Below are 1,153,433 nucleotides of genomic sequence, written 5' to 3'. Positions count from 1 at the left end.
GCCCAGTTGTATAACCCATGACTCATATATACCCCTCCTATGTAACTTGGTTCCTGAATGAATGGGGATGAACAAGGGTGCTTGAGAGACAATGGCAGTAGGTCTAAAAATAGCTCCCCCTGAATGACCAAACCATCAACAATACCTGGACCAACTACCCAGCCCTTAGAACCATCCTCAGTATCCAAGAAACAAAAGATGAGGCAACCCACCATTGTGCCAAGGCTGCACAAGCTCAGTAAGAACATCTGGAACCCTCTGGAACAGGACTGACCTTGCCTGGACAGGCCCTCCCCATAGGATATCAGAGGTAGTCTGCCCCATAAAAAGGGGTAGTAAAGACTGACTTCTTGGGATGTCCTCTCCATCTGGACCAGCACCATACCACACCACCTATCCACCCAGCAACCCCCCTCTGGACAATACCTGCTGGACAAGGACCCCTTCCCAGCCTGGATAGGTAGCTATTACCCCCTAATCCCTCTTCAACCAAGGACTTGGACTTTGTTTCTCTTCCCTACCTAGACTCCAGCCCTTCCACTCTTTCTCCTGCTGCCATTGTGTGCATGCGTGCACCAATAACTTCATGGGGCTGTGTAGTTTGTTGTCTGTTTAATAAACCTATTTTGAAACCCTGAGTTGGGTGTTTGTCTATTTCCTGACTGTTTCCTCTTGCCACTGCTCATCTCCACCCCCAATCTCTGAGCTGTCAACCTGTTTCCAGCCCCAAGCTCCCAGCTTTCTGCCTCTCTCCTCCTTGCCACCACTTATCTACCCCCACCCAATATCTCAGCTGTCTGCCTCAGTTTCCAGCTTCAGTCTACCTTAAGTAACCCCAAGCCTCAGTTCCTCAGCTTCTCTCTAGTCCACTGGTGCTAATCCCAGTTCTGGCAACTTTCACTCCCTATACTTTAACTCTCTCTCTCTCTCACCTTAACCTTCCCCCAAGTATCCCAGGTATCCCCCCCCATACACACACACCATACCATACAAGTTAGGAACGTGCATCTGCACATGATATATGAATTAGTAATCTGTGTATGTGTACAGAGTGTGCGGGTATGGACAATTGATTTTTGTCTAACTTTGGGGGTATATAAGGTATGTGCTTGGATTGGTGATAAGTATGCATGTGCCTAGGCTAGTTCGGGTGTGTGTGTGTGTGCGCGCACATGTGCACACACCTACTTGATTTGTGTGTTTGTATATGTGCAATTACGTCACACCCTCCTGTCTAACAACACAATACTGACATCCTGAGAGATGGCCTGACCCCACAGGGCAACAAAAGAAAAAAAAAAAAATCAGTTAAGCTGGTGGACTTGCTCAGCCCCACCCCCATGTCAAATTAATCAGGATGAGACTTAATTATAATTCAACCACAAAAAAAACTGTATTAATTTATATAAAACAAGAAACAACACAAATTAGTCAGTAACAAAACATACCTATAGATAAGAAATATACAGAGTAAAAAAAAACAAAACACCACACACAATAAAGATCAATAGCCCTCTCTAATGTGCTCACTGCACAGTGTCAAGCTGTCATTGCTTGTTCTGTCAGTATATAGGGAGCTGGAGCTGGAGCAGCTCCATTCTCCTCCCTGGTAAAGTTTTCTACACCTTCCCCTCCCCTCCCCCCAACAGGGTACTTGGCTCTTCACAGATGAGGGTGGGGTTATACTTTACCTACTTCCCCAAGTGAGATGGCTTAGGGTGTTCTCTAGGTTGAACCCAAGTTTCAAAAGCTTCCTCCTCAGAGCTTCGTTCCATAAGGCCAAGCAGACTCACTCACTAGATTTCAACACCTTTCAGTGACAGACGTCAACTCGATTTAGACTACACATGGTCTCTCACCAACATATAGACAGACCCAACAAGAAACACACAGAAACTCTCCCACTCTCTCACACACCCACCTTGTTAACCTCTACTTTCTCACCACTTCTGTCAATCTCATGCTTAATCAATCAATCATTCTGACAGATGGGCCTTCAATTACTTGTCAATCATCCCTTTGGCCACTCAGGTGTCCAGTTACTTTTAGAAAAATAAAACAATACTCAGCTAAAGTGACACTTTCCACCAAAACCTGATTATATAGCACCTAGCCAACTGAGCCTGCTCTTCTCATAAAAAGTATGTCATGACATCATTAAGGTCAGTAGTTTGATGCCTCTGGAACTTTCTGATCTCTGGTCATACTGAGCACGCGAGGCATCCTTCCAATTACATCATACTAGGAGGCAAGGCTAGAGCACGGCATCAACAGCTAGAGCCAGCATGGGCATTGGCTCCACTCTGCCCTGGCTGCTGGCGACAGCGTGCAGCTGCAGGTGGTGTCCTCCAATGGTGGGGTGTGGCATGCAGGTGCCCAACTGGGTCCCCCCTCCCCGGGGAGGAGCTGACGTTGCTGGCAGCTAGTGGGGTTGTTAGGGTAGCTTGTGATGTTTAATGTTTTGACGTTGCACCTGCTTATAGTATTGTTTATATTTTAGCTTTATTTAAATCATTGCTTAAGTTTTGTCCTTACTAACTTTTGGGTTTTATTATTAGCTGGCTTTGAGTTATTTGTCTAGCTCGTAGGTGCTCATTATATTATATCTTTTCTTTTTTATCAATGTGAAAGGTTCTTTTAACATAACATAGCAATGGCCTTGTTACTAGTTCCACTTAACTGAACTTGGCACCAACCAGCTGAATCAGAGGGATGAAAGAATTGGATACATTAATGAAAGGTGATAAGGAAAACCAATGGACAATGCCTGGGAGCCAGGAGCAGCAGGGAGAGGAGGGATCCAGGCACATGTGTGTCCCTCACGCCCATGTGCCCCCTTACCAGACCCAAGGTGGAGGCGGACGCAGCAGCAGCTGATCCCCCTAAGGTAAGTGGGCAGAAGGACCAGATGCAGCTGAGCCGGATCCAGAGGAGAAGCCCCCCCCCAGACCCCTCTTAGCTGAGCTGGTAGGGAGCCATGCTTCCGAGCCGCACCATGCAAACAGAGCATGCAAACAGGGGGAGGGCTAGGGGGGGACCGTCCCCCCAAGCTGGGGAGCACCCCCAGAGTTAACCCTTGGGGAGCAGGCTCTAGAGGCACCAGGACCCACAACGGGGAAGCGTAGGGGGTGGGACTGCCAGCAGGCACTTCCAGGAAGACCGGAGCACCTGATTGGCTGATTGGGGCAGTGGCAGGAAATTCAAACTGCAGCCTTTAAAAGCCGTGGTTTGACATAGCCCCCAGCACTCAGGAGCCAAAAGCAGCGGGGAGAGGAGGGATCCAGGCACACGTGTCCTGCATGCACATGTTCCCCTTTAGCAGACCTGAGGTGGAGGCAGACGCAGCAGCAGTGGAGCCAGCAGCAGGGGCAGCAGCAACTGATCCCCAAGGTAAGCTGGCAGAGGGACTGGATGCAGCTGAGCCAGACCCAGAGGGGAAGTCCCCCGGATCCCTCTTAGCTGAGCCGGTAGGGAGCCGCACTCCTGAGCCACACTGCGCGAACAGAGCACCCAAAAAAAGCACACTCTGTAAGAGCATGCCGGCATTTGCGTCACCATTCAGGTTGGCGGGCGAGCAGGAAGGGTCAGGAGACAGAATCCTATTAGGGCAGGGCAAAGGCACTGCCCTAAGCCAAAAACCAGCAGCAACTCCTATGATGGTGTTGACACAGAGTGCTGCCAGGGCCCCTGCCTGGGGGGAGCAGCCTACCTGGGGCTCGTCTGAAGCCTCCACCCAGACAGAGCCCATGGGGGAGCTGGCGTCCCCCCACCTCCAGCTGTGGGGGTTGCCTGGCAAGGCCCAGGGGGCACAGGGATTGGGGACCCCCACACCTGTCCTGCAGGCACCTGCCTTAGGGCCCTGGAGGCACAGGTGAGGGAGCTCCAGGAGGAGGTTAGCAGTCTGAGGGGAATCAGGGAGGTGGAAGAAGAAATTGACAGCCATTTCCTTTCCCTGAAGGGCCACACACCCAAGGAAGCATCACCTTGGAAAGTGCCTTCCACTGCAGAGTGGCAGATGGTCACCTCCAGAACCAGAGCTGCTCGTAACACAGCAGTACCAGTTCCTCCAGTCCAGCTGGAGAACAGATACGAGGCCCTGGCAACACTGGAGGAGGAGGGAAAGGAGGCAACTCCACACTCTCCATGCTCCAAACAGGCCGAAGGAGCTAAGCAGTCCCAGAGGAGAAAGCATCGAGTGATCGTCATAGGCGACTCCATCCTGAGAGGTACAGACAGCCCCATCTGTTGCCAGGACCCCTCGACACACAAGGTCTACTGCCTACCCCGACGTGACGGGGATGATCCAGGCTGTGATCCAGCCCACTGATTACTACCCCATGGTCCTAATCCATGTGGGTACTAATGATGTGGCCAGGAGAAGCCCTGATCACCTGATGATGGACTACCATGCTCTGGGGGGCGTGCTGAAAGAGCACAGGTGGTTTTCTCTTCTGTCCTACCAGTGAGCAGACATGGTAGACAGCATGAGACATGCATTGCAGAGACCAACTGGCAGCTTCGGGAATGGTGTCTTGAGGCAGGCTTTGGCTTCCTTGACAACGACCTGCACATCACGATGAGAGACATGCTCAGGTGGGATGGGCTCCACCTTTCCCCTAAAGGTAAGCATGTGTCCTCTTCTAGGTCAGCAGATCTCCTCCAGCAGGCTTTAAACTAGGCTCATCGGGGAAAGGGAAAGACAAGTACAGCCCAGCCTAGACAGATGAGCAGAACATATACACAGGTAAGCAACAGGGGTCAGGGCAATGCTGTGATTAGGGGGCCAGTGCACAGAGTGCACAGGAGGCCTCAAATGCCTCTACACAAACACTCGTAGTATGGGAAACAAGCAGGAGGAACTTACCCTCCTGCTAGCTGACACCAACCCAGACATAGTGGGGCTCACTGAAACGTGGTGGGACCCAATGCATGGCTGGGCGGTGAATATCAAGGGCTATAGGCTATACAGGAGGGACAGGACAGGGAGGAAAGGCAAGGGTGTGGCGCTCTACATTAAGGAGGAATACACTTCCTCATCAGGTAGCACAGAGTCAGAGGAGGGGCACACGGAAGTGCTCTGGGTTAGAATACAAGGCAGTCAAGGGGAAAGAGACTTAATGGTGGGGGTCTATTACAGACCACCCAACCAAGGAAAAGAGGTAGACCAGGAATTCTTAAGTCAGCTCACGGAAGTAGTTAGGTTAAAGGACGTGGTCATCATGGGTGACCTGAACTTTCCAGACATCTGCTGGGAAGAGCAGTCAGTCAGGTCTGACCACTCACATAGGTTCCTAGCCCAAATGCAGGACCTCTATCAAACCCAGGAGGTGCACAGCCCCACCAGGGGAGATGCCTTGTTGGACCTGGTGAGGGGGCTGTGGGTGCTCAACCACCTGGGCAACAGTGATCATCACCTGCTGGAATTCACTATCCACCACAAGGTGGCAAAGGCTTGCAGCAAAGCAAAGCAGCAGCCCTAGATTTCAGGAGGGCAGACTTCAATGAGCTAAAGAGAATCGTTGGGGAAGCACTGAGGAGCCAGGTGACCAAGAAGAGTGGTTGCTCCTTAAGGAGACAATCCTCCAAGCCCAAAAGGGAGATAATCCCAACACAGATCAGAGGGAGCAGGAGGGCGCAAAAGCCCCCATGGCTCAAAAGCATCCGGGAGTGTCTCCTAGCTAAAAGGGAGGCATACACCCAATGGAAGAGAGGATTATACTGCGGTTGCGTGGGGATGCAGGGGGATAGTCAGGAAGGCCAAGGCGGAGATGGAACTGGGACTAGCTTCCTGGATCAAGGACAATGAAAAGTCCTTTTTTAAATATATACGGGGCAAAAAGAAGGCACTGGGTAATGTGGGGCCCCTGCAAGACACACTAGGAAATTTGGTTGTCATACCAGATGACAAAGCTAACCTATTTAAATACTTCTTTGCCTGCATTTTCCTGAGCAGGGACCAGATCAACCCCCCACACACACACTGGGCCCCCCTCAGGCCCTGGGGGAGGCACATCTAGGCCATGGGTAAGGGAGGATCTAGTCAGGGAACTTCTGGAGGGACTGGATGCATTTAAATCAGCTAGTCTGGACCATCTCCACCCCAGAGTGCTAAGGGAATTAGCTGAGGTCATTGCAGGACCCCTGGCATGGCTGTACAAGCACTCATGGTGCTCTGGTATGGTGCCAGAAGACTAGAAAAGGGCCAATGTGGTTCACATCTTCAAAAAAGGGAGGAAGGAGGACCTGGGGAATTATAGGCCAGTTAGTCTTACCTCAATCCTAGGCCAGCTCTGAGAGAATTATTCTGGCACATGTCCACGAGGCCAGCAGGGGAGATTATGCTTAGGGGCAACCAACACAGGTTCATTAGAAGCAGATCCTGTCAGACCAACCTGGTGGCCTTCTACGACCAGGTCAAAGTCTTAGAGATGCAGGCGTAGTAGTGGGATGTGGGCAGTGGGGTTCCGCAGGTCTCAGTGCTCAGTCCCGCACTGTTCAACATCTTCATCAGTGACTTGGATGAGGAGGTAAAAAACACCCTGTTCAAATTTGCTGATGACACCAAGATGTGGGGGGATGTGGACATGCTAGAAGGGAGGAATAGGCTACAATTGGACTTAGACAGGTTACAGGGGTGGATGGATGAGAATAGGATGGAATTCAACACTGACAAGTGTAAGGTAATGCACCTGGGGAGGAAGAACCAGCACCATACCTGCAGGCTGGGGAACTCCCTTCTTGTCAGCACAGAGCCAGAAAAGGATCTTGGAGTCATCATTGATGCCAAGATGAATATGGGCCAGCAGTGTGGGGATGCAGTCAGGAAGGCCAACTGCACCTTGTCATGCATCCACAGATGCATCTCAAGCAGGTCCAGGGAGGTGATCCTCCCCCTCTGTGTGGCACTAGTCAGGCTGCAGCTGGAGTACTGCATCCAGTTCTAGGCGTCGCACTTCAAGAGGGATGTGGACAACATGGAGAGGGTCCAGAGGAGGACCACTCACATGATCAGGGGGCAGCAGGGCAGGCCCTACAAGGAGAGGCTAAAGGACCTGAACCTGTTTAGCCTCCACAAGAGAAGGCTGGGGATGGGGGGGAAGGGGGAAAGAGATCTAGTGGCCTGATACAAACTAGCCAGAGGGAACCAGCAGGCATTGGGGGAGTCCCTGTTCCCCTGATCACTACCAGAGTGACTAGAAATAAGGGTCACAATCTGGCAGAGGGTAAATTCAGATTAGACATCAGGAGGCACTACTTCACTGTCAGGGCAGCTAGGATCTGGAACCAACTTCCAAGTGAAGTGGTGCTGGCTCCTACCCTGGGGGGTCTTTAAGACAAGGCTTGACAATCACCTTGCTGGGGTTGTTTGACCCCAGTACTCTTTCCTGCCATGGCAGGTGTCGGACTCGATGATCTGCTCAGGTCCCTTCCAACCCTACTAACTATGAAACTATGAATGCCTAAAGAAAGACACTGGAAGAAGACCAAATTAAGAGGTGTGCTTGTAATGGGTCTGTTAGACAAAAGGAATATGCTGACAGGATAAAAGATGGACAGTATGCCAACTGCAGAGAGACTAATCCAAAAGCTGAGTCAAAGAAGTGACATTGAAGAAAAACATAGAAGGGGAGAGAAAAGTTTGTGGTTGTCTTCATAAATCCAGCCTTCAATACCTGTCTGGACCATCCCAACCCATAATGTACCCTTTGCTTCCAGGGACTGAACAGCCATCTTTTCTGTTAATCAAAAGTAACATTTGGGATTGGGTAAGATTGACTAAATGTTTCTCTCTCTCTGAATATAGAAACTGCTAAGATAATACTTGTTGTACTAAATAAGTTAGACTTTGACTCTAGAACACCAAGTTGTCCAAGACTTTGATTTTAAGACACTGAGATGTCTTCATTCATATTTGACATTCTATTTAAGGGTTAACTGTGCTTTAATGATCCCGAAGCACTATCTGATGGGCAGTGGTGCCAACAGTGTCATGGGTGGCTACAACTCATGGCTGGCCCTGGGGCTGCAGAGCTGGTGTGGCAAGCACTGACCAGGGCTCCCCAAGCTTCAGGTGGAGACTCCAGCCAGGGAGCTCAGCAGGATGGGGCACTAGATGCTTGAGGGGCCCTCCTCCAGTGATGCATCACCAGAAGCGCTAGGCAAGGGTGGGGATGCAGGCAAGCCTCCCATGCTGCTGTAGACAGCATGGCTGTGGCCTGGGTCTTTGTGGTGCAACAATGGCTATCAGTTGCTGCATAAAGGGTGTGGACATGCAGGCTGGACTGACAGTGGTGGTTGGTCATGAAAACCCACTATGCCTGCAAGGCCTTGACTTTTATGTGGCACTACTGCACCAACCAGTCATGCCCATGCTCCTCCTTTACATTTTTAGGATGGGCAAATGTCTCATACTGCTAATTTGCAAGGTAAACATCATTCAACTATTTCACAAGTAACATAACTTAAAATTTTCCAGAGTGTCACATCAGGCAGAGCAAGGAATAGAATCCAGGTCCCATAGGGCACATCCAAACAAGCATGGATGCTTGGTGCACCTTGCATCACACCTACTTGTCCCCAGAAAATGCCCATGCCATGCGTGGCAAGTTACCCTGGATGTACTAGAGGAGGGTGGGCAAGAACTGTGCTGGCCCCAGAAGTCTTATCTGGGGTCCTGGGGGGCCTCCCAAGGCTTCAGCCATGGTGATCCTGCCAGACAGAGCCTGGCCAGTAGCCACAGCGTGGCTCCAAGCAGCCCAGCTCTGCTTTTTAGCAGCGCATGCTGCCAAAGTGTACACTGCTTCAGTCCCCCCCACCTTTTTTTTTTCCCCCTCTTTTTTTGATCCCTAGATATCCAGGGGTCAAAAAGTGGGGGGAAAATAGCAGTGCACACTCAAGCAGCATGCTGTTGCAGTGTAGAGAACACCAGACTGTGTGGTATGTGGTAGGGGTGTGTGAAGTGGGCCCTATTCAATTCTGATTTGGCCTGAATCTGGGACAGTGATTCATTTCACTGATTTGGCTTGCTCGCCCCAATTCAATTCAACCAAATCTGAAATCTGAAGATTCAGAGAATCAGCAATTCAGACACAGATAGCTTTAGAAGTTTTTTCTACATACCTTGAGGTAGCAGGTGCAGCTCATGATCATTGTGATGCTGGGGTATATGGAGCATCCCACAGGAGTGCAGGGGGGCTTCCACATGCTCGGTGGCGAAACCAGAAGTGGACCAGAAGTACTGTCGGTCCACTTCTGGGTCTGCTGGGGATTGTACTGAGGGCCACCCCCTCTCCCCCCACACATCCCTGATTGGCTGCAGGGGGACCACAGGTGCCCATCCAGACCCAGGAGGTACCAATCACTGAGCTGGGGAAGTGGGGGGTGCATGCTCTCCCTGGTGGATCTGGAAGTGGACCGAAAGTGCTTCTGGTCTACTTCTGGGTCTGCTGCTGATCACACTGGGTCGCCCCCTGTGCTTCTGTGGGGCATCCATGTGTTACTTGAAATTGCCAATTGCCCAAATTAAGAGCAAGACCTTATAAAGGGGGATAAGGCAAAATGCCGCATTTATTGATTACTTGAAGAAGATACATAAGCTTGGACACACCAGTCATATAAACAAAAATCTCACACAAGCATACAAACGGGACAGACATACAGACAAAACCACTCTAGTAAGCCGTTATAGTTACAAGCAGAGACTACTCAATGTTAGCACTGGGTGGCCAGCCCAGGCTCATTGAGGGCAACGGAACTGGGGGCGAACAGGAGATTTTTACTTTGCTCCAGGAGGTTGCAGAGAGTTAATTCCCCATCATGGCTAGTCTGCATCTTTGTTTTATAGGGATTTCAAGTCTTTGTTCAGCATTGAGGGTTTTCCATGCTCAGTTTTTAATTAGAGGTTGTTTCTTATCCATCTTCTGGGTCACCTCAACTTGGTCACTCTAATAAAGCCGGTATTTTCCACAACCCTGGTATGTGGCACTGCAGACATGTTTGCAGTGCCACATGCCACATGGCCATACTTGTCTGGATGCGCCCATACAGTACAGCTCTCAGCCATTCCCTCTCACAGCTTCTGTGAAGTATGGTACTGTATCACCTCAACTCTATATGTAAGTTTATGACTACAGCATCATTTCTTTCCAAGATATCTTAAGTTTAAGTGGAAAAGGCAAGTTTTCGTATCCATCCGTCTTAGGTCAATCGTCTACCAACAACCCAACCAGGGCAGTTTACATTTTGCAACATTGTCTGTAACTGTTGTACCACAATCCATGGCCAGTGTCAGGGCACAGAAAACTGTCATTTTGATACCCAGAACTTAACATCTATCCCACAATTATCTGTGTAATTTGCAATGATCCAGAAAATAAAAACATATTTTCCCTTCTCCTCATTACTTCTATTACTGAAAGCATGTGGTCTAGAGAGAAGATTTTGTGTTCTTTTTCCTGCAAATAGTCCATATGTAATGATCTTATATTGAAAGTACCGAAGTAACATTGTTGCCAACCTGATCCAGTGAATGGTCTCTTCTCTCTCCTGGAGGCCTGAGCAAGGGAACTGTAATACCTGAAAGCATGCAGTTGCCCCAATTAAGGATATGACCCACAACAATTCTTGCCTTATAAATACAATGTTTTACAATATAACTGGATTGAATATTACATTCATGGCTATTCGCCTGTTGCATGATCTTTGCAGGATACAAATCTTGACTATTTTTTTAATTTTTGAGGTTGGCCTATTTTTAAGACTTCTTTGCTAGTCCACTTGTAAATAGTGTTAGTGCTGTTTTTAAATTTAACTAATACAGGGATTTTCAACCTTGTTTGACCAGTGTACCCTCAGTGGCCAGACATAGAGCACTGTACCCCCTGGTGGCCAGACACCAAGTGGGGGTACAGGGTGGGGGGAGGAGAGCTTCCTCCACCCCTCACATCTGTCTGGGGGGGGGGGGGGGGTAGCAAGCTGCGTGGCAGTGTTCCGTCTCTGCCTACCAGCCCTAGGGGGTATGTGCGGGCATTCTCAAGTACCGCCTGAACTAATACAGTCTATAGCAGTGGTCTCCAACCTTTTAAAGCAGGAGATCACCTTTGGCATTTAAAAGCAGCCCAAGATCTACTGTTTGCTGCCCCCCACCCTTTTCTCCCTCCCTTCCACCCAGCAGGCAAGTTTGTGGGAAGGGAAGAGGTGGGGGCAGATTGAAGTAGAGAGGGAAAAATTAATTTGGGGGTGCACCACCCCAGTAAGCAAGTTCCACCCAGGCAGGGCCTCACACAACTTACCCCTGCCTCTGCGGCACTGTCCCTCACCATGGGGGCCTTAATCTAGCCCCCACCCCTTCCCTTCTACACAGACTGACCTGCTGGGCTGGGGCGCATGCATGTACATGGGCACTCAGCCCCCCACCCCAGCCTTAGATTGACTCCAAGAGGCTCCGAGATCTACCGATGAATTGAGATCCACTGGTTGGTGACCACTGATCTATAGGATCGTTTTTAATGGTCATACAGTTGGCTCCACGAAACAGAACTTATTGTTTTTAAGAAGCCTCTTCCTTCAACTCAGTATTCCTAAATGTTTTGCACTCTTAAGGCTCCTCAGCTCTAAATCTTATTGTGAAGTTTATTTTTTGGTCATCATGGTGCTCTATTTCTTTTGCCTAGCACTCACTGTAGGTAGTTGTTAGTCTGACACATTGAAATTGAGTCAAACTCTGTTTAATGTTTTCCACTCGAAATCTATATTTACCCCTTGAGTAAGTTATACGATTTAAAATAAAAACTATTCTTAGCTATAAGGCTGTCAATCAAGTTATCCAAGAAAAAACTGAAACTCAGATCTGTTGGTTGTTTAGATAACAGGAAAACACAGTAAGACACTCTGGGCACCTATGTTTAAAATCACAAAATGATGATGGAGGATTTCCTGTAACTATAAATATAGCTACCTTAACCCACCCCATCATCAACAGCTATAGAGAAAAAGACAAAAGCAATCACCATTCTGCACTTTAACAACAATCTAGAAACAAAGTATAGTATTTTGCAATTACATTAAAATTACTGCAACATTATGCTGGCAGTTGAGTGTGCATGGATGTTTTTTATATCAATTTGAAAGCAAGCACCAAAATGCTTCCTATATTTTTAATGAAGCAACTTCTCATGTTCTCCCTCCACCAAATCTAGAGGGGTACAAGTCCCAAAAAACAGCATGAGGTACAAGTACCTGATAAAAAGTCACAGGACGATTTTACCAAAATAAGCGCTCAATAGGTAAAAACCAATAGGGGTATTGTTTTGTGGCATTTATCAGAGAGTTGTAGCAGGGGTTAGCTCTCAATTTCAGCCTTCCCTTAGGTGTGCAAATCTACTTATGTACGTAATAGTTAGAAGTCTCTAGCAGTCATTAGTGTGCTATATTCACCATGGAACTTGTTCTGACTGCATATCAGTCCATCTCAGATTTGTCAGGGGATAGCAGCCGATTTCTCACAAGGCTGTAAACAGTTATACTTAAGTACCTGGACAAGGATTTTCCCTTTAGGGTGGCTCTTTCCTAGTTTACTCTGGTTATTATTCTATTCTGTTTTCTTTTTTATTCACCAGGCTCAGTCCCTCCAGACCTCCAACCCAGCTACCCACATTACACCTCCCAAACCTGCTCTGCTGCTTTCTGCCCACTCACACACCTCACATGCCAACCCCTTGGGGTGAGTGCCCCATGTTTTGCCCTAGGGCTTTAGGGGAGAGACAAAGCCACACATATTGCTACAGCGCATGCTGTTTTCTGGGCACAGCACAATGGCCCTGGGAACTGTGCTAGGGCTCAGCCCCTGTCCAGCTCACTCTGCGGTGCTAGCAGCAGCTTCCTGTGGGCACAGCTTGCTCAAGACTTTGGGATCCCCGCCTCTTCTTGGTGGGGGTGAAGGTGTCGCACCCTCCCAACCCAAATTTCCATCAAAATATTATGGTCACTCTAGGAAAATCTGAAAGTATGTCTTTCTTCTTTGACATGGTCAATTTATTCTACTTGAACTGCAAATAACGATTAATACAGAAGTTTCTGTAAAGTGTAGCATACAGTTCAAAGTACACCTATCAGGCTGAATAATTAGTTCAATACCTCCTTTCACTGCTATTTCCATCTGATCTTTGTTATATTAAACTTGGGTTTATTTTTAATGAAAAGGAATTATTACTTTACTGCCACTTTCACGTACTTGTTGGGGAAAGGGAATAAGAGGTGGGCGTCTTACATAATTTACCATTTCTTTTGATTAGTCATCTATCTTAACTTCTCACTGTTACTGTAACTGTTTGTTTTTCATGTGAAAGGTCTCTGCACCCAAGAAACCCCCAGAGAGATCCAATAACATACCAAAGCTAATTATCAAGATTAGAGTGATTAAACTTAACAAACATTAAAAAAAAAATATCTGGGTTCAAATTGGGAAAGGCCTATTTTCTATTTCAACTATTACCATATATTTTCAGGCAAGTTTAGCCCATTCTGACAAAGATCGCATGCTAGTCTTGTTACCAGAGTATGGCAGCCATTTTGTAGACAGAATTGTGCAAGAAGAGGGTCACGTTGCGGGGTCCGCAGGGCTCCACAACCATACCAGCTCCGCCCCACAGGTGCCTTCTAATTTTGCCTACCATGTCTTGCTGGTATAACTAATAAGTAGGGAGGCTGCCCATGAGTTTCTATTTGGTTACAGTCCTGATGGTCCTCCACCTAAACCCTGAGGGTTCTTAGACCCCTTCCTGGGTCCTGCTCTTAATGGTTGCTTCCTGGGACACTCTAAGCCTTATGGGCTAGATGCATGGCTCCAAAACTGCCCCTTTACCATGCCCCATGCATCACAGGTGGTATTTAAGTGTTGTCACTTTTGATGAGGCCTCAGTCTAGTTTGGCCTCATGTCATCACAGACCCCTGAGCCTCTGGCACTGGGCTCTCTGCAGCCCAGTCTGTGCCCTCACTGGCATTGGGGCTCTACACAGTAGTATACCCCAATGAGGCTTCCTCCTCCCCAGTAGCCTCATCCCAGACCACTGGTATAAAAGCCAACAGAAAAACCAAGTCCCTGGGCTATAACATAATACAAACAATGCAAGCCACACTCAGTCTGTTTAAAAAGACAAACTTTTCAAGCATTGAGCATCTCCTAGCCTTGGTTACTTTACGGGCTTCTGGAGCCCTATTAACCATATAAACAACAGTTCAAGCAGCCACAGCATCTCTAGGCAGTTCTCCCCTGCAGAAGCTCCTTCCTAACCCCTCCCAACCCCATTGCTGGGGCTTATATATGCCCAGGGCCCTGCTTCCTTCTGGTCAGCTGACCGGGTGCAGGTGCCAGCTAATTTCTCCCTTAACCTGATGTCCCAACAACCTGCAGCTGTGAGTTTCTGCCTGGCTCCTAGGGCCCTCTATCTAGGCTGCTTCCACTCTTAAAGGAGCAGGCACCTTAGTGCCTTGTGACAACTAGTTTACAAGATCTGGGCACTGTCTATTCTGACCTCTACCCCAGATATTCTCACCTAATCTCATTCCAAATATTGCCTCCTTAGTTGTTCCTCACAAGCTTAATATTCCTGTCTCTTAAAAAGGTCTCCGTCACCCAAGCAGCATCCTAGCATAGAAAAAGGAGCGGACAGGACTCCTAACTTTGTTTGTAACTAACAGCGCCAGTGCTATGCGCTCTCTCCCTTTCAAGTACCTAAAAATAGCAATGTTCCAGCAGCAGAACCAGCAAAGAACAATTACCAGTGTTTGACTCTATAGGCTAGGTACAGACAGTCAAAAAGCCTGATTCAGTCTTTGCAGTCTAAACTGTACAGATTAAATTGAAACAAGTGAGCAGATATTTACCTTCTATTCAGGGAATGCAGCCACATGCCTGCAGTGGCTAAGACCAGAAGCCAGGACACATTACAGCACAGCTCTCTGGCTGTGTGTTCACTTTCTCTTCCTGCTGCCATGAGGTCTCTGGGATTTGCAATACAGAATTGCAGCAGCAGGACTCTGCAGGGTTGTTTATCACTTCCCCTTCCTGCTTCCATATGCCTCTGAGATTTGTAGTCCACATTTGGAACCAGCAGTAAGTTTGAATGGGGGAAGGGGTATTTAACCTTCCCTGATCCCAAACCCCATCCAGGGTTTGCCCTGCAGGAGAACAGTCCACCCTGCCATGCAGAGTGGGGGGCATTCCCAGCCAGTCTTCCCCACCCCTGCCACATCCCCTTCTCAGCCAGTCCTCACTGCTCCAGCTAGGGAGCAGAGGAGGGGTGGGCCTAGCCCTGCTTTCTGGAGTAGACAGCCCAGCCCAGGGCTGGAAAGCATGCTGGAGGACTCTGGTTTAACTTGAACCAGGAAGGAGACTGGCACAGAAACTTCATAAACTGCTTTGACCCAAAGCATTTAAGTCTGAAACTACATTCAACCAGGTTTATTTTAAACCTGTTTCAGCCATTTTGAAACTTGTTTATGTGCACTGAGTGTCTGTTCTGTTATGGGTTTAAACCAGTTTCTGATCACCTAAGTCAGCTTATGTGTACTTTCTGTCCCTATCCATATAGAGCAATTCTAACCGAGCAGGTGTCTTAAATGTTATAAAGCACATCTACAATATTTAGGGGTGCACTGATACGTCAGTCCATAGCATATCAGCACTGATAAAAGGAAAAAACTGACATTATTAGCAATCAGCTTTTTTTAGCTGATGTGGCCAAAAATGTCACAGATAAATGCTTTGTGCATGCTTGCAGCCAGGAATGCAGCCTGGCAGCTTGGAGAGCAGCATCAGTCCAGTAACTCTGTGGGGGGCAAGGGGTCAGTTTGAGCCCCCCCACAGTGAGCAAGAGAATGAGGCAGGGGCAGGTGCTGCCCAGCCAAGGGGCACCTGGCCCATGCACAGATCTGAAGGACACAGGCCTGCCATGCCTCCCCTGGGGTGCGTGCAGTGCAGGGAGACCCCTCTCCTCACCCCACCCACACCCCCAAGTCACTCAGCCCTGTATCCTGCCCCACCCTAGCTGGGCTGCCCCTACTGCTGCCCCAGTCCCTCCCTTACCATGTAGGCCTCAATCTGCCCCCCTCATGTCCCTTTCCTCCACCATGGATCTTCCCCCCAACAGACTTACCAGCCAGATGCTGTTCTCAAAGCTGCTGGGCTGTGTATCGGCAAATAGGATCAGTATGGTCCAATATGGCTGATTAATAACCAGCCATCGGTATCTGCCAAAAAAAAAAAAATCTTTAATCAGTGCTCCCCTAACCATATTATTTTCACCACTGCAAGCACTAATGGGAGATTTTAACATTGTGGACAAGTTTAATATCATAAGTGGTGCCTTTTGGTTGCCTCCTCCTATGAAAAAAAAAAAATGCAGCATGCAATTTGCAAAAAATGCCCATGGGATCCTTTGCCATTTTGGTGTTAATCCCTGTCCATCAATTAGCTCATTGTCTAAGTATTACTCAGAAAGTCAGCAGACATTAGAGAAGGCAGTTAAATATTCAAGTCCTAACTCACAGATAAGTTTCAATCCATTAATGCTCAGAATCAAAATAATTCATTCAAAAAGGCATATTGAATTTTTATTGCACATCAGGTGCACCCTGTGCATCACAACACCAGTGGAAAGCCAAAACCAATGTGCCAATGTCACAAGCACGGGTGAGCTAATTTCTAATTAATGAAACCCTGACATCCAAAACAGCATGCCAAGTCTTAGGGTTTAAAATGAGGAATTGTGATCACATTGAAGGAGTTCTGTTGTGCAGGTTACTAAAACTATTTTTAATTCACATTTTTAATAGAAAAACATGACTTGAATGTTTCAAAACTGCGCTGCCCAGATACACAACCAAGCTACGCAGCCTGCCACCATTTCTCAGTCACTTAATTCTCCAAAACTTTTAAATCCCCAAAACAAATGTGTTTTGGGACAATTCAATATTGCCAATTCCCATGATTTTAGGATGAAGTTCATTATATTTTCAGTGTCTAGAGCTACATTGGGATTTCAGCTTTATTTATTTATTTACTTTTACAAAATTAAAGGCTACAATAGTTTCCCACCTATGAAGCATTTTAAGTGCAATCCTAGCCTACCCTGGTTTACTCCCTAAAAACTTGGGTGTAAAAAGAAATAGGCAGGTCCTCCTCAGCACTTTTTGTGACTTAGACTTAAGGGCTTGTTATAAAAGGACTTGTTATAAAGGACTATAAGGGCTTGTTATAAAAATAACATTTTTTCAGAGGCTTGAGTAGGACAGAACTCTTACGTAGCTCAGAAGTACTTAGGACATTCACTGCACAGCTAACTAACCAGCTACACTGTTAACATCACTTGTCTACAAAGTGTTCCCCTATTAGGCTGGAGTAGATTAATCAACTCTGCAGCAGGATAGTACTTGTAAATACAAGTACTTTTTTACTTCACAGCAGCACACATACAGATGCTGCCCTGGCTGGCTAGGGCAAGAGGGTGCTTCAGTGCTGAGGCTGCCTACTGGCTAGCTTCGTACTAAAAGCACCCTTGTGTTCCAGTCAGCCCCTCCACAGCATATTGAGTTGGGTCAGAGCAGCCCCAGGCTAGCAGGCTGACACCCCCCCCCCCCCCCCCCAGACTCTCAGCCAGGGCTGCTTCAACACAGCTCAATGTGTTGCACTCCTGGACACATGTGAGGATGTGGCACCTGGAAGTAATAAGTTCCAGTGCAATAAGTCTCTGAGGTTATTCACATGCCTTAATTGCACGTGTAGTCACACCCTAATAGACAGACTATAATCTGGGCCAAAGTTTCTAGACCACTGGGTTGCAAAGAATCTTGAAAAACATGATGCAAGTGTACCCTGAAGCCTCAAATGCCAGAAGACAAATAGAACTGATCTAAATTTATTTTTTAAAATGTCATCCATTCTCGTGATTTGGCAACACTAATGTGTGTTCCTATAATTTCTTTCTTATTATTTAGTGCAATATGATAATTTGAGCACAGTCTAGCAAAACATCTCAAGACAGTCTGTGGTTATTGTTACTATGTACTGCCCTCCAGTGGTTTCCTGTCATAAATCAGATCCCAAGAATGACTGGAAATGATCTTTATACATATAGTTTGCCCTTTAGGCCCCAGTCACACAAAGATTTATGTATGGTCTTAATATTAGTTATAAATAGTTCCACTGGAGTCCGAAGAAAAACAGAGTCTCAAATATTTATGAGACTGGAGGTGTCTCACTCAGAAGGTATAAACATTTATTTTCAAAAATCATTAGGACTTTTTAGACTGCATGCTTTACGTTCCACTGCGGAATACATTCAAAGATCAAAACAAACCCCCCAAAACCCAATCTTATAATTTAGGAAATGTCACTGTTTGGAGCTTGGTTGTTTAACTAAAAAAGCTACTTCTTTACATCAAGTGATAGTTAGAAAACACAGCTATAAATTAAGGCCTTAAGCAAACAATTATGTCCATTATCTGGGAACAAGGTAAAACCAAAGCCTGTAGAGATTGCATAGGCCTAAGACATTTCTATATATTTTTCAGCACAAGCTGGTTAAACACTCAAACTTTTATTGTAAGAATGAAACTTCCCTCCACTACCCATTTTATAGGAGCCATAGAAACAACCAACTCAGTTAGCTTGCGACAGACGACACAACTAACAGAACTGCAAATATTCTAAGTAAAAAATGATTCATTAAACTTAATTTAGATATTCTATTAGTATTAGGAGTATTAAACTGCAACAGAGTTCTGTGCTTTAAACTACATTCACACCCTTTGAACATTTAACCAGGTGATTTTTTAACACTGACTTTAGATTTTAATGTCATTTCTTTTTCACATTGCCTTTTTAATAAAATCAGATGTACTGAAATAACTAATGACTAATAAAGAAAAAAAGGTGTTTTAATCTGTCCTCCCTTTTTCATGTCCTTGTGATAAGGTATCTGGTAGAATTTGCAGAGACAGACTGTGCTGTGAATGCTTCTGCTATAGCTTCAAATTTGTGACCTGTGGGCTGTCAATTGTGCACCTGCACCACCCCAACCCCTACTTTAACCTGTAAAAGAAGCAGCAATGAAGCTGCTCTTTTTGGATATTCAACTCACTCAGAAGGGATCAGATTTTTCCCTCCTCCTCCTGAATTTACATCTAATTTTGAACACATGCCTACTCTGAACCGCAGAGTCAAAACAAAAACAAAAACAAAAAAATCAGTGTCTTAATAACCATAAATGACTACAACAGTAAAAGCAGACTTTGCTACTAACGGAGGAACATACCATATATTAATTAACAAGGTAATAAAGGGGATAGAAGCATTCTCCTCTTCATCCTCTCACAATTAGAGAGTGGGCATTTTACAGGAAGAACACCTAAGACTTAAATCACTTTGTCCAATCTTATTGCCCCGGATGTCAAGAGAGAGTTTGGCCAACTACTTGAAGAGGAGCAAGATTAGGCCAGTAAATTAAAGGTACTGACTGTCCAGTTCTATGACTGTCCCAAGAATCTAGGAAGAAGGAAACTGTACACCAGCTTTCTCCCCACTTAGTAGCACTAAGTTCAAGGAAGGCTGAGGATCCAGCCCATGACCAGTTTTCCCTGCAGACTCCCAAAGACAAATCAACTCAAAGAATGCCCATCTATATGATTTGCATGCTCTTCCTCATCATATTTAACCTTTTAATCCCTCTGCACTGCTAGAATTGCAAGCCAGGAAAAGAGAGGAAGTCTGGAAGAGATCAGAGGTCAAGAAGTTACAGCACCATCTTTGCCTAGGCAAGACCTTTGTCCAGCACCAGCATGACCATCTAGTGCCAGTTTGAAGCCCCACTTTTCATACACATATAAACACTGTCTGTCTGTGGTCTGCTCAGGAGCTACCTCTCCTAGCCTAACTCCCCTCTTCAAACACCAGCTGCTGCTTTCCTCCCTTCCTATACCTTGCAAGCTAGTACACAGCTTCAGCTACACTAAGGCTGTCCTTATTACAAGCCTCCGGGGCTACATGCCCCAGGGGCTGCACTAGGCACACTATGAAGACACTCCTCCCCCTAATCGCATGGGTGTAATCTGCCCCAGCACACAGCCCCAATTTCTCTCATCCCCTCCTACCTACCCCCCCACCCCAGTACAACCCTGGAATCAGCCTTAGTTCCTGTACGGTTGCACCACCCTACCCCCTGGGTCAAAGAGAAAAGGCAGCTGGAGGAGGGAGAGGCAAGCCTGAACACTTCAGTTACTGTTGTGGCCAGAGCAATGTGGGGAGCAGCAGTTGAATAGGACTCTAGGGACTGCATGCTAGCACTTTGCAGACCACATGCAGCCTGCAGTCTGCCAGTTGGACAGTCTTGAGACATGCCACTCTATATATTCATGCTAAGCAGCAGAACTGGAGCTACTGTATACATGCCCACTGACCAGTTATTCATGACAAACCTTGCTTGAAATCAATTAATCTCATTTCTTCTGACTTTCAGTCGTATTACTTAGTACTAGGCTTCCTGGTATTGCCATTGTTAGCAAGCTTCAAGGAATGGCTGCCTCACCAGCAGTGAGAAGGAAAGGATGGCATAGTTACATATCTGTGTAATAATAAATACTTTAAAGCAAAAATTGCCAGTTTTAGATCCCCAGTTTACCAGAATAATCTTAACCTTTTATAAGGATCAGACACAGAAGCTCAACTCCAACTTTCTAAAGCAGCAGGCAAATAAATTAGACATAGCTTGTAAAAGGTTGAACAGAATAGGGAAATTTTCAAATTGAGTAGAATATCATCTCTTCCAAGCCAACCAGGAGTGCTAGAACATAAGCATATGCAACTTGCCCTTCTCCGGCCATCCAATCAAATTGAAAAGGTCCACTTCAGAGAAGAAACCATTGTTCTAGGCTGGTCACTCCAGGGCAGTCAACAAAACCCTTCTGAGCTCAACTACTGCCAGTGAGAAATCTGCACAATTCAAATGCAGAGAATCTTTTCAGGGATGGGGCTGTAGGAGAGAAGACTGGGATTAGAAATTTAGAAGTAGAAGAGAAGGGTCCTGAAACTGGAAACTGCTCAAAGGAAAAAGAAAAGAGGTAGTGGGTGCCAAATTCAGGCAGGCAGGATGGAGACTAGAGGCCAGATCCAGATTGGTAAACTAGGCACCTAAGTCACAAAAAGCAATCTAAAGATCATCTCATTCCTATAGCTACAAAACATCTTACTCACCTAAATTCATTCATTGCCTATATGCTCACCTAAGAAGATCCTCAAGTGCCCAACCTTAAGATTTCTATAGTGGTAGATTCAACATGTGCAAACAGTAAGCCCAGAAGACTTGAGCTGGCACTGTACTAGTTGTCCTTAAGAACAGGCACACTCTTAAGAGAATCCCATATTTTGAGCAGCGGCTCATTACATTTATCTTTTTCCATGAGAATTTGAAAGTCACAGGAACCATTGGCAACACATAGGGGGTGCAAGTGGGTGCACATGCACCCCCTGAGATTGGCTGTCCACCCTCTGGAAGCACCAGCTGCAAAACTGGAAGTACACTTCTGGTTTTACCACTGGCTCAGCAATCAGCCTCTGGGGGTATCCCCCCAGTGGGTGACTGGCCCTCCCTCCAGTTGGCAATTAGCCACTGGGGGACCCTCTTCCTGTCAACAATCTGCCCCCCCCCCCCAACTTGGGAGGCACCAGTCACCCATGATAGGAACATAGGAAAGCAGGGCTAGAAGGGACATCATAATTCTTGCCTCCAAGGCCCCTAATCATTTTTGTTCCCTTATCCTAGACTCTTTTCAAACAGTCCATTCCTTCTTGAAGTGTGGGGACCAAAACCTGGAGTGATGGCCCAGTTAAGTCTCATCAGTGTTAGACAGAGCAGAAGAATCACTTCTCTTGATTCGTAAATGACACTCCTGTTAAATACAACCCAGGATGCTGTTGGGTTTTTCTTGCAACAAGAGCATACTGATCCATCCTAACTCCCAGGTCTCTCTCTGCAGTCCTGCAACCAAGCTAGTTATTCCAACCAAGCCAGTCTGTATTTGGACATGTAGTTATTGCTTCCCAAGTGCAGGACTTTGGAATCTCATCTGGCTGATGAGTCACAAGACATGGAACTTGCCCCGATGCATGTTATGTTCAAGATGTAATTAAGAGGTTAATCGTACCTTAAATAGTAACTTAGTCACATGTACAAGTCAAGTTAAGACTCAAACTGAACGCATAGCCACATTTGCACTGGGCCCTGGGCAGCACATGTCATTTTATAGATCCCAGTGCAAAGGGAGCCTGGCATTGGGCTGCTGCAGCTCAGTGCTGGACTCTCCTTTACCAGGAGCCATAAAACAACATGTGCTGCCCAGCTGGGTGGCACTTGGGTTTTTACTCATGCCTAGTGCTTCAGGACCCAGGGATCAGGCTGCTGTAACTGGGGCTTTGGCAATCAACTGATTGTCATTTGGGCCAAGGACTACTTTAGTTTCCAGCTTCATGGCAATAAGCTGATTGCAGGCACGCATTTTCATCTTGCTGGTGTAGGGGGAGCCTAGCCTTATGATCCCTGGCTGCCACTGCACCAGCAAATAAGGCCCAATTAGGAACTAATCCCCAGACCCAAAAATCACACATCTTGCCCTGCATGTGAGGCCTGGCAGGAGGCACAATTTTGGGGATTACAGAATTAAAAGTAAAAGTCTGTCAGAAGCCTTAATCTCTACTTTCTGGAAGAATGTATGAAGATCTTGTCAAAGGAAACCTATGTAAAAACCTCCCTAATTAAAAAGCCTGCACCATCTAGAACCTCAGTCAGAGAGATGATGCCTAAGACTACTTTAAAGAAGCCAGCACTAAGTAAAAACCCCTTGTGCCAAAATCATCACCAGGTATCTGGGTTTTCTGGTTGCTGTGGAAAATCATGGATTTTCTCCTTTAAAGAAGAAAAACACAGGAAACAGTGGGTTTCCTCTTGCAGGCTAGCAGAGTTCCAGCCCACAAGAGGCTGCTTGGGGCTGGGGAGGGTAGGACACACAGGACACCCCATGCATGTGCATGTGTACACATGCACATGGCAGCCAGGGAGTGTGGTAGAGAGCAGCTCCTTCCAGGTAAGTCTATGGGGACAGGGTGGGGTAAGGAGAGGGCACAGTTGATGCAGTAGGGGGGGCACAGGTTATGTGGGGGGCACATGCCCCCCAGATTTCCACACCCATGGCACAGTGTGGGGCACAGAGCTGCAGTCTGACCTTACCAGCTCTGCACAGAAGCCACCTCTGCAGCCCAGCAGGCAGTACCTGGCACAGGAGGGAGAGCTGCATCAGCAAGGTGAGGCACCCCCCTTCCCACCCAGCAGCAGTGAGGGACAACTCCACACTGCCACCACACCTCACCTTGGTGACTACCATAGCATGGGACTCCCTCCCATGCCAGGTCCCACCCACTGGGCTACAGTGGCAGCCCCTGCCTGGAGCTGGTCCAGCCCGGCTGCAGCCCCGCACCCCATTGTAAGTGCAAAAATCTCAGGGGCCATGTGTTCCCCCACCCCTCTGACTCATTGCCCGTGCTCCCCCCCACATGCCCCATGCTTTGTCTGTGCCCATCCCCCCCCACACACACACACAGTCTCTTGGATGGCTGGAAGCAGGGACAGTAGGTTATGAGTGAAGGGCACCAGCAGGGCTTGGAGGGCTCTGGATCAAGAGTGAGGAGCACTGGCAGGGCCAGGAGGCTTGTGGGTTGGGAGTGAGGGGCACCAGCAGGGCTGAGGGAGTTGGGGCTTGAGAGCAAGAGGAAACAGCATGGGTAGTGGCAGGGCACCAGCATATCAGGGCTCTTCAGCACCACAAAGCAGTGGGGGGTGGGGGTCGGGGGAGCTGAACCTGCATCCTGGTGAGCAAAGGGGGCAGGGGGAGCTTTGATTTTCCTCAATAAAAAAAAACCAAAACTAAATGCCAAAATATATATGCATTTAGAATTTAATTTATTCTAATGATTGAGGCACTGGTAGGCTTCCAAATTGCTTTAAAAGTGTAAATATGTCAATAAAACATGATACATAGATTAGATAGATAAATTAAATAGAGTGAAATTTCATTTTAATCATGGAAAAAAAACATAGATTTTAGTTTTTTTTCAATCAGAGAATTTAGCATTTTTTAAATCAGAGAAAACCAGGATCCATGGTCATCGCCCACACTACCACACCATCCCAGTCCCACAAGCCAATACCAATGCCCCAGGCATTACAGTACCTGAGACCTAAAACAGAAGCATAAGGAGTTTGATGCCTTCCCACAACAGGCACAGAAAGGTGTCTAGGGATAAGTCCTTCAAGACCCACACAGCATTAAGGGATGGAAGATATGAACACTCTGTGAAGCCACTACCATGGCTGACATCAGTCCCAGTATCTCCAGGGCAGCCTTTTCCATGCCCTGTCACCAGATACAGAACTGATCCTTTGTGGTTTAAATACTAGAGTTGCTGCCCCCAGAAACCACCTGTGATTGCTTTATGGACTCTGGCTGTAGAAAACTCTGTATAAGGCTGACTGCTTTTACCCACTTATTATAATAGCATACACTATAGTAATATAGCCAATGAGATTTGTAGCTAACTAGAGAGATGGCTAACTGCTGCTGAAATAAAAACAAGGCCAAAAAATGGGTTAGAGCAAGCACAAGCAAGGGGAAGCAGAGACATAAAATTACAAAGAAGGTGCCACTTCACAAATGTGGTAGCATGATGCCCTTTCCCCAGGCACAGCAAGACAGTTGGTGCTGATATTTTTATACAGCATGTAAAGTTTCTGTGTATTTCAGGCAAAAAGTAAGCTGTACCAAAGTTTAAGAGTACTTTCCATAAACAGAGCTGCAAGAAATTGAAACTGCATTAAGAAAACACTAAAGCACACACACAAAAAAAATAATGAGTAAGCTATTTTCTAGAAGGACAGAAGAATAAATTCATTGTGGAACAGATTTACTGACTTAAAACTTTCTGCACTGCTAATGTTCCACTTCATATACTAGACAGCCCTGCTATGAAAAGCTATTTGGAAAGCTCTTTGAAAAATACTGGCATCATATCTTGTTCAGATCAATTGCAAAAAGTGTACTTAGCAAAGCCTTTTGAAAGTCATGCAAATTGCCTGAAAGCTGTTGAAAGGTTTTCTTGGGCTTAGCCTCCTTGCACACAAAATACATGCTGAAGACTGCTATGCTTTAAATATTGTAGCAGTGCTGTTACTACTTGCAGAAATTTTATAACCACTAGGGGATGGGGAATTTGATAGGGCTGTGTGAAGCTTTGGTCCCTGATTCAATTCAGTAGAGATTTGGCCCGATTCAGTGGCTGAATCTCTGAATTCGAAGACTCTCTAATCTCTCCAAATCAAATCGGAACCCTCCAAATCTATTTGGAGAGATTCAGAGACTCGTACATCCGCAGCTTTAAATGTTTTTTCTACATACCTCCAGGTAGCAGGTGGCCTATGAGTGCTGTGATGCTGGTGCACATGGAACATCCCACAGAAGCAAGGGCGTGCTCAGCAGCAGACCCAGAAGTGGACCAGAAGTGCTTCTGGTCCAATTCCGGGTCCACCGGGGAGCACACTGGGGCCCCCCCTGCACTCCCCTTGCTCAGTGACTGGTGGTCTGTGGGGGGCACCTGGGGTCCCCCTGTGGCCAATCATCAAGTCAGGGAGGTGCAGGGTGGGGGGCCCCAGTGCATTCCCCAGCACACCTGGAAGTGGACCAGAAGCACTTCTGATCCACTTCCAGGTTCGCCACTAAGCACGTGGAGGGCCCCCCGACACACACACACTCCTATGGGACACTTCATGCACCCCAGCATTACAGTGATCACCAGCCAGGCCTGCTACCTCAAAGTATGTAAAAAAAAAAAAAAAAGCTTTTAAAGATGTTTCTATGTCCGAATCGCCGATTCTCCGAATCAACATCAAATCTTCAGATTTGGATTTGGCCAAATCAAAATCAGGGACAACGATCCAAATCAATGAATCAACTCCCTGTCCCTGATTCAGGCAGAATCCAAATTGAATAGGACCCCCTTCACACACCCCTAGAATTTGAGCATAAGTTTCTTTTAACTCATAGCATTTGTTACTGCCTTTGGGTACGTGCACACAATATATTTCATAGTTGGTAGGGTCAGAAGGGACCTGAGCAGATCATCAAGTCCGACCCCCTGCCATGGCAGGAAAGAGTACTGGGGTCAAATGACCCCGGCCAGGTGTTTATCCAGCCTACTTTTAAAGGTCCCCAGGGTAGGAGCCAGCACCATTTCTCTTGGAAGTTGGTTCCAGATCCTAGCCGCCCTGACAGTGAAGTAGTGCCTCCTGATACCTAGCTTGACTCTACCCTCTGCTAGCTTGCAACCGTTATTTCTTATCACTCCTGGGAGTGCTTGGGGGAACAGGGACTCCCCCAGCCTGTGACTAGTTTGCACCCCCCCCCCCAACTAGTTTATAAACAGCCATTAGATTCCCCCCTCAACCTTCTCTTGTGGAGGCTGAACAGGTTCAGGTCCCTTAACATCTCCTCGTAGGGCCTGCCCTGCTGACCCCTGAACATGTGGGTGGCCCTCCTCTGGACCCTCTCCATGTTGTCCACATCCCTCTTGAAGTGCAGCACCCAGAACTGGACACAGTACTCCAGCTGCAGCCTAACCAGTGTGGTATAGAGGGGGAGGATCACCTTCTTGGACCTGCTTGAGATGCATCTGTGGATGCATGACAAGGTACAGTTGGCCTTCCTGACTGCGTCCCCACACTGCCGGCCCATGTTCATCTTGGCATCAACGATGACTCCAAGATCCTTTTCTGCCTCTGCAATGATGAGAAGGGAGTTCCCCAGCATGTGGGTATGGTGCTGGTTCTTCTTCCCCAGGTGCATCACCTTGCACTTGTCAGTGTTGAAACCCATCCTGTTTTCATCCACCCACCCCTGTAACCTGTTTAGGTCCAATTGCAGCCTATTCCTCACTTCTAGTGTGCCAACTTCTCCCCACATCTTAGTGTCATCTGCAAATTTGAACAAGGTGCTTTTTACCCCTTTGTCCAAGTCACTGATGAAGACGTTGAACAGTGCGGGCCCAAGGAACGAGCCCTGAGGAACCCCACTACCCACATCCCTCCAGGTTGAAAATGACCCGTCCACCACCACTCTGTGGGTGCAGCCCTCCAGCCAGTTAGTGACCCATCTGACTGTGTAAGCATTGACACCACAGTCTCCTCATTTTTTTTAAATACGAATGGGGTGAGAAACCATGTCAAAGGTCTTCCTAAAGTCCAGAAAGACTATATCCACCATGACACCCGCATCCAGGGATTTGGTGACCTGGTCATAGAAGGCCACTAGGTTGGTCTGACAGGACCTGCTTCTAATGAACACATGTTGGTTGCCCCTAAGCATAGTCTCCCCTGCTGGCCCCTCATGGACATGCACCAGGATAATTCTCTCAAAAAGCTTCCCCAGGACTGAGGTAAGACTAACAGGCCTATAGTTAGTTAATTCTAGTTAGTGATCTAAATATAACTAAGTCAGTCTAAGGGCTGATTTTTGCAGATGTTTACAGTTTTAAATCAGTTGAAAATGGCCTACCCAATCTAAATGACTGGCACCTGAGGAGATGAATTAAATTATATTGAAAACAAGTTAGCCAGATCTACTGAACGTTTGCACATGTTCAAAGTGCAGCCCTGGGGCTGAGAAAACCCAGCCATTAGTCCCGGCCCTAGGGCTGCTATCTTCCTACCCACCCAGCTCTGATTGAACTAGTCTTAGCCCCCTGACTCCTCCACCCTTGATGAACAACCCCCACCTCCCCAGTTAACCCACCAACTCCTTTCAATCCCACCAATTCCCCCTGATGCTACCCAGACCTCCCCTCACCCCAATTGACTTAGATCATGTTCCTGGCATGGCTCCCAGCACTGACAACTGTGCACACAAGTGGGCACTGTCTACAGTCACACAGCTTAAAATAAGAAGATTGTCCCACAGCTGGAGCACCCAGGGAGGGATTGAGCGTGCACACACACACACACACACACACACACACACACACACAATACTTGCGTAATTCAGTTGGTGATAAATGTCAAGAAACTTTTTATCTCCATGTATTAAATGTTTATTGCAGTGTGCCTGTACTAACTCCTTTACCCAGAAAGTCTCTCTCTCCCCCCCCTTCCCCATCCCAACAGGACACTGGTGATTATGGTCTTCCACAGATCTCTTCTCTTTGAGGTATACAGAATTTCCAGTGTTGATACATTCGTCCATTTAGATAGACTCTTAACATACATCAACCTCCATCTTCCACAGTCTCTCCTTCCTTCAGTCTTTCCAGTTATGAAAAGACTTTCAATTTCCCTATAACATGTCTGAGAAACTTCTGATGTTGATCAGCAGTTTCCTTCTGCAGCCTGCTCTTAACAAAATATCTTTATTTGAAGTGTGACTTGTCCAAGATACCTTCAAGATGTGCCTTAAGAACCACATCTCCCTTGCTTCAATTCTCTTTTCCATACTTGGTGATATTGTCCAGCATTCTGATGCTATGTTATATTAGTCCTCATCTATGCAATCCAAAACTCTTAAACTTCATCCCCATAGAAATTTTCCTATTTGTCAATATCTTTTTCACTTTCAGAAATGCATCTTTTGCCACCCCTATTCTCCATTTTATTTCATGATCACATTTACCATCTGATGCAACTGCTTGGGAAGCTGGATAACATTTGTTGACTTGCCTTATATGTTCCTTTTCCACTTTGATGTTACATACAGGAATAATCTTCTTCTTTGCAATTACCGTGCATTACAGTTGATACTTAAACCCTTCTTCTCATTTGCACTAGCAATTTTATCTAAAATTCCTTGCAGCTTCTCCTCTGAATCATCTATCAAGGCCACTTGTGCACATGATGAGTGTTTAGTCCCCTAAATTGAAATGGTGAGTTTTTAAGTGCAACAATTAACAGCCCACCATTTCAATTTCAGGGCTTCCATCACAGTTATAGTGAGGAACCCATCCTTCCCACACACCACCCCCCATGGACCCTGCAGGCTGAGCAGCCCCTGAGCTGTGGGGGGCCCCAGTCCTTCCCTCCATGGTGGCAGTACTCCCCAGGACCACCTGGGTGGGATCCTAGAGGGTGGGTGCTGCCCAGGGGGCACCGCCACTGTGGAGGAAATGTCCAAGGCTCCCTGCAGCTCAGGGCCCACAGACAGCTAGCCCCCCCCAACCGCAAGGGGCAGGCAAGCTCCTCAGGGGAAAAAAAAAAAAAAAAAAGAGGAACAGCACCTGTTCCTGGGTGGTCCTAGGGGAAGGACCAGGCTCCCCTGCAGCTCAGGGGCTCCACAACCTGGTGGCAGCTTACACAAGCATGCTCCATTGAGGGGAAAAAGCAGTGAGGGGCCTCATCATTTGTTTATGTTTCCTGTGGAGCCTGCCTGCCTCTCTCTGTGAGGGGGAAGGCAGCTGGCAGGCCCTGAGCTGTGGGGGGCCCTGGACCTTCCCTCCACATGGTGGTGTACCCTGGGCCCATCTGGGCAGGTGGCTAGTGGGTGGGTGCTGCCCCAGCTCACAGGCAGCACTAAGCCTGATCCAACTGTTCCCTTAACCCAAGCTGAGGCAGCACCCACCCAGGTGGCCCCAGGGGGTGCCACTTGTGCAGAAGGAAGGACTGGAGCCCTCTGCAGCTCAGGGGCCACTCGGCCTACTGCCAGCTCACCCCCTGGCTGCAGGAGATGCTGGCAGGCTCCATGGGGTGGGGGGGGAAGGATCAGGCCCCTGTAACAACTGGGCATCCCGGAGCTGATGTAATCATTGGCCTACTCACTTGTCTCTGGGCAAGCCGCCTGCCTACCTTGCCCAACATGCCTTGATGGTATGATTAAAAAAAAATGTCAATAAGGTGGGAGGTTACCCATTTACTTGCCCTACTTGCCAAGGGATTATAGCAGGAGCAAGCAAAATACAGCCTGCAGGCCAAATCTGGCCTGCCAGGTGATTCTATCCAGCCTTCAGGGCATTTACAATGTTTAGAAAAATTAATATTTATGTGCTCCAGGCTCCCTGTCAAAGATGACAGGAGCCAGGGAAAGCCAGCAGGAGTCAAGAGAAAGGCCAACCCGGCCAGGCAGGGTTACCCATGTGGCCCTTAACAGCTTGCCCAACCTTGGTAAGCAGCCCTCCACCCAAAATAATTGCCCACCCCTGGCGTACATGGCTCTAACCTTCCCTTTACCATGTCCTATGCCTTGCAGTTGGTATCCACGTTCCTCCAGTGCTTCACACTGGGACCCAAGCTCAACTCTCACATGGGACTCTTTCCCCACTGAAGCTTGTAGTCCCAGTGCCTTCACACTGGGCTCTCCTTCTGTTCAACTCTCAGGGGTCCAAGCCCTTACCAGTTCTGGGCTCCAAGGTCCATCCTGTTCCCTACACTTGGCCTTATCCCCTGCCCTACAGTCTCTTTATCCCTTCACCCCAGGAGTTTCTTGCATAGCTCCCCATAGGCTTAGAGCCCCAGCCCCCCGAATCTTCACTCCTGGCTTTCTTAGTGCAGTCTCAGATCTTGCCATGAGTCTGGGCGCAGGCTCTGGCCCCTTCACCTGGCCAGGGCCTCACCTCAGAATTAACAGTGAGTCTGGGCCCTGGCTTTGTCCTTTGGGGTGTGTTCCTCTAGCCTTCCCCCTCCACAGGGTCACCCACAAGGCAGCGGCGGTTGAGGGCCTCTGGCACCCCATACTCACCCTTCACTGGGGAGCCCCAGGTATGGCATTTCCTGGCAACTGCCCTGCCACAAGCAGCCCCACCACACCATCCAGTTATAGCAGGGTGTAGCTTTAGGTCAGGGCCAGGAGCCTCCAGCCATTCCCATAGCTCCTGCCCTTACCTCCAAGATCTCACAAGCAGCAGCTCCAGCTGGGTGGTATTCTCCTAGCTGCTAGCAGCAGACTTCTGGCTTAGCTGTTCAGGGCCCTACTCTTATAGTGAACAGCTGAGCCCTGTTCCCAATCAGGTAATTAGGCCTGACTGGGGAGAACAGCCAGCTGCAGACTGCTTTGCTATTGCCCACATCCCTAAAAGTAACAGAGCACCCCTGTGTTACAGCCCCTCATTGCTTCTGCCTTCAGCCCGCCTCTCCAATGGTGGGAGGCAAGCTGTCAAAGGCTGCAGCATTACAAACAACTATGTTACAAACTAAACTACATACAGATGTGGTTTAGTTTCTAATGTAGCAAACTCATGTAATTATAAAAGCCCTCACACATGTACAGCGTGATGCAATTAAACCACTAAAATAGCCAATTTTTATCACATGTACAAGCTCCCAAAGACTATGCCATCAACATAACACAAGTTGTTCAAATTCTGTCCACCAATGATTAGCTGAGGTAAATCCTCAATCTCCTCTGTATTTTCTCACTGCACAGGTTAAATAAGTCAAGTGAAAAAACACAGCCTTGCCTCATGCTCCTTTTAATTCAAATTAAATCACTTAGTTCATTTTCTATCTTCACTGCTGCAGTTTGAACCCAATAGGTTTCTTAAAATTCTCGAGTCTTTACCATCAATATCCAGTTCTACCAGCATTTTATTAACTCCTCATGCTTGACTCTATCAATATAAAGCTTTGGTATAATCAAATAAAACACAAGAAAAGGTCTTTCCTCATTTCTATAGCCCTCCCTAAAAACATTTGTACCCTGAAGATAGCATTTCTTGTACCTCAATCTTCAACAAAACCAGATTGAACTTTTGCAATCTCCAGTCTTATTCTACTTCTAGCTCTCAACATCAGTACCTTTAATAGGATCTTTGTCACATGGCTCATTAAACTGATGGTTCAACGGAGTTCATTCAATGGCTCCAAGTCTTTTGGGGAGCGCAAAAAAAAAAAAAAAAGATGTACTACATAAGGTAGTATGGATAATTCATACTTTAAGACAAAGGGGAAAGTGCCTGCTACACCACTCTCACCAGTAATATCAGGGTGGAACCGCTGGGTATGAAGCTGCCCATCTTCATGTCAGCCACCTCAAGGATTATGTGGGACTTGCTGAAAAACACCATGAGCAAAGTTGAGGTCACCTTTTGTTGAATTAATGGAAACACCTGCAAATGTTTCAGCATTCACTCCAAGAATAATGTCATTTCTTACCGCTTACAAAAAAACCCAGAAACCGGAGCACATTACTTGGCAAGTTTGGCTGACCTTGTCAGCTAACAAAAATCTTGCACTCAACTCATGAAGTATTGGCCAAAAAAAGCTCTTACTGAAGGCAGAGAAAAATATCAAAACCTACAAGCATGCTGCTGCTAACTTTGTCAACCCACAAAACATTTTTTCAAAGCATGCTGAACATTTGATCCCAATCAAGCCAACATCCTGACTTCTTATCAATAATGGTTTTGAGGCAAGTCCCATGTTAGAAGACAGAACATTGGCAAAAGCAGAATTCAATAGCTTCCTCAGTGCCACTTCTGATATGAAATGCTTAAATATTGTTGAATTCTGGCATAACTTTAAAAAAACATTTTCCAGCACTTACTGTTATTTGTTTGAAAAGTCTGTCAATGTCCATTAACACTGTAGACTCTGGGAGACTGTTTTTTTTCTTATTAAGATGTCTTACAAGATGATAGAAACCGAATCAGGGATGACAGCCTCCCTATGTAAAACATGGAATCGTGGAAATCATGTTTTAGAATCATGGAAAACTTCAATTGCAAACACATTATTTTTGGAAAAAAAAGAAAAGAAATTAACAGCTAAACCTACCAGTATTCAATGTTAGTATTGATTATGGTATTAACAAAATGCTTTATTTAAGAACCCCAAGGTATGTTGGTGTAAATAATAAATTAGTATCCTTTCTATGAATACTGTTTTTCCCCACACTTCTGGTATGAAATTTCCTGAAAAGTACTATGCCAAAATCATCTCCTTCTCTAGTATTTCCAGATATAAAACTACATTAAGTTGGAATAAAGATTGAGACTACTTATTGCAAATTAATTATAAGATATAATAATTCTGTAAATATTCCAAAAATCTGTCACTATTAACCCAGGAAATTCAGGTTATACTGAACATACCAGGGTGGCAGTTACAACTCCAAGACAATCATTTCCATCATTGCCATAAACCAGCCAAACTCCAGGAAGGGCTGAGGAAGGCCAGCACATATGGAAGTAACTTTTGCAAGAATCCTTACTGCTCCATGGTGGGCATGTCTACACATGCACTTTACTGCACATTAGACTAATTTAATGTACAGTAAAGCATCACCACAATTAATGTGCAGTAGGTTAATTTACTCCATCATAGGATAGTCCTATCAGACACAAATACTATCCTATGTCACAGTAATTACTGTGCTTAAGCACATGTGTAGATGGTGACATTGGGATTAGTTTATTCCAGCTCAAAACTGAGCTGAAGTGTATTTAGTCACATTAATTGCATGTGTCAACACACTCAGAAGGTGCATGATATTAGTGTGAAGAAATAAATTCTGGTGCAGTTTGCACCAAAGTCAGCTGCCCCCAGGCACAGCATCTGCATGTGCACCCAGGACCACAACACTTTGAGCCAGGGTGGAACAGCCCTGAGCTGGCAGGAAGCTCCTGGGGGTCAGTCTTAGGTTCCAAATAGTGGTGTTGGGTGGCAGAGGGGCTAGCTGGAGCACAAGTGTGCTAAAGTGTAGGGCTAGGCAGCAGGCAGCCCCCTGCACTTTAGCACCCTTGTGCCCCAGCCAGCCCCTGTCACTTTTTACATGTGCATTTCAGCAAAGTAAATTACTTCACCATAGCATGGTACTGTCCCTGACAGTACTATCTTACAGTGGAGTTAATCAATTTACTAAGCCCAGTGTACGTGTAGACTGTGGCACTTTACTGTGGAGCTAATTAGTCAATTGCACTGAAGTGCATGTGTAGAAGAAAAGGATTCATCTATGTAAAAAAATGGTACAGTAATTTCTCTTTTCTTTCCCCAGTTTTCCAAGTGCGTCGCTCTGTTCACATTGCGCTTTTGAGGGCCTCCCTGTTTAAAGAGGCCCCAAAGTCCCTCAGAAGAGGACCAAGGGGAATTATGTGGGGAAAAACCACGGTGTGGACCTGTACTACCTTTTCTAAGGTGCCCATCCTAGGCTCCCACTTATTCTCCTACAGAGGCCCTAAAAGGTCCCTGCCAAATATATATCCATGATGTAGCCCAAAATTTCCATGCCGAGTTACCCACTGAAAAAATTAAAGGTACAACAAATACTTATGTGACAGAAAGATTTCTCATTATTTATATTTCTCTTGGTACTGTTGCTACACAATTCAAACATTTAAACTCAATTTTGAGAGATTACATGTCCACAAAAAATATTAATTTTGAAGGTAAAATAAAACTGTGCAAAGGGAGATCAAATATAGGATATTCTAATTTTTAGACATGACTGGGTCAATGACCTAAGAAAAGCGTATGTTCCATTAGCATTTAACCTTTTTTCATGTAAGTACCATCTCTACCCTTGAACAGTATTCATTCTATACCTCACAGCTACAGTAAGAGAGATACCTGAAGTTCTCTAAAATCTTTTGATTCAGTGTTACGAGTGTTATTGCCCTGCCAAAAACTGGGGAAAAAAGGATTCTTGTAGCTCACATTTCTTAACATGGGTAAAATTCAACATAAACAAGGCAACTATGGAACTAGCAAAACAAACTGCAGCTATGTATTTGACATTTTACACATTTGACACTAGTTTTGGTATCTTGTCAGTTTTAATAACAAGCCTCAGCTTTGTTGTGCCACTTTGGTATTACTCAGTTCTCAGCTCACAACTTTAAACTGCAGGCTTTCACTTTTTAAAATTTCGTTCGTTTATTCAGATCTGGGTGACTGAACAAAAATAGTTAATCTCAGCAAGATACCTAAAAGTCCAAATAAAAACAGGAGCATTACACATGTTTGATCATATTCTGCATTGATTTATACTCCAGACAATCCTAATGCTATCAGCAGTGTTGTATTGAATTTTGCCAACTTTATTTAAACTTTTTCTAGCAAGTGGCTTCAAGGCTCGCAACAGTATAGTACATACATAGTCCACTTCATATTACATATCAGAATTCAATGATTCATCCATAGTGCAATAAATATCACTAGTGACAAGTCACCTTGTTCCCACATGGTTACAAAACAGCAACAGTAACACTCCATCAGGAATACATTTTCTTTTCTTAATTTTTGTGAAGTTAAAGCTAGTAAGAAATGCATGATTGGCAGCTCCGAAGACTGAATTCCTCCTTGGATTCACTAAAAGGTTCAGCATGAGGAGAAGTGGTATAAGCCTCTCCACGCTATTCTGTCAATATCCATGAAATCTGACCTGCAATGACCACTTCCCACAGTGAGCTTCTATAACTAATTTAATCTGCAGTTTCTCCACTGGCTGGCTGCTAGCTCTGATAGTTTTGGAGGTGCAACCAAGGATCAGGACCATCAGAGAACCCCAAACAGCAAACTGGTGGTAACTATCAGTTCATTTCAATACAGGGTAGAATTAGAAGTTAATAGATTGCCAACAAGGTGACACCACTATGACGATCTGGTCTGATTCCTTGTCTAACATGGAACACAGGTTCACCCAGAAATTCCTCTCAAGTCTATACCTTGTGGTTGAGCTAGCATACATTTTTCTATCAAGTCATCTAGTCTTGATTTAAAACACTTCAAGCAAATCCACCATATTTATAGCTGAAATATTCCAAAGGACAGTTACCTTCATTGCTAAAGTGTGCACCTTCTTTGAGCCCAAATATATCTAGTTCAGCTAGATAATTTGCTCTATTTTGTCTGCTATATGCAAGAGCCTTTTTCTATGAGAAATGTTATCCCTATGTAGATACCATGTATCATTACTTGCAGCAAGAGCCCTGTTATCCAGCAAAGATGAGGAATGGGGGATGCCAGGTATCTAAAAATTCTGGTTACCTGAGGCCAGCTCTTTTTGGCCAAACGTGGAGCTGGGGGGAGGTGCAGTGTGATGGAGGTCAGATGCAAAGTAGCGGTAGTGCAGGGTGGACATTTCATCTGGCAGAGGTGGTGGGTGGTGGCATCCATGGCCATGTGCAAGCTTCCCATTCCCCCTCCTCATCCCCACTTCCAGCCAGCCATCTGGAAATTCTGGTTAATAAAGTATTCCAGTTAGTAAAATGCTGGATAACAGGGCTTTTACTGTATTTACTAAACTATTTTATTGTTAGAGTCCATGACTGAATGGATGCCTATATCAGACAAGTCATGCTAGGAACTGATGATTGCTGAACAGATCTTATCAGATCCATAGTGAACATCCAACTTGCCCCAAAACATCCAAAAGCAATGCAAAAAAACACTCAACACCAAATCTCTTCAAATCCAGAAGATCTGTAAGGATCTCTAACAGTGTCTCTATGAAAAGTTCTCTACCCTGTCCACAAATGAAGGCAACATTAAGGAACTCTAGAGAGGGTTTAAAACCACTGTCCATATGCCCTGTGTTGAAATCCATTGGCTATACCACCCATCAACACCAAGAGTGGTTTGATGGGAGTGACACTGAGATCCAAGCCCTCCTAAACCAGATGACCAGGGCTTATTCTTCTTGGCAAAATGACACTTTATAACAGCAGAAGGAGGAGAGAAATCAGCTTGCCAACACTGAAGCTCAAAGGAGAATCTAGGAAATCAAAAATCAGTGGTGGCAATAAAAAGCCAAGGAGATCCAGCTCTATGCTGACAAACATGACATGTGCAGCCTTTTCCAATCAATGAAAGCAATCTATGGCCCAACTTCCCATAGTCCTACTTTCCTGAGATCGCAGAATGGCTCAAAAGTCCTCAGGGACAATGACCCTATCCAAGCTAGATGGAAAGAGCACTTTGAGGAACTCCTGAACCATGAGTCAACTGTGGCAGATATCACCACTGAGTCCATTCCCCAGCACCCTGAAAGACGATCCCTCACCAGCCCTCCTATCTTAAAGAAACCTGGCATGCCATCAAAGAAACCAAGAGCAATAAAACTGCTGGACCACATGGGATACTTGCTGAAATCTACAAGGCTGGCAGTGAGGAACTCATTTTGAGACTCCACAAATTTATTCTTTGGATTTGGAAAATGATGAGATCCCTGAGGTCCTAAGGAATGCCAAAATTGTAACTATCTTCAAAAAAGGAGATAAGTCTGTAGTGTGGGAACTACCAAGGGAGCGTCTTCCTTTCCACAGCAAGGAAAAACCTTTCCCACATCCTCCTGAACTGTCTTCTACCTCTTGATGAGGAAGCCCTACCAGAATCTCACTGTGGTTTCAGACAATTCCTTGGGGCAGTTGATGTGATTTTTATTGCCCACCAGATCCAAGAAAAGTGTCATGAACAACATCAGAATCTATATATGGTCTTCCTTGGCTGTACTAAGGCCTTTTATTCCAATAGTTGAGAAGCCCTATGGAAAGTTCTGTCTAGATTTGCATGTCCTGAAAAGTACTTCAAGGTCCTGAGGCTTCCTCATGACCAGAGTACAGTGACCATTCTGTGTAGCAGATAGGAGACGGATCCATTTTTCATCATAACTGGGGTCAAGCAAGGATGCATGATCACCCCAACTTTGTTCTCCGTCTATTTGACAGTCATTCTGGTTCTCATTAAGGACCCCCTTTCTTCTGAAATGTATACCAAAATATGGAGTGCTCTTCAATCTGGAACATTTTCACTCAAAGACCAAAGTATGCAAAACAACCAAACTTGACCTTCAGTACCCTGATGACTGTGCCATCCTTTGCATACACAAAACCTCCAGATGGTGCTGGATTTCTTCAGAGAAGCCTTCCAAACTTTGGGCCTCTCTCTCAACATCAAGAAGACTAAAGTGCTCTGCCAGCCTGCCCCAGGCCATGAATGTAACACTCCACCCCACATTACCATCAAGCAAAAGACCATGGAGGTAGTCAAGCACTTCCCCTATCTTGGTAGCCACCTCTCTGAGAGAGAGAACATTGATGAGGAAATCCAATACAAGATCTGGTGTACAAGTGAATCCGTTGGAAAACTGCTTCACAGAAAGACACCAAGATCTAGGTCTACAATGCAGTCATCATCCCCATTCTCTTCTACAAGTTTGAAACAGGGGTGACCTATTGTCATCATCTCAAGAACCTAAAGAGGTATCACCACCAATGCCTCCAGGAAATTCTCTACCATAAATGGGAAGATCATTGCACAAATGCCAGCATCTTTGATAAAACCAGTATTACCAGCTTTGCATCTGTGATCCTCAAGCATCAACTTTGCTGGACATTGTGTGAGGATGCCTGACTCAACTCCCCAAACAAGTGCTATTCTCCCAATTTAGTAACAGCCTGAGATCTTGTGGTCACCAGAGGAAATGCTACAAAGACACTTTGAAGGCACACATCAAGAAAACAGATGCCAACATCAGGAGTTCGGAGGAGCTGGCTGCCAACCAACTCCAATGGTGCCACAACATCAACCAAGCAGCAGCCCATTTCAAACTAAAGTGTCTTGCCCTTGGAGCAGAGATGAGAGATTAAGGGAAGGGAAAGAAGAGGAATCCCAGCCTTCAGCCTACCTTCCCTGTCAATTAGAAGGTAAAAAACATATACACACAAACACACACACCCTCCAACAAAACCTCAGAAGTCCAGAATTGATGGTCTTGGTAAAAACAAACAACCCAGCAACCTCACAAACTTATAAAATTATAACTTGTATAAACAACATAGCCAATGTTCTCAAATACACTTTAAAAATTAGAATATTTAGAAGGTATTAGATTTAGATGTGTTTTTAAAGAGTCTGAATGATCAATTTATCTTTTAATAGTAAAATGCTGCACACTATGAAAACCAGATGTATTAAAAGTGTCAAAGGTAATTAATTCCACAATTAATAAAAATACATAATATTGCAATTTTATAATGAAGGTATGTTAAATTACCTTAGATTTATTCTAAATTTCATTATATATTTAAAACCTATATTTTTCCAATGCATCAAATACTTTAAAAATGTGCAGTTTATAGAAGTGCAGTTTATAGAAATGTTTCAGCCCTTTCAGACCTTACAAACATTTGTGGAGTCAAGACCTAGTTCCTTGAAGTGTTTGTGAACTCTAGAAAGGCAACTCATCCTTGTCGACATAATAATTAATTTCCCTTCTATTAAATATTCCTCACTGTTAGTCTGTGACCTGCTTAAATATGTGCCTTCTACAAAAGATACTTATCTTGCAAAAGAGGGGACTCTATACTTGAATACAGTTAAATCAGGTTTCCGAAGACAAGACTGTAATTAGAACTGGTCAGAAATGTTCTGATGAAACATGAAGGTATAATTGGGATTTGCCAGTTTATCAGTCCTGAAATGATTTAACCAAAACATCTCAGGTTTGATCCTTTTTGCCAAAGCCTAGCCAGGCGGAAGGATGCCTGGATTCATGGCAGACTGCCTGAGGACTAAGGACCTTGTGGCTGTGTCCAGATGAGCATAGCCATGCAGTATTTGGTGATGCAAACATGTCTGTGGCACCACATAACAGCACATTCAGATGCTCCCCCCGATGCAAAGGAGTGCTGTTCAAAAGTGAACCCAGCCCACCTGGAGCCACACTGCAGCTGCCAGCCAAGCTCTACATGGCAAAATCACTGCTGCTGCAGCCCTGGGAAGGCCCCAGTACCTGAGGTAAGGCTACTGCGCCATTTTTTTTCAATGCGGTTTTTTTTATACAAGCAGTCCTCAACTTACAACATTTTGAGTTACAATGTTTTGCACTTACGGCTTTTGTAAATTGACACCCTGTTTCAACTTTCTGATGTCAGTTTCGACTTTACAATGCTTGATCTGACCTGATGCCACACCAGCAAACAAGTTTGCTGCGTCGCCCATCTCTGTCCAAACTTCCTTGAACACTTTCTTTAAGAAAGCATCCAAACTTCCTTGGACACTTCTTTTAAGAAAACAGACAAGACTCCAGAAAAACCTGCAGCCAAGACTCCTGAGAAGACACCAGTCAAAAACCCTTCAATAAATCCAACCAAGAGCCCTTCAAAAAGTGCAGTAAAGTCACCTCAAAGAAGTCCTTCCAGATCAATGTGATTGCTATTTACAATAGAAATACATTAATGTAGCTATATTACTCATCTATAATTGATTGAGTACAAAATTCTGGGTTATTTTTGGTGAAAATAGGGTAATGGGCCTTGGTTCAGGAACCAATCCTCCATTTATAGCATTGTTTCCCATTGGGAAAATCGGTTCTGAGTTACAATGTTTCAGCTTAAGATGTGGTTTTCAGGAACCAATTGTGTCATAAGTCTGAGGACTGCCTGTACCGGGATTTTTTCATTCCTAGTGTATCTCTTGCAGCACCTCAAATAGCTTTCAGATGCCACAACAGGCATATGCTCTCGTCTGCACATGGCCACAATGATTTTACATTAGCTACTTCACATAACTTTCTCCTTGAAAGTCTTAAAGCAGAATATGCTACATACCTGTGCCTATATTGTTACAAATAATGTTATAATTATTGCACTTAAAATTAGTTTGTATCCGTGGGAGAATTAGCATTACAAAAAAGGCAGAGAGCTAGGTTTCAGGTTGATAATGAGTAAGAGAGTGTATAAACTAACCCGACATACAGTTTTCCTGCTAGAGCTATTTTGGTAAGACTGGAAAATGTCAAATCCTTTTAATTTACAAGTGGTAAAGGAGAATTGAAATAGTTTTAAATAAGAATGATAATTAAATTGATAATGACTGTCACATTAAAGCTTTTTTAAGCAATAGTTTAAAAATAGCAAGCCATATCCTGGCCCACACAAAAGCTCCACTCTTGCAAAGATTTAGGCATGTGCTGCATGTTAAATAAATTTCAGTGAGAGTGTGTGAAGTTAATTATGTGCTTATGTGTGCAGGATCAAGGCTTAAGGCATTTAAGAGGCCATACAGCTGCCAGGAAGGAATCTTTTGACAAGGTTTGGTACAGTTTATGTGGTGATCTAGAGCATCTCTACAGAATTCAAGGATACTTGGAGTATGTGTCCATGGGGAGAGCAACGATGCCTCCCCATGGAAGCCCCCCAATCTAAGCCGAAGTTCTCTCGGAAGTGGTCCGGCTACATTTCAGACGGAGCTTCTGGCCCGCCCAAAGCCAACTTTACCAGCTCGCTAGGTGAGCCAGTTGGCTCCTCCCGTGCTCCAGGAGCTATTTCCGGAAGCACGCTCCAGCGGAATGAAAGGAGAAGAAATGGAGCCAGCAGGCGAGATAGACCACCTATCTGCCAGTTCAAACTGAAGTCCCCAGGAACAGGGTGGCAGATCAATCACTCTAAGAGCTCAGAGGAGCTCATTATTCATCACAGGTGTTAACTGCCACCACAGGCTTTCAATTATTGTGGTGGCAGGTCAGTTAATTGATTCAACGATAAGGACTGGGCAGCAGGAGCCGTGAGAGCCAGTGGGCTGTAGGCAGGACAGCATCTGAGCCTGCCAGCCTCGTTTTCGTCCTGTTTTTTTTATTATTTGTTCATTGTGGTTTTCACCAGAGCCAAACCCATGGGAGAGACCCACAGCTGGGCCAGCCTGGGTGAACATCATCCCACCCAGAACCCAGTAAAACATCAAAGTCATGGCAGGTGAGAGCAAGGAGGAGCCCCAGTCTGGCTAAGCACCTGGGTTTTCTTTTCCGTGAGGGCAGGCTCCTGGATGTTATCAGTGATACCACAGTGCCCAAGGTAATTTTTATTGGAATGGGTTTGCATATTTATATAGATCTGAAGAAATTAATTCTCACAAGGTATCTTAAAGTATGTCTGTAATGCTCAATAATCTTACTACATGTCAGCTTTAAGATATACTGCAGAGCAATACAATGTGAAACAGCAGGCATGATGGTCCATAATACATTACAGATTGAGAAACAGCTTTAATTGGTCCTTTATAAAAAGGCAGTCTTGGCCTTCATATCAAATTTAGGTTATAATTCATTGAAAGCCACAGGGGATGGAAGAGGGGTATTTTTTATTTCTTTCAGGCACATGAAATCGAATGTTCAGATTCTCCTTCTAATCTGGGGGGATGGGGAACATCTTGTAAAATACAATGCACTTTGATCTAATCCTATTATATACCTGGTGTGGCAAAGTTCAGTTTCCTGGGCAGTCATGGTGCCCCTGGTGGCCACATAACCCTTACTCTGCTCTGAATCTAAGGTACCCTCCCCTTCTTCTTTCCTGACATGCCTTGATGTAACTACTGAATGTTAGAAAGGGAGGCTGCCTCAGAAACCTAGTGAGCCCTCCGTTCTTATGACCACCAGCAGGTCCCATTCAGACTCTGCTGGTTTTAATCCTACTTTGTGCCCAGTGGGCCCTCTCAGCCCACTTGTGCCCCTCAGGGGCTTAGGAGCTGCTCTCGTCCCAGCACCAGAACAGGCACCCAGGGCAGAGTCAGGAAAAAACAGGCAAGGACGCTGTCTGCATTCACTGACACCCCCAGAGCAAATGTAAAAATGTCCTCCATTACAGACCTGAACAGGGCTTTTCTTAAGCAGCAAACCTTTAAAAACTGATTTGAACAGGAAACTGTGGAAGAAGAAATCATCCACCGATTAGATAGTGTTAAGTGGAGCTGAAATAGGGGTCATATATTCTTATCCAATTACCGGGATTAGCTTTTGTGACTCCTTTATTCCTATGGGTTTATTGTCTGCTTGTTTAATCCTCCCAGCACTGCCTCTCCTCCTCCACCCCCCACCCTGCCTTTTGCATTCAGATTTCCCTCTCCTTCTTATATGCTGCTTTGTGCACATCCTTTCACAGCATCTGATGAAGTGAGCTTTAACTCAAGAAAGCTTGTGCTATTTATACATATAATCTCCTTTGTTGGTCTGTTAGGGGATGGTGCCATTTATTTCATAAAATAATATGCAAGCAGGCCCTCCAGCCACTTAAAACTGAGAAAGTACTAAAGCAACACTGTGGAATGCTACTGATACTAAGAATGTTTGGCAAATATTTTTGTATTTACTTACTGCCTAAGGTTATCCAACACTTAGAACTATGGTATCTAACATAAGCTTTTTTTTTTTTTGCTCATGCATGTCAAGCACCCTGCTGCATCAGAAGAGAGAATCTATTCTCATGTGAAAAAGGACAATAATTAAATTTGTACTCTTGATGAGAAGGAGCCGTAGGAGGTTTTTGCTTGTTTGTTTGGTATTATGGAAGTCTTCCCCTTCTCCAAGTCACATGTTCAAGAGAAAACAAAACATAGCCTGTTCTCTAGCATTCATATCACTTTTCACACATCAAAATATATAGTTTTATCTGTACAAAGACAAGGCTAACATTTTGGGGGGGGAAATCGTGGAAATGTAGGGATGGAAAGTAGGGCTCTGTGAAGCTTCAGTTGCTTTGCAGAGATTCGGCCTGATTGGCAGCCGAATCTCTGAATCCGAATTGAATCAGGAGACCCTTCAGTCCCTTCAAATTGAATCAGAACCCTCTGAATCAATTTGGAGAGATTCAGAGACATTTGATGATTTGGACATAGACACAGTTTTAAATGTATTTTCTACATACTTCAAGGTACCAGGCAGCTCATGAATGCTAAGATGCTGGGGCAGGTGGAGCATCCCACAGGAACATGGGAGCATGGGTGGGGGGGTCCCCAGCATGCTCAGCAGCAGACCCAGAAGTGGACTGTACTTCTGGTCCACTTCCAGGTCCACTAGGGAGCACTTGGGGACCACCTACCACCCCCTAGCTCAGCAACTGGTGCCTCCTGGGTCTGGGGGGGTACCCAGGGTCCCCCCACAGCTGATCGCTGAGCTGCAGGGGCACGGGGGTAGCCCCCATGCACTCGGTAGTGTGAGAGAGAGAAGGAGCCAGCACGCTCCAAGGCTCCCGGGCTAAGCAGAGGGTCAGCGCCCCCAGGTCCACAGCCCCAAGGAGCCTGGCAGAAATTCCCCTTACCCAGGTGTGTTGGGAAGGGAGGGGCCAATATTTCCCCCGCCGGTATAAAGAAGAGGCCGGGACTGGAAAGCAGCAACAACGCAGAACCGGAAAGAGCGGGGGGCGGTGGAGGACCAGGACCAGGACCAGGACCAGGACCAGGACCAGGACCAGGACCAGGACCAGGACCAGGACCAAGCCGGCACACACTGAAGGGAACGCTGAATGCGACGTTGAACACTGGTAGGAGCCTCTGGCAGAGAGCAAAACCCCAGCAGGGTTTTGGAACCCAGTTTACTGGCCCCTGCCCGGCGTAGAACTGTTTATTTACCAGCCAGGAGCTGGCTGAGGGGCGGGAGAAGTACCGTAATAACCCTAATAGAGGGGCGCTATTGACTTTGGGTACTGTAGTCCCTGTAATAGGGGCACAGTTCAGTAGTGAACTTAAGTTGCTAAGAAAGGAATCTCATCAAACCCTACAAGGAGGCTCTCTGAGAGCCAACAAAGGGGTGCTTGGCCCCTCGAAGGTCAAGCTTGAGTTGGAAGGTGGCTGCAGACAGACAGAGCAGCTACACAGATCAGGGGAACCTTCTTGGTTGTCGTGTTTGTTTTGATTGACCTTTCTTTTGTGGATTATCTGGGAGGAACTGAGGATACGTGGCCGGACCAACCGGTTGGCCACCGCCTGGTGGAACGGGCAAGGGTGTAGGGGTGGCAGAGCCCTCAGAAACTCGGGACCTCGTGAGATGCCAGGGAGACTCATAATTGGACTACACGTTGAGACATCTGAACCAACTCCATTAATATCAAGTCGTGGCAGGTGAAACATACACTTGTGAGACCCCAATTATAGCTGATGACACCCTAGGCAAGTGGCAGGCGGCATCTGTTAGGTCCCCTGGGGACAGCAATCCCCGACAGGTAGTAAGCCTGGAAGAGGACCAGAAGTACTTACAGTCCACTTCCAGCTCCACCACCAAGCACACAGGGGGGCCCACGGCACTCCTGTGGATTGCTCCATCCGTTCCACCATCACAGCATTCACAAGCCATGCCTTGTACCTCGAGGTATGTAGAAAAAACACTTAAAGCTGTGTCTATCGTTGAATCGCTGATTCTCTGAATCAGCATCGAATCTTCAGATTCAAATTTGGCTGAATTGAATCGGGACAGTGATCCAAATCAACAAATTGAATCACTGTCCCCAATTTGAGTTAAATCCAAATCCGAATCGAATACAGCCCGTTTCGCACACCCCTAATGGAAAGGACCTCGGGTCAGCTAGCCCAACCCCAAGTTTCCAATCTAAACCATCCTAAACAAGTGCTTTAAGCTGCTCTTCAAAAACTTCCAAGTATGGAGGTTCTACAACCTCTCTGGGTAGCCTATTCCAAAGCTTAACTAACCTCATTGTGAGAAAATTCTTCCTAAAATCTAATCTAAATTTTCCTTACTGTAATTTAAGATCATCACCCTTTGTCCAATCCCTTATGGCCACAAAAAGAAGTCTATCACCATCCTCTATATAACCACCCTGCATATATTTGCAGACCTTTATCAAATCCTCCCTTTTCTTCTCTGGACTAAGTAAACCCAAATTTTTCAACCTTCCCTCATAAACCATTGATCCCAAATCATTAACAATTTTTGTTGCTCCCCTCTAGATTCTTAAATGGTCCACATCTTTCCTGAAGTGAGACAAATTGAAGTCTAATGTTATAACAGTATTAACACAGGTGCTTCATAGGGCAATGCTGTCCAACTGGTGGCCCACATGCCACATGGGGCACCAGAGGAGTTAACCTGTATTCTCCAGGATCCCAGACCATGCACCACTCCCGCATTGCCCCTGCAAGCAGGGTGGGGTAAGGTGGGGAAATGTGGCCCATCAGGCTGATGGAGCCTATATCCAGGGAGCTTACAGGGAACCTGGGGGCACTGGTGTTGTACCATGTGGTAGGAGGAATGGGGCCACACAACTGATTGGTACAACAGGGCCATGTGACATGCAGCCCCTGACTGCTCAAAGGTTGGACAGCCCTGGCATTAGAATAATGCACAAACACAGACATCTAGGTACTATATCTTCAGGCACCATAACATTACCAAGACCATGAACGACTAGTGCCTCCTGACACTGGGGGGGGAGCACCATGGCACTGAGCGGCAAGCAGGGGCCACCCACACCCACCAGCATTGGTGTCAGCAGCAGCAAGCAGTGAGCAGGGACTGTCCACAGCTGCCACCATTGGTGTCGGTGGCAGTGAGTGGGGATCTCCCACAAATGTCGGCAGCGGTGTTAGTGGTGGTGAGGGAGGGTGGTGAGTGGCGAGCAGCAACTGGGGACTGCCTGCAGATGCCATTGACTGCATGGGAGGTGAGGGGGAGTTGGGTGGCAATCAGCAACCACTTGCAAAAGCCAGCAGTGGCATCAGTGACAGCCAATCTCAGGGATGGCACACGCCCCCTCATGCCCCCGCTATACATTGCCTATGACCAAGACAACTGAATTACTTTGATTTCTGCCTACTGAGAAATTCTCTAAAAGGTTGTTCTCATTCCTTTGTATTCATGGGTCTTTGAGTCCAGCCATCTTCTGCTACAGGGATCACACTTTATATTCCCTCTCATAAACTAATCAAACTGCATCTTAAAACCATTTACACTTTTTTGCCTGCATTAGTCCAGATGGAAAGCTGATAAAGGGTCCCATTTTGGCCCATGGCATGGATGGACCCCATGCTACTCAGATAGCCCAAAGATCCAAAAAATTAAGCACCATACCATTAATCCAAGGTTGTGTTCTAAGAGCAGCTTTCCTAAAATATCGTCATCCCATCTCATTGGTCTAATGACTATTTGGTGGAAAAAATCTGTCAGGTATTATATCTAGGAATATCTAGGCCGTATGATTATCAGGAGCATTTATTCTTTACTTTATAGGTAGGAACTTCAGGTTTTCCCTAACAGCAGGATTTCTGGTAGTCTTCATCTTTTTCATGAAATTGCAAAGAACTCCACCTGACCCTGGGGGTCTGTGGCAGTCTCCCAGCATCCCCCCCACCGCCCATCCCCAGAGAAGGTCTTTTACCATCCTCTCCCAAATTCATTTTAATCCAAAGTGATTCTGTCTTATACTATCATTTATTTTTTACCATCTATCACATCATTAATGTGCCATGCTACCCCATTCCCTTTACATTTTTTGTATCTTTTTTTAACAGTACATGTCTTTCAATACCCAGGTTTCAATCACAAATGTTATTTCACCATATTTCTTTTATTGCCTGTAATATCTGGCATTATGCCCTACCCTTGTAGTTTGAGTTGTTTCATTCTGTTGCCCAGGTTCCTGGCATTAGTTAACAAACTAATTTCAGTTTCTTCTTACTGATCAAATTCAGCTCCGTAGCTAGGTTACACAGTCCTGTCACTAATCTACCTATCTGTTCTCATGAGTCTTAGTACTTTCTTTCTTCTTGCTGCCCAGTCTTCTGCTCACTGATACTGCTTTCTCTGTGCCACATCCACTTTTATCCAATTTTCCCTTTTTTGTGTACTCAACCCAGCCATGGGGTTTACACAAGTTCTCGCAATCTTTCTCCCCATTTCTCAGTTTAAAGCTCTTCTTTTCAGTCCTTCCAGCCAGTCCTTCCAGCTTATTTCCCAGATACTCAAGTCCTCTTTTCATGAATTCCTCCCAATGATCAAGCAAACCAAAAGCTTTATTAGAGCATCTATCCTTGAGTCAGTTGTTAATCTTGTATACTTTTGATGGTATCCTTCTCTTTCTCATATTTCCATGAAAACATACAGCAAGGATAGGCAACCCCCAGCACACATGCCAATTAGTGGCACATGGAGACATTTTCCTTGGCATGCCAAGTGGTGTGCAAGAAAATTGTTAAAAAAAAAAAATTAAGTTTCTGCTCTGCGCTGTGCAGAGTGGCCACAGGTCCCAGCACCACAACAGGCACCCGGGGCAGAGTCAAGAACAAACAGGCAGGGATGCTATCTGCATTCACTGACCCCATGCCCTGTCCCTGGGCTGCACCCTCCAGCCTGGCCCAGCCCCTGGAGGGGAGCTGCAGCTGGGAGAGGCTGGGGCCTAGGCAGGTGCTGTGGAAAGCCACTGTGCTGGAGGCTCCTGGCTGGCTCAGCCCCAAGCACTGCCAGTGGCATCTGTTGCCAGTGGCCTGTGCGGCTCCTGAAGCCAGGCCCTTGCACCAGGGGTGGCTTTGCCCCACTCATGCTGTGCCTGGTGCACAGGGAGACTGAGCCCAGAGCTGGGAGCCCCCTGAGCCTGGCGTTCCACCCTGACCAGGCGGCATCTCTTCGCAGGCAGGGTGGCTGCAACCCATCCCCATGGATCTGCGTGGCTGGGCCCCACCTCAGGTGCCTCTGGGTGCCAACTGCCTGCCATGGCCTGAGTCTGTGGAGCCCTGGAGTAGCCCCTGTTTCCCATGTGGCCTCTGCTGAGCACCTAGCCCCAGCACTCAGCACCCCGGTGCTGTCCCCACCTGGGTGGCATGGGGAATTTGTCTGCCTGAGACCCAGCCAGGCCCTCTTTCCAAGCCCTTGGCCCAGGCTACCCCTGCTCCAGGCCAGCCAGGGAGGCTTGAGCACTAGGCCTGTGCAAAGTGGCTAGTATTCACTTTGCATTCAGATTTAGCTGATTCAGGGGACAGCGATTTGATTCGGTGATTTGAATCACTGTCCCAAATCAATTCGGCCAAATCTGATTTGGAGATTCGTCTGCTGACAAATCAGCCAAATCTCTGAATCACACAGGCCCCATCCTCCACCCACTCTCAATGGCTGCCCCAGCTCCCAGGTCCCAGCTCTTTCGGAAAAAAAGCCCCCATTCCCCAAATGCTGCCAGGCGGGGAGGCAATCCCCACTGGCCTCCACTGCCTCAAACTGCATGGGGAGCTCTGCCATGAGCCCCCTGAGCCTTATCTTCTCTCTCAGCCCTGCCCCCCCATGGCTGCCTCACCCGCCCCACCTCTGGCCCTTTTTTTTTTTAAAGCCCGAAATCACTGGCTCCTGCCTGGCAGGGGAGGCGATCCCTGGTGTCCCCTACTGCCCTGCCCTGCAGAGGGGGGCTCTGTACAAGCCCCCAGAAGCCCCAAGGCTTCTGCAGGAGCCAGTGAGTCAGGTTTTTTGTTTGGTTTTTTTTCTTAAAGGGCCAGGAACTGGGGCAGGGGGGGCAGCCATGGGGGTGCTGGGATAGCAAGGGAGGGTTGGGAGGCTCATGACAGAGCCCCTTCACATAGCATGGGGCAGTGGGGGCATCAGGGATTATCCCCCCACCATGCAGCAGCTGGTGAGTGAGGGTTTTTTAAAGCACCAGGAGCTAGGGTGCGCAGGGCAGCCATGGGGGCCCAGGGGAGCAGGCAGGGGTTGGGGGGACTGGGAGAGCAAGCAGGGGATGGGCCCTGGCAGGGGCCCCGCCATGGTTCCCTCCCCGATACTCCAGGCCCCCCTTGCCCACCCCCTACTTACCAGCTCAGAGTCCAGGTCCAGCTCCCTGCAACAGCTAGTGGGGACTGCCCAAATCACCAAAAATCTCTGAATCTTTTCTGAATTGATTTGGAGAGCTTCAGTTTGATTCAAACCTTTTAATTTGTCCCCTGATTTGATTTGGATTAGGATTCAGAGATCTGGCCACTGAATTGAGCCGAATCTCCTCCAAATTGAATCAGCACCCGAAGCTTCATACAGCCCTACTGAGCACATTGCCACTGTCCGCTGCTGCTGCGATGTCCGCTGCCTCCCTCCACCAGATACTGCCTGGGAGCCAATAAGCCCAAGAGGGAGCAGTAGGCAGTGAGGGAAACACCCTCTGTCTCTTTTTTTTTTTTTTCCTTTTTTACTCTCTTCTCTTTCTCTCCCTTTCTTTTTTCTTTTCTTCTCTTCTTTCTCTCCTTTTTTTCTTTCTCTCTTCTTTTTCTCCCTCCCCACTTTTTTGTCTTCTCTTTTTTCTTTTTCTCTCTATTCTCTCATCTCCTTTTTTCTTTTTCCTGTATTATTTCTTTTCCTCTTCATTTTTGTCTCTTCTCTTCTCTCCTCTTTTGTCTGTTTTCTCTCTCCCTCCTTTTTCTCTTCTCTCTCTCTTCTCTCTTTTTCTCTCTCCATTTTTCTATTTCTTTTTTCTCTCCTTTTTCTCTCTACCTTTTTGTCTCTCCTTTTCTTTGTTCTCTCTCACCTCTCCTTTTTACCTTTTTCTCATTCTCTTTTTCTATTTACCTCTTTTTTTTTTCTCTCTCCTCTTTTCTTTTCTCTCTCACCTCTCTCTTTTCCTTTCTCTTCTCTTTGTCTCTTTTTTCTCTCATTCCTCTTCTCTTCTTTCTCTCTTTCTCTCATGACAACTTGCTTAACAAAGAAAGAACACAAAAGAATAAAGGTAGTATATGAAGTTTTATTTATTGTCACTAGGTTTAAAATGTTTAGAAAACCTGGTATTTACTGTTTTAAAAAAATCAACATTTATGATTATTAACTATATTAATATGCATTGCATCTTGCCAGGTGCCCCCCTCCTCAGTCTTGTTTTTCTGGCATACCAGTACTCTGGCATCTTACAAGATAGACATTGAAATTTTTTCAGCATTCCAGCCAAAAACATTGCCTACCCCTGGCATAGAGCTTTCTGGAAAGACAACCAACTCAGGATCAAACATTAGCATCTCTGCTGTCCATCTGACATAGAAGTGTTCTCTTTCATTTCTAGAACATGCCACCTGTGCTTCAGATTATGGAACAGAAATAGTCTCACAAAATGTAGAACTTATGTTTCTTTCTGTGTTTCTCAAGATTTTCTTCCCCTGATGCAGCAAGACCACTAAAAATATTGAAGAAAAACTCATTGCAAGAGCTAGAAATGCTAATTACTTACAGCTCCAGGGAATCATGTTTTTGAGGCAATTTCTTATGTGTCAAGTAAAATCTGGGTCCAGTAACGCAGTTAAGCACATGCTTAAGTGCCTACTGGAACCAAAGTTAATCATAGGCTTCAGTGCACTGATGGATCTTCATTTCCAGTATTGTAATTTGGGGGAAAGTAAATTTAGGTTTTTGAGGATTAGCTTAAAGTTCCCAGCTATCAGTATATTTGGTTTTTGTTAAGGTAGATTTCTTAGCATTTTAAAGCAGTTTCCAGCTTTTTTGTTTGGTGTATTTTGTTGTTCACATGCCACCAGACCATTAGAATTCATCTGAAAACACATATCATTTCAAACTGGTAATAGTATCTGTACCTCTGGCATGATTCTTACTAATTAGTTTTAATTAAACAATCTGGATAGTATAAACAAAGAGTAAATAAGTCCAGTGCTAAGGGCTCTCACAAGACCTTTGCACCTCTTTTGTACTTATAGGTTAAATGGTTCCTAAAATTCATGCTGGCCCCCTGCATAGAAACAAATTTCACCCCTCCACCAGTCTGCATGGCAGATTTGTCAGGGAGCATTCTGCCTCTTTCCTGATCTATTAGTGAAAGCTAAGAAGTTCTGATCCAGTTTCCATACTGGACTTTGATACTGAAACTGACTTTGACTACATGTATTTGTCCACTTGCAGGTCAGTGAAAACAGATTCCTTTGTGTTCACGGAAGTATTTAGTAAAGATCCCAAAAGATTTGTCTACAGGCTATAGGTAAAGAAGTGGGATGTTATCTTGTCTTGTTTCTGTTTCCCTCAGGGCTGTAGTTTAGATTGTACCTGGAACTAAAATTCATCACTCCCATAGTAGGCCTGGAAGGCATTGCACCTTAGAAAGAGATATCCACTCTGAGCAAAAGCCTCTCTAGCTTCCACCTTGCTCAATGGAAAGCTAGAATTTGCTGATAACCTATGCAAATTACATATGCCTTCCACCAACCATTGCAGGACACAGCCTCTCTGATTTCCTCTTCCCTCCCCACTTTGAAGCTTAAGGGAGAAAAGGCAAAAATGAACCACCAGCTTCTCTTCGCAAAACCAGGCCCATATTCAGTGCAGAGATATTAACAAAAAAACGCAGAGTTCATTACTTGACCATAAAGTTCATGTCACAAACATTAGAGTTACATAAAACTCAAAGGCAATATTGGATTAAGAGTGAAATAAATATTTAGTACTAAAAACAGAAACCTTTACTGAGGCAGTTAAAACATCTCATCAGTGGGCATATCTACATGAGACATTTACAGTGCAGTTCACTAGCTGCATAGAAAACATCTCGCATCTACACGTGTGCAGCTATTAGGCTGTAGTAAACACATTTGTAAATACAAGTACTATCCTGCTGTACAGTAAAAAACTCCACAGCAGTGTATGTGTAGACACTGCCCAGGTTGGCTGGGGCATGAGGGCACTTCAGTGCTGGGGCTGCCTACCAGCTAGCCCTGTGCTGAAGCTCCCCCCTCCCCCCCCACCCCCGTGCTGCCCCAGCCAGCCCCTCCACAGCACGCGGAATAAGGGAGAGCAGCCCTGGGCTGGCAGACTGACCCTCAGGGCCCCCTGGCAGCCAGGGCTGCTCTGACCCAGCTCCACATGCTGCAAACATTCAAACAGTGTGCCCGGGAGCAAAATGTACTAATTGCACGTGTATACACACCCACTACATGTACAGGCTTTGCCTTAGGAACACATTACCTGGGCCAATTCTATTTCATGTTTTGGTCCTTGACCATTTGTATCTAGTTAAGATCAGAACAGTGTGCATAGCAAATTTGAGAAGACTATCAATCAAAGCAGTGTAAGTACATTCAGGCTCTGTGAAAGGTTATCAGGTGGAAAGGATCCCTGCCTACCACTTTTACAAGTCATGGCAGGAAAGAAGTGAGCACAGTTCTTATGAAATTGGGTCATTGGTTTTAGTGTGAGGTTTATAAAGGAGCACAATAGTGGCTCAGAATAATAGACGATCCCTAACCTTATGAAGAGTCTGATTTTTTCCCTTTTGGCCCATACTCAATAGTAAAATTATTTTGAGTCATCCTAGTAATTTCAGTGGATGTTACTGCAAGTATGTTACACAAGACATGACTATATAGATCAGAATTAGATCCTAATTCCATACATTTCCATATCCTGCACCACCAACTTGGTTAGAAGAAGCTCTTTTCAGTATGTGCTCTTAGAGATAAAATTCTGACCTGGCTTATTTTATTATGGAAGTGATTGAAAGCAGCCACAAAACCCTACCATATGCCACATTGGTAACTCATGATTAATATACTGGTCTACCCACACGCTGAAGTGGTTCTATAGTATTTCATAACAAGAAATGTATCGTGCATATTATCCATATGCTGCAAACGCTTTCAGACAGATCATGAATGCACATGTTGCTCCTTCTCAAAGAAACCACCAAATGTGAATCAGGGAATACTGCCAAGGCTATCCGGTGCTATTCTGCCCTGTGTTGGCAGCATTCCATTTACAGAGGGAGCATCTATTAATATCTCTGTTTTCCAATTCTTTAATAGGATTTGGTCTTTAGTCTGGAGGATGAAGAATATAGATCCAATGCTTAGATGAAAGTGACTCTGTGCCAGTCAGTCAAGAAGGGAAATTCATCCCCAGCGTAAATCCACTGACTTCAGCAGAATTGCATCAGGCTTAAACTTAGCCCAGATGTTGAAAAAGTTGAATAGATGGCTCAAAGCATAATCCTCCTAATGAAATACATTGATATTTCTTCGATAAGTCTTTTTCCAATTTTAATCTTTCACAGTTTGAATCAAGGGAGAATTCTTTGGAGAGAGAAACAGAAAATATCCATGAACACCAAAATCTGCTCTAATACAACTCCTTTCATAACAAAACATACTGCATTTGGAATAGGATTTTCTTTTTTAACACCTGCCAATGCTAGATATTAGTTTTGGGGAGAGACAAAACACAACTGGGGAGACTCACGTTGATCCATAACACAGACAGTCCCAGAAGCCACATTTCCTGGTCAGATCAATTCAAATTTAAGACTATTTTGTAGTGCTCCAAGACTGTGTGTAGATGAAATGAGGGGCGTATGTGCACAACACTTTAAAGCGGGCTAAATGCTTTTGCACCGCTTTAATGGTGTCAGTGTTTGCATGCCTTGGTGGCATATTGCGCATTAATTCCAGCCACTGTAGGAAATTTGGCAGCATAATGCACCTTAAATTACTTGGGGTGTGCAGCAAACTGTAACTCATAGATTCATAGATTCATATATTCATAGATTCCTAGGGGCTAGAAGGGACCTCACAGATCATCGGGTCTGAGGACTTTTAGTTTGCTGCCCCTACAGCTGCAGAGTGAAGCACTGGGCTCCATGCAGCTCCACAGTTCTGCAGGAAGGCCTGCAGGCAGCCTGACAGCAACCTGGGAAAACAGGCTCTGCCCAAGAAAAGTGGTAAACCTGATCTTTTCCTCCACCCTCCTGCCCCCCTGGAGCCTGCCTGCCTAAGCTGCATGGGGGGCTCTGTGCTTCCCTCCATGGCCGCAGTGCCCCCCGCGACTGCCTCAGCCGAGTGCCTGTGGGCAGGTGTCGCCTGTGGCGGGGGCTGCCGCTACTGTGGAGGGAAGCACCAGGGCACCCCCGCCCCACAGCCCAGGGACCACTCCACTCGCCGGTAGCTCACCTTCCCTTTCCCACTGGAGAGGCATGTAAGTCAGCGGGGTGTCTGCACAACATGGGGGTTTAATCAGCCCTAAACTGAAGCAGTGTTTTTTAAAACCCACCACTTCAATTTAGGGTCCCCGTTTCATCTACACACACTCTGAGTCCTTTTATAAAACAGACAAACCTCAGTTCTGCAGAATTATCATTTCAAAATATATTTGTGCTCTTGCACATCTAGAAATTCTCCTGTTCAACAGCAAAAAATCTAAAAAAATTAAATAGTTCATTTCATAGAGATGTAAGACTAGAAGGGACCTCAAGAAAATACCCCTTTATTGAACACAGGAAAGATCCAAACCCACTGAATGTGAGTTTGCTAACCACAGTTATGCACCTCAGAATAACATGGGGCAAAAATGAGGCAAAAATAAGCCAACTTCTTAACTACAGAGAGTTCTTTATGTCCATTTATGAAGCATATAAACTGAAAGATTGCCCAACCTCCAGACAGATAGTAAATTCAGTTTTGACATACAGCAAAAGACTTCTTGGTATATGTAGACAAAGTACTCACCATTTCAATACAGGAGTAGCTAAGAAAGGTTGATGTTAGTTCTTAAGCCTGATGCAAACTAGCCATGTAATTTAGCAGCAGTACAGCCAAACCTGCCTCCAAAATTGAACATGCCTTCTAGAACTGTTTTATTTTTCCACCTACCCAGAGGCTCTTGTTCAGATTTTTAATGGTATTTAAATCTTTGATATGTGTTACTTACATAAATACATATAACACTGATATCACACACACACAAATCATTTTAGTAAAATAAACATTTTAACTCATTATAAGCAATATTAGACAATTCTTCAAAATGTTCATTGGCTAGCTAATCTGCAATCTCTTCTGCTTTCATACTCTTATCATGCTTCTTGGAATTTTGTTAAGACTGGCTCATTAACAGCAGTTACCTTTTCTATAGCACTTACTTATTTCTTGGCTACATACATAAAGTCCCTTCTAGTTTTCAAAATAACGGAACCCATTACTTTGCCCTGATTTGAAATATTCTTTATGATTGACATGGTCCTGGAAGGTTTATAGCTACACAGTAACCTATTTGTTTCATATAACATCGCTACAGCACTACATTTACCACCTAACTAAAGAAAATGATTCAAGTACAAAAAACATTATGAAGCAATGGTACAATCAACAAATCCATGCTAGATGCATACTTGGTTTTTCTTCCTGTATAAATGAGAAAATTCATTCTAAAGATTAGTTTTACCAAAGCACACATTTAACAGCATTTGGTCCTCTTTTTTCAGAGCAGAATAAGGGAGAAGAGGAAAAAACTTGGTTCAAATACATCCAGTTGAGTATTCTCTCTATGAAATTTACTTTGCCTATCAGCCTCCTCCCCCTGAAGTCAATGGCAAGTCTGTCACAGATTTTACTGGTGCAGAATCAGACTACTAGCAATTTAAAATATCCCTGAAGTATAGTGAAGACATACCCAAACTAGCTTTAATTTCCTAGCTCAAGTATAGTGACTTTCACAGCACAGCAGCATGGACCCAGGTGCTAATTACCTGCCTGAGTGATCACCATGCTTCTGTAACCCATGCTGTTTTTCATTATGGAGTTCCAGGCCGCTGGAACTACACTGGTAATGGAGCCTGATCTAAATAGTTTAAAGCTAGTTTTGATCAAATCTATACCACCACACAATTAAAGTAGCATATGTACAGTACAGTGCAGTCACAACATTTCCCCAAAGTTAGGAGTTACTTGGTGTCCCATCTTCCTACAAAAAGACTGTCCCAGTATTCTAGGTTCTCTGTTGGTTTAAAATAGTGCAGCACTGAAATCAATAGAACAGCAGCAATTTACAAACAGCAGAGAATCTGCCCTTCTGTGTTTATATAAACTAGCCATCCAGTTGCACAGCTATCATCATGTAAGTGCTAATGTATTTTGCACATTCTCACAGTAAAGATTGAAAGGTAAATTAACATAGTAAGATTATAATTGTTGACTGAATTGGTCCACTTGGGGCCTGATCCACTATGATGCTGTACACCCTCAACTCTTACAGATGAGATAAGGAGGTGCACATTGGTAGGATGCTGCATGAATAAGTTTAAAATATATGGAAAAACTATCAGAATGAGGATATTCAGATCATTCCACTGAATTCTTGCCCACCACATCAAAGAAAATTGTGCTTTAGCCAATACAGATAAAGAGTGTGCAAACACAGACATGTTCCTTATGTTTTTAGTGGAAAGCAGGATATGAGAGTACATGCATACAAGTCAGTTTGTCGTACAGTTTATACTGAAGCTACAAATGCAATGTGCTGGTTGTATAATAAAATATTAATCTCAACTATGACTATTATTTATCTATTGATTTCTGCCTTATGTAGTTATTGACAATTTCCGTCTCTAAAATTTAAAACTGTATTCAATCTATGATGCAAACTGACAAAAGATACATGGGCACAGTGGGTGAGCTCCTTCATTCCCCAAGTAACATCTTTTGTGCTGAAAAGCTTGCCTAACTTCTCTCCCAACTATAATGTTCGTTCAGTAAAAAGAAATTACTTTACCTAACATCATGCTTCAAAACCATGGGATTTTATTTTAGTGCCTTATACAATGTGGCAAAGTATTCCTATTGAAGGAACATGAACTCAGTAACAGGTTTTGTACATGCATTCAAAGGCAAGTAGTAAATACCAGGAAAAAAGGGGTTTTTGTTGAGGGTGGAAAAGACAGAGGAATGGAATGGAATGAAATGTGGGGAGAGGAAGCAGTGTGAAAGGCAGATATAATAAATTTGCTATAGAGTAGGCAGGAGACAGGAAGGTGAGGCCTTGGGAGGGAAGATGGAAAGGAAAAAATAGTGAGTGAGAGAGAGAGAATAGGTAGGGAAAAACGACTGAGAAAGAAACAGCAAGAGAGAGGATGTAAGCTCACATAAATACAAAGACAAAAGACTCATGAGAAAGGAAGAGAGAGAGAAAGAAAGCAGAAGATATAATAGGACTCACCTGAGGGTAAGGAGTGTGTTAAACCACTGCTAGCAGCAGTATAACCTCACAGGAGGGGATAGAGAAGAATCCTTCTCTTAAACTACCGTTCTTCCCAGCTGTTTAGCATGATGGTAAAGTGTCTGAAGTCCCCTGTCCACAGTTTTATGGAGCTCCTGTCCCACCAGGGTACTACAGCTGCAGACCTCCCTCAAAGGAGAGTGGTGCCTGTAAGGAATAATACAACCCATATGGATTCACCAATAGCACTTTGCTGAACACTGATTAACCTACTTCATATTACTCTAAAAATGCAATGTGTACATAAAACATGCACTTGCTGGGTTAACCATATGGGGCTTTCTTAAACTATTTTATGCTCAGTTATAAACCTGCAGGTTTGTTACACTGCCAAGACACAGCTAGAATCAATATTCTTCAGTCTAAGCAAAAGTTTTTCATGCACACATCAGAATCAATGGGTATAGAAAAGATCTTTTGTCAAAATATATGAATGTTATTTGTTGTGCTAAGGTGTTAAGGAAAAACAGGCAGTGCAATATTTTGTTTCTCTGATACAATATACATTCTTACATTTGCTGATGCAAGAATATGCAGCATCTATTAAATGTAAAAGGTGTAAGTGCATTGTTTCGGTCACTAGATGGCAGGAAATTAAAGTAAATTATTTCCAGTAGGAAACTACAGATTTCATATTGATCAACTAATCCAAAGAATAAAGTCAGACTGAAAGATACATCAGTTGTTCTGGAGCAGAATCTATTTCATAAAATGTTTTTAGAACTGTTTCAATCTGAGAGAATGTTTATTTCATTTAGGCTGCAGTCTGTTCAGTAACACAAATATTATCCCTCTAAATGTATAGTCTAAATGTATAGATTTCTGTAGTTTACTACAAAGGAATTTAAGCCACAAACTTGATATCCCACAGACATTTATCAACGTTATTACATGACACAGGTATGGATAGGAACTCCCTTACGTGTAAGAAGGAAGTCAAACTTCAGCACTTAAGCCACCTTCCAATTATTAGAAATCAGAATGAGACCTAGTGCAAGGTACAAATTATCCTGTATTTGTCTACCACAGGAGTGTCAAACATACAGCACACATGCCAGATCTGGCCCATGAAGCCCTATGATCTGGCCTTTGGGTCTCTGACCAACCCTGTGTGCAGCCAATCTTGTGCATGGGCTGGACCAGCACTGCACGTAGCACAGGGCATCAGTCCAGGAGGGTGAGGGAGGCACTGCATGCTACACCTGTATGGAACTGGACCTATGTGCTGGATCTGGGGCCAGTCCAGAGTGGGCTGTGCCAGAGCTAGAATGCAAGGCCAGGCCAGTCAGGCACTGTATACAATGCATACCCCATCCCACCCTCCTGAGCTGTATATGATACATTCATAGGCCCTGCTCCAGGGCTCATTCTGTACATGGTGCACAGGGCCAGCACAGGGCGCACTACCAAACTGGTGCCATATGTTGGCTCCACCATGCATGGACAGCCTTGGGCCAGATCTGGATCAGCATGTGGGGCCAGTCCTGTGCATAAAGTATGCATGCTGTGCTGGTCTACGCACCACATTCAGAACAAACCCCAGAGCAGAGCCAGTGAGCATTGCATGGGCTGCACAGGGCCAGCAAACAGCATACATTAAATGCAGTGCGCCACTGGACTGGCTCCAGGGCAGCCCAATCTGGCCCACCCGGTGACACTGATCCAGCCACTAGTTCCAAATGAGTTTGACGTCACTGGTCTACCTCATGCTTTTAAATTTTTCCGCTAAACCTTGTCTATGGCCAGCGTTAGGGAAATGATACTGAACTGTCTAACCCTGAGAATTTACCACTTAGTTGAGTCAGTGGAGGCCAAATTATCTGCTTCTGCAGGAAATAAGTTTTTTATGGGGGCATTTCTGCAAAAATTTAATTCTGAAGATTTACCAGCTTCATCCTAATGAAGGATTTCCTGTCTCAGAAAGACAGCTCACAAACCTGGTAGATCCTTTGTATTCCATGGAAGGAACTAAACCCCTACAGTAATTTTGGCTCCAGACAAATCACTGAACTCAATTTACTAGAAGGTTATGAGGTGTCACAAGGAAACCTTAATTCCATATTAGACAAGTTTTTCACCAGTTTAAAAATAAATACTTAAATATTAATTATTTTAATAAAAGAATCTCTCTCTGAGATCTACTAATGAGGAATGACATGTATTATTACTGATGTACCTACTTGACAGGTTCATTTCCCGAAAATGACTCCTCTGTCCTAACAATGTATAACTATGTCTATATCAATATCGAAATTGATATCTATATCTATAGGCCTTATAGACCTATATATAGTTATAGACATCGATATTGATATAAATATAGTTATATATTGTTAGGACCTAGGAGTCATTTTAGGCAAATGAACCTGTCAAGTAGGTACATCAGTAATAATACATGGCATTCCTCATTAGTAGATCTCAGAGTGCTTTTTAGAAGCAGCTTGGTATCATATCCCCTTTTTAGAAAGGGAGAAACCCAGGCAGAGAAAAGTGAAGTATTTTGCCCAAAGTCACTTACAGCCCAGGGGCAGGATGAAGACACAATTTAGGCTCAGGCTGGTACTCTAAACACCAGGAAACACTGTCTTGCATTAGCTGTGCAAAAGCCATTGGCACTTGAAAAGCTGCTTTCACTGTGTAGCAGCCTCACGTGCAGTACCTTATTGGAAGGGTGCGCACTTCCTTAGATATCCAGTCTGTGGTGTACACAAAACCAGATCCAATACCTACCCACATGCCACACATTTTTGCTCTTCCTTTAAATGTCTCCTAGCCTTGGGCAGATCCAGAAGGGGTCTGGTAATTTTATAATCTGTAGTAATTTTACAATTGATTTCCTCATCAGTGATGAATGCACTAAATAGCATAGGACCCCCTACTAATCTTTGTGGAAATCCACTAGAAATTTTCCCATTGGTGACTGCTTTCTAACAAGTGTTAGTTATCCATGTCTTAATACATTTAATGTGTGCTTTACTGATACTGCAAAGTGCTTATATTTTTAACTAGTATGTAATGCAATACTGATTCAAACACCTCACAAAACTATGTTGAATTTACACAGTTACCTTTATTAACCAAACTTGTAACCACAAAGAATGTCAAACAGGCATGATTTCAAGTCTATTTTTTCATAAAACTAGGTTGAATGATATTTAAAATATCCAGATGGGAATACACTTAATGGAAATCCATATTAGTTTTTCCATTCCCCTACCCCCAACCTACACCCTCACTCCCACCAAGATAAATGTCAGGCCAAACAGTTACCTAGGTCATCCTGTTTGAACCTGCTGAATATTGGGATAACTTTAGAACACTATTGTCATCTGGAATTTTCTCAGTATTCTGAGATTTATTAAAAATTAACATCAGTGGGCAAGAGGTTCCCTCAGCCAGCTTTTTAGTGCAAGTAACCTGATGATTTAAAAATGGCTTATCCCTGGGCAGGTGTTGTTTAACATCATCCATGGTTACTAATAGACTGGAAAGTACTTAATCATTCTCATGTGAGATGAGCACATAATGCTGCTTTTATTTTATTGAACATGTCTGCTTTTTCTACATCATTGTTAAAAAATTCCTATCTCCAGTAGCTCTATTCCATTGATACAATTTATTTCCCCCCCCCCAATATATTCCAATTCTTTCTTATTGTTCTTATCCCTGCTAGTCATGGGTTTTTCCCCAATGTCTTTGGATTTCCCTACACATTTTCTACACTTCATAAATTCATATCAGTTCATATTGTTTCCAGTTCATATTGTTTCCATTTATTATATAATGCCTTTTTATTTCTAATTGCAACTTTCACCCACTAACACAGAATGGGCTTTTAGCCAAACTTGTCCCCTTTCCTGAGTGGGAACCTTGGTGTTTTAGTCATCTATGAAATCTTTTGTAAATGACTCCCAATTTTCATTCACATTTTTGTCTAAAATTTTCCTCCTATTTCATTCACACTTTCCTTCAGTTTTATTAATTAACCCGTTAGAAGCACCAAGTAGGTATAGGCTGGACTGTATTTTGTTTTCCCATATTATTGAATGCCAAGATCATTATGCAGCCACATGCTTTTAGTCCAGCGTTTAATTCACCTTTGTTTATCATTATGTTGAATGTAGTTTTAAAAACTGAGTTCCCTTAAGTTAGATACAATTTATTATTAAAACAGTAATGATATTTTACTACTGGCTGCTATAGAAACTCAAGTAATATTTTATTGCTGGGATAGCCAGAACACTTCTTCCTAACTGAAGTACTCCCAAGACCACACATTTTTATTTCCACACACTACAGCCAGATGCTTAAAGAGTTACTGCTCCAGTTCTATTTGGTGGCCTGTACAGACCCCCACCAATACCTCCTCCTGGGCTTTATTAGTTATCACATTGACCCACGTATCAATTCAACAAGCTCAGGGGGCTCCAGTTTATCAATAATGCAAATATAGGCAACAGTGGCTTTAAGGCAGGGTCTCATACACAGGCTTTTTACCCACCATATTCTTCCTAAATGAATTATATCCAGAGTTGTTTCAATTATGCAAACCATCCCACCAGATTTCAGTAATGCCAACTACAGTATATTGAATTTCTTGTCACTAATGGATTCCTAGCATTCACATATTAGCAATTAAAAAACACCTTCCCTTTACACTCTTTGCTACATAGCTGCAATTTTCTCACAACATGCTGTGTGTGAATTTATATCACAGCTACCTTTTTAGCACCTTCCCTTTTGTGCTGCCAGTTTGACACCTTACTGCTCAGCATGTCTCCAACTAAAAAGATTAGCACCTCACGCGTATAAGATGCAGACCATCATGTTTATAATACCCACCTCATGCTCCATAATACTACAATTTTCAGATACACACTGGTCAGACAGGCAATGATTCTCATGCATTAGCTTCTGTATTCTTTTACTTGCAAAACTGAAGAATCCTCTAAAAAAATCACTTGTTTACACTTCTGCAGTCCTCATTCAAAAACCCTGACATTTTCTGTAATCTCCTTATTCTACTGTAAACTGATTACCGCACCTGTGGGCTCCTCCCAGCAGGCGTCCACTGGCTGAGGAACTTCTCAGCAAGTCCACAGCAATAAACAAAAGTCTTTAAACAAAGAACGCACACACACATCAACAACAATCTCGCTGTCCTGTCCTGGACATTTGGAGGGGACCCCTGTGGTTCAGGCCCTAGCACAGCCATCTGGCCCAACCAGGGAGTCTGCAGTTCAGCCTGCCATCTGCCTCCAAGTCACAACTCTTTCCTCACAGGTTGCTACCCTACAGCTTTGTTCTCTGGGGTTTTAAACTCCAGTGAGACACTCCCTCATCAGTAATCTTCCCACAGCTGCTGCTAACTCAGCAGGACTGGCTGCCCCCTCTTAAAGGGAAAGGCCACCCTGTTACATTCACGTGATGCAAAGTCATTGGCTCTCCTATGTATCAGCAATTTCTATTGACCAGATGACCTTAGAACAACACTATCCTGTTGTTCTTTGCCCTACATTTTGTCTTGCTATACATTACCAATGATGATTGCTTGCCTTTTCAGGATAGCTAAAGAACCTTTCTTTGTAGTTTCACATTGCACAGGTGCCCAGAGTTTCAAATGATATAACCATATGTATATTCAATCATATGTATGTTCTAAATTAATTATTCCCACTGTGGCGTAGTTGGCTTCTCTGTAACTGGCTGTAGAATAAGAATATATCACAGATGTTTTGCACAGGGATGGGATCCAATATCTCCATATTAGGTTAGGACCACATAACTGAGAGAGCTGCCAAAATGTGTGCTTATGTATAAATCAACTTGAAATATTTTAAATATCATTACCAAAATGGCAGAGAATGTATGAAAGGGACCTGAAGAAAGTATCAGTTCAGTTCTCTCACTCTAAAAGACAAAAAAAATTCCAGCAGAGGTACTTTTGACTAGAAAAGGCGTTAGCACTCAGCAATCTCCTCTTTTAAGTACTGAAACTACTGAATCTTTAATTTGTTAGGGAAGAGATTATCTTGTTTGTCAAACTGCATGAACGCCTGGATTAGGAGATCCTAACTGAGAAAGTAGTCTCCACAGTCAGGCAATAACATAATTCTGATATCCCAATGAATCCCCTAGAGTACTTAAGGATCTGAAGTCCATTTTCTTGGGAAGAGAAGTCTCTTTGCCCTATAACATTGGCTGCCGGTCCATGGGAGGGCTGGCTGCCAGACCAGAAGTGACTGGCACATTGTGGACCAGCAGCCAACTCTTTTTTATAATGAGTATAAAAAAGGGTTGGCTACCTCCCACAGTATGCTAGTCACTGCTGGTCTGCAATTTGCTGGTCCACAGTCACTTCTGGTCTGCAGTCACTTCTGGTCCACAGTTTGCTGGTCCACAGCATAAAAAGATTGGGAACCCCTGTTGTAGTTGGTTAAGTCTCAAAAGGGTCCCTAACTGTCACATGACAGATTGGCGCAGATAATATAAGGAAGAAGAAAGTTTGAATCAAAGGTCTGCCTTTTCCTCTGCTGGCTAGCTAACATGAGGAATGCTTCTGGAGATTATTGCCTTTTTTTTTTATGCTTAAATCAACAGTAAAACAAATCCTGAAGAAAGGGGCTTAACAAGACTGGGCTATGAAGCTTTATTTCTGCTCTCTCCACAGGGAAATTGCCTACCAATTCACAAGTGAATATAGACATTTCCACATTTGGGTTTCAAAAAAATCAAGGCACATGAAAAAAAGTGGTTCTTTGTTTCTAAAAGTCCAGATTAAAAAAGTTTGAGATGTAAAACAAATTTGTGACTAAGATCTGGCTTGCTCTAGAGGAAAACAGGGTTTATTAGAAACCTTGAAAAAAAATTCCCCCAAAGCTGAAAGATGATTTCACCTATTTCTCCATCAGCATAGCAGAAGCCATAGTGTGTTAGAAACAATTTTACAGGTCATATTTTTGAACTGTACATAATCAACAGTAATAAAGAAGTTGCCACCATAAAGTTTTGATTCAGGGAAGTTCTTAAAGATTACTTGACTCTTAGTATGTCCCTTAGTCCAATAGGCCACATAAAAACCCAGTCTTGTTCCTAATGAAGTTAATAGATGATCTGCCCAATTAAGTTGATTGTAAATCATGCTGATACAGCACAAGAGTGACACAAAGTCAGTATATTTCTTATGCTTAGGGTTCTAATATAGCCATTTCTGACGCCCCCAAAGCTACTATGTCCTTTCTTGTTTTGCTATTACAAATTTCTGGCCAAAAGTACTGTGAACACACTCAGGATCATCACATGCCAAAATAAAGAAAATACACACTTGTCAATACAAGTTAGAACTGGTTGGTCTAGATCACCCTATTCCAGTGGGAAAGCCCATGGGAATTCAATTTATTCATCAGAGTTCAGTAAGGATCTGTGCAAGTGCCAAAATGCTGCCAAGGTGTAACTTTCACATTTACAGGATACAACAGAATATGTGCGTTAAATATGCTCATTGGTGCCCTCTTCTATCCCTTCTTCCCAACCCTTGTACTAGCTCAGTAACTGCTCAGCTCCATGGTTCACTTAAAACTGGACATTTTGCAGAGCTGTGCATCCAGTTCTAGGAGGGGAATACCACATTTCTGATAGATCTGAGTAATTCAACATTTCTATATTTAAATTATGTAAAATTAGAAATGCATACTACTTAAGTACATACCCTTTCAACACACAAGAGTCATTCAAGCTTAAAAGGGGATGGTTGAGATATTCCAAGCATACATGGCAAAATGACCTAATAATTAAGCAGTATTGAGGGGGAAAAGACAAGTTTCCTGCTGGCATTGCAGCAAACAGATTAATTAACATCTGAGAGGGTGTTTCCATTTCACCTATCTTCAGGAAAATACTATAATGTTTCTCTTCCTCCTAGGAGCACTCATGCAACAATGTAATTATAGTCCACAGCAAAACCCTTGCTGCTGTGAGTAGATTGTGAAGTTATACACTCACACTATGGTATATTTTACTGAACTTATTCTTTCAAAAATCTCGTTTATGCCTAAACCTTTTCATATGGACATATGGTAACCACTAGTTTATAGAAATGAAAACCAACCACTGTCACGTTTTGGGCACTGTAACATCTATGGAACGTATATACATATTAACGAGTTCAGAAGTAATGGCAAATTCTTACAGTATTTCAAAATAAATATGTCGATGGTAGGTGCTATAGGGCTTGGGTCCTCAGTGTGATGATGTCCCTCTCCCCTGTTAATGGGTTAAGTAGGTATGATAATTGTCTCCTTTGCCCCTTCCCGATGTTGTATTTTCACCTGCCACATCTTTAAGGTTTCTGGTTAGTATTAGCAGGAGGTTCTTGCAAAGAAAAAGTGGGGGAAAAATCACCTTGGATCACCTGGCCAGATGGATTTATGGGTCTCCTCCTTCCCCTTTACCCTGACCTTACCACACCTCGGTTGTTAAATCAAAGAAAGAAAACACAATAACTTCTCAGGTGACTTCTTCCCCAGGCAGAGCTGTACAAACCCCAGTCCTTCCGGACTTAAAGGGTCCAGGTTGCAGCCCAGCCACTGGCCTCACTTGGGACAATCTGATAAATCCACTTGTATATTGAAAGGAGGGGAAATTTAAACCCTCTCAGCTGATCTAAGTACATGAAAGAAAAAAAGAACTGAATACCATCCCTCCAGGCTCCAATGAACAGTCCTCAATAGTAGTCCTGACTTCTGGGAGGGCTGAGCTCTCTGGCTCCTCCCCATTCCCCTCTCCCTTGCTTACTTTGAGAGAAAGTCTCCTGCCCAGTCATATCCCATCACCCTGGGCTTCCATAGCAATACTTCCTCTGGCGGAGGTCCTCCGATCTCCTTTGCCTTCTCCCCAGTGCTTTGATCCTACTCGGCTCTCAGCAGATCAGCATCAGTAGCAGAGCTCCCTAGTGCTTCTGGCTTCCAAGTGCTAGGTTCTCCCCTCGGGGTGCCCCTCTCTGGAGCCAGAAGTACTTGGCCCAGTGCATCCCAGGCCAATTCAGAATGAGCACTGACTCTGAAAATGTGCCTGGCTGCCACATGCACCAGTGGTGGCCTGCCGGTCTCCTGAGGTAAGTATGGGTGAATTCAACTTTGTTTTCTGGGGTTCTTCCTCTGTTTCATCCCTTTCTTGACAAAATATTTTCCTTGTTCGTCTTTCTTCCCTGTGGTATAAAACCACTGAAGGACATCTATTAATTGTAAACTGTGTTCTTAAAGTTAAGGAAATTAAACCCCAAGAGCACACTTTTTCAGTGTTATGTACCATTAGGTGCCTCTGAGGTCAGGCCTCTTTGGTTCAAGATAGATTAAGTTAAACTTTGTCTGAGTCTGAATATGATCAGCCAAACTTTGTTTTTTTTAAATAAACTATTAGAATAGAGAAGTGGTTTTCAACCTTTCTTCATCTGTGGACCCCTAAAAAATTATGAAGACCCCTTTGGAAATGTTGAGTGGAAGTACAGATCCCTTTGAATTGTAAGTGTGGGTATTCACATACTTTTGATTGATCATAGTCATCTTTCGTGGACCCCTTCGACATAGGGTCCACATACCACAGGTTGCAAACCATCGGAATAGATTATCGGAGCTAATTTGTGTGCACCTCAGATTTGAGATACAATGCACTCTTAATTACAGACGGGCAGATGGCCTAGTGGTTCAAGAATACTACAATTTCAGGAAAGCTGAGTTGTATTCTTGCTTCTGCCAAAAACTTACTGTTTGATCTTGGGCATGTCAGCTAACCACCCCATGCCTCAGTATCCCCCATCTACAAAACAATTACAAGAATACAAACTTCACAAAGGCCTCTAAAGACCACATTCCTTAATGACTGCAGAGCCTTTTGTGACCACAGGAGGGTAGAGGCTATTAAAAATAATAGGTTTAATGGGCTATTAAGAATAAATACACATTATTTGTGGAAGAAATGCGTCAGGACTGCCATTTTTATATTTCTAGGCCTGCTATTATTTTTAATCAAAAGGAAAGACTGAAAAAATGCCTGCATGCTGGAAAGATTGCCATCCCATTCAGCTGAAAATCTTTTAAGTCCAGGTCTGGAAAAATCTCACTAGCATTGATCCTCTATGAATGGCAGCAGATGTCAAAGACTTACAGGACTAGCTCTCTCCTGAAAAAAATGCAATCTATGAATGACAAAGTCTAGGTTTAGTCATACTGCAACTTTTTGTTTACACCAATCATGGAAAGGGGTTATCACAAACATCACATAGGCAATACCCTTTTCAGAATTCCTAGGACCCTACCAGATGTGCAGGTAAAAGCACAATAAGATCTGATGCACAACCCACAGAATTGTGCTTCCTGCTATACCACACATCCATGGCAAAAGGCATGATTGTGGAATCGAGCATCAGATCCCATCATGCCTTATTGCCAATGCAGGGGGAGCTAAGGATTGGCAGCGGGAGCATACCATGCACTCCCTCAGCTGGGAGCCTGCAGCTGATGGGGCTACCAACTGCAGGGGTATACTATGCCCTCCCATGGCTGGAAGCCCCACCATGCCCCGTAGCTAGGAGCCCAGATGAGCTGACAGGGCTCCCAGCAACAGGAGTGCATTGTGCACCCCCATGGCTGTGAGCCCAATCAGCTGCAGCTCCCAGCTTTGGGGACACATGGAGCCCTCCATTGCTAGGAGGCCAGAACAGCTGACAGGGGTCCCAGGGTGTTTTTACACATGCTCAGGGAGGGCGGGGGGAGAGCAGTTTAACTAGAGTGTCTCCAAAAAGAGCTGCTTTATCTAAAGCTCAATGAATGTGCTTAAAGACCCTCACCACCATTTGAAATTTCATAGATTTCATAGACATTAGGGCTGGAAGGGACCTCGGGAGATCATCGAGTCCAGCCCCCAGCCCAAAGGGCAGGAAGTCAGCTGGGGTCATAGGATCCCAGCAAGATAAGCATCCAATTTACTCTTGAAAGTGTTCAAGGTAGGTGCTTGAACCACCTCCGATGGCAGACTGTTCCAGGGACACTGATACATGAGAGACAGAGGCTGGCTGGAACATGGTAATTACCACACTCCAGCAGACTCGATTAATTGAATCTGCTCTGACACACTGTAATTGCAGTGCATCAGAGCGGCCTCCCGGCTCCTGTACAAACACCCCCACACAGGGGTGCATCTGCCACATGTTCAGTTAATGTCATGATAGGAACTAGCCATGAAGTTATTACACAATTTTTGTGGAATAACTTTGTGGTTTATTCCTTGCTTTATAATGCCATTAATTGCTTTAATGTGTAGCTGGGTCACAACTTAAGACATGGTTAACTGGTTAATCATATCTTAAGTATAACATGTGGCAGGAGCCTTAGGCAAAGACCTGGCACAAAGGGAACACATCTGGTTCAAGAACTGACTAGCTCTTGACAGAACAAACTTTCCTACTGCTTGTCACAGCTCCCTCAAAAAGACTTTATTAAAAAGAAAATAATTCTATGCATAGGCGCACGCATGTACATACTCACAGACATACAAAAGGCACCACTCCAAGACTAAAAGCTTGCCTTCAAGGTAAGGAAAAGAAGTTTCAGATTATGCAACACCTTGTAAAAGCCCCTCTGATGACATCTATCATGATAGTTTCTAAATACTAGTCCTTCAAAACATTCTTCTATAGGGCCTTTTGCTGATCTGTCCTTTCTATTTTCCATTACTGGTAATTTCTTTGAGCTACTTCTAAAGCATACTACTCTGATAATTTTAGATACAACATGCAATCCTATATACACCCAAAAACATGTTCCCTTGAGAACACATTCCTAGACAAGGAAGAGATGCTGCTTCATTTGTGTGAGATGGAAGAGAGTAGAGAGGGGGTAGAATAATGGAAATGATGTAGCTTTAGGAATTATTTAAAATATCTAATTTAGTTTTATCGCAGTTCAATACCTTGGACATTTAGCTCCAAGTGAAAAAAATCAGCAAGATACAACTGTATGGAAACTTTTGTATGACAATAGCCAAGTGTCAAGGTTTTTCACATTAAAATTACTCTTTTATAAAGACATGTGATTCAGTTCTAAACCTTAATTACTTCTGAATGCATTCATAAAGGAATACTCATTACTAGGTCATTATTACAAAATGCTGTTGAACTTGTATTTGTCCCCATGCTTCCATCTCCCAACATGCCTACATTGCAGTCTTTGTCAGAATACTGAAGCAGAGACAGACTCAAGCTAGCTTTAAAGTAGGTAGTAATAGCCTTCTACTTGTGGTTAGTGCAGTCTGCATAACCAATACAAAAAGCAGGGTAAATAGTGACTAGGCCATGAGGAGCTTTGTGCTGACACAGTAACCACAGCTAGCTGTACCCAACTAGATAACCTGAAGCTCGTCTGAACATATTTATAATACACTGTAGTCACAGAAGGCATAGATTCAGATAAAAAGGTATATAAGCACACAACTCTCATTTATAAGCATTTACTCACATTAAAATCAATGTGAGCTTAGCCACCTAAAACAGAGTTAGGTGCCTAAATACCTTCTGGATTTGGCCACAGTGGAAACACCTTCAGTGTCCTTCTGGTATTTGAACCAAATTCAGCTCTCTGTGGTAAGTAAGAAAGACACGGGCAATTTCTCATTGTATTCCCTTCCACTGTCTTTGGTTTAAATGGTGGTTTTCTCTTCTGTTCATTCTTCCATCATATTTCTAAGAGCATGGCAAGGATACCTCCAAAAAGAAACATATCTGGGGTAAAATACGTAAAGTCGCTGGCAAATTTATTGAGTTCAATGAGGCAAGCTTTTGTTCTGAGAGTAGCTAATATGTTGTTTTTTGCTAACATTTTGATAGCTGGCATATGACTTAAACACTGCAGGAGTGGCACAAGGGAAAAGGACATGTAGCAGGAAAAGCAAACAATTTGTGGATGTCAGATAAAGCAGTGGATTAGTTTTCCTGCTGCTTTATTGCCCTCTTGTGCCACCTCCCTCTACATACCAGGCATGCCCAATTACATCTGTCAACCTATGGAAATTTAATGGACATATAACTGTCATCCCTACAGCTCAATATAGGCTGTATATGCTTTGCAGCAGGGACTATGTATTTATGTGTGTTTTTACTGCAGCTACTACAGTGAAGCAGCAATCTTGCCTGGGCCTGTAACACAAAGAACATCTAAGAACAGGATTGAGTGGATTTTCAAATTAAAAGGTGGTACACTAGAATAAAAAGGTTATATAATAAAGAATAAAAAGCCTGGGCATAATTTAATGAAATAAAGAATATATAATAAAGCATTAAAACCCTGGTACAAAAATGCAAGTAACATGTTAGAACTTAAGGGCATTTATTACCCAAAAAAAAATCAAAAACAGATTTTAAAACCTAAGAATATAGGAGCATAAGTGAAAGAAAGAAAATATGGCTTATTTGTCTGCAGGCGATGCAATGTAACATAGCTAAGACAGTTGCTACATCATATGCTGGAGAGAGTAAAACAAATGCACACAAATTTACCCATAGTTAGTATAATTCTACTCAAATGCTGTATCAGAAATAGTTTTGAGCCTTTAAACAGGCACTAGGATGTTGTTTTGTTACAGGCAGCTCAACAGACAGGATACTGGTAAATGCACAAAAAGGAATAACCCAGCACTGGCAGAGAGATGGACTAGGTGACCTAATAGGTCATTTCCATCTCTAGCTTGTCATATGATTACTGTTGGATTTAGTGCCAGCATGGCAGGATACCAAGGAATATGCTAACTTACTTTTCAGCCATTAAGTACCAGGTATACATGATTTCATACAGTCCTTTTCAAAAAGCTCCCTCTTTCCCACTGAAACATTAATAGGGATTGTACAGTATTTCTCACACATTCAAAACTCAGCTGGTCTTACTGTTCCTTCCCTGTATTTCTCACCTACATCAGAGATGCTGAGAATCCCTGTCTGTGAAGCACTTTGTGATCCAGTTATGAAAGGCAATATAGTATTAAAAAAGACACCATCAATTTGTTATATATCAGACTGGCTTTTTAGGCTAATATTTTTCCAAGCAAACATTGTGTTCTTCAAAACTTAAAATTATTTCAGGCAAGAAGATTCTTCTGCATTTTAACTTATTTGGAGCATCTGATAGAACTTTGTGTACAGTCATTTCTATGGTTTTTCTTACATTCCCCTTGTTTGTGTGGGCTTTTCACACAGTAACAGACCAGGAAAACACCAAATCAAAGCATTAGAAAGTGTGATTTGGCCAGGCAACTAAAATTATATTTTACATTCATTTTTAAAGAGAAGTTTCTTTCAGTGTCCGTCTGTAGACTTTCTTTCTTTTTCACTTGACTGCTCTTTAAATTGGAGTTATAAGAGCTGCCAAAAGACTTGAAATCCCGCCTATCTTCCTTTTCTCCTCACGTCTTTTAATCTCTACTCTTCGCTATTGAGATTTTATGCTAAGTTTATCTTTGTCTGCTTATCAGATAAAACTCTTCACTAAGGCTAAGAAAATCATGGAAACAGCCCGCGGCAAATGAGGCTTCTTGTCTGCTTATCATCTCTCTACTAGACTAAACATTGCTCCGTACATTTGGGTGACACCTGTAGGCTACAGGCTTGAGATCCTGCAATCAGGATTCATAATAAAAGAACTAGGGTCATAAAATGAAACTAGTAGGTAGCAAGTTTAAAACTAGAAGAAGGAAGTTCTTTTTCACCCAGCGGCTGCATCCCCACAAGTGGGAACGTGCACTTTGAAGTACCTCAAAAGCTTTCGAGGTGCTGCAAAATGGACACAGTGCACATGAAAAGGTTTGCTGTACTGCACATTTGCAGCACAGAGCCAAAATGAGATACTGGCAAATCCTGGTATCTAAAAAAAATGTAACAAAAAAAGCGGGGCAGCACACATGGCTACAGCATGTGCTGCCGAAAACCAGAACCTGGCCAGCTCTAGTTGCTGGCCAGGCTCCGTGTGCCAGGATTACCACCACTGCAGACCCAGGAAGCCTCCAGGACTCTAGGTGAAGTTGCTGGGACCAGTCCAGGTACTGGCCCCAGCCTCCTCTACCCCACCCACGGCAATTTGCCATGGGCCACAGCGTGCATGTAGGGACAAGTAGCAGTGGCACAACTGTGCCAAGGAAAAGCACATGTGCACTCATGGAGATGCACTCAGTGTGTCATTCAAGTGTGGAACTCACTGCCACCAGGTTTTGTGGAAGCTGACAGTTCGGGCAGATTTGCAAACTCTTGGAGGAAAGTGCATCAGTAGTTATTTAGCATGGGGGTTAGGAGCAAAGCCTCTGAATCGCAGTTTCCTTAAATGCTGGAGGATGCAAAACAGAAACAGTGGGAAAAAAAACCCTGGTCATATCTGGTTCACTCTCTTTCCACACCCACTCTGCCACTGTGGGACACAGGACACTGGGCAAGATGGACCAACAGGCTAACCCAGTAAATGGTAGGATACAAAGAAATATGTATCCTACCACTAAGCATCAAGTATGCATAATTCCATACAGTCCTTTTCAAAAAGCTCCCTCTTTCCCACTGAAGCATTAATAGGGATTACACCATATTTCTCCCACATGTTCAAATCTCAGCTGGTTCTACTATTCCCCCTGCATTTCTTACCTACCTCAGAGATGCCGGGAATCACTGTCAGTGAAGCACTTTGTGATCCAGCTATGAAAGGCAATATAAGTACTAAAAAAACCACACCATCCATTTACTATATATCAGAATGGCTTTTTAAGCTAATCTTTTTCCAGGCAAACATTGCGTTCTTTAAAACTCAAAATTATCTCAGGCAAAAAAGATTCTTCTGCATCTTAACATCTATCCTTCTTAACCAGCCTTGCCTGGGTTACAAGGCACAGGGACAGCACGGTACCTAGACTCCTGGTGGCCCCAGGCAAACTTTTAGCATCAGCCTCCCCTCCCCGCCCCCCCTTTCGCCAGAGATAATGATAATAATAATCCTTATTTTCACCATTTTCGGGCTGCCTTTCTGCCCATGCCTGTGTCCAGCCCTGCACAGGGGATTGCCTCCGGGATGTGGCTTTGGGCTTGTCGGGGAGCAGCACAACATCACAGCTCGCCCCTGCCTCTGCGGGCACGTGTTGCAGGGGAGATGCTGTGGCAGCTAGGCCAGAATTTATATAGATAGACATATAAATTGAACCCCACTCTTGGTGGCTTCCCTTCCCCGTGGCCCTACACAAAGTCCCAGGGCTGAAACGCCACGTCCCTTTGTTCCCCGTGTGTGTGTGCGTGCGTGCGCGCGCGCGTGTGGAGCCCTCCCGTCCCAGAAACCCTCCGACCCGCTGTGGCTGCCCGCTGCCAGCCCTGGCGCGGCGCCCCGGGCAGGGCAGGGCGGGCGTGAGCGGCGGCACGAGCCCTGCCTGCCCTCCACCAGTGCCCTGTCACATGCCAGGGGGAGGCGGGGGGCAGCCGGCAGCGCGGACACTGGATTTGGGGAGCGGGGCTGCACGGGGCCGGCCGGCCCCCGCCCCGGCTGCTGCTGCGAGGCAACTTCCAGCCCCGATTTTCTTCGGCGTCTTGTTTGATGCGGGGCTGAGGCGCGGCGCCACCTCCCGCCGCCCCGCTCCTCCCCGCCCCGGCCCGGCCCGGCGGGGGCCGCTTTGTGTGCGCGGGGAGCTGCCACCTGGAGACGGGGCGGCGGCCGCGGCGGGGCTCGCTCTCCATCCCTCGCCCCTTGCACCATGAAACTCCCGGGGAGTCCCGGTAGCCGGGGAGCAGCTCTGCTGCCTCTTTGTCTGCTCGTCCTGAAGACCTGGGTGCCGGTGCAAGGCTACCTCTACAACAACCGCTACGCCGGGTAAGCTGCGCCAGCCCTCTCCCTGCACTCACTCCTGGGAGCTTTGGGGATCATTCGCGCCTGGCTTTCCTGACATTGGGGCAAGGGAGGGGGGACACTGGTTTAAGCACTTTTAGGGACTCATGAAATACTCAGCTCGCCTTCTTAACTCTCCTAAGTTTGTTAACAGGGGATCTGGGGCTGTGGAGGCTGCTACTCTTCCACTGCATGAACTTTCTTGTTGGAGGGGAAGTATCTGTATGCTCTGGTTCCTTGCTCTGTACTCTAGAGGTGCCTGGTAGGGAGGATGATACCTACAGAGAAGTTGGAGTTAATATGGACAGTGCCCCTTCCACTACCACCGCTAATTAACTGATGCTTCAGTTTAGTCTAAAGTGAATGAAAGATTTGCATGTCTCAGTGGAATGGATGTGCATGTTCATCTGATCTGGTCTGAACAGTTTCAGTGCATTTGAGCCATCTTATTGGACACCAAATTTTCCAAGCCCCCAAACATCCAGGGTGTTGCTACAATGAGGCTGATATTTATATTTGAAAATTCTTTTTTCCCCCTCTCATTTAAACCTAATGTCTGTTAGGAAGGGAGAGTTTGGTTTTCGTACTAATTTAGACCAAAGTGCAGCATCACTGAGCAATGGCCATTCTTAATGGGCTAAATTTTATTGGAAGGCTGTGTATGTGATTCTTATAGAGTTTGAAGATTTGTATTAAGTGTTAATCAAAATTATATTAACAATAGTAAATCAGCATTTCCCAGCCAAAAGTGGGTGGATTGCTGAATGGAGGGAGGGACCACTGCCAACACATGGTGTATGCTCCAATGTAGAATACGATTATGACTCCTTAAAACTGACATGCAGATTCATATGTAACCTGAAAGCAAGAACTGTATTTCCACTGTTATTTTATTATGGCAGTCAGGCTGAGTGTGTTGATTCCACTGCTGAATTGAAGTTTAAAAAACAGTCCAGAGGTTTCAGCAAATTGGTAATGTGATATGAAGCTTTTCACCCTAAATTAACTGGTAGTGACAGAAAGTACTTAAATGTGACAGCTGCTTTGCTGTCTCAGTCCAGTTCTTGGAGTATAGGTATGTATCACACACACACACACACACACACACACACACACTTTAGTTGGCAGTATCAGAAAACCGTGGACAGGGAGGCTAAATTCTTCTAGAAAGTAAGGATCATTCAATAAACTCTCGGTGGGGGGCAGGGTTCTGTCCACATGAAACACATGGCAGGATGAGACAAATTATTGGCTCCAAGTTAAGGCTGCCCTGCATTTATTTGCAGATGAATATGGAAGGCTTCAGTTTTCCAGTACTGGGAGTCTGCCACCTTCCATAAGTACTAATTGTATATATTATAGTATATACAAGATGTCGACATATCATTTTAAGCCTAGAAGATATTAATGATCCATTCCAGTAGGAAGTTAGTCAACTCAAAGAGAAAAGGTAAAAGTACCTTCGGGTACTGTATTTGCCCCTAAGTACCCCCAATAGTTTTTATGGGTTTATAATTATATTTTCTTGCTCAAGCATTGGCTTGCTGCGGAAAAAGCCCAAGCAAACAATGTATACTGTCATCATCTGGCTATTATTCTACAAACTACTCTGAATAACCAAATCCAAGAAAATAAGGCTTCATGGAGTAGCTCCATCCACCTGGAAAAGCTTAAAGAATCAGGCTGATCCTGCAGTTACCCAGTAAAATTCCATGGTCATGAATATTGATGGTAGTTAGGCTATTGATTTCAGTGAGAGGTCAAAGGTCCACCTAAGCCTAGCAGTCCATTACATTAACGTGGTTAAGGCACACTAATTTTTGTAGCAACAGCACACTGGGGAGTGATGGAGCTAGCATCACATCTGGCCACCTTTGACCCAAATGACCAAATACCTGTTTACAGCTGGGTCAACTGAGGGTGACCTTTGGCAGAAGTCCAGAGTGGGAATCAAACTCATACGTCAGTGATGACAGGAAGATACTTTAACCACTCTGCTACCACACCTTGGTTTTGCTGGGTACCTGGTGGTGCCTCAGTATCTGTAAAAAATGTTCCCAAAGTTCCATCAAATGCAAAAGAGAAAATTAGGAAACATGGAGATTTTCCCTCCACCTAACCTCTTTCATTTGTATTAGCCCTAGGACTTACTTAAGAAAACAGTAGGTTAAAAATTCAGCCTCAAGTGGAATTTTTAAATTGCATAGGTTATTCTCTGATGACAAGCCTCTTTTGCCCTTATGAAACTTCTGTCATCAAGTCAGAGCCCTGGGCAGAATCGTTTTATTTCCTGTGTGTACTCCTGATTACACAGTTGAGCAGGTGTGACTCTTGTGCCTGTTCTACTGCCTGGAGGGTGAGGAGGGCGGGGTCAGAATTTAATGTAGTGCTTTCAAGAGTAGCAGTCGAGAGATGGACAGTTTTGCTCAGATCAGTTTTTAAGTGTTACAATCCCCTCACTTTCTTAGAAACTTATCAGTTCTGATTGTGTGCCGTCAGTCACTGAAATACCCAGGTGATGGTGGGAGCGCTGTTTTTGGTTTTTGTTTTTAAAAAGGCTCAATGGGACTCAGTCTGGGTGATAACTGTAGCACACCACAGAGTAGCATTAGGATCCAAGAAGGCAATTACTTGTAGCATTGGATATCTCCCATGTTCCCTTTCCTAACTCCTCCAAAGATGTCAAGGGAGACCAACAAGAAGGGAGCAGCGCAAAGTTCCAGACAAAGCAAACGTAGGAGGGGAGCTGCTGATGCTGTCAATGAACAGAAGGACCTTGGAGTAGTCACTGCCACCTGGGAAAGGAGGCAGCTTCCATCAGTGGGCTAAAACATGTTAAGGGAACAGGTCCTCCCACGCTTGCCATTGCAAAGTCAGCGCACTCTATTTTCTTAGTTTAGCTCTTCTCCCACTACATGGTACATGTGGTTTCTGTAAGCCTTCCACCCGCTTCTTTCCCAGGCTCTGATCGACTTTCTGAACAGTAATTCTGCTGAGTTCTACCACACATATTTTCAGAAAAGTGCCAGAAGCCCTTGTCTCAAGCTACCAAATGGAGGCAGGGGCCAAAAAAGCTGAGGAAAATAATTTGCCAGATACAGAGCTTTTGGGGCAAGTGAGGAATAAAATAAAAATTTGGAAGTGGGCATTTTACATGCTGTAACTAGAATTCATTAATTTAAGAAATAATGGATGTGTCTATACATGCATTACATCTGGGAGCACTTTACTCACAAGTAAACTACTCATGAGTAAATGCTCTTAGACAAGCATCTACATGTGCAGGAAACCAGAAGCAAGTTTGCTGCTAATGGCAGCAAATTGTTCCCGCTTCCTGGAGCCCTGCAGTGGGTCCCTGCTGTCACCAGGGGCAGCTCTAGGCTCCGCCTGGGTGCTAGCCTAGGGCCTGCCAGGGAGCACTGTGCCAGGAGACAGCTGCCTCCTGGCCAGGGCTGGGACATTGCTTCCTGCCCCTGGGGGGGCTGCCTGCTGCCGGGGCAGGGACAAATGTCCCCCTGCCCCAGTAGCAAGGAGCTCCTGGCCTTGGCTACACCGGCAGGCAGGGACCACATCCAGGCAGACCTGGATAGGTTAAAGAAGTGGGCGGATCTGAACAGGATGTGGTTCAACAAGGACAAGTGCAGGGTGCTGCACCTGGGGAGAGGGAACCAGCATTATGGTTATAGGTTAGGGGCTGACCCTCTCAGCAGCACAGAGGCAGAGAGGGATCTTGGAGTCAGGATAGACTCCAGGGTGAATATGAGTTGCCAATGTGATGAAGCAATAGGCAGAGCCAACCGCACCCTGTCATGCATCAACAGGGGCATCACTAACAGGTCCAGAGAGGTCTTGCTCCCCCTCTATGTGGCGCTGGTCAGGCCTCAGCTGGAGTACTGTGTCCAGGTCTGGGCGCCGCACTTCAAGAGAGACGTGGAGAACCTGGAGAGGGTCGAGAGGAGGGCTACTCGTATGGTTGGGGGCCTCCATGGCCAGCCCTATGAGGAGAGGCTGAGGGACCTGAATCTCTTCAGTCTCTGCAAGAGGAGACTGAGAGGGGGAACTTGTGGCTGCCTACAACTTTATCAGGGGCCAGCAGCAGGGACTCGGGGAAAGTCTGTTCACCAAGGCCCCCCGTGGAGTCGCCAGGAACAATGGCCACAAGCTGAGGGAGGATAGGTTTAGGTTAGATATCAAGAAGAATTACTTCACTGTAAGGGTGGCCAGAGCCTGGAATAGGCTTCCCAGAGAGGTGTGCTCTCACCTTCCCTGGAAATCTTCAAGAGGAGACTGGATAGGCACCTGGCTGGGGTCTTATGACCCCTCCCACCCCCAGTGCTCCTTCCTGCCCATGGCAGGGGGTCGGACTAGATGATCTGTCTAGGTCCCTTCCAACTCATTGATTCTATGATTGGGGCAGGGGACTTTGAAAGAGCTGCAGGGGAAGAGCAGGTCCCAGCCTCCAGCCCCAATCTCCCTGTTGGGCAGCTAGCAGAAAGCCCCTGGCTGGGCGGAAAATCCCCATCCAGCCAGGCTTGCTGCCAGCTGCCCCATCAGCAGATTGGGGCAGGGGGCTGGGACCTGCCCTCCTACCCCACAGCTCTTTCCAAGCCCCGCACCTTGATTGCTCAGCAGGGGCTCAGGACTGGGATAGTTCCCAGCCCCCGCTGCATGATCACAGGGCAGGTGTTGAAGAGCCTGTTCCCTAGTCAGCTGCCTGATCACAGAGCTGGGTGGAAAACAGACTGGAGAAAAAGGAGCTCCCTCCTGCTGGGGCAGGAGGATACAGTCCCCACCCAGTCTCCAGTGGCGGAGTCCAACCCTGCAGCAGGCAGCTCCTGTGGGCAGATTTGCTCCCAATCAGTTGTCTACATGAGCGCTACTATGCAGTAACAAATTGCAAGTAAATTTGCTACTTGCATTTGCAGATAACAAATTTACTCATTATTAGAGCAGTTTACTGCATAGTAAGTGTGCATGCTTACTGCACATTAAAGCATCTCATGTAGACACACACAGTGACACACATTAGTTGCAACTTTAATAGTTACGTGGCATGATACATTTTCAAAATCATAAACAATTAAGAGTATTTAAGTGATTCGGAGGCAGATAACAGAACCTGAAAACAGAAATTATTTAAAGCCAAAAAAAAAAAAAGGAATGCCTGACTATGGATATCAATACCTCCCATGCTGAAAATTTTGCCCATTTCATATTGACATCATTAACTACCCAGGTATTTGTGTAACCTTGTCTTTTTGCCTGGATGAGCACAGCTACTAAAACTGAGAGCATTCAGTGAAAGCTCAGATTGTTTAATGAGTATGAAAGTTATATTCGTTCAGTTAACTATACACAAATGTGAAAGCTGCACATATACTGCTGCTCTGGCTGGTTTCTAGCAGCTTCCAAAGCATGAAACAGGTACTTACTGTATTCAGGGTGCCCAAAGCATCCTCTGGCATCAATTTTGGCATCCCCTGATCATCTAGCAGTCACTCGTGTTAAAATTAGATAGGCTTGCTTTTGAGCCCCTATTATATGTGCAGGTTTTGCAAAAGTGTGGCATGTTTAAGAGAGATTTGAATTGAAATGACCTGATATACTTTGAATTAAAATAACCTGATACCAGCCATCACATGGGAAACAGTGACTACAGTAAGATCATAGGCATGCTCTAAACTTCCCCAAAGCAACTGCACCATTTGCAGCCAAGTCCAGATCTTTCAATTCCATAACATGTGCCTCTGTGACTGGAGTAAAGCTCCTAAATCCCATGCCTCAAAGGGCCTTGGGGCATGTCTGTATGGCCCAAGGCAACACTATGCAGAGGAAGCAGAACTAGCTCTAGAACCAAAGGCAATATAGCCAATGGAGCATGGCACTGCTTCCAAGCAAATTCATTCTGCTGAGAAGTGTCTGTGTGTAGTAGCTATCACAAGTGCTCAGCAAGGGAATGATTCTGAGCTCTACTGCACTGTAAACTTTTATATGTGAAAAAATGCATTGAAAAATGTAGAATCCAAGCCTCCCCATGCAACATATGAATTAACTCCTACCAAAAGAGAATGTGAGTTATTTGTAGTCTGCAGAGGGAGAGTAGAGTCCACAAATAAGCACATTTCTTTACACAAATTAGGCAACTGAGGAAAACTATAATGGAAAAAAAATCAGGAGGAACTAAAATGCCTTATTTCTTGATCTGTCAGATGTAGTGGATGACTATGGTGAAATAAAACCCCAGTGCACAAGTAAAAATTAACAAGTTTGCCAGAAAAATGCAAACATTTATAAAACTAGCAGTCACACACCTGAACCAGCATAAGGCACTCACAGTGCCAAAGCAAATCTTTCCCCAATACCAACTTGATAGCCAGGATATCATTATTCATTTGTATAGTGTGGTATACTGTGGTACCATATAGTGCAGGAAACAATTGTATGTAAGGCATGCCGCTGAAAATCAAGCTCAAGAGAAGGGTCGATTCCAAGGGCCCTTGTCTTTTATTGAATAGTCTCCCCTACCACTAAGAACACTGAGCAAGCAGATTTATAATAGAGGAAACAATTCTTTGATTGATTGGATAATCTGAATTTTTCCATGAAAGCCAGCAGGGTTTGCCTGTGGACACCATTTTACATCATGTGAAAGAAATGCAATGCTTCTGACTATTTAGTGCTGCAATTGCAACTTTTTAGGTTACAATGAATAAAGAATCACCAACTACTAGTTATTCTAATTCTTGTCTTTGTATTTTCATGAATAATTTATTAGTGGCCAAGGCAGGAAAATATTTTTAACAGTTAGCATGTACAATGCATGTATTTAGAGTAGAGGATGAAGGGAGAAGCCTACAGGCTAAAAAAGTAGAACACCCATGTACCCTACCCATTAGGGGATGAAGAGAAAGCCATGTAAAGCAAATCAGTTTGTCTAGCCTAGTCCTCAAGATTAGTTAAGATCCAAAACAGAGTTTTCCACACTGTAAAAGCTGCTTGAGGTAAGGTAACACCCCAAACTAGACTTGTGGCTAGTGTCACTGTAAGAAGATTCTCTAAATCCTTTGCTTTTACATTTTAAAATTTTCCTGTTTCCAGACACAGAAATATTTCTGTGAAACAGGGCAAGATGGAGTATCATAATGAAAGAAAAATTCACCATTTCCCCTGACTCATTTGGTTTTTGATTATTGTTTTTCTTAATCTAATCTGGAATTGGTTATCTATACAAAAGTACATTAAATTTTGAATATGGAAAGTAGAAATGGGTTGTCTTTAAGAAAGAAACACCCTGCTCATGTGACTTGGTGTGACTGTCACCAGCTGTGTGACTGTAGAGTTTTACCAAGCCACCATGTGCACACACAAATATCAAGCAAAAAGCAGATTGTTAGATTCTTGTTTTGGAGTAGGAAAGACTTTGAAAAGCAGAAGTTTTCAAGATGCCTGGTATAAACAACCACAGTATATATGATCAGGGAAGTAGGATTTAGCATTTTTTAAAAGTTTGTATTACTGGTAATATATTTATCAAATTTCAGAATGATCTTTTTTGAGTTGCTGAGAAATTCACCAGTTATAATTACAAAATGATCAGCATCTCATAATATTTACAAAAAACCCACAACAAAACATAAAACCACTCTGAAATTGGAGGAAATGTCAGGATCTTACCAGGGTGACAACTTCAGCACAGTACAAAATAATTATCAAGATATACTTAGCCATTATTAATATATCCACTTATTTGGGAAATGTCACTTGTTCAGAAGAGTAAAACAGCATATGCTTCAAACAAGGAAAGAATCTGTAAATCAACTGCTGTAAGAAGGACTTTACTTCTTATAGAAAAATAAATGCTCAAATTTAAACACAATATAAAAAAAAATAATCAAACTGCATGCGTGGCATTCATCTTTGAACTATATGGCAATGAAGTACCAGATGTTATACAACAAACGGATGTCAGAGGAAGACAGAGCCACATTAGCCAGAAGCAGCAGTTAAAATTTGCTTTTAGCAGAGATCTCTTGCTCATAAAAAGAAGAAACTATTTTGTATTTAATGCAAAAATAATTACTAGCTTTTGAGACTTGTTTTTCTGTAGTCTGTGGAATTTTGTTGTTTTAAACTTGCTAGTATGATACAGAGGGGGAAAAGTTACAAAAGGGTTTATGATGGAGAATGATTGAGAGTCAGTTTCATAGCTTTTACAGGGCACCAACTGAGGGGAATGTGGCCTGCTGGATAGATAACTGGAAAGGGAGTTGAGAAACCTGGGCTGTTTCCAGACTACGCTTCTAACCTGCTGTGTGGTCTTAATCAATTCACTTTAATTTCCACTTATACAGATGGGAAATGGAAGCACATGGGTCAGGTATACTTTTCTTTTAAGATTGAAGGAAAATGATTGCTCCATAAAAACCTTTTGAATAGTTTACATTTTCTGAAAGTTTAGGTTTAATATACAGTAGATTAGTTTTGGTATTCATGAAATAATAGATAAAGGTAGTTCATTTAAAGCCAAAGATTTTCAGTGTGTAATCATGAACGGTTGTTATTTTAACAAAAGAATGGACTTGATGATGTACTAGATCTTTACATTTCTAATGTCTGAATGATAAGATTATTGCAGGCATTAGTAGTATCTACCAAAGTACACCAGTGTTTCCTATATTGAAATGATTGCACATGGATATAAATTATTTGCATCTGTTCAGTTGTGTGTAGGATGTAAGAATGAACAATGTTTTCACATGTAAGCAGACATTCACATAAAAGCAATGAGTTTATTATCGGGTGCATTTTGTTTTATTACCTAATAACAGAAATAAACACAGCTGCTATGTATCTAGGTTCTACACATTAGTATTTAATGGAAAGTTTTACATGGAAGTATTACACGTACTTCCCCCCAAAATACTTCATAGTTTTCTAGATCATATTCCTTTAGGCATATCAAAGCAGCTGTTCTCTTTTAGGACAAAAGTACAGCAAACTTGAAGTTTAATAGTAATCACAGCTTTGAGTTATCTAGATACAGTGAGAGAACTTGAACAGGTTTGTATTAGTCAAATATGGCCAGATAAACAAATTTACCAAAAAAATGGACATACACAAACATTTCCCCTTTAGGGCGGGAGTAGGAAAACAGGAGACTGTCTTTGATAAAACCATCTGGAAACTTAAACTTAGTAAAAGCAAGTGCTGCTAGAGAGCTGGTCTCTTGACAAGCAAGAGCTTATAGCTTTATATCAATAGTTATTTCACGGGAGGCTTCTGCTCCCAGTTTCTCAGTTGTCAGAGGACTTCTTTGTACAATCCTGAGGAATGTGGTGAGTTGAGATAAAAGGTCTTCTCTGCAAAACCTCATTTTACTGCTACATGTTCTTTGAATCCCCATCTCATTCATCCTTCTCACATCTTGTCATAAACCTAATCTGTTTTGGTTGTAAAGCTGCTTGGGATAAGGTCTGTCCTTTTACTGCATATATGTTTAGTACTTAGCAGTATAGAGGCTTGATACTTTACACCACCTGTGCAATACAAAGATTAGCAAATTGGGATCAGTCCTATATTTTATGCAAAATAACTATTATTAGAACTAGGATGGCTAATGGTAGTGCTTTGCCATAAAATAAATGACAAAACTTATTAATACAATTGTTTTCAATTTTATAATTTGATTTTAAGTTGTAGTGAAAGGCAGACAATACCATGTAAAACTGTTTACAAGTGCATAGCCCATTTGTTTAAACAGCCAACAGCCATCTTTACCAGCATTTTCTTTTTAATTAAAATAGGATGAGTGAGAAAAAAGCTAAACTGCCTATCTAAAATAAATTGGTTTCCATTCTGTATCTAGAAGACAACGATTTATCTGTCTTAGGCCTGGCCTATGCTAAAACTTTTGTTGGCAAAAGTTGTGCATTGCTGACAGATGTTTCCATGCATCCACATACAAATGGCCCAAAAACCAAAAAAAAATTACACCACATCCCCAAAAAACAGAGCTCCTCAGTTGCCTATGCCTGCTGACACAAAGGTAGCATGGACATGCCTTTGCTTCTGGCCATGTACAGACATTACATTTTTTTTGATTTAGGTGGTCAGAATCCAGTCTATACCCATAACTGGGGGGGGGGGCAGGATAAACCTCGACTTTCAAACCGATCCAGTGGAGAGAGGCTGCATGTCTGCCTCTCTTCCCTAACCCTCCCCTCCCCCTCCCCCCCATGCTGGGATGGGGAGAAGGCAGGGGAGAGAGCTCCATTCTGGGGTTTGCCTAACCTGGGCTGGAGTTGGGGTGGGGGTGGGGATTGGAGCTCCCCCAAGGTGGACTTTTTGAATGTCTGTACTTAGTTTCTGTTAGTTGCAGCAGTTGTCCAGCAGCCGCCTCACAGTGCTCCTTCCCTGGTTACACTTTTTACCTCTAGGCTCCTCAAAATCCTGTCAGCCAAAAAACTGCTCAAAGCGAGGACATGTGGCACTTGTGGTAGTCAGTAGCATTGGCTGATGCAAGCCAGAACAACTGTTGTGACAAAACTGGGTAGTATAGGCATTAGGGCTGTGCAAAATTTCGGCAGCTGTTTTGTTTCGTTTTGAATTTGGATGTTTCAGCGGCTGAAACACTGAATCCAAAACAAAACACGAGGCTCCAAAACAGCTCTAAAACTAAATAGATCCATCCAAAACAATGTTTTGGATGTTTCAGACTGTTTTGGTGGTGGGCTTTCAGGGAAAGAGAAACTAAGAATAGGGAGGGGGAGGAGGTGGGAAGGACTGCTCTGATATTGACATCCGTAGCTGGTCAGTGACAATGTTCTGTCCCTGAGGTCCCTTCCAATCCCAGTGCTTTGCAGGAGGGACAGCAAAGCACCATAAAAGGCTGTTTGTGAATTGCTCTCTGCCATTTTGCTGCTGCGCCTGTGTCTGTGTAGCAGCAGGAGTAGCAGCAGAGAGCAGCATCAGTAAGCTTGCAACTTGGTAATGCTTTCCTACCAAGTTGTAGCCAATCCTTTCCTATTTACCCTTGCCTACCTTCCCTATTGTTATCCCTTGCAACTCCTTCTTCCCCAAAAATCCTGTTATTTGTTCTTCTTTTTCCTCCCCAAACAAAGAGAAAGCAGTGCTTTGCCTGGCAGTGTCTCATCACTGTGCACTGCAGGAAAGCACTACACATACATTACACACACACACACTCACACAGATGTACATTTTTTTCCAGCACACAAAATATGAAGTGTGCTGGAAAGGCAGGTACCAGGTCTTCTGGCAGGAGAGCCAGAGGGGGCAGAGGGAGAGCTGTATGTTCCCCCTCCCCCAAAACTTCCCTCCCTCAAATTGTACCCTCTTCCCTAGCACTAGCAGGCATGAGGCTTCTGGTGCTAGTGGCAGCAAGGAGGTGGGACCAGTGCCTGCATCTGCACCCCCTCCAATAACACCAGCCATAATAATAACCCCCAGTACCACCAACATGACAAACAGCACCAGCATGACAGTCTCCTCCACTCCCAATTCGATTCCCAGCCTGAGATTTCCAGTGTCAGAAGAGCTGGATCTGGAAGCAGGGGACGTGAGCACCCAAGCAAAATAAATTCTGGGGACTGAGGAGGAATCTGAGTTTGTGCTCTACTCACTCCAAGTTCCCCTAGAGCCAGATCTTCTTCCCTGAAAGGCAGTTTGGAGGAGGATGGTGTTGAGGTTGTGGAGGCAAGTGGCTCCACTGAGTCAGCTCCTCCTGTTGTTGTGCCTCTGCCTGCTGAGAAGGGGGAAATCAGGCAGGATTCGTACCCTCGCCCCAGAAGCGAGAGGGTAGTATGGTGTGGGATCATTCTGAAGTGGCAGATGATCCCACATATAGTATCTGCCTGCACTGCCAAAGTAAGACCAGCTGGGGCAAGGAGGTGAAACACTTCAGCACCACGGGGATGCTGTTCTGTCTCAGGAGACACAACCCCCTTGCCCCTCCTCAGTCTGGCACCATTGGGAGCATCCTCAAAAACAAGTCCCCCTCTTGCTCCAAAGCCTCCATCCCCAAGAAGCAGAGGCAAGCCACCCTGAAACAGTTGAACAAAGGCAGACAGAAAGGGTGGGAGGGGAGTGCATTGCAAAGGCGAGCAAGATCACCCAGAGCATCAGGGAGATGCTTGTTCTAGATGGCCAGCCCTTCTCCCTAGTTGTGCAGCCAGGGTTCAGGAAGCTCATGGTGCTCATGGCCCCATACTACCAAGTGCTTGCACGCACCACCTTCAGCAGGATGGTGGTGCCTTCCCTGTACAAGGCATGCAGAGAGTACTTCACCTCGGACATCTGGACAGCTGGGGTGGAGGTCATGCCTACCTCTCCCTCACAGGGCACTAGTGCTGCCATTCAGGCTGTCAGTGGGCTCTCCTTCAAGCCAAGGTGATGGATGAGTCCCGCACAGCAACAGAGATCATGGTGGCCAGCAACCGCTTGGTGCAGGGGTGGCTCATTGGACAGAGTGAGCTCACCCATGGGTTCATGGTCACCGACAATGGGGCCAATGTGGTCAAGGTGGTCCATGATGCCAACTTTGTTGGCATTTGCTGTGTGGCACACAAGTTCCACCTCAGTCAGGGATGCCTTGGAGGGGGACAGGGCTGCTGGCAACAGTGCCATCACAGTCGGCCAGCTCATTTTGAAATGCAGGAAGGTGGCAGGCTACTTCTACTGGAGCATCAAGCGGGGCAAGATTCTGTGGGACAAACAGTCAGAGCTGAGAGTCCCTCAACACAAAATCATCCAGAATGCAGAGACTCAGTGAAACTGCACATACCTAATGCTGGACAGCTATGTGATTTAGGTGGTCAGAATCCATGGCCTTGCTCAGGGGAGATTGGGAATCCATGGCGTTGCTCAGGGAGATTAGGATCAACAGCCCCCTTAACAAAACAGCGTGGGATACCATCTCACAGATCTTGGTGGTCCTCAAGCCATTCCTTGAGGCCACCAAGACCATCAGCACTGGTGATGCCCTCTTTAGCCAGGTGATCCCCATAGTGAGGGAACTTGAGAACCAAATGGAGAAGTTCCAGGGGATCGATGTTCCTGGCAGGGGCAAGCCGCTGTCACCAGAGGTGCAGGCACTGCTGAAGCGGCTGAGGGAGGGCATCAAGAATGGGCTAGATCCATTGTGGTCCAGTATGGTCCATGTGCGACTCAAGGGTGAATGGGAGCATATGTTCCAGCAAAACCGTGGATCACTGGACAGAGGTGCTGGTGAACAGAATCTTGGAGTCAGAAGGGCACAGGCAGCGGGATGTGGAAGAGCGGGATCCACTTTCCCATGCCAGCACTCCCAGCAGCAGCCAGTCTCCTCCACAACAGCTGCTGCCAATATGGGCCAAGGGCGTGCGTCAGTGTTGGGGTCCAGGGGCACCAGACCCCAGCCTGGGGCAGGTAGCACAGAGGCCTCTGTGGGTTCCTATCTCGGTGAGGATATGGAGCTGTTGGACTGCAACCCCTTGGCCTACTGGGCAACCCACAGCCAAATGTGGCAGGATCTGACCACGGTTGCCCAGGAATATCTGTCCACCAACCAGTGTTCCAAGTGAGAAGGTGTTCAGCATTGCTGGGGATGTTGTGATACCCTACTGCACCTGCCTGGATCCTGGAGGTGGCACTCACTGCATCACCAGCCAGCAAGGAAAGAATATCTCCATGCTAAACTCCCATGCCAGGATGAACTTGGAGGTATGGCCTGGGGCTTTAGGGAAGGAGGAGGCCCCAGGTCCTGGGAATGCCCTAAAACTGCACCCTGCCGGGGTTGTGAGGCCTCGCGGACCTGCTGGTGGTGTGGCATCCCCCAAGAAGTTCCAGGATCAAGGACCTCCCTGGTGAAAGGCAGGTAGGAGGTGCCTTATAACCTCCAGCCAGCGCACACATGCACAGTTCTGGCTAGGGAAAGCCCAGACCTGTAAGATCTTTGAGAGGCCTAAGGCTTGCTGGTTGCAGTGGAGTTCTGAGGCTACAGGTGAGCTTAGTTGCCTGGGATGCCATCTGTTAGGCATGGGCTTCCGGTGTTAAAACCCTTCATCAGGCTGAGGAAGTAGTTGCTATGTGTGCTCTTCTTAGATGGAAGGAATAGTAAAGAAGCCAGAGGCTAGCATGCAATGCAGGCAAGAAACCAGTCAGTGAAAATGTAAATTGAGGCATCTCACCCCCTGACAACTCAATTTACATTTTCACTGACAGGCTGTCTTGCATTGCATGCCAGCTTCTGGCTTTTTTACTATTCCTTCCATCCAGGAAGAGCACACACAGCAACTGCAGATGCTTCCTTAGCCTGATGAAGGGTTTTTAAACCTAAATGTTGCAAAGAAGAATATCTCCAACTGTTCAGTTGGTCTAATAAAAGATATCAGATTGACCCTAAGAACCATATCTGGGCTATGCCCTTAGACCAATATGGCTACAACCTACACCCCTTAACACACACAACTGACACAAGTGTTGCGTTCAGCAGTTTGAGGTGCAGTTTCACAGAAACCCCTGCACCACTCTGCCTGAAACCTGACAGGCCTCATGCCCGCATGAGGGGCCATGTATGTGGCAGGACAGGTGCTAATGAGGGTGGCCATTTAATGTCCCACTCTCAGAGCTGGAGGCAGCAGTTTAGTTTCTCACCAGCCAGCAGGGGAAGAACATCTCCCTGCTGAGCTCCCATGCCAGGAAGAACTTGGAGGTGTAAGGGCTAGGGCTGTATGGGGAGGAGGAGTCCCCACATAATCCTGGGCATGACCTAAAACTGTACCCTGCTAGGGCAGGGAGGCCTGGGTGGGACTGCCAGTGGCACGGCAGCCCCAGGAAATGCCAGGACCGTGAACCTCCCTGATGAAAGGCGGGTAGGAGTCACCTGATAGCCTCCAGCCACCGTACTGTCCTGGCTGGGGAAAGCCCAGACCTGTAAGATCTTTGAGAGGCCTGAGGCTTACTGGTTGCAGTGGAGTTGTGAGGGTGAGAACAGGGGTTACCATCCCTGCAATTGTCATCCCACTGCACCTTAACACACACCCAAGTTACACATGTCACGAGTTTTGCTTTGCACAGTTTGAGCTACAGTTTCCCAGAAATCCTTGCACCTATCTCATTGAAGCATGGCAGGCTTCATGGCCTCAGAAGGGACTACCATCACTGCAAGTTTCATCCAAATCAAGCAAGAAATAAAATTATAGGCAGTTTTGTGATTCCCTATTGTAGCCTATGGTCAAAATGCCAAAACAGCATTGAAATTCAGAAACAGTTTCGGCCTAAATGAAATGGGACAGCAATCCGAAACACCAAAATGAATCATTGTCCCTCCAAAATGCCGAATCTGAAACAAAACAAAACAATACACAGCTGTTTCTCACAGCCCTACGAAACACCAAAACAAAACACTGTCCCTCCGAAATGCCAAAAACAAAACAAAACACAGCCATTTCACACAACCCTAGTAGGCATGGCCTTAGATGCATGCACATTTGAACATATTCAGAACTCAGAACCAGCTGGTATGTGACTACCCCTCTCTGAAGGCATGGTCTTATTTTCCAGTATGTTTCAGCTTAGTTTTAATTAAGCTAAAAAGGCTGTTATGGTTACAAAGACAACCTCAGTTAAAAGCCAAGAACAATGGTTCTGAGAGTCATAAAATATCCCCTTTATAGCAGAGGGCTGTTAACTCTGGTGCTCTGTAATGTCCTTTTAAACGTGCACTGTGATAATAAGTTACATACACATTTTCCTAATGAAGGTATTAAATACAACCCCCTAAACAGTGAGCAAGTGCAAAATACACAAGGGTGACTTTCTATCATATTATCATATATGGCATTATGTAATTTTAAGAATGTAGACAATACAATGCATCTTTTTTAGATAAAAACTGTAAATACTTTGGAAATATTTACCATATCAAGTATCTAATGAAAATTACAGTAATAAGTCTGGGATGATTTGGAAACCATTAGTGAAATATTCCCAGGTCGGTTACAAAATGCCCTGGGCATTTACTATCTGTCTGCTATTATGCAGAACATGTTTGTACTGTGTTTAATTTAAAATTTAATTTCTGCAGCATGGAGCATTTTCTAAGAGCACAGCAGCAAATAGTTTAAATGGTATGAGCAACTTACACAGAGCAACCATAAAATTTCAAATGGGAAATTGTGATATTTCAGTAGCAGTAGCAGACTAGATACTTAAAAATAGTTGCATTTAGGGTTTATCTATTTGGCAAACAAGATTCACATGACATATGAAAGACATTTTGAAAGACAGTAACAACTTTGTAACATTTGTTATTAACTAGGTTGAAATGCTAAATATTAAAAATTAAATATGTATTTTAGAGAACTAAGGCATGTGAGTTAATATGTGGTTGCTGCTGGGCGGGGGTGTGAATGTTGGGGCCTTATATCCCAGAAGTGATCAGGATTCAACAAATTAAGATAGTGCATAAGCTAGTCCACTGTGTTGATTGACTCTGAATAGTCCCTTCACCCATCTAAAACTAGCCATTTCTGGAGAAGTCTGAGATCCCTTTTCCTCTATGTTTTTGGGCTCCCTTTCAATCTTAATCTCAGCTGGAAATTTCAAAATACAGAATATTGCTTTACCAGTAGGAATGCTGGTAGGACAACATAAGCAAAGGAGAAATATTTCAGTGGAGTTGTATCAGTAAAATCAAAATCAGGTCTTATATGTTTAGTTAAATAATTTTATTCTTAGGTAAACAAACAAGATAGCTATAAGTTTAAATTCATAACATTATTTCTTGAACTTCTAACAAAAACTACCAGACAGTAATATGGGGGATGGCTTCTTTGGTTAATGGTGTGTGCGTGCACATGTATGTAAGAGCATGTTCATGTGCTTCCAAATAGTTGCCCTGTTGCTCCCTGGCTGATCTCACTGGGACAGAGAAAACCCCCTGCCATATACAAAACTAATGACAAAACCAGATCCCAATGAGCAGGGTGTTTCCAGTGCTTCATTCTCAACTGTAAGCACTAAGCATTGCAAGGGAAAAGGGGACCCTATACCACCCAGGGAGGCAAAACCAGAGGTCCTTCCCAAGGGGTGTTTAGTAAAGCTGCTTTCCATGATGACTATCTTGGGCCACATTTAAGAACTTGATATATGTCCCATGCTATCATCCCATACTGTCATCCTGGGACTCCTTAACATTGTTTGCTCATTCATATCCCCAGTAAAACCTTGTGACAAATCATAAGGTAAAATCCTCACACTACTAAAATCACTTTACACCAACTTCATCTGAAACAGTGAAACAGTTCTATTTCAACCAATGCAATCAGCTACCAAACAGAGGGACTGCAGCACAGCTGAACTTTGTTGTTCATCTGAGAACTGTAATTTTGATGTGTCTTGAGTCTCTACTGAGGGATCAACCTGTATAGAGTTCAAGATGAAGCCCTACAGGCAGACTCCTAATAAAGCAAACCTTAGCATTCACCATCCCTCAAGAGGAAGCACTAGCTCATGAGGCGGCATCTTTTCATTTGAAGGCAATCTAAGCTTCATCTGTGAAAATGGCAACTGACATAAATCAAGTGCAATCCAAAGAGAATTCTCCAAACAAGTCCCCACCGTGCACAAGAAAGCAAATTCTTCATCCCTGAAATGCTGCTATAACTGTGGTGAGAGCCACAGATGCAATGTATGCCGTTTCTGTGATGCTGAATGCCATCATTGCAAGCGCCAGGGTCACACTGAATGCTCATTTATCAACAGTGTGAAAACATCACACCCTGCAGAAGAAATATACCTATGCTGCAGTGTGCTCCAAGATGTTCCATGTGTCATAAATATAGGCTCAGGATCCAAGCTTATTTTAAGTTTGAGAAAGACATATGAATTGCTTTGGCCTTGAAATGGTCTTCCTATTGTCCCATGTGAAGCACTACATGTCAACTACAATAAACAAAGAGTTGAGTTGAAAGGAGAATGTTATGTCAATTGTTCTCTATGGGAAAGATTATGGGGTCCTCCTCCTCAACTGTCAAAGGACACTAAATGGCGAATAGTTCCAACCACTGGGCATCAAGTTAATAAGAGTGAACAGGTTTGTAAAAAATTCCATACAAAATTTCCTAAAGGAATTCAGCAAAGCTTCTGAAGAAAGGTTAGATATGTATAAATGCTGGTCTTGTGTGAAGCTTCGATCCGTGATTCGATTCGGCAGAGTGAAAGACTAACTTGCCAGTCTGAAGGGCCATAATGTGCCAAATTTTGAAGATGTTCTCATTGGAGCAAAGTCCTCGCAAGAACTAACTGCTCAACTGCAACAAATACCATGCTGTACCAATGACAGCCTAGAAATTGAGATAGAAAAGTGTATTTTTGGGGTAAGCAGCACTGAGTTCCTGGGATTCTGAGTTGATGCAACAAATACAAAAGTGAAAGCAGTTCATAGAGCTCCAACACTCAAGAAGAAGGAGGAACAACATGTATTGCTAGGTTTGCTTAACTTCTATAATTTCTTTAAAGACAAGGCTGTATTTGCTGAGCCTTTATATTGTCTATTGCACAAAGAGACAATGAACTAAAATGTTACGTGACCTTCAATAATGTGAGGGGACTGTTATCATGCAACATTGTGCCAATCCATTATGACATGGAGAAGCTACCTTTGCTTACCAATGCTATTTCACCATACAGGATTGGGGCTGTCCTGAATCATCTTCAGAACAATGGATGCAAGAATTGCCTACTATTTGGCAAACTGTGTGTTTGACCAAGAGGAATTCTGTCCAAATTGGCAAGGAAGACTGCCAATTGAGATTGCAATCATTTCTGGGTTAAAGAAATTCCATGAGTAATTGGGGCCATAAATTCTCAGCTGTAGCAGACCACAAGCCACTTCTGGGATTATTTGCCAAAAATAGACCAACACCCCAAATAATGTTGCCATTTTGGTCTTTATTCTTCAATGCATATGACTGCAACATCCGGTACTGCTATGGAAAGTCAATAGCTAGTGTAGGTGTATGGAGATGACTACCATTATCCACTCCTAAAGTCACTGGTTTTTCAGTGTCTGAAATGCTAATGTTGGAATCAACTCCTGATCCTCCTTTTGAACCAACCAGTATTGCTTGCATGATTACCAAAGATCCATTGTTAACCTGAGTGCTGAACTAGGTATAGAAGAGGCTGTCCATGGCAAAATTAGGAGATGAATTTAACCTATTACACACTAACATGAATTTCTGCCTGTAAAAGATGTTACCTATGCGTAACACAATAGTTATCCCCAGTGAAGCTCAAATATAAATCTATCAGCTGTCGTTCCAGGTCTGTTATATCCTCCAGCTGCTGAAGAGACATAAGAAGAGCCACAAGAACCTACTCCCATTTTCAGTCAGATTACTCCAAACTGAAATAAGGTCATCCAAAGCAGGTCACCATCTGACCCAAATATTTAAATAACTAAGTTATGCAGGGGGCTGAATGCTATGCATCTGTGTGTCCACTCCCAGCAACAGGTGGGACTATTCATTGTCATGTTTGTCTCCTGCTGTTTTGAATGCATTTCATAACCCTTTTTGTTTCTACAAAAAAAGATGGTTTCCTGATCACTCCCTGTCTGATTTCACTGTGATAGAGAAACCCCTTGTCATGGAGTGGGGCCTGCAAGTGGCCGTGATCTCGCTAGCGCCCCCTGCCGTGTCAGTTACGGTGATCCAGCACCCTCATCTCGCCCGCCACGTCTTTGTTCTTACAAGTTCAGTAAGGGAGGCTGCCTACTCTCACCTTGACACCGCGCTGGTATTACCTCCATTCCAAGTGGGGTGCACCAACACCCCCAGCCTTCTGGGCAATGCGTGCCTCCTACCTCCCCCTTAGCATGCCCCAAGCCTCATAGCTCTTCCGGGATGATATCTGGTCCTTCTTTCTTACTGTGCCCTCTCTGGCACCCCTGTGCCTGTCTCCCAACCAACACCCCTTGCCTGGCGCCTCTGGGCTTGTCTCACGCCCAGCTGGGCCGGCTCCTTAAACCTTTACTGGTCCCTCTAAAGTTAGTTACAGGGTGGATACCCAACTAGGCTCAGGTAGCCAGAGCCTTACCTGGCCTTTCTAACCCTACTGGGTTCTTGCCAACATTATGAGTCCGCTTAGGCTCAGGTGACCTGAGCCTTACCTGGCCTACCTGACCCCTCGGGGTCCCCAGTACTGAGGAACCCCTCTAGGATCCTTTTTAGTCTCCCCGTTACGGGGTTTCTGACAATCAGAAAAAAATGCCCCACCTATTCCTGGGGCCTCTCTTGGTACCCGCGCCCGCTCCTGGAGCACCTCTCAGCACATGCTCCTGCCCCCTAGGGCTTCCCTCGGTGCACTCACCCTCTCCTAGGGTTCTTCCTAGTGCACTCGCCCACTCCCAGAGCTTCTCGCCCCCTCTGGGGCCTATGCCGCACCTCCCACGCTTCTCGCCCCCTCTGGGGCCAAATACCACCCTCACAGGCTGGGGTCTGAAACCCTGCACACCACGCCTCTCTGATGCAAACAGCTGTGCCCCACTGGGCACCAGGAACCCCCAAGCTACTGGGGAGTCCCCATGAGGCCTCCTCACACCCCTACAGCCTCACCCGGTCCTCCAGTGTAACGATAACTGAATCCGGTGCCAAACGGCTACAACTCAAACACCAGAAGCCTACCAGCTTACAACACAATCATAAGCCCCAAGCTTATAAACCCAGCTCCACTTAGCGTTGGCTCTCTCCCATACCTCTATCTGGGCTCTCTCCCTCCCCTCACATCATTGCAGCTGGTCAGACTGCCACCATTGATATTGATATTGATATTGATGCTCCTGCTCCTGCTCCTGCTCCTGCTCCTGCTCCTGCTCCTGCTCCTGCTCCTGCTCCTGCTCCTGCTCCTGCTCCTGCTCCTGCTCCTGCTCCTGCTCCTGCTCCTGCTCCTGCCAGAAGGGAACTACTCTCAGACACCAGCCTGGGCTGTTTATAAAGGGCCCGGCCCTGCCCCCTTCCGGTCACCTGACCTGCTGTTTGCCACAGCAACCAGCAGCTGTGCTGACCTGCTGATTGACAGCTCTCCTTCTATCCTCTAAGGCACAGGACACCTCAGTGCCCCTGTGACACCCCTGCAATACACAGACATTTGTAGTCAGATTCACAGTCTGGCACACTGCTATCTTTCCACCTCTTATGGACCCAATCCCAAGTCCTTATTCAGAAAATACACTACTTTATAAATGGATTTTATTTTTCTTATGTATGAACTATAAGATTGTACCTATGCAGCTAGATTGTGCAAGTATTTCATAAATTTCATAGACATTAGGGCTGGAAGGAACCTTGGAAGATCGAGTCCAGCCCCCTGCCCCAGGGACAGGAAGTCAGCTAGGGTCAAAGGATCCCAGCAAGATAAACGTCCAGCTGACTCTTGAAGGAAGCCAAAGTAGGTGCTTGCACCACCTCTGGCAGCAGCCTGTTCCAGGCCTTGGGGGCTCGCACTGTAAAGAAGTTCTTCCTTATGTCCAGCCTGAAACAGTCTTGGAGAAGTTTGTGACCGTTTGACCTTGTCATCCCATGGTGTGCTTTGGTAAACAGACATTCCCACAGATCCTGATGTACACCCCTTATATACTTATATAGGCTGCCACCAGGTCCCCCCTGAGCCTGTGCTTTTCTAGGCTGAAAGAGTAGTTCTCAGCCTTTCATCATAAGGCCTGCTGTCCTGCCCTCTGATCATGCACGTGGCTCTCCTCTGGACTCTCTCAAGCTTCTCCACGTCCTTTTTAAATCATGGAGCCCAGAACTCGATACAGTACTCCAGCTGCGGCCTCACCAAGGCTGAGTACAGCAGGAGGATGACATCCTGGGATTTGCTGGAGAAGCATCTATGGATGCAAGCCAGAGTTTTGCTCGCTTTGCCGGCTGCAACATCTCATTGGTGACTCATATTCATCTTGTGGTCAATCATGACCCCCAAGTCATTTTGCACATATAATTTTTAAACTGGAAAATATGGGAATTCTCTATGGAGAATCCTACAGAATCAGACAACACCACACCTAAAATTAAATTATACTTCTTTCTCTTAAGCTGCAAAGGACTCTAAAGCTTGCTGCAGAAATTTTAGACTTAGTCTCAGAGGAAAAAATAAATATATTTTTAAATTTTAATGACATTGTTTTATTTTTGCTTCTTGCCATTTTTCAAAACACAGAAGTAATGCTTTGCCAGTTGGACTGTTAGGAGTAAAACCCTGAGGAAATGCAACTATTGATTGAGATGGGCGAGTTGCTTTGAGGTACACTGACTCAGTAAATTCAGGTTTTGGTCAGTTGGAAGTAACCATGATTCTTCTTCCAAAGGCTACAACATTTTCCAGAATGAATAGGGCTTGAATGCATTTTAATTCAGCCTGTGTCCAAGAATCTTCAACCTCACCCCATATCTATATATAAATTGCTAGAAACAAACATTAGTTCATAACAGAAACCCCCCCTATAGGTGAAGCAATACTGGTAACGGATCCATCATCCACTAAAGTCCAAACCATCATTTGATTTAAAACAGTAGCACAGATCATTTATATTTTAGTAAATATGAAGGTTTTGGTACTTTAACATATTAAATCTATATGCTTAAGTCAGTCACTCTGATGACTATAGCAGTGCACACACTATGGTGGGTCACTGATGCCTCAATGTATTACACTCCTCCCATTCTTGGAAAACCAATTACGTGAACCAGAAGCAGAGAGTCAATACAGAGAAGACATTCTTCCAGCCGTGAGACATCTGGCTCTTTGGCAGCCTTCATAGGCTTTTATATCATGGGCTCTAAATTAGCCTTTTGAATGTGTCATGTGCTTTAACTAGGGATGGGCTGCCTGGACTGCCATGTGTTCCTGGTTACCATTGCTTTAACTAATCTATTTGTTTGATCCCTGGTGAGTGACTGTCTCTACACAGGCAAGAAGTCATGAACCCCTATGGATAGAATGTTTCTCCCCCCATGCCCCTAAAACATAAGTACAAGAGACTGACAAATTAAGGCAATAAATTTGCAGTATAGCAAGAACCACAGCTTTGAACATCCAAAAACCATTCAGCTTGCAGATTTTCAAGAGTAGCAGCTGGAGGAAGGAGGGTTTCTCAGCCATAGAAAGCATTCTACCCAGTAAGTAGCTGCATTTAACTTCTCAGTCCTGCACACCTAGGCCAAAAGTTTTCAGAATTTGTGTTTAATCTTGAGTGGCCACATTGATTGTCAGAAGTAGGAGCTGCAGTGCTCAGCAACTTTGAAAATGAACACATAACATGGAACAAACGGGTGTTTATCCAGGCTACATCCTCATCCTTCAGCTAGTGATGGTGAAGAGGACAGAGAATCATAGAAAAGCAGAGCTGGAAGGGGCCTCAGAAGTCATGTAGCTTGCAGATTTTGTAGCCCCTTGCTCAAGGCAGGATCATCCCTATCTAAGCCATATTATAGAAGTATTTGTCTAACCTGGTCTTAAAACTGCATAAAGGACCCTCATCTACTACCCAGCACAGTGCTTGAAAACATAAAAGCACTGTGCCTGGTAGTGGTCATACAGGTAGTTGACAGTATTCTCATCTCCTTGCTTTACCTGGAGCAATATACCAAGTTGCTCCAGGTAAAGCAAGGGGATGAGAATACTGTCAATTACCTGCTACTGCAAGGACAGATAGTAGTTTGTTAAAATATACTTAAGCAATCCAAGGAAGAGGATCATGACCCCTGCTATGGAAAGGCAAAAAACCCTGTTGTCCATACCCTGGAGTAAAATTCCTTCCTCTTCCCAAAAATACCTCCAGAGCAGGAGAAGAGCAGGATCCTCTGGCCAGGACCCTTAATGTTTTTAAGTCTCAGCAGGAGCACACCCCAATCAAAATCCCCAACCCTGGCTGCAGCCAACACCCAGTGCTTCTGAGGGAGGCAAAATAAACCACCCAAGCGTCCTGATACAGCAATAGGTGGGAGAAAAAATTCCTTCCCAGACCAGTGTGGTAACTGGCAAAGCCTAGAAGCATAGGAAAACCTAACACCCGCTTCTCTGTGCTGCAACCTGGGAGCTGCAAACATAACTTCATGCACTGCATCCTAACTGAAAGTCAGAATTCAGTCATGCCATCCTTTCCAGTAACTTGTCCCAGCTCCTTAAATTTGGTTCATAATCAAGCCAGTTGTGGAACTCAGCTGTATTCTCCTGCTGCTGAGCATGGTCCTCTCCAGTTTCCAGTGTGCAGGAAGGGGTTGCTGGGCTTCCAACTTTTGCTTTTTACAGGCCACTCCAGGTATTGCTACTCCTACATCATTATTGCTACTCCTAAATGAAGCCCTATCTGTGAAGCCCACTCCACTCAAAAACATCAGAGATCACCTTTAATACTTTGATCCAAGTTACAATATTTCCTTGCATACAGCACATTTAAAAAAAAACAGCTCCTCAAAATGGCAGTATGCATTATATGTGAAAAATACAGTAAGAACAGTTTCTGCCAGTTATCTGCAAAAGTGAAGGTAAAATCTGCACAGAACTCACAGGGAGCAGAACAATAATAAGAGGCTAGGTTCCCTACCTGCTGCTACTTAGTTAATTACTACAAGGAAAGATTTTCATTTCTTCATTCTGCCTTTCAAAAACAAAGTGTATATTTTATTTTGGTGAATAATGTATGTGAGAAAATACAATATTCTTTTGACTTTATGGAAGTCTTTACTCCTCTGAGGATAGGTAGAAACAGAATGCAGAATGCAGAAGCCAGTCTGATGGGGAAAGGAGTCCAAGAGAGCTGGTTTTATTTTAAAGAAACTTTATTGAGGTGTAAGAACAAATCATCCCATTGTACAGGAAAACTAACAAGTATGGAAGAAGACCAGTTTGGCTTAGCAGAGAACTCTTCAGTGAGCCAAAACATGAAACAGAAGCTTACAAGAAGTGGAAACTTAAATAACTAAGGAGGAGTATAAGAGCATTGCATGGACATGCAGGGATGAAGTCAGGAAAGCCAAAGCACGAAGTTGTAGCTAAGAAGAAGGGCTTCTACAAGTATGTCAGCAACAAAAGGAAGATCAGGGAAAATGTAAGTCCTTTACTGAATAGGGAAAGCAACCTAGTGACAGATGACGCGAAAACGGCTGAAGTACTCAATGCTTTTCTTGCTCAGTCTTCACAGGTAAGGTAACTTCCCAGACTACACCATCTGGCAGCACAGTTTGGGGAGAAGGTGAGCAGCCACCAGTAGTGAAAGAACAGTTAGGGACTATTTAGAAAAGCTGGATGTGTACAAGTCCATGAAGCCAGATGCAATGCATCCAAGGGTGCTGAGGGAGTTGGCTGATGTGAGTGCAGAGCCACTGGCCATTATCTTTGAAAACTCACGGCAAGTAGGAGATGTCCTGGATGATAGAAAAAGGGCAAATATAGTGCATATCTTTAAGAAAGGGAAAAAGGAGGACCTGAGGAACTACAGACTGGTCAGCCCTACCTCAGTTCCTGGAAAAGTCATGGAGCAGGTCCTCAAGGAGTCCATTTCTAAACACTTAAAGAAGAAAAAAGTGATCAGGAACAGTCAGCACGGACTCACCAAGGGCAAGTCATGTCTGACCAACCTAATTACCTTCTATGATGTGGTGACTGGCTCTGTGGATGCAGAGACAACAGTGGATATGATATACCTTGACTTTAGCAAAGCTTTTGATACAGTCTCCCACAACATTCTTGCAAGCAAGCTAAGGAAGTACAGGTTGGATGAATGGACAGTAAGGCAGATAAAAAACTGGCTGAATCACTGGGCTCAAAGAGTAGAAATCAATGGCTCAATGTCTAGTTGGCAGTCAGTATCAAATGGAGTGACCTAAAAATCAGTCCTGGAGCCAGTTTTATTCAATATTTTCATCAAAAACGTGGGAAATGGGATAGAGTGCACCCCCAGCAAGTGCACCCTCAGCAAGTTTGTAGGTGACACCAAGCTGGGGGGAGTAGTAGATATGCTGGATGGGTAGGGAAAAAATTCAGAGAGAACTAGACAAATTGGAAGATTGGACAAAAAGAAATTTCATGAGGTTCAAAAAGTCCACTTAGCACAGAAAAATCCCATGCACCAATACAGGCTGGGACTGACTGACTAAGCAACAGCTCTGCAGAAAAGGACCCAGAGTTTACAGTGGTCAATAAACTGACTAGGAGCCAACAGCATGCCCTTGTTGTGAAGAAAGCTAACAGCATACTGGGCTGCATTAGTCGGAGCATCGCCAGCAGATTGAGGGAAGTGATTTTTCCCTTCTATTCAGTATTGGTGAGGCCACATCTGGAATACTGTGTCCAATTTTGGGCCCTCCACTACAGAAAGGATGTAGAAAAATTAGCATCCAGCAGAGGGCAACAAAAATGGTTAAGGGGCTGTGGCACATGACTTACAAGGAGAGGCTGAGGGAACTGGGCTTCTTTCATCTGAAGAAGAGAAAACTGAGGGAGGATTTAATAGCAGCCTTCAACTACCTGAAGGGTGGTTCCAAAACGGATGAAGCTAGACTGTTCTTGGTGGTGGCAGATGACAGAACAAAGAGTAATGGTCTCAAGTTGCAGCAAAGGAAGTTTTGGTTACATATTAAGAAAAAAACATCCTCACGAGGTGGGTAGTAAAGCACTGGAACAGGTTACTCATAGAGGTTGTGGAATCTCCATCCTTGGAGGTTTTGCCTACTATTCAGGCAGCTAAGCAAGTCAGTTGACTTAATGGCTTATTGTTTTTCATTCTAGAAGTATTAATAATCATCTCTCCTTTTTAATGATCTTGACATTCGGTCGATCAAGCTAACCTTTTTCAGGGCAGCTTAGCTGTCTCATAGCTGCTGCTTGTCTCCCCCTTCCTATTTCATAGCTTTGGAGACTTTTTAGCTCTTTTCAGTGTCATAGATCCACTCATGGAAACAAGGCTTCAGCAGCAGCTAGGGTTTCAGTTTTAGCTAAGCAAGCAAAGAGGGTAAGTCAGCTGAAGATCAGGCTCTATTCCTGCTCTATGCATACGTAACTAGGAAAAAAATATTCATTATGCTTTTTAAAAACAAGGATATGTATTATAAAGATGTGTATTATATTCTGGGGTTTGTTGTATGTGATAAAATACAATATATTCCTTATTCTAAATTTTAATTTGCATAAAAATGTATGAAATACAATAAAGGGGCATCGGTAAGATTTCAAAGTCAAAGATTTCAAACTACTCAAAAGTTACAGTATGCCAAACTTGTTCAAACTTATTTCTGTTCCTTTGTGCATGTGTATTGCAATACAGTCTAATTATATTTTCAAATGAAATACGGTAGAACCTGGATTCTTCTCAGGGTTAGAATCCTTAGGTCCCCCTGGTGAAGATGAAGGTTTCCAAACTAACCAGAAATATACATAGCCATAGTAAACAGCTGTACAGACAGCTTAGTAGCAGGACTGCTCCAGCTTTTCGTTTAAAGGGCTTCTCAGGCCAGCTGCATGGGATTCGGTTGTAGTGGTGAACTCTGGCTGATCAAAAAAGCAGCCCTTTTGAAACCAAAACCCTACAAACAACTGAGCAGCCTGTTCTTAATTGACAGCCCACTGTTATTTATACTGGCTGTAGACTATCTGAACATCACAGCAGAATCTGGATTTTTTTGTAGTATTTTTTTTTAATACTCTATGTGGACAAGTGGGAGGGCTTAGTTAGTTTGTCAATCGGTCTGACAGATATTTGCAGAGAGCAGAGGAATGGTGAGACTCCGAAATTATGAGTTCTGTCCTAGGTTTTTGAATGGGCAGTTTTTTAGTAAGCACAAATCATTCTGGCCATTTTCTCTCCAGTTCCTTAGCCCAGCCTATCCCTTCCAATCACCATTTATGTTCTTTGCCTTAATTGCCTTCTTCCTCATCCCCAGGATTTTTATCTTTGCCCAGAGAATCCCAGTTCTCTTCTTACACCTTGGTTTGCTTTCATACTTGTTTCCATTTTTCCCCAACTCCTTGGTTCCCATTCTCTGTCTCCCCTTCTGACTCTTCATTTGATTTAAATCTCTCACACTGTCTCCTGCTTCCAGCCTTCCAGACATCATGGCCTTAAAAAACAAACAAGCCCTATTAATCTTCTCTCCTCCCAGCTCTCAGTCTCTTTGCCCAGTTCCAAGTTCAAATCTCAAACTCTATTCCCAAATCCCAGCACCTGTAACCCTTTACCTATCCAACCTTGTCAACGTCCAGTATGACTCATGTGCTTCCCATCACTATCCCAGTCTAATTTCCTACACCCCTCACCACCACCAATCTTTGCACTTGCCCACTCTGCATTTGAGTTTGGCAGCCTCCTCTTATGTGCTACTTGGAGGCTGTAAATTGGGGCACTGAGAACCAAGGTGAGACAGGTTCCACATTCCTAGTTCAGGTGCCAGGGCCCAATCCAGCAGATGGAACAGGAAAAATACCTGCTCAGGCTGGAGCATGCTTCATACAGGCCAAATCTTCTGGGTTTAGCTGCAAGGCACTTGAAATTGTCTACTATGCATGTGCAAACCTAAAGGTTGGCCAGATTTAATCCAATTATCACAAGGGTAGCAAAGGGTCATATCATTGAACCAAACGTCAGCTTCTCAGTCAAATTCTAAGTCTGCACTCTAAAGAAAGAAAATAGTAGAGCTGTTCAAAAAAAGGTCACCAGTTTAAGCCAAAGAATGACCTTTCTTTAACTTCATTGTCAGAAGCAGCTGAAATGTTTTGGCTGAACTTTTAGGGTGGAAAAGAACCAAAGAGCCTGGGGAAGATATCCAGCATAGAAAATATCACCCTAGTTCAGGTTTGGCAAAGTTATAACCAACTGACTACAGGATCTTATAAAGGCAAGTATCAGGCAACCTCAATAGGTGGCACTACACAGTTCATAACGTCTCCCTAACCCTTTTAACTTGTTCAGAGTTTTCAAATCTATTGTTCTGGCACAGGAAAAGAATGAAAGACACTTGTCCCTTCCCCTCTCTATCTGTGATTGCAGCCAGTCTCAGCTGCACTGGAGCTTCAACTGGCACAGCTGATGTAGGAAAGGAAGACAAAAATGACACTTCTGGACTATCCGGATTCCGCCAGGCATGACTTATTGTGGTCTCCAGGTTATTTTAAGTTTTCATTGGTGATGGTCTCCCCTGGTTCTAGCCCCAACCTCTTTCACTCTAAGTATACTCCTGATATATCTTCTGTTGGTTAAGGAGACATCATACTTTAATAGCCCACAAAGTATCCCACATTTTAAGGCCTGACTTACTCAAGCAGTGATTTTCACATGAGTTTCAAAATAAATGAATTTTCTTAATTTTTCTTACACTCTCAGCTCATGCAATTATGTGACTATATAATGATCTCAGCTGTCATTAACGTAAACCCAGCTCAAGCCTAAGAGCTCAAACCCAGATAACAAATACAATCAAAGTGAGGATTTTACAACATTTACAAAGTGTCTTATTTTTTAAGCCAGTCATGAATGTGGGGGTGCCTCACAATATCTGACTGTGTGGGGTTGGCCTTGCTGTAGTGGAAGAGAATGAACAGGCCAATGGATTGCTCTGTGAGCTGTTTGGCACAGGTGTCACTGGCTTCTACTGCATGCAGCTCCCTCACACAATACAGCGTCTGATCACAGGGTGACAGGAGGGTCATTACACAAATTCTCATCTAACCTTTGTAGACAGATACTGTGCCTTGCCAGCCTATCACTGTAGTTTGAGGAATTTAAAAATGAAAATTCAGCTCTCCCTCCATCTTTTTCTAATGGCCCTCAGCCCCACCTCCGATGTGGGGGGAAGCAACAAGCAGGCCGACTAGTGGCTGCAGACATTGGGGAAGGTTAGCTTGCAACAGTTTATAAAAGTAACACCCCTTGGCTGCCAACTATCTTGTTACTTGTGAGCTGGCTCCTCCATTAAGCCACTTCTGCAGCCTCCAGCCATAAAGGAAACCAAGCAACCCAGTTCTGCTTATTGCATTAGGGAGAATGTGATGGGGAGTTTCTTGACCCAAAGACCATATGGGCAGCATATTTGGCCAGTAGGCTCTGATGCTTTACCTGGTTTTGCATGATTATGCAAAAGTCCCGATGGTTTATTGCCTCACTAGAATTTCCTCACTACTTGTAAGAAGTTTCCTTACTACTTTATTAGTGTGTAGCTTGTCTAATGTCAGCTACACACTAATAAACCCAAAACATAGCATCTGGCCTCACAATAGTGTTAAGCAGACCACTAAGCTAGGCTACAAAGGCAAAAGACCATTAGATACATTCCTAAGGGAGATCATAACAAAAAAAAGCAGGATTACTATTCACTGGTGAGGTCACTTACACCTTTCAGTGAGCCAAGTGTTTTTCTTTTTTAGATAGATTATAAACAGCCTTCCCAGCTGCTACCAATTTCAAGGCTGCAATGTCTTCCAAAATTATTTTTCCCCACTCCAGAAAACTATACTGCCTACACTGAAGTAGTTTTAAAAGGATGTGTGGCGCCTGGGATTGATGTCTCCCTGTCTTTGTTGCAAAGATTACTTGGGGAACAGCAGTGAGACCAGAGTTTCTTCCAAACTCCACACAGCTGGAAATGTATTTAAAACCTTCCTTCTCCCAACTCAGATGAGGGAGAATCTCCATGTAACTAAGGGAGAAAACCCCATCACCAAGATAGGAGCCCATCAAGAATTCAAGTGGCAAAACCTGTTCACCTGCCATATCTTTGTGGTAGCAGCAGTATTTGGGAAAGAGTACATGATTCTTTGTAAGGAGACCTCTGAGGCCACTTATCCAGCAGCACTGACTTTGGTCTAGAGAAGTACATAGATTTTGCACTACTGCACAGGTAGCATCCTTGGTATTTTTGAATTTGTGAGGCCTGAAGCATAACAACCCTGCTGTTAAAACTACTGTTGGCATGAGTGGGAAGTTCCAGTTTCCACAGATGTATTCACAAGACATTGGTGAATTTGGTGTACTATATCATTTTAGCAGGGTAAAGCCAGACACTTCTACTTTATTAGCTTATAACAGGTATTAAAAATAAAGTAGTATCCAGTATCAATTTGTCTTGAGTTCACCTGCAGTAAATTGCATATACCACTCCTTTAAAAACATCCCTGAAACAATGCTTATAGAAGCAGTATCTGAGTCACGGCTGAGAGCAGCATGGGGTGGGTTTTTCTTTCCCCAGCAACAAAAGTGGTCAATGACAGGCTTTAACATCTGAAGTTATTATAAATAGAATCAAGTTACCATCAATGGGCTAAAGAAATTTAAGACGTGTTTCAACAGTGCTAGAGAATTACTGAGGTTGGGCTGAAGATTTAAGAAAAGATACAAACTTGCCTCAGCTTGGCAGCTTCAGGTTTAGTTAGCACAGTATAAACGTTCATAGTTTCTTGCATGGGGCTGGAGGGGACATAGCTTCCGATCATACAGCATACAGTGCTCTTGCTCGCACTGCTATTTTTTGAACACCCAGTACATTTATTTTATGCTTTCACAGGCAAATACAACAAATTTTAGTATTCTCCTCCACAAATATGATATGTTTTAATCATTTCATCATTAGTATAACCACTCACAGTTGACATATGATACTGTAGCAGCAGGGTGTTAGTGGTGGCACATTTGTATCCGGCACATTTGTATCCCCTGCTTTTTACCTGTGGCATTCTTGGGTTTGCTTCATTTGTTTTTTTTCATAAAATGCTTTGTGTCTGTGGTGCACAAGAGAGATTGGTATGGACAAATGGTTACCTACAGAAGTAGGGGCCTTGACCCTAGGTGCAGATTTTTATTTTTGCTGTGGGGTGTGTAAGGTGATGCCCTCACCCACCCCCACCCCCTACAGCACAGCAAGAGTAAAGCCAAGCTGAGCAGAGCCCCTGGAGAGGTGGAAGCAGATGTGAGCTGCCCATTGCAGGCTCAGGACCCCCTGGGAGTCCTGCACTGCCATGGCAAGTTGCCTCCAACCCATATGACAGCAGCAGGGGTCACAACTTCACACCACTGCACCTGCTGCTGCTGGGTGGGCAGGGGGTACCTCCCTATAGTGGTGTGGCTAGTGTGGGAGGAGGGCAGCAGGGCTGGGAGCCCCAAGCCCACAGCAGCCAGCCCCCATCCATGCCGCCCTGTGCACAAATCTGGGGGGCATGTTCCCCCTCATACCTTCCTCCCCAAGAGTGCACACAGAGGCAGAGAACCAGCCCCCGCACCCTCTGGACAAGTTGCCTGTGGCTCTGTCCTGCTCCCTGCCTTGGCCCCATGCACCACCCTGGCTGGGCGGTGCCTCCAGGCACAGCCTTGCCCCACTCCCTCCCTAACTATGGGGGCTTCAATCTGCCCCTCCCTCCTAAACTTACTTGCAGACAGCTGGAGGAGCTGCTCTTCACTGCTGCCCGGAGCTGTATTTGAGACCACATGCATGTGTATGCCTGCACCCAATGGCACTCCCTGCATCCTACTCCCTGCAGCCCCTTGCAGGCTGGAACTCTGCCAGCCTGCAAAGGGAAACCTGTCATTTCCTGCATTTTTCCATGGTAAATGGAAAACCCAGAACCCTGCACAATACTGAGAATCTGGAACAAATGCTGTCCTGGAGTCATGTAGCGTAGGACTGGGTCCTGATGTTTCTGTTTCAGGACTGCCTTTTCTTCAAGGGACCCACAGCCCTTGCGGCCCTCGTGTACTCAGCACCTATGGACTAAGTGTCCTGGGTGGTTCCTTCCAGTTTCATGTTCCTATTGCAGATTGTAATTCATATAGGCATAATGGAGTTAATTTTAAAGTAGGCAGGTTAGGTAGTACTAGCAGTGTAGATTTTGCAGTCCTACCAAATTATTGAGGCTTGTTTTAAGAAGATCCCAGATGCAGGGCTCCTCTTTGGGTTCTGGTTTTATGCAGGAAACTCTTTTAAGCTGTGGTGCCTTTCCTCAGAAGATGTCAAAGTGGCACATGCTATAAAGTCTTGCAAGAATCTTACAAAGAAGGCAAGTATTTATGATACGGATTTTATGGATAGCTAAAAGGAAGCACAAAGGATAGGTAACAATAGAACCCTGGACTCTGAATCACAATCTGATAGCTCAAGGATACCATAAAGAACTGACACTTATACCACTGCTGTCAAAGCGCTAAAATGGTTACCCATTGTATCCCTAAATTTAGACACTTACTTTCATATACAGAATTCACTGAGTTACTGAATTTTGTAAAATCTACATTTATTTTTTTTTAAAAATCAGGTAAAAGTCACCAGAGTTTTTCTTTTGCAAAAAAATGCATTTGTGACTTTCTCCTGCATATGCTCTTCTTCCTTCCCATTTATCAGAAGTTTCTCCGTGTTATAATGAAGTGGGGTCCATCATTTTACATTTACCACACTCTACTTTAATTTGTCATCTTTTATCTGTCATTGCCTGCATTGCTCTCTCTCATTATGTGCTGTTACTCACAATTTAGTGGTATCTCCAGACTTGGAAGCCTGATTTTTAACACCTTCATCTGTAAACCTTGTACAGTTTGAAAAGTGTTGGGGTTTTTTGTAAAGCAAAATAATTGCTACACCTATAAAATCTAAATAGGTTTTTTAACATTTTTTACAAGGACAAAGACACAGGAAAGACTAAGTAAGCTAAATGGACATGTAGAGTTTTTTGTTCCTGGGCATGGGATATTGCTGAAGTGCTCTACTGTAGCATTTGCCACAAAAGGCTTCTGTCAGTATTAACAAATGACAAAGGATATGCATACAACTGCTATGTTAAACACAATTTGCTGGATTTTATAGGACTATGTAAGGACCCTGCCCTAGTAATCATGAAGCTTCATCCACAACACCCTTATTTTTCTCTCCCTCTACCCACAGATCTTAGCATCCTAAACTTTGGGGAGCACCAAGATTTTAGACAACTCCTAATCTGACACATCTAATATTTGCCCCGCCAAAACAGGATTTTTGTGAAAGGGTGGAAAAAAGAAAGCCAGCCATTAGTAAAGTTACTGCTCTACTCTGGAGAGATTTATTTGCCTATGAAAGATAAAGTAAATGTTAAATGAATACCAATAATAGACTCTTGGATTGCAGGGCAATAAGCATTTTGCAATAAACAGTCTGCATTAACATCTGCACATCACAGATGTCAGCAGGAATAAAAGTTAGAAGCTAGATTCTCAGTGTGTATAGCTACACAACTCCATTGACTTGAATGAGCAGTTAGGCATTTACACCACCTGAGAATCTGGCCCCAATTGCTTTTAGAACACAGAATTTAATAAACAAATTTTAATTTCAATATGCAACATAAATCCCTCCTTACATTAAGAAATGTGCTTTACCAAAAGTAAAAATCCACTTTATAGCTGTGCTGTTGCTAGAGGCTATATCAATTTCATTCCTGTTGTAAGTGACACAACCAAGGCCAGGCAATTGATTTACTACCTGGTAATCCTTATTCATTATCCTTGTTTTTGAAATATAACTTAATGATGGATAGAGAAAAAACAATTTTCAGCTGATTCAGGGAAACTTATTAAAATGCAGAGTAGTGAAGTTAGTGCAAAGCTTTAGTAAAAATTACCTAAAAGAACTGTAGCCCTGGAATCATAAAACAGGATTTTTGGTTTCCTTGATGGCAGAAAAAGCCAATAAAATAAATAGCCCAGAGGTAAAGCTGCCAGATAAAGGGAATATATAACAGCTACACAGAGTTTGTAGTACAATAAATTGGTTCTCTGGGAAAAAAAAGTTTTTTTTCAGCAAACTATCTTTCACCATTATCATTAATGATTATAGTAGCCCTGCAACTAGCTTTTCCAAGAAAAGATTCTTAGGTAAAGGAAAGATGCACAATCCCCTCAGTTAGAAAGGGTCAGCAACCTCACAAAAAGAAATAAGGCCATTTTTTCCATGTGTGCACAGCAAATTTTGGCAAAAAGAAATTATGGCATTCACCATCTGCTCTAAGTCAAGACTGGCTTTTCTGCTGTTTCCCCAGCTTGGTGGCTGTTTATTCATGTGCCTTGCAACAGAAGTAAATGACTTGGAGGGGATAAGAAAGATACCCGAAAGTTGAATGAAACTGCACTTTTCTTCTTGGCTCCACCACCCATCATCAGCAAGCCACATGCCCCCACCATCTCTTGTTTCTGTAAAGCCCCTATGGCATTTCTACTGAGTGTTTGCCAAGCCCTAAGGAAACAGGTAGCATCATATGAAGCTACTGTTCCCCTTCACAAAGAGTACACTTCCAGCTCTCAGATGTAAGAAATTCCAGCCATCTTCCAGCAACCTAACACATCACTGGTCAAAAGTCTACAGGTTGTCACTTCTGTCTAAGACACAGACACATGCTTAGTTTCACATATCCATACAGTTCCATTGATTATATAGACACATATACATAAGTCTGCAACATCTGAGCCCAAACCTTTCCAAGTGTGGCAAGAATCCCATTTACACTACTTATCGCTTATGGTGCTTTTCAGCTGCTGACCTCAAAGACATTACAAGTGGATCAGTATTATTTTTCCCAATTTCTAATGGGTTAATTGAGACACAGAAGTGTATTGGCTTGCCAGCTAAAGGCAGGGAAAGTACTCAGTGGGACTATTCATGTGAATAAAATTATGCACATGCTTAATTATTTACACGACCGAGGTCTATCTTAATAGTTAAAGGTTCTGACATGCAGAGTAATGTGCTCACACATCCCAATACCAGTAGCTTTCCAGATGGTTAAAAACATTGTTCACCCATCCAGCATTGAAAAAGTTAATTGAATGCTACTACATGGCAGAGAGACAGAACGTAGCACCAATCAATAAGCTATGTATCAAAAAAATTGCAGTATCAAACAGGAACAATTAACTTTTTTAAAGAAATTGAATAGTTTACTCTGAACACTTGGTGCTAGAGAGGATGCCAAGGAATGGAACATCAAGCATTCAGAAATAGTGCTTAAGGAAGGGAAGATGATGGCCAGTGGTCAAAACATCACCTGTGAGGGTTTTGTTTAAGCCTTGTCAAAATAAACACTACAAACGGATTGATTGATACATTCACTGAAAATCATCTAACAATATATTTTCAAATATACCTCCAGGCGAGCCATGTTCAAAGAGTCAGGTTTAGTTACGTTTGAATCACTTAATGAAATTAAGCTGAGCAGGCACTGAGGAACAGAGGACTCAGTTGTGCTACTGATCTATGCATGGAACTCTGCTAGGATCAATGGGAATACCATATTTGTATGCTGTGTAAGCAGTTACAGAATCAGACCTATGTTTAGACTAGCAAATTTGTGCTACTACTTTGTGCATCAGTGCAAGCCCCTGCATGTGTGTTTTGTTGTGGGACAGATTGTCCTGCATTGGGCAAACTGCCCTTGCCCAGCTCCTCTTGGCTCCCAGCATACTGGAGCAGCAGGGGCACAAATGGAGCAGTAGAGACTCTCTGGCTGAGAGCCAAGGTGTCTCACTGGGGGACCAAACCTCTGTTTGTTCCAGTTGCATGCTCTGTGCCACTAATCTTACTGGCACTTTTTTTTGCTACCAGGAAATCCCAGTAGCAAATTTTGCCCCCCTACTGCAAATTTGCAATGCAGAGCACATTTTAACATTCCACACATGCAGTTTGTAGTTCCACAAACTGCACATGCCTGCACGTCTGGATGTGGCCTATGACTTTATCCAGGTTCCCCCTGCCAGAATCACAGTTACCACAATGAAACAAGCAAAAGTTCAATCCCACATTTCATTAGTGCATAGGTGAGATAATGATTTCTAAGATAAATGATATAGCATTAATCTGCAGGACAAAAATGAATTCAGAAACAGCTCATAAAAACAGTTAAATCTCTGATGCACCTGCTAAAGACATCTTCAGAAAACAAATAGTTTCAATGTCACTAAAATTAAAATATTTCATTTTCCCCCTCCCCCCAACCTCCCTTCTGATTTTCCTGTTTTATTTAGCTGATCTCCTGGAGTCAAACTGCCAGGTTTTTTTTCAACACTGAAGTTTTAATTCTTCACCGGCAAGAAAGCAGATTAGTATTTTCCAGACACAACATGAGAAGAATATTCCCAGGGCAGTCCTCTCTCATCCTTCCCCAACTAGGCAGCACACAAGAGCAGCAGCAAGCAGCATCTCAGGCAGTGTGTGTCATGAACTGCAAGGTGTTCTGGGAACTATAGTTTTCTAGCATGGCAGTGGAGTTTGCTGCTGCTGGAAGGAACTTTCATCCCATTTTTTTGCCACTGATTTGTTTATGCCATGAGACCTTCAAAAACAATATCAGACAAAACTAATGGTGGTCTAGTCTGTAGTGCAGTCACATTTTAGTAGCGCACATCAAGTTTAAAGACTTCCAACCCACTAAATTATGCACCACAATCTTGTTTAACTATATGATCTTATTACTGTTACTTTCATTTTCCCACCCACTTATTTTCTTCCTTGTTTTATACATTTATTTGTTACATCTTATTTTAAGTTCAGTGCCAAACTTGCATATATTACATGTATGCTTATAGATTAGCATAAGTAGTTCCAGTTAGGTCAGTTTAATCACATACGTGGTTAAGTGTATGCAAGTTTCTAAGCACGTGGAAGAGAAGGTGATTAGAGACAGTTAGCATGGATTCACCAAGGGCAAGTCATGCTTGACCAACCTGATTGCCTTCTCTGATAAGATAACTGGCTCTGTGGATGCGGGGAAAGCAGCAGACATGATATACCTTAACTTTAGCCAGGCCTTTGATAAGGCCTCCCACAGAATTCTTGCTAGCAAACTGAGGAACTATGGGTTTGATGAAGGGGTGTAAGGTGGATAGAAAGCTGGCTGGATTGTCAGGCTCAACGGGTACTAATCAGTGGCTCAAGACGATGACCTCCTGAAATCCCTTCCAACCCTAATTTTCTATGATTCTATGAACTTCTGTGCCTTAGAGTCTTAGCTCCACTGAGCTGAATGTGTCTTCTTACACAGCTATACAAACACCACCATAATAAAAAATAATAAGAAGAAAAACACTTTGATAAGTTACTGCATTTCACAAAAGCAAAACTCCCCTGGCTGACCTTCCATGTATCATGGAGTCTCTGTGGAGCACCCAACTGCTGGAATTGTGCTATTTCACTGCCTTACACTATAAAAAGCTGCTTAGTGTCTTACTTTTAACCACAGTGATGCATAAAGCGGTTCGTTTCTCTGGAGGCCACAAAAATCACAGACACACACTCATTAGATGGCACAAAAGGTGTATTTGCAAATAGGGTCAGAGCAGAGTCAAGAACTCAGATTACTCCGAACCCACAAAGGAATTTTGCAGGGAATATTTATCTTCTCCCTCCTGGGCACGTGTGCAGAAACAGGAACTCTTACAGCTCACTTCCGTTTCATACAAGCATACATGTGGTTACATCACTACATACATCGCATGTATAGTATAATTAACTACTTAAGTATGCAGGGCGGAGAGGTAAATATGCATCAGCTAATTAAGCATGCTCAGAAACTACAATAGGTCACCAAGAGTTCAAACCCCCCCTTTTCAAGGACACAGTCAGTTGAATTCCAGCTTCTGTAATCTGTATGAGAAAGGCTAGGGAGAAGCTGGGGGAGAGTCTGCGATTTAGCATAAGAAAAGCTGTGGCAAGGCTGGGAAAGGAAAAAAGTCCTTGGCAGTGTTTCTTTCTTATCGGGTGCAAGATGCAAGCTGTGCATTTCTAACAATACTCCATTTCTAACAACAGCAAACCAAAATACACACAGACCAACCTCTCTGAATCATACTTTATCCCTCTATCCTGCCAAAGAATTGGTCTGCATAAGCTCCAACTCCAGTCACCAGGATCCTGTTTGGACAGAAGGGTTGAGGGGCCACGGAGCTAAAAATAACCCAGTGCCAAAGTGATGGATAGGAAAAGTTTAGCTCCCTGGCCCCTCAACTCTCCCTAGGTAAACAATCCCCCTACCTCCACCATGAACCAGCCAATCCCCACTGAGTTGGCCGCGCACCTCATCCCGCAAGCTGCTCCTGTCGCTGGTTTTATGGGTGTATGCTGGTGCCAGGACCTGACTGAAGTAAGTCAGAGTAGGTGGGATCAGGAGGGGATTGGTTCACCATGGGGGTTGTTCATCTGGGGTTGGGAAAGGTTGAAGGAGTAAAAATAACCCTTGGTACCAGGGGTTGGAGGAAAGAGTCCCCCTCAACACCCCCCCCCAGATCCCACTAGCCCCCCTGATCCTGACAAACACTCCTGGACCCCATCATCCCTCCCATGGACCCTGCTTCCTTCCCTGATCCCCCTGTAGCCACTGCTTGCTCCCCCCAACACAGACCCTTCTTGCCCCTCTAGGGGATGGGAGCATGGCTTGGCCCCAACCCAGCACCACAAGGGAGGGGGAGCCTGGCCTGGACCCAAGCCAGGTGTGTGGGAGTGAAGAGGTGTGGCCTGGATCCAAATTGGCTATGCAGGGGCCTTGGAAATTTGGCGGCAGTGTAAGGTATCAGTATTGCCACTGTTCTTACTGCCACCAAATTTCCTGACCCATGCGGAGCCGTGCAGGCCAGATGTCATGGCTCTGCAGGCCACATTGGGCCAGCAGGCCAGAGGTTGAACAGCCCTGCTCCAGAAAATGTGTGCACATTCCAATAGTAATATTTGCTTTTTGCTTCAGACTTAAACTGAATAATATAGTGCTAGCCCCCTACTAGTTTGTCTTTAATAGGAGAAAGATGTCTGTTGCATTATATGTAATGATGTGCCCAGCCATCTGCACCTCCTTACTCAAAATCCTAGATCTGCCCATGCTCACCTTCTATTGGTTGCAAGAATTACAGTTGTAAGAGCCTTGAAAAGAAATTACACCCCTAAAATCGGTTTTCAAAAAGTTTAGAAAGTTTTAGTAATGGAAAAGTTGCCCTATCTACAGGGGAGAAGGCAAAAATCATTGCTTAGAAATCTGGTGGAATTTTTTGGAACTTGATAAAGAATATTCTCCTACCTCCAAATCAGAAAATTTAAGAAACATTTTTGAACAGTGAAGTGCAAGTCCATTGAGCTAACACTTAAGAATAAACTTAGAATAAATTTCAAAATTGAAAAAGCAGAGATGAATAGAAGATAATAGGATTTGTGTTGTGCAGAATTCTAGGGAAAAGTAAAGGGTGAATTGTGTGGTGATGAAGAAGCATGGGGGCTTAACATCAAGGGAGATATGAGGGGGTTGTCAGAAGCAGGGCATGGGACTTCTATGAATGTTGATTTGGGTTGTGGTAGTGGTGTCGATAAGATGAATTGCTGCTTTTGTGTATGTTTTGGAGGATCGGGTGCATCTTTGATGTTAATCTTTTTTACTTGATGGGTTGGATTCCTTAATGAATAAAGTTACAAAAATATCCAGCATGGACAGACTGGACATCCAGGAGGGGAAGTTGTACAGGGCCAAGAGAAAATGGCAAGAGAGTATATGGTTTGGTGAGGTGGACATTGCATGGAAAGGTAGGGGTTCTAACAGGGGTTCCTGGCTTCCAGTGAAACTTCCCTAGTGTTGTTTATCCATGTTAGCCAATAAATAGCCAGTGCAAGATGCAATGGGCCAACTTCAACAGGGCTGGAAAGGGAGTTGTGCAATGCTCAGTATAACCCAAGTGGTTTGCTGTCAAGTAAGAGATGCAGGCTCAAGCCTGCTCTGGATAAAGGACTATAGCAATATGCCCTAACCACTAAGCTCATGAGCTAAAACATTAGCAGGGCCTCCTCCATTTTACCTCAAGCAGGTATATGCACAGCACAATTCTATTCATCCTGTGGCAAAAAGGAATCCCAAACTCTGCATAATTGCTAAAAAGTATAGTTTCATAGCTGCACACGTCATTTTTGCACTTGAAATGAAAGGATTTAACCCTTAGTGATCTGACCAAGGCCCTCAGGAAGTTCTTTGTGAAGAAAGAACCTAAACCTAGATCTGCAGAACAGCCTACTGAAGCCATACATCTGCACCCTCAAAATTATGCTCTTAACTCCAATATTTTCAAGTTAATTTCCTTCACACTTAGCATGTAACTTAGATCAAAGTAAAATTAAGAAACAAGTTAATATGAAAAGAATACAAAGTAAATTGCAGCTAGAATTACTGTTGCTGCTATTTGGCTATGTGCATGGAACTGGAAATTAGCTGGACCAATTTTAAAAAAAACTTTTAAAAACTTAAAAAAGCCACAAAGTTTCTTTGTACATTTCTGGCATGGAAAAATAAACAGTTGATCTGCAAAATTTATGAACCCCTAGAAATAAAGACATCAAGTTGAAATGCAACTGCCACTATACTAATGAAAGGCACATGCCCCCGCCAGCTGGGGGGGCATGGCTGCATGGTCAGTGGTGGGAGCGTGGTGGGAGCTTGGTAGTGTTAAGCAGGGGAGCTCCCACAGATGCCACCGGTGCTCACGGTGGTGGGGAGGGGGATGGTAAGCACCAAGACTAGAGGTCAGAGAGCACCCGCAGGCATCGCCAGCAGCGTCAGTGGCGGCCAACAGCAATCGTGGACCACCTGCAGATGTCGGCAGTGCTGGTGGCAGGGCAGCGAGTGGTGACCATTTGCCTGTCACAGGATGGGGACCCAGGAGCAGCCGTGATCTCTCCCGGGGCCCCTACCGTGCCAAGTTGCCTGTTCAGCACCCTTAATCTCGCCCGCCACAACTTTGATGTCTCTATAATGTAAAAGGTAGACTGCTTTTACTTGGTCCCTTAGACCCGGTGCTCGTACCCTTCCAGTCCCTACTCCATACAAATCTCGCCCGCCACAACTTTGATGTCTCTATAATGTAAAAGGTAGACTGCTTTTACTTGGTCCCTTAGACCCGGTGCTCGTACCCTTCCAGTCCCTACTCCATACAAATAGATTCTGGGCAGCCTCCACATACTCCGCTAGTTGATTTCCCAGTACCTCCAAACTTCCCCGCATCATGTCTGCAGTGGCTATGGCTTGAGGTGCCCGTCCTATTTCTACTCAGTTCGTCACCTCATCTCCTGGCCCTTTGAACCTCTCCAGGTCTTGGATCTTTGCAACCACCTGGCCATTTGCTTCTCTCAGTGTGCCCATTTCCACCATCAACCTCTGGGCCTCTCTCTGTCCATCCTGCACTTTGAGTTGTAATTGCTCATTCTCGGTCCTAGTCCCTTTTTCCTTAGCTCTACTGTCTGCTAAGTGGGTTTCAAGTGATTGTACCTGATGCGCCAGCTTTTCTCAGTCCATCTCCGCTTTCTGTAATGGGGCGCATATCTCCTCCTTTTCCTTCCGTAAGTCCTTTAGATCTCCCTCCAGGGATAGCCGCTGCTTTTCTAGCAGCTCATGGTTCGCTTGGAACAGCTTAACCTGTTCCGCTTCCCGCCGGATGAGCTTATCTAGCTCTGCAGTTCGAGCGTCACCTTCCCTCAGTTTGTCCCTCAGTTCTTGTGCCAAGTCCTCTGCCTGGCTACCTCTCAGTTGCCACCTCTCTAATTCCTTCTGCAGTTCCCTTATCTTTTCCTCCAAGGTCTGCTGCTCCACCTGTAGCTGTTCTTTTTCTGCGGCTAAGCCTGCCTCTCTGGTCTGGCCATCCTTGAGGAGAGTCTTAAATGACCGAACCTGTTTACTGAGCTGTTCTTTTTCTGCCTCCAGGTCCTGCACCCAAGATCTTAGCCCCTCTGTCTCTCTCTTCCTATTCTCTTGCTCCTCTTCAAGGGTCTGATGTTGCTTGCACAGCGCCTCGTGACTTATCATAAAAGCCTTTACCTTCTCCATCTCCTGCCCTAGTACCTTGTTATCTTTCTCTACTTGGGCACGGTTTTCACGCAGGTCTTCCTGCAGCTGTCTAACCAGCTGTTCAGCCTCCAAACATCCCTCCTGCCTCTTCTGTCAATCCTCCTGTAGACCCTCTATTTGGTCCACCTGGCTACGGATTTCCCCCTGTAGGACCCCTATTAGGGTTTTAGCTACTTCTCCCATTGTTCCTCTACTTGAATTGTACCACCCTCTGGAAACCATGCCATCCAGGCCGTAATTTCTGCCTGCATTTTCTGTAATTTTTTTTCCCTCTCCTGACTCCTTTGAGTTTCTTGAGCGAGCAGCCTTTCTATCTCTCGCGTTTTCTCTGCCTCCACTGCCATCAGGCGTCTGATTTCTTTTGTTCCCCCTTCTTTCTTGCCTAGCAAAACTTGTCGTTCTAGCATTGCAGATTTAGCCTCGGTCCTCTTTCTCTGGGCCTTCGCTAGGGCTAGGTCGCGCTCTAATCGAGCTACCTTTTTTTCATCTCCTCGATTTCTAATTGCTTGACAAAGTTTTCTGGCCCCTGGCCATCCGTCCTTTCCCTTTGAATCATTTCCACCCTGACCTTACTTTCCCTGGGTCAGGGCCTCAGTCTTGCCTTTGCACTTCCCAACAATGGGTGTCCTCACTGCGTACCACCACCAAGCTGTGGTAAAATTCTACCAACGTCCGTCTTTCTTAGCCCTGGATTCGTTCTTCCCTTTTAAGGGACACGGGTTCCTTCCCCGCGCACAGCCGGCAGTTTCCCGGCCAATGCACCACTTTGCCACGGGACGGGGACCTGGGAGCGGCCGTGATCTCTCCCGGTGTCCCTACCATGCCAAGTTGCCTGTTCAGCACCCTTAATCTCGCCCGCCACAACTTTGATGTCTCTATAATGTAAAAGGGAGGCTGCCTTTACTTGGCCCCTTAGACCCGGTGCTCGTACCCTTCCAGTCCCTACTCCATACAAATAGATTCTGGTGCACTCAACCCTGTGGGCATCGCGTGGCTCCTTCCACCCCAATACCACGCCCCAAGCCTCTCAGCTGTTCCGGATATTATCTGGTCCTATGTTCCTCCCTTAGCAGCCCTGTCTACGGCCCCTACTCTGGTGCTCACCCTCACCAGGCTCTCGCTCATATCTTGCTCGTTAGCTCGCCCTCACTGGGCGTCTGTCAATATACGCGCCCTCTCCCAGGGCCTTTCAACATACGCGCCCTCTCCCGGGGCTTCTCTGTATACATAATGCACGCGCCCTCTCCAGGGCCTCTCAATATATCTATCAATACACGCTCCCTCTCTGGGGCGTCCCACGTGTATACGCGCCCTTCTCTGGGCTCTTACTCGCGCGCCCACCTTTCTCCGGGCTCTTACTTGCACGCCCACCCTTCTCCGGGCTCTTTTGTCTGGTCCTCGCCCTCCCCTGGGGGTTCTCTGTGGATGCGCCCTCCCCCAGGGCTTCTCTTGTGTACGTGCCCTCTCACTAAGCTCGCCCCCCCAAGGCCTGTCTCACCTTGCACTCCCTCGCGCTCCCCGCCCACCCTGAGGCCTCTGTTCATGCTTCCCACGCTCCTTGCAGTCGGGGTTCAGGTGCCCGTAGCCGTACCTGGCCCCAGACCCCTTCCAGGGTCCTCACCCACACTGGGGCCTGTCCTGATATCGCCCCACACGGGGCTGGGGTCAAGACACCCCCCCCAACCGCAGCGCCACCCCAGCGCCAAACTGCTGTGCCTTCCCCGGCACCTACTCACTGTGCCCTTACAGGGCACTGGGAACCCCCACGCTACTGGGGAGTTCCCCTGAGGCTTCCTTTAACCCCTACAGCCTCTCCTGGTCCTCCGGTTGTACACAAACCACCCAACAGAAACTCAAAGCCATAAGGCTGTAACACAGAATAAGCCTCCTGGCTATAACATACGTTCAGCGCCACCCTGGCTGTTTTCCATCTCCCTGTCAGGGTTCTCTCCACCCCATATCATAATGCCGACGCTCAGGTGGTCAGGGTGGTTGCTCTGCTCTGCTCTGCTCTGCAGCAGAGCTTCCGCTACTTAGGCTGCCAAAAGGGAACCACCTTCTGGCCCCAGCCTGACGGCTTATAAAGGCCAGGCCCTGCCCCCTTCTGGTCATCTGACTCAGTCGGTTTTCTTAGCAACCACCAGCTGTGCTGCCCTGTTGGCTGGCAGCTAAGCCCAAATCACTATTGCCAGTAGCAAGCACCCTAGTGCCTGCTACACATCTCCTCTTCCCCGGTCTGAGCCTTATTAGGAACGGGGCGCGGAAGTGCCCTGCGACATTGCCATGCCTTTTTGTAGGGGGTGCACCACCACGCTCAGGGAGTGCACGTGCACCCTTGTGCACCCCCTACACTTCAGCCCTGATACTAACAGCTTTTGCAATGATGGCTTCTTGGTACAATGAAAGTGGGCAAGCTTGGAATAATTCATTTAAAAAAATGAACTTTACACTCAAGCCAGAAAATTATCAATATTCAATGCAAACATGTTAATTGTGCTTGCTTTCAGGAATTAAATAAAAGTTACTATATATCAGGGATTCTCAACCCCTGGCCTACAGGCCAGATTCAGCCCCCAGAGCAGTGTCATCCAGCCTACAGGGCTCCCCACAGGTCCAAAATTGGGCAGTAGGGGAATGGTAGCAATGTAAATTGCCACTCCCCTGCTGCCAGATTTTCAGACTTGCGTGAAGCCCCATAGACCAGATAGCATGGTCTTACAAACTAGACCATGTGGCACAAGGCCCAATCTGAGTGTACAGGGCAGGGGCGTCACTGGCCCAGTTTGAACACACAGGGTCAGGTAGCGATAGCATGAAGCTCAAACTGGGCACATATGGGCTAGATGGAGGAAGCTTGGGGCCTAATCCATGTCTACAGGGGTGGGTGGAAGCAGTGCAGGGCCTGATCCTGGAACATGGGGTCCAATCTGGCTTGTGGAACTTGTGCCACTGATCAGGCCCACAGAACCAAAATGTCATGCACCACTGGTATATATTGCTTTGTTTAAAAAAACAATTGGAAGTGTTCCTACATTTTTTAAGATTCTCCCATTAATACAGTTTGAATGATCTTCATGTCATGTTCTTACACAGTTAGTCCCAGCACTCCTCTTGTTTGTTTCCTCTGCCCTCTCCTTTGGTTTGCTTCCTTTTATTCTTCTTTCCTGCATATTTTGTCTATCGTGTTCTTATTTGCTTTGTTAATTGTTGGATTTTGTTGATGGGGCAAGTGCAGATGGAGGTTGGAGAGGGGGCATTTCTTTTTTCTCTCTCTCCTCTGCTTATGTGTGGCTAGATGCCACTTGGGTTGCAGAGCTGAGAGAAGGATGGGATGGCAGGCTGTTTCTGAAGAGTGCCTTGAATCCATTGAGGTTCAGAACTACAGCCTTAGAAGATCCCATACTATGAATAACTTTTCATATGCATTCTTTAGTTTGTTAGCACCTTACATGTCTTGCTTGACCAGTTGTGTGGACTAGTAGTTACATAGAAGAAAGTCATTCTGAAGTAAGTTTTTCAAGTTGTCTTTAAGGAACAAATGCTTTAAAGTGGCTTTTTCTCCCCGATTTTCTCTATATGCATTTGAACTGTAACATGCTATTCTTTAAACTGTATCTAAAGTACTAGAAAAGGCTGTATAATTTTTTTAGAATGATATGGGGGAGAGTTTAGACAACTAAAACCCCTAACGTAAAAACAAATCCTCTTACTGTCCCTCTACCCCAGCAAGGGTTTTTCCTCAAGAAGTGAGGAATTTACATTAATGAAGTCTCTTTAGCAGAAAAGGGGAGTACTGTACTTCCAACCCTATTAAAAGGGGTATTATGCAGAACTGCATCAATTAATCTTCCTAGTATGTTCAAAGATGAGCAACCAGCAAACCAAGAATTTCTCTCTCTCTGTCTCTCCTTTTCTCTGCTGCAGCAGCTTAAGGAAGGGAAATACTGGCCAAAAGCAGCTGTGGCATTCGTTCCTGTTCTAAAAAAGTGGTCTGTGCTGGTGCCTGCTAACAGAGCTAGCTATTCATTTTGCTTAGTAACAGAGCAATCCCCACAGATGTCAAGGTCTGGCCACTGTGCCTCATCCACCAGTCCCTTCTGGTCATTTTGTTTAATACACCCTGTGTACTGCTGTTTGCTTAAAAGGATGTGAGCAAATGCTTTCAATTGTGTTTACACAAACTCAAACTCATCCTACTAAATCATAGCTTGAAAATTTTGTACGGCTTCTCACCAATTGTAAAAGGAAAACTTGTTCTAGGCTGTGGAGCCCTACACCATCAACTTCTGCCAAATGAAGCCGTTTTGCTGTTTGTTTGCTTGTTAAAAAGACATTGCTTGTCCTGATGAATACAAAGTAACTTTGCAAACAGACTTATGGAGCACTGATTCTCCAAGTCTGGGGGCAATTCCAGCACTAACTGGCACTAACAGTTTCCAAGTTGTATCAGTTTGTAAAGAGCAGCACTCTTCGATTTTACGACTGCTAAACTGATCCTCTCCTCTGGGCAGAGGTGAAACAGGGAAGAATTTGTCAATTTAAGTCATGAAAATCCAAGTCAACAACAGGAATTCTCTTCTCCCCAAAAGAAGCTAGAGAAGCACACCGCAGGAGGATAATCCCATAGCTAGACACTTGCATGAGGCACCCACAATCCAGAGGCCAACATAAAATAGAGCATTTTAGGAGTCCAAAGGAAAGACCTCTGCACCTGTCCAGCTTTTTAGCTGCTAGTTGCGGAAGAGTGCCAAAAATTGAGAATTGGTTCTGAAGGTTATTTTTATATCCATCATGTACCCATCAAGCTAACCTAAAGCAGGCCGAGATTCTTGTTCCAGTCTACATCCTCTCTCCTCTTGCAGATCCCCTCTTCATTCAAATCAAGCAACTTCCTCCACCTTTCTGCCTAGTTTCACTAAGGTTTTCATAGAAGAACAAGAGTGATTGTCTCCTGCTCTCAGTTCAGATGCCCTTTGGCACGCCCTGTAGCAACCCAGAGCTGCCATTGCAGGCACAGTCCTGCTCAGGATGGATGGGATGTCTAGGAAATTAAGCTTCTCAAATCTAAGTCTCTACTGATATGAACTGTTATTTTTTGTCAAAGGCTTTTGACTTGGCAAAATTTGAGCAGAGACTCTCTCAGAAATAGCAAAAGGTACATCTGGTATGAAGCCAACACTTCTGCAAATTCCAAGTCTCTTCTCCATGAGTTTTTTTAAAGGCTCTCAGAATTTTGATGTGTGATGAAGATTCCCCTTGTTTCTTGTTCTCTTAAACAATTGAAACACTTTTGCTGAAATTTTTGAGGGAAAAGAGGGAGAGGGAATCAAGCTCAGGGCTTAACTTTGAAGGGTTAAATTTTAAGTAACTGAAAAAAACAGTCCCTATAATGGGTAGTGATGGACAATTTTAACAATAGGTGTCCGTATCTGTACCTATAATTAATCAGCTCACTTGCAGGGAAGGGCACAGTTAAGAAAGATCAGGTTTGAAAGCAGATTTGTGAATCACCTGTCATTTTAATAGTGCTTAAAGAGAGATAATGAATATGTTCTGTATATAGTTATATTTACTGTTGCATCTTGTTGCTGAAAAGAGTCATTAAAGCTTAAATTCAATGTTATTTTATCAACAGTGATAAAGTAATACGGCTTGTTCCAGGAAGTGAGAGAGAAACACAGGCACTGAAGTCTGTATTTCATCAACTTAAGGTGAGTTGCCGCTTCGTGGTCTCAATACATGTTCTCTTGTAGAATGCTGAAATGGGATAATTCACTTGCATTTCACCCAGTGACTGTTTCAAATCCTGAATTAGGTCAACTGAAAGAAGAAGATAGTGAACAGAGGAGGCACAAGGAGGAGGTTATAAGGGTCAGCCTGAAGAATTAGAAATAGTGGGAAGAATTCTTACTTCAACTGATCTCAAATTCCTTATGAAGATTTAGAGCCCCCCCCCCCACCCCTACAGCTAAAAAAAAAAAAGAAAAAAGAAAAATATAAAGCAGGATATCAAATATCTCACCAATTCCCTCCTAATGCTATTGCTAGCATCCTGATGCTGTTGCCCTGCTTGGCACCCCGACTGATACACCCAACGTGTCAGCACGTGAACATCGTTTCAGAATCCTGCAAAGTTAACGGAGGAGCAGCAAAACTAGTTTGAGAGAAGCACAGTGTGTTCTCACAGGAAAAAAGAAAACATGCCCAGAATGCATCATCTCCCCCAAATCTGGCCTGCTGTAGTACAGAATAATGTGGGAGGAAGGCAACCATGAGCAAGCATTAAATTTTGGCATCACAGGAAGCCAACCCTTGTAAATAGTCAAACTCTTCATGGTAAAGACCCAGGGCTAGCTTCACAAAGCTGTTAAAGCTCACAAGTGCTTCTTCAGATGTCTGAGTCTCACATCTGTTTGCCACGGTTTGCTCAATTGTTTAGCTGTGCACGACACAGGGGTTTAATTCTCCCTACAGCAAAGCAGTGTTTTTTGAAAAACACCACTTCAGTTTAGGATGTAGTAAACCCCCATGTCATGTACACCCATGTCAGAGCCCAATCCTTACCTGCCTCTCCAGCAGTGGGGAGGGGAGAGCAAACTGCTGGAGGGCAGAGCGGTCTCTGAACTGTGGTGAGCAGGGGGGAACAAGGAGACTGGTGCCTCCCTCTGTGGCAGCAGCAGCCCCCCCCACCCCCCCTAGGCGGCACCCACATGCAGGCACCCACCTGGCTTGGGGAGTCCTGGGGAAAGGGGCACCACAACTCCAGAGGGAAGCACCAGGCCCCCACACAGGTCATGCAGGCAGGCAGGCTCTGGGGGTGGGGCTGGAAATCAGGCTAGCCAGTTTTTTTTTCCTCCTTCTGTGGAGCCTGCCTTCCCAGGCTGCTGCCAGGTTGCCTGAATGGTCTGCCTGCACAGTCCCTGAGCCGCATGGAGCCCAGTGCTTTCCTCCGCGGCTGTAGAGTAGGAAACTAAAACTCTTCAGAGGTGTTTTACTTTGCAGTGCCCCGAAGTCAGTTGCTGCATCCCAAAGTCATTTAAGGCACATTATGCCACCAAATGTGCTACAGCGGCTGGAATTAATGCGCAATATGCTGCCAAATGTGCAAACAGCAATGCCATTAAAGCAGTGCAAAAGGCATTCAACCTGCTTTAAACCTGCTTAAAAGTGTTATCTACAAAATGCGTAAGGAGCCTAAAGGCCCTTAGGATAAATCTTTCAAAAGATTGAAGTTTTGCATTAATAATAAAATATTCATTGGGTAAGAAATTCCTGTTGCCAAGTCAGGTAAAGTGATTTGGTGGGTCCTAGGTGAGTAAGCTATTGGTTATACTGGGGTGATCTTCCAATTATTGGGTGCCTACAGACATGCTTTAGCATTCATAGTTTCATAGTTTCATAGTTTGTAGGGTTGGAAGGGACCTGAGCAGATCATCTAGTCCGACCCCCTGCCATGGCAGGAAAGAATACTGGGGTCAAATGACCCCAGCAAGATGTTCATCTAACCTCCTCTTAAACACCCCCAGGGTAGGAGCCTGCACCACTTCTCTTGGAAGCTGGTTCCAGACCCTAGCCGCCCTGACTGTGAAGTAGCGCCTCCTGATGTCTAGTCTGAATCTACCCTCTGCCAGCTTGTGACCGTTATTCCTGGTCACTCCTGGCGGTGCTCGGGGAAACAGTGACTTCCCCAATACCTGCTGCTCCCCCCTGACTAGTTTATAACAGGCCACTACATCCCCCCTCAGCCTTCTCTTTTGGAGGCTGAACAGGTTCAGGTCCCTCAGCCTGTCCTCATAGGGCCTGCCCTGCTGTCCCCTGATCATATGTTGTCGACATCCCTCTTGAAGTGTGGCGCCCAGAATTGGACGCAGTACTCCAGCTGCAGCCTGACCAGTGTCGCATAGAGGGGGAGGATCACCTCCTTGGACCTGCTCGAGATGCATCTGTGGATGCATGCCAAGGTGTGGTTGGCCTTCCTGACTGCCTCTCCACACTGCCGGCCCATGTTCATCTGGAGTCAATGATGACCCCCAGATCCCTTTCCGCCTCCGTGCTGATAAGAGGGGAGTTCCCCAACCTGTAGGTATGGTGCCGGTTGTTCCTCCCAAGGTGCATCACCTTGCACTTGTCTGTGTTGAAACCCATCCTATTCTCATCCGCCCACCCTTGTAACCTGTCGAGGTCTGATGCCTCACTGTCATATGTATTAAGCCCCTGCACATTTGAAAATGGCTGCAGACAAGCTTTAGCTAAAGTGCCCTGCAGACATTTTTAAATGTGCAGGGGTTTAATACATATGACACTGACCCACTTGAATTAAGAGCAGCTGTCTGGGAACTGCTGTAATTAAAATGCCCCATCACCCCCACCCCGAGCAGCAGCAGGCTGCTATAGGCAGCCATTGCCGTCAAAGTGAGTAAGCTCTCTACCTTAGGTATCTAACTCCAGAAGAGGGTTTAAAGCTATTCACAGAGGTTCAACCCAAAATTAAATTGCCTATCTTTGAATAGCAGAGCTTAGGCTCCATCCCTCTCCAGCTCATTTACTGCAGTTGCATTTAGCCAGCTCTCCACTCAGTTAACTTCTGAAGTTAATTCTGAAAATCCCATTCTGAAACACTTAGCTTTCTGCAGGGATTCTGTGGAGGCCAGGTCATCTAATTGAGAGCTGTGAATTCCACTGGGCGGCACCATTTCTAAGAGTTAAGTGTTGTAATGTTCAGCATTAATACTGAAGCCCCTTTAAGATATAGTCCCAGGTCTATGGCCTCATCTACACTGGAGGGCTTCTGTTGGTACCAGATTTGTTGACAGAAAGCAGCTGCCACAGCCAAGCTGGCAGAGGACACTCATACCCCCATGGTTTCTGGGGGTTCTGCGTAGCTGCTGCCAGAGCTATATGGCTCATCAGCTATGCTGGCAGGGGACAGTGTGTACTGTGAGAAGGAACGAGTGGTTGGAGGGACCACGTCAGCCACCAGAAGGCAGTGGACACTGGGCCTGTCTACATAGGCCTCTTCACAAGGCAGCAGCAGAAACCTTCTTTCAGAATGGCAGATTTACTTTGTTGTCAGAAATGAGGGTTTCTGTTGCTACAGAGGAAATGTAAGCAGGGACAAAACCCACCTATGTAGTATAGACCAGGTCTGTCTTTCTACAGTATCTACTTCTAGTATGATGGAGCTTTGGGCCTGATCTCATCAGCTCTGAATGTTATACTGTTATTTATTGTAATGTAAATAATAATGTCATTTAGCCAGCTACAGAAAAAAATCCAGCCATAAATTCAAGAAATCCATTTTGCATTACTTTATTGTCCTTTGTGTGCTGAGACATAGGAAGGAAAACGTGTTTTTCCCTCTCCTAGTGCAAACCCTGTAGAGCCAAAGGTTTACTCACAGCCCCCAACTTCTTATTATAGTCTCCCTTAGGCTCACAAAGAGATTCCTGCTGCAAATGTCAAGTGAGAGAAGTAGAAACTTGAACAAATAATTCCATGCTGCACCTCTTATAAAAGGGTAAAATAATTTTAGCAAGGTGCACTGGAATCTGACTTGTTAATTATGAAATGATTGATTATTATGCTAAGTTATTGAAAGAGTTTCTTTTTTTTAAAAAGTACCTGTATATCATAATATTCATAACCTCATATCTGTGCTCAGTTCTTGAACACAGACATAGTTTGGCTGATTCTGAAGCCTCAGTGCTACAATTTCCTCTGCATCTTCTCCACTACCCGTCTACATTGGTGGGAGAAATGGGTGCCAGTGGACTACACAATTGTGGATATACTTATCATTCGTCTACCTCACTCCTTTTCCAACCTTCCCCAGGTGCACTGGAACCAGTTTTTGTGGGTGCCCAATACCCAAAATTCCAGCTAAAGTCAGTGGTATCTGTAACTATTCAGCTACTGAAATGGGGTGTGTGGAAAACTAGGTATTTAGGCCAGGTACAAGACTTTAAAATGAACTTGCATTAAGCACACACAAAGTGCTGTAAACCCATAACAGAACAGACATTCATGGCACTTAAAGCTCTTTAAAAATGTCAGATAACACTCCTAAGTTAACCCTCAATAGATGTGCTATTAGACTAAAGTGTTTTAGATTAAAGTGCTTTTCTGAATGTCTATGCCACATCTATTATACGTTAAGCTAGGTCACATTCACTGGTATGCCCGGGGCCTCTCACAGGGCAGCAGGCTTGCCTCAGGCAGAGCTTGTCTGGTCTGCTTGTGCCAGTTTGGCCTCACCCTCTCAGCTGTCACTAACCTGAGCCAGTGATAGCCTCTGATCCCAGCTATCTGTAAGCCACAGCCTGGCCTTTGGGTGGGAACGGAGTTTTCTGTCCTCACAGCTGCCGTAGCCACACTGCAGCCTCGCCTTTGGGGGGGTGAGAGCTTTCCCCTAGCTGCAGTCAGCAGTGGCTGCATGAGTTTCCTGTGCTACTTTTCACTGCATTAGGAACCAATCCCAGCCCCACAAGATCCAAGCCACCAAGCCATAAGCACCTACACCACAGGGGGCGCTCCTTTTGCACCCCCCAACAGAATTCCCAGCACAGAGAAAAGCAGTTCTGGGAACTCGCACTGCCACTGAGCTGCAGCTGGGGGAAAGGAGCCCCCTGCCATGTGGGGACCCAGCCTGACCCCCAGCAAGACCCAAGCTGGGAGGTCAGGGAGGCCTAGCTGACAAGGGGACTCTTTTCCCCAGCTCCAGCCAGCAGTGACAGCACAAGTTCCTGCACCACTTTTCACTGTGCCAGGAACTCTGGCAGTGGATGGGGTGGAAAAGGAGCCTGCCCTGCCACAGTGGAGCCCAGCCTAGCCCCCCAGCAAGACCTGAGCCAGGAAGATGGTGTGGGGGGAGGGGCTGCCCAGCAGGCAGGCTCCTTTTCTGCCCCCACATCCCCTACCAGAGTTCCCAGCGTGTCAAAAAGTGGCTCAGGGTACTTGCACTGCCACTACTGGATGCAGCTGGAGTGGAAAAAAGCACCCCTGCTGAGCAAGCCACCCCAGGCTTCCTAGCTCAAATTTTGCTTGGGGCTAGGCCAGCCCCCTCCACCTTCCCCCCGTGCCCCCAGCTTCTTTTCCAGCCTTCCCAGTGCTGGAGTTCCCAGTGTAGTGAAAAGTAGTGCAGGGAAATTGTGCTGCTGCTGCTGCTGCTGCTGCTACAAGGGAGCCCCCATCATGAAGGCCCCCCCCCCACCATTTGCTGGCTAGGGTCTGAGGGGTGGGGCTGGTAGAGAGGGCTTCCTTCTCCTCACCCCCTGAGCTGCTCCTGACAGTCCCCAGCTGGGGGGCAGGGAGTGGGACTGGGGGGTGGGCTGCTCTGGCATCCTCCTGGGAGGTGTACAGGAGCACCCCCCATCTGCTGGCCTTGGCCAGTGTAGGCAAGTGCCAAGCCCTGCCCCCCTAATTAAACAGCACAAGTCTGTTTGGTTGGAACACACATATCGTTTTACATAAAGTGCGATAGTTAGAGCACTTTCTGCCAGGGTCCTTCTGAAAGTCTGTACTTAGCTTTATTGTTCAGCATCACTTCATGCCCTCCCCCATCCTACTATTCAAGCAGGCATGCATACGCATATACAGACATGGTTCTCTGGATAGATGTGGTATCTTTTATTAGACGAACTAAATAGTTGGAAAAATTGTTCTCTGCAAGTTTTCAGGCTCAATCACCCTGCTTCAGGCATAGGGAGAGTTTGCTGGTGTAATGTGTGCTCTCCTGGGTAGAATAGAAGCCAATATGCAAAATGCAGGTCACATATGTTCTAAGAAGAAGGGCAAATCTACCTCAGTGAGACAGAATATGTATTCTTGCTCTCTAATTTTAAATATGATCTTATGACAGGACACTAAGAAAAAGAAATTGTAATTAATGTAACAATTGAAAATTCCAGGGGAAAAAAACACTGACGTATTCACAGCTCTACAAATCCATCAGTGCAGTGAATGACACACAAAACACAAAATCTGTAGGTTATAGCAGTATTGTAAAAATTAATTATGGGTTTTTTTGTTTTTTCTTCTAGGCTCCAGAGAGTCTTTGATTATTACATTTTAGACTAAAAAACCCTGAAGTGTTCTAAGAGGCATCTATTCCAAATGCTTTTTGGTTTGGGTTGTAAATTTATATCCCCTGATCATATTACTCTCATCCTCCATTCCTCAAGGGGAAAAAACAAATAAACCTGGAACCAGTGTGACAGAACTCAGAATCCTTTCAAGAATCAACATGTTTCTAACTAAATAACCACAAAATAGCTACATTGCTATTTTGCCCAAGTATTTCAGTATTATATATAATAAGCTATTTTACTAAGGTGATTCAATGTATACATTTCAGCTATTTCAAGAACAAAACCTTTTCAAAAATATGATTTCAGAAGCCAACAATTGATTTGATCTGTTTTAGATTGCAATACTCCCCACCACCCACCAAGATTGATGAGCCAAAATAGAATTCCAGTGCTTCACTGAGATATTTAGGCTTGTGTTTAAAGTTAGAGACACAATTAAATGAGGATCACAGACTTCACTCTGCTATGAGGTGTATTAAGACTCAGACGTGCAAGTGTGCTTTATGAGATATGCCCAATGCCAACCTAACTCTGTTCCCTCTGCCTTCAGTACGAGTAGAGATGGATTTTGGAAAATCCTGTTACAAATAGTTCTACTGGAAGACTAAAATATGAACAATTTGAAAGCTCTGAATGGATCCCAAAGTCACTGCAAACTCAGGGACAGAGTCTGGCTAATACTTTCACACAAAGGCTAAGTACAGATAGTCAAAAAGCATGGGGCAGAATCAATTAAATCTTCGCATGTTTCTCTAAACTGCATAGATTGGACTGATAATGAACATAACTCGTATTCACTCTTCAGTTGGGGAAAACAAGCAAATGCCTGCACTGGCCCAGGTCAGAAGGTAGGGAGGGATGCTCCCGCTGGCCTCCCAGCCTGCCAAGCAGTACCAAACCCAGCTGAGCCTAGCTAAGCAGGGCCATCCCTGATTGGCTGCCTAGCACATGCTCCCAATCCCCTGCTGTCCCCCCTGCTCCCAGGGGGTGGCGAGAAATGGAGCCCCATGCCACAGGAAATTTCCCTTGCCCTGGCCCTGGGCTCCCCCAAGCCAGGATCTGCCCAGCTGTAGGGAGCCCCATGCTGTGGTAGTTTCCACCCCCACTCATGGGCTAGCTCCTCAGCTCCACTCCTGGTGAGTCTCTGCCTCTGATCTGCACAGGGGAGGGGAAGGAGCCCCCTGATCTAGTCCCCAGCCCCCCCCAAGATGGGGTCTGCCCAGTGGTGGTTCCCTTACACCTGCCCAGCAGAAGGCAGAACTGAGCACCTGGCCTGGCCAAGTGGGGAGAGCAGAATCCCTCACGGCACAGGGCTCCCCACAGCTCTGCAGACCCCTGGTCAGGGGGGTGGGAACCAGGGGCTCCTTCCCCACCCCACCACGGGTCAGAGGCAGTGACTCACAGGGGACAGGGCTCAGCAGCGAGGCTGGGGCAGGGAAAACCCAGTTTGGCAGACCCCATATCAGGAGGGCTGTGACAGAGGCAGAAGAAGCTCTTTTTCCCCCACCTCTCCCCCCACTGCCCCACTGGGCTCACAGGTTCAAGCAGAATGCAGGTGAGGGAGCAGAGGCTTTGCTACCTCCACTCTGTGGCAGCCCAGAGATGGGGTTGGCTGGAGCAGAGGAGCACTGGCAGAAGCTAACCTGCCCACCCTGCAATGAAAGTGGTCAGCGAGGGGGTTGCAAAATATGCTGGGATGCTGGGGGACTGCAACCTAAGTTGAGCTGAGAGGGAACCTGAAACAGAAGTTTGATAGACCAGTCTAACCTAAACTGATTACATCTGATACTACATCAATCCAGCTCTATCTTAAACCAGGTTCCACCAGTTTGAAACCTGTCTATATTCACTGAAGTTCTGTTCTGTTACAGGTTTAGACCAGATTCCAGTCATTTATACCAGTTTGTGTGTAATTTCTGTACCTAGCCGAAAACATATTATGAAGCTGCCCTAAAGGGTCAGTCAAGGATTTCCCCCTGCATGACAAAGACTCAACTCCAGTTTGGCTACTTCTGAATTTCCATCTGTGTAGCACCTGGATGCATCACAGTAATGTATCTCTCCTTACACTGTGCTTCCTATTTTACATCTGGGAAATGAAGGCCCAGAAGGGCAAAATACCAGTGTCACACAGAAAATCTGGTAAAACAGAGCTGAATCCAGGTCTGAACCCAGATCCTAAATGATTTTGACCACTGTATCGAGCAGTATAGAGATCCTCTAGGCTCTATACTGCTCTGTTGGCACCTGAAATATTAGTTGGTAGCAGGTACGCTCTGAAACGAGAGAGTCATAACTGGAATGAAGAAAAACTAAGTAGTATCAGGAAATCAGTGAATCCCCAACTGCTTTGGGGGCTGGGGATGAAGTATGAACAGGTAATTTAAAAGCCTCATTTGTCTTATACCACCCTGATGTGGCAGTAGTGGAGCTCTGGTGACCCTGAGAATCTGAGCTTATAGCTAGGTGCATTTTATGTTGTTTATTTAATTCCCCTCTCTCTAAAGTCTGTGCTCAACATGTCCCTTCCACATATCATTTGACCTGCCCTTTACAGTCTGTAGAATCAAAGAAAGACACCTCTCCCCTCTGAGCTGAATGTTTGCAATATACTGAGTACATTTGCTCAAGCTTAAGAGGTCAGAGAAGATTTCTCAAGTTGTTCTGTCACAAAGCACTGTCCTTCAATCTCAGCCAGTCATCACAAAGGAACTTGTACGTGAAGGTGAAACAAATGCAAATCTTCCCCTTCTTTTATGATCCACTGATTAGACAGAGGCAAGAGCAAGCAGGAGCAGGACAAACTCTTTCTTCTTTAGTAGTATTGAGGTGATGTTGTCATCATGGCCCAGAATATATGCAAAAGGCAAGAATTCTTGTGGGTGATATCTTTTATTGGACCAACGATATGGTTGTTATAGACATAGATGAGTTTTCAGATAGCATAGTACCCTTCTGGCATCTTTTTTTTATTTATTTAATCACTGTTTTTTACTGGGTGAGTTTTCCTAAGTAAACAGCATATTTTAGAGTTTCTCCTGCTTTTTCTGGCCTAAACTAAACTAGAAGGTCACTTCTACTGCTCCTAAGCATGCTATATTACTCAGGCACTAGAGGAGAGAGGTTTAACTGACAGATTTATTTACCCAGTTTAAGAACAACACAGATAGAAAAGAAAAAAAAAAGCCTGTACAAGCTGAAAGGACTGGCACACTTGATAGTAGAAAGCTGGGCAGTGGGGTACCTCACTTAATGTATTTTAAAAGGGAGAAAGAAGCTAGTACTGGAACATATACACTTTGTCTGCTGTAGAATTATAAACCTTCAATTCAGAGCAGCTTCCAACAGAAGATTTTTAGGATTAGGATGAATAGGTTGCAGTTTGGGAAAAGAAACCTGAAGAAAGAATCCTTTCTTGGATGCTGCTTACGTATGCCAAAACCAAGAGCGCTTAGCCTCTGAACTATGGAGCCATAGCATCCAGCCTGCAGGGCCCCCCATAGGTTGGGCAATTTGGCAGCAGAGGAGCAGTAGCACTTAATACTGACACCCTTCCCCTGCTGCCAAATTCCCAAGCCCCATGTGGCTAGGTCAGGATTAAACCACATTCTCCCCCATGTGACAATATCAATTGATTAATACCCATGCAGTTGGGTCAGGACCACGCTATGCCCTTCTATCCTGTGTGGCTGGATCAGGCCACTGCTGTACCTGCCCATGTGCCAAATGAGGTCCACAGCCAGATCCCATCTGCAGATGGATTGGGCACTCCCCATCCAGCCCATGAGGCAAAAAGTTTGGGCACCACTGACCTAAACTAAGCATTCTAAGTGGGATACTCTTGGAATTTGTTGTATGCAAGTGCTTGTGGTAGTGGGAAGGGAATGGCTTATTTATTATTGAAGTTTGCTTTCAGGCATAAAAAAAGGCTACTTTAAACTCCATGTGCCCCTGCATTGAGCCTAGCACATGCCCAAAGAGGAATTGCATTAACTGGACATGACTCACCCAACTTCTGTATAGATTGGGCACTTCAGCAGAGCTTTTTTGACACTTTTATCTAATAGCTGATTGAATCAGCTATTAGATAAAAATGCGAAAAAGCCCCAGTAAAGCGCTCAATCTATATAGATGCTGCAGAGCTGGGTTGAACTAACATGCTGCTGCTTCTGATGAAGCACATTTTCTTTCTTCCCCACATCTGTCAGCACCCAAAATGTCATATGGTATGTCTCTACTACATAGTTTGGGTGCTAGTAGCAGCAGTGCAGGCACAAAAGCATGGAACACACCGCATATAGCAAAACCCATCCAAGAAGCTGGGCAAATATTCAAAAATCCATGTTAAGCTCCATAGATACACTGCTAGCCATACCTAATGTCCACACGAGCTGCTACTACAGTACAGGTGGCCCCAGAATTCCACAATGGGCATCTGAAGCAACTTGAAGCAAGGTCTGCCTTTTTGAAAAGTGTCTGAACCTGTGTAACAGGGTGCCTGAAACACCCTGCCATGGAGAGAATAAAGGGGAAACAAAAAGAACAAGCAAGGGAAGCCATGGCGAGCCTGGATAAGAAAGACACCATGCTCCAAAAGATCAGAGGAGCCAGTTGGGACCACAGCGGATCAAAGTCTGCCACAGCAAATCCAACCACTGGGGTTCAAACCCGGGAAGAGGAGAATGGTGTGATCAAAGGAAAGGAAAAAACTGCACCAGAGAGGAAAAGAAGAAGCAGATGGGCAATGAATGAGAGGCTGCCATGGCAGACCCAGCTGAGGAAAAGAGGATTTAAGGGATGCCAAGGAGGCATCCAGGGGGGAGAGAAAGCGCAGGAGCAGTGAGGAGAAGAACCAAGGACAGGCAAGGGGAGAGGACTGACCCCAGAGCCAGAGGAAGAACTCTGGTCTCCCAACTTACCTGGTAGGAACCAAGTGGAGATTTGATCCAATGAAGAGGATCGGTGGGGGGACTGAGGAGGTAATTCAGCCAGTGAGTCAAGTAATGGTGAGTGAAGAGAACCGCTCTGGAGAGCTAGAGGAAGAATCAACGCACAGATGAAATTACTCACTGAGAGTGGGGGTGGAAAGGAGAAAGTCAGTCCCAGTCCTGGGAGGGAAATGGGGGACCTGAAGTAAGGGTTAGCAGTCTTGGGTCCCGAGCAGGGAAGAATGGAGCAAGCAACCACTGAACCAAAGACTCCAGTTGAAAGTCCTTCAGACGAAAGCAGGAATATTGGCCTCAGAGGCAAGTAACAATGCCCAGAACATCAGGTATGGTGAGGCCAGGGGATGAGGATGATGGAGCCCTGTGAAGAGCCACCAGCTTCCTGAGCCTAGGACCAACCTCTACTGTCTCCCAAGGGTGTCCAGATATATCTCCCATAACATAAAAAGTGTGGCAGGTGATCTTTCCAATGATAGGACACTATCACTTCAGTTAGGAGGCAATGTGGCTCTAGACAGCACTCCACCCATATCCTTACAACCTGATTGGGCCTCACACAACCTACCATAATGCAAAGGCCTGACTGCTCTGAGTAATGCATAATGAATCATTCATTCCACATATTTTAACTTTCTGCTAACAAACTGTCCTATGGGCAGGTCACATTAATCATAATCACGGAGTAATTTTCACAAATTAGTTTTGGTCTGCAACACCTTTGCCAGCAATTCATTGTGATCAATCACCATTGTACATTAACACATTGTTGGATAGCTTCAATTGGATGTGTGGGGAACATACCATTTTCCTGCTCCACCACTCAGAGTGAAACTAGTTACCTTTACATTTCAAAATTTGCTAGCTACAGATTCTCCACAATATTTCTTTTACTGTATCTGCTGACAATAAAACCATTCAGAAGGTGAGACCAAGGAAGACCTAAATGTAATGATTCCAGTTTGCCATTTCCTCTGACTATACTCATATGCAACTAAACTGTAACTCAGATGTAACTGAAGCAGTAGAGAGATTACCTCCACTCCTATCCCTGCTCACTCGGTCCTAAGAATTAGAGTAGATCATCTGCTGCTCTAACTTTTGTTACTGAGTAAGATCTGCAGTGCTCTTTACACCAGAAAGGGTTAGAGATAAGGGATTGTGGTCCTCCATGCTCATGCTCTGTAAAGAGCTGTGTCTTGGGTCATTCCTGACCACCTTCCTTTCCCCTCCCTCATGCCAAGGGTCCAGATGGAGGTGGCTAGAATAAGTCTGTATGGCTCTTTTCAGATGTTACATTTATGAAACGATTAGCATTTTAATTGGGCAATAAATTGTAACACAGCAAACATTCAGGAAATTTAACATGCAGTAAAAATGGCAAACTACTCACAGTAATGGTGAACCAGCCACAAATTTTGAACTACAATTCCTAATTTATGTCAATATCAGCATAATCTGTATTCCCAATTTTCTGAACTCCTGAAGCTTCCCCTGACATGCTTTGGCTGTCAGTTTAGTAGCAGATCAGAGCTACTGGGGCTATCTCTCCACTCTGGTCTCATGCTGGCACTCCTTTTCTTTCTGCTGTAGCTCACATTGGCAGTGTTTATTTTTGGGCTGGCACTGATAATTTCAGTCTGTAAGTATTCCATTTCTAAAATCAGCCTCTGTCTTCTCCCTCAGGCCCCCACCTCCACCACCATACTTCTCTTCTAACAACACTTTGACCTAATGACCAAAGTAGAGACTCTGCCCTGTGTTAAACAGGCTGCTGCCTCCACTGGTCATTTCCCCATTTACACCAAGGAAATAGTCACCAAGCTTGTGCTGTGGTGCTTGCAATTGTGTAAGTGGCAAATGCGCATCAGTGCACAGAAAATGGTGGCGGTGAGCTTTTGAACTAAAATGGTGCCATTTTCTGCACACTGACAGGCATTTTGCTACTTATACAACTGCAAGCGCCACAGCACAGTGCACATCAGCTTGCGTGCGGAGCAGACTCAGTTAATCAAATCTGCTCCAACCTGCCAGTTGCCAGCACGTCATGGGATGAAAAGGTATGTGTATAAATGCCCCAAGATCTTTCTTGATTGTTCTCTACTGATGTTTTTTACACCTATAAAATTACACTTCTAGATCTCACAGTAAAGTAAAACTAGTTATGCTTTTGTTACCGGCATCTCACATAATTCTACAGACTTGTTTCTTTAGCTGTGCATAACTTCTTTTCCTCTTCACCTTTTGCTATTTTTCCCCAGAAAGACAGACCCTTTTTATCCCCTCTTCTTTTTCTCCCTCTCGCAAAGAACTTGCTTTGTCTTTCTCTACTCCTGGCGCTTACTAGAAGTTCACTGCAGTTAGTAGGTCCCAAAAAAACTGCCACCAAATTTGTCACAGTTCTCAGGTTCACCACCTGTCAGACTCATTCATAGTTTCCTTGAGGGTATTACATGTCCTCCAGCCATCACCTGTTTCAAAACAAAAGCCAGTGGATCCTCAATCCCTACAGACTGTGCGCCCTTTTAGGCTGCAATCTTTTGCAGTATACTGTGACCACCTTAGCAGGTCTGGCTTCAGTTCAATACCTTCCATTCTGTTCTCTGATCAGAGCATTTTTACACATGTACCTGACATAGTGCTGGGCACTTTTACTTAGCAAGCCACGCTAATTAAAAGTGCCTGATGTCATGTCAGGAACACACGTATCAGCGGCACAGCATGCCTCTGCACTGAGAAAATGGCAGCAGTGCACTTTGAACTAAAGCACATCGAACGTGTTTTACCTCAAACCACATCGCTGCCATTTTTTCAGCATGGAGGTGCATTGCGCTACTGATACATGTGTCATGGGAGGCTGCCAGAGCACATCAATTTACATGCTCCAGCAGACTCGATTAGTGGAATCTGCTCCGATGCACTGAATTTCCAGCATGTCGAAGCAGGCTCCTCACATATGTGCAAGTACCTGTGGGGGCAGTGACTTGGCTATTCAGTCACCAGTCAGCTTTCTAAAAGCAAAGCCAAGCAATGCATTATTTATTCAGACCATGACCCATTTTAGAACATATTCAAAGAAGACAAATCTGAAGTCAAGAAACAGACAATATTCTGTGGAAGATGGGTGAATCTTCCATACACAGACCTAAAGTACTTCAGGTCCACCGGGGCCTGTCCCTATTAGTCACAGTCTCATGTCTGTCAGTTTTCAGATAATGAAAGAATTCTGAGTAAGTTGTTTGTTAGAACCTTTGTTAAGCCAGGCTTTTGATTTTTCAATTCAGAGATGGGAGAGGGAGAGAGGGAGAGGGATTAAACCTCAAAAAAAACTTTAAAAAACCACACATGGGACTTACTTGCACTTTTTCAGCACTGATGATCTGAATTTATTATTACCACTGTCTTTAGTTTCTCTTGAAAGTATCCCTGATCTTACTCATTTAGCCAGAAATACAATCACTAACAAACTCATAAAGATGCGTGTGACAGCATCAACATAATGGACAAAAGTTCATGAATGCAAAGCCTGTGTCATAACTTGTCCTCCTCCTATAACTCATCTGCATCTATACCTCTCAAAATGATTGTCCATTGCCACCGGCTTTTGTCCAGAAGATAATTTGAGGATCCTGTTGATTTATGACCATTTCATGGTTTAAATCCATTTGACTTAACTGACTGGAACAAATGCCACATACAAAATAGTTCACAGACAATTGAGGCTTAGTTTCTCAGACCTTCTTTTATAAACTCTCTACTTCAGAACCTCTCATTCAAAACTTCAGGGTCAATGTCAGTGACTTCCAAGCTGTTTCTTTATCAAATAAAAGTTGGTTGCACTTGTAAAATGAGCACAACAGCTGCTGTTTCATGAGCAATTCTGGTGTAACATGCAGAATTGCATCATCTAGATTCTCTAGTACTTTTACAAAACTGCACAGGTGCAGACAGAAGCCTCTTTGAGCAGTGGAAGGGACAAAGAGACTGGGTCTTGAAGTCATACCTGAATCCCTTTCTATTTTCTTACTCTTACAACAGCTGCTCACATACTGTAGTCCTAGTGTACAGCATTTATTAAAAAAACAAAACAAAACAAAACAACTACTGATTACAGGAAACCCTTACTATTCACAGGTTCAGCATTCGCGGTTTCAAATATTCATGAATGCTGAACCCACTTTTTAAATACACTTAAAGGAGCTCCCCAGGAGCTCTGTACTTGCTGCCACTGGGCTCCCACCGCCACCACCCGGCTCCTGACACTGCCAGAGCAGCCATGCCCCCAGCCACGAGGGGCACTGGGTTCATGAAGGCAAACAGCGCTCATGAACACAGTGCCTTATTCGCAGATTTTGCCATTCACGGGGGATACGAGAATGTATCCCCCGCAAATGGCGGGGGTCGCCTGTACCTTGTTCCATATAGTTATCCTGCAGAGCTTTATGGAAGCCCTGAAGCCCATCATACATATAGTTTCATAGTTGGTGGAGTCGGAAAGGACTAAGCAGATCATCAAGTCCGACCCCCTGCCATGGGCAGGAAAGGATGCTGGGGTCAAATGACCCCGGCTAGGTGGCTTGTCTAACCTCCTTTTGAAGACCCCCAAGGTAGGGATGAGCACCACTTCCCTTGGAAGTTGGTTCTAGCTCCTAGCCACCTGGACTGTGAAGTAGTGCCTCCTGATATGTAGCCTGAATCCACTCTCAGTCAACTTATGGCTGTTGTTCCTTGTTACCCCACTAGTGCTCGGGCGAACAGGGACTCTCCCATTGCCTGCTGGTCCCCCCGGGCAAGTTTATAGGCAGCCACCAGATCTTCTCAGCATTCTTTTGTGGAGGCTGAACAGGTTCAGGTCCTGTAGCCTCTCTTCATAGGGCCTTCCCTGCTGCCCCTGATCATGTGAGTGGCCCTCCTCTGGACCCTCTTATGCTATCCATCCCCTCCTGAAGTTCGGCACCCAGAACTGGATGCAGTACTCCAACTGCAGCCTAACCAGTGTCTCATAGAGAGGGAGAATCACCTCCCTGGGCCATCTCATGATGCTTCTATGAATACGACAAGGTATGGCTAGCCTTCCTGACCACATCCCTACATTGGCGGCCCATGTTCATCTTGGAATCAATAGTGACACCAAGATCCTTTTCTGCCTCTGTGCTGACAAAAAGGGAGTTCCCCAGACTGTAGGTATGCTGCTGGTTCTTACTTCCCAGTTGCAACACCTTGCACTTGTCCGTATTGAAACCCATCCTAGTCTCATCTGCCCACCTCTGTAACCTGTCCAGATCCAGTTCTAGCCTGTCCCTTTCTTCTAGCATGCTCACTTCTCCCCACATCTTAGTATCATCTGCAAACTTGAACAAGATGCTTTTCACCCCTCACCCAAATCGCCGATGAAGATATTGAACAGTGCGGGCCCGAGGACTGAGCCCTGGGGAACCCCACTGCCCACATCCTTCCAGGCCAAAAATGACCTGTCCACCACTACTCTCTGGATGCGGCCCTCCAGCCAATTTGTGACACATCTGACTGTGCAGGCATTGACACCACAGTCGCCTAATTTTTTAATGAGGATGGGGTGAGATACAATGTCAAAGGCCTTCCTAAAGTCCAAAAAGACTACATCCACAACGACACCTGCATCCATGGCTTTTGTGACCTGGTCATAGAAGGCCACCAGACTGGTCTGACAGGACCTGCCTCTAATGAACTCATGTTGCTTGCCCCTGCTGGGCCCTTGCAGATGTGCTCCTGGATAATTTTCTCAAACAGCTTCCCCAGGACTGAGGTAAGACTAACGGGCCTATAGTTTCCAGGGTCCTCTTTCCTCCCTTTTTTGAAAATGGGGACCACGTTGGCCCTTTTCTAGTCCTCTGACACCTCACCAGAGCACCATGAGTGTTCATAAAGCTGTGCCGGGGTCCTGCAATGACCTCTGCCAATTCCCTAAGCACTCTGGGGTAGAGATCATCAGGACCTGCTGATTTGAACATGTCTAGTCCCTCCAGGAGTTTCCGGACTAGGTCCTCACTGACCCTAGGCCTGGTTGCGCCTCCCCTGGGTCTGTCCAAAATCCCAGTGGGGGGGAATGTCCCTATCCCTGCTCAGAAAAATGGAAGCAAGGCATATGTTAAAGAAATTAGCTATGTCATCTGCTGCTACCACCAGATTACCAAGCATGTCCTGCAGAGGCTATATTCATGTCGCTGATTACTAACCTATATTCATGTCACTGATTACTTCTCCCCAGATGAACATATATTTGTTACTGTCTTTGGACATTCTTCTTGGATACTGAATCATAGAAATTAGGGCTGGAAGGGACATCGAAAGTTTGAGTTGAACCCCCCTGCTCTGGCCAAGAATACTGCTGAGATCAAATGATCCCAGCAAGGTGTCAGTCTTCTTGAAGACTTCCAACGTTGAGGACTGCAACACTTCCTTGGGAAGTCTATTCCAGATTCTGGTCACCCTTACCATAAAGAAGTTCTTCCTTATATCCAACCTGAAACCATCCCCTAACAGTTTATGACCATTGATCCTTGTCCTCCCCTGGGGCACCCTAGTGAACAGTTTTTCTCCCAGCTCCTGATAGTCACCCTTACATACATATAGATGGCCACCAAGTCCCCCCTCAGTCTTCTCTTCCTCAGGCTGAAGAGTCCCAGATCCCTTAGTTTTTCCTCATGGGCTAGGGACAGACATTACACATAAACTGGTTTAAGTGATCAGAAACTCATTTAAACTGTAACAGAACAAATGTTCAGTGCAAATAAACCAGTTTGAAAATAGCTGAAACTGGTTTGAGATAAACCTGGTTGAATGTAGTATCAGACTTAATTGATTTGAGTCAAACCAGCCCCTGCCCTCTGCTCCCTGGCTGGAGCTCAGCAGAGACTGCAGGCATCTGCCTGGCTTCCCCCTGCTTCCCCTCTTGTCTCCCCATCCCTTCTGCCTTACACAGACATGTCTCAGCATTAGCTAGCTGATCACATGCTGGCTACACTCCATGCTGTGGCAGACAGGACAAAGGCAGAATCAACAGATAGCTGGTAATGTCCTTCTATTGTTTTCTTAATGGAGTAATAAACACTGAGTTAGGGGTGATAAACACTGTGTTATCGATTCCCTGCTGGGCTGGTCAGAAGGAGGGGTGGAAATCCCTCCTTAATCAGAGCATACTTCCAGGGCCTGACCATGCTCCCCCCACTCAGCTCAACACTGTAGAAGGGAAAGGAGAGCTGTTCTAATGCCCCCTGGCTTCTAGCCTGAACCACTGCAGGCATGTGCCTACATTTCTGGTATGTCTGTGCAGCTACAACCTGATTCAGCCTAGCCAGGTTAGACTAACCTGAAAAGATTGAATCAGTTCAGGCTCAGGCTTTTTAAATGCCTGTCCCTAGCTATAAGGTTTGTCCTCCAGGCCCTTAATCATTTCTGTGGCCCTTCTCTGGTCTCTTTCAAGATTCTTCACATCAAACCCTGAGCCATTCAACAAGACATTCTTCACCGCAACTAAGGACAACTGATCAGGATTGCATTCAGAACCCATCAGCATGGTTAATTGGCAGTAGGAGATAACACTGATTAATCAGGATCACTGCAAACATATACGAAGGTGAACAACCTCCTTCATGAGCAGCTCCATTAACTTCTGTGTGCTTGCTAGTATGCACAGTTACTCACCTGTGCAAGTGCCTATAGAACTTGGATCTAAGTCACTTCTGATTTGTTCCATACTTTTAATACCCAGCTTCAAACCTGACCTTTCCCAAAAATATATTATGCTTTTTCTGATGGACACTGAATAACTCTTCCTTTACTCATTGATAGCTGCTGCTGTACCTACACAAGTGAAACATAACATATAGCCTATCATTCAGTCTTTACTCTGCACAAGAACAGAGAATTGCCACCTGTTCACTTGCAACTCCACAACACTGACACTGATAATGCTCAACTACTGGCTCTTTGCAGAGGTATAAGCAAATCTAAAAGGTCCTGCTCATCACCATTTTATATATCCATCTGCCTTGTGAGTAATGTATTCAAAAGCTTTGGTGATTAAAATATTAAATGGGAACACTAGTGACTATGAAAAAAGGCTTAATTAGCAATGTATTACATAAGTTCTGATGTTGATTTTTTGGTGTGTGACTTCGTCCCAAACCATGCAGGCTAACAGATAAACAGAATAAAGGAGCACTACAGTTTGTATTATACTGGTAAGAACTTCCATATCAGAGGCCAGAAGTGCCAGAACAAGATCTTTACTAGAGCATTTTAACAGCTGTCAAAGAAAAAAAAAGTACATTTTGAACATGAGGGAGACATATTCTGCATAAAGAGATATGAAACTGGAGACAGTAATAGTCTTATATACAAGAAAAGAATTTGTACCTCTAGTACAATGCCCAAATCACTGTTTTAAAAACCCTATTTTGTATCAGAAGTATAATAAACCTTCATATACTACAGAATATATGAATTATATACATAATTTAGTCTGACACTTGTAAGAAATTATACTACAGGCAACCGGCACCATTCACAGGGGATATGTTCTCAAAACCACCCACAAATGGTGAAATCCGTGAATAGGGCACTGCATTCATGAACGCAGTCCCCAGGGAGCTCCTGTAAGTGTGTAAAGTGTATTTAAAATGCAGTTTTGGCATTCACGAATATTTGAAACCGCGAATGCCAAACTTGCAAATAGCGAGGGTTTCCTGTATAGTTAATGCTGGAATGTTTTAATGACTAACATCAACCAGGTCCTTGATCTACAGACAATCATAGACCTCATAAGAAGCTGATAGTGTCACTATAAAGTATATTTTTTAAATGGAAGGATCAATTAAATAATCTTCATATAGTGACTGTGAAAATAAAAAGTTACCACCCAACAAATGAGCCAGAGAGAAAAGGTGTAGCAGGATATCAAGCCTTATGGTCTGAGGCCATTCCCTAAGAATGGTGGAAAGGGTTTGTTTGTTCAAGTTAAAAAAGAAAGCCAGCCAAAAGAAAGGGCAACAGAAAGACAAGGTTCCTTGGTTGTGACAGGGACAAGCTCCCAAGCCTTATCTCAGTAACGGCCCGCTCCCTGTCTAAGGGCAAACCATCTGCCTTGCTCTCCTGCCATGCCTTGTTGTAATTTAATTAAGGTGTTAATTAGGCAGAAGGATGCCCTTGAGCACCCACTGTTAAAGGGTAATACATGCATGCTCCAACCACCTCTAAACGCGTCCCATGACTCACAGATACCATCCTGTTTGTTTATACTGCTCTAGCTTGCAGTCGGTTCAAACTCAGACCTTTGTATGGCCTCTAACATACTTCCCTGTTTGGGCCTCACTCATTCCACCCCCTCTCACAGGGGTCTCTGTCACTCTGCCCATCTCTGGGCCAAATACACGCTGCCCTGCTCCCTTGAGCAGCTCCCATAGGCCTTCAGGCTTGTTCTTGCACTCTTAAGTAGCCCTGGCTCAGCCTCCGGGGTCCTTTCCTTGGCCCTCATCTGAGCAGCGACTGCTTGATTATCCAAACTTCGAGCTGACTCTGCCCTTAGCCCCTCACCGGGCTTCATATCATTCTTGCCCCTCCTCCCTCTGGGGCTCACTTTCCGCCCTCTCACTAAGGCTTGGGATCCTCCATCTCTTCAGGCTCAGGTGTCTTCCCATGGTGTGCCTGGCCCACCTCACCAGGGTCCTCCACCCCTTTAGTACTCAGGTGCTTCTACAAGCATGCCTGGCCCCCTGTTAGCTCATACACTACCCACCGGACAGTGGGGGCTAGAGTTATTAAGACACCCCAATCTGCCTTTAACTGGAGAGGTTAGTGGTCCTGTTATTTAGATGACACTGCCCCACCACAGGCAGTCCCACCAGGCCTACCTACCTGCAGGGTGCAGTTTTAGGTCATGCCTAGGACCAGAGGCCTCTAGCCATCCCTATAGCCCCTTCCCTTACCTCCAAGATGTTCCTGGAGCAGTAGCTCAGCCAGGTAATATTTCTCCCTTGCTGGCTGGCAGTAAACTGCTGCCCCAGCCATGAGAGCTGGGCATTAAAATGGCAGCCCTAATCAGGCTCCTGCTGGCTGCCTGCTCCAGCCCTTAAAGAGACAGAGCACCATATCTGCTCTATCACACTTATGTACAGAACTAACTGGAGGGGAAAACTTGGAAAGTATGACCAAGAAAACTGCCTGCTGTTTTTGTTTCTACTTCACTGAAGAAACAGGACTTCATGTATGTTCTTTGTAAAACAGGATTGCTGAAACAGAAATCTGAGGCATTTGCATGGAACCACTCTTAATAATTCATGTAGGTCCAGGTTAAAGGATTAATTAATTTAGAGACTGAGAAGAGCAGTGCTTAGGCTCTATTCAAGTGCAAAGGAACTTGGGATTCAATGACTGAATACCCTAAAAAGGCAATGTGGCGGGTGGCTAACAGGGACAGCACCATTTAGATCAGGGGTGGGCGAAAGGGTGGATTCAGCCAGTGGCCAAACTCCATTTCCCAGCAGCCCCTACCTGTGCCATTCCAGCTATTCTCCATAGAGACCCCAGGAGAAGCAGGACCCTGACAGCAAGGGGGTAGGGTCTCCACGGAAACTGGCCCAGCCAGCAGTGGCACACCCCTGGGGCTCTACCCTGACCCTGGGGCTCTACCCTGATCACAGCTCTACCCTGACCCTGGAGCAGCTCCTCAACCAGCAGCATGCCCTGCAAACACCACTCTGGCCAGTCTCCATGGAGACCCTGGCTCCATGCTGTCCTGGCCCCACCACTCCTGGGGTCTCCATGGAGACCAGCTGGAGCAACATGGGCAGGTTTTGCTGGGAAATGAAATCTGCCATAGCCTGTACTTTGTCTACCCCGATCTAGATATTGCCTTCAGCACTTAATTAAGTCTGTATACTGACAATAGCCCCTGATAATATATAGTTTTCGTACTCCCAGCATCCTCTCATTATTCCATGCTCACAAGGTGGTTAGCAGAATATGGCAGAACCTAGCTGACCTTGGCTGGGGAAGGTGCAGAAAAGGGAGTGCTGGCTAGGCACTCTTTTTGCAGATTCTTAATAAAGTCTCTAAAATGTTATACATCAAATGTACGCTAATTAACCTCCACAGGTTAAATCTTGGTCCGGCTGAAGGCAGTGGCAAAAGTCCCAATGACTTCAGTGGAGACAGAAATTTACTCAGTGACTTTTAATGAATCACAATAGCAGGAAAAATAAACAACTAAAATTATTTCTGTTGGCTCCACAAAAGTATCTTTGTTTATAAGCTAAGCACTTCTTTCATGTATTCAGTTTCCATCCAATACCATCTGCAGCTGCTGCCAGCTGACAAGTCTTTTGACTCTGCTAACTGTGACATTAGACTTAAAAGGTGCAGTGACCATTCACAGTCAAAGATCCATAGACCACATTATTTAAGCATGAAACTATGGGAGGCCTCAGGAATGGGAACTAGGGGTAGGCGTGGAAAATAAGACTCTTTGCTGTGCTTCTCTTCCCCAAGCAGCAGACATTTAATCTGATAAACTGCATCACTGCTACTAGTGCTTGAAGTTGTAGGAATTCAAGTCTTGCACTTGCATTATCCACACTGGGGAAGGTATTTGCATAGTTACATGTAGTCAGCCCAAAGGCAGTATGGCTGTTGCAGTGGGCATGTTGACAATAGGGAAAGCCTCTGTGGGAACATGGCCTATCTTGATTTTAGATATTTTGAGCTAGGAAGCTGACCTCCCAGCCACTCCTGCAGTTCCTGAACTATTCCCACATGAGGAGGGAATTTCAAAAAAAACCCCAAATCAACAAAGCAACAAGCGTTGATGCAAAGTGTTGAGTTCCTGCAAACTGCAAAGTCTTGAGTTTTTAGACTCCCAATCTTCTTCATGGGAGAATACCAAGATACCAGTTGGCTCTTAGGAACCAGTGTAAGGGTGCCTATAGACATGCAGTAACACTGCTCCAATGCACTGTAATTACAGCACATCAGAACAGACTAGATTAATTGAGTCTGCTGTAGCATGCTAATTAGCATGATCCAGAAGCCCCCATATCTCATGTATTTAGCATCCCACACTTACAAATGGCAGTGGGGGCACTTTAACTAAAGCTTGTCATACATGTAAATAGGCTACCCTATCTACAGGGTACATATGCTTAGGGACAACCAACATGGGTTCATTAGAGGCAGATCCTGTCAGACCAACCTGGTGGCCTTCTACGACCAGGTCACCAAATCCTTAGATGCAGGGGTAGCAGTGGACATAGTCTTCCTGGACTTCCAGAAGGCTTTCGACACCATCTCTTACCCCGTTCTCATCAAGAAAATGGAGGACTGCGATGTCGACACGCACACAGTCAAATGGATCGCCAACTGGCTGGAGGGCCGCACCCAGAGGGTGGTGGTGGGTGGGTCCTTCTCAACCTGGAAGGACGTGGGCAGTGGGGTTCCACAGGGCTCAGTCCTCGGGCCCGCACTGTTCAACATCTTCATCAGTGACTGGGACAATGGGGTAAAAAGCACCCTGTTCAAATTTGCTGATGACACTAAGATGTGGGGGGATGTGGGCACATTAGAAGGAAGGAATAGGCTACAATCAGATCTAGACAGGTTACAGGGGTGGGCGGACAAGAATAGGATGGGATTCAACACTGACAAGTGCAAGGTGATGCACCTGGGGAGAAAGAACCAGCACCATACCTACAGGCTGGGGAACTCCCTTCTCATCAGTGCAGAGGCAGAAAAGGATCTTGGAGTCATCATTGATGCCAAAATGAACATGGGCCAGCAGTGTGGGGATGCAGTCAGAAAGGCCAACCGCACCTTGTCATGCATCCACAGATGCATCTCAAGCAGATCCAAGGAGGTGATCCTCCCCCTCTATGCGGCATTGGTCAGGCCACAGCTGGAGTACTGCGTCCAGTTCTGACTGCCGCACTTCAAGAGGGATGTCGACAGCATGGAGAGGGTCCAGAGAAGGGCCACTCGCATGATCTGGGGTCAGCAGGGCAGGCCCTACAAGGAAAGAATACAGGACCTGAACCTGTTCAGCCTTCACAAGAGATGGCTGAGGAGTGATCTAGTGGCCTGTTACAAACTAGTCAGAGGGGACCAGCAGGCTTTGGGGGAGTCCCTGTTCCCCCGAGCACTACCAGGAGTGACTAGAAATAATGGTCACAAGCTGGCAGAGGGTAAATTCAGATTAGATATCAGGAGGTGTTACTTCACTGTCAGGGCAGCTAGGATCTGGAACCAACTTCCAAGCGAAATGGTGCTGGCTCCTACCCTGAGGGTCTGTCGCAGAGCACCTCGGTGCTCTGCTTCTATAAAGAGGGGAGGTGTGTAGCAGAGCACTGAGGTGCGTGCTACTTATGAAGCAGTAAGTAAGGAGCCCAGCTGTAGGTTGCCAGGGCAACCAGTAGAAGTCAGCTGACAGGAAGGGGCAAGGCCTGGCTCCTATATAATTCCCAGGCTGAGGCCAGGCAAGCAGTTTCCTGCCAGCAGCCCTAGAGAAAGGAGTTCTGCCGGACTGAACAAAGAGGACATGCTTGACTGCAACTACAGCTTTGAGACTGGGGGAAGGATAGAGCACCCCGGATGTGGAGGGACTAATGTTATAGCCAAGCAGCTCAAATCTATGTTGTAGCCAAGAGGCTTGAGTTTCTGTTTACTGTTTACCACCAGAGGACCGGGTGAGGCTATTAGGGTTTAGAGGAGATCTCATAGGGGCTCCACGGTAGCATGGGGACCCCAGCGCCAGAGACGGCGCAGCATTCGGGGGTGCACTGACCTCAGACCCAAGAAGGCGAGTGGAGAATCAGAGGCCAGGTAAGGCCGAGGCTGCCTGAGCCCTGAAGGTGGTTCAAGACCCCGAGGAGGAGATTTGGGGCCAGGCATGGCTACAGCCACCTGAGCCCCAAGGCTGCGGAAGCCCTAGAGCAAAGGGGGCAATGGGAGGTCCTAGAGCAAAGGGGCGGAAAGCCAGAGTGCCTGTGGGGTGCAGCTGTGAGGCAAGGCAGTGGAAAGCCACAGTGCCTGTGGGGCGCAGGTTGCAGGACAAGCCAGAGTGCCTGTAGGGCGCAGACAGTGAAACAGACCAAACATCGTCTGGTACGTCAGCGAGGCTTGGGGCATGGTACAGGGGTGGTTGGAGCCACGCATCACCCATAAGGCCGGGGTGCACGGAAACCCCATTATAAAAACAAAACACGTGACAGCAGGAGAAAACTGTGTCCAAGAGGTCGAAAGGCAGCCTCCCTTTAATATTTAAGATCAAGACGTGGCGGGCAAGATTTGAGGGTGCTTGAAGTAAATTTGGCACGATAGGGGCACTAGGGGAGATCATGGCCACCCCTAGGACCCCGCTCCGTGACAGGATATTTAAGACAAGGCTAGACAATCACCTTGCTGGGGTCGTTTGACCCCAGTACTCTTTCCTGCCATGGCTGGGGGTCGGACTTGATGATCTGCTCAGGTCCTTTCTGACCCTGCTAACTATGAAATTACAGCAAGCTTGTCGAACAAGCTTTAGTTAAAGCGCCCCACCACCATTTTGAAGTGTGGGATGCTAAACACGTGAGATGCCGCATAGTGCTTTAAATAGAGTGGTTCTCAGAGCCATTCTAATTAAAACTTCCTCCACCCCCATTCCCAGAGCATGTGTAAAGACACCCAAAGACTGTTTTGTAAAACAGTTTTTGGTTTCCTTCACCATTTCGTTCAATTGTCTCTACATCTGGTTCAGGAGCAAATAACTTCACATTGGTCAGACTAATGGCTCTGAGTCAAAAAAGAGCAGAAGTCAGAACATGAAACCTTTGTTATAGGAGTGCATCCCTATGTTTTTTTAATCAAGGTTTATGATGAAACCAAGGACCATTGAGGTTTAGATACGCTGAAAGCTGCTTGTATGCCATGGAAATAGAATTCTGTAGCTTTTAAAATAAATGGAGACACAGACTTTTGCAATAATTTCCCTTTGTATTCCATGAAGCACAGGATGAAACCATTCAGGCATTTTATGGTCAATATTCATACCAAATCAATATTGTTAATTGCAATGATCTTAAGATATTATTTAATGTGATAAAAGCTTAAGCATTTATCTTCCTACATTTAAAATTTCATTTAAGAAGGGAAAGACATTTTATCCCAACTTTATTCATTTTGCCCTATTCGGCTAGTCTTTTTCTTGAAAAAGATGGATCTTCAAATTGTTTTATTTCTAATAGTATTGTGAGGGTTTTCTATGCATTCATCTCCATGCTGCTCTAAGATGGCTTGCATTGCTTAACTCCTGTCAAAGATTTTGGTACAGCTCTGGAAACAGGTTTGTTAACTTGTGCTCCCTCTGCTGGATCTGCAGAAGCTGAGTGTAAAAATACTATATCTTTACATTTCAGTGGTTCTCAACCTTTTTAGATTTGAGGCACTCCTTGGAGAATGCCAGCTTTTCGTTTTCACTTGTTTTTTTCCTACAGAAAAAGAATAGATCTGTTTTTATGTTGCAAAGAACACAGAAAGACCACCACAGGTCAGAATATTTTTAACACTGTGGATTCCTATTTTAAATCTCTGGATTCTTCTTGTGAATCAAGTGTGCATACCTAACAGTGCTAACATTGTGTGGCAATCCTTAACACTTGAAAAGATTTCAGAGCACCCCAAGGTACCATGATATTGTGGTTGAGATCACTGCTCTGCATTTATTATGGTGCTTCACCATAACACGATCAACACATTTCAAAGCACAGAACAGCTCAAATGTTCAAACTTCCACACACTTTGAAAGAATTTGTATCCTGGGGGTGAAGTGTACACAGTAGTTTTCAAATTTATTCCATCTAGTTTCCAAAGAATAGACTCGCAGCAGCTCTTTATAGGTATTACATTAGTGTCTGTTCAGTAAGTTGGTAGCTATTATGCTTTTTAAAAAAGGAAACTCGTTTCTTATAGTATTTTATAATTTTTTTCTAAAATTATTGGATGGATCGCAATTTATTTTAGATCATGGTGGCCAACCTGCAGCATGAGTGCTACAAGTAGTACAGGCAGCCTCTCTGTGTATCACACTGCATATCAGAGAGGAGACAGGCAGCAGACAGCAAAGGGAGCAAGGGGAAGAGCAGCAGATCAGGCATGGAACCTGGGACAGGAAGCAGAAAACAGCAGTGGATTGGTTGTGGAGCAACAAGCAGAGCAGCAGATCAAGCAAGGGAAGGAGACTGAAGTGATGCTTAAGACAGTGTGGGGCTAGTTTGTGGCACTTCTGCCAAAATGGTTAACCCTTACTGGTTTAGACTGAGTCATCTTCAGACATTCTAATTAATTATTTTTAAAAAATATTTCCTATGTCTTTCTTCCCTACCCCCTCTACATTAGTCCTTACACCCACATTATTGTCCATTATTTGCATTTGATCTCATGCTGCTGAAACAAAAATCTGGTTTGGCACATTTGGCTTCAGAAATAGTATTCTTTTACTAGTTCTTAAATTCTCAAATGGAGTCAGGCTCTTTAAAAATCCCCAGTTCCAGCACTTCATCCTCTTATTTTGTATCTACTTGAAAAATTTTGGTCTTAACTTTCATTCTAACCTCCAATTTTGCTATTCTAAATCATTTTGCTCTTTCATTTCATAATCTTTCCAAGTCGTTCTCTCTACCTAATATTTTATATACACCTTTAACCGTGACTACATTTTACGTTTCCTTATTAATCTGCATTGACCTTTTGTTGCATCTTTCTCATATTTATTATTAAATGGCATTGCAGAACTTTTATATGACCTTTGCAAGCATCATATTAGTGTACTTTAAACACTTTCCATTTGTCTTCAGCTTTCTTTCCTTTTACTGCCCTATTAAAAAAAGGAAAAAAATCTGCTGCCTTTAGGGAAACTGATATAGAGAGAATGTGCAATACTCTCAGGGATTTTGACAGGAAATTAATGTATGTATAGGAAATCTGATACAGAAAAGTGACACGTTTTAAACATCCCTTGAATAATGGTTGCCAGGTGCTGAGATTTTTGTAGATAAAAGATAGTGATGCGCCCTGAGCCAGGTTCTCTGTGTTGCCCAGAAAGCACCGTTACTACTGTGGTATATGCAAAGAAAAAAGAAAGAAAATCCTGGATCCAAATACACCCAAAATTTGGGAGGAAAGGAGAATTAAAGGACAATTGCTAAATCAATTATAAATTGAATTATAATAAGAAGTCCCAGCTGTGCAGCTCAGTTGCACTATTCATTTGAATGACTGTTTCAGATTTAGTTTTCAAATTTTTCACTTTAGCCTCTTCAGAAAGATAAATAATATTTAATACTGAAAGCAAAGCTTTGTTAAAAACAAAAAAGTACAAGGTATTCTTCAAGTACTGTAAGTAAACAGTGTTGGCTGGAGTGTTAGACATGAACATTTCCATTTATCACATATACAATAAAAAAATGTTGTAGAAAATAATTTCAAGCATTCTATCTCCTGCACTTCCCCACCTACACTGAATAAATATGAATTACAGGTTGGTTCCTGCACTATAGGTAGACCTGTGGCAGCCCAGCAGTCTCTCCTACATCTCAGAGGGTACAGTCACAGATCTACGTGTACCAAGGAACAGTTCACAAGTTCTGCTATCCTATCTACAGCAAGCAAACATCCAATACACGTAAGTTCACATTTCACTTTCTGGAGTCATCCTCTAATGCACATCTGTTTATTCCAATAAGTTTGTTTGACAAGGTTCTGTACTGTTACAGTGTTTTAATAAGTTTGACAGGGAGTGTCACAGGCCGGCTAGACACTGTGAGCATATCAGCCATTAGGTTGCTGGGTTCGGGATTGAGGAGGCAAGTTGGGAGTGAAGTAAAGGCAAATTTACTTATAGCTTAACATACAACAGTTAACAAAAAGGTTAATGTGACAAATAGTACAATTTAAAGAGCTAATAGTAAATAATAACAACAGATAGACAAAATGACAAAGATTTCCACATGGGGTTGGCAACTTATCAGTAGTCCCTCTATGCTAGGTGCGAGCCAAGTTGTTCCAGTGAAGTCAGGCGTCCCCAATCAACACTGTCTGAGGGGTCACCGGGAAGGTCCCTTCGTCAGGATCTGGTCCTCGCTGACACTGGGAGTCCGGGGTTCAGGCTTGGTACAGCGATGGTCCTTCTGTCCCATCCTTCTAACTGGTCACTTGACATACATGTTCCTTTATGCCTTATCTTATGCTAATCTGTTGGCTTTAGAACCAATTACAATCTTGCCCTATAGCTGTTACCCTATGGGATTAAAAGGTGTTAGAAATTATCATGAAAGGTTACCACCCAAACTCAGGTTCACCCAATAAGCAAATTACACCACATTACTTTGAGTTTTGAAATTAGCATTACTCTGCCCAAACTTAACCCCTTGGTTTCTTATTCCTTGGAGTTGAAATATACAGAGCATTGCATTCACAAACCTGCTGCTATTCTTGGGTCTCAGCAACTACCTTTAAAAGTATATTATTAATGTTGTGAAGCACTAAAACATTTAGAAAATGTTTAGAAAGGTCAGAATTAAGGTTACCTTAATTTGGCCTTCTTATGTTATGCATTATGATATAGTCTATACTTACATATTATTATTTCCTCCCACATAGCCAGTACCATGCTTAGTTCATAGGGTAGTCAATACTCGCTTAGCAAGCAGCTATTTGGTTTTTCTCATTTTCTCTGCTAAAATGTAAGTCTATGCTTCACAGCATTGGGGTTCTAGAACTCTTCAAAAAAAAGTATGTCAGACTTTTTTAATGTGGCAGAACAATATATTTCATCCAACCTTAAATCTTTAAAAAAACCCAGCTTCATCATTTTACTTGAAGTATTTTAAACACACGCAAACCCAAAGCTGGATGAAGATGCCTGTGTAGCACATTGGGGTCTCAGGAGCAGCTGTGTTGCCTCCTGGTAGCTCCCCACCATGCCCCACTATCCCTCTAGGATGCCTTCCCTTCTGTCTTACCTGCCATGCCTTGATGGAATAAGACTAAAGGGAGGCTGCCCATGGGTCTTCACATGGGCCCCAGTCCAACTAGACCCCCACTGGGGTTCCCCAACACCCTACTGGTCTCTACTACACTATTCCCAGGCCCCTCACTGGGCCACTGGACCCTTCTGGTCCCACTACACTATTTCCAAGCCTCACATTGGGCCTCACAATTTCCAGGCCCCTCGCTGGGCCTCTCTACAACTGTACCACTACAGGGCATCTACAGCTTTCAGGGCTAATTGTGCAACTCCATTCCTCCCCTACACCATACTGCAAACCTCGTGGACATTACTGCCATGCTCTTCACTTGCTGGGGCTTCATCCTCCTCAGCTGCCACCCCTTTCCACTTAGCTAGGCATTCTAGCCCAGGTCCACTGTGTCAGACCTACCTTTGGGGCACCAACTCTGGTCTAGCCCTTTTAGGCATTGGGCCTCTGGCCCCTTTGTGGCTCTGTGGCCTCACGGTCTGCTGCCTTTGGGCTCAACCCTTGCTTGAGCATTGAGCCTGCCCATGGCAGGGCTCAAGGCGATCGTATGCCCCACAGGCATTAATGGGACCTTTGTACACTGCCCCTTATAGTCCCAACCCAAACTGCCAGTGTACAGCTTCAACACAAACACTAAGCCCCTGGGCTATAACCTAAACAGTCCCCTCCAGGCCCACCGACATCCACACACAAAGAGAAGCAGCCCTCTTCCCCTTTAAAAGGGAAAACCTTCCCTCACTTTTTGTGCCAGCATACCTCCTGGCCCTCACGAGCTCCCTGAGCTTCATTGGGGTGCCACAGGCGGAACAGCAGTCAGTCTAGCATCCCCTGGTAACTCTCCCGGGCAGGAGCTCCTACCCCTGCAGCTGGCAGGGCTAAACTAACTTTCTAACTCAAGGCTTATATGCCTCCCAGGGCCATGCCCCTCCTGGTCAGCAGAATACCCTGGGCTGCCCGCAAGTGCCTGATAAATTGGCCTCATTGCCCCAATGCCACAGTGACCACAGCTGCTGCACCCTGCCTGGCCTGCAGTGTTCCCTCGCTGGTCTACTTCTGTCTTAAAGGAACAGAGAGCCCCAGGCTCTCTGTTGCAGCTAATACGTATATTTATAAACTGCAGTGGTTCTCAACTATTTTAAACTCAAGGTACCCCTTATTAAATATCAAGGCCCCTTCCTCCCCTCCCCCTCCCCGGAAACAGCAGCTCATAGCTTTCACTCAGTTTTGACTATGGAAATTGAGTAATTCTTCTGTTGCAAGGAACTCCAGATGACCAGAGTCAGGATGTTTTTGATACTAGGGATTCCGATTTGAAAGATCTGGGTTCATCTTGTGTATCACATGTAAGTGTTTGCACACATCACAGTGCAAATATTGAGTGGCACCACACAGCACTTTCACTGAGAATCACTGAATTAAAGGTTAGCTAAGGGGAAAGAGGGCCTTATTATGGGAAATGTTGAGTAACCTTGCAACGGCTGGGATTTACTATTCTCCTAAAATATATAAGCATATCTGGTCTTTGTTTACCTGGATTGTTTATGTGGTACTAAGACGGCCATGAAAACAAGCTGTGTACCAGAATCCATCATCCAGAGGCTCTTGCCCCTGCATTGTCTAGGCTGATTCTTCAGTTTCTGAGGTCTGAATGCAGCTAAAGTTACAGGGCCTTGAGAAACAGTAAGTAAACACAATACGTGATCACTGTGAAAGTAAAGAGAACATTTAGCACCCCACCACATCAGTCTTCAGATACAATTTTATTTAAATAAATATTTTGGGAAGTAATTATATTTATTATAAATTTTATATGTATTATGTTTATTTGAAAAATATGGCTAACTTTTACTTTAATACATACATTGGTACACTAATTACGCAGTAAAGTGACACAGTATTTAGAGTACTTGCTATATGAAATCAGCCTATAATGAACTTCTCTTTTCCTGTTATTGTTTAGTCCTGATACAAGCATAGAAAAGCTTCTTGCCTACGCATTAGCATTCCCACAGTGAATGAGTGCTAGTATGAAGTGCACCATAAATTTACATCACACTGAGTAATATTTGGTTCATATTTTTGCAAGGTAATTTTTAAGTTACAGGCTGCACGGTAACATTTTCATACTAAAATCTATATGTGATAATTCAAGGGTAGTTTTTACATAACATTGTTTGCTTTAGATGACATATTACTATTCCAAACATCTGGTCTTTTTGTTCTGTTTTTTTGTTCTTTAATTGTTTTCCAGATTTTCCAGATATGTTTCAAGCTGTTTTACAGTCAAGCCCAAGAGAACTTTGATTATGTATAAACCTCAAACTAGACTACAAATGTATCCATATAAACAAAATGTAGCTACACATAAACAAATCAAAATGACTCTTCACACTGGTTAAGTTGTTTATACTATTCTATTTATTTTACTGTTAAGAAGCTGCCTGCATTTTTTAAACACTATGTTTCAAAACAATTGAGGTTATTAGTTGACAGCATGTATTATAAGCCTGCAACATGATATCATTAAAGCAAAAAAAGGAATAATTTAACATCAGCCTGATTTTACTTCTTTTAAAATGTGTTTGTTATTTTGCATTGCCAGGCTGTTTATTCATGTTGCTTTCTTTTTTTACCCAGGATTCTCGTATCTGATCTACAGCAAGCAATAGAAAAACAAACTGGATTGAGGTCATCTCGGAATCGTAGATCTATGCCAGGATACAACTATGAAGTGTATCACTCACTAAAAGAAGTAGGTAGAAATTAAGATGGTGTGTCTCATATCTTATCTATAGTCTCACTGATGTCTGTGTTCCTACCCTGGCACATGGAGATGCTAATGCAAATTACATATGCATAGTCCTCTCCAGCAAGTTTTCCTCTTTTTTTAAACAGAAAAATGAAAAAGAGAATAGATTCCTGACTTTTTTTTAAATCAATGTCTAGAGTATTTACTTTCAAGGTTAGATGATGCACCCTTAAAAGTATCATCATCCTTAGCAGTTTGGGGTGGGTTTTTTTTCAACAAAGTACTTTTCAAAGTGACCTTAGTTTAAATTATTTTGGCATAAGACTTAAACACCTAGCTAACTTTCCCTATGTGAGCAGTTCCAATGATTCAGTCATGTAATGAAAATTTTGCATGTGAATTTCAGAATTCAAAGATTTAAAAGAAAAGTGTTCCATTATAAAATGCCTAATCTTGCAAGATTTCAGGTGACTAATTCCCATTGACATAAGATGGCTCACAGAGAAAAGAGCAGGTACTGATTGTATTAAGGCTAAGTACAGACATTCAAAACGCCCAAGGCAAAGTTGATCCCATCTATGTGGGGTTCTAAACTATGTAAATTGGATTAGGAGTGAATGGAATCAGCCTATAATGAACACTTGGGTTGGGGAAGACAGGTAAATGCTTGCACTGGCTGAGGCCAGAAGGCATGGGGCGTTTCCACACACCTCTCAGCAAGCCAGATACTGCCAAGGGCAGCTGAGATTATCCAAGTGGTGGCCCAGGCAGCCAGGCAGAGGCAGCTAGGGGAAAGTCCCTACCACACAGCCTCCTCCCCCCCAGTTGTGCAGACTCCAGCTCAGAGGGAGGCGGGGCAGAGGGTTCCATTCTCTCCCCGCTGCCTCCTCCCCTGGCTGACAGGTGCAGGCAGGACACAGGGTTGGGGAGCACAGGCTTTACTGCCTCAGTTCTGTGACAGTCTGGAGGCATGGCCAGCTCTGCACTCAGCCAGAGCAGAGGAGCACAGGCTGCCCAAGGCTAGCCTGCCTGTCCTATGAGGAGCAGTTAGTGGGGGCCTGCAAAGGAGCCTGAGATGCCAGAAGACAGCAACCTATTTGAGTTGGGAGGGGATCTGGTGCAGAAGTTCAATAGACTGGTTTAATTTAAACTGATTAAACCTGATACTACATTAGTCCAGGTCTATTTTAGAACAGGTTCTGCCATTATTAAACTAGTCTATGTGCACTGACCATCTGTTCTGTTACAGGTATAGACCAGGTTCTGACCACTTATACCAGTTTTTGTGTAATATCTGTACCTAGCCTAAATTTCTTCCTGTAGGGAACAACTTTGTTAACATGTTGATGAAACTCACTGAAGTCAAAGGCAGTTTTGGCCTAGTATTGATTTAACAGCATGTCCAATATTTTTAAACTTTTGGGTTGTTTTCTTCAGAAAGTTGACTTTTTAAATTACTGTAACACTTTTTGCCTGATGTTGTTGCCTTTCTTTCTTCATTGTATTGTGTGCAGAACTTCTGCAGCAGCTGACTTCAAAACATTTTTCACAGGGAAGGAAGACAAACAATTGCCTTTTAGACAATCTATGCATCTGTTCAATACATGTTATTGTCAGTATGTAATTTGTTAGAATTCTGTGAAAACTACTTGCTTCAGTTTGCTTTAGAAACAGGAACACTGGCTTGAATTTACAGGGATCTATACTTCCTGAAGTTTGATTGTGGCATCTAATAATCTCAAAGCAAGTAACACAAAGTGTCAGTGAGTTCTTTCTTTCGTTTCAACATAAGCACCTTTTCTGTATGTCTATGGGAAGGATTCAGTAGCATCCTTTCTACATTTACCCCCCACTGTCTTCAGAGAATGGCCAATTAGACTCACCATCCTCTGAATTCTTCAGGAGGCAGCTAGAAGTCACTGGGTGCATCTACATGAGACACTATAGCAACATAGCGGCAACTGGCACAAACCTGAACATTACAGTGCATCACTACAGCAACATAGTGGTTAAAAATAACCATGCGTTCCTAAAGGAGGTACTAAATGATGGCGCAGTAACAACAGCGCCATAGGGGCATGTGTAGATGCACCCACTGTGCTGTAATAAGGACAAAGTAGGACTAGCAGAGGTTAGAAAGAAATAACTGAAACAACAAGCTGGGAAAAGGAAAAGATCTGGAGCATTCAGAGAGCAGAGACAGCACATATCAAAGACATATATCAAGAATATCAAAACACACACTGAGGGCTCAGCAGTTATTTTATATTAGCACCTAGGAATCCCAGTGAAGTATCAAGGCATGATAAGCACTGTGCAGACAACATGTAACAAAAAAGATAGTGACACCTCTTCCCCCCTTACAGTCTGAATGACAGACCAAGACAAAAGAAATAAAATGGGACCCATCACAAGGTTTCCTTTACTCTTCATTCTCTTTTCATTAAAAGCAAACAACTGAGGCAGCAATTTTATTTCTATATTTCCAGATCCAAAATTGGATGTATCAACTGAACAAAACTCACTCGGATCTCATCCACATGTTCTCCATTGGAAAATCATATGAAGGGAGACAACTGTTTGTGCTCAAGGTAAAATGATTGTATGGTTTAAGTAATCAAGGACCACCTACATTCAATGTCAAACACTTGGGATCATACAAAAGTAGGGCTAGAAGGAACTTTACAAAATTATCTAGTCCCACCCCCTGCACAAGGCAGGATCATCTCTAACTAAACCATCTCAGCCTGTCTAACCTGCTCTTGAAAACTTCCAGGGATGGAAAGTTCATAGTTTCTCTAGGTAGTCTTTTCCAGTGCTTGACCATGCTCATAGCCAGAAGGTTCCTCTGATCTCCAACCTAAACTTCTTCTGATGAAGCTTGAGGCCATTGCTCCTAGTCATGTCTCCTGTGGTACTTATATAAATCTTATATTTATTTCACATACCATTTATCTGAGAAATGCTTAATAGCCATATCTCCTCAACACCTCTCAGCATTCGGCCCTTAATGAACCATGAAATAAGAATTTGGCTACTAACAATATAAAACTTGAAGTATTTCCCCAAATTGTATTCAGGTTACTTATTATAACCCATGGATTACTTATGCAAGTAAAATGAGCAGGATTTAAGCAAGTCCTGTGTTTCTAACAGACTTCTAGAGTGATTACCCTAAAGAGGAAAATGGACCACACGAAACTCATGACCCCTTCAGGATATTGTGCCACACATGGTTCTTGTTGGTCTATTGATGAAGAAAGACCAGAATGAAATATTCACAAATTAGACAGGACTTACAGAGGAAAGCTTTTTACTTTTAAGCTATATGTTTTCCTTTCATCTGTTATCGTTAATTTCTTTAAATTTGTTTTCATATCATATATTTCTTTCAGGGAAGTTTTATTATTCTCAGATCATAAATTTTCCTGACCCTGCTCCAGTATTAGTTAAGGGCTTTCTTTCCTTTACAATAAAAGAAGTTGACAGGTCTGAGTTTACCAGTTACCTACCTTGGCCTTACCAAAACTGAGCCATGTCCCTTGAATAAATGTACAAATAGTATACATTCTATTATAGTTCACAAACAGCATTCATTTCTGGCTGTCCTTGCTTATTAAGGCCCAGGTTAATTTCTGGCTGTCCTTTCTTACTAAGAGTCAATCTAAATAGTATTTAAGCATCTAAGGCCCAGATCCTAGTCTATCTACCAAACATTACTTACACAGGTTTTAGACCCTAACTCACATACTCCTACTAGAAGTTGTCCTAATGCAGATGCTTATAAGCAATCCAATATGACCATTAGCCCTCCAAGCCCATACATGCTCTTGTTGTCATCATAATCCGGTTGGGGAAGCATATAAATGCCACAAAAAGTCTCACATAAGTCCTGAAACTTTAGTCGGAGAAGAAACGGGATTAATGACTGTTTTGACAGCAAGTCATGGTGATGCCACTTCTGCTTTAGACCAGTAAATGGTTTGGTAAGTTGCCCACAAGGAGGGAGACATCTCCAACTCCCTGGGCAAGTGCTCTAACCACTTAAGCTATGGAGCTAAATGGTTAGTGCATCCTCCTCTTCCCCACCTTGTGCAGATGAAATTAAGAGCTAAAACATGATCTGGGCCTTAAACATTAAGAGCTAAACCAGGTCAGCCTGTCTAACCTGCTCTTGAAAACTTCCAAGGATGGAGATTCCATTGTTTCTCTAGGTAGTCTTTTCCAATGCTTGACCACCCTCATAGTCAGAAAGTTCCTGCTCATCTCCAACCTAAAATTTCCCTTGCTGAAGGACAGATCCTAGTCTGCCTACAAGTGTCATGAAGCAAAGATCTGCTGTAGTTACTGTGAATATCTACACTTTTTAGTTAGGTAAAAGATCACGGCGTTACAAGAGAGCTGTCTGGATAGACTGTGGAATTCATGCAAGAGAATGGATTGGCCCTGCCTTTTGCCAGTGGTTTGTGAAAGAAGTAAGTTTTTAATATGATACTTTTGCTTTAGCAAACTCTTTCAATTCCTTATAGACTGCACACAGATTATAATTGATCTTATTAATAATAATAATGCCATCTGGCTCTTGCATTGCATTTTTCATCTCTAGATTTCAAAGCATTTTTACTAAAAAGGCTAGTTTCCAATTGTGATAGCCAGACACAAGATACTGACGTGTCAGACATACTGGCAGAGACTTGAATTGGGAATCTATTTAGAAATCCCAGAAAGCAAGAACTGAAATTCTAGTAATAGTCCAGGTAAGTTGACGATAACACTAATGGTTGTAGAGTAGTCTGATAAAAACTTTGTCTTTATAACTTACACTAGGAAAGATACTATCTGTCATTTGTGCAACTGTTGGAGAAAGTGAAACAGAGAGAAGAATTTGAGCCAAAATAGTCAACTTGGGGGTTCTCTGAAAATGCAGTGGTTAATTAATGTCTCCTTGACTCCATCCCAACTAGATTATTGTTCTGTTAACCCAGGGCCAGGCAAAGTACAGACCTGGCCTGCCAGACAATTTCATCTGGCTCACAAGTGGGTGCCCACCAATTAATTGTATATCACCCAGCTCACAGTTGCCGCTGCTGCACTTGCATGATGCCAAAGCCCCTCCCACTCCAGCTGGGGCAGCCCCACCCAATCCTGCTTGGCCCTTGTGGGAAGAGAGCCCTGGCCCCAGCCCCAGCCAGCACACAGCTTCCAGGCAGAGCCACTGCTGCCACTGCCAGGAGAACTGCTCAGCTTCCCCAAGTCCTCCTCATGTCCCTGCTGCAGTGCTCTAGGCAGCAGGTAGGGAAGCACCAGCAGGGGGAGAAGCTGCAGCTGAGTGGGGGTGCGGAGCCCGGGGCCCATGTCCAGCGAGGTGGCAGGAGCATGGAACTTGGGTCGGCCCAGCTCATGTGCAGCAACCAGGACTTGCATGCCACTGGCGGGGAAGCCCCACACAGTGAGCCAATGGCCTTCCCCACTCCTTGCCACCATGTACAGTTCCCAGGACTGCAGTGGAATTGGTGAGGAGCCCTGCGTGATGTAGTCAGGCTAGCTCAGCCCCACTCCCTGCTTCCCAGCAGATTCCCAGGAACAGCATGTGATGGCAGGGAGTGGGTCCAGGCCACTGGGTGCATTGCATGGGGCTCCCCCCACATGGCATGCAGCTCTGGCTGGGTCCCAGGAGCTACATGTGAGACACAGGGAGCCCTATGCAATGGAAGTGGGTCGGCCCAGCTTTCCTGCCATGTGAAGCTCCTGGAAGTGGCTGGAGATGTAAGCCACCGGGGAGCTCCACCTGCACGAGCCATGAGCTCCCCAAGGGCCAGCTGTTTGCTGCTGCTGGCGGTGGGGGCTGTACATCATGGGGGGACACATGAGAGGAGACACCCACACCTTCCCCCACACATAGAGCCATACCCCTCCACAACCACACTGTACTCTTTCCTGCCATGGCAGGGGGTCGGACTAGATGATCTACTCAGGCCCCTTCCGACCCTAGAAACTATGAAACTATGAAACCCTCCCCCCACACACACACGCACACACTCCCCACACCTCCTCATAAACCCCACTCCCACACACATATACACATGCCCTCATACACACCCCACACACAACATACACAAGTAAGATTTTATTTTTTATGCGGTCACTTCTATATACACTATGCAAACGCATATAAATCAGGACAAAAATCAGTTTGATTTTCAGCATATGATTTGGCTTTTTTTCCCACTCCAAGATGGTAACCCTTCCCCCTCCCCACAAATGGAGTACTTCTGGGGACAAGAAGAGGGACTTCTGGTGGAAAAGTTCAGGGGTTAGGGACAGAACTTCCAGTTCCAAGGTGGTGACCAGGGAGCAGGACACCTGTGAAGGAGCAGGGCTACCCTTGCAGCCCTCAAAAGCTCACCAAAATTCATTAAGCAGCCCTCTAGCCAAAACAATTGCCCACCCTTGCCTTAACCTTTGATATAACTAGGGTCTAGATGTCACATACACACTCACACACCCATTTTGGCTCCTTTTCTCATCTTTCAAAGAAAGAGGCATGGGTAGGAAACCTATTAGAATTCTGCATTTCATTCAGTGTTATAGTTCAAGTCACCATTTAGGTTTTTTTCCCTTTTTAAGCCCAGTTCAGATATCTGAGAATTTTGCAGAATATTGTCATTTCCCTTTAGTCAGCAGGTTTTTGTTTGAGCCCCAAGAGATCTGACCTACAAATAAAGCTTGCATTGGAGCAAGACAATTTATAGAAATGAAATAATTCCCCCCTCCACCTTACTCTTTCCATATACACACAGAGTAACTTTTGCTATTTTGTATGGCATATTTTGTGCACAAACTATCCTAAACTGCTTTTCAAGCTTTATTTGCAAGCTTTTTCCTTTAAGTATGCTTTTCCTTCCTTTCTCCGCATTCTCTTCTTCCATGCCCCCATTTGATCCTACAGGACACATCTACATGAGACACTTCACTGCACAGCAGACTAATTGGCTGCTCAAGTAAAGTGTCACAGTCTATATGTGCACAGCAATAAGGATGGAATACATTAATTTACTGCATTGCCTGATAGTCCTGTCAGATACAACTGGTATCTGGCAGCACAGTAAATTACTGGTCTTAAACACATATGTAGAGGGTGATGTCAGGATAAGTTTACTTCAGTTCAAATTGAGCCAGAGTATATTCAGTCACATTAATTGCATGTGTAAATGTGCCCACAGTGTAGGATCCTAAGGAAAGTGGCATAGAGTTCAGTAGCACAGGACCTGTGCTAAGGGTCTGGTGCTAAAGACGCCACCTAAAGGCAAACCTGTATGCCTATTCATAATCCTTTTGACCTCAAGATATGTGCATACTGTAGTATGTGGTGATCAGCACCACAAACTGAGCCCAAGAATAACCTACTTTGGAACAACCACACTGCCAAATCACACTCAAATTATCCACATAAGAATGTACATCTTAATTGTAGAGTTAACTTGGGCTCTTGGATGCTGCCTCTAAATCCCCCACACAAAAATGTCCCTTGAATTTAATGATGCCTAAGTCTGCTTGACTTATCTGATACTGTAATCTGTAGGCACAGTCAGCTATGGGATATGCTCCCAGAAGTCTTAGCAATGCATAGGGTGAGCCTGGCACCAGTGAAGGCATAGTAACTTGGATACGGGTCTTCAGCATGTCTGCTTATACTTGGGCTAAGCTAACTCAGGCAGTCAAATGCAAGTGCTGATTACACAAGTTAATGTTGAACTCTAATACAGGTATCCTAATACAACCCTATGCTGGTATAAGTATTTGCATATGCAGAGCAATTTACAGAACTAGGTATGAAGTTGGCCTTGAACCAAGGAAAGAAGGAGTGTATAGAAACTAAATAACTCCCTTCAGTGCCAAAGTGCAATTTAGTACTTTGAACTAAACACATTTGTAGCTAGAAAACATCATGAGGTATCCGTTAAAGCTCACACCAGGAAGAAGAGGATATTATCAACTTGCTGGTTGTTATTTAACATTTTTGGAGAAATATGGAGTCCCCATGTTTCTACAAGGTCCTGAAACATTTCTGGAACAAATACAAACTGCACAACATGGCCTCAGTGACCCTGGTGAACCACCACAAGATACGGGAAGTGGTAAGGGCAAGAGACATCGTATCAGCCATGGACTTACTACCTGGTGACAGCTGCCAGGCCGTGTGGGAATGAATCTTCCATAAGGACCTGCAGAAGGAGCACAGAGATTTGAACTGGCAGGCATCCCACTGGGCACTCCTCATGCAGGCATGGAGAAACAGTGCAGGGCAGAGAGGTTCATCCAACTACCTGAGGCAATCCCGCTGGCAGCAGGCAAAAACAATTGACCACCTCTTCTGGGATTGCCCATATGCCAGAGAGGTGTGGAAGAAAGTGGACACGTTCTTCCTGCTGGTGCCAGGTTTCAGAACCCTGACCAGAGCAGTATGGGCAGGAGGCAGTCACCCATCGCCAACTGGGGAGCCCTCCAATGGAAGTGCTGGCAGGAAACCCTGGAGTGCCACCGGCGCTTCTCTTGGCACCCCCACAATCTCAGGGGGAGCACCAGCTGTCACCCCCCCACTCCCAGGCCGCTAAGAGCCAATCTCCCTGCTATTCATCGCCTGTTCAGAAAAGTGATTCTCTACAGGCACTGGACTAAACAGCAAGGGACCACAACAGTCCACTTTGACCAATTCACTTCCTGCCTCAGATACGCCCTGTGGAAGACCAAGAACTTGCTCATTAGCAGGCACACAGACCTCACAGTCAAGGACTGTATTAAAATGGGACTGAGTAAAATGTATTGGTACTGCAGGAAGACAGAAGAAGACAATGGGAAAGAGATGGCAGACCTCATATGGAAGAGATGGGATTGGCATAGACTTTTTAGAGGCAAGCCCTCCGAAGAGAACAACAAGGAGGATGACAACGATGAATACAAGTAAAACGACTGGACAAACAGAAGGGAGATTGCAGGGGTTGGGGGGGAAGAGGGAGGAAACTGGGGGTCTTTTATGAAACGGATGTTTTTAAGGGAATACTGATGGGTGCATGGGCATGCAAGCGCTCAGCGTGAACCTTGTAACAGGACTAGAACAGTTTAATTGTAAAAGTGTAATTTTGGTCTGTCAAGTGAATCACAGCAGTCACATGACAGGTTGTTAGGAATTCAGAGAGAGAGAGAGAGAGAGATTTGCAAAAATACGTTAAAACATTTTTTTTTCATAAAACTGTGCAGTTCAGGATTCATTTAGAGTAAAAGGATGTTTATATCTTTATCAGCCTTTCCCTTGGCTCTCATTTGTTCTCACCCTATTCCCCTTCTCCCTTTTAAAAGGAATAACAATAACTGGAACAAGAAAATAATCCAATATAGTGACAGTTTCCAATCATATTAGTTAAAAAAAAAAAAAAAGAACTTGCACTATTCGGAATGGATTCCCTGGTTTTCCCATTAAATAGAGTAGACTTTTAAATAAGAATTTAAGAAAAATCTGCAAGTTTCAATACACTTCTAGCTCTTCGTAAGTTTTTGTGCTAGCAAGTTCCTACTTTAGGTGGGTACATGGCCCAACAGCAGGCACACTGCCCTTTCTAAATTCAAGGGGAGTTTTGGGAAAAATACAGTCCTTTGCAGGGTAGATTTTCAAGATTGCTGGGTCACCTCAAAGGCATAACACATTTTTGCTAGTTCCAAAGGACGCGAGGCCAGATTTTATATCCATTCTATATGAAAGAAAACCTATTGCTTTTACAGGAAGTTCTGTATATATATGAAATGGACATAACCATGTCTTTGAGAGTAAGAAGCTATTTAGAGAATGGTTCCTGAGGTAAATTGTGAAAGACAAAAGATAGATAAAGAAGCGGTTTTGTGTTAAGAGAGGAAGAGAAAAATACAGGAGTAGATTTCATGTTGCATATTCATATCACTGTGCAAGAAAAACTTTTCAAACTATTCACCTCTTATTGGTGGTTTTCTTTTTAAAGGTCACACAGAAAGAAAAAAAAGAAAGAAATTCAATTTAAAATTTTAAAGCCAATTTTAAAAACAAACAAAATAAAACTATAACTGCATAGCGAGCTACAACCTGTAAGCCTCAGTATTTTTTATCATGGGCCTGAGAGCAAGAAGAATTTTACTTGTTCATAGACCACTTTCTGTGGCCAGATTAAGTGAAATTGTCACTTTAGTCTGCACCTGCAGTTTCTCTTCTACAGTATGTTATTCCAGAAGTATTGTCACATGTCAAGAGAGAGGATCTAGTTGTCTTTTAACTATTTATAGTCTTTTACATAGACCTGTACTGTAATATTGTTACATGACGATATTGTAATACAGTAGGGAAGTTTTAGGGAGCTTGTACACATGACAAAAATTGCCCTTTTTTGCCATTTAACTGCATTACAGTTTTCACATGTGGGTTTTTTGGGCAATTTAAGTGTCTTACTTGTAATTCAAAGTAAAACACATCCTGATGTATTTTAGTTTGGATCACCATGAATTAAACGAGTGCATCCATGGACCCGTCATGTGAAAACAGAAATTCACCCAGTGACATACACTAAACCCTTTTGTCTGCCAGATGCCTCTGCAATTTGTGTAGTGAGCCCCTTTGTCCACCAGATGTCCCTTCAAATTGCCACTAGGAGAAAAAGAGAATACTGTACCTGCAATTTTTAGGTACTTGGGTATAATGTGTTTTTTCAGATGCCAGGTGTTGCATGCCAGGTGTTGTGGTCCACCCAGCCCAACAGGATTCAATCTTCTGTTCACCTGCATGGACACCCCTGCCCTGCCCTGCCCCCCCACCCCCAGCTATGCCCTGGCCAGGGTGACAGTGGCACCATCATCCCATGATCTGTCCCTGGTTCCATCTACAAATGAAGAATTGCCTGACCGCCTAAAAAGATGAGTGCTTTTATTTTCTTTCAGAGCAAATGGCACCCTCCTGATCACAGAATTTTAGTCTATAGCTTCCACGCACAAGCTCACCTCACAGTCAGACCCATGGCAACAGGCAGCCCTTAATGAGAATGGCACCAATCAACCCATACTCTGCCCCTGGTTCAATTCACCCACCCTCTCACAGCACTGAGTGCAGCCAGCTTGTAGCTGTCAAGCTTCATAATTTTTTTTTCCCCTTGTGCTAGCTGCCACACCATCACAATTGCACAGGCTCACCCCACAGTCAGACCCCTGGGTGCTCCTGCCCCTTACTGCCAATGTCACCGTCACTAGGGTTTACATATTTCCAGTTCCAAAAAAGAGGTTCCTTCGCCCTGCCCATTCCATTGTCCCTCACTCCCAAGCCCCCCAAGCCCTACTGCTGCCCTCAATCCCAACTCAGGGACCCTTGACCCTGCCAGTATCCCTTCACTCTCAACCCACAATAGCTGGCCCTCTTGTGCCATGCTGGTGCAAACCAGGAATTTACTGTTTTCTTCAGTTTTACAAGTTAGTTTAACAATCCTCTCTAATGGTGCAGACAGTTGTTGATTTGGCAATGATGAGAACAAAGCCAGGAAGCCTGGCCTGATGACCTCCTAATGGCTGACATTGAAAGAAAAGAAAATAGGAAAGTTTTTTTAAATTAATTAACATTTATTGATATATTAAGAATAATTTACATAAATTACTGGACACCATGTAAATACTGTGACAACTGTAATCAACAAGCAATATTCTTCAACTTTTAAAACCTCAAGCAATAATCCACGAATTTAATAACAACAACTTTTATTACAATAAGCAAGAACCATAGGCATTGAATGTTTAAAAGAACAAACAAGCGATAATAATCAACAACATTCAACGAGTTTCACTACAGATAAGCAATACTGTTTTCTACGTTTTCAAGCTGGAGTGCCCTTTTTTCTCCTGTTCTCAGGAATGCCTTCTACCGCATTGCCAGGGTGTTGTGTCTGTGGCTGAGTGTCATGCCTGTCTTGCTGTCTCCAGCAACCACACCATGCAGGTATTGGTGGTGCTGATGATCCTATCTGTCTGGGCGTTATTAATAGGCTTCTCATGTGGTTGTGTTTTTTTGTCAGCATAAAAAGCGCAGCTGGCAAAAAAAAAAAAAAAAAAAATCAAGGAATGTGGGGAATTATGTGCTCAGCAAATCAGGCAAGTGTATAAGAAGCTGTCAGGGAAAACCACCGAGAAGTGCTTGTGTGCCTATCCAAGTTGTTGGACTGCAGGCCTTGAATGGCTGCAAACAATTGACCAGCAAAAACTTGACCTCCCTGCTGTCTGTTGCCCTGCACCTCCCTGCACTGCCTAACATACCGAGTTCGTAAAGTAGTGTCTGATGCCAATCCAATCCCCCCCAAAGTGCCAGTTCAGATGACAATTGACTTCAATCCCCAACCCCCTTCACCTCACAGCCCAGTCTAATCACTGGTGTCAGTTCAGATGGCAGTTGACTTAAGGGTCCTCCAGGGTTTCACATATCAGTTGTGAAGGACGATGTCCACGATCTCTCCTCTTCAGCAGACTCTTTAAGGGCCAGTACTAATGAACTGCTGCTGTCTTCCTTGCTTGAGGAAGCAAGACTCGGAGTCGGACATGTGGTCAGCAAGCTCTCAGGAGTGGAGGATGGCCTGGATATCTCTACTCATCTCATTGCTTGGCATTCGAGTACCTCCATTAATGGTTGGCGGCACCAGTAATGCAGCACATTACACATGGGGGTACCCTTCTGCCTAGCTCTTGCTACTTCACTTCAGAAAGCAGCCCTCATATTCTTGGCCTTTAGCCTGCACTGGACCACGGATTTGTTGTGCCCCACTGGGCAAGTCTCCTGGACACATCCAGGCAGATGTGCAAGTGCACACTCGGGCTGTTACCCAAAGTGGGGAAGGGGGGTGTTGTCGTCAGGCTCCCAGCTCAGTGTGCCCCCATCCCCAGCCATGATTCAATGCCTGGCACAACATCCCTTGCCTAGCCTCACTGGATGGACCTAGGTCAGGCATGTGCTATGAAAGGTTAATGAAGGCACTTCATGGCCCTGCTGTGGGGTGGAGGGGTATAACCCTTCAGGAATCTGTGGCTTGCCAGTAGAGCCACCTGCTAAAACTCCAGGAGCACCCATGGCTATGACTGTACTGAGAGCTGGTACATAATAAGTGCACGCCATGACAAGACTGGTTAATGGGGGACAAAATTTCCTTTCATGTCGGAAAAGATCTCCCCCGACCCCCACAGGTGGATTACCACACAGGCCAGCTGCCAGCTACTGTGCAGGGCTGGGTGACAACGCTGGAGTCCTAGGAGTGGCCATAGTGGCCAACAGCAGCAGGGAGCAAGCAGAGGGGCTATGTGGCCTGGGGCATGCAAGCTACAGATTGCAGCTCTGCCCCAGCTACAGATCATGATCTCACCGCTGCAAGATGCCAGGCTGGGTGCAGTACAGCTCTGTGCCATGACACCAGGGCGGGGGGGTGGAGGGGGGTGTGCCAAACCACCCCAAAATTGCACATAGCTGCACACAAAGCCGCATGCACTGCAAGCGCATCTGGCTCAGTCTTGACAAAAGTCCCAGGGCCACACTATCACAGCATGGCTGCTGCTGGGGTCTCCTTGGAAACTGGCCCCAGTGGCTGCTGGGAAATGTAGTCTGGCTGCAAAAAAAGAAAGGAAAAAAAAACATACCATGGAGGGACAGAACCCAGCATACCCCCTGTTGTGGTTTCCTGGCCATATACAGTGGTGATGGTGGTCCATCCACTGCCCCCTGTACTAGTGATGCTCTCCCTACCCCTTGCCCCTCAACCTTCATGACAAGAGTTCCAGCAGCAGGTGCAGCAAATGGTAAGTTTATAATCGAGGGGGTATGCCTTGGCACATGCTAACATGTTAATATTTGGGGGTAACTCGTATCTTTCTTATTATTGCCTTATTATTGCCTTCCAGAAAACCCACGCCCAGGCAGATGCAGCCTGACAAACCTGTCACCCAGGTCATGCTGCATTCTGGGTTCTATTTAGGTAATGAAAGACATAATGCTTGAAGAAATCCCCCATGGCAGATTTTGTAGCCCATAGAGGGGAGGCAAAAAAGGTGGTTGTCACAGAATGGGTTCTCCAGGGATGGCTGTGATACCCCTAGGGCTCCTTGACCATGCCAATCCTGCCCAATGGGCAACCTCTGTCTCTCCTGCCACGTCTTGGCACATAAACTATGTTGTAACTATAATAAATAGGCTGCCCTCAAGTTTGTTTGGACCCCACTGAACCTGTGGGTTCTCAGACCCCTTTTGGGTCCTGCTCCAAAATGGATGCCTCTCAGGACAGCCTCAGCCTTATGGGCTAGATGCATGACTCCAAACTGCCCCTTTACCACACCCCAAGCCTCACAGATGGCATTCACACATTGTCCCTCCAAGGCCTTAGTTTAGCTTAGCCTCCAGTCATCGCTGGGCTCTCTGTAGCCCTGTCTCTCTCTCTACACCCTCTGGCACTGCGGTCCGCTCGCCCCCTTCCTCACCGTGCCCACACTGGTGCTGGGGTCCCCACACTGTAGTGGGCCCCTGTGAGGCCTCCTCCTTCCCCAATAGCCTCAGCCCAATCCTCCAGTTTACAAATAAAAATCAACATATGAGTCCTTGGGCGATAACATAATGCAAACAGCTCAGGGTGTGCTCTGTCCCTTTAAACAAATTACCCTTCCCCCCAGCACTACAGGCCAAGGTATCTGGTAAGCTCCTGAAGCCCCTTAATCTTACCAGAAGCAGAATGGGCAGTCAAGCCTCTTCACTTTGCTCCTCTAGGAAACCTCCTTCCCCTTTGGCTGCTGGCAGAGAACTGATTCTCTGGTCCCAGCCCTGGGGTTTATATATGCCCCAGGCCCTACCTCTTCCGGTCAGCTGACCAGCTGCAGGTGCAGTCTAATTCCCTCATTCCTGCTGCCGTGGTAACTTGCAGCTGAGGGGCTCCTGACTGACTGTTAGGGCTCTCTCCCTAAGCAGTTTCTGCCCTTAAAGGATCAGGCACCTTAGTGCCCTGAGACAGTGGTTTTGGGAGTATGGGCCAAAACCCGTCTTGTTTCTTCCCCTGCAGAACTCTTAGAAGAGCTGAAATAGAAGAAAGAACCAGAATAGAGACAATTGAATAGAAAAATTAGAATAGAATAGAAAAATTGGAATAGAATAGAATAGAATAGAATAGAATAGAATAAGGATAGGTGGTGGGAAAGTTTAATGTTATTAATGTATGTTGATGTTGGCTGATGTTTGTTTGTTTGTTTACCTGTTTATTTGTAGTTATTTATTTGTTTGTTTTACATAAGGCAGAAAAACATATTTTAAACTTTTTTATTTTTATACAGTGCTTTTGTAATGATATAAATATTTTATATTTTCATACTGCTATTTATATTTTTATATTTTCATAACATGGAAATAATATTTTTAAAAGGAAATAAAGTTTTAAATTTATAAAGTTCCTTCCTGATGTGATGTGGGTTTTTTTCATAATTGGATTGGCGTGAGGCTCTCTGCGGGCAGCTACAGCTTTGGGGGCACGTTTCAGGAGTGAGAGAATTACTGGTTTGTCGGCGCCCCCTGCTGTAATTGAGTACCAAAGAGATCAGCAGAGTGGGTTGTTATGCAACTCCCCCTGCTGTAACTTACTGTGAATTGTACACTGAGTTTAGGGGCTGGAAGGGACCTTAGAGATCATTGGGTCCAGCCAGCCCTCACTGCACTTGGGCAGGAAAAACTGCTGTGATCAGATGCTCTTGGTTTTGGCTCAGAGTCAGCTGCGATTAAACAGGTTACCATCCATTCAATTGGATTAAAAGCCATCACCTGTAAACAATGATATATTGAATTAAAACAAATTATTTAAAATTTTAATAAACCTATTTTATTTAGTTAGGATTAAACCTCGTTATATATACAAGCACCCACCCTTAGGTTCCAGTTCTGGAATTTGTTAGGCACATGAAAAACTCAACACTTGCATGAAGTCTCACTGAAGTCAATAAGACTCCTCTCAGTGCTTTATCCATCTGCAGAGCAGCAGAGGAAAACAAGGAATGAGGGGAAATCTATTGGAACATTTGACATAGATGTTTAAAGGTGATCTGGATTGAAAAACTAGGCAGCACTTACGTCTACAGTGAAAGTATATAATATTTATGTTATGTCAGACATCTTTTAAACACCTTAATATTAAAAAGGATTGTATAGAAAATAGAAACTGATGAAACCTCAGATAGGAATCTAATCCATCATTCTACCCCAAGACAGAATCAATTATACTTAACCATTCCTCTCAGATCTTTGTCTTACCTGCTGTTTAAGATATCTAGGGATGGGTATTCCACCATCTCTACAGGTAAATCTATTCTAGTGTTTAATTCCTTACACATACAAACTATTTGCTAACAGGGAGCAGACCACTTTTGCACAATTTACAAGTATCCATTTCTGCTAGCACTCATAGGGAAAAGATTTTTAGAAGAACAACAATTTGTGCACAAATACAGATTTGCAAATGAGAGATTCTATAGTCTGACTATGCTGAATAAGGTAGTGCTCTAATAGAAATAACGTTTGGAAAAAAACCTCTTCAACATGCTTACTTTTAAACAGAATTCACTTAACCACTATTTATTATACAAGCAATCTAAATAAAAAAGGACAATTCAGATCTCAAGTTACCCAGTGTCTTAATTCAGCATTTCATCATTGTTTCCCCAATTCAGAAATATGGCTCACAGCAGTGAAGAAGAGAGTGAGGCAGGGGCAGGCCCTGCACAGCCAGGGTGGGCATAGGATGGAGCTGCAAGCAGCTCATCCAGGGGGCATGGAGAGGGTGCGTGCCCCTGGATCTGCACGCGGGGTGGGCTGGGGATAGGGCAGCACCAGGCTTTTCCTCGCACAGCTCTCAAGTTGGGCGGCAGTGGTGGTGGTGCTGGGAGTGACACTGCAGGCACATGAAAATTTGCAGCAGCCCTCCTGTCCTCTCGCAGCGCTGCTGCCGCCGCCACCCGCTCTGCTGCGAGCGCTATGCAGCCAAAGAACCATGTCAGGAAGAGCCTAGGGCTGCCCCGCCCCGCATGCAGAACTGGGGGTACGCACCCCCCATACTCTCCTGGGCTGCATGCCCCCCCTCCCTGCGACCCTGCACAAGCCATTCATGGCTCTGTCCTGCGCTCACCCTGCCTATGCAGGACCTGCCCCTGCTGCACTCCCCCACTCACCGCAGTGGCGGGGTGGGGCAGATTGAGGCCCCAGCAGTGAGGGAGGGAGTGGGACACAGGTAGAAGCAGGAGCTGGGGTGAGTAGGGGACAAGTAGAGGCCTGGGGGGCATTTGCCTCCCAGACCACTGCTTGTCCTACCACCTGGCCCAGCTAGGCCCACTCCCCCGAGCCCCTGCTCCTGCCAGTGCCCCACTCCCTCTCTCACCACTGGGGCCTCAGTCTGTCCCACCCCAAGGTCCCTTCCCATCCCCCCGCCCCTTCCCCCACAAATTTACCTGCTGGCAGGGACAAGCCCACAAATATTTTTTTTCTTCCTCCACCTCCATTTGCCCCCCTTCCATGCCCACAGACTGACGTGAGGGCATGGGGGAGGTGGCGGCATAGGGTAGATCTTGGGTTGCTTTTTAATTTAAAAAGTGATCTCATACCTAAAAATGTTAGAGACCACTGGTCTACATCATTTAAAATATACCGTGTCCCCCAACTACCCCCAAATCAGTTGGGACAGAAGTATACATTTTTCTGCAAAAAAGTGTGAATAGTTTCATACCACCCTTTCCCTTGAAATGTACTTCATTGCACTGTTGGCTTTCACTATCGTCTCATATCCCGCCATATCAAAACTCTGGGATTTATTCTGCAGCACAAGGGCAAAATGCTAGATAGGACTACAGTGCCATCTTTCTAAGTCAGCCAGCTTCAAGGGCTTGCCTCCAGATCTCCTTACATCTGTCCACAGAAACAAGTGATGAAACTACACCCCATATTTATCTCTCAGGTTGTTCAGGAATTTCACCCGAATCAGTCCATTGCTTTGTCAATCTTTTCCTCAAAGCATTACCAATGGTAGGAAGAAAGAATGTTCACATTCAGGGTCTTTCCAAGGCCTTGCACTATTACCTCACGAGCACTAAGCCTTTTGAGTTTTCTCTTTGCATCTTTGTAACTGTATCCAACATATCAAAAAGCCCAGCTAAATCATCACAATTATAAGGTAGGCCACATGGTTTATTTCCAGGTAGGCCACATGGTTTATTTCCACTTCTGTCTACTAGCCTTTCTCTCAAAATATTAATGTACACACCAACAAGCCACATTAGCTTTCACTTGTGTAAAACAGCTGCACAGAGTACCCCTTGCCCATGTCTCACGTACCCCCAGGGGCACACGTGCCACAGGTTAAGAAACACTGCTCTGAAACATAGGTTTTGAAATCAGAAAAAATGATCAGAGGATCACAGCCATTTTTGCCTCATCCCATCATACAGGAAAATAAAGAGGCCAAGGGCATATGCATGACCTTGACACCTAGTCAAGAGAAATCACATATGTGTGAGATGCAGACATCTACAGCAGGGATCCATTTGGAGTGCATCCAGAAGAACCAGTTATTTTAGAGAATGTAACAGTTCTTAATACTGTCTCCTAGGTTATAGGAACATCTCATCATAACCTTCCTAGGGGGTCAGCAGCATTAATATGGTTCACTTGACAAACCAAACAACACTTGGAGAGTTAAGATATTTTAGTCCCATTTAAAAGTTTGCACCATGAACCCATGCAGCCGCGCACCCATCACTATTCTACTGCTTTCACTTGTCATCATCATACTTGTCATTGTTGTCATCATAATCGTGGTTCTCACCATTGACCTCCTCATTGTTCTCTTCAGAGGGTTGCCTCTAAAATGTCTATGTCAGTCCCCTCTCCACCATGTGAGGTCTGCCATCTCTTTCCCGTCATCCTCTTCTGTCTTCTTATAGTCCCAGTACATTTCACTCAGCCCCATTTCAATACAGTCCTCAACAGTGGGGTCTGAGTGCTTGTTTGTGGGAAGGTTCCTGGACTTCCACAGGGCATACCTGAAGCAGGAGATGAACTGCTCAGAACAGGCTGTTTGCCCATAAAGCACTGCTTCTCAACTTGGGGTTGCTACCCAAAAGTGGGTCGCAACAGTATTTCAAAGGCTCATGAGCTGTGGCAGGGAAGGGGGGCACCAGGAAGGCACCTGTCCCTTCCAGCGGGGGGAGAGTATGGGGGAGAGCTACATTCTGGGCTGGTGGCACCAGGGCCAGTGCCTGTGCTCACAGGGCTGGGAGGGGCCATGACCAGGCTGCTTGGTGTGGTGTGGCACAGTAGCCCCAGTCCAGGGCAGGGGGGGTGCCAGAGGCTTCTCCTTCTCCTCCCTCCACCTTGTGCTGGGGCCAGACTCACTCCACTGCCACTCACATAACCCAGAGCCACCGCAGCCACTGCACTCCAGCCTGACTGCAGCAGGGGCAGTTGGGGGCCCCTCCAGTAGGGCTGGGGGGGCAAGGGGTCATGGGTCGGGAGTGAGGGACACCAGCATAGCCTGGGGGGCAGGGAACTGAGGATTGGGCACTGGCAGGGCCAGGGGGCTGTGAGTCGAGACAGACCATGGATGTGTCCCAGTAGGAAAAAGGTTGAGAACCACTGCCACAGAGGACTGCTTCCCTGGCCAGGGCTCTGAGCCTTCAGTGATCCATGCAAGCTTTAGCATTGTTCAGTTGCAAATGAGCCCTCAGTTCAAATCACATAGAAGTCCAACCCCTTCCAGAATACATATACAAAACACACTTGCACACAACCTCCTTAGCTATAGTTTAGAGTACTAATTCCCATGGTCCCTGGGGCCCTATCAACTGTCAGCTCTTCCTACATGAGCTTTCCTTGCTCTGTACAACTAGTGTTTCATTTTTGCTTGCTCTTATGAGGGCCAGGTATCTGACCCCTAAATTCTCCTTCACAACCTCAGGTGGGCAGCAGCTGATTACATCACAAGTGGAGCTGGGTTTATCCTTTCTTGAAGGGCCAGACATTTTGCAATATACCTCTTCTTTCCCCTTAAAAAAGACAGTTTTCCTTCCAGGTAGCTAAGAAGCTCAAAAAGCAAGTAGTCTTTCTCTGAGTGCTTCTTATATATCCATTACTGGAAATGAAATTCAGGTCTTGCAATCTCTGGCATCTGTTTTAGAAACCTCATGCCCTACTTATCTGCAGCTAGCTCATAGTTTATTTTTTTTTAGGGCCTGTTACCTAGTACTATGCAATACTACTCAGTCATAGATATCAGGCTTTTCAGTCTATCCTCTCAGTGCTCGTCATTTTAGCAGTAGAAAGCGTTGCTGCTGTAACTGGGCTGCTTTTTTTCCCCCCTGTATCCTCCAAGCTATTGCACTTGAAACCCCGTTCGTAATCTGCTCTTCCCTATAAATTTCTCTGCTCTGGCCTCGTATTTCTGTAATTAGCTTCCTCCGTTGCTTAACATCTGTCCATAACCATTGTTGTTCATCTTTTTTTAATGAGCCCTCTCCAATCAGCAGTTTTCTATTCCATGTTGCTTGACTTCTGTATTTCACATTTAAGGCTTTCCAGCTCTGTTGCTGCTATGAGTAGCCAGCCATGCTTCTCATGGAACTAAGCTCTGCCTCATGGCAAACATTTCCAGGTTCAGCCTTTTAATTATGATTGTGATCCATAATGGATAAAATTTTAGTAAATCATAAAAAAATAGAGTGTAATGCCTTGCTGTCACCACAATGAGGCATGTGATGCATTGTTTTATAAATAACTGTGAAAAATCATTCTTGTGCTTTGCCATGTTTTCCTGCTTTTGGTCCATAATGGATTGTTTTATTCTTTTTAGTTCTGTTCAACATGAAAAATGTTGAAAGTACACTGTATTACTTTCATGTGACATTTTACTGTATGGCAAAAGAGAGTTAAAGTGATCTTCAGCTTCCTTCTGTAGGGAAAGAGACGGTGCAAGCTATTTTTTTATTGTATACTCTAAACTTGTCAGCTGCATCTTCATGGCATCCACAATAATCTTATGAGGGTAAAAATGACTTTTGCTCAGATTGCAGCTATTCATTTTTCACACAAATGTACTTTGATAAAATAAAGGTGCCACTGCAGCTGTGTTGTGCCTGTAAGAAGAGTTTTTCAATGACACACACTAATGCAGATTTCTGTGTAAGTATTAATCACCAGGACATTCAAGCCATCCCTCCCCCCCGCCCTCCTCCACCCCCCCACCCATGCAGAGGTTTTTAAACTATTGGTCATGTTTTCCTTCAGTACATGTAGACAACTCATAACTGTTCACTTCTACTGCAGAAGAACATGCTCTGTATACCAGGAGGACCTGAGCCTTTATACATACTGGGCCTGGACATATTGATGTGAAAAAGAAGAAACTCTTATACCAGTGTAACTTAGAAGACTTTGGGATAGAGTTACTTAAGAAAAAAAATGACCATAAAAGAACAGTGGCATAAATTACACTATGGGTGACTTATCCAGAATAATCCTGGGATAGCTGTTTGTACAATGCAAATAATCTATGGCCTATTCTGCTCCACCCCAACTGGTCCAGTACTGTAATAGTGACCACTGCGGGAGCTACCCTTGGATATCTGGTTATCGGCCTGTTTCAGACCCCAACTCCCAGTCTTACCTGGGTAGTCCTATGGATATGCAGAGTTTCCTGAATTTGCAGTGCGTTGCTCTGGCATGTCAGTCAGGTTTCTGAGCCAGTAACCCTGACTGCACCACACCCCTCTCTCAAGATCCCAAATTAATAAAACTTCTAGGATTCTAGGGGTCCTTTTTCTGTCTAGACTCTTCTGACAAGCTCCCTGCAAAGTGTTTCAGGACAGATATAATAGGTTGGCACGTTTCTTTTTTTACAGGCATTGCTTCTGAGTTGGTAAAAGATATTCTTCTCTAAAATGGCTTTATCTTAAATCTTCATCTTAAAGAGTAATTAACTGTAGGACAGTAGAAAGTTATTAGTTCCAACTACCTTGCCTAGACATTTTAATTTTTTTTCCTACCCCTTCTCCAGTTTCTAACATTTTCCATTAATTCCATTAATTGAAAAAAGGTATATATTTATCCTAAATTCATTTTCTACTCTATGCTTTGCATTTTTGGCAATTTACAATCATTCTATAACAGTTTGCTTTCATATTTCCTCAATTTTAATACATAAGGGACTAAATCTTAATCTGATATAAACCATGAAATTTTGCTGAATATATCATCCAAAGATCTGGGCCACTTTTAGTCGCTGTTTTTTCTCCACCAACAGATTGCTTGTAAGTTTTTGGCAATGCTCCTACATCATCTGTTCATTCAGTAATAATGCTTTTCAGCATTTACTGGTCTAGTCTAACTGTCTGTGAATTTAGTAATAAAGCTTCTGCTGATTTCATTGAAAGGAAACAGGATAAAGCTATATGAAGTACCCTTATTTTGTATTCTGAAAGGACTGTACAAAGAGCAATGTAGTTAATTCACTTCGGTTTTACATTCATATTGCGTTTGGGCTGGTGAAGAGAAAATATGTTTCAATGCTTAGTATATTTTTGCTTGATCATTATCTTGAGGATTTGACTGATATAGCCTAAAGAGCAAATTTTGTATTATGGAACAATAATGATGCACCTCTGTAATATTTAGGTATGATACCATGACCTTATTATAAAAGCCATCAAGACATGCCATCAGATAATATTATATTTACTTAAATATAAGATGATCCTGAATATAGGACAACACCCCAATAATTAGATTCTCTGCATGGAAAATTTATAAATTTATTATAATTTTCCAGGTAAAGAATCTAATTATTGGAGGTTTGCTTTGAATTTGTCCCCCTCCCATTGCTACAGCATGGAAAATAAATCTGAGGGGGTCAGGTAGCCACTGTTAACCCCCTTGTACCCACTGTTAACCCCCAGATTTCTTCCCCCTTCCCCCTTGCAGCCCTCCTACTCCCAAACCCTGCTCTTCCTGAGCAGCTGGAAATAAGAGGCAAACATGAAAACACTGACTCTGAAATAAACATGCCTGTAGTAATTTGCATAGAGGTAAATGCCTGTGGTTACCCATAGACTTAGTTCATCCAGAATTGATGCAGGTTATCTTTTTTGAAACTGCACAGGGACCCCATAAACACCGTTTTATATTTTTTTGTATATAATCCAAAATACCTGACAGCAGCCAGGTGCTTGACTGTGGTAGCCATTTTGAGACACAGGCTATATAGGGTGAAGCAGCAATTTGCTGCTGCCCCACTGTAAGAGACCCATCAGCTGGCAGGGCTGGGGCTATAGGGATGGAGGAGGCTCCAGGTCCTGGGCATGACCTAAAACTGCACCCTGCCAGGGAAGGGAGGCCTGATGGGACTGCTGGTGGTGCAGCAGCCCCATGAAATGTCAGGGCTGCGAACCTCCCTGGTGAAAGGCAGGTCGGGGGTGCCTAATAACCTCCAGCCCCCACACAGTCCTAGCTGGGCAATGCCCAGACCTATGAAAGCTTAGAAAGGCCTACGGCTCAGTTGCCAGCGTAGTTGTGAGGGTAGAAGCAGGCAAGCTGCTTAGGCTTGTCCCGAAGGACCTCAACTGGTCCATGCGGGGACCAGGACCCAGAGAGGGGTCAAAAAGGCCAGGGGCCCACCGTGAGGGATGCCCACAGAGCAGAGAGGTTCGGGATCCCCACTGAGCTGAGATGGGGCCAGGGACTAAGGGGGAGCCGAAGGTCCCAGAGAAGGGACCACAGCTAATGGGGTGAAGGGTACAGCTGAGTTTAGCTGCCTGAGATGCCATCTGCAGGGCTTGGGCCACAGTGTAGATGTGGAATGGAGCTGTGGAGATTCCCCTAAACATTGGGGTTCAGAATGGACAACCTCCCGCCTGAGTAACATCATTTATCACCAAGGCGTAGCAGATGAGAGAGGCAGGTGGTTAGCCCAGAGACAGGTGGACGGGCCAACATCGAACAGGCCCTGAGAAGGCCCCCTGTTACAGCCCCCCAATCATGACTGAAACTAGGTGTTCTTGTCATGAGTCTTGGGCTGCTCCAAAAATTTTTATGCAGATGAGGCACAGGAGAACTTCATCCAGCTCTACCTCATGGAGGGTGGGGCCACACTAATTACATGTGACAGGCTGATAGAGTGGGTAAAGGAGGGGGTTTGGCTTAACTGTTTGAGGCGCTGTTTAGTGATGCCTGCCAGGCATTTAAGGCTAGTGCAGAAACAGAAATCATTGGAAATGGGGTGGGGAGGGGTGGGGTGCTGTGGGGGAGAGAGGGGGAAGCACAGCTCAGCTGTGGGAGTGAAGAGAAAATTTAAATATATTAAATGTAGTGGCTCACCATGAGTTGAAAGAGTCAGCACTGAGGGGGTCTGAGCACAATGTACACTACCATATATAGGTTTTCCTCACTTTATACTGTACATGCATTCCTGGAAAACAGTGCAAAACTCAAATTTGCATAAAGGGAACCCACTTTACAGTATAACAAATAGGGATACATTCCAAGACCTCAACTGTACTGACCCCCAGATCCATTTCTACCACTTTTACAAGACAATTTTGGTACTCACCAACAGCAGACAGTACACACAAGCACAGGGCACTATCATCATGGCGATGGTAAGTACAGCAACACGTATTGCAGACAATGAATGTGGAGCACAGATCCACACAGGAGACTATGTTTTGGTGCACATCACTCCCACAATGCATCACACAAAGCAGATGACTGTGAACTTCCACCACACTGATCACATAAGAGTGAATTTACCTTGCATATAACAAATTTTTGGTATAAAAAAGATCATCACATAAAAGCAAATTGGCCCATACAGAACCCTCATAAAACAAGGGAAACCTGTATCTTATTTAGATGGGCTCTGTTAATCTTTTCTTGTGGTCGGCTCCCATGCTTGCCCAATATAGGTGATGTGTTTTATAGCCATGCTCAGTGCTAGCTGCATTTAATTAAATCAACTTCGTAGTTGGCTTCCATTACTGAGCACATGCTGCTTTTGGCAACAGTTTAATGATCAACAATATATTTAATTAGCTTTCCTTGTATGCAAATGTGAGACAAAGAGCTTTATTTCCCCATGTTGACTGAGGGGAGAACCTCATCTTATATTTGAATAAATACAATAGCATGCAGCTTGTCTTTTCTCTTTACAAAAATTAAATATTATGTTGTAAAGAAATAAACAGTATATAAGATAAATATTGTCTAGATGAAAAAATGATTATGATTTAATTTATACCGGTTGGACACTGTTTAATCATAGGAATTACTTATAAATTAAACCAGGTAAAACAATAACACCAGACTTACTTTTAAATCAGGCAAGAATCCAAAATGGTTACAAAATGTCAAGAGAATACATTAATAAGATTTAAAGATTTTTTAAAAATCAAATGAATCTATTGCTCAAGTCAGTTCTATGCCAGAACTTGAAACTGCTTCCTTGAGACTATATTGGCTTCCAAAAACTTTCACAGAATCACTTTGCAAAGATAGCAGGTATGAATCTCAAACAGAGAAACATTAAATGGTGGAGGGAAAGTGATATTTTGCCATCTAAGCTTAAATAGTACAGTACTTAATTCTCTTTTAGACATAGACCTAGGTAAATGTGGCAATCAGCTGCTTGAATCTGGGTGTTCCCTATGACACAAAGTAGTATTTAAGTTGTGGCATTATTTAATTTTCATAAACACAGTGTTTTTATTAAAACGTGAATTATTCATAAAACTTAAATCATATGATTATTTTAAGACAAAGTTAAATATATATATTTTTAAAACTAGGTTAAGTTTTAATCAGTACTTCATTCAAAACAGACTTTCAAGTTTGAATGTCAGCTAAGCTGAGTTTAGGTCTTTTTTGAGAAGCATTACTTGAGGAGGAACTTAACATCCAAAAGCACTACAAAGTGATTTTAAAGTGTGTGTAATTAGAGTACTTCAGGCTTGTAGTACACCTCACAATACTAAAAGCAAAAAACAGAGTCCCTATAAAAATGTATTGTTTCATAGTTTCTAGGGTCGGAAGGGCCCTGAGCAGATCATCTAGTCCGACCCCCTGCCATGGCAGGAAAGAATATTGGGGTCAAACGACCCCAGCAAGATGTTCATCTAACCTCCTCTTAAACACCCCCAGGGTAGAAGCCTGCACCACTTCTCTTGGCAGTTGGTTCCAGATCCTAGCCACCCTGACCATGAAGTAGCGCCTCCTGATATCTAACCTAAACCTACCCTCTACCAGCTTGTGACCGTTATTCCTGGTCACTCCTGGCGGTGCTCGGGGGAACAGTGACTCCCCCAATGCCTGCTGGTCCCCTCTGACTAGTTTATAACAGGCCACAAGATCCCCCCTCAGCCTTCTCTTTTGGAGGCTGAACAGGTTCAGGTCCCGTAGCCTCTCCTCATAGGGCCTGCCCTGCTGTCCCCTGATCATACAAGTGGCCCTCCTCTGGACCCTCTCCATGCTGTCGACATCCCTCTTGAAGTGTGGCACCCAGAACTGGACGCAGTACTCCAGCTGCAGCCTGACCAGTGCCGCATAGAGGGGGAGGATCACCTCTTTGGACCTGCTCGAGATGCATCTGTGGATGCATGGCAAGGTGTGGTTGGCCTTCCTAACTGCCTCCCCACACTACTGGCCCATGTTCATCTTGGAGTTAATGATGACCCCCAGATCCTTTTCCGCCTCCGTGCTGACAACAGGGGAGTTCCCTAACCTGTAGGTATGGTGCCGGTTGTTCCTCCCGTGGTGCATCACCTTGCACTTGTCTGTGTTGAAACCCATCCTATTCTCATCCGCCCACCCTTGTAACCTGTCTAGGTCTGATTGTAGCCTGTTGCATCCTTCCAGTGTGCCCACGTCCCCCCACTTCTTAGTGTCATCAGCAAATTTGAACAGGGTGCTTTTTACCCCCTTGTCCAAATCACTGATGAAGATGTTGAACAGTATGGGCCCGAGGACCAAGCCCTGCGGAACCCCACTGCCTGCGTCCTTCCAGGTTGAGAAGGACCCATCCACTACCACCCTCTGGGTGCGGCCCTCCAGCCAGTTGGCGACCCATTTGACTGTGTGAGTGTCTACACCACAGCCCCCCAGTTTCTCAATGAGAATGGGGTAAGAGACAGTGTCAAAAGCCTTCCGGAAGTCCAGGAAGACTATATCCACTGCTACTCCTGCATCTAATGATCTGGTGATCTGATCGTAAAAGGCCACCAGGTTGGTCTGACAGGACCTGCCACTGATGAACCCGTGTTGGTTGCCCCTAAGCATGCATATATTCGACATCATGTGACTTGAAGTCAAAGAACTGTATACATAAAAACCCCTAGAGACTATTTCAACTCAGTAGCCTTGATATAGAAACCATTACAGAAACAGTACCTGAGCCATTCTTGTTAGTATTCTTTGTTACAGCATTTATACACATCTTCAAACAAAAGTTCAAAATCTTTCGAAGATTTAAGTGCATGCCTACCTTTACACAGCAGACTAGCCTCATTGATTTCCATATGCTTAAATTCCACACATGTAAGCTAAGGGATCATAGCCTAAGTTGTTGCTGCTGGAAAACCCATTGCCTTCCATTTTGTCAAAATTGCCTTTAATGTGCCATCAGTGTCATGGATGCAAGTTCTTTTTAATCATGTGTATTTACAGCACTGAAGTGGCTTCCAACAGTAATTAAATCTGGTATAAGAAAAAACAGTTGTTCAAGTGCCTTTTCATATGAAAGATGTGTATTACTACTTTAGGGCAAATCTTGCTCCCAAATTTCCATTTGGGCTTGAGGATTAACTGGGAGGACAGGGTGCAGGTAATTTAGGTACAAACCCCAATGTTCAATGTATGTTATAACTTTCACAATATAAATTAAACATGTATTTAAGTGATTTACTGAACTGAGACCTTAATACTAGAAGATAGGCTTAATACTTAATAATGATCAGGATGGTGAGTGTTACACAGGGAGTCCATGCTTCTGCACACAGTGGAAAAGATTCCATGAGGCTGATGGAACTGTAAATATAGGTATGCCAACATTAGTACCAGCATACCTTTAGGATCATTCTCAATTAGGCCAAGCTATATGAGCCACCTATTACCTATCTCTCCTTATCTAGCAGTTACTGCACATTGTATTCCCTTTTCCTCAAATGGAGCCCTTATAGGAATCAGTTTGCAAATTACTTGTCTGTCCTTCCCTGTGGCTTTAATTATGGGTAGCTGGGACAGAGAGTGGGGTGCAGAAGACTGAAAGTTAGTGCTAGCAGACTTCCTGTGCCTATGAATTTCAACCAGAAGGTGGCATGTGGTCTGAAGTGCTTTTGGGCTTGGGCTAGACTGCAAGCCTAAGGGCTTTTAATGTAGCTGGTTGGCATGAATGGGCTTAATGCCAATCCTAGGAGTCACACAAAGTAGCAGCATGAACATATCATATACCAGTGGCTTTCAACCTTTTTAGAATCAAAGCAACTCAGAAAATGTCAGCTCTTAGCTTCACTTCCTTTTTTGACTAGAGAAAAATACTAAAGCAAGTTTTCTGTTGCAAAGAACTCAAAAAGACCACACCAGGTCAGAATGTTTTTGATACTATGGGTTCTTATTTGAAATCTCTTGGTTTATATTATGAATCAAGTGTAGGTGTTTGTATATCAGTTTGTGCTAATATTGTATAGCACCCTTAAGAGGATCTTGTGGCACCCCAGGGTACCATGGCAGCCTGTTTGAGAATCACTGCCAACTAGACCAACTAGAACTGTGCTGAGGAGTAAGTGCTTACCATATACAGACTACTGCATTCTTGAGACTGATGGGAGGATTTTACCCCCAACCCTGAACCCCTGGTACAACCTGCTATATCTGGATTTGATGCAGATTTCAGGAATCACCCAAAGATCAGGGAAAAAGGTACAGTGTTCAAGACTCACCCAATGGTAAGGGAAAGAGCACTTATGCTGATCATTTCTAATTTAATTTAATTTTGTGTTACCTTTATTTATGTTTTAATCCCTTTTCATACACCCAGATCTCACTTGTAGTGAGTGAGATTCATACCAGAGATACATTTCCTTGGGATGTATAACTGCTTACAGCATTGAAGAATCTGGCCCATTACCTTTCAGTTCCTTTACCAATCCATCTTGCCCATGGGTAGCACATTTGTCTCTGTTTAAAGTAAGCAGGTTCATATTTTCTTGGCTGTTTGAAAGTAACTGAAGACAGGACATGAACAGCAAAGTTTCCTTTTAGAACAGTCTTTCTTGAACATACATTCTTTACTACTAACTTTTAATCTAATTTATGCACAGATAACATTTATTCAAGTATAGTTGTGTACTATACCTAAATATCCTTGATTCAATAAGATCCGACCACTAGTCTAACTTAATGACAAAACATCATATGATTGACTTAAGCCAGTGGTTCTCAACCTCATTTGACTCAAAGCATCTCTTGATAGACTTGAGGCACCCCTCAGAAAATGCCAGATCTAACTGTAGAAAAATAATAGAGCAATTATTCTGTTGCGAAGTACTCAGAAAAACCACAACAGGTCATAATGTTTTTAACACTATGGATTCCTATTTGAAATATCTGGGTTTATCTTATGAATTATGTTTGTGCACTGTGTGTGGCACCTTGCAGCACTCTTGAAAGGATCTCATGGCAAGCCCGTGTTTGAGAATCACTGACTTAAGCAATCACATTCTAATTATGAACTATTTTTATTACAGTAACTGCTCATATTTTCTTTTCTACTTTAGGCAATTCAGACATATCAGAGTGATCCTGCAATGAGAAGGATGCTAAACCAGTTGTATTTCTATATCATGCCAGTATTTAATGTAGATGGATATCATTTTAGCTGGACTGATGTAAGTTGTTTTGCCAGCATTATTAAAAGCATGTCAAGATAAAAGTGAAATGATTGTATGGAAAGTCACCTTTAAATGCTGTAATAATCTGATCACTTTGTAACATGATACGTTAATATTATTGACTTATAAGGAGTGAAAAAGTGTATCAAACTTCTTTAACCTGGATGTGCTATGTATACAAAGCTGTTTTATCAATATATATTCAAGCATTTGGGTTTTTTTTTTATTATGTCTAGGATCGATTTTGGAGAAAAACAAGGTCAAAGAACTCAAAGTTTCATTGTCATGGTGTAGATGCTAATCGTAACTGGAAAGTGAAATGGTGTGGTAAGTCTGGAAATAATTTTGTTGTCCTAATTCACTTTATCATGTATTTAATCATCCAAAGCACTGAGCAAATTACAACATTATAGTGCAGCAGTAGCCTCTCCTTAGTTAGTGTTGAAGTCAGATTTCATTATTTTATAACCTTATTAATCAATGACCTTCACAAGTCTGAAAAAAAGAAGAAAAAAATCCCAAAAGCATGGTTTTCCTAGGATTTGGATGCTATGCCACACCTCAGGGTAGATGTTTTTGCCTAAGAAGCTCAGAAAAGTGAAGCAAAATGTTTTAATATTAGACCCACCAATACACTCCAGCTACTTTGCATTGTTCAATAATGTAAAAAAATAAAGAAGAAAATGGTTAAGTGAGGTTTACAACTGCTTTGTGTTGCTGACACAATACAGAGAAGCTGGTGCACAGTAGTGAACACCTTCCTTTCTGTTTTTACCTGTCCTCTTTCTTCAAAAATTTTCCTCATTTTTTTTATTTGTTATGTCTTTAAATTGATTTGGCTTGGAAACTTCAGGTTTGTTTTGGTGGCCTTAAGAGGATAAGGGCTTCTGGGTATTCTAAGATACTAGCAAACTGCCCACCAAGAATGACGGTGGGGTGGGTGGGGATGGAGCCCTGTGTCCAGCCCCATGCCTGCCTCTCCTCCTCCCACTGCTCTGCGTCCGACCCCATTCCCCCCACCCCAGTCCCATTCCATTGCCCCTCTGCCCCTCCAAGTCTAGCCCCACTCCACCCCCATCCGCCCCTCCCTTCCTGCTCGCAGTCTCCCCCTCCCAGTTGCCTGTTCTGCAGGGTGTCAGGGGAGGGCAGCAGGGGAGGGTGCCACCACCGTGATCCCCCACTTTGCCATCAGGCAAGGAGATGGAGGGAAGCCCTGCTGCTCAGGTAGCCAGGGCATTTGCTGCTGCTACCAACTTCTCCAGCAGCAACTTGGGCCCATGCAGCCCAGGATGTGCAGCCAATTGCCGCTTGCCTTCTCGGAGGCACATGCACAGTTGCCCAAAAGCATTACGGACAGACAGACATACAGACACACAGACTAAGCCTTTTATTATATTAGAATTTATTAGTGAAAGTTTATTGAAGAAATAAATATCTGCTGTTAAGCATATGGAGATTAATTCTTAAATTCTCAGCATTAAATAAATGCCACATTAACAGATCTAAATTTGGCATGAATATGGCTCAATTACTAAATACAGTATACATCAGTATACATTGTTAGAATTGTATTTTTATGGCTGAACTGTAGAGTTTATGCACCAGATCAAGTACACTGAAGTCATAGTATGGTAGTTAGAAGACTTGACTAGAATAAAAGAGAATTTTGCTTCTACCTCCGATTTCATGCTGATTTCTTATGTGACCTTAGACAAGTTGCTTTCTCTTTCAAGTCACCCCCATCTCCCCTTCCTTCTTTGCCCATCTTGTTTATTTAAATGTAGATTCTTAAGGGAAGAGGTTATTAGTCATCGTGGCCAAGTACAGACAGTCAAAAGGCCCAAGGTTAAATTGATTCAATATTTGCAGATTAATGAAAACTGCATAGATTGAATCAATAAGCAAGTGAGCAGACATTCGCTTTTGATTCTGGGAATGCAGCCACTTGCCTGCAGTTGCCCAGGCCAGAAGCCATAGGGCATTAGAGCACACCTGCCTGCTCAGCTGGAGCAGACAGCTTGAGCCAAAACTAGCCCACCCACCCTGTGAGACAGAGGGTGGTTCAGGTGAGGTGCAAAGTATTCTGGGATGCCGAGGGACCGTTACTTAGCTTTAATCTGGAGGGGATCTGGGACAGAAACTCAATAAACTGATAAAAAGTAAATCAGTTAGGTCTGATACTACATCTATCCAGGTGTGGCGGTGAGGCGCCCCCACAGGTTCCCGAAGGGGAGAGGTTAATCCCCGCAGGCCCCAAACCCCAGAAACAGCCCCCCGCATGGGGAAAACTTACCTGCTGCCAGGCAGCCAGAGCAGGAACTGGGACCGCGGCCACGCGAGCCGGTGTTACGCCAGCTGTTTAATCAGCTGTTTCCCAGGTGGGGAACAGCTGGACCAATTGCGGTGGCTGTACCGGCCACCACGGGAAAGTTTAAAAGCCCCACCAGAGCCCGGGTGGGGGAGGAGCTGAAGAGAGAGGGTGCTGGGGTGTAGCATGCCAGATGTGCTGAGACTCCTGAATGGGAGAGGAGTGGCACAGCCGGCGCACCACCAGCATTTCAACTCCCTGTAGAAGGCAGAGCAAGGGAAGCATTTCAACTCCCTGTGGAAGACAGAGCAGAAGAAGCACTTAAGCTCCATGTAGCAGGCAGGGCAGGAGAGGCATTTGAGCCCCCTGCAGGAGGCTGGGGGAAAGGAGACAGCTCCACATCCCTCTCCTCCCCAGGAGCATATTTCTTTTGAAAGAAAGGAAAAAAGGAAAAAATCAAAGAGATAGAGGGAAGCAATGTAAGAGCAAAGTGCCCATTGCAGTAGGCACGTCATCACGCCTAGATAGCCTGACAGCCTCGAGGGAGGGAAGGATATACATCAAGGCCAGAGGGACAAATACCAACTGAGCCCACTCAGACGTGGGACTCCTCCCAAAACAAGCTGTGGGCAAGCCTGCAAGGCCAAACCATCATTGTGCAGATGCTCATCTGGTTGGCAAGTGGATGGGTTGTATGGGAGGCAGAGCCCCGTGGAGCATTGCGCCAAAACCATAAGTACTGCCATTTCCTGGGAAGCCCTCCCAGAAAGATCTCCATTGAACCCTCTCACTTGATAGTATAACATCAAGTCATGGCAGGTGAGTTGAGGGGAGGGGCTACACACCCGGCAGGCAGTGCAGCCCACAACACCCTGGCATCACACCAGGTTTATCTCAAACCAGTTTTAGCCATTTTGAAAGCAGTTTATATGCACTGAACTTCTGCTGTATTACAGATTTGAGCCAGTTTCTGATCACTTATATTGGTTTATGTGTAATTCCTGTCCCTAGCCCATATGTTTGTAGTACTTAGCACAATGGCACTCCAATCCTTCTTTGAAAGCTCTGGATCCTAATATAAAAATAATCTTATTGCTTTAAATAAGTAAACAATCACCAGTACAAGTAACATCTGCACCATCTGACTACAAGTGAACGTTGGTTTTATCTTTATATACATTTCTGCAAATTCTGGTGTTAAAACCATGCACAAGTTAAGTTTGAATGGGCACCCATATTTAAGTGACAACAGGAGAGGAAAGGTAGAACAGAAATACTAGAAAATCCAATAAAATTCTTATAAAAATACAGAAGTATAATTTTTACACTGATCTTTATGAGCACTTTGTCTGTCATTTTGTAAAAGAGTTTTCTCTATTGCTTCTATTCTTCCTTTCCCAAACTGCCTATGTTAATATTGTATTTACTCAAATCCAAGACAAGATTCCACCCCACCCCAACCACACACAATCAACAAGGGGGGAAAAAACTTCATCTTAAATTCCATTATGGGCCTAGGGCAGACAGCAGCCCAGCTCCAGTTTCATCCCCAGACCCCGGCTTCTGTGGTGGGAAAGGGGATGTGCAGTGGGGGGAACGTAGGAGAGACCACACAGTTGGGGTGGGGAGCACCTGGGGAAGGCCCATGGTTTAAGAGTAGCACAGAAGAGATTTTCTGCCCCCCTAACAACCATCAGTTCTGGCTCCTCTGGCCTTACCCAACCAGGCCCAGGGCTGCTGCCACTGCATCTGCCTAGCTAGACTGGGCCAGAGCCACTGCAGCTGACTGCCCCGGAGCCAAAGTCACCATAGAAGGTAAGAGGCAGGGGGTGATTGTACAGGTGGCAGTGAGCAAGCCAAGGGCAGGGGAAAGAGGTCTGGCCCTTCACCTCTCTCTGCTGCTTTCTCCACCACAATGTGGGTGGGAGGGAGTGAATTTAAAACAACCCTCCAATAATATAGATTCCATACATAGAAATTATGACAAATTTATCATTTTCCATGTATAGAATCTAATTACTAGACAGCTGTCTTCAATTCAAAATTGTCTTGGCTTTGTATAAATATGGTAATAAAAACAAAAACTAGAGACTATTTCAACTCAGTAGCTTAGATATAGAAATCCTTAGTACAGAAACATTATCTGAGCCATTCTTGTTAGTACTGTTTTTTCATTGTAATACATTATTTTTGCAGCTTTTATACATATCTTCCAACAAAAGCTGTAAATCTTTAAAAAATTTAAATGCATGTCTGCCTTTACACAGCAGAGTAGCTTCATTGATGCCCATATGCTTAAATTCCACACACATGTAAGCTAAAGGAACAGAGCCCTAGTTTTGGATATCTTGCTGTCTCAAACCCAACTCCAGTCCTTCCCTTCTTGTTTTACTATGCTAGAGTCTCAATACTGGGTAAAGCATCTTTACCTGTGGTCAAGGGGTACTCAAGTATGCTCAGGAGGCATGGTGAAAAAGCCAATTCTGCCCTTGGAGCCAATCATGGGGTATGGGGACACTACAACACCCTGAGGGGGCAGGATTCAACAAAGGTTAGATGCTTACAATCATAGACATATTCAAACAAAAGACAAGGTAACAAAATATAAAACACAAACAGCAGAACAAACAATACTGGTTGGTGAAATATAAAAGGCACAAAATACAAAATGTTAAATAACAAGAAATATAGGGCCTGGGTACCTGGAGGGCAGGGGAAAGAGGAAAAACAAAATGACCCCTTTCCACTGCAACAAGAACTTCTCCCTGTCACTTCATTCACCCCAAGTCATCCCAGCTGGGAGTTGAACTCAGATCTCCCATGTGGTAGGCAAAAATGCTAACACGCAGCCCCCAGTGCTAGGACTACTCTAAGTTGCTAGAGGTCTTGACCTTCCTGGAGCCCTGACCTCATGTCAAGCTGCCTGGCCTTTTATTGGAGGAGCTGGAAGCAGAGCTGGGAATCTCTCAGGTCACTGCTCAGATCCTTGCTGGAGCTGGGGAGTCTCTCCTGCTAGCTGCAGCCTCTTGTAGGGAATCCTGGAGCCTAGCGAGGAGCCTTTCCTGCCAGCTGCATGCTGTGCTGCTGAGGGTCCAACTGCTGCCTGCAGGCCCCACTCCTTCAGGCTCTTCTGGGGCAACTGCTCCAACCCCACTGCCCCAGAAGTTTGAAATTCCTTCCTTGTGGTCCCTCACTGGGCTCTCCTGAGTCAGCTGCACTGCCCTTTTTATACCCCTCCAGGTGACCCAAGGGGGCAATCAGGAGACATGGAGGGTGAGTCTCTGGGGCCTCATTGGTGAGGCAAGGGAATCCCAAGCCCTCCAATCATCTTTTACCCTTTCAAAACCCCGGGCTAAATCACTACCAGCTAGCCAATCACATTTGTCTCTAAGCAAGTATATTGTAAGCATGAATCCTATTAGTGCTGTCCCAGTGTGCCTTCATACCAGTAGTTTCCTGTTTAAGATGATGTTGCTATGCCATGTCCCTTCCCTTCTGATGTATTTGGCTCTATTGTTTTGTATTCTGTGCAGACAGAAAAAGGAAATATAATCTTAGCAAGTCATAGCAGGCTACAAAATGAAATTTAGTATCGACCATAATTATTTGTTTAATTAGGTTAAGGTGCAGGATGGTCTTCCAGAGGCAGTACTAGCAGCTGCAACAGTGAATATGTTTAAAAGTAGAGAGTATATAGTTTGCAACAGCTTTTTTATTTTTTGTGTGCCATACAGTGCCTAGCACAAGGGATCCTGATTTCTCAGTTAGAACTACTAGGCTCTACTATACCAAAAATAAACCAAAATATTAAAATATTAAAAACCCTACTGTGCAAGCATTTAGACTCAAATCCAATTAACAGTGCTTCACACATAGGTGGCACAGGGAATGAGAAGCTGAGGGAGGGATTGTACCTAGGCCCTACCATATAGCTGGACAATAGAAGCAACTACCTCATACTGACAGGAGTAGTAGAATTCATAGACTTCATAGACATTAGGGGCTGGAAGGGACCTCGTGAGGTCATTGAGTCCAGCTGCCCCCCCTCTCCCTCTCCTTCCCCCCTCCCCCGCCGTCATAGGCAGGAAGTCAGCTGGGATCAAGTGATCCCAACCAGAAAAATATCCAGACTTTTTTGAAAGAGTCCAGAGTAGGTGCTTGCACCACCTCTGGGGGGAGTCTGTTCCAGACCCTGGACACATGCACTCTAAACAACTTTTTCCTTATGTCTAGTCTAAATTGGCCTTCCTGGAGTTTGTGGCCATTAGAACTTGTTATCCCTTGGGGAAGCTCTGGTGAACAGCTGTTCTCCCAGGTCCTGGTTAACCCCTCCTACATAATTGTAGGCTGCTACCAAGTCCCCCCTGAGCCTTCTCTTTTCCAGACTGAAGAGTCCCAAGTCCCTCAGCCTCTCCTTGTACAGCCTTCCTTCCAGGCCTTGGATTATATAATTGGCTCTCCTCTGGACTCTTTCAAGCTTTTCCACAACCCTCCTGAAGTTGGGGGGGCCCAAAACTGGACACAGTACTCCAGCTGCAACCTCACCAAATCCAAGTAAAGCAGGAGGATGACATCCCTGGTTTTGCTTGAGATGCGTCAGTAGATGCATGCCAGAGTTTGGTTTGTTATGCCAGCCACAGCATTGTATTGGTGACTCATATTCTTCTTGTGGTAAGTCAGGACCCCCAAGTCTGTTTTGGTCGTGGTGCTAGCAAGTGTAGTATTGTCGAGCTTGTAAGTTTGTTGAGGGTTCTTCCTACCAAGGTGAAGCACCTTACACTTCTCAACTGGTCATCTGGTTTTGGTCAACCCACCTTGAGAGCATATCCAAGTCGGCCTACATCCCCAGCCTGTCCTGCGGTGTGACAACCCTCCCCCATAATTTAGTCTCATCCACGAACTTTGCCAGTTTGCATCTGACTCCTGACTCCAGATCATAAATGAAGATATTAAAGAGTACCGGCCCAAGAACCAAGCCCTGAGGGACACCACTGCTCACCCTGCACCATGTTGATTTGGTCCCGTCAACTACTACTCTTCAGGTTCAACCCTGTAGCCAGTTACCTAGCCATCGGACTGTAAGATGATCAAGGCCACAGTTCCCCAGCTTAGCCATGAGGATATCATGGGGAACCAGGTCAAAGGCTTTCTTGAAATCCAGATATATGACATCCACATCATCTCCCTTGTCCAGGGCTTATGTCACCTGGTCATAGAAGGAGATGAGGCTGGTCAGACAAGACCTACCAGTCACAAAGCCATGTTGGCTGGCCTTCAGAACCTTGCCTTCAGTTAGTCTGGTGTTGATGGATTCCTTGAAAATTTTCTCTAGGATTTTTCCAGGGATGAACATCAGACTGACTGATCTATAATTCCCCGGGTCATCCCTCCTCCCTCTCTTGAAGATAGGGACCACATTGGCCCTTTTCCAGTCTTCTGGGACCTCGCCCAAGCACCACGAATTTTCAAATATCTTTGCCAAGGGGGGTGCAATGATTTCTGCCAGCTCCTTCAAGACTCTCAGGTGCATTCCATCAGGGCCCGCAGGCTTGTGAATGTTTAGATTCTCAAGGTGTTCCTTCACCTGATCCACATCAATTATGGGCCCACCACCTGCTCCCAGGCTGGTTCGTGTTCTTTCTGACAATGCAATCCCCTTGGGAGGGTGAAAAACTGATGCAAAAAAGTAATGGAGGAGATTGGCCTTTTCTTGGGCATCAGATGTCAGCTGCCCTGTTTGATCCTGCAGGGGCCCAATACTATCTTTATTCTTTTTTCAACTTCCCACACATCTGAAGATGGATGTTTTGTTGTCCTTGATCCCCACAGCTAACCTGAGTTCAGTTTGTGTCTTGGCTTTTCTAAACCACTCCCTACAGGTGAGGGTGAGTGCTGAGTAGTCCTCTTTGGTGATGCTTCCCATTTTCCACCTGGAGTAGGCTTCTCTTTTGAGTTTAATGAGGTCCGGCAGTTCCTTGTTCAGCCAAGGGGGCTTCCTTGCCCATTGATTACATTTCAGGCAAGATGGAATGGCTTCCCCCTGTGCCTCAAGGGTTATGTTCTTAAGAGATGAACATTCCTTATGTACTCCCTTATCTAGGGGGATATGGCCCCCAATTTCCTGACTTACCAAATCTCTGAGTTTGCAAAAGTCAGCCTTCCCAAAGTTAAGGATTTTAGTTGGTGAACTAAGAAGGTGACCAAATCATGGTCACTGTCACCAAGCATCCCTCGATCCTCAGATTGCTCACCAGCTCCTCCCCTTTGGCCAGGACCAGATGAAGCAATGCCTCTCCCCTAGTTGGCCCATAGACTTCCTGTGTTAGGTAGAGGTCATCAATGCAAGCAAGAAAGCTGCGTGACCTGTCTGATTTGGCCGTGCACTCTTCCCAAGAGATGTCAGGGAAGTTGAAGTCCCCCGTGACAATCATGCATCAAGAGCGTGCTGCCTCAACCAGTTCCCTATTAAATTCCCAGTCAAGTTCTTCCTCTTGGTGGGGAGGTCTATAGTATACTTCCACAAGTATGTCACCCTCCCCTTTTTCTCCCCATATTTTGACCCAGAGGGTCTCAAGAGGCCCATCCTGGTTAGAAAACTAAATTTGCAGGGAACTGAACTGATCCTTGACGTAGAGAGCAACACCCCCACCCCTCTTCCCAAGATGGTCTCTCCTGTATAAGGTATAACCCTCCAAAGCAACAGACCAATCATAGGTAGAGTCCCACCAAGTCTCTGTTATCCCTACAAGGCCATAGTCATTTTCACATAAGAGAAGGGCCAGTTCCTCTTGCTTGTTTCCCAATCTCCTGGCATTTGTGTATAGGCAGTTGAGTCTGCCATGAGAAGCCCCATGCTTCCCATATGGGTCAAGGGGGGACTTTTCTTGGGATGTCATCAGGGCAGGTTCCCTTGGGCTGCCCAAGTTATTGGTACTGCGGCTGACGTGACCTGGGCTAGAACTGTTAATAGACCACCCATCCCCCAGCAGTCTTAGTTTAAAGCCCTGTCAAAAAGGTCAGCCATTCTGGCTGAGAAGAGCTTCTTCCCCTTCCAGGTGAGTTGGAGGCCATCCCTTCCCAACAGTCTGCTGTCTCTGAAGTGCAGACTGTGGTCAAAGAACCAAACCCCTTGCGATAGCACCATCGCTGGAGTCTTCTATTCACCTCACCAATGCACCTTTCCCTCCAGAGCCCATGTCCTGCAACTGGGAGGATCGATGAAAAAAATACCTGTGCCCCCAGACCCTGGGCCCAGCCCCCAGAGCCCTGTAGATAACCCAGCACGGACTGCTCCATGCCGTATCATTTGTGCCCACATGGATAAGTAGCATGGGATGGTGGTCAGAGGGCTGGACAAGTCTGGGGATCCTCTCCATCACATCACAGTTCTGAGGTCCAGGCAAGCAGCAGACCTCATGGGCTATGGGGTCAGGGTGACAGATTGTTCCCTCTGTTCCCCTAAGGAGGGAGTCACCCACCACAATAACTCTGCACCTCCTTCTGGTCACAGGTGCTGGTGGCCCTCCATTCTCACATGCTGGAGCCGGCGGTATGGCTGGCTCAGTTGATGTGAGGGGTGCAAAATGGTTTTGCAGCTCCAGGGAAGTGGTAACCCTGGTTCTGCGCCTCTTTGGGCCGGAAACAACCATCGTCCAGGCAACCCCAGGCTGGACATTGTGAAGGTTCCTTGGTTCTGCCATACTGTCATCAGCCATTGGGTGGACAGCCTGAAGGTAAGAGTCCAGCTCCTGCTCTGCATTCTAAGGGAGCGCAGTCACTGGACCATTGCCTGGAGTTCCCTAATCTAGCACTCCAGAGCCTCTACCATTGAGCACATGCCATAAGGGGAGGTATCAGTGCCCCCAAACCCAGCTGCCTGCAGTCTTGCTAGGCAGCTTCCACAAGGAACCAGGGGCTCCATCTGAGAGGAGGCCAAGAGTCCCACCTGGGTGGGGACAGGGACTGCAGGCTCCATTTGAGTATAGGCCAGAACCTTGGGCTCCATTTGGGTGGAGACCCCAGTGGTGTCAGACCAGGGGAGTCCAGGTGCAGGGTGGAACCTCAGGGTGCAATGTGTCCCACCCACCATGATCCTTGTAGTAGTCTGGCTACTACTGTGCAGACCCTTTGCTATGGCTCAGTGCCTGGAGCCTCGGGCCCTGCTGCTTGCCCTCCTGCACAAACTCCCACCCTAACTTGTGCACTGGGCAGAAAAGCGTGCCTGTTTGCGCATCTCTGGTTGCACAGCACCCTAGGTGGCTGGGTGAAGTAGGATCTGGTTGGGCCGAACCCCTCCTCGGCTTCTCTCAGCTGCCTCCCTGCAGCTGGCTAGTCTCTCCCACCACGGGCCCCACTCACCTTCGGCTCTACTGGGGGTTAGGCGGGGTTCACTACAGCTGGTGGGGCTCACTGGGGGTCTTTGGGGTGCAGGAGGTGCAACGGGCTTACTCCCGTGTGTCTCTCACCACTCCCTGACCCAAACTGCAGCTTTTTCCATTGGCAGGCGCTTCTAAATTGTGCGCATGCGCAGTGGGCCCACCACTGGCACCACACTGGTCCCAAGCTAGCGGGGACTCTCCCCCACCAGAAGGGGACTGGTAAGTACCCTCTCCCCTCCTCTCTCTCCCTGGGGGGCTAGGTCAAGTAGAAGCAAGCCCTTCCTCAACTCCTCTCAGGTGCCTCCCTGAAGCTGGCTAATCCCTCCCACCATGGGCCCCGTTCACCTTCGGCTCTGCTGAAGATCAGGTGGGGTCCTCTGCAGCTGCTGGGGATCACTGGAGGTCTTCGGGGTGCAGGGGTGTGACAGGCGTACACCCATGTATCACCTGCTACTCCCTGACCCAAACTAGTAGATGCAAGGAAGTTTGGGATTCATGCTGTTCCTCAATCCATTCACAATCCCACCACCATGCTTCTATACAGAAGTGAGGTCTCTTCATCCCTACCCCTTTACTCAAAGTGCTTCTAGTTTATTCTGGGCTTTGCACAACTACAGCAGGGGCAGGAGGACTTGGCTGTCTCAAGAAATACATTTCAGGATATAAAAATCAGGCAAAGAGTTCACATTTTCTATATTTCTGTTTTCTAGTTGTGATTGTACTTTTGACATTTGACAATATATGACATTTACTAGTTATCTTCCCATTTTCAGTTTCCTTTTGGAAACTCTGTATGATCTCATTGCCTTATCCATATATACACTGTTGACATATCCATGTGGGAAAGCCCCTTCCAGTGATGTCATTCTTTCACAGGTCATCTAAGAAAAGGGTTAATTTCAAGTGGAATTGCAAGAGGTACATTGCAGTTCACTCAGCAATTCTGAACTCCTCGTCTTCACTATAAACTAAATTTCATTCTTTATGTCTGGATTATAAGGATCTAGGCACATATGGGATTACAGTATTTGTTAATGAAGATGTTTGCTTTCATGATTCCCAAAACAAAACTCTAATTGGAGATGAGCAATCCAGTTGAAAAAAGTGAAATTTTGGGAAACTTTAGAAAATACAGGTTCCCCTCACTTTAAGCATGTTCTTTATGTGTGAATTCGCTCTTATGCAATGACCCTTTTAATACCAAAATGTTACATGCAAGGTAAATTCACTCTTATGCGATCGGTGTGGTGGAAGCCCGCAGTCAGCTGCTTTGTGTGGTGCATTGTGGGAGTGACACACACCAAAATATAGTGTGTGGATCTATGCTATTCTCTCATTGTCAGAGACACATTTTTTCTGCAGTTGCCATCCCCATTATGATAGTGTCCTGTGCTTGTGTGTACTGTCTGATGTTGGTGAGTACCAAAATAGTCTTGTAAAAGTGGTAGAAAAGGGTCTGGGGGTCAGGACAGTTGAGATCCTGGAATATATCCCTATCTGTTACATTGTAAAGTGAGTTCCCTTTACACGAATTTTCCAGGAACACATCTACAGCATAAAGCAAGGGAAACCTATAGCTTTATTGTAGCTGTAGTAATTCACAAGATTCTGAGGCAGGATGCTTTTGGTATATAGGTCACTTAGTGCCTATCTGTTCTTCAATGAGCAGACCATAACCTATCTGTACCTAAGCAGTCATAGATAGGCATCTGTTACAGTCTCTGCTGAGGAGTGACATACACTCTTTTTGTTACTGCTGTTGGGATTGATAGCTTGATAGTGATCAGTGGAAAAATTACAGGAGTGAGGACGAAAAAAGCTCATTATTAAATCACATTATTTCTTATAGGATTCTCACATGCTCCTGAAGACACTCCCAATACAAAACAAATATATGAACATAGTACTTAGTCTCTGGTTGCAGCAGAGAATATGGTAGTCATGGTATTACTGCTTTGTGGGACTTGTATAAAGTTTGAAGTTTTCACGTCAAAGTGTAATTCATGTGTACAGGTTTTTGGCTGTAGCCATTTTGGTCTAAGGATGTAGTCAGGCAAGCTTCTTTGGGTAGATGGTATATGTTTTATTAGACCAACTGGTTAGCTGGAAAAAGTTCTTTGAAAGCTTTCAGGCACAAGCACCCTTCTTCAGGCATAGGGGTCTCTGCTGTTCTGAGATCTCCAAGGAATAAAAGAAGCTAGAAGTGTAACAGGATGTCAGTGAGAATGTGAATGGGTGGAAATTAGGAAAACAAAGTGTACGGAAAGGAAGGGGGGAAATGAGGGGGAAATAATGCCAAAGGTAAGTAAGGAGACTCTACTGTAGTTGAGTTCTCCAAGATAGAAAAGAGGTAGTCTGTGAAAAATGAAATAGCTAGAAATTAGGAAGACAAAGGGTAGAAAAGGAAGGGAAAGTGGGGGGGGGGAAGGAAAGGGTAAATGGTAAGGTCAGGCAGATACCTGGTGAATCAGATGTCAGGCAGGTTGTAATGTGTCATAAATCCAATGTCTATATTGAGTCCATGATTTTTTGTATCCAGTAGATTTATAAAGTGAAGTTCATAGGCTCGTCTATGACAGGTGTTTTGTAAGTTTGCTTTGAGGATTAAAACTGAGATCAGAGAGGGAGTGATTGTCTTGTGAGAAGTGTGCAACCACAGGTAATTGGATATTTTTGTCTTTGATTGATTTTCAGTGTACATTCATTCTGGTGTACAGTTGTTGTTGGTTTCTCCAACATATTTTCCATCAGGGCATTTGGTGCACTTTTGCCTACCTTTCGTAGACGAGCCTGCAAACTTTGTTCTGACCTGTTGTGGTCTTTTGAGGTCCTTGTCAACAAAAAAAAAAACTGCTCTATTATTTTCCCATAGGTCAAAAAACATGTTAAAACTAACAGCTAGTATTTTCAAAGGAGTGTCTCAAGTTTGATGAGGGGTGCCTAGAGTCTAAAACAGTCAGGAACCACTGTTTTAGATGGGCCTATACATGTTCCCTAAATTAGTTTTTTTTTCAATAATGCATACATGCTGGCTGTAAACAGCCTAAATAAACTCCTTCCTCACATAGAACCCAGGGGAAAAATAGGAAGAAGAACAAGCAGTAGCTTTCCTCTTGGGGTAAGAAGAAATTTCATGGAAAAAAGCTGCAGGTAGTGCCTATGGTTTGGCAAATTACAAGCCTGTGAGTTTACTGGATGAAAGACTGTTCCACTAATCTCTTGGCTGTTCAGATCTGTTTCTTTTCACACAGCAGGCTCTCCATGTGCTTTCACAAGTAAGAAGGCACTGCATTTTAGTTTCCACGCATATGCAGACTTAAGTCAGAATCTGGCCCTTATATATCATTTTTGAACATGTACTTTCTGTCTCAATATGTAGATGAAGGTGCTTCCTTTCACCCATGTGATGATACCTACTGTGGTCCTTTTCCGGAGTCTGAGCCTGAAGTTAAGGCTGTAGCTCACTTTCTTCGCAAACGTCGGAAACAAATAAAAGCCTATTTGTCTTTTCATGCATATGCCCAGATGTTGCTCTACCCATACTCTTACAAATATGCAACAATTCCAAATTTCAGCTGTGTGGTAAGTACATTAGTACTTGGAAGAGAAGACGCCCTTATAAAACATTTCTCTTACATTGTTTAGAAAGCAGTATTGCTTTTCTAATGAAGTATTGTTTTTCTAATACTTCACCCACTTTTCATGTTAGTAGTATTTATTTTAGATCCATTTCCAATCTTATCACTGGTTAGGCAACTTTTATTTAAAGTGAGTCAGCAGTAATTTGATTAGAATGTGATGGCTCCTTCCATCCATCAATATCTTAAAATTACTTAGTAGTATAAATCACTAGATTTGACTTACAATGCTGTTATAATTTATTGAATTAATATTCATGGGAGTTGTGTTACTAAACCCCTGGGCACCTACCAAAAGGTTGATCCCTTCATGTTTGGAAAAAATTAAGAAATACAAATGTTATGAGACATAATGAAGTTCACCTCTGATTTATTAACATTTAAACTGCTAGACAAAATAGAAATAAAAATGGCGTATTAAATTATTTAAATTAGAATTTGGATTAATCAATTAAATTAGAAATCCACTAGATTTCACCAAGAGTAACACTTCTAACCCTTTACATCATAGCTTACTGCCATAGCATTGGCTCACTGACCCTTTTGATCTGAGAAGTTAGCCAATATTCTTTCTGGAAGTTTCCCCCATTAGGTGATGAAATTACTGGTATACAGATATTTATTTTTTACAGTTGTTTTTATTTAGTGAAGTAAAGTTCCCAGGACACAGCAAGAATAAAAAAAAAAAAGTGGTGGTTTCTTGGCTCACTGTCCAGCCTCTTTCCCAACCAATGCTCTTCCCCAGAGCTCTCTCTGTTGGTTTATTCTCAGGACCACACTTTCAATGCACGTCCTTCTGTCTGCTTCTACTTACAGGCACACCCAGTTCCACCCAACAATAACCAGCTCCCTTTCCCTTTGTATGCAGTTCCCATTGAATCCCCTCCTGTTATAGCTCAGCATTTGTCTGTCATTGTACAAGGCTCATGTTTTGGACATTTGCTTCTATTGTTTTAGGACTTTAACTGGTTTTTATGTTTACCCTGAAATGAATAGTGACCTCACATCTGAGAGCTTCAATGAGGCTTCACTCAACCTCCACCAAAATGCCACAAAAACTGAATTCTCTTAGGTAGATCTGGGGTGTGAATGAAGGCCTCAGTTGCATTGCTTTTCAGTTACCAGGAAAATTAATAGACCTTTCCCGATGCTCTGTGTCTTAAGACAGTTAATTTTACAAACTCTTAAGTTTCCCACTTGATGTCATGCTTGGGAAATAGAGAAGACTAGAAGTCAATGAAGCAGCTAAAAGTATGAGGATTGTAAGGATTCGCAGCCCCTCCATATGTTTAATATACCATGCATCGTTCAGTAAATCCTGCTAATGAATGAGCCCTGGCTTGATTCTCCCTTCTTCGTCCTCTTTTGGAGGTTGATTGAGGTTCTACTCAGCTGAAGCAGTCCCCATCATTAGAAAAAGAACTATATAACAAATATATAATTTGAATATTTCATACATTGGAAAAATAAAGGAGCCTTACCTTGGTGTCTGTAGTACAAGAAGATAATTGATGAGTATTCTGATGAACACATCCAGAGCTAAGTGAGAGAGGCTGAGAGAAGCAGTCAATGCGTCAGAAAATCCATTCTTAAGAGAAAGATTCTTAAAGCATTCACACACAGGGAAATCCCACCCACCCATAACCTTTTCCACCTAAAATGTTTATATGGGTGGAAATCTGTTTGGCATCCATGGGCCTGATTACTGACACAGTGGTAGCCTTTTGGTCAACTTCACTGGCCCTTCAGTTAGGCTCTGTCAGGCCAGTGATGCATTAAATGGAACATGGAACATGGACCTGAAGTAGCCGTCAAAGATATCATTACAGACAACTTCCAATTAGGAGCCAACATCTCTGGATAAATATATTTATTTTTAAATTAAAACAATAAAGCAACATAAAGTTTGCAAATATTTCACTGATACCCTAAACTATGTATATGTCAGTTCCACAGTGATTTATTTTTGTTTGCCTGTTTGTTTTGCAAGAGAGGATGATGAACAAAACTTGCTTCTACATTGTAGGGAGAATTCAACCAGTAAACCTCGGAGAGAAGCACAGTGAAAAGAGTCACAATAAAGTTATTGTAGAGTTGTATTAAGGTACTTTTGTATACTAGCACTTGCCTTTGACCAAAAAGTTACATCACTGATGGCTCTAAGATGCATATATTTTCAGTATTTAAAATATCTACCAATATCACATAAGCTAAGATTGAAAAACATAATTATAATTAAGTCTCCAACCAATTTCTCTCTACTAGGGTTCTATGGCTAGATGGACCATGAGAGTTGTTCTGTGTAACTCCACATGCAGAAAGGGTGAGGAACGTTTACTGCAAATAGTGCTCAACATTATTTTAGGCAGAGGCAAAGAAGCTTCTCTTCAGTTCAGTACACACTAGTATTCTGCCAGTCTCTGGTTCAATTAAAGTCCTAAATTATTCAGAGCTGCTCTGAAACTGGAGAGCAGTATACCAGTAACAACATGCATATTCTGTTCTAATTTAGACACAAGTCTCTTATTAACTCTCTACATAAATCTGTTCTTTAAACATCCTTAAAGTGAATTTGGACTATAGTTTTAATGTGGTAAACGTCTGCAACAGTTATTTCAATCCATAGAGTTTTTTAATTCCATTTACTAATTTATACTTATACAACCCTTCATCTCCGTGTTTGCAATGAGCTTATATGACATAGAAACATTCCCTCAGCAGAGCCCTATGCTAAAATCTACTAATATTGCAGTTTATCTCGAGGCCTGCTTCTCTGAGGTGCCAGGAGTTCTGGTTGCTCAGTATCATTCAGGATCAGACCTAAACAGTAAAATGAAGTACTCACAACTGTTTTTCTTCCTTCTGTGTCTGACAACAATGATTGGTGTGAACACACTGCCTGTAACCTAAGAATCATACACTCATTACAGCCAGCTCTTTCTTTCCCTCATACTGGAAGTATACTGTGGTCATTTACTTTGCTCAGTTGTCATGTGTATATGGAAGCCAACACTATATCATTTTTCTAACAGCTTTTTTCTTGTTATTGTCTGACAAATAACTTCTTGGGAACCTGAAATTGAAATCTATTTACTTATAAACACTTTCTCCCTAGCATGTTTGCTGGCATCTTATTGTACATTTAGGTCACTGACATGAAAATGTAATAGTTCTTAACTTCCCTCCATTTATTTCAGAGTAGGAGATTTCTGGCCCATGTAAGATGAGAAGGCCCAAGTTAAATCACAACCCCCTTCCACAGATTTTGTAGAACTGCAGATGACTAAAGCTGTATGGAGTTTGAAGTGAGCGACTAGACAGAAGTAGACATGGGAAATAACTGTTCTCACTAGTATCCCCTCAGTCTCCAAACCCATGCAGTGCTCCACTGAAGTTCATTATAGTATTAATTTTGACATTCCTCCATGCTTTCACTGTTCCTCGTGGATTTGTGTCAAATAGCATACAGGCTAGCAGTATACTCCTTCACTACATACCAACAGAGACTGATAAGAACCAAAAAGGGCCCAAAAGAAAGTTTATAATACTCTACTGCAGGGTTCACCACAATTTTACAAGTTGCAAGCTGGCATTTGTGACCTGGCTGCCACTCCTGTCACAGTGTCCATGCTGCCTCTGCTGCCTTTACATACCCATGTGGCCGAGTGCCATAGATACCTGTCCTGAATGGTAACACAGGGGGCAAATAAGATGGTGAGGCTAAGTGCCACCTGCTTTAGGGGATAAGACGGTGCAGAAGTAAAGAGTGCAGCTGGCACCACAGAGCATTCAGGAGGAAGAAAACCTGCCAGGGAAAACTGTATGCCACCAATCCCAGGTGCCACTGCAGGCTGGATCCAATCTCTTGGTAAGCCAGATTCAGCCTGTGAGCTGTAAGTTGCTGACCCGTGGTCTACTGAACTTTTTACTAAGGTAAAAAAATATTGCTTCCATGGTAAAAATGTCTAGACTGAGCTCCATGCCCAATATAAAATTAATTTTATAAAGCTCTAGTTTTTGGGCAAAAATGAAAGTGACCTGTTGTTCCCTAAATTAATATCCAATCAGTATTCTACCTCATTTAGGAATCTTCAGTACATCTAGAACAATTGAGCTGATAAAGCTTCTGCTAACTGAATCCTATACTCATCTAGGTGAAAAAGGCTGGAAATAAAACAGCAGCTTCCCTTGAAAATTCAGTATAAACCATATCCTATCTCCTACCATCTTACCCATATGGGACTCTGTGTTCTACTCCCAACATTTTTTTCCAACCACTAACATTTTCAAGAAACCCATATTAAAGGGTTTCTTTAGGGTTACCCTTTGGTATGTCCTCTTCATTCTTTTTTGTTTTTTAAGACAACTGTCCCTTTTTTCTGATCATTCTGGGGTGTTCCTAATGGAATTTTTAAAATAAGTTGCACTACAAAATTCTTCTCTCCAACTTCATGGAATAGTGTGCTATTTCTACCTAGACTGTTGTTAAAATTAGTTATATTTGGGTCATGATTCTCTTCTACTGTCTCTATTCTGTAATGTTCCTCCAGTGACAGAAAAAGAGCAGCAGGGGAATTCCTCTAACTTCCACGACTGCCTTATGGTCATGAACAACCTCTTCTGTCATTAGATGGCTAATGGAAGAGCTTCACTGTAGTATATTCCCTCCAGCCCAGCCCTGGAATGCCAACAGTACAGTTTCCCTACACAAGTGCACCAGTGTAGGATTAGTGGAGTGGAAAATCTAGCTACTGTTGATAGATTTGAATTTTATGCATGGCTTTTAAGCTGCATAAATAAAGGACAGTTCTTTCCCAGTGTAACACCATGGTCTAGATTTGCTGTGTAACCACATTGCAATGTAAGCCTGTAGTTCTAGATACTTAACTGGTGATCATTCATAGTTCAATAAAGTTCTCTATGCCATGAAAGTATTAAGCCAGGCTACAAATACTAGAGCATTAAAAAAAAACATTTTGCTGTCAAAATTGTATTTATCCATTAAATCATGTAAACTTGGCCTCCAGAGAACTATAAAACCTAGGAGCTGCATTAGGAGTAAATGCTGTGCAGTTCAAGTTCAAATCCTATTACAGTTTTTAATGTGAAATCTAATATATTTATTTTTTTCTCCCACACACAGGAGTCTGCAGCTTATAAGGCTGTTAATGCTCTTCAGTCAGCTTATGGTATAAGATATAGATACGGCCCTGCATCTAGCACTTTGTGTAAGTTTCTGTACTAAAATGATTTGTTACTTTGACCTACATACAGTAAGAAGGGATTGCCTTTACCAAAACAAAGGAAGCAAATCGCCTCTACAATAAACTTTGATCAAATTGTGACAGGTGAGAAGGGCAGAAGGGAAGTTTGTAACATTTAGTAAAACTTAATGAAAGAGATTAATGCAGCAGATGCTAGGGGGCAAAAGCCAAGCGAGCAGGCTGATGAGTTGCAGTTAATTCTGGGGTGTAAAAAAGTAAACGAAGAAAGAAAAGGGGTGTTTTTAATAGATACTGTGGTCCCAACACTAAATCTTGAGATAAGGGAGAGAAAAGAATTCCCGGGTTGCAGGTAGCAGCAGGAGCCATGCCCCCTGGATGAACCACTCGTGACTCAATCCTGTGCCCCACTGGCTGTACAGCTTTTGCCCCTCCCCTAGCTTCAGCCCCAACCCCAACCCCACTCCCTCCCCACCCCGATGCACCAGAAGCCCTCAGCCAGGCTGCCTTGTGGCCCTAGTACTGCCCTGCATTGGGGGGTGGGGGCTAAGCTCCATTAGCCCCACCCTTCCACTGTGTATGCTGTTTGGACAAATGCAACCCAACCACTTAAGCTGCTCCTTCAGACTGTTGGACACCAATGACCCTAGCTGTGGGCTGTTGCAGTTTATCCCCCTAGCCCTGGGAATGTGGGAAGAGTGGGGCATGGCAGGAAATGAGCCAGTCTGACAAGTGAAACTCAACAGCCTCACATCTGCTCATCTGCCCACAGCACAGCATGCTATTCAGAGTGTGAGGTCAGCCAGCACAGGGGCTCCCAGGGGCAGGGGCCATGCATAGGGGGTGCATATGCACCCCCTGAGTGTGGCAGTGGACCCGCTACACCACTGGCAGCATCTGCAGGCATTCCACAATCACCGCTGGCCACCACCAATGCTGCCGGTGGCACCTGTGGATGGTTGCTGACCCTTGGTCGGCGCTCACCACTCACCCCCCACCCCACTGACAGCACCGGCAGCATCTGCGGGAGCTCCCCACTCCCCACTGCCATGCTCCCGCCACCACCATGCCCCCCCCAGCCACCAGGGGCACACGCCATTCATGCCCGAGGGCAAGGGAAGGCAACTGTAGAAGTCCCCACAGTAGCTGATGGCACCAGTTGTCTGCAGGATGCCATGGTGGATTCAGGCCTCTGGATTGGAGGAGGAGAATGCTTACCACCATGCACAGGGACCAGACACTATGGTATCCTTAAAAGGATCTCATGAAACCCCTGGGTTCTGCATTACACCAGTAGAGAATCACTTGGTGTCTGGGAACATATCTTCCTTTAAATCTTATGTGAAAGGAAATACACTATAGGTATTCAGCAAATAGTAATGATGCAGAACAGACACTGGGGTGGAAATGTTTCCTTACGTGACAGACTCTTGAAAAGAAATAAGGAAAATTAGAACATTATTTTTTCTTAAATAAGACTAATAATACTAAGCTACTTCCAGGAGGCACTGAATGCCCATGGATTTCTATGGGACTAGAGGACATTCAGTACACACAAGAGTCAGGCTCTAGGTGTTAAGCATTCACTAAGCTTCTTAACTACAATGTCATGGTAACTGTATACTTAGTTCAGCAGGACAAACATAAGTTATGTTAACCCTATTTTATCTTATCTTCCCCAGATGTGAGCTCTGGTAGTTCTATGGACTGGGCCTACAAAAATGGCATTCCCTATGCATTTGCATTTGAGCTGCGTGATACTGGTCATTTTGGATTTTTACTTCCTGAGGCTCTTATCAAACCAACTTGTACAGAAACCATGCTAGCAGTTAAAAATATCACAATGCATCTGCTGAAGAAATGTCACTGAGTATTACAGCTAGGGTCTGGAATATGTCGTTTTACTTCAAGTGTGTTTTAAATAGACACTGCTGAATCACTGCAGTTCTAAACTAGGTATCACTTTAAATTTGTAGCTACTATTAGAGAATGTGGTACTTATTCTGTGTTGGATGGGTTCTACTCTACAAAAGTCTCAGTAAGTTTGTGTGTCACCTAAATAACTTGTTCACAGCAAAATACTCTGTTCTTATTTATGATATATATTCAAGCCTTGATTCTGTGCCAGTGAATTTAGTAGCAACAGGATCAGATCCTGCTTTCTGTTTTGGGACCAAAATTTTGGCAGGCTCCACTTGCAAGAACATGCATGGCCAAGACTGTGGGGCATAATTTATCTGCCTCTATTCTTATGGTTTCCTTCATAAATAATAACGCCAGCAAGAGCCATGGAGGGACATTTCAGATGGGTATTTGTGGATCCAGGGACATGGTTCATATGTTCACTCACATATGGTCTCCTGACCCATTGTTGCCTTTCTATGTAGTGTCACATGTTCCTAATAATAAAGACTTATGAATGGTAAATGGTTGCTGCTGGACGGACTGCAGGTGGCTATTGATCTAATTTTTTTTGCATATATGTATATACACTCTGGAAACCTTTTATATGGTGCCAGAATTTGAGGTGTGCTTTTCTTTTAATTATTCAGAGACAGCTATTTTAAAATACATAAACACAAGTGGAATAAAGATCAGCATATTACCATTTTTAAATATACCATTTGAAAGATTTGTAAGAATTTTAATGAGGTATGACTGAGAAAGCACCAGTCTTGATCAACTGAAGATCTGGTCCTTAAACTATCACTTCAGTGGTAACTGCAGCTTTTATTTAAGGGTTCTTAAGTAATGCGGGTTCTGTGGCTACATAGCTATTCTTGAAAATCAAGTTTTTTGTGTGTTTTATATGAGTGATAATTGATTCTTAACTGATTGGGAGACAAAAATATGGAACTTTTACAGCTGAAAGTTTTCTATTGAATAAGTATCAGAGTTGAAAAAACAATGCTGAAAGTACAACGTGCATAATGTATAATGGATTTTTTGATATTTCCAGACTATGCTTTTGTACTATGTTATATTTGGAAAAATATTTTTTATTTTAGTATTTTTGTTTTGAGTTTCAATTGATGCCAGAAATTGTTAAATAAAGCACATTTGTTAATAAAATCTTCAAAGTAAAGTATTTCTTCTGTATTGGTCCTCTTTTAGTTCTTTGTAATGACATTCCCTAATCTATCATATTTACTTTAGTCAAACTCCTTGGGATAGGGACCTATCAGTTTTATTTGTCTCTACGTCATCATTGTTACGTATAGTTAAAAAGCAGTATTCTGAAAGTCAAAAAACTGCTAGAAGCCAGAATCTGACATACCCTGAATAGAACCATATTCAGGCAGTAGCTTCCCTTTACCCAGTCCATAGTTTTCATAGCATCAGGATAGCAAACTGTGTGTGTGTGTGTGTGTGTGTGTGTGTGTGTGTGTGTGTCTGTGTGTGAGAGAGAGAGAGAGAGAGAGAGAGAGAGAGAGAGAGAGAGGTGTTTTGTAAATTCCCTTTGAGAATTAGAACTCTCCAATTTCTCAGTTCTAATTCTCTAATTCTAAAGGCAATCTACAAAACACCTTTCACAGATGAGTCTACAAACTTCACTTCATCAACCTACTGGATACAAAAAATCGTGGACTAAATATAGACATTGGATTTATGACACATTATAACCTGCCTAACACCTGACACCCCAGATAACCTCTCTACTATTTCCCAATTATATTATCATCAAATCTACATTCTCCTTTCTCCATCCCTACCCCCACCCCATCTCGCACCCATTGACTGTCTCAATTTGCATTTTCACTGGCTGGCTTTCTCTCATGCCTACTCTATTCCATCCAGGAAGAGCACAGACCAACTACAGGTACTTCCTCAGTCTGATGAAGGGTGTTTGTACCCAAAAGCTTGCAAATAAATTTTCCAACTACAGTAAAAGCTAGGCTATGCAGCACTTTATGAGCCGGCATTCTCTATTAACCTGCGTGTCGACTTGTAAGGGAAAAGCAAAAGTGGAAGTGCCCACTATGGCACTTCCAGTTTCGCCAAGCCCCCATGGCCTGGGACAAAGCAGCCTGCACTGCCGAGCCCTCACAGCCCAGGGCAGAGCAGCTTATGTGGGCCCCCCTCCCTGTTCCTCAGGGCCTGTGGGGTCTGCAGAAGGGGTGGTGATGCCCCGGATGCAGCAGCAGCCTGAACCGGCAAAGAGACCTGTTTGGGCCGCTCAGTTAACCAGTATATTTTATTATCCAGCACCTCCCATTCCCCAGGGGTGCTGGATAAAAAAAGCTTTTACTGTATTTTAGTTGGTCTAATAAAAGATACTGGATTTACCCAAAGAACCTTGTCTTCCTATGTCCTTAGACCAACACAGCTACAACCTATATCTCAGATATAGTATAGTATATGCATATAGGACTATTACTGTATAGGCACTACTATCTAACAAACCACAGATCTACTTTATCACATGTATATCTGGAGGTTAAATTACTATAGATTTGTTTTCTGTCTAGGAGCGACTTTCCTGATTCTGGTTTTCTTTTTCTTTTCATAGTCAGTATAGTTGTAGCATGTTTGGTTTTGTCTGAGATTTTAGATTCAGCTTTCTTCAATTCAATTACTAACATACATAACATATATTATGATAGAGATACACGTTCATCAGCAAGATTAATAATTTGCCCTTTTGCTGCAGATTGGGTTATATTTGAACTTTTTTCCATTAAAAGAATATCTTAGTTATAGCTCTAAAATGTACAGAGAGAGGCAGTTCTGCAGCCTGAATTCAATTTCATTATTATTGGCTCTTGTTTCCTGAAAAGCCTACAGATTAGCTCAGACTTGTTTGATTAAAACAAGTGTCTGTGCTGGTTTAATTAAAATCCAGAGGGCAGAATCACTCTGAACACATCTATCCATTGGTAACCTCTTTTCACCCATGAGCATTCTCACAAGTCTGTTGGGGAAAGAAGTAACAGTCTTTTTCTGTACAGAAATTGTGGATGGTAACAGTAAAGGCACACATTCCACCCAGTTAGTCTTGGTGGTGATTAGCTACTGAATATTCAGGTAACAAGGGCACAGACAAAAGTTACGTTTGTGGTACAATGTGCCCCTTGAAAGCTCTCTACAGCCATGCCCTTACAGAAGTGCATGACTGCAGAGCACTTTAAAAAACCCTGATGATGCAACAAACTGAACCCTCATCAGGTGAGGATTCAGATAAAGGGACTCCTAAGTGGAGCACCTTCATTAACATCTGTCAGCTCACACCCGGAGCAGGGCTCCAATCCCACACCCTTCCTCCTCTCCCTCCCATTCTGAAGGCAACACCAGAGCTGGGAGGTGGGAGAAGCAGGGCTAGGGGAGAGCAGCTACAGACACGCAGCTGCTCCAAACTGGAGCTCAATCTCCCAAATCCCTGGACCCAACAGCAAATGTCTGTTGTGTCAGGGGAAATGCTGTAATTCATGACACTTTCTGTGACATGCCATGAGTTACAGCGGGGAGGTGCACATCTATCAGTGCCCAATATTCAGCTACTAAGGCCATTTGAGGGAGGAAAGAAAGGGCAGAGAGAGAAAGACTGTAAAATTCCCAGTCAGGAAATGGTAACTTTTAGCACAGTATTGTATCTAACCCAAGGAAAGAATAGCATGTAGCTGAGCTACTCAGGAGCAGGGCAAGAATTGGATTGTAATTAAAAGTCAGGATTTGGTTCTTGATCCAAAGAGGAAGTAATCTTTGCCACCACTTCTGCTGAGGGGGTTTACTTCTGTAGTTCACTGAGGAGAAGAGCCATTGGGCTTTGCCTGTTCATAACCAAACTGAATGGGAAAGAGTGTGTATCAATCTGAGAGAAACCCATTGCATATGATAATGCAGAGGGCTACTACATGGAGTAAGGGGCTTCACAGAAAATACAGCAGGTACTTTACATACCTGAATGAGCTATGTGGTGTTAAAATATGATTTGTGGTCCTTTATGCTGTCTCACTCTGCCTAAACAACTCAGCTATATCATATCTGTACAATAGGTGAGCTATTGATTGACAACAAAAATAATTGAATGATTGGAAAATACAAATATTCTTTCTTCTCTGAATAAGTTTTTCAAAATTGTAGATTCACTTGACTAGTTCAGAAAAAAATGCAAATATTTTTACATTTATTTAGGATTTTTTCACCCTTTTCTCACCGTCATATATTTTTAACACACCATTTTATGTGCATTAGACTAAATCCTAAAATCTATATAGAACCACAGAATTGAAAGAAGCCTCAAGGGTCATCTAGTAACCTCTGCACCAGTGTATTGTTCCTGCACTATTCCTAAGCCATCCCAGATAGATACCTATCCAGCATATCTATTTTAAAACAATAAAAGGAGCCCTCACAACTCCCATAGGCAGCTTGTTCCATTCTCCTACTGCTTTTGCAGTTAGGAAACTTTCCTGAGATTCAATCTAAATCTGTTTTGCTGTTATTTAAATACATTGCTGCATATCCTGCCCTCTGTGACAAATGAGAACAATGTTTCTCTATTTTTCATGGTAGCTTACAAACATTTGAAAATTGCTATCATGTGTCCCCTTCATCTCCTTTTCTGCAAATTAAACATTCCTATTTCCTTCAACCTTTTGTAACCTGGGTGCACCCAAGTATGTGCTCCCCACTCCAAATAGAAGGGATGGGGAGCCAGGCAGGAGTGCTGTGAGAGAGATATGCAATACCACTGTTCCCTCTGTTCTCTATAGTCAGGCCAGGAGAAAAATAGTTTAAGTATATACAGGTCTATTAATACACACACACACACACACACACACACACACACACACACACACACACACACACACACACACACACACACACACACCCCCTAGAAAATTATACTACCCACAATTGCCTCGAACCCAGCACAGGTAAGTAACTGATCTGAAACAGGTAAGCACAGGCAAGCCCGAATAACCGACAAGTAAATATAGGTGAACAACAATAAATACTGGCAAACCACAGGAGGTGGTATCAACAAGGGATGCAACAAGACAGGTAAATATATATACACAATATACAACAGTTAAACAACAACTCACATTACAAATAACAAAATATAAAGTGCTACCTACAAAATATGAGGCACCTGCACACCCTTCACTGTATCAGCATCACTGTGAGTACTGGAGACTCCCCTTTGATACTAGAAGCCTTGGCACGGCTCCGAAAAGGAAGGAGCCCCAGTACCTCTCAGCCTCTTGCGGGCTTGCCAGGGACCCTTTCCCCACAGGGCCCTCTGGTAGACCCCCTTCTAGGAGCTGTTTTTGTGGAATCTGCAGGTACAAGGTAACCTCAGGGATAGTGACTATCAATTGATTGAATTCACTATCTGGCAAATGGTGGGTAAACTAACCAGCAGGGCTGAAGTGCTAGCCTTCAGAAAGGCTTCCTCCTGTGAGTAAGGCTGAAGTGCTAGACTTCAGTGTTCTCAGAAAATTAGTGAGGCATTAAAGGTCAAGAGCAATGGTAAAATGGGGGTCCAGGAAGGGTGGTCATTCCTCAAGGGAGCGATCCTATGGGCGCAGAAGGAGACAATCCCATTGCACATAAAAGTAGCCAAAGGGGTCAAGAAGCCCTCTTGGCTGAACAGGGAAGTCCAGGAAAACCTAAGGGCAAAGAAAGAGTTATACAGGCTGTGGAAACGCGGTAGCTACCAAGGAGGAGTATACCTCCCTGGCTTGCACTTACAGGGAATCCGTTAGGAAGCCAAAGCAGGATTAGAACTTACACTGGTAACACAAATTAAGGACAACAAAAAGTCCTTCTTCAGGTAAAAAGAGAGCAAAAGGAAGGTGCATGGTAGCATAGGACCCCTACAGGATGAACTAGGGCAATTGGTGACAGACAGAGGGGACAAAGTTGAGCTCTTCAATGAGTTTTTGTATCTGTATTCCTAGATATGACCAAGACAAATCTCCCAATAGGATCATAGATAGACACAGAAGGGACACCAGGTCATCAACTTTTAGCACAAACTTAGTAAAGGGAAACTTGGAGGGGCTGAATGTGTTCAAATCAGCAGGCCTCGATGAACATCATCCAAGGGTGCTGAAGGAAATGGCCAGTGTCATTGCAGAGCAACTGACACAGCTGTTTGAGCACTCATAGTCAGGTCCCAGAGGACTGGAAAAGGGCTAATGTGGTCCCTATTTTCAAGACATGGAGGAGGGAGGAACCGGGAAACTATAGGCCACTTAGTCTCACCTCCATCCTTGGGAAAACTCTAGAAAAATCTTTAAGGATCACATTTGTGGGAGCCCAGCAAGTGAAATAATTCTGAAAGGAAATCAGCATGGATTCATTGCAGGTAGATCCTGCCTGACTAACCTTGTTTCTTTTTATGACCAGGTCACAAAATGCTTAGATGCAGGAGTCAAAGTAGATGTAATCTACCTAGACTTCAAGAGGCCTTTGATACAGTATCACATTCTGTTCTCATAAATAAACTACAGGCTGTGATGCAGATGATTACACAGTCAGGTAGGTGGCAAATTGACTTAGGGGCCGCACCCAGAGAACAGTGGTGGATGGGTCAATATTGACCTGGAAAGATGTGGGCAATGGAGTCCCACAAGGCTCGGTCCTTAGACCGGTGCTATTCAATGTCTTCATCAGCGACTTGGATGAGGGTGTGGAGAGCACCCTGTCCAAGTTTGCAGATGATACCAAATTATGGGGCAAAGTTAACACACTAGAGAGTAGGGAAAGGATCCAGGTGAATCTGGACAGGTTGGAAAAATGGGCAGAATGAAATAGGATGCAGTTCAGCAAAGAGAAGTGCAAAGCGCTGCACCTGGGCAAAAAGAACCACCAACACACTTACAGGTTGGGGGAGGACCTTCTCAGCAGCACAGCAGCTGGAAGGGATCTTGGAGTCATAGTGGACTCCAAGATGAACATGCATCATCAATGTGAAGAACTGATCAAGAAGGCTAACTGCACTTTATCATGCATTAGCAGATGAACAGGTCCAGGGAGGTGATGCTTCCCCTCTATGTGGCGCTGGTCAGACCGCAGTTGGAGTACTGAGTCCAGTTTTGGGCGCCGCACTTCAAGAGGGATGTGGAGAATCTTGAGGGGGCTCAGAGGAGGGCCACTCGTATAGTCAGAGGACTGCAGGCAAGGCCCTGTGAGGAGAGACTGAGGGACCTAGGTCTCTTCAATCTTTGCAAGAGAAAGCTGAGAAATGACCTTGTGGCTGCCTATAATTCATCAGAGGAGGGCAACAGGGAATAGGAGATGCTCTATTTACTAGGGCACCCCCTGGAATAACTAGGAACAATGGCTACAAATTGATGGACAGCAGATTAGGTTGGACCTTAGAAAGAACTTCTTCACAGTAAAGGTTGCCAGAATCTGGAATGGGCTTCCAAGGGAAGTGGTGCTCTCCCCTACCCTGGGGGTCTTCAAGACGAGACTGGACAAGCACCTAGCTGGGGTCATCTGACCCCAGAGCTCTTTCCTGTCCAGGGCAGGGGGTCGGAATCAATAACCTACTGGGGTTCCTTCTGACCCTAACATCCACGAATCTATCTGCTCTAATTTATTCATGTTGAATATTACCTTGGACTTTTGGCCAAGTACAGACAGTCAAAAAGCCCAAGACTAAATCAATTCAATCTTTGCAGGTTTCTCTAAATTGCCTAGACTGAACTGATAAGCAAATTAACTAATGTTCACTTTTCAAAATGGAAAGGCAGCCAAATCCCTGTCATAGTTCATATCAGTAGCTGGAGGGTGCTAGGTGCATGCCTACCAACCTGCTGGTCACTGTAGAGAGCCAGGAGTTTGGCGATTCCCCCAGCCATGTCCTCACCTCAGCTTCCAGCCACTGAGAAGAGGGTGTGGGAAGAACTCCCTCCCCAACCCTCCTCCCAGCTAGGGTCTCCCCAGCAAGGGGGAAGCCCCCAGTGGGTCATTTATCCCTCTTGCCCAGAGCCAGGCAAGTCCCTTAGACATGCCCCCTCCTCAGCCCTGGGCAGGCTAAGGAGCAGGTGTTGGGGAAACCTGCCCCGCCCCTCACTAAACCACCAGCTGGGTCTCCATGGTGTGGAGGGAAGCCCCCAGTAGGGTGTTTCTCTGCCCCCCTCCCCTCCAGCCACCTGGCAAGTCCCCTAGCTATGCTGAGCAAGTCCCCTAGCTATGCCTCCCCCTTGGCCAGCAGGCTGGCTCAGGAGGGAATGGGAGGAAAAAAATGCCTCTCCCTAGCTCTGGACCCTCTGCCGGGCTGTGCCGTGGGGGAAAACCCATGGTGGGGGTTTCACTCTTGTCACCCATGCTAGAAGCTGGGAGACAGGCCAATCACTTGGCCACACCTCTTCCAGGGCTGGCAGGCTGGCTGAGGGGGGAGCGGACCTCTCTGGGCCCTCAGCTGGGCTGTGCCCAGTGCAAGGGTGAGGGGAAGCCCATAGTGGGGGCTTTACTCCTCCCACCCAACCTGGAAGCCAGGAGCTGAGCTGATCACCCGGCCATGCCCTCTGCTCAGCTGGCAGGCCAGCTCAGGAGGGACTGGCTAGGGAAAAATGGCACCCCCCGCCATCTAGCTCTAGGCCCCTGCAGGGCTGTCTGTGCCTGGTGGGTGGCAGAGGAGGAGGGGTAAGCCCACTGTGGGGGCTTTACTCCCCCTGCCCAAGCCAGGCCAATGTCCTTGGCCAAGGAGGGGGCAGGGCCGAAGGAATTGGCTTGGCTCCTGGCTTCAGGGGTGAAAAAGCCCCTGCTGACAGCTGGGGGCAGGGCCAGCCCTGCTCTGCTGGGGAAGAGAGCACAGCCCAGGACTGCACAGCATCCTGAGATGCTGGTGAACTGAGTTAAATTGAATCAGGATGGGGTCTGGAACAGAATTTCCATAAACTGGTTTGACCTAAATTAGTTAAGTCTAATACTACATCCATCCACATTTATCTTAAACCAGTTTTGGCCATTTTGAAAGCAGTTTAAGTGCGCTGAACTTCTCTTCTGTTACAGGTTTTAACTGGTTTCTAATCACTTAAACCAGTTTGTATGTAACTTCCGTCCTTAGCCTTTAAGTGTCCTAGTAAAATCCATGGTAGTATTCATGGAGTAAGGAATATTTAGTTTGGTAAAAGTTTGTAATATTTGGCCAGACTTACCATCTCTTACATGGTTTGGTTGGAATACACTGTCATTTCCATGCTTTTCTTCTAATACAGCAATCAAAAATATTATGAAAAATGTTTGCCAGACACATCATGATTTACTGTCATTGGCTTTTACAGCTGGAAGCAAGATGTTACCATTTCCATTTAGTTCTTAAATGACAGTAAAACATCTCTGAGACTTGTGGCATTGCTGTGGAAAACAAAGGCAAGGCAACAGGAAGCCAAATAAATAATATATGGACTTTGAAATATAAAACCTACCTAACTTAGTTGTAAATGCTATACAGGGATAAAATAAAAAACACAATTAATAATGAAAATCAGATAAAGAATATTTTGAAATAATATTCACACAAAAAGGTGGTACAGGTGCGTGCCCTGAAGTAACCAGAGCCTGAATCCTCCAAGGAGACACTCTGGCACCTGGCCAGAGCATCTCTACGCCTGCCCCCTTCCCCTGCTGCCCCAGCATGCTCCTCAGTGTGCTGGGGTAAATAGGAGCAGGGCAAGGCTGCAGCAATGACCCAGATCCAGGCACTGTACCCAGTAAGTAGGGACGTGGAGGTGGGAGGACTGTGGAAGTGGGGGTGGATTGTTCGTGAGAAGCGGGGCTACTCAGGCCAGGGTGCCCTGCTCACCCACCATCTGCATAGCACACAGTTCCCCCACAGCAGCAGCAACAGCTGTCAGGCTCTCAGAGCCCACTGCTGCCAGAGCCCTCCTGTGCCATGGCGCAGCCCCAGCCACCTGAGACCCAGCACCACCTGTGCCACATGTCCGCAGGCCTGGCCTGACCCGGCCCAGGGACACGCACGTTTGGGCATGACAGGGCCGCTTCTGCTGTCACCCAGGGTCCCAGCACTGCACTGAGGGAGCACACATCAGGCCAGGCTACAGGGGGGCTCTGCCGCCAGTAGGCCCTGAGCACCTGATGGCTGCAACTGCTGCAGGGGGAGCTATGCACTGTATGGGAGCTGGCCAGATACCCACCCTTCCTGAGCAGTCCCCCCCACACCCACAAACCCCCCACAATCCACCCACAAACCTCGCACCCCCAGGCCTCCCTATAATCCCCCCTATCCCCATACCCAGCCACATACCCCCAACCCTTGCATAAGCCCCATATCCTCCCACATACCTCACCCCCACAAAATCTACACCCACCCACAAACCCTTCCAATCTCCCCACAAACCCTACACATACCCACAAACCCTCCCAATCCCTCCACAAACCCCATGCCAACCCCCCACACCCACTCCCCCCTCAAACCCCACATCCTCCCCACAAATCACACACCCTGCTTGCCCAGCCAGCCAAATGGGATGGGACAGGACCTGCTGGCAGGAACTGTGGGTACAGGGGCAACTGCCACACTGCAGCCCTGCCCAATACCCATGCTGGGACATGTGGTCCTAGCTGGGGGGGGTGGTCCTCAGCCCAAGAACCACTTGGGGGCTGTGATGGGCTGGGGGAAGGGTGAAGGTGGCAGCAGGAGTGTGTGTGAGAGAGAGAAAGTTAGAGGTTGGGCGTGGAGGAGTGCTCTGGGTTGGACAAGCCATCACAGCCAGGGTTAGAGTCCCCCTAAAGCAGCCTGTGCAGGCAGAGGCCAGTTTGGAAGAAAAGGAACTTGCCCAGCCCAGTCCCTGAGTCCCAGTTAAGGGCTTCTCATGAATGGCATGGGGATCGCCGGGGCCTGAACACAGACACAGGGAGCAGAACAGCAAGGGCTGGCACTGCACAGAGCCACAAAGCAGTGGATGGTACAGGACCTCAGGGGACACAGGCAGGGTGTGTAAGTGGTGCCAGAGCATGGACAGGACTAGCTGGTTCAGCACCAACACTCCCATGCAGGGAGAGACTTCGCAGGAGCCCTGCCCATGCCTAGAGCCACTCCACCACCCTTGCCTCCAGCTGGTGCCAGTTCTCCAGCAGAGAGGGATCTGTAGGGGACAGGCAGACATCCAAGTAGAGCAGTGAGCCTATACTCCAGTGAAGCATGGGTGGGAGTGAGCCCACCTGCCACCCATCACCCACCACCAGGCCAAAGCTCTTGACCCAGAAGACCCAGGCAGAGGAGGCTGCTGAGTACAATGCTTGGCAGGCCTCCACCCATGACAGGTCATCTAAGTCCTGGACCACGAGGAGGTGATAAGTTTATCAGGGGTGACCACCAGGATCTGGGGGAATGTTTGTTCACCAGAGCGCCCCAAGGGATGACGAGGTCGAACGGTCACAAACTCCTGCAAGACCGTTTCAGGCTGGACATAAGGAAGAATTTCTTTACTGTCCGAGCCCCCAAGGTCTGGAACAGTCTGCCAGCAGAGGTGGTTCAAGCACCTACATTGAACACCTTCAAGAGTAAATTGGATGCTTATCTTGCTGGGATCCTATGACCCCAGCTGACTTCCTGCCCTTTGGGCAGGGGGCTGGACTCGATGATCTCCTGAGGTCCCTTCCAGCCCTGATGTCTATGAAATCTATGAGTACATCACCAGCATACAATGACAGGATGCGCCAGCTCCTGGAGCATCAACCCTGCCACCTGCCTCCACAGGAGAAAGAAGACGGGCTCCAGCGCCAAGGCATACAGCTGGCCTGACAGCGGGCAGCCTTGACGCACCCCTCTCCTGAAAGGAATGGGCTCCATCAGGGTCCAGTTGAGCTTAACCAAACACTCTGCAGAGGTGTACATCACCTGGAGAGCCCACACAAAGTGGAGTTCGAAGCCAAAGGCCCACAGTGTACCTGTGAGGTATTCGTGATCCACGCCGTCAAATGCCTTCTCCTGATCCAGGTGTAGGAAGACAAAAAAGACAGGCCCTACAGAAGGTCCTGAACCAGGAACAGGTTGTCAAAGATGGAACATCTGGGCACCGTGTACATTTGGTCAGGATGGATCGCATCCATCAGCATGGACAGCAGGTGCAGTGAGATGGCCTTTGCTGCTGCCTTGTAGTCTGTGCAGAAGAAGGACATGGGATGCCAGTTCCTCAAGTTCAAATCCCCCTTCTTCAGCAGAAGGGTCAGCATGGCCCTCCAGCATGACAGAGGGAGTTCCCCAGTTCCCTTAGATTTGGCCCAGACCATGGCAAAGTCTGGGCCGAGGACATCTCAGAAGGGCATGAGCACCCTGACAGACGCTGCTGCTACTGTAGGGCGAGGACGGGGGTGAATGGGAACTGTGGAGTGGGTGGGCAGAGGACCCATGCCTCCCAAGCAATCCTTCAGTTGCTTCAGGGCAGCTTTTTTCCAGCATGTTATTTTTTGATATTGGTATTTCCCAACATCAAATTTAGCGTCGACACTGCAACTATGCAGCCCGGGGAATTTTTTCATTTTTAGCGTGCTTCTTGTGACATATCAACTGCTCTGAAGTGACGCAACAGGCACATGCTCGCTCGTCTGGACACAGCCCCTGTGGTGAACAAGTGAGTCGACCAAAGAAGGACCTTCCCTTGCATTAAAACATCAGGGAATGTGTTCACAGATAGTATATTCAAATGTTAATTGAAAGAATCTTGTCACTTTGCAGCCATGCATAGAACGCATTGTCTATGACAAAGAAAATCCTCCCACTGGAACAAAGACATTAGATGCGCGGCTTATCTTTTATGTCCATCCAGTGCTTTTGAGGTTTAGAGAAGCTCTTCACTACTTTTGACATTATTAAAGAAAGCAATGTACAGAACATATATCATAGTAAATTATTCTAACCTATCTCCAGGTCATTATGAATGGTAACATCAGCTGATAGGTAACATGTTCTGAAAAGATATTACAGTATGAATGTCAATGAGTGTTTTTGCATGCAAACGATTGAAGGTCTGTCTTTCTATTCATCTGTATACAAGTACTTGTTTAATTCAAAATGGTGATTTAATGTTTTTTTTCCTTTAAAAAAATGTAATGAATGAAATCTGATTATAATTTCTGCACAGCACATCAATTTGTATTTGGAGTTATATGCAAAAAAACCCCCCAGTTTGGCCAGGTATCAACTTTGATCCAAACTGCGCTGTATCTAGGTATAGTGCTACAGTTACATGTTAGAAAATATTTCTACATGACACTTTGTTCAGTTTGTCATGGCTTTAAGAAAAAATGGTACTTTCAGACTGAAAAGTTAAAGGATTTGCTTAATTCAAGTGATCAGTTCATTTTTTCCTAGTTTAAAGAAATCTGGCTTAGTTGGATTTGAGTGAAAGGAGGTAAGATTACAAAAACAGTGCAGAATGTTTTTTGTGCTTAACTAACTTAAATAGCTTAGTTTTAAAACATGCAACTTGGTATACGTTTGGTTCTTTATGAAGATTAATTGCTTCATCCAATTTGAAACTATATTTGCTGAGCTAAATATATTTAAAATGGTATGCTATTATTTACTTGAGAGCTAGCCAGGTTTCTAAGGGTTATATCAGTAGAATGCATGCTATTGTGGTAGGAGAATTAGAGTGGTTCTTTGGCCTTGTTACTCAGAAACTGCCGGGGAAGCACAGTGTATATGAACTTTTTGTCTCACAGGGTGCATTTTGCCATATTGTGCTGTATTTTTCTCTTTTTCAAGGAAAGAAAAGAATACTGTCTGTCAGTAGCATCTTAAAGCTGTAATAAATCTTAAGCTTAGATTTCAAATTTAAATCAGGAACTTATTACAATTACTGAATTTACCCAGACAAACATACAACTTACCCACATGCAAACATGATGATGCTTTGGCATCTTGACAGTGCAATATGGAGAGTATGGCCTATACTGTATCTCTTTTGAGAACAAAATAGGTCAAGCCTGCAGCAATATGAGGCCTGCCTGGTCTTTTGACAAACAGAAATATTCTCATAAATATTTATAAAAGATATACAGGGGAGAAAAATAACAACTTGTTTGCATATCATCGTTATGGGCTAACTCCTCAGCTAGCATAAATTGTAATAACTGAGTTGGATTCTTGATAAATGTGTCATTTTTTACCAGAAGTGGAATTGGTCCATTTAGTGTTATATAGCTACACAGCTGTTGAAGAGTCCCTCAAGCAGAAGAGATTCCTAATACATCATCTAATACAGCACACAATTTGTTGAAATTTACCATTTTTTCTTTTTATCCTCTGCCCCGTTATGTGAAGTTACATATATTCCAACTGGTCCAATATTCCAAAGGCCTGAAACTAAACAAGAATATCTCTGTCCTGCTAAGTTGTCTATTGAAGGATACACACTAATGTAAAATAACATTGGTTTATGTCTGATGAAAATCATGTATTTGAATACTTCTGAAAACTAAAAGATTGATATGTGTAGGGGAAAAAAATCCTTTAAAAAAACACCGGAAGGATGAAAGACTCAGTGAGATATTTAGAAAAAAAATACCAAAATGCCACTAAGTACTTAATAATTTCATATTCTGCTTTTTAAAAAGTTTATTAGATAGACACACACACAAAGATTTCCTCAATAGTGAGAACACATGGATTGAAAATGCTAACATATTTGAATTTTATTTTGTTTCAGCATTAAATACATTAAGAGGCAAAGAATAAAAAGTCTAATCAGAATAAGTGAAAAGATCTCAACTAAATAGCAAAGCTAGTAAGAATAAGCAGCGTCATATTTACGGACTGCTAAGAGGGGACACGATTTTAGTGGGAGAAAAGAAAACTTAAGTACCTAGTGAAGAAAAGATGAAAAAGTAAAAATGATAGGGGCTAATTAGGAGAGAGCGGGGTCAGACAGCCTACTGTAAGAGCAAAAAGGGATCTGGTTAAGAAGCCAATTGGAAGATCAAAAGTAAAAACCCAAATGAGCGGACAAACAATAAAAATTCTAGATTTTAAAGTACCACATGAGAGGTTGGGGAAAAAACAGCTGTTTCCTGAAGAAACTGAGGTAAATATCTCATAACAGCAATATGAGAGGAATTATAAAGGAAGAAAAAGCTACAAATCTAGAAAATAATTTATTGATTTACATACCAGATTTCTGATCTCATGATGAAAGTCCTTGTGTCTAAAAACTGGGAGTGCCTATGTAGGGCATATTAATTTATTCACATATCTAAAGATATAAATTTTCACCATACGTGGTACGTGGTGGCAGGGATTGAGGGCTGTACTTTCATGCTGTATAATCTAACACCTCACTTGCTGTGTGTGCCCTGCTGTAAACAAATTTGCTGCTTCCTATCTTGAGGCCAGTTCATGTGGTTACACACACATGTATTTGTGAAAGAGCCTCGCACAGCACAAACTGATGCATATTTGCTCTGCAGAGAATAAAAGAAAAAGACAAGGAAAATTCGTACAGGAGTGATCTGCACTGTCTCAGACTGCAATACAGATACAATATTGGTGGTGAATTTCTATGGCAGGAATGTGGATAAGGATTAAATACTACTGCACAGAGATTCAAGGCTTTGGTAACCCAGACAGGGAAAAAATGGATAAATATGGCTGTCTTTATAATGAGCATTTTTTGTCAGAAATGTGCGCCCTCAACCTAGTGAGGTAGTTAAACAAAACCTTATAGGAAGGTATCAATGGGCTGCATTTCTCCCTATGCTCTTCAATAGACAGTAATGCAATGATTCAATCTCGGCACTGCAGTACATTTTCATTTTTTTTATGCAATGTTTTTGAAGCTTTTGTCCTGGCCTTTTTGCTTCTTCAGAATAAGGCTGATCCTTTACTATATAGAGATTTGTTGAATCTGATTATTTATAGCACAAAAATTATTAAGTTATGCAGTGTGAAATTAAAGCCACCCAAAAAAATTCAAATAAAACGCATCACTGGAACCCTCAAAATTAGACTTTTCAGGGATCACTTCCAAGGAAGGTCAATTTTTAGGCCTCACAACTTTGGTCATGCATGGCCATTTAAACTAAATTTACTAGTCATCTCACAACCACCAGAGTGTAAAAGCTAAGGCTGAAATCAATTGGAAACTATTGGCCAGGAATTATTTCACTTGCCATTAATTGAGGGAAAGTTAACACGTTTATCTATTCAACATATTCTATCAGCTTTTTATTCAAAAGGCTATCAAATAACATTCTTTACGCACAGAGAAATTCTTGTCATGTAAGAGGAGTGTTCTTTGTTTTACATATTTATCTACTTTATCTTCTCTACACACCAGCTAAATTAACTCCAGTGCCTAGCTCTTATCATGTTTGACAGTTCTTAAAAACATACCCATGAAACAAACCAAATCCAAATCCTGTAAGAGTCCATCCACTGTTCCTCAAACCAGAAACCAACAATATCCCAAAAGCAAAAAGCTTAAATTGGGATTGCATACACTGTTCTATATTCTACTTTAGAATTATCCAATGGTGGTACAGCTGCAGGACATACTAGCATAAGGCCAGTATCAACAGCAGTGCCTCTTTGGAGACAGTAGATAGAGCATGCTGTCCAATATACATAAAGCCACTTTGAACAACTCTCTGCAGGTATCAGTGTTGTACCTTCATTTTCCTGTCATACTCAGTTCTCCCCCACCAGACTCTCCTTCTTGATGAGTAACTCACCTCCTTTCTCACCATTCTGCTCCACTATTTGTTTCTGTGCATGGTCTGACCTGTAACCAAAGCCTAGACTCCTGGCTCCAAGAAGTATGGTTCAGTTTGCTGGTCCAAGAGGCATAAAAGGCCCTGCAAAAAAAAAAAAAAAGGAAGACTTGACTTTGTTCAGCAAAAGAAAAGATCCCCCTTTAATATTTTGCATCAGATCAGTGTCACACACTACAACTTATGATTTTAGTATACTTTTATTCCATCTATCTATATTTCCGGGTTTAGAAGCAGCTGCATCTCAGGTCACCACCACACAAAAGGAGTGATAAATAACCCATAATTATTTTGTTTTAACAAATTAAAATATAGTTTTAAACTTGGTGGCAGTTGGGGCTTACAGACTATGTGTGCGAGGGTCAAGGGGTCAGCACACCCCGGGATCGGAAAGCCCAGCACCGACTGCCCGCTTACCCCTCCGGGAGAAGCGGCCAGCGAGATCGGAGACCGGTGGGGTGGAGGGTTCGGCGGCTACCGTGTGCCCGCGACTCCGAGAACTGCGGCGGGGGAATGAGGAGACCAGAGGGGCAGAAGGAGTGGTGGCCACTGCCCGGTGGAAGCCCTAGGAGGCGGAGCATTCACCCACTCCTTACAGGTGGGAAGAAAAGCCGGCAGATTTAAAAACCGGCCCGGACTCCAGGAACGGCGGACCAGAAGTGCCATTGCGGGAGAAGACGGCCGGCTGGGATTCAACAGGAGGGAGGCTGTCTGGTTCACAACGGCCCCGAACATTCTGGGGCAGCGGTAAGGCCCCGGAAGGGGCAAGGCGACGGGGGCTCTAGCCCCGAGCAGCGGAGAGACTGTGCGGGGGGGGGGTCGGTGGACCTGACTTGACGGGCTAGAGTGAGAGCCCACGGACCCATTAAGGTGGTGGGTGAGACCCAGCCCATCCAGACTCAGAAGGTACCTCCGACAGGAGAGAGGAGGCCTCCCGGGTAGACGTAGGAAGAGCTCGGTGGCAGAGACTGGTAGGGGCTCAAACGGACTGATGGACCAGTGGCCACCAAAATCTGGTTCTCGCTAGGACATTCTTGAGGACTCTCCCCAGACGGGGAGGCTTCGGGGCTCACGGAGCTTGGACATAGGCTCACGCCCCTTTCAGTTGAAGAATTGTGGGCATGGAGAGACTGGGTATCAACTGACCCGGAGGCCTGGGCGAGGGTGTAGGGGAGGAAGGAGCCCTCAAGGACCACCCCTCTGGGGAGGACAGTACGGAGACTGGCAGTCTCGTTCTCAGCAGGGCGAATACCGGGGGGGAATTCACTGAACATATTTAATCATCAAAGTCGTGGAAGGCGGTCCCGGTGTACGCCGCTTGAAGACCAGCCCCTTTGCCAGTGGGACGGAAGGGCATTGAGGCGAGAGGAGACGGTCCCATAAGTGAAGACGTTCAAGCAGGGCTTTCACACTATGGATACATTTTAGCAGTGATGTTGAAGCATAAATGGCATGTTAATTTGTTGGAAATTACAGATTGCAAGAGGGAACAGTTTTCCCAGGCCTTTAGTATAGTTTCTTCTATCTATGACAAATAAATATTTCACTGCCTGGTGACAGATCAGCAAATCAGTGACTGAAGATGACTAATATGGAGGATGGCTAAGATGGAGGAGGGAAGGTGGGAGTTTGCTCTCCTCAGGAATCTTAAAGACAATACTGATCTTCTCTTATATGAAAGGTTCGCAAAATAATCAGGCAGGCAGAAATAGACAAAAATAAAAAGTCAAAAAATGTTAACAGGATGTTGTATTCAGATGCAAAACTTTGCTTACAACAGATGGACCTTTAATCTTCTCCACCTCTTGCCAGTGGAACAGCTGTATGTAGAACAAAACTACCAGCAGTACAGGCATACCTCGGAGATATTGCGGGTTCGGTTCCAGACCACCGCAATAAAGCCAATATCGCAATAAAGCGAGTCACACAAATTTTTTGGTTTCCCAGCGCATATAAAAGTTATGTTTACACTATACTGTAGCCTATTAAGTGTGCAATAGCATTATAAAAAACCAATGTACATACCTTAATTAAAAAATACTTTATTGCTAAAAAATGCTAACCGATGGAAAAATGGCGCCGATAGACTTGCTCAACGCAGGGTTGCCACAAACCTTCAATTTGTAAAAAACGCAATATCTGCAAAGTGCAATAAAGCAAAGCGCAATAAAACAAGGTATGCCAGTACTTAGAGACCTTTTGAAGTTCTCTGCACTTAATGCAGCCAGAAGTTATACAGTGGGATTTACACTTTGATGCTAATGCCAATGTGAATTTTTAGATTTGCTTGTGGTATAATGTTTGCCTTGCTATATAACACAGTCTTCAGTTCTTGTGTTTCCTCCCCAAATTAAACTGGCATCCATCTACCAGTTCATTTACTAGCATACTGGAGATGTCATTGCACAGAAGATGATTCTGGGTATGTCTCCATGTATCTTCAGCTTCACTGACACCAGAACAGAGATTCACCATAACTTTTGTGAGAGTCACTACCCAGCTAGCACCAGGCTGGAAGAAGACTTCCTGGAAGGCATCTCTTTTCAAGTGCTGTTCAGAGATGGAGCAAGCTGTATGGAATATGGAGGTGAAAAAACAACCAGGTGTATAGATATGCTTGGTGATTGCCTAGGAAGTAAGCAGGTAAAAGCACTGGAAAATTCAGCCATGGGGAACTGTGAAAAGGCACTGGAATTAAAGAGTTCTGTAACCCAGGTTTTAGTCTGTGTCCACACTAACAAGTGGAAAGCTTAGGGTCAACTTTAAAGCACAACCTGGGAGCTCTATATCCTATATCCCCAGCCAAGTGAAGAAGTCTTTGTTCAGTGTAGATATTATCCCAACTAAAAGATTTGTTTCTGTAGACTGCAGAGAGGTTTGAGCTAAAACATCTGTAATGTTAACTCTACAGTGAAGCCATAACCCTTGTGTGAGCTTGGGTTCTAGGTGATCTATCAGTCAGTCCCACAGCACTTGCTCTGCTCAGCCATCGTCATCTTTGACCAGCAGATAACACTAAATTGTACTACTAGTGTTAAGCATAGCTCTCTCGCTGCCCTAATATACACTTCCAGAGGATGACAAGTAAAATAACGGCTTTTAAGAAACACCAACAGACTTCAAAATTATAGTTATCAAAATTATCACAAGGGTTTAAAATTTTTTTAATGTGATTTTTAATAAATAGGTGCTGAGTCTATATTTACCTACTTCATTGGGGCCCTAGAGTGAAGCACTGCAGGGTTGGGTTTTTTTGCTAGTTTCTCTTTTCTAGGGAAGAACAGTGGCTCCCATGCAACTTTATCTCTCTGGTTATTCATACTCAAAATCTCTCACTCCGTCCATGAAGCCCACAGTTTATAATGTATATGTTGAAATATCAGTTATTGCATTTTTGACAGGAACTAACTTGCTGCAGTTGCTGGAGGAAACAATCAGGCAGATTCAAAGATCACTTCATGGCAGTTAAAAGTGGTTATTGCCCCAGTCTCATTGCTTCCCACCTTCATTCACATGACTTTTATGACCTCTCTATCTGAGCCTTTCAACACATTATTAAAATACCTAGAAACCATACTTGTTATTCATCTGATTTATCATAACCCCAAATTAAAAATTTTTCTTCTGCTGAATTCCTATTTAGCATTTTTAGTTCTCTATATTTTCAGTCTTCCTTTTGTTATTATCAACTTATCGAATGCAGCCTGTAAATACTTTGAAAAAAATGCAGCAGTTTTAGATTGATGTGCTGGAGCCATCACATTGTAAGGGAAAGAGCCATTCAGCACATACAAATTAAGTTGGAGCTAATATATTTTTCCTTCTCTACTGCTACTAATATCCAGCGTAGTTCAGACATCCCCACATGCATTATGCTGGTGGTACCACATCAGCTACAGAATCTGCAGGAGACTGAAGCTAGTCCCTTTTTAAATAATTAAAATAGTTATTCAGTTTTTCAATAACTAGAACATTTTATTTTGTAACTCAAATAAGGATATTAAAATTTGGTATAATTATGCACCGTAATTGGTCTGCTACAGAAGGTAATTAAAGAATTATTTAGCTCATGGACTGATTCAAACCTTATAGGGTAGAGTGGGGTATAATCTAGGGAAGATGCAACAAGGCGTGAATTCACCCCAAGGCATAGTGTATACATAGTGATTTCTTGCAGAGGCACCAAACTAAAAATTCAGGTAGAGCCCCAAAATAATTTTATCAGCTATCACTTTCATTGAATGGCAAACTACATCACATTCACCTCAAGTTGCAAGAGTTCACAATAATAGCTAACATGGAGTAGCTAATGTGTTGTAAATTCATAGAATTATATAAAATAAGGCTTGAAGGGACTTTAAGGGGTCACTAAGTCTAGTTTATCCCCTTGCTGGCAGGGTGAACTATACATAATACATTCCTGACAAATATTTGTCTACCTGGTTTTAAAAGCCCCTAACAACAGAGATTAAAGAACTTCTCTAGGTAATCTGTTCTAGTGCTTAACTCTCTTTATAGTTAGAAAACATTGCCCTAATATTTTACCTAAAGCCCCCTCCCCATGTTGCATTTATGATGCAGACAACATGTTAATTATGGCATAAATAGCAAGGGTGCTATATATGCACTCAATTTAAGGGACCATCAAATGGCAAACTAGTCATAAAAATGTGCTACATGATGGTCATATAATGCAAAATATGTGTGTGGCCTGTTTGTATAGCACCTTAAATTGAACATGTAAGCATGTCCAGGGCTAGGGCTCCAGCCAGAGATTACACCACCAATGTCTTAAACAAGCCTTGAATCAGGGTCCGTTTGAGACACTAGTGTGGTCTGGGCTCCACTTTCATCTTGCCAATGGAAGGAGCATGATCTCAGGCTCCCCCTGTACTGGCAAGTAGAAAGGGTATGATTGGGATCTGATCCCTAGCCCCACACATGTGGCATGGCAGTGGGAATAATTGTTGATATTGGGGGTCAGATCCTATTGAGATTTTAATTTACTGTTTACCTAAGCTTCCCTTACAGTAGTTTCCAACTATTATTTCTTGCCGTATCTCCAGTAGATATGAAAAAGTTTATAATATTCCTCATTGTAGAAACTATATGCCATACTTATCCTAGGACTGGGTGGGCACAATGCGGCAGACGGGCCAGATGCAGCCCCCCAAGCCATTCTATCTGGCCCGCACGGCCCCTAAAAAATGTAGAAAATTAATATTTATCTGCTCCTCGCTGCGTCGTGCAGCCCTCCATGGCTTGCCAAAACTCAGTAAGTGGCCCTCCACCCAAAATAATTGCCTACCCTTGCCCTAAGATGAGCCTGGATTTAAGACAACCCCCAATAATTAGATTCTACACATGGAAATACATAAATTTGTTATAATTTTCCATGTATTCAATCTAATTGTTAGAAGGTTGTCTTTAATTCATCCCCCTCCCACTGCTGCATGGGGCAGGCAGTGAGGGGGCAGGCTATGTGGAGAGATCAAGCAGTTGCCCTCTGCTTGTGCCTGCCCTCTGGCATATCTGTCCCCTGCCTGCCTCCCCAGCCTCTGTTCCCTCACTTCCCCACCAGCCTTCACTCCCTGCTTCCTTGCCCAGTCTCTGCTCCTTCCCCTCCCACCCCTGCATCCCATCCTGGGGCACTGAGCACGCCCCAGCCCAGGCTCTATAACAGGGCAAGGCTGCAGCATGCACAACGCCTGTTGGCACAAAACAAGAGTGAGAGAAGGAGGAAGAGGGTCAGATAGGGAAGCAGAAGTCTTATGAGTGGCCGCAGAGATGGGAAGAAGAGGCTGTAGCAGGCAGGTGGTGAGATGCAGAGGCGGCAGGGGTTGGGGTACAGGTAGCAGCAGCAGCTATGGCCCCAACCCCAGGTAGGAGATGCAGCCCAAGCCACAGCAGCCTGCCCCCACCCTCCCTCATACTTCATAGACAAAGGGCTTTTTTCTTCCCTATGTTAAATGGTGAGAAAACCTTGTCTTAGAATCAAGTAAATACAGTACATCTTTGAGACTATATCAAGTGCAACAATCTTCATTTTTTAGACTAAACAAACACAGTTCTTTCAGTCTTACCTTATTTATCATGTTTTCTAGACCTTTCATCATTTTTATTGCTCTCTTTTCCCCCAGCTGTTTTACATCCATCTTGAAGTATAGTGCCCCAAACTAGACACGCTAATCCAGCTGAGATTGTACCAGTGGTAAAATTACCAAATTAATGCAAATTCCAATACATTTATTTTTGTTTTTTACTTTGATCTTAAACTGAATAATAGAGTCCTAGGCCCCTAGCACTTATTTGCTTTGACTGGGCCTTCCACTGCACTGGCCCAAATTTGGCCCTTCATTTGTATGGCAGTTTGAGGTATAAAGTATTACTGGTATATATAGCACAAGTATTACTATTTTAGCCTTACAGCTTGGCTCCAGTAACTGGGTGCAGAGTTGCTACATCGTTATATGTTCTCCTAGGGACTACAGAAGCAGCCTGCCTCTACTATTTGCCAACAACAGAATATGTATTAAAATCTCCTCTCCAGTCTTATGTAGTTTTAGTTTATGTAATTAGTCCCCATAGCCGGTGGAAGTGGGAGGCTAATTGGGCTTAGACCCTCCAGATGTGGGGCAGCAGTAGGGCTGCAAGGAAGCCCAGCCAAGGAATTCTGGCTGCTGCAGCAGGGGTGGGGGAAGGAGAGGCACTGCCCAGCTGACGGAACAGGATTGAACCGTGAGTGGCTCATCTGGGGAGCATGGCTCCTGCTGCTACAAGTACTCCGAGAAGCATGGGGTGCGCATGCCCCCAATCTGCATGGGGCAGGGTGAGCTGCTGCTGCACCAGGCTCTTCCCAGTGTGGGGGGCCGTAATACACTGGGGGTGGGCAGTGGCGGCGCTGAGAGGGAAGCTATGGGTGGGGGGTGGCTACACCTGACCCTCACCGCCCCCCGTTCTCCCCCCTCACCCCCTGTCAGGAAAAGCCTGGCACTGTCCCAGACCGTAGTGGCTGCCCACCCTGCCCTGTGCAGATCTGTGGGCATGTGCCCCCCAGGATGCATACAGCAGTGGGAGCCCTGGCCCCTTCGTATGCCCCCCAAATGAGCCGTGGCTCTATCCCATGCCCAGCCCTGCCCCAACTGTGCAGGGCCTGGCGGGGCAGGTGCAGGAGTCCTGGGGACTCCATCCCGTCTGGCCCGGCAATGCAGCTGAGGCTGGCCCCACTCTGGGCTTCCCCAGGCTGTGTGGGGTAGGGGCAGGTGTGGGGAAGCAGCCGGGGCCAGGCTGGTGGGCAGTGAATTTGTTGGCACTGGTGCCAGGCAATGATCCTCAGCCTGGGGGAAGGGGCAGCCATACAGGCACAGCAGGCCCCAGCCCTGATCGCAGGCCTGACTCGGCTTGGCTCCCTCCCAATCCCTGCCCGGTCCCAGCCCCACCCTCAGCCCTGTTCCCTCTCCTCTCTCTCCCCCTGCAGACTTTCCTGCTGGGGGGAGGGGGTGCATGTGCACATACATGTGTGTGCTCAGCACCCCCACTCCACAAAATAATTTTCTCCCTCCACCTATATCAGGCCTTTAAACCTTAAAAGCTGTTAGAGAAACCTTAACATAATTGTTGTAGCCTTTGAAAAAAGGAAAGAAAAAAAAGACAAGCATAGCTGCTTACACGTAAGATGGTGCCTTTATGGAATTAATGCCACTACTAAAGATACATCTGCACAGCTAGTCTTGTTTCCTTGCCACTTGGAGACAATTCAAAAGAGAAAGAATGGAATGGACAAAAAGAATTGGGAAGGATTCTTTACATCTATCCTTATTATTATATGGCACTTGAGTAACTCTAAAGAGAGAAAGGGAGAGTGTCTGAGGAGAGTACATTGAGTTTCCATGGCGTTTGGGAAGGATGATTGATCAGTTCAGTTAAGTGGCAATGAGAAATCAAAAGGAGAGTTAGAAGCTCCTTTAAACAGGATCCCATATTTCCCCTCCCAGAATGACACAATTAATTTAGACCCAATAGTATGTAAAAGGTCTGAATGAAATACCAACCCTTGATCTGCAAGAATGGAAGAAGGGATCACTCACTACCCCACAATATGGTTAAGAAGATAGAAGAAAAAAAATATTGCTCATAAAATTGCCTGCTTTGAGCAGAGTGTCTACTCACTGGAAATTTACTTCCTTTCTTGGTAAATTAAATAACAGTAACCCAATAAAAACTGCAACCTAAACCACCTCCAGAAACATGATAATTTGTAGAAATTTTTTTTCCTTCGAGAGAAGTTGCAGTCTCTCATTTCCTGGTTGGAAGTAAATGAATCCACTTGGAAGTAATATTCAGCTATAATCCACATGCTTCCAACCATTGCATTTAATTTGTTTGCCTCAAAAAAAAAGTGTGAGAAACAATAGGGAGAAGAAAACTTGCTAAATTTATTAAATGAAGATTCTATTTAGCTGCTCTTTAAGAGTGTTTAAACTCATGGGCTAGGGACAGACATTCAAAAAGCCTGTGCCTGAATTGATTCAATCTTTGCAGGTTAGTTTAATCTGGCTAGGCTAAGTCACTTTGTAACTGTAAAGACATCCCCTCTAGACTGAAAAAATTCAGGCACATGCCTGCAGTCACTCAGACTAGAAGCTGGGATGTGCTACAGCAGCCCTCCCTTCCCTTCCACAAGGCTGAGCTGAGGGGGACATGGAAAGGACCTGGCAGGAAGCTCTGATTATTTCCTCCCCTCCTGAGCTGCCCAGCAGGGAATGTTTATCACCCTTAACTCATTGTTTATCAACCCATGAAGAAAACAAAGCCTCTCTCCCTTAACTAATGGAGTTCTTCTTAAGCAGCTGTTTCAAGGAAGGACATTAAGCTACCTGTTTAGCTCCATAAAGCTGCCTGCCTCTGTCCTCTCCCACAGCATGACTGTAGCCAGTATGTGGTCTGCTAACTAATGCTGAGGCATCTGTGTAAGGCAGAGGGAATAATCTGTGTTTAACAGGGTGAAGCCAGTCTGCGTGGAGCTCTAGCCAGGGAGCAGAGGGGAGGGGCCAGCCCTGCTCTGGAGCAGAGAGCCCTGCCAAGCCCAGAAAGCATGCCGGGATGCTGGGGAAGTCTGGTTTATTGTAAACCAGAAAGGGGCCTGTGACAGACATTGCATAAACCAGTTTGACCCAAATCAGTTAAGTCTGATACTGCATTCAACTAGGTTTATCTCAAACTGGTTTCAGCCATTTTCAAACTGGTTTATGTGCACTGAATATCTGTTCTGTTACAGGTTTAAACCAGTTTCTGATCACTTAAACTTGTTTATGTGTAATGTCTATCCCTAGCCATGAAGCACCTCTCTGACTGTGAAGTTCACTAGGCATTTAGGATTCAACTGCACATGCCCAGAGCTGCATCGAGTCTCAGCAACTTGTTAAACCTAAGCTCTTCCTTCTGTATGGTTAGCCAAAAAGGTAGAACTCAGCAACCAAATGTTGAGTAGAAGGAGCTGAAAACATGAATTGCTCATGTCATCAGACTACAGCTACTAGCCCCATCATGTGTTGGGAATATCCAAAGCTTGCTTACTTAGCCATATCAGATATTAATCTGATCTCTTGCATAAAAGGTAGTTTTACTTTCCATTACTATTTAATTATCAAGTGTAATTAATTTTTAAGTAATTTATGAAATGGAAGCATCCAGGCCTTGTTTCAAGAAACTTTTAATATTTGTCTTTTAGGCGAATGTACCAATTTCATAAAGCTGTATAACTTAATGACCTGAGCAGCGCTTTGTCTAACTTAAGGACAGAAACCTGTTTCAAAACAAAGCAAATTGTTCCTGTTCATAGGAAGTTGGAATAGAATTAAGGTGGAAAACAGTGTAAACTTCTTTTGTTAACTGCCCCCCAATTTTCAGTTTCAGCTTGTAACAACCATAAAAGCCAAATTTAAAAAAAGCTAGACAACCCCTGAATTTGAGCGCCTATCCACTCTGCATGGAAACAACCATACATCAAAATACACTGCACACACAGTGTCAGTTGCATAGTTACCCTTTTTCATAGAGTAATAGCAAGCAGATAACACACTGTGCATTTCTGACTAGACTGTATAAATAAGCAGAAAACTGCATTTGCTAAGCACTACTTGCATCCTGTCCTTGTATGGAAAGCAAACAGTAGATATCTGCAAGCCTTTACAGTTGATCACAAGTTGATATATCTTAAAAAAACAGTCATGTTGATATTTTCAGTGTATGAATTTGTGATGGGTATATGGAATATTCAGAGTAGTTCATCAGTTAAAAGGCTTTTCAGTTAACACATTCAGAAAAAATGTAACTAATGTCCTAAGAGACTTATGCGGATCTTCAATCTTTTGGATGAGACATAAGTCTATAGCCCAAAATCTCAGGCTGCTTTTTGCAGGAGTCAAAATGCTATCACTGTTGGATGATGTGATTACTATTGCTTTTATTTTTCTGTTCCATGGGGCTGTTGGTAGGCTTAGGCCAATTATACATTAGAAATATTGCCAGCATAGCTATGTCAAGCAGAAGTTAGTTTGTAAGTTAGTCGACCTATGTGTACAAATTTACCCTATATGTACAAAGTTATATGTACAAACTACTTCTCATAGGTATATGTCAGTCAGTGTTGTGATGGGGTGTGATTTGTAACCAACACTGCTGTACTGGCTCTCAGTGAAATTCAGTTATACTGGCAAACCTGAACTTTGTTGTAATATTTTATTTTGTGCAACCCTGGTTTACACATTTAAAAGTTTTCCTGCCATTTGCACTCCTAGCCAAATTAACTATGCTGACAAGTCCTGCTGTAAATGCTGTTATAACTACAACAGAACAGTATAGCTGGAACTAGTATACAGTATAACAGTATAGCTATATCAGCCAGCAAACTATTGTGTCAGTGTAAGCTGCATCTACACAGTGGAGGATTGGTAGAATGTCTCTACCAGTTTAGCTACACAGGCAATTCCATTTAAATATAAAGTCTCAAAAGACTACTGCTTTGCTAATATAACCTCTGTTTACATTAAATTTTTCTGGTATAGTAAATAGCCATGCCTTTACCAAAAAGAAAGGGATATAGAACAGGAAGACACTATCCAGGTCAGGGGTGTACAACCCAGTTGGTCCTGCAGGCCAATCTGCAGTTCCTCTCATGCCAGATTTAGCGACTATAGCACTCGCTACAGGATCCGTGCTGAATGTCCTGGAGCAGCTGGGGTGGTTGTCATCTGGGCATGGATCCCAGAGCAGCTGGAATGGGCATTGTGGGTGGTGCAGTCTATCTGGGCCAACTGAGTGCCATACTACATGTGGTGCCACCTGGCCACAATTCACTTTATGCAGCACCCTTCCTAGGATCTACATCACACACAATGCCCTGACACCTGTTCCAGCCAGTCCTGGTCCCAGATCACTGATCTATGTCATGCAATCTACCCCACTGCTATTGCAGGCAACTGTGTCCTCTAACCCCATTCATCAAGTTTTAAATTGAAGCTAGTTGTTTTTTGTACCCGTTGCTTTTCTTGGACAACCATTGCCTACACTTACTTACTCAACAGTTAGAAACTACCTCCTAGTTTACAGCTTATGTGCTATAATGGGCAATTTATACCTGTGTGTTCTTGTGCCAGCATTTTCCTTCAGGATCCCTATTCTCGTGTAGACTTGACCTCAGTGCGGGTCAAATCTGATTCTTGGGTGCAACTTCTCAATGCAAAACATAGCCTGTAGGGTTACTTCGCTTCTGGTGACAGCTCCTCTGAGGCTTGACCTTATACATGAAGCAGGCTAGGATTTCTAGTACCCCAGGGTCTAGAAAAGATAAACCCAGATAACAATTCAGGACACAAGAACGCTGTGTAACCCTGCAGTGCAGATGCAGAATGCAGCAGCAGTGATTTCCAGTGGCCTGTGTCACTTTTCCCACTTGAGAGCAGGCTTCAGGGGGACAGTGGTGTGAGGGCTGGTGCCGCCTATGGAACGCTGGCTGTACGGAGCAAGGTAACCAGGAGGGGGAGAGCCCCTTTGGTGGCAGCGAAAGAGATGAGGAGGAGGAAGGCCAGGCCGCCTGCCACAAGGTGCGTGATGCCAGGACCAGCTCCTGGATCAGGTCTACCGCAGGTTCAGCTGGTGCTAGAAACACAAGGCCAGAGCCCTGCACACAGTTCATGGTGTGTCTCCCACCAGAGACCAGCCAGCAGCACAGGAAGGAGGGAGCCCCTCAGTGAAACGAGCCAAAGAGGCAGCATTGCCAGGTCTTAAATATGAAATTATTGTCTTGGAAGCTCAAAATGTTCATATTTGTTGAAAAATGATGGTACACTGAAAAAAAATGGAAATAAGCATGCAATAAGTATGCAAATAAGATTTTTTTTTTCTTATTTACTTCATGTTGCAAACTATAATGGCCAGTGAGCAAGTGAGAACTGGGTCATCCAAGTTAAAGCATTTCTTTATGTGGAGGCAAGCAGTCATAAGCAGTGATCCTGGTTTTCTCTGATTTAAAAACATCCCCAATTTTCAACTAAAAAAAACTAACCCCAAATGCACAATTTTCTGTACTTTGTGTGAAACACCACTAATACATAGATAGATAGTGTTGTTTCATTTTAATCATGGAAAATGTGGATTTGGGATTACTTTTTTTCACCTGGAAATTGGAGCTTTTTCTAAAATCAAGAGAAAACCAGGATCTCTGGTCATAAGGAAGTGGGATAACAAACCCCCAAAAAGTCAGTTAAGCATCCCTGAAAGTGAACTGGGTTTTGCGTAGCCTGCACCAATTAAATTACCTGCTTCATAAAGGATCCCACGCTTCGACTACTTTGACTGTTATTTATCGAGACTACACCGTACAAAGTCCAGGCAAACGCTATAAGGGCTGCACACCTGACCGCTCTGCTGCAGGCCGGAGACGCCTCTGGGCAAGGGGCGGGGCTGCTCGAGGGAGCCGCCCCGCCCCTCCCTTCCAGCCCTTGACAGCCGCCGCGCTCCTCCCCTTCTCTACACCTGTAGCGCTTCGCGCACCCACAGGGCAGGTCCCAGCCGAGCCGCCGTAGCTCTGCGGCTCTGCCCACCCGTTCCCTGCCGCCTGGGTTGGGCCCCTGCCGCCGCCGCTTCCTCCCCCGCAGCCGCTCGCCCGGCCGCGGCCCTGACGTCGTTTCCTTCCAACATGGCGGGGGCAGGTTGTCTCCGTTGCCACTAATGGAGGCTGGTGCGGGCGGGCGGCGCCGGCACTGAGCGGTCCCGGCCCCAGCGCAGCGCAGCGCCCCCGGCCCCGGCTGCTGCCGCCGGCCCCCGCGGGCGGTCCCCGCGCTGCGCCCATGTATGAAGGGAAGAAGACGAAGAACATGTTCCTGACGCGGGCGCTGGAGAAGATCCTGGCCGACAAGGAGGTGAAGAAGGCGCATCACTCTCAGCTGCGCAAGGCCTGCGAGGTGGCCCTCGGTGAGACCCTCGTCCGCCTCCCACCCCAACGCCGGGGCTGAGGGGTTGGGGGCGGGGGAAGACGGGGCGGCCCCAGGATGAATAGGCAGAGGCCGCGCCGGACCGCCCTGGAAGCGGACGGAGAGGGAGGAAGCAGGTGACGGGCGCAGGTGGGGGATGGAAACAAGACAATGACACCCGAGCCAGGCCGCGCCTCATGCGGGCCCGTCTGCAGGGAGGGGCGGGGAGGTCTGGGCGAGGCCCCTGGGAAGAGGCCTTTTATCACGGCTGAAAGGCGGGGGGGGGTGGGGTGTAAATCTTCCGTGCGCTGGGGAGACCGAGCAGCCCGGTGGAGGGGGGAGCTCCGCGCCGGGGCCTGGGTGGGGGGTCCTAGCCCGGCTCGTGTTCTGGGGAATAGGGCAGGGGAGTGGAGACACAGTCGGGGCTTCTCCGTGACGGGCGGCTGGTGCAGGTCTCCGGCCCTGGGCGGCTTCTGCAGGGCTCTTGGCTTCAGTAGGGAAAGTGCGCTCCATACATTCAGTCCTGGTAACGGCCCCTGTGGCTTTGTCCCTTGCATGAGAGAGGTGTTGGCTTCTGACTTTCGTTGAGCACTGTGAATGGCCCCCCTGTATCTTTGTTCATCCTTTGGCAGTGCTGTTTTAATACTTATTGGGGTTTTTTTCTCTCTTCCTTATGTTTCTCAAACATTTGGTGCTGCAAGAATCTCCATTTTAAAAGGCCCTGTTCCCCTAAGATGTGCTCATTTAAAATAAAATGAATGACAAGTGGTTTCAGGTGTGACACCTGGCTCAGAGTCCAAGTGCTGGGTTTTTTTTTTGGTGGGGTTTAATCACACTTACTTTTTTTAATAACCTACCTGATCGCTTCTCCTTTGTGAAAGACCTTGACAAACAGGAAAGTGGAAGGAGAAAGGGGTTAGTCACAAAATGATGTCAAACATGCAAAGTAAACACATTGAAGGAAACAGCCTTTAGTCTTTCAGTTGTAGTTAGAAGTCACTTAGGAGTCATTAGTTAATAAAATCAGTCACTTGTGAAGTGTGATTTTTTGTTTTTGTTTTGTTTTTGTTTTTTTTAAATTGATCTCCCTTTAATACATAACAGACTTATGGGAGGGGAGTTATTTATAGCTTAGAATTAGGCAAAAGTAAAATTTTAATTCAGCTTATTTGAATCAGTTATTTTCCAGAGGCTAAAACCACAGCCTTCTATTGTGCAAGTTCTTAGAGGCAATGACTTGGGCAGTGACTGTGTGTGTACAGCATGTAGGCAATCTAAAACTGTCCTGCAGGTTAGGGTCTGCCTGCACATATCAAACTTGCATGAAGCTCCATTGATTTGTCTGCCAGTGTAGAACCCAACTGAGACTTTTTCCCCTGGATCTAATTGTAAGACTAGAGCTAAACGCAGAAATACGACACGTGGGTGTAAAAGGCAACAAAGGACGGTAATGAGGGAAGATAAGAACAGAGGCAGTTACCTATGTTAGTCTGAAGTCAGGCAGAAGGCAAGGTAGATAAGCACCTTATGGACTAACAAAATAAGATATAGAGAGAGCAAAAGCTTTTGTGAACTTGAACTCGTGTCATCAGATGATAAGATGGAAGAGAAGAGCAACATATGTTTTTAATGCATCTGTTGGCTTCATATATTATATTCTAAGGATTTTAAATAGGATAACTGATGTTACTAAATCATCCATAGTTTAACTGGAAAAGTGTTTAGATTATGGTTTAATGAAAGCTCTTTGTTTGTCTCCGGTGGCTCCATATTCTAATCATTTTAATTTCTTGCTCTTGAACAAGTTTCATCTGTAGGTATTACAATGCCTTACAAGACAGTGAATATTATCCTCATTTCATAGTTGAGGGAAGAGGGTGATGAATCTTTGGCTTTCCAGTGCTATCAGTAGAGTCAGAAATGAACATGAATAAATGAACATGAATGTGTCAATTTCTGATCTAATCCAATGTTTGGCATAGAAGTGTCTCCAAAAGTCTCCAGATAAAGACCCAAATCCAAGGTGTTAGAGAATCAGTACTCTATTAATAAACTTCAGTGAAGCTATATCTGATAAAGTTGAAGCTACTGAAAGTATTCAGTTGACAGATTTTGATTTTTCTTACTTTTTTTTGTTTTGCTTAGTGCAGTTATATTTATGATGTAGATATTTGTCTGAATATTTAGTCCAGTAGGGTCTAGGTTAGTTTATCTAAGGCATAACAAACTTTCTTCATTACTATTTTAGGATATTCCCAAGCACAGCAATGCCAGTAATATAATAGGATATTACTAGCTAATGGTAGGTTAGAGGAATTCTGTAATTACAATCAGTTGTGACTGATCCAAATATTAGTTTGGCTTGGGCCCTTCTTTTATTGGCCATCTTGAAGTTAATACTGATCTGTCAAAGTTAGAAAATACAATTGGCATTGAGTCTCAAGACGTAGCTTTTGAAAAGGACTTTTTCTCAATAATAATCTGATTTAACAGGCCATGGAATCGTAAGAAGGCATAGAGAGAATACCTTTAATTGGCCATAACATAGAAGACCAGAAGTGTTCAGAAGCTTTAAGAGATGTAGGTTCTTTTATATTCTGTCAATAGGATACAAGATTTGTCTATTATATGACTAGTACCTATAATCAACTAAATTATGAAAAACTGAATTGAATAACACAACTTTAGCAGACTATCGGTAAAGATTTTGAAGTGCACAAAATTGGTAGCTGTACTTCATATTGTTTTCATTCAGACTCTTTCAAATCATTGTCAGGCTGGTGGGAGTCCATATTTAATCTAACTAATTTTCCTTGCATTCTAGCTGGCTGCAACTTTTAGCTTTATTTCCTGGGGAGAAAAACAATTATTTTAGTGTTCCTTTTGTTTTTTTTTCCCTCCCTAAAATTATGCAATCCATGTGATGAACCCAGCACACACAAATAATTCACAAAACACACTAGTGTTCTTTGACAATAGGCAAAGAAAACAGTAAGAAAGCACTCTTTAGATTCATAAGGATGTATTATGATCACCAGGAAGTAGAGATTTAAAATAAAAGCTTCCATTATTGCTCATAATCCCTGTGTCTTCCACAATATTTTAAATAAATTTTTCTTAGAAATTTTTTGGGTAATTTTTTTGCTTTGTGTCTAACTGAATTGGCTTGCCTCCAACCACAAGTTGAAGGTGAAGTCCTTTTCAGAATTTAATACAGACAACTTCCTTGATTGGTTATTGGACGTACTGGGATAAAATGTAAATTAAACCATTGTTTCATGAAATGTGCTTTGAAATAAATTCAACTTGAATTTTAAACAAATATTTCACTTGCATTACAACTTATGTTTCAGATTTTAGATTCAGGAGGATTAAGTCTAGTATTTATGTTAAATCTTTCACAGGTTGCACATGGAGATTCATATAGAATACTTTCAACTACGTGCTTAAATTGTCACTTTTTTAATTTCCCATTGTTCATAATGTTCTTTAAGAAGCTAAAACATGTTATACATATAATTGTTTCACTCTTTTACATTATTGTGCACCAGACACTTTTAAAATATGATAACAGCAGTGTGTTCATCTTCTGAATTGGGCACTGTTTAATGTAGGCAGCAGGATTAGATCTTTATTGTTCTTGAGTAGCAGCAGACAAATGATTGCTACCATTTTGTATTATAACTTTGTTTTATATCTGTATTGCGCAGAACAGTAAAACAATTTGAAGGGAAATTGAATTGTATGCCTACTTTAATATTCAGATAAAAATACTTTTACAGGACACTAGATAAACTTTTTTTTTAACTGAAAATGTTTAACATTAAAAGCATTTGTGTCAGAATTAGGCTGTGGGTCTGAATGGATAAAGAACAAATCCAAAGAAGTCTCAGGTTGAGCAAAACATTATTCATTACTGAAGATTTTGGCCTATTTACAGAGGATTCTGCCAATCATAAATCAGGATGGTCCCTGGGTGCATGTATTCCTCTCCAAATAAACAATATGGACTAAATACAGAATATCCATGGAAGTGCAACATGCTTGAAGTTAAGGACATCATTAAGTGTTTTGTTCAATGGGGGGTGCCAGTTATGAAAAATATACTAGAATTTAACCCCCAAATTCATTGCTGCTGATTCTGTTGGCAGGACCTCCATGTAGGGAACCCTTTAAGGCATGACTGCTATGAAACTTCTTTCAGCTCATCAGTCTGAGCTCCCAGTGATGTGCATACATGGTGTCAATGGTCGGCAACATTTTTCTGAAAGTGGGTAACAATGACCCAGCTTGGGTATTAGGCAAGCTGTTGCTGTTCTTTACTGCCTAACGATGGCAGGCTCTAAAGTTGCTTTTCCTTACTGCCTAACCCCTGGCTCTAAAGTACAGATTTGGCCATTAGTGCAGGGATTGGCAACCTATAAGCCCATGTGATCTTGTAGTATAGATAGCATGTCATGCACTCTTTCAAGGATAAATAACTATAAAGAAATGAGAGTTGAGTGTAAGTATCTGAACCTGGAAAAAGCTTAGAGACTGGTTGATTCCAAGTAGACTTGATTAATCTGCAGTCAGCTATGACTTTACAGTTCTTCTGCCTGCCTTTCTTTAACCTTCACCTATAATACTACTAAAATAGTTCTGTTTCATTAAACTCAAGGTACTGCCTGGAAAATGGCAGCCCTTAGCTTTCACTTGTGTTTTGACTATGGAAAAATAATAAAGTAGTTCTTCTGTTTTCAACAACTCAGACCTAAAGACTGAGAGTCAGGACAGACTGTTTTTGACACTTTATATTTGACACTTTGAAATCTCTGGGTTATCTTGTGAATCAGGTGTAGGTGTTTGCATATCTAATAATGCTAATATTGACAGGTTGTAGCTGTGTTGGTTTAAGGACGTAGGGAGACAAGGTTCTTTATGTAAATCTAATATCTTTTATTACACAAATTAAAATAGTTGGAAAAATTCTTCTTTGCAAGCTTTTGGGTACAGATACCCTTCATCAGGCTGAGGAAGTGTCTGTAGTTGGTCTGTGCTCTTCCTGGATTAAATACTAAAGAAGCCCATACACATACGAGAGAGCCTTTTAAAAGTTATACCTTTAAAGGGATCCATGGGCACAACAATTAAGGATCACTGAGTTAAATGGTCATGTCTTAGAAAGGGAGGTGCATAGATGTGTAGTAAGTATGTATAGTACATTACTGCCTGTTGTAGGTAAAATCCAGCATGGCTAACTATATCTCTTAAATTTATACCATGTTATAGCTGTGAAATTAATTCCCTTAAAAAGTTAAATTAGCTGACATTTCTGTTTCTCCCCACCCCATATATGCTACCGGGCTTTGTAACTTGGGTGCCACACTTTGAACTCATTGCAGCTTGTCTCCAAAGTTAGTGGTTACTTTTTTAGGTACTAAAGCTGCACTTTATTGCATGGCTGATAGGAAAGATAGTGATCCTGTAAAGTGTATATTTGTTTATTTTGATTGCATTGCTATAGGAAAAGTAATGAAGAATAATATTTGAATGGGGTGGGGGTGCCAGTTACGGACTATATTAGTTATGTAGGCATGGTATTTTGGGGCTGAAACAGAATTTTTTTTAAACAACCCAGGAAATTTAAAATGGGATGAAAATCTTTCTTGTATTAATTGTCTTTGCCTTTCTCCTTAGCACTTTAGTTGTGTGATGTTCTACTTGGTATGGTAAATAAGGAGCTTTTGTTTGATGCTTATTATATTTGGAAATTAGCTAGCAGGGGTTCTCTGTTATTAATATAGCTCACCCACTTTTGCAAGGCTTAGGGCTATCATTTTAGAACAATAAGGCTTCCTTGACTCTGTGAACTGTGTTCCAGGTCTTCCATCACTTCTGAAACCTGATGCATTAGTACTGTGTGAGATTTGTAGGACTGATTTAGGAAAAGTATGTCTAAAATTGTAGTCCAGTATCTTGAATGCTGTACTTAGTCTGTGACTGTTTATGAGTAATGACACTGACCAACCCTAATACTTGGAAAGGGAAAAGGCATAGCAACTCGTCTTACGCTAGGATTAATGATGGCTGCATTTTGCCTGTTGGTCATGGCCTCATACAGGGTTTAATTTCTGTAGTAAACTGCATAACCCATACCTAGGCTTGTATACCTTCCCAAATTAAGATTTAAAAAATGTCATGAAGGCTCTGTCCTGACTTTCATACTTTCTAAATCTCATTTTAAATTACTTTGTTTAGCACATCTTTATAGTGCAGAAAGGGCAGCCTTTAAATATAGTCCTGTATAATAAACTGGAGTAGGGCTAATTGTAATGTTGAAGCTTCAATAATAAAGTTATTGTCTTGTGACCACATTGCACCTGTTTCTAAAATGAATCTGCTTTACTGTTTCATACTTCCTTTTTTGTAGTCAGTCTTTTCTTTTCATATTCCCTACTAATGCATTGTTCTGCACTTGTCACTTTTTTTTCTTTTCTTCTCTTTGTTCTGTCTTTTTTTTCCTTAACTTTTCTCTTCAACTGCTCTCTTTGGTCATTTTAGTACCCCTTGCTTTTTCATTTTTAGAATAATGGCACTGAGTCTATTAATTTGTTGTTATAGTGAGAGATTCATTTCTTCTAACATGGAATATTTAAAAAAATACTTTTAGCTTAATGATTGTTGAAATCAGATATTTGAACTAGCTTCTTCTGGAGTTCTCCAGAGAGTCTAACAGTCTCTAAAGTACATTGTTTAAAAACAGCTGACTTGCAGCTCAGTGGCCCATGAGAACTGGCAAAAAGGTGGCATAAGAAGAGTTGAGAACACGGCTGTGGACTCAGTGTTTTGGAGATGGAGGAACTTTGAGTGGTGCCTGCCTGCCTTCCTAGAAAACCAGACAAGATGGGATTGTTTTGTTGGAGGTGGACTAACACGCCCAGCTCTCTATTCAGCTTTGGTGTTTGAAGTATAGACAAGCCTTTTGACATAGCTATGCCAGCTCTAAATTCAGTGTCCTTAGCACAGAGGTGGTATATATTGATGGAAAGGGGTTTCTGTGTTAACCTGTCTACACCCTTTCTGTGAATTGCATAAGCTAAGCTTATAGAATGTTCTTTGTTTGGCATGGAGTTGACCTTTTAAATTTCCTTGCTGATAGCTGCCCTGGTGCAACTTTATGGCTTAGACCAGCTCTGGACACTTAATATTTTGCTGTAGGTAGTTGCCAGGTGAAAACTTGAGCGGGGGGAAAAAAAAGAGTAGCAAATAAGAATGTGAGAGGTTCTCATTCTGGGTTTTATTCTATATATTCAGTGACATGATGGCTAGCAAAAGATTCTGGAATTGAGCTGTTGGTTTAAGGATTTTGAATCTTGGGGTTATACAGCTTGGTTGGCCTTCATCTAAGTAGAAGAGAGCCAGTTTCCTAGGTGACATGCTGGCTATACAAGCGAAAAATGTTAAACATAAGGATAGAATGAGAGGTGGAAACAAATGAGCACGCATTTAGCGCAAAATGTTCAGGAAAAAAATCAAGGCAACAAAGGCTTTGAAGAGAAGAAATTACTTAATTTTGTGTTCACCAATGCTAGGAGTTTGTATAATAGACAAGAGGAATTGGATTTCTTGTGTGTATAAATTTGACTTCGTTCGTTTCATTGAAACCTGGTGGGGAAAATTGGCATGCTTGAAATGTTAAAATAAATTGTTATAACCCATTTAGAAAGTGGGAATGGCACTAAGTCAGAATGGCCTTATCTTATTTCATCATCACTAGCAACTTAGAAGCAAATGATCTTCATAGAAAGTTGGGGTTGGAAGGGACCTCAGAAGGTCATCTAATCTAACCCCCTGCACAAAGCAGAACCATTGCCAGCTAGATCATCCCAGCCAAAGCTTTGTTTAGCTGGGTTTTGAAAACCTTCAAGGATGGAGCTTCCACCACCACTCTGGGTAACCTGTTCCATTGTTTTACTACCCTCCTAGTGAGAAAATCCATCCTAATATCTAACCTGAACTTCTCTTGCTACAACTTGAGATTGTTGCTCTTTGTTCTGTCATCTGTAACCACTGAGAACAGGTCTAGCTCCATTGTCTTTTGAAGCCTGCTTCAAGAAGTTGAAGACTGCTATTAAATCTACCCCTCAGTCTTCTCTTCTGCAGACTAAATAAGTCCAGTTCCCTCTGCCTCTCCTCATTAGTCATGTCTCCCAGCTTCCTCTATTTTTGTTGCCCTCTTCTGGATTCTCTCCAGTTTCCTCACATCGTTTCTATAGTGGGAGGCCTGAAACTGAACACAGTACTCTAGTTGTGGCCTCACCAGTGCTGAATAGAGAGGAATAATTAGGGTGGTGCAAAGCTTCGGTAGCTGATTCTATTAAGAGGAGATTCAGCCTGATTCAGAGACCAAATCCGAATCAAATCGTGAGGCAGAGTAAAAGCTCCAAAAAGATTTGGCCTATTTCGGAGATTGGGCCATAGACTAAACTGGCTGCTGACAGCTGCCTCTAGCTGGTAAGTCGGTTGGGGTTGGGAAGATGCATGGGGGAGGGAGGGATTGGAGCCGGGACAAGCTGCCCAGCTGGGGCGGGGACACATTACTTGGGGAGCAGGGTGCGGTAGCATTGGAAGCAGGGGTTCTGCCCTGCTGCCTCTTGCCCGGGAGAGGCAGGATGAGGGCATGGCTCACTCCAGGCAGACTGGGACAAGTGGCAGCAGGACAGAGCCCCTGTTCCCAATGCTGAGAGCAGGGGCTATGCCCTGCTGCTGCCCGGAGTGAGCCATGCCTGCATCGTGCCCCACCCCGCCCCGCATTAGCTGGGCAAGCAGCAGGAGGGCATAGGCAAGCACAGCTAGAGGAGCTGTGAAAGAAGCTCCCATGGCTACGCTGCCTGGCTCAGCCTCCAGCACTTAAAAAAGACAAAAAATCCACACTCACAGGCTCTGTCAGTGGGGATTGAGGATTCAGGGCACTGGGAATCGTGCCCCTGCCTGGCACCTGTGCAGCAGCTGCCCCGTGGCATGGGTGCAGCACAGCTCAGCAGGGCACCCTGCACTGTCTGGGAGCTGAAGCAGCTCAACGTCAGCCAGAGCCCAGCAGCACTCAGCCCCAGTGGCCCCAGCTCCCAGAGAATGTGTGGCACCCTGCTGAGCCGTGCTGTGCCTGCACCATGGTGCAACTGTCGCATGAGTGCCAGGTACGGGGGGGTGATTCCCACTGCCCCGTGCTGCTTGGGGTGGGGGTAGGGCTCTGCCACGAGCCAGCAGACCTCACTGCCAGAGCCAGTGGGGGTGGGGGCTGTTGGGGTTTTTTTGGTGGTTGTCTTTTTTAAATTGCCAGGGTGCTGGGGCTGGGTGGGGTAACCTTTGGTGGGGGGAGGGAGCAGGAGCGGGGGCTGTGCTGGGGGCTCTGCTATGTGGCCCCAGGGCCCCCACAGCCACTGCTACTGCTGGTGAGTGTGTGGGGGTTTTTCTGTTTTTTATTTATTCATTTATTTTTTATTCCCGGACTGCTGGGGCCAAGTAGGGAGGCCGTCACAGGGGTGGTGATCAGGGAATGGAGGCTGCATGGAGGGGGTTCTGCCAGGAGGTTGGTGAGTACAGGGCTTTTTTTTTTGCTTTTTTTTTTCTTTTTTTTTTCTTTTTTTTTTTTTTAAGTGCCAGGGCTAAGCTGGGGCAGGGCATGGCATCTCCTGCAGCTCCCCCCCCCCCCAACCTGGGGAAAGGCAGGCACAGCTGGAGGAGCCACCTGGTTGTGCTTGCCTCTCCCCGGCCCATCCGAATCTCAACAAATCCTCCTAAGCTGATTCAGCCGAATCAACTCAGCAAAGTGATCTGAATCTCCAAATTGAATCGCTGTCCTCTGGGTTGGCTGAATCCAAATCGAATACTTCCCTATTCGCACAGGTCTAGGAATAATCACTTCCCTTGCGCTCCTGGCAACACACCTACCAATGCAGCCCAGTATGCTGTTAGCCTTCTTGGCAACAAGGGCACATTGCTGGCTCATATTCAGCTTGTTGTCTACTGTAACCCCCAGGTCCTTTTCTGCAGAGCTGCTGCCCAGCAAGTCAGCCCCCAGGCTGCATGGGCTTGTTCCGTCCTAAGTGCAGGACTTTGCACTTGTCTTTGTTGAACCTCATGAGATTCTTTTTGGCCAAGTCCTCCGATTTGTGTGGGTCACTCTGCATCCTAGCTCTACCCTCCATCATATCTACTACATCCCCCAGCTTGGTGTCACCTGCAGACTTGTTAAGGGTGCACTCTATGCTATTGTGCAGGTCATTGATGAAGACATTGAATTTTGAATCTTTATAGACTGATATTCTAAAAGGTAAAGCATAAGATGAGGTATTAGCATGTTACAGACTTCTAAATTACATTGGAGGAAAAAGACGACTATCCTTAAGCATCTATCTGTTGTAGGGAGTGGGTGGGAAGAGAAGCTGCTTTACCATGGAGACTACAATCTGAGTGTCATTCTTATGCTACCAGTGAGAGAACATCTTCGGAATTTCTTAAGTCGTAGATGACAGTTTCCTTACTCAGAATGTTGCATCAAGCTGTGGTGAGGGTGGAATTCAGTAATGGGTCTTATCTGGCAGAGAGAGGAATTGAGCACAGAACTGAAAAACAGCGGTGGTTTATGTTCATGTGATCATGACTGGATTATGGTTTGTTTGATGATATCTTTTACTGGACCAGCTAGAGAGTTGTGGGGAGATTAGACAAAGCTTTCAGGCATAAAACCATTTTGTACCTGCAAACTTTGTCCAACATGCCTCTCAACTTGTTGCATATTCCCTGGACAGTCACAGCTACTATGACTACAATAGAACTAAACTGTTCTGTGCAAACCTATAGTTTATATACTTGGTGCTGTTAAAAGGCCATTTCATGAAGCAGAAAATTACTATGAACAAAATTTGCATTAAAAACTTGTCTTAAGAATATTTTATTAAATATTGGCAAAGCTATAGTGTAGGGTGAAAGTCCCACTGGTTTAAAACACTATATGGCTTAGAGGCATAAAGAAAGCAGCCATAAATCAATTAAAATGTAAGAAAAAGGAAATTTGATGATACTGAATGGAATTCAAAAGTTAGGAATTGTCTCTCTCCTTTTCATTTTTTTTTCTATTCTTTTCTTTAAGGGGGGTATAGGAGGACATGGCGTGGGGGGAGGGAGGAATGACACGACACACAACAAATGGTCAGCGGAGGTAGAGCAGTAAAGAGTATAAGCGTATTGGTCCATTCCTAAATGGACAATGATACAATTGTCATTCATGTGTTGAAGGCTGGAATGTCAGTACATATTTCTGTATTGGGGGAGGGGAAAACCACATAATATTTGTATCCTGATGGTATTTCCCATTCTAATTGTAACTAAGCAAGGTGTTCAACAGCGATTACTAAAGCCAGTCATTTGTAAATGAGTAGCTCCAGCTAGTGTATGTCCATGAGGCTTAAAGTTGCTCTCTGGGGTTTGTGTGTCTTCCCCCCCGAAATCCCCATTTTCCCCATCAGTAAATCTTGAAGTGAAGAGGTAAACTCCAGGAGAAAAATAACTTGAAAACAACCAGGGTGAAGTCACTCTGAAGAGTGTTTCTTCTGGGACAGCAAATGACTATGCAACTTACCCTTTGGGAGAAGCCACAATACAGACCTCCAGCATCTCTGAGTGCTTTGCTTCCTTCCTCACTTGGCCTCTCCTCAGACATTTTCTCTCAGGCTGCACTTCGTTAGTCCCATTGAGCAGGGAACAGAAGATGTCCCTTCCACTTTATAAAAGGACATTGTTAATTTAGAGTGGTCTCAAAGACCCACAAGATAGATTTAAGTTTTTTTTCCCTCAGTCATTTATAGGGAAAGGCTCAAGGAGCAAAATCCTATTCAGTGTCGGAAGGAAAGTTGGAGGGTGACTTAATCAAAGGACTTTTCATTTCAGTAGGCATATTTTAAATAACCAGTGGCTAAAAGTTTTAAACTAGACCAATTTGGATTCAAAGTAACATTTCTTAAGAATTTTCATCTTAATTAACCATTGAAGTAATTGGCTTCTAGCAGGTTTTAATCACTGGAAACTTTAAAAATTGAGGTTAGATGCTTGAAGCATTGAGATGCCAGTTATGGCTAAGGCTATAGGGTTTTATCAGCAGCTTCTGTTGATGCTTTTCTTGGTATTTGGAAAACCTAGAGGTTCCTGAGTACTGGGTCTTATGGCTATGAGTATGACCCTGAATATCTGGCGTCAGGAAGGAGTTTCTTTGCTATGCCAGATTGTCACAAGTGTGGGTTTTTTTGTTTTTGCTTTGTGTAGTTTGGGCCATGATTCTTGTTCCTAGGACCTTCTTAATGTGTATGCTAATGAACTGCTGTTCCTGCAGTAGCTGGGCACTAGCTGTGCCCTGATCTCCCCAGCTTTTTACCTGTTATGTTATAGGGTGTTCTTGGTGTTCTTTCTGGCTGTGACTGGAGGTTTGCAGTTGTAATTTTGGGGATTCCTCCAGTTAAGTGGCCCAAGCACTCGGGTAACTAGACTCAGTGGCCCTTCCCATTCTATTTTTCTAGATCTTTTTCTGAAATAAATCCTCTATTTCAAACTGGAATTAATTCAGGGAAGTTCTGCACCTTGTCATGCATGTAGTCGGACTGTATGATCACAGTGGCTTCTTCTGGTCTTGTAACCTATGAAAAGTAATCACTGATGTGGGACAGTGACTTTTTTTTTCTTGATGGAGAAAGCATCTTCTCTCTGTGACAACTGCATTTTATACTTGCTTAAAAATAAAAATGTATTTTCTGGTATTATTCCATGATATATTTTCTCAGCACAAACTGACAACAGAAACCAACAGAGAAATCCCATTTGGATAGGAAAGATACTGCCTCTTGCCTGTCTGTGCCTCTCCAGGAATGAAGAATACAAAAAGCTTCACAAGTTGATTCAAGAATGCTACTTTATTTTCTTTATGCAAGAGGCAAGGATTTCTTAGAGTGACTTCTTTTATTTGACCAACCATGTAATATCATCCTAAGAAATCCTTGTCTTGCATAATTTCTGAACTGTCATGACTACATCATCTCACTTGTACTATCTTTTTTATTTTTAATGAAATTGTGGTTTTGAAGAAAACATTTTCATGCCTTATAATGAAGGAGAAAGGAAGAATCCCAATGTAGTAAACATGTTCATATTTATTTTCCTAATTTTTTAGGGGTCCTACAGGCCAGATACAATGGTCTGGCGGGCCCCATCTTGCCCACCTGTGCCGTAAAGCATGGCCAGGTGGTATCTACAGCAGATGGGGCCTTCAGCCCCTATTGAAATCACAGGTACCTGTGTAAATTTTATATAAAGGTAGAACTTGGCACAGTGAACATCTTTTTATTCTTTTCTACTTATTTTTTCATTTTGAATTTTGTTGCTTAAATGGAGATGGTTATAGTTGTATAACCATCTCCATGGTCATACCTCTTATGGCCATAGGCTTGCTAATTAAAAATAAGCTTTCATCCTATTCCTTACTCTGCACTTGCATAGATTTTGTTTCGTTTTTGTTACCGTTTCACATACAGTTGTGCAAAATGCATTTCCAAATGGCTATTACTGAATTAAAGCAGTGATGCTCAAGCTTTGGGGCCCCACAGACCAGGATCAGACCCGTGCTGCCTCTGCCCTGTCCCATGTTCTAGTATTGAACGTCTGATCTAAGTGTTCAGGGCCTGGGTCTCCCCCGGGTCCAAAATTCTGGCAATGGGGTTAGGGGCAGTGGTGACACTGCTCCCTCATTGCCAAATCTTTTGGACCCATGCTGAGCTGCACTGGCCGGATCTGGCCCGCAGGCTGGGGGTTAAGCACCCTTGAATTAAAGTGTATTCTTATAGTAAAGCAGCTATGTCTTGCAACTGTCAGTTTTAAATCCTGTTTGAAACTGGTTTCCTCTTAATTCCCTACCTGTGCCCCTAACTTTATTTATTTAGATTTATATCCCACCTTGTCCAAAAAGTTCAGTGTGGCTTACAATAAGACCCACAGACAGGATTCCCCAAACAATACTCAACTACTCAAGACTACCAACTCCCCCACACAAGTAAACCCTCATGCCAGTCCCAACTGAGCTTCCCAATCGCCGATCGCATCTGGTTTACAAGAAACCTTTTCTCACCCACTCCCAACACCTCACCTCAACCCCAAAGGAGATGTCCCACCCTGTTCCAACATCCCCTCCAAGCCCACAACCCTCTCTTCTACACAGGGGCTGCAGCTTTCAGTCCCCTCTTCAGGAAATGCACCTAACTTCCCCCCAATTTATATACTGATTTAATACAAGGTTGTTTACAGTTGCTGGCTTACTAGCATTCATGTGCTTAATAAGCAATTAAACCTAAGAAACTTAATTCACTGCTTTATATAACTTTAATCTTTTAGCTTGCTTGCAAAACCTTTTTGATCTCTCATACTCTTTGCAGCATCTGTAGTCCCTTGATACAAGAGAAGAAAATATTCAGATGATACTATGCTGAGAATGAAAATAACCTTGCTTTAATATGAGGGGTATGTATATCTGCCCCACTTTGTATGTGCGTTGCTTGGTGCCTAGAAACCTTCAGTTTATTAATACAAAATCTCCCATCATTGCCTTTAGCCCTCACTGTTCTAATCTTTCTGCAGTTTGTTTCTGTAATTTTGTTTGCTGTCTCCCCATCCAGCATTGGTGTCACTTGCAGATTTGGTCGTGGTTTTCTATATAGCAAGAAACACATGACATAAAATAGTTTGCAGGGTACAGAGAGATTTTGCTGCTGACTTTTTTTCAGTTGATCTAAGCAATCTCTTGAAGTCAGTTGGCTTGGGCTGCAGTTATTAGGAATAATGTTCAAAGATGGACAGACTCTTCATCAGTGTGACAAACAGCTCTAGGCAGTTTGAGGAAACACTGTAAACACTTATGTACACTTCCAAACAAATTTTGTAAAGGTACTGGAGATAATTTCAGTATGGTTTTTGTCAGTGAGTTATTGAGTACAGGTATGTCCTGCTCAGTGTAAAACTATGCTAGCTGTAAGATACATTTTATCATAAATAAAGCATGGAAATTAATGACACTGAGTAAGATGGTAAAACTTTTGGTTTGGGTATTTCTGGTCTGGAAAGATGGATGGAAACCACTGCTACAGTTCGAGTCTGACTACTGCTGTGATGCAGTAATTGTGGCTAGACGTCCAGTTTCTGCGCTAAGAACTTTCACAAGATTCTTGGCGCTGGAAAAATAGGTCAGGGTAGATGTGTCTCAGACCCCTGGTTGGAGAGCCTCAAAGGCAGGCTCTCCAACCAGGGGGGCTAGATGGCTGCTGCTTTGGTTCCCCTTGCCCCCATTGGAGCCCAGTGATTGACAGCTCGCCCTCTCCCCTGCTTTGGAAGGGAACAGGCTGCCAATGAGCAACTGACAACTGTTGAAAAGCAGCTGCTGTGAAGGACAGCCCCTTGCCCTCTAGGAGTGAAGAGAACCGAGGTCCTTGGGACTGTTTGAGCTGGGAGGGGGCAGTTCCTACTGTTCAGGTGATGGGGTGGGGCTGGGGGAGAAGGGATTTCTCTGTGGTTTGACCTTGTGGCGAAGTGGGACAGGTAGGGCAGTAGGGCTTCTGCTGCCTTCCAGCCTGCTGCTGCATAGGCTTTTGGGAGAAAAAGAGAACTGTGGGATGCTGGGAGTCCTTGGGACCTTGAAGGAAATGTACAGCTGTTCAAAGTAGCATGCAAATTTCCTGGTTGGACGTATTCTCACTTTTTCGTGAAAGTGCGCAAAAAAAAAAAGGTGTTTTTCCTGCATAAATGTAATATCTGTCCATAGCCAGTGTTTACTACATGTAGTGAGACACTATTACAAGCATTGTAAAATTAATGCAATTAATGTATGTTCTAGCATCTTAAGAGCAGATGCTAGAACATACATAGGTGTAGCACTACATTTGGATAGTCCTGCTGGTTTGGATACAGCAGTGGCATGAGACCTCAGATTACAACTTTTGCTTAAACTCTCAAAAGCAAAATGGCCTTCAGGGTTCTTTTTTTTTCAGCTCTTGTTTGACTCGATTGCAAATCCTTCAATGAGTCTGTATTGGATCTTATTCACATGCTGGGGAAATAGATATCTAAACTAGATTTTGTTAATTACAGAAGAATGATAATGGAGATTTGTTTTTTAACTGACATAAAGAGCCTTGGAGTAGAACACTGAATTTATTATAAATATTTGAGTACTGTGCAGAATTTCATTTTATGGCACTGAGGACTTATGAACAATTTAGTTTAGCTTTTTGGTCAGTTTACTTTACTATAATTAACTTTTTTCACAATGAAATATGGCAGAGCAGAGGGGTCAGACATAAGGCCCATGGGCCAAATCTAGCCTGCTGAGCTATTCTAGCTGGTCTTCCAGGCTACTGGCTGGCTGCGGCTAAATGGGTATGGTCTGCTGCACGGTGTGGATATGTCTGTCAGCAATAGGGGGTATGCAAGGGCTGTGCAGACAAACCTTGTTCACCTTGTGCTGCTGGTCTTGCTGCTGTTGCGTTTCTCCCTACCTTGCCAGTCATTTCTTGTAGTAAAACAAGTAGCATCTATATCATTGTTTCCTGCTTCTCATCTCTTTCTACAAATGTTCAGAGTAATCTGCCCTTTGTTCAGAGTTCCTTCATCCCTGGCTTGAAAACCAATCATAGAATCATAGGAAACTAGGGTTGGAAGGGACCTCAAGAAGTCTTATAGTCCAACGCCCTTCTCAAAGCAGGACTGTCCCCAACTAGATCATCCCAGCCAAGGCTTTGTCTAGCCAGGTCTTAAAACCTCCAAGGATAGAGATTCCACAGCCCTCCTCAAGAAGGAGTTTTTCCTAATATCTAACATAAACTTCCCTTGCAGCAACTTGAGACCATTGCTCCTTGTACTGTCATCTGCCACCACTGAGAACAGTCTAGCTCCATCCTCTTTGGAACTACCCTGCAGGTAGTTGAAGGCTGCTGTTAAATTCCCCCTCAGTCTTCTTTTCTCCAGACTAAATAAGACTCAGCCTCTCCTCCAAAGTCATATTCCCAGCCCCCTAACCATTCTTGCTGTCCTCTGCTGAACTTTCTCCATCCTTTCTGTAGCGGGGGACCCCAAGCTAAATGCAGTACTCCAGATGTGGCCTCACCAGTGTTGAATAGGGGAGAAGAATCACTTCCCTCAACCTGCTGGCAATACTCTTGTTAGTGTAGCTCAGTGTGCAGTTAGCCTTCTTGGCACCAAGAGCACACTGGTGGTTCATATTCAGCTTGGTGTCCACTTTAACCCCCAGGTCCTTTTTCTGCAGAGCTGCTGTTTTAGCCAATTGGTCTCCAGTCTGTCCCAGTACATGGGATGGTTTTGTTCTAAGTGTAGGACTTCAGTTTGTTCTGGTCTCTCTGAATCCTAACCCTACCCTCCAGCATATCTACTACTCCATCCAGCTTGGTGTCATCTGCAAACTTGCTAAGTGTGTTGAATATACATCCTGTCGTTTCAGATTGGTGATGAAGATGTTGAACAGAACTGGCCCCATGACCAACCCCTGGGGCAATCCACTTGATGCTGACTGGCAACTAGACATCGAGCCATTGATTGCTACCTTTTTGAGCCCAATGATAAAGCCAGTAGTTTTCTGTCCACCTTATAGTCTGTTCATCCAACTTGTACTTCCTTAGCTTGCTTACAAGAATGTTGTGGGAGACTGTATCAAAAGCCTTGCTGAAGTCAAGATATTTTGCATCCACTGCTATCTCTGCATCCACAGAGCCAGTCATCTTGTTATAGAAGGCAGTCAGGTTGGTCAGGCATGACTTGCCCATAGTGAACCCATGTGGACTATTCCTAGTCGCTTTCTCCTCCAAGTGCTTAGAAATGGATTCGCTGAGGACTTGCTTCATGCTTTTCTGGGGACTGAAGTGAGGCTGATGGGCCTGTAGATCCCTGGATCCTCCTTCTTTCCTTTGAAGATCGGCACTGTACTTTCCCTTTTCTAGTTATCCAGGACGTCTGCTGATTGCCATAAGTTCTGAAAAATAACAGCCAGTGCCTCCTGCAAAAAGAGTAACTGCAGTTGGCATAGTACACATGCACTTACTGCCTTCCTTCTACTAATACTTTTTTAGTAGCTTGTTCCTTTAATCTCCAGTGGTTCTTCAGCCTGATTCAGCCCAATTGTTCTGGTTGAGAGCAATTCAGCCCAATTGTTCTGGTTTCCCTCCTCCCCCACCCTATCGGAGAAATTGTTATTACAGTAGGAGTAAAGTGTGATGTCTGAAATGTATAAGTACATTAAGGGTTACTTGTAGTGTTCATTTTCTTTATCTGTATAACTTTAGGACCTTAGCATGGCCTAAATAATGTTTTTAGGTTCTATATTATTTCAGTCTCTAGCATTATGCTATTCTTACAGATAACATACCATTAATAACACACCCAGAATGTCATAAATGGCTCCCAGAAACATTGAGAAACTTCCAGTGTTTAGGTTTTAGAGTTATTTACTTCTGGCTTTCTCAAAAACAAAGTACATATCTTATTCTAGGGCAGATGCATGTGAGAAGATGTGGCATATGTTGACGACAACAGCAGTAAGAATTTAGGAAGTTTCTCTGCTGCATGGTCAAGAGGACCAACTTCTTCCTTCCAAAATACTAACAGCTTTGGAATTTATAATCATAATATTACAAGATGGGTTTTAAAGAAAAATTTAAGGTGACCAAATCTTGAAAACAAAATCAGATCCCCTTCTCATTAACTTGTTCAAGGCAAACCAAAAAAAATCTCTTTTAATTAGAAATGTTTTTATTTTACATGTGTGCAGAGACTAAGTGTGGAATGAAAAACTCATTAAAGTGTAATATCATATAGATATACTGATGAATGCACCATATTCTAGAGGGATAAGAGGTTAAATTATAGAGTAGAAGTTGCTTCATTGTCATGTTGTGGCAGATAAGGTCCTGTATAAACAGTGCAAATCTTTGTTCAGACACTATTTCAGTTTAAGTACTTCTCTGCAGACAAAACATAGCTAGACATTTATTAAATTTTAATTTGTATCTATTGGTATTTTGATCTACATTTATATTGGCATGCTAAAATTAGAAAATGTACGTGCATTAAGAATCATCTGACTTGAACTGGTCCAACTGTGCAGGTGGAAGTCTAATTAAGCAGTCTTCCAGTTTTCTATCCATCTTTTTAATGAAGGAAGTTAATAAACATCTGTCCAGCCTAACAAGTACTGTGTGGTTTTGTGCACCAGAGGCAAGATGCAGAGCTAGAAGGACAACTAGTCAGAAACAGCAGGGCAGTTTGCGCCTGCCATACCAGAAATTCTAAGATCCACAGGAGCCAATTGCACAAGATCTTTAAAGGTACTTGGGTTTAATATTTTTGGGGAGGTGGAATAAGAAGGGAGCTGTTAAGTTATCTTTTTGAATTGGAAAAATCTTGTAAAGATTAAATAACTATTAGACCTTATTCTTTGGCAGCACCAGAGAGAATGTTTTAAGAATGGGTCTGGATAGTATCTTCGTTCTCAAGTGAAGCAGTAAAGTTATTGGCAGCTTGCAGACGTTTAAGGAAAAAAAAACAAAGACAAACCAGCACTTCACTTTAAACTCGGTGCACTCCTGTGCTGAGCCCAGTGCGTGCCCAGAAGAGGCATCACTTTAGTTAGACCTGGTTCACCTCACATCTGTATAAATCAGGTGCTTTAAGTGGGGCTTTTTTGGTACTTTTATCTAGTAGCTGATTGAATCGGCTTTGGAAAAAGTGCCAAAAAGTCTTGCTAAAGTGCCCAATCTATATAGATGCTGCAGAGCCGGGTTGAATTAATGTGCTGCCGCTTCTGGTAAAGCGTGTTTTGGGGTTTTTTTAATATCTGCCAGCAGCCATTGTTATTTTAAACTAGGTCTCTTCCCACCCTCATCCTGTGCTTGCACCTTTTAAACTTAATTTTTTAAGTTGTATAAAGAAATGCACACAAAAAGCTTTAAATAGGAAGTAACCCTTCTCTTGGCAACTGGAAATGTGATTCCTTTGAAACCACTTGTAACATACTGCATTTTCTCTTTGCATTGTATGTGAAGTTTCTGTAGCAATGCAAAGAAACAGAAAATAAGCTATTTTCTAAATAGGATTCCTGGATTCCACTTCATTGGAAAACAGAATAGAAAACTGAAAATAACATACCAATGTAGTCAGGGTTTAAGAACATAAGAATTGCCACTTACTGGGTTAGACCATAGGTCCATCCTGCCCAGTCTCCAGTGTTACAGTGGCAGAGGGTAAATGCTGAAAGGAAGAGTGAACAGGTGTGACAAGGGGGGTCCGTCCCGTCTCCCTCCCCCCAGTTTTTCTCTCACTTGCAGCTTCCAACATTTAAGGTCTAGGGAGTTGTGATTCAGAGGTTTTATCCCTTACTCCTTTGTTCAGTAGCAACTGATGCCTTTTTCTTCCAAGAATTTGTCCAAACCCTTTTTGAATCTGCCTAACCTGTCAGCTTCCATAAGATCTGATAGCAGTGAGTTCCATGTTTGAATTGTTTGGGGTGGGGGGGAAATCCTTTTGTTGTTTTAAGATTGGTATATACTGGCTTTATTTTGTAGCTCCTCATTCTTGTACTGAGAGATAGTAAATAATAAATAATTATTTACTTTCTCTTTGCTGTTTTATAAACACTTATGGCCCCCCCCTTAAGCATCTGTTTTTACTACACATAATAGGCCTAGTCTCTTCAATCTACACTCGTATGGAAACCTCTCCATACTGTCATTGATGCCCCTGTCAGACATTCTCCAGTTCTTCTATATCCTTTTTGAGGTGTGGGGACCAGAATTGGTCACAGAATTCAAGGTGTGGACGCACCAAGGATTTATAAAGTGGCATAACAATACTTTCAGTTTTGGTAAAATTCTCTTAACCCCTAACATTTTGTTTGCTGCCTTGAGAGCTGCTGAACACTGAGCTGATGTTTTTAGCAAACTGTTCACAGTAACTCCCAGATCTTTCATTTGTGGTAACAGCTAATGTAGAGCCCTTTTTTCCCCCCTCTGTTCATCTGGACTGCTTCCAGTGTACAGCCTTTAGGCTTCTGCACCTCTTAATTTAAGGTGACCTGTAAAAGAGAACTGGATTTGCCCCTTCTTGCTATTTTATGATAAAACAATCCACAAGATGCATACACACAAATCAGCAGACTGCTCTGGAAGAAAAGAGAACCAAAGTAGTTGCTTTCTTAGCCCTGTTTGCTAGAACAAAGATGTTCAGCCATTAAAAATGAGCTTTTCTTTCGGTGCTTTTAAAGTATTTTAATTGCCGTTTTAAAACCCCTCAACTCAAGTTTTAATTTCTCTGCTAACTCTTATCTGCTTGTTCTCCAAAAATCCATGCTTTTCCCTGAAGACCAGTATAGGAAAGAGCCTGAATTTCTAATGTTTGGAGAGGAAAAAGGAAGCTGACCTATATTTTTGTATTATTCATAAAGTAACAACCAAATGTTAGTACAACCTCCTTTTCCTTTCTTTGTAGGTCGTTGTGAACAGGCCAAAGAAATGCTGGTTAACAATTTGAGTTGTCTCTGAGAAACTGATCACCAAAAGTCTTTTATGTAACCAGTGTTACTTTGGCTGTGCTCAAAAATTTCAGAAGGCAGCTCTTCAAGATGTATAGAGTCATTTTGGCCACTTTTACACACTTGTGACACAAAGTTTACAATAATGTTTGATATGAAGAGGTGTTTAGAAAAATGTCTTTTGACCATACCTTAAATGTGGTAAAGAACTAAGAACATAGGAGTTATTTCAGCGTGTTTCATCTATCTTGTTTTCTGCTCTCTTAACTATAGAATTTGTAGGTGCAGTTGGAAATATTGCCAGAATGAAAAGTATTGTCCTGTAAGCCAAAGCTGCATATTTTATACAATGTCATTTTAAAATACTATTCACTTTGTCAACTGACTCACTTTCTACTGTGACCAAGAATTTTTCTGTTTCACATATCCACAGGAAGAAAGTAAGATGTAAGTGTCTCTTGAAAGATGCATCAGAAAAATTAAGATAACTGAAGCTTTTTTTTTGTCTTTCTAAACTGTAGAGGGCATAGTATTAAAGGCATTGCTAATGCAACTTTTTCAGAACTAGACAAACAGGTTTCTCAGAAACCTGGAGAACTTTGTGAGGATATTGGTTTCTTTCTGGTTTTGAAAGGTACTTAAATTTGGCGTCTAAAGCAGGAGCAGCCAACATGAGGCATGGCTTACACAAGTAGTACAGGCAGCCTCTGTGTGGCATGTGGAAATGGGAGGGAACAGAGAGTACAGCAGCAACTAGGTCAGGAGCAGAAAACAAAGCAGCAAATCGATCAAGGAGCACTGGGAGAGAAGCAGAAGAGGAAGGGAGCACATGGTTTGGGAGCAAAAGCCAAGCAGTACATGGGGCAGGAGAAGGAGATTGGAGTGGCACTTGGGAAGGATATGGGGCTAATTTTTGGCATGCCTGTCAAAAAGCTTGCCCCCCATTTGGTCACTCTAGAGCATCATTTTGGTTTTTTTTTCTTGATGTTTCTCATGCAGTAAAGGCAAGAACTAAATTGTCTGAGAAGAATTATCCTCTAACTGTGAAAAGCCAGAAAATACTCATTGCAATTCCTTTTTTCACTTGGTTTCTGCTTTTCATTTACATAAGGGAAGTAATTAATGTCATCGTCCCCAGTAGAGTTAGGTAGACAAGTACGTAAGTGATTCATACTGATAAATTTTCTCTGATTTGCATATCCACCATTCCAAGAGCTGACTTTAGAAAATATTTAATACTTTGAAAGCAGTACTGCATAGAAAATTTTAATGATGGAAAATAGCTTTTAAGTTATTTTAATCCTAGTTCAGGATTGTTCTTGTTCTTTTTCTCTAGCATTTAAGTCAGGTTTAAATTTCCTAAGTGATAGGGCTTTTTCATTTTCCTTGACACAGTGAGATCCATTAGGCTACAAAAAAAGGTCTCATATTTTTCTAAGACTTCCTGAATTTCATTCTTATACTCATATTTCCTCTAGTACTTGTAAACTTGTAAAACCTTGCTGCTGAGCCAAAATTTACTACCAAGTGGGCAGCAACTGTAAGAGGGTTAAACCTCTAGCTTTTGGCTGAGAAGTTTCCTAGTGAAATTTCTCAAGGATTGTTCTTGATCTTACTTAATATTTTTTAAATGTTCTTTATATAAGGTAGGAGTGTAATAAAAAATGCTGATGACACTGTTAAAAGGCATTTTCAATATGTAGGAGGATCAGATTATCCTACAGAAAGAACTGGAAAGCTTGGAAGCCTAGAATAACAAGTGGGAAGAAAGTAATTTGCACAAAAACATTATTGTGCATTTAATAATAAGATTTACTGTTATTAGACAGGAATTTATCAGTTGGAAATTGCCAAGGTAGAGAAGGACCTTGGTGTTGATCACAGTTGCCAGATATTGGCTTCTTTCCTTACTACCTCCTCTTTTGCTTTTGCTTTTTTTTTTTTTTTAATTACTCAGGTTTGACTATATTACATTTAATTTCATTGTGACCAAAGCTGACCAAAGGTCAGGGTTTTTTTCAGTGATTTACTTCACAGTTGATAAACACTTTCCAAACCTCCAGCCAGTAGTACTATTTTATTGCCCTACTTTTGCCTGCTTCCTTTTCTCAATATGAATGAGACAGTAAGGTTAGACCATAAGTTAATATAATGTAATTAACTCTTCTTAAATCCCTTTGTATTGATGAACCTGGTGCTTAAATATAAAGAACCTTCCCCATCTTTTATAATTAATATTTGATATTTGTATTAGTATCTCTGGTTAGAGGTCAATTGATTACCTAGGTATTCCATCTTATGTTTGTGTGCTGTGAGTCTGATAAATTTGGATATATTCAGTAAGCCACAGTCTCTGTTAGAGGTATGTTGATGTGCTGTAACAATTGGGAGGAAAAAATACACAAATCCACTTACATGAACAATATACTGTGCGCTTTAATTCTGTTAAATGTTCTGTTTCTGCAATTTATTTTTTTCAATCTTGATCTCTCTGTATTTTATTAAATCAAACCTTTGAACTTATCTGAAGTTTTAGTGCTGGTTTTTTAACTTTATTTGATAAATCAGATTCATTAATAAATAAAATTTGACATTTAAAGATGCACCCAGTCTCTTTAAAATGTGTATAAAAGCAGATATTTATCTTGCATCAACAGTGCTTCCTTAACCCAAATTCGTGTCAACAGGAGTTTTGTGTTCTTTTCTTCTATTCCTTTCAGTCTGGCAGGTTCCTTTCTCTTTTGGAAAAATATTTTGGGTGTACATTTTCTAAATAGTACTAAAGTTAATTAGTGAATACTAGTCCTAGCTCCTAAGACTATTATAGCTCAAAAGATTTGTTGGATGAAGCAAATCTTCTTTTTCAGTTTCGGGCATTGGGGACAGCTTCATTTAATTGTCTTAACTTTGTGGTCATTCTATTTCTCTTCTATTTCTGTGGGGCTCTTGTACGAGTGAAAGTGGAGTGAAACTCTTAGGGTTTTTGCTTGAAAGCTCATTTTAAAACAATAAAAACAAGTTATCACAAAGTTCTTTATATTGATCTTTCTTTTTGAAGTAGCTAATATCCTCTTCTGTTTTTTAGTGCAGACTACCTGCTCCATCATTGGGTTTTTTCTTTTTTTTCTTTTTAAAATACCTTCAGAGGATTTTTGCCTAGCTAAGGGATGCTAGATGCAGCTTTCCTGCAACCAGTCAGCGTTAGTTCAGTTGACATGAGCAGTAGGCATCTGTCTTGCAAGACAATAGAATTGCATCAAGTGAGGCATCAGCTTGCTGAATGTCTTTGGGTGTGGTTATAGAGGCCAATTATTGAGGCTAGGGACAGACATTCAGAAAGCCTGAGCATGAATTGATTCAATCTTTGCAGGTTAGTCTAACCTGGCTAGGCTAAATCAGTTTGTAATGACATGGACATCCCCCCTGGACTCAGGAAATTCAGGAACATGCCAGGAGTGGCTCAGGCTAGAAGCTGGGGGGGGCACTAGAGCAGCACTCTCTTCCCTTTGACAGTGCTGAGCTGAGGCAGGGTGGGGGGGAGGTAGGCATGGCCAGGCCCTGGCAGGACCTCTGATTAGGGAGGGGTTTTCCCTTACGCCCTTTGATAACAGGGCATTTATTAGCTGTTATCAACATTTAACACCTCATCAGAAAACAAAGCCTCTCTCATTAGTTTAAGCTCTTGAACAATTTTTATGCAAGGAAGGGAACATTCCAAGGAGAGACATTACCTGTTGATTAGCTCCAGAAAGCACTAAAGACACTGTCCTCTCTGCCTTACACAGACACCTCTCAACATAAGCTAGCATACCACATGCTGGCTACCTTTTGTGCTGTGGGAGGGAGGAGGGAAGGATTTGTGCTTGAGCTGTGGGCGGGGGGGAACAGGAGCCAGGCAGACGTTCTCTGCCAGAGCTCTGTGACGGAGCAGAAAGGAGGGGCCAGCCCTGTTCTGGAGCAGAGAGCCCTGCCCAGCCCAGCCCAGAGAGCATGCTGGGGGAGTCTGGTTTAACGTGAACCAGGAAAGGGTCTGGGATGGACATTGCAGAAACCAGTTTGACCCAAATCAGTTAAGTCTGACGCTGCATTCAGTCAGGTTTATCTCAGACTGGTTTCAGCCATTTTCAGACTGGTTTATGTGTGCTGAATGTCTGTTCTGTTCCAGGTTTAAACCAGTTTCTGATCACTTCAGCCAGTTTGTGTAATATCTGTTCCTAGCCTAAGTGAGAATCTTCTACATTTATTACTTTTGAAGTTTGTATCAAGCAAGCATGAATGTGGTTCACTCTTTTTCCTGAGATCGCGCAAGTCCTTCCTGACTTGAGCGAGTTGCTTGACAGGCATGTGAGAAGTCTCTCATTACTGAACTAGTCAGCTTTTCTGGATTGGAATTCTTTAGTATCCATATTTATTTATTTTTTAAGTTTTTAGGGGGGGTTTTTCTGTACTTCTACCAAATGTATAACTCCATAGAGTTCTAGAATAGCAAGCCATGATGCAGATGCAATATTGATTAACATTTTTAAAGTGAAAGCTCTATAGTGACTTGCTGTTTCCATCAACGGAAATGAAGCAGTTAGTGTCAATGCGAAGTGCTTATTAAGAATGTCAGGATTTGATATTGAATTGCTGAACAAGTCTGGGAACTTTGTTTGCTATAGTGTTCTCAAGCTGTGTTTTGTTGGCAGTTACTTCTATAACTCTTTGGGGATTAAATTGACAAGGAACAGTATGTGTCTAATGCTCCAGCTTTGAAATTTATGGGTAGTATTCAGTGGTGTTTTTTTAACTTTGTCTTAAATGCCCATTCTTCTACGAAGATATACACTTGTATGTACTTACAAAACTATTCTTAGGTTAACCTTTTACATTTGTTTGTTTGGTTCTTTAAATGCTGTGTAGTCTAAAGTAGGGGTTAGCAGTTATTTTGGTTGGAGGGTCACTTAATGAGTTTTGGCAGTGTTGCCAAGTCTTAAGTATGAAATTATCGTATTGGAAGCTCAAAATTATATTTGCTGAAAAACTATTGTACACTGAAAAAATATGCAGATAAGTATGCAAGTAAGTCTTCTATTTACTTTCTATTGCTCACTGTAAGTCGCCAGTGAGTGAGCGACACTGGTTCATCAAAGTTGAAACATTTCTTTATTTCAAGGCAAGCAGTCATAAGAAAGTGCTGACAGTGAATCCGGAAGTAGATTAAGACTCTGAGAGTGACTTGGATTTTGCATATACTGCATCAGTTAGCTGCCTCAAATTACTGTACATCTTGAACACTTCTATTACTAATCGTACATCATATAAGGGTTGAAATTATTGTACAGATATGATAACTCAGTGTTACCAGGTGTGTGATGATTTTTGAGTTGTCAAGTGCGGCAAGGGTATCCCTGCCCCTTCACAGGTGTTCCGCCTACTAGTTGCCGTCTTGGGACTGGAAGTTCTGCCTCTAACCCTTGACCTTTGCCAACAGATGCCCCTCTCATTGCCCCCAGAAGTAGTCCTTTGGAGGGGGGCGGGGGGGTATGCCATCTTGGAGCCAGAAAAAAAAAATCAAATCGTATACTGAAAGTCAAACACCTACTGTAACATATTTTAATTTGATTACAAAAAATATTTTTATTATGACTTGTGATTGCATAAAAACTTTAAAATAAAGTCTTACCCTTGTATATTGTGTGTGAGGGGTGTGGTTGGGTGGGTATGTGTATGTGGGGGGTATAGCTGTGTGTGGGTGGGCATAGGGTATATCTGGGGGTGTATATGTGGGGTGTTATAGGGGCAGGGTGTGGGTTTTAGGGGTCTGGGGGGGTTGGGGACCCCCCACATGCTCCACACTGTGGCACACAACCCCTGCTGCTAGCAGCAGCAGCTGGCTGTAGATGCTTGTGGCATGTCTCCAGCCAGCGTTGCACCTGGTGGCAAAGAATGCAGCCAAGTCAGCCAGTCACTGTTGTGCAGGGCTCCCCGTAGTGCACTTGCAGCTCCCAGCACTCATGAGCTGCTGGGAGAAGACCTGTGTGATTAAAACTGACTGCCTTCCTCACCTCCTGCCGTGCAGGTCCTGGGATTCTGCTGGAAGTGTCTTGGCGGAGTCCCAGGTCCTGCATGGAAGGGGGCAGTGTGGGCAGCTGGCTCCATTGTGCAGGGCTCAGCAGTCCTGGGACCTACCTGGCAAGTAGGAGGGAAGGCAGCCAGCTCCATTGTGCAGGGGCTTATTCCAGTGGTGTGCAAGTGCCGGGAGCTGGATGTACACCTTGGGAAGGCCCATGGGATAGAGGCAGGCTGATCTGGCTCCGCTCCTTGCTACATGCCTGCATGGGCCCCAAGTGCCCACTGCCTGCTGCTGCTGCCAGCAGTGGGGCCTGTGTGCTATGGGAAGGGGGGCATGTTTGTGGGGGGAGGTCCTCACACTCCTCCACCCTCACTCATACCCACACCCTTCCCATCTGAGCTCCGTGCTCCCATCGCCGCCTGGGCATGGGCTTCGTGCTCCTGCCAGTCCTATGCTCTATACTCCTGCTCAGCTGCCGCTTCCCTACCTAGTGCCCAGAGTGAGCGCTGCAGCAGGGAGATAAGGAGGAGTGTGTGGACACTGAGAAAACCAAGTTGGTCTCCTGGCGGCTGCAGTAGTGGCAGCAGCAGCCCCTCTGTAAACTGTGTGCTGGCTGGGCTGGGCCTTTCCTTGCACAAGGGTGGGAGTGAGGCACGTGGGCTGAGCTGTACAATTACTTGGTGAGCGCCTGCGGGCTGAATGAAATTGCCTGGTGGGCCGTATCTAGCCTGCGGACTGTATTTTTTCCACCTGTGATCTAAAGACTGGAGTTGCATGGGGTTTTATTTTCATATGTGCCATTGCAACCTTTCTTTCTTTCTTTCTCTTACAGGCCCACAGGGCTTGAATACTTGGCCACAGCAAAGACCCAAATTCTGTGTTGTCCAAAATGGTGGGCTTTTTTTTTTTTTTTAACTACTTTTCCCATTTGGGTAGAATTGCCAGTATCAGACTTCAAGCATGAAAACACTGGAGTTGGGACTAATTCAGCAGAGCCTGAAATACATTGCAGTTTCATAAACAGTACTCAAGAAAGGGCCCTCTTTTTATATAGGGCTGCTGATGTTATACTGCAATGATGAATGATAGACTACCATGGACAAAAAGTAGGGGAAACATTGTAAAAATGAAAGTACCAGGAAGGAAATCTGGATCTGAACAGAGTATACGTTGTGGATTTCCCTTTCTGTGTTAATTATTGTATTAGAATGTGAGAGAGAAACATCTTTGAAAAACGTTTGCCAAAGAATTTGAGAGGGCGCTTGGCTGACTAGTGTACAAACAGATCGCCATGCCCATCCTTGGCTTTTAAGCCAAGGGCACAATAGTGAAAATGGGAGAATGAAGCAAAGGGACTGTAGCCAGGGGGAATTTGTATTTACCAGTTACATAAGTGATCTATTGCTGTTTGGCATCTTGGTCCACGTTAGGGAATTTTGCAAAATCATGTGCCTCCATTATGTAGGTGAGACCATGTAGTTCTTCAGGCGGGTAGAGGGGGGGGGATTGCATCTGTTCTTACCTGCCGTGTTCTGAAAGAACACCTATTTTTGCTATGTCAGATACTTTTCAAAGTGGGTGTTGGAAAAAACAGCAGCTGCCATCCCAGGCTCTCATCAATGGACTTTTTACCAATATTTTCTATGGAAGATATGGCCTTGTTTGCAGGGGAGGCATTACAAACAGGGATTAGTCCCTGTAAGTTTTGCCACATGTAAAAAGCACTTGGAAGACTGCTTTGAAGATTTATAGGAAAAGACCCTTATCTAATGTTGGGGAAAAGGACAGCAAATAACAAAATACAGCTGGGGAAGGTGAAAATCTCTCTTCCGCAGTTTACCAAAGGTGTTTGTCTAGATTATTATAGTGTATTCTACTTCAGTAGTGGCAAAGCACAGGGCTTGCATTCACTATTTTGGTGCATCTTACTGGCATAGTAATTCTGAAGTGAAGTTTAATTTTTCTGGTTTTAATTTTAATAAAATGGAAAATTCCAAAGAAAACAAAAATAATGCAAGATTTCAAAGTTAAGCGCTTGTTGTGGTGCTTTGAAGCTTAAAGTTGTTTGTCCCCTGTCTGTTGCATGTAGGGCATAGTAGTCTGGAGGGAGAGGTCCCTGGCACAGGCTGGAGAGGGAAGGAAAAACATTTTCTGTTCTCTCCTGGCTAATATGCCATTTCATCAGCTCTGTATGTTACTACTGTTCTTTGTGCTGCAGCTTGTTCTGCTTCCTCATGGTGTGATTCAATGTAGTCTTCTTTTCTCCCTCTAGCACTTCTTAGTTGCAGCCTGGTTTTCTGTCTTGCTTCAAAAGCTAGTCTCATCTGGCAAAACCTGTTGTATGCACTAGCTCAATTCTGGCCTCCTTTCTCTGCTCCCACAGGTTTTTGTAGCTCTTTGATCATTTAGAGTAGGGATGCTCAACCTCTGGCCTGTGGGCCAGATGCGGCTTGCAGAGATTTGGAATCTGGCGTATAGGGTCAGGAAATTTGGTGGTGGAGGAAGCAGTGGCAGCTAATACTGCCACCTCTGTGCTGCTAAAATCCCAAGCCCCACACAACACAGCAGAACTGGACTGGGACCCTCCCCCTGCAGGGCCAGATTGGGCTGGCCCACACCCCTTATCCCCATGCAGCTGGTTCAGGGCTGGCTCTGCCCCCTTCCCTGTGGGCCAGGCCACATTCCCTTCCGCAGTGTGGCTGGTCTGGGGTCATGACCCCTTTCCTCCCACCTGGCCAGGGTGGGGCTGGGCCATTCCCCCTCCCCTTGCAGGGCTGATTTGGGGCTTCTCTTCCTGCAGGCCTGGGTTGGCTGCCCCTCCCCACCCTTCCATATGGCTGGATTGAGTCTACTGGCTGGATCTAGCCTATGGAGGGATCAGGCACTGCCCATTTGGCCTGCTGGATGAAAGGGTCGAGTACTACTGATTTTAGAGGGGGGGTTTCTGGGGGGCCTGGTATGGCCAGAGTTCACTTACATCAGTATTTTGTAACCTTTTTGGACTCAAGACAGCCCTCCGTAACTTTGGAACTCAATTCACCAATTTCAAAAACTGTACCATGTAATCATGCTTCACCTCTTTTTAGAGGGGCTGAGCAGTAGGGTGGGGGATTGTTCAGGCTGAAACAAACCTGAACCTGTGTTATCTACTCTGGTTTATCTGCTTATCTTCTCACTCCTCGGGCACCTTTCAGAGGATCTGGTGGCAATCCAGGTTGCGCCCAATACCCTGGCTTTGAATCACTGCCATATACTTACTTTCTCTTTGAAAAGCAGTGTGAAACCTAGGGCAAACCTAAATAGCTGCACTCTAGTTCAGCATCCTGTTTATAAGAAAGATACTACTATCTGTCAGTACTCCCTTTCACCCATGGCAGCTTTTATAGAACTTGCCATACTGAAAGGCTTAAAAGTGCTCTGGACTTCATGCCAATGCCATGGCCTTCCATACCTTTTCTGAGAGAAGGTGCCCAAAAGAATAAATGCATATATATGTTCATGCTGCTACTGTTTCTGAAACTCTGAACGTTGCTTGGCTTGTACTGATTATCCTTGTTTTTCCTGCACTGGTAATGCATACTAATACATTACTCTTTCCAGGTTTGATTCCCCCCCCCCCCAAAATGATTGGGCTCTGTCTTTGATTATATGTGGTTTGGGCAGAGGGACAAAAGGCACTTTTGCTCTCCCTTTGAAGTGTGATGCACAGTTTTGGCCTTCAGTGTGAAATACTGAGATTTGGTGGTAGAGAACGAGAAGGGGGTTTATTCTCATAAAAAAGCATACATCTCAATTGGCTTCTTATCTGCCTGTGGGGATTCTGGTTCCTCCCTTGCTGCTTCTTGAGTCTGTCTCATATTTTCAGAGCCCCTTAGAAGCAGTCAGCTGGAGTGTTCTTTTCTCTGTCTTTTCTGGGTCTCTGCTGAAGCTACTTCACTCCTACCCCTTTACACAGAAGTGTATTTAAATGGATCTGTGCTCAATAACACTGCTCACCAGGTAAAGGCCATTATCTACTGGGGATGATTTTTGGCAGCTTTTGGGATGTGGCATTTTGCTTAGCTTTCACCTAACATTTTACAAGAAACTTTGTGTTGGTTGTTGGCTGGTCAGCCAGCAGCACGCTGAAAGGAGGATATTTTTGAATGCAAGTACTGCGAAAGGGAAGTTTTCACTGAGTAAATAAATGTAGGATTTTGTTGCAGTATAAGTGACTTTGATACAGAAAGGGGGATACAGAAGATAGAACTGAGAGTCACTGAATTGTCAACACATCTATTAGATGGTCTCCTAACTGCTGTAGGTGTGTATGCTAGTAAGGCCTTGAAGCAGTGTCCAGCCATGATGAGAAGTTTTTGATGTGGATGTCAGAGTTGAAGACCTACCCTTACTACATAAGCATTAGTTCTTTGGTTTATATAAAACTACTGGCCCCATGCCATAGGTTCCCTGGAAGTATGGTGTCAGGTTCTGGCCCAGGGACAGCAAATCTCTTAGATTGCAGTTTAAGATCAGGGGAGTTTTAGCCAAAAGTAACTCATCACTTTTCCTGCTCAGTTGTTTATGCTGTTTTGAATGTTGATTATTTTAGCTCTTTTTAAATGTGTGTTAGCATGTATTGATCTGGTCTCCTGCTTAATCAGAGGGAGAGAAGTCTGGATATGGACTCTGCTCAGCAGGGACTTATGAGATGAAATGAGCTGTTTTGGATAGTATGAAACACGCTTTTAAAAACGTGCATGCAGAAGAGATGAACAAACTATTGTAGCATGGTCTTTTCAACATGTTCATTTTCTGAGGCAGAAAATCATTTATTATTTGCTAAGCTTTATCCAAATAGGGAGCCAAAATTTATTAATACCGTTTTAGTAAATATTGTAATATAAATATTTTAATATTAGAACAGAATTGATTTAAAATGTGTTGCTGAACATTGTATTCAGTCACTTCTTGAAATTCACTTAATTCAGCACCAGGTGTCAAAGTAGCTGCTTCAAGTATTGGAAATTTCTGTAGAAGCTTCAAAGCTTTTTTCCTTCTCCCACAGTTGCCACACCAACTAGAGCGTTATTGGTAACATCAGATAACGGAGATGCTTGGTAACATCAGATAATGGAGATGCTTGCCAGAAGAAAGAGGGAGAGCAGCCAACTAAATCAAGCTAATGCTTTAACATTTACCATTGAAATGTATACTTTTGGTATTAATATCTTATAAAATTCCTCTACGTTGCATGTTGCCTGGAATCCATACATTTGCTTTCTTTTCAAGCTGTCTTCTTGTATGGTGTTTCTCTCTTGTTCTCAGCTGTAACTCATTTTTTTTTTTCACATTTCATTTTTTGGATATTGTTTGTTCAGTTCTACCTCTTGTATTTTTAAGAGGGCTGAACTTTTTTTCTAACCTGTTTCTTCTTTCTCTTACCTTTTATTACCAAAGGATTATGTTACCAGGATCACCATATAACTGAAAAAATATTCATAGTGTTAAGCAATTTGAGCACCTACTGGCATATTTTGATTTTATAAAAACCATTTGAAAAACCATTTCTCCATCTTATGTGGCTTTCTTCATGGTTAAGAGGTTGAGGGAACCTCATCTGAATTTGAGAGAGAATTCCATAGAAAAAGATAGCTGTACCATATAAAGTACAACTCACTGCAGTAGTGTAGATTCTTTAAATTTTTAATTCTCATGGATGAAAAGCTCTGATCCTGTCACTGACTATGTACAGACAGCCCTTGTGCAGAATTAAAGCTGTTGATTACATGGCTTTTAACCTAACCGTTCTTTCTTTTAAAATACCATGTTATATTAAGCAAAACACTTCTGTAAGCTGCTGTTTCTTGCATTACAGTTTTAATGGAAAAGAATGAAAATACTGTAGAGGGAAAATTACTAAGGCAAATATCCTGTTGTAATTTTTCCAGTATCAGATGCCTACTATGATAGGCATAGCCACCAAATACTAGTCAAATATTTTAGTAGTATAAATGATTTTTTTTGTTCAGCAGGCACTTCCATAGTAAACTAGATACGTTGTATGTAGTATGTATAGCTAATGTATGTGTAGTAGATAATATGTATTGGCTTTCTTTTCTTTTTTTCTATACTGCTTAGCATATGTGACAATTATATTTATGATACTGCTGTAGAATTGGTAATCTGGCATTTCAAAATAGCAAATATGCTGCACGTGTTGCTAAATTACAAAGCAAATTACTTTAGACTTCCACTGAAATCTGGTTTAAAATGCTGATGCTATTTTCAGTACTGGACAAGACCAAATCAAGGCATGCTTCTTAGGGATGTGCAAGGTTAAATATTTAAAAGATAAGTACAGTAAAAGCTTCATGGGGCATCTGACATCCATGTGGAATGCGGGGTGCTGGTTAATCAAATATGCCGGTTATCTGAGAGTTATACTTGGCCACAGTTGCAGGATGGGTGAGATAGTCAATGGTTAAGTCATGATACAGCACAAGCACAACGCTATCACAGTGGCGGCTGGTGGATGTTTACAATTGAGACTGCTGCTAGCGACAGCGCTCAGCAGCATCCTGAAGCTTCCATAAACAACAGATCTATGAGAAGCGCCCAACAAGATGTATTGCTGTCTATGACAGATGCCAGTTAATAGAGCATTCTGGATGCTAAAATGACAGCTTTTACTGTATATTGTTAACCAGTAATGCATTATTGGTTACCGTTTAACATGGGGTGCAGTCTGGTACAAAAGGGGAGTGGCAGATGCCTCAGGAACAGGAAGCCAGCAGGGCAGGCAGGCCAGAGGGGACTAGTACCTATAATATATGAGGTTAAAAGAGGAACACAGCAGGCATTTAAATGAGTCTCAATTAAATAATTAGCGGCTCATTCACAGGTGCTCCTTCCCTCCCAGAGGACATCAGGCTGGAAAAGCCCTCTGCCTGCTGCTGCTGCCAGCAGCTGCTTCACATAGGCTGTGCTGCCTGGCTGGGCTTGCTACGGCCTCCCCTCCGACCCCCCTCTCTCGCCTCCCACCCCACAAAGGCCCCCCTGGAGTGGCTCCAAGAAGAAGTCATGTTTTGAGTTGCACCTGGTCAGCTGCAACTGCACTGGGAACAACCCTGCCAGAAGCTTCATGTTGGCCAGGGCCTGGGCTGAGCCAGAGGGCATGCAGGTGGGGCTCAGCCCCATGCGGAGTGCTGTGGGGCAGCTGGTGAGCTCCGCTGCCCCAACTGATTTAGATAATGAATAAGATAATTAGGGTCATGGGATATGAAGTTCCTTGATAGTGAAGAAAAGTAGCTTAGCTTTTTATGCAGTTGAGGGAGCCAGAGGAGAGATGCAACAATCTAGAAAAACAGCCTTTGTGGTAGCCTTCTAAATGCATATGAGTACTTGTTAATGCCAGAATAGAGAATGTTGAAGTAATTGAGAAGCAGTGTACTGGGACACAAAAAAAATTTCTTGGGTGCTTGGATGACTTGGAAAAACTATAGTTAGAATTTATGTAGAAAGAAGAAATAAGTACAGCGAGAGATCAGTTTTGGGATGATGCCCCTATTGTGCATCTTGAAGAATGGCTGGGGCATTGTTCTTTTGTTTGAGAGAGAGGCCTTGGTTTGATCCTTTGTCAAATGTTTTGAGTTGAAATTGGAACAGGCACAGAGAAGGGCCACGACATTGATAAGACTGGCTCTCCATTTCCCTTGGGACAGTCATATAAAAGAATGTCTTTTTTACCTCACTGGAATGAAGGTTGAGAGTGGATGCAATTGCTGCCTGAAAATAAATGTGCAGGGTGGTAGAAAATGGGGGGTGAAGAGCTTTTTAGGCTTAAAGCACAATGTTTGTGCAAGAGCACATGTGAATAAATTCTCTCCATGGATAACTTTTGGCTGAAGACTAATATTTTGAACTAGCAGAGCAATCAAGTTCTGGAACAGCCTTTTGATGGGAGTAGGAGAAGTGAAAAAAATAGATCATACACGCCCCTTCATAACTGCTGGAACATAGTCTTAAATCTATTTGCCTGTGACAACAAGAGTTTGACCCAGGATGTCCATTTGAGCTGCTGTACTTCCAAATATATGCGAGTCATCAGATGACAGTTGAAATTGTGTTTGCTAATGAGGTTACTCATTACAAGATGTAGAACAATGATTCCCAGCCAGGTTGTGGTGATACCCTGGGGTGCCCTGGGTGCAGGGTGACTGGAGGTGCGATAAACAGAAGTGCCAGCTACTACCTTGCTAGTCCTGGCCTGATTGATTCTCCCACTTCCACTGTCCAGCCCCTCTGCAAGCAAGTATGCACTATGGCATATATTTATTCTTTCTTTTACTTTTGTTTAGCGATTCCAACACTATACTTCTGCTTTGGTGTTTCTCTGCAATTTGCAAACTTTCTACTGGATATAGTTGATCATTAAACCCGCCCAAATTAAATTAGTTCTGCTTTATGTGCCCAAACGTGACCCAACCAATTTTAAGTCTCTTGCCCATCTGTTTAATGATAGTGGCTTCATAATTCATGCTTGGTTCGTGTTGCCAGTTGGAGTTCATTTGCAACCTTGGCTTTCCTAGTTCACTTCCTGCAGGTGCGCACCAGTGCAGAATATTCCTCCTTAGTGGTGTTTTGTGTCTTCTACCCTTTATTAGCCTCTCTTTTTTGACATAGGAGGTCCATGAGTTCCCTGTCAAGCCAAGGGCGTTCTTGAGCCCTTTTATTACCTTTCCTATGGGTTGGGATGGGCTCCCCTTGTGCTTCTAGGATTGCTTCCTTAAGGAGCAACCACTCATCATGAACTCCCCTCCCTGTGAGATCACAGCCTCAAGAACAAGCCTCCTGAGCTTATGAGAGTCAGCTTTCTTAAAGTCAAGGACTATTGCATTGCTGGCTGACTTGCCAACTTTGTGCAATAGTTAGTGAAAGTGATCAACTTGTCACTCACCCAGCTTCCCTTCGATTCTTAAGTCGCTTATTAGATCATCCCCTTTTCGCCAGAAACAAGTCCAGTAGTGCCTTACCTCTTGTTGGCGCGTAAAGTTGAAACGGAGCTCATCCAGGTATGTAAGGAAGCTTTGAGACCGACTGGATTTGGTGAAGTGCTCATCCCATATCTGGGTAGTTAAAGTCTCCCATGACAACCGTGCACCAAGAGCTTGCCGGCTTGGCCAGTTCCCTGGCAAATTCTTGGTCATATCACAGTATTGTGTAACCTAAATCCCAGTAATGCTGGGTTTTTAAATTCTGAGGTCGACATGTGGCTTTCTAATGTCATGTGACCTGCTTGTGACTCAGAACCTCTCATTTTGGTGCCTGATAAAGGTTGGAATGCCACCAGTGTGTAGAAAGACCCAAAGCTAAATGCTCTTAAATGTTCTTATTGCTTTTTTTACTCCAGTCTTTGTATATTGGAAATCCATTCATGCTACTGTTTTGTCTTTCCTTTCAAGCCTCTAGTTTTTCCTTATGTTCTGTTGTGTATTCCTGCTGCCTACTTTTGTGTCCTTTTACCTATTCACCAGTTTTTCCTTGTTCTTGTTTTGTGTCTCTTAATAGATGCAGAAATATGGAGGCTCAGGACTGGTGACTAGCATGTGAAGGGTCTCCAGAGGGCAAATACCAGCACAATTATTTTCTATCTGCAGCCTTACCACATATACAACTTGGGCAGAGTTAGGTTCACCTCTTCATCATCTCTTGGGTAGTCCTCAGTGTGAGAAGTGAGAAGGTGTTTGTTCTATTTGGCTGATACTTCATTATGGTGTCTGCTAACCAAACCATGTAGTAGAATAACTGACTGGGAAGCGTGATGGATAGTTATCTATTTCTAATAAAGTATGGAGAACTAGTTAGCCAGCCTGGTTAATCTGAAGTTGGGGTAAGGTGGCATCCCAGACTAATTTGTTCAGAAATGCGTAAGAGAGCCTACTTCGTCAGATGCTGGCACCTAATGAAACATGGTTGTTGCACACTCTCCCTATGTGTATATGAACACTAGTTTTCAGTATTTTTTTCATTATATATCCCCTCTTCCTGCTAAATATTTCAGCTGAAACCCTACACCTGATGCGTCTCTGCATGTTCATTTCTTGGGAAGTGCTGACACTGAAGTCAGCATACCCCTAGTTGTATGTACACCTGAGTTTGAAGTGAAGTCTAGTGTAGGGGTGGGCAAAATACGGCCTGTGGGCTAGATGCAGCCTGCCAGCTGATTGGATCTGGCCTGCAGGCAGCACCCGCCAACTAATTGTACCCAGCCTTGCCAGTGGCTGCCACTGCTGTGCGCTGTATGGGGCTGAGTCCTGCCCAGGGCAGAGTGTGCTGTGCTCCCAGCCTTCCCTGCCAGCAGGCACAGCTTCTGAGCAGGGCTAGTGCTGCTGCTGCTGCCGGGGAACTGGTGGGCTTTCCCAGTCTCCAGCCACTCCTCGTCCTAGCCCTGCTGCAGTGCTCAGCAGCAAGTAAGGAGAGGAAGCTGTGGCCTTGAGGGGAGTAGAGTGGGCTCTGCCTGCAGCTCACTCTGGTTTTGCTTGTACCGGGCAGGGCAAAGTGTGGATGAGAGGCGGGGAAGCAAGCTGGCTGCTCACAAAGACCTGCAGGGCAGGCAGGAATGGGGAACAGCAGCAGGAGCCATTGTGCACTTGATGCATCCCCACCAGGTAGGCACATGAAAAAGAAGCAGCAGCAACATCAGCAGGAGCCAGTACTGTCTCTGCTGCAGCCCTGCTGGGCAGGAGTGGGACACGGATTGAGAGACCAAGCAGTGTGAGGCTTGGCTCCCTGCCCTCCCTTCTTGTAGGAGTTTCTCTTGCTGCCTGCTGGTGGCAGTTGCTTTCCTGCCCTTTGCAGCACCCTGCGAGCCAGGCAGGCAGTGCTTATTCCCTTCCCACCCCCCTCCAGTGGAGGGATTGGGCCAAGCCACATCGCAAAGAGCAGGCAGGGGGGAAAAGCCCCCACATGCGTACCCCCAACGTACCTGCACCCCCATGCCCCTTCATACACTCCACCCCCCACCATACATGTCCCATGCACACTCTGACCCCCCCACTATACACACATCCCCTCATCGTACCCACACACACACCCAAGTCCTCCCCCACACATGAATCCATGTCCCCCACATCCCCCCCCACACACACACACCCCACCACTCCTCCCAAGGAGTACATCCTGGGCAAGAGGAGAGACTTCCAGTGACAAAGGCCAGGGGTTATGGGGTGGGACTTCTGGTCACAAGATGGCAACCATCTTTTTCTATTTTTTAAGTCTAGATACTAGGTTTATGGAAATACTTTAGAACTGTGCTAAGATTGTAAGGAAGAGCTTTTGACCAACTGATTTCTTTCTTCTAAGTGACTTTTTTTTCTTTTTAAGAGACTTCTAATTTACTTTTAAAAATTGGAGGAAATTTACAAATAGTTAAAGACTAGCTTTTTTGTTCTATAGAAGGTAAAGAGGGGAGGTAATAACATGAGAGAAATCACTGCTCATTTCATACCTTAACTTCCCCAATAACAAAATTGTTTTTCCCTATCTTCTGTATATCTATCTTTTTGGAGATAAAGTTACTGTGAAAATACCAGCTATCTTGAGGCTTAGTTAACACTGTTTATGACCAATCCTATTCCTAAAGTAGGTGTGCTGAAGTTCTGTTCCTGAAAACCATGCTCATTTGCTTTATGTAATCAGGTTCTGGAGGCTAAATAGATTTTTATATTAATGGATTCAAACTGGATAAACTGCACAAGGCATAGATTTATTTTCTGAAGAAAGCTGTAGATTTGGACTGCTTGTATCAAGCCATTCTGTCCAACACAGACATACCATCTTCCTAATAGTCAAAGGTAGCGTAAAGGTAAGGGTTTAATTTTTTTTTTTTTTTTTTTTTTTTTTTTTTACTGTACTTCTAAAATTAGTAACCTCAGGATATGGCTAATAAAACATTACTTCTCAGTCTAGCTGCTTACATAATTTAAACATTGAAAAGATAAATGTATTTTAAAATGAACCTCTGTGAAATCTTAACTGTGAAGACTTGAGACTCGCAAAGTAATATTTATGTTGTCCTTCCTGCCTGTCATCTCCTTACCTTATGCCCACCTTCTTTTCCTTTCCATGGTATTCTTTTCTTTCATCCGTGTTACTGAGCAACATCATAATCTTTCTTCTCCGCTTATGTCACTCAGGCGCTGCTATGGATTGTAGGGTCAGTGTATATTTGTTATCCTGTGCTATTGCATTTCATTTTGTATGTGACAAAACACTCTGGCCAGGTCTGCTGCTACACATGAAGTCCTGTGGGTGGAAGTGAAAATATGCAACAAGTTCTGTTTTTTGGTAAAGCTACCAGTAACAGAATGGCAAGAACTAGAGCTTGCCATGGAGAAGGAGGATCCAAGAAATGGATCCTTGAGTATGGGGTAAAGTAACAGAGTACAAATTTCAAGGGAAGTTTAAAAAGCTGTCACTTTCCTAGCAGTAAGAAGGCTCACATGATCAGATGCTTAGTAGCTAGAGACTAATACAGAAATGGAGCACGGCGGTGCCTTCCTTTTCCCAATATTAAGAAAACCTGACACTCTTCCCTAAACATGCAGCTGTGTTCTTAGTGTATAAACTAATGAAAATCAGTGTTTATGTTAGTATAATTTTATCCTTATTACAAAATGGAATAGGGAGAGATCTTTGGGGAAATGGAGCCTTGACAAGTTCAGAAAGCATTGCATGACTTCAGATGTCCTCTGAAGCAATTTTTTAACGTTTCTTAATCGAGAGAACATTGAGGATAAAGTGTTTTATATGTTTGCTATAAATGAACTTAGTGACAAGTGTTCATCTCTTTAGTAAGAATCTACAGCTAGGGTTTTCTAACCGGACATGCATTTTTTTTAACTTTATTTACTCTGCTTTTAGAGGTTACAAAAGTGGGGAAACTTTAGGAAATCCATAGGCCTAAAGGAATATTTTTCAGATATCTCTGAACATATTTAGAATGTGTATAAATCAGTACAATAATTTGTGGGAGTTTTTTGCTCTTAGCATTACAGCAAACATTAGGATATATTGTCTTGAAAGATGATCAGCTTTTAGATTGCCTTTTGTCAATCATTAACCTCTACTCTGATCTTGATGTTCATTTTGACAGATGTCAGTATCTTCTTATTACAGGGAAGGTCATATGCTCCAGCTCTCTAATATTGCTAATTATTTTTATCTATTAATTAAATTTTTTATGTTTATGTTAACTTTCCAGTTGAACAGTTTGTTTTTAAAAAATTAATAGTTTCAGTTAGTATCAGTGAAATAGATTTTTTTTTTTTTTTTTTTTGTAAATACCTCATTCCCTTTACAGAAAGGTCATGTAATGTTTGCTTGGAGAGCTGTTCAGATGTGCAGAGTTGGCAAATTGTACTTTTTAAAATTCTTCTGAATGCTATATTTATAGTATTTATTTGCACACAACACCCATCTTTCCCAAAAATTAGCTGCTGAATATCAGAGTGAGTGTCTTTTTAAATGAGGAAATGTGGGGAGCAGAGGGGCTGATCCTGTCAGAGTTGAACTGCTTCAGCCTCACTTGTTGAGCCATGTAGACAGACCCTCAGCAGACTTAGGTGTTGCTGGCTGCCCACCCAGCTCAGAAAGGAAGGCCGGGTAGTTAAGCTCAAGCAGGGACAATAGCTGAGTGCCCTGTCCTGCTGCATCTGAACTGCCAAGCCCTACTTCCTAAAGCTGGGTAGGCATCACATCTTGTAGCTAGGGCATGATCAGAGCACCCACAGGTTTCTTTCCCCCCCCCCCCCCCCCCCCCCCCCCCCCCCCCCCCCCAGCTGCTTCTGTTTTCCTTGCAAAAATATTGTACTCACGGGTATTTTCAAAGAAAGATATTTTCATTATTCTGCTATCCAAAAAAAAGTGGTGTGCGTCTTATCAGGGGATGGGAAGGCATGTGATTATGTGAGAAAATAGTTGCATCCATGAAACCAAGATGCTATCACTTTGTTAATGAATGATTTCTTAAAAATGATAGAAAGAAAACATTATATTACAGCTACTTCTTTGGTTTCTAATCAAAGGGAAATGACATGAATTGAAACTGAAGGTTTGTTGTTTGATTATCATGTATGTCTTTGATTAGTATTTAGAATATTTTGGGGTTTTTTAAATGAAAGCTGGGGTCAGAGTTTTCTGCAAGTTGTTTTGCTCTGCCCGTCTTGAACGTATAAGATCTCCACGCATATGAATGTGGGTTTCTTCCCCCTTCCTGCCAATTGCTTTTTTCCCCCTTTTTTCTTTTCTTTCCAAACCTGCAATTGGAACATAAGCTATGAAAATCAATTCTTTAATCCCTGGTAATGCATAGGAAACTTCTAGTGTTTATGCTGTGATTTCATGGGCCTTCAGAATTGAAACAACTGTTCAGCCCTACACAGAAATATTACAATGAGCGAAGATGAAGTAATTTTTAAACGATTTTAAAGATAACTTGTAAGGTGTAATTTAATACAATGAAAAATTAGTCTTGTTGACAAGAGACTATCTTTAACTCTTAACACTGAGTCTGAAATGGGAATGCTGCACCTTTTTGCTTGAAGGCATCACTTCTGTCTGAGAGGCTCTGTTTGTAGTTGCTTTTTTCCCCCTGAATACATGGCATCTAAGCATGTACCACTGCCTTTCAAAGGGTGCAGGTGATTGATAGCCTGCTAATAGGTGGAAATTTTATTATACAGGTTTGCTGTTTACTGATAAAATACTTGTATGTATTTTGAAGGGGATATACTCTATATAGGGAGATGAGTAATGTTTTATGCTTGGTTGTTTTCTCTTCAAAGATTTTTTTTTTTTTTTTAATTATATATAGAGGTTTGTATAGGATTTTGTTACTTTCTCTTCCACCTTTTTATATTTTACTATGTGGTATTTTGGGCTAGGGCTGAATCATTCTTTCATGCTGAAATGATGTCCAGCACAAAGTCATTGATCTTGACTGGGGCACTGGGACACTAATTTAAATGCTAATTAACTTTGAAACTATAGATATGTATCATAACTTAATGATAGTTTGCTGATTGCATCTTAAGTATAGACTTGCAAAGCCTGTTGTTTATGATTGTGCTTGCCATTTTAAACTGACGTTGGAATAAAATAGTATTGGTCTGAATAGCCTTCCATCTATTAAATATAGAATTATGTGAACTTTTCATATTACTGTTTTCATAGCTATGTCTTTATGATAATTCTAATGCACAGTTTCATTTTTACAGAGGAAATAAAAGATGAAACAGAAAAGCAAAGGTACGTGACTTACTCTTTAATTAAAGAACAATACTGCTTTGACAAAATGAACAGTGTTTGAGCTAAATAACATTCACTGTAAATTTGAACATTTCCATGGTCTCTTCTTGCAGGGTGTTCCTAGCATCTGTATCCCTTGCTTGGCATGGGAATTACAAGCACACTGGGAGCAGTGGACAGAATAGATTAGTACTGAGGGTCAGATGGATAGACTAGGACTTGTTGGGAAATAATTGCGTGTGGGAGAGTGGGTAGGGGGAAGGCTGAGATTTGGCAAAGGAACTAGGAGACAGGTGTTTGGATGGAGAGCACAGCTGGCAGAATTAGTGTTCTCCAAGCACAGGGACTGGTGTTGGGATGAAGAAACAGAATTAGGACAGACTGGAGGGATCATGCATCCAGTCTTGCAGGTATATTGGTGGAAGGATCTAGTGAAATTCCTCTTCAGAAGTTAAAATGTAAACTAAGATTCCTGAGATCAGATATTTCTCTGCTGTCCACAAGCATCTGTGAAATGCACAGGTAAACTGAACGTGCATTATAATAGGATTATATGGTTTATGGGGCTTCCTGCTTGATTCATTGTACAGGATTGGCCATGCTCTGGGAATAAATCAGGGTTGTATTGTGATGAGTATTTGCTTGATTGCTACATAAACTGGAAGGTGTATAATGAAGTAAGCTGGAAAAGATCATATTCTCATGATTTAAACGAATGAATGCTGTCTTGGAGGGTTTGGGTTCTATCCCTGCCACTGCCATAGGGTTCCTGTATGGTGCTAGTCAAATTTTTAACCTTAATTCTTGTAGGCAGCCAGTAATTGTGCCCTTCATTTTTTCTGGCTACCTGACTTCTCAGTTCTCTTTTTTTAGTAGTCCTTAATACCCTGAAATAAGCGTTTTGAAAGCTAACAAGGCTTTTATAATGCCAAATACTCTGCAAAAAATTGCACCCATGTTTTTTCTATTTGAGTATCTAAAATAGATGGTTCTGACCTAAAGTGTTGTGCTTCAGTTCCTCTTGGTAAGATGGAAGTAATCTCACAGCAGTGTTATGGAAAGAATTAATTGATTTTCATGGAGAACTCAGATTCCATAATGAGGAACACCACAGAAAAATGTGGGAGGGAAAAGTAGTAACTTATCTTCATATAAAGCTATGACTGGTTTGTAGCAAATAGATTATATTATAGTAACTAGGAGTGCACATTGAGCAATAAGGAGGAAAAAAATACTGAATAGTTGCATATTTAGTGAGTATCATTTATCTTGTCCCCTGAATTGAGGCAGGCATTGCTTAGAAAAATAGCCATGATGCATAAGGGAGCCACATCAGAAAAGCACAAGCAATCTTGATTCTGGCATGTCTGAACTTCACAGTGCTTCACCTTTCAGCCTTAACTTTTTTTTAACATAGGGGTTTTGTTTTGGGTTTTTTGTATAATGTAAATAACACTTACTGTGATCAAGCATTTTTCTAAATAGATACAGTAAAACTTAGGTTCTTCATAACCCTTCTGTAAGACAAGGGTTTGTGAAATAGCTGGAGGTGCATATAGCTGCACGAAACAGCTCTGTGGGACCACAGCAGTGATTTAGCTGTTTGCCACGGCTTCTATTTCAAAGAATATGCAAGATTGCTGAAGAGCTCCAGCTGATCAGAAAAACAGTGCTTTTCAAATAAAAGTCAAAGCAGTCGGTTTCACTTCACCAATCCTTTACAGATTGCAAACTGCTCAAAGTTCTGCTTATTATTTTTTTTATCCTCAGACATATCTAAAGTATCTTCTTCAACAGCCATTACTGCTTTGGAGGACCAGTTATTTGGGGGTGAGGTGGGGAGACGGAGAGGGGGATACATGACAGTAACCTGTTCCTACCCAAGGGGTCCTTTCTAGAGGGAGAAAACCCTCTAGGTACCATATTTACTCAATTCCAAGATGGTTTCCTCTTCCCTATTTTTAGCATGGGGTTGGGGGAGCCTCTCATCTTGGAGTCTGAGTACAAGAGTTGGGGCGGGGAGCAGCTGTGACCCTGACCTCTAGATAAGAAGAACCTTGAACTGCTACTGCTGGTGCCCCTCTCCACTGTTTCTGCACCCCCTGCCCCTTTTCCCACCTCAGCTTGAGCCCTTGTTCACCCCCCACCCCCCGCTCCACCTACACTGCTTACCTATAGGGGATGGGGTGGTGATCCATGCCCCAGGCTGCACTAGGGACTGAGCCTGCTGGACCAAGGGTGAGCTGGGGTGGGCAGCAGGCAAGGAGATGGGAAGGGGGACAGGGGCCTGAGGCTGAAAGTGGGGGACAGAAGTGATGTGGGGGGAGTGTGGGTTGGGGGATGAGGCTGAAGAGGGTGTCTGGCACAAGAGGAGGATAAGTACTGGTGGCAGGGGGCAGACTTCCTACCTTCTACCATCTGCCCCCCCCCCCCCCCCCCCCCCCCCCCCCCCGCCTGTTCTCCACTCCTCTGTCCCACTGCCTGCTTCCTTATTTCTTCCCTGGCTGCATCCCCTTCCACCACTTGCTCCCCGCTGCTCCTCCACTGCCTGACCACCTATCCCTGCTTTCCCTGATTCAGTAGTGGTGGGGACAGATGTTGGACAATTTTGCAATAACTAGATTCCATACATAGAAAATTATTACAAATGTATAAGTTTTCCATGTATAGAGTCCTAATTACTGAGGAATCATCTTAAATTCAGAGTTGTCTTGTATGCAGGTAAATATGGTATTTCAGAGTGCTAGGCCTGATGAATCTTTTTTTTTTCCTTTCTTCATTTTAAAATTCTATATTTAGCAAGTATGATTATCCTTTTAACTTTTTCACTTTGGGGTATTTCTGTAGCACTAATCCAGAACTGCTGGGTTAGATCTCATCCTAAAACCAATTTAGGGAAACCAGGGGCAAGGAAAGTTTGCCCTTCTCCTATTCTAGGCTGCATTGAAAGGTAAGTTGTTTTTTCGTCCTTTGGAAGAACTTGCTACGGTGGTTCTTAGCTGGATTACCACGGTAAGAGTGGCCAGGTAAAACTGCCCCGCAAGGTCTCCTTGAGTTAAGGCTCTCTAATCAGCCTAAACAAGTCAATAAATTTTCATGGTTCCTGATCTGGCATCCCCTGTATTCCTGGAAACGGGTACGGGTGGAACCAACCCATCTGCTTCTATTTCTAAAGGGAGTGTAGGAGGTGCTGAACAGGTAGAGTTGTACAGCATGAGGCAACTCCTCTGTGCTTTAGGCTGATTAGAGAGCCCCGATGCAGGAGGAACGTATGCATGTGGCACTGCCCTTCCCAAGCTGGATGTGCAACAGGCATGAGGGGCAGTTTTATTTGGAGGTAACAGAATTTGACTGAGAAGCACTGAGGCAGCACAAACCATGGTTCTGCTGGGTGTGCTGCTACATTTTAAAAAAGGTAGAGGTGGAGATCTCGTGATCCAGAAAAGGTTGAGAACCACTGGTGTAGTGAATGAAGGATGCTATGTTCTTCACAGAAGCTGTGCTGAAAAACAAAAATGTATGTTGTAACTAGTTTCCAAACTCCATTATAAACTGTTTGGTCTGTATCAGTTGTCCTTATGGCCAGCTTCAGCCCTCATTCATGGCAACCTCTGTTCCTTTTTGTTGTTAGCTAACTATGAACCCTGAAGTTTCTTAGCTATCAGCAGGAGCAAAGGCATTCTGGGGGCTGGGTCCCATTCAAATACTAAAGGCATGCATTGAAGCAAGCTCTTCCTTCCCACTAGGGGTAGGGACAGAAATTATTCACAAACCTATATAAGTGATTGGAAACTGGTTTGCGTCTGTAACGCAACAGAACTTCAGCCCACATAAACCACTTTCAAAATGGCCAAAACCAGTTTAAAATAAACCTGTATGGATGTAGTATCAGACTTAACTGATTTAGGTTAAATCCATTTATTGAACTTCTGTCCCATCTCCCCTTCAGTTTCAAGTTAACTCGCAGTCCTCCAGGATCCCAGGATGCTTTGCATCTCTCCTGCAAACCCCCCTCGCAGGGTGGGCTGACTGGCCTTGGCCCATACTGTCTGCTCCAGCCAAGCAGGGAAGCATGCTCTAGTGCCCTCCAGCTTCTGACTTGGGCCACCGAACGCATGTGGCTGCATTTCCAGAACCAAAAGCAATTGTCTGTTCACTTGCTTATTGGTTCAGTCTATACACAGTTTACACTAACCTGTGAAGATTGAGCTTATTCAGCCATGGGCTTTTTGACTATCTGTACTTAGACTAGGAAGTGTGCCTAGAAAGTGTGAAGACATGCTAGAGTTGAGCCTAGCTGAAGATCCTATCTAGAGAGGAGTGGAGCATCTTTTTGATTATTCAGCTTGCTTTTTAAGACAGCTACTACACTTCAAGTAGTAGAGGTTTCAAGACTTTTACAACAAGTAATCCTGAGCATGTCCTTCATTTTCTGAGGTCCTATTTCTGTGGCACATGCCTACCATGCTGTGCAGAGAAGTTCACTGGGATTTTTTTCCATTTTGAGTTATCTACACTTCTTTTTCTTCCACTGTGGCTTGATTGCAGATACCCGAGATCTGAGGTAGACATGCTGTCTGCCATTTGGCAGACAATCTGTACCTTTCAGAGTCCTACCAGAGGTGGAAAAAGATTCTGATATCCACTTCAGAGGGCAGGCCTGCCAAGCAGGTCCAGAGAGGGTTACTAAATGGTGCAGAGTCCTTCTTTCCCCCCCCCCCCCCCCGCCTTCGGTATGTTCTGCCTGCATTCGGCAGAAATACATTTGTCTCCAAGCCAACAAGAGCAACTGGAGATGTACTGTTGCAGTCAGTTAACCTGCCTGATCCAAAAAACACCCCTTTCCAGATCAGACTAATGTCTACATATATGTTGAAGTCATTAATAGAGTTATAACTGCTTTTGGAAAGTTACTTTCTTGTTGTGTTTCTGGTAGCAGTAAAATCACAAGAAAAATAATATTGTGATAAAGAAATCTTCTATCTGGACACTTAAAACAGTCTAATAGTCAAATTATTTTCTTTAGTCCCCCTCATGGAGAAGCAAAGCCTGGTTCAAGCACTCTTCCACCTGTGAAATCAAAGACAAGTTTTATTGAAGCCGACAAGTACTTCTTACCATTTGAATTGGCATGCCAGTCTAAGTGCCCCAGGATTGTTAGTACATCTCTCGATTGTTTACAGGTCTGTATGGAATTAAAATTCTAACTGTACAATAAAACCTTGTTTGGTGTGGAGGGGTGGGGACAGGTAAATATAGATAAGTCAGAATACATTTTTTTTTCCTCTTCCCACTAATGTATATCCAAGTGGTTCCCCAGATCAAATTGAATATGATTTGTCAGAGACGGGAGGAAAGGGTATGCAAGTATATAATTGATAACTAAAACTAGTTAATTCTACACTAACAATGCATTAGCCTCAGTCTTCAACCTTGTATATTAATGTGCATCTATAGAAGCCTAAACCTATTACAGAGTTAGTTTAAGACTACCAGAAAAGTATAGTTCTATACTCTAACCAGACTAAAATATTTTAAGTTTGAGGCTTATAGTCCCAAAATGTGAAGTGTTTTTTGTTGTTTTTTTGGTCTCCCCGATCTTCCCTGCATGCAATGCAGATTAAATTTGGTCCTTTAACGTATTTTCAGAACAATGGCAGAATTTTTTTTCTGTAATCAGGCCACCCAGGAGAAAGGACTATGAACTCTGAACCCAGTGCATGTACTTAGATCCATAGGCACATGCCTATCTTGCCAGTTGACTGACTTGGCTGCTTGTCTACACAAAAAGTTTACTTTTAAATATAGAGAAGGTTTTCTTTCTTTCTTTCTTTCTTTTTTTTTTTCAGCTACCATATGTAAAATGGTAACTATCTGTATATTTTATGAGTCGCTCTTAGACTCCTGCTTAGTTTAACAAATAAAAACAGTTCACAAAATTAAATTGAACTTCATGGTAAGTAGTGCAGTTTGATAAAAATGTGATACTTCTAAAGGCCCTTAAAATGAAATTTAGTGGGATTTTAGATACATTGTAGTGGTCTAATTATCCTGTCTAATTTCAATTGTGCCATAACTGATTCTGTATATTCAGCTATGCACTTTTGGTCTTTAAGCTTGCTTTATTTATCACATTTCTTTTTTTTCCTCCAGAAACTTATAGCATATGGGCACTTGACTGGAAATGCTCCAGACAGTACCGCTCCAGGCAAAAAATTAATTGATAGAATTATTGAGACAATATGTGGCTGTTTTCAAGGTCCTCAAACAGATGAAGGGGTTCAGCTACAAATAATAAAGGTAATTTGTGATCAAACGGCTTCAAACGAATATGTAATGACCAGAAATTATGTGTGCACTTGAAGATTGAAAACATTTATTTGGAAAGAGCATGTTAGTTTTTACCTTCTTTATATACCAGCCAAGTTCTCTTTTCTAAGGTGTTTCTATTCATAGCATGCTGAAAGTCTGTCTGTTTTCCCTTTCTCTCCCACTGTCTCCTGAGAGGAGTCATAATTATGATGTGAAGAGCCTTGTATGCAGAAATCTGGGTGGAATTTCACTCAGTCTGTCAGCAGAGCTTTCTAATTTTATGGAGCAGTTGTTGTCAAGTGACATGGCACTTGCTCTCAGTGGGGTCTTTTTATAATTAAGGATTAATCAGATATAAATACGCATAATTATCATTAAGGTTGGCAGCCAGTTCTTACTGTGGTAGTTTTGGCCTGTTATGTCATTGACCCATGCTTGCAGGAGATCTTGTGTTTTTTCTTTTCAAGGCTGACCTGAGCCTTCAATGCACTTTCCATAAAGAGAGGTTTGTTTCTGGGGGGGGGGGGAGGTGTCAGTTTTTTTTGTTTGTTTTTTTTTCCCCCCTCATCACAATAATATTCCAAAAAGTAGTATTGAAAGAGGTCATCATAACATGTTGCTCTGATAATAGGCTTGATATGTTGTGATTTAAGAACAGTAAGGGGACAAAAGAATAATATATTGTATAGAAGTTAACAGTTTTTCATGCATAAGTATCTGCTAGTGTCAACATTGCTTACAGGGTCAGAACAGCTCATTCTGCCACAAGGGGGAGAGCTCTTTTTTTCCTCTGTTCCCTTTCAGTAATTTCTAACTTGGTGGGGGTTTTTTTTTTTTAGACTTCTCTAGTTGGACTGTTTCAGGTTCTCTGTTCTCCCTGGATAAAAACATGATGATTTTCTATTAGTACTTTTAACTTGGATGATTAGTTTAATTTTTTTTTAGTAATTTAAAACCTGCTGACATCCTTCATATGGTAGTATGAAGCTGTTCCCTTTTTGTTCTGGATTTTTCTCTCTACTTCAGTAAGTGTTTATCAGTTACCTACCCATCAGGCTTGTTTTACTAGGGGTAAGGGGGAATTCAAGATTTATCTGAGACATCCATCACATAGGCAGGCATGCACACACCCCCGCCCCTCCCCCCCACCATTTCCATCTCTTCTCCCTCCAAAAACCCCCACCTTTATCAGAATCTAAAAAAGATAGTTGGAACTGGACAAAAGATGGATGTATAGATCGATGTGATATTTTTCATCTCTACTGGGTGTGTGATTTTGTGTATTGGGTAGTAGGGGGTACACTGTTTTGTTTTGTTTTGTTTTTGTTTTTTAAGATCTTGGCCAATACCAATAGCCAATTTATTAAACAGCCATGTCAACCGATACCAATCTGATAACCAATATTTATTATATTTAGTGCCCTTTCTAAGCATGGGGATGCTGATACAGGAGACATGGCAACACTTTAATTAGAGTAGCTCTTCCCCCTGCCTTCCTCCCTCCCTGGCCCTGCTCCCTAGAGGCGGTGAAGTGCTGCTGTGATGGCGGGGATGGAGTGGGGGTGAGGCCAGCAGTGCTGGCTGGGTGAGGGTTAGGGTTAGCAAGCTGTCCATCTCCCCCACCACCACCCCAGTCCTTCTTGACAAGGAATTTGCTAGTATTTGATCATAGGAAATGTATTTAACATGTGAAAGTAAATGTTAGAAGAGCCTAAAATAAAGGAAATTGGTGTGGAGTTCATAAGTAAATATAAGAATATGAAATTAAGAACTGATCTCTGAAGTCTTACGCTTTTTTCCTCTCAGTTCTATCTTTGCATAATCTCGAAAACAAAAAATGCATTGTTTTGGTAACAACTAAATAGCAGCTGGAAGTCCTAGATACAGAGTTAGGTACTGTACAAACTCAAGAAAAGGCCAATTGCTGACTTAAATAGCTTTATAACCTTTCTGACGAGGGACATCAGATAGGACAAGAGAACATTTAATATTGGGTTAGCATGATAGACTATGGGTTAGACTGCTTAATCCTTTCTGTCATGGATTTTTTTTGCTGTTGGCATTGTGGTAAAAGAAAGTTGTTTTTTTTTAAGGAAGGGTAATGAGGTAACTTTGTGGAGTTCGTGTAGAGGTTTTTTTTGTTTTCCAAGCATATGGACAATGGAACTATGTTTGAAGTATTAAAAAGTGACTTGGGGAGGCTAGCATCATGGCCTTAGTTAGAAGTAGGGGTAGATAAGTGGAAATTGAAGGTAAGTGCCTTGTTTGACATGATAAACACAGTCAAGTGAGGGATTCAAAGGGGTGGTGACACTAGGAAAACAGTTTTTGCAGCAGCTTTCTGAGTGTGTAGGAGCTGGGCACAATTGACCGTAACAAGCGAAGAAAAAAGGCTCTTGTAATAATTGAGACATGACAGTAGAGCCTGTATTTGTCTGTAGAGGTTCCGTAAACATTTAAGTTATGTCTAGAATCTTAGATTTCAGAAATAATATATGTGGAATGAATCAAAGGAAAATCCAAATTAAGGATGGACAAGTAAGATGGCAGTATTATCCATACTATTCAGAGGGAGATGTAAGAAATAGGAGGTGTGATCTGCAGGTATTTTTTTTTTTTTCAGCCCCTTTTTTTTTTTCCAGCTTTAAGTTTAAGTTAACAGCTAGATATCCACAAATACAGGCAGACTCCTGAGAAGACTCCAGCCAAGAACCCTTCAAAAAGTCCAACCAAGAGCCCTTCCGAAAGTCCAGCAGTTACCTCAAAGTAGTCCTTCCAAATCAATATGATTGCTATTTACAATATAAATACATTAATATAGCTATATTACTCATCTATAACTGATCAAGTACAAAATTCTGGGCTATTTGTGATGAAAACAGAGTGTCAGGCCTTGCTTCAGGAACCAATCCCCCATTTATAACATAGTTTCTTATGAGAAAATTGGTTCCAAGTTGCAATGTTTTGACTTAAGATGGGGTTCTCAGGAATTAATTGTGTCATAAGTCTGAGGACTGCCTGTATGAGTCATAATCTTAGTTTGGGATCAGAGGAGGCAGGAGGGCGCAAAAGCCCCTATGGCTCACCAAAAGCATCCGGGAATGTCTCCTAGCTAAAAGGGAGGCGCACACCCAATGGAAGGGAAGGGCCATCACCAGGGAGGATTATACTACAGTTGCTCGGGGATGAAGAGGAGCAGTCAGGAAGGCCAAGGCGGAGATGGAACTGGGACTAGCTTGCTGGATCAAGGACAACAAGAAGTCCTTTTTTTTAATTATATAGGGGGCAAAAAGAAGGTTCTGAGTAACATGGGGCCCCTGCAGGACAAGCAGGAAATTTTGGTTGTCACACCAGATGACAAAGCTAACATTTTTAATGATTTCTTTGCCTCCATTTTCCTGAGTAGGGACTGGAACAGCCACCTCCCCTCTGGGCCCTCCTTAGACCCCAGGGGAGGTGCACCTAGGCCAAGGGTCAGTGAGGAACTAGTTAGGGAACTTCCGGAGGGACTGGATGTATTCAAATCAGCTGGTCCGGACAATCTCCACCCTTGAGTATTGAGGGAATTGGCTGAGGTCATTAAGGGACCCCTGGCATGGCTTTACGAGCACTCGTGCTCTGGTGTGGTGCCAGAGCACTAGAAGATGGTCAATGTGTTTCCCATCTTCAAAAAGGGGAAGAAGGAGGACACAGGAAACTATAGGCTAGTTAGTCTTACCTCGATCCTGGGCCAGCTTTTTGAGAGAATTATTGTCCACAAGGGGCCAGCAGGGGAGATGATGGTTAGGGGCAAACAACACGGGTTCATTAGCAGCAGGTCCTGTCAGACCAACCTAGTGGCCTTCTATGACCAGATCACCAAATCCTTAGATGCAGGGTTGCAGCAGACATAGTCTTCCTGGACTTTCGGAAGACCTTCGACACTGTCTCTCACCTTGTACTCACTAAGAAACTGGGGGGCTGTGGTGTCGACACCTACACAGCCAAATGGGTCACCAACTGGCTGGAGGGCTGCACCCAGAGAGTGGTGGTGGATAGGTCATTTTCAGCCTGGAGGAATGTGGGCAGTGGGGTTCCGCAGGGCTCAGTCCTCGGGCCCGCACTGTTCAACATCTTCATCAGTGACTTGGACGAGGGGGTAAAAAGCAGCCTGTTCAAATTTGCTAATGACACTAAGATGTGGGGGGATGTGGGCACTCTAGAAGGAAGGAATAGGCTGCAATCAGACCTAGACGGGTTACAAGGGTGGGTGGATGAGAATAGGATGGGATTCAACACTGACAAGTACAAGGTGATACACCTGGGGAGGAAGAACCAGCACCATACCTACAGTCTGGGGAACTCCCTTCTTGTCAGTACAGAGGCAGAAGAGGATCTTGGAGTCATCATTGATGCTAAGATGAACATGGGCTGGCAGTGTGGGGAGGCAGTCAGGAAGGCCAACTGTACCTTGTCATGCATCCACAGATGCATCTGAGGCAGGTCCAAGGAGGTGATCTTTCCCCTCTATGCGGCACTGGTCAGGCCGCAGCTGGAGTACTGCGTCCAGTTCTAGCCGCTGCATTTCAAGAGGGATGTGGACAACATGGGGAGGGTCCAGAGGAGGGCCACTCGCATGATCAGGGGGCAGCAGTGCAGGACCTACGAGGAGAGGCTACGGGACTTGAACCTGTTCAGCCACCACAAGAGAAGAGGATCTAGTGGCCTGTTACAAACTAGTCAGAGGGGACCAGCAGGTATTTGGGGGGGGGGGGCGGTCCCTGTTCCCCCAAGCACTGCCAGGAGTGACCAGGAATAATGGTCACAAGCTGGCAGAGGGTAGATTTAGGCTAGATATCAGGAAGTGCTACTTCATGGTCAGGGCGGCTAGGATCTGGAACCAACTTCCCGGAGAAGTGATGCTGGCTCCTATCCTGGGGGTCTTTAAGAGGAGGCTAGATGTACACCTTGGTGGGGTCATTTGACCCCAGTACTTTTTCCTGCCATGGCAGGGGGTTGGACTTGATGATCTTCTCAGGTCCCTTTGACCCTAAATACTATGAAACTATGGGCAGCAGGCCACACGTCTGAATTTAGAGAAATGATCTAGGCAAAATTTACCTAGAGACAATAGTTGAATTTTTGCTTGCAAATGAGATTACTTAGATGTATATAGAGCAGTAGTTACTAATCAGTCTGGATCGTGGAGTCTCTGACAGTATATCTCAGTCTTGGGGAGCTGAGTGCCCGCACAAGATGCAGAGCTGCAGCTGCTCTGGGAGTAGTATGATGCCAAGTGGGTCCTACTGCTGGGCTGAGACCTCCTGTGCCAGGGCCAGGCCAGATGAGTGGGATGATCCCCTGCCACGCCCCCTGCCACTAGGTGAGCTGAGCCTAGTGGTGAGAGGATTGGAGCCTGCCGCGAGGCAGGCAGGGGGCGCAGCTCAGCCCAGCAGCAAGATGCATGTGGCATTGCACCACTCCCGGGGCAGCTACAGCAGGACTTGGGATGCAAAGCCCAGCAGGCAGTGGCAGCTGCCTCTGCCCCACACACAGATTAGTGGGGCATGTCCCCCCTGGTCCTTTGCCAGGGTGTGTGCAGTGGTGGGAGTCACCATGTCCCCTCTTCCCCCTTCCCCCCCCCTCCGGGTGCACATGCCTGGACGAGCCCACCTGGTGCAGTCAGGGCCCCACTCCTTCTTCACAGTGGGGGCCTCAAACTGCCCCACCCCTTCCCTAGCCCCTCAGACTGACCTGCTGGGTGAGAGAAGGAGGGTAGAGCCTGGGCTGCATTTTAATTCAAAGTGATCTGTTTAAAAAGATTACAGACCGCTATTGTAGAGAGAATGTACCCAGCAGTCACGTAGCAGCAAAGTAAAAGGAACCAGAAGTACTACTTCACTGCTTAGACTCTGGCCAATGGAAAGTCTTATGCCATAATGTTGAGCTAAGGAGCAGTGTGGTGTATCCATCTCGTAAGTGAAGCAAGGCAAAAACTATGTTTCTCCTCAGTGAAGAATCTTGTTAAACTCTCTACTTCTTATCCTGATTTTAGATCCTGGGTAATCCATCTGGAGTGTTATTAATCTTGCCCCCCTCTCCCCCTTTATTCTGAGTCATTATGACTTCTGCGCCTGAAAACTGAACTAGAATCAGATAAACTCTGGTGTAGTAGAATCTAATTTGAAAAAAAAATCAGACTTTTTATAATACCCAATTCTTCTCTAGTAAACTAGAACTGGATATTATACAGCTGCTCCTTTGTGTCTCAAAACAAAGTACTGTATAGTACAAAAGAGAAGGAGACATACTTTTTACTTTGAAGTTTAAAATACTAGGGAGTGTGAGAAGGCTTCCTTCAGTTCTGAGGAGCCTTAAAAGACCAATAAGGAAATCTGTGCTCTCACCCTGGTAAAAGAGAGATGCAGAGAAATCGCATCACTCCAGTATAGAAGTTTGTTAGGAACAAAAAAACCCAAACCAATATGTATCGTGAAGGTCTGTGTTGTGCAGATTATGCCTACTTCTCAGTGATACCTGAGGAGTCTGTCTCTTGCATCTGGATAGTATTTGTTTAATTATTTCAAAATGCAGGCAGGGGAGAAGAGAAGGAGGAGCTGTACGATTGCTCAGAGCTCCAGTGTGAAACCAGAGACGGGTGTGTTGAAAGTCACTAGGTTAGGGTCAGGTGGGAGTGACATCATGGTGGCTGTCTACTATAGTAGACCACCAGACTAAAAGGTAGATGAGGCTTTCTTCAAACAGCAGAAGTTTCCTGATGACAGGTCCTGGTTCTCATGGGGGACTTGAGTCACTCTGTCATCTGCTGGGAGGGCAATACAGCAGTGCACAGGCAATCCAGGAAGTTTCTGGAGACTGCTGGGGACAACTTTCTGGTGAAAGTGTTGCAGAGCTTAGGTAGGGGCCATGCTCTTTTTGACCTGCTACTCTCAAACAGGGAAGAATTGGTGGGGAATGTAGAACTGGGTGGCACCTTGGGCAGCTGTGACCACGAGATGATTGAGTTCAGGATTCTGGGGAAAGGAGGGAAGAAAAGCAACAAATGAAAGACCCCAAGCCTCTGAAAAGCAGACTTTGACTCCTTCAGAGAACTGATGGGCAGGATCCTCTGGGAGGCCAGTCTTAAAATCCAGGAGATCTGGTTGCATTTTAAAGAAGCTTTGCCAAGGGTGCAGGACCAAACCATCCCGATGCGCAGGAAGGTGAGCAAGTGTGGCAGAAGACCAGTTTGCCTTAGCAGGGAACTATTCAGTGAGCTAAAACACAAAAATCTGAAGTACTCGATGCCTTTTTTTTACCTTAGTTTTTACAGACAAGACTGTTGCACCTGGCAGCACATTTTGGAGAGTAGATGAGCAGCCAACAATGTCAAAAGAACAGGTTAGGAACTATTTAGAAAAGCTGAATATGTACATGTCCATGGGGCTGGACACAATGCACCCAGGGGTGCTGAGGGGGTTGGCTGATACAATTGCAGAGCTGCCACTTATCTTTTGAAAACTCATGGTGATGGGGTGAAGTCCTAGATGATTGGAAAAAGGCAAATATAGTGCCCATCTTTAAGAAAGGGTGAATCTAGGGAACTACAGACCAGTCAGCCTCACCTCAGTCCCTAGAAAAATCTCAGAGTAGGTCCTCAAGGAATCCATTTCTGAGCACTCAGAAGCAGTGCTGACCATAGAAGCCCCAGGGCATATTAGCCTGTGGCGGGGGGGAGGGAGTGGGGGAAGGTGAGCTGGCGGTGCGTGGAGCCAGCGGCATGCAGAGTCGTGGTGCACTCAGCACGTGATTGTAGGTATTGTTCACGGGGAACCCCAAAGCATGGGGCCTGAGGCATACCCCACCCCCCAACCACCCCGCGCAAGGGACAGCTCTGCTTGGAGGAGAAGAAAGTGATCAGAAACCATCAGCATGGATTAACAGAGGGCGAGTCATGCCTGACTAACCTAATTTCCTTTATATGAATTGACTGGCTCTGTGGATGCAGGGACAACAGGGGACACTATTTTAGCAAGGCTTTTTCTGCAGTTTTCCACAGCATTCTTGCAAGCAAGCTAAGGAAGTATGGGTTGGATGAATGGCCTGTAACATGGTTAGAAAGCGGACTGGATGGTCAGGCTCTAGGGGTAGCAATCGATGGCTCAATGTCTAATTGGCAGCCAGTATCAAGTGGAGTACTCCAGGGGTGGTCCTGGGGCCAGTTTTGTTCACCATCTTCATCAACAACCTGGAAGATGGCATGGAGTGCACCCTCATCAAGTCTGCAGATGACACCAATCTGCGGGGAGTAGTAGATACTCTGCAGGGTAGGGCTAGGATTCAGAGGGCATGTCTACATGTGCATTAATGTGCTGTAATTACTGTGCATTAAGTTTAGTACCAGTAATAACATATACTAAACTTAACATGTGGTAATTGGCACTACTGCACAATAGCACCAGTGCACATCTCTTAAGTGACACTAATGCACAGTAGACTAATTTTACCGTGTCTTAGCATATTAGTACGGCGTTTGCTGTGATGTTCTAATGCACAGTAGAATTAGTCTACTGTACTTTGTGTCTCATAGATGCGCACAGAGAGATCTAGACAAATTGGAGGATTTGACCAAAATAATTCTCATGAGGTTCAATAAGGACAAGTGTGAAGTCCTGCCTTTCAGATGGAACAGTCCTATGCACCAGGAACATGCTGGGGATTGACTTGCTAATCAGTAGCTCTACAGAAAAGGACCTGGAGGTTACAGTGGACAATAATAACCTGAATGTGAGCTATAGTAGGAGTAAATGGGAAGTGATTCTTCTCTTCTGTTTGGCACTGGTGAGGTCACATCTGGAGTACTGTGTCCAGTTTTGGGCTCCCTGTTACGGAAAGGATGTGGACAAATTGGAGAGAGCCCAGCAGAGGCAATGAAAATAGGGGACTGGGGCACATGATTTTTGAGGAGAGGCTTAGGGAACTGGGCTTATTTAGTCTAGAGAAGGGAAGGCTGAGGAAGGATTTAATAGCAGCCTTCAGCTCGGAAAGGTGGTTCCAAAGGGGATGGAGCTAGACTGTTCTCAGTGGTGGCAGATGACAGAACAAGAAGCAATACTCTCAAGTCGCAGCAAGGGAAGTTTAGGTTTGATTATTAGGAAAAACCACATTCTAATTAGGCAGAGGAACAGGCTACCCAGAGAGGTTGTGGAATCTCCATCCTTGGAGGTTTTCAGAACCTGTCTAGACAAAGTCTTGTCTGGAATTGTGTTGTGGATGGTTCTGCTTTGAGTAGGTGGTTGGACTAGATGACCTCCTGAGGTACTTTCTAGCCCTAATTTTCTATTATTCTGTGATCGTGGAAATTTAATTTGTAGCCAACATTTTTACAGTTTAATTCTGTGACCAACTTTAACATACTGTTAAAGAGGTCCTGTGTTGTCTTGCCTTCCCAAAATATTGAGTGGTGCTAGAATACATTTGAAAACCAAAAATAAGAAGTTGAGGTTCACAAGCACGCTACCTTTTTACTTTGCCCCTTAGGACTGGCAGTAGCCACTTGAAATTTTTCTTGCATTTCAGCTACATTTACTATATTAAGTGTGGATCTTTTGATTAGTGGAGATTGTAGCTGTGATCATGATTTAAAGAGGTCTGCAGCTTTTTGAAGAACATAGCATTACTGCATTGTGGTGTGAGATCTTTGTCATTTCCCCACCATGCTGGAGGAGGGAGATGTGTAGGTATTTTAAGAGATCCAGTAGGCCTCATTTTAGCACTGAATCTTGTGACTTATGTCACTAGCAATGCACTGACATTTGTGTTGCCATGAGGATTGTTAGTCCTGGGAGATATTAGATTGGTCTCATTTATGGTAAAGGGAAAGCATAGTTATTTTAACTCCTGTGGTCAAGATCAGGAAGGTTGTAAAATTCTGCAAGTGTGTATGTTGGGGGGACTTTTCTCCTTGCAGAGTAAGGTAAATATTTGAATGTAGAACATATTGGTACTTTTTTTTTTAGTGAAATTGAAACGTTAGTTTTTCCTTTGCAAGGCATTAAACTCTGTCACGTGTTCCATTTCCTGACTGAGGTGTATAGACTATAAATAAAAAAGAATGCATGTATGGGGTACAGGTGTATTGGAAGCATACACAAATGTGTTCCTTGGTATTTGGCATCCTTTACACACATTGCAGACAGCAGACTGGAGGGATTGCCTGCTTTCTTGGTTACATAGATAGCTTGTAAACCAAAGGTATCAAACCCATCCAGCCCTGCCAGCTTGATGAGAAGTGTAGGCCAGTCCATGGGCTGAATTGGGCCCATAGACCTGTTCTACATGTTAGAGCCAGAGCCAGCGTGTCCCCCAGACTGGCCCTCCATGCAGCGTATGAGCTGGCTGTCTGTATTTGCATATGTGCTGGCCCTGTGGTGCCAGAGCCAGACCAACCCTGCATTCTGGATTTTGTAGGCCTGATCCAGACTGGTTCCAGATCCAGCCTATCAGGCCTGGCCACCATGATCACATGTAGTGCATGCCCTAGACCAGCCCTATGTGCTGCATGTGGCACACAAAACCAGGACCAGCATGTGGTATGTATGGCTCTTGGTACCAGTCCAAGACCAACAGGCAGCATTGGAGGCCAGATAGTGGGACTGAGTTTTGTCTGGCCTGCAAGCCATACCTTTGACACCCCTGTTGTGAACCAAGCCAGTCCCCTGACTCGGTGTGACCTTTTGCTTTAGCCAGTTCTATCCAGCCATCCTGGCCCCTTTTGCTTTTCACCTGCTTCTTCTATTTCACCCATCCACCTCACCCACATGTGGGTAGTATGCAACTTAATCTCCTTTGTTCTAAGGTCCAGAGGCTTTTCAGCTTTCTTCAGCTTGAGGTATACCCCAGATCTCAGCTCAGTGAGGAAGGACAAGGGTTTCAGAACTTTTCCAACAGGGACAGCATCACTGCAGATCCAATGAATGGACAAAACTATAGTACTGACAGCCTTCTTCCCTCTACTTGTTCTCATTCCCTTGCTACTGAATCTTATGTCCCACTTTCTCCACTCTTCATTCAGATCCTATTGCTCCCTTGTGATCCATTCCAGAAGAGGTTTCCCATCATTCCCAATCCCTTACTACAGCCCTAAGCCTCTCTTAATGAAATCCACATGTATAATTTATTTAATTCTAAATTAGCTTTCACCTTCAGTATTCTTTGTGCTTGTGTTTCGCAAAAATACTTTCTTCATTCCACTAGTGACAGATTATAGCAAAATGGCTTCCAGTCTTCCACAGAGATCTTCCAGGAGTCATGTTTGAACCTCTTTTGTCTTGGTGTAGTTCAAGTTCAGTGACCGCAATATAAACCCTTGAGTCACTTTAGATAATGTGAAAACTGCCTGGCTGACATCTGTCATGGCTAGCTGGATATTCACGTCATAATCCTTTTTGTGTGGAGGTCTTTGGTACGTGCCTATTCAGATAGCATTCTTCTGTTTAAATAATGTGTTTCAATATTGCTTTTCCAAAGTGGCAAGGTATTGCTGTGCATTAGCTGGGATAAGTATCTAACTATGACTGAAGGCATGATCAGTCTTGGTTTGAACCTGAGATCTATGCAGAAAATAGTTGATGGGTTCTGTGAACCTTATGAAATGATATTTGGGGTAGAGGCCATGCCTTATGAACACATGCTTAAATGACCCAAGTTTAGATGCCTAGTCCTATCCTATAATTACAAAGCAATTACAGCACAAATCATAATCATAGCACATTACAAAGCAATCTGATTTAAATATGTGGATTTTAGAATACCTGCAATAGACCTTTGTGCTTAAAGGGCTTTGCAACTATAGCAGAAATGACACACACAGTAGTAATTGGGATTATAACTACGACTCCAGCTTTACCTTCCCAACATTAGATAAGTTCCTGGCATCAGGAAGAGAACTAAAATCTCCTTTAATATCTGAAGATGGGCAGGGAATAGGGATGCTTCCTGAAGTAGGAGCCTTTTTGTATATGTTTGTTATATGTACCGTAACATCAAAATGCCCTGTGAAAGTCTTTATAGCTCTATCTAAAAATTTCAGTTCTTCCTTTTTTACATGGTCATACATAGCTTGTACAGTGTTCCATTAAGCAAATAAGTGTTAGGAAAAAATTTCCTGATTTTTAATACTCCTGTTTGAAGTTTTATAAGGTAACTTCAATGAGGAAATACACTTTGTGAATTCATCAAGTTCTCTACCTCTGTACAAACCAAAGAAAATAATAACTTATTTATCAACACAAAATAGAAACAAGTTTATAATTATGTGTGTATCTTTTTTTTTTTTTAATCGGGTCCCCACTGCGTCACCATCTCCTGCACCTTGTGGGACACACCCAATCACTCACTTCCCTGTAACTCTGTCTGGGAGAGTACAGGACTCCAGACACACATCTCTCATCAGTGTTTTATAGGTGGCTTAAGTGTCCCATTAGTCAGGCTGCTGAGTGTTGAGAATCAATTTCTGGTGCCAGCGTTTTCCCCTTTTTAAAATATAGAGAGTATAGGCACTTAATTAGTGAATTTTTGCTCCCAGAACCAGGCACCTAACTTTTAGGTGAGGGGAACATTCAGCATCTCTGTGTCTAAATATCTTTATGAATTTTGCTCTGGATCTCTGCTGTAGTTTTTCACTTGTAGAATAATTATAGAAAAATTCTGCAACTCATAAAATAGCCTTCAAAAAAGTTTTAATAGCTAGGAGGTGCTCAAACTGGTGAGTACCAGAGAAAAGTCAAAGTAAACAATAAAGGTGTAAAAGATGAAAGCTTATGATTGCATGCCATGCACAGAGCTATACATAATGTTTTAAATAATGTGTTACTTCTGCTTTTAAGAAAGAAAAGATGTTTCTAACATAATATTTTCTCTCTCTAGGCTTTACTCACTGCAGTAACATCTCAACACATAGAAATTCATGAAGGAACAGTTCTACAGGCTGTAAGAACATGTTACAATATTTATCTAGCAAGCAAAAATCTCATAAATCAGACTACAGCCAAGGCCACCCTCACACAAATGTTGAATGTTATATTTGCACGTATGGAAAACCAAGCTGTGAGTATCTTAATACTGCATATGTATAAAAGAAGATCTGAAGTAATTTTTCAGTCTATTCTTGTTTAGTCTTTAGAATTACTGTCTTGCATAGCATTTGGAATCTGACTCTCTTTTTTCACCTGATAATGAAATAACTATTTAAAATTAGCTTTATTTTTGCAAGCTTTAGTACAAGGCTGTCTAGCTTCTAAGCAGCCAGGGGTTGACTGTCCCATGGGCCATGTCACCAGAGCCATACCAGGGCAAGCCACAAGCCCTCAGGTGTATGTATGACAGTTCCCCACCTACTGTATAATGGGCAAGTGTCGTGTCCCCCATCCCCCTGCATCCCACTGCACCATGCCCATAGTCCCAGGCTCATCCTCTGCTCCCTGGGTCACACCACACTGCACCACCTTGCCCTGCCCATAGTGGCAGGCAGCAAAAGCCAGAGAAAGGAGGTGGAGTCTGGAGATTCTGGCTGCTGTTGCAGTTGTAACAGTGAAGGGCATAGCAGTCAGGCAGGTGCCCAGGGGGCTCGAACTTTAGCTTTTGAGCCTTTAGTTACACAGCCCTGCTTTAGTATATGAATTAGATAATCTTTTAAAAATTGCTGCAGGAACATTACTCCTCCAATCTTAGGGAAACTCAGTCTATGCTGGAAAATTTATTTTTGGAATTTGCAGTGTAGGAAATCACAGACCATGAAGTCTGTGCACATGGTCTGTCACAGATCGTGGTTTTAAAGTCTGTACAGGTTTCCTTCCCTTTATGCTGTACATGCATTCCTGGAAAATGGTGCATAACTTGAATTTGCATAAAGGGAACCCAATTTACAATGTAACATAAGGATACGTTCCAAGACCTCAACTGTTCGAACTCCCAGACCCATTTCTACCACTTTTACAAGACAATTTTGGTATTTACCAACAGCAGACAGGCTGCTGCTGCTGCTGCGCTCTACGCCTTGTGCCCAGCTGCAGCAGTCCTGGGAGCAGCACTGCTGGGCTGTGCCACACCCCCTGGTGCACATGACATCAAACCACTTCCAGGGCAGCTGCAGAAGCATAGGCACCAGATGCCCTGAGCGGTGGCCTTCCACCACACCAATCGCATAAGAATGAATTTACCTCGCATATGGCGAATTTTTCGTATAAAAAGGGTCATTGTATAAGAACTAATTCACATGTACAGAACCCACATAAAGTAAGGGAAACCTGTACTTCAAACTTGTGTCTTGGGAGGGAGTGCTGAAAACTATTGAAAACAGAGTCTGGGCAAGATTCCAGGGACTGGGACAAGCTAGGAAAGGGGATGTGGGGGCTAGCAGGCAGAATAGGAGCAATGTTTGACAAAGAGATGGCGAATGGAGATGGAGTGTAGTCTTGGGTAAAATGTGAACTGACAGAAAGCGTAGAAGTGGGAAGCTGGAAATGGAGTAAAAGTCTGTAGGAGGAGTGAGGGCAGGACCAAGAGGACTGTGGAAAAGGACAAGGAAGTAAGAGGGTACCTTCTACAGCGGGGTTGGCAACATTATAGCTCAGATCCTGCCTGTGAAGTATTGGGGCTGAGCAAGCAGGAGCAGTGCTGGAACCAGGGAGCTGGAAGCTAGCTGTGCCTGCACCACTGCTGCTCCTCACAACCCGTTACCCCCCTCCCTTTTTCAGGGTGCTTCTAGCTGGAGGGGGCGGGGCTGGGCTGGGCAGCAGCTTCTTCCCTCCCCCAGCTGACATTGGACTGGAGCCAGGTTTTTCTGGTTTGTGACTTAAAAAAAGATTCCCAGCCCCTGTTCTAGAGCATACTCCTCTCCAGAAGGTGAAAAATCTCAACAACTTCTCTGCTGTCAAATAGCTGTGAAACCACTCGCAGTCTCTCTCATCCATATAGGTGTCAGGTATCTTGGTATGTGATTAGAAGCAGAGAGAAACACATTTTAAACCCATTGCAAATACCTTATTTTAAAAGTTGTTAGGGCTGTGAAGTCAAGCATTTGGATCATAGGAAAAGCCAGGATTAAGGAGCCTTATTTTGCTGCTTTGCTCATGTTGACTCTTAATAATTATGTGAATATAATTTTAATTGCGTACATGCTTCTTACCATAAGGCCCCTGCCTTGTTCATTGCACAGGATATCTGGGATGAATCAAAGTTGTATGGTGAAAAGAGGTTGTTATCTGTAAGAACTCTGCTGAAATCGGAAGGTAGTGAATTAATCAGGGAATTGCTGGTAGAGTAAGCAGGATTTCATGGATAATGCAGTTGAATACTACCCTGAGGAACTGGATCTCATCCCTGTAGAATTTGTGTATGATGTGAACAACTGCTTGCTTACCCAGTGACTCCTGATAGTTTTCCCTTTTTCTTGGTGCTTAACTTTAGATCCCTGGACCTGATTTGCCAAAATATTGAGTACTGATTATCTGCAACTGCCATCAATGGGCTCTGGTTTGAAATGTAATATGTTCTGGCTATTGCTATGTTGAAAAATTAGGCTTTCTCAAATTTGGGCATCTAAAATTAGTGGATGCTTTTGCCTTTCTTCTCTATGCCTCACCTGTAAAATGGTGTAATAATAAAACCTTCCCTCAGGGTTTGTTTGTTTTTTTTTTTTTTCCAGAATATACTGTATTCATAATATTTATGAAGCAATTTGGTTACTATTGTGATAAACACTGCCACAGAAAGGGTCAGGGTGAAACTACTAGTTTTGCCTTCGCACCAGAGTTTGAAAGGTATTCAGTAAATAAGGCATAAGGTCACTTGGAATAACGAGAACAGTTCATAAGATCAAATAGTTGCTTATTAATCGAACATAACTCTTTTGTGCTGAATGAGGCAGGGTTCCTGTAGAAAGTTGTCATTTGTACTGTAATCTGCCCACAGAAGGGAAGCACATACCCTGAGGCTGAAGTAGGGCTGCATTCACTGCATTAGCAATTTTAATTCTGGTCCTTCCGAATGTGTGAATTCATGCCTTTTGTGCTGAAAAAAATCTTGTAGCATTTTTTATGTATAATAGATACCTACAGAAGACTTGGGTGAGCTGCATATGTGCCCCAGGCCTTGGGTTGTTGCTGCTGATAAAAGTTAGTAATAAAAAAGTTAATGTTTGGTATTACTGCCCTGAGAGACAGAGGAGCCAGATCAAAAGTGCTTCACCTTTATAGCTGCAAAACTCTAGAACTCATGTTCATCTTGGCATCAATGATGACTCCAAGATCCTTTTCCGCCTCTGTGCTGACAAGAGGGGAGTTCCCCAACCTGTAGGTATGGTGCTGGTTCTTCCTCCCCGGGTGCATCACTTTGCACTTGTCTGTGTTGAATCCCATCCTATTCTCATCCGCCCACCCTTGTAACCCGTCTAGGTCTGATTGTAGTCTGTTGCTTCCTTCTAGCGTGCCCACATCCCCCCACATCTTAGTGTCATCAGCAAATTTGAACAGGGTGCTTTTTACCCCCTCGTCCAAGTCACTGATGAAGATGATGAACAGTGCGGGCCCGAGGACCGAGCCCTGCAGAACCCCACTGCCCACGTCCTTCCAGGTTGAGAAGGACCCATCCACTACCACCCTCTGGGTGCGGCCCTCCAGCCAGTTGGTGACCCATTTGACTGTGTGGGTGTCGACACCGCAGTCCCCCAGTTTCTTGATGAGAACAGGGTGAGAGACAGTGTCGAAAGCCTTCTGGACGTCCAGGAAGACTGTCCACTGCTACCCCTGCATCTAATGATTTGGTGATCTGATCATAAAAGGCCACCAGGTTGGTCTGACAGGACCTGCCACTGATGAACCTGTGTTGGTTGCCCCTAAGCATGCAGTCCCCAGCTGGCCCCCCCTGGATGTATGCCAGAATAATTTTCTCAAACAGCTTGCCTAGGACTGAGGTAAGACTAACTGGCCTATAATTTCCCGAGTCCTCCTTCCTCCCCTTTTTGAAGATGGGAACCATGTTGGCCCTCTTCCAGTCCTCCGGCACCACACCAGAGCACCACGAGTGCTCGTAAAGCTGTGCCAGGGGTCCTGCAATGACTTCGGCCAATTCCTTTAGAACTCTAGGGTGGAGATCATCCGGACCAGCTGACTTGAATACATCCAGTCCCTCCAGAAGTTCTCTAACTAGTTCCTCACTAACCCTTGGCCCAGGTGTGCCTTCCCTGGGGCCCGAGGGGGGCCCAGCAGGGAGGTGACTGTTCTGGTCTCTACTTAGGAAGACGGAGGCAAAGAAATCATTAAACATGTTAGCTTTGTCATCTGGTGTGACCACCAAATTTCCCAACATGTCCTGCAGGGGCCCCACATTACCCGGAACCTTCTTTTTACCCCCTATGTATTTAAAGAAGGACTTCTTATTGTCCTTAATTTGGGAAGCTAGCCCTAATTCCATCTCAGTCTTGGCCTTCCTGACTGTCCCCCTACATCCCCAAGCGACTGCAGTATAGTCGTCCCTGGTGATGTCCCCTTCTTTCCGTTGGGTGTACACCACCCTTTTAGCAAGGAGACATTCCCGGATGCTCTTGGTGAGCCATGGAGGCTTGTGTGCCCTCCTTCTCCCTTTGATCCTCGTTGGGATTACCTTCCTTTGGGCTTGGAGGATCGTCTCCTTAAGGATGGAGCCACCCAGTTCTTAAACCTAGGCCTGTACTTCTATGCTTATTAAATTCAGTCACCAGCGGGAATCAGGATAGCAGTGTTTTCTGGTTTTAGTGGATAGAAAGCATTTTATCCCATACTCTTCTTTCTTCTATCCTCCAGCTTAAGCTTTTTCCTTGGTAAAGATGAACTCATCAGCAAACCTAAATACATTTTTGCTGATATCACTGCTGTGACAAAATTGCCTATAAGAAATCTGAACACAGTTAGGAAGCTTCTTTTTGAGCAATTTATGCCAGGAAAGTACAACGTGAATATTGTATGAATAAAAAGCTTCCTTTAGTTGTTCCAAAATATTTTTGTTTATGTCCTCCTTTAACTAGAAGGGTTTTTTTTTTTTATTTTGCATCTTTCTGACGCATACACCAGGCACTTTAAAATGGTTATTTAAGTGCGTGGAGGCAAATTATCTAATCTGTAATTTGGAAAGGAACAACTGTTGAAAAATGGTATGAAAGGTCTAGCAGCAGAAAGCACTGTGATTGCAAGTGGAGGAGTTTAGGTACAAGACTGCTGCAACAGAAATCTTTGTTCATGCACTTCGGTTTTAAAACTTGCAAAGAACTCTAGTTTGCCACAGAGCTGGCAGGTGCCCTTCTTGGCACAAGTCTGGTGTTGTACGTGCCCAGAAATGACACTCTGCTTCATTTCTCCCTTGTTTCTAGTTCTCTTGACCTTCAGCCTGGCTCAGCTTCTGAGGAGTCTTTGGCCAGGTCACACAAAGCTAACCATTTCTGAAGTATCAAAGTCCAAACATACGTGCAACTGAAATACCTTCTGCTACTACGGGCGCAGGGGTTTGTTCCTTCTTCTGGCTTAAACTTTTTTCCAGTACTGCCTTTGCCCTAGAGTTGGCTTCAGCCCTTCCTGGGTTTTGCCCAATCAATTTGTCCTGTTCCCAGGTCACTGTTACATGACAGTACAATGACAGGCAGACCTCCTGTTAATAATGGGAGTGTTAGACTCCCTCAGTATTGCAGTGTAGGGGGAAATCCACACCACGATCCCTGGGATCTGAGGAGGTGCCTTATCTTTTTCTACAAGCCGTCTTTGTCTCTCAACTAGTCCTGGTTTAATAGTCTAACCTGACTGTTATGTGGCTTCAGCGCTTCTCCTCTGCAGGTGGGCGAGAGCTTATCCTGTGATAGCAAGTTTACATGTACACTATGATAAAATTTACTAAGGCAACATGGTAGTTCGTAAGCAGACCTGGTGGAGAGCCTTGGTGTATTTATTTATTTTGTTTACTAAAGATGTTTTGCACAAATGAAGGCGCACTGTTCATCTTTTCATCGTCAGCATATTTTTAACAGTACAGTAAATTCGGATAATTCCTATCCAGATGGTACGCAACGTGCTCGATTTGACTAGTTGCAGACTGAAGGACTAACTGCATAGCTGACTGAATGCAGTTTCTACTTAGCAAAAACGTGTCAGTAGTTGCATACAGCTGTTTTTCCATTTGGCTGGCTTACAAAACTTCATCTTCACAGAGGCTAAGAAACTGTATAAATAATTCTGTGATTGCAATTCCTGATCTGTTCCTAGCTCCAGGAAGCCAAACAGATGGAAAAGGAAAGACACAGACAGCAGCACCATCTACAGCAGTCCCCTGTAAGCCATCATGAGCCTGAGTCACCTCAGCTGAGACATCTTCCACCACACACTGATCAGATATCTCAAGAACATGAAGGAGAACTTGATCACAGCACAAATGATGTGGACAAGAGTCTTCAAGAAGATACAGAAGCAGAAAATGGATCTGATATTTCCAGTGCAGAAAATGAGCAGACGGAAGCTGATCAGGCTACAGCAGCTGAAAGTAATTTTAATGTATGATTTCTTCATGGTAGGGAGGGAAAAGGGTATGCAGTTTTATTGTGCTCCAGTGCAGAGGGTCAGATTTTTTTAAGGTATTTTGGGGAATAATTCTTTGTGGACATCTACCACCCAAACATCTCTGAGGATCTGGGCCTAAGTGAATATTATTTCATTTCCAGATAGTAAAAGCTCATTGAATGTTTTGAATGAATGAGTGTTGGTTGTGTAATAATACTTTCTTTGCTTAATTTGTTGCATCCCTTGTTGTTGGTCAAATCCCACTTCAGATGTGTACTTGGAGATTAGAAAATGTAAATGTGTTAATCATTGATTTTTCAAACTAATACAACCATAAAAAGTTAATTTTCTAAAGCATTTTTCACAAATGTAGTCACTATTTATTTTTTAATTAATTTAATTAATTTCATTTGTCACAGATATAATCACTCACTGTAATTAATGGACTCCCTTTCCTGTCCATTGCTCAACAGTGAGTTTTATCTGTGATAACAAAAGTGAATTGTTATCATGCAATACTGCAGTCTTGCAGTATAATGGTTTTTAGTGCTCTTCAATAATATTTATTTATTATTATCTTTTTTGAAGCTGTGTCAAAAGGGGATCTAGGAACATATGATGGAGAAAATAATGATGAATGTGAAGAAAAGGCACAAGAAATAGTACAAAGTATTGTGCAAGAAATGGTGAACATAGTTGTTGGAGGTATTGTACATGAACACTTATCCTGTCAGCTTGTCTGCATTCAGTTGGACATAAATAGTTATTAAAGAATCCTTTTATACTTCCAAATGTTTCCTAAAAATATGAGGGGCTTAACTGCTTCAATTGTTTACATCCTGAAAGTAACATTTCATCTCTCCCATCCTAAAATATTACCTGAGAATAAAATTAACTTAGTAAAAATAATCCTCTGTCAAATTTCAAGTTTAAATACTTTGTAATTTTGTGTGTTACATTGTTTAAAAAAAAAAAAATCCTGTGGCTTTTTTCCCCCTTGATAGATATAGAAGGGACAGCTGAAAGTGGAAGTGCTGATGGCACAATTATAACTTTAGAGGATGGCAGTGACAGTGAAAATATTCAGGCAAATGGAATTCCAGGGACTCCAATCTCTGTTGCATATACACCATCCTTACCTGATGACAGGTTATCTGTCTCTTCCAATGATACTCAGGTACAGAGAAAATTATATGCATTGATATATCAAGAATACATTTGCTCTCATACGTGTTTAAGGGCTTTGTTACAGCTGTGCAGAGAATACCTCTTACCTCATTTGCATAAAATAACTGTCAGTTTTACAAGATACATCATACTTTGGTGTTTTTTGTTTTGTCTTTTTACAATGAAAAAACCCATATTTTTGTTTGCTATTTTAGTCAAGTTTTACAAACTTGCTTATTTTTTTTGTTGTGAAAAGTAAATTATTGAATAGTAATTTTATTTCTGTAGATTTATACAAATGCCAGAAAAAGAAATGCATCCATATCTGTCTTCAGAAAGTTCTTTCTAATTTCCAACCTAAACTACTACTGCTTCAGTTTGAGGCCTTCACTCTTAACCCAGTCCCCTACAGCCACAGATTTCTATCTTCATCCTCTTCATAATCGCCCTTCTGATTGTTTGAACTTTGTAATCAAATCCCCCCCCTTATGGAAGGATTTTTTTTTTTCAGTTTTGACAGGTTTTTCTTAATCTTCCATTACAAGTTAAAGAAATAGAAGCTTTAGGTTCCATCTTGCTCTACGATTTAGTTCCATGTATGCCTCTATTCTGTATTCCTCTCTATATGAAATGTCCCTAAAGTTCTTACTTGAATTTTTAAGATGCAAGCCATTTCTAGAAGGAAAAAATAGGTTTTTAGAAAGTATCTTTACTTGAAGAAGCGCGGTATGTGCAAAACCGTGTTCATTTCAAAGGGTAACTCTATGGGCATGATTAATATACTACCAGTTTACCAATATAGAATCTGTTTCCAGCTCCAATTATACTTGAGTGCTAAGGAACAGCTATTGCCTTCAGCTGCTAAGCATGTGTCCCAACCCTAGCCATATCTTCTACAGTAATGGCATTTGTTCCTATAGTTGATATTTTACACACAGTTTTTGCTATTCATAGTATTACATATGTATGTAATCGTAATGTAACTAACTATAGGGATACATGAGTATATCCAAACAACCACAAAGCCTTTTGTATATTTGTAGTAGATCATTAGCCTTACATTTTATGATATACGAGTAAAGCAGATACTTGCATATCCCTATAGTTATAAAGAGATTATGAAGTCATGGTAGCCTCAGTTCTTTTAAACTTGACCCATGTGCTTTCTTAGCTAATGCTTATTTTTTGCTGAGTTGGTAGTTCTTCTTAATGTTCAGTTTTAATTGGAATGCCAGGACATGGTTTTTAAAAACCAAGTCCTGAGACCTTACGTTATTTCATAGAGAAGAGAAGATATTTGTATAATAACTTGTTGCTAGGAGGTGGGGATTTTCCCTACACACTCTGCTATTGCAAAATGGAATCCTGAAATATGTTAACTTCTTTAGGAATCTGGAAATTCTTCAGGACCTACCCCTGGTGCTAAGTTTTCCCATATTTTACAAAAGGATGCCTTCCTAGTATTCAGGTCACTGTGCAAACTGTCTATGAAGCCACTGTCAGATGGGCCACCAGATCCAAAGTAAGTCTATATGATTGTTTTAGTTTAATGAAGTGCTTTATTTAAAAAATTGAAAAATGATTAACCATGAGACTTTTCTGATTTTTTTTTTTGTTTGTTTTTGTTTTTCCTTTGAAAAAATCAGTTGCTCAAATATTAAAGATGCTTGAATTATTAAGAAGCACATTCTCAGGATGTTTGATAGAAAAACTGCCTTAGCTCACTTAAAACTTTAAGATGCAGAGTATACTTTAACAATAAAGCATTTCTTAAGGAGCACTGTTTCTTTTGAAGGCTTATAACTGCTTCTCACTTTTCGTAAGCTTGTTGCTTTTCCTTTAAGTAATATTAGTGACAACCCAGAGTGCTATTTAAGTACAAACCACATCCCAACTGTAGAGCGCAATGTTTAATTAAATTCGTAATGTATTGCATATGAATACAGATGTTGCTTTATATTATTTTTTGTGATTTTTTTTTTCCCAGTTTGTAACATGACAATAATTCCTTTTTCATTAGAAAGAACAGCAAATCAGTCAGATTTGAGATTTTTCATCTGAGAATGAGGGCATAGAATTTTACTTGGAGTACTTTCTCTGGTAGACTTATAAATAGTTTCTAATTTTGGCAGAAATCAAGCTCTTAACAAATAAGAATGTTGAATACAAACTTAATTGAACACAAGAATAATTTTTTATTTCAGCTCGACTGGGGTAGCTTATACAGAAGGATTTATATATGCAAGCAAAAGTTTCCTCCTTTCTTATTCCTGCTACTTATCACTTTGGTGGGCTTTTACCCATGTGCTTGACAATCCAGAGAAGAAATTAGCAAAGATCTAGGACTATAAAATTGCTACCAGACTCTACACATGACAATACTGAACAAGCCATAAGATAATGTCTGGAGGACATGCATAACAATATGAAAGTTAAAGTGAAGCCTCTGCCTCTTCCACCTGTCAAGTTCCTATCGACCTCATAGATTGAACCCTCTAGTTCAGAAATACCCAATTTTGCTAATACCATTTCAGGATGTTTTGTAATATAGAAGGGATGAATCTAACCTGCAGAGACTGTAGAATTGGCAAGTGGATAGTATAGTTTGAGGGCTCAGATCGGTCCTTTTCCAAAGCTCTAGGGCAGTGATTCTCAGCCAAGCTGTTTGGTCACTCTGGAGTGCTGTCAGATCCTGGGTGCCATGAGGTGTGAGGAAATAAGCAGATAAACCAGGCTCAGGCTGGTGCTTGCCTGGGCAATCTCATACCCCTTCTGTAAGCCCCTATATAAGGTAGTAAGCACTATATATCTATATCTATATCTATAATATAAAAAAATGAGCCAGGGCAGTCTGTGGTTGGCTTGCTGAGGGTTAGTTTTGTAGGCTGTATGGGAGTGTGCACTGAGGAGCTGGGAGTGCGTCTAGCTGCACAATTTGCTGCCTGTGTCTGAAAAAAGCCCTAACAAGGGGGCAGAGCCAGTCCAGGCTCAGAAGGGTATAAGGAGACTCCAAGTGACCAGGGAGGGAGCAAACAGGGACAGCAATCAGGGCAGTTTGCAACCTCCTCTTTGAAGGGCAGCCCTTAAGATCTTTAATTAAAAATAATTAACCTGTAGAGTTTTAGTATAAGTAGCTAAAATGCAACAATCAGGTCAGTACTTAAGCCCCTTTTAAACTAGAGTCCAGAGTGAGGAGGAATTTGCCCAGAAACCTTTTCTCACCTTCCTTCACTGTAAGCTTGGTGAGAGAACCTAGGTTAGCAGGAAAAAAGCAACCTTTCAGGTCCAAAGGGCAGTTTACAGGGCAATGTGATAGGTAAGGTCTGCTTGGAGAGAGAGGCTGCGAACTTAAGAAACCCAGCAAGATGGCTGGAGGGCATCGCAGTGCCAGAGCTGGTGTCTGTCCAGGCAGAACCACCCGTTGTTAGGGCTGAGGGAGTTGGCTGATGTGCTTGCAGAGCTGCTGACCATTATCTTTGAAAACTTGTGGCAATTGGGAGAGGTTCTAGACAACTGGAAAAGGGCAAGTGTGGTACCCTTTAAGAAAGGGAAGGAGGAGGATCTGGGGAGCTACACACCAGTTGTCTCCACCTCAGTCCCTGGAAAAATCATAGAACAGGCCCTCAAGGATTCCATTTCTGATTAGTAGGAAGACAAAGTGATTAGGATCAGTCAGCATGGATTCACCAAGGGCAAGTCATACCTGACAACTTGATTGTCTTGTGTGATAAGATGACTGGCTCGGTGGATGTAATATATTTTGACTTTAGCAAGGCTTTTGATATGGTTTCCCACAACATTTCACAAGCAAGCTAAGGAAATAATTGGGTGGATGAATGAACTGTAATGTGGGCAGAACTGTCTGGTTGGTTGGACTCAAAGGTTAGTAACCAATGACTCAATGGTTAACTGGCAGCCAGTATAAAGGAACAACAGCTGGGGCATTCCACTTTATACTGGCTGCCAATTAAACATTGAGGGAGCTGACTGATATGATTGCAGAGCTACTGACCATTATCCTTGAAAACTTGTGGCAATTGGGAGAGGTTCCAGACACTTGGAAAAGGGCAAATGTAGTACCCATTTGTAAGAAAGGGAAGAAGGAGGAGAACATACATTCAGTATGTTTATCATTGATTTGGAATATGGGATGGAGTGCACCCTCAGTAAGTTCACAGATGACACCGAGCTTGGGGGAAGTAGTAGATATGCTGGAGGGTAAGACTAGGATTCAGAGAAACAAATTTGAGGAATGGACCAAAAGAAATCTTATGAGGTTAAATAAGGAAAAATGCAAAGCCCTACAGTTCGGACAGAACAGTCCTGTGCACCGGTACAGACTGGGCTTGACTTGCTAAGCAGCAGCTTTGGAAAAGAGGATGTGGGGGTTATACAGTAGATAAGGTGAATATGAGCCAACAGTGTGCCCTTGTTGCAAAGAAGGCCAACAGCATCCTGGGCTGCCTTAGTTGGAGTGTTGCCAGCTATTTGGCACTGGTGAGGCCATATCTGTGTCCAGTTTTGGACTCCCCATTACAGAAATGATATGGACAAATTGGAGAGAGTTTTTAGTGGTGGCAGATGAGACCAATGATTTCTTGTTCTGTCAAGTTGCAGCAAAGCAAGTTTAGGTTAGATATGAGGAGAAACTTTCTCACTAGGAGGGTAGTAAAGCACTGGAACAGGCTGCCAAAAGAGGCTATAGAACCTCCATCTGTGGAGGCTTTGAAGACCTGGCTAAACAGCCTTGACTGGGATTATATAGTTGGGGATGGCCCTGCTTTGAGCAGGGGTTTGGACTAAGTGATCTCCTGAGGTCCTTTCCAACCGTAATTTTCTGTTAGTGCACTATATTAAGTCTTTATCTGAATAATAAAGCCAGTCAAGGTCATTTATATATGATGTATATTTATCTAGGGTTTCTAGAGAGCTTGAGATCTAGGCACTTATAGCTTGGGATCTAATTGTTTTATGTCTAGTAATAAGTATGTTCCACTTTGTGAATAATGTTGTTTTTTCAAAGCCAGAGTAATTTTCCCCCAAAGGGAAATGTTGCTTGTTTGCACCTCAGCTAAATATAAATAAATATATGAAGGGGAAAGCAATATTAGAAATTGTGGACTCAGTTCAAGGCCAGAACTGTGTTTTGTAACTTGATCTAAAAGGAAGCTCTTCAACTTGAAAGATCAACATGGGTAGTAACAGGACATTGGTATCCTGTCTAGTTCAGGGTTCTTCCCGCTACCTTACTACAGACTTTCCTGATTGGAAATTGTGTAATTTATTGGAATCTTCCTACTTGGAATCAATGGTGAGCACACATCTGTTGCTTTCAACCTTTTCAGGATCAGGACACTCCACCACCCTTTCTTGGAATCCAGTTCTCCTGAGAACCACTGCTGGTGCTGCCTTAGGTTACTTGAGTGCTTCTCAGCCAGATTCTGCTGCTGTGAAAAGCTCTAAAATTGGAAATCTGCCTTGCATTGCACAGCCAGCTGGAGAAGGACTGTGCCATGTGTGTGCTCTTCCTGCCTTAGGGTTCTGATCAGCCTAAAGCAGGCAGGAGCTGCCTTGTGCTGGACCAAAAAAAACCTGCCCAGCACTCCCAAGGCTCCTCTTGGAAACAAGCAAATGAGATGGTTCCACCTGCATGTGTTTTTAGGAGGGAGTGGGGTTAGGGTAGATCAGAAGAAGCTGCACAGCAGAAGGCAGCTATGCTACCTGGTTTCAGCTGATTAGAGAGCAGGGGGAGCACATGGGGCAGTTTTATCTGGTCACTGCTGCAGCAGCACCCTGCTTGAGAATTATTAGCATAGATGATTGAAGTGGCCATGGTTTCAATTTAATGTAGAGCCATTTTTCATAGAACTGCATGCTCTAAGATTAAATAGAAATCCTAGATTCATATGTTTGAGTTCATACTTTTTGGGTTTTTTTCTGGTCTTGAAAGAAACATTATCTTCTGGGTCTTAGAAAATTTTTGGTTTTTTGAAGAATACAAGCTGATGCTTTTTTCTCTGGCGGATTTAGCCTTTGCAAAATTTTCCTTGATGTAGAAGTAGAGGATTTTACGCATTCATGCTGTAGGAAGTGTGTTGTTCTTGACAGAACACTGATCATCTGTTCAATTCATAAAAATAAAGGGATTTCTGCACTTTTTTTAAAGAGAAACATAACATCAACTTCAGATTATTTCTTCCATCATTTTTGTTCAGGTTGTCAAAGCAACAGCCTGGAAGAAGTGGTCAATTTTCAACTTAATTTAGTTGTTTAGTTAGGAAATTCTGGTTTAACATGCTTGACCAGAAGCCCCTTCACACTGTCATTCAATAGTCTTCCTGCTTCTGAAGGCATATTTATAACACAAGCTTAACACAGCATGTTCTTATCTTCTTTGATACCATCCACATTTTGGGTAACTGAGATGGTGTGAAGGAGTCAGAAAAAACTGGGAAAGAGAAGAATTTTATTTCACAGTTCTTAAAAAAAAATTGTGCCAGGATTTTAGTTAACTTCTCAACCTATACAAGTTATATTTGTTTATCAAAGACCTTTTAATGAGTTAACCTATTCAGAGGCCAGCAGTAGTTCCTGAGGTACTAGGATTCTATCCTTTTGAATCCATGGAGTCCTTGACATTTTAATTAAGTCCAATTAACTTCTGTATTGGGTAAACTGAAAAAAGGGCATTTTTTGCAAAAAGAGCTATCTGCCAAGTCATTCTAAATGCCCTACATTTGAAGAAGTGCCTGGATTGATCTTTTGGTCCTGAGGCCAACTTGTTAGCCACTTTAAATGCTTTTGGTTGTAGGTCTTAAGAATAAAGTCATTTTTTTTTTAATACTGCAATAATTAGTTATCTCCAAAATTTCAGAAATTCTTAAAGGAATTGTCTGAAAAATGGGGTAGTGAAAAAAATAAGGCTGAGAATATACCACCAAATATTTAAAGGATTTCAATAGTTGTTTCTAAGTGTGTTAAGCAGAAGTGCAGAGAGAAACTTAGGTAAAATAAGTTGAAAATGGGTTTCTGAAAAATTATTTTTTGTGAAAATCAAGATGGCTGGAGAGGAAGCTTCAAAGACAGGTTACCTATTTAACAGGGATGTTTTACAGTTTATTAGGATATGATCCTTACCCCTTTGTGGAGCCCAATGATAAGTGAGCTGCAGGATCAGAGCCTTGCCTTGTCAAGTGACTTGTCTTCACAGAAAGTGCCATGAGTTAGACTGATCCTCCCAACCCAACAGGTGTTGGAGCAGGGCTGGAGGGAGGTAGGGAGGGGAGGCCCTGCTGGTGGATGGCAGGGATGGCATTACCATGACAGTGGGGACTTAAGAGCTGAGGGTGCTCCAGCCCTTCAGTCCCCACTGTCTTGGCATTGCTTCCGTCTGTGCAGAGCACTCTGGTTGTTTCAGTAAGCATTGTGATTGGCTGCTAAGACACCCAATCAGAGTGCAAATAAAGCATTACAGACAGACAAGCTAAGGCTTTTATAATATTAGAATGAATATTTTCCTTCATTCCCAGAGAGCTTAATGTTTTTAATTTGATATTTGTGGGCTATTTTGATATCCAATTTAAAAAATTTTAATGTTGAAATTGAATGTTAAAATTTTATGTTGAAATACTTCCCAGATGTGATCAGTGGCCAAGTTCTACTACTTTGGCAGTATGTGTCTTTCATGGACCACTTCCAAAATCTGGGAGATAGTCCTTTACAGATGTTGTAATTTTCTGTAGTGGGAAAATCAAACATCTTATGTACTAGGGAAAGATGGCATTGGTACTTCAGTATTTGTGATCAGGAAGAGATACTTCTGTGTACTGAAGGTCTAAAATTCAACTAAATATTATCAAGGTCTTAAGTGCAATTAAGTGTTTACTAACCCCATCACGCGAACAAAAAATAACATAATAGGAACATATTTTGATTCAGCAAATCATTGTGGAAGAATCAGACAGCACATTTTTATTTTTATTTTTTTCCCCCCCTTCCTGTATTCCTTCTCTGAGATGCATTTAGAGAGTATTTAAAAACAAACAAACAAAATACCTCCAGCTGTTTTTAGATCTAAAACACCTGAGAGAGCCTCTGACCACACCTTTGTCTCCTAGTCCAAGGCTATCAGGGAAAATGTCTTTCCAGCATTCTTTAGGTTTGAACAGTATCCATCAGGAATAAATGCTTTAAGTAAACATTAAATGTTAATATGTCCTTTCTTTCGGTAAGTCTTCTGCTCTCTGGAGCAGCCATGGGACCTAGCACCATGGCAGGCACGAGAGGTGGAGTCAGGAGAACAGGGGAAGAGGCGCTGCCTGCATTTGGCTGACCCCGGCCCCTGGAGAGCTGCTGTGGGTGGGCGAGGTTGGGACCTGGGCAGGTGCTGTGGAAGGCTGCTGTGCTGGAGCTCCCAGTTGACTCGGCCTAGAGTGCTGCTCGCAGTGGCTGTTGCCAGGGCCTGGGGGGCTCCTGTGGCTGGAACTTTGCACTGGGGGCAGCTTGGGCCCACTCATGCTGTGCCCAGAATACAGGGAGGCCAAGCCAGGAGCCCACCCTGAGTCTGGTGTCCTGCCTTGGCCAGACAGCATCCCCTTGCGGGGAGGGTGGCTGTAGCCCATTCCAGTGGAGCTGCGTGGGCTAGGCCAGACCCCACTTCAGGTGCCATGGGGCACCCCTACCTGCCTGCTGTAGCCTGAATCTGCAGAGCCCCAGGGCAGCCCTCACTTCTTGCCTGGTCCTCCCTCTCCTCCAGCTGCCACCTTCCCAAGGGCCTGACTGGGCTGGCCTCCCTGCAGCATCTCTTCCTGTGCCTGCTTATCCTCGTGCTGCCTGGCCCTGGCACTTGGTGACCTTGTGCTGCCCTTGCCCAGGTGGGATGGAGTATCTTTCTACATGAGCCCCGGCTGGGCCTTCCCTCCTGGGCCCAGGCTCCCCCCACTCTGCAACCATGAGGAATCTTGAGCACCCTGGCGCTGGCAGCTGCTGCTGGGGTGTCACTGCTTCCCTGCACCAGATGCTGCCTGGTACCAGCAGGCCCAAGTCACAGTCAGTAGAGGTCAGACACATGGGCTGTGAGGGATACATCCTCTTTCTCTTCTCTTTTTTTTTTCTTCCCTCTTTCTTCCCCCCCTCCCTTTCTCTCACAACTTGCTTAACAAAGAAAGAATACACAAGAACAAGGGTAGTATATGAAGCGTTATTGTCACCAGGTTTAGAATGTTTAGAAAACATGATACTTACTGGGGGGAGCAACATTTATTAGAGCAGCAATGATTATTAATTATATTAATATGCAGTGCATCCTACCATGTACCCCCTGCCTCGGTTTTGTTTTTCTGGTATGCCAGCACTCTAGCACGTTACAAGGTAGACATTACAGTTTTTTCAGTACTCTGACGAAAAACAGGGGATCCCAGGGGAAACTGCCACAGCAACTTTCCCCCTCCCCAACCATGCAGTCTCCCCCAGGTTGGGGAGGGACCCTCATCTTATATTTGAGTAAATAAACTATATTAGTTGTTTCTAACCCTTCCTTATCTGTTTTCCAGAGTATTATGGCAAATACTATTAACTGTCCTTTTCTATGTGCTGTATAGAAGGGGGTAATTTAAAAAAAAAGTATTAAGAAGAAGAACTATTATTACTTTCTTGATTTGATTGATTTATTTTATGGGGTTTTGAAAATGTGAGAATTCCTGCATTTGCTTTTCCAAAACCGAGTATCAGTTTAGTCAGTGATTCAAGTGTTCTGCTTTCCTCCAGCTTGTTGCAATATTTCTTTTTTTAGTGTTCTGTGTATTCTGACTTTTAAATGGAGTAAGTGACAGAATCACTGACTATATGGCATGATGTATGCATAAAGAAAACTAAGATGTCAAGTGATTAGAAAACCCAAATAATCCAGATATGTGGTAGCTGGAGGAGGGGCAGCATGGATTGTTCCTCTAGATTCTGGGGGGGTGGTCTTTTCCCCCTGCTGCTGCACTGTAAGTAGGGGAGGAAAGAAGAGTAAGTCTCTCTTCTGTCATTGTTCTCTTTTTCGTGGGGGAGAGATCCTCCCAGTCTAGTTAGAGAAGGAGAAGAATTCTCTCTTCTTCCCATGATTAAGGAGTGGAGAGTGCTGTCTAGAACAAGCTGAGATAAGATTAATCATGCTTTTGCCTGACTGGCAGGTGTTAAATGAAGTTTGTAAAAACAAAGCATTTTTTCTCTGTTACTACTTTATAACAAAAAGTATTTAAAATGGAGCTGTATTTATGTGACTTAGACAAAATAACTGACCATAAAAAAAAAAAAAAAAAAAAATTAAAGTACATACCTATGACTTGTTCATATGCTGCATATTTTATTTCATTTCAGGTCTCACGAGCTGCGATCGAAGATTCTTTCATTGCAGTTGCTTCTGTCCATTCTGCAGAATGCAGGGCCTGTCTTCAGAACAAATGAGATGTTTATTAATGCTATTAAGCAGTATCTTTGTGTTGCACTGTCAAAAAACGGAGTCTCATCTGTTCCAGAAGTTTTTGAGCTTTCACTTTCCATATTTCTTACCCTGCTCTCAAACTTTAAGACGCATCTAAAGATGCAGATTGAGGTATGTTTTATAATGTTCAGTGAGTTGAAAGGAAGGTGAGTGGGTGTGGAAGTGGATGTGTGGATGTAGCTTAGTGACAGAAATAGTGAATTTCTCTAAGGGTATTGTTTCCCAGGATTCTCTCCCCTGGTCCTGGCTCCCTGGCACAATCTTTTCGAAAAAAGAGGCCTTTTTTCCCCCCCATAAAGAACAGTGGGAGCTATCACTGGTGATAATCCTTGCAATTATTGACAGTGACCTTGAAACATCTTTCAGATACAAAAATATTCTGTATGGAATTTTATCTGCAAAACTTCGAAGTATAGTCTGAGCCCCCAATTTTTTTAACCTGTTGGCATTTTTAAAAAATGTTCAAATATTAGCATACTGCTCCAAAATTTAACAAGTAAAATTATTAGAAAAGCCTTTGTGGAGAAGGTTTTCTATCCCTCTCTTTCATCTTGTTGTTCCTTAACAGGTTTTTAATGAAAGAAAAAAATGTATCTATGCAAAATATACCAATAATATTTTTGAGTCAAGTGGGAGCGTACTTTTGAGTACCAGACACATTTAGTTTGTATGCATCCCTCCTTGTGAAGGCAGTCTCTTCTAGTTGGTTTTGGTACAGAATGAAATAAAGGATGATGTCAGGATTCAAAAGTAGCAAAATTCTGCATATAAACTGGTATCAAGCTAGGTTCAGTAATGCAAGCAGAAATGGTGAGCGTGTTCTGGTGTCCTCAGCTCTCTAAGGTGTATATACTGTTTCACTCCTTGGGGCATAAACAAAGAAAAATCCATTTGCATCATACCAATAAAAGTGGAATTTATCAAAGTCTGGATAGACACAACAGCTGTGAAAGTTTTCTTGCCAGAGGGCAAATGATAAGCCCTGCAGGAGGCAATACCATCTGTAAGGGCTTAACCTCGCTGAAAGCATTTGATGATTCTTACGACTGTTAAGCTGTGTAATATTGGGCACCTATCCAAAGCATAAGACTGAAGTCTCTGATAGGTTAATTATGAAAAGGCTCAGTCCACTTGAGCACCATAGCTATACTGTCCTTTGCTCTTCAAGACTTTCAGGATTTTTTCCTTTGGTGGATAAAGGAATTACCGTGTTGGTGTTACCTTACCATAACTGAAGGAGTTTGGTATTGCCAGATCCAGGCCAGAAAGTTGTTATGCTCTGGGAGCAGTTAACTCATTAATCTTTGTTTTGCGCTTATCTGGGAAAGATGACATCTAAGTCTCCTTTTAGAAGTAATTTCAGCCGTATATAGCTGAAGGAGCCAGACTTGTATTTCTTTTACTAGAAATAATGGAGGTCTTAGTTGCAGTCTTGCCATCAAGGAGAATAAAAATATTTCTGCCTCCAAATAAAATATGCACTTGTTTTTTGAAAGGTAGAATAAAGGCAAAAAGTTGTTCCCTTGAAAATCTGTTTCTGAGGATGGAGGAGAAAGTATCTGTAGCCAGCAGCTAGGGAGCCTTCCATGCAGCTTTACTGTCACTTTGCTCTGGCAGAGGCTTAAGCAGCAGACACAGCTGTTATGTTTATTTCCTCAGTTAAAATGTGCAGCACAATTTCAAACAGCTGAGTTTTGGGAGAGAAAAGTGCAAGTTGTATGTACAAAAATATCACATAGTTTTCAGAAAACTAATGTATCCCCAGATAGTACCAAAAGCTTTTAAGTCTGTTGTGTTCATGAATGCACAGGTGTAGCCACTGCAATAGAAATTCCAGTTTATTAGATCTGTGCCCCCCTAAGTCCCAGTCTAAAAGTCCCTTAGAAGGCAGAAAACTAAAAGCTCATCTTAACTTTATATCTTAAACCTTGGTCCATAATTCTGGTACTTTAATCTTTTTTCCCATGGCAGGGGAATTTCTTTTGAGTTACATGCCAGAAAGTGGCCTACTGCATATAGATCTGTTGGAGAAATTCGGAATGAAGCTAAAGCACGTTAAGGGATTGACGAAGGACATGTTCTGAGCAAATGTGAATCCTTCACCTTTTGCACTGTTTGTGTATTGTGTAAAGTAGAGAATTCCTGTGGCTGTTGTGTAGAAGGAGATCTATCTAGTGTTGTGGGTGCTTTTAACATACTTGGGAATATACCTGCAAGTAATACTTTTATCCAATAACATAAGCTTCAGAAAAGATTAAGTGCTTGACCTGGTCCTCCCTGCATGATTTTCTATAAGCTCTTCTTATCTGGAACAATAAGACCATTGTGCTGTATGGGTCTTGCCCTCTAAAAGGCCTGTACAGGAAAGATCTTCACCCTCAGTTTGTTCAAGCTCCCTTAGGAAAATTTGCCTGCCATCAGTCATTTTAAACAACATTATTGCTGTCTTTCTCCAAAAGAAACATTCCTTTGCTTAAGTTTAGTCGGCTAATAACATGAAAAAGCATAAACTAATCTTTTGGAACAGGCAGTATTTGTTTTTTGAAAATCAAAGCCAGCAATAAATCTGGGCTTTTGAGTTTGTCAGAAAGCAGAGAATCTTGAAGATGACTTGTGACTTATTAAAATGCTAAAATAGTTCATTGGCAGGAGTGATAGCTTGACAGTGGATTAAAGAGGTGAAATTTCACAAGTACACAATAACAGGGCAGTCTTATGCAGCATTTTATGTTTTGAGAGTTTACAAATATAAAGGTTTATCCACATAAAAGCTACTTTAGCAGCTGCTGGCACTCGCATGCTGTGATTCTTCCAGGGGTAGCAATCAGCAATTCTCCGTCTTATTCTGTTGATATGTCCCTGTGAAGCATGGTCCCCCCATGTCATAGCCTAGTGATGCCCTTCACATGTAGTTAACAAACAGGCTCAGTGCCCCAAACTCATTATTTGATACAGTAGATTGCTCTGTTTTCGATCTCGGTGACTGAAGACAAAGGTCTGTGCTCCACAGTTGTATGGATTAAGGCAGGGGTATCATGTATGGCTCACAGAACAATTGCATCCATCCCACAGGTAGTCTGGTGGGGCACAGAAGTGCACACCTTTGGCTCTGCAAGCCACTGCCAGGAGGCCAGAACTGGAGCGGGGTGGAGTGGCACAGAGCCAGGAGCATGGGTCTGCAAGGAGCCTCATTTAGGCAACAGCGTGGAACACCCTTGGGCTTGCAGCCTTGTGGAGCTGAGGGTATGTGGCAGTGAGGAGCCTGGGGCTTGAGGCTGCCTGGAGTTCTGGTTGAACATGGCTTAATGCTGCTGCACGTCCATAGCTCCATGCTGCTGCGTGGGCAGAGTTCTGCCTGTGCTGCTATACATATGTGGCTTCTTGCCACTGCATGGCCTTGTCTGAAGTACCTGAACGCATCTCCATGCCACTATATGTCCCAGACTCTGCACTGCCACCTGAACGTGACCACCACAGATCCAGCCTGGGAGGAGCCTCAGCAATCTGGATCTGGCTTGGGGTCTGGCATGAGTTTGATGCCTCTAGGTTAAAGAAATATGAAAGAATGGTTTTGAAGAATAAGAGCCAACCTCATGCAACAGAATTGCTACCACCCTTACCACTTGGGGGATCTGTGGCAAGGGGGATCTTCCTAACACTGTAAACAGGGTTTTGTGGAATGTGCTTCCTGGTGTCACTTCCTGCAAACACTGCTTGCAACATAGTTGTTTCCAACATGTGAAGCTGTAAATTATTCTCTTCCTTTACCTTGTCTTGTGATGGTCCTACTTTTCATAAGAGATCTTTTTCATTTAACGTAACATTTCTGTTTGTACTCAAAATCCAAACTAATCCAATGGAAGCTGGATTTTTAGTTAAGATAACCTGATGGGCAAGAAAAATATAACTTTCTCATAGTGTTCTCTCGGGCAACTTTTATCTGGAGCAGGGGTATTCAACCTGTGACCTGTAGGCCAAATCCAGACCATGGGATCATAACATCCAGCCTGTGGGGCTCCCACACAGGTCAGAAACTTGGCAGTGGGGATAGGTGGAAGCAGTGCTTGGCTGGCTGGCTCTAGCCTCACCCAGGCCACAGTGGGTTCAGGGCTAGGGCACCCCAACATGTCCAGATTAAGTCAGGCTGTCATCTCTTCCATCCACATACCCGGACTGGGGTTGATTAGTGCCCCCTCCCCTCTAGCATGTCTGGATCAGGACCAGGGTGCCCTGTTCTCTTCCCCCTCCCCCCACATACACACACACACACTTCTGAATTGGGGCTGCCTTGCCCCTGCCCTGTGCATCCAGATTGGGACCAGGACTAGGCTGCTTCCCTTCCCACCCCCACCAGTGTGTCCAGATTAGAGCTATTCTGCCCAGCCCCTTCCTACGCCTCCACAGCTAGATCGGGCCCATTGGCTGGATCCAGCCCGCAGAGGGACCTAGCACTGCCCATCTGACCTGTGGGGCAAAAAGGTTGGGCACCACTGATCTAGAGTCCTAAATTTTATACAGTATATTTTTAATCCCTTTAAGATGTAAAACATACTAATCATGTAAAAATATTTTTCTCCCCCAAGTAACTGCTTAATATATTATCCCTATACATTCACTCTTGTGCAAATCAGAATGTTGGCCTTTGGGGCTGAAATGTTTTATTTAACAGGTGGTTTTTTTCTTCTTTTCATGGAATATTTGCTAGGTTTTCTTCAAAGAAATTTTCCTGTATATCTTGGAAACATCTACTAGCTCATTTGATCATAAATGGATGGTTATACAAACGCTGACAAGGATATGTGCAGGTATTAAAAAGCTTTTGGTTTTAGTTGTATTTTTGTGGGTGCAAAATGAACTGTAACTGTAAATACCTCTCATTTGGGAATCTTAATTGTTTCTTGTGCTACCTGACGGGCTCTGTCAATATGCATTTCATCAACAGATGCCCAGAGTGTAGTGGACATTTACGTAAACTATGACTGTGATTTAAATGCAGCAAACATATTTGAAAGGCTAGTTAACGACTTGTCAAAAATTGCTCAAGGAAGAGGCAGCCAAGAACTTGGCATGACTAATGTTCAGGTAAAACTTTAAACCTCTACAAATTATGGGTTTTGGGAGACTGATGGTTTTAAAAGTGACACAATCTTTTCATTACATTAAAATGTCTGTTCATTTTTTTTTTTAAATTTTTTCTAGGAGTTAAGCTTGAGGAAGAAGGGACTAGAATGTTTAGTATCTATCTTGAAATGTATGGTGGAGTGGAGCAAGGATCAGTATGTAAATCCCAACTCTCAGACAACTCTTGGTAAGATAGTAACTGACATTCTTATGTTTTGGCACTTAGTAAAGATGTGCTGCTTAGAAGCATCACTGCGCTTGTGCAACTAACAAGGGTTGCACAAGGCAACTTGGTCCATCCAGTTATGTATGTAACTGGTGCTTCTCAAGGGTTTGGCAGTTCCACCTAATACTCACAAAAATGTATAAGATCCTACGTTCTAAATATGGTTTGTTAAGCGTATGTGTATATGTATATGTTATATAAACTCTTTATACAACAAACTGCAACATGTCCTGGAAGGCCAACATTTTCAAACTAGGTATTTAATGTTTGGCACTTAAAATGACTCAATTTTCAAAGCTGCTGGGTACCCAGGGCCCTCACTGAATTTGGTTAGAGCTCTGGTTATTTGCATTCAGGCAGCTATCCTAAGTGCAGCTCATTGTTTTGGTAAGATAACCGCTCTCTATTTAGAAACACTACTTGTATTTGAAAACAAGGTTTTCAGTTGCATTTTAACTGTGAGCTATTTGGTATTCCCTAGTTACTTTTAGATCCTTGGGCCAAGCAAAATTAATGAAAGTATCTCCTTGCATAACAGTAAATGTATCAGTGAAGATGCTTATAATTGTAGAACTTTGTAAGAAGCCTTCTGAAAAAATGTAAATATAAATTCACTGGAACCATTTTTGGTTTTTACTGACTGGCTGACTTTGAGGAAAACTTTTTTCTTTTTTTTTTTTACAGGCCAAGAAAAGCCCATAGAACAGGAGAGTAATGAAACTAAACACCCTGAGACAATTAACAGATACGGTAGCCTAAATTCCCTGGACTCTACAGCTTCATCAGGAATTGGAAGTTATAGTACACAGATGTCTGGCACTGACAACCCAGAGCAATTTGAGGTTTTAAAACAGCAAAAGGAAATAATAGAACAAGGCATAGATTTGTAAGTGTCCTTTCTCCACTTGTGGGATGGTAGATTCTCAGTTTCAGCTGGAACTCTGAGGATTCCTGTTTTTCTTCCATTCCCACATTTAAAAGTTCCACTCTCCATAGCAGTCCTTCCTGTAGTAGTTGAGTACCAAGTAGTATTGCTGCTGAAGCTTGGCAGCAACTTTTTTGTGTTTCTAAACTGAATGAAAATAAATGAAGTATTCCACAACTTCAGCCTGAAGAACAAGAAATCCATGCTGGGATTAAAGTGTTAGATTTTGTATGATAAATAGAATGGTTGTGGAATCTGTTTACTAACTAAAATTGTTCCAAATGTTCAGTAGCATACCCAATGGGTTCCCTTAAGTTCAGGCTTTCAGGTTGTCTCACTGTTGAGCTTTCCAAGGTTTCAGGCTTCCTGAGCTGCCCATTTCCCTTGTCTAGTGGTTTGCCATAGTTAGACAGGTTTGGGCCCTTGGATATTTTGCAGCTGTTGAAGAGAAATGGTTTGATTTTCTATCTTGTGGGAAACTTTTGTTTTCTATTGTTTTGTATGGGAGCAATTCCATTGTTTGAGTATATCAAAGAATTCCATTCTTTTAGTCCATTTTAAGGGGGCTGTTTGGCAGAGTCCCTTGGGTATTGTGCTAGCAGTTGATAGGAACAAAAAGTAATCATGAAAGCTGAACAACATCCATTGATGAAGGAGATAGGATAGGTTCTACTTGTTGCTGAAGCCTGACTATCTCCAATCTTTGTGAGAAATCTTAAAGCCAGGGTTGTCAACAGGTACTTGGGAAGGCCCCAGGGGTATGCAGCAGTGGCATGAAGAATCACAGGGCAGGGCCACAGGTGCTTTTGTTCTTGCCACTGTGGGTGTGCAGGGAGCTCCCCCATTGTCAATCAGCTGCCAGGGCACCTCCCTCCCTCCCTCCCCCTGCTTGTTGACCAGCTGGTGGGGGACTCACTGCTTCTTGACCAGTGCCAGGGGTACATCAGCCAAAAAAAAGTTGAAAACCCCTGTCTTAAAGGAATAGCTGGGACTTTACAATTTGACTGATTTAATAGATTGTGCTCTATATATGCTTTAACTGATTGTAATAAAATCAGAGTAAACTTGACTGCCGTAAGTTGCTTTTGGCATGTCACCTGTGATATGAGTGAATTTGACCCTTGGCTACCTAGGTAAAATTATCATGTATTCTAATTTCATGTTGACTTCAATTTTTTAGGTTTAATAAGAAACCAAAGAGAGGAATACAGTACTTGCAAGAACAAGGAATGCTTGGCACTACTCCTGAAGATATTGCCCAGTTTTTACACCAAGAGGAGAGACTAGACTCAGTAAGGAAATTAACTTCAAATATCTGTATTTATATTGGCTGCATAAAACAGCAACAGGAAAAAGGTGCTGTCACCTGAGATTTCTGGACTGTTAATTCTGGAAAGGTCAAATCAGGAGGCCACTGTCTCCTTGTTGTGCCTAAACATTAAACAACTGAGTGGAGATGGGCTGGGAATGGCCAGTGCATCTGAATTGGCCCAATGAGTGTTTGTCTAACTTATTATAGTATATGTTGCGACTTCAGGCAGAACTATAACATTTAACATTGGAGCCTAAAAAGGTGCTCAGTAGGGGTGCACTGATTAAAGATTTTTTGGGCTGATACCGACAGCCCATTATTAACGAGCTGTATCAGCCAATACTGATCTGTTTGCCAATATGTAAGCCCAGCAGCTTGAAGAGGAGCATCCTGCTTGTAAGTCTGTGTGTGGGGGATGGGGAAAAGGGGTGTTGGGAAGGGGGGAAGGTCAAGGCTTCTGTGGTGAGGGAAGGAATGGAGCTGGGGCAGGTACTGCCCAGCTAGGGTAGGGGACGGAGCCACAAGTGGCTCATCCAGGGGGCACTGGGGAGAGGGATCGCTCCTGCCGTTGTCCACACCCCTGGTGGGGGAAGGTATGGGGGGCAGATGCCCCCCAAATCTGTGCATGGGATGAGGGCAGGCTGGGGCTGTGGGTGGTGCCCAGCTGTTCCCGGCTGGGGTGTTGGACCAAGGCTCTACTTGTGGAAGGTAGTGATGGTAGCAGCACTGGGAGAGAAGTACTATGGGGGGTGAGGGGTGAACTTTGGAGTGGCTGTAGCCCCAGCCATAGCCTCCCTCCCCTCTGCTGCCCACTCCAAGCACAGCCATATCCCCCCACTAGGAAGAACCCAGTGCTGCCCCAGTCTGCAGCAGGCAGCCTGCCTTTGCCCCACGCACAGATCCAGGGGGCACATGCCTCCTTCAGGGGTATGTGCAGTGGTGGGACCTTCCCCCTGTGCTGTCTGGATGAGCCGCTTGTGGCTTGTTCCCATGCCCCACCCCACCTGGGCAGCACCTGCCTCTGCTGCAGCTGCAGCCCTACTCCCTCCCTCACCACAGGGGCCTTGATCTGCACCCCCATGCCCTTTCCCCCAACAGACTTACTGGCCAGACACTGCTCTCCAAACTGCCAAGCTGCATTCCTGGCTGCATGCACGCTACGGCTGCGCCCATGCATGCAGGATTTATCAGCAACATTATCGACCACATCAGCCAAAAAACCCCAATTGTTGATTTAATGTCAATTTTCCTTTTTATCAGCGTCAGTTATGATATGGACCAGTGTATTGGTGCACCTCTAGTGCTCAGTTTATGGATGTGTTAACCAGCTTCTAAATGTATGGAACCTAGCTTGCTGCCAAATCTCAGTATCCCTTTATCCAAAATATTGAGTTATTTTTAGTGTGATATAAACCATTGAGGAAAACGGTTTATTTCCCTTGTTGGATAACATTTACAATAAAATGTCTAATGCTTTGGAATACTTGAAAAATAGCACAAATATGTATTGCCCTTATTTCTGGCGGAACAGATTTTTATCCCTTTACCTGTCTTCTCCACATATTTAGCCCATGGAGCTTTAAATGAGGTGCTAGTCCAGATTACTGTACAGTTTTGTCAGTTCTCATCTCAGACAGAAGAGTTGCAAATGGCTGAGTAAGTCTATGACATTAGAAGGCAAGAGATCAGGGAATGGATAGATTCATAGCATCTTTGGGTTTATCACTTGCAGGCTGCAATCCAGTATGAAATCTTTTGCCTGCCTCAAGTCTGGCATAAAAACTAACTTGCTCAGAAATACATAAGCTTTTGTAGATGACTGCCCATTTGATCACATGCTATAAATGGACAACTCCTTTTGATCTGTTATGGCACAACAGGGAATACAAACAGGAATGCAAATATATAGTAATACAAATTCATGAAGTGTTCAACCAGCAAAAGCAATTTTTTTGGTTCCAAGTTTGCTGTTTAAAGTAGCTCTGTTTTGCTGCAGGAGTAGGAAATGGAGGGATCTAAAGACATCCCCCTTTGTACAAATGTTTAGAACATTTTTACCCTGCCTCCAAATCCCAGTAAGGGTTTATTGCCCTCACAAAGAAGGAACACTTGTTTTCATAATTAGGTAGGGAAATAAGAAATTTTAGTAAGCTTTTATCATTTGTTGTCAGTACAAAAACAGGTCAAATAGTAAAAGCTGATAATCCTTGATAAAATTTATATAGTCCAGTTCCAGGTTTGCATAAGTGGTGCAAAGTGGTGAGTGAACAAAATTGGAGAGAAGGAAAAATGTAGGCAGAAGGTACTGGTAAATTGTGTGGGATTAAAAATAGTTATTTAGAGACCAGTGGGTACCTTTCTTCCGTTTTTGAAGAAATGTTTTTTTGATGGTAAACAAATCTATTTGCCATTCTTTCCAGTCCTCAGATACTGCTAGTCCACCTTTTCCTTTTCAGCTCTTATTGGCTCAGCAGTTAAGAATAAAGCTCTTTCACTGGACATGATCATTCATTTCATGGGAACGGTGGAGAGTACTTTGGTGGGATGACTTAGTCATAAGTCAGGGCGAAAAAAATCAATATTTCAAAGGTTGACAGTGATTGCTAGATGGAGAATAAAGTTTCTTCATTTTGTGCATAGGTCATTTTAAATAAGTTCTTTTTAATATTTGTCTTCTGAAAATAAGTGCACTATATTGTTTGGGACTCTATCTTTGTCTCTCTCTTCATTTTAGACTCAGGTTGGGGAGTTCCTGGGAGACAACGATAAATTTAACAAAGAAGTTATGTATGCATATGTGGACCAACATGACTTTTCAGGGAAGGATTTTGTTTCAGCTCTGCGCATGTTTTTAGAGGGATTTCGCCTTCCTGGAGAAGCGCAGAAAATTGATCGGCTAATGGAGAAATTTGCTGCTAGATATCTAGAATGTAACCAAGGGTATACAAACATTATTTTTACATTTTCATACTTTTGTGAAAATGGGTAATGAGTTAGAATTGGTAATACCTTGTTGCTCTGCATTTTTCAGACAAACACTCTTTGCTAGCGCAGACACTGCATATGTCTTGGCTTATTCAATTATTATGTTAACAACAGATCTTCACAGCCCTCAGGTATGTTGCTGTAAATAATTTTCTTAGAAATTTGGTGGCATAACATGAAATCATTCAACAACTGTGGCAATGTATTTGTAATACCTTTGTTCAAATCTGTACCAGTACTAGTGTAAGAATTCTAGTAGCATGTATCTATGCTGCTTCTAAATAATGTATATAATCCTTCTTTTCAATTTAAAGCTCCTAAATAATAAATGGCATAGTCTATAGATTAAAGTAATAAATGATGTAGCCTATAGAATCAGTGGATTAGCCAGTGCTAAGACGGCCTGTTTTTATTTCTGTGCCTTTTGACTGATTTTGGTCTTGGTTGAGTCTAGTAGATGACCATCATTATTATAATATCCACATAATTTTGTACTATTTAGTGCAGGTGACAGTTTAATTGTATATACGTTGGTGCAAGTTATATATTTCTCTGGTTTGATGGAACTAATATTTGTCCCTGTAGAAGTTTATAAGGTTTATCTACTCTACAGTCAGCATCACCATGTACAGATACCTGACATTTACTTTTAAAGGAGTTATCCAGGGTACAGGAGGCAGTCAAGCCACAACAGCTTAGAGCTCCTTTAAGGGCTAATTTGCCCTGCCAAGAAGCAGGTTGTTTCTAGACAAAATAGGAGTATGATGTTAATATAGCTTACAGTAGCAGGCCATTTGTGCTTGTCTCTATGCCAGTTTTGTGACTTACTTTTCTTAGAGGATGAGCATTATTCTAAAATCTACAAATGAAAAATTACTAGCCATCAGTACCTCATTGAATAAATTTGATTGGATTCAAATTTTTGGCTCCTAACATTTACAGATTTCTTCCTGGGTTCTAGGTAAAGAATAAAATGACTAAGGAGCAATATATCAAAATGAATAGAGGTATCAATGACAGTAAGGACCTTCCTGAGGAATATCTATCTGCTATCTATAATGAAATAGCAGGAAAGAAGATCTCAATGAAGGAAACGAAGGAATTGGCGATACCTACAAAATCTAGTAAACAAAGTAAGTATAAGTAGTATGTCAGTTCTCACAAAATGAATGTCAGTTTTCCAGTTGCATAATGTTATATGTAGCTCTTCCAAGTCAGTACACGTTCCTGTGCCACAAAGCTCATGCCCAGTATTGTAAGTAATTTCCATTTGTTTAATACCAATAGAAGTGGTGGTGTCATGTAATGCATGCAACACTGTACCTACTCTGAAGAAAGCACATACTAACAAACATACAAAATGGGACATGCTTGGAAATCTGTAAAGACAGAACAATCCAAATTAGCCCCTTTTATAAGTTCATTGTCTTTATTGTCTGTTTTCTTTATATGATTAATGTTTTGCTCATATTCGTGTCAAGCTGCACTAAGTTAGCAACTTGAATATAATTAAATGCTCAAAATTCAGCACTTAAAGTTTATTAAACAAATCTTTAATGATTGGATACAAAAACTTTTTCTTTATCAAAACATAACATATAATTATTAAATGCTAGTACTAACTGTTATAGTGCTGTAAGTATGAACTGTGGTTAGGCAATTAAACCAATTATTTCAGGTCACCCTGGGGAAAATTTTCTAAAGTATGTGGTAGGCAAGCCAAAGATTAAAAAATAGTAAGTTTACTAATCATAGAATCAGGAGATTAGGGTTAGAAGGGACCTCAGGAGGTCATTTAGTCCAACCCCCTACTCATAGCAGAACCATCCCCAACTAGATTATTCCAGGCAGGGCTTTGTCAAGCCAGGCCTTAAAAACCTCCATGGGTAAAGATTCCACCACCTCTCCAGGTAACCTGTTGCAGTACTTCACCACCCTTCTAGTGAGGTTCCCGCCCCCCCCCCACCCCCCCATATCTAACCTAAACTTCCATTGCTGCAACTTGAGATTATTTGCTCCTCCTTTTTCATCTGCCACCACTAAGAACAGTCTAGCTCCATCCGCTTTGAAACCACCCTTCAGGTATTTGAAGGCTGCTATCAAATCCCCCCTCAGTCTTCTGTTCTGTAGACTAAATAAGCCAAGTTCCCTCAGCTTCTCTTCAGAAGTCTTGTGCCCCAGCTCGCTGCTCATTTTTGTTGTCTGCTGGACTTTCCCCAATTTGTCCACATTACTTTCTATAGTGGGGGGCCCAAACTGGACGCAGTACTCCAGATGTGGCTTCACTAGTGCCAAATAGAGGGGAATAATTACTTCCCTCGATCTCCTGGAAATGCTCCTACTAATGCAGCCAAGTATACTGTTAGTCTTCTTGGCAACAGTCGCATATTATTGACTCATATCCAGCTTACTGTTCCCTGTAATCCCCAGGTTCTTTTCTGCAGAGCTGCTGCTTAACCAATGGGTTCCAAGCCTGTAGTGGTGCATGGGATTTTCCTAAGTGCAGGACTTTGAATTTTGTTTTTGAACATCATGGAATTTCTTTTAGCACAATCCTCCAAATTGTCTGGGTCACTCTGAATCCTAACCCTACCCTCCAGCTTATCTACTATACTCTTCAGCTTGGTGACATCTGCAAACTTGCTTAGGGTGCAGTCCATCCCATTTTCCAGATATTGGCTATAAAAATACTGGTTAATAAAAACTGAACAAAACTGGTCCCATGGCTGACCCTTGGGGGCACTCCACTTGATACTGGCTGCCAGCTAGACATTGAGCCATTGATTTCTACCCTTTGAGCCCAACCTTTTTAAAAAAAAAAAAAAAAAAGGGGGGGGGGGAGGGAGGACCCGGGCAACTATAGGCCCATCAGTCTTATCTCAGTCCTAGGGAAACTCTTTGAGAAGATCATCAAGGAGCACATCTGCGATGGGCTGGCTTCAGGGATGCTCAAGGGCAACCAGCACTGTTTCATTAGGGGCAGGTCATGTCAAACCAACCTGATTGCCTTTTATGAACAGGTCACAAAAGCATTGGATGCAGGTGTCGCCGTGGACATAGTCTTTCTGGACTTCAGCAAGGCCTTTGACACTGTCTCCCACCCCATCCTCATTAAAAAACTAGGGGACTGGCGTCGACACCTACACAGTCAGGTGGATTGCAGATTGGCTGAAGGGTCGCACTCAGGGTGGTGGCGAACGGGTCATATTCGACCTGGGGAGAAATGGGCAGCGGGGTACCCCAGGGCTCGGTCCTTGGGCCTGTGCTGTTCAGTCTCTTTATTGGCGATTTGGACAACGGGGTGAAAAGCAACCTGTTTAAATTCACTGATGATACCAACATTTGGGGTGAGGTGCGCATGCTAGTAGGGAGGGAAAGACTGCAGCAAGACCTGGATAGGTTGCAGGGGTGGGCTAACAAAAACAGGATGCATTTCAGTACTGACAAGTGCAGGGTGCTGCACTTGGGCAGTAGAAACCAGCAGCACAGTTAAGATGGGAAACTCCTTTCTTGTGAGCATGGACACAGAAAGGGATCTTGGAGTCGTTGTTGACTCCAAGATGAACATGGGCTGACAATGAGAGGTCACGGCTGGCAGAGCTAACCAGACCTTGTCGTGCATCCACAGGTGCATCTCAAGCAGGGCCAAGGAGGTGATCCTCCCCTTCTATGCAACACTGGTTAGGCCATAGCTGGAGTACTATGTCCAGTTCTGTGCACCCCACTTCAAGAGGGATGTGGACAACATTGAGAGGGTCCAGAGGAGGGCCACTCGCATGATCCAGGGACAATAGGGCAGACCCTACAGTGAGAGACTGCAGGACCTGAACCTCTTCAGCCTTTGCAAGAGAAGGCTGAGGGGGGACCTGGTGGCTGTCTATAAACTCACTAGGGGGGACCAGAAAGTTTTGGGAGAGACCTTATTTCCCCTAGTGCCCCCTGGCATAACAAGGAATAATGGCCACAAGTTGTTGGAGAGTAGGTTTAGATTAGACATCCATAAGAACTACTTCACAGTTAGGGCAGCTAGGATCTGGAACCAACTTCCTAGGGAAGTGGTGCTGGCTTCTACCCTTGGGGGTCTTTAAGAAGAGGCTTGATGCCTACCTGGCTGGAGTCATTTGAGTCCAGTTTTTCTCCTGCCGAGGCAGAGGGTTGGACTTGAAGATCTACAAGGTCCCTTTCAACCCTGATTCTATGACCATTGAGCCAGCTTTCTGTTCACCTTTACAATCCATTCATCCAATCTGTACTTCCTTAGCTTGCTTGCAAGAATGTTGTGGGAGACCTGTATCAAAAGCCTTGCCAAAATCAAGATATATCAAATTCACTGCTTTCACTGAAGCCACAGAGCCATTCATCTGACCATAGAAGGCAGTCAGGTTGGTCGGGCATGGGTTGCCCTTGGTGAATCCATGCTGACTGTTCCTGATCACCTTGTTTGTAATTCCCTGCATCCTCTGTCCTTCCTTTCATTAAAGATGGACACTATGTTTGCCCTTTTCCAATTGCCACAAGTTTTAAAAAAGAATAGCCAGCAGCTCTGCAATCACATCAGCCAACTCCCTCAGCACCCTTAGGTGGGAGATCATATGAAAAGACTTGCTGAAGTCAAAATATATCACATCCACCAAGCCAGTCATCTTATCACAGAAAGCAGTCAGGTTGTTCGGGCATGACTTGCCCTTGGTGAATCCACACTGACGGTTGCTAATCACCTTCTCCTCCAAGTGCTTAAAAATGGATTCCTTGAGTACCCTTTCCATGATTTTTCCAGGGACTGAGGTGAGGCTGACTAATCTAGTTCCCCAGACCCTCCTCCTCCACCTCCTCCTCCTCCTCTCCACCTTTCTTAATAATAGGTACTATATTTGCCCTTTTCTAATTGTCTGGAACCTCTCCCAATTGCCACAAGTTTTCAAAAGATAATGGTCAGCATCTCTGCAAACACATCAGCCAAATCCCTCAGCACCCTCAGATGCATTGTATCTGGCCCCATAGACTTGTACATGACCAGCTTTTCTAAGAAGTCCATAGCCTGTTCTTTCATCACTGAGGGCTGCTCGCCTTCTCCTGAATCTGCTGTTCAGTAGAGTAGTCTGCCACCTGACCTTGCCTGTGAAGACAAAGGTAAAAAAGGCATTGAGCACTTCAGCCTTTTCCTCATCTTCCGTCACTAAGTTACCTCCCCCATTTAGTAAGGCACCCACACTTTCCCTGACTTTCCTCTCGTTGCTAACATACTTGTAGAAACCCTTTTGTTACCTTTCATGTCCCTTCCTAGCTTCAACTCCAATTGAGTTTTGGCCTTCCTGACTTCATGCCTGCATTCCCCAGCAATATTCTTATACTCCTTTCTAGTCATTTGTCCAAGCTTCCACTTCTTGAAAGCTTCTTTTTTGTGTTTAAGGTCACCAAAGAGTTCCCTGCTAAGCCAAACTGGTTGCCTGCCAGACTTGCTATTCTTCCTGCACATTAAGATGGTTTTTCCTGTGCACTCGGTAAGGTTTCTTTAAAACACAGCCAGCTCTCTTGGACTCCTTTTCTGCTCATACTGACCTCCATGGAGATCCTGACCATCACTTCCTTGAGGGCGTTGGTCTGCTTTTCTGAAGTCCAGGGACCATACTCTGCTGTTCTCCTTTCTTCCTTTTGTCAGGGTCCTGAGCTTGATCATTTTGTGGTCACTGCTGCTCAACTTGCCATCTGCTTCTACATCCCCTACCAATTCTTCCCTGTTTGTGAGCAGCAGATCAAGAAGAGCATGGCCCCTATTTGGTCTCTCCATCACTTGCACCAGGAAGTTGGCTCCAATGCTTTCCAAAAACTTCGTAGATGACTTGCCGTATTGCCCTCCCAACATATATGTTAGGGTGATTTTAAAGTCCCCCTGAGGACCAGAGCTTGTAATCTAGAAACTTCTGCTAGTTGTTTGAAGAAAGCCTCATCTACCTCATCTTTCTGGTCTGGTGGTCTGTAGCACATATCCACCATGACATCACCCTTGCTCTTCCCTCTTCCCTTAACTCGGAGACTTTCAACAGACAGATCATCAGTTTCATACTGGAGTTCTGAGCAGTCAGACAGCTCTTTTGCATACAGCACAACTCTTCTCCCCTGCCTGTCATTCCTGGACAGTGTGTACCCATCCATGACAGTACATCAGTCATGCGAGCTATTCCACCAAGTCTCTGTTGTTCCAGTCTCATTATAGTTCCTTCACAGTTCTTCCTACTTGTATCCCAGGCTCCTTGCATTCATGTACAGACCCCTGAGGTAATAGGAAATTGCCCTACTTTCTCAGGAAGAATGAGGCGGCCTCCCCTGTTGCCTGCTCCTCCTTGTGCTTTCTCCTGGTATCCCACTTCCTCCAAGGCTTTGGTCTTCAACCCCCAGAAAACCTAGTTTAAAACCCTCCTCACTAAGTTAGCAGAATCCCAGTTTCTATTGACAACACTGCATACACAGCCATGTATTGATCTGCAGGATATGTCTGCTCCTGCCCAGGCCCTTACCCTTGACCGGAAGGATCGAGGAGAACACTCTGTGCCCCTGTCTTCTTCACTCTTGTACCTAAAGCCCTGTAGTCTTTCTTTATCTTCTCAGCTTCACCCCAGGCAGTATCATTGCCCACATGGATGAGCAGCATGGGGTAGTAGTCAAAGGGTCACGTGTGTCTTTGTGATCCCTCCATGGCTTCTTGAATTTGGGCACCAGGCAAGCAGCAGACCTCCCAGGACAATAGGTCAGGCCAGGAGATGGATCCCTGTTATCCCTTGGAGAAGGGAGTCTCCAACCACCACCACCACCCATTGCTTCCTCTTTGTAGCAGTGGTCTCGATCCTCCATGTGGGGATTCCTGGCTTGGCCTCTTCAAACAATTTTTTTCCAGATGGCTCAGACATGTCTATATCACCATCTTTCAGTTCATTGCCTTCCGAGAAGCATTTTTCATAGTGTTGTTTCATTTGGGCTACCAGGCATTGCATGTTTGTTTCACTATTTATATTTGGTACCTGTTCCTCTTTTTCCCAGTAGAACAGGAATTTCTTGAACATATTCTCAAATAGCATCTTTTTGGTGACCTGCAACCACAGCAGTTTACACTCACCAGAATATTGTTTCTTTATACTATTATGAACCCAGCGTTAGGCCTCTCTGTTGCACACAATGCTCCTTACTCTGCTCCCTTCTCCACATGATAAATTAACAACAAACCAAGACTCCTCCTCCCTGTGACATATACCCACCAGACCTTTGGCCCCCCAAACCTTCTTGCTATAACAGTCATTGATTTAAAAAATGTTAACCCTCTTGTCTTGTGTGCTGCAATATTTTAGTTTAGAGACGTGCATAGGGCACTTTAAGTTAATGTTTACATCTCTCTAAAATATGCAAAGGGACCAAGAAAGGCCATTTAACTGAAGTACCCAGAACCATTCAGAAGTAAGGGGTCAGTAGTTACTGAGCAGATGGTGGTTTTTCTGTAAGTTAGAGAACTTCTTCATTATGGGTGTAGAATCCTAAATATTCATAATTTGAGAGCTCAGGTAACCAGATTTCAGATATAGCAAATGAAATAGGAGTTTGATACCATGCATGTGCGCTCAGTGGATAATCCTGAACCAGGTATATACATGGTGTCTGCTGAAGTCAAAGCTCTGGCTTGGGTCATTGTACTGCATTCAGGATTTCCCTTGTATATTATCAGCACACAAAGTTGCTGGTAATATGTATGTGATAAGGGAATACATTATGATCTTTTCTTACTTAATCCTAGCCTGCAGTGTTGAGTTGTCTACAGATTTCTCTTTTGTGAAAGTGGCCGAATTTATACCTGGTTTCTGGTATTTTTTCATAGGGTAGGTCTCAGTTCGGGTCAGAAACTTTCTCTGATGTCATGATGCTATTTAAATGTATAGATTTCTCTGTTCATTAAAATTGACGTTAACTGGTTTATGTTTATTATTAAATTGATGTAACTTGTTTATTATACTGTAACCTTTTGAAATAAGTGTTTTTTAATGCATTTAAATAACAATACAAGTTACTTAAGAGACTTGTTGGAGAGAATAAAATGTTTTCAAAAAATGTTTACAGATGTGGCTAGTGAAAAGCAGAGAAGACTTTTATATAATTTGGAAATGGAACAAATGGCAAAAACAGCAAAAGCCCTCATGGAGGCAGTAAGCCATGTTCAAGCACCTTTTACTAGTGCAACACATTTGGAACACGTGAGACCTATGTTCAAGGTGAGATTCATATGTTCTTTACTGAAATTTTAGTGAGATGCACACTCAACTTAGTTTTGTGCCTTTTATGGGGATTTGTTGGAAATACTGTAGGACTTCATTCTGAGAGGTAGTGTTTGGTCTTCCAACATTTCGAGAAGAGAGCAGTTTGAGTTATTTTACAGCATTATTTGAAGATATTGCAGGAGAGGCGGGGGATTTGGGGGGCAGAACTAGACATAGGACTCCAGATGTGGCCTCACCAGTGCTGAATAGCTGGCAACTCTCTGGCAAATGCAGCCTAGTACACTATTAGTCTTCTTTGCAAGAAGTGGGGTATTCTGTTTGGCTCTTATTCAGCTTATTTTCCCCTAGTGGTAAGACACTCCCCCATCTAGATTTCTTTCCCCCTTACCATTTTTAACATGTATCTATTCCTTTCCCACAGTCAAAGCCCTAGCTGCTGCCAAAGCTGTTGGATATGTTGTCAGTTTCTGCTGGTATAAAGACCCTTTTTAAGGTTTCAGCTACAAACCAGCTGGGAGATTACTAGTAATGGGCTCTGCCACTTTTGCTGTAGCCAGAAATCCAGCATTAACATGGTCTAGGAATCATTGTAGCTACTTGATGTGTGTAATTTAAAAACTTGATAGACCTTTTATTATCTCTTTTGAAATTCTGGTGTCTTATAATAGGTTATATTTCTTATCATCCAACACTAAGAATAATATCTAAAGATCCTGTTGGTTCTTTTGTATACATTTTTCTTTTCAATTATAAGCAATTATCCATTCCTGAAATAGTGTGCTTCATTAAAAAAATAGATGAGAAGTTGCTTCTCTATAACCTTGCTAGGGTTTTTTGGCTTTGTGTTTTTTTCTTATCTGGAAAGCTAGTAGCATAGGTCTTTTTTTCCTATCTAATTTAGGAAATAAGGCCCGAATGTAATGTGTTCTATAATCTGCTTATATAGACTAATTCTAAATTATGTTTTTGACCAAGTTCTGTTAATCAGTTCAGGAGATCAAACAGTTAGATATCTGCAGTTTTTCTCATGAGCTCTGTTTAAATGCTTGAATTCAAATATAAGAACAGTTGAAATCAGTGGCGATTTATTAGGATATACAAACATATTCATAAATGCTTTAAAAATCTGTAACTGGCTAGTACAAATTAAGGAATGAGAAGTTAATAGCCTTCCCCTTTCTCTGCAACTTACTGTTTTTTAAATACTGATCCCTTCTAAAAGATGGCAGTTTTATATTCTGTTCTCTTTTTGAGAGAGAGAATACTGCACTGTGAGCTACCAGCAAGTATATCACTTCTGTGTCATGATTCTTTTGTCTTAGAAGTCTGTGTTCCAAAACATTCATGCTTTCACTATTCAGATTCATAATATAATAATTGCCACCCATAAACTAACTTTGTCAACAGGGATACAAGGAGCTTGTGGATGAGATGTTGGAACAGTGTTTGGCTTTCCAGCAGAACTATCAAAATTGGTTTTAGCAAAGCATTTTTGTTTTTATGAAACAGTAAACTTTGACAAAAGGAGTTCAACTTTCCATCCAATTCCCTTTTGAATTTCCAGCTGGTACTTTTGCCACCCATGTCAAACATGTTATCCGATTTAACTACACCTGTAGAAGTTTAATCTGTAATCTTGGGTCTCTGCGATTTGACCAACCTGAATATGAGTCACAGAACACTAGGATTGGAAGAGGCCTCAGGAGATCATCTAACCCAGTGGTTCTCAACCCTTTTTGTAGCAGGGCCCATTTGGAAACATCAATAGCCAATCTTAACTTGGTGCCCTTCACTCTTGACCCACTGCCTCCCAGCTCCCCCAGTGTGTGGACCAGGGGATGGGGAGGGGTATATGTGGGGCCTGGCAGGCCCCAAGGAACCCCGTGCAAGCTGGAACTTGGCCAGCCTGCAAGAGAAAAGCCAGCTTCCCACATTTTTCTCCTTTAAAGCTAAGTACAGACAGTCCAGAAGTCCAAGGCTGAATTGATTCAGTCTTTGCAGGTTAGTCTAGGTTACAGAGATTAAATTAAGACAAGTGAACAGATATTTATTTTTGATTCAGAAAATACAACCACATGCCTGCAGTGGCTCAAGCTTCCAGGTACCTCTGGGACTTGTAGTCTACAGTTGCAGCCAGCAGTAAGTTTTTCAGCTGGAGAAGGAATATTTAACCCCCATCCCTACCTCCACCCTTCCCCTGCAGACTGAGCTGCATCCCCAGCTGGGCTTGCCCTCCACCCTTGTCTGCCAGCCCTCACTGCTCCAGGTAGGGAGCAGAGGGGTGGGACCAACTTCTCTTACTTGCCTAGAGGAGAGTCCATTTTTAAAGTTTGCTCACCCATTTCTGAGTCATGACCTAGTGGTTAAGAAATGCTAAGGTTCTGGCCTAACCCCATACTCAAGACCGGAATTATTCCTGACTGAACCATCTTGGTCAAGTAGCTGTATTTGACCTGCTCTTAAAATCACAAAGTTTGGAGATTCCACACCCCGTTCAAAGCTTAACCAACCTCAAGTGAGAAAGTTCTTCCTAATGTCCTACCTAAGTTTTCCCTTACTGCATTTTAAGAAAACTCTTCTTTGTCATGTCGTCTTTGATCATCTCCAATAATCCATCTCCATAGTCCCTCTTAAAAAAAGAAAACTATCACTAAATCTTTGGGTCATAATTTTGAATTAATTAGTGATGTATGCTTTAGTTTGGGGTCATCAAGCCACTGGAGTGGCTGATGTTTGGATGAGATATAAAACCCTGTGTCTCTCCACTCCTGTAAGATAAAGGGTTCCTTTGGTCCTGTTGCTCGATGGGTTTTGCTACCATTTCATCTGTTTCGCATCTGAGGGGATTATAAATAGTTATTACTGGGACCACTCCAGTCATGCTGGGGGTCCTAGGAACCCCAGATTCTTGTGGTTGGGATGTATAGCTGTGTGCAACCATGGCAGATCTCTACTGTTATTCAGATGCCAGATCATCTTAATCGGTGGATTAGGGGGTATAAATCCTTTCTCCACCCCACATTGTGCCCAATTGAACTGCTCCGTGAGTAGATTCTGATCAAAGTCAAATGTCTTCCAGAGTCCAGGTTGTCCAGTGAGGTAACCTGGTTAAGAGTAGGGACAAGTATTTGTTGTACTGCTGCAAAATGTCTTATTACCTCTCTGGTGCAGCTGATGCTAACCCTTGAGGTGGCAGTCATTGTTTTGGGGTCCAGGTATGGCCCCAGCACTCCCCTAATTCATGTACAAGGACAGGGCAGTTGATGGCTAAAAAAATGGTATTTAGCGAATTGCTTTTGGGAATTGACTTGTAGGTAAATTGATATGCATTAGAACAATGGTCCAAGGCAATGGCAAGGGTTAATTTGATTTTGAAAAGTGTGGTTGTCACAGTTGCACAGCCTTCAAGGCAGACAGGGGTAGACACAGGCTGGGGAATGGTAGGCATGTACCACACTGTTCCATAACAAGGTGACATCAGGTCTCAGTGTCCGATTGCAGAGCCCTTGGGCTTTCTGGTTTCGGGAACAGACCAAATTAAGAGAAGACTGGGAAAGCCCAAATTAGGATGTGTGCATGTGATGGGCTTGTGAAACAAAGGAATATGCTGACAGGACCGAATGTGGACAGTATGACGACCACAGGAAAGACCAATCAGCAGTACCCGTGGATGAAGTGTCATCAGGAGGGGAAAAGAATTCAAAAGAGGAATTCAGAGCAATACAAGGTCCCTGAGAGGGGAACTTGAGGCACCATGGACAGAGGGCATACCACCAGCCCATCTCATCCACCTCACTGGGTAGGCTTCCGACCTCCAGACTGCTGACAGCTGACATTCAAGGGAGAACTTCAGAGTGAAGCTTGCGTCCTGGCCAGGCGTACCTTGGCTCTGATGACTGACCTGGGACTGATAGATATAGAATTGCTTGTATTATTCTGCGATCACTATGTTACATAAAATTTCCCTATTATGGAGTGGAAAGGTTGTGGTTGGTCTGAGGGTTTAGGTCTGCCTGGAACAAGGTATCTGGGTCATAAATCCAGTGCCAACACAGTAACCTCTTAACCTTTAGTGGAAAGGAGGAAAATAGGATAGGCTGGGTTGAAGAAGCAGGAGGCCTGACGACAGCTCTTCTAAATATAGGCTAAAATGGTGATGCTTGACCTTTTGCCCCTGTGGGCCAAACAGATGGGACAGGACTGTTTCACAGGCTAGATTGAGCCCTGTGTACCAGGAGCAGTGCCCCCTCTTATCCCAGTGCTCCAGGATTGGGTCCCTAGAACCTGGCACCACCCCCTCCAAGCTTTCTACACCAGGATTTGGCCCTGGAGCACAGCGCTGGCCCTGCATGCTGGGATCATCCACCCAATCCAGTGAACAGAGTTGGGGGCTCTTTGTATGGGTCCAGAAGTATGGCAATTAGGGGAGCAGTGCTGCTGCTCTCCCACCAAATTTCCAGACCTGTGGGGACCTCTGCAGGTTGAATGACATAGGGTCTTCAGCTGGATCTGGCCCATGGGCCAGGGGTTGAGCACCCCTGTGTTAGAATGATCCAGGAAAAAGATTACCTGCATCACCCAGTTGTTACCTATCAGTATTCCTGGATGAGTTAATGACATTGACTCCACTTAACTGACCTAATTTGTGACTTCTGGTTTGCCTAAGCAAATTACTTTAAGAGCTTTAGGATCTTTTTGGATGAAAAGCACTATATGAACATGTATTCTATAGCTGAGAGTAGCAGACTTTTGGAACGAGCCCTTCCCTGTGCCAGGTCAAGTCCACAATGCAAGCACATATGTTCATCAGTAGTTTTTCAAGATCTGTGGTTACCTGTTAGTCTGACTCTTCAGATAGAAGCAAATTTCCGAAGTTTTGTGCCTTTTGATATGGGTTGAGTTTGGCACCTTTTCAGCCAAATGAATTGTACCTTTTCCTGGGGAATCAAGTGTTTTAGAGTACTAACAGGCAGAAGACAGGGTAGAGATGCACCTTCATAGAATCAATGAAGCAAATACATAAGCTTTCATGAACAAGAGCTCATTTCCTCAAGGTCCTTGTATGTGGCATCTGATGAAGTGAGCTCTTGTTTGTCTCTTATTCAGTTAGTCTATCAGGTGCATCTCTATTCAGTCTTTTGTCTGACTTGAAACTAATGTGGCTAACTACCTCCATCTACTCCAAATGTTATTGGAAATCTTGACCCTATATTTGTTTCGGATCATGCAAAGTAGGATCAAAAACTATCTTGTATAACTGATCTTTTTTCCAGCTTCCAAAGTTGGCACTTCCAACTTTTTTAGATTTAAAAAATGCTTTGCATAACATCTGTTTTGTCACTAGAAGGCATGTTTAGTAATATGTGATGTGCAAGTTGTGCTGTTAATTCAGTCCTCCTTTTCTTCCCCCTTTTTCTGTAGCAGAATGTTGACTTCAGTGTTGTTGTTGTCCTCCCTTATACACTCCCACCCTCTCAAGATACTGGAATAAAGTTTCTTCTTACTCGGATTAACATTTAACAGCTTGAAATACTAATGATTATTAGTGTAAAACACTTGGTTTCATGTATATATGCATTCATGTGTTACAGTTGGCTTGGACACCGTTCCTAGCTGCATTCAGTGTGGGTCTGCAAGACTGTGATGATACAGAAGTTGCCTCTCTCTGTCTGGAGGGTATCCGATGTGCTATTCGGATTGCATGCATTTTCAACATTCAGGTAATGCTGAAGATTAAGGCTACATAAGAATATTTTGATCCAGGTACTGTTAATGGAATAAGAGTACATTATCTAATGCAATGGTTGGCTGTCTCTTTAGGCTGTAATGACTCAACTTAAGTCAGAGGTGGATGGGTAGACAAGAGGGCAAGTACTAGAACCCAGCTGCTGCTGCTGTTCCTCCCTGTAGCAGGATGGGGGAAAGCTGCCACCACAGCTGTGTCTGAATGCCTCCAAAGCCCCAGGTCTGTTGGCTGGATTAAATGGCTCCATCCCATGAGCTATAAACTGCTGACCTCTGATCTTTAAGGCGTTTACTGCATTACCTAAAATTCACATCCTGTTTTTAGCTGAATGTAGCTAAAATTAGGAAGTGCTTTATTTATCTGTTGCTGAAACTTTGTTCTTTCCTACATATCTCTTGGACAATTAAGAAAAGTTTCCAAAGGAAAAGATCCTTTTTCTTTAGAATATTTGCTAAATATTTTTAGCCTTGCTGCAGTAGTTGCCTCTTTTTAAAATGACCACACTGTGTTGTCAGTATAAGAGCATACTGGACCTTGGCTGGAACATTTTGCACAGCTTTGATTTCATAGATTCCATAGACATTAGGGGCTGGAAGGGACCTCATGAGATTTGAGTCCAGCCCCCCACCATAGGCAGGAAGTCAGCTGGGATCAAGTGACTCCAACAAGAAATACATCCACATGCTTTTTGAAACAGTCCAGAGTAGGTGCTTGCACCACTTCTGGGGGGAGTTTGTTCCAGACCCTGGATACTTGCACTGTAAAGAACTTTTTTCCTTATGTCTAGTCTAAATCAGCCTTCCTGGAGTTTATGGCCGTTAGACTTTGTTATCCCTTGGGGAGCTCTGGTGAACAGCTGTTCTCCCAAGTCCTGATGTACCCTTCTTATATAATTGTAGGCTGCCACCAAGTCCCCCCTGAGCCTTCTCTTTTCCAGACTGAAAAGTCCCAAGTCCCTCAGCCTCTCCTCGTATGGCCTTCCTTCCAGGCCTTGGATTATACGAGTGGCTCTCCTCTGGACTCTTTCAAGCTTCTCCACATCCCTCGATGCGAAAAAGTCATTTAAGAGATTAGCTCTTTCTTAGGCGTCAAATGTCAGTTGCCCCTTTGGATCTCACGGGAGCCCAATGCTATCTTTGTTCTTTTTTCGGCTTCCCACATATCTGAAGAAGGACTTTTTGTTGTCTTCGATTCCCATAGCTAGTATGAGTTTGGTTTGTGCCTTGGCTTTTCCGGACCTCTCCCTACAGGTGCAGATGAGTGCTGAGTTAGTCCTCCTTGGTGATGCTGCCTGTTTTCCAACTGGTTGGTGTAGGCTTCTCTTTTGAGTTTAATGAAGTCCAACGGTTCGGGGCTTCCTTGCTCATTGACTGCATTTCTTGCGAGATGGAATGGCTTTCCCCTGTGCTTCTAGGATTATGTTTTTGAGAGATGACCATTCCTCGTGTACTCCGTTTTCTAGGGAGCTGTGGTCTCTAATTGCTTGACTGACCAATTCTACGAGTTTGCAAAAGTCAGCCTTCCCAAAGTTAAAGATTTCAGTTTTACTGAGGGGTTTGCCTGCTCTTTGGTGTGGTGGTTGGCTTTCAGCTTGTGAACATAATATAATGCTTTTGTGGAGCAGTGGTCAGTAAGTTTTCTGTCTGGTCTTCCATAAATCATTTGTCAGGATAAAAGTTTGGAGAAACAGACAAAGTTTGATGTTACAGTATCACACATGTCCTGAGACGATATCAAAATCCTTTAATTGAAAATGTAATTTTTTAGCTATAGCATTTACACACCATATACTTCCAATATAAACTCTATGCTCACATATGTTTTGAGTTTATAACTGCATTATCATACTGCCATCTTAGACCTCACTGAAAAGTAATGGTTCTAGTTCATTGAAAATGTATGGAGTGGGAATAGGGAGTTTGTTTTTGTTTGTAATCTCAGTTCAGTCTGAGTTGGACTGAAGATTTGAATTCTAATTTTGTGATGAACCTGCAGCTTCTCAAAACCTTTGGATACTTGGTTAAATTGATGTTCTTCTCACTTTTGTACAAGTAACAGCGGTGAACTTGAGAGGAATATCAGTGTTTCTGAGCAGCTGCAAGGGGCTTGGCTTCCACACTTAACCCAGCACCTGGGACCTCTGCAGCCTTCTGAGTTCATTAAGTCCAAGATGATTCACCCATGAAATTTCAGGAACCAGCTTTTCTTTCCCCACAGTGAAATTTAAAGATTCTTTTGCCTTGCATGAAAAGAATGGTATCATGTCATATCTGTACATTCCTTGAGAATCCTATGCATTAGATAATGTGAAAAATAATCTCTGAACAATTATGTCAATAATACTATGTTCATCTGTGAGAACGAGTTAAACCTATTGTGCAAGATCCTATTTAGACCTGAATATTGTCAGTTTTGGCATTTGTGGTTATGAAGGGCGCGGTTGATATGTTTCTATTATAAGAAATAATAGGGTGTCTGTTTCATGGAAAACCTGTGGGCTTTTCCTCTTGCCTTCCTACTGCCACTTTAATTTTATTCGTTTTGTTAAAGAAATATAGATGGCTTGTTACCTAAGATAAGGCACCAAGAATAGTTAGCATTAGGTTATGCATCCTAACAAATTAATAACAGGGAAAACTTTGCTAGGTTTTTTGTTTTTTGGTGTGTGTTTCTTTGTGGAATTTTCCAGTGCCGTCTATGGATTCTGTGGATTTTACAGTGCAATTTTGAAGCTTTACTGCCTCTGCTGTAAGTACAGTGAAGTCTCAATTAAATTCAGGGTTTTTCCATGATTGTAGTTTTAATTTGGTGCTATCATGTAAATCTGGCTTGGGTCTTTTGACCATCTGGAACCAGATATGTGTTAAAAGAATGAAGTTAATTTGCATCTCTCCTTTTTTTTCCCTCTATTTTTGGTTAATGGGAGGGCTTCTTAGTTATTTTCATTTTCTTCTGGTTAAGGTGGCTTTTAAACATACAAGGACATTCTCTTTCTTATTTCCTGAGAGCTAAAAAAAGTGATTTATAAAGCTACTTTTGTCTGCTTAGTAGATAATAGTCACTGACCACACTGTGGGACTTGATTTTAAGACTAACTACAGAAAGTCAAAAAGCCCAGGGCTGAATCAATTCAATCTTTGCAGGTTAGTCAAAGCTGTGTAGATTGAACTGATAAGCAAGTGAACAGGCGTTCACTTCTTTGATTCTGAAAATGGAGCCACATGCCTGCAGTGGCCCAGGCCAGAAGCTGGGGTGCACTAAAGCACACCTCCTTGCTTGGGCAGACAGTGTGGGCTATGGCTAGCCCATTGACCCTAAGGGGTGGGAGGGGTGGAGCAAAGTATGCTGGGGGACTGAGCGTTAACTTGAATCTGGAGGGGGTCTGGGACAGAAGTTCAATAAACCGATTTAAACCACTTTCAAAATGGCTGATGCTGGTTTAAGATAAACCTGCATGGATGTAGTAACGGACTTAATTGATTTAGGTTATGTGCACTGCACTGCCATTGTGTTACAGATTTGAACTGGTTTCTGATCACTTATACAGGTTTATGTGTAATTTCTGTCCCTAGCCATAATGCTACTAAGAACTTCCATGAGATTAGGAATTATGTTAAAGTAACTATATATTATGTAGTAGGTGGTTTTTCCTTTCTTCCTTTTTTTCCCCTCTGAACTTAGGAACACATGCTTAGCGTTTATTGCTTAAATTTCTCTTAGGGTTCCTTTTGAGGACTTGTTCCTTTAAAGGCTTTCAGAGTCTGGCAAGACAGCACTTTGACTGGTTGTGGTGGTGAAATACCTACAAGTTTCTTTAGGTTTCTAGGGATACATAGAAAATTAGGGTTGGAAAGGACCTCAGGAGGTCATCTAGTCCAACCCCCTGCTCAAAGCAGAACCATCCCCAACTAAGGTTTTTCAAGCTGGGCCTTAAAAACCTCCAAGGATGGAGAGTCCACAGCCTCTCTCAGTAACTTGTTCCAGTGTTTTACTATCCTCCAGTGAGTTTTTCCTAATGTCTAACCTCAACTTCTCTTGCTGCAACTTGAGAGTATTGCTCCTTGTCCTGTCATCTGCCACCACTGAGAAGAGTCTAGATCCATTCCCTTTGGAAACACCCATGTAGTTGTGAAGGTTGCTATTAAATTCCCTCTGTCTTATCCCCTCCAGACAAAAGAAGCCCAGTTCCCTCAGCCTCTCTTCTCAAGTCATGTGACGCAGTCCCCCAACCATTTTCGTTGCCTCCACTGGTTGCTTTTCAATTTGTCCACGTCCTTTCTGTAGCCGGGGGGGCCAAAACTGGACACGGTACTCCAGATGTGGCCTCACCAGTGCCAAGTAGAGGGGAATAATCACTTCCCTCAATCTGCTGACAACACTCCTACTAACATACCCCAATATGCCATTAGCCACCTTTGCCACAAGGGCACACAGCTGGCTTATTCAGCTTATTCTCCACTGTAACTCCCAGGTCCTATTCTACAGAGCAGCTGCTGGGCAGTCGGTCCCCAGCCTGTACCAGTGCATGGGATTGTTCTATCCTAAGTGCAGGACTTGTACTTGTCCTTATTGAACTTCATGCAATTTTCTTTTGGTCCAGTCCTCCAATATGTTGTGGTCTCTCTGAATCCTACCCCTACCCCCAAGTGTATCTACTACTCCCCCAGCTTGGTGACCATATGCAGACTTGCTGAGGGTACACTCCATCTCATCTTCTAGATCATTGATCAAGACACTGAAAAAAACTTGCCCCAGAACTGGCCCCCTGGAGCATTCCACATGATACCTGCTGCCAAGTAGACATCTTCACGTTCCTTGCTAGCTGAAACTCCAGTTGCACTTTGGCCTTCCTGTTTTCATCCCTGCATGCTTGAGTTAATACTCTTATTCCTCCCTAGTCATTTACCCAAGCTTCCACTTCTTGTAAGCTTCCTGTTTGTGTTTTTTAGCCCACTAAAGAGTTCGCTTTTAAGCCAAGCTGGTCTTCTGCTATACTTGCTAGTCTTCCCATGCATTGGGATGGTTTGTTCCTGCACTCTCAATAAGGTGTCTTCTGTAATGTTTGTGAATTGGGTGGCACCCAATTTCCAAAACTAGGCAGTGGGGTTGAGGGGACTGGCAAAGTAAGGACAAGCCTGAGCTTGCACTTACCTACTCAGCTCATCTGTTTACCACCTCACACTTCTCCTTTCTCCTCACAACTTGAGGCACCCTGCAGAGAATTTGCTGGCACCCTGGTTAAGAATCACCATGTTACACATAATGTATAAGGAAAACAATGCATGCTATTGTTTTTGATCTTGCACAGTCATCCAAAAAGTGGGCATACAAAACTGTCACTTCAACCTATATTCTTAATGTACTGTTGAAATGTTTTAGTAGGATAGGACTGGAAGAGATTCATCTGAATTATCAAGTCCAGGCCTCTGTTATTTTAGGCAACCACATCATATTATCATGTTTATACACTGAAGATGCTCTGTCATAAAAGTAGGAAGGATTGTTGTCTCCAGCTTTTCTGTTGGTTTGTTTCATCGGTAATATAGTATAGAAGATGTGTACAGAAAATCTTAAGTCTTAATGCATCTAATGCAGAAAGAAACCAGGATGATATTTGACAAATTGTGCAGACTTACAGAAAAAATTCTTTCTCTCCCTATGTAGCTTGAAAGAGATGCGTATGTGCAAGCACTAGCAAGATTTACCTTACTTACTGTGAGTTCTGGTATTACTGAAATGAAACAGAAGAACATTGATACAATAAAAACACTCATTACCGTGGCTCATACAGATGGAAACTATTTGGGAAATTCCTGGCATGAGGTACAAGAGCAAATTCATTTTTAAGCTGGAACAAAATGTATTATGTATGGAAATATTTTTGCATTTTTAATGTAGCATGATTGATAATGTATCCACATATACAGTATGCAGTATATGTAAAACCTGTTATATGGGCTTACATAGTTACGCCCTATTCTAAAGCCCTCATGTAAATAAAGTTGCAGAATTGGATCCAGGTTATATAAGATGAATCCTGGCTTAATTATTTGGCCACAGGTATAGTATGTGTGTGTGTGCCCATGTATGCATACAAATAAATTACAATTGTTCTTTAAGTAACTTTTACTAACACAGTTCACTTTTTATAAATGTTTTCAAATCTACTTGTTGCTGAGATATGGCTTCTGAATTTGTTTCATTTAGATACTAAAATGCATCAGTCAGCTTGAGCTGGCACAACTGATTGGAACTGGAGTAAAACCCCGTTACATCTCTGGAACAGTACGAGGTAGGGAAGGTTCTTTTACTGGAACAAAGGACCAGGCACCTGATGAATTTGTTGGCCTTGGTCTAGGTGAGTAATACTGAATACTAAGCACTTAGCTTAGTATATACTTGTCTGAATTTGTTCAGGTATAATTCAGGAAAGCTTATTTTCAGATTATGGTTGTCTGGAGGGCTTTAATTATGAGACTAGACCTTTTAATATTTCATAGTTTCATAGTTTGTAGGGTCGGAAGGGACCTGAACAGATCATCAAGTCTGACCCCCTGCCATGGCAGGAAAGAGTACTGGGGTCAAACGACCCCAGCAAAGTGTTCATCTAATCTCCTCTTAAGACCCCCAGGTAGAAGCCAGCCACTTCTCTTAGAAGTTGGTTCCAGATCCTAGCTGCCCTGACAGTGAAGTAGCGCCTCCTGATATCTAGCTTAAATCTACCCTCTGCCAGCTTGCGACCATTATTTCTTGTCGCTCCTGGAAGTGCTTGGGGGAATAGGGACTCCCCCAATGCCTGCTGGTCCCCGCTGACTAGTTTGTAAACGGCCACTAGATCCCCCCTCAGCCTTCTCTTGTGGAGGCTGAACAAGTTCAGGTCCCGTAGCCTCTCCTCGTAGGGCCTGCCCTGCTGCCCCCTGATCATGTGAGTGACCCTCCTTTGGACCCTCTCCATGCTGTCCACATCCCTCCTGAAGTGCAGCACCCAGAACTGGACACACTATTCCTACTGCAGCCTTCCCAGTGTCACATAGAGGGGGAGGATCACCTCCTTGGACCTGCTTGAGATGCATCTGTGGATGCATGACAAGGTACGGTTGGCCTTCCTGACTGGGTAGCCACACTGTCAGCCCATGTTCATTCTGGCATTAATAATGACTCCAAGATCCTTTTCTGCCTCTGCACTGACAAGAAGCAAGTTCCCCAGTCTGTAGGTATGGTGCTGGTTCTTCCTCCCCAGGTGCATCACCTTGCACTTGTCAGTATTGAATCCCATCCTATTCTCATCTGCCCACTCCTGTAACCTGTCTAGGTCTGACTGCAGCCTATTCCTTCCTTCTAGCGTGCCCACGTCCCCCAACATCTTAGTGTCGTCTGCAAATTTGAACAGGGTGCTTTTTACCCCCTCATCCAAGTCACCGATGAAGATGTTGAACAGTGCGGGTCTGAGGACCGAGCCCTGGGGGACCCCACTGCCCACATCCCTCCAGGCTGAAAATGACCCGTCCACCACCACTCTGTGGGTGTGGCCCTCCAGCCAGTTAGTGACCTATTTGACTGTGTAGGTGTCAACGCCACAGTCCCCTAGTTTTTTAATGAGAATGGGGTGAGAGACAGTGTCAAAGGCCTTCCGAAAGTCCAGAAAGACTATGACCCCTGTGTCTTAAGGATTTTGTGACCTGGTCATAGAAGGCACCAGGTTGGGAGAGTATAAAGTATTTTATGCAGTTGCTAATAAAAACTGAGATACTTGTTCCAAAATTGAATATTCTTTGTAATGCTACCTAACTGTCAATGGGAAGAGTTAAAAATGTCTTAAAAATAGATCTAATTAAAAAAAAAACCCTTAAAAGTAATTTTGAAGAGGAGGTTAAGTACATCATAACTATATAATTTTGACAGACCTAACTGTTACAGGAGCAGACCACTGAGTGTAGATTAAAGATGTTGCCCTGTTGTAGACTGCAGTGAAAAGTCAGCAGAGTTCATTAAATTAAATATTTGATTATACTGGTGATTTAATGTGCCGTAAATAGTTAAAATCAGATCCTTTATTTTGTTGTTAACTGATTACAACCCAATAGTTTGTTTACTGATTGATCTGAGAGCAAAACTTAACTTTTATTGGTGAGATGGTTTGAATAAATAGGCTCTTGTTCACTTTTCCAAATTTTTCATTTTCACATTAATAAAAATGTATAGCTACTCACAGAGCCACAGATCTGTAGTTGTCACAGTATGCATCTTTCAGTTTAGTCAAGAATGATCCTGCCTTGAGCAGAAGTTGAATTGCATGACCTCCTTCTGAGGTTCCTGCCAGCCCTGCTAATGATCTTTATTGTTAAATTAAGTAAAACAGTATGTAAAAACAGTTTGTGCTTATTGAAGATGGAAGTCCTTGAATTTAAACTTTTCCATGATGCACAGAAACCTAAATTAAAATGAACACTATATTTTAATAGATGTATCACTAAATATCTCTGTGTGGAAGAAAGTAATGTGAACAACATTATACACTATGGAAGCAACAAACTATTTTTATTTTTTCTTACAATTAGGATACCACTTATGCCCCTTGCATATACACAGTACCATTAACCTAAGTATCTGATCTTATTTGTGCATGTGATGTCAGGTGCATCTACACAAGTTGTTTACCATTGAGCTGCCTAATTAGTTCTGTATCTACATGTGCAGTTCTGTTAGGCCACAGTGAACTAATAAACTCTGCCACGGATTAGTACTTGTAAATTCAAGTGCTGTACTGCTGTGGAGTGTTTTTAGTGTGGAGCACTGCACGTATTGGTGCTGACCCAGCTGGCTGGGGCGCAGGGGTGCTTCAGGGCTGCCTGCTAGCTAGCATTGAAGCACCCCTATCATGCCCCAAATAGCCCCTCCATGGCACGTTGAGCTGGGTCAGAGCAGCCCTGGCACAATAGGTGCTGAAGTTTATTGCTGCACGTTAATAGCATGTGTGGGCTCATTCTCTGTGTGGTAAAAGCTGTATCACTTACAGCAGTCATAATTCTCTTGCTAGCTTCTCTGGCCTCACTCTTTAGCTACTTGTTAGCGTCTGGATTTAACCCCAGCTCTCTCCATGGTTCCCTCTGTAATGTGCCTTCATTCCATCATTTAGCTAAGGTGTTTCGTGAGGGGAAACCTTGCTCTTTTCAAACACCATATTTTTCTTGCAAAGAGAACACCCCTAGATAAAACACAGTATTGTTTTTGAAAGCCAAAAATGCTTGATATGAACAGTTTTGTTCCGTAAAAAGCGTAGGAGAAGGATGAAATATTTTAGACTCCTAGACTACTTTTAAAAACATGTATATATGGATCCCCACTCTGGTGTTGTTTTTATTTATTAGATTTTGTGAGTTTCCATGGTTCTCACCTGGCTGAAAATACTTTTTTCAACTGTGGAATTCACCCTGCATTCACTCATGGAAAAAGAAGACTGAGAATGTGGGGAATTAAAAGAAAGTGCTCATATTTTTCTCATTGACAAATTATGGAGTAGGAATTTTTTCTTGTAGGAAAAGAAATTCAGAAATAATACTTTTTTATTTTTATTTTTTAAATGGCTTGTCGTTGAATTTTTATCTTTTCTTAATGGAGTGTTTTACAATGAAACAAATATCCTTTGTGTTGCATTGTCTATAGTCTGTGGCACCTCAATAGAGGTACCCTGGCAGTATTAACTCTGTGTTTCATATTGTACCGAAATCTTTAGAAACTTTCCTAAATAAAAAATTAAGAATCATAATTAGGATCTTATATTTTTAAAAATGGTGGTTTTCTGTCCTAATAATGTGTTTATTAGTTTGGTTAATTAATTTTCCCTCTGGTGGTACATAGGAGTATGGGCAGGCGTTCATTTAAAGCACTCCAAATTCCTGTCCAGTTCAGAGTGCTTCAGCACAGTGCAGATGGGAGCCCTTCCTTTGGGATACTTCAAAACGGCTGTGAAGTCATGCAGTGGCGGTGCTCTGTAGCCAAGGGGCCATAGAGCAGACATCTCTGAATACTTCTTGGCCTGTAGTCCTCAGAGGTTCCCACAGTCAGCCTTTTTGTTTGTAGCATGTCAGAGGCACTTGGAGTGCCTCAAACTGCACATTTGTCCATGGCCTATGGTGCATTGTTTAAGGAAACTCTGCTTTGTTTCCCTCAGTCATGCACTACCAGTATAGACAGTTTTTTCCCCTTGGTCCAAGTGCAGATTCCCTCATGATTTCCCCACAACCTCCTATCACCTGCTGTTTAGTTTTGGCACCAAAACTCCAAAAGAATCATTTTTAAGAGGGAAATGAATAAAGTCCAATGTTAATTGCACCACAAGCATCTTTCTCGTCTATCTTTAGAGGGGGAATTTTGCTGGTACCAGAAGAAGAAACTCCTTTGAAGCAAGATGGGGAGTCAGCCCAGCAAAAGGCTGTTCAAAGAGATTATCAACTACTGTGTCAAGAGGGGAGGGAAGAATTTAGTCAACTTGCATTCTTTTGCAAATACATTCAGTTCTTGAAATACTGACAGTAGTGTTCTCCTCTTTTTCTTCTTCCCATTACCCTACCCCTTATATTTTCAATTTCACCCTCTCTCTCCCAGTTGGTGGGAATGTGGACTGGAAACAGATAGCAAGCATACAGGAATCCATTGGAGAAACTAGTTCCCAAAGTGTTGTTGTTGCTGTAGACAGGTACAGTACCTTTCTTATTCTAGTATCTCATCAGGTCTTTGGGCTATATATGAATACATTGTATGCATCTAGGAAATATAAATAAAGTTTATTTTGTTTCCAAGTGCTTTCACACACAGTCTGCTTACTGCTATGCTCAGGTATAAGCTGACTGAAGTTGCTTAAAGGAAAAGGCAGATGGGGGGAGGGGATAAGGAAAGTTAAGAATATAAACTATAGAGAAAGGTTGGTTGGTTGATTTTGCTGTATAAGAGCTGGAGAGCTGAAACTACTGGCAAAACCCCAGTTTTCTCAACCCATTTACATTGTTACTATAACAGGCAGTTAGACACTGATTGCAGAGTTTTGATGGTTGCATTTCAGTCTGAATCCTGGAAATGCTTGCAGAATGCTAAGCATAGTTGGCAAGACTGCCCTTTTGTGAGAGATGTCTTGGGGGTTCTGTGAATTGAGCAGATTTTATATAGAACTTTGTCACTTGAAATGTTGCCACCTTTTTTATTCTTCCCGGTCTAAAATGCAGTTATAGAAAATTTTCAAGAAAATGGGTGAAATATAACTTACACTAGTATATCTTTATAATTTTCATCTATACAAAGTTTGTACACCCAGACATATGTAATTCTTCAATTTGTTTAAAAAACTACCTGAGCTTTTCGGACTGTAACAAGGGTTGGATAGTTAATTTTTTGTGTGTATTCAGGTTTGTTACTAGTCAAATTCTTCTGAAATACCTCTGTGTATACTACCTATACCTTATTAGATTTACAGTATTCTTCCGTAGTTTTACCCTGAGCAATGTTGCAGTTTTTAACTGGTACAGCTACGTGTTTTGGCAAATATTAAATGTTGTTTATAAATGTTTAAAAAAATGATCAAAGTCTTTCTGCTTTGTGGTATACCAGAAAGTGCTTCCTGGTGTATGTTTTATGTGTTGTTCTTCTGTATATGCTACTTTCTTATGACACTCTCTCGGGGACAGAGATCAAAAAATTGTATGAGGTACTCCCTCACATTTTTGATGTGTCTGCTTTTGACAATTCGGCTATCATGTATGAAATATGGCAGTGAAACTTGTTTCGTAACTTTATTTATTATGATAATGGTTGTAAATAGTTCTGGTATTAAAAAAAAAAAACTTTTTTAAAATGGAAACCATTTAATTTAAGATATTAATAAACTCTTTTATAAACTGTGAATTTTGCAGAATATTTACAGGATCTACCAGACTAGATGGAAATGCTATTGGTAAGTTTCATCACTTCTTCCATTAGCTGCAAAGTAGCATTCTGATGACACTAATAAATAATGTTAAATAAATTCTGTGATTTTATTTAACAGTGGATTTTGTCCGCTGGCTTTGTGCTGTATCTATGGATGAACTGCTGTCTGCTACCCACCCTCGAATGTTTAGTCTGCAGAAGATAGTGGAGATTTCTTACTACAATATGGGCCGAATAAGACTACAGTGGTCAAGAATCTGGGAAGTCATTGGAGATCACTTTAATAAGGTATTTTTGCCACTTGTTCCATCAGTTATAAGCTGTTTTTCAATTAAGTTCTCTCAAATTAAGTTCTTGCAAATTTAAGTTATTTCGCCTCTGTTCTGCAAGGTCGGTAAACACAGTACCAAAGAACAATGAATAAGGAATACAAAAAGCTTATAGAAAGCTGCAGCCATCTAGTACTCTGTTAGACCACATTGGAAATATGAGGTTCTTCAGTTAAACAGGCCTTATATACATAGCCAACAGTATAAATTTACCAACTTGTTAGTCATAGATCTTAAATGGCTACCACACTTGATAATGTACTATTTTTATTGGGTCTTGTAAAGGAGGTGTGTAATTTTAACTCAGATTTGGTTATTTCTTGTATTGAGGATTTTTTTCTAAACTATGTCATCTTTGTCTTCTGTGTGTTGAATTCAGAATTTTGATGCATGTCTAAAGATTTCTGTTTTTACCGTTCCGCTTTCAAATGTAAAGACAATTTAGTACTTGTTCGAAAAATAGTGTTAATACTGATGTTCAATTCCTGCTTCTGTACTACTAGGTTGGATGCAATCCCAATGAAGATGTAGCTATTTTTGCAGTAGACTCATTAAGGCAGCTATCAATGAAGTTCCTAGAAAAGGGAGAACTTGCTAATTTCCGGTTTCAAAAGGACTTCTTAAGGCCATTTGAACACATAATGAAGAGGAACAGGTAATAGTATGCCATTTTAACTTAGGGTCATGTCCACCAATTTTTTGGAACCAGCTACCTTGTTTAAAGTGTTTTATGTGAATTTAAATTACTCCATAGTAGAAAGTATAAAATATGTAATCAGTAGTTCAGCTGGGTTTGAATTACTATTTATTCTTCATATTTTTAATAACTTAGGTCTCCTACCATTCGAGACATGGTTGTACGGTGCATAGCACAGATGGTGAATTCCCAGGCTGCCAATATTCGCTCGGGCTGGAAGAATATTTTTTCTGTGTTTCATTTGGCTGCATCAGATCAGGATGAAAGTATAGTGGAACTTGCATTTCAGACTACAGGACACATTGTCAGTGAGTACTGATGCATAATTTACACACATCCCTATGGATTGTCTCAGGGAAAACAACTGAGACTTTCCTTTAGTTAGTTGTAAATTTATTACCTTTTTGCAATCAGTAGAAGTCTTAAATACATATTGAAGCAATGTGTGTTTCTCAGCTTTCACTCTGTTTATGATTTACCAAGAATCTATGCTTTTAAAAGTAGTACAATAATCTTGTCATCTGTATTTCTGATCTAAATCATATTTTTAAAGTTTTATAACTAAGTTCTAAATGTCTCTTGACTGTGAAAAGTCAAGCATTGGATTATTTTTGACAATTTACATTTTCATTTTTGATTGGGAGTTTGTTTTTGTACAGCAAATATTCTTCTTTGATTTTGCCACTTACCTGTTACCCATCTACTCTACCACTTACCTCCTGTCTAAGTCTGTAAGGTTTAGCAGAAGCTACTAGGGCTGTTGAGGCTATGACTTTATAATCTTGGCTTTTTAGGCACTGAATGCTGTGAGGGTTATTTGTGCAACTTGAAAAAGTGTTGCTTTCTAGAAAGTAGTTAAAGTTCAGTGATGCTGGTTTGTATATTTATCAAATGTAGGATCATCCAAAGTAGGGTTGAAAGGATCTTGGGAGGTCAGCTAGTCTAAACTCCTGCTCAAGGCACAGTCATCCCTTTCTGAACTATCCTATACAAGACTGTGTCTAACCCAGTGGTGGTCAGCCAGGGTGTGCCACAAGACCTTTCCAGAGGTGCTACTGAGCCAGCACCTCTGCTGGTTGAAATGACCCCACTTTCCTCCCCTGAGGCCTTCCCATGAGGCACAGGCCTGCCCTTGGGGTGGGGCACCTAGAGCAGCCCCTGGGATCCTACACTGCTGCCTGTTCCTTGGCAGCAGCCCAAGCCCATGCAGCTATAGCACTCGTGTTTAAGGGAAAGCTGCTCTTCTCCCCCCCCACTCCCATCACAATCTCTGCAACACTGCAGAGGCAGGGGGTGTCAGGGGTTTGTGCTCTTCACAGGCTCCAGCTGAGCAGAGAGGCTATGCTCTTCCCTACCCCCTCCCCAAAAAACAGCTCCTCTGTTAACCCTTTCACAGCCAAATCAAGGGTTTTACAGCCAAGATCTATATGTAGATCACCAGCATCTGAGAGGGTTATTGGAGAGGTTGAATGAGGTTGGGAGTCCACCCTGGGTCCCCACTTCAGCCTGTAGCCAATGAGTCCATGCTGTGGCAGGTAAGATGCTTCCTGGTCCTTCCACCCCCTTTTTCCTGCTCTTAGCAGAACCCCTTCCCCATCCCCTCTGTGCCCTAGGCAAAGAAATAACTAGTTATGTGGCTGGATCAGTGGTTCTTAACTGGGGTGTCGCCAAATTCAGAAAAGTTTGTGGATGGGTGTTTCAAGTCTAAAAATCTTGAAGACCACTGGTCCAACGTATCCTTAAAACTATACAAACAGCCTTGTTGCACAGTCACTAGGTGCATTGTCCCAGAAGACCAAAACCCTCTAACCTGCCAGAGGTAAAGTAGGGAGAAGAGGTCACTGTGAATATCCTGCTGCAAGGACAGGAAGTGATTGTTAAAATACACTTGAGCTATATCCAGGTAAGAGGACTTTGACTCCACAGAAAAGAAACCCAGCTCTCCCTCAGTCCCTGCTGATTCTGATCATGTGATAAATTTCTTCCTGATCCCAAATATGGCAATTTAGTCTGACCTTGAGGAGAGGGGCAAGAGCCTGTAACCATGAAGCAAAATTTTTTAGCCCCAACAGGAGCATCAGCATAACCCAGTCAAAATCCCCCAGGTTTGGCTGCAGCCAACACCCAATGCTTCTGAGGAAGGTGAATAAAACCCCCTGATACCTGTAGCAGTAGCAGAGAGGAAGATTCTTTCCTGACCCCATGCAGCAGCCAACAAAGCGTAGAAGCATGGGTAAAGCTATTCTGCTCCACAGCTTGGAGACTACAGACACACCCTAATAAACCTACTCTGCTTGTAATGTTAAGCCTTTGCTGTGCATCCTACTCTATGCAGCGACAGAATAAATGTTCTTTTTCTTCATAGTAGTCCTTCAGATATTTGACTACCGTATTAGATGACTACCATTTGATGACTTCCACCAATCCCCTTTTAAGGAACTTTTTCACAAGCTGAGCATGTCTCTTTCAGTCTCTCCTTATGACTCGCCGTCCAGGCCCTTTATCATTTTGGACTCTCTTAAACCTGTCTTTGGACCCTCCTTAACTTTTCCACATCTGAAAATGTGGAGCCCAAAACTACACATGTGCTCTTAAGGCTAGGGGCAGACATTTAAAAAGTATGAGCCTGAATTAAATGAAATCTTTTCTGGTTAGTCTAACCTGCCTAGATTGAATCAGTTTGCAAATGCACAAACATTCCCTCTGGACTGAGGAAATGCAGGAACATGCCTGCAGTGGCTCAGGCTAGAAGCTGGGGTTGTTAAAGAAGACCTCCCTTTCCTTCCACAACGCTGAACTGAGGTGGGACATGGTCAGACCCTGGTAGCATGCTCTATTAGGGAAGGGTATAAACCCCCCACCCTGCCTGCACTGTCCCAGGCTTTTCCTTGCTCGCTGCTCAAGGGGTGGGAGTGTTGCCAGATGCTAGTCCCATGGCACGCTGAAGCAAAGGTGGGGTGTGCAGTGTATGCATCTGTTCATGATACTGAACTTTTTCAATCTTGCTCTCCCTGCTTCTTCATACTGTCTGTAAGCCTGACAGGCAAGCGAGGCAGCAGGGAGCTGATAACACAGCGTTCATCAGCCCATCAGCAAAACAGAAGCCTCTTTCATTAGTTCAAGCTCTTCTTAAACAGCTTTTTCCAAGGAGGGAAGGGGGGACCTTACCAGCTGACCTACATATGTAGGGGTCTGTGGGGCTGGGGTTTGTGCTGTGGGAGATCGGAGGAAGGGAGGAGGGGATCAGTGCTTGAGCAGCAAGGAGGGGAGCAGGGGAGGCCAGGCAGTCTCTGCTGGACCTTTGGCTAGGGAGCATAGGGGTGGGGCCAGCTCTGTTCTCTGGAGCAGAGAGCACAGCTCTGTCCAACCCAGGGTTGCAAAGCATCTGGGATGCTGGAGGACTCTGATTTAACTTAAACCAGGAAGGGGTCTGGGGCAGACATTGCATGAACCGGTTTGACTCAGATCAGTCAAGTCTGATATTATATTCAACCAGGTTTATCTTAAACCAGTTTCAGCCATTTTGAAACTGATTTATGTGCACTGAACTTATGTTCTGCTGCAGGTTTAAACCAGTTTCTGATCACTTAAACTGGTTTATGTGTAATAAAGTTAGAGAAGTTAGACAAGCTTTCAGGTACAAAATTCTTTAGGAAGGTAGCAGATGTAGCTTAAATAAAATGACAGATGGAACAATCACTTGTCGTTAATCCCTTTACATTAAAATTAAATTGAGAAGTGAGCAGCAAACCTGTGGAGCAAGGAGAAGCTTTCAGAAGTACTTACAGACTATGTAAAGAACAGTTATCTAAAACCTAATTCTATTAAAAAAAATTTAAGAGCCTTCATAAGGGAAGAAAGCTGTTATCACTGGAGGAACATGGAAAGCTTAGTAGAAACACAAGTAAATTATACTGAGCCATAAAGGAATTGTCTGTATTAAGTCCACTGCTACTGAAGTCCAGTAAAGCTAGAAATGCTTGTTCCCAGACTCCTTTTCTGCAGATATTAAGTATGTTTCCTTTGAGGAGAGTGAGTTCAGAGATGGAATGGTGGCTCTGTGAAAAGTGTTACCATATTTGCCATGGTGTTTCAGTGCTTTGTTTCTGGAAGTACCTTCTGAATTTCAATGATGGTTTAGGTTTACCCACATAATTCCCGTGTGAGCGCTTTGTGGTATATATCAGGTCCGTGGTTTCTGTTAGTTTTGTGAAGTGTTGATTGATTATGGTGACTGGAGATTGTTGACAAGTTTTGCATTTGTTGTTTAGTTGGGGTCTTGTTCCTCTTGCTTCATGTTTGATCAGAGGAGAGTGCCTCTACTGATGAGTTTGAGGTTAGATGGTTGTTTAAAAGCTGGAGGCATAGGAGAGCGGTTGAATGTTTCCTTCAGTGTCTGATCCCTTCAGGTATAGCTTTTTTTAATTTACCAAGACCTTTCTTATAAATTCCAGTATAGGATAATATGTGAAAAATGGGAGCTTGCAGCCAGTAGAGGTATTTAATTAGTTTTGTGTGAGGTAGGGATGACTCATTCACAGAGCTGCTCTGTTGCTCTGGTGGAGAGAGACTGTGGTGAGCCAGCATTGGTGGATACTGTTCTGCCCCTAGTAGAACAGCTCTAGAATATAGACAGAAAATGCTAAATGCCACACCTTGTCACCTTTTTAATTTCTGGAGTCATTTAGTTGTGGCCTTTTGCCGTTTTGAACCACTACATTAGTTATGTATAAAACCAGGTTTATGGTGTCATTTAGGTGAATTCTTAATCTCAGAAAAATTTTAGTTTTTATGCTGCGTTTTACACTTAGCAGAGCCATGCAGTGACGAACTCCTTTTTTAAGAAATTGGGTTGTCACTCCTTTTTCCCTTGTTTCCTATATTAAATTAATGGCTTGGCCTTTTGGAAAATATTTTATAAAACACCTGATATTTTCTTTAAAAATATTGAAGGGCATGTGTTAACTTTGCATACCTGTATTTTTTCCAGCAATTGTATTTGAAAAGCACTTCCCAGCCACCATTGATTCTTTCCAGGATGCAGTAAAATGTTTGTCTGAATTTGCATGCAATGCAGCTTTTCCAGACACCAGTATGGAAGCAATCCGTCTCATTCGTCATTGTGCAAAATATGTTTCTGACAGACCTCAGGTATAGTTGATTATTCACTGAAACATAAGCATTTAATTGATATTATCATAATGTAAACAAATCTTAGCTCTAACCCTGAATAGTTTATCTCTAAATCTGTGAGGGAGAGAGAACCAGGAGTGGACATCTTTGGTATAAGGCGTGGAAGGCTACAATTTTGTTGCAGTTTACTTGCTAGTTAGGCCAAATTCCCACAGATCCCAAGAAAGCTATCTCAAAGTGTGTTGCCTTTGCAGAAGCATCGTTTCCAAACAGTAGATGGTGACATAAATATAGTATCAAATGCAAATTGTGGTGGTTCTTAACCTCCAGGATGATCCTATAGAGGGAGGGGGAGTGGATGACAGTTAGGACTAATGAGTAATTTACATTGAAAGTAAAAAATGGTTATATACCATCCATATTTTCAGGAAATTAACCTTTTCACACCTTTTTTAATATCAGTCGTTTAAAAAATACAGTAATTCTATCTTTACCATGTTATCCTATAAAGTAACATATTGATTGCCACATTGTTTATGGTATTATTTGCACACAAAAAAAAAAGATCATAATATAATAGATATTTTTTTCTAATTTAATATCCATAACAATTGAGTTTATTCAACAAAACAACTTACTGTTTTGTTTGAGGTAGAATATGTAAATGATACTCATGTATCCTGTGGTTGTTTTAAAGGCTTTTAAAGAATACACAAGTGATGATATGAATGTCGCTCCTGAAGATAGAGTGTGGGTGAGAGGATGGTTCCCAATTCTCTTTGAGTTATCTTGTATCATCAATAGATGCAAATTAGATGTAAGAACCAGGTAACAATCTGTATTTGTAATTCACATTTTAAGGGGGGGTTGTTCTATTAATTATGAGCCTTTACCTCTACTTAAACTTGGATTTTTTTCTGTTAACCAGTTTGGCCAAGTCTTTTATTCTCATGCTTGATTTAATTGATACCAGTCTGGGAAGAGAAATGCTACAGATATGTTAAACATGGTGAAACATTAAAAATAAAATAGAAGGTAGATGATCTCCTTTTTACCACCTTAATTTTTTACTTGAGAAACGCCCATTGCACATGAATATGGGTATGTAATATTATTGTAAAACAGAGGCCTACTGTGGTCCTGAGCTGCTTCTGATTTCTGCCTTTCCCATCTGTGATATTCAAACCTAATTCTAGTGTCTGTTCAGGAACAAATGAATTAATTCAAGAACACAATAAATAAAAAAGTGTAAAGCATATTATTACTTTTAAACATTCTAAAATGTTTTTAAACAGAAAACCATAGCATTTCTCCATATATAATAATATAGAGATTATAAGTTAGGCAAAATCATTCACTTCCAAAGTTGTTATTAGTTCCTACAGTCAAATGTAAAAAAGCAGTTTTAAATTTGATAGTACAGAGCAGACAGAAATTTTGATGCACTGAACTAACTGGGTAGATAATCAGGTGCATGAAGTCTTTGTTCAGATAAAGAATTGAATTGAATTAGTATCCATACTTCTTTTTTGGTAAATGTAAACAAAAAAACCCTGTCCTTTCCTGACATCCCACTACTTGCCATTCCAGTTTAGCATTTCTTCAAAATAGTTGGTTTTGTTGAATGCCAAGCTTCTGTTTGCGTTTTGTGTATTTGAATAAATGAGACTAAATAAGAAGTGGATGTCGTTTTTAATAGACCCTAAAGGCAAAATCCTGTAAAAACCTCTTCTAATTTTAACTGGTTCTATCACTTGCTTTTTCAAGTTTTCCTTAAGTGTCCATTCAGCTGGGCTTAGTGCCTAAGTTGTGTGTCCTTTTTTCCAATTAGAAAAGCTGTAAAGTTAAATTCAGTTTGGAATGCTCACAAGTCCCAGAATTATTTTTGATGCCCCTCCAACTTCTGAAAGGTTTCTTATAAACACATTAAAAAAAAAATACAGACTTTTATATTGGCATACTAAAAGTGAGTAGTGAAAAGAGTACAAATGGAGCATGCTTTAAAACCAAACCAACATACAACATGTTTCAACAGGATTCATGGTTACCTGTGCCAGTGTTGGATCTTCTGTCGGCTCTGTTTCTTTTATATGGCTCTTCATATTTGGCCTCTTTTCATTTCAGGGGATTAACAGTAATGTTTGAAATTATGAAAACGTACGGCCATACTTATGAGAAACACTGGTGGCAGGATTTGTTTCGGATAGTCTTCAGGATATTTGACAACATGAAACTGCCAGAGCAGCAAACGGAGGTAAAAAAAAAAAAAAAAAAAAAAAAATCTGGTTGATGTAAGTTTTGTAATTAAGACCATCTCTGACCAGTAGCATAAAGGCGTACCTGAAGCATATGACTTGAGTAATCTGCTTGTTTCTAGAGCAGCAGTACTTGTGGTGTTGAGTATACTTCAGATCTGTTATTTTATTGCGAGCCACCTCCTAACAGTGAGAGATGATGGGCCCATGTATTGGATTGTATGCACCTTGAGTTGTAGAAGTAAAATTTGAGAGCTCCTTTTACATCCTCCCCTTCCATGTACAGGCGTCATGGGCTTCTGCTGCACCCTTGAGACTAGTAACAGAGCCAAGGTGTCCTCTCAGATACTGTACCTCAGATACAGGGATGAGGAGCAGAAAGTGGAAGTAGGGTCTTAACAAAGCCACAGAGCTCCCTCTTCCTTGATGGCACAGACAGAGCCTCTACCCATCTGTTTGAAGCTTTAGGGACTGCATTGCCACTTTTTCCCCCTAAAAGCATCAAAGCAAGATTTTATCATGTTCTGGTAATCTGCTGATAGGCTTTTTAGCTATACCACTTGGTGTAACAGGTGTGACAAGTGAAAACCAGTAAAAGTATCCAACTCCTTGTATGCTTTTTAATGCTATCAATAGGCTAGCAGAGGACGAGGAGAATAGTCTAAAATTAGTGCCTTCTATCTGCCCAGTCCACCCAGCATTGGATGTCACAGTGGACAGGATAGGATTGAAATGTAGCAGATAAATGGGGGTAAAACTAGAAGTTAATAGTGCGTTTTGACTGAGCTAATAACCAACAGATCTCAAACAAGTGTATAGAAATTAACTACCAGTTAAGATAAAACTTCCCCAGGAACTTTTACAATAGTACATAATTCACTGTCTCTTTTTTCTTTCCCCACTAGAAAGCTGAATGGATGACAACTACTTGCAACCATGCACTTTATGCAATATGCGATGTATTTACTCAGTATCTAGAAGTACTTAGTGATGTCCTTTTGGATGATATATTTGCACAGCTGTACTGGTGTGTACAGCAAGGTAGGACTGTGCCAATGTACATTATACAATGCTAACATTTTATTGTTGGGCACAAATAAACAAATGCACCATTTTTCTTCCAGACAATGAACAACTAGCACGATCTGGTACAAACTGCTTAGAGAATGTCGTCATTCTAAATGGTGAAAAGTTTACCCTAGAAATCTGGGATAAAACTTGCAACTGCATGCTGGATATCTTCAAAACCACAATCCCTCATGCGTAAGAGGACTTTCTCTTATAATAACATTTGTGAATTTTGAAAAATCATTTAAGTGGAGGTGACGGCTTATGGTTCAATGGTTTGGAATCACTTAATATCTTGGGTGGATCACAAGAAAGCAGTGGTACTGTTCTTACAGTAATATTTTCATGTGTTTTTTATTTTCCTTTTTTACAGAGCTGACTATATTCTTTCTTGGAATATAGGAAATTCATTAACAGTGTCTAAAGTACTCTGTACTTTTAACTATACGTAGAAAGTTAATACAGTTTCATCAACCCTTGGTGTAACATGGAAGATTAAGATTATGATCTGATCAAAATTATTTAAAAAAATAGGTTCTCCTGTTTGGATTGAAAAATCTTACTAAACAGCAGACCTTTCAGGGTTTTGTGAAGGGTTTTATTGTAAGAGAACTTATTTCATAAAATGTGGTAATTTTCTATTTATTGAGTGGTCTGGGAGGCCATATGAGTAGTGATTTTGAACTCCAAATAATACAGCTATATTGCCCACATTTGAATCCATTTATTAGCAAGCTAAAAAGGTCAAACTAAAAGGAGTTAGTAAGATATTGGTAGGGATTTTAAAGTAGGCATAAAGGCATACATCTGTTTATTTGTTCCCTCCTGTAGCCTGTGAATCTTCTCAGGACCAATGGGTACTTACAGACATGGGGGGGGGAAAATGCCATGTCTTTTTCATCCCCCCATGTGCCTTTCAGTTCCCCCAGGTTTTAAAGCTTAGTTTCAAGAGTTGGCAACATTTTTGGACAGAATGCCAAAAAACAGCAGCAACCTCAACTTGTAAGATGTTGGCATGCCAGGGACAGATTGCTGAGGAGCCGCGAGGGTCCTGATCCTTGTTGACAGTGCAGCCCCAGTCTCTTCCCTGCCATCCACCCTGTGGCATGCTTGCCAAGCAAAATGCCTTTGCATGCCATGTTCTGGCACCCATGCTGGGGTTGCCTACTCTAGTTTAGTTTAATTCACCTGTTTATCAGCTAGACAATTAACTTCATAGCTGCTTATTATCTTAATTTATGGCCAATTTAAGGTTCTCTTCACTGTGTATTAATGAGGTATTTAATTTTGAAGAGTTGTATAATGTTTTGTAGTTTCCTTTTTAATCTCATATTTATGGGAGTTTGTTTCTGACTGGACAGGCTTTCCAGAGATGTTAAGTCCTTTATTCTTCCGTAAGTTGTTTTATTCTTTATTTGCTGTCTCTGATTAGTCAGAGCTGCTCAGGTTTTCATCTGAGCTTTTTCTGGCTGAATTATTTTCACTGAAACTTCTTTTTCTTTTCAATGGGGTGTGTTTGACTTCCCAGAGGAGACGTACCTCTGTTTCATCGATGTTTTTTACATGCACATGCACGCTTTCTCTACCATGTATCATCTGCCTCTCACTACTGTTCCTGAAGAATCATGATGCCTTTTTGTTTCCCTCTTCTCCAGGCTGGGGCCTTTCTTATCTTCACAGCCTTCAAAGAGCCTCAGTACTCTTCTCTTTCTATTCTTACAGTGTACCTCTGATGTCAGTTTTTGAAAGCTGCTGTATTACCTGGCAGTGAGGATAACAAGCCCTGTCTGCTTTACTGAGTTAGCTTCACATATATGTTTTATGTCCCTTACTTTCCAAACTCTGGGAAATGAGATCTACAGTGTTTATACTGTACTGAGTTGAAATGCAGGGAGAAGCAGTTATATTTTGTTACTTCAAGCAGCCTTGAGGTGGTTAAAAATGAGTTTAATTTTGCATATGAGACTGATGGTAGTAAATATTTTCTAGTGTACAACCTGAAACTGGTTCTCTAGTAAGAATTTAGCTTGTTGCAGAACCAGATAGCATTGCACTTCACACTCGTGTTGACACATCACTTATATAAAAACTGTGCTGTATATATTGCATTTTATATAATACTAATGGAAATGGCAAAGACATTGTAATGGCCCCATAAATCCTGTATAGTACTGGATTTGGTCAGTGCTTGAGAAGCTATTTTGATTTTTTTCAAAGGTAGTTAACCCTGGGGGGAAAAAAAACTATTTGTGTGTTGTCAAAAAACTTTCATTGGCAAATTTAAAATGGTTAGAATTTGATACAAAAGTCATGTGGTTGAATAGGACTCCAGACATTTGGACAAAATCAGTGAGGCCTTAAGAGTTGAGACTTTTTTTAATGCACCTCTGTCTTGACTGCTTTTACAGAAAGCTGCTCTGCCTTTGCTCTTATATTTAGAGTGTGGGACCAGTAGGAATATTCTGCTCTACAACTTAGGGACTACAGACACAACCCCATGTACCACACACCCTAATAAACCTACACTGCTTGCAATTTCAAGCCTTTGCTGTGCATCCTACTCTATGCAATGACAGAACAAATGTTCTCTTTCTTCATAGCAGTCCTTCAGATATCTGACTACCATGTTAGATAATTACCATTTGATGACTACCACCAGGCCCCTCTTAAGCAACTTTTTCACAAGCTGAACATGTCTCTTGTGGAAATATTTTGCAATGCAGCCCACCATGCGTGTACATAAACGCGCTACTTAAGTACCAGCAACATTTGGAGTCTTGGACAGATGTTTTCTCTGTTACAGAGCACAAGAAATAATAGTTTATGCAGTGCATAGCATGAAATTTTAACTGCACTGGCTTTAATCATGTCTACACTAGAGGAATTACCAAATACGACATATTGCCAGCTTGCTGCTTGATCGGGTTCAGTTGCTAGCTGTACCCGTGCACTTGTTTTGTTCATATAATTTCTGTACATTTTGAGTACTTGTATTAAATGGAGATACAAATACTTCCTTTCTCCCACTTTGTCTTGTCTGTCTGGCATGACAACTCTTCAGAGAATACTGCTATGTGCACTGTGGTTGGTGTAGTCAGTTAGAAAATGATCTGTTAGACAATTCAACCACAGCTGTACTTGAAAGAACTCAACAGTAGGATGAGACTTGAAGCATGAAAAAATTCAAGTGGCTTGGGATCTTAGTATGGAATTTATGTAGGAAACTACTTTTACTATTGCTGTCACATTCACAATATAATAGTGTTAATGGTTACAAATTGCAAGTTTCTATACTTAGAAAAGAATGAAGTAAATATTATACCTTCATTTCCTGCTTAAGTACAATAAAATTTTATTTAAAGTTTATTTTTCTGAAAGTGTCCATTAAAGAGCATATTTCCAACTCTACTTTGTTTTTCTTTTAGTTTCCATTTTATAGTTTCTGTCATTATTTGGCTGCTTGCAGACATTTAAAAAAAAACAAACAAATAAACAGAGCTTTACTTTAAACTCGACCCGCTCCCGCACCAAGCCCAGCACATATCCAGAAGAGGCAGCTAATTATTTGGGCCTGGCTTGCCTGACGTCTATATAGATCAGGCACTTCAGTGGGGCTTTTTGGCACTTTTTCTAATAACTGATTGAATTAGCTTTAGATAAGAGTGCCAAAAAGCCCAGCTGAATCACCTGATCTGTACAGATGCTGCGGAGTCGGGTCAAAGTAATGTACTACTTCTTTTGGTAAAGTGCATTTTTTTGTTTGTTTGTTTGTTTGTTTGTCTGTTTTGTTTTTAACATCTGCAAGCAACCTTCCTATCTACCAGTAGTAAAAACAGCACATCCTTGGAATACAGATGCATCTCTGGTATGCAGTGTCTGTCTTTAATTTGTATTTCAAGACCGCTCAGCATTTCCTATTTGTGTTTTCAAGGTTGTTGACTTGGCGACCCGCAGGTGGAGAGATTGGCCCTGTATCTCCGACTGATGTGAGAGAAAAACAGATGGTATGTTTTGTAAAATGAAAAAAAAATCCTTTTTAAAGCTTTCAGGGGTTTGGATCAAACATGTTTGTGTGGAACAAAGGAAAATGTGCTTAGATTAAACTGAAATTTTGATTTGATTTAGTTGAAAGTGCTCTCATAGATTGCTTTGAACATCACTCAGTTACCAAGGAGCTGGAAAACCAGTAGTTGATGCAGCATTCCTCAAGTGTAGAGTACTGGTAGGATTCTTTGAAAACTAACATTTTGTATAGTGAAGAGTTAGTTAATCTTTATAGTTAAGCATAATAAAAATGCATAACATTAGAAAACCTTAGAACTCAAGTGATTATAGATTTAGGTTTTCTCTCAATGTTTAGGAAAAAAAATAATCTTTCAGTTTTTTTTAATATAAGTGTGTAGCTCATCTAAACTCCTAGCCTTGGCAGTATCAGCCACGGGTTCTCAACCTTTTTAGACTCAAGACACCACTCAGAAAATGCCAGCTCTTAGCTTTGGCTCGTGTTTTTACTACAATAAAAATAAGAGTTTTCTTGTTGCAAAGAACTCAGACTCCAGCGGCTGTGTCCAGACGTGCAGGGGCATGCGCTTTCATTGTCTCAAATGGTGCCACTACTTTGTGCCTCAGCACATGTCCCTGCACGTGCGCTTTGTTGTGGGAAACATTGTCCTGCTTTAGGCAAACTGCCTTTGCCCAGCTCCTCCCAGCTGCCAGTGTGCTACAGCAGAGGGGCCACAAATGGAGCAGTAGAGATGCTTTGACTGGCAGCCAGAGTTCTTGCTCGAGGACCACACCTCCCTTTTGTTCTGGCACGCACCATTTTTGTGTGCTTGGCATTGGGGGGTTTTCCCAGCACTTTTTTGCTACCAGGAAATCCTGGTAGCCAATTTTGCTTTCATGCTGCAAATTTGCAAGGCAGGGCATGTTTTAATATTCCATGTGTGTGGTTTGTTGGACCATAAAGAGGTTTGTGACATCACCAACTGCACATGCCTGCACATCTGGATACGGACAATGCCTTTTTGCACTGTGGATTCCTATTTGAAATCTCTGAGTTTATTTTGTGAATCACGTGTAGGTATTAGTACACCTAAAAGTGCTAACATTGCACCATTAAAAGGATCTTGCAGTACCCTGGGGTTCTGTTTGTTGCAGGCTGAGACAAGTTACACTAACAATGATTAAATATTTTGGAGAAATCTTAGTTATTGAATGTTTAAAATGAGTGGAAGTTAAATGCATGTAAAAATGTCCTCTTTCACAGTTTCTATTACTAAGGAGACAAAAATGTCTTCAGGTTTTGCAATTACTCCCTTCCAGTTGTTCCTGCAAGTGCTTATAATGCAATGAACTTCATAATACTGGAATTTTTTTTATACATTCTTACTTTATTTTATAAGTATATGCAGTTCTAAAGAGAAGCTGTTTGGTATTTGACAACCTGGTGGTGGTGGTCATAGGCATTTGATGCTTTTGTTTAATTCCTGTGAAGGATGCAGTAAATATTGTAGTCCCAAATTCGTTTGTGTTGAACAAAAGTAGCCAGATGTTGGTGTATTGAAGCAAATTACTTAATTTGGGGTTAGGAAGGAATTTTACCCCATGGTTAGATTAGTGTGGACTGTGAGGGTTCTTGCATTCTGTAGCAGGGGGCATGGTCCTCTACCTGGGACCTCTTGACCATATATTGACAGCATTTTATAGAAGCAAGATACTGGCTGCTGTGATTCCCCAGCATTACAGGTTGGGTGTCAGGTCTGTTGTCAGGGTTAATGGTAGTCTCATGTAGAGTTTAGATTATGGTTTGTATGGGATGGTTTGGACAGTGATGCTGCCTCTGTCAGGGGGGTTGAACTAGATGACCTCTGGAGGTCCCTTCCAGCCCTATTTCTCTGACTCTAATAAATCATATACTTTTGTAGTTAATTATTCTAAATGTATTTTCTTTGTAGGTTTTAAACACTTGAAGTAGCCGCAAGAACTTGTATTATAATTCAGTTTATAAAGGGGCAAAAATGAAGCATGGAAACATTAAGTGGTATTGGTTTTAATATACTTCCAAAAAGGGAAGTATAAGCTTTTAGTTCTAACTTTGAGTGAGTACTTGTACAGTGAAGGGCAAGGGGAAGTCATAGTGGAGATGAAACAGTTTTTTGTGGGTTGTTTTAATGCATCAGAGTTGATTCACAGGCTGTGTACTAAATACAGCAAACAAGGAATATCATAAAACCTCTCCTCTTTCTCTTGTGCATCATCAACTCCTCTCATCTGTGTACTGATAAACACATAGCAAATCCGTTAAAGTAGCTAGCTGCCCCAAAAAATGTAATACAGAACACTTGCCTGATATTAATATTATCCCCATATAGTCTTTTGCTCCAGTAGACTTGTGTAGGATCTATAAACAAATAGATTGTGAGCTGGTAACTTTATTTAAGAGACTTTTAAACAGGTTAAAGTTAAATTACGTCACTTGCTGTTTGGAGTATTCCAATCCCTCCCTCCCTCTGGGAGCCCCAAAGGCTGGGTAAAGTAGTTTAACATCCCCTGTCCTCCCCTGCTATAGTGCCTATTCATTTTTAAAACTAGAAAGCTCCTCAGGCTGACAGATTATAACACTTTGAAAGCTAACTCATGGGTGAACTTCTGTTCATTTTGTTTAATGGGATAAATTGGGCTTATTTTTTTAGGATACATTATCACAGAAGTCTGTAGATATCCATGATTGTGTCCAGCCAAGATCTTCGGATGGACGTCCCATTCAACCCAGCATGGGCTCCACAGTGAGTGAAGAGATGAGCAAAAACAGGCCCACAGCAAGTGAGTATTTCCCTCAATAAAAAGAGGAGTGTTTGATAAAGTAAGAGTCTGCATCTATTGCAGAACTTATTCAGTGGAGGTTTGGATTTTTCGCCCCTATAGTAAGGGCAGCAACTTAAAAAAATTACGAGGAAAAATACTTTTGTAGAAATGGTCTCCGTGAGATTCAGTACCACTTCCCATTGTTCATTGTGGGGCCAGGATTTCAGTTTGTTCAAACATTGTCTTTAGATTGCCAGCATATTAGTAATTGAAATCAAGATTGTATAGGGAAAGTGTTTCTTGCAAAATAGTTATAAATTACTAACTTCCTGTGATTTTTATTTATATATATATATATATATATATATATATATATATATATATATATATATATATATATATATATATATATAATATAAATTTTTTTTTTTTTTTTTTTTTTTTTTTTGGGTGTGGAAGGGGATGGAATTGAACATAATCTGGCATTATCTAGGACAGTGGTTCTCAACCTATTTGGACTTGAGGCACCCTTCTGTAATGTGTGAATTGAGCAGCACCCAGTTTCAAAAACTAATTTATAGATTATAGTGCTTGCATTTTTGCATAGGGGCCTAGCAGTGGGGATATTGGGGTATTATCCAGGCAGGGACAAGCCTGAGCCTGCATTATTTGCTTAGTCTATCTCCTTATCACCCTGCTTATCTCCTAATACTTCATGGATACCTGTCAGAAAATCTGGTGGTACCCCAGGGTGTTCTAGCACCCTGAGTATCACTGATCTAGGAACAAAATGTGTTCATGCTTGCTCTCAGGAGGGTTAGCAAAAAGTATAAAGCAAGTCTTTCAAACATGTAGTAAATTTGTGTTGGCCACTTGTATTTCAAACAGCTAACATTATTTAACCTGCCAGTATGCTCTAGTGTAGCTGAGGTCAATTTACTTCAACTCTAGTCTGGAAGTGGCCATCTTTCTAGAAGATATCTGCCTTTTTGAGTTCTCACAATTCTGCTGATGCTGCCATTAAGGATGCCAGCTTGGTTGTTCTTTGACGTTGTAAAGTGTAATCACAATTAAGTGGATGGACGGATGTTAACATATCAAACTTGGCTTACAACAATGGCCTTGCAATCTTGTTCTTTTCAGTGTAGTGCTAACCTGAAAGCTGATCAAACAGTTATATTTAAATCATATATCGGTTTAAGTTGCTAAATCACAAAACATTTGCTCTGTTTTTTTAAACAGAATTTCCAGAACAGAAATTGTTTGCTGCTTTGTTGATCAAATGCGTCGTACAGCTGGAACTCATTCAAACTATCGACAACATTGTGTTCTTTCCAGCAACCAGCAAAAAGGAAGATGCAGAGAATTTAGCAGCAGCCCAAGTAAGTGGGTATTAGTCTTTAAAGGTTTTAACTGATGGCTTTCAAGTTTCATAAGGTTTTGTAACTAATGATTTTAGAACAATTAGAGAATATCCAGTGAACAACTGAAATGTCTGTTAAATTTTACATTAACTCAGACTTCCTACACGGGGGGCAGAAAGCTTTATTGTGACTTAAATATACAAGTTTCTAAAGGGTGGTGGAATTTTCACTTTATAAGTGGGACTGCTTTTACAACTGATCCTAAGAGCATGTGTGGGTAGAAATAAGGTGTGGAGACATAAAACATTTTCAACAACCTCTCACCCTCAAGTGATTATTACAAAGCTTGATTGTCCTGACTATCCATCAAGCAGTAGTAAACTCTTAATTGTTCTGTGTTTTTTGAAGAGGGATGCAGTAGACTTTGACGTTCACGTGGACACACAAGATCAAGGAATGTATCGTTTTCTAACATCGCAGCAGCTTTTCAAACTGCTGGACTGTTTGCTAGAATCACACAGATTTGCTAAGGCTTTTAATTCAAACAATGAGCAAAGAACTGCTCTCTGGAAAGCAGGTGGGTGCCGTCAATTTAGAAAAATGTAGCACATCATTACTGTGTTGTGAACAGATCTTTTGGATATTTTGGGTTGAGGCTTTTATGCTGCCTTGTAGCATCAGCACTGAATTCATGTTCAGTGTCTTTACTTCTACCTGAATGTTTTCTTTCATATAATTTAAAGATTAAACCAAAATGGTGCAGGTTTTAAGCATGGAAATATGGTAATAGCTACTTCTACTGCCTGAGCCTCTGCTCAGGGACAAAAAGTAATGTCCCCTGTGCTGCACAGGCGGGGGCTCCCTCACTGCTAGCTGTGGGCACTTTCTGTTTCCCTTGGCAGAGGCTCAGGTTGTTTTTTGTGTTTTTTTTGTGTTTAAGCGAAGCTAAGCCCAAGATGCTGGGGCAGACACTCCTACAGTTGGGCCTATCTGGCAGGTGCTGCTGGCTGCCCACCCAGCTCAGCTCCACAAAAAGTGATTGGCCACTTTCTTATCCAGCAGCACCTACAGTGTCCTGAAGCTAGGAGATTAACAGAACACCCACAATGTTTTGTGCTCCCTCTCCCCTCCCTTCAACCTCCAAACCCCAACTACAGCTGCCTGTCTGCCTTCACAAATACCATACTTTACCTGTATTTTCAAGGGCAGGTCTGCCTTTCAAAAGCAAGGTGCATATATTAACATGGAGGCATGTTTGTATGCAAGAAATTGTGGTATTTGGCTATACTTTGATAACAGTACCCCTTTGTATGCTACATGCTGGAAGAAATATACTGGGCAATAACTGACTGTCTCCTTGCAAATAACTATGCTAAAGAGTCTACTGCATGTGTCAGCAACCCCTGGCATGCATGAGTGGCATTTTGCTTGGCATGCTTGTGCCTCAGGGCAGACAGCAGGGAAGGGTCTGGGGCTACACTGCCACAAGGATCGGGCCCCTCACAGCTCCTCCACCATCTGCCCCAGCATGCCAGCATCTTACAAGTCGAGGTTGGGGTGTTCTTGGCACCACAACCAAAAACATTGCCAACCCCGGTCTAGTGTTATAGTTTGAGATGAAACTAACAAATTTCAACGTAAATCTTGAATTTTTCCAGGTTTTAAAGGAAAATCGAAGCCAAATCTTCTGAAACAAGAGACAAGTAGCCTTGCGTGTGGTTTGCGCATTCTTTTCCGTATGTACATGGATGAAAGCCGCATTAGTGCATGGGAGGAAGTCCAGCGGAGACTACTCAAGTAAGATTGTAATAGCTGGATGTGGCAGATTTTTAAATAGAGAGCAAGGAATTTGGTCTAACTGCTGTTCCTACAGTAGCTGATGTTATAAAGGAAATAAGCTCCTTGACACATTCCATTCTGCATAGGTGAAAGGTACTTCTGACTGTTTGTGCTCTCTCGCCCATCTCCATGAAAGTTTTATAGCAATGGGAGAACTCAAGACTTCCTCAGCCTTGGTTCTTTGTGGGGGGCAGACGGGAGTAGGAAAGAAGGGAGGGAGGAGTGTGTGGAGTTGGAGATTGGCTTTGCTTTTTTTTTTTTTTTTAAGGCAGAGGTCAAGTTTTCTGTGGATCTGAGAATAGATTTCACTTTTCTTTGTGGATTCATGACATTCTCCATCATGGAAAACAAGCTCTGAGTTTCAGGGCTCAGGAGCCTCTCAGGGGTGTTAGGTAATTATTTTGAATGATCACATGTGTGAGACTGTAGCTCACAAAACCATTTAAAGTGACAGACCAAACAAACAGTGTGTGGCTGGGATGCATGATGGGATTGTAGATACTGTGCCTGATAAATCAACATGAAGACCATACTCAGATAATTCCAGAAGTGACAGATGCACAGTTATCTCAGAGGCATTCTTCATTTTAACCCCTTTTAAGAGCCTGGTAGTACATTTGAAGAAAACATGATAGCTCTGAAAACACCACTGGCTAGAAACAAGCACCACCCTTTTGTCAGCATTCTGGCTCGTAGTCATGTGACTCTGTAAAGTAGGAATTTTTACTATTTTATGTCTCATAATTGTATTTTCTCTCTAGTGTCTGCAGTGAAGCGCTGAGTTACTTCCTTACTCTTACATCAGAAAGTCATCGGGAAGCCTGGACAAATCTCCTTCTCTTGTTCTTGACTAAGGTCCTGAAGATAAGTGATGAAAGGGTAAGTGTCTGTTGTGAGGCCTATTTAAAATCAAGCAGTGCAGATAAGAACTGGTCCTAAGCTTTGTCTGCAGACTTTTTTTATGATTTTAGATAGCTTTGGAAGCATGAAGCCAAAAGATCCCACTAAGATGCAGTAAGACTGTTTTGTGGTACAATTTTTTTAGTCTGTAAAACATTTTAAAAAATGTCTCTGGTAGCTTAAAATTTAGACCCTACATTGAAACAATATTTGAGGTGGTGACAACCATCAAGGGACGTCACCAAGGCTGATGGCAGGACAATTGGAAAAGAATAATGTAACCCTTCAGGAGCATGTGTCTTAGTTAACTTACTCCCTCCCAAAATAAGGAAGTGGTTACTCCAAAGGACTTCCCATAATTCCTAGTTCCCGATATTTTGTGCTGGGAATAATAATTAATTTCAATTGTCTTCACATCTTGCTGAATCAAAATGTTTCAGCAAATATGAATTTCAGCAGGAAAAATATATATATATATATATATATTTTTTATATTTTCCTGGCTTTAATAACATTTGATGGCTGTACTTTCAAGCTGACAGGGCACATAAATCTGGGCTGGTAAAAGGAAAATCCTTTCCCTTTTAAAATAAGCAGGCTAAGAGAGATCAATATCTAGCCGGTGCAGTCTGCATACATGTTATTTTTAAAACAATGCAGTCTTAGTCCCAGTAATAAAATTGCTTCTAATTGAATTCCATTGGGGGTTTTTTTGGCTGTAATTTTGTTTCTCAGTTGGCATTGGGCAGGGCATGGGGAGTCTGAAGAACAGGCTGTCAAACGAGTAACGCCTAATAGAGTAACTTTGTTTTCCTTCCTCAGTTCAGAGCACACGCCTCATTCTACTATCCTCTCTTGTGTGAAATTATGCAGTTTGACCTAATCCCTGAACTTCGAGCTGTTTTGCGAAGGTTTTTCCTGCGAATTGGTATAGTTTTTCAGATATCCCATCCACCAGAGCAGGAGCCTGGAACAAACAAGCAGTAGCATACAGAGACTGAATATTGCTCTGTTACAAGATTCTATTTATCAGCTATGTAAAAGGACCAGGTAGCTGAGGCTCCGTCTGGCTATCCATAGAACGGTTTTTTGTATGGCAGCATATCTAAGGGTTAATGGTACAGCTTATAACTGTAATTAAGGCTTGCAACCCTCCAGTCCCTTGCAGTTTTATGATGGGTTATCTCTGTTTATCTTGCCTGGCTCATGTTGAGCATCGAGCCAGTTTTTAGCACAGTCCTGTGTCAGCATGGGCTACAATATCCTTTACTGTCTTAGACAGCAGTATAGCAACCAATGTTTATGCTGGGGGTGAATGTAAAAATACCCAAAGAACTTTACATAAAGGTTTGAACTTCTGCAAGAAGTACAACTCAGGAGAGCTGTATTTTGAAGGATAAAATGTTTATAGTGAAAAAGAATGGAAATTATTGTTGATGGTAAAAGACATTTAGCAACTATGTCTGATATTCTTATTCTGAAGATTTTTTTGCACACTCAGGCTGTCTGAGATACTGGTAATCATCCTCCTGTGAAAATGTACAGAGATGCAGGTCTGTAATATACTCCTGAACACTATACAGTTCTTCCTGCATTGTTTTGTTTGGTTTCTGTATAATTGATTTGCTGATGAACCATAACATTTTGTTTTTCAAATGCACTAGAAGTTTGGGTTTATTTTTTCTGAGTTGTGACTTTTTTGTTTTTGTTGTAGCCCAAAAGTTAGTGTTGCTGACTTTTGTCAAGAACAGAGGTAGAAAACATCACAACTGACATAACTACTTGTAATATACTTGTTTTAGGGCTTTTAACTATAATGAGCCTTTGAAATGATGATCCTTCAAGGACTGGAACTTGAATCACTGCAAACAAGTCTAGGTTGTGTCTACTGTCACACACGTTTTTGTTTGATGTAGATTTCACTCTGTGTACAGAACTTAATGTTGAATATATTCAAGTAACAAATCTGGCATGGTTTGGGGATGGTTAAATTTATTGGAAATGTATTCATACTGTGAATTGTGCTCTGATGGTTAAATGACAAGATTGTCAAGCATTCTGTATTGCAATGGATGTAGAAAATTTTTTCAGATGGATAAAATGTATATGGTACAGATATGTAAAGTTTTTTATGTAAAAATTCTGTACAACTTTCTGTACAATATTGGTTCTCATCTGGCATATTCTAATCAGGTTATAGGTCAATAAAGTTTTTGAATTCTTTCATCAGTGCAATCAAAACCAGTGTAATCTACAGCTACTTGTTTCACCATTTTCTTTACCTGTCATACTTTTAACTGAATTTGCACAGGCTCTTTGATAGAGCAGCCAAAAGTTAAACTAGTTTGCATAATGCTGAATAGGAGGGAAATGCAATAGATAAAAACAGTAAAAAGATTCATGTGTATTACTATACCACCTAGAAGAACTCTGGTGTACTATGTCATGTACAGTTGCAGAGCAAAAACTGTAAACTCTTTGGACAGGAAAGTGTATGAAATGTCCAACTATAAGATTGAGACAAAGTTATGGGCAGATGGTAGAGTACTAGGAAATAGAGGCAATGTTGGTCAATGTGATAAATGGTAGTCTCAACCCATCCAGCAGCCTAGTTGTCAATTTTTTTTCAGGCTTCATGGCAAAGGCATTCCAAGGACTTTGGCTGTTCACATTTTTCTGTTCAGTGGTTATAAGATACCTACATTTCAAAGCTGTTCATTTGTTTTTGACCTGTGTTGCTGGGGTTAAATATGTGGCTGTGGGAGACGAGGAATGGAGGCCTGCTCTCTACCATTTTGGAAGGCTATACTGCTTAGAGGTGAAACTATTGCTGCTAGCAGTTCAAGGGAGAGATCATTTCCCCCTTAGAGCAAGGCTGGAGGAGAAATCAGTACAGGAACCATTTGTCCATCTTGCCTAGCATTGGAGGGTGTGGAAAGCCAGGAGCCTCGAGAAAAGTGTGCTACTCACAAGAAAACCCAGCTTATACAACCTTCCCTATGTACTGCAGCACAAGGCATATGCTAGCTTGTCCTACCTTGAGGCACAGAGCTAATTCTGAATGGAGGAGTTAAACTTTGCTGCAGTGATGCCTGCAGCCCTGCTGAGCCAGGAACATAGTCTTGAATAAACTGTGTTTGACTAAGGTGACAATCACTGCTCCATGTTGCCTGTAACATCCAGATCGGGGTGTGCTTTTTTTTTTTGGTTCAAACTTAAATATTCTTGGTAATTTAAGCTGTGTTAGTCTGAAGGCAAAGTTAAGGTGCACCTTACAGACTAACAGGTAAGAGCTACAGCAATTGCTTTGAATTTGCAGAGTATAGGCACAGGTTCACTACCCTATGGCCCTGAAGAAGAATTTTTCCCTTGTTTCAGTTACTTTCACACCCAGCTTTACTCTTGCTCCTGTGCATGTTTTATGATAGTTAATCTTGTTAAGAGTCATGCATTTTTCTCTTGTTTCTACCCAGCCAATTGTTTTCCAAATTAGCACCCTCTTTAGGATGTACACACTTCTGACCATATCTTTGCTGTTCTCCCCTCCTGGAGTTCAGCATCTCTTCCCTGTTCTTGGCTTCTCCTGATTGCCGTGGCAGAAATTTTTGCTATAGTAGTAGAGCCTTCCTTTCAACTTCTCATCCATGTTTCACTATGCAACTTTTTTTTTAATAAAATATAATTTATTCAACTTTAAAAATCATAACCATAAATTAAATGCTCAGTATTTGCACTGTCAGTACATTCAATGAGTCAGAAAGGTATAATTAATATCTTGACCTCAACTGATTCTGGAAAGTAGAATGCAACTGGTATGGTAATAGGCAATAGCTTATATCAAAATATTGCCTACAAAGCTCTCACAGCTGTAAGTCAGGCACCATTGATTGAATACAACCACACTGCTTGTTCAAATACCGAGTGCTAATCTTACTCCATAAAAACAGCAGCAGTTCTTTAAATAGGGTAAAGGAGGATACACCCTTTGCCTGTTGTGCTTTTTGGTTGACTGAAGATTTCTGGAGTTTGTTTGACATTTATAGCACTTAAAACATTCACTTTCATTTAACACCAAGTTTATACAAGTTTCAGTTTTTCAAGGATGAAAAAAAATAGTGATTTCTTCAAGTTATAGAAAAGTACACTTTAACACAGGAATAATAAGACATCCTCTATACATTTCTTTCTTTTAAAGAAATCAGTTACACTACAGTTTCTCTCTGAACATGTCACTTTAAAAATCTTTTATGAAAACTCACAATATTTACACAAAATAAGACTATCGCTATAGGAAACCATAAAAAGTGCAGTAGTGATTAACACTCCTTCTGTGATGAAAGGCACAGCTGGTTTCATATGGATTTATTCAACCGTGTGCAGTTGACAGGCCCTGCCAAGTAAAAGGGAATGAGTTTTCTGAAGTAACTTTAACCTCACTTGACTCTCCAGCCATAAACCTTTTCAGGGTCTCTGATGTGCCTGGTCGCAGCCATGGATCTGTGGCTACAGTGTCAACAGAGTTAGGCCGTCTGCCATCTTTGGATGGGAAGTGATTCAAAGTAGCATCAGCATCTCCCAGGGAAACATCATCACCTGGAAAAGAATTGACAACACATTAAAACCCATCACTTCAGTGCTACCTCTTCATTAAACTTAACCTATTTTTTCCTTCTTAGCATGCTATGTTTTACAGCAAGACAAAGAGCTGGAACACACTGAACAGGGAGATGCCTCAACTGGTCTACAAGGAAAACTACTCTGAAAATTTCCAGGGTGTCTCATTGTGATTTTCTGTAGTGCTACGTATGTTGATGTGTGGTTGGATTTAGGCAGAATCTTATCCATAGTAGATGGTTGACCTCAAAGGCCAGTCTTGCTCTCTGATTTTGAGCCTACCTTTATGGAGGCTGTCATGACACAGCCTTTGATACCAGTTTCAGAGAAAAAAAAGTCCCTCAAAGTCCTTGTTAAATAAAGGCTGGCTTGTGCATGCCCATGTGCCCTTTGTTAACCAAGGAGTAAGGAAAAGGTTTTGGACCTGATGCAGAGCAGAGGTAGCTTTGCCACATGGAGCCAGTAAATGCATCCATCTGACTGACTAACAAGCTGCTATGTTTTCAAGTAATATTGTTTGTATCCATTATCTCCCCCACAAAAATAGCCCCTTACCATCAGGAACTAAGAGTCCATTGCTACAAGTACTTTTAGGCCAAGCAATCCTAACAGGGTTCAATCTTGCTATACAGGTGCAAAAATTTGTCATGTTACATAGAGGCTTTTGTCCTCTTAGGGCAGGGCTGCAAGAGTAAGTTAACTGTAGATGAGCAAGGGCAGGAGCTTACAGCAGTTCAACTTCTATGCAGTAAGCACCCCCTGAACATGCAGTAGTCTCATAATGATGCAAATAGGGGAAGCGACCTTGAACTGACCAGGCAGTGAGTGCTGTTAATTACCACCATCATGCATTATCTAGAAGGGTATTCTTGCATGGGTGCTTACCATGCATGAAAGCATAGTTAACGTAATAGCCCTTGCAGAGGTGCTGAAGTCAGACCCCGCTTTCCTGCCTGTGAACCTGCTCACGAAAAAGGGCATTTTCACTTTAAAAATGTTGCCCATTTTTTCCCTTTTAGGAACAAAGCTTAGAGCTTGGAGGTTTGTTTTTATTTCCATCCAAACAAATACACTTCCCCTGCACCAGCTAGTAAGCAATGGAAGAATTAAAACAACTTAGTATAATTAGAAAAGTTATTTTAAGCAAAAGAAAAATGGCTTAATTAGTCTTGGATAATAAAGATTTCAAATTAAGATCAAGTTTCTGATTTTAAAGATTTACTTAATTGGAGTATATTATCCCTTACATATAGAAAACTGGGTACTATCATATTTACTTGCATACCACAGGCACCTTTCCTTCCAAAACAGGTGCAAGTCTTAAGTGTGGAAGCTGATTTTTCCACTCATAATAGAGGCATGGAAGAAACACTAAGATGGCTACTGACTCTTTTCTTCCTGTCCTTCCCTCTCCTCTCCCCCCTCAGATGGAGGGAGGGGGCAGAGTTTAGTCTTTAGCAGCAGCTACAGATTTAACCCTTTCACAGCTGAACTGGAATAGGAACAGCCTAATGTTCCACCCACTCACCCTATATTTCCTGCTCAGGCAAAAGCAGATGTTTCAGCTATAAACGGGAGTGAGTGAGTAAAAGATTAGGCTCTGATCCTGTTCCATAAGTCCATAACCATGGAAAAAATCCTTTCCCCTTCATTCTGCCTTCCCGGAAAAAAAAAGAGAGAAGAACACAATAACTGAATTCTAGTTATTTAAAAAAAAGACTTTCATTTAAATTTAGATAGAATTGACTTCACATACATTGACTAGTAGGGCTCCATGTGGGTGATCTGTTGTCAGTACCACAGTTTGGCCCTTATGTTTTGTCAAATAAAATGTTAGGCAACCTTGTTTCCTCACTGAAAACTTATTAAAAGTTACTTAAACTTAGGATGTGGGATGGGGGTGGATAAAAAAAAAATTTAAAAATCAAATTAGTCAGCTGGTTATATTTGTGGGATAACATGAAAAGTTTGTTCTCCTTGTTTTTATATTGGTGTATATGTGGCTCATGTTTATGCAGCCAAAAACCCACAGTGAGACACATCTTTCTATATAATTCTTCTAAAGGTTCTCCCTCACCTCTCTTCATTCAGCCAAACAAGATTTTTTTTACTATTATTTGGGTTGTGTGTGTGCATGGAAAATCCTATGGGATTAGATATTTTTTGTAAGGATGTTAAGAATGCATTAGGCATTTATACACATACATTTGTCTGCTCCAACATGCTAGAGATCCAGCACATCAGAGCAGACTTAACTAAGTCTGCCCCACATGCGAGCTGACGCACCCGGTGCTGCATCACATACATGTGTATAAATGGTGCACAGAAAATGGCAGCACTGCACTTTTGAACTAAGACACCTTCATGTGTTTTAGTTCAAAAGCACGCTGCCACTGTTCTCTCACTGCTAATGGGCATTTCACCATTTATACAAGTGTATGTACCACAGCACCGGGCACTTTTAAAAGCACCCAGCAATGTGGTGCAAATGTGTACAAATGCCCATTATGTTTACCTAATGAAGGAACTACAGTGATAATAGCATACTAAAGTTTTCAGCACATACTGTAACTGTAACAAGGCACAGAAAGGCCCTTTCAGCTGCTGGTCAGCTCCTACTTTTGCTAGGAAAGGCTGAAGTATACATTTTTGGTGAAGAATAACATCCCACAAATGTTACAAATACCCTTGTAAAAACAGGAGAAGGTTAATTTCTCACTTGGTCATGAGGCAAAAAGGTTGATGTTAAACAGAAAGCCACTTTTATGCTGTCTGAGCACATTTACATGTTCATTAAAGCCCAGTAGTTACTGTGCTTTTAGTTTAGCACTTGCTTAATGAAGTACTAAATTAAGTGTGCAGTAACTAGTTAGTCCTCGGTACAGCCTGTGAAAGGTTTTTTTTGTGACACTTCCTGCACAGTAGTGTATTAGCATGTTTTTTGCCTGGCACACTACTGTGCAGTGTTGTTAGGCTACTGCACAATAAGCATCTCATGTAGACGCATCCACCATGAAATGATTAACATCTTTTAACCCTTAGGGCCAATGCTTCTGTTGTTATAGGAAGAACCGGAATAAGTGAGGGACAGCCCCAGACTCTAACATTAGAGCAACAGCTCTCCCCACATCCCTCAGCGATGGTGAACAAAGGCAACATGCTGTAAAACACTTAAGTAGCCTCGTTACAAAGGAAGCCACCACCAGTAAGCTTAAAACTCCCTCCAATTACAGAAAACCTTTTTCATTATTATCAAAAAAGAGGGCAAACCAAGACCCCATTATTCTAGGAACAGTTGTTATCTTTGCATGATGCTGAGGTTGAAGGTGACGGGTCCTAATTTCACAAGTCCCCTACAAAGCAAAATGGCTGGTGAAGGGGTGGCATGGGGGAAGCAGCACAGGATGCTCTTCCCTCAGTACCTCTAACACCGAAGATCTTGCAAAGCCTCAGCAGGGGAATCTGAGCTTCTGCATGGGATCCCTGGAAATTCTGAAGAAGTCTATTTCTATAGCTATCTACATATTTTTTTAATGAAAGACTGTCTGGTCAACTTACCCCTGACCATCACTTTTTAAAAGGTTAAAAATTTGAATCCAGATATTCATGATGAAAAACCTAACCTATCAAGGGGAAAAAATACACAAGTTTGAAAATAAGATTTTGACATTTGCTTACTCTACCAATTTAGCAGTGAAACCTACACAGCTATTCATTTTATATTAACAGTAAATAAGTATTGTTAGCCTTCCCCTTCTCTCAGTCTAACAATGTTTCTGGCTTTTATGTAAAAGTAAAAGAAAAAAAGTTTATTTTGAAGAGATCATCTGTCACCAGCCACTTTAGATGTAGCTGCACCTCCATAGAAAGGAAGTAATTTGTTACCCTCTCTAAAAAAAAAAAAAAAAAAAAATTAAGATTTTCACAGCAAAAACAAAATTATTTGCCTTTCCACAGTGTTTTTAACCCCCTGCCAAGCGAACAGCTGGGAGTCATACCCAAACCACCACCATAGGCATCCCATCTGGAAACCTCCATCAGACAAGTAGTTTCTCAAGGAGTAGGCTAGCTGCTCTAGAGATTTCAAAAAGACTTCCTTCAAACTGGCAGCAGAGGTTAATTTCAATAGCCCTTTCAGCAAATGCCATACACAATCTGTGCAAGTTTATAAATAATTTCTCTCTCTTTCAGGTCTATGATAATGTCCTTACTACAAGTGTGCAACATTTAGCTCCCCTGGGACTGAGTGAGGTTTGAGGAATAAACTAGGCTATTTAATAAACAGATTCATTTTGAACTCTGAAAAAAACTTTGTATATGAATTTGAAATGAAACTTGAAAGTAGTGCTGTCCTTAGAAATGCTGTGTAATGGCACAATGAAGGGCCAGAACTTAAAAGTCCAAAAGAAATCTCAGGCACCCAGAATGGGAAGGGACGACACAGGTCAGTGGATCCAGTTCTCTGCCATCACAGGCACCTATGAACCCCATCTAAGTAGCATTTTCACCCAAGCAATGCCTAGGCAGTCAGATGCAGTGAGGTTGGGTCAGGGTAAAGGATACAACTACTGCTCTGAAACTAATGTCAGGCAGAACTGATAAGGTGACTGGCTAGGTATTTAGTAAGAATTTAGTGAACCACATGACACCAAGTTGGACAAATGACCATCTGACTAGGCATCTTGCAAGTTGAGATCTCTGAACTGCTCTTGAGACTCTTGCAAGGGAATGAGGAGGTCAGAGTTACTATACACGAAATGGCAAATGAATGTGAGATGTCAAAGACCCTCCTTTGGATACTTCCTCCAGAGATCCAAACTGTAGGAGACATAACTACTTTTAAAAGCAGTTCCTGAGAAGGGCCACTGCAAAAACAGACAGAGAAGATGGAAGAAGCACAATGAATTAGACAGAATACCTCTCATTTCTGACTTCCAGGCCTCATGGGTTGCAAGTCATCAAGAGTTTAGGCTTCTGACAAAACTGAAAAAGGTTCTGGCAGGCTCTCAACACTGGTGCCAAATCTGCCTACCAAAAAACATGAATTGTAAAGTCATAGGAAAAAAAGGGGGGTGGGCATTATTCCTGGGTACTGCATTGGTATTTTTGTTAGGGACTGGTGACAGTACCAGATAGGTGCTGTTGGCCAAAGGAAAGCTGTTGTCTTCCTCTCTTCTTAAAGATGCCAGACATGTGCAAGGAATATAAGGTAGTTGTGGAGTCATTTCACAAATGGAGGGTCTCAGTTGTTGAATCAAAATGTTCACTGCCTTCAAAAGGGAAGATCTTCCAGTATTTAGACCTTCCTGAAATATCCCAGCTGCTTGTGCCAGGTTGATGTTCTTGTTGCCCCAGATATGGCCATGGAGAGTATAGGTATACTAGAGTCATCTAGTACTGCTTTCAGGGAAGTACTACCTGTCACCTGCCCTTTGTTTGTTACAGATTTTAAAAGTTCCCCCACAGTCTAGAGGAAGGCAGGTCACTAATTAAGATAGTTTATCATAGTGCAGGTAATTTTATTTTGTGAGCAGTAAGCTGGATGAGGCTGGTAGCCTTCAGGTGCAAACAGGTCTGGCTTCCTTGGGTCTTCGTCCCTATATTTTGGCTTGGGAGGCATTTGCTGCCTGGACTTCGACACATCTGCCACAACAAGAGGTCTGTTCTCACCCACTGCCAAAACATCCTCAAGTCCTTTGGAACGGATTGAATACTCTTTGTCTACATTCTTGGATGTGGCTGGCATGGCAAACCTACCAGGCCTGGAAGCAACTGTGTTCTTCCCTCCTGTGCCACTTCCAAAAGTGTTGAAAATGTGTCATGCATTTAATAAAGTCTTATAATGAGCTGTTCTCTACAGAAGAAGACACTAAGGATTTCACTGTTTCAGAGAAGGATCAATAGTTCTTTGCAACTCAGATCAGTAGCTCTCTTATGTACCTGATCTGTTACTCCTCTCCTGTCTCTCTACCATCTGTTTCTCTATTAAAGGAACAGATGGCCCAAGTCTGAGATTCAGCCCTCTAGCACAGGCAGACAAGGACATCTAGGACATGTCCAGATGAGCACAGACTTTTGGTTCCCTGGGGACAAGTAGTGGCAACACACCTTGCACCGCCACTACTTGTCCACAGGGAATGCCAGTGCCACATGTGCTTTGGCACATGGCAATTTACCCCAGGTGGGGTAGGGAAGGCTGGGGCCAGCACTGGGCTGGCCCTAGCAGCCTTACCCAGGGTCCTGGGAGCCTCCCAGGGCTGCAGCAATGGCTATTCTACTGTGTGGAGGCTGGCCAGCAGCTGGAGCATGGCTCTGGGCAGCCCAGCTCCACTTTTGAGCAGTACTCACTGCCTGTGTGCACTGCTCTGCTTCTTATTTTTCCACAGATTTTTTGGCCCTTGGATATCCAAGAGTCAAAAAAGCCTGCAGGGAAAAAAAAGTGAAGTAGCACACACACAGGTAGCACACCCTGGCAGCACAGAGAACATCTAAATGTGCGACACGCAGTTCCACAGACATGTTTGCGACACCACACTGCATGGCCATGCTTGTCAGGATGCGACCCTAGGGTGCAGGGGAGGCCCCAGTAGCCCTTGCTGACCAAGGGTACCTACAGCAACACAGTCATGGAAAAACATCATGGTTCATATACTCTACACCACAGGTAGCCAACATGTGGTACAGGCAACCTCTGTGTGCGACACACAGCAGATTGGGGAGGGAGTAGAAAGCAAAGTAGTAGACTGGCTCAGGAGCACAGAAAAGGGTACAGAAAGAAGATCAGATCAGGCAGAGGATGGTGACTAGAGTGGCACTGGGGAAGGGTGCAGGACTAATTTGTGAAATGCCTGCCAAGACAGTTGGCCCAAACTGTTCTAGAGGATTAGTGCTTTCTACAGTCCCTAAAGTACTTTGATATCCCTGCTAAATAAGGAGCGAGTAAGATGTTTATAACTGCTCAGACCAGGGTACTGACAAGATTACATTAAAATGTGATTGGAAATTTACACCAATTATATACACAACATACTGCTTGGGGCACATACCTGTGTATTACATATGTGTAATTAAAGACAGATATGGTTAAAACAAAAGGGAAATGACTTTCCATACCACATGCAGCCAGGCATGTCACTTCTATCATAGGAGCACAGAAGTAAGAATGGCAGCTTGAAAGATACAAGCTAGAATTGTTGTTGGCTATAAAACTCATATTCAGGTAAAGTGAACCCAAGCTTTCTGGCATTTACTGACCTCCACTGGAGTGAAAACAGAACACAGTTCCACATCTATGGCACAACTGGCCAGCTGTCTTGCAGGATTTATTTCTTTCCACTGAGAGGTCAGGTATTAGGTTGGATATCACTTGTCCTAGCCAGAACACTTTAGACTTGGCATCACAAATCATGCCATTTTATTACACCCCTGAAAAGGTGCTACATACTTTAACTGAACTGTGAATCAACCAATTTTCCAGGAGACAAAAGTATGAAATTATTTCAGAATAATCCAGTTTACCCATTTGAGTCAATTTCTTGTTTAACCACAATGAGTCAGATTGCTAATGTCCAAAGGCATACCTAAGGGAACCGATTTCTTCTGAAGTACAGCCAGTCTTCTCAATCGTTCTTCATTCCTGGCTTTCAGCTGATTAACACTGAGACTGGAGCTTGAGCGTAAAGAGAAGCTGTCAGACAGTGCAGCCTGGCTGACAGGGACTTCATTCTGCAGATTTAGGAAACGGGGAACGTTTCAGTAAAGATTATGCCACTCCTAAACAGCTACTGGAGAAATGACCAATTCATTTCATACATGTATGTCATCTACTGAACTAGCAGCCATGCAGACTGCTAGAATAGCGGAGATCCACATGACTTCAGCTGAAACCAGAGGCTTAAAAGGAAAACCTTATAGCATAGAGCTGTAGGATAATATCCAATTCCCCTAAGACTTAAAGATTGGCTTGACTAGAAGAATGAAGTTTAATACTCTTTTGAAGATTGGTATTCACCATTGTGACTAGATATTTTGCCAGAAGACAGGGTAAAGATGTACTTTACAGAGTAACTGAATCCAAGTTGCATTAACTTTCTTGAGCAAGAGCTCACTAAGGTGCTTCTCTACCCTGCCTTCTGCCTGACTTCAAACTAACATGGCTAACCACCTGGTTAACATTATGGAGGTCTGACTTTTTGAATCTGGAGATCCCCAGCCTCCAGTCTGCCAACTAGACCTAGCCCCTGGAGGCATGTCATCCAGCCTGCAGGGCTCCCCACAGATCCAAAAATATAGTGGTGCTGAAGCAGTAGCAACATTAATCACCACTCCCCTGCTGCCAAAATTTCCCAAATTATGGAAGCCCTGTGGCCTTGCAAACTAAACCAGGCATGCAGGGTGGTGCACAGCCAACTTGGGTGTGCAGGGCCAGGGGGCCCGCATTGGGCCTGATCTGGTCACGTAGGGCCAAGCAAGGGCAGCACGGAGCCTGATCCTGGCAGGCAGGGCCAGAACTGGACCACGGACCAACTGTATGCCACTCATCTAGCCCATGGGGCCAAAAGGTTGAGCACCACTGAGCTACACAGTTTGAAAACTACTAAACATAAATTAGTTCTTTTACATGTTTAGTTTCCTTTGATTTCTTTGAGTGGCCTGTTGGAACTTGTATCTCCTGTCTCAGACCACAAGGACCCCAGTCGTCTTTCTCCAAACCAATCATTACTTACTCTACTTATGTCCTACTGCCTCCAGTTCATCTCCTTCTTAAAATAAATATTTCAGTCATTTTAATGACTGTGACAGCTTTTCCAGGTCTTTCATTGGAAGGTAAATACTAAAGGGACATGGGGGCATGAAGTGTGGGGAGGAGGGAGAGGAAGGGAAAGTAGTATTTATTTCATACTTACAGTAAAATCCTTTGCTTTATGCTTTAGTCGCCTCCTCTCCCTTGCAGATGACTGGGGTTGTGAAAATAGATAACCTTCTTCTAAAGCAGGAAATGTTTCCCCATTAGTATCTAGAAAAGTGAAAGAGAACAAATCTTTAGACAAAATCGCCAATTTACCTCATAGAATTGATCTGATGGCATTTAGTTTTTAAACAAAACAGTGCTAATATAATATACAACACTCGACTCAGACATGCTAACGAAAGAAACCTCTCTCATCAAGAGGTATTTTTCTTTTGTAGAATAAAAGCTCCTAAGGGACACTGGAACGCTACAAGATGTTAGAAGCCAAACTAGCCCCTGGATCAGATCCGGAACTTAACCGCGTAAGAAAACTGCAAGCTCTGCCCACATTAACCCCTCCCCACACCCCCCATATGCGACTGCATCGCCTTATCACCAGGGATCCTGGTTCTCTGATAAAAAAATCCCCAATTTTCAGATTAAAAAGAATAACCCAAAATCCACAGTTTTCTCCAAGTAAAATGAAACACTACTAATGTGGTATTTCATTTTGATCATGGAAAAATGTGGATTTTGGGTTACTATTTTAACCCGAAAATTGGGGATTTTTTTTAATCAGAGAAAACTAGGATCACTGCTCATCTCCGAGTCCCCCCTTCCCTCTGTTTTGTAGTGTTAAATGGACCCTACATATTTCAGGCGGATCATATCAGTCTGCTCCTTTAAGTATTTTCAATGTTTCCTTTGCTGGGGAAATGGCATCATAATTCATAGAGGAAGTAGCCTACAGACAGTAGCAGCTTTGAAATGCATGTGAAATGGTCCAGGTCTGACCACCTCAGGCTGCCGGATTGCTCCTTAGGTTCAGTGTGTCCATTGCCCCTGCCTTTGTGCAGACAGCAGGTGCAGCTCCTCTTCCACTGTACCTAAAACTGTGCTTCCAGCACACTTGACTTTTTCAACAACAGTCAATTGTGCCGAACTCCCCCCTCACAGCCTTACTACAAAAAAAACAAATTCTATTGTTATGTATTATCTGTTGTGAAGATAAAGAAACTGAGGAACATTTCAAAAGTAAAAAATAATTTTGAGATTTAAAAAAATCCCAAAATATTTCATTTGGACACTCTGTCAATATTTTTTGCTTTGTTCCTTTTTACTGATAGAAGCAGCTTTATGAATTTGCAACTTGTTCTGTGTCACCTAATGCATTTTTTTTTGGTTGTGCACACATACCTGCCCCCTCCCACCCACCACCACCCCCAACCCCCTCCAGGCTCTACTGGGAGCCTCTTTCTTCAGTTTGGAACCTACTTTTCAAATAGCATGCAAAAAAGTTAAAATATACAAATGGTTGATATTTTTCATTACTAATCCATTCTGAAAGAGCAAATTAGCTAGACACCATAAGCTTAAATATATGAGAGCCATAAAGATAATGGCATTTATTAAGTCAACCTAAAGGATTCCAGTATGCCTGCTAAATGTATAAAGCAATGCCATTACATACTGAGTTTCTGAAATAGTTGCATATAATCATGTTCATTTATCATAATACAAGTAGAAGTGGTACCAAGGACAAACATTTACTTCATGTCTGCAGTTTTCCACCAGTATAAAATAATTCATCACAAGCTATTAAAAATATTTTGTTCTGAAATTTAATTTCAGAATGCTTTCAAAGTACAGGACTAACATTAATTTTTAGAGTTAAGGCTCAAGCAAGACACGTAGCACAATGAAAAGTCCCTTTTCCAATATCTGTTTTTCCTGAATTTCACTGAGGATTAATACTATAAGTATATAAGGGGGGTGTATCAGGATCTGGGAGAACACTTGTTCACCAGAGCTCCCCAAGGGATAACTAGGTCTAATGGCCAAAAACTTCTAGAAAGCCGATTCAGACTCAGTATAAGGAAAAACTTCTTTACAGTCCAAGTGTCCAAGGTCTGAAACAGCCCCCCTCCTCTCCACCCCCAAGAGGGTGCAAGCACCTACTCTGGACTCATTCAAAAGGCATTTGAAACCCTGCAGACTTCTTGCTTCTGGCGGGGAGGGGGACACGCACTAGATTCAATGATCCCACAAGGTCCCTTCCAGCCCCTACTAATGTCTATACAATCTATGAAATACATTGGCTTTCCAAACTAATACTGACTTATATTTTAACTTTCTGGCAAGCCAGCTGAAAGACTGATTCTAGCATTTTCCACTGGAAACCTACCAATATTGCTCAGAATTTTTTACTATAAGCATTACAGTATATAATATATACTATATATAATATATATATAATAGTATATAAGCACTATTACAAGCCTCTACAGAAATGACATCATAATTCATAGACAAAGTAGCCCACAGACAACAGCAGTTTTTATTTCTAATTTCACTTGGACTCTTACCACATAAAATCTAACATCTATCAATCAGTAGGTTTTTTTTACAAGCAGCTTTTCAAAACCCTGAATGTGCATTTGGTACTAATGAAAAGGAACTATAAGAATTGACTAGGGACAGACATAGGCCATGACCAGTCATTAATTTCTAGCAGTGGAAAATTTCCACTGCTAGAAATGATTCCAGGACAGGGAGCAGTACAGGTGTTCAGCCTACAACCACCCCTTTTCTCCTGGTCATTATGCCCTCCAGACATCAGTGTAATCCCAGCACTCTTGCAAAAGGTTGAGACCTGGAAGATCTGCCAGAAGAGGCATGTTTCCCCCAGAAGAAATTGAATTAACGCTTATAAGCTTGTCATTTCTATTAGGAGAGTGGTGATTCTTCCAGTAGAAATGTAACATCTGTATGTGGCCATAATATACTGCACGAGACTCCCTGTAAAAAAATCGCCAAGTGCCAGTCTTCCTAGTTCAAATATCTGTTTGTTGCATAACAGAGATGCACACAAGTAGGAACTACTGTATAACTAAACCCATACTTCCATTCTCACTTGTAGTCTGTGAACCAAAGACTGAGGAGCTGGTGTCATCGGGAAGGCTTTGGCTTCCACGACCACAGCCCGCTCTTTGGTGAGAGAGGCAACGAGCTGCTGGGAAGAGATGGCCTCCACCTCTCCCCACTGGGGAGGAGGCTCTTCTCAGCCAGGCTGGCTGACCTGCTCCACCGGGCTTTAAACTAAGCCCCCTGTGGGATGGGGGGGACGACTGCCACTGCTGGCCCGCTGAGTGACCCTTGCAAAGCCAGCAGATCAAGGCACTAAAGGGAGCCCACCCCTGCCCCAGCCCTGGCACAATCTGTGGGCAAGGCAAGAGCCCCCAAGGGGACACTTGCCTGCCTGTACACTGATGCCAGGAGCCTGGGTAACAAGCAGGAGGAGCTCGTCCTCCTGCTCAGTGCAAAGAATTATGACGTCATTGGGATAACGGAGACCTGGTGGGACTCCACCTATGACTGGACCACGGGTATAGAGGGCTATACCCTGTACAGGAGGGATCGTGTTGACAAAAGGGGCGGGGGTGTAGCTCTCTATGTGAAGGAAAGCTACATGTCCCTGCAAGCTGATGTTGGCGACCGGCATGGACAGCTAGAGACCCTCTGGGTAAAAATTCGTGGGGAATTCGGCACAGGGGACACAATGGTGGGAGTCTACTACAGACCTCCCACTCAAAGTCCCGAGCTTGACCAGGAGTTCGCCTGGGAACTGACTGAGGCCGCTTGCTCCAGGACCTTGGTTGTCATGGGTGACTTCAATTACCCGGACATCTCGTGGGAGGATCACTCAGCAAAATCCGAGCGGTTGCAAAGCTTTCTCTCGTGTGTGGATGACCGCTACCTGACTCAAGAAGTCTATGGGCCAATGAGAGGCAAAGCGCTGCTCGACCTGGTACTGGCTACGGGGGACGACCTAATCGGCGACCTAGTGATCGATGGGAAGCTGGGTGACAGCGACCACGAGCTGATCACCTTCACCATCCGCCGTAAAGCTGGCAAGTCAGTCAGCAACACAGAAGTCCTTGACTTCAGAAAAGCCAACTTTGACAAGCTCAAGAGGCTTGTCGGTCAGGCCCTCAGGGACCGTGACCCCAGGGAGATGGGAGTTCAAGAAGAGTGGTTGCTTCTCAAGGAAGCAATCCTCAAGGCACAAGCTAAATCTATTCCAACACGGAGGAAAGGCAGCAAGAGGGCACAGCAGCCCTCCTGGCTCTCCAGGGACCTAGCAGACCTCCTGCGGCTAAAAAGGAAAGCCTACAAAGGATGGAGGACGGGATTCACCTCCAAGGAGGATTATTCTGCACTGGTCTGGTCCTGCAGGGAGCAAAACAGGAAAGCCAAGGCTGCAACTGAACTCCGACTAGCTTCAAGCATCAAGGACAACAAAAAGTCCTTTTTCAGATATGTGGGGAGCCAGAGGAAAAGCAAGGGCAATGTTGGACCCCTGCTAAACCAGATGGGGCAACTGACAACTGACACCCAGGAAAAAGCCAACCTATTAAATAGGTACTTTGCGTCAGTCTTTCATCAGTCCCATGGGACGCCCATGCCTGCTATGGGACAGGGAGATCCGGGTGATGGGGATCCCCTACCCTCCATAAATGCTGACCTCGTGAAGGAACACCTTGAGAAGCTGGATACCTTCAAGTCAGCCGGCCCTGATAATCTGCACCCCAGGGTACTCAAGGAGCTGGCGAGTGTCATAGCCCAGCCCCTGGCATGGATCTTTGAAAACTCCTGGCGCTCTGGTGTAGTGCCCGAAGACTGGAAGAAGGCCAATGTGGTGCCGATCTTCAAGAAAGGGAGGAGAGTGGATCCGGCTAACTACAGGCCCATTAGCCTGACTTCTATCCTGGGGAAGATCTTAGAAAAGTTTATTAAGGAGGCCATCCTTGATGGACTGGCCCAGGCTAACATCCTAAGGGATAGTCAGCATGGGTTTGTTGCAGGTAGGTCTTGTTTGACCAATCTCATTTCCTTCTATGACCAGGTGACCTATCACCTGGACAAGGGAGAAGAGATTGATGTCATATCTTGACTTCAAAAAAGCCTTTGATCTGGTATCCCATGATCACCTCTTGGCCAAACTGGCCAGTTGTGGCCTTGGCTCCACCACAATCCGCTGGCTGGGAAACTGGCTCCGTGGTCAGACCCAGAGGGTTGTAATCGATGGCAGTCACTCATCGTGGTGGCCTGTGACCAGTGGGGTCCCTCAAGGCTCTGTCCTGGGACCCATCCTGTTCAACATCTTCATTAATGATGTGGACATTGGAGTCAGGAGTGGACTGGCCAAGTTCGCCGACGACACCAAACTTTGGGGCAAAGCATCCACGCCAGAAGATAGGCGGGTGATCCAGGCTGACCTGGACAAGCTCAGCAAATGGGCGGACGAGAACCTGATGATGTTTAACACTGAAAGATGTGGAGAAGCTTGAGAGAGTCCAGAGGAGAGCCACGCACATGATCAGAGGTCAGGAAAACAGATCTTACGATGACAGGCTGAGAGCCACGGGACTCTTTAGCCTCGAAAAGCGTAGGCTCAGGCGTGATCTGATGGCCACCTATAAGTTTATCAGGGGTGACCACCAGGATCTGGGGGAACGTTTGTTCACCAGAGCGCCCCAAGGGATGACTAGGTCAAACGGTCACAAACTCCTGCAAGACCGTTTCAGGCTGGACATAAGGAAGAATTTCTTTACTGTCCGAGCCCCCAAGGTCTGGAACAGTCTGCCAGCGGAGGTGGTTCAAGCACCTACATTGAACACCTTCAAGAGTAAATTGGATGCTTATCTTGCTGGGATCTTATGACCCCAGCTGACTTCCTGCCCTTTGGGCAGGCGGCTGGACTCGATGATCTCCCAAGGTCCCTTCCAGCCCTAATGTCTATGAAATCTATATGCCGGAATATGTTATGCTATTTGAAAATAAGTTATGAAAAGGAGGGGGGGAAAACAGATGACAAAAACAGTGCTTTTATTTGTATTTTTACATTGAATGCAAGTTTTTCTTGCAAAGCACACTCTAGATTTACCCTTCACAGCCAGAAGCATCTTCAAACCAGAAGGCTATGGAGAGTCTACTGTCACCACCTTACTTGGGTTTGCCAGAGTACCCCATCTTTTGATATTTATTTTGCAGACTACAAGTTCTTTGGGACAGGCACTACCTTAATACTTTATACCTACATCTTACATACCACTGAGCATCCTTTCACAATTTAAATAAGTGAAACATTTTCTAGTATGAGAGGAGCCTGAGTGCAGGATACTCACAGAATCAAGTAGAAAGATTCCCCTTGTAGAGATTCCCACATTATACCTTGCTTTCCAGTATCAGGTAATTAATACAAGGAATTTAAGTAATTTCCCAACACAAAGTCTGATTTTATAAAGACAGACGCTAAGTATTCTTTCCCTTAGTTGGATTCAAAGAGGCAACGGCTACACATTAAAAAAAAAAAATGCACCAAATGCATAGTTTTTAGTTTCATAATAAAATCTACAGGCATACAGCTTCTGTATCTCTCTTGCTGTTAAAGAATACAAGCTGCAGGCTTTGGGACTTTTGAGTGGTATTGGGAAGAACCTTAACAGCCAATTAGAGGAAAACATTTATAACTGCTCTTTGTATTGCATACCACATAAGGCCCAACCATCCCAACTTCTGCAAAGCATTAAAAAAAAGACATAAGTCCAACCCTCAAAACACTTAGTTATACATCTCATTTCACATTGGACTACGAAAGTTACATGACATCAACAAATTAAAAAGAACATAACTGATGCGCCTCACATTGCTCCTCTGTGGATTCTGTGAAAGGAGGCACAACACTATATAGAATCATGCTGTTAGGCATGTGGAGCAATAAGAGACCAAGAAAGAACAGAAAAAAAGCCTGTCAAATCTTTGTAAATGAATACTGTGATCAGGCACCCATAAGTCATATAAACCTTCGGAGCCCGAGAGCAAGAATCCTCAAATACCATATTTACTGAATATATTGACAAGAACGGAAAGATCTCATGACTTGTTGATTTCAACACTGAGGTAACTACTCCACGTATTAGGTGCTGAAGCAGACTTCAGTGCCTAAGTGTAATCCGATTCATCCTGAAAATCAACTGTCATCTCCGTGCTAAAACCAGGTCACAAAAGCAGCAGCTCAACTATCTTTTGTATTAAAAAAAATTCAGGGTCCCAGCACAGTGCAATATAATGTACTAAGTACCTAAGTCTACTGAAGCATTTACCATATTTATTTGAATCCAAGACAAGTTTTTCCCCATTTAATGCAAGATGGGAAAACCCCTCGCCCTGGCTTTGAATACAAGGCAGCAGGGGAGAGGGCAGCTGCTGCCCCTCCTACTCTGCCCCAACCCGAGGTCAGGGCTGAGGTTGGAGTTGCAGATGCTGCTCCCTCCTCACTGCTTCTGCACCCCAATCTGCCCTGCCCGTTGCCTCTGCCCCTGCCCACCACCTCCTCCATCACAGGCTTCTTGCTCCAGTCACTTACCCTCAAGCTCTGGTATGGCCTCAGCCCTGCTCCAGCCCAGCCCAGTAGCAGCATCAACTGGCTCTGGCCTGAGCTCCAGCTCTAAGGCTCAGCCGGAGCTGCCGTCACTGCAATAACTGGGCTGGGGCTAGAGCAACCGCATGCTGGAGCTGGAGCTGGAGCAGTAATGGGGAAAGAGAAAGGTGCCAGCAAGCATAGGGGTGGGTGGGAATAGCAGGGGGCAAGTGTTAGGGCACACAGGCTTGAGGACAGGCAGGAGGTGGTGGTAAGGTGCCAAGGGGGTACAGGGAGATGGGAAGAGGTAGTGTTTGGGCTGCTTTACTCCCCTACCACCTGACACCCCCACCCCTCATCTGCCCCTTTACCACTGTTTTTCCTGCTGCAGTGGTGGGTGGGGACAAATTTAAGATGACCTTCCAATAACTAAATACTGATAACTGCTAACCCCTATGAAACGGTCTAGTGACTTGAGATTTTTAGAACAGTAGCATAATCACTTTGTCTATAGTTGCCCAGGTTGGTAGGGCTGTCCTATGGTGGTGGTTTGGGTAGGGCTCCATCTGTTCGCTTGGCAGGGAGTTAAAAACACTGAAAGGCAAATAATTTGTTTTTGCTGTGAAAATTTCAATTTTCTTTTGTCTATCAAATGATACATTGCATAAAATGACACACTGCATAAAAAGTATAAATACCACTAAAACTCACCAATAAAAGCACTCTCAGATTCCAATAGTGATTTTTTCAAGAATTCACTGGAGTCATTCCTGAACTACAAAAGTAAAAACAAAAAAAAAAAACACTCAGTTCAGCTGTATTAGTGTCTCTGGAAAGGTGGGAGGGTTCCTAATATTTTTAAGTAAAGTAAGTAATAGGACTTGTGAGTGAAAGGTGCCAGATGATAAAGTACTGGATAAGATAGGACTTTGCACATGAGAAGTAAACAGCACAAAATAATGCTTTCTAGTATACTTCAGCCCTGCTCTTTGGTAAAAATGGTAGAATTTAAACACATAGTTCAGGTTCTCCTTAACTATTCAGATTTTGATTGCTTTTCACAGCAGTCCTCTTTGCTAACATTGCCTACAAAAACAACAACTGTGAGTGTGCTTTTTGTAATATGGACACATTTCCATTAGAAACCAGATCTAATTTGCTAATGTATTCATTTAAGCCACTAAATATGCTTCTGCCTTTTAGGCATTATTCAAAAAGGCATGATTCTAAACTATTATAATATCCAATCCCTGATATTACCACATTTTCTAGGACTAACAAACTTATTATTTATTTTATCCTTATTATGCCCTTTGAAGTTTGAATTTCTAATGAACAGGGCTGCAACAATTTATTACAGAATTAATTCTGAAATGCAAATCTCTGTGTTGAAAATCACTTTAATTTCTACCTACTTTCATTTCAAAGGAGAAAAGAAAGTAGAGGCAGCAGGGAACTGAATATTTACTGTAAATCAAAGGTCTAAAGACAACTTCAGTAGCTGTCTAGAGCTATAAAAGTGCAACAGTATTCTGTGCACGCAGCAGCTCTGCCAGCTGTGTCTACAAGTCACAGCAATGATCTAAAAGCTACTGCTTATGACATTCCAAGGACTAGATTCCTTACAGCCTTGCACCCCGCCTGCTAGCACACACCTGTGAAACATGGAGGCACAATATTATACCCCAGTGCAGAACAGGTAGAGAATTCTAATTTGACCACACTTTATTCAGTTATTCTAATGGAGTCAGTGTGTACACCTCTTGGAAGAAAAGAAACTACTTCTTTATTGTCTTCCACCTTGTTTAGTCCTGTACACCTGCATAAAGTGTAAATGCTACCGAAGTAGTGTTCTCCACCAACTCACTCCAATTACAGTATCTACTTCCATTCTGCGCAGGTGCATATGGCAATACAAGGTTCAAGACAGTGAAAAATTCAGCCATAGGTATAGATCAAGACATGGATTGGCAACAGAGCCTATTTCCTGGTTCAATGAAGAGACCTGGTGACTTATTTGCTATCGCTAAACTTGCCTCAACACTAAATACAGGTTTCCCTCACTTTATGTTGTATATGCGCTCCTGGAAAACGGCGCATAACTTGAATTGGCATAAAGGGAACCCACTTTACAATGTAACAAACAGGGATACGTTCCAAGACCTCGACTGTACTGACCCCAAGACCCAGTTCTACTACTTTTACATGACAATTTTGGTATTCACCAACAGCAGAGATGGTGAAGTAAGCTAGCGGGATACTTAGAAGCCATAATAGGGACGGCAACTACAGAAACACATGTCGCAGACAACATGTGAGGAGCACAGATCCACACAGGAGACTATATTCTGGTGCACATCACTCCCGCAACACACCACACACAAAGCAGCTGACTGCAGGTTTCTACCACACTAATCACATAAAAGTGATTTACCTCGCATATAACGAATTTTGATATGAGTCATTGCACAAGAGCAAATTCACACATACAAAACCCACATAAAGCAGGGGAAACCTGTAGATAACAAGCTTGAATAAATATAGTCCTATATTTCAACAATACACTAAAGTACAGTCAATCTCCAATTCACACTAATTCAACCACAAAGTTCTCTGTATCTGAGAAAATGCAGTGCAGCAAATTGAAATAAAAAAGATTTCTTTTCTTTTTTTTTTTTTTTTTTCTTACCAGTCCCATGTTCCGTGGGTTAAAGCCAGGAGCAGAATCATCATAATCTATAATATCTATCCACACCCAGGAAGAATAAAAAAACCATAATTGGCATAAAACACAGAACAGACAAAATCATATTAAAACATTTTAGCAGCAGATTGCTATACAAACATGAAGATCATTCTGAATTAGTGCTGGAAAACTTATTTAAAATAAAAATTTTAAAATAGTTTCATGCAAAAATTCCTTATCGCTTTCCTGTCAACTAAGGTATAAGCAAAGGAACCTAATGTAAAAACAAAATAAAACAAACAAACAAACAAACAAAAATCAAGAGTACACTGTTATTGAGGAAAACCTGGGAGGGTGCTAAAATAAAGTTCTTACAACTATTATTATAGTTAAATAATATAATAGTAAATAATAAAGAAAATATTAAATAATATAATAGTAAATAATGAATCAGTAAATTAGTATTAGTAAATAATATTATAGTTACTGTTCTCTAACAAATAAAATATTTAATGCATTTGAATATCCTATTTTTTCAATGGTAGTCTTTTTTACATGCTCATTTCTTAGGCTTTCTTAAGAATATATTTGCATTACTTTATATTATAGGCATTACTGTAACAAGGTACAGAATAACCAGTTTTAGGAACTACTGACAAACAAGGTATTTAAAGTCTTTCATGATATACCCACTTACATTTATCTGCATCAGATTCTGGAAACATTACTCTCTTGTGCCATAGAAATTCTTATTATGATTTACACAGGGTTTCAAAATACTGATAGAAACTATTAGTTAATCTAATCACCTTTTATATAGCCTCAAAATAGTAACTAAAGCAGAAAGGTGGTACGGTGTAGTGCAGGGATGCTCAATCCCTGGCCATGAGCCAAATCAGCCCACAAGGCCATGTTGTGCAGCATGTGGGGCTGCCCATGGGCCTGAAAATTTAGCAGCAGTGGAGTGGTGGCAGGTAATTGCCATTCCCCTGCCCTCAAAATTTCCAGATGCGAGTAAGAGCCCTGCAGGATGGATAGTACAGCCCTGCATGATAGATTAAGTGCATGGTACTGACAGGGGTGGCATGAAGTCAAGGGAGGCCGTGCCGGATGGCAAGGAGCTGAGCAGCGTGGTGTGGGGTCCGATTCAGGTATGTGAATCTGGCCCATGGACTTGACCCGTGCCACTTACCCAGCCCACAGGGCCAAATGATGAGCACCAGTAATTTACTAAACAGAGCACTGGGCTTAAGTTTCAGAACCTCAGGCTAGGGACAGAAGTTACGCAAACAGGTTTAAGTGATCAGAAATCGGTTTAAACCTGTAACAGAATAGAAGTTCAGTGCACATAAAACATTTTCAACCATATTGAAATTGGTTTAAGATAAACCTGGTTGAATGTAGTATCAGACTTAACCAATTGAGGTCAAACCAATTTATGAAATTTCTGTCCCAGACCCCTTCCTGATTCAAGTGAAATCACAATTCCACAGCATCCCAACATTTTGCAGCCCTGGGCTGGGCTGTCTGCTCCAGAGAACAGGGCTGGCCCTACCCCTCTGCTCCCTAGCTGGAGCAGTGAGAGCTGGTTCACTGGCCTCACTGGCTGGCTCACAGCCCGCCCCTTCCCCTCCTCCCCCTGGCAAACCCCTGCTGGGATCTGGGACCAGGGAGCGGGGTTAAACTTCCCTTCCCTCAAATGCGAAGCTGCCCTGACCTGCTTACTTAGGACTAAAAGTCCCAGGGACAAATCCTAGGCTGCAACTGTGGACTACAAATCCCAGAGGCACCTGGAAGCAAGAGGAAGTGATGAGTGAGCCTGCAGAGTCCTGCTAGTATGATTTTGGACCACAAATCCCAGAGGCCTTGGGGGCACCAGGAAGAGGAAAGCAAATACATAGCCCATGCTGGCTACATGCCAGAGGGCCCTGCTCTAGCGCCCCCCTCCCCCTAGCTTGAGCCACTGCAGGCATGTGGCTGCCTTTTCCAAATCAAAAGTGAACATCTGTTCATTTGCTTATTGGTTCAATATTTGGAGCTTAAGACTAACCTGCAAAGACTGAATCAATTCAGCCTCAGGCTTTTTGACTGTCTGTACTTAGCTGTGGTGTCACATCACCCCTTTCTCTTCCTTTCCCCTCGTAAAGAACTGCAGCTCTAGTATAAAGTAAGTTATGGAATGGTTCTATCTATATCTGTACATCATCTAGCACCTTGTGAACCTATATGCCTTCCATTTCTTTTTGCAATATTTATTCTTACCACAAAGCCTACAAGTAATCTGAGAACAAGTGTCTGGTAAGCTGACAGCAGGTGAAATTATCAATATTTATAAAAATATTCACATGAAAATGTATTTACTTACATGGAAACTAGTACGTGTGCATGTGCGTGTTTAGTATTCTCTTTCTTCCTAGCCTTTTTTATCCTTTTTTTAAACACAAAGTTTCTGGGCCAAGACCTTTAATTCACTACTTTCTGTACAGTACCAACACACAACAAGGTCCTTATAAAGCAGGGGCTGGCAACATTCACTCAGTGGGCCACATCTATCCCACTACGCTATCTAATCCGGATTGCGGATAGGGCTTTTGCAGCACTCAGCATCAGGAGTTTCCCCATTCTGCTATGGGGAGAAGTAGCGACAGTGGCCGGATCCTAGCATTCACATAGCCATCCGTCTCTCAGCTGGTTCATTCCAGCTGGCAGCCTAAAAAAGGTTGCTGGCTACTGTTCTAAAGAATCCTCTGAGCATTACCATAATAAAAATAAAAATAGTAATGAAGTTTAAAACCTTACGTATTTTCTCTAAAACCATTATCTGCAGCATTTCTATTAACAAAGACAAATATAATAAAAAAATTAAATTACAATATGTTAATCATATAGCCCAAGGAAGATAATCTCTCTCTAAATTAAAGTACTCTTTAGCATTCAGACAGAAAGCTAACCTTCCAAGTTGTGCCAGAGAACTCAGATTAGTACATCCTTCTGCTGTAACAGGAGTGATTTCCATTTCTGTAATATTATTTTCATTTTCTTGCTCATATCTTCATATGTTAAATGAACTGATAAAATAAAACAAGTTCTGGGATCTTAAGTAGTCACCATTAAGCCTGTGCGAAGTGGCACGTATTGACTTCAGATTCAGATTCAGCTGATTCAGAGGGACAGTGATTCAATTCGGTGATTAAAATCACTGTCCCAATTTGATTCAGTCGATTCAAATCTGAAGATTCAGCAGAGATTCGGAGATTCAGCCACAGACTAAACAGGCAGCAGTCCTCACTACGCTGGACACAGCTGCTTCCAGCTGGTAAGTCTGCTGTGGTGGGCAGAGGGGTGAGGGAAGGGATGTGGGGTGGGCAGATCAACGTCTCCAGTGAGGGAAGGGTTGGGGGTGGGGCTGGAACAAGATGCCCAGCTGGGGTGGGGGGACACAGGAAGGGGGGCTCCTGCCACTGTACACTGCCACGTGCCGCTGGTCCAGAAGGGAATGGGAGTGGGTATGTACCCTTGGATCTGCGCGGGGCAGGCTGGGCCAGACTGCACACTGGATGAGTGGCAGAAGGTGCTTGGAGCAGGGTCTATGGCCTCCTGCCACTCGCCCAGCCTCCCCATGCTTCCTGGACAAGCCGCAGCTTTGCCCTGGCTTAGCAAGCAGCGGCAGGGCATGGTGGCAGGTGTGGGCACCTGGATCAAGGAGGAGCTGACAGCAGGGGCTATGGGGAATTTTAAGGTGGCTGCAGCCCCCATATAGCCCCCGCTCCACTGCACTCTGCGGGGGGGTGGAGCCAGGGCTGCACTCCAAGCTGCAGCTGGGGCTAGCTGCCCAGAGTCAAACCCTGTCTCCGCCCACCCTGCGGAGCAAAGCCTGGCAGCAGGCTAGCCTCCCGGAGCACAGCCTGGCCCAGCCTGACTCGCACAGATCTGGGGGCACATACCTGTTCCCATACCATCCTAGACTGGTAACACCGTAAAAAAGGGCACAGGCCTGCTCCCATGCCCACCAGCAGCAGCACACAGTGGCGGGAGCCCCCCTTCCCAAGTCCCGCACCCCACTCCACCCCAATACTTCCCTCGCTGTGGGGGTGTTGATCTGTCCCCCCACTACACCCCTCCCCTCCCCCCTCTGCCCACTACAACAGACTTATCAGCTGAAGGCAGCTGTGTCCAGTGTGGTGGAAGACTGCTGCCTATTTACTCTATAGCAGAATCTCCAAATCAGCATCAAATCTTTTCCAAATCAATTCAGAAGCTTCCAATTCAATTCGAGCCTTTTAATTGGTCTCCCAATTTAATTCGGATTCAGGGATTCGGCCACCAAATCGGGCCAAATCCCCTCTCAATCAAATCAGCTACCAAAGCTTCACACAGCCCTAGTCACCAAATTCAATACCACAATAGCTTTTAGGACTAATGTTAAACTACAAGGCTTTGAACTCCAGCTGAACTGTGTTAAATTTCCACAAGAACACAAGAGCAATTAAAAAAATAAATCCTAGACAAAAAACACAAGGTAAATGGGAATTAGCTAAAATTAACTGAAGGAAAAATGCAACAGAATGTTATACTATTAATTTCAAATAACAGACATCCAAGAAATTGTAAAATGAGGTAATGGTAGTGTTGATGTGATGTTACTATCTTGACAGTCCAGGAAATAATGCAAAAGGCAAGAATTCTTGTGGACTGTATCTTTTATTGAACCAACTACAGGGCTGGGACAGACAAAAGCAAGCTTTCAGGTATCACAGAACTGAAGAAGAATAATGCTGTAACTGAAAACTTGCTTGTATCCATCCCAACCATGCAGCTGGCCAATAAAAAGATACCGCCCACAGGAATTTTTGCTTCTCTTAAAATTAGGTTAAACATTTTTAAGTATGAAAACTCACAATTAACGCATCCCCAAAGCTACTGCCTGTGTCCTCTACCCCAAAACAAGCATCATCCGAATAATTCTAAAAGCATAATTATGAGTCTATAATGCATCTTCCCACCACAGCTGGTTCCCCCATCTACAGAAATGGGCACCTTGGAATTCTGAGCAGGAATGGGAGACTTGGAGCAACCCGCAGAAATTAAAAACTAAAGATTCTGCATAAAGCCTACCACATAATGAGGAAAAGACAGTTTATCTGGTGAACGAAAAACACTGATTAATTTTGAAATTCATTTATGATGGATGAAAGGAACAACACCAACAGCACAAGATCTTGAGAGCAGCTCTTTCATGCTCCTGTACAACGGGACAGCACAAAATACAACAAGTGTGACTTTCCCCACTGCATTACTAGTGTCTTGACCCCGACTTACTGAGACCACCAACTCATTCCAGTTAACTAAACATTAACTAGGCCTCATCTGAACAATGAATTTAGAAATGAAAAGCTCTGCATCCCATTATTATCCACTCCCTGAGATGCAAGCCTGACATGTGTTTGTCTTTAAATTAAGGTCTTTTTCATAATTTGGTCTTTAGCATAAAAGCTACAAAAAGACACCACAACTCTTCCCCCATCTTCTTTCTCTACAATCACAATTCCCTATACAAGTACAAACTATACTATAGGTAGGCTGGCTGAAATGATCTAAGTGGGGATGGTCCTGCTTTGAGCAGGGGGTTGGAATAGATGTCCTCCCAAGGTTCCTTCAAACCCTAATTTTCTATGATTCTATGTGAAGATCTCAAAAATGGCTTAGTCTCCCTCAAAAAGCAACTGTTATCTTACAAGCTGGAGGAAATAGAAGCACAAGTGAAATAATATTCTCAGAATCCAAGTAAATCAGTGACAAAACTGAACACACAATGGCAAACTTACAGTTCCACGCCCTAAACGTTATACTTCCTTCTATCAGGGAAGAAGCACCAATATTTTTTAAGTACAGTAACTACTTTGGCATAAACTTACACGCACTTTTTGCTTCTCTGAATACACTTAACTTACTAGTTTTGAAAATATACAAAACTGGGGATATAGCAGGAAAACCTTAAAAAGAAAAAAATTCTCCATTTTTCAGTTTATTTACTCTGAATGTTTGCAAGTGCTTTGAGTACATTTAGCTTCTCCTGATTACATGGGACCCTCATGCAGCATAGATTTCACAGACATTAGGGTTGGATGGGACCTCACAAGATCAAGAGAAAAGGAAACATTTAAAAATGGAAAAGGTAAGATTACAAAACGAACACATTCAGGAGGTGGTGGCACAGATAGGTGTAGTACCTGAAATTACTTTTAATGGTTTTTTTTCATCTATTGGTTTTCAGTTGCCACTAACATTTAACAGATTTCTCCTGTTTTTAAGACTGGAAGGGGAAATGCAATAGAAGGCTATTCATATTAAGAAGTTATATCCATAGTACGATTTTCCCCTAGCAACATAGCAAGATCTCTTCTATTAATGAAGGAAATAAACTAGTATTTGCTTATAAAAGCCAACAGCACCATACTTTCTGTACTATAAAAAAAGAAAGAAAAAAGACATACTGCTCTAATTTAACTTAGTCCCATATCAGACAATGAGAACCAACTGATCTATTTTTGCTAAAGAAAAGGGAGGCAACATGTCTCTAGGAAAGGTTAATTGAATAAATAAAAGGGATATAAAGCGATTAACTCATTTCTATGGCTCAGTAATACAGTTGGAAATGAGTGACAGTAGCATACTTTATGGGAATAAAAAACAGAAACAGAGGCTTGATAACAGCTATAAAACAAAGCGGGAGACAGCTGAAGGGTTCTACAAGTTTCCTTTATCAGGTATGCAAGGCCACTTTATAAAATAACTGTACACTGCTGTGCCTGAGATTCAGCTACTTGTCTGCCAAACTAAGATGTCTCGGGAACACTTTCTTGGTCATATGCATATTATCTAAAACTAAATTATCTGTTCAGAATTAGCATGACTTGAAAGCATGGACTTAAGTGGATTGAAACTTAAAAAACAAAAAAAACAAAAAAAACAAAAAAACTTAACTAATTGGCCTCCAAACAATAGTGGAGTATTCTCCAAGCAACCTGAATTGTCAATCAGAAACAAATCTGACACAGAAAAACCTTCTCAAACTAAAAGGTGATAAATTCAATATTAAAAATGGTCATTTCCAAGAAGCCTAATTCAAGTCAGGACTCCATTGGACTAGTGACATATACAATATGAAATGACTGTTGGTCCTAATTAGTTCACATGTACCTTTATTTACCACTGCCACTTCAGTATGTATACTTCAACTTAATATGTAACGTGAATACTGGAAACTCCTTTGAAAGAATGAAAAATACTTTTCCTCTTCTTCACTCTCATTAATGCACAACATATATAGAATAGTTAGGACAAATAAATGTGCTATTACTTACCTGTAATATCTGCACTCAAATCTCAGCCTTCTCATTAACCCCCGCAAAAAATAAACAACAACAAAAACACCCTAGCTTTCTAATGGCAAAAACTGGCTTACAAACTTGAATCAACCATTATTTCTGCCTGAATCTAGAAACATCTTGAAAGAACAGATCTGATGGCAATGAGAGCTGCCCCAATTTGAATTCATACTAACACTGAAACTCCACAATAGTCAACTTTGTAGACATTTATACCATTTAATTCCTATCTAAATCATACAAGAGATCTGACATTCACCTGTTATCACTGAAGGCAAAGTATGAAACAAATACCTGATGAAAAAGACTGTCACAGAGTGGGGCCTAGGAGTGGCCATGATCCCTCTAGCGCCCCCTACCGTGTCAAGTAGGCGATCCAGCACCCTCTTTTCTCGCCCACCACGTCTTGATGGTATATATAGGTTTCTATGGGAGGCTGCCTTTGATCCCCTTGTACACAGTGTTATGCTGATACTATCCCCTGTTCCATATGGAGTGACCCGGTACACCCCAGCCTTATGGGCTATGCATGCCTCCTACCTCCCCTTTAGCACGCCCCAAGCCTCGCAGCTCTTCCAGACATTATCAGGTCCTTTTCCTTTCTGCGCCCTGCCTAGCGCCCTTGGGCTTGTCACACCGTCAGCGCCTCTTCTCTGGCACCCCTGGGCTTGTCACGCAACCGGCGCCACTTCTCTGGTGCCCCTGAGCTTGTCACGCAACCTGCGCCCCGCTATTCGTTAGCCCTCTCAGGCTTACTAACAGTACTCTTCCCAGTTGAGCTCAGGTGGCCTGAGCCTTACCTGGCCCCTTTGACCCTTCAGGGTCCCCAACACTGGGACCCCCTCTGAGACTCTTCCCAATTGGGCTCAGGCGGCCTAAGCCTTACCTGGTCCCTTTGACCCTTCGGGGTCCCCACCACTGGGGAGCCCCTCTGGGACCCTTCTCAGTCCACACCCCTCCTGGGGTTTCTATAGTATATGCCCACTCCTGGGGCTTCGTTCAATACTTGCCCTCACTAGGGTTTCTCTCTGTACACGTCCTCTTGTGGGGCTTCCCTCAAGTACGCACCCGCTCCTGGGGCTTCTTTCTGCCCTCTCCGGGCTCGTCTCTCTAGTAGCACCCACGCTGGTCTTCTCTTCATGTGGCTCTCCCCTTGGAGCCTAACATGAGCCCCTGCGGGCTTCTCACTGGTGCTCCTTGCCAGTGGGGCTCAGGTGGTCTCAGCCCTGCCTGGCCCCAAAATCCTCTTTGCCCTTCTCAGGGCTGGGGTCTTACACCCCAACTACAGTGCCCTCACCAGCACTGTGCCCCTCCCCAGGGCTGGGGTAGTACACCCCACAATGCAGCACCACCCTTCGGCGCTGGGAGCACCCCCACTCTACTGGGGCGCTCCAAAATGAGGCCTCCTCCGTCCCCTTATAGCCTCACCCAGTCCTCCAGTGTAACAGTAACGAAACAGAACCATAAGCCAAACGGCTGTAACACAACAACAAGCCTCCTGGCTATAACATGAGATTTAAGTTCACTTGGCTGTCTTGCAATGACCTCCCCGTCAGGGTTCTTTCCACCCTTACCATGCTGTAGCCGCTTGGGTGGTCAGGCTGCAACAATCGGCTCTGCTCTGCTTGGCTCTACTGCAGAGCTCCCACACCTCAGGCTGCCAGAAGGGAACTGCTAACTAGGCTCCAGCCTGGGCTGCTTATAAAGCCAGGCCCAGCCCCTTTCTCCTCATGTGACCAGCCTAGTTGCCCTGGCAACTAACACCTGTGCTTTCTTCAGGAGTTTCAGCTACCCTCATTCCTTCATAGGCACAGGGCACCTGCGTGACCCTGTGACAAAGATGATAGTAATGGTAGTGATGGTTGGTGATAAGATGAATCCATGCAAATAGTGAAATTGGGGGAGATCAGTTTATGCACAGAATTTGCTACTTCTTTTCAAAATAGGGACTTCCCCTTTCATCTTTCACAGAACCTGCAGCCTCAAAATTAACGCCATGCAGAAAATAAAAGTCCACATTAAATTTAGTCTGTCCAGATTTCCACACTTTAATATCTTAGGACTGCCTGCATTTCCATCAGTGTACTATTTAACTGCTTCTCACATTAGAATACTGAAGTCTTAGAATTCTTCAGTCTTTTTCACTTCCCAAGTATAAGCAGCTTAGTTTACTCCCCAATTAACTTGATCTTTTTAGAAGAGCTCTTATAGGAGAGAGTTTTACAACATTAAAGTGGTTAGTTTTTGAGGCTAAATACAGACAGTCAAAAAGGCAGAGGATGAATCAATTCAATTTTCGCAGGCTAATCTAAGATGTGTAGATTGAACAGATAAGCAAGTGAACAGACATCCACTTCTGATTCCAGAAATGCAGCCACACGCCTGCAGTGGCCCAGACCAAAAGCCAGAGGGGACTAGAGTACTCCCTGCTCAGCTGGAACAGATAGCTTGGGCCAAAGCCAGCCCACCCACCCAGCAAAGAGGATGCTGGGGCACTCTGAGTTACGTTGAAGCTGGAGGGGAACTGAGACAGAAGTTCAATAAACCAATTTAACCTAAATCAGTTAAGTCTGATACTGCATCCATCCAGGTGCATCTTAAACTGGTTTCAGCCATTTTGAAAGCAGTTTATATGCACTGAACTTCTGTTGTGTTACAGATTTGAACTGGTTTCCAATCGCTTATACCGGTTTATATGTAACTTCTGTCCCTAGCCTGAAAATCTGTTCATAGTTACAGCATCTTGGTACAGAACAGCTTGTTGCCCTCTTCCACATGCTTTATTCTAGGCTTTGTCAACTGTATTATTTAAAAGAAATTCAACTGTTCTAAAGCATCATGTATGGAAAACTGATCACTTACACAGCTGAGTCCTAAACCAATGAAGGTAAGGATCAATGCACTGAACTAGCAAAGGCCTGGGTCAAAGCTATTTTATATTATGGCACATAGAAAACAAAAGTAGATGAAAAGACTGATTTTACCTAGTAAGAAAAAAGGAAGATCCTCAAGCTGGTGTTATGTCACAGCCACACTGAATTCAATGAAACTATGCCAATAAACCAGTTCAGCATCTGCCCCACCCACCATCTGCAATACTGCAGAGGCTGGACTTCCAGTGCAAGGCTCTGAGAACTGCTCCATTTTATCTGCAGGTTCTAAAGAAATGCCTGGCTGAAAACATTAATTTCTAAAACTTCAAGGTTCCCCAGTTAAGACTCTGATAATGAAAAATCGTTATTTAATCCTCTGGTTTTTCCTTCATATTAGAAATGTGTAGGCATATTAGAAATTTAACTTTTATCTAAATCAGGGGTTGGCAACCTAAGGTCCACAGACCAGATCTGGCCCAGAGAACCATTCGATTTAGCCTATGGACTTCAAAAGGCATTTGGTGGCAGGGGGCCTCTGGCAGCAGTAGCTTTCCCCTGCCGGGAAAGATAAAAGGAAATGCTGGCTCCAGGTGCTTTTTCCTGTGGCACCACTGGGAATAGTAGCAGTGGAGGCTGGATCCTAGCACCTGCTTGCCCATCTCTGACCCAAACTAATTCAATCTGACCCACAGCTTTAAAAGGTTGTCAACTGCAACAGACCTAAATATTACTTAGTTAACAAATCAACCTACTTATACAGCAAACATCAAACAATGCTGTCAGTAGATTAGTCCACTAATGATTGAGGTCACTAAGAATCACTTCCGGACTGGCTCCTCTTCTAGGAAGAGAAACTTTTTACTCCTCCACAGACTATAACTACCCTTATCCCTCTCCCACTGCTTTAAGTTCTCAGGTAAGCGTAAAATAGCATTAAAACATTCCCAGGGGAAAGAGCCACTTGACTGACAGAAGTGCTGACAAATTGTCCTCTTCTGCATAAGTAGTTATGGACTTTATTTTTTCTGTTTCACAACTAAATGCAGTGAATCTGTGTATGTACCTTACAGGAAATCAGCAAGTTGAAGGGAATTTACATAGTATTTTCTATAATTAAGAACAGGGCCAACAAAAAATATAGTTAAGGCCCTAACCAGAAACACGTATCTTAGTCTAATTTACAGTGTATTTTATACACATAAAAGTTGCATTTAGAGCAGGAGCAGACAGATGTATATCCTGCAATAGTAAGTAGCTATTGCTGTGCCTCAATACTAGGTGGAGGAACACTATTTGCCTACAGCAAACAACTACTCTGGGATGGACACAGACAGCTGAAACCTAAACTAACATAACTTAGAATAGCAGTTTCACCTTGAATTCTTTCAGGGATAATTTTCCATTGAATTGGACAAAGTTAGTCCAGCTTAGGGTTTTGCTTCTACTGTCATCTACTGTTTTTACCATTACATCTATTGATGGCTTAAGCTCTCCCAAATCACTCTTCTCTTACCTTCATCTCTTCTCATTTTCATTCTATTAAGTTTCTTCTGCTGCTCTCTTAGCAATGCCTGCTGTTGAATCTCTAGAGTTTGATCATCTCTTGGAGGATCAGGGTACATATATCTCAAGTCTGCTCGTGTTTCAGAATCTGTCACATAGATACAATTTTTAAATTTCCACTAAAAACACTATTTCAGAAACTAATTTTAAGTGTGACCTACATGCATTTGAAAGAGTTAGTGCCACCAATAAAAATAGCCAAAAACCTGATCGAGAGCCTGTAAGTCTGAAAAGACTTCACAAAAAAAATAACAAATATGCAGCATGGTAAAGCATAGCAAATACAGCAAGTAACTTTAAGGAACTAAATGCTGCCAAAGGAAAAAAAACAAAGCTCAGAAGATATAACAAAATATCTGGATTTTCTCATTGTGGTTAGATTATCACGAAATAACTGAGTCTCCTAATAATTATGATTAAACTATCCACTTGCCTCTGTACTTAAGATCATTAAATTCCCAGATGTTCTGTATATTTACAGCATCAGCTGCTTCCTTTGATGAAGGTCGCCTCACCGGAGCTTGCATCCGAAGTCTGGCCATATCAAATACATCCATTGGATTTCTCTCCCTCTTCCTGCTTGAAAAGTTTGTAAGTCAAACAGAGCATGACATGTTTTAACATTCATGGCTTATTTAAACAAATACCAGTTTTGTTAATACTGAAAACTTTTACCTTCATATTGCATCCTCCACACAAAGGATAACCACTGTGCAAAATCTGAATTTAATTTTGAAAGTAAGATTTCTTTTTGTGATATCAAAATCCAGTACAATCTTGAAAATTCAGACAGATGCCATGGAGATGTGCTTTATGATCTAACATGATCTTTATTTAATTCTAATCCCTAATATAGTAAAAACTGTTGAACTTTGCAGAAAAGCAAAATGATAAAAGCAGGGTTCCTGTGGAATTTTTTTTTAATAAGTAAAGTTCTAGTAATATGCAAATTAGGTTTTAGAAACAAAAAAGCAAACTTTAAATTAGCAAGATTCTACTTGAAAACAAATTTTAACACTAGGAAACATTAAAATAAAAACCTATTTGCTGGGTCAGCTATGTGCAATACAAAAGTAGTAATTCTTGGTGTCCCTATTAATTTAGATAAACAACTAGCATCAGCTATAAATAGTAGCAGATATATATTAATAACACCCAAGCCTTTCCAAATCATTGCTACATATGGAGTCCTCCATTGCTACCCATGGAGGCCCATCTTATGTATATGGCCTACTGAAAACACTGCATTTCAGCAGCAGATCAGAAGAGGTTTATACTTGCAGCTACTTGCATACAACCCGTGACACTTTCTACTGTCTCAGACCAGGGAAACATGATGCCAAATGTCCAAAATAGTACACTTTGCTAAAATTCCATTTTATCAACTGTCAAAATCAGCAAAACTGAATACAAGCATATGAAGAAAAATTTTAATAATATTTGTAAGTTTTAATATATTCAAATTAGAGAACAGATTAAATAATAGATTTGGTAGAGTGCCAGACTTACCTTTGAAACTAAACACAACAATTTAAAATTATACTGCAAGAACTGGGACTTTTTATTTTATATGAGTTTTTAATTATTTTTTTTTTTTATAGGTATGTTTTTGTTCTGACATATTCTGGAAGACTATGGCAGACCATGTGAGAACTAGCCTCAAAAATGTAGGGTAATCTCTCACCTTGTAGTTATGTCGTCTTCACTGGCCACATTTAGCAATTGCTCCTGCAGTCGCCGCTCTTCACTACGAAGCTGCTTTCTCATTTCTGTCAGCTCATTTATCACATTTTTTCTTTCCTCTATAATTTAAACATCAATAATTTAAAAATAAAAGGTGTGAAAGGAACAAAGCATTTATTTGGCCTGCTTCAGAAATCTAAGGTGTGAAAATGTTGGTTAGTTGTTAAACATGTTAAAGAACAAGCTTGTCATGCATTTCAAATTAAATTAAATTAATTTAAGTCAAGATATCACTAAGGAGGAAGAAGCATCCAAAGTTATCATTTAGAAAAGGTGGGGGGTGGAAATTGTTTGATCACACCTACAAACAAGTGACCTCAAGCATCCTGGCTAATTTTAGATGACAGAAGTGGAAACTACTTGATTATGATATGCCTGTCTACCTGCATAAGGAGTCTGATTAGTAGAAGAAAGGGATGGTTTTTGAGCCAGAAGGTAAAAGTGCCAAAAATTGCATTTACACAGCTACACAAGTGGCATTTAAACATACAATGATGAAAAAGGATTTGGTCCTAGTCTCAGAGGTTATCTAGAAATCTCAGTTTCAAGTGCTACCATATATGTATCCTCATTTCCCACTACAGCAGGGACTGAATGCTTTGGTGTGAAAGGTATTTAGTGAAGAAGAGGGCTCAGTTAAGATTTGCACTGCTTTCCAGATGGTGTTTATCTTAAGGCCAAGTTCCTTTACAACTGAGTCAGTCACAGACTCCTAAAATGTTACCCCTTCTATTTCAGTGCTAAGAATTGCAGGCCACTATTTAAAAGAACACAAAATACACAGCATATGGTTTTGGCTACCTGATCTTTCTGTGATCAGGACAGGTTTTTAACAAGCCGTAAGGCTCTAAATAGACTCTGCATTTGTCCCAAGAGAAAGTCCCAGCATCCTAGAGATGTACAAGCATACTTCTGCCAGAGTATGTAGGATAAAACATTCTAAAGCTTTTTAGGTGATTCCAGGGACAAGTTTGCTAGGCTGTGTTATCTCCCTTGCCACCAACAAGGAGCAAAGCAGAAATATAAGTTGGAAAGGTGAGGCATATAAATGAATGAGCTGCACTTGTTTGGAACCAGGTCAGGCTTATTAAACGGGTGACAGTATTTGGATCTTAGGGAGCATTGGATTTGCAGCGGAATAAAAGGCCATAACCTATGGCCTAGCAAAGCTGCTAACCACAAGCCAGAATGTATGTTAAAAGTAACACTGCAAGATGCACAGGCAAGCATTTTCCTAACAATGTAGCAATGTTGTAAGATATATAGCTCATTGTGCAAGGAAAACAGGATGCACACAACCGGCTATTATTAGGAGATAAAGCAGAAGCAAGACCTTGGAGACAGTGAAGAAATCAGCAAGAAACTGCAAATGACTGAAAGAAGCTGGAATCAGGGTCTTAAGCATCCGCACATAGCAAAAAGATACGTAAATAAATAAAATGCATAGGCAATTCCATGCTAATGAAGTAGACAAAAGCAGAGCTTGAGATGGGAGGGAATATGGGTGAAACAAAGGAGGGACAAAAGGTGGAAGAAATGTTAATGAGCATAAACCAAGGTGTATAAATATGGAAAGAATTAATGTTTGCTGCAGCTCCCCACTTTGTTGGAGTTTTGCGCAAAGCTGTCTCCATTTTGAATAAAGCTGTTGACAAGCAACGTGTGCAAGTGATGCGTGATGACGTTGATCCATTGTCTCTCTAGTTGTTGGGCGTCACATGGAGTCGAGGTCTAACAAGTCTCATCTCAAATGAGATGACTATTTACAGCCTAAAAGAAAATGCTCTTAAAAAAAAAAAAAAGAAAGCAAAAGGATACTTGCAACACAATCAGCAACAGAGCTGACAACACAATCAAAAAATAAGAGGACTGGAAGGGATCTTAAAGTTCATCTAACCCATTCCTAGGCAAAGATGCAAGATTTACTATTATTCCTAAGCCATAAGCCCATCCATTTTATGTATACTTGATTTGTTAAAAGACAACTAATACAGAAAAATGATTAAACAAGGGTAGAGAGAACAATAAAGCCAAGTTGCTTTAGGCCAGATAGGCTAGATTCTCCTTTGGCAGATACCCGTGTAGTAACAACTAGTGCAAAGTTGTTAAAAAACAGTATCAAATATAAAAATATCTATTTGCATCCACTGGGTGCTAATGCAAATGGTTACAAATTGCATGACAAAGAGGATTATTCTGGTGAGTCCAAAATCCACAGATGTCAGAAAAGGATAAAGTAAATAAAACAAAGAGGGATAGCAGTAAGGAGACCCAGACATTTCAGGAATGAAAAATGTATTAAACCTGTCCATTCCATAGCAAAGTAATGGCATACGGCTGCTCCCTTTTCTAAATTTTATAATGCTTTGCCTGATGTTTCAGCTGTCCCAACTCATTAGGATTCTAACGTTTTGTTTTCACAGGCCACCCTATCTTCTACACCCTATCTTCTCCTTCAGTGGTGCCCCCACCTTCTAACCCCATGCACCAGCCAGACTTTGAGTACCAGCTCAATCTAGCATGTTGGCAACATTATCCAGCCTGTAGGGCTCTCCTTGTGTCTGGAAATTTGGCAGCAGGGCAGTGGCAATTAAAACGCTGCCAGCACTACCTGCCCTCAAAGTTCAAAACCCATGGGAGCCCCATAGGCAGGATGACATTGCTCCGTAGACTGGATCTGACCTGAAGGCTAGAGGTTGAGCACCCATGGTATAACATATAACATTACCAGAATGATGCCTAAAAAGCTGTCTAAATATATTTAATCTCAGTATTCCTAGTTATGTCTAACAAAGGAATATCAACATGCTTCCACACTATAATCAAGTGCGTTTTTCATATTAGTGTTCTCCTGGAAGTAAAAAGGTCTTACACAGTAAACTTCTTGAAACAAAACTTGTTTTTCGAGTACACCTCCCTGTATCTAAGAAAAAATATCAATAATTTTTCCACTAAAGGATATTTCTGGTTATTAGGAAAAATTCAAATAAGGAGTTTTTAAAATATTTTTAGCACCTGAAAAAACATCTAGAGATTTTTCTCCCACAAAGGAATTATAGTCAATAACCGAAGGAAAGATGATATAGAAATGGAAAACTAATATGTACTGTTCTCAGTGGTGACTTCCTGAGACTAAATGACTTCCTAAGATAATTTCCAACTCTAATTTTCTATGATTCTATGACGTGGACATTAGTTATACTAGCTTAGAATAAAACAGAATACCTACCGTAGGCACGCAGCTGGTTTCTTCTAGCAGGAACAGGAGGAGAAAGAACTCTGGACCGTGGAAGATCCTAGTGAATACCACAAACATAACCTTTTATACTCTAAAACTAAGTAATTGTTTCAGACAGTTGAGAAATTAAAGTACACTGATGTCTGATTCATGCTAAAACTTATGGTAGGATGGAAGGAGAGACAAAAGAAGAATCATAGCTCTAGTTCTCTGGATGCCAAGGAGGGTAATAAACAAGTGTCTGTATATAGAACACTCTAGATATACCCAGTTTAATGCTGTCCTCCTAAAGCATCCACTCCTACAAATTTCAATGGGATACTGGGCTAGATGAAACACTGATCTGGCCCAGCATGACAATTCTTTTCTTTTCTGGTGTATTATTTTTAAATGGTTTCTAGATGTAGTGAATGATTGTTAAAAGTTACCTCAAAATTACAAAAAAAATATTTAAAAAATTACAAATATAGGACTGGCTAAGGTAAAAAGAAGCATAAAAATGTCTTGCACTATTCTGTCAAAGCAGTAAGGTAACTAAGTATTCTCACACACTGCTGCTTCTTTAATAATTACTACATTTAGACGGTAAAATAAAACACACTTGTGTATAATAAGATGTATGACTGTCAACAGAAGTAGGTCTCTCTTCTTTTGATAAAGATTTATGCTGAAGAGCAGGAATTACAGGAGAAGGTTGCCTTGAAAGCTGAAAAACAGGAAAATATGCACAACTGAAACAATGTTATGTTTACCAACCTACTTTTAATGCTTGCTGACCTATTTTAAAATAGGGGGGGTGCTAGCTAAAATGCTTGTTAAAAATGTTGTCAGTGTGGCACAGAGACAAATTCATGGCAGAGTAAATTACCCCACATTGTTTTGGCTAAACTGATCTGGAAGTTCAGGTATCTCTGTATTACACAGTAAGCTACAGTGTGCACAGTATCTTTACATGTGACCATCAAGAACAGCCTATGGAGGAAGAATGGAAACATGAGATTCCCTGGGGATAGGGGGCACAGGGCAAGGTGGTGGTGGAAGCAGAAGCAGCAGCAGCAGCCACCACCACAGCATTTTCCAGACAGCTGTAGTGTGCATTTACTAGCACAACTAAATTGCCTCTAATTATTAGCACTGGATCAGCAGCAATGTTCCCTCTCAGGACTAGCAGTCTGCAAGCGTGCCACCTCGGCCCATGAGCGTGCCACCTCAGTCCAGCGTGGGACACTTACTGAAGGGGGCTGAAGGCAGGGGGCCAGAGACTGGGGCTGAGAGCCGGAGGCCAGGGGCTAGGCCTGGCACGGGTACTGCTAGCTCCGGGGAAACCACTCTGTTCCACTGCTTCACCTCGGGGAGCAAGGAGGCACGTGACATCAGGGCCAGGGAGTGGAGCACTTCTCCGGAGCTGGCGGAGCCCGCAGAGCAGTTCCCTGGAGCCAGCAGAGCCCATGCCAGTCCCAGCCTCCATCCCTGCCTTGCCTCACCCGGAGAAGGAGCCACTGCCTGCCCCGAGTGAGGCTCCACAGCTCCAGAGTACTGCTCCACTCCCCGGCCCTGACACCATGTGCCTCCTCACTCCCCAAGGCAATGTGGGGGAGTGGAGCAGTTCCCTGGAGCCGGTGAAGCCCACACCAGGCTCCCATCCCCGCCTCACCTCAGAGCTTACCTTAAGCTCCTGTCCCTGTGCATGGCCTTGCAAAGGCTGTGCACAGCCAACTTATAGTTGTGCACTACCACGCACGCACACACCTTAGAGGGAACCTTGATCAGCAGTACCTACAATGGGATATTATTGAAGGCAGGGCCCTGGGCAGCATTCTAAGTAACCAAGTGAGGTAAAAGGTCTTAAACTGTGAAAGTTCCTAAGGTATACCACCTTCTTTTCCTCTTCTATCTTTGCAGTCTTCTCTCGCTCATAATATTGTCTAATTTGTTCATCCTGTTTTTCTTCGTCCTCTCTTTTCTTTTTTTCTGCCTCTTTCCGCCTTTCTTCAGCTAATCGTATCATCTCTTCATTTTTTAATCTTTGCTGGATAAAAGTAAATCATAGGTATTTTTTTAAGTTTTTGTTTGAGAATTTAAAATCATCTCTCAGTGGTTAGCATGGAAAAAGTTACAGATCTAATGAACTCCATTTCTAGATGAGAGCATTTGCTGTTCAAACCTTAAACATCTGAAAGTATGGTTCCAATGAAAGTAGTGACAAGACTCACACTGATGCTTAGTGGGTAACATTTACACATCCAGTTAATGTGATGCAATAAACTCCAGAGCTGTTTGACCTGGAGTCAACTGCTCCCAGGTGCAGCATCTACACTAGGGACAACAGCAATTTGAACCAGGGCAGAGCAGCTGCAAGCTGGCAGTAGGCTCAGGGGATCAGCCCCAGGCTCTAGGTAGTGGTGCTGGGTGCAGAGGGGCTGACTGGGGCACAAGGGTGCAGAACCTACAGAGCCGTGTGGGTAGGTGGCAGGAAGCCCCCACACTTCACCACTCTTGTGTCCCAGTCAACCTGTCCCCATCTACACATGTGTTTCATTGCACTTAATTACTCCACCATAAGATAGTACCGCCCTCAACAGTACTATCTTACGGCAGAGTTAATTAATTTACTGAGCCCTAATACCAGTGCACGTGTACTTAGTCAACGCTGCAGAAAGGTACACATGTAGATGGACCAGTAAATCTTAGATGATCATGTTCTTTTAAGAACAAGGAAAACAGAAGGGTTTTTTCTGTTTGTTTGGGTTTTGTTTGGGGGGGGGGGTTGTTGATTAAAATCAGGAAGACCATCTACTTATTAGTTGTCCTACACCATTTTACTAACACAACATGTACTGAAAAAATCAGTTTACAAAGAGTCTCTAACCCCTCTTCCAATGGAAAAATGTAAATGCTACAACTAAGGTGGCAGGGGTAAGGAAAGAAATTAAGCCATCAAAAAGACTTACCTCCTCCTCTTTCTTTCTTTTCTTTTCCTGCTCCTCTTCATATTCTTTCTGAATTCTCATCCTTTGTTCAGCTAGTCGTTTTTCTTCTTTTTCTTCTTCAATTCTAAGTTTTTCTCGCTCTGCTTCTTCCCTGAGTCTCTTTTCCTCAATCTAAACAAAGGTAAATGGTTGTCTGTGGATAACTGGTAACGGTCTGATAAGCATGTATGCGAGTGGTATTCTGTAGATTCTCAGATTGTTGAATCACGGAGCATTCAAGCATTCAAGGAATTAAAAAGGAATTCCAAGACCAGTTTATCATCTGGTTCCAAAGCTCATTTAAATTAACTGGTATATAAATGCTTCTACTTTAGCACCTTTCTCTGAACAGTGTACCAACACATTCATACACCCCACTTGCTTTTAAGCATTAATCTTTTCCTTCATAACTGCTGGAATAGTTCTTTACACAGAAAACACCAAAGAAAAGGTTTTTGCAACTTCATGGGTTTTTTCCTTTCCTCAGTCACAAAATGCAGAGAGAATAGCATTGGTTCATTTAGGCCAGAAGTATGACCATTTGAAAAAAATATATATATATAACAAAGCTTTGTTTTGGCAATATTTTGAAAAGAAGCCTCCCAAATAACTTAACGTTTACATCTTTTCTTTTACAGACAGCCATGTGTAACTGGTGCTGTTTCAAGACTGCATAAGCAAGGTAAATTTATATTATAAAATACAATATACAAAGACTCCAGATTTCCTTCATTTAACTCCTGTGGCAGTAGCTATATTACAAAGCAAAAGAAAAAACTTGCCACTAAAACTATCAAATTGTATGTACATATAATTGCATAACTACACTTAAGCCCCTAGCAGATGGTACACTTATCATGAGATTACATTCACTGCAAAAAAATTTTAACATGACACTGTCATGAATCCCATTATATTTTGGGGGTCTGCAGCATGTTGTTAATGTTTTCCAGTGTTTTTATGGTACTGTTATGACACTGGAGGTCTCATTAGAAAGCTCAAGTTATGCTGCATCCATCTGTGTTACCGTTATCACGGTATAAATTATATTAAGCTATCTGTCTATACACACACACACACACACACACACCCTTAATAATTTTACACATGGTTCAGCCAAGGGACTAAGACGGGGTAAGCAAAGTCCAACCCATGGGCCAGATGGGGCCCACAGCAAACTGCATTTCTTCCGGGACCCTGTCCCCATGGCTGCAGCCAGTTTCCATGGAGGCCCCAGGAGCAGCAGGGCTGTGACAGCACAGGGCCAGGGCTTCCATGGAGACCAGCCACAGCAGCACTGGCAAGACGTACGGCTAGACGGGAAGCTGCTCCGGGGCCAGGATCTTGAGGTGGTCACAGCATGGCATGGAGCTGGGGCAGACCCATGATCTGCCCAGGGAATGCAGGCAGCAGATGGTACCTCTGCCCTGCTCCAGACCATGTTGTCACCATCATAAGATCCCATCCCCAGAGCAACTCCTTGCCCAGGGCCAGTCTCCATGGAAACCCTACCCTGTCACAGCTCTTGGGGTCTCTACGGAAACCAGCTGCAGCAACCCAGGGAGGGTCTGCTGAGAAATGGACCCCAGCTACTAGCCAGATCCACCATTTTGCCCACCCCTGGACTAAGGCACGCATACTTAAAGACAGCTGCCACTCCCAGACACAAGCAGGAAGAGACATTGTTGGGTTAGATACGCCTGGGCATTGTCTGCCTGCAATGGGGAAATCAAATTCACAATAAGAGGCAACTGAGCGCAATGACTCTATAGCCAGAGGGGCTCCAGGTGTCTCAGGGAGAACTGTCTGGAGATTTTGATGGCTCAAGAGCAATTAAACCAGTCCCAAAGAGGAGGGGCTGGCCTTGAAGGCTAAAAAAGTTATGTGAAGTCTGGTTACGTTAAGATTGTTGTCTTTTGGATTCCAGGCTTTGGAGGTTCAGTGACCCCCATAGCCAAGGCTGGCAGAGTCAGCAGGAAAGCTGAATTCTAGAGACACTGGCAGGACTCTCAGGAGGGTTAAGGTGTAGCCAGATGACACGGTAAGAAACTGTTCTTGTTTTGTTTTTCTGCTTCCAAACCTATAGTGATTTTTGCCTGTATAAATCTTGTTTCCTACATAACTAATCCTTTTGTGTTTTGTCTCCTCAGTTATTGCCTATGGAAAGTGATAGCTGGGCAGGTGATACTACAGGCTAGCCCTTCCTATAGAAAGGGGGACCTAAAATTTCTTTCATGACCCAACAAGGAATCCACCTGAGGCTGGCAGAGATTTACTGTCTGCAGCTGCAAGGTCTGGTATAATGGTAGTGAAGCAGAGGCTTGCTGAAGTAAGCAGCAAGCAACCTTGCTGTGCTCCTTGGGGCAAGTGGCAGCATAGTGGGAAGAAACTCAGAGCTCTGGGGATCCCTGCAGATAGGTTTGTGACAGACACATCCAAACAATTTATCATCCAATAACAAGCCACAAAAATGGTGATGCAGCCTCAGAGCTGCTACTCATTAAATGTAAAAGATCTTTGCATGAACTGTGCTTTAATTGGAACATGTGGTATGTTACATATAGGGTCATAGTGCTTGGCCAAGTCCTCCAGTATCCCAGGGTGGACTGTTCTCTCCACCTCCCACTCCTTCTGAAGGGGGACTCTGTGACTCATGAGGATTTCGCCTCCTTAACCAGCCTCCACTAAAACAACTACACTGCTTTTGGTACCCAGACAAGTTCAAGTATCTCTATACAACACTGATTTGTGCTATGCAGACTTCCCTTACACTGTACCTTCTGCACAGCAAAGGCCTATGCATTTACGTGTTTTTATGAGGCTTCTAGAATGGTTTGTTGGGTGTTTTTTTCTCCTTTTTAGAGGGGTTGGCGGGTAAGAGGGGAAAAAATAACAAGCAGTTATGCAGTTACAATGCAAGTCCATGGAACCAATCATTAATGGCATGCATTTTCTAATTCAAGATATTTTACTGCACAAGACCTTTGAAAGGCCTTGTTATACGTTGCACTTTGAGCTGTTCAAATGCTGATCAGTGTTAGTGCTAGCTTGAGTTTGGAGCAGTTGCACCTTACCACTAAAAACCTTCCTGACTTACACACTTGTAACTTGCCATTAGAGGGCTAGCCTGACTAGAAGCTATAGCTGTGAGTTGCCACTACAGGACTGATGACCCAGGACAGGCTTCTAACCCAGCTCTCAAGGGTGGCGGGGGGGGGGGGAACTTGATGGGATCAGGGTGGGCAATTAAAATGGGAGGCGGAAAGGTAGAAAGGTTGGTGAAATGAAGGAAGTCAGCCACTGAAGGATAAAATAAAGGAGTAAAAAAAAAGGGGGATTTAAAAAGAAATAAAGAGGAAGAAAATTAAAGGTCTCATGTTTTAATAAACTGTGATTTGGGATTGGGTGTGGGGAGTGCTGGGCATACTTCCTAGGGTGGCTGAAAGTTGGAAGTGGTTCGGGAAGGTGCTTTTTTGAGAAGCTACTGCCCCTGCCTTGGGAAAGAAGCCTGAAGCTCATGGGGCCAGATTCAGCCACCTACCCTGTTCCCAACCTGCACAACCTACCTCCCTAGGCCACTCCTGAATCCATCTATTCCCTCCCTGGCTAGCTGCCATGTGCTCTGCAGGCTGTTTGCAAAGGGTTGCAACCCTTGGGGTAGGAAGGTCTCACCCCTGGGGGCAGAAGGGGGAGCTGGCTTGGTGCCAGAACAACCCTGGGCAATAGAGTTCAGTGGGTGGAAGGTCTGTCCACACAGAACAGGAGTATAGGGAAGGGGACAATGAATGTGGCCACACATTCATGGAATGCAAACTGGGTAACATGGAACAGAGATACACCTGCCCTAGAGTGGCATAAGTTTAAGCTGCCTAAAGTGTGTATAAAACTAGGGGTCAAGAGCTCCCCAGAAGCTGCCCAAAATTAATGTGTAACAAGGCTCTGAGAATGCGAGCCTCCAACGGATACTAGTTAGATTTGTCCATCTGGATGAAGTTATGAGTAACGTGCCCATCATTCATGCAAGTTAGCACTTTACTTAATAAGGATTTAATCAAATAAATGCTAAGTTATAGATAACAAATTTGAGTATTAAAAAACATAATGGGGTATTTTTTTGTGGGGGGGGTTGTTTTATTACTTAAAATGTTTCAATAGTACACGCACCTGCAAACGAAGAAAATTTTTGTACGACTCTTGTTCTTTAAGCTGCTGTGCAGATGGTGGTTCACCAAAAACGTTACCCCGAGCAAAGGGAGAGGTTTGTGCAAATGAGAAACCTAGAAAAGGAAAAAAAGGCATTTTTCTCAAGCAAAATCAAAATCAGTTTCGAGACAAAAAGCTAAAACACAGAAATAGGAATGCGCAGGCATTTCTTTTGCATAGTGGCTTACAACAACCATTATCCAAAGTATTACCATAAGAAAAATAAACCTTTTTTGCTGTAGTACAAGTTTTGTTATTCCATGTGTGGAATTTTTAATTTAAAATGTCAAGGTTCTTTTTTCCAGCTCCACCACACTGGTTGTTATGCTGAATATGATCTCCTTAAGTGCTCTCTGCAGCAAAGGAAAAAAAAAAGTGATTCTTCCTTTATGGCAGCTTTTAAATATGTGAAAAGTTCAGAGATGCAACTACCTGGGTTGGTGCTCTGGGCAGCATCAACAGCAGAGGCTAGGCCAAATGCAGCAGCAGCAGTGGCTGGGCTGATAGCAGTGGTAACTGCCATTCTTGCACATTCCCCCTACCCCCTAAGTGGGAGCTGAGGGGCATAGTCCTTGTTGTCCCCTCCTTCTTACGCGACTTGAAAATTGCTATCATGTACCCCCCTCATATGTTCCATATGAAAATATATCCTCTGACATGAACCTGACCTCTGCACGGAATGCCAAATTGAAGTGGCATATATATCACTTATGTCCCACAAAAATGACACATATATAGGCACAATACAGGCACTCTGCTCCAAGATGAATTTCTTCTTAGCATTTCATTTCCTTGCTTGGCACCAGATAGGGTCATTCCAATTAAAAATCTATCGTTATTAATTGCCAATATCAATGTTATCATATGACTTTGCAAAAAAATCTATTTCAAGATAGTCATTTTTTCAAATCTCATACATGTGCAAAATCACCTTTGTTAATTGTTTCAAGTAACTAGTTCCATAAAACTATACTTGAGCCAGAGTTACTTAATTTTTTTTTCCAGGTGCCAAGAAATTGTACCTATAAAAGCCGTACAGAAGCAACCTACACTGCTACATAGCTTTAGCAGAGGATCTTTAGATTAAAGAATTTGACAAACCCCTTAATGTGGACTGGAATAGATCTTTGGTCCATTATACCATTTAATATGAATGCTATATTATAAGAGTTCTACCTTATCACTAATTAAGTCAGCAAAAGCAAAATATTTAGACTGAGTTGGTACTCTAAACTCACGTTGATATGTCTAAGCAGTGAAAGGGCCTCTGCCAGCAGTGAGATGAATTTTCAGGCACTATGAAATAATATAAAGTCTGACTTGCCAATCAAGTTAACATTGTGTTCATCAAGTGGTACCTCTCATTAAGAAGCTACCTCTCACAGGCAAAAAGAAAAAAAGCATTTTCTAAATAGCTTGTGCACAAATATTTTCCTCCACAATTACTCTGTTTACATTTAAAACACGTTGATTAAATTACTTGCCTGTAATTGTGTTCTAATCTTCTCTTCATTCTGTTATGAAATAGCTCTTTAAATCAGTATGTTTGTGATTTAATCTACCAGAAGGTGTGTGTGGGGGGAGGGGGGGGGAGGAAGGAAGGAACAGACATACAGAAGTGGTACCCATTGCAAAAGACTCAATTCCACACCTTTTCCATCAATCAAACAATTTCCCAAAACACACTCAAAGAAGTTGGGCACATAGTAATAAAAAGGGGTGCAGAACTTAGCAGGTCTCATCTAGTCCACTCCCCTGCTCAAGGGAGGATCATTCTTATCTGAAGTATTTTATGCAAGTGCAATTTATTCTTTAAAAAGCATGAACAGCCTTCTCATACAACTACTGGCACAATGCCCAAAATCCCAAAGACACCCCAAATTATCAAAGGTAAGCAGGGGGACACTGCAAGAACTGGAAGTAGCTTGTTAAAGAAATACATTCAAGAGATACAATAAAGAGAACTATGGCTCCACCCCGCCACAGAAGAATGCAGAACCCCCACAGTCCATGCCAATCTGACTATGGGGCAAAATTCCTTCCTAACCCCAGATGTGGTGATAGGTCTGATCCTCTAGCTAGGAACCTATGGGTTTTTTAGTCCTAGCAGTAGCAGCAGTACGCCTCAGTCAAAATTTCCAGCCAATATACAATGCTTCTGAGACAGGTGAAAAAAACCCTCAACATCTACAGTAGCAAGAACTGTTGTAGACCCTAGATCCAGGTGGTTAGAGCACTTATCAGGGAGGTAGGAGACCAAAGGTTCAAGTTCGGATTCACAGAATAGATCAGAACATCAGCCTCCCTCACCCTCAAAAAATAGTCTAATTAGTGGGCTATTGACGATTTTGGGCTGCATAAGGTTCTCTTTCTAGTTTTAATCCCATCTTGAAGCCAATAACCCTTTTAAAGAAAAAGTTCTGTTATGAAATGTGTACATTTCTGGTACTACAGGGGTGTAGGTTATAGCCATGTTGGTCTAAGGACATAGGCAGACAAGGTTCTTTGGGTGAATCCGATATCTTTTATTAGACCAACTTAAATAGTTGGAAAACAATTATTAAGGAAGCTCTCAGGTGGGTTTTTGAACCCAAAAGCTTGCTTAATAATTGTTTTCCAACTATTTAAGTTGGTCTAATAAAAGATATCAGATTCACCCAAAGAACCTTGTCTACATTTCTGGTGTGTTTTCCAATTTAAAAAAGTTTTATCAGAAAATTCTCAATGAGCTATAGGGGGGAGTAAAGAAGGTGAAGAACCCCATGAATAAGTTACTGATAGGTAAACTTTCTTTTGCCATAATCTCTGTCGTTAGCATATAACTTAAAAAGAAGCAGTTGTCTGTAATTTCAGAAACACAGCTCACATCTATCTGAATGAAAAGTTACTAGAAAATGAGAAATCAGGCCTGTAAAGAAACAACTGAAAATTGTTTTAACATGGTGCTTACCAATATTTACTTTGCCCAGGCTCATTAGCCAACAAGAACTTCTATTTTTTCATCATCCTGGAGAAAATGCCCTTTAGTATTACATTTTGAATGGATATCATTGACTCAACCTATTTGTCTTATTTTATAACAAACTACTTTTACAAGTAATAATTATAATTATTATTAACAGAAGGGTTGATAGATTATTTACATTTTTACTTATGTTATGCATTTGGCAGAACTTTTTGCATAGTTAGTTTTGCAGTTAAATTTAAGGCAGTTCCTTCCTTCATTTATACAGATGTTTCATGCAACAAAGGAACAAGAGAAAATAGGAAAGTGTGATCATTAAAACCTCTCCAAGACTGGCAGGGAAACAGTAACAGTTATTCCTGAAATTACTTTTAATTCTTAATTTTAAACTGCTTAGATTCCAACTTTGTAACTTTTAAACTTATTGCTAATAAAAGAGTAAGCAGTCAGCCATTTAATTCCAAAGCTGCTTCTATAGATGAACACTAGGGGTGTGTGTGAAGTGAGCCGTATTAGATTTGGATTCAGCCAAATTCGGGGGACAGCAATTTGATTCGCTGTTTTGGCCGAGTCCAAATCTGAACATTCGATACCGATTCAGAGAATCAGCGATTCGGCCATAGACACAGCTTTATGTTTTTTCTACGTACCTCAAGGAACCAGGTGCAGCTCATGAATGCCGAGATGCTGGGGCAGATGGAGTGTCGCACAGGAGTGTGGAAGGGGCCCCTGCATCCCCCCGGGCTCGGCGATCAGCCACGGGGGGACCCTGAGTGCCCCCCGAGACCCAAGAGGGACCAGTTGCTGAGCTGGGGGGGGGAGGGGGGGCAAGGGTCCCCCACACACTCCACGGCGGACCCAGAAGTGGACTGGAAGTGCTTCTGGTCCACTTCCAGGTCCACTGCCGAGCACACTGGGGACCCCCCCGTGCTCCTGTGGGACATCTGCCCCATAATCCCAGCATTCACAAACTGGCTGATAACTTGAGGTATGTAGAAAAAACATATAAAGCTGTGTCTATGGCCAAATCATCGAATCTCCCCGAATCGAATCGGAGGCTTTCAATTCAATTCGGAGAGAATAATGGGTCTCCTGACTTGATTCAGATTCAGAGATTCAGACGCTGAATCAGGCCAAATCTCCGCTGAACTGAATCAGTGACCAAAGCTTCACGTGGCCCTAATGAGCACCCCATAACACCTCACTGCACTCTCTTTTTGCTTTTTCCCCAGTTGCCTACAAGTAGGTGAATCCTGGTTATGAGTGGCCCCATAAGGAATGAGGATCATAAAATTAGAATAGATTGTAAAACATAAGAAACAATGTAATAAAGCAATATAACTGTTCATTAAAACTATGCTTGTTATGAAGGGGATGTAAATCAATTACTCACCATTGCAATGGTGGTAAGGAGAAGGAGAAATCAGCTTAATTTGTAGCAAAAAAACTACACAGACTACCTAGGGATTTCTGGGAATCTGCTTCTTTGGAAATTTCTAAGAACAGGTTAGAAAAACATCTGTCAGTTGCGATCCTTGCATATTAGCATCACATTTGGGCAGAGGGCTAGACTAAATGATGTCCTATCACTTAAGTTTCACTTGAGCCCTATATTATTGTAATAATTCATCTTGTATTCAGCCCAAGTTTTCATATTTTCCATCCTCAATGCTATATTAACTTTTTTGTTGAATTTATGATAATCTGCATCCAGAGGCTTTTCTTCTCCCTCCACCCAACTCCATCCATTATCTTTAGCTTATCAGTTTTTTTCATGGTACAATTCAGAATTAAATCAAGAATACACAGTGGTCTGAGTATTTTGCATGGTGCCTTGACAGTCAGAGCCCTGAACTTCAGTGGGGATTTTTGGTACTACCACAGTACTAACAGACATTAGTATAGGTGTAGTAAGAGAGATGTGTAAATACATGTTCTGTGCTTCCATTAGTAATATGATAAGAGGAACTTCAGAAAAGGAGGTGTGACTGTACCTTAGACAGAGGGAATGGCTAGCCACATCATAAAGGAACCAAAAGAGAGATATAAAAAAAACTTGAGAATTCTGACCATCAAAATCTTATAGTATTGAACAATGATAATATTCTTTAAAATCTGCTATTTTACCTGTAGATGCTTCTGCATTCTCAGGTCTTGAGGAGGGCAAACCTAGGTCAAAAGAAACAATAGCCCTTTTATCTTCATATGGTCTTCCTTCCGGATTATGATATGCATCTTCATTTTGCTTGTGCATCATTTTCAAGTCAGCTAAAAAGAGAGGAGAAACAGCCGTTTATATTTTAGTCCTCTTAAGAAGATTACGTTTCCAAAACCAAGATTTATTTCACCAGACCTATTTTCAAGAGACACAATAGCTGCAAGAACAAAAAATTAAGACAACAGTACATCAGCTCAAATGAGAAAAAGTGGTCTCTGTAGCAAAAGTTGAACTCCTGCAAAAAGGAGTAAAGAGTTTGAGCACGGAAAGGCTGATGAGCTGCCATGCTTAATGCAAGGTAATGCCATGCAGAGATACCCCAAACCAGTTCCATGACTGAAGTAATTAGCCTTGTTCTCCTGGCAAATTACCCCAAACACAACAATGCACCAGTACATCCATACTACTTCAAGACCCAGAATGCACAGGCTAACTCTGCATTGCACTGTCTTGCAGCGTATAAACAAACTCTGGTAAGAAAAATTATCAAATACTTTGAATAGTATATAATAGCAGCACTGCTAATTTTATTTCTGATAGGAATAGTGCCCACTGTACTGAATTAAGTATACATTAGTCTTCACACCCTTACTAATAATCTAGCTACAGTGCATACTCATTTGGTGTAAGCAAATAGTATGCGTGTCTAGTTCAGTGTTATAAACAGGAGTGAAACATGTCACCCAATATTTTAACAGATTTTTAACCCAAATTTGCATACGACATATCTATCATTACAAAGGTCAAGATTTTAAAGGCTTGAAAAAAAAAAGACCTGATCTTCACAAAGTCCACCTAATCTTTGAAAACTGGCCCCATAAGGTACCTCAAGATGGGGTATGTGAGAAATGAGGCAAAAAGAATCCCAGGATGGTAAGAGACCTCAAGGATAATCTGATTTAGCCTCCTGCATGCTTATCCAACCTCCCCTTGAAAACCTCCAATGAAAGAGATTCCACAACTCTGGGCAGTCTGACCCAGTGCCTGACTTTTTTCAAAGAGTAAGGACTTTTTTCAGATATCTTATCTAAATAAGAGCAGCAGTTAATCCAGGAGCTAAGTCAGCTGCACTCCTTATGGAGGAGGGGAGACTTGAACCTTGGTCTTCCCCCTCCCAGACATGTAGACCAGCCACTAGGCCGGGGGAAGGCTAAGGAGATGTCAAGGCTTGAACTCTGGGGCTCACCTACATGAAAACCACACACTCTGCCACCGAGCTATACCCCTGCCTTCAGCCCTCTAGTACCTCTTCTTGAAAAGTTTGCCGTCACTGTTACAACTCAGACCAGAAGTCTAAAAGCAAGGTTATGGTACAAAGTTCCAATAGCACCAGTTAATAAGAACTTTTAGTTAAATAGTGCAAAATGAATTAGTTTTTTCTGGGCCAAACAAGGTTGATTTACATACATTACCATATTACCATATTTACTTGAATAGAAAGACAACCCTGATTATAAGATAGGGGTGGGCAAAATGCGGCCCATGGACCAGATGCAGCCTGCCAGGCCATTCTATCTGGCCCACAGGACACCTAAAAAATTTAGAAAATTAACAGTTATCTGCCCCTGGCTGCCTGTCATGCGGCCTTCAATGGCTTGCCAAAACTCAGTAAGTGGCCCCCACCCAAAATAATTGCCCGTCCCTGTTATAAGACAACCCCCCCAATAATTAAATTTTATGCGTGAAACATTTATAATTTTGTTGTAATTTTCCTGGTATAGACTTTAATTATTAGAGGTTTGACTTCAATTTGTCTCCTTTCCGTTGCTACAGCAGGGAAAATAAACCTGGGGAGTCAGGTAGAGAACAGCGTGCTCTCTGCTTCCCCCAATTTTTCCCCCTGGCAGCCCCTTCTCCCTCTCCTTACTGTTACTCCCTACTCCCTGGAAGCAAGCAGCACATGGAAGTAAGGAGCAAACTTTAACACAATGACTTCTAAATTAAGCATGGCTGTAGTAATTTGCATATAGTACCAATGCACTGAGTTTATCCTGAATGAATGTATATTGTATTTGTTTTAAACTGATGCAAGTTTTAGCACAGGTACTCCATAAACACTTTTGAGCAGCACTTTGGCACCTACTTATATGCATGATATTGGTCCCAAAGCCAAAAGGCTCAAGATTACCAGAGTTCATTGAGCTGGGCCCCAGCAGAGTCAATAGCGCTTCAAGCCATGGTGATCCCACAGCTCAGCACCGCACTGCTCAGGGGGTGTGCATGTGTGCGCATGTGTGTGATCCAGATATCCCCCCCCCCCCAAAGGTTCCATGTGCTAATTAATGTTCCCCATTCATGACTGGAACCAGGTGTTCTAGTCCAGCTTCACCTCATCGAGGGCAAGGCCACACTAATCATATGCTCCAGGCTGACAGAGCGATTCTGGGTAAATATTGTGGCTCACCATGACTGGAAAAATTGTCAGTGGTAAGGGGGACTGTGCTCACTGGGCACTATCCATATGTCTTGTGCAGATGGGTTACACTAACCTAAACTAACCAGCCTCTTGTGCCATAGCCCTATGCTTACCTGGCAAGGGCAACATTGTGATTACTGAGGTGTTCTTCCTAGTCACACCTGGGGAAAATTGCTCTCCTAGCACAGGGATAGTATCTGCCAAGGTAATGTATAGTAAACCTCCCACTTGGCTGCTGCAGTGTTAAAGTCTTGGCTTTATGCCCACTTTATGGAAAGGAGAGATTCCTCTCTGGTTTGTTCCTGGGGCTTTCTGGCTAAGGGCAAGTAAAACTTGGGGCATCTGAACCCCAAGTCTCCCAGCTTGGGCCTGCAAGTAGGATGCCAGCCAAAGGTTTTGAAAAACATATGAAGCACCAGATGGGGTTGGAGGATGTTTGCCAATAGTAGGGCCACTTATGGTTCTGGACTGACTCTTGGATTTGGAATCTGTTTTGGCTAATTTGGCTTGGAATATGAAAAATTTAAATTAAAAAACCCCCAAAAGCCCGCTTATGGTAGTTTCCATCAGCATGTTTACCCAATCTATTTTATATCCATGCTCAGTGTGTTGGCTGCATTTAATCAAATTCATGGTTGTTTCCATTGCTAAGCACCTGCTGCTTTTGGCACCACTTTAAAGACAGACAACATATTTAGTGAGATTTTGTTGTATGCAATAAAATAAGGGACTTTTTCCCCGCAAGCCAGTTTGGGGGCGGGGGGGGGGGGGAGAGAGGGGGTGGAAATCTTGTCTTCTGTTTGAATAAATATGGTAAGAGCAAATTTTTTAAAGCAAATTGTAAGGAAGGATGCTTAAATTAAAATTAAAATTTAGAATATTTAAGAAACCCGAACATAATCTCTAGGTATACAAGATTCTTCACGAATCAATGACTTCATAATCCTTTCCACTGTAACATCTATTTTGAGACTACAATCTACCGTGAGAATGCCATTAATATGCAATGGAAAAGAAATATAGCTCAGTTAGAGTGAATGTTAGGGACATCGTATAAGAGAGTCACTGAAAACTTTTAAATCTGAGTACTTCAACACACATATTCCCGAACATTTAAATTATAACCCTTTTTCAAAAGCAGCCATTTACTGTACACATAGAACACAAACCCAGACAATGCACATTTCTAAATCTATTTTATAGACAACAAGTTTTGAAAATGTTAGTTTTAATTTCTAGAGAAACTAGTGATTCTGAATTCAGCAGCACTACAGTTTGATATCAAGTACTAAGCTTTGATTCAATAATGAGAATATACACACTTTGAAAATTCCTGTATTTTTTGTTGTTGTAACATGAATTCAAATGCAAGAATTCAAGAGTTAGGATTACAAACAGAACCAAACAGCTGATATAGAGGACTGTACTCCAAAGAGGAAGCCACAGATTTCAACTTTATCCCAGAGCTGTTACTGACTTGCCATGTCACCTTGGATAAATCATTTCCCCTGCATCAGATACATCCCTTTTGTCCATATCCATCTTTTGCACAAAATGTTCTGGGAATGCACAAAGTGTTCTGGGAATTAGTTAGCTAACAAGCACATGGCACTTCAAAGGAAAAAAGCAAAGAGCAAATAAATGCTGAATACTGACATCAGTGCCTAGTTAATATTCATATGGCAGTCTGTCAGGGTGCTAACAGGAGTAAATAGATTCATTCAATTTTGTTCCTAGTTAAAAGTCTCCCAAGTAGAAGATCCAAGCTAGAAGTGATATTACTTGAAAATGCCCCAAACAAATTGGTATTACAGATTCTTAGGCTACAAGTTTCTTGGGACACCAGCTATATAATTTTCCCTTAAGTGCTACATGTACCAATGGTGTAATACAAAAATAAAGTTTGGCCAAACAGAGCTCATAACAAAGAGGTGAGAATGGTACCTATCTCCCAAATAAAACCCACACCTTCAAACATACTTATCAGATTTCCTTTTGTATCTCTGAGAGGAGCACCACCACCACCTTTTCCCCAGGGATTGTAACTTCTCATTTCAGCTTCTAATTTTGCTTCATATTGTTGCTTTTCCTCTCTCTCTCGTCTGCGTCGTTCTTCTCTTTCTCTTATCTAAAAGAGATACCACACTCAGTCACACCAAAAAAGTTTTTAATAAAGATATAGTTGACATTAAAGAAAGTCACAAAGCAGACTAAGTTCCATAATTTTCCACAGAAGTCAAAGTAAAAAAAATTCAGAGCCAACTCTTCAAACCACATATTCCATGTAGTTTTACTGACCACCTACCTCATAAGGTATACACACACATATAGACGATAAATAGATCACAAAAATACATTCAGACACTACAAAATTCAAATTATAGGACATCCCACCATGTACCAGTGACAGATAAAAGGCTCAATATCCTCTGATCTTGTAATAACTGAAATCAATTTGCATCCCAGAAAATTTTACCTCTAGCATTCTACAAGGACCTAGCATGTGCTTCCAGCTTTAGAAAGTCTTAGGTTTTTCACACTTTGATTTGAAAAAAAATAACCAAAAATTATTTAAATCATTTTTTAAAGTTTTTCTGGACCTCTGGACCTTGTAGAGTTGACTATTTAGGCAACAGGTTTATAAAGCATGGGGAAAAGTGTCATTAGAAAAAGGAAAATAATTTTCTAATATTCTATGGCATGAAAAATGCACAAAGCTGTTCGCTGATGATACTCTACACCAGGGGTGGGCAATTATTTCAGCTGGAGGGCCACTTAATGAGTTCTGGTGAACTGTCAAGGGCCACATTCGTGTCTGTCTCCATTTCCCTTCCCTCTCTGTCTTTCTCTTCTTTTCTCTCTCTCTCCCTCTCCAGAACTCAGCCAGAACTGTAGGTCACCAGGAGCCCCAAGGCTCAGCTGTAGACCCACATAGGGTCCTTCCACTGGGGCAAGTAAGCTGTGGCATCAGCTGCGGGTGCAGCCAGCAGGTTCCAGGGCCCCGATGTGGAACCTGCTGGCAATGCCACAGCTGATGCTGACACCCACTCGCCACAGAAGCTCTTGCCTAGGTCCCGGGCTCCACAGCTGACGCTGCTGGCAGGTTCCAAGCCAGGGCTCTAGGTGGGAGTTTTCACTGCACTGGAAGGCCAGCAGCATCAGTTGTGGATGCTGCCAGCAGGTTCTGTGTCTGGGCTCCTGAACCAGCTAACAGCGTCCACAGCTGACACCGCCATCCACCCACTGCAGTGGAGCCACCCAGGTCCACAGCTAATGCCACCGTGTCAAGGGCTGATGTCACCTGCCTGCCCAGCACCACATGGCAGCCGGAGCTGCCAGCCACCCATGGGCCAGATCAAATGAGTTAGCGACAAATCAAATCTGTTGGCAGGCTAGATCCAGGCTGCAGGCTGTATTTTGCCCACCCCTGCTCTACACCTACATAACTGTTTCAATAATATTATTACCATTTTTCTTATTATTAAGAAAGATAAAAACTAGAAGTGTACCGATAAATTGGTTCGATATTGGATCAGCATCAATATAAAGAAAATTGACTGTACTGGCCATTGGCTTTTTTTGGCTGATGTGGCCAATAACACCACCGATAAATGCCTAATGCATGTGCACAGCCACAGCCCAGCACTCAGACAGCAAAGAGCACAGCCCAGCAGCATGGAGGACAGCAGAGTCTGGCTGGGAAGTCTGTTGTGAGGGAAGGGGTCTGGGGATGAAGGGCAGATCAAGGCCCCAGCAGTGAGGGAGGGAGTGGGGCTGGGGTAGGGGCAGGCACTGCACAGCCAGGGCACAGTGGGGGACGGAACCACAAGCAGCTCATCTGGTGGGAGTGGGGAGACAGCTCCCACCACTGCATCAACCCAGGAGAGCATGGGAGGGCATGTGCCCCCAGATGTGGGCATGGGGTGAGGGTAGGTTGCTGTTGCAGGCTGGGACCAGGGCTGTGCTTGGGACAGGTGGCAGTAGTGCTGGGAGGGGGAGTTGGGCAGGGCTACAGCAAATTTTAGGATGGCTGCAGCCTTCCCCATAGCCCCCTCCCAGTGCCACCATCATCCACCCTGAGCACAGCCCCATCACAAACCCCCTGCCAGGAAGAGCTCAGTGACATCCCAGCCCCAGCCTGCATTGACAGTCCACTCTCACCCCATGGGTAGATCCAAAGACACATGCCCCCGTGCCACCTCTAGGGTGCATGCGGAAGCTGACCCCCCCCCCCCCCCCCCAACACCCACTGGACAAGCCACTTGCAGCTCCATCCTGCACCCTGCCCTGGCTGTCCAGCACCTGCCCCTGCCCCACTCCCTCCCTCACCATGGGGGCCTCAATCTGCCCCCCATCCCACTCCTTCCCTCACAACAAATTTACCAGCCGGACACCGCTCTTTATGCTGCCCGGCTACATATCAGAAACAGATCCGTATTGGCCAATAAAGCTTGTTAAAAATCAACCATGGGTATCAGCTCAAAAATTCTCTATTAGTCCACCCCTAATAAAAACCCTATTCCTCTCTTCACTATAGCTGAATAAAGGCAAGAATTTCTTAGGGTGGTATCTTTCATTGGGCCAACTATTTAGTTGGGATAAAGTTAGATAAACTTTTGAATGCAAGACATTCTTTGTCAGGTCTCACTCTTACACTACCTACATTTGCCTAACCTTTTTGGAAAAGACATCAAGTTAAAACAAAAGTCATACTTCTGTATAAATTCTTTTTTTTTTTTATTTTACATATGTATGCATATTATGTCTAAGATACCTGTAATAAAAAAATTAAAGAACTTTCTCTATTTTGCAGTTTATTCACTGTCTTTCTCTGATAGTATCATCTTCCCTGCTTCCTCTGTAGTCAGAGGATCAGTTTGGGTGGGTTTCTCACATGAGAAAATATTTTTAAAGACCATGTAGTTTGTCAAACCACAGTTTCAAGCTACTTTTAAATTCTTTAGAAAAAACAACTAACTAGGTAATAAGTTTCAGTATCCCTTTAATTATTGAAAATTTGTGAAGGACTTCTCTGCCATCCAATATTCCTCTGCCTCTCAGGAAGCAGTTTAAAAGAAGATGACTGCTTCCTGAAAAATCCTCCCATCATCCTACGTTGGACAAGCATTCATAGATAGCTTCACCTTCCTGATTTTCTTAACTCTATCTTCTATTTCTTTCACTACACCTTTCTTCTGCTCCTACACTTTTCTGCTCTTTCTACTTTCCCACTCCCATGCTCTCTCCTCCCCTCTCTGCTCGGTTCCTTTCTCTCCTAACTTTCCTTTCTGTCCTGTATATTATCATAACCATTCCAATCCTCTTTCCCTTTTCCCTTCTTTCACAGTTCCCTGCTTCATCAACATGGCATGCTGACTACATTCTAATTCTTTGACACAGCAGCTACAGATCACAAATTATTTTTTAAATCACCAAGATCCATGCAGCGAACTTATAATTACAACATGCTCTCAGTGCAACTGTTATCTCCTTCCCTCCTCTCTCTCAAAGATCTTATCTATTCTCAGATGACAAGCTCTTCTAGGACGGTGTCTTTTTCATTTGTGTTCATGGTACCCAAGGTTCTTAATGAATAAATAAATGCCATCTGGCCACAACCTTCAACTCCTAGAAAGAGCTGCTTTTCTATACTGCTGTTTGTTGGTCTACAGTTTGTGAAGTGCTGTGGGATACAGTAGTAATGAAAGGAAGTAAATCTTACTGTGATAGCTATTACCCTTGTACTGGAAAGTTTACAGCAAGGTATTTAAGCATCATTATGGTCAAGAAAATAGCTATGTGGTAACTAATTTAGTGTTAATTCAGTTTTAACTGATTAATTTTAGTAGCAAAGTTTAACCAAAGGAAGAGAATGTTAAATTCTGGTCTGTTCTGTACATTATCCACGTAACTGTCAGTAGAGCTTCAACTTCAGGATTCTGTTGGTGATAAAACCCTAACCAGAAAGAACATTTCTACTTATTAAAATACTTTTTACTTGTACCCTGACCAAATATGTTCTAACAAGAATTACACCCTGAAACATAAACACAATTTTAAAAAAATGTAAAAATTTAGACCCCATTAAGGATACTTAATACCTGCTGTTGCAATTCTTGCTGATAAGATAAAGATGATTCTTTTGAGGGTTTTGGCTTTTCTTCGGGAAACTTTCCAAGACTTTTTGGTCTATCCCCTATGTTTCTCTGTCCACTGTTGCTTCTCAATTTAAAAAAAAAAAAAAAGTAAAAAAAAGAATATAATTTAAAGCAAGGAAAAAGTTATTTTTTGCCTGAAATGTATACAAGTGACACATAGTTTAATAGTTAGTAGGGTCAGAAGGGACCTGAGCAGATCATCAAGTCCAACCCCCTGCCATGGCAGGAAAGCGTTCTGAGGTCAAACATGAGAAGTATCTTTTTTCACAGCCTGTCCATCTCTGTAAATAGCTACATCTATTTATGAATTCACCTACTCAACACAGCAGGGATTGCTTAATTATATGTTAGGCCAGGAACTCATAACCAGAAGTTTGGAAAATTTCTTTTACTAAACCTCACTTCAAAGGTGTGTACCCATGAGTAAAACTACGATAAAACAATGTTAAATGAACAGCAATAGTACTTACACAGACTGATCTGCTGGTACCTGTCCTAAGGGAACTGAAAGATTAGGCGTAGGCTGCATTCCCATCATTCCTGTACCATCTAAAGAGTAAAAGACAAGTCATTTAAATCTCGGATGCACATAATGACATACATTTACTGTTATCAGTGGAAGGGAGGCAATATAAGTCATTGCATTAACAAAGTTTCAGAGCTAAGTTAAGGCAAGCCTTAATTTTACAGCAGTGCCTTTCACCCCTTCCATACGGTCACCTGCACTTAATACTTGGAATGGTGAAAACATAGAAAATACGGTATTGAGATACACACTCCTATCTTTAATCTGTGAATTCAACAGTGACCCATAGGGTTAGTAAGAGCCATTAACTATATCCGCTACGTATATTCAGCTCTATAACACACAAATATGACCAATAACTGAATAAATGCATTATTTGTGTACATGCAGTCAACTGCTTGTCACTGTATTGGGGAACAGCTATACTGACTGCCACTAAGGAGTATGCAAAACAATTTGCTACATCTCACATTACAATATGAGCAAAGATGCATCTGAACATAAAGGAACATGAACTGCTTGTTTTTGTGCTGAGCTACATGCTTTAGAGAAGTAGAAGTGCATAGTACTTTTTGCTATAGGGATCTGTAGCAATCTGGTAATATAAAACTACCATACAGAGCAGAGAGAAGTGCAGGTTATTTTTCAGAAAAAATGCACAGGGCAAGGGGGTTTTTACATATTACACATTCTATATATCCTTTTTTGCAGTAAAAAAAGAGTTCAAGTACAGGCTAGTAGTAGCCAGTTAGTGCTTGCAGCCTGCCCAAGGCATAACGGCCCACAAAGAATCTAATTTCTCCTTTTGTATCCACACAATGTTGTGTTGTCTGAAGGAGAGAATATGATGTCTGATGGGGCAGATTGGGCCGTCATGCCAAGACAGCAAAATAAAGACTGGGACATCGGTCTAAAGACTGAATACATTCACTTTATTTTCTGGTTTTTGGAGAGAGAAGATTCTGGAAGAGACTGTGAGGCACTGCATTAAGTTGTTTGGACAGCAAATCTTCATTGTTTCTTGAAATAACATTAGTTAGAAAGGCATGATTAGGAAATACAGGGAATAAAGTTTTCTTGGAAAAATCATCATTGCTTTAGTTCTCAGGAAATACCTCTTCCAAGGCCTGCTGTATCCCCAGAAGAGCTGAAGAGAAAAATGAAGAGAAACAAGACCACAAACAGAAACAAAATCGGTACCCAGCATGCGTTAGGGAATAGAGCGTATGGAATGGAGATTCAGAATCTGTACTTCGCTTTAGTGACTGATGTAGGTGCTCTGTACAGGCCACCCTAAACAGGCAAAGAATTCTTTCCTTGTTCATCAATAGGATAGCCTTTGATCAACCAGAACCTCTCTTGGAGATTAATACAGCCTGACACTGAATTACAATATTCACCTCAATAGAGCATTTTCCCTCTTCTTCTCTCAAAGCTTATACTTGTTTCTGTGGTGGCATACAATTAAAGAAATGTACATCTTCCGAGGCCATATACAGGAAAGAATCTGATCAAATTACATCCAATTTACAACACGGTTTATTTATCTCAACCCATTTATAGCTCACATCACAAGACATTTTTTCTACGTGTATAGCTTTTCTATTTAAATATCTTAAAACATACCAACTATTGATAATAAGGCCTTACTATAATGCAAAACATTATAATAAACTTTCTTCTTATGCAGAACCATATTTAACATAGTTGTATTTAGTTATTAAAAGCAAATGTTAAAAAACATTAGTTTTCTGTATTTTAATTTAAATTTGAATTTTCATTCAAAAAGAATGACAAATCACAAGTAAAATATTATTTATCTAGTAAATCAGAAGTGTCTCTCACCATTTTCTAACATAATAAAGTATAAAAATTAAGAATCAATATAAATGTATATTAAACTAGGTATCTCCTGAAATATGATACCTTTGCTGGCAAAAAGTTGGTGTAAATCTACATTGACTTGCAAATTGTCTTAATGATTGAAAACCAGCAAGAATCAACCTTTCCTTAGGAAAATAACTAAAAAGTAGAAATGTACAAAAGTAGAAAAGGTTTAAAAAAGTATTTTAAACAAGTTTTCTTACTTGTTGATTTAATTAATGACTCGAATCACTTTGATTTAAAATAATCCATTTTGAAGAGTCAACTTACAATATGCAAGATTGGGATCCAAAGGATTCCTAGCCCCATAGAAATAGTATGCATCATCGTAAGGTGTTCTGTAATTGTCAGTCAAAACTGGTGGTGGAGGTGGAGGTAGAGGTGCAATCCTATATCAAAAGGAAGGTACAAGATTTTGGGGGGAGATAAAGAGAAATTATAGCACAAATTAAAAAAAAAGCGAAGACTAAAGCAAAATGAAAAAAAAAAAAATCAAAGCATGAAAAAGTTCTAGAATGAGCTCAGTTATGACTTCTGAGATCCTGATTGTGCCTTGTAGACAGGCACATGCCACAGTAAAAGATAGGGAGCAGATGATCTGCCTGTAGTGAGGACACGTTATTTTGACTTAAGCAAAGCCTCCCAGAATGCTCATATGCACAGAGCCTGAGCATCTGTTTCTACTTTTATTTCTTGCTAATTTAATAACAGAGATTTGAAAATATTTGCTTTCATGCTAAGATGTTTATTGGGAGAAGGATAAAAAAGTGCCACCATTGTTTACTCTTTAGATATTACTTATGTGTGTAACTGCACACATCTATTAACACCTCCTGAGCAAATCTGGGCACACTACTGAGAAATAAATTCCATCTATGCCCCCCCTGCTCTTCCTCAGCCATGCAAATTAGCAGAGTAGAGAGCTTGTAATGACACCAAATTCTCTATCTGCAACTACCTAGCCCAGGGCTGCCCAACTAAGGAAGTGGCCCTGTAAGACACACCAGCAGGAGCTATACACGATTTAAGTCGCACTAAGATGAGCCAAGGGCCCCCAAGATGCAGGCCACAGGGATGCCCCCTCAGCACCCATCTGCACCACATGCCCACCACAAACTAACCCCAGCCCTGTCCTACCCTACTTATCCAAGTAATTGTAGGCAAGTACCTGGGAGCTACTATTTCACCAAGAACACTGGATATTCCCCTGTGAAAGTCCTCATTCACTGGTGAAACAGGAGGTGCAGGAAGGGGCGTCTGGAAAGCCGATTTGGGCCTTTCAGGTGGTACCTTTTCTTCAGAGGCTCTTGCTGTCAAACCATATTGCTTCAGTCTATCAGGCTAAAGATAAAAATGTGGTTAGTCACTCCCATTTGATATTCCGAATCTCAAAGGAATTTAGTGCTAAACTATTTTTCTGTTTCCCATTAATTATATTTCTAGTAGTAGCCTACAATTTCTTAGTACAACTGTCAAAAGTATACCTTATGTTTGTGCAAACTGATAGTTTCACTAAAATCAAGCTCTTCTGGGTTCCAGGAAAGAAATTATGACAGTGACCAGGATACAAAAATCTTTTCATGACCATCTCCAGCACTAGTATCTCAAACTGCCAGTTTTCTATATCAACAGCCTTCCCATTCTATTATATTTAGGTAAATTCACAAAAGGAAGAACATTAGCTCTGTAACAGCCTAAAATCTGCAAAAGAAATAAGTGTTGAGACTTATGCCAATAAACATTTCAGAACAGTGGCATTTTTTAAAAGGAATGCAAGATGTTCCTCCAATATGTTTTTTTTAGATTTTTCCATCTACTAAAGTTACACCAAGTTTTTATTTTTTAAAGGCAGCATCTATGTAGATTAAATGGTTTTTTAAAAATGTTTATTGATAATTAGTAGCCTCAAGATAAAAAAAATGCAAGAACATGCAAATAATGCAAAACATGCAAGCAGATTAGTTTAAAAACTGTCCTAGTAGACCCCCCAAAATTTTGCCTATTAATTGCTTTGCACATTAGAAATGTCTTATATTGTTTAAAATAGGAACCATGTGAATAGAAAGTAAAAGTTTATTCATAAATTTCAAAAGAGAAATAGATGTATTTTATAATCTTGTTGTTCCTTAAGACCATAGTTCTTCAATAAACCATGCATTCTAGGACTAAATGCCAGCAGCTGTTGAATACTATATATCCAATTGGGACTCATATACCAAATTGGGTATAATATTTTAGATATTCACAGCAATATGTTAAATGTTTACCTCCTCTTCATTTAGCTGCAAGACAGTATATACAATGAAGTTAGTACACATTTACTTATGAAAAGAACTTTAAAAAAAAAAAACAGGAAGAAAGAATGGTATCAAATTCTTAAAACTGTTTTAGAAATAAACACTTGAATTTATATTATTTAGTTTTAAAATGATCAGAGTTATAATCAGAATTATGTTACCAGATTCCACACATACATATATACTTGTAAATTACGTGTGTGTGTGTGTGTGTGTGTGTGTGTGTGTGTGTGTGTGTGTGTGTACATGTACACACACACACTACTACTACTAACAGGAGGTTTCTTGTTTTTAGTTTTTTCATTTTTGGTCCCTTGAGCACTGGAATATTTAAAGGAATTTTTCATAAAAAAAACATGTTTGGTTTTTACTTGTTCCCAGGTTGGACTCAAGGCATTATCACAGTTGCCGGTTAAGTAAACAATCCTTATTTTATTCAAAATTTAGGCTATAGCATGGCAAGCTTGCTACCTTTAGTGACTGTTTACTTTAAAAACAAGCAGTCTATTAAAATCAGGGCTGTCCATATAGCCACCTGCAGACCACACACAGCTCACAAAGGGTTATGTTGTGGACCCAGAGCTTCTGCTCAGCCACAACTCCCCCAATCAGTCTGGCTACAACAGAGTCTAAGATCTCTAGGCTTCCCCTGCCTCCTCCAGTTGTCACTTCCTTCCACTGCCCCCAGGGATGGGGCAATATGGCAAGCAGTGTACAGAGATGAGAGTGAGTACAGGGCTCTGAGTTGGAGGGTGGGAGGAGAGAGGGAAAATGGGGCCAAGCATGGGGAATTGCACCCACATGGTGCAATGGTGGAGGTAGGTGTCCTGTATGCCAGTGGTGCAAGGGTGGGGCAAAGGAGACAACATAAGGGTGTACTGAGGTGGGGGATTGAGGGAGTGTCCCTGGGGCCTGCAGCTTGACTGGTGCAGGCGATGTTGTATGCAGCCCCCACTAGGGATACCCCCGGGGGCAGGGTTTGAATTATACTTGAACTCTTGGGGGACGGGAGGTCTGCAAAAAAAGTTTGATTAACATGTCCACTTAAGTGACGCAGCAATCTGATTGGAGACCCCCCAGGTTATGATTTTCAAATCTTACATCGGGGCTTTCGTCCCTTATAGGGAGGCTCAGCCTCCACCCACCCGCCCAGCTCCCCCTTAATTTGCACCCTGCTCAGAGGAACAGAAGTTGGACAGAACTCTATTGAGCCATTATCAACACTTAATTATGCACTCTCCTCTTAACCAGCATGCATTCACTTGCAAAATTCACCTAGCTGGAAGGTCTCCTTAAAAAATAATTTCAACTTAAGCAACATTTAAAGGCCCAGACTGCTGCTTAATGAGGAATGTAATTCTACTTAATTGTGATGCCTTGTTAAATTAATTATTTTAAATCATGTCAAGCTCACACTGGTTCTATCAGTTTGCAAGACATACACAATGCATATGGAAGGCTTCACTACTACATGCTCTTTGCTGCTAACCACCTGCTGCCACAGCAACTAGGCTGCTTCATGACAAAGTATCTTATGGCTGTTCCTTGTATTTTGAAGAAGAAATGGTGTCCGTCCTCATCCTAATTCTGATGGCTTCTTCTACAGTATCCATGGAAGGAGTTAGCTGCAGTGCTCTCCAGAAAACAGCATAATGTATTGTAAAGTCTGTGTTAATTACATTTGTCTAATAAAAACAAAGAACCATCCACCAGGATTTCCAGAGTAAAAGGATTCTATGGCATCCAGTAAGCCAGGTGTTCTCAAACTGTGGGTCACAACCCCCCAGAAGGTTGCGAGCAACTTAAAAGGGGGCGCAAACTTCCCAGGGCATATACAAAGCGACGCAGGGACTTGGTGCATGGCGGCTGCACAGAGTGATGGATGGCAGAAGCAGCTGCCATCACATATGAGCTCCTCATCCCCCGCTGCCACCATCCAACACTTGGGACCGCAGTATCACAAAGTTTGAGAACCCTTAAGTCAGGGCCATCCTTAAGGGGTGCGAACTGTAGCAACTGCTCTGGGCCCTGCACTTTGTGGGGCCCTGCAAAGCCAGGTGGAGTGGCTGTGGCAACTCCATGCTGCTGCCAGCTGACTTCTACCTAACAATGTGATAGTCAGACTAATTATATCCTGCTAATTCAACAGAAAATGGTGCTTTTACTTAAGAGTAAAAGCAAAATGTTAAGTCATTATATGCTGAATTATACAAAATTTGGTATGCTCACATAGGACATCTGTATATGTGCTCTGGGATGCAGCACTAAGCACTTTAATTAGCGAGTTGCGCTAATTAAAAAACACCCGGGTGTCACATATATCAACCATTGAATCGTAGAACTGGAAGGAACCTGTAAGATCATGAAGTCTGGTCCCCTGGCATGGGCAGGAAGTTACTGGGGTCAGACAAGCTCAACAAGGTGCCTGTCCAGCCTCCTCTTGATCACCTCCAAGGATGGCAACTGCACTACCCTGTCCCTACGCTGAAAAAAAATGGCGGTGGAGTTGAACTAAAGCTCATCAAACATCTTTTATTTCAACCATTTCTTCAGCACAGAGATGCTGATATACATGTGATGTGGAAGGCTACCAGAGCATGTCAATTTCTGTGCTCCAGCATGCTTGATTAATCGAGTCTGCTCCAACATGTTGGATTCCCAGTGCATCGAAGCAGGCTCCACACATATCTATAGGAGCCCATAATTCTGACATGACATATTTACTAATAAAAGTAACTAAAAAACTTGAAATAATCAGTTGGCACCATTACAATGACTTAGATGCATAATAATTAGATAAAAAAGAGCAAGGTGCAGCTTAGACCTGTTTATTTTGATTATCACTATTGCCCAGTTAAGAAAGCCTTAACTGTTTTCTTTCTATGTGGTGTATATATCTCATAAAAGCCTATTTAGATTACCAAATAACTTAATGCAACTTATGTCAATGGCTCTCAATCTTTTTGGATTTAAGGCATGCTCCATAACTTGTTTGAATTGAGCAGCACCCAATTTCAAAACAAATTTATATATTGCAATGCTTACCTCTTACAGAGGGGCCTAGCAGTGGGACCAGGGGATCGGCCAGGCAGGAACAAGTTTGAGCCTGCAGTTATCTGCTTTTCTCTTTATACCTCGCGTATCTCTTCTCAAAAGAGGCACCCTCATTGAGAATTACTGCCTTACATAGTAAAAGATCCATTTGAATTAAAAGTAGAATACCAATATTCCTTACCTGCTTCCCTGGGTCTAGAGCTCCAGTAGCAGCAACTAAGAGCTCCAGCTCTTTTTCACTGTTAAAAAAAATAAAAATAAAAATGTTGCAGCAAGAAAATGAGCTGGGGGTAAGGGGTAGGATGGGCCTCAGAACTGCACGGGGTGAAGAGGTACTGCTGTATATTAAAAAGTGAGGGGCAAGGAAACCAGCATAGATACAGATGCAAAAAGGCAGCCGTGGCAGTACTGGTAACCTGACTGAGAAAAAGCTGAGAGTGGTTTTTAGCTGGCTAAGTGTCTTTTCTTGCAGCTCCCAAGCTGTCTTTTGTTCAATTCTTTCTATATTCAAAGAAAAGGGATCTTATACATTCTTGGTAAATAAACAAAACTGCACCCTCAGCATCTCCCAGCAAGAATAGGGCTTCAAGTCTGGGTACAGGCTGACATAACTATAACAATATCACAGAATACCAATAGAAGAGGATACAATGCAACTGTTACAAACGTATGGTTCTGGAGGGATACAAGTGTAGCAAATCTGTTCCTACTTCATTAGGGATCAAAGTCAAGACACTCTAGTTAATTTGCTTCCCTACAAGATCAGGCAGATGTAACAGTTAGAGCACACCAGCAGATGCTTACTCCCAAGCAGCATACTTTCCTTTCCCTTTTAAAACAACTAAGATGCAAGTCTGTCTATATAAACTTGACTAATAAAACTTGGGCCAGAATGGACTTTTAAAAGCAGTTTAATAGCTTTTTCAGCATAATTTTTCCCAGTACTTTTGGGGAATATTTTTTCCCCCAACACAAAAGTTTGATATGGAAAACAATTATAAACATATTCAAATTAAAACTGGCGCTCAAAAGAACTGTGTCAGCCACTGCATGATAGCTTCATGTCTTAGGTCATGTTGTTTGATTCTTAAATTTGCTAATACCTCCCATTTCTGGGCTTTTGATTTTATTTTAAAATCCCCTTCCAGGATTTTATGGACAAGGACAAACAACACTTCAATTCACTTCAGAGTATTCTCGATTTATTCCAAAGGAAAAGCAACTTGGGCACCCAACATTAGTGTTTACCCCACAGGCAGTGCTACACTGGAGTATTAAGTTACTTCCGAAGAAATCAGTCATGAGGAAATCTGGTCCAGAAAAGATACTTTGTGTGTCATGTTTCCACTACCATGGTCAATTTAATTCCATGGTACCAATTTGCTCAACGCAAACTGGCTCTCCTTCCATCTAGTGATCAGATGCTGTAACAAAGGCCACTTCAAGCAGCCAGCTTGGAAAAGCTGATCATGTGTTCCTTTGCCTTATTGTGGAACAAAATTCAGAGTAATTTAAGATGATTAATCTGTTATAATTGTCTATGTACAGAATCTAATTAGTGGTGGATCCTCTTAAATTCATCCTGCCCACTGCTGTGGCAGGGAAAGCAGCAGCCGGTGATGAGGGCCCAGACCCCGTCACTTGCTTCTCTGCCTCTTGTCCCACTGTGTGCCTGACCTCTGTCATGTATCCCCATAACACATGCCCTCTTGCTGCCTGTCCCTCCAAGCCTGTGCCTGCCCCCCAACTCCTTGCCTCCCTCACTCCATCCCCCCTACAGCCTACTTCTCCACCCCTCATCCCCTAGAGCCTGCCCTCCCACCCCCTGCTCCTCCTTGTAGCATTACCTTCTGCTGCAGCTCTGCTCCTCCTGGTCAGTCAGCAGCAGTGGTGGCCCTGACCTGGCCTCAGCCCAGCCCAGCCCAGCCAGGGAGAAGTGGTAGCAGATCCTGGCCAAGCAGGATAGGGGCTGGAGGGACTGAACGTGGAGCAAAAGATAAAAGTGAAGGGAGGAGGAGGAGGCAGACAGGCACCGGTACAGGGGGCAAGGAGGGGAGGGCCAGGTGGCAGGTTCCCCCCCTGCTGTCTCCTCCACCTGCCCTCCACCACATGCCCCTTTCCCACCAAATAAGTCATTCCTGCCAGGTACAGATGGCGGCTCAGCTCTGGCGTCAGCCCCTAGCCTGGGGCCAGTTCTGAAGATAAGCTCCTGCCTGCCCCTGGTTGGTACTGCAAGACTAGGCTTCCCCATCCCATGCTGACTGGGGAAAAAACCTCATCTTGGATCACTGGCGATTCATAGGGGGTACATGCAGGTGCACATACACCCCACCCCCCCGAGATCAGCAGTGCACCCCCTGGAAACCCAGCCCCGAAACTGGAAGCACTAGTGGAAGTGCAGTTCTGGTTTCGCTGGCTGGGTCAGCGATTGGCCGCTAGGGCACCCCTCCCCATCAGTGACCTAGAGCCCCCCAAGATTCAGCAGGCACCAGTCGCCCATGTCTTGGATTCAAGTACATACAGTAATATAATTCCACAATGTTTGAGTGGAAAAAGTTTGCATACATTCAAAAGCCTTTATAAAATCCACTTTTGCCTTTACTTTTAGCCTTCATTTGATCAAATTACAAAATTACCGTCTCTTATTTCTTTGTTGCTCAGCCATCTGTTCCATGAGCTCCTGTCTGTATATTTCTTTCCTTCTTTGTATAAGTTCCTTGTCCTGACCACCTAATAGAGAGGGAAGTTAGCATGAACTTTCTGTGACAGTTACATACACATCTTTACTCTTCTAACACTTTCAAATTTCATCTGAACAGGAAAAAAAAGCACAGCAGAATATGGAAACCTGCATTTTGGAGCTTGTTTAAAAACTGTGCAACTTCACAGCTACTGATTAAAAAAAAAAAAAATCAGTTTTTTTTAAATTTTGTTTTTCTACCCCTAAAATGCTGAAATCTGATCTTATTTGTCTCTTGAAAATAGTCAGGTATTCTATTTCAGTTATTTAAAATCAACTCTATACTTGGTGTAGCATTTGGAGGTGGAATGGGGGGGGGAAAAAAAAATCAGGTAAAAACTATATGAAAAAATTGAAGTAAATAATCCTCTAGGCATTCCCAAGAGCACCAACAAGTACATTCACATGCAATTATGTTTTTAAAACCAGAACTGAAACTGAAAGCAAGGAGTTGGAAACTATAAAAATTAAGGTAATTTTAATACTTAAAGATAGTTTCCATAGTACTGCACCTTACTAGTACTTTGTACGATTAAAACATTTGAACTTTTGGCTGTTTCCACTTGATCTTATTCTGGAACTTAAAACTAATAAAAAAAAAAAACGTAGAGTGTTTATAAATACACTAGAAACCTTCCTGGACAATGATTCAATGTCCCCTCAGCACTTTTTCCTTCCCATCATTCTACAAGAGGTATTGCTCTTCAATGAAGTAAAGCAACCAAACATAAAATAGAGAAGTCTGGAATGCCAATGAAAGAGCCATTTGGAAGTTGATTGTGATGCAAAAAAAAATTCAAATAATTTTATACTCCGATGGTAAGAGAGGCAAAAATAGTTAAGGCACTGAACCAAGATTTTTTTTTTAACCCAGACTCAGTTCTCAGGTCTGACAACAGATTTTAAGCACAACATTATGCTATTTATTAGGGGTGTACAAAACAGGCCATATTTGATTTGGATTCAGATTCAGCCCAAATCAGGGACAGTGATTTGACTCAATTTGGCTGAATCCAAATCTGAAGATTTGACGCGGATTTGGAGAATCAGCGATTTGGCTTTTAATGTTTTTTCTACATACCTCAAGGTACCAAGCACAGCTCTTGAACGCTGAGATGCTGGGGTGGATGGTGAGTCCCACAGAAGCGTGGAGAGGGGTCCCCCACATGCTTGGCACGTGTGGGGGATGCTCTCATGTCCCCCCTGGCTCAGTTATGGACTGCAGGGGGACCCTGGTCACCCCCCAGACCCAGGAGGCACCAGTCACCAAGCCGGGGTTGCAGGGGAAGGGGGAGAGGGAGTGCTTCTGGTCAACTCTCAGGTCTGCTGCCAAGCGCACTGGGAAGCCCACCCCATGCTCCTGTGGGACACTATATCCGCCCCACCACTAAGGCATTCATGAGCTGCTTGGTACCCTGAGGTACGTAGAAAAAACATTTAAAGCCGTGTCTATGTCCAAATCGTCAAATCTTTCCAAATCGATTCAGAGGGCTCCAATTCAATTCAGAGAGATTAAAGGGTCTTCCAATTCAGTTTGGAGATTCAGCCACCAAATCAGGCCATCTCTCTGCTGAATCAAATCAGGGACCAAAGCTTTGCACAGCCCTATTTATTGAACGATTCTATGCCTCTGATCCCTATCTGTCAAGTGGAGCTAACAATGCCTCCCTACCTACCTTTAAGGGATGCTTTGAAGGTTTCTGTTTGTGGAATACTAAGTTACTATGGCAAGAGACTCATAGTTTAGATTATCAGAATAAGGTAGCAACAATCAAGTGTTACATTGCTTTACTACAGGGAACAGATTAATCAGAGGCTATTCACAGATTAGACCTGCTCAAGAATTTGCTATTCTAGCACTTTCAGTCTAACAGGTACCTCAAGAAATGCTTTTTCTTTTTTTTTAAATAATAATCACTAGTCAAGGTGCAAAGCTGAACCAACCACAGTCTTGCATACAAGTCCTGAAAAAACTATTATGATGGTTAACAGCTTATTTCTGCTCTCCAACATATACAATTTTCATTTAAAGGTTTAATTCATTAGATATCTAAATTGTTTAAAAAAAATAAGTTATTCTGACAACTGTCTTCCACTTTTCCCACAGTTTTAATCCTAATTTAATTAAATGTACTGAATATTCCAATATTTTAGTTACCCAAATTTAACTTTAAAAATGTGATTTTCTAAATTCTGTGAAACATCTCCACTATTTTCATTCATTTATCTGAGAAATCTGGGAATCGGTTTGGGTGTCTGCTACCAAAAACATCCCAAAGTTACCATTCTGCATATTGGAAAGGAACCACAAGTACCTCATGTCACTGAGGAAAAGTAATTGAACTTTGTTGTCTTTTCCTTTTCATTTTCTCTTTTTAACTTAATGGATGCTTGCCAAGCACACAGATATGTTGCAAGGAAAATCTAAGTAAAATCAATTATTCCATAAGAAGCACATAATATTAAGCTTCAACAGACATTATTTTTATAATAAATACTGCAATACAGACTAATCATTAGCTGGGTTTTTGTACATACCAAGAATGAGTCCTGTTGCATATGGAATGCCATCCTTACCTATGCCTGATTTTGCCTGTTCACTGGTTGGAGAATTGTTGTCTGCCTGATTTCTGGGCAAAAAAAATGAAAAGAGATCAGATTTTAAAGCCTTTGCTTAAAGACAGTCCAAAGCATAAAATATTTAAATTACTTTTATGTTAACCATTTATGAGAGGAGTTCTTATGAAATCATAGCTGCAGAGAACTTCTACATCTGAGAAAGAACTCAGTAACAAAAGTGTTTTCTCACAAAGCTTCCATGACAACATGTGTAGGTACCACACTCACGATACTATCAGTGTGTAAGTGGGGCAGACTGAAAAGGGCACAAGAATGGTAGCCACTGTCTGGGGTACAGAACTTCCTAGTTATGCCTCTGAGCATTGATTCAGCAAAGCACTTCAAGTTATGCATGGTTGTAAACCATTCTTTGGGGTGGGGTGGAAAGAGGAGGGAGGGTTTAACTGCATCCATGCATCTCAGATCTGAATTGTCCCTAGAACTTAGAAGAAAAAAAAATTGGGAAAAATAGGTAAACGCTTTTTCCAAAAAAATCCTCTTTTTTTCTGATCACTGTGTTTCTGTCTAAATCAGTTGAAGTGTATGTATGTGATCTTTTGCTATTACAAAGGAAAAAAACGGAAATGCCTGTTAGATCTCTCTCTCCTGAAAGCCATTTTTATAATCATGAGATGGATCTCTTACTCTACCTTGGTATGACCTTAAAAAAAAACAAAACGAACATTACCTACACTTACCTGAAAACTTCTTATACTAGTAAGAAGACCCACAGATCTTTTACAATGGGTATTCAGACTATTTGTAGTTCAAGAAAGAGTCAGATTTGTCAGCTACTGGCAGGAAGGAAATGGCTGAGCAACTAAAGACAGACAGTATTTGGAACAAAGTCATTTAAATCCCCTTGTACAGTTCTTCCATAATAAGCACGTTAAAAATGTTTGGAAAATCTCCTGTTCGACACCATCTGGCTGGTTCTCTGCCTGGAAATTGGAGGTCTAAAATCACTGACCTCCTAAGACAGTGGTTGATCAAAGCCTCTTGGAGTCAACCTGAGGCTGGAGTGGGAGGCTATGCACGCATGTGCCCTACCCCCAGCCCAGCAGGTCAGTCTGTGGGAGAAGGAAGGGGCCAGATCAAGCCCCCACAGTGAGGGACAGAGTGCCACAGAGGTAGAAGCAAGTTGAGTAGGGCCCCAGCCAGGGGGTGATAAGAGGATCGAGCACAGGCAGCTCATCCAGGGGCACAGGGGAGGGCTCCTGCCACTGTGCGTACCGTGGCGGAGGCCCCAGGGGCACATGCCCCCACATCTGTGTGCAGTGTAGGCAGCTGCCATTGTGGGCTGGGCCTTGCAACTCAAACCCCACTGCAGCCCACCTGGGAGCGGCCCAATGTCACCTGCATCCAGCCGCTGGGCAGGCAGGGGATGAGGCTCAGCCCAGGTTGAAAATCCCAGGTCACAATGGCAGCTGCACAGATGGGGAGAGAATGTGTTCCCCCAAATGCTGGGCAGTGTGGGCAGCTGCAGCAGCTGAGGGAGGGAGTGGGACTCGAGCAGGAGAAAGCCCTGCAAACCAGGACATGGGATGAAGCCACAAGCGGCTCATCTAAAGGGCACAGGGTGGAGGCGGGGGCATGTGCCCCTGGATCTGAATGCTGGCCAGGTTGGCTAATGCTGCGGGATGGAGACATGGCTGTACTTGAGCTGGGCAGAAACGGGGCAAACAGTGGGGCTACACGGCGGGGCTGCAGGCAACCAAAAATTCGCCATAGCCACACCATAGTGCCCCTTCCCAGCAATGCCACTGCCACCCAGCTGAAGCGTAACATGGCCTAGCTCTCCACCATGAAGATGGCAGTGCTGCCTTCCAGCCCCAGCCCTCCCTTTCCCCTGCACAGATCCCACGGGAAGGGGAAGGCAGCGCTGCACTCTTCACAGCAGTGGTCTGGGCCATGCTGTGCTCAGGCTAGGCGGCGGCACTGGAAGGGAGGGTATGGGGGTGGGGGGAGTACAGTGAAGTTTTGGGTGCCTGCAGCCCCCCCATAGCCCTTCTCCCATCACTGCCACTGCCCCACCCAAGCGCAGACCCAGCCCCAGCCTGCAGTGGCAGCTGGCTTGGCCAGCGTGCAGGTCCGAGGGCACTCAGCTGCCATGCCCTCCTGGGGGGGGGTGCCCTCCCCACCTCGCATCCCCCCAGAGGAGCCACTCACACTCCATCCTGGGCCCCAGCTGTGCAGGGCCCGCCCCTGCTGTAGCCCAACTCCCTCTCTCACCACCATTGAGGGGGAGGGCAAGATCAAGACCCCAGTGGTGAGGGAGGAAGTAGGGCTAGGGCTGAGGCCTCGAACTACACCCCCCCCCAGCCCTTTCCCATCCTTTTCCCCCATAGACTTACCTGCTGGGGGTGCACACCCCAAATGATTTTTTCTCCCTCTGCCTTGATCTGCACTCCCCCCTTCCCTCCCCACTAATTTACCGCTGGGTATGGGGTACACAGTAGATCTTTGGTCGTTTTTAAATGCCAAAAGGTGATCTCCTGCTTAAAAAGGTTGAAGACAACTGTCTTAAGAGGTCTGGCTGTCCTGGGCAATCTCCTCCTGCTTGGGGTCTGATTCATCATCATCATCAGGTAGGTTGCCTTCACCACTGTCCATACCATACCAGAGTTAGAGTGTGACTACCCTTGCAAACAGATGGTATAGCTTTTGGCATCTTTTCCCCTGCTTTCTCCACTATAAATAGTTGTTCAGTTGGAAAGCTTGGGTGTACTGGCCATTGTAACAGAGGGTTTATACCTGATACTTTTGGACAAAGTACAGACAGTCAGAAAGCCCGAGGCTGAATTGATTCAGTCTTTGCAGGTTTGTCTAAGCTGAAAAGATTAAACCAATAAGCAAATAAACATCACTTTTGATTCATGAAATGTAGCTAAATGCCTGCTCAATCCAGAAGCCAGGGAGTGTTAAAGCATAACTCTGTGGCACACAGCCAGCATTAACTGTGTGTTCACTTCCTTTTCCTGCTTCCCCGAGGTCTCTGGGATTTCCGGTCCACAGTCACAGAAGCAGGACTCTGCAGAGTTGCTCATCACTTCCTCTTCCTGCTTCCAGGTACCTCTGGGATTTGTAGTCCACAGTCGCAGCCAGCACCAAGTAAGCCAGCAGGGCAGGACAACACTGTACTTGGCAAAAGGTGCATTTAACCCCCCTCCCTGGCCCCAGTCCCCAGCTAGGGTTTACCTGCTGGGGTGGGGGGAAGTGAGCTGGCCAACCCTGCTCTCTGGAGCAGTCAGTACAGCCTAGCCTATGGCTGCAAAGCATACTGGGGGACTCTGATTTAACATGAACCAGGAGGGGTCTGGGACAGAAGTCTCATACACCAGTTTGACCTAAATCAGTTAAGCCCCTTAAGTCTGATACTACATCGGGGTGGGCAAAACGCGGCCTGCGAGCTGGATGTGGCCTGCCAGGCCATTCTATCTAGCCCACGGGGCCCCTAAAAAAATTATAAAATTTGGGAAATCAACTCAAACATGGGGTCAACCTATAATCAGGTTTCCTATAATCTTGACTTTTGTATTTAAAGTACATTTGCACATGCAATAAAATACCAAGTCATTTTTTTCAAAGTCATTTCATTTTAGATTTTTTAGTATATTTAACCTTTTGAGTTGTTTCCTCAGTTATTTGATTCTCCTGTGTGATTTTAGAAAGGTAATGGCACATCTAAGTCTGTAAGTTATCAATTTAAATATAAGATAAAAGCTGCTTTTCCCAAAATTGAAAATATGGGATCCACTTAGAAAATGGTATTTTTTTCCAGATCCTCCTGGAAAATCTAGCTGGAGCCAAAAACTGTAAGGGTGGTATCTTTATATCAGGACCCAATGTAAATGCAGGAACTATTACTATAGGCAGAAACAGCTGTAATCCAGTTAAACACCAGCTAATTATCTACCTCCAAACAAACAGCTATGACAGAACCCATTACACAAAAACAGGAGAGAGAGTTTTGGTTTCTTTAATGTTGTGGGGGAAGATAACCACCATGCGTGGAATCTAACATTCACTAAAACAAAAACAAAAAAAGGACCTCACTTCGGTCTCAACTGAAAAATCCACCCATAACTAGCAACATAACATTAAAGTTCATCAGCTTCAAAAGAATCAAGGGAAGAATCAAAACTCCTCAAGCTTGAACCTGTGAATATGTGAATACAGGAAATTTAAGTATTTTAAACCTAATGATGAAGTCTAATAAGCCAACCCTCCATTTGCTTAAATGACTCCCAGCAGGCCAAAATCATTCTACCTATATCTGTGAATAAGGTTCAAAAGTATGAATAAGTAAAAAATAAAGTTTAAATACCTTTCAGTATTGAAAAACCTCAGAGGCTTCTTATCATAGTCGCTTTCATATCTAAATCTAGAGTCCATTTCCTCATTTACTTCAGGACCATAATCAGGTCTGTCGTATCTTCTATCAAAATCACAATCCTCATCAAATCTGTGATGTCTTCCAACAGAAATGTCAGGTTTGTTAGCAAACCTGTGACACTTCCTATTGGAAATGTCCAGTTTCTCATCAAGTGCTTTCTGCAATATTCTCTCTCTTACTTCAGCTTCATCATCTGATCTGCGATATCTGCCCTCCTCCTGTCGTCTCCTATTTAGCAGCTCTTCATAAGCTTCTGTAGAAGTACAAGCATCTTTCCTGGGAAGTTCTGAATCTCTGCAAGAGGCTTCTATTTGTTTATGTAGCTCTGGCTGGACTCTGGTAACAGCAGCAGGTTTTTTATGTCGGTCTGTCTCATGCTGTTCAATAGGAAGAATATTAAAAGATCTGAATACAAAGGGAAATAATTTACTCTTTTTCATCATCCCAGGTTAAATCACCTTTTTCCTATTAGCATTCCAGCAGTAGTTTGAATAGCCCTGCAGTCCTCACTGATAGGTTACCCATGATGAGATGAACTTTAGGTTTAAAGGCACAGCAAATCTATAATGCTTGTAATCCCAGGTGTCCTGATGTTATCAAGGGTCATACAAGGAGTATCTCAGACTTCCAGGCCTGCGATACGGGTTTTAAACTTAAAAATATATTTCCTCCCTCCAAAAAACATCTAATGCAAGGAAAGACAAATAGTCGATAAAGACTAGCCCAAGATTCAGAAGACAATTGTTCAGAGAATTATAAACTAATAGGGTCAGAAGGAATCTCAAGAGGTCGTTTAGTCCAGCCTCTTGCTCAACACAGGATCATCCCTATTCAAATTTTCCTATATACGGAGTTTGTTTAACCTATTCTTAAAACTACACAAAAACCCTCTGTCACACAAGGTACATTGATCGAGAACATCAACACCACCATAGGTAAATCAGGGAAACAAGGGCACTGTTCAACTGTCTACTCCACCAGCTTCTTTTATGACCTTGAGAAAGCTACTTAGCCTCAATGTTCCTCAATTCTGTAAAATGGGAAATAGTAGTACTCTTCTATGTGACAGTGGAGCTGGATAATTAATATACTGCAGAGTGGGAGGTGCCAATAAGGGTCAAATAATTTTATTTGCACAGGAGTAAAACTCCAGTAGATTTCCCCTCCTTTGAGGGGAAGAGGCTAATTTGATCACTAGGCTCTGCTGTGATGAGAAAGGCTGTATTTAAGAGTTAAGCAATATGGTTGACAAGCCTTAGAAAAGTAATAAGACTGAATACAACCTAAACCTGCAGCAGGGAAGCGTTGCGTGACTGAGATGCGACTGGATTGTGGACCAAACAAACGTAGTCCTTGTTTTCCCCACAGCAGAGATAGAGTGGCCCAGACTACTGGAGCAGGATAGGAAGGCTTGTTAGAGAATACCTTTATTCACTAGGACACTCAGTCACTGCAGTTTTGCTTCCTCTGCAGCACCACTTGCTAAAGCATCCTAAATCTCCTCTTCCCCTCCCCCATAATTTCTGAACTAAATCTCAGTTCAGCAAAGCAGCTTCAATTTAACAACTTTTACTGCCCTCCCCCTTCTCCATTACCCTAGAGGATGCAAAAGAACCTTACAGCTTTGCCTTTGGACAGGGTTTTTTTTGTTTGTTTTGTTTTTTAACATATGGGTTTATAATTCTGAAACCATTAAAAGTATGCCTCAGAATAAAAAGAAGTAAATCCTTTAAGAAGAAATTCCTTCCATACTCTAGAAACCCTAAAAGCATTGGGAAGGAACTTCTTTGCAGATTTCTCTCTTCCTTCTCCCCTCTCAGATCATCAACTCTTTACCAGTCAACTAAAACAAGGTTGCTTGGACTATAGTGATAAGGTTCTCTCCCCTGAGCCATTCTTCTGTGGGAGGGAGAAGTGCACTGTAGGATACTGGAGAACCCAGGGATGCCCTGTTGTGCTACACAGAGAGCGTCTCTACACACGTAATTAATGCACTTAAACAAACTCCAGAGCTTACTGCACCAGAGTTTTTTGCTCCTGGGCATGCTATCTGAACATGCACTCCAGAGCAATCAGCTCCAGAGTTTATTCATGCACAGCACGTGGAGCCTCGGCAGAGCAGCCCCGACTGGCAGGGAGCCCCAGGGGTCATACCCTTGTGCCCCAGTCACTATCTACATGTGCTCTGCTGTGAACAAAAAGCTCTGCAATGGGGTAGGACTTGTAAATATTGTATAGTACTCGTATTTACAAGTACTACTCTGCTGTATAGTTTATTAGTTTCCTGAGCCCTAACAGGGGTGCATGTGTAGACACTCAAGCATTTAATGCAGAGCTAATTAGTCACCTCAGTAAATGTCTTGTGTAGGCATACCCAGAGTGTGATTAAATAACAAATACTTCATTTTGAAGCACTTCTAAATAGTATTTTCTTCCTTCATAGTTAGCTTTATACCACTTCCACCAAAGGGTACTTCAAAGGGCAAATACATCTCTCCAGAAAGTGAAGCGTTTCAAAGGCCTTTGAATGTTATATCTGTACATATCTTCAGGCTTCCTGTGCTGTACTGATGGAAAAACTGCTGGACTGTCAGAATGGACCAGCTTTACAAGGCCCCAAGTGCTCACTCTCCAGCTTTAAGGGCTTTACAGTACATCTAACACTGAATGAGAATTACTTTCAGAGTAGAAAAATTAGCTCATTTCATGCACACAAAAGCCTCGCATGTCATAGTTTTAAATGTTACCAAAGGACTTCTGGACTTTTCCAAACCTGGAGCTCCTCTCCCAAGGGAACAGTCATTTAGCATTTTAGCCTTTGAAGATCTATAAGCATCCCAAACAAGTATAACAAGCCTGTTCATTAAAGCTCTCATTCAGGCAAAACTCCCATTTATCTCAGGAAAATGTTGGCTGAGTAAGGTAAGGACAGCAAAACTTGTAAGCTACTTTATGGGGGTAAACACCAAGATCTCTGAAAATATATAAACCCCTATTTAGTTAGTCTAATAAAAGATATCACATTTATCCAAAGAACATTGTCTGCCTATGTCCTTAGACCAACAACTATAACCCTATAACCCCTACTTCTCCCAGAAGCAATGACATTTGAGGAGGTATATTTTACAGACAGACAGGCAGGCAGACATGCATCTTTTTTTTCTGAAGGGGTGGGGGAGTTCTAGTAATTAAACCAGTAAATCTTCTGCATTGATTTTTAGCTGCGTTTCTAATATAAGATGCATGCCAGCTGATTAGTCATAATTCATGTCACATTTTCCATTTTTAGCAGGTATACTACTAACTTGATAGAAAAACCTTGAAAGACCTCATAGTAAAACTAGATTTGTTGGTAGTTTTATTGGGTAACTTAAATAAATCCTTTTTAAGTTTTCATTCAATTGATCTGTGACTCTTCCCCAAAAAGCTCAGGGCAGCTTACAATACAGAATTACAAAACAGAAGGAAATATTAAAATATTTACAACAAAAATACCCTTCCTGCCCAGAGGAAAAAAAAAAGAAATTCCAAAGCAAGCAAACCCACCCCCAGCTCCCACTTCTACTTCCCTGCCTCTGACCAAGGACGGCATCCCCCACCTCACCAAGCCAACTTCACTTGCCAACCGGCATTCAATATGTTCATAAAAGAAAACAATTCTGCCTCACCCATATTCTCTCCCAATTTTGCTCACTCCTGCTCCCCTGCCTCACACACAGGACAGTTCTTACTGTCTTTTCCAAGCTGTATCTTTCCCTCTCTCAAAAGGGAGGACTAGGTCAAACCCATTCATTATCCCCAAGGCCAACACATTGTTGAATTAAAGCAAGAGAAACAAAACAAAAAAACACCTCCCTCACCAAAGGGTGATGCTAAAGACTATTTAGAGGTATTTCCTCTTTTCACAGAGATATGCTTTGTAGACCTACCTTTACACAGCACAAAAACTCTTACAAAATACAGAGAAAAATGAGGTCTATTTAGTCATCATGGATATGTTACGTTACAAATTAGGAGTTATATAAGCTCACTTAGAGATATTTTATTACTATGGAATATCAGGCAGTAGGTTAGGAAACTGCTTTCTATGAGTATAAAAAAAAATCTGAGATCCTAAAAAACGTTCTTCAGTATCTTGATTTGATAATATCTGCAAATACACCAGGTCTTAAACAGAAAACACCTAAAAGATAAGCTCCCAAAATTATGACTGAAACAACAGATGGCACGAACCAAAGAAGGGCACAAAGGACAAGTACTGTTTTAAATCTTAGTTCCTGTAAAGTTTTTCATACACTACTACTGACTTGTTTTTATGTTTCCTTCACCCCTCAACTAAAAACACTAATGATAATGAGGCGATTCAGTGGAAAAAACCTGGCAAGGCAAACATTAACACCTTGTTGAAACTGTTAAGGAGGGTATTAAACAGCTGTATTTCTGAAACTGACTACGTAGGGTCTACAAAACTGACAAAATGCACCCCCACCCCTATCCTCAGTGGAGTGGAGGATCTATCGGGGTTGAAAATGAAGGACAGAATCACTGGGCATCTTTACATGTGCTCTGCGATGGGGGAGGAGGGGCACTTTAGAGTGGCTTCAAGAACCGTTCTTAAAGTGCCCGCAGCATCACATGTATTGAGCACCCCAGACTTCAAAATGGCACTTAGGGTGCTTTAACTAAAGCAAATTCAATGAACTTCAGTTAACGCACCCCTGCCACCATTTGGAAGCACGGGGACACTGAATACATGTGATACAGAGGCTGCTGGAGCATGCCAATTAGCACACATCGGAGCAGAAATCCAGCATGTGTATAGGTGCCTACTGATGACTAATTCCCAGATGAGTTAGAGCTGTAATCTAATTACATCATATTTCTTGTCCTTTGTCTTTCTTCCTGTCCATGTACAGCAGGCATTAAATAACTGACAGAAAAAGACATTAACCAATCTCATTAAGTTTTTCAGAATCCCAGGAAAATCTGTATTACCTCTGTGGGGATTTTTCCTATTTTCCTTAACCTTTCATTCCACTCTTCCTTATCCCTGAGATATTGATTGTATTCCTTGTTTCTTTCAAGACGTAGTTTCTCCTAAAAAAGACATTGCAAAGCGTGTTGTAATTTGTTTGCTGGTGGACTGGCTTTTAAGTTTACTAAGATATTGAATAGGAACCAATGATCTGTGCTTTTTTTACTTCTTTCTGATGTACAAGCGGGCCCTGGAAAAGGAACAGGTTTTTTGGTTCATTATTGGAAATAATATCACCATCTCCTCCTAGGAATGAAAAGCAGAAAGAAATCTCCAAGTCAGAATGTAGTTCCCCACTATTATACAGCAATATCTTACAATAAATAAAATCAATTAATTCATCAAGCTGTATATTAGAGCTAGTTAGGCTGTTTGATTTTATTACTCCTGTAGAAAGAGTTTTAAAAAAAAAAGTCTGATGAATTATAAATCTTCCAGTTTCCTCAGTCAGATACAATTCTCTCTCAACTATATTGTGAGAGAAACTTTTATAGATTTCATAGACATTCAGACTGGAAGGGATCCCGGAGGATCAGAGTCCAGCCCCCTGTCCCAGGGGCAGGAAATCAGCAGGGATCATAGCATCCCAGCAACATAAGCATCCAAATATGTCTTGAAGGCATTGAAAGTGGGTGCTGGAACTGCCTCTCACAGCAGTCTATTCCAAACCTTGGGGACTTGGAAAGTAAAGAAGTTCTTCCTTATGTCCAGCCTAATCGCTTGCAGCGGAGTTTGTGACCATTTGATCTTGTCATCCCTTGGGGCACTCTGGTGAATAGATGTTCCCCCAGATCCTGATGAGCACCCCTGATAAACTTGTAGGTGGCCATCAGATCACCCCAGAGCCTGCGCTTTTCTAGGCTAAAGAGCCCCATGGCTCTCAGCCTCTCATGATAAAGTCTGTTTTCCTGACCTCTGATCATGTGTGTGGCTCTTCTCTGCACTCTCTCAAGCTTCTCCACATCCTTTTTGAACTGTGGAGCCCAAAACTGGACGCAGTACGCTAGCTGCAGCCTCACCATGGCAGAGTACAAGGGGAGAATGACGTCCCAGGATTTGCTTGAGAAGGATCTATGGATGCAAGCCAGCATTTTGCTCACTTTACTAGCTGCAGAGGGTGCCTCGCCATGGTGGCATGGCCAGCGTGGGGCTCTCAGCAACAGCACCAAGCCTCCCTGCCTGCCAGTGCTGGGTCCTGCACACTGGGCTGCAGAAGCCCTGGAGGGAGGTAAGGACAGGGGAAGCTCTGAGCCTGCAGTGGGCAGCCCGCATCTGCACCGCTCCCACCCCACAGGCTCCCCTCTGACTATGTTGCCCACAGTGGGGGAAGGAGAGGAGCTGGGCTTTGCACCCTTCAGACAGTACTTGGAGTTCAGGTGCTGCTAGGTGCAGGGGGGGAAGGCAGGGTGCTGCATGTTCTGACCCTGGTCCTGTAGCCCTGGCAACTGGGGACCCTCTCAGGTGTGGTGTGTGGCCCATGTAACAGACAGAGCTGCAGCTGTGGCCCACTATGGCTAACAGGTTAAGAACCACTGGTCTAGACCAAGGATGGAGGCAGGTGGCCAAAAACAAAATGCCATTCCAAGGCTCAGGATGCCTCCTGTATAAGTGTCTGTTTTCCATCAAGGGATGGCAGTTCACAAAAACTAGAGCAGGGGCAAGCTAGCCAGCTGAGTGGCTCTGAGTGCCACAGAGTATTGTTTAGGGAATCGTATCTTGGGTTGTTTCTTTACTATAAACCATCTCAGCCTTTTGGATGTTGCGGTATACAACTCTAAATAATAAACAAACATCCTTAAAAAGTCAGTATTAATGTGTGGTTTCACTGATAGCATTGGTCAAGGAGGGGGTATACAATCCCCACGCCACAGGTGATTGGGCCATGTGCAGCACAGGTGGCACTGTGCAGCCAAGTGAGCTTGACTTGGATTGGGGCACAGCACATCAGCCACACCATAAAAGACCACCCCGGAACTGGGCCCAGAGTGGAGGATGCCAGGCACCCAAGCCAGGGCCAGACACTGCCAGCAGCACCGGCTGCTCACTGCCACAGACGCCACTGCCATCGCCGTTGCTGTCAACACCTCTACCCCTGTCGCAATGGATGCCGTGACCAGACTGTAATTCAGGAAAGCTGGCCCAGCCCTCAGGGCCAGAGGCAAGCTGAGTCAAGTGCCTGACTAGGCTCCCATTTTGGTGCAGCATGGAGCCCCAAGCCAGGCAACTCCCACCCAGCTGAAGCCCACGTGAGTGCAGGCAGGCCCTCATAGGGAAGAGCTACCCAGGGCTCAGTGAGAAAGCACCTCAATGGCAATGCATTGCAGCACCCATGCATGAAGCATGTCCATGGCAAGCCCCAAGAACAAGGGATACCAAAAGAGGGAGGAGTAAAAAGAGTGAAGACAGAGAAAACCCTCCCTGACATTCCAATGCTTGGGAACAGCTCAGCGTGGGGCAACAGAGCCCTGCCCTGCCCACGTTGAGTGACATTTAGTTACTCATTTTCATTGTGTTAGCCTTTCCATTCTAATCACAGTACCACACAGCCAGAAGCCATAGCTGAGACAACACCCAGCAGCACTCCAATCAACAGACCAAGACCCAAGCGCAGCCTGTGATCCACTGGAACACCTGAGAGAAAGGGAGTGGGGTATAGGGGAGGAGGAGCCCCATAGGAGATACCAGAGGGGAACCCAAGCCAGCAGGAAGATCTTCATATCATTCAAGGGAATTGAGTTCATTTCCCATAAGTTGTGCCAGGTGAGTTGGCTCAGGACAAACCAACCTTCACATAGCAGCACAGAGACCTGCCACAAGAAGCATGTCCTTCCTCTGCTTCCAACAGAGCAGCATACAGCTAACAGGGCAAAGCTAGGTCTATCCTTGCCACTCCTGCACAATTGGCTCTGTATCTCCCCTAAATTGTTTTCCTGGGGGAAAAGTTGGGCAGATTTTAAACTTCCCACATGCATAAAGGCTCCTTCTACACATTATTTTAAATCACAATTAATATTAATTGCAGCATAAATGGCAATCATGCTACCCATACATCCTATAACATGGAATATTTTTATGGCTGGTTTGTATGGTGCCTTAAATTGAATACGAAGCAGATCTGGGCCAGCAACAAAGATCACGACAAATGGAAAGTCCTACACTTGGATAACTGCATACACAAATACACTTGGGAATAACCGGCTAGACTACAGTACTACAGAGAAAAACCTGGGGTTTACAATGGACCATAAGCTGAGTGGAAGCCAACAATGAGCTCTTTTGCAAAAAGCATACTGGACTGTTTTAACAAGAGTGTTACTTGCAAATCAAGAGAAGCTGTTTTTCTGCTCTATCCAGCACTAGTGAGACCTCATGTGGAATACTATATCCAGTTTTGGGCCCCATACTTCAAGAAGGATGTGGAGAGAGATAAATAAATAAATAAATAGAGTTCAGTGCAAAGGAACAAAAATTATTAGGGGCCTGGGAAGCAAGATTTACAAAGAACAGCTAAAAGAGCTAGGATTATTTAGTCTGGGAAAGAGAAGACTGGGGGGGTGTGGGAATTTTATAACAGTCTTCAAACAGCAGAAGGACTATTACAGGGAGGATGCAGACGGGTCTTTTCTGTGGCCATAGAGGACAGGACTAGGAGCTTTTGCATCAAGCTACAGCAGAGCAAACTTAGGTTGGAGATTAGAAGGACAGTCTACACTAGAACAGGATACATAGAGAAACTGTGGAATATCCATCCTTGGAAATTTCAAGAGCAGACTGGAGACACTTGGCTGGAACCATTTAAGTCAGGGATAATCCTGCCTTAAGCAGGGGGCTGGATTACATGACCCTGTGATATATGATCAGTTTTTGGCCACCTAGGGATCACACTGGGGGTTTCAACCGGCTGCAGTGCATTCAGGGGCATGCAGTCAGCCAATTCCTGGGGTTCCCACATACTGACAAGTAGAAAGGCATAATTAGGATCCAATATCCCTGATTACAAAAATCACAACTGTTGCCATGCAAGTATGGTATGACGGAAGGCGTGACTGTTGGGACTGGGGATCACATCCCGTTATATCTTTAAATGAACGTGTGCCAGGGGCCAAACAAGCAACAAACAGAGGAAGGATGGCTCAGTGTTTAGGTTGTTCATTTAGGAGTTGGAAAGGCTGGGTTCAAGTCCCTGTTCTGCCATAAGGCTTCTTGGCAAGTCATGTGGCCTCCCAATGCCTCCGTTTCTCCGTCAGTTTTATTTTATTTATTAGATTTGTATTCCATCCTAAACTTGGAACAGCTTACAACAAACAACCCACAGATGGGAAACAATAGTTTCAGACTGCTAAGATGGTGCCTGGGCTCTAACCCAGCCTTTCCCTCAGAGGGGAAAATGGGTGGGAGGGAGTGATGGTAGCAGTTCTATAGTCCAGGGAGGCCTGCCAGAAGTAAGATGGAAATAATTGCTGCCACACATAGGAGTGATGCAAAGATATATGCATGCTATCAAACCATGAGTGGACATGCAAGTATGATTAAGAGAGAGAGAGAGAGAGAGAGAGAGAGAAAGCAAGCAAGAAAGAAAAAAGTAAAGGGGAAACATTACCAATTCCCTCTCCTCATGTACATGCATGTATGCACACATGTAAATATTAAGGGTGACAATAATCAGAAGCATCTACCCCCCAACACACCTTGAAATAAATGGAAATGATTAATTCTCTGGTAATATAAACGTAGACAGTCTCCAGCAGAAAATAAACTGCTATCAAAATTATTTCTTGAGACTATTACCCTCAGCTTTCAGAACAGTGAATGCCTCAGTACAGCGAGAGTCTAATCCTTATCTGTAACCTAAATATTTTTGTTCTTCATTTTTATTTGCATTACAATTTCATGAACCATGTATTTTCCCTACCTAGGTCAGTATTTTTTTCTGCTGTGTCACTTAGCTACTCAGAATAAGTTACTCATATATGAATAGTACATGCCAATTCAGTTGCCCTCCCAAGATACAGGTTTCAACCAGAGCTCATATCTCCATTTATTCAAACGGACATCTGTATGGGTCTAGGATCTTAACAATTGTTTTGTGAATGAAACTGATATTCTACCAGCTAAATTTTCAATCTTTCCGCCCATGATAATGCAAGACTTGTGGGCAACCATGAAGGTTGCCTGAAAAGTATTTTCCTCAGTTGAGAAACAGCTTTTATAAGACACCAGTGTTGACTTTAAGTAGTCATAAAGTTGGCAATATTGCTGAATAGGGAACTCAATACACTAAATGACTATTAAAACTAGAAGACTTTATACTGTAGGGAATGCAGAAATCCAAGTATCAATGTCAAATCACTAGTTACTAATTAATCAGTGCTGCACAAACTGTCATCTTCCAGCAGCTTGGTCTTGCTGTAAGACTAAAAGTTGGTAGGATAGCTGTATTAATGGTTTTGAGTTCACAGGATCACAGAAAAGTAAAGCTGGAAAAGATCTCACAAGGTCATCCAGTCCAGCCCCCCTACACAGGGAAAGATTATCCCCAACTAAACCATCCCAGCCAAGTGTCTATCCAACCTGCTCTTGGATGGAGTATCCACAACTTCAAGGTAGCCTGTTCCAATGCTTGACTACCTTCATAGTTAGAAAGTTCCTCCTAACCTCCAACCTAAATTTACTCTGCTGCAGTTTGAGGCCACTCCTCCTAGTCCTTCTCGTCTAGGAGATCCTTCTTTAGGTACCTGCATGAATTATTTAGGTGTCACTATCGCATCCAAAGCGGGTATGCTATGCATAGAGAAAAAATAAATCATTACTTGGTATAGTATATTCTTGACTGTGGTAGTGTTTTGTCCATCTGTAGACTCAATAAATACTAAAGACTACAAAAACAATCTTTTCCTTAGGCCATAATGAAAAGGAAATAAAACCAAAATGCACATATTTATAGATAAATTCCTATAAAATATGTGGATTTTTTGTGGAATGAAGCTCGTTGCACCTTGTACTTTCTACATAGACATGTCTCTGGAAAGAACTGTGTAACTGGTAGTGACCTGGAAAACAAACTTAAAAGGTAAGTTCTTTGAGGCTGAAACTATCAATTTGTTCTATATTTGTAAGCAGGACATAACACAATGGGGTCCCAGTTTATGACCAAGTCTTCTGGATATTAAGGTCACACAAGTAATAGCACCATGTGCTGGTCCTAGCCCAGAATCAGGTACCATCAAAGCAAAATTTAAAATTACCTACCAGTTGATGTACACATTCTCCAATAAAGGAGAATCTTAATAATTACTTGCCAAACAACCTATTATAAATTTTAAAAAGTTTCACTTATTTTTAAACTTAACCTAATGACAAAGAAGCACATTCATATGCAAGTAAAAAGGAGAAATTGTGGTGGTAGTTTGGGGGGGGGTTTTTTAATTGTCGTTAACTGGGAAGCCTCTTTTTCCATACCACTGACAGCTTAATTTATTCTGTACACATACCTTGGCAGATCTTCTCTCATCAATGGGAAGAGATAGTCCCTGAGTATATGGATCTACTTCAGCAGTAGTCAAATAATTTTTCTGCATAACAAAAATGACTGATTCAATAAATTTTGAACAACCAATTTTTCCTTGCTAGCAAACACGCAACATAGAACTTCGCAATTACATCTCCTGAAATATATCAAGATAATTATTTTTAATAAAATAGAGCAAACTGAAGGCAACCTTATGAAGGATATTTTTGGAATACAAGCAAACAAAAGCAAAACAAAACAGGAGTTAAAGTTTCATTGATATTTATGCATAAATGATATCCTATCAGGTTCATCTCGATCCCAAATTGAATATTTGGGGAGCTGCCAATGATGGAGATCTCCAATAACTAATCACACAGTAATGTTTCTATGTCAAGATTACCAATATCTGTTATCAAAACTATAAGATCTGCAGCCTATCAAAATGTCTAATGTCAGCTAAGGAAGGCTAAAACTTTCCAAAGATAAGCCTTCAGGACTAAATGGCTTAATAAAAGCAGCTACTAAATTCCCTTAAAAAAACCCACACTTGGCAGATCTTAAATTGATAATTTATTTTACATTAAAAATATTGTCTTTGTGTTTTTAAGTTAATAGTGTTTCAAAAATCAGATGTCTTATTTTGTTAGAAAAGTTCTCCTTTTTTCTATTATAATAAAGTTTTCTTTTGTTCTGGCATACAAAAGGACAGGAAAATCTGTCTGTCTGTTCCAGTCAATACTCATATAGGACATATAACAACTTCATGGATTTAGAGGATTTAGCAACTATACAAACACCCAGATACTGACAATGAGTAAGGTTAATAGAAGGAATTATTTATTGACATTTTTGTTTAAAAAACATTATGAATTAATTGTAATCTTTGCCAGTATTTAATTACTGGCATATTTAAAACAGAACTAGTGATAACTTCCCACTTTTAACAAGATGTTTGTAGATAGTCAGCACTTAGCTTAGAAATTGCTCTCTGTGTATGCATACAGTTATTAGGTTACCAATGAAAGCATTAGTGTTCTGCGAGGCTGTCACCGTATCAACTTACTTTGGAGAAAGAAACTAGAGATCAGTATCTAATTTCCTCCATAAACTTTAAGAGTTTAACATGCCTAATATATGCAAGATACAAAGTAAATTGTTAATTTCTTAATAGCTCAAGATCAAAGTACTAAATATGAAAATTAAAGGAAAATGAAATGGACAATTGATATTTCAAATGAAAACAAAACAGTTCATTATTAAAAACAGCATTATTTTCCATATTATCAGATTAGTTTAAAATCATATCTGAATTTCAAACTAAGGAAAAAAAAAATATCAATGATCGTCTAATAAAGATTACTTAGTCAGAATTTAAAAAGCCAACTATTGCAGTTGTTTTTGTATCATACTTCTGGCATATGTCAATGCAGTCATTAACATAAACATATTAAAACATGAATGGTTTCAGATAGGATTTTGTGAGGTAAAACCCTTACACATTTAGTCTTTTTCTACTACTTTTTTTTACTATCCCACCCATCCTTCATTCAAAAATTTTTAGTTTAAGAAAAGCAAGGTGTGTGTGGCAATTATCTATTACTGAACCAACTGCATAGCCGGGATAGATATGTTAGACAAGTTTTCAAGCATGAAGTGCCATTCTTCAGATCTGAGAAAGAAACAAGGTATTTTACAGACCATCATAGCTACAACAACACTCCAACCCCACATTAGTTAACTTTCAAGTTATTTAAAAAGGACATCACTACGTTAAAAAATAAATTCTGTACCAACTATAGTTATGCTTAAATTAATTGAAAAGGGTTGGCAATAATTTTCTTCTCCCTCTCAAATTCTTTTAATTGCTATACTTGGTACCAAAGTTTGTGGGATATCAGCTCCGCTGTTTTTTCTCAGATGTCAATTTCTCTCTTGCTGACATGAAACTTACTATGACAGAGGAGCAGAAAAAGCCCTGAAGGGTTTGTTTGTTGTTTTTAAAGCATTTTACAAACTTCAGGACATACTTCACTAACAAGCGAGTCTTCCAAGATAGTGTTTTCTGGAATAAGTCTATTACAAACATTCTTAACTTATACTGCCCATCTAATGTTACGAATGAAGAGTGGTGTGCCTTGTAGCAAAAATATCTACCATAAAAACATTTTTTTTTTAAATCAGCATGATGGAGCAAGACAAGCAAATGCAAGGGTAATACCAAAACCAAAATAAACAAAAATCAACAAATATTGTAAAATTATACAGAAGGTTAAAAAGCATAGCATGTCATTTTGCAGAAAGCAGGCATACAAATACAATTAATCACAACTACAGCGCACACAAATGCACAGAAGCACAGAAACAAATTATTTTAACCCAAGTCAGCAAAACAGCTCATTTGAAGCAAAGGAAGAAGCTACTAAATTTAAGGGGAGGAAAAAAACAACATATTGCAGGCACCCTACCTTTCTTTTAGCCTGTGAAATACCCTAAAAGTCAGGGAAAACATACTATTCATGAAATATCTTCCATTACCACCACTTGATTGTACTAAAAAAAACAAAACAACTACTGTATGTACCTTTTTCAGTGTCAATTCACAATGATATAAAACAGTAATAGATGCTTACAAAACAGCAGAAAATAAGGGATCCGAGTATTTTTCACTTTAGATTTAGATTGAACTAGATTTAGAATATTCCAAATGAAGATGGAGATTATGCCAGGCCTTCAACCATACAAGATCAAGTTTAATAATCTCCTAAACTGTACTAAGACCAACAGCAACTTTCTGTTATACTAAAGTAAGTGGAATTGTAAAAGCTGAAAAATGAGACAGTTTTCTGACTAAATAAATACATATCTTGCCCAACCTGCTCAGGCTTAATATGGAAAACTACTTGAGTAACTGCCTCATCAGTTAATAGTCAAAAAGGAAAAAGGAGACAGAAAAAAATAAGTTTTGTTTGTTTGTTTTTATATTTAAACAATTTTTATTAGAATAAAATGAGATCTTGGGGCACCAGGATCTATGAAAAACTACAACATATAGCACCTGCTGATATGACTCAAAAATAATTCTCTAGATACTTTCACAGCTCAGAATAAATCCAGTCTTCTCAAAAAGGCATTTGAGAGGGTTTTCTGTATTGGTTAAAGATAGAGTAAATTCAGGCCACAAGCCAAAGATTTTACCTGAGAAAGATATCGTCTATAATCTTGTCGGAGTTCCTCCTTTAGTTTATGCTTTTTTCGTTCATATTCTTCTCCAAGAGGCAAGCTCAAGCCACAGTTACCTACAGAAGTTTAACATAGTTTTTACTCCCATTATTTTCAGTGCTATACAGTAGTGGAGGGGAGGAGTTAAGGAGAGTAACTGAAAAATCTTTACATAGTTACACTGATGATTTATATATATTGTTTTATAAATACATTTCTTACCTACAAGAATGATCATGTAAAAAGCATTACAGAACATGAGAGAATTTTTTGCTGTTTTTTAAAATTGCAGAATTTCTCTGTTCTTTGTATTGCTTCTAAAGGAAAAAAATTACCATGATTTGAATTTACTGATAGGTTTACAAACATTTCTGAACATTCATATTTAGATTATACAGCCTTATTGATATATAATCTGGAAGCAAAATCTCTTTATTGGTATAACCCCAAATGAGGGTCACAGGGGCTATGCCAGTAGCACTACACACAAAGGATGTGCCAGGAGCTCCCCCGCCTCTGGGTTGCCACCACACTCCGCTCCCAGCAGAGGGTTGCGGCAAAAAAAAGGTTAGGAAACACTGGTATAAACATTAGTGCATACAGTAAGCATTCACTATTAGATATTTTGCTCTGCACTAGCTACACAAAATAAAACACTTCAAATAACATGCATCTTAAATTTCTACTTTTTAGCATGAAAATAATGTGCAACAACTACTGGCTCCAGTATAATTATGAAGGTGCTCTTCATGGAGAGTGAATGTTTCTTCATTAAACTTTTTATTCTAGTGCAGTGTTTCCAAAAGTGTACAGTGTACTTCCCTGGGGAAGCATAAAAAGTTATTAAGGGGGGCGCATATAAATCACAATGGCAAATCTGCAGTTCCCCCCAACCTCCTCACTTTAGCTGCCGCTGCCACTTCCCCCACAACCAACTGCACATCAATGAGCATCAAGAGCAACTGACAGCAGAGGATAACTGGCAACAACTGGAAGCAGTGACAAAGGCAGCACAAGACTGCTGAACTTCTATACTGTTGGGTGTAAACCCATGAGATGTGGAAAATATTGCTGCAGCATACTGAAGTCCATCTTGTAACATTTCAGATCTAAGTTACTAACAGACATTCATTCAGCCATGGTTCAAGATTCTTGTTACTTCTGAAATTGTTAAATTCTCAGACCAATTACAGTAAAGCTGCGTTATCCGGCACCTTACAAGCCAGCATGCTCTATTAACCGGCATGCTGTCTTGTAAGGTAAAAGCGAAACCAAAAGAGCCCACTGTGACACTTCCAGTTTCACCAAGCCCCGACAGACCACGGCAAAGCACCCACTATGCTGCCAAGCCCCCATGGCCTGGAGCATAGCAGTCTGCATGGAGCCCACCTCCCTGTTCCTCGGGGCCTGCGAGAGGGGCACCTATGCAGCAGGAGGGGCAGCAATGCCCCAGATGTGGTGGGAGAGGTGGCAGCCCAAAGAGGCAAAGATGCGTGTTCAGGCCTCTCAGTTAACCAGCATATTTTGTTATCCGGCACCCCCCATTCCCCATGTGTGCCGGATAACAACGCTTTTGCTGTACTCTTGTACTTCCAAGTTTCAAAAAATGTATGAAACAAGATGTGCTAAGTCAGAGTTAGTATACAGAATTTATTATTTTCCTATTTTTCCAGTCCATGTTTTACAATCAGTCAGTAAACAAAATTACTTACCTCCCCCACATAGTATTCTTTATCATGCCTTAGCTTGGATGGGGATAGATGTAAAGTAATACTGCCTACAAGTTACCTTGAAAGTGTTTCTAAGTCACTATGATCTAAACAAAACAATCTAGGAGACTGTCATGATATGGCCTCCCCAGGGATGGTGGTGATGTCCCTAGGGCACTGTGACCATGCCAGCACTGCCCTATGGGCACCTACTAATCTCACCTGCCACGTCTTGCTGGTATAAATGATGGATTGGGAGGCTGCTCTAGAGTTCCTGCTTGGTCGCAGTCTTGACAGACTCCTCTAAACGCTGTAAGTTGTTAGACCTCTTATTGGGTCCCACACTCAGGAGGTGCCTTACGATACCCCCAAGCCTTATGGGCTACATGCATGACTCCAAAACTGACCCTTTATCACACCCCATGACTCGCAGATGGTATGTAGACATTGTCTTCTCATGTTGAGGCCTCAGTTTTGTCTGGCCTCAACTGCACCCTCTGGCACTGGAGTCTGCTCTCCCCCTCTTGCAGCACCCCACTCTGGCACTGGAGTCTCCACACTGTAGTGTGCCCCAATGAGCCCTCCTCTGCCCCAATAGTCTCAGCCCAGTCCAGCAGTTTAAATAACAACAGAAAGCACAAGCTCCTGGGCTACAATACAGCAATAACCTAGGGTCCATACTCCATCCCTTTTAAGGGGGCAAGCTTGTCTCTTTCAGTTTAATGGGCCTCTTCCCCACCACCACTTACGAGCTCCTATAGCCCCTTAATCCTACCAGCATCAGAACAGGCAGTCAAGCATCTCCAAGTAGCTTCCTCTATGAGAGCTCCTTCCCCCTTGGCTGCTGCCAGGGAACTAAACCTCTAGTTACAGCCCTGGGGTTTATATATGCCCAAAGCCCTGCCTTTTTCCAGTCAGCTGACCAGGTGCAGGTGCAGGCTAATTCCCTCATTAGCCTGCTGCCACAGTAACCTGCACCTGTGGGGTTTCTGCCTGGCTGCAAGGGCCCTCTCTCTAGGCACTTTCTGCCCTTAAAGGAGCAGGGACCTTAGTGCCCTGCAACAAAAGCAAGGACATTTAAAATGTTTTCTATGCAGGTTCTTGATTTACTGTAGATTGAGGCAAATCAGTTTGCTTTGGCTGTTACTTTGGTTACCCATGGCAAAGATTAGTTAGTACTACCTGTACAGTGACTTGATGACAAATAAAGAAAAAATTAAGTGCCATAAAACATTAATCCCAGTCACTCTTACACTTGTGTATGCACAGGCTGATTAGCCAATTTTGTTACTGATTTATTTAAAAAGAGCTAGGAAAAACTACATAATGAAAAGGTGTGTATGATTGGTTTCCAACAGTTCTAGCAAAGGGAATCTCTCTCCCTCACCCAGGAAAGAACTCATAATACAATTCAACAGAGAAAGGGAAGAACAACAGGTAATACATTCAGGGTTCATCATTACTTTCAGATTTCAGTTTCTGCTTGACAAATGATGTCTGAACTGATTACTGTTATTGATAGCTGTATTGAAGACCTATGGAGAGAAAAGGTAGATAGTCTAAAGAGAAACTTGAACAGGCTTAGATTGCTCTCTCTTTACAGCAGCTTGGATTGTGGCAAAAAAAAAAGCAAAATAAAAATTTTTTAGCCTGCTCTATCGTTAAGTTATAGTTGTGTTCCTTCTTGTTGGTGTTATATAATGTGTGCATTTGATACCATTAAATGCTTTTCACGTACAGTTTACAACCCGTAAGGCAAAAAAGACTTTCTGGAAAAGCATAAAATCTTTGTTTATTACTAAGATATATGCAAAATGAAGTGTCATTGTAAAATATGCTTCTCCAGTGACTGAACATCACACATTCAGCCAGGTCCTTGGAACAACTGAAAGGGGAGAACTCCAAACTCTGGCGTTCAATGTAATTTAAAGCAGACACACTCTCACAAGTTGCATCAATTTATAATAGACCACGGCCAACTGCAGCCTAAAGGGAGGAACAACGCATGTTAGAGGTGATTATTTTACCTATCCAGTATTCAGGACTACCTATTTAACATCTTTTTGGGAGCTCCCCAAAATATATAATTTTATTTAAACAAATCAATATAATTTATTAACTTGAAGTTTACAGTTTACTGTAATAAGATATTTCATGTCATGTGTTGCCCAGGATCTCACTATTTCTTTGCTTCATTGTGATGCTTCATGTCAATGATGAAGTATATACACATACTACCTCACATCTTATTCCTTTATGACATCACAAAGGTATCACAGATAGAGAAAATAAACTACATAAAAAGGTAAACAGTTCAACTAGACTCCTATTCCTTTTTTTTCCTGCTTTGAAATGGAAGCAACATTTTTCTTTAAAGACTCATTACTTTTTACAAAAGGCTCCTCACCCTGTATAATAACCTCAGAAACAACAACCCCTTATCAAGATTCTCCTTATTTTGTCTTCCCTTCACCACAGAACCCCAAGAGGGACCCCCCTGCTCTCTGTGGCAGGGAAGAGCATCTTCACTATGTCTCTTGGTTTCAGTAGTTACACTATAGTCTCAACTACAAGTCAGAAAACAGAGCTTCTCTGTTTGCATCAAATCACCACGTGTCATCTGCAGGGATCCTCGTTTTCCCCGTTTAAAAAAAAAAAAAATTCCCAATTTAAAAAAAAAACAAACAACCCAAATCCATATTTTTGCATGATTAAAATGAAACATCACTTGAGTGCAGATGACATATGCTGATTAGTTAAATTTACTGACATGTAGTTGAGACGATAATCAATTAGCATATGCCATCTGCACTTGAGGCGTTTCATTTTAATTATGCAAAAATATGGATTTGGGGTTATTCTTTTTTTATTCAAAAACTAGGATTTTTTTTTTCTTAATCAGAGAAAACCAGGATCCCTGGTCATCTGTCACATTAACAAGAATATAATTATACAACTACTTTATTGCTTGGACTCTGAAAAGTCTCACATGAATATTTAATCAATTTTAACAGTTATTAAGAAGGTAGACACAAGCCAAAACAAAACTATGACCAATTCCAGTGTGTTGTACTAGCTGTTGAACATAAAGCCAGGTTTTGATCTTATTTACATGTTAAACCCAGACTAACTCTACTGTCCTCCATTATTTAAATCAAAAATGTTGATATCCTCAGTCAAGTTGTTCTGTATTTACACGAGGGACAGGAAGATCAGAGCATGGCCCAAAAGTTCTGTTACACTGCATGGTAACAAAATAATAAAACAGACAGCCCCGTGGTATTCAGAAGGCTTACTAATGCAATGAATTTTTAACTGTGTACATTTTTTTTGTCTGTTGCCCGTGTCATAATTTTTACTTAAAAATATGAACCACCATAATTTCTGATCATGTTGAAATTCAGAGTTGTTAAAACGAATTAAAAGTTGCACTTTTTCACCTGACAACTTGAAACGTATTTGTTTTTATACTACAAAAATGGCTAGTGGTTCACTGGCATCAATTCTCAAGTTATCAGATGATTATGGATTTGTTACAAGAATGTCATGGTTGCAACTATCCTGCACATTTTAGCCAGCTACAGCTTCATAGCAACAACAACAAAGAAGAGGTTGAAACCCACAATACGCAAGGTACATAAAACCTCTACAAGCTCTTATTAGTATATGTAATCTACAACAGTTGAGCAGTTCTCATTAAGTCCACCAGATGGAATGAGTATATGTAAAATAGTTTATAAGGGCACATCAACAACTGAAGATACTACTGATTTGTTTACTGCAACAAAGGGACATGTCAAATGCTTTGGGATAAGTAAAATAGTCTTCCCCCGATACTAAGTTTCTATATGTCTACAGCTAAAAAAAAATCCCTAAAGACAGTGAAGCATCAGTGATCTAACTTACTGTTCAACAATAAAGTTGGCAAAAAATCTGAGATACATACTTCAGGTGTCGTCTTCTCACTAAATTTACCCTTTGTGACTCCAGCTGGGCAGCAGCACTTGATTGTCATTTAGGTCATTTCTAGGGGTGATGTCATTTCACACAGGGCAACATTAATGGCATTTTTAGTATTTCCTTTTGAACAAGGATTTAAGGTAGTTATAATTCAACTATATTGAGTTATATGTTTTCCTCCTCTTGTGCAAAAACCTAGAACTACTGAAGTTGATGACATTTCTGTGATGGATTTCAATGGTACCAAAATTTCATGATTTAATTTCCACCATTACCAGTACATTTCTGGAACCTTCACAATTTGCTCTACTGGCCAATTTTTCCTCCCACACTGAAGCTGTCACAATATCTTCATGAAATAAAGCACTAAAGAGATTTTTTTATATTTATTCTGACAATTGAGGAACTGGGAAGAGACGCATAGGAGCAAGGGGGAAGGGGAGAAGAGGAGTTTGTCCTTCCCCTTTCCAGATGAGTTCTGTATTATTTGTCTTTCAGGTCTATTGTTCAAGTTTCAGGTTTCTTAGACCAAGGAGCTCTCCTATGTCCTTTTGGGGTGTTTTTTCTTTGGTGGGGGGAAAGGAAGAGGTTATGGGGGAGGTGGTTTAAGTTACTACACTTACAGACAAAATAAAAATTGCATCCTTAAAAAACCCTGAAAAGCTATTCTGAGGACTGAGGCTTGGGACACAGGTATACATCATTCCCTCAAAATTTTGTAATTATTAGAATGAATCCAAATGTGCTAAGTGATTTCTAAAGAAAGTAAGGAGTCAGTGTTACAGCCAATATTAACAATCACCAGTATTTTTATTTATTTCTATGTCTGAAATGCACAATCTTGCTAATATTCAATTTCTAAAACCTTTACTGGTGAATAAAGGTGTCAGTTCACCTGACTGCAGCATCAACACAACCATTATTTAAACAATGGCATCACATCCTATGCTGGCCTGTAAGGGACAGAACTTAAGTAACCGGGACCACTTCTACATTCACCTGCTCCTTTCCCCACTCTCCACATCTAAAAAAATCCAACGTAGTTTAAGTACTGCATTTCATATTTTAAATTATTTAGCGTTTGTTATCAGCACTATATTTTACAAGCCGTAGCCAGGATTTTCAGATGAGTGCCCACGTTTAGGATTTAATAAGCATCCTGTTTTCAAAGGTGCTGAGCATCCATATGGGTCATTAAGTTCAGTTACAGGTTCTCCAACCTCATAAAAATCAAGCCATTTATTGTCAAGCTTAAGTACTCATTTAAGAGCTGGTTGCCTTCCCCCTCAACCCTAACCCCCATGTGAAGGTGTAACCCATGTTTAGTGTAAACCATGCCATCGACTGGTTACAAACTCAGCTTAAATTGTAACGCAGAGGGGTCATAACTGATTGAGGCAGGCCAGGTATATTTGTAAGTAGCACTTGCTTCCAGAGAATTATTGCTTTGCAGTTCTTTACTTAACAGGTTAACAGAGGCTGTTGGGGAGAAAAAAGCAATTTCAAGTCTGACAGCTATCTTGAACGAAGCCTTTTTTTTCCTTCTTGGTCTTGGGTTACAATAAAGACATTGTATTTTTAAGATGGCAGCAGACAAAGATTCAGTTAAATAAAAAAGTATGTGTGAAGGAGGAGAGATTAAGTATACTGAAACTATGAATTTCCAAATAATTTCTATCCTGTGAGGTACTGCTGCATCTTGCAAATATTATTTGCCACACAGTTTATATAATTATTGTGTATACAACTTCAAAATCAAATTTGATTAAGTACTATAAACTGAAAACAATTTCTAGTGCTTATGGAAGGAGAACACAGATATGCTAATTTTGGTATAAGCAGCATGAAAATAAGTCAGGAATAAAAAACAGATGCAGCACAGTAGCAACTGCATTCTGTATGAAAGGAAAGAGGTTGCTTAGCAGAAAAACTGGATGCAAAAAAGCTCTAAAGCTATAAACAGGGATTAAGCAAATAATATTAAGAAGAAAACAGAAGCTTATGAGGAAAAGACAACATAGAAATATAGGGTTGGCACATTAGAAAGAAAAAAAAGTAAAATGAAGAATGGAATAACATCAAGTATTTGCAAAGAAAGAAACAGAAGAGAATTAGAAAGTAAATAAAGATTTGTAAAGAAGAGAGATTATAAATGCTCCAGTCAAAATATAAGACTTTACAAAAAAGTTAAACTGAAAAAAATACCTAAATAAAAATAACTTTACTCAACAGAATAAAACTGAATTTGCATCTGTCTCATATTCAAGAGGTCTTCTAGTAAACACAGCTTAACACACAACTTTAGACTTCAAGTAAGCATTTTGATTTATTTTTTGTGTACTCCATGAATTCACTACATCATCCTTTATTACACAAATAAATTAAACACAAATATTATTAATTCATTTAACCAAAGTGATCCAAGTACAGAGACCAGTTTAAAAAAAATACAGCTGCTTTATCTTTTGCCTTTTTAGGCTTGTCAAGAGATTTAGCTCATTTGCTTGTGGTCCTATGAACCATGCCATAGGACTACTTGTGCCAAGAGGCAAACAAACAAAACAAAAAACACCCCAAAAACTTCTTGCTTTTCCATCCCCAAGCAGCAGAAAAATCTCTGGCAGCAAATGGAATGGACATTCTATCTGAAATACTGCTCTAACAGACAGCCTCATTCTGTCTCTCTCTTCTCCTCCCCCAAGACTGTCTAACAGACATTATTAGCCCAGGAGTTAAACTGAGTAATGCTTTCAACAAAGGATATTCTCTCTCAGGTTTTCAGACAGCAAACAAGATATTGTAAAGGTAGTGAAAGAAACTTAATGTGCTTGAACTATTATGCTGCTCTTATAAGAATGCAAAATATGAAAGTTTTTTTTCTGCAATACTTAAAGTTCTATAAGATAATTAAATATTATCCACGCCTAAAAACTACTGCATATAAAATGTATACCATACCTAGTGGACAGCTCTCTTGACTATTTGGTGGTATATTTTCTTTAGCCATAGAGATTAACATTTTGCTGGTCTCAGAAAGCTGTTCTGAACCTTTGCTCTGAAAAGAAAAAGTGCATTTTGCTTGAATAGATAAGAGAAATAGCTATAAAATCACTTGTAGGAACATTATTTAATTTTTATTTGAAAGCAGAGAGATGCGAGTTTAAATACATGCAACAGAGCAAGGAGTTCACCATCATTATAGACAAGGAGCTCTTGTACATAATATACAAGAAGGAGCTCTTGTATGTGATTTCCACCAGCACTTGTAGTCTGTGAAATATTTGTGAATCAAACAATTCATGTGCCCTTTATACTTCTTAACAAGGAAGATCTGGTCCATGCTATTAGTCAGTATGGTCAGTCATCTAGTTAAAAAAAAAAAAAATCCAGATATGGTGGGGCAAGGTCAGAGTATCAGCCCCACAGTTCATGCGGAGTGAAAATACAGCTTTCAATGCAGCAGAATTATCTTCCTGCTTCCTATAACTGGTCTAAGCAGGGAAGATGAAGACAAAAGCCTGCCTGCTCTTTTAATACCTTGAAAAATTAGTCTCATGGGTACATAAACAAAGAAAAGTTGATGGCCGAGTAGGATGCACCAAGCAGGAAATGAATAGCTTGGGGCTCAACAGGAGTTAGGAAAACTGAACACAGGGTGACTAACGCAATGGTTCTCAACCTTTTCTGGACTCCAAACACTCTTCACTGGACTCAAAAACAACCCTCCATAACTTTTATCAATTGAGGGGTACACAATTTCAAAACTACTGTACTGTCCAAGACAACCCTGAATGCAAGACGACCCCCCCAATAATTAGATTTTACACATGGAAAATTTATAAATTTGTTATATAATTTTCCAAGTATAGAATCTAATTATTGGAAGATCATCGTAAATTTGTTCCTACCAGCATTGCACCTGGGAAAGCAGCTGTGAGGGGTACATGGTGGAAAGGGGGAAGGCTGTGGGCTGGCACCTGGTAGGACAGGCAGCAGGGAGGCAGTAAGGGGGTAGGCAATGTGGAGGCAGTGGTGCCAAGCACTGGGGAGGGGCAGATGATGGCGGGGCAGAAGCAGGCAGTTTGCCCTCTACCACCTGTCACCCTTCCACACTTCTCCCCCCCTTGTGCCTGCCACCCACAGCCCTCCTGTCTCCCCAGTGTACCACTCCTGCCCCCCACAACCTTGGAAACCTGCTTCCTTCTCCCATCTCCCCCATCCCATTGCCTCTGATCCCCACCCACCTCTTCTCCCCTCCTGCTGCCATTTACCCTTGCATCAGCAAGCTCCATTCATTCTCCAGTCTCCTGCTATATGGCTGGGCTAGAGCCATGCTTTGTGCTCCAGGCTGGAGTGAGGATGGAGTCTGTTGGCAACAGAGAAAGGGCAAGCAGCAAGGGGAAGAGGGGGGCTGCAGAGGTTCTGGGGGAGGGAGACAAGGGAAGGGGGACATGGGCCTGAGGCTGTGGGGGGCAAAAACAGTGCAGTGAATGACAGGGGGAGGAAGGGTTGAGGCCTGAGGCTGCAGAAACGGGAAACAGGCAGGAGGTTGAGAACCATTAGACTAGCAAGATAATAATACACCAAAGCAGTATGGAAGGGGAAGAACAAAAAGGATTACCATGTCTCAGAGACTAATTCAAGAAATAGAACTGTGACTATTTTTCTGGAACGGTAAAAGAAGGGTAGTCTGAGGATATGGATCCCAGACTTAAACATTCTTATTGTCCTGGGTGGGATTGTTTCTAATTAGAAGCAAGGGCTTATAGTTCAGTGTCTCTGGCTACCAGCCTATGAACATCAAAATTCAATAGGCTGATGGCTGAAAGAAATGCAGCACAGCCTACCAATCTTCACAGCTGAACACATTTAATACCCAAGTCTGAGGAGAAATTAGATTTGCCAATGCCCTCCCATGCACAGATGTAAAAAAAATCTTATAAAGAATTAGCTTTTATAAGCATATTATAAGCAGATTTTAAAAAAAAGTTTAAAATTCAAGCAGTTAAATTCTCTTACCCTCATTTCCATATAAGGAGGATCATTTTCAAGTTCCGCTTTGTCTTGTGCCAACTTGGCCTTTTGCTCTTCAATAAATTGGTCCAAGACATCTGACATCGTTTCTTAGATTCCTAGGAGAGAAACACACAGCTTCAGAATGATGCAATTCTTCACCAGAAGGAACTGGAGTTTACAAAAAGTTAAATTATTAACTACCTTAAACAACTCAATTTAGTCATCAAATTATTGCGTATACCAGATAAAGAAACGTAAGCTTGAAAATCTTGGTTAGCTTAGCTTTAGAGAAAACCTCCCTGGAGATAACTGACCTAAAGCAGTGGTGCCCATCCTTTTTTGCCCCACAGGTAGATGGGCAGTGCCCAGTCCTGACCTGGACATGCAGGGAGGAGGGGGCGTGACCTGATCCTAACCCAGCTGTATGAAGCTTGAGAAACTGGCAGCATGGGAAGGTGGTAGTAATAATTGCCACTGCTCCCCCGCTGCAAAATTTCCTGACCTGTGGGAAGCCCTACAGCGCAGATGCAATGGCTCCATGTGCTAGTTTTGGCCCAAAGCCCAGGGGTTGAGCACCCCTGACCTAATGCATAGCAACCTTCAGAATTTCTCCTCCGAGAGAAGCAAAAGATCCCGTAAGACAGTCCCAATAATTTTCTGAATATAGTACTCTTCTTTCCTATAAAGGTTATTATTATAGGACTAGCCAACTGCCTGTCAAAGATGACCAAGGGGGAAGGGGGGGACACAACACACAGAGACTGATTCATGACAGCTGAAAAATAACAAGGCAAAATGGAAAAAATAAAATTAGCACACAGTGTACCAAGATAAGCAAATAAAGGTCTGAAATTAAGAGAAATCTGCCTGCTGAGTTACAGTAAAACGTTAATATAACATACTGGTATGGGGAAGTTATTCTTTAAATTAGTAAAGTTATACAGTATTCAAATGAGGCAGATACAGGGCAACCCAGTTACAAACATTTGTGGTAATACAGGAAGATCAACTCCAAAAATAAATTCCCCATCTGATTGTCCTAAATCATTCTCATTGACTTTGCACACTGAAAGTCAAAGGAAACCTAAAAAAGAATATATGCTGTTAGGCACAGGCTATATTACTTCTGGAGAAGCAATTTTACAGAAGGATTGCTGAAGATTATTATTATAATGAAAAGAAAAAGGGATTTTTTTCACAATAAGCTCCACACTTGCTCACATCAGCTACCTACTGAAGCCTACTCACTTGCAAGAATAACATATATCAAGTCATACACCAAAAAAGGTTCCTTCCATAGCTCACTGGACTGTGGCAACTGAATTTATGACCTTCAGTTCCACATGTATACACTCTCGAATTGTTTCCAAACCCTATTTGGAGATATTTTTTTAAGTTAGGGAAAGAATGATAGTAAGATCTGCAAGCGTCTTTCTCACTCCAAAATAGACAGTATAATGAACTATCTATAATTATATTTTTTACTTTTATCAGACACTGATCCTAAACAATATGAAACATTAAGGAAAAACCAAGGCAAAATGCCTATTAAGATTTTTACTATACAAAAATTCAATTAATGTGAAGAAAGCTCAAAATTCTACTCATAGTAAAATACTGTACTGTAAAATACTGTTAATTCAGCATGCTACCTTTAACATGGCTATTACGCAAGAAGCACTAACAGAATTCTGCTAGGGAGATAACTAGATATTTTATGCCACTGTTTTTTGCTTGAGAAAATCTTTTAAAATGTGCTTTTTGCTTGAGAAGCGCTTTTTTGCCTGAGAAGATCTTTTAAAATGTGCATGGATTCAAAGATTGTGAAACAAGCACAAGAGTCAACTGCTAATTAAATTATTAGAAAGGATCCTCTACAAGAGAAAATGGAGCAGAAGAAAAGGAAAAGGGGATATAGAGTTTACTTGAGCATTGTGAGGGCTGTGCATCCACAGCTGTGTTCAGATAATACACCAATGCTCAAGGGAAGAAAAACTCAAGTGATTTCATAAAATTAGACATTGCACCAATGAAGTTATTTAAGATTCTGCTTTTAATTTAAACTATTGAAAAATCAGCAGATTCCCTTTTCATTTTCGTGCATATGCATGCTAACACATGCAAGAACATTAAAACTAGCCAAAAACAACAAAAATCCCTTCAAACACCCCCCGCCCCACCAAGTCCATTAAAATTGTCTATATGTATACTACATTGAACATAGTACTAGCTAATTTTCTGATGGCTCATGCTAAATGGCATATGAATCTGTAGGACACTACAAAATAATTTGTATAAAAATTGTGTCATTTTATAGGAACCCTTGAAATTAATCAAAGTAAATAGAAATATTACAATGTATAAACTCAAAAGCGTTTGAGGGGCAAGGATTTCCTGGGGTGATATACTTCATTGCACTAACTATGTAGTTGAGAAAGTTGAGACAAGCTTTCAAATGCAAGACAAATGTCATAGGCACAAGGAGCCCACAAACATCTTACATGCAAAAGCTTGTCTAACTTTATCCCAGCTACGTTTGGTCTAATGAAAGATGTCACAGGTCAGAAATCTTTGCCTCTCGAACATTTTTGTGCTGTTACAAAGCAATATTTCCTTTTACTTAGGTTTATTTCAAAGGTTGCTACAAAAGGACAAAATTCTCAAATTGTTTTATAGCATCCTACAAACTCCTACACAAATGACAGTGTTTACAAACATCTTACATTTAAAAGCTTGTCTAACTTTATATCCCAGTGACACAGTTGGTCCAATGAAAGATATCATTATCATTATAAGAAATTATGCATCTGGCATAATATGTTATGCCTGTGGCATCACTCCTGGACCACTGCAGCTATAATATCACTCTTACCCTACCACAAGTGTTAACATTTATTTAAAATGAAGCCAACATGCATAAATGCAATGCATAATGGCAACAAAGGAGTCAGCTGAGGAGCTGCAAGTGGAAGCAAACAAACTGCCACAGGTTGTGCTGCATTTCAGTTTGTCTAGCCAAGCAGAAAACAAGCAGACAGTCCAGAAGGGGAGGATTTTCAGGGGCTCATGTTGGAGACAACTAAGGACCAGTCCACTCCTGCCAGCACCAGGTCGGCTTTACCACCAGGAATAAAGTTCAGCTGCTTTCCAGCAGACCCACTCCCGCCAGCCCAGCGCAGCCCGTGCCAGTCTCTTCTCTCCAGCTTAGGCCCCGAACCTGAAGCGACTGCGGCAAGACGCCCAGCACGAGAGGGGAAAGCCTCGGGAGCCGGCCTGGGGAAGTCAGGCCTTTCTGCTCTTCGGCTGTCTTAGCAGAGGGGGAAAAAAGCAGCAGTGGAGCCAGGGTCCAGAGCCTCCGCACCCCAGCTTAATACGATCCGCAATTTCCACCAGGATCCCTGCAAACTGTGCAGTCGCAGCCCCAGCCCCGCGCGAGGGAGGGCAAGGCAGAAGCGCCGGAGCCGGCTCAGGCGCTGGAAGCAACGGGAAGCCCCCGTCCCATCCCTCGGGGAAGAGGCAGTCGAACCCGCTGGGAAGGCTGCAGTAGGGCTTCCCCTCCTCGTCCCGCCCCTACCCCGGCGGGGACCCGCTCTCCATGGCGAGCAGCGCCGCCCCAGCCCAAGCCTGCTCCGCTCCCGGCCCCGGAGCAGACCACGCGACCGTCACTGACCACGTCCCCCTGTAGCTCCCCACCGAGCGGCGGTGGTACAGCCCCTAGGGGCGGCTCCGGGCATGCACAGGACTGCAGTGCTCCCCACGCCCGCCAGTGGCATTGCCCCGCGGCACCGAGAAGGGCTGGGCGTGATGACGCGCGGGGTGGCCCCGAACGCGTTCCCAGCGGTCGGCCCCTTTAAGACGCCGCTCGGCGTTGTTAGGCAACCAGGTTACAACAGAAACCGTTGCCGGGGCCTGCGACAACCCCTCCCCGCTGCCCACGCGGGGCGTAGACCCCCCCCCCCCCCGGCCTCCCCAACACCCCCGCCCCGGAGCCCGGCGGCTGTGGGGTAGAGCGCGCCGCCACCTCACCGGGGGAAGGGGCGCAGGGGCCGTCACGACGACACTCACCGGCTCCGCGCGAGCTCGCAGACGCAGGCTTCGGCTGCCGTGCCTCGCTTCCCGCCTCCCCGGCCGCCGGCACTGGCAGCGGGAGCGGCCCGCAGCGCCCCCTGCCGCCTGGGAGCCCCCTGCCGCGGCCTGAGCCGGGCATCAGCCCTCCTACGCCCCGCCAGGTCCGCACACGGGCAGCGCCCCCGCTGCCCAACACGTCCCAGCCCGACTGCGTGAGACCCCCCTTCCCTGCACACACTGCCGGCTCCCCGCGCACCTGGTCGCCCCGCCGCAGGCCGAGCTCACACCCGCCGCTGGCTTTAACGTACGAAAGTTCTGCGAAGTCGGGAAGAAAAGTGTTTTTAAAAAAAAGCAGGGAGACCATCTGGTGTCGCCTTTCCCCAGTGGCTTCCTATTAGGTCACCCCTTTCTGGCCAAGGATGGAGGCCTGGAATCGCAGAGCGGAGTGGCAAAATCACAACAATGACATTGCTAGTTCCCAGAGTGTTTTTAAGTCACTGTTTTTCCATCCTAGGAGCGCTGTTTCAAAAGTCATTTGTTGGGGCAGCAGACATGCACATACATCCATGAGCCTAACCTTGTTAAGTGTTCCCTTCAGAACAGCCTGTGCTCCTCTCAGGGACGTTTTTCTAGCAAATGTTGGTTCCGTGTTTCTTGGCAGATGGAGGAGACTCCCCTCAACCTTCTTCCCCTTTTGTCCCATGCTGTGTCTCTTCTTATCTCAGGGGCCCAACACATTAAAAATGGGAGGCAGGAACAGTGTAACGTGAATGTCATAGATAAATAGGCCTGAGGAAGGCCCTGTGCACCTAAAAGCATGCAGAGAAAGATAATTTTGTTGCAATTTCATAGTTGGTGTAATAAAAGGTATCTCACCTCTGAACCAAGAGCTCTATAGAGTTTTGCGTTTCTTTTTGTCAGACCAGCGCAGCTACCAAATACATCCCTGAAACATGGAAGATGCCGAATTTTAGCTGATTTTGGATTTAAGTTTCATTGCTGAACAACAAAAAACATTTCTACAGCTCCCTGCCTGCCATCTGACAGCACCAGGGAAGGAATCCTGCCTGATCTGCACATCAAAGAGCAACTCAAAAGACACTCTCATGGACCCAAAGGAACAGACTTCCACCTTCAGTTTCCTCTGTGCAAAAGCAAAGTTTATTTTCTACCTATGGGGACTTTTTACCATCTTTAATTTTCCCTGTGCCTGAGGAAGGGCATGTGTGCCCAACAGCTTGCATAAAGAGGGTTTTTTGGGTTTTTTGTGATTTTTTAGTTGGTCTAATAAAAAGCATCATCTCTGAGCCAAGAGTTGTAGAGTTTTGCATTTCACAGATAAATATACAAAATCCAACTGACATCCCTCCTTGTTTTACAGCTGTAGGTACTGGCCTACTGACTGAATCTCTCCAGGTGGAACCTGTTGGAAGCATGACATCAACCAACTCCCAAGTGGGTACAGTTGTGAGGCTGGGGCCTCACGTAGGGGCACTGTAGCCTCCTGCTCCTATGCACCTCAAACTTGCTCACACCTCACTGACTTCATCCAGGCACTTGGCTCCACCCCAAGGGATCCCATTACAAGGCCCACCTGGAAATGACATGGTCTTTACCCAAAAAGCCTTTTATTTAGATGCAATACGGTCCTGAATCCTAGCAAATTAGGGTTGGAAGGGACCTCAGGAGGTCATCTAGTCTAACCCCCTGCTTAGAGCACGACCACCCCAACTACATTATCCCAGCCATTGGTGATGTGTAGCAGGTCCACATGGGTGAACGTGCACCCCCTGAGATTGGCTGCTGACACTGCTGGCGGCATCTGCAGGCGGTCACCACTCAGTACTCGCCACCCCCACACCTGGCCACTGACACTGCTGTGTCTGCCTGCGAGCGATTCCCGCTCACTGCTGCCATGCCCCTGCTGCTGCCTGTGGGAAGTGGGCATGCTCCTCACCAACTTCAGGAAGCATTCATAATCCCAGCCAAGACTTTGATGAGCTGGGCCTTAAATCCTCCAAAGATGGAGGTTGCACCACCACTTCTCTAGGTGACCTATCCCAGTGCTTCACCACCCTGGAGAAAGTTTTCCCTAATATCCAACTTAAATGTGCATGAGCAGAGCAGTAAAAGATCGTGATGACATGCATTTTAAAAGGAGAATTTAAATTAGAATCTCCATCCCACAAAGCAAGTGTGCATCCCTGCAGTCTGCCTGCAGCACAAAAGCCCTGGGCTCAGCTGCCATCCTCTGTGCCAGGGGGAGCCCGCTGAAGTCCTACAGGCAGGTCAGCGGCTGCGCTTGAGACCCAGAGCTGGGACCAGAAGGATCAGGGCCCGGAAATGTAGGCTCAGAAGCAGCTGCAGAAACGTGGCGGAGCGAGGGGGTTAGACAGCTCCTCGCCGCTCTGACCGGAATGATTTAGTGGCCGCTAGTCCTGCTCCGAGCAGGGGGCTGGGCTAGACCCCCGAGGTCCTCCCCCGCCCCCTCCTTTCCCCGCCGGCACTCCCGCGGTGCCCCGGAGGACTCGCTAGGGGGCGCGCGCAGGAGCCAGTGTCAGGCCCTTCGGCCCGTACCATTCCGCGTCCCCCCGGCTCCCGGCAGCCATTTTCCACTTCCTCCACCGCGCCGCATCCTACCCCTCCTTCCCTGGGCTGCGGTGGTGGGCGCGGCGGCCGCTCGGGCATGGCGGCGGCGGCGGCCGGGGGTGCTGGCGGCGGCGCGTCGGGGAGCGGCGGCGGGATGGCGCAGAAGACTTGGGAGCTGGCGAACAACATGCAGGAGGCGCAGAGCATCGACGAGATCTACAAGTACGACCGCAAGCAGCAGCAGGAGATCCTGGCGGCCAAGCCCTGGACCAAGGAGTGAGCGCGGGGCTGGGGCTGGGGCTGGGGCTGGGGCTGGGGCTGGGCTGGGCTGTCCGGCTCGGGGGACGGCGGAGGCCCCGGGCCGTGCCGGGCTGAGCTGAGCTGGGCGGACTGGTCGCGTGCCGTTGCAGCCACCACTATTTCAAGTACTGCAAAATCTCGGCGCTGGCGCTGCTGAAGATGGTGATGCACGCACGCTCGGGCGGCAACTTGGAGGTGATGGGGCTGATGCTGGGCAAGGTGGACGGTGAGACCATGATCATCATGGACAGCTTCGCCCTGCCCGTGGAGGGCACCGAGACACGTGTCAACGCACAGGCAGCTGCCTATGAGTACATGGCGGCCTACATCGAGAACGCCAAGCAGGTGCGGGCCTTGCGCGGTGTAGGGTTGCCGAGCTCCCAGGGTTAGAGAGACATTTCCAGGAGACTGCTGAGAGTCACCTGGGAGATAAATGATAGGGCATTCATTCAAATAAATGTTAAATGTTGGATGTGATTTATACAGTAGTCCAGTGGATTTTTAAAATGTAATAGTAACATGTATTTGCCTTCCTAACATAAAGCCATTAATATCATTATATCATGTGATGAAACCTCCCAGAATAGATTCAAACAGTTGGCAACCTAGCGCAAACCCCTGCCTGCTCCAGACACCTCACACTTGCCTCACGTGTCATTTCCTGTCAGGGAAGAGGAGAGGGGTCAATGCTCCTTCCCACTTGGGTTCAAACCCTGGGCCAGCTCCCCTTGCCACTGTCCCGTGCAGCACAGAACAGGGTTTCAGCAGTGGGAAAGGGCAAGGGAGTGGGTTTCTTCCCAAATTTGCCTTGCCTGCGTTGTGCTTTGTAGTCAGACCTGAATTTTGACATTTCAAAACAAGAGCAGAAACACCTCTCAGATGCCGCATGGTTTCTCTCTTCCTTCTCCCCCCCTCATTTCCTAAATCCCTCTGGAAATGCACACCTAAACCCTTTGCAAAAGGTGAAAAAAGGAGGAGTATGGGGTGATCAGTGCTGCTTCAGGGTAATTCTAATTTGTGAAGGTTTACTATGCAAAATGCTTGGGGTGGGGTGAAAGGAGTGATAATTGTGAAATGCCCCCCTTCCATCCCTAAAAATCTCATGAATTTTTATGTAGGCCCTGATCCTGCACTGGACTCTGCACAGGCAGACAGGACTGGGCCTTTAATGTCTGGTAGATTCACAAAGGAAATTGATGCACTTATGCACCTCTTGTTGCTTGATGGATGGTCCTGTACAGCAGAATGAGCAAGAGGGACATGCTGATATTTTAAGGCCCATTCTGCGTTGAGTTACCATTGCTGAATAGTACCATTGCTATTCTATGGCTAACTCTCTCTCTCTCTCTGCTCTAACTGGACAGGTGTTAACCTCTGCAGGAGTCAGCAGAGGTCAGTGGACTCCCCTCTAGTGTCAGAAACCAACCAGGCAAAGATAGCAAGATCACGGAATTATGAATCCTAATCACATTTGCACTCTGACTGTTTAGTTACAGATGTCATTGCAGATTTTGAATCAGGATGAATTATAACATGAGAAAAGTCCACACACAGTAGAAGTTGGTTTTGTTAAAAGATATAGACTTATTCTGCTTATTAGGGCTGTTTTGGTGTTTTGTCCTGATTTAAGCAGGTGATTTTGAATTTTCTCTTAATTCAGTTATATCCACAATATATGGAAAAAATACCTGAGATGTATTAGTATAATGCTATAGTATTTCACTAGATTGAAGTGATAAATGCTAATTTGAAACTGGTAGTGTTGGAGTGAGGTTGTAGTTTTGATGGTTCAGGAAATGAGAGATACCAACTGTGTTGTGTCCCTGACCCAAAGAAGCACGTCATGCATTTGGAAGCTTGTTTAAATAGATCCTAACTGTGCAGTTGGTCCAGTAAAAGAGAGATCACCCACAGAAATTCTTGCTTTGCGCTTTCATTTGAAAATCATATTTCCATCTCAAAATTAGTGCCTGCTCTCCAGTTATCATGATTTTAGGGATAACTTGCATCAGTGTTTCCCAGAACATGTTTTGCCCTGTTTCTGTTTTGTGCACATTTGCATAGAATCGTTTTTTCCATTTTGTTGATCATTTTTGTTGTCTCATGCATTAGCACAATGACTTCATCCTTGTTCAGTGCTCTAGTGAGGGCTCATATGTTGGCTTTTTCACAGGCCTTGAGAGAGGAATTATTGCCAGTAACGTGATGTTAAATTGTTTATTTTTTTAATACTAAGTAGCAAGTTGTTTGTGTTCCTTTAAGTGAACATTTTGGAAGTGACTTTGATTTTGGTTCATCATCTTTTGTGCACAGGAATGAAAATGCACAAAAAGTGTTAGTGTTCTGTTTGTAGCTGTTCAACACGTAAACATAAAAAAAACCATTCTTTTATTTTAAGCCTTTAGACTTTTACCTTCTTAAAAAGTCATTGGTTTAGCATCCATTGACTTCATTAGATACAGCATCACATCTCTTGCATGTTCTGTTTTCCATTATTGTTTTAAGGATTTTTAATTGCTTTTTATGGTGTACATTTGACAAAATTGATTGCATGGTATGAATCCAAAAGATTACATCTTAGATGATGTATGGAAGATCAAAGTAGCTGATGATTGCCAGGAATCAAGATATACCTTTCATTGTAGTCATGAGTGTACTACCGTGTTCTTAAAAAATATATTGCAAAATAAGGCTTAGGTTTTTTACTGACTGCTGCTTTAAACTTGGTGTAGAAATATAAGTAGACACGTTACAGGGAAGGAAAAATATCTGCAGTATGTGAAAAGTCCAAAAGAGGGCAGCTGAAACTTTAATTTATGTGGAGACGTTAACAATACACCTTCTTTTCCTTCATGTTTGTTAGGTTGGTCGTCTAGAAAATGCAATTGGCTGGTACCACAGTCACCCTGGCTATGGCTGCTGGCTTTCAGGGATTGATGTCAGTACTCAGATGCTTAATCAGCAATTTCAGGAACCCTTTGTAGCAGTGGTTGTAAGTATTAGATGTTAACTGAGCACTCGGTAAACTGATAAAACGATGCAATAATTAGACTTCATTTGTGTTGAGTTTCCTTATTGTCAGCTAACCTGCTAATGCTGTCCTTACTTTTGTTTTATGGAGGGATAATATTCAAGCTTCAGTTCAGTATTTTCCCTTGTCGAGTTTTTTGGCTATCTGCATGGCCAAGATGATGGCAAAAAACATAGCAGTTTCATTGGTCTTAACATTTGCTGTATGTTTTATATACAGTTTTTTTATTTTAAAATCTAGTTTTGCTCTTAGATTAGAAAGCTATGTTTGGTACTTCTGCAAGATGGTGTTTAAGTAGCCTACACTTGGTCAGTTGCAGAAGTCTCAGCAATCCAGTTCTGTGACCCACCGTTTTCTGGTTTTTTGTTCATTTGTCTGGTGTTTTTGTTTAAACAATATCATGTATACTTGTTTTTAGTGAAGAGTGCAGAAAAACAGTAGACGACTGAAATAATTTGAGGGTATTTGGAAGAAGTATCATTAAGACTTTGGTCTGAAATTGAGAAAAGTATATATGAATTATTAAGAAAAATTTCCAGATGCAAATGACTAAATCCAGCTTCACCTTTAGATGGGTACATAGTACTTTGGAGCTAACTTTAGTTAACTGCAAAGTACAATTTCAACTCTTCTGGAGACTTCAGATCCTACTCCCCTTAGAAAAGCATTTCCCCTTAGAAAAACTTCCAAAAACTGGAGGTGTGGCTTCCCTCCTTTTGACCCAATAGCCTTGTGACTAGGGCATTTATCTAGGGTCTTGGAGATTCATGCTCTAAGCTCTCCCCAGCCAGGGGATGGGATTTGGATCTACATCTCACACTTTCCACAAAGGTGTAGGATAAACGGGGCTAAGAGCATCTTGCTATCCTACTTCTTGAAGCTTGGCCTGTTGGGCAGCCAAGAGGGACGATTTGTGAAGCCACAAAGAGGGCAAGCCAGGAAGAGCCTAAATTTGGTTTCTGTTCCTATTGCTGTCTGTTCATTTTATCTAGTGATTGATTTTTTAAGTGCAGAATGCAGGAGCATTGAGTGGGGTGGGAATCTAGGGTCATGTCCGTGCAGCAGTGTGGTTCTTCACAAAGCTTGACTCCCGCTGGCTTGTTTTCTTCCTGGTTCTGATGTCAGATAGTCTGTAACTATGGCTTTCCCGTGAGTGTCATTTGGGGGCCTTGCAGGGAATTGCATGCGTTTCCAGATAGGAATCAAATCATAACCAAGCATAAGGGGCTGGAAGCAGATCCCTTCCAAGCATCCTGAGAAAGCAAACGGAGATGCATGTGGGGGAGTAGGACCTAAAATCTTTGTATGTATCCCAAGATGTCACTTGGCTGTTAAGTTTTGCTTTACTTGTCTAAAAGGGAACAGAATTTGGGCCCAAGTTCTGTTACGTTGTTGCATCATGTATCAGTGAAATGATGGAAGTGGCTTCAGCTTTCACTCTGATAGCTAAACTGGACAACGGATTAGTAAACTCATCTGCATTCCTTTCTTCCCATATCCACATCAAAAGTTAGATGATGTAATGGGGCCTTTCTGTCTCAAAAGAGGGGATAGTAAAGGGTTTGCTGCAATGCCTGCTAACCATTCCATTCGGGTATGCTGTGGATAAATGAATTTTAGAGTGGCTAGTGAGAAGTTGCTCATACTCTACTGTACTATGCTGTAATGAGAACTCAATTTGATGTCATTAACAAAAATAGTATTCTTTGTAACAAAGTAACAGGAATTTTTCAAGTTAGTATTTCCATCTAAGAACTGTAAACTTAAAATATAATTACACCAACTGTTCATAGCGAATATTACCTGTATTTTTACAGATTGATCCAACAAGAACAATATCAGCTGGAAAAGTAAATCTTGGAGCATTTAGAACATATCCCAAGGTAAACAATTGAGACTACTAAAATTACCCAATTACTGAACTGTATTTAATTATAGGTATAGACCCTTAAGTAAGGATCCCTGTTAAACATGAATAACTCATAATTGGATCTGGCTTTTGTATTCCTCAAAATGCTTTTTCAGAAAAAAGTATTTTTCAGAAATGCTTTTATCTACATTAAAATATCAGTATATGCATATTTATCCTTAGAAGAAAAATAATGTTGATAAATAATCTGATTTCAATGTAAAGATTATATTGAGTTACTATAAACAATGAAAATCTGTGCTGTCCTATTAAATACTCTTCTTTGGTGTGTTAGATTCAGAGGGGTTGACTTCTAGACTTCTTTCCAAGGAATTTAATATTTTTCAGTCCTCCCCTGGGTTGAGGGGGTGGGATTGGATCACTTCTAGAAGTAGTCTTATCACCTTGCCCAAAGGTGCCTGTTAACAATCTGTATCCAACAGGAACTGGACTGAACCCACCAACTTGCTTCCATCAGCTTATTATTGATTATTTACCCAAATCAGATATGAATCACATACCCAAGAAGATTCCAGAATCTATTAGCAGGTCCATTGGGCCATCCGTTTTCAGAAGTTGTTTTCTTTATGCTAAATTGGAACATTTGCAATTGGTCTTAAAAAAGACTTCAGTATAAAAAAGTACTTTCTTCATTTTTGTTTTATACATGTGTAACCTTTGCAGGGCTATAAACCTCCAGATGAAGGTCCTTCTGAGTACCAAACTATTCCACTTAATAAAATAGAAGACTTTGGTGTGCACTGTAAACAGTAAGTACCTCAGAAGTTAGCTATAGTAGAAGGCCTTCCACTGTGATGCTACTAGCTTTGTGGAAAAAATGTTGTCGCTTTTCATTCATGCTTTATGGAACCCAATTTTAAAGACTAGGGACCAAATGAAGACTGAGGCAGCTGAGTCAGCAGCTAGTTTCTGAACACCCCTGAATGGAAGTGCCAGTGCCTAATTAATTATGAATATTGACATTAATGCTGAAAAAAGCATTTAACAGATAAGTGTACAAATGTGAAACATTTGAGGATGTCTAAAGCTTTACTTTTGCAATTACATGAAAAAAAATTTGTCATGTTACCAAATACTTTATTTTTTCAAGTTGGTTATGTAGTTTAATGACTATGCACATACATGCACAGTCTCCATGTGTTTTTGGTTTTGGGGTTCTTTTTGTTTGTTTGTTTTTTAATGAGAGATCCTTTTGTTTCTCTTGCTCATTAAATAATTGAATTGCTTTGAATTAGTGTGTTTACTTGCAAGTACATTTTTTTCCTAATGGATTAAATAGTTCCTGAAAATTGAGCTGGGTCAGTATATTAATGTTAATAGGCTAGTGATCTGTTCTATTTTAAATAAGCACTTACACTATGCAAGATGAAATTCTGTGCAATGACAAAGTTTAAACAGGCCAAAAAAATAAAGTGTGATGCAGTGCTGATTTTGATTGGATAAAGTTGGCAGTTAAATAATTGGAGATGTAAAAGTAGAAAACTCACCAGACTAGCTTAATTTAAATTCTGTCTGAAACACAAAGTTCTCTCTTGGGTTCACTTTTCCAAAATAATAATTCTAATATTATAAAAGCCTTTGTCTGTCTGTCTGTCCATAACGCTTTATTTGCACTGTGATTGGTTGTCTCAGCAGCCAGTTGGAGTGCTTTGTGCTCTGCGCAGATAGACGCACAGCGGAGCACCACCATGACAGCCCCCTCCTCCCCGAAACCCTGTTCCTTAGAGCCAGGGGCCGGAGCGCCGCCCCCCCCCCCCCCCACTCCCCCACACACACACAACAGCCAGCAGGGAGGGGGAGGTGGGAAAGAGGGGAGCAGGAAGGGGAGGAGGGATTACCAGTGGCAGCATGCTGCTGGCCACTACCGCCCACCACCACTGGCCACCTCCCCGTGTGAGCTCCCCTCCCCGCCCCCTTCCTGGGAGGCAGAGGTGGTGCAGGTTTGAATGGCAGGGGATGGGGTGGTGCATGGGCCCACACCCAAAGCAGTGGGGGGAACTGGACCCGAAACAATGGCGGCGGGGGAAGAGGGAGAACGAGCCTGGGCCTGAAGCGGCAGGCAGGGAAGGGGGGAAGCTGGACCCCAACCTAAGGTGGAAGGGAGGCGAGTGACATAGTTCTCCGTCTCCCCCCTCCCCCCCCCCCCATCATGCTTGATGGGCAGTTTGCTAGTTTTATTTAGTAAAAGTTTATTTTATGCAACATAGAAACAGTACTTTATAGGCTTGAGCTGTTTTCCCTTGCAGGTTCTCTTTTTTTATATTCTACCTTAACGTGCTGTTCGTGGGGTCGTCATACCTTCCAGCAGCCTCCATCCTCTAGGAGCCTCCTAAGATTTTGGTTGCAAGAAATATTTTTAAAATCAGAAAAAGTGAAATAGGTTCCTTTTCTCTTTACTTCTATTGTGGCTTCTCAGTTTCTTGAGAGAACAGTCTCAAAACATCTGGTAGTTTTCCTTTGTTGTTAGGAAGACGAGCTGGGGGAAGGGAAGAAAAGGAGTTTCTTCTAAATATTTACCTAAACGTTTATGCATTCCCACTAGTGAAAGTAATACATTCTTCATTTGGGGTTGAACCCATAATATTTTATATAGATTTCACTGGTTGGATTCTTAAATAGGAGTTAGGTTACTAGACACCTTTTTGAACCTGGGTCTTTATTTAAAAAAAGAAAAGTGTTAAAACAGAATAGCTATGCCTGCCTTCCAGCTGGCCTGCCTTCCTTTTGGGAATTCTGTAATATGAGCAGAAAAGATTATATGATGTATAACAAAAAATAAATGTTTTCTTTCTTACTATCTAGTATTCCAACCTTTCACATTTCTTTATGTTAGCAGTCCTTTACTATGCTTATATGGGAATAATTATATGCAGGCATCTGGGCATTGTACAATAAGTCTTCAAACCACAGCAGTTACCTCAGTGATTGTATAGCCCAGGGGTAGGAAACATTTTTTGGCTGGAGCGCCGAAAAACACCACAATGCCTACCTCAGAAGGTGCCGGAGTGCCGGCATGGCAGAAAAACAAAATGAGGGCAAGGGGTACATGGCAGGATGCCCTGCTTGTGCCCCCAGCCCTGCTGCCCTTACCCCACAGCCCTACTCCCCTTGCCCCCCACCCAAAGCCCCTGCCCGCCAGCCCAGGCTCTGTGGCTGCCAGCAGCTGTCTCGGCCCTGGGTAGCTGCTGGAGCCTGGGCTGCTCCCAGCTGGGCTTGCAGCATCCCAGCTGCCTGATGGGAGCAGTCCGGGATCCCGGCTGGTAGCACCTCCCCAGAGCTGGGGCTGGCTGCAGCTGGGAGGCTCGGAACACCTGCGCTGGGCTCCAGCATCAGTTCTGCACCAGCAAATGTAGGCACGCCTCAGAGCAGGTGGTGGGGGAGGTGCTTGAGGCAGCGCAGCCCCATCCCGCTCCTGGCACAGAGGTGATGAGCCCGGCGCAGCTGTTTGTAGCCAGCCCAGGCTCTAGGCAGCTGCAGCAAGCAGCGGACAGGCTGCAAACAGCTGCACTGGGCTGCACAGCTCTGGCATCAGCTCTGTGCTGGCGGTGACTGCACGGGCACCTCAGGGTGGGCTGCACTGCCCTGCTGTGAGGGGCAAGGGGCAGTAGGGATGCTGCAAGCCCTGCTGGGAGCAGTCTGGGCTCCGTCACTGGCAGCAGCTACCTGGAGCCGGGGCTGGCCGCGGCGTGCCAAGCAAAATGGCCTCATATACCATGCATGGCACGCGTGCCAGGGGTTGCCGACCCCTGTTATAGCCTGTTCTGTTGCAACAGACAATTGAAATGAATACGAATAGTTATCACTACAGTAGAATAGCACAGATGGACACTGGAAGGATATCCAACCTGTGAAAAACATCTTTGGGAGCATTTGTAGATGTCAGTATATGAATTAAAATTGCAATTTATAATATCTTGTCTGTATTTTGTCAGAGTTTGCATTTTTGAGGTGCATTTTGATTTTAGTTTTCTAAATCCCTGTGAACATAAAGATTTGGTTGTGAAATGTGCCATAGGAACTAATTTTGAAAATTTTGCTTTGTGCTTTTTTAACAGATATTATGCTTTAGAAGTCTCCTACTTCAAGTCATCTTTGGATCGTAAATTGCTTGAGCTGTTGTGGAACAAATATTGGGTTAACACCCTCAGTTCTTCTAGTTTGCTTACTGTAAGTACCATAAAGTATTACTCAGCATGCAGGTATCCTAACTTCTTGGTGCCAGGGGAAGGACTTGAGAAGCAAATTGCTTAACAAGCACTTAAGTAATTGAGACTCTAAACTTAGGTTCTGTATATCAGATTTTAATAAATGAATAAGAAAAAAGAAAATTTTCATGAACATAATACATTACTGCTTAATTTTTATTTAATTGAAACAATCCTTATTTCTGCTGCTTGATAATAAGTAAGTTTTAATTAAATCTATTAAAAAAAAAAAAAACTCAACTTCAGTATCTCCTTATCACATAGTATCCCTAAATATGATTAGTAAGCCTTAAAGTTATAAAGGAGACATTTATTTTTGGGGACAGGTAATTTCAGTAGCTTGTTAAATGGCATGCTGATAATTCACATGTTTTGGTTATTTATATACTGTCCTGTAGGACAAAGTCATTACATTTCACCTAGTACTTAGATATCACTTTTAATGTATTTAGGTTTATTGCATACTGGCTGAAACCATAAAGAGGGAAATGAAGGATTGGTTAATCAGATAATGTAAAGGTTAAGCAGTACATGCTCACAAGAGAAGATTTACTGTGGTTCAGATTACTTTAAAAATTGTAATCTGTTGAATGATTATATTTTTTGTTTCACATTAAACATTTTTCACTTTCTGAGATATATTTACCCATTTTCTGTCATAAACTATCTTACTGCGTTGTATTGTCCAGTGTCATATACCCAAGAGAAAGCGAACTGATTTTTATTTCGTGTGTAGGATTTTCTTATTTGTAATTCCCCTATACATGATAAAGTGCAGGAGCAAAATGGGATATAAGATACGACTGAACAGTAGTTGCCATAATTTTCCATCTATTCACCAGTGAGTCTTTAAGAGCTAAGGAAAGAAAATATTGAGTGACTTGTGCAGTGTCTCAGGAATTATACTACCCATTTCCTTTTTGTATTTTTTATTTTTTCCAGTTCTGTTTGTTAGTATCATTCATTTATTCATATCTTGGTAGAAAAGAAGACTAAACGAGCAGGAATCTACTGTACTAGTTTTATTATAATAAAACTGCAAATAGAGTTTTGCAATAAAGGGCATCCTTTAATTAATTGATATTGCTTGTAGTTGTGTGCCTTGCCATGAATTCTGAGTTATTCTGTATTCACAACTGTGTGGGTAGAAAGAAGGGAGTGTTCAAGACTTCAGGCAGCATAATGTCTGGTATCCAGGAATTGAACTGCTAAAGCCAGCAAGCAGAATATGAATAAGATTATGATACAGGTTACTCCAGGGGTGGGCAAAATACACCCTGCAGGCTGCATCTGGCCCGCAAGGCCATTCTATCTGGCCTGCAGGGCCCCTAAAAAAATTTGGAAAATTAATATTTCTGATTCTCAAAAATGACAGAAACCAAGGACAGTAGAATCCAGGGGAAGCCCAGCGGGCTTCAACAACAGTGGGGCCCACCTGGCCCTGCCCCCCAGGCAAAAGCCCCAGCTGGGGTTTCTGGGCTGGAAGCACATGGCTGCTCTGGTGGGAAGCTCAGGTAAGTGGCGGGAGGGGGGGACCCCAGGCAAGGAAGGAGTGGGGGGGACCTTCATGCCCGGTGCCCCACACTGCAGCCTGCATGGGGCTGTCCAGAGCAGGCACAGGCAGCCCCAGGCCGGTTGTGAGCAGCTGCAGCATGGTGCACTGGGCACGGGGCTGGTGAGGGGCTGCTTTCTACCCCTCACCCCCCGCACTCAGCACTACCTTGTAACCTGGCTCCACTGCCAGGCTGGCAGTGGGGGTGGGTTACAAGCTGGTACTGTGTGCAGGGAAAAGTGGCCTCTCGCCTGCCCTATGACCAGTGCCCTGTGCTGCAGCCGTTTGCGGCCTGCCTGGGGCTGCCTGTGCCTACTCCAGACAGCCCCATGCAGGCTACAAGCACCTGCAGCAGGGAGCGCCAACCATGAGGCAGGTGGGGGGCTACTTTTCCCCGCACTCAGCACCAGCTCCTTCCCTGCTGGCGAGCGGGGGGTCAGGGCTGTGTGCTGCCCCCCACCTGTACTGCAGGGGTGGGGGCACTGGATGTGAGTAGGCGGGGAGCCATTGGGAGCACAGGGCCCACAGCAGTGTCCCGGGGCTAGTGCCAGTGGGGCCCAAAGCAGGGTGTCAGGATCACGTGGTCCCAGCTGGCAGGGGCTCTGTGGAGCCAGGCCAGCTTCCCCCTCCCTACTGGTGCAGCCCAGCCTGGCTCTGCAAGACCCCTGTCAGCCTGTGCCCTGCTTTGGGCCCCACTGGTGCTGGCCCTGGGACATTGGTCCCAAGACACTGGGGCGCTGGTCCCAAGGTGGTGACCAGGGGGTGGGGCACCTATCAAGGGGGGGCAGGGCTACCCATGCAGCCCTCAACAGCCTGCCAAAACTGGGTAAGCGGCCCTTCGCTCAAAATAATTGCCCACCCCTGAGTTACTCGTACAGTAGAGTAGAGCAAAAATCTCATCCCTTAGTCACTGTTCAAAACAAACACATTTTTATATTAGTGAGTGAGTTTTTGTAGGGATTGGAGAATAGGAAGGAGAAATGGGTATGAGGTGGGCTATTTTTGATGGAAGAATTAAAAAAATTAAAAGGTTGCCACAATTTAAGAATCGTGGCTGCAAAGTGCAGATTAGCTCCATTGGTAAAAGTATGGTGCTAATAATGCCATGGTTGCAGGTTTGATCCAACTTTTTCTGCCTCATGCTGGTGGTTGGACTAGATGGCTTCTTGAGGTCCCTTCTAGCCCTGTTTCTCAATGATTTATGTCAATGTAAAACATTCCTGGGTGTGATGATAGTGAGTCTACTGTCAAAAGGGCAAGTACATTAAAAAAAGATATTTTTCATAATGCAATTTTCCTTGAAGTATAAGATCTTAACAGAGTGAGGTAAACCACATAATTCCATATCTGTTTAATTTAGTTGTATATTTTCCAGGGGTGAGGAAAATATTCCATTGGGTCACTATAAATATATGTTTTTTTCAGGTACCACAGAAATTTTTGCAATGGTTACATTGACTTACCAAAATATGCACCATAATATGAGAGGAATATTGACTGACACACAAAAGAATAATACTAATAGATTACTATTTACAAATTATTAGTTTACAAATAGCATGCAAAATTCATAATGAATACTAGAGATAAGGAAGAGAAGGTATTTGAAATGATTGAAAGCAATGATCCAAGTTTAAACCCAATTTTTGAAAGATGGGCAGTCTAAATAGATTATTTTATAGTGAACACATACTGTAAGTGAAGTGACTTATTGTGATAGAACTAACAGCTTGTGAAATAAGGTAAATCATAAGGGGTGTTTTTTTTATACCAACAAAAGCAGGAGAGTGCTTAGCCAGAAGCCAGGATTCCATGCTGATACTACTCAAACGCTGACTGTCATACAGGTTATACATTATGGTTCTGTAATACAATAAACAGTGGCTTAGGTTAAAAGCATAATTTTAGTAGTACCTCTCAGACTGGCAGAAGTATGGCTATACTTTTACTTAGTGCAGTTCTAGCACTAGTGTGCTACCTGTGTAGGCAAGGATTTGTCTGTGCTTATGCAAGTGATTTCTCAAAACTAGAAATCTTAGTCATTTTAGAACATTAATTTTTCTGTCAGTTGTATGCATCATAATTAGATATGGTAATAAGTCATAATTAAATTCTGATGGGGTTTTTTCACTTCTAGTCTTAGATATCTTTTGGTATATCACTTTTTCATGGACACCAAATTACACAATTAAAATAAGATTATAATAGAAATATTGCCTCGTCCTTCACCAATGCTGCCATGTCTTACTCTGTTTAATTTCAGAGAAGGTGCTTAGCACTGTTCATTTGCAGCTGTTTCTTCTAAGATTATGTAAAAAACTAAAGATTTCTCCCTGTAAATGCCAATTTTGTACAACGTCTCCTGGCCAAAAATGACTGGGACCACTGCTGCCTTATTTGCAGGGGCAGCTCAGGAGCAGCAAAGAATTCCCACAGTCCCAATGTAATTGTTCATCATACCCTTAGCTGTACTAGTCTTAAACAAGTAGTTTGTGTTGTCTTTCTTGATGAGCTAGAGAGGCCTTGGTAGGATGATATCGGCATTACCTACACTTAAGGGTAGGTTTGTTTCCTTGTATATATGGTGCCTAAATACCAACGTGGCTTAAGCTATGGCTACTGTATTTAATGGCATGTTTCTCCTACAGAATGCTGACTATACCACTGGCCAAGTCTTTGATTTGTCTGAAAAGTTAGAACAGTCGGAAGCCCAGCTTGGGCGAGGAAGTTTCATGTTGGGATTAGAGACACATGACAGAAAATCAGAAGACAAACTTGCTAAAGCAACAAGGGATAGGTAAGATCATACATACGTGTTCTTTTGTAGGGCGTGCTGTCACCTTCGTTAAAAACCTGTTTTAGTAGAGCGTGCTGTCATCTTCGTTAAAAACCTGTTTTAATATCTAATTATAACTTGGAGGGGATTATTCTCCCAACCCTAAACATCTTTGTGGTGCAGGTTGGCCACAGAGTATACTTTACTCCATAAAAGCGGGGGGAGGGAGTTTGGTGTTTTTTGTTTTGTTTTTATGTAGGCTTACAAGGGCACCTATAACTTGTATATTGTTGATTGATATTTTTTTTTTTTTTGTAAACTAACGCCATGAAAAAATCCTCTTGAGTTTGAGGTTTGTTTTTTTTTAAAATAAATTTAAAAAAATCTATTCAACAAACAGAAAACTGCCTGCTAAATGAAGAAAGCCAGCACTGCTAGAAAATAACATGGCTTATATTTTTACTGCTGTTAGAATCCAGTTAAAGATAATGGAAATACAAGTAATGAATATTTAGTGTGGATGCTCTTAAAATTATTTTCTCTTCAATCAGCATTTTCTTCTGTTTGTCATGCTTTTAGGGTTTCAAACAAACGGAGAGTTTTCCTTTTTTAGCTGTACATAGAGCAACATTTCATTTTTCAAATAAATAAACATTTGTTGCTTTTTGATTAGCTTTTAATGTCACTGTTCAAATACCATATTTATTCAAATACAAAACAAGATTTTTTTCCTCCAGTTGGCATGGGGGAAAAAAGCCCCTTGTCTTATAACCATGCACAAAGAAATCTCTCTAAATACATTGTCTATCATTAAAGTGCTGCCAGAAGCAGCACATGCTCAGCACTTAATCAACAGCATAGCTGGCTTCCAGTGGTACCAACACTGATTCTTACTATAAAACACATAGCCCACATTGGGCAAACATGCTGAAGAGGAAGTTACCACAAAGATAAGTTAGTGCAGCCCATCTCAATAAGACATATGGTAGCACGTATTGAGTGCAGTCCCCCTCACCACTGACTCTTTTTCAAGTCACAGTGAGCCAGTACACTGAATACATTTTGATTTCCTCTTCACTCCCACAGCTGAGCTGTGCATTGTTTACCGTCTTCCAATGATTCCTGTTTCTTCACCAGCCTTAAATGCATGGCACACATGACCAAACAGTTTATCTCCTTCTGTCAGCGTTTCTCTTAGCCTCGCGTACATGATTATTATGGTTACAACCTCCATGAGGTAAGCCCAGACCAAGTTGTCTTGTGCCTCATCTGCGTATAAATTTTTGGAGCATCCCAGGACTTGTGATGAATACCTGGTCTCACTTTCTCACACACACACACACACACACACACACACACACACTGAGTTGTGTGGTCACTATGGCTTGACATGCTGTTTACTTTGGGGCCCAACCTGGTAAACTATATAGTAAATCGCAAGCCTTTAGCTTTCAACTATTACCATGCATAGTTTATACTACGTGATAGTAGATGCCAAAGTGCTGCTTAAAAGTGTATTTATGGAGTATCTGTGCTAAAACTTGCTGCAGCTTCTAAAAAAAGGTAAGGTGCATCAATTCTGGATGAACTAAGTGTATGGGTACTCTATGCAAATTGCTACAGCCATGTTCAATTTCAAGGTTATTGTTTTCAGATTTGCTCCTTATTTCCATGTGCCTAGGAAGAGCAGGGTGTGACTGTAAGGGGAGGTGTAAGGGACTGCCAGGGGAAAAACGGGGGCGGGGGGGAAGCAGAGAACAAAGGACTACCTGATCCTGCTCCCCCCCCCCCGGACTTATTTTCTGTGCTGTAGCAGTGGGAGGGGAACAAATTGAAGGCAGACTTCCAATAATTAGATTCTGTACCTGGAAAATTATAAGAATTTTGTAAACTTTGTAAACTTTTCAGATATAGAATCTAATTTTGGGGGGTTGTCTTTATCAAATATGATTGTTTTGGGGTAGGGTTTTTTGTGTTTGGGGGGGGGGTTTATAACTTGATTTAATCCTTAGTATGGTTTTATAAAAAGTACATCTGTGATGCTGTATTCACTGATGAAAAGTGTTATGACTATTGAAGAGTTGAAGTTACCCAGTTATATGTTCTGCCCTTCCAGAACACTGAATTCAACAAAACTTAAAATTCTGAAAACCAGAAAAAGTTACGGTACATTATTATCTCTGCCCCCACTGCCTCTCTCCAGGTAGTAATAGCTACTGAGAATTACCTGCATGCTCTCCACCTGCATCCACTGTGTTAGACATAGCTGTATTAGATGATAGGGTCATTAGTGGAGCAGCCATTAGAACTGTGATTCTCATCTGAAACCTAAGGGGAGGTAGGGCCTGAACCTCTTTCCTGCCCTCTGTCCTGTATGAAGAGGAGATGCATGTGTGCCTACAATATGCCTCACCTCGGTGAGTTCTGGAGGTTGGCACCAGTGGTGTTGCACTGAGACGTGTACTGTTGGGGTTGTACAAATGATGTAGGATATGAGGGTCTGTATATGATGGACAAATGCAAGGTCAGTGGTTAGACTGTCATATGAGTAAGGGAAAAAAAGTGAATGCAGAGCATGTCAAGGATGCTGATGAGGCAGACCAGCCTGGGCCATGTACTAGTACCTCAGTACAGTACTGGGCCAAGTCAAGTACCTCAGCAGCCATTCCTGCAGTAAGCCCCAGCTAATGAGCTCTGCCCCAGTTTGGGAGCAGTAAGCATCCTGATTGCCTGCTGGGAGGGCTGCCCTGTCCATTTAACACCAGCTGCGCCTTGGGTTTGCAGGCCAGTCAGAAGTTTTGCTATGACAAGCCTGCTGGTTCCTGACCCTGGTTTTTGGCTTATTGCTGGACTTCAGCTTTGAATTTCCTTGTACATCTGTTTCCTGGCTCCTGATCCTAGTTTGGCTTTGTTTTTGGACTTCACCCTGTGGATTACCCCTCAGATTGGTACTTTGATATCTGATCCCCAGATCCTGACTCTGGGCAGTTCTGGACTCTGCTTCTGGATTTCCCTCTGTTTTTGGTTTTTGACTTCTGCCCTCTGACCCAGGCCCCTGCTTTCCCTCAGTGGTCTAACCATAAGATCAGACTGCCTCTGTGCCAGTCCCTTACAGAATAGATGTGATGGGCAAGTGTAGGTAGCCCATGCTCAGTACATCTTACTTAAACATAAGATTCACCTTAGCAAAAAAAAAAATTTTTAACTCCTATTGCTGTCATGCAGCCTATTCCCTGCATGCTGGGAAAAGGCAGAGTACAAATATGTCTGTAAATGAGTAGGCTTGGCGGAGTTCTGCTTAGCTGGCCTGGTCTGGTCAGGACCCCTTGCTGCCACTGAGCTGGAGCCTCAACTACTCTTTCCTCTCCCTCCCAACTCTGGGCTTTGGGTATGGGCTTGTTTGGGTAGGGGCCTGTTCTCTCCCTCCAGCCTGCATCTATGGTAATTGATGAGTCATTGTGCCAAAAGGAGCAGCTAATTTCTTAATTGGGGAGTCATTAGGCCACCCATTGTTTTTCTCCCCTCCATCCTCTGTCTCTCCATCTCTTTCTCTACTGTCCAGTAACAGGGGCAAGGGTTTCCTGTTACAGTCCCCTTTCTATAAATTTTGATTATTATCAATGGAAATATTTTTCTGTCAGTCTGTGAGTAAGAGGTAAAATTGACTTTTATCAATTTAAAAAATTAAATTCTGCCAAGCCTAATTGCAGTTCAGTGTTTTCCACAAGCTTTGCCAGTCTGTATCTGATGCCCGAATCCAGAACATTAATGAAGGTGTTGAAGAGTACTAGCCCAAGTACTGAGCCCTTAGGAACTCCACTGGTCGCCTTGCGTGCGCCATGTTGATTTGCTCCCATAAACTGATACTCTTTGGGTGCAACCCTGGAGCCATCCAGCAGGACAGTTAAGGTTGCAGGACAGTTAAGGTTACACTGGAGATTTAAGTTTTGTTGAATCTGATGTTGTGAAATGATGTAAGATACTAATGGGCAACCTTACATCTGCATTAATTGTTTTTATAATTTGTTATTATAGGAGTTAGTATTTATAGAGATGGCTGTAGTTACTGAGTAAGTTTGCATTTGAAGTGCTACTATGGCTAGCTAAGGTAAAGAATGCTATGCAGGTTCCAAGTGCCCCTCTCCTTTTCTTGTATGCTTTGTTTCAGTTGCAATAATGATTGTGCTTTGAAATGTTTGGAGGTTGGAATAGCTGGTAGGTCAAGGAGAAAAATCTGAAGATAAAAATCTGTCCCCCAAAATCTTAATGATCTTATTTTGTGTTGTTTCCAGCGAATCTAGTAAATAGATTGGCATGTCTCATCTCCGCCACCTCCCTAGACTATCATCCTATGGGTAGCCCCCACCATTATTTCCAGCCAAACCCAGTGTTTCCATTTCATTAAGCTGTCAGCATTTAATTCATAAATATAAGGCTGTAAGGGAGGGGTAGTCATAATACGGCCCACAGGCCAGATCCACCCCACCAGGCCATTCTGTCGAGCCCACAAGGCCCCTAGACATTTTTTAGTTAATATTTATTTGCCTCTGGCTCCTGTCAAAAGTGACAGGAGCCACGGGCAGTAGGACCCAGTGGAAGCCACAGCAAGCTCCTGTAAGAGCAGGGCCTGCCCTTCCTGCAAACCCCACAGCCACACCCTCCTCCAAACACAATCACACACGCACACACACACCTCCCCACAAACCCCACATCCACCCACCTACCCATACCCCCAACACCACTGCACACCCCACATACTATACAAGAGTAAGACTACATTTTGAGCTATTATGCAATCATTTCTACACACAAAGCACAAACACACAGGTATCAGGACAAAAATATATTTTTAATTGAAATAAAATATATTATGGGCATTAGATTTTTAGTACATTTTTTTTTTCCCCCATTCTAAGATAGCAAACCCTCTTCTCCGAAGGAGTACTTCCAGGGACAAGGGGAGGGACTTCTCGTGGCAAGGGTCAGAGGGTGGACTTCTTGTGGCAAGGGTGGGACTTCCAGTCCCAAGATGGTGAGTAGGGGGCGGGGCACCTGTCAAGGGGCAGGGTTACCTCAGCAGCTTGCCAAAACTTGCTAAGCGGCCCTTCGCCCAAAATAATTGCCGACCCCTGCTCTAAGGGGCCTTTGTGGTCATGTGGTCTGACCTATATAAAATGAATCACTGGACTTCCTTGAATTAATTTCTGCTTAAACTGGAGCATCTCTTGTGGACAGCCCTAAGTTCAGTATTGTTCCCCTTTGCTGTACTTCGGATATAGTACAGAGAGCAGATTATTGGAAGGTCATAAACTTCTTTGCTTACATAGGCAGAAGTAGGTCTCTTCTACCCTTTTCTGGCTCATCAAGATCTCGTATCACTCCAAGCTGGATGCTTCTATTTGGATTCTTATTCAGGGCTGGAAGGGCACTTTATATGTTCTGATTTTTCACATATTTAAATATGTGTTGCTTTACCATTATGTACACTTAAACTACCTGGGTTGGAAGTAATACTGTTGCCTAGTCTTTTGTGCAGACAGACTGTAACCTGGTTAACATATAAGCATTTAGTACATACTTTTCAGAGAGGTAGACTGTTGCCTTAATGTTTTCAGTATGTCTTTCCTATAAAGCAAACATGGGTGCCATGCACTAATTGGAATAGAAACTAAAGTACTAATTATCAAAGAACTGAAAGGTTTGGGCATGAACCTCAAGTGCGTGCAAAACAAACTAACAACAAAATACTGCTTTTCCAGAGGGATTATCTCTGTTTCGGGAATCTCTTGCTCAGATACCACCAGCAGATGGAGTTCTGTTTCCTCTGTTTTTAGGCTAGAAATGTGCTAACCCTGTAGGACAAAAAAGAAGTCTATGAAATTTGGTTCTCGATATATCAAAATCTTGTTAGCTTGCCTTTTAAAATAACAAATAGATACTGGCAACTGTGACTAAATTGCTTTGCATCACTTTTCACATCTGGACAGTTGTGGAGATTCATAGGGTTATGGGCACCGCGAACTCCTAAGACAGCTGAATAACTCAGAATACAATGACAGGTACTTCAGTGTTTAGCCAACAATAAATTTATGCTTGTTTTTCAGCTGCAAGACCACCATAGAAGCTATACATGGATTGATGTCTCAGGTTATTAAGGATAAACTTTTTAATCAAATTAATATTGCTTGAAGTGCATCACCAATTGATATGGATCTCCAGCATAGAACTAGTTATGGTTCTGTCTTTCATTTGGACTTGTTCAGTTTTGGAATTAGTCAGAGTGGAAAAATATTCAGTTAATTTGTAGTACTTTAAATATTTCCCATCTTCTTGCCCACTTTTAAAGAACAAGATGTCCTGAAATATATTGTAACTGTTCTCTACCATCAGACACAACCACTTTGGATAATTGCTCCAAAAGAAGAAAAAATGTAACTTGCTTGCTTGGTGTTATCCTTTAGTATTTATCTCTCTTATCAGTCTGCAATAAAAAGGTGTTTTAAAAATGAACATTTTTTTTTGGAATGATTTATCGCGTGATTTTTATTCATTTTTCTCCATTTTTGCCAGAGATGTTTTTCAAATTTCCCTAGATTGCAGGCAGCTGAGACCAGTTAAGATTTTTATTTCTGTTTAGCACATACTACATATGCTTTCCAACTCCTCTTCTAATATAAGTTAACCTAAAATGTTCCAAGATTTTTTAATGTAGTTCAAAATAAAATCCTAATTGAAGCATTAGCTTATTTTTACAAGCTGATTCAGTAAGTGTCTGCTTATACCAGGTGTGTTAAATGTAAATGTGTGGGCCAGATCCAGCCCACAGAGCGAGTTATCTGGCTAGAAAGAAGCTCTGTAGACCAGATTCATTCTGCAGACTATATGTTTGATACTCCTGATCCAAACATTTGAACGGACTTGGAATAAAGAAGGAGAAGGTTGGAAAGGACTTCAGAGGGTCATCCATTTCACTGCCAGTTCAAAACAAAATTATTCCCATCTAAGCCCACCCAGACCCCCTCCTCCCCAGAAAGCAAAATAGTTTACTTGTGGCTGGCTACACAGTGGGAATTTTGCTAATACCCACTGTGTGAACCCAGTGTGTTTCATAGAAAAGGCAGTGATAAACAGGGATTCTGGTTTTCTCTGATTTAAAAGAAACCCCAATTTTGTGTTAAAGTAACCCCAAAAACTTTATTCTATATGCATTAAAAACTAAATTTAAGCTCATGAGCAGGAAGGGTTTGAGAAAAATCTAAACAGCAAAAGATTTGCAGTTGAAATACTACTTTCCACTTTTTTTTCTTTTCAAAAGCTGTATTTTCTATTAAAACATGGTTATGGTCTCATGCATCCTCTTTCTAGAAGGTTTTGATGCTGTATGTACATAGTCCTTCATAATTAAAGGACTTTATTTTTGAGTTAATTTTGATTTTATTTTATGTTTTCTTAGCCAAAGGATATTCCTACAAGTGAAAAGTAATAGTGTAGTTTTACTGAATACAGAATTGTACTTACTTCATATGAAGTGGGAAAGCCTTTTTAAAGGCAGACTGAGTATGTAAACTTTTTCTGTTTGACTTAAGAATTCCAAACAGTAATAGAAAATGTAAAGAAATGTAGTATATGAATTGCAAACTGCCAGTGAAACCAAGTTGTCTACAGCTTTGTATCTCTATGGTGGTATTACTTTTCCCCTACCCTTCCCCCCTGACTCTCTCCCTCATTGCTTGAGGGAAGAAAATGAAAAATGAATGTCATTAAAAATCAGTTTAATCTAATCTAGGAATACAGACATTAAAACGCGTTAATCATAATTGTTTGTTTATCGTGGCGTTTCTGCAGTACTGTGTAAAGTTAGTTTTGGGTGCCTTAATGATGCATTTCAATCTTCAGATGTGTTTTGATTTCTTTAAAGCTTATCCTTAATTCTGAATTTCTTGCTTTTGGAATTTTCGGGGGGGGAGGAAATTTACAACATACTTTATGTAAAAGGCTGATATATGCTTTCAACCTTGTCTCTCTCTTGACTTCTTTTTTTTTTTTGTCTCCCTCCCCTGGCCCTGCTTGGAACCATTTATGATTCATGTAATACTTTTCATCCAAATGAATTCTGGTGTACTTGAAGCCAATATGTACATCAGGAAGGAAATGCAGCCACCTCTGAAAATAAAATGAAGCATAATTTAGGCTGAATGTAATAGCAAATTTACAATTTAGTCAGAACAGAGGTGGAGGAAGGGAGGGGGGGATGCCAAAGCATTTTCAGTGGTTTGAAGTGGCAAACATCTTTGTGAACTGACCAACACTAGCAGTCCTACATAGTACAGGAGCAAGCACTGTAGTCTCTTTTAGAAAATTTAAACATCTAGGAAAAATAGGATATGACAGTGTATTTTTTTCCCTACATAGTTTCTTTCAGCACTTTGCAAAACTTTCTAGCATTGAAACCTTATTAAATAGAATGTATGTACAACTGCATGACAGAAACTAAGAATTTGAACCACAACTTTGAAAAATGTAAGTTATCTTTACAGTGTATAATAAATTGCTACTTGGAAATATAACACAATATCAATTCGAATCCTTCGGGAAGAACCTGGTTCCAACTTCTGTGACATGGTAAAAATGGCTATATAAAATGTAAGTGTAATAAGAGCTTGTATAAAAATGCCTTATAGTTTAGCATATGAAGGAAGTACCTCTAAGTTACCTTATCAGTCTGTAGTTGCACAAATCTAAGTTGTCATAGTGTAAAATGATCATGAGCTGAAACTTCTTCAGGCAGACTACAGTTATTTTTATTGCAAATGCAATTAAAATTTTCAGATTTTTAAGTGCTGTGCTATGTTTTAGCCAAATCCATCATTTTTATTTACTAATTGGACAAACATATACTAATCTATGCAGCTGTTTATTACAGTATTTGATTCATAACTGAGCATCACTGTAACCAAGGCCTCTGGAATGATGGGATTTGTTCCCCAATCCCAACAAGTGTACCACCCTGTTGGAATTAGGGATCAGATTTCAGTCCCATGGTTACTATTTGCCAGTGCAGGGGGAATTCAAGATCATAATAAGCCCCAGGACCACACTGGGTACGGTCCTGGGGCTGACAGTGAGCTGATTATGGGCCCTGACCCAGACTGCAGCATTCAACTGGGGCCCACAATCAGCACATTATCAGTCCAGCCTTGTTAAAATTAAATAAACCATAAGTTGTTGATATTGTGCGTGGAACACTTGTATGGGTCATTTGTCATTATATAGGGCCTTAAATCAGGTGCACATATACTACCCTTTCCATTTATGCCACAATGAATGTGTTATTTGTGACAAAAATGTAAAGTGTAGGGGCCCAAGTTAAAAAATAACATTTTTGGCTCTGACTGGCCTAATGCTGAACCCTTTAGCACTGCTCAGGAACTAAAATAGCAACCTCTTAGCATTTGAAGTCAAAATTCTACATCCTTCTTTCAGTGTTGGTAAGTAAATGAAAGTTTGCTATCTTTAGCACTACCTAGATTTTACAAGAGCAAAGTTTTGTTGTCAAGTCCAACAAAATGGAGAATCATAAGAAGTAGAATAAGTAAGCTGTAAAAAATAAATAAGGCTAATTCCCACAGAAAATGATTAGCTAGCTTCTAGCCTAAATTCCAAAGAATACAGTTTGAGATGAGGAAACATGCATTAAAGCATGTTTTGACTTGAGAACTGGATGTAGTCCATCAGTTTTATGGACAAATTTCTGTTTGATATTTTTCACTTTTTTTGTTTAAAAATTAATCACTTACCCAAGTCAGTTACCTTGTATCGTAAACAGAGTGTAATTACTTTGACAGCCAGGAGCTGTAACTCAGTTCATGTATTTCTGTTGCATAACCGCATTTAATTTGGTATTTATTTTGCTTAGAAAATAAATTACATATACAAAACTCTAGGTACCTTTTTATATATAGCTTAAGAAATGCCAATACAGTTTGACAACAGGACTTTTCTTAATTACATAGTTTTATCAAGTGTAGTATTTGGTTAACAATTTTATAATTTTTTATTGAGAATTGCATATGAAATTCTTATTTTAAGAAATCTTTTTCCTTTTAAAAAGTCCTTATTTTTTAAAGAGTTTTTCATGTATATTAGACTTTTAACATAGTATATTTAGTATATAAAAGATCCACAGAGTCTAAAAGAGATGCAGATTTCTACAAGATCAGGGACTGAGTCCCAATTTCTGGTGGAATATGATTTCAACTTTGTACAAAATTACTGACAAAGGGTCTTCTTAAAATGCTTTTTAGTCTTGCAGTGTGGCTACTGAGCTATTTGGTGATGCTTTAGTATCCCACCAATACTGCTGATGCTATTTGGCAACTCACTACGAAAGTTTATGCTATGTTCAAGACACAGGAAGACAGCAGTATTTTCCTGTGCACTGAATGAAAAATGAAGGTACGTTTTGTATTCTGATTTTAATTTTAATATTTTCTGATTTGGGTATACTTTTTAGAGTACGTTTTTACTCATCAACATTAAGATTGTATTGTATTCTAGTAGTACATGCTTGAACAATACGCTATAATAAACTAATGTGCTGTCCGTAATAAAATTCAAATTTGGATTGTTTTTATAAATCAGCATAATATCCAGCCAGTGTTTCATATTTTAAATAGCCACAGCATTGCACAAAAGAATAATAAACTAAAGTACAGTGCTGCCTCTTTTGAAAATAAACATAACAGAGGAAGATCGTGGAACTGAAATGGTTCTGAGTGTGAGTGTTTTGGTATTTGAAGGCTGTGTGGTACAGAAGTGGAGGGTTCCAGATGGCTGGTGTGTGAATGATGTGGTACAGATGTAGGTATCGTGGATGCATAGGAATTAATTTTGTGTTGCTGATGTCTGTGCTGCATCTGAAAGTTGTATACATTGAACTAAAAATGCACTGTTTAGCTTTCAAAGTTCCTATATTCCTGGATTATTTTAAAATGTGTTAATGGCAAAGGCAGCATTTATGAACAGTGTATGATTTACATAAAGGAGCAGTGCTGCTGTGTTAGTTCTCAGGTTTCATATACTTGGCAAAATTTTAAGTAAGGAGAATTTAGTTTTCTCAAATCCCATAGTAGTTATTGTATCATGTAATTAGTATATTTGCCCTTCACTAATTTATAAAATACTTTAAATTACCAGTAGCAGTATTTATTTTTTGTGTACAAAAAATGTACAAACAGTATTTAGAAAAAATGTAAAAGGTTTGATTTATTTATCCAAAATATTACAGCCAGATTTTGAAAAGAATTCTGCACTCAGCAGCTTCCATTTAGGTACCTTATCTAAGCAGCCAGATTTTCATAAGACCTGAACTCCACTTAATGTCTGTGTGTGTTGAGAATCTGATCACATGTTTAAGGTGTCAGGGTTGTTTTGATAAATCAGGCTCCAATTGCGTGTACTAAGCACAGATGAAAAACTAGTCCATGTACGTTTTCAGTGTCTCAGCAACAGACAACGTTCTGCATTTGCATTAGCTTCTTATTCAGTCAGTTTGTTTTATCTTTTGTCTGAGTTAAATCTGTTCATGCCAGTAACATCACTGAAGATTGAAGTTTGTGGGTATTTTTCGTTGGAAGCATAGAATAAAATTTATTAAATACATCTTTGTAAAAATAAGTCAAAATATTTTTGACTTAACAGAGATACTTCCCACTTAGGGAACCTGAAGACTCCTAAAGGATCTGTTGGATTAACTATGTTGATGTGTTACCCAAATTAAAAACATAAACTTAGAAATATATATGTGATAAATTATTAGCAAATATTCTTTTTTCTTTCCCTCCTCCTTTGGCAAAGTTTATGTAATTTATTTATTTTAGATTACCGCATGTCTTAAAGTCAGTTTGACACATTTCTTACTAATACAGAAGTATGTGATTTGTATTGCTCTGGTACATAAAATTCCAGTCAGAATTGGGGCCCCCTCTTAGTAACATCTAGCAAAACACAACATTTGATTTGTTTATCAAGTAAATGAATGTTGCAAAACCAGTGTGACAAGCTATATGATTTTAAGGGCACAAATGCTTAAGAAAAGGAAATGGCTAAAATGTGGTGTGATAGCATACATGATTAATTGCCTGCATGTAGGAGCTTTTTGTGCCAAGACTTACAGAACAACTGACATCAGGGAGTCTCCAGTTAGTTAATCAATGTTCATATTTATTTTGGAATTAAAAACTTTATAGGGGCTTAAAGTATATTGTTCCTTAAGGGCAGGGTGTTTTGGTTTTTTTTCCATGAACCACAGTTGTACGTTCAGAACCTAGGAGTCATATCCATGAGGAAACGCATAGTTTACAAGAGTTAGATTTGAACCTCACATGAAACTCTCATGGTATGAAAAATTTACTGTGACATTTGGTTTGTTTTTTGTTATGAAAAATTACTTTGCACAAGCCTTTCTGAAAACAGGAGTGTTCTGGGAAGCAGCATGGTCCATTGGCTAGGTCATGGGACTGTCTCAGGAGACCTGGGTTCCATTCCTGACTCTTCCACAAACCATGCGTGACCTTCATTAAAACAATTCTGTACCTGTTTTTGTAACTGTTTTCCTATTTGTAAAATTATGAAAATGAGTATTCGTTATCGAAAATTAAAAAGAAAAATACCAAGCAGAATAGTTTACTATTACAAGGTAACTCCAACTTCTCAGTTTGTCAGAAAATGCAGAACTGAACAACAAGCCAGTAATACTACTAACAAAGAACTTGTACACTTGCCTTAGTTGGTGTTTAGATCATGCTGGACAGAATATGTTTAAACCTTTTAAGAGGATTTTATATATATTATTTTCAGGAACTTTTAATTTTTTACTGAAATACGCATTCAACTCCTGTATAATTCAGCTATCATTTCCTATGTGAATTGTCTGTTTATTTTAGACTTAGTTATCCTAGGGCTTGTGTATTACTGCAGTGGCATTAGTTTATTGAAAATGAAATTAATGTTTGTGTCTGCATCCAAAGATATACACACTTCATCTGATAAATCACCTGTATCTGGAATGAAGTGCATATTTTATTTTATTGTTTTGTGAAGACAGTATTTCAAATGGTAGTTGCATGAAAACTGAGGAAACTAGGTAGTTACATGCTATTTAAATAGCACCTGTGATTCAAAAGTGCAACAAATAATTGCATAATGACATACAAGATACCAGTATAGATGCCAGCCACTTGAGCACCTCAATATAACCTGCAGGTTACAATGGACAATAAGCTGAATATAAGCCAACAATGTGCCCTTGTTGCAAAGAAGGTTAATGGTCTACTGGGCTACATTGGTAGGAGCATTGCCAGCGAATTAAGGGAAATGATTCTTCCCCTATATTCAACACTGGTGAGGCCACATCTGGAGTACTGTCTAGTTTTGGGGGGCGCACTACAGAAAGGATGCGGACAAATTAAGGGAGAGTCCAGCAGAGGGCAATGAAAATGGTTAAGGGGTTGGAACACAGGACTTCTGAGGAAACTGAGCTTATTTAGTCCAGTGAAGAAAAGACTGAGAGGAGATTTAATAGCAGCCTTCAACTACCTGAAGAGTGGTTCCAAAGAGGATGGAGCTAGACTGTTCCCCATGGTGACAGATGACAGAACAAGGAGCTATAGTCTCAAGTTGCAGCAAGGGAAGTTTAGGTTAGATATTAGGAAAAAACTCTCACTAAGAATAGTAGTCTCAGGGTGAGATTTGATAAGTGTCTTCAAATTATATAGAGAGGATGGAGATATTCTATTATCTGTGGCTGCAGGGGACAGGACTAGGAACAATGGCTTTGTGATGCAATAAAGGACAATTTAGGTTAAATATTAGAAAGAACTTTCTGACTGTGGGTGGTCAAGTGTTGGAATAGGCTACCTAAAAACACTGGAATCTCCATCCCTGGAAAAAAAATTTTAAGAGCTGGTTAGACCAATGGCAACCAACCTTCCAGCCCTTTGAGCTGGATGAGGAGTATGGGGTTGGCCCATGGGCCTGGTCCCACACATTACAATTCAGTCACATGCCAGCCCGATAGCATGCAGAGGTATATTATCCAACTCATGGATCTCCACTTGGGTCTGGAAACTTGGCAGTATCAGAGCATCAGTAATTAACACCGCCACAACTCCCCTGCCACCGAGTATCCAGACACTTGGGGAACCCCACAGACTGGATGATAGAGATCTACAGGCCAGGGGTTGAGCACCCTTGGGTTAAACAGTCACTTGGCTGGGATGGCTTAGTCAGTCAAGAAGAATTCTGCCTTAACAGGGAACTGAACTGGATGACCTTGTGAGGGCCCTACTAGCCCTATTTTCCTATGATCCTATGAAATTAGAGCTATTTCTGTTCATGTTCACTATAGTTAAGGTTGCAAGATATCTAATCTTGTTTTTACTTCTTCTAAGGCAACATTTTCCAAAGTTGGTCTCCACCTGGAAGAAAAATTGTGCTTTTAATTTGAGAGTTTCAGAGCACTTCTAGTACTTTCCCTTTTGACCTCCCTTTTGACCTCTCCTCATCTTTCTCATACATAAAGCATACATACTCCTTGCCCTAAGGGCCTTAATTTTTCAGTATGTAATGCATGAATAAACTGCTGCTCTCATGCAAAGCATGCCTGAACTCTAAGGTGCTCCATGTGGAAAACACAACTCACTCTCAAGCAATCAATTGCAGAATCAAAACCTTATTATGTTAAAATATTTTTGGAATATACACATCTAGTTCTGATGGTACAGACGGGGACAAGGCTAAGAAGCTAAAACACTGTTTTATCATGTGAGGCTATAGCTTGTCTGCACATAGGTTTATTTCAGAATAGCTATCCCAAATAAAGCCTTTTATCCTGGGATCTTACAGAAGTACAAGCCCATTGTCCCACTTTCTGAGCAATCATAGGTAGAGAAGGCATTGCCCACCCCATCTTTGTGCCCATTTTGATGCAAATCAAAGTCTGACTGGTGCTTAGCTGTGATTGTGGGAGGCAAGGTATTTACATACCTGTAAGCTAAACTATCAAATAGATTAGCTGTTTAACCTCAGCCAACACCAAGCCAAAACCAAGACCACCCCGACCTCAATCAGTAAGCTCCAGTACACCAATGATGATGTGCAGTCATTCAGAAGCAGACCTTTAGACAATCATTGATGTTTTAACAAGGCATGCATGAAAATAGGACTGGTAGTTAACATCCAGGTTCTCCATCAAGTACTTAATAAGCTACTTAATAAGCAGTCTGTAGCTCCAGTCATTCAGATCTACAGTGAAACTCTGGAGAACGTTGAGTATTTCCTGTACCTCAGAAGCCATCTCTCGCAGAAGGCTGACATTGAAGAAATTCAACATCACCTGAAAAGATCTGATCTGAAACCAAGCTCATGGTTTATCAAGCAATCGTGATCCACACCTCACTTGTATGGAGCTCAGACATGGACAATGTACAGCAGACTCAAGTCACTGGAGAAGAACCATCAATGCTGCCTGCAGAAGATCTTTGGAATCCAGTGGAAGACAGATGCACCAACATTACCATCCTCTTGCAAGCAAATACCACAAGCATTAAAGTGATAATCATCCAATACCAACTTTGCTGGGACAGCCACATCTGAATGTCTGACTCCAGACTCCTGAAGCAAGTTTTATTCTCTCAGCTCAGTCAAGGCATACAATCAAGAGGAGGGCAGAGAAAGTGCTTCAAGGACATCCTCAAGGCCAACTTGAGGGGGGGGGGGAAGCAACACTGACATCAACTTGTGAGAGACTATTGCTCAGAACTGCCTCAAATGGAGGAAGAGCCTGCTACAAGGATCTCAGTCTCTTTTTAACTTTACTACAAGAATAACAACAACAGGAGACGGAATAGCGGGAGCAGCAGAAACAGCATATCATAGTCCAAATCAAGAATCCAGAGGCAGCACAGAAAAACATGCCCAAATTGCAACAGAGACTGTTGATCCTGGATCAGCCTCCTTGGCCACCTTCAGAGCCATAGGTAAAGCAATCCTGGAGACAATCATCTCAACTCTGAGGGATTGCCAGTGACGACTTCACAAGAACCTTTTACAACTAGACAATAGGATTTCTTCCACAACAAAGCCCATATTTGTTTTTACCCTAAAATATATAAAAATATTTAAAAAGTTGTAATTGGGTATTAGTGAAAAAATTAACCTGGCGCACATTTGTTTTATTAACTTGATTTTAAAATGCAACTCTAAGGCTGATTCTGTCTTTCAGAGATGTCTTGCTGGCCAGGAGAAGTGGAAGTGTGGTCAAGAAAGATTTTACATGTATTTTAAAAATCATTTTTCAAAAACGTTAACCATATTTCTCCATTTTACTTTACTCACAATTTACAGGCTTTGCTTTGCTTCCATTTCAGTTGGTGTGTTTGCTAATAAACTGTCTAAGAAAATACTTAGTATGTTAGCTATGTGATGTGTTTAGTAGAGGTTGTATTAGAACTTGTTTGTTCCACTCAGAAATAAAACTGTGCAAAATGTATCTTCATGCTGCAAGAGGGATATATTTCTTACAAGAGGTTCTTCAAGGGATTCAGTGTACTTGGAAAATGAATGTTGGTTAAAGAGTTCCAGGCTTGATCTTGTAAGAAATATGGCCCTCTTTTAAAACACTATTTCTAAATGTTTTCTTCAAGACCAGTACTGTACTTAGCCAAATTTCTGCCATACTGAACAGTACACAGATGATTGTATAATGCCCTGTGCCACTACACTGGAATCGTATTTCAAATCTTAATGAATAAATATTTTCTCTTAAGTCTCTTGTTGCTTTTGTATATTAACACAAATTGGTAACAGACAGCTTTAGACACCTGCAGTCATGAGGGGGAAAGTAAAGTTCAAAATGAATTTTCATAATTTTTTTTGTAAAGAAAAGATGCAATTGAAGCCCACTGTTTCGATTCCACACTAAACTGTAGCAAATAAGTTTACTGTGTGGTAGTTCCTGTTATCTGAGTGGGGGAGATGGAAGGGATTTCAGATTCAGTAGATGGGAATTCACATTCATTGCTGCCAGACACTGTTTAAAAGAGAAATTAAGTCCTACTCCCACTGAAAGTTACAAGTTTTGTCATTTATTTAAATGGAGAGAAGATTTGGACGGCCCTTAAAAAAATTAAGGTAACTTGTCAGAACTTTTAAAACTTTAAATTTAAGAGAAAGTTTACAGTTGGAAAATCCCGCACCCAAAGAAAGAAAAAGATTTTTTTTCTTTAATAGGACATGTTCAGTGACACGTTTTAGGTCTCATTCCAGCAAAAACACAAAACTGTAGTCCTTTTTATTTCAGTGGGGCTAGTTACATGATTGAAGTGCTTGGCTGACCATTTTTGTGAAGAAACTGAGGGTGTTTGACTCTCAGTGAATAGTCCGGTAAAGAAAGTGACATTCAAGAAAAACACCTTTCGGGACAAACACTTTATCTGGACAAACACAGAGCTGAATGTACTAAGATTTCACTTGTTCAAGGCATTTCCCAGAGAGCATAACTAATGCTGATAATCTGACATTAAGCCGGCCATGGGCATAATGTAATTCGAGTAGGCCCTAGGCAAACAAACTTGTGGGCCCCAGCTGAAGATGAAATTTCTATGTTACTTTTCTTAATAACTGTAATATGTAAAATAAGCACAACTGAGCCCCTTCTTCACTTATGTCTCTAGGCATGTGCTTAGTTTACTTATGTGTTAATCTGGCCCCAATCACCTTATCTTGGGGCCTTTTGCACACAAAGTACTAAGCTTCCTCCCATCCTATTTTACATATGGAGAAAACAGCATGAAATCTTTACAGAAGAAATAAATGAGTGACCTGGGCACCTATTCTGTCAGTCCAAATTGAGACAACATTTAACCCAAATCATGGCCTGGAACAGAAAGGTTCACCGAAAACTACACCATCCTCAAACCGTGTGAAGACACAGTTTGAATGCTGCAACCAGTTGTGTTATGAACCTGTATTCTTTGTGCTGAAGGGGACTTGGTCTTCCCCTCCCCCGAAGCTGTGTCCTGCTGAACGGCTCCGAAGCCCTTGCTCCTGCTAGGGTCCTGGGTACTGCGTCCCTCTCAAGCCTGCTCCTGTCCCTCTCCGGAGCCGCGTCTGGAAAGTGATGGCCACACACCAACCGCTGCCTGCACGTGACTGCTGTGAGGTCTGTAACTGCAACCCGGACCGGGTCTCGCCAACTCCGGGCTGGAAGCAAAGCGCGCCCGTGGCGCTCCGCTGCGACCGGGAAACCCAGCGCGGGCTCCAGCACAGGCCGAGACGCTTCTGGGCAGACGCCGGTTCTCGCCTCGCGGCTTCCAGCTGAAGCAGCGGGCCGCGCCACCACCAAGGCTGCCAGCTGCGCATGCGCAGGAATCTCGCCGTCCCCCAGCAGCCTTTGCGCCCAGCGTTCTGTTGCCCTGGCAACCGGTCGGGCTTAGCAGTGGCGTTCGCGCCGTGTCAGTGGCTCTCGCAGGGGCCCCGGAGCCAGCGCAGGGAGGGGAGGGAGGTGAGGCGAGGTAAGGACGGGGCGGCCTGCGGGATCGTTCCTCTGAGGAGCTGCCGCCTTCTGCCGTCACAACAGGCTATAACGTCATCGCCGTGACGTCAGCGGCGTGGGGAGAAGCTTGGGTGAGGGTCCTGTCTCCAGACGCAGGACGGGGTGGGGTGCAGCTGGCGACTGCTGTGAGCGGAGAGGAGGAGTGTGCAGGGGTAGGAGAGAGGTGCAGCCTTGCCTTGGGCGCCCGAGGAGGCTTTCTTCAGGTCCCTGTTTTCTTGTGACTTGTCCCAAGAAATTAGATGCTGCGTCTCCAGTGGCCTTCCTGCTTTGGGGGGGTTATAGTTTTTCCTGGTGGCCCTGCGTCTGTGGTTTCCCTCGGCATAGAAAGTGACTTGCAAGAAAAGCACCTTTCTGGACAAACATTTTATCCCTAGGGACCAACGTGCTAAGATTTAACTTCAAGGCCTTTTTCAGGGAACGTGACTGTAACGCTGATAATTTGACACAAGGGCAGAGGGGGTGTTGTGGGGAGTACAGAGCTGGTGACATCTAGAGCAGGGGACTCAGCCCCTGGCCTGAAGGCCAGGTGTGGCCTCTGGGGCCTTGGCTTGGGAAATCTGGTGGTGGGGAATCAGTAGGCACCTCTTCTTTGCTACTACATTTCCAGATGTGTGGGCAGCCCTGGGCCCTGAACACTGGATCAGGAGCCTGATTCTGGTGTGCTGGGCCAGGTGGGGGTAACAACAGACTCACTCCCAAGGCTAATTTTGGGGGGGGGGCAGAAAGGGAAGACTGCTGGGTCCCCAGGACTCAATCCAGCTCATGGACTGCCCCCATACAACTCATCTGGTCTGCAGAGCCAAAAGGTTTAGTACCACTGATTTTGAGGGAACTATCCCCTATCCCTGGCATCCATTTTTATTGCTTTAGAGAGGCCAGAGAAAACATCTCCAACTGTTCTGTTCAACAGCTGTAATAGAACTACCATCCATGAATTCACCTAGTCCCTTTTTTTTAAACCTGGCTATGCTATCTGGCTGTACTACCTGTGGTGGCAAAACATTTCTCAAGTTCACTATGCGTTGCATAAACAAGTACATTCTCTTGTTAGTTTTAAACCTATCTCTTAATTTCAGCAGGTGCCCCCTAGTTCTAATATGCTGGGACTTGGTGAACAACAGTTGTTCCCTATTCATTTGGTTCACACCCTTCATGATTTTGTGAACCTTTATCATATCTCCCCTCAGCCTTCTTAGACTTCCCGACTATACGGTTGGTTCAATATTTTGGGTTAAATTTAATCCAAATTAAATTGCCTCCTTCAATATCTCTAAAAGGTACCACAAAAACCACCCTTGTCTCCCTTGTCCTCCATTTTGGGCTTATTTTTATTTTTGCAGTGACAGAGATAACTATTCTACACGGGAATCTTTCCCCCCTTCCCCTCCCCCCCCAAAGTAGCAGGTTATGAGAGTCTCAAGCATATTAAAACAACAAAGAAAATGTGATGTGCCATTTATTTTCTGGAAAATGTTTTAAGTAATGTCAAAATCTAAAAGGGGGGTGTGATTTATAAATGCAAAAGCTTCTGTTTATTCATAACTGTCTTGGCATAAACAAAAAATAAAAGGAATTGCAAGGGGAAGTTGACTCAGATCTTGGTAATTGTTTTTTAACTTTTCCAGAGCTTCTGTGTGCAGATAATGAAAACTTGTTTATTTTGAAGGAGTTTTATAAAAGTCACTGTACAAGAACATTTTAAATTCTTAATGATACCAAAGCAGCTGCCTGTGAAAATTTGGTTTGTTACAGAATTATGGTTCGACTCACAGTGGACTTAATTGCTAAAAGCATCTATCACAAGAACCACAAAGAAGAGTCTTTCTCCCAGTACCTGAGGAAAGCAACTCACCTGAATGTATCCAATAAAAATATAGATGCAATTGTAAGAACTTTTCATATGAATCATGAAAATACAGCTTTTAGTATTTTAAAACTGTTCTTACCCTGTTTTTAGCATGTTTTGTTGTTATTATGAAGTGTTCACTGAGAACGGGGAGGGAAAAATTGACCTGTACCTTAAACCTGTTTAGAAAACACATACTGCATACACTACTGAACCTCTTTAAAATATTGAAACGGTGGGAGAGCCAACTTGTATTTGGCATCCTGTAAAATAGACTTTTAATTTACAGATATGTGGAATATACAAAATAAGATTATAGCAAAGGCTTATACTTGTAATTCTTCCATATATTTACATACCTTGAATTTCATAATTCCCTTTCATTAACAAGAGGGCTTCAACATTGACCTGATCCATGAGTTTTGCTTTTACTTTTAAATACAGAAAGTCAGTAGGAGTTTAGAAGTATGGAAATATAACCTATACCATTATCTGGAACAATGGAAAGATGTGTTGATGTGCCAATTAATGTTGCTGTTAATAATAAAAAATAAAACTGTATACATGCAATTATTTTATTTATTATTTATTTTCCTCTTTTGGCTTGATATTTGCCCTCACTCTCACAGCAATCCTGGGGGCAGAGTATTATCCTTGTCAGGCTCTCAGCTATGGAACTACTTTTACATTTAAAAAGTGACATATATATTCAAGTGAGCCTTCTGTATGTCATGGAAATTGTTCCAGTAACTATGATAGTAAAATCACCTGAATGGATGCTGAGAGAGCAATGAAAAATTATAACTCTTTGTGTTTATAAATAATTGTAGAAGTTAGTGGAGTAGGACTTTGAGGCTTTTGATAATGTAATGCTAGCACTCGACAGCTTTGATCATGCTCTACCCATACCAAAATCCAACCATGTTGTTCTTAAATAGTTTAGATTATAAAAGCACAACTTGTTTATATTGTGGCCTAATCCAGGTCAGGAATATCAGTTTGCTATTGCAATACAAGCATTTAAATATGCCTTAATGAAACAGTTATTAAGGAAGGGAGAAAAATCATGAACCTGCAGCTCAGATTTTTCATGATGTATAGCAGATACATTACTACTGCTATGTATTTTAAGAATATTTGCTATTACTAATGATAGCAGATATTCTTAAAATACAGCACTAATTTAATTATTGAACAGCTTTATTTTTTCCTCTGTTGGGAATCTTACAGAGGAGTTAACTCATAGCAGAATCTTTTCAAATTCCCTCTGTTTTGGAGAAAGAGAAGGAATGGGGTATAGGTCATGTGAAGGTAATGATGCAAACAGATTTGGATCAGTCCTGTGGGTACCCAAAATGTACAGATTAGAATGTTTGTTAGTGAGTTAAATTGCCTCCTTCAGTTTTTAACATAACATGCAGCACTTTAAAGAATGCAACCTGAGTCCAGTCTGTTGCCTTTGAACTTTGTAATTGATTTAATTAGGACTAAGGGTAGGCCTGATGAGCACAAAATACTGAACATGTGTTGAAATTGCTAGATCCTGAGTAGCTAAGTACAAGGATTTCAGGAATTTCTTTTAAAAACACCTAGCAAAAACATTATTTTCAATAGCGAAAACATTAAGACTTAGAGCCAGATTGTGTAGGCAAGTTTGGTATTCTCAGGTGACTGTGATACCCAATGCAGGTGCAGGTATCTGTCCAGATAGATTCAGTTGCAGGATTGGATATTTATATATTATGATACTTAAAAATACTTCAAGTATGCTCATGAAATTTCTATATTTCAATTTGCTTGAAAATACTGTAAAAGAAAACTTCAGATTTTGGTGTAATCTGAATAAAGTACACTAAAATACATAGAAATGTAATTTTTGTATAATCCATCATTTTTATGTTTTAATTCCCATGAAATTGTTTTCTCTAATGTTATTCAGATGTTAAAGTGGACTGCAGTTTCCTTCAGGCAGATTTTTTTTAATTTAAAGTGTTTGTCAAATATGAAAATTTACAGTTAAATCATAAGGCAGAACTGAACCTAAAGCAAAAGTATTCACCAGATTTCAGGAGCTGATGATTAAGGAGCTGTATTTAGTATTCCTTGTTTTCTTTTTTTCCTTTCAGGGTGATCTCTCTTTATGTAAAAATCTTAATGTCCTGTATTTGTATGACAACCAAATTAGGCGAATACATAATTTGGACTTTGCTTCAAATCTAAAACATCTATATCTGCAGAACAACTGTATTTCACGTGTAGAGAACCTCATATCACTGAAAAAACTTGAGAAATTGTAAGTGAGAATTATTTTATTTTTAAGAATAGGAAATAATTTAGACATGTTAATATTTAATAATCATTAAGTTCTTTTTCTCATCATGATGCTAAATTTGTTACTCAAATCACAAATGCACTTGTAGTTTTATATTTCCATTCAAGCCTTTTGTGATCTTGTGTACCATTATGTGATGGGTATTAGAGTAAGTTTAACATTATAATCCTCTAAAAACAGTCCTTTGTCTGGACACTATAATATTATTACCTATAGAATAACAGAATGTGTAAAATGGACTTATATCTATTAGTCTGTAAATAGTGTAGTCTCACGCAAGGCTATTTATGTACATTTGCTGTGTTTTAACTTATTAACTAGTATGGTTTGGTAGTGCTATAAAGAATTTATTCTTGTTTTGAGAACTGAGAGTAGATTGGCATTGTGTTTTACCCTCAAATTGTGTCAAATTAAGTCCCATTTATGTTGTTTGCTACAGGTATCTGGGGGGCAATTGCATCACTCTAATAGAGGGCTTGGATAAGCTAGAAGAATTGAGAGAACTGCATGTTGAAAGCCAGCAGCTATCCCTTGGAGAAAAGCTCTTATTTGATCCAAGAACCCTTCATTCCCTTGCAGTAAGCACCTATTTGAGTTTTCTGACAGGTAGCTGACAGGAGACTTGTATTAAAATTGTGAAGGGATTTAGTGTGGAAGGTTTGATACTTTCTGAATTTCCTTTTTGTCATTTATAAGGGCTCCATTGTAGTGCTGAACTGGAGTATTTCATTTTCTCATATACCTGTAGAGGTGGTTTGCCTCATGTAGTAGGTACAGTCTCCGAGTAAAAAAAAAAGTCAGTAAGTTGAAAAAGGGTGAATCAGGAAACTTAATGTGGAGAAATCAATCATTCATGTCTCATCGTGAACTTGCAAACTTTTCTAAGAGTCATACATAGATCTAATAAGACAGCTACCAACTGAGTTTGGGATTATGGAAATAAATCCTTATGAAAGAATGACCAATTTCCTTAGTGTATGAAATCCAGTTAGAATTTCTTGCACATCTGGTACATATGGCTTTGTAGCTTTACCAGTTCCCAAAAAATCATTTATTGTGGTGGTGAGAAACCCCCATGGGCAAGCCCCGGTGTTCCCGATGAGGAAAAAGAGAGCCACCCATGCCCTAGGAAACTCATGGGCAAGAGCTGCACGAGCTGGCATTTTGCCTGCTCTTCAAGCGGCTGCTTCACAGGTGTGGCGGTGACCAGCTGACTGCAGCAGCTGGCACCACCGCTGCAGGGAGTTTAAAAACCCCACCAGAAGCTGGCAGCAGGGAGGAAGCTAGCTGGGAGTGCACCAGCCAGGCGGAAGCTCCACGTGCTGGCTGTGGTGGCACAAGAGGCACTGCCCTGCGGCAGAAGAGCAGGAGCAGTGTCTGGCACCAGGCTGGGGATGGGCAGTTCCCAGCCCCTCAATATTAAAGCATTCAAGTGGCGTCCCTCTCAGGGAGGATGCCAGGCGCTCCAGGCTCATCAACATCCCAGCAGCGGGCCAGATTATCAAAGTCAACACCAGACCCCATAGTCAAGGGGCTGACATTGTTGGGGTGAAGATCTGAATACCCAAGTGGGTGGTGAGTGGACAGGGTAGGGGAGACGGAGCCCCAAGGAACACCACAGCACACCTGCAAGTACCCTATATTCAGGTCTATGGGGGAAGAGAACACTACTGAACCCCCTCGTTCTTTACATATACAAACAAGCAACCAACATGGGTTCATCAGTGGCAGGTCTTGTCAGACCAACCTGGTGGCCTTTTACGATCAGGTCACCAAATCATTAGACGCAGGGGTTGCTGTGGATGTAGTCTTCCTGGACTTCTGGAAGGCTTTCGACACTGTCTCTCACCCTGTCCTCATCAAAAAGCTGGGAGACTGTGGTGTCGATGCCCACACAGTCAAATGGGTCGCCAACTGGTTGGAGGGCCGCATCCAGAGGGTGGTAGTGGATGGGTTCTTCTCGACCTGGAAGGACGTGGGCAGTGGGGTTCCACAGGGCTTGGTCCTCGGGCCCGCACTGTTCAACATCTTCATCAGTGACTTGGATGAGGGGGTAGAAAGCACCCTGTTCAAGTTTGCTGATGACACTAAGATGTGGGGGGATGTGGGTTCACTAGAAGGGTGCAATAGGCTACAAGCTGACCTTGACAAGTTGCAACGGTGGGCAGATGAGAATAGGATGGGGTTTAACACTGATAAGTGCAAGGTGTTGCACATGGGGAGGAAGAACCGGCACCACACTTACAGGTTGGGGAACTCCCCTCTTGCCAGCACGGAGACGGAAAAGGATCTTGGAGTCGTCATTGACTCCACGATGAACATGGGCCGGCAGTGTGGGGAGGCAGTCAAGAAGGCCAACCGTACCCTGTCATGCATCCACAGATGCGTCTCGAGCAGGTCCAGGGAGGTGATCCTCCCCCTCTATGCGGCACTGGTCAGGCCGCAGCTGGAGTACTGCGTCCAGTTCTGGGCGCCACACTTCAAGAGGGACGTGGACGATATGGAAAGAGTTCAGAGGAGGGCCACTTGTATGATCAGGGGTCAGCAGGGCAGGCCTTATGAGGAGAGGCTACGGGACCTGAACCTGTTTAGCCTCCACAAAAGGTTAAGGGGGGACCTTGTGGCCTGCTACAAACTGGTCAGGGGGGATCAGCAGGTATTGGGGGAGTCCCTGTTCCCCCGTGCGCTGCCAGGAGTGACCAGGAATAACGGTCACAAGCTGGCGGAGGGTAAGTTTAGATTAGATATTAGGAGGCGCTACTTCACAGTCAGGGCGGCTAGGGCCTGGAACCAGCTTCCAGGGGAAGTGGTGCAGGCTCCTAGCCTGGAGATTTTTAAAAGGAAGTTAGATGAGCACCTTGCCGGGGTCATCTGACCCCGGTGCTCTTTCCTGCCAAGGCAGGGGGTCGGACTAGATGATCTACCTAGGTCCCTTCCGACTCTAGCTACTATGAAACTATAAGTTGTGGCAGAGGAGCTGGGGGACTCTGACCTTGGGGGGCGGAGTTATACTTGCAGCGCCTACTCGAGGCATGACATTTATAGTGAAAATGAAAGAAAAATCAACTCACTGTGCTTTCTTTTAACCTTTGTACAATATTTGAGGGAAGATAACAATGAAATAAATAAAAGATCTAAATTTTTAAAAAATCAGCAACTATTGTTTCAAAACTTTTTACTACTGAAGAGTTGATGATAAATCATTTGTAATTTGATTTCCTGTATAGATACTTCAGTAATTTGTTCACCAGAATATTTTTAGCATTAGTGAAGATTCAGATTATTAGTTTACTTTGCCCATTTCTCCTGGCAGTGCACAGTAAAATGTCACAATAGACTGTTTTCTAGGTACGCATCAGGAGCATTAGATCTTTCTGTAACAGCTTTCCCCAGGCCTTGCTATCTGAAAGTAACTATTTTTAGGATACTGCATACTGATACTGGCCTGTCTTGGTAATTTGTGGCTAACATTAATTTTAAGTAAAAAATAGACGGTTGTTTTATATAGTCATATGTATATGTGTTAGAATCTCTGTTCACTCATGTGCCCTGACAAACATTGCCTCAGGTGTTCAGTTCATCCCTGAATCTGAAAGGTTCAGTTTGTCTGCTTCCTAGGCAGTGAGTAAGTAGGATAGGATAGGTAATAAATATACATATAATTAGAAAAAATAAGTGGATGCTTCTGTTCTAGTTAATGTATATGTGGTCTGATTAGCTGCATAAGCATTTAGTAGTGTGAGAGGAAAGCCATCCAAGGCGTATTCCTTGTGCCATATGAATCTTATTTATTGCCTTCCCTTATTTAAAAGGAGCCATTCTACAAAAGCATTTTTTGGAAGTGAAGAGACAGTATACAAATATTTCTTCTTCCAATGTGGAAGTTCAGTTTTTTTAAATGTAGAAAAAATGTATTAATTTTTAGCCATTTTTAGAATGATAAATGTTTTGTCCTTCTTGTACAAGCCAATCGTACTTTCTATTTGTGCTTTTCATCTCATTTCCCTCTCTCATCTGTTCTTGTTTCTCATGGTTAGAAAATGAGCACAAGGGCCAAAAATATATGACTAGCCACCTCTCCATCTCTCCAAGGAGTACCAACAATGATCTATGGACTACTTGTTTGGGAAGTTTGTTTTTTTCACATCTGTGTTACAAGACAGTGGTGGTAAAATTTCTTCCTGAAATGTTGATCTCACTGCCCCGAATCTAGAAAGGGTTTGGGCTTCCAAATCCATACTGCTGAAGCAAATAGTGTTCAACTTATAATTCTGTATCTGGCCTAGATTTTGAATGTGTTGGTTCAAGGTGCTGTTTTTTTCTGTGTTCATATAAAACACTCCTTTGTTCCTTTTATGTTTACCTACAGAAAATAGTTTCCTAACTGAGATAAATATCTGAAGTACTTAGTTTTGAATTGGAATGCAAGGATCTTTGTAGGTATTCTGTAAGAGTTTTCCTTCACAAACTACCCCATCCATAATTTTCCAAAGAATCACATGTTACATAAAGGCAAAAGTCATACATATCTAGTGTTTGATTAACAAAAAAAGATCACCAAAAAGTGTGTTGCAAAGCAAGGACTAGGGGAAGTGGCATACTGGTTTCCAGGTGGAGAACAGACAAAGAAGTTAACTGATTTACCCAAGGTCACACCCCAAATTCATAGCAAAGCCAGAACTAAAATCCATGTCTGACTCCTGAGTGTCTTACTTTAACCACTGGATTATACTGTCTTCCTTTCAGATTATTATTGCAAATCTTTTATATACATACCTCTTTTTTCTTATATGCATAGCCGTTTTGCCTTGGTGTTTGCTTTGGAACCCACATTTTGGTGACCTAGTGAATCAAACAATGGATTTATATGTCTTTTTCCTTTGTGTAACGCAATTCTTTAGAAAAGTAATGAAACTTACACAACTTTGTAAAACACTGAGCTGTTCAAGTGAAAAAATCATATGGGTATCAATAATAATGTAAAGAATAGTGATATAACACTGTTGACTTCCTGACCAAAAGTTGCACTCTTTTGAGGAATCTGTGGGCACCTCTACACATGCCTGATGCCTGCTCTGCTGCATTCTAATTTGAAAACATTGGAGCAGACTCAATTAATCAAGTCTGCTGGAGCATCCTAATTAGCACACTCCAGCACCTTGGCATCATGTGTATTCACTGTCCCCACATTTCAAAATGGTAACAAGCTTTGAAGTACAGGACACTGGACCTGAGCTTTGAACTACAGGATGCTGAATACAGGAGACGCTGCTGATGCTTTAATTAGCCACTCTAATTAAAGAAAGCCACTCTAATTAAAACGGCCGCCCTCCCAGCACACACCCCAGACAGAACATGTGTAAAGACACCCTGTAAGTTCTCTGATAAAAAAAGATCAGATGCAGATTCAGCATAAAATATTATGTAGAGTATAAAACAGTCCTGGAGATTTGCATTTACATGTTATAATTAAACTTTGTGAGATTCACTTTGTAAACCTGATGGTAAAATTTTGGGAAAGAACTTACTATTGCATTTTTCAGTATGAAGAAATAATTGTTACTTCCCCCTTTCTTTCTCTTCTAGAAATCCTTATCAGTGTTGAATATCAGTAATAACAATATAGATGAATTGCAAGAGCTAGCAGTTCTGCAAAATATTTCCCATCTTATAGCAGTTGACAACCAACTTCAACTTATACAGGTATTAATTAAAGACTTTTGTTGTTTAGTGTGAATTGAATATGGTTATTTTGATTTAACATTATTGTGAATGGATTTAAATAATCAAGTGAAACTTAATTTATTCTAATAATTAATCGTGTTCCTAATTAAGGAGCCTGATCATAAGGTGATTGAAACATGGGAATTTCTCTATTTGGTTTGGTGGATTTTGAATTGGACCCAAGATGAAAGGCTGTGTGCCATCAGTGTGTTAAAGTCATAACTCCCTATTCCTATTCAGCATTTGGTATCACTGAATATCATATCAGGCTACTGGTGCCTCACCCATTCTTCTGATTTTAGTATTATACCACTTATTTTCTTTCTGATTACTTTTACAGTGTCATTTTAAGAAGCATCAGATATGAACATAGCTGGTGAATTTCTTTCATTAAGGATAAGTGCTTTTAGAGAAGAACTTCCTTCATGGCTGCATGCATAAGAGTCCTTATTATCTAGTAACAATCATTAAGGTGTTTCAGTAATAAGACAAAGTGGTGCTTTGAATATGTTTATGGTGCTTTGAATGTGTTTATACTTCTTCCTTTCAGTAATGAGTATCATTTAAATCAAATAAATTATGTAAGTTACCAGCTCCATATTTTTATGGTAGAATTTATCTTCTCAGAAGGAGAAAGTGGGATTTACTTCATTATTTCTAAATGATGTGACATTTTTTACCCAACTAATATTAAAAAGAACAATAAAAATTTAAGCAGTATCTTGTCTCGTGTTAAGAGTAATCAACAATGAGATGGAAGCTGGATAGTATGCTCAAGTTTTATAATTTCTAAAATAATATAGGCAGGAGGTATCAGAGAGGAACACTATAAATAAATGAATACAGGTACACATTGTATGTATAGTTTAGTAGGCAGACAAGGTTCTTTCAATAAATTTGATATCTTTTATTAGACCAATTCAAATAGTTGGAAAAAAATTATTAGAAAGCTTTTGGGTTTAAAAACATTTTGTCAGACTGAGGAAGCATCTGCAGTTGGTGTGTGCTGTTTCTGGATGGAATGAATTACAGCTAGAGGTCAATGATTCTCAAGTGTTTTAGTCTCAGGCCCCTGGCCTGTACCTTTTCTGAACTTGGGTCTATCTCAGTGATTTTCAACTGGGGTTCCTTGAAATTAAGAAAGTTATGGAGTTATTTTTTTAACAGTACATCTCAGCACAGGGAGTATAATGTGTTTAATTTTTTGAATGAATCTATATACTTTTTCGGGTGTGTGCTACGAATTTTAATTCAGAAAAAGGTGCCTGTGTATCAAAGGCTTGGAAAACACTGGCTTAGGCCATTTGTATTTAGAACAAAGCCTAATTTTGTCGTAAAATTCATTTTTTAAAAGCTGTAATCAATGTCAGGGTGGATTAATATAGATTTCTGATTTTAACAATAATAATTTAAGCCAGTAAACAGGAAACCTTGATTAAAGTGTTTTTAGTTGTATATTATTTCCTTTTAGTGTGGGTGTTTCGTGTGTATGTGTTGGTAACTCTTAAATATGTTGATGTCTGTAGCTTTTACATTAAATTGTGGGGGTTGAGGGAGTCTAACCAGTGGGCCATACCCTGTCTGTGAACATTTATTTAAACCGTGGTACCCAAACTATTCAGCTTTACAGGCCAGATGAAGGGGCTGGGCCAGGCTGGTGCATAGGGTCAGCCACTTGCCACATTTAGCACACAGGGATGGTCTACAGGCTGAGTCCGGTGTGTAGAGTCAGCCCATGGCTGGATTGTACCCATGGACTGACCTTGCATGCTGGCCTGTGAGGCCCTTGGAACTCCTCAGAAGCACAGGGGTCAGCTCTCTGCCTGAGGCAGCCTCAGCACGCAAGGAAGAAGTGGTGCTGTAACTGCAGTGAATAGTTTGCTACTGTCCACAAAGATGGTAGTTGCTTTCCTGGTTGCTTCTTTCTCCCCCCTCCCCCTTCATCCCAGTTACACTACTGAAATTCCCCTTGGGTTTAGAAATTTGGTGGCGGGGGAGTGATGGTAGCATTAATTGCCACCAGAGCTGCAGCAATTAACACTGCCAACACTCCCCAGCCACCACATTTCTGGACCCATGGGGAGCTCTGCAGGCTGGATTCAAACTGTGCGCCATAAGTTAATTTTGGGTGTTTCTTTAAATAGCTTAATGTAGTTTTACTTGGATTAATTTTCAAATTTTCTATTTTACTGTTATGGTGAATGTTGCATTTCTGCTTTTGCTTAGATGCTTTTTTCAACTCCAGTCAGTTTCTCAACTTTGAATTACCTAGTTATTGAACTAAACTAAGTTGAATAAACAGAAATGAAGAAAATATTTTCACAGCACAAGCTATTTTGTAAAGCTGGGTTAATACTTCAGTATCTGATTCTTCTTGATTATTTGGTGACTTCCAGCAGTTCAGTGGTTTAACTTTAAGGTTTCAGTAGTAAATATGTACTGGTTATTATTATTTTTATTTAAATTATTCAAATAAATGATAATAGTACCAGCCTTAACATAAATTTGGAAAGCTTCAAAGACTGCAGTTGGGAGAAATAGCAGGCAGAGGGGAGGTGGAATATCTAGATAGCCATCGAGGTTTCTAGATGAGACTGAATAGTGACAGAAAAAACACAGCCTGGGGATATAAGTCACCTTATATGCCTCTCTCATGTTTGTATGAGGCTTATCAAGTATATCTATAGCTATTTTCTTTCTCTTTTAGCATAAACATTTTCAGTCAAGATTGTTATGCTGTCACAGTAAACCTGCCTTTCCCCGCCTCTTCAGCTTCCATTCTTGATCAGCATTATCTCAGGACAATTGTGAATTGGGCCAATTAACTCATATAATTAAGGGAATTGTCAATATAATTAACAGACATCAAGGGAGATGATCCCATTTTAGATGTGTGGATAAGATCTGAACTGCCCTAAAAGCAATTTAACAGTGAAGATGTAGAATATTTTCTGCAGTTCTTGCCAACCAATTTTATGGTTGTAACATAATTCTCATATACTTGTTTTATATCCAGTTTCCTGAAACCAACTAAATACAATTTAAAGGACACTTTTGATTTAAAAGTCAAATTTCTACCTGAAAATTGTCTAATCTACTGTTATAGCAAGTTATACCTAATATTCCTATAACTGAAGGAGATCAGAGAAAAGCTACTTTATGTCTAGTTGTTTGTATTGTATTTTACCAGTCTTGCTCTTTCCTGTAGGTGGTTTGCTAATTGGTCAGTTTTCCTTTTTTAATAAATGTTCTCACACAACAAGAGAGGAAAAATATTTTTAAATGGAAAAATGTAATTATGGAGTCACAAAAACAGAAGTGGGGATGTGGTACAATGATTTGAATTTCATTTTTTAAAATAAAATAGATCGACTTAGTGTACTTTTAACATGCCTTTTTCCATTAGGTATTCTTGATAGTGTTAACAGCCATTTCTTATTTGAATTATCAATAAAAAGTGATATCCTTAAAAATTGAATACTTCAAAAAAATATTGACTCTTGTTCTGTTTTTGCAGCCTGTTTAACTCTTTAATTTCTCTCAGCCTGAGCAATGAAAAAGTAGCCTTGCCTTTTTCACACTGGTCTCTAGTACGGTTAAAAAATACTATTGGGATATTTTTATATTTGGGTGCATATAGGGAAGGGGAAAGCTTTATGTGCTTTAAAAACACTTTCCATTAGACTTTTACAAAATAAATTTGTAAATATTTCTATGGATCAGAGATTTATAGAAACTTGTTTCTGTTAAACCTTTATTTTGGGAAGAATGTGTATACAAATGTGATATATTTGGTATAGAAAATATTACTGAACAAGCCTATAAAATCATCTGTATTTTCAAAGTCTTTAATTTATTCAACCTCTGCCCAATATTGATTATGACAGAGGATATCAAAAAAGATGAATTCATTCACTTTACAGTTCAGTCAGGAACAAGAGAAAAATTATAGATTTTCTCAAATAGATTATGACAGGTAGTCAGAGTGGTGACAAATTGCTGTCTGTAGATGTAGTTAGGGCAGTTGAGCTAGACATTTCCAATAAAAATTGGAGCTCACCGGTCAAATACTGGTTCTTAAATGGCCATCATTAATTGTGAAGAAGGTTATTGCCAGTACTACAGCTGCCTACTGAGGCACTCACCTCCCCTATATATGGAATATAATTTGCTCTTCAGTATTTCGTAGCAGACCTCAAAGTGATAGCATGACATGATCATTTATCAAACAGAGACTGCCCAGAAAAGTGTCTGGTCCCTTTAGTACAGCTTATTGAAAGGCTGGGAAGTGAAAGCACTTTATTAGAGACAGGAAGGCAATGAACAACTAGAGCGTATCGAAAGAGTAATCATATTTCAGCACAGGATTAGTGTGCTCTTGGATAAACATATACTAGAGTGAGCATGTTCTGGGTCATTTATCAAGTGAGGAACAACTAACAAAAAACTACAGGACTCTTTGTGTACATTTATCAAGGTTACGTTGTAAACATTTTATGGTTTTAAGTGTTATACAGTTTTGTGTTACAAAGTCCTACATTAATTGAATGAATTATTTCAAATGAAATCTGAAAACTATGTCAAATATTTTAAGATAATACCTGATAATAATAAGAACTCTAAGTCAATATTATATTTTCCTTATAAGTTCAACCCAAATTATTATTTTCCCCTGAAGTTAGATAACATGTGTGTAAATCTGTGTGTAGATGCACTGAATCAATTAAGAATATTATCACAGTATTATTCAGAAAAAAACTGTTTGAGTCTTTGTAAGTTAATGTTCTAGAATAGAGGTGACTAACCTGTAGTGCACGTGCCATAACTGGCATAGACAGCTTCTGTGTGTTGCATGCAACAGCTCAGGGAGGGGACAGGGAGCACAGCAGTGTATCAGGCAGAGGAAGAGGATCAGAGTAGTACTTGAGGAGGATGCAAGGCTGATTTGTGGCATGCCTGCCAAATAGGTTGGCCACCACTGTTGTAGAACACACTAATGTTTGCCTTGCTGGACTGTTCCCTTATAGCAGGGGTGTCACAGCCTGTGGATTGGATACTCCCCCTGGAACTGTATCATCCAGCCTGGGGACTCCTGGAAGGGCTGGTAATTTGGGGGCAGGTTGTACTGCAGAATTCTGGTGCATGAAGCCCTGTTGGTATGTGTTTTCAGTGGAGGAGCAAGTGATGCCTGGGTTATTCCCTGCAGTTCAGAAACCCGTGGTGTTTAATGCCACTGCTGCTTGCCCCACCACTGGAGGTGGTCCAGATACAGTCCATGAGGCTCCTCACAGTCTGGATCCAGCTCATGAGGAGCCCTGCAGTCAGGATTCAGCCCAGAAGGCCATGGGAGTTTGACACCTGCCCTATAGGACTGAGACATTCCATAAGAAGAGTCTTTTGTGTCCAAATAGCATTTCCCCTCTCTAAGGCTTCCTGCTGCCCTCTTGTTCACACAGCTGTTCCAGGAACTGAGTTTTGAGCTTCCCACCAGCTAATAAGCAAGAACTGTCCTCAGAGGTCCAGACTGAAAAAGTACATGTCAATACTAACCTTTCTGCAGAATACTTACGGGTTCTTGTTAAGAGCGAAAGGGGTTATGCTACCATTTTTGTATTCCCTCATTTTCTTCCCATGAGTCTTGTACCTATGGGAACATTCAGAGATTATCCCAGATTGAAGGGAGAATGGAGTGATCTCTAGAGGCAATCCTCTCCCCTCCAGTGTCACCCAAATCATAGGGTGATAGTTACTCATTTTTCCATGACTATGAAGGAGGCACTGTGAGATTGCATGAGCAAATATTTTACTCCAAGGGCCCGATCCTGTACATAGGATTAGCCCACAGGCTAGATCCAGTGCAGGATTGGTCTGTAGTTGAGATCCAGTGTTCAGGCCCAGCTTCGTGTGCCAGATCCAATCATGCACTGGCCTGACCCTGCACACCTGGATCCAGTTGCGGAGTAACCCCGTATACCAGCTTGACAGTGTGCTGGGGCGATCTAGCACATGGGACCTTGGAGCCTTGTTTGTTTAAAAAAGAAAAGAAAAGATAACTGTGGAACCCAAGTTCTGGTACTACTGACTCCTTCCTTTGCATTCACACACATTCTTTAAGATCCCTCACCAAAGCCTCCACACAACCACATAATATATGGATACTTATATAACTTAACACTGAAAAGTTTTCAAAATTTGTATATGAAAAAGTAGGCTCTTTAAATAGAAGAGAACAACCTGCTAAACACCTGTAGATAGAATTTAAGTCTTTTCTCAAATACAATAAATTAGAATGAATGACAAAAAAAGTTTGATGCAGGTCATAATGTCCCTGGTTAACTAGAAAAAGAACCAGGTTAGAGAAAAGTGTATTTAAAAAAGTTTCAGTATTTTGGCCAAGAATATAACTGGCCACCCACAGATATGCGAGGGAGTTAGTCTGTCTTCTAAAATAAATAATTATACTGTTCAGTATGGTTTGCCAAAATAAGTCTATTTTTAATCAATTTTTGTTTAAAATTTCCACTCTCCCATAAATTTTTAAAGCCTACAAAAGTTAAGTTATATTTTCAAGGATTTTTTATGGTTCCTTTTCACCTATGTCAGTTCAGTGTAGGACAAATGCATTTATTACTTACTAAAGACATTTTTCTGGTTTTTCTTTTTTTTTTTGCCAGTGTCAGACCATTGGAAGTATGATGACAGTGGTAATTGTCTACAAGTGGCATTGTTAAATGCTGAAAGGAGAACCTTTTTTCTCATTATCTTAAATTTATTTTTTGTAAAAATGTTGTGATGCTTTCAAACAGTGCTGTAAGTCCCAGTTCTGTAACACTTACATTTCATTTTACAAGTACTATACAAGAAGTCCTATAAAGGATTCTTTGCAGGCTTGGCCCTAACTGAACAACATGTACTACTGTTATTGAATTCTGTTACCTCTAGTCTCCAGACAAAGAAATAATTGTTGTTGTTTTCTTTAATTGCAGGATTTGGAATTTGTATTGAATAAATGGACCAAGCTATGTCTACTGGATCTTAAGGGGAATCCTGTTTGCCACAAACCAAAATACAGGGACAGGATTATAGTGCAGTCGCAAACTCTAGGTAAAAATAAAGATTGTAGAGCAGTTCTGACTTTAAAATGGCACATTAGCTATCCTTGAATTACAGTGGAACTTCTCTCAGCAGAAGTAATAGTATCAACATTAATGCCAAATGATTAGCTTTTAAAGATTCAAACAGAATAATCATTTATAAAAACCCTATTGCTTATAATGGATTGATTGTTTTCAATTACTGTGAAACCTGTACATTTTGTAACATAAAAGCTGGTGAAACTGTGAGATAACCCCACAATAATCATTAACATTTTTTGTGTTTGTGTCCCAGTTGGGTGAAAATGATTTTCAAATGGATTTGTCTTTCACTTTTCCCCCTCTAGAATTACTGTAGGGTAGGGTCAGGGCTGTTTGGGAACCTGAAACATGGATTTTAATACTTGAATATTTGGTATTCCTTTTAAGTAATGCTTGTTTTGGGGACAAATAAAAGTTCCTTGTTTTGCCTGCAGGTTACTGATATGCACTGCCAGCCCTAACTTTACATGAACACAGTTCATGTTTGTAATTACTGAAGGTGATCTTTGCATTGGAGAAATCGGCTTGATTAATCTCCTGTCCACAAAAGAATGTGTTCTGCAAATGAAACAAAAAAAATGCTTCTGTAGACAGAGAGAGATGGTCCCTTTCCCCAGAATTAGAAGTACTAGTTGTTCTCTAGCTCAGAGTACTGAATTTTAGATGGAAATTAACAGAGAAACAAAGAACCTATGTACACCAGAAAAATAACTGAGTTTCAAAACAGTTCTTATGAATGGCTTAAACTCAGCTGTAGCCAAATGAGGTATTTAATTTGGTTTGACTAGGAAACATGGATGGAACCCAGGCATGCTAGAACAAATGTTGGCCTATTGCATGACAGAGTAAAGTTAATGATAAAAAGCAAAATTCTGCTCTCTTTCTTTGCACAATAAGGTTAATGGGACTACTGGATGGGTAAAGTAGACAGATTTTAGACCCTATTTTAAACATTTTGTACCCATACAAGAGTGTGTGTGTGTGAGTGTATTCTGTATAAACATGTGTTCTCTTTTTAAAACTTCCTACAATCAGTATCACGTCTTAATTGGATGTCAAACATTCTTCTTGCAAACTGCAAATAATTGATAGTCTTTTCCCATGCATATGAAAAGTGCCTTGTGCATGCAACTCATTTAAAAAAATTTCAAGATATAATATATCACTTGACCTTTTTTCCTAACAAACTCAACCAAAATGAAAACAATTACTGTTGAAAGTCAATGTATAATTAGTATATGTAAGAAGTGTGTGTGTGTATAATTATAATGGTTTAACCTTTTAGTTGGCTTATTTTGTTACAAAAAGGAATATTCCCTTTTCTTTGTCAGAATCTCTTGATGGGAAAGAAATAAAAGACATGGAAAGACAATTTCTAATGAACTGGAAAGCATCCAAAGCTGCCAGGAAAAAAAGCAAGGAGAGAATGACATGTGAGCATACAGCTTATCCACATTTCTGTAAGCAGGCTAATCAGTTTATTTCATGATCGCTTACTAGGAGTGTACCGATAAAGATTTTTTGGACTGATACAAGTGGCCAGTGAGCCATATTGACCAATACTAATCTGATTGCTGGTATGCAGCCTGGCAGCTTGGAGAGCAGGGTCCAGCTGGTAAGTCTATTGAGGGGGAAGGAGTAGAGGGAGGGAAGGAGTGTGGAGTGGGGGCAGATCAAGGCCCTCGTGGTAAGGGCAGGTGGGAGTGGGGCTGGGGCTGGGATTGCCCTGCTGGGGTAGGGCAGGGCACAGGACTGAGCTGTAGTTCATCTTGGGGACCCCGGAGGAGTGGGGGGGCAACTCCTGCCATTGTATGCACCCCTGGGGGAGGCGTGGGGGATGGGGGGCATGTGCCCCCAGATCTGTGCACAGAGCAAGGGTAAGCTGGTGCCAGGGATGACACTGGGCTCTTCCTGGTGGAGGGTTGTGGTGGGGCTGCACTTGGGCCGGGTAGTGATGGTGCTGGGAGAGGGGGCTGGCCCCCATATGCCCCGAGTGCAGTCCTGACCCACCCTCCCTGCTGGGAAGAGCCTGGCACCACCCCCAGCCCACAGTGGCAGCCCGTCCTCACCCCATGCACAGATCCTGGGGGCACATGCTCCTCCCATGTCTTCCCCCAGGGGTGCGTGCAGTGGCAGGAGCCACCCCCTCCCTCCCTGCGCTCCCCAGATGAGCCACTCACGGCTCTTTCCTGCACCATGCCTTACCCCAGCTGGGCAGCACCTGCCCCTGCTCTAGCCCCACTCCCTCCCTCACAGCGGGGTCCTTGACCTACACCCCCCACACCTCTCTCCCTGCTTCTCCCCCCCCCAGCCACCAGAGTTACCAGACGGAGGCTCCTCTCCAAGCTACCAGGCTGGCCATATGCATGCTGTGGCTATGCACATGCACACAGCATTTATCAGCAACATTACTGGCCAGATCATCCCAAAAAACCCGATTGCTGATAATGCCAATTTTCCTTTTATTGGTGCCAATATGATATGGACTGATGTATCGTTGCACCTCTATCACTTACAATGTTATAGAACTAATAAAATCCTTAGTTGTATAAAAGATTAGAAAACTTCAAATAGAAGATTGGTTCAAGAGAGAACGTTCAAGTCCTCAAGTTCAGTATTGGAGGAGGCTTTTAGATCTTTAGATTTAGTTCTAGCTTGCCTCTTTACAAGAACTCTAATATAACTTGAATCTGCGTATGGAAATTAGGGGCTTTGCAAAGCTTTGGTGGCTGATTTGATTCAGCAGAGATTTGGCCTCAACCGGTGGCTGAATGTTTGAGTCCGAATCACGGCTTTACGAGCACTCGTGGTGCTCTGGTGAGGTACCGGAGGACTGGAAGAGGGCCAACGTGGTTCCCATCTTCAAAAAAGGGAGGAAGGAGGACCCGGGAAACTATAGGCCGGTTAGTCTTACCTCGATCCTAGGCAAGCTGTTCGAGAAAATTATGCTGGCACACATCCAGGAGGGGCCAGCAGGAGACTGCATGCTTAGGGGCAACCAACAAGGGTTCATCAGTGGCAGGTCCTGTCAGACCAACCTGGTGGCTTTTTACAATCAGATCACCAGATCATTAGATGCAGGGGTAGCAGTGGATATAGTCTTCCTGGACTTCCGGAAGGCTTTTGACACTGTCTCTTACCCTGTTCTCATTAAGAAACTGGGGGGCTGTGGTGTAGACACCCACACAGTCAAATGGGTCACCAACTGGCTGGAGGGCCGCACCCAGAGGGTGGTAGTGGATGGGTCCTTCTCAACCTGGAAGGACGCGGGCAGTGGGGTTCCGCAGGGCTCAGTCCTCGGGCCCGCACTGTTCAACATCTTCATCAGCGATTTGGATGAGGGGGTAAAAAGCACCCTGTTCAAATTTGCTGATGACACTAAGATGTGGGGGGACGTGGGCACACTGGAAGGATGCAACAGCCTACAATCAGACCTAGACAGGTTACAAGGGTGGGTGGATGAGAATAGGATGGGTTTCAACACAGACAAGTGCAAGATGATGCACCTCGGGAGGAACAACCGGCACCATACCTACAGGTTAGAGAACTCCCCTCTTGTCAGCACGGAGGCGGAAAAGGATCTTGGAGTCATCATTGACTCCAAGATGAACATGGGCCGGCAGTGTGGGGAGGCAGTTAGGAAGGTCAGCCGCACCTTGTCATGCATCCACAGATGCATCTCGAGCAGGTCCAAAGAGGTGATCCTCCCCCTCTATGCGGCACTGGTCAGGCTGCAGCTGGAGTACTGCGTCCAGTTCTGGGTGCCCCACTTCAAGAGGGATGTCGACAGCATGGAGAGGGTCCAGAGGAGGGCCACTCGTATGATCAGGGGACAACAGGGCAGGCCCTATGAGGCGAGGCTGCGGGACCTGAACCTGTTCAGCCTCCAAAAGAGAAGGCTGAGGGGGGATCTTGTGGCCTATTATAAACTAGTCAGGGGGGATCAGCAGGCATTGGGGGAGTCACTGTTCCCCCGAGCACCGCCAGGAGTGACCAGGAATAATGGTCACAAGCTGGCAGAGGGTAGGTTTAGGTTAGATATCAGGAGGCGCTACTTCATGGTCAGGGTGGCTAGGGTCTGGAACTAACTTCCAAGAGAAGTGGTGCAGGCTCCTACCCTGGGGGTTTTTAAGAGGACGTTAGATGCACATCTTGTTGGGGTCGTTTGACCCCAGTATTCTTTCCTGCCATCGCAGGGGGTCGGACTTGATGATCTGCTCAGGTCCCTTGTGACCCTAGAAACCACGAAATTATGAAATTATGAATCAGGGGACCATTTAGTCTCTCCGAATCGAATTGGAACCTCCAAATGGATTCAGAGGTTTGATGATTCGTCCATAGACACAGTTTTAAACGTTTTTTCTACATACTTCAAGGTACCAGGCAGTTTGTGAACGCTGAGATGGTGGGGAGGATGGAGCATCCCATGGGAGTGTGGGGGGTCCTCAGCATACTCAGTGGTGGACCCAGAAGTGGGCCACAGGCTCTTCCAGTCCACTTCCGGGCCCGCTGCAGAGAGCACGGGGGACCCCCCCTTCCCGCTGGCTTGGCAACTGGTGCCTCCTGGGTCTGGGGGCGGGGGGCATCTGGGGTCCCCCGTGGCCAATCACTGAGCTGAGGGAGGTGAGGCAGGGGATTCCCCCATGCTCCTGTGGGATGTTCCATCTGCCCCAGCATCTCGGCATTCACGAGCCACACCTGGTACCTCAAGGTATGTGGAAAAAACTTTTAAAGCTGTGTCTATGGCCAAATGGCTGATTCTCTGAAACGGCATCAGAACTGAAGATTCGGATTCGGCTGAATCAAATTGGGACAGTGATCCAAATCAGCTAATTGAATCACTGTCCCCCAAATCTGAATCAAATACAAATCTCTTTGCAAATCTCTTTGCAAATCAGAGCTTTGCAAATCTCTAAATGTTCATGACAATTTTTTTAGGCCGATTTCTTACCTAAAAATGTTTGTTAAATACAATGGCATAGATTCATAGATTATAGAGTCAGAAGGGACCCAATGGATCATCGTGTCCTATCCTCTGCCGCTGGCACGAAAGAGGACCGAGGTCAGACGACCCCAGCCAGGTGATTGTCAAGCCTCCTGTTGAAGACCTCCAAGTTAGGTGACAGCACCAGCTCTCTTGGAAGCCCATTGCAGACTCTGGCCACCCTTATTGTAAAAAATTTCTTCCTAATGTCTAACCTAAATCTACTCTCCACTAGTTTGCACCCATTATTCCTAGTTACTCCCTGGGGCACTCTGGTAAACAGCGTATCCCCAGTTCCCTGCTGTCCTCCCCTGATAAACTTATAGGCGTCCACAAGGTCACCCCCACCCGTCTTTTGTATAGGCTGAAGAGATCCAGATCTCTCAACCTCTCTCAACCAGACAGGTATGCAAATCAGTGTACATACAAATTAATTCTGTCTCACAGGGCTCAGACAAACCCCCGCTCTAACTTATGGTGCTTTACATAAAGTGCCATGAGTTTGAGTGCCCTTCCCCTTCCCCCCCTCCCATCCCAAGCAAACAGACATTTACCTGTTGGGTCAGGGAGATCGAGCCTTCCTGCACTGGACCTCCTGGACAGCAGGATGGAGCCTGCCTGCACCATCCTTCTCCCCAGCTCCTCCCTCCCTCCCAGATCCAGGGCTGTCAGCAGAGGGAGGAGAAGGTGAAGGGAAGAAACAGCTCCAAGCTGCCAGCTGCAGTTTGCTGCCTGGTTGGAGGTGGAGAGGGGTGGGGTTGTAACAGACCCCCTCCCCTGCTTGCTTCCCCCCCTCTGCTTTGCCCAACCTGAACTGGAGGGAGGTTGGGGTGAAACCAGAGCCCCTTCACTTTGTGGGCCTGGCCTGACTCCCCTCCAGTACCCCAGCTGGGGTCCACCCATCCAGCTCCAGCCAGACAGCACACCCCTTCCTGTAGCTCAAGCTGCTCCCTCCCTTCACCTCCTCCTTCTCGCCACTGACAACCCAAGGGGCAGAGCTGGGCTGAATCAGTCCAGTCCAGCATGCAAAAAATTAACCTTAGGGGGCAAAAGTTCCCTAAAACCATAGGTGGAGGGAGAAAATATTATTTGTGGGGGCCTAACTTGTGTGCACACACACACTGCCCAGCAGGTAGGGGTGGGTGTTGCAGATCAAGACCTTCACAGTGAGGGAGGGGCTAGGGTGAATGGGACCCCAGGGTGGGTGGTGGGATGGCCAGAGCCTGGGTGGCTCATCCAGAGGTGCCCCAGGGGAGGCAACCCTGCCATTGCCCCTCACTCCCAGCCCACAGCCCCCTGCTCCCCACAGCCTTGCTGGAGGGACCCCAGCTGCCCCCATCCTGACCAGGCCAGAGCATGGTGACTCAGAGTGAGTCTGGACCTGGCGTGGGCTGAAGGAAAGAGGAGGAGAGACTTGTGGCACCCCCCGCCCTTGGCTGAGGCTGCTGCACTGTGCCATACCAGGAGGCCTGACCACAGCCCACCCCCCCTCCCCCCTACAGTGTCTCTTGGCCACTCCACCCCTGCAAGCACAGGGACCAGCCCCTGTGCTGCCAGCCCAGCCACAGCCCTCAAAAGGCCCCCCAACCCCCTTCCCCCACTGGAGGGAGCAGGCAACCCCACTGTGTCCCCCCCCACCGTAGCCACAGCCCCCACACCCAGACTTATCTATCTGCAGTTCCCAGGGCGAATGCAGGCACACTTACCTGCCTGCAGCTCCCTGCCTACAATTGCCCTTCCCCCTGCTCTCACCAGCAGAGCAAAGCAAAAACCTGGGTATTTGCTCAGATAGATCACATTAAGATGGATGTGCGCTGAGTGGCTCTCAGCCACTCAGCATCAAGCCAGAAGCATAATAAGCCTGATCCATATTCGAAGGTATCACTTGGATTATGATGATTCAGTAAATTGTACTGTTCTGAATAACTATTTATGCAAAGGCACTGTTCAGCTGAAGGTGTTGTCTCTTGAATAAGGCATTACAATCTAAGTGCCAGATAGCTACTTTGTGATAATTAAAAACACCAAGGTACTTTTCACAAGACCAGAAATATTTATCTTGGCATCCTCAACAAATTCCTGATTAGGTAGTTACATTCTGCCTACTATACCATATTTATTAGATTCTAAGATGCAAGTTTTTTTCTCCCATTTAACATGGCAGGGGGAGGGTGGAAAAGCCCCTTGTTTTAGAATTGCATAAGGGGGTGGAAAGCAGGCAGTTGCTGTGGCTTAGGCTCCAGCCCCTACCTGGACCCAGGGCCATAGTCACAGCTGTAGTTCCAGTTGCTATCTGTAACCCCCCATCCCCTGTCTCTGCACTCTGCCATCTCCCCCTGCATAGTGTCTGCTCCCCTACCTGCCTCTCTCCTTCCTCCGTACTTTTGAATCTTGGCTCTTTGCACACTGCAGGCTGGGGCACTGAGTATGGGCTCAGCCAGCCCCTAAAGCTGCTATGGGGACTGGGCTGGGGCTGTGCTCAGTGCCCTAGAATGGAGGTAGAGCCTGCCAGTGTGGAGCAGAGGCTGGGGGGGTGGAATAGGAGGCAGAAGCGGGGAGCAGGGACTGGGGAAAAGGGGGGGACCTAACGCTGTGGCAGGGCAGAGGTGGCAGGAGGACACACAAGCCCAAGGCAAGCCGCTTCATCTCCCCACTGTCTGCCTGCCCTGCAGGGATGAATTAAAGGCAACCCTCCAATTAGATTGTATACATGGAAAATTATAACAAATTTACAAATTTTTCATGGATAAAGTGTAATTACTGGGAGGATCATGTTAAATTCAGGGTCATCTTAGATTTAAGTAAATATGGTAAATATTTTTTGCTCTTTAAATTGAATAAAGTTACTCTGCTTTATAGCTTGTCCTGACCTGTCCTGTGATGTTACTGTATTCTTCTAAACAGCTGCTGTGTTTGACTTAAAATACAGACTGCACTGCAGTATAGGGCAAAGTAACAAGCCTTCAAAAACTTTATTTTTATTTTGATCCAGAGAATGTAACTGTTTTTATAGGAAAACTAATATATTCATTTTCCTCATTATAATCACAAATGTTAGAAGATAAATAATTAATAATTGTTTTCATTGCTTATATTTTAATGATACTTTTGTTACCTTGAATCAATTAATAACTTACAAAGCATTTCTAAAAAAAATGTTCTTCTGACTTTTTCATAAATTTTTCCTTTAATGTTGCTTCCAGTATTTCTGCATGAAAAATTGTGCACATATTAGAGGTGCACTGATACATCAGTCCAATATCAGTTCGGTACCAATATAAAGAAAACTGGCTGTATTAGATATTGGCCCGATGAGGCCGATAATTTAAGTAATAAATGCCCGTGCTGTGTGCAGCCGCAGCCCTTCACTTGGGCAGAGAGGAGCACAGCCAACAGTGTGGGGAGCTGCCTTCAGCTGGTAAATCCAGTGTGGTGGAAAGGGAGAGGGGATGGAAGGGGTGTGGGGGAACAAATCAATTCCCCCCAAGAGGCAGGGGCAGGGGCAGGGGCAGGTGCTGCCCAGGTAAGGGAGGGGCCGGAGCCGCAGCTCATGGAGGGGAAGGCAGCTCCTGCTGCCTTCTTGCAACCTGGGAGGATATGGGGGGGGCATGTACCCCCTGGATCTGTGTGGGGTGGGACAGGGCAGGATGTAGCTGGGGCCGCGCAGGGCTCTTCTTGGCGGGGGCTGGGCTCAGAGTGGCCGCTGGCAGCACTGGAAGGATGTTGCATTCACCCCAGATTTCGCCACCACTCCAATCCCGGTGCCTCCAGCCGCCTGGCGCAGTCCTGGCTCAATGCCCTGCCTCCACCTACATGCCGGGAAGACCAGGGGCTGCACTAGGTGGCTGGGAGTGGAGACGCAGCAAGATTTTGGGTGGATGCAACGTCCTCCCTGCGCCGCTAGCACCTGCTCTGAGCCCAGCCCCCGCCAAGAAGAGACCTGCCTGCCCCTGCCCCCTCCCTCACCGCAGGGGGTGTTGATCTGCCTCCTTCACCACCTTCCCCTCTGTACCTCCCCTTCCACCACACCTGACTTATCAGCTGGAGATAGCTGTATTGGAAATCAGATCAGTATCGGCCGATATACCTTCTTAAATATCGGCTATCAGTATCAGCCCCAGAAATCTCTATCAGTGCACCCCTAGCACATATATATGTATAGATAGATCCTATTTTCTATCCTTAATACTTTACCAGGCTTGTTGCACTTTGCCTTTAAAACATAATTGAATTTTAAAAAGCATTTCGAAATGGTTTTGAATTTTGAAAAATGTACAGTAAATAGCAAAATGTTATCATACTTTGGATTTGAAAGTTGAATTCATTTTTCATTTTTTTAAATCCTGCAGCAGACTTTTTTGAAACAGGTCATCCCATTGTTCCTGTGCATCATAATTCTTCTGCGAAAGGAAAATCAGATCTTTTAATTTTGTCTGAGCTACATAGGTCTGCAAATAATAGAAAAGAACCTCCACAGAGACCTGAGGAAGAAAGTAGTATTAATGAAAAAATCAGGTATGTTCCCTTGAATATATTGGATCCAAATTCTATTGTGTACACTTGTACAGCTCTCACTGAGGTAAGTGGATCTACCTGTGTGTTGGAAGGTGGAAGTTAGCCCTGAATCAGTTTGAATGCTTTTATATTGAGCAATGTCATTTGATCTTTTCTGTTTGAAAGACATGCTGATCTGTTTAAGTTGCATACTACAAAACCCATTGAGAAAAGTGTAAGTGGAACTGAATCACAGTAAGAAAAATGTCATTAATATCATTCATGTTGTATTTGTACAATATTACCTCAACAAAAGTATTACAGTAAAGAGTTTAACCTTTTGAAGCATTGTTGCTGTTGTCTATAAAAATAGATAGCAGTGAATTAATGTTGTAATTATTCACATTTAATTAATATTTAACATTAATTAATTCATATTGATACAAAATAAATATGGAGGTGGAGAAAAAGCAAAATTATTCTAAGCTACTCCTAATCATGTGTTCCAGTACAATAAGTTTGCATAGGATAATGATGTCAAAAGCACCAATTACGACCGTTGATATAATCTTACCTATTTCCTTTATAGATTTTTTTTTAATACTAAAATAAGTTTGACTCAAACTCAGAGTCCAGTCCTGGAAATCTTTATTCACATTTATTTCCTATTCACAGGAACAGTCCTACTGAATTTAGTGGACTGCTTGTGGGAATAAATTCTGTTCACATGAGTATGTATTTGCAGGCTTTGTTCCATAGTTTGTATTCCAACTTTAATTTTATATTTATTTAATTACACAAAGATGTATTTAGCATCCATTACCATGACTTGTTGACTTTGAGTTACTATGCAAACATTTAAAAACTTCAAACCCCTATCTGCCAACAAACAGTTCTTTATTTATGCAGTATTGTTGTTGAAAAATGTAAGCAGCATCAGTATTGTTTGATAACATATTTGCTAAATGTACAGCTCCAGTTCCAAATTCAAAATTAATAAAACTTATATCACATGGCAAATTTTGATTTAGCAACAGGTGTTGGCCACTTCCGTTTGCCACTTCCCATTTCATCACCAGTTATTTTTCCATTGGTGAGAATCCCATTAAAATAACAGGCTTTCATTTTTTAATTAAGTCATTAAAAGGATATTATACAGGACCTGCAGTCGTTTTCAACTGTGTCTTAATTTTGGTCCATTATTTGTATACAGTGATATGTATGTTCTAGTGTGGGAGAAAAATGAAATTATTAACCCATTCTTAAATTATTTTATTTTTTCCAGTGAAAAAACATAGCAATAGAGAAGTTTAGAAGGAATAAATCCATGAATAACACAGTTTGTGTTACAAAACAGTGCTATCTGAAGATTAAGTTGTGTGTTGCCATCTGCTGTGACTGTTACCTATTAGCCACTTGCATATAAATATGCATGCTTACTTAATAGTGTAAGACTGGTGTGATAGCCTTGATGTTCTAGAGATTATGTGAAAGGCAAGGATTTCTTAGGGTGATCTCTTCCATTGGACCAACTGTGTAGTTGGGATAGAGTTAGAGGAGTTTTTGAATGCAAGACATTTTGATGAAGAATATCTTGCATTTAAAAGTTTGTATAATTCTATCCGAACTACACCATTGGTCCAATTAAGGATATCACCTTTAGAAATCCTTGCCTCTCACATTCTTATTCTTTCAAAGTCTATTGTAAAATGAGATTATCCACAAAATCTGGATTCTTTTGTCCTGTGGCCAATCTCTTTTAAGCCAACCCCTGACTAAAATGAACAGAGCCTGCGATATACATTTTCTGTCATTAGTCATTAGTCAAAATAAAAAGATGGAATTTCTATTGAACAGAAGATCTCAGTTGTGTATTCTGCAGTGGTTAGCAACTTGCACTTTTACCAAGGTCTGTGCAGATTTTTCTCTAAAGAAATCCCTGCTATGAGTAAACAGGAGTCTAGGATGTTATCCAAGCTTATTATAAAAACACTACTCTTCAGTTCAGCAACAAGGTTAATGTTATCTTCGTAATACCACATTGCTAGTTGTCCTCTAAACTCTATTAAAGAGGTAATATTAGTTCCATGAGAGAGAAAACAACGTCCAAATAAGAAGGGTTCTTTTCAGGGGTCTCTGTGCATGAACCATTTGGGGTATGGGCACCCATTTGAAGCACTTGAAATCCAGCATACTTCAGCTCCATGCATATGTGTGCCCCTCACCCCTGGATACAGGCAATCCTCGGACTTATGACACAAATGGTTCCTGAAAACCGTATTTTAAGTCAAAACAATACAACTTGGAACCAATTTTCCCACAGGAAACAACGTTATAAATGGGGGATTGGTTCCTGAACTAAGGCCCAATACCCTATTTTCACCAAAAATAACCCAGAATTTTGTACTCTATCAATTATAGATGAGTAATATAGCTGCATTAATGTATTTCTATTGTAAATAGCAATCATATTGATTTGGAAGGGCTTCTTTGAGGTGACTGATGGACTTTTTGAAGGGTTCTTGGCTGGAGTCTTCTCAGGATTCTTGGCTGTAGGTTTTTCTGGAGACTCGTCTGCTTTCTTAAAGAAGGTGTGCGAGGAAGTTTGGACAGATGTTCTCCAGGGAGATGGGTGATGCAGCGAACTTGTTCGCTGGCATGACATCGCATGAGGTCAAGTGTTGTAAAGTTGAAACTGATGTCAGAAAGTTGAAACGGTGTCAATTTACAAACATGGTAAGTGTGAAACTTTGTAACTTGAAACATTGTAAGTCGAGGACTGCCTGTACTTCCTAATGGTCATGATGACATGCAGTTTTAATGCTCTCCAGCCAGGGGGCTAGAGAGCAGAAATCCCTGCAAACCTCTTGGCCTTTGGTTACTGGAGGTTCCTGAGGACAACTGAATATACAGAAGAGCACTCACTGGCTGTTAGATTGCTCCCCCCCAGCCCAAGGTTGGGGCAGACAGTAAAAGGAGAGCATCTACAGGAGCATCTGTGGGATGTTTTAAGCTTTAAAGGTACTTGAAGTGCTTCAGACAGCACACATATTCATGGCTGGGCTTTAACTTAGAGCTACATAACTGAAAAGGAAAACTATGTTTGGTGGGTGTCCAAAGGACAGTGTATGGAAACTGTATTTGGCTCTGTCAGTATAACAGAATACTGTGTGCATAAAGTGGGAATGGGGTATAACATTGTTCAAAACCCAGTTGCACCACTGCTACCTACCAGCATCTGGAGCCCTGTATCAAAAGCCAAGGGTATGTGCAGCTGGACAGCAGAAAGCTCCCAGCTCCCTAGCTGTACCACCAAGCACATGGAAACAGCAGCTGGGGAGTTGGGAACACTCCACTACCAGGTGTTGTTTCCTGACATAGGAACTTAAAGTGAATGTACAACTGGGATTTCCAGCTGCGTGCCTGCTTTTTAGAGGTCCTGATGCTGATGCTGACACACCTGCTCACAGTGCCCATCATGGTGCAGCTGAAGATTAGACTCTGTCCATGCTCTATGGAGCCAGAACTTAGGAAAATATTTTTACAAAGGGAGTATTATATTCCAGTGTGAACTGTATGCAAGAAAATGTTATTTGTCACCTTATTCATATAAGTAATTTAACTGAAACCAAGAAGTAATGTGAATAAACTGACAACTAAACTTAAACTAAATTGTTTAGTAAAGAGAACATAAGCAAGAAAAAAGAAGTACAATGATATAGCTTCTTAGAGCTAACTATGTTGAGGTGTGACCTGCAGAATTCAAGGCAGATTTTTACCTTATAGATAACACAAATCAGAGATGTATAGCATAAGCTTTTGTGAGCCTAAATTCACTTCATCAGATGCTGTGAAAAGACAAGCACAGAGCAATGTATCAAATAGAGTGATTGGAATACAAAAGACTGAGAAGGGAGGGAGGGACAGATGACATGTTCATAAATCCAAATATTCTATTAGATTTAAAAGTTTGGATCACAAATAAGTATTCCCATGTTTAAAGTGGGCAATATATAGCCCATGCTGAGTAATATTACTGAATATAATATTTGAATAGTGAAATTCAAACCAAACTAACCTGGTGAACATTAATGATACTGTCTATGTTTTTCACAAACTCTTCTGATGGACATTTCCTCTTTCTTAATACAGGCCAGGAGATACTTGACCATTCTCAACTTAACTGGCATTAAGTACCTTTTTAAAACTACACATAAGATCCAGAGAGGATTGTGCATAGCTTGAAAACTGAAAAAACACTCATTATAATTTAATTACTTAAATATGTCACCAGCAGTAATAACTGAATTCATCTCTTGTGTTAATATAAAATTAAAAACAATTTCATATTGGGCTAGTTAGCTTTAAAAATGCATGAAGAATTGTGGATATTAGGAAACATAATCAAAAGAAAACAAGTCATTTAATTATGTTAAAGATAGCTAATCCTTTTGAATGAGATACAGTTGCTGGATAGGCTAGAGGCTCTGTGTCTTTAACACTGTCTTGCTTAGGCTTTCCAGAAATTTCACTCAGCATGGCTTGTTTTTACAGGCCTCCCTTTCCCTTCACCCTCCTTTGTAGTTTAATTTTTATTTAGTTTTATATTCACCCTATACAAAAGGCTCAAACCATCTTAAATGAACAAACAATGCACAGAGAGGATTCCCTAAAGAATATCACAAAACTGGAGATCTTCAATTCTTCCTCTCCCACAACTACCACATACCTCTCTGAACTCCTACACAAGCAAACCTGAAGACCAATCCCATCCATACTTCCCAACTACCACTTGCATCAGGTTACAAGAAGCCTTTTCCCACTTCCCACCCACTTACTATCTTATCCCACCCATCCATTCCCATTTCCCACCCATCCATTCCCATCCCCTACAGAGTGCCTATCACTTGCCTCCCCCCAGAAAGACACCTAATTCCTCTCCCTCCCACCAGCAAACACAACACACATTTGAAATAACCCTAATCAAAAACAAACACAAAAAAAAGACCCTCTGACCTTGCCTCCATTATCATCATGAAGCACCCATAAGCATTTATAGGGCCTGACTGCATCCTTCTCCTTTCCAAAGTTTCAGCTTCTAACCAAGTACCATCCCCATCATTCTCTCTTTCTAGCTGAGCTGGGCTGCCAAAAATATAGTAATAGAAAAATAGGGCTGGAAGGGACCCTCAGAGATCATCTACTCCAACCTGCTGCCTGAGGCAGAATCACCCCTATCCAAACCATCCTATATAAATCCACTGTTTAACATTTTAGCAAAACTACATAGCCAATAGTGATATAACTACAAGATACAACAACCTAACTTACTGCAGGTAAAACAGGGGGACCGTGGTAGCCAGCATCCTGCTGCTGCAGAAGTTGTTAAAATACCCTTGAGAGATCTAAGGAAGAGAGCCATGCCCCCCATTGCAGAGGAAGGCAAAAACTGCCACAGTCCATACCAAGCTGACCATCCGTGATGACACATAGGCAGTGCATGGGACTTCATGTGCACCCCCTGAGAGTGCTGGTGCACCCCCTGTCAGCCAACTCTTCCCACCCAGGTGACAGGAGGGGGGGCAGGCAGGAGTGCTGGTGCCCCCCCTGTGAGCACTGGCCGGAATGAAGTGCTGCATAAAGTAGCTGCAGTGCTTCCAAGTGTAGCTGCTTCTGGGAGCTCTGTGGCCGCTTTCAGGCGAGTGCAATCGGCCGTGGGGGGGACCCTCCCTCCTCCTGCCCCCCCCCAGCTGCTGTCTGGTCACTGGGGGGGCATGTACCCCCCCCGACTCAGATGGCACCAGTTGCCCATGCTGACCATAGGGTAAAATTCCTTCCTGACCCCAAATATTGCAATTGGTCTGACCCTGAATGGAAATACAAGATTCTAACCAGGAATCTGCAGGTTTATGTCTCAGTAAGAGCACTGGCACACCCCAGTTAAAATTCCCAGCCTTGGCTACAGCCAACACACAGCACTTTTAAAGGCAAACTCTACCCCCCTCCCCCCACTGGCACACATAGCATCAGGAGAGGGCCAGAATGTGGCCCCATGTGGCAACCAGCAAAGCCCAGAAACAAAGGAAATATCCATAGTATAGCTTGAACATAGTTACTCCTAAATTGTCCCTGACTAGTGCTTATCCAACCTAGTGTTGAACACCTCTGCACTTCCCTAGGCAGTCTGTTCCATTGTCTCAGTTGCTTAAAGTTAAAAAGTTCTTCCTGATATACAAGCTAAACCTACTTTGCTGCAACTTGAAGCCATTGGTCCATATCCTACTCTTTGAAACAACAGAAAAAGTGAGTTCCCTCTTTATGGCAGCCCTTTAGATATTTGAAAACTGATATCATATCCCTTCTAAAGCACCCTTTTTGCAGACTACTTCTTCTGATGTTGTCATAAACTCAATGTTTTTCCAGAATAATGCACAAGTCATTGATGGCAAACTGAATGTTTCCTTCAGCCTCTCCTCATATAACTTGCCTTCCAAGCCCATTATCATTTTTGTTGCCTGCCTCTGGATCCTCTCTAACTCCTCCATGTCCCTTTTAAAATGTGGAGCCCAAACCTACACACACTACTCTTACATGAGGCCTAGCCAGTACTGACTAAAGGGGCACTATCACCTCCTGTGTCTTGCATCTAATGCTTCTGATGATGCCTCCCAAAACCACATTTGCCTTTTGTGCAGCTATATCACACTGAAGACCCACATAATGTCTATGATCTACCAAGATTCCCAGATCCTTCTCTGGAGTGCTTCTGTGTGGCCAGGTGTCACCCATTTTGTAGCTGTATTATTTTTATTGTTCTTCCTGAGGTGTAGCATTTTGCATTCATCAGCATTGAACTTCATCCTGTTAGCTCCAGCTTAGCTTTTAAGTCTGTCAGGATCCTTCTGAATTGCACTCCTGTCCTCTAAAGTGTTTGCAGTCCTTCTCAGTTTTGTCATCTGCAGATTTGCCCAAGAAACTCTCAATTCCAGCATCCAAATAATTAATAAACACATTGAACAGCCCTGGGCAGACCCCTGTGGGACTCTACTTGAAACACTTCTACCATTCTGACATGGATCCATTTATAATTACCCTTTCCTTGCAGCTGTTGAGCCAATTGTCTATCAACTTTATACCAGTTTGCCTAGCCCACATTTTTCCAATTTATTTATGAGATGGTCATTTGGGACTTTGTCAAAAGCTTTGCTGAAGTCCAGATATACTATATCCACAGCATTCCCTTCATCTTCCCAAGTTATTACTTTGTCAGAGAAGGAGATCAAATTTGTTTGGCTTGATTTATTCTTTGTGAATCCATGTTGACTACTTGTGATCAGCCTTTCCTCTTCTAGGGCGCATCTACACATTCATTAATGCACAGTGGTTATGCATTTAATTTAGCACTTATATAATCAAGAACTACACAGTAGTGCTGGTGAATGCCTTTTTAGTGATGCTACTGTGTAGTAGCCTAATTCTGTGCGGTAGCATATTAGCACTGTTTGTACTGTGATGTGGTACTATGCATTATTATTAGGCTACTGTTCAGTTGGCATCTCCTGTAGACGTGCCCCAGATGCTTGTAAATGGACTTCTTTATGATATACTCCAATAACTTCCCAGGTATGGAGGTAAGGCTAACTGGTCTGCAGTTCCCTGGGTCATCCTTTTGACCTTTTCTAAACAGAGGTACTATGTTGGCCCTTTACAGTCCTCTGGTACCTCATCCATCTCTCATGACTCCTTAAATATTATTGCCAAGGACTCCAAGATCTCTGTCAGTTCCTTCAGTATCTTGGGATGAAATTCATCAGGCCTTGCTGACTTGAATGTATTGAGACCCATCAAAAACTCTGTGACTGTTTCTTTTGTTATCTCTTCCCTCAGTGTATCTCCTTCCTTATCCAAATAATCTTTACTAGGTGTCTGGTTGCAATTTCTTTTCTTTTTTTTTCTTTTTTTGAAGAGACTAAGGCAAAATAGCTATTGAGTAGCCCCTCCTTCTTTACATCTTCTATTAAGAATTCACCCTGGCTAGTTAATGATGGACCTGCAGCTTCCTTGGTCTTTCTTTTCTGGCCAACTTACTTATAAAATCTCTTCTTGTCTTTAATCTCACTCACCAGGTGCAGCTTATTTTTTATCTTTGCCTTCCTGATTTTGTCCGTGCAGGTTCTTGCTATTTTCTGGTACGCTTCTTTGGTTACTTGCCCATTTTTTCATTGTCTGTGTGCTTTCTTTGTGCATTTTTGAGGCATTCTAGAAGCTCCTTATGCAGCCATATTGGCCTCTTGCCATTCTTCTTGTGTTTACATTGTGTCAAAATAGTTTTTTGTTGGGCTTCCAATACTATGTCCTTTAGAAGCTTTTGGCCCTGTCTTTATTCTTCAGTCTGTCTTCCTATGGCGCTACGCCTGTTAACTCCTTGAATCCATTGAAATCTACCTTATTGAAATACAGCATCTTAGTTCTGTTGACTTCATGCTTACCATCTCTTAAATTCTATCATATTGTAATCGCTTCTTCCCAAGTTGTCCATTACTTTCACATCTTCCCTGTTGGTCAGGGCAAGGTCCTAGATAAATGAACCCCTAGTTGTATTTTCAACCTTTAGTAGCTAGGGAGTTTCAAAGCCCTTGCAAATTATACCTAGAAAATGATAAATGACACATTATTCCAGGAATATAGGGAGGTTTGAAGGGAGGTTAAGATATAAGCGTGCAACTAGTTGATACAAATTGCAAAACAGTGAACTAGGGAATACCTGCATGATTATCTATGTGGTGTCTGGTTTTCTAATCAGATCATTAGAATCTGATTGGTTTCTATAGTTATTCATGATATAACATAGGTGTATAACATATGTAATGGTTATGTTACACTTCAGATGTATAACTGCCTGCCACCAGTAATTAAAAGCTCTCTTGCTATACTCACTGGGTGCATCTACACAGGACGCTAAAAGCACAGTAGACTAATACTACTGCACAGTAGTGCATGATGGCAACAAGCATGCTACTGCACGTACTGGCACTAGTGCGCAGTAGCTCCAATTACAGGTTATTTTACAGGTGCTAAACTTAATACACCATAAATACGGCACATTAACGACATGCCTACTGTGTTGTTTCTTTAAGCTTAATAACTTTATGTGCAACAAATTAGAGGCAAAGCCCAGCCAACCCAACTATTCATAACAACAGTTCTCTGAGTAGAGATGCTGTTGAAATTCTGATGTTGTAAACTTAAACTGTAACTAAGTTTCTCCATTTCTCTGCTCATGGAAATCAGAATTTATAGGTCTGCTATTCAGAAAGTGGGAAAGCCCCATTTTGCCTGCCTAACATGTATATTAGGCATATGCAAAGCTTTGCGTGCTGATTGGATTCTTAGGAGATTCAGCCTGATTAGGAAGGCAGAGCAGGAATGTCTCTATAGGGGGCAGGGTTATGCAAATAACAGAGTGAGGAAGGAGGGAGACAGGATGATTTCCAAGGGAGAGGGAGGGGTGTGTGGGTGGAGTTATGCAAATGATGGAATGAGAAGTAGGGAAAGGAGTGAGAGGATGGGATTAGCTTTGGGATGACCTGAAACCACATCTTAATTATCCTGATTTAGCCTGGGGAAGCTATTAATCCACACTTAATAACACATAGATTAATGGCTTCCCTGGGATTAATCAGGGTAATTAATCCAGGTTTCAGGCCATGTGGCAATCTGCAGGGAGGGGCAGGGCTGCCGGAGTGGGGAAGGCATAGGAGAGTCCCGCTGCACTCATCCTGTAAACATGGTGGCCAGTCCTGCAATCTGCCAGCTGCCTCTTTGAGTTTGGTAGACCCCTAGTAATAATGTATTCTGAGTGGTCACACTTGATCTGAGCCTTCAAGAGGCCAAGAAGCGATCTAAGGATGTCGGCAGGCAGCTCCACTACAGTCCTCCGCTCTACCAGCTGAGCTATCGAAGGGACATTCAAGGATTGTCCTTCACTGCACTGGAGTCTTGAACCAGCTCCGGCCATGTTATGGCTAGACCAACAGACTTATTAGTCCCAGCCTCTGCATGACAGTGGAGTCTTGAATTGGCTTTGGTGAGTGCTGGAGCTGGGACTGATAATCATCTGATTTCTGGTCTCAGTCCAGGGACCGCACTGAAGCCAGTTTAAGACTCTAGTGCAGTCCCAAGGCTGGGACCAACAATCAGCTGATTTTCAGTCTCAGCATCAGAGCCAGTTTGCAATTCCTGCATGTTTCTTGGGCTGGGACCCACAATCCACTTGTGGGTCCCAGCCCCAGGACTGTAGTTGGTCATGTTATCTCCAAGCAGCAGTTCCATGTTAGTTCAACACACGTTAGCTAAACACGGAAATACTCCATGTTAGCTCAACATGGAAATATTCCTTGCTCAAAAAGGCATAACTGCTATAATACAATATAATATAAGATCATTCAGCATGTGTTAGGTTGAACATGCAGATGCTGGGATTTTAGATGTGTTTGTGCTAAGTGTGCCATGTAACATGGCCCTTTGGCTTAGCCAAAGGAAAATATTACTCTCTCCTACCATAGTCATGAAACAATTTCCTGTGTTATATGTACTAATGACAGATGCAGAGTGCAAGCGTATGCATGTGTTGTGAGTATACAGGCATACCTTGTTTTATTGCGCTTCGCTTTATTGCGCTTCACAGATATTGCGTTTTTTACAAATTGAAGGTTTGTGGCAACCCTGTGTCGAGCAAGTCTATTGGCGCCATTTTTCCATCGGTTAGCATTTTTAGCAATAAAGTATTTTTTAATTAAGGTATGTACATTGGTTTTTTTAGATATAATGCTATTGCACACTTAATAGACTACAGTATAGTGTAAACATAACTTTTATATGCACTGGGAAACCAAACAATTTGTGTGACTCACTTTATTGCGATATTTGCTTTATTGAGGTGGTCTGGAACCGAACCCGCAATATCTCCGAAGTATGCCCGTATTTGGGCACTGCTAGAGAGGATGGAATTAAGGTTTTATGAGCATATCTTAACTCTATTTCCTGGGTTTTCAAGGTTTGAATTTTAATAAGGTTAACATTTTATGAAAGCAAAAGATATCCTCCTTTTACTGTGGGTCTGATTTCCTTAGGGTCACAAATCTCCTTAACTACATAATCAGCTACCAACTTAGCCAGACCCTGCACTTCCCCTTCTCAACCATTCTTACTTGGATCCACCCAGTCCAGCCTACCTCCCTCCACTCCAAACTTGTCTCCTCCCCACTAGACCATGATCTTACAGAGGTGATGTGTACCTTAACTTTGTTTTCTCATTTTTTCAGAGGTTTGAATTTTCATTACTTCCAGGTTTCACCACCTCAGGTTCCAGCTCCTAGGGTGAGGGGCTTAAATGTCCTATAAGGAGGGCAACACATGCAGGGGAAAATGGGTCTGATGTTTCTATTAACATAATTTGTCCTATTCCATCTAATACCCACCCTTTCTCCTGATCTGAGTAGTTTCAGTCCCCAGTGCCAATCCCAGTTTATCCTCCTTCTTTCACCAGAGCCTGATACTCACTACACTTCCCAGCCTTTCCATTCCAATTCCCCTGCATCCCCAGCATCACACAGGAGTTATTTGCATGTATAATTTATTTTATTTTCTCAAATAGTTTGAGCTCCTTCTAAATTATCTGCTTTACTCAGATTATATTTTCCCAAATGAAAAAACAGAAAAAAAAACCTTGACAGATGTTGATAATAGTAGCACGCCTACAGACCTTTCTCAGATTTCTGCCAAGTGTAGGCTTCAGATTTAAAATGAGTTGTTCAGATTAAGTGGCCACAGCCTGTCCCATTAATTCAGTAAGGCTGTGTGAAACCTCCTCAGCATGCAGTGTTTGGCATAAGTATGTAGAGCATATGCCATTGTAGAGAACTACACTTTTACCTTGATACATTTTTAGCATTGGTTTCCCGGAAGAAAAATGGGTGCTATACACTAGCTGATTTTAAATAACTGGGAACAAGCAGAGCCAGATCAGAGCAAAGTAGCTGGTAGAATCTGAGTGCTTCATTAATGTTATTTTTAGGTGCATGGGAACTGTATCATGGGATCAAACAATCCCATATTTGGATCATTAACCCTGTGCTACACACCTGTCATGAGGTACAGCAAATTTCAAGGCAATCCATATAACCATGCCAGCTTTAAAGCACTCAGTGGTCATCCTTCAAATTAATATTCAAGTTGTCAACCCTAACAATGAAAGAGCTCTCTCTCTACTGTAATAACTGTCAGCTCCAAACCTGTCTGTTACTTTGAGGTTTACCCAGGTATGATTTATTTTTTATCTCTTAAAAGTTACACTATAAGAATGTTACATTATACTCTCTTTTGGAAGTTAAGTTATATTAAGATTATTATTTATATTAGAATTACATAGCTTTTCTGAGCCTTTCTGTGTAGCTTGGGATATAAATCTAAATAATAGTAATAGTAGTAGCAGCAATACTAATACTAACAATAATAATAATGATGGTCTTGAAGAGTTTAGAATATCAATATACTGTAATCTACTAATAGACCAAAAAATTATACCACATTGTGCTTAGCATTGTTCACTTGTGCAGCAGTATTTCACCAAAAAACCCACTTGGAGAGACTTCAGATATAAAATCAAGAAAAGACTTATTTTTAGAAATCAAGCCCTTTCAGAAGTTGAGAAAATATATAAAACAAAATACAGGAAACGTCTTCAAGTTTTCTGTTGAGAAGCCCACTTCTATTGAACGCAGGGTATATATGTGATTACTTGATTCATGAATATGCAGAACAAAAAAACCCAGAAGTTTTGTTTTGGGATAGCAGCTAATTACTGCTTCTAGCTAATGATCAATCTTGAGGTTTAAATTCCCTTTTGAACAGTTCCCAGGAGGTTTTCCAGCTAATCATCAATAACATCCTTTTTTTCCATAAAGCTAGTAGTGCACAGTAGTGCACTCCTTAAATCTTTAAATATTGTTTCATGACTAAAGGATTCTTCAATTTATATGACTTGCTGTTTTGGAGAGAATAACAGTCAATTTAATTGTTCTGTTCATAGATTTCTTTTAAACTTTTTTTTAAAAGGGAAACTATAATGACATAATTTTAAACATGCATGCCTACCTGCTCAGTATCCCCCATTTCATCACTGGGGAGTCTGAGGAAGCATTAAGAGTCACATACCATGACTGATATGTAACACCCTCACATCACTTAGTAACCCAAAAACTACTGCTAAAAGTTGTCTTTTTTTGGCTAGGGATTCTGGTGCTTACCTGAGAAACTTCTAGATTTAGGATTTATTGCTAAAGTATTCTCAAAAATAATTATTGGAGAAGTGCATTTACTTCTGATCCTAGGGATAACCTTTTCTGTACATGTACAGAATTTTCACTACTACTAGAGGGAACTATCTGTTGAAAACAGATTTTACAATTTATGACATCATTGCTCACCTTGAATAGAATCTAAAGAAAAATACAACCTATAGCAGCTGCTACTTGATATCATGTAAGTAAAGGTGGGCAAATCAGGCTTTAGCCTTTATAATTAATGGTTATAATGCATTGTCTATTTCAAGCTATATTCCTTATATTCCAGCCACTATCAGTATAACTAAAACTACAGAAAGTCATTCATTTGCCTCTGCCACTTGAATAATAAAATATTCAAAGCCTTTTGTAAGCTTATCTCAGTATCTTAAGAACAATTTTAATATAACCTACACTTAGTCCAATTCAGAAACCTTTAGTTAAGTAGTATCTTGCTATATAAGCAACTTGCTTGTAACCAAATGGTCTACTTGAGGAGTAAATGACAGTCCTACTCTGAGTCAGTAACTATGGGCCATCAATAAATAAAACCAAAAATATATACCCAACTGCTAAATAGATGTCCCCAGTATATCCCTGTTTTAAATCCAGTATTATTTACTGAAAGGATTTCTATAAAATCCTGCTTAAAACATTTTGTATAGTTCTGAATCATTATAGTTTGCTGCTTTAACAAATGCATCTAGGCACTTCGAGTATTGTAATTAACGTGTACAATACAGAATATTGATTTAAAATATTCAGGGTTAACAAAGCTACATACAATATAATAAAATAATTCATTTTGTGGTTAAGAAAAAGAGAATAAGTAATATTAGAATACAGTGGGGTAAATTCTATTGTTACATATCATAAATCTGAATGTTACTCTCTTGAAATCAATCCATTAGTCATAGTTTCATAGCTGGTAGGGTCGGAAGGAACCTGAGCAGATCATCAAATCTGACCCCCTGCCATGGGCAGGAAAAAATGCTGGGGTCAAACGATGCCGGCAAGGTGTCTATCTAGCCTTCTTTTGAAGATCCCCAGGGTAGGAGCAAGCACCACTTCCCTTGGAAGTTGGTTCCAGATCCTAGCTGCCCTGACTGTGAAGTAGTGCATCCTGATATCTAGCCTGAATCTGCTCTCGGTCAACTTATGGCCATTATTCCTTGTTACTCCCAGTAGTGCTTGGGGGAACAGGGACTTTCCCATTGCCTTCTGGCCTCCCTTGGCCAGTTTATAGATGGCCACCAGATCCCCTCTCCTCGGTTCAGGTCCCATAGCCTCTCCTCATAGGGCCTGCCCTGCTTCCCTCTGAACATGCAAGTGGCCCTCCTCTGGACCCTCTCCATGTTGTCCACATGCCTCCTGAAGTGCAGCACCCAGAACTGGATGCAGTACTCCAACTGCAGCCTGACCAATGTCATATAGAGGGGGAGGATCAGCTCCTTGGACCTCCTCGTGATGCATCTGTGGATGCATGACAAGGTATGGTTAACCTTTCTGATGGTATCCCCACATTGGCGGCCCATGTTCATCTCGGAATCAGTAGTGACTCCAAGATCCTTTTCTGCCTCTGCACTGACTAGAAGGGAGTTCCCCAGCCTGTAGGTATGCTGCTGGTTCTTTCTCCCTAGCTTCAGTACCCTGCACTTGTCAGTATTGAATCCCATCTTATTCTCATCTGCCCACCCCTGTAACCTGTCCAGATCCAATTGTACCCTATCCCTCCCTTCTAGCATGTCCACTTCTCCGCACATCTTAGTGTCATCTGCGAATTTGAACAAGGTGCTTTTCACCCCCTCGTCCAAGTCACTGATGAAGATGTTGAACAGTGCGGGCCAGAGGACTGAGCCCTGTGGAACCCCACTGCCCACATCCCTCCAGGTCGAAAATGACCCATCCACCACCACTCTCTGGGTGCGGCCCTCCAGCCAATTGGCGACCCATCTGACTGTGTAGGCATCAACACCATAATCTCCTAATTTTCTAACGAGAATGGGGTGAGAGACAGTGTTGAAGGCCTTCCTAAAGTCCAGAAAGACTATGTCCACCACAACATCTGCATCCAAGGATTTTGTGACCTGGTCATAGAAGGCCACCAGGTTGGTCTGACAGGACCTGCCTTGAATTAACCTATGTTGGTTGCCCCTAAGCATACACTCCCCTGCTTGCTCCTTGCAGATGTGCACCTGGATAATTTTCTCAAAGAGCTTCCCCAGACCAAGGTAAGACTAACAGGTCTATAATTTCCTGGGTCCTCCTTCCTCCTTTTTTTTCAAATGGGACCATATTGACCCTTTTCTAGTCCTCTGGCACCTCACCAGAGCACCACAAGTGCTCATAAAGCTGTGTCAGGGGTCCCTCAATGACCTCTGCTAATTCCCTCAGCACTCTGGGGTGGAGATTGTCAGGACCTGCTGATTTGAACACGTCCAGTTCTACCAGAAGTTCCCTTACTAGTTCCTTTCTGACCCTGGGCCTGGCTGTGCCTCCCCTGGGACCATCAGGGATCCCGTGGGGGGGATGACCTAGTTCCTGCTCAGAAAAATGGAGGCAAAGAAATTGTTAAATAGATTAGTTTTGTTGTCTAGTAAGACCACCAGATTTCCAAGCATGTCCTGCAGAGGCCCCACATTACCTGGAACCTTCTTTTTACCCCCTATGTATTTACAAAAGGATTTCTTGTTATCCTTGATCCAGGTTGCTAGTCCCAGTTCCATCTCCCCCTTAGCCTTCCTAAAAGGCCCCCTACAATCCCGAGCAACAGAGGTATAGTCTGCCCTGGTGATGGCCCCTCCCTTCCATTGGGTGTAGCTTTGAGACATTTCTGGATGCTTTTGGTGAGCCATGGGGGCTTTTGCTCACTCTTGCCCCCTTTGATCCGTGTTGGGATTGCCACCCTTTGGGCTTGGAGAATCATCTCCTTCGGGAATGACCACTCTTCTTGGACTCCCAACTCCCCACCCCTCCGGGAACTCAGTGCCTCCCTGACTAGTCTCCTTAGCTCAATGAAATCTGCCCTCCTGAAGTCCAGGGCTGCTGTCTTGCTGCAAGCCTTTGACACCCTGTGCTGGATGGTGAATTTCAATAGGCGATGATCGCTATCACCCAGGTGATCGAGCACCCACAGTCCCCTCACCTGGTCATCACTTATGACCAGGACTAGGTCTAACAAGGCATTTCCCCTGGTGGGACTGTGCACCTTCTGGGTTAGATGGAGGTCCTGTAACATGGCTAGGAACCTATGTGATCAGTCAGACCTGGTTGAGTGTTCTTCCCAGCAAATGTCTGGATAGTTTAGGTCACCCATGATGACCACATCCTTTGACTTAACTGCCTCTGCAAGCTGACCTGAGAATTCCCGGTCTAGCTCTTCTCCCTGGTTGGGTGGTTTATAGTAGACCCCCACCGTTAAGTCCCTTTCCCCGACCCCCTTGTATTCTGACCCAGAGCACTTCAGTCTGCCCGTCCTCTGACCCAGTGCCGCTCGTTGAGGATATGAATTGTTCTTTGACATAGAGTACCACGCCCCACCTTTCCTCCCTGGTCTATCTCTCGTGTACAACCTATAGCCCTTGATGTTCACCTCCCAGTCATACACTGGATCCCACCACATTTCGGTGAGCCCCACTATGTCTGGGTTTGTGTTAGGTAGCAGGAGGGCATTAGCTGTTCTTCCTGCTTGTTCCCCATACTACAAGCATTAGTATATAGGCATTTAAGGCCTCCTGAAGGTGTATGCACCGCCCCCCCAATCCCAGGACTATCCAGGTCTCTTACCTGGGTATTTCTTCTGCTCATCATCAGTTTTGGCTGGGCTGTTCTTGTGGGCAACACTTGGTTTGGTGTTCCAAGGCTCCCTCTGACTTCATCCTCCCCTTCCCCCAGCAAGCCTAGTTTAAAGCCTGCTGGAGAAGATCAGCCAACCTGAAAGAAAACACACGCTTACCTTTGGGGGAGAGGTGAAGCCCATCCCACCTGAGCATGTCTCTCATCTTGAAGTATGGGTCATGGTCCAAGAAGCCAAAGCCCTCCTTGAGACAACATTCCCGAAGGCGCAAGTTGACCTCTCTGATGCAGACCTCATGGCGTCGTCCATGTCTGATCTCTTATGCTCCTGGAAATTCTGGTCCTTTAAATATCTGTCAATATTTTAGTGTGTAATGGACCCTGGGTGTAGAACATTAGTACCTTTACATAGTGTGCACTAAGCCTTCCTGTACCTTCTCTGTCCTTACCTGGGGCAAAGAGATGGAAGCAGGCAGCAGTGTTTCTTCATTATCCCTTAGCAAACTCAATAAACCTGCCCTTGCCTATCTAGTTAAGGTTTATTCCTTAGAAAATATCCTTTTTTCCTTAATTGTAGAAAAGTAGAGCTGAAAGGGACCCAAGGAGGTCATTTAGTCCAACTATTTTCTCAAAGCAAGATCATCCCAGTCTAATCCACAGCCAAGTGTTTGCCTAACCAGCTCTTAAAAGCTTCCTTATGAATGGAGATTCTACAGCCTCCCTAGTTAATGTGTTTCATTGCTTAATGACCCTCATGGTTAGAAAGTTCTTAATACTTATCCTGTATATCCCCTGTTGCAATTTAAGACTTCTTGTCCTGTCTACTGTGGCCACAGGGTCTAGTCTACCACCAATTGTCCTTCTCATAACTCCTCATCATGTATTTGAAGTCTGTTATCAGATCTGCCTTCAGTCTTCTCTTCTCAGTTCAACAAGGCTTTCTTTGTAATCCTGCTCCATATACCTTTGTTCATTTTTGTTGCTTTGTACTGGAAGTTTACATCTGTAGAAATGCAGTGCCCAAGACTGGATACAGTACTCCAGGTGGGGCCTCATCATTGCTGAATAGTGTCATTTCACCTGATTTGCAGGGAACATTCCTTTTTTTTTTTTTTTTAAGTAATTACATGTTCTTGATTCTCATTCAGTTTTTGGCCCACTTCAATAGTTTCCTTTAAATTTACTCTTTAAAAATGTTTTCTTGGGCCTTTGCACAGGCAGTCGCTTCCAGTGGTAGATTCAAAGTCATTGCACTTCAAACCCTATATATCTTGTAACGGGCTCATTTCTCCTACATTCAGCCATAGCTAATGTTTATTTTGTCTGAGCAGGAACCATGTGGCTGGCCTTTATTCTGTCTGCCAGTTCTCTCCAAGAATAAGAAAATCTACAGAAGACTAGCCAAAATGGTATTTTCTGGAACTGTCAGTTGGGATGCGATTCACAAGGGCAGTAAGAAGCCTAACCTGGTCTGTTAGGTTAGAAAACAGTTGCCAAAAACCAGACCAACACAAATAGATGTTCCAGGACTTGCCCAGTGAGGCAATGCAGCTAGGTGCACCAGACCATACCCAGTTTCTAACACTTTTCTTGATTCTCAAAGGGAAAGGAAAATTAAGAGGCCTAAACAGAGCTGTTTCCTTTTCTCTCCTCCTGAGAACTGGATACCGAACTATCTCACACAAGGGGTCAGTGTTCAGGCCCATGCTCTTTAACATCTTTATTAATGACCTGGATGAGGGAGTGAAAGTGCAGTGATTAAGTTTGCAGATGATACCAAGCTGTAGGGATAAGCGGCTACATCAGAGAACAGGTCAAGGATTCATGAAGACCTGGACAGGCTGGTATGGGCTGTACAAAACCATATGAGGTTCAACAGGGAAAATTCCGAGTCCATCTGGGTAGGAAGAACCCTCACCATATTTATACCGTGGGTGGTGATCCACTGGCTGGCACTGCATCTGAAAGGGACCTAAGGGTGTCAGTTGCCCAGTGGATGAATATGAACCACAAGTGTGATGAAGTTGCCAACAGAGCAAATAGAACTTTGGCATGCATCAGCAGATGTGTTACCAACAGATCTAGAGAGGTGCTTCTCCCACTCTATTCAGCATTGGTGAGGCCATAGCTGGAGTACTGTGCCCAGTTGTTGGCACCGCACTTCAAGAATGATGTGGACAAGTTTGAAAGGGTGGAGATAAGGGCCACCCATGTGATCAAGGGCCTGGGGGACAGGCCCTATGAAGAGAGACTTTGGGATCTGGGTTTTGTTCAGCCTGAGCAAAAGAAGGCTGAGAGGTGACTTGATAGCTACCTACAAATATGTGAAGGGAGAACATCAGGATCTAGGAGAACAACTTTTCAGAAAGCACACACCCCACCCTCCTGGGAAGATGCAGACCAATGGACTCAAGCTAGTCAAAGAAAAGTTTCAGCTGGACATAAGGAAAAACTTCTGTGCAGGTAACTAGAACCTGGAACACACTTCCAGCAGAAGTGGTGCAGTTGCCATCTCTGGCGGTCTTTAAGAGGAGGCTAGACAAATGCCTTTTTGAGCTCGTTTGAGCCCAATTACCTCCTGCCCATGGCAGGGGACTAGACTTGATGATCTTACATGTCCCTTCTGGTTCTTCTTTCTATGATTAAGGGTAAGTGAGACTGGTTTGTGCCCAAAGTTTGTCTAACAGCTGGTACAAAATAAGATATCACCAGAAAAAGCCCCCTCCTATCACAGCTACTTACAACATTACTTAACCAACATAGACAGCCCTGTCTATAAAGCTTTCCACCATTGTTGAGGCCAGGGGTTGAGCACTCCTGGTCTTGAAGAGATTATTCTTTTGTGACCTTAGTTCAAGACCTTTCATAGAAATGAAAAGCATGTGATGGAAAAAGCAGCAGTAAGTTCTGAACTATAGTTTACTACCTCCCCACTTCTCTGAAGGAGCTGTATGATCATCGTCTTCCAACGAGACAGACTTTTTGGCTCCAAAGCCAGCTCTGGATAGTTTCAGAGGTTTTTAAGAAGTGCTATACCACACTGCTTACAGCATGGATATTGAGAAATTATTATAAATTCCTCCCCTCTGTAGTAGGAATGCCTATGAATGCCTAAATACTGTGACAGGGGTTTAGGTTGTCGCCGTGTTAGTCTAAAGACATAGGCAGACAAGGTTGTTTGTGTGAATCTGATATCTTTTTTTAGACCAACTTAAATAGTTGGAAAAAAATCTTAGAACTAGGAAGAATTCTTTTTAGATTTGTGGAATTAAAGAATAGTGGAGAACTAAAAGAATTCTTCCAAGGCCTTCGCCTCAAGGAATATTTCCATGACCAAAATGAATCCTCTTCAAACAACAGCTCATCCTCTGACAACATTGAGGAAAAAATCAACCCCCAAAAAATCAGACTGGACACCTTACAGTGGACAGAACTCTAACCTTGACCACTATATTGACTGCTTCATGGAAAGAATGAACAATGAAATAATCAACAACACATGCCACCATAGCAACCTCTCTCTACCAGAGAGAAAGGCTATAGAATCTCTAAGATCTAACCACCAAATAGTAATAAAACCAGCAGATAAAAGGAGGAGCTATAGTCATCCTAAATCATGAAGACTACATAAAGGAAGGCAACAGACAACTCTCTGACACCACGACTACAAAGAACTACAAGATCTACTTCCCTTTTCACCATGAAACTCAAAAATACCATCAAATCATTTCCATCAGAACTACAAGAAAAACTACTGACCTTGATCCCCCCACTACCCAACCCGGGGGCTTTTTACATGCTCCCTAAATCCACAAACAGACATATTATATCCAACCATGGAACCCTAACAGGAAATATCAGGATTCATTGAATCAATCCTAAAACTGCTTGTCACCCAAAGAGCAAGTTTTGTCCAAGACATTACAGATTTTCTACGGAAACTTAAAAACATAGACCACCTTCCCAGCAACACCCTCCTAGCCACCATGGATGTTACCATCTTATATACCAATATCCCACACCAGAATGGCATCCAAGCCTGCTTTACATACCTATAAGAGCAAGATGACAACTCAGAGTACAGACCCAAAGATATTACTGACCTCACACACAACAATTTCACTTTTAATAACCAACACTTCCTCCAGACCATGGGAACAGCTATGGGCACCAAAATGGCCCCACAGTATGCCAGCCTTATTTATGAGCCACCTGGAAGAAGAAGGACTGCACCATCAAACCGTTGCTATACTTAAGATATATCAATGACATCATCATTTGGACTGAAAACCTGCAATCTCTGATTGAGTTCCATCAGAAATTCAACAATCATTACCCCTCCATCCAACTGTCTCTTGAATACTCGAGCACCAACATCTCCTTTTTAGACACGAGGATCACTATCCAGAACGGTAAAATACAGACCATGTTATACACAAAATCCACAGACCCACATTCATATCTGCACAGAACCAGCAATCACCCTAAACACACCAAGGAAGCTGTGATATACAGCCAAGCCCTCAGATACCACCGAATTTGCACTGAGGAGAACACCCAGGATTGCCACCTCACTAATCTTAAAAAGGTGTTCACTCAACAAGCAGACAAGGTTCTTTGGGTGAATCTAATATCTTTTATTAGACCAACTTAAATAGTTGGAAAACAATTATTAAGCAAGCTATCGGGTTCAAAAACCCTTTGCCAAGCTAAGAAAGTTTCTGCAGTTGGTGTGTGCTCTTCCTGGATAGAATGAAAAGTAAAGAAGCCAGAGGCTGGGCTGTATGAATATAAGACAGGTAGTCAGTGAAAATATAGATTGAGGGGTCAATGGGTGAGAGACAGGCTCAGGTGAAGGGGGAGGTGGGGGAGAGAGAGAAGGAGGATGAATAGTGGAGAGATACCTGGGGAGTCAGATGTCAGGCAGGTTATAATGTGTCATAAATCCACCAAGGAAGCTGTGATATACAGCCAAGCCCTCAGATACCACCGAATTTGCACTGAAGAGAACACCCGGAATTGCCACCTCACCAATCTTAAAAAGGCTTTCACCCAACAAGGACATTCCTCCAGAGAGATCGCACATTTGAAATAGCCACCCACATACCACGTGAAGAACTGCTGCAGTACAGAAGAAAACCCCCCACAAATCGCACACCGCTGGTTATGACATATCACTTCTCCCTTGAACCCGTATGGAAAATCCTCAAACAATTGCAACCCATACTAGAAAGAGACCCTATTCTAAAGAGATCTTCCCAGAGCCACCCATCCTAGCCTTCAAACAAGCACCAAACCTCACTAACTTCATCATCAGAAGCAAACTGCCTCAAGCCCAGAACACACCAAAAGAATCCAGACCATGCCATGGCAAGAAATACAAAACCTGCCAACACATCTCCACCATCCCCACAATCACTACACCCCACAACAGACCCATCAGCATTCCTGCAACTTACAGCTGCATCTCCAGAAATGTTATATATCTCATCCAATGCACCAAATGCCCTGATGGAAAATACATAGGAGAGATCAAACAACAGCTGTGCACCAGAATGAATGGACACCAGAAATCTATCAAAGACAGGAATACCCAATTATCTGTGGGGGCACATTTCTCACAAGAAAACCACTCTCTCTCCAATCTCTCAGTCCTGATCCTCAAAGGAAACTTACAAAACACTTCTCACAGATAAGCCTATGAACTTCACTTCATCAACCTTCTGGATACAAAAAATCATGAACTAAATATAGACATTGGATTTATGACAGGTCATCTGCCTGACATCTGCACTACCCAAAGAACCTTGTCTGCCTAAGTACAGTGAGAGATGGGAGAGAGAACCCATTCCACACGGGGGCTTTAGGTTCAAAGTCACAGGCTGTCTCTGCAGTTAGAGAGAAAGTTCGGAAAAGCTACTCCCAAAGATACAAAGTTACCAGATAGCTGTGCTTCTATGGAAGGAAATCTCACTCTTCACTTCAGTAATGCATAGTAAATTACCAATTGTTTTTCAGTAAAATGAAAAATGATTTTTGACATGGTACAAGTGTCTTTTTTGTGAACAAGGGAGGAAGTAAATTCTATAATCTCTGAAGGCACAATTAAGAGGCTATGACTTGGATGATTACACAGTCCGGTGGGTGGCAAATTGGCTAGATGGTCGTACCCAGAGAGTGGTGGTGGACGGGTCGGTACCGACCTGGAAGGACATGGGCAGTGGGGTCCCACAGGGCTCAGTTGTTGAACTGATACTCTTCAATGTCTTCATCAGTGACTTGGACAAGGGAGTGAAGTGTACTCTGTCCAAGTTTGCGGATGATACAAAACTGTGGGGAGAAGTGGACACACCAGAAGGCAGGGAACAACTACAGGCAGACCTGGACAGGTTGGACAAACGGGCAGAAAACAATAGAATGTGATTTAACCAGGAGAAATGCAAAGTGCTGCACCTAGGGAGGAAAAATGTCCAGCACACCTACTGCCTAGGAAATGACCTGCTTGGCAGCATGAAAGCAGAAAGGGCTCTCAGAGTCCTAGTGGACTCCAAGATGAACATGAGTTGTCAGTGTGATGAAGTCATCAGCAAAGCCAACTGCACTTTATCATGCATCAACAGATGCATGACAAACAGAACCAAGGAGGTGATACTTCCCCTCTATCAGGCACTGGTCAGACCACAGTTGGAATACTGTATGCAGTTTTGGGCACCGCACTTCAAGAGGGATGTGGATAACCTGGAGAGGGTCCAGAGAAAGGCCACTCATATGATTAAAGGCTTGCAGGCCAAGTCCTATGAGGAGAGACTAGGGCACCTGGACCTCTTCAGCCTCCACAAGATAAGGTTGAGAGGCGACCTTGTGGCTGCCTATAAATTCATCATGGGGGCACAGAAGGGGATTGGTGAGGCTCTACTCACCACGGTGCCTCTGGGGGTAACAACAAATAATGGCCATAAGCTAGCAGAGAGCAGATTTAGACTGGACATTAGGAAGAACTTCTTCACAGAGTGGCCAAAATCTGGAATAGGCTTCCAAGGGAGGTGGTGCTGTCACCTACCCTGGAGGTCTTCAAGAGGAGGTTGAATGGGCATCTGGCTGGGGTCATCTGAACCCAGCACACTTTCCTGCCTATGCAGTGGGTCGAACTCGATGATCTATTGAGGTCCCTTCCAACCCTAACATCTATGAATCTATTAACTGATGGCAAAACCATCTCTGCAAGCAACAGTAGTAGTAGAGATGCTGCAGTTCACTTCTTGGCCACAGCAGCTACAGTGAGAAGGGCTTCTTCTCTTCAAGCATCATACATCTCAGAGGAGGTGCAGAACACGTCATAGAAAAGTTATCTCCTGAAGCAAAAACTTATTGAGCAATTGAACAGTTGAAGTCTTAACGCTCTTCAGAAAAATGTACATATTACTTTGAGTTCTGCTAGTATGTCTACAGGCCTCTCAAAGGAAGCCCTTCAGATACCAATTTTAGATTAGACACCGTTCCTGCCTTCTCTCAACAATAGCCTACTGTCTTCAAATAGAGAAATATAGGTTTTCTCAAAGGAAGCAAGTGTTTTCTATAGTGGCTGCAAAGCCTGCATTGCTCTCTAGTTAGCAGGCTTGACAAAATTTGAGTCTCAATTTAGCCATTGCTAAACTTCTTCCAGCTTCATTAAAGCAGTCCCCCACTGTAAAATGTTATCAACTCCTGTCCAAGTGTAACTGTGCTGTTACAATATAACCCTACCAAATATGTTTTCAGTTTTCATTGTTTGTAAAAGTGTATTAACAATAGAGAATTTTGCAGAACAGAATTTCACCACTTGATCAAAAATCATTTTCCTGACTTCCTAGATATTGACTGAGTCTGAGAAATCCTATTATAAAACAGGAGAACCACAGAAAATCTTCCTCAAAATGGAAAAGATTTTCAGTTTGGCAGTCCAACACAGCCTTGGTCTAATGAGTATCTTCAGGTACACTTACCCTGTTCTGCCAGGCTGGGACTCAAATAACCATTAAAAAGTGGGTACTAAAAATTGTCTCCCAGGACTAGTCTATTCAGTGCTAGTCCTGGCCAACTCATCACCTTTTCACATCCCTCTGAAGACCCAACTAAAATGGTGACCTCATAGTTTCGTTAAGGAGCCCTAAAAGAGATACATTTGGAATTTCAGGGAAATAGTTTCCACTCTCAGTGATTCTTTATTCTAAAGCAAGAGAAACTGAAACGATGGAATATGGATGAGGTTTCAGGGTCAGGAAGGTTGTGTTTCACCTCCATCATCTCTTCCTTATAGGTTCAAGATTGGTTTGTGGCTTTCAACTTCCATAATACATATTTCCATATTGTGATTATCTCTGATGCACAGAAAATACCCATGATAGACACAAGGGTGCACTCATCGGTGCATGATACTGCCATTCAATATGTCCACAGTGGTGAAAATCTTCACAAAATGCCTACTTATGGTGACTACATATTTAAGGAGAGGAAGTAGTTACTTTTATCCATATTAGGACAAGTAGATGATAAAAGTCAGGTCACATTAAGACTTTTTTTAATCCCTGAACTTCATCTACAACCTGTTAAAAGAATTAATCCTAATAGTAAACTGTAACAACTGCATCGTGCAGCTTATCACAGATAAGAGAATTCTTAGGCTTCCACATCAGCAAAAGACATACCTTCCAGATGAGAGATTTCAGTCTATCCAGACAGTTCTCTTCAACATCAAGCTAATTGCATAAACTTCAGATGTTGCAACAACCACAACATTTATTTCAAAATATTAGGCCACGTGTCATCTTTCAGTGAGGTGACACTGCCAGCCAGATCTCACCTACATTCATACCAGGGCTGGCTGGCAATGTTTCATACTTACCTATGAAATATCAAACAGATATGGTTATCTTAGTTATACCTCTAAACCTGCCACTGCTAACACGGCAGAATGCTCAAGCTACTCATGAAAGTGCAGCCTGTGGAGATGCAAATCCTCTTATAAACAGATTTGAATAATCACCTGGACAAACTTCAGGTACGCAGAATGCGCTCCTAAATTATGCTTCTACATATAAACATCCAGAACTCCAAGGTGTCAGATAAGTCTGCAAGAACAACTCTCATGATTTTATTGCAACTCTAGTACATTTGGACTATGTTGTTTTACTTCTCCTATGAAACCTGGATGACAGGTTGCTAATTTTGAAATTTTCCTTATTCAGTAATGATTGTAATTTCTACATCCCTTACTCTTGGTAGAAGTGAGGCCAGCCTTAATAAAGGATTTGACCCTTGCCACTGTTTTGAGATTGAAGTTTGGAGAGGTGAAATGAGTGCCTTTCAATTGACAAGGTTCTTGGTGAGACACTGTTGGATACAGGGACTGTGAGGAATGGCAACTGTGAAAGATGTACATGAAGAATAAGGGAGGAAAAAATGGATTTAAAGATAGGGATGTAGGGATCAGGTGGGAATCCAATGGGATGCAGAGAATAATACAGAAGCTGGAACATGGAAGGAACTGGTTTATAGTTCTCCCATCTTGAGGATCTGCAATTGGAGGGGAACCCCTGAAAAGTTCAGGAAAAAGGCACATTTGTGCATGTGTATTCAAGGGTGGATTTTGCCTTTTAAATCTCATGTACTTTGGGGAGAAGTTGGATTATTTTTTTCTGCTAATACTGTTTGAAAACTAGAAGAAAATAAAAAGCTTCTCAAACTTAGTATTTTGGACTATCTAATGATTTTAAATCTGTTGTAGGATATTTGGGTGTGTGGAATTGTCAACAATATATTACCAAGAGTGACATGCACAGTTGGACAGCTAATAACACCTTACATCTGAGCTTGTTCTGCCCAACTGATCTCTAAAAGTCAACTTTATTTCCAGTATAATATATAGAATGTTCATACTGCAACTGAATGGATAGGACTTGATTATTGGCCAATTAACTGACTGAGACCCTACTAAATTTAGTCCTTCATTAAGTGATTTATTAAATGATTTTGAGACTGTTTATAGACAACTTAAATGGATTTTACTAGCATTGCACAAATTTAGCAATACAGCAGAAAGAAAGTAGTATGAGAAAGTACATAAAATAAGTTTCTTACCAAGTTTATTTCCTAATTTTCTTTTGGGGTTATAAAATCTAGCAACAATGCATTAGAAACCTGTTTTTTTTCTCTTCCCTGGGGTTTAACTGAGGATTTAACTTTTATAGCCTGCAAATTTTAAGAAATTTCATTGTTTCATTGACTTCTGAATACCAGTGCAAAGCAGTTTCTCAGTAGTCCTTGGAAAATATCAGTAATGTAAGATATGACATTCTGAGAACTATTTGGTTCTTAAGGGAATCTGCCTTCTCTTTGCTATGTACCCAGTTTACCATTAACTGGGGCTTCCTTACTTGAATGCAGTCTACTAGCTCAGTGTTCTGTAAGGGCACTGACAGAAGTGATATTTGTAGCATGATTGGCCCCCTGAAAGCAGTCTACAGTTGTGCCATGACAGAAGTGCATGGCTGCAGAGCACTTTAAAAGTGCTAGATAGAGCAACAGATTAACCTTATTTAATAAGGGTTCAGATGAAGGTGCTCCAAAGCAGAGCACCTTCATTAACTTCTGTTTGTCCCTGTGCTTGAGCAGGGCTGGGCTGTATCAGCCCAGCTCCACCCCTGTGCTGTCTTCAAGATGGGAAGGAGGAGAAGGCCTGGGAGGGAGCTCTGGCTAGGGTTTACCCAGCCTATGCTTGAGGGGCAGTGGGTGGCTTAGAACCCCCCATCCACCTGCCCCTTCCCCCCCCAGATGCAGGCTGGGCAAATCCCAGACTGGAGCTCCCTTCTCACCCCTGCCCCTCAATTCAGCCAGCACAGACTGCCACAAATAAGTAGAATCAGCATCAGTCATTGGTGGGGAGTCAGTGGCAAGGGAAATTGGTTGCCACTGGATTGCACTGCCACTGATTCTGCTTGGCAGCAATGGAAGAAGCCTGCAACAGCTGAAGCAGGGAGGTGTACAGGAAGAACCAGCAGCCATAATTCACGTGCCTCCTCCCAAAACCTTTTGTGCCCCTCCTATAGGGGTGTGCTCCACACTTTGGGAAGTGGTGTATTAACTCATTGACTTATTTCCTCCACTCTCTAATGCATGTAACACATTTCACACTGACAAGTTTGGAAATTCATTAGTGCTTTAGATTTGGGGCCTCTCTATTTTACAAATAAAATAATGAAGACTCAGAAATAGTCAAAAGGCCTTAGCACAGGGCTCAACAACTGATGATGTTTCCATCTTGTGGAGCTTGGGCGTTTCAGTGGTGTTTCTACTGTGGGCCACTGCTCGCAGGGAGTAAGAGAAACAGCAGTGTGGAGAGGAGTAGCGACATCCTGCAGTTCCAGCTCTAGTAGCACAACCATGTTTGGAAATGGCCTGCACTCACAAGCTAAGCCCCATTAAAGTAGCCAGCCCCTTGCTGCAAAATGTTGCTGACCCCTGCCTTAATATAATTGTGCAGTTACAATAACTGTACCTAGTATGTTCCGTTTTCATTCTCTGTAAACATGTATTGATAGATGGTGTTGAAGAAAAAAGCTTCCCTGCCAGATCCAAAGTCATTTTCCAGATGGCCTGAATGTTGACTTGTTAAGTGCCACTGGCAGAGTCTAAGGAATCCTATTAGAGAGCAGGAGGTCAAGCACAGAAAATCTTGCCCAGAGTAGAAAAGATTGGCAGCCCAGTGCAACCTCAGTTAGATGAGAGCTTGTACTGCCTAGATTCTTGATTACATCCTGCAAGAATAGCTTGATAGGCTCTTATCTATTTCAAGCCTACCTTGCAGTGATTTTGCTATGCCACCCAGTTTTTCAGCCAGGTTCAGCTTTTCCCCACCGTGCTTTCAAATTTAGGGTGGGAGTATGACAGTCACTGTTTATTTAGTGGCAACTAGATTGCCGTATTTTTATATGGGACACCGCTTGCTAGGCATATGGAATAGATGAATATGTAAAGATAAAAAAGTCTTATTGTTTACCTTAAGATGATTTTGTCTGGGTGGATCATGTGGCCTGCCTTCTACCCCTCTTTTTTCAGTTTCTTTAAGCTAATTCTGAGTTAGCAAAGGAATGAGAAATAGTTGCAGCTGCTCTGTCCTTGATGCCCTTAACTGGTTACATAAAGAGAATCGGGACACAGGCACAAGCCAGTGGACACTGCTATTCAGAGATTACATAGTGCAGTACTGCAGTCTAGCCACTGATCCCCCAGTCTTTACTTGTGCATGCAGTTATTCTATCCCAAGTGCAGGACTTTGCACTTGTCCTTATTGAATTTCCTCTGGTTGGTTATGAACCACTGTTTCAGTCTATCCAACTCATTCTGGACCCTAGCTCTATGTGCTGCAGTACCTATAACTCCACCCAAGTTAGTGTCATCAGCAAATTTGCTAAGCATATGCTTAAACCCATTGTCCAAATCATTAATGAAGATTGCAAACAATAACGGACCCAGGACAGACCTCTGGGAACCCCTCTCAACTGGACATTGAGTCATTGAAAACCAGTTGTTAAGAATGATAATCCAACCAGTTGCATATCCACCTTACAGTACTTTTACCCAGCCTGTCTTTTCTTAGCTTGTTAATGAGAATGTTGGACACAACGTCAAAAGCTTTACTAAAAAGTCACAAGTATGCCTGTTTGCACACGTGCAAACACATGTACATTTCAGTTCTCATTTTTTTACATAAAATGTTGGATTTAGATCAATAATAACATCTCAGTCATTCATTTATTTTTTTCTAAAGCAACAATACTTTAAGCAGCAGTACATTAAGCTACAATACATTAACAATACATTAAGCTACATTAAGCAACAATACTTTACATTATGCAACTGTTACATTAAGCAACAATACTTTCTTGCATATAAGATATCCCTTGTTTTTGAAAGGCAGAACAAGTGGGAATATCTACATGTGTAATTACTGTGAAGCAATAAACTCCAGAATTTACTACTGCTGGGTGCATCATTTGAATGTATGCCCAGGACCACAGCATGTTTAGCTGGGTCAGAGCAGCCCCAGCTGGCAGGGGGTCCAAGGGGTCAGCCTGCTAGCCTGGGGCTGCTCCAGCCCAGCTCAACATACTGTGGAGGGGCTGGCTGGAGCATGAGGGTGCTCCAGTGCAGGGCTAGCCAGCAGGCAGCCCCCATACTGAAGCACCCTTGTGCCCCAGCTAGCCGTGTCAGTGTCCACACATGTACTGCTGCAGAGTAAAAAACTACTCCAGCCTAATAGCCTTGTAGATGGAAGACACCTATTGCGGAACTAATTAGTCTACAGTAAATGTCTTGTGTAGACGTGTCCCGTAATGAAGCAGCAGAAGCTACGGAGTCAAGTCTGCTCATTGTTCTGCTCCCCACTGCTCCCTGTGAACCAAGTGCAGATTTTACTTTCGCTTTTGCCTGGTAACTAGTCGACACTGTTCTTACGATATTTCTCTCATACTATACAAACTGCAATTTCCAGCAGCTGTTTTTTGGCAGAAAGTGTTTGTTGTTTTGGGGGGGGGTTTGCATACAATGGTATACCTTGGAGCTGTTTTTAATTTGTTACCATATCTTAGTTATATACAAAGATAAAAAACAGTGCATAGAACTAATACAGTTATAAAAGCCACACCATTCCTATGCCACATAGGAAAAAATAAACATATCTAGGAGTATAGCATTAAAATTATAAATGTGGTCCAAGTTATTAGAGTGCATATTGCTTCTTCATGTACAAGATACATGAGCTGTATGTTGTAAGGAAGGTAATTGTTAGTTAAAAGTAGACCGAATAAAATAAGGATGTTCTAAAAACTTATTTATTGACTTTTGTACAGCTTACCATTGTCAGGTGTACAAACTAGCAAGTTTAACTTAAAGAACATTTCAGGGGGATCAGTTTATTTACATGCGGGTATACTTAGAGTAAAAAGAGTGAATATTAAATGCTGTGACTGCTGTTACATTTTACTTTATTAGGAAAAGAATGATTGCTTAACAGTGTGTTTTTGTTTTATTAACAGGCACCTGATCTTGAAGGATTCTCAAAGTTCACTGCCGAAAACAGATATATTTGAGCCTCACCTTCGCCATCAAATATCTCTGTAACCAGAAATTACAAAGATGACTGGGACACATCATAGCTGTGAAATGAATGTTCCATGTAATATCTAAATAGTGTTTAATTCAGAAAACACTAAATGATATTTTCTACAAGATCATCTTTCTTGGAATGTTAATTTACTAGATTATCACATCAGTCATCCAGTTAAATGTGGATGTATTGTAACAACTTCAGAAATAAAGGTTTTGAATTTGGTGGTTCATTTTCATGTGTATGAGAAAAATGCATTATCTGTCAATGATGCAGGTTTTCTGTCCCTTAAAGTCTGACAAATGCTAGATATTTTGAAAACAAATTTCCAGGGACAGTCTTGTCTATTATCAACCTACTTTTAATTTGGGGGGCGGGGGGGAGTCTAATGAGAGGGTTGAAATGGGGAGTGGAGCATTGTGGGATGTGGGATGTGGGAGAACTGCTGGGGCATACAGATGTTTCAGGAAGTACTTTGGCCATTATTTAAGCGCTTCTTCAGCCATGCATATTTGTAACCAGGCTGTTTGGAGCACTTCAGAAGCACTTGCAGCGCTTCAAACAGCACATCTGTCAGCGGAGAAGGAACCAGAAAAAATGACAGTGATTATATCGGTTCTTTGAGGAAATTTGTTATTAGTCTTATTAGATTAAGGATGTGAGAGTTCTGCTAAAAGCTAAGGATTCCAGGATGCTCAGGTTGCAGCTGTGCCCAAGACTGCCTTTTCTATTTATGCTCATCAGAAACAGTGTAATGTTCCCATTCCTGCTGAACTTGGACCTCATTGCCTTTGTTTTTTATGCCTTTGTCATTTCAAGATAGTGTACTTTGCAACTATCTGAGGCTACATTTTATGAGCATTTTTTAAATGGGAGAATATGACTGCCTATTTATTTAGGTGCAGCAAGAGTTGTAAAAACACAGTTATGTTGCAGTTTGCACTAGCAGCCTATCAACTTTTTTATGAAGTTTAGGGAATTGCTTTTGACCAATAACGACCTTGTCACAGGGAGAAACCAAAGGAGGGGCCCAAAAATACTAGAGGGAATCCCCGAGGTAAGGAACCTTCAGAGGGGCTGGAAAGAGAAAGAAAAAGTGAAAGGAGATACTTACCTACAGCGTGGCCAGCGGCGGAGTCGGAACTGAGGGAGGAACCTGCGCGGCTAATCAGCTGCGCCTTTATACAGTTGCGGCTGGCTGGTGACGTCAGCCGCGATTGCAGGCCAGCAGAAATAAAGAGAGCTGCCGGCAAGAAGGCGAGGGAGGGCAGAGTGATGCTGGCAGGAACACTGGCAAGAGGTGCCGTCCTGAAGCTCCTGTGGGAGGAACAGGAGCCAGGAGCTGTGTTTCCCACCCGGGAGGAACACACTGGCCTGAGGTTGTGGGCAGCGGCGAAAGGAGCTGGGAGCTGAAGGCGGCTCCTCAACCCTGCGAACCCAAACAAAAAGGCAGAAGGACGCAGGAAGACCCTGACGTCAGAGACCTCCATGGAAGAGTCGAAGAGGCCAGTGCAGCTACCAGCATCAGACCAGGAAGGGACCGTTGGTGGCACTGGGGGGAACTGAAGAGGTTTACCAGGTGGGAGACAAGGGGACAGGCATCTGTCGGAGGACCACAGCGTTGCCCACGAAGCCAAAGACGAGGCAATGAGAACTGAGGAGCAGGGTGCAAACTGCAGGATACCCCAGCCGTGTATAGGGCAAAACCAAGACCCTTAAGGTTGATAGGAAGTTGTTAGCAGCTCAGCCAGGGAGTCGACAATAGGGAGCAGTTGGGTTCCCCAGAGGATAGCAGCAGTCCTTTTTGTTGTTGTAATTTTGCGTTTCCCACTTTTGGAGGGGTTGAGGGTTAGAACTTGGGAGCTGGTTTGATACATAGGCCACAGGGTGGCTGGTGCCCCTTTAGGAAGAGGCAGCGGCCTCGTGGCCTGGGTAGGATACTGCTGTCTGTTTTCCCTTCTGAAGCAGGGTGGCTCACCCCTCCCCGTGAGAGTAACTTGGGAGCAGCAATCAGGAGGCTGGCCAAGAGGACAACAGTGACCTGCCAAGGCTGGGTGTAAGGTAGAGGGGAGGTAGAGCCTCGCAGAAGACCACCAGATGGATGTCCCACCACCAAGGGATCCCAAATGGCTCAAAAATGGCTCAACCCCGCACTGAAGTAAGATTCAAAGTCGTGGCAGGCGAGACTGGGGAAGACTGCACTGGAGGCGAACACCTACTCAGCGGGCCATCAGGGACGGTAAGACGGACATCATCAAACATCCAGAATAGAGCAGCGCGCGACCGGATGTTTGAGACCAGGCTGGCACAGACCTATATGGTTTGGAACCTGGCTAGCAGACACAGATTTTTTCCCATGTATGATACTGTAGCAGTTATGATCAGCAGAAATATTCAAGCTGTCACCACCAGAAGGGAACTAAGGGAAATTGAAATTGAAATTCACTCCTCCCTTGGTTTTTTTCTATTTTATGATGGAAGTTGTAAAGTTATTTGAGAAAGGAAGCACCTTGGTTAGTGCACAGTGGGCATGTCTGCACATTCGTTTACGACAAATTAAATTTACTGCACAATAAGTTATGCGCAGTAAGCAGGAATAGACTGGTGTCTACCCATGCAGCCATTAAAATTTATTAATGCTGTGTGTGGACTGACGTGGGACTAAAGTTAGTCCCAAGTCAGTCCACACACACAGTGTTACTGCACAGTAAGGCGTCTACATGTGCGTTACTGCACAGTAACTAATCAGGCATAAATTTGATACCTAAATGATACAGGAATAAAATTTACACCTAGGTTGACATAAGTCCCTATAGTTACTGCACAGTACGGGCATGCACAAGTAGACATGTGCCTGTACTGCGCAGTAATTTACATTACTGCACAGTAAATGTGCACATGTAGATGCACCCAGTAAGTAGGCAGAATGCTTAGTGTTATATCCTACTGGCTGATTTATATTGTCAAAGTGTGCATCTACACATGCATTTGATCTGGGATCAGTTTACTCAGGAGTAAACTCATGAGTAAGCGCTCCTGGGCAGATGTCTACACAGACAGGGAAGTGGGAGCAGATTTGCTGTTAATGGCAACAAACTGCTCCCACTTTCTGAGGCCCTGCAATGGGTCCCTGTTGCCACCAGGGGGAGTTTTAGGCCTCCCCCTGCCCCCAGTGCTAGCCCAGGGGCTGTCAGCTAGCTTGCTGCCCCTCCAGCAGATGGGGCAGGGGGCTGGGACCTACCCTACCCCTGCAGCTCTTTCCAAGCTCGATCACTGATTGGGACATGGGGCATGGGGCTAGGACCTGCCCTCCCCAGAAGAGTTCCCAGCCCCCACTCTGCAGGGTCAGGGCTGGAGAGCCTGTTCCCCACTCAGCTCTGTGAGCAGAGAACTGGGTGGGGAAAAGGCTGGGGAGCTTGTTCCCCTGCTCAGCTTTGTGAACGCAGAGCTGGGTGGGGAACAGTCTGGGGAGCCTGCCCTTATCTCCCAGTTGCAGAGCCCAACCTGGTAGCAGGCACCTCCTGGGGACAGGGAGATATCTCCTGCCTCCCGGTGGCTGGCTGACTGGGAGCACATTTCCTCCCCGTCAGGCATTTACGGAAGTGCTACTGCAATATTACTAATTGAAAATCAATTTAGTACTTGCATTTGCAGGTAACAAATTTACTCGCAATTAGCAAGTTTTACTGCGCAGTAAGCATGTGCATGTGTAGACGCACATGCTTACTGCTCAGTAAACTACACTACTGTGCAATAAAGTGTCTCATGTAGATGCACCCAAAGAGTAACAGTAGAATAGTAATTAAAATTTAATTTTAGTTTGGATACTTGAACTATCTCTACAGGAACCTGGAGTTTCAGATTAGCTGCTTTGTATCAATTTGAATGAACTATTGGATTAAAAATGCTTTTATTTATTCTCAAGATTTTCAGAGCTAACCCAGTCCACTACCATAATCACTAAATTATATTAAAACCAAATCTTGCTCCCTTACTCAAGTAAAACTGTCACTGAACCCACTAGTAGTTTTCTCTGATCAGGAAATTCAAGATCTGGCTCTCTGAATTACACAGGTGCATATTGTTTGTTTTGTCATTACTGGTATTTGTAATATTTTATTGCTGTTAAATTCCCAAAGAAAAAGTAAATGCTGTTGGGAACAGCATCTACTTTTATAGCTGCTGGACTTCTGACTTTATGCAACATGTAGCAAGATGTTATTTGGAAGAATTCTTTTCACTTTTTTGTTTCCTTCTCCATTCCAATGCCTAGTCAAAAACTGGCCATTATAAGGGATTTCTAATATTTTTCTGTTTGGATGTTCGATTTGAGACATCTAGAGCAGGAGTGGGCAAAATATGGCCACCAAAAGAGGGTGGGTAGGTGGAAGTAGTGTCTGGGAATGGGATGGGTGGCCAGGGCGGGAGCTGGGGCTGGGATTGTGGGACAGTAACAGCGCAGGGCCATGCAGGAAACAGATCATGGCTCTGCCGTAGGATGTGGCCCTGGCCACACTCATCCATCCCACTCCCAGATGCCACTCTTCACCCACCCATGCCCCCATCCCATCTATCCAGCTGAGTGCACCCTGCCCATAGGGGTCCCAGGCCAATCTCTATGGAGGCCCCACCTTCCCACTCACCCACTCCGTCCAGCACCCCACACACACACCCCATTACAAGTCTAGTAATCTACCACTTAGGGAGTTCTGGTGAGCTGTTTCAGGCTGGAGGTGGGGGGTGCTAACCCAGCCCAGCACACTGTGGGGAGAGGGGAGTTACTGACTTGGCCCACATCAGCTCACCAAAACTCCCTAAGGGCCTCCAGCCCTAATAATTGCCCAGCCCTGATTTAGAGACTGATTTTCTTCAAAAGTTTTTTCACCTCATTTAAATCAGTTGGAAAGGAGAGCACTTAGCAATAAAAGATGGAGGCATTCATTATAGAATCTACAGCTATTAAAGCCTGAAAGAACCATGATCATCAATCAGCATCTAGTCTGGCCTCCAGTATGGCACAGAATTTCACCCAATGATTCCTTCAGGCTTCAGCAAACCTAAAAAAAAAGTGGTTAAATCATAGTAAGTCTTTTAGAAAGACATCTGGCCACCAGCGGAGACCTTTTCAAACATTGACCTAACTGACTTGCCATCTAGTACATTGAAGTTTTAAGCCCTAGACAACATTTTCCTTGAATTTTGAAGGGCATATAAAATAAAATGTGGGATTTCTGCTAACTGCAGGTCTCTCAAGGAATGTTAACATTGTGCTCTCAGAGCAAGGAGAATGGAAAATCTTTCTGATGGCATGAGCCTTCCCAAAATATTTTAGATTCTTTTTTGAATTTCTGATTCTGTAAAATACATTAAACGAATTAAGTATAAAGCTTTGATTTTTGGCTACTTGGTGTTTGCACTCTTACAGTTATACGAAATTGAGAAAACTATATTTGGTTTACATAATCATTTTTGAAGAATCACCTCCACATCTGTTTAATTATATTTAATTTGGTACATTTATTTCAAGATGGCTGGATTTATTTACCTTTACAACTGAAAGTAGAAAAATCTAAGTTGATGCTAGTACTCTCTTAATTTAAGACAAGTTTTAAAAATAACTACATATGAAACCATGATTTTTAGTGGCTGTATTTTCAAAAAGACTAACTATCTTGACTGGAATTGGTTGGAAGAAGTCATTAAAACATTTTTCCCCTGGAAAATGGTATTTTGGTGTAATAACAAAACAAAGAGTTTCTCCTATGTTGTACAAAGGATCAAACTATTCTATTATTAGACAAATAGAGCACTTTAAACATGAAGATAAGCTGTTTCAATCTTCATAAAGTAGCTGCAGCTTTTTAAATTAAATTAAATATTATTATTTGTTATGTTATCTTAGGACATTATGTGATATAATGCAAGTCATGAAGTAATATCAAATATAGAAGTTAAAATAACATATTTGTAAACATTTTTTTTCATGTAGAATTGTGGAAATATTTGGGATTTCTTTTTAGCAGGTGCATTATGAATGCCACAAAGGCAATTGGAATAATAGAGCTTAGCCCAAAGCTATTAAAGGTAAAACAGTAAATGTAAAAATACGATGTAGGAGGCTGGGATTCAAGTCTCTAGTTTGCCTAGTTTACCTAATATTTCTCTATTTTATATTGTATATTCAGTGTGGCAAAGAATCCCTTTTCTTAAGTGTTGAATCAGTAGGCTATAAAATCACACTCACTTGCTTCCCCTCTAGCTCAATTGACATTTATTTTTTCCCTTAAAAAACAGAATGGCTTCAACAGGAGGACATGATCTGAGAACCTGTACTGAATTGAACCCCAGATGCAAGAGAGACAGAGAAATACCCAGTTGCGTAGATAGCATGCTGCCCAGGATGCTCAAATATAAGGCACCTGGAAAATGCTGAGAAGCAGACCTAAAGGCCACAAGGAACTTCAAATGGCAGAAACTAAGAGGCCTCCAAAGTTAGCTGCCAACTGAGAAGAGGTTTTCAGGACTGCAATTTGGGACTGGTGCCTAAGTACAAGATAGGCATCTTAAGTCTCTTTAGGAATCCAGTCCCTCAGGTTTAAGTAAGATTTTTCTGGATTTCAGACCCTAGTTTGGCCAACGCACCTCCTGAAACAATGTCAATCATATTCAATGACCTACAAAAGGTGAACAACAGTACAGGAGTCTCAAAATTTAAACTCAAATTATTCTCGTTTCACTTGACATGTCCTGGAAACATGTACTACTTCATTCACGCTGTCCTAAGATGGACTACCGAGGGCCTGACCCCTGACAGAGCCATGAGAACTTACACTGACCACGGATTGAACCACTGTGGGAAATGCAAGCAGGTATCAGCTGGTGTGAGATATCACAGCTCTGAAATGAATGAGCAGAAAAAGATCATTTTTGTGTGATTTCTTAGTTGGTCTAATAAAAGGTATCTCTGAACCAAGAGTTTTAGAGGTTTGCATTGCTGTTACAACTATGCACCAGCCAGGAAAAATAACCGCCCATTATTTGCAAGATGTGTCCACCCATTTCTACTTCTTGATTCATTCAAAAGCAGGGACTTGGCTTGCTTACTGGAATAAAAATCACAGGTACAGAGTAGCAAGACTTTCCTGCCCAGAGTAAAATAATACATCAGCTGACAGATCCCCCTGGAGCATCTAGGGCAAAAATAATTAGATTAAGTACAAGTCATTTATCCTAAATGATTGGAAGTATTTGGGGACATTACACTGTGTTTACATAGCAAGTTAATTAAAATGGCTTAAATCCTTGTATAAAAGGAGGCCAGACACTTTAACTGCTGGACATAGGTAAAGTAGAAAATCAATTAACAATCTGGGCTTATGGTAGAGGTGATACCTTTTCTTAGACCAACATGATTTTTGCAAAAAAAAAAAAAAAAGTCTTTAACTGCAAGCTTTCGGGCACATCTGGTGGGTATTTCAGCACATTGTTTTAGAAGATGTGTTGGCTGATCTAGGGTCTAAAATCCAGGAACAAATCTTATTTAAACCTGAGGGACTAGATCCCTAAAGGGACTTAGGATGCCTAGCTTGTAGGCAACATTATAGACCCTCCATCCTGAAAACTCCTACCTAGTTGCTTGTGCCAGAAAGCTTGCAACTGAAGAATTTGTTTTTCAAAAAGTCTTGGTGGTGTAATAAAAGATATCACCTCCACCATGAGCCCAGATCGGGGTTTTTCCCTCTAGACCAACAGGACTACAAGCTAAAATCAGTCAACTGCACTGATAACAAATCTGGAAAAGTGAAGTTTTTTGTGAAGTTGGTTCTTCATGGGTTGGAGTTTTCTCGCCCTAATTTGAGCAGAGAAGCTGGAGACGGACTTGGCGGGCACAGGCCTTCCTGGTGCGGGGCGGCGGCGGCGGCGAGGGCCGCCCGCTCGCCAGGGCCGGGAGGAAAGCGGCGGCGGGGCGGGAGCGGGGCTGCCGGACAGCGACTGCCGCTCGGGAAGTGCGGCGGGCGCGAAGCCCTCGCTGACACCTCCGGGGAGCGCAGGGACGGCTGTTTTCAGGCGGCTTCAAACCCCGCCGGCTGCAGGGCAGGCTGAAGGGTGTCGGCGGCCTTTGCCTGGCCCTGTGAGGGGCTCTGCAGTGAGGGGCGTCCTGGGCCCGCCTCACCGGGTCCGGGCCCGCCGGTGCCTCTCCTCCTCCAAGCTGCCCCACCTGCCGCAGGCCGTACCTGCCCTTCGCCTTCAGCCCCGTCCTTCCTCCGGCCTAATGTTTCAAATTAGAGCCGAAGATGACGGGCTTAATTTTCTTGGCCGCAAAGCCGGTAACAAATCGCTCAGACTTTATTTTTCTAATGGGCCCAGGAGTTGATTTATTGTGTCTGCCTTATCGCGGCATCGGAGCCGGCTCAGCATGTTTTCCCCGGGCTCCCTCTATCCCCGCGTGTTTATTTGGGCTGTCGCTTCTCATTACCGTGCCCGGCGCGTCGTGACCCGCGTTTCCCTCCCGGCCCCGCTCCGAGGAGGGGCCACGACGCTTCCTCCCCCCTCGCCCGCCGGGCAGAGCCGCGACCCCCGGGTCCTTCCCGTCCCGGCGCGGGGGGCGGAGCGCGGGCACGGCGCCCGGGGCGATCCCCTCGGTCCTGGGGCCGGGCCGGGCGGGGCCGCCGCCGCCGCCACGCGGGTCCCCAGCGCCCCGGGGCGGTGATTGATGAGCGGGCTCAGGTGAGCGCCGCCCGCCCGCGGCCCGAGGGAGCCGGCGCCGCCGCTATAAGGGGCTCCGGCGGCGCCTCCCGCCCACAGCCGGCGGCGGCGGGGCGATGCGAGCGGGCTGCACGTGGCGGCCGAGCCGGAGCCGGAGCCGGAGCCGGAGCCGGAGCCTTTCGGAGGCCGCGCGGGGACAGCCGCCCCCGTCCGGCCCCAGCCCGCGCTAGCGCGCCTCCCAGTGCGTGTCCGGCGGCCCCGGGGGAGGTAAGTGCTGCTGGGCCGGAGGACCCTCGAAGCGCCCCGGAGCTGCAGGGCGACGAGCCCCGGGCGGGGTGTTGGAGCGGGGCACGGGTTTCTTGGCCCGGTTGATCGCTTTTCTGGGGCCGGCGGTAGCTGGGATGGAGTTGGAGGAGCTGCCGACTCCACCCCAGCCCCGCCGCGGGGCAGCGCACGCGGTCGCCCGCAGCTGTCCTTGCCTCTCGCAGCATTTCAGCGGCAACTACGTGCAGGGTGCGGTAAAGGCAGCGGCCCAGGAAACCTCTGCCTCTCGGAAACTCCTTCAAGAAGAGTCGGGGTGGTCCTGATTTGGTTGGACAGAGCTCCCGAGATCCCGACCAACCCTCAGTGCTGTGGCTGTTACAATAACGCTCCCTGAAATGCTGCTAGTCCGACTAGGAAACGTTTGGTGCCAGAACCGGGACACAAGTTATTTGCAGAGAAAGAAAAGCTGTAATCCTTCTTCCTGTTAACGACTAACCAGAAGGTGTTGAGCTTTTCTATTTGTCTTTGGAAAAGTATCGAAAAGGTACCACTTAAATACTTCTGCACATGCAACAAACATTACTGTAGGATCTACATAGATTGCTGCTGAATTGCATTTTGCTGCATGTGTGATAATATAGTAATGTGCTGGTATGGAGAACATTAGCAGAAGTTGTCCCATTCATGCACGGACATGATTGACTCAAATATATTTATATTTAATTTGTCACACAGAAAGGTTAAAAAAGATACTGTCAGGTTAAAATGGAGTGTTTTGCAATTGATGCTTAAATAGCTCTAAATGTGCTAACTAAACAAATCTTTCCCCCCTTCATAGTTTGCTTTGCACAGTCATTTTCAGTGTTTTATTTGTATAGTTGATTTAGATATCAAACTGATGTCCTTTCCACATTTTTAATGAGAGAACTTTCTCTGCCTTTTGTTTTTAATGACATTTTAGATTTCTAAAATAGATTTGTTTGAATCAAATTTTCTTTCACCACTTATTTTAATTGTTAAATCCTCCTATACATAATGCTTGGGTTTAGGTGTTTGAAACTAAAACGGAACTTATTTCCATTCTTTACAGCAATTTTAAAACCTATGGAACATTTGGTTTACATAGAAAAATTGTGTTTTCCATAGACTTCATACACTTTTCGGTTTTAAAAAGACCAGGTAGTAGGCTTCTGTACTAGGTTTCCTTTCAGTGGACTGTTAAGAAAGTCAACATAGAAAGTACTGGGGGTACACAATATACGGGATCGAGTCCAAAGTATTGTTTTAGTTTGAAACCCCTGTTTAAACAATAAATCTACTTGGCAAGATTTCATAGCAAACATAATCTACCTCAGAAAACACTAAGATAATATCAAATATTGCCATAAACAAACACACAACCCCTGTAGTCTAGTGCATATTCTTATTTCAACTTTTGTAGTTGACTGGCTACTATTTTATCTACTTGAACTAAAATCTAGAATAAGTGCAGAGATATTATGATAAGGTGTAGAAATCCTGAAAGTACTGCTGTGGAGTTCAGTGGTCCATGCTTTACCCAGCATAGTTTGTAGAGCCTTTAAACAGTAAACCTGAGAGGGAGAAATATTACAGGTCTCTGATGCTCTGGGACTGTACTGATGCATCTGTTTCTGTGCCAGTATAGCTAACAAAAATGTGTGAAGAGTAGCCTTTCATATGCATACTCCCATTTAACTAACTGGGATGATTCATATGTCTGTGTTTCACTTCTCTGATTTTAATAGATTCCAGTATTGAGCAATGAATGACCTATCAACACTCAGTGAAGTAAATGGAAAGAGTCCCATTGACTTTGGGATTTGCATTGGGTCCTAGATGAGAAATTTTACTGATGATGGATGAACCAGAACAAAATCTATCCACTTTTTCCTTAGTTGTATTGGCTCTGCATTGCCAGCAAGCTGGGCTATTTGGGGTATGATTTTTTTTGTTTGTTTTAATTTTTTGGGGGGGGTGAGGGGGGAGGGGGTTGGATGGGGGTTTTTTTGTTTTGGTTTTTGGGGGCAGTTTTGGTCACCAAAATTTATGCACTTCGGGTTCTGAAAATACTATAATTTGTACCATATTTCTGACACATGCTGGATTTTAAGATAAAAGGAAATAGATATGCAGATGATTTAAACATCGTTCCTCAAGTACATGCATGAGTTCTTGTTTTTAGGGTTCACTTTTTACTTTCAAAATAAAGCATCAATATACACAGAGATTTCCCTCTGGTTTTCAATATATGACAACATGGAATATTAAGTACTTTATAAATAATTCTCTTGCACTCTAAATGAAGCAATGAAAGTAAGCCAGCCATTCTATCCAAGTGTGCTCAATATAACTATAAACCAAATGAATTCCAAACCAATCGGAGCACAAAACAACACCCCTTTCCACGCGTGCACCCATATTAAAAAACATCACCATTGAACTGTTGATCTTTCACAGTGATCACCCATAAACTTTGTTCTTCATTCTACTCCTCCTCCTCTTCCTTTCTTGTTTTCCCCTCTTTCTTTCCTCTTTGATTTTGTCTACTACTCTCATTTCCATCTTTTACAAAATGGTTTAAATGGGTGATGCAAGTGCTTAAAGTTAAGCACATGCTTAAATGTTTGGAAGAACCATGGCCTAAACATTTTTCTTTTCCAGTGCATCAATTAGAAACTGTAATAATTGATTTGTATATTACATATTTGATGGCCAGAGCCTGATTACAAAATATTGAATAGAAGATTTAGTAACTTCTTATTTTGTTTACCAAAGAGAGAACAGATCTCCAATCTGTGAAAGATGCGGTCTGATTCATGTAGCATATTGTTCTGACTTTATGTGTACCTTTTCCTCTGCCTCCCTCAAAAGAACCAAAAAACTGCACTCGGTTTGTATGCAGGACTGACCTACAATCTGGCATCTATGCAGTCTTCAATCTTTGTTCTTGGGTTCTTCTTCTGCATTAACTAAAAATGCTAACTCCATCTTTTTGGCCCAGTTTTTATTTTAATATTTTTTGCTTGTATTTGACCCTTTGGGTTCTTTTTTTGGTTGGTTGATTGTCCTGTGAGATTACAGTTCAAGATCTCTTATCTAATTATCAATTTATATTTGGAGTAAAAAGCTATTCACCCTTCCGCCCCAAAACCAAGCCTGAAGAATGCGGTGTCAGCTCTTACAAGTAGATTAATTTATGGTATTTAGTAGCTTTGCCAGAATAAAGGGTGCAGGATCAGGTCCTTAAGCAGGTATAATTTTTAGAGCTGTAGTGGTGAATTTGTGGAAAGTATTCCCAGGTAGGTGGTGGGATTATGTATAGTAATTATGTATTAAAATATATTTAAGTAAAACTTGGATTATACAGTATATGACATTTAACAAATTAAAGGAATGTTAGCTTTATGGGTGGGAGGAGCTAGCAATGATTTCTGGAATTCAGGAAGGAAGTTTTCACTATCCTCATCTTTCCACAAAACAGCTTTGGCTTGTTTTTTACCAGGGGAGTGTCTCTTGTCCTCCTCTAACATAACAAGAAAACAGTAGAAATTGAAATAAAGTTTACAGTTTTCAGAGGACAGAGCTTGCCCAGTGGTACTTCAGCAGCTGCAGACATGAAACAGCCGGTGGCCAGCTTCTCTGACCCCTTATAGCCCCCAGCCTAATTCTGCTGTTGAAAGAATCACTGCTGCTTTCCTTTGACTCTGCTCCTTGCAAGCGAAGAGAGGATATCCGGCTCTGTGTAACTTTGCCCCGAAAAGAATTTGGATGCATCTTTAACCAGCTCTTATTATTTTTATAGCAAATAACAAAATAAAAGGAAAAGCAAAAACCAAGCAATTGTCCTCAGTTTTACAGGTCAGAATGCTGTTGTTCACTGGAGTTGACAACTTTAAGTTTCTCTCCTGGTTCTTGTATCTCACACGGTGCTCAACACCCCACTGAGTACCATATAGTAGCACAATAAATGACATAACTGGCATCCACATAATTGTGGCTGTCTCCTTCTTTGTCCCTTTTTTTTGGTCAGAAAACTATGAGACTCTTTACCTATAGTGTGTGTGTGTGTGTGTGTGTGTGTGTACTGCTTGTGGTTTTCATTAGTAAATACAAAGCTGCAATGTACCTTGCACTTGGAAGAGAAGATCTGGTGGGTTTTGGTAGGTCTGAAGTAAAGGAGCACCAATGCATTGGTCCAATATTGGATTGGCACTGATATAAAGAAAATTGACTATATCAGAAATTGGCCTGAAGTGGCTGATAATTGGGCTGATAAATGCTCATGCATGCATATAGCTCAGCTGGTAAGTCTGTGGTGGAGGCGGGGGGGCAGATCTATGGCCCCCACAGCAAGGGAGGGAGTGGGGCTGGGGTAGGAGCTGCCCAGCCAGGGTGGGGCAGGCGTAGGACAGAGCCAAGGCGTTTCCAGGGGGGCACAGGGAGGAGAGCTACAGGGGTGCTGCAGCCACCTCAAATTTTGCTGAAGTGCCTCCCAGTGTCACTGCCCACCCTTAGTGCAGTGCAGCACAGCTCCCAACCCCAGCCTGCAGCTGCAGCCCACCTGTCCTGTCCTGTCCAACACATCTGGGGGCACATGCCCCCCCGTGCCTCCCAGACAAGCAGCAGGAACTGCCCCCCTCCATGCCCCCTGGACAAGCCGTGGCAGTGCCTACCCCAGCCCGAGCCCCACTCTTATCCTCACCATGGGGGGCATTGATCTGTCCCTCTATACCCTCTCCCCTATTCCCTTCCACCACAACAGGCTTACCAGCTGGACTCAGCTGTATTGGAAATCAGATTGATATTGGCCAATGTCTCCTTAAAAATCGGTTATCGGTATTGGCTCCCAAAATGTCTATTGCTTCACCTCTAGTCTAAAGAATTGCAGGAATTTCTGCAGTCTTGATTTGGCTCCTTAGAGAGCATTGTCTCTTGTACAAGCAACCTTTACCTGGCTATTGACAGTCCTGTTATGCAAAAAGAACACAATTTTTATCAATATCTTTTTTTCTTGGTGTTTTTAAATTAATTGTGTTGCACTTAAGCATATATATGTTGGTTTAGTACACAGAGAGGACTTCCTTCTTGTGTAGAAGGTATTTTGAGCTTTGCTGTAGACTTATGGTACTGCTGCTGCTGCTGCAAGTGTCTGTTTGGTTTCAGAGGTGTTCTTGTTACTTGCAGGATCCTCCCTTTCTGGGAAGTCACCGATGGACTATAGAAATGTATCTGAGAATGGCAAGGACATCTCCAGCCCTAGTTCAGAGCCTGACTTACTGCTGACTTCAGCAGCTGGCAGTAATTCCTGCTCTTCCTCCTCAGCTGGGCAACGGGCTGGAGCAACACCTGGGAGACCAGCAGCTGCAAATGCTGCTCGGGAGCGCAGCCGCGTGCAGACTCTGCGGCACGCCTTTCTGGAGCTGCAGAAGACTCTACCTTCTGTGCCACCTGACACCAAGCTCTCCAAGCTGGATGTGCTGCTCTTGGCCACCACCTACATCGCACACCTCACCCGTAGCCTACAGGATGAGGAAGAATTGCCTGGGGAGGGCTTGGGTACCCTGAGAGGAGATGGCTACCTGCACCCTGTCAAGGTAGGGCATCTAAGGTATCACTAGCCCCTTCTCTTAGTAATGAATGAGCTTATGTGGATTTGAAATGCTTATTTGATACTAAAGATGCAATCAAAATTTTTACCTTGTTAAACTTAAATGCTGTGCTTAATTGGAGTACAGTATTTCCAGAACTTTACCTAGGCCTTAAAGGCATGATTCAAGGCACACAAGAATTAAGTATTTCCACTAACTTCGGTGGGTTTAGCAACTGGCTGTCAAATGTGGAAGACACCCAAGGGCTAGGGCTGATGTAGCTAATGAGATGAACAGCAGCCGAACACAAAGTCCTAGCCAAAAAGCTCATTGGAGGGTGCATCTACACATGCAATTAATGTAACTGAGCATGGGAGACTGGTGCCACCTTAGTCGGGGGGGTACATAGTATCATAGTAGCTAGAGTCGGAAGGGACCTAGGTAGATCATCTAGTCCGACCCCCTGCCTTGGCAGGAAAGAGCACCGGGGTCAGATGACCCCGGCAAGGTGCTTATCTAACTTCCTTTTAAAGATCCCCCAGCAGCCAATCTCAGGGGGCGGAGGGTCCCCACAGCTGATGACACCGACTGGGAAATAACCATGGCACTCCCAAAAGTGGCTGCGGTGCTTCAACAGGTGCTTGCAGGGGGGGGACTGGTGCTCCTGCCTGCCCCCACTGCCTGTTGCCTAAGCGCAGCCTGTCAGGGGGTATAGCCATGCTCTCAGGGGGTGCACTTGCACCCCTGTCCACCCCATGTGTGTCGCCACTGCAACTAAGTAAAGTCTGGTATGGTTTACATCAGAGTTTATTGCTGCTCCATGCTGTGTTTACACAGATGCCCAGGACCGCAGCATGTTAAGCTGGGTTGGAGTGGCAACAGTTGACAGGGAGCCTTTAGGGGATCAGCCTGGGAGTGCTCCAACCTAGCTCAACGTGCTGCTGAGGGGCTGGCTGGGACATAAGTGCTTCAGTGCCAGGGCTAGCCATCAGGCAGCCCAGGCACTGAAGCACCCTTGTGCCCTGGCCAGCCCCATCGGTGTCTACACATGCTTTGCAGTGCACTCAATGCCACTGCAGTATTGACAAGTACTATTCTGTGGCAGCATCTGTTGGTTTACTATGGCCTAATAGGACTGCACATGTAGATGCTGAGACTTTACTGTGAAGCTAATTATTCAGCTCTGCAGTAAACATTTATGCATATGCACTGGCAGGGTAGGAATGGAAGCCTAGAGTACTGCTTAGAAAATCCAGTAATACCCATTATAGTAAATGCAGCTGTGGGTGACATGATCCACTAGTATACAGCAATGATCCCCATCGGGACAAAGTTTGGTAGAATTATTCAGACTGTTCCCTTTCTCTTTGATTGAACTCAGACATAAGAGGTAGCATTAGTTATTGTTTGTACATGCAGTCATTATGTAAAGGAACTTTTATGACTCTTTGTTTAAGACTCATTCTACTTTATAACCAGGTTGGGTACAGGAGTGCTACCAAGAAAAGGTAGCTAGGACAAATGTTGAACAGATGCTAGGTTGAATCTGAATGCATTACACAAAGCATTTAATCTCAAATTCAATTTCAGGTTGTTTGCTTGCTTGCTTGCTTGTTTGTTTTTTGAAGATCACCGTTTTGTTTTACACTTGAAATTCTGCTGAATCCAGGATGATTCAATTATGACTAATTTTGAACTGATCTCTAATTTCTCGCAAATTCACTGAACCAATCAAAGAGTTCCTTGTTTACAATATTAAAATTGTTCTTACTCTTATTCATTCTCATTCATTTTCTGTATATGTATGTACAGTCTCGCACATTATGCCATATTAGCCAACAACCTACAGAAGGACTAGTTTAATTTAAATCAGGCAATTGGCTTACATATATGATTATATATGACTTAAGAGCTTACATGACTTCTTTAGGAAGCCAAAATATTAAATATTCCATCTAAGAAATTAAGGTTCTTAGCTTGAAGATGTTTATTTCATAATGTAGTCAATAATTTATATGCATGTCAGAACAAGTTCTGGCCCTTACATCACTTTCCCTGATGCCCGTAATAGGTTTGACTGATCACAGTGGTTTGATCCTTGTAAAAATTGGAAACCATTACAAATAATTATAGAAGTCACCAAATTTTTTTAATTGGTTATATGGATAGTTAAATTGTCCAGAAGTACAGTTCTCTAGCGATTGGATTAAAATTAGGTTGATTCATTTTGCAGGGCTTTTTTTTCTAATTTTAATCCTGTTTCATGTATTACTTTTTCAAGCAGAAATAATATAGATTTAATTTAGGATGCTAGCAAACAAAGTAAATACGTATAATATACTCAGTATATTTTAAAATAAGTGTGTGTTTGTGTACACACTTATTTTCTTTACACTGGCAGCTAATAAAAGTGTGCTATGTACAAATTCCACTATATTCTTTACATGAACAAACTTGAATGTGATGCAAAAGTAAAGATTATAAACTCACAATTAAAAGATGCATGTATGATAAATTTTAAAAGTATAAAAGTTGAATCCAAATACAGTTTTAAACACTGATCAAGAAGCATGATTAATTGAAAGATACTAAAACAAAAATCTTAAGATGCCTTAATAAAGGCATAAACCCAACAGAATTCCTTTTGCTATATAAGAATATAATGGAGTTTTTTCTAGTAGACATAATGTTTGTTTACCTCCTGCATTTCTAGGAGTAGGATTCTTAGTACGGCTATGTGAAGCTTCAGTAGCCGATTTGATTTGAAGGAGATTCCGCGGCTGAATCTCTGAATCCAAATCGAATTGGGAGACCCATTAAAAGGTCTGAATCGAATCAGGAGCCTCCAAATTGATTTGGTGCTGATTCGGCCATAGACTAAACAGGCAGCAGTCCTTGACCACCAGCTGGTAAGTCTGTTGTGGTGGGCGAATGGGAGAGGGAAAGCAGGTGTGGGAAGGGGTAGATCAATGCCCCCAAAGTGAGGTAGGGATTGGGACTGGGATTAGCTGCCCAGCCGGGGTGAGGGGCACAGGATTCAGGGAGGGGGGCTTCCGCCAGTCCGGGAGGGCATGAGAGTGGGTGTGTGCCCCCAGATCTGCGCAGGGTAGGCTAGGCCGGGCTGCAGTCTGGGAGGATAGCTCGAGCCACCCACCACCAGGCTGCACTGTTCAGGGCGGGTGAAGCCAGGGCTACATTCTGGGTGGCTCGCCCTGGGAGTGCAACCCTGGCTCCGCCTGCCTCCCAAAGTGCAGTGGAGTGGGGGCTGCAGCCACTTAAAAATTCCCCATAGCCCCTGCTGCCAACCCCTCCCCTATCCAGGTGTGGGTACACACGCCCGCCTCCATGCCCTGCCACTGCTCGCCCAGCTGGGGTGAAGCTGCGGCTTGTCTGGGAGGTGTAGGGAGGCTGGGCGAGCAGCAGGAGGGCATAGCCCCTGCTCCCAGTGCCTTCTGCCACCTGTCCGGAGCACAGCCTGGCACAGCCCTCCCCACGCAGATCCAGGGCCATACGCCCGCTCTCATGCCTCCTAGACAGATGGCACACAGTGGTGGGAGCTCTTTTCCCTAAGTCCTGTGCCCCCTGTCCCAGCTGGGCAGCTTGTCCCAGTCCCAGGCCCAGTCCCTCCCTTGCTGTGGGGGTATTCATCTGCCCCCCTCCTCCCTCTGCCCACCACAACAGAGTTACCAGCTGGAGGCAGCTGCGTCCAGCATGGTCGAGGACTACTGCCTGTTTAGTCCATGGCCAAATCTCTGGATCCAGATCAGGACAGTGATTTGAATCATTGAATTGCTGTCCCTCCAAATCTGCCGAATCCAAATTAAATACTTGCTGCTTCACACTGGCTTAATTCTTAGATGATGTCGCACTAGGGGTGGGCAATTATTTGGGTGCTGGAGACCCACGGTACACCATAGGTGCCTGCCGTAAGGTCATAGTATCTGGGGCAGCTCCTTTTAGCTCTGAACTAGATAGGTGGGGTGCTGCCAGTCTAGCCTGAGCAGAGGGGAACCAGGGCCTGAGCACGGCTGGCCCAGGGCCCATCACATGGAGTCAGATGGGCAGGTGGGACTGCTTCCACCCAGTGTCCCCCTATGGCACCAATGGAGTTTGGAGCCAGAGCTGCTAGGGCCTGTGTGGCTCACCCAGGGCTTGCTGTGCAGTGTTGAGTAGGTGGATGGGAGCTGCTTCCACCCAGTCTCCCCTGTAGCTGCCGCCTGCGCCACCTGCCCATGGTCTGGACAGAATCAAAAGGTGGGCCGAATATGGCTCCCAGGCTCCATTTGCCCATCCATGTGTCCTACCATTACAAATGCCCGTGTGTTTCTAGATTTATGGGGATTCTCAGAAACAACATCAGTATAACATTTTGCTGTTTTGAAATCGCTATGTTGTGACCTCATTATGCGAGAGGCAAGGATTTCTTAGGGTGATTATTTTTTATTGGATCAATTATTTAGTTGGATTAAAGTTAGACAAGCTTTTGAAAGCAACATGTTCTTCCTCAGGTCTCAACCTATGCTTTCGAAAGTTTGTCTAACTTTTAACCCAACAACATAGTTGGTTCAATAAGAGATATCACTCTAAGAAATCCTTGCCTCTCTCATAATTTTTGGACCATCGTGGCTTCAATGTCACTTTTACTCTACCATGATTTAATTACACAATTTTCCAATAATTTGAGTCATTAAATACTGACATGCACAATACATTTTGCAGTAGCTGTAAAATTTTTAATTTTATTTTATTGTGACCTCATTACTATTTAATTTTTGCTTTAATTTATATTTCAGAAATCATATTCCATGTTTAGGAGATGCTGTCTTTGTGCACCTTGTTTTATATTTGTCTTGCAGAAATGGCCTATGCGATCCAGATTATACATTGGAGCTACAGGACAGTTCTTGAATCACACATTGCAAGGAGAAAATACAAACCAAGGAGAAACATCAACAAATTCACAAATTTAATCTTTTTTCTTTTTTTAAATATTTATTACACCAGATATACCATATTTAAATTAAAGCACATCTTCAGGTAAACTACACTTTCCGACATTCTGCTTATGGGTGAGAGGGGATTGATTCTTAAATGTATTCTACACCTCGTCAAGTAAATGTGAAACGTTTTTTTGTCCTTAATAGTGAAGACTGATGTTTGAAATAGGAGGTAACACTGATATGTACAATTGCACTCACCACCAACCTAAAGTAGTGGGCCAAGGTGATACTGCTAATAGCCAATGAAGAGGAAGCACTCTCATCTGCTGAGCACAGACAACTCACAGAAAGTTTTATGTAAGAAAAAATACAGTATTGACTGTATCATAGTGCAATACAAGCTTTAGTTGGAAAACGAAAAGCAAGTACATTTTAATATTTACAAAGAAGAAAAAATCCAAATAATGCATACACTTTTTTTTGACTGGGTGAAACCCTGGCCTAATTGAAGTCAATACCAAAGCTTTCATTAGGTGAAGACAGAAGTGACAATTTTGCTTGATCTGGCCCCTGAAAGGGCTCTATAGCCATGACCAACACAAGTGCATGGCTGCAGAGTGTTTTAAAAGGACCCAATCCTGTGAAAATCTGGATCCGTCATTGCATGAGGGTTCAATGAAAACTCTTCAAAATGGAGTGTCTTCAGTAACTTGTGTCTGTGCACCCCGGGAGCAGGGCTGGGCTGAACACAGTTCAGCCTTGCTCCTGGCACTGTCTTCAGAATGGGAGGAGGTGGGGAAGTGGAGGGAGTTCAGACAGGGGTCTTTTTTTCAGCTGTCACTGGAGAATGGGGTGGGTGGATTGGAGCCTCTCCACCCCACCTCCCTCCAGAGCCTGCTGGGCAATCCTCAGAATGAGATCCCTCTGCTCCCTTTCCCCTACTCTCATTCTGAAAGCAGCACTGGGGCTGGGAGTGAGAAGGGGTGTTGCTAGGGGAGAGCAGCTGCACACTCGCAGTTGCTCTAAACAGCAGCTCAATTCCCCAACTCCTGGGACCCAACAGTGAATGCCTGTTGTGTCTGAGTCATTGTTACAACTCGGGGTGCTTCCTGCAAAGTGCTATGCCTTGTAATGGGAAGGTGCTCTTCTGTCTGTGCCTACTGATTCCAGTAGGGGTAGGGGTAAGATTTCACAATAGAGGTGAATCTCAGATGATCTTCACATTCTAATTTCTGTACTTTCATTTTAAAATGTGAATGTATATTCATTGTGAAGTGAAAAGTGTCCTGCAATTTACTACCACAGACCTTCAAATATTACACAGTACAAACTGCTTTTAGATTGAATGTAGTAATAATATATATTTATGTATCGATCAGTAGTATGGTGTTGTACGTTACTAGGCTTGAAATATTTAAAATGTGTTCTGGGATTAATCCAAAGAAACAACTTGTTTGTTTTAAATATCATGATTTATTTACTATGTCTTTTAAGTAATTTGTATTTAAGAAATTGAGCTCTTATGTTTTGCTGGTTCCTGATCCACCTCGTTTTAAAATACCTGCTGTAAATAGGCAATCATAAGTGAAATTAAATGTGCAGTCAGATACCATCCAAAAGTTTCTATTATGTAAAAGCTTGTACATGGGTACTAATTAATGCTACAACTAATATTTTATTAAACACTATTAATTGGAAACTTCTATATAAACAGCTGTGCTGAAGATTTAATACAAAAATGTATCAGCTTAATCTCCTATAGTGCAAGAAACAATTAGAATGTAAGAGGATGATAGTTTGTATTTACTATACCAGTTTTTGTGGGTGGACTTAATGATTTAAACTGCAGAGATCCATTTCACAGGTAAAGAAAAATCGCTCACTTAAGACCAAGTTTTGAAAAAACTACCTGCCAATTTTAGTACTTCAGGTTTTTTTGAGCGTTCAGCTTGAGGCCATTTCAGCTTCATTTTCAGAGATTCTGAACACTTCAGTGTGAATTCGGAGTGCCCAGCACCTCTGCAGAGATGCTAAGCATGTTAGCTAGTATTTAGAGTGCTCAACACCTCTGAAATCAGGTCCTAGTTTCTCCTGATTGGACACTAAAATCAGTAAGTACATTTGTAACACAGCCCTAAGTGATTTTTTTTTGTTTGTTTGGGGTTTTTTTGTTCAAGGTCATATATGAAATGGGTGGTAATACTAGGAACAGAACACTTTTTTTATACTTTAACCACAAGAATACGCTTCCTCTTTGATATAATTTCAGAAAGACTTTTTGCAAATTGTATTTTTTTAAATAGTGTATTAAGGAAGTAATAACTGCTGAACCCATTCAGTCAGATCTAAGGTAAGACTCTCTTTGCTGTCATTGGAGAACTATACAAGTAGCTAGCAGTTCCTTTTGAAACTTGAATTCTTTTGTAACTTACATAACCTTACTCCCTACTGTATAAAGTATTTATTAAAGATCTAGCACAGTACAAGCATTGATCTTCACAACATTCCACCATGCAGGAAAGTCTTATCTTCATGTTACAAAAGAAAAAGGATCAAGTAACTTGCCTAAGTCAGTGACAAAGTTGAGGATAGAGCCCAGAACCTCTGATTTTTGGTCCATATTCACCTCCTTACTGAACTGCCCCTCCAAAATAAACTAAAGTTTAAAAAAAAGTATAAAAAGTTTAATATTAATATGGTAAGATACATACTAATTATTTTGCATGGACATTCATTTTAGGTATTTTTTTTTTCTTTTGATCAATGTTCCTGATAGCAAAAAAGTAAAATGTGGAGTTTCCCATATCAAGACTGGGAGTGTATAATACTTGTTAAAAATCTGCAAGAAGAGTTGAACACAAAGATGACAAAATTAGAAGATATTACAGGGTTGCTTTTTCAGGTAGTCAAATCTAAAGAAGACTGAGGAATTTATTTGGATTAAAGAAATGAGAAATGCAAAGCAGAATACATAATTTTAATAAATTCTAAATTGAAAGTAGTAGTTTCAGAAAAAAAAGAACCCATGTGAAATGCTTGTACGAGTGAAGTTAATAACAAAACACCTATTTTACCCTTAGACATATTGTATTGAGAACTTAATGAAGACCTTTGCTCCCAGTGCAGCTGTAGTTGAGAATATGCAAAGCAAGATGATGCATCAAAAAAATGGAATAGAAGTCTGGAAAAGGAGGTGTCGGAGAAGGGAGTTAGAAAAGGGCAGCAAGAATGTTTAGGGGCACATAAGAACTTTTATAACATTTGAAAGACCTGGATCCTTTGTTCTACAAAGAAAAGTAAGAGGGGACATGAAAATAGCACACACAATAACAAATGGCTAAAATAATTTAGATTAGCATCCATGTTCAGCCTTTCTTATATTACAGGAGAATGGGATATCAATTAAATTAAAAGGGGGAAATATTAAAACTGATAAAAGTATTTTTCATAGAGACCCAACTCACCTGTAGAATTAATTGCTGCCATATATTTTTTTGAAAACAAGAGCTTACCAGGACTATAAAAAAGATTATGTATAGCATTATAGAAAAGTAACAGGAAAGGGTCTTCAGGAGGTCACCTAGTCCAACCGTTTGCTCAAGGCAGAATCCACCACATCTAAATTATTCCAGACGTGCTTATTGAATCTATTCTTAAAAACTTTGAAGGATAGCACAGATTTCCTAGAAAGGTGGTAAAATCCCAGATGTTTGACTACCCTCACAATGCGGAAGTTATTTCTTTATTTTAATCTGAATATTTGGAACTGTAATAGTTAATATTTCACCTTAACACATCTTCTCAGGATGCAGGACAAGACCATGCTCTACCTGTACCAAAAGTTTGGAATAATTTTTTTCTGAGGTGAAGTTGTTTCGTAAGTGTCAGCTTCAGGATTTTATGTGCCACCTTCTACAACAATTGGAATGGTAATGGTCAGAAACAAGATGTTAGCCTGGATGAACCATTGGTCTGAGCCAGGGTAGGAACTTTTTCTGTTTTAGTGTTCCTAAATGAAGCATGATATTTAGACAAGAATAGATTTGCTGAAGGTACAGTTCAACTTCAGGTATCTAAAATGTAACTGATATTTCCTATACACAAAATTAAAGGATGATCTGGTGATTGCATATTATTCTAATTATAAACTTAATGTTTTACAAAATTGTCTTATAGTTAAGTTGGCTTTTTGTTAGGTTTGGTACTTTCATTACACCTCAAATGGGATGATTTTTTTCACTCTACAGGCTTAGTGATTAGAGACTTTAATAGAACTTCCACTGCTATCATCACAGCTTCTCATTCAGTACAATACCAAATTTAAACTAGTTTTACATGAACACACACATATGCAGAATGTTTTGAATATCCCGATTTATGTATTTTTCAGCCTGTACATACAGCTGCAATTACAATACTATGCCTTCTAGTTAATTTTTCATCTTTGTTAATATATTCCCTGCCACTCGTTATTTTTCCCTTAGAGACTACTAAAAAGAACAGAACTTTCATTGTGCTTGGGTAAATTGAGAAGTGAATTATTTTTCTGTGGTTTTTACTTGTACTGAAAATAGTTCTGTGTTGGATTGATATAAGAATATAGTCCTGCATCAGTTCTTTCACAAAGTAAACTGTGGGGTCACTACTCTTCCTCTTAGAACTACATACTCAGATATCCTTAAAATATTTTTCCTTTCTTAACCCTATCCTTGAAACTTTTCAGGAAACCTCTATTTTCTAGCTCATGCCACAGTCCTGCAAGCTGTTCCATTTTTATAGATCTGTGTATTAATTTATATAGATCTATGTATTAAAGTAGAGCTCCAAAGAAGACGGGAAAACACTGAAAGACATCACGTACAGGGGAAAGCTTGCAAGAGTTGAATCCAGGGTCTAAATCTGCAACCTTTATTTATATGAGTAAATGTTCAGTGTTACATGTAGCAAGTTTAGACTATTTGTATGAGTACAGACAACCCCTGCTTAGTGCTCTGAATTGGTTCCTGAAAAACCAAGCATTAAGCGAAACTGAAAGTTTTTGATGACACAAGATGGCGACTGCAAGTGGCTTTTTTTTAATGACTCAAGATGGTGACCATGAGTGTTATAACAAAACTCACTGAGCACTAAGTGGAATCAGGTATCAATTTTAAATAAGCATTATAGCAAAACAGCGTTAAGTAGGAGTTGCCTGCACATTTTGCATGCTCAGGCTTCAGATTCATCAACTCTATTAGATGTGATTAATTCTGAAGGATTTCCTACACACTAACATTCAATTGTCAGAACTCAACACAGCTATTATTACAACAGCAATTATTAAAATCCCTATGGCTAGTGGTCCAATTAGCAATAAAATGTCAGTCAGGAATAATCAGTGATTTGGATTATTTGCACAGAAATAATTTCAGTAAAGTTCATGTGCTCCTTGTGTTTGAGCATTAATTTTCCATCTGATGAGAACCACAGTTTCTGGCATGGAGCCCATGGACTGATCGCAGATTTGGAATGTTGATCTTGAACACAAATATAAATGCTAATTCTGCCTAAAGTTCAAAAAAGCCGACCTGTATTAAAAAGGCTCTGAATAAAAAAGCAATGCACATACACTTTGAATACATTCATATGAAGCTGACATAAGCAAAGGAGTCACAAAGGTACAGTCATCATAGGCAACTTCCTTTCTGTTCCAAATTGACTTTCTGGTGTAGACTCCTTGGGGGAACTTCATGGATTTCCAGAGGATGCAAGATGTTCATGGCTATGAAAAAGGACTGTTGTCCCGGGGGCTGACATTTTTGTTTACTAATGAGGTTTACAGGTGTAAGTACAGCTCCTATAATGGCTCAGTGGAAAAATAAACATTTATATTCACTCAAGTACACTCAAGTTAAAAGTATGTTAGGATGCAAAGTCAAGGACTCAAGGAAATGCCAATATGATGGCTGCAGCCCCCATACATGTATTTTGCAGTGTTTCCACCATCCCATGGGAAGTCTAGCTGAACCAGAAATAGAATCCTGCCTCCTAAGTCCCATCGGTGTCTTCAAAAGAGAATGTCCTTTCTCATAGTCACCTCTTTCAGTTGCAATCTTTATATACAAAATATATTTAATCAGGAAACCCTTGGTGCTTATTTCTGGATCTAGGGGGACTTGTAATCTAGTAGATGCAGCTAGTATGGCCAAGCACATAAATTTCATATGTTAATTTTGATGGCGAACATGGCTAGGTGGGTGAGATATGGGTCTGCTATAGTAGGGATGCTAGACTCAAACCCCAGTAATGTATGGGAGCCTGAACTACCTTTAGGGTCCTCCTCTGGACAGGGCCAGTGTAGGGCAGCATGCACTATCCTATATTTTTGCCCTTTTGTAGACATAAGGCTATACCACAGAGCAGATGAAGTGGAGAGCTCTGCAGTGATTCTGGTACAGTGAGACTCAGCTAGAGTCCTGGGCTATCTCAACATCCTTTCAAGGGTGCCATGCAACACTTAGAACAAGCTTTAGAACAGCTTTTGAGGGAAAGAATAATATAATGCATGAGGGTAAAATGAAAATGAAATGAAATGCACCATGGGTTTACCAGACTGACCTAATCTCTTTCTGGGGTTAGGTAAGATTTTTCTAGATCACCAATTCTCAGTCAGGGTGCTGAGGCATGTGGAGCTGTTTTGGGATCCTTGTGTAACTACTGCCTCCTGATCCTGGTGAGGGCACCAGCAGCCAGTCACCAGTCACAGGGTGTGGGGATCCCCCAGCAGCTGATCAAACCAGAAGAGCCAGCAAACCAAAAGTGCCAGCAGCACTTCTCTTGGTGCCCTCACATTCTCGGGGAGGCACCGGCCATCACCCCCCACTCCCCGGCTGGCAAGGGCCAATCTCGGGGGAGGCATGTGCCCCCTCCATGCCCTCCCTACGTGTCACCTACAAAGGGTGTCGCACAATGTTAGAACTGTTAGGTGTGCAAATGTGATTCACAAGACAAATCCAGACAAGTCCAGATGAGTGTGGCCCTGCAGTATGTGGCACCACAAACACATCTACAGTACTGCAACAGTCAGGCATTCTCCGTGCTGTGAGGGTGCACTGCCTGTGTATGCTCTGCTCCAGTTTTTTTTTTTTTTACGTGGGTTTTTTGATCCTTGAATGATGTTCTGTTTCCTTTTTTCCATGGTTTTTTTTGACCCCTGGATGTCCAGGAGTCAAAAAAACTGCACGGAAAACCAAAACGGAGCAGCACACGCTCTGGCAGTGTGCACTGTTGAAAAGCAGAGCTGGGCTGCCCGGAGCCATGCTGTGGCTGCCAGCCTGGCTCCACCTGGCAGGATCATTGCAGCCGCAGCCATGGGAGGCCCCCCAGGACAGGCTGCCTAGCCCAGTGCTTACCGCAATCTCCCCTACCCCACCTGGGGTAACTTGCTGCGCACCAAAGTGCATGCGGCATGGGCGTTCCCCAGAGACAAGTAGCTGTGGTGCAAGGCATGCCACTGCCACTTCTTCCCTGGGAACCGAGCGTGGGCTCATTTGGCCATGGGCCCAGAGCTTTCAAATAGGGACCCACACTGTGAAAAGCAACTGGACCTGTCCTGGTTTTTCCAAGTTCGCATGACAGAAGAATGGCTCTAGTCCAGCGGTTCCATGGGGTCATGGGGGTGGGGGGTTGTGGGCTGAGAATGAGCTGTGCTGAGGAAATGGGGCCATAAATGGGGTCATGCTGAAGAAAAGTTTGGAAAGGCTTTTCTAGTACTTTACTGTAGCCAAAAAACAAGTGAAAACGAAGGCAGCGTTTTCCGAGGGGGTTGTGAGTCTAGCAAGGGTGCGTTTAAAACGTCTACTCTCCAGTCTACAAGACGCTGAGAGGCAGGCTGTAGGAGACAGACGCTCGCAGCTGGCTGCTGAAGGGAGCTCTGTAGCAGGCAGGTCTTCAGGGCTGAACACGATGTCCCGGTCCGGGGTTAGGCTGGCGAGCGTCTCCGAAGGCCCCGCTTCAGCTTCCGATGAAAGCTGGCTGGAAACCAGCTAGGCCGCCATCACATGTTCAAGCACTTTTACAGCCGGCTGGCTCCTTTGATAGCCGGACAGTCACGTTTCTTCCGCGACTACCGTGTGGCCGGTCTAAGTTCATCATGCGCTTCACCCGGGACCTGCGCGGTAAGTGTAACCGTGTGGCAGCGCCGCAAGGCAAGGCCAGCACGCAGGGGAGGGGCCGGGCGCCTTCGCCTCAACCCGGGCGACAGTCGGGCCGGTATCAGCGCAAAAGCCCTCGCGGCGCCCGGCAGGTGGGGGGCGGCCGGTTCCCCAGCGCGGGAACACCGAGAGCGCAAAGAAGGCAGCGTTGGTGCCGCGCAGGCGCACTGAGGAGGCCGGCGGACTCCGCGGACCGCTGGAGGGCGGGAGTGGTTGCCAGGTGACACGCAGGAGGATGTGGGGGCCTGGGAGCTCTAAGCTCATTTCCGGTGGCGGGCTGCCTAGTGGCTCGGCGGCGACGAGTGCGGTCGCCTCGTGCTCGGGCCGGGCGGCTCCGGAACTGAGGCCGCTGCCTCCTCCCGCGTGGTACGGGTGAGATTGCTAACGCTTGGCCCTCGCCGCTTCCTCCCTGCGCCGGGCGGTGCCGCGGGCCAGAGGAGCGGTCCAGGGCTGGCCCGGATCGGACGGCTGCCCCGGGCGAGGGGCCCTGCTCTGCCCCATCGGCCTGCGCTGCAGGGCCAGGCCCTGGCATGCCTCCTGCGTGTTCACATCAGGCCTAACCACGCGCAGCCGGTCCGGTGGGCTACCCAGATTTGGCAGCAGGGGGGCAGCTGGTGCCATGGCTCGCATGAAGGCAAATTTTCAGACCCCTGGGGGAAGTCGGATAGCCTGGCTCTTTGGACTGGGGGTTGAGCTACCCTGCGTTGGGGTACTTAAAATAGGGTTAAGTAGAATGGGAAGGAAAGTAGCACCACTCTCCTCATTTGCTTAGGGGCCCAGGATAGGAAGAAGTTGAATTGCAGGTTGGGGGAGAAAATTCGCATTTTCTCCCCCAAGAAAAATCTTGCCTAACCACAGAAAGAGATTGGGTCCATCTGGTAAACCCCTGGTTCATTTCATTATATTTTCAATTTGCATTTTTTCACTGTGGGGAGAAAGAGAGCAGTTAGTTGCACAGAACCAACTTGGCTTTTCACTTCACAGTATGAAAATTGAACAGTAGAAATCTTGCTAATTGTGGAGTTGTAATAGAAAAGAAAGTGGGGTGCTTTAATAATTAGTGTTGAATTTTTATATTTGAAGAATAATTTCCTAAAGTTTCAAGAGAAGTAAACTGTAAATTTCCCTGTGCATAATGGCATATTTGCAGTGTTAGTCACTGAGTTGATAGTAGAAGCCATTTAGAACGCGCTGCATCTTTCCTCTTAATGGCCACTTTACAGGCCTGCAGCGCACTGCCCAAAACAGGAGATCTGTAACTAGAATGTAGGCTGAGATTTAAAGAGTTAATTTCAATCCAATTTAAAGCTGAAAGAATGAGGTTATTCTTGCATCCCTTGCATTTTAGAGATGAGAAGGCAGATGTTTTCCTAAAATTTAATATACAATCTGTGACTTAAAAAGATAAGGGTGGCTTCATGTGCCTCCAAAAATTGCTCATTGCTTTAAAAAAAAATCCAGTGCTGTTAAAGATGAACTAATACATTGATTTTAGTTGCATTAGGAATGCAGTTGCTGATGCATTATTTGCTCTTTGTTTTAAGATGCCTTTTTATTTTTCTGCAATTTGCATATATTTTATGAAATTGAGATGGATTTAATTAGGCAATATACTGAAGATGCTATTGGAAAATAATTGATTGTTTTGAGTTATTTTCAGCCTTTCAAGCTTTCTGTATAATGATAAATTGGACAGCTGAAGAACCATATTGATCCTGATGTCTTCATAAATAACTTTCATCAGCAGATGCATGTCCCAGTTCTAATGATAAATTACCCCTTTGTCACTGGGGAGCTTGGGCAAAGTGTTGTCCAGTGACTCTGACCATGCTTTTTCTATTTTGTCAGCACATACTTAGAAACATTAGTTATCTTGGGAGTGCTTCCTATCAGGGTCTTGTCTTAGTAGTCTCTGAGGTAGCATAATTGTACCAAGATTATGGGAAGAGTGCTGACCTTGAATTGACTCTATAGGGAATGTACTATTGTGTTTACGAAGAAACCTGTGCTCAGAAAGCAGGGGACATATAACCTTTAACCTTAGTTCATTTTTCATACTTGTCAAATCTAACTGGGCCAAAAGGGAAAAAGCAATGGTTACTCATTAGGAACATCATACCCTTCTAAAATCAATGATTTTGCATACTTATCTTCCTGACCACAACTCCTTTTTATGGACAAAACACTAATGCCTTCTGTTTTAACTTTTTGTTATCTCTAAGTAAGTGTCATACTCGGCTTATCCTAGGACTTCAGTTACTGAAAATGGGTAGTGGTTTCATATTGTTGCAGTGTTGCTCTGCTGATATACTTATGGCTCATCTCCAAATAAACAATTTCTGCTGCTGAGATTGTGGTGGAATTGTGAATAAGGAAAATGACTTGATGTGCTGTTATGAATGTTTGAAGTACATGATGTGTGGATTTCTTTTTGTAAAGTAATGAGCAAAGTTGGTGAGTGGGTGCTTGTCTCCAATGGCTTCACAAGTCCTCTGCCTGAATTCCATTATACTGTTCCTTTGCAGACAGTAAGGTGTCATCACATGAACTCTTGAAATCAAAACTGAGTATTTTTCATGTATTGTACATATGATACTTGGGGAGCTTCAGCAGGCTAGCAGCCACGAAGCTTGTGTCCTATTAAAGCCATATGTACATCCTTGTAGATTTTTTGAAAAATTACTTTGTAAGTTTCTCTCTCTGGAGGGAGAAGGGGAGAAAAGCAACAGATAAATCCCCACTTGTTATGCAGCAGTCCCTTTTTCAAGGATGAGAATTCTCTTTTAACGTTCAGAAGTTACTTTAAAATATGCACCTGCATTTGGCAAATTATCATGCTTAAACAAACTGATTTGCTGACCCAAGTAGCCTTATGCAAGTCTTTTCTTAGCCTGAAGCTAGCCATCTCTCATGCAATAGTAATTCTATATCATAAACAAGTAATTTTGGCAAAATAACAATTTCTTCTTTGTCATTTACCCAGGTGAGTGTTGTTTCCTTGTAAATTTATGAATCTGAGATGCCAGAACATAATACACTGAAGAATGAAGACTTTACCTAGGATTTCATGGTATGCATAGATTTTTATTTTTCTCCCTTAATATTACACATGAATATCAACTTGAGACTTAGGTGTTTAGACTTCAGAAAGCCCATGGAAAGTGTTTATATATTGCTGACCTGTAGCTATCAAGTAAACTACTAAGCAATATTACCACCTTACATTTCTCAATATTGTAGCTGCAGAGTGCTAGAAAACGAGTTGAGAAGTTGTATCAGAGGGTTGAGAAGCATTTTAAAACTCCAGTGAAGGAGCAATAGCCTCAAGCTTGAGCAGGGGAAATTTAAATTGGAGATTAGGAGGAACTTTGACTATGACAGAGAGCACTAGGGAAACTATCTCCATTCTTAGACATTTTCAAGAGCAGGTTAGAATTACACTTTCCTGGGATGGTTTAGTCTGGGATGATCCTCCCTTGCACAGGGGGCTGGATTAGATGATCCTGCAAGGTCCCTTGCAGGCCTACTTTCTTATGATCCTAAGGAGACATTACAGCTTCCTTGAGCAGTTTTTTCCACTGTTCTTCCATTCACAGTAAAAAAGTTTCACAGATTCACAGAAGTTTAAGGCTGGAAGGGACCTTGAGAGAACATCGGGTCCAGCCTCCCTGCTCTGGGCAGGAAAGACTGCTGAGGTTTCCCTGTCCTCACTCTTGCCCCTCTGAATTTTAATCTAAATGTACTTTTTTGCACCTTAAATTCATTGCTTTATGTCATCTTCCCCTCTGCAGCAATGGAGAACAGTTGTTCTCCTTCTCCTGTATGGCAACCTTTCAAACATTTGGAAACTGCTGTCACGTTCCCCTCAAATCTCCTTTGTCTCTAAACTAAAAAAACCCTAAAGCTTGTATTCCAGCCATTTATCATCTGTTGCTTGCTTCCAGGTTATCTCCAGTTTCTCCATGTCCTTCTTAAAATGTGCAATCCAAAACTACACAGTACTTCAGCTGAGGCTTAGCCAGTGTCAGATGGAGAGGGGTTAGCATGATCTTCTGTCGATAACACCTCTTAGTACAGTCCCAAAATTGCACTTGTTTTTTTAGAAATCAGAGGAAAGATTTTCAGGAACACTACGTAGTTAATTTGGTTGGTTACAAATGAGAAACTAAGATCAGAACTTCATGCTGTCCATGTGCTTGTTGCACAGTACAAAACATTAGGTACACAAATGCCCAGCATATTGTGCCTCATTCACTACACAAAACTATTAATGTACAAAATGAGACCCAGTCCATCACCCCCATCATAAGTTAGCGGAGTCCTCCAAGGAGAAAATAAGTAGTTGCCACACTGCAACTAGAAATGTGAAAGAGATTTCATTCAGAAATAGTGCTAAAACCAACAGACTGCTTAAGCTTTAACTCTAGTATAAATATTTATGTATAGTCTCAACGCGTGGCCTTATCTTTAAAGTGGGACTTGTTTTAGCACCAATGATTACTTATGTTTAGGATGCTAATCTTGTGGTTTACAAAGCTATGACAATATTCAAATATTTTCCTTCTGTGAAATATTAATTTACAGTATTATATGGTAATCGTAAGCAGGAATTTAGTTTGCTGGCATAATGATGATTTTTTTGCCGTTTACCCAACTGATATGTTTGATGAGTATCTGTATATCTGAGATGCCAGCCAAACTTGAAAAAGCCAAATAACCTGATCAGCTTGTGTTATTTATGAATGTTTGATATTAATATTTTCTTGCAAACAGTGAGAATTGAGTCTCCTGTGATATTTTCACAAGTTCCACGCACTTCCTACAGCCATGATGTTGTGTCATCTGCTAAAGTCAGAAGAACGTGAGTATACTGCTTTTCTTTATGAAGATGTTAATACCAGCTCCTATTAAGGAAGCCCAATCCTAAAGTGGTAGAAATATGCATGGTTCCACGGAGCATTGTGGATCACTACCAGTTGAGGGTCCAGCCTGTTGTTTAGCCAGCCAGGCCAGCAGCTTGGAAACTGTTCCTTTTTCCCCACCCCCGACTGGCCCCAGTTGTTATAGTAGCCATTTTTGGTATGGCAATCTAAAGAGAGAATTTAGAGAAAGAAGCGAAGGCAAAAAGTTGCAGTTATTGTTGGGTCTTGCCTTCCTGTTGCAAAAGAATTAAATTCAGTCTTCTTGAATGTATTTATTATCCTACAGCAGAGGCTTTGTCCAGAATAACTTGTAACAAGTAACCTAAAAAGAAATAGCCACCTGTCATTCAGTCAGCATAGGCAGAAGTAATACTACTGGCATAATGATGATTACCTCTTGCCGTTTACCCATCTGACAATATGTTGATGTGTAAGGTTGAATCTGAGATGCCAGAACAGCTTTGAATAAGCTAGGTAAATTTGTTTTTCCATTCAGTTCTAAAACTCGGTTCCAAATCTAGTTCCTTTTGCTGAAAAATAACATGTTTCTGTGATTTTTTTTTTTTTAATGCATTCACATGCTTTTGAAAATGCTCTTTATTAGATAAACTGTCCTGCTTTTCATAGTCAGCATGGAATTCATAGGATAACTTGATGTCTGTGTCAAGCTTTTGTGACACTCACTCACATGCTGAGAAGAATGAAACCTAGGGCACCTGAAGCTTCTTCTACACATTACCGGTATTGGCAGTTAAATGGTTAATTGTGCAATTGCCTTAAGATTAGAGATATGAAGGCCCAGAAAAAAACAGTTTTTCTTCCTGAGGACATTTTTTAGTTTTTTTTCCCCAAAAAATTGGAAAAATTGAAATTTTTGAAAAAGTTTTAAAAACCTCTTATGAAATATTTTCTTTTAGACTAATGAATAAAATGTTTAAGACAAGGTGTCCATATATTGCCACCTTTTACTCCCCCAAAATGTTTTCTAATAACTATGTAATAGGAAGACTTATGTAAGCCTGTGTACAGTATCAGATCATTACAATTCCTGTACACCAAGGACAAGCACAAATACAAAAGCAAGATGCATTTCTGCCCCCAGGGGGCACTGCCATTTTGACAAAAGAAGTATTCAGTGCCTTCTTTGCTTGTGGACTTCCTCTATTGTTGACTTTTTGTTCTAGAGGTTGGTGGATCTGCTGCTGTCCTGACTAGGCCTTAAAGGATGGGGAATGGGCACTGGCAGCAGCACCTATTGATTCCTGTAGAAATTAGAAACAAGAAGCTTATTACCTTGGTCACTCAAAAGCCTCAGGAGAGGAGACAGAACAAATCTAAAGGTTTTGAAGTTGGAAGGAACCTGCCCCCTCCTGGTCTTGTGACCTTGAGATCCACAGAAGTACAGAAGCAGCACAAAGGAGCTAAAAGAAAGTATACTTTTAGACAGATTCACTAACCACTAAAAAATATTTTTATTTTAAAGAAGCTTTATCTGCACTGTAATATGCCACTGGTGACTCCATTCTCCCACAAATCACCTATCATTGTATATGGCTGCACTGAAATTTTCATGTGGATTTAATATCACTTACCAAGCATCAAATACATTATTTCTGTGGATGCAATGACTATCGCTCTTCCTTTGTTTAAAACTAACTTCTTTTACCACATCATGTTTTTCAGACACGTGAGGGTTACAGCAGGCTTCCCCAGGAACCTGGTAGAAGTGGACACATGGCATATTTCCTTTTCTTTCTACTGCAAAGAATTTGCTTAAGTTGAGGCATGCTCAGTTGTGTTTTGGTATGCACTGACCTTGAGATTGAGGCTTATATCTGCATGGTCCACAAACAATTTTCATCTTCATGAAGATTCATTAATAGACTTGCCATTTATTGTGCTCATTTATTAGAGAGGTTTCCTACTATGTAGGGAATTGTATAGAATGCCCTTGAGACATTGGGCAAGATATTTCATGCCTATTTCACTTATTTGGATTGTAAGCTCTTTAGGGCAGAGATTGTCTAATTGTACTATACAAACAAAGCTGTCTTAAATTTTACTTTGGGCATCTAATTGCTCCTGGAATATCATCTGATCTCTACACCTGCCTGTATGTTTGACTGAAATTCAGATCTGCAAAAATACAGTATCTTTAGAGAAGTACTTTTCTAAACTTGTAGGTAACTGAAAAAACTACAGCAACAATGGAGAGAAGACACAGATTTGCTAAAGCCATAACCATAATGAACCAACTCTAAGCTACCTATTTTATTTCACTTTGAAGCCATTTGACTGCAATTAACTTTTCAGAAATACTTTCAATCCTATTTCTCACTGCCCCACACTTGTATATCTTCCCTTAACCTTCCCAATAATCTTCTCCCTGGCTTTACTGGCATATTTAGACACAAAGTTAGTGTAATATTGTCTAATCGCATGTCAGTTATGAATTAATTTATCCCCAGGAGCAGCAGTTTCATTAAAAAAACCCTAACTTTCCTGTACAGTATACATTTGCATCGCTCAAAAATGTAAAACTACTTTTAAATACTTTAAGTCAAATCAGTAGGCTTAAAATAAGAACAAGTGCTTCAATTAAACACTCTATTCTTCATTGGTGGTAGCGTGTATACCAGGCCCATATGTGGCAATAAACTGTAACAGTTGCTGGTAGCACTGCCTGAGGTAAACATCTCTTTGCTGCAGGGAGCTCTCATCAATGAGGTCAAATGGAAACACGGCGTTGGGAGCTACGCAAAATACGGAGGCACCTATATATAGAAGAATTGAAATTAGAGATTGTGTTAATAGATTTCATGCCTGTTGCTAGAAAATCCTCCTTACCAGTTTGTTCATTTTGGTTACATAGCAAGAAACATTAACAAAGGTATTAACTTAATAAAGATTCTGACCCTTTTTTGGGAGGAGGGTTTGTGATATATTTCCCTAGCCCAGATCATAATGGTCCTTGGGAGCTGAAGAAATCTTGCAGCTTTCCACCTGAACAAAAATTTGCAAAGCTTACTGGTGTACTAAAGAAGCAGTGATTTATATTTAAAATAGCTTGTTGCGGAGCTTTTAGTATAGAAATGTTACGAGATCACACTTTGGAGTCCAGCAGTATTACTTTACCTGTATTTGTATTACCAATGTCAAGAATGTCTTTGGTAGATCTGCTGTCCCAGTTAGAATTCCTCCTCCTTTCATTCCTCATTACCTAGCTGAAAATAAGACTGTACCTTCTTCAGTCTTTATTCCCAGGTTGGAGTTTCAGTTTACATTTTGCTCCGTATCAAGCCAACTTCACTGTTTTACACTTACCACTGAAACAGTGCCTTAATTATGAAAAAAATATCACCATCCAAATACAAGATATAAAAACAGGTCAAAGCTTAACAGCCTCTTTATATATTTTTTTAAAAATGATTCAAATATTTTTTTACAGAATTCATTTAAACCCAATAGTGTTAACAGCAGACACCTGTTAGTTAAAGCTGAACTATTTTACCATGCTTTAATGTGAGAGATGATTCAAGCAACAAGACAGCTATCAGTACGTCTTCTTCAAGTACCTTCCTCCTCAAACTCAGCTTTGCATGTGCTTCAGACAGTGAAACTCTTGGAGACAAAAATGCCAATATCAGACATGCTGGCTAACTGTACAACAAATAAAGCAAGGATTATTTCACTTTTTCAAACACTGATGGAATAAGTAAATGGCTAATTACTGTGGTGTGTGGATTGTTGCTAAAGCTTAGATCACCTTGCTTTTCTATGTTATCGTGGCCACTTGAAATTATTCTAGTGTGCTACCAAATACGGAGTAATATGTTACACCACTGAGCAATAATTATTTTGCCGCACAGGTAAATATCAAGAAGGTTATGTAACTAACATAAACTGCAGTGCTCAAGTAGAGGTAAAGCTTAAGGGTACTGAAACAATCAGAACTTGATCTCCTTTGGTTCTTAAATAATAATTGTTTTAATACCTGAAGAATGAGCAAATACCATGTTTTCCCTCATGCCCACTGCTTTCCCTCCCCAAAACAACTGGGGGAAAGTGTCCTCATTATATACAAAAAAAAAGGGATGTGGAATTTTGGGGGTGGGGAGGAGTAGTGCAATGGCAGCTTTAATTGCTGCTGCTTGTGGAACTATGGCAATTCCTGTTGCCACTGCTCTCCTTCCCCTTCACCTCCCATCTCTGCTGCCAAATTTGTAGACCCAGAGGGGGCCCCTTGTCCCCAACTAAACACTGGATTGTGCCAATCCCTGGGGCTGGCCCATGGCTAGATCTTGTCAAAGATTAAAGTCTTTGATTTCAGATGCTGATGGCAAAAGGTCAGATGACAAAGGGTCAGAAGCTAACACAACAAACTTTGTGGTTGTAATTTATGCCTCTGTATTAACAGTGTTGCATATACACACCCCTATCTGTGCCTCATTTCAAATTACTTGAGTTCTCATACGAAAGAGAGAAGCTGACCTTGACAGCCCAGCACAAAAGATAAAGTATCTATAGTAACGAGATTAACTGACTTTAGTAAAGTTGTAAAATTAAATATGCTACACGCGCCATCCTGTGACCAAACAGAACCAGTACCACCCAGGTAAAAATAACCCCCCCTTTTTTTTATGAAACCTGAGCAAACAAAGAAAGCACAAGTGCCAACTCATTAATTATTTATAATTGGTGTATAATAATTGGTCACCTGTGTCAGATAAAACTTTGAAAGAACTTCCGTCCAAAGCAGAGAACAGAAACTGCGTATACACTCAAAAAGAACAGATCGTGCATGAATATTTCTCTCCGCCTACGTTATCTTTCTGGCGTATCCCCGTTTATTTCTCTATCTCTGACGTTATCTTTCTTATCAAGAGCTCTTAGTAATTTGCAGACTGCAACGGCTTATATGAATCGCTCGGAAGCAACTGTCTTACCCACCCTGTAAATGCTGGGTAACATGATATCTGCATGCTGTAACTGAATGAATAAATCAACTCCACTGCCTACGCTCTAGCCATCAGAAGCATAAGTAAAATAAATCTTTTGTGAAAACATCACACTGTGTTTAAATCATCCTGACTCCTGTTCACGGTTATCACCCACCTGCCCGGTCATAAATCCCCCTCCTCGCACCAAGCCAGTCGTGCTGACCCAGGCTCACAGGTCAAGGGTGCACCGGTGTTACGGGGTGCGACAGATCTGATCCATGAGGTGTGGCCTAGCACATGCCCCAGATCTGGTGTGCTGATTCCGACCCCTCACAATGGCATCAGAGTCCTGTGCTGGGTCTGGCCCTGTGTGCTGGACCTGGGGCCATGTGCTGAGTCCAGGACTGCACTGGCTCAGGCCATGTGCCAGGTCAGGCCTGGACTCAATGCACTAGAGCCCATGCCTGGGATCAGACCTGGCGCTTGGCTCTGGAGCTGGACCAGTGTACCGGGTCAGTTTCCAGATCCCACCTAGAACGTGAAGCTGGTAGTAGTGTGGTGGGCAGGCTCAGCTCCCCTTCAGAATCAAGAGGCATTCCATATACAGGGGCACACTATTTGCAAGAAAATACAGTACGTTTGAACAGACATTTCAATGGTTCTCAACCACTAATTTTGGCAGAAGTAGAACAAACGAACATTCCTGAATTATAAATATGAACTAGCATATACTTGCTATGAAAACAAAGTTTTGTATTCAAAGATGGCCAGGTTTTTATTGGTTGAAATGCTGAGTTTCCAGGAAGTGTCATCCCCCTTTAAGACATAGAAGAAGTAAGCAATTTAATATGAAAATTAAAACCTACAAGATTTTCAGTGCAGATGCTGATAGCGTTGATCCATGAATAGAATCTGTCCTGACTCTTCGACTTGCTAGATAGTAGCCATGAATCAGTCTCTCTGCTTCTGGATCAAGTTCTACTTGCAAATTCTTAGCAAATACAATCAACTAAAAGAGACAGTATAAGGAAAGCTTTGCAAAAGAAGAGCTTTCACCTCACTACATTTAAAACAAGTTGCAGGGCAGTAATGTACAGGCAGTCCTCCACTTACACCGTTTCAAGTGACATTTGTAAATTGACAGCGTTTCAACTCTGACATCAGTTTTGACTACAGTGCTTGATCTGACCTGATGCCACGCCAGCAAACAAGTTTGCTGCGTCACCCAACTCCCTGGAGAACATCTGTCCAAACTTCCTTGGACACTTGCTTTAAGAAAGCAGACAAGACTCCAGAAAAACATGCAACCAAGACTCTTGAGAAGACTCCAGCCAAGAGCCCTTCAAAAAGTCCAGCAGTCACCTCAAAGAAGCCCTTCCAAATGAATATGATTCCCATTTACAATAGAAATACATTAATGTATCTATATTACTCATCTATAATTGATTTAGTACAAAATTCTGGGTTATTTTGGTGAAAAGTTCAGGAACCAATCCCCCATTTATAACATTGTTTCCTATGGGAAAATGGTTCCAAGTTACAATGTTTCAACCTAAGACTAGGCTTTCAGGAACCAAATGTGTCTGTCGTAAGTCTGGACTGCCTGTATACAGACATTATTTTTTTAAGTTAACAGTTTTTAGAACTACAACCAAGTAACTTCACACAGTGAATGGGCATCAAACTCACCTTGTGCCCCAGGCTGGATCTGGGTTACAGGGCTCTTTATGAGTTTGATTTAGCTCATGACATAAGAAAGTTCCAGCAGTGGTGGCAGCTCCCATTTTCCAGCCTGGAGCACACTGGTGGCAGCAGCTCCAGCACAGAGCGTGCAGCAGAACCTGGCAGCTAGGGCCGTGGCAACGTGGAAGGACAAAGCAGCCAGGCAGTGATGGGGATGGTCTCAGCCCTTGCCCTACCTGTCACCAATTGCTATGTCCACCAGGGCCTGAGAGCTCCAGATTCTCCAATAGGTCGCTCCCCCAGTCATGCCAGTAGCCCAGAGGGCCAGACAGCTGCTCCACAAGCCAGATATGATCCATGGGCTGTATGTTTGACACCCCTGGCATAGTGAAGTGAATACTGCTGATACAAAAAGATGGAGCTCGTTCACTAAATCATTAGGCTTCATTAAATATGTTGAAACAACCTGCATCATTGTTTTAATCCTGAACAGCCTTTGATCCATTTAAATACATTAAAAATAAATAGTATACTAACGGAAGGGTACCACACCAGATTTCTGTTTTTAAAACAATATTGTGCTTCAGTTATGAGAATAAATGGAATATAGTAATCTAAAGTTATACTCTCTCAAAGGAGAGTATAACTTTAAATGTGTGTAAAGTGTTTTTTAAATTAAGGGTAGAGAACTGAACATAATAGATTTGTGACAGTCAATACTCAGGTCTGAGTGCTGTGCTTATTTTTTTTTTAAATCTCTGAATAATCTGGTGCGTAGTGGATGGGAGGTGAAATTGTTGCATTTGAAAAGATTGTTCTCTCTTTAGTAGGCAACAGTTTTAAGACTGCCAAATTCAGCTCCGGCACTGTAAGAAAAGTTGCTAAAAAATAACCTATTTACACCAGAATTCAGATGTCTTTTCAGGAGTAACATTTTAAAGCCTACTTTTCCTTCCTGTGAATACAAAATGTAAGTTATAGCTGACCAAAAACTGAGACTTAAAAGCAGTTCCTTACATAATATGTCACCATTTGAGATTATTTATTGCTGATTTTATTCCATTGGAAACTCAGAAACCCGTAGTTTACGATTTCAGTGCTGACTGACACCCAGTTTGACTAATAAACCTTCAACTGGTCATCAAGCAGACACTATCATGAGCTCTTGCTCCTAAGTAGCAGAATCCTTGATTCAAGAACAAAGGAGCTGTTTAGCTCCTGCTGCTGGTACCAGTGGGCAAGCCTGAATCATTGTTTAAAAAAAAAAAAAAAAATCAAGGGCCCCAAAAAACCCAGTGGGTTATACGTACAACACATGAAATAATGGTGCCTGACAGCATGAAAATAAGGCTTTCTGAAAGGAGTTATGTCTTTCTCCCTACCCCCACAGCCATTTCTGGTGACTGATTTAGGATGAGATCAGACTGCAATTAAAGTTTTTACTGTTGAAACAAGTACAAGTACAAACTTAGTTCATCAAGCAGCTGGGACATTAGACAGTGTTGACTTGAACCGTCCTTGCACCCTCAGGCCCCTGTGAAATGTAGTAAATTGGCTTTTCTTTCACCTATTTCTATTTTTTAATATATTAAAAATAAGATTTACTATTTTGCTCATAGGCCTATTTATCTTTGTGCTCCATACATACCTGTGTTCTCTCATGCCTGAAGGAACTACTTCTGAAAATAACAGAATAAAATATTTTGTTGTTTTTGTAATATAATTCCTGGAAGTCCTGAAGCTGTAGTTTTTGGAATAGATGAGTATGGTACTACCCACACTAGATATATGTTCAGAAAACACCCACTAATCCAGAGACAGGAAACTGATTTTATGGGTGTAATTAAAAGCAACTTTTGTTGACTTCAGTGAGAAACAATGAGGCACACAAGAGGAAACTAGTATCTGCAGTATACAGATCACCTTAAAAAGCCACATCAAACCTCAGAGATTAGCACTAGATCATCAGATGAAAATCTCATTCTGAATTATTTGTAGCAAGTTACCTCTTCATAATCTTGTGTTCTGAATTCCTGTGAAACTGTATAAAGGGCTTCTTCTGGATCAATGGCTTTCTTCAAGATGTGATGCATAAGAGGAAGAACTAGTTGGCAAGAGGATAATTCACTGCAGTGTATCAAAAGCCCAAAAGCATCTATAAGGTTAGCTGAAATGAAACTCAAGTCCTAAACAAAAAGATGCAAAGCAGCGTGAGAGAATAAAGTCTCAACATAATCTTTGTTAATAAACAGGAAAAAAAAATCTATTTACTTTGGACTCAGTGCAAATGTCATAGAAAACAAGAGCTTTAGTGCTCTATTTAATCTGGTCAGTACAAAAATCTTTTGAGAGAAACAAACTATTTTTAAAATTAAATAATCTTTATACAATGCAATCTACACTCAGGGACTCTATAATGTTCCAAACTTCTGAATAAACCAACATTTCATATTTAGAGAAACAGACCTATTTTAGAGGCTATCTGCCTTGAAGTGGTTTCACTGCAGCTTGTTAGGCTGCTCACCTTTTTGTTTTTGTTCCCACTTTCACAAGCAGAAGCAGCAAGATCCATCTACAATAGTACAAGTATTGCCAGAACAAAAACATGCCTTACCATCTGGCCAATAAGAGAGTTATCCTTCTGAACATGCTTTTTTGAGGAAGAATCCACATTGACAAAAGACCAGAAGCTGGTCTGAACTGGAAGAGTAACTTGTTGGTCAGCATCTTCTCCATATTTCTTTCCAGGAATGAATATTGTACTTGTTCTGCTCTCCAGCACTAAATCAAGCCAAACAATATTTGCTTCTTTAAATGACAGCAGTTCAACTGCCAATCTCCAAACCCAAATGCAGAATCTCAGGATAATCATAATTATATGGTATTCTTATTTTTACAGGGAAGTCAATCTCTTCCAAGCAACAAAAACAAAAATATAAGAGCAATTATAAAAAGGGAACATTGTTCATGCAAGGGAAAAAAAACAGTACAAAGCAGCTTAAGATTATTACATAATTTGAAAACAATGCATCATATTGGGTGCTACTTTCATCAAAAGGCAAAATTTGGCTCAATATTAAAAAGATGTAAAATTATATTACACTTAAAATGTAAATAAACTACAACTGTGCTTGACAAAAGCTAAGTCAGACTACTAGCCAGGACTAAACTTTAAAAAGAAAAACATAGCCCATTTTGCAAAAACTGATAAAACTGGCATAGTTAGCTAGTATAAGGCAGCAGAACAATCCAGGCAGGCTACCAGTAATCTAACTAGCCACTGCTTTGCCTGGAAATTAAACAGAATCCAGGTAAGGCTATATTGATTTGTTCAAATTGAAAGAGCTGTAAGAGAGACAGCTGTTCATCTCATTTCAAGAGTAGGATTTTTCTCCTGACACAAACTATATTGCCACTACGTGGTAAAATTTGCTTATAATTTGAGGGATAATTGTATGAAGGCTTTCCATTGTTGGGACTTGGGTCCTGCATAAGACAGTTTTCTAGGAGTCTAATATGCTATGCAGTTCTCCTGTTATAAATAATCCATATGCCTTACTTTTGAAAGATCTGTCCACGTAGAAATCTCATTAACCTTCCTCAGCTCTATATTAACAGCCACTTTTTTCCCCCTCCTTGTCTGGCAGGTCAGACTTTCTGGCACTAGAGGCTGTTACTTTCTCAAGAGGTAAGGAGAAATGCTGACTACCAAGAGCATTTGGGAGTAGGTTGCTGAAAGGATTTACAGGGTCTCTTAGACAAAGTTGCATGTGTAAGGTCCCAGATCTAGTAAGGGACTTCTAGGTGTCACAAGTGCTGAGTCTTGCAATGCCTTATTTCAGTGCGAGACTCCTGTAAAGGAGCCCTGAGCCCTGCTGAGGCTGAGGTACTTCTGGGCCAGTACAAAAATCACATCTGTAGTTACCTGAGGAACTTTTATGCTGAGCACAGACAAGCCCAGGGGTGGAGAGCAACCGAGTAAGGGGTTTGAAGAATGTAGTTTTGAATTTAGACATTGAAATCCCTTAGTGGACCTGCACCCACCTTCCTTAGAAGCTGGATGATCTTAATAGTCTAAACATATGAACATAACTGCCATTTACTGGGTCAGACCATAGGTCCATCTTGCCCAGTTTCCTGCCACACAGTGGCAGAGATGGAAACAAAGAGCTGGTCTAATAAAAGGTATCATATCATGGCACATCTTGGAGAAATCCTGGTGCTCTGGTGTGGTGCCTGAAGATTGGAAGAAGGCCAATGTGGTGCCTATCTTCAAGTAAGGGAGGAAAGTAGATCCAGCAAACTACAGGCCCATCAGCCTATCAGACTATCCCCAGGGAAGGTCTTAGAAAAGATTATTAAAGAGGCCATTCTCAACAGACTGGCCGATGGCAACATCCTGACGGATAGCTAGCACAGGTTTGTTGCAGGTAGGTCTTGTTTGACCAATCTTATCCCTTTTTATGACCAGGTGACCTATCACCTGGACAAGGGAGAGGAGATTGATGTCATATATCCTGACGTCAAAAAGCCTTCAATCTGGTATTCCATGATCACCTCTTGGCAAAACTGGCCAACTGCAGCCTTGGGTCCACCACGATCCGCTGGCTGGGGAATTGGTTCCGTGGTTGGACCCAGAGGGTGGTGGTTGATAGAAGTCAATCATCATGGTGTCCTGTGGGCCCCCCAAGGCTCTGTCCTTGAACCCATATTGTTCAACATCTTCATTAATGATGTGGACATTGGAGTCGGAAGTGGACTGGCCAAGTTTGCCGATGATACCAAACTCTGGGGTAAAGCATCCACACGTGAGGACAGGAGGGCAGTCCAGGCTGACCTTGAAAGGCTCAAGAATTGAACAGATGAGAACCTGATGGTATTTAACACCAAAAAATACACCTTGGGAGAAAAAACCTGCAGCATCCTAACAGTCTCAGCAGTGCTACACTGGTTAGCACTACGGATGAAAGGGACTTGGGGGTCATGATTGACCACAAGATGAACATGAGCATTCAATGTGATGCTGTGGCCAGTAAAGCAAGCAAAACGCTGGCTTGCATCCATAGATGCTTCGCAAGCAAATCCAGGGACATCATTCTCCCATTGTACTCGGCCTTGGTGAGGCCGCAGCTGGAGTATTGCGTCCAGTTTTAGGCTCCACAATTCAGAAAGGACGTGGAGAAGCTTGAGAGAGTCCAGAGAAGAGCCATGTGCATGATCAGAGGTCAGGAAAACAGACCTTATGATGACAGGCTGAGAGCCATGGGGCTCTTTAGCCTGGAAAAGCACAGGCTCAGGGGTGATCTGATGGCCACCTATAAGTTTATCAGGGGTGTTCACCAGGATCTGGAAGAACAATTGTTCACCAGAGCACCCCGAGGGATGACAAGGTCAAATGATTATAAACTTCAGCAAGACCATTTCAGGCTGGACATAAAGAAGAATTTCTTCACTGTCCAAGCACCCAAGGTCTTAGTTTCATAGTTTCTAGGGTAGGAAGGTACTTGAGCAGATCATCTAGTCTGACCCACTGCCATGGCAGGAAAGAGTACTGGGGTCAAATGACCCCAGCAAGGTGTTCATCCAACCTCCTCTTAAACACCCCCAGGGTAGGAGCCTGCACCACTTCTCTTGGAAGTTAGTTCCAGACCCTAGCCGCCCTGACCGTGAAGTAGCGCCTCCTAATATCTAACCTAAACCTACCCTCTGTCAGCTTGTGACCGTTATTCCTGGTCACTCCTGGCAGTGCTCGAGGAAACAGTGACTCCCCCAGTGCCTGCTGATCCCCCCTGACTAGTTTATAACAGGCCACGAGATCACCCCTCAGCCGTCTCTTTTGGAGGCTGAACAGGTTCAGGTCCCGTATCCTCTACTCATAGGCCAGCCCATGTTCATCTTGGAGTCAATTATGACTCCAAGATCCTTCTCTGCCTCCGTGCTGACAAGAGGGGAGTTCCCCAACCTGTAGGTATGGTGCCGGTTGTGCCTCCCCAGGTGCATCACCTTGCACTTGTCTGTGTTGAAGCCCATCCTATTCTCATCCGCCCACCCTTGTAACCTGTCTAGGTCTGATTGTAGCCTGTTGCTTCCTTCTAGTGTGCCCACATCCCCCCACATCTTAGTGTCATCAGCAAATTTGAACAGGGTGCTTTTCACCCCCTCGTCCAAGTCACTGATGAAGATGTTGAACAGTGCGGGCCCGAGGACCGAGCCCTGCGGAACCCCACTGCCCACGTCCTTCCAGGTTGAGAAGGACCCATCCACTACCACCCTCTGGGTGCGGCCCTCCAGCCAGTTGGCGACCCATTTGACTGTGTGGGTGTCTACACCACAGCCCCCCAGTTTCTTAATGAGAATGGGGTGAGAGACAGTGTCAAAAGCCTTCCGGAAGTCCAGGAAGATTATATCCACTGCTACCCCTGCATCTAATGATCTGGTGATCTGATCGTAAAAGGCCACCAGGTTGGTCTGACAGGACCTGCCACTGATGAACCCTTGTTGGTTGCCCCTAAGCATGCAGTCCCCTGTTGGCCCCTCCTGGATGTGTGCCAGAATAATTTTCTCGAACAGCTTGCCTAGGATCGAGGTAAGACTAACTGGCCTATAGTTTCCCGGGTCCTCCTTCCTCCCTTTTTTGAAGATGGGAACCACATTGGCCCTCTTCCAGTCCTCCAGCAGCACTCCTGAGCACCACGAGTGCTCGTAAAGCCGTGCCAGGGGTCTTGCAATGACCTCGGCCAAGTCCTTTAGAACTCTAGGGTGGAGATCATCCGGACCGGCTGACTTGAATACATCCAGCCCCTCCAGAAGCTCCCTAACTAAATCCTCGCTAACGCTTGGCCCAGGTGTGCCTTCCCTGGGGCCGGAGGGGGGCCCAGCAGGGAGGTGGCTGTTCTGGTCCCTACTTAGGAAGACGGAGGCAAAGAAATCGTTAAACATGTTAGCTTTGCCATCTGGTGTGAAGACCAAATTTCCCAACGCGTCCTGCAAGGGCCCCACATTATCTGGGACCTTCTTTTTACCCCCTAAGTATTTAAAAAAGGATTTCTTATTGTCCTTAATCTGGGAAGCTAGTCCCAGTTCCATCTCTGCCTTGGCCTTCCTAACTACCCCCCTACATCTCCGAGCAACTGCAGAATAGTCCTCCCTGGTGATGACCCCTTCTTTCCATTGGGTGTAAGCCTCCTTTTTAGCAAGGAGACATTCCCGGATGCTTTTGGTGAGCCATGGAGGCTTGTGTGCTCTCCTGCTCCCTTTGATCCTGGTTGGGATTACCTTCCTTTGGGCCTGGAGGATCGTCTCCTTAAGGAGCGACCACTCTCCTTGGACACCTGGCTCCTCCCCCTCCGGGACCTCAGCGCTTCTCCAACTATCCTCCTTAGCTTGCTGAAGTTTGCCTAAAATCTAGGGCCACTGCCTTACTGCATGCCTTTGCCACCTCGCGCAGAATGGTGAATTCCAGCAGGCAATGATCGCTGTCGCCCAGGTGGTCGAGCACCCACAGCCCCCTTGCCAGGTCATCACTCATGGCCAGCACTAGGTCCAACAAGGTGTCTCCCCTGGTGGGGCTGTGCACCTCCTGGGTTAGATGGAGGTCCTGTACTCTGTCTAAGAACCTACGTGAGTGTTCAGACCTGGCTGACTGCTCATCCCAGCAGATGTCCGGGAAGTTCAGGTCCCCCATGACTACCACATCCTTAGCCTTCGCTACCTCTGTAAGCTGACCCAAGAATTCCTGGTCAAGCTCTTCTCCCTGGTTGGGGGGTCTGTAGTAGACTCCCACCGTTAAGTCTCTTTCCCCTTGACTGCCTTGTACTCTAACCCAAAGCACTTCATAGTGCCCCTCCTCTGAATAGCCTGCCACTGGAGGTGGTTCATGCACCTACATTGAATGCCTTCAAGAGAGATTTGGATGCTTATCTTGCTGGGATCCTATGACCCCAGCTGACTTGCTGCCCCTCGGGCAGGGGGCTGGACTCGATCTTCCAGCCCTAGTGTCTATGAATCTATGAAATCTACCCAAAGAGCCTTGCCTGCCCAAGTCCTTAGACCTACATGGCTCCAATGAAAAACCCTGGGTATGACCAGGGTTTTTTCTACTGTTTCTCTCCCACTTTCAGCCTCCAGCATTTATGATCTCTAGGACGTTCTGATTCAGAGGCTGTACTCCCATCTCCTAGGCAATAGCTACTAATGGCCCTTTCTTCCAAGAATGTGTTCAATCACTCTTTTGAATCTAGTTAAACTGTCAGCTTCCACAACACCTGGTGGCAGCAAGTTTCACATTTTAATTACACGCTGTGTGAAAAAGAACTTCCCTTTATTAGTTTTACACTTACTACCTATTTGTTTCATTTTGTGACCCGAGTTCTTGTATTGCAAGAGACAGTAAATAATAAATCCCTATTTATTTTCTCATTACCATTTAGTATTGTGTAAACCTACATGGTTCTGCTCGTCCCTGCTTGCCTCTCCTATGCAGCCCTCAGACAGCAAGTTCTCGTCTCACATTGGCAAAAAGACACCTTGCATCTATTGAGAGATTACCTGACTGCAGAAGTTCAAGTTTATCTTTCTTGTATGAAGACAGTTCTCCAATGAAGCATACACCGCCCTTAGCCAGCAAAGCACTGCAAGCCTGAATACTAGCAGTTCCAGTTCCATGCTTATCTTTACACACAGTAGGAAAAATGTTGCTAGATGGTGGGTGTCGTATGCCCCGAGGCACAAGGCAAATGCTATAATTCAAAAGCCTGGGAAATAAAGTAGTTCCATCAACAATTTTCAATATCTACTGCTCAGTTACTGTTTTACCTTTGCAAAAAGGCAATAATATATTACTATTCCATAATAACACTGTATTTAACATCTCAGAACTAAAAAGAACAAAGGTTGCTCTACATCTCTCAAATGAAATATCGTTTAGAAAGGGGAAAAAATGGAACAAAATCAAATCCTTTTATAGGAGTTTAAAATATTTCTGAGCCCAGAGTTAAAATCTACGGTTTCTTGCACATTACTGTGAAAGGGACATTTATTTGGAAACAGTTATTCCAATTTATCTTTAATAGTTCCTTTCTAGTTTCACTGACTACACAAAGAACAATACGCTTTTAATTCTATTTGTATTAGTCTAACACAGATAGCAAAATTTGGGTTGTGGAATGAATAGTTTTAGGGTAATTCAACCCCAAGTTTATAACGTTGATCCTGCCCCACAAAATTCCATAGGACTTCTCCATTGACTTCAGAAGGTGCAAGATCAAGTCTCTACTGAAAGAGTTCTCTTGGCCATTTTGTCAGAAATGTGGAAAGGCCTGCAGATCTACATAGTTATGGAATTGAAAGCTCTGCCCCTGCTTTCATCTACTTCATCCCCCAGTGCTTCCTCCTGATATGGGTGAGGGGCCTGGACTCAGGACACACCTGTGAGTGAGCATCTCAAATTGTGCCTCTCCCATTCAAGGGAACCCTGTGAATTTTGCTATGCTGAAGGTTCCTGGTGTCTGTATAAGGTGAGGGCAGGATATGTCCTAGTATTAATAAACAGTATGCTATGACACAACAGTAAACGTGAATCAGGAGTCTAATGGCATTTGAAACAAAAGCGTAGCTCCGTATACAAAAACATGAGGAGAGAGTTTCGGATTTATCTTAGATACTTTATCTTCCTGCCTATATTTATCTAATGCAGATAGCAAATAAGTTCCCTTAGGGCTGGGCTGTAAAGTGCTACATGCAAGTACAAGATGCTACAAAAACATCAATTAGCATATTCCTATTTTTATTATTAAATAGGTGTTTTTGTTCTCTTTTTCACTTGTTGTTAAATCACTGGAAAAAAGATCCTTTCTGTTTTAATCTTTCCATGCTTGACTTCTGTCTGCATGTCTTTAAGTCTGTTCTAGTTTTAACCCTTTATCAAAGGGTAAATGTAAAAAGATACAACTGAAATGACTGAACAAAAAGTTGATACTTGCCAGGTTTGTATCCCTTTTTGACAAAAGAAATATAACCATACTTGGGGAGAAAAAGTGATTTTAAAACTGCACAGTGGAAAATGTGTTCTATTAATTTTTGCATAATTGCAAAGGTATTGCAGATGCTCTACAGGACAACAGGATATGTCTGAAGAGATGACTATGCTAGAGTTTTTTTGTCTAAGATTTCCTATACCTGAAGCCATCAGTTCAGCTTGACCAGTGATAGCAAGAGTGGGCATGCTGGCGTATAAAGCTAGCGTTTTTATCGCTGTCAACTGCCCAGGTCAAAAAACAAAACAAAAAGTCCTATAGCGATACAAATGCCAGCAGCAATTCAGACCTTATTCCCACTGTTCAGCAACTTAACTAGTAAACATCAGGACAAAAAGCCTTTGTCAAAAAAACAAAACAAAAAATGCTATCAGCAAATTTACATTAGGCTGAGAGGCGTGCTTGTAGCCACAGCTTGTCCTTCTTGATTTCAGAAAGTTGTCATTTGGCCTTTGCTAAGTGGGTCCAGTCTTAAAAGCTTGGTGAGATAGTGATAGACTGCCTATTAAAATCTTTATATATTAAAAGCCAGATTTTAAATCAAACCCATGGACTTACATACAATAATGGCATTTCCACCATTTTCCTCTCCTACCAGTATAATAGTGAGGAGTAGGCAAACTGATGAAAAACACAAAGAGAATTCAGGATTATACAAAAATGTGTTATTTTTTCATGTATTAATAAACCAACATTATCCTTCTGGTATAATGATCATTTTAATTTTTATTTAAAGTTAATTTTATTTGTAAAACAAGAAATTAAGTTACCTGTCTACTATTAGAGTGTCACTTGTTGCAACCAAAAGATCCAGATAACCTGCTGTCTCAGTATCTTCATCACATGTCTGTACTAGACTCAGCAACATAGACAGCTTGAGAGTATTGTAAGTGCCTGGTGGAACAACTTGAGAAGCAAATATATTGGCAAGTATGGCTGAAAACCTCCAGCATGAATTTGAAGTCAGTGAAAGCAGGTACTTAAAATTGTCACTGATATGAGAAGGATCTAGTAGAAAAAAAGTTTATCGTTTTAATAGACATATTCCTAAAACTGAAACATTAACATTGGATGGATTACATCACAAAAGATCTTCTAGCAGAGAACTTAATGAAGAACTAGATGATTTTTGGATTTACTTTAGTTTTGACATTTAGACAAAAATTCAGACTCTAACAAGGTCATCATCTGTTTTTAGCCATTTAAATTTAGTGTAAAACACTTTTACCTTTGGGAGTATACAGCTGTATATTGTTGACCTCTATACATACTGTAGCTTGTGGGCCATTTTGTACGCAAGCTGGAATTCCTATAAACCTGTATCTGTTTCCTATTTTTACTTTGTTGGACAATTCATCTAGAAAGAAAATATACCCATGGAAATATGGAGGAGATTTATTAGAAAATCCAAAGCTTTAAAGCTTGGAGAATAAGAGTAGAAAGCATTTTTTAGTATTTTAAAATAATGATTGAGATCAGAAAAATAATTTATTTGGAAATAAACAATAGGGTGATTTCAACTCAACCACAGGAGTTAGGAATGCAACTGTACAGAAAAGTCTAACTTTTAGGGCACCAGGTAAGTGATGGATTAGATGAGTTAATTCAAGATTTCTCTTTTGAGTACTTAGATGCTGCTGTTATCTTTGCCTGTACACTCAAATTTTGCTCTGAGATTTGTAATGTTGCTGTCAGTGACAACCCTGTAAATGTGATGGCAAAATACTTTGGGTAAAGGGAGGATCCAGAATAAAAGACTAGAAGACAATGCAAAAATATGCACATGTGATGCTTCCCACAAATGTGATGGTTCCCAAAGATATTTCATTAAAAAAATGAGTGCCCCCTTTTGGAGTTTTTGCTCTGTAATGTAATAATGAGGCTGAGCCTGTGAGATGCTATATGCCCTCGAAATCCATTGAAGTCTGTGGAAACAGACAGCATTCATTACTTCCCAGTATCTGACCCAAAAGCTCTATTTTGTAACCACTTGTGTGCAACATTAGCATTTAGCTGCATGGTTCATGATTAAATTTACAAAATAGAAATAAAAAAAAATGTTGATGCTGGATAACAAATACCAAAATTAAAATAAGAAGAACACCAGAAAAACATTTTCTTATAAAAATAAATTCAATCTTTTATGTCTAAATAAATTAAAGTTGTTTATTGTTTGTGATAGAAGTTAGAAACCCAAAAAAACAGAGATCATGGGGAAAAAATCCCTTAAGAAAATAAGTAGTTTGAGGAAGGATATTACAAAAACATTGTCCTAACGTGATACAACATGACTAAAGGAAGTAGAAAGGAGGAAGAAAGAAACAACAGAAATCAGCAATCTAATTTCTGCTGTTTGTTAAAAAGGAACACAAATAGCTCACAATATCATAGTGAGGCACATTAACATACAGCTTACTTACCTCTTAGAAAAACTGTAAAAGACTGAATCCTGAAATGTGGCTTATTGTTGAAGTGTCCTTGAAAAGCTCTAAGAGCCTTTGCATCAATCATTTCAACCAACTGTTTATCTTTCAAAACAAAGACATGTAGAAAATTACATTTCTTAGGAGAGGTACTTTACTGTTTCTCAAAATAACTTAAGTACAAAATAACTTAAGTACACAGAAATGTAACAGAAGTAAAAATATAAGTGTGAATTAGAAATAAAATGATGCAGTTCTCACCACCAAGTACTCTAAATTTCATGTCCTCCTGCAGTGGTGAGGTGCACAAGCTGCATACAAAATCATTCCTCACTGTGGCAGACTCTGTAGCTCCAGGTAGATGTACTCTTATGTATCTAAATCCTAATAAAAAGCATTCAATCAGTTCTTCATATTTTTTCATAAATTTCTAACACAAGTCAAGTTATTTAAAACCCCAAACTGATTTTGAATGTAGCTTAATATGTGTCAAGTATAAGCTCTGAAAACATCCTGGTAATTTAAAAATGGGACACAGCCTAAATTAGAGTGAGGAAAATAGTTAAAATATTGAACTGAAAATCAGAAGTTCTCAAATCGTATGCTTCCAAAATACTTTTGTCTCATGTTCTATGCTTCCTGGAACCTACGTTGTGGTATCTTTAATCTTTTTTTTTATTATAGTTTCACCACTGGATGGCAGAACTACATATTCTTAACCTGCTGGCCTGACTGTGAGGAAAAAAACAAGAGACAAGAGCAAATTCCTATGCATGGCATACAAAAATAGATGAGGTCTCCAAGTTTATATCCAAATACTGGAAATCAGTTTTGCTTTACACCTGTGTAGTCACTAATGTTGTAAATGGAAACAAAACAAAACCCTTAGGGCTTGTTCCATCAGAGACTTCAACACCAAAATAACTACTCTGAGCAATTATCCCAGAAAAACCAAAATTGAAAAAAGTCCTAGACCAGGATGGATTTCTTCACAGTAATCTAGTCAGTCCATATTAGTAGGGGTGCAACACTAGCCAGGTCTACTCTGGAAACATTTGCCAGGAGATTAATGTCCTTTAGGGGTTGAGGGTGTGATTCTTTACCATATTTTTATACTGACAGAGAAGCCCAGCACAGACACATCAAAAATACCAGGAAAAAAGTCCTTTTGCTATCATAGTTTATTTTAGGGGTGTTTAACCCTGAAAACTTGTGGTAGGACAGGTGCCACAAGTGGCATAGGCAGCATGGATGTGTGGCATAAAGCAGATAGGGAGAGGACAGGACAGGGAACAGAAAGTACAGTAACAGATTAGGCAGGGAGAATGAGGCAGGGAGCACAAAGCAGAACAGCAGATCAGGCAGAACAGGGCAAGGAACAGAAGACAGAGCAGCAGCTTGAGCAGGTGAAGGGGATTGGAGTGGCACTGGGGAGGGTTCCAAGCCCATTTGTAGCATGCCTGTCTGAAAGGTTGGCCTCGACCAGCTTATTTCTTTCAGGGGACTCAGGAAAAGAATAGTTTAGTTGATATGAATTTGCTTTCATCAAGGGGTTTGCCGCTTTAAATAAACTATCAAGAACTTTCCAGCATAGACCTGGGTACTGAAAAGTTGTCTTATTCTAACTACATTAGAACTGTCCTTGGCATACATTTCCTCTACATAAATTAGATGAAAATTTAATATTAATTTACAATTTTCCCATGTAGCATTTTCTTAAATTGTTAATCTAAAAAATGAGTTAACGAGCTAATCAGAGAAACTTTTGAATCTAGTACTTTCCATTTCCATTTCTTTACCTTCAGAAAATGGACAGCTGTCTTCCGAACAAAGGAATCTTGCTCCTTGAGTATATTTTGTTACCATTCCCATTGCAATCACTATTCCCTCCGACATATAAAATCTCTGAGACATGTAATTGAATGGAAACTCACACAGACTGAGGACATAACTTGGCAGAGAAGGTAAGTGTGTTGGTTTCAGCACTATACTAATCTAATGAGAGAGACAGAGTTGCATTTTAAAAGAAGATATATGGCACACACTTGCATGTACAAGCTGTATGTGGCAGATTAGTGTGTCCCTGGACTTGAGTATACACTAAGTTAAAAATAGCAGAAGTGTATTTATCTACTGAATCATAATCAGAATAGGTCTGGATAAAAATTGCTGAGTATTTTTACATATTTTGGGCAAAATATTGGACCAAAGTGAAAGTGAAAACTGAAAAAGTTAATACCAATCCCTCCACCCCCTTTGTAAATACAAGTTAATATTGCTTTAGAAATTATCTGTGTAGTCAAACAAATTAGCAAATTCACCTGGGCCTCTGTCTGTAATTGTTCAATTAATGACAGGGTTTTAACAGCTATGAAACACACCTGTAATTGAAAATAAAAAATGTTTTGCAAAGGAGAACTTGGTTTAAAATATTTAGTATGTTTGGCTTTCGGGAAGTTATACATTACTTACCGACTGAAAAATCTGTGCAGCTTTTAGGGGTTCATGCAAAATTTGATTTCCAAGAGCTGCGTCCAATTCAGTAATGTCAGAAGGGTTTACTGAAATTATGAATCGGTAAACAGCATAACTTTGCTTTGAGTCTGTAGGAAAACATAGAAGCCTCAGAGCACATGACTTTAAAATAATGTTTGCTTAGTTTATCAATGTGCATAGAAAAATTTACTGAATCCACAGTACCATTGTAGTATTTGCAATCATCCACCAATTTCTGAAGGCCACCACTCCTATCAAGGTAAATAAGGGCAACCTCCTTCATTTTCAGAAGTTCTGGACTCATCTTCTAGGGAAGTTTTTTGCTCACCTATTAAAAGGCAAATGACTATAAATCATCAGTGAGAGAACTGGCATCAGGAATGCTATAATAATAAAAGTAAGGACAGAAACACATTTAACAAGTACATCATGCACCTAAAAATGAGACTAGGAAACTAAAACAAAATACTGCCACCTTCCCAATACAAACAATGTAGTTCCTTTAAAAAGATTTTTTTTTAAATAGCCTTTAAAATGGAAAGTCTCTTACATTCAAAGAATTCAAGTGTTATATTACACTGTTAATATAAATTCTCAGCTAATAATAAACCTATTTTTAAAACCTGGAGAGACTAGAAAGGCTCTAAAGCAGAAGACTGTGACTAATAAAGTTACAACCATTATACAAAAAAAAAATCACAGTATTTCTTTGCAATAACTAGGCCATGACTAATTTGAAGACCCAATAATAATCAGTCACAAGTTTCATACCAAATGAAACTGAACATTGAATGAATATTAATCAATATCCTGCTCTGTTCTCATTTCCTATACGTTGTCTAATTTAGAGATTGATCTTACACATACTCTATGCTCATCCTTAATATTATGTTTTTGAGTAATTTCAGTGGAACTGCTCCTATACATAAAAGCAAGGTTAGTTAGTAAATCTTTTGCTGGACCAAATACAGTTGGGAGAGATATTAGATAGGCTTTCTGATACAAAATGGATTTTCTTAGGTCTGGGAAAAAAAGAAGATGCATCTTAAACTAAATACCAGGGAAATGAATCACTTACATTTAACTCAAGTTAAGAACATGCATACATTTTTCAAGACAATGATAGGTGTTTGCAAGCCCCATGGGAAAAGGTGTTTATACTCTTCATTTGGTTTATATTATCCACAAATATATTATACTATTACATTATATATAACCATAACAACTTAAATAGGAAATAACTTTCAAGTATTCAGATCACAAAAGCTCTACTGGATCTTCAGCTTTCAGGTACCTGGTAGTTTAAGGTAGTCAGACCAGGCAGTTATGGGCTTAGAGCGAGCCTGCTCTGGAAGTGCATTTTCTCTATTCAAATATGTATCCAAGTCCACTAATGTTATAGTCTGATTTTCACAGAAATGTCAAGAGGCTTAATAGGATAAAGAGAAGTGATCTATTCTGAACACTAATATATTTATTTTTTTATTAAGACATTACAGCAAGTAGCACTTGCTGTAATGAAGTTTACACTAAAATTTGGAATACTTTTGTACACATGTTTAAGGTTGCTACCTTACAGATCTCCTAAACTAGACATGTAAAATATATGGCCCAAAGGTAGGATCTGATTCACAGGGCTTTTAGAGAGATTGGAAATTTGGGAGCAGGGCCTGCCACAGAACTCTGGGGCATGGAGCTTAGTTGGGGATGTGTTTTGGCAGCGGAGAATGAGCAACAGCTGCATTAACCCCTGTACCTCCCTGATGCTGCTTGTTCCACCACTGTCTTTACAGCAGAGTCCTGAAGTCCAGATCTGGCCCAGGGGCCCAAACCAGTTTGATGCTGCTGCTGTAGACAATGAAATGCACCCTGTGCAGACTGCCAACATGGGACACTACTAAAATTCTCAAAAAAAAAACCCTCCTAGGGTCAGCTGCTGGTTCCAAGGACAGAATCTGTGGGCTTGTCAGAGGGTAAAGCCATACCATGGAACACTTGTGGATCTAGAGAAGAAAAAATACAGTTATTTTAAGATAAGATTCAGTACAACAGTGCTCTGTGGATGTTGTGGATATGAAGAAAGGGCTTGAAATATGAGAGACTGCAAAAAGCATGAGGCACCAGCACAAGAGGAACTGGGAATTGCTTCCACATAAACTGCAAAGGCTGCTCTGGTCCTTAAAACCTCAAGAAAAATGGATGACATTCAGCTGAATTTGAGTCATGCACATCCTTTTAACTACACCCACGTGCAGCACCACCACCACAGTCTGCACTGCCCACACAGAGCTTCTTCCCCTGCATGCAGGCTCTGCACAGCTGCAGGGGGATAGGGAGAAGGAGGAAACACAGGGGCACAGGGCTGGGCTACAGCTTGAAGGGAAATGGGTAGGTTGTTCCCAAGTATGTGCTGTGCAAACACCAAGCAGCTTGTCTCCTTCACAGTTGCTGCTGGCCCCAAACACTGACAGTGCCACACGCCTACCTCAACCCCCTTCACAGAGGGTAGGAGCCGAGACAGCGAAGAGGAGCCTGGGGCAGCACTGCCACAGGGAAAACTAAACAATCTGAGAGAAAACCGCCTCCCCTCCCCACACTGGCACTTTATCCCTAGATGGGAGGGACACTGAGGCATCAGGCTGCCCTCCCCTCACCCACCCCCTCATGCCAGAGCAGGAGCAGCTTGCAGGCCTGGCACCATAGCGCCCCCCACACAGGTGGCCCAGAGGTGTAGCTGCAGATTAAAAGCAATGGTCTCCGGCCCACAGGCCACAGGGACGATGAGCCATCGTGCACTGCAGGCAACGCTGCATTTTCCACTCCCCGTCAACTTCAGTTTTAATTTCTTTGCTTTGAGCAACAATGGAGGGTCTTGCAGGCAGCACAGTGCTCACGGGCCATAGCCAGGGGCCAGCGCTCTAGGATGCTTGGGGCAGGAGGAGGAAGGCGGTGGCATCAGCCCAACCATTCATGAGACACAAGGACCTACTCCAGGGTCCCTCGCATGGTTATGCAGAGGATGCCTTGTCTGACATCCAGCCTAGAACATCCTGTCACACACTGGCATCTCCTGGGTCCTGGTAAAAACCCACCATCACTCCTCTGCTGGCATGACAAACACCATCTTCTCCTCACAATGCACAAAAATATGTCCATCCTATTGAGGTGCTTCTCCCTGGGCCTTGCCTTTTTTTTTTTAAATATTCCACACATGAACTCACCCACCACCTCATCCAAGCACTTTCACGTACCAAGCACTGGATAATAAGAGAGGACACCATGGCCACGTCCAGATGAGAGTTGATGTTTGGTTCCCTGAAGACAGCTAGCAGGAGGACACCTTGTGCTGTTGCTAGTTGACCCAGGTGAATGCCGGTGCCATGACCCTCTGGCGCACAGCAGGATCTCTTGCGGGGGCAGGGGGACTGGGGCAGCCTTACCTGGGGGCCTGGGGAAGCTGCAGCCTCAGTGCCCCTGCAGCTGGGAGCCTGGCCAGCAGCCAGAGCGAGGCTCCAGTTCTGGGTAGCATGTGCTGCCGCCATATGCGCCACCCAGCTTTTTTCCCCCACGTGGGTTTTTTTGACCCCAGGATATCCTGGGGTCAACAACCCCCCACTAGAAAGTAGCAGCGTGGGGAATGTGTGAATGTGCAGTGTGTGGCACCACATACCCCATACCTGCGCTCGTCTGGACGCAGCCTGTGGGTGTAAAACTTTGCACCAAGCAGAATGCATGAGACAACCATGTCTCACTGTTCTGCTTCTTCCCCATGCCAAAGCAACAGGTCCATGAATAAGTAGCGTGGTGAGCATCATCCCCAGCTTCCTCTATGGTCCCAAAGGCAAAGGGCCCATTGGGTACTCCCCCCAGAAAAAGAGAAGGGAAGGGGGACTCATCATTAGTAGGCCCTGAAGGCAAGCTCTCTCAAGAGGGGAGCAGCAGATGGATTTATGGCAGTGGTGCTCAACTTTTCATTCCCATGGGCCAGGTAAGCAGCGTGGGGCCGCTCCACAGGCCTGATCCAACACAGGTTTGACGTACAGGGGTGTGACATCACATGCCAGGAAATTATTTGGAAAAATTAGCAGCTGGGAAGTAGCAATTAACACTGCCACTACCCTGCTAAAGACAAATTTCTCAGAAGGACGGGGAGGTGGTGGTGAAGGACAGTGGGCTTCCTAAAGTTAGGGTGAGGCCTAAATGTTAGGCTAGATCACATTTTTGACACTCACTTTGCACCTGTACCTAAGCTATTTGTTGGAGGGACCCTTAGAGCTTGCTGGAGACCAAGACAAGATGATTAGCTGCCCTGTGAATAGCACTATTAGCACCAATACTGATCCCCCTACTTATAGCAAGAAAGAGTTTGTTATGAAATTATTGTATAGACAAAGAAACCCCACTACTTTAGCAATACTACTCTAGAGCTTTCAGCATTTTCCCTTATACAGTTAGTTCTTTTTTAGCTAGAAAATGTAACAAAGCATTACAACAGCCAGCTGGATCATTTGAGATTACACACACTTAAAGGAAAAACAATGAAATGAGTGACAGGAAAGGAAGTGTCTGAAGGCCAGATTCCATCCTGAGGACTTTTGTAGTGGTTAACCTGAATTTCCAAATCTACATGAAAGTTGAAAGATAGCACCTGGATTGCTGTAAAGCATGCTATGGTTGGGCAGCATGTAGCTCAGGGGAGAGCAAAATGTAGCCCGCAGGCCAGATGCAACCACCCAGGCCATTCTATCTGGCCTGTGGGGCCCCTGAAAGATTTAGAAAATTAATATTTATCTACCCCTGGCTGCCTGTCATGTAGCCCTCGATGGCTTGCCAAAACTCAGTAAGCAGCCCTCCACCCAAAATAATTGCCCGCCCCGATGTAGCTGGAGTTAGTCGTACAATTCTTGGCACTTATAGCATATTTGTACATGCAAAATACTTGATATCAATTATTCTTTCAAAGGTGTGAAGAAATCCCAGTAGGGGTGTGTGAAACAGGCTGTATTCAATTTGGATTTAGCCTGAATCAGGGACAGGGATTCGAGTCACTGATTCGGATCACTGTCCCCAATTTGATTCGGCTGAAAATGAATCTGAAGATTTGATGCTGATTCAGAGAATCAGCAATTCAGCCACAGACACAGCTTTAAATGTTTTAAAACTTTAAAGACCTCAAGGTACCAGGTGCAGCTTGTGAATACTGAGATGCTGGGGCAGATGGAGCATCCCACAGGAATGGGTGTGTAGGGGGGAGGGACCTGTATGCTCAATGGTGAACCTGAAAGCAGACCAGAAGTACCTCCAGTCCACTTCCGGGTCCACTGCCGAGCGCACTGGGGGCCCCCCTGCACCTCCCCAGCTCAGTGATCAGCTGTGGGGGGGACCCCAGGTGCCCCCCCAGACCCAGGAGGCACCAGTTGCTGAGCCAGGGAGGCGTGGGCCCCCCCTGCATGCTCCCCAGCCAACCCAGAAGTGCACCGGAAGCACTTCTGCCCCCTGCACTCCATCCACCCCACCATCTCAGCACTCAGGAGCCACCTTGAGGTATGTAGAAAAAACATTTAAAGCTGTGTCTATGTCCAAATTGTCGACTCTTTCCAAATTGATTTGGAGGGTTCCAATTCAATGCAGAGAGATTAAAGGTTCTCCTGATTTGATTTGGAGATTCAGCCGCTGAATCAGGCCAAATCAAATCAGTGACCGAAGCTTTGCACAGCCCTAAATCCCAATATGTGGCAGGAAGCTTTCCATCTCTTTTCTTTAAAAGATGTGTGTAAAACCTGGAAAGATGAGCTTGCTGCTGTATTTGACCATCCTTTATAACTTTCGAGAGAAACTATTTCTATAGTTACAGCTTATCCAGTGTGACTACTGACCTATTTTTCAAAGTACAATTCTTCACATTCAGCTGCATCCTCTTCTAGATTGATATAATGCTACAAAATCCACCAAAATTAAGTTTCAGAAGTGTAGGCTATACATGGCCACTGAGAAAAATCTTAAGAGTTCACTACAGATTGAAATCAGTAGAATTATATGCTTCTTCCACTTCTCCCTCCTTCCCACCAGTACCATTTCAGTTATCCACTCTTGCTGACACTGTCAGTTTGTCAATATCCAGTTCATCACTGTGCAAATGGGGGAGAACTCTTGCTTCAAGCTTCAGTTTTGAGTTCTGCAACTTCCCTACATAGTAGTTTAAAATAGAACTATTTTTAATTACACAAGTGTTGCTTTTATTGGCTCATGTTTTGTTAAAAATGCAACTGGTGTCACCTCTAAACAACAAGCATTTCAAGCGTCTCTGATGATAAACTCCAAGTATGGCTTGTCATTTCCATGGAAAAGCATTAATTTATAACTGGGTTACTGAGACACTGAAATGTATTTGTGAATAAAACCACACATTTAGTGGCAGACAAAAACAACTTGTTATATACAGATAACATAGATCACAAAAAAATATTATAGGAAGCTACATTACAACTGGAATCAGATTCCAAGTTGTGCTGCACGTGTTTTGTTGTATTTTTTTTTGAAGTCTCAAACAAGTTGGTCAATGTTAGCATTTCATTTATGTGTGTGTATGTCACAAGAAGCACACACCATGTACAGCATATATATTTTCACATTACTGAAATAATTGAAAAAGGTAGTTTAATAGCTATTTTCCCCCAAGTATCAAGTGAAGATCCTAGAGTTGGTACATATTAAAATACAGAAAGACAAAACAATTATGAATATTGGTACAATTAATTTGGAATATATTAGTATTTCAAATACATACAAGAAATTAAACAAACCTAATTTTTGGCACCATTTCCCTTCTATAGGGTATAAGCAAGATTGCCTTCAAAAGGTAGCAATAAATTATTGCCCAACAAATCTTTGGAAAAAAATATTTTTTTAACCAAGAATATTTTTCAATGCTGATAATTTTGTCAATAAGATGTTTCACCATAGAAAAGGTAAGAGTTATAGACAGTGCAATTAATTAGTAATGTTCCCAAACCTTTAGGGTTAGTTTGTGCCAGCCTGTTCTGTGAACAGTCCTTTACACCTCAAAATGGATTACTTCCAGAGCAAGGTAATGATGAATACAAGTAAGGTGATAAACAAGTGAGAAACTTTTCATTCTGTAGGAATCCTTACAGTTAAATGAGGAATTAAAATTTAGGGTAAGTGCTGTCAAGTAATGAACTTGCATTTTAAAAAATTTATGAAACATGGAAAACATTTATCTTTTTTCAACAAATGATGTACAAAAGACAGTTGCATAGTTACAATTCAAGCACATAAGTCACTGTAAATAATTACAAAGGCATTTATAAGTGTGCTAAGTTTGCTGCTACTAAAGACAGCCAAATCCTGGAGAGGCATTAAATGTAAACCTGGAGGAAAACAGTCAGTCAGTGTTCTTGCTTAAAAACAGATCAATGTAAAGGAACAGCTTCTAAAGAACTTCATTTTAAAATATACTATGCAGCTGGAGTAACAGTTTACATCCTAAAGAAAGCCATTCAAAATGCCCAATTTTCTCATATACAGCAGAGCAAATCTGTTCCTAAGTTTTCACCCTACATATAAAATGAGGCACTAGGTACACATATTTTGGAATATGTTTATGCCCTAACATTTCAGTTCATCTTAAGAGTTGTATTTGTGAGGCATTTGCCAATTCCTAACCTCCTAAGAAAACAAGTCTTCCGAAGGTGGTGCATAAGAAAATCCGACAAATGCATCATCTGCTTCCAGTACACTGGCATTTACAATATGATAGTCCGACGAGATGCAAACCGAATAGGGAACCATTTCTTCTGTAAATACTGCATCAAAATTCCTGATATCATCTGGGCCAACCTAAGAAAAATAATAAACAAACAATTATTAGGTAGAAGGCAGACAGAGTAGTAGATTATAAACTAACTCACTGAGAGAGAGTAGAGCTTACTTCGTCAGATGCTATGAACGGATTTGTAGAGAGCAATTATTAGTTATATTAACATGGCATTTCTAAAGTAGTTTTTTTCAGGAAACACAGATTATTAGATTTCAACTTTAAAGTTAAATCCTCCCATAAATGAAAAGAGCAGCAGTCCCTAAAAATGCCTATAAAGTTTTTTCTTTGAACTATATCGCAGGCCAAAAACCTGGAGTGATTACTTTTAAAGTAGGACAAGCCAAAGTCTGATAAAACATTTCCAGAAGAAAAAAAAAAAAGTGCTGCTTCCTAAAGCTTTGGAAGAGAAATTAAAAAAAGTACAGAAACCATGTGCTCCTTTTTATTTTCATCTTTGAATATTTTAAAGCAATACTACTCAGAACGGTTTCTTAGAACAGCACTAACTTCCAGATAAAATAAATATTAATAACAACAGTACGGCCCATGTGTTCCCAGATGTCATAGTTGAACCTCTGAATCAAGAAGAGATGATTCTATTTTAGACTTAGTATTGGCAAATATAAGAGCTAGTCATAGAAACAAACTTGATCCAAGGTTGATCATGGACCGTAATGAAAGATAAATAAAGTAAGCCTGAATCTATGGTTTTCTGTTTCAAAGAGTATAAAGTCCTTAAACTCTTCTATCTAGTTGACTAGAAAAATGCAGGAGGTTTGGAATTTCTTGAAAGCAAAGGTGCAAGAATTGAGTACATAACCAAAGCAGCAAGAAAAAAAATCTGAAAGAGAAGGGTTCCAGAGATAAATGGATTATTAGCATCTCCCAAAAAGGATATTAGCAATAAATACAGTTCCTATAAGGAATGGATGGAGGGATGGGGAGAAAGGGGAGGAGGAACAAGCAAGATACAAATTTTGCATGTCAAAGCACATGGGTAAAATAATCAATTAAAATATATTAGATTTTATGAATACCCCAAACATACAATCCCCCCTTCCATATAGTAAAAGATCTTGTGGCCATACAAATAAGAAAAATAGGACAACTTTTGCAGCAATGGTGGAGTAAAGGCAGGATAACTAAGGGGAACAGAGAAGCAGAAACTATTCCACTCAGGGAACTTAATGAGCTCAAATTGGGGACATCCAGATCTGCCAGACACGGAAAGTTTGGCTTACGAAATTACAGGACTGGCCACCAGGATTTTAAAGTAATCATTTCAAACTGGGCGCAGAATAGAAAAAAAATTACCTGTAATTAGGGGAAGCGTGATCTAGGGACACTACATGATATTCACTGACATTGCAGTTATACTTGCAGAGCTTCATAACAGATTGAGGTAAATAATAAATTTAATGAGCAGGGGAGGTAAATTACATAAGGTAAATTGAAAATTAAATTAAATGAAGCATGGTTTTACCAGACAAACCCAATCCCTTTCTGTGATAAGGTAACAGATTTTCTACATCAGTGATTCTCACTGAGGATGTTGAAGTGCCCTGGGATGCCTTGAAATCCTTTTAAGGGTGTTGCACAATATTACTACTGTTACATGTGCAAACATGATGCACAAGATAAACCCAGAGATTTCAAATTGATATCTATAGTACTAGATATATTCTGACCTGTTGTGGTCTCATTCATTTCATTGCAACAGAAGAATTGCTGTATTGTTTGTCGTAGTCAAAAAAACGAGTGAAAACTAAGAGCTGGCATTTTCCAAAGAGCGCCTTGAATTTAATGAGGGGTGTGTTGAGTCTAGAAAGGTTGAGAACCACTGCTCTAAATAAAGAACATGCAGAAGACCTATATTACATGGACTTCAGTTTAAAAAAAACCCCAAAAGACAAACAAACTACAAAGAAACATATACACAATAACTTAAATAACTGATACAGTGTCACATGGAAAATTTATTAGTTAAGATGGGAAGATAAATTATTGGGGAAAAACCCCATAAAATGAATAATGAACCGAGTAAGAGGAAAGAGGATGATGGGCTACGCAAACAGAGGAAGTAAAAGTCTGGAGGGAGACTACAACTGGAGTTCCTCAAAGATTGACCTTGCTAATTAGGCTTGGGTCTTACTGATTGGAGACAACTAAGGAGGTGAAAGACAGACATATTACTTGATTGCACAGTCAAGACACCAATACAGCCTGGAAGGCAAATATAATGGAGGTGTAGGTGATGTATTATAAGTAGCAGCAGGGAATGACCAAAGTCTTGAAACAGTGAAGGCCAACCTTTCTGGCAGGTGTGCCACAAATTAAGCCCCAAGCCCTTCCACAAATGTCACTCCAATTCTCTTCCTGTGCCCCATCTGCTACTCTTTCTTTTCCCTGTCCTGTGCTCCCAATCTGACTCTCTGCCTTCTGGTCCCTGCATCTGCCCCCAATTTGCAGTGTGCCACATACACAGATTGCCTGTAACCTCTGGGTGCACCTGTGCCACAGGTTGGCCACCCCTGTACTAAGGCACTAGCATAATCATCAGTAGGTAGCATTTTAATCCTGGAGACCCTTATTCAGTGGAGTAATTCAAATCTGAAAAGAAAAGGGCTGCTAGGATGATTTGTAGTGGTGATGGACAACTTAACAGTTTGGCTTAGTCAATTTACCAAAATAAGGACTAAGGAGTTTCTTTAATTGTCACAAATCTAAAACCATGCACAAAAAATGTTATTAAGCTAAAAAAACCAATTGTTGACTCAAGAAGAACAGAAATAAAGTGGCTATGGGAGCATTTAAACCAAGGTCAAGCAATTATTTTGGGCAGAGGGCCGCTTACCCATTTTTGGCAAGCTGTCGAGGGCCCCATGTATCGCCCCACCCCTTGACAGGTGCCCTGCTCCCTGGTCACCATCTTGGGACCAATGTCCCAATGTCTTAGGGCCAGCAACGGTGGGACCCAGAGCAGGGTGCATGCTGGCAGGGGTCTGTGGAGCCAGGCTGGGCTGCACCAGTATGGAGAGGGTGGAGCTGGCCCAGCTCCACACAGCCCCTGCTGGCCCGGGACCCTGCACTCCTGCCACCCTGCTCTGGGCCCTGCCAGCACAGGCCCCGGGACACCAGTGTGGGCCCCATGCACCTGCTCACTCCCAGTGCCCCCCAGACCTGCGGTACAGGCAGGGGGCAGCGTGCAGCCCCGACCCCTGCTCCCCAGCAGGGAAGGAGCTGGTGCTGAGTGCAGGGAAAAGTGGCCCCTTCCCCCCCCTGTGGCTGGTACTCCCTGCTGCAGCCACTCAGTCAATGCAGGACTGTCCTGAGCAGGCTCAGGCAGCTCCAGGCAGGCTGTGAGCAGCTGTAGCATGAGGTGCTGGCCATGGGGTGGGTGAAGGGCTGCTTTTCCCTGAACTCAGCACCAGCTTGTAACCCGCCCCCATCGCCAGCCTGCACCCTGTGCTGACTCTGGGCTCACCCATCAGGGCTGTGCATGACGGCAGCAGCTGCAGCCCCCCACTTGCTGTGCCAGGCAGTGTTTGCCACTGCCACCTCTGGGCTACCCAGCACACAAGCTGCAGGCAGGCAGCAGCAGCAGCAAACACTGCCAAACTACTGGCACAATGGTGCGGCAAGCAGAGGGGCTGCAGTTGCTGCTGCTGTGTGCAACCCTGGTGGGCAAGCCCAGAGCTGTTGTGGGGCTCAGGCTGACAGCGGGGGCAGGTTACAAGCTGGTGCGGAGCACGGGAAAAGCGGTCCCTCACCTGGCCTATGGCTGGCACCCCACGCTGCGGTTGATTGCAGCCCATATGGGGCTGCCTGGGCCTGCTCAGGACAGATCAACGCCCCCCAAGATGACGGAGGGGGTAGGGGTAGGCACTGCCCAGCTGGGGTGGGGAGAGGCAGCTCCCTCCAGGAGTGCGGGGGGGAGTGCCCCCGGATCTGCACGGCATGGGGCAGGCTGCAGCTGAGGGGCGGAGCCGGAGCTGCACAGGGCTCTTCTTCCTTCCTGGGGGCTGGGCCTGGAGCAGACTCCAGTGGCACTGGGAAGAGGCTGCAGACACCCCAAATTTCACTGCAGCTCTACTCCCAGCCCCATGCCACTGCCTGCCGCAGCCCCGGCTGAATGCCTAGTCTCCACCCAAGCACCAGGAAAGCTGCGCCAGGTGGTGGTGCGGGGCTGGGAGCGGAGCTGCAGCAAAATTTGGGGTGGCTGCAGCTTCCTCCCACAGCCATTGGAAGCCACTCGGAGCCCTGCCCCTGGCAAGAAAAGCCCTGTCTAGTGCCAGCTCCACCATGCAGCTGAAGCCCACCCCGCACCATGCAGTTCTGAGGACACGCCCCTCCCCAACCCCCCCAGGGTGCAAGCAGTGGTGGGAGCTGCCCCCACCCCACAAGCTGCAGATCCATCCCACGCCCCCCCTCCTCAGCTGAGCAGCACCTGTCCCTGTCCCCTCCCTCACTGTGGGGGGCATTGGTCTGCCCCCCCACACCCATTCCCTCCCCTTCCACCACACCAGACCTACCAGCTGATGGCAGCTGTATCAGATATCGGACTGGTATCAGCCAATATGCCTCCTTAAATATCGGCTATTGGTATCAGCCCCCAAAAGCTGTATTGGTGCACCCCAAATTTAAATTTTATCACAAGTGGATGCACTGCTATGACAACAGGACAGCAGGCTTGCTACTGGCATGTTGCTGCCTGTGACTTTACAATGAGAAAATGGTTTCTCAGCTCTCCTGGCTTAAGAGCCCCTATACTAAAGCAACTCAAATGGTCAGCAACACTGAGTCCTCTGGGGTTGCTATTATCTGCCACAGTGAGGTACAGTTCTTCTCTTCCCACTGAGTGGTGCTATTGAAACAGACAGATTTTAGAAGAATAATCTGAAAAGACAAATGGCACCTACCACATTAGGATTAAATGGTGGGGGAATCTTTTTCTGAAGAAGGTCAGTCCAGCTGAGAGATTCAAAGAAAGGATGCCTTTGAATTTCAAGCTGCAATAAAGAAGCAAAGATAAGCTTTTAGATGTTTCAGAGATCCTTCCACTATACCAGATTCAAATATCCTGGCCTGCCTATCCAAAGATGTTTCCCTATCTAGTTTTAGCCATACCTTCTAAGAGGAATAATAAAACAAACTATTGGCACATTGGGCTTATTTTTTGTGTGTGCTGCCTTGTTTCTGTATCAGATCACACAGCATGCAATTAACTTATGGAACTCATTGCAGTTGGATGTTGTAGAAGCTAACAACTAAGGCTCAAAAGGAAATTAGACAAATTCATGCACGATAGGTCCATCAGACGTATATTAAGCATGACAGGAGGACTGCAACCTTCACATTAGGAATTCTTAGTCTTCTAAATAGCGGAAGTTGTAAGGGGGGAAAAAGGGTGTAACCAGTCTGATGTGTCCCCTTCTCCTGCATAAGGTCTCTTCTCATTCACATCTGTTCTGTGCCACTGAGATACAGGCCTATTTTCTGTGTGTGTAGTGGTAGGCCTACACCCAACAAGAGAACTAAACCTCCCTCAGTGAGGGAGACCACAGGAGCACAAAAAATTCCAGGGAACAAATAAGAAAACAGATATGGATGGGACAAAAAAGACAAGATACTATCTTCTGACCCAATATGGCATCATTCTTACGATACTTTCTATGATTCATTCTTATGATCATACTTATATTCTTAAGCTGAAGAATTATTTTCTCAGATAAGTAGAGATCTGAAGCAAACCACATGTCAAGGTGGTTTTTAAAATAGCATTTATACTCCTGCTTCCAGTTAACAAGACTTGCTAATATAGGGCACTCTCTCAAGAGGACTCTGCAGTACACCCTCTGTTTATACCTGAAGCAGTAAATACTATGCCTCCCAAACATCATTGCCTCTTCATTTACTTCATGCTGCAAAAATGTAATAATGGTGCTGCAGCAGTTTAGCTGAACTTCTGTGCTGGCCTATGGAATCTCATGTTGGACTAGTCAAACCTAGAAACGCAAAAGGAGAAAGCACCATCCCGTGACAATTCAGAACTTCTCTAAGCCTCTTCAAACTTAACGAGGAACACTGGCAAGTTTCCAAAAATGCTTTCTGCTATTCTAACGCCATTTTAAAAGCCTGGAAAAAAAAAAAATCAACTCTGCTTCCATACTATTGGTCCACCTTCCCCCATTTTTTCATGTCAGCGAAGCTGACATTACCAGAGCAATAACTATTTTTGTTTTGCTTATTTTCCTGTTTTAGCAGAGATAGCAGTTACATCAGTCCAACTAAGGGAATAATATGCTAGGAAATGAGTTTCCTTTGCTGACAGGTACTAACAAAGCCAAGCTCTGAACATTAAGTTCCACGACAAACTGTTTCTGCACTCTTCTCCTTCAGGGTTTTTGGGTGATAACAGGTGTTTTTTGAAAGCAGTTCTCTCATCTTGTCTCCTACATGTAAAGCTGAGTTGCAAATCTAAACCTGAGGGTGTCCTTTTAATAAAGCAGTGCCAGAAAAATGTATTGCCAAGTCATTACATACAAAGTCTTCTCTTGCTCCAAGTCTATTTTGTCGGTCCTTCTCCAAGAGGTCTTCTAAAATAGACCAGGCTGTCAGACTGATTCCTGGGCGCAAATTTAAGGGTTTGTGAAGAATATTTTCATACATCTCAGCAACATCACGGCAGTAAAAAGGTGGCTGTACAAAAACAACAGAAGACAAATGTGGTTAGGAAGTCATGCTATTCAGTACATTAGTTTCAGATGATTGAGTAAAAAATTATTCTGTCAGAAAAACAATCTGTTGGCAGTAAGAAACTGCCCCCATCCTATTGTTGGCTGCTCTGTGGACAGAGTTAGTAGATGCTATTCTTTTCAACTTAAAATATGCCTGTCCCATTCCCTGCTAAGTCCTTTACTCCACATGAGATATAGGACATATAGAGACCAATTCTCTGTTGGCTCTTTCTGGAACCTTATATGTTTTGCCCAGCAACTATCACCCAAGCACTGTAGTCCCTATCTACACTTAATACTCTTATTGAGGTTGTCCAAGGGAGCACATACATGGGTGAATTAAGCTGTCCCAACATTGCTATAAGTCTTCATATAGGAATAGGATCCTAGTTTGCATTTTGAAAGGAAATGTAGAGGAAAGGAGCTGTACAAGCTGTACGAGCAGTTACAAAACATAAACCCAACCTGAAACAAGATTGCTTTCTTGAAATACAAGAAATAAGAAGAATCAACCGTAATACTGGAAATGTTCATGAAAGAATACTTAACTGTTTTTGGCACTGACATCTAGCAAAAATGTTTAGTTTAGCATGAGTTACTGGGCAGCACAGCTGATTTAACTGACTCATGATATCCCTTGGATGATGACTGCTAGTCCCCACACCAAGTCAGGGTTATTAATGGCACAGTTTGCTGGAGGACTGAAATTTAGATAACAAAAGGCAAAACAAAATTCAAAAGGCAAACTGGTGCAAAGTTATTCATTAGTGAAGGCACATTTTTAAAAACTTTGAAATTGTGTTGTTAACTGTGGATATAAGTTGAATGGGGGAATAGTAAATACATACCAACCCATAAAGCATTTCATAAAGAACTGCCCCAAGGCACCACCAGTCTACTGTGTTGTCATACGGCTGCTTTCTGATCACTTCAGGGGCAAGATACTAGAAGGAAAAAAAAGTTAGTCTGGTTATGGTAAAACACTTGTTTCAATAAAAGATAATGTTTTCCATGAATAAACTAGTTTATATAGATTGCTAAAGATATGCCTTGTTCTGAAGGCAAACTGATCTCTTTGACATTTGGCTGGCATGTGACTCAGACAACTGTTTCCCAGTTAGAATTAACATTTTCTCTACTGACAAGCTGATTTGTCATTTCTGACTTCACAGTTCTTAAAAGTTTCAGAGAAAGGTCACTGAACTTCAACTTCAGCTAGCCAGCCAAGCAGAAAAAAAAATGTTTTGGCTTAAAGCTGGAATCACAATGCAGGAATCTGCAAAGAACCAGCTTCCTTTTGCCAATGGCATTTCCTGTCTCAAGGCAAGTAAGCCATTATCCGACTGCTGGTGCCCTCATGAGCTTAAATAATGGATGAAGGATTTCTAAATGGGAAAGTCAAGTGGAAACATTTCATTCATCAACATCACGGATATCTTTTGTGTCCCTCCCTAATGCTACAGTATAGTTATATCATCTCTATTGTTTCAGTAAGACTTATGACAGAGGTAGAGGATTAAGTCAACAGATACAAAATTTATCCAGTGGCTCTTTGTTACAAATCAGTGGAGGGACACAGCTTGCAAAAATCTTACACCAGAGCATCAAAAACTGGACACCAAACAGTCTGCATGTCTCATGGAATGTCCGTTCAGGATCCAGGTCAGTGGTTCCTAAACTAGGAGTTGTAAGCCCCACAAATTAAATTTGAGCAGTCAGGCTCAGATTAGAAGTGAGATCTGCCTAGGAGTAGAAGAGACTGGGAACCAGTGATCTAGAAATTCCAGTACCATAGAACCAAAGTAGGCAAGAATGGTACAGAAAAGTTCTAGTACCAGCAGGCTAGTCTCTACTGCTGTGTAGTGTCTACCAGCTTAACATAGTAACTTGTTGCATTTTGTATGTCAAGTCTTAACTTCAGTTCCAAAGCAAGCCTTATGAATGTGTCTCTTACCCGAATTCTAATGTTCTAGATTCCAAATTTTTAAGCTTTAGATTTCATAGACATTAGGGCTGGAAGGGACCTCAGAAGATCATTGAGTCAAGCACCCAGCCCAAAGGGCAGGAAGTCAGCTGGGGTCATAGGATCCCAGCAAGGTAAAGCATCCAATTTGCTCTTGAAGGTGTTCAATGTAGGTGCTTGAACCACCTCCAATGGCAGGCTATTCCAGACCTTGGGGACTTGGACAGTAGAGAAATTCTTCCTTATGTCCAGCCTGAAATGGTCTTGCAGGAGTTTATAACCATTCAACCTCATCATCCCTCGGGGCGCTCTGGTGAACAAACGTTCCCCCAGGTACTGGTGGTCACCCCATATAAACTTATAGGTGGCCATCAGATCACCCCTGAGCCTGCGCTTTTCCAGGCTAAAGAGTCCCGTGGCTCAGCTTGTCGTCGTAAGGTCTGCTTTCCTGATCTCTGATCATGCACGTGGCTCTTCTCTGGACTCTCTCAAGCTTCTCCACATCCTTTCTGAATTGTGGAGCCTAAAATTGGACGCAATACTCCAGCTGCGGCCTCACCAAGACCGAGTACAAGAAGAGAATGACGTCCCAGGATTTGTTTGAGAAGCATCTATGGATGCAAGCCAGCATTTTGGTCGCTTTACTAGTCGCAGCACCACACTGCAGGCTCACGTTCATCTTGTGGTCAATGATGACCCCCACATTGTCTCTTTCTTCCGTAGCACTAGCCAGCATAGCACTGCCAAGCCTATAAGGATGCTGCAGGTTTTTCCTCCCAAGGTGGAGAACCTTGTATTTTTCAGCATTAAACACCATCAGATTCTCATCCACCTATTTGCTGAGCCTGACTAGGTCAGCCTGGATCACCCTCCTGTCTTCTGGTGTGGATGCTTTGCCCCAGAGTTTGGTGTCATCAGAGAACTTGGCCAGTCTGCTTCTGACTCCAATGTCCACATCATTAATGAAGATGTTGAACAATATGGGTCCAAGGACAGAGACTTGGGGGACCCCACTGGTCACAGGACACCATGACGATTGACTTCCATCAATTGCTAGCCTCTGGGTCCGACCACGGAGCCAATTTCACAGCCAGCGGATCATGGTGGACCCAAGGCCACAACTGGCCAGTTTCACCAAGAGGTGATCATGGGATACCAGATCGAAGGCTTTTTTGAAGTCAAGATATAGGACACCAATCTCTTCTCCCTTGTCCAGGTGATAGGTCACCTGGTCATAGAAGGTAATGAGATTGGTCAAGCAAGACCTACCCACAACAAACCCGGGCTGGCTATCCCTCAGGATGTTGGCATCTGCCAGTCCATTAAGGATGGCCTCTTTAATAAACTTTTCTAAGACCTTCCCCAGGATAGAAGTCAGGCTGATGGGCCTATAGTTAGCCAGATCCACTTTCCTTCCTTTCTCGAAGATCAGCACCACATTGGCCTTCTTCCAGTCTTCAGGCACTACACCAGAGCGCCAGGAGTTTTCAAAGATCCGTGCCAGGGGCTGGGCTATGATGCTCACCAGCAACTTGAGTACCCTGGGGTGCAGATTGTCAGGGCCGGCTGACTTGAAGGTATCCAGCTTCTCAAGGTGTTCCTTCACGAGGTCAGCATTAATGGAGGGCAGGGGATCTCCCTCACCCAGACCTCCCTGTCCCATGCTTGCCATGGGCATCCCCTGGGACTGATGAAAGACTGACGCAAAGTAACCATTTAATAGTTTGGCTGTTTCCTGCGCATCAGTTGTCAGCTGTCCCATCTGGTTCAGCAGGGATCTAATGTTGCCCTTGCTTTTCCTTTGGCTCCCCACATCTGAAAAAGCACTTTTTATTGTCCTTGATGCTCAAAGCTAGTTGGAATTCAATTCCAGCCTTGGCTTTCCTGCTCTGCTCCCTGCAGGACCGGACCAGTGCAAAATATTCCTCCTTGGAAGTGAATCCCATCCTCCATCCCTTGTAGGCCTTTCTGTTTAGCCTCAGGAGGTCTGCTAGATCCCTGGAGAGCCAGGGGGCTGCTGTGCCCTCTTGCTGCCTTTCCTCCGAGATGGAACAGACTTTACTTGTGGATTGAGGATCACTCCCTTGAGGAGCAACCACTCTTCCTGAACTTCCCTGCCCCTGGGGTAGTGGTTCCTTATGGCCTCACTGACAAGCCTCCTGAGCTTGTCAAAGTCAGCTTTCCTGAAGTCAAGGACTTGCATGTTGCTGACTGACTTGCCAGCTTTATGGCAGATGGTGAAGGTGATCAGCTAAATATTTAGCAATGTAAACGTTGAACAAAAATATTAATATTTAATTCAAACATTTAGCAGCAGAAGACTGGCTACCAAAATGGTGCTAACTTACTTCCGGTGTCCCGCAAAAAGTTGCAGTGGTGTCAGAAGTAGCAATCCCTTCTTTACAGAGCCCAAAATCTGTTAAAACAACATGTCCCTATAAAGGGGAAAAAAAATAGACTCTGTTATAACAGAAAAATTTAAGGCTGAGCAAATATAAATTATCTTACATGTAAATTCAGAACATCAGAAACATACACTTACCAGTGAGTCTAAGAGAATGTTTTCTGGTTTCAAATCCCTATTAAAAACAAAGAAATTACATTAAAAACTTAAAACTCATGAGCAGTCACTTTTACACAAATCTTTAAACATGTTAAGGCAGGCTTCTATTCTTAAACAGTAGTCAGAAGTTTTGTTAGGAATCAGTAAGGCTATGTTATGCTCTACAACAAGATTGCACTCAGTTGTTTTGGTCAATAATCTGTGTTGCTGGATTTATAATTATGCAGCACAAGAATAAAATTTAGAATTTTTGCTTACCTGTATACAATATTGATAGAGTGTAAATAGCCCAAAGCACTGGCTATTTCAGCAGCATAAAATCTGGCTCTGTGTTCAGGAAAGGAACGTTCTCTTTGTAAGTGAAAGAATAGCTGTAAATATGTGAAGAGGTAAATCAGACAAGGTGACAAAAATATCAGAAACGCAAGGTGCAGCTCATTATAACAACATAAAGGTCATTTTCACTTTGCATTTTAATACAAAGCAGAACAGAACTAAACAACTTTGAAAATAGTAAACCAGAAAAATAATTCTTGCAAAATCACATCTATCCTCCCTTTATTTTCACATTTTTCCCTTCTGTAACTCCAACAATATCCAGAGAGATGTGTAAACAGACAGAAGTAACAGTACCGCATGCTCTGCTAAAGCCAAGTTTGGGCAATAGAACCTATTTAAATAGGTGATGAAGGTTGGCTAGGTGGCATCCCAGAGCCAGAAATCCATCTACTTATTTGAAAGATAAACAACATAAACAGCATAGTTTAAAACCAGTGGGTGTTTAATTAGGTGTGATATGAGGTAAGTTCCATGCCCTCCCTAAGAGCCACCCTGACCACCTTCCCCTTCTTGAATTCTACTTCTACTTTCTGCTCCTTCCTCAATCTGCTGCATGCCATGCACAGATGCTGCCCATACCACCTGTGGCATGCATGCTGCGGGCTGGCCAACCCTGATTAGACAGCTTTCCATGTAGACAGAACTTCCTTACATTTTATGCAAATTCTTATATTATTACTCTATTGAGAGATCACTCAGGTGTTTTATGCTCTCGAGACACTCCAAGCAAGAGAAGGCCTTTTGCCAACATATACTTGTATTACAAGATGGGAGAGCAGAAGTTCATTAATCAATCTTTATACTATTCTCCATCCCATTCTTTTTTTTGTATATTCTTTTATCATACTTCCAAAGGAAGCCATCTTGATTTTTTTCATGTCACTGCTCCCTGGACTTTAAATCATTTTCATGGCCTGTCTGCTTGACCCTTTTCAGCTTTTAAATTTCTTTGAGATTAAATTACCAGTATTGCCTGTACCAGTGGCACCCAACCTTCTGGCCCCATGGGCAGAATGAGTGATGCAGGATTAGTCCATGGGCCAGATCCCACATGTGGATGGTGCGTGGCGTTAGTCTGTGGACCCAATTCTGCATGAACTGGATCCAACTCTGCCTGTGGGACTGTCATCCAGCCACAGGTCCAGAAATTTAGCAGTAGAAGAGCAGTGGCTGTGATAATTTGCTGAGGTTCCCAATTGCAGCAGTTAACACTGTCACCACTTCCATGCTGCCAAATTTCTGTAACCTTGGGGAGCAACATGGGCCAGGGGTTGAGCACTTTTAGCTGAGATACTGTCAGCTACAGCTAAACCACAAGATTTCTGCAAGCTGTATACTCCCCAAATTATTCATGAACCCATTTATCAACATTAGCTAGTTAGCTAAAGATAATACCCAATAGCTTGGTTTTTTCTGGCTGCACCTGAAAATTAAGAGATTTTTATTCAGATCTGTACATGCACCACAGAGATCTGCTTAAGTTGGTATAATTTAGAATGTTAAGCAGCAGCCCCTACAACGAGTATTAGCTTTCATTTTCCAACATCATTCAGTTGCATGTTCCCTATTTATATGGGTTTTTATACATCTGGGCTAAGGACAGACATTACACATAAACTGGTTTAAGTGATCAGGAACTGGTTTAAACCTGTAACAGAACAGATGTTCAGTGCACATAAACCAGTCTGAAAATGGCTGAAACCAGTTTGAGATAAACCTGGTTGAACATAGTATCAGACTTAACTGATTTGGGTCAAACTCAGTTATACAAAGTCTGTCCCAGACCCCTTACTGGTTTGAGATGAACAGAATCCTGCAGCATCCCAGCATGCTCTCTGAGCTGGGTGGGGCTCTCTGCTTCAGAGCAGGGCTGGCTCCTCCCCTCTGCTCCCTGGCTGGAGCTCCGACAGAGTACAAGCACAGCAGAGCCTGCCTGGCTTCCTCCTGCCCTACCCCCCATCACTGCTCAAGCAGGAATCCCTGCCCTCCCTCCCATCTCCACAGCACAGACCCCAGCCCCACGGACCCTAAGCCTGTGGTATGTTAGCTAATGCTGAGAGGTGTCTCTCCAATTTCACTGGGACAGGTAGACAGAACAGTGACCACTTAGAATTTTTTGGAGCTAATCAACAGGTCAGCTGGTAAGCTGTTTAAGAAGAGTTTGAACTAATGGAGAGGCAATTGTTTTGCTGTTGGGGTGATAAACACCATTATCAGCCCCTTGCTGGCTTGCTTGCCTGTCAGTTTGCTGCAGACAATATAAAGAAGCAGGAAGGGAGATTAAAAAGCTCTGTATCATCAACAGATGCATGCACTGTACCCCCTCCCCCTGCCTTAGAGTGCCAGCAGAGGGCTGAGGTCTGGCAACACCCCCATCCCTTGAGATGGTGAAAAACCTGGGATTGGTGCAGGCAGACCTCCCTAATCAAAGTGCCCCCCCTCAGCTCAGCATTGTGCAATAGAAGGGAGGACTGCTCTAGCACCCTCCAGAATCTAGCCTGAGTCACTTCAGGCATATGCCTGAATTTCCTCAGCCCAGAGCTAATGTCTGTCTTGTTACAAACTGGTTCAGCCTAGCCAGGTTAGACTAACCTGCAAAGACTGAATCAATTCAACTGAGGCTTTTTGAATGAATGTCCCTAACCCCAAAGTTCTAATTAACAGCCTCTTGTGTCAAGCCTTGTCAAAGGCCCTTTGAAAGTCTAAATTTTATGTCACAAAAGAAGAACTGGTTGACATGTTCAAAGAATACTCAAAGATCACAACAGCCAATTTTCTTTTTCAGCAAACATGCCGACTAATTCTCATAATTCTTCAGTTGGTCTGTTATTCTGTTTTTGATGATTTAAATCAAATTTGCCAGATGTAGATGGCTAATTTAATCTGTATATCCTACAATCACATTTAGAAACTTTAAAAAAATATAGGTACAAGACCTGTTACCCTTCAATCCTCTGCAACATTTGTAAGTACGGGCAGTCCTCAGACTTACGACACAATTCGTTCCTGAAAACCTCATCTTAAGTGGAAATGTCATAACTCGGAACCAATTTTCCCACAGGAACAGTGTTACAAATGGGGGATTGGTTCCTTTACAATGGTCGACACTGCATGCAGCTGGTAAGCGGTAGAAACTGAGATGAAAGGGAAGGGGTGTGGGGGGGGAGGGACTGGGGCCAGGCAGGCATGGGGAGAGGGGTGGCCGCTCCCATCACTGGTGGCTCGACCAGTGGTTCCTGCCGCTGCTTCTGCCTCTGGTCCAGGAGGACATAGGGGTGTGTGTGCCCCCATATCTGCAAGGAGTGGGACAGGGGCTGCACTGGGCTGTGCTCTGGGCAGGTGGCAGGAGCTACAGTGAATTTTTGGATGGTTGCAGCCCCTCCCAGTCCCTGCTCCACCGCTTACCCCACCCCCATCTGGGGGCACATGTTCCCCCCATACACTCAAAGCCTTGGCTCATCTGGAGAGGGGGGTAAGGAGAAGGTGGGGTAGCTCCCACAGCTACACGCTGCTTGTCCAGAGGCAGAAAGGCAGCTCTGCTCCATGCCTGTCCTGCCCCAGCTGGGCAAGTAGCCGGAAGGCATGGTGGGGCGTGTGGCCCCGGATCAGGGTGGGGCAGGTGGTGGAGCAGGGGCTATGAGGAGGCTGCAGCCACCTGAAAATTCACCATAGCCCCTGCTGCCTACCTGGAGCACAGCCTGGTGCAGCCCCGGCCCTGTCCACTCCACCTCTGCAGATCCGGGAGGGGCACACCCCCTCCCACGCCCTCTCAGACCAGCAGTGGGAGCAGTGGCAGTAACTGCCTGTCAAGCCACCAGACCAGTGGCATGCAGCAGTGGGAGCTGCTGCCCCCCTCCCTTCCCACACCCCCCTGAGGAGCCGCAGTTCAGTCTCACATCCGCCCAGGCCCAGATGGGCAGCCTTTGCCCCAGCCTCAGTCCCAGTCCTCCCTCACTGCAGCAGCCTCGATCTACCCCCCATTCCCCTTCCTCCTCCCCCACTTACCAGCTGCACACAGTAGTAACCATCATAAAGACTAAACCCACGTCAGAACAGGTTGTCAACTTATAAACATCATAAGTGATGTTCATCACAACTCAAGAAGTTGTAAGTCAAGGACTGCCTGTATACAGCTGCTCCAATGTTAACTAGGTGCTCAGGCTGCTTGTACACACCACAGGGGTTTAAATTCAGTTTAGTTCTCCCTAAATTGAAATGGTGGTTTTTTAAAAACACTGCTTCAATTTAGGGAGAATTAAACTGAACTAAACTCCCATGGCGTGTACACAAGGATGGGGACCCGATCTTTACCTGCCTCTTCAGTGGTTGGGGGCTGGGGGGGGGTGGCGGCGGGTGAGCTGCTGGTAGGCTGAGTGGTCCCTGAGCTCCACAGGGGTCCCCAAGACAGCACCCGCTTACTGGCACCCGACCTGGGCAGTCCCAGGAGGCACCGTAGCTGCCAAGGGAAGCGCTGAGCCCCCGCATAGCTCAGGCAGGAAGGCAGGCTCGGGGGGAGGGGGGGGGGAGGGGGGAAATCAGGTTCACCACAATTCAGTGAAGCCTGCCTTCATGGGCTGCCACCAGGTCCCACAGCCTCTGAGCTGCATGGGGCCCACTAAACCCTGAGCATATCAGCTTCCAGAGCCCTGTGCACTATTGTACTTTGTTAGGTAGCAAATTAAAACACCTTGGAGGTGTTTTATCTTGCTACATACCAAAGTCATTTAAAGTGGAATACATGGCTGAGCATGCAAACAGCAACACCATTAAAGCGGAATACGCCACCGAATGTGCAAAGAGCAAAGCCATTAAAGAATGCAAAAGGGCATTCAAGCTGCTCTGAGGTTAATTTTGCAGCATGTACAAAGGCCCACAGTCACTTTCTACTTGAGCTCATCCCATACTCTTGGCTCTGTGTGTGTGTGTGGGGGGGGGAGGAGTACATCTACATACATACACCCCCACCTAGGCCTGGAGACTTGATACTTTTTTTAAGTATCAATATGCTCCAGAGTACCTTGTGAAAGTGATGCCAGAAGCCTATACATTTTAACAGGTTCCTCCTTAAGTTACTAATGACTCTTCAGATGCATTAGTGGTATTCAGAGGGACAAGAATGCTGCAGATAACAAGGGTATAATAGTTAAGTCTTAATTATGGCATGCAAAGCTATGGAATGGATGCAGTGGCACAGTAACTCTTAACAAGTCAATTCAATTAATTGGTTAAGTCTGCCAAAAAACCTTTTAACTGCTCAAGAATTTGGTATCTAAACTTCGATGAAAAAAGAAAGAATACTTATAAGTGCTGAAGAAAGTCAGCAACATATAAACATTCAGAGAGGTATATTTTCTTTATAGCAATGTCAGAAAACAAAAAAAAAGAAGGAAAAAGAAAGAATAGCTTCTACAACCAAGGAAAAATTTTGGATTAAAGCTGTGCATTAATGTTAACACTAAAAGTTTTTGTAAGTGACTTCTGAAGACAATCTTATGAACAATGAATTCTATGTTGCTGTAGATTTTAATAGCTTCAACATCTTTAATTGTAATGAGCAAGTTCAATAGGATTTTAATTTACTGAACACTAATATTAATCTATTGTAGAACAGATTTTTCTCCTGTATATTAGCAGAACAAGGAGACCCAAAAAAGCAATACAAAAAATGCTCACCTCTCCTCCATTAACAAAATCCAGAACAAAATAAAGCTTTTCTGTTGTTTGAAATGAGTAATGTAATCCAACCAAAAATGGATGCTTCACATTTTTCAACAACACATTACGTTCAGCCATAATATGCTTTTGCTGTAAGGAAGTAAAAGGTCAATCAGTAAATAGGAACAATTCTGTAACTAAAGGGGGGAAAAAAGAAAAAAAAAATGCATTTCCCTTTACCTCTTTCCTGTTGAGAACAACCTTTTTTTGCAGCACTTTGACAGCATAATATTTCCCATCCAGTTTTCGCTTTGCGAGAAGAACCTATAATAATAATAAAAAAAGATTAGCTTGTTACTATAGTTTTTGTTCTACAAAACTATTTATTTTTGCTCCTTAACACAATTAGGCCAAAGTACAAATTTTGTTGCCTTTCAAATAGTTCAGCCATTAGCAGCTTAAATCAGCAAAAGGAGAACATTCCCAGACAGCAGAAGTTAAGGTTTTGCAGTTCCTACTGAACTGCAAGTGTTATTATGGCTACCTCATGCAGGGTTACATTATGGTAGAGGCCCAAGCCTAAATCTCCCACTTCTGGAATCCAATGAGGGCTTCTATTTTATTTTATTTTTTTTTTAATAAAAGATTCTATTCCATCAAGAAACGCATGAAAACATGATATCCCTGCCCACCTCCACCCCACCTCCCAATAGTCTCAAAAAGTAACTTGAAGCAGGGTGAAGTGCTCCATCTATCATTGTAAGATGTTTACAGCAAGACTTGCTGCTCTAGGAGGATCCAAGGTGGCAGTGGCAGGGGCAGGAAACTATTTGCCAGCAATGTTTGGCAAATTCAGCACATCTGCTCAGCAGACAGAACAACACTTGGAGACCAAGCAGAGGTAGAATGGATTGTTGTTCTCCCAACAGGAGGGAGAATCTTGTTAATACTTCTTTCAAGTGTTTGTTACAGGCCCCAAACAACTATAGCATGAAGAAACTGCTGTAGTGGTAGAGACCCTCTATCAAACCATGCACTGAATCCACAAATGACTTGAAGCACCTTCCCAGTTATTTGCTGGTGGACTGACAACTATTGCCAGGATGAGATTTAATATGAAAGCTCACCTTGCCAAAGCTTCCTTTCCCAATAACTTTCAAGAAGTCAAAGTCTGTTGGTTTAGCACTGCAAGAAGCCAGGAAGAAAGCTGGTTATTCAGCCAGAAGGTACCAACTTTACAATTCTGCACAGTAGCCTGACATCATATCTAAAGGAGTATTGTGCATTCCTACCCTTTGCCCCATGTCCACTTATGACTTGCTCTTTGCCTGGAGATTCCCTGGACACCCTCTTACTATGACCCATGGTTAGACCCATCTCACTTCTCTGTTCCTTTTCTCTTCCAGGAAAATGCAATCAAAATGTTAGTACTCAAATAGAGTACAAGGGAAAAAAAAAGGATCACTTGAAAGATCATAGTCCCTATTTGTCTATAATTTCTCCTCCTCTACCATTCCACATTAAGTTCATTGGAGTGGTTGGGTATGTTTGCTTTTTCTGTTTGTTTTGCAAGAGTCAGGAGAAGGGAGGACTAGGGAAAAAGTGAGGAAGCTGGCTGAGGGGAGAAACTAGGAACCACACTGAGTGTGTCAGGAAGAGAGGAAAGATACTGACTGCATATGCTAGTTTCTCATATAAACATGGATAACTGCTTACCCTATACTGGCCCACTTAAAATTATTTTGCAGTAGTGCATCATGAACACAAGTTTATGCTAACAGAAGATGGACTATGGAAGACAACTTGTGTTGCAGGGCACATACTGTCATGTATTCTCAGACCAAAATACATTTATCCTGGAAGTTATAATGAAGAAATATAGTCCTTTTGTTTTCTACCAGGTAGAAGAGTTGCTTGGGTGTCAACTGATGGAAGAAATTAACAGCAGCAAGCCAAGGCTCGGAGCTTTGTGGATATTGTCAAGGGCCAACTCTGTTCCCACAGGTGCCCCCACCCTGCCCCGTACAGAGAAAAATCAAAGGACTAGAAAGTACAACAAATTTACATGGGTATATGGAGTTTTGTGTCTCCTTGCTTTCCAAGTCAGCGGAATTCTGTGTCTTCTCACTAGCATATTATCTCTCTCACAAGTATTTGCAGTATAAGTGGATTACAAAACTGTTTTTTTGTTCGTTCGTTTGTTTTTTTTACACATTTTTGGGACAAAAGTGAAGGGAAAATAGGAAGGAAAAATGTAAAAGGAACTTGCTTTTTCAAGACCTCAGCAGCCCTACTGGTTCTCTAGGGTGGGAAAGGAAGGTATCCAATTCACTGTTTAACTTTGTAGTACAAACAATACTACAAGTTTCTCAGACTTGTTTGGTGAAGATTAATGGAAAACTATACAGCTAACATGCATTACAATATTTACCTAGTACCAAGTTAGAACCTTTGCTTCCTTCCAAGTTGAAAAATGAGCAAATAAATGCACATATCTAGCGGGGCTTTTCATATAATTAACAATTAAAGTCTAGACTGACTTCTGGTTTATAATTAACTAAAACCTACTGAGGATTTCCAGATGGTCCCAGGTTGATATTCTGTGAGGTAGAGTTTAGCTGCTGGAACAGAAAGAAAAAACAGGTCAGTTTAAAATTGTTTTTTTCTTCAAAAGGAAATCCTGTCTTCCTCTTGACATTATGCAATGTGTATTAGCTAAAGACAGTCAATAATGATAAACATGTAGAGGTGTTTTAAGCCAAGTGATTAAGTCTATTAAATAAAGTACCCCATACAAGGTAAGTATCCAGTTATTCTTTTAATGGGAAAGGTTATTTATACATACATACAGTGCCAAAACTTAGAGATAGCAAGCAATTTTTTTATCCAAATGCAGAGAGTAGAGGTAGGAAAAGAAGAAATTTAAATCTCAGCCCCTTTTAAACAGGTAGTAATTTGTTTAATGTTCAAAATTCAAACCATCAGATTATTTTACATAGTGAATATTCTCTGGATTTTTATTAAATCTACCATGATCTTGCCTACAAGTTATCAAAATAATCGCTATTTATGCAGGACCTAATTAAAGACATCTGTTTAAAAAAAAAAAAAAAAAAGAAGAAAGAAAAGCTGCTGTCAACCCTTGATAATATGACATTAAAAGGTCACATTTATTCCAGTAATTAATTCCAGTAGCTGCAGGGAGGCTGTTCAAGCTGGTACACACCCACACAGTGTGTGGGCTGCAGGGGGAAGGAGAAACTATTCCCATTTCAAACCTCTCCCGATTCTGTAATTTTCTTGTTTTTAAATAAAGATCAGAGCAAAGTTTGCGAGATTTCCATGTTTTGGGTACTGACCAAAGGAAAGTTCTACTACTATACAAGTAAGTATTAACATACAATATACTACATGAGGGCTGTTTCCTTTTATAATATCTGATTTTGTTTGAATTACCATTTTCAAATTCGAAGCACCTAGTAGCTTTTCTGCCTTTAGCAGATGTCCCAGGATGGACAAGGATGAATGTAACCTAAAGTAATTTAACTTTTTGGTGTTAATAGGCACACTGACAGAGTTTTTTCTTGATTCTTTTAGGGGTAATTATCTAGTGAATTTCATAGACATCAGGGCTGGAAGGGACCTCGGGAGATCGAGTCCAGCCCCCTGCCGGAAGGGCAGGAAGTCAGCTGGGGTCATAGGATCCCAGCAAGATAAGCATCCAATTTACTCTTGAACCTCCACTGGCAGACTGTTCCAGACCTTGGGGGCTCGGACAGTAAAGAAATTCTTCCTCATGTCCAGCCTAAAACGGTCTTGCAGGAGTTTGTGACCGTTCAACCTAGTCATCCCTTGGGGCACTCTGGTGAACAAACATTCCCCCAGATCCTGGTGGTCACCCCTGATAAACTCATAGGTGGCCACCAGATCACCCCTGAGCCTACGCTTTTCCAGGCTAAAGAATCCCATGGCTCTCAGCCTATCATCGTAAGATCTGTTTTCCTGACCTCTGATCATGAGCGTGGCTCTCCTCTGGACTCTCTCAAGCTTCTCCACATCCTTTTTGAATTGTGGAGCCCAAAACTGGACGCAGTACTCCAGCTGTGGCCGCACCAAGGGCGAGTACAAGGCCTTGTACAAGGGGAGAATGACATCCCGGGATTTGCTCGAGAAGCATCTATGGATGCAAGCCAGCATTTTGGTTGCTTTATTAGCTGCAGCATCGCATTGCAGGCTCATGTTCATCTTGTGGTCAATGATGACCCCCAAGTCTCTTTCTTCTGTAGTGCTAACCAACGTAGCACTGCCAAGCCTATAAGGATGCTGCAGGTTTTTCCTCCCAAGGTGCAGAACCTTGCATTTTTCGGTGTTAAACACCACCAGGTTCTCGTCTGCCCATTTGCTGAGCTTGTCCAGGTCAGCCTGGATCACCCGCCTATCTTCTGGCGTGGATGCTTTGCCCCAAAGTTTGGTGTCATCGGCGAACTTGGCCAGTCCACTCCTGACTCCAGTGTCCACATCATTAATGAAGATGTTGAACAGTATGGGTCCAAGGACAGAGCCTTGAGGGACCCCACTGGTCACAGGGCACCACGATCAGTGACTGCCATCAATTACAACCCTCTGGGTCCAACCACAGAGCCAATTTCACAGCCAGCGGATCATGGTGGACCCAAGGCCACAACTGGCCAGTTTGGCCAAGAGGTGATCATGGGAGTCTATCTCCTGCTCACAGTCCCTGATGGCACGCAGTCATAGTATCATAGTAGCTAGAGTCGGAAGGGACCTAGGTAGATCATCTAGTCCGACCCCCTGCCTTGGCAGGAAAGAGCACCGGGGTCAGATGACCCCGGCAAGGTGCTTATCTAACTTCCTTTTAAAAATCCCCAGGCTAGGAGCCTGCACCACTTCCCCTGGAAGCCGGTTCCAGGCCCTAGCCGCCCTGACTGTGAAGTAGCGCCTCCTAATATCTAATCTAAACTTACCCTCCGCCAGCTTGTGACCGTTATTCCTGGTCACTCCTGGCAGCGCACGGGGGAACAGGGACTCCCCCAATACCCGCTGATCCCCCCTGACCAGTTTGTAGCAGGCCACAAGGTCCCCCCTTAACCTTCTCTTGTGGAGGCTAAACAGGTTCAGGTCCCGTAGCCTCTCCTCATAAGGCCTGCCCTGCTGACCCTTGATCATACGAGTGGCCCTCCTCTGGACTCTTTCCATATCGTCCACGTCCCTCTTGAAGTGTGGCGCCCAGAACTGGACGCAGTACTCCAGCTGCGGCCTGACCAGTGCCGCATAGAGGGGGAGGATCACCTCCCTGGACCTGCTCGAGATGCATCTGTGGATGCATGACAGGGTACGGTTGGCCTTCTTGACTGCCTCCCCACACTGCCGGCCCATGTTCATCGTGGAGTCAATGACGACTCCAAGATCCTTTTCCGTCTCCGTGCTGGCAAGAGGGGAGTTCCCCAACCTGTAAGTGTGGTGCCGGTTCTTCCTCCCCATGTGCAACACCTTGCACTTATCAGTGTTAAACCCCATCCTATTCTCATCCGCCCACCGTTGCAACCTGTCAAGGTCAGCTTGTAGCCTATTGCACCCTTCTAGTGCACCCACATCCCCCCACATCTTAGTGTCATCAGCAAACTTGAACAGGGTGCTTTCTACCCCCTCATCCAAGTCACTGATGAAGATGTTGAACAGTGCGGGCCCGAGGACCGAGCCCTGCGGAACCCCACTGCCCACGTCCTTCCAGGTCGAGAAGAACCCATCCACTACCACCCTCTGGGTGCGGCCCTCCAACCAGTTGGCGACCCATTTGACCGTGTGGGCATCGACACCACAGTCTCCCAGCTTTTTGATGAGGACAGGGTGAGAGACAGTGTCGAAAGCCTTCCGGAAGTCCAGAAAGACTACATCCACAGCAACCCCTGCGTCTAATGATTTGGTGACCTGATCGTAAAAGGCCACCAGGTTGGTCTGACAAGACCTGCCACTGATGAACCCACGTTGGTTGCCCCTGAGCATGCATTCCCCTGCAAGGCCCTCCTGGATGTGTGCCAGGATAATTTTTTCAAAGAGCTTACCCGGGATTGAGGTAAGACTAACTGGCCTGTAATTTCCCGGGTCCTCTTTTTTTCCCTTTTTGAAGATAGGGACCACATTGGCCCTCTTCCAGTCCTCCGGCACCTCACCAGAGCACCATGAGTGCTCATAGAGCCGCGCCAGGGGTCCCGCAATGACCTCGGCCAGTTCCTGCAGAACCCTAGGGTGAAGATCGTCCGGACCAGCGGACTTGAACACGTCCAGCCTCTCCAGAAGTATCCTAACCAACTCCTCGCTAACCCCTGGCCCAGGCGTGTCTCTCCCGGGGCCCGAGGGGGGCCCAGCAGGGAGGTGGCTGAACTGGTCCCTACTTAGGAAGACAGAGGCAAAGAAATCGTTCAATATGTTAGCTTTGTCATCTGGCGTGATGACTAAGTTGCCCATCGTGTCCTGCAGGGGCCCCACATTACCCGGGACCCTCTTTTTACCCCCTATGTATTTGAAGAAGGATTTCTTATTGTCCCCAATCCGGGAAGCTAGTCCTATCTCCATCTCTGCCTTGGCCCTCCTGACTGCCCCCCTACATCCTCGGGCGACTGTAACATAGTCCTTCTTGGTGATGACCCCATCTCTCCATTGGGTGTATGCCTCCCTTTTAGCAAGGAGACATTCCCGGATGCTCTTAGTGAGCCATGGGGGTTTATGTGCCCTCCTGCTCCCTTTGACCCTTGTTGGGATTACCTCCCTTTGGGCATGGAGGATCGTCTCCTTAAGGAGCAACCACTCCCCTTCGACATCTGATTCCCTTCCCCTCTGGGTCCTCAGCGCTTCCCCAACGATCCTCCTTAGCTTGTTGAAGTCAGCCCTCCTAAAGTCTAGGGCTGTTGCCTTGCTGCAGCCCTTTGCCACCTTACGCTGGATGGTGAATTCCAGCAAGCGATGATCACTGTCTCCCAGGTGGCCCATCACCCGCAGCCCCCTCACCAGGTCATCACCCGTGGCCAGCACCAGGTCCAACAAGGCGTCTCCCCTGGTGGGACTGTGCACCTCCTGCACTCTGGCTAAGAACCGACGTGAGCGATCAGACTTGGCTGACTGCTCCTCCCAGCAGATGTCTGGGAAGTTCAGGTCCCCCATGATGACCACATCCTTAGCCCTCACTGCCTCTGTGAGCTGACCTAAGAATTCCTGGTCGAGCTCTTCTCCCTGGTTGGGAGGTCTATAGTAGACTCCCACCGTTAAGTCTCTCTCCCCTGGATTGCCTTTTACTCTAACCCAGAGCACCTCAGAGTGCCCCCCCTCTACCCCCTTGCTGATTAACGAGGAAGTATATTCCTCCTTGATGTAGAGTGCTACTCCTCCACCTTTCCTTCCTATCCTGTCCCTCCTGTATAGGCTATAGCCCTTGACACTCACCGCCCAGTCATGCGATGAGTCCCACCACGATGAGTCTCTGGACTGTGGCCTGGAGCTCCTCCAGCTGGCGCGCCAGAGACCCCAGTAGGGAGAAGACCCCACACGGGGAGGTGGCCATGCTCCCGGGCCCCAGAGCCTGAAAAAGGGACAGGCAGCCCCCGCAGCCAAGAGCCAGGGCCCCCGTCTGCGTGGAGCCCGGAACCATGGGCTCCGTCTGGGCGGCCATCTCTGAGGTGCCCGATGGGGGGGGGCCGCAGAGCCCAAGGGGACCCTTGGGGTGCGGCGCGTGCCCATCCGTGTCATGCCTCTGGTAGGCTGGCTACGGCTAGGACTGACTACTCTGGGGTCTCGTGCCCTCCCACACCCTCTCCTGTGCGAACTCCGCGCTAACTCAAGCGCCTGTTTACGCAGCCTGTTCGCGTGGCTCCCTGGGGGACTGGGCCAAGTAGGGGCCTGGGCGGGGGCTTGACCCGGCCCGGCTCCAGGCAGCGGCCTCCTCCCAGGGAGCGAGGAGTTAACCCCTTCCCACCACGAGCCCGCTTACCTCCGGCTGTGCTGGGGGTCGGCAGGGGGCTCATCGGCTGCTGAGGGGGTGTCTGGGGGGCTTCGGGGGAGTGGGGGGGTAGCGGGCTTCACCCGCGCGTCTCTCACCGCTCCGGAGCCTAACTGAGCTTTTTTTTCCCTGTTTGGCAGGCCCTTTTAAACTGAATGAGTTTGGTACCTCGGTTTGGTATTGGTATTGTCTGTCCATTGTTTTTAAGCACACATGTGCATGTATATGTGTGCATACGCGTGCACACATACACATGCAAAGCTAATTATATCAAAGAAAGCATTTTTCTGTCTAATGCCTTTTCAATTCTGCCAAATAAGAGGAAGTGAAGAGGACTAAAACTGAATAGCAGAAAAAGAAAAGGGGTACTAAAAACAGCATTCATTTATAGACCTGGAAAGCTCAGCGAGTCTAAATGAGTGCCCCTCAAAATTGCAATTAATCTCATAAATTAGTGCCTACACAAAACCTTTCATTCACAAATACATAGCAGCAGATTCAGTTGGAAGTTTACTTATTAAATTTAGTGGGTCTTAAATCAAGTCAGAGAAACATAAGATAACATATGTATTAGCTACTAAGAGGAGACATACTAGAATGGACTGTAAGAACTTAGCTGTTCTACCTAGAAAAATGCAATAATCTTCTATTATTAATTCTTGACATAAAATTAGACATTAAGACAAACAGTGCCTTAGATAAACTTAAGACACTTAAACCTACACTCAGTATAGTGTCTTTAGTGATGACTGAGCTTGAGATCTTAAAAATATGAACTGAACCAAAACTGGAGCTTTTGTTCCCCAATACCATAGAAAAGAATTACACTACTTAAAAATTTCTTCTGTTTTAGTTATCAAAGAGTTAAACTTCTCATCCTCAATTCCCCACCCTCTTTGAGTGCCCTTGGGAAGACCTCTGAATGACTTGAATCCTGATCCATTTTGGTCTGAAGTCAGGCAGAAGGCTGGGCACAGGTGCACCTTACAGATCAGTGCTTTTCAACAGGGATGTTCAGCATCATGGGGTGCTGCAAGATCCTTTTGAGAGTACCATGGGGTACAAAGAGATAAACACTTGCTCTTCCCCACCTAACCCCTATGTAAGGAGGTAAATACAGTCTCTTCTCTGCCTGGTTCCAGTGCAAGAAAGTAAGTCGCACTTGTCCCTGCAAGCTGCTGTGTGAGGAACAAAGTCCTCGCTTCTCCCCTCCACTCCTTCCCCGCCCCCCCCATATGAGAAGCCAAGCACAGGCTTATCTATGCTTGGCTACAGCGCAAGGAGGTAAATTCTCAATTGCCTTACTGCTCTGTACTGAGCTAAGTGCACTCAGCCTGGCTCTGTATTATGCTGTGGTCTTTCTTTCTGCCCCACTACACAACTCAGTATCGTGCAGCTTTTTTCCTTCCTGTATGGAGAACTCAAGGCTTTTTTCCACCACCTAAGACTAATGCAATATTACTATAATAAGAAACCATGAAATGATCAGCTTGCCACAGGCCTGACCCATACACAGCACAAGGATTGTCCCTGGACTCCACCCAAGTGCCACAGTCCCGCTCTGGACCTCTATATAAAGTTTCTGTTTCTGCACCTACTCTGAGATTACCAAAAAACAACAATGCTCGTTACAACCTCAGTCTTGTGGAACAGCGAGCCATATTCAGACATAAAAACAGCCCTGATTATCATACAGACAGGCTTATAAAGGGGGTGCCACCACTATCATGGACAAAAAAAGCACACGTACAGGAAACAGAATCAACTTTCTGACACCGAGTTTTACAAACTCCTACCAGGGAGTTTACCAGGGACCTCCAAGGTACAATACCAGAAGAAACTAAGTGACCTCTTAAAGATGCTACCTCCAGAAATAGGGGAGAGGCACATGTATGGCCTCCCAATATGCCAATATATTTATGACAGATTTTCAAGTCCCCTTTCTCCACAGCTGCCCTCTCATCTCCCTAAAGTATCTTAGGTTCGTGCCACATGTTATACTTTAGACACGATTAACCAGTTAATCACATTTTAAGTTATGGCCCAGCCACATATTCAATCAATTAATGACACGATAAAAGAAGAAACAAGCCACAAAAATGTGTACAAAAATTATGGCTAATTCCTATCACACCATTAATTGAATAGATGGTGAGAGGCACCCCTCACTGGAAGTCCTATCAGCTGATCAGGCCTGGACACAGCTGTGCAACTTTGCAACAGCACCACCACATTGTATTGGATACCAAACAACAGCTACCTACCTCCATGACACCAGTTTTCAAGTAGACTGCTAAATCCATCTTCTATAGTCAAGTTCTACATTACAACCATATCTGCTCTGATCCTACCAAATGAGAAGAACACCTAAAGGAACAGAAGTCTAGCATACAATACAATTCCAAAACCGTGACCACTCAAATTAAGAGAGCCAGACTCAGACCCTACTACAGCACCAACTCCCAGTCCAGAGCAAAAGAATCCCTCTGGTTGTCACCTACGGCCCCAAGTTTGAACCCCTCGGATGCATTATTAAAGAATTCCAACCCCTCCTGGCAAAATTACAATCTTCAAGGTAACAACAGGGGACAGGTCCGTCCTGGCTTACAGACAACCCCCCACTAACAACCCCCCATGCAAAGATCTCTCTAGCAACAAGCTACTAATTCCTTTTATCCCCAAGGCACCAGACCTTGTAATGGACCCAGATGCCAGCTGTGCCCTCTCATCAATACAGACCACAGTGATCACTGGATCAAATAATATGGATTATAACACCTGTGTTCATTTACCTGCACTTCTGCTAACATCATACAAAACTTACCTGTTTATCACCTGTAATCAGTGATAAACAGGTAGGCAGAACCTCTGTTGTCTACATTGGACAAAGAGCAATCCTTGCATGAAAAAGTCAATGAATACTGATTTGACATCAGTTCCAGAAAGACACAGGCCTGCAGCAGAACACATTAACCTGTGTTAACGGAGGGGCCACCACCAAGGAGGATTATACCTCCATTGCTCAAGACTGTAGGGGGACTGTTAGGAAGGCTAAGGCAGAGATGCAACTGGGACTAGGTGACCCAGATAAATCAAGGATAACAAGAAGTCCTTTTTAAAATATATAGGGGGTAAAAAGAAGGTACCAGGTAATGTAGGGCCTCTGCAGGATACACTAAGAAATCTGGTGGTCACACTAGATGACAAAGCTAATTTCTTTAACAATTTATTTGCCTACATCTTTTTGAGCAGGGACCGGGTCATCACCCACACCAGGATCCCTGACGGACTCAGGGGAGGCGCTGCCAGCTCCAGCGTCAGCGAGGACCTAGTCAGGGAACTCCTGGAGGGACTAGACGTGTTCAAATCAGCAGGCCCTGACAATCTCCACCCCAGAGTGCTGAGGGAATTAGTAGAGGTCATTGCAGGACCCCAGACACAGCTTTATGAGCACTCATGGTGCTCTGGTGAGGTGCCAGAGGACTGGAAAAGGGCCAAAGTGGTCCCCATTTTCAAAAAAGGGAGGAAGGAGGATGCAGGAAACTACAGGCCCGTTAGTCTTACCTCGGTCCTGGGGAAGGTCTTTGAGAAAATTATCCAGGAGCACATCTGCGAGGGACCAGCAGGGGAGATCATGGTTAGGGGCAACCAGCATGGGTTCATTTGAGGCAGATCCTGTCAGACCAACCTGGTGGCCTTCTACGACCAGGTCACAAAATCCTTGGACACAGGTGTCACCGTGAACATAGTCTTTCTGGACTTCAGGAAGGCACTGTCTAAGACAGACACTGTCTCTTACCCTATTCTCATTAAGAAATTAGGCGATTGGGTGTTGATGTCTACATGGTCAAATGGGTCGCAAACTGGGCAGAGGGCCGCACCCAGAGAGTGGTGGTGGACGGGTTATTTTCGACCTGGAGGGATGTAGGCAGTGGGGTCCCCCAGGGCTTGGTCCTCGGGCCCACACTGTTCAATATCTTTATCAGCAGCTTGGATGAGGGGGTGAAAAGCACCTTGTCCAAATTCGTGGATGACATTAAAGTTGTGAGGAGAAGTGGGCACGCTAGAGGAGATGGACAGGCTGCAACTAGATCTAGACAGGTTACAGGGGTGGGCAGATGAGAACAGGATGGGTTTCAATACTGATAAGTGCAAGGTATTGCACCTGTGGAGGAAGAACCAGCAGCATACCTACAGGCTGGAAAACTCCCTTCTAGTCAGCACAGAGGCAGAAAAGGATTGTGGAGTCACTATTGATTCCAAGATGAACATGGGCCAGCAGTGTGGGGACGCAGTCAGGAAGGCCAACTGCACCTTGGCATGCATCCACAGATGCATCATGAGCAGGTCCAAGGCAGTGATCCTCCCCCTCTATGCGACACTGGTCAGGCCACAGTTGGAGCACTGCATCCAGTTCTGGGCGCTGCACTTCAGGAGGGATGTGGACAACATCGAGCGGGTCCAGAGGAGGGCCACTCACATGATCAGGGGGCAAGGCAGGCCCTATGAGTGGAGGCTATGGGAACTGAATCTGTTCAGCCTCCACAAGAGAAGGCTGAGAGGGGATCTGGTGGCCATCTACAAACTGGCCAAGGGGGACCGACAGGCTATGGGAGAGTCCCTGTTCCCCCAAGTACTACCAGGAGTAACAAGGAATAACCGTCACAAGCTGACAGAGGGTAGGTTTAGGTTAGATATTAGGAGGCGCTACTTCACAATCAGGGTGGCTAGGATCTGGAACTAACTTCCTAAAAGGGAAGTGGTGCTCGCTCCTACCCCCAGGGTATTCAAAAGGAGGCTGGATAATCACCTAGCCAGGGCTGTTTGACCCCAGTACTCTTTCCTGCCATGGCAGGGGGTCGGACTTGATGATCTGCTCAGGTCCCTTCCAACCCTACCAACTATGAAACCTTTAGCCATTCTTAAATGACAAAACTTAAAAAACAAACAAAAAAAACCACCAAGAAAACTCCCAAAACTGAATAGAAAATTGCAGAACAAGAAATCATCCATTGTCTAGACTGTATAGTCTAACCTGAGACTACAGATTCATATTGCTGGGATCCTGTGATCCCTGCTGACTTTCTGCCCCAGGGGCAGGGGACTGGACTCGATGATCCTCTGGGGTCCCTTCCAGCCCAAATGTTTATGAAATCTGTGAAATATGCCATTACTTGGCTTAGCTTTAAAACCCCAATGTCTCACAATGGATTAACTGCTTTTTACCTACCTTTCCTCTCTTAGTGGTACTCCTTCCCTTTTCCTACCCTTTGTATTCAAATCACAGCTTTCCATTTAACAGCTCTGCTCCCAGCCATCCTTTCATAGCATCTGATGAAGTGAATTATTGCTTACGAAAGCCTGTGCGTCTCTGATTTAGTCTGTTTAAGTGCAACACTAATTCCCTGCCTTCTGCCTCAGTAGTGATATCATATAACCTGTAAACCAAACTGCAGGTTTTAGTCCAGAACACAGGGAAAAAAGGTTGTTTGCCCCATCTAAAACAATCCCAACCCCTCATCTTTGCAGTTCACAACTGACAAGTAAGTACTCAGCACTACCTTTTTAAATTAAAATTTAACGAAGGGGAGGGACCTACTAAAAACACCCAAACAGAAAATCTCAGTGAAACTCAGTGTACAGAACTGAGCTCAGGTATCTACAGTTTGTTTAGAAAAACAGAAGTAATTTACTTTGGTCACCAAATTATTACCTTCCGACTGGTCCTGTCATCCTCATCTTCAGATGGATCTGACTGATGCTTTGGATTGTCCATCTGAAGAAATGCTCTGACATCTGGGCTAGAGACACAGGTAAACCCATTAGCCAACTAATGACCTAAATAAATTTTCACTCTATCCCCATGAATACAGTGTAAAAATATCTTGCCATTGGTCTGTATTAAACATTTGGTAATAAGTAACACTCTTCCCCAATAAATCTATTTTACAGGAGCTTATAATACAGGTAATTCAATCTCTGAGCAGAACATATATAATAAGTAAAGTTTTCCTTATTAAAATATAGAAGAAACCAAAGAGATTCTGGAGAAGTATTCAGTTGAGATTATTCCAAGGATGATAATTGCAACTACATTTTTTACTTCTTCCAACAATCCTTGCAATTGTTTCTTTTATGAGAGACCATGGAAAGCCAATTTCCTTTCCAACACCTTAAGTGTTAAGGATAACATTTTTAGTTTTCTAAATGTAATAAGAAACTATTATCTTACACATATGTATTTGCATTCCAGAAATTAAAATCCTGGGAAAAAACATGCTTGCAATTAAAGATTTTTTTTTGTTGGCAAAAATATTGCTGGTCTAATAAAACATATCATCTTTACTAAGAGTCCTGATTGCCATTAATCAATGCTTTCTCCATTCCTGTTGGCAGATTTGTGTCTTTGTCTGCCATCTGCATTTTTAAATTTGGCATAGACAGGTCTTAATGCAAGGAATACATCTCAAAAGGGCAAAATGGTCCAGGAACATTCCATACTCCTCACATTGGTGTTCAAGTATTACCAAAGTTGCACTAGCATTTTAATTTAGCTCCTCCCTCCTTTAAATGGATTACAGATTAGGCAGAATTATTTTACTGTTTTGTGGACTTGATACATACATACACAAATCAGAGAGAAGGGGTTATATTAGTCTAAAAATACAAATAATTACTGAATATACTCTCTATTTGACATGAGGTCCTTTAGATAAAACACATTTTAAATAAGAAGAATGCTTTTGTTGCCCATTTTATGTCACTCCAATTGTGTTTGGTACTTGAGACCAGTCATGGTATGACCCAGTCCACCTTGAAGACTTTACCCTAAGATACCATCATGCAACTATCCTGAGGTACTTTAGTCATCTAAACAAGAAGCCTGCTATAACACTTCTTAAGTAAGCTAAACACTACCCAAAAGTGAAGTCATGGTAAGTAGTATGCTTTCTACTATGTACTTGGTATTCCATGAATGCTGCAAGATATTGTATTGGTGACCAGAGGATTAATTTAAACCATCGCATATGTTCAAATGACACGTGTGAATAACTGCAGAAATGGCACGCTCTCATTTGCATTACAGAAGCAGCAGGAGTTGTTGCTAAGCAGTGTAGAAGGTGCCGTACAATACAGACTAGTTTTATAGTTCACTAGCTTTAGTCCATTATCTCTGACCCAAACATGACAAGAATTCTCCTTTTCCTGCCCCGCTCCCCATCTCCATTAGGACAGCAGGAGTTTTGATCCAGGTATTTTATACATGGGTTTTCCTTTTGGTTTTGGAACACTGAGGAGAAAGCAACCAGAAGGACTTTTTCTCATGGCTTTCATTGCATAAAACTGGTAGCTTGTTTCATGTAGAAGTTAGGCCACTACTGCCATTAAGTTCTGTGTTCCAGGAGTTCCTTAATGAAAACTAGAATTATTTTAAAGCTATGCTAAGTCTTTAATGCACTCTATATTATGCATTTGGATTTTAATGGTTTTGTTGGAAAATAAGCGTTCTGATAGACAGTTACACACATTATCTTTTCAGTAAAGGCATCTCTCTCCTGAAAAGATTTTTGCAAGATGTCTGTAGTCTTTGGATACCAGAGAGATTTGTCTCTAAAACCAGTAAAATAATTGGGAGTCTGACACTAATCCATATAGGAAATGCCTTATTGGATTAAACCACTTGTCCATCTACCCTAATATTTATCTCTGACACTGGCCAAAGGAAAATCCAGCTGTCCTCTAAAGGTATCTTTCTAACCCACCTTAGCACTGGTTGGCTTATGCCTGGGGCAGGAGCCTTCATTACTGGTATGCAAGTCAAGAATGTACTGTAGACACAAGAAAGGGGACCAATGAAGCAGATCTCATTTTCCATCTTTCTCATTGCTGAGTGATGTTACCACTTCTGAAATGCACCTGTGTCTTGGACAGGTCAAATCTGCCACCAAGAACGCAGTTAAAACACACATTTAAACTGCTCTGTATTGTCATGAATAAGCACTCACACCCACACTCTTCTAAAACAGGAGACTGGAAGACGTTATTTTTTAATCAAGAAATGGGACCTGATCCCAGATCCCAAAAATCTGGAATCAGACCCCTGTGATAGAGTGGGGGGAACCCCAGATTAGCTCCCCTTGCACCTAAACCTTTAAAGGTTTGCCAGGCAGCTTGGCATCAGGGAACCAGTTCCCTGGAGGCTGCCCCTTGCCTGGTCCTACTAATAAGTTGCCCTTCAAAAGGCATGTTCAAAGAGCATGCATGTAACTGGATTTCATAGCATTCCTTTCAAGGGGCAGCACACTACCTGGGCAACCCCTCTATCCAAGATATTGCCACCCCATCCGTGCCTGAACAACTGTGTCCCACATGGCTTCAAACGTCCTGGCTCAAGGACTGCTCTGCATGCCTTCCAAGGTGCAGGGTATGGTGCTACTCTGCACCTGGGGGTTATTCCCAGGTTCAAGACAAATTGTCCAGGCAGGGGACAGGCCCTGGGTTGAAACAGGTGCCCCCTGTGCCCTAAAAGCCATACTGTGCAGCACAACTACATGCATGCCCTTCGAACATGATGAAGCAAGAGGGGGAGTGTCTCAGATTCAGGAGCAGCCCCCCATCTTAGGTTCCTGCCCTCCCAACATGTTCAAATGGTGTGCACAGAGCTGGGCTGCATGCAGCTGCCAGGAGCCCTAGATTGGGGAGTGGCTCCCTGATCTCCAACTCATGTCCTAGCATGTTCATAACACACATTCAAATCAATACAAACCAGCCACAAAGATGTTCCACATTAAACACAGTAGATTATTTTACTTTAATTCCACAAAATGTGGAATATTTTTTCTAGCTGGCTTGCCATTTTACTGCATCATAAATACAACATCAGCCAAGGGACTTTGCCAGAGCAGGGTCACAACATATGGCTGCCTAGTAACTTTTGCAGATGGGCCTATGAACTTCACACCATAAATCTACTGGATACAATGAAATAATGGACTAAATATAGACATTAGATTTATGGCACATAACAACTTGGCTGCCATCTGATAACCCCAGGTAACCTCTGTACATTTTACCAGCTACATTCTATTGCCAGGTTAACATTCCCTCATTTCCCCCTGCCCACCTAGCGGTCTCTCACCTATCATCTCCCATGGCCTTTCATCCTCACTGCCATGCATTTGCATTTTCACAGACTTGCATTTTGCATATTGGCTTCTATTCCATCCAAGAGAACACAAAACAAAAGCAGACTCTCCCTATGCCTGAAGAAGGGTGTTTGAGCCTGAAATCTTGCAAATAACATTTTTTCCAACTATTTAGTTGGTCTAATAAAAGATATCACATTTACCCAAAGAACCTTGTTTGCCTATGTCCTTAGTCCAATATAGCTACAACCAACACCTCTGTTGCCTAATGCTGGCTCTAATGTTTAAGATTAGCGGTAGGGTTTTTCCTTTGGGAACCCCCATCCAGAAGCCTCATTTTCTCTCTGTACTCTTTCAGTCAACCATGCATTACAGTTAGGTTTTAGTAACAGGGCACCTGACTGAACTAGAGCCCTATGCAACTGAACAGTTGATACTTTCTAAGGTATAAAGGTGGAGTACAGGAAGAGATACAGAAACTTTATCAGATACAGAAATTTTACGCAGTACCCAATATTATAAGATCTTCCTCCTACATTAGTACGGTTAATGCATTATCTTACTTAGTTCATAATATATTTAGCAATTAGGCAAAAAACTGTCTGAAAATAGCTTTTCAGATCATCTGGAATGAGGCAACTGCCATAATTTTCCCTTTTAGCAGTTAGTTTTAAATACACTTTATGCTATAATGTCTTGTTGTGATCATGCATCATAATTTGGCTGCTGGAATTTTGGAAGTCACAGTAAATTTTGCATGCTATAATAATCTTAGATTTAAAATACTTCAGAGTGCTGACAGATACAAGATATTTTGAACAAATGTGTTTAAATGCCCTTCAGAACTGAGCTGCAAAGTCAAAAAGTCTTGATCCTTCTTCTAAATATATTATTTATTTATTTTACCCAGGCAGCAGACAGGAATTTTGTTCTATAAATAAAGAAGCCTCCTAGTAAACAAAGTTCTTCAATGCATGTGCATCACACAACCATCTTTAAAATAATCAGCTTATACTGGGGTTGGATGTGCTAAGTGCTAGATGAAAGTACCTTAAAAACAAATTAAAATCTAATTTACATGCTATTAAATCTTTTTGTGTTTTTCAAATAAGATTCAAGGAAGAAAGGTTTGGAGATAAATTGAAGTGCCTCACAGTTGAACACTGGAAGAACCAGGAGCAGGAGAGGTCTGCTATTAACATTTACAAATGGTTTCTTGCTTAAGTCAATTAGCAAAAAGAGATTAGGCTCCAAAAGTTAGTTATTTGAAAGGTACTATTTACTTTCACAGTCAAGGACAAATGTTATGATCACAATTCCAATATTTTTTCCTTTACCGGAAAATTATTCCATTACAAGTCTTTTGTTTTGTTTAAAACGTTTTCCACGCGTCATTAGGAAGACGACACGAAATACTTTCGAAAAGAGGAAGTTCATATTAAAGAGTCTTTCGGACAAAGCTATTCATTAAATACTTCCAATGCCTAGTACAAGTTGTAGCAATGTTTCCTGCTGAGGAAGTTCACTTCTTGCTAAAAGCAGAATTTATTTCACAAGCTTTAGAGATTAACTTAATTTGCCAAAATAAAATGCATTATAGTCCAATGTACTCAATATCTAGGAACCTGTAGGATAGAGGTATTATTTCAGGAAATTTTAATGAAAAGATATCACAGAAGCCTGCTGACATTTATTTTAGTTTACCTTAAATTGATTAGGAATCAAATGGGTACAAGTTTGTGTGTAAAAAGGGTTTCAGAAAGTAAGCAATACATTTTTTGCTTTCTGAAATCACTCTTGAAAAAAGACAATTCTCACAGTAAATAATAATTTCTATACATTAAAAAGCACAATACTTTTATATTTAAGCTACATAGTTTTTAGCAATTTATTTTTAAAATATAAACCATATCAATAAAAAGCTCTTACAAAACATAAGCAGACTACTTACTGGTTGCATAGCTCTGGCTGTCTAACTAAATTCTGAATGAATTCATTTAGTCCTGCTCTTCTCTGTTTAATAAAGTCTGGGGGGAAAAGTGGACAGAGATGTTAAAGACATTAAAAACTTGCCATGAAATAACTAAAATTTAGATTTCTTATATTTTCTTTAATAGGAAAACATCTGAATAGAACAGGTCTTACACATGAGGATTTGGTTGTAAAAGACATCGGAGCCAAGAGTTCTTTTCTTTGAAACCATTTCAATGCTTTCATCTCTGAAAAAAACTTACTAAACCAGACTGATTTTGAACTGTACCCACACATGCTTCAATGGGCTACACCAGGGGTTAGCAACCCGCCCAGCAGATGTGCCAGCGTAGCATGAGTAGGCATTTTGCTTGGCACATTTGCCTAGACGTAGACAGTGGGGAAAGGGCTGGGGCTGCGCTGCCACAACAAGGATCGGCAGGCCCCTTGTGGTTCCTCCATTGTAAACTCTGAGGCACATGTGTATCAGGTACCGGCAACGAGCCAGGCCAGGGCTTGCAGCCTGGACTGTAAGCAGTCCAGGCTCTGTTGTAGGTGGCAGGGGCCTGCCCAGAGCCTGGGCTGGCTGTGGCAGGCAGCTGGGAGGCTGCAAACAGCTGCACCAGGGTTCATAGAGCCCCAGCCCAGATCGTTGCTGGGACATGTTCCTGGGGCAGACACTGCAGGAGCCAAGAGAGGCAGCTGCTTGCTGCCTCCTGGCTACCTGCCACAGCCAGCCTGGGCTCTGGGTAGGCCCCTGCCACCTGCCACGGAGCCCAGGCTGCTCACAGCAAGTGGCAGGGAGACTGCAAGCAGCTGCACTGGGGTCTGTGGAGCTCTGCCCCAGCTCACTGTCTGCACTGCATGCACATGCCCCTCCAGGCAGAAGGCAGGGAAAGGGCCCAGGCTGCACTGCCACAAGTACCGGGCTTTTCATGGCTCCCCTGCCATCCGCTCCTGGCACACCAACATCTTCCAAGTAGAGGCTGTGGGTGTTTTTGGCACTTGGCCCAAATCTGTTGCTGACTCCTGAGCTATACTGAGCAACCCTTGCTCATACCTGAAGATGAGCAAGTCCCATGCTCTGACTGATGTTGAAGGCAAAACTATTTCAGTGATGAAGATCAAGTCCTTAAAAAGAGCAGTCCCACAGACACTGATTGGTGAGCACTTACAAGACAGTGTTGCCTAACATGGGTCAAAAAATCCATAGTCCAACCTAGTAACTAATGCACTGATAAGTAACTATTATATTTTAATTATTTTTTCCTTTATTTGATATATGCATCTTAAAAAAGTTAACCTAATCCAAACGAAGTGTTTTAGCATATTTCCAGTAGTGATAAAAGGCACCACTATAAACTTCATCCCTTATTAGATCCATTTCAAATTAATACAAGAGCTAAAACTGAATGGCTTTTAAAGCCTTTTTCAGTTGTAATAAAGAGGAACCTCCTTCTTTGGGAAAGATTAACTTCCCCACTGTCAGTTTAAAAAACTAGGAAGTATTTTACCTATGTTACAAATACTAACAATTTTGCAATTAAAAAAAAAAAAAGTTTCCACATATTAGAAAAAGGGAAAATTATTCCAGTGATACAGCTCTCAAATTCATGTTATACTATGAAATTGTTCTGAATTACTAGACAACAAGACGACAGACAAAACCTTTGTCAATAATAGTATTTCACTATTCCAGCAAGACTAATATTGTTGAAATATGAGAGTCTAGAATTTAAACAATTTAGAGGGAAAACCTTACTATTTTCATTAGTTTAACACATGAATTATCTGAGGAAAGCTGTAATTAATGATGTGAGCTGGAACACCCACCCCGAATCTGTGCTGTTGAAAATAGGGAGATGTCTTAGCTTATGGTTAAGTTTCTGGTTATACCTTCTGAGTAGATCTTCTTTCCCCAACTTTTTCTTTATGCAAAATCACTCATACCACTCAAAAACATTCGTTTTTTTTAAATACTGCTTTTAATATCTACAATTTTATTTCTCTCCAGTAATTTTCAGTTTAGATCAGGGATGATCAACCCCCGGGCCAGATCTAGCCCCAACGCTCCCCATGGATCTGTAGGGAGCCCCCCAGACTGTGGCTCTGCGTACTAAATCAGGTGCGTAGGGTAGTACAGGGCTCCATCCCAGTGTGTGGAGCCAGGCAGAGGCAGTGCAGAATCCCAGAGCCAGATCCCAGCATGCAGAGGCAACGTGGGGTCTGACCTGGCCTATGGATCAGCCTCACACAAATGCAAAGCCAGAAGGTTGAGCACCACTGATTTAGACAATGACAACTGGAAACTGAACAGCTTCCTTCTAATTCATTTCCAAATTCCTGTGCACTAACAATACTACTTATGTGTGTTGCAGATTTCATTTTATACGTTTTTAAGAAGCTATAATGAAATATCTTGGTTTTGGTTTTCTGTAAGCATGTATTTATCCTGAACTTAGAAGCAGCGACAAGTTTGATTTGACCAAGTCCTTTTAAATAACTGAAACATCTAAAATATTTTTTTAATTAAATCTACCTACTCTATTCTTCTCCACAAAGTTAGATGCTTTCAAAAGTAGGTTTACTGAAATGCAGAACCCTGCAGAACTTGGGCATATACTTCATACATAAAATAAGCTTTAGCCATTTTTCTTTTTTCCCCTAATGATACTCTCCTCCTTTCAGTCTCAAACAAAATAATTTGGGCTTGATATCTTCTTAACACTGCATGCATGACTCCAGGGGCAGAGCTAGAGGGGCTGCAGTAGCACAAGTTGAGCCCTATTTTGGCTGTAGGCGCAATGCATGGTGAGCTCTCAGGGCTCACTGGCCTGTCAGAGGAGCTCCCACAAATGCTGGGAGCTCTACGAGCTCACTGGCTGGTCTGCCCAGAGTCCCTGCTTTCAAGTAGCTAAAGCTTGCTGCTTCTCACTCTATCCCTCCTTTCCTTTCCCCTGCTGCTAAATTCAGGGTCTGAGGGAAAAATCAACCAGTGGCAGGCTCCAGAGCCACTTGAAAGCAGAGACTCTGGGAAGATTCATCGAGTTTACAGTACAAGCAGATTCAACCAGAAGCTTTGCAGACATCCTGGTGAGCTATGAGACAGACCACTGACAACTAGGATCACAGTGATGGGGCTGTGGCCAGACTGCCATGTAGTATGGTATGGGTTGTGTGGTTCATGGGGAGTGAACTCTTTCACTGACCACACATCACACAGCCAAAGAGAATGTGGCTGCACCCCCGTCACCAGAATCCTGAATCAGCCCACACATGACTAATATCACCCACCATATACTCAGGATAACAGAATAAAAAATGGCATGGAAAGTAAGGTTTAACACAGAGGTGTGCATTTGTATTAGTTGTTGAGGCCAGTAACGAGGGATAATTTTGCTTTTTGTATACACAAACTATAGTGCATGGCCTACTATTACATTTGGGACTTTTCAAAGCTCTGAAAACCCCAACTTCATAATTACAAACTTAGTAATGAAAAAAGTAATCCTGTTGTTTTCAGTTTATGACAAGATTATGGGGACTCTTTAGGTATTCATTCACAACAGGAGAATAAATTAATTCTGTCAGCAAAACTGCTGTACACCGTACAGAGATCTGTTTCTATGGTTACGGCATGCCACAGATCATTACACAGTCTATAGGAGATTCTGGCAAGAAGATAGAGGCATTTCAGCAATACTACCTTAACTAGCAGCCAGTAGTGAAATGCAGAATGAAATCATGCTTGGGTCACAACAAAGCATTGCACCCTAGCTTTAGCATCTTTTATGACAGTGTCTCCACATTAAAGATGAGGTCAGCCCAGCTGCAACCTGTTCCCTTAATACATTTAATGCAACTTACATAGTTTGAAGCAAGAGAGTTACCAACATACTCCTGTAGCAAGAGAAGTTGGCTGGACTTCAGCGCATGCGGTATCTGACTAGTTGCATTCCTCTAAGGCAGCTTTGTATTCTGTTCAAGACAATTATCACATCCCAAAATAAATAAAATGAATGATTATCATGTTGCAACATACCTGGATCAAAATTATCGCCAAATATTCGTTTAGCTGGAATTTTAAGGTTCATAGTGGGAAATTGCTTCTTTAGCTATTTAAAAACAAACAAACAAACAAACAAACAAACGTTACCCAGATAGGCACTTTGGTTTTGCCTGGACAGCCAAATATCTAGTGTTATTACTTGTATCAAACATATTTTAGCTCTCTAGTTTTTGGAAAGTATGGGCTCTAGATTACTAGCATCACTTTTTTTGCTCCTCAAAACAATTTTTGCTCAGATAAGTTAATAGGGGATTGTAAAAGGAAAAAGCCTGTTCTTCAAGTTATCCAAGCCCTATTTACCATGCAAGCAGGACCTAACATTTACCCACTTTTCATATTATTGCCATCATCATCATTCTGTTTCTTTTTACCCAGATTGCATATTTCTTTTTACTCAGCAGATAGATCAGTAGTTCTCAACAGTTTTAGATTCAAGGCACCCCCTCCATGACCTTTCTGTATGTAGCAGCCCAGCAGTTGAGGACCGCTGCTTTAGGTATTAACAAGCTTTGGAGTTCTAGTAAGGAAAGCCCACCAGCGACCAACAGCATTTTAAGCACCATGTCAAGTAGATGTACTTGAAAAATTTTTTTTAACTCAAGTGTTCTAGAATTATTTTAAATTCAACCTGTCCTAACTTCCATTAGTATTCAGCTGCACCCATCTGACTGACTATCTGTAAGTAGGATCATCTACCATGAACTAGAATTCAAAAGAGCTTCTGCAGTTCCCCACCAAACAATACTCAAATGACCTCACAATTTTCCTCAGCCAGACTGCAATGCCATGCTTACTCTTAGACTTTTCTGTCATTTCTTTCTTTCATTGAAGAGCATGTAAATGTAAATGCCCCTGAGGGGACAGGGAGGGGGTTATTCCCCCCTCTACCCTCACTGCCTCCAGGGGACTGCAGCCAGGTCTGCCTGTTCCGACTGCTGCCGAGTGGCAGAATAAGCCCCATCCTGTTCCCTCTGGTTTCCAGCAGAGGGAGGAGGAATAACCTAGAGTTACATCTGCTGGGTTTCACTGAAGCAAACCAGTCTCCTGGCATCCATAGGCAACGCATAGTGTGGGGGCTGGGGGGCACGTGCCCCTCCCCACCACCACCCCAAGAGCTCTGGTATCAGTGCACTTGGCGACTGGCCACTGGGGAACCCCTGCCCCAGCAGTGCCCCGCTGGTGACCTCCCAGACTCAGGAGGCACTCGTCACCCATGCTGACATCTCTTAAAATCTAGAGAAGTAAGATGCTAGGCATGGAGGCTGCAATTCAGATATTATTTCCTAGTTAACAAAGAACAAACTAACTCAAAAGAGAGAACTACATGAGGTACAATTAACGTTTTGAAACCACAGACAGGATACTGCCTGCCTCCTCTTACCCAGGGCTAGTCCAAGATATGTACAAAGGACAACAAATGATGTTCCAGGCACACTTTAGTCATCTGAAGGCAGGAGTCAGGAACCTTTTTAGGTTGTGGGCTGGAAGGACCCAGCTCAGGTTAGAGGCAGGCAGTGTGTGGGTTGGCCTTAGGAACTAGCCAGCCCCTAACCTTAAAAAAACCATTGGGAGTGGGCAGAGAGATTAGGCTGCTTTTCACCTGGGATGTTAGAAATAGGCAGATTCAGAAGCCCATAGTACTACTATTGATCAAAAGGTTAATTCTTCCACTGGATCAGGCAACGGTGGTTGCAGGTCACCCCCAGAGTAAACATCAGTAGCAAGGCCTCTAAGGCTAGGGACAGACATTACACAAACTGTTTAAGTGATCAGAAACTGGTTTAAACCTGTAACAGAACAGATATTCAGTGCACATAAACCAGTTTCAAAATGTCGGAAACTGCTTTGAGATCAACCTGGCTGAATGTAGTATCAGACTTAACTGATCTGAGTCAAACCAGTTTATGCAGTGTCTGTCCCAGATACCTTTCTCACTTAACTTAAACCACAGTCCCCCAGAATCCCAGCATGCTTTCTGGACTGGGCTCTGTCCCAGCCCCTCTGCTCCCCAGCCAGAACAGGGACAGGCAGGGTCGAGGGCCTGGCCAGAGAGGGGTTTCATTCCTCCCTTCCAGTCCCACTGGCAGGGACCCAAACCAGGTCTGCCAGGCACTCCCCTCTCGCTGCTACAGCTGCAGGCCAAGGTGGCCCCTGAGGGGACAGGGAGGGGGTTATTCTCCCCTCTACCCTCACTGCCTCCAGGGGACTGCAGCCAGGTCTGCCTGCTCCGACTGCTGCCGAGTGGCAGAATAAGCCCCATCCTGTTCCCTCTGGTTCCCAGCAGAGGGAGGAGGAATAACGCCCGTCCCTACCCCCACCAAGAGGTCCTGCTGGCCAGCGTCTGGCCCTGCCAGGTGGGGGCTGGCTGGGGAGTGGGCTTCCTGGGCCAGCTTGGAGTTGGTGGCAGGCCCAAGCCCAGCAGCCATCACCACTGTGCCCCCTGCCCTGTGCAGCACCCGGGGTTGCAGTTTAACAAGTAGCTGTGGGATAGCCAGGGCAGGGGGCTGCTCTGCTCCCCTCGTCTGCAGCTGCTGCTGCCACCGCTACGCCACTCTGGGTGGAGAGGCAGAAAGCTTCTGCCTCATTCCTGGAGCTCCTGCTCTGGCTCCAGCTCCCAGACACCTTGGAGGGTAGAAGGTGCCTGGGTGGGAGGCTTCAGTGCAGAGGCTGCAGCTGAAGCTCAAAATGCAGGGCATAAGCCATATGGCTGAAGCTCCCCCAACTACCACAGAAGCTGTAGCTGGAAGCGAGTGGAGAAACCCCTGCCGGACAAGCCAGTTTCCTCTTGCCTTCCACGATGACCCTCCCCCCCATTCCTCCTGTGCCCGAGCCACTCCAGGAGGCAGCAGTGGGGGAGCTTCAGCCCCGCATGCGGAATTCCAGCAGCAGTCCCAGGACTGAAGTCTCCTACCCAGGCACCTTCTGCTTTCCAAGGAGTCCAGGAGCTAGAGCCAGAGCTCCACACACAGGGCAGAAGCTTCCTGCCCCCCCACCCAGAGCAGTGCAGCAGTGGCAGCTGCAAACAAGTGAGACACAACAGACCCCCGCCCAAGCCAGTGGCCACCCTGCAGCTGCTTGTTAGGCTGCAGCCCCAGATGCTGCACAGGGCAGGGGTGCAGCAATGGTGGCTGCCAGGCTCAGGAGCTGGCTGCCATTTCCCGAACTGGCCCAGGGAAGCCCATTCCCCAGGCAGCCCTGACCTGGTAGGGCCAGATGCCAGCCCGCAGGGCCCCTGAGGTGGGAATGGGGACTGGGGTTAATTTTCCCTCCCTCTGGCATCCAGTGGAGGGGACAGGAGGCGGCTTATTCTGCCGCTTGGTGGAAGTCGGGGCTGGCAAACCTGGCTGCAGTCCCCTGGGGGCAGTTGACGTGGGGAGGGTAAATAACCCCCCTCCCTGCCCCCTCAGGGGCAAGCTGGTCTGCAGCTGCAGCAGCAAGTGGGGGGGTGCCTGGCAGACCCAGCTCAGGTCCCTGCCGATGGGACGGGGAAGGGGGAATGAAACCCCTTTCTGGCCAGTTCAGCCGGACAGGCCGTCCCCACCTCTCCCCTCCACGCCCAGCACACTTTCCCTGCAGCCGAGGGGGTGCTCTAGCTCCCACAGCTCCTGGCCTGAGCAACTACAGGCATGTGTCCACATGTCTGTGCAGTTACAAACCGGTTCAGCCTAGCCAGGTTAGACTAACCTGCAAAGGTTGAATCAATTCAGACTCTGACTTTTTGAATGTCTGCCCCTACCCTAAAGCTCAGGGACATACCTAGCTACAGAACTGGCACATGATCACAATTGCAGCCACATGATCACAATTGTGATTCCACTGGGAACCAGAAGTTGCTGCTGCCTTGTGCCCGGGCTGCCCAGCTGCATCCTTATACTGCTGCCCCGTCCCTCAGCAAACGTGACATCAGCCTTAGCAGGCAACAAACCAAAAGAGGTCCAGTGAGCTTCATGGGCTTATTTCAGCTGCATCACAGTCTTTGTGTCCATGAAATCAGGGCAATTAACTGCAGCTGCACCACAATGACCTGCAGTTTTTTTAAATTAAAAAAAGGTTAATTTTATGGAATAAAAGTTTTCAAGGCAGTACAAGCCAAGAGCCAGTTACTTCTATTCCTTTCAAAATACATTGCACAGTGTTTATTTTTTGCACCCTCTCCTCTTCCAATTGATTTAAAATATTGTGAAGTCTGAACTACTCAGTTGTAGGTACAGACACATTAGAACAAACTAAAATTCTTCTTCAGTTAAAAACTAAATAGAAAAACATTTTTAGACAGCTTTCTATGATAAGTTGTGTCAAGCAAGTCTACACAATATGAAGAAAGGAATTCAAAACTATAATAAAACCATAATCTTGCAAACAAGCATTCCTTTGTGTTATTTTAGCATGACTCTTTAGAATGCATCTTACTCACCGTATTGTAGAGTTTATCAAACTCAGCATATCGCCTGAAGACAAACCATTCATTTCTGCCAACTGAGACCAACACTTTGTAAACCTGTGGGAACATGAAGGCAAAGTAAATGCCAGAAAACTAGAGTTTGTTTTTGAGAGGGAAGGAGGAGGTGAGGGGGAAGGGGAAATAAGGGAGAAGTTGGGCCCATTTCTCACTACATTTATGCTTGTTTCATATAAACATCCAAATCAGAAAGGCCACAGGACACACATTTAATTTTTATAGGATGCAAAAACAGTCTTTTTAGAATTGTTGTTTAAACAGAAATTAATAAAGCTGTTAAACACTAAGATTTTGTCTCATTCAGCAAGGTATCTTTAAACGTAGTATTCCTTCAGGCTTACTCTGGTATAGGCCCACTGTAAAACTAAAAAAATCTTGCAAAGCTCCAAAGCCTTAAAACAACAGTGGAAGGCCAAGAGTGCCCTCATATCCTAGAGTGCTTCTCTTAAGGTAAAAACTATGAGGAAAATATGCAAGAAGATTTAAAAAGCAAGCTTTCAATGTAAAATTAAACCACACATTTACTGAAGATGACCCTCACCAAAGGGTTATTTCTAGTAAGCACATTTAGAAGTAAGAAGAGTGGCTTGCCCTACAGCAACTCGGTTTCTTAAAGAAGCTGTAAAGCCAGCCCACAGTATACATGCCAGAAGTAGCACGCATAGTTATTTTTTGTGGCATGTGGCAGATCAGGCATGGGCGGGATGAAGAGCAGAAGAATCAGGCAGGGAGCAAAGCGGTAGGACCAACTGGGAAGCAGAGCAGCAGGTTGAGAAGCAGGTGAGAAGTAGATCAAGGACGTGGTGAGAGGCAAAACAGGACTGACCTAGGAGCCAAGCAGCACATGGGGGAATAAGAGATGGATTTCAAGTAAAAATACAAGGTGCCAAATGATATAAAATTACGTCAAGTGAACTAACAAGTGAAGTCTGCAAGATGACGATTAGCCTAGGATTAACACATTATAGGTCAGGGTGCTAATCACTGAGAAAGGCAAGAGAAGCAACTACTCCCTAGCGATACATCTTGTCATTTGACACATCCCCAACATTTCAGTCGATATTCCCTCAACTTTTTTCCATTGTAGGAACTAGTTGCATCACAAGTTCAACTCTTATTTTACCCAGCATCCAGCTGAGCATTATCACTTCATCAATTTTGGCTGCAGACTGCAAAATCCTAGTCTTCTTAGAGCAAAGACAATAAAAGGCAACCTAGGTTCCAGTATTTTTTTTAACTTAGTGAAAAGTTTAGTAGCTTCAATGGTAAAGCTTGTAGAAAAAGAACTATGGCAAAAGTCTGTAGTTATAGCTAATATGCAAAATGTTAATAGTTCTTGAAATTCTTTTCAGAGGACTAAGATAAAGAATTTTATAATGATTGTTAAACTGGAGAGGTACTTGGTGATGAGCAGTCATTTTGGGAACAGTAATTCTTTTGGATTTTCTCAAATCCTAATGTTACTTGATAATCCCTTGACAATTCCTTCACAAGATTTAAGACAAAGGAATCTTTCACCACTTCACTGTTCAATTAATGGGAGTTTTGGAGAGAGCTGAGCACTTCTCGAGACTGAGTAATATTCAATTTCCATTTATGTTAAAAGAATTTGAGAGCATTTTGCATTTATGAACTGCCTGATCTTATGAAATAATTGACTTATGCACTGTAAAAAGTTAATAAGTCATGATTCCCAGTCTTTTCCTACTGAAGTTGCTGCACAAAGTGCTTTAAAATTTCATAATATTGAAGATATGTTTAAATAAAACTAACAGTAACCTTAACTTGCTTTAGAAGTTAATGAAGAGAAGATTTCAGTTTCCAATATTTGTCATTAGTACAGATCCTTATAGGAACATGCATTCAGTCGTGTGTATACATACATACATATACACATATACATACATACATATACACATATACATATACATATACACGCGCATTTTAGCAGTTAGGTTTGCAAATATACGGTCATGGTCTTTTTGAAACATTAAAATTTTATACTTTAGAGGGGAAAAACTAATTAATTCTGTTGGCTCAGTGTTATTTAAAGCCGTATATATTCATTTAAAAAATAAATCAGGGTCTAACATAAATATAAAGGATTCTGTTTTCAGAACCATACACTGTCTTCAGTACCTTTCAAGCATTTCCTCTAGTGCTTCATCTGGTGACTATTTAAAAGCAAAAAGTTCAGCATATGTTGATAATGTCAGTATAGAAAGATGTGAAGGGAGAAACAAAGCAGAGGCACACTTCTGAAATAATTAACTGAGATTTATATACTAAACTAGGCTGGAAGGATATGTATTTTGCATAGTCTCTAGCTAACTTACCAGTATTGTAATAGAATGGATTTTATTGTGTTTAATTTTTTTCTTTGAGAGAGCAGATTTGGGATTATTGCTCTGACATTTTGAAGTATGAAACATATAAGGCATAAACTAAATGAATATTGGGTTTCTGATTGTCAACTCATGTTATCTGTCATGAGTTTATGACTCCACAACATTTCCCTAACACTAGGCCAGCCTTAACTGTGCTGAAGACAACAACAAACCTACCCACACACGTGAAAAGGGAGAACAAAAGGCCAACATGTAACAAGCCTATTCAACACGCTGAGGGATTAGCAAACTGTGTGGCCCTTCAATAAAAGGAAGGCACCTAAATTGTGGATCAAGAGGATGCGGGGACAACAAATGATAGAGAAAAGGGACAGGAGTAGGGACAGTGTTCGAGAATTGGGGACTGAGTTGAGGGCACTACTAATGCTCTGTGAAGGAAGCCAAGGCTTTAGCAGACATGACCCAGTGCAACTAGGATCGGATGGGTGAAAAACAGACTTTACAGAACACCTCCTAATTAAACTTCCTCTTCCAGAAGTGGCCAGCCTGTGACAAGTGGCCTGAGCAGCTGCTGTGTGTGGCATGCAACCCCCATGAGCCTCCATTCTGGTGCTCCAGGATGCAAATTCTGTCAGGTACGTCTCTGGGAGGCAGAGATCAGAGCGATACTAGGGGAGTGTTGGGACTTAACTTGTGGCCTGCCAGCCAAAAAAGTTGGCCATCACTATTGTAAACTCAGTGTGCATCTCACTCTATGTATGAATGGGCCCCAAGCATCCAAGCTTGGCATCTTTTCCAAGCAGCAATACCTTTTGGGGCACAGCATGCTCCCACATAAGGAATAAACAAGGGTGACTGCATCACACTATTAAAAGCCTATGAAAGCAGAGGACTGAAAAGCAAAAGCTGTGTGTATCAGCCACATAGTGAGCCACAATGCCTAGAAAAAACAGTTACCTTCTCTTTCTTCTTTAAACATTTTTCAGTGTGGATTCACCAGAAATAACTAGCAACCACCCAGGAAAGGAGCAAGGAGTCTCAGATGCAAACCAGACTGAAGTACTGGCTCTCCTAAGATTGACATACCAGCCTGCAGCTCAAATTCAGTACCCCAGGCTTGACAAATGTTATTGAATCATAGAAAACTAGGGTTGGAAGGGACTTCAGGAGGTCACCTAATCCAATCCTGTACTCAAAGAAGGACCACCCCCAACTAGATTACCCAATCAAGGCTTTGTCTAGCCAGGTTTGAAAAACCTCCAAGGATGGAGATTCCACCACCTCTCTAGGTAACCTGTTCCAGTGTTTTACTACCCTCCTAGTGAGAAAGTTTTTCTTCATATTGAACTTAAACTTCCCTTCCTGCAGCTTGCCACCTTTGCTCTTTGTTCTGTTATCTGCTGCCACTAAGAACAGTCTAGCTCCATCCTCTTTGGAACAGCATTCCCTCTAAGCTGTGTGGTATGCACAGCTGCGCTTATGCCACTCTGCCAGGCGTGCCTGTGCGGCCATGCACACCACACAGCTTAGAGGGAATGCTGCTTTGGGACCACCCTTCAGGTTGTCTGACCTACCTGGACTTTACCGAAACATTTTCTAATGCACATGGAAAAAAAGAGAAGCTAGAGAAAAAAAAAGAGTTCCACTAAAAAGTATGGTTAATATTGAAGTTCCTCAAGGACGAATCTTGTTTATGGACCTTTACATAAGTAGTAGTATCTTTAGAGCAAGGTTTTTTAAATGAGTGTACGCCTTCTGTCTCAGTTTCACCTCATGTACCCCAGCAGATTTCTGTCCTTTGCCCAAAAACTAAGAGACGCATGAAAATGTACATATGAAAAGAAATCCAAGTCTAGAGCACCACAGAGGTCATAGTAAGGGCCATGCAGCCAAGATCAGTCAAGGACAAGAGACAAGAGTGTCTCCTCTACCACTTCCTTGCAGGAGCCAGCTGGCGCTGTCTGCACCCGCCGAGCCTCGATCATCCGGTCCCTCACCACTCGGCTCTGGATTTGGATGATGGTTCTCTGCTCCGTCCCAATGGTCTTAGGGCGTCGATGTCTCACCCCGGGCAGTCTTATCCCCCAATCCTGCCTGCCACGACTTTGATGACCCTCTCAGTGGTGGGGTCCAACTGCCGGGGTTTGACTATCCCAGGCCGAAGGGTGGTGTTTTTCCACGAGGCTCCAACCTCCCCTATACCTCACCCTACACCCAGCCACGACAGAGTGCCGATGTTATTTCCGCAGCCTGCCCTACCTCTACGAGATCCTATCCCTGGGTATCACTCGAGCCTAGGCCATACGGCAAGGACTTACTAGTCCATCTACGTCCTATACCCTGCTGGACCTTCTTAACCACCGAGAATGTCCTAGGCTTCACATTGTCCTCTGCCTTGCTTTTTTTTTAAAAACTCAACAGGCAACAGAAACAAAGAAAAAAAAGGAAGCTAACAACAAAACCGCTTACCACTCCCGTGATCCTCTGATTACTATCCTGGGGCAGCTTAGTTACTGCGTGCCCCTACAATCGTGCAGTCCCTCCACCGACTACTCCCTCGGTGCCACGTATTTCCTCTCCCTAGTGTGGAATGTATGAGGCTGACCCTTGATGTCCCTTTCAACTCGGAGTAAACCTTCCTCCGACAGACTCTTCGGGGTCTTCAAACCTGTACTTATCGGTCTTCACTGGCCTCTTGGCTGTTCACCTCTCCTCCGGACAGATCGCTGGAGCTGGGCTCTGCCTGTAGGGATCCTTCTGTAGTCTCTCCCCGTGGCTTTATGGTAATATCCAACCTGGCCACCTCCGTCTTCCTTAGTCCGGCCACAGCGTCTTTATATTGAAGCTTTCCAGGGCAATCTCCTGCCCTATGGGAAGTGTTTTTACGCACTCCCTCCTCTATGGTGGGTCCTGGGGATAGTTCCCCCGTGCCCTTTCTCAGCCTCTCCTCCTCCTCCGCCTCGCTGGTCGCCTTTCTTATTTCTCTGTGCCAGCTCTCCTCCCCCTTCTCTCCAGCTGTCCGCACTTTGAAAAAACCGCGGTTAACGAGCCGCGTGGTTCCTGCAGCAGGTAGGGTGTTTTCGTTTATTTTCCCTTTTTCTATGTTTTTCCTGGGGGGTGTTGTCCCCCAGGGTCCCTCCTTGACCCTTCAGGGTCCATGTCTTATACATTCCCTGGGACACTGTCTATTGCTTAAAGCCAGTGGCAAGGCTACTGGTGGCCAGGCCCCTGTGCAGCTGCCACCACTGGAGGTCTTCAGTAGCAAGAACAGGATGACCTTGAAGACGGTAGTAAAAGGGATGAAATTCAGTAGTATAAAGCTCAAAGTCATATCCACAGTCTACGAAGAATTTCTGCTACACAGTAGGAACTGACTGAAGAGGATCACTTGAACTAATCACAGGATGAGTGAGCTACTTGTGTGACACAGTCATGAAAGATGAATGTGATACTGAGATATACTGGGTGAGATGTTTCCAGTAGAGCTACTTAGGGAAGTATTTATGCCATTGCACTGATAAGGACTGCCTCTAGAATACTGCATACAATTCCAGTCATCCCTGGTCAAGAAAGGCAAATTTAAGAACTAGAACAGATATGGAAAAGAATTGCTAGGGTCACCTCATACTACAAACTTTAAGAGCTTTGTTTGTTAAGCATAGCTAAAAATCAATGCTGAGAAGGGCTACAACTGCTTTAAATAAAGATTCAAACACCGGGGGGGAAGAGAGCTACTAAGCTCAAAGACATGAGAGAAAATGGTCACTACCAGATTTTGGATGAAAATTAGAATAGGTTTTTTAACAATCAGGGGAATGAGCTGTGAGACAGAGTAGGTCAGAGAAAGGGTAAGACACCAAACTAGATTTAGTTGGTTTAAGGAGGAAAGGAGGATTTAAGAGGGAGCCTGTTCAATTTAATTTGTAAAAAGATGACATGGATGCCGACAAAGAACAGCAACTGTCTTAATGACCCAGGTCTTTTAGTCCTAGTTTTATTACAGTATTTTCCTAAAGCTACATAGTATCTCTGGTTCTAAATTTACACTGCCATAAGTGTTGAAGAACCATGAATAACAGTGTGAGTGGAACCTCTATACTCCCCATAAAAACAATGTGTTACTATCCAAGAAAACCAGACAAACCACCAACTCCATCGCAAAGAAAAGGGAGGATGCCCGCTCGGGCTTACCACTACTCTAAAAAACTGAAGGTAGAGAAAATAAAGATTCTAAAAGAAATATGCAGCTCCAATCCTTCTGGCCAAAAAAGGAGAAGAGGAGGTAAAGGAAAGCAAAAACCTACAGAGTCCAGTGCTATTAAAGTAGTCTGAAGATCCTAGGAATGTGAAGCCGTGCCCAAATTCAGTGACCGATCCCTTTTTCCTTCCGAGTTGCAGGGAGAACTCAAAATTGGAAGATCCTTGGACCAAGTAACAACCAGGAGATCCAGGGAAACTGACAAACTATCCCTTCTCTGCCCCAAATTAGGAAGAGAAAGCCAAGCCTGAAAGCCTCCTACACCAAGACTTGGGTGACGACATAAGCCTTGTATAAATCATACCAGCAATCTCTCAGGTATAAACTACTTTCAATTATTTGGAATTTCCTGTAGCTGAAGCACATCTGCTTAGACAAAGCGGAAGACCACCCAAGGAACTGAGCTAAAGTTTACGCTTCTAAGAACTGGCCAGACCAAGGAGGCAGCTGTTTTTAAAATGACATTCTCCTCTGTTTTTGCTGTCCACTCTTACATAATGAGCCGCTTGCAGCTGGACATTTTTACAAAAGTAGCATTAAAGCTATGAGAGCGACTACTCCCCTAATCTACCAGACGCTAGCAAAAAAAACCCCAAAACCCTCACGTGATAAATGTGTGAATTAGCCCAAGATTCAGTATCATCAACTGGCACCACTTTTGATGCAATATCCCATCACACACTGTGGACATCCATTTCCATTGACTGTGTTAGCAAAATTGTTAAACTCTCATTCTGGTTTTCTCCATTCCACAGAAGTAGCACCTCCAGATTAGACATCTTCCCATCTTTGGCCATCCAAGAACTACAAGAGAAGCAACACATACCCAACCATGGAAACAGTCATCTTCCCCACAGCTTTTGCAATAATAACATTTACTACAAAGGGACTGTTCAAATATAATTTTTTTCTTCAATTTGTCCAAAATAGTCTCTTGCAGGCACACAGAACAATACTAATGGTCTCCAGAGACCTTGCAACATGGATTTATAAGGGGAAAAGAAATACACTACATAAACTGATACAAAGTAGAGCAACTTTTACTGCTGCTATTAATGTGACCATCACTTCCTGGCTGATAGTGTTAGTGAATCCTAAAATATATATGACAAGCTCACAAGTTTTCAGTGAAAATTTAATTTTGTCAAACTGCTAATTACTCCTTGCTATAAAATGAAACAGGCCAAAACTGAGTTTGCTTCCATATCCAGGAACTTTCTCCCCAATTAGACTGTGCTTATACTTTATTCCTCTACCAAAAAGTTCTCCCACTATTGCTAGGACTGGGGCTACTCCACTTCTGGGAATGCAGGATTTCTAGGTCATACCCTGTCATTTTTCTCTTCCCTTAGGAAGGCCTACATATCCTGGGCTTTGGAACTGTGGTTGGTTGCCACTGCCCTGCCTACACCAGAAGTCCAGCAGCTGCTATTACTGGTTGACTTACAACAGCCAAATATTTCAAGCAAAAAGTGCCCTAGTCCTGACAACAGGAAACCAATATTTAGGTAATACAAAGTGCCTTTTTTGTAAGCTGAAACTCTGAGAAAGACTTAACACAAAAAAATTACACACCCATTAAAACAACAACACAAGATGTTAATTCAAAAGCCACTTTTCTCCTCCTTTCATTATCCTCCATCCCAAAAAGTTACATCATGGTATACTTGATTATATTTACACCAAATATAATCAAGTTACGTTCTTTTCCTTTTGAAGGAAAGGTAGATAGGGAAGAGCTAACTGTAGTCTGAAAACAAAGCAAGGTGTTGAAGTTACAAGATTATTCTCTAGAACAAGCTAACCAAATCAATCTAAAAAAATTAGCAGAAGGTGCACAACCGAACAATGAATCAAATCACATTTTTAAAGAAAACATTAGGATGACAGCTTCATATCTTAGACAAACAAGCAAAGACAACCCCGCCCCCACCATCAAAACCACTCAGCTTCCCATTTCCACTCTTACAAAACAAGCCACTGTTGCAGCTAGACATTTTCACAAAACTAGTGATAAAGCTATGATGGAGATTACTCCTGTGGTCTACCAGAGGCCAGCAAAAAAATAACAACAAACCCTCAATTTACAAATATCTATAAATTAGCCCTGGCACCACCTTTGATACGAGATCCCACCACACACGAGGGACATCCATTTCCATTGACTATATTGACAAAAAATAAAAAGCAAAAAACAAACCCATACATACTAGCAGTAGTTGGGGAGACTGAGAGGAGGAAAAAAAGAATAATCAGACTGAAAACAGCAGAATAAGAACCTCCAGAAGGGGAAGATTTTTCCAGGTACAACTCACTATTTCTTCACTATTTGATTGTTTTTTTAAAAAAATACAATACCACAGTTTGGATCTGAGGTCTAGTGCAAAATCTTTCCCCATACTTTGATTACTAAATATAAGAAAATGCTGCAGGTTTGTTTGTCTTAAAAATATACATAAAAAGGCAAATATAGATTATTTCTATTAAAAGTGGAAGAACCCTTAACGCAAATGTTAAAAGGAAAGAAGTGGACAAAGACCTATTTCCAGTACTTAGCACAGTTATTGAGTGGAACACTTGTTTCTATAAAGCAAAAGCAAAGATCTACAAATATTTAAGCTTGCTAATGTACGAGGCAAAAACATACCCCTACCATCACAAGTTATTAACTTAGATATCCAGGCTATGGAAATGTTTGTATACTTACAGTAAACCTCTTTTTCTTCTCTCTGTGTTCATCAGAGCTAGGAATGCTAACACTCGGGCAGCTTTCTTTGAGATCCATTTTATATGTTTTTGGGGCAGACTTGTCAAGGGACTCGATTTAGTGTTGGGCAAACAGAAGCCAACTTCAGCGATACTGATCCAAAATGTGCAACTTGTCTTGGGAAAATCTGGATTCCATCATGCAACCTTAAAAAGGTAAGGAAAGATATATTATATTATATACGATAAGTATATATTAGACTATAATAATATAATCATAATATAATATCATAAGTATATTGGAATACTAGAGTCATACAGTTAAAACTAGGTGGTGAACCCCACTTGCTGGCAGGGAGCAGAGTTCCCCATACATAAATATTGCATATACCCAAGTTCAAAGGCCTCGAGCCTTTGAATAGCAGGGACAGACTATGTTAATATCTGCAAAAAAACTCAGGCTCTGATGCAGCAAGTTGTTCTACCTCTTCAGAGGACTTTATCTTAAATGGGATCGGGGTCAACTGCACATAAGGATGATAATCAAGCTTACCACTTGCAATATAATTAGGTGTCAAAAGGCTGGATATTGTCTCTGAATCAAGTCAGGTTTACCTGACAGATTTATTTTAGCTAGAATTAGCTAAATATACTTGGCATGTTCTGACATCAAGGTACAGGACATGTACAACTAAAAGTTACTGTTTAAATTATCTTAAACTATCATATCTGAAGTGAAAAAGTAAGGAAAATCTACTGCATTTATCTGAATCCCAGATTACTTCAAAATTTAAAGTGACCCCCTCAATTAGATGTTATATGTGGAAAATTATAAATGTGTTATGATTTTCCATGCATTGACTTTAATCATGGAAGGGTCAACTTAAAAATTTACCCAACCCACTGCTGCAGCAGGGAATGAGGGAAAAAAACCTCTCATCATGGATTAAACACAGTATTTGGGGATTTTTTTTATTTTTTTCATTTTTTACAAAAAGGACAGTTAAATTCATTCTCTTCTGAACACCTACTAAATACTGTTTAAGTGATGCATGATTACATTAAATGACAGATTACAAGAGACTCCCCTCCACCTTAGTTTGCTCATTTTGTTCCTCTGAAGGCTCCTTATGTAACTAGCATCATCATTTTCCCTAAAGACCGTTAGCCTCTGTGTGTGGGTCTTTTATACAGCAATGGGAAAGGACACATTTTCGAAAAGACAGTAAAGCAAAGAATACAAAGCCACCAAAACAGGCAACTTCAGTACCAACTCATTTTCTTAAAAATAACTTGATTTTCTCATGCGTGTCTAGTACTATGAAGCCAATCCCAGCTGGGGCCTCTGGATATTGCCACAATACAAACTAAGTAGCATGCAACAGTACCAAAAATGTTTGCAGTTCTAATGAAACTTCTGTTTAAGGATGTACAGATTTGAATTGTTAGGGTTTTAAAATTAATACAATTCAACCCAAGCCCATATAATTCATGTAAAATGTTATGTAGCTGTTTCCTATCTAGCCTTAGAGATAAGACTTCAGTTCTCTTTAGAGTACCATGAGGAAAAGATATTGAGCTGTACACACCCCTAATTCTCATTTTCCTAAAACAGGAAAGTTAAATATGAACCGGCTATTTCATTGCCAGACATTTCTAAAAAGCACCACCTAATCTGATGTATTTCTGCTATTAGAGGAGACACCCATATTAGTGTTGGCAACAAAGACAAGGCCCCTGGAATCCAATTTTAAAAGATCTGTTTTTGATAGACAGCCGTTAATTCTCAGAGAGCTCTGGTTTGTTTTTGTTCTCAATAGCCAACTGACCATAATTTCTTCCAAATCTCAACTAGTTTTTCTTAATCCTTAAATATCATTTTTCTTAATCATTAAAGGGGCTTTAAAAACAATGAATACAGGGAATTTATTTTTTAAAGTTACCAGAAACTAAAGCTGTAGTAACAACAAAGTGAGTGGCATTCACTGAACTACAATATATTCTGACAAAGTTTATTTTTTAAATTCAACTTGAATTCAATATTTTGGCCATTCCAAATTCACCTTACTCAAATTTGAGTAATAGATTTTTAAAATTTAGCCCATGAAATAGTAAATTTAGTAAGTTTTGCATGGACTTAGGAACTTACTCTTTTTCTGATGAACTGCTATTAAGATAGCTTGTTATGAAGTAAACCAATTATCAAATTGTATTTAAGCACGTAACTAAGATTGTTTCCTTTCACTTCATACAAAGTTTAAAAAAATGCTTTACAATTAAAATGGACAGCAGTTCTCCCTTGTTATCAAGTTCAGATGTTTTGGTTTTACTTCAGTCAAGTGCTTGACAACATTTAGAGTTCACAAAGTACTTGTACATGTAACAACTAATTCAATGAAATGGTCATAGCTATGAGCATTGTGAGTTTTCTTCCTGTACTTTTCAAGCACTCCATAATGCTTGTTAGAGCAGCCCTGTCGCTTTTCTTTCCTTACTAGCATCATTCTCACATCCTCTTTCACCTCCCATAAAAGCAACAGGTTTCATCATGCAACTTTTGTATTCCTCATCATGACAATTGCACTGTGTAACCTGAAGGGCAAAGATATAAAAATATACATAAAAAGGCAAATATGGATTATTTCTATTAAAAGTGGAAGAACCCTTAACACAAATGTTAAAAGGAAAGAAGGCTGGCCCTCTCACCTTCTTTAGGTTTTGGAGCCTTTATACTAGGGAGTTGCATGTAACTGAAGAGACAGCATAGATTAGCCCAGAGAACAAACAGATTTGAGATAAAAATGACTATGACAGTAGAAAAAAAATCTCTGGAAATTATAGCACCCAGGTTGGTTCAGAATGAATCTGATGGAAAAGAATGTGGTAAGGAATGAGCAGTTGAAGTCCTCAAAAATAAAAAACCAGGAAGCAATAATATTTATATTGCAAGATACTTGGAAGTCTGTGTGCTGCAGTTAGTTTTTATGTTCTTGAAGAGGCTATTTTTGCAGTAGCTTTCAAGCATAACATAAAATTAAGCTAGTAAAGCTGGAAAGAGCACCCTACAAATTTGTTTTGAAACTCCTGAGCGCAAAAAAACCTTGCATATAGTTTCCACTAACAATTATTCTATGCACTTTAAAGCATCCCATTTCAAACACATTTTACATCTCCAATCCTGTAACTACGAATGCTTTACATCAACAGGTTTACTGGTTTCTGTAGTTCCTGGAACCCTGGTAATTAGGTGATGGAATGACAAAAACATGGATGAGATGAATGAATCCCCCAGAGTACTACTGTATTGTGACAAGCTACAGGGTGGCTTGTGACTTGCCAAACTCTGACAGACTAGAGGGGTGAATTCAATAGAAACTGTCACCTGAGAAAGCACTGCTTTAGGTTACGAGATTTTTCCACAGTGGGCAGAAATAAATACTTCCCTGTTTCCCTTAAGTTTCAGGACAAGAGGAAGTTCATACAACCAAGCTGTAGTCCAGTTATGAATAGGAGTGCAGATTCTTCAATTTGTATCAGCAATCAGGGCACCCCAAATCAGTCTGGATATGTGCAACATCACTTGAAACTTCCACTTGAATTATAGTACTCAAGTCACAAAACAAGAAAAAGAGGCACAGATGTCTGTTGTGAAGTTTGTTTTAAGGTGGAGCAGGCTCAAGTGATGAAAAAGCAAGCATGCAAGCAAGCATCTGCACTTGTGACCAGAGCAGTGAGGGATGATACAAGGAGACAAGTGGCTATTCTTTTTTATTTGACAAGTACACACATATGCTCAAGCGAGTGACCATTCATTCACTTCACTAAAAAATGCATTCCCTTTTGGCAACAAGCGGTCTTCTGATCCATCCATGCAGTTTCAGTGCCACACTGATTTGAACCCCAGCAGAAGTTCAAGAAATAAAACTTCAATCCAAGTACTCAGGCTGTCCCACCTTCAACTTACCAATTAGTTAATTTTGCTTACCTCAAAGCCTCCAGTTCTAAGGAACTTTATAACAGCTTTAACATCATAACCAAAAGTAGAGGTGCACTGATGCATCAGTCTGATATCGGATCAGTACCAATACAAAGAAAACTGTCTATATTGGATATCAGCTCTATGGGGCCAATAATTTGGCTGATAAATGCGTGTGCAGCTGGAGCAGAGCCAGCACCTTGGAGAGCTGCCTCCAGCTGGTAAGTTGGAAGTGGGGGGAAGGGAAGGGCTGGGGGGGGGGGGGGGGCGCAGATCAACGTCCCCGTGGAGAGGGAGAGGGCAGGCGATGCCCAGCCAGGGCGGATGCGTGGGGAGGGCATGCAGCACAGAGCCGTGGCTCGTGGGGTGGGGGCAGCTCCTGCAGCTGCCTGCACCCCAGGAAGCTGGGGGGGGGAGGGGAAGGGGAGGCAGTGGGAGCCATCCTGCCACACAAGCCATGGCTCCATCCCACCCCCCCACCCCCCACTTCTTGGGCAGCACCTGCCCCTGCCCCCTCCCTCACCGCAAGGGTCTTTACTAGTCTATTCATTGAGATTCTTGCTTATTGGGAGACAAATGGAGCCCATAGTTTGCATAGCTATTGGTAGCTAAGCACACACTCAGCAAACTGACTTAAAAACAGCCCTCCAAGAGAAATTTTTTGGCCACATCATTTAATAACTCATCTCAAAACCTGTCTCCAGTTGTCCCTTGTAGTTTCACAACTGGATCAAGTGATAAACAATGAGTTGCTACATAATGCTTATCAGTGAGGTTAGCCACACGAAGGTTTTGGGGGTTTTTTGACTTCCTTTATAAACCTTCCTTTGAAATAATCGATTGCCTAAATGGATTGGAGCTAAGACCAGATGCTTCAGGACAGTGTCATAAGCAGGGATTCAGATTTTCCATTTGCTAGAGGTGTACCAATACATCAGTCCATATTGTACTGGACCAATGTATTGTATAAAAGAAACATTGACATTATCAGCTTTTTTTTTTGGCTGATGTGGCCAACAATGTTGCTGATAAACGCTGCATGCATGCACACAGCCAGCCTGGCAGCTTGAAGAACAGTGTCCGGCTAGTAAATCTGTCGGGGGGGGAGGGGGCAGGGGGAAGGGGTGTGGGATGGGGCATATCCAGGCCCCCACGGTGGGGGGGGGTGGGGGAAGTGGGGCTGGGATAGGGTCAGGCAATGCACAGCCAGGGCAGGGTGCCAGACAGAGCCGTGAGTGGCTCATTGAGAGGGCGGCTCTTGCCAGTGCGTGCCTCCCCCCTCCAGGGGGGAGGCATGGGGTGCATATGCCCCTCTGAGCTGTGCACGGGAGAAAGGTGGGCTGGCACTGCAGGCTAGTGCTGTGGGCTGGGACAGGGTGGCACCAGGTTCTTCCTGGCAGAGGGCCTGGGCCAGGGCTGCATTCGGGGTGGACGGTGGCAGTGCTGGGAGCGGGGCTATGGGGTGGGCTACAGCCACCCCAGAATTCGCTGTAGCTCCTCAATAGCTAATACTCCCAGTGCTACCCACTCCAAGCGTGGCACTGACCCAGCTCCCACTGCTGGAAAGAGGCCAGTGCCACCCTGGCTGCAGCCCACAGCTGTAGCCCACTCTCACCCTGCACACAGATCAGGGGGCACATGCCCCCCATGCCTCTCCTGGGGATGTGCAGTGGCAGGAGCTGCCCCCCCCCGTGCCTCCCTCCAACAAGTCGCTTATAGCCCTATCCTGCACACTGCCCCACTCCAGCTGGGCAGCACCTCCCCTGCCTCACTCCCTCCCTCACCATGAGGGGGAGGGCTCCATATGCCACCTCATGCCCTTTCCCTCCCCTGCCCTCCCAGCAGACTTACCAGCCCGACACTGCTCTCCAAGCTGCTGGGCTGCATGTTGGCAGTCAGATCAATATAGGCCAATATGGCTCGTTACTAATCAGCCATCGGCATCAGTCCAAAAAAATCGTTATCAGTGCACCCCAACTGTTTGCTGTACAAAAATGGACTTTCTTCTTTAAAGGAGAAAAATGCAGGAAACCACTGGTTCCCCATTGCAGGCTGGCAGAGTTCCAGCCTCCAAGGGACTGCTTGGGGTTGGGCAGAGCAGGAAGAGGGCAATCACAGGCAGGGGGCATGATGTTCATGTGAATGCACACACATGCATATGGCAACCAGGCAGCACAGTAGAGAGCAGCTCCCTGCAGGTAAGTCTATGGGGGTGGGGGGAGCAAGCATAGATGACACAACAGTGGGGTGGGCATAGACGATGCACTGCGGCATCCTTTATTTTACACTCTTTAGCTGAGACCATCACTTGAACCGTAGGCAAGTGATGACCATAGACAAGTGAGTCATGACCAGAGTTTGCCCCCATTAATACACAGCCAATCTAGTATTATTTGGAAAATGGAATACAAAGAGAGAAATTTCAGATACCAATTCTGACAGTTTTGCTATCTTTCTGCAGCTCTGGAGAAGTCATTTTCAGTTTTGCTACATAAGAAATGAAGTTCAAGCAGCAACTTAATTCAGAGAGGTGTAGTGTTTAGTCACACTTGAGTGTTTGAGCATGAAATGCTCTTTATAGAAAATAATATTACATTCCAAATCTCATAATTACTAGTCAACACTGTAGCAGAAGGCTGCAAGCAGCCCAGCCCTGCCCCGCCTCCCTCCCTTCTTCCTTGCCCCCATCCATGCTCCAAGTCAATCTGCTTCCAGGTTTTTGTTTTGGGGGGCCTTTTTTTTTTTTTTTTTTTGCAGCAAGCCTGCCAAAATCATGGAGCTCGCTGCTTAAGGATGGCCTGAAACTGTAGCTTAATTACACTGATTAAGCCTAGGGAAGCCATTAATCCACACTTAACATGTGGATTTATGGCTTCCACAGTCTTAATTAGGGTGATTAAGCCATGGTTTGGCACCATGTGGCAATCTATGGAGAGGGACAGGACAGCTATGGCCCCTTGGCCAATCAGAGGCATGGTGGGGAGGGCCCATTGTGCTCAACTCATGAAAATGGTGGCCAGCCCTGAGATCTGCCCGCAAAAATCGGTCGGCCACCTCCTCAAGTTCAGTAGATCCCCCTACCAGTGACATTAAAACCACCAGACTATGACAGCATGAAGTACATTGGGAAGAGAATAAACAGGTTTTAGCAGCAGAGCTGGGGGTGGGGAGTGGAGGGTCTGGGCAGTCTCCACTTGCTCATGCCCCTGCCTAGGTTCATCTATTGAAGGACCTGGTGATCTCTTATGCATACACCATTTCATAGATTTCGTAGATATTTGGACTGGAAGGGACCCCGGAGGATCAGAGTCCAGCCCCCTGCCCCAGGGGCAGGAAGTCAGCAGGGATCATAGCATCCCAGCAACATAAGCATCCAAATGTGTCTTGAATGTGTTCAAAGTGGGTGCTTAAACCGCCTCCGGCGGCAGTCTATTCCAAAACTTGGGGGCTCGGACAGTGAAGAAGTTCTTCCTTATGTCCAGCCTGAATCGGTTGCGGCAGAGTTTGTGACCATTTGATCTTTTCATCCTTTGGGGCACTCTGGTGAACAGACATACCCCCAGATCCTGGTGGTCACCCCTGAAAAATTTATAGGTGGCCACCAGATCACTCCTGAGCCTGCGCTTTTCCAGGCTAAAGAGCCCCATGGCTCTCAGCCTCTCACCATAAGGTCTGTTTTCCTGCCCTCTGATCATGCATGTGGCTCTTCTCTGCACCCTCTCAAGCTTCTCCACATCCTTTTTGAATTGTGGAACCCAAAACCGGATGCAGTACTCCAGCTGTGGCCTTACCAAGGTTGAGTACAAGGGGAGAATGACGTCCCGGGATTTACTCGAGAAGCATCTATGGATGCAAGCCAGCATTTCGCTCGCTTTACTAGCTGCAGCATCACACTGAGGGCTCATGTTCATCTTGTGGTCAATCATGACCCCCAAGTCCCTTTCATTTGTAGTGCTAACCAGTGTAGCACTATAAGGATGCTGCAGGTTTTCCTCTCAAGGTGGAGAACCTTGCATTTTTCAGCATTGGACACCATCAGGTTCTTGTCTGCCCATTTCATGAGCCTGTCAAGATCTGCCTGGATCACCCTCCTGTTCTCAGGTGTGGATGCTTTACCCCAGAGTTTGGTGTCATCAGCAAACTTGGCCAGTCCGCTTCTGACACCAATGTCCATCATTGATGAAGATGTTAAATAGTATAGGCCCTAGGACAGAGCCTTGAGGGACCCCACTGGTCACAGCACACCAAGACTATTGGCTCCCATCAACCATCACCCTCTGGGTCCTACCACGGAGCCAATTCCCCAGGCAGCGGATCATGGTGAGGTCAAGGCTGCAGTTAGCTAGTTTAGCCAAGAGGTGATCATGGGATACCAGATCAAAGTCTTTTTTAAAGTCAAGATATACAATGTCAATCTCTTCCCCCTTGTCCAGGTGATAAGTCACCTGGTCATAAAAGGAAATGAGCTTGGTCAAGCAAGACCTACCCGCAACAAACCCATGCTGGGTATCCCTCAGGATATTGCCTTCAGCTAGTCTGTTAAGGATGGCCCCTTTGATAATCTTTTCCAGGACCTTCCCCAGGATAGAGGTCAGGCTGATGGGCCTGTAGTTAGCTGGATCTACTTTCCTCCCTTTCTTGAAGATAGGCATGACATTGGCTCTCTTCCAATCATTGGACACTTCACCAGAGCGCCAAAAACTCTCAAAGATCCATGCCAGGGGCTGAGCTATGATGCTCGTCAGCTCCCTGAGTACCTTTGGGTGTAACCTGTCAGGGCCGGCTGACTTGAAGGTATCCAGCCTATCTAGGTGTTCCTTCACGAGGTCAGCTTCAATGGAGGGCAAGGAATCTCCCACACGTGGGCCTCCCTGACCCGCAGTGAGCAGGGCAGTTCCATGGGACTGGTGAAAAATTGACACAAAGTACCCACTTAGCAAGTTCACTTTTTCCTTAGCATCAGTTGCCCCATCTGGTTTAGCAGGGGTCCAATGTTGCCCTTGCTTTTCCTCCAGCTCCCCACAACTGAAAAAGGACTTTTTATTGTCCTTGATATCTGTAGCTAGCTGGAGTTCCATCGCAGCCTTGGCTTTCCCAATTTACTCTCTGCAGGTCCAGACCAAAGCAGAGTATTCCTCCTTGGTGGCAGTTCCAGTCCTCCATCCTTTGTAGGTCTTTCTTTTAAGACATAGGAGGTCCGCCAGTTCCCTGTAGAGCCAAGGGGGCTGCTGTGCCCTTTTGCTGCCTTTCCTCTGAGATGGGACGGATTTTCCTTGCACATCCAGGATTGCTCCCTTGAGGAATAACCACTCATCCTGAACTCCACTCACCATTGGGCTGTAGCCTTTTAGGACCTCTCTGACAAGCCTCCTTACCTTGTCAAAGTCAGCTTTCCTGAAGTTGAGGACTTCTGTATTACTGACTGACATGCCAGCTTTGCGGCAGATGGTGAAGGTGATCAAATCACAGTCACTGTCACCCAGCTTCCTGTCGATCATTAGATCGCTAATTAGGTTATCCCCGGTTGCCAGTATGAGGTCAAGCAGCACTTTACCTCTTGTCAGCCCGCAGACTTCCTGTGTCTGATAGAGGTACTCCACACACGAGAGAAAACTGTGACCACTCGGATTTGGCTGAGCGCTCCTCCCACACGATGTCTGGGTAAAGTCTCCCATGACCATACACTGGGATCATGCAGCCTCAGCCAATTCCCTGCTGAACTCATCAAGGTCCTGACTCTAGGTAGGGTGTCTGTAGTAGACCCCTACCATAGTATCCCCTGTACTGTGTTCCCCATGGATTTTAACCCAGAGGATCTCAAGTCGTCCATCGTGGGTGCCAATGTCAGCTTGCAGGAATGCGTAGCTTTCCTTGACATAGAGAGCTACGCCCCCATCCCTTTTGTCCATTCGATCCCTCCTGTAAAGGGTATAGCCATCTATACCCGTGGCCCAGTCATGGGTGGAGTCCCACCAGGTCTCCGTTAGCCCAATGACGTCATAATTCTTTGCACTGAGCAGGAGGACAAGCTCCGCCTGCTTGTTGCCCAGGCTCCTGGCATTTGTGTATAGGCATGCAGGGGACCCTTGCCCTTTCTACATTTTGTTCCAGGGCTCGGGCTGGGGTGGGATCCCTTAAGTGCCTTGGCCTGTTGGCTTTGCAGGGGCTGCTCAGTGGGCCAGCAGTGGCAGTGGTCCCCACCACCCCCCGGCAGGCTTAGTTTAAAGCCTGGTGGAGCAGGTCAGCCAGTCTGGCTGAGAAGAGCCCCCTCCCCAATGAAGGGAGGTAAAGGCCATCCCTTCCCAGCAGCTCGCTGCCTCTCTCTCCAAAGAGCGGACTGTGGTTGCGGAAGCCAAAGCCTTCCCGATGACACCAGCGCCTGTCTTTGGTTGACTACCTGGATCCTCCTCTCCCTCCTCAGCTCATAGCCCAAGACAGGGAGGATCAAAGAAAACACCACCTGTGCCCCCAGACCCTTTAGCCCCACACCCAAATCCCTGTAGCACCTCATGACCTGGCTGGGAGCATTCCGAGCTGTGTCATTAGTGCCCACATGGATGAGGAGCATGGGATAGTGGTCAGTGGGCTGGAGGAGCTTTGGGATCAATGGTTGCCTACTACTACTATGGACCCAATTCACTATTGCCCTATCCCTTATTTAGTCTCATCACTCATACAAGTGCAAAGTGTAAAACATTACCAATTTGGAGCAGTAGCATTTTACATCTATCTTACAATGACATAAAGCACAAGGGAATGTCAAATTCAGTCTTATGTATTTTAGTCACACTAAGACATAAGGTCACAACAGGTTTCTACAAGCATCTGAAGTAGAAAACATTTTTAGGCCTGTAAAATCACTGTGACAAGACTATGATTTACAGCCAGACATACTAGTGTGGATTAGTGAATAATTATATAGTGCATTATTAAGCTACCATCAAAATATTTTTTAAAAAGATAAAAATACTGCTTTAAGAATGTAAGGTTAATAAAAGCAGCAATCCTTTACTGTTACATCCAAGTGTCTCATGATGTACCCTTTCACATAATACAGACATCAGGTTTGACTATGGTTTAAAACTACAGGGACAATATTCATGTTGCCATGTGTCTAAATATAAAAGTTAAGAGATAATGGCCTGACTTCTTCCCTTAACCCCAAAAGTTACCTTCCTAAAAATATGAGAGGTGTTCTCCTCGCCCTTTAATCTGAATTCCCTTGTTTTTAATTACCTCATTTTACACAGGCTCATATTTCCTTCAGCTCTCTCCCTCTCTGAGACTAGAAAATGAAGAGCCGTGACTAATGCTGGGGTGAACGCCAAACTCAACTTAGGTGCCAGGCCTGGCACAGGCCAAGAGAGCTGTGAAGCAGCTAAGTGTGGACACCAGCTTCAGTGGGAGATAGACACAGCTCTCCCAAAAACAAGAGCCCCTCTCCATCCCTGCCTAGGTTGCTTTCACTTTAGTTGCCTCCACACCCGAGGACTGACGCTAGGGATTTCCAGCCTGGGTGGGCAGTGCCAGAGGCCTGGAAATGATGGCAAGGTGAGAACGTGGGGGTGCAGAAAGCACAGAGGCAGCACTTTGCAGAAAAGCAGAAAAGCCCACTCCACATCCTCCCCCCTACATCCCAGAGACCCTCCTCCCTGCCAGTGCCTGCCCTACAAGGCAGAGCCTGAGGCTGTAAAGCCAGGGCTTGTGCAACTAGGCTTCACAGCCTTTGCTGGAGTTGCCAAGGAGCAGTGGGGAGCGCACACATGACCCCAGCCCCTGCCCCTCCCTCCGTGCCAGGCTGAGGTGTGCACCAACCCCTCCCCGTCTCTAACCTGGCGCAGGTGCCCCAATCTGGTCTGGCTGCCCCCAGCAGTGTGGGGCACTCACTGCAACTCAGCAGGAAATGCATGTCCCATGGCTATGAGGAAAGGTCAGAAGCCCACAGAAACACTCTCACCTGGCAATGCAATGGCCTGAGAGGATTATCAGTGCCAACAAGGGTTCACTTCATTCTCACTCTTGCACAGGCAGAGAAGCGAGGGCTTGGTGTCAAGTGGAGCTTCCAGCCGAGATCTGGCAACTCCTTCAGCTTGATTCGCTCCTCTACCCACCCGCAAGGCAGCCTTTCTTTCACGCCAGCAGTTGCCAGGTAGAAACTCTCAGCTTCTCCAGCAGCAGCTGCAATGGAACAAGCCCACATGTGGGGAGATCAGGGGGAGGTATGTACACCTACCACTCACCTTGGGGAAAGCCACTTCGTGCCCCCAGTCTCTCCATCTTGGAAATGCAAAGCTGTCAGTGTTCAGCAACCTGTGTCCACAGATTAAGGGACAGGCTTGTGTCTTTGTCAAAAGTTAGGATCATCTTCCTTTAAGTGGCCTTAGGATCAGTTTAAATATCATGATTAGGCCCTACAGGGATGTTTTGTTTGATGTCCAGTTCCCTGCATTACTTCTCCCTAGCAACATCATGCCTATCTATTAGATCTAAAAATATGGCCCAGCATAAAGTATTAACTTCATGGGAACAGACTAAAAACGAGAAGAATGGTGGTGAAAAAATAAAGCAGCCCCACTCAGTTACAATTTCTGCAAAGGGAATAAGAATTAGAAAGGGAATTACACATCATTTGGTCAACAAGTAAATAAGAACTTCTCTACATTGGTAACACTTCCCTACAAATCTCAAACAATTAATAGGTATTTAAGATCACTTAAGTGTCCCTGCTTTTGTCTTGTAATTATTTGCTGATTTGCACCCTGTTAATAAGATTGGAAGTGTAGTTTTACTTGTATACATTCATATTTACTCAGAGGAAACAAGCTTTAGATTGTTAAATTGGGCTTCAAAACTTTTTTTACAGTAAATACATGGTCTAGCGTAGTTTCACTTTCTGTCTCATACAAAACACACTTATGCAGTAAACCCTGAAGGGAAAAACATAGGTTTCAATGCCAAACAAAGCAGCATTCAGCAAGTCACAGAAATAGCTTTGTTAGTCTTTGAGCTTTGTTTAAAAAAACCCCCAAACCCTGTTTTTGAAAAGTTAGGTTTTGGGCCCGACTAGGCATGACTATATTCTTGTAACTGGAGTCACAGACTTATCAGTAAAGGCACAGCAAACAGTTTAAGATCCCGTTTTTGAGCATGCCTGCTCTCAGTGTTCCTATCTAATATTACACTAAGCTGTCATTCATTGACAGTCATCCAAACAGCCTTCTAAAACCACAAAGAGAAACAGTCTGGCATTGTTTAATCACAACATGCAATCAAAACATTGAAATTACCATATGCAAACAAAAGTTACTAAACCAATCACAAATTTCTTTCTTTACTATGGTCTTAGTTAGACATAGGCGAGTACATTGGGAAGAGGGCAGGGTGAAAACCCTCCAGATTATTTTGAGTGGCTAGGTGTAGCTGACTGTACTCCTTAGCAAGTCTGCTTTTGCTTGTTCTGAACTGACAAAGCTTTCCACCATTTTACGTATTTCCTGGAAAAATGAACAGAAAAACAATATTTCCATAAAACCATACTATTTAACATCATCCCATGGGTGACAGGGTTGTAAATTTAGGTTCATTAAAAAATAGTTGTTACAGCCTTGGGACTACCAAGTACTTCACAGTTATGTTAAACAGTTCTTTGATATAACATAATACTGTACATTTGTAATGGTCAAATATTTTGAGTTAATTATTTAATGCCTAACAAATTGGTTAAAGGGATCTTGGGACTGACCTACAGCAGAAGGACCTCAACTAAAGAGTGGGGAGAGAAGGGGGTAGAACACAAGTCTGGATTGCACTTATTCCATCTGACCCCATTCTCTCTAAACCACAGGACTGGAAAAGTCTAAAAAGGACAGGATATGACAGCATCTGCCCCTGCCCTGTGCTCATCCAAAAATACAGTCTTATTCTTGATATATCCTCTTCCAAATCTACCACTTGTGGTTAGGTGCAAGGTGACAGTTGCTTTTTAAAACTTGCCCAAAGTAAAATTACATAGTATTATTTAGCCATCTGATTTAGGATGTTATGCAAGAACACTCCTGGGAATTTTACAGTCAAGGTGCTTACTTATGGACACTGCTCAAACAACTTGATGCTGTAATTTTTGCCTTTCAGGAGACTTTATAGTAGATTTTATCAACAGATTCACAGAGCTGAACTTGCTTATTAAATGTAGGTTACAGATTTCAGCATTCACTCTGGTCTTTCTGTCCAGTGTCCACTCTTACATTTTCTGCATTCCCTTTTTATACTTTTCTTCACCCAAATAGATACTCCTCCAATGAATTTAGCTTTTACTGACTGCATATAGCCCTTAATGCTAATACAGTACATTACAAACATTTATTGTGAAGTTCTCCCCATTTTCAGATTCTTACATGAATGGGGAAAAATACACAAAAAACATGGCACAAAAATATAAACACAAATATCTCCAGGACTTTTCTAAACCCAGGAAGAGAATGAACTATATAAAGGAGAAGCTACCTTTTAAATAAGTGTTCCTAAAAACTACTAAAAATAGCTGCTGTTGACAGGTTCACAAGACTGCTATGCCTACCCATTTTAGCTAAACTAAAAAGGCAGCAATACATTTAAGTACCTTAAAAAACAGAAATGCAGAATGCAGAGGACTTGTTAGAACATGGTCTGTGCCTTTGCCAGTAAAGAATTATTCCCTAAAATACCATGAAACATACAAAGGAAAAAAAACACTGAAAGAACGAAGTCTCCAATATGTGGTATCTGGAATTTCCATTTTGGGTAAAGCTTACTGAGTGATTAACAAAGCTTTGGGATCATTATCTCACTTTCAAATGTCTGCCAAGATCATAAGATCACCATCGCCTCAAAACAATAGCTTATTTTACCCACACAGGCTCAGACTCCAACCAACCCTGTTTTCACAAAAAATCATGCGTGATGATGGTCCACATTTGTGATGTTGAACCTCCAGTTTGTGGGTCCAGAAATCTGGCAGTGGGGGAGGGGGTAGCATTAACTGCAGTTCCCCTGCTGCCAAATTTCTGGACCCGTGGGGAGCTCCATAGGCCTGATAATCCAGCACACCGAGCCAGTTATGCTGTCATAAGACCAGACCTGGCCACACAGTATTGTGCTGGAGCACTGGATCACACCCACACACCAACCTCATGCACTGGATCACACCCACAAACCAACCTCATGCACCAACCCTACATGGGATCCAAACTGAATACCAATCACATGTCACTCATCCCGCTGAAAGATTAGACACCACTAGTCTACATAAATGCTGTTTTAATTATGTGACTGAAGATGGTGGTGGGGAATGGGTACAGGGAACAAAACATACAACACAACCAGAGAATCTGAACACCTCTGTAAAGGCACTGACCTGCACATTTGTTTTTAATTGTAAACAAAAACTTCACACACCCCAAGACCTACCTGGGAGAAAAAGCTAAAACACAGCAAGTTACAAATCACAGTACAGATAAACATCCTGCTAACATGCTTCTTCCAGCAGGTGAAGGGGTACAAAAAAATCCTTGAAATACTGAATTATGTAGATGTAAATTTAATCTAACCTAAAGATTTTTTAAAAAAAAGGCAACCTCAGTCCTGGGCTATTAAGTTAGTAAGCAAAAAACTATGTAGACTTTGGATACCTCCAAAGAAGAGATTCACACGATCCCTTTACAATTCCATGGATAAAAGAGAAAGTCAGTAGTTTATTAAACACAGGCCCTAACAGAAAAATGATTGTCACTATGCTTAGAGATACCAACACTGCCCTTCATTGGGGGTACAAAAATATTTTTGAAAAGCTTACAAGTCAAAGTACTATAACGTATAAAGCAAAATAAAATACTAAAATAAGATAAGCTGGTAGTAGTGGTATAACAAAACTGCCCCAACACAACCCTTCCCAAATAACCAAAAATTAAAATCGCCCCCACCATGTCCATCCCACTCTGCCCCCTTAATAAAGGCTATCAGTAGTACAAAATGATCATAAAACAAACAAATAGCACATGGTTATTAAATTCTGGCACATGAAAAAAATATGGATAGGTATGAGAAAAAAATCAGCATAAACAGGTGTTCTCCACATAACACAGGAAACCAACATAACTATTATGGAGACTGCACTATATGGACATATGCTAAATACCAAACTGACTGAGGTCAGTTGTACTTGTTGTAAACTACTATTCTTACCTTCCTAAATTAACTTGCAAAGATTCTACAGCAAGACAGGAGGTTATGCATGAAATTTTTTACTAGCCATGATGCACCTAATACAGTTATATCTAATAATGTATAATTTTAGTATAGTATAGTATAATTTTAAGCAGCTTGCAGTGATGTATGGGTTTAGACCTAACTGCTAATCCCCGATTCAATAGTTAGTGTAAAAAAAAAAGTTGTATACATACATACACATATAAAGCACCTACTAAAAAAAAAGTCAGGTTCTCTTCCTTATTTAGTACTGTTAAATCACAGAACTACACCAAGTGAAGCATGGGTTGTCAACTGCTGACATCTTGTTCAATAGAAGACATCATTTTTAATAATGTGGGTACTCTAATATTCAGATTCACTGGGGACTTGCAGATATATAAAGACATAGGGTGAGACAGATAAATTACAATTTGGATCCCTGAAGCTGACACCACTTCATGAAAAATATATTGTCTGTCTAAAGTGGGTATCAACATTCATACAAAGTAGTGGCATCACCAGAGGGAGTCTCTCAGTAGCAGAAGACTGCCATTTAGATGGTGACATACTGTGCAGGAACAGACAACACCCTTTTCAAGATTTAGAGGAGGAGGAGATGGAGTTTACTGGTATTTTGCCAGTCTGAGACTTTCCTTGGCAACAGTTGCAGCAAGTGAAGATGGTTAAGCCTTGGAACATGTTGCTATGCCCCAACAAGGGTAGTGCTGATGTCTCAGAGACTGACCTTTTTCCTTCCAGGTCCGTTCAACAGAATAAGATACCTCAAAAGCCTAAACACTGCTAGTGTTAGTTCCCTCCCTACATACACCTTTCCTGCCAATGTTTGGAGGAACTACGCTGTGATTTTCAGTAATCTTTCAGAATCAGGTGGGACAGAAACCTCTGTATAACAACCAGATTCAAATGGCTTGTGCCACAGCATGTTAAAAATACTCCTTTGCCAACCAAAAATAATTCAAGCTGTGTCTAGCATACTGATAGTATCCTTAACTATTTACACATTGGTGCAGATAGTTCTGAGGATTCTACTCTGGCAATTCCAAGTAAATCAAAGTGCCCAATACTGTAACCTACTTTGAGCTATCTTCCTTCCCAAAATAGATTAGTCACTAAAATAACCTTGCTAGAAGCTGCAAATGTTAACAGTATCATCTTAACAATTAGCACATCAAAAATGAATGATCAATACAACAAAAACCAGCATGAACAGCTGACTGCCATATACCACCACCACCCTGCGTCATGCCATGCCCCCTTCCATAAGTGACTCAATACTACTTGTGCAGTTTATATGCCAGGCGAATCAGTGCCTAACACCAAGTGGTCTCCTGTACTCTAGTCAGAGCTTACATATCATGGACAGGTTCAGCCACAGCCCTCTCAATAATCCTCACTAAAAAAGAAAGTGTTCATTATCAGCTGCTTAGAGTTTCTTCATACAACTTTTTGATCAGTGATCTGACTCCCACTTTTTCAGAAGAAATTTGTAACTTGACCCTCCTTAGAAAGACCTCAATAGCATCCCTACACAGATCCAAAATTTTCCTTCTGGCATTTGGAACCAATTAACCTTCAGATTGTGGTCCCTACATTCCCTCCATGTGTCAAGCAAGGATCTCTTATTGAAAGTCAAGCACAAGCCAAGGCTGCACTGTCATCCTCCAAGAACTGATTTCATAATCGGGCTTCTTCTGCATAGCAGAAGAATCATCCACAAATCTGAATTTTTTTTCAAAACAATGACTTACCAGGTGCAAACATTTTAAATGCTGTCAGCCACCTGCCACAGTCCCATCCGTTATTGTTGCTTTAGTGGCACAGACTTGAGTGAAGAGACTTCGGCATTCACTGGCTTGCAAGAACAAGTAATCAAAATGAACTACTTTGATCATGAACTGATCACTTCCTTCTCCATGCTTAGTTTTCTTTTTGGGGCACAACCATTTTCATTTCTGTTACGTGCAACTTCATCCAAAAAACACTACATCAAAGTATGGCAGACGTGTAAAGGATGCCAAAGTCACTTGTCAGACAGTGGCCAAGAGATTAATGACTGTGGGTCAGCTCTATCAGGAAATCAAGTCCTTAACTCATTTAGTTGGTGTACTCCGAGATGCAGCAAAGCAATTTATACTCCAAACTGTTCTCACTTTTCACATCCCTGTATTTGCCAGTAAAATTAGTACCAGTATGATTCTGGATGGACTCTTCTGCACCAGTCATGACTGAAGAAAGCTTCAGGCCCATAAGTATCTAAACTACACATGCCAAATGGAAAGGTCTCATCTTTAACCAAATAAGTCTGTGGAGGGGGAGGGGCAGGGGACAAGGGAAGGGGTGGGAGGGTGCACATTGAGGCCCCCAGTGAGAGCAGAGCAGGGGCAGGCACTGGGGCGAGTGAGTGATTTTCGTATTAAAAACTAACAGTGGATCTATATAACTTATTCCTGTTCTCTGTTATGCAATTTTCTGTTTTCTAGATTTGTACATACATACTGCAAAATGTACTGAAGTTTTTATACTCTTATCTAGAAAAAGCTGTCACTGCTTTTGCATAACTTCTATGTTGCAACTGACAAGTCTTCCAGTACTTTGATATGGATAAGAGATTTTTTTTTTGGTAATCATTGTGTAAATACAATGCGCCTGCAAGCCAGGAAAAAAATCCCTGAACATCAAATCCTGAAATGTCACTTAAACAATTTTTAACATATTTTACGTTTAAAAATATACTGAGGTGCATGCATGTAAGTGGTAAAACCCACAAAAATCTGTCTCACTGAAATATCAGTTTTGTGATACTATTTAAAGGTTAATTTGCAATGTGCATGTATTTATATAACAGAGAGACATTGGCAGTCTGGTTTGTGTGAATAAAAGCAGCGTTAAGATTAGGTTCCAAAATGATCTGTAAAAGAAAAAAGGTGTTTACTGTGCTGCGTTTATTTAGTCTCAGAAACCAATGTTCTCAGATGCTCCTCTTTGATCAGATGGTCTTTTTGTTCACTTGTCCCTCTGTTCATTTATCATTGTACCACTACAGGGTACTTGGATACACTGACCGCTCTTCATTGATTTGTAACATACTGTATCCATGCAATAAGTGTCAGATGGGTTTACACAGGAAAAAATAATTGTGTGGGGAAGATACCTGAACTAACTTGGATACCAGGCCCAGTATAGACCCATTAGCAAGCAGCTCTCCCAAGTAAAGGTATTCTGCACTGTTGTGTCCTGAAGAGCCATGCCACAATCTTCACTCACACTGTTGGTAGCATATTTTACCCACTCTGTCCAAACATGAAGCCCTGCACAAAAATAAATGCATCAGGCCTAGTTAAGTATTTAAACATCTTTTACAGGACTTATATAGTTGTATGCACACAGATAAAAATCAAAAAGATTATAGCTATATAAGAAAAAAACCCACACACTCTAACAATTATTTTGCATACCCTGTTCTGCAAACTGCATTGAGACTGATCTGCTAGACACAGTACAAAGGCAGTGGTCATTTATACCTGGTCAAAGGGTTTTAACATGCAAGTGGACTTGATGGAGCCAGTACAAATCCACACTTGGTCATCACAAGCCCCAAGGGACGGCCCTGCTCAATATGGTATGGGATAGCCAGAGTAAGGGAGAATTGTTAGCCTTCATCAATGTAGACCATGTGAAAGAACACCCTGAGAGGCTGAACCTTCAAGTCAGCTGGCCCAGACAGTTCACACCCCAGGGTACTTAAGGAGCTGGAAAGCATCATAGCTCAGCCACTGGCACAGATCTTCGAGAACTCATAGCACTCAGGTTAAGTGCCTGAAAATTGGAAGAAGGCCAATGTGGTGTCTATCTTCAAGAAAGGGAGGAAAGTAGATCCGGGGAAATACAGGCCTATCAGTCTGACCTCTATCCCAGGGAACATCTTGGGATAAAATTATCAAAGAGACCGCTCTTGACAAACTGGCTGATGGCAACATCCTGAGGGACAGCCAACATGGGTTTGTTGTGGGTAGGTCTTGCCTGACCAATCTCATCTCCTTCTATAACCAGATGACACCACCTGGACAAAGGAGAAGAGATTGACATCATATATCTTGATTTTAAAAAAGCCTTCAATCTGGTGTCCCATGATCATCTCATGGAAAAACTGGCCAACTGCGGCCTCTGCTACATCACAGTCCAATGGCTGGGGAATTCACTCCAAGGTTGGACCCAGAGAGTGGTAACAGACGGAAGTAAATCATTGTGGAGCACTGTGACCTGTGGTGTCCCCCAAGGCTCTGTCCTTGGGCCTATACTCTTTAATACCTTTATTAATGATGTGGACATTGGTATCAGAAGTGGGCTAGCCAAGTTTGCCCATGACACCAAACTTTGGGGTAAAGTGCCCACACCTGAGGACAGGAGGGGGATCCAGGCTGACCTAGACAGGCATAGAAAATGGGTGGACGAAAACCTGATGGTGTTCAGCACCAAAAAATGCAAAGTACTCCACCTTAGGAAGGTTTATAGGCTCTGCAGTGCTGCACTTCCTAGCACCATGGCCAAAAGGGACTTGGGGGGTCATGACTGACCACAAGATGAATGAGCCACCAATGCAATGTTGCAGCTGGTAAAGTGAGCGAAACTCTGGCTTGCATCCATAGATGCTTCTCAAGCAAATGCCATGATGTCTGTATTCAGCCTTGGTGAGACCGCAGCTGGAGTACTGCATCCAATTCTGGGCTCCACAATTTAAAAAGCATGTGGAGAAGCTTGAGAGAGTCCAGAGGAGAGCCACGCGCATGATCAGAGGGCAGAAGAACAGGCCTTATGAGAGGCTGAGAGCCATGGGACTCTTCAGCCTGGAAAAGCACAGGCTCAGGGGGGGACCTGGTGGCTGCCTATAAGCATATAAAGGGGTGTGCATCAGGATCTGGGGGAACGCCTGTTCACCAGAGTGCCCCAAGGAATGACCAGGTCAAACAGTCACAAACTCTTCAAAGACCATTTCAGGCTGGACATAAGGAAGAACTTCTTTACGGTTCGAGCCCCCAAAGCCTGGAACAGACTGTCACCAGAGGTGGTACAAGTACCTGCTCTGGACACCTATAAGAGACATTTGGACGTTTATCTTGCTGGGATCCTTTGACCCCAGTTGACTTTTTGCCCCTGGGGTGGGGGCTGGACTCGATCTTCCGAGGTCAGTTCCAGCCCTAATGTCTATGAAATCACGTACATGTAAATTGACTAGGGCTGCCGAACAATTAAAAAATTTGACTGCGATTAGTTGTGTGATTAAAAAACTAGTTGCAATTAATTGCAATTTTAATCGCACAGCTAAAAACTCAAAATTATGTGCAGAAAAACTTATGGCAGGAGGCACAACATGGCATCGCATGGCTCCCAAGGCAAAGGCAGCAGAGCCCCAGCTTGCAACGGGCAGCCCGCCTCTACCCCATGCACAAATCCAGGGGGCTTGTGCCTCCCATGCCTCCCCCAGGGGCGGATGCAGCCACGGGGAGCCGCACCCCTGAATGAGCCTCCCACAGCTCCATCCATGACCCACTGGGGGGACCCCACTCTGCTTGGGTGTCACTTGAGTAGGGCTGCTTGTGTGCGTCTATGTGCACCTCTTCTCCCTCCCCCCTGGAGCCTGCACCCAGGCTGCCCTGCAATCCTCTATGCTGCCACTGCTGGCCCACTGAGTAGCTCAGAGGTAGCAGAGTGGACCCTGGGCACGGACTCCAAAACCACACGTGTGATTAACGTGTTAAAAAAAATTAACACAAGAACCAATTAACGTGTTAATCGTGCATATTAACTGCGGTTAATTAACAACCCTAAAAGTAACTACTGATTACTTTAAGTAAGGTGACTTCTGAAACCAAACACTCTTATAGCAGCTCTCACATTAATGTATTATAGTGCACAAAATGCAACAGCTGCAATTCATCCTCTTAAATTGAGCAATTTTCCTCTTAAACCTAGTACTCAGTTTATAAACACACTTTGACAAATTGAAGATCTGAGCAGTGTGCAACACAGCTAGGTCTACCAAGATTAAATATATGCATGACAATGTTTCTTTGGCTACTACTTTAGTCTCAAAATAAATACTTCAACATTTCTGTTCAGAGCAATTAATTCAGCCTCAGATCTCAGTTGTATTGAGATTCCCATAGAATTACAAAACTAGTCTGGATAAACCACCCTTTCATGGTGCTTTACATTCATAGTTTCATAGTTTCATAGTAGCTAGAGTCGGAAGGGACCTAGGTAGATCATCTAGTCCGACCCCCTGCCTTGGCAGGAAAGAGCACCGGGGTCAGATGACCCCGGCAAGGTGCTCATCTAACTTCCTTTTAAAAATCCCCAGGCTAGGAGCCTGCACCACTTCCCCTGGAAGCTGGTTCCAGGCCCTAGCTGCCCTGACTGTGAAGTAGCGCCTCCTAATATCTAATCTAAACTTACCCTCCGCCAGTTTGTGACCGTTATTCCTGGTCACTCCTGGCAGCGCACGGGGGAACAGGGACTCCCCCAATACCTGCTGATCCCCCCTGACCAGTCTGTAGCAGGCCACAAGGTCCCCCCTTAACCTTCTCTTGTGGAGGCTAAACAGGTTCAGGTCCCGTAGCCTCTCCTCATAAGGCCTGCCCTGCTGACCCCTGATCATACGAGTGGCCCTCCTCTGAACTCTTTCCATATCGTCCACGTCCCTCTTGAAGTGTGGCGCCCAGAACTGGACGCAGTACTCCAGCTGCGGCCTGACCAGTGCCGCATAGAGGGGGTGGATCACCTCCCTGGACCTGCTCGAGATGCATCTGTGGATGCATGACAGGGTACGGTTGGCCTTCTTGACTGCCTCCCCACACTGCCGGCCCATGTTCATCGTGGAGTCAATGACGACTCCAAGATCCTTTTCCGTCTCCGTGCTGGCAAGAGGGGAGTTCCCCAACCTGTAAGTGTGGTGCCGGTTCTTCCTCCCCATGTGCAACACCTTGCACTTATCAGTGTTAAACCCCATCCTATTCTCATCCACCCACCGTTGCAACCTGTCAAGGTCAGCTTGTAGCCTATTGCACCCTTCTAGTGCACCCACATCCCCCCACATCTTAGTGTCATCAGCAAACTTGAACAGGGTGCTTTCTACCCCCTCATCCAAGTCACTGATGAAGATGTTGAACAGTGCGGGCCCGAGGACCGAGCCCTGCGGAACCCCACTGCCCACATCCTTCCAGGTCGAGAAGAACCCATCCACTGCCACCCTCTGGGTGCGGCCCTCCAACCAGTTGGCGACCCATTTGACCGTGTGGGCATCGACACCACAGTCTCCCAGCTTTTTGATGAGGACAGGGTGAGAGACAGTGTCGAAAGCCTTCCGGAAGTCCAAAAAGACTACATCCACAGCAACTCCTGCGTCTAATGATTTGGTGACCTGATCGTAAAAGGCCACCAGGTTGGTCTGACAAGACCTGCCACTGATGAACCCATGTTGGTTGCCCCTAAGCATGCATTCCCCCGCAAGGCCCTCCTGGATGTGTGCCAGGATAATTTTTTCAAAGAGCTTACCCGGGATTGAGGTAAGACTAACTGGCCTGTAATTTCCCGGGTCCTCTTTTTTTCCCTTTTTGAAGATAGGGACCACATTGGCCCTCTTCCAGTCCTCCGGCACCTCGCCAGAGTACCACGAGTGCTCATAGAGCCGCGCCAGGGGTCCCGCAATGACCTCGGCCAGTTCCTGTAGAACCCTAGGGTGAAGATCGTCCGGACCAGCAGACTTGAACACGTCCAGCCTCTCCAGAAGTACCCTAACTAACTCCTCGCTAACCCCTGGCCCAGGCGTGTCTCTCTCGGGGCCCGAGGGGGGCCCAGCAGGGAGGTGGCTGAACTGGTCCCTACTTAGGAAGACAGAGGCAAAGAAATCGTTAAATATGTTAGCTTTGTCATCTGGCGTGATGACTAAGTTGCCCATCGTGTCCTGCAGGGGACCCTCTTTTTACCCCCTATGTATTTGAAGAAGGACTTCTTATTGTCCTTAATCCGGGAAGCTAGTCCTATCTCCAACTCTGCCTTGGCCCTCCTGACTGCCCCCCTACATCCTCGGGCGACTGTAACATAGTCCTTCTTGGTGATGACCCCATCTCTCCATTGGGTATATGCCTCCCTTTTAGCAAGGAGACATTCCCGGATGCTCTTAGTGAGCCATGGGGGTTTATGTGCCCTCCTGCTCCCTTTGACCCTTGTTGGGATTACCTCCCTTTGGGCATGGAGGATCGTCTCCTTAAGGAGCAACCACTCCCCTTCGACATCTGATTCCCTTCCCCACTGGGTCCTCAGCGCTTCCCCAACGATCCTCCTTAGCTTGTTGAAGTCAGCCCCCCTAAAGTCTAGGGCTGTTGCCTTGCTGCAGCCCTTTGCCACCTTACGCTGGATGGTGAATTCCAGCAAGCGATGATCACTGTCTCCCAGGTGGCCCATCACCCGCAGCCCCCTCACCAGGTCATCACCCGTGGCCAGCACCAGGTCCAACAAGGCGTCTCCCCTGGTGGGACTGTGCCATCCTGAGTAACAGGATGTAGAGGACAACATGAACATGCAGAGAAGTAGACTGCAGCTCTGCCCTGGGTCCCAGCCCTTCACTGTTACCACCCTGGGATGCCAACCCCGACCACTGGTCCCACTTTCGGATGCCCTGTGACCCCATCCCATCTGCTCAGCTGAGCACATCCTGCCCATGGGGATCCCAGGCTAGTCTCCATGGAGACCCTATCTACCCACTCCATCCAGCTAGGATAAACTGAAATCTCCCTGAACCCCACTTTCCTCCCCTTCCAGCCACTAAGCATAAACAGCTGTGACAGGTGGCCAGGCCAGGCCAGCACTATGACAGGTGGCTGAGGCCAGGTCAGCACCCTCCTCCCTGACCCTCAAGAGGTCATCAAAACTCCTTAAGTGGTCCTCCAGCCCAAATAATTGCTCACCCCCATGTTAGCCAGTTAAAAGCATACTACTACTGTGAAGAACAACTGTTTAAGAAGTGAGTTGTGAGGCTTCATGTTTGGATAAGAAATGTGCTCAGTTGCTTTCCCTCCCCTAATCTATACTTCTTCAAACTCTGCCTGGAATCTAAGGAAGTCAAAATGTATTTTTGGCATCACCCATTTCTCATACACATAAACACCCCCATGCCCCTATAATTTTAACTATATCATTCCCACACAGCACACTATTACATTCCCAACTAAACTGCCCAAGCCAGAACAGAATCTAGCTCATTCTTCCATAGCACTGAGTGTCTGCTTCACTGGAATGGGTAGGAGCATTAAGAAATATATAATCTTTGCTCTAGGGGAAATTATGTCTCCACAACAGACAAAACAGGCCCATTTGAACAAGATACAGCATATAATCTAAAGCTGGTGATCATTTTAATACCATAATCATGTAACTGGCTAGTCAGTATTTGTTGTAGATCCTCCTCTACGCCCATCTCAACGCACAAGAGCCTCACTCTTTGAACTCAAGTTGAACAATTTTAGCTCCGAATCCCTGGTTCAATCCCTAGAGATAGCAAACATGTTGGTAATATTTACATTAAAAGCTTTGAAATGACAGAAGATTGTGATAAATATAAGCAGCTATGCCAATATAGTCCGATACCAAAAAGATAACCGATAAGATTCCAGATCAGTAAGGACAAGAGGCAGTAAGCAGAATAAATGTTAAAAGCACATACCAAGATTAAAAGTCTTATTAAAAAGTCCCCAAGGATCTTATAAAGAGAGAAAAAAATATGAAGCTTGGATTTTAACATATTGCTATTATCTTTTCATTTTATGGTCGCATTCTTATTTCTTAATATAAAAAGTTGGAACATTTCCATTGACATTAATTACCGTTTCTTCTTCTCTTCCATACTCTCAGATGTAATTACTCAGTAGCTAAATACCTCTTTGATAGCGATGATTGTGTTAGCTAGCATTTTCTTGTGGAACTCACAGCCAGAGGGGCACAGGCATATGCAGGTAGTACACATGGCTTATGTTAGTTTCCTTTATTTTTGCAAATATTCATACCATGTAATAACCTACATAAAACTTCAGTATGTCAGGGATTATTAGCATGTTGGGTTTTTTTAACTTCCATTATTTGAAGGGAGGGGGAGAGGAGAGTTAGCAATCTACTACAGTTTTCTATAGTCAAAATGATTTCAATGTCTCATTTTGGTTGAAAGCAAACTAATGGGTTGGGGGGCAGAGGGGGCATGTGTCCCTCAGATCTGTGCACAGGGCAGGGGCAAGGGCAGGCCACCCGCTCTGGGCTTGGGCTTCCCCCCCGGTTCCCAGCCCAGTGGGTGGGACCTGGCAGAGCAGGGCTGAGCATGGAAGTTCCTTGCTGCTGCAACCACCCCGTCTACCCAGCAGCGGTGAAGTGGTGGCATGGAATTGTGCCCCTCGCTACTGGTAGGCGCTTCGCCATGGCAGCACGGGGCTCATAGTGGCAGCATCAAGCTTCCCCACCCATCCCTGGTTTGTCCTGCTGCACTAGGTCCTGCCTGCTGGGCCGCGGAGGCCCTGTGGGGAAGGCAGCAGGATGGGGAGCCCAAGCCCACAATGGTCAGCTGACTACTACTTAGTATTTCTCCCCTTTTGAACATTTAAAAATACAGGTAGAGAAGATGAGTATGTCCATTTGCACTTTTGCTACCTTCCGTAGGAAGTTTGGAGAGTTCAAGTATCAAGTTAGATACAGCTAAAGTGTTTGCAGAATGGATGGGTCTGAACACATTAACCATAGAGTCTTTATAAACTTCCCTTCCTTCTAAGGGCTGCCCTTACTACTCAATTTATTCCCTCCTCAACCCCCTCCTACATGCATCTCCCAAGTCTCCTAGCCACTTCTTGTGTATTAAACCTCTAGAAGTATCTGGCTTCCTCCATACCTGAAGTCTGCTATTTATGCAGAGTTTTTTCCTTCATATGGGCTGGTTTGCATTCCCCCAGACTTTAAACTCTTAAAAAAATAATCAGTTTAATTTGTGAAAATAAAATGATTAGGATTAGAAAATAAAGAAATGTTTGGAATGACGCACACTGGTCACAAACAAAATAAGATGATCTTCATACTTTTTGAATGTTAGAAATTATACTACAGGAGAAGATGTCAACAGAAAACAAAAAAAGATGTCTTGACTAAATTTTTGCCTAATAATTCCATAAAAATTCTTGAGGTCAAGATGCCCATTCTTCCTCTTGATTATTGCTCTTTTCTCTGTATGTACTGTAAGTATAATTGCCCAAGGATAGCCTTTTTAACATGAAGCCTATTGTACTGGTTGGAGATTTCAATAGACAACTAGTGTTGAGTTTAAATTATCACCTACTGCTCTTATATATCAGTGTTTCCCAACCAGTGTGCTGCAGCACAAAAGGGTGCTGTCAGAAATGAACAGGTGTGCCTCGGAATTTTGCCAGGGCAATGAGCTACGATAGGTATGAGGATAGGGAATGCCTTAACAGGTGTGCTGAACATTTTTATTAAATGTAAGTGTGCCTTGGGCTGGAAAAGCTTGGGAAACACTGTTATATATTATCTTTTATGGTTAGTCTCTTGATCAGTGGACAAAAGTATACTCTTGTAGGAACAAGTCTTGCTAAGAAAACTCATTTTCATCTCAAAATGATTATAAGCAAGTTAATTTAACTTAATTACCTGAAACCTTAAGCCAGTGTTTTCCCTTTCATCCATACTGGTACAGCAGTATGGACGCTCAACCTCCGGCACATGGCTCAAATGTGGTCTGCTGAGCAACTGCATCTGGCCCATGGGACTCCCCATGGGCCCAGAAATTTGGCAACAGGGGAGTGGTGACCATTAATACAGCCACTCTCCCCCATGCCAGCCTGCCCCCTACTCCCCTCCATGTGGCCAGATGATGCCCACCACGTCTGCCTGGATGCCAGATAGGGAGCACCAGCTGGATCCAGCCCACAGATGGACCAGGCACTATCAAACCAGCCTGCTGGGCCAAAAGATTGAACACCCCCAGAATAACTATTAGAGATGACTTTTTTTAGACCTTGTTTTATTGGGTCAGTGGGGAAGATGATACAACAATCCAGTTTGTTCACCTGTTGTCTACTGCCTGCCAGAGTTTTCAGGAGCTCTTTAACACAAGAACAATCTTCTTTGTTCACTTATGTATGATGTGATAGGGTTCTGACCCTTCTTTGAATTCCCTGATGCTACTGTTGGTGCAACCCTAATCATGTACAGAAGTTAAATGCCTTAAGACATTTGATTATAAAATACTTAGAAAGATCCTCAGTACAGTACTGGAACAAACTTTGGAAGCTTGCCACTTCAATTCTGTTTTTTCTCTTTGAATTCCCATTTGTTAAATTCAGTTTGGACCATTAACAGAGCTGGCATGGGAGTACTTCAGTTTACCAGGGTGGGGGTTGGGGATGAGAACACTGACGAGAATGCGGCAAACACTAACATCCAGAAGAAATAAAAAAAACATTGCTCCTTTGATCTGCTCTGTAATCAAAGGAACAGCTAAACCAAAGTTGTGTGTCATCCCCTTCATTTAGGGCTGAGCATGCAAGAGATTAGTTCTCTTGAAACTGGAATGCGGCAGGGTGTTCCCATTTAAAACAGCAACAGTATGAAGTTAATTGTTAAGTCCATCCAAGTCATAAAATTGTTAATTCTATTATGGTGCTGTTGGCAAGAAATCTGGGGGGGAACTCTACATTTTTTACAGTCTTAGAGAGAAGTCTGGAGTTCTGGTTTGGGCCTGAATACCCCTGGCTTTGGAAGAGCTTTAGCTCTTGCATTCAAACTCTGTGGCTCAGATCCATCTATGGCTACTAGGACTGGATCAGCCAGTAGCAAGATAAAACATTAATTACAATTGAGAATTATGCCTACAAAAATAGTTACTTACCATTTTTAAAAAAATATAATGTAGTCTCCCATCATAGCAGATGTGTAAGTGCTAGAATAGTGGGAGTGCAGGTAGAGCCACAATCTTTAGCAGCCCAACAGTACTAGCCACCTCTCAAAAGATGTGATTCTCTGAAACATTTACAAGGTGTGCAACAAGGTACACGGGTAATGTGGGGCCCTTGCAGGACGACATGGGTAACTTGGTCGTCACACCAGACGGCAAAGCTAATGTGTTTAACGATTTCTTTGCCTCCGTCTTCCTAAGTAGGGACCAGGACAGCCACCTCGCTGCTGGGCCCCCCTCAGGCCCCGGGGGAGGCACACATGGGCCACGGGTTAGCGAGGATTTAGTTAGGGAGCTTCTGGAGGGGTTGGACGTATTCAAGTCAGCCAGCCTGGATGATCTCCACCCTAGAGTTTTAAAGGAACTGGCCGGGGTCATTGCAAGTCCCCTGGCACAACTTTATGAGCACTCATGGTGCTCTGGTGAGGTACCAGAGGACTGGAAGAAGGCCAACGTGGTCCCCATCTTCAAAAAAGGCAGGAAGGAGGACCCGGGAAACTATAGGCCAGTTAGTCTCACCTCGATCCTAGGCAAGCTGTTCGAGAAAATTATGCTGGCACACATCCAGGAGGGGCCACCAGGAGACTGCATGCTTAGGGGCAACCAACATGGGTTCATCAGTGGAAGGTCCTGTCAAACCAACCTGGTGGCCTTTTACGATCAGATCACCAGATCGTTAGATGCAGGGGTAGCAATGGATATAATCTTCCTGGACTTCCGGAAGGCTTTTGACACTGTCTCTCACCCTGTTCTCATTAAGAAACTGGGGGGCTGTGGTGTAGACACCCACACAGTCAAATGGGTCGCCAACTGGCTGGTGGGCCGCACCCAGAGGGTGGTAGTGGATGGGTCCTTCTCAACCTGGAAGGACGTGGGCAGTGGGGTTCCGCAGGGCTCAGTCCTCGGGCCCGCACTGTTCAACATCTTCATCAGCGATTTGGATGAGGGGGTAAAAAGCACCCTGTTCAAATTTGCTGATGACACTAAGATGTGGGGGGACGTGGGTACATTGGAAGGATGCAACAGGCTACAATCAGACCTCGACAGGTTACAAGGGTGGGTGGACGAGAATAGGATGGGTTTCAACGCAGACAAGTGCAAGGTGATGCACCTCGGGAGGAACAACCAGCACCATACCTACAGGTTGGGGAACTCCCCTCTTATCAGCACATAGGCGGAAAGGGATCTGGGGGTCATCATTGACTCCAAGATGAACATGGGCTGGCAGTGTGGAGAGGCAGTCAGGAAGGCCAACCGTACCTTGGCATGCATCCACAGATGCATCTCGAGCAGGTCCAAGGAGGTGATCCTCCCCCTCTATGCGGCACTGGTCAGGCTGCAGCTGGAGTACTGCGTCCAATTCTGGGCGCCGCACTTCAAGAGGGATGTCGACAGCATGGAGAGGGTCCAGAGGAGGGCCACTCGTATGATCAGGGGACAGCAGGGCAGGCCCTATGAGGACAGGCTGTGGGACCTGAACCTGTTCAGCCTCCACAAGAGAAGGCTGAGGGGAGATCTTGTGGCCTGTTATAAACTAGTCGGGGGGGATCAGCAGGCATTGGGGAAGTCACTGTTTCCCCGAGCACCACCAGGAGTGACCAGGAATAACGGTCACAAGCTGGCAGAGGGTAGGTTTAGGTTAGACATCAGGAGGTGCTACTTCACAGTCAGGGCGGCTAGGGTCTGGAACCAGCTTCCAAGAGAAGTGGTGCAGGCTCCTACCCTGGGGGTGTTTAAGAGGAGGTTAGATGAACATCTTGCTGGGGTCATTTGACCCCAGTATTCTTTCCTGCCATGGCAGGGGGTCGGACTAGATGATCTGCTCAGGTCCCTTCCGACCCTACAAACTATGAAACTAAGAGGAACCTATGAAGAATGCTTGTGACCAAATGGGTATACATACATTTCAGAGGAGTTTTAATAAGTTTTATCCTCACACAAAATGATGCCACATGCGCCATCTCCAACATCTTTCACAACACAAGTCCTCCTTGAACAAGATGGGTTTTGACTACCAATTTGTGTAGATGTCACCTGAAGACTACAAACACATCACTTCTGAATCCAAAGCCTCATTTCTGAACAAAGCCCCAACATTCATTATATCCCCCCTTTCCCATCTTCCACACAGGTCAGTTTTGCAAAACTTTGTAAATATATACACAATAAACATCTAAAGAACAATATCTACTCCATTTTTCTACAAAGACTGCTAGCATTGATAAAAAACAATTACAGATAGAGGAGTCAGAGAATTCGTTTGTTCACGGACAAAGAATAAGGAAATATAATATACAATATAATATAAATATAAATGTGTGTATATTGCTTATATTACACACACTTTACACAAACTTTTAAAGAGAAATTAATCAGCATGCAAAGCTATTTTTGCAGGACTAGAGCTATCACATGTTACACAAATTATCTGCTTCACAATGGCTTTCTAAAGTAGCTCATGGAGTCTTTTGTCCATAAACCATAAATAATTTGCCTAATATGAACTGGCTATAGCATTTAGGCATTTCAAGAACAAAACCGGTAAAATTAAATTAAGTGACAATCCCATTTTTTCATATTAATCCTTAGTTTACATTCAACACCCAGTAGTCCTACACATAGTTTAGCATGCGACTATTACAGGTAATCATATTCAGTTTTTCTTTGTATTAACTGACTTTAGGAGAAAATGTTGAGTTCACTCTTCTTCTCATTCACCTTGGATTTAAACAAGGAAAGAAACTTCTTTGGTGCTTTTTATTTTAATAGTTCTGAGGCTACATTATAGCATATAATCATTTTATTTAATTGTTCTGTTTAATATATCTGCCAGCCTGCGCACACACGCATCTCCAGTTTGGTGCCGGTGAGGCTCAATATGAATACTGTAGTTCAAGTTTCAGCTGTGTAATCAGAGCTCTTCATTCTGTAGCCAAATACTATAAGAAGTTGCAAAGAACTTGCAGCTTAACACAATTTCTACCATGGGTTAGTACAACTTACGGTGTCTTTCAGGCTTGCTTTCATTATCTGTCCATGGGGAGAACATTGAACTTGGAAGCTTTGGCAGGTTAGCTTAGAAAGACTTTTTTACTACATTTTGAATCTCTGGTCAACAGCTCTCTGCATTTCAAAATGCAAGTACAAGTGCATCACTGTTCTAGAATTATTCTGCATTTAAATGAGAGGATTCATGGCAATGCCAGCTTAAACTCTGCTCTGAAGAAACTCTTTGTTTTCAAATAAATTAATGCCTAGCTTTAGATAATTCTATAAAGAATCCTATTCATCCAACACCCGGTATACCAGTTAGTATGAGAACAGCAACAACAACAAAGAACCATCAACATCTCTGAAAAGTTTATCTTCATTTCTGTTACACACAGAAACATATGCAGATTATAGCAAATACAGCTTGACTAACAAAAAAATACCAAAATACCTCAATTAGTATGTTAACTAATATTCTCCTCAAAATTCAAAATATAAAGTATTGCTACAGTTAATATTGTAGCAGCATGCTATTTAAAAAGATACTCTTGATGTTTAATTTCATATTCCCTTAGTAATGGAAACTGATGGCAATTTTGTGCACAATAACAAACAATTAATTTAAACCCAAATTTATTTTTCTAATATTGAAAAGCCTTTAAATATGTATATAAATGTTCAAACATCTTTCTGCTGTTCCAAAAAAGCAGAACTCATGATGTCAGAGAAAAAAAAAGTCAAAGTCAAAATGACTGAGCTAATTTAGTTACTGCCATGGAAGTATAATGCAAGAGAACCATCCATGTAAGCAGACGAACACAAGAGGAAAAAAAATGGAAGAGAAAAGAAGAAAAAGTTAAATCTAACATTTCTGAGACGCTGTACTCACTGCCTAGTACTTTGAGGGAGCACCTCTTCTCCCATTTCCTGTCTACCATAACATGGTGAAATCTATTTTCCTTTGAGGACTATTAAATATTAACAACAAAAATCCAATACAATTTGTTTATCCCAGGCAACACCTTATTTGGGTGGAAAACCGTATAAGGAGAATCTGCCGTCAAGCTTAGATGGATGCCCTGGACAAGATGTACGAATGGAACCAGTTCTCTTAGCTACTTAATCATTTGTTTTCTCTCTGTTAAAGCTCATCCCCTCAGCAACTCTTCTTTAGATATTCCAAGAAATTAGGAACATGTACCCTTAAGGGCCTAACAACAAGCAACTCAAACATGTGGCTGCACTGGTACTTTGCTATTGCCAGTTGTTCTACCCCAATCCTCACATGCTAAACAAGGCAAACATATTGCATTAAGCAAAAGAAAACAAAATTACTAATTAAAAAGGGCAGTGTAGAATTTGTGTGCTCTGGACTAGTTCTGCTGTTTAAATGATAACACTCATCAGTGTCAAGATTTTAAATAAAACCATGGTTTTTGAGTGCCTTAAAGAGGCCTACTTTTTATCAAGTGATGAACATCTGGCCCTTTTGCAGCTTTTAGGTATGGGAATTTGGATCAGTACCCAACAGGAGCAAATGAGAGCCGTTCAATATACTCAAGTCAAGAATGAATCTTATCTGAAAGTCAGAACTTAAGCAAAGCACATTCTTCCCTGCCCCCTTCCATTCTCATCATTATGACAAAATAGAGACCATAAAAAGGGAAGAACATTTATGTAACACTATTCATTTTCTGGAAGTTCAGTTCCAGATAGTTTAAGTATTTTACTAAATTTAGTAAAGAGTTTGATCATGATCCCAAAACCTTACATACAGGGAACACCAAAAGCCAAAAGGTTTATTGTTTAAAGGACTAAAAACAGCCTCTGAATACAACGTGGCTCTGTCCAGTAACATACCTGAGGGGGCACAGCTAGGACTGCAGCACCAAACACAGCTTTTTATTTGGGGATAGGGGGGTACACAAAAACAGCCCCTGCTGCCACCAGCAGCCAGCACTGCCCATGTACTGCAGCTGCTCCAAACATGAAGCGTCCCCAGGCACCTTTGGCTCTTTCTTGCCACTACTGATCAAGATTTATGTACTGCATGCCTGTACTTGAAGAGAACACAAAGCATGGGAGAGATCAGAAGGAGGATGCTTTAGCCTTAAGCACCAGCTAACTCGTTAGTACATCTTCCAACTGGAATCCAGAAACACTTCTCAGTGTAAAAAGTCATGAGATAATAATGTTCATTAGCTTCCTTGGTTGTCTATACTCAAGTTTTCAAAAATGTTTACAACTTTTGCCCAAATTGACACTGACACTATTTCAGAGATGCCAAGATCAAGTACCAAGGCTAGACCAGCTAGACACAAAAAATAAGAGTGAACCAGGTTTAATAAGCAGTTTTGAAAAATCTGGCCTTTAAAAAAATTAGTAAGACTCTACATACATTTACACAAAGGCTAGGGACAGAAGTTGCACATAAACTAGTTTAAGTGATTGGAAACTGGTTTAAACCTGTAACAGACCAGAAGTTCAATGCACATAAGTCACTTTCAAAATGACCCAAACTGGTTTAAGATGCACCTGACTGGTTGTAGTATCAGACTTTACTGATTTAGGTCAAACCAGTTTATGGAACTTCTGTCCTAGATCCCTTCCCAGTTCAAATTAACTCACAGTCCCTTAGCATCCCAAGATGCTTTGCAGCCCTGGGCAGGGGTGAGGGGAAGCCCTCCAAGGCGGGGGCTCCCCAGTGCCCCTATGCTGGGCTGCATAGGCAGGCACCTGGCCAGGAGGACTTCTTTTCTCTCCCTCCTGTGGCTGAAGCAAATCAGCTCCCCCCAGGTGGTCCAGCACCAGGACAGGGGGCTCCTTAACCCCCTGTGGGGGGACAGCAGGGTTTGGAGACACGCAGCTGGGCTTGCAATGGCCAGCAGGATGGGAGATGTGCTCTAGGACCCCCTGCTTACTGGCATGGGTCAGTGCAGGCTTCCCCCTGTATTTCCCAATTGAAAGCAGAGTGTCAGTTCTCAGTTCAGCTGGTTATCAGTTCAACCTATGCATCTTAGAGGAAGCTGTTTCAGATGTATCGATTCAGCCTTAGGCTTTCTGTCTGTACTTAACAAAAAACTGCACAAAGCCTGCTTGTTTATTTCCTGGCTCTCTAAGCCAGAGATCCCTGTCCCACAATGATGCACAAAAATTAGACTTAGTGTCCCACGCCTGATAACTTTGCAATTACCCTTACCTATACAAAGCTTTCTTTGTTTGTCTTGGGTCTGTTCCACCTAGTCTCGGTTTAACAATCTGCTAAAGTGTTAAAAATATCCATATTAGTTAACTGTTTTAGAACAAGAAAGAGAGGAAGAAACTGAATGGAAATCAATTATGTGAACTGGAAGAGAGGACAACAGCATAGTAACATGCCCAAGAGCAAAGGTATATGTTGTGCCTGTTTCTCAGCTGAGGCCTACACAAGCTGATGTAGCACATAAGAGCCTGAACACTAGACTCCTAATATCCCTTGCATTATATTTCATAAAAATATTACGTTCCATTAGATTAGGCAACTTTTTGAAAACAGGAACAATTTTGCAATGCAATCTGGCTAAGTATACTATATTACTAGATTGTCTGAAACCACAAAGATAAATTGTGAAGTGCCAGAACAATAAAGCAGGCTACATTTTCATCTTTTCATAAGTCTTTACTCAACTGTCCTCACAACCCCTACCCCTAAACAAAAATACCACCATGAGTCATCCTCCACCACTACCACTTTTCTCTGTGGAGAAAGCAGACTTTTGCAACAGCCTAACAATATTATGAAGGTGGCAGGACAATGTAACACCTTTATAGACCAGCTCATTGGGAAGTATGACCTTTCATAGGCTATAGCCTAATTTGTCAAATGCTATGGCAAAGCAGGCTATAACCTCTAAAAGCTCATGCCTCTGAACAAGTTAATCTGCAAATGTGCTACCCTGCCCTGCCTTCTGCCCAACATCAAGCTAACAAAGCTACTTCTCTCTCTTTAATATCATATTAGTTGTAAATGGGGTGACAGTTTACCCCACACCTTTCTCCCAAGGCGAGTGTCTACACGTGCATTTTAATGTGTAGTAGATTTTTTTTACTGTGCATTAAATCATCTCATAAAAAACTGACATTATGCTAATGCACAGTAAGAGTCTACTGTGCATTGTCACTTAAAAAAGCATGCAAATACACATTAATTTAGTACCTCACACTGACAGTACTGAATTTAAAGTGCATTAGAAATGGTGTATTAATGCATGTGTAGATGTGCCCAAGTGGTAGAAAGTGGTCTATTTAGATAGTGGAAGAGAGGGGAAAAGTCACAAATTCTAGCTAAAATTGTATGTGATCAAGGGCCAAATCTAAAGATTTGGTGCTGCAATACAAAGCAGCCCATGTCCCCAAACTAGATGCCTAGGTTTTCTGCGTAGTACCCAAGGAAAAAAAAATATCAGGATTGCTGTTTTGAGAGGCCTGGAAAGCCATACAGACAGCTACCTAGACCTAGCCAGTAAGAAGAATTAGGCACAAAAGGGGTGGAGGGTGGGGGGGCAGGGTGCGCGCGCGCACTCCCAAAACTCAGGCACTAAGCCAAGCAGCTCTCTTGCCTCCATTCAAAGCCAGAAATCCCCTCCAGAGGATAGACATTTACCAGTATTCTTTCCCCAAAGAAAAACTGGGCAGGGCTCACTTCTAAGACACAGCTGGGAGGAGACATAGACCTAGTGGTTAGCGCATCTCTCCTTACCCAGCTTGAGTGCAGAAAGTTTTGAATCCCTTTATGCTAAGGAGGACTAGAACCCAGATCTCCCAGCCTGATCCTCCCATGCTAAACAAGGCAAGTATACTGCATTAATGGCAAGAGAATAAAATTACTAATTAAAAAAGGCCCATGCAGAATTTATTTATGCTCTGGGCTAAGTTTTGCTGTTTAACTAATAACATTCATGGTAGTCAAGATTTTAAATAAACTCATGGTTTCTGAGTGCCTTAACAGTGATGAACATCTGCCCTTAAAAGATGCCTTTTAAAGGCATCTCACAGTGAGAACAAAAAGGTCACAGAACACTTCCAAAAAGCTTAACCAGTGCTTTGTAGCATGAGTTCTGTACTCCATGTGCCGTCACCTGGTCTCATTTCACACACAGAACACTCTTAGATGTCAGAATTTCATGCAGCAATTGAGGATGCAGAACACCCCAAATCTTGCATGCAAAGCAAAATACCCAGCCAACAATCTGATCCACACAGACTCTTGCACTTAGAGACAAACCAAGGAGTGCCAGCGCAAGACCTGGCTGCAGGATCACTGATTATATTAAAAACTAGTATATAACAGGAAATAAAGGGTTGACAAGTTCTCTGATAAAAAGGATTCTGAATGTGAACTCTTAGCTCCGCTTAATATTCTTAAAGCTGCAGATAACATACATTTCCCATTGTAAGTCCTAGAACCTGAGGCAGACTGGAGTCATCAGGTTTCTTTCAATACATTTCACTTCATCATGCTATTTATTTTTACTATTGAATTTTTGCACATTTTTTTCTGAGTCAGATCAATTTTGGAAATTAGCCTTGGTACCTACAACATGGCAGAAACTGCATTTTAGAAGCTTCAAGTCACTATTTTAAAACACACAAACACCATCTCATCAAAAATTTCCTACTTGCAGAAAGACTAAAATAACACATTATCCCAACACCCTAAAATTTGAAATAAAACTGTTCCTTAAAATATTCAGTATTACAAGAGCACCTGGCACTAGATTTGACTAGCAGACTGACAAAATAATTTAGTCAGGTTTGAGTTTCTAAAGGACCCAAAGGAGTTTAGTGGGAGTTGAGCACCTAACTTCCTTAAAATATCCCTTTTTTAAAGAACAAGAATTAGAATTTAAGTAACTTAAAGTACTTTTTTAAAGTAAACTTTAGTTTAAAAGGTAATGGTGACCGTCTCTCTCTTAAGCTGTTGTACAGCATTTATATCTCATGGCAAGAGGGACCTGGGAAATAACAAGATACCAAAAAAGAGGCTTCTTTTGACTTCTGACTGGAATCTTAAATACTTTCCCAAGTTCAGGGCTTGGATGTAGCCAGTATGTCCTGGTATAGAATGCCAGCCTCTTTCACACTTCAGAAAGTAAGTTTTAGGTTTTTTAAAAAGGGGAGTCAGTCTCTAAATACAACTGTTATGGTTGTTGACATGATTCACATTTTCAGGTGGAGAATAACTGATGCGACATCAGTTTTTACTTGCAGGTTATGAAACAATATCTAAAATGGGTAAATCACTTTATTCACCTCAAATGCCCAATCAACTGGCATCAGAATGTTTATTTCATTGCTCAAATCAAGGAGCTGGAGGATTTTACTACATTGACAGGCACAACGTAATGAAAAATGGGCACACCTGGAGGAAGTCCACACTGCTCTACACCATGCCTCCCAGTAAAGCACAATTCAAAACCAAAGAGCAACTTCAAAACCCTTTAAGGAGCAATTTAATACCAAGAGCTCAGCGACAGAGACAAGTCTTGCCAAAGATAAACACAAGGAATCCAGAAAATCCCATGAACTTATTTGGACTCCAGCGAGGGAAGAGAGTCTAAACGTGCCAAAAGGTGAACAATCATCTTTTGAATACATGCACCGGCTATCATAAGAAATACTTTATGTGGATAAAGTGTGTTCAATTCCAAGCTCCACTACTCCCTGCCCCATATGACCCTTAGACAAAAGTTAACCTCAAAGGCTCCATTTGTTCTCTCACAAGGTCTAGACAAAAAGTCCCCTTTCCTACTTCAAATTTCTCCTTCCACATAAAGTGGAAAACTTCCCCCTCTCTTCTCTGTGCATCTGAGGTCTGGCACAGTGGGGTGAGGGAGGGCAATGGTATAGCTGGAAGGATGCAAATCCTTCTTGTATTCTAAAAGATGGAACACAGCCCCAAACCTCTGAAAGGAGGAGAGAGTAAGATAGAAGTCCACTGTTCTTTTAAAGCCACCAGAGAAAAACTTCAGTCCTTCTCAAGTGCTCTAAATTTAAATATAAAACCACTATCTACCTCTCAAATACCCATTGCTTTCACTAGGCACCTCTCTTATTTAGAAGATCAGCAGGTAGAACCAAAGTACTGTCAGTACCCTGCGAATCAGCAAGGCCAAATACTGGACAAACAGAAGAGAGATCTAGCAAGGTACCACACATAAACAGGAGAATATGAAGCCTAGAGGGAGGAAAGGATATCCTGAGCTTTGAAAAAAACAAACAAACCAGAATTTAGGCAACCCTCATGCTCTGATATATAACAACTACAAAAACTGCCTACTGTTCCACAAACAAAAATGCAACAAGCCCACCAACTGCATAGCTGGGATAAAGTTAGACAAGTTTTTTCAATGCAGGGTTGAAGAATGTCCTCCAGCCACCTCTGCACTGTGCGCCCATGGCTTCTCCTGCACCCAGGGCAAATCCAGGGTTTGGCAGTCTCATTTTAAAACAAGCTTTTGTTATTTGAAGCAATTTGAACAAGTTCACAACTCAATTCACCATTCAAATGCAATCAAGCTCAGGAAAAAACTGAGCCTAATAAGATTTCATTTCAAAGAAACATCCAAGAGGCACAGCCTCAATAATTTTTACATAAGACAAGGCAGAGCTGCACCTTATGCGCTGATTATCTACTCCAGTTTGTCTATATGTGAGTGTGTTATATAGATGGATACACACACACACACACACAGAGAGTCATATGTGTGTTGTACATACGTTTGTGTGTATCCATCTATCACACTCACATACAGAGGACTGTGTTGTATACACATGAGTATCCATCTGTGGAACATGATCCTGTCCGCATGAGTTATATAGCTAGATACCCACACAATTGCTGTATGTACGTGTGTGTATGATACAGATGGATACACACACGTGCCCATATGTACACCAGTCCTGTGTGTATGTCATATAGACGGCTACACACACGTGTGCAACACCGTCCTCTGTGTGGTAGACAGATGGGCGCACACGCACACACACCCCGCAGTCCTATCAAGAGCCAACACCCGCAGCCCCGGGCAGCCACCCCGCGATCCTGCCAGGTTAAAAAGCAACAACCAAGAAAGAAAGGAAGAAAAGAAAGAAGGAGCGAGCGAGCGAGCGAGCGATCCCAGCGCCCCGCCGGGCCCGCCCCAGGCAGCAGCGCGGCGCGGGCCGCTCCCGCGCGGAGCTCTGCCCCCGGCCGCTTCCAACCTGCTCCGAGCGGGCTCCTCCCGCCTCGGGGCCCGGCAGAGCCGCGCGGCGGGGCCGGCCGAGGGCAGCGGGACTACCCGCGCCTGCCCAGGGCGGGGGCTCCCGCGCTCTCCACTCCACTCCAGCCCGCCCGCGCCGCCCTGCCTCGCCGCACACTGACCCCTGCGAGCGCCCAACTCCGCCGCCGCCGCCGCCGCTGCCGAGGGCAGGAGCCGGCCCGCAGCGCGGCCGGAGCTGCCTGCCGGGGTCATCTGAGGACGCGCTGGGGCTGCATGTGACCCGGCGCGGGCGGAGCGGGGCTGGGCTGGGCTGGGAGAGCGGCGGAGGGGTGCCGCGGCCCCTAGCGCCCATCGGCCGCCACTGCAGGCGCCCCCGCCCCACGGCCGGTGTGGGAGCTGACGCCTTCGCTTCGCTTCCCTCCGGCAGCGGAGACCTGGCGCGAGGGGGTCGCCCCCCCGTCTCCCGGGGACTGCGAGCGCCTGCGAAGGGCCGTCGCTGAGTCGAGCCAGTCCAGCACAGCCCGGGCTGCCGCCCGCTGGGGACAGGGGGACGGACACGGGGAGAGACGCGCGGAGCCCCTGCTCTGCGCCCCGGGGAAGGCTCCCGCGCAAGGAGGGGCCACGGAGGCAGGGCCGAGTCAGCTTAGAAAAGAGACACTTGAGAGGGCACAGGGGCCGGGGTTAGGAAACATTAAAGGGCAGAAGAGAAAGGCCATGGGGATCGATCACACAAGAACTAGGGGTCACACAATGAAAGGAGCGGGCAGTTGCTTAACACTAAAAGGAGGGAGTCCTTCTCCACAGGCTCACATTCAAGCGTGGAAGGCGTTGCCACTAGGTGTGGGGGAAGCTGGCAGTGTAGCCAGATTCAGAAAGGGATGGGACACGTTCTTGGAGGAAAAGGGCATCAGTACCTATTGGGCAAGGGGTTATGGGGCTCAGCATCTGCATAGGACTTCCTGGACCTTAGATGCTGAAGGCTGCAAGGGGGAGGAAGACAAACACTGGTCATGCCCAGTTCTCTCTCCCTTCCAGCCTCCATCCACTCTGCTGCCATGTGACACAGGATACTAGGCAAGATGGACCTAGGGGCTGACCCAGTTCTCATGTTCCTAAAGCCAATATATTGATTATCCCAGTCTCAGTGTACATTCCTGTGTCTGGTCTCATCTGTGCCATGTCCACGCTGTAACATGGTTAAGGCTTTTATCCTGAGAAGGTTGGACAAGTTGCAGTTTGGGTCTGTCCTCCTACAAAGTGAGAGAACTGCTGGCCTTTGACAGGAAAGAAGAAATCAAGTCACCTGAAGCATGCAAAAGAAAGATGATCCAGGGAGGCCAATGTCCAATTACCGGTGTAGTAACCACCAAAAAATGAGCAAATTCAGTGTCAAAGAGAAATTTCTATAGAGACTTGCCACTTTACAGAGTCATTCTGGAGAAACGTAGAGATGCATGCTTGCCTTTATGAACCAGGTTACATATCAAGACCCTAGGTACGGTCACTTGCAATTCCAGTTGAGGCTCCCATTTGACTACCATGTCATAGAGGTGTGAACTCTTTTTAGATTATCAGGACTGATCCTCTCTTTTTTCATATATTATGATCCTTGCAAATAAATAAATGTAATTGAATTCAGATCATCTGTCACATACAGGCTAACTTATGCAATAACATGCATTGCTATTCATTTAAAACCTTTGTAGTTTTTCTTACTTTCTCAGAATAATCCTAATCCAGTAAAATAAATATCTGATAAACTAAAATGATTTGTTCTGAATAAAATAGCAGAAAACAATTATTTTTAACTGACTTCTTAATGTTTTTGAACACAAAATTAATCTGCTCTATAGAATGAGCTAGAATTTTTTTTAAAGGTTAGTTAAAGCTAATATTCATAGAATCATAGAGAAGTGCAGCTGGAAAGGACCTCCATAGGCTAAGCTGGGAAAAAGTTAAAGTTACAGAATATCAGGCCCTTTAGAAGCTTCTAGCTTTGCTTTTCCCTGTCACCCAACATTGTTATACTGTTTTACTATTGTGATTATAGCATATTTCCTCTTCTCCATAATCAGATTCCACTAGGACTGTTGTTCAATCACAGTTCAGAATGACTTTATGCACCAGCATGAAATCATTCTCACTTTGTAATGAATAGGAAAAAAAAACACAACTTGTTATCTTGGTTTTTGGTTCCTAAAAATATAGTGTTATTTTCTTTTGACCAATTTTATTTTTATTGGGTTTAGGCTTCTTATGAATATGAATACTACTTGTCCAATTATTACAAGACATACAATTGCTACTATAGCCAAGGTTTTCAAACATAGGTCCCTTGTGTTAGACACCTTACTAACCAGTACGTGCTTTTCACGTCCTTCAATAGTGCAGGGTACTTGCAGCTCCCACTAACATCACGGCACTTTAATTTGTGAGGAAAATTCAAGGCCATGTATTAGAGAGATGTCTAATTTGAAAAACCCATTTTCAGAGTCTAAAAGTCTCAATAGGAATCTAATTTTTCCTTAAGCATCTTTAGTTTGAGGACCTGGTTGAGGGTAAAGAACCTGGTATTATCTACAGACTCCCCGAAACAAAACTTTTCTCTTAAAATTGAAAAGCTGATCTCAGATCAGTGCCAGGCAGCATTCTGACCAAGAGTACATTTGCAATCACAGTTTGTGTGGACCCCAAAACTGACTAGCTGCCAAATTTCACTACCAGCATCCAGAATTGTCCCCTAGATATTGCCCTCCTCCCAGCCCCCAATCAATTTTTATTATAGCACAGTGGTTGACACCCTTTTTAACTCAGTACAACAAAGAAAAGAAAAAAAACAACAACAAGAAACGAACAAAATAACATTGCCTACCCTAAAAAGCTCAGTCATTTTAAGACATTGTAATAACAAGACACAGACTGTCTAACAAAATAAATCTGTGATAAAATACAATGTTTGGAAACTCCACAAGATAAGTTGCTGTTTAGAAGGAGCTGTGAGGTGGAAGGGGAATTTTGATACACAAGTGAGAAGCTGCTCCAGGCAAAAAGGTTGGCATAAGAGAAGTCCCAACACTGAACATCAGAAAAATGAAGGAAGCAGTTAGAGATAACTGAAGAGAGACAGGGTTTGAGAAAGAAGGCAGAAGTTTAGGTAGCAGCAGCATGAAAATTTGAGACAAGGAGCCTTAGCTTGATGCTTTTTTGTCCTCTGAACTAGCTGCCATTGGCCATTCAGTGGTCAAAGGCATAGTATTGTAGCTCTGTGTCCAGGGCTGCTATGCAGCACCTAAGGCAGTGCCAGCTCCCGCAATGCTTGCTGACCATAGTGGTACAATCAGCTGTTGCTGCAGCAATAGCTGCTTTTGCACCTCCTCAAAGGCAGCACTCAGGTGTGCTGCCCCAGTTATTCTCCCCTCCCTCCCCAGTTACACTGCTGAGTTTAGTAGAGACTGTTTTAATAAGATCAGTTTTTGCCCCTTCAGTTAAGCTGAGTAGTAAGGTCGGGAAGACATCTACTGCTGACTTTGGCTTATTTTCTTTTCTTCCAAGAAACTTTCTTGTAACTAACAGCATCTTTAGAATTCAAAACATACTTTCCTCTTTACGAGAATATATAGATGCTCACTATGAGAGCCCTAAACACAACAGCTACAATATACCTGTTATGTACTTCTAGATAAGAAACTGCTTGATGCAGATTTAATTGAACCTGGTACATTACCAGGGAAGATTTAGTTTGATGATACAGAATTTTTCCACAAAACATCTGGCCAGCTCTAGTAGCAAGCCAGTATACCCCAAAGTCTTTACACCAATGGATCTTTTGTATCCCATGGGAAATAAATTGGTTCTTTCAGATCAGTTTCCAATTAATGGCTTCATACCATATTTGGCACCCTTACTAGTATTTAGAAGAGTAACCAACAATTAATCTATATGAAGTGTGAAATGTAGTCTTATCCAGAGATTTTGTCCCTTCAGGTCAGATGGAGGCACATAAGGCAGTATAATATCTTGTATTGCTAATGCTTTCTGTTTCAGTTCCAAGGGCAAATAAATTATTTGAGTCTCTAGAGTGCTACTATGATTTTCCAGCAATAAACTTAGTCTAGTTCCCAAAGTAAATATTAGGGATGAAGTCAAATGGAAAACTGATTCCCATTACTTATTAGAGCTATTGTCATTGGATCTTTGCTGCCACTTATACACACTCATATGAAGCAATAAGGACAGAAGGAATGACTTGATTCTTTTCATCATGTGTGAAACCTGGAAATTATGCAGCTCAGCTGGCTTAAAGTAGTCCTGAGTTCTTAGATCTGCACTCTGGCCCTGTCATGGGAGTACTTCTGGGTGTACACATGGGATTATGCTAAAACAGCTAGAGTGCCTAATTTATAGGCTTTTGCATGCACTAAGTAGGAGCAAACAGGCAAAGTATGCATTTCCCTGAGGCACTCCACAGCTCACCAAAGGCTGTGCTCTGAGGGTCTCAGCTGGTGCTTTAGGCTGCAGGTGAATTTCATCCACGGTGAACACCATTAATTTTATCAGTTTCCAGTAGACAGCATGATCTTTTCTTACTCAGTCAACACACATTTTAGGACCAACAAGTTATCTTTTTACACTAACATTCCACTGTGAGGACATACATACTCAAGTTCCTAATACTTTATTATGGGCAAAGTAGCACTAATAAAACTATAAAAATCCATTACTGGTAGGTTGTAATCTTGCTTCTGTTTGCTTTCAGTTTATTTGCTTTGTTTGTTCAGAAGACTGAACATTTTTATGGCAGACTTGTTTTTGTGTTTTCTAATGCATATCCTTGATATTTGCAGACAAGTTTCCTGCTTTAGATACACATACCCTAGGTCAATGTCTAAACACTTAAAATCCTTACCCCAGCAGGGAAACCACACAGTACTTAACACTTGATCTCTCTCCTATTAGATCTTGTCTGTTTTTATTTATGGTTTGCAGGTGAGGACAGTACATCTAGGACTATTTTGTTACCCCTAAATCACAGCCAAACCCATGGACATAAGTGGGAAAGTTGTACATAAACCTTAAGATGGAATAGAGCATTTATGCAGCAAGAGAACAACTGAATTTGTTTATTTGCTATCTGATTTTCATGGAAAGACCATCTTTAGGATAGCCACTCTGTCTTTCTCCAGTTCTTCCTTTGTGTTCCTCCATGTCTTGTTCCCTACAGACATTTCCCCCACTACCTGAAAAGTTCTATTTTCACACGTTTCCCACATGACATGGCAATTGACCAGTAGTTAGGCCAAAATTTCAGCGGAATATCCGAAAAGGTACAGACAATAATTAGCAGTCCAAATCCTATTCAGTCTTTGGAGGAAAGAAAACAAAAATCCCGCTCTAGAAACATTACTATTATTTTTTTTTGCAACATCTCAGTAAAATCAATACTGTTTCAGTATCTACATGCTCAACCCCCACCCCCCCGTACTGGTTACAATCACTTTATGTATTTTTGCAGCCAAAAGGCCTGGAAACTTTTAAAGATATGTGGCGAAAGGAGTGGGGGAAAGACTGGGAGATGGAACCCAAACAAAACAAAAAAGCCCATAGAAGACACCAACCTAGGTTAGATTTTACAAAATGCAACCAAGATCTGAATGTCATAAACAGACACACATCTAAGCTTTCAAACACCACAGGAATAGGTCCAGACAACTGTTAAGGGGTTTTGTTAACTTACAGCCCATAAAAAATTTGTGATAAGGTAAGGCAATTAGACACTATAGCAAACAGGTAAAAGAAACTTTTTATATGTCTGGTTATTTCAAATTATGAAGTCCAGAAATAGAAGATCTGCCAGCTATACAGCTTTCTACAGGTCTGTAACCACCAACCCCTAGAGAATCTGCTGTTTGTGGCCAGCTGGGCATTTAAAGACCCCCTCCAGACATGTTTACCTAAATTGCTACACTTCTGGCAGCTGCTCCTCTCTCAACACCAGCTGTGTCCTTTAAATTTCATAAACATAAGGGCTGGAAGGGACCTCAGAAGATCATCAAGTCCAGCCCCCCGCCCAAAGGGCAGGAAGTCAGCTGGGGTCCTAGGATCCCAGCAAGATAAGCATTCACTTTGCTCTTGAAGGTGTTCAATGTAGGTGCTTGAACCACCTCTGATGGCAGGCTATTCCAGACCTTGGGGGCTTGGACAGTAACAAAATGCTTCCTTATGTCCAGCCTGAAATGGTTTTGTAGTAGTTCATGACCGTTTGACCTCGTCATCCCTTGGGGCGCTCTGGTGAACAAACGTTCCCCCAGATCCTGGTGGTCACCCCTGATAAACTTATAGGTGGCCATCAGATCACCCCTGAGCCTGCACTTTTCCAGGCTGAAGAGCCCCATGGCTCTCAGCCTGTCATTGTAAGTTCTGTTTTGCTGACCTCTGATCATGCGCGTGGCTCTTCTCTGGGCTCTCTCAAGCTTCTCCACAACCTTTTTGAATTGTGGAGCCCAAAACTGGACACAGTACTCCAGCTGCGGCCTCACAAAGGCCAAGTACAAGGGGAGAATGACGTCCTGAGATTTGCTCGAGAAGCGTCTATGGATGCAAGCCAGCATTTTGGTCACTTTAGTAGCTGCAGCATCGCATTGCAGGCTCATGTTCATCTTGTGGTCAATGATGACCCCCAAGTTTCTTTCTTCCATAGTGCTAGCCAGTGTAGCACTGCCAAGCCTATAAGGATGCTGCAGGTTTTTCTTCCCAGGTGGAGAACCTTGCATTTTTCAGTATTAAACACCATCAGGTTCTTGTCCGCCCATTTGCTGAGCCTGTCCAGGTCAGCCTGGATCACCTACCTATCTTCTGGTGTGGATGCTTTCCCCCAAAGTTTGGTGTCATCAGAGAATTTGGCCAGTCCGCTTCTGACTCCAATGTCCACATCATTAATGAAGATGTTGAACGATATGGGTCCAAGGACAGAGCCTTGAGGGACCCCACTGGTCACAGGGCACCACGATGAGTGACTGCCATCAATTACAACCCTCTGGGTCCAACCACAGAGCCAATTTCACAGCCAGCGGATTGTGGTGGAGCCAAGGCCACAACTGGCCAGTTTGGCCAAGAGGTGATCATGGGATACCAGATTGAAGGCTTTTTTGAAGTCAAGATATATGACATCAATCTCTTGTCCCTTGTCCAGGTGATAGGTCACCTGGTCATAGAAGGAAATGAGATAGGTCAAGCAAGACCTACCCACAACAAACCCGGGCTGTCTATCCCTTAAGATGTTGGTGTTGGCCAGTCCATTAAGGATGGCCTCTTTAATAAACTTTTCTAAGATCTTCCCCAAGATAGAAATCAGGCTGATGGGCCTGTAGTTAGCTGGATCCACTCTCCTCCCTTTCTTGAAGATTGGCACCACAATGGCCTTCTTCCAGTCTTCAGGCACTACACCAGAGTACCAGGAGCTTTCAAAGATCTGTGCCAGGGGCTGGGCTATGATGCTCGCCAGCTCCTTGTGTACCCTGGGGTGCAGATTGTCAGGGCCGACTGACTTGAAGGTATCTAGCTTCTCAAGGTGTTCCTTCATGAGGTCAGCATTAACGGAGGGCAGGGGATCTCCCTCATCCAGACTTCCCTGTAGCGGGCATGGGCGTCCCATGGGACTGATGAAAGACTGACGCAAAGTACCCATTTAATAGGTTGGCTTTTTCCTGGGTGTCAGTTGTCAGTTGTCCCATCTGGTTCAGCAGGGGTCCAATGTTGCCCTTGCTTTTCCTCCAGCTCCCCACATGTCTGAAAAAGGACTTTTTATTGTCCTTGATGCTCAAAGCTAATTGGAGTTCAGTTGCAGCCTTGGCTTTCCTGCTCTGCTCCCTGCAGGACTGGACCAGTGCAGAATAATCCTCCTTGGAGGTGAATCCCAACCTCCATCTGTTGTAGGCCTTTCTTTTTAGCCTCAGGAGGTCTGCTAGTTCCCTGGAGAGCCAGGGGGGCTGCTGTGTTCTCTTGCTGCCTTTCTCTGAGATGGAATAGACTTAGCTTGTGCATGGAGGATCACAGGACAGTGTTTTAAGTGGGAACAGAAGATAAACCTTGTACATAAGGTTCTCAAATCATTTCTTCCTTTTTGGAGATTACAAAATTATTGCTTTGCCCAATTTTATTGCAATTTACAACTTTTATCTTAATTAATTGGTTGGAGAATCTTTGTTTAAAGATTTTATTATACATTAGAAGTAAGTCAGTCTAGAGGATCTTTTGCCAGCCCTCCTATCCTAGAAATCTAGCATGCCATCAGGGAAACCAACAACAACAAGGTGACTGGACTGGATGGCATGTACACTAAAATCTTCAAGATTGGCAGCAAGGAACTGGTACTGAGACTACAGATCTATTCTTCAAATTGGAAACAATGAGGTGATCCCTAGGAACCTGAGGCACACCAACATCATGACCATCTTCAAGAAAGGAGGTAAGTAAGCCTGTGTGCAGGAACTATCCAGGTATCACCCTCTTTTCTACAGCAGAAAAGATTCTTGCCCATGTTCTCCTGAACTGCCTTCTACCACTTGGTAAGAGTCCTGTCAGAATTTCAGTGTGATTTCAGACCATACTATGGGGCAATAGGCATGATCTTTGTTTCTTGCTGGGTTCAAGAAAAGTGTTGGCAACAACACCAGAATCTGAGTTTGTAGAGCGACTATATGTCCCATATTGGCCAGAACAGTTCCAGATTTCAGAGGCTGTCCCAGCTGTTGGAGAAGGTGAAGCGAAAGTCTTGGATTGACCTGAAACCACCAGCATGTGCCTGACTGACTACTGCACAAGTGACTTCCAGCTCCCAGCCCAGCTGAGTCCAGACCAGGGAGCAGCTGCCAGAGCCCAGGTGGAGATGGGGATTCCCTGAGTGGGGGCAGGGTGGCTTGAACCCCTGCCTTGAGGGAAGCAGGGGTCCCTCCCTATCTCCTGCCCACCTGGCTCCCAGGGACCTCTGTTTGGTGAGGGGCAACTCTGGGCTCTGCTCCAGCCCCTGTCCCCATTGGCTACCTCAGGCAGGGCAGGATGCTGTGGGAGCTGGTGAAGCATTCTTGCCTGGGCAGCCCCAGTTGCCCCCAACTCATTCTCCCAAGTATCCCATAAGCAGCCCCTCCACCCTCTAGCAGACCCCTTCCTGCCCTACCTGGATGGATGCCATCTTCATGGGGTCTTACAGGCTTAGGCCACTCATGGTACTGCTCTGCTTTGGTCCTGGCCCCATGCACGGATGTGACTGGGTTGCACAATGAGCACTGACCAGCAGCACCTTTGGGAAGCTGCAGTGGGGCCCTGAAGAGCTCCACATGTTCATCTTGCCTCTGGCCATGGTGTGAACCCCCATGCAGCATCCTCTAGCTGTCTGCAGCTGGGCAGGGGCAGCACTGGTGTCTCTAGACAGGCTCTCTCTAGACAGAGGGACAGCAGCCCCATGCCCCTGGCAGCATAGGGCAGTGGTGCTGGCTCCTTGCAGCCACAGCTTTAAGTACCCCCATGAGCTTTGAGGGCTGGTTAAAGGTTACTGGGAAATGGGATGAAGGACAAAAGCTAGAAGGAAGGAGGAGGATGGAGACAGGAAGGTGGCATGATGTGCTAGGTCGGCAGAGACAATGCCTGGGCTCAGGCTGGATGCTCCCTCCACTGAGGGGCTTGGCGGAGCTGGGGGGGATGACTGAGGCCCCCATAGGTTCCATTCTTCCTGGGAGAGTGGAGGGCGGGGCTGCAGGCGAGGGGAGGCAGTGCCCCACAATGTCCGTGGTCCCATATGGTCACCCTATGTATATGGCCTTCATTGATCTTACTGAGACCTTTGACTCCATCAACCATGAAACCTTGTGGAAAGTACTGGCCAGCTTTGGATGCCCTGAAAAAAATACATCAAGGTTCTGAGGCTTCTTCGTAACCAGATGACTGTGACTGGGGTTTTTTTGTAGTGGATTGGAGACTGGTTCATTTGTCATCTGAACTGGGGTCAAGCAAGGCTGTATCATTGCCCCAATTCCATTCTCCCTTTTTTTTTTTTTTGTCCATCATCCAGTTTCTCATTTAAGGACTACTTCCCTTCTGGAATTGACACTGAATGCTTATGGATGGAGGGCTTTTCAACTTGGGATGTTTTTGCTCAAAGACCAAAGTATTCAAAGCAAAAATCCTAGACCTTCAATATGCTGACGACTGCACTATCCTTGCGCACACTGAGGAAAACCTCTAGAACATACTGGACCTCTTCACAAAAGCCTACCAAACACTAGGCCTGTCTCTCAACATAAAGAAAGCTCAAGTGCTCTATCAGTCTGTTCCAGCACATGAATGCAACCCCTTTCCTCAAATTACTATTGAAGGAAAGGCTCTGAAGGTAGCCAAGCACTTCCCTTACCTTGGTAGTCACCTCTCTCAGAGAACAACCACGATGAGGAGATCCAGCATGGGATTTGGTGTGCAAGTGCCTCCTTTGAGAAATTGCTTCAGCATATTTTTATTGAGCACAGTCTCTAGAAAGATACCAAGATCCAGGTCTACAGCACAGTCATCATCCCCACTCTGAAATGTGAGTGATCTACCATTGTCATCTCAAGAGCCTGGAGAAAGATTACCAATAATATCTCTGTAAAAATCTTCTGCATCAAATGGAAAGATCATAGCACAAATGCAAGCATCCTTGCTGAAGCTAATGTTACCAGCATTGATTCAGTGATTCTTAAGCACTAACTTCACTGGAATGGACGCTGTGTGCAGATGCCTGACTCGATTCCTAAAACAAGCGCTCTATGCACAGCAGTCAAAGATAATGCTACAAGCACACACTGAAGGTGTAACTCAAGAAAATTAATGCTGACAGCAAGAGCTGGGAGGAGCTAGCTGCTAACTGACTCCAACGGCATTGCAAGCTCAACCAAGCAAAAGCCCACTTCAAGGTAAAGTGTCTTGTTCTTAAACAGGAGAGAGACTGGAGGAAGGAAACGGAGACAAATCCTAGCCTATGCCCTACTTTCCCCTGTGGAAAGATCTGCAATTTCTGCAGACAGATCTGTAGCTCAAGGATTGAATCTTAAGTTACCTCAAGACCCACCAATAAGCCATGGTAGAGATCAACCTCAAATCAAGGGATTGCTAGCAATGACTTATGTGTGGCAGTAGAAATAAATCAGTCACCCCAGAGAGGTGGTGATGATGATGATGATGATAATGTCTGGGTACATTTTATGTAGCCTGTACACTATCTTCTGTCCTGGCCTCCCCAACCAAGTGTTGCATGTTCATTGCCTTTTCCTTTTGCCCCCTCCTCCTGTATCCTCCCATATATAGAATACATGACCGCAATTACTTGTTATTGCTCCACAATACTCTTCAGTATGACTGAAGGTATACACAGGCAGACTCCTTGCAAGTAGAATCTAACTAAAATGATGGACAACTACATATTTTATATCTATGATAAGATAGTGATATTATTTTTTTAAATTATGTTCCTAGAAAAACAACATCTAAAATTAATAGATTTGATCTTTAGAAAAAGACGCATAGATAAATACTGTTAGAAGAAATCATCAAATAAAAGGAAACAGACATCACAAGATAAAAAAGATCATTAGATTTCCTGGAAGCTAGCTAAAAGACTCAGCAGGGTTAGGAGAGTTTTCCCACCTATCACTAAGTTCAAAGTTTTAGCAAGCTAGTGTGCTTCAGTGAAATATTAATAGCTTCTTTGTTCCCTAGACTATCTTATGAAAGGGGTGAGAGTAGGCCAACATGTTATAGAAAACATAAATCTAAACTTACCTACTGCAATATTGGAAAAAATCTCCAAAAACAGCTAGAAGATAAAACTAGAATTCAGTGAGTTTGTTAGGCTCCCAGGATGAAAAAATATCTCTTTCTGAGGATATTAATGCTACAAGCTCCCCCCATCCCTATTTCTGTCCAGCTGTGTCTGCCATTTGTTGGGGTTGTGAGGGATAGAGAGGAGAAGGTCACTGTCTCAGATGTTTCCTGTTAGTTATTAGGAAGCAACAAGGATGAAGTAATATGCTTTCCCCTCAACAAGGTTTTCCCTATAATAAAATACAACATTTGCCAGAAGTTTGTGGAAGGATATTTTGTTTGAGTAAGTGGAATTATAGCTCTTTAGAAGGAGATAGAAAAAGCAAAATTAACCCTGGGCTCCTACCTGCTGAAATGTAAGTTGATTAAAATTAAGCTAAAATAAATAAATTATTGTTATTAACATTTGGGGCTAATGGAGGCTGTAGATACATTTTTTGCTTGTTGTGTCTGTTTAGGTTTAGTATTATTAATACAGTCTTTTTACTCCTTTTTTTGCACTGGCAGGGTTATCGGAAGGGCTAACAAACTTGGGTGGAGCTCATATGGCTATGTTCATATGGCCATACTGATGTCTGTATGTGAACCGGCTGGGTATCTCTATATGGCAATGTACTGTATTGGAAAGATGCATCCATATAGTCTATCTGAGAAGTAACTAGAACTCTGGGATGGGCCTGAGACTCAGCAGTTGAAGAAGGAGACTAGATAATGTATGATAATGGGGCACACCAGAAGCAAGACTGCCATATTATCCATCTTAAACTACTCCTAGATTTGATTTCTAGTCTTCCCTTTTCAACCTAGATTTGAGGTTTGAATTTTTGACACATTTTGTTTGGTTTCCTGATGCATCTTCTTTCTCCACGTTAGTCAGAATCAGCTGCAGCGAAGTACCTGCCCAAAGCTCTCTGTGAGGACTTTGTGCCAGACAGCAAGGAAGGGGAGGGACTGTGTGGTTCCACTTTTTTCCAATGTCATGGTAACCTTCCTCTCCTTCCCTCCCAGGCCAGAAACTGAATGTCTCCTATTCCTTCCTTCTCCACATACCATAGACCTTCCCACCCCATTCTTCTGTAGCTACAGGTTGTGTATATCTCCCATACCCTCTCCATTTCTCCTTTAGCATAAGACCTCCACATCAATGGTTCTGTGTGCCCTCATTTTCCTCCCTTCTCTTTTCTTTTTGTCTGGAAAATAAGTTATTTTGAGTATCAACATTTTAAAGTGTGTTGAGGGAAATAGGGAAACTATTGTGCTGGAAAGTATTAATGGCTGCCGTCAAATATCACACTGCTTTGTAGACCATTACAGAGGTTCTTGAAGATGCTGGCTCTGGTAACCAATCTAGAGATGTTGCATTTCTCTCATTTCCCACTTCCACTTTTTCCTTAACCACTAGTTTTCAACTCAGAGATCCCTAGAATGTACTCTGAAATTGTGGAATTGATCAGATTCAGCAGGCAAAAGATTTCATGTTTCACACAAGTAAAGGTGTCCCGTTTACAGGCCATTAAGACTTATTGGGGCAGTGGAGACTGGACTCCACTATTTGGTTAACTTCAGCATGAGAAGGAAGTGATGTGATCAGCATTACACTCCAGCCACCTTTTCCACGGGGTGATTCCTGATACCATTACATAAGAGGCTGAGTGGACCTCAGGGCTGCACTGGCAGTTTCACACAAGTAGATGATGAAAAAACTCTTGAGATTCATGTTAGATTTTGCTTTGCTTAGCTTCAAAAAAAGCCAACTAAGCTGGTATCGTAGGTATGATGGGTGGAAACATAAAGAGATCTCATCAGAAACAGCTGATTCATATAGGCTTTTGAGAGCAAGAATGTGAAATCTGAAGTAGATTCCCATCACCTTCTTAGATCTTCTTTCTCTGTGTGGCATTATTCCCAAGTAGCATTGAAACATAAGTGTCTCACATAATATCGATAAACCAAATTTTACCATGGGGCTTGAAAACTTTATCAGGGTAAGGTTTCTGGCCAAACAGCCATACTAATGCAAATGATCAAGGAGAGTATGAATAAGAACAGAGGAAACAGCTTCTCATTACTTACCAAGGAACATCAGTGGTCTCAGGAACATAATATTTTGAGGTGTTAAAAATTGTTCTTTTTGCTTCCTGCCACTGTCTCCCCCTTTTCTATTGCATGGCTTAAGCCATCCTTAGCTACCATTTCTTTGTTGCTGTCCAGATGACTATTCCCATCCCCAATTTGCATGACATTGGTCCCAATCCACCTATTTAATTTTAAGAAAACCTTCTTGTTTTCTCCCATGCTGCTCATGTTTAGGAGGAAGTCCCCATGAACAACCATAAAGTCATGTTGTAGATCTCCTTTGGGGGCCTTTTAAAAACACTTTTGCCATGTCTGCACAAAGTGGACAGTACTCAGGTTTCTGGTGGACTAAGAGTGTGCTTGCTGAGCAATATTTTCTCAGTATTTCCTTGTACTTTGTCTGGCTATATCCATCTGTGGACTCTTGCCTTATACTTAGACTGTGGCTCTTTGCTCTTTGTTCTGTGTTTGTAGCGCACCTCACGCAATGAGATTCTGGTCTATGACGAGGGGTCCAAAAAGCCATGATAATAAGACAATAAAAATCTGTCCTTTAACAAATGTTATTAGTCATGTTTTCTTGGAACAGTGATGATGTACAAAGTCTCTATCACTGCTATATCAAAAAATCAACTTTAAGATTTGATTGCCTGGGTTCTGATGACACCTAGTGCCAGGGTTAAAATCTAGCAAAGGGGCGTAAGATAGTTGTACTGCCAGTGTAAAATAGTTCTATCACCATTGTAAAATCCTCTGTCCCACAAGATTATCTATAGGGTGTTTTGGATTCCACCTGTTTTTGTTTTTTTTAATGGAGTATAATTATATATAATACTGTACACTTAAAAGAAGTAAAAGTAAAAAATTAGAAGTATTTTGATAGATATAATATTCCTTTCCCAAATTTATTTTAGAAGCTATTTAAAAAATGGCATTCATAATGTAAACAGTTATCACAAGTAAGAATGGAAGACAAATTGCAACAATTAATACACACACACACGTTTGTTTGTTTGTTCATTTGTTTTCAAATTCCCAGTAAAGGCTTTAATGCAAACTTTTCTGAAAACAACGCAAAGTCAGTAGTAGAGAATTGCTTTTGTGCATGTCCTATTTCAGTTCCACTTAGCTGTGAAACAGGCTACCCAGAGAAGTTGTGGAATCTCCATCCCTGGAAATTTTCAAGAGCAAGTTAGACAGAAACTTGGCTGGGATGGTTTAGTTAGGAATGATCCTGCCATGAGCAGAAGACTGGACTAGATGACCTCATGAGGTCTCTTTCATCCCTACTTTGCTATGCTTCTATGAAAACAGCATTCAGAACAAGAAAGGTTTCTGTCCCATGACACTGAGACCTGAATAGCCCTCCAGGAAGCAGAGTTAATCTCCTGCAATCAGCTGTGTACAGCCTAATCCATGTGGACTGCAGAACTGGGGATTCAGCTCTTATTTGGGCATACCTGTGCAAGGAAGGACCAAGGACAGAAGAACCTATTGTTTTTTAAGAGTCCAACAAGGTTATTGGAATATTCAAATAATAGTTGCAACATGTAATCTTTAAAACTGTTGTATATCATTCACATGTTTGTTGTTTTGGGGGTTTTGGTTTCAATATCTATGTAAAATAAAACAGATAGAATCTCCAATTGACCCTTCCTTCCTGTTTCAAGCTTAGTCACACTCTAGGTGCTATTCACACATGTCTATACATGCTAAATGTTCGTTCATCTTAATTTTGGTTAATAAACTTGAATTCCTGACTTTAGCTCTCCTCTTCTTTCCTCTGTACTATATTGGATATTTGTGGAGAGAGCACAGTCAAAGGTTAAAAAATAAATAAGGGGACATTTATGGTAAGTGAATCGGAGTATCATACAGATTTAACTAAATATTGAACAACTGTTGAAATCACTGATTTGGGGTACAATAGTAATATACAAATCCAACTGGGAATGGGTGCAGCAGTGATTGAAGCTATTTTGTTTTGAGGAGTTATACATCTAAGAGAACAACCTGGATGGCAGATAGTCATGGGAAAGGTTGCTATTTCTTGGGCCTTCATACACAATCAATATGCACATTCCACATTCAAAACATTTATTTTCTAATTTAAAGAAGACACACCATCAAGATTAAGAGCCCTAAAAGTTAGTTGCCTTGACAAATTTACTTTGCTGAAAAACCCTGAGGAATCCAAATTGTTACTCACTTTTATAGTGCCTTTCACAAATCTCAAATCATTTTTCAGGATTAAAAGGGTAGAGTTTTAGCCTTGCAAAGGGATTTGAGATGTATCTTGTATGTCTTCAGAGTGTTCCACTGAAGTGAATCTCCTTTGCCAGATTAGGGGCTATCAGTCCATTAAGTGTTGGTTGACAAAGTAGCTAAAGTAGAGGTATAGATTAATATATGTAGTTTTTTCTCTGCATTGCCTACCTCAGAAGTAGAGAATCTTCCTATTCCAAGCAGAAATAATCTGTGGAGAGAGAAACTGGATGAGCTAAAATACCCTCGTTTTTAGTGAGCTAGAAGCTACCAAGGAACATCTTTTTGAGACCAACAATAAATAGTTAAAGGTTAATAGGTAAACAGCTAGTTTCAACACGCTAATTGGCAGTGCAGTCTCAAAGAAAATTAACATGATCCCATATACTTTATGAAGTTATCTCAGGAAGTTAAATCACTAAAAAACTGCACTCTTGAATACCTACAATGCAATTCATTTGTCAATCTATTTAAAGGAAAGAAGAGCTAAGATACTTCAGCCCGAGATACTTAGTTTATCTTGTTTACTGTCATGTCTAGACCCTACATTTATATGATTTATTGTCAGGAACATAGATAGCATGTTAAAAGCTCAGGGAAACAGTACAACTTTCTTTTAAAAGAAATACTGCTGCTGAATGGTGCTCCTTAAATAATGAAATCTGAGCCTTATAGGTAGAAAGTGTATTGGAGAAACATTTGGTCTGATATTTGTAAGTATTTTGCATATATATAGCATTTCTTACACAGGTCTCAAAGCCCTTCTACAAATCATAAAGGTGAAGCTCTTTTCTTATGTATAAGAGCCGTGCTGAGCTGCTGGCATGGAGTGACATTAATATTGCACAGGGTTGGTAAGTGTACCACACACTAGGGTACGTATCAAACTTTTATAAGGAATTATGTGCACCATGTACTCCTGATCACAGCAGATAGCACTGTATATGTAGTCAGGGTCTTGCTCTTAATCTTTTAAACACTCAAGATACCATGATGGGGATGAGCAGAGTGTAAATGCATACAGCTTCAGTGATGCAATGTACCCCTCCTCCTTCACAATTTTCCTTTTTAGTATTCTCAGGACCAAGGACCACGCTAGAATATACCCTCCTCCAAGGTAGATTCTCAGACAAGACTGCCAACATTGCAGGCTGTGGGGAACAAACACATTACCCAAGAAAGGCTGCAAAACTAGTGCTATCTTTATTGACCATATTTCTGTGCTTTCTGGTGTAGCATGTTAGCTTCAAATTGATATCTCTAAAGCAGTGATTCTCAGCTAAGGTGCTATGCTGTGCCATCCTGAGATGTCTTCAGATCCTTTTAGGGGTACTGTGGGGTGATATGCAACGTCAGCACGGTTAGATGTACAAACACAATTCACAAGATAAACCCAGAGGACAGTTATACGCATAATTTTCTGTCAGCACAGTTAGATGTATAAACACAATTCACAAGATAAACGCAGAGGACAGTTATACACATACTTTTCTGTCCTGTGATGCACTGATTAATTGAGTCTGCTCTGTGCGCGAGCCGAGGTATGAACGATAAGTGCCCCCAGCGTCTTGAGGGGTTACAGTGGCAGCATGGGGGGTAGTGGGAGCTCCTGCAGGCGCTGTCAACACTGTGCGGGGGACCACCCACAGACGTCGGCAGTGGCCAGCAGGGATCACTGACCACCTGCAGATGCCACCAGCAATGGGGGAGTGGGGGGGGTGGCCACCCCTTTTTGTAGGGGGTGCACCGCCATGCTCACGTGTCGCCCCTGAACCGAGGCAAGCTGCGCCGCACCACGTGCAGTTGTATAAGTGGCAAAATGTGTGTCAGCATGCAGAAAACGGCGACGGCATACTTTTGAACTGAAGCACCTCTAATGTGTTTCAGTGGAAAAGTGCACTGCCAGCATTTTCTCAGCACTAACACGGATTTTACCGTTTATACAACTGCAAGCTTTCCAGCGCCAGGTGCTTTTCAAAGCACCCAGTGCTGTGGCAATTGCATATGTAAAAATGCACAGAATTTTCAAATAAGAATCCATAGCACTAAAAACATCATGACCTGTTTGCCTTTTTTCTGAGTTCATTGTGATCTTTCTGAGTTCCTTTCAACAGAAGAATTGCCCTATTGTTTTTCTCTAATCAAAAAAGAGTGAAAAGAGCTGGCATTTTCTGTGGGGTGCCTTGAGTCTAAAAAGGTTGAGAACCACTACTCTAAAGTGATGGTAGCTTGCACCTGCTGGCAAATCAGAACATATCCTAGTTCCTTACAGCTTGATTCATAGCATGTTGCAGGTTTCCCTTCCTTCTGTTTAATAGCAACTCTCTTTCCGTTATACCCCTCCATGCCTCCAATGTCATGTAAATCCTTCCCAAAATCATTTAAAAAAAAAAAATGGGGGGAGGGGGACACAGTAGACCATTGTCCCAGTTTGTGCGTCAAAGGAGTGTGGAAATGGTGACATGGGAATCTGACTGAATCTTAAGTTTTGCTTTCAGGTCCTACAGGATGGAGGGATAACTTATTCAGTCAGTGTTGTCTGATGCTGCTCAGGAAAAAGTCTTTTTTTTTACTTCTCTCCCTAGCACAAGCTAGGACATATCCTGCTACTGATAATTAATCACTTTGTTGAGCTATCAAGAACAAAATTAAAAATTTTAATAAGTGTGATATTCAGGTATAAGGTATATTGAACAGTAATGTTACATTTCCTAACTGCGATGTTCTTCCTAAGCTTTCTGCTGAGACTGGTGTGACTATTGCTGTGATCTCTCATAGGACTTGTCTTTACACTTCTCCAGGAAGTCTAATAATAAGATAGGCACTCTGTTTCCCATAACATTTGCCTCTAAGGAATCTATCAGATTTTGTTACCCGGGGGACCTTTCTCAATGCTGCAACAAATACATTCCTTGTTCTAGTGTGTTATATATACAAAGACTGAATATGCATACACTAAACCAGGGGTCAGCAATGTTTTTGGGCAGAGTGCCAAAAATACCCACAACCTTGATTTGTAAGATCTTGGTGTGCCAGCAGAGTATGGCAGGGGAGCTACAAGGGGCCCAATCCTTGTTGCAGCAGCACAGTCCCAGCCACTTCCCTGCCATCTGCCCTGAGACATGTGTGTGTCACACTCTGGCATGCATGCCAGGGGTTCTCTCCCCTTGCACTAAACTATCCTTTCATCCTTTATGGCAGTCACGTCAAATGTGGTACAAAACACATACATGGGATTACGTATCTTGCACTGCTACTTCTCACACCATCACATAGGTAAATAGGAATTGGTGAAGGTAGTTGAAGGGAACAAGAATCCATCTCATCATTCATCTCTTTCAACCTCCAAAACTATTCCAGAAATGAAAACACCTAACAAATGCCTGATATGCAGCATATCTTTATTCAGTTGCATGCAAGACCTTACTTGACATGATGATGATTTTTTAAACATTACATCTTTAAAAAAATGCTTTATTTTATACTGTGTATTAAATAAATTTTATGAAAGAAAACCAGAAAAGCAAATTCTATCAATGCAACCATATTGTATCTCTACCTCTCCACATATGGTGATCTGTAGGGTTATAATTTAAGCTATGGGAATGTTACCCTTTATATAGACCAGTGCCTGTAAGGGGACAGTAATTTTGGTAATGGGAAAAGGCAGGAATCGTGTCTCACAAATAACTGAAAAAGAAATCAAGGAGAAAAACGTAAAAGGGTTTCTACATTGCATCCAATAATCAACAAATTCCAAGGGAAAAACTCCAGGTTCCAAAACTCCAATCAATTCAATTACTTTGTCTTTCTTTTTTCTGTCCTCTGTCCTGTCATTTTGATTCAACGGCTAGACACAGTGCAAACAATTTGTCTACCACTCTAAAGGAGAAACTTGCTGGAAGCTGAAATGGAGTGTGGCAAATTAAATCTGTAGAAATCAGAAGCACTCATGCAACCCTGTCTCTAGTGTCGTGTTTCATTTGTGGACATTTATACATGCCTTCCAGGAGCACAGGGGTACACTTTAATTAGAGCAGCTCTTAGAGCGTTCTAATTAAAGTGCCCGAAGTATCACATGTATCAGTGTCCTGTATGTCATTTCAAACTTTAGAAACTAATTAGAACATAAGCTACAACTTACTTGCCCTGTACACCATCAAAATGTACATGGATGGGTTGGGCTTCAATGTTTGTTTTTTTTCACTTCCACACCCTTGTGAAACCTGGCCAGGTGCAGGACTGTCTGCATATATACCATTACAAGATAAAACCTTGCAGCCTTAACGTTGCACGTCCCAGACCTTTCACTAATTTCTAGTGAGTGGGGCCCATATGGCATAAACCCTGATATAAATAAACAGACCTTCAGGACTACTCATGATATGGTTATATTTCATAATCAGAAGGGAACATTGTGATTATCTAGAGTGGACCTACTGATCATCCTGAATACAGTTCAGTTTCGATAAAGGGTGGCTTGCTTAAAATAGCTGCCAGTGATTATTCTAAGACAGCTGCTTCTTTGTTGCAAAACATATTTCTTAATTATCTTAATCTTAGCCCAAATTTATTGAATAATAACAGAATCTATTTTATTTTTACTACTGAAAGTTATTTACATATAAACATGTCAGACCATTGATTGAAGATTGCTGAGAATCTTAAGACTAAATCCTACCTTGCTGGAGCACAATTATCCCATTGTTGCAGATGAGAAAATTGAGAAATGGTAAGGTTAAGGGATGCTGTCAAGTAATCCAGTGGGCCAATAGCAGGAACAGAACTAGGGCTTGGGAATTTCTGAACCAACTGCTGTTCAAATATAATTTAATAAATGATCCAAATACTTTCTGGGAATTGGTTTGTGGGGATGTTTGAACAGACCTGTGAGCTGTATACATGATAATTATTAATCACTAGCCAATTGCCCATCAAGCATGAAGGGGGGGGGCAAGGTGGAGGATGGAGTGTTGCCACCTAACATCCCATACTGCCACTGTTCTGACTCTTGGAGGGAGCGGAGTCGGGGAGCTGAGGCCAGCAGCTCCTCCACCCTCTCTCCCTGTGTCCCCACCATCATGGTGATGCTCTACCACTGCCAGCTCCTACTGGAACACTTGTTTGCACTCTGATTGGTTGTTTGTCAGCCAATCAGAGTGTGAATAAAGCATTACGGCTGGACAGACAGACAGACTTAGGCTTCCATAATATTAGAATGCTTCTATCTTGTGACATTTTCCTCCTGATTTAAGTTTAGGAGGTTGGGAGTTTAAAAAAAAATAACAGTAAGAATGTTTTATGTTCAGTGGAAATGTTACCGCCTCCTGTATCTGGAGTAGTTTACATCTACAAGCTAAGAATCGAGTCTTCAGGGGAGCAAGTATTCCCACTGACTTCAGTCAGGAGCCTACTTTACACGCTATCATTGTTTTTATCTTTAAAAAAACTAATAAAACACATACTGGGTAACCCTGCTTGTGTATTACTCACCTAAGCCTTTGCCTTTTAAATGCCAACTGTGTGAATGAAGCTGAACACTGAAGTAGATTTCACAGACTCACAAAAATGAATTCAAGAGCTCTACCCCTGCTGAGAAACCCGATCAGAATTTGTACCTTTTCTATTATCGTGTCTTATACAGATCACCAAAGAGGATGCCTGGCTTGGGGAGTTTGTGGGAAACAAACCACAGGGCACCTATACACAAGCAGTGAGGCTGAAGCAGGCTTGATTAATCTGGTCTGCTGAAGCATGGTAATTATCATGCTCCAGCAGATTCTAGCCTCTTGTGTATCAGTGTCCTTACACTTAAAAATGGGCGGGGCGCTTTAAGTATAGCAGCACTGAACAAGCTTTAGTTAAAGCAACTCTGCCGCTATTTTTGAGCACAGAAATGCTGATACATGAGACTCTCCAGGCACTTTAATTACAGCAAAGTGTCCCCTTCCCCCCACTATTGGAGCATGTGTATAAATGTCCCTAGCTGGTAGGGCTAGAAGGGACCTCCGGGGATCTAGGAATGCTCAACCTGTGGCCTGCAGGCCAGATGCTGTCCATGGAGCTGTGCAGTCTAGCTCACGGGACCTCCCAAGGGGTGGGAAATTTGGCAGTAGAGGAGCAGTGGCAGTACTGCCACCTCTCCCTGACAAAATCCCAAGCTCGGCAGTGGGTTGGAGCTGGACCACGACCCTCCTCCCACAGGGTCAGGCCACCGCCCCTCCCCTAGCACAGCTGTCTCAGGACCTGCCCTTCCCCTTTCACCCCCCCCCCCATAAGTCCAAGCCAGTCTCCTTCCCCCCTGCAGGGCTGGGCCTGGTCCCTTGCCTCCCACTGGACCAGACTGGGGACAGGCCACACCCCCCACTTCTGGCCCCCCTTTTCCACTCCCTGGTTTGGGATGAGCCACATCCATCTCCCCCAAGGGGCTGGATCATGCCTCCCCAAGCCCCCTTCTTCCACACAACTGCATTGGGGCTGGGCTGCCAGATGGGGCCCTGCTGCACCTGCTCTGGGCACCACGGCCCGTGGAGGGACCGGGCACTACCCATCCGGCCCGCGGGATGCACCAGGGACCTAGCCCAGCTCCCTGCCTGGGGCAGGCTCATCCCTGTCCAGGCCTCTGAGCAAAGCTACAGTCCAGCACGAGGCAACCGCAACCCGCCCCGGGTAAGGTAGGGACAGGAAGGGACAACACGTGGAGGCCAAGGGCAGAGAGGGAGATGGTGCCAGCTGCGCCGGGCCCGGCGGCGCTGAAGCGCCATGACGTCATGGTGCGCACGCGCCGCTCTCACAACACAGGCGCACTTCCCCCACCCAGGCAAACAGGAAGCACAAGCTACCGGCACAACGCGTTTGAGGAAGTGTGTCCCTTTCGACTCTCCGGCCCAACATTTCCCTTCACTGCCCGCCCTGAGGGCAACGCACTACACTACATTCCCCAAGCACCACTGCGAGGCAAAACCGCCCACGTCCCCTCCCCTCCGCCTCTCTGCGCGCCGCGCTGCATGATGGGACGCGTAGTTCTGGGAAGGCCCCTGCCGCGTATTCCCAGAGGCCGGGTGTTTAGGCGGCGGGAACTACAAGCCCCGGCAGCTGCGCGGTGCCGCGCCTGCGCCGTTCGCGTGGAAGTGGGGAGGCCGTTGCGTTGCGGGCAACTGCCAAGGCAGTGAGGAGGCAGTAAGCGGCGGTGCTAAGGGCTTCCGCGTTTGTTGTCGGGCGAGGGCTGGGGCGCGCGGCCCGGGGGGTGGGCTCTGCCAGGAGCCGGCTGGAGCCGGGCGGAGGAGCGAAGGGAGGGGAACGATGTCCCAGCCGCAGCAGCCGCCGCCGCCGCCGTCTCCTCAGCAGCAGGCGCCGCCGCCGGGCTCCAAGAAGCGGGACCGGCGCATCTTCTCGGGCACCTGCCCGGACCCCAAATGCCAGGCGCGGCTGTTCTTCCCGGCCCACGGGCCGCTGGGCGGCGGCAGCATCGAGTGCACGGACTGCGGTCAGCGCCACGAGCAGCGGCAGCTGCTGGGCGTGGAGGAGGTGACGGACCCGGACCTGGTGCTGCACAACCTGCTGCGGAACGCGCTGCTGGGCGTCAGCGGCGCCGGGCCCCCCCGCAAGAGCACCGAGATGGCCAAAGTCATGGGCCTGTCCAACTACCACTGCAAGCTGCTGGCCCCCATCCTGGCCCGCTACGGCATGGACAAGCAGACGGGCAAGGCCAAGCTCCTGACAGAGATGAACCAGGGGGACATCTTCGACTGCTCCCTGCTGGGCGACCGTGCCTTCCTCATTGAACCCGAGCGTGTTGACACCATTGGCTATGGCAGGGACCGTTCAGGCAGCCTCCTCTACCTGCATGACACACTGGAGGACATCAAGAAGGCCAACAATAACCAGGAGTGCCTCATCCCTGTGCATGTGGATGGCGATGGGCATTGCCTGGTCCATGCTGTATCGAGGGCGCTGGTGGGCCGGGAGCTGTTCTGGCACGCGCTACGGGAGAACCTGAAGAAGCACTTCAAGGAGAACTTGAGCCACTACAAGGCCCTCTTTCATGACTTCATCGATGCGGTGGAGTGGGAGGACATCATCAACGAGTGCGACCCTCTATTTGTTCCACCCGAAGGCGTGCCGATGGGCCTGCGCAACATTCACATCTTCGGTTTGGCCAACGTGCTTCACCGGCCTATCGTTCTGCTGGATTCCTTGAGCGGCATGCGAAGCTCCGGAGATTACTCAGCCACCTTTCTCCCAGGGTTGATACCGCTCGAGAAGTGCATGGGAAAGGATGGCATGTTGAACAAACCTATTTGTATCGCATGGAGTAGTTCTGGTCGTAACCACTATATTCCTCTGGTGGGAATTAAAGGTGCTGCTTTACCTAAACTGCCAAGGAAATTACTTCCTAAAGCTTGGGGAGTTCCTCAGGATCTCATAAAAAAGTACATCAAACTGGAGGAGGATGGTGGTTGTGTGATTGGAGGAGATAGAAGTTTGCAAGATAAATACCTGATGAGGCTTGTGGCTGCAATGGAGGAAGTGTTTATGCGCAAGCATGGTATTCATCCAAGCTTAGTTGCTGATGTACATCAGTATTTCTACAGAAGGACTGGTGTAATTGGAGTTCAGCCTGAAGAAGTCACTGCAGCTGCCAAGAAAGCAGTGATGGACAACCGCCTTCATAAATGTCTAATTTGTGGTGCCCTTTCAGAGCTTCATGTTCCTCCAGAGTGGCTGGCTCCAGGAGGGAATCTGTATAACTTGGCAAAAAGTACACACGGCCAGTTGAGGCCTGATAAAAATTATAGTTTTCCCGTGAACAGTGTGGTATGCTCTTATAACCCTGCAAAAGATGTTCTTATACCAGACTACAGTTTGAGTAGTTTGACTGCTTGCAACTGGTGTCCCGGTACCTTGGTACGTCGTGTCAGAGAAGATGGGTCTGTTGTATATTTGGATGGAGACAGAACTAATACTAGATCCACTGGTGGCAAATGTGGTTGTGGATTCAAGCATTATTGGGAAGGTAAAGAGTATGACAATCTCCCTGAAGCTTTTCCTATTACTCTAGAGTGGGGTGGAAGAGTAGTGAGAGAGACAGTCTATTGGTTCCAGTATGAAAGTGATGCATCTCTGAACAGCAATGTATATGATGTTGCAATGAAACTTGTTACCAAACACTTCCCTGGTGAATTTGGTAGTGAGATTCTTGTTCAGAAAGTTGTCAATACAATATTGCATCAGACTGCCAAAAAGAACCCTGATGATTATACTCCTGTAAATATCGATGGTGCCCACGCTCAAAGAGCAGATGATGTACAGCCAAGTCAAGACTTAGAGTCACAACTTCCAACCAAAATTATTCTTACTGGACAGAAGACAAAAACCTTGCACAAGGAAGAGTTAAATATGAGCAAAACTGAAAGAACTATTCAACAGAACATTGCAGACCAAGCTTCTGTAATGCAGAAGCGGAAAACTGAAAAATTGAAACATGAACAAAAGGGGCAGCCTAGGACTACTTCCCCCAGTGCTGTTCGTGATGGACCATCATCTGCTCCTGCTACGCCTACAAAGGCTCCTTATTCTCCAACTTCTATAAAAGAAAAGAAGATTCGGATAACAACAAATGATGGCCGACAGTCCATGCTTACACTGAAGTCCACAATCACATTTTTGGAACTGCAGGAAAGTATAGCCAGAGAATTTAATATTCCTCCATATTTGCAATGTATTCGCTATGGCTTTCCACCTAAAGAGCTTATGCCACCCAAGGAAGGTATGGAAAATGAACCTGTTTCTTTGCAACATGGTGATAGAATAACTGTAGAGGTTGTGAAAGGTAAGGAAGATGGTAGCCAGTCTTCTTCTGCACACACTACCCATGCTGTGAAACATGAAGATGTTGCAGTAACTAGTAAAATATCTTCCAAGGAGCTGCAAGAGCAAGTTGATAAAGAGATGTACTCTTTGTGTCTTCTCGCAACATTAATGGGTAAGACTAAGTATAAATGATGTTTCTATTGAATAGGCAACATGAATTTTACAAAAGTAGAAATGTATGGTTTTGTATGCCTGAAATCAGGACATTAGTAAGAATAGATAACATGCATGTAACAGCTTCTATGTTTTTTCAATGTAGAAAGCACCTCATTTTCTCTAAATCCTTTTGGCACGCTCAAATGCTGTCCATAGTTTGTAACATCAGAAATCAGTACTTTGAGCTAATATTTTTTCCTCCCTTATCTAACCCTAAGATTTGATATGGGCACAAAATGTACCTTCTTCCTTTCCACAGGTTTCAGAGATTGCAGTGATATATGCCAAGGTAACAGGATGAGGAGAAAATAGAGTATCTGCTTAACTGGAAGTTTGGAAGTGGTTTAATTTTTTTATTTTTATGTTCACAGGGATATAGTTTTAAGGCATGTTCACACACTGGGATGCACTAGTTTAGCCAAATCAGTACTGCACCTTTATCTCAGCTTGTGTGTCTTTGTGAGTGGACTAGGCCTGGTGAGGAGCACTGTGAGGGGAATGCACAGTAGTTAATTTAATTCAAGGAGGGAAGAAGCTATCAGTACCAAAGTAAAAAGCTGAATATATTCAAGTCCTAAATCTACTGAGAGGATGGAGAAAACAGTTAAAAAATAAACTATACATAAGAAGGGACTCTTCTGAGCTTACTTCTTTGCCATTTTCGGTTTATATTTTTCATACTTTGCCTGTGCTGACTTAGAGCTTTCTTAGTGCTCCACTTGCCTCTTGGTGTCTAAACTTACTCTGCTGACTGATAAAAGACACTGTTTTTAGCACTAGTGGTTTTATTCTTTTTTTCCTTTCCAGCAGGTACCAGTGTGCTAAACTAAAATGGCTTTGCATTACTCAGCACAACAGTTCCTGTCACTTACTGCCAGGAAGTAGACCATTCAGTGTAATATATAAGCTGGCAGAATAGTACCATTTAGAGTCTTTTGTAGGAGTAAGTCGTCTTTGCCTGAGGGAATTTGTATGGCTAAAGTGTGCAATATTTAAAAACAAAACAATTGCATAATCAGTGTGTGATGTGTCAGAAGTTCATAATTTATTAGTTGGAGAGTCAGACTTGGAGAAAATCAATGTTCAGATTGCTTGTGAACTTAGTTGTCAGCTAGGTTGTTAGCTTAGTTTATAAGCTGCAATCTGAAAAACCCATTTTGGACTAGTCTGAGCTGCTTTGCTTAAAAATGGAGCTCCAAAGTAGTCAGGAAAACTCTTGAAAGCACAGTGTTTGCTTTAAGAAAAAGGCATTTTAAGTTCCAAGTTTGTACCCCTGTGATTTCTGTATATTAAACTTGCTTTGTTCACAATAAAATAGTTATAAATTGCAAACTCAGCCTGAGGTTTGAAATGGAGTTGTTCTTGGACTCACATTACCAGTTAAGGAGTCTGCTTTTGGAACATGGTTAATCATTTTGATGCATATTCTAAAATAAATTCCAGGTCACTCTCCTGTGGCTCTATCAGCTCTGCAGTCCTAATAGGAATAAATGGTAACACACGCTCATTTCTGGCACAACACCAGGCAGCTATAACAGATTACACAGAGCTATTGAGTAAGATGCCATTTTGATATAGTCATTCTTCTGATCAAAATTATGTTTTTCTATAAGGAAACTCCTTCTGAAGAAATATGTGCTGATAATTTGCTTCTTACTACTGATTATTGCAACTGTTTAGTTCCATTAATTACATGGTGAGACAGTGAAGACTGCAACAGTTTTATACAATAACTTGTTTTAATTTCTCACAGGAAAAGTGACTTTTTTTTCCTATGGCAGAGATTGGGACTCCTTCATAATGATAAGTTCAGTCCATAAGAGACAAAAAGCTGTGCAAACTGCATAGTTTTCCTACACACTAGACCAAGAATAGTGTTAAAGTATGAAGTCTCCCTTGACCAGTTTAACCTTTTCATGCCTAGAAGGAAAGCTGATCTTGGAGAATCTAGTGCTGGTCAAGCTAGCTACTAAATAAAGAGATTTTTTCTGATGTGTAGTCTTTTTCATGTAAGGTATTATCAGTACAGCTTCCTTTCTTTTCTAGTATGAGTGTTTTTAGGGTTATGGACACAAGTACATTTGGAGCATTTTCAAAGGGGCAGTAGCAACGAAACAGCTGCTGCCTTTTTGAAAGTGTTCCAAATGTACAAGTGTTCATACCCAAGATCAGGGGGTGACCAACCTGCAGCTTGACCATTACAAGGAGCACTGATAGGCCCTGTGTGTGGAATGCATCAGACTGGGGAGGGAGTAAATAGTACAAGGGCCGATAGGGCTGGGAGCAGAAAGCAGAGCAGCAAAAAAGGCAGGGAGCAAAAAGGAGAGGAGCAGGTCAGGCAGAGGGAACACAGGGCAAGGAGCAGAAAGCAGAGCAGCTGGATAGGGAGAGGAAGATAATTGCAGTGGCAGTTGAGGAGGGTACAGAGCTAATGTCACACACTTACCCCCACTGCTCTAGATCAAAAGGCTTCCTAAAGATCTTACCAGTTTCACTCCTAACCATCTGTGCTGTGTTCTGTAACTTCTAAATGTTTTCAGCCAAGCCTTAAAAGCTTAGATGTTTTTGATTATTTTCTTTTCAGATGTGCTACCTTTGACCTGTCTAGAGCTGGCAAAATTTGCTTAGCTCAAAATTTAGAAGCACACAAGGAAACTATTTTCTTTTCTTTCAGACATGTTTAAGCCAATTAACTAAAAGTGTCTTTTTAAACAAATGCAGAACCCCTTATGAACATTTACAGGCCAGATTTAAGCATATTTAGATTGGTTTACACTGATTTTATTTTTTAGGCTCAAGCTAAACCAGCACAGCCAGCTTTTAAGCTAATAAATGTGTTTGATGCAAGGTTTTGCATTAGTTAAAACAATTTTAGTTTAGTATACTTTCTGCTTGTTAAACAGGACTAAACTAAAAGCCCAGGAGCTGTTACTGTCTACTGTCTTTCCTGATGACAAACTGAGTGGCTTGGGCTGTCATTAGTATAGGTTGGGTTGTCTCCATATTATTGAAAGACAGCAAGTATATTTACTTAATTACCTGAAATGCATAGTCCATTATGTTGCCAAATCTGAAGTTACTGTGCTGAAGCCTCCTGTGGGAACAGTGCACTCCACCCAATTACTAAGAGCATCATCTTTTTTAAATGTCAAGTCCTTAGGGAATTTCTAAATCCAGTTGCATAATTTGCCAAATTTTGTCCTTTCATTTTATTAAATGTAACTTATTCCTAGCATTAAGAAGTCCAGCAGCAATTGACAGATTTGTAGATCCTAAATGAAATTTACCAATAGTTGACATGGATGCAGCGTTATGAAGCCACTAGAATTATAGATTAATAGTGTCATAAGACAGAGGTATATATTTTCCTCTGCTGTCTGCTAAACTGATGGATTTTCTATCAAAATATCACAAATAATTTGTACTTCTTCCAACTGTTGATACTTCTGCCTTGTGAACCCCCTTATGCTGTCCTTAATTTTCTCGCTTGTAGCTCTTGAGTGTTACATAAACTAATAGGATGCTCTTCTAGTGCAGAGTTAGAAAAATCCACTTGCTTGGGGCAAACATTCCTGGGCAAATGCCATCTACTTCTCCCATATCTGTTAATTAAAATTGCCGTTTTGGCTGGAGGCAGGGAAGGAATCTTTCAGATGAACAGAGCGTTATATTATGCAGTTCTGTCTGTCTTCAGACAGTACCAGTGCCTGCATTGTTGTTGGCAATAGCTTTTCCACATTGCATTTCAGCCAAAACTGTATTTCATTATTTCTTCAGAATGCTGTGGGCAACGGTGAATCTGACAACCAGGTAAACTACACCAAGAATGCAATGAGCAGTAGCAAAATGCTGCTAAGGGGGGAAGAGGATCCCAAAATATCCTCTCCTGGTCCAGGAGAATAGCAGAAAACTGAGCGAAGAGAGGTAGAATAGTATTAAGGATTTCATACGGTCCTGCAGATGTGCCTTTGTTGGTTGGTGGTTGAAGAGTGAAACTGAGAAGCCCCCTTTAGTAGTCAGTGGGAATTGGAGGCTAAAAGGAGTGTGCCCTGGGGGTTCGATTCTTGTTGGACTTGTAGTAATCGCTTCTCGGCCTCTTGAAGGCTCAGACCGAGCGAAAACATTTTCTTAATTTCCATCATCTTGGGGAAGAGGAGAAGAATGAATGCCTTGTCACTTGGACATTGCATCTGGACAGTGATCTCCTGCTGATGATACTAGTCGGTAACTCTCATATTCAGTCCTGTCTGTTGGGTGCCTGGACAGGTCCACAAACTGTATAAGTGAGCAGGGTTGGCAAGAGTGTATATGGCAAAGGACTAATGCGATACATTTAAGAAGAAACATGAAATGTGTCTGGAGAGAAATTTATGAAATGCAAAAAGGGTAAAATGTAGGGAAGGAAGATGCTATAGCGAAGCAGATACTAAAATATGCCATTCTTCATTGGATAAAAGAAAGTATGAAAAAGCAAGAATACAGGAAAGGAAAAGTATAAAGAAGCAAGCGGAGTTATAGGGGAACATATTGGTCAAACAGCATCTGGCAAATAGGAGGTTTTATCAGTTATTTACTCAAAAAATACCACGTGGTCTTATGGAGCTCTTTGATTAAAGTGTCTATTTTTTGCTGTTCACCAAAAGGTAGTGGAAGGCTTACTTTTCTTCAGATTTAACAAAGTTGATTAGTATTTAATTGTGTACTCACTATCATGCAACTACTTGTCATTTAATCTGCAGGGGGTATGGTAGTAATAGTATATTTTATTGTGTTTGGTAAAATTGTTTTTTAGCGTTTGATCTGCCGGGTAGATTTTCAAGCCCTGTCTTGCTGTGATTAAACACTTATTGTACATGTGCAAGATGTACTAAATAAGCTATTGATTCCAAGTCACTGTTGATATCCCTTGCAATTGTATTTCTCGCGTGCAATCTAGACAGCTTTTAAAATAAAAATGTTGTTAAATTTAACATGAGTAGAATTGTCAGAAGGGCATTTTAATTAGCAAGGTCATGGTGTAAACACTTCCTGGGAGCACTCTGAAAAGCAAAAATATTGGTAATGCATAACAACTGAGAAATGAAACTGAGTATAGCTAGTGAGAAGCAAAAGTGAAACCAAGTGGTTTTTGACTAAGATAAGGGTATGTGTGTGTGTGTGTGTAATATCTTTATCAAGGCCAAATCAGTTCCAAATTCAATTAGGCAAAGCCCAGTAGTCAAGTTCCAAAATTGGACTGGGCAGAACTCGATTGTCAAGTCTGTGTGGCCCTACCAGTGGGCAAATATTCTAGGTCTGGGGTTTTGGATACTACCCAAACCCAGACAGGCATCTTATCTGCCAGCCCCAGGCAGGGAGACATTGGGGTTCAGAAGTCCCCTGTGTCACTTGATCAATAAGGTGTGATACTGTATGTTGTGTTTCTGTTGCGCAAATTATATGTAGGTTTAAAATGTTTTCTGTTGCAAAAATGTATGGTGCTGCTGGCAATAAAGGTAAGGAGACATCCACAAAATGTGAATTTGATACCTAAACCCCTTATTTTCCTCTAAAAATCCATACTTAAGACCTTTCAAGTAGTTGTTTTTCTCTTTCCGTTTCTGAGAGGCAATGGGTATTGGTGCAGACATAGCCCCTGGTAACTGGTTAGCTTGCACTTAAGCATCAGTCATTTCTTTCAGTGTCTGAGATCAAGAAAAAAAAAGAAAACTAACTCCTCCTTGGGGTCATTAACATCTTTTAATATAAAAATGACAGCCTAAATGACTTCTCTCCTAATCAAGAATAGTATGCTGGGACCTGGGAGACTTTGTATAAGGGCAGAAGTATGATGTGGAGGCCCAAAGAGCCCTGGGAACAGAAATGTGCAGAGTCTGATGAAGGGGAAAATTGGGACAGTCGATGGAGAGAGGAGGAGGGGACACATGTCAGAGGGATAGCATGAGAGCACACGGAGTCCCTTGCGTGGAAGGGAATAGGGATGAGAGGGAGGTAGGGGAGAGATTGATATGAACATATACACAGAGACCCTATTTCAGGGGTGTTGGGGGAGAGTTTGTTTTTTAAAAAAGGATGGGAGAGTCGTATGCAGAACTTCTGGGGAGTGTGCTGCAGAAATATGAGGAGCACATGGTATGTGCCACATATTCCATACTACAGAAGTCATTGTGTGTGCAGTCGTCTAGTTTACCTTACTTTAATTTTGCTATTTATACAGAGTAAATGAAAAAGTACAGTTTATGCAAATTGTCTCCCTAAAAAGTAAATACAGTCAGTTAATGTTTCATTCCCTTTGATATCTTTTATTTAAGAGAATGCTTCAGTTGAAAAGTTGTGAAAGAGATGAAGAATAAAAATTAGAAGGCAGAGGAGTAGATTTGGAAGATATGCATAAGGGAATTTGTGCAGCATTTTTTCCTCGAAAGCCCTGTGCACTTCACTGGAGTGTTCAGTAACAAGTGAACAAGATGAATTAGGCTGTAACATATCAGATGTTCAGTCAGGATCGTCTCTGGAACAGAAGACTGGGTTTCAGTTCTGCTCCAGAACTTAAGCTGTGATTAGTACCGACAATGTTAAGTTTTCCTTTTATGAATAATACTTTGCTCATTATATCACTCCACAGTCTTATGAGGCAGGTAAGTGGTTTGTGTTTCTCAGGTTTTCCACTTGCAACATATTGAAGGAGAGATGCCAATTGCCAGAAGCCTTCTTAAACCACAGGCACATAAGGTTCAGAACTTTAGTTTTTTAAGGATTCCCCTGAACCCCTTAATTTGTGTTTCTTCTCTCCAAAGTACTGAAATGTGCCACACTTTGTCACCATCCTTTGAGGCATTGAAATCAAGGGATAAAGTTAAGGGTTCCCATGCTAATGGAGTAGCTGGAATACCAGAACTAGCAATCTCTTTTTGTTTGTGTTCTTTGTTCTGAATTCTCAATTGATTCTTGACTGGTACCATTTTTGTAAATGTCCTCTGTAACTTGTAGTTTGAAGTGCTGCCAATTTTCAGTAAGACTTAAGCTTTAAAGTATGTCAGTTACTTTTGAAAGTGGAACTTAAACTGTTAAATCATATGAGCACTTATGGAAATTTTAACTTGTACCATTCAATGTGACTTCTTATTTGTACTTTTTTATTTTACAGGAGAAGATGTTTGGTCTTATGCAAAGGGCCTTCCTCACTTATTCCAGCAGGGTGGGGTGTTCTATAGCATAATGAAGAAAACTACAGGTACAGTCTTCCCTAACTTTTTATTTGTGGATTCAGTCTTAACTCTCTGATATTTGGCTGTATAAATCACAAACATCCCAATTTAGTATGTTCAAGACCTTGTATTTTGTAACTATAACAATTATGTAATGTCACCCTAGCTTTTGTGCCCCACAGTGAAAAAATTAAAATGGGGAAAAAAATCAGTATAGAATGGGAAGGTGAAAGCTAGGTAGAAAGTACTCCTAAGAAAAAATATTTTAAACAGTTAACATAATGAGTAATATTGATTAAAGATTAAAATACATGCAACTTCATGTATAAGAAACTCTAGAACCAAGATTTTGAAAAAATATGCTATTTGAAAAAAATGCTTCCATACTTTATATATTCACTTCACTTCAACATGGGAGCCACTGTCGCATTTAAGTAAATTGATGGGTCACTTGTTTTCATGATTGCTTCTGTTTCTTGAAATACCATTTAATAATTTTATATAGTAGTGGCTCACAGTGCACAGGTTGTGATTTACCCAAAACACCCTTGACAGTTGTCTGCATGGTTACAAGCTGACTCCCATTCTCTCAAGTCTTCTGAATCAGTTTTGCTTAACAACTCTAAGATGTATGGAAAGGATCCTTCAGAATTTCTGCAAGAAACTTTTTTGTTATGTGTCATAGCAGCTGGGAGGATTCTGAAATCTTTTGGAGGGGAAACAGTTGCAAGTGGCTCAGTGTTGTATTCAAGGAAGAAAATTCCATAGAATGAGAATCCCCATCCTGCAACCAGTCTTGGATTACAGGAGAGATCACACACTGTCTTTGAACTGCATATTTCTAAAGTGTAGGAAAATGGAACCTCTCCTGTTAAGGAGCATACTTTCTCATGCAGTTTTACTAAACTGCTTGTCTACTTATTCTGTGGTGATAATGGTAAGAGCTACAGTTACTATTGTGTTTCTACCAAAGTCGCATCCTATCTCTATTGTACCCACCCTCTTTCCCTTGTCAATATAACCATTTCCCTAGAACAGTGGTTTTCAACCCTTTTTTTCATTTATGGACCCCTTTGGGAATTTTGAATGGAGGTGTGGACCCCTTTGTACGTGTAGGTATTCACATACTTTTGACTGATCATAGTCATCTTTTGTAGACCCCCTTAGTCATAGTCTGTGGACCCCCAGGGGATCTGTGGACCACAAGTTGAAAACCACTACCTTAGAAAAGGTGACTTGCAGAATCTGTCAATGTGTAGAGGTTTTCAAAGTCTTATTTTTCTTCATGTTTTCAAACATATATCCAATATTTTGAATTCATTTCCAGATATGGAATGGATGTTCTTGAATTTTCTATCCACACTAGTAATTCAACATGAGCTGAAATAATCGAAGCCAGCAAATAATACAGAATTGTTCTTCACATAGATTTTATAATCAGTTTTTTAGAAATGAAATACTGGTTGCTTTTGAAAAGTTAATTCTGCCCAGTTCTCTTTAAGTTCCCTCATTTAAACTCTAGCTTGGGGCTTTTTTCTGCTCAAGTCTTTGTACTTTCAGTACAATTTAGCTTTTTTGACTTCATCTTCATCTACATGCTGCTACTTTCTTCTTATGTGATTTTCTTTTTAGAGACTTATCAATCTTAACCAAAATCTTTTAATCTGGCTGGAATCTGCTGTATTGTTTCATGTCAAATACATCTTTTAACATCATGTATAGAAAAATGTTGGATTTTTTTTTTCAAGACTGTCCAGTACCACATAAGCATGACTTAATATTGACTGTATCTGTAGCCCATGCTCCTCTAGAGAACTCCAAAGTTCATTTAAATGATTTACTAAATTCCAAGCCTTGATGATAGTAACTGAAATGCAAGTATCTTATGACAGTTTTGTTTCTTTACGGCTTTCCTTCATTATGTATGTTCATACTATGAAAACTGGTATGTTGTGTATAGCAAGTGAATCCGTTTAAACATCATCTGATGAAGAGGACATTTTGTGATAAGTTAATGTCCAGCTAGAGTTGAGGACCTAAATCAAAATCAAGTGCTCTTAACCCAGCTGGTCATAACTGACAGGAGATGCTTGGCCAGGAAGTCACTAATGCCAACAGAACACAAAAAGAAGGTTGAGGGGGTAATATTTTTGTTTAAATGTGGCTGTATTGTTGTGTGTACAAATATTTTTACAGTACTACTGTCATAATAGATAGAATAACATTTCCTGAGGCCTTTGAAGCTGTTGGGCCACATTTTAAGAGACTATATTAGTTTGTTATGGGAAGTCTTAAGGCCATCTCTGGTACTTCAACTTCTGGCTACAGACAAGTGCTTGAGTTCCTATGCTGTAACAGCTCCAAACTTCCCAGATTGATCTCTGAAGTAGTCTTTTCATCCCGCTACTCATAATATTTATGGGTCAAACTCAACTTTAGATGAATAATCTAAAGTGTGTTTGGGTAGAATTCACTTTGAGAAGACTGGGGAACATCCTGAGTTTAGTAGGTGCTGTTTTGCACAGCCCTAGTCTGTAACGCCTGATTACAACCCCTGGTAGTGCCATACTCAGATACGTTGTTTCCTACTAAATGCCTCCCACCACCTGAACTGTAGTAGTTTAGCTACCTTAGCGTGATTCGGGGTGGAGTTTTAAATTTCAGCATACACTGAGATCCTTATCACCCCATTCTGCCTCTCCTTGTCAGCAGAAATTACTGATATGTATTTTGGCATTGCACTAAGGGAGCACCACTGCTTCTAGTTCTAGAGACTGTGTATGCAGAGTGGCCATGGCATATCTCAGTATGGTGCAGCTTGGTGCAGTGCCCCAATTGGGTAATATGAGCATGCCCAAATGCTACCCTTTTGGTTTCCTGCCATTTTGTATTGAAAACTTGCATGTTTTTAGGCTACACCAACTCAGCTGTTTTGAATTGTGTATGTAAATATGAACCCAGAACAGCTTAAGCATTCCATAGATGCTTTCATAAAACTGACTGTTCCAACCTAAGTTGTTTTTCCTCTAGACAGACACTAGCACAGCTGAGGAAAAATCATTCTCCTAAAAAATGCTATAAAACCAAAAGTATTTTGTGTTTTGATTCTGCATAATTCTTGGCACCCCAAAGTCAAGTCTTCTGAAACTTGAGGATTCTCCCTTTATATGTATACTTTTTTCACCTCCATACTGTGGTAACCATTTTGTTCATAAAGACTTGTTCAGTCTTATTTTAGTACTGGCAATGCATTTAGTCCCATATAATAGATGAAGACAGAAATCCATGTTAAGAGCTTATAGAAAAAAAGATACAGTACTTAATTAATACAGCAGTCAACATATTTAAGTTGCATTTACAAATGTAGAAATGATTTGCATTATGTCATGTAGTTACTTTTAAAAACGGTACCCGTTCCTCTTGAACAACTTCAGAGGTTTCTACAGAAGGAGCACCTCCTTTAGATGATCTGGGAGTCAGTCTTGTATTTTTATGCTGCGTGACAATACGTGTTACCCTATCAGATCAGATCCAGTTTCTTAAAATTTAGAATTAAAATTAAAGCATTTAAAAAAAAACAAAACTCCTTGCCTTGAAATCTGTTATCTGCTGCCTTTTGATTAGTTATTACCAGAGCTTTGTAGAAGATTTAAATATTGGAAGTATGCACTTTAGTTTTCAACTTTTATGTGAAGTAAACTCGTGTTGCATTACAATTGTATGCAGTGATATGTGCTTGTAATACATAAACACAAAACATAATAAAGTCCTAACTTGTAGGTTATTATTATATGGAGTATCTGCATAAATTGCCTGATTTCTCAGTAGTCCTTTTAAAACTTTCTAATACAGTAACAAATATTTTAGACTTGACTGTATATTGTAGATCTGTTTTCAGAAGACACCATCTTATTAAATCCCCCCTCTTTCTTCCCCACAATTTCTTCACAGGTCTGGCTGATGGCAAGCACTGTACTTTTCCACATCTGCCTGGTAAAAACTTTGTGTACAATGCTGCAGAAGATAGATTAGAGCTGTGTGTGGATGCTGCAGGTCACTTTCCAATCGGTCCTGATGTTGAAGACTTGGTTAAAGAGGCCTTAAGTCAAGTAAGAGCAGAGGCTACCTCAAGAAGCAGGGAAGCGAGTCCTTCACATGGACTTTTGAAATTAGGTAGCGGCGGAGTAGTGAAAAAGAAGTCTGACCAGCTACATAACATAACTGCATTTCAAGGCAAGGGTCACTCTCTAGGAACTGCATCTAGTAGCCAACAACTTGATCAAAGAGCCAGGGAAACACCACTTTTAAGAAAGCATAGCACAGAAACAGACTTCAGTCCTAGTTCTACTAAAACAGAGTCTTCTGTATTCACAGCTTCTTCTGGTAACAGTGAGCTTATCCGAATAGCTCCTGGAGTAGTGACTATGAGAGACAGCAGACAGCTTGACCCTACCTTAATTGAGGCACAGCGAAAAAAGTTGCAGGAAATGGTCTCTTCTATTCAGGCTTCAATGGACAGACACTTGCGGGATCAGAATGCAGAGCAGTCAGACTCAGTTGATCTGTCACAAAGAAAAGTAGAGGCAGTGAGTTCATCTGCTAAAACTGGGAGTTTCCAGGCTGGTTTGCCTACATCCTTTTCTGTAACAGGTGGCACTGAACATTTGAATACAGAAACAACTGATGGTAACACAGTGCATTCTGTGGGAGCAACTTTTCCCACAAGGTCTAAAGCACAAAAGGGAAATTCTGTTGAGGAGCCTGAGGAAATGGATAGTCAAGATGCAGAAATCACTAATATGACTGAACCAATGGATCATTCTTGATAGCTTAAAAGCTAATGAGGATAGAAGAGATTACTGTTCAAATGTAATGTTTTATTGGCTGGGCCACGTACAGTGATTAGTCATTAAATCTTGTATGTATGTTTCAAAGATTATATCATCTTTATTCAGTGCATGATAGCAAGTGTGTGATTGGCAATAGCTTTTAATATACCATACTGCTGCCCAGGCTGGCTCTCAGTTACCTGTAAATTAGTTATTAGGAAATGCACTGAGATGAATATCTGCTGTAGATGTGGGTTATTGAAAGTTCTTTGTAATTTTAATTCCATGAAAGTCTTAAAATATAAGCCCATGTGAGGTTCTTACTATGCTAATTTAAAATTACTGAGAAGGCTAGAATGGGACAAAAACAGAAATTTGACAATGTTAATATTACCCAGATATCTAATTCAGTTCAAAATTGTAGCTTAAACAGATGGACATAAATTTCAAAGAGCAACTGAAATAAATTGTATGCTAAAATTTGTAAGGTATTATAAACAACATTTTAATTGTGTGATACTGGCATTCTCTCAGATTTAAAAACCTTGTATTCGTATAGCTGTATGTGCTTGTCAGAAATCCTGGAATAAGTATAATTGCATTAAGCTCTCTAATTTCTGAATACTGTCAATTTAAGCAAGGTTAGTGGGGAAAATAAGGCTACTTAGTGTAAAATGAAGATAATGAAGCGTTGGGCAGTTTGTCTGAGCCAAGGCATGTATTTCACAGCTCTGTTTTGTAATAGCGTGTTTTTATTTTCCCCAAAATCTTGAGCTGATGAGGTGACAGGCAACTTTTTCATACCACAGAGAGGTTTGTAAGTGCTTTAAGAAGCTACAACAGATCAATACCAAACCAATTTCTTTCTTAAAGATGTTGATTATTAGTATTGGTAAAAGGTGATAAGAGCATGAAGAAACAATTTATAAGAAGGAAACAGCTTTTGAATAGGTTGCATTGTTCTGAAGTGTCTAGTGATATTTGAACTTCATGGATATTTTTCAAGTTCATGGAAACAGGGAATAGGTACTCTTTCAGTGCCCACGAAGACTACCCTTTCTACTGGCTTCACTTCAGTTTGTGATGCAAATTTTGCAGTTTGTGACGAAGCTGGCATCCATTTAAATAGCGTATTCATCAGTTTTCCAGTGCTAGTTCTAAGAAGCAGTTATTATGCATACACCATGAAGACAGAATGTTCATTTTGATGGTGCACTCTGCTTCCTACTTTCATATTCCTATTTTAAGTGTGTAATTGTTTCTTCTGATATTAACCTAAAGTTGAATGAGTGAAAGATGTTAATGCAGCCTGAAAGGAACTTAGAGCATTTAGATGTTGAAGCCTTTGTGCACACATGAGTTTTTACCAGTTCCACAAATATTAAGTTTGTATTAAAAAAGACGTTTGTAATCAGAAAAAAAAATCTCACTTTTTACATTTATAATCAGATACACACATTTTGTGTTGCTATTATTAAATGTCCCAATAATGGGAGGATTTATTTTTTATAGTGGAAAATAACTGAAATAAGTCACTTAATTTAATAGCCCCAATACTGTCAAAGTGTATTAGTACAGTAAAACAGCTTTCATTGGCTACCTTTTTATACACAGGGATTAAATACTTATTAACAAGTCAGTGCACTGTTTACAGGTAAATTATAAAATCACCTTTACTTGAATAAATACAAATTTAAGGTATCTGCTTGCTAATTTATGAATTAGCAATTTGTTTGAGAACTGCAATGTAAGAAGTAAGCTTGGCACACTAAAATTGACCTCTTGGGTGAACTGATTAATTGGCAGCGCTCACCCAGTGGGAAATAGAGTGCACATGCAGAGGTTGGAAGCCTGCCCTTAACTTCTGACAAAAATTGTTTTGGTCTCTGTGCTGCAGCCTCGCTGTTTTGAAAGCTAGTTTTTATGTGTAGAATGTGAAGCAGAAACTTACACTTTCCGTTATGGTGAGAAGTGTTAGAAGAATGGACTAGTACTTAGTTAGCAGTAGTATATTCAGAGAAATCACTTTAAATAAGTAGGGGCTGAATGACAGGAGGCACCTGGGTGGTTTTGCATTTTAGTCATAGTAGCTGTGATAATGGAGAGCTGCTTAAATACACTGAATTCTTGTCCATAAGAAGAGAGAAATCTTCCCTAGAAAAACAGTGTACAGAGGGCATGTGAGTGTTTCAGATGTCAAAATGCACTGAAATACTTAAGCCCCATTATTATTCTGAGGGAATATATGTCAGCTGCCTATGGCAATTTCAGTGGGATTCCAGAAATACATTTGTGTGTGCACCCTTATTAATTGAAAAGTAGTTTTGATTGTTTTTTCTTTCTTTTTTCTGCCCCCTTGTTTGGACATTCTACCCTCTTCTGTATGAACAGACGTGGGTACAGACTACTCATTTTTCTGTTTGTTTTTTCTGACACATCATTAGCAAAAAATGTAATTTGTGATGGGTCATAACTCTCAGAATCCTTCATTAAATCTGAAGAAAGTATAACTAAATGGTATCAGGTCTCCAGAATCCTTGAACAGCAATCACAACTGCTTTTCTAGGAATTCCCCTGGTTTTATACAAGCCAACTATCAAATCTACATGCATTTTGTAGTGTTCTTATTTTAGTTAAATTTCTCATGCATTCAACAGCAATGTTTTTAGTGAGATGGCTTCCTAATGTCTTAAATAAAACTATTTTCCATCTGCTGGGAAAATGTGTAACTGCAAATAAATAATAAAGAACACTGAAGCAGAATTTTGAACAAATGTTTCCCTTGAACTCTAGCAGTATGTGACGGACACAAATATAATTTGAGGTAAATCAAAAGTTTCTATCTTTCAAGCAGCTCTGTGCTACTTTTCCTAATAGGATCAGGAAAATGCTAGAAGTGAGCTGTGCCAGGAAGAGAGAAATGTTTTCACCACATACTAGTGGTAGTAAGCTGTATGAGTAGGTATTCCTCAAATGGTGTAAAGATTAAACTTACTGTTCATTACCAGGCCTACTGATGCTTGCTCTGGTCAACGTGGTAAAATGTATGTATGGTTCCCAGCCCTATTAAGCACCTTTACCAGTTACCATCCTAGCCAGAACTAGCTATTTACTCATTTTTCATGATAAATAATTATACAGCATCCCAAACTTCATTGGGGTTTAGTGCGTATCATTTGAATGCGAGACCTGGCAAAGAGCCTAGCCTACAAAAGCTTTGGTATTAATAGCAGTTTGCATACTGAAACCTGTTGGAGTACAGTCATCCGTTGCCTTTCCAGCCAAATACAAGTTTTTAACAATGTCATGAAGATAGCCAATTAGTAAGGTTGGCTAGTAATAGGTACTTGATATTGTGTTAGATTGCTCTGGGAATTATTGAGTGGAATAAACATTGATAGAACTTCCTTTAAAATACTATGTTAGTTTCCGTGAGACAGCCTTATTTTCACAATCACAGAACTTTCATACAGTTGGACTTCTGATTCCCTTCAAGATTGAGTAGTCTTTTACCATATATAAGAAGAAACTGAGCTTAATGGAGATTCTAGTCATCTTTGAAATTGAAAGTAGTCCTTTATTTTATTTATTTATTGTGTGGTTAAATTCTGTGGTTTTAAAAAATCCACATATCAGACATGAACATAAAACAGCCCTTTGTAAGGATGGCGTATAAATACAGCTGTATTATATAAAGCTTGTTTAGACATTGCCTCCAAGAGAATACTCTAGCGAACTTCAAGTAAGTACCATGGCCCAAGGTTGCATGCTGACAACACAAAAGGGATATTTTCAAGAGCCAAGTGTTTTGTTTTTTTAAACATATTTCAGAAAATTTTAAATTCAAGGGGAAACCATTACTATCAGAAGATTAGCACAGTTGCTTGCTAATTCTCCTTTTTTTGTAACACACTCAAATGTCAGATATTAAAATTCCGAATTTGATACAACTGCAGGCATTACAATGTTATGCTCCAAGAGAACTGTACAAATTGGAATGACTGAAGAAAATGTCACTGTTCTCTGTACATTTGTTTGGCACACAATGATTTTTTTAATTATGGAATCAACATGCTTTTGTAATACAATTTTGACATGAAAATGATCCTCCTATTAAAGAACATACTAGAAAGTGATTTCTTTAATGTTATCAGTTTAGTATTTTAAATTTTAAAATGTTGCATAAAATCTTAATGCAGAATTCCCTTTGAGCCCTTATGCCTGTGGTAGAGCAATAAAAGATTCAAACATGATTGATTATTTTCTGATTTATTTTACTGTTAATAAGGATTATTGCCAAGCAATGGAAGAGTGCACTTTTTTGAGGGAATGCTATTTAAAATGTATAAATTAGCATTAATAGTGTATATATTTAGAAACAAATCTTTTTAAACAGTAAGTGCTTTACATGTTGAGTTAAATATAAATTAGCATAGAAATTGTACCATTTTCACAGCACTGGCTGTAATGCAGCACATTTTGGTTTGTTTTATTTGTGATTGCTGTACTAATTATATTTGTTTTTTATCTGTAATGTAACAATAGTGTATTATAACAGTATATAGTGTACTATACTGCACTTCACTGTACAGTATTTGGGATTTTCTTTGATTGCTATATTAAAACTATAAGTTAAAACATCTGCTTTGACTTTATGAAGTGCAACTTTTGTCTAGCTTTCCTTTCTCACACTTTGGGCTTATTTATTTTTTAAAATATTTAAAATGGCATTTATTTTGTGAACAATGGTTGCAATGCAGCTAAGCCAGTTATTTTCAACCCTAGGCTGCCCTGAGATCCTTTCAGGGGTGTCACGGAGTGTCAAAAAATGTTGGTGCTCTTAGGTGCGACAGTGTGATACACAAGATAAACCCAGAGATTTCAAATAGTAATCCATAGTATCAAAAGCACTCTAACCTGTTGTCATCTTGAGTTTCTTGCAGCAGAAAAATTGCTCTGTTTTTCTGTAATTAACAAACTAGTGAAAACTAAGAGCTGGCATTTTCCGAAGGATGCCTAGAGTCTAGTGAGGGGGGTGACTTGAGTCTAAAAAAGCTGAGAACCTCTGTACTAAGTATCAATACATATAATTTTACAGTTCATTCTATCTGTACACACAAGTAGCAACTGCAGAGGTGAAAAGCATACATATATAGTTTTTAGGGTTGGGGTGATTTTGTAACCATAATGGCCCAGGAAAAGTGCAAGGGGAAAAGATGGGTGATCTATTTTATTAGATGAGCTATGGGGTATTGCTGATGAAGAGAACAGTTGTACTAGAAAGCTCATCTCTGTTCCCCCAATTGTACAGTTGGCCTAATAAAAGATATCACCTACAAAAAAAATCCTGCGTGTTGCATATAGTCTCTAGAAAACTTATGCCTAGTGTCATTACTTTACTTGGTCACATTTCTGCTTAAAGGAAACTTGCCTCTCTTTAATAAATTAATCCTACTGGAAAATGGGACTATTCATCCTCACACCTGTTGTAGATATTTCAATAAGTATTAATTTATCTCTGCCTTTCAAAAATTGTCAAGGCTTTTTTTGGGCTCCACAGTTCAAAAAGGATGTGGAGAAGCTTGAGAGAGTCCAGAGGAGAGCCACGCGCATGATCAGAGGTCAGGAAAACAGATCTTATGATGACAGGCTGAGAGCCATGGGACTCTTTAGCCTGGAAAAGCGTAGGCTCAGGGGTGATCTGATGGCCACCTATAAATTTATCAGGGGTGACCACCAGGATCTGGGGGAACATTTGTTCACCAGAGCGCCCCAAGGGATGACTAGGTCGAACGGTCACAAACTCCTGCAAGACCGTTTCAGGCTGGACATAAGGAAGAATTTCTTTACTGTCTGAGCCCCCAAGGTCTGGAACAGTCTGCCAGCGGAGGTGGTTCAAGCACCTACATTGAACACCTTCAAGAGTAGATTGGATGCTTATCTTGCTGGGATCCTGTTGACCCCAGCTGACTTCCTGCCCTTTTGGCAGGGGGCTGGACTCGATCTCCGGAGGTCCCTTCCAGCCCTAATGTCTATGAAATCTATGTACTGAAGTTTTTTTTTCCAAAAGTTAAGAGATTTAGTAAAGTGATCACTTGAAGGAAAGGCAAGTAACAACATTTTAAGACACACACCATGAAAACATTTGTGATTCAAGGCAAATATTAACCTGGGGTTAGAAAAGCTGAGGGTACTGTATAAAATACAAATGCAAACAAGGTGATTTAGAAGGGAAAATCAATTATAGAAAGCCTTGTAGCTAAGTTGCAGTAACACTTTTTTTATACAGGGACCAGCAATACCAGTTTACTTTCACTTGCTGCAGATTAAGAGCCTGAACACAGGCAGTTACCATGGAGTAGCTAATGTGCTAAAAATCAGCTGCTTTTCCTTCCAGGAAATGGTTTGTATGTCTATTCCCTCAGCTAACATAAATGCATAACATGTATTTTGAAATAATACCCACAAAGTAGCCTACCAAAACAAGACACTTCTACCTACTTCTTCCCTTGTGCCCAGGATAACAATAAACAACTTGTAATATTGTATGCATGTTCCTTAACACATGACATGGAAGGTATTAACATATTATGGTGGTTAGCACAGGGTCTACGTAGAACAAAAGGGCAGGTATTGTCATAGATCACACACCATCTGCTTATTTGGGGGTCAGGGTTCATCTTTGCTCTTATGGTAGCAAAAAAATATTTAATAAAAGTTTGCCTGCAGAAATATGGATTTTCTGGGAACTTGTTTGTGTGGTTTGGAGGCTTGTGTTGCAAACAAGCTTAAAACTTTACAGCTATAACATGAACTAAAAATGTGATATCTGAAAGTATATTATACAAGAACAATAAGACAGGAATTACTTTATATGAGCCCTACTACCAAGTTGATGTAATAGGAACGCTATTGCATTCCTCGACTCTTAATTGTTTTTACTTTCCTGGTTTAAATGGCATAATCTACATTAATTTATTTTGATAATGTCCTGATACAATCAGTGTACTGTGAATAAAATATCACAAGAAATGCTGGAATAAGACCATTGTTATTTTATTTACTATATGGATTTCTTATCTACTGTTCCCTGTACATTGAACATACAACTATATATACTAGCAACTGCTATGCTGTTGCATAAACTTGTGTTGTTATTTTAGAGACCTCTAGTCTTTTAATAAAAAGCAATGACCCCGTGTAATTTCTGTTCCAGTACTGAAACTGTGACTTCCTAGTAGTTTGCACTATAGATGGGCAAGTCAATTTTATTATAAATAAATAACACACTGGATCAAAGCCTGTCAAATCTGAATGTACCTTAAAAAAAGTTGTCAGGACTAGTCTAGAAAGAAGCTTTTAATCAAGAAATACAGAGATTAAAATTGTCAGGTAACACTGCTACTTGCTGCTCTTTTAACAGTGACAGAACTTGAGGTAGTTCATTTGTGCTCTGCTTTTAGTATATATTTTTAATTAGCTTTCTTGTCTTTAAGCTTCTATCTGCTATTTGCCTCCGTGCCTGTGGTGTTACTGTGCTGTCATAGGCTGTGTTCAGATGAGCGTGGCCATGTGGTATGTGGTGCCACAGACATGTCCACAAATACCACACCTTCAGCTGTCCTCTGTGCTGCAAGGGAGCAGCATGGGTTTTTTTGTTTTTTTGACCCCTGGATATCCAGGGGAGAATCATTCATTTCAGCCTCTGGCCTGCTCCCTCCTGCAGTGTGGGGGATTGATTGTCCCACAACCTGGCCCAGCTGGGGCCCCATTCATGGTGAGTGGGGCCCTAGGACAATCAGAGCCTGGCACCTGCTGCAGAGGTGCAGCATCAGGCGGCCAAGGTGGGAAGGGCATGTGGCCCTGCAATCTTTGCATGGGTAAGGGTAGGCCACAGCTGTGACCTGGGTTCAGCTTCTGCTCCATGTTTCCATGCCTTGCTGTCACAACTTTGAAAGCGGTGGATGCCGCTATGTGTCTCGCTGCCTGGCCCATCCAGCGACGGGATGTACATGGCAGTGCCCACTGCTTTTGAAGCAGTGGCAGCGAGGCATAGAGACACGGAGCAGAGGCTAAGCCCAGGTTGCAGCTGTGGCCTGCCCTTGCTCATGCAAAGATTGCGGGGCCATGTGCTTCCCCGCTGCCCCTTGGCTGCCTGGTGCTGTGCCTGTGCAGGAGCTGCCAGGCTCTTTCTGGGGATGACACAGGGTGGGGCAGGGTGGGTGTGGAGGTCCTGAGGCTCCATCCTCTCCAGCCTGGTGGTGCAGCCAAGGCTGGCCCTGCTCCCATCCCTGGCTCTGCAATCCACTGGCTGGTGCAGGGAGGCAGCTGAGGCAGGTGCGGTGGCCAGGGCTGGTGTTAAACAAATTGCCGATTGCTCAAATCATGAGCAAGATTGTATAAGGGAGGCTAAGGCAAGATGCTGTGTTTATTAAGTGCTTAACACCCCCCCCCAACATTCATACCCTAATATCTGTTCTGCACTGGTATACATTACCAGTTTTATCAGTGATGCTCCAGGATGACATGCAGAACAAGACTCAAAATCAGTATGTCTCACCCCATCTTCTATAGCCTTGTCAATTCACCCAGTCCTTTGGGCTTTTGCTGGGTTATCACCGTGTTCTTTCTTGAAGGTCTATTGCTGTTGTTCTCTCACTGTTGTGGGGCGGATCCTCCTTGTTTGTTTTTTTATCTGTTTGCATTCTTCAGCCAGTCACCAGCTGATATTTTCCTTTTCCACAGACATATTCTCACCCATTCTCTCATACACACAGCATACAAAGGTTGAGCACTTGTCAAGCTACAGAGCAATACAAAATGGAGTTTCTTAAGGCAATGCAAGACTCAAGAAAATACATAAGATTAAAAAAGTCTATTTGTATAACACCAGGAGGCAGCCGCGGCTGGTGCGGCTAGAGCCAGCCCTGACATAGTAGGGATCACAGAAACGTGGTGGGACTCATCGCATGACTGGGCGGTGAGTGTCAAGGGCTATAGGCTATACAGGAGGGACAGGATAGGAAGGAAAGGTGGAGGAGTAGCACTCTACATCAAGGAGGAATATACTTCCTCGTTAATTAGCAAGGGGGTAGAGGGGGGGCACTCTGAGGTGCTCTGGGTTAGAGTAAAAGGCAGTCCAGGGGAGAGAGACTTAACGGTGGGAGTCTACTATAGACCTCCCAACCAGGGAGAAGAGCTCGACCAGGAATTCTTAGGTCAGCTCACAGAGGCAGTGAGGGCTAAGGATGTGGTCATCATGGGGGACCTGAACTTCCCAGACATCTGCTGGGAGGAGCAGTCAGCCAAGTCTGATCGCTCACGTCGGTTCTTAGCCAGAGTGCAGGAGGTGCACAGTCCCACCAGGGGAGACGCCTTGTTGGACCTGGTGCTGGCCACGGGTGATGACCTGGTGAGGGGGCTGCGGGTGATGGGCCACCTGGGAGACAGTGATCATCGCTTGCTGGAATTCACCATCCAGCGTAAGGTGGCAAAGGGCTGCAGCAAGGCAACAGCCCTAGACTTTAGGAGGGCTGACTTCAACAAGCTAAGGAGGATCGTTGGGGAAGCGCTGAGGACCCAGAGGGGAAGGGAATCAGATGTCGAAGGGGAGTGGTTGCTCCTTAAGGAGACGATCCTCCATGCCCAAAGGGAGGTAATCCCAACAAGGGTCAAAGGGAGCAGGAGGGCACATAAACCCCCATGGCTCACTAAGAGCATCCGGGAATGTCTCCTTGCTAAAAGGGAGGCATACACCCAATGGAGAGATGGGGTCATCACCAAGAAGGACTATGTTACAGTCGCCCGAGGATGTAGGGGGGCAGTCAGGAGGGCCAAGGCAGAGATGGAGATAGGACTAGCTTCCCGGATTGGGGACAATAAGAAGTCCTTCTTCAAATACATAGGGGGTAAAAAGAGGGTCCCGGGTAATGTGGGGCCCCTGCAGGACACGATGGGCAACTTAGTCATCACGCCAGATGACAAAGCTAACATATTGAACGATTTCTTTGCCTCTGTCTTCCTAAGTAGGGACCAGTTCAGCCACCTCCCTGCTGGGCCCCCCTCGGGCCCCGGGAGAGACACGCCTGGGCCAGGGGTTAGCGAGGAGTTAGTTAGGGTACTTCTGGAGAGGCTGGACGTGTTCAAGTCCGCTGGTCCGGACGATCTTCACCCTAGGGTTCTGCAGGAACTGGCCGAGGTCATTGCGGGACCCCTGGCGCGGCTCTATGAGCACTCGTGGTGCTCTGGTGAGGTGCCGGAGGACTGGAAGAGGGCCAATGTGGTCCCTATCTTCAAAAAGGGAAAAAAAGAGGACCCGGGAAATTACAGGCCAGTTAGTCTTACCTCAATCCCGGGTAAGCTCTTTGAAAAAATTATCCTGGCACACATCCAGGAGGGCCTTGCAGGGGAATGCATGCTCAGGGGCAACCAACGTGGGTTCATCAGTGGCAGGTCTTGTCAGACCAACCTGGTGGCCTTTTACGATCAGGTCACCAAATCATTAGACGCAGGGGTTGCTGTGGATGTAGTCTTTCTGGACTTCCGGAAGGCTTTCGACACTGTCTCTCACCCTGTCCTCATCAAAAAGCTGGGAGACTGTGGTGTCGATGCCCACACGGTCAAATGGGTCGCCAACTGGTTAGAGGGCCGCACCCAGAGGGTGGTAGTGGATGGGTTCTTCTCGACCTGGAAGGACGTGGGCAGTGGGGTTCCGCAGGGCTCGGTCCTCGGGCCCGCACTGTTCAACATCTTCATCAGTGACTTGGATGAGGGGGTAGAAAGCACCCTGTTCAAGTTTGCTGATGACACTAAGATGTGGGGGGATGTGGGTGCACTAGAAGGGTGCAATAGGCTACAAGCTGACCTTGACAGGTTGCAACGGTGGGCGGATGAGAATAGGATGGGGTTTAACACTGATAAGTGCAAGGTGTTGCACATGGGGAGGAAGAACCGGCACCACACTTACAGGTTGGGGAACTCCCCTCTTGCCAGCACGGAGATGGAAAAGGATTTTGGAGTCGTCATTGACTCCACGATGAACATGGGCCGGCAGTGTGGGGAGGCAGTCAAGAAGGCCAACCGTACCCTGTCATGCATCCACAGATGCATCTCGAGCAGGTCCAGGGAGGTGATCCTCCCCCTCTATGCGGCACTGGTCAGGCCGCAGCTGGAGTACTGTGTCCAGTTCTGGGCGCCACACTTCAAGAGGGACGTGGACGATATGGAAAGAGTCCAGAGGAGGGCCACTCGTATGATCAGGGGTCAGCAGGGCAGGCCTTATGAGGAGAGGCTACGGGACCTGAACCTGTTTAGCCTCCACAAGAGAAGGTTAAGGGGGGACCTTGTGGCCTGCTACAAACTGGTCAGGGGGGATCAGCAGGTATTGGGGGAGTCCCTGTTCCCCCGTGCGCTGCCAGGAGTGACCAGGAATAACGGTCACAAGCTGGCGGAGGGTAAGTTTAGATTAGATATTAGGAGGCGCTACTTCACAGTCAGGGCGGCTAGGGCCTGGAACCGGCTTCCAGGGGAAGTGGTGCAGGCTCCTAGCCTGGGGATTTTTAAAAGGAAGTTAGATAAGCACCTTGCCGGGGTCATCTGACCCCGGTGCTCTTTCCTGCCAAGGCAGGGGGTCGGACTAGATGATCTACCTAGGTCCCTTCCGACTCTAGCTACTATGATACTATGATACTATGATGGGAGGCTGCCGGGGCCAGGGCTGGTGTGGCCAGAGCTGGGAGGCTGCTGTGGCCGGTGTGGCATCTGGAGCTGATGTGGTCAGGGCCAGGAGGTGGCTGGGCTGGGGCGGCACAGTGCAGTGTGGGGCAATGCCACTCCCCACTTGGCCCTTTCCCTTCCCCCCTTAGACTTTCCCATAGGGGGGTGCATATGCATACACACTTCCCCCCATTTTTTTTTCTTCCTCTGCCTATGGTGATATCTTTTACAAATGTAAGCATTGGCCCCCCTGGCACAGGAGAACCTCAGTACGCCACTGGCAGCACATGCCACTCAAAACTGGAGCCTGGCCAGCTGGAGCCATGCTCTAGCTGCCAGCCGAGCTCCAAGTGGCAGGATTGCCACTGCTGCAGCCCCAGGAGGGCCCCAGGACCCCAAGTAAAGCTGCTGGGGCCAGCCCAATACCCTACCCCACTTAGGCTAACCTGCCATGTGCCAGAGGGCGTGTGGCACAGGCATTCCCCAGGGACAACTAGTGGTGGCACAAGGTGTGCCACCGCTAGTTGTCTCTGGGGAACCAAACATCCATGTTTGTGTGGACATGGCCATAATAGGGATTTTCATCTTTACCGCATCTCTCTAATGCTGCTGTCTGTAAAATAGGAGGCAACAATGTCTCCAAGATTTATGACAGCACAAGCAGCCAAGATCAAACACAGATGCCAGGTTGACTGTATTGTTAAAAGTGAATGATATGCTGGGCTGGACTTTGTCTCAGAGGTGTGTGTTTATGAGAAGGAGGGTGGAATATTGGTGATAGGCAACACAGAAGATGAAAATACTGCCTCCAAGGGGGAAGGGGAAGTTTGTGGCAGTTATCCTTTCCTTCGAAGCTTTTTAACAGTTATATGTGATAATTTTGTTTCTATGCTATACACTTTCTACTGTATACAAAATTGGAAGCTTTCTGCTACAGCGATCTATGTTGATTCTTTAGTCATTTTTGGTGTACTTTTAAAAATCCCTTTGATAAAACTGAAAACATTAAATGAGCCTGGTTAACAGTACCACAAGGGATCATTTTCCATACTAAACTGGTGGGGAAGTTGCGGGTATCATTTGGCTAATATACTATATGAATTAATAAGGACTGCTAATTCTTTACCCTTAAAATACTAACTTTATATCCCTTTTAATGAGTGGTACTCAATTTTGGCCCTACTGTTTGGATAAATGGCATGGGGCCAGTCTGTAGGCTGCACTGGGCTCTGTGTAATCTGAGCCCAGCCTCTTAGTCCCATACTACTCTGTGCTGTCCTGTTTGGCCTTGTGCCACCCTGCTCTGCCCTTCTTGGCCTCAGTTGGCCCACGCAGCTCTGCACAGCCCCACATTACCCTGATTGGCTCCATATGGCCCTGCTGTGCCCCACATGCTCAATTTAGTGTGCAGACCATGCTGTCTGGTCCATGAGCCTTCCCCCTGCCCAGTTCTGGATGTTTGACAGCAGAGAAGCGACAATTAGTTGTTACTGCTCCCCTGTTGCCAAATTTTCAGATGTGTGTGGCGGGGGGAGATAGGGGGGAACGGGTGGGACACATGGACAGGATAACTTGGCTCCACAGGCTGGATCTGTCCCATAGTCTCTTAAGGCGAACAACTAATTAAAAGTCAAGGTAAGAAATGAGTGGAAACGTAGGGATTCATTACTTCTACAGTTACAGCTACTTCTACTTGTTATCACTATACAAATAAAATTTACAGAAACTGCTTGCTGGGTTCTGAACTATGCTGAACACAATGCTGGGTTCTGAACTAGCTGTTACAACTCAGGAAATAAACCTTGGAGTCATTGTAGATAGTCCTCTAAAAACATCAGCTCAATGTGCATCAGGACCAGAAAAGCCAATAAAATATTGGGCATCATCAAGAAAGGAATTGAAAACAAAACTGAGAACATTGTCACACCATTACACAAATCCATGGTCCACCCACATCTGGAATACTGTGTACAGTTCTGGTCTGTGCATCTCAACAAGGATCTGGTAGAACTGGAAAAGATGCAGAGAAGAGCAACCACAGTGATCGGTGATATGGAGCAGTTGCTATACCAGGAGAGATTAAAAAGGTAGGACCCTTCAGTTAAGAAAGGAAAAGGCTGAGGGAGAGGCATATGACAGAGGTCTACAAAATCATTGCAAGGGTGGGGTACAAAGTGAACAGGAAACTTTTATTCACCAAGTCCTAAAATGCTAGAACTAGGAGGCACTCTTCTGTGCATGAGGCATATGCATGTGAGTAGTGGGATTTATACTATCATGTACACAAAGAAGAACTGTATATACTGCATACTGTGGTAAGATTCAAGTTTGAATATATATGCCATAACCTTTGTTCAAGACCAACAGTTATCACTTTCACAATATGTTTAGTACAGTATATACACAAATACATGAACAAATCTGCACAGAGAAATTTAAAAAGATGCCAGCTTTAGTAATGAAAAATTGCTCTAGGCCACCTACTCACATCTTTATTTCAGGCCCTTTGAAATTTATCTGCTTATTAATAATGTAACGTTAAAGCTCTGACATTTTGCTGCTGCATACAGCAGACACAAAAACATAAGTGCTGTCCAACAGCAATTTTTGTTCCATGAACTTCTTGAAAACTCTCTTTGTAGTTCAAAGATTTGGTCATGGCTTTGATGTGGGGGCGCTTGCTGTGTTGTTGTTGGTATAGTGAAACCACTGGTTATACAGTTTGCCACTGAACAGACATCATAGTAAGGCAAAGAAAGCATATGAAAACATTATTGTGTGAGAGACAGATAACAAATTGTGGACTATTGTGAGAAAGCAATTAAACTAATTCATGTTTACTATTATACCAACCTTATGGTTTTATCTATAGGTTTGAAGTGTAGATCCCACAATCACCTTAGTTTGAAATTCTTATTTTAATGTGCAGGGGGTGCTGTAAGCTAAGATTTCTTATTTATCTGGCTGAAAATCTATCCATCAGTACTGAAAGAAACAATATCTCAGTATATAAAATGTTTACCTTCCTTTCATTTGTGACCATAAGCTGTTATCTGATAGCTTAGCAAACTATAATAGTTTAGGCAAAAATTCACATAACTATATTTGCTTTAAAATTCCACAGTTTAAGTTGTATATGTGCATACACTAGTGTTTCCCAAACTTTTCATACCTGGAGCACACTTTTATTTGGGATTAAAATTGGTGGCACTTAATACACTGGTCTGTGGATCAAATCCATTCTGTGGGTCTGAGCCTGCATGGAATGCTGGCCCAGCCAGGGCCTGACTGCTCTGTGCAGCTCTGTTCTGGGGCCGCATCCCTCTCTGCAAGGCTGGTGCAGCCAGGGTCTGGTCCCTATGTGTGGGGCAAGCCCGGCCATGGTCTCACCCAGCCCATTTTTCACGGCACATTTCCGCTGCTGCCATGGCACACCTAGTGTGCCACAACATGACCTTTGAGAACCCCTGGTGTACGCATTTTCTCCTTTAAATAAAAAACACTGACTGGCTTTCTTGCATGCATACCAGCCTCTGACTTCTTTACTATTCATTCCATTCAGGAAAAGCACACACCAACTGCCGATGCTTCCTCAGCCTGACCAAGGGTATTTGTACCCAAAGGCTTGCAAAGAAGAATTTTTCCAACTATTTAAGTTGGATAAATCTGAGATAGTTTATTAGACCAAAGAACCTTGTCTGGTTAAACTATATGTATTTTCCTGAATTACTAATAAAAAACTGAAATTGGAAGATTCTGAAAAATAAATTATGTTTAAACAGATTGCTTCTTGCTTCAAGATTTTTTCATAGTAGTTTAGGAATATTAAAACAAATACACTACATTTTTGTCCACTGTCACGTTCTAAACAATTTAACTTGAAATGTAATGATAATGCTTTCCCAGAGCTTTCTACTCAGAATGGGACATAAGCTTTCACATTTAAATTGAAGTCCTGCTGTTGGCATCAGCAAGAGCAGGGTTTGACACAGAGGGTGTCTTTACAAATGCTGTGGGGTGGGGGAGGGTGCTTTAATTAAAATGACTCTCGGGAGCCACTCTAATTAAAGCACTGGCAGTGTCTCATGTACAAAGATCGTGTTTTCTCTGACTGAAAAAAAAATCCCTAATTTTTGGTTACAAAAAAAGTAAAACCAAATCCATATTTTTCTGTGATTTAAATGAAATACTAATAATTCTTATATAATAAAGGGCTTAGTCTATCTGTCCGTCTGTCCATAATGATCTTGAAGCACTCTGCTTGGTTAGTGAAACAACGAATCAGAGTGCTGAGTGCTGCCATGACGGAGGGGACGGAGCAGGGGGGCTCCACTGCTCCATCCTTGCCTTCATGGTGGTGTTTCACCACCTCTGAGGAGCAGGGCCCGGGTGGGGTGAGGCCAGCGGTGCTGGAAGAGGGGGATGGAGGGGATAGTGGGGCAAACTTCCTTCCCTGCTCCTGGGAGGCAGTGGCGTGGGGTGGTGGCGCTCTGTCCTCACGCCCCCCTCCCGTCATTCTTGATGGGCAATTGGCTGGTGTATATTAAATTAAAGCACTGGCAGTGCTTTAATTAAGGTGTTCACACTTTTCCATGATTAAAATAAGATTTGGGGTTACTTTTTGTTAACTAAAAATTGGGGATTTTTTTAAATCGGAGAAAACTAGGATCCCTGCTCATGTCCTGTGCTTCAAAATGGTGACAGGGACACTAAGTAAAAGTTGTCTGACACTCTTTAATTAAAGCATCACTACCGCCATTTTGAAGCACAGGGATGCTAAATACACATGATGCCGAGGCTGCTGGAGCATGCTAATTAGATTAATCAAGTGTGCTTTGATGTGTCTAATTAGACTGCATTGCAGCCGGTGTCAGGCATGCCCAGAGTGTCCGCTTCCCAAAAGTGGATACAGTAAAAGACCACTACTGTTTGCAAGGAAGGACCTTAAAATCACTGATGCAAGCTAATTTGTTCTTATCCATGTTGTTCTTATCTGTACTAGCCAACTGCCCATCAAGAATGACACAAGGAGGAAGTGGGCAGGGATGGAGCCCCGTGTCCGCCCCCCCGCCTCCATCTGGGCCCACTCCCACCCTTTCCTCCTGCAACTTGTGGTCCGGTCCCACTCCCCCCTTCCCTGCTGCAGCAGTGTGGGGTGGGGAGGGGAGAAGTGGGCTCAGGCCTGATACGGAGGTTGTGGGGGAGGAGCGGGCCCCAGGGTGGAGAGAAGCCTGCCGTGGCAGCCGAGGGATGGAGCAGTGGGCTGGGCCGACGTGGCAGTGGCAGGGGGACAGGAGAAGCAGGTTTGGGGCCAACATGGGGGGGAGGAGTGGGCCTGGGCCTGAGGGGTAAGGAGGCCCACTCCTCCCCTCCCCCCACCACTGCTGCTTTGGGCTGGGCCTGCTACTCCATGCCTCCCACTGCCACAGCAAGTTGGCTTCTCCATCCCACTGTTAGAAATATTATTAAAATAGAAATATTATTAAAAATGTATAGTGAATAGAGTGTTGTTAAAACTGCACAGTTTGTATCTCGTACCTGATAAGCAGAAACACCACCAAGGACATCTCGCTAATTTACTATCTCTTTGTAACACTAAATCACACATACCTTCAAACTCCTCTGCCTCTACTCTTGTAAACTATGAAGGCTGTGATTTAATTGGCTGTGTCCTTGGGAAAGGGGGGGGGGTTGAACTTTTGGTAACCTGGAGAGCTTTCTAAGCATGCGTAATTAGCTAATGCATATATGCCTATCCGCCCCGCATACTTAAGTAGTTAATTATAATGCACATGCGACGGATGACGTGACGTCATTTCATATATGTTTGTATGAACCGGAAATGAGCTGTAAGAGTTCCTGCTTCTGCACACATGCCCAGGAGGGAAGGGATAAAACCCAGCTGAGAGTTTTCCTCAGGGGCAGGGTGTGGTCTTTTGTCTTCACTCTGACCCTATTTGCAAATATACCTTTTGTATTGCTAATAGTGTGTGTCTGAGAGTTCTTTACCTCCTGAGAAACAAACCGCAACATTTTTGCAACAGAAATCCTGGCACCCCAGATGGGACCTTCTCGTGGACTACCCCAAAATCCAGCGGCGAAGCACCTCCGGCACCATGGGGAGTGCACACCGAGCCGACTTTTTGGGCTCGCCCCTGGAGTCTGAGGCGTGAGTCAGGATATTCGGGAAGTTAAAGGCTCCTGTGCAAATTTTCAGTTTCTGGAGACGTCAGGCACACACCGGTATTTTGATCGAGATCTCTGGGGTATCTGAGTGAGTATACGAATTCCCTTTGCCCAATTTGGTATGGATCCAAAAACAAAGGATGTGTATGTCAGCTGAGGAACTTTTGGCTCAGCTCTCATGGAAAATCATCTGTTGTTAAGGATTTTTTGGTATTTGGTGTGCCTTGGGTGCACATTTGTGGGCAAATGGGTACAGGTCGCTCCCGTGTAGAAGTCTTGGATACGCCCTTAAAATTTATGTTATGTCATTTCAATAAGTTTGCAAAGCCGGCAGATTACGGAGTAAAAATGAAAAAAGGTGATTTAATTAAGTTTTGTCAACTCGAGTGGCCAACATTTGGGGTCCACTGGACCCCGAAAGGATCCTTTGTAGTAAAAGAAGTGATAGCTATCCATGAAATTGTTATGCAGAACGGGTATTGGAATCAATTTCCTTATATTGATTGTTGGTTGTGGGTGGTTCAAAATCAACCACCTTGGATTAAAAAATGCTTAGTAAAGTCTCATGTGATGGTTGTTAAAGGAAAGACTTGAGGAGGACCGCCTGTACTCCCTGAGTCTAATGAGGGGGGCGATTCTGAATTGGCTGAGTATCGGACCCGCTCTCCGGTTGCCCTGTCAGGTAGTGAAGATGAATCAGACACCTCCTTGGAATCCGGTCCCTCTGCACCACTGCTCCCTCCCTCAGGGAGACCACCACCGGCGTATCAAAGCATACCTAATGATTTAGAGCGTGAGCCTCAGCCAAGTGCCCCATCTGAATCAGGGAATAAGGGCTATTATTTGCGCAAGCCTGTAGAGTCACAGCCGGTGCTGAACTGCCCGATGCGAGAGGTTATCGGAGAGGGGGGCAATGCAACTTTTGTCTACACCCCATTTAGTACTTCAGATTTATTTAACTGGAAGAATCAGAGCCCCTCTTTTCGTGAAGACCCTGAAAAGATGAGGGACCTGTTTCGATCTGTTGGGCAGACTCATCGACCCACTTGGGCTTATGTCCAGATGATGCTCCAGACCCTCCTGACCCCGGAGGAAAGGAGATTAGTGTTGGGGATGGCAGAGCGTATTGCAGCAGCCAGAGTTGAGGCAGAGGGGGCTGCTGGTCGTACTCTGCGTGATACCTGCCCTGTTGAGGAGCCGAGATAGGATAATCATACTGCAGAAGGAAGAGAGCTGAGTGCACGGTATCTGGGGATTATAGTGGAAGCAATGGGAAAGGCAGTGCCTCGGGTTACTAATCTGTCTAAGTTGTATGAAGTGAGACAGGGAAGAGAGGAGGATCCCTCAGCTTTCCTCAGGAGGCTGTATGAGGCGTTTCACAGGTTTTCGGACTTAGATCCAGAAGCCCCAGATAATCAACGCATGGTAAATCTTATGTTTATTGGTCAATCTGCTGCTGATATCCGTAAGAAGTTACAGAAAACTGAGGGAGGTGCTGGGAAACCGATTTCAGAGCTGGTGGAAATTGCATATAAGGTATATGGGAATCGTGAGCAAGTGCAGGAGCGCAAGGAGGATAAAAAGGCTCAGCGACAGATGGCAGCACTAGCAGCTGCTATAACTAGAGGTAACCCTGGAAAGGCTGGGATACAGAAGGGGAAAGGAGAAAGAGTGGGACCAGACGTTTGTGCTTATTGCAAAGAGAAAGGACACTGGAAGAGGGAATGCCCAAAGTTGAAGGAGAAGAGAGAGGGGGAACCGAGAGGTCACCTCATGCGGGCAGAAGAAAAGGGTGAGGACACAGAATGAAGGGGCCGGGGATCTAAGACCACTACCCTTCGGGTTGGAGCCCGAGAAGATCCCATGGTAACCATTAGGGTTGGTGGCAAAAACTTTGAAGCCTTGGTGGATACTGCGGCTACATTTTCAATGATTCCAGAAAACCCCCCCTGTGCAGGAACTAGTGAACAGCATGTACTTGTGGAAGGAATTGAGGGAACGCAAACCCGACTCCCTGTTTGTAAACCACTCCTCACCAAAGTGGGGGACCATTTGCTTGAGCACTCCTTTGTATATTCACCAAGTTGCCCGGTTGCACTCCTTGGGCGGGACTTACTCACAAAATTGCAAGCTGAGATCTTTTTCAGAGATGACCAGATGGTGGTCCAGCTACCTGTCAAGCAGGGCTCGAATTATCAGATGGCTCTCCTGGAGGACCGGCGTCCTGCAGTAAGTTCGGAAGGTCACATGACTGGAGTGGACCCTTCAGTATGGGCTGATGGAACCCCTGCGCGAGCTAAGTCGGTCTCCCCGGTAAGGATCATACTCAAGGATGGGGAGGGGCCCGTTCGGGTAAAGCAGTACCCACTCAGCCCAGCGGCCAGAGCTGGACTCAAGCCGTTAGTAGAGAAATACAAGAGGTGCGGATGGCTAGTGGAAGGGTCCTCACCCTATAACACCCCCATTCTTGGAGTGCCGAAGGCAGATGGGGTCTCATACAGACTGGTCCAAGACCTACGAGCAGTAAACAAGAAAGTCCTTTCAGACCATCCTGTAGTCCCAAACCCTCACACGATTTTGACACAAGTACCGGGGGAAGCTGAAATATTTTCAGTGCTAGATTCTCCATTCCCCTTCACCGAGAAAGTCAAAAATTGTTTGCTTTTGAATGGGAGGATCCAGATACTTTCCATTAAGCCCAACTCATGTGGACAGTTCTCCCACAAGCATTCGTAGCAGCCTCCCATATTTTCGGACTTGCCCTTCAGAAGGACTTGGAGGAGTGGAAGGGATTACACCCCGCAGTGACTCTCCTCCAGTATGTGGATGACCTGCTAGTTGCAAGCCCAAACTTGCAGTTTTGCGAGGAAGCCACCAGGTCACTGCTAAACACTCTGGGGAAAAAAGGATATAAAGTCTCTAGAGAGAAAGCCCAAATATGTCAGCCTCAAGTCACATTTTTGGGATATAAGCTCTCAAAAGGAGTCAGAGCCCTGAGTGCAGATCGCATACAGGCAATCCAAGGTCTAACCCCACCTAAGTCACCCAAGGAGTTAGGGCTAACTGGGTTCTGTCGACTATGGATACCAGATTATGGTGGGAAGGCTAGACCACTGTATGACTCACTGACTAAGGAAAGTCTCACTAAATGGAAATGGAATAAAGAAATGCAGCATGCCTTTGATCTGCTGAAGGCAGCATTAATTCAGCCCCCTGCCCCGGCCATCCCAAATAGTAAAAAGCCATATCGACTGTATGTTTATGAGAATCGAGGGGTTGCATCAGGGGTGCTGACACAGCCATCGGGCCCGACCTGGAGACCCGTGGGATATTACTCAAAGGTTCTAGATCCAGTTGCACTCGGGTGGCCAGCCTGTCTTCGGGCTGTGGCAGCCACAGCAGTGGTTGTTGAAGAAGCCCAGAAGATAGTCATGGGTGCGGATATGGAAATACTCACCCCTCATGGAGTTCCCCAGATCCTAGGGACTGACGGAGGGAAGTTTCTTAACCCCTCCAGACAATCACGGTATGAGATATTTTTGCTCTCTAATCCAGGACTTACTTTCAAACATACTACAGCCTTAAACCCTGCAACCTTGCTGCCGGAGTCAGGGAAACCAACACATGACTGCCTTGAGGTCCTGAATCAAACCACACAGGTGCGGCCTGACCTTGCTGAGGACCCAATTGAAGACCCAGATGCTGAATACTTTGTAGACGGCTCCAGCTCTGTCATCGATGGAAAAAGACGAACAGGATGTGCAGTGGTAACCTTGGATAAGGTAGTATGGAGGGAGTCATTGCCGAACTCATGGTCGGCACAAGCCGTGGAACTCACTGCGCTCACCCGAGCATTACAGCTGGGGACAGGCCAGCGGGTTAATATATACACTGACTCTCGCTATGCTTTTTCTACAGTCCATGCGCACGGGCTATTATGGAAAGAAAGGGGTTTCATTACGGCCTCTGGGAATAAAATTGCTAATGGCCCCCAGATTATCAAGCTACTAGAGGCACTCCACCAGCCTAAAGAGGTAGCAGTCATTCATGTGTGGGCCCATGGGAAGGCTGCTGAGGAAAAGCATAAGCTTGGAAATGCAAAGGCTGATGCAGCAGCAAAGGAAGCCGCATTTATTGGGGGAGAAGCGGAGGAGGTATCCAAGCAGGCCATGTCCCATGCCATATGGCCATATGTTCAGGATTTAGTCCCGCAGTATTCCCCTGAAGAAGATAAATTTGCACAGAAAGCTTGCGCAGAAAAGAACACCCAGGGGTGGTGGATAGTACCGGGAGGGAAAGTCATGATACCCAGGCCATTGCTTTGGGAGGTGCTGCAACAGCTCCATGCAAGAACCCATATGGGAGGCTTGGCTATGGGTGATCTAGTGATCCGTCAAGCAGTAGCCCCAGGGCTATATGTAGAAGCTCAGCGCATTGCTACCAAGTGCATCACATGCCAGAAAGTAAACCCTCGAAGGAAACCCCCTGTGCCAATGGGAGGTAGACCCTGGGCAGCATACCCTGGACAAGCATGGCAGATTGATTTTGCCGAGCTCCCACGGTCCGGACATCACGGGTTTTTACTTGTCATGGTAGACCAGCTCTCTGGTTGGATCGAGGCCTGGCCCACCAGGACTGCGGCTACAGTAGTGAAGTATTTGTTGCAGGAGATCATTCCCCGGTATTCCCTGCCTGAGTCTATTGAGTCGGATCAAGGACAACACTTCGTGGGAAAAGTGGTTCAAGAAGTTGCGCAAACTCTCAAGGTTACTTGGAAACTACACACACCATGGAGACCACAGAGTTCAGGACAAGTGGAACGCATGAATAGGACTTTAAAGACTCTGTTCACCAAAATCTGTATTGAAACGCGCCTTAAGTGGCCTCAAGCATTGCCGCTAGCTCTTACTTGCATTCGAAACACTCCCCGATGGGGCCTCAAATTGACCCCATATGAAATTATGTTTGGCAAACCGCCTCGAGTCTTACCCCCTGGAATGCGAGAAAATGTAACTTTTGAATTAGGTAATAGTGAGCTTCATATGTATGTTATTGCTTTGCAGTCTGTCTTGTCTTCTCTTCACAGGTATGCAGCCTCCTTTCAGTGTCTGCCTTTAGACGTACCGGTACATGACTTCTCCCCGGGAGACTGGGTCTTGGTGCAGCGGTGGAAAAAGGAACCTTTGACTGAGAGGTGGAGTGGCCCTTTCCAGGTACTTCTAACAACCCATACCGCTGTAAAGATTGCTGCCCATGACCGTTGGATACACCATACCCGTGTGAAACGACATCCACGAGCATCAGAGGACATCAACTCCCAAGACGAGCTCACTCCGGAAGCTGAGTCGTCTTTGGAACAAGAAGCCAGCAAGTGGAGTTGTGAACCTACTGGTGATCTCCAAGTGCGCCTGAGACGGCTTAAACAAAGTTCAGCAAATTAGACAAGAAAGTAAAAAGGGAAATATTTAGGCCGTGTTTGACCTCATGAAAGGGAAAATATGGTGGGAATCTTAATGTGCCTTGTTGTTATCTGTATAGTGAAAGAAGCAGGATTGAATAGCCTTAGCCGCTGGCCTATACCCCCGCTTTCCCCAATTGCTTCCCCAGGGACAAATTTGTATGTTGACCTGATGGAAAGAATTGCAGGTACTTTTAATCTTACCAACTGCTGGGCCTGTGGGGGGCTCCGAGAGGCCAGAGGCCAGTGGCCTTGGAGGGCTTTTCCTTTGGCCCCAAAGTGGCTAGTGAGTAGCAAGGCAGATGTTAAGAGTACTAGTCGAAAATGGGATGAGAACCACAGCTGGGAACTTTCCCAAGTGGCATTGGGAGAGTATTGCATCAATAATAATGGTACAGGAAAAAGCTTGGACACAGCCGTTGCATATGGACTTTAAAAGTAAGATGGATGAACCCTACAAAATTAGAACAGCTTTATTATCCTAACAGCCCAGGGTATAATCGGCTAGTGTGGCAGCATCCTAATGGAACAGTTGCGTGGTTTAATAAGTATTGGAGTGCCACAAATCAAAGTAATGATCGACAGATTGTACAGACAAGAATCAGGATGGGCTATGGGAATGTTCCATGAAAGGAGGCCTCACAGCCGCTGGTCCTTTGGGTCCAGAAGGAGGCTTGGGGTTTCCCGAGATGCCCTATGGTTGGGCCCCTCTAAATGCCACTAATAGAGAAAATAGGGCCTTAAGAGGATACTATTGGATTTGCAGACGACGGGCCTATACGATACTACCACAAGGGTGGACAGGAACTTGCTATCTTGGAGTGATTGTACCAGCTTTCTTTTTGCTACCATCAGAGGTTGGAAATGGGTTGGGAGTCTCTTTGTATGATGATTGGAAAAGGGCCAAGAGAAGTATTGATGTAAGTTTGACACAGGGTGGCTCCCAAAAGTGGAAGGAGGATGAGTGGCCTCCTCAAAGGATCATTGAGTATTATGGACCAGCTACATGGGCTAATGATGGGAGTTGGGGATATCGGACACCTATATATATGCTAAATAGAATCATCCGGTTGCAGGCAGTCTTGGAAATAATTACTAACCAGACTGCCACTGCTCTCAAGTTACTGGCCCGGCAGAGTTCTCAGATGAGAGCAGCCATATACCAAAATCGGATGGCCTTAGACTATTTACTCGCAGAGGATGGTGGAGTCTGCGGAAAGCTCAACCTTTCTAATTGTTGCCTCCAAATAGACGACAACGGGAAAGCAGTCTTAGAGATTGCCAAAGAGATCAGAAAAATAGCCCATGTACCAATACAAACGTGGGAAAACACATGGGGTAAAGACTGGTGGTTTAAATTATTTGGAGGACCCTGGTGGAGAAAAGTAGGGTTTGTGCTTTTGTGTGCTCTGACTGGTTTGATTTTTATCCCTTGCCTTATTCCTTGTTTCACTAGATTGATAACCACCACAGTAGAAGGGATGCAAGTTGCAGCAGTCCCTCTTAAAGCACAGACTGCAGCAAAAGTCATGGTCCTCAGAAAAATTCCTCGTAATTATCTTAATTTGCCTAAATGAAGTAAGGAGCAGAAAGCATCTTGAGGGGGGATATTGTTAGAAATATTATTAAAATAGAAATATTATTAAAAATGTATAGTGAATAGAGTGTTGTTAAACATTTTTGCAACACCACCTTGGGCCCGGTTCTCCCCCACACGCCCTGCATCACGATGCGCCGTGGTGGGTCCACTCCCTCTACCACTGCCGCATCGGCCTGGGCCCACTTATGATTTCCCCGCCGTGGTGGGCCCACTTCTCCCCCCACCCACCCAGGATGGGTCCAGGCCTGCTCTCCCCCATCCCCCCTGCCACTTGGGGGCTGGGGACGCTCCCCTGTTCCCCCCCTGCAGCAGCAGGCAGAGGGCAGGAGTGTGTGCAGCCTGCTCCTCCCATCCCTGCTGCCGCAGCTGGCCCAGGCCTGCTTTCCACTCCCAGGCCGGGGCTGGGGCTGCTCTCCCCCTGCCGCTTGGAGTCCGGGCCCACCCCACCCCATGGCGTTACTGGCTCCAAGGAGCAGTGGGGGGGGGGGGGCACAAAGCCAGCACAGCTGGCCTTGGCCCCACCCCCCACAGTGTGTTCGGTCCCCAGTCCCTCCCCACTGCTCCCATGCTAGGTAAGGGGAGGCAGGCGGGAACGGAGCGCATCTGGCCCATTCCCACTTCTCATCCGGCTCTGTTCCCTCTGCTCCCCCTTTCCACCCCTGCTGCACTGCATCTGGGCCCATTCCCCCTCCGCGCTGCCTCAGGTGGATGGGGGGAGGCCAGTGCTGCTGGCCTTGCCCCCCCGCAACACCGTTCCCTCTGTGACCATCATTTCAGGGCTGCTTTGGGACCGGGCCACCATCATAGGGGGAGGGGGGCACACACACAGACTGAGCCCCATGTCCAGGCCTGACCCCGCTTCTCCTCTGGTCAAGGGAGAATGGGCCCACTGCCCTACCCTCCTCATCTGCCACTTCAGGGCCGGCCTGCTCTCTCCCCCTCCTCCATCCCCTGTGTCTCCACTGTCATGGGGATGATCAGCTATTTCAGTCAGCCAATCAGAGTGTGACTAAAGTGTTATGGACAGACAGACAGACTAACTAAGGCTTTTATAATATTAAGAGTTGTAATGTACAACATGCAGTAGCTTACAGAAATGTCATATCACATGCTGAAAAACAGCTCTTCATGTTTTAACAGTGTTTGTTTTCAGAAGCTTAATTAAGCAGGATATGAGTTTATGCATTTAAGTATTACTATATTCACTCAAATGTAAAATTACCTCAAATATAAGATGACCCCCCGGTAATTAGATTCTATATATGGAAAATTTATAAATTTGTTATAATTTTCCTTCCTGCCCCACTGCCACCTGCACCTTCCTCTCCTGCATCTCTCTGCTCAGAAAGCACCACCAGTCTTGTCTTCTTTTTCCCCCCAACACCCTCCAGTCTCTGCCTCTTCCAGTCTCTGCCCCTGCCCCTCTCAACTCCCCCCTTCTCCCAACTTCCCTTTCCCTGTCCTTTACTGTCAGATGCTGCTCCAGCTGTTCCATCCCAGGGTACAGCATGTGAAAGTTCAGCCCTTGTCTGCCCATTCAGTAGCCAGCATTGCTCATTGACTAAGCAGGAGAAGGAGTTTCCATTTGCTCCCTGCTTGAGAAAAACCTGCACTTTATAGTAAGGGGAAAGTCAGGCAGGAAGGGTCAGAAGCTGCAGAGGGAATGGGGAGGGGCAGCAGGCTGCTGTAGGTTTGACTCTGGCCTTGATCCAGGGTCAGAGCTGCAGCAGCCACTTGCTCCTCCCTCCACTTCTTCTGTGAGTATAAGATGAAGGGCCTTTTCCCCATGCTGATTGAGGGTAGGGACAGAAGTTACACATAAACAGGTATAAATGATCAGAAACCTGTTTAAACCTATAATAGAACAGAAGTTCTGTGCACTTAAACCACTTACAAAATGGCCAAAACCGGTTTAAGATAAACCTGGTTGGATGTAGTATCAGACGTAACTGATTTAGGTCAAACAGGTTTATGGAACTTCTGTCCCAGACCCCTTCCTGGTTCAAGTCAATTCACAGTTCCCCAGCATCCTAGGATGCTTTGAAGCCCTGGGCTGTGCTGTCTGCTTCAGCAGAGTAGGGTTGTCCCCACTCCTCTGTTCCCTAGCTGGACCACTATCACTGCTCCGGCTGACTGAGATGGGGGTGGGGGTGGGAAACCTGGTTCTAAACCAGTAGTATCCAACCTTTTTATGGTGAAGATCACTTTTTGTAAGTGAAGGGCACCCTAGGATCTACCATCCCCTGCCTCGCCCTGCTCCCCCACCTCCTGGACAAGCTGTCTGGGCTCTGACCCGACTTACCCAGCCCAGCCCAACTACGTGTGTCCTGCAGCTCCTGATTATGGAGACTTTGAGAGACTGAGATCCACTGTCAGAGGCTCCACAATTGACCAGTCAATTGAGATTGATTGGTTGGTGACCACCGCTCAAAACTCTAGCTGGGTTCTGCCTGGCAGGGACAGAGCAGCCCCTCAGACTTTTCCCCTACTCCCTACTCCCTGCAGAGGGGTGGGTGGCATGGCCAGACATCAGCCAGGTTTAAACCCCTCTCTCCTCCCTCTACTTCAGTCTGCCAGCCTGGTCAGTGCCTGGCCACGCCCCCCACCCCATGCTTGGGTGGGGAGCAGGGGAAAAGCCTGCTCACTCCTGCCAGGCAGGGGCTGCTTCACTCCTGCCAGGCAGACCCCAGCTGGGGTCCCTTGTAGGCAGGGGAGGGTGGGCTTAAACCCCTCTCCCCCCAGTCCACCTCAGTGTGCCAGCCTGACTGGTGTCTGGCCAGCTCCCCTTCCCTGCCCTGCCACTTGAGCAGGAAGGCAGGGGAAAAAACAGAGAAGGGCTGTTCCCCCCCACCTTCGGCAGACTCTGGCTGGGATCTGTGGCCAGGGAGGAGGTTTAAATCCCCTCCTTCCCTGGCTCAGCCTGCAAACATCCAGCTTGGGTGTAGCTATGCCCCCCACTCTCCGCTGGAGCAGGGGGCAGGGGCTGGCAGGGGCTGCTCTCCTCCCCCCTGAGGCAGACCCGCGCTGCAGTCCCTGCAACCAGGGAAGGTATCCCCACCTCAGCCTGTGAGTCCCTGGCCAGGGCATACCCATGCCTCCGCTCTGCTTGTGGGGGAGCAAAACCCTGACAAGGACTGCCTCCTCCTCCTCAGGCTGGGGTCCCCTTCTCACATGGGCTGGAATTCCATGTGAGCCAGGGATGGGGGTTTAAAGTCCCCTTTCCCCTGGCCTCAGCATGCTGGCCCCAGGCTGGGGCCTGGCCATATCCCCTCTGCTCAAGCAGGGAGGCAAGGAAGGCCTTGCAGGGCTTCTCTCCTCTCTTCCCTTTGGCAGTGGCTAGGAGGCATGCTCTAGTGCTCCCTGACTTCTAGCTAGAGCCACTGCAGGCATGTGGCTGCATTTCTGGAAGAAGTGAATGTCTGTTCACTTGCTTCTCAGTTCAATCTACACAGTTTAAACTAACCGGCAAAGATTGAATCAATTCAGCCTCTGTCTTTTTGACTGTCTGTATTTAGCCTGAGAGAAAAAAAGCTCATCTTATATTTGAGTAAATACATAACTTCTTAACAGCCAAGCACTGAATGTTGTATTGACTATCAAAAAACAAATAGAACAAACAAAACCTGAGGTCCCGGTACTGAGACACTGAGAAAGGAGTTATGCACATACTTAGTTCTATACACACATTAGGATTAAGATTCTTTAAATGCACCCTGCCTGTGCATTTATTTTTGCAGGATCAAAGCCTACACTTTTGGGCAATGCCTTCCTTGGCACTGTGTAGGGCAGGGATGGACAAAATGCAGCCTGGGGGCTGGATGCGGCCCGCCAGGCCATTCTATCTGGCCTTCAGGGCCCCTAAAAAATTTAGAAAATTAATATTTATCTGCCCCTGACTGCCTGTCATGAGGCCCTCGCTGGCTTGCCAAAACTCAGTAAGCGGTCCTCTGCCCAAAATAATTGCCCGCCCCTAGTGTAGTGGGTGCACGCAGGTGCATCTGCACTCCCTGAGATTGGTGGTGTACCCCCTGAGATTGGCTGCTGGCGGTGCCTGCAGGTGGTGGCCTCTCACCACCCCCTTTTTGCTATCAACACTGCCGGAGCATCTATGGGTAGTCACTGATAGCCACTGGCTGCCGATCGCTGGTCAGTGCTCGCCACCCCCTCTTTGCCACCAACACCACTGTGGCTGCCTACATGCTACTGTCATGCCCCTGACATCTGTGGGCCCCTGACACATGTGGGCGGTCTCCGTGCCCCACCAGGCTCAGGAGGCACACAACATTCATGAAAGTCTTGTTTTACTTTCCTGGGATCCTACCTTTTCCTTTATTTTATTTTAATTAGTTCATTTGTATAATCAACACTATAAAACTATTAAGAGCTAAATCCAATAAAGAAAATTAATGTGCAAAAACTAGGTGCTGCAAAACTTTATTTTTGAGGCACCTGGTTCCTGAAGTTTCTTTCTCTCTCATACAGAATTAGATGCCTCTGAAAGGGATCTGAAATAGCCAGTGCACACAGAAGCAAGATATCTGTAGTCAACCTGCTCAGCTCCCATATGTCTAAAGGAACTACCAAGTCCAGGAAAGAGTCTTAAAGCCTCTTTAAATGCTTCACTCAGGGTGTGAGGAGTCATCATCCCCAAGAGATCCACAACCCCAAATCCTCTTTTTTCTTTTTCAAGGAGCTGAGCAGGGCTTGCTGTTTTAAAAAGTGGCCAGAAGAGGGAGATGGTGTCCTTTCTGTTTTTATTCAGCAACAGTGGGTAGAGAGTCACCCAAGGAGGGAGAGATCTCTGTTCAAAATGAATTTGTTGTTCAGGAGAGAACTGAACACCAGGCTGCCAAGTATTCTGAATGCTGGCACACCCCCACCTCCTGTTGAATTATTTTCTGCAGAGTGGTGTAGCTTCAAAATTCAGTGAACTAAAAAGAGAAGGCATTACTGAGGAAGGTGACAGTAGACCAGGGCCCTCACCTTGCAGCTGCCCCCATGCCCAGAACCATTTATCTAATGACTGGTGTAGTGACAAATACAAAACAGTTTTGGGAGTAGGCACCAGAATTTAGGACTCTCCCTTTCCAGCTAAGTGCCATACAGGGCTGTCCCTAGAGGGGGTGAATCGGGGTGACTGCCCCGAGCCATGCACTTTGGAGAGCCCTATGAAGCTGGGCAGAGTAGTCGCGGTGACACAGTGCTACCGCCGGCTTCATGTCTGGCCGCTTGCCACCCCTTGCCCTTGCCGAATCTGCCGCCAGCTTCTTCGCATCCCACACCCTGCTCAGATTGTCTCTGGTGCCATAACTATAAGTCTCACAGTGTCATGCTCCCTCTTCTCTGTGTTTCTTACTTAATCTTGAATTCTTTTCTGCACAGTGGGGCAGAAAAGCAGTGGGGCACAGCTTCAACAAGAGGAGTGAAAAGTCTTCCTACCCTAGAATTGTCTTCAGTTTTTAGTTAGAGCACTTTCCAGGGAGAGATATGTTATGGATCTTCCTCAGGTAGAGAAGGAATTAATCACTCAGCCTACCTTAGTGATCAGATCAGTAGGTTATAGCATACAAGGGAGGGGAGGGGGCACTATTAACACCTCCTTCAGATATGCCTGAAAGGAAATGGTGGCAGCTAATGTGTCCTGTGAAGTGAAGGATCCACTCAAGTGTGTCAGGTGTGCTTTGAGAATACCTGCAGGACTGAGCCTTGGGGCATTTAGACCAAAGAATGCCTAGTTGGATCTTGATCAGGTTGAGCTGGGTGCTTAGCTGCTCAGTCCTTGCAAAACTGAGGTGCTTAGGCAGAACTTTCAGGTGCTGAAGGACTTTAAGATAAGAAACTACAGTGTCTATGGAGTTTATATGCCTTCATGGTTAGATGGCAGCTGTGTGGGGCTTCTCGCAGCTTTGGACATAAGTGCACAAATTCTATTTCAGCCTTCTAGTATCCTGTGCGCTAAAGGTTTTCCTAAAGTGTAAAGTGTTTATGGTAGGTGCTAGCAGTTTAACATGATTAAAAAAGCCTCACAGGGGTGATTAGACCAGTGGTTTTCAACCTTTATTCATCTGCAGATCCCTAAAAAAATCTGAATGGAGGTGTAGACCCCTTTGAATTGTAAGTCTGGGTATTCACATACTTTTGATTCATCATAGTCATCTTTCATGGAGCCCTTAGACATAGTCTCTAGACCCCCCGGGATCCGCAGACCACAGGCTGAAAACCACTGGATTAGACAAAGGCAGGCAAGGCTCTTTGAACAGCTGTGATATCTTTTATTAGAACAACTGAGTAGTTGGAAAAAAGTTCTTGGCAAGCTTTCGGGCGTAATCGCCCTTCTTCAGGCATAAGGAGTCTCTCCTGTTCTGAGACTCCAAGCAATGAAAGAAGCTAAAAAAAGTATGGCAGGATGTCAGTGAGAATGTAAATAGGTAGAAATTGGGTAAAGCAGGGAAGGAAAGGGGAAAAACCGGGGGAAAAAAGGTGAGTAGGGAACTCACTACAGATGTAGTAAATTCAGCTGGAATGCATCTGTTATACTCAACACTGTTTCATTTCTCATTTAAACCACAGAAAATAACAGTTCAATTCTGTTTTGCTATCTCGTCTTTTACTCTGGGTTGCAAGTACAGGAGGGAGGAATGTGGCCTGTTTCCACTGAGCTCCATGGCAAACAAAAACCAAGTTTTGGATCAGGCAGGGGCCTGCCCAGGCTTCTCCTAGTTGTGGGGATTTGTGGTTTGGGGTGACTGGAAAAAGCTTTTGCCCTCTAATCCCAGCCTAATCTAAGCTCCTTATTCAGGACAATTTACTTGATGCATAATATTAGTTTACATTTTTATTGGTAAGTATACCTTTTTTGATGAAATTCTAACTTTTTTGCATGTGTAATTCAGTGCCGGATTATGTTATGCTGAGGTCCTAAACTATGTCCAGTTTAAGAGGCCCAGTATGATAAAAATAAACCAATGTATGTATTTTTTTTCATATTAGAAGAAGAATGTCCATATTTAAAGAGTCACTTTCCCATATCTCCTTTATCTACTAAACGATAATTATAAAACTTGGTATTGAGTCTGGGGTTTGTTTTTCTTGAAGCCCCTCATATCTTGAAGCCCTAAACTGTAGTTTAAACAGTTCAAGCCTAAATTCAGCACTGGTTCAATTCATTGATCAAAGCTAATCTTGACACAATTCAAGGCTTTTAACAAGGAGCCAGGAATAAGGAACCAACTTCAGCCTCATTCTTTGAAGACAAAAATGCAGGTGAGCTCTACAGAAGTAGAAGTCTGTCCCTGAACCACACCAGCCCCAGGTTCTGATCATGGGCCTTTATTGAATCGCCCTGTCACTCGGATCAGCTGTGTGATGAGCAAGGGGGGGGGGGCAGCTCCGTTTGCCATCAGAAGAATAGTGACACACACCTGTGGCTGCTCCCAGCTGTCCCCATTGCCCAAAGTGGGTGGAAGACAGCCCCAGCCCAGCAGCAGATACACAGAGAAGGGCCAGGCAACATAACAACCATGTCCCTTCGATAGCTCAGCTGGTAGAGCGGAGGACTGTAGAGGTATAGCCAAGGCCCACAGGGATCCTTAGGTCGCTGGTTCGATTCCGGCTCGAAGGAGACATGGTTTTGTGTCCGATGCTACATCCCGGGCACATTTTACAGCAAGGGGAACTCACCCGTCAGGGGTCAAGCCCCCGAGCTGAAGGTGGGTGGAAACGAAACGCAGGGGCCCCGCGCGGGGCTCTGAGCATGCTCAGTGGCATCTGCTCCGTCCCCCGCTGTTTTCCAGCCCAACCCTGTCCGCGCGAAAACTCGCTCCCCGTCATGTCACGCCCCGCCCCCACACGCCTGCCCGCGCGCCCGCTCTGGCGCCAGCCAGTCAGCTGCTGGCCCCGCCCCTCCCCCGCGGGAGTGCGCGCCTCGCCCCGCCTCCATCGCGTGCGGCGCTGGCAACCAATGGGCGCGCAGTCCGCGTGCGCAGATTCAAACGGCAGCTCTGGAGCGAGGCTGGGCGCGAGATTCGGCGGCGCGGACCAGCTCAGCGGGCGGCGGCGCAGCGGGGCCGGGCTGGGGGTGCAGGGCGGTGGGGCCGAGGAGGCGGCGGGAGCCGGGCACGGCGCGGTGCCTGCGGTGGCCGGGCGCGCCATGTCCCGGGCGCAGGGGGCCGGGCCGGGCCAGGGCTAAGAGCGACCCCGCAGCCGCCAGGAGGGCGGGAGCGGCAGCTACCCTCGCCTCCGCCTCAGGTGCTGCTGCCGGTGGCGCGGCCTCCCCGCGGCCCCCGCCCGCCGGCTCCCTATGGTGCGCCTCAAGGATGGCGAAGAGACCGCGCAGGTGAGTAGCCGCTGCCCCGCCCCCGTCACCTGTCACCGCCCGTCGGGCACTTCCCCCCTCCCCCATGGAGGTGGCGCCTGGTGTCCCGTGGGCAGCGTGGCGCCCCTCGGGGTCGCCGCCCGGCCCTGCCCTGCCCTGCCTTGCCCGCCGCCTTTCTTCCCTGCCTTTCTGTTCCCTCCTCTTCCAAGTCCGTCCCTGGCGGTCGGCAGCGGTTCACCCTGGCTGGATAACCTGGAGGTTGATGCTGTGCGTGGAGGCCCCTGGCTGTCCACCGCCTTCAGGTCCTTTCAAGGCTGCAGGCCATGCAGTGCGAACCATGAATAGAGTAAGGCATGTCCAGCCTCCTAAAATTGAGGTGGGCAGCATCTGCTGAAGTGAACAAAAGCCATCTCCTGCTTCTTCAACTGCATCTTGGATGTGGATAAATATGGCATTAAGTTTGATTGGTGTTATATAATAAATAAATACGGTATTAAGTTTCACTGAAGTGAACTTGGGTTTGCAAAAGCTGGTGCTGTCACGTACATGTGAACGAACGCACACACACCGGCGTGCACACATGCCCCACATCATCTGTCATCTCCATTGGTCTCACACAGACCTTCCCTGTCCCCTCTCCTTTTACTTGAGACCCATACCCCATTCCGCAAACAAACATGTATGTCCTGGATTTGGGTAAATATGGTATTAATTTTCACTGAAGCAAACTTGGGTTTACACAATCTTGTGCATGTTTGCGAGCATGTGCTCTCTGTCTCTAGCTCGCACATACATGTGTCTTGTATTTATGCAAATATTGTATTGACTGAACTTTCACTCACTCTCCATCTCAAAAAGTGGGCTTCTTTTAAACTCCTTGTATGTTAAAATGTATTTGAATGCATAATATGAGAGAGTGAACACATGACCTTTCTTGAACCCAAGACAGCACAGTGTAAGGTCTTATTTAGTTAGTCTATAAATATGTGCATCTATCCTGCCTTTTGACAGACTTCATGCTAACAGGGCTGAATACCTCTCTCCACAGATTAGGGCAGCTTTCTATGCTTATTGTTGAGTAGCAGGCTTTTTCTCATGTGAACCCTAAACCAATGGGGGTAAGAACCATATTATGAACACCTGTCCACCAAGGAGTATGGCAGGACTAGGAAGAAAGATCCCACTTAAAAAGTTCTTAAGTGGTTCTCAAACTTTTTTAACTCAAGGCACCCCTCAGAAAATGGCAGATCATAGTTTTCAGTCAATTTTTGATTATAGGAAGGTAACAGAACAAGTTCTTCTGTTGCAAAGAATTCGAAAAAGACCACAAGAGGTCAGAGAGTTTTTAACGCTGAGGATTCCTATTTGAAAACTCTGGATTATCTTGTGAATCAGATTTGTACACCTGACATTCTGTGGTGTTTGTGCCATGTCCTGACTGAGAATCACTGGTGCATAGTGATACACCTTCACTGAAGGAGGTGACATAAATTTCTTGTTCCAGTTGGGGTTTATTAAATTTAGTGGAATTAAGCTGTTTTTGATTTTCAAATAATTTCAGTCCTTTTCAAAAAAAAGCCTTTTCATTTTGTATACAGCTTTCAGCTACCTAGAAGGGATCCCAAAGAATAAAGCCTTACATATTATTTTGAAATCTTATGGCTACTAAACTTACTTAAAAATAACTTACTGTCTTACTCTTGCAGATAAAGCTGTCTAATTTCAAACTGTTTCACTTCGTTAAAAATGTCTGTGATCATAGTACAGTTGAACATGAACTGAGATGATATGGGTAGTTGAAAACCATCTACCTGTATTAAATTTTGTTTTTAAAAAAATCCCTTGTTTACGTACGTAAATTGCATATTTTTGGACTCAATATATTGCAGTTCTATTCTAGTTAGTCAAGTCTGACAGTACAAATTATGTTTTTTGAGATTTGACATAAGGCCCACATATAGAAATGCATAAAATTTGGTCACGGTGTATATATAGACGCTGTTCTCTGTGAAATGTAAACGCTAGATTGGTCTTGGTAAACTACATGTGTCTTTATAGAACTCTCAAGTGTGAAGTTGTTAGCAGCCAGTATCAGCGGGGCCATGGTGACAGGCCTACTGTAGAAATTACTTCTTTCAAAAACATCTGTAGTGTCATTCATTTCTGGAATCTAGATATTCATTAAAAAAAGGCTTTTAGCATATGTATATAGAAAGACTTATAAATATTAACTAGATGTAAATGAGCTAGTATTATATTCTTGAATCTGCACATAGCTAGCATTTATGTTAAAAAAAATACAAGCTACTTCATGCATTTCAAAAATACTAATTCTGAAACCTAACTATGATTGCTTATTCATAAGTATGGTTCTTTTCAGTGCTAGATTTTTCTCCAGGTTCTTGCATAATCTCTTGTTGTCTCTGACAGTTTACCTTGCGCCAAGTTCCAGCTGACTCCTATCTATTTTCCAATGCATCCAGTTTTTTTCATAAACTATATTATAGTATTATTATGTCTTTAAAAAGAGCAGATATGTGGCCTACTAAAGATGTAGGCCAGTGAAAAAATACTGAGTTTAATATCAAAATAACAATATGACCAATTGCATTTATTTTCATATTTCATTCAAGAAGAAATCTGTTTTAAGACAATCCAAAGATGCTTAAGAACTTCCTTTCACTGTACTAGACAGCAAGTAACATGTGGTGTTGCTACATAATTTTGGTCAGGCTTCCCACAGAGTACACAGTGTCTTGGCTATAATTCAGATGCAGATAAGCTTTAGTCTTGTTGCCTTTCCAAATAAATGTTACTCTCACGTTAAATAACTTGAGCCAGAAAAGTAATTCAAATGTCTAAGGTATTTAAAGGAAGGCCACTGTTTTAGATGATTGAGAGTGAGCGAAATTAAATTAATACCATATATTTACCCAAATCTTACTCCCCAGTAATTATAATGCATGGAAATTCTATACATGGAAAAATTATAAATTTGTTATAATTTTCCATGTGTCCAATTCAATTATTGAAGGATCGTCTTAAATTTATCCCCACCACTACTGTAGTGGGAAAAGCAGTTAAGAAAAGCATTGAGGCAACAGGAGGCAGTTGAGGGAGGGGGAGATGGTGGTGGGCAGGAGCAAGCAGCTTCCTCCCTGCTGCCTGTTCCCCATGCCGCCACTTACTCCCTCCTGCAGCCTTTGCCCCCTGTCTATCCCCTGTTCTGTGTCTTCTGTTACTTAATTCATGTGCAGTGACCTGTTCTCTGTGGCCTGCTATTAGAAACTGCTTCAGGTTCAGTGGGACTTAAGTTTTTAAGCTGACTAGATGCTTTTAATGTTTTGCAATCTTTCTGTTTTATAATTTGTATTTTTAATTTATTTCAGGTTTAACCTGTATTGTAATAAATTAAGGGCTGTCTTATTTCACAATGATGACTTAATGAGTGTAACTTCCTTTTGTAAGTAGTGGGAAGGATTTGTTACAGTTCATAAAACATGAATAATATAAAATCTGCTTCAGCTCTGTAAAACTGGTTTAAAATGAAGCTTTAGTGTTTGTTTCTATACATTTTCGTTAAAAAATGCTTGCACTATAGTGAGACAATTCCTTGGAATATTGGAGCAAAATATGCAGAAGGCTAATATACATTTTACCTTACAACTAATCTGGCAGTAGTGATCTTTCTGAATGGGAACTTATTTCTGTTAGCAGGGATAGAACATTTGTACTTGAGTGTAATGCTGATACACAAAGACGTAATGAAGTGTGTCACAGGGTGCTGTCTAAGGGGCGCTTGGTTGGGACTGCTTTGGCCTTGTCTGGTCTCTGAGAGGGTCACCTGAAGTCAGCCCAAGCTTAGCTTCTAGAGCAAGGCAGGAGCCCAGGCTTCTTCATGCTCTGAGACCCCAGCCTTTCAGTCTCTTGCCTTATCTGGTTCTCCATGGCCCTGACTCAAGGAGCAAACATCCAGGTCTGCTCCTGAGAGAGGGATTTTGCCTCTTGTTGGGGTCAACCAGTGCAATTCCCAGTTCTAGGTACCACAGCAGTCTCTTCAGTAAAGGTATTTATTTGGGCAAAGTCAACCAGCCAAAGGTTCTCTGTCTCCTCCAGTGGGATTAAGCAGTCCCTCTGTCCCTACTCCAGCCTACATGGCCTTAAGCACTCACAGAGATGTTTCCTTTCCAGTCTTTCAGGCTCCCTAAAACTTTTCCACGTTCTCTGTCTCCAGACTTCAATGCCGCGGAATTGCAAGGCTACTTCCCCCAGCCTGTTCCCCACCTCCAGGGTGTCAGACATTTCACCTTTCAAATGTCAACAAAGCCATTTAAAACTGTATTGGTGCTAAAGGTACATCTTATCTTGTCCTGCAGGTAGCAAACCCTGACATGGTGTGGCATGGCGTGAAAAAAACAATTTTTCATTTTAGGATAGACAACAGATCCCTAAATAACCACCTTTTGGGTAACAGTACAGGTTTTGTCAACACAACAAAAAAGCTTAATTATATTTTGCCATTTGGGAGAGAACAAGCAAACTGTAACTAGGTGTAGTTTTCAAGATTGAATTATGTGCCTTGTTCTGTAGCCCAAATAGAAGATCGTGCTATTGGATTTTGTAGGGCTCACATTGTAATAATTCATTAGCTAACAAAGAGAGATGAATTTAATGCATCACTAGGGGTAAATCTGCTTAATTTATTATATATATTTGAATGAGTCTGTTTCTTGTACCCTTGTCTTAATTAGTAATAGGATGCCTGCTGTCAAATTCAGATTCACATGTTTGTATTAGTTTTTAAATTACTTCAGATTTCTCTGTCATAAAAAAAGAAAGAAATAATAAAAGGGGGAGTGGAAACTTAAGGTATAGAACACCTCTGTACTCCCTTTGTGTGGCTAAATTTTTTTGACAAAGCTTGTAGTGTATCAGGATTTCTCCAGTAGATGGAGTATATTCACACTTAGTCTTCTGCTGCTTTTGGCTTTTTCTTTTCTCTTGACTACCAAGATAAGAGGGAGGCACCAGTGTTCAAGTTCTGCCTTCTTGTTTGTGTATCTATTATCATAATAAAGTTAAAAATATTTTTCCTGTAGTTTTGTAAGATGGGAGCATTTCCTTCTTGAAAGCAAGGCATTCATGACTTAAATTAGATTTTAACGATTCCATCCTCTGCGTGTGCGTGTGTTTCCCCCTTATTTTCTTTTTCCTTTTTCCCCTCTTTTATATTTCTTCTTTCGGTTCACCTTAGGGGTCCTTAAAAGGACATGTCTTATAACTTTTTGAATTATTTTTTGCAGCTCTTCAGCTTAAGCTTGTATAGCAAGAAGATTCAGGCCTGGTTCTGATCTGTGCTAAGCAGTAACTTGGCATGTAGTGAGTGAGTCTAGGTTCTTTGCTGACGTTCTACAAGACCAGCACCTTTTTGGAGGGCTGGATTTAAAAAGCATTATTAAATTAAAAATAGGTTATGAAAGACTTTTTTTTCTCTATTTTCAAGTTAAATAATGGATGGGCCCAAACTAACGGACAGTGTCCCTTTTCCCTGCATCATTACATTTTTAACTTAAGAAGAAGAATGCCCACTAATTTGATTCTTAAACCCTGAACTCAAACTGCCATGTCCTATACGCAACCAGGTGCTAAATTGTTTTCTGTACAAATTAATCAAATTGAATTATGGAATTATGGGTTAGATGCTTTTGTGCAGCATATTTTGTCTAATGTATAGATAATACCTTGATCAATGTTACATGGTACTTTGAGGTTAAACAAATTTCATGCTTTGGATTTAAACCCAGAGGTTGAGGAATAGGTAGGATATCCCTTCTAGCGTTTAGTCCAAAAACAGGCTGATTGATTTACTGTTCTTTGAAGCACGGGCATCTGCAGCTTCTGGAGAGAGGCTAATGAGATGATAATGGTTTGGTCTTGGGTTTCTGTAAATTTTTAAACCTTGTTTCCACAAATTACTCAAATCATTGTATATTTTTTTAGCTATTGATGATTGCTGTTAGTTTAAAACCTACTTGTAACTTATTTGAACTGTTTTGATGTACTCTACAGTGAAGATGATGATGATGACCTTCAGTATGCAGATCATGACTATGAAGTACCACAGCAAAAAGGGCTGAAAAAGATATGCAACAGAGTAAAATGGACACGTGATGAGGTAATATCTCATGAGAAGCTTTGCTTCTATGTTAGTTATAATATATTTACACTGTATATTATCTTTTATAATTACAAATGCTGTAGTTCTTAGCTGATATTATGTCTTTAACAGGATGAAAAGTTAAAGAAACTAGTAGAACAAAATGGAACAGATGATTGGGCTTTCATTGCTAGTCACCTACAAGTAAGTGTGGATATTTTTTTTGAATAAGCCTTTTCTAATGAAGGTGTTCACCACACTGAGCAGTCAGAACTGTTGTGGTAGAGGTGATATCTTTCATTAGTCCAAGTAGATAGTGGCAAAAACATTTCTTTATTTGCAGGCTTTTGGGCTCATGTGCCCTTCCTCAGGTAAAGGAGAATGCAAAGATTGTAAAACTATCAGGGCTGATCAGGTGGTGGCTCACGCTGCATATGTGCTGTGAGGGATTAAGTTGCAGCCCCTTCTCCCTTGCTGCCCCTCACGATCGATTGATCTACCTGCAATAACAGCCAAAGCCTCTGGGTGACCACTCCCTCCTGGCTTACATTTTCTGCCTCTGTCCCAGGCATGCAGGGCAGACTAGCACAGCATGTGGATCTGGGGGTGAGCATAGGTGCATGGTTCAGCAGTGGGGTAGGGGGTGTCTCCGCGGCTCCAGCCGGTGCACCCTGTGGGATATTCAGCCCCTGGGCACTTAGAAGTTGGACAGCTCTGAAATAATTTACCAAGTGCCTGTTTGTGCTATTAAACGATTTTCAGCTGGGCTAAGGTAGATAAGGCCGAGGTCTGTGAGAGTCTTGTCAAGTCAGACTAATATTGATTTGAAGCAAACTTGAAATGTGCAAGGAAGTAGCTGCATTTGTGAAGGACCAGTGCTACATTCAGGTCTGCCATTAGTTCTGAAATGATTGCTGCTTTCTGTCAGTTGCAGCCTATGGGGCTGTTGCATTCAATTACAAAATAGGCTACTTCAATACAGTAACAAGTAAGTGGTAAGTGTAGATTGCGCATGAGAGAATTTTGCTTGAAAGTAGAGGGATCAGGTTACTGAATAAAATGAGGATAAGGTGTTCTATATGAACTTGGTGGAAATCTGTGTACAGGAGCTGTGGGGAAACTAGCTTTGCACCAAGTTGGATACCTGTGGTCTGTCCTCAGCTGATCAGGTGTCAGTCAGTTTTTCAAATGCACCTCCTCATACTAAAAACCCTCTCTTGTTTAGGTCATAGAATCATAGAATCAATGAGTTGGAAGGGACCTAGACAGATCATGTAGTCTGACCCCCTGCCATGGGCAGGAAGGAGCCCTGGGGGTGGGAGGGGTCATAAGACCCCAGCCAGGTGCCTATCCAGTTTCCTCTTGAAGATTTCCAGGGAAGGTGAGAGCACCACCTCTCTGGGAAGCCTATTGCAGGCTCTGGCCACCCTTACAGTGAAGTAGTTCTTCCTAAACCTATCCTCCCTTAGCTTTGGCCGTTGTTTCTGGTGACTCCAAGGGGGGCCCTGGTGAACAGACTTTCCCTGAGTCCCTGCTGCTGGTCCCTGATAAGGTTGTAGGCAGCCACAAGATCCCCCCTCAGTCTCCTCTTGTGGAGTCTGAAGAGATTCAGGTCCCTCAGCCTCTTCTCATAGGAGGCCCCCAACCATACGAGTAGCCCTCCTCTGGACCCTCTCCAGGTTGTCCACGTCCCTCTTGAAGTGTGGCACCCAGAACTGGACACAGTACTCCAGCTGCAACCTGACTAGTGCCACATAGAGGGGGAGCAAGACCTGTCTGGACCTGTTAGTGATGCCCCTGTTGATGCATGACAGGGTGTGGTTGGCTCTGCCTATTGCTTTGTTGCACTGGCAGCTCATATTCATTGTGGAGTTAATCCTGACTCCAAGATCCCTCTCTGCCTCTGTGCTGCTGAGAGGGGCAGCTTCTAACCTATAACCATAATGCTGGTTACCTCTCCCCAGGTGCAGCATTATGCACTTGTCCTTGTTGAACTGCATCCTGTTCAGATCCGCCCACTTCTCCAACCTATCCAGGTCTGCCTGGATGCGGTCCCTGCCTGCCGGTGTATTCACTTGACGCCACAGCTTGGTGTCATCAGCAAACTTGAACAGGGTGCTCTCCACAGCCTTGTCCGGGTTGCTAATGAAGATGTTGAACAGCACCGGCCCAAGGGCCGAGCCCTGGGGGACTCTGCTGCCCACACCCTCCCAGATCAACATCGACCCGTCTACCACCACCCTCCGGGTGCGCCTCTGGAGCCAGTTTGCTATCCATGTGACTATGCATTTGTCAATGCCGCAGTCCCTCAGCTTGCCCACCAGAATTGGTGGGACACTGTGTCGAAGGCCTTCTGGAAGTCCAAGAAGATGACATCGACTTCCTCCTTCACATCTAAGCTCTTTGTTACCTGGTCATAGAAAGAGACCAGGTTAGTCAGGCAGGATTGGCTTTGCACAAACCCATGCTGGTTACCCCTCAACATCACTTCCCCTGCAGGGCTCTCACAAATGTGGCCCTTGATAATTTTTTCAAAGACCTTCCCCAGGATAGAAGTGAGGGTGACTGGCCTGTAGTTGCCAGGCTCTTCCTTCCTCCCCTTCTTGAGAATAGGGACCCCATTGGCCCTTTTCCAGTCCTCAGAGACTTGGCCCGAGCACCAGGAGTCCTCAAACAGCCGTGCCAGTGGCTCTGCAGTGACACCAGCCAATTCCCTCAGTACCCATGGATGAAGGTCATCCAGGCCTGCTGACTTGGATACATCTAAGCCCTCCAGGCAATCCTTAACTAGGTCTGAACTAACTGTCGGGGGACTCGCATCCTTCCTGGGCCTCTATGCTATCACCCAAGAGCACCCCATTGTCAGCAGACAGGAACATGGAGGCAAAGAACTTGTTAAAGAATTCTGCCTTCTTGCACATCTGTCACCAACTGCCCTGCCCTGTTACCCTGAGACTTCTTCTTGCTACCTATATACTTGAAGAAGGACTTCTTGTTATCCTTAATCCCAGAAGCTAATCTAAGATCCAGTGCTGCTTTAGCCGCCCTTACCAAATCCCTACAAGCTCATTTTGACCCATCAGCTCCTTTCCTTGTTTGAACATCTATTTCAAACACTGGACTATGGAGGAAATGGGGATTGGCTGTACTGACGGAAAATCACTGCCGCTGGAATCATTGGCTTATCACATTTTCCCTAGTTGGTTTTCTGATGAAGAAAAGAAGAGTAGTGGGGGCCAGGGAATGATGTGATCTAGCCCACATGAAACTAGCTACATGAAACAGCTGATGCTAGTGCTGGTATTGGTGGTCTTGGAGATCAGCTGATGAATTATTCTTCTGTAGTGATATAGTCTTTTGGTGGCATAATTCACAGATTTTATGCAGTACAGTTAATTTATGGCTTATTTCTTATGCAAGGCCTAAAGAGGGTGGTACATCAGTTCCAGAAATGGTGTGTTTATGCTATGTGCTCTTACAGAATCGGATAGCGCTGCTGGATACCAATACCTTTCTAAGGAGTTTGCCAAGAAAATTAATTTGGAAAATAAATGGCAAGGTTATTATCAACTTTGAAACCCTGGCCCCCCCAAATGCTAGAATTTTTAAAAAGTGAATCAAGAGTTTAGTTTCTTGGAGAGATGCATCAATTGCTTTATTTATGCTTTGAATGGACGATTAGTCAAGTGACACTTGCTAGTTTCAGCAGCCATGAGGGTCAGTTTCAGAAGCGTAAGTGATGGCATAGAGCAGTGGTTCTCAACCTTTTTGGACATGAGGCACCCCTCCCTAACTTTTGTCAAATATTAAAAAACTGATTGGTTTTATATATTGTAGTGCTTAGTTACTAATTTATGGTGGGGCTGGGCTGTAGGGATGGGGGATCATGCAGGCAAGGACAAGCCTGTGCTTGACTTATCTGCTTATCTTCTTATACCTCAGGGCACCTAGAAAGGATCTGGCAGCACCCCAGGGTATCTTAGCACCCTAGTTGAATCGCTAGCGTAGAGTAATCATCCATGCTTTTGGAAGTGCCATTGAGGCAATCCATTCTATCTTAGGTCATCCTTAACTCAGTTAATCATTAATGCTGGAAAATACCTGTCTAAAGTGTTGATTATAGCTCGTGTGTAAAAAGTATGAAGTGTTAACTTAAAACCAAACAGAATACCCCTTCTCCCCCCACACACATGCTAGGCTGTCTAAATAGTAGAAGTGTCAAAATAAAATATAATTAGAGATGATATAAAAAAAATCTGAGTGAAATAAAATTCATCTTTTAAAATTGCATGGCTGATTACCTTACTTTAAGGGAATTTAAGCTTGCAAAGCTGTTGAGCATGTGCAGCACATACTGCCTGTGTTTAGATTTGTGAAACCTTTATGCATTTGAACTTTAGGATGATTCATATGTCTAAATATGGATATTATAGGATGAATTATTGGGCACCCAGGTGTAAAAATTTTTGCTGTCGTCTTTCCTCTTCTGCTACTCTTTAGTTTAAATTCCCTCCCAGAAAAAAAGTTTAGTTATACGTATGAAGGCAACAATGGAGACGTTTGATTGCATACGTAAATCAAAATATATGGTAATACAGTCTCAAAAATACAAAATGGGTTGGAGTATGACCAAGCGCAATGTATATGTGGAGTTACATTGCAGAAGCCTAGTTAAAATTTGTAAATTGTTCCCAATGTATAGAAAGTGTTTTTGGAGGTAGAGGACAGACAGTAGTTTTCCATGACACATGGGAGTGAAGGATTTTCCTCCCCCCTCTAAAATAAAACAAAAATATGCCAGCAAGAAGGAAATGAGTCAGAATTGAGGACAGTAAGAAGGGAAACCACCCCACCCCACTGGCCGATGTAAGCAGGCAGCCCTGTTTGAAAGTAACTTAATCTTTGAAGAGATCTTTCTATAGAAAGGATTGGGAGCAGACTTTCCCTCAAAAATAAATGTTCACTTAAATGTGACCCACAGAGAGGAGAAATTCCATTTGTGTCCTTTTGATGCATAAAGGTGTGAAATAATTTTAGTTCTTTTCCTCATAGTTGTTCATTCACAGGAATTATGACATTGGAAGAGACTGAGAATTTAGTAGTACAGAGCCAGATTTTCAAGAGTGCTTTTTTGGTAGAAATTTTTAAAAGGAGATTAACTTGCTCTTTATTTCTGGGACAAAGCACTGGTATAGTTGCTCCCTAGCGGAGGGCAGGCACCAAGCCTAGAAGTGCTGCAATACCCAGTCAGTGCATGGAGTGAAATAAGCTCTGAATCGTTCTCCCAGCTCCAAAAATTAATTTAATATTAAAGTCATTTCATCAAGGATGTATCCATTTAAAATCTGTTCTTATCAGTTTAATAACATTATTAGAGAATGTTAAAAATAATAGTTAATTACACACCCTTGTACAACTGGAAGAGAATGTAGGATCCTGCAAATAGTAGCTACATAATATATAATTGATATATGTTGACACAATCTAAGACATGTAGTTAGTCATGCAGCCTACCTTAGCTTGGGGTATAGGGCTTAAGAAGTTCTAATGCCATGATCTTAAAACTCATTAACATTCAGTGCTTACACCTCTAGTGAATTAAAATCATGATACATGGTTAGGGTAAACTTGAGACTAATACAACCAACATAATTTTAAACATGGCAGTCCTTGCTTGTATTGAGAACTAGCCTATCTTTAACGTCACGTTTAAGTATTTTCTGCTGTAGACAAGCTCAACTGCACCTAAATCAAAGTGATGATAGGTACTAGGTGCTGAGCTGAATACTCCTTAAAGTTGGGCTGCTTCGATAATTGCATCAGTCTCCCACGTTACCCTTCATAGCTTTATATACATGTTGTTAGGTGAGTTCTAATCCTTCAGCCCATATGTGCTGTATTAATGGCAGACAAGGTCTACTGTGGCATGTTCCACTGGTGTAGGTATTGGTTTGTCTGCCTTTAAAGATTTGTACTGTTTCAACTGCATTGATTAGTCACTGATGTGAATGTTAGTCCCAAAAAACCTCAGAAGTGTCTAAGTAGGACCTGACCTCTTTTGAAAACTTGCTCCTGACTTTTTTATGCTTTTTGACTTTTTAAAACTCTTATTTTTCCTGGTTAATACAATGTTAGTTAAGTATGACAATATTTTATTTGTTTTTCCAGTTGAGATATAGCTATTAAAACTAAATGCTTCATAGTTCCACAGTCTTGTAACTAGCTGGAAGACAGAACTCTGTTTTAGAAAATCAGCATTCTGTCTTTTCAAGAAGGAGCTAAAGTTAGACATATGAGTTAAATTTTCCAGCAACATGAGAGAAGATCAGCTTTCTTACTTAAAAGAAAATCAGGGTGAGGGGGAGATTCTTTTTAAAAATATTTTCAGCCTGTTGGTCATGAATTAGCAAAAAAGAGGAACAAGCTCTGTTTATGAACAGAAATACTGTACATCCTTTGAGTCACCTAAAATTGGATAAATAAAACAGGAGATGTGAGGTCATGAGAGAGAACTTGAGAAAAGTTCAGAAGATGAAGGTAAAAGTTTGGTTCTGAGGCAGTGGAAGTAGGTGACTGTAGTTAGAGAGAAAATCATTCGGTTTTCTAAAACTTATACTGAAATAGAAGAGGATGTTGATTTAAAAGAAAACGAGTTAGCATTAAATATTTGCTTGCTTGTACCCTCCTCCTATCCCCTGGCCACCCCTTAATATAAAAAGTTTTTGGAATAACCTTTTAATGGTAATCACTTAGTTAATTCAATATTACATATGGTATTTATCAAAATAGTTGCTGCTTGAAAATGGTTTGGAAAGCTATACAGATGTAAGGGATGTGTTTAAGGATAGTATTTAGCTAAATCACTCTTCTAAAATAATTTCAGAATCGTTCAGATTTTCAGTGCCAGCATCGGTGGCAGAAGGTCCTTAACCCGGAATTGATTAAAGGTCCCTGGACAAAAGAAGAGGATCAAAGGGTAAATGAACTGATACTATATTGTGCTCATTTATCTTTTTTTCCCTCTATTAAAAGCTGACTACCAAGAAGTTTGTATTTGTCTTCTCTCCATAAATACCATGGCTTGGGTATCAGCACCAGATAATATATGCAAACTAATAACACTGGAATTTTCATATGGAATGTCTCCCTGAGTTTTTAAATTCCCCTTGGTCATTTGTTAGTTGAACAGATTTCCTTGCTTTCTGAATAGACAAGACATCTGTTCTGAAGATCATAGGCCAGAATCAGGCCTGTTTTAAATTTTGTGTCTCTCTCAAACTGGAATAAGGGTGGGTTTGAAGAAAATGGGTTCTGCTGTCATGTATAAGGTATGTGAAAAGCTTTAAAAAGTTTGGGGTTTTGTGGTAAGAGGATTTAGGTTTGTTTGTTCTGTCTGTTTTGCTTGAAACTGGAGCAAAACTTGGGATGCTTGACATGACATATACCAAATATCTGAAATCTGAACATAAGTGATGCTTCTAAATTCAGATTGCTTGTTTAAATGTTTTTGTTAACATAAACTGCTTTTAAAACCTATTTGATCTCTGAATAGAGTTTGACTTGCATAGTATCTAACACCCGGGGTATTCAACCCAGCCTGTGGACCATATCCACCTCCTGGAGCTGTCATCTGGCCCACGGGGCTTCCCATGGGTCTGAAAATTTGGTGGTGAGGGAATCGTTGCAGCATGAATTACCACTCCCCTAGTGACAAATTTCTGGACCAGGAGGGAGCTTGGTGGGCTAAATTGGGTGTGCAAGGTCAAAAAGTTGAATACTACTGACATAGTATGATAAATCTCAACTTCTACTGGCCCAGAACCAGCAATATTGAGCAAGAATTCTCAGCGAAGCTTATTGACCTGAAAATAGGACCTGACTTACGAGACTCTACTACTTCCTGTTTTGGAGCCAGTTAGTGCAAGGTGTCTCAGCATAGCACTGCTTTGTGCCTTCTACTTGCACCCTAACTTCGCCAGAAGATATTTTTCTAGGGTTGGGGTTTCTCTATAATATAATAAGTCTCCTCCAATTTGAGAAAAACGAATTAATTAAAACATTCTGAGCCCTGGAACTTTTACAAAATTACTTATGAAACTGAGTCACATCTGGTTGTCTCTGTGAACCTGTTGTGTATGAGAGCATTTATTTGAAAATCTCTTTTGTTGGGGTGTATTCACAGAGAGGAATGCAAATCTTTTTTTTCCGGCAGACTTTTCAAATACTGTCATGATTTGATTTGTCACAGGTTATTGAATTGGTTCAGAAGTATGGTCCAAAACGCTGGTCTTTAATTGCAAAACACCTGAAAGGAAGAATAGGCAAGCAATGCAGGGAGAGATGGCATAATCATCTCAATCCTGAGGTAAAGAAATCTTCATGGACGGAAGAAGAAGACAGAATAATTTATGAAGCTCACAAGCGCTTGGGAAACCGGTGGGCTGAAATTGCTAAGCTTCTTCCTGGAAGGTGCTTTTTAACTTTCTTTTTCTCATTAGCACTTGAAATTCAGTCCTTATGGAGTTCTTTCCAAAATCTATGTAATTTAGAAAGCTATGTAATTTAGTCTAAATATGAACCATTTTGAAGTGTGCCGACATTTGAAAATTTTGCTTGAAAACTCCCTTCCCCCAGTGAAGCTTAGCCCTTCCCATTAGCAATTTCTTATAGTTAACTAATGCAAATAATGAGAAGGGTGCTAAAACAGTTTGTGATACAAGCTTTAAATGAGTTATTAGTTAGGTATATTTATCCAATAAATAAGATATTTAGGCCACTCCAGGGCAAAAATATTGCCAAGCTATGGTATGCCTATTTTTATATTTTAAAGAGATCCATAAATATTATGGAGAAATATATACTGGTATTTTTTTGAGTATCAATACATTTAAAAAAAACAAAAAAACCCTAAACAAATGTAAATGGTAAATCTCACTAGAACTTTAATATTATAAAAAATGAGGCTCTGTTTCTTATCTGGCATCTCATTTTTATAACCTTTTCCCCATAGTGTACCTAATCTTCAATACATTCTGAACATCTTGTTTGTATTCGTTATAAATTATTTGCCCAGATAACCAGCTCCAGTTGAACTATTGGTATAAGTGCTCAACAGTGTAAGTAATGGACTCACTAACTGTTCATTTCTATTATATGTCCTGAAATGTAGTCTAAAATCCCACTTAATTCTTATGTTATTCTCACTCTAAGACTACTCTTGACTTCATTGATGCTATTTGAGCTAGGTGACACAGCATGAGTAACAACAAAAAGATCTAGCATAAATGTACTATAATTAGATGAGAACTCCTGATATATTTGTGTGATTGTAGTTTTTCTATTTCTTTAAATTTCTTACGTTATAGGACAGGGGTTGGTGATCATTTTTTGAGGGTGTGAGCTGCCCTTTGTGACTCAGTGCTCACTGAAGGCTGCAAATCTCCACCTCCCTAGCATGACCAGCTGCCTACACTTACCCTTACTGCTGTTCTCTAATCCCTCTGCAGTAAGTGTAAGTGTAGATGTGGTGGAGCCAGCAGGCTTTGCAGTGCAGGGGAGTACTGTGAAGGGGATGGGCAGCACAGTGCAGTTCCATGAGGTTGATTTAATAGATTTCATAGATATTAGGGCTGGAAGGGACCTCGTAAGATCATCAGGTCCAGTTGCCTGCCCAAGGGGCAGGAAGTCATAGATTCATAGAAGTAGGGTTGGAAGGGACCTTGTAGATCATCAAGTCCAACCCCCTGCCCTGGGCAGGAGAGAAAACTGGGCTCAAATGACCCCAGCCAGGTAGACATCAAGCCTCCTTTTAAAGACCCCCAGGGTAGGAGCCGTCACCACTTCCTTTGGAAGTTGGTTCCAGATCCTAGCCATCCTGACTGTGAAGTAGTGCCTTTGGATGTCTAGTCTAAACCTACTCTCTAATAACTTGTGACCGTTATTCCTTCTTACCCTGGGGGGCACTAGGGGGAACAAGGTCTCTCCCAAACCCTGCTGGTCCCCTCTAGTGAGTTTATAGACAGCCCCCAGGTCCCCCCTCAGCCTTCCCTTGCAAAGGCTGAATAGGTTAAGGTCCCATAGCCTCTCTTCATAGGGTCTGCCCTGCTGTCCCCAAATCATGCGGGTGGACCTCCTCTGGACCCTCTCAATCCCTCCTGAAGTGCGGTGCCCAGAACCGAACACAGTACTCCAGCTGTGGCCTGACCAGTGTCGCATAGAGGGGGACGATCACCTCCCTGGCCCTGCTGGAGATGCATCTGTGGATGCACGACAAGGTACGGTTGGCCCTACTGACTGTGACCTCGCATTGTCGGCCCATGTTCATCTTGGAGTCAATAATGACTCAGATCTCTTTCTGCCACCGTGCTCTTGAGGAGGGAGTTTCCCATCTTATAAGTTTGCTGCTGGTTCCTACTGCCCAAGTGCAGCACCCTGCACTTGTCAATATTGAAACCCATCCTATTTTTGTTAGCCCACCCCTGTAATCTGTCCAGGTCCTGCTGTAATCTGTCCTTCCCTACTAGTGTGCCCACCTCACCCCAAATCTTGGTATCATCAGCAAATTTAAACAGGCTGCTTTTCATCCTGTCATCCAAGTCACTAATAAAGAGTGCGGGCCAAAGGACCGAGCCCTGGGGGACTCCACTGCCCACCTCCCTCCAGGTCAAAAAAGACCCGTCCACCACCACCCTCTGAGTATGACCCTTCAGCCAATTTGCTATCCATCTGACTGTGTAGGCATCAATGCCACAGTCACCTAGTTTTTCAATGAGAATGGGGTGGGTGACGGTGTCAAAGGCCTTGCTGAAGTCCAGAAAGACTACATCCACCATGACACCTGCGTCCATTGCTTTTGTGACCTGATTGTAGAAGGCATTCAGGTTGGTCTGACAGGACCTGCCCCTAATGAAACCGTGCTGGTTGCCCTTGAGCATCAACCCTGCTGCTGGCCCATCAGAGATGTGCTCCTTGATAATCTCAAAGAGTTTCCCCAGGATTGAAGTAAGACTAATGGGCCTATAGTTGCCTGGTTCCTCCCTCTTCCCTTTTTTAACAATGGGGACCATGTTGGCTTTCTTCCAGTCATCTGGCACCTGGCCAGAGCATCACGAGTGCTTGTAAAGCCATGCCAGAGGCCCCGCAATAACCTCTGCATATTCCAACACCCTGGTGTGGAGAGCATCTGGACCTGCTGATTTGAACACGTTCAGCCCCTCCAGAAGCTCTCTAACCTGGTTCTCCCCGACCTTAGGCCTGGTGGCACTTCTCCTGAGTCCGTCTGGAATCTTGGTTGGGGAGTCCCTGCACAAGAAAATGGAGGCAAATAATTTGTTAAAGAGGTCTGCTTTCTCTTCCGGTGCAGCCACCAAATTGCCAAGCATATCCTGCAGGGGCCCCACATTACCTGGTGCCTTCTTCATTCTCCATATATATTAAAAAAAGGACATTTTATTATCTTTGATCCTTGACGCTAGCCCTAGCTCCATATCTGCCTTAGCTTTTCTAACAGCCCCCTTACAGACCTAAGCGGTGGAGGCATACTCTTCTTTGGTGATAGGGTCAAAGGATCCCAGCAAATAAGTGTCCAAATATTTCTTGAATCCAGAGTGCACTGTCTCTTGGGGGAGTCTTTTGCAGGTCTTAGGGGCTCAGACAGTAAAGAAGTCTTTTCTTATGTCCAGCCTAAAATGGTCTTGCATGAGTTTATGACTCTTGAACCTTGTCATCCCTCAGGGTGCTCTGGTGAGCAGACATTCCCCCAGATCCTGATGCACGTCTCTGGCTCGAGATGCATCAGTAGATGCAAGGCAGAGTTTTGTTTGCTTTGCTAGTTGCGGTATTGCAATGGTGGCTCATATTCATCTTGTGGTCAGTCATGACCCCCAAGTCTCTTACACTCACTAGCACCACAACTGAAGCATTGCCAAGCCTATAAGTGTGATGCAGGTTCCTGCCCCCTGCTCCCCAGGGTTAGCACCTTGCATTTCTCCATATTGAATGCAATCAGGTTTTCATCTGCCCACCTTGCTAGTCTGTTGAGGTTGGCCTGGATCATCAACCTATCCTCAAGTGTGGATATTCTTCCCCAAAGTTTGGTGTTGTCAATGAACTTAGCCAGTCCACTTCTGACACCAGTGTCCAGATGGTTTATAAAGACTTTAAAGAGTACAGGTCCAAGAACGGAGCCTGGTGGGAAACCACTAGTCTCTGAGTGCCATGTCGAGTTGGTTCCATCAACTACCACTTCCTGGGTTCGACTTCAGATCCAGATATCCAAATTTCTCCTGTGCCAGATTCTGGACCTCTTTGTAGGCTGGATCTAGCTTATGAGCCATAAATTGCTGACCCCTGTTTGTTTTACCTCTTTCAATATTTGAAAAGAAAAAATAAAACTTCAACATCATCATGTGATATCTGACTGTTTTTGAGGTATCCAAGAAAAAAGTCTTTCAGATGAACAGAGCTGACCAAGGAAAATTTTGAGGCTTCAGTTTTACAGGAAATTGATATCTTCTCAATTTGGAAATTCAGGATAAAAATGCCTCCTTGTCATGTTTTGAAAAGAAAATATATCTCCAGGAACCTGCTGACTGAAATCAACATTCTTGTTAGTTTCATTACTGGTTATTAACAATGTAGATTTTCAGTCAGCAGTTGCCAAGACATTCATTGTTTATGGCTTGGGGGAAGCTCCATCTTGTGGGATTCCTCAGTTTCAGGTCTGTCCTTAGGTTCTGGACCCTGAAAAGCCACAAAGAACTTCTGGAACCATGGCTCTGTAGCAGAGAATTTGGAAGCCCTAAGAAGGAGGGGCTGTATGCAGCTCTGGATCCTAGAAGGCCTGTGGTACTGGGTAGTCGGTGCTTTCTAAAGTCTAGATATGCCTGGAAGCCCACTAGGGGACCAGGTAACTTCTGTGAGAATTGCCTGAGATCTGATAAAAGTTGGAGGAACAAGAGATGACTCCACAATTATTCTGTGAATCAACATTTTCCAACTGTTTCCTGCTTTGTTGGAAAATGTTATGACCAGTTTTACCTGCCACTTAAAAGAGCAAAAAAACATGAGATAAGTGGAGAAATTTACAAAATCTGTACAGTTACATAACTGCTGTACTTGCTCCTAAAATATTATTACATTATCTTCCTGCAACATGATTTTAGGACAGACAATTCAATCAAAAATCATTGGAATTCCACTATGCGAAGAAAAGTGGAACAGGAAGGGTACTTACAAGATGGCATTAGGTCTGAGCAACCTAGTTCATCAAAACTTCAACACAAACCCTGCGTCAGTGTGGAACACTTGCAAACTCCAAATCAGTTTTACATACCAGTTCAGGCACATGTAAGTATCATAAAATTTGCATACAAAAATTAATTTATCCTAGTGTAGAAAGGTATACTGTAAGCATACCGTAAAATTGAAGATGGAAAGGAACACTATCAATTTAGATTTGACTTCAAGGTTTGTAACAAGCAATGTAAAAAACCTCAATATGACACAGAATATTTCCAAGATTTGTTTTTAAATTCATTGGATTTCAGTTGCCTTTAAATTGAAACTCTCTTACAAGTGTTTTTTTAACTGGAACCCTACAAGTGTAAGAACTTGGAAGGGAAGCTGGTTTCTCTGTTTCACAGTTTACTTAGCATGAAAAAGAGAATCGAAGTCTTAGCAAAAAACACACTGAGTTCAATTTAATGATTATCAAGTATTACTGATGTAAGGAAGCATATTTATTTAAAATATTTAAAAAATGAAAGTTGCTTTCAGATGTAATAGAATTGCCTATTTCACCCTTCTGTTTTTCAGCCAGTGGTTCTCAATCGGGGTGATGTGGTACTCTTGGATCCTGTCAAGGGTGATCTGAACTACCATGCAATGTTAGCACTGTTAAGTGTGTTGTGCAAACATGATTCACAAGATAAACTCAAATAAGAATCCATAGCATCAAAAACATTTTGACCTGTTGTAGTCTTTCTGCGTTCTTTGCAGCCTATGCCATGGTTCTAACAGGGGATGCCTTGAATCTAACAAGGTTGAGAACCTCTGGTTTAAGCCAAAATCTAGCTACCCAGTTTTGAGATGCAATAGTTTTCAGTTTCCAAATTATTCTTTGGGTATGAAAACAAATTAATTTGCAAAATGGAAGATTCTTGAAATGAAGCTAACTTTCAGTCACTTTAGTTTTTTTTTAACCTGTGGTCAAAACTATACTTCTCAGTAATATTAAAACAAAAAATTTACAAACTGCTCTATAAACATAATTTTATAATGTGTAAAGGTGATTTCCTATTTTGTTTAGATTCCAGGATACCAATATGCATCATCGGAAGGCAGCTGTATAGAACATATCCCAGCTTCTGCCAACTTTATTCAGGTAATTTCATGTATAATAGCCAATAAAAATCTTTATGCCAACTTTAAGACATCACTTGATTCAGTTAAATGATCAGTATTCTACTTTAGACTCCTTTACACAGGTGCAGCTCCAGCAACTATCAGAGTTTGTCATGAAGACAGTCTGTGTGGAATTAGACAAGCAAAAGCTTAACATGCTGGTGTCCTTTTAGTGTATTCTGTAGTACTATTGCTCCCATAGGTACTTTCATTAGAGGTAGAAGAGTGGAATTTTAGTAAAGAAACCTACTATGCTTACTGATGTAAACCATACTAGTAACTTGAATATTACAAAGCTTTTGTCTGTATTGAGCATTGGAATCATGTTAAAACTGTTTGACAACCTTATTCTAAAATGGGTGTCAAGCATGGTTTTTGTAGTTTCCATTTCTGCTTCCACTACGTGCAGGATGAAAAAGTAGAAATCTAGATAATAAATGAAAGCTTTGATTATGTGCCGCAAAAGTAACAGCTTCTTTCTAAAATAACCGTTTCAGCAGCCATTTATTGATGATGATCCTGATAAAGAAAAGAAAATAAAGGAACTTGAGCTGCTGCTTATGTCAGCTGAGAACGAAATCAGAAGAAAGAGAGTATCATCTGTAAGGACTATATTTATATAAGTAATCTATTGCATTTGCTTTTCTGAGATTAAGAATTAATCTGCAATTTTAGCTGTTGCTGTTTGCATAATGGGATCTTTTAATCTACTGCTCTAAAAGTGATCGTACTTGGCATCCAGGGTGGAATTCAATTTGAAGCATACACATTATTTTGTTTAATAAATTATTTTTAATTTGAGATTAATTACTGTTAGCCTAGTCATAAACTTTCTTCAGAATCTAAAGAGGTAACTTTTAAATACCTTGATTGACCTGCTACTTTTTTCAATCAGAATTTAATACCCAGTCCAGCAATTTAGTAATCTTGTTGGCTTCAAAGGGATAACACATGAGTAATGACTACAGAGTTGTATGGATATACAGATGGAAATGAAATATGCTTATTTCCTTAAACTTTTTAGTTTATCAACAGACATAGTGAAAAATCCATATGATTTGTCTAATATAATCTCTACCACCGACTTGCACAAAATAAAGTGAACTTGCACCAAAAAAAGTGAAAATTTCTGGTCCTGATGGGGGGTGCTGGAAGAAACTAAGGCTGTGTGTTTATACTATTTAATGCTAACATATCCCTAAAAGTTTTTGAACAATTTCTTTCTTTTCCGTTTTTGTAAAGCAAACCTTAACCTGGAGTGAGGGAAGTAATGAAGTCATATTTGCAGATGACACAAGTACTTAGGCCACGGGCATATGTTGCACTTGTGTTATAGAAGTTAAGCAGACAGGTCTGCATGTGCTCTGTACACTAAAGAAGCGGCAAAAGGACCAGAGATGTCCATTTTCCTACCCTCCCCTTCCCAGGGACCAGAGACTGCAGTGTACTTCCTGACAGGCTTCCCTCCCTCAATGGTAGGGAGCCACAGGACCAAGTAATGCTGTTACACTCCCTAGCGGAAAAGCATGCCATTTTATACCTTCACTGTGACTTTTTTTGGTAGCACGCCACCTGGGGGTTCATGTCTGTCCATGCTTCTAGTGCAGTGCTTCCCAAACTTTTTTTTCCTTGGCATGACCCCATTTATGTCCCCATTTCCTTAGCATGACCCCATTTACTCAGCATGGTCCCTCACTCCCTGACCACAGACCTGTGGAGGGGGGAAGGATGTGGGCTGTCCGTTTCAGGCTTGGGGCTCTGCAGACCAGTGGGCACTACCCAGAGCAGGATGGAGGGAGTGTTGCACCATGTCATGCACTGTCATGGGTATCAAGCTGAGGTGCCCCCTGCTCACTCAGCAGCAGCATGAGCACAACTGCACCACTGCCATACCTCACTTTGGCAGGCATGGTGGTGTAGCACTACCTCCCAAAATGGGTCACACCCACTGGGCTACAGATGCAGCTGCTGCTCAGAGCTGGTACAGCCCAGCTGCAGCCCCACACCCCACTGTAGGAGGAGGAATCTTGGGGCACATTTATTGTGACCCCATCTGCTGACTCTGGGACCTCCCGCTTTGCCCAGTCAGGGGCATGGGCCGAGGTGGTCAAGGGCTCTAAGGGCTGCCACGCCAAGGCCCCTCCCTCACCGGAGCTTAGCAACAGGTTCGCACCTCTTGCAGCCCCAGCAGAGCCTGCTCAGTTGCCAGCTCCTGCAGGCAACCCAGGCTCAACCACAGCTACTGCCCCCGCTCTCCCCAAGACAAAACGAAAGATGTTTGTTGTGGGAGACTCCATCCTGCGGGGGACTGAGGGGGCAATCTGCCGCCCCGACCCCTTAGCCCAGGAAGTCTGCTGCTTCCCGGGGGCCCGCATATGAGACATTGCAGAGAGGATCCCACAGCTCCTCTGGCCCACAGACCACTATCCCATGCTCCTTATTCACGTGGGCACCAATGACATGGCTCGGAGCACCCCCAGCCAGGTCATGAGGCGCTACAGGGATTTGGGAGCGGGGCTTAGGGGTCTGGGAGCTCAGGTGGTGTTTTCGTCGATCCTCCCAGTCTTGGGCTATGGGCTGAGGAGGGAGAGGAGGATCCACGCAGTGAACCAAAGACTGCAGAGCTGGTGTCATCGGGTAGGCTTTGGCTTCCATGACCACAGCCCGCTCTTTGGCGAGAGAGGCAGTGAGCTGCTGGGAAGAGATGGCCTCCACCTCTCCCCCCTGGGGAGGAGGCTCTTCTCAGCCAGGCTGGCTGACCTGCTCCACCAGGCTTTAAACTAAGCCCGCTGGGGGATGGGGGGACTACTGCCACTGCTGGCCTGCTGAGCAACCCTTGCAAAGCCAGCAGACCAAGGCACTTAAGGGAGCCCACCCCTGCCCCAGCCCTGGCACAATCTGTGGGCAAGGCAAGAGCCCCTAAGGGGACACTTGCCTGCCTGTACGCTGATGCCAGGAGCCTGGGCAACAAGCAGGAGGAGCTCATCCTCCTGCTCAGTGCAAAGAATTATGACGTCATTGGGATAACGGAGACCTGGTGGGACTCCACCCATGACTGGACCACGGGTATAGAGGGCTATACCCTGTACAGGAGGGATCGTGTTGACAAAAGGGGCGGGGGTGTAGCTCTCTATGTGAAGGAAAGCTACATGTCCCTGCAAGCTGATGTTGGCGACCAGCATGGACCGCTAGAGACCCTCTGGGTAAAAATTTGTGGGGAATACGGCACAGGGGACACAACGGTGGGAGTCTACTACAGACCTCCCACCCAAAGTCCTGAGCTTGACCAGGAGTTCGCCCGGGAACTGACTGAGGCCGCTTGCTCCAGGACCTTGGTTGTCTTGGGTGACTTCAGTTACCTGGACATCTCGTGGGAAGATCACTCAGCAAAATCCAAGCGGTCGCAAAGCTTTCTCTCGTGCATGGATGACCTCTACCTGACTCAAGAAGTCTATGGGCCAACGAGAGGCAAAGCACTGCTCGACCTGGTACTTGCTACGGGGGACGACCTAATCGGTGACCTAGTGATCGATGGGAAGCTGGGTGACAGCGACCACGAGCTGATCTCCTTCACCATCCGCCGTAAAGCTGGCAAGTCAGTCAGCAACACAGAAGTCCTTGACTTCAGAAAAGCCAACTTTGACAAGCTCAAGAGGCTTGTCGGTCAGGCCCTTAGGGACCATGACCCCAGGGAGATGGGAGTTCGAGAAGAGTGGTTGCTTCTCAAGGAAGTGATCCTCAATGCACAAGCTAAATCTATTCCAACACGGAGGAAAGGCAGCAAGAAGGCACAGCAGCCTTCCTGGCTCTCTAGGGACCTAGCGGACCTCCTGCGGCTAAAAAGGAAAGCCTACAAAGGATGGAGGATGGGATTCACCTCCAAGGAGGATTATTCTGCACTGGTCTGGTTCTGCAGGGAGCAAACCAGGAAAGCCAAGGCTGCAACTGAACTCCAACTAGCTTCAAGCATCAAGGACAACAAAAAGTCCTTTTTCAGATATGTGGGGAGCCGGAGGAAAAGCAAGGGCAACGTTGGACCCCTGCTAAACCAGATGGGACAACTGACAACTGATGCTCAGGAAAAAGCCAACCTATTAAATAGGTACTTTGCATCAGTTTTTCATCAGTCCCATGGGACGCCCATGCCTGCTATGGGACAGGGAGATCCGGGTGACAGGGATCCCCTACCCTCCATAAATGCTGACCTCGTGAAGGAACATCTTGAGAAGCTGGATACCTTCAAGTCAGCTGGCCCTGACAATCTGCACCCCAGGGTACTCAAGGAGCTGGCAAGTGTCATAGCCCAGCCCCTGGCACGAATCTTTGAAAACTCCTGGCGCTCTGGTGTAGTGCCCGAAGACTGGAAGAAGGCCAATGTGGTGCCGATCTTCAAGAAAGGGAGGAGAGTGGATCCGGCTAACTGCAGACCCATTAGCCTGACTTCTGTCCTGGGGAAGATCTTAGAAAAGTTTATTAAGGAGGCCATCCTTGATGGACTGGCCCAGGCTAACATCCTAAGGGATAGTCAGCACGGGTTTGTTGCAGGTAGGTCTTGTTTGACCAATCTCATTTCCTTCTATGACCAGGTGACCTATCACCTGGACGAGGGAGAAGAGATTGATGTCATATATCTTGACTTCAAAAAAGCTTTTGATCTGGTATCCCATGATCACCTCTTGGCCAAACTGGCCAGTTGTGGCCTTGGCTCCATCACGATCCGCTGGCTGTGAAATTGGCTCTGTGGTTGGACCCAGAGGGTTGTAATTTGAGGCAGTCACTCATTGTGGTGCCCTGTGACCAGTGGGGTCCCTCAAGGCTCTGTCCTTGGACCCATATTGTTCAACATCTTCATTAATGATGTGGACATTGGAGTCAGGAGTGGACTGGCCAAGTTCGCCGATGACACCAAACTTTGGGGCAAAGCATCCACGCCAGAAGATAGGCGGGTGATCCAGGCTGACCTGGACAAGCTCAGCAAATGGGCAGATGAGAACCTGGTGGTGTTTAACACTGAAAAATGCAAGGTTCTCCACCTTGGGAGGAAAAACCTGCAGCTTCCTTATAGGCTCGGCAGTGCTACGTTGGATAGCACTACAGAAGAAAGAGACTTGGGGGCCATCATTGAACACAAGATGAACATGAGCCTGCAATGCGATGCTGCAGCTAATAAAGCGACCAAAATGCTGGCTTGCATCCATAGATGCTTTTCGAGCAAATCCCTGGACGTCATTCTCCCCTTGTACTCGGCCTTGGAGAGGCCACAGCTGGAGTACTGCGTCCAGTTTTGGGCTCCACAATTCAAAAAGGATGTGGAGAAGCTTGAGAGAGTCCAGAGGAGAGCCACGCGCATGATCAGAGGTCAGGAAAACAGATCTTACGATGATAGGCTGAGAGACATGGGACTCTTTAGCCTGGAAAAGCGTAGGCTCAGGGGCGATCTGATGGCCACCTATGAGTTTATCAGGGGTGACCACCAGGATCTGGGGGAATGTTTGTTCACCAGAGCGCCCCAAGGGATGACTAGTTTGAACGGTCACAAACTCCTGCAAGACCGTTTCAGGCTGGACATCAGGAAGAATTTCTTTACTGTCCGAGCCCCGAAGGTCTGGAACAGTCTGCCAGCGGAGGTGGTTCAAGCACCTACATTGAACACCTTCAAGAGTAAATTGGATGCTTATCTTGCTGGGATCCTATGCCCTTTGGGCAGGCGGCTGGACTCGATCTCCTGAGGTCCCTTCCAGCCCTGATGTCTATGAAATCTATGAGATGTTGTGACCCCCTGTTAGGGTCATGAACCACAGTTTGGGAACTGCTGCTCTAGTGCTATATACTTGTAGTGTTTCAAAGTACTGCAGCACCTATAGCACTAGAAATGTAGTGTGTGTTCATGGACTTAGGTTAGGCAGTACCATAGGTGCCAACTCTTCTTTATTTTTTGCTGGGTGGGGGAGTGAGCCTAAGATGATGGCTGCCCCCCATGCAGCAGAGCTGAGCAGAGCCCATGCCCTCCCCCCAGGAACTCTGTGCTGCCTTGGTGAGGTGCCCCCTGCCTGCCCAGCAGAAGTGAGGGACACAACTTTGCACTGTTTTCTTTGCTGCTGCTACTGCTGCAGCTGCTGCTGTGCAGGTAGGGGGTGCCTTGCCATGGTGGCTTAGCTGGCATGAGGCTTCTGGGGGGAGGGCAGCAGGGAGGGGATCCCCAAAGCTACAGCTGGCAACCTGACTCTGTCCCTGCCCTGTGTACAGATTTGGGGGGCATGGTGCCCTCCCCAGGAGTCCTGCTGTGGCAGGGAGCTGCCTTTCCCACCTCTGGACAAGTTGCCTGTGGCTCTGTCCTGCACCCTCCCCAGCTCCCATGCACTGCCCTGGCTGGGCAGTGCCTGCAGATCCAGCCCCTACTTCATAGATTTCATAGACATTAGGGCTGGAAGGGACCTTGGAAGATTATCAAGTCCAGCCCCCCGCCCAAAGGGCAGGAAGTCAGCTGGGGTCGTCATAGGATCCCAGCAAGATAAGCATCCAATTTACTCTTGAAGGTGTTCAATGTCGGTGCTTGAACCACCTCTGATGGCAGGCTATTCCAGACCTTGGGGGCTTGGACAGTAAAGAAATTCTTCCTTATGTCCAGCCTGAAATGGTCTTGCAGTAGTTTATAACCATTCAACCTCATCATCCCCGCTCTGGTGAACAAACCTTCCCCCAGATCCTGGTGGTCACCCCTGATAAACTTATAGGTGGCCATCAGATCACCCCTGAGCCTGCACTTTTCCAGGCTGAAGAGTCCCATGGGTCTCAGCCTGTCGTCATAAGGTCTGTTTTCCTGACTTCTGATCATGCGTCTGGCTCTCCACTGTACTCTCTCAAGCTTCTCCACATCTTTTTTGAATTGTGGAGCCCAAAACTGGACGCAGTACTCCAGCTGTGGCCTCATCGAGGCCCAGTACAATGGGAGAATGACGTCCTGGGATTTGCTTGAGAAACATGTATGGATGCAAGCCAGTGTTTTGGTCACTTTACTAGCCGCAGCATCGCATTGCAGGCTCATGTTCATCTTGTGGTCACTCCCCCTCTTGCTGTGGGGGCCTCAATGTGCCTCCCCTCTTCATAGATGTACCTGCAGGAAGCTGGGAGAGCTGCTTTCCACCACTACCTGGGGCTGTATTCCTGGCAATGTGCCGTGTGTGCCTGACCTCCCCCCACCTCCCTGCATCCTGCTCCCTGCAGCCCCTTGAAGGCTGAAACTCTGCCAGCCTGCAAGGGGAAACTTGCCATTTCCTGCATTTTTCCACAGTGAATGGAAAAACCAGATACCTGCACGATACTGAGAATCTGGGACCAATGCTGTCCTGGAGTCATGCAGCCTGGGACTGGGACTTGATGTTCCCATTTTGTGACTGTACCACCCAGTTAGGGACAGGTGATTACCCTACCATCTTCTGGTAGGGGGGGAGGTTGGGCCCTTGGGCCCCCACATACTTGGTGCCTATAGGCAGGACTGCAGAAGGAATTTCAGATATGGGCAGGACCGCAAAGAACCTGGATATGTAGGAAACACTATTGCAAATGAGTGCTCCTGATCAAATACAAAGGAATCTGTGTTTACCCTGTAAAGTTCTAAATTATAATATCAAGAAATACTTCCAGCAAGAGGCTGCTTTTTGTAAACCTATGCTTGATGCCTGCCCTTTTCTTGACCACAGCTGCACAAAGTTACAATGGATAAGAAATGGAGTAGACTAACCCAGCACTGGTGTCTCCATTTTAAAAATGATATCGCAGAAGAGGTTTGGAGAAAAGTGGTGAAAATAATCCAGGGCCTGGAAAATGCTGTTCTGAAAAGATGAGGATTGTTTACTGGAGAAAGCAGAAGAGGGAACGGGACACGATGAAAGTCTGAGTTACAGTATTTCAGTTACATTCTTAGTTCTATTTAGTTTGTACTCAGCGTTTCCTTACAAGGAGCATTCTTATATCTTCTAAAGATTCATAAGTTCTTATATGCAGTTCACTATGACTTTGTATTCCAAGTCATTGGTGTGATATCTTTTATATGCTGTTAACTCTCACCTAAATCAGCAAAGTAAGAACAGGAACTTCTCTTTTCTTTGTATTAAAATGCAAGAACAGGGCTAGAAATGGACATCACTAAATGAAGCATATCAACTGTGCCAGCACAAAAGACTTTGCCCATTGCTGTGCAGCACAAACAGGCAAGACAGTGGGCAACATGTTTTTCTGGGTCTTGAGGAGCCTTGTCTTGCAAACCTTATAAATTCCTGTGCAGGATCAGGCCCCTCAAACTCTGGGAGCTCCTGCCTGACTTTTCCCACTTACCAGTATGTTCTCCCAGGATCTCTGGGGCACTTCCTGTTAAGCAGGGTAGGTTGGGCAGGTGCTCCCAGGGCTTAAGGGCCCTGATCCTACCTGGGAATTCCTAGGCTTCTCAAACCCCCAGAACACCTTCCTGGGGCAGCTGGAGAGTGTGGGCAGCTTTGGGCTGCTGGTGCTCTCCCATCGCAAAGTAAACAGACATTCACTGCTGAAGAGTGGCACAAATTGGTATCACCTTTGTCGTGGCATGACGAGCGATGTAGACATCTTCATGGTGGCACAAAGACCAAGCAAACATTTTTAAGGTGGCACAAAATGAACAAAAGTAACAAAAGACCATATCGCTTTCCACCCCTAGGGATTGTCTGGTGGAAGTGAAAAGGCTGCAGATTAAAAACAAAATGAATGCAACATTTAACTGCACAATGGAAGTTGACCCAGAAAGTTGATCCAGGAACTTGGCATATTTCCAAAAAAGTTGATTACTAATATGGTTATCAAGACTATCCAGTTACATCTCTTCTAAAGCTTCACCCATGAATAAATTGCATGCTTCAAGGTTTAAGGTGTTCTCTTATGTCAGGATACTTGGGTAGCTGGGGGAAAGGGAGGAAGAGGCAGGGAGAGTAAGAACTGATTATTCCATGGCTGCATAATGTAGGGTTCTTCTGAAACCTTTGTTTCTGGGCACTGTCAGATGCTGTACTAGATGGAACTCATCTGATCAGTTTCCCATGTTTCTGAGTAAACGTTGTAATGTTTTGCTGCTGCATAAGAAGCTGGTAGTCAAGGAGACTATAAACAAAAGTGAAAATCTACTGCTTGCACTGTAAGTAATGCAGCAAAATAATTTAACAGTAATGTATTTCACTTTTTACTAATCTAGTCTCATAAATTTGATCTTGCTGCTAGGGTGACTAGACCTGTTTCTTAATCTGAATTTATCTTTTGAAACATGCAGATAATTTGGTACATTTGCTCAGGAGTAGGGGAAATTTTGCATAACTGATTACCTTTGAATACAAGATATAATAAACTGTGCATAACATTTTTAATTTATGAATCTTTATAAGATAAAGGAATACATCTTATAAGAAAGAAAATGTTGAGTGTGAAATAACAAGATATAATGACCTAATGCCAAAGGTACTTTTAGTGGGAGAAGGTAGAGATTACTGACATGGAGAAAATGATTGCAGGGTACCTGCACTAGAGAATAATAAATAATTAGTTGGATCCAAAACAATCTGTCCATAAGTCTGTTTTATGAAACTTATCAGCAACATGCAATTTCAGATTTATTTCTAACTTCAATAAATGATTAATACATTTCTTATAGCAAACTGCAAGTTTGTCCAGTTGGTCTGGAAGCTTCATCATGGAAGACAGTGTATCTAATACTCTAAATAGCCTTGGGGAGCAAACAGGCGAGTTTTATAGCATGGATGAAGCCCAGGGTGCTTCTCTTCAGCAGAATTCACCGACCAAGTACTTGGCTGTGGAGGCAAATGCAGTGTTGTCATCTTTACAGACTATTCCAGAATTTGCAGAAACACTAGAGCTTATTGAATCTGTAAGTCTGGATATGTGTGAACATTTTCTTCTCTTTTTTTCAATAAAGATGTAATGTTTGAATATTAAATGTTGTGGATTACCAATTAAAGTGCCAAGTACATAGAATGCATTTAAATTATTTTATATAGTTCTTGTTAAGTGTGGTTTCACTTGGATTGAGCCCTTGCTTTGTTAGCTGTCATGCGTTTAAAGCTCTATATAGCTCTCTATCCATCTTTGTCTAAAATTCTAGGATTTTCCCAAGAAGTATAGGAAAAAGAATTTATTCAGACTATAATACTTTTAAACTATAAGCCCTGATATAAAACGTAAATGTACAACTTGGATTTAAATACCAGACACATTTGGTGATTAGAACCAAGAAAGCAGTATCAGCTGTATCATACTGCTTCTATCCTGACGTGTAATGTATATTAAAAAATATAGGGTGGATATGGGGTTAGGTAGAGAATGAAGTATAAATGAAGGTTTAAAATGTTTTTTATGTGAAAAGTTATACTAAACAACAGTGTGAATTCTTCCAGTGAATTATGAATGGTTTAAAAATGTTGTGTACCATGTAATCTCAAATTGAGAGAATCTTGCTGACCTGAAATGTTATGAATGCAACTTTAAGATCCTGAAATTCCTGATTTTATTTTTATTTTTTTTTGGGGGGGTGGGGGGAGATCATTTTTACATAATTCAAAATTTAAAGCAAATGAGAGGCTGTTTCCTGTCTGAATGTCTCCTATCCTTATCCCTTAGGATCCAGTAGCTTGGAGTGATGTTACCAGCTTTGACCTTTCAGAAGCTGCTACCTCCCCTGTTAAGCCTGCTCCAGTAAAATTAATGCGGATTCAGCACAATGAAGGGGCAACAGAGTGCCAGTTCAATGTTAATGTTATGTTTGATGGAAAAAAAAATAATAGTAGCAGTGGAGAAGAGGAGGCGATTCTTTCTCCACCTCCTACTATAGCCAAGTTCAGCACTCCACCTACAATCCTAAGGAAGAAAAAAAGATTAAGAGTTGGACAGTCACCAGCGAATGAAATGAATGATGGCTTTTCTAATGATGCTGTCAGTGCTGCACTAAAACAAACACCAGTTAAAACACTACCCTTTTCCCCATCACAGGTAATACCCATTTTGCTGTGCATTGTATTGCATTATGTGTGTTGTTGGGTTTTTTTTCTTTGAACATAACTTCAGAGGTCAGGGTTGAGAAGATAAATTACAGGTTGTACTTTTAAATACATGTTGGCTTAGTTGAGTGCATTAGGAAACCTTTTTTATCAGATTTTTTAAAAGACCTGTTAACCCTTTAAAATGGAAGAAATGGTTTTCTGAAGATTGGAAAACTTGTTGATTTCTTGGACTGACTTTTACCTTAGTACAAGGTGGTTAAACTACACCTTTCTTTCCATAAAATGTGGTGATTTGGACATAGCCATAGCTCTAGAGCATAACCAGTTCAAGTGCCAGTAGTAAAATGACCACATTTTAGGGCAGAGGAGTATAGAGTGTAATTTAAAAACCAAACTATTAGATAAATCAAATATAAAACAATTAGTTGCTATTTTGAGCAACAGAATAGGAGACCATAGTAAATTAATTTACTGGATATTTTTTATCTTTATTTAGTTTTTCAATACATGCTCTGGAAATGAACAGTTCAACTTTGAAAATCCTGCATTTACATCCACTCCAATTTGTGGACAGAAGGTCCTTATCACAACTCCTCTCCACAAGGAAATGACACCGAAAGATCAGAAAGAAAATGCTGGGTAAGTTTTTATATTTAAGGCTGTGATGTTGAAATAAAAGCAAGACTTGGAAACTGTACAGCTGTGTTTAATGTGTTTTGTATGCAAACATAAGTCGACCTTTTTTTCTTTTTGATTTAACTAACAAAAAATTATATCCTTTAAATCTCTACCTTTTTTAATGCTGTACTAAATTTAAATTAATCTAGATATACTTGGTTTAATGCATGGTATAGCTCATTATTTCCTTGTTTATTCAATATACAATACAGATATGCAGTCAAAATCTGAAGCTTTTTAAAAATGCTTGTCTAATATAATTCATTTTCAGATTTATCATATAACTTTGGTTTAGCAGCACTAACAGTTAATGTGTACATCTTTCTCTGCTTGCTTAGTTTCAGAACTCCAACAATTAGAAGGTCTCTGCTGGGTACTACACCAAGAACTCCAACTCCTTTTAAGAATGCTTTAGCTGCTCAGGAGAAAAAATATGGCCCCCTCAAAATTGTGGTATGTGCCATTCATTTTTTTTTTTTTAGTTTTTTGTTTTATTTCCCTTCAGTTTAATGCCAGCTTAATTTACAAAATACTGAGTTCAAAGTGAGCCTTACTACCAACATAGTAGTGAATTTTTAGTACTGTTGAAAGATGCTAGCTCAGTAAATGGAGCTAAAATAATCTTCTCTATTTCCAGAATTTAATATAGTATGAAGCAGCAATGGTGCCTCATGCTGCCTAACCAATTTCTGTACTCATGTGTTGGTAGTACCACCCTATGAGGCTTAATTTCCATATTCATTCAGTCCATATTCTTTGACTGAGGATTTAATTTTTTTTCCCTCTGTATTGATATTACTTGAAAACTATATGGACACTGGTGTCAAAAGCGGACTGGCTAAGTTTGCTGATGACACCAAACTTTGGGGAAGAGTGTCCACGCTTGAAGATAGGTTGCTGATCCGGGTCAACCTTGATAGACTTGCAGGATGGGTGGATGAAAACCTAATGGTATTGAATATGGAGAAATGCAAGGTGCTCCATCTTGGAGCAAGGTGCCGCATCACACTTAAAGGCTCAGCTACACTCACTAGCACCATGGCTGAAAGAGACTTGGGGGTCATGATTGACCACAAAATAAACATGAGCCACCAATGCAATACAGCAGCAGGCAAAGCGAACAAAACTCTGGCTTGCATCTACCAGTGCATCTTGAACAAGACCCAAGATGTCATCCTCCTGCTGTACTCGGCCTTGGTGAGGCCACAGCTGGAATACTGCATCCAATTCTGGGCTCCGTAATTCAGGAAGGACGTGGAGAAGCTTGAAAGAGTCCAGAGGAGAGCAACGTGCATGATCAGAGGGCAAGAGAGAACAGGTCTTATGAAGAGAGCGTGCGAGCCATGGGACTCTTCATCCTGGAGAAGCACAGGCTCAGGGGTGACTTAGTGGCAGCCTAAGGGGTGTTCATCAGGATCCGGGGGAACGTGTGTTCACCAGAGCACTCCTGGGGATGACAAGGTCCAATGGTCACAAACTCTTGCAAGACCATTTTAGGCTGGATATAAGGAAAAACTTCTTTACTGTCCAAGTCCCCAAGACCTGGAACAGACTGTCTCCAGAAGTGGTGCAAGCACCTACTCTGGACACCTTCAAGAAACATTTGAATGCCTATCTTGCTGGGATCCTTTGACCCTAGCTGACTTCCTGCCCCTTGTGCAGAGGCAGGACCCGATGATCTTGCGAGGTTCCTTCTACCCCTAATGTCTATGAAATCTATGAAAACAGAGAACTCTCACTAAGTAATATCTTTTGAATTAAGCCTGTGGTAATTTCATAGATTTCATAGACAATCGGGCTGGAAGGGACCCCGGAGGATCAAGTCCAGCCCCCTGCCCAGAGGCAGGAAGTCAGCAGGAATCATAGGATCCCAGCAAGATAAACATCCAAAAGTGTCTTGAAGGCGTTCAAAGTGGATGCTTGAACCACCTCCAGCGGCAGTCTATTCCAAACCTTGGGGGCTCAGACAGTAAAGAAGTTCTTCCTTATATCCAGCCTGAAACGGTCGCAGAGCAGTTTGTTACCATTTGATCTCACCTTGGGGCGCTCTGGTGAACAGACGTTCCCCCAGATCCTGATGAACACCCCTAATAAACTTATAGGTGGCCATCAGATCACCCCTGAACCTGCACTTTTCCAGGCTGAAGAGTCCCATGGCTGTCAGCCTGTCATCATAAGGTCTGTTATCCTGACCTCTGATCATGCGGGTGGCTCTCCTCTGGACTCTCTCAGGCTTCTCCACATCTTTTTTGAATTGTGGAGCCCAAAACTGGACGCAGTACTCCAGCTGCAGCCTCACCGAGGCCGGTACAATGGGAGAATGACATCCCGGGATTTGCTTGAGAAGCATCTATGGATGCAAGCCAGTGTTTTGCTTGCTTTACTAGCTGCAGCATCACCTTGAAGGCTCATGTTCATCTTGTGGTCAATCATCAAAAATTTTTTATTATTACCTAAATGAAAATGAGTCTAAAATATTTTATTATAATGCTTTGGGGGTTTTTGTTTTGGAACGAAACCCCTTTTCTAGGCAGGGGGTGAACAGGTGTTTTTCTTCCAATTAGAAGGTCTCATAACAAATGAACTTTTGGGGTAGTATAGGTGCATGTAGGTGTTTTCAGTATTTTAGGAGACTGTTGCATTTCTACCTTGAAAGCAAGCCCTTATGTAAACTGGTACAGCATGAAGTCTGCAGGAGTTAAGCCTTCATGTTGCTTGAATTTGGTCCTTTAGATTATGTTAGATCAACAAAAAAAGACTACCCTTGTACTTTGCTCTCAATGCTGTTCTTTATATGTAGATGTGCAGTGTCTTTCATCATCTTTAGGTTGGTTGGTTGGTCTGTCTGTCTTTTAGATTAACCTAAGAGCTTCTAAACGGAGTTTATGAGATTTGACCCACATTTCTGCACAGGACTTTGTAGTTGCTTTTGATTCTTCTGGTTGTGGGTGGTTTCTCTTTGCTGCTGTGACTATTCATAGTTTCATACAATTATTTTAAATGAATTACTTCTGCTGCTCTTACTGTTTCGCCTTCTTGTATGCTAATGTACAAGAACAATTTGAATTAAGTAAACTTTCACTTTCCTATTGTGACCCTCTTTCCAGTCTAGTTATGTTGACTGACTGTTTCTCCTCTTGCAAACAGGGAAGGTAGCTTAGATTTTGCGCTAGATTAAGCACCACCCTTGTTACCCTCACTAGATTATCTTTCACCAGACAAAAAGTAGCTTGGTTATTTTTTGATATTGACATCTGATTTAGTTAAAAAGTGAAATTCTGGCATTAAGTGGAATTTTCTTTTTGTTGGTATGCTAATGGGGCATCTGTTTATGGTTATGTGAAACTGTGCTTCATTTTATGTCGACTAAGGTCTTTTATACTGTCAAAGCATCTATACAAAGTCCTTCCTTACAGCAATCTTATATTTGTAGTATGATGGTTTGTTTTTTTTAGATGCATCATCCCAGTCATGTGGGTGTAGTTTGTACTGGGAAATAGTAAACAAAATTGCATGCATGTCCAATAATTTATACATCGAATTGAAAATAGTTTTGAAGGCAACATTCCAATAGTTTGTGTTACCAATTAATATGATCTGGTTGGAAGACCATAAATTTTAACCAAAGGCATCGTGACTGACTGTGTAGTTGTTATGAAAGGTCGCTCTTTGGAGTTATCTTGCTTTACTTTACATTTAATTGCATGTAGCTAAAAAACAGTGTAGAGTAATATGATATTCTAAAGTTGGTTCTGCCTTCAACAGTTGAACTGTAGTAATTGGGTACATGCTAAATTGTTGGTAATTCCCTTAGTTTTCTCACCTCCCATAGAATATATAATAATGTCTGTAGTAATCTAAATGAATATAGTTAATGTGGTGAACTAGTAACTGATTTTTCTGTTTGTGTTCCTACATTCCTCCTCATGTTAACTTAAAATTAGTCGCAACCACTTGCCTTCTTGGAAGAAGATATCAGAGAAGTTTTAAAGGAGGAAACTGGAACAGACATATTCCTCAAGGAGGAAGATGACTCTGTCTATAAAACCTGCAAGCAAGAGGTAATGTTGCAGTAACTACTGTAGCGTAGATAGGAAAAAATGGCAACTTCGATAGTAACTTTTCAATTTTTTTTTCTTTTATTTAAAAAAAAAAAAAAGCACACTTCTAGTAAGAAAGTCAGAAAATCATTGGTCTTGGATCCATGGGAAAAAGAAGAACTTGGTGCCCAACTCTTCACAGAAGATAACGGTTTGGACGTGCAGGTTGGTCTACCAGTAAATAGTACAGCTCAGCAAAATTGTAAGAGAAAGGAACAAACACTCCATTTATTTTTTCTCAGCTTTAAAATCATAGAAAAGTAGGGCTGGAAGGGACCTCTGGAGGTCACCTAGTTGACCCCCTGACTGAGTAGGATCATCTCTATCCAAACCATCCCATACAGGTCTTTCTCTAACTTATTCCTAAAAGTAGACAGTCAGCCATGTCACAGAACTACAAGGTGTATTGCCCAGAGACATCAAGCACTGTAACTTGCCACAGCTAAAGCAGGTCAATGTCACTGGGTTGTTTAAATGCCTTTTGAGATCCAAAGTGGTACATTGTGGCTAGATTCAGAAGGGAGACTTGTGCATTTAAATGCTCTGTTTAGGTTCTTAATACTTGGACGTATTCATTTGTAATGCTCCTCTACTTAACCCTGCAGGTCCTAAACCTTTCTCAGTGCTTAACTGTCTACTGGTAAAGCCCTGTGAGTGTTTAAATTTCTCTTGCTGTACATGTGCATGTCTCTTCTATCCTGTGATACTGCTGAGCTGCTCTACTCCATTACATGCTGAAGCTCCTTTTGAAATATGTGGAATGGGTGTTTGCGCATTACTGTACTTGCAGGGACTGATTAAAAAAACACGATGCTCGGATATCTAGCCCCATGAACATTATAGCACCTAATGGTGGGTGATGCAGTTTCCCTTTACATAGCAGCTCAAAGTTTATAACACTTACCTGGGCCCAGATCCTTTCTCAAACTGGGGAATTTGAATCTATATCTACCTCCAAGATACTATGCCCTAGCCCCAAAGAGCCCCACTTCAGAACACCTGAGTATACTTCAGTCCTTTTCGTTAAAGTGGTTTCACTTTGGATGAAATTCTTAAATATTCTTTGAATAGGAAGGAATGGGTGACCCTCTAGCCTAGAGGCTAGGGTACCTAACCAGCAGCGGGGTTTCAGTCCCAGTTTGTGTCCAACTCCAGGATGGAGTTCAGGAGTCTAATTCCATAAGAGGCATAGAGCTTAAGGCACAAAAGTCTTTGTATAACCTGTGGACTAACTTAAGTGGTTCCCTGCTCAGCTTATTTTTTTTGTGATTTGCATTCTTAGTTGCCTACCTCTAACCAGGAATTGAATATGGAGCCTCAGTATTCAAATTGGATGTTGCAGATGCCACCAGGTACCAGGCACCCAAGGGTGTTTCTGTTCCAGAGTAGATTAAAAAAAAAAGATTACTTAAATAAAGCATTTTAAAAATCCAGTTTTTAAAAACATTATAATTAAGTTTTTCTGTAAAAATAAATCAGCTTAAAATGCCATTTGAATTTAATACAGCATGGCTTAAGATATACATTTAGTATAATCTATTAAACTGTAAATAAAATATGTTTAGTCAATGAAACTGTACTAAAAACTCTGAAGGTAAAGGTTGATTTTTCTTCTATACAAGAATGAGGGGAAAACATTGTAACTTTTGAGGTCAAACTTTAAAAATATGGATCAATATTTCATGTATTGGGGGCTTGACCCTGCAAGGGATGCAGGGTCTGTACTACTGGATGCAGTGGATCAGCAAAGTCATTACAGGTGTTAGAACTTGGCTTCTGACTCCAGCAGATACCATCATGTGTACTTCTTGATCAGGATTATCCTGAGCCCACCTGGATGGTATTAAACTCCTGTGTTGTTCTCTCTACCTGAGCTTTGATTAGCTTAGCTCTCAAATTATGACTATTTATGATTCTGCACCCATAATGGAGGCTTATTCTCCAGCTCATGGAAAAACTACCATCTGCTCAGTAACTACCACCCCCTTGCTTGTGAATGGTTCTGGGTGCTTCAGTTAAATGGCCTTTCTTGATCCCTTTGTATATGTACATAGCTGCAAACATTAAGTTTGCAAGAGCTCTTCCCATGTCTCTAAACTAAAATACTGTAGCACATAAGGCCAGGGGGTTACAATAGAAAATCAGTAGAAATCATGGATTGTTAGGGGAGGGCTGAGGGGATGGGAAGGGAAGGTGTGGTGTTCTGATAGTTTATATACCTATGTCGGTATACATAGCTTGTATACCTATACAGGTACCAAAACTACTTTTAAAAACTATATTTTTGAGTTCCAGAGCTCAGCTGGGCAGGGTTCACAGCCCTTCCTGCTGGCAGCAGCTGTAGGTGCTTGTGCCCTGTGCTGGCACCTGGTGATGCAGGCTCCAGTCAATGGTGCATGGGGGGCAAGGAGTGCAGCCGGCCTTGCCTGCCTCTATCCAGCCCTGTGCTGGAGCCAGCTGCCTTCCCCACCCCCTGCCATGCAGGTTCCAGGACTCTACCAGAAGTGGAGGGGAGCCCTGGCCCCTGCTTTCTCATGGAGTCTCAGGACTTCTGCAGCAGGGGATGGGGAAGGCTTCCTCCAGTGTTGCGCGAGTGTGGGAGCTGCAGGCATGCCATGCAGACCTCCCGCAATAGGCAGTCTGTGCTGGCTGCGCTTCTTGCCCCCATGCACAGTGCTGGCTGGAGCCATGTGCCACAAGGCGCCAGTGCGTGCAGAGGCAGCAGAGACTGTGAACCATGTGTGAGGGGGGTCCCCATACCCATTCCCTCCCTCACACCCCACAAACCTCACATATCCACACCCTGCCCTGTAATGTAATCCCCTACAACTCCCCACATATACACACACCCCACAACATACCTTATTCCCCCCACACACACAGCCACCCCGCCCACACCCTACTATACACACACACACGCACACCCCACCGTGCACACATACTCCCCACATACTTCACTGTACACACACAGTACACAAGAATAAGACTTCATTTTTGAGTTGTTATTCAATGCTGTCTATATACAGTACACAAACACAAATCATGACAAATATTGTCATGTAATAAAATCGAACTATGGTAGATATTGGACTTCTAATGTGTGACTTGGTTTTTTCTGGTTCCCAGATGGCAACCCTCCCCTGCCAAAAGGGGTATTTCCAGGGGGCAAGAGGAAGGACTTGTGCTGGCAAAGGTTAGGGGGCAGGACTTTTGGTCCCAATGTGGTGACCAGGGGGCGGAGCAACTGCCAAGGGACTGGGCTACTGATATGGCCCTTGATGGCTCGCCAGAATTCATTAAGTGGTCCTCCAGCCAAAATAATTGGTCACCCCTGCAGTAAGGTGATATATTTCTGCAAGCTGTTGCCTTGTACCTTAGACCTATCTGAGGTGCCTCTGTGAGTCTAGACCAGTGATTCTCAACCAGGGTGCTGCAACACCTTCGGGTGCCTTAAAATTCTTCTAAGCATGCTGTCCTGCTGCCCGCGCCACGTGGAACAGCGCAAGTGTATTTTGGTATGGCATTGTGGGGAGGGGGGATAGTTCATGTTTTGGAAAGTGTACAGTGGAGGAAAAATGCAGTTTTTGTTTCATTCTGTAAGTCCAGTATCTTTCTGAAAAAACTCCACTCAAAGAAGTGAGTTTAATCATATTGTTTAGTATTAGTCTTTTTAGGGTGTCTATACACGTGCTTTGGGATGGTGGGGGCACATTTTTATTAGTGTGGCTCTTAGACAGCTGCTCTAATTAAAATGCTGCAGCATCGCATGTATTAAACATCCTGTGTTTCAAAATGGCTACAGGGGCAGTTTAACTAAAGCTCATTAAAATTTTATCTAAAGTGCCTCCGTGGCCATTTTGAAATCCAGGATGCGTAATATAGATGATGGTGAGGCACGCTTGAGTGTTCTTATTAGAATGGTCCACCAGACTCGGTTAATCAAGTCTGCTTTGATGCATTCTAATTAGAATGCGTCAGAGCACATGTATAGGCACTCTTGGAGTATAACTGTCAGTGTAGACAGGGTTTGTATTCTATAACTGTTTCTAGTTACGGCACAATTTATCAATTAACTTTATAGATCCCATTTTTAAAAGAAAATGTAATTGAAGTCATAGCATGGTTTTATTAAAACAAGGAGGCATTGTTCCAGGTGGGAATGGGCGCATGCTGTTGGTGCTAGTACGTAATTGTTACCAACTCATTTTTGATCAGATTGCAGTTCTAGTAAGGAGATTCTACAAGCATGTCAGAAATAAGATGAAGATAAAAAAAAATGTAAGTCCCATATGGAATGCAGAAGGCAGTCTAGTTAGTGATGATGCAGAGAATGTTGAAGTATTTAATACATTTTTTTTAACTTCAGCCTTCACAAGTAAAGTCAACTGGCAAGTGACAGGTGCAGTTGGTAGGAAAGATAGGGAAGGAGGGAAATGGCATAGAGCAGTGGAAGAAAAGGCTGGGGATTACTTAGAGAAGCTAGATGTTTTTAAGTCAGTAGGGCTGGATGGATTACCCTCGAGTACTGAAAGAATTGGCAGAGGTAATTTCAAAGCCATTGGCTGTCAACTTTTAAGAACTCATGGAGGCTGGGTGAGGTCCCAGTTTGCACTTGAAGGGCAAATATTATGTCCATGTTTAAGAAAGGTAAGAAGGAGCATCCAAGTAATTACAGAGCAGACAGTCTGACCTTACTACTTTGAACAATTATGGAATGGATCAACAAGGAATCTGTTTTGAAGCACCTGGAAGAGAACAAGGTAATATGGAACAGCCAACAGGAGCAAGTCATGCCTGACCAACTTTATTTCCTTCTTTGATAAGGTGACATGTAAATGAATAGTGGATGTGATGTGCCTTGATTTTATGTAAGGCTTTTGACATTGTTGCCCATGACATTTACTCTATTATTTCCTTTACTAATTAATGACATACAGACTAGATGAAAGTACTGTAAGGTGGATCCATAACTGGGGAACAAAACTAGGAACAATGGCCTGAAGGTGCAGCAGAGGAAATTAGGATTGGAGATTAGGAAGAACTTTTTGACTCGGCCTGTTGCAATGTTTAGCCACTATGTAGTAAAGTTATGGAATCTCCATCCCTGGAAGCTTTCAAGAGCATGTTAGACAGACACTTGACTCTCTGAACAAGGTAGTCTGTAAGGTTCCACACACTGCCCTGCCTTCTGAATGGTTTAGTCAGAGATGATCCTGCACTGAGTAGCTGTCTGGGCTGGATGGCTTCAAGAGGTCAATTCCAGTCCTGTTTTCCTGTGATCCTAGTGTATAATATGCTGGATTGAGAAATATGTATATATTTTCGCCAAATATCTTGGACTCATTTGATTCTCTCAACTATGTAGTTGCTTGTGTTTTCCAGTCTTCTTTGTAACAGTTAAAGATTTTATTTATTTATTTATTTTTAACTGAATATTAACTGTTATTCCTCTACCCCATTCCTTTGTCTTTTTTTTACATTAGTCAGAAAATGCCTTTACTACATCTTTACTAATGATACCATTGTTGGAAATACATGACAACAGATGTAATCTGACGCCGGAGAAGCAGGATACAAGCTCGGCAAACAAAGCGAATGCAGTAATTAAAAAGAAATTGAATGCTTGCACTTCAAAAAATATCAAAATGGAAAAGTCTCTTCAGGTCTGGATTCAAGATATTTTTGTTTTGTTACGTTAACTTAAATTTAAATCATAATGTAGTCTAATAATATATATTTGCCATTATTTGGGAAGGGCAGGGCTAGTTATTCCTTCATTCTTCACTTCAGTATTGATAGCCCACCACCACTGCCTCAGACCCAGATTATATCTTCAGTCCCATCCTTTACAGCTTTCTAGCTTTGTTCTGTAAAAGTACTGTATTCCTCATCCTTTTTGGGTTTCAAATGCCTTCACTTTCCTTGCTTCTCCAGATATATGTGAATACTGCATTCTACTGCCAGCTGAAACTTGAACCGAGTGTGATAAATGGGGATTCCATTGAATTTAGTATTAGTCAAACTTTATTGAAGCAAATCTATTCAATAAATACCTCTTGCTACTTGTTTTCTCTTGCCCTAAAACTTTGAATCTAGCATATATACACTACAGGTATAAAAATGGTAAGCTTTATCCCAGAACTTGCATACAGAGTACTGGAGAATAAATGTGGCCCTGACTTGAATTTGATTATATATACTCTTTTAAAAGTTAATATGTAAACTGATTTTAATATAATCCTAATTACTATTTTCTTAAATATTTCATATTGACTATTTATAAAAAAAAAAAAAAAAGTGTGGGGTTTTTTTTGTGTTTTTTTTTTAATACAGTCAAATTGTGAATGGGAAGCTGTTGTTTATGGAAAAACAGAAGATCAACTTATCATGACTGAACAAGCAAGAAGATATTTGAGCACATATACAGCTACCAGTAGCACTTCAAGGGCTCTAATATTGTGATGATTTCTGCAACTGACGGCCATTCTTCCCTCATGAAATGAACTCTGTACTGAAGGAGATTTCAGCAAAATACATGTAAATGAAGTCTTTAGTTTGAGAGAGACTTCAAAGGAAATCTTAAGTCTCTTTCAAGTGACAAAGGGCAGACACAGCTTTGGCCTTTTCAAGTAAGGGATAGCATAAACCAGAATGAATTTTTTTAATATTTCAAAAAACGAAAATGTAAAAACAGTAAAGAACATTGCAGTGAATGTCAGCATACACTTTTATCTTAATTTTTCATGTTTATTCTTAATGACTTAAATTTCTACTTTCCTATTAGTACATTTTTGATGTAGGGTACGTTTACAGGTCCTTACTATTTCTTTTTTGGATGAACAACATGTGACTGTATGAATGTGCTTTTGCTTAAGTGTTCAGTTGCTTCTGTAGCAAATTTTCTAGCATATAAAGAAACACAACGCAAAGGTGCCTGATGGAAGGATAGAAAGTTGCACTACTAGTTGTTGGTATGCTGCACAAACGATGAAATTTAACTACAGTGTTAACTATTTATTTGAAAATGGTACTAGAAATGAGTAGGAAAAGGGTGAATTAAGTTTCACATCAGTGTAAAGCATCAGTATTTTCTTCAGTCTCAGAAACTGAGACCATTGTTGAATGTATTGTACAGTAGGTAGGAACAGGGAAACTTTTGTAAATTGGAAAGGAGTATGTGTTTATAATTTATTTTCCTTTTTAAAGCTTAATAGATATTTATGTATATGCAGGTTGTCTAGAAGCCAATGTTGTTTCCTGTTATAACAGTAAAAATGGTAAAGGACAAGTTTTAACTTTTGAAGTATAGAAGAGCAGTAAAATTACATACTACAAAGCATACAAATCTGTACTTCGTTACATCTACTTAAGGATTGCACTATATAACTTTTAAATCATGTTGGTCTACAAAGTAGTTATAAAGTATGCCTGTACTATACAGTGATTCCAATAACTTGTTTTAATTAATATATTTAGACTGGGAGCTTGAGACCTAGTATGTGACCTAGTGTTTGGGTCCTATACATAAACTAGAAATTAATTCATTTTATTACATGTTTTTAAAAAAAGAACTTGGCACCTTGATTCTTAAAACAGTCTTATCTGCACTTAGAAGTTTGACCATATATACACTAAACTTGTGAAGTCGGCATTCTTTTATTTATGAAAATCTTTGTCCTTATGTAAACTTTTACAGGTTACAACAGTTGCTTCAGTTGCCTATTTAGGTATTTGCACTTATGGTTTTTTCCTTTTTTTTTGTTTTGAAGGAATGTCTTGTTTGCTTTTGTGGTAGATATTTTATGTAGTTAACTTCTTGCAGATTTATAATGGTGTGCTATCAACAAATACTGACAGGTAAATAGAATTGTATACTATAGTTGTAGCTATTTATAATTCAGACACTCTCTTCCTCTCCACTCCCGGGTGTGCTGCTATAGATAATAGCAGAATCGGCTTGCTGCTATGAGAGATGGAAAGAGCGAGCATCATATGCACTGTATGTAAAATTACAAAAGAAAAATGATGTTTGGTTCTCTGGTTAATGAGATCAACCATTGCTATGCAGGATGTAGCAAAAATCCTACCAGGCAATACCAAAAATGATAGAAAATGGTTTTTAACTCCAAAAGTTTAACATCTGGTGTGTGGTACAAGAAAAGTAATTTGTGTCGTTATTGGAATACTTTTTAAAAACAGTTCAGGACTTCCACATTCCCATTTTAAATGAGCATTTAAATGCCTAGCTGCTGTTAGCATTACAAACTTTCAGCAACTTTCAAATCAAATCAACACTTCAGCAGAAAATCCTGTAAAATAGAAATCTGAAAATCATTTTTGTGCCAGGATAATTCCTCATTCTTGTCAAATTAGGAGGAGCCAACTAGAATTCCTTGGCAGTGGTGGTTTTGTTGTATTTATAATTAGCAATAGATTTCACAAGCAAAATGCTACTTGCAGTACAAAATGAATTCATAAAGGATTAAATAGAGATTATAATCCTTTCATGCCAGGAGCTGGATTTTTCCATGGACTTTTTTAGTAGAAATTGTTGCACCAAAGCCACCAATACCATGGTTGAAATAGATTTATGATAAGTAGTATTAATTTTGAGTTGGTATTGGTTGAATCTTCTAGTTAACTGCTTCTTTGTTGCTTTAGCAAGAAGGTTTTACTTTTTGACATGTCAGGCATCTTTTTATTATCTTTTGAATGTTGTGTGCATTTGCATTTTTTTCAGTTTATAAGTAGATTGTACATGTAGCAGCCAAACATGCATGAAAACTGAATACATGTATAATACTCCATTTTTTGTTTTAAGGTTTTGACAAGATATACAACAAATGCCTTGATTTAAGCTTAGTTTTTTGTTTTACTACAAATTTTGTTTCATGTATGAATCTTGCGTACAGTACAGACCCATATTAACATCAGAAATAAAGCATCTATGTACCAGGTTATCAAAAAAGCCTCTTATTTATGTGAGAAGTAAGGCCAATATGTTCCTCTTATTATAAATATTCTAATTAGCCAATTTTAGACCAAAAGTATGTAGGTGCTGAAATAATTTGACAACAGTCAGTGGGAAAAGAGAAAATATGTCTTGTCCAAATAACTTTACTGTGGAACTGTCATAACAAATGTGTAGTGGAGTGTGTTGTGGCTTTTGGTAGCTTAAATTTTAGCTTTCCTTTTAACTTTTGTAAGAAAACTGTTTGGTGTTGGTGTGAGTGTTTTTGTTTTTAAAGCTTAACTACTTGAAGCCTTAATTTCTGAGATGCAGGTGGGGTAGGGAAAGAGGTTAAGCCACTTCTTGACAAAAGGTAAATTTTACTTAGCCCTTCCAATGGAGTTTCATACCCCAGTCCCAAGCACTCTTCTGTCTTTCAGGGAGAACAAGATCAATCCCTCTTCCCTTGTGACCTTAACAGATTCATTTTGGATTCATCTATACAGTGCTTTTAATTCTTTATCAGTTGGTAGTTTCTAGAAAACCCACCTAAGAACAGTTGTACCCAACTTTCCAGTCCCATGGGCTGGGTGAGGGGTGCAAGGTCAGTCTGTGAACTGTATCCTGTGTAGCACTGGTATGTGGGATTGGCCTACAGCTGCAATTCAGTGCACCAGCCTGGCCCCTCATGCCCACATCTGGCTATGTGTCAGCCCAGCCCTGCTTGATCTAGCATTCAGGGCCACTTTATCTGGTCCAAGGGACTCCCAACAGATATGGACATCTGGGGAGAGACCAATAAATGCTGCCACTGCTCCCCCAATACCAGATGTCCAGCTCCATGGATGATGTGCTCTGCAAGCCAGATCTAGCTGGGGTTTGAGCATCACTAATGTAGAACATTTGTCTCGTCTGAGCTTGCCAGCTTTGGCTGCAATTTGTCACTTCTGAGGCAGCCATGGGATGGACTGGGAATATGGGCAACAGCAGCCATTGCCTGTTGGCAGACAGAGGCATAGTAAAGTAGTTTGTCTGGGGCTCATACCCACTCTTCCTTTTTCATGCTTACACAAAAAGGAGTCTTAGCAGCCTTTGTTTACTATAACACAAAATGGAAAATGTTTTTAAATTACTGTTTTTAAATTATCTTTTCTTTGGGAGCACGTTTATATATGCAGGGTAGAATTTGACCTACCTTGGAAGAGACTGCTCTCTTCTCCCCTGAGGTTTTGTAACCATATGATTCTATAGCTCCTGTCCAAGACTAATAAGCTAGTTGGGCCTGTTTAGAAGAATAAGATCCATATCCAGAGTTTGGGTAGATTTTTCCCTAGTTTATATAGTGCTGGGCTAAATATTGTATTTACCTGGTTTCAAGGCTACTTCACATTTTAGATCCATCCTTCCACTAATTGGAATACTATACACAGAACATTTTATAAATTATCATTTTCATAGAGTTGTAGAATCATAGAAGTAGGGTTGGAAGGGACCTTGTAGATTTTCATAGACATCAGGGCTGGAAGGGACCTCGGGAGATCATCAAGTCCAGCCCCCTGCCCAAAGGGCAGGAAGTCAGCTGGGGTCATAGGATCCCAGCAAGATAAGCATCCAATTTACTCTTGAAGGTGTTCAATGTAGGTGCTTGAACCACCTCCGCTGGCAGACTGTTCCAGACCTTGGGGGCTCGGACAGTAAAGAAATTCTTCCTTATGTCCAGCCTGAAACGGTCTTGCAGGAGTTTGTGACCGTTCGACCTAGTCATCCCTTGGGGCACTCTGGTGTACAAACATTCAAGATCTCCTGCCTGGGCGGGAGAAGAGACTGGACTTAAATGAGTCCAGCCAGGTAGTCATCAAGCCTCTTCTTAAAGATCCCCAGGGTAGGAGTCAGCACCACTTCCCTAGGAAGCTGGTTCCAGCTCCTAGCTGCCCTAACTGTGAAGTAGTTCTTACGGATGTCTAATCTAAACCTACTCTCTAATAATTTGTGCCCATTGTTCCTTGTCATGCCAGGGGGCACTAGGGCAAACAGCATCTCCCCTAAACCCTTCTGTTCCCCCCTAGTGAGTTTATAGACAGTCACCAGGCCCCCCCTCAGCCTTCTCTTGTGAAGGCTGAACAGGTTCAGGTCCCGCAGTCTTGTAGTTGGTTAGCACTACAGAAGAAAGAGACTTGGGGGTCATCATTGACCACAAGATGAACATGAGCCTGCAATGCGATGCTGTGGCTAGTAAAGCGACCAAAATGCTGGCGTGCATCCATAGATGCTTCTCAAGCAAATCCCGGGACGTCATTCTCCCCTTGTACTCGGCCTTGGTGAGGCCGCAGCTGGAGTACTGCGTCCAGTTTTGGGCTCCACAATTCAAAAAGGATGTGGAGAAGCTTGAGAGAGTCCAGAGGAGAGCCACGCGCATGATCAGAGGTCAGGAAAACAGATCTTACGATGACAGGCTGAGAGCCATGGGACTCTTTAGCCTGGAAAAGCATAGGCTCAGGGGTGATCTGATGGCCACCTATAAGTTTATCAGGGGTGACCACCAGGACCTGGGGGAACGTTTGTTCACCAGAGCGCCCCAAGGGATGACGAGGTCGAACGGTCACAAACTCCTGCAAGACCGTTTCAGGCTGGACATAAGGAAGAATTTCTTTACTGTCCGAGCCCCCAAGGTCTGGAACAGTCTGCCAGTGGAGGTGGTTCAAGCACCTACATTGAACACCTTCAAGAGTAAATTGGATGCTTATCTTGCTGGGATCCAATGACCCCAGCTGACTTCCTGCCCTTTGGGCAGGGGGCTGGACTCGATGATCTCCCGAGGTCCCTTCCAGCCCTAATGTCTATGAAATGAAATCTATGAAATGAAATGTAGGGTCTGCCCTGTTGTCCCCGGATCATGCGGGTGGCCCTCCTCTGGATCCTTTCAATGTTGTCCACATCCCTCCTGAAAAGGGGTGCACAGAACTGGACGCAGTACTCCATCTGTGGCCTAACCAGTGTCGCATAGAGGGGGAGGATCACCTCCCTGGCTCTACCTGAGATGCACCCGTGGATGCACGACAAGTTCCGGTTAGCTCTGCCAACCGTGACCTCGCATTGTTGGCCCATGTTCATCCTGGAGTCAACAATGACTCCAAGATCCCTTTCTGCCTCTGTGCTCTCAAGAAGGGAGTTTCCCATTCTGTAAGTGTGCTGCTGGTTTCTACTGCCTAAGTGCAGCACCCTGCACTTGTCAGTATTGAAACGCATCCTGTTTATGTCAGCCCACTCCTGTAACCTATCCAGATCTTGCTGCAATCTTTCCCTCCCTAGTAGCATGCTCATCTCACCCCGAATTTTGGTATCATCAGTGAATTTAAACAGGTTGCATTTCACCCCATCGTCCAAATCGCTGATGAAGAAATTGAACAGCGCAGGCCCAAGGACTGAGCCCTGGGGGACTCCGCTGCCCACTTCCCCCCAGGTTGAATATGTACAGAGTCTAATTATTGGAGAGTGGTCCTAAATTTGTCTCTTCCACTGCTGCAGCAGGGAAAACAGTAGCAGGGAAGCAAGCAGAGTGCTAGGGGGTAGGCAACAGGGGAGTCAAGTGGCCTGACTTCTGTCCCTTTCCCCCTGCTGCCTGCCCATCAGCTGACATCACCATGCCAGTGCCCCCATGTGCTCCTCCCTTTGCACCTTGATCCCTGCAGTCTGCCCTTCCCACAGGTGCTTACCCTCAACTGTGGCTCTAGCTCTGGCCTGGAGCACTTGATAGCTCTGGTCCCTTCCCAGCCAGGTAATGGTTGCAGTGATGGCAGTTCCAGCTCCAACCCTGGGGCCAGGTCAGAGCCAGAACTGTGGCGGCCTGGCTGGGAGGGTGTGGGCTGAAGCTAGAGCTTGAGTTGTGATTGAGCATCAGCAGTAGGGATAAGGTGTGAAAGGGGCAGGCCAAGGTGACATGTGGGTGCTAGGCGCTAGTGGAGATAGGACAGGTGAGTGTGGGCAAGTTCTGTCCCCCTGCTGCCTGTCCCTTTTTTCTACAGTTCAAGCATGCTTTTGATACTTAAACAGGATACACGCTGTAGTCAACAACATTTTCTGGCAATGGGCCAGAGTGACAGCTCTGGTTTGTGAGCCAGTGCTAGGAACTGGCCAACACTGCTGCCTGGCCATAGCTTGGCGTGGGCAAAGTTCCCTGTCACCTAGCCACAGTGCAGCATGGGCAAAGCTCCCCAGGCCCAGTGAGCTAGATCCAGTTGCTCCATGGGCCAAATACAGCCTCCATGTGCTCTCCCTGATGGATGGATGGACTGACAGTGCGGCTGGGGTGGACCGCCTGTCCACTGTGCAGTGCTGTTCTTGGGTGCCTGGGTTCTGCCTCTGGCTCACTGGCCCCATGCCCTGCTGGGACCCGAGCATCACACTTGGTGTGGGTTGGGGGCACTGGAGGCAGGGCAGCTTCTCCTGTGCCACCCTGGCTGCTCCATGGTCTACCTGCTGCTGCATCCCTGGATGCCGGGAGCAAGGTAAGATGCAGTGCTGGCACTCTGCTCCCCTGGTCCCACTGCAACGCAGGAGGATGCCGCAGGTCCTGCTTGCTGTTCACCTTAGGTTGGCCAAAGACGCAGCTACTGCCCTGTATCCTGCTCCCTGCCGCCACTGCACCGGCTCACCCTGGCCCAGTTGTTAGGACCCCGTGGTGCTGCTGCCTCCTGCAGCTGGCTCCATCCGTGCCTTACCCCTGTGCCTACACCTGCAAGCAGCCCTACCCCCCACACTCCCCCAGTGCTCCAAGACAGCAGGGTTTCTCTGCTTGCCAGTAAGTTTGCTTTGCTTTGCTTTTTTCAGCAAGCCCGCCAAAAGTGCAGGGCCCGTGCTTTTTTTGCAGAGCTTGTGAAAATCATGCATTCGCTATTTTGTAGGTCTGTACTCATATGAGGTAGTACAGCCAACAGTCCTTCTGACAGTATGCATAATGGAGAAGTGCTAGCCAGTGAACCACCAGATCTTACAGCGTGTTAATTTCTTCTGGGAAATTTCAGCTTTAAAATATTGGAAGTATTAATTATTTGACACTTCTTAAAGCCTCTCTGAGCAGCCTGTTTCATTATTTTGATCATGAGTGACTATGAGTGATTTTTTTTTTTTTCCCCACTGGAAAAGTTACAGGTACAATTCCTAGGGTAGATGCATTTAGATTAGTACATTTTCTTCTCCCTTACCTAGGAGAATAAACTCTACCAGTAAGCATGTGCATACCAGGAAGGGTTGTACTGCAGTTCAGAATGCATGCAGGCACAATTTTTATTAACAATTGCAAAGTATACTACAGGCTAAATTCATACCAAATGAAACTCCTGCGATCTCACTGTTATTCTGATGCATCAGGGCTTAATGTCCTGTCCTAAATGGATGCTTTAGTTGAGAGCTAAGCTAAAAGTAATAAGAGCAATTTAATAATAATGTTATTACTTTTGTCATTATAAGAGTAATAGCCCAGTACTGTATTTTTACCTAAATTCAAGATGATTTCCCCCCCGCCACTACCACTTGACTCCTGACATCTGCGTGAAGGCAGGTGTTGCTTAAGGCTCACAACGTAAGAGTGAATATCATGGGGAAAATACGTAGCATAGATTATCTTTTGTGTGTACTTTTTTTAACCAATCTGCAAATCATGTAGAAAGGATTTGAATCTTGAATGGGAGGTGGCATGCTGAACTGGATTGTGAGGCATGGAAAAAGGTATGAAGACAGGAAATGAGCAGTACTGAAACGCACACAATGTTAGTTTCACAAATCAGACTTAATTAAGCAGTTAAAGTTGCTCAAGTGAATAACTAACAAAAACTCCTAAAACGTAAAGAAATTGGTGTCACTCCCCAAAATTTAGTCTGTCCTTTATAATTCTAGATCAGTGAATCTTAACCTGCTGTGAGATCCTTGTAAGGGTACCGCAGGGTATCTTGCAATAGTAGTACTGTGGGGTATGAAAACACCTAAACATGATTCACCAGATAAACCCAGCAGGTGTTCCCCATGCTGCTACTTTGCAGCCGGGTTTTGGGTTTTTTTTGGTTTTTCTTGGTTTTTCTTACTCCAGGAGATCTGCTGCTACTTGTTCCTGGGGGAACACATGTCCCACTCATGGGGTCATGCCCAGAGTATTCAAATAAGGATCCATAGAATCAAATTTATTCTCTCCTGTTGTGGTCTTTCTGAGTTTTTTGCAACAGAATTATTGTTCTATTAGTTTTCTGTAGAGGTGCACTGATGTATTGGTCCATATTGGATTGGTACCAATAAAAGGAAAATTTAAATTGTTGGCTTTTGGCTTTTTTGGCCGGTGTAGCTGATGTCAGCGATTAAACGCCATGTGCATGTGCACAGCTACAGCAGGCACATGGCCAGATTGCAGCTCAGCAGCTTGGAGAGCAGTGTCTGGCTGGTAAGTGTGAGGCGGGGAGGGTTTTTTTGGGGGGGCAGATTAAGGCCCGCACAGTGAGGGAGGGAGTGGGGCTGGGGCAGGGGTAGAGACAGGTGCTGCCCAGTTGGGGCAGGAAGGCACAAGATGGAGCTGTGGGCAGCTCATCCAGGGGCACAGCTCCCGGCTGCTGTGCGCACCCCCAGGGGAGGCAGGGAGTGCATATGCTGCCTGGATTTGTGCACAGTGCAGAGGCAGGCTGCTAGGAGGGGGTCTACAGGGAATTTTGCAGTGGCAATAGCCACCTTGTAGGGTGTGTGCAGCAGTAGGGAGCTGCTCCCCTTCTCCCCACCCCTTCCTACACCCTCTGCCTCCATCCCGCACCCTACCCCAGCTGGGCAGCCACTTGCCCTGCCCCAACCCCACTGCCTCCCTCATTGTGGGGGCCTTGATCTGCCCACTCCCACAGACTTACCAGCAGTGAGCTGCTTTCGAAGCTGCCGGACTGCATATCTGCTATTGGATCGATATGGCTGCTTAATATTCAGCCATTGGTATCATCCAAAAAATCTTTATCAGTGCACCTCTAGTTTTCTGCAGTAAAAAAACCCCCAAAGGTAAGTGCAGCCATTTTCAGAGGGGTGCCTTGAATCTGAAAAGGTTGAGAAACCACTGTTTTAGATGATGAACACACCAATACCCTTTCTAACACTCCAATCTTGTTAAGGGTGCTTCCGTTACATAGATGCAGTTATGATGGTACTACAGTGGTGCTCAGTCATTCAGCCCAGTGGGCTGGATGAGTGGTCTGGGGTCTGTCCCCAGACTGGATTCTTCAGGTATGGTCACTCCCCAGAGTGGTTCCAGGCTTGAATCAACCTGCGGGATCAGTCATTTGGTGTCAGGAAAGTGGTGGCAGCATTAATTGCTACAACTTTGGGAGCAATTAACGGCACCACTGCTCCCCACCATCAAATTTCCAGACCTGTAGGGAGCTCTATAGCCTGGAGGTTAAGTACCACTGTGCTAGTAGATGTTCTGCTCTAGCACAAAATGGGCCTAGTGCTATTTCCTGAAGCTCACTAAATTATGCTTATACCATCTATTGTGCTAGTGTACAGCACTGATATAAAGAGATTTGTAATTGAAATGTATTGACATTACATTTTCGTTAAGGCATAGAAGGCCTCAATTTTATTTGCATGACGTGAGTGTATAAAAAAAGTTCAGCATTAGCATTGTGGGCAATATATACAGCTCGAACTAAAGTGTTTACTGTACTTTGGGCTGTAAAAGAGAAATCTGGGGGTTAAGCACTGGAGGTGGCAAGGGGGGCAACACAAACACAGGCTCATGAGGCTGCTGATGCACCTTATTTTTGTAGTGCCATATAATTTGTATTACTACAAAAAAGATTGCTCTGGGGTGTGCACTGTCCCTGACTGGAGCATGACAAAGTTGTTACAAAGGTAAGCTTTCCAGTCAGGAGGTGATAGGGGGGCTGTTCTTTAGCTCCCCCTGCCCCAGGGGAGCCTGTCAATAAACCAGGAGGTTCACTGACAGGCCTGTCTGATCAGCAGGGATCCAGGTTTTGTGTTCACCATGAAAAAACATAGTCAAGCCCTGATTTTTCTCCTTTTAAAGGAGGAAAACTTGGGAAATGGTGGGTTTCCCCTTGCAGGCTGGCAGAGTTCCAGTCTGCAAGGGGCTGGGTGGTATGGGAGAAGAGCAGTCAGGCAGGGAGCGCCGTGTGCATGTACACTTGCACATGGCTACCAGGCAGCCTGGAGAGCAGCTCCCACAGGTAAGTCTGATGTGGGGGGGAGGGGAGGGGAATTGGGACCCCCATAGTGAGGGAGGGAGTTGGGCAGGGCTGGTGCTGGAGCTGGGGCTGCTGCCCAGCCAGGACGTGTGGGGTTTGGGGCTTGGAGTCATAATGCACAGCTGCAGGGCAGCTTGTCCAGGGGCAGCAGGGGAGCTGGATCCTCACTATTGTGACCCTGGAGGTTATGGGGGGCATGTGCCCCCCCACCAGATTTGTGTGCAGGGTGGAGGCAGGGGCAGGCTACCTGCTACAGGCTTGGGGCTCCCCACCCTACTGCCTCCCCCTGGGGCCTCCAGGGCCCAACAGGTCACAGAATCATAGAAGTAGGGTCAGAAGGGACCTTGTAGATCTTCAAGTCCAACCCCCTGCCCTGGGCAGGAGAAAAAACGGCTCAAATGACCCCAGCCAGGTAGATATCTAGCCTCCTCTTAAAGACCCCCAGAGTAGGAGCCAGCACCACTTCCCTTGGAGGCCACATCGGGAAGCTCGGTGCCATTTCCACAAGCCCTGCACCATGGTGAGGTGCCCCTTGCCCACCCAGCAGCAGTGAGGGTGGGGTGCAGAGTTGTGTCCCTTGCTGCTGCCATGATTAAATAAAATGAACGTGTGGCTGTTCATGTTGCGTCTTATGAACCTCACATATAAAGTATGACAAATGTAACATCAGCGAGAGCCCTGTTACCCAGCAGGTCATTTAGGAATATTGTGACTTGAAAATGGGCACTCTCTTACATTAACCAGAATTAAAACTATATCTATTAGCTTTATTTCAGCTTATTAGAAATGGTAGCAAGTTCAAAATTCAGTCTGCTAGTTCTCAGTTCTGTGACAAAATAGATCTCCTCAGTCCATAAGGTCTGTTTCATACCAGGACCTCTTGGTCACCCTCCCACTAATGGAGGTTTGTTTTCTTGTAGCATGTTTTCTAGTAATTTTGCTGTCTAATTTTAGATAATTAGTGATGGGGAGAGTCTTGGTTATTCTGTTGTCTTGTTCTCAGTCATTGGCAGCAAGCCTCTGGTGTGTATATATACTAATGCAGACCCTGTGGGAGAAAGTGATGCTATTTTTGCAGCGGTGGAACTTTCCCTTTCTTGAATCAGGTAGCATGTATTTGTTTGCTTGAATCATGACTGATGGTTTACTCTTGTGGGTGGGTGATGACTAAAGCTCTATTTCTAGTATAGACAAGACCTGGAGCCTTCTTTTTTTTTTAAATAAAAGTTCTTGGATCAGGATTGTGTGTGTGTGTGTGTGTGTGTATGTATATGTGTGTGTATATATATATATATATATATATATATATTCTTTCTGCTTTTTTTAGTCGAGCGAACAGCATAAATATCTCTTTGGGTGCTTATACATGAGCAGCAAGGATGCTCTGATGTGCTGTAATTACAGCATGTCAGAGCAGATGCAATTAATTGATTAATTAATTGAGTCTGCTGGAGCATGGTAATTACTGCACTCCAGCAGCCTCCAGTGTCTCATGTATCAGTGTTCCCGCTAGGGCGCTTTATCTAAGGCTTGTTGAATGAGCTTTAGATAAAGCACCCCCACCACCATTTTAAGTGCAGGGATGCTGATACATGACACGCTTCAGGTGCCTTAGTGGCTCTTAGAGCCACTTTAATTAAAGCACCCCCTCCCCCCAACTCCCATAGCACGTGTATAAATGCCCCTAGTAATCATGCTTACTGGCTATTTCTATAAAACAGTCAACAAGCACAATCATAAAGGCCCCCTCTACATACGCAGGTAAAAGTATGCTTGAATCTAATGCGTGGTCAAAAGAATCCTGCTTCCTGCCATGCCACGTCCATGGTAGGAGGTGCACTTGTGGGACTGCACATTAGATTCAAGTGTGTCTTATTCCTGGTTGTTATGGGGTGATGTCTCTCCCTGACTTGCTCAGCGACTCGTCTGCCATGCCTTTAATGGAGAAAATTTATAAATTAATCCCGAGTGAGTTACAAATCAGGTGGTCTCTATGTGCACTATTTTTTTTTATTGCTGTTTTGTTTATTAGCTTTTACCAGATTAGATAACGAATAACCAAAAAACAGAAGTAAGCGAAACAATCCCTGCCAATGGAAAAACCATCTGGGTTGGGGCTTGTCCTTCCTTTACAATTGCCTCTCTTTCCTCTTTCAGGTGGGTTGGGTCTCTTTCACCAGGCCATCTTCACCACAGCCAACCACCACAGTAAATCTAATTTCCGCTCTCACCTCCCGGTGCATTGGGGTTCCACTGTAATCAGTTCTACATTCAGCATGCTCTGAGGGTTCTCTCCCATCCTTCACCATCCTCTTGCCTCTCTCTCGGTGCCCTCCAGAGGCAACCTTCTCTTCTCGGCTGTCCGTTTTTATTGCCACTGTCCCCCACCTCTGCATTGTTATTCTTAACTCTATGCCAGTGTGAAATACTCACAGTTGGCTGTCCTTAACTGCTGTCCTTTCCCTTCCTTGAGCTTCTGCCCCCTCCTTTCCCCCCTCAGGCTGAGTCCCTTTCAAGTTTCTAAGTAACAGAGTTTACTGACACCTTGTTACACTGGTGTATAAGCCAATCTTGGCCTTCCTTTGTACTGACAAGAAGTAGACTCCCATGGCTAGGAGCCCCCTCTGCTGAGGGGGGGTTCCCAGCTGCAGGGGTCGCATGCAGCTAGGGCCAAGAGTCCTACAACTGACAGGGTTCTCAGCCGCAGCTGCACCTCATGTGGGGTCAGTTGCAGGGGTCCATTGGTCCCAGCTCTGCATGAGGCAAAGCTGGGGCTGAGAGCCCTGTTAGTTGCAGAGTCTCTTGATCTAGGCTGTGCATGAGACGCAGCCAGGACCAAGAGTCCTGTGTGGGCTGGGGGTTTCATGTTCCCCAAGCCTTGGAGCTCACAACAGCTGAGATCCCCAGGACTTGGTGGTTTCATACTGTGCATGGCACACCCCTGCAGCTGGGAGCTCTGTCAGCTGACAGGACTCCCAGCTCCAGGGGGGAGCTTTGCTGCATGTGCAAATTAAAACTTAATAGCAACCAACTATAAGGTTAGTAAATATTTTCAACGTCTAACTTTATACCTGATTAGAGCTTTTTATTTTGTGATAACTGCTTTGTACATGTAGCTGGTCTTAAGGTAGTTGCGCAATTAACCAGTTAATTATGCCATACCTGTAATGCATAGAGGGAGCCAAAGACATATCTAACATTCTAGTTTTGTTAATGTGAGGTACATAGACATGTACTAACTTTCTGACAGTTAAGTTGACTTAACTTTTTTAAGTCAACTTAACTGTCAGAGCATACACCAGGGGTAGGCAAAATGCGGCCCACCAGGCCAGTCTATCTGGCCCAGGGGGCCCTTAAAAAATTTAGAAAATTAATATTGATCTGCCCCTGGTTGTCTGTCATGTGGCCCTCGATGGCTTGTCAAAATTCAGTAAGTGGCCCTCTGCCTGAAATAATTGCTCGCCCCTGGCATGCACAAACATGTGGAGCAGAGTCAGCTTAAATGCAGTACAAGGTACTACCCCTCTTGAGTTGCATTAGTTAAGCTGACTTAGCTCACAAGATGGCTGCCACCATGTCAAGGAGTTATACATATGTATGCTCCTACATGACTTAAGTTGACTTAGTTAAATTGCCTTGGGTGCCTATACATATGCTCCAGGGTGGCAGGGGGACATTTTAGTTAGTGTTTCCTAAGAGCCGTTCTAATTAAAACCCGCAGCACCTCATGTATTCAGCATCTCTTGTTTCAAAATGGCCATAGAGTCACTTTAACTAAAGCTCATCAAATGAACTTTAGGTGAAGCACTTGCGCCATTTTGAAACTCGGGACACTGAATACATGAGACACGTTCTAATTAGAATGCCCCAGCAGACTTGATTAATCATGTTTGCTCCAATGCGTTCTAATCCAAAATGTGTCAGAGCACGTGTATAGTAACCCCTTAAATTGAATTAGTACATATGTATGCATACATGAACCTGCCTGCTATAGTCTAACCACATGTAGCCCTTATTTGGAAGAATTAGATTTTAAAGAATTGGGCAGTGTGAATAAAAATAAACTTAATCCATCACTGAATTTATCTAATCTTATGTTATTTCTGGGGTGGGCAATTATTTCAGCTGGAGGGCTGCTTAATCAGTTTGGTGAGCTGGCAAAGGCTGCATGGGTAGCCCCACCTCTTGACAGTTGCACAACCCCGTGGTCACCACATTGGGACCGGAAGTCTTGCCCCCTAACCCTTGACCTATGCAACCAGAAGTCCCTCCTCCTCCCGTCCCCCCCAAAATATGCTAGTATAACTCAACTGGATTTACACTGACTTAAAAATGGAGTAAATGCAGTAGTGAACTAAATCTAGTGTTTAATCAAAATGTACTGGTATATGTAAAGTGTGAATCTCAAGCTAGACAGTATCCTCCTCCACTTAATAACTCTCTAGGTCAGTGGGAAAATTGTTTGGCTTGTTCAATTTGATTTGATTTTTTTCAATTGGCGCAAAACAGTACATGTAGCTCTTGTTATCACTTCTGTCTTTGACCACAAAGATCCATGAATTTCTAGTAGGTGGTCTGTTTTACTTATAATCCAGAAAGTGGTGTTAAAGAACAAAATTGCACAGAATAACTCACAATACTAGTGTCCAACTAGGGCAGGAAGACCAATAAATTTATGGAAAAAATAGTGGTGCTAGAACTAATTTTTTCATCATTTTGATAACAAAAAATGGTTACACTCTAAGGATTCAGTGTTCTGATAGTAAGCAGAACCCCATCTCCTAATACAAACTGTCAATTATTTATGATAATCAAGTTGTTGTATGTATGATGCTCAAACAGAGTCCTTCCCAACACTAAAAAAAATGACCAGTAGCAGTTTAGCTGGCGGGCTGCACTGTCTTAATCCTGGTGTACTAGTTATCTTAGTAACTTGCCTCTCTCCCTAGAGCAGTGATGATGAGGGCTCTCACCTTCTGGCCCCACAGGCAAAGTGGCTTGTAGCCAGTCCACAGAGCACAGCCAGTGTGGGATCAGGATATAGGGTCAGTCTGTGGGTGTGACTTCATATGCCAGCCCAGCTGAGGAGTGACCCTTCATGTTAACATAATGCAGTGCATAGGGCTATGTCATCAGACCCATGGGGCTGGAAATCTGGTGGCAGGAGAGCAACAGCAGCATTAGTTGCTATGGCTTTTCCCCCATTGCCAAACTTCAAAACCTGTGGGAGTCCTGGAGGCTGGATGAGGCCCATGGGTTGAGCGCCACTGCCCTAGAGCACTAGTTTGGTATGTTGCCCAGTTGCATGGGGCTGGCAGGAAATAAATTCCCTGTAGCTTCTTCCAGTTGCTAATGTATCTGCACAGGTACGGTTGGACATTTTTTATCCTCTGTATACAACAGAATAATGTTTATTTCAATTACACTTTTACTGTCTGCCATCAATTCACTCATACATCTTCATTGCATTTATTGTAGACTGCAAAAAAGCTGTGATTTCTGCAGCCAGAGTGCCTGTTCCCTTTGTTAACATACCAGTTGCAAGAGGCTTCTGTTGACCCATGCTCTGTTTCCTACACTGCATTCCTTTCAATAGCTGTCTTCAAGGCGCAGTCTGCATTCAAATTTATTTCTAAAGACTTCTAGACCAAATATCAGATTCCTGGCTTCCTGAATATGCTATCCACATGTCCTCTCATTACAGAACAGTATCAGGCTTCCAGGAATAAGGTAGAAGTCTGTCTGCATGTTACAGATGATGGCCTGGTACTATGAAGTGTATTTGGTGTGTTTTAAGGGAAAGGATGGTCTTGTTATTAAGCATAGGATTAGGCATCACATCTAATTTATTAGTTGCCCTGCCTCATACTTTCTTTGTGACTTTGGACTTTTTTTACAGATACAAAAAGAGGTGGTACAGAAATGAAACACAGGGTGCACATAGGGTTCTTGTGAGTTTTCATGTGTTGATTTTTGTTGCATGCTATTAGGATGGTTTCATGCTTGAAGCATCCTTTCCTCCAGGTTAAGAATTGTGTATTCAGGGATTACTAAATGCTGTAATTGTAATTGTAGGGATTAGTGAAAACCTGTTAAGAAGAGAGAAATTGGCATGGTTTATAAAGGAAAAGAATTTGATCAAAATACAGTAATTTAAGATCACCTATAATATTAGCATCATTTAACTTGTATCAATTGGGTGGTGCTTACCCTTGATGGACCAGGTCCTTAACCTGTGTTTCATTTTAAAGTGCATAGGAAGTTTTTGCATGTAGGGAGTTGTAGGCAATATCAGTTATTCTACATATTTGTTATTATTTACTAAAGCATCTCGTTCATTGAAGTGGGGAATAGAAAAGGTTTGATTAAAAACCCTCTTGAGCTTGTTGAATTGGCTGAGTTTTGAGCATAACTTTTTGTGTATGTGTGTCTTTGGTCTTTGGGTTGAGTAGTGTTTTAGATTTATCTTTAAAGACACCCTGCATTAGAGCAGAGGATGAGTCCCACTTTCTGCTCTTTTGATGCCTGCAAACATTTATTTGTTTGCTGCAGTATGTTGTTGACCTAATGAGCAAGTTTTGTATATTCAGTTCATTATGTGCAGCAATGGCATAAGATGGGGTCACAAATGGGAGGATGTAGATGTTTCACACTGTAGCGCAGAGAGAATATCTGAGGCACACAAGCCAGAAGTGTGCTCCAAATGAGCTGGAATAGCTTTATAAATCAGCCCACTGCCATTTACAGCTGAATGGAATATTCTCTGTGACCATAAGGAAATGAGCAGATCAGCAGTGTCTGGTATACTAGAAGTAGGCCAGCGTGTGTGTCATCCTGTTTTGGCAAACGGCCAGGCTTTGTGTACTCCAGACACCAGATGGGAAGCAATTATGAATGTGACAAGCAGGTCATCTGGCAGACGCTCCATGGACCTGCTGCTGCATAATTTTTGGCGGGAAGCAGAAAGCTTCCTTTTTTGTGAAAAACAGCCAACCTCTCTCTTTCATAACACATTTTTAAGAGCTACTTCTTAGTTACAGGGCATGTAGTTTTTTGGTTAGGTCATGCTATATAGCACCCTTTCTAGGTCTGGCTTTTGCTTTAATCTACAGTAAACATCGATTAGAAATTGTGTTTAGCAAACATTGGCCTGTGGAGCAGGCAGGCACAAGCACTGCAGTAAGTTGGCAAACCAGCAATTTCTCTCCTTCCAACAGCAGAAAGGAAAAGCGCAGATATCCTCCTTTTAACAATGAGATCAACAGGGAAAGAAACTCAGCTTATCAACAGCTCTGTCACAGTAGAACCACCTGGGGGACAATCAGTGTGCATCTGGATTGCCTTCTTCATAGATTGGGGCCATGTTGGGCCTCTATACAGTTGTTCTTCGGCTATAGTCACCAGTCTGTAAAAGAAAAGCAATGTAGTAGGACATATCAGCTGGGCTGATTCCAGCTGAGTTCAATAGCAGAGTCCATCAAATAAACAAAAGTTGTTAATTGCATTGGACAAATTTGTAACATGTATTACATATTCTGTTGCATTCTTCTCTAGCTGACGAAACAAATGTGGATTGGGTTGTGTGAAGTCATTTTTCAAGACTACACTAATTTGGAAAACTCTCACAGCAAATGCAAGGTATTTGCACCCATCTGTTCTGGGGTGAGTTGAAGGTCCTTAACTACCTTCAGACATTTGAACTACCTCATTCCCCCTATATCAGGGGTTGGCAATGTTTTGAACAGAGCACCAAAAACACCCACAACTTAGATTTGTAAGTTGTTGACATGCCAGGGGTGGATGGCAGGGGAGCTGCAAGGGGCCCGATCCTTGTTGTGGCAGCGCAGCCCTAGCCCTCTCCCCAGTGCCTGTCCCAAGTCATGCAGGCATCCACTTCCAGCAACAAGCCAGGCCAGGGCTTCTCAGACCGTGATGCAGCTGCTTGCAGCCTCCTGGCTACCTGCCACAGCGGCCCTGGGAGGGCCCCTGCCACAGAACCTGGGTTGCTCACAGCAGGCGGCGGGGAGGCTGCAAGCAGCTGTACTGGCCTGGCTTGTTGCCAGTGGTGGGTGCATGGGCACCTTGAGGCAGACAGTGGGGAAGGGGCCCAGGCTACGCTGCTACAACAAAGATCAGGCCCCTCATGACTCTTCTGCCTTGTGCCCTGAGGCATGCATGCCAAGCAAAATGCCTTTTGCTTGCCACACTTTGGCACCTGCGCTGGGGGTTTCCTACCCCTGCTCTATATTACTTTGCTGTAGTGTGTGCGATTCCTAGGAGGACTCATTTTGGTTCCCTATTTGATTCTATCCAGGACATGTTTCTTCTGTACAGTACACAAGTCTTATGGCAGGATAGATAGGAAATGAAGTACTTCATGGAAATCTTGAGCTATACTATGCCTTGCTCAGGTGAGTTATAAACACACTGCAGTAGGACATGAGTTAGCAGGTAGTACCATTTCAGAAGAGTGTGCAGTGGGCAAGTTAGGTGATTTGTAATGTGGATGGGCAGTGGGTTTGAGTTAGATGAGCTAGGGCTTGGCACTATAACACCCATACTTACGGCAGTGAAGCTATAGCTGCACAGGCCTCAGCTATCCAGGCTCCGAGATAAGTCTATGACCTGCACTGTTGAAACTTCACTAGTACTTGTGGCCAAACTAGTTAGATTAAAGCTATACCACCCCGCCCCCCCACCTCCCGGTACAGGAAGACCTGCATCATTTCTATCTCGGTGGACTACAATGCACTTCCTTTGCAGTAGGTTGCCAAATTAAGGATAATCAGCTCAGCTGTTTGCTGCAGCTTTTACTTCAAAGGGCAGTGCTTCTCTGATTAGCTGGAGTTCATTATCCTGCTGGGCTGACTGGAGAAGCAGGACCCTTTTCTATGGCTTTTATTTTAGTTGGTTGGAGCACATCAGTCAATTTGCTGTGGCTATATACCCTGACACAAACCCTCATCTTTTTTGGGGACCTTAACTGTGTGAAGAATTTGGATTCTCCTGTGACTGCAGCTCATAGATACAGCTCTGCTGTATAGATATAACCACTGATTGGGAACCCCTTGCACCAATGATTGTCTAAAGTGACAATGTAAGTAGATCTGAATCTCGTTGGCAATTTGAGTATAGGGTTGTGGCTCAGGTCTTTATAGAGCATTTCAAATCCCCCAGAAAGTCAAGGGGGGGATGCTTAGACTCTTGGCTGGTTCCTTGGTGTTTTGTACTAGGTCAGTTTGTTTCAGGTTTGGATAAACTGTGAGGTGGGAGTTTAGTGCAGAAGGTATGGATATTGTCCAGCCCCACTTCTGAGAAGGATTTGGTTTATATTGGTTCTGCTGTTTCAACTAGAACAGTGGTTTTTCAACCTTTTTAATAAGTGTACCCCTTCTGTCTCAAAGACTCAGTTCATGTACCCTTTTACATCTCTTCTTGTTTTTAAGGTGGGGAGCAGATCAAGGCGCCGCAGTGAGGGAGGGAGAGGGGCAGGGGCAGGAACTGTTCAGCCATGGTGGGGCAGGATGTGGGACAGAGCCATGAGTGGATCATCTGGGGGATGCAGGGAGTGGGGGTGTGGCTTCTGCTGCTGTGTGCACTCCAGGAGGGCATGGGGGGTGTACCCCCAGATCCACATGCAGGGCAAGGGTGGGCTGCCACTGCAGGGGTGGGGCAAATTGTGGGGGAGGGAGTGGGGCTTGGGCAGGGGCTGCCCAGCTAGGGCTGGGTGCAGGACTGAGCTTCAGGGAGGTGGTGGGGAGGCGGAGTGACTCCTGCTGCTACGCAGACCCTGAGAGGGCATCAGGGGCCATGTGTCCCCAGATCTGTGCCAGGCTGTTCCCAGCAGGGGCTGGGCTATGCTCAGGGCAGGCAATGGTGGCGTTGGGAGGGGAGTTCGTGGGGGGCTATGGTGAATTTTGGGGTGGCTGCAGCCCCCCCCATAGCCCTGCTCCCATGGTGAGAGAGGGAGTGGGGCTAGGGCTGGAGCAAGGGCAGGCACTGCCCAGCCAGGGTGGGGCAGAGGATGGAACCACGAGTAGTTTGTTTGCAGGGGATGGGGTGGCTGCTCCTGCCGCTGCATGCACCCTGGGAGGGCATCAGGAGTAGTGGGGTGTCCCTGGCTCTGCACACAGGGTGCAGTGAGCTGTGGGCTGGGGCCGGGGCAGCGCTGGGCTGTTCCTGGCGGAGGTGTTGGGCTGGGCTTCTCTGGGGGCTGGGGAGGCTACGGCAAATTTTGGGGTGGCTGCAGCCCCTCCCATAGGCCCCTCCCAGCACCACTGCCACCCACCCCAAGTGCAGCCCGGTTCAGCCTCCACCAGACATAGCCCAGTGCAGCCCTGGCTCCAGCCTGCCTTCTCCGTGCATGTAGATCTGGGGGTATACACCCCCCATACTCTCCTGGGGTGTGTGGTGTGGCAGGAGCCGTCACCCCCCGCCCCATGAACACCATGTGCCCCCGGAGGCTGGGGGAGGCACAGTAAGCTCCCACAGGCAGTGGTGGCAGGAGCATGGCAGTGGTGAACTCCCATAGGTGGCCACGGTGTGGGAGGGGAGGTGTGATAAGCACTGGTCAGCAACCACCTGCAAACGTTGGCGGTGGCCAGCGGTGAGCATGAACTGCCTGCAGATGCCGCGGGCAGTGTTGGTGGCAAGGGGGAGGTGGTGAGCAGCAACTGCCCATAGCACCACCAGCAGCATCAGCAGCACTTTTTGCAGGGGGTTTGCTGCCAAGCTTAGGGGGTGCACGTGCACCTGCATGCACTCCCTATGAGTCGCCAATGCCCCACGCCCCCCAGACAATCTGCTCATGACTCTGTCCTGGGCTCTGCCCCGGCTGGGCAGCTACTACCCCAGCCCCAGCCCCACTCCCTCCCTCACCATGGGGGCCTATGGGGGTGGGGCTATAAGGGGGGCTGCAGCCATGCCAAAATTCACTGTAGCCCCTCCAACCTCCCCTCCAAGCGCTGCTGCCACCTGCCCCGAGCACAGCCAGGTCCAGCCCTCACCTGGAACAGCCCACGCACAGATCCAGGGGCACATGCTCCCTATGCCCTCCTGGGGTGAACATAGCAGTGGGAGCCACCCTCCAGCACCCCTCACAGCTCAGTCCTGCGCCCCGTCCTGGCTGGGCTGCCCCTGCCCTACTGCTGGGGCCTTAATCTGCCCTCCCCCCCCACAACAGTCGCAGCCCGCCATCACCCCATGTGCAGATGCGGAGGCAGATGCTGTGCATACCCACACAGGGTGTGCTTAGTGACAGGAGCCACCCCTCCACATGGTTCAGTCCTGTGCCCCACCCTGGCAGGGCAGTCCCTTCCCCGGCACCGCTTCTTCTCCCCACAACAAACTTATCAGCTAGACCCAGCTGTTCTCCTTGTGGCTGGACTGCACTCCTGGCTGCCCATGTGACACACTGCGGCTACATGCACGCATGCAGAGTTTTGCGTACCCTGTACTACCCTTTTAAGTACCCCATGGGTTGACAACCACTGAACTAGAACATATATTTAATAGGGAGTAAAGTTAATTGCTTTTTGGATTTTAGAGGCTATAAATAAAACAGATTATCACATTGCATGAACTAAACTATCAAGTTTACTTCTAAAGACTTTTCTGCACCAAATATTTAAATTATATGTTAGTTCCTTCAGATGAATACACAAAAACGGCTCTCTCCCTTTCTCTTTGACTCTGAAACATGAATAAAGCCATGTCCTCTCTTGATTTTTCTGCAGCATGACAGCTGCAAAGCTAGTCAAATTCAGGTCTTAAAGCAACTGACTTCATACCACCTCAAAAGGAGCAGAGCTTTATTCCACAGAATCAAATACAAGTCTGTTGATTATTTTCTAGATTTATTACCTTCTGGATGGCTATTTTTTCCCCATCTCTCCACTCTCCTGCAATAATTGGAAATGTGGGATAATGTTAATAAGATGTTTTGGTTTGAGGCAAGCAAAAAAACAGCATTTTAGTTCTAATGCTAACAGTAGGCAGGCTTGAATGCAGAGGTCTAAGATTTAACTTGATCATTTGCATGGAGGCACCAGTTAGTTCCAAAAATGATGCTGCAGACCTTTTAAGTTGCATGTCTACTGACTTCTGAGACAGCTCTTTCAGGGTGACTTGGCACTTAATGTCTCTGCTACTTGTGGGGTTAGCAAAGCCGAGTGATTTATCGGATTGATTCAGTCATTCTGGCAGCTGCTGACACCTTTTGCATGGGGATGTTTACATGTTAGCTTATTTGCTAGTCTTTAAACAGTATTGAAATTTTAATGCATTTCAAGTTGAGTACAATTTTAAATTCAAATTTAAATCTGTCCCGGCTAAGAGCTTCTGAAAGTACCATAAACCACTGCTTCCCATCTTACTTTTTACCCATTTGCTACTTGAATCTCTCCCAGGGATCTCTTTCTCTTCCTACTTCCCTGCCAGTGCCAACAGTTTGTGTCCCTTAATCTGGTTCACTGCACCTGCCATGAAAACCTTCTCTGCTGGAGCTTATGCAAATTGGAACTTTTCCCTTTAGACCAGTGGTTTTCAACCTGCGGTCTGCAGACTGTTTAAGAGGTCTGTGAGAGATGACTATGATCAATCAAAACTACATGAATACCCATACTTACAATTCAAAGGGGTTTGCAACTCCATTTACAATTTTTAGAGGTCTGCAAATGAAACAAGGTTGAAAACCACTGCTTTAGACCATACCAAGGGAAGAGAAATTTGTATGTTGCTAGCTTGTCCAAAGGAAAATAAGAAAAGATCCATTTTAACCATGGGTGACTAGCGCGTCCTCAGACTGACGGGGGGCACAGCTTGTGGGCAGTAGTGTTGGTGGCGAGTGGCGACCGCCCGCAGAAGCGGGTGGCAGCGAGCGGCGATTGCCAGTGGCAGCAGCCAATCTCAGGGGGGGCACATGCCCCTCTGTGCCTTCCGTACCAGTTGCCTATGATTTAACTGAGCATTAATGGTGTTGCAGGCAATTTGAGGATATGAATGCTATCTGAGGAAATCTGAGTAAATGGTTGGCATCTTTATTCTAAAGGTGCTTTGGTAGTACTGTGGCTCAGCATTTCATCTGTAAGGGTGACAGTCAGGGATGGTCCTGTTTTGAGCAGGAGGTTAGACTAGATGACCTCCTGAGGTCCCTGCCAACCCTATTTTTCTATTATTATAAAATGGATTGAAATTCTTTCATTATGAACATTAAAAAACTACTACAGCAAGTCACCAACAAGATATGCTGCTAGACTTGAATCCAGCTATTTAGAAGTCATTTTCTGCTTGACTAGCTTATCAGGGCCCAGAGGCACAAGCTGAGGGCAACACTAGCAGCTAATATATTGGTAGAAATGGATCTGCCTAGGTGTCTTAGGTGCAAGTACCTGATTGTGCAGGTCTTTGGTTTGTGGGACTCCCACTGACATCTAGAGTAACCCCACCTACACAAAAACAGTGTGCCATATCCTTGGTTCCTATTCTATCCCCTTTTGTGTTTCTCTTGCATTGCAAAGGGAACAGAAAACTGCCTTAACACAGCAGCTGGTGGTTCTGTTTACATAGGAAGATCCCCGGTGGCCCAGAAACAATGTAGCATCTCTTCCCCATCTGTTTCTGGCCTTCATTTCTTCTCCCCAATGAGACCTGGCAAGCTGTGAAGGAGAGAGAATGTGGCTGGTGCAATTTAGAGCAACCTAAGAGGGACTGTACATAGTATACATTGGAAGCTGAAGTAATCCATAGGTACTCCTAAGAAAGGAAGTAACTATCTTTTGCTGAATCCCAGAAGTCTCGGGTACATCTTAGGATCAGTATGTAATTGAGTGAAAGAGAATGAGTAAGAACTGTACTTATTTGTGGTATTGCAGATGCTACATTACAAGAAAAGCTCTTGCGAGAGGGAGACCTGTTCTTAGAAAAGACTGTCCGAATGTGCAGCAGAAACTGTGAAGACCCAGGCTGCGAAGTTGACTGTACAAAAATGGGTTGTCTATGCAGTCAGTGAGACAGGTGGCTGCTTCTGGCCACAGTCTCATGAGTGGAATTTTCCATTGGTAAAGAGCCCTTTAAGGGAGGGAACGCTCACAGGCAGATGCAGGAAATGTGGAAGGCAGCATGGGCCCAAGTGGTGTGCTGCATTTGGAAAACTCTGTTTTAATTGTTACAGGGGGAACCATTTTGCCAGATGCTGTTGATCCCAAACCCTAAATCCTCAAGTACATACTGTTGAGCATAAGGTGGAGAAGGTATTTTTTTTAATAGAGATGCTTGAATCAAACAATCAAGGAACTGGATTTTGCCAGTGGAAGTGGAAGAAGTGATGGTTTCATTTAAGTTGGATGCTGGAGCTCAAGTTGTTATTTTACTAGAATGTGGATATAGAAAATTAAAATTGAGACCAAAAGTGAATGTAACAACCATCAAAATTACTGGCTATGCAGGAGCAAATATACCAGTGAAAGGGCGGTGTGCTGCTAGCATGTAATATAAAAATAGAGTATACAAAATCCCATTGATTGTGATACCTAAGGAGCTGATACCAGGTTTGTGTCTGGCGGCTTGTGAGAAACTGAATCTAGTTGCATGTGCGCTTGCAGTATAAGAAGACGCAACTTTCATGACTCCTGATGATGATCTACTTGTCCAAATTAGAGACATGATGGCCAATCTTCTTAGGAAGAAACCAGTTGTGTCAGAATACAAGAAGCAACCATGTCTGTAGGTACATTTCTTGACAAATGCAAATCCCATCATGCAAAAATGGAAATCGGCCTCAGTGGTCTGTAGCTAATAAACTTTGTGCTATGTGCAGAAGCATGTTTGCAAAAGCGCAGGAGAACTGGATCCTATTGTAAGAACTCAAGTCTCTCAGGACTTGGAGGAAAAGCACTGTCACAATGAACAAATTAGAAACTGGATCTGATAATTCATCCGTCTGAGAAGACAGTAAAACCTTCTGAAAAACTTGCGGAGATTTGTTGAAAGAGTTGCAGAAAAGGGTGAATAAGCACCTAAGTGGTAAAGACTCACTCCAGAGCAAAGTGCTAATAACCTCTCCTCTATAGAGGGGGTTAATTGATTAATTTTTTTGGGGCGGGGGAGCAAGCTGAATTATTGCTAAGAAGGAAGAGGGAGGGGATGGTGTGTGGTAGGGGAAAGCTAGGATCTGCACTCCACTTCAGCCACAGCAGCCACTGTCTCCTGTGGGCAGCAGCTATGGGGGGGCAAGGGGCTGTGGACCCTGGCCTTAGGGCACCTGGGAGGTGGGGCACTGTGAGTGGGGAGTGAGGGGCACTGGTAGGGCCAAGGGGCTGTGGATGGGGAGTGAGGGGCACTTGGGGTTGTGGGGGGCTGGAGGTTGGGAGTGAGGGGCCATGCTAAGGAAATGGGTTTGTGCTGAGGAAATGTGATCATAAGTGGGGTCATGCTGAGAAAAAGTTTAGGAAGCACTGCCATAGAGCCTGACCTGCAAAACAGGACATAGCAGAACCTTATCTGCTGTTTTCTGTGACTTCACCCATACCTTGTTTGAGCTCTAGCATATCTTTTTAAAAGCCATCTGGCCTTGACTTTAAAAAAGCTGATTAGAGGGCTAGAAACCAGTGTTTTTCATCACAGTTTAGATGTGAGAAATCCCAGGGAAGTGGTTTAGTTATCTTGAAGACCTACAAAAAATACCTTATGGAAAGTACTCAAATGGTGTTTTAGAAATGGACAGAATTTAAGTACTGAACAGTACCTGCGATGTGCAATGTTAGCTCGAGGCTTCAAAGCTGGCATCTTTTTTCTTTTTTGAATAGGGCTGCATCACATCTCTTGCATAGAGCTTTTGGGCTAGGTTCCTTTCTGGTTGCAGAAGGAGGTATAAATTGTCAATGTCAGCCAGATTTTTTGCTAGCAGTATCTAGTCCACTGCTTCTAGCTGTCAATTTTCAGTTTTAATAAGACAGTATTTCATTCAGTTACATTTGGACTGCTTTTTATAATTCTAAAGGCTAGAAACTTCTTGTTCATCTCCTTAGCTCATTGGCTGACTTCAGTGAGCTAAGGAGATTAGTAAGAGAGACATTGGGGACTCAGAGCTTCAATGAGATGGGAGTCCAGGACGTGGGGTTATTCCTTAAGGAGACAATCCTCCAAGCTCAGAGGGAGTCAGTCCCAATGCGTACCAAGGTGGGCAGGAGTGCTAAAAAGCTGCCTTGGCTCAGTAAAAGGCATCCAGGAGGGCCTGGGTGCAAAAAGGGTGCTATACAATTAGTGGAAGCAAGGGGGAATCACCAAGGAGGATTATACCTTTGTTGCTCGTGACTGCAGGGTTAGGAAGCCAAGGCAGAGATTGAACTAGGCTGGTGACCAGAATTAAGGATAGCAAAAAGTCCTTTTTCAAATGCTTAGGGAGTAAGAAGGCACCAGGTAATGTGGGGCCTCCTACAGGACAGGCTTGGCAGTCTGGTGACTGCAGCAAAGGAAAAAGTTGATCTCTTCAATGAGTTCTTTACCTCCATATTTCTGAGCAGGGACCAGGACAACTCCCCCAGTAGGATTACGGACAGGCTCAGAGGACACGATGCCATGCCTAGCATCAGGGATGATCTTTGAGGGGCTGGATGTGTATAAATTAGCAGGTCTGGATGCTCTTCATCTGAGGGTACTGAGGGAATTGGCAGAGGTCATAGCAGGGCCACTGGCATGGCTGTATGACCGGTGCTCTGACCAGGTCCCGGAGGACTAGAAAAGGGCCAATGTGGTCCCCATTTACATTTCTCATCCCATTCTCATAAAAAAAAACTAGATGACAGCAGCATTGTTGCCTACACAGTCAGATGGGTGGGAAATTGGCTTGATGGTCACACCCAGAGAGTGGTGGTGGATGGGTCATTTTTGACCAAGAGGGATGTGGGCAGTGGAGTTCCTCAGGGCTCGGTTCTTGGGCCTGTGCTATTCAACATATTTAACAGCAACTTGGATGTGGGTGTGGAAAGCATGCTGTCCAAATTCGCTGATGATACAAGGATGTGGGGAGAAGCGGGCACACTGGAGGGGAGGGACAGAATCCAGCTAGATCTAGACAGGTTACAAAGGTGGGCAGATGAGAATAGAATGGCATTCAACACAGACAAGTGCAAGGTGTTTCATCTAGGGAGAAGGAACCAGCAGCACACCTATAGGCTGAGGGACACCCTTCTCAACAACACAGTGGCTGAAAGGGATCTTGGAGTCAGTGTTGACTCCAGGATGGACATGAGCCACCAATGCGAGGAAGCGGTCAGTAAGGCTAACTGCACCTTGTCGTGCATCTACAGATGCATCACAAGTAGGTCCAGGGACGTGATCCTTCCCCTCTATGCGGCGCTGGTCAGGCTGCAGTTGGAGTACTGTGTCCAGTTCTGGGCACCGGACTTAAAGAGGGATGTGACTAACCTTGAGATGGTCCAGAGGAGGGCTACTCGCATGGCCAGGGATCAGCAGGCCGGGCCCTATGAAGACAGACTAAAGGTCCTGAATCTATTCGGCCTCCACAAGGGAAGACTGAGAGGGGATCTGGTGGCCATATATATACTCACCGGGGGGGGGCAGGGGAAAATAGGTGAGGCTCTGTTCCCCTGGGCACCACCTGGGATAAGAAGAAATAACGGCCACAGATTGATTGAGAGCAGGTTCAGGCTTCATATCAGGAGGCCTTACTTTACGGTTAGGGCTGCCAGGCTCTGGAATGAGCTCCCAAGGGAGGTGGTGCTGTCTCCTACCTTGTGGGTCTTCAAGAGGAGGCTGGATAGATATCTGGCTGGGGTGATATGATCCCAGCACTCGTTCCTGCCCAGGGCAGGGGGTCAGGTGATCTTGATGATCTGTTCAGGTCCCTTCTGACCCTAGAAACTATAAAACATGTTCTACCTATGTGTGTGTGCCTGTGTATGTGTGTGTGTGTGTATGTAAATATGTATATATGAATAGATATAATATGAATTAAAACTTGTACAGACATTGATGGAACCCACCAGGATGCTGTTTGTACAGAGCCTGCATTGCATTAGTTCAGTCAGGTTTTGACTATAAATCTATGTATAGTTAAAGCAAATGGGGGAATTTAGTTAAGTATGCTAGGATGCAATTACCCAACTTACAATTTAGGCTTCTCACCAAAAGAACTATGGAATTATTGATGACAAGTTCTTGACAAGTGGTCATAAATTGTATCTTGCATCCCATCTCAAAGCAGCAAAGTGCCTTTTACTTTGATGCTGGTGCTCCATGGCTCAGAGGCCAGGCTGCCACTGACTGAGTCACAAACAGACATTTTTGAAGTGCAAGAACAGATACTTGGAAATGGTAAAGAATTTCATACCCTCTCAAAGAATTTTCAAGCATCCTTTGAGGATTTTTGGATCAAGACATTTTTGTTCATCATTGCATACATAGCAGTGAAGTCACAGAGTGCAAAAGCAGGCTGGTGGTAACTATATTTGTCACAGCAGGTACGTCAGGACTGCTAAGAAATCAACAAACTAAAGCAGTGGCTCTCAACCTTTTTTACACTACTCGAGGATCCCCTGGATGGACTCATGGCATCCCTCAGAAAATGCCAGCTCTCACTCCTTACTCAGATTACAGAATCATAATATAACAGCTTTTCTAGTGCAAAGAATGTAGAGGGACCATTACTACAGATTTTTTTTTTTTAATCTCTAGGTCATATTTACAAACCTAACAGTGCTAACATTGTGTGACACTTCATAGCACCCTGGAAAAAATCTCAAGGCACCCAGATTAGGAATAACTGGACTAAAACAAGGTTTTATTTAAAATTGATGCAGGTATTGGTATAGCACATATCAGGGCAAAGAGGGGTGGAGTTGACAGGGCTTCATTTTAAGTGGTGTTGTCTATAATCTCTGTTTTGGAATGTTATAGACACTGATAATAGATGTCCTTAATGTTACTGGAGTGTTGATCTCTGTGGTTCAGATCTTACTCCTTTTATTTATATAAATAATCTCAGTCATTTATAAGCAATTTACTGGGTGAACTGGCAAGCAGGGCTTTGCCCCAAATCTTGAGTTTCTAGACCCATGGTTTTACAAAACTCTTGTCTTTTTCTACTTTAGTGTGCAGTCTTCCTTCTTAGTATGTAACTCACATTAATACAATGAGATCTTTGTGATCTTTGGCTGGACCAAATAAAAAGAGGGTTTGAATCTGCTACTGATTCCAACCTAATAAAGCTGGTTGAGATCAAGTAGCAGATTTTTGTGCTGCCAAGATCCACGGGTCTTGGTTTCCATTTCTGTGAATGAATTCGCCAGGGCTGGCATTTCTTTTGTGTTCTCAGTTTAACGGAATACTTAGCCTCAGAAACGATCAGACATAGTAAGAAAGTATTTTTAAGTCTGATGTTTCTGAGATCTGACGCTAAGTGCGTCAGTAAAAGGGGTTGCAGTATGTTTCAAGCAGCTGCTGTGGTTTGTATGCAAAGTGGACTAGACACTGTTCTGCATGTTTGCACATGAGGGAAGTGTGTGCTTTGCATATTTAGCTTTTTCCTGTTAAGAGGAAATATTGCTTGCTGAGCACTGAATGCTGTTACCAGCAATTCCTGTATATTCATTAGATCTTTCTTCCAGGAGGGAAATAAAGGTAGATAGTTGGGATGCCCAGTACATTTTTATGTAACTAGGATTGGGTTGAGCAACCAGCGAGATTAGTGGCTCGAGTTGTTGACCTGCTAAAAGTTGAACACAAACAGAACCATTGGCAATGCATAGGGGGTGCGCCTCCTGAGCTTGTGCATCCCCTGCAAAAAGTGCTCGCCACTCCCCACCTCCCTGCCGACGCTGCTGGCAGTCTCCAATCACTGCTGGCTGCTGCCGACAGCATCTGCAGGTGGTTGCCAACCACAGGTTAGTGTTCTCTACCCCATCCCCCACCACCAACAGTGCCCCCCCCACCATCATGTGCTGCCACCGCCTGCAGGAGCTCACTATGTCTCCCCAGCCTCTGGGGGCACACGATATTCACGAACAGAACAATGGCTCTGAGTCATGCGCTAAGTAAACCGTTTTGGTATGAATATGCAGAGCACATGCAAAGCATCTCCCCTGTTACAGTGGGTGAGTTTGTCCTATTTCTTTAGGTTACAAAAATTCATCGTCTGAGGTATAATATATTTGCTGCACACCTCAGATTACCAGTGATGGGGCCAGGCAGTATGGATTTGGGGCCCTCACTTTAAAAATATGTACTTTGCATATAGGCAATGTTCTTCGAGTAGATGTGATATCTTTTATTAGACCAACGGAGTAGTTGGCAAAAATATTCATAGCAAGCTTTCGGATGCAATTGGCCTTCTTCAGGCATAGGGAATACACAGTGCTAAGTGCATTCTAAGATAAGACACTGGAACTTAAATTCTGTCCATATCATTATACTCAGTTTTATACACTTGGTGTCATTTCTGGTAATAAATATGGCTTGTGACTATGCACACACGTATATTAGTAATGCTGGTAACTTATTTTGTAATGTGCTTGCCCAGGGGTTCGTTGTTTTATATTGGGCATGTGTAACCAGGTGAGTCAGGCACACTTCCCTTCCTGTGCCATAGGGTATCCTAAAGACCCTTGCTACTTAAGCTGTGCTCTGGATGCACATTATACACACAATCTATGCATTACTGAGGCAGCCTGAGAGAGTTGTCTGTTTTCCCACAATGCACTGGTCCAAACTCATAGGCATGTAGAAGGTATCAAATTGTAAACACAGTTGTTATCTGGTCATGTCTAGGGAAAAAATGCTGCTGGGTTGGACAGTCTCAACTATTTATTGTTACTGGCCCCAGTGAGAGTATCAATATCTTGTAAAAAGAAAAATATATAGTTGAACTTAAAGTAAAGACAAGACTTCAGAGAGCTTGGTGTAGATTTGGTTGCAGTACAGACATAAGCAATACAACTGATGGCTGTATGCCTTCGTGCTGGGTCTCAGTGCCATTATTGTATGGAGCTCATAATGACATGCAAGTAGAGTAGCTAGTAAGTGCTTAGATAAAGAGAGTATATGATGGTAAAGTCTGTATTGGGAGTAAAGGGTAACACCCCCCCCACAAACTATAGCAGAGCATAGAATCATGCAAAATAGGTCTGGAAAGACTCTCAAGAGGAATCTAATCCAGCCCCTTATGCAGAGAGGCAGAATTAAGTATATCTAAACCATTCTTGGTGGATATAAAGCCTACCTATCACTTTGTAAGTGTTCAATGCAAGGTATTTTACCAATGGCTTGTCTAGGTGATTATAATTTTGGAGATATTCTCATGTTCCATTTTCAGCTCTGTCAGCAAGGAAAATGGCCTGAAACTGGGTCATTTTTAAATGAAAACTTAGGTCTCCACAGTCTCATTTTTAAGCACATTGAAGCTTGTAAGCAAACCTGATATCATTCGTTAAAATGTGAATAGTATTTTAAAAATGAATCAGCTGACCTTTTAAGATGCAATGTAAAGAACTGACTAGAGGAGTCTGTCATACACCTTTTATTTCTGTCGTCTTTACTGGAAAATAACATTACTGGGACAGAAATTACACATAAACCAGTATAAGTGATTGGAAACCAGTTCAAATCTGTAACACAATAGAAGTTCAGTGGACATAAACTGTTTTCACAATGGCTGAATCCTGAATGGATGAAGTATCAGACTTAACTGACTTAGGTTAAATCTGTCTATTGAACTTCTATCCCAGATCCTTTCCAGATTCAAATTAACTCATAGTCCCCCAGCATCCCAGTATACATTGCACTTCCCATGGAACCCCCCACCCCTTGCAGGGTTGGTGGGCTGCCCAGCAGAGAGGCAGGCTCTAGCACCCCTTGGCTTCTGGTTAGAACCACTGCAGGCATGTGGCTCCATTTCCGGAATCAAAAGTGAATGTCTGTTCGCTTCCTTATTGGTTCAATCAGCGCAGTTTAGATTAACCTGAGAAGATTGAATTGATTCAGCTTTGGGCTTTTTGACGGTCTGTAGTTAGCCTAGAAGAGTCTTTGGACCTTGTTGGACATCTATAAAGGTCCAAAGTGGACAAACATTCTGTTTTATTCTTTTCAAATCTGGTAGGGAAGTTGTACTTCAGTCCCAAATTATACAGGTAAATGTTGAGTGTGACAACCAGGATTTTAGGATGGAGAACAAATGAGGATTATAATGGAAAGGACTGCAGTTTTAACTGGAGAGTGTACTGCAATAATATTTCACTTGCATTTGATCTAAAAATAAAATAAAAACTACCTAATTAGCCCTAACCCTCCATGCTGTACTAGACATTATTTGATGAAGTTTTTAGTGTGCATTTAATGATGCTTGTTACTAGCAACCAGTTTGACAATGATGTCATCGGTTCCTTCCATTGGTTGAATTCTACCTTGCTTTCATTGGCACAAAGCAGAGCAGGAAATGCCTTGGAGGAGTATTTGTGAAATGTCAACTATCAGCTTAGTTACACCCAAATAACTAAGTTTCCTCTTAGGGCTCCCTTAATTTAAGGAGTGAATAGTTGTGTATGTGGGGGATTTGTGCACTTCACATAGCCTTTTGCACTTCTTTGCTATTGCAGTTCAGTGAACAGCAAAAAAGAAAAGGGAGATGGGCTAAAAGTGGGAATGCCCTTTACCACTTCAGTCATAAAATGTGACTACACTGTGAGAACATGTTAGCCTAAAGCAACAGTTAGGCAGAACTGGCAGGTAATGCTAGAATATACAACTAAAGTTCAAGAACATGCAGTACCTGATTCAAACTGGGGTATTTAGCTTTCATTTCAGCTGGCTTTGAATCCAGTTTCAGTTCTCAGCCACTCTGCTGTGCCTGTTTACAAGGGTGCCAAATGTGATGCTTTTTTGTGATTAAAATAACCTCACCACTGGGAATGGTCTCTGTTCAGTTCAATCAACTCCTTTCATAAGGGCTGCTCTTTGATATGTGTACAGAGCTGAATTGTTCTTTTACTAGATTATCTCTATTTCCCTTGCTTTCAGTTTGTGTGCAGCTCTGTTAATGATTCTGGGCTGCTTTTTTCCCCCTAAATTTGAGTTCCTCATTTTAATATTTATTCCCATTCAAATGTACAAAGGTGTAAACTTTGTTTGGACATGGACTAAATTGCCTAGTAGTTAGAGCTGACCATAGGTGGTAATTTATTAAATTAATTGAGTTCCTGCTTTTATTCATGTGTTGGGTAAAAACAACTGTGGCAGGCATGCCAGTAGCAGCTTGGCTTGCTGGCTCAAGAGGGCTTCGAGCCATTGGTGGGACTCTCCCACTGATCAGGAGGTGATGGAGGAGAGGCTGCCCTGCCCCTGCCTGGGGCGAGATGAAGAGCCTGGACCTGGGTAAGGACCCTACTGCCCTCATCCTGATTGGTCCTTTTTGCAATCCGGGGGCAGAGCCTCTGGAGGCTATAAAAGAACAGTGTGCCTGGCACATGGACACACAGCTGTGAGGGACAGAGAAGAGGGAAGATGGGCTAAAGAAGAGCTGGGGAGAGCTGCCCAGAGGGCTGAATACAGTGGTCCCAGAAGAGGCCAAATACCATTTCTTTTCGCCGGATGGAGAGTGGTGAGCAGCTGCGTGCCACCCCCGCCACCGAGGAGCAAGGAGTGGTGCACAGCCCAGTGCGTGGGGTGGGACCTTGGGAGCCACATGAGGTGGCTTGGGTCTCCAGCCCTGGCATGCAGCCAGGGTGGAGTGGTGCAGGCGGTGCTGCACAAAGCAGTCCAGGAGCGGACTGCAGTGGACGCATGGCACGTCCATGTGGCACTGGGACTGTGGAGCCATATGAGGTGGCTTGGGTCTCTTGCCCCTGGCACAAGGCCAGGGAGACTTAGTGCAGGCAGAACTGCACAGTGGATCCAGGAGTGAACCCAGGGCCTGGAAGTTGCGTGGGGTGGCTCAGGTGTACAGCCCCCAGCATGAGGCCAGGGATTTAAAGTAAAAGCCTTGCACAGAAGGCCCCAGTTGGAACTGAGACCCTGGAATCCTGCAAGGCAGCTCGGGGCACCAACCCAGGGAAGACAAGTAAAGTCCTCATTGCACAACACGGTGCACAGGGATACTAGTGGCTGGTGGGCCCAGAGGAAGCCAGAGACGGTTGGAGCCATAGCAAGAAAGGGGGCAACTCTCTGGAAGAGAGAGAAGGACCCTTCAGCACAACCCTGCAGTCATGAGTTACTGGGCCTACTGTGAGTTGATGGAGTTTAAGGTTATGTCATTTATATTGAAATATTTGTTTAATCTTGTGGAGCTGAGTATTCATTTAAAATGGAGATATAGAAGTGTATGTTAGTATATGAGTATTCAATGTTTATATGAATTTAGATTTAAATGGAGTTCAATGTTGTATGCTATATTTGTGTATTGTTGTACTTCTAAATGTATAATATAATATGAGCGTGTGACTTTTAGTGAGGCCTGGCTGGGATCCTCCACTGTTGTATTTATCTATGATTCACCTGTTGTCCCTAGTGATGTGTGTGTATATAGAGAGAACAGGGTAATAGTCTTATAGAATATGTAAATGGTATGTGTGTGTGTGTGTGTGTGTGTGTGTGTGTGTTTATATGCATATTTATCTGTTAATGTTTTGCAAATATTAATAAACTTGTATATAGTTAAGATATATAGTGTCCTGGTTTGGCTCTCTATAGGGGAAGGAGGGAAGCTGTGTGCAGCTAGCAGTTTTCCCTTCACTGTGCACCTGCTCTGCCAACATCTCCCTTCATTTGGAGAATGGGGTACACATGCAGGTACACCCGGGTTACACAACTTGTAGTTTCCTCAACTGTAGTCTTTTGAATACATTATTTTCAGGGTTTGAATTACACTTTGATTCTTGGGGAGGGTCAGAGGTAGTAGTGGTGGAAGCAGCAGAGAAGCTGCTTGGGCATGGGCTCCAGGCAGCTGCAGCAAAAAGCACCCAGCAGTAATGAGGGGGAGGGGCCACTTTTCTCCTATGCTAAACAGCAGTTTTTACCCGGCTGCTGGGGGGACTGGGGGGAGGGCTCTTATCTCCTATGGTGGGGACTCAGCCTCCACGAGCTCCGCTGTAATTCGAAACCTGATTACTTAATGTATAAATATTCGTCTATGGACTATTTGTATAAGCAGCTCTTTCTGCAGTTGTTTGATATGTGACATGTAAGCCACATTAGTTTTTTTTTCCATATGCAGATCAGATGATATCATGTCAGTTTTCTGATTTCGAGTTTCTTAGAAGTTAGAGCAATTTATTATGTACATTCTTGTACTAAGTGCAAAACTCACTTTCTGAAAATATTCTCCTCCACTTCCTACAACCAGATTGTTTCTGTGAACATTCCTGCCAGCAAACTTATTTGTTAGGGCCTTTTTAAAGCAAACGTAAATGAGAATAAAAAGCAGGAAAAACAAATTTATGGTTTCAATCAAGCAAATCTTCACAGGGAAAAAATGATACGATGTTTCAGCCCAGCTTTTTGCATAATGTAGTCTCATTTCAGAAGTGATATCTAAATAAATCACGACTTTTTATAAAGGAGTAGCTCATTTTCAAAATTAAGTATTTTGAAGTAGTGACAAAACATAGGCAATGATTACCTGCAAATTAAAAACTACAGCTAATTTGGGGTCAACTGCTGGACAAAACATCCATACATTTAATACACAGAAGCCTAGCTGGCTGAATTGCAACATTTTTTTTGGTGCTTGTTATAAGACATATTGGAAATCTGCATGCTGATATATGCATGTTAATATTTTTAGTGAACACGGTGTATTCAGCTGAATCCCCAAGAAGGATGACATTTTTATTATCCTGAAAAAGTGGAAACTTTTGGCATGAATGATTCATCCAAAGAATATTCAAACTCCAGCCATTTTAATTCAGGTACCACCCACACTGGCAAACTGTCCTCAGGCTTTGCACATCTTTGAACATGAGCTACATGGGATGAAGGGAATCGGAAAGACAAGACATGTCATTCTGAGTTGAACTCTATAGTATTCCAGAAGTCTACATTGTTTAGATAATACCCACACAAGATTTTAATTTTCTGTTATTTCTTTAAGATGTCAGATCTATCACGATGGGGACCTCATTTATTTGTGGAATGCTGCTAGATTTAAATTCCAGAATCAGGGACATACCTTATTTTGTGGTTCAGTACAAGTGCTACAGCTTAAAGCACAGTGTGTTATACTGCGCTTTTGTCATTCAGCCAAACAGCTAGGTGCGAGAAGACCTGGATTCTATAACAATCTCTGCCACAAGCTTTTTAGGACTTTGGGGAATATCTCTCTTGCTCTTCCTCATCTGTAGGTAAGTAAAAGGCTGAATTAATAGCTTATATACTTAGTGCCAGTTTTTTTTAAATGTTGTTTTATATCTGATTTTCCATCTCTCTTTAGTACCTTCCATCTGACTAAAAATACTAATACTGCTGTTGTTCACAGGTCAAATCCAGACTCCTAAAAGATCAAATCCAGACTTTTTCCTGATGGTTTCAAAATGGTATTTAAAGGTTTCCTTTTTTGGGAATTGACTTATAGTTGTGTGTGTATATGTATGTATATAACCGTTCTAATGTGCATACACACAACTAACCCCTGCTGCCCACTCTGACCCATTCTAATGCATATGTATTGTGGGTGGGCAATATATAATATGCATTGGAATGGGTCAGGGTGGGCAGCAGGGGTTAATCCATTTTTAAAAGCCTGGGTCACACACACAGTTACTTCAGCCTTTAGAAGCAGACAGGCTTGTCTTAACACAACAAGGCCATCGGATACACATAGGCTGAGAAAGTGGGGGCATTTAGTATGCTGTTCTATAACATGAGGTGAAGTGGCACCAGCTTGCAAGGCCAAAGAGGGAGGCCTAAAATTCCTGTTTTGGTAAGAGTGTGCATGTGATGGTCTTGGAACATGCTGATGGAAGAGGTCATGGACAGTAAGACAACCACAGAGAGAGACCAATCAGCGACAGCCAGAGATGGAGAGTCATCAGGAGGGAAGGAGAATACAAAAGAAGGACTTTGGAGCAGCAAAGTGTCCCTCCCTGTCCTCATCCTTCTGCCTGGGTCCTTCCTTGTCCTCCTCCCTCAGAGGGTCCCTGAGAGAGGTTCCTGTCCCCCAGAAGGGGTCCCCAAGGCCACCATGGACAGAGGGCACACTACCAGCCTGTCTCATCCACCCCACTGGAGCGGGGGGATGTAGGCCTTGGTATTCGACCTCGAGGCTGCTGACATGCTGACACCTAAGAGAGAGCCTCAAACTGAAGCCTGTGTCTTGTCCAGACATTTCTTGACTCTGATGACAACCCTAGAATTGGGAGATACATAGAACTGCTTGATTGTTTGTATTGTTTCTTTTCTGTTATTGCTGTGTATCAGTAAATTTGCCTATTATTGAATGGAAAGGCTATTGTCAGTCTGAGGGTGGGACTGGAACAAGGCATCTGGGTCCTAAATCTAGAGCCAACATTCCTAGAAAGGAAAGAAAATGTCAGTTCCTTTGTTGTTAGGTGCTGCTTTTATTTTTTGTTAAATACAGGAGACCCTTGCTATTTGCAGGGGCTTTGTTCCCCTAAATCTGCAAAAAGGGCACTGTGTTCATGAACACTGTCTGCGTTCATGAATGCAGTGCCCCCAGTGGCTGGGCAGGGGGTACACAGGGAACTATGTTGGGAGCTCTTTTAAGTGTATTTAATATGCTGGTTCAGTATTCGTGAATATTTGAAACTGCAAATAGTGAGAGTTTCCTGTACTTCTGGAGTCTTCTCTTTCAGTCACTAAGGCCATGTTCAGCCATTTGCTACCTATTTTGTTTTATTTCGTATGAATCAGCAAAACGCACAGTTGCCACAATACAAAAAAAATCTTGACAGCAACTTTTAAAATTCACATTAAGTGATTCCATTGTCATGTTGCTCTGAGTTATAAATTAAATAAATTATGACAAAACAATTCAGGGTACACATTTAGGGCACAGTGGCTGTTGAATACAATCACATATCATCTGTTCTTTACTCCCATCCCTACACTGCTTAAATAGATTACTTACCAAGATGATAAACAAACAGACCTTTCAACAGAAACAAATATATGGGCTTTGACCTGAGGACTAATTTATGGAAGAAGAATAGATTGATTTGGTTAATAGAGGTTCAAAGCAGCAACAGAGCACATGTTGATCTTTTTTTGTCTCCATAAGTCGTATTAGGTCTATGTTTTCCAATGTAGGATTTCCATTTTCTGTTTGGACCAATCCAAAGAAACTAGATCAACGGAGCTGATGGACTTTATAGCCCTGGTCCTTACTTTTATGCAGGTAAGTAGTCTCATTAAAGTAGGATTATTCATGGATGGGGGCCTATGATAAAGCTTTTGTCTGTGGGGTGGGTGTGATGCATCATTCAAGAGCTACTAATACGTCATGAAAAACTTGGGAAGTAGTTGGAAATTGGTGTGTTTCAGGGGTAAAGTATATTTGTTTCTCTTTCATTTTTTACTACTAAGGGTTAATGCAAACATTAAGGATCTGATCTTGTAAAGTGCTGGGCACCCTTCACATTCATGGATGTCAGTAGAAGTTGCCGGTGCTCATTCCCTTCCAGCATCAAACCCCGTGTTAACATAGTAATTTGCTCCCATCTTCCCTTTCCTGGCTGGTCTCCATCATCCTTCATTCTGACTGCAACTTGCTGTCATCCAAGATGATAGATTTCTGATGGGTTAATTGCCCTAGGATTATATGGGTTATCCATGGAGCACTAAATGTGTGTCAGGTATATTGCAGAGTGAAAGAGCCTTTTTAAAAAAAAAAAAACACAAAAAACCCTTTGTTTTTCAACAAATTAAATTTTCTGCAAAGTGCTGTTAACCCCCTCGAACTGTGTTGAAGATATGAAGACGTGACTGAACTCAGCTTTCCTCAGCTATTGACATATTTGGTGTTCCCTGAAAAGCCACAGACCTCCTCCAACATAATTCTCCTCTCTTCTGCTCCATGTAATGGCAGTATGTCTCAGGGTCTGTACAGAAGTCTAGGCAGCCTGTTGGGGAGGTGCTTTAGCCATGTTCCCAGGAGGCTGTCAGACCACCCCTTTCCCCAGCCCCAACCCCAGCCAGCTGCAGCTGTCAGCAGCAGCTGGGGGGAGATGGAGCCCCCCACTGCATGCCTTCCCTTCCCTTCCCCCCACAACTGTCCCTGCTAGGGTCTGGGGAGCAGCTGAGCCAGGCCCACATGGCAGGGGGGGCTCCTTTCCTTCTCCCCACCCTCCACGTGAATATCTTGACAGTAGCAGAGGCTGTTGCACCCAGAACTGGGGCGGGGGGGAATGGAGCCCCCTCCCCCCCCACTTTGTGTGCTTCCCTAGCTGTCCATGCTGGAGTCTTGGGGGGAGCTAGGATGGGCCACAAAGCTTGTTTTCCCCCCAGCTCTGGGTGAGGCAGTCTCTGCTGCTGTCAAAATGCTTGTGTGGGAAGTGGGGAGTTGGGAAAAGGGAGACCCCCCTGCCGTGTGGGCCCAGCCCAGTTCCCCCCAGGACCCCAGCAGGGGTAGCTGGTGGGAGGCTTATGCAGCAGTGGGGCTCCCTTCTTTTCACCCCATCTGGCTGCACGGGGAGGAAACAAGTTTTCTGTCTCCTCTTTGACAGCCTGGGGGTGGGGCTGGGTCTGTGTTTGCCCTCATGAGGACTAGCCCAGTCCCACAAAACTGCATAGGGTGTGGGTGGCATCACCCAAAATTAACCCTCGCAGGGAACCTGTACAGAGGTTCCCTAAGGTGCTCTGCCCTGCAGCACCCCTGCCTGATACTACAGCAGATGAGGGTTACATTTTCATGTGATTTGGCCATTTTAAGTGCTCTGCAGCTGTGAACATTTTGTGTTGTGGCTACAGAGAACTTTCTGGGGCCTCATGTGAAAATGTAACTTCTGTGCACACCCTCAGAGGCAGGTAGGGCCACTCCTACAATCTCCCCAACATGTAGAGTGTTTATAGCATAAACTGTGAAAATCTCTCTGCCACTTCATTAACTGGCAAACTACTCTTCAACATCTGACCACTATCTTCCCCTCCCAACCCCCCCACCCCATGCATGTGTAGGGAGGAGTGGGGGAACAGCAGAGGCTGGGTCTTTGTGACACATGCAGCAGCTTTCAATTCTCTTCTCTCATGTAGTGATCTGCCTTTCTGGACTGAGTCTGTGTAATCATCCTGGACTAGGGAATGATTATGTACTTGGTAAGGAAGAGAGAGACAGTAGATTGAGCTATTTTGAACTAAAATGATTTTCCTAGCTTTCCAGAATAATTCAGCACCTCTTTCTGAAGGATACAACTGCAAATAAAGCATTAATATGGAGCCAAGTGCACTGGATGGCAGTGGTTCACTGTGAAGTTCTAGTTTCTCAGTTGTGGAGTTTCAGTTTTTAAGGGTGCCTGTAGACATGCTTATTAGCATTCTAATTAGAACACACTGGAGCAGACTTGATTAATTGAGTCTGCTTCACATTCTAATCAGAACGTGCCAGCATTGCCTCAGCATCACATGTTATAAGCCCTTTGCATTTCAAAATGGTCATGGGGGCATTTGAACTAATGCATGTCAAATGAACTTTAGTTAAAGTGCCCCCTGGCCATTTTGAAACATGAGGAGTGGGGGGGAAGGGGCTTTACACATGATGGTGAGCCATTTTAATTACACTGACTGTGTGGGTACCACTCTCCTTTAAAATGCAGATAATCAATGGACTAGTCCTATCACCTTTTTTAATTTACATTTTGGAGTGTTGCACCTTGCATCATTCCTGAAGATATTTATTATGTTCAGAGGGACAAAGGGGTGTCAGAAAATTCATGTTGAAGTCCTGCATTAGAACAAATGCAAAATGTGTCCATTCTGGCAAATTAAGGGCCAGATCTGGTAGACGCACTCCATGTGCGTCATGTGCGTTTGTCATCTTTTCAGTCTTATCAAATATAAAGTTGCCTGTACTGCTTCTAAAAACAATTTATTTTGGGATATTCTTTTTTTTTTTCAGGGGGGAGATGAAGAAATATGATCAGCAGCTCCTACACTGCCAGAAATATGAAATCAGCAATTTTTCTCCTTTTGATGAAATCTTTTAAGAGCAAGCTTCACTGCAGGAGTTTAAAATCCTACTTAGTAGCCCAGTTGTACATCTTATCAACATCTTATCTTGTCTCTTAGTAACTCATGCATTTGGCAAAATGCTCTGTACCACAATGCTATTAATAGTATTACTCTGAAATTTTATATTTAGCATTTGAGCAGGTTCTATGAAACAGTATAACTCCTGAGTGACTTTCAGATGCTGGCATGATGTGATCTGGGCATGGTATTTTAAAACAACCAATTGCTGGTTGCGCACCAAAGTTTTGGTTCAGTTCTGACCAACCCACCCATTCGTTTTGCATCCTTTCAATTATCTAATCCTGTCTCAAATACAAAACAGAATAAACATGTATTGGTTCAATGCACTTAGCAAAGTGTGTCCTCCAGGGGATTTGGTTTTTACCTCTTGTACCTCAGAGAAAAGGACAAGGGAGGAAGACAGAATAGTTCAGTGTAGTAGTACAAAATGGAAAGCAGAACTGGGTTTTAATGGCATACTGAAGTTGAGGTCTTGTGGGATAGACAAACTTCTTTGTAGGCTTTTGTCATTATGAAGCTAAGTTATTTAAGATAGGACAAGGAAATGTGATGAATATGTTAACTGTATTACAGAATCGAGGGTAGAATCTGTTACAACTTGACTGGCATCAGAAATATTGCAATACGAATACTGACTATTGAATTTGCTCACATTCACCTTTTCCCTCACTATTATCCTTTCTCCTGTCCAAGTAAGACAAAGCCCCGAGATATTGTTTGGTAAGTATTGTGTCCATGTTTTGGCCTTGGTAAATAAATTTCTTGCAAAAGCAAAGCTGAGGCTTGTCAGTCTGCTTCAAAGGCGCTGTTTGTTGCTCCTAGATATTCTGGCTTCTTCTTGTGCTTCATCCACATTTTTCTCAGGATGCCAGGTGTTCCACACCAGTTGCTGCCTGTCAGAGGTAAAGAAGCTTCTGCTCTTGGGGTCAAGGCTAAGTCATAGTCGGTGCTCTTCTTTGAGTGCCTTCTGTAGCTAGAGGATAAAGTAGAAGGCAGGGCAGATTTGCACCTTGTGGACTAACCAAGGTAGATGTATACTATATATGCATATACAGTACAAGCTTTTGTGAGCTGTAGCTTACTTCATCAGATGCTTTGAAAGGATGGGCAGAAAGCAGACTATAAAAGGACAGAGAAATTAGAATATAAAAGTGTGGGGGTGGGGAGGGGCAGGATGTGGGGTAGGAAGAGAGAAAGGAAGGAAGGGAGCAGTGCTGGGAGAAACAAGCATTAAATCCATGGGAAGCAAGGGTTAACCAAAGCTAACCCAGGTAATAGAATGAGAATCTGTAGTCTCTATTTAAACCATATGTAATATAGTCTAGTCTGTGGATGATTTCTGTTTCTGCAATTTCCCATTCAAATTTGTTCTACTTGACTTCAAGCTAATACTACTAACTGAATCTCTCTGCTAAAGCATAAAGAACACACAAAGCATTTACTTTGTGGTTCCTTTCCATGTTTATCTGTATCTTCAACTGTTGCTACATTTCATTGTGTTTAAACAATCTTAATTTAACATTACAAGCAACTTAAAGCAGAGAGAATGTAATTACAAACGGATCCCTCTGCCACCCAGAAGTGCTGCTAGCCTTTGCCTGAGGTCCCTACCCTCTCACAGCCCACGTGCATACTGGATGATTTGCACTGTCTTAGCCTAGTTGTATCCTATGCCTCCCTCTTCCTCCCCATCCCACCTCTCATAGCCAGGGAAAGGTAATTGTTCTGGTTGCTTGCTCCCAAATACAGCTCTGCTGTTACCTCCCTTCTTTATTTTGAATCTCTCTCTAACATGGGCCAATAACTCTGTGCTGAGTGAACCAGATACTCATTTTAAAGATGAACACAATGAAGAACAGTGACACTGACACTACAAAGCTCCCTTGCTCTGGGAGAAATGTACACTCATATGAACTACTATTCTCATCAGCACATAAAGACCTAGCCAAAATCTGCCATTCCTATCCTGCCCGTTTGTTTACAAAGTGGCAGCATCCAGGGGGCAGGAGCTGTGTTGGGCATCAAGGCCAGAATCAAGTTTTGGGTAGACTGACTACTTGTGGGGCACTTCTCTTCCCAAACAGCAAAAAGGTTGATCTTGTTCACTAACTTCAGCTCTCTCCTTTGGTTGCAAAGAGAATATCCATATGAGAAATAGGTCTGTTGGGTCATGTTTGTAATTAGGACCTAGTCCTGAGAATGCTTTGAATGTAGTGTTTGTTACTCATTTTAGCTATGTGAAAGCTAGTGTCTGGTGCTGAGCTCTAGTTTAGGGGCTTTTAGAAATTTCTTAGATTATAATATCTCTGTGGCAGAGATTGTGCAGATCTTAAAATTATATAAATTAGCAAAGCTTCTTTCATGCCAATGGAGCTATCACATTTTATACCAGCTGAGGCCCTGAATCAGTGTGAGTGAGAAGTACAGTACCCTTCTTTTGGTACTATCTAAAAACAATTTTCACAAATATGGGTTTGTTGTTATTGCCTTCAGGTAAAAATGAAGTAATCCAAACTCATCTTTCGTTAACTGCATTGACAGAGATTAATTTACAGTTGTGGATTGTTCTATTTTGTTGTATTTTTCTGGACAATCTGAATGCTCTGGGCCAATTTCTACAGCTGACTCCAGTGAAGTATCAAGGGTGTAATCAAACTACATTGGACCCAGTATTTCTGTACAGTGACTTCAGCTTTAATTAATGGGAATCATGGTGACACAATAGTTAGGGGGTTAATAATTACTCAGACATCCTTTTGTATTTCCTATTTAAGTAAGAAAATTAATTATGTTCAATACTTTAAATAGCCTATGTTAATATAGCATAATCAATAAACTAGCACCTCCAGCAAATGTTCTGAAAATAAATTATTAATGTAATATTGATGGTTGAGGTTTGTTACTTCAGTGCTGAGGTAATTTGCAACTGGTGTGTGTGCGTGTGTGTGTGTGTGTGCGTGCGCACATGCATATATGAGTGGCTTACAATCTAGGCCACCTGCTAACTTGTCCTTCGGGACAGTGCCCTGCGGCCCCAGACACAGCTGCAAGGGTTGGGTGGATGTACAGAAAGGGACTTACTCTTCTGCAAAAGCACTGTCATCTGTAGCTGATGTGACTACAGCCTGTTTTGTTTTGATGCGGGTAACTGGGGATGCCGGAAACTGCAGGCAAAAAAAAAAAGTCATTACAAACTTCCCTATGTTTCTTTAATGAATGGCAAACTTGGAGCTATTTTGGAGAGAGAGAGGCATTTATTAAAAAAAAAAATCAACCCCACCAGAACCAGAAATTACTGTGAGACGAAATCAAAGACTCTGGTCGCTGTACCTTCAACCATGCACACAATCCTGAATAATGTGAGTAGTCCTGTTCTCTTCAGTGGTGCTACTCCCTTGACTAAGGATTGCACAAGTAAGCAAATGTTGGGGGATCGACACCTAAAATAGCTTTTGGATTTGATTGCCCTTTTGATAAATAATTTTCTAAATTCTGAGGGCCAACTGCTGACTTGCCAGTAGCTTCAGCTTTACTACAACCATACTCCTCCCTCCATTTCACAAGTGAAATTGTATCCCATAACAGAGGGTGCTTCTCCACAAAGGGATTAGGTTGATCACACCATCCTTATATACAGTGCTGAGGTTCTAGAATTACTGCTTCATAAAAGATACTGAATGTATTAACAAGTACTGCAGTTCCAGGTACGTTACAAAGGTATTTCCTCTTACTGTGTTTTACTTACTGAAAATTTTCCATCTGAGTGGTTAGCATAGGGCTTGGATGACTCTTGTTCAGAACTTCCCACTGCAAGCATAATACATATGGCATTATTAGTAAATAATCATTATTCTGATGGACTTTTCTTGATTAAAAGCATACTTCAGACTTTTACATGTTTAAAAGATAATATGGAAAGTGCCAGTAATTAGTTACAGTTCTGTTAGTTTTAACCACAGCCAGCTGCAAAGCTCTATATAAATGGCTTGAGTCTGTTGCATCACAGTAAGACAGCTAGAAAACACAAATATTAACTTGCAAGAAGTGAGTATTTTTGTAACTGATGTTTTTAACTGGACCAACTGCATGGTTGGGATAGTCTTAGACAAGCATTTGAGTACCCTTACATACTTGCCTCTTGCATAATGACTTGGAAAGCTATAGCCAAGAGTCACTTACCTTCCTGTTTTTGAAATGACAATTTCAGGTAGTAGCAGTAGACCAAATGTTGAAGCCCTTGTTTAGTGTTTCATTGCGCTTGTATTTTGTGCCCTTGTTTTGGGGGCAGAAAAGGAAGCTACAAGGAGCATTCTTCCTACCTCCGTTAAGCAGAAGCTGGACAAGTGTAGTTCTTGAGCTCCCAAGAGATCCACCATCAGAGCTGGTCTGGCCAGAAGTGACAGTTATGTAGTAGCCACAGAAGCTCTCTGTACCCAGGCACCTTGACGACCAGAAGGCATCATGGCTGGGTGTTATTCATATGCACTGGTCCCAAACCAAAAATGTGCCTTATAACCAAAAATGGGTGCTCAGTGTCTTATATATTTCATATGCATGTGATCCCACTCTCTGAGGGAGTCATTTTCAAGGACCCAAGGATCTGACTTCACATACAGAATCTGCCCATCCAGTGAGAGGAATATGGACTTCTTTTCAAGCCTTTTTCTGTTCCTACTAATTAGGTACATCTACATGTGATGATACATCATTGTAGCAATGCACTATGGTGACATAACATCTGCAGGCATCTACATGTGACCAGCAGCTACTTCACCATAGTGACACGCTCTCCCAGTATAACATGCCACTATGGCAAAGTAGTTGCTAAAAATAACCGTATGCTGCGTGTATGGTGTAGCATGGGCTGTTACTGCACCGTGATTTAGTACTTCTAAAAGGAAGTACTAAATTATAGCACAGAAACAACAATGCCATAGCGACGCGTGTAGATGAGCCCATTGGGTGCTTCTACACATACCATTAGGGGGAGTAATAAACTGCAGAGCTCCCGGACACATATCTACATGTACGCCTAGAGCACAGCACATTGAGACAGGTTGTAGAAGCCCTGGCTGGTAGGAGGCCCCAGGGGGTCAGCTTGCCAGCTGGGAGCTGTTCTGATCTGATTCAATGTGCTGTGGAGGGCCTGGCTGGGGCGCAAGGGTGCTTTGGTGTGGAGCTAGCCAGCAGGCAGCCCTAGTGCTGAAGCACCTTCATGTCCCAGCCAGCCAGTCAGTGTCTACACGTGCACTACTATGCATGGAAAAACTCCACAGCAGGGTAGGACCAGTATTTACAAGCACTATCCTGAGGCAAAGTTTATTAGTTTTGTATGCCCTAAGAGGGGCACACGTAATAGACACTGAGGCATTTACTGCACAGTCAGTTAGGTGACTGCACAGTAAATGTCTTGTGTAGATGTGCCCATTGTCTTTTTTTCTGCTGCTGTTTTACAGTTTTCAATTAAGTTAACATCAGAAACCTACAGGAAAATCAAGGATTCATTATGATACAGTGTGACACATGAGACCACCACAACTGGAAAAAAAAAATATTAGAAAACATAATAAAAATAAATTGTCCAGCATAGCAATCAGGGTTCCCAGCGGTCTGCTTCCAGATGGTAGCATCTGGTTTTGATAAAGGCTCTAGTTATGATCTATGTCTCCCATAATATCCTTAGGTGTGTAGTGCATTCTGACTACATCCATTAGATTAGATGTTAATTTAAAGCACTTCCAACCATCTTGCATATTAAGTACTAATGATATTTAACAGGTGTCTATAGGCATCTGATCTTGGGCTAGCATCCATATCATTTTATGCTGGATTGTTTTTTTTCCCCTCATTTCCCCCTAAGCATATATCTGACCCTTGTTCATCCTTCTCTGGCACCAAATGGGTTCCTCAAACAGAATGTCACTGACAGTATCAATGAGAGTACTGAAAATAGGCTCTTTGCTTTCACTTCCCTTGTTAAGCCTCACTCGTCCAAATTAACTATTATAAAGAAAGCCCTTCTGAGCCCCGCTGCCCTGGGATGCAGCATATTCAATTATTCTGTGGATTATGACACATGAGCACTGAGGTCACATACAGGACTGGGAGGTGGAGCATGCTCAATCAAAATGGGACTTTCTGAGATTTTTATCAGCTAAAGACCTCAGCTCCTACTGTGTACATGAAAAGCATGATTTTTTAAAAAGACTTAGAAGTTAGCCAAATTCACATGTATTTCCACAGGAGGACAAAAAGACACAAAGGCTACCTCCCTGCTAAATTTCAAGTTCCTACTCCAAAACGGGAGGAATTTTTTTTACTGTGGCAAAACAACATTTTTTCTTAGCCTTGTTCTCAGAAATGGCTGCAGTTAAAACAATGAGCTCAATGCTGGCAGCCAGCACATAGCAAGAATTAGAGATGGTAATGTGAGCAACTGAACACAGGGTCTTAAAACCCAGAGTTGGATCCATCTGTACCACATTTTAAGCCTTTCAAATGGAAGAGTTGACAGTTTTGAATAACACAAATGCTGTTGCTTCAGCTTATGGCTTCAGGGATGTGTGCTTTGTACTCTCCCAATCATTATCTTGTTTGTTTTAATTGTAGTTTTTAATGAGGAAGAATCTTTTAGATAAATAGCACCATGCCCCATTTCAGTGTAGACTTTGTGCAAGTAGAAAGCAGCAATGGCAAGAATGTACTGAGCAGCTGACACAGAGAGGGCAGAGTCATAAAATCATATCTTAGAACTTACTGTGCTTGGCTGCACATTTGCCAGGAAAGAATTGCTGCTGGCTCTTTTGCAGGCAGCCAAAGTTCCTCACCTCATCCTGCCTGTACAGGACTTGGATGAGATCACATTGGTGTGGCAGCAACTCACCCATCCTGGGAGGTCGATAATCAGACACTGCTACCACCTACAGGAGAGAGGCAAAACTGTTCCATTACATGTATCCATTTAGGCTGTGCCCGGACTTAGAGCCTTCATTCAAGTTACTACAGTGAGTGCAGTCTATATTAATGTGACCTGATGAAGAGTGTCTTGTATTTGAAAGCTTGTCCAACTCAGTCCCAACTACTCAGCTAATCTAATAAAAGATATCACCTTAAGACATCCTTGCCTCTTGTATCTATGTTAATAGCATTAGAATCATAGAAAATTAGGGTTGGAGGGGACCTCAGGAGGTCATCTAGTCCAATCCCTGCTCAAAGTGGGGCAATCCCCAACTAGATTTTTCCAGCCAGGGCTTTTGTTCAGCCAGGCCTTGAAAACCTCCAAGGATGGAGATTCCACCACCTCTTTAGGTAACCCATTCCAGTGCTTTACTACCCTTCAGTGAGAGAGTTTTTCCCAATATCCAACCTAAATTTCCCTTGCTGCAACTTGAGACCATTGCTCCTTGTTCTGTCATCTGCATTTTCACTGCAGCATTTCATTTTTAAACTTGCCTGGTCATAAACTGAAGAGGATTTTTTTGATCTTGGTGTGAGCCTGAGGCATGTAAAAGCATTGGAAAATTAGTTACATTTTCTGGGAACAAAGGGATGTGTTTGTCTCTTTTCATGTTTAGAAAGGCTAAAGTGAATATTTTTAAAGTGGTCACTGATTTTGGATAGTAGACTTAATACAGCTTGGGTTTCCCCATAGCCTTGCATTATCATTTACACTTTTGCAAAGCAAGTGCTACTGAAACAGACTTCTCCACTCATTTGCATTTTACAGTCTTGGTTATAAAATGCAAAAACTCACAAGTCCACTAAATAGCAAGTGTGGATGTTGTCTGCACAGTACACTAAATTCTGTCATGTTCTGTTCAAAGGCAGCTACCTTGATTTCATTGCTGGTTGAAAAGAACACCTAGTTGCTGTTTGCACTATTGAAGTACAGTACATATTTTTTAATTTTTTTAAAAAGGGTCCTCCCTTGCCTCAGGTCTGACAACAGAATTGTTTTACCATTAATAGACTAACTGTACATTAGAAAATCCTCCCCCTAGCTATCTGCTTCTTACATTTAGGATGTGTACAAAACAAAATGACTTTTCAAAAAGGTTCGTTTACACAAAAAAAAATCAGATCCTAATTTTCCTTAGAAAAAGACTTTCTAAGTTAATGTTGAAGTTAATGGTTTTTTTACTTCTATCAACATGAATTTACAATAACTGCACAGAAAAATTCCCACTTTTAACAATATAGAGTTTCAATAAATAAAAAGTACTTCCTTTCTGAAGTCTGAATAATCCAGATTATGACCAGATGAAACTGACCCAAATGTAGAAGGATCCTGCTGAATAGCTGTAGTAGCATTAACAAGAGCTTGAGCCAAAGCCCACTTATATTAGCAGGGGCTTTTGCCTTTGATTTCATTGAACTTTGGATCAGGTCTTCATGTAGGCCTCAACTTCATAAGGTACTTAAGTGTGTACCTAAACTTAAGCTGAAATCATTTGGACTACCTGTGTGGTTGAGGGGGGCATGTGCTGAAGGACCTTGCTAAATGGGGTCTGACTCCATAGCCCAAGGATTTGGAGCTCATAGAGCAGTTCAGAAGCAGACCTGAGTCTGTGTCATTCTGATAACTAAAAAATGAGCTTGTTGCCAAAGGATGCTGGTGGCAGTCGGCCTCCTGCAGTCACTGAAGCACTTGCTGCTGGCTTCTTCCCAGCTGCTGCTGGACTAAGTCCAGAACTTCCTTGTCCTACTGCAAAAGCTACATGAATTCTTGCATTTGCTTTGTGAATTCTTAAGGGCAATGGTCCATGTATCAAATGACATTTCATGCTGGCAGAACATGTTCCATGATCTGCACCAGCTGCTAATAAATCTAGTGTCAGCATGGGTTGTCATATTTCCAGTTCCAAAAAAGAGTACACCTGCTGGAGGGACACCTCAATCCCAACTCACTGCCCACTGGCCCTGCCAGTGCCCCTCACTCCCAACCTACAGTCTCCCATCCCTGCTGCTGCCCCTCACTCCCAAACTGCAGATTCCTGGCCCTGCTGGTGCCCCTCATTCCCAACCCACCGTCCTTTGCCCCCCAGGCTATCCTGGTGCTGCTCCGTCCCAACCTATAGCCCCCCTATGTCTGTTCCTACCCCTCACTCCTGACCTATAGACCCCTGGCCCTGCTAGTGCCCCTCACTCCCGACCCAGAGTCCCTCAACTCTGCCCAGCCATGCTACTGCCACTCACTCCTGAGCTGCAGCCCCCTGGCACTGCAAGTTCCCCGCAATACTAACCCACAGCTCCTGCCTTCTCCAAGGCCTGCTGGTACCCCTCACTCCCAATCTGCAGCCCCTGTGGCACCCCCCCACCCCCACTGCTGGTACCCCTCACTCCCAACCTGCAGCCCCCTGCTCCTCAGTCGTGCTGGTGACTTTCACTTTTGACCCGCAGCCCCCAGCCCTGCCATAGAGGGCCCCCAACTGCCCCGGTCCTGCCTGGGCCAGAGTATGGTGGTCCTGATTTGTGTGGGTGATGGTGGAATGATTCTCCAGCACAGGCTGGAGGGAAGAGGAGGGGAGGCCTGTGGCACCCCTCTGCCCTGGGCTGGAGCTTCAGCTCTGTGCCAGGTGCCCTAGCCATGCCTCCCCCTCCCCTGGGCAGTGTCTCCTGGGGCCGTCCATCCTCCATGAGCACAGGGAGTGGCTTGGCCGTGGAGCTCCCTGCTGTACCCAAACAGCCCCTGCCCACCCACCCTGCTGCAGCTCCAGTGCCCAGACAGCTACCTCCCAGCACCACCCCTACCTTCAATCGCCTTTTCCGTGCTCCTGCCAGCAGAGCAGAGCAGAGCAGAGCAGAGCAGAGCAGGGCAGAGCAGAGCAAAACCTAGATTCTTATTAAAAAAAAACTGGATGGACAGACAGAGATCTGAGGCCTCCAAAAGAGGACATGTCCAGGAAAACCCAGACATATGATAACCCTACATTACACATGACCAGACTGAAAACAGCAAGGTCCTTAGTCTTCACCTTCTGCATTGTGAGCAGAACAAGACTGATTGGCAGAGCCTTCTCTAAAAGTCCCTTAGCTCTTGTTTTTGCTTTGCTCCTTGCTCCGCCAGAGCCAGATCTGTTAATTTGCAGGGCCCTCCTCTTCTTGCAAGTGCTTCACGCCATGATGCATGGCAAAGAACTTGTGCCAGAACTTGAGGATGCTGGTATGGAGAAAAGGTAGTAGGCAGAATAGATTTGCACTAACTAAATCAGAAGTGTATAGCATACATTTTTGTAAGTAAATCAGAAGCTGTGAAGGGACTACAGGAAGCTGAGTTGCTTAAGTGAAACCAGTGATTGGAATACAAAGGGCAGGGAATGCGGAGGAGAAAGGAGGCAGCCCTGCTAAGAGAGGCAGTGTGGGCCCAGCATGCAAGTTAGTGCAGGAGTTTGCGCAGGAGGTTGTGTGGGTGGGCCCAAGGCCCTGCCAGTGAGCCTCAGGGTAGGTAGTCACAGCAGTAGCCAGACTACCAGCAGCACAATGTGGATGGCCACATACCACACCCTGAGGGTCCCCTTGAAGTCTGAGGCACTTCTGAGGTCTCCACCCAGATGGAACCCATGGTTCTGGGCTCCATGCAGATGGAGCCTCTGGCTCTTGGCTGCGGAGGCTGCCTGGCATGTTTCCAGGCACATGGGACTGGGTACATGGCCACCTCCCCTTGCGAGGTCAGCCTCACTTTGGAGTCTCTGGGGTGCCAAATAGAGGAGCTCCAGGCTGCAGTCCAGAGACTATGTGCCATCAGGGATGGCAAGCAGGAGATAAACTCCTACTGCCAGGCCTTTCACCCCTGGAGGCTGAGGGTCACTTTCCAGGACAAGGGAGGACTCCAGGATCTCCCATACTGTCCAGCCAGGGGTCAACGATCCCAAGGCCCGCTGCACCAGGATCCCCTCCCCTCTGAAGATTTGCAACAGGTATGAACCTCTTGTGGCTCCGGCCTGCAGAGGCCTGTGAGGCCATTCTATCTGGCCTGCAGAGTCCCTAAAAAAATTTAGAAAATTAAAATTTATCTGTCCTTGGTTCCTGTCAAAGATGACAGGAACTAAGGGCAACAGGACCCAGGAGAAGCCCTGGAGAGCTCCTGCAACAGCAGGGCCCACCTGCCCCGTCACCCCAGCCGGAAACTCAGGTGCGGGGGGGGGAGGAGGACGAAGGAACTGGTGCAGAGCGCAGGGGAAAAGCAGACCCTCCCCACACCCCCGTGCCTGGAGCTCTCTGATATAGCTGTTTGCAGCCCATGTGGGGATGTCTTGAGCAGGCACAGACAAGCCCATGTGGGCTGTGAGTGGCTGCAGTGCAGGGTGCTGGCCATGGGGCAGATGAGGAGCCACTTTCCCACCCTGTGCTCAGCACCAGCTTGTAACCTGCCCCCGCTGCCAGCCTGGGCCCCATGCTGGCTCCGGGTTCACCCGTCCAGGCTGTGCTGCAATGGCAGCAGCTGCAATCTCCCCACTTGCCACACCAGGCAGTGTTTGCCACTGCTGCTTCTGGGCTGCCCAGATTGTGAGCTCCGGGTGGGCAGCAGCAGCAGCAAACACTGCCCAACATGGCAAGTGGCGGGGGGGCACAGCTCCTGCTGCCTTGCACAGCCACAACAGGTGAGCCTGGAGCCAGCGCAGGGCCCAGGCTGGCAGCGGGGTGGGTTACAAGCTGATGCTGAGCACAGGGGGGAAAAGTGGCCCCTTCACCTACAGCCAGTGCCCCATGCTGCGGCCGCTCACAGCCCGCATTGGGCTGCCTGTGCCTGCTCAAGACAGCCCTGTGCAGGCTGTGAGCGGCTGCAGCAGGGAGCACAGGCGAGGGGCCGTTTTCCCCCACACTCAGCACCAGCTCGTTACCTGCTGGTGAGCAGGGGGTTGGGGCTACATGCTGCTCCCACCTGTACCATGGGACTGGGGGCACTGGGGGCGAGCGGGTGCGGGAGCAGGGCCCACACCCATGTCCCAGGGCCAGTGCCAGCAGGGCAGCAGGGGTACAGGGTCCTGGCCAGCAGGGGCTCTATGGAGCCAGGTCAGCTCCCCACTCTTCCTCTTCGTGCAGCCCAGCCCCCTGCTAGCCTATGCCCTACTCTGGGCTCCGCTGGTGCTGGCTCTGGGACATTGGTCCCAAGACATTGTGACATTGATCCCAAGATGGTGACCAGGGGGCAGGGCACCTGTCAAGGGGCAGGGCACCTGTCAAGGGGTGGGGCTACCCATGCAGCCCTCAACAGCTTACCAGAACTTGGTAAGTGGCCCTCTGCCCAAAATAATTGCCCGCCCCTGCCCTAAGGCCACACATTGAGTGGTCGTTGTGGGAGACGCCCTCTTGAGGGGGACTGAGGGCATGATCTGCTGCCCCGACCCTATAGCCTGGGAGGTCTGCTGCTTCCCAGGAGCCCATATCTAGGATGTAGTTGAGAGGATCCCTAAGCTCATCTGGCCCACCGATCACTACTATATACTCCTTATTCACAGGGGCACAAATAACACAGCTTGGAGCAGTCTTAGCCGGGTCATGAGAGGCTATAGGGCTTCGGGACCAGGGCTTAGGGGGTTGGGAGCACAGGTGGTGTTTTCCTCGATCCTCCCAGTTTTGGGCTATGGGCTGAGGAGGGAGAGGAGGATCAGGGTAGTTTTGTGTCATGGAGGCACTGGTGTCATTGTGAAGGCTTCAGCTTCCAAGATCACAGTCCACTCTTTGGTGAAAGAGGCAGTCATCTGCTGGGAAGAGACAGCCTCTACCTTACTGCACTGGGGAGGAGGCTCTTCTCAGCCAGACTGGCTGACCTGCTCGACCGGGCTTTAAACTGAGCCCGCCAGGGAATGGGGGGACTACTGCCACAGCAAACCCACTGGGCAACTTTTGCAAATCCAGCAGGCACTCAAGGGAACCCACCCCTACCCCAGCCCTGGAACAATGTGTAGGGAAGACTACGGCCTCCAATGAGACACTTATGTGCCTATACACCAATGCCAGGAGCTTGGGGAACAAACAGGAGGAACTGGTCCTCCTACTAAACAAGAATGACTACGATCTCATAGGGATAATGGAGGCTTGGTGGGACTCCACCTATGACTGGGCTACAGGTATAGATGGCTATACCTGGTACAGGAGAGATCATGTAGACAAAAGGGGCGGGGGTGTAGCTCTCTATGTCAAGGAAATCTACACGTCTCTGCAAGCTGACATTGGCACCAGGGTGGACTGGAGACTCTTTGGGTAAAAATCCATGGTGAACATGGCACAGGGGACACAGTGGGAGGAGTCTACTACAGATCTTTTAATCAGGATGATGAGCTTGACCAGGAATTTGCCAAGGAACTGGCTGCCGCTGCACGCTCCCAGTGCATGGTTGTCATAGGAGACTTCAACTACCTAGACATCTTGGGGAAGGAGCACTCGGCCAAATCTGAATGGTCACAAAGGCTCCTCGTGTGCGTGGACGAGCTCTGACTCAAGAAGTCTATGGACTGACAAGAGGCAAAGCGCTGCTTGACCTAGTATTGGCAACGGGGGATGATCTAATCAGTGACCTAATGATCGAAGGGAAGCTGGGAGACAGTGACAATGAGCTTATCACCTTCACTATCCACTGTAAAGCTGGCAAGTCAGTTAGCAATGCAGAAGTCCTCGACTTCAGGAAAGCTGACTTTGACAAGCTCAGAAGGCTTGCTGGAGAGGCCCTAAGGGACCACGACTCGAAGACAACGGGAGCTCAGGATGGGTGGCTGCTCCTCAAGGGAGTGATCCTGAAAGCACAAGCAAGGTCTATTCCATCTTAGAGAAAGGGCAGTAAAAAGGTGCAGCAGCCCCCTTGGCTCTGCAGGGAACTTGTGGACTTCCTATGTCTAAAAAGAAAGACCTATAAAGGATGAAAGACTAGATCCACCTCAAAGGAGGAGTATTCGGCACTTGTCCGGACCTGTAGGGAGTGAACCAGGAAAGCCAAGGCTGTGACTGAAGTCCAACTGGCTACATGTATCAAAGACAATAAAAAGTCCCTTTTTAGATATGTGGGGAGCTGGAGGAAAAGCAAGGGTAACATTGGACCCCTGCTAAACCATATGGGACAACTGACACACAAGAAAAGGCCAACCTGCTTAATAGGTGTTTTGTGTCGGTTTTTCACCAGTCCCAAGGGATGGCCCTGCTCAGTACAGTACGGGATGGCCAGGGTGAGGGACAATAATTACCCTTCATCAATGTAGACCATGTGAAGGAACACCTTGAGAGTGTAGGAGTAAATTTAGTTGGGCTCCTGGCCTACTTGACTAGAAAAACAGACAGAGACCAGAAGTGCTGATACTGCTTATTTCAGTTGCATGTTTTGAGATAAGAAATCCTGCATGTCTTATTACCCCGTGCACAGATGTCCAATTAAGTAAACTTGTTTTAGTTTCTCCAAGGTTGTATTTTTTTTCCTCTCTTTATCTGTCTTAAGTATAAAAATGCTTGAAAACTTAGAGAGGAGGAAGATTCCTTTGAAACAGACAAGTGGGTGATTCCCCTTGCTGTATGAAATCCTCCCTGTGATCACAGTATAGCCCTAAATAAAGAAAAGCTAGCTCTGTCAGTTCTGATTCAACCACAATGTGAAGTTTGATTTCTTCCACAAGAGGCTGGACACCTTCAAGTCAGCTGGCCCCGACAATTTACACCCCAGGGTACTTAAGAAGCTGACAAGCATCATAGCTCAGCCACTGGCACGGATCTTCGAGAACTCGTGGTGCTCAGGTGAAGTGCCTGAAGATTGGAAGAACGCCAATGTGGGGCCTATCTTCAAGAAAGGGAGAAAAGTAGATCGGGGACACTACAGGTCTATCAGCCTGACCTCTGTCCCAGGGAAGATCTTGGAAAAAAGTATCAAAGAGACCATTCTTGACAAACTGGCTGATGGCAACATCCTGAGGGATAGCCAACACGGGTTTGTTGCAGGTAGGTCTTGCCTGACCAATCTCATCTCCTTCTATGACCAGGTGACATTGCCTGGACAAGGGAGAAGAGATGGATATCATATATCTTGATTTTAAAAAAGCCTTTGAGCAGATGTCCCATGATCATCTTATGGAACAATTAGCCAACTGTGACCTCGGCTACATCACAATCTGATGGCTGGGGAATTGGCTCTGAGGTTGGACCCGGAGAGTGGTAGTCGATAGAAGTAAATCATCGTGGTGTCCCCCAAGGCTCTGTCCTTGGGACTATACTCTTTAACATCTTTATTAATGATGTGGACATTGGTATCAGAAGTGGACTGGCCATGTTCACCGATAACACCAAGCTTTGGGGTAAAGCGTCCACACCTGAGGGCAGGATGGTGATCCAGGCTGACCTAGACAGGCTCAGAAAATGGGTGGATGAAAACCTAATGCCGTTCAACACCAAAAAATGCAAGATACTTCACCTTGGGAAGAAAAACCCGCAGCACTCTTATAGGCTCGGCAGTGCTAGGCTTGCTAGCACCATGGCTGAAAGGAACTTGGGGGTCATGATTGACCACAAGATGAATATGAGCCATCAATGCGATGTCGCAGCTGGTGAAACAAGAAAATCTCTGGCTTGCATCCATAGATGCTTCTCAAGCAAATCCCAGGATGTCATCCTCCCACTGTACTCAGTGCAGCTGGAGTACTGCATCCAATTCTGGGCTCCACAATTTAAAAAGGATGTGGAGAAGCTTGAGAGTCCAGAGGAGAGCCACCCACATAATCAGAGGGCCGGAGAACAGGCCTTATGATGAGAGGCTGAGAGCCATGGGACTTTTCAGCTTCGAAAAATGCAGGCTCGGGGGGGACCTGGCAGCTGCCTATAAGTGTATAAGGGGTGTACATCAGGATCTGGGAGAAGGTCTGTTTACCAGAGCGCCCCAAGGGATGACAAGATCAAACGGTCCCAAACTCCTCCAACACCATTTCAGGCTGGTCATAAGGAAGAACTTCTTTACAGTTTGAGCCCCCAGGGCCTGGAATAGACGGCCTCCAGAGGTGGTGCAAGCACCTACTCTGGGCTCCTTTAAGAGACATTTGGACGTTTATCTTACTGGGATCCTTTGACCCCAGGTGACTTCCTGCCCCTGGGGCAGGGGGCTGGACTCGATGATCTTCTGATGTAGTCCTAATGTCTATGAAATCTATGAAGAGAAAAAGCAAAGCAGTTAACCCAATGAGGAACATAGGGGTTATCAAAACTAACCTGGTAATCTGGGTAAATGGGATAAGAATCTGTAGACCAGGGGTGGACAATTATTTGGGCTAAAGGGCCACTTAAAGAGTTTTGGTGAGCTGTTGAAAACTGTAGGGTGGGGGCAGGTGCTGACCTGGCCTCAGCCCCCCATCACAGCTGTTTGAGCCACCCAGGGAGGTGAGATGCCAATTAATCCTACTTGTTTTCAGCTGCCCTGCACCCACTGCTGGATGGAGCAGGTGGGTTGGTGGGTACCTTGGCCCATCTGCCCCATACCCATTGCTAGGGACACTTGATGGAGCAGGCAGGCAAGGTCTCCATGGAGACCAGCCTGGAACCCCCCTACAGGCAGGGCGGGCAAATGGGCTGGGGCCATGGGCAGGAGTGTTGTGCAGAAGCAGGACGGGCAGGTAGAGCTGGGGCCGGGGCCAGGGCCAGGATCACAGGGCAGTGACAGCACAAGGCCCAGGACAGAGTCATGACCTGCTCCCGACATGTCCCTGTGACAGGCATTGGTTCCTTGGGCAGTGGCTGGCCCCTCCATGGAAATGGCACCTGTCACAGCAATGTGTCGGGAGCAGATCCCGGCTCTGCCCCTGCCCTGGCCCCACCTGGATGCTGCTCCCTGCCTGCCCATGGCCCCATCCCATCCACTTGGCTGAGTGCACCCTGCCTGTGGGGGCACTGGGCTGCTCTCCAAGGAGACCTCACCTGGCTCCCTGCTCTGTCTGGTGCTCCCAGCAGTGGGTGCAGACCTAATGGGTCATGGTGCCTAGGCAGCATGCCCTGGTCTGGCTGTGGTGGCAAAGACACTGGCAGCAGCAACCAGAGTGCGAGGGCAGGAGCAAGCCACTGCCGCCACACATGCCATAGCTTGGGCTGCACCCCACACCTAGGCTGGGCAGGGCCAAGGGACCCCCCGTGGGCCAGACAGATTCAGTTGGTGGGCTGGATCCAGCCTGCGAACCCTATTTTGCCCACCCCTGGTTTAAACTAGACTTAACATTATCTAGCCTGTGGATGATTTCTTGGTCTATTTCCTGCTCTCTTGTAAAGTGTTCATTTGAAATGGCTGAGGTAACCTCACAAATTTAATCAACTATATCTATAAATCACTTAGCACTACAGTGGCATGCTCTAGTGCTGGGGCTATGGAAAAACTTGGTAGGTTTCCAGGCTGCTCGCTATTTTTGCCCTTGTCTGGCATTAAACTTTTGCATCCATTGTGATTATCACAGTAGCAGACCTTGTCACATCCCCAGCAGAGCTACAGTGCTAACAGTTAGCAAATGCACAAGTGAAAACCAAGATAACCAGTCTTTAAAGTTTTACAGGAGAAGAAATTGACCATTGCAACCTGCTTAAAGGCAGGTATTTTCCAGCACATGCAATGTATTTGGATGATTATGTATTAACTGCACTCAGCTCCATTAAACTGAGACAGGGAAAGACCAGCTAAAAGGTCTGATTGTGCAGTTATTTATTTTAGAAATCCCTGGTTATTCCCCTGATTGCAGAACACAGATTATTTTATTCCTTATTTTATCAACAGTTTTGCTGGGAAATTATCAAATATTTCATTCTGATATGGTTACAGTTTTTTATTATCACTTTGACTAGTACATTATGATTTCCATTTATTATATCACATTACATTTTATTGAAATTAAAAAGTTCAAAATACATGTATTTTATTCTGTGAACAATTCTGAGACTTGACTCTTGTCTTGACTTGGGGACAAAAATCAGTTTTCCAAACCTCAGATTTTCTTCTGGGGTGCAATTTCTGTTTTTCAGCCAACTTTACTTATGACCAAGGATTGTGGGAATGCACATCTGTGAACTGTTTTACTCTTTCAAACAACAAAGGTCTGACATTTCTCCTAGACTGGACACTTCTGGCATTCACATTCCATTTAAGACTAACCTTTTTCAAGTAGTTGTATGTGACGGACAGACCAAGTATATGCTGATCCTACGCAGGGCAGTACTGTTCAGGAGCACATGAGCAAGATATATAAGTGAGCTAGTTGAGGTAATGGAAGCTGCTTTTGTGCATGCCACTTCATCTGGACTAATTACCCTGGCTGAGAAGCAGGGCATATAAATCTGAGCAGAGGGCAGTGTTAGTGTACCTACACTGTTTGTGGCATCTCAGAGACAGTTAGCTCTGGTATGACTGCTTCACATTGCATTGAGCTATGAAGGCAAAGCCCAGGTGTGTCTACATGTGCAATTAATGTGCTTGAATTTTCTGCACTGAAAATTCAGGCACATTAAACTGCACCCCGACACGCATATGAATGTGCACCCATTGGGAGGGAGCAAATTTGCTCCCCGTGGGTGGGTCCAGACGAGCGTGGACATTTGGTTCCTGGGGACAAGTTGTGCTACCATCTTGCAACACAACTATTTGTCTTCAGGGAACACCTGTGCTACATGTGCTTTGGCACGCAGCAAGTTACTCTGGGTGAGGTAGGGAAGGCTGGGGCCAGCACTGGGCTGGCCCCAGCAGCCTTACCTGAGGTCCTGGGGGGCCACCTGGTGCTGCTGCAGTGACAGTTTTTCCACGCATGTCTAGACATGACCAATGGGAGCAACTCAGTCCCAGGCTGCTCCTGCCCTGCTTTGTCCCTCTTCAGCAGCCAGGGGGAGCTCCAGGGTCCCCCAGGTGCCAGTCCTGGGCTGGCAGGGGGTATGGGAGGTGGTTCTGATCTCTGCGGGGTGAGGGAGAGCAGCTTAGCAGTCTGGATGGGTCTCTCTGCCCTGTAGAGATTGGGATGTGTCCTGATCTCCATGTGGCTGGGAGGCAGCTGCCTAGCAGCCGGGAGGGTTGTCCCTGCCCTGTGAAGATTGAGACAGGTCCTGATCTCCATGTGGTTGGCAGGCAGCATCCTGCTGAGCTGGAGCAGCTCTCTTTGCCCCCTTTTGCCTAGGCTGACTGGGAGCAATTTGCTCTAGGTCAGTGTCTAGATGTCTGTCTTGGCACATTAGTTTAATGCACCAATTTCTAATACATGTATCTACTAGGTATTCATGTGGTGATGTATCTTGTTTGCTTTGCCTGCCTTCCAGACAGATTACCCCACCTGCCTCTCTGCCTGCCATGATTATTATTTTTTTATTCATGTGAATGATCCGCACATTGCTTCAGAAGATCTTTTTTTGACAAGTGCTGAAGTAATTGATTTCATTGCAGTGCATTATGTTCATTTGGAATGATAGTGAATGGAAAAATAAAGCACCAATGATTTGGAAGAGTTCAAACAACCTTTTGCCAAACACTTGCAACTTTCCAGAAATTCTTTCCCAATTCCAGATACCATTTCATCCCTATACACTTTCCAAGTCCCAGCCTTAAAAGATCTGCTTCCTATTATCCATGGCATTTCCAAGGACAACCTAAGCCAGCATAAATAAAAAACATTGCTGTTTTTCTTACGCTCTTTGCTAGAATGCGTTGTGTGCCTTTGGCTTTCCTTCTGGCTGGACTGCATGCTGCAAAGAAAACAGAAACATGATCAGGGGCAATTATAGCAGACATTAGAAGCAACAGCTTCAGGTGCAGATGCACATTTAAAATGGTCTGTTAGGATGCTTATGTTGGCTTGCAATGGAAACTGGCAATTTTTGCTTTGGTGCAATATGTCCTGAGATCATAAAAATGTGAACACTTATTAATTAATTAATATTAATGCCTACGCTGAATCCTCACCCTTTTTGCAGCAGAGCTGAGACAGCTTAGCTTCCATGTTCGACTGAAAGCCTGCGAGAAAGCTGTGGGTCCAACATACCACTGGCAAGCCTGGAAGTGTGTTCTGTCTAATGTAGCTGGCACATTAGGAGCATAAGTGCTGCCAATTCTCATAGGTTTATCACCAGTCTTGTTGCATTCAGTGACTGTCCTGAAGCCCTGCACAATGCTGTCATTACATGGGAATCCAACATTTCACTTTAAAATATATGAATTTCTAGCCTTCAGGTTTGAGGAGAAAAGGTCTAATATCTCAGTACCCCTTAAAGGTTCAGGAACCAGAAGGCAAAATAAAAGGAAACCACATCTTTATATTGTTTTAAAAGCCCCTTTCATTATTTTAAAGCCAGTTTCATAATTTTGGAATGCCTGGCATTGGAGGTGCTGTGAGAGTGATATAAGCATGCACTTGAAAATAGTGTATGTGCACACCATGAAGAAGAAAGAAGCCAAATTCAACAGCAACATACTTCAGAACACATTCATTTTGTCATGAAATACAGGAAGAGGGGCAAAATTTCTGTTTTAGCTGATAGTGCTTGTTATTTTAGAGTGGTTTGATGTCTTTCTCAAAACCTCCAATAACTTTATGCAGAGCAAGATGCCACTGATAGAAAGACAGCCTTCAAGACAACTGCACAGAATGTGGCATAACTGTTTGCTCTCTTTTTTTATTAGGAAATAAAAGCATGCAACGTTGCCTGGTAAAAACATTTCTGCCAGACTTTTTGATTGCTCTCGCCATTATATTGTAAAGTCAACAAGTTGTCAGTATCTTCACTACAACTGTGTGAAAAATTTATGGTCAAACTCAGCTGGTTTCATTATACACCTAAAATGCAGTTGAGTAATGTACTTTGTTTCAGGCCCAACATCTTAGGGTTGGTTTGTTTTTTTTAAATGAAAATGAGAGATGGGCTTGAGTCATGGTGATTCAGATTCAGGTGATGGAGCTGCTGTAGCAGCAGATACTGATTTGTTACTCAATTAGGAAGATATAAATATTGTTGCCTTTTTGGCCTGAGTGGTTAATCTCTATTTGGAATCTAGAGGTGAATTGTTAGGAGGACTTGATTATATGAGTCACATACTCCTTTCAAACAATCCTATCTATATATGTATAAAGAATGGACACAGGGTTTTATTTTCCCGAACAAAGTAGGAACAACCAATAGCAGGAACTTCCCTGTTCCCAATTCCAAACCTACCTTTCCAGCCAACACCCCATCCAATAGAAGCTATGCTCTCGGCTTCTTTTCAAGGCCATTCTACCAGTCCTCCTCTCACTGTCCTGTCCCACTTCCTGCCTCTGACACATACAGATGCACAGAGCTGCAACCCATGCATTTTTTCCATCAGTTTCTAGGAAGACCTCTGTTTTTTCCCCACAAAATTATTTTTTATTCAGACCTGCTTGGCCAGTGCTTTGGGAAGTGTTTTTTATTGTTTCAGTTATCTCAGTCCAGAAAGGAGCTTACTTGCTTCTTTCGTTTAGTCAGAAGGAAGGGTGGTTAGTAAGCCCATCCAGTTGAAAGAGGTCTGTGGCTACAGGTGAGTGAAGTTTTTTCCATCAAAAAATGCATGTTTGGCAACAAAATCTCATGCCTTTGTCTCATTATTACTGGAAATGTTTATGTCAAAAATATTTGACAAGTCAAGGCATTTTGTTTTAATGTTTCAAACAAGACACTTTCAACTAGTTTTTATCAAGAAATTCCCACCAATTCTATTCTTGTGTTTTTAAAAAACCTTTTTAAAAACAATTGATGTCTAAGCAAAATACTCCATTTTGAATCAAGTCAAACTTTGCAGAGAAATAATTTTTGACTTTTCAATTAATTATAATGAAAGAAAATCTGTCCAAGTCAGCCCAAATCACATCTGAATCTGGTTCCAGATTTTTAGGTGGGGCTGGAGTAAATGCAAGGAGAAAGCTGAACCAGGCAGCCTGAAGCTCTGGTCAAACTGAAATGATGACTCACCACATTAGTGTTCATAAGTAGGAACAAACATCAGTATAATATGAAGAATGAATCACGTAATGCTGGATTCTGGATTTCTCTATAGCATTATCAAATAGCATGAAGGCCACTCACTCATCTCCTCTTAACAGGAATATACAAACCCATATTAGGTACCCAAGTTCCTTGTATATGAAATGAATTAACCTAGATCAGGGATTTTCAACCTTTTTTAATAAGTGCACCCCTGGCAGCTAGACACAGAGTGGGGAGGGAGGGGGCTGGCGCACGGCCAGACGTGGAGCAGGGAGTGGCATGTGGCCGGATGTGGAGTGGCAGCTGCATGGGGTGGTGGATGGCAGCAAACTTCCCACCCTCCCACACCCCACTGGCATCCAACCACCCAAGCGGCGCCTGTGCTGGTGCCCTCACCTCCCCAGCCTTGCTACTGGGAGGTGGCAGTGCAGGGTGGTGGGTTGTGCCTCTCTGTCCCCACCTGCCCACATGTACCCCCTAGGGCCTTTCCAAGTACCCCCAGGGGTACATGTACCCCCGGTTGACAACCTCTGGCTTAGATGGTTAGGACTGGCAGGAAGGGATTCACAGTGGGAGTAGTGGCACACTGGCACTCCCCTTTCCCCAGTGTAGTTTGGGAGCTCTGATTCCACCTGTCCCTGGACCCAAGGTCCACTGTGGAGTCTGGCCCATGCTATGGGAGCAGCAGCCAGGGACTTTTATTAAGTTCCTAACACAGATAAGAATGTCATCCCCTTCTTAGTGCCCCTCCCTTTCCTTCTGTGCTCAGTGCATTGCAACACCTAAAATGTAGGCAGCTTGCCCTAGGACAGTCATCCAACTTGGCAAGGCTAGGCACCAAACTATTCTCCAGGGTATTCTAGACCAGTGTGGTTCTCAGGCTTTTTTGTACCAGGACCCATTCGACTCCCTCTCTATTTATGCTCTGAGCAGCAACAACCTCTGCTGCCATACCCTCCTTGTCTAAATCCTGGATCCACCTATGAGGACTGGCATGTACAACACACAGCATGCTGAGCAGGGGATGCCCTGAGCTATATGATGGGAAGCTGAGTGTGTAGCTAGAATCCCACTCCTCTGCTAGACTTAGCGAGCAGTTTGAGCCTTAGCTGTAGTCCTGGCTAGGTGCTTCTTTGAGACTGGGATTCACAGCCCAAAGCTCCTGCCTAGGCATATGTGCCAAAGTTATGCCTTAATATATGGGTGACTGGCAGGGGCTGCGCTACCCATCTTTTGTACTGAGGCCTAAAAGCGATAGTACTTGTAGGCTTTCTCTTGAAGCTGGGTCACTAGGCAAAAAGGAGTGTAGCACCCATGGTACCAGAAGGAGACAGGCAAGAGGAGGGCTGACGGTAGCCTTATGGGAGAGGGAGACCTAGGTTCCACTCCCCACTGATGGAGTTATTTCTGTTTTTAATGAAGGGCTTTCTAACAGTTAAAATGCATAAACAGTCTTAGCAGCATGGAGTTTAGACACACCTCTCTACCGAGCACTTCCTGCTGCCTAGCTCTGGGTACCTCCCAGCTGAGAGATCTAGAACAGCATTTCATGAGTCGCAACCTAAAAGTGGGTCAGAAGGATATATGAAAGGGTCATGAACAAACTTTAAAAATCAATCAACAAACTTTAAAAATGGATTCTTTTTTAAAGGAGAAAAGGAGGGAAACTGTGGCTTGCAGGCTGGCAGTGTTCCAGCCTGCCAAGGGGCTGCTTGGCCCCCACCCTGCCCCACACACTAGGGGGCTGGGGACTAGGGGCAGTGGGTTGGGAGTGAGGGACACTGGTTTGGGGCTGGCTGTCGATGTTTACAAATGGGTCCTGGTACAAAAAAGCCTGAGAACCACACTGGTCTAGAATACCCTGGAGAACAGTTTGGTGCCTAGCCTTGTCAAGTTGGCTGACTGTCCTAGGGCAAGCTGCCTGCATTTTAGGTGTTGCAATGCCTACATGGAGGTAGCTTAGAGGTTGATTACATAGATGACCTGATTTTCAGAGGTGTTATTACTGCCACTGAAAATTAGGCAGCTTTCTAGGTGCCTTTATGAGGGAATGGAACTCAAAGTCCAAAATATTTGGCCTGAGTGATGTTTCATAAGACAGTAACAGAGGCTACATAAGATTCTAAGTCCCTTGACTTCTGTGATTAAGCAGTAATGACTACATTCCTGCCTTGCTAAAATGTGTGGTCTTGGTTAACTCACCACACAGAGAATGTACCACCAAGTAAACAAAAGAAGTTACACGTAGGTGTAAAATACAACAGAATGCTTAACTGCCCGAGTTCACAACACATTGTACAGACAAGGGTGTACAACATCACTGAAATAATATGCACTAAGTTAAACTGTTTTATCATGTTCAAAAGAACAATGAAATTTGCAAGGATCACTACAATCTTTTGCTGTGAAAGAATAAGGCAAGAGTGAGACAAAAAGCGATCAAAAAGAATTAAGATGATTTTCCACAAATAAGATATGACTCATTTTGAAGCTGTTATTACCACCATTTCCAATGGGGCAAAGTAAACAGGATTTCACAGAGAAATGATAACTAAATTCACTTATGTCCTACAAGCAAAACCTTTAATGAGAGATGAGCACAGAAAAGTTTACCAATAAAAAAGTTGCCCACATATCTCTCCAGCATGAGCTTACCAAATCTCTTACTGGGCAGTGCAGGGTAGTATGCTGTTAGGGAAGTACTGTGTTATTTTAATTATCTGAATGATGCCCACATACAACACACTGGGCACCTTACAAATGTGGGTAATGACAAAAATATTGCCTATTTTGTGACACGGGTCAAATCATTGCCTGTCATCTACCAGGGTAAGCAGTGAGCAGCTTACATGAGCTGCAGAAAGGAACTGCATTGAAAGTGAAATCATAGTGCCAGAAAACATGCAGCTATTTAAATAGCTATTGAAACAAAAGTGAATCTTGGAGTACACCATAGTGACCTACTTACACAGGGATACAATTGCAACAGTGAAATTGGAGAGAACAGCTCAACATTTTTGTGGGGATTTTGAATTCAAGTAGAAAGATGCTTCTGAATTTTCTTGATAAAGGACACTTACATGTTGTCTGCAGAATTTAAAAAGAAAACCTTTACAGTGATGTCCACATTGGTGCTTCCATTTATACTCTGAAAAATAAAACAGCTGAGTACTCACTATTGTAGCTTGGAAATAAAGATGACATCTGCCCTTGCACATAGTTTTCCATGCTTTTGCATGACTTCTTTTGGAAAAAGCAGTCACTGAGTTTAAAGTAATGTGTTCAATCAAATACAATATTTTACTTTCATCAAATGTAATTAATGTTAATCATATATTTATTCCCACAACATAGTTTTCGAAATTCTCCTTTGATGATCCAACAGAGTTAAATGCATCTTATTTTCTGTCTCACAGCAAAGAACCTTGGTTGTACCTTGGCAGATCAGTGATCATCTTCTAGGTATATAAACACAAAATCAAGAACTCCCATTTTTCCTGTGAAAATATGTCACAAAGCTACCATACCTAAACACCTGCATGTATCACTAAGCACCTGCATGTATCACTCCAAAAGTGACCAAAGAACTCTGAACTGCAAGCACAGTATGGTAGAACAAACAGAGGAGTGAGTGTGTTATTTGAAAAAATTCTCTAGTGGCCAAACATCTTATCTAAAAAGAAATGTTGCCTGCTACTCTGGCTTTCATGTACTCACATTTGGATGAAATCACAGTGGTGAAAACTTCTAAATTTTCATCGCTGCAGCTGTAAATCTGATGCATTTTCCACTTCTCTCGACTGACTGCCTATCAGCTTCATGCAACTGCTCTGAACTTCTGGTAAATAGGTTTCACTAATCCAATCGGGCTCTGTGATCATTGTCCAGATCTACAAAGGACAGACTGATGCTGTGATCTCATCTCATTCCATATTCTTCATTGCAAAATTTTCTACTCCCATCTGTCTTTGTATGACTTCTGTTACTGGAAAGATTGAACTTGGCTGTTACATAAGTCTCTATAAGGGACTTACAGAGTAGCAACATCTTATTTTATGAGTCTCAGCTACTACACATTTTGCAGAATCTTCTAAAATAAAAGTGACTAAGAAAGTAGCAAGGGTCTGTTTGACACAGCTTGTGAATTATCAAGGAGATCTGCTATTTACAAAACTGCTATTAGACATTCTTTTGTGTCTAAGTTTAATGTTAAATATACTTCTATGTTTTAATAAATGGAAAAATCTCTTCTCCCATAGCCAACAGTTGAAACATGTAGTAAGAAAAGTATATTGCTCTTCAGCTTTCTATGTCTGCTAAATTTCATACACAGGTACGTATTATTTGACAACTAGACAATTTTTTGTCAGAAAAGATGTTAAAATGGTTTGAAGTATTGAGGCTTTTTAATCTTTATCAAAAGTTGCTGGGCAACTGTGGCTCTCATACTAATCAATAGGACTTCAAACACCTCTAAAAAATTAAATGCCCAAGTGCTGATTTAGATGCCATTATTTAAAATCTTTTCGTTTGGACACTACAACATTGGGTATATTAGAAACACTTTAAGTAGATCTGATAGAGACCTCAAATGGGTCATGTAATAGTGATCTCTCTTATGCACTGCCCTTATGACTTGAGCATTCAGTGGCATTAATTACCAGCACACGTGTGTAATCTACACAAAAGTAAACCTAGTCCCCACCAGAAATGTTAACAAGTATTATTAAGCTCTGTAGCTTTAAAAGTGCTAAAGAAATATGGAATGCCACTGTCATTTTAATGCAAATCTTTTTTATTTTAAAGAAAATCAATATCAAACAAATTATAATCCTGAACAAAGAAATATTTCAGCTTTATGAATGGCATCCCTGTTTCATAAGCAGATAACAGAGAACCTGGTATCACTTGTTACCTCTAAGGGCAGTTTCTTGCTGTCTCAGGTCAGCAAATGTATTACGGGACCTATTGTTACAGGAAACACTGGAGTGTTTAAAATGGTCAGTGGGATGGCAATATAATCAACCAAAAATTCAATTAGTTTTTGATTTATTGTGCCACATGTTCTGCTTGTACGACTGATGTCATTAACATCAGGCTCGGCTGGCTTACTCATCTGTCTCTGCCTGGTGCTCGCCAAACATGAACACACTCAACAGATGGGGAATTTCATGGCCCCAAATGGAATTGTTTATCCTTCTATTGTTCTTGTGTCAAGCAATCACACCAAATCCATTGCCCACCAATAAAAAGATCTGTGGAGCATCCATTCAGCAGTGAATAGAGCAGAGGAGGTTATGCAGTAGGGATTTAAAGCTTTAAAAGGGATAAAAAATAATAAAGCCCAACACTGAACTGTAGACAAAAATGATAAGCTATAACAAATTTAGCCTTTTTAACCTTCAGAGATTAGGAGGCTTAGAAGAAGAGATGCTTCCAGGGCTTAGTCATTAAATATTTTTCCAATTTGAAAACATACTTGGTAATTATTTAATCACAGTTACATTTTATTTTGTTGTAACAATAATCAAGACATCTGCGCTCTTTTCCCTAGGAATTGGATGTAGAAACACGAAATGCTAAATATAAGAACAAAAAACTATCTGGTACCCACTGGCACAATACTTTAGATACTGTATCTTGAACAAATTGCTTTCAAAGTGCATCCCTAAAACAGACTTTGTACATGCTGGTAAAAATCCTACTGTGCAGAGAGAACCAGGACATGGCCTACACATCACTTCTGACTTACAAATCAGATTCAAATGTTCCATAGGCCTTGTTCTGGATCTCTACAAACAGATACAATTCACTCTACTTGGTATTCTGCTTCATTTTCCTCTGCTCCCATAAAAAAAATGATTGACTATGGGAAGGGTTTACACAAAATCCAAAGGCAGTCTCAAAAGCAGAGGAATAGGGTCCATGTTTATAGATTTTATTCCCAACTTTTACTGAGTTGTCTTGGAATCTCAGGGAAACTGCCTGTGCTTTAAGTTATTAAATTTGACAACTGTTGGTGGAAGAATGTCATATGACTCCATATATTACTACCCACCAAATTTAGCCAAAGGTTATTCAGGTTTCTTTTTATATTAAAATGAAGAATAGTGATTGTTATCAGGATAAATCACATTTAAAACCATTCTTCTTATTGGTTACCTATGACTGGAAACTTAGGAAAGATCTTTGTCATTATGGTAAAAAGAAAGTAAGAGATAGTAAGGGGCAAAGCCTCAGTTTTTTCATCCTTACTCACACCAGATAGGCTCTACTGCTTCTGCCATGCTCCTGAGTGAGCACAGCATCACCAATCCACTGCAGATCCATGTACACCAAACACAGAAATAAGGCAATGAAGCCCTGTGCTACAAGAATCAGTACTCTGGAGACAGATATGTCAAGAATAATGACTGCCCTCAGGGCAGCTTCCCTGCCTTATTTCTGAGTCTGGTATAGGTGCCAAGCAGGAGTAGATAGACAGGGCATGTTTTCAGAGGTGCTATCAGAAACACCAAGAAACATATGCCCTATGAGTCAAACCAATTTCTGTCTTTGTCCTGCATCAAGGTTTTGCAGGCCAGATTAGGCTCTTAATACCTGTGCAGGCTTATTCTCTTAGAATTATGCACTATATGTGATATTAGGGCAGTCCCATGGTTTTCTTAGCTGTAACTGATTTGAACTTAGCAAAAAATTCCGGTAGAGATACACATGCAGAAATACATATTTTTTTATGCTGGCTCTGGGAAACGTTTTTTTTCTCTCTAAGAAAACTAGACATGATTCTGCTCCATGTGAAGTCAATGGGAAATATTCCATCATCTTCAATAAATGCAGGATTTGGCCCAGGGTGTTCTTTGTCTGTATATATAGGGGATGTTACCAAGTCAAAGTCTTATGATTCCTGTACTCTCGTTGCATAACTGGTAAATCTAATCCCTACTGAGCCACCTGAGCTTATTTTTTATGTTTACTTTTGGCAGTGTGATCAGGCTAAACCACAGGTATTTCTGGAATAGGACTGTGAACTCAAAGACAGACAGCGTTAACCATTTAAAAGTAAACTGGGATAAAACCAGAGTGACACTGTTAGTATATGTCCTCTAAAACATTTTTTTGCAGAGCAATGGTGCAATATTAGTGCCAGACTTTTTGCTGGAAGAAAGCAGTTTAAACTTCTGTCTGCAGAAATGTAATCAACAGGGAAAAATAATTAAGAAATAGCTACAGGTGAACTGAGGCAGGAACAAACAATCATTCCACAGGAATACCAGTGTACTGTAGAACACTCTCACCTTTCTCTCAGCATTTTAGTGGCGACCTTCCACCTTAAAAATCTCTATTTCCTTTATAAAACAAGGATTTTAATCTGTGCCTGGCTGCAAATTTGCAGTATAGATGTTGCCCAAACTTGAGTAAGAAGTTTTAGAAATGTAAAAAGCATTCTGCAATGGAATGTTTTGCAACAGTCTACAACAGACAACCAGGTAGGATTGGGTAGAAAGTGTGCAATTCTAAAAGAGCAGTACAGGTACCATCCCACTGCAAACCAGAGAGGAAAGAGAAAAATAATCCCAAACATCAACTGCAAAATACAACATGTCACATCCAATAGATTGGAAGGATATTTCAGGATTGTGGGGAAAAGTTATTCTGTCTGTGTCATCTACATGGGTGACTGGTGCCACCTTAGTCAGGGGGCACATGCTCCCCCCCAGCAACCAGTCAGCGACTGGGGGTGGAATATATCCCTCCAATATATCACCAACCGGATTGTGCTGACTGGTAAGTGGCCATGGCGCTCCCAGAAGTGGCCATGGTGCTTTATCTGGCACTCCCACTCCCTGGCCGGTGCTTTCAGGGGGGCACCAGCGCTCCCCCTGTGTACCCTCTATGCATCGCCACTGGTGATCTAATACAACAGGTCTGCAAAGATAATCAATGCCCTTACAAGCTGTGGTTTCAGTTTTGCAAAAGTCTATGAGTAAGTCATTGTCAGAAGTATAATGTGTGGTAGCACATGCTTACAGAAGTGGTTCTCAACCATTTTAGACTCCAGGTGCTGCTTATTCAACTCAAGGTACCCCACAGATAATGCCAGCTTATAGCTCCCACTTAAGTGGTTTTGACCACAGAAAAATAATTTGCAATTCTTTTGGTGCAAAGAACTCAGAAAGACCATGCAGGTCAGGATTTTTTTTATGGTCTGGATTCCTGTGTGAACTTTCTGGAATTCACTTATCTCATGAATCTTGTGTAAGTGCTTGCACACCTAACACTGCTAATATTCTACAGCACTCCGCAGCACAGTGCTAATATTGCTGTGGTACCTGGTGTCAGCACCTTGGTTAAGAATCACTGGCTTACAGGTTTAGGTCCTAATAAGCCATGCCAGTGGTGTCAGTGGAGAGATCATAGTGTCCTTATCTGCGTTCTCTCTCTCTCTCTCACACACACACTAGCGTCAACATTTTTGAGTTTCAAGTTAGCAATAATTAAGATAGGACCACTCCTACATGTTCTATATTAGGGCTGTCCAACTTCTAAGCCCCTGAGAGCTGGATTAGTGGGGGCTGAATGATGTGTAGGCTGCACCAGACGAACCATATAGATATGTTTCCTTCCCTCCAGCTGCAGTGCACCCTGGTGTGAGTGCAATTCCCTGTCACCTTGGTTCAATGTGCACTCGCATGAGAGCTATCTTCCCTGAGGTAACGTGTACCCACTTGGGTGCTCCCTACCACTGCCCCTGCAGGCATGATTTGCCCTGCTTTCCCTGGGGTCCAAACTCACCATCAGCTCCTGCGCTTCTGGAGGAAAGTAATGAAGCCTGGAGACTGGAGACTGGCTGCTATTGCAGCTGGAGCAATACAGGTAGCAGGCAGTGGCATCTGGGTGAGAGCCTGGGGGCTGCACATTAACCACTCAGAGGCCACATGCAGCCACCTGAGCTGCTGTTGGACAGCCCTGCCCTGTATGATCAGAGATCCCACTGAAATTTGCATATAGAGACTTTGCAAGATCAGCCCCGGAACTTGGTAATTAACCAAAGGTATTTGTGAAATATCATTAAACAGTCTGATTTATTCAAACTATACTGTACTTACAAACCATGAAAATGCTGGTGAAAAAACCCTGTAATGACATTTTTTCAGACTTGTTAATTTTAAAGTAATTTGACTTATATTGACTCAGTGATTTCTTTTCTCCTAATAAAAGAAGATCCTTTTTGCATGTGCTTTATTTTTTGGTTGTTTGTTTTGGTCCTTTTTCATACACAGATTTAAAAGCTTAATTGAGGTCAGCTACAGATTCACAAAATAACCAAGATGATTTTTGAGACAAAGAGAGGAGTTATTTAAGAAGGTTCCTGCAGTTGGAGCTATTTTGCATATTTATGTCCTGTGCTCAAACTACATTGATGCAAAAACCACTGCTGGATTAAAAAGGCAAAAATCATTTGATGCCCCATACACCTTTCCATGGATTAGTCTAAAGAATGATACCCCCTTGAACTGTAAAACTTACTTGTGTCCAGCCATGTTGGCATTCATCAGTCTTTCTCTCTCTGCTGCATGCAGCACATAGATTTGTAATGTCCAGGTTTAGGTCTTTGTAGGATGCCACCGGATATGCTCTCTTTGGTTTATGCTCTCCTTAAATGTAAGATAAGTTACAATAAAATATATTTAAAAGGAGGATACAGGCAGCCCTTGACTTATAACGTTTCAAGTTACGATGTTTCATGCTTACAAAGTTTATAAATTGACACTGTTTCAGCTTTATGACATCAGTTTTGACTTACAATGCTTGATCCAATGTGATGCCATACTCATCTCCCTGGAGAACATCTGTCCAAACTTGCTTGGATACTTTCTTTAAGAAAGAAGACAAGACTCCAGAAAAACCTGCAGCCAAGACTCCCGAGAAAACTCCAGCCAAGAGCCCTTCAAAAAGTCCAGCAAAGTCACCTCAAAGAAGTCCTTCCAAATCAATATGATTGCTATTTATGATATAAATACATTAATGTAGCTATATTATTCATCTATAATTGATCGAGTACAAAATTCTGGGGTATTTTTGGTGAAAATAGGGTATTGGACCTTGGTTCAGGAACCAATCCCCCATTTATAACATTGTTTCCTATGGGAAAAATGGTTCTGAGTTACAACATTTCGACTTAAGACACGGTTTTCAGGAATCAATTGTGTTGTAAGTCTGACGACTGCCTGTATAGGATCAGAGGAAATTCAGGCTGGAAGGGAGCTGAGATGGTCATCTAGTCCAGTCTCCTGCTCAAGGCAGGGTCATTCCTGACTCACCCATACCAGTCAATCGCCTGTCTAACCTGCTTTTGAAAACCTTGAAGGATAGATATTCCACAGTCTCTCTAGGTAACCTGTTCCAATACTTGACCACCCTCATAGTCAGAAAAATATGAAAATGTTAGAAGTCACTTCACATTGGCATCATACCACGTGACAGGACCATGAAATACCCAACACAGAGAGAGGCATTAAACCAAACCTTTAAACCAAAAAGGAAAGTTTCAAGGTAAGTGCAATGAAACCCTGCTGAACCTGCAAAAGCCTGTGACACTGGCTAAATTAATGGCAGATTGGTGGTCTTGGTGCAGAACTTCCTTGTATTTGAGATAGTTATTGGATATGTCAAATACTGTGTATTCAACCCCTAGCCCCTCTATTGACACTATGAGTGTTTAAAGATCTTACTGTTTTAAGCATATGACTTGTTTCTAGGCATCTGATTAAAATATATCACCTCAGATAACAGGACTTACATATGCTGCAAATACATACTGGGTCTGTCTATATACATATTAATGTGCTGCAATAAACTAAATTCCGGAATTTATTGCTCCTGGGCACGTATTTACATGCGTGCCCAGGATTGCAGCATGTTGAGCCAGGGCAGAACAGCCTCAGCTAGGTGATCAGCCTGCCAGCCCAGCTGCTCTCCCAGCTCAATATGCTGCAGGGTGCATCTACACGAGATATTTACTGTGCATTAGCGTGTCACAGCAAAAACCATACTAACAGCCAACTGCACAGTGTTATTAGGCTACTGCACAGTAAGCATCACTAAATAACCATGCACCAGAGCTACTGCACAGTAACTTCAGGTACTATGCATTTATTTAGTACTTTATTAAGGAAGTACTAAACAAAATACACAGTAATGAACATGTAGACGCTCCTGGAGAGGGGCTGTCTGGAGCGTGAGGGTGCTTCAGTGAGCGGCTAGTTAGCAGGCAGCCCCCACACTGAAACACCTCTGTGCCCCAGCCAGCCCCTCCAGTGTCTACACATATACTGCTGCAAAGTTTTTTACTCCATAATATACAATACAAGTACTATCCTGCTGCAGAGTAAATTAGTTGACTCTAGTTTATTAGAGATACATACGTAGATGCATGACATTAACTGCACAGCTAATTAATCTACTGTGCAGTGAACATCTTGTGTAGATGCACTCACTGAGGAGGGTTTCTAGGCTTTTAAGCCTAGCTCCCTTGACTTACCCAACCTGAAGGACTTTTGTTTTTACAAGGAACTCTTCCATTTGCCTTTAAAATGTTTATCTTCATTTGTCCCTTGTTGTAATCCATTTAGGCTAGGGACAGATATTCAAAAAGCCTGAGCCTGAATTGATTCAGTCTTTGCAGGTTAGTTCAACCTGCAGAGAGTGAACCAGTTTGCAAGTGGATAGATATTTGGCACATGCCTACAGTGGCTCAAGCCAGAAGCCCAGGGGCACTAGAGCAGCCCTCCCTTTCACAGGGAAGCTGAGCTGAGGAAGCGGGTCATGGCCAAGCCCCGGCTGCCCCAGCAGCTACCTTACAATGGGATTTCCCAGCACACAGGGCTGCCCAGCCCCAGAGGGGAACTCGTCTCCCTCCTTCCTCTCTCCCACCACTGTGGGGCCAGGAGTGGGCCCTGTTCCGTGCTGGTGGGAGGCTCTTCTCCCTCCTCCTCCCCCTCCTGCAGTGGAGTGGGGGTGGGGTGCCTAGACCCAGTGGGGTCTCTTTTCCCTGCTTTCCCCCATTGCTGGGGGGGAGGGGGCTCTATGGGATGCTGCCCAGCCCCAGAGGGGGGCTCTTCCCCCCACTCTTCACCCCCACAGGGCAGGGGGAGGCTCTGTTCCATGCTGAGGGGGACTCTCCCCTCCAGAGGGGCAGCAGGCACGTGGAACTCAGCGGGGCAGGGTTTGAGTGCGAGTGTATGGGGTGTGAGGGGGGTGGCAGGTGTAGGGACCCCACACACTCCCCTCATGGCCTGCAGCCCCGCTGCCTGGCAGCAGCGGCGGATGGGGGGTGGGGGGAAGGTTAGGATGCTCGTGTCCGGCGCAGGTGCGGCTCCGGCCAGCGCTGCGTGGGGGGAGAGAGCGGATCCTGCCTTATCCCTGGCGGCGCTGCTCCCTCAGCCGGCAGCTCCAGCACTCACAGGAGAGAAAGGCCCACGCTGGAGCCAGCTGCTTTCCCCGCTCCCTGCTGTGCAGGTCCCCACGCTCTGCCAGGAGCAGGAGCAGGAGCGGAGGGATCCCCACCCCCTGCTTCCCAGCAGAGTCCAGTGTGGGCTTCCCTGCTGCGGGCTCATGACGCGGGGCCCTGGGGACAGAAGCGGCCGAGCAGGCTGTGCGGAGCTGTGCTCCTCGCCCCCAGCACAGCGGTGGCTGTCTCTGTCACAGCTCCGCACTCACAGAGGGGAAGCCTCGCGCTGGACTCTGCAGGGAAGCAGGGGACAGGCCTCCCTCCGCTCCTGCTCCCGGCACAGTGCGGGGATCTGCATGGCAGGGAGCGGAGGAAACAGCTGGCCCCAACGCAGGGCTTCCCCTGCTGCTGGTGTGGGAGCTGCAGGCTCAGGGAGCAGAGCGCGGGGAGAAGGCAGGCTCTGTTCCCTCCCCCCGCAAAGTGCTGGCTGGAGCCGCACCTGTGCCGGGCCCGAGCACCCTGACCTCTCCGCCTGCTGCTGCACGCCATGAGGGGAGTGTGGGGGTCCCTACACCCCCCACCCCCACCCGGCCCAGCTGAGCTCTGCGCTCCCGCTGCCCCCGTGGGGTGAGAAGCGGGGGAAGTGTTCCCCCCAGCATGTAACTGAGCTTTCCGCTGCCCCCCCGGGCTGGGCAGCATCACACGGATCCCCCTGTCCCTGCCTCACAGCACCGTGGGGGAAGGGGAGAAGGAAGAAGAGTCCCCATCCAGCGCCTCACAGAGCCCCCCTCCCCGCCCTGGGCAGAGGAGGGGAGGAGTCCCCACCCAGCGGGACAACCAACCCCGCATGGCCCCGTTAAGGAGAAGGGGGCAGGGAGAAGGGTTAATTCCTCCCTCCGTCCCTTCCCTGCAGCCCGGGTCTGCCAGCTCCAGGAGCCACTGCTGCAGCCCCCTCCCCTCTGCTCCCGGGCAGACAGGCTGGCCCTGGCTGCCCTGGGAGAAGAGGGGAAAGAGGGAAGAATTAACCTCCTCCCTGCCCACTTTGCTGGATATACTTTGGAGAGGTTAGTGTAGGATGGGGCTAACTAATATAAAATAGCAAAGGGCTACCTGTCTTCACACCAGTGATGGCATGTTTTCTTGAGTAATTAAATATTTTTAGATTCTACATCCTCTTGATCTAACACGGTTATTTATAACACACTAGACTTAGAACACCCTGTAAAGCATAGCATGTTTATAGTGCTACATGCTATTTTTCCTTTTAGCAGAAGGCAAAATTTGGAAACCCCCAAAGTCCAGCAAAGTGATGGCTGCTGCTAGAAGTGGGACATTTATTTTTTAAACTATTTTTGAGGTGTGTTAGCCCTGTTACTGCAAAATAGTCACTTTTTTTCCACTATGCCCCTCTAGGAAGTTTTGTTTGGAAAATGGAATTCCGTCAGTTGCAAAGACGACTGAAAGAAATATCTGTTTCCAACTGTTTCAGTAAAAAACGGGATTCCAACCTAGTGCAGTTAAGGATTTACACAACACCTCATTTGATTAATGTCAGAAAAACCTTAATAACAATACCATGCATGAGCTATAAACCTAAATGACAGGAAAAGACTCCTTTCCAATATTCAGTACATTAGTTATTACAAAAGTCCTACTATATATTAGCTGCAGAAGTGTCTCTTACCAATGCAGGCAGGAAGCTGTTGCTGTCTTTACAGCCTTCACTGAGCATGGATTCCTCGCCCAGGAATGATTAGCTGGTGCAGCATGATTTCTCTGTCCCTCCTGGAGTGCACACCCCTTGCTGGCAACTCTGTTTCATTCTTATACTGTTCAATTGCATAGCTTCAAAGCATTCCTTCTTGATAGTTGGTCAGTTAAAGTCCAAACAAAGCAGGTAGGAAGGGATTATCACATTACAATTGCTAACCACTCAGATCCTGTTTTGGGGAGTCTAGGTGTGAAACTTTTTTTTGCAAGCTTTTGATCACTCTGTAGGTTATGCTTCAATCAAAGGGGATGGGTGTTCATTGACTGATGGAATACCTTGGGGCACTGATCACAGGACACTGTCTCTGGGTACTTTTTTTAACAGTGGGGCAGTCTGCACTGGTGATGGTCTAAGGACACATTTGCAAAATCCCAGACAGACACTAAATGCCTGTTTTAAGAAATATGCCTTAGTCAAGGGAAGATGTGTCACCAAGAAGAATACAATCACATAGGGATATGCAGTTATTTATGAATGGTTTAGCATAATAAATTGGGTACATTTACAGCTAGCACAGGAGATGAAATCAATTGGGATAGCTCTACTCTGCATTGTCCCAGTCACGATCTTGCATTCTCACTATTTTAATTTGGACATTTAAATTTCATCTGTGGGTCCAGCCAAGTTCTCAGTCATCACAAAGTTTATATGCAGAGAGGAATGGAGAAGTGGGGGTGGGAGACATACCCTTCCAAAACAAAAGACAAACAGAATCACACAGGGCATTGATAATAACTTCACTTAAGGCTAGTCTATGTGGAGAAGTTAGTATGTAGCAAGCCAAAGAATGAATTGAGAGTGTATTATCTAGTTTGCACTAGCTTCCTGTGTAGACACCTGCATGTGTGGCATAGCTGAAGGTGTGATCTTTAGGATCACAGATCAGATTCCATCATGCCCTTTAACTGAATGTCAATCAACAGCCTCTTACTGTGCCTTCCCTGTGTGGTCATTTGTTTCACTTTCTAAGTGGTGAAAGTTACCTTGGGAGTGAGGAGTTAGTGTGGAGTGTGCTACAGATTCATCTCCTCACTTATTGCAGGCTATCTTCTTTGAAGAGAGGAGTGCCACTTTGCAGTCTGCAAATGTTTACACCTGTGTAAAGTGAGTACAGTGCAATTGTATCACACTTCTCTATCAGAATATTAATACTGAAACCCACTTCATGCAGGACTACAACTAAATAACCATCAGCTTGCAAAGTATGAAAAAACAGGCCCATCAGATTTCTTGTGGGCAAAGATCCGTGCAGTTTTGATATTAAAGAACAGGGACAATTTAGTCACAGAGCTATTAGATACTTGTTACTTTTACAAGGATTAAGATACATTTGACTTGGTCTCCTATGATGTTCTCATGGTAAAATTGGGGAACTTGACAATTTAATGGTCCGGGGGCTAGGAAACTGGCTCTGAGGCAGGACCCAGAGAGTATTAATAGACAGAACTGAATCAACATGATGCATGGTGACCAGTGCTTTTCAACTTATTAATGATTTGGATTTGGGTGTGAAAAGCATAATGGCAAAGTTCGCAGACCAAATTATGGTGGAGTGTGGTCATGCTGGAGGATAGGCTGGGGATACAGGCTGGCCTAGACAGGCTCACAAGGTGGGTGGATCAAAACCTGATGACATTTAACACCAAGAATTGTAAAATGCTCCGTCTGGGGAGAAACAATCCACAACACACTTACAGGCTTGGCAACTCTACACTTGCTAACACCACAACTGAAAGGGACCTGGGGGTCATAACAGACCACAGAATAAACGAGCCACAAATACAATGCTGTAGTTGGCAAAGTGAGTAAGACACTGGCATGCATCTACAGATGCATCTCAAGCTAGACAAAGGATGTCATCCTCCCACTCTACTCAGCTTTGGTGAAGCCGCAACTGGAGTACTGCATCTAGTTCTGGGCACCACACTTCAAGAAGGATGTGGAGAAGCTTGAGAGAGTCCAAAGGAGAGCTACGCTTATGATCAGAGGTCTGGAGAGCAGGCCATATGAGAAAAGACTGAAAGACATGGGACTATTCAGCCTGGAGAAGAGAAGACTTAGAGGGGACTTGGTGGCAACCTATAAGTATTGAAGGAGCACACATCAGGGCCTGGGGAAGAACTGTTCACCAAGGCCTCCCAGGGGAAGACAAGAAATAATGGTCACAAGCTCCTAGAAGATCACTTTAGATTGGAAAAACTTCTTTACAGTACGAGTGTCCAGGGTCTAGAATAGACTTTTCCCAGAGGTGGTACAATTGCTTACTCTGGAAATCTTCAAAAAACGTCTGGATGCCGACTTTGCTGGGGTCATCTGACCCCAGCAGTCTGTCCTGCCCAAGTGCAGGGGGGCTGGACCTGATGATCTTGTGAGGTCCCTTTCAGCCCCTAACATATATGAATCTACATTAAGAAAATAATCTGCTCTTTCTCTCTCTCTCATTTCATGAACTATCAACTTTGATCTATTAAACAAAAGCAAATAGAGTATTAACATTTGCCTACATATGGTAAAGAAAGACAAATACATTAAAGCTGTTTAAGTCACAGTGCAAATTCGTATTTCTGCTTTTGCAGTTTAAGCGTCACTTCAAGTCTGACTCTGCATCATTGCAGTTAAAGGGGCTTTGAACCTGAACTCCAAGGCTCCAGGTTTGGGGCTTGCACATAGGATGCCTGCCATGGATTTGGGAGTATCTGAAGCCCCAGGTTGGAGATCCCGGGAGGCAGGATACTTGCTGGTGGTAGCACCACACAGACTTGAACGATTAAGCTCTGCTCAGTCAACAGAATTCAGAACTGATATGGCTGATTGGGCTGGAGACACAGAATTTCAAAAAAAAAAAAAGAAGAAAGCAGCTGACACACAGTAAAGTCACAATCCAACTCCTGTGCCCTCCAGTAACTAGTTTGTGGCCTTTGTTGTAAAAATGCCTTCTTTGTTGCGTATGTTCTTTCCTTACTTGGAAAATCTCCCGTTTTGTCAATTTTCTATTCTGCCAGCTACATCTTTGTACCTTATTAAGAGTATCACACCACAAGGAGAGAAGGATATTTCCAGTGCAGACTTTGTGCTCATGAAATGTGCCAGATTTCCAGCAACACAAGCTTGACTGGAGGCCAGTGTAAGGTGTTGGAAGGAACTCTCACAGGATCCAGGAACCACCTTGGACTTGGCGTTCATCATTCCTAGCACAAGCCTGCTGCTTTGATCTTTTCCTTGAAAAAATATATTTTGCACAGCCCACATGTTAAATGCACACTCCCCTGTGGTAGCCAGAACCAGAGGGGTTACTATCATAAGCAATAAATGTATGCTCTTGGAGGCATTCAGGCAATGGTCTAAGCAGTTAAGATTAGCTTATGCAAAGCTTGTAAGTTTGCAATCTGCAAGTGGAATTTGTCTGTCATAATTTAACTAAAGTGTTGACTCTGTTTGCACTGATCATGGGACCACTGAGCCCCCAAAATAAGCAGAGCTAGAAGATTAGCTGATCTAACAGGTTTTTTAAAGGTCAAGCCATAACAAGATCTGACCACCTAATATAATTAGCCCATTCCAAGGAATCCAGGAATAAGAAACAATGGGCAGAGTAATGCTAATTTCAAACCTCAACGTAATGTGGTGTAATTTGCTTATTGGGTGAACCCGAGTTCAGGCGGTAACCTTTCATGATAATTTCTAACACCTTTTGATCCCGTAGGGTAACAGCTATAGAGCAAGATTGTGAGCGGCTCTAAAGCCAACAGATTAGCATAAGATAAGGTATAAAGAAGCACGTATGTCAGGTGACCAGCATCAAAGATGGGACAGAAGGACCATCGCTGTACCAAGCCTGGAGCCCGGACTCCCATTGTGAGTGAGGACTGGATCCTGACCAAGGGACCTTCCCAGTGACCCCTCGGACAGTGTTGATTGGGGACGCCTAAATGACCTAGAACAACTTGGCGCGCACCTGGCATAGAGGGACTGCTGGTAAGTTGCCAACCCCATGTGGGAACACTTTGTCATTCTGTCTCTGTTGTTACCATTCACTATTAGCGCTTTATTACTGTACTATCTGTTTGTCGCATTAACCTTTCTGTTAACTGTTGTATGCTAAGCTGTAAGTAAATTTGCCTTCACTCCTGACTCACCTCCTCGATCCTGAAATCAGCAGCCTCATGGCTGATACACTCACAGCACCTAGCTGGCCTATGACACTCCCCCCACCCCCAAGATGGAACCCAACCTCAAAATACCTCACATAAACGGGAGAGAGGAAGGGAAAATCACATAACCTCACAAACACTAGTCATGTTGTTAAAGTAGGTATGCAAAGTGTCCAGTGCAAGGAGTGTAAGAATCTGAATAGAAGAGGAAGTGCGTGTATTTATTCACAGAAAACACATGCCAGTAATACTGGCCTGTAATGCTTAAATCATAGGACAGGAGGATCATCTGGATGTAGGATTACACTATTTCCGTTGAAGTCAATGGCACATCATTGGTTTTAATAGAGTAGGATAAGGATAATGAAGTCTCCCTTCCCATTCTTTGGCCTCTCTGCTGATACCAGCAGTAAGGGCACCAATTTTAGTGACAGCCTTTATGATATAGAGGTCTGTCCATTGGGAACTGGACTAAGACCACCAACATATTCCACGTATGCTATTGATTGGCCATTTGACAGGAACTAGAGCTTTACCAAGATCTGTGTTAGTGACCTAGAGGTGGAAAAGCTTTGCTTGTTATTCCCAGTCCCCAGAGGCATCCAATCCCAGGACCAGGTTAGGATTTTGCATTTAAACAATAATTACTCTTTTCTGAAGTGAAAAAGGTCAAAACAGAAAATTTGCTCTATGATGTACTTTTATGGCAGAGAAGTACATTTTACATTCAATAGGTATTTAAAGTGCAGGTTCGTACTTTCAGTGTATCTGTGATTTTCTGTCAGACTATTAAGTGAAGACAGATGACAAATTCTACACAGAGCATAACCCCCCACACAGCTGTGTCCACATTAACACCAACAATGCCACACAATGGTATCCTTAAATTGCAAAGAAGCAAGTGACACTGCCACATAATGAGGCAACAATGTCATGGAGCCTTTAACAATCAATTTTTAAAACAGCATCCACTGGATTGCAGGTGTAAATCAGCATCTCAGTATCAAATAGCTAATTTAAGGCTTAGGTCAAACATTCAAATAAAGTGTCATATTAAAAATACAAAGATACAACTAATACATCTTCCATATGGCTAAGTTAAAACTACCAGAAGTCAGACTGTAAAATTAAGGTTCTAAATCAATGCAGATGTAGTACATATTCCCTTTGTGTTATGACATACATTGCATAATACAATAATGTTCTATTAAGGTTCACAGCTAATCAGCAGAGTAGACTATGAGCTCATTCTGTTGTTGGCATGCTGCTGTAGCTCTATTGACTCCAGGGAAATTAACACTGATTTCCATGAGGTTACAATGGAGTAGAATCAGTTTCTGTCCTTAAATTGTGACTTGAGTCAACATTGTTCTTAAAACTTTAGTTTGTGGATTTACTATTTTTTATTTAGCTGCACCAACAGCTTGGATGCTTAGTGCTGAGCATCCAATATACACACTTTAGCAAAGGTAAAGGAAGAAGAAAACCCACCTATTTCTTATGAGTTGTTTGAAAATAAGTAGATTGTGTGAACTATTTTTTTTAATTTCCACTTTTTCAAAAGAAAGTGAAAGCTGAAAATATTGCAGTTTTCTCTTTGGAGCCCAAATCATTATGGTTTTTTTTTTTTCAAAAGAACTAAAAATATTTGGAAAAAATCAGAAAATTTAAAAAAGTTCATTTTTCACTATCAGGTTTTGAGCATTTTTTTTGACCTGGCATCATACTAGTATGAAAGTGGCTCTACCTAGACTTTTAAATAAATATTCCATTGAGATGTATATGATTGCAATTGGATCTTATTATAATTTGGCTGCAATATGTTTTCTATCAGTTTATAGTATAACAACTATTTCAATACAATGGGGTAGAAAAAGAGTGGTGGTTTGGTTTGATTAATTCTGAGACTATAGAAGACTGTCATGAAGTGTTTCATTTGTGGGAACTGCTGCTTTTCTTTTGAAATTAGTGCAGTTTTGGGATTTTGGCTGTGTTTCACTATGACATTTAGGACAAAGTGACTTCTGCTTGTTTACAGGGCCAAACAGCAACCACAATATGCCCATGCACATGAATAATGTAATACACATGCACAAAAAACTTATGTGAACTAATTGAACTTGAATTAATTATTCCAATTTGTCCAGATCATTTTGAATTCCAGTCTTGATCTCCAAGGCTCTGTAATCACACCCATCTTGATGTCATTTTGACTTTAGTAAGTGACCTCTGAGTTTTATAATCCAAGTCATCAAAACGGCAGAGTTTCATCAGACTCTTCTAAAGAATTCCAGAAGCTCACAAAGGATTTGTCGATTTTTTATTTTTAAACTCATCAAAATCAAACACATACTAGTCCTCAGTGAGGCTACATTGTTCTTAACCTTAATCTTTCAGATTTTTTCTTGTTGTTTTGTTAAAAAATAAGGTCATTATTATTGCCTATATATTATAGGACAACTGCATTTTTGACCATCTCAATTAAAAAATCATAATGGATTTTTCCTCAAGCTTAAGGAATAAAAGCTGCACAGTGCAAAAGTCTGCCTTATCCAGACTTTTTCTTTGACTAGCATGAAAAAACTAAGTAGTGATAATGAAAAACCTCTTTTAGTTTCAACTAAGACACAAACAATTTGATTAAAAAAAGCTAAGATGATGAATGCTGCTTCAAGCTTAGTTGAATTTAGTCCTAAAAATGTACCACACTGTCTCTGGAAAGCACCCAGATATTTACATAAGTACATCCTTCTCAGGATGTTGCTTATCAGTGCTTCACTGCATGCAGTGCTGCCCTAGAACAGCAAAGAATGAATCAGAACTTCCTAAATGGGTTTCCGGAATGTGGTTAGTTATTACCTCAGCCAGGATTCATTCACAAGTCAAACAATTGCTATGAGTTTTAATAACTTGCAATAAAGGCAAAATATAAATCACTGCAAGAGGCTTGGATGCCTTGTGACAGGCACCAGCCAAACAGATTAAATAAATATTTCATGAAAATCCAGGATGGCTCAGAAAATGTCAGCTCTCATACAAGGCAAGGTTCTCAGGTAGATGTGATATCTTTGATTAGATCAACTAAATAGTTGGGGAAAAGTTGTTTGCAAGCTTTCAGGCCCTTCATCTCCATACGCTTAACTAAGCGTGTTTGTGCCCAAAAGCTGGCAAAGAACTTTTTCCAACTATTTAGTTGGACTAATCAAAGCTATCACATCTACCCAAAGAACCTTGCTTGCCTATGTCCTTAGACCAATACGGCTACAACCAACAACCCTGAAGCCTCCACACAAAACCTGTTCATTTAAATCAGAACTGCATGAAGATCAAAGCCAACACTACTATATAACACCCCACTAAAATAAAGATAAATGTGCAGACTCTGAAGTTGAGAATTAGGGCAGGTGTAGATATATAACAGTTATACTGGTATTAAATTATATCAGTGTAAACAGTTTAGACATAATTGTTGCATCTGTCTACTCCTATGCTGGTATAAAGAGAGCTAAAACTGCCTATTTTGTCCAGGTTCATTCTCCCCTGACCTTTTAAAATGGTTTAAAGTTAAACCTGTACAGAGCCTGAATTACCTGTCCAGTAGGCAGCAGTAACTGTGTGAGCCCAAAGCAAAGTTATTATATTTTCTTAATTTTAACACAGCAAGTCACCACAAGCCCCTTCCCTCACTTAATACAGTAGTGAGGGATTTATCACTGTTTTGTCAGGGGATGAGAGGGTGGTCCAAGGACCCCATATTAGGGGCTGGAGCATCCTGGCAAGTTAAGTGGATATACATTAAAATGTGGAGCTCATTGTCAAAGATGTGACAGTTTAGTCAGATTCAAAAGGATTTAGATAAATTCTTGGAGAAAAGAGGCATCAGCAGCTAGTGAGCATGGGAGTTAGGGGTACAGCTTCTGAATCAGAACTTCCTGAACCTTAAATGTTAGAGGCTACAAGTGAGAGAGGCACAGTGGAAAAATCCTGGTCATACCCTTTCATACATTTTCCCTTTTAGCATCTACTCTGCCACTGTGTGACAGAACACTAGGCAAAATGGACCTATGGTCTGACCCAGTACATTGGCAGTTCTTATGTTGTGTAAGCACTTGCCTCAAACCTATCTAAATCTTACTGTGTGGACCCACTAAACATTTGTTCCTAAAAGAAAGATCCTTAACATACCCCTGATTTATATGTTAATTATTCAGAAAATGTCTTTGATTCCACAGAAGTGGACATTTAGTTGAGTTCTACTGTTAACAGCATCATGTTCAAAATTTGCTGGTTTTTAAGTTTTTAATACAACTTCAAACAGCATACACTGAACATCAGAATCTCAGTGTAGTGCAATCTGTTAAGTGTTTAGACAAAGCATAGTAGTTAGTTTGCTATTTATTTTGGAACTAGTTTGACATTCTTTTTGACTATTATTCATGATACAATGGTTTGTTAAGCATACTGTCAGCTCACTGAACAAACAATTTATCCAGGCAGAATCATGCTTCCCAATGCAGCTAATGAAAGCTAATTTTCTCTGAATGATTCACAGTTATATTATCGTGTTTTAAGTTAATAGTTCAGAAAAACACAACCAAATTAAACAAGTTTCAAACGTTTTCATTAGCTTTTATTTGTAGGAAATAAAACATAATTTATTTGGATATTGCTATAACACAAATGCACTTGCAAGCTTTAAGACACATTCTAGAGGCTTTAGTCTGTGAAGTATTAATAAAAGGCAGAAGCAGAAAAAGAAGCTCAGATTTTGAGTGCTTTCTGCAACAAATACATGTTTGTAAATTGTAACCATGCATGCATGCACAAATCTCAGTGTACAAACTGGACATGCATATCAGAGAGTGTCATCAGGCTTAATTCAATCTCTCAGTTGTGCTCCAAGGCCCCCAGGTAAATGAAGCCAGGATGGGATCTGATGTGGGATCCTCACAATCATGCTTCCTGACATGCCACACAGGCATGGCAGTAGGTGTGACTGTGGGATTCAGCATCAGATCTCATTACACCTTTTTGCCTGTGCATGATCCCAACTCCTCCTGTACCAGCAAGTAGCAAAGTATTTATAAGTAGTGAATCCTCTTTATTTATTACTCATATACAAGTGGTAAATAAAAACTGTCTTCCTCTCCACCCATCAACTGCTTGGGAACAATAATGTAAGTTAACTATCTACCTCAGACTAACATGGCTAACTACCTCTACCTGCTCTTTAGTACATGAAAGAACTACATCCTCTACAAAACCTAAATAACTGTTTACAAGTGAGAGTCCCACAGACATAGATACTACTGCAGAGTACTGAGAAGACCACACAGAAAAATCAGGGTAAAAATAAGAAACTTTACTGAGAAAAACCAAATTAATTCCACATAAACATCTAATGAGAAGGTTATGAGATGGGTGGCTTTGTGCTGCTGAGGCACAATGAAACACTCACATCATGAAACCCTTCTTCATGGCCAATACTTTTGTTGGTAATTCAGCAGAAAATTAGGAAATATAGTAAATTAAAGGACAAGGAAAATGAATTAGTTTCTAACAGCAGGCTGAGGCATGCTGACAGCAGTTTGTTTAGCTCTCTCCAGGCTGTGCATATTCTATGGGTAAATAGAAGGCCTATAGTCTACAATCATGCTTCATCTTTGATCAGGTACTAAATGGACTTCGAGCCAACATTCAATATATTTCCACAATGGGGGGCCAGTCCTAACATGGAGTGAGTGGGCACCAATTTTATGGAGCAACGAGATCAGTTCAGCTTTTAAAGTACAAAACTTCCTCTATATCTCTGGGAGTGTGATATTTGGGGTGACTTCAAAACAGGGAATCAACATGTCAAGGAGTTTTTAAGGCTCTTCCTACATTGACTCTTGTGCTGTGGTAATCATGCCTGGAAAGAATTTAACACAAAATCAACTTAAAAAAATGAATAAAGTATGAGCACTATGTATGCAGCTAATACTAGCAACTAGTACACTGAAATTGTTTTTAACACCCTGCCCACCCATTAAAAACACTTCTTGCTTACTTCCATGATACAGAAACAAATATAACTTCAAGTGTTTTTTAAAAAACATTTTCTTGTTTTTTGCTACCTCCATATCATACTGCTGTACTATTTAACCTGTGCTATGCAGGTAGCAAAGCTCAATATCCTAAAGGGTTTCATGAGGGGAAAAAATATAGAAAAGAGTAAGATTTTTTCTTGTGAAAGTTTTGTTTCATTTTTCCCTCTTCACTTCCCTTTCTCATGCAACAGCCAACCAGCTAACCACCTGTCCAGAACAAGCAAAGTCATTCCTAGGTGTATAACTACTATATGAAAAAGACAAAAAGACCTAGCAATCCATGTTAAAAATAAATATCATGAAAAAAAACTTCTGTGAACCCTTCTTTCAAACTTATAAAAAGAACTATTCTGTAGTCATTGTACTATCCATCTTTATCTCAGCATCAAATAATAATAATAAAATTAAATTCCTGAACAGAGCAGGTTGCAAATTTTTTATTAGGGAATATTTATTGGTTAAAAAATTTCAAGCATTTTTTTAACAAGCAAAAGTAAACATTTTCTATGAAAAATAATTCTGTATTTTCCAGCAACTCTAAACAAGAGCAAGATAAAAGATCTAATACTACACCTTTGTACGAGTAATACCATTCAGCGTCTTTACACATACTCCAGTGTGTGTCTGGGAGAGGGCTTTTAATTAGAGTGGCTTTGAGAGCCACTCTAATTAAAGCACTTGCATTGTAATGTGTGTTCAGTGTTTTGTGCTTCAAAATGGCAGTGGGGCATTTTTACTAAGGCTCATCAAATGAGCTTTAGTTAAAGCTCTCCCCCACTGCCATTTTGAAGCATGGGGACGCTGAATACACATGATGTGGAGGCTGTTGGAGGGTGATAATTAGCACACTCCAGCAGACTCAATCAAGTCTGCTCCATGTGCTAATTAGCATGCCTCAGAGCAGATGTCTAGCGCATGTACAGGTGCCCATTGATTACTGAGCTAAAAATTACACAGTGAGCTACTAAATCACAGGACAGATCTGAGCTGAATGTGAATTATTTGACCTTTTGGCAGCAAGTGATACACATAAACAGACAGAGTCCAACTTCTGTCATTATCAGAGTCAGTACAGCTCCTAAGTCTACAAAAAGTTACCTCTATGTTTGCCATTAAAGAACACACTTATAAAATATTTAAGCTAATACATTTTCATGGAAGCCTCAAAGAGAGCAGTTAAATCTTCTTCAGTTTGGGGTCGTGGTGATAATTTAGTCACTCTTTCCTGAAAGATGAAGGAAAAATCTGGATTAAACTGGATTGAGTAAAGCTTTGGGTAAAATCACCAGTAGTTGAACAAACAGTAGAATCACATCCATCTGTAGTAATGACTGAGCCTATCCCCCATTGCAGAATTTTGCAAAACTGTAAGCAAATAAAAGAAACAAGGCTAACACATCAGAAACTACTGCCGGTACTCATGTTGATAAATATATTTTAATTTATATTACTTCTAAGCACACTACTAACACACACACGCTTTGTTAAGAGATTAAGAACAATAGTAATGACCTTACTCTAAAGCTAGGAAATGTCAGAAATATTAACTTTTACAGAAACTTGATAGTAATTAAGTAATTAATAGTGCTGTATGTGGTGCAAGTAATTAATATTAAGAAATTAATATTAAGGTTATGGTTGCTCTGGTGTTTGGTACTTTTGAAGAATAGAGCCATTTAGGTTGTTATATATTGGGGCAGGCAATTATTTTGGATGGAAGGCTGCTTACCAAGTTTTGGCAAGCTGTCAAGAGCCGCATGGGTAGCCCCGCCCCTTGACAGTTGCCTCACCCCTTGGTTGCCATCTTTTGACTGGAAGTCCCATCCCCTAACCCCCGACTTTTGCCATCAGAAGTCCCTCCTCTTGCCCCTGTAAGTACTCCTTTTCAGCAAGGGGTTTAGCCATCTTGAAACCAGAAAAATACCAATTATATTCTAAAAATCAAACATCTACAACATTAATTAATTTGATTTCAAAAAATATTTTTGTCCTGATTTACATGTGTTTGTGTAGTGTATACAGAGGTGATTGCATAATAGCTTAAAATGAAGTCCAACTCTTGTATATTGTAGGAGGCAGTGGGGGGAATGAGGGGGTGGGTATAGGTTTGTGGGGGGCTGTGGGTGTGTGAGTATGTGGGGTGTGGGGGAGGTTGTGGGGGGTATGAGTGTGGGGTGAAGGAGCATGTGTGTGTGGATATGTGGGGTATGGGTGGGGGTTTGTGGGAGGCTGTGTGTGTGGATATGTGTGTGGGTGAGGGTTTGTGGGGTGTGGATATGGGGTTTGTGGGGGGTTGTGTCTGTGGGGGATGGTGGCTGGGGTGTGTGATAGGGTGTGGGTATGGGCGTCTGCATGTATGGCAGTGTGAGGGAAAGTGCATGTGGGACTCACCCTGCAAACACACACACACTTTATTACTCCCTCCCAACACACATACACACATACAGAGCCACATTTTGCCTGCCCCTGTTATATATGGATGTAGGAGTTCAATTTTTAGCTTTTAGGCACCAAAATCTTTGGGGTACTGAGAACTCTAATGTCCATCAAAAGCAAAGCAAGCAGAGGTTGTGCTTAGTAACATATTTGCAGAATCAAAGGTACAAAAGAGAAATTTAAATTTTAATCTCTGGAAGTAAACAGACATGGTAGGACCAAGCAGTGAATATGTCTAATGAATTTTTCGCCTCTGGTGAGCTGTATTCATGTTCTAGATCTGTTTGGTTGGAAGGAGTAACCCTGACTCAGCAATGCACTTTAACATGAGTGAAAGTCCCACTGATTTAAACAAAACTTAAGCATGTGCTTCAGTACTTTGCAAGGTAGATAATGTGTTGGGCCTACAGACAGCGGCCAATTCAACAAATTCTACATGTTATTTGGTCTGATGTAACTTGGAAGTGGTCCATAACTGGAACAATAATGCTATGGGCAAGGGCTCTACTTTGCTAACAGAGCCCTAATTTTGGAAGCATGAGAGTGAGTGCTATGCAAATTCAACAACCAACAGCTTTAACATATTTATTTCAAGATCACACAGAATTCAAGACAGCTACATCAAGTGCAAAGAGCAGATGTAAAGTACGAGGTCTTTGCTATCTAGTTCTATGGCTGAACTATACCAGCAAGTGAGGATGCAGCTTATACCAAGCTAACCATGCGATTGCTTCTACTCTGCCTTCCCAGTGAAATAAAATATAACAGCCAAAGGGGAGTTTTGCAGGCATGACTCTTTCTATTTAAACTAGGGGTTTTTGCTGGCACATCTACATATTCACCAGATCACATCTCATTCTTTCCCTATCCTGACCAATGTAGCCATGCTGGAGAAGGTTTGTAAGCATAGACATGGCCAAAAAATAATGCTAGATGCCTTACATTGTTAAAGCTGTCAGGTCTGTTTTAGCTCATTTAGGGCATTACAGTCCTGCAAATCAGTGCAGCAGTAGGCTGGGCTGCTGGGAGAAGCTGTAATATTTCCAAGGACTCTGGATAAACTAACAAGCAAAAGCTCTTGCTACCCTCTATATATAGATACAGCCTGCATTCCCTTAATGCAGAGCTGCTGATATTGCCAGTACACAGAGAATGTCTCTTCCACTCCGAGTCAGTGAATTCTGGTGCCAGCCCTAGTCATCCACAACTCCTGTGCCTGCCAGTGGCTGCAGCCAAATTATGCCCGCTTCTTGTACACTTGCATAGAGGAGTGATGAGGCTAGAGAATGGGCTCTCTGTGACTTCTCCTTTCCACTAGAACACCCACACAGGCCCAGCCACTGCTTGGCCCTTGGAATCTGAACTTCTCCAGATTTCCTGCTGTGCTGTAAAGGAGACTGTTTTCAATAGATTTACTTAAAAAATGAACTATTTTGATTTTAAGTGTAAATATTTGTCCCCAAAGACCCCCAAAACCTCCAAAACCTGGTGGTTTTGTCTCCCGGGTGCATGTGTTTTGGGGTGGGAATACATTCTACAGTTTTATTTGTGGTATCAATCTTCAAGGAAGTGTTTTGCCAGGATTAAAAGATGGTGGTTGTGGTCCAAAAAAACTGATGATTTGATGAAAAGAAAAAAAAAATATCAAAGGCTGGACTGTCTGAGATCCCCTATGAGTAATGTACCATGTAGCTACATTACACTGCACTGTATATACTAAGACAGGGTCTGAAAATTGATTGGTTCACCTCATTATTCGTGCAGTTATCAATTAGTACTGCTATAAAAGGACAATAAATTGAAATAAGCTTCTGAATTAAAAGTAAACTTGAGCTGGACAAAAAGCCATTTCAGCAGGGAACAACTGTAACAGCAACCCATCTTCCCTCCTCCCCACAAAAAACCTTCATTGTAAATGTAGCATATTCCATCAAGTATCTGTAAAAGTTACTATTTTAAAGGATCAAGAATTTATCAGTAGAAACTTTCAAAAGTCTCCCTGTATGTAAGTGGATAAGGCATAGGGGTGGATGACAGGTGGAGCTGGGTTCAGTCTCTGACTCTGCCACTGCTCTGGTGTGTATGGCCAGGAAAGTCACTTCACATTTTTGTACCTCCTTGCCCTGAAATGTGAAATGGGAATCATTCTACTTACCTTCTTTTGTAATGAGCTTTGAAATTTATGGGTTAGGAGAAATAGATGAGTTACAGGGTGCAGTTAAAGCAAGTGACTTGTTTTTCAACCTGACAAAATTTTTCCTTGATATCACGGGGCATAAAATCATAGGTAGCTGTAACAACATGCAACAAATGAACGAATCTGCCATTTTACAATGGAGTTACCAAATTTTACTTTAGATCAAGTGGACTGAAACATTTTTGTAAGTGTCACAACATAAAGAGTATTACAGGTTTATTCCATCGCTCCAGAGGAATTTTTATAAATTCTGATGGGGGTTGGCAGAATAAGAAAAGAAAGCCATCTGGAAAAAGCATTGCAACTCCTCAGTATGGGGAAGTGTAATGCAGAGCAAGTTTGATCATTCTTAGCAGATAAAGCATCACTTCTAATCTTTCTTGGTTGCATAGTTGGTATAGCCAGCTAAAAATGGGAACAATTTCCATAAAAATACTATGGAAATGGTCCTTATTTTTTTCAAAATGTGTAAGTATGAAGTTTTTCTATCAGTTTAATAATTCAATCTTCTTTTGAAAGGCAAGTGACTAACAGATGGCAATATGCACTCCATCTTACTGCAAAGAAAACCCTGTGCTAGGAGAAAACAATAACTGACTTCATCCATTAATTGCTCCATTGTTAATGGTCATATTGGAGTTCTGGATGCAAACATTTATTTTAAAATAAAAATATCTTCATTTTAAAAGTTTGCTTTTTAAGGGAAAATTGCCTTTGCTTTCTGACTTACCTGAGGCAGAGTGCCTTTGACTAGTGCAGGGATATCAGCTTTAGAGTAACCAAGTGCAGTTAAGCCATCATCAACATTCAGATCAAACAAGAATTTCCGGAGCGTGTCTGCCAAAACAAGCCCTGCATCTTTGATTCTGGCAGTGCGGATGTCAGCTCCTAAAATAAGACATAAAGCCTTGACTGTAGGGTGCAGAGAATGGAGGAAGCTGTTCTGGATTTAATTTAATCATAATATAAGCTGAATACATATCCATACATAACAGCCACCTCTCTGAAAGAAACACCAAGGAAAAAAGAGAGATCACTGGCTTCAGTTTGCAGTTAGAATAGTTTGTATAAATGGGATAAACTAGGTCAGGAGACAGGAGAAGGAAGAGAGTTTCATGTGGCAGTTAGCTTTTCTGGCAGCAGCTTTCTTTCCCCATGTGCTTGCACGGAGAAGCACTTTTCAGTCGGACTAACTGCTGGGAGCAGTGGCAGAAAAGTAGTTAGAGCAGACTGGTGTCAGCGGATGACCATACTATTTATTTTTATGGACAATGTGCCAAATGCTAATTTCTTCAGTGCCTGGGGTTTGCTGACATCTAGACCACATGCAAATCAGTGACTAAGGATTTCCTTTCTGCTTTCAAAGTTATGCTGTCCTCTAAATATATGGCAAGAGTGGGTATAGCTTAAGGCACAGAGAAGACATAGGTAGGTGCTCTGGCCAGAGGCATATATGGTGTTTAGATAATATAGTTTACATTACAGAAGATAGGTATGTTTGATAGAAGAGAGGGAACTAAGGTCCTGGAAACAACTGTGAAAAGGAGTTGAAAATATCAGCATTTATAGAAAAGCTGCAGATGATTCTTAAGGCTGTTTCTTCCATGTGTATCTGTAGTTGCATCAACAAAGAAAAGAGGTATGTGCATGGAGAAAAATACTACTCAATTTTTTTAAAAGTCCACTAACACTAAGGGAGACAGCATAGTTTTGGTTAATGATAAATTCATTCTTAAACTTAAATTCTTCATGATTCTTAATGTAATCAGAACAAACTTAGTGGAGTTATATCAGAAATGCATTTGGCTTTAGCTGTTTACTGGAAAGTAAGTAAAGTCCCAACTACAGAAAAACCTGTACTCAAAACTTCAGTATAAGCAGCCCAGTGAATACACACACACATTTTAGGAGACTTAGATGTTTGGATAGTAAAAATAACAATATAGTGGCAATAGCTCTAAGGGATCAGATGGAAGATGGAATATGACAGGAGCCTTGCATTTTCATGTTAGTGGTTTTATGGTCGTGCAGTTGGTGGTCATTCTGTCTCACTCTATGTCAGGGGTGTCAAACTCATTTGGCTCCATGGGCTGGTGTGCGGCTGGTCCACGGGCTGGATTAGGCCCACAGACCCCTGCCCATGTGCCTGACCCAGCACATGCAGCACCTGCCCAAGCCAGTCCAGGATGCTAGCCTAAGACAGCACCATGTGTGGTACAGCCAGGGACCAGCCCCAATGAGCGCTGCATGTGGTGCAAGGCTAGATGGTGCATTGTGTGGGTCAATGAGGCAGCACCAGGGACTGGATTATGGTGCTCTGCAGCCTGGATTCAGCCCATGGGCCATAGGTTTGACACTCCTGCTCTATGGGAATAGAAGGTTCAAACAGTAGGTAACAAAAAAGGAAGGAAAAAAAAAAGAATGAAGAGAAGGAAGAAACATCTCTAAAATCAGGCATGAGAAAGATTATGAAAAACACCCTTAAATACTGTCATAGTGATAGTGAACAACATCACTTTGCTTGTATCTATACTGCTTCCACACCAGTGGTAACACACAACTATCCCATTTAAAAATCCACTAAGGGAGGCATTAAGAGTTTTTTTTATTTTTGGCTGCACACAAATCTGCAGCTACACACACACACACATACAGAGGCATACATACACACAATAACTGCTTATTACTCTACATCTACATCATTACAAAGTTTCTTAGTCACTTGAATCACCTTCTGCAATTGACTGGATTTGGGACTAGGATCAAAATGTAAACCTAAGCTAGAAAACAGTAAGTTACTTTATTATCTGTCTATAATAGCAAAGCAAACAATAACCCAAGGAGAGTAGGGCTTTCAAATATTTCTGGCAGTAACTCAGGAATTCCTAGGCTACTTAGTTAAAAAATAAAGACCCTCCCCCAGAGTTCAAACTCCCCTGGTATTATGAGCTGGCCCCTAACAGACATTTTTTCAGTCAACGTATATGCATTTGTATATTACTGATGGGCCCTAGAAATAGCCCTCCTGGATTAGGACTTGTGTACTTCTATATCCTGTCTGTAATTGCAACCAGTACATACAACATGTGTTGGAGGAAGGCACAACAACCACCATAACCAACAATGATGTCATAATATGCAATAGGGGAAGTTTCTTCCTCATCCCCAGTCAGCCACTGGGTTATGTTCTGAAGCTGCTAGTCTAATATTGTATCTATCTTATGTAATGTTAGCATGCATAGTCATTTACCTAAAGGTGTAACCTTTTCCTGAATCCTACTAAGCTTTTCATACTGTCTCCACTGCAATGACTGCAAAGTAGCACACACATGCTCAACTACCTATTGGTGGAACCTGTAGCTGCCTAGCTGCGGCAGCGTGGAGCTCATCATGCGCTGCAAAACCTGTCTGAGAGGCAAGGCAAATTAATCCACACTGAACTCTAAACCAGTAACAGTGACCCACAGAAGCACTGAGATGGCTCAGATATGTCTACCGTACACTACTGCCACTGTTGACTACTAGGTACAAGTTCACTTAGTCTCTAGGATAGGGGTGACCAACTCAAGGCATGTGTGCCACAAGTGGTACACGCAACACGTTGTTTGGCACATGACAGATCCCACAGGGAGCAGGGAGAACAGCACAAATAAGGCAGGAAGGAGAAGGCAGAGCAAGGGAGCAGGCAGGGGAAGGGAATCAGAGCATTGCTCAGAGAAGGAGCAAGACTTACTTTGTGGCACACCAGCCAAGGAGGCTGGCCCACAATGCTCTGAGATAGAGCTGTCCAACTTCTAAGTAGCCAGCAGGGGCTGCACACTCCTCAGGCTACACTAGTAGGGACTGCACCAGCAGCCCCTGCCACCAAAGGTCAAAAGCCCTGGGGCCCACATGCCCCCTCCTTCCCCCACTGCACCGTGCACCTGGGTATGACTCTGCTGCACCTGTGCCCCCTGCAAACCTGCTTACTGTTTACATAGGAAGACATTTTTATTTGTATTGCTAAGTTCTATGAAAGAGATTCATACCTAGTATCTCTGCAGCCTTCAAGTGCCGCTCAGGGTGCATTTGTGCCGTGAAAGCAAACACTGCTGGTGATGTGAGCACCACCGAAAGTCCATGTGGCTGGAGAAAAACCAAAACATAGTGCATGGTGCTAACTGGGTGTCTTAACACTGCTGCTGTCAGCTGGAGAGGCTGATGGGTTTTCAGGCTTGTTAACATAAGAATCATGTAATTGTAGCAATAGGAAAATAACCTGATTTTACCACTAGAGAATGATCCACGTTATAATCCTTTGCCTTGTAATTCTTCACCAAGCCAGAAATAGGGTAAGACATGCCATGGCTGGAAATTAAAGTAGAAAGGAAGTAGTTAGGGCATTAGCCCAAGACATAGGAGCCATGCAGGGGTGGATCCAGTAGGGGTGCAATGGTGCACTTGCACCCAGTTTCTACTCCCGGTCCATCCGAAGTTTAAAACCAACTGCCTAGCATAGCAGTAGCAGCAGCACTTCTATTCAGGCAGCAACGAGGAAGTCAACTGACTTAATGGCTCATTAGAATTTGCTTGATTCCTTCTAAACTCTTTATTCACAGGTGTTAATGACCCTCTTTCCTTGTAAATGATTTTATTGGCTCTACTTACTTCTGCAATGCTGCTGTCTGTTAGCTGCTCCTAGTAAGGTAGCTCACATTTCATACCACTGCAGACCTTTTTATCTCTAGCCAAAAACATTGACTCAGGTGTGGAAATATTAACTCAGGCAAACATTACCCCAGGTATGGAAATCACTTTCAGAAAAGAAATGGAGGCACTGGCCAGTTGCTCAAAAAGGCCTGATTTTATTTTATGAATCTGAAAAAGAGATGTACATTTAACTTTAAGGACTCTAGGACTAATTAAACAACATCTTTGGTTTATTTTTTCCTAGTTTGCTGTGTTTTATATATATGATACAGTGTATCAATGCACATTAGAATAAAGGGTTTTTTTGCTTCAATCTTAAGTTGAATAATATAGCTCTAGGCCCCTACTTATTAATAAAGCTTCTAGTTTATTTTTAACTGGAGGAAAATGTGTTTTGTGTTATATGTGATGATGCACCACACCATCTGCACCCCCTTTTTCAAAATCCTAGATCTGCCCATGGAGCCATGGGTCAATTTCTTGGATGTACCAGGCTTCCCATGTGCAAGTGAAAGACATTTAGGTTCCCTTTGATGTCAATGAAACTGAATTCCATGAAAATTATATGCTTACATACCATGGATAATTCATGGAGCCACAGCCACTGTGTACCTCAGGTCCCATTGAAAAAACAGATAATGGCATTTCCTTATCTAGAAGGGGAACTGTGAGGATGAAGGAACTATATCATTTTTGAGGCATTCAGACACTATGGTAACAGGGGCAGATAGGGCACCTTAAATAGCCAATGCCCTTATTTTGATCATAGTTCCTGATTATAAAAAGCATTTGAAAGATTAGGAAATGTGTTGGCAGCGATTCATACTTGATCAAGCTATAGGCATACAGGGAGGAGTTCTGAACAGGGGTTTATCAATAATGTTTTTGCATAATTTTTGGCACAGGCTCTGATTCAGCAAGGTAATTAATCACATACACAATTTTAAACATGGCAGCAGCCCCAGGGACATCAATGGCAATGCTCATATGCAGTTGCGTAGCTAAGGTGGGGTAATCTGGGCAGCAGCCCCAGGCACCAACTTTTTGAGGTGGGGAGAGTGGAAAGATAATAGTTGCTGCTGTAGCTGTACCACTATGCCAGCAGCAATGGCAGCTGGAAGTTGCCACTGCTCCTGTATGTAAGCTACTCCCCGAGTACCCAACTGCCCTGTTATATCCCTGCTCACATGTACTTTGCTGAACTGAATGCCATAAAATCGATAGTTAGTTTGAATGGTTACTACTTAAATCTTTATCAGTATATCCCTTAATGTGTAACTATAGCTCAGTTTAGCCTGTAAAACAATTAAACCCAGTCAGTGTGTCTGGCCTCACTTCAAGAAAGACACAAGGAGCACCTAAACATGTGCCCGACACCAGCTCCAACACATGCTAATTAGCATCCTCCAGCAGCTTTGATGTCATGTATATTCAGTGTCCACACGCTTCAAAATGGCAGCAGGGGCACTTTAACTAAAGCTTGTTGAATGAGCTTTAGCTAAAGCGCTCCTGCTGCCATTTCGAAGTGCAGAACACTGAATACATAAGATGCTGTGGGCACTTTAATTAGAGTAGTTCCTGAGAGCCACTTTAATTGAAGTGCCCTCCCCTCCCCGCTAGAGCACATGTAAAGAAGCCCAAGATGTTCTTTATATGGACATACTCACTTTGTTCTCACAGGGTACGTAAGGCCGCTGAACAACTAGAATGGAACTATGCTGCTTTAACTGACATTTGAGTTTCTTAATAACCATGACCTCAGCCTGACCCAGCTGGTGCCCTGCCCCTGGCTCAGGCCATGTTTGCAGCTTGAGTGGGATGGAGGGGCTGGGCCAGAACCTGTGGCGCTGGTGAGGGGAAACAGCATCTGGGCTGGGTTCTGCTTTGCTGCACGAGACTGGAAAGGGCCCTGTCCTGCAGGTAAGCCCAGGAAAGCAGCTGCTGGGCAGGCTTTTCCCGTGCCATGCTGTGCTGTGTTGCTTGGGCTGTGCAGGGTAGGGCTGCGCCGGCACTGGGGAGGGGAAGCAGCAGGTCCAGCCCAGTCAACACCAGGGAGGAGAGGTGGCAGCACAGCCGCGTGCAGCTCGAGACAGGATGAGCCCAGCTGGAGCGGCAGGGGCTCAGCTGCATTTCCCCCCGCCTGTGCTGGTCAGTCCTGAGTGGCACACGGCTCTGCCGCCGCTTCTGCTGGCTGGTGCAGACCCGACCAGACTTGCCCCGTCCCCAGCAGCATGTGGGAAGCTGGCTTCAGCCGCATGCCGCTCCAGATGGGGCAGACCCAGCTGGGTCTGCACTGGCCAGAAAAGGTGGCATGCAGCTGAAGTAGGCTTCCCACGTGCTGCTGGGGATGGGAGGAGCCCGGCTGGGTCTGCATCAGCCAGCAGAAGCAGCAGTGGAGCCATGTGCCACTCAGGACGGGAGGAGCTTCTGCTCCCTGGTGCAGACCTGGCCAGGCCTGTCTCATCCGAAGCAGCATGAGGCTGAAGCCAGCTTCCCACGTGCTGCTGGGGATGGGGTGAGCCTGGCCGGGTCTGCACTGGCCAGCAGAAGCGGTAGCGGAGCCTGTGCTGCTTGGGACTGACTGGTGCAGGCAGGGGGAAAGCGCAGCTGAGCCCCTGCTGCTCTGGCTGGCCTTGTTGCATCCTGAGCGGCACATGGCTCTGCCGCCGCGTCTGCTGGTCAGTGCAGACCCGGTCGGGCTCCTCCCATCCACAGCAGCACATGGGAAGGTGACTTTAGCTGCATGCTGCTTTTTCTGGCCGGTGTAGACCTGGCTGGGTCTGTCCCATCCAGAGCAGCATGCGGCTGAAGCCAGCTTCCCATGCGCTGCTGGGGATGGGGTGAGCCTAACTGGGTCAGCACTGGCCAGCAGAAGCGATGGCAGAGCCTCCTCCTTTTGGGACCAGCTGGCACAGGTAGGGGGAAAGTTCTGGCGGAGGTCTGATGCCCCTGAAACCCCACTGCTGGGGCAGGATGTTAGAGGGGTCACAACCCCTTGCTACCTGGCAAGCTGTGCAAGGGAGGGACTTCTGGCAACAAAGGTCAGGGGGTGGGACTTCTGGTCCCAAGATGGTGACCATGGGGTGGGGCAACTGAAGGGGCTGGGCTACCCATGCGGCCCTTGACAGCTTGCGAAAACTCATCAAGTGGTCCTCCGTCCAAAATAATTGCCCACCCCTGCTATACACAGTGGCCAAGTCTACATGGGATGCTGACTGTGCAATAGCGTCACATGGCACAAAGTGTGATGTGATGCTACTGAGCAATAGTAATGAGCTACTGCAGTCAGCGTCACCTAAAAGCCATTCAGTGATGCTACTGTGCAGTAACTTAGTTACTATGCATTCATTTAATATTCGTGTAGGCAAGTACTAAATGACTGCAGTAATGACCACACAGTCAGCACTTCACATAGACGCAGCCAGTGAGTAGTACCTTACTCTTTAAACAGTCCTATTTAATTTGGCAGGCCTGACTGTGGTGTAAAGTACTGTTTCATATGAATAAGGGTAGTCTGGTTCATAGCATCTGATTACTTCACAAATATAGGGAACACTGGATTAAGCCAGAAGATTTCTCAGCAGTTGGAAACACGCATGAGGGAGGAGGTGGCTGGCAAAGAGCTGATGATGATACTGTACTTACCAAAGATGAACACCTGCATTTCCAAAACCAATACCGGCAAAACCACTTGCTAAGTGCATATTAGCCCTTGCTTCATGGTCTTCAGAGTCTCTGATGGCTCTACAAGCAATAGAGATGATTAACACATATGCCACGTTTACACTGCTTCCAGGCTCAACATGAGACTGCCACCAAGAAGCATGCCCCACCAACTTGCTCCTGCTTAGCCTAAATGAAAGCCTGGACACTACAAATAGAAACAACAACATTTATTTATACTGAACTCCTTCAGTGAAGGCAAAATCCCACTTTTCACCATCACAGAACTGAGTCACCCATCTCCACACTGTGTTTGTTATTACGATGTGGTGGAAATAGCAGTTATTATTTTATCTTTTCCCCTATACAGGGGATTCTGGTTACTGTCATGAGTGCAGATCTGAGACCACTCCCAGCTTTTCCATCTACATCTGACAGGGTTTAAGGGTCCACCTGAGCAGGCAGGGGACCTGACCGCTCTCTCTCCTTATACCCCAGTCTGGTTCAGGAGCTTGACAATACTGAGAGATTCCAACCACAGGAATAATAAATAGGCAGTCAAGCTAGTTATGCTATGCACAGTAAGGGAAAAGTGTGGATTCTTAGATTGGAAAAGCCAGAACATCTGAAAATTATCCGGGGGCTAGATCTTCATTGGTAAAGATATAATCCAACTTTCAATTAAGAAAAAGAAAAAGAGAATCAATTTAAACTGGGCCCTAAATGATCTTGAAGTAAGTTATTAACTACTTTCAATAAAGGCATCATTTTAAATGCATCACAGATTAATATGGATCTAGTATTCTGTACAAATGTCTTCTCATCATGCTGACAGTCAGAGATATGATAGCAGCCTCGTGACACTTTATTGAGTATTTTCCCTGAGGCTATTACAGAAAAATGACAACTAAATACTCAATTTTCATAGGATTGCTCTTGGATTTAGCCATGTGACTTCTAGGGGTGCACCAATAGAGATTTTTTTGTCTGATACTGATGGCCAATTTTTAATGAGCCATATCAGCCGATACTGATCTGATTGCCGATATGCAGCTGGGCATTTTGAAGAGCAGAGTCTGGCTAGTAAGTCTGTTGTGGGGGGAGGGAAGGGGCATGAGGACCCTGCGGTGAGGGAAGGAGTAGGGCTAGGGCAGGCACTGCCCAGCCAGGGTGGAGTGTGGGGTGTTGCTCCTGCCACTGTATGCACCCCGGGAGGGCATGAGGGGTGTGTGACCCCAGATCTGTGTGCGGGGCGAGGGCGACCTGCTGCCGCAGCCTTGGGCCGGAGCTGCACTGGGGGCAGGTGGTGGTGGCACTAGGAAGGGCTGCAGTCACCCCGAAATTTGCTGCCCCTGCCCTGAGTGTAGCCCTGGCCTAGCTCACCGCTGGGAAGAGCCTGGTGCCACCCCTGACCCCAGCCTGCAGCAGCAGCCCACCTTTGCCACCTTTGCAGATCCGGGGTCACATGCCCTCCAGGGGTGTGTGCAGTGGCAGAAGCTGCCACCCCCTCCCCGTGCCTCCTGGATGAGTTGCTTGCGGCTTCATTCTGTACTCTGCCCCGGCTGTGCAGCGCCTGCCCCTGCCCCAGCCTCAGCCCCACTTTCTCCCTGACTGTGGGAGCCTCAATTTGCCCACTCCCCGCCACGCACCTTCCCTCACAACAGAATTACTGGCGGGACCCGGCTGCCTTCCATGCTCCCGGGCTGCACTCCTGACCACCTGCATGCTGCGTTGCAGCTGTGCGCATGCACAGGGCATTTATTGGCCACAACAGCCAAAAAAAAGCCGATTGCTGATACTGTCAATTTTTCTTATATTGGTGCTGATCCGATATGGGACTGATGTATTGGTGCACCTCTAGTGACTTCCATTGCTGCAACTGAGTGTTACATGGCTAAATCTTTAGACACCACTTTAAAAAGTTATCTGACAAGGTCAAATTGTTGAAACCTAACTTGGTTCCGATTTTATTTGATGTTATTTTACTGAGGGGCAAAGCTAAGGGCCAGGATAGAAAATGAACTTCTGATACAGTTGTTCACTTCATCTCAGACAAGGTTGGCTTTTTACCAGTGTTCATCACCAGGCATGGAATTGAGCCTGATATCGGTATAAAGGTTTCCTAGACAGACATTACCTTTTCAAATATTTTGCCACAATACGCAGTGCATGGAGAGCCCAGACATCACTGATCGGATTGCTTCCCTGGTAAGCCGGCCGGTTGATTGGATTTGAAGGGCAAGGACTGCGCATCTTATAAGGAAGAGCTGTGTATGATTCTAAGGCATGGCTAAAATAGAAAGGTTTTTTTTAATAAAGACATTTTTATACTTGAAATGGAAGAACACCATTTTTCTCCAGCATACATCTCCTGCAAGGGATTTAGGGAGTTACAAACTCACTTCCACTGAATACACCGAGCTCCCACAAAAATGGCATTTCTTTCCTACAGGACAGGAGAAATATAAAGATGCCAGGACTATACATGTATCCCCCTTACTCCCTTCTTTTTTAAGGAGTTGACCTTGACAAAGCAAAATCAACACTATCAAAAGGAATTGACTGCTGTCATTTTTGTCTGCTGGCAACTACTAGTTATGGTCATGATGAAATGTCCAGCTTTACACAAAAAACATGAAGGAGGTACAAACTTTTAATTACAGCTGCACCGATACATTGGTACATATTGTATCGGCACCGATAAAAGGAAAATTGACATAACCGGCTTTTTGGCTGCTGCAGCCAATGATGTCGCTGATAAATGCTGTGTGCATGTGCGCAGACGCAGCATGCACGTGGCCAGTAGTGCAGCCTAGCAGCTTGGAGAGCAGTGTCTGGCTGGTAAGTCTGCTGGGGGGGAAGGGACAGGGAGGGAAGAAGTGTGTGTGTGGGGAGAGGAGATCAAGGCCCCCATGGTGAGGGAGGGAGCGGGGCACATGCCCCCCATACCTGCTCCAGGGATGTGCACAGCAGCGGGAGCCACCCCAACACTCCCTGACGGGCTGCAGCTCTGTCCCACACTCCACCCTGTCCTTGCAGCCCCTGCCCCAGCCCCAACCTCACTCCCTCTCTCACCATGGGGCCTTCAAATCTGCACCCCCATGCCCCTTTCCTCCCCCCACCCCTTTTCTGCAACAGACTTACCAGCCGACCGCTGCTCTCTAAGCTGATGGGCTGAATATTGGCAATTGGATCAATATCAACTGATATGGATGCTTAATAATAAGCCACTGGTATTGACCCCAAAAATCTTTACTGGTGCACCCCTACTGTTAAGGTGTTTCTGGATAAACAAGCTCAAGCATACCACAGAATATGATCTTCTACAGCATTTTCACAGTTAAAACCTTGGGCTGAACCATTCTATTTGTCTTTCAAAATGGTGACTGATTTTTGAACCAAGTTATAGAATGGGGTAGGCAATGTTTTTTGGCCAGAGTGCCAAAAAACCCACAATGTCTACCTTGGAAGGTGCCGGACTGCTAATATGCCGGAGCCTGGAGCAGCTGTTTGCAGCCTCCCAGCTGCAGCCAGCCCCTGGAGCCTGGTCTGCTTGCAGCAGGGCTTGCAGCCTCCCAGCTGCCTGCTGGGAGCAGCCTGGGCTCTGTGGCTAGCAGCAGCTGCTTAGAGCCAAGGCTGGCAGTGGTATGCCGAGCAAAACAGCTTTGTGTGCTATGCTTGGCACACATGCCAAAGGTTGCTGACCCGTTACAGAATACAGACACACTGAAGCAAGACTAAAGCTGCTGGCTTATTGAGGGTGCCAGCAGTTCACAAACTTTCAGCAAAAGCTTTCATAGTTTCATAGTTAGTAGGGTTGGAAGGGACCTGAGCAGATCATCAAGTCCGACCCCCTGCCATGGCAGGATAGAGTACTGGGGTCCAATGACCCCAGAAAGGTGATTGTCTAGCCTTGTCTTAAAGACCCCCAGGGTAGGAGCCAGCACCGCTTCGCTTGGAAGTTGGTTCCAGATCCTAGCTTTCCTGACAGTGAAGTAGCACCTCCTGATATCTAATCTGAATTTACCCTCTGCCAGCTTGTGACCGTTATTTCTAGTCACTCCGGTAGTGCTTGGGGGAATAGGGACTGCCCCAGTGCCTGCTGGTCCCCTCTGACTAGTTTGTAACAGGCCACTAGATCTCCCCTCAGCCTTCTCTTGTGGAGGCTGAACAGGTTCAGGTCCTGTATCCTCTCCTCCTAGGGCCTGCCCTGCTGCCCCCTGATCATGCGAGTGGCCCTCCTCTGGACCCTCTCTATGTTGTCCACATACTTCTTGAAGTGCAGCACCCAGAACTGGATACAGTACTCCAGCTGTGGCCTGACCAGTGCCGCATAGAGGGGGAGGATCACCTCCTTGGACCTGTTTGAGATGCATCTGTGGATGCATGACAAGGTACGGCTGGCCTTCCTGACTGCATCCCCACACTGCCGACCCATGTTCATCTTGGCATCAATGATGACTCCAAGATTCTTTTCTGCCTCTGCACTGACGAGAAGGGAGTTCCCCAGCCTGTAGGTATGGTGCTGGCTCTTCCTCCCCAGGTGCAACACCTTGCACTTGTCAGTGTTGAAACACATCCTGTTCTATCCACCCACCCCTGTAACCTGTTTATGTCTGACTGCAGCCTATTCCTTCCTTCTAGCATGCCCACATCCCCCCACATCTTAGTATCATCTGCAAATTTGAACAGGGTGCTTTTTACCCCCTTGTCCAAGTCACTGATGAGCCAAGCCTTGGGGGACGCCATTGCCCACATTCCTTCAGGTCGAAAATGACCCGTCCACTACCACCCTCTGGGTGTGGCCCTCCAGCCAGTTGGCGACCCATTTGACTGAGTAGGCGACACTACAGTCCCCTAGTTTTTTAATGAGAATGGGGTAAGAGACAGTGTCGAAGGCCTTCCGAAGGTCCAGAAAGACTACATCCACTACTACCCCTGCATCTAAGGATTTGGTGACCTGGTTGTAGAAGGCCACCAGGTTGGTCTGACAGGACCTGCCACTAATGAACCCGTGTTGGTTGCCCCTAAGCATAATCTCCCCTGCTGGCCCCTCATGGACATGTGCCAGAATAATTCTCTCAAAAAGCTGGCCTAGGATTGAGGTAAGACTAACCGGCCTATAGTTCCCCAGGTCCTCCTTCCTCCCTTTTTTGAAGAAGGGAACCACAATGGCCCTCTTCCAGTCCTCTGGCACCGCACCAGAGCATCATGAGTGCTTGTAAAGCCATGCCAGGGGTCCCGCAATGATCTCAGCTAATTCCCTCAGCAGTCTGGGGTGGAGATTGTCTGGACCAGCTGATTTAAATACATCCAGTCCCTCCAGAAGTTCCCTGCCTAGATCCTCACTGACCCTTGGCCTAGGTGCGTCTCCCCTGGGCCTGAGGGGGGTCCAGTGGGGGGGCTGATCTGGTCCCTGCTCAGAAAAATGGAGGCAAAGAAGTAGTTAAATAGGTTAGCTAGTCGTTAAATAGGTTAGCTTTGTCAATGCACTTCTCTCCTGATATAGAAAACACCTGATGTTCTAAATTTTGTGGTAGCTTTACCATGAATTCTATATATTTAAACCTTTGCAGATGGCCACAAGCAGGATAAATTGTTCTGATCATCAATATCTGTCCTTTCTATCAGATGCACCTTTCAGTTTACATAAGTGAGTAATGTTCTGGTGACATTATAGCCATGATGGTCCAGGAAAAATGCAAGAGACAAAGATTTTTGTGAGTGATAACTTTTATTGGACCAACTGTATAGCTGGGAGGCACATAGGCAGCTTGTAGCTAACAATGAATCCTTCCTCAAGATTTTGTGAGTCACCTTAGACAACTCCGTGAATCATCTCACAAATCTATGACTGAGTAAGGCACTTTGATTTATTTCAAAGGCTTAGGAGGATTGAGGGTTATGATGTATTAAAGAAACAGGAAGGACTGAAATCAATTGAAAATTGACACAAAGGAAAATTGTCTTCCTATTAAAACAGGCATTTTTTCCAACTTAAAATGCAAAACAAACCAACCAGCCAAACCAACCAACCAAACAGAAAAACCAAGCAGCCCACACAGAAAACTTACCAAAGCACATCAAAGCCAGTATTGGCCACTACTCTCTCTGGCATAGACAAAGTGTGCAGAGGATCAATCATACCCAAAGTGGGCTTAAGGGCTCTTGAAGCAATGCCTAAAGCACACATAAGAGTTTATTGTAAGAAATATTTTAAGATAGAAGAGAGAATATCTTGAATGTTTAAAATATGGAAGAAAAATTAATGGGCATCATCTGAAACTATAAAGATATGGGGAGAAGAAAGGGAGAGCATACAATGAATGTGTATCTAAATTCTACTTAGAGAAGATGACTATTTTTTCGTAAAATACTAACTGCTAGCTTGAAAGACAATCTTTCTAGAGGACTGAATTACATATATAACAACTTACATTTTTCATCTTTTAAAATTAATAATTCAAAATCAGGCTAGGTAGCTAGACAATTAAAGATGTTACTGAATAGTGGCTGGCTTTACACAGCTGTGAAATGAGATGATACTCATCTTGTCATTCTCTGGTGTTAACTCAAATATATAATAAATATATTAAATATAATAATGGCCATCTTTGACAGCAGTCTGCACAGAAAGATCAGAGATGCAAAGACTGGAGCATCTGCTCCCCCCTAGCATGATCCCTGTATTCCATCCAAGCACAGGAGAAGGAATATATCAGACAACAGACATGAACACTGACTTTGTAGTCTGAAAGGAATCAGACTTTGATAGCAATTAATTCACACGTTGATTTACCAATGGCATTAGCATATAAGCTTTTTAAAACTCCTTTATCTCTACCAGTTAATGACAGGACCTTGCCTTTATTTTTGTTTTTGTCATTTACTGTTTGTTAAGGTCATGAGTAAAACAGATGACACTGGCTCTGCACATGAAGGTACAAATCTGAGAGCATAGGATGGCTCCAACTGGAGAGTGACAGCTTTCTTATAAGTTTAATAGGGGTGCTAAGCTGCAAAAGACAGAGAACATTTCCTACTGCAGGAAGCTTAGATGAGCTGAGATTTTTTTCCTGGAGTGAATCACACTGGACATTACCTCCTCACTGCTTGAAACCTTCCCTGACCATCTTACATTCTCGAAGTGACTGTGCACTGGCTTCCAGAACATTGTTCCTCAATTTAACCTTCCACAAAAAACAGTTAAGCATTAGCAAAAGGCCAGATTTGTTCACCTGCTAAAAATAGTTTGTGTTTTCCTCATGAATGAAACTGGCCCTTTAGAAATGTTTCTAATGCATAATACTGTTTTGCTTTATATGGACCGGAACTGGGCAAATTCCAAATTACAGCTAAAAATTTCTCATGTGTCCTACTGCACCCCCAAATACTGCAGTATGTATGATATTTAAAATCAATCAGTTTTAAGAAACCACTGCAATACCTCAGGTTAGCTATGAAGCTTAATGATGGCATTTTAATCTTAATCTTTATTTTCTGAGAGTAACAAGATCAAAGAAAGACTGTGTCCATTTCTTTTACTTCATTTCGGGCATACTGTTCCAAGAAGTTAGGAAAAGGAACATTTGGACCCACTTATACAACAAAGAAATGGATCTTGAAAACAGAAAAAATAGAAGAAATAATGAACAGTTGGTTGACCCAAAATACATGTAGAAATTTCCTTTGTACATAACACGTTCCACTGTTTAGAGGCTTGAAAGATTATCCCTTCAAACTATAATCTCCTGTATTATTCAAGCATTTCATTATGTTAATATGTTTTCAAATTTCATTCAAAAGAGAAACCTTCAATCTGTTAAGATTGTCTGTAATGGTTGAATAGAGCGAAACAACAGCTGAAATTACACAGGTAATGACTTTATCTCAAGACGGGGGAATACAGTGAAAGACTGGAAAAGATTGGATTTTGTTAAGCACTGGTCAAATATTCTTACCAGTTTTTACTTTCAGTTCTTTGTAGTCAAAAATGGCAACACCAGTGGTTTCACTTCCAGTTCCAGCTGTTGTAGGAACTTCAAAGAAGGGAAAATTGTATTAATTCAACAAAAAAAATAAAGGTTCCTTACCTATACCATGGGTGTGAAGTAGATGAAATATGCAGAGGCCACTCACTCAAAGAATATAGCATTTTAAATAACTAACTTGGTATAGGACAAAAAGGGCACGTCTGCATGAGACATTTACAGTAAGTTGCCTAATTAGCTCCATAGTAAAATGTCACTGTCTACATATGTAGGATGGACTAAACTAATTAGCTCTGCTGTAAGATAGTACTTGCAAATGTAAGTACTATTATTCTACAATGGAGTTATTTACTCCACTGCAACATGTGTAGATGCTGACCCAGAAGGCTGGGACACAAGGGTACTTCAGTGCAGGAGCTGCCTGCCAGTAAGCCCTGCACAGAGGCACCCTTGTGCCCCAGGCAGCCCATCCGCAGAACACTGAGCTGCAGCCCTGAGCTGGCAGGCTGACTCCCAGGGACCCCTGCCAGACAGGGTGTTCTAATCTGACTCAATGTCCCCACATTGTAAAGAATGGGCAGAGAGCGAACACCAGCAGGAAGAAACGCTGGGTCCTTGTCATCGGAGACTCTATCCTACAAGGACTGGAAGGTCCCATCTGTCGGCCTGACCCCATGATGCAACAGGTCTGCTTCATGCCTGGGGCTCGGGTTAGAGACATCACAGAGAGGATCCTGGCCTACATCCGACCTGCAGACCAGCACGCCATGGTTGTCACTCACGTGGGGACGAACGACGTGGCCAGGGGTAACCCTGACCACATTATGAAGGATTTCAAGGCTCTGGGTGATACGCTTAAGGAGACAGGGGCACAGGTGGTATTCCCCTCTCTTCTTCCGGTGAGTAGGCGGGGACGGTGACACGAGGCCTGCATTGGCGAGGTCAACTGGTGCTTGTGCAGTTGGTGCCGCCAGGCAGGCCTTGGGTTCTTGGATAATGACCCATGCTTTCGGGCAGGGGGCTTGCTGGGGTGGGATGGGCTTCACCTCTCTCCTAAAGGCAAGCGTGTCTTCTCTTCTAGGTTGGCTGATCTTGTACTGCGAGCTTTAAACTTGCATCGCCGGGGGAGGGGGCCGCAGGAAGACGAGGAGACTCTACCCGAGCAAGACAGGTAACAAATGCTAGGAGTGCCCAGGTAAGAAACAGGGGTCCAAACAGTCTCCCAAATCGGGGGGTGGCACATGCAGCTAGGCAGGGCCTTAAATGCCTATATACCAATGCTCGCAGTATGGGGAATAAGCAGGAGGAACTTGCCCTCAGAATAGCCAGTTCAGACCCAGACATAATAGGGTTAACAGAAACTTGGTGGGATTCATCCCACGACTGGGCAGTTAGCATTAGGGGCTATAGGCTTTACAGGCGAGATAGAGAAGGAAGGAAAGGCGGGGGTGCGGCGCTCTATGTCAAGGAGCAATACATATCCTCTGCCAGCAAAATGGGGTCAGAGGAGGGGCAAGCTGAAGTGCTCTGGGTCAAGATGCAAGGGGGCCGTGGGGAGAGGGATTTAACAGTGGGGGTCTACTACAGACCCCCCAACAAAGGGGAGGAGCTGGGAATTTTCGGGCCAGCTTGCAGAGGCACTTAAGGCAAGGGATGCAGTTGTCATGGGTGACTTCAATTACCCAGACATCTGCTGGGAGGAATAGTCAGCCAGGTTGGACCGTTCCAGGAGGTTCCTGGCCGAGATACAGGACCTCCACTTAATTCAGGAGGTGCACAGTCAGATGGATTGTAGATTGGCTGAAGGGTCGCACTCAGAGGGTGGTGGCGGATGGGTCATATTCAACCTGGGGAGAAGTGGGCAGCGGAGTCCCTGAGGGCTTGGTCCTTGGGCCCGCGCTGTTCAATCTCTTTATCAGCCATTTGGACAACGGGGTGAAAAGCACCTTGTTTAAATTTGCTGATGATACCAAAATTTGGGGTAAGGTGAGCAACACTAGTAGGGAGGGAAAGACTGCAGCAGGACTTGGATAGGTTACAGGGGTGGGCTAGCAAAAACAGGATGCGCTTCAACACTGACAAGTGCAGGGTGCTGCACTTAGGCAGTAGTAACCAGTAGCACACTTATAAGATGGGAAACTCCCTTCTTGAGAGCATGGAGGCAGAAAGGGATCATTATTGACTCCAAGATGAACATGGGCTGACAATGTGACGTCACGGTTGGCAGGGCTAACCGTACCTTGTCGTGCATCCACAGGTGCATCTCTAGCAGGGCCAAGGAGGTGATCCTTCCCCTCTATGCAACACTGGTCAGGCCACAGCTGGAATACTGTGTCCAGTTCTGTGCGCCCCACTTCAGGAGGGATGTGGACAACATTGAAAGGGTCCAGAGGAGGGCCGCCCGAATGATCCGGGGACAACAGGGCAGACCCTACAGTGAGAGACTGCGGGACCTGAACCTGTTCAGCCTTCACAAGAGAAGGCTGAGGGGGGACCTGGTGACTGTCTATAAACTCACTAGGGAGGACCAGAAGGGTTTGGGAGAGACCTTGTTTCCCCTAGCGCCCCCTGGCATAACAAGGAATAATGGCCACAGGTTGTTGGAGAGTAGGTTTAGATTAGACATCCATAAGAACTACTTCACAGTTAGGGCGGCTAGGATCTGGAACCAACTTCCAAGGGAAGTGGTGCTGGCTCCTACCCTGGGGGTCTTTAAGAGGAGGCTTGATGCCTACCTAGCTGGGATCATTTCAGCCCAGTTTTTTTATCCTGCCCTGGCAGGGGGTCGGACTTGAAGATCTATAAGGTCCCTTCCGACCCTACTTCTATGATTCTACGAACGTGCTGCAGTCCTGGGCGCACATTTAGAGAGTGTGCCCAGGAGCAATAAATTCTGGCACAAATTGCACTGGAGTTTATTGCTTTGAATTAATTACATGTGTAGACATGCCCAGAATGGCATTATAACAGTTGCACAGCTGAAGCATAGTGTTCTTTCACTAACTATAGTAACTGTTATAGTCCTAACGTGCAGTATAGAATTTTTAAATGTTTATATATAATATTTGTGGGGGTTCCCAAGAACCTTGAAAGCAGTGTGAGCCCAGTTTGCCATACAGTTTTCAAAAGCAAAAGGAAGAAAAAGATGCCAAAACTCCTTTAAAATGAGTCATTAACATCTTCAGCTGCATATTGTACCAGAAGCCAGGCTGGACTCTTGACCAGAAGAAAACACACCTTAAAAAACACAACTACACAAAGAAATTCTTATCTTTTTTCTAGTATGGAAATAGGGACAATGATGATTTGGGCTTAATGGTGGCTTTACTAGTATTTGCATATGAAAACAGATTTTAAACATTATTCCTCACCATTTTTGTTACGTTATGGTGGCTTTACTAGTATTTGAATATGAGAACAGATTTTAAACATTATTCCTCACCATTTTTGTTACGTTATACTGTGACTAAGTTGTACATGGTTTTTATCAGTCTGGAAAAATACATGGGTCTGTTTTAATTGAAGATAATGAATCTCCATGAACAGGGAAGTGTGTCAATTATTAAGGTTCTAATTAAAAGGCCATTAAAGTAAATAATTTTCCCATCACTTCAATGAACTTTGGATGAAACCCTATAATTGATACGTAATAGATATGATGATCAATGCTAAGTTAACTAGTTAGTTATATATTAATGTGTTTCTGGGAGGCAGAGAACAGCTGCCATGGAAATAAGCAGGTCAAATCTTCAGTCTTTTACAGGTGGGTGGAACATTCTGCATATGGTAAAGGTTAGGTCAGTGCTAAAGAACTATACCCTTAAAATACACACTGATCAAAGAAACAGAACCCCCATCCAGTTACATAACAAATGTAATATATTTCTTATAGCATAAGGGTTATATATAGTTAGTACTGGGATGTGCAGATCAGAATATTTTATATTTATATTCACAATGGACTGGGGCATGATAGTAGAACTGTTAAGACGTCTTGCTGCAGCTCCAGAGGCTCCTGTTCCAGGCCTGTGCTGAAGGTGGCACCCCAGCTGAACTAAGCACCTGGCTATCTGGGCTTAGGAGTCAAAGGCAGAAGGACATGACCCTAGTGACATCACAGTGTGTGCTGCTGGCTACAAAAACTGGTGTGCCTTAACAATTCTAGCCCAATGGGCCAGTCAGCTCAGGCTGACCTTTGATTCTGAAAGCAGTGTACTTGTAGGGCATGTGGAAGAACTGGTTAGTAGATCTAGGTTGAATGGATCAAGAGAAGCAACCATGTGATTATTCTTTGTGAGCAGATGACAAAGGTGAAGTGAAAAAGCTGGTGCAAACTGCATGATCCTATGCTCTTTAAGTCTTGGCAAAAGGTAGAACCAAAAGGAGGTGAAAATGGTTGAATGTAAATGACCCAAATATAAACAACTTACACAGAACCTTGAAAGTACAAAAAAAAATTACTGTTTTGTTTCTTTACCTGCAATGAGTGGCTTAAGGGGCACTGTAACAGCCTTCCCTTTTCCAATGGGAGCATTGACATAATCCAGGAACTCTGATTCAGGGCTGGATGCATACAGGTTGGCTGCTTTACAAGTGTCTATTACAGAACCGCCACCGACAGCAATGTAAGCATCAAACCCTTCCTTCTTAGCAAATGAGATAGCATCTATGAAACTTGGAAGAAAAAGAAAATCAGAAGAAGAGCACCAGGCTTCCAAACTTAACTGTTAATACCAATATATATGCCGTTAGTACAGAAGCATGTAGAAAACAAAATTATGAGAGCCATGAGAACTGAAACAGGTATTTTAGAAAGCATGCATTTTCCAAATTTTATGAAAGAAATGATACCTCTGATCAGTCGGCTCCACCCTGACATTATCGTACATTTGAAAGTTTATACCATTTTTTGCAAGGGAATTCAATACCATTTTTACTGGGAGGAGCTTGCAAAGATTCTTATCTGTCATCACACAGACTTTTCTAGCACCCATATTCTGCAGGTCCTACAATGGAAATAAAAGAAACAAACAAAACCCCCTGTATGAAACCTAAACTAGATTATTTAAACCTCAATCTAATTATATTAAACAGTTTTGTATAAAACATTGAGCTATGGTAAAATTTCAAAATCATAGTTAAAGAAAACATTTCTAGCATACATGTAAGGTCATAGAAAAAAGATGTAGTTCAGAACATAGATGAATCTTAGAGCTGAGGAGCAATATAAAACACTGAAAATATATTATTAACGGTCCCTATGAATGAACAGCCAGCAAGCCAAAACCATCTAGGATTATTAAGATTACAGAAAAAGATATGGTTTAGATTTCATTCAGTATTTCCCAATTAAATATATTTACACTATCAAGATGATCTAAAAAAGCTATACCAGGAAACTGATCTATCCCAGGAGTTTGCAGTATATCTATTAATGCAATATCAAAGGCCCAGATTAAAAAAGATAATTATGTGCCCAACTTAAAACACTAATTATTTTTACATAATCTGAGAGGGAAGAGGACCAGATGTATTTAGGGAATGAATCCAGGTCTCACAAGCAGCATATTTATTTATACCAATGAAAAAGTATGATAACACAATACCGAGCTATGTGGAACTTCCTAGTGTAAGGCACTCTTGTAAGAGGCCAAGTTATAGTTATTTTGAGGACTAAACTTTGAGGATGCAGACAGACATAGCAACTGAAATGTTTCCACCTTTTCAAAAAAGAATCTTTCAGCCATGGGATGCTAGAGAAGGCAGAAGCAACCTATAGCTCCCTTTGTCCATTCCTGCCTTACCTCACAAAGATGGGAAATAAATGGGAGGGGAGAGCAGAGACCCCAGAATAGAGAAATAAGCAGGGGCAGGAGCTCCACAGCCCTGCAACCAAGTGCTCCCAGTCTCAGCAGGGATTAGGTATGGAGTGTCAGGGTCCCAGTTCCTGGGCTGGGGAACCTCTTCTCCTGCTCCTTCCCTTAACTTTGCTTTGGGTTCTCTACTCTTACCTCCAGTCCACCTCCCATCCCCATGAAGGGAGGGGAGAGTGGAGATGAGGAATACCTCATTTAAAGAGGTACTCTTTTGAAGCACTTCAGCTGTTTTTGGAACGTTTCAAAGGGCTTGCATGTTTGGAAAGCTGGCCCTTTGAACTGTTTCAGCTGCTGGCCCAATTAAAAATACGCCCCAATAAAAATCATCGCCTTGCCTATTTCCTGGACCATCATGTTTACAACATCACTCGTCACTACCTTCAATTGTGCATCTTACCCCATGTGTCCTTACATCTGCAAAAGTAAAATCTGAAGAATTTAATGCCACATGAATACAGATTGCTGCAAAAATATATAAAAAATGTAAAATACTTATAATGATGTGACTGAAAAGAATATGAAAATAAAATACCACTTCAGACTTCACTGCAGTAATTATCACAATATTATTAACTATCTACATAAAACTGATCAAATTCAGTTCTTGCTAGCATTGGCCGATAAGAACACTTTTAACTGTTCATCCTTAAACAATACCTTAATTTAAGCCATTAATGTGTAAGAGCAAAGAGATAAAAACTGCAGACTCATCCTATATGGCTGATAGCAATGGAAAAAAGCCACACTTCAGTGGTGTAGGTGAGGGTTCAAAGTGAGGTAGGCAGTAAGGACTAATAACCACTAAGTTAATGGAATGTTTCCTATTCATTTCAATAAACATTAGACAAGTCTTAATAACGCAGATCACACGTTTTGAGATACAAATTTAAAACTTTGTTTCTGGCAGGCAACAGAGGTGTTGGCCCATTATATTTAAGTTGGGTTAGATAAGAGTTCTTTTCTTTCTCCATCTGTCCACCTTCTCTATATAGGTTGCAGTTTGAGGGAGGGTTAGGAGTTTCTTTCACTGTGTATGTACAATACTTAGTACAATGGAACATGGAACCTTTGAACCAACTGTAAATTCAAATAGGTTAGAACAGCTTTAAGTGGGGGAAAACACCACTTGTATTTTTCTTGATGTCTGAAAAGACAAGAAATCTCCACAGAGTTTCTAAGTATTGTTTTTAAAATATTACAAATGTACAAATATTTACAAATGTCTTACTAGGACTGAAGACTGAGTGTTTTCAGCCAAAAAGGGAATTTTGACCATTAAGAACAATAGATTATTTTGGTTTAAAATGAAAGTTACAATACTACTATCTAGGCACCACATTAAGCCAAATAATAATAAAACCATCATCCCCGGATTTTCATTAGACATTTGTATATACTTAGCTCATACATTCTAATTATTCATAGTATAAAAAATGGTATAGTTTCAACTTCATTCATAGGCTATATAGCCTGATGTCTTATAAAATGGATATTCGCTGGTAACTATCAGTATTTTTCTGGAATGTAACATTTCACAGATTAAAGATATATAACATAAAAGCTTACCATGCCGATTTCTTTAGTAACTCCTTCTCCGTATCTGATGTTTGAAATAGCCATCTACAAAAATATTTAAAGAACAATTTTTTTTGAAAATGAAGAAATTGCATTAAGTTCCCAGTAGGTGTGATTCTTATTATTTAATAATTGACATCTTTTTATAAATGCCATGTTTAAAAACATCACATTTGTAATCATAATGTACTTATTTATTAATGTACCTCAAATGCATAATCTGTAGTAGTCTCCAAAACAGCATGTTCAGGAACTGGAATGGAAATTAAATAGTAAAATTAATAGAAAATGTGTTGATCAAAACAAATCTGGGTTATATTTTTAAGCAACTGCAGTTAAGTGCCTTCTTTGCTTTAAAATGTATGGTAATTTATAACATGCTTATAGATTGCTCCCTGTTTGTCATTTTGGCTGGGGTTTACTTGTTTTGGACCTACTTATGTTACCCTTCATCATATCAAACATCATTTCTTCATAGCAATATTCCCAGTTTCATTTGCTAGTTTAAACTAACTAGATAGTTTGATATATCATAAAACTTAAATTTAAAAAGTTTTAAAAGGTAAATTCTATCTTCCATGAGCTGAATAAGTGACCAATAATTTGCATATATTTATAGTTAAAGTATCTGTTAAGTCGGAAAAGATTCAACAGACTCATTTTAGGACTACCTAGAAGTATATGCACAATATTTAAGGTTACCAATAAAGATAATACGTAGATGTAGATACACAACTTTCAGGACAGCCCTCATGACACATATGTAACATTTCACACAGACATACACGGATAAAAGGTACCCTTTGTTCATAAGAGAATGATTAAAAGTGGCTATTAGGCTTTCCTAAGTCCCTTGCTTTGCACGAGGCCTGAAGTTCTAATTATTCAGTTATCTTACTTTTCCTTTGCCCAATCCTTCTTGTACACGCTATGGAAAAGCTTTTCATGTTGACAGATTTGTCAGAAAATGTAACCAACTGTCTTAGAAAGGTCAAAAAAGATTTACTGCCCTCCCTGCTCCTGGTGAAAGATCACGTCCAGCCTTCTGTCTGGTGTACTCATTGATAATCTGGATCCAGACCCAATAGGGGAAGCCATAATGAGCATACAGGCCCTTTGGGGAGCACTGACCTACAACAGTGACACACAAATGCATTAGGATCCTTTATGTGCTCTCTATTCAGACTCAGGGCTGCTGCTGTTTTCTCTTTTATTTCCATCCCTTGCCAGGCTCTATGTGATTGACCTCTGCTAGTGTTTGAGTCTGCTACAGTTTGAGTAATTAATTTGACTGTCTGAAGATGTGTCCAGACCACTTATCTTGCTTCTTTTTCATGGTATAATAGATGCCCTGCTGTTGTATTCTTCAAGCAAGCTTAACCTTCATTAAGAATGTTATTGTACTTAAAATTGTATTGTTTCCTCTAAATGCTGTTGTGAAACATTGGCTGTTTTCAAACAGAAGTCGCTATGAATTTAGTCCAGCCTTATATATAAATTGTATCAATTCCCTTTATATATTGGTCCCTGCTTGGTCTTTTGTAAATCAATTTTTGGTTAGAATTTGCTCATTTTGAACCTACTTATGTAACCCTTTATCATATCAAACATAATGTCCCATAGAATAGTCACAGTTTCCTTTTCTAGTTTAAAGTAAGTAGTTAGCTTGATGTCATAATGTTTACATTGTTTAAAAAGTTTTAAAAAATATATCTTGGATGAGCTGAATAAGTGACCAATAATTTGCATGTATGTATAGTTAAAATATCCACTGAGTCTGGAAAGATTGCATGAATCTTAATAATTGTATGACTGTCCAGAAATATTTGCACAATACTTATAATTTTGCTGCTTTATAGTCTCAGTTTCTGTCATAGAGCATGCTTATGGGATTCCTAGATTATATAAATTTTTCCTCTGTAGAGAGCCTGTTTTGAATGAACTCACAAGGGTTCCCAAATGTAGCTCTGCCATTGCCTTGCTGGGTGATCTTGGGGGAAAAACTGAGTCTGTAAGACAGTGACGATACTTACACAACATTATAGAGCACTCTGAGGTCTAGGAATTAAATTCAGCCTTTCCACGATTTTTAATCGATGCATGACTAATGAAAGTAGTGTAGTCCCCACAGTCCTGCCATCAAGGAACCTTCCATAAGTACCTCCATAATATCATTCTGCCCTAGTGAATCCAATCGCAGTATCAGGCTGCATCCAGATGAGCGTGGATGTTTCTTTCCCTGGGGCAAGTAGCAGTGGCACACCTCATGCTGCTGCTACTTGTTCCCAGGGAATATGTAGCTGGTTACTCTGGGTTGCAAAGGGGAGGCTGGGACCAGCAACTGTGCTGGGTCCAGCAGCCTTACATAAGGTTCTGGGGCCTTCCTGGGGCTGCAGCCACATCAGGAAGCCTGGTCAGGAGCTGGAGCGTGGTTCCGTCCCGCCAGAGTCTGGTTTTGGGTGATGCACACTCCTGCCACATGTGCTGCCTTGGTTTTTTTTGGTGTGGGATCTCCTGGGGTCAACCTGCCCCTCCCTACCATGCTGCAAGGTAGCAGTGCAGGGGGTGCCTGCATGTGCAGCGTGTGGTGCTGCTGATGGGTGTGTGCTTATCTGGACATGGCCTCAAAGTCCAAAAAAACATGTAATTCCAGATTTTCATGAGTAACGAGTAAACTTGAATGGTTCCATTTTGGGGCACCCAATATAACATACTCTCATGATTCTGATTGTCAGACGGCATGGTCACGGATCCCTGCAAATTGAAGCCCTTTAAACATGTCTCAGGTCAGGCACTCACACTTGGGCCATTTGTAATCGCCAGTAGGACAGTTTGGACAATAATTATCTCTATTCACAAGACAAATGTCTGACATCCTGTAAGCATAGCTACGGTATTGAATAAAAAAAAAATATACAGGGTACATTAAGATGTCTTTAACTTTTGACATACATTTCACTTCTACTTACATCTATAATGTTAAATATGACCTTTTATGCACAGCAAGGGGGAAAAAAAATCACTATTTTGTTCATTAAAGTTGTTTCTCCTCTATTGTAAACATTATACACATCTTCTAAATAAGTTATATTTATCACTACTTTGCTCTAACTTTGTTGTACTTTTTATTAAATGCATATGTAGAGTTTGAAGATGTGAGCATGAGGAATAATTTAAGACACAAAGTTAACACATTCTTACCTTGGGAGTATGTGTGGGAATGAGATGGACACCAGCATCTAATTAAAATGAAAATACAAATGTTTATCTAAAGATGAAACAGGAAAGCTAGAGATTTTACAAGCCTGAGCCTAATTAATTTAGCATGCTCTGTCTTCCAACATTTATCAGAGATTGCCATCTAGTGTTCAATATAGGTAATACTTTTTTTTTCTATTATTCAAATACTTACTTGTTAATCCCTGCTCTAGATGTCTTTAAGTGTGATCCAGGTCTTACATGGTTGCAGTTTAAATTATGGACTCAAATAATCAATTGCTTAGCATAAATTATACAGAGTGAATAGGTGCCTCCAGTAACACTAAATGAAGGATGTCTGTAAAATGGCATGCATAAACTGTTGCATCTCATGCAAAACTAAGGAAGCGATACTCCCACTGTACTCTGCATTGGTGAGACCGCAGCTGGAGTACTGCGTCCAGTTCTGGGTGCTGCACTTCAACAAGGACGTGGAAACACTTAAGAGGGTCCAGAGAAGAGCCACCTGAATGATCAGGGACTTGCAAGACAAGCCATACCAGGAGAGGCTGAGGGACTTGGGCCCTTCAGCCTACAGAAGAGGAGGCTGAGAGGGGACTGCTGAGAAGGCTGATGTAGCTTACTGCTCCATGAAGGGAGTTCATCAAGAACTCGGTGAACAGTTGTTCACCAGGACACCACGGGGAAGACCAGGAGCAATGGGTACAAACTCCTGGAAGGCCGCTTCAGGCTTAATTTCAGGAAAAACTCCTTCACAGTTGGGGTGTCCAGACTGTGGAATAAGCTCCCTCCAGAGGCGGTGCAGTCACTTGCCCTGGAAACCTTCAGGAGCCTGGACAGGCACCTTGCCGGGGTCACTTGATCCCAGCTGTCTTTTCCTGCCTAGTGCAGGGGGACCGGACCCGGTGATCTAGAAGGTCCCTCCCGGCCCCTAGCGATCTACGAATCTATGAAAATGGATATACTACTTTCCTCTTTCACACGGCTCTGGCAGAAGTGAATTGAGGTATATGAGGTGCTCGGATGAGGCAGGCAGCAGAGCAGATCCGTGCTGGAGAAGTCTCAGTGCACGGGGCGGGGCAGCCTCCTTGCGTTTTCACACACACGGAGCAGCACGGGGGCGGCCAAACACGGCACCATGTGAACGCGGTTTGAGGAGGCATCTGTCAACAGGCAGCTCCCCCCTCTCTGCCCAGTCAGGCAACACGGGCAGGGAGGCTGCGCACACTGCAGAGGGGCGGCGGCGGAACGGGGCCTAGGGCGGCTGCCCTGCCTCCCGCCCAGGCCCCCGCGCGCGGCACCGGGCAGCGGCCTGGCTTTCCCCGGCCCGGCCCGCGGGGCAAAGACTCACGCGGCCCGCTGCAAGCGCCTCAGCAAGTGCGCCACACGCTCCTGCCCACCCGCCATCGCGGCGCCTGCCCTGGGGCTGCCGGGAAGGCGGGGGAGGCGCTGCCAGCCGCTCGGCTCGGCCTGGCGCCGGGGGGGGGAGGGAGGGCGCCCGGTCGTGCAGCTCTCGCCCGCAGAGCAGAGCCTGGTAGAGGGGCTTAGAAAACAGCCCGCTGGAGAACATGCAGCATCTTGGATGCGGGAAGGACGCAGGATGACACGTGCGAGGGACCAGAGGAAAAAGCCGCACTGGAGGATGAGGGAGATGTGGTAGCAATGCTGTGAGAGCTGCATTCACCAGGGCCAGGGCACCCCAGAAATTGTGCGAGGCAGGGGTCTCTCCCTGCTAGCTTTTATGGGACCAACTTTTATGGAGTTGGGATCACGTGAGACAAGCTTTGGGAGGCAAGACTTGATCCTAGTGACATAGGTGGTGTCATAAAAATATCTCACCCACAGAAAGTTCAGCCTCTCGTCTATTAAGTCAGATCAAATGAAGGGCTCCAAGCTCGTTTCGATTAGATTTAAGCTCAAGATCTGTGATGTAACTCTCACTGTTGCTCTCAAGCAGAAAGAAAAGAAAAAAAAAAGGGGGGTGGGAGTGAGAGGCTGATGGACTTTCTGAAAAGTATGAGGAAGGCTGGTGAAGTGGATTTAGGGATGATTGTTGTCTAGGACTCCTCCCCTTAGGAAAGGAGGACTGGGATCAGAAACTGAGATGCTAAAATATAACTTTAGAGTAAGAGCACTGTCAGGGAAATTTTCCATTTTTGGTTGGAAGTGTCATAGTTACCTAAGTAGGATGAGTCCTTTAAGAACAAGATACAACTTTGCACTAGTGCCACTTGCATGCTGTGAAAACTGAGTCACTAGCTTAGGTGCATCAAGGGTATGGCCTGCAGCCAGGTCCAGGAAGCCCTATCATACAGTGCACAGGCCATAGCCTAGATGGTACACAACATCCATCTGGTGTGGGCAGGGCAGGGGCTGCAGCTGTCAGGACAATGTACAGGGCCAGACTGAGGTGCACACCCATGCCAGATGGACTCTGCCTGCTGGATCTGGCACAAAGAGCCCAGTTCAGCTCTGCGCCCATCATCTGGTCCATGGGGTGAGTTTGACATCCTTGCTCAGAACGACTGAAATAAAGGGATGGGAAGTGGTAGGTTTCCCTATCTTTGTAATGCATCCTTGCTGTTGAGGATTGGAGGTTCTTTCCCCACTCCAGCAGAGTAGTCTCCTGAAACTCTTTTTGGCTGAAGACATATACAATGATGGAGCCATAGAAAATAGTAAGAGATGCTTACAACAGGAAAACAAAACACTCTAGTGCTTTTCAGTCACTGATCAGACATTTCTGCATAACCAGTATGAGCTCTGGGAGGGCAGCAGCAGCAAACAACTGCCTGGTATGCTCCTGCTGCAGCACAGCCCTAACAGGTGAGGCCAGAGCTGGTACAGGGCCCAGACTGGCAACAGGGGAGGGTTACAAGCTGGTGCTGAGTGCAGGGACAAGCAGCCCCTCCCCTGCCCCATGGTTGGTGCCCTGTGCTGCAGCCACTCACAGCTTATGTGAGGCTGCCTGTGCCTGCTTAGGACAGCCCCACATGGGCTGCAAGCAGCTGCAGCAGGGAATGTGGGCCACAGGGCAGGGCCTTTCTTCCCCCATGCCAAGCACCAGCTTGTTCCCTGCCAGCAAGCGCGGGGTCAGGGCTATGTACTACCCCCTGCCTGTATGACAGGGCTGAGCAGGGCACTGGAAGTGAGAGAGTATGAGAGTCAGCAGGAGCATGGGGCCCACACTGACGTTCCAGGGCCTGTGCTGGCAGGGTCCAGAGCAGGGCAGCAGTACAGGGTCCTGGCCGGCAGGTGCTTTATGGAGCCAGGCCAGCTCCCCCCTCTCCCTGTTGGTGCAGCCCAGCCCGGCTCTAACATGGTGACCAGGAGGCAGGGCAACTGTCAAGGGGTGGGGCTACCCCTGTGGCCCTTGACAGCTTGCCAAAACTGGGTAAGCAGCCCTCCACCCAAATTAACTGCCCAGCCCTGCTCTAGTACCAGTCATCTGCCCTTCTAACAGCAACTTCTGACTGTTCCAAGTTGCTGTTTTATCTACCCCACCTTAAATGTTAATTGTGCCACATTTTCAGTTAGATAATAGCAGTTAGTATTCAGTACTAATGTTCTGAGACATGTTAACTCTCCCCAATGCATGTTGTCAATTCATCTAAATAAGTCAGAACTTTACTCACCTCATTTAAAAAAAAACAAACCCCAAACCACAAAATCTTCATTTATTGCAACATCCTTCTCACATTAGGGAGCAATTCTAGAAAGTGATTCCTCGCAACCTTTGTTCTACATTTCAGCAGCACAGAAAGGAACTGCATACACACAGCAAACTTTTTCTCGTTCAGACCCATCTCTGCTCTTCTAGGCCATTAGAAAAAGACACTCTGGACCTGCAGTATTTTTATGGCTCTTACAATTTTAATAGAGGGCAGAACACAAAATAAACCAAACCCATCTGGGATAGCTGGAAGAAAAGATGAAGGTGTAACAGAATTGGAGGAACACATTTAGGCTGCTTAGCAAAAAAGTAAGCTTGGAAACAGCTGTTGACTTTCAATGGCTCATTTAACAAATGGAACAAAAAACCCCATTCAGGAGGCAGATATGCCCAACACACACCCCTTAATATGAAAAGAGAACATCAGGTATCCCCTTCAGATCTCCCCTTCAAAACAGCAAACAAAAAAAATCAGATGTGATCATTCCTGTTTCTCCCGACACCAAATGTATGCCCACATGCTACTCTGTTTCCCTACAACAGGAATAGGAGGCTAGGAAGCTGCCAACAGCAGTGGGAAAGCAGCAAACCGTGTTTAAAGGAGTCTTCTGAAAGAAGTCTTTTGCAAATCCCTCTTTAAGTCCTTCCATAACACAGTCTCAGGAACCCTTTCAAAGGCAAATGCCCATGTCTGTGGTGTTGTCTGTAACCAGTCAGTCCTGCCAAAGCATCTCCAGCCTCTGAGAGCAGCCACAAGAGAGGTGAGAATGGGAGGGCTGTCATATAAACGGGGAGCAAGTCTTTCTGGCTCAGTCCTGTGCCTCCTGTCTCTTGCAGGGGACCCCAACTCCACTCTGGGGTGGAAGAGAGTGCCCTCCCCCAGACAATGGGCGGGGGGGGGGAAAGCCATCCTCAGTGCTTCCTCCTCTTGCCCCCAGCCGGGCGCTGCTGCTTCTGCTGCCCCCGGCGGCGCTGCTGTGGGGTGCCCCGCCCTCGTGCCCGTTTTCCACGCTCGCTGCGCTTGCGGCCCTTGGCGCGACCCGTTGACGCTGCCTCGGCGTCCTCCTGGCGCAGCTGCTTGTTGGTGGCGCGCGCCACGTCCAGTGGCGGTGGCTTGGCCAGCGTGCGCACCAGCTCCAGCTGCCGCCCACGCTCGGCTGCCAGGTCCCCCAGCAGCGGTGCAAAGCGCCGCTTCTTACCACCGCCAGCACTGCGGGGTGGGGGCAGAGGTGACTCCCGGGGCAGGCGTGGCTGGAAGCGGCCGAGTGAGGCGGTGGAGGCGCGGGCCAGGGAGGCAGCACGGCCCAGCTCCTGGCAGTCCTGGTGGCCCGTGGGGTAGAAGCTGCTGGCACGCGCCAGGTTGCGCAGGCGGTTGAGCTCGTTGCGCGCCACGCGCTCGCGCTTCTCCCGCCGCTGCCGGCCCAGCTGGTCCTCGAGCGGGTCGGCCCCGGGGGGCACCTCGGCCAGCCAGGCCCGCGCCGGGTCGCCGCCCGCCCGCCCGTAGCCCCAGCGCCGCCGCCAGCCACCGGCCGCCGCGTCCCACACGAGCGAGGGCCGCTTGCGCCGCCGGATGCCCTTGAGCTGCGCGAAGCGCTCCCAGCGCGTGGGCGGCCGCGGGCGCGGCGGCGGCTTCTCGCGGGGCAGACGGGTGGCGGGAGGCGGCAGCTCGGCCAGCAGCGGCCCCGCCGCTTCACCCTCAGGCCGCCGCGCTGGCAGCGCCCACAGCTCGGCTGCCAGCAGCTGCGCGTTGTCCCGCGCCAGCGCCCGCAGCGCGGGCTCCCGCTGGGCGGCGGCGGCGCGGGGTGGCGGGTTGGCGTCCCGCGCCAGCAGGTTACCCAGGTCGAAGTCCAACTCCAGCTCCTTGTGCACCACCACGCTCCGCGCCGGCAGAGCCGCGGGTTCCGCGCCCGCCAGCAGCTCCTCCGCGCGAGGGGCCGCCATAGCTCCACGTGCTAGCGGCCGGGAAGGGGCCACTTCCGGGTCAAGGCACCGGATGAGTGTAGGCAGCGGGGGACTGCATTTCCCAGAATACTCCGCGCGGAGGCCGGCGGCGGGGGTGCGGGTGGCGTGTTGCATGCTGGGGTTCGAGTTCCTTTCTCTTCCCTTGGTACTACGGCACCCTTGCAGCAGTGCCCTCGTCTTCTCCCCAGCGTTGGGCGCCAGGCCCTGCGTAGCAGAAGCACCCCAGTGTTACCAGGCGTACGCTAATGATCGTTTTTGTACAATCATTTCAGCCCTTGTGCAAGGTACAATCAGTAAAGTGTTCAAAATGTAGGACGATTATTGAGACAACTAAGTGATGCAGCATATGCACCAAGTCATGCTCAGGAAGTCTTAGCTGAGTCGGGGTTGCTGTCAACACTGTCTTCTGACTGCTTCCCTTGAAATAAAGAAAAGTTTCAACTTTGATGATCCAGGTCTCACTCACTCACTGCAGTTTAACAGTGAGCAATAGAAAGTAAAGAAGAAGAGTTATTTGCATACTTATTTCATTATTTTTCTGTGTATGACAGTTTTTCAGCAAATACAATCATTTTGAGCTCCCAATATGATAATTTCATATTTTAACACCTGGCAACACTGAGGAACCTGCTGTTGTGGCCCTGTTGCCTGAGGGCCCCCTGCCCACAGCCCTTTAGTTCAGATTGTTTTTCTCACCAAGCAGGTAAGGCTGTTGAGGCTGGGACAGCTCTGGCTTGTCCCTCTGGCCCATCTCAGGGTCCTGTTCCTGCACCAGTGAGCAGGGGGTGGGACAGCAGAGCCTGTGCACTGCCACTTCCGCTGCCACTGCAATGCGTGGTGGTGGTGGGGGGAGGTTACTATGCTACCTTTGTAATCCTGTAGTCCCAGGGAAGCTACAGAAAAAATAGGAGCTGGGCAGGAAAAATTATGCCACTTGTAAAGGCGGGGAAGGAAAAGGAGAGACATCCTGGCCTAGGGCTTTCCATACCCTGAAGAAAGATCTGCAACTTCCATGGATGGGTTTGTGGCTGTAGGATCAGACTCTTAAATCATCTCAAGACCCATCAACAAGCCGTGGTAGAAATCATCCACAAACTGAGAGACTTCTGTGGTCCATGAAAAAGTCCAAAATAACCCCCTTCCCCTTCCACTTTTCCCTTCTCCTCCATCCCTTCTTCTTCCCCCCACCCTGTGAAGATTAAGACTTCAATTAAAAGAGGTGATACATGTTAGGAGACATGTCAGTGAATTCTACTGGGAAAATACACAGACTGTTCTTGTAGTTACCTCCCTCCCCCATGATATCAAGAGATGTCTAATGCCATTCAAAAGCAACATGGTTAAAACTGATAAGAAGGAAATATTTTTGTAACACAGCATGTAATTTAAGTTGTAGAACTCATCACCACAGAGCTTGGCAGCTTAGACCTGGTATATGTGATGGGGATGACTATGTGGGCACCAGGCTGCCAGTATGATTAAATGTACTGGCCTTTCATGATGTTTTGAGAAAGGGAGGAGATCATTCTCATTTCACAGAGGAAAAGATTCTATGTCTAATGCCACATCTATAATGCTTATGTTGTTCTTAGGCAATTTATTTTCCTGCTTATAAATCAAACAGTGGCTCTCAAGTTCTAAGATGCAGTGTCTCACATCTCCTGTGTAAAACTATTTGGCATAATACCTCCATCATTATAACAGCTGTAGTTATGATGGGGTGTTCTTTTAAAACAAAACAAACAACATATACCATCTGACTGTGACTCATAACAGCGTAAGAAATTGCCAAAGCATTTAAAAACAGATCAACCTGGCTAGATAATTTTCTCAGTTACCACAAGATGGCAGCATATTAGAAATTATTTAGTTCACTCTCTTGGACAACTGATGTGATTATCTAGAATTACAGATACCAGTGACTTTAAAGACAGTTCTGCTAAACTTTTACAAGACGGGACTTGAGACCATTATTTTAGAGACAAATGAGAACTTCTTAGACTTTTGTGCTGCATAAGTAAATTCCATTGCTATCTCATTATCACAAATATTTTTTCATTATTTTCCTAAACTCTGTACTGATAGAGAGTTAGGGGTTGGAAGGGACCTCGGGAGGCCATCTAGTCCATTTCTTGTCTTAGCCTGTAATTTTTTGGAGGACTAGGATTGCCTTTTTGTTCTGTATTTTTTTGAGTCTAGCCCAATGCATTATCTGTCTATGGTGCAGCCTGGGTATATTCTATTATATTGATCTGGTAATGTAGTAAATATTGTTCCCATTTCAGTTGCATACTCTTTCTATTTTAGGCTGCACCAACAGCACAAGGAGCCATATACTTGGCTTAACAAAGCATATGGAAGCTTTGTATCCCTAGACAGGCCAACAGCAGAGCTCTGAGAGTGTGCTAGCAAATACCACTTGTGATTTTACATGCTAGCATACATCAATTTGAAAAAAAAGAAATAAAAGGAGATCCTGAAGGCAGTAACTCCAGTTTTGGCAACTCTTTGGTTAGCCATTTATCTGGTATAATTGTTTTAATCTGCCCTGTGATTTATATTGTGTGCTTTGTAGCTAAAGCCAAGGAACTGGTCCTGTGTGTTTATAAGCAAGATTATACATGATTATACAGTAAAACACCAGGACTACTTGTGGCAACTTGTAGACATTTTAACAAGGTTTTTCCTGCTTACGGAAATCACACCCTGAAAATTATACAGAACTTTGAAGTGGTAGCACAAATAGCTTTGAGAGTATGTTGTAAAAGTCTATTGAATACATAACCCATGGTTTGATGGTGATATACATTTTTTAAAATTATCTGAAGATGCATTTACAGAATGGCTCTGAAAGAGCTGCTGCAATATTTGCAGAAGTCAATGTTTTAAAGGCATTGGGTGAAATCCTGAGCTGACTGAAGACAATGTAAGTTTTGCTGTAGACTTCCATGGAGTCAGAATTTCACTCTGGGATGTACAGCTCAGTGATTCTTACACACCTGCTCCATTTGTGTGGGAGCTAGCTATATCTGCTTAGTTTACTGTCAGAACCAAATTTTAGTACATTTAGCATTGAAGAACCCATGTAATGTAACTGAAGAGAACAAGCTTTATTCTACTCTGCTTCAAGTATCATCAGCAAAATTGCAGTTATTAACTCTAGAATCTTTATTGCTGCTGATTGTTAGTGATGTATGATTCAGACAGGACAAAGTGTGACTTTGTGATATCAGGATGTGTGTGCTGATGGCAGCTGGAAGGATAATTGACTAGATTTATAAACCAAACAGAATTTGAAAGCAGAAATCATTTTGGTCACAACAGAAAAAGAAAAGCCCATGTGTGATTCCCTTTAAAGTGAATAGGAACCCATGCACTTCCAAGGGGCATGTTTAACTTATTGGAAAAAAAAGGAAAGGATAACCTTGGGGTTGAAGGATAGAAATATGGGTTCTAACCTTAGTTCCAATTTTTCTGACCAACATATGGACTTTTAGGCAGATTATATGGGGTAAGAATTTCAAATGTGCCTGCTAATTTTAGTTGCCTCATCTTTTGGGTTCCCAGTTTTTTAAACCTAGGGTTTACTTTTTATAGGTATGAAGCACCCAGAGTTCCCACTGACAGATTTGAGAGCGCTCAGATCTTGTACAATAAGGACCGGTGTCTAAGGATGAGCTGGTGGTACTTAGAATTAATGAACTAAAACTTGGATCTTAACTTTGGACCAGATATTTGGTTTTAATTTCTCTGTGCTTTAGCTTCTCCATCTCTGTAATGTGGATAATAATTATTACTTCACAGGTTCTTGTTATGTTTCATTACTGTTTGCTAATTGTTCTGGGACATTAAGCTAGTACTTAGATACTATGGAGATTCGACTGTATACATCTTTTTTTTCAGCTCGCTACTATGATCTCCAGCTTTAATACAAAACCTTAAAATAGATACATAAAGGTGAGTGCCATAGAAATGAAAAGTTTCATACTAGTTTTAAAACACACCTTGTTATGCTAACATATTGCAGAGGTTTCCTAGGTACCCAACTCTACAGAAAGTTATTTGGAGTTGTACATCCCTTATGTCCCTTTATAAGTCCCAGCCTAATTTAACCCAAAAGTTCATTTTTTGGCTTTAGGCACCAATGTGGAAATTCTTAACCTGTGTGGGAATCTATATGTTGAAATGCATATACCAATGAAAAATCGGTCATCCTGTTTTAGGCACTTCATTTGAAAGGCTGGTCCAGTATGGACATGATCTTCAAGTTACTGAGCAGCTGCTATAGTTTCAAAGGGAATTAAGGATGCTTTGCATCTCTGAAGAGGTATTCAACTCCTTGCTGGGCTCCAGATGAGCTACAAGATTAAGACAGTGAAAACCTGTTTCTTTTTTTTCTGTCTCAAAGAAAAAGAAAAGAAATGGATTATTCAGCTTAATATTATTTTTTTTGCTTCTCTTTCACTGGATCACAACTTTACTGTCGTATGCTGTGGGATTTTTCTTGCGTTAATACATAATATTCATGTTCTCTCTTCTAGTGACAGATTTACTCTCCAAACTTTTGCCAATTACCTCTGGATGGCAGTAGATAGAGTTGCAAGATGATTCAAGCAGTTCTTAAGACTGCTGTGAGAATAGTTAACTATATGAGTATTGTTGTCAGGAAAACTCAATGTGCCAGTAATTTTGTAAAATAGAAGAAAAGGGGACCTTAAAATACTTGCACTTTCTTCAAATTATTCCTTTTTACTGATATATAATTTTAATTTAGTACTCTTTGAAGTAAAAGCTTGCTTTTAAGCGGTCTTTGTTACAGAAATTACAAAGCTTATTTCCTCACAGAGATTGAGATTGGCAAGATTTTTCCTTTGTTTCCGTGACAAGAATATTTTTGGAGGGGGTAGTTGTAAGCCTTACATTTAACCCCAGCCTTGGAGATCTGGAAGACTGTTTTTCTTCTGTCCTTTACCCCTGCACTTGTCCTGCATGAGGGTCGTACCAGAAGTAAAACTCCCACTGGCATAGCTTGTCAGGTCATAGAGGCAAAGGCTCTTCCAGAGTCTTTTTCAAGATGCCAAAACCTGTTGTGATCTCCAGCCAGGAATTAACAGGTTGGTTTGATGTTCTACTGGAGTCAGAGAGATAAGTGTCTCCTCTCCCTCCCCTGGTTTTTCTGATGTTGCCTTTGACTGCCATGTGACAGACCTCTGACGTGAAAATCAGAATTCATTATGTGGAGATCTGGATTTTGCTGAAGATATCTGTCTCCAGAAAGCATGGATAAATGAAATATAGTGAAAGACTGGTAGCCTAGTTAGACCAGCTATGCAATTAGGTCTTTTAATCATAATCAAGATAATGAAAGTCAATATGACCTTGAATGATTCCATCTGTTCTAGAAGGAACAGCTCTGAGCACTGTTGCTTACCTACCTACTTACTTTCCACAGTTTTGGGGGACTGCAATTATGATATAACAGCTTAAGTGGGTAAGAGAAGTGCTGCTTTTTGAAATAAGAAAAACTAATACCATCAGTGTTAGCACTAAGCTGTGAATCTGATATATCAATGTCCTAGTCACTCTCCTATACTGTATAAAACAAAGTTATATAAGACAGCAAGTTTATCCAAAGGAAGTTGAATAACTTTCATTGTGAGTATCTGTACTGGATATTCAGAGTAAAGGGGTCAGAAAGAATAAAGAATTTTGAGACTAACAGCTACTGGAAAGGGGTTTGCATATGCTACTGCAACCCAAATAACAATGATCTTAATAGTAGCTTGTTGCTACTGTGCAGTAGCATCTGAAAAAAAACCCAAGTGGGGACACTACTGTGCAGTAATGTCTGATACTGCTTACTGATACTGCGTATGGTTACTGCTTATGCAAGTACTAAATGACTTCAGTAACACCACTGCGTCACTCATGTAGACATGGCCACTGTTGTCTTTAAATGCAAATCAATTGACAGCCAAACGTGGCTGGGACTATGTTACGTCTTCAGATATCACGGGAGTGTGCATTGACTTTTGTGCTATGCCAAAGGCTTGGATCTGCCAATAGATATGCTATTGTAATACTTTTGTATTTAGGGATGTAGGGAGCTAGGGATGTACATACTGTAAATAATGAGTCAGTAAGTTTTCATGATTACAACAATAAAAGGCCCCAGTCCAGCGATGTGCATACTTAACTTTAGGCATATTAATAGTTCCATTGAAATCAATGAACTTATTCATGCTTAAATTAGACGTGTTTACATCCTTTTCTGGATTAGGGTCTAAATAAGCAAAACTAGGGTTCATGTCTGTACCTTTTAAATAGTATTAGATGACTGATCTAGTGGGGAAAAAAGCATCCAACTTCTGAAATGCTGGAAATTGTAGATGTAATATAAAATCATAGTGTCAGGTAATTGAAAATGTGATTATACTAGGACAGTAGCAGAGGTGTATGCTTTTCAGTCAGGGGCTGAGTATAGATAGATAACAAGAAAGTGTACAGGATTGGGTGCCCCTGGGTCTTGCTAGAAATGATTGGCAGACTATTATCTGTCAGTCACTGTGATTAGCTAGAGTTCCACATTTTCATTGAGCTTAATTTGGATGAACAAAACTGGAGCAAAGTGAACTCTGTCTGCCTTATAACTTAGGGCTCTCTATGCAGCACTGCCATGACATGACTAAATTGTGCTGAGATGGGAATGCAGAGGGAATTACAGAGGAAATATGTAGTGGAACCCACGTTTAATCTTCAGTGATGACAGATACTCAGCTGAGGTTCCAACCAACACCAAGCTTCAGCGTCTTCTTTGCCACTGATGACTTTCATTGTCTAATTTGGCATTTCAAATGCAAATTCCACCTCTCCCTGGAGAAGGTCTTTGTATGCTGGTTTGTGAATGGTAAACTTGGCAGTTAACTAGAGTGTGGAATGGGCTCTCTAGTTCTCTTATGGTGCAGATCAGGTAATGCCTTTATCTCACTCATCCCACAAAGACATTTGTCAGGAGATTAGCAAAGGTCAGTCTCTGGCGTTTTCCTAGGTCCACATCAAATGTACAGGCCCTGAACTTCCAAACTTCACATCTTTACAAGATGAGTTTGAGTTCTAGCTGTACCTGATATCTAGTAAACTGGAAGAGGGAGTACAGATTACAGACCTGAATCTCACACTGAGTGACGTGAATAGGTATTTGTAAGTGAAAACGAGGCACTACATACACACACAAATCACATTCTTATATAAGGCATAAAGGTGATTTGCAAAGGAAGAAAAAATGGATCACACCATTGGTTTTGCTTATTTATGATATTTAAAAGTGACCTTTCTGTTAGCATGCTTTTAATATGAGAGAGATCAGGAATGGTATTTCCTCTTTCAGTTGGAGATCATCTTGCAAAATTCGAGAACTACAGAAGTTGCACCAGAATTTGATGTGGTGCCAGTGTTGCAACACACACATTTTCCAGGATCAGTGCTGCTAATCATCTTTCTGGTGTGAATCTTGAGATCAGTGTTAGATTTCTAAGGGAAGCATTGTGGGGAGCATAATGCAAATACAGAAGACAGTTTATGCATTTCCCTAAATTACAAGGTAATCTGATATATACATAGTGTTCCTCATGGACTGATTCTTCAGATGCAAGACACATTTGGCACATCTAAGAGTGGGGAGCAAAGATGGTTCCTTTGTCTTCATGCTGGCTGGGGACCATTCCAGTTCTTGATATAGAAATGTCCCCTATTCTGTGAGCCAGGAGGGGTCTGTGGTGAGTGTGTTCTGGGACACTTGGGGATTCCTCCTTAACCAAAGGGTATTCATGGCTGAGCAGATGGGCCAGGTTTACAGCTGATTTTTGTGTAAGGATGTTCAAGGGGGCCAAGAAGTAGCTTCTTCCAAGAAAAGTCTAAGACCAGGATAAATCCCTTACAGTAAGCAGAGGATGGCAAAAGATGTTGATGATTCCAAAAGGAAAATAAGTTATTTTCCACCAGTGTCACTGAGGCAAAAAAAGATGTATGGGGACACCCCTCACCCCCCCCCAAAAAAAACCCAACCCCCCAAAAAATCCCAGCCTGTCTTCAGAAACGCAACAAATGCTCACACATGGATTTATTCAGCTTAGTCACCTGCAAATGCAGATGTGTTTAAGGGTGCAAAATTTACAGGTGCAAAAGTGATTTTGGTGATTATTTTGCCTATGAAAAGTTGGTAATACTAGGCACTTCTGTACATGCAATTAGTGTGACTGAATAAACTCTGGCACAATTTGAGCTGGAGTAAACTCTTTCAGATGTCACTGTCTATACTTACCTTTAAAATCAGTAACTTACTCCACCATCAGACTGTACTTGTGTCTGATGGGACTACCTGGTAGTGCAGTGAATTAGTTTACACAGGCCTAATTGCCATGCACATATAGATGGTGATGCTGTACTGCACAGCAAATTAGTCTACTATGCAGTAAAGTGCATGTATAGATGTGCTTACTAGGTCCCAAATTCGATCAATGAAATACATTTAGGGCCAGATTCTGCAGTCCAAATTACACCTTCTGCAGTTTTGTTAATAGAATAGCGGAGGGTATAAATCAAGGCAGAAATCTGGCCCTCACTATGCTCTTCTCGTTATATCATTCAAACTGTGCAAACAAAATTGCTAAATGCACTTTGCAAGCAGTGTGATCATTCAGTCATGAGAAAAACAGGCACAAACCCTGCTCACAAGCAGCAAAATGTTTGTGTGTGAATAGACCTCCCATATGCTCCTTTGATAATTTACACTGTAGGTGTCCATGTAAAAGATATAAAATGTTGTGCTACAAATGTGATGTTTCAGTTACATCAGTTACAGTCACTTCAGTGGTCTCTCTAATCTGTTTTCACTTGACAGTTGCAATGAGAAAGAAAACCTCTTGGGTTAGATTTTTTTTTACAGACAGTAATACAGCACCTTGTTTAATCCATGTTATTAGGCAGAAGGCAAACAGGGTTTCCATTCACATACAAATGACAAGTGACTTATATGAGACAACAGTAATTTACAAATGGTTGTACACTTGAGCACACTGTACATATGTCATTCTCTACATTAAACAAAGAGAATTTACATTACAGAAGTTATTTAAAACTTTACAGCCACCTCAGAGCTTGCCCTGAGCTGCAGTGGGCAGTTCTCTATCTGATCAGCATGCCACACTCTGCACTGCTGTGTGATGAGAGATGCTCTGAATCCACCAGCCGCATAATACAACTACCCAAAATATTAGCTATTCTGCATGGTCTATGTTTCACTGTCCTCATTTGCTGCTCTGCTCTGAATGTGCTAACAGCACAATGAAGTGGAGTAAAACATCAGTCTCTGAAGAAACTGGGATCCTATGACCCCAGCTGACTTCCTGCCCTTTGGGCAAGGGGCTGGACTCGATGATCTCTCGAGGTCCCTTCCAGCCCTGATGTCTATGAAATCTACACTGGTGTTCTAGTCAGTGTCACTCAGCCCCAGTAGATAGGTAGGTAGCACAAAGGAGCAGGAGTTGTACAAGTAGGGTGCTGTGGGAGACAAGAGGGCAATATATAAAATGTTGATGCCAAGTGTAGTGTGAGGGGGACAGACGTGCAACCATAGCGTGATCATGGGATGTTCAGAGTTGCAACGAAAACACAGAGGTCTGTGTGAAGGGACCATCTCTCAGGATGCAGACAGACATTTGGGACCCTCGTTAGAACACCCCCCCAGCCCAAAAGACATTCACTTGCTGGGTGGGGGCGGGGGTGGATGCAGCCTGCAACGGCCAAGGCCAGGAGGTGGGGGTGCTCCGGCTGCTTCCCAGGGGGCTGCTGAACCGCCTCCCAGCTCCGGGGCCTTCAGCAAGGGAGCTCCCAGATGGCAAATGGCCAGCTGAGGGGGGAGGAGGGGCAGGGAACAGGGCCCCCTCACCTCACAGCCCCACCCTAGCTACCCTGGCGGGGGTACTGGGGGAGCCAGGTCAAGCCTGTGCTCTCAGTGTGGTTTCTGTATGGCATTGGGGACTTGGTCTGAGAGAAAGATTTTCAGTGGTATAGTAATACAAATAATAATAATGCTAAGCAAACCCTCTGGTACCCTCTGGTACTTAGGACAGTGCTAGCCCCTAAGGAGGGGCTGCTGACTCCCTGACTCAGCTGGAGGAGGTAGTGCAGTGTTACAAGGTCTCCAGTCTGCTCACCCAGGATACTATGATTGGTAGTGGTCTATGGTCTCCCCTTCGTCAAAGACCTTCACTTGCAAGTCATGCAGGGAGCTATTCTTTTCAATGTATTTGTAAGTCAACTTGGAGAGGTTATGAGATACCATTGACTGGGCTGTCAACAAATAGTTTTTGTGTGCTAACAAATAGTAGTATACTTCCTTATTAGAAAAAAACAGGTGCCATTGTATGGGTATGAGAAAGATCCAGCTCCCCCTTTCTCTGACTAACATGTTTGGACAACAGTGCATTAGGCCTATGACTTGGATGCCCTCTCAAACTCTGTCCTCTCTCACTCTCAGATTTTAGGTCAGTAGTCTATAGTCCATCCCCACTGAGCAAAATACATAGGCGTGTATGCTTAATGTAAAATGTGTACTTCAGTTCTTTTCTGAAGAGAGGTGGATTTAGCATACTCCTAATCATTTTGCTTAGCTGGCACTTCTGAACTCATGCTTTTAGGCTGTGTGCAAATCCTGCTGCTTCTTCCTCCATACCCGACTGATGTTCTTTGTCCATGCAGCTAAACTTCTTATACAGGCCCTACCCTTCTCCTCTAAACCACTCCAGCCTTACTGTTTCTGGTCTTCCCAAAAGCCACATTGTTCCTCTCAAGGTTCATGCAAAATGTTGCTTCTAAAATCCTCCTTTTGGCCCATCATTCTGTTCCTGGCATTTCTTCATCTCTTTTAATATCTCCACTTTCCCTCTTTCTCCAACACATTCCATTCAAACTTCTTCTCTTCCTCTCTTAAAAGGCCCTGGCCATCTTTCCTTATTTCTCCTGTATCTTCTGCTGCGCCTCCTTCCTGACACTGCCCTTGTTCTTCACTGAAGAGCTCAGTGTTGTCATCAGGTCATATGAGGGTCACAAGCTGATTGCACAGTCACAACTGTACTTTCAATGTGGACAACAGTTCAGACTGGAAAGCAATGGGTTTTTATTCACCTGCTAAGCCCTTTTCTGTGTTTCTCATGCAGCCATCAATGACAATACAAATATATAAAATTGTAGAGAGTACAGGAAAGAGGGAAGTCAAATGGAAAAGTACTTTATAAATGAGTTTAAAAGGATCAGTAGGGAAGGAGATGGAGAACAACATTTCCTTAAATTAATTGTTTGAATGATTGCAGCATTTCCTTCATTTCAATTTACTCAAGCTGTGCAAAACAGCTGTAACTAGAGCTCATACTCATTAAGTTTTCACTGATTAGTGGAAGAGAAAAGCTGTAGCTGGTATGGGAACGGACTGTGGATATTCAGAAATCTTGGGATATAGTCTTGGTCATGCTACAGGTGATTATGATGGGAACATTACCTAACACTAACCCCATGTCTTCTAATTTAATCCTTTAAACTCAAGCAATTGAACAGAGAAAATGGATGGATACTTTCACATCTCTTATTTGATAAACGTGCTAGTCACAGATTGGAAATGTACTGATCCACATTTGTAATCTTAATGAATGCAATCATCTTTAGAATGGCATAAGAACGAGTTATAGTATGTATGGACGCATACAGGGATGATATGAAATATATACCTGCATCAAAAAGTTAATAACTGTATGTTGAGGTTCCTTGAACACAGTCTACAGTCTTGTTTTTATGCATTCACATTTGATTTTTGTGCTCTTCATGTTAAACATATCACTTTAGAGTCTACATCTTAAAGAAACTTCTTTGTAAGACCATCCCTCTTCATTTAAGGAGGCGGTGGCCGAGCATTTTTAAGGTGTGTTGCTATAGCTGTGAGTTTGAGTTTTATCCCAGATTTGTGCAGAAACTGTAGTGGGGTACTTGTTTGTTGAGGTTGGAGTGTCAAAGGCAGGTTGATGAGATGCCAGTCACATAATTCCTGTGTGTGCTGTTGGCTGTGGAAGCTAGCATATGTTAACATAATGGATTCTTAGGTTAAGGTGAACCTTTGGCCTTCTCCATTCAGCCTGGTAGGTGCTTACATATGTGCCAACTGTTATATGTGTCCCAGGGCCTTTATTAATAAATGACTTCAGCCACAAGTGTGGGAAAGATTGCTACCATACTGGCAGGCATGGAATATATTGTGAGCATAAAGTAAAATTATACATGAATTTGTATTAGCAGCTTCAACAGAAAATATTTTTTTTCTAACACTAACCATTAAGCATGTTAAGAGTCCCTTTGATTTCATGTGCAAAATGGACATAAGTACCTTATAGAATCAGGGCCTCCATCTATCCCTTTTGGAAACACCTTTCAGAATCAGGGCCTCCATGCTTAGCATATATGTAACTAGACTGAACTTTTCTCAAAAATCATTATTTGAATTTCTTTATTCTAATTCAATAATTTGAAGGCAATGGAAGTTTGCATTAGGAACCCAATTATGTGAGAACCAAAGCTTGTGTTTAAGTAAAACATAGAGCAGTCTTCCTTAAGGAGTTAAAAAATCACGAGCTGGACTCTCCAGAGTTTTGCGTTTGGCTTAAAAATCATAAGATTTTGAAAAATAATATATTTCTGGGCTGGATATTTGAGTCTCCAAGGATCAGACTTTTCTCTACAGCTCTGATGACTAGAAATTTTATTTTTAATGAATATTGATATGCTCATGTGTTCTCACTCCTGGAGCTGGGACTTAAGGAGAAAACACATATTGCAAAATTCATGGTAAAACACAAGAGATCTAAGTACTGCAAGGGTTAAGTTTTACTTTTGCACCATCAAACTTCAGAGGGATACAAATCTGAAAATATCACTTCTGTCTTGAGTATGTTACTGATTATAGATAGACATAACACTTGCAATTATTTAGGAATGAAAGAAGTTAGTGAAATTGTAGTGGTCCAGCTCATTTACTGTATGACTTTGATAGTATATAGTCAATTTTACTGTTGACCTCTCTAGTGTGATATAGTCAAAAACAGGCTAAAGGAGAGCATTTCATTGGTTATAGGTGGTGCTGGAGATACTGCCTATGAGTAATATTACTCAGCACTTCCTCTTATCAAATGTTTTTTGTTGCTTTTACCTTGACCAAATGGAAAGCTCAGACTGAAATTTTCATATTGGGTTTTTGCTTCAGGCCTTTTACATATATGCATTAACATATGTAACTATTTTATATTATTTAGCATATAACCGTTTTATATTATCTTTATATAAAGCATATATTTTATATTATTTTCTCTTTTTGTATAACTGCCGTGTGGCACTTTCACATTTATGTAACCTTGAGGCCTGTGCTGTTAACCAAAGCAAGTGCCTGGTACCGCTTTTTGTTGCCTTGCAGTTTTACTGTTAGTCTAAACAAGTGCCTGGTACTATGCTCTGCTGGCAGTAGGCCCCACACCTGTACTCTATAAATTTTACCTCTTATCTAAAAAGTGTCAGTATTGCAGAAACGAAACTTGTGTAGAAAATCTGCCTAGTAACTATTATGTAAAAGAAAATTATCCTATCTCTGTATGTTTAGCCTATATTATAGTTAGTGTCATAGAGGCAGTTCAACGAACATCTATAAAAGAGGCAAAAAAGCAGGAAGCAGCAGAGACGACAACTGGAAAACTCTGTGGGCCCGATCACCCCACAGACCGGTTCTCAGCCTCCCCGCCTGGGCATACCCCAGCGAAGACAAAGGCCTCGGAAACCCGACAACTGACAACGATTCACCGTGTTACAGTATTGCTTTGTATTTCCCATTCATGAGCCGTTGACCAGTTCTGGGACTACGGAGCCGGCAGCTGCTGGCTCTGGAACCCCGTGAACCAACAGACCCCTTTAGTATCCAGCATACTGTAACTGAAGAAACATCGGAGACTCCGCTTCTCGACTGCCTCTCATCGTAGCTTAGACAGCATACCTACGCTCGCTATACTTGTATTTACTGCAACTTCGTTCCAGCCGGCCTCCCCTCTTACTCGTAAGAGGGTGAGGCCAGGTGAGTGAATAAATCTTTTTATTTTACTCTATATCTACTCCGTAATAACTTTTATTACTAACATTCCATCAATGAGCCGTTGACCAGTTCTGGGACTTAAGGAGCCGGCAGCCGCACCTAGCTTTGGACTAGCTCCACTGTTGGAATGCAAGGGCTGGCTCTGGAACCTCGTGAACCAACGACACCCTATAGATTAAGAGACACTAACAACTTACTCTAAGTCGTCTGCTTGTGCCAACTCGGCGAACCTCGAGGGCGGCTAAAAAGCTACCTCAATTCCGCCCCACAAGCCGCGCACTCGCACAACTCCGCAAAGCCCGCGGCTCCCCTAAGCGGTGCCGGAACCGCTAGCCTGGCATTTCGCCACAACATACAGTCATTAATTATGTTATCACACGCCATTTTTTCCATAGGACTTCTACTTTAGTCATCACATGGAGTAAACTGGTAATCAAAGGGAATATTGATTGTGGGATCCCTGCCTGATTGGTTATACAGGTTGGAAAGAGTGTAGTGAAAAGGGCAGGAGACTTCAGAGTGTGAAAGCAGTCTCAAAGAAAATTGATGACCCGTTGCCATGGTTAAGATAGTTAATGCTGTTTCCAGTACTCAAGCTAGCTCTAAATGAGCTACCCCAGGTATCTCTTTACTACACTGAAGTCTTCTTTGCAAACATACATGAGGCTGAAGGATCAAACACCTGCTGTAAAACAATCTGTCTCCCCTCTTTCCTTGGTTGGACCCAGGGAAATGGTCTAGGGATTTTGATGGAATTACTCCTGAATGTCATGGGTACAAAATGAGGGCACAATCAGGCCTGCAGAAGATACATTATCATGAAAACAATCACTAAAAAGTGGTTGCAATGTTGCATTGAAGCTTAAATTCTCAGTTATAATTTTAGACTTGATTTGATATATATATCGTCCCATTGGTCTTCATTGACCTTACAGAATTAAGTAGGCTGGAGGGGGAAATGTCAATAGATATTTTAAGTGCACAGTAGTAAGTAAATATACTTAAGGTCTAATCCTGAACCACTGAAGTCAAGAGGAATTTTCCTACTGGGAGTAGTTGAACCTTATGTATTAGATCTGAGCAGACAGTTAAAAGGAGTTTATGAGGATGTTTTATCCTGTACTGTTAGTCATAGTCTTGTATTTTATAACCTACAGTTTAAATGCAGAATACAGATGCCTTATGTACAAGCTTTTTTTAATTTGTTGGGTCCTTCAAAACAAGTAACAATCTTTTCTTTTAGTACATTACCTTTTTCTATTTAGTTTTCAACTCCCAACTCAAATAAGGTATACTTGAAATATTATCATGATTTAATGGCATCTTACTACATCATACACAGTGGGGCCAAGTGGTCTAAGATGCTATAGTAAGGCACCTGTTTCTTGGGGGAGGGATTTGAATCCTACTCCTTTCATTTACAGTGAAGTATTTGTCTTGTTACATCGTTTTCCATATCCAGTTACTTGGACTGTCGTAATTCCTACAATTGGTTACAAAGCTATAGGTTTTGTTCAGTCTTTTTCCGTAAGGTCAGAATTCCACTTGTGTGTAGTGTCCCATTGGGCTAGCTAGCATGGGTAAGGCAGGTTAGTCTCTTTAGCCAACAGCACACAAGGGAGTTGTGGTGCTCATGTCACCTATGGCTGCCTTTGATTCTCTACTCCAAATAACTGCTACCCATTTACAGCTGGGCTGCAACTTCAAACTCGTGCCTTCTGAAGCCATAGCATCACACCATAACCACGCCCTCTGCAACCACACCCTCTCCTCTGTAAGGATGCAGAAAGTATTAAAGAATCCTTAGTTCATTCTTATTCTAGAACATGTTTATCTGAGAACCTTTATAGACTCCAGACCTTTGAGTGGAGACAAATTATATGTACGGGAACAAAAAAACAGATCCAGGAATAGAGAGACAGGAAATGGGGAGGGAAGAGAAGAAATATACATTCCTTACTTCTTAAGGGTAGTTGAGGGGAAGACAAAAGAAGACCAAATAAACCTGTGGATAGGGTCTTTTGTATGTCACAACCCAATTTATCTTGAGTGGTCTTCGCCAGTCCTGGAAATTGAGCCATATCTGCTGTAAGACAAAGGCAATTATTCTACTGGCCTCGTAGTAAACAATACATTTTGAAAAGGTGGGAGGAAGTTGTGGCAGGAAAGACTTACCCTGGTGGGGTGAGGAGCGGAGCCAGTGGGATGCCATGCCTGAACAGAAGCATGGCAAAAGTGAAACCACGGTGGGAGAAGATGCCGCGGTAAAAGAAAAAAAGGAAAAAGAATGGTGGAGCCGGGGCCAGCTTCCGCGTCAGTGCGGGCATGCTTTATAGCAGTGTGCTGGGCCGATTTGCTGGCTGGTCCCTTGAGATTGGGATAAAAGGTCCGGTGAAAGAACAGCTGGGAGACCCAGAAGTGAGTTCCCTGATGGGCCCAGAGTTGCTGGGAACAGAACAGAGCCCCACAGGAGGGACATGGTGACTGCCCCAGGAAGGGGCTTTCCAAGATAGGCAGAGCCAGACAAGGCTCAGGGACTTCCCTGAAGAAGCACTATGGACGTCAGACATCTCAAGCCCAGATTGGATCCAGATGGGACCTGAAGGTACAAGAAGAGATGAATGTCTGAGCCACAGCAAGTATAAAGCCAAGAGAGATGGAGAGATGCTGGGAAGCAAGGTAATCCAGGATCTGGAAGATGCTTAGGCAGGACCAAGTACAGTTGGGGAAAACTCAGATGAGATAACATCCCAATCCAACTGTCATAAATTCAGAGGGCTGAAACACTTGGAGTTCATATTGTACCAGCTCTAGTAATCTGGAAACAACATCTCCCCTGCCCCAGTTGCACAGCTTGCCCCAGCCCCACCCCCAGCCCCAGCCGCAACCCTTCCCTCTATGGGGGCATTGATCTGTCCCCCCGCCCCTTCTCCCCCCTCCCCCCACCACAACAGATTTACCAGCTGGATGCAGTTGTGTCGAGCGTCGTAAAGGCGAAAGCCGCATCAGAACCTCAAAACAGGGTGACACTTTAAATACGTTGTTTATAAATGCCGTTCATCATAACTCAAAAAGTCATAAGTAGAGGACTACCTATACTGATAAATGATGTAAACACTTGATCTACACTAGATACTATTAGAGTCCACAGAATCACTTCAGCAGCCAAGACACATTTAAGCATGTTAGGCCTAATGCTGATCTCATTTAAATTGGTGCGAATCAGAGAGAATTCATTGCTTGTCATCAGTGGTGTCCTTGAGGGTGCTTGCAGGATCTGCAGCTTCCTTCCTGAACAGTTCCAGGCTTTTGCTTTTTTAAATAACTTTCCTTTTTTCTCTACTACTCACTTGCCTTGGGGCTAACTATCAGTCTGAGGCTTGAGCCTATGTTCTACCATCTGGTTCTTGTTCCTGCTCTTCTTTGCTTCTCAGCTCTCTACTCTTCCATTCTGTGGAATTCATTATATATCATTAATGTGACCATCTCAGGTAAGAGTACTTTAATTTGCATCCTAAAGTAGCAGGGCTTTTAGTTTAATGAAAGGTGACTAACTCTTGTGAATGTACCCAAACCAGCTTTAAACTAGTTAGCTCAGGCACTGACATAGGTAGCAAGTGAAGGCTATACATGTCCCCTGATGACAGAACATCAGGCCAGTTACATCTCCAGAGTTTGAAGCTCTTGGCCTCAGTATCTGAATGGCTCTGAATATCAGTGCACATTTTTATTAATCAAGGGAATTACAGGAAGAAGATAAAAGTTGGTGCCTATTGAAGCTGTTGACTGTATTACACTTTTGATGAGCATATACACGAAATAATTCTGAAAAACTCATCTGCATTCTCTTTGTTAAATAATATCTCACTAATGTGGAATAAAAATGAAAGGTCAGCTGTCAAACATAGCTGTTAGGCAGAAAAAATATCTCTTGCAGTGTTTCTTGGAACCTTTAGACTCATGACGTACTTGAATGGAGAAAATTTGATCAATGAATCATTAGGTGTCCTGTGTCTTAAAATGGAGTCCAGGAATGTCACTGGGGGTTGTTTGAGCTCTTGCTTCTCAGTTTAATATGCTTTTGTTAACATGTAGCAAAGTAGCATAATTGTTAATTGCCTGTTAATGGGATGATTACCTCCCCAGTACTTAGCTTTTGAAATATTTAAATGCCTTTATTAGGAAATACTTATTTTAAAAATGCAAGCATTTCCTCCAGTTCTCTGCCAGATTTATTTCTAGAATGAGAAGGTGGTTTCAGTTTTATTCAGATATTGTCTACAAGAGGTGTCACATCTTTCAGACTGAACTTAGTTTCCTGGCAGTTGTCCTCTGATGTGGGGTTAGGGCTATGAAAAGTTTATTTTTCTATGATATGTTAGAGGTTAATGTATCTGCCTTCTTATACAATGAGGAATAACTACTTGTTGTCACTGTTCCCAGCTGAGCCCACCCCTGTGCAGCCCAACTGAAGTTAGCAGTAGTTCTGAAGTTTCCTCCCAGCCCCTTGGCCCATGGGGAAAGCAGCAGCTGCACAGGAAGGGGTGTGTGCCTCTGAGCACAGAGGAGAAGGAAGGGGATTCTTATGTGCTTTGGGGACTTTAAAAAAGTCCCTAGAGGCTCCTGGGCTGGATCCAATCTGAAAGCAGGGTTCAACCACACCACTGCATCTCCTCCAGATCTTCCCCTGGCTAATATACTCTAGTCTTTTTTCAGAAGCATGATGGGATATTCAGTCACTGTCTGGGAGCCAAAGTTCAAACAGCACAACAGTTTAGATTCTTGAAAGTTTAGGTTGTAATATTCTTAGTAAAACAGCTGTCAGTGCATGAAAACTCAGCAGCTCCTTCACCTCTGCTTGGTTTAGTTTAACATTCCTCCCATGATCCTGTGCAAGCAGCCAGCTTTGCTAAGAATTGGAGTAGCTCTGTCATGTGAACACATGAGTATTTACTATCAACAGCTGTTCCCTGGATCCCTACTCTCCTGCCTCCTGCTGTCCTGGAAAACTTTGTTCCTTTATACTTACATGAAGACTCGACTGAGACAAAAATATGTTTCTGTCCTCTACCCAGGTATTTCCAAACCCACTCTCATAATCATGGGAATGAAAGCACAAGAACGTCTGCTGCAGGCTCTGAAATGGAGAGACTCACAATTAATTTGCAAGAGCTGATAGCATGGAGTAAATGATTGGATCCTTTTGCTCTGTGATCTTTGGTAAGTCATGTCCCCTTCTGTGCCTTTCTTTTCCCCTCCCTTCCTTATCTGGCTTGTAGAACCATTGGATATGTCCTGCAGACATAAGGCTTTGGTGGCATTTGGCCACAGAGGCCACTTTCCCTTGCCACCGGAGACAAGCAACTAGTCTTCCCATACTAGTGTAGAGACAACTGGCAGTGGAGGCCAGATTCTAGTGCTCGCCTGCCTGCCTGTCTGTGACCCATGGTGGGTCATTCAAACCCATATCTGGAAAAGGTTGCCTACCCCTGCCTTAGACTGTAAGCTCTTTGGGAAGACTGGTGTTTCTTCTGTGTTTGTGCCCACAATCCCAATGGGGGCATGCAGATGCTACTACGCTACAAATAGTGTCTTTATTCTTTGCAAGTTTTTATCATTTTAAGCATTTTAATAGTGTAACCCAGGTGTGCTTTCAAACTAAAAGAATAAATAATATGAAAATATTCTTTTTCAATTCCTGTCACTGAGGATAAATGGCCATACCTTACCCACACATTTAGTTTCACTGATATTATGTGTACAATATAGGGACAGATATTCAGCTCCACTAGTACTATAGTTTCCCTCTGCTGAGGATCTGGCTATAGAGCCTATTTGTAGAAATGTGAACACTTGTCTGAGTAACTGTTTGTAGGATCAGGCCTTATGTAGTCTTCCTTCTTCATTCAAATAATTATTGTTCCTAGACCATGCAAAATGCAGTTCATACTGTGCAGAAAAAAATCATAACAGCACTTACTTTTCAACAAGTGGTAATTACATACTTTTGGTCTTTAATTTGTCACTTCTCATGAAGTAATCTACATGGCTACTAGCAGTTATACAAGTAATAAGTTGTGCTAATGCTATCAGAGTAATAGCCGTGCAGTGTAGGTCATCAGTAATACATAAGTGATTTGTGAATTTCTTCCTTAAGGTTTGCAGGCAGTATTTCCTTTGTGTAAGATAGACTCCATCTGGATGGTTCATGAGACATGTTGTCAGCTAACACATGGATGAATTACAAGTCCTAAAGTTTCAGGAGGGCATATAATTGTCCTTTTTCTTTTTTCATCTCCTATCTTGAAAAGGTATGACTTGAATAACAAAATGCCAACAAGCTTTTTTTCTTTGTTTCTTTTTTGAAAAGTGTAAATTATCCCAAAATTAAGTTCATTGTAAATTTTACTTTTATGCCTGTTCTTGTTCCAGAAGAATTCAAATTTGTTTCTAAATCTGAACTGATGACAGTTATAGGGACAGCTTTTAGAGTAAGAACAGCAAGTCCCCATTGCTGCATATTGGCTCACTGAGGGCCAGTCCAAACCACACTGAGTTCAGGTCAAATGTCTTCCAATATCTTTAATGTGCTTTGGAACAGGATGTATTTTAGGAGCTATGTTGTAAGGGTTGCTGGCTGCTCTGTTCTTTTCAATGAAGTCCTGCTCTTGCTGTAGTTTTGAAGAGCCTTATTTTAGTGTACTGTATACAGACAGGAGTAATGAACTTGCTGTCTTCAGTGGACAGTTGTAAAGAGAACTGGAATGGAAGCAAAATTATATTTATTTTCATTTTAATCCCTTTTTTCTAAGTTAGCCTTTGCCCCAGGTGCCAGAGTGTTAAAACTACTTACGGTTTGTAACATGATTTAGGATCAAACAGACAATGTAATGTGATTAATATTATAGTGTATTAAGATAAAACTCTTAATACATTTTATTGGTCCAGAAGAGAAATCACTTGGGATATATTTTTGGGGAAAAAAGTGTGAAACTGGCAGGAAATTTAATGCCACATGACTGTAGGTTCCAAGAAGGCTGAGAAATGTACAACAGGAGGAGCCTTTTATGGTAGGGACAATATTTAAAAAACTCCCAACCCTTGTAACATCAGAAATTAACTACTTAGATGCACCTGATCACATATGTGGAGAGGCCCAGATCAAATATTCTGCTTGCTTTCCTGTGATTGTTTTTGAAGCCCTTCAGCCTTGTCACATTCCTAGTTAGTTTAGTTGTTTTCATTGTTCCTGACAGAACGTTTTGGGGGAAGTGGAAAAAGAGAGAGGGGACAATGTAGCATTTTGACAGCCCTAATTATGAATATTTAAGGAGCATTTAAATGCATTCTCTTTTATCAACTAATTTTCTATCAATGACATCACTGAAAGCACTTGTCTCATTTTTCAAATCAAAGCTTCCTCAAGCAAAATGCTTCGAGACTGAATAGCTTGTGCATCCCATTAATCACATGGAGTGGGAAAAGCTCCATCAAGTATTTCAGATAGTTTGAAAGTGCACAATTTTTGTGGTGTCATCTCATTCCATTTCTCACATGTCTGTATTTTCCTCCTGAGAATGCTCCTTGTAATTCCAGCCAGAAATGAGTTTGGATTTACCTTTCTTCGTCAATGTGCCAATGAAGTCTGAATATTTCTATGCAAGATTAATCTCCAGTTATGTTAGGTATATGTACAAAAATGGAGCAGTTGGGCTTTGTTATGTTAAGGTTTGTGTTTGCTTCACTTCCAGTTGATCAGGACTCAGCAAAGAAGCTCTACAGATGAGCCATGAAAGGGTCAATGCCCAGGCATTCAAAAAGGATTTCTTGTTATGGAACAGAAACATTATTGCCAAATGTTCATGCTGTGAGAACTACTGTTGCATGCTGTGCTTAGAACTCATTCAGGCTCATGGTTATAAAATGGGCTCAGATTATTTAACCAAAGCAGTATTATTCTGACTTGCAGTGCCATCTCCTTCACAGAAGACAGTATCCTGAATCTCCCCAATATATTAGTGATCTACAGGGTAGGAGGTGCACAATTGTCATGGCTGGAGAGGAGGTTCATGGATATGGAGATCATACCCATCAGTGGCTATGCCCTCTCTAGCAGTGACCTTCCAGGATGCTTTGCTGTAAAAGGCTGGCAGAGTGACTTCTAATGAGTCATTCTATGTTCCCTCATGTTATTATGGTATTATAAACTGTGAAGTTATATTATTTACACCATTGAAATATATGAAAAGTGACACTAAGGAAAAGCTCAGTTTTTCATTAAGTTGCATCCTTTATCATGGTATTTGTAGTGCTACCAGAGGAGATTGGGGACAGTCTGTAGTCCAGTTCTCAAAGCTTGAAAAACATGGGGTTACAGCAAGGGCAGTGAGTCTTAAGTGAATCTGAAGATCAGGAACCATTTATCCTTATGCAGTCAATCCAAGAGTGGAAGCATTTACTGGGTGATTTTTCTTTTTTTCTTGTTAAATAAGACAGGGAGAAACTGGAAGATGTGATGCAGAAAGAGATGATGTATCCTGGGACAGGGGTAAGAAGGAAATGGATGCTGGGAATAAGGGATTTGGAAGTGAAATATTGGGAGGGAATAGGAGAAAGGGAAGATAGGGATGGACTGGGTGGGCTCAAAGATAACAGAGTAAGAAAGAGAAGAGGAGGAAAAGGTAGAATTGGAATGAGAAGAAGAAAATTGAAGCTAAAAGCCTGAATGGGAGGGTGATGTTAAAAAAGGTAACAAGAGAGTTTTGCTGGCTGTTAAAAGTGTATGGAAAATTCCTATAAAGTGAAATCCTATCTCTACTGAAGTCGATGGCAAAATTTCCATTGAGTTCAGTAGGGCCAGGATTACACCACTGAATTCAATAAAGATCTACCCAGTAAGATTTGTATAGAAACTACTCTGTAAACCTTATATTTTCAATTGGTGAATGGGTCCATATGATTCACTATAGAATGTCATCCTTTCTAGTGTTTTTAAGTCCCCAGTAGACTTTTATAGCAGAGATATAAAATTCTATGTCATGCATGAGAAAACATAATTAACCCACAGACAATGTGCTCCAAGTGCAATCACTAAAAATTTAGGTACCCATTAGTTAAGGAAGCTTTAGCCCCATTCACTTCCTACTTTGTATCTTCATAGATTTCATAGATTTTGTTTAATAGATTTCATAGACATTAGGACTGGAAGGGACCTCGAAGATCATCAAGTGCAGCCCCCTGCTCCAGAGGCAGGAAGTCAGTTAGGGTCAAAGAACCCCAGCAAGATAAGCATCCAAAGGTTTTTTGAATAAGTCCAGAGTAAGTGTCTGCACCACCTCTGGAAGGAGTCTATTCCAGGTCTTGGGGGCTCGGACAGTAAATAATTTTTTTCTTATGTCCAGCCTAAAACAGCCTTGTAGGAGTTTATAATTGTTGGTCCTTGTTTTCCCTTGGGGTGCTCTGGTGAACAGAAGTTCTCCCATATCCTGATGAACACCACTTGTGTACTTATAGGTGGCCACCAGGTCCCCTCGGAGCCTGCGCTTTTCCAGAATGAAGAGTCCCATGGCTCTCAGCCTGTCATCATAGGGCCTATTCTCTTGCCTCCTGATCATGTGCATGGCTCTCCTCCAGACTCTGTCAAGCTTCTCCACATCCTTCTTGAATTGTGGAGCCCAGAAAAGGATGCAGTACTCCAGCTGCGGCCTCACCAAGGCCAAGTACAGAGGGAGGATGACATCCTGAGATTTACTTGAGAAGCATGTATAGATACAAGTCAGGGTTTTGCTTCTTTTACCAGCTGCGACATCGCATTGGTGGCTCATATTAATCTAGTGGTCAATCATGACTCCCAAGTCTCTTTCAGCAGTGGTGCTAGCAAACGTATCACTGCTGAGCCTGTAAGTATGCCATGGGGTTTTTTTCTCCCCAGGGTGGAGAACCTTGCATTTATCAGTATTGAACATCATCAGGTTTGTGTCTGCCCACTTACTAAGCTTATCCACATCAGCTTGGATCACTAGCCTGTCCTTAGGTGTGAATGCTATACCCCAAAGTTTAGTGTCATCGGCGAACTTAGCTAGTGTGCTTCTGACACCAATGTCCACATCATTGATAAAGATGTTGAAGAGAACCAGTCCAAGGAGAGACCCTTGGGGGATGCCACTGGTTACAGAGCACCACAGTGATTCACTGCCATCAATCACTACTCTCTGGGTCTGACCTCGGAGCTAATTTCCCAGCCATCGGACTGTGGTGTAGCTGAGGCCACAGTTGGCCAATTTTTCCATGAGGAGGTCATGGGACATCAGATCAAAGGCTTTTTTAAAGTCCAGGTATATGACATCAATCTCTTCTCTCTTGTCCAGGTGATACATCACCTGGTCATAGAAGGAGATGAGGTTGGTCAAGCAAGACCTACCCGCAACAAACCGTGCTGGCTATCCCTTAGGATGTTGCCCTCAGCCAGCTTGTCCAGAAGGGTCTCCTTGATAATTTTCTCCAGAATCTTACCAGAGATTTAGGTCAAGCTGATTGGCCTGTAATTCCCAGGATCTACTTTCTGCCCTTTCTTGAAGATGGATACCACATTGGCCTTCTTCCGATCTTCAGGTACTTCACCTGAGGGCCACAAATTTTCTAATATTTTTGCCAGTGGTTAAGCTATGACACCTGCCAGCTCCTTGAGTACCCTAGGGTGTAATCTGTCAGGACCAGCTGACTTGAAGATGTCCAACCTCTCATGGTGATCCTTTACAAGATCAACACCAATGCTAGGTATAAATATGCCCTCACCTTGGTCGTCCCATGTCTTGCTAGGCAGGGCGGTCCCATTGGGCTGGTGAAAGACCGATGTAAAGTACCCATTAAGCAGGTTGGCCTTTTCCTGGGTGTCAGTTATCAGCTGTCTCATTTGGTTCAGCAGGGGTCCAATGTTACCCTTGCTTTTTTTCTGACTCCCACCATATCTGAAAAAGGACTTTTTGTTATCCTTGATATGTGAAACCAGATGGAGCTCGGCTGCAGCCTTGGCTTTCCTGATCCACTCCCTGCAGGTATGGACCTGCAGCGCTGAGTAATCCTCCTTGGAGGTAATTACAATCTTCCATCCTTTATACGTCTCTCTTTTGAGGCATAAAAGGTCCTCAAATTCCCTGCTGAGCCAAGGGAGTTGCTGCGCCCTTTTGCTACCCTTCCTTCACAATAAGACACAATCTTATCCTTCACTCCCCCTCCAGCAAACTCCTTCCTCATACCTGTTTCCACCTGCTCACAAGGCTAGAGTTTTTGCTTATTGCTTATTGCTGTCACCAGCCCTGACATAGTAGGGATCACAGAAACGTGGTGGGACTCATCGCATGACTGGGCGGTGAGTGTCAAGGGCTATAGGCTATACAGGAAGGACAGGATAGGAAGGAAAGGTGGAGGAGTAGCACTCTACATCAAGGAGGAATATACTTCCTTGTTAATTAGCATGGGGGTAGAGGGGGGGCACTCTGAGGTGCTCTGGGTTAGAGTAAAAGGCAGTCCAGGGGAGAGAGACTTAACGGTGGGAGTCTACTATAGACCTCCCAACCAGGGAGAAGAGCTCGACCTGGAATTCTTAGGTCAGCTTACAGAGGCAGTGAGGGCTAAGGATGTGGTCATCATGGGGGACCTAAACTTCCCAGACATCTGCTGGGAGGAGCAGTCAGCCAAGTCTGATCGCTCACGTCGGTTCTTAGCCAGACTGCAGGACCTCCATCTAACCCAGGAGGTGCACAGTCCCACCAGGGGAGACGCCTTGTTGGACCTAGTGCTGGCCACGGGTGATGACCTGGTGAGGGGGCTGCGGGTGATGGGCCACCTGGGAGACAGTGATCATCGCTTGCTGGAATTCACCATCCAGCGTAAGGTGGCAAAGGGCTGCAGCAAGGCAACAGCCCTAGACTTTAGGAGGGCTGACTTCAACAAGCTAAGGAGGATAGTTGGGGAAGCGCTGAGGACCCAGAGGGGAAGGGAATCAGATGTCGAAGGTGAGTGGTTGCTCCTTAAGGAGACGATCCTCCATGCCCAAAGGGAGGTAATCCCAACAAGGGTCAAAGGGAGCAGGAGGGCACATAAACCCCCATGGCTCACTAAGAGCATCCGGGAATGTCTCCTTGCTAAAAGGGAGGCATATACCCAATGGAGAGATGGGGTCATCGCCAAGAAGGACTATGTTATAGTCGCCCGAGGATGTGGGGGGCAGTCAGGAGGGCCAAGGCAGAGTTGGAGATAGGACTAGCTTCCCGGATTAAGGACAATAAGAAGTCCTTCTTCAAATACATAGGGGGTAAAAAGAGGGTCCCGGGTAATGTGGGGCCCCTGCAGGACACGATGGGCAACTTAGTCATCACGCCAGATGACAAAGCTAACATATTTAACGATTTCTTTGCCTCTGTCTTCCTAAGTAGGGACCAGTTCAGCCACCTCCCTGCTGGGCCCCCCTCGGGCCCCGAGAGAGACACGCCTGGGCCAAGGGTTAGCGAGGAGTTAGTTAGGGTACTTCTGGAGAAGCTGGACGTGTTCAAGTCCGCTGGTCCGGACGATCTTCACCCTAGGGTTCTACAGGAACTGGCTGAGGTCATTGCGGGACCCCTGGCACGGCTCTATGAGCACTCGTGGTGCTCTGGCGAGGTGCCGGAGGACTGGAAGAGGGCCAATGTGGTCCCTATCTTCAAAAAGGGAAAAAAAGAGGACCCGGGAAATTACAGGCCAGTTAGTCTGACCTCAATCCCGGGTAAGCTCTTTGAAAAAATTATCCTGGCACACATCCAGGAGGGCCTTGCGGGGGAATGCATGCTCAGGGGCAACCAACATGGGTTCATCAGTGGCAGGTCTTGTCAGACCAACCTGGTGGCCTTTTACGATCAGGTCACCAAATCATTAGACGCAGGGGTTGCTGTGGATGTAGTCTTTTTGGACTTCCGGAAGGCTTTCGACACTGTCTCTCACCCTGTCCTCATCAAAAAGCTGAGAGACTGTGGTGTCGATGCCCACACGGTCAAATGGGTCGCCAACTGGTTGGAGGGCCGCACCCAGAGGGTGGTAGTGGATGGGTTCTTCTCGACCTGGAAGGATGTGGGCAGTGGGGTTCCGCAGGGCTCGGTCCTCGGGCCTGCACTGTTCAACATCTTCATCAGTGACTTGGATGAGGGGGTAGAAAGCACCCTGTTCAAGTTTGCTGATGACACTAAGATGTGGGGGGATGTGGGTGCACTAGAAGGGTGCAATAGGCTACAAGCTGACCTTGACAGGTTGCAACGGTGGGCGGATGAGAATAGGATGGGGTTTAACACTGATAAGTGCAAGGTGTTGCACATGGGGAGGAAGAACCGGCACCACACTTACAGGTTGGGGAACTCTCCTCTTGCCAGCACGGAGGCGGAAAAGGATCTTGGAGTCGTCATTGACTCCACGATGAACATGGGCCGGCAGTGTGGGGAGGCAGTCAAGAAGGCCAATCGTACCCTATCATGCATCCACAGATGCATCTCGAGCAGGTCCAGGGAGGTGATCCTCCCCCTCTATGCGGCACTGGTCAGGCCGCAGCTGGAGTACTGCGTCCAGTTCTGGGCGCCACACTTCAAGAGGGACGTGGACAATATGGAAAGAGTTCAGAGGAGGGCCACTCGTATGATCAGGGGTCAGCAGGGCAGGCCTTATGAGGAGAGGCTACGGGACCTGAACCTGTTTAGCCTCCACAAGAGAAGGCTAAGGGGGGACCTTGTGGCCTGCTACAAACTGGTCAGGGGGGATCAGCAGGTATTGGGGGAGTCCCTGTTCCCCCGTGCACTGCCAGGAGTGACCAGGAATAACGGTCACAAACTGGCGGAGGGTAAGTTTAGATTAGATATTAGGAGGCGCTACTTCACAGTCAGGGTGGCTAGGGCCTGGAACCAGCTTCCAGGGGAAGTGGTGCAGGCTCCTAGCCTGGGGATTTTTAAAAGGAAGTTAGATGAGCACCTTGCCGGGGTCATCTGACCCCGGTGCTCTTTCCTGCTAAGGCAGGGGGTCGGACTAGATGATCTGCCTAGGTCCCTTCCGACTCTAGCTACTATGAAACTATGAAACTATGAAATCTGTGTTGAAGCTTCTGCTGACTATAATGGGGAGGATCAGATCCACAATCCATAAATCAAAATGCTTGGTCCTGGATCAGTCAAACAGCAAACCTTATCTCTGACAAAATAATTTTCCATTAAGAATTTACAGTCTGATGATCATTTAGAGTGAATCTCTTATACATTCCTCTGGCACCCGCTTTAGGGTTCTTTAACACTGACACAGTGATGCCTAGGAGACTTGGTATAAATGACAGCCAGGCTCCTGCTCTTTGCATATTGTTGGTATACAATACTCTCCTCTTTGAAATATGTTCAACTTCTTTAGAGTTTTGTACAAACAATTTATCCACTACTCATCTTTTGAGACATTTCCTACAAATAAGTTTCAACTCATTAAATCAGAACTTAGCTTTTTCCCCCCCTGTTAAAACCACTTCTTATTTTTTCTTTCTCGTGCCAGCTGTACTATACAAGAAACATTTGTCAAAGTCAGATGTGTTTGTTTGCTATGCAGGTGCTCCAAGGTCAGAATTAAATTATGTGTGAGATGTTGTGTAAAAAACTGGGTAGGACATTCCTTTGGTATGTACCAGTGAGTTGTAGGATGAAAAATGGTAGAAACTTTGGCTAAAAGGTTCAAATGTGGGTTAATAAACACCTAAATTTATTCTAAGGCTGCTAGATAAACATGGTCTGATGTCCTGAGGTGCTCAGGGGTGTAGGTTATAGCCATGTTGACCTAAGGACATAGGCAGACAAGGTTCTTTGGGTAAATCCAATATCTTTTATTAGACCAACTCAGGTTGGAAAAATTCTTCTTAGCAAGCTTTTGAGCACAAGCACCCTTTATCAGGCTGAGGAAGCATCTGCAGATAGTTTGTACTCTTCCTGGATGGAGTGGTAAAGCAGCCAGAGACCAATATGTATGCCAGAGGCCAGTATGTGTCATATGTACTGGCCTCTGGCTGCTTTACCACTCCATCCAGGAAGAGCACAGATGCTTCCTTAGCCTGATGAAGGGTGCTTGTGCCCAAAAGGTTGCTAAGAAGAATTTTTCCAACTATTTGAGTTGGTCTTGTAAAAGATACCGGATTTACTCAAAGAACCTTGTCTGAGGTGCTCAGGACACACAAGTTAAATGGGTGCTGCAAGTCCTCAGCTTCTCTGGAAATAAGCCAGGCAAACACTTCAGCATGGAGCAAACTCCCTAAGGGTATAGACATATGAAGATATAAGAGGAGGGATAAGAGGAGGCAGGGCTTTATTGTATAGGAGGCACTCTGGGCTTGTTTCTCATGTGTATCCTTGTAGCCATTGGTAAGTGAAAGCCAGGGGTGGATCCAGAGGAGATACAGTTGCACTCCCTTTTGATTCCTGCTCCACCCAAACTTTAAAACCAACTGCCTGGGAAGGGCAGCAGCATTTCTATTCAGCTAGTGCTGAGAGAGTCAATTGATTTCATGGCTCAATATCATTTCCCTGATTCATGTTACTTTCTCTCCACCCCACAGGTGTTAATGACTTTCTATCCTTTTTAATGGTCTTGGTGTTTGACTATTCAAACTATCCTTTTTTTCTGTAAGTTTTCTGTCTGTTAGCCATTCCTGATAATACCGCTCTTCTATCGTATAGCCTGGCAGACTGTTTTTAGTTCTAGCTAAAAATCTTAACTCATGTATGGTAATATTAACTCAGGTATAGACATAATTGACAGTGAAATATTGGAGGCATTCACTTTGATTAATGAATCTGAATAAGAGATGTACATTTAACTATAATGACTACAAAATTAATGATAGAATATCATTTGACTATTTTTGCCTAATTTGTTGTGTTTTTAAAAAAATTATATATGCTCTAGCAAATTAGTTCGAACATTCCAATCGTTGTATTTGTTTTTGCTTTGATCTTAAACTGAGTATTAGTGTTAGCCCCCAACCATATTGGTAACGCTTCTAGTTTCTCTTTAACTGGAGAAAAATGGAAGTTGTATTATATGTGATCAGTGTACCACACCCTATACACTGCCCATTTCAAAATCCTAGATCTGCCTGTGATAAAAGCTAAGCTATGCTAACTTGTCCCTCTTTCATTGAGGATCTAAGTGGCTGCAATTTAGCTTCCACTTATTGTGAGCAATTTCCACTTGAGCAATTTCCATGGAGCAGCTTCCCTGCCCTCTTTTACATCACAACACATTGTTTGTATTATATATTTCTGTAGGCATCCTCATCTGAACATTTGGGACTTTATTTTCATAAAACATTAGACTATGTCTGATATTTGGTCTGCAGCTTTCTGTATCTAAATGTAGAATTGTTACAGTCTAGCCACTTGTTAGCTAGCTGTAGCTAAGGAAAGGTGAGACTAACATTTCTAAATGGAATTATCTGCTTAAGCACCAAATAAACTTCTAACTTTCCCAAAAATTCAGACTTCAGCCCCCTGAATAACTGTAAGTTTGCTTCTAATACTTTTTAATTTTTCATATAAATAAATGATTTACTTCCTCAGTGAAAGTGAAAATCTGAGGACTTTAGCTATCAAATTGCTACTTATGCTTCTATAAATATCTTCAATACATGTCCATCAAAACCTCAAAATGCCCTGAGGGAAAGGTATAATTTTCAATTTTCCACATGGAAAGAGAGGCCAGACAGCTAAGGCAAGGTGGAAAGACATCCTGCCTATTGACATGACCGTCCCAATTATGTCTGTGTTCCTGTGGGGGTGAGGTGAAGCTCTATAGGAGTGACAGAGGTAGAGGAAGCACTTGGGTTTAGCCTCAAGGAAAGGAGTAAACCCTAACGTACTAAATAATTTCACTTTGAAATAAATGGCGACCCAATACATTTGACTGCTAGGGAGACTGAGTCTGGTTCTATTTTTCAATCAAAATTGTATGTTTTTGTTAATTAAAATGATTATCACCCCAGGCGTATTACTTGTACTGCTCAGCTCAGTGTAAATGAGCTCACCAAATCATGTCCTTTATGGAAAAGGTTAAAGTGGGTCAAAAATAAATTGAATAAGTGACCTTTTCCAATAGTTTTCCCCTAGGCATATCATGTGTTGGGCTCCTAAGTAATCTATTTTCACTTTACAAGATTCTATCTACCGTCATGATTTGCAGCATTCTCCGAACATTGTAATTAATTTGGCTGAGTACTGTTGATCACTACTCATGAGAGAGCCTTGAAGCACTTAATGTGCACCGGTGAAACAGATAACCATATTTCAAGTGTCATAAAGCAGCCAGTGCTTCACCATACCAACTGAATGAAATAATCATTCCATGCCAAAAAATTGTATGACATTAATCACCTTTCCAGACTCTTGAGCCTGAGGCCTGGTGTTTGTAGATAGGGAGGTGGAGAGAAACATTTCATTAGCTTTAAAAAAAAAAGACATGTGAAAAAGACATTTAATTATAGCTTTTAATTTATATTAAGTGGAATCTGCAGTTAATGCTGGATATAAGACTAGGGACTGGTTAGACCTGTAAATATTGCACTGATTTTCATTTTCATTGAAGTGCTCTGGAAATGTACAGTACTTTACTATGGTGTGAATTATGTTGTATTTACTTTAAGACCTCTCTCTATGTTACCAGGCCAGAATAAAGGGGCAAATCAGAACCGAGAGCTAAATCCACAAAAGGACTTAGGTGCTGCAGTGCTCAGCCCCAACTAAATGGCCATTGGATAACAACAGTCAGTGGCGACGCATAGGGGGTGCATGTGAATCCTCTGAGAGCACTGGTGCACCCTCTGGCCATGCTCGCTGCTTTGGCAACAGGCAGGGGGGCAGGCGGGAGCACTGGTGCTCCCCCTGCGAGCACCAGACACAGTATGGGAGCACCGCGGCCATTTTGTAATCAGCCGTGGGGGGACCCCCCCTCTGGTCAGTGAGATTGGCCACAGGGGGAGGCCCCCCCCAGTTCACTGACTGGTTGCTGGTGGGGGCATGTGCCTCCCCCCAACTAAGGTGGCACCAGTTGCCTATGACAATAGTTTTTAGCACAGGGATCAGAGGCCTATTTTTCCTTTTCCTCCTTGTGTTGCCCAAATGTAGTGAGACTGTTCTGGCTTTCCCTTGTGTGCTTTTGCTCTTTTTCAGGATTGTTTATGCATTCTACATTATGGAGTCATTGTTGGGTTTTTTTTTAAGCAAATAATTTTGAGAGCAGGGACAGGAACCCAGGTCTCTCTCCTTCCAATTGAGTGCACTACTCACTAGGATACAAAGTCAAACTCCTTGTTGTTGGTTCCATTTATGGCCCCTGTTGCAACCTACAGGGAAACAGTTGCCTCCTCCAACTTTCTATAGGCTGATGATCAGTATTAAACTATCCTGTGGAGTGGAAAATGTACATTTGAATCCCTTCAGGTCTAGATGAGCCAAGTGTAAATGTCTTATTTTATTTCTGTATAACTGCCACACGGCACTCTCACATTTATGTGACCTTGTAGTTTTGGCTTCTAATCAAAATGAAAGCTTTATATTTTCCCACGCTTGTATTAAGCTGCACATGCATATTTTGTAAGTTTCATTTCTTATCTATAAGTGTCATTCCTGCAGAAATGAAACTTATGTAGAAAATCTACCTAGTAACTATTATGTAAAAGAAAACTATCCTATCCCTGTATGCTTAGCTTATATCATAGTTAGTGTCACAGAGGCAGTCCAACCAACATCTATAAAGAGGCATAGAGGCAAGAAGTAGCAGAGACGACGACTGGACGACCCTTCAGGCTTGATCACCCTGTAGCCAGTCCTTAGCCTCCCCGCCTGGGCGTATCCCAGCGAAAACCAAGGCCTCGAAAATCCGACAATCGACAACGATTCACCGTGTTACAGTTTTGTTATTCACCATCCCGTTCATGAGCTGTTGACCAGCCCTAGGACTAACTAGTGAGTAGCCGCACCTATCCCGCAAGGGGTGGAAAGCAAGGGCTCGCTAGTGAACCCTGTGGGCCAACAGACCCCCTTTGTATTCGGCATACTGTAACTGAAGAAACATCGGAGACTTCACCTCTTGACTGCCTCTCTTCATAGCTTAGACAACATATCTACGCTTTCTATACTTATATTTACTGCAACTCCGTTCCAGCCGGTCTCCCTTCTTATTCGTAAGAGGGTGAAGCCAGGTGAGTGAATAAAACAAATTTTTACTTTACCTTATATTTACTCCGTAATAACTTCTACCACTAACAACCTATCTCAATGAGCTGTTGACCAGTTCTGGGACTTAAGGAGCTGGCAGCCGCACCTAGCCCGTCAGGTTAGAACACAAGGGCTTACTCCGGAACCCCGTGAACCAACAGACATCCTACAAACTTATTATAGAAAACTAACAACTTACTATAAGTCGTCTACTTGCGCCAACTTGGTGAACTTCGAAGGCGGTCATAAAACCACCTCCAATCCCGCCCCACAAGCCACGCGCTCACCCACTCCGTAAAGCCCGTGGCTCCTCAAGCGGTGCCGGAATCGCTAGTTCGGCATTCTGCCACACCAGCTCTCTGTTTCTAAGGGTATGTTCTAACTCAGGTGTTTTCAACCTTTCGGAGTCAATGTACCCCCAGTGGCCGGTCAAGAAGGCAGGAGTCCCCCAGTGGCCAGATGAGCCAGATGGAAGGGTCCTCCAGTGGCTGATCGGCAACTGGGGGAGGTGGGGGGGGTCCCCCAGTGGCTGATTGGTGACTGGCGGGGGCGGAGGGGAAGTATGGCCAAACAGCGAGCATGCCAGTGGCACAGTGGTGGTAGAAGTGCTGGCAGCAGAAGTACCCCTTGAGGCCGCCGAGTACTGCCTGAGGCCATCCCAAGTGCCCCCAGAGGTATGCGTACCCCTGATTGAAAACCCCTGCTTTAACTGTTGCATTCTTATGCAAAAGGTAGGCTGGGCGGTTACTCCTCTTACAGCTGTTTTTCTTGAGTCTCACTCTTTACCCACATTTTTGAATGAATGTGGCCTTGGTTGTTATTGTTTGTATTGACCTAAGTGTTGTTGGTGTGTTAGATATACTCTGAAAATGCTGACCAAATCAGGCGCCTCTGGAGATTTAAGTGGAGTTCAGGTGCTGCTCTGCTTCATGTCTGCGTTGCAGTGGAGTTTAAATAAAAGTTAGACACCTATGTGCTCAGACAGAGGTGCTTCTGTGTCAGATGAGAATCCAAAGTCTAGGAACATACAAAACACTGCAGTCCAAAATATAGGGACCTGGTTAGTTTTGTAGCTGCTGGAGCAGAGATATTCTTGATTGCTTTTTGTGACCTAAGTGACAAAGATTTGCCTCAGCCTAGTTTGCCTATTTATATCTAGCTCTGAGAACTTTTGTGAACTTAGTCCCAGATCCAATGTTGGCTATAAACCCAAGATTCAGGAAGACGCCTCACCCTTAGTCAGATCTATAAAGACGAAAGGCCTGACTGCACTGCCTCATGCCTTGTAAGGACCTTTATATCTCTAGTGTGATTTTAGTGTAGAACAGATTTAAATGACTGCTTTTATACCCAGACAAGGTTCTTTGGGTAAATCTGATATCGTTTATTAGACCAACTCAAATACCTTGTCTGCCTATGTCCTTAGATCAACACGGCTACAAACTACATCCCTGCTTTTATACCCAGGCACCGATGACTGTACAAGGTCAATTTATTCAACCCTTTGATTTTAATCATCCTTTCAAATTCTGATACCACCACACAATTCTCCCCAGAAAATGGAGCGATTTGATAATAGTCTTTCCTGGCATGGTATGTATTACATCAGTATATGCTAGGGACTCTGAGCTCCATCAGGACTTATACTGAAATAACTGGAATTTCTGAATGGAAAAGAATATAGGATCTGGTCAGTGACTCTAACTGTCCTTCCTTTGCCAATTCTTATTCCATCAAGATTTAGGCAGCAATTAGGAAATGATGGAATTTAATCAACTGCCCATAGGGCAAGCCATCACTTCCATTTCGTTTCACTTTTGCGGTTCTTTCCACAAATACTGTAGCTGCTCCAACATTTACCTTTAAAGATTTCTTGAAGCCCACTTTGGGCAAATTCTAGCCCCAAAATGCAGCCATACTCCCTAATTCTGTAAAAACTGGGGTATTTTTTTTAGTTAGCAGAACTTGGCCTCTGGGAGTTTAAAATTATTTTAGGCATATTTAATTTTGAACTGATCTAATATGATATATTATATTATGTGTATATTTTATAAGTGTGTGCATAAGCACACACACACACACACACACACACACAAAATGTATGGAAGCTGAATTTTGTTTCATGGCTATTTTGTTTTGATATGCAAAACCCCTGTCAAAACTTGACTTAGTTTAAAACAATTGCCCTGTGGGGTCAGGCCAACTCTCAGGATCTCAATATTGCGCTGTTAGACAGGAGAGTGTGACACAATTGCACATGTATAAACACACAAATCAATTAGGTGCATACACACACACACACTACCAGTTTAGGCACATACACATCCAAACTAGACTAGGCACATGCATACCTATCACCAATTCAAGCACACACACTATATACCCCAAAAGCTGGACACAGATCACTAATTCGTATATCATGCACACAATGACATACACACACACACACACACACACACACACACCAGTTCACACACATACAACCCACCTACACATACACATAGGTAAGTTCCTAACTTGGATGGTACAGTGTGTATGTGTGTGCTTGGGGTACTTGGGATACTCGGGGGAAGGCTAAGGTAAGAGTGAGAGTTAAAAGTGTAGGGAGTGAAAGTTGCCAGAACCAGGATTAGAACCAGTGGACTACAGAGAAGCTAGATGAGGAATTGAGGCTTGGGTTTACTTAAGGTAGACTGGGGCTGGAAACTGAGGCAGACAGCTGAGATATTGGGGTGGGGGGCAGATAAGTGGTGGCAAGGAGGAGACAGCCAGGAAAGAAACTGAGACAGAAACCTGGCTGCTCAGTGGAAAAGGAAAAGGCAGTGGGGATAAGACAGTGGCAAAGAAACAGGGGGCTTGGAGGCAGAGAGGAGCTCAGGACAGGTGTTGGAGGTGGCAGTGAGCCAGAAGCAGGAGAGGGAGAAATGAGACAGAGGAGCAGAGATTGGAGCAGGGCCAAACCATAGTAAAGCAAAACCCAACTTAGGGGTCCAAATAACAGTTTTATTAAACAGACAACACACTACACAGCCCCATGAAGTTATTGGTTCACACACGCAAGCACTCACAATGGCAGCAGGAGAAAAAGACTCAATGGAATGGTTGGAGTCCAGGTAGGGAAGAGAAATGGAGTCCAAGTCCTTAGTTGAAGAGGGGGTAAGGGGTGATAGCTACCTATCCAGGCTGGAAAGGGGTCCTTATCCACTGGGTGTTGTCCAGAGGAGGTCACCGGCAGGGCCTCTGGGTGGATAGGTGGTGTGGCATGGTGCTGGTCCAGATGGAGAGGGCATCCCACTGGGTCTGTCTTCACGGCCTCTTTTTATACGGGCAGACTTTATGTGACCCTAGTGACAGGAGGCATCCCCAGGCAAGGGTCAGCCGCTGGCATACTGAGCATGTGGGCTCCATGAAGGGATGTGCATTTTCAGGTATCTGTAATGGTGGGGTACAATGGTAGAGTTGCTGGTTCTACAGAGTCTTTTGTCTTTCAAATGTTGGGTTCTTATCTCTGTTCCTGGGTGAGGTCTGTGGTCTGTGGTTCCTGGATGGATCAACACAAGGTGATGGCCTGGTCATTACAGGCCATTCAGTAGAGGCCGGTTACCATTGTATTTCAATCATTCCTAATCACTCTCATTCATCCGGGAACCAATTTACATGGGAGGGGTACATGAATCATACAGTTGCAACACAGGGGATGCCCAGGCAGAGGATACAAGATGGAGGTTTAACATACAAAATGGAAACTTGACATGACTTATGCTAACTTACATATATAGGCCTAAAACAGTAATCACACAATATAAAAGCAGTGCATACATAATAATTATCACTTATAAAACAGTGGGTATCAATATCAAAATAGCAGGCAACTTATTTGCAAAGAGGGGAGAGAAAAATAAAATGCTACCTAAAATAAAATCTTAAAGCTTATCTTACATCTTAGCTTATATATACTTATCTATAGGTAATAGAGAGGGAGATAAAAAGTCAGAAATGGTTGGGGAAGAGGAGGGAATGCATTTTAAAATAAATAAAGAAAAACTCAGGGTTTTGCTACAAAACCACCTCTAGACTATACAATTTTTATATGGTGCGTTGCTACATCATTAGTGCTTTTTTCAGCAGATACTTGTATGAAAATGATCTTAAAATAACTGAATGGGATATTATATCTTATTCATAGCCATATCAGGGGATGTGTAGGAGGTGTCAACAAAGCTGCTAGGTGAATTTTAACTTGTGTAATGGGAGTCATGTCAATTTTTTGTAAGAATGAATCTATTATAATATCTTTTAAAAATGCCATATCCAGTTTTATTTCTTTAATGGACCTGTATTATTGACAAGAGAACAAAACTCCAGTGAAGAATATATGAGAGTCATCCATCAAAAGCAATCAGCATATATCTTCATATAATTTCATCATCCTGGCATATGAACAGCATTTTTTCTGCACAAAATACAGTTTCTGCAAGTCATTAAAACTCTTATCCACTAAAGGGAGTGAGATGGGGTAGGAAAAAGAAGAGATCCTTGAGTATAAATAATGAAATAAGAGTATTCATTAAAATACCTTAAGAGATATAAGGAGAATAGTTTAATAGTTTATGGGGGTCTGAAGCCCTACTTAGCATTTACAATTTTATAGTTTAAATGGGTTCACTCTTTAAGAGTTTAAAGACTCTCTTCTCTCTCAAGATTCAGATTCCAGAGATAAGCTGTCTGACCTGTAGCTGTATTCCAAAATAGGAAAGTTACCGTAACTGCCTGGTTTTCAGGAAGGGTAAGAACATTTGTTTGTTTGTAGATGAACAGAGAAAAAGTGGAGATGATAACATTTATTGTGCCTAAATTTACTTTTATTTGGCTGATGAATGCATGTTTGAGCAATTAGCGTTGTTGGATTTGGATTTTTAGGCCTTGTTGTTGTTGTTTTTCTTTTTTAAAATAGGAGTCGCATATTCAATTTTCTGTACATCAGTGACAGACGTTTGAAGACATTAAACCCAGATAAGACCATTCCAGGTTCCTCAAAAGGCATCTTACATGTCTGGACTTCATAATTCTTTTTTGGTGGGAGGCAGCCATTTCTATATTAAGGAAAATCCTAAAATACTAATATATATATTTTAAATTGTTGGCTTAAGTAGCACTTTTAAAGTAGGACTTGATGTTTACTAATGATAACCTAATTCAGGTTAGATTAGACCTAGTTCTAAGGCTCAAAGTCTCGTTTTGCATTGGTTTGTTGTGCCCACAGTTGTGAAGAAAAATCATGTAGGCAAGAGTAGAGTTGGGAACAGTTTTGAACAAAGTCAGTGCCCTGGGTTACATGCCTTCTTATCTAATATATTTAATGATAACATCTGATGAGCTGCCAGAATTTGCCATGTTTCAAATGGCCTGAAGTGAGTTTCTCACGGCCCACATTGGTAGCTGCAATGAGCAAAAATGAGAATTAGAAAGCAGAGGGCGCGGAGCATACAGAGAAATACCAAACAGCCTTCACATGAAGGGGAAAGACTTTGGAATCAGTGAGGCTGCTTTTAATAATGTTTGTCCCAATGCTCATGTTGGGATTTTCCCTAATCATGTCCCAATGCTCATGTTGAGTCCATGATCTAAAAATAGGAATCCTATTAACATTGATAAATAAGCAACATATGTTTAAAGAAATCAAATTAAAGATATAATTTTTGGATGAGGATTGTTGAAACAATGTTAATTCATAACACTGCAGGTTGCCTCTCTGTGGGGGTATTATATCATAGTGTCACTCATTAGTAATTTTTTCCTGTCACTTGTGAATTGAATAATTACTGAAGCTTGCAACTATTGCTTTTTGCTTATTAATAAATTTACTTTATACATCAGTTCATTAGGTAAAAGCTTTGGCTGTTGTCCATCTGAAGCAAATGATTTCTGATTCACCTGGATTAAATCCTGTCCCTACTTTTCACATTGCCTGTTGATGGACCTTGCTAGGTTCCTGGGTTCAGTAAATTACATGGGGTAGTAGATTTTCAAATACATACTTGAACTTATATTTATATTATGAAAGCATTTATATTTTAAAGCAAGCAAAAAAATCAAAATCAGTTCTTCAGTTACTTGCTAAATTCCAAAGACAAAATTTCAGCATCATCTTCATCACTTGACTTATTGTCACAATATTGAAGCCAAAAAAGTACTGCCAACTCACACCTGCAAGTGGCCAGGTTTCACTTGCAACTAATGATACAAGCCCAGGCAAGTAAAACAGTTCAACAAATGCTGTTTTAATGGTGTTTTAGGTCAGTGTGTGTTAGCAGGGGCAACTGGAAGTTTTAATTTTATAGATACCTTCTGTATTGATTTAGCATCTGAAGCAGTTGGCTTAAAGCTCTGGGGTGAAATCCTGGCTCTACTGAAATAAATGGCAAATCTCCCTTTGATCTTTCTGTTAAATAATTACCTTATGTGTAGTAATCCTTCTGCTCTCCCCATGCCTATTTGACTGAGTTCAAGTTTCTTGTCCAAGGAGCCTCAGCTTCTTCACTGTTCTGGGCTCCTCCCAGTTCCAGTCTTCTTGCCTGGCCGGTCCACACATTCTGTTTTCCATTTCCATTCTTGCCCTTACCTGACCCCTCATGCCAGTTTATTCCTTCTGCCTTTGCTGCACCTTGTCCAAAACTTGTCATCTCTTGTGTTTCAGTCAAGCTTATTACTCCTCTTCCTGTGCACCAATAGGAATAGCCTTGGGAATAGAGCCAAGACAGTCTCACCTTTCCTTCCTTGGGTCAAATGCCTGACCTCTTTCAGCCAACAACAACAATTGTAGGAAAAGATGTCCTACTTGGCCTTTGCATCCTAGGCTATAGCATGCTTCAAATAATTTAACAGCCAAACTCTAACAAATCTCTACTGAGGATGTGTGAAAGACCTTCCTAACATGGCCATTTCTGAGTTTTTTTATCAGAACATCCTTGGTACCAGAGAACTACATTTACATTCCTAGTCAATAAAATCTCTTTTTCAATAAAAAGGTTCCAAGGTACATTTTTAAATGGACAAAATACTTCCTTTACAATTATCTCATTCTTGGGAATGCCTAAACCAAAAGTTTTAGCCAGGAAGATACCTGGCATGGAAAATTTTAGCCCAAATAGGTAAAAACTTGCAGTTATGACCTATTGAAAACAGGTTCTTAAATGGGGAAATGCTGGACAGTCTTAACTAGCAGATGATACTGTCTGTTCCCTTTCTCTAAACTGTGGCGAAATTTGGAACTGATCTGAACGTCACAACTAGAAAGTTATTCTAAGAAACATATAACAGTCTAGTGTAGAAAGACATAGAAAAATGACAAGCTCAGTGTTGTTGGTCACATTTGGAAAAAAGATTCAACTGAGCCTCTATGCATGGTGCAATTTTATTGTCCCAAATTTCCCTTGCTGGATTATTGTCTGCAGTTGTCATGATAGGTTTTTTCATATCCAGAGCTCAATGAAAATCTTGAGATGAAAATTTCAGTTTTGGAAACTATTTTGAAACTTTTTCCATCTAAAGAACAAAAAATAGTGAAATCAAAATGCTCCTTTGTCCAAAAAAAATCCTGTACCTACTCAGTTAAATGGAAGACCAACCTGGGAGCATTTAATGGAATACTTTAACACCAGAGATAATACAAAATAATTATGCAGCTAGAAATAATCCAAATAATCTATCCAAATAATCTATAATTGATATATTTCAATTAGGACTAAATAACCTCTAAACTTACTTTCAGTTGTAGGCTGCTTGACTGAATTGCAACAGATAGGCATGAGTGATAGACCATCCTCAAATGGCTGCTTAAAATCATATGGCCCAATTGTTTTGTCAGTAGGGAACTGAGTAAATGCACCCACTTGTTAATGGGCAACTCTGGAAGCCATCTCCCTGGTGTGGAATTAAGCAGGGTGGAAAGTGAGAGAAACAACTACATTGAAACTCCTAAGGTCACATGTGAATGAAATGAAATGCTGAAAGATCATCCCTGTCCCCGCTTTTTCAATAGAGATGACACATTTGAGGAAACTGCTGCCTTTCACACCAATGCACTGGAAAAGCTATGAATTATTTATATGTTCAATTAATCAGCAAGGCCAAGGAATGGTGAGGGCTGTAAAATAATTACTTATTGATTTGTCTTTTCTTCCTCAAATGGCTTTGCAGTTTTGGTGTGAGACAGCAAAAAAGGGAAAGGGGGTGTCCATCTGCTTTCAGTTTTGGTTACAGTGGAGATGCTGTTACAGATAATGAGGCTTCAGCTCTGGACCTGTGCAAATATTGGTGTTGGCACAACAGATGGAATGACTTTATTTGCTACAGCCTCGATGCTGTAATCCTATTATTTTCCACAGGCATGTTAAGCAACAATCAATAACTCTTCGTCTGCTTATGCCATTTGAGAGTCTCTGGGGACTCCTTATGACACTCATTTGTTTTTCACACTTGCCATTAAATCATACTCAGAATGCCCTCAAACTTTCAAATGGTGGCTGCATAATTGTCCTGCATATTAATAATAATACAAAATCCACCCAGCTGCAGTAAGTGACAAGCTGTCTTACTTCTTTCAAAGAGGAAGGCACTGTTAATGGCTGATTTTTAGGTCATTTAATAGCTCCATAATTGCTGCAAATTTCTAGTCATTTAATAATAATTACCAATTTATTTTCCAGTAAATATCATCAGGCACTGATTCTTATGATGTGTACTAATGCCTGTGTCATGATGAGGCATTGAAATAAGCAGGATCTATTTTGGAGAAGGCTTTATGCAGGTGTATGATTATTTAGATACTGTTAACATTTATCTTTCTGCTATAGACTTATCATTACAAACCACTAGTCTTTTCAGTACTTGAAAAGCTATCCCATGAAACTTCTTTCTTTAACATTTTACCTAGCTGTTTGGAGACTTAAAAGAAACTGCAGATTTGACCACAAACAAAATGAGTAATCATTTTTAAAAAGATCAGAAACACAGACAACATTATTAGTTAAGAACCTACACACTACAGTCCACTTCTGGAAACAGAAATAATTGGCTGCCCGAGATGCTAAGAAATTGTACCACTATTCAGAACCTTGTAGGGTGGAGGTTTTTTTGTGTCTATCATCATCAAATAGCAAGTTAGACTACAACATATATGCTGTCTTCAGTCATTACAGTCTATGGTCAGGAAAATGTCAAGTCCGTTCAAAATGACAAATTCCTAAGCACATAAGAATATGAAGAAACTTCTATCATAAGACTAGCTTGAGGCAGACAAAAGTGCATATGACAAGCACTGACATTTAAACCTTGAATCAACATTACAAATTTTTAACAGAGGAGCAAAGCTTTCCTCTCGCTGGTGGCTCTACTGTATATCCTCAGGTCAGGTTACTAAAAATCCTACATTTACTGTAACAGTGAGCTACGGACCATTTCCTTCCTTGTACTTTTCAGACAATGATCTGATCATGGTATAGCACCAAGCAACCTCTTCTTTGAGTAACTTAGAGCTTACCTTGAGATTTACTTCTTCCCTGGTGTGGCTGATGGAAATGGATGAAAGATTACAAGATAGATTCTCTGTGCTAATTTTACCATGGTACAGCTCCAATGATTTATTTTGTTTCTTTTATTTATTCTGATGTAAATCAAGTAAAACTCAGCTGAAGTCAACAGAGACATGCTATAAAACCATGATAAGTATGAGAAGAATTAAATCCCACAGTTCATTTCACTGAAGCTCCAGGCATGAAGGAGAACCATAGCTGAGAAAGTTACTTAACGTGACTTTTTTTCAGCTGTCCCCTAACTGTGCATTTCTTTTTTCCTAAGTGCCCACACAGATACCTGGGCACTTAAGGTCACCTGCAGTGCTTGTGACCATGCATGAAGTGCAAGTCACTTGAAGTAGTGCTTTCCTTTGACTCTAAAATGTTCTATAAAAATGCCAAGTAGTCTGAGCAATCAAGAGCTAAGAACTCTTAACAGAGTTAAGGAGTAGTACGCTCCAGGATACTATTCATCTGTGTTAATCATAAGATCATCCTTTCTGTTACTGTAAGTCCAAAACTCTTTAACTATACCCTTTCTAATTTGATTGCAATGTATGAGGCCTTTCTGTGTGCAACTAAAATGAAGTGGCCCAGACCTCTGTCCACTTTTTCTAAGTTTACCCTATTGTAGCCACACAGGCCACATCCATACATGCAAGCACGTGTACTTGCAGCAGTTCAAATAGCAGTGGTGGAAGTTTGTGCCAGAGATTTGTGCCTCAGTAAATGTGCCTGAACATGCACTTTGGTGTGCGGCAAATTGTGCCACTTGAGGCAAACTGATCCTGCCTAGCTCCTCTCAGATCTGCAGCCAGATGGACCCAGCAGTATAAAGCTGCCCTGGTGAGCAGTCAAATGGGTTGCCAATTAGCTGGAGGGCTGCACCCAGAGAGTGGTGGTGGATGGATCATTTTAGACCTGGAGAGATGTTGGCAGTGGGGTCCCCGAGAGCTCAGTCCTTGAGCTCACACTGTTCAACATCTTCATCGGCGATTTGGATGAGGGGGTGAAAAGCACCTTGTTCAAATTCGCAGATGACACTAAGATGTGGGGAGAAGTCGGCACACTAGAAGGGAGGGACAGGCTGCAATTGGATCTGGACAGGTTACAGGGGTGGGCGGATGAGAATAAAATGGGATTCAATACTGACAAGTGCAGGGTACTGAAGCTAGGGAGAAAGAACCAGCAGCATACCTACAGGCTGGGGAGCTCCCTTCTTGTCGGCACAGAGGCAGAAAAGGATCTTGGAGTCATTATAGAATATTATGGGCTTCCAATGTGGGGACGCAGTCAGGAAGTCTAACCGCACCTTGTCATGCATCCACAGATGCATCATGAGCAGGTCCAAGGAGGTCATCCTCCCCCTCTGTATGACATTGGTCAGGCCGCAGTTGGAGTACTGTATCCAGTTCTGGGTGCCGCACTTCAGGAGGCATGTGGACAACATGGAGAGGGTCCAGAGGAGGGCCACTTGCATGATCAGGGGGCAGCAGGGCACACCCTACGAGGAGAGGCAATGAGACCTGAACCTGTTCAGCTTCCATAAGAGAAGGCTGAGAGGGGATCTGGTGGCCGTCTATAAACTGGACAAGGGAGACCAGCAGGCAATGGGAGAGTCCCTGTTCCCCCGAGCACTACTGGGAGTAACAAGGAATAATGGCCATAAGTTGATGGAGAGTAGATTCAGGCTAGATATCAGGAGGCACTACTTCACAGTCAGGGCGACTAGGATCTGGAACCAGCTTCCAGGGGAAGTGGTCCTTGCTCCTACCCTGGGGGTCTTTAAAAGGAGGCTAGACAGACACCTTGCCAGGGTCATTTGACCCCAGCATCCTTTCCTGCCCATGTCAGGGGGTTGGACTTGATGATGTGCTCAGGTCCCTTCTGACCCTACCAACTATGAGACTATGCCCTCAGGAGCTTTTGAGGCTTGGCCAATTGGTATATCAGGACACTAGTTCCCTGTGCCAGCTGGACTGCTGTAGTAGTTCTGACCTAGATAGGCCCCTGTACCCTCTACCCACTGCAGCAGTCTGGCAGTGGGGGTTGCTGCCTGCCTGTGATGTTTTGTTACCTGAGACAGCATCCATTCCCTTGGACCTGCAGCCTGCAAGCCTGCCAGACCTGGATAGGGACTACACAGCTGCCTGGGCTCTGGTACAGGCACTGCAGCAGAGCCACCAACACCTCTGGGCCACCTGCCAGTGAACCATGACTGCACAGTTGGCCTTGTGTAGCGCAGCTGCCATCTGGGCAGCTGCTGCCTGGAAAATGTGATCACTATGGTAGCTTGCCTTGGACTGTTGAAGTGTCTCCTCCTGGGCCCACAATGGCCAGGAATTCAGCCACCTTATCTGTCCTCCAGCTAGGTTCCCGGTGCCAGCCCTGTGTAGGCGCCTCTGCCTGGCTCCTGCCACTTGCCTCGCTAGCAGGAATCTTTATGTTCCCTGTTTAAAAATTGCAAATTCTCTGATAAACCCCCCAAATTCACTCATTAAAATACCCCAAAAATCTATGCTTTTCCATGATTAAAATGAAAGGCCACTATAGAGAGAGAGGGAGAGAGAGAGAGAGAAAGAGAGAGAGATCAGTTGGGCTATGTTTTATTGATATATTTACAATTTTAAAGCAATTTGGAAGCCTACAAGTGCCTCTATTATCATAATAAAATAAATTTTAAATATCTATACACTTTGGTGTTTGCTTTTGGTTTTTTTATAATAGAAAAATCAGAGCTTCCCCTGCCCCCTTCACTAGTCAGGATGTGGGGACAGCTGCCCCTGCAGCCACAGCTTCCACCAGCAGGTCCCATCCTGTCTAGTGACTAGGCATGCAGGGTGTGAAATGTGTGTATGTGGTGGGGATGTGGGGTTTGCGGGAGGGGGGTGGGAAGGGGTGGGTGTGGGGTAAATGTGTGGGGGGATTTGTGGGTGGGTGTGTGGGGAGTGTGCATGTGGGGTTTGTGGGTTGGTGTATAGGGTGTGTGTGGGGGATGTGGGGGTCTGTGGGTGTTGGGGGTGTGGGGTTTGTGGGTATGTGTGTGGGTGTGGGGTTTGTTGGGGGTGTTGAGAGGGCCTGCCATATGCCTGCCCCCTACCCCCCTCAGCACACAGCCCAAGGCCCTGGCAGCAGCAGGGGCTTCACATGGCAAATGGGGCCTGCCTGACCCACTGGCACGCACCTTCAGACAGGACTGGGATAGCTTCTGCCACCATCTGGGGCTCCTGGCATTGTGTGCAGGAGCTGTGCGCCATTGGGCCAGGCATGTGTAAGCCCTATTTGGCCTGATGGTGTGTGACTCCTGTGTGTAGTGCCAGGCACCCCAGTTGGTGGCAGGAGCCATCCTGGTCCTGTCTGAAGGTGTGTGCCAGCAGGCTGGGCCAGCTCTGTTTGCCATGTACAGCCCCCAGGTCTTATGCAGCACCACACTGATGCAGAGCTGTGCCTGCAACAGGCCATGAGTGCCTCAGTCTGGATGGCTGGTGCTGCTGGCACCAGGGGCTGTGCACCGTGGAGAGGTGGGGGACAAAGGGGGTGGTGGCCCCCTCTCAAACCTCCCACACCCTCCCACAAACCCCACCCCCAGAATCTGCAGGAACCCTACAGTCCCCCCACAATCGCACAGTCCCCCCAGCCCACAGTCCCCCTCCACTCCCACATCCCTGCTTATCAGGGACAGAGCCTGTGTTCCAGTGACTGCTTCCAGCCTTGGCCTACTTGTATTGCCTCCAGCAGGCTGAAGCAGCATGCTGGACTAGCAAGGGCATGTGGCAGGCATAGAGACACTTGGAGGATCCAGCTTCCAGTTGCTTTTGGGCGTGCACCAGGAGCACCCCCTGTGTTACTTTTTTCCAGAGTGATTTCTTTTGATAGTGGGATTGCCCAGTATCAAATTTAGAGTCTGTGCTGCAAATATGCAGTGCAGGGAACATTTTTTCATTCATGGTGTGCCTCCTGCAGCATCTCAAACTGCTTTGAGATGCTGCAACAGGCATGTGCTCGCTTGTCTGGACACAGCTGCAGACAGATGATTTGCACCAACCTTGGGGGCATATCCAAGTCCCAGTGAAGTCAATGAATTGGGTCATGAAGATCCAGCCAGTCCAACCCATAGGGCTCCATCTTACTACCATTGTATCAATAGGGATTTAGCTATGGACTTCAATGAGAGAGTGAAAAAGTGTTTTAAAGCCATCTTTGAAGCCACCTTTGTTCTGCACCTCCACCAGTAGGGTACAGTGGAACTCTGGTATAGCTGAGGAGTTGGCCCATAGATTTAACCTGTCATTGTATCATAATATTCAACTTTTCTTTATGGGAAAATTCATAGTTATAATATTAATGGAGAATCACATCATTTAATAAAGGCAGAACTGGTAACACTGCTTATGATAAATGTTGTCCCACATGCATCATTATCGCACCATGTTTTCTATCTATTCTTCTTTTCTGGAGCAAGTTTAGCAATATTAAAGGGCAATATGCAAGTTTGTTATCTGTGCAATGATTATTTTCCAAAGAATGGATGAAAGTTGCTTTTCTGCAGAGAGATCTTAGAGGGTAATGGTTCACTAGATGTTCCATGGTTTGGCTGTCTTTTCCACAGGTGCCTTTTGAGCTGTCTTTCATTTATATTTGTGTAGAGGGTAATTCCAGTGCTAATGCTCTGATGCAGTGTCTTGTGATTTGTATCATGGTGAAGTCTTGTGGGTGGTCTGTAGAGTTCACGAGGAAGTTTTGGTTCTTGACCTTCCTATTTATCCATGAACAGTTGGCAGCCTTCATGCAGACCTCCCTATTAAATGCTTCAACACAAACAATGCTATCAATGTGACAACAGAGCAGAATACCAACTGACAGCTTCAAGACCAAGAAGGAAATCAAACCAGGTTTTCAGCTGCCCATGACTTCATTAGATTTTAATATTTTGGGGTGAAAATGTATGTCAGCAAAAGACAGATTGGCTGAGGGACTGAGAAAGAAAGAGCATGGCCAAGAGACTGGGCTTGGAATGCCATGTGGGTTGAGACGAGTGATTGAGCAGACTAAAGAGAGTTGAGGGAAACCTAGACTGGCTCAGTATGGACAATGGTTTGGGATAAGGAGCTAGTGCTGGGAAACGAGGATGAAGATCAGGAAAAGGGAAGAGAGAATTGTCAGAGCACAGGTTGGAAGGGACAGGACAGATGGATCAGGGGTGGGTAGGATCAGGGACAAAAAGTCGTAGAGGAGGATTCCGCTTTGTGCAAGAGAGGAAGGAAAGGGACAAGCTGAAGGGCATGGGACAGAAGGTTATTAGGGAGAAAAAAGACGTTCATTAGAAGATCTAGAATGGTACTCACAATTACTGAATCTTACTATTCCTCTTCTATCAGAAAGTAACTGCAAAACCTATTTGCGAAGTAGGAGCTTCTTTTCTTCCTTGTGTTGGTTTTTATAGATGATGAATTTGCTCTGTTAGCTGACATTTCACTGTTTTGAGCTGGAATCTAAAGTTTCTAAGGCTTCTAATGTCCCATACAAATGACAACATGAAACACCATGAGATAATTTTTTACTTGCTTTTAAAAACTTAGTACATGGCATACAGTTTTTTAAAAAGGATATTAAGTTATGGAATGCTGTGCTTAAGCTTGCCTATATAAATGGAATTTGGCCAATTTGTGTGTATGCGTTGTGGTACAGTCTAATTACATGTACATATTTTTTCCAAAGGCAATTTAAAATCTGATATTTCTTAACTTTTGAGTGCTTGTCTTTGCAACCACAGTGTTTTTACCATAGCTATGTGTTTGTGTGATAAAATATTTTTACGCATACATACATACATGTACATGTACATACGTGCATGTGTGGACAAACAAATATTCATTCTCCTATTCAAATAAAACATATTTTCAGGCATAAGACTTGAGGGACATTGCTGGAGAGTGTCCGAACTGTAGTTGTCAAGAACATTTTAAGAGACAGTCATGTAATGAGTAGTTTATCCAGTGAGTCCTATAAACATTTTCTAGCTATTTATTCGAGATGCAAGCATCTTCTGAAAATAATTGTCAGCAGTGAGTTAGGGAAAAGTTTCTAACAGTTAGGGGTTCTTATGTTTAAGTGTTATTTAGAAAATATTTTTGGTTAAGTGCTACCAGATTTTAAAAGTGTCATTTAACAGCTATGATGGCATTTCCTGTGGGAGGTGAGCATATACCAACAAAGGTGTTACTCCTTCAGCATGACACATATGTTCATTTTATGCACTGGAATGATATTGTTATAAGGGTTCTTTGTCAGTGCCTAGGGTGGCATGATTCATAAAATAATCTGCTATTCCCATGGGTGGTATTGTTATGTGGATTGTAAATTTAATTATTGCCAGAGTGCTCAGAGGCATTTTTATGCATTATAGCATAATAAAGAAATAAATATTGTAAACTTCTTTTCCATAAAGAAAGACACTTTTAGCCAAAATAATTCCAAATTTTCTTATTGGGTTTCTGTAAAACAGCCTGGTTCTTGTCTGTCTAGTTAGGTATTTAGCTGGTTCTCATCACGATAGTGCCTGAATGCCTTTTGAATAGCTCTCAAAAATGGGCATAAATTTGTAACAAATACATTTATGCTGGAAATTAGAAGGCAGCTTCCAATTAGCAAATGGTTAGGTTCTAGAACAGCCTTCTAATAGAAGTAGTGGGGGGAACATAGCTTCAATTTTAAGAGTTGGTAAATATGAAGAATGGGAGTATATAACATGTCTGTCTGCAATAGCAAGGGCTGGACCTGATGACCCAGGTGGTCCCTTCAGTCCTATCTCTTCTATTGTTATATTCAGTCCTTGAAACTAGACAGAAAAAGTATGTTAGGATGTCTTCTCCTGGTAAAATCACTGACTTTGAGGATAGGATGTTCCTCAGGAAGGACAGATTTTACCCAGCATATGAGTAACAATACAATCAGAAAGGACAAGCTGCCCTCTTTCCACAGAAGATGGAGGCATCCCCTCCCATGGCTTCTCACTGCCCCTTAGTCAAGTTCTTGTGCAGATTGACTAGTCTGACTCTGGACTTGATGTGTGAACTTTCTAATGTGCCATTGTCATCATAACCATGTACTTATATGTCTAAGCAACAATTGCACATTGCTTTTTCTTGTGTATAGGAACACCTGTAATATGTTTAGTGTATGCAATTAGGGTCAATTTGAGTGTGGAGAGATGAACACTGCTGCACCTTTAAAAGGGGAATGCCTTTACTAAGTCTGAGGTGCTCCTTAATAGCACTCACAAAAGCTCTTACCCAACATTAACTGGAATCTAGCATTTGTCAGCTTAGTCCTCGGGGAAAAAGGGCAGAGTTATTGTGATGTAGCTTTTACTTGCTGCAAATTTTCATAGAATATATGCTGTGCAGTAAAGTCCTGCCCCCTTTTACAGCATAGACAGTTTTTTTGTACGTCCATAACCTACATGCATGTTTGTATAGCATTTTAAACATGAGTTCTAGCCTATAATATAAAACAATGCCAACGTTGCATTGGGAAAAGCACACATTTTCCATCGTCTTGTTCTGAGATAGGTCTTTATTGTTTTTCATGGGATTAGTTTCATTTGGCAAATCAGAGTTATGAATAACCACAAGAGGAAGGGTCTAGCATAGATATACTTATTCACCACTAACTACAGCTGCCACTAATGCTCCTGCTGGTATTATAATTCCCTATTATTATTAGTAATTTCATCATCATAGCACAGTGGCAGTCACTCCATAGTTAAAGCTTCCTCTGAGTTTTATTAAGCCTTATCGTTTACTGAATACACAAAAAGGCCTCTTGGTTTTGTAATTAATAGATTTGGAGCAAAGGAACATTTCTTCCTGCAAAATTTCAAGTGGACTGAACAATGGGTTCTTGAATAGGGACACTCCAAAAATAGAGGGTTTTTTGCCAGTGTTTAAAATTAAAGCAGTGTGAATACTGATGTTTTGGCTTGGCTGCTGAACTGAAGAACTGAGGAAAAATTCTGTGCAGATCAAACTAATAATATTTTTAAGGTCTCTCCCTCCCCCACAAAATAAATGAAAAAAACAAACCGCAAATGCTGCTGGTATCATTCTCCACTTTTTAACTAATAGTGCAATGGTTAGCAGTCACCCAGGATGTAAGGGCTCCCGGTTCAACTTCATCTGCAGCCAAAGAGGCCATAAAAGGTATTTTGTATACCTTTTAGAAGAGTGCCTTAACCACAAGAGTACAGGCCAGTTTGGGGTTATGGAGATTATTTCAATAGTTCTTGTTCTGTTTTATATTAAAAAATGTATAATTTATTTTGTATAAAAATTCTTGTTCTATTTTGTGTAAAAAAGTAAAAAGATCCTGATTAGGGAATGGAACCTGGGTGTCCCCAACCGAAAACCCTGTGGGCTTTACCCCTGCTGTGATCAGTCACCCAGGAGTCTGCCCACAGATAAGAATCATTGAATAAATATTTCCATAAAAATGCTCTCAATGTGGCTACTCGGTTGACAGTGTATGTATGGGGGGGGGGGGGCAGTGCAACCCAAGGGATTTCTTAAGGCTCGTGGCTTTGATATAAAGCCTGCTGAAGTTAATGAAATCTTTCCATTGGCTTCAGTGCACTTTGGATCAAGCTCCATCATGAAAACTGACAACTTTCCTAAGGTTTGCTGGGCTTTGCTTATTTTTCTTTCTAGAAATATTTTGGGTGATGTTTTCCAGCTTCATGTGCTATGGAACTAAATGCTACACAGGGTTCATGAGAGTAAACCAGAAACAATCTTATGGAAGTCAAGGGGACTGATTCTCCAGCCTGTTGCACTAATTTCAGACCAGTGAAAATCTACTGGATTTGTTGGTGCTCCACAGGTTTAAAACAGATCTAACAGAATGGAGAATTGGGCTCATTCCCTTATACTGGTTTAACTGAGAACAATATTTGGCCTGTTCTCCGCCTGCATTTGCACAGACGTTCCACTTGTCTTTAGTCAATAATTCACTTTGCATTCAGACATTCATCAGCCTAATCCCCACAGGGCAGTTTTGCATAAATCCCTCATCATTTCTACATCTTAGATGCATAAACATTTCATGATACACAAGAACTAGCTTAAAATACACTTGCCACTAATAACAATATATTTTGCTGTTATAAAAATGTGTTTTTAAGGACTAAGAGACATGATGCTTTTTTTAAAATTACATCACTGCCTGCTATTTTTATTACTTCTCTTCAGAGTTATCTGTTCTCTGTATTGTATTCAGGGTCTGTAGAACAGATATAGCATAAATCGACTTAATTTTGTTGATTATAAGGGGTAAGTAAATAGAATTATGAATATTTATCCTTTATATTGCATGAATAGCCGAACTGCAGTAGATTCTTTCTGAACATGGAGGAAGATGCTATATTTGCCCTGAAAAACTATACAGTCAAAAGAAACAGTGTGGAGGGAAGTGTTTCAATACATTAGCAAAGTGATTGTGGTGACAATTGGCACACATCTTACCTAAAAGCTGTTTTATCTTTACTATTTCTGGGATAAATACATCAGATTCTACTTTCCTTGTCTTCTCCACAGAAATGCCCAGCTTCAGTCTTAGTGTATCTCTTTCACAACATTCAGTTCCTTTTCTTCATACATACGAGCAGGTCGCTCACAAAACATTAAATAGATGAGTTATATTGATTTTTATAGCAGTGCTGAAGTGATAAATCTTTAGAAGGAATTTAAGCAATAGTCATGTGTTTGTGAAGCAACTCAGAATGGTTATGCCTGGGCATAGTAAGTGCATGGGAGAAGATATGGTTGGAAGAGAATTAGACAAGCAACTGGATATCAAAAGGAGCATCACTGATGAAGCAGAGCTTAGGGCTGATGTGATTAAAGGGCACTAAGGAGGTGAAAGTAGAATTAGGTAGGGAATTGAATGCAATCACAAAAAGCTTACACTTGATATAATGAAAAAGAGTTAATTGAATGATTTGGTGTGATTTGGGGAGAAGAAAGGGGAAGAAATACAATCAAAGGAACTGTGTTTTGGTTTAACACATTCAAATAGGCTTGTAACCTTCCCTTTGCAGCACCCAAGTCACTATTATTTGCTTTAGAGAGCTTGGAAAATTCTTACAGTTTGAGTAGCTTAGACCTCAGACTTCAATATTTTTTGGCAAATGGGTAAGTGCTACTCATGAGCAAAGGATATAGAATCAGCCTCTCATAAGTCAAAGGCCTTTTTGGAGCTCTACTTTCATCCATACATACTTTGGAAGACTGGATGGAGCGTTATCTTTTTATTGTACACCTGCACATTGAATGATTCAGGGTACAAACAGCTGTAATACCTACCAAAATTAATTCTGCAATGTGCAGTTCTCTGTTCTTCTGAATATTGAGAGAGATTATTGAAATACTTATATTGAAAAGTCGGTGTGCGTGAAGTATGATTTATGGTGGTTAATTTGAACAGATTCATAAAACTTCCAGATGACAAAAGAAGATTGCAGAAGTGAGTCTCTCAAAAATGTGCTGACTCAGGGGGGCTGAGCTGTATGGGAATCATGGCTTTGAGTACAGTGTACTCTCACCCAGTGGAGTTATTTCAAATAACCACCGGTATAAGCAAGAGAAGAATCTGGTAAAGCTTCTGGTCTTTGATTTCTGACAATGGACTTACAAAGCTGGCTTTGGAATGAATAAAGAAAATATTCTCTGAAGAATTGTCTCTGAAGAAAACAAAAATCCTTTGAAAGGGTGAGATCCAATGTTTTCTCATCTGCAACCCTAGATAGAAAGGAGAGAATCATTAGATCATAGGAAGATGTTACAGGCCTTCTTAAACTAAAGGTCACTGATTTGACTTATTTTTGTTTAGTAACAAATGCTTTCTCATCCAGAAACATGTATTACAAAAGTCAACCTGTGCCTTTCAGGGATAGATACAGTGCATCATTCTGAGAAAGGTCAAAACATGCAGCATCTTCTCTCCTTGGAGCAAAGCTTGGAACAAAAGCTCTGAAGGATTTGGGTTTTTTTTGTTAAAATTTGTTGTACCAAGTTCTCCCTACAATTTGTGTAAAGCTAGTATAGAATGAAAAAGGAACTTTTTTCCTTTCAGATAAGTTATAATTCTCTCAGGTGTACCCAGTTCTGCTAATTTGTATTGTCAGACAAAAGCAGTCAGTTGATAAACTAACACTATGAACCAATTTAAATATGGAAACAATTGGATTACTTGTAAGAGTTGCATGATTTGTCCCCAGTATAATGAATGTGAAAACCACATGGATTTTTGATTCACATGGAGCTATACATACTGAGAATTAAAATGCAGTATCTATTTTTTAGCTGATCTGTTTTTAAGGGATATTTTACTTTCAGCTTCTGCCCCTGGAAGTATTTATTGTAACCATTCAGTACTTTGGCCTTAACATTTAATTCAGGCTTTTTAATAAAGATTACAATAAATATATAGAACCAAAGTTGTACTTAAATGGCGACCTAGAAAAGCCATCCCTGGTCTCTAGCATGCAGACACACTCTTAATGGAAGAAGTCCATCTTGTATTCTGTAATGATTGTTCTTCATGCACAGATTAAGCCATGTTGTGTATAATACATGAGAGTGACTGATGCACACTTCTCAGTGTTAAACAACTCAGATATGTAGGCTAAATACACTTGATAGCTAGATCCACAATAATAAAAATACCCATAGGCATAGGTTAAATCCTTTTCATTAAATGCTGAATTTGCTACCATGCCCTAATAAGTAGTGATCTCATCAGAGCTCATTAGGTAGCCCAGTAGTTCTCAACCTTTTTAGACTGAAGGTTACTTGAATACTCCATTACTTTTGTGAATTGAGCAGCACCCCATTTCAGAAACTAATTTATTACAGTGTTTACCTCCTTGCAGATGGGCCAGACAGTGTGGGAAGGGGAATGGCTAGGCAGGGACTGAGACTACACTTATCTGCTTAACTTCTCATGGCATCAGAGAATTTTGTGGCACCCACTGGCATCCCAGCAGCCTGGTTAAGAATCACGGGGAAAGGCAATTGAGAGATCTGCTTCAAATTCAAGGAAAATTTAAGGGGACATTGAGAGTCCACTTCAGGACTCCTTTTCACCAGGGGTGGTCATTTACACCACTGTAATATGGGTGTAAAAGTGCTACAAATTGAGTTTCTCAGTTTATATAAATCAGGAAAACTCCATTGACTGCAGTCATCTGGGTTTTAGTTGATCACTATTGAGTTGTAGACACTGCAGTCTTTCCATATAATGTAAACTACAGAACAAGGGATTAAGATGGTGAACTGTTCCACTTCGTGAGTTTGCTTAAGGTAGATAAGATACTTATTAAGATACTTATTTGTATATTCAGGTTGCTTTAGTCAAAACTCCACTTTTCAGGCAGTATGGATGGAAGAGACCCTTTTAGTTTCTTGCTTTTAAAACGATTACTATCCACACTGCCTTACTAGAGTTCACTTCCTTATTTAGCAATGTTTAGCAAACTCCCAGTTGTATCTCTCCCTTTCAGGCTGATATTCACACTCCCCCCTTTAAAACCCCCCCAAAACAAACAACCCCCCCCAAAAAACCCCAACAAAAAACCCAGATGTGCTGTCACGGCTCCTCCTAAAGCAGTTATTTTGGTGTTCAGTTTAACTCTTGCATGGGCTCACCTGCACTAGAAAGTTGTACCAACAACTCATCCATATCAATAGCGTTACAATGGCAAAGATGCTCAAACATGGATACAGGTATGCTGACATAGAAGTGTTAATAGAGTTCACAGAGCTTATATTGGTTTAGGAACTAAAAAAAGCTGTATTAGTACAAGGTTTCTTTATCCCAGTATAATGGTGTGGACAAAATGATACATTTCCTAGCCAACATTTATTCTGATAAAACCTTTCGTTGCAGACCATCCCTAAGACAATCATCAGTGGTTCAATGACAGATTTGAAAACAATGCATTCCGTTAAGTTGAGGAACTAGTCACAGGATGTGGCTTGAAGCCCAGCTTGCTATTTTATTTAAAAGATATTACAACTGAGTCCTCAGCAAGTGTAAACTGTTGTAGCTTCAATCATCTTAATAGAACTATGGGATTTAAACTGGTTATGGATGTGGCTCATAGCAGGCAGTGAACTTCTTCAGTCTGCTCCTAGCCTGGATAATGCCACAGGTGAACACTGTATTGCCAACCTGCCACTGTCTACAACCTCCAATAGTCATTTAAATGTGAGAAGAGTGGGTGGAGAATACTATGACAATTTACATCTCCCTTGCAGTCAGTTTGCATAGTGGCTGGGATTTTCCAGGAACCTTTTAGGCACCTAAACACTACTGGATTTCAACTGATGTTGGACACTTAACTCCCTCAGGCTTCCCTGAAAAGTGCCACACAAGGGACAAGGCAGTGGAGTATCAGGCCCCGAATTGGCTAATAAGTGCCGTAGTTACTTAAATGACTTCAGGTGAGTAAATACTTAAATATATTTCCAGTCTGACACAGAATCTGCTGCCAGCTAGACACCCATCACCCTCATGAGCCAGCTCCCATGATCTGAGACCCTTTCATCATGGATGACTCTAATCACTCAGCATAGCGATGTGCTTGTCTGTTAGAAATCATGGAGGCTGCTGACATCTGAAAGTAATGAGGCAAACATGACATGCACCCCCACCTAAGGCTGCTTCCCCCCATCTCTTTTACTTTCTTTTCTCTCAGTGGTTGGTGCGACAGCCTGTCAAAACCATGCCTAGCTACCACTGGTGAGAAATATACTCTAATGGAAGGACTTTAAGATTTCATGTCTGTGAGATTCTCTCTTGTTGATAACTGAATGCCTGGCATTTTATAATTACTAAGTAAATCCCCAAAAGAGTAGAAAGTGCTGTCTGTATTAACCTCTCCCCTACCTCTGGGACTTCTCTTCTAAATCTGTGGTTCTTAATTAAAATAATGGTGCTGGCTGATAATTTTTCCTCATTTTGATTATTACTGCTGGTATTTATTTAAAATCTAAAGTGCTCAAGATACACATGAGATCTCTGAACAGGACTGGCCCCTGGAAACCCAGCCCCAGCTGGAGAGATGCAAGAATCAACTGGGACTCTGTCATAAGGTGCTTACCTGCTTTCCCCTCATCCCTTCTACAGAACAAGTGATACCAACCTTCTTCACGACAAAGCTCACCTTTTCTTTCATAAAGGTTTAAATCTGCTAGCCAAGACACTGGGCAGAGTGGTGAGGGGGGCATTGTCAGAGGTGACAGAGCTTCTTCACCACACTCATCATCTGTTTACACCAATGGTTCTCAACCTTTTTCGACTCCTGGCATCCCTCATTAGACTGATGGCACCCCTCAAAAAATGCCAGCTCTCAGCTTTTATTTCTTTTTGGACTACAGAAAAGTAACAGAGCCATTTTTCTGTTGCAAAGATCTCAGAAAGACCACAGCAGGTTGGAATGTCTTTTACACTCTGGATTCCTATTTGAAATCTCTAGGTTTATCTTGTGAATCATGTGTAGGTGTTTGCACACCTAACAATGCTATTATTCTACAGTATCCGGCAGCACCCCAGGGTGTTGTGGCACCCTGATTAAGAATCACTGGCTTACACACTCCCTTTTGAAGAAGTGAAGCACTTGGGCAGTAGCTGTTATTCTCCCATGCTGCTATGTGCAATGGGGATAACTCTCTATCCCGTGAATGGAAATATAGTATAGATTATGATCTGACCCATGAACAGGGAAGTGGTAAAGGAAGTATAGCTGGTGAGGTTCAGTAGTACAGAATAAAAAAGTACTGTAGTTATCATGAGTACGTAAGTTCAGGCTACTCATTTGTTTGCACTTATTTGTTTCATCAAAACTTCTCAAACAGCAGGTTAACATTTTTTTTAAAGAGTGTAATTCAGTGTATAAATGTGATACTCTAGAGCAGGGGTGCTTGACCCCATGCTCATTGGCCCAATGCAAGTTGTAGAGCCATGTCATTTGGCCTGTGGAGCTCTGCCTAGGTCAAAAAATTTGGCAGTGGTGGCAGCTACTTGCCACTGCCCTGTTGCGTAATTTCTGGACTCATGGGGAGAAGTGTGGGCCAGAGGACATGGCCCTGCATGCTAGATTGGGCACATAGGATTGACCTAGCCAATAAGGGCAGTGTGAGGCAATGAGAGGCTGATCATGACGGCACAGGGCATGACCCTGGTCTCTGAGGCCTTATCTGGCCCACAGACTGGCCCTACGTCACCCAACCAGCCTACGGGATCAAAAACTGAGTACCAGTGGCGGAGACTTGTTGACAGGATTTGCCCTTGAACTTTGCTATGCATTCATCTATCATCTCTATTTCTCTTGGTTTTTACATGGCATACATTTTATTTCACCATCTTTTCACAGCTAAAATACACAAGGATACATTCCCCTCCCCCCCATTAGCACTGGTTTGAATCCAGCCTCATTCCTCATAAAATCAGTTGTATAGATGAGAGCAGAATTTGACCACACTAATGTAAAAGTGGTTTTTAAACTACAGAGAACTGTAAAGAAGTCAGTTGTTTCCAACTGTAGTAAAAGAGCTTTCTGTATCAGAATGCTGCTTATAGTCTACCTTGAGTTGATTGATGCTAGCTTAATAATGTTGATCGATTAGATCATCAGTGTCATCTTTAGAAAGAATGTGCTTTAGTTAATGACATCTGTTGACGAATAGATTCCTGTTTAAATGTCAAGGGGCCAGAATAAGAAGCTCCAGTAAGTACTTATATTTATTCCCATTGGAAAGATTGCATCAAGAGCTGCTTTATGAATAAAAGACTTTCATCCCAGTGTTATAGCTCTTCTATGAGCTATAGTGAATGAAATTCTGCCTTCAGTTACACTAGAATAAATCTGCTAACTGTTCGTTTTTTGAATTGGTTCAGCATTTCCAGAAATAATCAGATATAATCCTTGAATTTCTAATTTAATGCTTCTTTCTCTTGTTATAATTATGGAGGGCAGACATATGCTCAGTAGCCCTGTGACTAGGAGAAGAGAATGACTCCAAGAGGCAAGTGATCCTTTTTAGTCACTGGAGCAGAATGGAAATTGTGATTGAATTTTCTTTTCCAATGTGATTTTATTTCTGAACAGCTCAGACTCATCTCCATTAATGAGAGAACTTCAGCACATCTTATCCCTTTTGTTAATTTAAAGGGAATACAATCCTATTTATTTCCCTACAAGTGTCAAAGGCTGAATGAAAGTCTAAAATAATATTATGTACAAATGAATAATTCCAATAGGCTATATAATATTATCCTATTTTCAATTGTTTTCAACTGATTTCAAAATACCCTTCAAAGAAATGTTTGCTTAACAATGATTTATAGCAGATAACTCTACAAAGAATGAATGGAAATTACACTATTATTGATCATCCTGATGATCCCTTATGGAGTGGTACATTTTTAGGACAAGGTATGACTAACTATTCATATTAATATAAGTGGGGGCATGAGGGGCATATTTTGGTATATACAGGCATATAATTAGATGGTAGAAGTAAATTTTGTACTTTAGATTCTAAGAGAACGGTTCAGCAACCCACAGGAATGCTGAGTTTTTCTAATGCAGGTAATGTAGGTAAAAAATGACTTTGGAATGTACTTCATTTTTTACTTTGTCTTACCTTTATTTTTTTACTTCAGATTTACTGCTACTTTATTTTCTTGCGCAGAATATTGCCAGCTTTGTGTTTGCCACCATCCATTCTGCAGAGCTGACATGACCAGCATTACAGGCAGACATTTAGATGTATATTTTCAAATAGACATATGCATTAAAGTCTAGCTTTCCAGATTGAACCTAAGTGCAGCATTTCCACAGCTGCAGGTTAGGTGTGCCTAAGCAGATGAGATTTTGCTTATGCCTTTGTGTGGGCGCTTAAAGCTAAACAAGCCTTCCTTAGATTTGGAGCAGCCTGGTTGTAGATAATAAGGGCTAAATCCTATTTTACCTTTATACACTTAAGTGGCACTGATATAGCTGCATAACTACAGTTTTTTGTCCTTACGGCACAGTTTGAATTCTGTTTTCACTATTGGCAGAATAGGCTTCCCCAGGTACACACACATCTGCCAGAAGTAAGGTTAGAGCTATTTTAGGCCAATAGTCTAGTGGTTGGGGCATTTGCTCAGGGAGTAGGAGATCCATGTTCTATGTTCCCCCTCACCCATACAAAGTTTGAAACTTTATCTCCTGCTTTCTACCAGGCTATGGAGCAGACATTGCTCAGAGCACTTTTAGCTCTCCTCTTGAAGCTAGGTGGAGCAGTCAGGTAGGGAAGATGCATGGGCCAGCAGAAGGACAGTCAGCCAATGTGCAAAAACTATTCTATTGCTCTTTATCCATTTCCCCCCCAGTAAATATTAAATACAAGGTGGATAAAACTATAGTGTAACTGAATGGGGAGCAACTGGGGGAGCAACCCTGGGCAACACCTCTATGAGAGAGTGCAATAAAGCCACTTCTACAGTGTTGGCTGAGTGATGGTGCTGCCTTGACCACAACAGCTGGCACTGCCCCAGATGTGGTGGCTGCCCTAGACATGGAGCTGTGCTGGTATGCCTTTGCATAAAAGCTGTTAGGGATCAGGGTCCAGAATCCAGGGGCCCTTTCTTCCAAGGCACTTGAAGCCACAATCTTTTTAACGTGCATTCCTCCTCTGCCATCTATCAAACGCCAACTAGTCATGTTTTTCAGGAGTCTGAAGTTCTGTGACTTAAACAGTGTTTCACGTATGCCTGCATGATCCTGTTCCATCCTGGAGCCTACGGGGCTAAAACCAGCCTGCTAAGCATTCTCAGACAGGGAGTGCAGGCCAAGCATAGCTGTGCAATTGCAAATAGAATCCAAACTGTGCATCAGTGCCAAAAATTGCACTTTCATGGCTGTGTAAGTGCCACTTAGGCACATAGAGGAAGAATAGGATTTAGCTCCCTAAGGATGTGTTAGGTAAGCACTCAGAGTAATGATATTTTCTCAGGGAAAATGACAAGTTTCGCTTCCATTGGTGTGCAGTTCATTTCCACATGGCTACTGGGATCTGTCTCCAGGCTAGGCTGACCTGAGACGGATCTCTTGCTGGTATCAGTTAGTAAAGAAGGGGCTAGCAAACTGATCCACGGGGGTAAATGCTCATTATATTTATATGGAGATAAATGGGAGAGCGAGGGGGAGACTGATGAAAGTCGGTATCTGAATTTTTATGGTTAAATAGCTAGTGGAGAGCTAGCATGTACAAGAGCTTTGGGGGTGAGAGAGAATGCTTTCTCTGATTTATCTATGTCTGAGCTGACTGAGGTGGAAGTGTGCTAGAGAAATCGCAGTGACAAACATTCCATCATCCCTGAAAGTACTTCAAACAAGGCCTGGAGAATCAGATGGATTCTTATAATACACTGGTGGAGCACAAGGCCAGAACTGCCTTTGAATTTCTTATGAAGAAGAACACCCTTCCAGAGAATAATTAATCCTGCTACGGAGGTTAGGTAGGTATATTTTCCACTGAGGTGCATGGGTAAACTTTCTGCCAAGTAAGTTGTGATTGTTTTTGCCATACCCCCTTCCCAATCCCCTTGCCAGCTTGGATGCATATCCAGAGGATGAGTATGTAGAGGGAGGGAAAACCATGTGTGCCTGATGAAAATCAATTTGTGCATATCACAATGTGTTTCCTGTATTTAACCATTCTGAGGAGTGTATATCCTTGATACTTCTTTGCATTCAGAAACTGTTTTTCCACTTTAGAGTTTTGATGTTTCAACTCTACCAGCAGTGGTAAAGCAGCATCCCCCCCATGTAAGAAAAGTTATATCAAAGTACTTTTACCAATCTAGCTTCTTCTAGTTTGGCCAGACAAAAGAAGCTATCCTGGCATCAAACCTGATATTTTGGCATAACCGCATTTATACTTTGAACACCATGGGAATGTCAGTAAGAAAACCACAGCCCTAACTGACATTGCTATGCTGAGAAAGCTTAGAGTATATCAAGTATGAGAAATCCAATGCAAGGTAACCCTACATTGTTTCTATTGGACTGATCTCTCCATGGCAACTGGCAGAATTTACTAGACATTAAAATCTGTCCAGCTTTTCCATTTTCGGATTTTTGGCCTCCAAACCTGTCTCACTGCTCAATGGGCATAAAGGGTCTAAAAGGCAGCAGAGCTAACGCAGCAGTGTGGCAGAGAAATTAGCAAAGGATGGGCATCCTCTGTTGGGCTTTCCACAAGCCCTGTTTGCCCTAAAATTCATGCAAACATTTACTTCCATTGGCCAAATTCCCTGCCACCACAAATTGCAAGGTCTTAATGACTGTGAAGACAAATGCAGCCCAGGGACTGAAGGAGCAGATGCCTTGTCTGTATGAAGGAAAGGATTCCGTGGTTAGGTCCACACTGCGGATGACAGGGTAGTGTAGACCTTAAATGAGCTATGTTGTGTATTGAAGGCAGTGGCAACATGGAAGTTAGTGGAGGAATCAGCTAAGAAACAGGGGGTGTGTCTACACGTTCATTAATGAGCCTTAGTTACTATGTATTTTAGTTTAGTACTTGCTTAATGAAGTACTAACTAAATGTGCAATAACTAGAGTTCCTGTGCCGTAGTACTGGCACATGGTTATATAGTGACGCTTACTGAGCATTAGCTTAATAACACTGTGCAGTAGGTGATTAGCACTGTTTTTAACTGCCACACAGCTGTGCAGTGTTATTAAGTGTCTCATGTAGTCATGCCCAAATTAGCATGTCCTAAGATGGAGGCTGCTACCTATATTTTGTTTAAAACTATTTCAAGTTATCTCAGCAGTGCACTGCAGTGTGCACTATAGATGTAGAGAGCTCTTGTACAAAGTTTGTTCATCTGGATTTTGCCTAGAGAGGGAAGATTTGACTATTTACTTGATAACTGTTAGCAGAGGATCTGTCTACACATGCGATCAATGTACATTATGGTTACTACACAATACCTTAAGGTACATTAACATGTGGCTGAGAACATGTCTACATGTGCTCCCATTGGAAGCAAATTTGCTGTCATGGGGCGTGCCTAGATGAGTGTGCACATGTGATTTGCAGTGCCTCAAAGCTGAGGAATAAAGCAGAAATGTTGAACAATCAGGATGGTTAATGATTGCCATAAACTACCAAGGGAAATGGTAAATTCTCCATATTGTGATATCTTCAGATCAGGAATGACTGCCTTTTAGAAGATATATTTTGGCTAAACACAAGTTGTTCAGTGAAATACAAGGGCAGGTAGGTGACATTTTAGCACTGTGGCCTACAGGAAATCAGACTAAGTGATGTAGCGGTCCCTTTTGGCCTGAAGCTCTGCAAAACAATGAGAAACAGCACAGTGTGTTTTTGTGCTGTAAGATTGTCATCCAAAGCTTACTGATTTCCGTGGGCATTGGATTGGGATCAAGAAAGCAGTTGCCACTGAAAGCAGCCGCTCCTAGAAATGTAAAAGTGCAGTACACAGAGGAGACAGAAAAATTACCCTACTACTGCCTGTGTACACATATAAATGCTGCTGGATGAGTAAACCTACCCTGGGGAGGCATCTACATGTGTGCCCATTTGGGATCAGACTTGTTGCTCCTGGCAGCAGCCTGCTTCCACCCCCTCCAGCCCTGCACCAGCCCCCTGCAGCAGTTGGGGGAAGCTATAGATTTCTTCTGGATGCTATCCCAGGGCCTGGCAGGGAACATGGGGTTGGGAGATAGTTGCCAGGGTGGGCTCCAGTAGCAGAGCCTAGGCAGGGTCAATGTCCCCCTGCCCTGGCAGCAGGGAGCTCCCAGCTTTGGCTCCCTGACTGGGGGCAGGGGGCTTGGAAAGAGCTGCAGAAGATGGGGAGGTCCAGCCCCAGCGGGGATTCCCCACCCAGCTGGGGCCTTGGTATTAGCTGCCCCACTGGCTCTTTCCAAGCCCCAAGCCTCAATTGCCCAATTGGGGCATGCGGCTGGGACCAGCCCCTAACTGGGTCAGTTTCCAGCCAGCCCTGGGTTGTGTGGGGAAGTCTGCATGGGCAGCCCAGAGCTGGCTGCCCCTGCCTGAAATGGGACAGTGCCCAGCCAGGTCCAGGCTGCATGTGTAGACTTCCCCACACAGCCTGGGGCTGGCCAGGAGATGTCTTGGTCAGGGGCAGGTGTTGGCCAGCTCCAGGATGGGTGGGGAACTCTCTCCATGCAGGGAGCTCCCTGCCTCAGCTCCATGATCGTGATTGTGGAGTGGGGGCTGGGAGCTCCCTGCTTCTGGGGCAGGGGGACATTGTCCCTATCTGGGCTCCAGTAGTGGAGTCTGCCCTGGACTCCTGGGGACAGGTAGCAATCTCCCGCCCCCTATTGACCTATTGACCAAGAGCAAATTTACTTCTGGTCAGCCATCTACATGCACCATACTTGCATTTTCAGGTAGCAAATTAACTGCCGAGTAGAGCAAATTATTGAGCAGTAAGGGTCCACATGTGTAGACAGTGCCGCTTATTATGTAGTAATTTGCTCTACTGTGCAGTAAAGCATATTGTATAAACATGGCCAGTTCTGAGATGAGTATCCATGGGGTACAACAAAATTCAGAGATGAAAAATAAAATCCTAATGTGAGAGAAAAGCTGTGTATTAAATTATACTATTTGGAAATTCTTCAGGGTATTATCAGGAGAAAGAAAACAATAGAGCTTGTGAGAATTTCTTTGTGATTTGGGGCCAAAGAGCAGCATTCATTGCTTCAGTCCACTTTACATTGTTTGTTATTTCATCTTCCCCTTACCAAGAGAATAGATTGTATTTAGAATGAAGTCCATATCCCCATAAACAGCATGAAAAGATATATCCTGCTAATACATATCTACTAATTTAAATCCTGGAGGAACTGTGATATATTACTGACAATATTATGTAGGAATATGGGATAAAAAAAGAAGAAAGGAAGTTGGAGAAAGTGTTTTTTTTTTAATTAAATATATTTTAGCTTCAAAGGATGAAAAACAATTTATTTAATAGTGGGTTTTGCAAGAAGGTGCTGTCTTAATAAATTTCCTGGTCAATATATAATGATGTGATTCAGAAATCTAAGTTACGTAGGTCACATCAAGATGTTTTGTATAAAGCACATGATGACATAAATGCAGCCCGATGTGATGTGTCATACTGCATAAGATGCCTTGCCTGTCTGAAATATGACAGAATGATTTTTAGATTGAACCTAAAAAGGTGCAGTAGAGTACTATACAAATCTGTACTATACAAATACAATACTATACAAATCTTCTACAAGCGGTAGAATACTATACAAATCTGTTTTCTGGTATTATCCTGTACATTTACAATAATAATTTGTTTAAGCCTATGTAAACCCTTTCATTCTAAGGGATCTCAAAGTACTCTATATATAACTCTTACCAGCTACTGCAGGCAACCACCTCTGAACGCAGGAACAATTCTGTTCCAGCGGGCATGTCCAGATGAGCGCACACGTACAGTCTGCAGTGCTGCAGACCTGTCTGTGGTACCACAAACTGCTCATACCACACATGCAGGCATTTACTGTGCTGTTGATTTGCAGCATGGTGGGGTTTTTTTGACACCAGTAAATCCTGGTGTCAAGAATACCCATGCCAAAAAAAAGCAGGGCAGTGCATGTGGTCAAAGTGTGCACCACCCAAAACTGGAGCCTGGCTGGCCAGAGCCACACTGCACCTGCTGGCCAGGCTCTGTGCACCTGGTTCTCTGTTGCTGGAGGCTGGGAGGCTGCAGGTAAGCCTATTGGGGCCAGCCCAGGTGCTGGCCCCAGCTTTTCCTATCCCACCTTGGGCAATTTTCCACATGTAAGAGTGAGTGTGTGCATGGGCATTCTCTGGGGACAAGTTACATGGCACTGCTGTTTTTCCCTGCGGAAAAGCACATGCATGCTTGTCTGGACACACCCAGTGGGTGCGTCTACACATGTATTTGATCCAGGATCAGTTTACTCATGAGTAAATACTTGTGAGTAAATGTTCCTGAGCAGGCATCTACACATGCAGGGAAGCGAGATCAGATTTGCTGCTAATGGTGGCAAACTGCTCCTGCTTCCTGGGGCCCTGCAATGGCCCCTGCCCTTTTCCTGGGTGCTAGCCTAGGGGCTGGGAGGGAGGACTGAGCCAGGAGACAGCTGTCTCCTGGCCAGGGCTGGGATATTACACCCTGCCCTGGGGTATAATGTCCCAGGGGCTGCCTGCTGCTGGGGTAGAGACAATATGCTCCTGCCCTGGCAGCAAGGATGGCAGCAGGGATCTCTTGGCTCTGGCTCCCCTATCAGGGCAGGAGACTTGGAAAGAGCTGCAGGGGAAGGACAGGCCCCAGCCCCCTGCCCTGATCCTCTGGTGGGGTAGCTAACAGCTAGCTCACTGCTAGCTGCCCCACCAGCAGATCGGAGCTGGGGCTGGGACCTACTCCACCCCTGCAGCTCTTTCCAAAACCTGTGCCTGGATCAGCCCTCACTCCACAGTTGCAGGGTGGAGGCTGGGGAGCCTTTTCTCCACTCAGCTCCATGAACATGGAGCTGGGAGGGGAACAGGTCAGGGAACTTGTTCCCCGCTCAGCTCCATGAGTGCAGAGGTGGGTTGGGAACAGGCTTCTCAGTCACTGCCAGCAGAAAGCTCTCAGCGCCAGCTCCATGACAGCAGAGCCAGTGATGGGAGATAAGAGTTTCCCAGTGCTAGCCTCATGACTGTGGAGCTGGTGCTGGGAGATAAGGAGGCTTGGATTTGCCTTCTGCTGAGGCATGGGGATATACACCTGGGTCTGTCTTTATGCGAATTCATTTTGTGCGAATTTGCTTATATGAGATCACCTTATTTATACCAGAAATTCGCTTTGTGCGAGAAAGATCCGATCTTACGTGAAGTCGGGTGGCAATGAGCTCCCTGCAGGCTGGCAGAGTTTCTGCAGGGAGCTGGGAGGAAGCAGAAGGAAGGCGGTGAGACAGGTGGTGCCACATGCATGTACAGTACATGCACGTGGCCCCAGGTAACTTTGAGGGCAGCTCTGGCAGGTAAGTGGTGGGGGGGAGGGGGATTTAGGCCCTATGTAGGGAGGAAGCTGGGTAGAACTGGTGCTGCTGTCCAGCTTGGGGGTGCTTGGGGCCTGGGGCCGTAGTGTGCAGCTGCAGGGCCCCAGTGGGGAGCAGGACAGAGCCTCAGCTGGCTTGTCGGGGGAGGACCTCCAAGGAAGACTTCCAAGGGGCAGCGGGGACCCGTGCACCCCAGATCTGTACGTGGGGCAGGTGCAGGATGCGAGCTGTGGTGCTGCTTTGAGGGGTGCAACCCTCACTGCAGCTTCGTGTAAAGGAGGTGTGTCGCCAGGGCAGCTCGAATCTTGCAGCGATGTGGAGATCCCCATGTTGCCCTGCTGCTCCCTGCTGCACCAGATCATGCCCACTGGGCTGCGAAGGCTCGGGGACAGGGAAGCAGACAACAATGGGGCCGTGTGGAGAAGGTGCTTGCCCCACGCTGCCTTGGTGATGCATCTGCTGCGTGAGCCATGGGCTTGCAGCACAGAGCTTGTAGCCTCTCTGTGCAGCCTCGCTGTTCCCAGCCATGCTGGGTTGCACCTGCTGGGCCGGAGAGGCACCCAGAGAAGGGAAGCAGGGCGGAGCCAGGAGCAGCAAGCAGCCAGCATTTCCTGCTGCTCTGCTTCTTTCTGGTGGGTGCCTCTCCAGCCTGTCCTGTGCTGCCCTGGCAATGCCCCCCTGTGCGTGCTGCTGCTTGCAGCGCAGAGCTTACAGCCTCTCTGTGCAGCAGTTATTGTGTGATTACTGTTTGAATTTGTCATGGTTTGGAGGGGCAGTAGAGTGAGGTTGGGACACATCCCAATTAATTACCCGTAATTATAGATTCGCTATATGCAAGGTTTTTGGGGAATGTAACCCTCACGTAAAGAGAGAGCCAAGTGTAGTCCCTGCCTGGGATCTGGTGGCAGAGCCCACCCTGGTACCAGGCAGCTCCTGGGGTCAGGAAGCAATCTCTCACCCCCTGGTGGCTGGCTAACTGGGAGCAGATTTGCTCCTGGTCAGACATCTACATGAACGCTACTGAGCCATTATTAATCAAAAGTAAATTTGCTTCTTGCATTTGCAAGTAGCAAATTTACTCAAGTTTAGTGAAATTTACTGAGCAGTAAGCATGTGTATGTGTAGATGCATATGCTTACTGTGCAGTAAACTACACTACTGTGCAGTAAAGCATCTCATGTAGACATGCCCAGTGATACTTAATGACATGGTATGTGTGCATATATATTTTTTCCTTTCAATTTTTAATCAGAAAAGAATTTTAAATAAGTAATTACTCTAAGTGACCCTGCACAATATCTAGATTCTAATTACCTAAACTAGAATTTGACCGCACCAAATTCTTGTGAGATATTGTATAATCACCATGGGTACTCATGGTCTTGGCTTCAGTGTGCATGTTATTAAGAGGCCTCCAGTAGAACACTGGCATTCACTCCTTTTGGAGCATTGATCTATTATTTCAATGGCGAAAGAAGCACCTACCAAATCACCAACGTCCTGCAGATGTGCAGAGTTTAAACCTGTAAGAAAACTGGAGCAGAATGTACTTTATTTCTAGATGTAGATACTTTCCAAGGTGCCATATTGGACACTTACTCACATGCAGACTTGATTAATTGAGTCTGCTGGAGTGTGGAAATTAACCTGCTCCAGCAGCCTCCAGTGTTACGTGTATCAGTGTCCTCATGCTGAAAATGGTGGCAGGGTGCTTTGAACTAAAGCTCATTGAATGAGTTTTAGTTCAAAGCACCCTGCCACTATTTTTTCAGTGTGTGGACAGTGATACACGTGATGCTTGGGCTCTTATAATTAGCATGGCGTGCTAATTAAAGTGCCTCCCATCTCCTGGAGCATGTCTATAAATGCCTTTTGTAAGAGTCTGTTAGTAGTCTTGATTCTGAAAAGAGCATCCTTTAACAGCATCATTGTAATACTGCATTAAAGAAGTAGCTTTTCCTTTGTAGGTTGCATCACACCAACATGTTAGTAGATTTTCTTTATTTCCTAGTATGGCCTTGTCTCACTGCATGCACGCTGTGTACTCCTGCTCAGGTATTGTGTTGCTCAGATATTGTGTTGTCCTCAACTTTTTAAAAAATCATCAACCTTCCTGTAGAACTGCTGGTTTGACTATACTTCTTCATAAACTCTGTTCATGTGCCAACTTGGTAAACTGAGGTGTAGGAATGTACTCATGTAGGACAAACATCTCCACACCATAGAAAATATGTTTCCTTCTGGACTATAAAATGGATCCAATCTGTTACCTCTCTTTGGTCTTACTCAATATAAGGTAATTAATATACACATTGGACTGAGCCCACTGCATCTCATTTTTCTCTCCCTTATTTTAGAATGGCATTTGTGTAATTCTGTTGACTTTAATGGCAGTCACTCTCTATTTATGCCTATGAGTGTAAATGATTGTCTACTTTACAGAGATTCTGCCACTCTAGCTACTGGAGATTGCTGTATGTGGTGACAGAAACTATATATATATATATATATATATATATATATATATATATGTATGTATGTATGTATGTATGTATATATATGTATGTATGTATGTATGTATATATATGTATGTATATATATATTACCAGCTCTCCAAATGCTATAAGTCAACCAACAGGAGCCCTCTTCTGTTGACATAGCTGCATCCTGACCACTTGGAGTTGTGATCTTCTCACCCCAATATTAGCTATATCAGCAAAACTATGTAGTATAAACCAAGCTAAGAGAAAGGAGAATTATGCCTTTTGTCCAACACCCATGTCTAAAATAGGGCAATGGCCTGCACTTGGTCATTTATATTTAAACACTTCATTCAGGATATCCAGATATTCATTAGCATAGGACCTTGTAGATACTTAACTGTATAGCTGTCAACTGAAGAGCTTAGCAGTCTTGTTTAAAGCGTACATAAAAAGGATTGAGAAAAATCAGATTAAAGAAGCTGTATCAAGCTGTTCAGTGCTTATTAACATTTGGAAACCTGTTTGGGTAATTAATTTGCCCTTTGATAATGAAAATTTTAATTGTTTTGTAGCATGCAAGGTTGTTAAAGTGCAAAAGCCAGGCCAAGGTTCCTTTGATTTCATTACCTGAATTAAATCTTTTGATTTAATGACTCTTGGGTGAGAACAAGTGTAGTTAAATAGGACTGACAGCTCCTGTAGTGGTGCCATTGGACTGATGTTTCAAGAAGCCTTCAGGACATTGTTTCTTGTTTTTCTGAATTGATGTAAAACATCCCTCACAGGCTGGTGTATACTGCAGAATGCTTCTAAATCCAGGCTTTTGGACTGCACACTCAGGTCTGCTAGCCTCCACTCAGAGCATCTTCACTGTGGAACATTACCAACACCAGTGTAGCCCCATCCACAACTGTGCTACAGTTATTGGTGCTAAGATTTCTGAGGGTGAATCTCAAATGTCTTAATGTCTTACCAAACTCTTCTGTAGGGTCAGTCTTTTGGGTCAACTTTGCTGGACTTCTGTGTGGAAGTATCTCAACCTGCCAACAAATTTAGCTGAGTTCTGGTTCTGAGTGTGCTTCATTCTGGTCTGTTTCTGTCTCTCCAGGGATACTCCACTATAAGGGCAAGAGTTGAGTGTGTGTGTGTGTGATAATTACTAAACTACCAAGCCATAGATCCACCATAGGTAAATGAGCTACTCCAGCTTGTGGGTGTATTGTTATTTCAGTAGGATGAGGATAGCACATACTGGAGATGGTGACAGCAGTGGTTTCTGACCCTTGGATGGTAGTGACAGGTCTTGAAAGGAAGAGTATTCACAGAAGAGTAGAGACCCTTGTTGCATGCTGCAATTACTGCAGATTTTCCAGCTGTTGAGTGACAAGAATTTATTTGGGGTGATAGCTTTTATTAGACCAACTGCATGGCTGGAACAATGTTAGAAAAGCTTTCAAATGTAGAATGGTATTTCTAATCCAGGATGACCAGCACAGTTTGTTGTGATGCAGACCTGGGATCACCATCAGTGTTAACTAGAATTTTTGCATGAGAAAACAGGCCTTCATTGAGTTGGGGTGAACTTGTCCAGCTGTCCTGCCAGCAGCACCCTTCGAGGGCATCTTTTAGCCTTGGCTGGCTATGGTGAGCTAAATAGTGAAATGGAGCAGACCATCTGGAATGAATGCTTAAATATCACCCAGGTGTATATGAACCAGCAGGTAACTTCTACTGCATAAGTGGAAAATAAAAGGGCAGAAGGACCAGAAAATACAGGTCTGAGGACCTGTGGGATGGCATTGGAGGACTATACAAACCTAAACTCTTTTACCTGGGCTTTAGGTATAACCTCACTACAAAGTGGGTGAGTCAGAGCATACCATAAAGAAAAGAACACATTCTAATATATTTCCCTGCTAGATGAGTATGTAACCATAGATTCAAAATACTTAGAAGCATAGGTACAATGTTATGCCTAATGATATCTGAGGTGTTTGGACTAAAAGCCACTGAAATGCACAGGGTAAGTTTGTGGTGTAGAGCTATCTATGCTGTCAGTATCTGTGTCAACACCCCTAGATGTAGTAGCTACAGTCTTTGGAAGACTGGAGTCTTCAAAATGTCATTTCACTCCACATCTTCTGTATTAATTGCTTTTCTTGTTAGTAATAACTACGCTGCAGTTATATTGCAAGGGCTGTCTATATATAAAAGTTTTACTGCCTTAACCATATCAGCTAGCTGAAGTAGCACAACTCTCTAGTGTGGACACAAATCTACCTTTATAAAGCTTATACTTGAATATCTTATTTGGATATGGGGAAAGCTGTATTGGTCTAAGGTTCTTTCCCCTTGGTCCCTGACTCATTTCAATGGTAAGCGCAGCTACTTAGGTCGGGGGAGCAGAAAATGTCTTCCAGCGTCCCCTGGAAAACATGTTGACTGCATATCAATGGGAAAAAATATTGTAGAATTTCAGTTAGGAAGGAGGACAGACCTTGGGGCTTAGAGAGAGGGCCTTGTGGGGGTGCCAAGTGAAGAAGTTTGGAGTTACGACTGGAGAAACTCTACTGTTCTTTTGTGCCCAAGTAAACAGAATTGTATCACAGATTCCTGACCCCACTATCAATTTCTCCTTTTAACTTCAACAATTTACAAGACATTGAATTCTTGGCCAGCTTCTCGGGTCAAAAGGGATAACATTTTAATCCTTGGCATTTTAATCTTTGTTTTCCCAATGGAAAACTTCTATTGATTGTTTTGCAAGTGCTATAGAAAAGAACAAAAGTCCTTTGCTGAGTAGAGTCATTCCTGAATGTCTTGTATTGGTTCCCAAATGTTTCACAAGTGCAGAGGAGAGCAGGGCAGTGATATCAAAATGTTATATTCAGAAAGAGCAATCTTCCTCCACAGTATCAGTCAAAGGAAACAAATTTAGTTTCACATAAGGGTCTTATGAATCCCATGGCAATGTTTCTAAATGATAAAGCACCAGGGGAAATTCTATAAACTCTGCAGTAGCTTCAAACATCTTTTAGAAATTGAGGTATTAAATTGAATTAAATGAACAGCGTAATCTCTAGAGTAGTCTTGGAGCTACTTATTTTGACATAAAATACTATTTATTTTGTACTCTTCCCAGTTTTTAATATGCACAGATCGTGATCTATAGGATTCAAAGGTGACATCTCATTAGATGCAGTGGGGCACTCCATACCTCTCTGGGTTATTGTTTCAGGTTGCCTGCAAGCTTAGGAATGTGTCACTGAATTGGATACATTCAAATTCATGCTTCCAAGGTTGTCCTTGCCATTGCGAGCCTTAAAAACATCAGGCCAACTCTTTAGTTGGTGTAAATTTGGGCAGCACCAGTGGCTTGACTTACTCTGAAAAATGAAACTTCAGGCTATAGACCACAATTTTGTGAGTAGGACTGAAATTCAGTGGCAGCCAAATGGTTGAATAGAAGGAACTTTCCTATATTTGTTTATGTAAGTAAGTATTAGAGAGAGGTGGTTAGGGCCACATAACGTATTACACTTAGGACATGTTTTATTTAGATTGTAGTAAGCATTGCTATGAGCTAGAAAGGTTTCTGAGCAGTTGCATGGTAAGGCTTATTAGGATCTAAATAAAATATGCCCTAAGCACTGGAGCCATTGAAGAGTCTGGCATGCTGTGGTGTTGGTTCTGTCCCAGCACCTGTTCTGAAACCAGCAGCTGTTTGTTTGTCCTGTCTCCCTACCACATCAGAGTCTTGAACTGGCTCTGGTGCAGTGGGTGCAGTGGGAAGGCTGGGACTGATAATCAGCTGATTGTTTGTCAGTCCCAGCCTCACCACCACTGTTGTTCATCCTAGCCTCAGCACTGCACTGGAGTCTCCTGATCATGCTCTCTCTGTGCAGTAGTCGGATGTTAGCTTAACATGTATTATGAAATACGGTCTGGGGATGCTTGTCCCAAGAAAAGTCCTAACTTTTCTACATTATGATGGCACTTAGCATGTGTTTTACTGCTTGATGTGAGCTTTTTAAGTGCAGTTAATATGTGTTTGGTGTAATGTATCACAAGATCCTTAGCCATGTTAGTCTGAAGTTAGGCAGAAGGCAGGCAGTAAATGAGTTAGTCTATAAGGTGCCCCACTCCCTGCATTCTACATAAATAAATACTGTTAGTTATATATGTATTATGGCTTCTGCCTTGAACAACAGCAGGAAATGAGCCAGACAACTCCAGATCTGAATACATGGAATACATGACTATTTGCCCTAAGAAACAAGCCCTCTAGCTGAGAACTGTAACAGACAGGTATCTACTGTGATTCAGACACAAGGGGGAACATGTAGCCAATGCCGAAATAAACATATATCGACTACATGAGTAGAAGATGCACTTAACTTCAGGCCTAAACAGGCTGCATGTAAACTGCTGAGACAGGAAATCAACAACTTTCAGAGTGACGGAGCTCTTACTGATCAGATGGTTAGTCTGTGTCTAATCTAAAAGAAGTTTTCTCCTGACTCCAGCCACAATGATATTGTGAGATGAAAGTATCACTTTAAGGCACCTGTTGCACATAACATTAAGCACATGTTTAATCAGGTCTTAAGTTGTTACGTGGCCACATGTTAATGCAGTCAATGGCATGGTAAAGCAAGGAACCAACCATAGTTATTACACAAAAAATATGCAATAATTTTTTGTCTGGTTCCTTATTTTGTCACACCATTAATTGAATGTGGCCAAGCTGGGGCTCAACTGATGGAGCTCCCAGTCGTGAGAGCACAGGGTGCAGCTCCAAGGCTGGGACCCGTCAGCTGATGGGGCTCCCAGGTGTAGGAGCTTGCTACTGGCTGGTGCAGGGGAAGCCCAGGATCATGATCTCAGGCTTCCCCTGCAATGGTAGGGCGTGATGGGATCCGATGCTTGATCTTACAGTCAAGCCTCCTGCCATGCATGTGCTCATCAGATCTCCTTGGGCCTTCACTTGACCATCTGCTGGGAGCATAATAAACAGCAGTTGGAACATAATCTCACCCTGTTGTTATGACACACTCCATTAATGCTACTAGCTCTTAAGCTATGACATTACACCTCAGGTGTGACTGTGGCTTGCATGAACAAGCCTGAGATATGTTTAAACTATCTAGTTTGAATAATGGTGTAGCTGTTGCAAACTGGAGCTCAGCAAAGGCTACTCCTGACAAGCAAGATAAGTAAATACTTTGGTGCTTGGCTGTTGGTGAGCTCTATACTGTGGCACTATGGTGCCCAAGATACATGGGTTAAATTGAGTTCAGGTATGTCTACGTGAGTTTCAGTCTCTTCTTTGGCTTCATAATAGGCCCCACTTGTGGAGAACACAGCCAAAAGTCTATTCAGGTGTTTAGATGCAGGATAAAGACACCAGAGCAGATGCTTGAGAGATGCGTATCTTTAATGACATACTTGGCATAAAAAAATGCATTTGGGACCTGGACTGCTAGAAGAGGAAGGAATCAGAAGATTTTGGACCTGCTAGTTTCCAACTCAGTAGAGGGTTGAGAGAAAGATGAAAAGGAGGTCTGGTCTCCTTTTTCCTATTAGACCAAAATGCACTTCTACCCTATGCACTAATGAGCATCACAGATCAACCACAGCTTGTGGAATTAAAATTTAGTAAGCACTAGAGAGCAGCAGGGGTTTATACCATGGAGTTAGCACTAAGGCAGCTTGGCCTGGCCAGTATTTAGAACATGTAGAATGAATGCATTGCCTACCTATTTCATTCTGACGGAGGAGAAGATGCCTTTCCTGAGATAGAAGCTAGCACCAAAGGGTGGGGAGTAAATAACTCCAATATGTAAATAGGATATGGCTGTGAGAGGCATATCTATGCATACAGTACACAAAAAATTCTCTTCTTGATACACATCAAGGCCAGAAGAGGTGTCTGTCTCACCAGTTTACCCTTTCTAGGTGATTAAAGACATTATACTGTAATAAAGCTTAGAATTAAGAAAAGTTAATGACAAACAGAATACTTGCTCAGTTCAACAAGTACAAAAAAAGCACTAGAATGCTGCTTGAACAATTTAAACTTGCAATTTAGCTTTCTTCAATTTAGCAATTTAAACTTTCAGTTTAGCCACAAAAATCCTCTTTAGATATACTCTTTTTTTTTCCTTTTGGGGAAGAAAATAAAGTATTTATTTTTAACAGTTCAGTTCTGAGGAGAAATTAAAGCATAGTGAATGACAAGTAAATTAACAACTCTCTTTATTATCCAGGACAGCATGTTTCCTATTAACAAGGGCAGTTTGTGGTCCCAAAATTTGAGGCCAATCAAACAGTTCATTTTTCTTTAGTCTCAGGAATTAAGCAAGTGTAAATGGATTAAAAGCTGGATGATGGACTCAATTTATTTACCTGTTCAGAAATTATTTATTTGCATTAATACTGTGTTCTCACTTCAATTCATTTCTTTGAAACTAGAGTTGCTGAGTGCATCAAATCTATCTCATGCTACATTTTCATCTTGCAAAGCTGTTGTAAGCAAAATTTCCTTTGATGCTCAATAAGAGAAGTGCCTAAAAAGACTTACATTGCAAACCAAGCATAAGGGCCACAGAGGTAATATTAACTATACACTGAGAGCATCTACATGTGCACATTTACTGTGCAGTAACTGAAATTATTGTACAGTAAATATGGTGATTTATGCCAATTTGAGCAAAAATTTGATACCTGATTAGTTGCCACAGAGTAACGCAAATGTAGACACCTGTGTGTGTGTACTGACTTGGGACTAACTTTATCTTTGAAGACTAAAAGGCTTGCATGACTTATATTTATACTACACAGTGTCTTGAAGGTATACTGTGCACTTGCTTGAGAGTGAGGTGAGTCATTTAAAAATTCAGTACGTCAGTATGTTTATTCCTTAAGCACAAACCAAATGTGGATTAAATACCTTACTGAGTCATGAAAAAGTTGCCAATAGGCATATACTTCCTTTTATCTTTATGTTAGAAAATATGAATTGTGAAGCAAAAGCTGGTTTAAGAAAAAGTGATGGCATGAGTTTATAGCAGCTCTCTATAAAAATAGTACCACCATTCCTGTCAGTTCTTTTCCCTGGTCCTGGGTCTTGACCATCAAGGTTCAGAAAGTTGCAGTGGTTTAAAGTTGAAGTAGAGTTGTAGAGTTTAAGGCTAGAAGATCATTTTGTCTGACATCCTGTATATTATAGGCCATTATGTTTTGGCCTCTTGTCTCTGTATTGAGTCTAACTACTTGTGTCTGGCTAAAGCATATTTTCCAGAAAGGTGAACTGAAGACTCCAAAAGCTAATGACTCCACTAAAATGAACAGTCTGTCCATCAGGATTCAGTCTATTAGTAGGTTTACAGCACCTTTGTCTTGCCAGAGCATGGACAGAATTGTATTTTGGCTTTATACTCTTAAGAGTCTGTATTACTTTTGACTACCATCAAACTAAAATAATATAGTAGAGACTAAGGCCTTTACTGTTCAGTACATTGGTCTAGGTACTTCTCTCTCTGTCATACCTGCATACATCTGAAATAACACTATTCACTTCAAAGTTGCTTCTCCAAATTTGCATCCATGTAATGATGAACATAATTTGACCACAAAACTATACAATATAATTGGGTTAGAGAGTCTGATTCTTTTTTATAATAGGCTCCTTTCCACTTTGCTAGAACTGTAAGAGCACCTTGTATGGATGTTAGTTGCCTTAAATGATGCCTACAGCTGTTCCAGAAGATGGAGGATACAACTAGGGGTGCTAATACAGCGTGCTATGGCGACGAGTGATCATGTGATTGGCAGCTATGTTGTCATAGTGGTGTGCTCCCCTGTTTTAGTGCACTGCTACTGCAATGTAGCAGTGAAATCTAACTGTGCATGTGCTACACACATGGTGTAGTATGATGGTTACTGCTCCATGCTTTAGTACTTCCAATAGGACGTATTCAAGCATGGTGCTTTAGGAACGTCGCCGTATGGTGACATGTAGATGCACCCAATGAGAATGAAATTCAAATGTAAACTATCTCAATCCCATTGAATTAGTATATCAAGACTGTGTCCAATTGCATGCCTAAACTTTTGGCATGTAATTTTCAGTAGCCTATATTTTCTGTGTAAATATGTTGGCATATTGGAAACACTTTAATTACCTCAATTGCTTTGGGACACTCTATAACTAAACATAAAGGGAATGATAGAAAACATACCTATCTGGGCCTGAATCAGCAGAAAAGGAAAGAAATTCAGCTGTAAATGAGTGTAGGTGCTTTCACATGCCTCCAGGTCACTCACCTGATCCTTTGGGTGGTAAATGTCAGTAAATGGGTTGAGGCATTTCAGACTTGTTAATCTCAGGAAAACTTGGCACAACTCAAATAAATGTCTTCTACTAGCTGATTGACTTCTAGTCAACTAGCAGAGAATAGTTCTTGCTTTCAGTTATGATGCCATTAAAATTTTGATTCCAAGATGACACAAGGAAAGTCTAATTAGACATCTCATAGCCTCTAAAACAATTCTCCTCCACACCCAAAATTACAGTTGCCCTAAAAGCCCTTCAATTTCCCTTTCCTGGAGGGAAAGTAAATAGTTTTCACAGTCTGTGAAACAGAGGCAAAGTTAGGAATAGTCTACATATTGTGTCAGCAGCAGGTCTCAGGGAGAACAGACTGAGCAGACTATACCCACTTCTGACCCAGCTGAAGCCACTGATGTGCCGCTTCAGACTTTAACTCAGCACTTGGGATGCATTCAGAGCAGTCTTGTAGGCACAATTATGTCACTGGAGCATGCCTATGGATTTGGGAGTGCTCAGTCTTGATTTTGAGACCTGCTGCTGACAGTAAAATAAACCCTTAGTTGCTGCACAGTATGTTACACAATCTATAGGCAAATGACTTGGAGGCACCTGTTGCTCAGGGGGCCTTAGGGCCTGCAGTGCACAGACTCTGAAAACTAACTTATTGCCAGTAATTAGTGTGCACACTCCAGCCTTCTGTACAAAATGGAAAGCATGCTGGCCAAGTTTGCAGATGATACTAAGTTATGGGGAGAAGTGGTCATGCTAGGGGGCAAGATGAGGATCCAAGCGTGTCCTGGACAAAATGGAAAGGTGGGCAGAGCGGAACCAGGTGCAGTTCATTAAGGATTAGTTCAGAGTGCTTCATCAGAGGAGAAGTAACCAGTGACTTGAATATAGGTTAGGAGGACATGTCCTGGCCAGCAAAATGGCTGAAAGGGACCTTGGGGTTATGGTTGATTACAGGATGAACATGAGCTGCCAATGCGACACTGTGGTCAACAGAGCTAATAGCATACTGGGATTCATTAGCCCATGCATTGTGAGCAGGGCTAAGGCAGTGATACATCCCCTCTATTTGGCACAGGTCTGGGCACCGCACTTCAAAAAAGATGCGGAGAATCTTGAAAGGGTCCAGAGAAAGGCCACAAGAATGATTAAGGGCCTGGAGGATAAATTTTATGAGGAAAGATTAAGGGATCTGAGACTGTTCAGCCTGGGGAAGAGAAGACAGAGGGGGAACTGGGTGGCCCTCTATAAGTATGTAATATGTAAATATTGGGAGCTAGGACAAAACCTGTTCACTAGGGCGCCCCAGGGGAGGTCAAGGAGCAATGGCCATAAACTGTTAGGGGATGGTTTCAGGTTGGATGTGAGGAAGAATTTCTTTATGGTAAGGGTGACCAGAATCTGGAATAGACTTCCCAAGGAGGTGGTGCAGTCCCCAACCTTGGAGGTCTTCAAGAGGAGACTGAGATCATTTGATCTCAGCAGTATTCCTGCCCAGAACTGGGGGAGGGGTTGGGCTCAATGAACTTTTGAGGTCCCTTCCAGCCCTTAATTTCTATGATTCTATGAAAATAGAGGAGTGGTAAGAACTATCAGAAAAGTGTGATTTTAGGAGAAGGGTGGCCAGTGACCTGTAAAGTAAAATGAGCTAATGGGAGAGGGCTGGAGAATTATGAATATTGTGTACATGCTTTATTTTTCTGAAAATCAATCAGACACCTTGAGGTGTTCTACTAGGAATCCACAAAGCTTTATTTTCCACTCTACTGCCATCAGGATGTTTTACCTCTTGGTAAGGATTCTGGGTAATGTTTTCCAATAAGTCTTGCATGGCTTTCATGTGAAACTGAATGGCAATGAAGCATAAATATAGTTGGGTGCCTTGGAAGTCATGCTGAATTACTTCTGAGCAAGGGTAGATCCAGGGGAGGTGCAGTGGTACAGTTGCAGCCCCCTTTGATTCCTGTTCCACCTAAACTTGATTGCTGCCTCAGGGGGGCAGCAACATTTTTCTTCAGGAAGTGCTGAGGTAGTCAATAGACTTTATGGCTCATTATAATGTGCCTGATTCCTTTTAATCTCAGGTGTTAATGGCCCTTTCCTCTTTTTAATGATCTTGGTGTTCCATTAATGGAGTTATCCTTCTGAAGTTTTGGTGTCTGTTAGCCATTCTTGGTAATATCTCTCTTCTGTTTCACTGTCCTGCAGTCTGTTTTTAGTTCTAGCTAAAAACTTTAACTTAGGTGTGGTAACATTAACTGAGGTGATCATTAATCAGGCATGGAAATGATTAATGGGTGCACTGTCAAGATGTTTAAGAAGGCTAACTTTTGTTTTATGAATCTGTACAACAGATATATATATTTAACTATAATGACTACAGAACTAATAAAGCAACATATTTTGACTTTTTGCCTAACTTGTTGTGTTTCTTAAACTTAATACATCATCTACCAAATCAGTTCACATTCCAGTAAAAAGTGATATTCATTTTTGCTTTGCTCTTAAACTGAATAATATAGTCCTAGTCCTCTAGCATATTATTAAAGCTTCAAGTTTCTTTTTAACTGTAGAAAGATGTGTGTTGTATTATAGGTGATGCTGTACCACATTATTTGCACCTACACTTTTCAAAATCCTAGATCTGCCCATGCTTCTGAGCATGTGCAATAGGATAAACATAGCTGTGTAGGGCTAAAATGTAGAAGTGGGAGAAATGCAGATGTTTCAGCAGGGTTCAGGCCATTATGTGGGGCAAATTGGTTGTTACTTGGTAATGTGGATGCCTAAGAACTGCAGAAGGGTCACTTGGGAGTTTTGGTTGTAGCCATTTTGGTCTAAGGACATAGGCAGACAAGATTATTTGGGTAAATGTGATATCTTTTATTAGACCAAATAAGTAGCTAGAAAAATTGTTCTTTACAAGCTTTCAGGCACAGGCACCCTTCTTCAAGCATAGGGAGAGTCTGTTGGTGTTCATCTTCTCTTACTTATGCTTAGTGTCAAAGCAGATTTATCCCTACATGCCTGCAATAAATGTCACACGTATACCCCCATTGTTTAGTGGTGATTTGGACTTTGCTACTGCTTTAATTATATAGGCAGCAGTGGGTTTCACATGATGTGGGGCAACAATAATCTGGGGTCCATTTTCTGTCTGTATTTCCCCATAATATCCTGAATTGTATTTCCATACTAAATCTTTGACTTTTCCTTGGCTTATCTAACAGTTCATCAGTGACTACTCCCTACTTGTACTGCTGATTATCTGCATGGTAACACCTTCCTGTCCTAATTCCTTATGGCTTCATACAAATAGGAGGTTTTAAATTAATGCTTTGGATGAATTAGAAGCAAACAACTTCCATACTTCACCCAGGCCTAAAGTTGTCAGACTAGTGTGAAATTGGTGAGAGGTCAGATTCAGGTCTAATAAACCTAATTCTCTTCTCTCACTAATTTTGGTCACATTCCTGTCACTTATACTTACTATTGACTTTGAGTTACTCCTGCTTTACACCAGTGTAAAGGAAAGCAGAGTCTGGCCCTATGAATTATAAAGGTCTATGCATCCTTCAGAAACTATATATAGAGTTCTCTGCCCTTCCAGCATTGATTATTGTTTCAATACATGCATGAACAGGAAAGCTTTATACATGTGCATTTCCCAGTGGCTAGTTTGAGGACTAAAGGGAGAAGTAACATTTGCATTCCTTAAAGAACTGATTGAGATTCTAAAAACAGATTGGAAACTTAATGGTAAGAAATACACAGCTTGAAAGTCTTTACTTTTTGGCATGAAAGTGTGGACCAGATTGACACGATCTGTGACGTAGTTTCTAATGAAGTATTTGTAATGAGACATTTAAAGGAGCTCAAGAGGCCTCTCTAGCCCATTGGGAAAGGAACACAAGGAGCACATGTTTGAAATTCATTCAACAATGAATACATAAACTGATCTTGACATGAATTTAGAGTAGGATTCAATTGTAACAAAGTGCTTTGGGAAGAAGATGCTTGAAGCAAAAAAATAAACTAAGAGCTAAAATAGTTGTAAGAAACTTGGAGAAGCTAGTAAGAATAGCGGGAGATAGCTGATCATTGAATAGTGTGATAAATCTATTTAAGCTGGAAAATTTAGCACTGAAATTTATATTGAGATAAATAGAGAGTTCCGAATATAGGGTTGGGAGCCAGGAACTCTTAAATTCTGGCCCTAGAAATCGAAGGAAGGACGTATACTTGTACAACTGGATAGCTAACGTGATTTAAAATGAATTCATTTGAAATCTCTACTGTAGATGGAACAAGATGCAATTAAACTTACACATGTTAAAGCTTCAGTTTACCTTATTCCCTCTAAAATTGTACCAGATGAAAAGCAAACCTTTTTCCCTAGGGAAGACAAGACTATGAGTAGACAGGTAAATCACATAATATTACTACAATTGCTCCATTGTGCAACCTGTAAACTAACTTCTGTTCTCAGGGTTTTATAGATTAACTACTTTTGCATGATGCCTTTAACATGCCTTTGCGAGTCCTAAGTATTACTATTCCTTTTGATTGCATCATTAGGTGACAAAGGTAAGATTTACTGTAGGTGCACTGGGGGCTGTTTCCCAAACTGTGGGATAAGCCTCCCAGCACCAGCATAAAACATGAGCTTTGGTTTTTTGGGGGGAGGGGAAGGGGAAAGAGATAGGGGCTGGGGTGTGGGAAGCCAAGTGCAAATCACAGTGGAAATCAGCATTGCCTCCACTTCAGGTGGTTTTGCTCACCTCCTGCCTTAGATGCCAGCACTGCTTCTCTCACCATTCTTTTCTGTCCCCTACTTGTGGCTGCTAGTGCTGCCAAAACTAACAACAGCTGAAGGAGGGGGTGTGCGAGAACAGGCAGCAGCAGCTGAAGTACCGGAGGTTCTAGTGCCCAAATTTCCTACAGTGGGATGTAAAGCTGACAAAACTGTCTTAATCAAATACCAAGGGCCTGTTTCTACCATTGCTGACACTGAGGATCTGTCTATGTTGCATTTACCATTGCAACTGTAGCATCCTATTACCATCCCTGAACTGACTTCGCACAGGTTAGGACAGGTACTGCTAGCAGAATGGCTGCAGGAGCTCAGCTTCTTTGGAGGGTCTTGCAGGCTGAGACTGTGCTGAGGCCTGTGCTGCTGCACATACCTTACTTGAAGCTCATGAGCCAACATGTTTAAAGTCAGCTCTGGTATGTTTCTGAGAGCTGCAGTCACTACTTTGTATGCACACTGTAAATGAATGAAGAGTAACTGTGCTGAAATGAATGGGGATAAACCAGTGTGAAGGTACTATAAGGTCCCTGTAGCAGGGCACTAGGATGCTTGCTACTGAATAGTAGTAAATGGGCTCAGCTGACACTCACCAGGGCAGCAGGTGGAAGTTGCTATGGCAACAGATTGGGTCAGCTGACCACCAGGGGGCAGGGCCTGGCCTTTATAAACAGAGAAGGCTAAGACCAGAGGCAGTTCCCCTGCTGGTAGTCTAAGAGGCAGAGCCTCGCCTCGCCTCGCCTCGCCTCGCCTCGCCTCGCCTCGCCTCGCCTCGCCTCGCCTCGCCTCGCCTCGCCTCGCCTCGCCTCGCCTCGCGGCTGGAGAGTGCTGGCTTGACAGTACTGGGTAGAGGAAACCCTGATGAGGAGATGTGTGAGGGAGCCAGGTTTGCTTGGAACTTATGTTGGAATCCTGGAGGGGGAGATTTCTGTTGTGCTTGGGAGTTACGTTGTAACCCAGGAAGGGGAGATTTTTCAGTTTGTGTTGTTGTTACAACCAGAGGACTGGGTGAGGCTGTAGGGGTGGAGGAGGCCTCAAGGGAGCTCCCCAGTAGAAAGGAGGGGGTGGGGGGTTCCTAGTGTTGCAGAGGGTGCTGTGTTTTGGGTGTCCCAGCCCCAGTGTGGGTGACTATTGGGACAGGCCCCAGTGGGGCATAGGCCTGAGGAGGTGGGTCTGGGGGCCAGGTAAGGCTGAGGCTGCCTGAGCCCCAATTAGGAAAAGCCTGGTGGATGTAAGACCTGAGAAGGTGGGTCTGGGGGGCCAGGTGAGGCTGAGGCTGCCTGAGCCTTAATTCTGGGAAGCCAGAGTCGGGCATAGGAGGCCCCAGAGCGGGCAGAAGTACGAGCCTAGACCCCAGTGTGGGCGGGTGTGTGAGAAATGCGGGCATAGAAAGCCTGAGTGCGGGCAGAGGAGCGTGAGCAAGGGCCCCAGTGCGGGTAGGGGAAGCATGTGAGGCGCAAGTATATTGGAGCAGGCCCTGGGAGAGGGCGCAAGTATATTGGAGCAGGCCCAGTGGGGCACTGCCTATGAGGGGGAAGCCTGGAAGGGGGCAACCCAGTGGAAGGCCCCGGAGAGAAGGTCAAGTCTACTAGGAAGCCCGAAGACAGAGTGGGCTACTTGGAGCAGTCACAGAGACAGGCTGGCAAGGGCCGGCACAGGGAGTAGCCCTGGAATCATGGTATAGCAAGACCGGCCCCGTGCCAAGGGGGGCAAGAAGGCAGCCTCCCATTGATAATATAAAATCAAAGATGTGCCAGGCGAGACGGAGGGTGCATTCAGGACCCAGACTTGGCATGGTAGGCAAGGGCGCCTGGGGAGGTCACGGCACCCCTAGTACCGTCCTGCCACAGTCCCACAAGAACCAAGTGATTCTTTGAAGTACATGAATGGCCCTAGCAATAAATTTGCCATTTTGCTCAACAGTCCTGGGTCAAATACGCAAAGGGAAATCCTTTGCATTGGTTCAAGTTTGTCTTTGTTTTCTTGGAGATTGGGAAACTATCTGAACTGCTGCTTCTCCAATTAGCACTGGGTTCTACAAGCACTTGGTGTACTTTTGATACAGCTTCATACACTTCAGTGAAGCTATACTGATTTATGAGCTGAGAATCTGGCTTTATGTTTTCAAGTGTAATAAAGGAAAATGTTAGAGTGAATTTGCTGACAAATGAAGGTAATTGGCTTCTTTAGCAGGGAATGTGATGATAGCTTTTACTGTACTTCAAATATCAGTCCCAATTACTGTAAATACAATCATGATGCAAAACATTAATTAGAAGACTGAACCATTTGAGACAGAGTCCCATATGAATGATTAACTACATGCAAACAATCATGGGTGATTAGAAGAGCTCTGCTGTGATATCCATCTGTGAACACTGAGACACCAAATGCATGTGGTACTAGAAAAAGAGTTCATAATATAAGAAGACAGAAGTGGGTAAGATGGGATAGGGAGGATGTGGGGCTGTGTTTGTGTTGTTCTAGATACACATATGGCTTGTGTAATGAAAACGTGAGAATCATGGAGTCTTCTAGTTTTTTGATAAGGGAAAGTGAAGCGAAGTGCTGTTAACCCTATTTGGTAGATAAGGAACTGAGGCACAGAGAGCCTAGGGACCAGATCCAAATAGTTTTCATGGGTGTCTCCAATTAAGTATTGCATTGCTTAAAAATTAAGAGCTAGAGAGTGACAGGGTTACACAGCTAGGTTTCCTGTGTACTGAAGGGGAGACCTGAACAGTTTCTATGGTGGTCTAAGTCATGCCTGGTCACTCGGCAGGAGGCACGTACAGCCAGCCAGAAGAAACAGTAGATACAGGGGTGCATCAGCCTTAATCACCTGGCTGTTAGTCTTGCATTCTTGCTTGGCCAGTGGAGCAGCTTCAGCTGGAGTGGTGGAGAGTGTCCCACTTAGCCTACAGCCTGGTAATTTTAATGGGACATGGGAGATGTGAGGTTGAGCCCATTAAGCTGAGAAGGACCTAGAACCCAAATCTGCCACTTTCTGAATAACAGCTTTAACAGCTAGGCCACTGGGCAGACAGTGGGCATGTGCCCTACCTCCTTTGGCTATGTTTTGTAATGAACCTTGTGCCTAATGTTGGTGACTGTGGCTAAGGAATGGCTGCCTAAGGAATTCAGGAATGGTGTGAAGTTTAGATGGTTCCCATCACTGATCTAGATTGGCTACTTCCTACCTAAGTTCTGTTCCAATCTGGATTCCTTCTGAGCATGTTCAGTAGTCAGCTAAGATGCCTAAGGATGTTTCCAAGCTAAAATGGACAGGCATAATAAATCTACATGCCTAAGCAGTTTTGCAGATTCTGGAATATGGTTGACGTGGATTATTTATTTTTGTTCCTAAAATCCAACGACATCCCATTTATGTGCCTACAAAAATTATTTGCATCTTAAATGACTTGCTCAAGGTCACATAGGAAGCCTGTGACAGAGCAGGAAATTGACAAGATGCAGAAATCAGCTCTTATACCAGTAAAGCACATGCTTTTAGAAAGGAGAGAGCTTGCATTTTGTTTTGTTTTTTTGTATACTTTATGGTGGAGGGATGGGCTATGAGAGATCAAAACACACTCCTGCCTCTTCAGTGGATTACAAAATGTTCTGGTAATCTTATCTTGGTCTTCACTGGACAATAATTGTGCTAAAGAGTTGAATTGCTCTTATTATTTAACTTCTGTGTATGCTGCCAAATAGACTATTTCAGGTAAAATATTTTACTACAGAGTGGTCAGCAAATGATTTGAGGTCTAGTATTTTGTTAGCCTTAGACATGTGATCCAGCCTCTTTGATGTTCATTCTTTATAAATAAACAGGATCACAAAGTCCAGTTTCTCTGAGTAAAGTAGAACTCAACCAGAAACTGGGTCTTTTTCATAGTTCTAAGCCTTTTTCTGGGTCATCCTTTTACCTCCAAATCTTTGTCTGTTATTTTGATGTCAGGATTATGTTCCTGGTGCTTGTTCTGAATGTATCCTTGACTTTCCTGACTTTTTTTTTTTTTTTTTTCTTGGCTTCTTTAGTTTTTTCTGCCTCTTTTTTGTCTTATATGTGGCCTTTGTATTGCATGGTGATAGAGGCCTGTATTTTGGGTGATGGATAGCACTGTTTTAGCTCCCTAAGCTTGTTTTTTAAATTTATCCCCACATGAAAGGCGCATCTCAGAGTACAGACCCAAAGATATTACAGAATTTATAGGCTAGGGGCAGACATTACACACAAACCAGTTAAGTTATCATAAACTAGTTTAAACTTGTAACAGAACGGATGTTCAGTGCACATAAACCAGTTTCAAAATGGCTGAAACTGGTTTGAGATAAACCTGGTTGAATGTAGTATCAGACTTAACTGATTTGGGTCAAACCACTTTATGATCCTGAGCCACACACCTCGAGGTATGTAGAAAAAAACATTTAGAGCTGTGTCTATGTCTGAATTGCTGATTCTCTGAATCAGCATTAAATCTTCAGATTTGGATTCAACTGAATTGAATCAGGATAGTGATCTGAATCAACTAATCGAATCACTGTCCCCGATTCGAGATGAATCTGAATCCAAATCAAATATGGCCAGTTTCACTCACCCCTACCAGACACCCCCAGCACGCCGGCATGCTTTCTGAGCTGGGCGGGGGTCTCTGCTCCCATATTCAAAAAAGGGGAAGAAGGAGGACCTGGGAAATTGCCCAGGATTGAGGTAAGACTAACTGGCCTTCAAGCTTTTTGAGAGAATTATCCTGGCACATGTCCACGAGGGGCCAGCAGGGGAGGTTATGCTTAGGGGCAACCTACACTGCTTCATCAGAAGCAGGTCCTGGCGGCCTTCTATGACCAGGTCACTAAATCCTTAGATGCAGGGTAGCAGTGGACGTGGTCTTTCTGGGATTTAGGAAGGCCTTCGACACTGTCTCTCACCCCATTCTCATTTAAAAAAAACCAGGGGACTGTGGTGTTGACACCTACACAGTCAATTGGGTCACTAACTGGCTGGAGGGCCGCACCCAGAGAGTGGTGGTAGACCTGGAGGGATGTGGGCAGTGGGGTTCCCCAGGGCTTGGTCCTCAGGCCCGCACTGTTCAACATCTTCATCAGTGACTTGGACAAGGGGGTAAAAAGCACCCTGTTCAAATTTGCTGATGACACTAAGATGTGGGGGGAAATGGGCATGCTAGAAGGGAAGGATAGGCTACTATCGCACCTAGACAGGTTACAGGGGTGGGTGGATGAGAACAGGATGGGATTCAATACTGACAAGTGCAAGGTGATGCACCTGGGGAGGAAGAACCAGCACCATGCCTACAGACTGGGGAACTCCCTTCTCATCAGTACAGAGGCAGAAAAGGATCTGGGAGTTGTCATTGATGCCAAGATAAACATGGGCCAGCAGTGTGGGGCTGCAGTCAGGAAGGCCAGCCGCACCTTGTCATGCATCTCAAGCAGATCCAAGGAGGTGATCCTCCCCCTCTGTGTGCAGCACTGGTCAGGCCGCAGCTGGAGTACTGCATCCAGTCTGGGTGCTGCACTTCAGGAGGGATGTGGACAACATGGAGAGGGTCCAGAGGAGGGCCACTCGCATGATCAGGGGGCAGCAGGGCAGGCCCTAGGAGGAGAGGCTACGGGACCTGAACCTGTTCAGCCTCCAAAAGAGAAGGCTGAGGTGGGGGATCTAGTGGCCTGTTACAAACTAGTCAGAGGGGACCAGCAGGCATTGGGGGGAGTCCCTGTTCCCCTGAGCACTACCAGGAGTGACTAGAAATAATGGTCACAAGCTGGCAGAGGGTATATTCAGATTAGACGTCAGGAGGTGCTGTCAGGGTGGCTAGGATCTGGAACCAACTTCCAAGAGAAGTGGTGCTGGCTCCTACCCTGGGGGTCTTTAAGACAAGGCTAGACAATCACCTTGCTGGGCCCCAGTACTCTTTCCTGCCATGGCAGGGGGTCGGACTTGATGATCTACTCGGGTCCCTTCTGACCCTACAAACTATGAAACTATGAAATTAAGCAGAGCTGGCCCCTCCCCTCTGTTCCTGGGCTGGGGCTCCAGCAGAGACTTGCAGGCACAGCAGGGTCTCTTAGCTTTCCCATGCCCTCCTTCCCCTGCCCCTCCCCCACCTTGCTGCTTAAGGAGAGATCCCTTCCTCCTCTCTTCCACAGCACAGACTGTAGCCAGCATGTGGTATGCTAGCTATGCTGTGTAAGGCACATAGGACAGTGTCTACTTAGGGCTTTTTGGAGGTAATCAACAGCTCAGATAGTAATATCCCTGCATTCCTTCCTTTAGAAAAGGCAGACTATGTTCTTTGGGTAAAGCGGATATTTTATTAGACCAACTAAATAGTTGGAATTTTTTTTTTTTTTTTTTTTAGCAGCCTTTTTTGTTAAAAACCCTTTGTCAGGTCAAGGTTGGTTGTACTCTTATTCAAGGAATGAATAGTAAAGGTCCTGGTATGCATTCTTCTTCGGAAAAAGCTGTTTAAGGAGAGCTTGTAATAAGCAAGGCTTTGTTTTCTGATAGGCTGTCAAATGCTGATAACATTGCTGATAAATGCTCTGTTATCAAGGGGGGGGGGAGAACCCCTTCCTAATCACCGTGTCCTACCTGGGCCACTCTAAGCTCAACCCTATACAAGTGAAGGGAGGGCTACTATAGTGCCCCCTGGCTTCTAGGCTGAGCCACTGCAGGCATGTGCCTGCATTTTGGGGATGTCTGCCTAGTTACAAAACTGGTTTAGCCTAGCCAGGTTAGACTTACCTGCAAAGATTGCAGGTTAGACTTTTTGGATGTCTGTCCCTAGCAATATATTTCATCCTCACACACAACAACTTCACTTTCAATAACCAACACTTCCTCCAGATCATGAGCACAGCTATGGGCACCAAAATGGCCCGATAGTATGCCAACCTGTTCATGAGCCACCTGGAAGAAAAATTCCTCATGGATTGCACCATCCCTTGCTATACTTAATATTGATGGCATCTTCATCATTTGGACTGAAAACTTGCAATGTCTGATTTGTATCAGAAATGCAACAATCACCATCCCTCCTTCAGATGATCTCTGGAATACTCTAACACCAACACTCACTTTTTAGACACAATGGTCGCTATCCAGAATGGTAAAATACAAACCACCATATACAGGAAACCCATGGACCAACATACATATCTGCATAGAGTCAGCAATCAGCCTAAACACACCAAGAAAGCTGTAATATACAGCAAAGCCCTCTGATACCACTAAATTTACACTGAGGAGAACACCCATGATTGTCACTTCAGAAATCTTGAACAGGCCTTCACTCAACAAGGACACTCCTCCAAAGAGAGAGTGTGCACTTTTGGAAGAACCACCTCGATACCACGTGAAGAATTGCTGCAGTACAGAAGGAAAACCCCCATGAATCGCACATCACTGGTTATGACGTCTCATCCCTCCCTGGAAACTATACGGAAAATAATCAAACAATTGCAACCCATGCTAGAAGGAGACCCAGTTCCTAAAGAGATCTTCTCAGAACCACCCATTCTAGCCTTTAAACAAGCGCTGAACCTCACTAACCTCACCATCAGAAGCTATCTTCCTATGGCCCAAAACGCACCGAATGAACCCAAACCATGCAATGACAAGAAATGTAAAACCTGCCAACTTATCTCCACCACCCCCACAATTACTATACCCCACAACAGAACCATCAACATTCCTGGATCTTACACCTGCACCTCCAGAAATGTTACATATCTTATTCAATGCACCAAATGCCCTGATGGAAAATATATTGGAGTGACCAAACAACTACTGTGCACCAGAATGAACACACATGAAAAATCTATCAAAGACAAGAATACCCAATTACCTGTGGGGGCACATTTCTCACAAAAAAATCACTCTCTCCAATCCTTCATTTCTAATCCTCAAAGGGAATTAGAAAACACCTTTTACAGATGAGCCTATGAACTTCACTTCATCAGTCTATTGGATATAAAAAATCACAGACTAAATTTAGACATTGGATTTATGACGTTATAACCAGCCTATCATCTTACTCCCCAGGCCTCTCACTGCTTTACTACTCCATCCAGGAAGAGCACAGACCAACTGCAGATGCTTCCTGAGCCTGAAGAAGGGTATTTGTACCCGAAAGCTTGAAAAGAAGAATTTTTCTAACTATTTGAGTTGGTCTAATAAAAGATTTTTGATTTACCCAAAGAACCTTATCTGCCTATGCCCTTAGATCAATATGGCTACACGAAAGGCAGCCATTGTACCCATTGGTTTCACATATTTAAATTAAGCAATACCCTAATATTTTGTCTGTCTCTTTCAATGGAGTGGAAAATTTCATGCAGTGAGCAAAAAGCAGGTTTATTCATGAACTGCCTAATTCACTTAATGTGAAATTTTTATGTCGGCTAACTGTTCAGGAGCTCCTCAGAAATATTGCATGACCATTAATTTTGGTGTCGTACCCATTATTGACCTCTTCCTGATTTTTGAGTAAAAGCATTTAGTTGTCTATTTTCATAGAATAAATTCAGCTGCTGATGCAAAATTCACATTCCAGGCTTTATTGGGAATGAATGTAGTTATCAGGTCATCTGTCAGGGAACAAAATAAGTGATCCATCTTTCTAGACCCCTCCTCAAGTGATCAGCTGTTAGGTAGAGAAAGGTAGTTAGTAGCATAAGGTAGCGCAGACATATAGTGACAAATACCGTTAGCTGATATGTATTAACTGTCTTTGTTAAGCGCAGTTTTTGGTCTCTATCTAGATTTGTATGGGGCCATATCATAGAATCACCACAAATAACCACCTCTGTTTTCTCAGCATTTAGGTACCTCCACTTCTCACACTTTGGCAATTCCACTTATAGTGCAAGTTTGTCATCATGGAGACAGCTGGAAGCAGCTCTAAGTAGCTAGACTTCTGAAGTGCATTGGAGACAAAGCAAATTCAGCATATTACAACCAGCTGCCTAATGCTTATCCTGTTTCTGCCTCTTCACCTAAGGTCTCCAGCTAATCATAAACAACGAGTGGACAAAGCACTTTTACCTGCAGTCTGATTAAAAGCACCTCAGTTTACTGGTATGCAGCATCTTGTATATGTATACCAATGTAGCTGAGATAACGTCTAATAAAGTAGCCTCACAGCAGAAAATCTGGTAGTGACGGAGGGCCTGGTGTCACTTCAATGCCTGATGTAATTCAGACATATTTTGCAGTTATTGCTCTGGTGTTCAATTTAAGGACAATGAAGCAAGATTAACTCATGAATATGTGTGTGTCTGATGCAGTTGCTTTGATTATTTGGTAGAGGCAAGTGGTTCTGCTTGCAGTGAATTTTTGAATTGTTATTGAATTGTTTCAATAACACTAGAAGGTGAGCTCCACTAAGAAGGTTACAGCTGCATTAAGTTTAAATAATTTACTTTTCAAATCCCTAGGGCTCTATAACCGAAAAGCAGATTACACTCTTCTATACAACACAAGGATTAGGTAAAAATAGCTGGATTGCTTTGTTTAAATAGAGGAGCATCACAACCTGTAGTAATTGTAATGCAGTCCTTGCATAATTAGGGGGCCATGTTATGTATCCTCCTTCTCCAGCTGAGACAATATGGTCAATGGACAGGCTATATGAATTCTTAGCACCAGCTCTAGGCACTTATTTGCAAACATGGGATGACTGTAGCTAAAATAAAATAATGGACAATCAATTTGCTAGCTGACTTTTGCAGATCTGGCTTGTAGGCAACCCCTGGGCTAGGCCACCTACGCTAAACCCAATCTTACAAATCAAAGAGGAGAGTCTTGCATTTTCTTTTTCCCAATAGAGTCAAAGGGATCTATTCTGTTTGGTATGTATAACCTGAGGAAATGAATTCCATGGGATTATTGTCATTTTACATGGGAGAAAGTAAGGAGAGTAAGGCCAAGATCTTAAATGTTTAAATGTCCAATGGAGGAAACAATCAAGGGCTTGCTTATTCATGAAAGCTTCCTTGTGTGAGCAAGTTTACCAGGATAATTGCCCCACTTTCTCTAAAGAGAGAAGGTAGATTATTTTAGTAGACTTTGGCCACAAAAACCATTATAAAACATTACTACTTTTATCAGAGTAAGCTGTCACCTGTAAAAGCTCAAGTATTTCTGAACCAGTTAGTCTCTATCCTATCTTTTGCCTGACTTCAGACAAATGCAACTAACTGCCTCTCCTCAAGAGGGTGAAACCTTTCCAAGTTTCAAATGGAAGAAAGTGTTTCTTGCTCATTGCTTTCATCTAACCACCAATGTTTTCACTGGAAACAAGTTTCCAGGTTCCTACAAATGAGTCACATACTGTGGAGGGTTTGCTAAGCAAATTTCTTGGAAACAACAACCATTGAGAGGGTAGTCAAAGCAAGCTGGTTGAGCCAATGGCTTTTTTTTTTTTAATGTGCCCTGACCACATGACACTTATGAAGAAGTAATGGAAAGATTCAACCTCAGGGAGCTTAATTGCAGTATTGCTCCATTTTCTCAGAGCAAAATATAAAGGTGATAGCACTTGCATTTAATACCTTCAATTTGGCAGCCCTAAATGCTGTCTGCTTCCTACCACTCTTTTTTTTTTTTTTGCATAGACCTGTGGTTTTTCATCCTTCCTTAACAAGATATGTGAAAACCTTAGTGACAGTCCTCACCTTTTGTAAGCAAGAAGTACACCTGTCTTGAAGAAATAATACCCAGATGAGTCAAATTCAAAATCAGAATCCTTTGAAAGATGGCAAATTTTATTAGGCTTATATTTCATAGCACAGCTTCCTTATAACAAACTCTATTGAAAACAAGCCTTCACTTTTAACACTCCCAACTGCAGGAGCCACATAGTAAATTGACTAATCCTGCTCTAGTGAAATCCCTCTTGTAATGAACTTTCATTCTGGACCCCTACAGGTTCACCATAATGAGGCTGTCCTGAGCTTTTTTTTTTTTTTAAGGCCTGATACTGTGAGTGGAGGCTGAGAGATATACCCATACTCAGAGATGCCCCGGGGTATAATTAAAAATAGAGTCCTGCAAAAAGTCTTGCGAATTCTTAAGAGAGGACTTTAATGTTGTGGTTTTTTCTTTTTATTTTTATAAAAAAGGAAATATTTTTAATGACATCTGTGATTTACTTTGGCAGCTCACTTAAACAAATGTCCGTCAATCCTCTGTGGCAGAAACACTAAAGAAAAGAACCACTCTTTTGCTCCCCAGGTCAATGTTAGTTATGTTGTTATCATATTTCATTTCCATTTCTGTCCATGGACCGGGATTCAGTTGTACTAGATACTGGTCAAGCATAGAACGACAAAGTCCCTGCCCTAAAGACCTTTCCTTTGGTATGAGTAGCATCCTTATAAAAATAACAATCTCTTCCCAAATATGCTTTGTTGTATGTTCATTGGTCTTTGTGATTAGCCTCATGAAACTCCATTTTGAGGAACATGCACCTGTTGATAAGTGCATCCTAAACAGAGCAGAGACTTGATCCTTCCCTTCCTTAATGAACAACAAATGGTGCATAAGAGATGTTTGCTCCTTTAAATATGCAGGCGGCATTAGTCATAACTTAAGTAGGACAGAGGAGATGCTATATATAGTGTATTGCCTAGCCATTCAAGGAAGATAGCCTGTTTGTATTTCATCCTATATTTTGTCACTTTAAAAGAAGTGAGAGGACAGTTCTGAGATCTCATAAGTTCAGAATTCATGAGTCGGGTCCCTGAAAATCATGAGATCTTTAAAAGACAATACATTTGGTTTGGTTTTATTTTTGAGTCTTTGGGATGTACTTGGGGCATGTTTTCAAGCTTTCCTTGGTAACCACGAAGGCTAAGAAATGAGAGCTGAGCTTCTCACATAATCACAAGGTACAGTGATCTGGGGGTTTTAAGAAAAACACCAAATGTCACAAGGCTCTTGATAAGCTCACAAGGATTGGCAACACTAGTGTTCTGATCACTGTCCACGTCTTTACTTCCCAGCTTCTCTTGTTGTTTCTGTACACTCTATATTAGTTATTTTACATGTTTGTATCATGGGTGAGACCTCAGCCCACTAAAATCAGTGGGAGTTTTGTTATTGATTTCAGAAGAGTCTGGATTTTATCAGAAGTGTATTTATATGAATCTGAGTAGTTTTAAAATAGAATTTGATCTGTTTATAAAAGAGATTATATGATGTCATGCTTGTGATATCATGTCCAGTCCTCTGCTGACCCTCAAGGTCCCTTCCAAACTTGCATATGCATAAATGTTGTATAGTTCACACCTTCCAACAGCTTCTGGAAAAGTCACAGCTATGAGAGGCATGCTCATAAACTTAACGGGCATTACTGTAGATTCTCCCAGATGGACCTTTTTATCAGCTCACTAGCATCCCTCCAACTGCCACATATCTGTAAAACAGTTGTATTGCAAATAAATGCCTTATTATCACTATTAACAAAGAGAGCCTGATTAGGATGCTTGGTGGTATAAACATTTGTAATAATATATGGTCCCTGACAGGGCCAGGAAGAGAAGCACTAGGGAGGTAGTATATTATTTAAAGAAAACTGGGGGTGGAAGGAAGCATAAGTTATGGGTCTTCAAATCTATTTTGAGAAGATCTGTACATTAATCTGACTGAGGCGCAGATGTTTTCCTACTATTTATATTTGTGGTTTTGTATTACTTGGGTTTGGTGTGGGATTGTCCAAGATAATAAGTTTCTGATGGCAGAAATCCAGTGTGATGCATTAGGAAGCGATTTTGAGGCTATCCCAATCCTAAACCTAAATCCCAGAGCAGGGGAGACTGGGACATACTGTGAGGATTGTTGGGGTGGGGGGAGGCATTGGACCTTAAAGACATAGGTCTCTTTAGGATTTATTTTGAAATCTGATAGGAAGCTCAAGCTACAAATATGAGCGTGGGACCTGAGGCAGGTACCCAAATCCTGCAAAATTTGGGATTGTTTCTGGGTTTTTCTAGACTGCTTGTGTCATTCCTGAGCACCCAGCTGTGGATCATGTCCTGCCCACCTAGTCCTATTCTATGTGCACCAAATCAGAAATGATGAAGTGAAGCTGCCCTGAGGGTCTTCATCTGTGGTATACTTGAGAGCATTGCAGGGGGAGGAGATGCGCTGTATGTTAAGGAGCAATATACATCAACCCTCATCAAGACAGAATCAAAGGATGAGGAAGTAGAAGGACTGTGGGTTAGGCTAAATGAGGGGCAAGGAGAAAAGGATTTGGTGGTAGGGGTCTGCTACAGACCCCCACATCAAGGGGAAGAAATAGATTTGGGGCTCCTGAGGCAACTCTCGGAGACCATAAAAGCTAAAGAGGCGGTGGTCTTGGGGGACCTAAACTACCCGGACATCTGTTGGGAGACACAGACAGCAAAGTCCCACCGCTCACGCAGGTTTCTAACCTGTGTACAGGACCTCCACCTGACGCAGGAGGTACATGGTCCCACTAGGGGGAATGCCTTACTGGATCTGGTATTGGCAACGGGGGATGACATAGTAGGGGACCTACAGATCGGTAGCCATCTGGGGGACAGTGATCACCTAAAAATACAATTCAACATAAGGCATCGAGTGGGTAAGGTAACTAGTAGGGTGAATGTGCTGGACTTTAGGAAAGCTGATTTCAGTGAACTCAGGCGATTAGTGAAGGACGCACTACAGAGTAGTAGTTTTGAAATGATGGGAGCCCAAGAAGGGTGGCTGTGCCTTAAGGAAACTATCCTTCGAGCACAAAGCGAGACGATCCCCGTGAGAGGTAAAAGAGGGAAAGGGGCCAGGAGGCTTCCCTGGCTGACCAGAGAAATCCAGGGCAGACTAAGGGCCAAAAGGGGAGCACATAAAAAGTGGAAACAGGGGGAGATCACCAAAGAGGAATATACCTCTTCTGCTCGTGCTTGTAGGGAGGCAGTTAGACAGGCCAAAGCTACCATGGAGCTGAGGATGGCAACCCAAGTAAAAGACAATAAGAAATTGTTTTTTAGATATATAGGGAGTAAAAGGAAGGCCCAGGGAGGAATAGGACCTCTGCTAAATGGGCAGAAACAATTGGTGACGGACAGAGGGGACAAGGCTGAACTCCTCAATGAGTTCTTCGCCTCAGTGTTCCTAAGCGAGAGGCATGACAAGTCTCTCACTGGGAGTGTAGGGAGGCAGCAGCAAGGCACCAGACTTCCATGCGTGGACCCTGAGGTGGTGCAGGGTCACTTGGAAGAACTGGATGCCTTTAAGTCAGCAGGCCCAGATGAGCTCCATCCGAGGGTACTGAAGGCACTGGCCGACATCATTGCAGAGCCACTGGCGGGAATATTTGAACGCTCATGGCGCACGGGTCAAGTCCCGGAGGACTGGGAAAAGGGCCAATGTGGTTCCCATTTTCAAAAAGGGGAGGAAGGAGGACCCGGGCAACTATAGGCCAGTTAGTCTCACCTCCATCCTTGGCAAAGTCTTTGAAAAAATTATCAAGGCTCACATTTGTGAGAGCCCGGCAGGGCAAGTTATGCTGAGGGGAAACCAGCACGGGTTCGTGGCAGGCAGATCGTGCCTGACCAATCTAGTCTCTTTTTATGACCAGGTTACAAAACGCCTCGACGCAGGAGGAGGGGTGGATGTCGTATACTTGGACTTCAGGAAGGCCTTTGATACGGTATCCCACCCCATACTGGTGAACAAGTTAAGGGGCTGTGACTTGGATGACTGCACAGTCCGGTGGGTGGAGAATTGGCTGGAGGGTCGCACCCAGAGTTGTGGTGGATGGGTCGGTTTCCACCTGGAGGGGTGTGGGCAGTGGGGTCCCGCAGGGCTCGGTGCTTGGACTGATACTCTTTAATGTCTTCATCAGCGACTTGGATGAGGGAGTGAAATGTACTCTGTCCGAGTTTGCAGATGACACTAAGCTATGGGGCGAAGTGGACACGCCGGAGGGCAGGGAGCAGCTGCAAGCAGACCTGGACAGGTTAGACAAGTGGGCAGAAAACAACAGAATGCAGTTCAACAAGGAGAAATGCAAAGTGCTGCATCTAGGGAGGAAAAATGTCCAGCACACCTACAGCCTAGGAAATGACCTGCTGGGTGGCACGGAAGTGGAAAGGGATCTTGGAGTCCTAGTGGACTCCAAGATGAACATGAGTCGGCAGTGTGACAAAACCATCAGAAAAGCCAATGGCACTTTATCGTGCATCAGCAGATGCATGACAAATAGGTCCAAGGAGGTGATACTTCCCCTCTATCGGGCGCTGGTCAGACCGCAGCTGGAGTACTGCGTGCAATTCTGGGCGCCGCACTTCATGAAGGATGCGGATAATCTGGAGAGGGTCCAGAGAAGGGCCACTCGTATGGTTAAGGGCCTGCAGGCCAAGCCCTACGAGGAGAGACTAGAGAAACTGGACCTTTTCAGCCTCCGCAAGAGAAGGTTGAGAGGCGACCTGGTGGCTGCCTATAAGTTCGTCAGGGGGGCGCAGAAGGGAATTGGTGAGTATTTATTCACCAAGGCCCCCCCGGGGGTTACAAGAAATAATGGCCACAAGCTAGAAGAGAGCAGATTTAGATTGGATATTAGGAGGAACTTCTTCACAGTTCGAGTGGCCAAGGTCTGGAACGGGCTCCCAAGGGAGGTGGTGCTCTCCCCTACCCTGGGGGTCTTCAAGCGAAGGCTAGATGTGTATCTAGCTGGGGTAATGTAGGCCCAGCACTCTTTCCTGCTTATGCAGGGGGTCGGACTCGATGATCTATTGAGGTCCCTTCCGACCCTAGCATCTATGAATCTATGGGTGGAAGGAGGAAGGGGAGAACATCTTGCAGCAGCTTCACTAACTCATTTCTGGGATTGGCAGATAGAGCACGTAGGTGAGGGTGTGCCCCTAGCCAGTGCTCTTACAAGTGCTGTAGAAGGTGGTATAGATCAGTGGTTCTCAACCTTTTTTTGTTCCAGGACCCATTTGTAAACATCAATGGCCAGTCCTGACCCAGTGCCCCTCACTCCTGACCCCCCAGGCCCCACCAGCCCCCCTAGTGTGTGAGGCAGAGGGTGGGTTTGTGGGACATGGGGAGGGGGGGAATCTCTGGAACATGGAACTCTGCCAGCCTGCAAGGGAAAAGCCATAGTTTCCCATGTATTTCTCCTTTAAAGGAGAATCTTTTTTTTAATTTGTTGATCCATTTCTAAAGTTTGTTCACCACCCTTTCATATATTCTTGTGACCCACTTGTGTCATGACCCATGGATTGAGAAACTCTGGTATAGACAACACCCAAGTGTTCCAACCCCCCATTTAACAGCTCTGTTAAATCACCCAGCTCTGAAATAGTGTAATCTGTGGCCAAAAGACATTGGGATAAATTCTTTCCCATTTGCAGTCACAGATGCAATTTATGGCACGAACTGGCCCAGATGTCTTAAGTGGTAGAAAACACCTAATTTATCTGCTGCTTTACAGTGTTTAGTTGTTTCTCTTCTCTAATGAATAATTCTGCTAAAAATAATGAACTAGCATTTTTTTTTCTTTTGCACTCTGAGAACTCTGGGCTCCCCTCTTACACATTCCCTCAGGCAGAGGGAAGTGGGGAGGGATTATAATGGGATTTTCTTCTCACTCGCAGTCCTAAATCTGTGGGGGGTAAGAGTTGATAATTACAAGTTTTCCTTCTAAGCTTTTCATTTTTGACCCATCCTCATCCTCTCCCACATTACTCCACTGTCCTCCCCCTGAGTTGCTGCATGTGCTCTGAAATAATGCTGCCTGCCCCTTTTGCAGCTAAAGCCTTTGCATGTTAAAACTTTGATCTGGGGGTAATGTTTAGTTTCTCAGCAACAGTGTTGATGGTGCACATAAAAACAGTGTGATTTGGTGCACATAAAAACAGTTCACCTGCTTTCTCACCTCCCAGAGACTGAGAACATCATTTTTGATGGGGAGGTCTTCTCTAGGGCAGAAGTGAGAGTGATCTGTCCCTTTTATACCTGTTCAACACTTTATCATCTTAGTTCCATTGGCTTGCATCTTGCTGTCCTTATAGGCAGTTGGGCTGTGATCCTGTTGCATCAGCATACACTGGAAAAGCTCCATTGATTTCAGCGTGTTTGTTACAGATTTATGTTTCGCATAAATGGAGATTAAAATCCAGCCCCTAGCCCTTGCTCTGCCTGCAATGGGAGCATTGCCCAAATACAGACTGATGGATTGGGCTCTGAGCTAGTGAGCATGCAACAACATTTGCCTTGTTGTAAAATATGTCCGGACACAAAGAAAACCAAGAATACAAATGACTCGAATGCTTTCACAAGATGCTGATTTGATGGATTCCTTCACTGTTATCAATAAATGTGAGATGATTAGTTCCTGCAGAATTACCATTAATGTCTGTGAAAGATCCAAATGTACCTTCCAAGTTTCCCCATCCATTATCTTAATACAGGAATAGCAAGTGACAAGCCTTGTGAGGTAAATATAAAGGTCAACTGTTGTTTTCCCCAGCTAGGGGCTGTTAAGAGGGTAAAGACATATCCATTTTTAGGGTTAAGTCTTTTTCCAACCTAACATCTTACATCTTCCTTTCACCAGTCAGAATTGGGTATATCCTGCGAGCCCCCCAGGTTTCTTATTATGGTGCCTAGAGAAGTATACACACAATTCCCATTTATATTTAAAAAAATGTACAAATACATTTCTTGTGCTCCAATTACTCCAGTTTCCAGTGGCTTCATGCATAAAACAGGTGCTCAAATAGAAATTATGAGGTTGATATAGATATTCCTGGTAAGGCTCTCTGACCAGGGTTTGCAACAGGTCAGCCTCAAAGATCATAATAGTCCCTTCAAGTCTAGTCATTTATGAACTATAGCAAGTATTTATCCTGCCCATGTTTTATTCCAGCCATTCAGTGGCCAAGAGCATTTTGAAGCTGCTTTTTCAATGGTGCCTCAAGTCAACTTGTACTACTCTGGGCACATTCAAAACTGTTAATACAAACAACAGCTGGGAAAGAAGAATAGTTCTTTGTTGAGACACTGGGTATGAATTTGGGAGATGGTAGTTCTGTTTCTGAGTCTCTCTCTTCTGAGTGATCTTGGGCAAATTATCTTCTATTATCTTCTAGTGCTTTGGCTTGCCATTGGGGAAAAAAGGGGGATCCTCCTTCATGACTTCACAGGAGTGTTGTCAGGTATGTTTTTCAAAGTATAATAGCAACTTTGATACTACGATGACACTTATTATATTTGAACTGGATGAGGTAAAGCCCTTTGTAGCAGGACACTAAGGTGCCTGCTACTCTTAGAGCAGAGGCACAGGTGTGGGTTGCTAGAGCAACTGCTAGGGAATCAGCTGACAGGAAGGGGCAGGGCCTGGCACATATAAACCCCAGGAGTGAAGCCAGAAGGGCAGTTCTCCGCTAGCAGCCAAGGGAGAAGGAACTCTGCTGGAGCAAGCAGAGCAGAGAACCCTGACAGCATGAGCAGCTTCTGTTCATGGTTACGGGGTGGAGAATTCCCTGGCAGGGATTTGAATGATGGTTACCCAGACAGCTTAGGTTTTATGTTATAGCCCAGGGGCTTGAGTTTCTGTTTATAGTTTTATAACACCGGAGGACTGGGTGAGGCTATTAGGGGTTGGAGTAGGCTTCATAGGGGTTTCATGGTAGCCAGAGAGGGTGCGGCATTTTGGGGTGCACTGGCCCCAGCCCAAGGGGGCTGCGAGAAGCCCCAGAGCGAGGGGGCGGCAGAGCGCCAGGAAGGCACGGGATGAGGCAGGGCAGTGGAAGCCCAGGTAAGTCAAGGAGAGGGCCAAATTACGGCAAGGTCCAGGTCAAAACCACATCAGTACCATCTGCAAGGCTTGGGCTGCTGTATAGGGGAGGAAAAGGAACCGCAGATAGCGCCCCCTGGCACTGGGGCAAATAAAATGGGCAGCCTTCTGCTAATTACATCTATTAATTAATCAATTAAGATCAAGGCATGGCAGGTGAGTACGCAGGCGGTTGGCCCATGAAAGGAGTGTGGAGTCACCGATAGAAAGACACTAGTAGAGGTACTCCTATCACACTCTTATAAAATGAAATAATCTTACATTTACTTTAAAATGAATTAAAGCTAAACAAGATGAAGTGCATGTCCAAACTATTTGGTCTCAGAAGACAAGACAATGGACTAAAACCTTGACCTCCTTATTTAGTTATTTCTAAGTCCCTGTCATGAAAAATGGTGCTTTTAATCAAAGTGCTGTAAGATGACTTTGGAAAACTCTCCCATATAAGTCAAACTACAGAGAACTGACAAAATCTGTACCTCTTCCAATGACTTACCACCCACTTTACATAATAAAATATTTTTTCTCTAGCCTGCCCTAAAATCCACTAATTATTAGAATTGTGCACAACAATATCACTGGAAAAGTTAGTTTACTCATACATCATTGTATTAATGCAGAGCCAACAGAGCTGGAGAGATGCATAATGCTCATCTGAAGGTTGTATATCTTACTGGGTGTAATACCTTAGCATTGTCTCTTTATCACTCAGATGTGGGAGTGGTGGACCTAGAATAACAATGAAATATATGTTATGTCATATTGCAAAATGGGATGGCACAGGGAAGTTTGCTGAGAACAATAATACCAGACGACTGGCCTTACAGCCAAATTCTGTACCTAAATTGGTATTGAATACATTATACTGCAACAGTAGGTTTAATAAGGAAAAGGATGATTAGTCTTCAAGCACATATTCTAGAATAGCTGAATTCTTCCAAAATATATGTGATCAGTTTCATCCTTGGAATAATAACAATGGCTTCTGTAAGGTTACACCCAGGATATATTTGGTCCATAGATCTTCAAATTCATGTTACCTGTAGTGACTACAAACTGAGTCTGGCTAGGAGGTGGATGGAATAACTTACTAGGGATTTTCATTTCTGAATAGCACTGTTCTGTGAATCAGAACTCTGAAAAAAAATCATGTCTGACTCTGAAATGAGAAGAATTAGTAAAATACTAAAGCTCTTCCTATGCTAATATTAAAACCAATCACTCACTGGAGAATCATAAGCAAGACTTACCTCATAGCTAACTTGTTTCTATAGTTGAAAATTTTAAATAACCAAGATTTCCCATAGATTAGTATTCATAAGGATTAGCTGTTAAGCCCCTGTTGTTTCACTCAGAAATTGATGAATCTTTGGATAATTGTATTTTTACTTAGGAAGCCAATTCTGTATTTGAAAGACTGAAGAAAATGATGTATAATTTTATCTTAGGTATTTCATGATTCTTCCCCCCACTCTACCCCCCCATTGCAATTATCATATCATCTGACCGCCAAAGTCTTGGGTCTTTGTTCAGGGTCTCTCTTAGCAGCAGAGTCAAAGGATGTGGGTAAATACAATGGGCATTAAAAGTTGTGCAGCACCTCTCAGGAAAAGCTCAAGCCTTTACTAGTTCCAACCTCCTGTAATTTGTTTGCGTGTTCCTTACCATGTTATAGCTCATCAGAAAAGTTATTCCCATTGTTACAAGACTGTGAAGAAGTTAATGTGATCTATGAGTATTGCTGTTATTATACTAACACCTAGCTAGCCCAACCAAGATCAAGGTCATGTTGTGCTATGTAGCATACAAACGCATATTTACAGGCAGTCTCATTTTGGAGCTTATTAAAAGGGTGATAAGTTGTCATGCCCAGGATCAAGTTACAGTGCTGTGTCGTCTTTAAAAATGGACCTAAGTTGAACTGTTCTGTCCAGCATCTTGATCTGGATTCACCAGTGCAAAGTTTCTTAGATCTGAGGTCATTTTTTGGTTCTGCCCACGATAAAGGTGAGGTCCATTTAGGAAAGCTGGATTCAGGTTTGCAGGTTTTTGAGCTATAAACTCAAAGTTAAGGCATGTTTATCTTGAGATGACTGGGTCTGAGGATGCTGCCTTTGGCATTCTAACTTGAGAGGGCAGAAAATCAACTGGCATAATTCAGAATTCAGTGTAGGTTCATTGATTTACCACAGATGAGCATCTCGTCCAGAATTCCCTTCTTTTTGGATGTTTATGCCTGATATATAAAAAGATTTTCTTTGAGTATAGAGTATTATGCATGGGGTGTTTCTCTCTTTCTCTTTCTTTAATGGTAGGCATAAGAATAAGAAGACAAGAATGGCAGCTGAAGCAGCAGTGAAGAATACACAGCCCAGCCAGCAAAGATGACAGGATGCAGAAGCTACAGGATGTATATTTAAAAGAGTACCTGGCAGATGCCTTATAAATATTGCCTGGTGAAACTTATGTAAGAGATCTGAAGATTAGAAATGCAGCTGGAGATGATGGTGGCATTCAACTGGGAATTTGAAGACATGATAGAGGAGAAGGGAAAGGCAGCATGGACAAATCAAGATTTTCTATAACATACTGAAGGGATGCATCTACATGTGGCCCTGACTGCACAGTTGGTACTGTGCAGTCCTGGCAGTGCACAGGTCATTTGCAACCCTTCTGCACAGTATCAATGAGCCACTGTGCAGTAGCATTGGTGTCATGGTGCCTACTAATGCTATGTCACCATAATGATGAGCTGTGTTGTTGTAGCTCATTGCTACAGTGACATAGCATCTCGTGTCAATGTGCCTGTGCAAGACTCATGGAGGTTAGAACCTTAGATGCAGAGGGTAACACATGCAATGATGTGATCCTGAGGATAGGGCAAGGGAATGAAGTACTGGAGGGCAAATAGGATTGAGGAATAGGCTTGCTTAACTGAACAATGAAGACAAGAAGCAGGGACAGAAAAAAATGCTATGGCAAGGAAGAAGAAAGGAGCATCCTCACAAGGAAAGAGTAAGAGCCAACAGAGATGACCAGGTTACAACCATGGGAAGAATGAGGGTGAGATACAGAAGACTGTGAGAACAGAAGGCAGGATAATTAGCAGACAGGTTAAAAATGGTAGCTAGAAAACTGGAGGTTTACAATAATGCATGGAAAAGGCAGGTTTATATGACTCTGGTGTATAGCTAAAAAGCACAAACAAACCTGTCAACTGAGTGGATCCAGAGAATGCAAGGTTGAACTGCCAGGGATGAGGATACAAGAAGGATTCTAATGAGAGTGAAATAAAATCCCTTGGCTGTTGTTGATGTCAGGAAGGATGGCACTGCCACAGATCAGGGAGGGCAGTGCCCATCTAGGAAAGATGCTCAAAGTTCTGAAGGCTGAGAATTATTTTCCAGTAGAGTTTTTCTGATCCTTGGAGCAGGGGCTGAAGCTAAAATAAGATAATGAAAGTAAACAGGTCAAGGTTTGGTGTGCTGGGGAAGATCTTGGAGTTTTTGCCCACTGACAGGCATTACAGAGGGACACTTCTAGATGGATGGACTCCACTTGAGTTTCTTGGAGTGCTGTCTTTGGGGATCAAGCCTGGCAAAAGTGCTAAGAAAAGCTCTAAGCTAAAAAATAAGAAGTTAAGTTGGAAAATGTGAAGTTTAAGGTTGGAAAAGTTTCACATAATGTGGTTTTAGTAAGCAGAAGGAGAAAAATGAGGATAACAAGCATATGTCAATGGATGAAAGGAATTTCAGAGGGTGGGGGAGTGGACAGCAAGGAGAAATAAGTATGCAGCAGTATTGGTGAGAACAGTCAGTGAAATAGCTGTGCTTAATCTGATTAGGCAATGAGGTGTGATCACCAAGGAACTTCTAAAATGTTTGTACACCAAAACCAGAAGCCTGGGCAATGAAGAGCTAGGACTAATGGGCATGTCTACATGTGCATTAATGTGGTGTTGTTACAGTGCACTAAGTTTAGTACCTCTAAAATGAGGTACTAACTAAATGTGAAAAAACCAGCACTACCTTGCAGTAGTGCTGGTGTGTGGTCCCTTCAATAGCTCAGCTGGTAGAGTGGAGGACTGTAACCTACTGCACAGTAGTACTGGCATATCCCTTTGCTAGCTGAGTTGGAGGAGTGGAAGATTATCACAGTGCTGTCTACTGATTATCCTTGGGTTGCGGGTTCGGTTCTGGCTTGAAGAAGACTCCTTTTGGTGGAGGAATTAGCTCAGATAGTAGTGCTCTTGTTTAGCATGCGAACAGTAGTTAGATTGATGCCCACATTCTCCAGTGGTGCCTGTTGGTTTTTTCGGTCCTTGGGCCGGTGCTGTTCAGTATCTTCATCAGCGACCTGGATGAGGGCATGGAAATCACTCTGTCCAAATTCACAGAGGACACCAAACTATGGGGTGAAGCAAACGCACTGATGGGAAGAAACCAAATACAGGCACACCTAGACAGGTTAGAGAAGTGGGCAGAAAACCATAGGATGCAGTTCAATAAGGATAAGTGCAAGGTGCTGTACCTATGTGTGCTGGTGATTCCCTCTCCCTATAGGCTGGGGGATGATTGTCTCAGCAGCATAGCAGCAGAAAGAGATCTTGGAGTTAACTAATGGCAATTGGGATTCAGAAAAGGAAATTACTTAGCTGAGGTGAAAGCAAAACTCAAAGGGGTTAAAGCATTCAGTCTGGAGTGGGGATGAAGCAGATAGAATTTATCTCAGAATTCAGAGAGATCTGTGCATGAAATCAAGTGTACGTTGTTTTGACAGCCTGGCAAAATTGGGCATGGTACCATGAGACTGGAAAATAGCAAATGTAGTATCTGTGTTTAAAAAAAAAAAAAAAAGAGAAGGAAGTTTTCTAGACAACTACAAGTTCATTAGTTGGACCTCAGTGGTATGAAAAGCTTTAGAACAAATATTGATGGGAAGAATAACTGAAGACCTGAATGATAAAATAAAACATGGATTTACCAAAGGTAGAACCAAAGGAGCTAGACTTAGCCAATATCTATCTTTTATTTTAAAAAATACTTTTGAGACCAAAGAACTACCTTTTGATTGAATCTATCTGAATTTCAACAGAACACTTCATATAGTGCCACATGAGAAATTATTACTTAAAACTGAAGTAGGGGATTACCAGAAGAATTGTAAAGTAGATAGGGAACTGGCTAAAGGGAAGATGATAATGGGTTATCCTGAAATACAAACTATTGGGCTATACATAAGTTACTAGTATGGTTCCCCATGGAGTTGTTTTGGGATTGATCTTTTGGGACAAAAGTGGGAAGTTTTGTCAATACAAACATGGATTGGGATATTGCATAGGATGATCTTGGAAACTGGTGTATTAGAAATGGAATGAAGTGCAAAGTCACACATTTGAGCACTAATACAAAGATTTTCTTACATACACTTGGAGATCATTTATTGGAAGTAACTAAAAAAAAAAAAAAAAATGTGGCACACTAGATGATCACAAACTGACTATGAACCACCAATGTGAAAAAGACAAATTTAGTCCAAAGATGTATCAGAGGAGACATTCCAATGGAGACAGGGAAGTCTGAGTGCCATTGTACACGCTAAGACCTCATCTACAATTCTGGTCACCCTTCTTAAAGAAAGATGAGCACAAATGGAAGGTCTAGGAAGGGAAATGGAGAGCCCTTACAGAAGGTCACTAAGAGCACTTGGCTTGTTTTAACCAAGGTTAGCAAAGGCTCAACTGAGATGTGGTTGCTCCTTCTAATTATATCTAGATAGAAAATACCAGGGAAGAAGACCTGTTTAAGGGGAAATACTGTCACAAAAACACATAGGTATAAACTAGTGATGGATGAGTTTAAGCTGGAATGAAGAAGACTTATAGTCCTCAGAGGAGCTAGGGGCTGGCACAAGAGCGTGACCAGTTTATGGAAAAGTTTCTATGACATGGTTGCCTGCAGTCAACCTGGGTTAAATGATCCAGGAGTTCCATTTCAGTCTTGTGTTCCTGGATGTATAGCTAACTGGAAAATTAAACCATTTCCAAATTGGATATGTTTGATGATTTCATCACTGTTCTTGTTAATGATTCCCTCCCTGCCTTGTGAAATGAGATCCCTAATTCAGAAAAGCACCTGCTTACGTGCCTTCAGTTTGGGGCAAGTTTCCCCTCAGGTATGTGCTGAGATCAGTTGAATTCTTCACATAATTTGGCCACTTGTATTTAAGTCTCCTGTAGCCCTACTCTCCCTCAAATGGAAGCTGCAGGAAAGCCATTGCTGGAGATGTCGTTCATGTAAATGACATCAGAATTGGACCCGAGATGATTTTATAAAGGAATTTCAGATCCCTCCTCAAGAAAAACCTGTAGCTGTAGGATCATGCAAGGAACCGGGGAAATGTTGGTCCATAGCTTTTTTTTTGTAGCCAATGATCATTTTGGGGGTTGGGTTTTTTTGAAGCTCTGCAACAGGCAGTTGCATATCTTTAATATGCTTTTATTGCCCCTTGACATCGAGTGTAATCTCACGAGCCGAAGATGCATTCAGGTTAGAGGCTTTCCCGGTAGAGAATCATGTCTCCTTTTCTACCCGGGCTTGAAGGAACAGAGGTCTGAACCCGATGGCCCGCACTTGGGAGGAGCCCAGCACTGTCCAGTGCTGAAGTGTTCAACACGGCCCTTCAAGTGACTTGTCGAGGGAGCGTCTTGATTACATCTCAGCCCCCGTTACGGAGAACTGCCCAGAGCACGCCATAGATATTCTGACCTCTTTTTGTCTATGGATCTAACTCAGTAAATCGCTTAACCCCATAAAACAAGGCTGTTCCCATTGGCAGTCCAGTGCTACAAGCCAAAAGGACGGATCCGCGAGTGAGCAGCGCGTCTCCTTTTCTCAGTCAATCACCCGCAGCAAGTTCAGCGAAGTTTCTCCCTCTGCCCCCCCCCCCCCGCCTCTTCTGTTTGTTATCTGGCCATGAATCTATGCGTCCCTCTTTTGTCTTGTGGGGGGGCGGCAGCCCCTCTTCCGCCCGCGCCCGGGGCTGGAGCACGACCCTTCCCCAAGAGCCCCCCTGAGTCTGCTCGCCCGGGTAGGGAAGGCTTGAAGAGCTCCTCTGATTACTGCACTGTAAAACAAGCGAATCATCAAACACAATAGGATCATTTCCATCTAGACAACTGCCAAAAGAGGCAATTGAATGCCTTTTATCAGCCATTCATTCCCGGGGCTTTGCATTCTAGGCGGCAAAACCAAGCGCTTGTGGAGCCGTCAACATTTATTGAACAGGAAAATGCCAGCACGGGGCAGAGACTCGGGATATGTTCCGTTTCAACGAGGCAGAAGACAGACAAGGGCAGGGGAGTGCGGAAGTGTCCATAAATCCCGCTGTCTGCGTGCGGGATGCGCGGGCTCCCTGCTAACGCCGGGATCCGCACTGCGCGGGGCGGGAGGCGCGACAGGCAGGGGCAGCATTTGCCACTTTTCTGAATGAGCCGCCTGCCTCAGCCTCCCGCCGCCCGCCGCCCGCCGGGATGCCCGTCCCGGGTCGCTTTCATGTGCCAGGGCAGCTTCGTCGCCGGTGTCCCTGACAGTGAGAGTCCCGGAGCGGCAGCATCACAGCTGCCACTTGCCAGCGAGAGCACCAGGACGCCCAGCCCAGCCCCATGGCGCTGGCGCGTCCCAGAGCTGGAAGGGAGCGGGTGTGTTATCTCCCCAAAGCACAGCACTGCCTCCCCGGGGGCATCTCCCTTCTCCTCCCGGCGGGTCGGCCCAGCTAATCTAAGCGGACCCTGTGTCATACCTAGCGGGGGCTGGAGCAGCGGGCTCTGCCGGCTGCTCCACGGAGCTTCGCGGCTCCCACCTCTCCTGTTCAGACCCCGGTGGGACAAATTTCGGGGGCTGGGTTATTTCTTGTGGCTTGCCAGGACGTGGGGCTCTTCGGCGTTTTCACGCCTAGAGCCATCGGGGGAGCGCTGTCTTGGTGGGATGGGGCGTCTTGGGACAAAATCAGCTCATCCCAGGGCTTGGTGCTGGAGAAAGCTTCGCACCTCCTGCCTACAAGTCGGCTCAGGCTGGGAGCGCCCAGCTCAGGCTGGGACCTGGGCTGATCAGGTCCCCGCTCTTAGATGCCCCGAAATCGACCAGGGCTCTTAGATGCCCTTGCCCGGCCCTGGGGCCGGGCGGCAGCCTCCGGAGTCGTCCCCAGGCGGGACTCGAGCGGAAAGTTTTCCCTCGCTTTGACCTTTCATAGTAAGAGGTCGGGCGCTGCTGCCGCGTTTCGCTCCCCTTGGGAAATCTCATTCAAGTATTTTTGTCAATGGGAGAGAGCCCCGCTCCGCTGCCTCTGTCCCCGGGCTGGCTGACGTCACCGACGAGGCGATAAATATCTGTTGATATAATTGGATGTGAGATTCCGGGCTGCGATAGCAAAACTCTGCCCATCGCGGCTCCGCGCGGGCCCCCATGATTTATTCAGCAGTGGATCGGGGCACGCAATCGAGCTGTCAAGGAAGCGTCAGCTTATTAGGCAAGTGCTGCGTGATTCCAGAAGAGGGTCTAAGCTATAAAAATCCCGCGTCCAGGCTCTGATTGGGAGAAAAGCTGATCCCAAGTTGGCGAAGAGACGGCTCCGAGCGCGAGGGAAAGGACAGGACCCCTGAAAGCCCCCAAGTGTGGACTGCACCTGCCCTCCTAACCCGCCAGGCCAGCTCCCAGGTAGGCGGAGGCCGGCCCCACCCTGCCCTGGCGCGCGCAGGGCAAAAGCCTGGGCGCGTGTGTTTGCTTATGTGTGTGTGTGTGAGTTTGTACGTGTGTGTTTGTATATGTGCATATATGTGTATGTGCCTGCATGCATATATGTATGTTGTGTATGTGTATATATGTGCGTAGGTGTATCCGTGTGTGTTTGCATATGTATATGTATATGTGCATGTGTAGTGCATGGATGTGTATGGGTATAAGTATGTGTATGTGTGTGTGTTTGCATGCGTGTATGTGCATGCATGTGTGTGTATGGATGTCTATGTGCGCGTGTGTGTGAGAGGGAGGGAGAGCGCGATCTAGGCCACGCCAAGGAGGCGCTGGGCCGGGGGTTTCCTTTGCCTGTGGACCCTAGGGGCCAGGCCGCCCCGCGTGGTCACGTTCTAGGCTGGGGCTTGCCCCGCGGGGCGCGGACCCGTGGCGGGGGGGCGGGGCTGGCGCCTCCAGCTGCGGGGCTGGCAAGGCGCGAGCCCCGCGCGCGGGCGGCTGCGGCGGGGCCGGGCCCGGCTTCAGCACCGCGGCCAGCGCCCGGGCCGCCGCTCCCGCTCCCGCTCCCGCTCCGCGCTCCGCGCTCCCCTCCCGCGTGTGTGCTGCAGGTCGGGGCGCTGATCATGAGGATCCCGCTGCTGGTGGCCACGGGGATCCTGCTGCTCGCTCTCCTGCCCTGCCGCGACGGCAGAGCCCTGAGCCGCGCCCGGCCGCAGCCGGAGCTGCTCCCGCCGCCGCCGCCGCCGGGCCCGGGGCCGGCCGCGCTGCTCCGCCTGGCGGAGGAGTACTTCCTGCGTCTGGGCAGCCCGGGCCGCGGGCCGGCCTCCCCCGCGCCGCCCGCCGCCGGCCCCTGGCTGCGCGCCCTCGCCCCGCGGCCGCAGGCGCTGCCCGAGCGCGGCGCCGCCCGGGAGAAGCGCTCGGACGAGCCGCCCATCTCGCTGGACCTGACTTTCCACCTCCTGCGGGAGGTGCTGGAGATGGCGCGGGCCGAGCAGCTGGCGCAGCAGGCCCACAGCAACAGGAAACTCATGGAGATTATCGGGAAGTGAGCGGCGCCCGCCGGCCCGCGCCCGCGCCCGCCCCGTCCCGGTCCGCGGCGGCTGAGCGCGTCCCGGAGCCCCCGCGGCTGCGGCCCGGGGGCGCCTATTTATATTTGTAATAAAAGCTGCAAAGTGGCTCCGCCTGCCTGGCCTTCCTCCTCCTCCGCGGGCAGCCGGGGGGCGGGGGGCAGCCCCGCGCAGGGCATCGGGGCAGCGCAGCCGCCGGGGCCGGGCCCGGGGCCGGCTCTGGCCCCCTCGCCCTGCAGCCCCCCGGGCTTACTTTACAGACACTCCCCTACTGCCGCAACCCACTTCCCGGCACTGACCCCGCCTCCAGCTGAGCCCCGATGCAGCCGGGGTCCGGCCCCGCTGTTCCGCCCCAGACGGCCCCCCAGCCCACCCCACCCCGCGGGGGCAGCACCCCGACGGCCCGAGGGACGAGGGTCTCCCCTCCGGGGCACGGGCCAGCGGGCTGCAAGGAGCCAGGCCCGCCTTTGCCCCCGCGGTACTGAGTGGGGGCACACAAGGGACTCAGTGCCCGGCAGAGCAGATGCCACACCTGGGTGAGTCCAGTGAGGACTCGTGCTAGAGCTTATCCCGCACCGGGGGTAGGTACCAGCCCCACGGGCACAGCACAACGTGGCTCTGAAGAGAGGGTGCAGGGTCTGGAGTCTCTTGGGCCCCTAGGCTGCCAGCCTTGTAAACGAGAGGTCCCACCTGAAGTGAAACGCTGGGGAATGGAAAAGGGGCGAGATGGGGCGAAGCAGTGACTAGCAGTGACAGCCAGGTTTGGGGCACACATCTGTGCTTGTGGGACAGTCCCTGGGCTTTTAGCCAAGAGGTACCCGAGAGGCTCCCTGTGGAATGGATTTAACTTCCTGTGGGCTGGGGATCCACCAAGGTGCTGGGCTGGGCAGACTGGCCAGGGTCTCTCTGAAGAGTCATCAGCCATGCCTAAGGAGTGCAGGAGTTCAACCAAAAAAGGCTCCCAGAGAAGGAGTTGGTACCACCAGCAAGGACAAAGCTGCTGAATCAGGGCTGGAAATATCCCATAGGAGCTCCAACAGGTGGGTTGGCTGGGGAGGGAGAAGGGACAAAAGAGGCAGCTGAGCTGAATTTTGCTTCTAGCCACTGTAGAGAGTGAGTCATCCTTGCTGTGTTTTCTTGTTTGAAGGCTCCCTACTAACATCAACTCACTGCTCCTCCAAGGCCCTCCCCAAAGTCACAGAAACTGGAAAGGGGACACAAAACTGAGACCATTGCATAGGCAACAGGTAGCAAGCCCGGGTTTGTATTCCAGAGTGATTGGGCCCCCCCGCCGGGGCCCAGCCTGCTGCACTGACTGTTTTGTAACCATCACTAGTTTCCCATCTCCTGAGAGGTGCACCGGTGCCCAGCAGAACAATTCACATCCTGTGCGGTGTTCTCAAGGTGAGTTCAGGGCATTATGAAATGTTACAAGTTTAGGGCCTGATCCAAAGCCCTATGTAAAGGCTGAGCATTTTCATCCATCTTAAGGACCACTAGACTCATTCAGACCTGATAAGGTTCAGTCCCTATGGAGAAGTATTCATGTCTGCAGTCAATGCTCTCAGAGTGCCTATAGTGTTAGGGGGAAATCCTGGCCCTACTGACATCAGTGGCAAAGCTCCCAGGATGTCACCTTTCACTGTAACACCACTCTACTGGCCATGATGATAAAGCACGCTACATTATGAAGTAAGTTTCATTAAGCAGTTATGTAGCTACAATCTCCACCTACAATTCATTCAGGATTATATTAGCTTTTTTCATGGTCCTATAATGCTCTAAAAGCAGTCTTTAACACATATTTGCAATAAGCTCATCGCTGTTCAGTTCAGCCAGCTTTACTGGCTTCATGCCGCTTTTTTGTTAAATTCATAGAGTTAAAAAGAGTGAAGGCTGACTTCACGTATTAATGGAAAATGCAGGGTATTCAGCTTTGGTTATAGACAGGTTTTTCTATACATAAGTCTTCAAGCTTAAGAAGATTCAGATTCTGCATTTCACAGAAAATAACCAACTCCTGAAAGATTAGAAAATTCTGCATTGTGTGACCTATCAATAAATCTTCGAAAATGCAAGAAGTGAAGGGCCAGTTGGGTTGAACTGTTGCTGGTCAGAAAGCAGTACTTTGTACCACACTCACTGACCACAGTGGAGGAAGAGGAGTGCAGTTTCAGTCCTAATCTTGAATTGTGTGGCTTTTGTTAATGATTTACAACAAGAGGTAAGTTGAAAAGCTGATTTGGACAGGAGGAAATGAGAGTAAGAAGGGTTACCTTGTATTCTCTCAGTAAAGGAAATAATGCTATTTTAACTAACAGTAATGGCAAAGCACTTAAAACTACCTAAAGATGTACAGGAAAGTTAATAAATAAATGATAAACTTTAACAGTGCTCCTTTACATCTGCAACAGTAACATGGTTCTGCTCAACACTTCTGCTTTGAAATGGACTTGCACACATATCCAATTTATTACAGGATTAATTAACCATTGAGTCCAATTTTTCCCATCCCTTTATTCAGCTTAATTCTCAACAATACCCCTTAACCCCAAAATGTCAAACAGTTTGGTGGAATCTCATTTGGTGGAATAAGTCCCTTTGAATGAAACCCGATCCTTGTTCCTTTTCCAGACAATATCTTGTCAATTCCAGCCAGGTTGCCTGTTGCCTCAGTTCCTCTCAGAAAAGTACACTGGAATGAGAGTCATCATTCCTTCAATGAGTTTAACCAGGGGAAAGAGAAGACATGACAAGGCGGCTCATCAACTCTTTCACTGGTTGCTGGAGCTCTGTTCACTCGTCCTTGTGGGGATAGTTCAGACCCAGTCTGCAAGAGAGGAGAATGTTTCCATGGAGAAAAATTAAAAGCTCATTTTGGAAAGTTGAAATCATATCTGATTTTTCACTTGATCTCTTTCTTTCCAGAAAGTTTGAAGACTGAGGGGAAACGTAAGGGAGGAAAGATGAGGAGTATTAAAGTCTTTTGGCAGGGATCACACATGAAATCCTGGCTGTACTGAAGTCAATGAAAGGTTTGCTATTGATTTCAGTTGGCCCAGAGTTTCACTGCATTCACCTACAAGGCTCAAATGGGCTCATTCCTGACTGAGACTTATGGGGACCCCCTACAAAGAAATTCATAAGCTACCTGACTTTTGCAGGTGGCTCTGAAGACTGACATGGGCATAAGCCAACAGGCACGGGACAATGTCCCTCTATTCTCCACTTGTATTCAATGTCTACCAAGCTGTCATGGAGCGTACCTGGGATATTTTTCTCTATACATATATTTTTTTAAATTTACCTAAGAGCAGACAATAAAAAAAATGAAGACCTGAATCCCTTGAGGTATATGTTTTCTCCTACTCCCCATTGAAAACAATTATCTTTATGGGGGAGTAGGGTCATGGCCCATGTCTCACTTATACAACTATCCTGTTGACCTTAAAAGGGGAACTTGCATAAAGTAATGTTTGTATTTTCTCTCACACACAGCATACCTGACTATATAATACACACCCCATTTTCAGAAAGCAGCTGGAAAAAAATCTGAGTAGCAGATTGAGTAGCAGTGGCTTGGGAGCTAATTCTGCTCCTGAGTCTGCTGCCAACTCCTCACACCCAATGGGCCTGTGGACTGACCCTGTGTGCTGTGTCCAGGGCCATGCACCAGGTCTGGGTTTGGATGCTGGGTCCCGCTTGGCATGCCAGCCCTGCGGCCACTCACCAGGTCTAACCCTGCACAGTGCATCCAACCTTGTATGCTGGATCTCAGGCCATAAGTTGTGCCTGATCCCATGCTGGGTCTAGGGGTGTGCACTGTGTCCAGGGCAGTGAAATGGGTCTAACTCAGTACACCAGGTACAGCTGTGAACCAACCCTGTGCACTAGCCTGATCCAGTATCCAGGGACATGTAATCAGTTGAGGAATTGCCCATGGGCACATCCACACAAGTGTGCAAATAGCTTTGAGGTGCCACAAATGACAAGCGGTGCACATGTACCCATGGGCTGTGCTGCTAAGTAGCAGTGCAGTGGTTTTTTTGACATCAGAAGATCCTGGTATCAAAAAACCCCTACCACTAAAAAAAGCGGTACAGCCCACATGGCAGCAGCATGCACTGCCAGAAACTGGAGCTTTGTCAGACAGAGCTATGCTCTGGCTGCTGTTCAGGCTCGGAGTGGCTGGCTTGGTGCTGCTGCTGCCCTGGGAGGCTCCTAGGACCCTAGGGAGGGCTGCTGGGGTCCCAGCCTCCCCTACTTTACCTGGGTCCCTTCACTGTACACCAGAGTGCACATGCAGGAGCACGCCCAGGGGACAGATTGCAGTGGCACAAATACCTACTGCTATTTGTCCTATGGGAAATGTGCACCCCTGCATGTGCATGCTCGGTGCGACACAACCAATGGGTCCAGAAGTTTGGTGTCGGGGAAGTGGTGGCTACATTTATTGCCGTGGCTCCCAGAGCCATGACAATTAATGTTGCCACTGCTTCCCTACCAAGTTTCTGGACCCATGGGGATCTATTTTTTCCTGCATATAATGCACCAACCCATTTTCACCAGCTGGTTTGGGGAAGAAGGTGCAAGTTATACAATAAAATACTGCAATTTTGACTTGTTAACTCATATTGTAATTTCTACTTCAGAAGAGAAGTGAAAACCTGCTACAATAGTCACAGATGCAGCATATATCTAGATACACAACAATAATTTTTACTGGCTATACAGTGCTGATATTCTTTTTTTATAGACAGTAAAACCAATTCATGTTGTTAGCATATTTAAAAATACATAAAATAAGGATAAATAATCATTTTTTTGTATTCATATTGTTGAAAGGATTCCTGGTGTCTTCAAAAATAGGACTACAACTTCACTTGAATATAGGTGACTTTGTTTGTTATGCTATTCTTAAAATCAATATAGCTGTAAGAGCTTTCAGTCCAGTAAAGCTACCCTTAGTCAGGTTGAGTAGTATCTTACCACGGGGAATACACTAGAGCTCAGTGGAACGGTTTGAAAGTAGGCGGTTACTATCTCACATTACTAAGAATGATAGAAGTGTGTCCTTTAAATCTAAACAGATCCCCAACCATTTAAAGTGCTATTACATAACAAAAAATTACCAAAAACAGGAATGCAAACACACATAACCAGGAAGAAGCCATGTATCACAAATACTTATGAACAGCTCTGGCAGTGGTTGGATGATTATTTGGCATTTCCAAGCAATTTGTGTAAGTATGAAATGTTAAAATCCATACTGGAATTAGTGACAAATGATGGGCTGTTATGCATAAATTGGCTTGTGGGCTTAGTTCCAGTTACTATTTGGATAGGCATTTTTGAACGGCATGCCACACTAGCTTGTGGTTGTGAAAAGAATAATCTTTTTGCTTTTTCCTTTGTCTCTCTGCAGTTCTGAGTTTCTTTTTAAAGGAACCAACCCTTAGTTGACACAAAATGATATAGCCCCCATCAGTTTTGACAGAGATACTGCAAGTTATAACAGCTGAGAATCTGATTCTACATCTTGAAAGTCAGATGATTAACATGCTTTGAGGAACTGGAAACTAGAGGGGAAAAGGCAGAGGTGAGCAGGGTTCTCAACTGAAGAGCTGTATAGCCAGTTTATACCAGTTGAGTACTTAACCTACAGGCTTAAAAATGATGTGTGCAGAACCTTTTGGTCTAAACTTTCCTACTTGAGTTTCTAAAGTTAGACACCAACAGTAAATAAGTGGCTTGAGTTTCAAAGGTGCTAAGCACCCAGTGTTCATACTGGCTTGATCTAAATAGCAGCAGTGGATTGTCAGCCCTTTGAAAATCAGGCATTTCATTAGGCAACCACGTTTGAGCAGTGTATTTTTAATGTTTCAAAATGCAACCAGAGTGCCTACAATGGCTAATTTGATTTTGGAAGTTTGTGGTGAGCTTCTAGAGGGCATGTGAAAGGAAGGTGTGGGAAAGCAGAAGAAGGGAAAGGAGAAATAGAAATGGAGGAAAAGAAAGAAAAAAAGATCGATGTTAGGTTGTTGGAGGCACTGAAGTGTGGTTACAATGACAAAAACTGTTACTTTCATCATTATCTGGAACATTAAACCAGAATGGTTTAATCAAACTTAAAAAGGGACATGTGACCGAGTAGCATAACTAGGAGTGGGTGACTGGGGCACCAGCCTTGGGCACCTACTCAAAGGGGGTGCAAAACAACAGTTTCTGTTACTGCTGGCCACAGTTGCTGCCCAGGTGAAGAACCTGGTTGTTAATTCTCTGATGTAACCCCAGAAGTCTGAGAACCATTGTCCTAAATGATGAGATTCCTGGATTAGGCATTTTTATACAGCACCCATCATCATGAAGCCCCAAATTTTTATTATGGTCTCTAATAATAGTATTGGGTAATTAAGGTATTTGCTTCAGATTGCCTTTGTTACATTAAGGCAACTCTGGAAGGGTGCTGAATACACAGGCAATTCCCAGGCATTCCCCAATGACATCAAGAAACTTTGGATTGTGCCCTAAGTAAGGCTCAGCAACTCCAGATCACAAGAGAAGATGAAAGTCTGAAACTACAGAGATTTATTAATTGTTTGCTTATGAAGAAATTCTGTGGGTCAAGTCCTGAGAGGTGCCAAGCATCTGCAATTCCTGCTAAAAGTGCTCAACTCCTTTCAGCATCTGGAGAATTTGCTTGAGTCAGGCCTAAATTAAGACTTCTGGGTTTAATCTGATCTAATCTGAATGAGACTGCCAGGTACTCAGCACCTCTCAGGGTTTGGTTCATGAAGCACTGTGACAGTGGCACTGGTTGAATATTTACAAAGCTCAATTAACACAAGAAAATTGACTTCACCAGACCTGTCTTTGTTTATTAATGTCCTGCAGTTTCAATTTATGTTGGAAAAAAGTCATGAGGTAGTCAGGGGATATTAACCATCTGGAATAGTTCACTATTTTATATACTGTTTTCTGTTTACAGCTGCCAGCCTGCCTGCCCTCCAAACACAAAACTTCAGAATATCCGAAACATGTCTGTTTGGAATTAAGAACTTTGTCCTAACTACCGTCTTCTACCAAGAAGGCAGATAGCTGAGCTTGAGGGACTTTTGTTTTTGCTGGGTTTTTTGAGGCCTTTCGGCTTTTAGTAGCCATGCATATTTTAATGTGTTCTAATTATGGAAAAATCCTGCATGTTTCTATAGATCTTAGATGTATTGTTACAAAGGCTTCATATAGCATAAAGTTACGTTGTGCCATCTTGCAAAGTGACCTGATATAATGAGACGTGGTGGGTGAAATAGCTTCATTTCCCTATGGCTATTAGAACCATATCATGGGCCAAAGATAATTAGCAACTGCAGATTTCCTACCTATATATCTCTGATGTTTTATATAATACTTGGTGATCAGTATAAAGCGTTCCTTAGAAAACTGTCAATGGCATTAGACTTTGTGTGCAACTGCCATTTTAATAACCTGTACTTTCCCTAGCAGGCTGCTACTCTCTCTGGATTTCTTTTCTCTCTAAAGAGTATCTGGATGTCCCAAGACCACAAAATGGTTTCTAATGATTTTTGCTTATTCACATAGTTTTTTGGATACTGACTGAAGTCCCTGCTGTGTGGCAGGACAAGGTCTGTGTGCTTCTGAAATGTATTTAATATCTCAAAATAGTCCTAGCTGTGTCCAACATTGAGCTAGATAAGTGTGTTGACACCTTGAGTTGCCCCCCCACCCAAGAAGGCTGACTGTCATTGTTACTACATGGTTACACAGGAAAAGGCCCAAGTTCATTGACATTTTAAAATATGATCAGAATTCTGATATTCCATCACTGTTTTAATTGTCTGGCTGAGACAATTAGAGGGAGTTTGCTTGGGGAAGGAGCAAGTCAAACCTTGAAATTTCACCATACATTTTTATGTTAGTACTTTTACTGCTATTAAGACAAAAATATGCAGAATAATGTTTTGGCAAATACATGGAATAATCTTGTAGCTTTTACCATTTCTCAGGACCCTTGCTGTCCTCATAATCATTCTTTTCTAATGTAATCCTAAACCAAATTCCCTAGTCAGCTGCAGCTGGCTCAGTAAGCGTGGTCTAGATCTACAGTGATATGACAGATAGGCATGTGGAGCAATAGTTCTAAACGTGACCTTAGGAAGAGGTGTATTTGTTAATTTTTCAATTGCACCAATGACTTGCATTCTATCATCAGTTGCCTACTGTCTCTCTTCAGCCAGCTGCTTTCATTTGGCAGGAAACCAAGGATAAAAATTGGGAAAAAAATGAAACTTAGAGAACTTCATAGTGAATGACCCATGCCTCCTGCCTCTAAGGGTATGGCTAGACAAGAAAAATGTGTGGTAAGTAAATTAAGGTTAATCAGTAAATTTTAAGTCATCTGGTTTTAAACACCTCCAGTGACTAAAATGGTCATAATTAAAAAATGTCAATTGGGCTTCAAATGTCAACAATGGCATTTCTATTACTCAGCATTTTCAGGGAGTGGAACCAAAAGTCTCACAATAGCTTATTTGTGAATAATATAAACTTTAGTTAAATAATCTGGTTAGATTTTTATGCACTACAGCTCCTTTAGCAAAACACCTCACTGCTGTCACCTTTATCAGTACAATACTGTCAAGCTGAGAGGTTGGCTTATTTTAAGTAGATCTGTTTTAATTCCAGGGGAACCAACACAATATTTCTTGAAATAATTTTTCATATACATCTGGTAGATGACAGTAATATGCCTAGACAAACTCCATCAATCATCATATTAATCATGTCATTCTCTGAATAGTGGCCAGTAGTGAATTTTAAACGTCCATTGAGAGTCTTACTTGAATGGATTTTCATTACATTACAATGGATGGTGCAATGTCCCTTATTTCATGACCTTGAAAATACTAAATATAGCTGTGGGCAAAAAAGATCACATTCACTTATTTTTGTGCATGGTGTATACGTTCCTTACAGAATATTGAGTATGGAGTACTCCTCGAGCATGGAATACTCATGGGCTTTCACCGAAAGTAACTCTCAGTAATTTAAATCAAGACTTCCTTGTTGCTGATGCTATATAAAAGTTCCTTTGGGACAAGCCAAGCACAATTATTTTCACCATGCTACCAATATATCTTAGTGGCTCAGTCAAAAAACGGAACAATAAGAGAGCATCCTTTCAATTTTCCATCCATCTTCCTTTTTGTTTGTCAAACAACTCTATGCTCTCAATATAGCATCAGTCTTCATCAAGCTCTCCAATCTAGAATAAAACCTAACCCTGCTGCTGGTGGAGTGAACACAAAAGTAAAAATTGTGAGAGTAAATGAATCATATGGTAAGTATGGAAAGTGAAGGGAATTTCTATTAATTGATATACCAGTAAAGAAACTCTGCAAAGCCTTATAGTTAATCAACAACCCTTGAGAATCTGGTCACGCTCCTCTTCTAGTTTCACCAGAGAATGGTCCATTAATAATTCTTTTGAAATACAAGAATTTCTGGTTGCCAGTGTAAGAAAACTATTGGTAATAACAAAGCTGACTGCCACCAATGGTTCCCTCTTCCTGCCTTATGTAGGAAGAAAAGATCAAAATCTAAATATTACTTTCCAGGATGTGCTCTTCTAATTTCAGTCAAAAGAAACTACTACCTAGTCACAGAGACCGGGAGAGGCAAGATCGTCTCTGCTGTGTAGCTATTCCATGGGGAAATGAATAGTGCAAATTAAAGATTGTTTTTTCAAATGACTTTGTTGTAAACTTGATGAATGAGACACACCACTGGTTTAGAGTGTGAGTCACCCAAGTGTTTGATTCATTGTATCAGATAACAAAGCCAGCATAATTTGTGGGGTACGTAAACACATACCATACTTTGAAGGTTGGAGCTGTACGTACATTTAGTCATGAATGAATGACTTAGTTGTGTTATTATAAATATGTTGAGGGTGGTATATAATAGCTGTGGACACACTGCATGTTCTTTGAAGGCCAGAAAAATACTGACAGAGCTCCAGGAGAAAAAACAACTTGTTGAAATGTTAGCTGGAGCAGCAGGTTCTCATTCCTTAAAGCTAAGTGTAAAGGAAAGAGAAAGCCCATGGCACAGGTAAACATTTTGCTCTGTCCCCTGATTCTCTTATTTCTACATTTTTTCCTCTGTGTGCTAATTTGTTTGGGTCTGTGGGTGTGTGGGTTTTTCCTTGCTATGACTATGATTCTTAATGCTGGTAGCCAAAAAAAGAAAAAAAAAATCCTACTCCAAAAATAACATGTTGCTCTGCTATATCTTGGACAGGTGATTATAGAATTATGTCTCACAGTCTGATCTGAACCCATACACAAGTAATGCTAGCATTCCTGTATAGCACTTTCTCATCTTTTAAGCAATATGTTAAACCCGGGTCCTTTCTGTCAATCTCAAGGGGCTTTCCAGATAAATATTACAGAGTTGGAGGTAAGTACTGCTCTTTCCTACACAGCTGCACTCCATTTTGCTGTACTGATTATTAGAGAGTAGATGATAATTATCTTTCTTTATGCATTGTGTAATACATCAGGTTGCACATGAACTACTACACTGTGAATAATAGCAGCCTGCATTGTGTACAAAGGTGGTATACCACTAGTATTTTAAGGGAGCCTGTTTTGGTTTATGAATGTGCATGTGCGCTTGTACATACAGCATCTCTCTTCATTCTAATAGACGGCGTTATTCTTGTGACCAGCATTGAAAATACAGTACCTTATTCATTATTTTAAATGTCAATATCTTACTTGTTTTTAAGTCAGGGACGTTGAGCAGTGAGATTATACAGTATGCAAGCAAAGTCATAACTAGCCCATTGTCAATGGGCATTTCAACATCTGTAGCCAGAAAGGCCAATGATTAAGTGCTGGTCCATCTACAGTGGATACAAAAAGAATAAACCCTGCTTAATATAAAATTGTTCACAGGTAAACAGAAAACCTGAAATGTTCCAAAGGACTAGTGAGATCTAACCAATAATTTTCCACATAGATGGTCCGTGCAGCTGGGACGTGAAAATACTACGACATTATGTAAAACAGTAACAATTCAGCTGTGATTGAGAGAAGAGTGGAATGAGTATTTTGCAGGTGATCTTTTCTTTTTAGGATCTTGTATTAAACAACAAAGAGAAAAATGACTTAAGAATGTGGGTTAAAGAAGACCAGATTTTGAATCTGTTCAATTTTTAAATACAGTAGTTACACTAATACATATCTATGAGAAGCTGGCTGTACATAAATCTGAACAGCAGAAAACATTTCGTCCATGGTCTCAGTGTTATAAAATGGACAAAACTGTTAGAAAAATGAGTGATAAAATGGACCAAAAATTAAGGAGAAAATGGACCAACATTAAATACACACCACCTAGAATGTATCTGTCACTCACCAAACAGTCCACAGATCAGACTATTAAATGCAAAATTTCAGGTGAAGTATCCACCCACTCAAATTAATAAGAACAGTGTTGTCTGAGAACTGGTCTTACTGTATTGTCATTGCGACTCATTGCCAACACTGCTGAATCACACAGATAACTCTGAGTAGCAAGGGAAACAGCAGTGCTGAATGAGAGCAGATAGAATTTTTCTAGAATTGTTTGAAGGTATTAAACTAAAAAAAAGCCCTCCAAGGACTCATGTAAGCAAAAAGGCAACTGAACAATGGAAAATTAACAGAATCTATTGGCTAGGAACAGAAATTACACATAAACCGGTTTAAGTGATCAGAAACTGGTTTAAACCTGTAACAGAACAGATGTTCAGTGCACATAAACCAGTTTCAAAATTGCTGAAACCAGTCTGAGATAAACCTGGTTGAATGCAGTATCAGAACTAACTGATTTGGATCAAACCAGTTTATGCAATGTCTGTTCAAGACCCCTTGCTGGTTTAAGACAAACCAGACTTTCCCAGCATCCCAGCATGCTCTCTGGGCTGGGCGCGGCTCTCTGGTCTACAACAGAGCTGGCCCCTCCCCTCTGGTCATGGCTGGAGCTCTGGCAGAGACTGTAGGTATAGCAGGGTCTGCCTAGCTTCCCCCTGCCCTACCCACCCCTTGCTGCTCAAGCAGGAAACCCCCACTCCCTCCCTTCCATCTTTCACAGCATAGACCCCAGCCCCATAGACCCTAGGCCTGTGTTATGCTAGCTAATGCAAAAATTGTCTGTTGCATGTGTCTCCAATTTCACTGGGACAGGCAGACAGAACAGTGACTGTTTAGGGCTTTTTGGAGCTAATCAACAGGTCAGCAGGTAAGCTGTTTAAGAAGAGTCTGAACTAATGGAGAGAGGCTATTGTTTTGCTGATGGGGTGATAAACACAGATATCATCCCCTTGCTAGCTTGCTTGCCTGTCAGCTTGCTGCAGACAGTATAAAGAAGCAGGAGGGAGATTGAAAAGCTCATATCATCAACAGATGCATGCACTGTAAAGCCCACCCCTGCTTGCCTCAGAGTGCTAGCAAGGGTCTGGGGTTTGGCAACACTTCTGCCCCTTGAGTAGCCAGCAGGGAAAACCCCGGGATGGTGCAGGAAGATCTCCTTAATCAGAGGTCCTTCTGGGGCCTGACCATGCCCCGCCTCAGCTCAGTACCATCGAAGGGAAGGGAGGGCTGCTATAGCACCCCCAGCTTCTAGCCGAAGTTGTAACCAAACAGATATTCTCTCTGGACTGAGGAAATACAGACATATGCCTGCAGTGGTTCAAACCGGTTCAGCCTAGTCAGGTTAGACTAACCTGCAAAGGTTGAATTAATTTAGGTTTGGGCTTTTTAAATGTCTGCCCCTAGCCATTATGTGCAGAAATCTATCCAAGCTTTATTTGCCACCAACCTCTGATCTGGCCTTTCTAGCGTACATGCATCTCTGTGAAAAATAGAGAAGAAGCATCATTTTCGGAGTGCTGTTTGTTTATGAGTCTTTTACCTCCTATATACCCCTCTTCAGCTGTAGACTGAAAGTATTACTATGGGAAAAAATCACTTCTATTGAAAGAAGGATCAAAACAGCATTTATCTTGTACTCAAGTACAGTAGTGGGGTGGGTGGCAGAGGGAAGGAGTGCCTTTGCTATGATACTTGATGGGCCATTAGGCTTGGACAGACCTTAGACCCTTTCTTTTGATAGGCATTCACAAAATACATGCCTAACCCATCAGATGCTCAAATTCTTTGGACACCCACATTTCCAATGGAAAAGTTTTGTAAGTTTTGTAAGTTCTTATATATCTGTTGCTAGGCATACATACATCTGCCCAAGTCCTGACATCACTGAGCTGCTCAGTGCCTATCTCATATCTAAGAACCCATCAGATTCACAAAATAGGCATTCCTCCATATACTTCATGTGTGGGGTTTGATCGGATAGGCATGCTCAGACTATACATAACCCCATCATGGGAAGTTCAAGTTCATAGCACTTTTCTGTTCCAGGGGATTTAAACCCACATTCCCCAACATGAGTAACTGTTGGGGGAGAGGTTATTATGGAATGGACATTTCTCAATCTTTCTTTTTGAAGCTGTTCCAAATAATATAATATGCAGAATGCTGAATAGGTCTATTATATCCTTGCTTATGCTCTACATCTTCCTTCGTAAATACACTGTATAATTCCCATATAGATTTCAGTAGAATTAAAGCAATATACTGATTTTGTCTTCTTTCTCTGTGACTTAATCTATCCTTTCTGATTTTCTTCCATACCATTTTCACTAAGGAATTGTCTTATTCCATTGATATTTAATCATCTCACAGGGCATATCCGGACAATCACGCATATGCACAGGTGCATGTTTCTAATGGCTGCTCCTTTTCAGTGGTGGGTTTTTTCTGACACTGGGATCTCCCGGTGTAAAAAAAACTAGTCACAATGCTAATTAGCAGCGCAGCAAATGGGTGCACATGTGCTGCATGTAGTTTGTGGTGCCTCAAAACTACTTTTGTGCTTGTAATTCTAATGTGCTTGTAATTCTAATGACTCAGACCCTTGCATTCCCTGACTGCTACTTAACAAAAGCCTCCCACCTTCTGGAGGGAATTTTTCGATGCATAAGTAATGACTTGCAACTACTGGAATGAAGGGGTCACTTACTGAGAAAGTAATCTTTTTCTATTAATACGTAGTATCAATTTTAGTGCATGTGAAAAATAGAAAAATCTATCTTTGATCAGAGATACTCCATTCCAACACTCTGAAAATACTAACCCACCTTCCCATCTGATAAAAGTATGTCTGCATTATTTTTGTTAGACTAACGTCTATATTTCACTTAAAAAGGTTACTGGGCTAATAGGGTCCCAAAAGCATTAACCTGTTCTCCTTTATGAAAAAAATAAAAAATGCACAAATTCCATAAATCTCCAAGTCATTATACAGAGAAGAAATATTTTTTATGCAAATAGCCCTGCAGACCAAATGTCCCTATCCCTTATCCCTTCTTATTTAATGATTTATTAATCAAGCTGCCATTGGAGATAGACTGCAATTAAGTTCTCACATGCTGGAAGTGTTGAAAGCTTTTTGCAGTTGGTTATATTTAATTTCCAAAGGTATTTTGAAGAAAATAAGAGTGAGGAGAAACAAGGATCATAATTTTATTTTCCTCCTTGATTTCCCTTGAGCCCAGATGTTTTTGACGTATTCTTGTAGCAGTATATTTAATTTTTAAAAACAAGCAAAATATAAATGAAAATTAAACTATGTTCAGTAAATCTACCTGAGAAATTCATAGTGTCAGGTTCTTTTCTAGTTCAAATTGCTATGAGACAGCATATCTTTTTGCATGAGTTAGGCACATAAAATACAAATAATAGCCTATTTTACATATCGATAGCAATACATTAGTCAAAGTCCTAGAATTTCAACATGTAAAATCCAAATCATAATTCTGCATTGCTTACGTGTGTGTGTGTGTGTACACACACACACACACACATACATCATATAATGTTTTCCATTCCTTAATAATGGAACAAAAACAATGAGTTAACAATTCTTTGTAGTTTTAAACATATACTAAAGTACATTTTTTTCTTTTTGTCAGTGGAGTATTTTGTCAAAGAAGAACATTTCCATGCTGCCCTGTTGTGTTTGATATTTGGTTCTCCTTAAATAAGGTTTACTCATCTGATTATAAAACAGCATTGTCTATAATGTCACAATTCTGGAATTAGTTTGAGGAAAAAATCAAGGTTCATCTACACAGGGAAGTTACTCCACAATAAAACATAGTGGAAATTTAAAGCAATTTACCTGTTCTGGATTAAGAGTGTCCACCCACAAACTAGTCTAGAATAGATTAGTTCCACAGCTCTTCCACAATAACTATCCAGGCCAACTTCCCCATGCAGCTCTTAGTTTGATCCAGCAAAACATTTAAGGGGTCCCATTAACTACTATGACTTCAAGGGGAATATTCACTTGCTTAAAGTTAAGCATGTACTAAGTGTTATGCTGGATTGGGGTCTGAGTAACGCCCGTAGGATTTGACATTAGAGTGGCACAAAGAAATAGCATGGATATTGGGAGTATAGAAAATCTATACCAAGTTTCAATTGTTGCAAATGACCCCTGCATTTACAATATGCCAACCAACCTCTGTATATGAACATTTTGTAATGTTAGGAGGCTCAATATCTGAATGGTAGATTTATAATCCTGGTTAATAAAGACAACGGCCAAACAATTTTAAACATGGGTGCCTAAGGTCTGATACTCCTGGCCAGATTCAGGTGGGAGATTTAGGTGTCTTACAACTTAGTGCAACTTACCGCAAGAAATTAGGTAGATAGGGATGTGTCTACACATGCAATTAATGTGCACTAAAAACACTGTTTGAATGTGCATCCTGGAGCAAAAAACTCTGGAGCAATTATCTCGAGTTTATTTGTGCACAGTACATGGAGTCCGGCGGTGGCAGCCTGGGCTGGCAGGGAACCCATGTTTTGCTAAGCTAAATAAGACAAGCTCTTATAGTAGTCTCCTCTCCTGGTCATCCCAGTAATCCTTCTCTATTAATTCTCTGTTACCTTGTTTCCATTTCAGTGCATTTTTCTTGAATATGGGAGACCAGAGTCACACACAAGGTTCCAAAGAAGAACTCCCCTCCCCGGCGCTTTGTATGATGACTCCACAAATTACCTATCTCTATTTACTCCTAAAGAAACTATTTCTCATCCAAACTGATACTTTTAACTCTAACAAAGCTCATTATTCACTTTACATGACTATGTAGTATGTATGTCACAAAAATAATTGTAGATTCTTTTTATTCTTGATTCATAGTTTCAAGTAGCTACTAAAATTCCAGACAACAACTGAAATATAAGCCCATTAATGTGAGGCTTTTAAAAATCATGTAGATGAAATTTTGAACCATGCAGGATTAAACTTGAGGGTGGCATTTTGGGAGTAGGAGGGTTTTAAGCAGCAGGTATGATAGAGCATGGTGCCTTTTAGATGGGAGAAAGGAAAATTCCTTTTTAAACTACTTAGAAACATTACTAAAGAAACTCTTTGTGCTGTTAGTTAATAGTAAAACAAAACATTTCCTACCCATTAAAGCAAAAATCATGTAGTGAATCTGACGCCAGAGGTGATGTAGCATGATAAGAAAAACCAAAACTGATATGCAGAATGCTAACCCCTGTGAGAAAAATAAGAAGAATGCTTCATAAATATTGTCATAGTGAACTGTTTTGAACTGAGTTTGGTGAAGATGTTCTGTTCTTAAAACACTTTTCCCATGTGTTGTTCTTTTGCATGTTATTGTTAAAGTTAGGAGAGTAGGTAAAAACAGTGGTGTAATGAATTACCCAGTTATATAAATGAATCCAGTAACTGTAAATATCACATGCAGAGGAAGAAATGCTGAAGTCTGCATACTTAAAGTGATCGCTGCTATGTACCAGAGACCATTTTATGTATGACCAAGACACTGTCCTAGTCACAGCACTGTTCCATTCTTTCAGCTGTGGCATCTATCGCTGCCTGTCTTACCCTGATCTCTCCAGTCCTGCCAATATGTCCTGCAATTTCTTCCTCCCACTATAATACCACTTCACTAACCTTCTACTTCCCAGCACGTTGACAGCCCACCCTTTTTTGTACATCTTATCCACAATTTCTCTAAGTCCCAGAACTATGTAGAACTTTTTTTTCTGGCCTGCTACTCTCCCCATCCCTAGAAATGTAAACATCAGACTTATCTTCAATAACTGTTGAAACATGGTATTCAATACCAAGGATTCATAAAAATACAGGAATTGCTACACCCTTAGAATACACTTTCCCACCTGTTCTCTCTTCTATTTCTACTTTCCTTAACTGATTAACTTTGCAAGGGAAAGGTGAGTTGTGGATTGCTTTGCTAGTTTGCTTGAATGCCACTCCTGTAGTTTTCCAGAAAGAAAAAAATCACATCAAACATTTATTTGGTTATTTTACCTACTACTGATAATAAGAGTCCAAGGCAGCAGCAGTCCACTCTCAGGCAAAGCTCCAAGTAAATTAACTCAGTAGACATTTTACCCAAGTAAGCAAATTAGGGAACACATGGGCAGAATCCCCTGGGGGGGATGCCAGACTGAGAGGGAGAGGAGTCTAGGAGAGCTGGCTGTACTTGAAAGAAGCTTTATTGAGAGTACAGGAACAAACCATCTCAATGTGCAGGAAGACTACCAAGTATGGCAGAAAACCCGCTTGGTTTAGCAAGGAACTCTTTAGTAAGCTAAATCACAAAAAGGAAGCTCATAAGAAGTGGAAACTTGGACAAATAACTTGGGAAGAATATAAAAACATTGCTTGGACATGCGGGGATGAAGTCAGGAAGGCCAAAGCGCAATTGGAGTTGCAGCTAGCAAGGCATATGAAGGGTAACAAGAAGGGTTTCTACAAGTATGTCAGTAGCAAGAAGGGGACAAGGGACAGCTTAGAAAAGCTGGACATGTACAAGTCCATGGAGCCAGATGGGATGTATTTGAAGGTGCTGAGGGAGTAGGCTGATGTGATTGCAGACCCATTGGACATCATCTTTGAAAACTCATTACAATCAGGAGAGGTCCCGGATGATTGGAAAAGGGCAAACATAGTCCCCATATTTAAGAAAGGGAAAAAGGAGGATCCAGGGAACTATAGACCAGTCAGCCTCACCTCAGTCCCTGCAAAAATCATGGAGCAGAATTTCAAGGAATCCATTTCTGAGCACTTGGAGAAGAAGGTGATTAGCAACAGTCACCATGGATTCACTGGGGGCAAGTCATGCCTGACCAACCTGATTACCTTCTATGACGACTGGCTCAAGGGAAGGTCAAGGGAAGTGATTACTCCCCTCTATTCAACACCGGTGAGGTCACATCTGGAGTACTGTCTGTGTTCAGTTTTGGGCCCCCCCACTACAGAAAGGATGTGGACAAATTGGAAAGAGTCCAGCAGAGCACAACAAAAATGGTAAAAGGGGTGGGGGGCATGACTTATGAGGAAAGACTGAGGGAACTGGGCTTATTTAGTCCAGAGAAGAGAAGACTGAGAAGGGACCTAATAGCAGCCTTTAACTACCTGAAGTGGGGTTTGAAAGAAGATGGAGCTAGACTGTTCTCAGTTGTGGCAGATGACAGAACAAGGAACAACGGTCTCAAGTTCCACCAAGGGAATTTTAGGTTAGATATTAGGAAGAATTTTCTCACTAGGAGGGTAGTAAAACACTGGAACAGGCTACCCAGAGTGGTGGTGGAAGCTCCATCCTTGGAAGTTTTTCAAAACCCAGCTAGACAAAGCTTTGGCTGGGATGATTTAGTTGGTGATGGTCATGCTTTGAGCAGGAGGTGGACTAGATGACCTCCTGAGGTCCCTTCAAACCCTAACTTTCTATGATTCTAAGTATAGTAAGGACTGAATTCCTATCCTTTGTAACATTTCTATTAAAAAACCCCCACAGCAACAAATTTCATTTTCAATGTTACCGGCTTTTATAATTTTTCCTGGAACGTTCTTAAGAAGACATTGTCATGATAGTTTGCATACTTTTAAAATATATTGCCCCATCCTTGTTCTCAAATGAAGCCCTAGCCTAATGCTGAAAATTGAGGGCCAAATTTAGACTTCATTAAGCCTCAAGCCAATGGGAAATTTTCCATTGAATTCAATGGTCATTGGATTGGATCCTTAGTCAGTAGAGCTGAGTTATCTTATACCACATCTGAATGCAGTGCCATTTGTTTATCTTTTTCCCCTATCACTAGTGTTTAGTTACTGAAGTGTTTTTCACATGTGCTAAATTGCTGGTGATAATTTTTTAAAAGCAAACATGCCACTGAAATACTCACTGCCGAGGTGTGCATAGGCACATGTGCACACGCATACACACATACACACAAAACACGCACATTACACCGAGACATGCCCACAGGTAAGCTTCAAGGAAAATAGGTGTCCACATCTTCTAAAACCTACACAGTTCAAGTTTGACACCCAGAAATAAAGACATTTTAAATTAATAGACAATTTTCAAAATTAGGTCTGAGTCCATTTGGATCTCCCAGTGAAGGTGCCTATATATTATACATGTATTTTACAAATGTCCCTCAGCTCTACTTAAAAATCTGAAGCATTATGAATTACATAGACTTTCCAAACAAAGAGAAAAAAGTTACATTTTTGAGGCAGCCTGTTCTGACAGTGTCCTTTTAAGAAGGAAGATAAAAAAAGTCCACATCAAACTACATTATATCATCATACTGCTGTCATAATAGTGATATTCTAATACAGAGCTAGAATCTATTATGCTTATGCTCTTTTTTGATCATGTCACAAACACACATGGAAGAAAAAACCTTGGAATAATTGTTACAAGGTAACATTAACCAAAATCACACCATGCTTTTTGAATTGTTATCAGACAAAGAGAAGAATCCTGATATTTACATAGCTCACTCGGCATAGAAAAGAGTAACCCTAAGCAGCCATACAATTCTAATTTGTGACTGACACATCTGTGAAACTACAGTGGGTGAATCAAAAAAACCAGCTGCTTATGCAGTAGGTGTACAATTGCAGGTGACATGAGGGTCCAGAATTTTAGCAGCTGATGAGTACAATTGCATCCCTGGATGTAAATATCTGATGTGCAAAGACATGGCCAATTAGACACTTGTTTGACTTCTAACTGATCATACACATGAGAAATAACGTTTTGGGTATTGGCTCACTCATAGTTTGTGCATCGGCACATAGTTAGGCACAGGCAAATGTATGCACAGTATTGTGGATTCTTACATTTGAAGTCTGGCCCATAATATATTTTTAATCAAGTATTTTCATTTTTGAAGGGTTTTAATAAAATATTTTAATTTGTGAAGTTAAGATTAGTTTTATTTCCATATCTCTGAAACAACAAATAGTGCTTGTGTCTTTAAACATTTTTTTGTTAAATATTGCAGTTGGACCCCGGTTCCTAACATATACACTCTGAGAAGGTTTCATCAACACTAACCTCAGAAGTTGCTGTAGTTTCCTTACCACTCCCAGGTGCATTTTCATTGGTTGTTGCTGTTTCTGTAGCTTCTGCCTTCTTTATGTTCATTTCCAGAGAACCAGAAGGCCCTACTTTATTCAATCCCTCATGTGTTTGGGTTGAACTTGGGGTGCTTGCTTGCCGTGATTGGGCCTTATACCAACTAGGGTAAAGCAAAGGGTCGGCAGTTTCTGCTCTTGATGGCACTTGAATATCAGACTCTGCAGTCTGCTGAGAACCACCTGGCACAACCTGATCCTTAATCAGGATAGATAAAGTAAAAAAGAACAAAAACAGCAGAGTGTGCCATGTTACTTTTCCATGTTAGACCACATTTTACTGCATGCCACATTCGTGTTTATAATTTACTATAAAGAATGCAGTACTGTCTGTAGTTCTCAGAACAATTAGAACTGAAACAGAGCAAAAGCGTCTAGCATTTGCATATATAGATAATCATATACAAACAATGGGTTGAATCCCTTCAGTCTTCACTCAGCAAAAATCCCCATCAAGTTTAAAGAGAGTTTTGACTGAGAAACTATTAAAGAAATTGTCGCTTTATTAATTTAATGATATACCTTGGGCTTGATTTCCTTTCCACTCATAACTGAAGGGTAATTTCAATGAAGTCAGTGGAATCACAGTGGGATAAAAACTTGTGGGAGGGGAGAATGAGGCTCTTTGCTTTAGAGAGATGGTTTGGTACAGAAAAATAACTATACCTCAACTTCAGAGGCTCTTATTCAGCTTTATCTCAGTGTACACTCAGAGGAATTCTTGTTTCTGAGGTACGGTACTGAGATAAAGTAGTGGTACACACTCAGGAACTGGCCCCATACATTTAAGAGAATGCTGAATGAAGGGACAAATCTAATGCTCGTGGAAGTCAACTGGATTCACTTAGGTTTGGAGTGAATAATAATTAATCTAAAAATAAATTTACTGAATCATATCATTCAAACTTTATCCTACTGATGTGAGAAGCTAAAATAAGTCAATTATAATGACAATCAATATATAGATTTGCCAACCAATGGCAGTGTCTCTGTAATATAGCTAGTGCAACTGCACCTTATCAGTGACAGGAGCAGCTGGCAACACTACACCCTTTCTGTGACAGTAAGATCTTTGCAGACTGTTCAGCTGGCCATCTGGTAGCATCAATATGGGTGACCATAAGTTTTTTACATTGCTTTCCTTAAGCCAAAGAAAAAAAAACTGAACTGTAAGCATCCTGCCCTGTACATTCTGCACATGCCTGTCTGATGAACTCATAACAGATTTTTAAAAGAGCTAATGGGCTACAACAGCACGGCTTTATCTTTTTCATTTTAGCTAAGGAGGTGTAGGGCTTCACGAGTGTTATGGCTTGTCTACAGATAAACTTCCAGGGCACCTACATGCGTGCTCTGGAGTGGTGGGGGAGGGGGTAAGGGAGCCACTCTAATTAAAGCACCCACGGTGTCATGTGTATTTAGCATCCCGCACTTCAAAATGGTGATAGGGGAGCTTTAACTAAAGCTTGTTTAATGAGCTTTAGTTAAAGTGCCCCTACAGCCATTTTGAAATGCAGGGACACTAAATACACATAATGCGGAGGTTGCTGGAGTGCGCTAATTAGCACTCTCCAGCAGACTCACAGCAGACTCAATCAAGTCTGCTCTGACACATGTTAATTAGCATAAGTCTGCCATGTGTATAGATGCCCCCATTGATTAAATTAAACCAGTGCACCTCCATTAGCAACACTCTTAGATGAAATGAAAACAGGTTAAATGGCCAACCTGCAGCATGTATGCCACAAATGGTCTTTTGTGTGTGGTGTGCAGCAGATCAGAGCAGGGACAGGCAGCACAGCAGCAGATGGGGCAGAACACGGGAAGCAAAGCAGATCAGTCAGGGAGCACAGGGCAGAAAGCAGAGCACCAGATCAGACAGGGGAAGTGGCACAGGTGCCTGATAGGGGCGGTACGGGGGGGCATGTACCCCACCTGAGATTGGCCTCCAACTCAGCACCACTCAGGTTGGGGCAGTTTTTTTGCTATATGGGCTGGCGGCATGTTGAGAGGGGGAGCGTACGAAGCTGCGGCACAGAAGCATAGGCGTGGATATGGGGCTTTTGGTCCACCCCTGAGCCTGGCCACAAATTGTGCCCCCGCAGACTCAGAAGGCAGCAGTCACCCCTGGGAAGTGCATTGGAGAAGCACTTGGGGAGAGTGCAGAGCTAATTGGTGGTACACCTGCCAAAAAGGTTGGCTCTCACTGGTTTAGGATATGAATTTCTGAATAACTTATCACAGCATAAAAACTGGGGCGGCTACAGAACCACTCTACAGTAATTGCCTTCGTGCATGATCTTACCTCCTGTGCACTATTAAATTGTGGTAGTTAGCTCTCAGTGAAACAGAGGTCAATTAATGTGATTTAGCTTCCACTCACCACAGGGTAATAGTGCGCACACAGGAAGTTACCACAGTGCAGCTGACATACGGTAAAGCTTTATGCCTGTTGTAAATTATTTCTATGTCCATGTTGTTGTTTAAATTTAGAGTAAGCTGGTTAAAAATCAACCTATGATAAATCAATATAAGACATTTCTAAACCAATTAAAGAGCCTACCCAAGTCTACAGGCACAAACCTGTAAAACCTCTAATAGATCAAAGAAAAGCCAAATCTAGTGAATTTATTTTTTGCTTGCTGTGAAGTAGGAAGCTTGCCATTAACATGGATCCTTTATTTGTTTCCTTCCTTATGCATCATCAGCTTCAAAGTCATTACAGTAGCTCTGGAACAACTGGCCACATTCATTGAAGGTTTTGAGTGCAGTTGCATAAGAGATTAATTTCGCTTAATGTCTTTTAAGTGAATTCCTTATACTGGGATCTGAAAGTGACTACCACCTATTATTCTTGTGCAGATCTTGAAAAATATACGGTTATTAGTGTTATATTTTAATATGGTTCCATGGAAGTGTTGACTAAAAATATAAAGAGATGTCAAATCCAGAATGTTTGTCACTATGCTGTAAGAAATGTAAGGTAAATTAGCCTTGCTTTTCCATAACTAACATTATGAGACATGAATTCTAAATGATATCCCCAGGATAAAAAGACCAGAGGAAGGTATGGTAAATGTCATTTACAGAAACAAAGGTTAGAGAAGTGAGGTGGAAATGGCTTATAAATATCCTCAAGTCTGGCTAAATCTGATAGAACTATAAAGTTTTCCTTGTTTTTAATTCTCAACTCAGTTATAGGAATCGGTATAGTTTCTACTAAACAAAGGAATAAACAATAAAACTGAGCACCAAGGTTTTTGGTCTTATGAATTTAAGTACAAAATTAAAACTTAGCTACCAAACATCTTTTAAGTAACATAACAAAACTGTTTTTCATCAAGGAACTCAGTTTTATACATACAGCTTGAATCTAGGTATATGTGCAATAGCACTAACATTTTTTTGCTTTCTTCCTTGTCCTGATGATCATCTTTGACATGTTTCTGACATAAATCTTGCGCTATATATTAGATCAGACTAGATCATTCACAGTACTCTAGACTACAGGAGACACTAAGTGTCACTGACAGGTCAGAGAATTGTTAGATGCATTTACCTCATTAACAGAAGCAGCTGGCGTAAAGGATGGGTCTGGTGGAGCCTGAGGTCCGCCTAGTGTGCTCTTGGGTTCTGCATCCAGCTGAGGGTGCTGGGATACATTCTCAGCTACCCCTTCTTCCTCCCCAGATGACTCTGTGTGGACTTCATCAAACTCTTCACCTTCCCCGAGCTCCACATCTTCCTCATCCCCGTCCTCCTCTGATACAACATGCATATAAGTACAGCTTTCATTTAACACAACAGCATGTGAAATATATGCTTTATTTGATAAAACAGTATTTAGGAATATGAAGTCACTTAGACAGCCAAACAGCAGATATACTAGTGATCTGAGTTCCTGTTCCTGAGGCCTTACCTCATGGGAAAAAACAGCTTGGGCTTTAAGTCCTGCTTGTGAAGAACAAGACTGTCATCCACCCTGGATAAGTGCACAAAGATGATGATGCAAGGGTGAAAGGGGAAGCCTCATCCTACTTCTTCATACAGTCATTAGTGCCACTAGTAACACTAGGGTCCCCAAAGGGGTGGGGACAGGAGCAGAGACTGTAATCTGCCAGAGTTTAGTATAGCAGCTTCATCCCTGCATTCCAGGAGACAATGGACCTGCCTGAGGTAAAATGTCTTCAGAAGCCTGCCCGGGGCATTGACTCGTCTCAGCCTCTACTGCAGGGTCTGTTTTACTTACGTGAAACACATTCTGTTATTAATATTCATGAAAAAACACATTTTGAAAGGAATACAGGTTGTACCCGTGTTGATCTAAGGACACAAGCAGACAAGGTTTTGTGGATAAATCCGGTATCTTTTATTAGACCAACTCAAATAGTTGGGAAAAGTCTTCTTTGCAAGCTTGCGGGTACAAATAACCTTCATCAGGCTGAGGAAGTGTCTGCATTTAGTGTGTGCAGGCTGAGGAAACATCTGCAGTTTTATCTGTAATAAAAGATATTGGATTTACCCAGAGAACCTTGTGTCTCTATGTCCTTAGAGACCTACACGGCTACAGCCTATACACCTGAAACATGGAAGATATCGAATTTTGCCATTTGAAATGGAAATTACACAACATGAAAAAGAAAGAAGCCAAACTCAACAGTGACATATATTTTCTAAGATTATGCAAGAAACACAACATTGTACCCAGAGGACTAAACATCTGCAATCCTCTGGCTACTACACACAACTCCAAAATGTTTCACAACTTTGCAGGAGAACTTCAGAGAAACTTAGGAATCATTTTCTTCACCTAACCTACTTCAAAAGAGATCAGCACAGGAAGGAAATCACTTCATGCTAAAACAACTTAAAAGAGAAAAATCCAGACATCTTACCAAACATTATACAACATATACACAGAGACTACCTAAGTTGGTCTACAACATTCATCCAACATAAAAAGAAGAAATGGAACCAGTCACTTCATGAACAACTTTCCCGACCATGAAGCAACTATCAGGGAAACAACAGCAATGCCTTACAACATTCCAACCTCAAACTCGATGAAACTGAAAGAAACAACCAACCCTCAAATATCATCCATCTCTCCATGCACACAATTACCTAAGCTAAAAATCTGCCCTCTCTAAAAGCCTGAATTTCTGTCCCGAAAAATACCCTAATAAAATACTTCAATGTGGAGAACTAGAAGAATTTTTCTGACACCTCCACCTCTGTCTCCACCTCCACCTCAAGGAATATTTCCACAACCAAAATGAATCCACTTCCAGCAACACTTTATCCTTTGACTACACTGAGGAAAAGATCAACCCCAACCCCCCGGCAAAACTCAGACTGGACACCACACAGTAGGTGAAATTCTAACCTTGACCACTATATTGACTGCTTCATGGAAAGAATGAACAATAAAATAATCAACAACACACACACCACTATAACAACCTCTCCCTCTCAGAGGGAAGTGCCACAGAATCTCTAAGATTTAACCACCAAATAGTAATAAAACCAGCAGATAAAGGAGGAGCTATAGTTATCTTTAAGTGTGAAGCCTACATAAAAGCAGCCAACAGACAACTCTCTGACACCACCTACTACAAAAAACTAGAGGAAGATCCTACTTTCCTTTTTACCTTGAAACTCAAAACTACCATCAAATCATTTCTATCAGAACTACAAGAAAAACTACAGACCTTGATCCCTTCACTACTTAGCCCAGGGACTTTTTACATACTCCCTAAAATCCACAAACAAGGGAAACCCTGGCAGACCTATCGTATCCAAATATGGAACCCTAACTGAGGAAATACCAGGTTTCATCGAATCAATCCTAAAACCTCTTGTCACCTAAAAAGTGAGCTTTGTCCAAGACACAACAGACTTTCTATGAAAACTTACAAAAATAGACCACCTTTCCAGCAACACACTCCTAGCCACCATGGACATTACCATCTTATATATCAACATCCCACACCAGGATGGCATCCAAGCCTGCCTTACATATCTACAAGAGCAAGATTATTACTCAGAATACAGATATTACTGACCTTATACACTTCATCCTCACACACAACAATTTCACTTTTAATAATCAAGACGTCTTCCAGACAATGGGCACAGCTATGGGCACCACAATGGCCCCGCAGTATACCAGACTTTTTATGAGCCACCTGAAAGAAGAATTCCTCAAGGACTGCACCATCAAACCCTTGCTACACTTAAGCTATATCAATGACGTCTTCATCATTTGGACTGAAAACCTTCAATCTACGATTATTTTCCATCAGAAATTCAACAATCATCACCCCTCCATCTGACTATCTCTTGAATACTCCAGCACCAACATTTTATTTTTATACATGAGGATCACTATCCAAAATGGTAAAATACAGACCACCATATACAAGAAACCCATGGACCAACATACGTATCTGCACAGAACCAGCAATCACCTTAAACACACCAAGAAAGCTGTAATATAGAGCCAAGCCCTCTGATACCACCAAATTTACACTAAGAACACCTGTGATTGTCACTTCACAAATCTCAAAAGGGCTTTCACTCAACAAGGACAATCCTACAGAGAGATAGATCACACTTTTGAAAGAGCTACCCAGGCACCATGTGAAGAATTGCTGCAGTACAGATGGAAACCCCCCCATGAATTGCATACCACTGGTTATGTCATAACATCCTTTCCTGGAACCTATACGGAAAATTCTCAAACAATTGCAACCCATAGGAGAAGATGACCTAATTCTTAAAGAGATCTTCCCAGAACTACCCATCCTAGCCTTTAAACAGGCACCAAACCTTGCCAACCTCATCACCAAAAGCAACCTTCCTACTGCCCAAAATGCATTGAATGGATTCAGACCATGCCATGACAACAAATGTAAAACCTGCCAACTTATCTCCACCACCCCCACAATTACAACACCCCACAACAGAGCCATCAGCACTCCTGGATCTTATAGCTGCACCTCCAGAAATATTTCATTCACTGCACCAAATGCCCTGATGGAAAATATGTCAGAGAAACCAAACAACAACTGCATACCAGAATGAATGCACACCAAAAATCTATCAAAGACAAGAATACCCAATTCCCTGTGGGGGTATATTTCTCACAAGAAAATCTCTCTCCCTCCAATCTCTCACTTCTAGTCCTCAAAGGGAATTTACAAAACACCTTTTGTAGATGTGCCTATGAACTTCACTTCATCAGCCTACTGTATACAAAAACCTGCCTAACATCTGATTCTCCAGCAAGAGCACAGACCAACTGTAGGTACCTCCTTAGCCTGTCAAAGGGTATTTGTATCCAAAAGCTTGCAAAAAAGAATTTTTCCAATCATTTGAGTTGGTTTAATAAAATACATCAGATTTACCCAAAGACCTTTGTCTCCATTTTGAAAGGAAGACACCTAACTAGGCATTTTGTTCTGCATAATCATATTATGCATCCCTGTTCCCCACAAAAAAATCAGACCTTATACAGCACTATCACTGGACTTCAGAGAAATAACCATGAATGGATGCATTAAATGTAGCTTCAAACTGACAATATAAAGGTCATGAGAGTTTTGTCAGTGAAAAGGGCATGTTGTGTCCTATAACAAGTGAAAACAGAATTGAAAACCAGGTGTTGCCTCACAATATATAAATGTTCTTAAACTAAATAATACTGATATAAGAGATTATCTTAACCTGATTTTGCAAACTTGCTCCATTGATTTCAGAGAGAGTTTAAGTACACCCAAAATGAAGGCTTGAACTACTTATGTTGAAACTGTATGTTGGTATATATCAAAGCAATGGTATGATGTCTGTATGAATATAAATGCCTTAGTAGAGCTTGATTATTTAGCAGATAAATTATAAATGGCCAGCACTGTGGCCCTCTATATTTTAAAATGTTCAAAGCTTTAGGTGAGAAATCTGTTTATTTCAACTGTTTTTGCCCACAACATTCCTATTATTTTGTAAGATAAAGCAAAACAGGTATCTAAGTTACACACTACTTTACTAAACATAGAATAGCAACTTTTTGTTATTTTGTACATGCTGTATTTTGGGAATATAAATAACACCAAACCAAGACCCTAAAACAAAAAAGAATGATAAACCTTTGCTTTTTCCTATAAATATATAGAATACAGAATGTAGAATATATTTTACATTTTCTGACATTTTTCTGATATATTTAAAAAGAAAAAATATAATTTATATTTTCATACTTTTATTATTAGTATCATTGTACTGTAATGATTTCTTCTGTAGCTTTTATACTTTTAGAATTTAGCGAAATACAGAACTTGGGTAATTGCTTACTAGAACTGAATGCAAACTGATCTGGTACTTTCTGTTTTAGTGGATCTGCAGTATTGCTTACTGCAACACTTTTACATATAGAATCAATAATGGCTGAAGGATCCATTTTTAAAGAAAATACTAAGACTATAGTAAAGGAAAACAACATGTAATATCTTTTTGAACTGTGATAGGTTTTGCTTTTGATTACAATTTGTGTAAAATTGTCTAGTTATATTTGTGGATAGTTATGCGTATCTTATTTGACTTTTCCTCACACCATATCTTCATGTAAATTACACACAGCTGCAATTTAAGAAAGCAACTTAGCTCAAATAAATAACATACCTCTGTAAAAGTCAATTTCTCTTATTATCTTTTCTTCTCTAGTTAGGTTTACAGTGAAATGGCTCATATTTTCGTAGTCAGGCACTATTTTTTCCATTTGAAATGCTTTCGATGCTTCAGTAATTCTAAAATAGAGATGTGTGTCATTCAACTTGTTTTGCAAATAAATTTGTAATTTATAATAAAAGATAAACAACATAAACTCTCTGTCCAAAAGAAAGTACTTACTTTTGAAGCAACGTTTTGGCATTCTGTGAAAACAAAAGTGAAATGACTGACTTTTTAAATGGTTCCTTTATGTCAAAGAAATTTTATACAACAGAGCCTAATTCTTATACAACTGCTTCTAAACAAACTAACCTGAGCATTCATTATTAATGACAACCATGAGCCCTATGAATGAGACAAGACCTACTTTGGAATTTTTAAAAAATATTTGAACCATAATTTCTTTTTGGGTCCGAAAAGGGGGAAAGGGAAAAAATAAATCTGAAATCTCAAACTGACTTTGTTTTTTTGAAAACTGAATAATAATCTGGGTTTAATTCTTGATTCAGCCATTGACTTCCTATGTGGTATTTGCTGAGACACTTTCAGATAAATCCTATTTCATTTTTATGTGCTAAAGTGGCCCTTATGTAGGTGTGTAATTTTTGGCACTTACACACAACCTGGATTCTTCCTCTATCTGTATCAGAATATGATTGCTTTATGTTGTACCTCCTAAACAGAAGAGCTAGTGGATAGACAGCAGTGGGACAGCTTCTGTTCCAGAGGGGCAGGGAACAAGGCACAAAGCCAGGACCCCTCCTTGCCAGGGCAGAATCCATTGCACTGAGCACCCTTCCTCTGGCTTGTTCTCCTCCTCCTACCTTCACATGACTTCCCTTACTACCTGCTCAGTGGACCTGCTTCAAGATGAGACCTGAAAAACACTTTGGTAGGAAGTTGTCAAAATGCATATACAAAATGGAGATTAAAATGTTCCAATTCCTCACAGATAGAAATGGCTAAATCCACATGCATAATCAGCGTGTACTCAGGTATTACAGTCAGGGCTCTCTGCAATCTACCCCTTGCCTGTGATCCATGGGCATGTTACCCATGGGCTGCCAGTTGTACATTTCTGATATGAGGATATGTATGAAAATATTGTTTCTGCTTCCTGCTTCTGAAAATTTATAATCCACAGCATTTTTGGTGTGAACAGGAAAAACAAAGTCTTGAGCCTATATTTTTGTTTGGTTGTTACTCACACAAGTCTGGCCATTCAAATGTGTCTGATAGGAAAAGTACTTCAGAACTTTCAAACATATCTGTGATAATTACTCCCACTTCTGTCCTATTTCACTATCAAATTCTCTACAATATACCTGCAAAAACACAGCCATTTCTGGTTCTTCCATGAACTGGATTCCTGATTCAACAAGCTTTGACACAGCCTCCAAGTGGTCTGCATACTTTTTCATTAGGGAACGGACATGTTCCAGCTTTTCCTCTTGGCTTCTAGTGATTATTTGTGTCATTTCATTTTTTCTTTCTTCCAGTACTGAATATAGATAATCAAATTTTTCACACAGTTGCTCCTTCTGTCTTCTGCAGCAATCCTGTGAATCATTTGGTTTATGTTAAAAGTGTTATGTTGCTTAAAATTGTTTCTATTTTTACAATTACTTAGAAGTGTTTTTGTCAAAGAAATCCTTTTCTGAATAATACAAAGGGTGTTTTTTAAAGACCCAAGAGACTTTTGCAATTTTCTAAGTTAAATCTGTTATAACAAAAAAAATTATGGATTGCTCTGAACAATTTTTTTAAAAGACAGACTACTGCTGTATCAGCACACTAATAAGACTAGAGGTGACAAACTTTTATGTTGTGTCTGCCATATTGCTTAAAAGCCACAAACTAATTAAGAAGACACGGTCATTTTAGCAGCTGAACTTAACTACATAAACAGAAGAATGATTACGATCATTGAACAGTACAGAGCATCTCAAATCAGTTCTGAAAAATTCAGAAAAAAGTCCAGGTTTACCAGTGATCCTGAAATAATTCTGTCTGGGCCTGATTCTCATTTACATGGAAATCCTCTTTCTACTACTCTGACAAAGAAAAGACTCTTTCAAGTACAAAACAATCAAAACTTAACACGTTTACTGAATGTGGCAGGAGTACTGTGAAAAATATAGTATATGATGTTACTTTGAAATAGTGATGTATTAATACAAGGGGTGGGGGAAAGTTAAGGGTCTAACCAAAATGCTGGCATTCACTCTCCTTTAAATGCTTGATTTTGCCACCTAAATAATATTCCTCTAGTACAGATCTTGTATGCAATTTGTAGGTGCAGCAAAATCCTACCTATATCCATCCATGCTCCCATATTAACATATCGCATGGAAAAAGGAAGATTGGGTTTGCTGAATAATTCCATGATTAGTCTTCGGAAAGAACACAGGGCCTGGCAAGAACTGATGTTGGTGACGTTTTTCCTTGGAAGTATGAACTGATTCAATTCCCATTCAGGGGTTTGGAGCTGCCATTTTTCATATGAGATATAAAATGGAAATCCTGATTGCTTATAATAATAATTAAAGATGAACACTACTTTCTTGACACAGGTAGGAATATTAATTCCAGTTTTCTGTCTAAGTTTCAGTGTTGTCAACTAGAGTCCTAACTACATTTCTCACTGTGGTGTCTTTTGAATCCTATTTTTTTTTTCTAATTTTCTGGCTTAAACTCTCTCAGCGTGTGTCTACATGTACACTTTAATGCACAGTAGCCTATTTTACTGTGAATTAAAGCCTCATGTAAAAACCTGTGCAAATATGCTAATGCACAGTAGAATAGGCTACTGAACATTAAGCACCTAAAGAAGCATGGGCTTTCACTATTGTACATTGGGGTAATCTAATGTGTATTTATTTAGTACCCCATATTGAAGGTACTAAATTTAATGCCTATTAATGCATTTGTAGACATGCCCTCAGAGAGTTGCTATGCCCTGTTAAAACTTTATTTAGTTTAACTCCAAAGGTACCTGCATGGCCTCATGTGCATCTACGCAAGACATGTATTGTATAGTTGACTAACTAGCTGCACAGTAAATGTCTCAGCATCTACACATGTGCCCCTATTAGGCTGGAGTAAATTAATTTACTCTGCAGCAGTTAATGCAAGTCCTATCCTGCTGCAAAGTAAAAAATTCTACAGCAGTGCATGTGTAGATGCTGCCCTGTCTGGGTAAGGCACGAGGGTGCTTCAGTATGGGGGCTGCCTGCTGGCTAGCCCCACGCTGAATCACTCTTGTGCCCAAGTCAGCCCCATCATAGCACAATGAGCTGTGGAGGGCTTGCCTAGGATGGCAGGCTGACCCCCTGGGCACCCTGCCAGTCGGGGCTACTCCAGCTCAGCTCATTGTGCTGCAGTCCTAGGTACAAGTTCAAATGGTATACTTGGAAGCAATAAACTCCATAGCAATAAGCTCTGGAGTTTATTTCTTCTGGTTAATTGCATGTGTAGATGTGCCACAGAGAGATAAGGAGGGACATGTCTATTCATGAAATTAACTGGAAACAATCAACTCCAGAGCATAAGAAATGTCTAGATACTTGTCTAAATATTTGCTCCAGAGTTTATTGCTCCCAAGTGTTCCGTTTTCATTGTGCCTGGGACTGTAGCATGTTGAACTAAGTCGGGGCAGCACTAGCTCGCAAAGGGCACTGTGGGGGTGGGGGGAGTCAGCCTGCCAGCCTGGGGCTGCTCCCCCTGCAGCTCAACATGCTGTGGAGGGGTTTGGCTGGGGCACAAGGGTGCTTCAGTGCAGGGCTAGCCAGCAGGCAGTGTCTACACATGCCCTGCTAAGGAATAAAAGGCACCAAAGCAAATGATCCACAGCAGGATAATACTTGTATTTACAGGTACTATCCTGATGTGGAGTTAATTTGTTTACTCTGGCCTAATAGGAGTGCGTATGTAGGCAGGTGACATTTACGGAGCAGCTAATCAGCCAACTTTGCAGTAAACATCTCATGTAGATGTTCTCCCCCCTGGTGACTCCTATCCTAGGGCCAAGGTAAAAGCATTTAACAATTTTTGGCTAAAGTAAGTACAATATCAAAAGGGATTTAGTGTCAGAATTCTGGAAATTCCCACTTTGTTTGATTGGACAGTCCTAAATTTTATTTTTTTTAACTATGGTTTCCATGATTTGGATTTTTACATTCCATTATTGCTTCCAGTGTAGTATGTGAATTTGTGCTACTTTTTGGTTAGCTTGCTGCAATTTTAAGAGTATTTGGATTATTTCCTTTAAACATTACATAGGAACTTTAATTAAATATAGAACTTGGGCATTTGCTTACTGGACCTAAATAGAAACTTGTTTGGCATATCTATATTGTTTAGCACTGCAAAATGGTTCAAGAAGTGGGATACATTAAGCAGGGGATACAAAAAGCCCAAGGTTAATAAGCAAGCCCATTTCTGGGGGGGTGTGATATATGTCTCTCCATCCAGCCATTCGTTTTAGCACTCAAGGTCAAACAGGTGTCAAATTCAGATGATAGTCTTGTGATTGCAAAGAGAGTGATTTGCCTGCCATGTGAAGTGAAAGCAACATGTGAAGTTGTAACATCTTTTTTTCCCCTGCAACCTCTTAGTTTTTCAGATGCAAAAGGGCTCTGAACTCCTTATTCCATCAATTTCAATTTTAGATTTAGAGTTCAAAAGATGAGTACTACATATGAGTCAATGACTCTAAGGAAGTTACTTTCAGAGACTGTTGTATTTATTTAAGTATTTTTAGCAGTGTGTTCTCAAGTTTCAGCTTAGATGACAGAAGTCTTGGTTTTGTATTCACTAGTCATACTGGAGTGGAAAGGAGCCTAAGCTTTCATATTATTTTAATTTCTGCAGCTAACTTACTTGAAAGGCTCATTTCTGTCTGCAAATTCCCGATAGCAGCCAATTTCATACTTACTATGCAAAAGCTTCTTGACTACAAAGTTTTGACTTTTGCTAACATCTTCACCCATTTATTTGGGTTAACAATTTTATATTCCTTGAATCAAACTTAGACATATCTGTTTGTCCTTGCTATGGCTGCATAGAGAAACAGGAGGCTTTGGCAACTGTACATTTAGACCATGAAATCTATATTTTTCACCTGTTACAATCTAAAAACTTTGCTTTTAAATACGTTATTTCAGTTTCTATTTCCTGCTCCTGTTTTGTGGGATCAGTAGGCTTCTAATTCTGTTCTTCAGTTGGAAGCAGGGTGGGGAGGGAGGGACATGCATTTCGTTTGCTACAGGTTTCCTCAGGTTCTGACCTTGAAGTCAATGCACATGGTCTCTCTTACTATCATTTACTGTGTTGCTTGCAAACACAGCAGAATAGTTATTTTAATTTGCTTTACTGATATAACCGTCTTTGAATAACTTTATGAAAAACACTTTTACTATTAGAGAAGCAAAAAAATCATTCTTATAGCAAAACATTTACAAAAGCCTCATAAATAAAAGAATTCAGCCTTCTTAGAGCAGTGGTTTTCAACCTTTTTAAACTCAATGCACCTGTCATTAGACCCACGGCACCCCTCAGAAAATTCCAACTTTTTGTTTTCACTTGTTTTTTTCCTACAGAAAATACTAGAGCAATTCTTCTTTTGCAAAGAACTCAGAACACAAGAGACCAGAATATTTTAATACTACAAATTCCTATGTGAAATACAGATATTTATCTTCTGAAATCTGCTTGTACCCCTAACTGTGCTAAAATTGTGTGACAGTACCCCATGTCACCCTTGAAAAGATCTCAAGGCACCCCAGGGAGCCGCATCACCCTGATTGAGAATCATTGCTGTAAAGGATGATAAAATGCCATAAAAGTAAATTATTTTATGTAAATATACAATTTTCTGATACTTCTAAGGATATCAGGACTCTGCCCTCTTATTACCTCAGGATTAGGCAACAGATGAATATAAGGATTTGTCTGCATGACTGTGGTGGTGGTGGTGGGTCCTGTAAAGAAAGGCCTGAGCATGCCCTAACCAGCTGAGCCCGCTGACTTGCTCCAAGGTTGGAAATTTGCAAGCGAGGCTGCTTCTGGATTATCTCTAGCAAGTGCTTTCAGGACACTGGAGACCAAGGGTTTGAATGCAGCACAGAGAGAGAAGTCTGTAGCAGCCTCACTGGCATATTTCTGGGTTTGAAGCATGTCTGCAGACTCAGATAAGTGGGATGATGGCAGGGCATACTGGACTCTGCCCTCGCTTAGAGCCAGTGCTATTGCAGTTTGGACAGTCCCACAGTTCTTGCAGCCAGATGCTGGGAGGTTCTGAGCATGTGTTGCAAGTTGATAGCACTAGGGAGCTTCCAGGACTAGGCCTCCAATTTCCCAGTCACGTCATATGCTACTGGGTTAAAGCAGTAGGTTAACTGACTAGGCCAGCCACAGCCAACAGAGGCCGTCTCAAATCTGGCGCATGATACACACCATTAATGATCAGCGCACATGTTTTTCTTCCCTCTTGAATAAAACCACATTGAAATCTATAGTATAACAGCGCAATGGCTTTTCTATGAGACCAATCTTTTGCGGTAGCCTCACAGTCTGTCTAGCCACTGTTCTATGCTCTCTCCCACCAACATCTTGTCTTCTGGTTTTCTTTTCTGTCGAACACAAAAAAACAACTGTCCATGACATCAGTATGACCAGTTACATAACTGTCATTGTAAAAGGGCACCATTTTAATACAATGATAGATTACATCCTTCTGATACTTGACATTGCTGCTATAGGGCACTGGAACCAAGGGTGAAATTTGTGTAAGTCTTAAGAAACAAGGGAATCTCTGAGAATTCTAGACATCGGTGGGTTGGAGCAACCTATCTGAACTTTTGCAAATCCCAGGAAGGAGCCTCTTAACCAAGGGGAAGGAGTTGTGATTCGAGGGACTAGATACCTGTGGGAAAGACTCTCGAGGGAAGACGGGGGCTGCAGTGAGACTGCCAGAAGCTCACTGGCTCAGAGCAAACTGGAAAGGAACCAGGAATTTAAAAACCTTGGAACTGCAGCTGTTTGGTACTCAAGTAAAGCCTTACTTCCAGCCAAGATTCCTTCCCCTCCCCTTGAGCTCTCCTTGCCCTTTTACACAAATGCTCCCCCCATCCTCAGCAGCTGGTTGTACTTCAGTGAGAATGCCTACTCTCAGTCTAACCTCATGTCCCCTACCCCTCCAACCCAGCCTCCCCTAGCCAAACACCTTTCTCTTCTTCTATCTCTTGTTGGCGGATCTCTACTGAACTTATCTTACTATAAATGTAAATACTTAAACACACTGAGGCATAAAATATATATTCACCAAACACAAAATGTTTCATGTTTCAAGATTCAGTTTTTTGAGAAGTTGGCATGGGAACCAATAAAGTTTGGGAACCTCCACTTTAAGAGAACAATGGGAATATCTTTTAATGTGGAATTTGTACTTGCCTGCTTCCTACCAAGGCCTGGTCTCCACTACACAGTTTTGCTGGCAAAACATGGGTCCCATATTCATCCATGTTTATGGCTCTCCTCTAATGGCAGAGCCCATTATTCTGTTGGCAGAGCAAGGTCTGAAGGTTGGCAGAGCAAGGCAAAACAGAAGGTTTCTGCTTTGCTAGGAAAGTCACCAAAAGAAAATACATACGCAGGTTTTCTCTGTATTGCCTGTTGTCAGCTGTGACCCCTTAAAAGACAATGCCTTCCAGAGTGCACTTCTGACATCAGTACTGTAGTGGAGCCACGGGACTCCAGTAGGTGCTATATGGAGCTGCTCACAGCTGCATAGGTGAGAGGTGTGTGCACGTGTATGTCAAAAGTGTTAAAAAGTGTCTTTCCCATTTAAAAAGGCATTTCCTTCACTATTTAACCTGGCCAGGAAAGGGAATGGCTTCAAACAGATGGGTGAAAATGAAGCAAACTGTCCTTAATCTTCCCCAATCCCTGCCACATTTTTCTAGTCTCTCTAATTCCTACCACTCATCCTCATTTATCAACTTCACTGAAGCTTAAAATCTTTTCATTCTGTATTCTCCACCATGCGTTCTCCAACTCCCATACAACCTGCATTGCTCCAACAGTTCTCAGCATACCCCCTTGCTATTCTGATTCCCCATATCCCTCAGATTTGAATAAAAACCTAGGAATCTGGAAGTGTTATGAACAGTTTGTATTAGGGAGCTGTGTATCAGCCATTCTTTGGCCAAATAACCCTGCTACTCCCTTTCCTTTGTTTGCATACAGTTCTATTAGGGTGATTACATGATTCCAACTGCTTAATGGGGTCTTTAATTTTCTCTTTAATTAATTAATGTTTTTATGACTCTACTTCTAAAATAAATTTAGAGTTTGCTTGTGGGTTTTAGGTTACTTTAAAATATTGCCTAAATCAACCAATTTTGATCTTGGGGCAAAAACTGCCTAAAGGACCCCTGTAGAACACACATCTTTTGAAAACTACGAAAGTTAGGGTTCAAACTCATAGGGGAGCTCAGGTCACTGAGCAGAGCATGTCTTCTCAGGCCATCCAGTCACTGTGACAACAGATTACCTGGAAACCCTTTGGCTGTTAAGGGGATGTCTAGTAATGATGCACGTGCATGTAATTCTAACTCAAACCTTAGTAATATTTTTCAGTATAACTCCCAAAGGGCACAGAGAGCTTTTAGTAGCTGTGATAAATGTCAATCAAGTGAAACAATTTGGAGAAAGATTAGAGTCTAGTCTCAGTGTTCAAGAACACTAAGTGTTCACAAAAAAGCTAAAGCAGCCAGGTCCTTTTGTACATTCATGATTGTTAGGAGGGCTGCATTTGTACCTGGCTCCAGTGACCCCACATTTGAACCATTAAGCTCACCTCTTATTCTCATGAGACAGAGAAAATTTTAAGACACTTTGTATTAGGATGTGAATTTTAAATCTCTTATTAGAACAATTATATTTTATACAATATGTAACCTTCAACCTTCATTATAGCAGAGGTACTGTAAGGAGCCAATTCTTTTGGGGAGCGGGCTCTATACTGCTAATAAATATAACATCTGTGTTTGTAGAGCATAGATTCTAGGGTCAGAAGGGACCTCAGTGGGCCATCTAGTCTGACCCCTGCCCCTGGCAGGCAAGAAAAGAGTCACCAAACCTGGGATCGTGTGATCCCAGCCAGGTGCCTGTCCAGTCTCCTCTTGAAGACCCCAAAGAATGGGGCAAGCACTATTCCAAATCCTGGCAACCCTTACTGTGAAGAACTTTTTTCTAATGTTCAGTCTAAACCTGCTCTCCAGTAGCTTATGGCCATTGTTCCTTGTTGTTCTGGGGGGTGCCCTGGTAAACAGATCATTGCCTACTTCGTGTTGCTCTCCCCTTATGAATTTGTATGCCACCACAAGGTGGGGGCCTGGGCTGGGCTGTGCTCAGGGCAGGAGGCAGTGGCACTGAGAGGGGGAGTTGTCGGTGGGGGAGGGCTACGACAAATTTTCAGGTGGCTGCAGCCCCCTCCCAGCACTGCCTCAGCCTACTCCGAGCGCAGCTCAGTCCAGCCCAGCCCAGCCCCACCCTCCAGGAAGAGCCTGGTGCAGCCCTGGCACCAGACAGCAATAGTAGCCCACTACCCCCTACACAGATCCAGGGGCACACCCCCTCCCCATGCCTCCCAGGGTGTGTAGCAGCAAAAGCTGCACCCCCGGATGAGCCACTCGTGGCTCCATCCCGCGCCCCACCCTGGCTGTGCAGCACCTGCCCCAGCCCCTCTCCCTCTTTCAACACTGTTCGTTTACCCCTCCCCATCCCTGCTGCAGCTGCTGGAACCCCGTGACTGGGCTGCCTTGCAGCCCTACTGCTGCCCTGCATTTGGAGGGGGCTAAGCCTCATTCACCCTGCTTCCACCTCTTATGCCTCTACCACTCTGGATGCTACTTTTGGCAGAGCCTTTGGATGGAAAAAAACATGTATTTTCCTTTTTAACTGAGAAAAATGTGGATTTCTCATTTTAATGGAGAAACATGTGGATCTTCCACTTTTGCAAAGAGCTCTTTGCAGGCTGGCAGAGTTCCAGCTTGCAAGAGGCTGGGGGGAAGTAGGAGGAGGGTGGTTGGGCAGGGGGCACGATGTGAATGTTCATGTACATGGCTGCCAGGCAGCCTGGAGAGCAGCTCCCACAGGTAAGTCTAGCAGGAGGGAGGGGATGGAATTGAGGCCCCCATAAGAAGAGAGGGAGATAGATGGGGCTGGGGCTGCTGCCCAGCTGGGAAGTGCATGGGCCTTGGGGCCATTCTCAGATGCAGGGCCTGGGTGGGGAGTGGGATGGGGTTGTGGGTGGCATGTCTGGAGAGTGGGAGGGGTTAGGACTGGCTCCGCAGTGCTGTGTGTACTCCGGAGGGGTGGGGCACATAGGAGACGTGACCTATAAATTAGTGTGCAGAGTGGGACAGGCTGTCTGCTGCAGGCTTAGGCTCCTCACCCTGCTGCTCTCCCCTGGGGCATCCACAGCCCAGCAGGTGGGACCTGGTGTGGCAGGGCAGGGCAGAGAGGGGTTGGGTGGGGAGGTTTGTGCTGCTGCTGGGAGCTCTGCCTAACTCTGAGAAGGTGCCCCCTGGCTTCCCAGCAGTAGCATGAGTAGCAGCACAGAGTTGTGCACCTCACTGCTGCCAGGTGGGCAGGGGCACTTCACCAGGGCGGTGCACAGCTTCCAGTAGTCTCATAAGCTTCCCTGCCTGCCCCACTTGGCCCTACCATGCCAGGTCCAGGTCCTGCCTGCTGGGCTGCAGAGGCCCCAGGAAGGGCAGCAGGGCAGCCCACCTCCACATCCTGCTACAGGCTCCACTCCGGCCATGCCACCCACAGGGGAGGGGGAGCTGGGCTCTGCACTCCACTCCCCAGGCCAGGGAGGTTTTGGGTGGGGAATAAGGGGTTCTAGCAGGGCTGTGGGGGCTGTGGGTGGGGTGTGAGGGGCACCAACAGGGCCAGGGGAGCTGCAGTTGGGGAGTGAGGGGCACCAGCAGGCCCAGGGGGCTGTGGGAGGGGAGTGAGGCACCAGCAGGGCTGGGGGCTGCAGCTTGGGAGTGAGGGGCCTTGACCTGCACCCTGGTGAGCAACAGGGGCTGGGGGAGGTCTGATTTTCCATTATAGAAAATCCAAAATTAAGTGTCAACATTTATAGGTATTTAGAATGTATTTCATTATAGAGATTGAAGCATTGGTAGGCTTCCAAATTGCTTTGGAATGGTAAATACATCAGTAAAACATTGCGTTCAATTGATACCTATATACATAGCGGTATTTCATTGTTATTGTAGATTTTGGTGTTTTATGAGAGAATTTGCTGTTTTTATCAGAGAATTTGTGATTTTCTTTTTCAGAGAAAACTAGGATCCCCGGTTATCACTATATTGAGGCCCAAAATGTGTTTGATTAAGCCATATATTCCAGGCAGATTTTCAGTCTTGACTTGATAATAATAAAGAATTCACTGATTTCCTTAGTAATTTGTTCCAGTGTAGAATCACTGTTAAACACTTGTGCTTTATTTCCTGTCTGAATTAATCTGGTTTCAACTTCTAGCCATCAGTTCTTTCTGCCTGCATCTTACTTTGTGACTCCTTTTCAGTTTCTCTCCTGATGTCTACTCGTGTCCTTGCTATTACTTATCTGGACTATCCAACCTATACATACAGCTCTACTGTTTCCTCGGTGCCTTCTTGTGTAGCCTGAAAAGGACAGCAGGACAGTCTAATCTTAGTTCCATTGAAAGCATGGTAGACATTAGAAAATAAATTGTCCTTTACACTTACAAGTTGTTTAAGAAAATAATGACTATCTTTTCCGAAGAAATTCTAGGTTCAGTCTTATTGAGATTAACAGAAGACAGCAGAAAGAATTGTAGTGAATCAAGAAATCATGAGAACCTTTAAAAAAATTCCTCCTTGTGTGAAACTCAATATGCGATCGTGAGCTAGCAATCTCTGGTGTAATGTATACGGTGTTTAGATTTGGGAGCCCCTTTGGATAAAATGAATTATATCAGGAGTCAGCAACCTATGGTGCACAGGCTGGATCTGGTCCACTGAGCCACAAACATGGGGCTTCGGCAGCATTCAGTGGCAGGGGACTTTGGCAGCAGTTACTTTCCTGTGCCACTACAGGGATAAGAAAAGGCAGTAGGCACTTCCCTGTACCACTGAGGGGAAAAGAAGCAGCAGTGGCTGGTTCCTAGTGCCTGACTTCCTGCCTCTGACTTGAAATGGGTCACTCCAGCCCATGACCTAAAAAAGGTGGCTGACCACTGAATGATACTCACACCCAATAATTAACGTTGCTTAAAAAGAGATGCATTATATAGACATCATGTTGAAGTAGAAGTTAAAATTGCATTACTTACCTCGAGTGTCCTGCAGGCTTCTTCCAGCTGACTAACTATTCCTTGTACTCTGTCATTGCTTCCTACTAACACTGCAATACCATCACTGAGTTCGGTCTAAACAGAAGGAGGGGAATTATCATTAGCAGAGTTAAACATGCAATGGCTCAATGGTAATTTTACTTTGAATGCTTTCTTCTCAGGCAGGTTTCACAAGAGAGCACACATAACATGAAATTCAAAGACAATGAATGAACCAGCTGCACAAAGGTACGCAAGTGCTTAGAAGTAGAGGTGACTGAAAATGGAGTTTCCATCTCATGGGAAGTTCTAATATTAGGACATTTGTTTTTGTTTAAATAAGGATGAAAATTGAAGATTGTGGAACTTTTCATAGAATAAAAAACTGATTTGGAAATGCTGAACTCAGTAATACTTATTCAGGGATTAGTAACATTTTTGTTATTTTTTTAAACTGAAAATGAAATCTTTTGTTTTAGGTTGAGACTGCATCCTCATCTCTGGATCCACCTGAGTAAATGTGGTTCCTCATAAGAACTGTCATTTTGGTTCCTTCAAGTCTCTGTTTTCCTCCATGGCATGGGATCTCCATTGAGACTACATATCCTATGATGCATTGTAGTCTACGTCTCTGGCTGACAGGCCGTGGTATATCATGGGAGACTGATAGGCCAATTAAAAGCCTGAGTTTCTTAGGTACTAAATATCCACTATTCCAAAGTAAAGCTAATCCAAAACAATGGTACTCAGCTCCTGATTTGACCATGGCAATGCTGTAAATCAGTGACAGTCATGAGTAGAATTCCTCAACTCATAACACCAAACCAAACTTTATGTCCTCACTTTCTAAGAAAATAAGATATGTAATTATCAATAAGCACGGCTGTATTGCACAGCTTTATGGCAAAATAATCAAAGGGCTTTTAAAAATGTGTTGGAAAATTTCACAGGGACATGCAAAATTATGAGCATACAAAATGAGTAATTACATACAAAAATATCATCCTACAGCAGTTAGTTGGGTTATTCACACAAATAGAATTAATTATCTGCTTTAAAACCTTTTTATTTTCATGAAATATCTGAGGATTGCTTTCAGTTTGCATTCATTTAATTGACCAGTTGGTCAGGCTTGTGAGGCCTTCTTCTTGATAGCATCTCTCTTTGGAAATCAAATGATAATTTATGAATGTCACATCTGGTCAATTACAACATTTCAGTGAATGCTTCAGAAACATCTATAAACAGAAGCCTATTGATTGACTTCAGAAATTCAGAAATACCAAAAAGGAGAAATGAGGGGACCCACAGAGGCCTTTGTGCCCCATTAGTGGAACTACCCACTGCAATTATTGGTTGATGGCAGTCATTAATACATTTCTGCATAATAGAGCCCCATAGCCCCAGTCAACCTCTCAGTAAAACTTAGAAATGATGATGCCTGGAAAGAGTACAGGGGAAATAATGGTAGCGTTAAAGCGATGTTGTAGCCATGATGTTCCAGGAACTGCATGAGAAAGGCACTGGACTAAAAGAAACCTCATGAAGATAAGTGCAAAGTCCTGCACTTAGGACAGAACAACCCCATGCACCAGCGCACGCTGGGGAGTGACTGGCTGGGCAGCAGCTCTGCAGAAAAGGACCTGAGGTTACAGTGGACAATAAGCTGAATATGAGCCAACTGTGTGCCCTTGTTGCCAAGAAGGCCAATGGCATACTGGGCTGCTTCAGTAGGAGTATTGCCAGCAAGTCAAAGGAAGTGATTATTCCCCTCTATTCAGCACTTGTGAGGCTACATGTGGAGTACTGTCTGTGTTCAGTTTTGGGCCCCCCACCACAGAAAGGATATGGACAAACTGGAGAGAATCCAGCGGAGGGCAACAAAAATGGTGAGGGGGCTGGGGGGCGTAATTTATAAGGAAAGACTGAAGGAACTGGGCTTACTTAGTCTAGAGAAGAGAAGACTGAGAGGGGATTTAATAGCAGCCTTCAACTACCTGAAGGGGGATTCAAAAGAGGATGGAGCTAGACTGTTTTTAGTGGTGGCAGATGACAGAACAAGGAGCAACAGCCTCAAGTTGTCGCAAGGGAAGGTTAGGCTAGATATTAGGAAATATTTTCTCACTAGGAGAGTAGTAAAACCTGGGCCCTGAGGGAGGCACACCTGGGCCACGGGTTAGCGAGGATTTAGTTAGGGAGCTTCTGGAGGGGTTGGACGTATTCAAGTCAGCTGGTCCGGATGATCTCCACCCTAGAGTTCTAAAGGAACTGGCCAAGGTCATTGCAAGTCCCCTGGCACAACTTTACGAGCGATCATGGTGCTCTGGTGAGGTACCGGAGGACTGGAAGAGGGCCAACGTGGTCCCCATCTTCAAAAAAGGCAGGAAGGAGGACCCGGGAAACTATAGGCCGGTTACTCTTACCTAAATCCTAGGCAAGCTGTTCGAGAAAATTATGCTGGCACACATCCAGGAGGGGCCAGCAGGGGACTGCATGCTTAGGGGCAACCAACATGAGTTCATCAGTGGCAGGTCCTGTCAGACCAACCTGGTGGCCTTTTACGATCAGATCACCAGATCATTAGATGCAGGGTTAGTAATGGATATAGTCTTCCTGGACTTCCAGAAGGCTTTTGACACTGTCTCTCACCCTGTTCTCATTAAGAAACTGGGGGGCTGTGGTGTAGACACCCACACAGTCAAATGGGTCACCAACTGGCTGGTGGGCCGCACCCAGAGGGTGGTAGTGGATGGGTCCTTCTCAACCTGGAAGGACGCGGGCAGTGGGGTTCCGCAGGGCTCAGTCCTCAGGCCCGCACTGTTCAACATCTTCGTCAGCGATTTGGATGAGGGGGTAAAAAGCACCCTGTTCAAGTTTGCTGATGACACTAAGATGTGGGGGGACGTGGGCACATTGGAAGGATGCAACAGGCTACAATCAGACCTAGACAGGTTACAAGGGTGGGTGGACGAGAATAGGATGGGTTTCAACACAGACAAGTGCAAGGTGATGCACCTCAGGAGGAACAACCGGCACCATACCTACAGGTTGGGGAACTCCCCTCTTGTCAGCACGGAGGCGGAAAGGGATCTGGGGGTCATCATTGACTCCAAGATGAACATGGGCCGGCAGTGTGGAGAGGCAGTAAGGAAGGCCAACTGCACCTTGGCATGCATCCACAGATGCATCTTGAGCAGGTCCAAGGAGGTGATCCTCCCCCTCTATGTGGCGCTGGTCAGGCTGCAGCTGGAGTATTGTGTCCAGTTCTGGGCACCTCACTTCAAGAGGGATGTCGACAGCATGGAGAGGGTCCAGAGGAGGGCCACTTGCATGATCAGGGGTCAGCAGGGCAGGCCTTATGAGGAGAGGCTACGGGACCTGAACCTGTTCAGCCTCCAAAAGAGAAGGCTGAGGGGGGATCTTGTGGCCTGTTATAAACTAGTCAGGGGGGATCAGCAGGCACTGGGGGAGTCACTGTTCCCCCAAGCACCGCCAGGAGTGACCAGGAATAACGGTCACAAGCTGGCAGAGGGTAGGTTTAGGTTATATATCAGGAGGCGCTACTTCACAGTCAGGGCGGCTAGGGTCTGGAACCAGCTTCCAAGAGAAGTGGTGCAGGCTCCTACCCTGGGGGTGTTTAAGAGGAGGTTAGATCTTGCTGGGGTTGTTTGACCCCAGTATTCTTTCCTGCCATGGCAGGGGGTCGGATTAGATGATCTGCTCAGGTCCCTTCTGACCCTACAAACTATGAAACTATGAAAACACTGGAACAGGTTACTCAAAGAGGTAGTGGAAGCTCCATCTTTGGAAGTTTTTAAGACCTGGCTAGAAAGAGCTTTGGCTGTGATGTTCTAGTTGGGGATGACCTCCTGAGGTCCCTTCCAACCCTAATTTTCTATGATTTTTGTGGGTGACATTTTTATTCAAACAACTGCCCTTTATTGGAGCAACAGCCCTCCACACTATTTTAAATCATTGTTGTGCCTACTTCTTTTTTCAGACCTGACAAAGAATGCCTCACATTCAAAAGTTTGTCTAAGTCTACCCCAACCATGCAGTTGGCCCAGTAAAAGACATCACTCACAAAATCCTTGCCACAGAGGGATACTAACAAAAGAAAGGAGAACAAGACTGTTGGAAGTGGAAGGGGGAGGTTGGAAGGCACATGAGAATGGGTCTGTGCACAGAACTCCAGTCAGAGTTGGGAAATGGAGAGGCTGACATGAAGGGGGGAGAATGGGGAATGCTGGTATAGGGGAACACATATACTTAGGCCCCCTGGTTTGGGAGGAAGATTGAGGGACCCTGGCATGGGAAAGAGGGAGGAAAAGGGAGAAGGGCTATATATACAGAGCCCCTAGCATGAACAGAAAGAGGGAAGCATGGCAGGGTTAGCAGCTTCGGCGATAGAGGTCATGCAGAATCCCTGGCAGATGGGAGAAGGGGGAACTCTAGGATAGACACAAGGAGAAAATTGGGGGAAGAGGGAAACTGGAACATAAATAAGTGGAGAGCAGACATACACACCCCCTGCCTGGCTGGCAGGAGGAAATGGTCTGAAACCTGGTCTGAGAGAGCGGGTGGGAGAGGTTGCAAGTAGGACTGTGCGAAGCTTCAGTCCCTGATTTGATTTGGTGGAGATTTGGCCTGATTCGGTGGCTGAATCTCTGAATCTGAATTGAATCAATTCAGCTGATTTCCGAACCCTCTGAATCAATTCGGAGAGATTTGGAAAGATTTGTCAATTTGGACATAGACACAGCTTTAAATGTTTTTTCTATGCACTTCTAGGTAGCAGGTGGCTTGTGAATGCTGTGATCCTGGGGTAGATGGAGTGTCCCACAGGAGTGCAGGGGACTCCCCAGCATGCTCGGCATCACACCTGGAAGTGGACCAGAAGCAGTTCCAGTCCACTTCCAGGTCTGCTGGAGAGTGCATCGGGGCCCCCCGCACCCGCACCCCCATCTCAGCAACTGGTGCCTCCTCCATCTGGGGGGGGCAGCAGGGGTCCCCCCTGCGGCCAATAGCTGAGCTGGGGTGGGGCGTGGGCATGCTCCCTAGCGAACCTGGAAGTCGACCAGAAGTGGACTGGATGTGGACCCCACCACCAAGCATGTGGAGGCCCCCCCCTATTCCTGTGGGATGCTCCATGCACCCCAACATCACAGCATTCACGAGCTGCACCTGGTACCTTGAGGTATGTAGAAAAAACATTTAAAGCTGTGTCTGTGTCCAAATCAATGATTCTCCAAATCAGCATCAAATCTTCAAATTTGGATTTGGCCAAATCGAATCAGGGACAGTGATCCAAATCCACTAACTGAATCACTGTCCCTGATTTGGGCCGAATCCAAAAAGAATTGCACACCCTTAGTTGCAAGTGTAGCATATGAGAATGAAAAGACTGCACACAGGGAACTTGTGGTGAGGGCTGGAGGAGTGCAAGGACACCCTTGTGCCTGGAATATGTTTAGCAGGTAGAAGCAACAGCCCTCTAACAACCCTGCAGTTAAACATGAAACAACTTTGCTAATGAGTTTGACTATTTTATACAGCTATATGTCAGCTAATGGATGACTCACATGACTCCCAGAGGACTGGAAAAAGGCCAATGTGGTCCCTATTTTCAAGAAGGGGAGGAAGGAGGATCCAGGTAATTATACACCAGTTAGTCTCACCTTTAGCCTTGGGAAAACCTTTGAAAACATTATCAAGGATCACATTTGTGAAAGCCCATCAAGCAAAATAATGCTGAAGGGCAACCAGCATGGGTTCATAGTAGGTAGATCCTGCCTGACTAACCTTGTTTCTTTTTATGACCAAGTCACAAAATGCTTAGATGCAAGAGTTGAGGTAGATGTCATCTACCTGGATTTTAAGAAGTCCTTCAATACGGTATCTTATTCTATTCTCCTAAACAAACTGAGCAGCTGTGACATAGATGATTACATGGTCAGGTGGTTGGCAAATTGGTTAAGGGTTGCACCCAGACAGTGGTGGTGGATGGGTCGGTATTGACCTGGAAAGATGTGGGCAATGGGGTCCCCCAAGGCTCAGACCTGTGCTATTCAGTGTCTTCATCACTTGCATGAGGGCGTGGACATCACTCTGTCCAGATTCACAGATGACATGAAATTATGGGGTAAAGTAAACATACTAGTGGGAAGGGATTGAATACAGGTGGACCTGGACAGTTTGGAAAAGTGGGCAGAAAAGAATAGGATGCAGTTCAACAAAGACAAGCGCAACGTGCTGCATCTAGGGAGAAGGAATCACCAACACACCTATAGGCTAGGGAATGACCTTCTTAGCAGCATAGCAGCAGAAAAGGGATCTCAGCGTTACAGCTGACTCCAGGATGAATATGAGCCATCAATGTGACAAAGTAATCAGTAAAGCTAACCGCACTCTATCATGCATTAGCAGGTGTATCATGAACAGGTCCAGGGAGGTCATACTTCCCCTCTATACGGCATTGGTGAGGCTGCAGTTGAAGTACTGCATGCAGTTCTGGGCATCACACTTCAAGAGCGATGTGGATAACCTTGAGAGGGTCCAGCGGAGGGCCACTCGTATGGTTGGGGGCCTGCAGGTAAGGCCCTATGAGGAGAGACTGAGGGACCTGGATCTCTTCACCCTCCACAAGAGAAGGCTGAGAGGGGATTTTATGGCTGTTTACAAATCAATCGCGGGGGGGGGGGAGGGGAGGGGGAAGGGCAGCAAGAAATAGGAGATGCTCTGTTTAGCAGGGCACCCCTTGGAATAACCAGGAACAATGGCCACAAACTGACAGAGAGCAGATTTAAGTTGGACATCAGGAAGGAAGAACTTATTTACAGTAAGGGTTGCCAGAATTTGGAATGGGCTTCCAAGGGAGGAAGTGCTCTCCCCTACCTTGGGGGTCTTTAAAAGGAGACTGGACAAGCACCTGGCTGGGGCCATATGAGCCCAGCGCTCTTTCCTGCCCAGGGCAGGGGGTTGGACTTGATGATCTATTGATGTCCCTTCCAACCCTAACAACTATGAAACTATGATTCGCATGACTTCATGATGTGGCTCACATGACTATTCAGACCCCTTTTCCTTTCCTCAAACATTCTTGTATGAAGCAAACTGCATGCCAGACTGTTCTCAGTAAGGGTAATGGGAGCAGGGGTGCCATCTAAGAGATTTCTCCTTTTATTAAATTTTCAGTTCAAAAACATGTTTGCAAATACTCATCCAAAGTAATTTCTCATTTGTACTTTGCACACACTGGTATAACTATGTGACAGAATTGGAGGCTAGGATTGTAAACTTGGCCTTGTCTGATTGCTTGCCCTACTCGGCCTTCCAGAAAATGAGCTGTTTATCTCATGAGGATAACCCAATGAGTCAGCTTTTAAATTAATACCATATTAAAAAATAAATAGCAGTCTTTCACTAGTGACACCTAGGGCAGAGGATGCTAGGAACATAATGTCTGCCAGCTATTACATATCTATATTCTTCAGCAGAAGGTTTGTCACTTAAAGCTTCTGTTTAAAAAAGATTCATATATATATATATAATAGAAAAGGGTATGGTTTTTGTGGGCTGATCTCTCTTTCGCTTCTGCTGGAAATTCTACCTGTGCTCACAGTCTAAAAGACCTGTAAAACAGAGTCTGAGAAACTGAGATCATCAACTTTAAAAAAAGTCATACTTTTGTCTGAAATATTTACTGATTATTGTCACAATTAATAGTGAAGTTGTTTTAACTGAAAGTGGACAGAGGAGAAATACTGTTTTTTCTGAATGTCTTTTAAAAATATTATGGTGTTGTTCTTCTGTACAGTCACTTTCCCCTGATATTTGTGTGGATTATTCAAACACAAGGGAGAAAAGAAACACATTATGTAGGAAAAAAATAGAGAAATGGTTGTAAAACCACAGTATGGATAGGAAACTCATGGGAAGAAGTATTTTTAACTTATTTCATTAAAATTTGCTAGATTTCATCTTGATGGTGTGCCTTTAAGACCTGATTAGAAACAAAGACGTATTTACCTTTTGTCGTTGGTAAACGTTTGTGAGAGGAGCTACTTGACAGTCTTTATGAGCACCAAAAACTTTGCACAGAGAGCATGTAGGCATTTCACAGTTTAAACAATAGATATTAATTTTCTCATCTTCATGCTCTTCACACATTGGCTGTTCAGATTTTCTTTCAGGTCTATGAGAGAAACATTTGAAAACATGTAAAGAGTTTACTTGCTTATCTGATCTGGATAATAACATGTGGTCTTCAGTATAAAAAAAGACAGAAACCAATGCCTAAGGTTGAAGTGCATAACCACAGAATAGTTTTAATCCTGCCATGGAGGGATGAATAAACAAATATATGTATTTGCAGACCTTCCTGATACAGCATTACATAATGGAAAGCATGACTTCATACTGTGGCCCTTACTCAGGAAGATGCTTAAGCATGTGCTATTTTTAAACACATTAGTTTTCCTCACTGAACTCTGGGGCACTACTTATACACATTGTTATGTTGTTTACCATCTTTCTGAATTGAGGCCCAGTCTCTTTAATCAAGGTTTAATCATGTAAAATATTGGCCACTGTGGCTTTGATTGTACAGAGCATTTATGCTGGGTCTTATTTTTAAGCGTGAATAGTTCCACAGGAACTGATGAAAATTCATAGGCTCAATGTTAAGTCCCTTCAGTGCTTTCATGAATCAAACTCAGGATACTCAGGAGAATCATGGCCAAACCAGTTTTAAAGGCAATTTCAGATGAGCAAGTTTCTAACATAGGCAGGGTCAAATTTTAATCCTTCTCTCCTAACCACTGAAAATACAAATGACATAAAAAGTACTCCTTGTGTTATGCTAAGCCAGAAGCTTTTCTTGCACTAAAACACAAGTGTTGACAACATGATTTGGCCCCATTACACCAATCAATCCATCCATATTAGGAACCAGTCTAGTTGGAACCCACCATGTTTAAATTAGTGGCTTGAGTCCTGCCCAATGTAAATGGAGTGTCTCTCTGTTATAGTCCACAGTCCAAGGTGCTTCCCTCACAGAACCATCCTGTAGAGTTTAACAGATGTGGAAATAATTGCTCCAGAGATATTTAATAGAATGTGTTAGACATTTCTCTAAAATTGAGAATTAATTCATTTCCATACTTTTAAAACCATCCTCCAGAATTTTGTGGCAAGGAAACAAGTGACCATTACATTCTATTAAAAATTCAACAACTCACAAAAAGATTATTCATGGTTTAAAAGGATGAAACCAAAAAGGGAGATAATCAGCTTAACATTAGATAGTTGCCTGAGATACATAATGATCACTTAATGAGTTGATCACTTTCTCTATCCATCACAAAGCTGGCAAATCAGTCAGCAATGCAGAAATCCTTGACTTTAGGAAAGCTGACTTTCACAAGCTCAAGTGGTTGGTCAGATATCATGATCTGACAGGTAGGCGAGTCCATAATGAGTGGCTGCTCCTTAAGTATGCAATCCTAAAAGCACAAGGGAAGTCCATTCCACTTCACAGGAAAGGTAGTAAAAGGGCTGGGAGCCCCCTTGGCTCAATAGGGAACTCATGGACCTCCTTAACCTTAAAAGAGAAGCTTATAAGGGTTGAAAGACAGAAAATACTTAAAAGGAGGATTATGTATCACTGGCCTGCACCTGTTGCGAGCAGACCAGAAAAGCCAAGGCTGAAAGTGAGCTCAAGCTGGCTACAGGAAACTAGGACAACAAAAAGTCCTTCTTCAGATATGTGGGAAGTCAAAAGAAACATAAGGGCAACACTGGACTCCTGCTGAGCCAAATGGGACAGCTAAAAACCAACACCCAGGAAAAAGCTAATTTCCTCAAAGATTACTTTGAATCGGTTTTCCAACATCCCAGTGGGATCACCCTGCCTGACAGGACACAGGATTACCAGGGTAAGGGTGACCATACACTTACAACTGGTGAAGACCTTGTGAGGGAGCACCTTGAGAGGCTGGACATCCACAGGTCAGTTGGTTTGGACAGAATGCACCCAAGAGTGCTAAAAAGGTGGGCTGACATCACAGCATAGCCAATGGTGAAGATATTTAAGAACTTGTGGTGTTTGGGAGAGGTTCCAGAAGATTGGAAGAGGGCCAACATGGTGCCTATCTTCAAGAAGGGAAGGAAGGAAGACCCAGGGAACTACAGGCCAATCAGTTTGACCTCAATTCCTGGAAAGATCTTGGAAAAAAATATTAAAGAATCCATCAACAACAGACTAACAGAAGACATCATTCTGAGAGATAGCCAACACGACCTTGTTAAGGGTAGGTCATGCCTGACCAACCTCATTTCCTTCTATGACCAGTTGATGTGTCACCTGGACAGAGGAGGAAAGGCTGATGTCATTTACTTGGATTTCAAAAAAGTCTTTGTCTTGGTCTCCCATGATGTCCTCATGGTAAAATTGGGGAGTTGCAGCCTCAATAACCTTACAGTGTGATGGCTGGGGAACTGGCTCCATGGTTAGACCTAGAGAGTGCTGGTTGATGGAATTGAGTCAACATGGTGCATGGTGACCAGTGGCATCTTCCAGGGTTCAGTTCTCAGATCAGTACTCTTTAACATATTCATAAATGAACTGGATTCGGGTGTCAGAAACAGACTGACTAAGCTTGAAGATGACACCAAATTATGGGGAAGCATAGTCACTCTAGAAGATAGGCTGGGGATTCAGGCTGACCTGGACAGGCTTGCAAGGTGGGTGGATCAAAACCTGATGACATTCAACATACAGAAATGCAAGGTGGTCCACCTCAGGAGAAAGAACCCACATCATACCTGTAGGCTCAGCACTACTACACTCACTAGCACAATGACTGAAAGAGACATGGGGGTCATGACTGACCACAAGATGAATATGATCCACCAATGCAATACTGCAGCCAGCAAAGCAAATAAAATCCTAGCTTACATCTACTGATATATCTCAAGCAAGATCCAAGATGTCATCCTCCTGCTTTGCTTGGCCTTAGTGAGGCTGTAGCTGCAGTACTGCATCCAATTCTGGGCTCCACAGTTTAAAAAGGATGTGGAGAAGCTTGAGAGAGTCCAGAGGAGAGCCATGCACATGATCAGAGGTCAAGAGAGCAGGCCTTATGAGGAGAGGCTGAGAGCCATAGGACTCTTCAGCCTGGAGAAGTGTAGGCTCATGGGATTTGATGGCAGCCAATAAGTACGTAAGGGGTATGTATCAGGAACTGGGAGAACATCTGTTCACCAGGGGACCCCAAGGGAAGACAAAGTCAAATGGTCACAAAATGCTGCATGACCATTTTAGACTGGACATAAGAAAAAACTTTAACATCTGAGTCTTCAGAGACTGGAATAGACTCCACACAAAAGTGGTGCAAGCACCTACTCTGGACACATTCAAGAAACATTTGGATGATTATTTTGCTGGGGACATCTGACCTCAGCTGACTTCCTGCCATTTGGGCAGGGGGCTGGACTCGATGATCTCGTGAGGTCTCTTCCAGCCCTAATGTCTATGAAATCTATGAACTCTATTAAATGAATAGTTTTACAACTAATACTCAGCTGAAAGGTATTTGTTTCTATATTTTGCAAACCATGCTTTGAAAGTTTGCAGAACAGAAAGAAATGATCTTTACATTCAATCAAAATACATAGAGAGAAAGTATTATTTCAGTCTAACACACAGAGAGAAAGTATTATTTTATATTAATTTACAGAAGGCTTTTTCCTACAGGCTAGGAAAATGGGGCTAATTAATCTGTGTGACTGATGGAATATATGTTTTCTCTTGTAAGCAGCTTGAAAGTGAAATTATTCTTGAAATAAATAAATGAAATAAATGACATTTAGAAAACGATAGAGCAGGAGGGAAAGTATCTTCTCCTTCCAGGTGTTTTAATTTCATCAGGTTTGAAACTAAGTTACAGAGTCATGTTGCTAAAATTAGCAAGTCTATACTCTGCAATATAACTAGATACACAGCAAATCATAAGATGGAGCAACAGAAAAATTCTAGGAAATATTCTGTTATATAGATCAGGTTGTTAACATATATTTGCACAACACATACTCAGAAAACAAACACCCCAAAGTGTATATTTAAGGTTAATTTCCAATGGAAAGGATGATTTAAACTGAAGGATCATGATTCCAGACACCTGAGTCAACCTCCATATGGTAAGCTGGGAACAGAAGGCTCATCACATCTGGGCAGAGCACTGTTCAAAATGACAAGATAAGCAGAGACCAGAATGACTCCACTTCCAGAGTGTTTACAAGAACAGAAACCACCAGTGTTTCATGTGCCATTGGACTTGTGCCTACTAATATGAAAGACAGTTGTGAAGGGTCAAAAAGGCAAAGGTATCAAATAGACTCAGTGCTGAGTTGAGGGACCCTCTGTCAGAAGTAGCTGATCTTTAAAAGCATCCCAAAGGGTGAGATGAAATCAGGACAGAAATCTGTGAACTCATGTAGTCCTCAAGAGCCTGGCAAAGAAAACTGGAAATGAACAGATAGTCTGTTGACTTCCAATCTCTTTCCTAGGCCCAGGAAATGAAGAACTCTTCACTAGATCCCAGAAAGTGGCCTCTTTTATGTCAGTGGAAATGCTGACTCATTGGACCAACCTCTGCGCTGTTATGAAAAGACACGGTTGATAAGCAACCAGAGGATGCAACTTACCTGTCCCTTACTCCTGTGTGATACAAGTGCAAATCTATTTTATGCAGGGTTAAATTTACAGTAATTTAGCAGGCAGGGGTAACAGGGTGTGGACTCACATAACACTTCTATTATTTTCAGTGTGGTTTGAGCTGCAAGCATCTGTCAGTTCAGAATGGTATGAACCTCCTGGAAGTATAGCTGGATAATTACCTATTATTTTGAACCAGTTCTTTGCAAACTGCTTCAGTGTCATGTGTGGACACTAAGCTTTCTATGACTAGTATCTGGTCTCTCCTGCAGGAGTACCACACTGCAGCACTCCTCACCCCTTCCCCACTCCAATGCCCACCCCTGCCCCTGCTCCCCCCAGCATGGAAACTGGCTGCTCTGGGATGCAGCCAGATCTTTGAAGCCCCAATCCCTATTGCCTGCATTTGACCATGATCCATGGCAACCCAGGTTGATTTTGTGGGGTGAGAGGGTGGGAGTTGAAGGTGGAGGGAGGCCAGGTGGGTGGAGAGGGTGTCCCTGCCTCCAGATTCTCTGGGTGCTCCAGAGACCTGCCTATGGTTTCTGCTTTATGCTGTAGCTCTAAAGGACTTTCCCTACAAAGCAGCTCAGTTGCTTCCATTGCCTTTAATCAACTCTGGTCCCTGGCACCCCAGGCTTATTTGGCAGAGCAGTTGGGAGAGAGGGGTGCCTGAAAACTACTCAGCTACAACTGCATGGGGATGGGTGTGCAGGGTAGAATGTGCAGGGCAGGGCAGGCACCTGGGAGGGGTGGGAGGTGTAGCAGAGGTGGCAAATCAATCAATGGGCCAATTCACATTGAATTGAGGACCGTTCTGTGGTCATTGCACAGTGGATCATGTTTGTCTTCCCCTAGTAATTGACAGGTGCACCCACTCACTTGCTACCTCACAGTAGATGTGTGTGAGGTGGGGGTTAATTGAAATTAATTCAGCAGCTTTCTAGGAAATGGCTTTTTAAAGCTGCAGCCTTAGGCAGAGACCTTGGAACGCACAACATTGGGAAAACAGAAACAGGGGTCCAGGTAGCCCTCACCCTCCCTCCTCCCAATCAGGGTCTTCCTTCCCTGTTAGGGGAAATCCTGGGGAAAATCCAAGCACTAGTAAGGCATGCTAGGCCAGATACTAACTCCCACACCCTGGTGGCAGTTTGACAGCATTGCAATGTCTAAAAAGGGTATCTTTTACTTTGAACCCTTGGCGGTATTTGTATGGACACCTCTGAACCAGGGCAATTGTGAACCAGTTCTCAATCGGTGATGCTGTTGGAATAATTCAATGATTATGTCTGTCCACACCTTTCGAGAGTAACGTCTGGTGGGCTGTGGAGCAGCAGCTCTACCTCCCCTTTTGATGTGGTTAAAAGTTCATGGCCAGAGATGTTATTTTCAAATTCTTTGTTAACATATGAGGGAATTCGGGAGAGATTTTTTTCAAGATCTCACAGGTAGCACTAAATTCCCTGATAAAAAAGGAGCAAGAACCGGTAACAGTACTTTGAGAGAATTAAACTTGTTTTTTCTGCAGTGCAGAAACAGCTTGTGACAATGTGAAGTGTGACTGGAGTGTGATTGTTTGGCATCCTATTGTACACATTATACTGGTATACAAAAAATAGCAGATAGAAAACATATCTCCCCCCCACTGCTATATCGGGTGACTTCAATTTGGTGGAGAGTTATCCTTGAAAGTATCAGAAGCAAAACTCTACTAGTCTACTTAGGTTTCATCTGTCTCTATCCATTTGGAGAGTTTTTCTTTAAATGCACATCCTCAGTCATTCACTGAAATATCCTTGTTCAGATGGCTTAGAAGATCAGGCCTTAAAACTGCAACTCTGAACAAACTCATAAATAATACTGGGGTCCTTGATCTCAATATTATACTTTGATTACCGCTCTCTTAAGCCAAACAAATAGATCTATTTACTCCTGTACTGCATCCACAGGGTGTTTCTATACATTCGTTAATGTGCTTTTGCTACTGTGCATTAAGTTTATCATCTCTAATATGAGGCATTGGTGACATGTAGGGGGTGCACGTGGGTGCCTGCAGGAGCTCACTGCTTGCCGCTGCCATGCTCCCACCGCCAACAGCACCGCCACTGCCTGCAGGAGCTTGCCATGCCCCCCAGCCTCCGGGGGCACATGGCATTTATGATATGAAGTACTACATAAAGGTGCAACGCTTAATGTACAATAGACTAATTCTAGTGCACATTAGCATATTAGCACTTTTTGAGATGACGCTTTAATGTGCAATAGAATAGGCTACTGTGCATTAAAGCACATCTATAGACATGCCCACACAGAATCTGGCCTTTAAAGTGTGGACTGCTTTGAACTGTTCATAGAAAAAAATGCAAAATCAGTGTAGAAAACATGCATGCTGTTATTAACAGCTTAATATTTAATTAGTTAACATAATTAGCTCCATTTCTGGCCCTATGCTGAGTTACATTAGCTGAGGCTATACCTTGGTATATTTATTTTATATAACACTATTATTTAAAGGACAATTTGACTGAATATAAAGAAGAGCTGCTGTTCTAATAAACATAATTTTATAGTAGGTTTAATATCCCTAGCCCAAATTCTGCTCTACATTAGAGCACTGCAAATTAAGAACAATTCCATGGAAGTCAACAGCAGTATTCATTTGAATAGTTAACCAATTTTGGTAATTCATTTTCTTTAATTGTGGGGGACTATTTCAAGATTTATACAAAGCCAAAAATCTTTTCTGTCCAGTCTCCTACATCACGTGGAATTTGTTCTGTAACAATACTGGTTATTTCATTTACACTGAAAAATCAAAGTACATGCCAGTAAAGTACACATGGGGCCTGAAAGACATTAGCCCACATTGTCGGACACCCTGAGAACACCAGAAAGCAGTGACAGGGAGTGCCTAGAACGATGTTTCATAGATTTCATATACATGAAGGTTGGAAGGGACCTCCTAAGATCATCCAGTCCAGCTGAATAAAAAATTGAATCTGAATTGAGTCCGACCCCAAATTGAATCTGACGTTGAATCAGAATGCTGTAAATGATTGATTTAAATTATGTTAGCAAGCAGCCTGGCCCCAGTCCAGCCCTGTGGGGGAAGGGGGTGTGGTCTGGCACCCATTCAGCTGCACGGGGGGGGTGGGGGTTGGGAAGGGGGCATGGCTCAGCTCCAACACAGCTGCGTGGGCAGAAGGGGGTATAATTTTCCCCAACCTGACTGGGGGGGGGAGGGTAGGGGCATAGGAATTTGACAGGGGAGGCTGGCGGTATTAATGGCCACTGCTCCCCTGCCACTACATTTCCCAACCCCTAAGAACCCCCACAGGCCAAATGCAATGGCTCCATTGACCACATTTGGCATGTGGGCAAGAGGTTAAGTACCCCTGCTTTAAAGGGAGGGCACCAAACCAGGTATATCTATATCTATCTATTCATCACTCTCCCTGATATCCACCATCATTAGTTTAGAGATGGTAGAGGAACTATATCTTCCTGATCTGTTTAACAGCCAATCTCTTACTACCTCAGTTCCCAAGTGTTTTCACAACTTTAAAAGAAAGCGTCATTGTGCTGAACTTGTTGAATAAACAGAAATGAAGAAAATATCCTCTTTGTACCTGCAGCAGAGGCTGTTGCTGTCAAAAGCTGGGTTTGCATCCCATCCAACTCTGGCTCCAGCTGGGTAACTGTGACTTCTACTAGTTGGGGATCTGACCTCCTTTAAACCTTCAGCAGCAAAATTTGTGCTGGTAAATATCTTTTTGCTTGATATAAATTACTTTAATAGATTATAAGCTTAGTCCTTCATAAAGATACTCATTGGCTGGAGCCTGGTCTGTTCATGGAAGTGGTTATACCATGTGACAACAGGTGGCCAGATGTAATGATCTGAGTGGTCCCTCCCAATGCTAGGTCATGATCTCAAATTTAATGTTAAGTAGGTCTACAGTTAAAGAAAGGTGGCTTTGAATTAAATAAAAGATCAATTTATGTAAAAAAACCCTGATTTTTTACTACTTCAGTTCCCAGTTGGTTTCACAGCTTTGAAAAATCAATTTTTTTCAGAAAATCTGTTTGTGTTTTTTTAGCACTTAACTTAAAATCATTTTTTTTAATCCATCAAGGCAGCACAGCCCCTTAGGATGTTCTGCTGACTGAGCCCAACCTGCTGTACTAGTTAATGTGGAGTACAATTGGGAGCTAGGGATGTATCTTTTTCTTGAGACCACCGCTGAGGTAATTGTCCCCCAAGCAGGTGAAGACTCCAATGCTCAAGAAATTGCAGGGAGAGAAGGACCATATTCTCATAGCAGTTTAGAAAAGTTAAGGGGAAAAGAGATAAGCAGCTGAAGCACACAAAGTGCTAAATACCTTAGATAATGCTGTTATGTGGTATCACTGCCAGCACTGATAATTAGCATAACTGTAAGGACACAAGTGAAGGTTAAAAATGCCTTCATATATAAAATAATTGCCCTTTTGGACAAATTGCAGAGGTCAGGACCATTTTTCATCTATATTTCTGATCTTTGGTGCAGTGTGTCCCATTGCTTTTTTTTTTCCCAAAGTCCCATGGCTTTATTCTGCAGTCATCCCACAAGAACCTGTAAAAGATTTTTTTTAGCCAGGGTTTTTTTAACTTTAGTAAAATTCAGTCACTTCTCCATGCGATGGGAGCTAACCACAACTGCACAGAAAAATACAGGAAGTGAAGAATCAGCTTGTTTGGTTGACTGCTATATCTAGCATGGCAGTTTTGTTGAATGATTTCCTCAGTGATTTTCCCTGTAGCAATAACAGGTGCATCTAACTGATGCATACAGGGGCAGATTCATAAAAGCAGATGGCTTCTGCTTGGTGAAGCCTTTCTAAGGGAAGGGGGAAAGACAGATTTAAACCATCTTTGTGCTGCCCAGCTTCTTGGTTTGGCCTTGTGCTTAGCTTCACAAGGCTTTTCTCACCTACAGCAGCCTCCACCCTGAAGGAACACTTACCCTCAAAAACAGCTAGATCACAATAGTGTTTGGGTACGTGTCTGAATGTCTGAGCCTTGTGGGCTCAGTTCTGTGCGGCAGCACTAGTGTTGAGACACAGCACTGCAATGGGTGCTCTGGGAGACATTCAGCCTCTGTTAGAGAGCTCAGCCACTACTGCACTTTCAAACATAGAAATGTCATGCTGAAGGCAGTCCTTTTGTACTGAAGACAGAGGACTCACTGCAACTGTGGGTTCCTTCATTCCTTTGTTTTCTGGCCAAGGGGCAGGGTCCATTTTGCATGTCGCATACATATCTGACAAAGATTCGACTAACCTGCTGGGTGTGTGGTGTCCTTAACTAGTATTCTTTGTGGTCTATCTGAGATTTCCTGCCTGACAAAATGATTTGTAAGATGATTGGTAGCAAGAGACCTCAATGTCTTGTCAACCTGCTTCTAAAAGTGATATTCAACATGAAACCGTTCCTGTAAAACAGTGATTCCCAACAAGGGTACCATAGCACCCTAGGAGTTTGGCAGCAGTGGTGTTGTGAGATCCTTTAAAGGGTGCATCAAGGTGCCGCACAATATGCAAGCATCTACACATGATTCACAAGATAAACCCAGAGATTTCAAATAGGAACCTATAGTATCAAAAACATTTTGCCCTTTGTGGCCTTTCTGAATTGTTTGCAACAAAAGAATTGCCTTATTATTTTTCTGTAGTAAAAAAAAACAAACAGTGAAAACAGGGCTGGCTTTTTTTGAGGGGTGCCTTGAGTGGAACGAGGTTGAGAACCACTGCTATAAACAAGCCCTCACTTGTAGTGAAGTCAGTGGAACTGCTTCTGTAGGATTATGTACTTGGCAAAAGTTACAGGATCAGGTCCACTATTTCAATTTTCTTTCCTAAGCTGTGAGTTGAAGTGTGATCCATTAAGTATCAGCACCCTCCCAACCCATCCTTTGATAACAAAAATAACAATGATATTATCCTATAGATGACTCATGTATATATATGCCGCAAGTGACTGTAATTTAGGATTAATCTCACTTGTTAGGGTTAACCCATTCTTCTCCTCTAGAATTTTGGCTTTCCTATACACAGCTACACAGCATTGTCACGAACTGTTATTTTTGGTAATTTCAGTCTCTTCTATACAGAAAGTGAGTCCTAAATAAGACTTGATTTCATGAGTTCACATCCTATGCTGACAGGCATGCTTTTTTTAAATATTGATGATTCAATTTATTATGATGCGGGCTGGCTTCTGAATATAATTCAGATGTATTTGTTTTTGCTTCAATTGTCCCTCAGGGCTTTTCAGCAAGTGCCAACATTTTATTAACCTAGGAGTACATGCCTGAAGACAAGCTGTAGAACATATGGGTTTGAAAAGTTTATAAAATAAAGTGGTCCTAATTCATATGATTAACCAGATTGACTTCCAGAACTCTGTGTCCATGACTAAGTATTACTTATGTGAATAAGCACTAGAAGCAAAAGCTCAACACCTACTTGAACACTGCTTTTGGTCAAGTGATATAACATAAATAAGAGTTGACTTTATTCTACAGTAAACACAGGAGCATGTATGATATGTCATTCTCCCAGTGGGATAACTCTACCATCTCCAAAAGATAAAATAACTAAATATACCCAACAACTTATAAAACAAAGGCAAGAAGGGAAGGGAGAACCTTCCACAACCATAAGCTTTGTCGGCTTGTACTGTCAACATTCTGTTAAGGATACAAATAAGTACGTTACCTGGTAGACTCCTGCTTATAAATGTCAATGATATTTTCCACCAGAAGGTTCCTTTGAAGTCCATACACACCATGTCTGTCCAGAACTACTTCATGTCTACATGAGGGACATCGAAATCGACCACCTGAAGCCACAGTGGTGCCTCCCCTGGTTGTGAGGTATGGATTGGAGGCCTGTTCTTGCCAAGCAATAAAATTATAGGTGAATAAAGCCATGCATACCTTCTTAAAACACTTTGCAATTGTTTTGGTAATAGCCTTAATGTTCAGAACACAAGACATACATCCAGCCACCCAGAGATGTAGTAGCACACCTGTGACAGCCGCACAGCACAGGGCAGTGCCACCGTCCCAGTTGTGGTGGGGTGTTCAGCTGATGTTGTGGCATGACTATTCTTGCACTGCTGTCCCTCCAAGGTAGTGCTCGGAGCTGCTACCTCAGTCGCCCCCCCCTCCACTTATGCTACAGAAGCCCCCTATTTAACACCTACTCCAAAACCAATGAGGTCAATGAAAAGACTCCCATGAGTCCAACAAATTTTGGATTAGGCCCAGTAATTCTTTACTAACCTAACTGGGGATTTTTGGCTAAAAAACCCAAAAAAAATATGTAAGGTAATGTTATTTCACTTGGTGCCTACTGGCTAATAATACTGTAGCAATCTGCCTGGAGATACACAGATAGCAAAAAGATAATAATTAAACAAACCAATTCGTAATTAAATGTCTGTAAATGCTGAAAATGAATTTAGTATAAGTAAATAAATGTCAGGAACCCATCAAAATGCAAAAGACAATGGGCCAGATCAGAACAGTTGCCATGGCTCTGGGATCACTGTATGTAAGAACATCATATAACAATTTATATAGTCCAAACCACAAAGGTCTCTATGCAAAGGAAGCCACGCATCAAAGAAGTTTTCTATGTTCTGCTTTTACTTATGCCTTTTTAAATGCTTGCCAATCATTAACAGTAAATAAGCCAATCTCGTAAAGTGTTGCTCTTCTCTTTGCCTTGAGCAAGTGCTATTTGAACTCAGGCTGGCAAATCTTTATGCTGAAATGAACCTACCTGGAAAATGTCGCTGGCGCATTTTCTACACAGGTTATGCTGACAAGGAAGGATGACCACAGGCTTAGAAAACATCTCTAAACAGATGGGGCAAATAAGCTGTTTCTCCAGGTTATCCATGGTTTGCTGCTCTTTGGAAAAGGACTTGTAATTCAAAGAGGTGCTCATCCCTAGCTATTCCAAGGTGCATATGTTCAGAATAAGGGTGCTACTGGTCAGTTTCCGGGTTAGTTCCCTTGAAATAATTCCAAGGCTCGTGTGATCAAATGTTCTTTGAGTTTCTCTTGCTGGAGGATATTGTTTAAACGATAGGCTGAAGGGAGCTGAGGCTGTTTTTAGCAGCACAGCGTCAGAAGTTGCCATTCTAACTTGTCCATATAAGCAAGTGACATGAGGACAGATTCAGACAGGTGACAGATAACAGGGATGAGAGATCAACATTCCTGTCTGAGAAAGAGAAGGAGGTGGAGGGAGGTGAGAGAGGAGCTGAGGTTTGTCACTGACACATGGCAGCCCTCCCCCACCCCTTAGCAAAGGACAAGTTTTAAACGGTATGGTAAAATGTCATCTAGTTTGTTCTTATCTCTTCATGGCAGTGAAACTGTATGGCCCAAATGACACAATACTGCTTCCTATTGAAAGAAAAGAATGCCATCAGGAGTAGGAATATGCCGTAAAAATCATTGCTCAGTTACTAGAGAGTAATGAACAGTATAAACTGAACACTGCAAATTTACATAACTGTAGATTCATTACAATATCTTTACTTGTACATGTTAATAAACTAGAAAAGTCTGACTTTTAGAACAACAGAAATCAGTGAGATGCAGATGTACTTCCCTTCAGAAAAAAAACAGAACCTAAAGATAAAACTTTAAAGAACTAATTAAAAATCACTTGACTATAATTGTGCTTTAACTTGCAACTGAATTTTAGGAAACTGGAGCATGAGTATTTGGTCCATTTTTTCCAAAGCAGTTAAAGAATGCACAAAAATGTAGCATGGATTCTACTTCCTGATTAAAAGCACACAAAAGAAATATGGAAAGATTTCATTTTTACTGGCAAAGAATAAATGTTAATTGTTCCTGCTTTCCATGGTATAATCCAAATATATTTTAGCTTTGGACAGTGTTGTGTTTATATCTGTTTATTCGACACAGAGATCTCTCAGAACTTGGCACTTGTTCTAAAGTTATTTTTAAAATGACAATTTCCCAGATAATTTCTGGCATGTGATGCCTGATCTTAGGGCAAAGCCATCTGTGCTTCTATTTGCCAATAATTTATCTCACAACTGTACAAGCAATAAATATCCTGTCCACAAATTTAAGCCCAAACCCCCACACATACAGTAAGCAGTTGCTTACTGTTTGCTTCATACTGTACATGTAATTAATATATAATCAACAGTTTTATTTGACTATAAAAGTAATTAGTGCAATATAGAATAATTTGCCAGTAATGTACCTTGCAGAAGGGAAGGCCCTTGTGTTTACAGTAGTTAATGCTTGAAAAGTGTTTTGGATAGATAAGTGCAAAACATGTATTATTAACAAACACTGCACGCACTTTAGGGAAAGATGGATCTAAATTCAATAGCAAGGTCCTCTGGTTTGTAGGAAGCACCAATTTAGAAACTTGGCAGCAGATTACAGGGATTAAAAGATGGTTATTACTGACTTTCATATGAAAATGAATAACACACTTTGAATGCAATATAATTGACTCACATTAAATTTAGTCTGCTCTTGATTTTCAGTGTGCTGAATATTTTTTCACTGCATGGGTGAAATCCTCATCCCACTGAAATCCATGAGGACAGGATTTCTCACCCCAGATGTATACATCTGGCAAAGGTCTTGTGTGTGTGTGAAATTTGCACAGTTTAATCAAATCAGTTTAAAACCAGGTTTTGAGTGAAAGTGGGTAAGTTTCTCATGTAGACAAGACCTCAGATGTTGTAAAGGGGAAGCTGTTTGGGCAGCTGAACAGGGAACAGCTGAGATTTCTGGCTCAAAGAGAAGGAGGTGAAGAGAATCTTTTTTTGGCAATAGGGGAGATGCATCTCTTCGTTCTTTTTCATTTGTGGACAGGGGCAGTAATGACTTTAATGCACTGAGGAATGTGAACTCCCTATTTCCTCCCATAGAATTCAACTGCCTTCTTTTCCATGTCCCACCCTTGCACTGCAGGCTAGTTTTAAACCAGAAAGTGAAAGAAAATGACTTTTGCTCTACTGAGATGACTAGGCATGTGCTTCCTCTTTATAAAATAAGGCAGAAGATGGGAAACATCTGAGAAAGAAAGTTGAAGAACAGAAGTGTCAGTGTATTGAAATGTCTATACACCACTGAATGGGAGCAAGCTAGCTGAACTGGTGGGGCTACTAAATGGTGGAGATTTATGAACCAGTGAGTATAACCAGAATTTGCTTGAATGTCAGTATAACCATGTGAAAATATTTATAGTAGCAGTAAGCTATAGGTTACCAGTGAAGAATATGAGCATGGAATTCTTCTAGTAGAAACTTAATTATGTAGTTGAGGTTGTGGATGGTATCCCTTTCATGTTGTTAAGGAGAATTTCAGCCAAGAGGTCAATGATTAAGGAAATGGACTGACTCCATTTCTGCACCAGGAATCCAAGGAATCCCTCTTGCATATTTTTAGGTGAAATGCATTTAGTTCAGAGTGCAGTATTTCCAATGGATTGTCTAGCAGTTTCTCCTCCCTCAGATTGGCAGACTGGCTCTGTGCACAGTGCTGGACTTATGACAAAAATCAGTTATGCTGTAATAGAGAATAGATGGCAGAAACCTGTGCCTATAGCCAGGGTCTACATTACATAGTATTGCTGGCATCACTGTATTTGTTGGGAGTATGAAAAACCACACCCTTAGCTGACACAGTTCTTTTGTCAGCATAGCTTATCCCATCTGGGAATAAACCTGTGTACAGCAATAAGTATAATAGTGACTTCTTTGCAGTGTAGGGTGTGACAATGTACCAGGGCCAGCCCTGCTTATTAAAATATCCTGGCTTCTCTAAGCCTGCTCATCCAGGCTACGTCCATCCCAGGAGAACTATGCTACTAGAGGAATTCTGGGATATAACAACAGTAAAACATTCCTATTGTAGACACAGCTTATATTCACCAGCTGAGCTTTGTACTACTAGTTTAGTAAAATGACTTTTTTCTTTGGGACAAACCAGCCATCCCAGTAAAGATGAGGTTTATGCCAATGTAGCTTCATCCACACTAGGAACTTGTGATGGCTGTATGTTAGTCAGGGACATGGCTGATGATTACATAGGAGATGTGATCTCAGGAAGCCTTCCCACTGTACATGTGCCCACTGGTGCTGAGGTTGTGGTAGATGTTGCAAGAGTCTTTCCTACCAAGGAGCATGTGCAGGATGCACCACCTAGTCCACACAACTATTTTCTTCCTCCAGCAGCAAATGGGGGGAGAAGAGGAAGAGCCAAATTTCCACAGCACTAACTGACGGTCCTGCAATCCATCTCTCTCCCTGCTAGTAGTGTAACTGAGAAGGGTGACCAGGCCTGCAGCCCTGCTTTTGTGGGGAGTGCAAAAATAGCCACCACTCCTGCAGTGGCTGACTTTGCCACCAACATTGGAACTACTGCAGCATAATACATTGGTGTTATTTTGGAGGGACAGTGATGACTTAATCATATACATGTCTTGATACTTTTAGCCAAGGAATGTCATCTGTGTTGCTGGCTCACACTGAAAATTACTGAATAAGCCCTGTTTTGCAGTGTGACAGATATGCTTGCTTTGTTGACATAGCTTTTAATTCCCCTATTTTTATAATATATAAAAAACGGAGGCTAGTAGAATAAAGGCTGAGGAGGAAATCAGCCACAGAAGGCTATCTGGATTTAGGAAAGGGATCCAAAGGATGTGGGTGAGGTTATGTGGTGCCAAGGGTAAAGTATCAATGCTATTATGATGTCCTGGGTGTCATGTTCAAAGAATTCTGCTTTACAGCCTCTTATCTTGAACTAACATTGTATAACATTCCTCACTGTCACCTCTGATGATTATGCCCTTTTGCTATTTATGGTAGAAGCAGATGCATTTAAGGCTATGTCTTTACAGACAAGAAACTTGCAAAAGATGTGCATTTACCGTTGGATAACTAACATATATAATCACTCTCTCACTGTAAAACATAATAGATATCAGGCATTTTAGTTTTACCATGAGGTAAACAAGTGAAGATCAGTGTATAGGAGAGAAGTACAGTGCTGATCTTGCTTAGCTACCTTGTCCTAACTGCTACAAGTACCTTTTCTACACTTAGGACTTACAGGGCGCATTTACACGTGATGCTACGTCACTGTGGCAATGCACTCCCCTATTATAGCGCGTTGCTGTGGTGACATAATACCTAAAAATAACTGTGTGTAGCATACACAGAGCAGTATGGGCTGTTACTGCACCATCTTTTAGTACTTCCTCTTGGTACTAAAAGATGGTGCAGTAACAATGGTGCCATAGTGGCATGTGTAGATGCACCCATAGTAATGCAACTATGTTGCATGTATTTCACTTCAAGATAACCCACCTTTACATTGATGAAGACAGTCTAAAATTATCTTTATTCAATGCTCCCCTCATTTATTTACCTTTAAAATGTCTTTTGTATTACATTCCCTTACTCCTTGGCAAGTAGCAACATTCTCAGCTGCACTGAATAAATGAGATGCTCTTGACATCAGAGTCTAGCACAGGAGCCTCATACTTCCTTGCCATTACTTTCCTCTGCTCAGCACTGGTGAGGCCACATCTGGAGTACTCTGTTCAGTTTTGGGCCCCCCCACTACAGAGAGGATGTGGACAAATTAGAGAAAGTCCAGTGCAGGGCAACAAAAATAGGAAGGGGGCATTGTTTCCCTCTGCTCAGCAATAGCACCATAGTGGCATGAAAGTAGTAGTCTACCACTTTGTCCATCAGGTGGGAGATCCACTGGATCTCCTCCATTTGCAGTAGCAGAGGAGATGACCTTGCTCACATAAATTTGCTTTAGGTGTGGCTTCTTGGACATCCAGATTAAGACAACAAAACAGTGTTTTGTGCCTGCTGACTTCAACCATTTTAGTTAATTTGATGGTTGATATTAGGGCTGTGCGAAGCTTCAGTAGTTGATTTGATTTGGAGGAGATTCAGCCTGATTCGGTGGCCAAATCTCTGAATCCAAATCATATCGGGAGACTGATTAAAAGCTCTGAATCGAATCGGAAGACTTCAAATTGATTCAGAAAAGATTTGGCGCCGATTCAGAGATTTGGCCATAGACTAAACAGGCAGCAGTCCTCCCCACACTGGACACACCTGCCTCCAGCTGGTAAGTCTGTTGTGGTGGACAGAGAGGGGAGGGAAGGGGTGTGTGTGTGGGGAGGAGGAACAGACCAACACCCCCACAGTGAGGGAGGGATTGGGGCTGGGACAAGCTGCCCAGCTGGGGTGGAGGGGCGCAGGACTCGAGGAGGGGGGCTCCCGCCACTGTGTGCCGCTGCACACTGCCAGTCTGGGAGGGCATGGGACCAGGCATATGCCCCTGGATCTGTGCAGCTTGTCCCAGCCCCAGCCCCAGCCCAAATCCCTCCACCCACCACAGCAGACTTACCAGCTAGAGGCAGCTGTGTCCAGCATGGTGAGGACTGCTGCCTGTTTAGTCTATGGCCAAATCTCCGAATCGGCGCTGACTCTTCAGATCTGAATCGGTTGAATCAAATCGGTCAAATTCAAATCACTGTCCCTCCGAATCAGCTGAATCTAAATCCAAAGTGAATACCTGCTGCTTCACACAGGCCTAGTTGGCTGCAAAAGTTTTAATTTTTGATGAGTCTTTCAGTGCAAGTCTTCCCCATCCCCATCCACACCCAGGTTTTCGGCTTTCTTCTGCTAAGTCTGATTGTGTTCATTTATTTTCTGATAAAGTAGCACCAGAATAGAGGCTACACTTCCAAAGGCACAAGAGCTTGTATATTAGAGTTCTCAGCTGTGGCAGGCAAGTCACAGAAGCTCTAGTTTCATTTTAAATTTGCAATGGATTATCAAGCAGAATAAATGAACTAGTTGCAAAATTAAACCATGTTCAAACTACATGATACTCAGGGTGCAAACTACCCAGGGTGCTACATGGTGTATTTCTAAGTACTCTATTTTGATCACCAAATGTCACTTGATAAATATTTACTAACGAGCCCTTGGCATAAACAGGCTAACTTTAGGTGAAATAGAACCTTTGGGGTACAACATTATTTTGTCCTTTGAGACCTAACATTTTATATCTGGTGCATCTCCCATATGTGCACATATGATATGTAACTATAACTAATTTGTGTCCAAATTAGTTATAGTTCAGCTTC

The 1,153,433-nt window shown here is 43.2% G+C and overlaps 15 protein-coding genes, 2 long non-coding RNA genes and 2 other non-coding genes across 45 annotated transcripts; 11 read left to right on the top strand and 8 right to left on the bottom strand.

Annotated features, from left to right (window-relative positions):
- Positions 1-32,054: 32,054 nt before the first annotated feature.
- LOC149869322 (uncharacterized) lies at positions 32,055-57,920 on the bottom strand. Its single transcript, XR_016441448.1, has 3 exons — positions 57,731-57,920; positions 32,615-32,734; positions 32,055-32,121 (listed from the first exon to the last, which is right to left on the bottom strand). It is a non-coding gene; the product is annotated as an uncharacterized LOC149869322 (long non-coding RNA).
- Positions 57,921-74,132: 16,212 nt separating this feature from the next.
- Positions 74,133-208,968, top strand: CPA6 (carboxypeptidase A6). Its single transcript, XM_090040115.1, has 11 exons — positions 74,133-74,664; positions 123,176-123,251; positions 152,131-152,255; positions 156,247-156,361; positions 158,848-158,949; positions 160,729-160,833; positions 186,224-186,334; positions 186,574-186,664; positions 200,403-200,605; positions 205,805-205,889; positions 207,566-208,968. The coding sequence occupies exons 1-11, from the start codon at positions 74,549-74,551 to the stop codon at positions 207,751-207,753; spliced, it is 1,317 nt and encodes a 438-aa protein (XP_089896241.1). The 5' UTR covers positions 74,133-74,548; the 3' UTR covers positions 207,754-208,968.
- A 28,743-nt stretch (positions 208,969-237,711) lies between these two features.
- ARFGEF1 (ARF guanine nucleotide exchange factor 1) lies at positions 237,712-377,644 on the top strand. Its single transcript, XM_090040103.1, has 39 exons — positions 237,712-238,052; positions 280,971-281,001; positions 286,028-286,184; positions 287,155-287,301; positions 300,220-300,399; positions 306,579-306,852; positions 307,458-307,574; positions 307,874-308,046; positions 309,425-309,558; positions 318,399-318,633; positions 323,228-323,327; positions 323,465-323,604; positions 323,722-323,830; positions 324,554-324,755; positions 325,975-326,086; positions 328,841-329,046; positions 329,138-329,222; positions 330,053-330,224; positions 337,192-337,343; positions 342,941-343,069; positions 348,760-348,918; positions 349,303-349,453; positions 353,701-353,791; positions 354,999-355,039; positions 355,133-355,302; positions 355,847-355,998; positions 356,176-356,348; positions 361,031-361,191; positions 361,871-362,001; positions 363,298-363,427; positions 364,334-364,469; positions 364,553-364,691; positions 368,428-368,500; positions 371,189-371,318; positions 372,543-372,682; positions 373,073-373,241; positions 374,323-374,461; positions 375,265-375,382; positions 376,226-377,644. The coding sequence occupies exons 1-39, from the start codon at positions 237,929-237,931 to the stop codon at positions 376,388-376,390; spliced, it is 5,547 nt and encodes a 1,848-aa protein (XP_089896229.1). The 5' UTR covers positions 237,712-237,928; the 3' UTR covers positions 376,391-377,644.
- Positions 377,645-377,791: 147 nt separating this feature from the next.
- Positions 377,792-483,998, bottom strand: CSPP1 (centrosome and spindle pole associated protein 1). Of its 10 annotated transcripts, none has more exons than XM_090040104.1 (30): positions 483,842-483,998; positions 479,780-479,892; positions 477,719-477,815; positions 469,068-469,168; positions 468,338-468,361; positions 465,853-465,933; positions 459,322-459,423; positions 454,258-454,703; positions 449,850-449,941; positions 447,208-447,301; positions 444,753-444,810; positions 440,389-440,561; positions 439,491-439,609; positions 437,281-437,359; positions 436,754-436,874; positions 432,633-432,780; positions 428,146-428,286; positions 423,015-423,127; positions 418,833-418,982; positions 417,758-417,910; positions 416,483-416,587; positions 415,873-415,939; positions 412,585-412,702; positions 411,334-411,479; positions 410,851-410,988; positions 399,080-399,135; positions 397,102-397,165; positions 388,924-389,033; positions 387,598-387,742; positions 377,792-379,996 (listed from the first exon to the last, which is right to left on the bottom strand). In XM_090040104.1, the coding sequence occupies exons 2-30, from the start codon at positions 479,876-479,878 to the stop codon at positions 379,770-379,772; spliced, it is 3,567 nt and encodes a 1,188-aa protein (XP_089896230.1). In that variant the 5' UTR covers positions 479,879-479,892; positions 483,842-483,998; the 3' UTR covers positions 377,792-379,769. The 10 variants fall into 10 exon arrangements, with proteins under 10 accessions (XP_089896230.1, XP_089896233.1, XP_089896232.1 ...); XM_090040107.1 differs by having other exon boundaries at positions 411,334-411,476; XM_090040106.1 differs by having other exon boundaries at positions 436,754-436,871.
- Positions 483,999-486,446: 2,448 nt separating this feature from the next.
- COPS5 (COP9 signalosome subunit 5) lies at positions 486,447-506,737 on the top strand. Its single transcript, XM_090040102.1, has 8 exons — positions 486,447-486,709; positions 486,844-487,078; positions 489,597-489,725; positions 491,582-491,647; positions 492,358-492,443; positions 495,750-495,861; positions 500,100-500,248; positions 506,332-506,737. The coding sequence occupies exons 1-8, from the start codon at positions 486,531-486,533 to the stop codon at positions 506,414-506,416; spliced, it is 1,041 nt and encodes a 346-aa protein (XP_089896228.1). The 5' UTR covers positions 486,447-486,530; the 3' UTR covers positions 506,417-506,737.
- Positions 506,738-506,875: 138 nt separating this feature from the next.
- PPP1R42 (protein phosphatase 1 regulatory subunit 42) lies at positions 506,876-576,835 on the top strand. Of its 3 annotated transcripts, none has more exons than XM_090040101.1 (9): positions 506,876-518,799; positions 520,593-520,725; positions 522,813-522,979; positions 523,458-523,596; positions 528,605-528,721; positions 535,729-535,846; positions 537,210-537,311; positions 545,215-545,377; positions 576,567-576,835. In XM_090040101.1, exons 2-9 carry the CDS (start codon positions 520,597-520,599, stop codon positions 576,649-576,651), a joined length of 1,020 nt encoding a protein of 339 aa, XP_089896227.1. In that variant the 5' UTR covers positions 506,876-518,799; positions 520,593-520,596; the 3' UTR covers positions 576,652-576,835. The 3 variants fall into 3 exon arrangements, with proteins under 3 accessions (XP_089896227.1, XP_089896226.1, XP_089896225.1); XM_090040100.1 differs by having other exon boundaries at positions 545,212-545,377; XM_090040099.1 differs by having other exon boundaries at positions 537,210-537,338; positions 545,212-545,377.
- An 8,472-nt stretch (positions 576,836-585,307) lies between these two features.
- TCF24 (transcription factor 24) lies at positions 585,308-600,324 on the top strand. Of its 3 annotated transcripts, XM_090040097.1 has the most exons (4): positions 585,308-585,610; positions 587,374-587,564; positions 590,813-591,222; positions 596,073-600,324. In XM_090040097.1, the coding sequence occupies exons 3-4, from the start codon at positions 590,839-590,841 to the stop codon at positions 596,184-596,186; spliced, it is 498 nt and encodes a 165-aa protein (XP_089896223.1). In that variant the 5' UTR covers positions 585,308-585,610; positions 587,374-587,564; positions 590,813-590,838; the 3' UTR covers positions 596,187-600,324. The 3 variants fall into 3 exon arrangements, with proteins under 3 accessions (XP_089896223.1, XP_089896221.1, XP_089896224.1); XM_090040095.1 differs by lacking the exon at positions 587,374-587,564; XM_090040098.1 differs by lacking the exons at positions 585,308-585,610; positions 587,374-587,564 and adding an exon at positions 585,654-586,151.
- A 4,244-nt stretch (positions 600,325-604,568) lies between these two features.
- Positions 604,569-611,878, top strand: LOC149869314 (uncharacterized). 2 transcript variants are annotated; one of them, XR_016441447.1, is made up of 4 exons: positions 604,569-604,714; positions 607,332-607,418; positions 609,122-609,209; positions 610,954-611,878. It is a non-coding gene; the product is annotated as an uncharacterized LOC149869314 (long non-coding RNA). The 2 variants fall into 2 exon arrangements; XR_016441446.1 differs by having other exon boundaries at positions 604,579-604,720; positions 610,954-611,877.
- LOC149869315 (small nucleolar RNA SNORD87) lies at positions 608,967-609,043 on the top strand. The gene has a single exon (XR_016441534.1). It is a non-coding gene; the product is annotated as a small nucleolar RNA SNORD87 (small nucleolar RNA).
- On the bottom strand, positions 611,878-631,150 carry MCMDC2 (minichromosome maintenance domain containing 2). The gene is made up of 14 exons (XM_090040094.1): positions 631,051-631,150; positions 630,823-630,953; positions 630,672-630,731; positions 630,150-630,345; positions 628,612-628,734; positions 628,348-628,455; positions 627,156-627,284; positions 626,698-626,935; positions 624,441-624,646; positions 618,508-618,674; positions 617,900-618,079; positions 615,077-615,219; positions 612,782-612,891; positions 611,878-612,044 (listed from the first exon to the last, which is right to left on the bottom strand). Exons 1-14 carry the CDS (start codon positions 631,148-631,150, stop codon positions 611,878-611,880), a joined length of 2,058 nt encoding a protein of 685 aa, XP_089896220.1.
- Positions 631,151-637,212: 6,062 nt separating this feature from the next.
- SGK3 (serum/glucocorticoid regulated kinase family member 3) lies at positions 637,213-733,684 on the bottom strand. Of its 3 annotated transcripts, XM_090040092.1 has the most exons (18): positions 733,526-733,646; positions 704,845-705,065; positions 692,913-693,118; positions 683,555-683,638; positions 679,114-679,186; positions 675,052-675,127; positions 669,668-669,755; positions 658,512-658,564; positions 657,071-657,128; positions 656,184-656,267; positions 655,962-656,093; positions 650,208-650,320; positions 649,929-649,965; positions 649,735-649,821; positions 646,272-646,367; positions 645,230-645,385; positions 643,606-643,695; positions 637,213-638,706 (listed from the first exon to the last, which is right to left on the bottom strand). In XM_090040092.1, exons 3-18 carry the CDS (start codon positions 692,988-692,990, stop codon positions 638,536-638,538), a joined length of 1,476 nt encoding a protein of 491 aa, XP_089896218.1. In that variant the 5' UTR covers positions 692,991-693,118; positions 704,845-705,065; positions 733,526-733,646; the 3' UTR covers positions 637,213-638,535. The 3 variants fall into 3 exon arrangements, with proteins under 3 accessions (XP_089896218.1, XP_089896219.1, XP_089896217.1); XM_090040093.1 differs by lacking the exon at positions 704,845-705,065 and having other exon boundaries at positions 658,512-658,561; positions 733,526-733,684; XM_090040091.1 differs by lacking the exon at positions 704,845-705,065 and having other exon boundaries at positions 733,526-733,679.
- Positions 733,685-756,693: 23,009 nt separating this feature from the next.
- VCPIP1 (valosin containing protein interacting protein 1) lies at positions 756,694-775,871 on the top strand. Its single transcript, XM_090040090.1, has 3 exons — positions 756,694-759,537; positions 766,729-766,815; positions 770,741-775,871. Exons 1-3 carry the CDS (start codon positions 756,855-756,857, stop codon positions 771,613-771,615), a joined length of 3,645 nt encoding a protein of 1,214 aa, XP_089896216.1. The 5' UTR covers positions 756,694-756,854; the 3' UTR covers positions 771,616-775,871.
- Positions 775,872-804,102: 28,231 nt separating this feature from the next.
- TRNAY-GUA (transfer RNA tyrosine (anticodon GUA)) lies at positions 804,103-804,198 on the top strand. The gene is made up of 2 exons: positions 804,103-804,139; positions 804,163-804,198. It is a non-coding gene; the product is annotated as a tRNA-Tyr (tRNA).
- A 390-nt stretch (positions 804,199-804,588) lies between these two features.
- On the top strand, positions 804,589-850,216 carry MYBL1 (MYB proto-oncogene like 1). Of its 3 annotated transcripts, none has more exons than XM_090040089.1 (16): positions 804,589-804,912; positions 810,961-811,066; positions 811,181-811,252; positions 817,932-818,024; positions 819,297-819,517; positions 824,212-824,395; positions 825,357-825,431; positions 825,949-826,053; positions 835,122-835,355; positions 836,105-836,473; positions 836,981-837,123; positions 837,501-837,615; positions 841,107-841,223; positions 841,323-841,427; positions 846,746-846,925; positions 847,596-850,216. In XM_090040089.1, exons 1-16 carry the CDS (start codon positions 804,893-804,895, stop codon positions 847,722-847,724), a joined length of 2,268 nt encoding a protein of 755 aa, XP_089896215.1. In that variant the 5' UTR covers positions 804,589-804,892; the 3' UTR covers positions 847,725-850,216. The 3 variants fall into 3 exon arrangements, with proteins under 3 accessions (XP_089896215.1, XP_089896213.1, XP_089896214.1); XM_090040087.1 differs by having other exon boundaries at positions 804,763-804,912; positions 825,952-826,053; XM_090040088.1 differs by lacking the exon at positions 835,122-835,355 and having other exon boundaries at positions 804,763-804,912.
- Positions 850,217-889,031: 38,815 nt separating this feature from the next.
- Positions 889,032-925,833, bottom strand: VXN (vexin). Its single transcript, XM_090037337.1, has 8 exons — positions 925,700-925,833; positions 921,093-921,220; positions 915,279-915,546; positions 909,253-909,308; positions 896,401-896,563; positions 893,389-893,450; positions 892,725-892,807; positions 889,032-890,616 (listed from the first exon to the last, which is right to left on the bottom strand). Exons 3-8 carry the CDS (start codon positions 915,343-915,345, stop codon positions 890,430-890,432), a joined length of 618 nt encoding a protein of 205 aa, XP_089893463.1. The 5' UTR covers positions 915,346-915,546; positions 921,093-921,220; positions 925,700-925,833; the 3' UTR covers positions 889,032-890,429.
- An 8,712-nt stretch (positions 925,834-934,545) lies between these two features.
- Positions 934,546-969,097, bottom strand: ADHFE1 (alcohol dehydrogenase iron containing 1). 5 transcript variants are annotated; one of them, XM_090040085.1, is made up of 14 exons: positions 968,647-969,097; positions 967,655-967,694; positions 964,660-964,706; positions 964,445-964,498; positions 961,854-962,008; positions 961,480-961,676; positions 956,973-957,050; positions 955,086-955,191; positions 951,149-951,301; positions 948,994-949,092; positions 944,928-945,006; positions 944,688-944,784; positions 941,390-941,547; positions 934,546-937,251 (listed from the first exon to the last, which is right to left on the bottom strand). In XM_090040085.1, exons 4-14 carry the CDS (start codon positions 964,496-964,498, stop codon positions 937,168-937,170), a joined length of 1,260 nt encoding a protein of 419 aa, XP_089896211.1. In that variant the 5' UTR covers positions 964,660-964,706; positions 967,655-967,694; positions 968,647-969,097; the 3' UTR covers positions 934,546-937,167. The 5 variants fall into 5 exon arrangements, 4 of the variants coding, with proteins under 4 accessions (XP_089896211.1, XP_089896208.1, XP_089896212.1 ...); XM_090040082.1 differs by having other exon boundaries at positions 967,655-967,692; positions 969,024-969,097; XM_090040086.1 differs by lacking the exon at positions 968,647-969,097 and adding an exon at positions 967,866-968,035 and having other exon boundaries at positions 967,655-967,692.
- Positions 969,098-971,332: 2,235 nt separating this feature from the next.
- On the bottom strand, positions 971,333-973,302 carry RRS1 (regulator of ribosome synthesis 1). The gene has a single exon (XM_090037335.1). The coding sequence runs from the start codon at positions 973,284-973,286 to the stop codon at positions 972,258-972,260; it is 1,029 nt and encodes a 342-aa protein (XP_089893461.1). The 5' UTR covers positions 973,287-973,302; the 3' UTR covers positions 971,333-972,257.
- A 110,073-nt stretch (positions 973,303-1,083,375) lies between these two features.
- CRH (corticotropin releasing hormone) lies at positions 1,083,376-1,084,849 on the top strand. Of its 2 annotated transcripts, XM_090037334.1 has the most exons (2): positions 1,083,376-1,083,658; positions 1,084,300-1,084,849. In XM_090037334.1, exon 2 carries the CDS (start codon positions 1,084,315-1,084,317, stop codon positions 1,084,738-1,084,740), a length of 426 nt encoding a protein of 141 aa, XP_089893460.1. In that variant the 5' UTR covers positions 1,083,376-1,083,658; positions 1,084,300-1,084,314; the 3' UTR covers positions 1,084,741-1,084,849. The 2 variants fall into 2 exon arrangements, with proteins under 2 accessions (XP_089893460.1, XP_089893459.1); XM_090037333.1 differs by having other exon boundaries at positions 1,083,376-1,084,849.
- A 2,219-nt stretch (positions 1,084,850-1,087,068) lies between these two features.
- On the bottom strand, positions 1,087,069-1,147,214 carry TRIM55 (tripartite motif containing 55). Of its 4 annotated transcripts, XR_016441444.1 has the most exons (12): positions 1,147,029-1,147,214; positions 1,145,958-1,146,130; positions 1,134,512-1,134,677; positions 1,126,484-1,126,579; positions 1,115,433-1,115,666; positions 1,114,288-1,114,310; positions 1,114,060-1,114,184; positions 1,108,940-1,109,142; positions 1,105,301-1,105,579; positions 1,101,367-1,101,457; positions 1,095,558-1,095,685; positions 1,087,069-1,087,588 (listed from the first exon to the last, which is right to left on the bottom strand). XR_016441444.1 is itself a non-coding variant. In XM_090040080.1 (11 exons), the coding sequence occupies exons 1-11, from the start codon at positions 1,147,194-1,147,196 to the stop codon at positions 1,087,578-1,087,580; spliced, it is 1,569 nt and encodes a 522-aa protein (XP_089896206.1). In that variant the 5' UTR covers positions 1,147,197-1,147,214; the 3' UTR covers positions 1,087,128-1,087,577. The 4 variants fall into 4 exon arrangements, 3 of the variants coding, with proteins under 3 accessions (XP_089896206.1, XP_089896205.1, XP_089896207.1); XM_090040080.1 differs by lacking the exon at positions 1,095,558-1,095,685 and having other exon boundaries at positions 1,087,128-1,087,588; XM_090040079.1 differs by lacking the exons at positions 1,095,558-1,095,685; positions 1,101,367-1,101,457 and having other exon boundaries at positions 1,087,135-1,087,588; positions 1,147,029-1,147,213.
- Between the last annotated feature and the right edge of the window lie 6,219 nt (positions 1,147,215-1,153,433).

This window comes from Crocodylus siamensis, chromosome 3 (genome assembly GCF_052110815.1).
Source record: "Crocodylus siamensis isolate JL-2025a chromosome 3, ASM5211081v1, whole genome shotgun sequence".
NCBI lineage: Eukaryota > Metazoa > Chordata > Crocodylia > Crocodylidae > Crocodylus > Crocodylus siamensis.
The sequence above is the reverse complement of the archived record's forward strand: the minus strand, read 5'-3'. Positions and strand labels throughout refer to the sequence as shown.

Excerpts from the sequence above, each read along its gene's own strand:
- MCMDC2 (XM_090040094.1), bottom strand. The coding sequence starts at position 631,150 with ATGAGTCCAGAACTTCTGAAAATGAAGGAGGTTGCCCTTATTTACCTT. Across the intron at positions 630,732-630,822 it reads CTGCACAGATTTTTCAGTCG|GTGTGTTTCATAGCTGTTAA; the intron begins GTAAGTAATGTA and ends TTTCAATTACAG. Across the intron at positions 628,735-630,149 it reads CAGCTGTCCATTTTCTGAAG|GATTTAGATACATAAGAGTA; the intron begins GTAAAGAAATGG and ends GCTTTTTATTAG.
- CRH (XM_090037333.1), top strand. The coding sequence starts at position 1,083,928 with ATGCGTGTATGTGCATGCATGTGTGTGTATGGATGTCTATGTGCGCGT.
- ARFGEF1 (XM_090040103.1), top strand. The coding sequence starts at position 237,929 with ATGTATGAAGGGAAGAAGACGAAGAACATGTTCCTGACGCGGGCGCTG. Across the intron at positions 355,040-355,132 it reads ACTAGATGGAAATGCTATTG|TGGATTTTGTCCGCTGGCTT; the intron begins GTAAGTTTCATC and ends TTTATTTAACAG. Across the intron at positions 364,470-364,552 it reads GTACTGGTGTGTACAGCAAG|ACAATGAACAACTAGCACGA; the intron begins GTAGGACTGTGC and ends TTTTTCTTCCAG.
- COPS5 (XM_090040102.1), top strand. The coding sequence starts at position 486,531 with ATGGCGGCGGCGGCGGCCGGGGGTGCTGGCGGCGGCGCGTCGGGGAGC. Across the intron at positions 491,648-492,357 it reads CATTTAGAACATATCCCAAG|GGCTATAAACCTCCAGATGA; the intron begins GTAAACAATTGA and ends TAACCTTTGCAG. Across the intron at positions 495,862-500,099 it reads GTTCTTCTAGTTTGCTTACT|AATGCTGACTATACCACTGG; the intron begins GTAAGTACCATA and ends TTTCTCCTACAG.
- MYBL1 (XM_090040089.1), top strand. The coding sequence starts at position 804,893 with ATGGCGAAGAGACCGCGCAG. Across the intron at positions 819,518-824,211 it reads GCTAAGCTTCTTCCTGGAAG|GACAGACAATTCAATCAAAA; the intron begins GTGCTTTTTAAC and ends ACATGATTTTAG. Across the intron at positions 841,428-846,745 it reads ATAACGGTTTGGACGTGCAG|TCAGAAAATGCCTTTACTAC; the intron begins GTTGGTCTACCA and ends TTTTTACATTAG.
- CSPP1 (XM_090040104.1), bottom strand. The coding sequence starts at position 479,878 with ATGTCAGATGTCTTGGACCAATTTATTGAAGAGCAAAAGGCCAAGTTG. Across the intron at positions 468,362-469,067 it reads ATAGACGATATCTTTCTCAG|GGTATTTCACAGGCTAAAAG; the intron begins GTAAAATCTTTG and ends CCTGACTTTTAG. Across the intron at positions 411,480-412,584 it reads GAAGACGACATAACTACAAG|CAGGAAGAGGGAGAGAAATC; the intron begins GTGAGAGATTAC and ends AAACTTTTCAAG.
- VXN (XM_090037337.1), bottom strand. The coding sequence starts at position 915,345 with ATGCATCAGATTTACAGCTGCAGCGATGAAAATTTAGAAGTTTTCACC. Across the intron at positions 896,564-909,252 it reads AACGCATTCTAGCAAAGAGC|GTGGTAGCAGTGTCTGATTA; the intron begins GTAAGAAAAACA and ends TCTCTCCTGTAG. Across the intron at positions 892,808-893,388 it reads ACTCAGATGGAAAATTTTCA|TTTCCGGCATCCCCAGTTAC; the intron begins GTAAGTAAAACA and ends TTTTGCCTGCAG.
- TRIM55 (XM_090040079.1), bottom strand. The coding sequence starts at position 1,147,196 with ATGAGCACCTCTTTGAATTACAAGTCCTTTTCCAAAGAGCAGCAAACC. Across the intron at positions 1,146,131-1,147,028 it reads GCGCCAGCGACATTTTCCAG|GCCTCCAATCCATACCTCAC; the intron begins GTAGGTTCATTT and ends TGGCAAGAACAG. Across the intron at positions 1,114,311-1,115,432 it reads AAATGGCTGTGTTTTTGCAG|AATGCCAAAACGTTGCTTCA; the intron begins GTATATTGTAGA and ends TTGTTTTCACAG.
- CPA6 (XM_090040115.1), top strand. The coding sequence starts at position 74,549 with ATGAAACTCCCGGGGAGTCCCGGTAGCCGGGGAGCAGCTCTGCTGCCT. Across the intron at positions 158,950-160,728 it reads GACAACTGTTTGTGCTCAAG|TTAGGTAAAAGATCACGGCG; the intron begins GTAAAATGATTG and ends TACACTTTTTAG. Across the intron at positions 186,335-186,573 it reads ATCATTTTAGCTGGACTGAT|GATCGATTTTGGAGAAAAAC; the intron begins GTAAGTTGTTTT and ends TATTATGTCTAG.
- RRS1 (XM_090037335.1), bottom strand. The coding sequence starts at position 973,286 with ATGGCGGCCCCTCGCGCGGAGGAGCTGCTGGCGGGCGCGGAACCCGCG.
- VCPIP1 (XM_090040090.1), top strand. The coding sequence starts at position 756,855 with ATGTCCCAGCCGCAGCAGCCGCCGCCGCCGCCGTCTCCTCAGCAGCAG. Across the intron at positions 759,538-766,728 it reads TCTTCTCGCAACATTAATGG|GAGAAGATGTTTGGTCTTAT; the intron begins GTAAGACTAAGT and ends TTTATTTTACAG. Across the intron at positions 766,816-770,740 it reads CATAATGAAGAAAACTACAG|GTCTGGCTGATGGCAAGCAC; the intron begins GTACAGTCTTCC and ends ATTTCTTCACAG.
- SGK3 (XM_090040091.1), bottom strand. The coding sequence starts at position 692,990 with ATGGATCTCAAAGAAAGCTGCCCGAGTGTTAGCATTCCTAGCTCTGAT. Across the intron at positions 658,565-669,667 it reads ATGACAGGACCAGTCGGAAG|CAGCTAAACTCTACCTCACA; the intron begins GTAATAATTTGG and ends TTTCTGTTCCAG. Across the intron at positions 657,129-658,511 it reads GGACCATCTGGAAATCCTCA|TGCTAAACCAACAGACTTTG; the intron begins GTAGGTTTTAGT and ends GGCTTCTTGCAG.
- ADHFE1 (XM_090040082.1), bottom strand. The coding sequence starts at position 969,079 with ATGGCGGGTGGGCAGGAGCGTGTGGCGCACTTGCTGAGGCGCTTGCAG. Across the intron at positions 964,707-967,654 it reads TTCCCACACATACTCCCAAG|TTCCTGAACATGCTGTTTTG; the intron begins GTAAGAATGTGT and ends TTTCCATTCCAG. Across the intron at positions 951,302-955,085 it reads ACTGGCTTTGATGTGCTTTG|CCATGCCTTAGAATCATACA; the intron begins GTAAGTTTTCTG and ends TTTCTATTTTAG.
- TCF24 (XM_090040095.1), top strand. The coding sequence starts at position 590,839 with ATGGACTATAGAAATGTATCTGAGAATGGCAAGGACATCTCCAGCCCT. Across the intron at positions 591,223-596,072 it reads GCTACCTGCACCCTGTCAAG|AAATGGCCTATGCGATCCAG; the intron begins GTAGGGCATCTA and ends TTTGTCTTGCAG.
- PPP1R42 (XM_090040099.1), top strand. The coding sequence starts at position 520,597 with ATGGTTCGACTCACAGTGGACTTAATTGCTAAAAGCATCTATCACAAG. Across the intron at positions 523,597-528,604 it reads GAACCCTTCATTCCCTTGCA|AAATCCTTATCAGTGTTGAA; the intron begins GTAAGCACCTAT and ends TTTCTCTTCTAG. Across the intron at positions 528,722-535,728 it reads ACCAACTTCAACTTATACAG|GATTTGGAATTTGTATTGAA; the intron begins GTATTAATTAAA and ends CTTTAATTGCAG.